The 1,131,131-nt window shown below is 45.2% G+C and overlaps 3 protein-coding genes across 9 annotated transcripts; 2 read left to right on the top strand and 1 right to left on the bottom strand.

Moving 5' to 3' along the window:
* The first annotated feature begins 26,327 nt into the window (after positions 1 to 26,327).
* On the top strand, positions 26,328 to 230,138 carry PTGR2 (prostaglandin reductase 2). Of its 4 annotated transcripts, none has more exons than XM_030214985.1 (10): positions 26,328 to 26,355; positions 39,443 to 39,528; positions 79,442 to 79,560; positions 106,754 to 106,945; positions 141,561 to 141,731; positions 148,676 to 148,885; positions 170,687 to 170,808; positions 185,368 to 185,455; positions 212,847 to 212,886; positions 229,028 to 230,138. In XM_030214985.1, the coding sequence occupies exons 2-10, from the start codon at positions 39,489 to 39,491 to the stop codon at positions 229,093 to 229,095; spliced, it is 1,050 nt and encodes a 349-aa protein (XP_030070845.1). In that variant the 5' UTR covers positions 26,328 to 26,355; positions 39,443 to 39,488; the 3' UTR covers positions 229,096 to 230,138. The 4 variants fall into 4 exon arrangements, with proteins under 4 accessions (XP_030070845.1, XP_030070844.1, XP_030070847.1 ...); XM_030214984.1 differs by lacking the exon at positions 26,328 to 26,355 and adding an exon at positions 31,332 to 31,521; XM_030214987.1 differs by lacking the exons at positions 26,328 to 26,355; positions 148,676 to 148,885 and adding an exon at positions 31,332 to 31,521.
* Positions 230,139 to 261,670: 31,532 nt separating this feature from the next.
* TMEM62 (transmembrane protein 62) lies at positions 261,671 to 383,494 on the bottom strand. Of its 4 annotated transcripts, XM_030214511.1 has the most exons (14): positions 383,216 to 383,494; positions 381,939 to 382,050; positions 377,338 to 377,475; positions 370,123 to 370,168; positions 359,175 to 359,307; positions 352,768 to 352,901; positions 352,462 to 352,584; positions 343,180 to 343,335; positions 342,844 to 343,003; positions 308,329 to 308,442; positions 296,930 to 297,014; positions 285,666 to 285,770; positions 266,486 to 266,604; positions 261,671 to 264,706 (listed from the first exon to the last, which is right to left on the bottom strand). In XM_030214511.1, exons 1-14 carry the CDS (start codon positions 383,459 to 383,461, stop codon positions 264,380 to 264,382), a joined length of 1,998 nt encoding a protein of 665 aa, XP_030070371.1. In that variant the 5' UTR covers positions 383,462 to 383,494; the 3' UTR covers positions 261,671 to 264,379. The 4 variants fall into 4 exon arrangements, with proteins under 4 accessions (XP_030070371.1, XP_030070369.1, XP_030070370.1 ...); XM_030214509.1 differs by lacking the exons at positions 377,338 to 377,475; positions 381,939 to 382,050; positions 383,216 to 383,494 and having other exon boundaries at positions 352,768 to 352,892; positions 359,167 to 359,307; positions 370,123 to 370,163; XM_030214510.1 differs by lacking the exons at positions 285,666 to 285,770; positions 377,338 to 377,475; positions 381,939 to 382,050; positions 383,216 to 383,494 and having other exon boundaries at positions 352,768 to 352,892; positions 359,167 to 359,307; positions 370,123 to 370,163.
* A 14,413-nt stretch (positions 383,495 to 397,907) lies between these two features.
* Positions 397,908 to 1,115,948, top strand: UBR1 (ubiquitin protein ligase E3 component n-recognin 1). The gene is made up of 48 exons (XM_030215524.1): positions 397,908 to 397,978; positions 439,874 to 440,130; positions 455,367 to 455,445; positions 483,764 to 483,874; positions 501,184 to 501,314; positions 530,553 to 530,694; positions 567,136 to 567,198; positions 577,156 to 577,279; positions 577,504 to 577,611; positions 577,751 to 577,839; positions 597,009 to 597,107; positions 607,984 to 608,141; positions 620,738 to 620,837; positions 641,790 to 641,918; positions 655,611 to 655,791; positions 684,240 to 684,301; positions 697,659 to 697,769; positions 726,453 to 726,518; positions 739,983 to 740,084; positions 760,793 to 760,856; positions 784,232 to 784,356; positions 789,848 to 789,900; positions 800,949 to 801,051; positions 816,976 to 817,024; positions 825,221 to 825,375; positions 830,751 to 830,850; positions 837,027 to 837,036; positions 838,559 to 838,661; positions 848,047 to 848,136; positions 850,546 to 850,721; positions 862,037 to 862,242; positions 888,917 to 889,010; positions 889,324 to 889,476; positions 890,282 to 890,379; positions 890,872 to 890,965; positions 918,280 to 918,428; positions 939,083 to 939,138; positions 966,556 to 966,652; positions 976,421 to 976,488; positions 989,640 to 989,790; positions 1,009,461 to 1,009,548; positions 1,026,393 to 1,026,526; positions 1,026,908 to 1,027,016; positions 1,053,245 to 1,053,301; positions 1,077,093 to 1,077,170; positions 1,083,244 to 1,083,414; positions 1,087,862 to 1,087,963; positions 1,114,203 to 1,115,948. The coding sequence occupies exons 1-48, from the start codon at positions 397,976 to 397,978 to the stop codon at positions 1,114,342 to 1,114,344; spliced, it is 5,190 nt and encodes a 1,729-aa protein (XP_030071384.1). The 5' UTR covers positions 397,908 to 397,975; the 3' UTR covers positions 1,114,345 to 1,115,948.
* Positions 1,115,949 to 1,131,131: the final 15,183 nt, after the last annotated feature.

Raw genomic sequence — 1,131,131 nt, 5'->3', positions numbered from 1 at the left:
ACACACACACACACACACACACACACACACACACTCTGTCTCTCACACACTCTCTCTCTCTGACACAAACACACACACACACTCTGTCTGTCTCTCATTCTCTCTCACATACACACTCCATCCCTCACCCACCCACACACACTCTCTCTCAAACATACACACTCCGAGGAAAGGGGGGCATGGAACACGATGGGGAGGAGAGGGAGGGGAGGCATGGAACTCAGATGGAAGGGGGGGGCCAAGAACTCGGAGGGGAGGAGAGGGAGGGAGGCGGGGGCCTGCACCTCGGACAGAAGGGGGGGCCTGGAACTCAGAGCCCCACACACACACACACTCTCTGTCTCGCACATACACACTCTCACACACTCTCTCTCTCTCACACACACACACACTCTCTCTCTCTCTCACACACACACACACACATACACTCTGTCTTTCACACACTCTCTCTGACACAAACACACACACACTCTGTCTGTCTGTCTCTCACTCACTCACTCATTCTCTCACTCACACACACACTCACTCTCTCTCTCTCAAACATACACACTCCGAGGAAAACCTTGTTAGCGCTCGTTTCATTTGTGTCAGAAACGGGCCTGTTTTACTAGTAAGTACATAAGCACCGCCATACTGGGAAAAGACCAAGGGTCCATCAAGCCCAGCATCCTGTCTCCGACAGTGGCCAATCCAGGCTTCAAGAACCCGGCAACACCCCCCCCCCCCCCCCAAAAAAAAATAAAAAAAAATTAATTAATTCTTAATAATGTTCAATGGACTTTTCCCTCAGGAATCTGTCCAAACCCCCTTTAAATTCCGTAAGGCCAGCTGCTGTCACTACATTTTCTGGCAATGAGTTCCAGAGTCTAACTACACGCTGAGTAAAGAAAAACTTTTTTCTATTTGTTTTAAATCTACCATATTCTAGCTTCATCTTGTGTCCCCTGGTTTTGTTGTTGTTTAAAGGTGTAAACAAACGCTTCACATCTGTCCACTCTATTCCGCTCATTATCTTGTAGACTTCTATCATATCACCCCTCAGCCGCCTTTTCTCCAAGCTGAAGAGCCCTAACCTTCCAGCCACTTTACTCTCATTCTTCTGTTACCAGAGCCTGCTTCTCTCTCCAGGCCAGGCTCAGCATGGACTCTGTTGGACTCTCTCCTAGGGCCACCTGCTGGCTCTCTCAGCTGTGTTTTTCAGCTTCCAGACACTCCAAGCTCTCTTTCTCCCCACAATTTGCTGTAATATTGCTTCCTGCAGCCTTCACTTCTATGAAAACCTGCCCCCTCTTCTTCAGGGCTTTCTCTGCTTTTGGCTCCTCTCTTTCTCAAGTTATCTTTCTGGGTTTTACCTTCACCACATGGACTCCACAGGCCTTTTCTTCTTCTTTTTTTCTGTCTTTTTTTCCCCTGTGGTACCACGTTTACAAATTTATTCTGCAAATCTCATCAGGGTCACCAATTCTCAGTCTGCTACAAGACTTTGTGAGGGGTTGGTAGGGGGACTCCCTTCTCTGTCCTGTTTCCTTTAGGAACCGTTTTTGCAATTGAACTCTGTCCTGACCCTTGACCAGGGCTACAGGGCCTCTGAGAGATAGAACTGAGCCAGGGGCAGGGCTGCCGCCGCACACCCCCCCCCCCAACTCAGGCCACCGCCTCCACCCCCTGCCCCCTTACCTTTCTGCGTCTGCTCCTCTCTCGGTTTGTCACTCTCCTGCTCCTGTGTGCTGGGACCCAGGTTATCACATTAACACAATCGCCTGGGTCCCGACACAGAGGAGCAGGAGAGAGACAAATCCCGACTGTGCAGGTACTAGGGTGCAAAATCGTTCCCTGTCCATTGTCTCCCCTGCAGTGCGCGGGGCAGTGGTGCTAGGGGACATGTCTCATGAGTAATGATTCTAGTTCACAACACTCCTCCCCTACCCCTGGCTCCTCTTCCTGACACTCCTGTATGTCTGACCCATAGTTCTTCTCTTCTCTTCTTGCTGCTGCTGTTATCCAGGCTTCTCCCTGGTCTGTTTTTCCAGCTGCAGCTCCAGCTCCCACCACTGCCCAAGAGTCTCTCTCTCTCTTTTTTCTTTTTTTCAACACACTTACAACCTTCAGCATATCAAAGGAACATAAACATTAACACAACTTCTTTGTGTATTAATTCCTATTCCCACATATCAGTAACACCATTTTCTTTTTGTATTTTCCCCATTCCCTTCTTACCCTGGAAAGGGGGTATTAGCGGTATACAAGAATTGAATTGATTTGAATTTGAAACAAAATAAAGAGTATCAGCATTTCACTGATCTCATAGTACCAGTGCAAGCACTAAGTACCCTCAACCCCTCTTATTTCATCATCTTTCCTGTTCTTTTAATTCCCACAAAAACATTTTGCATGAAGCCCAAATCTATTGTGGATGCCCAGTTAACAGTGGCTATCAGATGGAGAAATTTAGAGCCTCCAACTTTAACTTTAATGTAAAGATGTGGCATGAAATGTATATGAAATAGGGAGACTGACTCCCATAATTAGAAATGGGCTTTTCCCTTCCTTGCCAGTAGTTATATTGCGTTGTTTTAGCCTCACTTCTATTATTGTTTTTGAGAACGAAAAATATTTTGTACATTAATTGGCTATATAACATCACTAGCCTAAAGTCCATCTTCATTTGTACATGGGTTATCTGATAAACTACTCTCTGCACCGACTTGTAAATCTTCTAAATCTTAGGACAATTCCAGCAAGTATGCCTTTCTCCCAATTCTTTATCATTGCTCCTACCAATGGGTTGCTCTCTCTAGCCTCTTCTTAGTGATGCCTAGTAACAAATAAGAGCACACCCAACCTTCCTGGAATGTTCATCTGGATTAGCCCTAAAATTCCAACAATTCTATTTTATATACTGCCTATTTTCCAGAAGGATTCACAGCAGTTAACAAAGCTAGAATTCTCTAAAATACAGGGAAATAATAGAGAGTAACATAAAATAGCATTAACATAATCAAATTAAGAGTTTCAACTACTTGTTAAATAAATAATTTTTCAAAACTTTCCTAAAAGATAGATAGGATGGCAGATTTTTAATGTTAACAGGCAACATGTTCCACAGCCTTGCCCCCTGCAGTTTGGGGTCTTCAAGATGCCAGTAAGTTAGCATCCCAATAATATAATTGAAAATTGGGAAGTGACAACCCACCATCTTCCTTAGGTAATGTCAACAAACTCAAGGGGATCCTTGAGCACTTCCCATTCCATATAAAAAAAGTAATTATTTAACTCCCTAAAGAGGCTCACTCTTCTTGTCCCTGAGGTGACACACGCTCTTTTTTCATCCCTCCTGTGGCAGCTAAACCAACTCACTTCTGGGTTCACAGGTCCAGACCACTGCTGTGGGAGACTTGTAATCCAGTCTCTTTTCTCTCTAGGAGCAAAACGGACATCGGGGCAGTGTTGCCCCCCCCCCCCCCCCATTCCAGGTAAGAAGAAAAATGTTTTGTTTTTCTAATTGTTTACATAAATGTAGTATTAGCCTAACTAGGTCCTCGCCAAGGCAGCAGTGACTAGTAATGATCAGAGGTCAGGGCATAAAGTCATTTGGCCCAACACCAAGCAATGAGGGCTTGGCAATATGTGTCCTAACCTTTAAAACATTTTTTTTATTTGCATATGAATTACATACATGTGGAGGCTCATTTTCAAAGCACATAGACTTACAAGGTTACATAGGTTAGTATGTAACTTTGTAAGTCTGTGCTTTGAAAATGAACACTTTACCAAAATTTGAAACAGAAATTCAGTAATACATTATTATACCAACAAACAATTTTAGAAGAAAAATCACATAACCCAAAGCCCTCAGTTACTACGACGGAGACGCAGGCAAACCATGAATAAAGAAACTATAAAACAAAACAAAACAAGTAAAAATCCAAGAAAAGCACAAATACCTGATCTCTACAAAGCAGATCTATTATAATTATTACCCACCATAACCCAACTGTTCTGTCCCTGAGACAACCTAGAATGCAAAAAATAATGCAAATGTGAGGGGTGGGAAAAATACATATTTGATATTAATCAACTTAAACATACATTTGCAAGGTCATCTGATAAAAAAATAATTACCATTTTTATTTATTTTATTGCATTTGTATCCCACATTTTCCCACCTATTTGTGGGCTCAGTGTGGCTTACAATACATTGTAAATAATGGAAATACGATTTGTTACAAATCAGTTATGGATTACATTGTGAGAAGTTAAGCGAGGACAAAGTCAAAGTATCGTTAGGGAATAGGACAAGGAAAAGAACAATGGAACAGTGGAAAGAGACAACAGGAAATTGATAGGGTAATAGAACATTAGCAAAAGAACATTCGGTATAGCATTTTCTGTGAGTAAAGGTATAAATGTGATAAAATTACGGGGGATGGGAGTTCAGAAGAGAATGTATTGGTGTATTTCTGAAACAGTGAGTGTGGACTTCATGTGTATTGATCCTTACAATAAATTTTATCGAAGAGATGAGTCTTCAGTAGTTTGCGGAAGTTGGTTAGTTCGTGGATCGTTTTCAAGTTGCGTGGTAGTATATTCCAGAATTGCGTGCTTATGTAAGAAAAGGTTGATGCGTGCAGCGCCTTGTATTTTATGCCTTTGCAATTAGGGAAGTGGAGGTTAAGGAAAGTTCAAGATGATATTTTAGCGTTTCTGGGTGGTAGGTCTATTAAGTCAGACATGTAGGCTGGAGCTTCACCGTGAATAATTTTGTGGACTAATGTGCATACTTTAAAAGTAATGCATTCCTTAAGTGGGAGCCAGTGTAGCTTCTCTCGTAAGGGTTTTGCACTTTCGTATTTTGGTTTTCCGAAGATGAGTCTGGCTGCTGTGTTCTGGGCTGTTTGAAGTTTCCTCAGTATTTGCTCTTTACAACCTGCATATAGTGAATTGCAGTAATCCAGATGGCTGAGTACGAGGGATTGCACTAAGTTGCGAAAGACGGATCTTGGGAAGAATGGTCTTATTCTTTTCAGTTTCCACATGCAGTAGAACATCTTTTTGGTTGTGTTGTTTGCATGGGTTTCGAGTGTTAGATGGCGATCAATAGTGACTCCAAGGATTTTTAGAGTTTCTGAGATTGGACGGTTTAGTTTTGGTATGTTTAATGCGGTAAATTCATTCGTGTTGTATTGGGAGGTGAGTATTAGGCATTGATTTTTTTCCGCGTTTAGTTTCAATCGAAATGCATCTGCCCAGGTGTTCATGATGTGTAGACTGTGGTTAATTTCATTGGATATTTCTTTGATGTCTTGTTTGAAAGGGATGTATATTGTTACATCGTCGGCGTATATATATGGGTTGAGGTTATGATTTGATAGGAGTTTTGCCAATGGGATCATCATTATGTTGAAAATGGTTGGTGAGAGGGGTGATCCTTGCGGTACTCCACATTCAGGTGTCCATGAAGCAGACGTAGTTGAGTTTGATGTGACTTGATATGAACGCAGGGTTAGGAACCCCTTGAACCAGTTTAGGACATTTCCTCCGATGCCGAAATATTCAAGTATGTGCAATAGAATTCCGTGGTCAACCATATCAAAGGCACTTGACATGTTGAATTATCAGGGAAAATCCATTATTCTTTTAGGAGCCTAGTACACGTCAAATTATCCACAGATACATTTTTTAGTCTAAGGAGCCTCCACTGACCTATGTTTCTTCTTTCCAAGAGGTAGGGAAAATAATCCTACATATAGCAGGTATAGAATCTTCATTAATCTCTAGTACTTGTCACTGATACTTCTTACAAGTCTCTAGAAAGGGGAGAGAAAGAAACCATAGCGAAAGGTACGATTAAAAGGCCTGCCTTGATTTTGCACATTTTCTATATTCTTGCACACCAGGGCTTTATCTTGTACTAGCCCCACTTGAGCAATTCACACTGAAGTTATTCACTGACCATGACTTGTATCTGCTCTTTGCATTTCCCTAAGGTAAGTAGGCCTGAGATGATTCATCTGAGTTTCCAGGCAAACAGTAACTTGTGAAGAAACAAATTTGTCCAAGGAAGCCAGAACTGGCCAGACAGCATATAACTTTATGGGGAAGGGGGGATTACACCTCAATGTCCTGACAGAAAGAAGCCCTCCCTGCTCCTTGGAGCCAGGAACATCACCATGAGCCTGGACAGATGCTCTGCAATAGCAGTATGCTGGCCTGAGCCTGAACAGGAGGGTTTGGAAGGGACCTCCCAAAAATGATCCTTTTGTTTCAACAATGCAAGTAATGATTTAAAAGGACAAGAAATAAGCAAACAAATAGAGTATTTCAATTAGGCTCCTCTCTAGTGCTAAACTGTAGCATTTCCACTTTGTGCTGTTATAAGAGCTAGAAGGATTAATCAGTTATTGTCTTTTTCTTGCCACATGCTAAAGCTAGAAATTACAACCCATTAATGCTCAAAAATATCCTCCACTTAACCAAAGTAAAGAACTGCAGCATTTTAATGAGTGAGATGCAGGGCATGGGTCACTTGTTATGCATGACCGAATGACTGCCACCCGGATCTGCTGCATTCTACTACTGTTGAGTGCTACAGCTAGTCACAGCAAGCTTGATTTAATTGGGCTCCAGTAGTGCCTCATCACCACCAGCTCTCTATGACCAGCCCCAATTACCAGATGGGAAATCACTGCCTCCCAAGGAAAACCTTTGCCACACCCTGTGGAAGGCGAAAACAGGAGTACAGAATTAGTCATGGCTCTTCAGTCCTACAGTGAATAATAATACTCTGCACCAGCACTCTCTGGGTCTGAGATAGTGGGAGAAAAGATGATCTGGATGAGAAAAAGTATCTGGGGGATAGTTACTGCAAGAAGTGAGGTCTTCAGGTGTAATTTCTTAGGCAGGTAACAATAAAAAGTCTGTAGAGATAGCTGAAGTTCTGCCTGTTGAGCAATGCTGGAGCCTTTAGTTACTTCACCAGATTAACCCCACAATTTCTAGAAAAGAGGCTGTGTCTTCCATCTTGACTGACAGTCGGAAGATACATTCCTTGGAGGGAAAAATTGGAATGATATAAATACCCAGCCCAAGGTGAGGGGGGGGGGGGGCTTGTTTTTTTGGTTCCAGATCCCTAGGCTTTTGGCTCCGAGTCCCTGTCTAATTTGTTAACCACCGATACAAGGGGATGTAATCTAACTTTTAAAACCTTCTGGCTGCAGAAACAACTTTTTTTCCACCAAAGGTAAAACAGGGTCATACCAAGAGCTGTGGAAGCAGTGCAGCTGTACAGGGGAGGGAGACGCAGTAAAATTGTTCTCCATCCATTGTCAGTTTGGCAGGGCTGCTGAGGCGGAGGGGGGGGGGCAATATTCTCCAGGGACTGGCCTCCAAGGTGGTCTCGACCCACACTGACATGGCTGATTAGTCTTCTGCTCCTGTGTGCTGTAGTGCCAGGTTATTGTGTTAACTCTGCTCTGCCAGACACAGGTTTTTCTTTTTGCCTCATCCTGCTTCTTGTGTGAAGTATTTAATGTTCCTGCAAACATGGGAGGGGACATGGCAAGAAGAAGGACCTGTGAGGCTGAGCAGAGTTAACATGGTCCCAGCACACAGGAGCAGGAGACAAGTATTAAGCAAGTAAGCAGGCAGGCCTGGGAAGGGGGGGGGGGGGGGGTTGCCCCGGGCCCAGCTTTGTCTCTTGGTGGCCCTGCTCCAAAGGAGAACAGAGGGTCAAAAGAACAACATCGGCAAAAAGAGCCATCTTAGACTCCCATTCTCCAAGCCTCAGCCCAAGAATCTGATTTTAGTTGCTAATGGCTCCATTACTAAAGCAAAGAGCAGGGGAGAGAAAGGGCATCCCTGACGAGTACCTTCCTGGAGATCAAATAGGAGTGAATTGCCCCCATTTACCCTTACACAAGCTCGAGGTGCAGAGTGAAATTCTCTGATGCATCCAATAAAACCCGGACCAAACCCAAAACCAGTCAAGGCTTTAAACAAAAATGGCCAGTGGACCCTGTCAAAAGTCTGTTCTCCATCAATACTTAGCAAACAATAGGGTTCTTTTTACAATTTGGCTAAATATATTAATTTTAACAATTTGCCTAAATATATTAATAATATCCCTTTAGTGTCCAATGTTCCCATCAATCTGTTCCCATATGGCTTATTACGGGAACATTGGACACTAAAAGGTTAAGTCAAGTGTACATCTAAATTATCAGAAGCTTGACAATTAGTAATAAAGCCCACCTGGTCTGAATGGACCAGAGATGGTAGAATCTCCACTAACCTCAAAGCCAAAACCTTTGCCAGAACTTTCATCAGTATTCAAAACCGATATTGGACAGTAAGATGAACATTCAGTCACTTCCTTATTAGGCTTAGGAATTACAGCTATCCAGGCATTTTTCATAGTAGATGGCAATGCTCTACCCGAACGCATATAGTTTAAAACTTCTGTCAACAAAGGTGCCAGTTGGGAAGCAAAGGACTTATAAAATTCACCAGTAAAACCATCCAGTCCCTGACTTAAGTGATTGGATAGACTTGAGGACCTCTTTCATTGTGACAGGAGCCTCCATCATGGTCAACTGCATTGCTGTCATAACTGTAAGTTCCATCCCCTCCAAATATGCCTGAATATCAATCTCTTCTATTGACATATCCTGAGAATGAAGAGCTTTGTAAAAAGCACAAAACCTTTTCCTAATAGCATGATGTCTTAAAAACCTCTCTAGAGATCCCCTTTATCCTAGATACAGTCCTCTCAGTCCATAGTTTACAGAGCTTAACAGCCAGCTGTCTACTAATCTTATTAATTTCCTTATAACTATGTAACCACAGCTTCGCATTAAGAAAATCAAGATCTTTAGAGAGCAATGCATCTAGATGTAGACGTGCAGATTGCAAATCCCTGTAAACCCAGGAAGAACCTGTTTGTTTATGCTGAATTTCCAAATCCTGAATCCAATTCCTCCAGTGCAGTACAGCAGCCTCTTGTTGTCGCTTTAAGCAACCTGAGCGCCTCATAAAGTATCCCCTGGTTACTGCTTTTAAGGCATCCCAAACCACTGCAATGGAGGGACCAGAGTCCAAATTAAATTGTAAATACAGTGCAGTTTGCTTAAGTGCAAGGGTCTGGGACCAAATAAATGCATGCAGTTAACCAGAGCGTACACTTAACTGTTGTGACCCAAAGAAGCTTGACATCTGATAAACATATGTACAGTACTGTTTATTATACGTACAGTATACAGTCTCTGTACACTATTGTGTCTGTGAGTTCCATAGACTACGTCTGCCAGACGGTAAAAACTGTTATAGCACTGATATCCAGTGGCCTCCAAATAGGCCCACACGGTGTTGAGATTCTCCAGCGCTCTTGCAAAAGTGACAGGAGGAGGTTGTTGAATTTCATCAGCATGTGCCTCACTGCTCATTTCTTCATCTGTTCCATCATCAGCCGTTGTTGCCTGCGTGTAGGCGCATATCTCGACATCAGTGCTGTCTTCAGCTGTTTGTAGATCGTAATCAACAGCTACGTAGCGATGGAATTCCTCTTCAGTAACACCGGCTGGTATGTCAATAACCTCTTCATCTGACACGTTTGCAACAGCTGCATCCCCCTCCACATCCTTAACAAAGCTTGCCCGCTTGTAGCAGTTCACAGTGGTTGCCTGTGTAACATGATTGCAGGCTTCTTTCTGCATATGTAGGGAATCCAGCAGTGATAGATTACGAGCCAGTTCAACAGCACGTTTATCCTTTGCCAATCTGGTCATCCATAACGCTCATTAGACGATGTAGCACAAGAGCCCGATAATGTTGTTTGAAATTGGCTATTATGCCCTGATCCATAGGTTGGATCAGAGAGGTAGTGTTTGGTGGCAGGAAGACCACCTTGACGTTAGACAGCCTGACATCATCCCTGTGTGCAGCACAATTATCACAAAGCAGCAAAATCTGACGCTTTTGTTCCCTCATTCTAGTGTCTAACTTCTTTAGCCACTGCTTCCAAATTTCCCCAGTCATCCATGAATTTGCATTAGCCTCATATGACACAGGAAGTCGCTTAAGTTACTTGAAGCAACGGGGCTGTTTGCTCTTTCCAATGACGAGGGGTTCCAACTTCTCATTCCCATCCATATTGCAGCAAAGGAGGATCGTCAGTCGGTCCTTCAACGTTTTACCTCCAGTAGTTTCGGCATGTTTGAATGCAAGTGTTCCATCAGGAATCGCTCGCCAGTAGAGACCATTTTTGTCAGCATTGAAAATGTCACGAAGTGCAAACTCGTTCAAGATGGTACTGAAACAACCCAATTTTCAGCACCAAAGTCATCAGTGTCTTGTTTCTCACCATGCTGTTTCTTTAATTTTATGCTGTTCCTCTCCTTCCATCTTTCCAACCATCCAACAGTGGCTTTGAATTCAATTAGTCCAAGACTTTCAGCTAGCTGGTTAGCTTTCTCCATAAGCAGTGGACCACTGACAGGAAACTGTCTGTTCCTGACTTGAGAAAACCACCGAAGAAGAGCATCTTCTACCTCCTCAGCTTTTCCCGCCCGTTTTTGTTTCTGTTGTGGATTTGTATTGTTTTGCCAGTCTTCCAGAAGCTGGTCTTTCTGCTTCAAGACAAGTGAAATTTGACTGGGATTAACACCACATTCTTTAGCAATAGATGCTTGACTTTGTTTGTTTTCTAATTTTTTAAGAGCTTCTATTCGTTCAGCCAGTGTTAAAGTCTTACAGTTCCGCTGCGGCGATGACGACAACCCCTGTGTATTCTCTGACAACATTCTTTCGCTTATTCTGCCTGTGGCAGTTAAAGAGGTATTAAATTTGAAATCTCATTGGTTGTCACGCGCCAATCGGCTTCCATATTCCATGCGTGAGCTTATGCGGAGTATTTCCTGCAGAGGAGCGGTCTTGAACCATGCATATAAGCGAATCTTGCACTTATCAGTGGTGCACTAAACCATAGTTTGTCCCCATAGAAATTGATGGTGCCAAAAATGGGACTGAAGTACGGCATGCAGTTAAACAGAGCATGCGCTTATCCAACGTGCACTTAAATGGAGTGCACTGTATTCCTTAAGCACTTTAATATATTCTTTACAAGTATACTCGTCCTTATGAAATATTATTATTAAACATCCATCTTCTGTCCGAACTCTCATCTGAAAGAGTAGTAATAGTAAGAGTACAGAGGGCATGATCTGAAAAAGTAATATTCCCTATCCCCGTATCAAGAACATTCCCTCCTAGTCATTTATCTAAAAATAGAAAAATCAGTTTGTGAATATGAAGCATGTAGTGGAGAATAAAAGGAATAATCCCGAACAAGAGGGTGATAATCTCTCCATGAATCAAACAGCCCAAGATCACTAAGAAAGGATCCCAGATGTTTAGCCAAGGCCTGATCATCTGCAGAAATAGGACCAGTACGATCTAATTCAGGATTCAAAGATACATTAAAATCACCACATAAAATCAGATGGCCCCCTAGTAGAGTCTGAATGTGCCTCTTAAGCAATTGAAAAAAGGTGGCTGACCTATGCTAGGGCCATAAATAGACCCTAAAGTGAACTCATGACCATCCATCTCTACCTAGCAAGAATATATCACCCTGCAGGATCACGTTTCACCTGGTGAATCTGTATGGGTAAACTATTAAGGAAGAGTAAAGCCACTCCTCATTTCTTACAGTTAGTAGTAGCAGAAGCAAAAAATATTTTAGAGTAGGCTGCATGATGAAACAAATGCTCATGAGCCCGCCTCAGGTGGGTCTCCTAACATCGCAACATGAGGGGTCAATCTGGACAATTCTTGACGTATCAATTGTCTCTTTCTTTAAGGCCCTTTATGTTCAGGGTCAATATTTTAAAACTTGTAACCATAAACAATAAAGATCCCAAAAGAAATATACAGGGAGCAATGTGGAAATCCCCCCTCCCTCACCCCATCCCCCCTCACCCCCCCCCCAAAATAGAACATAAAACATCCCAGCATGCACTACCAGAGAGATTAAAAAAAAAAAAAACCTCACCCGACCTCCCAGCCCACCCTTTCAATCACACCAAATGAAACAGATTATATCCTCTCTCCCAATAATTGACTATTCAAATGGAGCATAACTTCCATAAAAAAGAAAGAAAAGCAGGTCCCAAAAGAGATCTTACTACAGTTCAAAGAGCAGCAGCAGTCATATTCAACCAAGGCTTCTCGGCTTTATTGAAAACTTGCTGCCATTGATGTACTTTTATCTCGAGCCATCAAATCAGTATGTGCAGCTGCAGTTTTTGTCATCACCAATCCTGCAGCTCTCAGAATCTGCCATGTGGCAACTACTGTGCATACTCTGTGCTGTTTCCCAGCCATTGTAAAGCAGAGTGCAAAGGGGAATGCTCATCGATATTTCAAGTTATGAGTCCCTAGGGCTTCAAATATGGGCTTCACTGCACCATGTTGCTGAAGTGTATAGGCAGAGATATCTTGGTAAATGGAGATTGTAGCATCATTAAAGACCAAGTCCTTCTTTTGGCGCGTCAACAAGAGATGTTCCTTATCTCAGTATTTAGAAAAACATACCACAATGTCCCTTGGCTTATTATTAGGAGGTGTTCCCAAGGCTCGAAGGGCTTTTTCTATTTCCAGGAGAATCAGGTTCCAGGGAAAGTAACTGGATACAAAATTCACACACCACCCTCTTAATGTCCTCCTGATCAGGGACACCCCAAAATCGAAGATTTTGTATTTTGTATTTTTATTACATTTGTACCCCGCACTTTCCCACTCATGGCAGGTTCAATGCGGCTTACATATTGTATACAGGTACTTATTTGTACCTGGGGCAATGGAGGGTTAAGTGACTTGCCCAGAGTCACAAGGAGCTGCCTGTGCCTGCAGTGGGAATCGAACCCAGTTCCCCAGGACCAAAGTCCACCACTCTAACCATTAGGCCACTTCTCCTTTCGCCTCCCCTGATTTTCCATGTCATCCATCTTGTATTGCAGTTCCTCCAGCCGAGTAGCGAATCCATCCTCATTTTGACTCATTTGTTGAATAGTTCCCACATGCTCATTTACCCAGGCCTCAAAGTCCTCCAGGCAAGTACATCTCATCTCGCCACACAGAGTCTCTATACACTCCACAGTTGGACTTCATAAGTGATGTCCTTGTGGAGATCAAACAAAAAACATTTAAGGTGCAGGTCACACAAACTTCTTGCTTCTCGTATCGAGACCACTGAATCTGTGTCAGAAGCTGTTTCGTGTAGTGGGGAAGCATGGCGCAATGTCACCTTTGATAAGCGCCGGCTTCCCCATGCTCCTGTCTTTGCATCAGATCCTTGACACTTCTGAGACATGATCACAGCTCTCAATACTTCCAGATCATAATGAGTGAGAGAGAACATTCCGAATATCAAACGCTAAAGATAGCAATGATAGCTGGTTGAGTGAGGAGCTCCGGGATCAGGCTGCCATCTCGGTTAGTGACATCACCAAAGTCAACAGTGGGTCACTTTTGAACACAGCAGGGAAGGACCCTCCACTGTTGCCCAGTTCCTAATAAGGTGCAGCCTTTTGGAATAGGCTCCCCCTCCCCCAGACCGTTGCCCAGTTCCTAATAAAGCCTTAGTTTGAACAGTTACCTATGGGTCAAGAATGGAATCATCAGAAAAAAATAATGATGGCCCTGAACACCATCCAGATGTTGCAGTTATTTGATTACAACTTACAATAAAAATAGTTTCCAAAGGTAGAAACTGATTTTATTTCTTAGCAGTATAATGAAGTTGAAGCAGATGCACATGGATTGAAAGTTCTCAGGATTAGCAAATCAGAGTACAGGAATCTGCATACATTATTATCATACTGCTACGCCTGTGCTCCTTTAATTGACCGAGACCTTCCATTCTGGTCCAATTTTACAATAACACAGGCAACGAGGTGTGAGGCAAGAACCCTCAAGCTTTCTTAATAAAATATACAGTGGTGGAAATAAGTATTTGATCCCTTGCTGATTTTGTAAGTTTGCCCACTGACAAAGACATGAGCAGCCCATAATTGAAGGGTAGGTTATTAGTAACAGTGAGAGATAGCACATCACAAATTAAATCCGGAAAATCACATTGTGGAAAGTATATGAATTTATTTGCATTCTGCAGAGGGAAATAAGTATTTAATCCCTCTGGCAAACAAGACCTAATACTTGGTGGCAAAACCCTTGTTGGCAAGCACAGCGGTCAGACGTCTTCTGTAGTTGATGATGAGGTTTGCACACATGTCAGAGGAATTTTGGTCCACTCCTCTTTGCAGATCATCTCTAAATCATTAAGAGTTCTGGGCTGTCGCTTGGCAACTCGCAGCTTCAGCTCCCTCCATAAGTTTTCAATGGGATTAAGGTCTGGTGACTGGCTAGGCCACTCCATGACCCTAATGTGCTTCTTCCTGAGCCACTCCTTTGTTGCCTTGGCTGTATGTTTTGGGTCATTGTCGTGCTGGAAGACCCAGCCACGACCCATTTTTAAGGCCCTGGCGGAGGGAAGGAGGTTGTCACTCAGAATTGTACGGTACATGGCCCCATCCATTCTCCCATTGATGCGGTGAAGTAGTCCTGTGCCCTTAGCAGAGAAACACCCCCAAAACATAACATTTCCACCTCCATGCTTGACAGTGGGGACGGTGTTCTTTGGGTCATAGGCAGCATTTCTCTTCCTCCAAACACGGCGAGTTGAGTTCATGCCAAAGAGCTCAATTTTTGTCTCATCTGACCACAGCACCTTCTCCCAATCACTCTCGGCATCATCCAGGTGTTCACTGGCAAACTTCAGACGGGCCGTCACATGTGCCTTCCGGAGCAGGGGGACCTTGCGGGCACTGCAGGATTGCAATCCGTTATGTCGTTATGTGTTACCAATGGTTTTCGTGGTGACAGTGGTCCCAGCTGCCTTGAGATCATTGACAAGTTCCCCCCTTGTAGTTGTAGGCTGATTTCTAACCTTCCTCATGATCAAGGATACCCCACGAGGTGAGATTTTGCGTGGAGCCCCAGATCTTTGTCGATTGACAGTCATTTTGTACTTCTTCCATTTTCTTACTATGGCACCAACAGTTGTCTCCTTCTCGCCCAGCGTCTTACTGATGGTTTTGTAGCCCATTCCAGCCTTGTGCAGGTGTATGATCTTGTCCCTGACATCCTTAGACAGCTCCTTGCTCTTGGCCATTTTGTAGAGGTTAGAGTCTGACTGATTCACTGAGTCTGTGGACAGGTGTCTTTCATACAGGTGACCATTGCCGACAGCTGTCTGTCATGCAGGTAACGAGTTGATTTGGAGCATCTACCTGGTCTGTAGGGGCCAGATCTCTTACTGGTTGGTGGGGGATCAAATACTTATTTCCCTCTGCAGAATGCAAATAAATTCATATACTTTCCACAATGTGATTTTCCGGATTTAATTTGTGATGTGCTATCTCTCACTGTTACCAATAACCTACCCTTCAATTATGGGCTGCTCATGTCTTTGTCAGTGGGCAAACTTACAAAATCAGCAAGGGATCAAATACTTATTTCCACCACTGTATTTCCTGTCTCAAGCAGAAGGGTACATATTCAATTGGAAATATAAGAGGCCAATTTTTAGACTGCAGGAGTTAGACTGGTTAACTCCTGAGCCTAGATAATCAATGCCAAGCCATTTCTGGTGACCGGCGTGGAATATCCGGTTTATTTTTGGCCAGTTTCAAGATAACCAGCAAATTCGATATTCAGACAGTCTGTTATTTTGAAACCAGCCACAGATATTCTACAGTTTAATGAAGCCAAATATGGCCGCTAAACTCACTTTACAAATCAGTAGCTGTTTAAATAAAAGAAGCAATTTCTGACAGTTTGGGATCCTTAAATTTCCTTACTACCATTTAGGGCTTAGAGATTATACATTATAACTTCTGGGTTTGGACATTTTCATCCCCTTGTTGTGGGTGCTTTTTTTTTTTTTGGGGGGGGGGGTATGGGTAAAGGAGTGCTGAGGGGTCTAAACATATTTTGGAGAGGGGCTATAAGAGCCAAGGCCCTTCACTACTGAATGTCTTCCTGGAATATGGCTTGCCTCATTTTGAGTTGATTTGTTTTGTTATCTTCATTGTTTTTTTTTTTTTTTTAAGTTATAAACAAGTTAAAATGTAAAAAAAAAAAAAAATTGGCAGCTACCCAGTTATAACATGAGATATAACCGGCTAGCTGCTAACTGGGGATATTCAGCAGGGGATAGCCGCTATCCCTTGTTGAATATCGGAAGATAGCCAGTTAAGCGTTATTTAATCAGGCAGCAGCTCTTCTGGCTGGTTAAATAGTGCTGAATATCATGGGGATAGTATTTCAAGTGATTCACTACTTGCTGCTATTTTTGCAAACACTGGGGCAATTCTTTAACAGGGCAACTCCATTTAGGCACTCCAGTGCTGCAAGGGAGAATTCTATTATATAACAGCACTTGGGTGTCCTGATTCTGTTACAGAATACTAGTGTAAATACACAGTGGGGTGTCTACATTTAGGCATGACCATTTATGTCAGGTCTATAGCTGGTGTAATTGGCCACAGCTAAGCGTGCCATGCAATGGGCAGGAATCCTGTTTAAAAAGATCGGATCCAAAGAAGCTTAGCAGATATTAGATAGGAAAGCCGGTGCTGGGCAGACTTCTACGGTCTATGCCCTAAAAAAGGCAAGGATAAAACAAGATCAGGTATACATATTATGTATCTCTTCATACCATATGTAATGAGTTTATCTTATTGGGCAGACTGGATGGACCATCTGCTGTCATCTACTATGCTACTATGTATGAGTTGTGTATTTAAGTTGGAGATATGTCAATACCTCTTCCATGCTCTGCCCATGTGTTATACGCAACAGTACTCCAAGAAAAGGAACAGAAGTAGCCAACCACCACAGGAAACAATGTCCAATGGAACTGTACAAGATCCAGTAAAGTAGTGTACAATGGGTACTCCTAAATATAGATGGCCCAATACTGCAGTATTTCAGTGAAAATAATGGTATTGATGCCTTCTTCAGGGGTCCTATTAAGAAGTACTCCATAAATGTACTCTACTCAAACATCAATGTGCTGCTGAAAGCTGTAAAGAAACCATTGAGCATCAACAGCATCAGTACCATTCTTTTCGCCTAAACACTGCAGTGTCGGGTCATCTATATTTCGGAGTACCCGTTGTACACTATGTTTTATGTACTTTACTGGGTATTGTACTGTTCCATTGGACATTTCTTCCTGAAAACCTTTAATAAAGTGAACCATTTTCTGACATCCTGTCTTGTGGCGGTTGACTCCTGTTCCTTTTCTTGGTTTGACTTGTTTACAGAAGGATTTATTTTACTTTCTTATGTGCAGCATCATTTTCATGCTACCTTATAGAATCGCACATACACATAAGTACCACTTTTTAATTAATTAATTTATTTATTAGTGATGCTTGGTTTACCACCAATATCATATAAGTGCAGCTCAGTGGTTCACAATTTTAAATAAAAGAAAGAGGCTGAAAAAATATACAGTCCTTACAGACAAAGGTAGTAAAGAAGCAGAAAAGTAGTAGAAGAATAAAGAATCAGAAAGGAGAATGAAAGAGGGTAAAAGGGGAACTGAAATACAGGAGGGAGAGGTTGTTGATGCCCCCTGAGGGTGCTTTGATTAGTTTGGTTATATTTTCAATTTGAAAGTTCAAAATAGAGATGAACTGGGAGGGAGTTTCACAGTAAGATCTTAAATAACTGCAAGTGCCCCCTTATAGAATTGCCTTTTGTATCTTTTTGACAAATATCTCTATTTCCCTACAGATGCTCTCTGGTGTTTTAAGATTTATCTTCTGTATCAGTGATTTTCAACATTTTTCATCTTGCAGCACATTTACAAGGCACAAGACGCACCACTGGAATCTAACCCATACCAGCCTGTCCCCACTAAGATCCATTCCATCCCCACCCATACCTATAACCTTCAGAAGTAGTCAGGACCACTGAGAGACATAGCTGGGCCTGGGGGCAGAACAAGACTGCTGTAAGCCAGCCCACTCGTGTCACCCCCCCCCCCCACTCGCACCACTGCTCCCACCCGCCTGCCTGACACCTTACTCTTCTGTGTTTGTCTCCAGAGCTGGCAAGCCGCTTCCTGCGTGCCTGCTCCCAGTGGCGTTCCTAGCCTCGAGGGCACCCGGGGCGGATCGCCGATGCGCCCCCCCCCCGGGTGCACGCCGCTAGGGGGGGGGGTGCCGCAGCGCGCGTCAGTCTGCTCCCAGTTCGCTACGCTCGCCAAATTCTCTCGTTCGCTGCAGCTCCCTCCCTCTGCCCCGGAACAGGAAGTAACTTGTTCTGGGGCAGAAGGAGGGAGCTGCAGCGAACGAGAGAATTTAGCGAGCGTAGCAAACTGGGAGCAGACAGGTGCGCGCTGCGGCACCTCCCCAGTGGCGTGCACCTGGGGCGGACCGCCCCCACCGCCCCCCCCCCCCCCTTGGTACGCCACTGCCTGCTCCCATAGTCTGTCCTCTCCTGCTCCTGACCTGGGCGGCACGCAGGAGCAGAGGAGGACAAACCCAGAAGCAGGCAGCAAGAAGAAGCTTGCCGGTGCCAGGCCTAGGCACCTCCTTGAAGGCCAGGCCTGGGGAATTTTGCCCTCCTGCCCCCGTCTCAGCGGTCCTGGAAGTAATTATTTAATTTAATTGTGCTACTGAAATACAACAGAACACCAGTATACCTGCTACTGGGGAACTGGAACAAAATGGACTGTTACAGGTTCCTACTCAGACACCACACACCAGAAGAATCCTTCATCTCAGTTGCACATACAGAACATGACTCTCACCTAATAATAAATAGGGAACCACAAAAAAAACATGCAGACAAAAACTGAAAGTAGAGATATCGGACTCTGCATTTCATGCAATACCAGAGAAATAAAAAGAAATGCCTGTCCTCCTGTACAGTGCAAAATAAAGCTGACAGATGTAAATTCTCAACAACTATATAATTCAGTCACTAAACTGAAAATAAAATAATTTTCCTACCTTCGTAGTCTGTTGATTTTATTATTCCACTAGTAAAAAAGCCCCGTTTCTGATGCAAATGAAACGGGGGCTAGCAAGGTTTTCTTCAGAGTGTGCATGTGGGAGTGTCCCTGCCCTCTGCCCTCTCTCCCTCCCCCTCCCCCCTCCGAGTCCAGTCCTTCAGTGTTAAGTTTCCTGCTGTGCTGTGTTTGTGTTACAGAGAGAGTGAGGGCATCTCTCTCCCCTCCCCCCCCTCTGAGTCCTTCACTGTTTCCTGGGATTTCGTGCTGTGCTGTTTTCCTTCACTCATGGGGAAACCGGATATCTCTGGCACTTCACACTTCCGGCTGGAGGCTTCATAGAACGTTGGGGTTGCCTTTTATTATATAGATCATCTTGTTCTGCTTTTCTCTGTCTGTGCTCTTAACTCTGTTTCCAGGCTTCCTTTCCATTTGCTATTTCTTTTCTCACCTCCTGCCCTATGTCTGTTTGGCACTGATCTTTCACGTTCAGCTTTCTTCAATTTTTCTGCCTCCTTCTCAAATTGATCTTGTCTTGTTTTCCCTCTCTCTTCTCTTCATGTGCAGCCTATCTTCCTTCTTCCCTTCCCTTTATGTGGAGCCTGCCTCCCCCTCGTCTCTTCCCTTTTATGTGTAGCCTGTCTCCCCTCTTCCCTTCATGTGCAGCATATCTCCCCTCTTCCCTTCCCTTTATGTGTAACCTGATTCCCCTCTTCCCTTTCCTATATTTTTTTACTAATTTTCCTCTGTGGTATTCTCTCTCCTCCTCCCCACGGGTCCAACATCTTTTCCTATCTTCCTCCTCCCACCTCTCAGGCCTCTCTTTCCTGCCGCTGCTATTCTACAGACTTTGCGGTTGCCGGCAACTATTAGAACAGGCCTTCCTCTGGCCATCTGGAGGCTCTCTCTCTGCTGTGTCCCTCCCACATGGCAAAAGGAAGCTATTAGAACAGGCCTTCCTCTGGTCATCTGGAGGCTTTCACTCTGCTGTGTCTCTCCCACACAGGAAAAAGAAGTTGCGTCAGAAGAACCCTGGGACTGGCCAGAGTAAGGCCTGTTTTAATAGATGTTGACAACTGCAAAGTTTGTAGAATTGTGGTGGAGAGAAGAGAGACCCGAGAGGTGGGAGGAGGCAGATAGTGACGTGAATCCAGACGTTAGGGGGAAGTGCACCAATTCTGTTTGGGGTGTCAAGGCAATTGTTTGGGTATAGCAAAACCGATGATCTGGAGGGGATTCCCACAGGCAGAGATGTGTAGTAATGAAGTACTTTGATACAGTACTTAAGTACAATTGGCAGTACTTTTACTTGTAACAAGTTACATTTTTGTCCTAATACTTTATATTTTACAAATAAGCTGTATTTTTGTACTTAGTACAAGTTAAGAAAGTATTAAAAAAAAAGTATTTTCCATTCATCTTGCAACTGATTGGGCCCGAACTGCGACCGAATGTTCGGGCTCAATCAGCTGCAAGCTAGCAACTGACGTCACTTTAGCATTAACCCTTATCCTCCCTCCCTTGGATGACTGGCTGTTGGCTAGCTAGCTGGCTGGCTATTGCATGGGCTGTCATTAAACCTCCTTGGCAGGGCTGGCTATTATGTGGTCTGGGCTGCCCCCCCCCCCCTTGCCAAACCTATCTGAAGGCCCCCTGGTGATCTAGTGGCCTCTTTGGAGCAGGAAAGAACTCCACTTTTTCCTGCCTACTGCTGCTATCAGTGCTTCTACAAAATGGCTGCCGAGACGTCCAAAGAGACCACTAGACCACCAGGGTGCTTTAAGGTAGGTTCGGGTGGAGGGCCCTGAGGCTCGGGCAAGTGGATGGAGTCCTGTTGGTGCAGAGGCAGGGACTAAAAAAAAAGTGGAGGGAGGGCAGTAAAAAAGGTGATATTTGTTTGCAGCTTGTTTACTGGAACCCCTGCTCTGCTACCAGATCTCCAGATGGTGCCTCTGACTCTATCACTGACTATGTGTGACTCAGCAGGAGCCCTTTTATCTTCTTGTGCCTGAGTAGGCACTGCCTCTGGCCCTGATACAGTAATTCAAACTCTTATTTAGTGCAGTTCTCAGACTTTAATTTTACACCCAGTACAATAAATGTTAGCAGGGGAACATCTAAAGTGGCAGTGTCTAACCAATAGTGGTGTGTCAGGATGCATCGCTAGGGATCAGTGTGCTAAATAAGGCAGTGTTGTGGGGTTTGGACCACACTAAAGGCTCTCTGGTCCAAGGCATCCTTGAATTGGTGTGACTCCCTCCTAGGGTTGCCAACTGGATCAAAATTTACCTGACAGGATTGATCCAGTCCTGAGTTTAACTCATTGCATGCAGGGAGTTGTAGTTCTTGTTTTCCCCAGAAAAGCAAGGCTACAAGTTCCTGCATGCAATGAGATAACCCCAGTTTAATTTTACATAAGTACATAAGTATTGCCACACTGGGAAAGACCAAAGGTCCATCAAGCCCAGCATCCTGTTTCCAACAGTGGCCAATCCAGGTCACAAATACCTAGCAAGATCCCAAAAAAGTACAAAACATTCTATACTGCTTAGGCCAGAAATTTTTGTCTACTTATTTATATTTTTAGGTTGTGGTTATTCGATCCTTGATGAGGGCCTACCTTTGTTCATGTGTGAAAAAGGCCAGGTATCCTGTTAGCATCAAGTGTCTGTTTAGGACTAATCTGTACTAATTCAACTTAGTTTATTTTCCAATAGACGTATTAATGTTCTTTGGCCCACTGCAATGTTCAGGACGCTTTTTTTCTTTCTAGGAAGGGCCTTGTGTGACCCCCCCTGGAAGTTAGCTTGTTAACATACTCGATTCTGTGGTCCAACTTGTTAAGAATACTTGTTACTTTGTAGAAAAACATACATTTTAAGAGCTGTACTTCATTACTTGTTCTTTTTGGATAAGACTTTCTACTTTTACTTTTTACTTAAGTATTTTTAAAAAGTAACAAACCCATCTCTGCCCACAGGATCCCGCAGGCCTGGAGGGGATTCCTGCAGGTTCTGCATCACACCACTTTTTAAAATGCTGTTCTACACTGACAAACCTATATATGAGATCAAAAGATGAAAACATTCCAGCCCGTTTAATACACATGGGAAAATTCAAAAGTGTGCAAAACAGTTATACACAGAAGTAAAGCCAAATCTTTTTTTCCAAGCCAGCACAAATATTGTTTCTGTAACATGCACAAAAAAGGCTGTAGGCTGAATATTTCTGCATATACAACCGTTTACGTGATATAACTCAGATTTTTTGTTTCATGTTGTTTCTATGGGGAAGAGAATCTCAGACACTACAATCATGACACCTATTGGTCTGATGCTGGATGCACACATCACATTTCAAGGGGTGTTGCTCTCTGTTCCTATTGCAAGAGTTGTCACTGATCTGAAGAAGGGTTACTTTCAAAAGCTAATAAAAGATGTATTACATTAGTCCAATAAAAAGGGTATCTTATTTCCTTTATATGTTTTGTTTTATTTCTGTTTATTACCTTTAAAAGTGGAGGAGTGAAATACAGCCTGCACTGGTAGAGACTTTCAATGGGTGGGTAGAGAGAGGATTTCTTCCTAGACAACTGAACATGGCTCAAATTATTTTGCTACCCAAACCCAAACGAGATCATACCTTGCCGGAGTCATATCGACCTATTTCTCTATTGAACTGTGAAATGAAGATATTTGCCAAGATATTGGCAGGACGCATGAGCCGCGTATTACCAAATTTAGTGCAAGAGGGACAAGTGGGATTTGTCAAAGGAAGATCAGTTGCTAAAAATTTGAGGAGAATTATCACAGCGCTGGAACATGTAAAGAGGGAGTTACAACCAACCTTGATGATCAGTTTTGATGCCGAGAAGGCATTTGATCGAGTTGACTGGAACTATATGTTCGACACGCTAAATGCCTATGGCTTTGCAGGGTGGTTTGTCACAGCAATTAGAACACTATACACATCCCCGCAAGCTAGAATAACGGTCAATGATAATTGCTCGGAGGCTTTTGAAATACAAAGAGGAACTAGGCAAGGGTGTCCCCTATCGCCACTTCTTTTTGCATTATACTTAGACCCCCTGATTAGAGATATTGTGGATATGACGGCCATAAGAGGAGTGGTGTTGGGGAAACAGGAATTCAAATTGGCTGCCTTTGCAGATGATTTATTAGTTATACTTACAAACCCAGAAGAGTCCTTACAAGCATTACTGGAAGTGTTTAAAGAATTTGGAACCTATTCTGGGTTCAAACTAAATCTGGAGAAATCAGAAGCATTGGTTAGTAATATACAGAATACAGCGACTTGGCAGGGAACGTTTCCATTGAGAAGAGCAACTAAATCGTTTCGATACTTGGGTATACAGTTGACGCCAGATGTGGTAGAATTATACTCACTTAACATTAAGATGCTGTTGACTCAGACTAGACACCAACTCGCAAGTTGGAGTCAGTTGCAGTTGTCGCTGATGGGTAGAATATGCCTAATTCGTATGGTGATCCTACCTAGATGGTTGTATGTTATGCAGACCATACCAATATGTATAATGGGTAAAGATCTGAAAACATTCACTAAGATGGTAATGCAATTTTGCTGGGCCAATAAGAAAGCTAAGATGAAACAACAGTTCATGATGGGTAACTGGCAACAGGGAGGGCTGGGATTACCAGACTTGAAGTTATACAATATGGCTTGTTTAATGCGACATGTGAGGGACTGGATATTTGGAATGACATGGTACACACCATTAGCGTTAGAACAGGAATACTTTGGTCAGTGGCGATTGGAATCCCTGATACAATTAGAAACGCCGCAGATCCCGGAGATACACAGGAATAACCTACTACTAAAATCGCTTAGGAGAGCGTGGCAATTCTTGGGGAACAGATTGAAGATGGGGAGAGGAGTAACAGAATTATTAACAATTAGAGGAAACCCAACCTTTACAGCAGGTATAGAAAACCCAGTTTTTCAGCGATGGGCAGAGAGAGGTTTGGAATGTCTGGAAGACGTAATAGATGAAAGTGGGAAAATTAAATCTTTAGATCAACTGTTGGGTGCAGATACAATTCAATGGGGTGACACATTTGCGCACTGCCAACTGAAGCATTTTATTCAGTCACTAGATCAAGGCCGATTGGAACAGAAACAGGGATTGAAGCTAAAAAAATTTTTCCTAGAGATTTCTGAAGAAGCACCATCAATTTCAGGGATACATAAGGCACTGTGGACACATGAGAAACCCAAAAACTTTCAAAAGTTAAGAGAGCGCTGGGAGAAAGACTTAGGAGTTACACTAGTGGGATGGGATGTAGAAAGGCAACTGAAGGGGATACCGAAATTGGTCAGTGGAGCCCAGTATAGGGAATGTGCATTCCGTTTTATACACCGAGCATATATGACACCTGCACAACTAGCAAAATTCGGGGGATTGCAGACGCCCTTGTGTGTGAGATGTGGGAGAACAGATAACACATACTACCATAGTTTTTGGAGCTGCTGGAAGGTTAGAAGATTTTGGGGAAAAATAACTCATTACATATCACAACTTTTAGGCCACAAGCTGGCAGGCACATCAGTGCAGATGCTGTTAAATTTACCGGGATCATTTAGAGGTCAAATACCGGAACATAATATATTTTTACGTAAAACAACACTGTTGGCAAAGAAATGTATCTTGCAAAACTGGACGAATGACATAGGACCAGATTATTGGCACTGGCGGAACCTCACCCACCAGTTAATGATGTGGGAAGCAAAAGAAGCCAACCGCTCATTGAAAAGAAAGAACACATTTATGAAAATTTGGGGTGCTTATATAGACTCTCTGTCTCATAAGGGAAGAAGTTTGGTCCTCAACACACTAAGATGTTAATAACACCTATGTATCATTTTCAAATGGGGGGCGGGGAGGGGGGGTTGAGGGAGGTGGGAGGTGGGAGGGGGAGGAAAAGAAAATCTTTGGAGACAATAGCCACAAGTTGTTGTAAAAACTTTATTTGTCAAAAGTGGTTTCAATGATTGTAAAAAAGTTTCTGTTGTGTCTTCAATAAAAACGTTGAAACATAAAAGTGGAGGAGTGGCCTAGAGGTTAGGGTGGTAGACTTTGGTCCTGGGGAACTGAGTTCCATTCTCACTGCAGGCACAGGCAGCTCCTTGTGACTCTGGGCAAGTCACTTAACCCTCCATTGTCCCAGGTACAAATAAGTACCTGTATACAATATGTAAGCCGCATTGAGCCTGCCATGAGTGGGAAAGCGCGGGGTACAAATGTAAAAAAAAACAACAACAACTAACACGGCTACCACAGTACCACACCACTTTACTCAAGGATTGTCACTGAAACAGCAGCTGGGTGAAGGGGTTTTAAAAGAGGGGAGGGGTGGAATCTCAGGTGGGTTCCAATTGAAGACTTATGGTGCCGTTGCCCAAGTAAATGTTGCCTCCAGTTGGGCAGGAAAACCCTTGAAAGAGTAGAAACAATTAGCCCCCCAAAAAACATTGTTTTCACTTTAAAAACTAACTTATAGTACCTGTACAAGTGCTGGAGAAAGATAGAGTCTTTGTAGGAAGGAGAAGCACTGTCTCAAAAGCCCATGTACTACAGCATCTTTCTTGATTTTTTTGAAAGGCTCCAGTTACAATTCTGCAAATTCACAGGCAGATGATTGAAAGCAAATGCAGGAAATAGAGGTCAATAGCATCCACACTTGCTTCTGCCCAGCGATTAGAGCTGGCTAGCATGTGAAACAATGCACTCGCTGGCTCTGATCGCTAATTGCATACAAATGCATGCAAATGAGGGTCTCCTGCATTCCTAATGATCAGCAGGCAGCGTTAGGGTTTGCCAGCAAGGGAGGAATGGGGGAGACCCATTAAAGAGGTTTGACAGATTCGGGATATTCACACAGACATGGCAAACCTAAGACCCCTTGTGATAAATAAGAAGCTGTCCTAGCCGGGGCAGGCCACTAGATGGCGATGTTCCCCTAAAAATGTCAAGGATGTCTGGGGTAGGCCACTAGAGGGCGCTAGGAGAATAGGTAGAGGTCGCTAGGACCGGGGAGAGCCCTGGGAGGTCCACAGGTGTAGGAGGTTATGGGCTGGGTCCTGTGTAGCTAATTAACCACTTTATACCCCACCTGAGAGGTGAAAGAAAAAGAAGAGAGCTGGTAGCGGAAGAAGGAGAATCCCCCTGGAAAGAACTGGCTAAACCCTATGGACTTGTGGTGGACTGTGTGCTCAAGGAAGGAAAACAGGCTGGGGTAAGAAGTCCCTAAAGCATTAGTGTTGGACTGTGTAGCCTCAGTACTTAGAGGAACTGTGTGTTCAAAGAAAGGACTGTGAGTCTAAAGGAAGGAAGGAAGGACTGGGTGTCCAAAGAAGAAGTAGGGCTGTGTGTCCCAGTACTGAGAAGCAGGCTGCAAAGCCTGGGGTTAGAAGTCCCCAAAGTATTGAAGTTAATGCTGAGCCCAGGAATCTGTGTGGGGAGGCTCAGTGTAAAGATATGTGAATGTATAAAGTATTTAAGCTAGAAGAACTGTGCCCAGGGGCTGGAATAAAGAATTGCCTGAATATACTGTTGGTAAGACCTGTTTAATTTTGCCTCTGGAGAACCAGGTCACCCTGAGTGTGAAAGGATAACATGCTAATCTGCATACAATTTGCATACTGAGAACCAGCTCACCCTGAGTGAGAAAGGGGCCCAGGAGCTTGAGGTTGGATTGCTCAGGATGCTAGGAAGAGACTGTTTGGAGTCCTGTTCAAAGGCCACAGGCCAGTGAGGTCTGTTGGAGAGTGGGAGCAGATGCTTCATTTTCACATCCGCCAACACAAAAATCATGGAAGTCCAGTGGGACTGCTAGCTTCTCTCCTCCCATATGGAACAAAAATGCCCTGGTGGTCCAGTGGGTCCATTATTCCCCCCCCCCTTCCCCCAAATGTCCTACCTCATTGTAGTAGTAGTTGGAGGAGGGAAGGACTAGCACTCCTTCCCTTCTGTTCAGGTGCCTCCTCAAAAGGGTGGCATGCTGCCTGATGCATCTAACCACTATGACAAGGTAGGCTGCGGGGGAGGAGGGGACAGGAGGGAGCAATAGCAGTCCCACTGGATCACCAGAGCATTTTTCTCAATATGTAGGGTGGGGGAAGCAAGTGGTCCTACTGGACCAACAGGGTTTTTTTTTTTTTTGGGGGGGGGGGGGCTGGAGAGCCACAAGACCTCCAGGCCTTTTGTTTGTCGAGGGGCAGACTTTGTTTGACAGGTCCGTGAGAAAATCCCAGACCTGTCAAACCTCTTCTGCTATTTTGACAGGTCCAGGCTTTCGATAGCCAAACCTGTCAAACAACTTCTGCGTGAGGATTGTGCCTTGGGCACGTGTCCAGGCACAATCCTGCCGCAGAAGTACCCCTTTGATCAGAGCTAATAGCGTGCTTATATTTGCATGCTATTACCTCTGATCATAGGGGCATTAAAGGCCCACGCTGTTCTGGTGCTAATTTTAGACCGCTGTTTGGAACAGCATGGGGCTTCTGACACCTGCTGGCTGGAACTAGAATGCATGTGTATCAGGTTCCAGAAGGCATCATGATTTGTGGCTTTTAGCCAAGGACCACTGCTACAATGCTCCTGGCTGACTTAGAGTAGGTAATAAAAACAGCACAAAGACCCCAGGTAGATGTGAATGAAGACTTTTGTTGCTATTACCTTGAAGCCCAAATGATAGGAAGAACTAGATAGCTTTGAGGCAGAAAAATGGAAGAAAGCTGAACATGAAAGAGCAGTGCCAAACAGAGGTAGTGCAGGAAATGAAGAAGAAAGAAGGTGAGAAAAGAAACAGCAAATGACCAGGAGGCACTGGAAACGGAGTTAAGGGGGAAGCAGAACCAGAGACTGAGAACAAGGTATTAGAAAAATAAAATCACCAGACAATAATGGTAGGAAAATTTAGTTTATTTTCAGGTTTGTCAGTGTTGCATATTTACTTGCACTGTACAGGAGGACATGCATTTCTTTCTATTTCTGTGGTGTTGCATGACATATAGAGACAAACACTGAAACCAGAGATATCAGATTCTGCATTTCAGTTTCTATGTTTTTTTTTTTTTTGTAGTCCCCTATTTTGTATCACGCTCTGCATCTGCGACTTGAGGTGAAGGATTCTGCTAGCCTGTAGTGTCTGTAGGAATCTGTAAAAGTCCCAGTTTCCCAGAAGCAGGTATATTGGTGCTTTGGGGCCCAGTGTAATATTTATAATACTGCCTTTTCATAGGTGGGTTATGGCTATTATAGTTTGGTAAGATTCCTATATAGGTTTGGAGTGTCTTTTGCAGGACTTTGTTATTCTGCAAAGTGTCTGGCCTGTTTGGAAATTATAAATGCTCAGGCCTAGCGGTCTCTACATCCAGTAGAGTCACCATACAAAATGAAAACGTCTGCTTTAAACAAAGTATCTGGCAGTGGAAGGAGCATGTACTGAACCTGAGGTGATAATCACAAGATGAATATTTTTTGTTTTGTGAATTGTAAGAGGTGATTGCTTCATTGTTGGGGAATATGGAGTTTGTGATACAGAACTATCAATTTTTAATGACGGTTTTACAGGTAATTGAAACTAGCTGGAGGGGAGTAGGTTTCTTTTATGCATAGAAGACTGTGGTGTTTTACTATGAATTTAAAAGAAGGGGGAAAGGGGGTTATAATGTGCAGAAATGTCACTCTGACTTGCCGCCCCAACATACTAGCTTGCTCCCCTGTTGCCACCCCAAATATTTCTGTCTAGAGATACTACTGTCTTCTACCAAGCTCTGCAGCTGGTGTCAGAATCCTTAAGCCACCAACTAAGCATGTCTGGGGTGAAAGCATTGGTGGCTCAGGGACATAGCTGCTGCCTGCCAAGCTTGGTAAAAGGGAGTTCTGGCTACCTCTGGAGGACGTCTTCAGCTAACAGACTTTGAGAATTCTCATTAGGTAAAATATATTTTGGGGTTGGGTTGTGGTGGGGAGATAGGGTAGGGAACATTTTTGCCCACCTACTTTGGGCTCAGGTTCACTCAAAATTGGCAGTCTGGCTACTCTATTGGGTCCTGTCCAATTTAAAACTGGGAATAAGTACCTCATCTCTAAAGCTATTTTCTTATGTTATTTAATGTAGTTCATGTCAGAAATGTAGACTTGCCGTTTCCCTGCATGATTTCAGAACAGGCGAGGGTCGCTGGGAGGTAGAAGACAAAAGGTCTTGGATTTATTTCTAGCTTATTGCAGGATGGTCAGGTGAAGGCCTTTGATCAACTCCAGGCAGGATTTGATCTGCATCGCTTGGATTTTTTCTTTTATGTGCAGTATAGGCACAGTTTAAATAGCAATCATTACAAAGATGTCGAAACCCAGTCTCAGCAATCTTGAGGCCTTTTGGCCCCAGCATCTGGAAGTGAAAGGTATCAGCTTTGTACAAGAACATTCAAAGCAGCCATTTTGGTAAACTTACCTATATGATGCAGTATGAGAAGGACCTCAAGCAGACATTTGCTGTTTTGGTGTGGAAGGATGTGGTTATGTTGGTAAATAGAACAAATGTTTCAGCTCAATGTTAAAGTGCTCATGTGGTAGTATATGACCCCCGGCATGGTTGCACAGTGTTAAAGGAGGGGGGGGGGGGGGGGTCTGACCAGTGCTGGAAGGGATGCCTGGAAAGTGGTTCTTATTTACATATGTAGTGGGACTGCCCTTACATTAAGGGAAGGGAATGGGACTTCTATGGTTTTTTGCAACTACATTTAAAGTGGTTTACATATTATAGATGTGTGGAGGAGTGGCCTAGTGGTTAGAGCACCAACCTTGAACTCCAGAGGTGGCCGGTTCAAATCCCACTGCTGCTCCGCTCCTTGTGATCTTGGCCAAGTCACTTAACCCTCCATTGCCTCAGGTACAAACTTAGATTGTGAGCCCTCCTGGGACAGAGAAATATCCAGAGTACCTGAATGTAACTCACCTTGAGCTACTATTGAAAAAGGTGTGAGCAAAATCTAAATAAATAAATATACAGGTACTTTGTACCCGGGGCAATGGAGGGTTAGGTGACTTGTTCAGAGTCATAGGCAGCTGCAGTGAGAAATGAACCCAGATCCCCAGGATCAAAGTCCACTGTACTAACCACTAGGCTACTCCTGGGCACAAATCATAGGGGTCATCAACCAGGCATTAGATGTTCAATTACCCATAACATCAGAACTGTGCTTACTATGCATGGGGTTGGACAGGTGATTGCTAACTGTTTATTGGTGGCCAAATGTTCCATTGCAAAAGAATGGTCTTCAACTGCACCTCCAACTGTGGTGCTTGGCACAATAGGTTTTGATTTGTGGTATTGATAGAACAACTTAGGGCCAGGTGGAAACACACTACTGAAAAGTTTAGAAGTACTTGGACTCTTTAGGAATGCTTTTCTTATACTAATGGGACTATTAGATTGTAGTCTACCAACAGATTGGTTTTTATTTGAGTTGGCTTGTAATGTCCATGCCATGCAATATGACCAAGGGGCAGGAAAGGAGGGAAATATAATTGTGTTGAACTTCATTGTTATACTTTGCCACTGTTTTTGGTGTTTGAGTTTCTGATATTAAAATTATGGTTTGTTATGATGTGTTTCAATAAACATTCAAGTACAAAAAAAAAGAAATGTGGAATTACTTTTGTATAATTTTCAATATTTTGGCACTTAATCCCCAGGAGTACAAACTATTTAAAGCTACATAAACGCCATTTTTCAAGACCAATAGGGTTATGCAGAAATCTAGAATAAAAGAAAAAATATTATACACAAAAAGTAGCACATATGAGTTATCTTGTTGGGCAGACTGGATGGACCATGCAGGTCTTTTTCTGCTGTCATCTACTATGTTACTACTATTATCCCATGATGTCCCTAAAATAAGAAATAGCACATTTTTGGTTTCATGTATTTATTTGTTGCATTTGTACCCCACATGCTTCGGCTCAAGGTCCTTATCGGCCACGCACCTGCGTAGGCGGTGCCTGTTGTCCGAGGAAGGTAATCACTGTGGAATGGCGCGTGGGCACTGGAGAAGGATCCCACCGCCTCCCCACTCCTATCGGGGAATAGGGGCAGGCAGCTTGTTTATTGCGACCTAAATGTCATACTACAGAAGGAAGGTTATAAATAACGGCTTAGAGTACGAACTCATCGGTGACACTAGAATAATGACGTTTCTTCCCAGCTAGAGACTGTCTCTAACATATTCGCGCGCCGCTCATTCAGCCATCTCATAATTTCAAGCAGCAGAGTACAGGGGGAGGGGCGTCGGAACTTCGGAAGCACGATCACGCAGAGCGGAGCACCGCCCATTCATGGGGCAGAAAGTGAACTTTATTTCACCGGAACTGTTCGTTTGCGGCTGGCTGTGTACAGGTACTAAATGGGTCATGTGTTGTTTTTTTTTTTTTAAATGTGGCTAGTAATGGTGTGCTGTGTTTTTTTGGAAATGTTTATGCAACCCGGTGAAGGTGGTAGTGGGGCAGAGGATGGCACCGGGAGGAGCAAAGATGCTAGGCTGCCTGGTGAAGGAAAATTTTACCACGGTCTTCTTCGACTTCAGTTTCAAAATGCATAACTAAAATAAGCTATAGTACCAGAGGATTGGAGGGTAGTATTTGAAAATAGACTCTGGTGGGGGTGATCTGGGACCACCGAGGGCCTCTTAAATTTAGCGAGTGGCAAACAGCGACTAATGCACAGCACAAAGGGGATTGCATGCAAATGAGCCGCACAGCTCCCCCTTTGTGCTTCTGTCACACAGAGCTAGAAATGCATTTGACAGCTCGCGATGTGTCTGACACCAACACAACCCCACACACCCACCTTTAAAAAAAATCCCTGGTGGTCCCAGTGGAACCTGATTCCCTGGACCGCCTCCCAACCCCCCTCCCCAAGTAAGAATTGCAAACCCTGAGCTCCGTCCTGGCTCCACCCCAAGGCAAGAATGGCCCTGGTGGTCTAGTGACACTGAGCCCCCTTTGTGCCCCCTTCCTGACACTGCCCCAAAAGCAAGAATGGCCCTGGTGGTTTAGTGACCTCCTCCCCTCTCCCCTTGTACCTGGAAAAAGATGTAGGTAGGGCAGGAGCGACACTTCCCACCCTTCTACCTTGGGCCCGTCTGCACAAAATGGCAGCTCCTCCAACCTGCATGCCTTCTATTTTGCAATCGCTACAGGTGTTACGTACAACTGATACAAAGATTTATAACAATATTCCACTAATGCAGAAATGGACATTTTCCCAATTTTCTGAAAAGTGACCCCACCCCTCAAAAAAAAAGTCTTTCTCATCCATTACCACTTTCCCTATTCCCAAGCTAAAATATGCTTGAATTCTTTGGATGATTCCATAATGCTCCAATAAAGCACATAAGAGGCATCGGCCTCCTGGATGTTTCATCTAAACTCCAATTGAGGGATGCATAGCACTCGCACTTTTAGGCTGTATAAGCCAAGTCTTCAAGAAATATTTCACTTGCCTATATTGTAAATAATCCACTTCAGGGATAACAGTAGTCCCTTGGGTCCTCCAGATTTTTAATTTGACCATTTCCTCATCAGATGGCCCAAACTTTCCACCTAATTTTCTTCACATATTAATTATCTATATTAATAATTCTCACCTCCAAGTCTACGCACAGTGTGGCAGGGAAACACTGAAGCCCTGTACTGTTGTTGCCTGTCAGCACCACTCACTCTCACTGTCACTCATACACCCGCCCTCAGCCACGCCCCTTCCGGACATAATTCTCTACCTGAGCGTTCCATTGAGGCCACAAGCTCCTGCCACTTCCGTGAAGGGTTCGTAACTTCATGGTGGTGAAGCCTCTGTCAGTCTGTCATGCCCTCGTGTACAACGTCGTTACGTCGGAGCCATTGTGCCAAAAGCATGACGCGACCAGAGCCAGAGGAACAACAGGAAGGCAGGTGGAGCCATTTCGCGTTACGTCGGGGGTGGACCCATTTCGCGAAGATCGTGACATCGCGACCACAGCCAGAGGAACAACAGGAAGGCAGGCGGAGCCATTTCGCTGAACGCGTGACATCGCGGACGCAACCCCCGCCTCACAATGACCTCCCAGTGCGCCGGCGATACACAAATGGCGCCCACCACGACTTTCGAAAACGCGACAAAATGAAACCTGCTCATCCTGTTTCCCCAGGTATGCTAGGTGCGTCGCCGGGACACGAGGGGGGAGCAGCGGTATTCACAACCTGCATCGGGGTGGAAAGGGGGTGCAGTCGGTGCGGACGCTCAAAACCTTTCCCTCAAATCCCCTTGCTAGCGCTTGTTTCATTTCGCCCAGAAACGGGCCTCTTTTACTAGTATTCACATAAATCTCAGGAGGATTCTTTGCATTATAAGATATATATATTAATCTAGTAAATGCACCATCAGGTACTCAAGCTCTCACCCTATTCAACACTCCAGTGTTAATTTAGTAATTTGTCTTGGAAATAATAAAGCAGGATTGCAAACTGGAGTTCTCCCATTCCACTAAAAATGTTTTATTGGAATCACCATTAAAAGCTTCAACCAGATGTCAAGCAGTTCAAGACACCTTGCAAATGCTTTTTCATTTAGACACAGTAGAGCCTGTCCCCAGATGCAATTAGGGAACGGGATGTTATTCCATTTACTTTGTAGTTCCAAAGAAGGGGGATTCCTTCCACTATGGTTGGGATGTCAAGAGTCAACAGGTTCAACATTTCACAGTAGGAACATTACAGTCTGTAAGTTTCAGTCCAGCAGGGAGAGTTTTTAACCTCCCTGGATCTCAAGGAAGCGTATTTGCATATTCCCATTTGACCACCCCACAGAAGATTCTGTGATTTGCATTCCTTGGAGAACATTATCAATTTATGGCCGTGCCATTCAGCCTTTCCACATCACCAAGGACATTTTTCCATGGTCATGGTAGTAGTGGCAGCCTTCCTTTGGAAGGGTGGAATTCAAGTTCATCCATACCTCACCGATTGACTGATTAGTGACTGTTCCTATCAAGAGAGAGTCTGTAAGTTTCATCCAAGAAGAGTGATCAGAATGATAAAGCAAATGGAACTCCTCGCATATGAGGAAAGGCTAAAGAGGTTAGGCCTCTTCAGCTTGGAAAAGAGATGGCTGGGGGGGGGGGGGATATGATTGAGATCTACAAAATTCTGAGTGGAGCAGCTGGTGCAGGAGCCGACGAGAGAAGGAAAAATTCTAGACTTGGTCCTTAGTGGAGCGCATGATCTGGTGAGGGACATTATGGTACTGGGGCCGCTTGATAACAGTGATCTTAATATGATCAGTCTTGATATCAACCTTGAAGTAACTATACACAGGAAGTCAAATACATTAACGTTTAACTTTAAAAAAGGAGACTATGATAAAATGAGAAGAATGGTGAAAAAAAACTTAGGGGGGCAACTGAGAGGGTAAAAACTGTACAACAGGCATGGACACTGTTCAAAAATACCATCCTGGAGGCCCAGGCCAAACATATTCTGCGAATTAGAAAAGAGAGACGGAAGTCCAAAAGACAGCCGGCGTGGTTGAAAAGTGAGGTGAAGGAAGCTATTAGGGCTAAAAGAAACGCCTTCAGAAAGTGGAAGAAGGAATCGTCTGAAAATAACAAGAAGCAGCATAAGGAGTGTCAAAGCAAATGCAAGGCGCAGATAAAGAAGGCCAAAAGGGATTACAAAAAAAAGATAGCATTAGAGGCAAAAAAACATAGTAAAATTTGTTTTCGGTATATTAAAAGCAGGAAGCCGGCAAAAGAATTGGTTGGGCTGCTGGATGACCGAGGGGGTAAAAGGGGCAATCAAGCAAGACAAAGACGTAGCGGAGAGATTGAATGAATTCTTTGCTTCGGTCTTCACCGAGGAAGATTTGGGTGGGATACCGGTGTCAGAAATGGTATTTCAAGCGGACGAGTTGGAGAAACTTACTGACTTCACTGTAAACCTGGAGGAAGTAATGGGGCAGTTCATCAAACTGAAGAGTAGCAAATCTCCTGGACCGGATGGTATTCATCCTAGAGTACTGATAGAACTGAAAAATGAACTTGCGGAGCTACTGTTAGTGATATGCAATTTATCCTTGAAATCAAGCGTGGTACCGGAAGATTGGAGGGTGGCCAATGTAACATCAATTTTCAAAAAAGGTTCCAGAGGAGATCCGGGAAACTATAGACCGGTGAGTCTGACATCGGTGCCAGGGAAAATGTTAGAGGCTATTATTAAAAACAAAATTACAGAGCACATCCAAGGACATGGATTACTGAGACCAAGTCAGCACGGCTTTTATGTGGGGAAATCTTGCCTGACGTTTAATGTGAGCAAGTGCAAGGTGATGCGTGTGGGGAAAAAAGAACCCAAATTATAGCTGCGTCATGCAAGGTTCCACCTTAGGAGTTACGGACCAAGAAAGGGATCTGGGTGTCATCGTCGATAATACACTGAAACCTTCTGCTCAGTGTGCTGCTGCGGCTAGGAAAGCTAATAGAATGTTGGGTATTATTAGGAAAGGTATGGAAAACAGGTGTGAGGATGTTATAATGCTGTTGTATCGCTCCATGGTGTGACCGCACCTTGAGTATTGTGTTCAGTTCTGGTTGCCGCATCTCAAGAAAGATATAGTAGAATTGGAAAAGGTGCAGCGAAGGGCAACTAAAATGATAGCAGGGATGGGACGACTTCCCTATGAAGAAAGACTAAGGAGGCTAGGGCTTTTTAGTTTGGAGAAGAGACGGCTGAGGGGAGACATGATAGAGGCATATAAAATAATGAGTGGAGTGGAACAGGTGGATGGGAAGCATCTGCTCATGCTTTCCAAAAATACTAGGACTAGGGGGCATGCGATGAAACTACAGTGTAGTAAATTTAAAACAAATTGGAGAAAATGTTTCTTCACCCAACGCATAATTAAACTCTGGAATTCATTGCCGGAGAACGTGGTGAAGGCGGTTAGCTTGGCAGAGTTTTTAAAAAGGGGTTATGGGAAGCTTGCCAGGTGCCCTTGGCCTGGATTAGCCACTGTCGTGGACAGGATGCTGGGATTGATGGACCCTTGGTCTTTTCCCAGTGTGGCATTACTTATGTACTATGAGTAGAATGAAGTGAATTGATTTTTTACTCTTTCAAAAAGTTGTCACGCTTTCAAAGCTGGAAACTGGGTTGTGAGCCCTTGGACCACTGCCGAGGAGTGGCAGTGGCAGGCAAAACCACCCCACACCAGAGGCAAGGCAGAACTCTGATAAACAGTTAGGCTTCACCTGCACATGGCCACCGTTCACCAGGAGTTGAGCCCCTGGCTGCAGGCGGCCGGCAGGACTTATAGGACAGGGCAGGAACAGGATCCCAACAAGGCAGCACAGGGACGGAGGGTCAGAGGGGAAAGGAAAATACAAGGACAGCAGGGCAAGGAAGGGAAAGCTAAAGGGCAGGACTGAAAGCTGCAAGCAGCCACTAAAACAGGGAACAAACACTGGTAGATTAGAGATAAAACTGAAAGCTGCCAGGCAGCCATTGAACAAGAAACACAGACAACCTAGAACTAGACAAAGACATACAAACAAGAAACAAGACTGGGAAACAAGCAATAAAGTACAAGAAGCTACACAAAGACTAAACTAGAATCAGGCAAGAATACAGACTATAAACTGGACTAGGCAGAAATGCAGCAAGCACCAACAAACCAGGGCCTTAGGCGATGCAAAGGCAAAGCAGAGAGTTTCAAAATGGCTAATATGCCCAGCAGCAGCTGAGGCTCAGATGCAGCAATCACCAGGCAACTATGGGTGCTGTGCAGGTTCAAACAAAACATGCAGGTCTGGCAGGCCAGAAGATCCGGACTGGACTGGGCTGAAGTCTGGAATGAGCAACAGCACACAGACAATCCAATGCAGCCAGCACACACAGACAGAACTAACACAGGAAGAACAGACAGGAGCCAGCTCAGAAGATGACTGCCGGAAATATGGTGAGTCTGAGAGGGGTCATGGCCACAGACGTGACAAAAGTACAAAGACCAGGGGACACTAAATCAAATTACATGTAAATATTTTTAAAACAAATAGAAATATTTTTTCACTCAAAGAATAGTTAAGCTGTGGAACTTGTTGCCGGAGGATATGGTAACCGTGGTTAGCGTATTTAGGTTTAAAAAAGGTTTGGGCAAGTTCCTGGAGGAACATCTTGCGAAGGATGTTAAAAAAAAAATGGAAGCGGTGCAAAGAAAAGCTACGAGAATGGTATGGAATTTGCGTTACAAGACGTATGAGGAGAGACTTGTTGACCTGAACATGTATACCCTGGAGGAAAGGAGAAACAGGGGTGATATGATACAGACGTTCAAATATTTGAAAGGTATTAATCCGCAAACGAACCTTTTCCGGAGATGCGAAGGCGGTAGAACTAGAGGGCATGAAATGAGATTGAAGGGGGGCAGACTCAAGAAAAATGTCAGGAAGTATTTTTTCACGGAGAGAGTAGTGGATGCTTGGAATGCCCTCCCACGGGAGGGGTTGGAAAAGAAAACAGTAACGGAATTCAAACATGCATGGGATAACCATAAAGGAATCCTGTTCAGAAGGAATGGATCCTAAGGTGCTTAGCCGAGATTGGGTGGCAGAGCCGGTGGTGGGAGGTGGGGATAGTGCTGAGCAGACTTATACGGTCTGTGCCCTGAAGAGGCAGAACTAGGCTAGGTAGGAGAGCGGTAGAACTAGAGGGCATGAAATGAGATTGAAGGGGGGCAGACTCAAGAAAAATGTCAGGAAGTATTTTTTCACGGAGAGAGTAGTGGATGCTTGGAATGCCCTCCCACGGGAGGGGTTGGAAAAGAAAACAGTAACGGAATTCAAACATGCATGGGATAACCATAAAGGAATCCTGTTCAGAAGGAATGGATCCTAAGGTGCTTAGCCGAGATTGGGTGGCAGAGCCGGTGGTGGGAGGTGGGGATAGTGCTGAGCAGACTTATACGGTCTGTGCCCTGAAGAGGACAGGTACAAATCAAGGTAGGGCATACACAAAAAGTAGCACATATGAGTTTATCTTGTTGGGCAGACTGGATGGACCGTGCTGGTCTTTTGGCCTGGGATTGGTATAATGGAATGTTGCTACTATTTGGGTTTCTATCATGTACTTGTGACCTGGATTGGCCACTGTTGGAAGCAGGATACTGGGCTGGATGCACCATTGGTCTGACCTAGTATGGCTATTCTTAAGTTTTTAAAATATAGGTGTATGGGAATAACATGCATAGCGATATTCTATAAACTGTCTACAATAAGACGCGGTTTATAGAATAGCGCATAGGCTAGGTAGGAGAGCGTGCATACATTTAGGCATGGCCATTTATGCACTGAAACCTGGTGTAAATTCCCGTGTCTAAATGTATACATGTTCCCCCGAATTCTACCATAGCCACACTCCTTTTCAATTATGTGTGTTGGAATTTATGTGCGCTTCTTTTAGACTACGTGTAAATGCCAATTATTGCCAATTATCATGACTAATTGGCTCATTACTCAATTGAATAGCGAACGTCTCATTACTCAATTGACTAGAGCACATAAATTGTCTGTGTGCACAATTTGCCGTGCCTTATATAGAATTCGGCTCGAAATGTGCACTATTTGCTTTTTTTAAAATTTTTTTTATTCACACAATACACATTGCAATCACATTTACTCATCATAATACGTACAGAACAAGCAGAACCCAACAGTATCAAAGTATAACTCCAAATACGTGTAACAAATTCCTTGCGTGAAATGCACTCTGCACTGAATTTTATTTTCCAACCTTATCCCCCCTCCCCTCTCATCCATACTCCACACTCCCCTCCACAAATACTCAGCATTCATGCCCCACTCACCCCCACACATCTCAGCATTCACTACCTCCCCCCCCCTCATGTGAGCATAGTCAAGCAGGTTTCCCATAGTGTGGCATAATGTCGATTCTCTGATCTAGTGGACGGAGTAAATCTGACTCTCATGTTTGCCTACCTCCCTCATCCATATGCACCATGCCTCTCCTGGGATGGGTTCCTCAGAAGTCCAGAAATGCAAATAGTTTTCTCTTGTAGTTACTGCATTGGGGCACTAAAGTTTTGTGCTATGAAGCAGTGTGCTTAGCACACTGGCTGTAATGCAGACTTACTGCATTGACCCCTCTGTGTGATTTTTCTGATATAAACAAAGTAGGAAGCCAGCAGCTATTTAACTTTTGATAGGATTAGGTCATCTTTTCATATACTGTGATTGAATTGCTCATTCGCCATATGTTTGTGTTCACTCTAGGCCTTCTTTAAAGTGGGTGGAGTGGAGGCTAGCTGCTGTAGTCACGATGGGAATCATTCGAAGAGCTGTACTGCATTCACGGCCTGGTATGTATTTGTCAAAAGAAAATCAAATACTCTATGCTATTGGAAATCCCTGGAATATCAAGGTTAGAGTTGAATCTGGGTGAGTCCCCTAGGGGATTACTAAATGTTTGGCTCCTAGCCAGGGGCTGGGAGGAATAGTGAGAGTGGCTTAAATAGCATAACTGGGTGGATTGATGAGCAGGAGTATTAATGCTATAATGAGACTAGGAGGGGGAGGAGTAAGAAGGAAAGTGTCTGCCTTTGGGTGCATGGGGTCTTTGGTTGCCCACACCCCTGCCAAGACTCATGGAATGACGGGGTATCCTGCAAAAACAGTGAACTCTGCCGGAGAGGATGCGATCAGAAGGGCTTTGGGGAAGGGAGAGAGAAAAAATAACCCCCTCGTGAGTGGGAGAAACCTGTTCAGGCCCAGAGGTGGGTGAGCAAAACTGTACCTAGGACTAGGGGGCATGCGATGAAACTACAGTGTAGTAAATTTAAAACAAATCGGAGAAAATTTTTCTTCACCCAACGCATAATTAAACTCTGGAATTCGTTGCCAGAGAAAGTGGTGAAGGCGGTTAGCTTAGCAGAGTTTAAAAAGGGGTTGGACGGTTTCCTAAAGGACAAGTCCATAAACCGCTACTAAATGGACTTGGGAAAAATCCACAATTCCAGGAATAACATGTATAGAATGTTTGTACGTTTGGGAAGCTTGCCAGGTGCCTGTGGCCTGAATTGGCCGCTGTCGTGGACAGGATGCTGGGCTCGATGGACCCTTGGTCTTTCCTAGTATGGCATTACTTATGTACTTATGTTCAGGCCCAGAGGTGGGTGAGCGAAACTGTACCTCTGGGGAGAGGAAGGGCGGTGTCTTGTCTGCAAGGAAGGTGAGCCCTTAGGTCCCGCAAGGCCCCGAAGGACCTCAAAGGACAGCCATGCAACCCCAAGTCTTCACCCGCGGCGACCGCCGTTCACCAAGGGTTGAGCCCCCAGCTGCAGGCGGTCAACGGGACTTCTGGAATCGCGAGGTTGACGAACTGACCCAGGCTGGAACCAGGAGCAAAGAGGGCAGATGGAAAATGGAGAAGTCCAAAAACAGGCAACAGGTCAGGGCAGGCAGCTCACAGCGTAGTCAGAATCAGGCAAAAGGTCAAGGCAGGCGGCTAGCAGAGTAAACCAGGAACAGTCCAAAAGTCAAAACCAGTAGAGCAAGGAAACCAACTGAGAACAAGAACAAACGAAGACTGGCCTCGGGAAACAGAACCTGAAGCAATGTCCTATCTCAGGCCCGCTCCTTAAATACTGTCAGCATTCATCCGCCCAGCCCCCGTAAACATAGCCGGCCAATCAGAACCTGGTTATTGACAGAACCCTTCTGATTGGCTCTGTCCGACCTCCCAGGCGGGACTACAGCACTAGCCTCCCCATCTAACTCCTCTGAGGCGGAGCTTCGGGTTCCCGCGCCCAAGAGTGAAGGAGGCGCCGGCCATCGCGCCTCGGCGCCATTTCCCCCACTGGCGCAAGCACGGACCCCATAGCCGGCGATCGAGAGTCCAGCAGCCGCGATCGCCGGCCCCCGGCCTTGGCCCGGACTGGGCGGCCATCACCGCGGCGAGCCCCGGCTCCCCGCCGCGGCCTCAAGAAAGCCGGCCTTCACCGTGGCGGACGCCGGCTCCTGCTTCCCACGGAGGAGCAGCCGGAGGGAGCGATGGATGTGACAGGCGGATAGGGAGGTCCGGTCCTGCATGCAGGCTGGCAGCTGGGGAAAATTTTAACGGAATACATGTCTGCTCCCTAGTCAGACAAGTTGTAGCCCCGGAATGTCCTGCTGGGTAGGATTGGTTGTTGGAGATTGAAAGGATGTACTGCCATGAATTTACAGCCTGACTCACTCAATGATTACCATGGATTCTTTTGGATTCATATTCGAGAAATGAAACCTTTATTAGAGGTGCTAAATTCTACAATGATTAAGGTATATACAATGATTAGCTATATAAACACAATGATTAGCTATATAAACAATCATTACATCACTGGTCTATACATCTAAGCAATGCTAAGAGTTTTTAGACCAGGAAAAGAAGCAATAATACACTATACATACAATCATCACTGGTCCTTACATCATCCAGGCTCTTATCAGCTGGGGGGGGGGCCCGTTACAGCGAGAGCCAGGAGCTTTTTAGACCAGGCTACAGAGGAAATTGGAGGGTCATGGGATAGGTGGAAATGTCCTATTGTGGATTAAATCTGGTTGAAGGATAGGAAACAGAGTGGGGTTAAATGGGCAGTATTCACAATGGAAAAGGGTAGTTAGTGGGGTTCCTCAGGGGTCAGTGCTAGGACCGCTGCTTTTTAATATATTTATAAATGGTTTAGAGATGGGAGTAACCAGTGAGGTAATTAAATTTGCTGATGACACAGTTATTCAAAGTCGTAAACTCGCGAGAGGATTGTGAAAAATTACAGAAGGACCTTACGAGACTGGGAGACTGGGCAGCTAAATGGTAGATGACATTTAATGTGAACAAGTGCAAGGTGATGAATGTGGGAAAAAAGAACCCGAATTATAGCTACGTCATGCAAGGTTCCACGTTAGGAGTTACGGACCAAGAAAGGGATCTAGGTGTCATTGTTGATAATACACTGAAACCTTCTGCTCGATGTGCTGTTGCAGCTAGGAAAGCGAATAGAATGTTGGGTATTATTAGGAAAGGTATGGAGAACAGATGTGAGGATGTTATTATGCTGTTGTATCGCTCCATGGTGTGACCGCACTTTGAGTATTGTGTTCAACTCTGGTCGCCGCATCTCAAGAAAAATATAGTAGAACTGGAAAAAAAAAGTTAGAAGGAAGGGCAAAGGGGGCATATATATGTTTTAAATGGTTTCAACTTGAAAGTTGTATTATGTTAAGGTTACGTAATCAGGTGTGTAAGCTGACAAATGTAGTCAATGTATTCAAAGTATTTACAGGTTATTACCGGCTGCAAGATATTGGAAATAGTTGGCTTCATTGAGGCGGAATGTGATGTTGAATGTCTTTTCTTCTAATAATAAAGATATTAAAAAAAAAAAAAAGAACTGGAAAAGGTGCAGCGAAGGGCAACAAAAATGATAGCGGGGATGGGACGACTTCCCTATGAAGAAAGACTAAGGAGGCTAAGGCTTTTCAGTTTGGAGAAGAGACGGCTGAGGGGAGACATGATAGAGATATATAAAATAATGAGTGGAACAGGTGGATGTGAAGCATCTGTTCACGCTTTCCAAAAAATACTAGGACTAGGGGACATGCGATGAAACTACAGTGTAGTAAATTTAAAACAAATAGGAGAAAATGTTTCTTCACCCAACGCGTAATTAAGACTAAATTAGATCCTACACTGCTTGTCAGACCCTATCTGCTACTGCAAGTTAATGGGATTACTTCACTTGGTAGACAACACAGCTCCTTCAAAACAACTCCAGCACAAAGAAAAACAATTTACCAGCACAGAATTGAACACAGTTTTAAAAGAAACTACCAGCCCCCAAATTAAAATTAGCAAGTATAGAGTAGATAAAAGAGAGGACTTAGAGAGGAAATACCCTCAGCAGTGAAAGAATAGCGTGTTTTTTTTATTTGTTTTTTGTTTGATTTAGTTGAGATATAGAGGCAGACAGTTATAAGAAAAAGCTTTAAAGAGAGAGAAACGTTTTTAAAACACAGGCAGCCTTAGCCACCAAACAAACCAGCCCTGAAGATCCCCAGCAATTTCAAAGCAAGTGACGAAGAAGGACTTTTAAAGATCATGCTTTCTGATTTAAAGTGTGCCTTGCAAAAGGACGCAATAGAAAGAGTAATAGAACTCAAATTGCTTATTAGTGATTTGTGTGTGGGCCTTGATGATCTCAGCCACAGGGTCAAGGATGCGGAGCACATGGTAGAGGAAACAACAGAGACGTTGATAGAGACAGTTGTGCAGCTGGACACTGTGGATTTGGAGTTGGATGCCTTTGCTGCAAACATCGAAGACTTGGAGAACCACTCCCAAATTGTGCAGGAGATATGTTCACAGGTCCTTAAATTGGATGCATCTGTGGTGGTACAGGACCCAAAAATGAAATTGAAAGGGCCCATCGTGTGCTGGTCCTGTTTCATAACAGGCCATGCAACATTGTCTGTCTTCATGCTTATTAAGTTGAGGAGGAAGTTCTATGCAAGGCATGCTGCAGTACAAATTCCTTAGCTTATGCAGCAGATGAATCCAGGAACTGGTGGGTTGTGTCCATCTACCAGCAGGTAGAGATGGACTACAAAGCTGAAGGCAATGATACCAGATGGTCAGCTCCTCCTTCACTTCAGTATATCTCTAGCAGGTGGTAGACAGTGTCGGGCTCTTCTCTGGCTTCTCACCCAGATGTGGTACATTTCTTGCAGAGTTCTTTGCTCCTCCGCTGCTGCGACCTTGTTCGCCCTGGAACGTCGTTCTTATTTTCTGAGCCTAGCTTAGGGTTCCTTGTCTACTGAGCATTGCTTCGGACTCTTTTTGATCCTTTGCAGAAGGCTTCGCTTAGGAGCTTACTCGCAAGCGGTGTTCTTGGTTGCCTATTCTTTGGCACGCAGAATGTCTGAATTTTTAGATCTGCCGTGCCGATGTCACATCTGTGGTCGTGACCCCTCTCAGGTTTACCTTATTTCTGGCAGTCAGCTTCTAAGCTGGCTTCTGTCTGGTCTTTCTAAGTTAGCTCCGTCTGTCTCTGTGTGCTGGCTGCTTCCAGCATGGCTCTGATTACTCCACTATATGGCACCTGTGTGTGTTAAGCCTCTCTGTGCTTCACTATGCTTTCTGCCTGTGTCTTGGTTTGTGTTCCTCTTGTCCTCTGGTGGCCAGACCTGGTGGCTGCATTGGATTGCCTGTGTACTATTTCCCGTTCCAGACTTCAGCCCAGTCCAGATCTTCCGGCCTGCCAGACTTGCTTGTCTTGTTTGAGCCTGCACAGCACCCGTAGCTGCTTTGTGATTGCTGCAGCTGAATCTCAGCTGCTGCTGGGCTTATTAGCCATTTGGAAACGTTTTGCCTTTGCATCGTCTAAGGTCCCTGGTATGTTGGGGTGCTTGTGCACTTCTGCCTAGTCCAGTTTATAGTCTGTAATTCTTGCCTGATTCTAGTTTAGTCTTTGTGTAGCTTCTTGTTCTATATTGCTTGTTTCCCAGTCTTGTTTCTTGTTTGTATGTCTTTGTCTATTTCTTAGTTGCCTGTGTTTCTTGTTCAGTGGCTGCCTTGCAGCTTTCAGTTCTGTCTCTTGTCTATCAGTGTTTGTTCACGGTTTCAGTGGCTGCTTGCAGCTTTCAGGTCTGTCTGAGAGTCCTAGTCTAGTATTCTGCCCAGCCTCCCTGTGTATTCTAGACCCTGTGTGTATCCTGCTGGCTTCCAAGTCCTGCCGGCCACATGCACCCAGGGGCTCAACTCCTGAGGAACGGTGGTCAAGTGCAGGTGAAGTCTAGCTGGCACTGTCAGAGTTCTGCCTTATCCCTGTGTGGGGTGGTTTTGCCTGCCACTGCCGCTCCTTGGCAGTGGCCCAAGGGCTCACGATCCTAGTTCCTGCCTTGAAAACGTGACAGCCGAGCTGCTTTTCTGCAATTTACCGGCTGTGGTATGGTCTTTCTTCTTTATCAGCCTCTTTCTTCCCTCCTTTTGAGAAGGGGATTTTCATGCGGAGTACGCGGAGCTTTGTCTTCTGGATGTTCGGAGGGTTATCCTCCGGCATTCACAGATGTTGCATGTTTTTCAGCGTTCTGATCTTCTGTTGTCCTTCTCGCTGGTTCTTGCCGTGGGACAGTGGCCTCTGATCCGGCTATTTCTCGTTGGATTGCAGGTACTTTGTTTCCATGGATTTTTTTTGGAAGGTCGCGTCCTGCCAGTGGTGGTGCAGGCTTGTTCCATGAGGTTGCTATCTACCTCTTAGGCGAAACGGGTGTGCTTTCGCTATTTAAATGCTGCCTTTGCAGCGGCTGTTCTGTCTCGGGGAGCGGCGACTTCCCATCCTAATTAGGGATTGCTTTGGTACATCCCACCAGTTCCTGGATTCATCTGCTGCATACGCTAAGGAAGGTAAAATTATACCTTACCTGCTGATGATTTTCTTTCCTTTAGTAGCAGCAGATGAATCCAGGATCCTGCCCTCTGTCAGCCGCGTTTGTTTTGCCTGTCTGTTCTTGTCCTGGTCTTTTAGTTAAAGAAATAAAAAAGAGAGAATAGAAACCACTGAAGAGGAGTCCATTGGTCATGGTTTCTCTAAGTCAGGCTGACGAGTTTCTGTTGTGTTTGGTTAGTGAGGAAGGCTGCCTGGTTTTTTGTCTGCTTGTTGATGAGACATACTGAAGTGAAGGAGGAGCTAACTGACTGGTATCACAGCCTTCAGCTTTGTAATCTCCATCTCCACCTGCTGGTAGATGGACACAACCCACCAGTTCGTGGATTCAGCTGCTGCTGCTAAAGGAAATAAAATTATCAGCAGGTAAGGCTTAATTTTACCTTTGAAGTACCAGGAGGAAAAAATAGAACTTTCCATTCTCCAAGGACAAGCAGGCCTATTTATTCTCAAAAGTGGGTAACATAGTGCCGTGTTGCCCAGTCCAGAGCAATATAACAAGCTTTAGAGAGCTTTGAGAAGCACGAGACACGCCCCACTGCACACGTGCGAGTTCCTTCCTGTCCGCCGTGAGGGTGTGGTTACCATAGTTTTTTTTTATCTATCGTGGATGAAAAGAGTAGTTTCTCCTGTTGCCCGGTTCAGAAGAGCTTCTTTTTGTGCCTTTTCAGGGTTTTGTTAGCATTTTCGCTGCGCCTTGTCAGGCTTTTGTCCCTTCTCTTCCTGCATTTTCTTAGTTTATTTTTTCCCAATTTTTAAGTTTCTTTTCTTTTTCCGTGATTTAGGCCTAGTCTCTGGTCAGGTCTTTCCCGTGATTTTTTCGTGGTGCTTTGTCCCTTTTTTCAGGCACCATCGCGTCCTTTGATTCGCCTTTGGAAGTTTTTCCTTCCATGTCCACTAAAGTTCCCAGTGGCTTTAAGCTCTGTTCCTGGTGCAATCGGATGATCTCTGACAGGCACCCATTCTCGATGTCTTGTGTTTAGGGTCCAACCATAGCCCTGCCAACTGTGTTCTTTGTCTTTGTATGAAGAAGAGGACTCTTTGCCAGAGAGGCTCAACGTGAGAGGATTTTTGGAGCCAGGTCTGAGTCCTAAGACTACATCAGGAGCATCAGTCCATATGGCTGCTTCGAGATCCATAGACACTGGTGGGCAGATGATCATAAGCAAACATGGGTGCTAGAGGCCAATAGCGCCTTGCCGACTCTGAACACTAATTGCATTCAGATGCATGCAAACAAGGGTCTCCCATATTCATTCCTCATGATCAGCAAGCAGAGCACCAAACAAGGACGCTGCTACCTCTGCAAACCTTACGCTAGCTAGGAGCTGGCATTAGGGTTTCTTAGCGAGGGAGGAATGAGGGAGACCTACTGAAGAAGTTTGACAGGTCTGGGATTTTCTCCCGGACTTATCAAACCTAAGCCCGCCCTCCAGAGCAGAAAAACCCTGGTGGGTTTAGGTTTGACAGGTCCGGGAGAAAATCCCAGACCTGTCAAACCTCTTCTACTGTTTGACAGATCTGGGCTTTTGACAGCCCAGACCTGTCAGACAACTTCTGTGGGAGGATTGTGCCTTGGGCACATGCCTAGGCACAATTCTCCCGCAAAAGTAACTCTATGATCAGAGAAGTACCCCTATGATCAGAGGTAATAACGCACATAAATTTGCATGCTTCTAGCTTTGATCATAGGGGTGTTATATCCTCACACTATTCCGGCGCTGTTTGGAACAGCATGGGGCTTCTGATCATTGGCCCAAGGTAGCAGTAGTGTGTCAGCTGGGTCTCCATTTGTCTCAATGCTGGCTGCTGGACAGGGCCCCTGGGACCGACCAGTGTTGGACCCGATCCTGAGGTGACGTGTGGATTCGACAATGTCCTCGTAGGCATCGAGGAGTCTTGATTCTGAGCTTCAGGCGAAGGCCAAGAAGCATCAGTATCGGTCACCTTCAACACAAGGTGTCGGGAGCCCTGGGCATTGGGATTTGGCCCCTGAGAAGCGTCGGCGCTGGGAGAATCGTTCCCTCTATCCAGGAGGTACCGACGCGTCTGTCTCCAGGCAGCCAGGACCCGACTCCCACCTTGGGCCCCATCAGTTCTGCAGCCTGTCTTGGAGCCGGCTCCCCAGTCATTCCCGGTGTCGGCCCTTGATGAGTTTATCTGGGCCTTGCTCCCTGTGCTGCTGGATGGCCTTTTGCAATGGTGTGCATCAGTATGGGGGGGTACTTGTGCCTACCTTACCGCCCATTGCGGCCTCTCTTGGCCCTCGGCCTGCGGCGCGGCACAGGCATCAACTGCCACCCAAGCCGGTACTCCCTCAACATTGGTGGAGGAAGCTACGCCAGAGTTGAGGTGGGAGCTGACTCCTCGATGCCCCTCTTGGGACATGGCTCCTCTAGGTCGAAGCAGTCTCAGCCCTCCCAAGAGGAGTTTTTGTCTGACACTGACGAGGAACGCTCATGGGAGTCTGAGGAGGATCCAAGGTACTTTTTGGAGGTTGAGTCCTATTGCATCCCCTCTGAACCCTCCCCTCCACTTGAAAGGAGAAAGTCTCCTCCAGAGAGCCTTTTGTTTTGGCTGAGGCTATTCCATTTCTTTTGGAAGTGGAGTACGAGCCCCAGGCTAAGATGCTTGAGGTCCTGGACTACGAGTCCCCTCCTAGGGAGGCTCGGACACCCTCTTCATGAGGTAACCAAGGAAGTCCTCAGTAGGAACTGGGAATCCCCTCTGTCGGTCCCTGTCCTGCCTATGAAGGTCAACACCATGTATCAGAACCACAGCACACCTGGTTTTGATAGGCCCCAGTTGCCTTGCAATTCCATGGTGGTGGAATCCACTTTTAAAAAGGGCCAGAATTTCTAGATACTATGCCTCGGCACCCCCAGGCAGAGAAGCTAGGACCTTGGTCTCTTTTGGAAGGAAGATGTTCCAAGCCTCAATGTTCATGTCTCATATCCAATCATGCCAGCTCTTTAAGAGCGTGTACTTGTAGGACTCGGTTTATAAGCTGTTGGACTTGGTGGACTCTTTCCCACTGGAGCAGGCCGAGTCAGTATGCCAGGTGGCCAAGCAGCAGAAGGCGTGTCATAAGAACATAAGAGTACCCATACAGGGTCAGGCAGATGGACCATCTAGCCCAGTATCCAGTTTTCCAAACTGTGGCCAAGCCAGGTCAGAAATATCTGGCAGAAGCCCAAATTGTGGCAACATTCCATACTACAAATCCCAGGGCAAGCAGTTGCTTCGCATGACTTTCTGAATAGCAGGATTATGGACTTTTCCTCCCAGGAATTTGTCCAAACCTTTTTTAAACCCAGATATGCTAACTGCTCTTACCACCTCCTCCGGCAAAGAGTTCCAGACCTTAAATTTGTTGAGAGAAAAAATTATTTACTCCTATTTGTTTTAAAAGTATTTCCATGTAACTTCATCAAGTGTCCCTTAGTCTTTTTTGGAACAAGTAAAAAATCAATTTACATCTACTAGTTCTACACCACTCAGGATTTTGTAGACCAGTCATAGCTCCCTTCATTCTTCTCTTTTCCAGCTGAAGAGCCCTAACCTCTATAGCCTTTCCTCATATGAGAGGAATTCCATCCCCTTTATCATTTTCTTTGCTCTTCTTTGAACCTTTTCTAATTCCGCTATATCTTTTTTTTTAGATACAGCGACCAGAACTGAATGCAATACTCAAGGTGTGGTTGCACTATAGAGCGATACAAAGGCATTATAGTATTTTCGGTCTTATTCACCATCCCTTTCCTAATAATTCCTAGCATCCTGTTTGCTTTTTTCTGCCGCCTTACACCGAGCAGATTTCAACATATTATCTATGACACCTAGATCTTTTTCTCGAGTGCTGATCCCCAAGGTAGACCCTAACATCAGTAACTATGATTCAGATTTTTCTTTCCAATGTGCATCATCTTGATTTTGTCCACAATAAATTTCATCTGCCATCTGGATGCCCAGTCTTCCAGCTTCTTAAGGTCTTCCTGCAATATTTCATAGTCGGCGTATGTTTTAACAACCTTGAATAATTTTGTGTCCTCTGCAAATTTAATCATCGGACTCGTTCCGATTTCCATATCATTTCTAAATATGTTAAATAGTACCGGTCCCAGTACAGATCCCTGCAGCACTCCACTGTTCACCCTCCTCCATTCAGAAAAATGGCCATTTAACCCTACACTCTGTTTTCTGTCCAATAACCAATTCCTAATCCACACCAGAACCTTGCCTCCTATCCCATCACTCTTTAATTTTCTCAGGAGTCTCTCATGAGGAACTTTATCAAAAGCTGTCTGAAAATCTAGATATACTACATCAACTGGATCACCTTTATCCACATGCTTTCAAAGAAATGAAGCAAATTGGTGAGGCAAAACTTCCCTTAACTGAACTTATGCTGACTCTGTCCCATTAAACTGTTTGTCTATGTGTTCTGTAATTTTATTCTTTATAATAGTTTCCACTATTTTGCCTAGCACCAACATTAGGCTTACCAGTCTGTAATTTCCCAGATCACCCCTGGAACCCTTTTTAAAAATCTGCATCACTTTGGACACTCTCCAATCTTCAGATACTACGGATGATTTTAAAAACAGCTTACACATTACTAATAGCAGATCATGCTCGAGTTCTTTGAGTACACTTTGATGTATGCCTTCTGGTCCAGGTGATTTACTACTCTTTAATTTCAGTACATCTTCCAGGTTCACCGAGATTTCTTTCAATTCCTCCGCATCATCACCCTTGAAGACCATTTCCGGTACAGGCAGATCTCTTACATCATTTTCTGTAACGATCAAAGAATTCATTCAGTTTCTCCGCTATGGTCTTGTCCTCCCTGAGCGCTCCTTTTGCTCTTTCGTGATCTAACAGTCCCAAGGATTCTTTTGCAGGCTTTGTGCTTCTGATGTACCTGAAAAAGTTGTTTACTGTGGGTTTTAGGCTTTGCGGAAAGTTTCTCTTCATATTCACTGCCTTTTTTATTAATGCTTTGCATCTGACTTGCCAGTGCTTATGGTTCTTCTTATTTTCTTCATTTGGGTCCTTTTTCCATTCTTTGAAGGACAATCTTTTGGCTGTAATATCCTCTTTTACTTCACCTTTTAACCATGCTAGCTGTTTGCTCTTCTTTCCACCTTTGCAAATACACGCAATGCATCTGGTCTGGACGTCCAAGATGATATTTTTGAATAACGTCCACACCTGATTTAGTGTCCTAACTTTAGCAGCCAACCCTTTTAGCTTCTTTTTAACCATTTTCCTCATTTTTTTATAGTCACCCTTTCGAAAATTAAATGCTGCTACAGTAGATTTCCTTTGCAGGTTCATCCCAGATAATAGCTCAAACCTGATCATGTTATTAAGCATAATCTCAAAAACAAAACCACAGTTTATAACATACCGTATTTTTCGGACTATAAGACGCACCGGACCATAAGATGCACCTAGGTTTTAGAGGAGGAAAATAGAAAAAAAAAGTTTGAAGCAAAACGTGTGGTAAAATATTTAATAACATACCATAAATAACAATATTTAACCAATGTAAATGTAAACAGAACTCAACAGCAGCATTAACAACCATTATTACTGACTTTAAGCTTTAAGTACAGAAACTACTCTAATCATCAGGGAACCCCAAGAACTCCTCGTCACTACTGTCCACATTTATGAGGCTCAGTTTCTCAGAATCACTAGCATCACTGTCTTCACTCTGTTCATAGAGGATGTCATCTTCAGAGCCGTCTAAGGTATTGCTGATGCCACATTTTTTGAAGGACCTCAACGGTTTCATCCTTAACTGACTGCCATGAGGTTTTCACCCACTCACAAACTTGGGTGAAAGTGGGCCTCTTCATTCGTCCAGTTGGTGTCAGATCATGATTTCCAGCAGCCATCCATTTATTCCACTCTTCTCTCATTAAAACTTTAAATGGCTTGTTGATGGAAACGTCCAAAGGTTGCAACTGGCTGGTAAGCCCCCCAGGAATTACGGCTAGATGGGTTTTCTCTTCTTTAAATCTCTTTTTTGTGGCTTCAGTGATATGTGCCCTAAACTGGTCAAGCACTAATAGAGCAGGTTTTTTCAGAAGCCCTCTAGGACGTTTGGACCACACTTTTTCTATCCATATCTTCATGCCATTTTTGTCCATCCATCCTTTGTCATGAACATGAACAATAACTCCTCTCGGGATTGCCTCGTTTAGCATGGTTTTTCTCTTGAAAATCAGCATTGGTGGCAGTTTGGTGCCATCTGCACAGCAGGACAACACAACCGTGTAATGGGTTTTCTCATGCCCTGAGGTTTTCACGGTTATGGTTTTGGCACCTTTCACATCAACAGTCTTGTTTGATGGAACATCAAAGGTTAACGGGACTTCATCCATGTTCCCAATCTGGCTTATTTCAAATCCATTTTTCTTTCTTGCATCCAGTACAAATTTGTGAAAAGACACAATCATGGATTCATATTCTATAGGCATTTTTTGTGCAATCCTACTTTTGGTGCGCATAGCAAGACCACATCTCTTCATAAATCTGTGGCATCATGATGGTGATCCAGTGAAGTCCTCAATGCCTTTCTCTGTAGCAAGACGTATGGCTTCATATATGATCATTTTTGTAGATACTGAAAAGCCATTGTTCCTGTGACGTGTGATCCACTTCTAACTGTGGCCATTTTGCAGCATGCCCACGAAAACATTGTTTCGTTTTGTCCGTTTTTTGCAGCTGATCCTCCTGTTTCCTCCATTCCCGTATCATTTTTTCGGTTGGAGGTGGCCCAATGCGTTTCTCCGCTGCTCTGTTACCATGTTCTTTGGCGTACTTCACTACCTCCAGTTTAAAAGGGATTTTATATGAAAGCCTTTTCTGCTTTGACATCTTTCCACAATTACGGTAGATTCAGCAGCATACTACGGTACGCTATTTTATCTTTCTGCAACAAAATACAGTAATGACAGAACTATCAGTTCTAGGGCCCCCTCCCTCTCTTCCTGAGTTCCAGGGGGACCTGCCTCCCTGAGTTCCAGGGCCCCCTCCCTCCCTGAGTTCCAGGGGATCTGCCTCCCTGAGTTCCAGGGCCTCCCTGAATTCCAGGGCCCCCCTCCCTCCCTGAATTCCAGTGGGGCCTCCCTCCCTGAGTTCCCGGGCCCCCTCCATTCCAGGCCCCCCTCCCTCCCTGAATTCCAGGGGGACCTGCCTCCCTGAGTTCCGGGGGACCTGCCTCCCTGAATTCCAGCGCCCCCCTCCCTCCCTGAATTCCAGTGGGGCCTCCCTCCCTGAGTTCCAGGGCCCCCTCCCTGTTCCAGGCCCCCTCCATTCCAGGCCCCCCTCCCTCCCTAAGTTTCCAGGGGGACCTGTCTCCCTGAGTTCTAGGGCCCCCCTCCCTCCCTGAATTCCAGTGGGACCTGCCTCCCTGAGTTCCAGGGGGACCTGCCTCCCTGAATTCCAGGGCCCCCTTCCTCCCTGAATTCCAGTGGGGCCTCCCTCCCTGAGTTCCAGGGCCCCCTCCCTGTTCCAGGCCCCCCTCCCTCCCTGAGTTTCCAGGGGGACCTGCCTCCCTGAGTTCCAGGGCCCCCCTCCCTCCCTGAGTTCCAGGGGGACCTGCCTCCCTGAATTCCAGGGCCCCCCTCCCTCCCTGAGTTTCCAGGGGGACCTGCCTCCCTGAGTTCCAGGGCCCCCCTCCCTCCCTGAGTTCCAGTGGGACCTGCCTCCCTGAGTTCCAGGGCCCCCCTCCCTCCCTGAATTCCAGTGGGGCCTCCCTCCCTGAGTTCCAGGGCTCCCTCCCTGTTCCAGGCCCCCTCCATTCCAGGGGGACCTGCCTTCCTGAGTTCCAGGACCCCCCTCCCTCCCTGAGTTCCAGGGAGACCTGCCTCCCTGAGTTCCAGGGCCCCCTCCCGTTTCCAGGCCCCCCTCCCTCCCTCCAAATTCCAGCCCCCCCCTCCCTCCCCCTGAGTTCCAGGCTCCCTCCCTCTGAATTTTAAGTCATCCTACCTCGACAGGTCAGCGCGAGTGAAAAGCATGCAGCCCTTCCCTTCTCTCTTGCTCAGCTCTGGTCCCGCCCTCATTTCCTGTGGACCAGAGCAGAGCAAGAGAGAGGGGAAGGGCTGCACACTTTTCACTCGCGCTGCCCCGACGAGGTAAGACTTAAAATTCAGAGGGAGGGACTAGGCTGGCGGTCGGTGAGATATTGGGGGTGCTTGAGCACCCACGGAGTCGGCGGGACACCCACTCCTTCTAGCCCAGGGCCCGCGGCATCGCCCCACTCCTGCTGCCGCCGGCTTCCTGCAGCGACGATCCTGCTCCTGCCTCCCCGCTCCACCGCGAACCGCTACATTCGGACTATAAGACGCACCCCCTATTTTCCTTCCAAATTTTGGGGGAAAAAAGTGTGTCTTATAGTCTGAAAAAGCATGTAACCATATCAAGAGCAACATTTTCATCCCTAGAAAAATCCATCCTTCCTCAACCCCCCAGCATATAATCTATCCAAACAGAGAGGTGGCCACCATCCATCCCAATAACATCAAGGCAGAGCAATTGTCGATCTAGCAGGTAATGTTGTCTCCAACCATGTAGTATAACTGTCCCATGTATGTTGAAAAGTCAGGAGTTTATTTCTCTTTGGACATCAAATTGATATGAATCAATTTCGCCAATAAGACTGTACGTACTGGGATCTCTTGCTGTTTCCATGCTGTAGCCAAGACCAGGCATCCAGCTGTAACAACTTGATGGACACATTTCCGCTTATGAAGTTGCAAACTTAGGGGTCAAAAATTGAGCATATATCTTGCAAGAAATTTATCAGTCCTTATGCCCATAATTTCTGACACCAACTGCAGTACTTGATATCCAGCATATATGCAAAAAAAGTCCCCTGTTCTTCACAGCCCCGCCAACAGAAATCATCTCCCTGTCCATACATAGCTTTAAGATGAGTAGTTGTATAATACCATTGGTACAGCATTTTTATAACCATTCTCCACCATACTGGACGCTGTAGAAACTTGCAACAGGTGGCATAAGTTCTTCTCCCAATCTTTAATCTCAAAAACAGTTCCCGACATGAACAATCTCTTTTAACATAAGTAGTATAACAGAAGTCCATTAAGAGACAGATTTCTGCATCTATGAATAATAGGCAGCATAAGCTTCCTGAAGTCATTTTGGTTTCCTTTTTTGCAAGCAGAAGTACAGCTTGTGTGTGTTAAATTTTCTCATGAATGTAGTCACTTATGAAAAGAAGTAGATTGCTGTGTGAACTGAAATACTCTTACTATTAACAGAGAAACAGACTGTAGAAAAGGACCACAGGGCCCATCTGGTCTACCCATTCCTGTTAAATTACTGTAGAATTTATACAGCCTTAGGCTTTACTCTCATGTCTATGGATCCCTTGTTTTTAGCCAGACTTATTGCATTCTGTTACTGCCACTGTTGTGCTGCAGTTACTGAAAACTCCTAGAGTTTGAAAGTCGAAATAACATGTAGTCCCATCAAACTTTGGGGCTTTTCAAGTGAATGCAGCACAACTGCGGCAGCGATTCCCCAGGGTAGCGGCAGGCTGCATGTGTGAATATATGAAGATATTTAGCCTGTGAGATTTAGGACTAAATTATCTGGTAAACATCTTTCAGAGACACAAAAGGTCTAAGTTGGTAACCACAGAGAGGAAAGAATGGTGTTTGGATAATTATGTTGCATTTTATTCACTTTACAAATTTCTAGTTTTACAGTGGCAGTAACTTCAATAGCAGCAGTGTCTTTTTTTTTTTTTCTCAGATTTGCATCATGTTAACATATACAGAAGTTAGGATAGCAGAGTTTTGTGATAGTGAAATGCTTTTTGACTACAAACCAGGCTGTGGCGGTGAGAATGAGAGACACAAAACCAGATGCACAAAACCTGAGCCAGTAGCGTGAGTAGTACATTGGTTCTAGCTGGTTTAACAAGCATGGAGTTCATTGTTGTATGTAGAGAAGGGGAGAAACAAGACGTTCCAGAGCAGGGAGATCGCTGACCACGGCAGTGAAGTATGGAACTAGTAGAACATGTTCACAGGTGTCACAGATGGCTTCTGCGTACTTGAGCCCGTTCTCACCTCTCCCTTTTTATCCACTCCATCCCTGTATTTCTAAATCCTGCTCTTCTCACTTTTTTCATTCCTGCCCTTAGTCTCCCTGGAGACTTTTCCCTCACTGTCTTGCTCCCTAGTCCCTTCTTTCTTGCATTTGCCCACCTACCTCTATACATTTTCTCTGCATTTCCTCCACATTGCTTCCAGCATCTATCCCTCTGCGCCTCCATTTCCACCTTTCACGTCACATGTCCTTGATCTCCCCCTCCTATATCTGTCATCCTTTTCCTTCTCTCTCTTTTAGTGTCTGCCTCTTTCTCCCACTGTCACCCGCCAGCATCTGCCCCCTTCTCCCAGAATCAGAACCCTTCTCCCAACTCAACCCCGAGCCCAAGTATCGCGACACCATTAAGCCCCTTTTCCCAACCTCAGTATCTGCCAGTCAACCCCATCTCCCGTTTTCAGACCTATATCATCCTTTAGCCCCCTTCTCCCAACTAATCTATCCCCACCACTGCCAACTTCATCCCTCCTCTCCTATCTCCAACACCTGCCGGAATCAACCCCCTTCTATCATCACTCTTCTAGCTTAAGGATCGGACCCTTTCTCCCCAAATCAGCCCCCTTTGCCCAGCTCAACACCCAGCCCTGATATCAGTCTCCTTTTTCTCATCCCTAACATCTGATAGTCAGCCCCCTTCTCCCTTCTCCCATCTGTATAGTCAGACCCTTTCTTAACTTTTCATCTGCCAGCATCGGCCTCCTTGTGACTTTCCTTCCTCTCCCCAGTCCAGCATCTCCCTATATTTCTATTCCCATCTTCCCCCCCCCCCCCCCCCAGCATGGTCCAGCCTCTCCACCTCCCTCTGTCCTCCCCATCCAACCTCTCTCCTTCTGTCACCCTATTATATCATGTCGCTTCTTTCCTCTCTTCCAGCCCCTCCCCTTCTTGCCATCCCCCCTCCTTCCTGTGGTCTGCCCTATCCATTCAATTCTTGCAATCATGGCTTTTTTGTTTACTTGCTGTGACAGCATCAGGAGAGTAAAAAGAAACTACCTCCCAGAGGAAGTGATGTCATTGCCGGAGATGGACGCCTGAAATCAGCGCTCCATCAGGGTGGTGAAGAAATTTGCTGTTTTTTCCAGTTTCCAAATTCCGAACGACTAATAACTGAAACCAGTGAGAGGAGACCTGATGGCGACAAGGAAGAGGCTCGGGAAGTTTAAATACGCTGTGGCACAAAGAGGAGAGTCGATGAACACGAATCGCTCTCCGCATAAAGCGAGCGTCAAAATGGCCGCCGCAGATTCAGGGTCTGAGATGGAGGGCCCAGCGGAACAACAAGAAAGCGACACCAAGCAGGAGGTAACGAGATGGTTCAAAGTGCTGAAAGCCGAAATGTCGGCTGTTTGGAAAACAATAAAGGAGGCAGTCACTGATATCCAGAAGGAGGTGAGGGAGATTGGCAACAGGGTTGAGCAGGCTGAGGAAATGCTGGAGCATGTAGAGGGAGAAGTGGAGGAGCTTCGCAATGCTCTTATAATCATGAAAGCGGACAGAGCAAAAATGCAGCTGGAACTGGAGGATTTAGAGAATCGCACCAGAAGGAACAATTTGAGATTTAAGGGGGTCCCTGAAACGGACCAGAATAAGGACTGTAACGGTAATTCGGGAAATCTGCGCCCAAATTGTGGATTCAGGTGGAGAGGGACAATCGGGCAACGCGGAGCCTGAGATAAAGTTTGATAGAGTGCACAGGAGCCTAGGATCCAAAAGAGATTCACAACCCAGAGATATTGTGGTATGCTTTAAGGACTATACAGTCAAAGACATGATATGGAGAAAAGCGAGGACAATGGGGGAGATCCTCTGGGAAAATCAAAAAATCTTGGTGTTCCAGGATTTGGCATCTGGAACGCTCCAGAGGAGAAGAGAATTCAGGGATCTCACCAAATACCTGCAACAATCCAACTTCAGATATAGATGGATCTTTCCCTTTGGTCTTCAATTTACAGCGGAGGGACAAACCCGCTGGGTAGTCACGCTGGGAGAGGCCTGGAAAGTCCTGAAAGAATTAGGCTGCACAAATCTACCCTTGGAAACACCTGGAGATGCCTCTAAAACAACAGCCACAGCAAAGAAGGGGTCTTCTTGGTAAAGAGCGAGACCCAGAAAAGAGACTCTGCCGCAGATACCAAACCAAGAAAGAGTCACTTGATGGGAAGTATGAGAGAACTTTGAGATCAGATTGGATAAGTTGTATAAATGCACGGGAGGAGAATAGATCTGGACATACCTTATGGGTGAGGGGAAAAAATGCAAGGGGATGGTTTCAATGTTTATTACACTGTTAAGTTGTGGTTACAGTGAAAATGTTTAAGGGCGGGAGGAGACTGGGAAATATAGATTAAGGGGGAAAGCAGGTGGTCTGCACCTGGATCACTCAAAGGGGATGAATAATATGCTACTAGCTCATTGTAAACAATTAAAGCCCCTTACATTTACCTTAGATTTAGTGGAGGTTTGGAGGCTTAAACATCCGAATCAACAATCCTACCCTTTTTTTTTTCCTCTCTCAGAATACTTATACCAGAATAGATATGGTGTGGTGCAGCTGCCAATTATGGGAACAAGTAACGGACTCGGAAATTGGCTCCATCTCTATATTGGACCATGCACCGGTGGAGATTGGGCTGAAGGGATTGACAGAGGAGGGGCGCCATCTTTTTTGGAGGTTAAATGAGTTAATATTGGGGGATAATAAGGTGTGCGATGATATCCGACAAGTTATTCAGAGCTACTGTACACTCAATGATACAGGGGAGGTAACAGACGGACTCTTGTGGGATGCGATGAAGGCAGTGTTGAGGGGCCACCTTATTAAGTGGGGAGCTAGAAGAAAGCATGAAAGGGAAGCAAGGGAATTAGCGTTGAGGACAAGGTTAGCAAATTTGGAGCGTCGACATCAAGAGGGGGGGGGGGTCCGGAGAGGTCTTACAAGAACTGCGACAATGTCGTATAGAACTAGAGAAAATGCAGGTGGAGAGAGTGGAATTTATGAGGAAGGTCCTCCAGCAAAAATTTTATGAATTCGGAAATAAATCAGGTAGGATGTTAGCTAACTACTTGAGACACAGGCAGCGGGCCTCAACTATTACAAAAATTAAAGGGCCGGGAGATCAGTTGTATTATCAGGCTTTATATAGTAGTGAGATTGCAGTAGAGACAGGGGAGGTACGAAAGAGCCTAGAGGGATTGCGTATGCTCAGGTTGTTGAGTGAAGACCGAGAAAAGTTGGAAGCCCCGTTCCATCTGGACGAAATTAAGCAGGCTATAAAAGGGCTTAAAGGAGGGAAGGCACCTGGCCTAGATGGCTACTCAGCCAAGTTCTACAAAATATTTGCAGGGGAGGTGGGGCCCTTACTGTTGAGGGTAGGGAACGCATGCTTTATGGGCCACTCACTGCCAGCTAGCATGCATGAGGCAGGAATCTCGTTAATATTGAAACCGGGAAGAGACCCAGCTGTCTGTGGCTCCTACTGGCCGATTTCACTGATTTAATTTAGATATAAAAATTCTATCAAAGATAATTGCAGGCAGGCTAGGGAAGATACTGCCTAAACTAATCCATACAGACCAATCTGGATTTGTTGTTGTTTTTTTTTTAATCTTTATTTATAATTTTCTAATTTTACAATCACATAACATGACTGCAAAAGCAGTAACTGAATTTTATAAAAAACTGAAAGAGATATAAATCTAGGAGGTGTAACCTCCTCTAGGTAAATACTTTCAGTTATTTAGTCCACTATTTAAGTGAGGCAAAACACAATGCAAAAATTCAAAATAAGAAATACTATAAACATACGAGCAGGAGAACTACTAAGCCCACAATTGAATTTAACAGCATTAGCCTACAGGATTGTTCTGATTAGAATGATTCTCTTCCTCCTTAAAGGTAATAAAACTTTGCATTTTCTTTGGATCCGTAAACATATAGTTAACAGAGTTAAGAGAGAGAAAGCATCTGCAGGGAAATTTCAATAGGAATGTTCCTTTCAAAGTAAGAGTCCTCTGCTTTAAACCCAAAAACTCACGCCTTTGTTTCAAAGTCTCTCTGTTTAAGTCTGGAAACATTTGTATTCTGGAACCAAGGAACAATGCCTTCATATGTTTAAAGTATAAATGGAAGATGTTATATCTATCAGATTCAAACACAAATGATACCAAAAGAGTGGTGCGCTCAGTAATTACTTCAAGGGAACTTTCAAGAAATTCAGTTAGATTCAATCCCTGTTGGTGTTGTGTTGAAGTTCCTTTTCCTGTAATATACTGAGCCCGGGTAATTGGAGGATATGCTTCTTTCGGAATAGCCAGAATTTCATTAAAGTATTTCTTTAACATATCGAGAGCCGATATAATTGGAGATTTCGGGAAATTAAGCAGTCTTAGATTTAATTTTCTATTATCCAGGTACTCTAATTTCCTGTTAACAATCTCCCTTTCTTTCGTGGCTGCCCCTGCAAAAGTTTTGAAGGATTTTATTTCGCCTTCTAATCTGGATTTGTTATGGGAAGGCAGGTGGCAGATAACATTTGACGCACCCTACATGTCATATGGGAGGCCCAACAGAGGGGAATTCCGGTAGCTCTATTAAGTACGGATGCAGAAAAAGCCTTTGATAGGGTGGAGTGACCCTATCTTTGGGAAGTGTTGGATTACATGGGGTTTGGCAAAGGTTTATTAGGGTGGCTAAAAAGGTTATATGAGAAGCCGACAGCCAGACAAAGTGAATGGAGGGTACACGTCAGCTTTCTAGATAGAGCGGGGCACTAGACAGGGATGCCCATTGTCACCACTGCTCTTCGCGCTCTCCATTGAGCCACTGGCACAGAAGATACGGGAGTCAGTAGATATTAAGGGAATTTCAATAAGGGATACTGAGCATAAGTTGGCTCTTTTTGCCGACAACGTGCTATTTTTTGTGAAAAATCCTAGTTTGACTCTCCCAATACTGGTGGCGGAGTTGGATATGTTTGGTAAGCTATCCGGGTTTAAGATAAACTATGACAAGTCAGAAATGATAGGGGTGTCCATTACACAGCACAGGATGGAAGAGCTCTCAAAAAGAGTCCCATTTAGATTGAAGTTGGGCAACATCAAGTACCTGGGGGTCAAGATACCCATAGAGATATCCCAGCTACATAAGTACATAAGTAATGCCACACTGGGAAAAGACCAAGGGTCCATCAAGCCCAGCATCCTGTTCATGACAGTGGCCAATCCAGGCCAAGGGCACTTGGCGAGCTTCCCAAACGTACAAACATTCTATACATGTTATTCCTGGAATTGTGGATTTTTCCCAAGTCCATTTAGTAGTGGTTTATGGACTTGTCCTTTAGGAAACCGCCTAACCCCTTTTTAAACCTTCACCTTGTTCTCTGGCAATTCCAGAGTTTAATTATGCGTTGGGTGAAGAAAAATTTTCTCCGATTTGTTTTAAATTTACTACACTGTAGTTTCATCACATGCCCCCTAGTCCTAGTATTTTTGGAAAGCGTGAACAGATGCTTCACATCCACCTGTTCCACTCCACTCATTATTGTATATACCTCTATCATGTCTCCCCTCAGCCGTCTCTTCTCCAAGCTGAAAAGCCCTGGCCTCCTTAGTCTTTCTTCATAGGGAAGTCGTCCCATCCCCGCTATCATTTTAGTCGCCCTTCGCTGCACCTTTTCCAATTCTTCTATATCTTTCTTGAGATGCGGCGACCAGAATTGGAGTGGAGGAGTGGCCTAGTGGTTAGGGTGGTGGACTCTGGTCCTGTGGAACTGAGGAACTGAGTTTGATTCCCACTTCAGGCACTGGCAGCTCCTTGTGACTCTGGGCAAGTCACTTAACCCTCCATTGGTACAAATAAGTACCTGTATATAATATGTAAGCCGCATTGAGCCTGCCATGAGTGGGAAAGCGCGGGGTACAAATGTAACAAAAAAAAAATTGAACACAATACTCAAGGTGCAGTTGCACCATGGAGCAATACAACGGCATTATAACATCCTCACACCTGTTTTTCATACCTTTCCTAATAATACCCAACTTCCTTGTCATCAGGCAGATGCAGCCATTACACATGGGTTGTGTCCATCAACAAGCAGAGGGAGATAGAGAGCACACTTTTTTCAGTGCCTCATACCAGCTTGCTCCACTGCCTCTCTTCAGTATTCTCTATCTCCCCTGGCAGAGTGGCTGCAGCTTCTTCGAGCTCCATCTAAAATCTGCCTGGAGGTTGCTCCTGTGCTTTTGCCAGTTGTTAGCAGGGGTGTTGGAGGCTATAGCAGCTTCACTTTAAAGGCACATAGGTTCGCCCTTTCCCTGCCTTACCCATACCTCCGTGGATGTGGACACATTGCTTAGCTTTCCCTGTCCTTCCCCACCAACAGTGGATGCAGGCACATAGGTTCGCCCTTTCCCTGCCTTTCCCACTCACCTGAGCCTCCAGAGTTCTATTTACCTCTGCTTTCCTCACAGTGTTAAAAAAAAAAAAAAAAAAGTTGCGTCGCGTTTTGGCGCTTAGACGCTGGAACAGAGGTTTTTCCTTGCCTTTTTCTGTGGGACCGGAGCTGTGATACTCGGTCCAGTGAGGTAAGAGTGTTTTCTGACTCCTCCGGAGTGGGACCGCGATCGGGGCGATTTTGGCGCGAACCGCCATTTTGAATATTACCACCGTTTTTGGCGATGGCTGCAGAGACAGTAAAGCGCTGTTCCGAGTGTGGCAAGCGCAGATCAGCAGCGGGGCTCTGTAAATCATGCTGTACAGACGTTAGAGCCGGCCCGAGCATGGCGAGCGACGATTCTTCGCGCTCTGAGCTGGCAGCGGGCGCCATTTTGAATTTACCACATGGCGCGACCTCCGCTGAGACGGAGAGTCCTGATCCCGGGGGGGAGGCCTCGGAGTGAGGCTGATATGGGAGCTACTAGCCCCGGCAGAGATCCGGGTGCCCAGGGTGAGTTTTTCTCCCCTGATTTTGTCTTATTAATACACTAGTAAAAAAGGCCCGTTTTGGAAACAAATGAAACGGGCGCTAGCCAGGTTTTCCTCGTAGTGTGTATGTTTGAGTGTGTGTGTGAGAGTGACTGTGTGTGAGAGAGAGAGTGACTGTGCGATTGTGTGCCAGAGAGAGATTGAGAGTAGGTGCTTGTGTATCTGTGAGTGAGTGTGTGTGTTTGAGAATGACTGTGTGCAAGTGCGTATGTTTGACACAGTGAGTGAGAGAGACCGAGTTTTCACAGAGATACAGTGTGTTTGACAGAGTGAGAGTCTTCTTTTCCCCCTACTCCCTTGCCCACCCATCCAAATTTTCCCTTCCGTTGGCCCCCTCCTTTTCCTCCCTCTTCCCCCCTCTCCTGCCTTCCTCCTCCCCCCTCTGTCCCCTCCCACCCTCTGAGTGAGTGAGTGAGTGTGATCCCCTCCCCATCTCCTTTTCCCTCTGTTAAACGGTTCTGTGTTCCTTCCCTGACTTCCTCCTTCTGCATGCCTGCGTTATGGAAAGAGATGGGGCAGGCTTTCCTCGTTTACCCCCTTGCTGGGAGGGTATGTTCTGTTTGGTGATGTCGCTTACCGAGGGGGGCACCGGGATGTCCTTTTAATTCCTGTATTGGTGCCACTTTCTCTACCGCTCCGCCCTCGACGTCATAGTGTTTTGACGTGAGGGCGGATCTACAGTGTTCTCTTTTTTTTTTTTTTTTTTGTCCTCGTCGCTACTTCGCCGTGGCACCCGAAATACCGAGGGGGGCTCCGGGATCTCCCTGCAAGTCCACTTTCGGCGCCACTGTCTGTTCCGCCCCGCCCTCGACGTCATCGTGTTGTGACGCAAGGGCGGAGCTACACTTCCCTCTCCGTGTTGTTTTTTTTTTTTGCCTCGCCGCTACCTTCTGTCTTCCTTCCCTGACTTCTTCCCCCTCCATGTCTGCATTATTCATAGAGATTGGGTCGCTGTTTGGTGGAGGGGGGGTTCCGATTGGGGACTGGAAATAGCGAGGGGGCACCGGGATCTCCCTGCAAGTACTCGATCGGCTCCAGGAGGAGCAGTTCCAATGGGCAGCAGCCCCTGCCTGGGTCGCTGTTTGTTGAGTGGGGTCCTGGTGGTAGGGGGGGTCCTGGTGGTAGCGGTGGTAATGTTAGGGGGTTTTGGTGAGGGGCGGCGACTTTGAGGGGTGGGGGCATTGTGAAGGGCGGATAGTGTCTCCTAATGGGATGTCATTTTAGGCATCGCTTTTTTGTTTCATTGAGTGTCTGTGCTCCGCCCTCGACGTCATCACGTTTGACGCGTGGGCGGTGCAGACACTCATGGAGCAAAAAGCGGTCTCAGCCACCTCACTTTAGAACGTTGGGGAAAGTGAGGCTTCATTAGAACGTTGGAGGTGTGTTTTATATAGAGAGATGAAGCATACATGCTTAAAAGAGCTCTCCCACAAAGCCCGGCACGGGCCTCTTCTAATGCCCCCCCGGTGGATTCTAGCCTGGGTATGCCCTCTGAGGCGTTATTCCCTGATAATTGGCAGAATATGAAGCGCAGAAGGGCTCATTCCCCTTCAGAGAGTGCTGCACCTCCTTTTTCCCCCCCTTGGTTGGGCTGTGAGGATTCGGAGGACTCTGGCAGGCCTTCATGGTCTGAGGAGCCAGAGTCTGGTGCAGAAGTGACTCAGGATCTGGACGATCCCTCCGCGGTGAGGATTTTCCACCGTGATGAGCTGCCAGTGCTTATTTCTGATGCCCTGCAGGCTCTCTCTATCGAGGACCCTGCCAGTGGCACAGCCTCCTCTGTGAATCCTAGGATGGCTAGTACCAAAAAATCTGCTCAAGCCTTTCCTTTGCATGACTCCATCCAAGAGCTTATTTCGGCTCAATGGACTGACCCCGAGGGACATTTGAAAGTTTCCAGGGCTATGGGGCAATTATACCCTCTGAGTGAGGAGCATATGGCTCGCTTTGCTATGCCTAAAGTGGATGCTCTAGTCACAGCTGTGACACAGAGAACTACCCTCCCTGTTGAAGGAGGTGTTGCCCTGAAGGATATTCAAGACCATAGACTGGAATCAGCACTTAAACGGTCATTTGAAATTGCAGGTCTCACTATTCGGGCGTCTGCATGCAGTTGTTATGCTGCTAGAGCCTGCCTGGCTTGGTTGCAACAGGCAGTGGAACAGCCCGGTGATGGAGCGGAGCCCTTTTCAGATGTGGCTCCGCGGATGGAGTCGGCCTTGTCCTTTCTTGCTGACACCCTTTATGATATTGTCAGAGCTTCGGCTAAACACATGGCAGTAGCAGTGGCGGCTCGCCGTCTTCTTTGGCTACGGCATTGGGCAGCGGACATGGCCTCTAAGCAAAGGTTGGTGAAGTTGCCCTTTCAAGGCCTTCTCCTGTTTGGTGAGGAGTTGGAGAAAATTGTGAAGGGCCTGGGTGAGGCTAAACCCCAGCGCTTGCCCGGATAGGCCTCGGCCTTCCTCTAAGGGTGCGGCGGTCCACTCCTCTTACAGACCTCGCTTCCGTGAAGCTCGAAGGTACCGCCCGGGGCGTTCTGCTGGGTTCACTTCTCGTGCCCGTTTTCAGCAGAGGAACTCCTTTCGCTCGGACAAACGTTCCACAGCCACTGGCTCAAGGCCTGGAGTTCAGGGGCGACCCTCTCAATGATGGTGCGCCGGCCCTCTCCTCGAGTCCTGTCATCGGAGGACGTCTTTCCCTCTTTGCCGAGGAGTGGGCCAACATTTCCTCAGATCAGTGGGTCTTGGACCTGATCAGAGACGGTTACAGAATAGAATTCGACGCCCCTGTAAGAGACGTGTTTGTGGAGTCCCGATGCGGTTCTGCCGCCAAACGGGCGGCGGTAGAGGAGACTTTACAATGTCTGATTCAGATAGGGGCCGTGTCCCCGGTACCTCCCGCCGAACACGGCTGCGGCCGCTACTCCATCTACTTTGTGGTGCCGCAAAAAGGAGGGTCTTTTCGCCCTATTCTGGACTTAAAAGAATTAAACAAGTCCCTGAGAGTGCGGCATTTTCACATTGAAACCCTGCGCTCCGTCATTGCGGCAGTACAGCCAGGAGAGTTTCTCACGTCTCTGGACCTGAAAGAAGCTTACTTGCACATTCCAATTTGGCCCTCGCACCAGATGTTTCTGAGGTATGCAGTGATGGGAAAGCATTTCCAGTTCCGGGCCTTGCCTTTTGGCCTCGCCACAGCTCCCTGCACCTTTTCGAAGGTTATGGTGGTAGTAGCTGCCTTTCTAAGGCGAGAGGGTATTCGGGTTCACCTGCACCTGGACGACTGGCTCATTCGAGCAAACTCTGCTGCAGAGAGTCAGCATGTAACAGCCAGAGTGGTCTCAGTACTTCAATCTCTGGGCTGGGTCGTCAATTTGGCCAAAAGTCACCTGACCCTCTCGCAGTCTCTAGAATATTTGGGGGCCAGGTTCGACACAGCCTCGGGGTATGTGTACCTACCCGAGCAAAGGCGGTGCAAGCTTCAGAATCAGGTCCGTCTGCTCCTGAGGATGCCCCGCCCGCGAGGTTGGGACATTGTCCAGCTGCTTGGATCGATGACGGCCACCATGGAACTGGTGCCCTGGTTGAGAGCGCACCTGAGACCTCTACAGTATGCTCTACTCCAAAGATGGTCTCCAGTATCTCAGGATTACCAATGCAGACTCTCTTGGCTCCCTGCGGCCCGACTCAGCATGGAGTGGTGGCTCTCAGACAGCATGCTGCGGCGAGGAATGCCGCTGGTGTTCCCCGATTGGTGCCTAGTGGTGACAGATGCCAGTCTGAAAGGCTGGGGTGCACATTGCAAGGGGAAGCATGCCCAGGGTCTATGGACACCCGAGGAGTCGGAGTGGTCCATCAACCGCCTAGAGTTGAAAGCGGTGTTTCAGGCGCTTCTGGCCTTTCAAGTGACCCTAGAAGGATTGGCTGTCAGAGTGATGTCGGACAACACGACAGCAGTGGCCTACATAAATCGACAAGGCGGCACTCAGTGCAGAGCTGTAGCCGCGCAGGCCGAACAAATTTGCCACTGGGCCGAGCTGCATCTACAGTTTCTGTCGGCAGCTCACATTACAGGTCAGAGCAACGTGCAAGCCGATTATCTAAGCAGGCATCAGATCGATCCAGCGGAGTGGGAACTTGCAGACGAAGTGTTCTTGCAGATATGTGCCAAGTGGGGCAAGCCCGTGATGGATCTAATGGCGACAAGCTCCAATGCCAAAGTCCCGTGCTTCTTCAGCAGACGGAGAGATCCTCGCGCGGCGGGGTTGGATGCCTTGGCTCAACCCTGGCCTCCGGGCCTCCTGTATGTGTTCCCTCCGTGTCCCTGGATAGGGCGAGTGCTCCTGCGGATTCGGCTGCATCCAGAAGTGGTTCTCGTCGCCCCGGATTGGCCCAGGAGGCCTTGGTATGCGGACCTCCAACAGATGCTCGTAGAGGATCCCCTTCAGTTACCTCTGGTTCCCAACCTGTTGTCACAGGGTCCGGTGACCATGGAGGACGCCGGCCGATTTGGTCTTATGGCCTGGCGATTGAGAGGGCGCAATTGAGAGACAGAGGCTATTCCAATAAAGTAATTACCACTCTCCTGCAAGCCCGCAAGTGTTCCACTTCCATGGCTTATGCCAGGATTTGGCGCCAGTTTGAAGTCTGGTGTGCTTTCAGAGACATCACACCCCTGCGGGCTCCTGTCTCGCCGATTCTGGACTTTTTGCAGGATGGTGTACAAAAAGGCTTTGCCTATAATTCCCTGCGGGTGCAAGTGGCAGCATTGGCCTCCTTGCGTGGCAAGGTTGAAGGCGTGTCTTTAGCTGCTCATCTGGATGTGGCATGGTTTCTTAGAGGGGTGCTTCGGCTCCGTCCTCCCCTTGCGTGCACCTTGTCCAGCTTGGAACCTGGGGCTAGTGCTGAAGGCCCTTCAGGGTGCTCCCTTTGAACCGCTTCGGCGTGCTTCAGAGAAAGATTTGACACTGAAGGCCGTCTTGTTAGTGGCCATTACTTCGGCGAGACGGGTGTCAGAGCTCCTGGCGCTGTCCTGTAGAGACCCTTTTCTGCAGTTTTCAGAGTCCGGGGTCACGGTTCGGACCGTGCCTTCCTTCTTGCCTAAGGTGGTTTCAGCGTTTCACCTAAACCAACCTATTTTCTTGCCCTCCTTTGTCGAGGAGGAGTTTCCAGAATCTTTTGGGCAATTGCACCTGTTGGACGTGCGCAGGATTCTGCTGCAGTATCTGCGAGTTACTACCTCTTTAAGGACCTCTGATCATCTGTTTGTTTTTTTTTTTTCAATTCTCTTTATTGTCATCAGTACAATACATGCTCATAAATCGTACTGTCTAATACAAGCCATCAACACTTGGAACATCGTGACCTTCATCACAGAAATATACACAAATAACATTCATGAAGCACAATTGCACTAACATTTTCTTCTATTCCCTTCCCCCCTCCCTCCCCTGAACCCCCCCTTGCCTGCCCCCCTCCCCCCTTATATGAACTCCATTGGTGATAGGAAACCTTACTATCTTATCAGTTCCTCCAACTTCTGCCAAAGTAATGCATACTGTCTATTATCTGTGTTTGGGGATTTCTTATACACTGTGTTCTCATACCTTGCCATTTCTTTAACCTTCGCCACCCAACAATTATAGGGTACTGGTTCTACCTTTGTCCAACACTGCAGGATAGTTTTTTTAGCTGCCAGGGTAGCCATATACAAGAATCTCCTTTGTGGTTGAGATAACCCCTGTTCTAGGAGATCTGTCTGGTCCCCCAACAGCAACGAATGGTAGGACCATTCTACCTTTTCCTGGATTACTGTGTTCAATACCCCAAAAATTTGGTTCCATAGTATCAGTTTAGGGCATTCCAGGAAGCTATGTAAGAAGGTACCAATACCTGCCTGGCATTTGGAACATGTGTCCGATTCCCACAGTTTCATTTTCTTCCCCTTTTCACAAGTGATATATGCCCTATGGAGCAATTTAAACTGAGTTTCTTGCCAATCCGCAGATTTGACAAATTCGGCTAGTGACACAAACAGGAAGTTAAATTGGGCTTGCTAATATTCAGTTCCCAATTCTCTATTCCATGCAGAGACAGCTCCTCCCTTCCCACTAGCTGGTATAGCCATCTTCGTCAGCTTATACCACGTAGATAATTTATTGCCCTTCGGGGGTAAACATAACACCATCTTATCCAGTTTCCCATATGTCCATCCATTCCCATACTTCCTCCACGCCTGTAGCCAATAGTGTCATGCTTGCAGATAGTGTAACATTTGATTGTTTGGGATCCTCCATGTTTCCTTCACTTGCGAGAAGAGAAGGAAACTATTGCCCTCTGTGGATACCAAGTCTCCCCAAGTCACACATCCATTCTCTGCCCATCTTTTAAATACAGAGGGTCCCATGCCCACTGGGAAGTCTACCAGTCCCACCATTCTTTGAAAGGGCGAGGCAAGCGGGCTTCTATCCTGTCGACTCCTCCACCACTTCCACGCTGTGCGGAGCGGTGTGAGAAAGCTAAACTGCTTGTTTGCAATGGTACCTAGCCCTGGAGAGGTGTGTAGTAGATTTATAAACGAATATGGTTTGCACCAGTCCTCCCACCAGTGGTTTGGGGTGAATTTTGCTTGGCCGCTAATACCTTCGTATATTATACGCATCAGTGCTGCCACGTTGTAAAGGCGTAGCTCAGGTAGATTAAGACCACCCCTCTCCCTGTTAAGTATTAACACCTGATGTCCTATGCGAGCCCCTTTATGTCTCCATATGAATGACCTTATAGTGGATCTAAATAACCTTTCATCCTGTCTCTTAATCCATATGGGTATTGCTTGCAATGGGTACAATAGCTTTGGCAACAGAACCATCTTAACCAATGCTATTCTTCCATAGAGTGATAAGGGGAGATCTTTCCATCTCTCACAAGTTTGCCTGATCTTATCAATTTGTTCCATTATATTTTTCTTATACATCACTAATGGGTTAGTACTCAAAAAAATCCCCAAATAGCGCATTGCCTGTGATACTGGTGGTATAGGGAGACTACTAAACCTTGAGGTGTCATGAGTTCCTGATAGTGGAAGTAGTTCCGATTTTTCACAATTGACCCTTAACCCCGACACGTCCCCGAACTGCTTTACTAAGAGCAGTGCCTGATCTAGGTGAGTAAATGCATCCTGCAGGTATAAAAGGATGTCATCCGCAAATAAATTGATGCGGATCTCCTTCCCCCCCACCATGAGACCCCTAATCTTGTCACTCTGCCTTATTTTAATCGCCAGCGGTTCGATTGCCATCAGGAACAGTAGTGGCGACAGCGGGCACCCTTGCCTTGTTCCCCTCTGTAACTCAAAGCTCTCTGTTAGGGTGTTATTTATCATCAGCCGTGCTCTTGGTTTAGTGTATAAGGTCTTAACCCACTCAATGAATCTACCACTGATCCCGTACTTCTCCATCACCCAGAAGAGATACTGCCATGATATGCTGTCGAAGGCTTTTTCCATGTCTAGTCCTGCTATCACCTCATTCCCCTTTGTTCCTCTGTAAGTGTGGATCGCCGCCGATGCTCTAATAAGATTCATTGAGGCGTACCGGCCCGGAACAAACCCCGCCTGATCTTCCTGTACTACCCTGGACAGGGATAGGTTCATTCTTCTAGCTAAAATGGCTGCCAGGAGTTTAACGTCCTGGTTTAATAAGGATATGGGGCGGTAAGACCCCACCTGCCCTGGGTCCTTTCCTGGTTTTGGAATTAATATAATATGTGCTAGATTTTGGTTATGCTGGCCGTCAGCCCTTCCCCCTGATAAACCATTAAAGAAGTCAGCCAATGGCTTAGTAATATCTGCCATTAAGATCTTATAGTATTCAGGTCCATATCCGTCTGGGCCTGGGGCTTTAGTCAGCTTTAATGCTTTAATGCCTTGCTTGACCTCCTGCTCTATTATAGGGGCGCTTAATTGTTGTGCTTGATCTGTGTCCATCTGTGGCAAATGCAGTCCCTCAAAGAAAGCATCCCTCTGTAATGGGTCTAAATCCCGCACTGCATATAAAGATTGGTAATAGTGAACAAATTGTTTATGTATTTGAACTTCATCATGATACACTCTGCCTGTACTATCCTTTATTGATGTAACAATCTGTCTTTTCCTGTACGGTCGCACTAGGTTTGCCATAAGCTTCCCTGCCTTATTTCCCCATTGAAAAAGTTTGAATCTCTGAAAGTATATGTCCCTTTCAGCTCTGGCATTAAGCAGTTGATCAATACATTTGCGAAGCCGACCTAATTTCTCCCTGTACTCTTTATCCATGCTTCCCATATGTTGTCTACGCACTTGCTGATACTCGGCCGACAATGATAGCAACTCCGCCTCTGCTTTTTTCTTTTTCCCAGCAGTATATGCCAAGATGTGGCCTCTCAATACTACCTTGGCCGCCTCCCAGTATATAATTGGACTCACCTCCGGGGTTTTATTATCCCTCTGGTAATCCGCCCACTTCTCTCTCAAGTAGGCTTTAAACGCAACATCTCTGTATAAGGTGGGAGAAAACTTCCACACCCTCTCCGTGGCTCCCTTAGTATATTCTATGGAGTACGAGATAGCTGAGTGGTCTGACAATGTGTTATCCAGTATGTGTGCTGCTTTTGACACCGGGAACAAGGCCTGTGATACAAGGAAGTAATCTATTCTAGAATATGAATTGTGCGGAATGGAGAAGAATGTAAAGTCTGAGTCATAAGGATGTAAAATTCTCCAAACATCTACCAACCCCAATTGGTGTATCAGAAAGTTGACTCCTTTATGGTCCCACCCCCTAGCTTTGGATTTACTTGGTTTACAATCAATAGTGGGATCTGCAGTGTTAAGATCCCCCCCCCCAAATTCTCTGGTATTCTGGGTATGACGCCATCTGTGCCACTATGTCTGAGAAAAATTTATGGTTGTATGTGTTTGGCCCATATACGTTACAAAGGCTGATCTTACGGCCCCATAACTCACCCATCACTATGACATACCTTCCCTCCTTGTCTTGTAATACCTTATGTATGGCTAAAGGCAGCTGTTTGTGTATTCACCCATCACTATGACATACCTTCCCTCCTTGTCTTGTAATACCTTATGTATGGCTAAAGGCAGCTGTTTGTGTACTAAGATAGCAACTCCCCTTTTCCTGCTGTTAAAGGATGAATATGCCACCTCTCCCACCCACCCTCTCTTCAATTTCGCATGTTCCAAGCTAGACAAATGGGTTTCTTGGAGAAAGGCGATATCCGCCCCCTCTTTTCTAAGCCAGGACAGTATTTTGGTACGCTTAACTGGTGAGTGTATACCATCTACATTCAGAGATATTATCTTCAGATTAACCATCTCCCACTCTATAGTCTGTAATCTTCATGTCGTCCACTCTTCTCTTTTTATGTTCCCGGCGGGCCTCCCAGCTGGACCCACCAGAAACCCTCTGCTTCTGAATTTCGGTTTCCATCAAAAGACATCTCCAACTTTCCCCCTGCAGGCAATTTACCCCATCTCCCCCCCCACCCTTCCCTCCCCCTCCCGATATCCCCTTGCTATCTCTTTCCCCATTATTCACACAATCCCTAACTCCTCTCCCTCCCTGTCCTCCCTCTTCCCCTTCACAACCCTTCTGATACTTCCTCTTCTTCATCCTTCCCCTTCCCGTCCTCATGCAGCAAGAAACATACATCAAATTTCCCCCTCGAACTCCTTGCCCAGTCATACACCCCCTAACCCCGTAACAACCCCCCCACAGCAAAATTAACAGATCACAACCTATGTACATAACATTCTTATAACTTGCTGGAATTATCTCTATAGCTTTGCTCGAGAGCTCTGCACCTTTCTCCGTGGCTCTGGACTAAACTGCCACTGCGCCAGGTCATCCGGGCCATGTTTACTACAGCTCCCACTCACTTAGTTCCAGACTTCATAGATGCAATGTCCTTGATAATATCCTATTCATAACTTTTTAACATGTTTGGGGGGCATGTATTTTTCTCCTGATATCTCAGGTCTGTCCCCATTCCCATGGGATCTCTTAATGCCAGTATTGCCCCTTGTCCAAGCTTTTCCAACTAGGCTCTCGTTATTCAAACAAAGAAGAACTTCAAAGTTAAATCAAACCATTATATCCCATTCGATCTGTCCCGCGGAGCGATGTCTCCTTCAATAGTTATTCTCATGCTGGTTCCTCTCTGTTCAATCTCTCCATAAACGCTTTGGCCTCTGCAGCTTCTTGGAACATCAGGGATTTCCCTTCATGCCACACTCTTAGCTTCGCAGGGTAAAGGAGTGAAAATCTAATGCCTTTGCTGTACATCTGGGTGCACGTGGGAGCCATTGCTCGTCTAAGCTGCGCCACCGCCAAGGAGTAATCATTGAACAGTAAGAGTTTATGTCCATTATACTCTAATTGCGTTTGTCTGGATCGCCCCTGCTTCAGTAGCGTTTCTTTCTCTCTCCAGTTGGAAAAATGTGCAATTGCTGTTCTGGGTTTATCTCCTTCTTTCCGGCTCCCTATACGATGTGCACGATCGCATTGCCAGGTGCCTGTTCCTCCTCCTAGGCCCAATTGCGTGGGGAGCCATTCGCTAAAAAATTTGTACAGGTCTCCCTCTTTCACTTCCTCTGGAAGCCCTACAACTCGCAGATTATTGCGGCGATTCCTATTCTCTTGTTCCTCCACCTGCGCTTTGAGAGCTGCCGCTTCTTTTTGCAGGGCTTCGATCTGGGCCGCCATACCCGTCGTCGTATCTTCTTGGGCGAGCACACGCTGTTCCACCTCTGTTAGCCTGCGGGCCTGCATGTCAAATTTCTCATTAATTTCCTCGACCGCAGAATGGATTTTGTTTAATCTGTCCTCCAGTGCCGCTGCTACTGTTGAGGATATCTCTTTCGCCCACTCTCCCGCGTTTTTCTCAGGCCCAGACAAAGATTCTGGAGACATCGCCATCTTGGCAGCCTTTCCCGCGGGAGTGTGCTTATGTTTTATGACGCTTTCTTTTGCCCAACATTACAAGCTGGATGTGGCTGCCAGGAGGGACGCACGTTTTGGAGCGCAAGTGCTGGCGTGTGGTGTGGCTTGTTCCCACCCTATCTAGGGATTGCTTTGATACATCCCATCTGTAATGGCTGCATCTGCTTGATGACAAGGAAGGGAAAATTAGGTTCTTACCGTGATAATTTTCTTTCCTTTAGTCATAGCAGATGCAGCCATGATCCCTCCCTGTCTGATGCTATCTGCTGTAAATCTATTTCAGGTTCTGTTCGTGTTTCCTGGAGATTCCGTCCTTGGGAAAAAGTCGGAAAACAGTCTTCAGGATTCTTGTTCAATTAAAGGAGGATGACTTAATTCCCTCCAGTTTCATGTTTTGGAGAATGAGTTTATTCCCTCCGGGAGGATGAGTTTATTCCCTCCAGTTATGTCTCAGTGGAGGATGAGTTTATGCCCTCCGGGAGGATGTTTCATTCCCTCCATTCTGAGTTAATGCCCTTTGTTGTAGGGCCATCGTTCGCTGTGAGGAAAGCTTATATTATTCCCATTGTGGTTTGCCATACTGCTTTGGAAGCTTCAAATACTGAAGAGAGGCAGTGGAGCAAGCTGGTATGAGGCACTGAAAAAAGTGTGCTCTCTATCTCCCTCTGCTGGTTGATGGACACAACCCATCTGTAATGGCTACATCTGCTATGACTAAAGGAAAGAAAATTATCACGGTAAGAACCTAATTTTCCCATTCTATTCTCTTTCCTAGCCGCAGCAGCACACTGAGCAGAAGGTTTCAGTGTATTATCGACGACGACACCCAGATCCCTTTCTTGGTTCGTAACTCCTAGCGTGGAACCTTGCATGACGTAGCTATAATTCAGGTTCTTTTTTCCCCACATGCATCACCTTGCACTTGCTCACATTAAACGTCATCTGCCATTTAGCCGCCCAGTCTCCCAGTCTCGTAAGGTCCTTCTGTAAATTTTCACAATCCTGTCACGAGTTAACGACTTTAAATAACTTTGTGTCATCAGCAAATTTAATTACCTTGCTAGTTACTCTCATCTCTAAATCATTTATAAATATATTAAAAAGCAGCGGCCCTAGCACAGACCCCTGAGGAACCCCACTAACTACCCTTCTCCATTGTGAATACTGCCCATTTAACCCCACTCTCTGTATCCTATCCTTCAACCAGTTTTTAATCCACAATAGGACATTTCCTCCTATCCCGTGACCCTCCAATTTCCTCTGTAGCCTTTCATGAGGTACCTTGTCAAACGCCTTTTGAAAATCCAGATACACAATATCAACCGGCTCCCCTTTATCCACATGTTTGTTTACTCCTTCATTTAAACTACACACGTTTGTTCCAACAAATATGTAAAGATATGGGAGGATGGGAGGGAATGTGTTTATCGTGGTGGGGCCGAATAGCAACGATTCGAATGAATGTTCTGCCCAGAGTGCTATTTCTGTTCCAAACTCTGCAGATATAGGTACTCAAGATGGAGTTGGGAAAGGTACAAAGAGATATATCAAAATTTATATGGGGGGGGCAAAGCACCGAGACAAAGTAGGAAACTGCTGTGGCGGGTGGTGAACATGGGCGGGAGAGGTGTCCCGAATCTAGAATGGTACTATTGGGCAGCCCAGTTGTAAGTGCTTGTTTGTACTATAAACTCAATGCTTGTTAATAAAAATTTACAGTTAAAAAAAAGAAACTCCCTCCCTCCTGTGGTCTGCCTCATCCCCTCAAACCTTGCAATCATGTCTTTTTCTGTTTACTTGCTGTGACAGCATTGAGAGAGTAAAAAAGAAACGGAGCCTTATGCACACATTGAGTCCCTGCTGGGTTCCACCCATATGCAACGGGACCTGTGCATCAGAGGGGGTGGGACCCAGCAGGGACTTGACTATGAATGAGAGGCTCTGCGATATATGTATATTTTTTTTACTGTCCTGATGCTGTGGCACTAAGAAAACAACAACAAAAAAGTCCATGGTTACAAGGTTTGAGGAGATGGTGCAGACCACAGGAGGGAGGGAGGATGGCAAGAAGAGGAGAAGCTAGATGGGGAGGGGCTGCAAGAGGAAAGATACCTACAATTGTGTTCCACCCATCAAAGGGAGGCTTAGCTTCTCCAGCAAGAGTGCGGGAAATGGCTCACCAAAGTGGGAGTTTCCTGCTAAAGGTGGAAGAATTGGCAGATCTGAGATCCCTGTCTGTGGTGCCCTCAAATGAACTTCTTCCATCCCTTCACTTCTTTCCTGTTTCCTGTTGAGCTCTTCTTTTCCAGCATATCAACCTTAAAAAAATAAAAAAAGGTTTGCTAGAGAAAGTGGGACAGAGTATTAGTCCTGAGCTTCTCTCATCTGTAGTAAGACTTGTAGAGCTTGGGGGAGCAGCCAGCAGTGGTAGAATCAACTAAAGTTTCACTCCAAACCACTTAGAGGGTTGCAAGTTGTACTTGGTGTAGGCGAAGGGTCCTGACTCACTGCTTGGTACATGTTGTACTGTGCTGGTGACAATCGGGGTGAATGTTGACTACTATCACAGAGGCAGTTAAGTAGCGTTTCTGCTGTGAGACCAGCTATCCGGCATTGGGACCTTGCAGTGTGTGCAAGCCGGGAATCCCACAGGACACATAGTCGATAGCACATCTTAGGATTCGGCGTAGCATCCAAATATGCCAGGGTGTTCGGGCTCTCTGGCATTGCCGGTGCGCAGTTTAAGAACATAAGCTTTGCCATACTGGGACAGACCGAAAGTCCATGAAGCCCAGTATCCTGCTTCCAATAGAGGCCTATCCAGGTCACAAGTATTTGGCAAGATTCCAGAACAGTAAAACAGATTTTATGTTGCTTATCCTAGAATATGCAGTGGATTTTCCCATCTTAATAATGGCTTATAAACTTTTCTTTTGGGAAATTAGCCAAACATTTTTTGAACCCTGCTAAGCTAACGTCTTTTACTATGCAGGTATAGCGCCCTGGCACTAAGCCCACCTGATCCTCATGAATCAACAGTGGCAGGAATCTATTTAGCCTAGAAGCCAGAATACTAGCCAAAAGTTTGTCTTGATTGAGCAGAGATATGGGTCTATAGGAGCCCGATTGATCCAGTGCCCAACCCAGTTTTGGCAGTATGACCACATGAGCCATGTTTCGCTCCGGTGGGCTTTGGAGTAAACTCTGAAAGTGATCCCTCAGTGTAACACCTACCTCACCCTCCAATATTTTGTAGAACTCAGAACCCAACCCATCAGGGCCCAGGGATTTAGTCAAGCTGAGTGCCCTGATTGCTTGGATAAATTCTTCTAATGTTATTGGAGCACCAAGCTGCAAAACCTGGGACTCAGATAGTTTCGGGAGCTGCATATTATAAAAGAAATGCGCCCTGGCCTCACAGTCCTCGAGTTGGGCGGAATAGAGGGATTGATTTTTTTAAAAAAAGTGTGAACTCTTTCGCAATGTCCACATGTGTGGTATATAGAGAACCAAATTTGTCTTTGATTTTCGTGATTACATGTTTGGTTTTGACAGCACGTGTTAGTCTAGCGAATAGCCTGTTTTGTTACCCCATCGATGAAAGGTAAATTTTTGGAAAAATGGTGGAGTAGTTGATTGATTGCGGCCCCTGTGGTCTTGAATTTGTTGTTGGAGTGTGGGTGTTTTAATATGCTGGGCCCTGGTAGCTCGAAGGCAATTGGTAAGGTTCAACATCTCTCCCTCCTGCTGTTTCTTCCTGTGTACCGTGTATGCCAATATATGTCTCCTTAGCACTGCCTTCGCTGTCTCCCAAAGACTGACTGTAGAGATATCCCCGGTCTTAAAATGTATTCCTGACGTTTTGATTTTAAAAAGATATGAAAGTCCGGATCAGAATACAAAGAGGGGGACATTCTCCACATCCGTTCACTTTTCACCGGGATGAACTGAAATAGCATGGACACTAGGGCATGATCAGACAGTACTGGTGGTATAATCTCTACCCTCTCAACCCTGGAAAAAAGTGAGCAAGATATCAAGAGGTAATCCAGCCTTGAGTAAACCCCATGGGGATAAGAGGAAAAAAGTGATTCTTTTTTCTGTTTCATTTCCTTTGACATCCACAGCATTCCTTCTCTCACCTTAAGAGCTGCAACCATTTTGATAGCATGTGTAATAACTAGGAGTAGGGGTAGATATCTGCTGTCTCTTCTTTCCAGTTTTCTTGTTTTGTTTTGTTTTTTTGTTTGTTTTTAGTTTTTTTGCAAATTGTATTTGACCATTTTGTGTAGGTTGTTAAGGAAGGAATTGGAATATCCAGATTAGAACATTCACAATTCCACCAATATTTTACAAATGCTGAGTTGAAAGTGGAAACACAGAACAGCATCATGCAGCAGCTTCTACATATAAGTATTGGCACTTCTATGTGGAAATGGCCATTTTGCAACCTCCACATGTATGTGCTGGCACTTATGCAAATAATCTCCTGATCTCAGAAAATTGCATATATAAGTGGCAGCAGTTAATGTTGGAAGACACCAGATCTCTTTTGTTCTTGTTTTAATATAATAGTTAAGGTCTGGAACTTGTTGCTGGAAGATGTGGTAACAGCGTGTAACGTATCTGGGTTTAAAAGAGGTTTTTTTCAAGTTCCTGGAACAAAAGTCCATATAGTCTGCTATTGAGACAGACATTGGAAGCCACTGCTTGCCCTGGGATTGGTAGCATGGAATGTAATAAACTTAATATGAAAAAGCTAGATAGGAGGCATCATAAGGCAAATCGATAGGCCATGTGATCTCCTATAGTTCTGATTCTCAGTTCAGTGTTTTGCAGTAACAGTTAAGTATTGGGTCACTTTTGATTGACTACTATACAGTTTTATATAGTGTTAAAATTCAAATAGTCTTAAAAATTAAACAAGTCCACAATGTTAAAATTCAGTCTAGTATAGGAGGCAAATGATTAGTATTTTTTTTTGTTGTTGTTACATTTGTACCCCGCGCTTTCCCACTCATGGCAGGCTCAATGCGGCTTACATGGGGCAATGGAGGGTTAAGTGACTTGCCTGTGCCTGAAGTGGGAATCGAACTCAGTTCCTCAGTTCCCCAGGACCAAAGTCCACCACCCTAACCACTAGGCCACCCCTCCACCCTGCACAAAATGCTGCAGATCTGGAATAACTTGGCACTATAGTAGATTACATAGCCTATTTGATTTGCCTTATGATGCCTCCTATCAAGCTTTTTCATATTAAGTTATTTTGGACTTGTTGGTATAAAAAAAAAGCTTTTGTCTCTCACCTCTTTTTGTGTTATAAGTTTGGTAAATTTTGTGGAAGTTTGTCTCCTCCCTTTGCTGGTCCAGTTTTTTTTTTTTACTGAGAAGTGACAATTGTTCCCTTTGATATTTTGGCGACTATTTGGGTTTCTGCCAAGTACTTGTGACCTGGATTGGCCAGTGTTGAAAACAGGATACTGAGCTAGATGGACCATTGGTCTGACCCAGTATGGCTATTCTTATGTTCATAAGTTACCTGCCACAGGGCCCATTTTATATCTAATAAATGCTAATATTAAACAATATAATTGACAGATAAAGCTGGAGGGGAGATGGAGGAATGCAAGACATCTACTGTTTGCTTTTTACTTTTTCAGGCAAAAATAGTGAGCCGGTGGCAGAGAACTTCTTTGTGGAAGAAGCCAACTTGCCAGATGGAATCGCTGAGGGGCAGGTGAAAGTTCAGACTCTCTATCTCTCTGTGGATCCGTACATGGTATGTAAGGACTGTGGAGGAGGATTAGGAGACTTTTTTATCCAGTTTCATACTGTCTGGTGGTAGAATGTAAGGTAGGGAGTGTGTCCCAGCCATACTTGATAGCTTCCTCCTGCTCCTTTAAGAACCTAGCTCAGGTGGAACCAGGGCTGTGATCTCTCATCATGACCTTTTCTTAGCACTACCCAAATATTAATTTTCCTCCTCCTTAGCACTACCCAAAGATTTATTTTCCTCCTTCTTATAATCCCTTCCAGAACCCTGCATTTATTTTATTTATTTATTGGGATTTGTTTGCCACCTTTTTGAAGGAATTCACTCAAGGCGGTGTACAGCAAGAATAAGTCAATAGACAATTTCAGCAGTAAAAACATTCAAACAATACAAAGTATGGCATACTATGCTATATTACAATGTCAACACAATACTTAGTAAAACATTTTCATAGACAGCCTAGGGTATAAACAAAAATGGGACATATAGATAGATAAGAAAATAAGGGGATTAATTTATGAGTACTTAGTCTGGTTGCTAGATGTTGCCATGGCATAATGAACATGATTCCCTCGCTCCCTCCTTCCATGGATGGTGAACACCCTCAGCTGCCTCAAGCTGTAGAAGACTTGACCCCAAATTAAATTCATGTCCTCTTCATAGCAATGCACAGCACTGCTAATGAACCACAGGAAATAAAGCGGTAAAATAACATAAAGGTACAGAAGCAATTTAAGATGTAATTTAGTCTTCACTACTAATGTGGTTAGCATGTTGTTGGCTTCTCTCACTCACCACTATCGTCAGCTTAACTGCTGCTTTTATCACTCTTTGTACCTTGCGCTGCACTTCTCTATGCTTTCTCTGTACTTTGCCTTCTTCCTTCATGCCTTCTTTCCACTGCCATTTTCATGTCTATTTACCCACTTCCTCAACTACACTTCTTTATTATCCTGCTGGACCAGGTTGAGTCCCCTTACCAGAAGATGGAAGTAGAGATACAACTGTTCCAGTGATATCACAGGTGTAAGGGCTGGTGCAGCCTGAAATTCTCCAGTATTTCTCTACCCAGAGTTGTAGCAAGCTATACTTGTGCCCTCCCAGTCCCCACTAGAAAATGCTCCCTCCTGAACATAGTAACATAGTAGATGACGGCAGAAAAAGACCTGCACGGTCCATCCAGTCTGCCCAACAAGATAAACTCACATGTGCTACTTTTTGTGTATACCTTACCTTGATTTGTACCTGTCCTTTTCCGGGCACAGACCATATAAGTCTGCCCAGCACTATCCCCGCCTCCCAACCACCAGCCCCTGAATCATCCCGAAGGTGCATCCACCCCCCCCCCCCCCTTAGACCACCTGTGCCTTCCTGATGGCCTAGGGTAGAACAGGCGGCAGTGATCCATAGTTACTGTTGCTTGTGCTGTTCTGGGTTCAAAATGGCAGCTGCAACTTGGGGGGGGGGGGGGTCTGTGAGGAGAGGGGTGATGCTCTTTGGGAGTTGGGGAGTCTTTCTTGCAACTGTTTTTTATGAAAAGGGTGCTGTCCCAACCAAGGACAATACATAGATTCTGCTATTGAGTACAGATCAATAGACTCAACTGTTACACAACAATTTTGACAACAATCTCATCTTTACAGTTGTACAAGATGCTCTCATTTCTGTTCATTCACTGCTAAACCAGCCCCACTCCTCCTATATCTCCAATAAAAGTCTTTATATGTTTTCCACATGTCCCTCTTCCCTGCTTTACCCTTTAAGAATTATAAAATCATATTGGCATAAAAACACTAAAGAAAACTCATTTCTAGAATATTAACTCCATCAGAGAACCAGCAAAAACAAGCAAAACTAAAAAAAAAAGTGTGCATTTTTATCCCACTCTAACTTGCCATCAGCTACTCTTTACTCCATATGGTTCTTATGGGGGTTTATCCAGTAGTGAGTCTTGTGAATGGTCTCCAAATCTGTTTTAACAGATGGAATTTCCCTTTGAGAGTATGTCAGTTCATTAAAACACGTTTCCCAGTTTTAAACATCTAGTCAGTCACACTGATGGAGCCATTCCCAACTTCTTTCTCGAAGCAATCACACTTCTAGCTGCTAGTAATAGCTGAGCTGTCAACTTATTTTGTTTCAGTATTGGACCTACCTGCTCCTTCCCTCCCAGCAAACAGATTAATGAGTTCGTCTACCATCTTCTATGTTATCGCCCTTGTCTGTATGGAGATACCCATCACATATGAAAAACGGTGACCACACCTTCTCCAACATGATGAACTGGTGTTTCCTCCAACCTTAAAACCAAAGGAGCAGAGTAGATTCTGTAGACACTTTAGAATTTCATCTGCCTCCATGCAGTGACCATGGAACATCCAATGCATATTTATATAAATATGGTTCCAAACACTATCCCCCAGAGCTCTTCCCAATCACTTATTCCAGTCTTCTACATGAAAGGGCCCTCCTTGGAGTCCTCCTTAATCTTGCATTTATATGATTTTGAGACTAGGGATTTCATACCCACCCCTTTTAAGCAATGCTCTACTCAAGGGGCTTAGAGGTCTATTATTTTGCAAATCGCCTGGCTTCATAATAAATTATTTAAGTGAAAGTGTTGAAAAAAAGGTGGTCTGTGTCCAAGTTTTAGCTGAAGATGCTGGTTGGAGATACAACTACGTTTAGAGGCCGATTGAATTTCAGTTTCTGATTTGGTACCAAAATCTGGGTTTGGGTTTCTGCTAAAAACGCCAGTGCATTTTCGACAAAGTGAAACTCTGCCCCATGACACTCTCTGCAACCCCAGGCCACCTGTTCCAACTTTAAGCCCTGGTGGTCTGGTGTCCTCATCAAGGGAGGAATGAAATCTACTCATTTCTGCCCGGTGTCGCTGCTGAATCAAAATGGCTACCAAGACTTCCAACAGCAGTACATGCATCCATTTTGATTCAGGAGCAGCACCGGGCAGGAATGAATAGACTTTGTTCCTGCCACTAAAGAGGCCACTAGATCACCAGGGCCTGTTAAAATAGTCTCAGCTGCGCAGGGGTCATATCTTTGCCCGGGGGAGGGGAGAGGTCTTGATGGGCCTTGATGGGCCCTTTTTCCAGCGAGTGGGCAGTTGGCTGGTGGACTCTTGCTGGAATGGGGCTGATCTGGGAGTGCATGGTTTGGATTCGGCTTTGGTTCCAGCTGAAACCAAAACCACCAGTTTCGGTCATCCTCTGCCTTGCTGAAAAAGAGCTGCAAACTTTTCCACTCCCACCTCTCATTGAACTTTACAAAAGAAACAAAATTCTGTCCCTGAGAAGGGAGGAAGTCAGCATTCCTCAATGTAGAGAACACATTCCTTGGTAGCAAAACAACTTTGTTGCATCTTCCAAACAGCTGTTACTGGTTTTAAAAAGGGGTGCCCTGACACCTCATTTTTCATACCCACCCATTCAAAAGGAGTAGGGCAATAGAACCTTTCCGTTTTTACCCAGTGGGCCTCCAGGGGTCTAATATAATGGTACTTAAAAGCCCTTATAACCTTAACATCTTAAATTGGATACCCCACTCCACTTACTGTTTTAAGGCTAACTTTTTCCATTTCAACCTTCCATAGCGTCCCACAGATCAGAGACTTGTGGGTTCTGTCCCTCTACCAGCAGGTAGAGATAGAGAACCTCCGAGGTTTGCTATATGTGGACCTGTGCAGCCAGCTGAACCTCAGTATTCTCTCTATCTAGCAGGTGAAGGGACATCTCTGTGCAGTTCTGGTTTGATCTGGCTACTGGTGTCCTTTGGGCTCAGTTTAGCACAGACAGGGGTTGAGTGGCTGTTTGCAGCTTGTGGTGTACACCTGGTGGTGTCAGGTCCCTCCCGGTCTCCCCCTACCTTTCCTCCATCACCCGGGGCTGTTGGCGTGATCGGGTGTTTCCTGTCTCTCCTGACTAAAAAAAAAAGGTAAGAGACTTTGTTTTTGTTTAATCATATGAAGGAACTAGACGTTCTACTGAGTCAGTTTTGGGGCAGGCGTTTGTGGAACATGTCGGTGCCTTCTGAGGCGGCTAAGGGCTGCTCCCGATGTGGAGGCCGGAGAGCAGCATCGGGGGAGTGTGAGTCCTGCCGCCATCAGCCCGCAGTGGGTGTTCAGCGCGACGGGGTTCCCCTCAGGCGACCGGTGAGTCGGAAGTGCAGGGGATAGTTTCGGTGGTTTCCTCAGGGCAGTTAGTGCAGTGCGCGTTGGTGGGCGCTATTTTTTCCTCTCAGGCGCGACTTGCTCCGCATGTGGTGGTTGATAGCCAAGAGGCGCAGCGTGCCTCTGTGGCACAGGCTCCAATGGAGGGAGGTGATGTACAGGGAGCAGGGGAGTCCCGGCTCCGTTAGAATTGGCTCGTCCGATAGTAGACTCTTTTCTGGAATCTCTTTGCAAATGTCCCGCCAAGGTGCGGGCCGTTTGACACACCTCCTCAACTTACAACGGCTGGGTACTGTCCAGCCTGTACCTCCAGCAGAAAGAGGGTGCAGTCGATACTCCATTTATTTTGTGGTGCCAAAAAAAAAAGGGCATCCATTTTAGATCTCAAGTGTGTCAACAGGTACTTACGGGTTTGGCTTTTCCGCATGGAAACCCTCCGATCGGTGAGTTTTTGACCTCTCTCGATCTCAAAGAAGCCTATTTACACATTCCAATCTGGCCTCCCCACAGGCGCTTTCTTCGCTTTGCAGTGATCGGTCATCATTTTCAATTCAAAGTGATGCCCTTCGACCTAGCCACAGCGCCTCGGACCTTTTCCAAGGTCCTGGTAGTAGTGGCGGCCTATCTCAGGAAGGAAGGGATTGAGGTCCATCCTTATCTAGACGACTGGCTTGTGCGGGCGTCTTTCGAGGAGAGTCGGTGGGCAACCGACAAAGTGGTCGGGTTGCTTCAGTTGCTTGGTTGGGTGATCAACTTCCCAAAGTGGAGCCTAACGCCTTCCCAAACACTGGAATACTTGGGGATGTGCTTTGATACCTGAACAGGGATAGTTTCTCTTCCTTCAGCTCGAGCACAGCGGTTACAGGCTCAGTTACGAGCGCTGTTTCAAACTCCGAACCCGCAGGCTTGGGACTATGTACAAGTTCTAGGTTCCATGGCCTCCTCCTTGGATGTGGTAAAGTGGGGCAGAGCTCACATGCGCCCCCTCCCAATGGCACCTTCTGAGTCATTGGTCTCCACTCTCGGAGGATTACGAGGTTCGGGTGCCATGTTTGACCCATCTTCACACAATCATGCACTGATGGTTCATTCAAAACAATCTGGTGTCTGGCATTCCTCTGGCAACCCCGGACTGGAAGATAGTGACCACGGATGTGTCACTGTCTGGCTGGAGGGCTCATTGCCTGCAACAGACGGCCCAGGGCGTTTGGACTTCGACGGAGGCGTCATGGTCCATCAACCGCTTGGAGTTGCGGGCGATTCGTCTGGCCCTTTGTGAGTTTCTGTCTCTTTGTGGTTGCCCAGTTCGAGTTCTTTCGGACAATGCGACGGCGGTCGCCTACATGAACCATTGGGGGGTTCACCAGGAGTGCACCACTAGCGCTCAAGGCGGCTGCCGTTGGGCAGAGACTCATCTCTCTCTCTTGATGGCGGCTCATATAGCGGGGTCACAGAATGTGTAAGTGGACTTTCTCAGTCGCCATTCGTTGGAGCCGGGGGATTGGACACTCTCCCCTCTGGCCTTCGATCAGATAGCTGCCCATGGGGGGATGCCAATGATGGTCTTAATGGCCACCAATGTGAAGGTTCCCCGTTTCTTCAGCAGGAGAAGAGAGCTGGGCTTGGAAGGCATCGATGCTCTTCTACAACCTTGGCCCAGGGGCCTGCTCTATACCTTTCCCTCGTGGCCTATGGTGAGCAGGTTACTGACTCGCATTGCCAGTCATCCCGGTCGAGTGATCCTGGTGGCCCCGGATTGGCCCAGATGTCCTTCCTGATCTCCTTCCTTCTGTTTCACAGTTTTCCTCCACAGACTTCTTGTCCCCTCAGTTTGAGTCTTGTCTTCTCTCTTATCTGCTCTAGATAGTATTGCCCCCTCCCTTCAACCCTGTGTCCATAAATATACCAGTTGGGTACCCCTGGTTTTTCCAAGCCCTCGGGCTTCTCAAAATTCAGTTCTGCAGTGCTGAGCACACCTGGCACAAGCATCGCTCTGGTGCCCCCTCTGATACCCACATTTCATCTTTTGATCCTTCTATTCTCTTACCAAATTAGGATCCTTTTAGCACATAAAGACCCTGTCCCTTTATGCAACTTATTCCACTGTTTCCTCTCCCGCTATATCCAATTCCCCTTCCAGTCCCTCCAATAGTGTTGACAACTCACTGTTCCCCTTGCTCTCCTCGTTCTGGATATAGTGGAGTTAGAAAATGTACAGAGAATGGCGACGAAAATGATAAAGGGGATGGGACAAGTTCCCTATGAGGAAAAGCTAAAGCAGCTAGGGCTCTTCAGCTTGGAGAAGAGATTGCTGGAGTGAGATATGGTAGAGGTATATAAAATACTGAATGGAGTGGAACAGGTAGATGTGAATCGCTTATTTACTCTTTCCAAAAATACTAGGACTAGGGGGCATGCAAAAAAGCTACTAAGTAGTAAATTTAAAACCAATCAGAAAATATTTCTTCACTCAACGTATTTAAACTCTGGAATTTGTTGCCAGAGAACGTAGTACAGAGAAGTTAGCTTAGCAGAGTTAAAAAAAAAGGTTTGGATAGCTTCCTAAAGGAAAAGTCCACAAGCCATTATTAAAATAGAATTGGGGAAAATCCACTGCTTATTTCTAGGATAAGCAGCATAAACTGTATTGTACTGTTTAGGATCTTGCCAGGTACTTGTAACTTGGATTGGCCACTGTTGGAAACATGATGGTGGGCTTGATGGATCTTCGGTCTGTTTCAGTATGGCAATACTTATAACATCTTTCAACACACACTTTGTTACCACTCTTAAAACTGTGCTAGCATCCGTGAATCCCTCTGTCTTTGCTTTGGACCCCTGGCCAGCTCACTTGCTTAAATGTCTTGCCCCTCATATCCTTCCCCTCCTCTTGCCACCGGTACAATCCTGTCTTGCACTTGACCAGTTCCCCAGCATTTGGAAGCATGCTTGAATCATCCAAGTCTTGATCCTGCTGACCCTGGCAATTTAGACCCATCTCTAATTTCCGTTTTTTCTCCAAAGTCTTGGAAAAGAGTGCACAAATACCTTACATTCTTTTGAGACAACTCGCTTGCCCTCCACCCTTTTCTCCAAAGTCTTGGAAAAAATTGTGTGCACCAATGCCTTACATCCTTCTGAGACAACTTGCTTGCTCCCCACTCTTACAAGTCTGGCTTCAGAAAACAATATAGCACAGAAACTTTACTGGTGGCGTTGCACGATACCATTCAAACCTCACTTGATCGACGCTCCTCTGTAGTAATTGTTTCTCTTGACCTTCTCTTCAGCTTTCGATCTCGTGGATCACACACTTCTCAGATGTCTACAGTCTATTGGCATCTCTGTTCAATCTTGCAGTGATTTCAAAGCAATCTTTCTAACCATACATGCCAAATTGTTCATCGCAAAGTCCGCTCTTATACCTTTTCCATTGATTCTGGTGTACTGGCCCCCATGTTCAATGTCTTTTTGGCCTCACTCCTGACTATGATCCAGTCCAGTCATTGTGTCCCGTTTTGCTATGCTGATTATAGTCAGATTCTTTATCGTATTCCCACTTCTTGTTCTGATCTAGTTGACCTTTAATCTGTGTCTACAAAATGTTTTCTCCTGGCTTTCTGAGCACCGTCTGTTTCTTAACTCCAAGAAATGTGAGGTCGTTCACTTCCCCAATCCCTATATCTCAGTTCTCCCAGACTCCGCCCACACAGCCTTGCCTTTTCCTATTATTGATCAGCAACCCCTGGAATTCAGGGAATGAATGAAAATTCTGGTTGTTCACTTTGACAGTCACCTCACCTTTGACATACAAATCAATGCTGTCCTTAGAGCCTCTTTCTTTGTCCTTTGAATTTGTTCTGTCCACTCTTTTTTTTTTTTTTTTTTTTTTTCCCTCTCTGCTCTCCGTTCACTACTTCTCAATTTGGTAATCACTGTAATTCCCTGTATGTGGGCCTTCCTCTCTCGTCCTTCAAGCATCTTCAGCTTGTTCAATCCATTGCAGTTCGTCTATTTCACCATTCCAAACCTTTTGATCATGTCACCCAGCTTCTCCAGTCAGAACATTGGTTGCCCCTTTCTGCTCAAATCCAGTTTAAACTTTGTGTTCTTGTCTTCAAGTCTCATCTCCCTTCAGCATCAGATTATTTATCGTGTCTTTTCTTCCCCTACACCCCCTCTGGGTCGCTCCACTCCTCCACAACTGGGTCACTTTAGTTGTCCTCTCTATGTGTGAACCGTTTCGATATTAACCATTCCACTGCTATGCTGGACCCAAACTCTGGAACACCCTTCTTGTACACCTCCAACTGGAGCCTTTTTATATAAAGTTCAAGGTGGGTCTGAAATCTCACCTCTTTGGAACTGCATACCTTGTGACCCATTAATTTTTTTTCTTCTCTCTTGTCTCTCTTGGCAGCTTATTTTTGTTCATTGTAAACTGCGTAGAAGCCGACTTTTGGCATTTTGCAGTATATCAAGCAATTGTAAATAAATACATAAATGTCTTTTAATACATCTTTTTCTTAAATTGTCCTGCAGTTCATCTGAAAAATCTCACTCATTTGTGATGGTCCACCCTTGGCATGAGGGGCAGTGTGGTTAATCATACACATTGGCAGTTACAGTGCTAACCACTTTACTGCAAGTTCTGTTTGAGAAACGGATGCCCTGCACTCCAATATGTTTACCTCTGCTTTGGAGAGGAGTATCTAGAAGCTTCTCCTGAGCTATCTCTATTTTGGTTTGAGAAATATTGTAACCACTAAGGGCGATTCCTTGGATGGTAATTACACAGTTTCTACTTTTTTTTAAACAAATTGTTATTGAAGAACAAAAAAAATGGGTTTGATTTACAGTGTTTTCAGTTCAAATTATGCCTTCAAACTCGCACATAGAATCATAACAAAGGTATAACTTGAAGTACTAAATACCCCATCCCCATAAAACCTTTAAAAATTCTGGGTTAAGGTATTAAAATGAGCCCATAAATCGGAAGTGGGGTCATAATGGCCCAGTCTCTTGTCTGTAAGTTCTATTTCTCCGATTGCCTGTGTGAGCAGCACTCCTAGAAACAACCTTATCCCAAAAGGGTTTTATCTGCTCACAGGACCACCAAATATGCAGGAATGTTCCAACACCATCTCCACAGTGCCAACAATTGTGGGGGATCGTGGGGAACATATCATGAAGTTTCACAGGTGTATAATACCAGAGTGTTAATACTTTATAAGAATTTTTCCTTCAGAAGCACACACACTGAAGCTTTCTTGACTTCTAAAAATATTGCTTTCCATTCACATACAGTAAATTTAACATTATCGTTCTCCCATTGAGTCATATAGACATACTTCTGAAAGCCTGTACCCCTAATAAATTTGTAAAGAATGGAAATAGTTCCCCCTCGTTTTCCCCACTGATCCCCCATAGTCTTTCAAAGTGTTTGTAGTCATCGGGGTCATTTTTCAACCACCCTTGTTGGATTATAAAATGTTTAACCTGCAAATAATAGAAAACATCAGACCCGGGTAGGGTGTATTTCTCTTTAAGCTCCGCAAAGGGACGCATTTCGCCCACCTCCAGAAGGTCCCGAAAACAGACCAACCCCTGGGCTTCCCATCGTATAAACACAGGATGCCTAAATACTGCTGAGAACCCTGGATCTGAACTAATCTGGGCATATGAGGAAGGTGGCCTGGACTCCCTAAATTTAGGCCTAAGAGAACCCCACAGTTATTAGCAGGTTATGGACAAATGGCTTGTCAGATAACTGGCTATAGGCCCTGGAGGAGAGAGAGGCCCACAGAGCCACCCCCAAAGTATAATCCTGTACATAGGCCTGGTCCATAAGTGTCGTGACTGTCGGTTGATCCTGGCTCCAGGCCAAGATGAGCTTCAACTGAGTCACCTAATAGTACCAGTGTAAATTGGGTACTCCTCGTCCCCCTAGGTCCACCGACCGCCACATCACCTTTCTATTCAACCGTGAAGCACTGCCTCCCCAGAGGAAACCTGAGAGGTCCCGCTGAAGCCTCATTAACTCTAACTTGAGGACCAAAATTGGCCGGGTCTGGAACAAAAACAACAACCTAGGTAAGATGTTCATCCTGATAGCCACAATCCAACCCCACCAGGATAACCATCTGCCTCGCCAACCTACCAGGTCCCTGTGGAGCTGCCAGAACAAGGGAACATAATTCAAAGTATACAATTGGGAGATCTCACTGGGGATCTGAACCCATAAATATTTGAAGCTTCCTTGAGTGCACAGAAAGGGAAATGCTCAAGCCAAGGAGTCCCGTTCCTGCTGTGTGATAGAAACACCCATGAGCTCTGATTTATCATAATTTATCTTGAAGCCTGATAGTCTAAGTTCACGCAGGAGTACTGGTAGAGTAAGACCAGGAGCCTGCACATAGAACAAAACATCAGCAGCAAAGAGCGCCAACTTATGTTCTCTATCTCCAACTCGGACTCCTTTAATATCCACCAGTGACCAGATCCTCTGGGCCAAAGGCTCAATAAAAGAGCAAAGAGCAAGGGGGTTAGTGGGCATCGTTGTCAAGTGCCCCTTTCAATCGAAAAAGCAGAAGAGTAACGCCCATTAATTTTAAGCCATGCCACTGGTTTCTCATATAAGTGACTTAGCCAGGCCAAGAAAACTTCACCGAACCCCAACACTTGCCACAGATAGGGCCACTCGACCCTATTGAATGCTTTCTCGGCATCTGTACTTAAGCTACCAGGACTCCCATCTGTTGAGCTTCCCATAATACGTGCAATGTACGTCGGATATTGTCTGCAACTTGCCTACCTGCCACAAAGCCCGATTGATCCGTATGTATCATCTGGAGAAGTACCCACCCCAGCCTGTCCGCTAGAGCCTTGTACAGGATTTTAATATCCAAGTTCAGCAAAGAGATTGGGCGATAGGAGCTGCAAAGCGCTGGGTCGTGCCCCACTTCAAAAGCACAGATATCCCTGCTTCATGCATACTTACTGGGAAAGGTTGACTACCAAAACATGCATTCCCTACCCGCACCAAAAGCGGGCTCACCTCTCCTGCAAATATTTTAAGATTTTGCAATGAAACCGTCCAAACCTGGAGCCTTCCCTCCCTTAAGTCCCTTTATGACTAACACCAATTCCTCCAGATGAAAAGGAGCCCCTATGTTTGCGCATTTCTCACTAGACAGTTTTGGTAGCTCGAGCCCTTGCAAAAAGTCTTGAATCAATGTTTTTTTTACCTCTTTCCCCCTGCTATACAAAGATTGATAAAACTGAGTGAACTGCACTTAAATATCTCTATCTTGATAGTACAGTATGTCCCCAAGGCCTTTAAGTTTGCAATAGTGTTTAATTGTTGTCACTAACATTGTGCCCGATTTATTACCAAATTCAAAAACTTTTTGTTGGGCTAGTCTCCTCATACACTCCACACGTTCTGTTTGTAGCTTATTAAGCTCCATACGGCATAGTTTTTTTTTTTTTTTTACAGTTGGAACAATCAGACCCTCCTTCCTGGTGTAGACGCTCTAAGTGGACCAAGTGCAATCTCAGCTCTAATTCTTTCCGTTCCCGTTTCATATGGGCTCCCCATTTAATTAAGTGACCTTGGATAACTGCCTTAAGAGCATCCCACAGAATGCCATCGGAGACCTCCCCCATATTGTTAGATGCAAGATAGTCACGAATTACATCCTGAAGCTCATTACACACCTTCTTACCACCTAAAATGTCTTCATTTAATCTCCAAAACAATTGACGTCTCCCTTCCTCCAAGTTTCCCAGAGTTATTCCCACAGGTTCATGATCAGAGAGAGAGACCCTTCCCCAGAGCTGGCAACTACACCACACTATGTCTGTTCTAGTATAAGTAGACTGAGAATGAGAATAAAAAGTAAAGGACCTGTGGCCCGGATGTTGTAATCTCCAAACATCCAGTAGATCTAAACTAGAGGTCAGTAATTTCAGTTGCTTGCAGTGTGCTAAGCTTGAACCACTTCCACCTTTAGAGTGATCCAAAGCGGTAAGGGAAAGATTGAAGTTCCCTCCTCGCTTAAATTGGAGCAGGGCCTCATTGATTGCCCTCAAAAATTCCCCTTGACCGGCATTAGGTGCATACAGGCTTATAAAGGTAACTGCCTGTCCAGAAAGGAAGCCACTAACTGCTAAGCATCTACCCTGTTCATCCCTGTACACAGCATCCTTAATGAATGGGGACCCCTTACGGATATAAATGACCAACCCTCCCACTTTTCTCCCCCTGGAATCCGAATGCACAATGCATTCGCTGTAGGCCCTATGGTTGAGCAAGGGTGTATCCTGCTTCCGTATATGTGTTTCCTGAAGTAGTATAATATCCCAGTGGAGGTGTTGCAGCTCCTAATGGACCAAGCTTCACTTACCTGGTGAGTTTAACCCATTAACATTCCATGAACCCACTCGCAACCCCTTCTATCCCACCACAATTTCTATTTTTACTCCTGATGCAGCCAGAGGGCAAAATGTGGCTACTTCAGGTTTTATTCTGGTAATAAACTGGTTTAGTTCTCACCATGTCTAGTGTGTTGAGCTCTTCCTGGCTGGATCATCTTTGCAGTGTCTGGAGTAAGTGAAATTTGGAGGGGGCTATAACTGAGTGGGGAAAAAAGTTTTCAGGCAGCTATGAAAGAAGGCTTATGCACCAGATCCCAGGCCTGGCTCAGTTGAGCTGGGAGATGAAAGGAGCAGGAGGAAACTGCTGGGCCACAAAGACTGAAAAAAAGCAAAGAAACAAACAAACAAGTATACTAGAAGCATAATGGGAACCAGCATGTCAGGTTGTGAGTGTGTGTTTGATTTATTTCCTCTAAAATTTGTTTTCAAAACTATACTGAATACATGTTAGGAAAATATAGTCTTGAATTGAGCAGGATAAGAAGTTTATTCCCTTAGACTTTAAGGGGAAAAAAAAGCAGCAGAGTGCATTATCTAATTTATCTATGCTTTTTGTCTCATCTATTTCTGAAGTTTGATAGCTGATATACTAGGGGTATATTATGTTCTTTGTGCATTTATAGTTGTGGAGCTTGACAGATTGTACAGGCTTAGTGTAAATGATATGAACCTGATATGATGCTATAGTTCACAAACTCACTATGTTAAGACTTGTACTGTATGGTAGCTACATTCTTTTTCTTCCAAGAGTTTTCTCCATTTCTATAGAGACACTAAGGTGCTGAAATGAATTTTCCAAGGGACTGGAAACTGAAAATGTCCCCCAGGCAGTGGTGGATTAACAGTATTTTGAACCCTATACAAACATATGTTTGTGGACACCGATCTTAGACATTGTGACATTCACCCCTTTCAATAGGAGGTGACATCTTGAGTTCCTCCCGCCAACACTTCCCCTCATCCAGAGAAATGTGATGGAAACGCCAATAGACCCCTCCTCCTTTTTAACAGGAGGTGACCATATAGCATTCTCTTCTTCGCAACAGGAGGCGCTAAGGCGCCTGAATTCTTCCACAAGAATCCATAAAAAAAAGTTTTTTTTTTTTCTTTGAAGTACTTTATTTCCTTTTGAAAGTCAATCTGCAAGTCTCCCCTTTAACTCAGGGTAAATAATCATAAGACATCTGTTATTTCATCCAACATCCCCCCCTTTCTGAAGCCTTCCCCGGTAACAGCACTGTTAGCCTCCTTACGCTGCCTGGTGCTCTGTTTGGGGAATACCACTTGATAGACAGGCTTCACAGAACATGCAAATTAGCCACTCAGAAGGGAAATCTTCTCTCATGGTCTATACTTAAATTACTCTGAAGGGGTAGTCTTCTTGCACCAAACACTTTAACAAGGTCTCTTGAACTGAGCCCTCCACTAGGGAACATGTGGGTCAGTTATACAATACTCAGTTAGCGAGCATCCCAGGATATGCAAATTAACCAGTCTAAATACAAATCCACTCCATTTAGCTTCTGCTGACACTCTGTAGGGGTTACTCTTTTTTCAACAATTCATTACACTCTTTCAACTGAACCCTCCACTGGGAGATGAGGGTCTTGGATAAAAACAGCCACCACGCCTTGGACAGGACTTCACTTCGATTTTATAATCCTGTTGTCGACCCCCAAAATCAAAGTTCATTATCCTTCCCTAAGTACCTTGTCTTTCTTTAGGGAATCCTCCTTTGGGGTCCAAGCCCTGGGGTTTTCAGCCCATCTTTATGGATCCTTTCCTTTGGTGTCCAGACATCAATTTCTTGGCATCCTCCTCCTTTTTGGGAAAAGGCGTTTTTGAAGGGCTTCTTCTTACCAACCCCACCCTTCCTGGGCTCCTTCTATATTCTGGAAGAGGTACAGAACCTTGACCAATGCGCTTGCCTTTTGAAGGGAATTATTCCCATCTTCTGCCATGGGCCCTTCTTTTGCAACTTAGCACAAGGGTAACCTTCGCCTCTCCCCAGCTATCTGTGTCAGGGCTATCGTTGAGGCAGGGCTCCCCTTAGTGATCTCTACAAAATAACACACAAGGGCCTCCACCACTAGAATGCCCTCTAGTGGTGGCTACCCATCTAAACAGGCTTCTCCTACTCCTGAGTGCCCTCTAGTGGATCCCTTCAAGTCATTACAGCAGTCTTCCACTATAAGAGCTCCCGCTGGTGACAAGGTCCTGTCGAGGCATGTCCTATATTTCTCCTAGGACAAGCAGGCTGCTTGTTCTCACATGTGGGGCCGGCGTCCATGGCGGCCCAGGAACGGCAAATTCTTGTACACCAAAATTAAAAGTTTTGCCAGAGTCCCCTGGCGCGCATGCGCGGATGACTTCCCGCCCGTCGCTCAGTTTTTTCTTGTCCGCGGTGAGGTGAAGAGGTTTTTCCCTGTTTACTTCGCTGGCCCAGGAAAGAGAGTCTTTTGACGGTTTATTTTTGTTTCTCATACTTTTATCGTTATTCATTCTTTAAAAAACAAACAAACCCCAGTATTTGGTCTTAGTTTTGGCCACTTTCTAAGTTTTCTTTCTTTTCGACACGGCTGGCCTTAGGCTGCGTGGTTGGGTTTTTCCCCTTTTGTGCCTTTACTTTTTTCGCCGAAGCTGTTTTTCCTTCCATGTCATCAAAGACACCCAGCGGCTTCAAACGTTGTACTCGGTGCAACTGGACCATCTCGGGTACCGATACCCACGCTTGGTGTATTTAGTGCCTTGGGCTCGACCATAGCCCAGCCGCTTGTAGTCTGTGTCTTCGCATGAAGAAACGGACTCAAGCATCTCAAGAGGCACAACGAGAGAAGCTTTTTGGGGCTCGGTCCAGTCCTTTGACATCGGTACCGAGGTCGGCGGCGTCAACATCAAGGGATGCATCGACGTCGGAAGCAAAGGTAATGGCTGCAGAACGACCAACTCGTGCTGGGAGCAGTGAGGCATCGAGTGGGTCTCCACCTTCCTCGAGGCCTCCTGTTATGCAGGCCCCCCCGGGACCGACCTTCGTCGGACCTGGCCCCGAGGAGACGTGAGGATTCCACGTCTTCCTCCTCAGTACCGAGGAGTTTCAATGACGGGCGTTGAGCGAAGGCGAAGAAGCACCGTCATTGTTCTCCTTCGACACACGGTGCCAGGAGCTCCGGGGCATCGGGATTCAGCACCCGAGAAGCTTCGGCACCGAGAGGATCGCTCTCCCTCTATCAGGAGGTGCCGATGCGTTGATCTAGCAGCCTGGTACCTGCTCCCGAGCCTCGACAGATTCTGCCACTGACTCCTTTACCAACCCTGCAGCCTTGTCCGACATCGGCTCTCGACGAACGCATCAGGGCCCTGCTTCCAGAGCTGCTGAAAGGGTTGCTGCGCCAGTCTGCTTCAGTGTTGGGGATGCTTGCGCCTTCCGTACCGTCTGTTCCAGCGGTATCTGGCCCGTCGCCTGTGGTGAGGTCCCCAACCTCGGTGCCGCCTGCCACCCAGGTCGGATACCCTTCGACGTCGGTGGAGGAAGCTTCACCGGAGTCCAGGCGGGCATCGACTTCTCGGCACCGCCATCGAGGACGTCGTTCCTCGGCGTTGAGGCAGGCTCAGTTTCAGACTGCTCTGAGAGATGTCTTGTCCAATACTGAAGATGAGCGTTCGTGGGAGGAAGAGGAGGATCCCACGTACTGTTCTTCTGACGAGTCCAATGGGATTCCTTCTGAACCTTCCCCTTCACTGGAAAGGAGACTTTCTCCACTGGAGTGTCTATCTTTCACCTCCTTTGTACAGGAAATGGCTGCGGCTATTCCCTTCCCTATGGAGGTTGAAGATGAACCCAGGGCTGAGATGCTCGAGGTCCTGGATTATCCTTCTCTGCCTAGAGAGGCTGCAATGGCTCCTTTGCATAATGTACTGGAGGAAGTCCTTATGCGAAATTGGTTGTTCCCTCTGTCTAATCCCGTGATCCCGAAAAAGGCTGAATCCCAATATCGGATCCATGGGGAGCCTGGATTGATGAGGTCTCAGCTACCTCACAATTCCACGGTGGTGGACTCCGCTCTCAAAAGAGCCAAGAGTACTAGGGACTATGCCTCGGTGCCCTCAGGCAGAGAATTTAGAACCTTGGACTCTTTTGGAAGGAAGGCATATCAGGCCACTATGCTCGCTGCCAAAATCCAAACATACCAGTTCTTCACAAGCATCCACTTGCGGAACTCGGTGAGGCAACTGTCTAGCTTGGTTGATGCACTCCCTCCAGAGCAGGCCGAGCCTTTTCGACAGGTGGTCAGGCAGCAGAAGGCGTGTCGAAAATTCCTGGCCAGTTGTACGTTCGACACTTTTGATGTAGCATCCAGGATTACTGCCCAAGGTATAGTGATGCGCAGACTCTCATGGCTGCGTGCGTCTGACCTGGATCATTCAGTCCAGCAGCGGATGGCCAGGGGGATAACCTTTTTGGTGAGAAAGTAGATGATCTAGTTGACCTGCTCAAGAAGCACAATGATGCTATGGATTCTCTCTCCCGCTGGGTGTCTTCTGCTACTACCTCCTCATCTAGGAAGTTTTTTGGAGGGAAGAGGGGGGCTCCCTATTCCTATTCTAGGCGCATGTACACTCCTGCTTCTCGACAGCCTGCCCAGGCTCAGTCCCAGCGCCAAATTCCTCAGCCACAAGTTCCTCAGCCACAAAAGGTGCTGACAACGGATGCATCTCTCCTGGGGTGGGGAGCTCATGTAGATGGGCTCCACACTCAGGGAGCTTGGTCCTTTCAGGAAAAGGTTCTGCGGATCAACCTCCTGGAATTAAGAGCGATCTGGACCGCTCTAAAGGCTTTCAGATATCAGCTGTCCAACCAAGTAATCTTAATTCAGACAGACAATCGGGTTGATATGTACTACACCAACAAGCAGGGGGGCACCGGATCTCGCCCTTTGTGTCAGGAAGCCATCCAGATGTGGCTTTGGGCTCGCCATCATGGCATGTTTCTGCAAGCCACTTATCTGGCAGGCGTAAACAACAGTCTGGCTGACAGGTTCAGCAGGATTATGCAACCTCACGAGTGGTCACTGAACATGGGCGTAGTCCGCAAGATCTTCCGAGCGTGGGGCACCCCCTCGGTGGAATTTCTTGCCACTCAGATCAATCACAAGATCCCTCAGTTCTGTTCCAGGCTTCAGGCCCACGACAGACTAGCGTCAGATGCATTTCTCCAACATTGGGGGACAGGCCTTCTGTATGCGTATCCTCCCATACCTCTAGTAGGGAAGACTTTGCTGAAACTCAAGCAAGACCGCGGAACAATGATCCTGATTGCACCCTTCTGGCCGTGTCAGATCTGGTTCCCTCTTCTTCTGGAGTTGTCCTCCGAAGAACCTTCTACATCCCAACCTCCAGTCTCTGGTTCTCACGGCTTAGAATTCGCCTCCTTGGGTCTTTCAGAGGGTGTCTCCCGAGTCTTGCTTCCAGAAAAGATTCCACAAAGAAGTGTTACTTTTTCAGATGGAGGAGGTTTGCCATCTAGTGTGACAGCAAGGCCCTAGATCCTTTCTTGTTCTACCCCCTCTCTTCCTTCCCGTTCACATTAATTGATTTGATTTGCTTACTTTATTTATTTATTTATTTATTTTTGTCTATTAGATTGTAAGCTCTTTGAGCAGGGACTGTCTTTCTTCTATGTTTGTGCAGCGCTGCATACGCCTTGTAGCGCTATAGAAATGCTAAATAGTAGTAGTAGTAGTAACTCCGTAAGAGTTCACCTTAGTGCGATTAGTGCTTATTGCCGTGTAGAGGATAAGCCTATCTCTGGACAGCCTTTAGTTCACTTCATGAGAGGTTTGCTTTTGTCAGAGCCCCCTGTCAAACCTCCACCAGTGTCATGGGATATCAACATTGTTTTCACCCAGCTGATGAAACCTCCTTTTGAGCCACTGAATTCCTGCCATCTGAAGTACTTGACCTGGAAGGTTGTTCTTTTGGTGGCTGTTACTTCAGCTCGTAGAGTCAGTGAGCTTCAGGCCTTGGTAGTGCATGCACCGTATATCAAGTTCCATCACAACAGAGTAGTCCTCCGCACACACCATAAGTTCCTGCCAAAGGTGGTGTCGGTGTTCCATCTGAACCAGTCAATTGTCTTGCCAACATTCTTTCCCCATCCTCATACCCGCCGTGGCGAAAGCAGTTTGCACACCTTGGACTGCAAGAGAGCATTGGCCTTTTATGTGGAGCGGACAAAGCCCTTTAGACAGTCTGCCCAGTTGTTTGTTTCTTTTGATCCCAACAGGAGGGGAGTTGCCATCGGGAAAACGCACAATCTCCAGTTGGCTAGCAGATTGCATATCCTTCACTTATGCCCAAGCGGGGCTGACCCTGGAGGGCCATGTCACGGCTCACAATGTGAGAGCCATGGCTGCGTCAGTGGCTCACTTAGTCAGCCTCCATTGAGGAGATTTGCAAGGCTGCAACGTGGTCATCAGTCCACACATTCACATCTCACTACTGCCTCTGGCAGGATACCTGACGCGACAGTCGGTTTGTGCAGTCGGTGCTGCAGAATCTGTTTGGGGTTAAGAATCCAACTCCACCCCCCAGACCCATTTTTGTCCTGTTCCAGGCTGCACTTTCAGTTGTTTATGCTTTCAGGTCAATCTATGTTATGTCCTTGCCGTTGCAAGGCCCAATTGACCAATGTTCATTGTTTTGAGTGAGCCTGATTGCTAGGGATACCCCACATGTGAGAACAAGCAGCCTGCTTGTCCTCGGAGAAAGCGAAGATACATATACAGGTATTATCTGAGGGCAGCAGGCTGATTGTTCTCACAAACCCACCCACCTCCCCTTTGGAGTTGTTGTTTGTTTATTATTTGCTTTTTGATTAAACTGAGCGGGAACGCTCACGCGATGAGTGGGAAGTCGTCCGTGCATGCGCGGTTCGTGTGCCAGACGGCTCTGGCAAAACTTTTCTTTTAATTTTGCTGTGCAAGAATTTGCTGTTCCTGGGCCGCCGTGGATGCCGACCTCACATGTGAGAACAATCAACCTGCTGTCCTCGGAGAATACCTGCCACAGGTATGTATCTTCGCTTTATCACAACATCCATATACTTCTTTTGATCCAATTCCTGCAGAGTCACAGTCACTCTTTCTCTGGACTCCCTCCTCCAGTTTATTTTTGGAGAAACAGTTGCTGGCTGGGTGTACTGGTAGTAGCAGGTTGGGAGTAAGCACAGGGACTAAGCAAGCATTATGTCTGGAGAGGAAGAGTGGGCAAGTGGTTACAGCAACCAGGGAACCCAGAATTTGAATCCTGCTTATTCCTTGTGACTTTGGGCAAATTATTTTCATCCTCCATTGTTTCAGGTATAAACTTAGATTGTAATCCCCTGGGAAAAGATCTACGTACCCATAGGTGGTTTGCAGCTCAGTTTTCTGTCCAGCCTTAGATGGGAAGAGATCCCAGTGAGCCTAGTGGATTTTGTCATGCTGTCCAGAGTGTGTGACCTGCCAAGATGAATTGAATCCCCGATTGATTGTTCTTATATGAGTCAAACATTATTTTGAAATAAACCTGCTGTTTTGAGCTCTTTGCTATCTTAGCTGAGCTGTTCTGCATACTCAGACCCAGTGTCCTACACTTTGAGCTTGCACTGTCCACTTTCTAGCTTTCCCTCTTCTTTGGGAAAGCCTTTGATTAAACCAGGACCCTTGTGTTTCTAACTAGGTAAGCTTTAGGATGATATGTTTCTAAAAGCCTGGTTATGGAGACCTTCATGGAAGGAGAGCAGTGAATCTTCCTAAAAACTTGGCAACATGTTTCTCTTGTCTCCTCTGTTCTATGTAATGTGTCAGATGCTCGAAGATGTATCATTTGCAAGCTGTGATCTTTTAAGACCCATGGAATGCTGTCTGGGTCACACTTTGTCGCTGGGATGGTGCTCTTGTTGCATGGTTGCTAGAATGCAGAAATGTGTTGCTATATCAGTATGTAAATACCAGATCTGGTTACTAGTACCTGTTGGCTCAGGGCACATGCTGCACTTTTCTGTTGATATAATTTATTTTTATAAATGATACAAGGGCTGGGAGGCAGAAACTTGGCAGTTTACTAGCCGCAGATTACTTGGTTCAGTTACACAGTCCAATTGGAAACTGCCCAGAGTAGTTTATATGCAGTTGTAAGAGAGGGCTAAGGTATTCAAAGTATATTTGATGGAAAGGAATGATGGGGGATGTAATAGAAACATTTAAATATTTGGCAGGCTTCAGTAAAGAAAGATGAAACTTTCATAGAAAGAGAAATTCAAGGGCAAGGGTTCATGAGATAAATTTGTAGGAAGAAAGGTTCAGGAAGACCTAAGAAAACACTTTACTGATAGGATAATACCTGAAATAATCTACCAGCAGAGGTAATGATGACAAAAAATGTGACAGAATTAAACATATTTGGGACAGATACATAGTACAGGTGGGAGTTACAAACAGAGAGAATGGGGGGGGGGGGGGGGGTAGGGGACACTTGAGTGTTTGCTCAGCAGTTCCACATTTAGGCATAGATGACATAGGCAACTGTCTAGAGTAGTGCTTCTCAATTCAGTCCTTGAGGCAGATCTAGTCCCATCAGGTTTTCAGGATATCCATCATATATATGCCTGAGAGAGAGTTGTGTTCACTGCCTCCTTGGTATGCAAATCTATCACATGCATACCAAGGAGGCATTAATTATCAATTCATGATTAAACCAACATCACACACATAAGTAGAATCACTCAATCTTGTAGAAAAACAGGAAGCAGAAGTATTTGTTTTCTGTCTTGTATACCAATCTGAACAAAAGTCTAATACACTATACAGGTATATTATTTATTTACACATTAGCAAAGGTTATCCTGGCCAAAAAAATTGTCTGCTTTGGCCAAAGGCTCCCCCTTCCAGATACTTACTTATTTAAGGTTGAAAATCAAAGGATTTCATCACAAAGCAATTGTGTACAAATGCAGGAAAAGGAGTCTGTTGGAATGTTAAGGAAATGATTGCAGACAGAGAAATACAGTAACTTTCTCATCCATCATGTTTAATTTCCCTTCCTTTTGTTAAGCAAATTCTCAAATTTTTGGCAATGGAATGTAATTAACTCTTAATTTACTGCACAGTAGATACAGCGCTGAACGTATAGCAAAGAAACTGCATTTCATAAACCATTTTGTTTAATAGGTAACAGTGGAAATGTCATTTAAAAATGTGAAAAACAAACCTCTCTAAACCTACTCTTCCTCACTGAAACTTGGATCCATGACCAAAAGGACCCTATAATCCTAGACCTGTGCCCTCCAGGATACAAAATCACACACTGGACCAGAAAAGAAAAGAGAGGCGGAGGCATAGCACTAATCTATTGGTCCCACTTTACCACCGAAACCACTGTCGAGTCCATAACACCTCAACTTGAAATTGCCTCAATCAGAATCCACAACAAAACCCTACGCGATCATTTGAATTGTGTCTTGTTTTACAGATCTCCGGATTATTGGAACGAACGCCAGACCAACTTCTTGGACTTCATTTCAAACACATGTGTAACCAACTCCAATACACTAGTACTAGGAGACATCAACCTTCACTTAGAAGACCCGAACTTTATAAACGCACGAGAATGTAAGGAATTTCTCCTTTTACGCAATCTCAAATGGCCACAAATGCAAGCAACCCATGTCAAAGGGCACACACTTGATCTCATCTCACACAAACTCTCAACAGACCAGAACCTAACAATAACAAATACCCTGGTATCAGGCTTATACCACGATCTGTGAGCCCCTGTGCCAAACAACGTCTGGCAGCCAGACAGTTCTGATCTTACCTGAAGAATCAGGACTGGAACCTCCAAGGAGGACAGGGCTGGACGCAGGATGTGCAGCAGGCAGATGACAACCGGCAAATCCCAGGGCCAACCAAAGGCTCGCGGCAGGTAGCAAAGTCCAGGTCCAAAAACAGAGGTTCAAGGCGGGCGGCAGGCAAAAGCAAAGTCCAGGTCCAAACAGAGGTTCAAGGCAGGCGGCAGGCAAAAGCAAAGTCCAGGTCCAAACAGAGGTTCAAGGCAGGCGGCAGGCAAAAGCAAAGTCCAGGTCCAAACAGAGGTTCTAGGCAGGCGGCAGGCAAAAGCAAAGTCCAGGTCCAAACAGAGGTTCAAGGCAGGCGGCAGGCAAAAGCAAAGTCCAGGTCCAAACAGAGGTTCAAGGCAGGCGGCAGGCAAAAGCAAAGTCCAGGTCCAAACAGAGGTTCAAGGCCGGTACTCAATCCAAAAACACAGAACTCAGGAATCCACACTAGCAGAAGCCGAAGCAAAGAGTTCTGCCAGAGTCTGACTTAAGTAGCCCCCTCCATCAGGGAAACAAACATCAGCTGTCCGGAAGGCGTGGCCAACAACCAGCCCAAGAGCTCTGGATAGGCTGGTCACAAAGAGCAGGCGGAGTCTAGCCGCGACCAGCCAGTCCGAGCCCAGAAGAGGCGTTCCTCATGCTCCTGGGTCCCGCACTCGGAAGAGACTCTCCAGCTAGTGAGCGCCGGCCATTTTGGCAGCGCCGGCGCTCTCCAGCCGCTACAGCTCCATAGCGGCGGACCGGAGCCGTCCAAGAGGCAGACGAGACTCCCCCACCATGCCGCCCGTAGCCGGCGATACCCCGCTCTCTCCTGCTCGTGGAGCGAGGCATCCCAGCAGGCAGAGCGGCACAGGTAAGGGACGTGACACCTGGACCGACCAGTACAAACTAAACTTATCCCTACATTGGCGGAAGAAGGGTATACAACGAATACTAGAACACACATCCTACAGCACAAGAGGTCAAGTAGACACGAAAACATTCTGGCAACTAATATACAATAACGAATAGGCAACACAAACAGACTCCATATAATACCTCATAGAATGGGACTAAAGATGCAAAAGCATACTAGATGAAATTGCGCCCTTACGAACAGCAACCCCACGCAAGCATAACTCGACACCATGGTTCAACGATGAACTGAAAAAGTTAAAAACACAAACCAGGAAACTCGAATGAGCATGGAATAAAACAAAAGATGAACGTACACTCAACACATGGAAACAAATACAAAGAAAATACAAATACGCAATAAGACAGGGCAAAAGATCATACTATAAAACCAAAATAGGGACAGATTACAAAGACATGAAGAAATTATACCAACTCGTGAACAAACTCCTAGACACCAACTTGGTCACTGCCACGAATACAGACATCCCATCTGCAGATAAACTTGCGAAGTACTTCAATGAAAAAATTGTAAACCTACGCAACATGCTACCTCAGAACAACACCGACATTGAAAACTTCCTTAATGAATTGGACCCAACCATTGGAGAATACCCAGCAGATCAGACCTGGTTAAACTTCACCCTCCTTACCATCGAAACAGTTACCTAGGCGATTAGTAGGTTTTCCAGCACTCACTGTAAACTAGATACCTGTCCCAGCTACCTAATGTAATCCGCTCCTGACCGCTTCATAGCAGACCTCACATCCCACCTAAATTACATGCTTCAGCAAGGCCTCTTCCCTAAGGAAAATGGCAATATCCTACTCGCCCCAATACCAAAAGATACCAAGAAATAAATAAATGAAATCACTAACTACCGTCCAGTAGCATCTATCCTGTTGGTGGTCAGACTGATGGAAAGCATGGTAACCAAACATCTTACAGATTACATTAACAAATTCTCAATATTACACGAATCACAGTCAGGCTTTCGCCCCCTCCACAGCAGGGAAACAGTATTACTCACTCTTCTAGCCAAATTCAAGCAGGAAATAGCAACAGGCAAAAACATCCTTCTCCAATTCGACATGTCTAGTGCATTCGACATGGTAAACCATAATATATTAATAAGTATGGGATTGGTGGAAACCTACTTAACTGGATCAAGGGCTTCCTAACCACAAGAACATATCAAGTAAAATCAAATTCAAACATATCATCACTGTGGAAAGCAGACTGTGGAGTACCGCAAGGATCACCGCTATCACCAATCCTATTCAACTTAATGATGACCCCACTTTCCAAGTCCTTATCCAACCATGGCCTTAACCCTTTCATATGTGCAGACGATGTCACATTATACATTTTTTACAAAACAGAAATCACCAACAAAATCAAGCTCGGCCTGAACATCATGGATTCATGGGCAAATGCATTTCAACTAAAACTACTACTACTAATCTCAATAAAGAAAAAACTCATTGTCTCATCCTCTCATCCCAACACAGCGCAGACATCCACACAAGTATCAACACCCCAGATCACACCCTTCCTATCTCACACAGCTTGAAAATCCTCAGCGTTACAACGGACCGTAACTTAACACTAGAGAGCCAAGTGGCATCCACTCAATGCGGAAACTCAAACACGTGAAGCAATTCTTCTCGAGGGAAACATTTCGCAACCTGATACAATCAATGGTACTAAGCCACTTAGATTACTGCAATGGAATTTATGCAGGATGTAAAGAACAAACCTGAAAGAAACTTCAGACCGCTCAAAACATGGCAGCTAGGCTTATATTTCGTAAAACGCGATTTGAAAGTGCAAAACCCCTCCGCGAAAAACTACACTGGCTCCCAATCAAAGAACGCATCGCCTTGAAAATCTGCACCCTGGTTCACAAAATCATCTATGGAGAAGCCCCAAGTTACATGACAGACTTGATCGACTTACCAATTAGAAATACATCCAAATCAACATGATCGTATCTAAATCTGCACTACCCAAGCTGCAAAGGACTTAAATACAAAACAACTTACGCACCTAGTTTTTCCTACATAAGCACACAACTGTGGAACGCATTACCAAAAGCCTTGAAAACGACATACGACCACCTAAACTTCTGGAAATCACTAAAAACCAACCTGTTTAAAAAGGCATACTCTACCAATCCAACTTAAATGCCTAATCTCTGCAACACAACCAAACTAAATGGACATAACACAACTCTTCCATTCTCCGATTCCCTGTGGCTGTGCCACATAAACTTGATCTTACCACAACATCACCCTGTATTTGTTCATACCCGAGCCTTCAAAGGCCTCTCCGGTACTATGTAAACCACATTGAGCCTACAAATAGGTGGGAAAATGTGGGATACAAATTGTGAAAATGATGAGGCTATTGTGTGATAATGAAGCTCCCACCTCAGGATCCCAGGTCCCTCTTTCACTCAGGGTGAGCTGGTTCTCAGTATGCAGATTTTATGCAAATTAGTCTACCACCCTTTTCTGCTCAGGGTTACCTGCTTCTCAAAAAGCAAACATAGTCAGGTTTCACCAATCAGGCTATTTTCATACACAACTTTATTCCAGCCCCTGGGGCACACTTCTTTTAGCTTAAAACACTTTCACCAGCTACAAGCTTCAACAGTTCTTCCAGCTTTAACATTTCATTTCTTTCTACTCAGTGCAATCTTCCCTTTTAAACATTTCTTCTTGCACAGTTCAATATCCATAGATTTCTTCCCCCTGAGCCCTCTCACACAGCCATTTGGGCTCAGTACCAACTCAGTCCCCGGACACACAGTCCCCGGACCCACAGTCCCACTAACTCAGTCCCCGGACACACAGTCCCCGGACCCACAGTCTTTTCCTCTGGGACACACAGTTCCTCTTCACTGTTCTAGACACAGTCCTTTCATCTGACACACACAGTACCTCTTCACTGTTCTAGACACAGTCTTTTCACCACCAGGCCATAGGGCTCAGCCAGCACTTCTCATGGGGATCACCAGCTCCAGCTACCAGCTCCCAGCTCTCTTCTTCAGCCGCTAGCTCTCCTTACTGGCTCCCTTCAGCAACTCACCCAGCCCTTTTCCCTGGACATTCTAGGGGGTCCGCGCCCTCTAGGGGCCCAACCAGGGTAGGACAGCCTCTTCCTTATCACAAAATGTAACAAATAAATAAATTGAATACATAATTACAATTAAGACTTGAGTTCACAGACACAATAGCAACAGTAAGCATTAACCAAACCCCTTCACTGTAAGGGCCTGGAAGACTAATACTACCAACTCCAGACTCTATTCCATCTATCTTGCTGCACTGTATGCCTGGATTAGGTTTCCTAAATTGGTATGTTGTCTTTGTCTGACACTATTCTAAACCAGGCTGAAAGCCCACCTTTTTGAAGCTACTTTTAACTTCAAACCCCTTATTTATCTGTTTTATACCTGTGTTGTTTTATCCATTTCCATAATAAGTGAAACTCCCTAATCCCTAATTTGTCCTATTTGTCTTGAATAATTGTTACTCCATCAACCAGGGGCTTTCTTTTATTTGTTTTGTACAGCACTGCATATGTCTAGTAGTGCTATAGAAGTAAATTGTGGCAGTAGTAGTAAAATATTTATCACATTGTAATAACCTACCCTAAAATAATACAACATAATGTAGCATAAAATGGGAATTACAGAGTAAAGATAAAATAACTCCCAGAAAGTTTTTCAATTTTTAAATAATATTTATTTTGAAGATTTAGATGCTTACTATACAATAAACATGTCCTTATCCTACAGCGCTGTCGCATGAATGAAGATACAGGTGCCGATTACCTGCTACCATGGAAGCTGGATGACGTGGCTGACGGTGGGGGCATTGGGGTTGTAGAGGAGAGTAAACATGGAAGCTTTACTGCTGGAGATACTGTGTATTCATTGAATTGGCCGTGGCAAACCAGGGCTATTGTAGAAGGAAAAATTCTTCAAAAGGTAACTATAAAAACTAATTTCTCTTCCCATATCATGTTATATATATTTTTTTTTAATCTAAGATTGTATTTAACTGTACTTGGCTGATAACTTAGTGATGAGTGTTGCACACTGTCCTACAGGAGACTTGGAGGCATATTTTCAATGCACTTAGCCTTCCAAAGTTCCAAAGGTTTCTATGGAACTTTGGAAGGCTAAGTGCTTTGAAAATATGCCTCCTGGGTAACAGAAGAGTATCAGGTTACAGATGGAACACCCAAGCAGACTCAGAATTCTAAGGGAGCAAAGTTTTATTCAAAACCGAACACAGCCCGTGTTTCGGCTATTGCCTGCAGCAGGAGTCAGTCAGAGATGAAACATAGGGCATCAATCTGGAGAATCCTTCTCAACAACAACACAAGAGAATACACGGTGTGTTCTTTACACAGCTATCAAAAAAAGCAGTGGCAGTTGCCTACTTTGTAAATCTGACTGACCCCTGATGCAGGCGATATCAGAAACACGGGCCGTGTTGGGTTTTGAATAAAATTGTTGCTCCCTTTGACTTCTGAGACCACCTGGTTGTTCCATCTGTGGCCTGGTACATTTATTTTACCTGACGACTTTCTGTGTTGTTATTCCCTCTTGACTTGCCCGCTGCAGGAGACCTGAACATTACTTCTCCTCTTTTGTCGACAGGGGCTGGAGGAATCTGCACAGATAGTGTTCGTTTTCCCCTAGAGGATGGAGTCTCAGTTATTGCTGCTCCTGACCAAGGACTACTGTTAGGATAGTTGGGCTGATTGGGGAGAAAAATATAAACATTATGGGGAAAATACCAGGTATTTGTGAATGAAGGGGCTGATTCTGTGGGAGCTGAAATGCAAAAGGATTAACAAGATCATTACCTTGTTTAGTATGGCACAAGATATGCTCAAGTTTCCAGTAACGCCAATAAATCACCATTTTATGTTTCTTTTTATGTAATTTTTTTAGAATTTTAATCTTTGGTATTTTGAAGGTAGTTTTTGTTTTTTACTATCTTAACACATTTTCAAGGACGATAAAACAGAATACAACATGAAAACCAAAGAATAACATCCCATAAGACTAACAAGTAATACCTGCACTCTTAGTTACAATGTTAAATGCATACTAGTAAATATTCCATATTTTGTGATGGGATGGAAGACAATTATACTTATGTGCCATAAGTTAGGACATCAAACAATAATAATCCACTTTTTTTTAAAGACAATTTCCAGTGTTGGGACAGCAGATTGCTTTCAAAGCTGTGCCAAAGAGTGTATTTCCCGTGGCATTCTAACAATCTTAAGATGTAGTAGACAGCAGTCAGCATGGAGTGGATAGGTGATGGGCAAGAAGATATTGAGTTTCTGTAATAACACCATCCAAAAGGCTTGTACTACCAAAGTGTCCATCAAATGTGAAGGAAAGACCCTTGTTCTCCACAATTACACCAGCACAGTGGTGAGCCAGTTCTATAATTCCTAAACAATCTCTTTTGGGGTATAATACCATTGATGGAAAAATCTTATAACCATTCTCAATTAGAGGAATAGCAATAGATATCCTAGAGACACTTAAATTTTTTTTCCCATTGTGAAGATTCATATGTATCAACCAGAAGCGCTTCCCATTTAGCACTGTGTTTCTGTATAGGTGTGTTATCTTTCAATAGTGCTTCCTTGTCATCTATACCAGACCAGTCCAGACTAATGGGTTGTGTGCATCTACCAGTGGAAGGAGACAGAGAAAATAGTTCCAAGTAAACTTCCCCTTAAGGGTATCGTGTAGCCTGGAATGTTCAGTATTTTCTCTCTCTCCTAGCGGATAGTGGATGGATCGTGCAGCTGCTCTGGATTGCTGGCTGGTAGCTCCTGTCCCAGATTCTTCTAGTGACAGTGGAACCAGGGGTGTGCTGGTAGCCATGTTGGGGCTAGTTTTAGATGATTACTCAGTGGTCCTGAGTTCCTCATCTGCCAGCTAGAGTGATATCCAGTTACCCTGGTTCCCTCCCCTCCCCTACCTCCCCTGGCTGTCTTTCTAGTAGGGTGATGGTTGATTGTGGTGTGGAGTAACTTGTCTCCCCTATGGGGGTTCTTCTCTTCTGTGGTGATAGGTATATCTGAATTTCTGCCTCTGAGGTAAGCCTTTATTTATTCCTGTCACTAGTGAAGAAGGTTGTTTAAAAAAAACACACACTTCCATATCATCAAGCTGATCAATCCATAGACTGGTGGGTTGTGTCCATCTACCAGCAGGTGGAGATAGAGAGCAAACTTTTGCCTCCCTATATGTGGTCATGTGCTGCCGGAAACTCCTCAGTATGTTCTCTATCTCAGCAGGTGGTGGTCACACACAGCAGCAGCTCTGGCTAGGCCTCCAAGCCTAATCCTTAGGTTTTGTTGAGGCCTGGGGTTGAGGGCTCTTTTGAGCAAGTGCAAACCTGGTGGTGCCAGGTCCCTCCTTTTCTCCCCCCTCCCGCTGGCTCCGTTTAAAAAAAAAAAAAAAAAAAAATTTTAAACGTCTTTAAAGGCGTTTAATTCGACGTTTCTTTAAACGTTCATTGCAGCTACTCACTGGGACACCAGTTCGTTACAGCTCGGAGCGGCAAGCAGGTAATTTTACCTTTTTTTTAGCGGGCAGGGGGTTCCCCGATTCTTCTCCTCGTGGCATATGGCGTCGGAGGGCGAGGGCGCAAAGGGTCGCTCCCCGGATCGCTGGAGCGCTTCTAGAGGGGATGCGGGGGTTTTCAACCTGATTCGCCCTTGATGGGTGACAGTTTAGTGACCGATGAATGTCCCGGTCGTTCCTCCGGCGTGGCGGTTTTTTCCCGCCATAAACGCCCATCCCCCGCTCCTCGCCTCCGCCATCTTGGCCGGCCACGCGGCTCGGACGGCTTCTTCGTGGGCCGCCCTTGAGGTTGGAGACATTTATGCCATGAACGCCCTTAATTTGGGCGACGGCACAAGCGGCTAAAGTTAAGCGCCGTTCTTCCCGCGCGGCTCCTTCGCGGAGTTTCGCGCCGGACGCCATTTTGGATGCGCAGCATGTCTCTCCCCCGCTATTGCGAGCGCAGGTTGAGAGTGCGTCTAGGGCTGTTGCCCAGGCTGCGGAAGTGCACAGTCTGGGGGGTTTCTCCCCCGAGTTTGTTTTGCTGCTGCATCAGGCTTTCCTCATGCAAAACGCTGCCCCTGCTCCCTCTTCTGATAAAGAGGTTGAGGTTCCCAGAGGTAAACGCCCTCGGGTTGATTTCCAGGCCTTGGAGGACTTTGTCTCCTCCGATGTAGATGAGGGCAGCGTGTCTGAGGTCTCCCAACGGTCCTTTGCGGATTCCTTGGAGGAGATAGATCCCCGCTCGGATGGAGCGGATGACCCCTCTGCAGCGCGGCTTTTTAGCCCAGAGGATTTGCCCAACCTGTTTTTACAGGCCATGGACACTTTGAAGATTTCCTCTCCGGAGGACGTCTCTCCCTCAGCCCCTGTTGGCTCTGCCATTATGCTGGGGACGAAGCGCCCGCCTAGATCCTTCCACGTGCATGATGCCATGCACACCTTAATTGCGGCTCAATGGGATGTCCCGGAAACGAGCCTTAAAGTGGCTAGGGCTATGTCCCGCCTCTATCCTTTGGCTGTGAGTGAACGTGAGGCCTATCTGTGGCCTACCGTGGATTCTTTAATCACTGCGGTGACTAAGAAAACGGCGTTGCCGGTGGAAGGTGGCATGGCCCTAAAGGACGCCCAAGACAGAAGATTGGAGGCGGCCTTAAGGTCGTCCTTTGAGGCAGCTGCTTTAAGTTTGCAGGCCTCAGTTTGCGGCTCCTATGTGGCCAGGGCGTGCCTGACTATGGTGCAGCGGGCTTCCCCCTCGGATCTTTCCTTGAGGGCTGATTGGCCGGCCCTGGAATCGGGCTTAGCCTATTTGGCAGACTTGCTGTATGATGTCTTGAGAGCCTCAGCTAAAGGCATGGCTCAGACAGTCTCTGCGCGGCGGTGGCTTTGGCTGAAACATTGGTCTGCTGACCACGCCTCTAAATCCCGCCTGGCTAGATTGCCTTTTAAAGGCAAGCTGCTCTTTGGGGTCGAGCTGGACAAAATCGTGACCGATCTCGGCACGTCTAAGGGCAAGAAATTACCAGAGGTCAGGGCTCGGGCTAGTACTCATCCCGGTACCTCCAGAGGACGGTTGCTGGAAGCCCGTCGGTACCGCCCGGGCAAGTCGGGTTCCTCTGCCCCCTCTTCCTTCAAGAGGAATTTCTCCCCCAAGCAGCATTCCTTTCGCAGAGACCGCCGTCCCGGAGGTGCTCCCTCCGGTCCTCCCCCAGGGTCTCGTACCCAATGACGGGGCCTTGGTCCACGCCCCAGTGCAGATTGGAGGACGGCTGTCCTCGTTTCTGGGCGAGTGGACCACTATAACTTCAGACGCGTGGGTGCTGGAAGTCATCAGAGACGGCTACAAGCTAGAGTTCTGCCAACCCTTAAGAGACGGGTTTGTACTCTCTCCCTGCAAGTCTCCAGTCAAGCTGTGGCAGTGCAGCAGACCTTGGACAACCTGATCCGCCTGGGTGCGGTCGTTCCGGTGCCAAAAAATCAGATTGGCAAGGGACGTTACTCCATTTACTTTGTGGTTCCAAAGAAAGGAGGTTCTGTCCGGCCTATCCTCGACCTCAAAGGGGTCAATCGGGCCTGGAAAGTGAGGCACTTTCGCATGGAGACTCTCCGCTCTGTTATAGCGGCAGTGAAGGCAGGAGAGCTCTTGGCTTCCTTCGACATCAAGGAAGCGTACCTGCATATTCCCATCTGGCCTCCTCTCCAACGCTTTCTGCGTTTTACAGTCCTGAGACGACACTTCCAGTTCAGAGCCCTCCCTTTCGGGTTGGCTACTGCTCCGCGGACCTTTTCCAAAGTAATGGGGGTCATAGCGGCCTTCCTGCTAAAGGAAGGAGTACAAGTCCATCCTTATCTGGACGACTGGTTGATCCGAGCCCCCTCTTATGCAGAGTGCGGCAAAGCTATGGACCGGGTAGTTGCTCTTGTGAGCTCCCTGGGATGGATCATCAACTGGAAGAAGAGCCAGCTGCGCCCGACTCAGTCCCTGGAGTATCTGGGAGTTCGATTCGACACCCAAGTGGGCAGAGTGTTCCTGCCAGACAATCGAATTGTCAAGCTTCAGGCTCAGGTGGACTAGTTCCTAGTAGCCTCTCCTATTCGGGCTTGGGACTACGTGCAGCTGTTGGGCTCTATGGCGGCCACGATGGAAGTAGTGCCCTGGGCCAGGGCTCATATGAGACCACTACAGCTATCTCTGCTGCTGCGCTGGACTCCGATGTCGGAGGATTATGCTGTGCGCCTTCCCGTGGACCCAGCAGTGCGCAAGGCGCTGAGCTGGTGGACGCAGACAGACAAGTTGTCTGCAGGATTGCCTCTGGTGACCCCGGAGTGGATTGTCGTCACGACAGACGCCTCTTTGATGGGCTGGGGAGCCCACTGCTTGGGAAGGACAGCGCAGGGGCTCTAGTCTCCTGCAGAGGCAAGTGGTCTATCAACCTCCTGGAACTCAGAGCCATTCGGTTGGTGTTATTGGAGTTCATCCCGGTACTGGTGTTGTAGCCTGTACGGGTCCTGTCGGACAATGCCACGGCTGTGGCCTATATCAACCGCCAGGGAGGTACCAAGAGTGCCCCTCTAGCCAAGGAGGCTATGAGTCTTTGCCAGTGGGCGGAAGCGAACCTGGAGCAGCTTTCAGCGGCCCACATTGCCGGAGTCATGAATGTCAAGGCGGACTTTCTCAGTCGCCATACCTTGGAGCCCGGAGAGTGGCAACTATCTGCTCAGGCGTTCTTGGACATCACGAAGCGCTGGGGCCAGCCGAGCCTAGATCTGATGGCGTCATCGGCCAATTGCCAAGTGCCGCGCTTTTTCAGCAGAGGACGGGACCCTCGATCCCTGGGAGTAGATGATCTTCTCCAACAGTGGCCGACACAAGAGCTCCTCTATGTGTTCCCGCCCTGGCCCATGTTGGGCAGGGTGCTAGACCGGGTGGCAAAGCATCCCGGCAGGGTAATCCTGGTGGGTCCGGATTGGCCCAGACGTCCCTGGTATGCGGACTTGATCAGGCTCTCAGTCGACGATCCTCTGCGGCTGTCAGTGGAGCAGGGCCTGTTACATCAGGGTCCCGTGGTGATGGAGGATCCCTCTCCCTTTGGTCTTACGGCCTGGCTATTGAGCGGCAGCGTCTGAGGAAGAAGGGCTTCTCAGACAAGGTCATCGCCACTATGCTGAGAGCGAGGAAGCGCTCTACTTCTACTGCTTACGCCAGGGTTTGGCGTATCTTTGCAGCATGGTGTGAAGCAGGCTCACTTTCTCCCTTCACTGCTCCAATTTCTTCAGTGTTGGCGTTCCTGCAGGAAGGTCTGGAGAAAGGCCTGTCGCTCAGTTCCCTTAAAGTCCAGGTAGCGGCTCTGGCTTGCTTCAGGGGCCGCCTGAAGGGTGCTTCCCTGGCTTCGCAGCCAGATGTGGTGCGCTTTCTCAAGGGAGTTAATCACCTGCGCCCTCCTCTGCACTCAGTGGTGCCTGCGTGGAATCTCAACCTGGTGCTAAGAGCATTGCAGAAGCCGCCTTTTGAACCCTTGTCGAGGGCATCTCTGAAAGACCTGACGTTGAAAGCAGTCTTTTTGGTGGCTATCACTTCAGCCAGAAGAGTTTCCGAGCTCCAGGCGCTCTCATGTCGAGAGCCTTTTCTGCAGTTCACTGAGGCAGGAGTGACTATTCGCACAGTGCCTTCCTTCCTGCCCAAGATTGTTTCTCGCTTCCGTGTGAATCAGCAGCTCTGTCTCCCTTCCTTTCGTAGGGAGGACTACCCAGAGGAGTACTCTGCTCTTAAATATCTGGATGTGAGACGAGTCATCTTCAGATACTTGGAAGTGACCAATGATTTCCGGAAATCGGATCATCTGTTTGTCCTGTTTGCAGGTCCTCGTAAGGGTCTGCAGGCTGCTAAGCCTACAGTGGCAAGATGGGTCAAGGAAGCCATTGGAGCGGCTTATGTGGCCGCGGGGAAGGTGCCGCCTATCCAGCTGAAGGCTCACTCCACGAGAGCTCAGGCGGCCTCGATGGCAGAGGCCGGATCCGTCTCCTTGGAAGAGATATGCAAGGCGGCAACTTGGGCTTCGGCTCATACATTCTCCAAGCATTACCGTTTGACTGTGGCTGCACGGGCGGAGGCCCGGTTTGGAGCTTCAGTGTTGAGGTCAGGGATTTCAATGTCCCGCCCTGGGTGAGTACTGCTTCGGTACATCCCACCAGTCTATGGATTGATCAGCTTGATGATATGGAAGGTAAAATTATGTATAATCATACCTGATAATTTTCTTTCCATTAATCATAGCTGATCAATCCATAGCCCCTCCCAGATATCTGTTCTGTTTTTATTCTGGTTGCATTTCAGGTTCAAGTTTAGTCTTCAGTTATTTCAGAAAGACTTCGTGTTCAAGTTCTTTCACTTGGATTCTTCAAGAGTTGAGACGAGTTTGTGTTACAGTGAGCTGCTGCATTCCTCTCCCCTCCGTTTTACGGGGCTGGATTGAGACATAAATTCTGCCGGCACTCCCTCCCGCTTCGTGCGGCTGTAGGGCAGCTTTGTACCCCTCCCGCTTCGGCGGTGTTAGGGTCAGTCAGCTCCTCCCGCGGTTGCGGTTGCAGGATAAGCCAGATCCCCCCGCATCGGCGGGTGTGGTGTCCCTCCCCCGCTCCGCGGGGATGAGCTGGACGGATTCCCCTCCCCCACTTGTGTGGGGATGAGCTGGGTTAATTCCCCTCCCCCGTTTCGGCGGTGGTGAGCTGGGCAGAGTGTCCCTTCGTGGGTGTAATTCTCTAAGTGCTGAGTCCTGCGGATGGAGCTTTGATATCGACATACTGAGGAGTTTCCGGCAGCACATGACCACATATAGGGAGGCAAAAGTTTGCTCTCTATCTCCACCTGCTGGTAGATGGACACAACCCACCAGTCTATGGATTGATCAGCTATGATTAATGGAAAGAAAATTATCAGGTATGATTATACATAATTTTACCATATTGTTTTCCCTTCCTTTTCTTGCCTGTAAGGTAAACCTTCATTTATTCCTGTCACTAGTGAAGAAGATTGTTTTAAAGAAAAAGAAGAAACTTTATTTCTCCGAGGACAAGCAGGCTGCTTATTCTCACTGATGGGTGACGTCCACGGCACCTCCTCCAATCGGAATCTTCACTAGCAAAGACGTTTGCTAGCCCTTGCGCGCCCATGCGCAACGCGCATGCGTGACCATCTTCCCGCCCGAACCGGCTCGTGTTCGTTAGTCTTCTTTTGTCCGCGCTCGGGACGGTCGTGTTTCGCCGCCGTTTCGTGCCCCTCAGAAGACCTCGTGCGTCTTTCGCATTTTTTCTACTTTTTTTTCTTTGTGTTTGTTAAAAAAAAAAAAAAAGAGGATTCCCCTTTTTCCTGTATTTCTAGCTTTTTCCCAGCGTAAGTGTCCTTTCGCTTTCGGGAGCAGCCTTGTTGGCTGCCCGTACCGGTGTTTTCTCCCTTTTTTTTTTTCTGTGCCTATTGTCATCGCGAATTTTGATTTCGCCGGCACGATTTTTCCGCCCATGTCATCGAAGCCTTCCAGCGGCTTCAAGAAGTGCGCCCGGGTAATCTCGCTCACTGATAGGCACGCTTCGTGTCTTCAGTGTCTGGGGGCTGGGCACCGCCCGCAGGCCTGTAGTCTTTGTGCTCTTTTGCAGAAGAGGACTCGGGTAGCGAGATTAGCCCAGTGGAACGTTCTGTTCTCCGGTGCTTCGATGGCAACAGCATCTCGGGATTCGTCTAGTGCATCGGCGTCGGCAGCCATTGCTGCATGTTGAGCGTGGCTTCATTGTTCCATGCAGTTCCACTGTTCCATGTTGGGCACAGTTCCACAGTTCCAGGTTGGCTTTAGCTTCATTGCTGTATGTTGGGCACAGTTCCAGGTTGGCTTTAGCTCCATCGCTGCATGTTGAGGACAGCTCTATCATGGCATGTTGAATGAAGTTCCTTCACTGCATATTCTGCAACCTTTCATCTCTGCATGTTGAACGCGGCTCCATTGTCGCATGTTGTGTAGTTCTTTCTCTGCAGGTGTCAGTGTGGGGCTCAGTCCTGTGTCTACCTGATAATTTTCTTTCCTTTAATCATACCAGACCAGTCCAGATGCCCTCCCTGGCTAAAGTCTGTCAGAGTGTTCCGTTTCCTTTAGGTATCCCTGGCTGTTCCTCGATGCTTCAGTACGGTGGGATGTCCTACAGCTTCATCTTCTCTATTCAATCTCCTGCCACTTGTTGTTGTTCCAGCTCTGTATGACTCCTGTTACTTGGGATCACGGAGTTCTTTCCCCAGATTCTATGTGCTTGGGCAAGCTCGGTGTGGACCATTTCCTTCTTACTTTACTGTGAGGGGATGTTGCCTTTGGCCAATCAGGAACAGTGAGGTTCTGTATATTGGCTCCAAGAGTTTGCCTGTTTGGTATTAACTGTGTTTTTTTTCTAGACTTCAGAGCATCATTGCTTGGCTGTTCGAAATACTGAATGTTCTAGGCTGCACAATACCCTTAAGGGGTGGTTTACTTGGAACTATTTTCTCTGTCTCCTTCCACTGGTAGATGAACACAACTCGTTAGTCTGGACTGGTCTGGTATGATTAAAGGAAATAAAATTATCAGGTAAGAACATAAGTTTTCCTTTGTATAATCTAGAGACCCCTCCCCCCTCCTTTCCCCGTGCCTGAATTCAGGGTTAGCTCTACAGAGGTATCTGCCAGAGATAAATCATCCTTAGCCCTGCGGAGTATAAAATCTCGCAGTTGTCTATAGTGAAAGAACTCATGGTTAGGCAACCCATATTCATCTTGTAGTTCAGTAAAAGGGAGAAGTTCACCCTCAATCCAGACTTGTCCCAAAGTACGTAGGGAGCTAGCTGCCTTTCGAGCATAGATTTTATTGATCAACCCAGGAGTAAAATGACGAGCATATTGAATGGATGTGCTGAGATGATGATATTGTCAGTTGGGAAAGAACCGAGAGTGAACTCTGTCAATAAGGGAGCTCTCGTCAAATAGTCAACCGGATTTAGCAAAGCTTTTAAGCGTGGTAAAGGAAGCTAGGGAATGGCCCACAGCGGAACCATTCTCATGGCGTGCTGATCTAATCTAGTCCAAGGATTGTTACCCTGTTGCCATATGAGCACAATTTGCAGCAGTGCTGCTTGGTGATAGAGGTCAAAATGGGGTACTCCCATCTCTCCATGAATCTTTAACTGGTATAGGGTTTGAGAACTCACTCTGGGGGAGGGGGTTCCATTTCCAAATATAGGTAAAAGCTTTTTTTCTTTAGGACTAGAAAGAATGATTTTGGAATAGAGATTGGGATAGCCAAAGACAAGTATAACAATTTTGGGAGAATAATCATTTTGAGGACTGAAATACGACCCTCCCAAAAAATCTGAAGACTCTGTCCCAGCAGTCCAATTCTGCAAATAGTTATTTCAACTTAGGAGGGAAATTGACCTCATAGATCCCATTGACAGAATTAGTCAGTTGAACCTCTAAATACCTAATAGGGCCCAGATGGCCACCGGAAGGGAACGATTGCTGTAAAGAGTGCAGACCTTCTTACTGCAGTGTAAGATTAAAGATTTCTGACTTTTGTAGATTAATTTTAAACCCTGATATTTGGCCATAGAGCTCCAGTATATCCATTGCAGCCTGTAGAGAGTTAGAGTGTGTAGGGTCAATGTTAGTATATTGTCTGCAAACAACATAATCTAATGAATGGGCCCCCCCACTATAAATGCCAGTGTTAACAAGAGAGATGCGGATTAAGTGCACCAAGGGTTCAATGAATAAAGCAAATAATAAAGGGGAGAGAGCATACCATTGCCGTGTGCCTTGATAGAGCTCAGAAAAGGTAGTAAAAGAACCATTCAACTTAATGTGTATTTATATAACACCTATGTCTGATGCAGAGAAGGCCTAGACAAGCCCATGTTCTTTGACTGCTATCATATATGTCCTGTAGATCCCATCAATGGCCTTCTCGACATTTTTTGATACTAAAATAGAGGGGTCCTTGTCCTGAGCTGCATTAGCAATAAGATGCCTTGCCCTCTAGTGTTATCAAAGGTTTGTCTGCCCCAGATAAATCCTGCTTGATCTGTATGTATCAAAGAGGGTAGTACCTTTTACAATTGATGAGTGAGGATTTTGGTGAAAATTTTGGTCTGTATTGAGCAGAGATGTAGGCCTATAGGAGCTTTATAGATGAGGGAATGAGGTAAAACGGTATCTGCATCAATGGAGTTATATACTTTAGTGGGCCAATATTCTCCAAAATGTTTTATAGAATTTATTACTATATTCGCCATAGCCTGGAGCCTTGCCTTCAGGGAGATGCTTTATGGCCCACTGAACCTCATCCACCGTAAAGGGTTCAGAAAGAGCATTAACTTCAGAGAACTCCAGAACTGGAAGGGAGAGGTGCATCGGAAATGCATCTATCTTTTCCAAAGATAGAGAGATTTCTGGTGTATATTTGTAAAATGTTAAACAGGCCTGCTGAATGTCAGCATCACGAGTGCACCACTGTCTCTTATCATATGAAATTTTATAGTTATAATTATGGGTGGCTTGTTGCTTCAATTTATAGGCCTTATTATTAAATTCAAAATAGTCTTGCTAAGAATGTTGGAGGCGTACATTGATAGTGTGAAGCTCTAGTTCATAGAGACCAAATCAAGCCTTGTGGAGAGCATCCCGACGTCCTGGGGAACCTCGCCCTTGTTTACAACAACGCTCTAGAGTAAGAATCTTATCTCTAAGAGCCTGCTTCCTCTGTTGAGTATCTTTCTGAATATGAGCCTGTAGGGAAATTAAATGTCCCTGCATCACTACATTTAGGCATTCCCAGATTGTCAAAGGGGTCAGATCTAGAGTGTCATAAAAGTGCAAAAATCTAGCAGGTCTCTTTCCAAGTGCTGTAGATAGTATGGGGTCATCTAAAAGAGCATTATTCAAGTGCCAGGTAATAGTAGTACATTTGCTTCCTTTCATTACTAGCTGAATTGTAATGGGAGCATGATCCGACCACGTCTTAGGATGTTTATCCACTGCATGAATATATTTATGAAGTAAAGAATCTCTCAGCTAAATTTCCAATCTGGAATGGGTGTCATGTGTGGGAGAGTAGAAAGTATAGTCCCTCTCCGCCATGTACCTCCCTCCGTATGTCATGGAGGCCCCATTGATTAATAAAAGAATGCAAACAGGCACAATCTTTTCTTGCATACATAACTCATGTCGCTAAGTTATCTAGAATGGGGTTAGGGTTGATGTTAAAATCTCCTCCTATTAATAACATACCTTCTACATTTCTCACTAACACTTCAGAAAGCTTATCAAAAAAGATCCCTTGATTTTGATTAGGGTCATATAAAGTAAGAAAGGTAAATGCAAGCCCCCTAACGTCTACCACAAGAAGCAGATATCTTCCCTCTTTGTCCAAAACTCTCTTGCGAATAAGCCAGGGGTGTGCCTTACTTAATAGAGTACCAATACCTGTGATTTTAGGGCGGACCCGGTTTGAGGTCAGATGTATTTCATCGTATTTTGCTTTGCAAGTGAGTAAATGCTCATGCTTTACCAAGAGGTACGTTTCTTGAATAAAGAGTACATCTGCTGCTTCTTTAAATAACAGGTGGCACTTATATGGAATATTCAGTCCCTTAACATTAAGGGACATTCTTCTCAATTCAGCCATACGCCCATATTAACAGCCAGTACAATGCAACATGAAACATATTCCCAGCTAACCATTTACCAATCATGTGAGCTAAGTCCTAGATAATACCAATGATCTCCATCCCTCCCTCTCCCTCCTAACACCCCCCTTTCCACCCCCCACCCCAAATCTTAGAAACCTGCCACTGAAAGCAGAAATATATGCCAAATGAGGCATAACAATAAAGGGGGGGGGGGGGTAGATGAATAGCAAGTTCTCGGGTTATCCACTATATATGAAGAGTCCAAATAAGCAATTAAAAACAGAAGCAGTCATAAAAACAGCAAACCCTAACAGGAAGTTCTTGTTCAGGAGAGAGAAACCTCTCCTGTAAGACCTGCAACACAAAATAGCGAGGATAGCATCGCTTCATTTGCAGGGTAATGGCAGTACCAGAGATAGATCAGGAAGTGGCTCCCGCAGGATCTCATGTTCCGTGTGTTCATCGTTTTTGTGGCCAAAATTGGAGGGGAGTCGCTGTGCTTTGCAGATGTTGCAGTGAGTTGAAAGTTTCCGGAGGATAAATCTTTTTCCGCAAGTATGTATTTTGGTCTACTGCTTTGCTGAAGCTGTTGTAGATAGCGCTAGTGATGTAAGAGGACGGTTGGTTACTGTTGATGCTGCTGTAGATAGTGCTAGTGACGTAAGAGGACGGGGTTGGTTACTGTTGTTGATGATGCTGCTGTACAGGGGGCTCTTGCGCCTTGTCTTTGTTATATTGGGATGTTGTCACTATTTCATCAATAAAAGTTAGGGACGGGCTGCATGGATTGGGGCCATCAGCAATCATGGGACCGAGGATCTGAAGGCGACGAAACAGTGTAACAAGGCGGTGGCCGTAGCGAGAAGGTTACTAGGCTGTATATAGAGAGGTGTGACCAGCAGAAGAAAGAAAGTTTTGATGCCCCTGTACAAGTTGTTGGTGAGGCCCCACCTGGAGTATTGTGTTCAGTTTTGGAGGCCGTATCTTGTGAAGGATGTTTAAAAAATGGAAGAGGTGCAAAGAAAAGCTACGAGAATGATATGGGATTTGCGTTCCAAGACGTATGAGGAGAGACTTGCTGACCTGAACATGTATACCCTGGAGGAAAGGAGGAACAGGGGTGATATGATACAGACGTTCAAATATTTGAAAGGTATTAATCCGCAAACAAATCTTTTCCGGAGATGGGAAGGTGGTAGAACAAGAGGACATGAAATGAGATTGAAGGGGGGCAGACTCAAGAAAAATGTCAGGAAGTATTTTTTCACAGAGAGAGTGGTGGATGCTTGGAATGCCCTCCCGCGGGAGGTGGTGGAGAAGAAAATGGTAACAGAATTCAAACGTGTGTGGGATATACATAAAGGAATCCTGTGCAGAAGGAATGGATCCTCAGAAGCTTAGCCGAAATTGGGTGGTGGAGCCGGTGGGGGGAAGAGGGGTTGGTGGTGGGGAGGCGAAGATAGTGGTGGGCAAACTTATACGGTCTGTGCCAGAGCCGGTGGTAGGAGGTGGGGCTGGTGGTTGGGAGGAGGGGATAGTGCTGGCCAGACTTATACGGTCTGTGCCCTGAAAAAGACAGGTACAAATCAAGGTAAGGCATGCACATGAGTTTATCTTGTTGGGCAGACTGGATGGACCGTGCGGGTCTTTTTCTGCCATCATCTACTATGTGTCAAGTTAAGATATGAGCCTGATTCCTGGCGGGTCAGTCCTCTGCCCCAAGTTACCCGCTGCCACTTAAGATGAGCTCCAGAACTTCATGCTGCATTTTGTGTGGCTCTACTCTAATACCAGAGAATATTACATAAGGACCCCAATAAGTGAGAAGATAAACCAAATACAGTTCTGGGTGATACGCTAAGATAATACTATATTTAATAAACTAGAGAAGCTCTCAGAGTTACAAATTCACCCAAAACGAGACTCACACTAATGCGTGAGATCTCTAAGGGTGAACAAATTTCTCAATCATAGATCTTCTCAAGGGTGTCTATACTTCCACTAATAAAGGAAAACATTTTTTGTTGTAAAGAACACCCTTCTTCCAATTACATCCCATCAAATATACTTTAATAATCACAAATCTCAGAACTGTATATGTTGATCCTATCACTTATTCCCCTAAACCTCTAACACATCCTAAATGAAAGATGTGCTCTAAAAATTCTATAGTACTTCAACAATTTTAAATCTCTCATCTCTATACTATCTGAAGTATATCTAATCAATCAAGAGAGAAGCAAAAAAACACTTAGCATTTATGTAGTTCAAAAACGATCCTCCGTGGAATAGACCTTGATGATCTGTGGAATGGTCCTTTGTGATCTTCTGTTGCCAAATATAAGTGCAATGTAAAATAAAGGCCAACAATCGCCTAATTAATCCACACTGTTGTCCATTGCTGGCTCAAATGGCTACAATCCATTAATCATAGTCCCAAAGGAAAAAAAGTTCTTTAATGAATGTTGTTTATCAGCTCAAACTGAGCTTCACCACCTCTCTGTCCTCTTGGACTCCCTCCACGGAGATCTCCTCATAATAAATACTTTTACTCCATTCTGAAATTCACTCTCCTCCCAACTGGTACAGGAAACATCACAACGAGTTCGACACTGCAGGGTTTCGACAATCTTCTTCAGGAACTCTGTTAGATGATAATGTTTTTTAAAAATGTGGAAAAATGCCTCTCCGCCAAAAGAATTTCTACTACTCCCAGAAAAATGAGTGAAGGCCTCTAAATACTCCCCAAACAGGAAATGATGTCAAATGTGTGGCGGCAGCCAATGATGTTATTGGGGGCTTGGGATATAGATCTGGAAATAAGAACCTTACCTCTATCATAGTCTTTAGAAACATGCAACTTCCCTTCTACATAGAACGCTAAAGCAAATGGTTGCTGCCAGTGGTATTTCAGCTTTCGCTCGCAGATATTTGGTAGGCAATTTCAAGTAATTTCAAAGGCAAAGTTAAGGTGGCCAGATCTTGGTAAACTTTGATAGAATAAGTGTCCTAAGTAATGGAAGCATTAGAGTGGGCCTTCTGGAGCACAGCCTCTTTAGTTTTATAATCAGAAAAACAGGCAATTATATCCTGCAAGAAATTCGCCCTCTTTCAATTGGTGACCCAATGTGCTGTATCCAGTTTTATATGATCTGGTACTATAGCCTGGCCTTCCTACTACTACTACTACTACTACTACTTAACATTTCTAGAGCGCTACTAGGGTTACGCAGCGCTGTACAGATTAAGAAAAAGGACAGTCCCTGCTCCAAGGAGCTTATAATCTAATGGGCGAAATGTCAAGTAGGGGCAGTCCAGATTTCCTGAATAGAGGTATGGTGGTTAGGTGCACAATAATATAAAAAGTGAAGGTAAGCAAAGTTAAACTGTGACAAAAGAGACCTCAGCAGTGACTCATTTCATGCCTGGATCACTGCCCAACACCTCACTAGTATCTTCATCGGTCTCACCACATGTCACAGGAACTCATTTCTCAAAATACAAAATTTAATGAATGTCCTTAAATAAGTTTCTTAAAATCACTTATCTTAATTGATTTTGTAAATAATTTGCTCTCTCGGACCTATGCTAGCAATTCTGGACCATCAACTTGGTTATTGTAGTCTACTATCTCTGGTACCCCTCGTATCCTGATGTTTGAGCGGTGGCTAATTACAGCCCGAAGGCAGGGATAACCTGTTGTTTATCAGTAGGTTGCTCAGCTCTAACAGCTCAGCTGTCCATCTTGGTTTGTGATGTCATCTACCCCCCTGTGCAGATACTTTCCATTTTTTTAAATTATTCCAGTAAACGTATTAACTTTTACTGCTCAAGACCTGCAAAAAAAAAAATTACCCCCTTTATGACCAGCCTGCTTATTACTCCTTCACACTGTTTCAAAGTCATGCATTTTGCAGACTTATGACATGCCCCATGGTGGTTATTTTCTATAATGTATACAGTAAAAAATATTGACGTGCAGACAGAGAGAGAGAAAGATGGGGGGGGGGGGGTAATTATTAAGGTACAGTAAATGTCAGACTTTTACCGTATCTTGTTTACTGAGGTAGTCACCAACCAGCAGTAGCTCAGTACTACAGGTTACTGACTCCTGTGTCACATAAACACAACTTGTGAGAAACCATGCAAGCTGCATTCTTCACGCCTCCCAGGAACATCAGACAGCTAAATCTCACAGGAGGCACCTTTAGAGGCCTTAGCAGGCCACTGGCTCCCCCCAAAAGTAAACCCTGATTACATTATCCATATTGTATTGACCCCTATTCCAAAACTGATCGGAGCAGATTTTACCATCATAGAAAACCACTGACCAGTTACATGTATACCTTGCCTTGCGAAGCTCTTAGAATTATTTGTTACAGAACAATTTGGGAGATGCTAAGCTTTTCTGAATTTATATGTTTTCAGATTTGTGTGTTTGGATTGATTCATAGATTCTAAATTGCTGTTATCTGTGTGTCCCTCTCTCTTAATATCTCCTTGATAATCTGCTGACTTTAACTCCATCTGTCCTATAAAGTGGGGGGAAAAACCTCCCTTTCCTTTCAGTTGCAGAAGTTCTGGCCTCTATAAGTTGCTATATTTCTGTCTTCCTCTTGACTTTCTAGAGCCTCCCTGCCCACACCTGTCCCACCCACCCCTAATCTAGCTCTCCCTTTATAGGAAGATCAAGAGACTTAGTAAACCCTACACTGGGCAATCTTGCTCACTGATATCCCTTACCATAGTGCACCTTTTCACACTTGTTAATCATATCAGCATGACTTTCATTCAGTGCAGTATATGTTGTGCCTTAGTCCGAAGGCAAACCATCTATAACCTTAGAGCTTTCCCCATCTTTTTCCAAATACCAGATGAAATCACCAAACTCAAGAAGCAATTGGCCTCAGTTAAGGAGGCATCCAAGATTACCCAATTTCCAGCTAATTTACCAGCAGCACTGCTGCAGAGAATAAAGCAAGCAAGGAACAGAATGGGTCACTGTAGGCTCAGATAGATTACAACCTGTCACAGAGGCATTCACCTTCCGAACCTGTGCCCCTCTGCAGTGCCTTTGCTGCATTGGAGCATCATGGTGCCTCCAAAGGCAAGGAATGTAATGCAATCCAAAACACATCCCCAAAACAATGACAGATCGTCTCAAAGCAGAAAATTCTTACTTCTAGGAGACTCCATTATCAGAGGCATTAACTTAGGAGCACAGTTCAAGGGTCCCAACCTAGTGAAATGCCTTCTAGGATCCTCTGAGTAGAGAGCAAGGATTCTAATACTGATATTGTAATCCACCTGGGGACAAATGACCTGGCCAAGAATAGCAAGGTTGGAGCACAGAGAGCATTCCAGAAGCTTGGGGAGAGACTCAATTCTTTGGTTTGGACGGCAGCTTTTTATGAAATTATTCTGAAGGCAGAGGAAAGACTACATAAAGCAGGAATTCAATAAGTGGCTTGAAGCTTGGTGTAAAGAAGAAGGTTTTAGATGCATAGCAGGATGGGGCAGCACATAGAAAATTAACAGGCTGCATTGTAATGATGGGCTACATCTTTCTGTGACAAGAAAAGGATATTTGGAGAGAAATTAAGACAGTATGTTTTTAAACATTGAAAGTAGAGGGTGGGGGGTGAGAAAAGGAAGGAAGGGAATTCAGAAATTATCCTCCAGGAAAAACCTAATGGCAGTAGGGAAGGTAATGTTAATATAGAAAACCACCTAACGCACTTAACACATGAAAAGCAATGGGCACACTGTTCGTAGTCTAAGTAAAAAGGTTCAAGATTTGCAAGCCCTGGTGTTTGAGGAAGGCTTTGATATCGTTGCTATTACAAAGACATGGTTCAATGCTTCCCATGAATGGGATGTGACCACACTGGGCTATAATCTTTTAGGAAGAATAGGGAGGACTGAAGAGGTGGAGGAGTGGCACTATATGTGAAAATAATATCAGAGTGGCTGAAATGCTATATGGATTGTCCTGGAAAGAGAAGATGGAACCTGTATCTACACAGGTGTTATATACCAGACCACCAGCACAAATGGAGAAGCTGGACTAGTATCTGATAGAAGATATCCATAAGCTCAGAATGAAAGGGGATGCACTGTTGCTTGGAGACTTCAACTTGCCTGATGTGGATTGGAACATCCCATTGGCAGAATCAGAAAGAAGTAGAGAAAACATGGATGCACGTCAAAGTGTTTTGCTCAGACAAATGGTGATGGAATCCACAAGGGGTCAACGCTGGATCTAGTGCTCACAAATGGAGGAAGTGTTTCCAGCGTCCAGGTGGGTGCCCACCTAGGCAATAGTGATCATCACATGATATGGCTTGATATAAGAGCAAAATCAGAGTGCAGACACACAAAACTCAAAAGTGTTGGATTTCAAACATGCTGATTATGGTAAAATGGGGGAATACCTGAAGAAGATGCTGATGGCAAGGGTAGACATTGGAGAAGTAGAAGTGCAATGGTCCAAGCTGAAAGCTGCTAAAAATATGGCAGCAAATCTTTATACAAGGAAAATGAACAAAAGCAAGAGAAACAAGAAGCCTATATGGTTCTCCAAACAAGTGGCCGAAAAACTAAGGGCAAAAAAGGCTTCGTTCAAGAAATACAGAAGAACACAACAAGAGGATCAAGGAAAGATTACCAGATTAAACTCCAAGAAACGAAGAGGCTAACGAACGTACAGGCAGAAGAAAGAATGGCTAAAGAGATAAAGAAAGGTGACGACCTTTTTCAGATATATTGGGGAAAGGAGAAAAGCTAGGAATAGAATTGTAAGACTGAAAGATGCTGAGAATGGTTATGTTGAGAGTGATGAGGATAAAGCAAACATGCTAAACAAATACTTCTCTTTGATGTTCATGGAAGAAAATCCTGAAGGACTGCAGTCGGCTGCCAAGGGCATATCTTGGAATGGAGTGGATATTGCACTTTTCATGGAAGAAAGTGTTTATAAACAGCTTGAAAATCTGAAAGTGTACAAAGCTGGGTGGATGGGATGCATCTCAGGATACTGAGGAAGCTCAGTGAAGTCCTGGTGGGACCTCTTAAGGATTTATTTAATAGATATTTAGAGATAGGAGAGGTTCCGTAGGATTGGAGATGAACTGATGTGGTCCTTCTTCAGAAAAGCAGGGACAACACAAACAAAAACAATCAACCTATACCACAAGAGGCAAAATAGACCCACTAATATTTTGGCAACAATTCTATAACAATGAATGGACAACACCAACAGACTCACCCCAATTTCTTCAAGACTGGGACAACAGATGCAGAACCATATTAAACAACATAACACCACTCCAAACCAGAACCTCACATAGAAAAAACCAATACCATGGTTTAATGAAGAACTGAAAGAACTAAAAGCACAAGTCAAAAGATTAGAACGAGCATGGAATAAGAAAAAAGACGACTCAGCACTCAACGAATGGAAACAACTACAAAGAAAATACAAATACATCATCAGACAGACTAAAAAATCATATTATAAAACTAAAATTGGACCAGGCTACAAGGATACACACAAACTCTTCCAACTCGTAAATAACCTACTAAATACCACCCCAGTTACCACTAACAACATAGATACCCCATCAGCAAACAACCTTGCGAATTACTTCAAAGAGAAAATTATAACGCTTCGAACTATGATACCCAGCAACACAATTGATTATGTAAACCTCCTTGAGTGTCTAGACCCAATACATGGGGAATATCCAGCAGACCGATTATGGACCAACTTTGACTCACTATCAATCGAAAACATCTCTCAGTCACTCAAAAGATATGCCAAATCGCATTGCAAATTAGACATCTGGCCTAGTAATCTTAGTAAGATCTGCCCCTCAACAATTCATAACAGACCTCACGAATAACCTGAACTACATGCTACAAAATGGTCTCTTCCCAAAGGATAAAGGAAATATAGTACTTACTTCTTTACCTAAAGACGCTAAGAAAAGTACAAGTGACTTAACCATAGCCCAGAAACATCTATCCCGCTGATAACCAAACTTATGGAAGGCGTAGTGACGAAACAGCTCACTAACCACCTAAATAAACACTCAATTCTACACGATTCTCAATCAGGATGTTGATCGAACTACATCACAGAAACAGTACTAGTAACTTTAATGAATAAATTTAAACAAACTATTGCAACTGGCAATAACATACTACTACTACTACTTAACATTTCTAGAATGCTGCTAGGGTTACGCAGCGCTGTACAAATTAATAACTAAGGACGGTCCCTGCTCAGAAGAGCTTACAATCTAAAGGACGAAATGTCAAGTTGGGGTAGTCTAGATTTCTTGAGTAGAGGTGTTGTGATTAGGTGCCTAAAGCGACAATGAAGAGGTGGGCTTTGAGCAATGATTTGAAGATGGGTAGGGAGGGGGCCTGGCGTATGGGCTCAGGGAGTTTGTTCCAAGCATGGGGTGAGGCGAGGCAGAAAGGGCGGAGCCTAGAGTTGGTGGTGGTGGAGAAGGGTACTGAAAGGAGGGATTTGTCTTGAGAGCGGAGGTTACGGGTAGGGACGTAAGGGGAGATGAGGGTAGAGAGGTAAGGAGGGGCTGCAGATCGAGTGCATTTGTAGGTTAGTAGGAGAAGCTTGAACTGTATGCGGTATCTGATCGGAAGCCAGTGAAGTGACTTGAGGAGAGGGGTGATATGAGTATATCGGTCAAGGCGGAAGATAAGACGTGCGGCAGAGTTCTGGATGGACTGAAGGGGGGATAGGTGGCTAAGTGGGAGGCCGGTGAGGAGTAGGTTGCAGTAGTCAAGGCGAGAGGTAATGAGAGAGTGGATGAGAGTTCGGGTGGTGTGCTCAGAGAGGAAGGGGTGAATTTTTCTAATGTTGTAGAGGAAGAAGCGACAGGTCTTGGCTATCTGCTGGATATGCGCAGAGAAGGAGAGGGAGGAGTCGAAGATGACACCGAGGTTGCAGGCAGATGAGACGGGGATGATGAGGGTGTTATCAACAGAGATAGATAGTGAAGGGAGAGGAGAAGTGGGTTTGGGTGGGAAAACAATAAGTTCAGTCTTAGCAGGGGGGGGATTTGAATTGGGTGGGAGGGTGGACGGGTAGGGAGAAAATCATCAATGATTGTGATTTACAGTTGATGTTGGACTTTAATTGTTTGGAACATCAGAGCAGTCTGTTGGCTGCACTGGCAAGCATTGTATTTTTTTCTTATGTTGTGTTTAATAAACATTTTCAAATTAAAAAAAAAATAAGTTTAGTCTTGGCCATGTTCAGTTTCAGGTGGCGATTGGACATCCAGGCAGCAATGTCGGATAAGCAGGCTGATACTTTGGCCTGGGTGTCCGCAGTGATGTCTGGTGTGGAGAGATACAGCTGGGTGTCGTCAGCATAAAGATGATAGTGGAAACCATGAGATGAGATCAGGGAGCCTAAGGAAGAGGTGTAGATTGAAAAAAGGAGGGGCCCAAGGACAGATCCCTGAGGAACTCCAACAGAAAGCGGGATAGGGGAGGAGGACGAACCATGAGAGTGTACTCTGAAGGTATGATGGGAGAGATAAGAGGAGAACCAGGAGAGGACAGAGCCCTGGAACCCAAAGGAGGACAGTGTGTTAAGAAGTAGGTTGTTATTGACAGTGTCAACAGTGGCGGATAGGTCGATGATGATGGAGTAGTGACCTTTGGATTTGGCGAGGAACAGGTCATTGCAGACTTTAGATAGTGAACGAAGTACAAACTAAAGTCCAAACAAAAAAAACAGCACCAGGGGCCTTTAAAAATGGAACACAGTTCTTTAATGAAGGCTCATTCAGTTCTTTAATCAAGGCTCATTCATTAAAGAACTGTGTTCCATTTTTAAAGGCCCCTGGTGCTGTTTTTTTTGTTTAGACTTTAGATAGTGCCATTTCTGTTGAGTGTAGGGGGCGAAAGCCGGATTGAAGCGGATCGAGGATGGCATGAGAGGAGAGAAAATCAATGCAGCGGCTGTGAATGGCGCGTTCAAGTATCTTGGAGAGGAAGGGTAGGTGGGAAATGGGGCGGTAGTTGGAGGGACAGGTAGGGTCAAGAGATGGTTTTTTGAGGAGTGGTGTGACCACAGCATGCTTGAAGGTGTCCGGGACAGTTGCAGTGGAGAGAGAGAGGTTAAGGATATGACAGATGGAGGGGGTGATAGTAGGAGCGATGCTGCTAAGTAGGTTGGTGGGGATGGGGTCTGAGGAACAGGTGGTGGATTTTGAGGAGGAGAGGAGATGGGCGGCTTCCTCTTCGGTGATATCAGGAAAAGAGGAGAAGGAGGCCTGGGTTGGTTGGTTGAGAGAGTGGGTTATAGGATGAAGAGGAGGAGAAGGTTTGGTGGTGAATTCGAGGTTGATCTTCTGGACCTTGTCACGGAAGTAGTCGGCCAGAGATTGAGGAGAGAGTGAGGGAGGGGGGGTGGGAGCAGAGGGCACTTTGAGGAGGGAGTTGAGGGTGGCGAAGAGACGATGAGGATTAGAGCTGAGGGAATTAGTCAATTGGGTGTAATAGTCCTGTTTGGCGAGGAATAGGGAGGATTGGAAGGAGGATAGCATGAATTTGAAGTGAATGAAATCAGTATGGGTGCGAGATTTCCTCCAGAGGCATTCAGCCGAACGGGCGCAGGAGCGAAGGTATTGGGTGCAAGGGGTCAGCCAGGGCTGGGGATTGGTACGCCTTGTGGGACGGGAGATGGACGGTGCAAGAGTGTCTAGAGCAGAGGAGAGAGTGGCATTGTAAGTGGAGACAGCTTTGTCAACAGATTCGGAGGACATGATGGAAGGGAGGAGATCAGAGATATTAGAGGATAAGGTGAGTGGGTCAGCAGCCTGGAGATTTCTGGAAGTAGTATTTAGTGTTGGGCGAGAATGAGGGGGAGGGTGCTGAAGTGTGAATGTGATTAGGTGATGGTCAGAGAGAGGAAGAGCTGATGCGCGGAAATTGGAGGGTGAGCAAGTAGAAGAGAGGACGAGATCAAGACAGTGGCCAGATTTGTGAGTAGGGGTGGAGGAGCCCAGTTGGAGGTTGAAGGAGGAGGTAAGAGTAAGGAACTGAGAAACATATGAGTCGGATGGGTTATCAATGTGTATGTTGAAGTCACCAAGAATGAGGGATGGGGATGAGGGCTGAAGAAAAACAGAGAGCCAGGCATCGAAGTCGGGAAGGAAGGAAGGGAGGGACTTATTAGGGGGCGGCGGTAAATGACTGCAACTCTGAGTGGCAGCGGGTGGAATAGACGGATGGAGTGAACTTCAAAGGATGAGAAGCAGTGAGACTGAGGTAGGTGGAGAGGTTGAAAACTGCAGGAGGGCGAAAGTAGTAGCCCGACGCCGCCTCCGCGACCAACTGAGCAGGGCGAATGGGAGAAAAGATAGCCTCCGTGGCATAGGGCCACGATTGAGGCAGAGTCATCAGGGGTGAGCCAGGTTTCAGTTAGGGCGAGCAGTTGAAGGGAATGGGAGATGAAGAGATCGTGGGTGAAGGGAAGTTTGTTGCAGATTGAGCAGGCGTTCCACAGGGCGCATGAGAAGGGGAGGGAGGAGGGGAATAGAGATGAGATTGGAGATATCGCAGGAACATTTGCATAGATGAGATGAGGACGAGGACAGGTGTGGGGGACCTGGGTTGGGATTGATGTCTCTCGCGGATAGCAGGAGAAGGAGCAGGAGAGTGCGGAGAAGGGTGGGTGAGGAAGGGCGACGAAGGCGACGAAGACGGGATGCACTTAGGAGGAATGGGGAAGGGTTCATGACAAACTTCTCCTGCAATTTGATATGTCCAGTGCCTTCGACATGGTCAACCATGGAATACTATTACACATCCTGGAATACTTTGGAGTTGGAGGTAACGTTCTTAAATGGTTTAGAGGATTCCTGACAACAAGATCATACCAAGTAACAACTAACGCGGCGATATCAGACCCATGGCTACCCGAATGCGGAATCTCCCAAGGATCCCCCCTCTCACCAACCCTCTTTAACCTCATGATGATACCCCTAGCCAAGCTATTAGACAATCAAAATCTCAACGCATACATATATGCAGACGTTGTCATGATTTACATCCCGTTCAAACATGACCTAAAGGAAATCACCAACGAAATCAACCAAAGCTTCCAAATCATGCACTCCTGGGTGGATGCATTTCAGCTCAAACTCTACGCAGAAAAAACACGATGTCTTATACTTATAACACAACACAAATAAATCCACCACCATAACCATCCCAAACTTTTCCCTCCCTGTCTCAAACAATTTAAAAGTTCTGGGAGTTACTATCGATCGAAACCTCACACTTGAAAATCACGTGAAGAATACAACTAAGAAAATGTTCCACTCTATGTGGAAACTCAAAAGAGTAAACCTTTCTTCCAGAGAGCCATTTTCCGGAACCTGGTACAGTCAATGGTACTAAGCCACCTGGACTACTGCAATGCACTCTACGCTGGCTGTAAAGAACAGACCATCAAGAAACTTCAAACAGCCCAGAATACCGCAGCAAGACTCATATTTGGAAAAACAAAATATGAAAGTGCAAAACCCCTAAGAAAGAAATTATACTGGCTCCCACTTAAAGAAGTATCGCGTTGAAGATCTGCACGATTGTTCATAAAATCATTTACGGAGATGCCCTGACCTACATGCTAGACCTCGTGTACCTCCCACCCAGAAACGCCAAAAGATCTTCTCGCACATTTCTTAACCTACACTTCCCCAGCTGTAAAGGACTGAAATACAAACTAACACACGCGACCAGCTTTTCCTACATGAGCACGCAGCTGTGGAACGCACTACCAACTCACCTGAAAACAATCAACGAAGTAATTAACTTCTGCAAATCTCTGAAAACCTATCTCTGCAACAAGGCCTACCACAATAACCCATAACTAACTATAACACAACACCTACACACCTTTACACAGAATGTCTCTTTCTATAACTGGTAGACCAGACCCTCGTGTTTGCCTTGATTTCTTTGTAACATCAATTGTACTTTTTACCCTGTTATGGCGATGCCATAACAGATCTTTGTAAGCCACATTGAGCCTGCAAATAGGTGGGAAAATGTGGGATACAAGTGCAATAAATAAATAAATTGGGAAGCTGCAGTCAGGTAAGCCTCACGTTGGTGGTAGAAAAAAATATTGGAGTCACTGCTGAAGGAAAACATAGTTAACTTTCTAGAATGCAGCGGGGTTGCTGGGTCCAAGGCAACATGGCTTTACCAAAGGAAAATCCTTCCAAACAAATCTGATTGATTCCTTTGACTGGGTGACCAAGGAACTGGATAAAGGGCCTGCACTAGATATAATCTACTTAGATTTCAGCAATGCCTTTGATACGGTCCCTCACAGAAGACTCAAGAATAAGTTGAAAAGGCTGACCTTAGCACCCAAAATGGTGAACTGGATTGGAAACTGGTTGACTGATGGGCGGCAGAGGATGGCAGTAAATGGAATCTGCTCGGAGGAAAGGAAGGTGAGTAGTGGAGTACTTCAGAAGTTGGTGCTGGGGCTGATTCTTTTTAGTATATTTGTGGGAGACTTTGCTGAAGGATTAGAAGGAAGTGTTTGCTTTTTTGCAGGGGACATGAAGATAGGCAATAGAGTAGATACTACAGATACGATATTTGCCACAGTTATGATATTCGCTACAGCTGACAAGCCGCAGTTTAGTGAGTTTAAATATATCCTATCTGTGTTGTAGAATCAATATTTCATGTTTAATAATCACTTGATTATAGTACACTATCAGCCTTATTTTCGAAAGTGATGGGCTCCCAGATTTCGACCCAAATCGGGAGATAGCGCCCATCTCGCAAAGGCGTCCAAATCGGTATAATCGAAAGTCGATTTTGGGCGTCTTCAACTGTAATCTGTCGCAGAAATGGGCGTGTCGGAGGCGTAAAGGCGGGACTGGGGCGTGTTTATCAGCCGAGGAGAGATGGGCGCCTTCGGCCGAAAATCGAAAAAAGAAAGGCATTTTTGGCGCGAATTTGGGTCATTTTTATTGGACCCTTTTTTTGCACGAACAAGTCCCAAAAAAGTGCCCTAAATGACCAGATGACCACCGGAGGGAATCGGGGATGATCACCCCTGACTCCCCCAGTGGTCACTAATCCCCTCCCACCATAAAAAAAAAACAACTTTAACAACTTTTTTTTCCAGCATGTATACCAGCCTCAAATGCCATACCCAGATCCATCACAGCAGTATGCAGGTCCCTGGAGCAGTTGTTAGTGGGTGCAGTGGACTTTACCCAGGTGGACCGAGGGCCCCCCCCCCCACCTGTTACACTTGTGGTGGTAACTGGGAGCCCTCCAAACCGCCCCCAAAACCCACTGTACCCACATTTAGGTGCTCCTCTTCAACCATAAGTGCTATGGTAATGGTGTAGAGTTGTGGGCAGTGGGTTTTGGGGGAGATTTGAGGGGCTCAGCACCCAAGGGATGGGAGCTATGGACTTGGGAGGTATTTAATTTTTTTTTTTAATTGTTACAAGTGCCCCCTAGGGTGCCCGGTTGGTGTCCTGGCATGTGAGGGGGACCAGTGCACTACGAATCCTGGCCCCTCCCATGACCCAATGCCTTGGATTTGTTCGTTTTTGAGCTGGGCGCCTTCGGTTTCCATTATCGCTGAAAAATGAAACCGCCCAGCACAAATCCGATGCATTTGCCAAGCACAAACCGTATTATCGAAAAAAAAAGATGGGCGCCCATTTTTTTCGAAAATACGGTCTGTCCCGCCCCTTCACGTACACATTCTCGGACATAGACGCCCATGGAGATGGGCGTTTGCGTTCCATTATGCCCCTCCACGGGAACTAGTTAATAATGCTTGCTTCTCTTTTTTATTATTTTTTTCTCTAAGACTGAACAAGAGACTGCTGTCCGTTCTACAGGCTATCTGTTAATGCTGTGTCAAAGTTTCAAGTTATAAAACTATGGGGAATAGGGTATGGAGACTAGTTAATAAAGTCTGATTTTTTTTTTAAATTCTGTCTTTATCAATAATGTGCAAATCCACTTTTAAACCCCAATCTTTAAGTTACTTGGGGAAGAACAACACTCTGGGGGACATGTTAAGCAGAGTGTTGCAACCCTACAAGTGGTCTCTTATTATGACTGTTGCATGCAAACTATTCAAGGTGTGGGGCACTCCTTCAGTAGATCTGTTTGCCATGCCCCACAACAACAAAGACCCTCAGTTTTGCTCCAGGCTTCATTTCACACAATAGGCTAGCATCAGATGCCTTTCTCCTTTATTAGAGAATATGTCCCTGATACGCATTCCCTCTGATTCCCCTCATCAGGAAAACTTTGTTGAAGCTTCACCTGGATTGAGGGACCATGATTCTCATTACGCCTTAGTGGCACAGGCAGATATAGTTCCCTCTGCTTCTGGGGGTTTCCTCAGAAGAACACCTTATCACTGAGAACAAGGAATCCCTTCTACATCCCACCCTCCAGTCTCTAGCCCACAGAGCTTGGAGAGTGGAGGAGTGGCCTAGTGATTAGAGCACTGATCTTGACATCCAGAGGTGGCTGGTTCAAATCCCACTGCTGCTCCTTGTGATCTTGAGCAAGTCACTTAACCCTCCATTGCCTCAGGTACAAACTTAGATTGTGAGCCCTCCTGGGACAGAGAAATACCCAGTGTACCTGAATGTAACTCACCTTGAGCTACTACTGAAAAAGGTGTGAGTAAAATCTAAAATAAATACAACTGGCTGCCTTGCTTCTCCCTGAGGGTGTCTCCTAGGTCCTTTTGGCTTCCGGAAAAGATTCTACATAAGTACATAAGTAATGCCATACTGGGAAAAGACCAAGGGTCCATCGAGCCCAGCATCCTGTCCATGACAGCGGCCAACCTAGGCCAAGGGCACCTGGTAAGCTTCCCAAACGTACAAACATTCTATACATGTTATTCCTGGAATTGTGGATTTTTCCCAAGTCCATTTAGTAGCGGTTTATGGACTTGTCCTTTAGGAAACCGTCCAACCCCTTTTTAAACTCTGCTAAGCTAACCGCCTTCACCACGTTCTCTGGCAACGAATTCCAGAGTTTAATTATACGTTGGGTGAAGAAACATTTTCTCCGATTTGTTTTAAATTTACTACACTGTAGTTTCATCGCATGCCCCCTAGTCCTAGTATTTTTGGAAAGTGTGAACAGAGGCTTCACATCCACCTGTTCCACTCCACTCATTATTTTATATACCTCTATCATGTCTCCCCTCAGCTGTCTTTTCTCCAAGCTGAATAGCCCTAGCCTCCTTAATCTTTCTTCATAGGGAAGTCGTCCCATCCCCGCTATCATTTTAGTCGCCCTTCGCTGCACCTTTTCCAATTCTACTATATCTTTCTTGAGATGCGGCGACCAGAATTGAATACAATACTCAAAGTGCGGTCGCACCATGGAGCGATACAACGGCATTATAACATCCTCACACCTGTTTTCCATACCTTTCCTAATAATACCCAACATTCTATTCGCTTTCCTATGCGCAGCAGCACACTGAGCAGAAGGTTTCAGTGTATTATCGACGACGACACCCAGATCCCTTTCTTGGTCCATAACTCCTAACGTGGAACCTTGCATGACGTAGCTATAATTCGGGTTCTTTTTTCCCACATGCATCACCTTGCACTTGCTCACATTAAACGTCATCTGCCATTTAGCCGCCCAGTGGAAAGCATGAAAAGGGATCTGAGGAAGCTAGAAGAATGGTCTGAGGTTTGGCAATTAAAATTCAATGCGAAGAAATGCAAAGTGATGCATTTAGGGAGTAGAAACCCACGAGAGACGTATGTGTTAGGCGGGGAGAGTCTGATAGGTACTGAGGGGGAGAGGGATCTTGGGGTGATAGTATCCGAGGATCTGAAGGCGACGAAACAGTGTGACAGGGCGGTGGCCGTAGCGAGAAGGTTGCTAGGCTGTATAGAGAGAGGTGTGACCAGCAGAAGAAAGGAAGTGTTGATGCCCCTGTACAAGTCGTTGGTGAGGCCCCACCTGGAGTATTGTGTTCAGTTTTGGAGGCCGTACCTTGCGAAGGATGTTAAAAAAATGGAAGAGGTGCAAAGAAAAGCTATGAGAATGGTATGGGATTTGCGTTCCAAGACGTATGACCAAAGACTTGCTGACCTGAACATGTATACCCTGGAGGAAAGGAGGAACAGGGGTGATATGATACAGACGTTCAAATACTTGAAAGGTATTAATCCGCAAAAAAATCTTTTCCGGAGATGGGAAGGCGGTAGAACGAGAGGACATGAAATGAGATTGAAGGGGGGCAGACTCAAAAAAGATATCAGGAAGTATTTTTTCACGGAGAGGGTGGTGGATGCTTGGAATGCCCTCCCGCGGGAGGTGGTGGAGATGAAAACGGTAACGGAATTCAAACATGCGTGGGATATGCATAAAGGAATCCTGTGCAGCAGGAATGGATCCTCAGAAGCTTAGCTGAAATTGGGTGGCGGAGCAGGTGGGGGGAAGAGGGGTTGGTGGTTGGGAGGCTAGGATAGGGGAGGGCAGACTTATACGGTCTGTACCAGAGCCGGTGATGGGAGACGGGACTGGTGGTTGGGAGGCGGGAAATACTGCTGGGCAGACTTATACGGTCTGTGCCCTGAAAAAGACAGGTACAAATTCAAGATATGAGTTTATCTTGGGCAGACTAGATGGACCATGCAGGTCTTTTTCTGCCGTCATCTACTATGTTACTATGTCTCACAGTCTCGTAAGGTCCTCTTGTAATTTTTCACAATCCTGTCGCGATTTAACAACTTTGAATAACTTTGTGTCATCAGCAAATTTAATTACCTCGCTAGTTACTCCCATCTCTAAATCATTTATAAATCTATTAAAAAGCAGCGGTCCTAGCACAGACCCCTGAGGAACCCCACTAACTACCTTTCTCCATTGTGAATACTGCCCATTTAACCCCACTCTCTGTTTCCTATCCTTCAACCAGTTTCACAATAGAACATTTCCTCCTATCCCATGACCCTCCAATTTCCTCTGTAGCCTTTCATGAGGTACCTTGTCAAAGTATTGCCGTACTGGGAAAGACCAAAGGTCCATCGAGCCCAGCATCAACCAGGTGAGGGAGCACTCCACACTCTGGGCTGCAAGCGTACTTTGGATTTCTAACTTGAGAGAACAAAATCTTATTGGCAATCCTCTCAGCTTTTTGTCTCCAATGACCCCGATAGATTGGGGGTGGCCATCAGTAAGTGGACACTTTCTACTTGCATCTCTTTTGCTTACACCTGGGCTGGGTTAACTCTGGAAAGTCATGTCATGGCTCATAATATTAGAGCCATGGTGACATTGTAGCCCATTTAAGGTCTTTCTCCGTGAAGGAGGTTTGCTGGGCTTCAGCTTGGTCTTCGGTCCATACCTTCACTTCCCACTGTTGCCTGGAGCAGAATTCCCATCGGGATAGTAGATTCGGTCAGACAGTTCTGCAGAATTTATTTAGTGTGTAGCATCCAACTCCATCCTCCAAACCCATTTTTCTGCTGTCCCAGGTGACACCTGCAATATCTCTCTCTGTATAATTCTCAGTTAACAGTTTTTATGAGATTTGCTGTGTGCAAATTTCTGCTTGCTGAATTCTGATTGTTTTCTGGTGTGCCTGGTAGCTAGGAGACGATAATGTTCTGCTTGTCCTCTGAGAAAGTGAAGATACTTACCTGTAGCAGGTATTCTCTAAGGCCAGCAGGACATATATTCTCGCATATCTGCTCGCCTCTCCTTGGAATTGCCACCTTTAGCTCGATTATTGTACTGCTGGTCCTGCGCTCATGTATCCAGGAGGAAGGCACCTGCGCATGCACAGTCGGACGCTGCCAGAGAGCTCTTAAAGTGATGATATACTTGGCATCTGCACCGGGGCTCTGTGAATGATGTCACCTATATGTGAGAATATATATCCTGTTGTCGTTGGAGAACACCTGATACAGCAGTGGTCTCCAATGTGGGGCCCCCAAAATCCTCCGCTGTGGCCCTCAATATGCTGTGTGGTAAACAGTATGTAGATACAAGTATCTCATTTGTGATATTTGCCACAGTTATGATATTCACTACAGCTGACAAGCCACAATTGAGTGAGTTTAAATATATCCTATCTGTGTTGTAGAATCAATATTTCATGTTTAATAATCACTTGATTATAGTAACAGCAAAAATTTCTCTTGTGTGTCATCCAAGTGTTTTTAATTTATGATATTTGCTACTGTTGACAAGCCAAAATAAAGTTTTTAAAATATATCCTTGAAGTGTTGTAAAATCAGTATTAATGTTTAATACCTGGTCTGAAAAAGCAGGTAAAGGCAATTTTACAAATTCAGTAGTATTTAACTAGTATAGGCTTGTGCATGTAAGCTTGAAATATTTTGGTGGCCCTCGGAGCTTTCTTGTATTCACTCTTCAGCCCTTTACATGAAAAAGGTTGGAGACAACTGTGTTACAGGTAAGTATCTTTGCTTTATAAACTTTATACATGTGTTCAATGTAAATAGATGTAACTATATGTTCACAGAAGGCTAATATGAATGCACTTAAATGAGTTCTTGATAGCGGAAAAATCTTTTTTTTTTCTTTCTGGTATTTTTAAAAAATTTATGTAAGTCTTTAAGTTTGAGAAACAGTACAAGTGCAAGTACAGCTGAATGACAAATACTACACAAATGTAACCCCCCCCCCCCCCCCCCCCCCCCCGGAGGGCTTTAAAACAAGCCTCATAAACCGCTAGAGTGTATAGTATTTTCTCAAACTAGAGAGGTAACAAACAAAGTACTTCAAGAATTTATAACAGGAGTTTTCCCCCCAATACCCTCTCCCCCATAAAATAGAACAACAACAGCAACCCCCCCCCCCTCGTCTCCTCTCCTCTCTAGTCACCAGCCTTCAACACGAGCAATGTGACACATAAGGTTCCTAGATAGCTTCCCATTTAGACAAAGTTTTATGATGAATGGCCCACAATCTCTCCATTTCACAAATGTACCAGAGTTTATTTAACCACTTTACCAATGAAGGAACTTGAGGATACTTCCAGTGAGCAGCCAAAGTAACCCTCGCGGCCGACATTACATACCTAACCAGCAATGACTGAGATGTGGTTAGACCAGGTGGTTTTTTTGGGAAAAGAAAAAATTCAGGAGACCATTTGATAGGCTTGGAGAGCCACTTCTGAAGTCTGTGTTGAATAGCTTTTCTTTCTGGTTTTGTTTGGGGTTTTTTCCCCCTTTTTAACAGGGCTGGCCCAAACTGTATCTGATTCCCTAGGTGAACCGTCAACTGTGCACTTGCCTTCCCCTCAGTGTAGCTTCCTCAGAGGTCTGTTTCTAGCCTAGCAGTGGAGGAGTGGCCTAGTGGTTAGGATGGTGGACTTTGGTCCTGGGGAACTGAGGAACAGAGTTCAAGTCCCACTTCAGGCACAGGCAGCTCCTTGTGACTCTGGGCAAGTCACTTAACCCTCCATTGCCCCATGTAAGCCGCATTGAGCCTGCAATGAGTGGGAAAGCGCGGGGTACAAATGTAATAAAAATAAAATAGCAGCCTCTTTCTTCTTCCACCCCACTCCCAACAGCCCCCCAGCCCCTGCAGCCATTCTCACCCTCAAACCCCTCTTTGCCTTTAGCCCCAGCAAAATCCCTCAGATCCAGCATGCCCCCCTTCATTCTTTCCTGCTCGTCTTCAGGCCCTTCCAGCAGCTCCCTCCTTTCTTCTCCAACCTTCAGCTCCAGCCAGTTGAGCACCTATTTTCCACTCTTTATCCTTAGGCTCAGTGAACAGCTTCATCATTTCACCCTCCCCCCCCCCCCCCCCCCATCCCCTCTTCTTTTAAGTATCTACCTATTACTGGAGTCTCAGGCTTTAAGCAACCCTCTCCCTCATCTCAGACTCAGACCACATGGATGGTAGTGGGTGCAGTGCCATCTGCTAGTCTCTTCTGCTGGGAATAGGAAGACCAAGATGCCAGTAGCACAGAACTCTGCACCTCCTGTAGTGCTGCCTCAGTACAAGCCTGCTGTGCTGAAACTAGGTTGAGGAGCAAATCCTTTACACATTGAGGCAGGCTGTAATTGCTAGGTCACAGTCACACACAGTTACGTACCAGCTGCTTCCTTCTACTAGCATGATGGCTGTATGGGCTCATAATGACTCAGGATAGCTCTAACTTCAGGCAGCAGTGGCACACTGAAGCATGGCCATTGCACTGGGAATCAAGTGACGAAAGATCAGATTTGACCCGGCCTCTACTAGACATACTCAGCGCACTCTTAGTTCTGGCAGTATTACACTCCACTGTTGCTGACTGCCATGAGTACTCTCCCTGGAACTGTGCTGCCCTAGGTGGATGCCTAATCTGCCTAGAGGGTTGGCTCTGTCTTTTATTCTTCCCACTTCTCCCAAGATGGTCTAGACAATGTTGGACCTTCTTGCTGTGGAGAACTAGAAAGAGTCTTCTTTCAGACTGTCTTTCAGCACCACTTTGTTACCGTAATAACAGGTTTCACACTAGTGCATCAATCCACAATCCCTTAGGGTTGTAGTACAAGCCCAACATCATGCTACTGTTCAGCAGTCAGTGGACAGGTCATTTGAATATGGGCCTCCAGTGCTGCAGTATATTGTGGTAATATGTATGTTATGCTGTAATCCACCAAGAGATGTAGGATTGTGCGGAATAAAAATTTTTTAAAAATAAATATCACAGAACCAGCCTTCTATTGAATGTTATTAGTGTAATTTTTATTTTTAGCTTGATCCAGAACTTGTAGATGGACACCTCTCTTACTTCCTGGGGGCAGTGGGGATGCCAGGGCTGACAGCCTTGTTTGGCGTAAAGGAGAAAGGGCATGTGACTCCGGGTGCCAGTCAGACAATGGTGGTCAGTGGAGCTGCTGGTGCTTGTGGCTCTTTGGCTGGACAGGTAAGCATTTTTGTTTTTAAGTTGTTCTAAGACTTTGAATATCAATGACACAGGTTTAATTCTCCGAAGGCTGATGTACCCTTTAGGTGTAATCTCTAGGAATGTTTATGAATTGGGTGATCTGACTTTGATTCTTGAACCCAGCTTCATCTGCTGGGCTGGCAGAGACTGGGGATGCTTCATAGCCCCAGTGATAGGGAGTGTAGTTATCACTGAACAGCAACCCTTATTATTGCATTCAGGATGCACTTGTACTGAGTTCCTAAAGGAACTGCAGTCTGTGACCCCCCCCCCCCCCCAACAAAAGATTACTGCTGCAATGGCTAGGTTATGGAGATTACAGGGAATAAATAAAAAATGGGGGAGCCCCCTCCGCCACCCAGGCCAGATATTTGTGAATGGAAACTAGCTCAAGCAAAGGCAGGCTCTGATTTCATTGAAAACTCAGTGTCAGGAGGAAGTTTCCAGACCCTTCCTCCTCCCACCCAAAGAAGATGCTAATGAGAACAGTGTTTGTGCAAGAAGTTACATTTTTTAAAAATTCAACTTTACCATCTCCTTAAAAAAGAATTTTACCTATATCACAGATTAATAATAATGCTTACCATTGTCTTTGTGCTAGTGGACAAATGTAGAGCTTAGAGTCAAAATGGATACCTGAGGCAGTGGGAGATGTGGAGGGGCATTTTCGAAAGGGACGTCCACGTTTTGATTTGGACATCCTTGCAAAATATCCAGATCCAGGGGCAGGGAAACCCGTATTTATTTATATTGCATTTGTATCCCACATTTTCCCACCTCTTTGCAGGCTCAATATGGCTTACATTACAACATGAATAATGGAAATATATAAGAAATTATAAATTTAGTATTGCATAAGGATCTTGGGTAACATGAAAATGACAAAGAAAATATACATTTAGTATAGCATAAGGATCTTGGGTAACATGATAATAATAATAAAGGATAGTAGAATAACAAGCAAATATCGTGAGGTAGTTCTGAATTTATGTGTAGGGGTTCACATTTGTTGATCTTTTTTTGGTATGCCTTGTCAAAGAGATGGGTCTTCAGTAGTTTGCGGAAGTTAGTTAGTTCATAGATCGTTTTTATGTTGCGCGGCAGTGCATTTCAAAATTGTGTGCTCAAGTAGGAAAAGGTTGACGCATGTGTTAGTTTGTATTTTAGACCTTTGCAGTTGGGGAAGTGAAGATTAAGGAATGTGCGGGCTGATTTTTTAGCGTTCCTGGGTGGTAAATCTATCAGGTCTGACATGTAGGCTGAAGCGTCTCCATGGATGATTTTTAGGCATATTTTCAAAGCACTTTGGGAAGCTAAGTTCCATAGTGCTTTGAAAATGAGCTTGTTTGTGAACTAGGGTACATATTTTGAACGTGATGCGTTCTTTAAGTGGGAGCCAGTGTAGTTTTTCTCGTAGGGGTTAGCACTTTCATATTTTGTTTTTCCGAATGAGTCTGGCTGCAGTGTTCTGGGCTGTCTGAAGTACATAAGTACATAAGTAATGCCACACTGGGAAAAGACCAAGGGTCCATTGAGCCCAGCATCCTGTCCACGACAGCGGCCAATCCAGACCAAGGGCACCTGGCAAGCTTCCCAAACGTACAAACATTCTATACATGTTATTCCCGGAATTGTGGATTTTTCCCAAGTCCATTTAGTAGCGGTTTATGGACTTGTCCTTTAGGAAACCGTCTAACCCCCTTTTAAACTCTGCCAAGCTAACCGCCTTCACCACGTTCTCCGGCAACGAATTCCAGAGTTTAATTACGCGTTGGGTGAAGAAACATTTTCTCTGATTTGTTTTAAAATTACTATACTGTAGTTTCATCGCATGCCCCCTAGTCCTAGTATTTTTGGAAAGCGTGAACAGACGCTTCACATCCACCTGTTCCACTCCACTCATTATTTTATATACCTCTATCATGTCTCCCCTCAGCTGTCTCTTCTCCAAGCTGAAAAGCCCTAGCCTCCTTAATCTTTCTTCATAGGGAAATCGTCCCATTCCCGCTATCATTTTAATCGCCCTTCGCTGCACCTTTTCCAATTCCATTATATCTTTCTTGAGATGCGGCGACCAGAATTGAACACAATACTCAAGGTGCGGTCGCACCATGGAGCGATATAACGGCATTATAACATCCTCACACCTGTTTTCCATACCTTTCCTAATAATACCCAACATTCTATTTGCTTTCCTAGCCACAGCAGCACACTGAGCAGAAGTTTTCAGTGTATTATCGACGACGACACCCAGATCCTTTTCTTGGTCCGTAACTCCTAACGTGGAACCTTCCATGACGTAGCTATAATTCGGGTTCTTTTTTCCCACATGCATCACCTTGCACTTGCTCACATTAAACGTCATCTGCCATTTAGCTGCCCAGTCTCCCAGTCTCATAAGGTCCTTCTGTAATTTTTCACAATCCTGTCTCGAGTTAATGACTTTGAATAACTTTGTGTCATCAGCAAATTTAATTACCTCGCTAGTTACTCCCATCTCTAAATCATTTATAAATCTATTAAAAAGCAGCGGTCCTAGCACAGACCCCTGAGGAACCCCACTAACTACCCTTCTCCATTGTGAATACTGCCCATTTAACCTCATTCTCTGTTTCCTGTCCTTCAACCAGTTTTTAATCCACAATAGGACTTTTCCTCCTATCCCATGACCCTCCAATTTCCTCTGAAGCCTTTCATGAGGTACCTTGTCAAACGCCTTTTGAAAATCCAGATACACAATATCAACCTGCTCCCCTTTGTCCACATGTTTGTTTACTCCTTCAAAGAATTGAAGTAAATTGGTCAGGCAAGATTTCCCCACACAAAAGCTGTGCTGACTCGGTCTCAGTAATCCCTGTCCTCGGATGTGCTCTGTAATTTTGTTTTTAATAGTAGCCTCCGTGCTTTGTAATTTTGTTTTTAATAATAGCCTCTACCATTTTCCCTGGCACCGACGTCAGACTCACCGGTCTATAATTTCCCGGATCTCCCCTGGAACCTTTTAAAAAAATGGGCGTTACATTGGCCACCCTCCAATCTTCCGGTAAGTTTCTTGATTATTTGCTCTTTGCAGCCAGCATAGAGTGCGTTGCAATAGTCTAGATGGCTGAGCACCATTGATTGTACTAGGTTACGGAAGACGGTCCTTGGGAAGAAAGATCTTACTCTTTTTAATTTCCACATTGAGTGAAACATCTTCTTGGTTGTGTTTTTCGCATGATTCTCGAGTGTAAGGTGTCTATCAATAGTGACTCCAAGAATTTTTAGGGTGTCTAAAATTGGAAGGTTCAGATTTGGTGTGTTAATGGTGGTGAATTTGTTCGTGTTATATTGAGAGGTAAGTACTAGGCATTGGGTTTTTTCTGCATTAAGTTTCAGCTTGAATGCATCCGCCCATGAGTGCATGATATGAAGGCTTTGGTTAATGTCATTGGAAATTTCCTTTAAATCTTGTTTGAATGGGATGTAGATCGTTACGTCGTCTGCATATATGTATGGGTTGAGGTTTTGGTTTGATAGTAGTTTGGCCAAGGGTATCATCATTAAGTTGAATAGAGTTGGTGAGAGGGGGGATCACTGTGGGACTCCACATTCAGGTATCCATGTGGCTGAAGTAGTCAAGTTAGATGTCACTTGGTATGATCGTGTGGTTAGGAAACCTTTAAACCAATTGAGAACGTTACCTCCAATTCCGAAGTACTCAAGGATATGTAGTAATATTCCATGATCAACCATGTCGAAAGCGCTTGACATGTCAAATTGTAGGAGTAGTATGTTTTTTCCAGTTGCAATCGTTTGTTTGAATTTAGTCATGAGTGTAATTAGTACTGTTTTGAAACAAGATGGACGTCCATCTTTCGTTTCAAAAATACCGTCAGGGATGTCCAAATCCTTAAATTTGGTCGTCCTTAGAGATGGACATCCTTAGACATGGTCATCTCTGATTTTCAGCGATTTTTGAAACCAAGGACATCCATCTCAGAAACGACCAAATGCAAGCCATTTGGTCGTGGGAGGAGCCAGCATTCATAGTGCACTGGTCCCCCTGACATTCCAAGACACCAACCGGGCACCCTAGGGGGCACCGCAGTGGGCTTTATAAATTGCTCCCAGGTACATAGCTCCCTTACCTTGTGTGCTGAGCCCCCATAGAGGGTGGCAATCAATATTTTTAAAGATGTTTTTTGAGGGTGGGAGGGGGTTAGTGACCACTGGGGGAGTAAGGGGAGGTCATCCCCGATACTCTCCGGTGGTCATCTGGTCAGTTCGGGCACCTTTTTGTGCCTTAGTCATAATAAAAACCGGTCCGGGTGAAAACGTCCAAGTGCTCATCAGGGACGTCCTTCTTTTTTTTCCATTATGGGTCAAGGATGTCTAAGTGTTAGGCACACCCAAGTCCCGCCTTCGCTACGCCTCCGACATGCCCCCTTGAACTTTGACCGTTTCTGCAACGGAGTGCAGTTGGGGACGTCCAAAATTGGGTTTCCATTATACCAATTTGGATAACCCTGGGAGAAGGACGTCCATCTTCCGATTTATGTCGAAAGATGGGCGTCCTTCTCTTTCGAAAATGAGCCCAATAGTAACGTCCAAGTTCACAAGGGTGAATCCTGACTTCCCTTGTTCCTGGTTCATTGTTCTGACTACTAGGAAGTATTTCTTATGCCAGTCCTTGAGTAGTCCCTAGCCAGTTTGGTTTTCAGGGTATCCACAGCAAATATGCATGAAAGGATTTGCGTGCAATGAAGATAGTAACATAGTAAATGACGGCAGAAAAAGACCTGCATGGTCCATCCAGTCTGCCCTACAAGATAAACTCATATGCGCTACTTTTTGTGTATATCTTACCTTGATTTGTACCTGTCCTTTTCAGGGCACAGACCGTGTAAGTCTGCCCAGCACTATCCCCACCTCCCAACCACCAGCCCCGCCTCCCACCATCGGCTCTGGCATAGACCGTATAAGTCTGCCCAGCACTATCCCCGCCTCCCGCCACCGGCTCTGTCACCCAATCTCGGCTAAGCTCCTTAGGATCCATTCCTTCTGAACAGGATTCCTTTATGTTTATCCCATGCGTGTTTGAATTCTGTTACCATTTTCATTTCCACCACCTCCCGCGGGAGGGCATTCCAAGCATCCACTACTCTCTCCGTGAAAAAATACTTCCTGACATTTTTCTTGAGTCTGCCCCCCTTCAATCTCATTTCATGTCCTCTCTTTCTACCGCCTTCGCACCTCCGGAAAAGGTTAGTTTGCGGATTAATACTTTTCAAATATTTGAACGTCTGTATCATATCACCCCTGTTTCTCCTTTCTTCCAGAGTATACATGTTCAGGTCATCAAGTCTCTGCTCATACGTCTTGTAACGCAAATCCCTTACCATTCTCGTAGCTTTTCTTTTCACCGCTTCAATTCTTTTTACATCCTTCGCAAGGTACGGCCTCCAAAACTGAACACAATACTCTAGGTGGGGCCTCACCAACGACTTATACAGGGGCATCAACACCTCCTTTCTTCTGCTGGTCACACCTCTCTCTATACAGCCTAACAACCTTCTAGCTACGGCCACCGCCTTGTCACACTGTTTCGTAGCCTTCAGATCCTCAGATACTTTCACCCCAAGATCCCTCTCCCTGTCCGTACCTATCAGATTCTCCCCGCCTAACACATACGTCTCCCGAGGATTTCTATTCCCTAAGTGCATCACTTTGCATTTCTTCGCATTGAATTTTAATTGCCAAACCTTAGACCATTCTTCTAGCTTCCTCAGATCATTTTTCATGTTTTCCACTCCCTCCCGGGTGTCCACTCTGTTACAGATCTTAGTATCATCCGCAAATAGGCAAACTTTACCTTCTAACCCTTCGGCAATGTCACTCACAAATATATTGAACAGAATCGGTCCCAGCACCGATCCTTGAGGCACACCACTACTCACCTTTCCCTCCTCCGAGCGAATTCCATTCACCACCACCCTCTGGCTTCTGTCCGTCAACCAGTTCCTAATCCAGTTCACCACTTCGGGTCCTATCTTCAGCCCATCCAGTTTATTTAAGAGCCTCCTGTGGGGAACCGTGTCAAAAGCTTTGCTGAAATCTAAGTAGATTATGTCTATAGCTCGTCCCTGATTCAATTCTCCTGTCATCCAATCAAAGAAATCAATGAGATTCGTTTGGCACGATTTCCCTTTGGTAAAACCATGTTGTCTCGGATCTTGCAACTTATTGGCTTCCAGGAAATTCACTATCCTTTCCTTCAGCATCGCTTCCATTACTTTTCCAATAATCGAAGTGAGGCTTACCGGCCTGTAGTTTCCAGCTTCTTCCCTAAGATGGTGATTACTAATCTCTCACTCATGCATATTCTTTATAGATATTCTGAAAACTAGACTGAGTAGGAGGTCCTTTAAGATCAACTTAAGAAACATTGTACTAGACCACTCTGCCAGATCACTGGAAGTCCACAACTAAATGTTTGACAATGTGTGGTATTACTTAACATAAATATTTCTCTACATTTTTGATATTTCAGTACTCCATGCATCAAATAGCTTACTATATATCCTGTTTGTGACAATTCTAAATATATTTGTTCAAAGATAGAGAGGAGACAGATGTCAGTGAAATAGAAATATTTGTCCTTCATTAGCTACTGAAGAAAATGATCCTTAAGGTGCAAGCACATATGGCCATGAATGTACCTTATATTACAGAAAGACACTTCCTTATGCTGGTATTAGGTGGCAGTATCTCCAAAGAGTAAATGGTGCTACTGAATCATTGCACATCAAATTATTTTAGCTGCTTCTCTTGAACCTATGAGACCATTGCAAAACCATATTATGTTCTTAGGTATAGCTTGGTAAATGTTGAATACATTGTGTTGGGAATAAATATTTATTTGGTGCTATGTGTTCCTGTAGATTGGGCGTCTTGAAGGCTGTTCCAGAGTGGTGGGAATCAGTGGTTCGGATGAGAAATGTTCCATTTTGGTATCGGAGCTGGGGTTTGATGCTGCCGTGAATTACAAGAGGGGAAACATGACACAGAAGCTGCGTGAGTTCTGCCCAGCTGGAGTGGATATTTACTTTGACAACGTTGGAGGAGATGTCAGCGATGTAGTATTGAGTCAGGTGACTTTTGCTCTAGCCTTTTAAATAGTACTGAGGCAATGACTGGTGTGACATTGACAGCTTGTGCAGAAATTGAGTACTACTTCAGCCCCAGAATTGTATCCAAAGAAGAGGCATCCCTACGTTTTTCTACACAGCTGGGAGATGAAACTCTATTCAGTGTGTCTGCTGGGTGTTTCTATTTATACAGCTTTTATAAATTGGTCTAGGGTTGGAAGTGGTTGTTTTAGGAGACTTTATGCCAGGAATGTCAAACATACAGTTGGTGGGCTGTTTCTGGCCCACTGAGGTCTTTCAGATCCCAACCTTACCCTTGACACACAGATAAGGATGGAGCTCAGCAGTTGTTTTTCCATGTGCATAGAATGATGGAGGAAGTACCTATGTACCTGCAGTTCTCCAAGGACAAGCAGGCTGCTTGTTCTCACATGTGGGTCGACATCCGCGTCAGCCCAGGAATCAGCATTTTGCAAGCAAAATATAAACAAGGTTTTGTCAGTCTTTTGGCGCGTGTTCGCGGACCGATTTCCTGCCCGCCGCATGAGCATGCCGCCTCAGTTTTTTTTTCTCTGCATTGAGGTGCGGTAGTTTTTTTGTGCGCTCCTCTCAGGCCCTGGAAAGAGTCTTCGAGTTTTCGATTTTTTCTTCTAATTTTTCTTTATTTTATTATTATTGTCATTACAAAAAAAAAAGTTAAACCCGTAGTGTACTTTTAGTTTTGTCCCCTTTCAGGTTTCTTTTGTTTTTCGTTGTGGCTGGGTTATTCCCTTATTTTTGTGCCCTTTTTCTTTTATCAGGCACAATCGCGTCTTTTGATTTCGTCGAAGCCATTTTTCCTTCCATGTCACTGAAGACACCTAGCGGCTTCAAACGTTGTACTCAGTGCAACCGGACCATCTCAGGTACCGATACCCACGCCTGGTGTATCCAGTGCCTTGGGCCAGACCATAGCCCAGCCACTTGCAGTCTGTGTCTTTGTATGAAGAAACGGACCCAAGCATCTCGAGAAGCCCAACGAGAAAAGCTTTTTGGGGCTCGATCTGGTCCTTTGACATCGGTGCCAAGGTCGGCGGCGTTGACATCAATATTGAGGGAAGCATCGACGTTGGGAGCAGAGGTAATGGCTGCTAAAAGACCAATTCGCACTGGGAGCAGTGAGGCATCGAGTGAGTCTCCTCCTGCCTCGAGGCCTCCTGTTATGCAGGCCCCTCGGGACTGACCTTTGTCAGACCCGGCCCCGAGAAGGCATGAGGATTCCACGTCCTCATCGGTACCGAGGAGTCTCTATGATGGGCGTCGAGCAAAGACAAAGAAGCACTGTCATCGTTCTCCTTCAACACACGGTGCCGGGAGCTCCAGGGCGTCGAGGGAATCGGCACCCAAGAAGCATCGGCGCTGAGAGAATCGCTCCCCCTCTATTCAGGAGGTGCCGATGCGTCGGTCTTCTGGCAGTCTGGTACCTGCTCCCGAGCCTCGACAGACTCTGCCACCGGCTCCTTTACCGACCCCGCAGCCTTGTCTGATGGCGGCTTTCGACGAGCGCATCAAGGCTGTGCTTCCAGAGCTTCTGGAAGGATTGCTGCTCCAGTCTGCTTCGGTGTCTGGGGTGCTTGTGCCTTCCATACCATCTACTGCAGTGGCATCTGGCCCTTCGCCTGTGATGAGGTCCCCGACCTTGGTGCCGCCTGCCACCCAGGTCGACTCCCCTTTGACGACGGTGGAGGAAGCTTCACCGCAGTCCAGGCGGACATCAACTTCTTGACACCGCCATCGAGGACGTCGCTCCTCGGTGTCGAGGCAGGCTCAGTTTCGGACTGCTCTGAGGGATGTCTTGTCCGATACTGAAGATGAGCGTTCGTGGGAGGAAGAGGAAGATCCCAGGTACTTTTCTTCTGATGAGTTCTATGGGATTCCCTCAAATCCTTCCCCTCCATCAGAAAGGAGACTTTCTCCACCGGATAGTCTATCCTTTACCTCCTTTGTCCGGGAAATGGCTGCGGCTATTCCCTTCCCTATGGGGGTTGAGGATGAGCCCAGGGCTGAGATGCTTGAGGTCCTGGATTATCCATCTCCGCCTAGAGAGGCTGCAGCAGCTCCTTTCCATAATGTACGGAAGGAAGTCCTTATGCGAAACTGGTCGTTCCTTCTTTCTAATCCCATGATCCCGAAAAAAGCTGAATCCCAATATCGGATCCACGGTGAACCTGGTTTGATGAGGTCTCAGCTACCTCACAAGACTCCGCCCTCAAAAGAGCCAAGAGCACTAGGGACTATGCCTCGGCGCCCCCAGGCAGAGAATCTAGAACCTTGGACTCTTTTGGGAGGAAGACGTATCAGGCCGCTATGCTCGCTGCCAAGATCCAGCTCTACATGAGCGTCCACTTGCGGAACTTGGTGAGGCAACTGTCCAGCTTGGTTGATGCACTTCCTCTGGAGCAGGCCGAGCCTTTTCGCCAGGTGGTCAGACAGCAGAAGGTGTGTCAAATTCCTGGCCAGGGGTACATTCGACACTTTTGATGTAGCATCCAGGATCGCTGCCCAAGGTATAGTGATGCGCAGACTGTCATGGCTGCATGTCTCTGACCTGGATCATTTAGTCCAGCAGCGGATGGCAGTTGTTCCTTGCCGGGGGGATAACCTTTTTGGTGAGAAAGTATAGGATCTAGTTGACCAGATCAAGAAGCATAATGATGCTATGGATTCTCTCTCCCTCCAGGCGTCTTCTGCTACTACCTCCTCATCCAGGAGGTTTTTTGGAGGGAAGAGGAGTGCTCCCTATTACTATGCTAGGCGCAGGTACATTCCTGCTTCTCAGCAGCCTGCCCAGGCTCAGTCCCAGCACACTCGTTCTTGTCAACAGTGTGCGCCTAAGACCACTGCAGCTCCCCAGCAAAAGCAAGGGACGGGCTTTTGACTGGCTCCAGTTCAGCATAGCCTCAGTAAACATGTCCATACTGGACAACTTGCTGGTAGGGGGGAGGTTAATGTTTTTTTTATCACAGGTGGCCTCTTATAACCTCCGACCGGTGGGTTCTTCAAATTGTCCAGTTAGGATACACCCTTAATCTGGAATCCAAGCCTCCAAATTGCCCACTGGGAGCTCAGTCCTACAGCTCCCAGCACAAGCAGGTACTTGCAGAGGAACTCTCCGCCCTTCTACAGGCCCAAGTGGTCAAACCCGTTCCACCAGGGGAAGAAGGGCTGGGATTCTATTCCAGGTACTTCCTTGTGCAAAAGAAAACGGGGGGGGGGGGGGGGGGGGGGGATGCGTCCCGTCCTAGACCTAAGGGTCCTGAACAAATTTCTTATCCGAGAAAGGTTCAGGATGGTTTCCCTGGGCACCCATCTTCCCATGATTCAGGAAAATGATTGGCTATGCTCTCTGGACTTAAACGATACTTACACACACATCTCGATACTTCCAGCTCACAGGAAGTATCTTCGATTTCGGCTGGGAACACAGCACTTTCAGTACCGTATACCGCCATTTTTGTGTTCCAGGGTGACACGGAGACTATGGGAGAAGTACTTGGAGTTGTTTATTATAAATGATTTGCCCTGAAGCAGCTATCTGTTAGCGAAACAGGGCTTCCCTGTCGAGACTTTAGAAAGTTTAGAAGTCTGCGCAAGGCTGGACACCATAAAAATCTATGGAATTTGTCATCTAAGATAAGTACTTTTTCCAAGTTATTTCCCGATACATGTTGAGTCTCAACTACGAGTGTTTGTAAGGGCACAGTGGCAGTGTTTTTGTGAAGCTGATACAGTGGGGGTTTTTTTTTTTTTGAAGATGCATGATAAAGTGGTCCTTTCATAAATTGACAGCCCAAATACCCACATTATCAGACAACGCCACCTTGCGAGAATGCCAATATAGAATCTTACACAGGGCATATATGACTAAGCACCAGGTGTTCCGGTTTGGAGGGGTCCCGGACCCATTGTGCTCAAAATGTGGATTGGGAGAGAGCACTTGGTTTCACTCCCTCTGGGGGTACATTATAAAATATCTAGAGTCCGTGGTGCATGGGAGGGTTCCTTTGTCCCCAGAGGGTTTGTTGCTGGACAAATACGAAGTCTTTGGGCAGCATTCGAGAGGGGCCCGACGGTTTTCTTCGGAAAGCGGGTATCATAGGAAAGAAGCTTATCTTGTCCGCATGGTTGCAGGCGGAGCCACCAGACTTTTGTCATTGGAGGAATTGCTTGCATGAGTTGTTGCTACAGGAGCGCAGAGCAGTGGGATTCTCCCCAAGGAGGCGGAAGGTTTTCTTGGGAATATGGGAGCCCTACATACAAACACTAGCACCCAAAGCACGCAGCTTTAAACTAAATCGTCTTTGATTTTTTTTTTAAATTTTAGCTTTGAGGTGGGGGGTGGAGGGTGGGGATGGTAGAGCTGGAAGACAAGATTGAGATATGTATGAGCGTAAGGTTACTGGAACAGTAAAGCCACAGTCAATCTTAGCGCCTTCCGTGGTGGGGGTATCAAGGAGAAAGGACTGTTGTTGGTTTTGGGGGGAAAGTTCTGTTGTTTCACTACGGCTTCTGTGATGCTAAGTATCATATGTCCTTTAAAGATGGGACTGGGTATAAGGGGAACGGGGAGGAAGGAGGGGGGGAACAGTAATAACTTGTTAAATGAAGGTGGTACAATTGTGTGTTCTATAGTACTGTTAGTTAATGATAAAGAATATACGCACCTGAAGAAATTTATGTTCAGGGGCAGATTGTGGTTTAAGGGAGGGGTGGGGGAGGATTGAAAAATTAAAAACACGTTGATAAAAGGCTTTAATTGGAATGCAAAGAGAACATGTTCAGTTTTGATTCTAAATGTATTTTAATATTATTGACTGTTTTCTTTGAAGTGATGTCAATAAAAATGTTAAAACATAAAGTGGTCCCCTCATTACACAAAAGGCGTGTCCTTTAAAAACGAGGAAGTTCCGAATTTTCTGAGGTCTTCTTTTTTTCTCCACTTTTTTTCATTATTTCCTGCCACAGTTACCCAGAAACACATTGTATATTCAGTAGAATTGTGGGTGAAATGTTTTCCAACCCTCATCACCCAGAACGAGGGGTCATTTCTACATCCCAACCTCCAGTCTCTGGCTCTCACGGCCTGGATGTTGAGATCTTAGAATTCGCCTCCTTGGGTCTTTCAGAGGGTGTCTCCTGAGGCTTCCAGAAAAGATTCCACAAAGAGGTGTTACTGTTTCAAATGGAGGAGGTTTGCCGTCTGGTGTGACAGCAGGGCCCTAGATCCTCTTTCTTGTCCTACACAGACCTTGCTTGAATACCTTCTACACTTGTCAGAGTCTGGTCTCAAGACCAACTCCGTAAGAGTTCACCTTAGTGCGATTAGTGCTTTTCATCGTCATGTAGAGGGTAAGCCTATCTCTGGACAGTCTTTAGTTGTTCACTTTATGAGAGGTTTGCTTTTGTCAAAGCCCCCTGTCATACCTCCACCAGTGTCATGGGATCTCAATGTCGTTCTCACTCAGCTGATGAAAGCTCCTTCTGAGCCACTGAATACCTGCCATCTGAAGTACTTGACCTGGAAGGTCATTTTCTTGGTGGCTGTTACTTCAGCTCATAGGGTCAGTGAGCTTCAGGCCTTGGTAGTACATGCATCTTATATCAAATTTCATCACAACAGAGTAGTCCTCCGCACACACCCTAAGTTCCTGCCAAAGGTAGTGTCTGAGTTTCATCAGAACCAGTCAATTGTCTTGCCAACATTCTTTCCCGTCCTCATACCCGCCCTGGCGAAAGCAGTTTGCATACCTTGGACTGCAAGAGAGCATTGGCCTTTTACGTGGAGCGGACAAAGACCTTCAGACAGTCCGCCCAGTTGCTTGTTTCTTTCGATCCCAAGAGGAGGGGAGTTGCTAACAGAAAACGCACGATCTCCAATTGGCTAGCGGATTGCATTTCCTTCACTTATGCCCAAGCTGGGCTGACTCTAGAGGGCCATGTCACGGCTCATAATGTTAGAGCCATGGCTGCGTCAGTGGCTCACTTAAAGTCAGCCTCCATTGAAGAGATTTGCAAGGCTGCAACGTGGTCATCAATCCACACATTCACATCTCACTACTGCCTTCAGCAGGATACCCGACACGACAGTCGGTTTGAGCAGTCAGTGCTGCACAATCTGTTCGGGGTTTAGAATCCAACTCCACCCCCAGACCCATTTTTGTTCTGTTCTAGGCTGCACTCTCAGTTAGTTGTTTATGGTTTCAGGTCAATCTATGTTATTATGTCCTCGCTGTTGTGAGGCCCAATTGACCAATGTTCATTGTTTTGAGTGAGCCTGGTTGCTAGGGATACCCCACATGTGAGAACAAGCAGCCTGCTTGTCCTCGGAGAAAGCGAAGATACTTACCTGTAGCAGGTATTCTCTGAGGACAGTAGGCTGATTGTTCTCACAAACCCGCCCACCTCCCCTTTAGAGTTGTTATTTATTTCTTTATTTGCTTTTTGATTAAACTGAGGAGGCACGCTCGCGCAATGGGCGGGAAATCGGTCCGCGCGGTGCGCACTGCACATGCGCCAGAAGACTCTGGCAAAACTTTGTTTATATTTTGCTTGCAAAATGCCAATTCCTGGGCCAACGCAGACGTCGACCCACATGTGAGAACAATCAGCCTTCTGTTCTCGGAAAATACCTGCTACAGGTATGTATCTTCGCTTTGTGTTGGGATGGGGTGGGTGCATGCTTTTTCCATATATTAGGTTATGTCACACTCCCCAATGTCATATCTGTGCAAGTAACATAGGGGCAAGCCCAGACCTGAAAGAATGGTTTCCGGTGCTTTTCTGAATTTTATATATTTTCAGATATTTGTGTTTGGTTTGGTTCATAAATTCTATACGGCTCTCTTACCTGTGTGTCTCTCTCTAATTTCTTTCTAGAACATTGCTGCCTGTACCTTCATCTATCCTATACAGGAAAATGTTTTTTTTTTAAACTTCCTTTTCTCTCACTTGCAGAGCTGCTTGCAGCTATAATTTGCTGTTTTCATTACGTAGCATCACACTATTCCAGAACCTATGGGACAGTTGTGTCCATCAACCAGCAGGTAGAGATAAAGAACTGAAAACTGAGCTGAGACATATTTCTCTTGGCATCCAGTTCATCTCCTCAGTATTTTCTATATCCAGCAGGTGGATGGACCATTTTTCAGCCTCTGATTCAGAGTGATTTGATCCTGGTCCAGTTGGTCAACTGGTTTCCAGTTGAGCTTTGCAGGTGGCTTGAGTCTGCAGAATCATATCTGGAGGTCTTCAGATCCCTGTCGCTGGTGCCCCGCAAATTTACTTTTTCCCTCCCTTCACTTCTCCTCTGTTTCCTGTGGAGCTCTCTTTTTCCAGCACAACAACCTTATTTAAAAAAAAAAAAAAAAACTTCAGTGCTAGATTTATTGCACCACATTTTGCAGAAACCTTATCCACAACGGGTGGAAAGTTGCTTATTACACTTTATGCCGAGATCATTCCAGTGGATCAACATAAGCTGGCTACACATCTGTTTACAGCAGCTAAGCTGTCACTGGCATGGAACTGGAAGCAAAATCTTGTACCACATATATCCCACATTCTCTAGAAGCTGAATTTCCTCTTTTAGATGTCCAAATTAACTGCATTGAGAAGCGGACATTTGCTGTCGTTTTCAAAAATTTGGCAGGATTATGGAGATTTCAGTCATTCGGAGGACCTGAGGTTCTAGGCCCCATGACTCCTGGAGGGGTTGGGGGGTTTCAGTTTTTGTACCGACTTCTATTACCTGTTGTGATGTTGCTGCTGTGGGACCTATCAGCCGGGGCTGTAGGACCTGTCAGCTGGGGTCAGGGCATTGCAGTGCATGTAAGCCGGGAATCCTGCAGGATGCAGGGGAAACGGTGGCAAGACGTCCGGATTTGGTGCAGTATCCGAATATGCCAGGACTTCGAGATCTCCAGCAGGGTTGGTGCAAAGTTTGATGCATGAAAGCACAGGAACGTCGGGGCCAACTGGCAGTGAGGAGCCACCTCTCTGATCATTCGTTGAGCACAACTGCCATTTTATAGCCTCAGAGCCTGACATTCAGCTGCATCGGGATCTTTGTTTTCTCCAGAATTTATATTGCTCTTACACCAGGCCTATTTACTACATAAGTACATATGTATTGCCATGCTGGGAAAAACCAAAGGTCAATCAAGCCCAGCATCCTGTTTCCAACAGTGGCCAAACCAGGTCACAAATACCTGGCAAGTTCCCAAAAAAGTACAAAACATTTTATACTGCTTATCCCAGAAATAGTGGATTTTCTCCAAGTCCATTTAATAATGGTCTATGGACTTTTTCTTTAGGAAGCTGTCCAAACCTTTTTTTAAACTCTGGAATTCGTTGCCAGAGAATGTGGTAAAGGCGGTTAGCTTAGCAGAGTTTAATTACATGTTGAGTGAAGAAACATTTTCTCCGATTTGTTTTAAATTTACTACATTGTAGCTAAATTGCATGCCCCCTAGTCCTAGTATTTTTGGAAAGCGTAAACAGACGCTTCACATCTACCCATTCAACTCCACTCATTATTTTATAGACCTCTTATCATATCTCCCCTCAACCGCCTTTTCTCCAAGCTGAAGAATCCTAGCCGCTTTAGCCTTTCCTCAAAGGGAAGTCGTCCCATCCCCTTTATCATTTTCGTCGCCCTTCTCTGCACCTTTTCTAATTCCACTATATCTTTTTTGAGATGTGGCAACCAGAGTTGAACACAATATTCGAGGTGCGGTCGCACCATGGAGCAATACAAAGGCATTATAACGTCCTCATTTTTTTTCCATTCCTTTCCCAATAATACCTAACATTCTATTTGCTTTCTTAGCTGCAGCAGCACACTGAGCAGAAGGTTTCAACGTATCATCAACGATGACACCTAGATCCCTTTCTTGGTCTGTGACTCCTAATGTGGAACCTTGCATGATGTAGCTATAATTCCTCTTTCCCACATGCATCACTTTGCACTTGCTCACATTAAACGTCATCTGCCATTTAGACACCCAGTCTCGTAAGGTCCTCTTGTAATTTTTCACAATCCTCCTGCAATTTAACGACTTTGAATAACTTTGTGTCATCAGCAAATTTAATTACCTCACTAGTTACTCCCATCTCTAGGTCATTTATAAATATGTTAAAAAGCAGCGGTCCCAGCACAGACCCCTGGGGAACCCCACTAACTACCCTTCTCCATTGAGAATACTGACCATTTAACCCTACTCTCTGTTTTCTATCTTTTAACCAGTTTTTAATCCACAATAGAACACTACCTCCTATCCCATGACTCTCCAATTTCCTCTGGAGTCTTTCATGAGGTACTTTGTCAAACGCCTTCTGAAAATCCAGATACACAATGTCAACCGGCTCCACTTTATCCACATGTTTGTTCACCCCTTCAAAGAAATGTAGTAGATTGGTGAGGCAAGATTTCCTTTCACTAAATCCGTGTTGATTTTGTCTCATTAATCCATGCTATTGAATATGCTCTGTAATTTTGCTCTTAATAATAGTCTCTACCATTTTGCCCGGCACCCAAGTCAGACTCACCGGTCTGTAATTTCCCGGATCTCCTCTGGAACCTTTAAAAAAAAATCGGCGTTACAATGGCCACCCTCCAATCTTCCGTTACCACACTCGATTTTAAGGATAAATTACATATTACTAACAATAGCTCCGCAAGCTCATTTTTCAGTTCTATCAGTACTCTGGGATGTATACCATCCGGTCCAGGAAATTTGCTACTCTTCAGTTTGTAGATCTGCCCCATTACATCCTCCAGGTTTACAGAGAATTCATTAAGTTTCTCCAACTCGTCAGCTTCGAATACCATTTCCGGCACAAGTATCCCACCCAAATCTTCCTCGGTGAAGATGGAAGCAAAGAATTAATTTAATCTCTCTGCTACGGCTTTGTCTTCCCTGATTGCCCCTTTTACTCCTTGGTCATCTAGCAGTCCAACCGATTCTTTTGCCGGCTACCTGCTTTTAATGTACCTAAAAAAAAATTTACTATGTGTTTTTGCCTCCAGTGCAATCTTTTTTTTTCGAAGTCCCTCTTAGCCTTCCTTATCAGCGCTTTGCATTTGACTTGACATTCCTTATGCCGTTTCTTATTTTCAGTCCGTTCCTTCTTCCATTTTCTGAAGGATTTTCTTTTAGCTCTAATAGCTTCCTTCACTTCACTTTTTAACCACACGGCTGTCATTTGGTCTTCCGTCCTCTTTTTTTAATACGCGGAATATATTTGTCCTGGGCTTCCAGGATGGTGTTTTTGAACAGCATCCATGCCTGATGTAAATTTTTGACCCTCGCAGTCGCTCCTCTAAGTTTTTTTTTTCCCACCGCTCTTCTCATTTTATCATAGACTCCTTTTTTAAAGTTAAACGCTAACATATTTGATTTCCTATGTATACTTCAAAGCTAATATCAAATCCGATCATATTATGATCACTGTTATCAAGCAGCCCCAGCACCATTACCTCCCGCACCAGATCATGCGCTCCACTAAGGACTAGGTCTAGAATCTTTCCTTCTCTCGTCGGCTCCTGTACCAGCTGCTCCATAAAGCTGTCCTTGTTACCAGCTACTCCATAAAGCTGCAGCATGGACAGCCAGAATTGCTGCAAGGTGCTTAAGTTTCTGTCCCTGCTGCCCCTCTAGCTTCTAAGAGATCTCATTTAGACCTCCAGGAATGGCCAGATGAGGCTGTCTCTGCTTCTCCCAACTTATCTAATGTGGCCTCTCTGTTCAGTAGAGCCATCATTGAAGGACCAGTTAGATGAGGGAGAGCTGCCTCCTGAGGAGGGGGATGATCTGAAAGTACTGAGGTTTCATAAAGTGGAGCTCAGCACTCTTATTTCGGAGGCATTAGTGGTGCTTTCCATTGAGGAGCATTCTGCTTTGGCAACAGGCATTCCATCTTCATCAATCATGAGGGGGCTTAGAGTTCCTTTTAAGGCCTTCCCGATGCATCCAGACATTCAGGAGCTGATTACAGCAGAATGTGTCTCACTGGACGCAGGGCTGAGTGGGAAGAGCCATGACTCACCTCTACCTGTTGATTTCAAAGGAGAAAGGTAAAGTGCATCTTCCCAGAGTGGACTCCCTTGTTACGGCAGTGACTAAGAGGACCACCTTGCTGGTGGAAGGGTGCATTGCCCTAAAAGATCTACAGGGTAGGAACCTAGAAAGCCCACTGAAACAAGCCTTTGAAGTGGCCTCTTTGAGCCTTCAAGTGACACTGTGCAGCTCATTCTTGGCAAGAGCATGCCTGAAGTGGCATCAGCAGTCTGCAACACAATAACACCATAATGTCCAGCTAGAAGTCGGGGGGGTTGACCTTCTTGGTGGATACTGTTTATGACATGTTATGGGTTACAGCCCACAGTATGTCTTTGGCTGCCACGGCACATCTGCAACTCTGGTTGCAGCATTGGGCAGCAGATACAGCGGCAGTCACATCTAGTTAAACTGCCATTTTGGTGGAGGGGGAGGGGGAACTAAGCACAGCAGTTGCTGGAGGATAACCTGAAAGCCTCTGGTCGTCTGTCTTCAGGGGACTCTTGATTCAAGACATCATATGGTACCGACCTGGTCAGCAATATGGTCAGAAGTCCCACTTTCAGGCGCTCCAATCTTTTTTTGTGCAGACAGGAAGGCCTCTTTTCAGTCAACTAGAGTGTCCAATTCCTCCAGATCTTTGCAATGATACAAGGCTGGTCCACTCTTCCTCCAGTGAAAGGATATCTTCAGGAGGAGCAGGCCAAAATCACATCAGACTAATAGGTTCTGGATATTCTTACAGAAGGTTGGAGTTCTCTTACCTGATCGCTCCTCTCTTCTTGCAGTCTCCTTGTCAAAAAGGAACCAAGGTGGTCGAGGTTCAGGCCACCATAGATTCCTTGCTGGTACTCAGAGCCATTGTTCCAGTTCCCCAGGCTGAACCAGGGACAAGCATAGGCGCCCCGTATAAGAAGCTTGGGGAGGCTAAGCCTCCCCAGCCCAACCGTGACCTTCCCCTGCTGCCCCCACAAGCGCAGGGCTCCTTCCTTCCCGACTCAGCTCCGTTCCTTCCTCGCCCCCCGCCCGTGTTTTACCTTCCGTGGCAGCGACATCAGTGAGGAAGAAGGCACTGCAGGCTCGCCTCCGGCTCCAGCTTCTCCCTTCCCTCTTCACACAGTGTCCCGCCTTCTTCAATGATGCATTTTCTGTTTCCGCGAGGGCGGGACACTGTGAAGAGGGAAGGGAGAAGCTGGAGGTGAGCCTGCAGTGCCTTTTTCTTTCTTGATGTCGCTGCCACGGACAGTAAAAGGGTTAAACGCTTGGGGGGAGGGGCAGGAAGGAACGGAGAGGAGGGCTGTCGGGGAGCTGAGGGGAGGGCACGGAGAATCGCTGGACATGGAGGGGAGGGCAAGGGGAAGAGAAGAGATCGCTGGAGAGGAGGGGAGGGCAGGGGGAGAGAACAGATTGCTGGACATGCGGAGAAGGGGGAGGGCAGGGGGAGAGATCGCTGGAAAGGAGGGGATGGCAGGGGGAGAGAACAGATCGCTGGACATGGAGAGAAGGGGAGGGCATGGGGAGAGAAAAGAGATAGCTGGAGGGGAGGGAAGGGGAGACAGGAGAATTGCTGGCCATGAATGGCAGGGAGGGCAGGGGAGAGAGGAGAATTGCTGGACATGGATGGATGGAGGGGAGGGCAGGGGAGAGAGGAGAATTGCTGGAGATGGATGGAGGCGAGGGAAGTCAGGAAGGAGATGCACATGGATGGAGGGAAGGGAGGAGAAATGCTGGACATGGATGGAGTGGAGGGCAGGGAAGAGAGGAGAAATGTTGGACAAGGATGGAGGGAAGGAAAGACAAAGGAAGGAAATGCACACGGATGGAGTGGAAGGGAGAGAGGAGAAATGATGGTCATGGACGGAGGGGAGGGAAGACAGAGGAAGTAGATGCACATGGATGGAGGGGAGTGAGGAGAAATGCTGGATATGGATGGAGGGTAAATTGCTGAATTTAAGGGCTGGATTGGAACATTTTGAGGGCAGATGTTGAAACTGGAGAAAGGATAGGGACAGGGCTACAGATGGTAGACAGGACGCATAAGGACACAAAGATGGTGGACATGGTGAGAGAAAAAGAAGACACTGCTTAAAACAGACACTAGGACCAAAGCTAATAGAAAAACTAAATGCTCAGACAGCAAAGGTAGAAAACATTCTTTTTATTCAGAATTTATTAATTGGAATGTCAGCTTTTGGAAATGTGCATCTGTGATATTTTGCATGTAAGTTTCAATTTTTCTAGTCTTACTGCATGCTGAGTCTGACTTCTTGAGGTAACTTATACTACAGGAGGCCATATTGATCTAACACTATTCTGGCAACAGTTCTACATGAGCGAATGGACTGTCCAATTAAACTCCAATCAATACCTCCTAAATTGGGACATTAGATGCAAAAATATACTTGATACAATAGCACCATTACACACAAGAACTTCGTGTAGACATAAATCACTACCTTGGTTCAACGATGATCTGAAAAAACTAAAAACTCAAGTTAGAAGACTTGAACGAGCATGGACTAAAAGGAAAATGAACAAACATTTAAGGATTGGAAAAACATGCTAAGTAAATATAAATATACAATCAGACAAACGAAAAGGTTATGCTATAAATCCAGAGTTGGACAAGAATACACGGATATACATAAGCTATTCCGATTTGTACATAATCTTCTCGACACCTCACTGATTACCTCAACTAATACAGAAACCCCATCAGCAAGTGACTTAGCCACTTACTTCAACAAGAAAATTATTAAATTACGTTCTACATTACCTACCATTTCAACTGAATATAAAATATTCATTAACTGCTTAGACCCAATTATTGATGAATATCCAGCAGATCGAATATGGACAAACTTTGACCCACTGAAGGAGGAAACAGTCTCCCAAGCGATCAACAAATTCACCAAGTCCCATTGCAAATTAGACGCATGCCCCAGTCACTTATTAAAATCAGCCCCTCAACGTTTCATTACCGATTTCACCTCCTACTTAAATTTCATGCTTCAACATGGATTCTTCCCATCGGAAAAAGGCAATATACTACTCACACCAATTCCAAAGATCCAAAGAAAAAAACTAAATGACATAACCAATTACCACCCAGTAGCATCCATTCCCTTTACAGTCAAGGTTATGGAGAGCTTGGTTACTAAACAGCTTACTGACTATTTGAACAAATTTTCAGTACTACATGCATCCCAATCTGGATTCCGTGCCAATTATAGCACTGAAACAGTACTTATAACACTCCTAACCAAATTCAAACAATTAATTGCAGCTGGCAACAGTGTCCTCCTCTTACAATTAGACATGTCTAGCGCAGTGGCGTACCAAGGTGGGGGCGATCCGCCCCGGGTGCACGCCGCTGGGGGGTGCTGCGGCGCGCGCCTGTGGGCTCTGACTTCACTAACTTCGCTCGTTTGCTGCAGCTCCCTCTGCCCCAGAACATTCTTCCAGTTGTGGACACATTAAAACTCCTGGGAGTCACAATAGATCGGAATCTTACTCTAGAGAGCCATGTGAAAAATGTAACAAAGAAGATGTTCCATGTAATGTGGAAACTTAAAAGAGTGAAACCTTTTTCCCAAAAGAAGTATTATGTACTTTGGTGCAATCACTGGTACTAAGCCATCTGGACTATTGTAACTCTATGTATGCCGGTTGCAGAGTACAAATTATTAAAAGACTCCAGACAGCCCAAAACACCACTGCCAGACTCGTATTCGGAAAAGCGAAATATGAAAGTGCTCATCCCCTTAGAGAAAAATTACACTGGCTCCCACTAAAAGACCGCATTACATTTAAGATCTGCACCCTGGTTCACAAAATCATACATGGAGATGTCCCGTCATATATGTCAGACCTCCTAGACCTTCCAGCAAGAAATACAAAAAGCTCTTCATGAACTTTCTTAAACCTCCATTATCCTAAATGTAGAGGACTTAAGTACAAATCGATATATGCGTCCAGCTTTCCTGACATCTGCACCCAACTACGGAATGCACTACCGAATGCTATAAAGACAACACACAACCTGATGGCTTTCAGGAAACTATTGAAGACAAACCTATTCAAAGAGACAAACCATTCACAAAAGACATAGAGGCAGATGCACTAAAGCTAAATGAGCCTTTAATGACTCTCCAACGAGGAAAATTTGATCCGTTGCATGCATCAAAGGGCTTTTACCGAGGAAGCCAGCAGCTAACGAAAACGGAATGGAGATGAGCAATTAGTGTGAAAACCCCATTGAAACGACATGCACTAACCTTTTCCGATTGCCTTTACGCAGGAAAAAGGCAGGAAAACTAACGAGAGGTCTGGACCACTCGTTAGGTCAGCTCTGTGGCAGGAAAAATCATTAAGAGAAAAAATAAACAAACTTTGAGCCAATCCCAGCGCATTAGCAGAGCTAAAAGCGCTGTGATTGGTCCAAAGGACGTCAGAAAAACAAAAATAAATAAAAATAAAAAAAGGATCGGGAGGGGGCAAGGGCGCTCATCAGGAGCGTCCTGTACGGACGGCCTTGCCCCCCCCCCCCCCGCTGCTCGCCACTTTCCGCCGCTCCCCCCACCCCGAAAAAGCAAAATTCGAGCAGCCCCTGCCCCCCTCCCTTCCTTACTACTCTCTCACCTCAGCTCCGCCTCCCGACATCCTCCGTCCTGTGCCCCGCCCCCTTTTGGGGTCGTCGCCGCCATTCCCCTCTTCCATCGGGCCCCCCTCCCTCTTACCGGGCCCGTGCAGCGCCTCTCTCCTCTGTCCGAAGGCGCTGCACGGGCAAGAAGACAGCTGATGCCTGCCTTCGCCCAGCTTCGATGGCGCGTCTTTCTCCTGCTTTCTCCTGCTGGGCCCGCCCCTGTCTGACGTCAGTAACCTACGTAGGTTACTGACGTCAGACAGGGGCGGGCCCAGCAGGAGAAAGACGCGCCATCGAAGCTGGGCGAAGGCAGGCATCAGCTGTCTTCTTGCCCGTGCAGCGCCTTCGGACAGAGGAGAGAGGCGCTGCACGGGCCCGGTAAGAGGGAGGGGGGCCCGATGGAAGAGGGGAATGGCGGCGACGACCCCAAAAGGGGGCGGGGCACAGGACGGAGGATGTCGGGAGGCGGAGCTGAGGTGACAGAGTAGTGAGGAAGGGAGGGGGACCGGGGCAGCTAGCATTTTGCTTTTTCGGGGTGGGGGGAGCGGCGGAAAGTGGCGAGCAGCGGGGGGGGGGGGCAAGGCCGTCCGTACAGGACGCTCCTGATGAGCGCCCTTGCCCCCTCCCGACCCTTTTTTTTATTTTTGTTTTGATTTGATTTGGGAGCCATGTGCTTGTGATTTGACTGTGTTTTGACTGTTTGTGGCATGCGCAGAGCAGCTAACATAACGCTTGGCTGCTCTGCGCATGATTTGGGGGCCGATTAACGATGTGTATTGTGATTCTTTGGTACATTGTACGTTTCAATACCGATCTCAGCATGTGTGACTTTTTTTGGTGCATTTTTCGTTATTTTAAAATCGTTAGGGACTTTAACGATTTAGATTTTTTTACGTTTGGTTGCTGCATCTGCCTCTTAATACCTAAAATGCATCAGAACAAACTAACACTGATTTCTCCAATCTGATTATTTTAATTTATATTAACAATATTGAACGTTTTACATGGACTATTCTATTTTTATGCACCTGCTACAAAATTATCTATCTCTACTAATTCACTTGATTTTTTTTATCTTTCATATCTAATTTAAGTGATATTTTCATGTACCTTGATTGTACCACTCCTTTGTATTATCATTCCGTTAATGGTGATCACCATTGCGGCATAATGTAAGCCACATTGAGCCTGCAAATAGGTGGGAAAATGTGGGATACAAATGCAGCAAAATAAATAAACTTTCCAGTTCAGTATTTTACCTTTATTTCTGTTGTGTCATGTGTTTTTCATGCGTGATCAAGATGCAGTATTTTTTTTTTGTTACATTTGTACCCCGCGCTTTCCCATTCATGGCAGGCTCAATGCGGCTTACATGGGGCAATGGAGGGTTAAGTGACTTGCTCAGAGTATTCTGCTAGCGTGTAGTATTTGCAGCCCTTTTTGTTTTGGGTTTTTTTTTTGTTTCACTAGGTTGTGTACTGGTGTTTTAGAGCCCAGTGTAATTATAGTGCTGCCTTTCCACGCATAAGGTTGTTGCTCGTTCTGTCCTTGGAATTAGTACTGTTATGATTTGGTAAGGTTATGTGTTTGTTTTTGCAGAAGTTTGTGTATAGTGTTTTGCAGTGGAGAGATTGTGTGTTGGCCTTACTGAGGTGGCACCAAAACATCAGAAAGGGTGTAGAGCCTAAATCATGACACACTACCTCTTGAAGGATCTAGATATGGTCGTTAATAAAAGGAGCTCATTGTGAACACTATCCACCCTAAAAGGATGTTTTGTGGCTCTACATGAGAATTGTGATATTATGATCCCTTGTTTCAAATTGTTGACGGTCTGCATTTTCCATATGGGTGGTATATTGGTGTATTAGGGTCTGCCCAGTGTAATATTTATGGTACAGTAAGGTTCTGAGTGTGTTTTTGCACAAAGTTGTGCATAGTGTTTTGCAATTGAGTGATTGTGGTTAGTATATGCTTTGAGCAACCACTTTATTCTTTGACATTTGATACATATCTAATATCTAAATTTAATAAAAGGTATTGTGACTATTTTACCTCTACCTGTCATATTTGTGGTGGAAACTGTGAGCCCTCCAAAACGCACCAGAAACCCACTGTACCCAATATAGGTGTCCGCTTCACCCATAAGGGCTACTGTAGTGGTGTACAGTTGGGGGTAGTGGGTTTTGGGGGGGGGGCTCACCAAACAAAATAAGGTAGCAACGGTGATATATGTATCTGGAAGCATGTTTTTGAAGTCCACTGCAGTGCCCCCTAGGTTGCCCCATTTATCTCCTAGAATGTCTGGGGGACCAGTCTACTAAAAATGCTGGCTCCTCCTACGTCCACCAAAGGATAAAACTCCAATAATTCCATCATATCACTGACTCCTAAAAATAGCTGTCCAATATTTGTCAAAATAGAAGATTTGTTTACTGGTGCAGAAGGAATGGATCCTCAAGAGCTTAGTCGAGATCAGGAGGCGGGGATAGTGCTGGGCAGACTTATACGGTCTGTGCCAGAGCCGGTGGTGGGAGGCGGGGCTGGTGGTTGGGAGGCGGGGATAGTGCTGGGCAGACTTATACAGTCTGTGCCAGAGCCAGTGGTTGGGAGGCGGGGATAGTGCTGGGCAGACTTATACGGTCTGTGCCCTGAAGAGCACAGGTAGAAATCAAAGTAGGGTATATACAAAAAGTAGCACATATGAATTGTCTTGTTGGGCAGACTGGATGGACCATGCAGGTCTTTTTCTGCCGTCATCTACTATGTGTATTTAAATTACTGTCCATTTGGTGTCCCATCAGTACCAGTGGATTCAGTGCTTGACATGTTTCAACAGTTGGTGTGAAGAGAATTAAGTGGGTTAGAAAAAATTGGGGTTATTGCCATCAAAATTTAGTTAAATCCCAGCATCAGGCTTTAAAGGATTTACAGGAACATGAGTCCATAGTCATTATGAAAGCAGATAAGGGAGGAAGGGTAATGGTACAAGATAGGGACAGTTACATAAATGAGGCTATGAAGCAATTTTCTGTTGAACAATTTTATCAAATTATGCCTGAGTATCCCAACAATTAGTTTTCAATAATTAATCTATGATATTTCATCAAAGGCTAATAATCAGAGTAAATATCTGTTTAGACAATATCCTGTTATACCTATTACAAGCAACAAAGCCCGTTTCGTGAAAAATGAAACAGGTCCTAGGAAGGCTCTCGTCTAAGTGATTTCTCCTCATTCCCCTGCCCTCCCCTCCATGTCCAGCGATTCTGGCCTCCCCTCCATGTCCAGCGATCTCCTCTGCCCTCCCCTCTGTGTCCTGCGATTCTGGCCTCCCCTCCATGTCCAGCGATTCTCCTCTGCCATGCCCTCCCATCCATGGCCAGTGACTCTGTCCTTCCTGCCGCCCTGCCTTTAAGCCATTCATCTTACCTCAGGTCACAGCGGCGGCAGGCTGGTCTCGCGTTACCTCCAGCCTTCCCTTGCCTTCCCTCTGTGGCCCGCCCTCCTCTGTTGTCATTTCGTCTTTCCGCAAGGGCGGGACACTGAGAGGGAAGGGAACGCTGGAGGCGAGCTGACGTCAGCATGCTGTTACGAATCCAGCCATCCAGGGAAGCAGACTTACCAGTTATTATATAGATATATTTCATGCCTAAAATTCATAAATCCTTAATGGATCTTGTGTCTGGTAAAAATTCTCTTTTTGAACCATTATCTTAATATTTAGACTTTTACCTCCGACCCTTGGTTGCACAAACAGTGTCTTATGTTAGAGAGTCCGCTCATTTAATACAACATTTAGAACAGTTAATCTTACCAAATGAGCAAATGCTGTCTATGGGGTCCTTTTTATCAAGCTGTGGGAAAAGCGTCCCTGTGCTAGCAGCGGGGGCCGTTTTTCCCATGCGCCAGGGTCCTTTTTACTGCACGGGTAAAAAGCCCCCAAACACACATTTCCACGCGGTAAGAGAGCTATTACTGTGTGGCCATGTGACAGAGAGCCCCTACTGCCACCCATTGAGGTGGTGATAAAGGCTCCCATGCTAACCTGGCAGTAATCGGGCAGCGCACGGCGATGCCTGATTACCGTTGGGTTACTGCCACGCAAGCCATTTCCGGCGTGTTGGGCCAGCGGTAGTCCCGGAAGAGCGACCGGTAAGCCTGCGTTGGGCTTACTGCCGCTCTGTAAAAAGGCCCCTCTATGAATATTCCACAACAGGGAGTATTAGATCTGTTAGACACATGTTTACACAGAATTATCTTCAGAGCAGGTGGGATTTTTGAGTAAAGTAGCAGATCCCCCCCCCCCCCCCCCCCCCATTTACAAAGCTGCACTAGTGGCTGTCGGTGCGGTAATGCTGACACAGCCTGTTCACTTTGAATGGGCTGTGTCATCATCGCCACATGGCTTTGTAAACGGGGGGAGGGGTTAGTTATTAAAAAGAATTATTTTTTGTTCAATTAAACATTCTTTTTGGGGCTGCTGGTGCGGTAATGCTGATACAGTCCGTTCACTTTAAATGGGCTGTGTCGGCATTGCTGCGCGGTTTTGTAAACAGGGTGTTAGTTATTTAACAAGAATTATTTTTTGTTCAATGAAACATTCTTTTTACAGGTAGAGGGCGTAGCTATGGGAGCAACAGTAAGCCTACTGCTATGCGGGAAAATGTGGGATATAAATGTAATAAATGAATAAAATATCATTCTAATTATGTGAATAATATCATCACATGGAAGTGTTTTATAGTTGTTTTTCTCATATTGTCTGGAGGTATGGCCTCACTGTCCTTGTTTAGGTAACAAGAAGCAATAGGAGTTTAAGCTATTTTATAAGAATTTGGTTGCAAAGTCAGTGTTATGGTAATTATTAATAATAATTTCTGCCCATTGCAGTCTTGATCCTGAAAGCAAAACATGAAGCAATGGCGTGCAAGACTTTGAATATTTGGAAAATTATAGTTGGATGGATAACGATTGGGCTTTATTTTATGTTTAAACAATTTTAATGAAATTATTCCATAACTTCCAACATACACAGTGAGTGATTGAAAACATCCACAATTGAAACACAAGTATAGTACCTGAACCCCCACTCCTAATCTCCCCCACCCCTACAGCATTCCTCCCCCTTCCCCCATCCTCCCCAAAATAATCAAAATAAATAACGTATAATCCCCAGAAGGCCTTGGCTTTTATAGCCCCCTGAGTCAGTAACCCTCCCTCTCCCTTACCCTATCAAATTCCAGGAGACATTCGAATAGTGGGTTTGATTTTAATTGTTGCACAATTATTGGATCTTACCAAAGAAATTGGAAAATAATACTGAAGACAGCACTGAGACAGATCGTTGATAAAGATAAGTGATCATTTCTCACTTGTATTTTGGCAGAATTGGACAGTTTATTTTTAATAGTCACGGTGCTATGATGGAGTTGTAGGGATTTTATCTATTGACAGGATAAGAACATTGACACTGAGCACTTTTCACATAATGAGATAAATACATGATAAAAAATAGAATACGTTTATAAGATAATGGTCTATATTTAGGTATAGTGCTAAATATTATTATTTTTGGCCACTCAATGTATCTCGCAAGTAGACCCTTTTAAGGCCCATGCAATATGACATAACCCGAATTTCCTGAGACATTTGCCTTTCAGAACCTCAAATAGTAATAGATGACTTGACCCCAGTATTTTTAACATCTGCAAGCATCTGATTTAATGATCTAATCACTACTTCACATGTCCTGAAGGTCCCTATAAGAATTTCTGTGCAGAGCATGCTCATGTAGGAGACTTATGCTGCCGCCAAAGTTTTCTCACTACATCATCTTGGTTTCTTTCTTATATTGATCTAATAAGAGGTTACCCAACCTGCAAAAAATCCTGTTTCCTTCAAGATTAATTAGTAGATTTACTGGAGTTCAGCACTACTGCTAGCAAAAGAGTGTCCTATTGGAAAACAGCCAAAAACGCCCATAGTATCTGGCAACCATAAGATATGGGGTTTTGTTTATGTAATCGTCTTTGTTGTAACTTGTGGTTAATTTATTAACAGATGAATCAAAATAGCCATGTCATCCTATGTGGCCAGATTTCCCAGTATAATAAAGATGTGCCTTATCCTCCACCGCTGTCACCTCAAACAGAAGCTGCATTGAGAGACAAGAACATTACAAGGTACAGTATCTTCCCTTTCCTCTTTCCTCATTTCTTTCTCTTCAGCTGAGGGGATTAAAGGGCAATTGTCGGTACACAATAAACAGCTTAGGGTGCAGGCCAGGTGACAATGCTTGCCTCACTGGGTAACACATTTTGGGTACAAGTGGTTCTCTTCAGATTAGGCTTTTCTCCGAGGACAAGCAGGCTGCTTGTTCTCACACTTGGGTAGACGTCCACAGCAGCCCAGGAACCGGAAATTTTCCCTCAGTAAAATTTGAAAAGTTTTGCCAGAGCCTTCTGGCACGCGAATCGCGCACACTGCGCATGCATGGCCGTCTTCCCGCTCGCCAAATGAGCGTTCCCGCTCAGTTTTTTCTCTTTCCACGACAGAGAGTGGCTGTGTTTTGCGTCTCTCAGGCCCAGGAGAAGAGTCTTGCCATCTGAACCCTCCGGGGTTTTCTTTTCTTTTTCTTTGTGTTTAACCAAGTTAAAAAAAACGAAAAGAAGCTCCTATATTTCTTAGTTTTTTCTTTGCCCTTAAGATTCCTTTCGGTTTCGTCGCGGTCTTTTTAGCCGCACGTACGTTTTTTCCCTTTTTTTGTGCTCCTCTTTTAGGCACAATCACGGATTTTGATTTCGCTGCCACTTTTTTTCCGTTGATGTCATCGAGGACTCCCAGCGGCTTCAAGAAGTGCACTCGGTGCAGCCGGTCTATCTCGGGCACTGACCCCCACGTGTGGTGTCTTCAGTGCCTTGGGCCCGACCATCACCCAGACGCTTGTAAGTTGTGTCTTAGCTTAAAAAAGCGGACACAAGCATCTAGAAAAGCTCTTCAAGACTGTCTTTTTGGAGCTTCGACTGGTTCCTCGGCGTCGATGTCGACATCGGTACCAGGGATTGCATCAACTTCAGGAGCGCAGATAATAGCTGTCTGGAGACCAACACACACTGGGAGCAGTGAGGTGTCGAGTGGGTCTCCACCTGTCTCAAAGCCTCCTGCTGTGAAGGCCCTGCGGGACCGACCAGTCTCGGACCCGACCCCGAGGAGACGTGTGGACTCCACGTCCTCCTCGTCAGTACCGAGGAGTCTGGATGATGTGCATTGCGCGAAGGCGAAGAAGCACCGTCATCGGTCTCCTTCCAAGCACGGTACCGGGAGCTCCGGGGCGTTGAGAGATTCGGCACCCATGAAGCGTCGGTGCCGAGAGGCTCGCTCACCCTCTATTCAGCAGGTACCGACGCGTCGGTCTTCGGGCAGCCCGGTACCGCCTCCTCAGCCTCAACAAGTTCTGACACCAGTTCCCATACCAACCCCACCGACTTGCTCGATGGCGACTCTGGACGAGCGCATCCAAGCCCTGCTTCCAGGTCTCCTGGAGGGCTTGTTGCACCGGTCTGCTCCGGTGCCGGAGGTGCTTGCGCCTTCTGCACCGTCGGTGGAAGCGGCAGCTGGCTCTATGCCCGAGGTGAGGTCCTCGATGCCGGTGCCGGCCAGGCCGATTCTCCATCAACATCGATGGAGGGAGCTTCATCGCCGCCGGCAGGGGAATCGACTTCTCGGCATCGCCATCGAGGACATGGTTCCTCGGCGTCGAGACGGGCCCAGTTCAGCACTGCAGTTAAAGAACTCTTGTCCGACACCGATCAGGATGCCTCATGGGATGAAGAGGAAGATCCCAGGTATTTCTCATCTGAGGAGTCTTGTGGTCTTCCTTCTGATCCAACTCCACCTGAGAGGAAGCTTTCTCCACCAGAGAGTCTCTCCGTCTCGTCATTTGTCCGGGAAATGTCTGTGGCTATTCCCTTTCCAGTGGTTTCTGAGGATGAGCCCAGGGCTGAGATGCTGGAGGTCCTGGACTATCCTTCACCACCTAAGGAGTCATCCACGGTTCCTTTGCATAATGTGCTCAAAGAGGACACCTACCCTCCTCTCTTCCTTCCCGTTCACATTAATTGATTTGATTTGCTTACTTTATTTATTTTTTTGTCTATTAGATTGTAAGCTCTTTGAGCAGGGACTGTCTTTCTTCTATGTTTGTACAGCGCTGCGTATGCCTTGTAGCGCTATAGAAATGCTAAATAGTAGTAGTAAAAATAGTAGTAGTAGTGGTGACATCACCGAGCCAAGATGGCTGCCTGAGGGGAGAGCTCCGGCGGTCCCACGAATAAAAGCAAAAAAGTGAGTGCTTTGAATAACAATACAACACAACGCATACAACTGAGAGCTAGAGGAACATCGGGGGAGAAAATTGAGCATGGCATCTCGCACGCCAAAGCAGTCACTGGCGAGTTTTGCCTATACGGGCCCAAGCGCATCAACTCCGCAGGAGACCACGCGGGGGAAAAATATGGCGGACGAGCCCGAGATGCTGACCCCCCAACAAGCGGCACAGGGATCCCAGCCACATTTCACCTTTGGGGAGACGCAGGGCGAAAGCACAGAACCGCTGATGAAGATTCGGGAATGGCTGAAAGAAATCACAGGCGAACTCAAAGCAATGCGATCTGATTTATATACGCTGGGAGCAGACCTCCATGAGGAAATTGCAACCTTGGGTCAACGAGTGGCAGAGACGGAGGATCGCTTAGATGAACAAATGGAAATGATTCAGGCCTTGTCGGAGCAAAACGGGGAAGATAAGAAAAGCTTACAACAAGTATGGGATAAGATGGAGGACATGGAGAATAGGAGCAGGCGCCACAATATGAGATTTCGCGGCATCCCAGAAACTCCCCAATACACAAACTGCGAATCAACAGTACAACAAGTGGCAAGTGCCCTATTGAAGGAGGCACAAACTATAATAGAGCCAGCAGCAATTGAAATAGAGCAGGTACATAGGGCCTTGGGAGCGATGAGGAATAATCTACCAAGAGACATGATAGCCTGTTTTGTAGACTTTAAAACTAAAGAAAAAGTTATGCAAGCGGCGCGGGAACACCCAGACTTTATATGGGATACACACCAAGTTCAGCTTTACCAAGATCTGGCAAGCTCCACGTTGCGCCGGAGAGCGGAGCTCCGCCCAATTACACAATATCTTCACTCACAAAACATCAAATATAGATGGAGTTATCCATTTGCGTTGCGATTCAACATAGAGGGTAAACTCCATCAGATAAGAGGAGTGGCGGAAGCGGCGCAGATATTCCCAGACCAAGAGATGAGCAATATGATTGCACCGAGGTAGAAGAAAGAGGCAGATCGGGTGGAAAGGCCCAGATGGCAGCAAGTGACAACTGGGAAAGGCAGACTTCAGCGTCAGCAATCTGATACTGCACTGAGGCGAAGAGATTTGAGGAAAACTTGAGAATGGGACAAGAACCCAGGACAGTAAGATACATTACACTTGGTGGACGTGAGACGCCAAGTAGGGACTGGATAACACAGATGATCCACAGTCAAGGCTAAATGCTAACGTATGGACTGTCCTAAGACCAGTAAGATATTAAAAGATGTTATAAGTTAAATGGTTAATGTTATATACGGTTTACAGTTGTACTATGTGTTGTTCAATCTGCATAATAGATCAGAGTTGAAGTTAATAGCTTAGAGGTGGGACTCGAGGATGTCACACAGACCCCTTCAACACCTGACCTTAAAATGGAGGGTGGATACTGGATAGGGAAAGGGACTGGGGGGGGGGAGGGAAGGGGAACGATGGGAGAGGAAGTCAAGCGGGGGTAGGGTTTCCTGGCAGGGGGTATTCTGGAGAGGGCCATGTGAGGAAAAATAGAAACATCACTTATACACAAAATGGGCACCATTGAATTTCTTACAATAAATGTAAAGGGACTTAACTCACCAGCAAAGCGGCAACTGCTCTTTAAAGAAGCAGGGCGCTTAGGAGCGGATATTATATTTGCTCAAGAGACACATTTGCTACCTGCACATGAGAAACTATGTATGCATAGGCAATATAAAGAAATATATTTTGCATCAAACCATGTAGAAAAGAAAAAAAGGGAGTTTTGATAGCACTGGCAGGGAGACTTCCCTGGCAAGTGCAACGAATAGTAAGGGATAAGGACGGACGTTATATTTTACTAGTCATGCGATTGGGAACAGAGATTTACACGATGGTGAATATCTATGCCCCTAATGAGAAACAAGGAGCTTTCTATGAAGAGCTATCTGAACTCATAGCAAAAAATATAGAAGGGGAATTAGTGATAGGTGGGGATTTTAATTTGACTCCCCATCCCTTTATGGATAACTCAACCAAAGAGATACGATATGCTCGAAGCGATAGGGCAAAATTACATAAATTTATGAACTACTGGCAGATGATAGATATCTGGCGACATTTTAACCCGATGTCCTGGAGTTGTACTTATTTCTCAGCGGTTCATGCATCCCATTCACGAATAGACATCTGGCTCGGAGGGCAAGGATTGATGCAGAGAGTACAAAAAGTACAAATACAAAGTAGAACATGGTCTGATCATATGCCCCTTACGTTAACATTGAAGTGTGCGGTAGCAAGGACACCAGCACCCCTATGGCGATTGAATGATAGCTTGTTAGGAGACCCAAATGTTATAAAACAACTAGAAACCAATATAAAAAATTATTTGATACACTATGGGAGGGCCTGAAGGCAGTCATACGAGGGCAGATTATATTCCTGCAGGTATATAGGGATAGACAAAAAAGAACAAAAACACAACAACTACATATAGAGCTTGAGCAATTGCAACACAAAGTGGCTAAGGGGCCATCCGCACCACACATAACACAACACTGCCAACAGGTGCAAATGGAACTCCGTGAGTTACAGATGGCGGAAGTAGCGGAAGCTCTTCAAAAAACACAGCAACGATATTTTGAATTCGGTAATAAAGCGTCCCGACTACTAGCCTATAAATTAAAAAAGCAAAAGATGAAAAATCATATACATACAATAGAAGACAACAACGGACACCGGTTGTCCGCAACAGAAGATATAAAAAAGGCCTTTTTGAATTTTTATAAACAATTATATACTGATGACACCCAACCAGGGAACCAGGCAATTCAGGACTTTTTAGAAGGGTTAGAGCTCCCCCAAATTGCCCCAATTCAAAATGAGGAACTTTCAGCATCCATAACTCTAGAAGAGGTTCAATGGGCTCTTCATAATTTACCCAATGGATAGGCCCCAGGACCCGATGGGTTCACAAATAGATTCTATAAATGTTTTGGGAAAATTTTAGCACCACTGCTAGTGCGGGTTTTGAATGCGATAGAATACCAAACCGACCTGCCATACTCATGGCGTCTAGCACACATTAGCATACTTTTAAAACCAGGGAAAAATCTGGCACAATGTGGATCATACCAACCCATATCATTGCTGGATACAGATTATAAAATATTTACGAAGATCCTAGCCAGACGATTACAAAAACTAATGCCGGCCTTAGTAAAGGATGATCAAACAGGATTCATAGAGGGTAGGCAAGCGTTTGATAATATTAGGAGGGCAATACACTTGATTCATGAAGTTAACAGCACACAACAACCAACTGTTCTGCTTTCTCTTGACGCGGAGAAAGCGTTTGATAGAGTGCATTGGCCATATATGTTTGAAGTGCTGGAAAAGATGGGTATGACGGGGCGCTACATAACATGGCTACAGCGCTTATATGATAAGCCCCTGGCGGTGCTGGCTGTCAATGGAGAACATTCGGCCATTTTTAAGCTGGAGAGAGGGACACGTCAAGGGTGTGCTTTATCTCCTTTATTATTTGCCCTCACAATAGAGCCATTAGCTCAGGTTATTAGAACAAGTGAAGCTATTCAGGGCATTCGAATAGGACAAAAGAAGCATAAAATTATGCTACATGCTGACGACATCTTACTGACACTAACAGACCCCGATAGATCACTATCATCATTGCCCAAAGCTTGCAGCAATTCGGAGAGGTAGCAGGATTTAAAATAAATATGACTAAATCAGAAATAATGGGACTGAACCTCACTACAGAGGATCTTAATAACCTACAAGACAAATACCCCTTTAGATGGACGGACCGCTCTCTTCGATATCTGGGAGTAAATTTGACACCAAACCTGAAAGATATCTTTAGGGTGAATTTTCCTACTAAAATACGAGAGGTATTCCAGGACCTAGACAGATGGGAAGGGATGGAGCTATCATGGATGGGACGGGTACAAGCAATAAAAATGATGGTGTTACCAAAGATTTTATACCTCTTTTTAGCATTGCCAATCCCTATTCCAAAAAATGTTTTTAGGCAACTAAAGCGTAAAACATTTGCATTCATCTGGAAGCACAAACCACTGCATGTACGAGCAGAAATACTTTACCAACCCAGGAAAAAAGGGGGAATGGGGGTTCCAGATTTCTCTCGCTATTTCCAAGCAGCGCAGTTGAGGGTGTTAGCGGCATGGGTCAATGAGAAAGAGAAACCTTGGCTCCAAATAGAAAAACACTGGATAGGGCTTAATCACCCAGACACTTTATTATGGCTCCCTAACTCACGGATCAGGGCAATGGCAGCAGTGCTCCCTAGCGATGCGTCCATATAGTGAGGTGCAGGAGGAATTTGATCTTCAAGCACAACATATATTTCATTACATTAGAATTAGAGACTATATCCTCCGTAAAGCTAAGGGGGAACTACAAAAGGAAGAAACAGAACTAGAACGGGCAATGGGAGGAAGTAGCTGTAAGGGATGTGTAACAAGGATTTATACAGCATTATTAACCTATAGAAAACTTGATTTTGGTATATACAAAGAAATGGGAGCAAGATATAGGGACTACACATGATACACAGAAATGGGAGCGGGCGTTAGGCTTTTTACTAAAAGGCTCGGTGAGTAGCTCAATGATGGAGAATGGATATAAGATTTTCTATAGTTGGTATTATACACCACAAAGAATAGCCAAAATGTATCCAGGAGCCTCAAATCAATGTTGGAGGGGATGTCAAGCTGTAGGGGATATGCTGCACATATGGTGGTCCTGCCCAAAGATACAGGTTTTCTGGCAGGAACTGCTTAAATTGCTTCAGCAGATACTGGGTAGGGAGTTCCCGAAATCAGTGGACCATTATTTGTTGGATTTTCGACCACCGGGACTGCCAGCACCACTGCACTGTTGGTCTCTATGTTCTTAATGGCTGGAAAGATAACAGTGGCTTTTAGCTGGAAGAAGCAATTGGCGCCCCCAACGGTTAAAGTGATACATAAAATGGCCTATATATACCAAATGGCGAAGTTAACAGCGATCAAGAATGGACACTTAACCCACTCAGTTTAATAAGATATGGGACAAATATAAAAGTTGGAGAATACAAGCGGGGATTTACTTGGATGCCCCACAATTAGTGGTGCCAGCGATGTGAAAGCTATGATTATTTAAGGATTTTCTCTCGAGAGAAATGAATGATATAGAGACAATATAACCAGGCGAACTATAGGGTATGAGGGGGGAAAAGGAGGAGGGGGGGAAGGGAAGGGAGGGGGAATCATAATGGGAGTATTATATGTAAGACATGGCAACTATGTATGTTAAACTTATACCAAAAATAAAGATTGAAAAAAAAAAAAAAAAAGAGGACACTTTTGCAGAACTGGATGAAACCATTAACTAATCCCACCATTCCCAAGAAAGTTGAGTTCCAATATCGGATTCATGGAGAACCTGAGTTGATGAAGTCTCAGTTACCTCATGACTCTATGGTTGTGGATTCCGCTCTCAAGAGAGCCAGGAGTTCTAGAGACTTTGCCTTGGCGCCCCCAGGAAGAGATTCTAGAACCCTAGACTCTTTTGGGAGGAAGGCATATCAGGCCGCTATACTCGCCTCCAAAATCCAGTCCTACCAGCTCTACACGAGCATTCACTTGCGGAACATGGTGTGGCAACTGGTGGACTTGGTTGATAAGCTTCCTCCGGAGCAGGCCAAGCCTTTTCAGGAGGTGGTCAGGCTGCAGAAGTCGTGTCGTAAATTCCTGTTCAGGGGTGCTTACGATACTTTTGATGTTACATCTAGAATTTCTGCCCAGGGTATAGTGATGCGCAGACTCTCATGGCTGCGTGCCTCTGACCTGGACAATCGAGTCCAGCAGCGGATTGCAGATGTCCCTTGCCGGGGGGATAACATTTTTGGTGAGAAGGTCGAACAAGTGGTTGATGAAATCACGCAGCGGGAAACCGCTATGGACAATCTCTCCCGCCGGGCGCCTTCTGCTTCTACCTCTCAAGTAGACGTTTTTTCTGGGGAAGGAAGAGTGCTCCCTACGCTTTTAATAAGCGTAGGTACACTCCGCCTTCTCGACAGTCTTCTCAGGCTCATCCCCAGCGCGCTCGTTCTCGTCAACAGTGTGCGCCAAGGCAGGCCCCTGTAGCTCCCCAGCAAAAGCAAGGGACGGGCTTTTGATTGGCTCCAGCTGAGCATAGCCACAATAAAAGTGTCCGTGCCGGACGACTTGCCAGTCAGAGGGAGGTTAAAATTTTTTCACCAAAGGTGGCCTCTCATAACCTCCGACCGTTGGGTTCTTCAAATAGTCCGGTTAGGATACTCCCTCAATTTGAAATACAGACCTCCAAATTGCCCACCGGGAACTCAATCCTTCAGCTTCCAGCACAGGCAGGTACTTGCAGAGGAACTCTCTGCCCTTCTCAAGACCGATGCGGTCAAACCCGTTCCACCAGGGCAAGAAGGACTGGGATTCTATGCCAGGTACTTCCTTGTGCAAAAGAAAATGGGGGGGGGGGGGGGGGGGGGGGATGCGTCCCATCCTAGACCTAAGGGCCCTGAACAAATTTCTAGTCCAAGAAAAGTTCAGGATGGTTTCCCTGGGCAACCTTCTTCCCATGATTCAGGAAAACGATTGGCTGTGCTCTCTGGACTTAAAGGAGGCTTATACACACATTCTGATACTTTCAGCTCACAGGAAGTAGCTTTGATTTTGCCTAGGAACGCAGCACTTCAATACTGTGTCCTGCCCTTTGGTCTGGTGTCTGTGCCCAGGGTCTTCACAAAGTGCCTGGCGGTAGTTGCAGCATCTCTACGCAGACTGGGAGTGCATGTGTTCCCTTATCTCGACGATTGGTTGGTGAAGAACACCACAGAGGCAGGGGCTCTACAGTCCATGCAGAGGACTATTCAACTGCTGGAGCTACTCAGGTTTGTTATAAATTACCCCATCTCTTCCCTGTCCAGAATCTGGAATTTATAGGAGCTCTGTTGGACTCAGACGGCTCGCGCCTATCTTCCCGAGGCAAGAGCAGACAATCTTCTGTCTCTAGTTTCCATGGCCAGAGCGTCTCAACGGATCACAGCTCAGCAGATGTTGAGACTTCAAGCTCCACAGTTCATGTGCTCCCATGGCGCATCTTCACATGAGATCAGCTCATCAAGCTGCAGGGAGTCTAGAGGATGTAATCCATTTGCCCATCGATTTTCACAATTCCCTTCAGTGGTGGACAATTCGATCCAAGTTGACCTTTGGACGTCCCTTTCAAATTCCTCAGCCACAAAAAGTGCTGACAATGGATGCATCCCTCCTGGGGTGAGGAGCTCATGTCAATGGGCTTCACACTCAGGGTGTTTAGTCCCTTCAGGAAAAAGGTCTTCAGATAAACCTCCTGGAGTTGCGAGCGGTCTGGAACGCTCTAAAGGCTTTCAGAGATCTGCTGTCCAAATCATCCTTATTCAGACAGACAAACAGGTTGCGATGTACTACATCAACAAGCAGGGGGGCACCGGATCTCGCCCTCTGTGTCAGGAATCCGTCAATATGTGGCTTTGGGCTCACCACCACGGAATGTTTCTCCAGGCCACATACCTGACAGGCATAAACAACAGTCTGGCCGACAGGTTGAGCAGGATAATGCAACCTCACAAGTGGTCACTGAACATGAGCATTGTCCGCAAGATCTTCCGAGCATGGGGCACCCCCTCAGTGGATCTTTTTGCCACTCAAGCCAATCACAAGGTCCCTCAATTCTGTTCCACACTGCAGGTCCACGACAGGCTAGCGTCGGATGCTTTTCTCCTTCATTGGGGGACAGGCCTTCTGTATGCATATCCTCCCATACCTCTGGTGGGGAAGACTTTACCGAACCTCAAGCAAGACAGCAGAACCATGATTCTGAGTGCTCCCTTCTGGCCACGTCAGATTTGGTTCCCTCTTCTGGAGTTATCCTCTGAAGAACTGTGGAGATTGGAGTGTTTTCCAACCCTCAGAATGAGGGGGCGCTTCTGTATCCCAACCTCCAGTCTCTGGCTCTCACGGCCTGGATGTTGAAGGCGTAGAATTTGCTTTCTTGGGTCTTTCTGAGGGTGTCTCCCGAGTTTTGCTTGCTTCCAGGAAAGATTCCACGAAGAGGTGTTACTTTTTCAAATGGAGGAGGTTTGCCGTCTGGTGTGACAGCAAGGCCCTAGATCCTCGCTCTTGTCCTACACAGACCCTGCTTGAATACCTTCTACACTTGTCAGAGTCTGGTCTCAAGACCAACTCCGTAAGAGTTCATCTTAGCGCAATTAGTGCTTATCATTGTCGTGTAGAGGGTAAGCCTATCTCTGGACAGCCTTTAGTTGTTCGCTTCATGAGAGTTTTGCTTTTGTCAAAGCCCCCTTTCAGACCTCCACCAGTGTCATGGGATCTCAACGTCGTTCTCACCCAGCTGATGAAAGCTCCTTTTGAGCCACTGAATTCCTGCCATCTGAAGTACTTGACCTGGAAGGTCATTTTCTTGGTGGCTGTTACTTCAGCTCGTATAGTCAGTGAGCTTCAAGCCTTGGTAGTGCATGCACCCTATCTCAAATTTCATCATAACAGTCCTCCGCACGCACCCTAAGTTTTTGCCGAAGGTGGTGTCGGAGTTCCATCTGAACCAGTCAATTGTCTTGCCAACATTTTTCCCCGTCCTCATACCCGCCCTGCTGAACGTCAGTTGCACACCTTGGACTGCAAGAGAGCATTGGCCTTTTATATGGAGCGGACAAGCCCCTTCAGACAGTCCGCCCAAATATTTATTTCTTTTGATCCCAACAGAAGAGGAGTCGCTGTCGGGAAACGCACCATTTCCTTCACTTATGCCCAAACTGGGCTGACTCTAGAGGGTCATGTCACGGTTCATAGTGTTAGAGCCATGGCTACGTAGGTGGCTCACTTGAAGTCAGCCACTATAGAAGAGATTTGCAAGGCTGCGACCTGGTCATCAATCCACACATTCACATCTCACTACTGCCTTCAGCAGGATATCCGACAGTCGGTTTGGGCAGTCGGTGCTACAGAATCTGTTTGGGGTTTAGAATCCAACTCCACCCCCCTAGGCCCATTTTTATTCTGTTCCAGTCTGCACTCTCAGTTAGATGTTCTGATTTTAGGTCAATCTTTGTTACATCCTCGCCGTTGCGGGGCCCAATTGACCTCTCTTTGTTGTTTTGAGTGAGCCTGGGTGCTAGGGATACCCCAAGTGTGAGAACAAGCAGCCTGCCTGTCCTCGGAGAAAGCGAAGGATACATACCTGTAGCAGGTGTTCTCCGAGGACAGCAGGCTAATTGTTCTCACAAACCCGCCCTCCCCTTTGTAGTTGTAGTTGCTTTTTGATTTAACTGAGTGGGAATGCTCACGCGGCAAGCAGGAAGATGGCCGTGCATGCGTAGTGCACGCAATTCGCGCGCCAGAAGGCTCTGGCAAAACTTTTTTAATGTTGCTGAGGGAAAATTTCCAGTTCCTGGGCCGCCGTGTACGTCGACCCAAGTGTGAGAACAATCAGCCTGCTGTCCTTAGAGAACACCTGCTACAGGTATGTATCCTTCGCTTTTTCTGCTGCTGGAAATTGTTTTGCATGTGTCCCAAAATATACAAACAAGTGGGGGGATTACATCAGTAAATTACAAGAAATTTTCCCAGAGCCATCACCAATTCCATATTATCTTTAATTTGTTCATAGGTCACAACATCACTTAACTCCTATTATATCAAATTAAGTGGGTTGTTTACTAAAACTTAGCTAGAGTTATTTGCAGCAGGGCCCATAAGCTTTAGTAAACAAACACCTACATTTCATAATTTAATTTTTAGGACCAGTCAGCGGTGTCTGTTCCCCAGATCACTCTTACTGGGGAAACCCCGGTACACCATCTCTCATCATTTGTCATTTTTTTTTAGGTCCATACATTCAAAACATTCACCTCTGTGCACTTCAAACTTATCTTTGCTCTTCAAAGGAAATTTTTTTTTTCAGATTTTGTTCCCAGTTTTACAAACATTTCAAATAAACCTGTTAGTAGTCTTGCTGTTGTTGGTGTAATAGCTGTTGTTATTAAGGAGAACATATTGCCAACATAGCCATGTTTTGTATATCTGGTTCCTGGACAGTTGATCCCCTATAAAATCAGAGCAGGTTATTTAAAAATATTATCAAATATATTAATATAACTCCTGATGTTGTGACATACTAAGGTAATTTACTGCCTAGTGGTCAGGGTGGTGGACTTTGGTCCTGGGGAACTGAGGAACTGAGTTTGATTCCCGGCACAGGCAGCTCCTTGTGACTCTGGGCAAGTCACTTAACCCTCCATCGCCTGCCGCATTGAGCCTGCCATGAGTGGGAAAGCGCGGGGTACAAATGTAACAAAAAAAAACTCTTCATTTCAAGCATACCTTACTACAATCTTCACCCATTTACTAAGCACAGCCCAAAAAAAATGGCGGCCATGTCTTTTTATAAACAGTGACAGTCTCAGTTACATGACTACAGCAGAAAATCATAGCTCCCAAGTCAAACAATTGACATCCATTCCAACTCCAGGTTAAGTCCATTTGGTATAACAGTATTCAAATTGAAAATCCAGTGCTGTTCTTTGTAGCACAGTAAAAACTCAATATTGAGCCTGTCATTTGTAAAAAGACGCGGCCACTGTGTTTTTTGGCTGTACAACAACAGCAAAACTACTAGGATACGTTTATTTTGAAACATTTGTCAAATTGGGAACAAAATCTGAAAAAAGATTTCCTTTGAAGAGCGAACGTTCTAAGTTTGATGTGCACAGAGGTGAATGTTTTCAACATATAGACAAAAAAAGGACCGATGATGAGAGATGGTGTGCAGGGGTTTCCCCAGTAAGAGTAATCTGGGGAATGGCCACTGCTGACTGATTCTAAAATTTAAATTATGAAAATTTAATTTGATATAATATGAGTAAGTGATGTTGTGACCTTTGAACAAATTAAAGATAATATAGAATTGGTGATGGCGCTGGGAAGATTTCTTGTAATTTCTTCAGCAGGGGACATACTAGCATACACAATTGATCTGATAGTCAGCATTAAGTCACAAAAGTCAAACATATAGCTTACAAAATGGCACATCTTATGTTCTTATGTGATTTACCTCTGATAAAGCAACAGCTTTAACACTGAACTGTCAATGTTGGACCTCTCCATGGCTTCCATGCCAGAAAGCTCCTGGCCCATGTAATTCAAATATATGATGCTATTTGGCCTGTGACATTTTTCAACATACTGCAAAGGAGAAATTCAGACCAACTCAGGGGATGTTTGATTTTGTGCCCAAAGCTTTGTTCTTGTAAATCATTGTTTTCACAGCTCCCGCTTTTTCAGAATAGAGGGCGAGACCTAAATAATTAAAGATCTTTGTATATTACATTCATAACCACCTATGAAAGCTTTAATATTCTTTTACAAATGTCCTAGAGTGATTTGTAAAACCATTAAGCTATGGAATTTGATTCTGGAGGATATGACCAAGGCTAGATTGGGGTGAGGGACACAGGAAGGTGAAGTACATGTTGGGTTTCATATGGCAAACCGTATGCATAGAAGGAATCCAAGATGAGAAAACTGTAGTCTGCAAAAGATGTCCACATCTTGTAATAGAGAAAAACTTTTATTCCAATCAATTCCAGAGATCTTAATACCCAAACCATTTGCATGTCTACTTGAAGTAAAACAAATCTTTGCTGAGCAGACTGGATGGGTCATTTTAGTTTTTATCTGTGATCATTTATTATGTACTGAGATAGTAGTATGGTTGAAATTTTAAAAAAAAATGTTTTGGACAGTTTAAGTTCATTAACAAGTATAGACCAAGTAGACTTGGGGATTGCTAGCTAACTTCTGGGGATGAGCAACAGGAAATGGTTTTTCCTATGAGGATCTGCTGGGTACTTCCAAGTGACCTGGACTGGAAACTGGTCTAACCCAGTATAGCATGTCATGCCTGAATTTTGAATCAAAGCTGAGTACTGTTTAGACATAACTGGTTGCTTACATAGGACTTTTAAAATAGTCTATGTGCATTTCCTCCTCTTTCCATGCTCGGTATTCTGTACCTTACCTTTATCCCTTAGCGCAGGATACTGCAGATGTGACACTGCAATAGCCTAAGAACTGACATTGCAAGCCTGCTCCATTTTTTATTTTGTTTATTCCACAGGTTTACATACACATAATGCATTTTTAGAAATAAGGCAAAGCTCCTCAGAACTAGAACACTGTGGAAATACATTAAAGAAAATCTTGTTTTTGGTTAGGAACAATGTGTGTGATAGCCCTCTTTTTTTTTTTAATATGGTCTTCTATCCTAGGGACAGATTTCTGGTGCTGTGGTATGCAGACAAACATGAAGCTGGTATTCTGCAGCTCAGTCAATGGGTGAGAGAGGGGAAGCTAAAGGTACCAAAGACTTAATGATATATTTTTTTCTTTCATGGTTTCTTGAATTGTAACAATGACTGCGTGTGGCTAATGAAAAAACACAAAGGCCTGCCAGCAGAAGGACCCAAATTCAATTTTTGACCCAGGTCTCCTATCTCCTGGTTGGTCAGGACTTAGGATGCTGTGGAGGAATACTGAGGAATGTTCCTATTGGGAAGAAAGAATCAGTCATTGTACAATGGTGACACCTAGTAGTTGGATTTAGGGCCTGTGATTGCAGGGCTCTGAAAGAAGCTTTGGTGCAGGGCCCTCAACCAAGGGCCATTGCTGCATGACTGGGCTAGGTGAACCAAGATGGAATAAAAAAATCCCCATGTAGGCTCATGGCATCAGATTCCAGTCCTGGTTCCAGTTGTGCTGAAAGGCCAAAAGAGGAAGGAGAGAACTTTCAGGTCAAAATTTAAAAAAGTAAGTTGAAAAGTGCACACTTAAAAAGCAGTTCTGTAAACTTTGTGCCAATGGGTAGGCACCAGATACCCCATTTTCAACCTTATACACACCCAGTGCTGCAATACCAGATTGTTGCTTCCAATGCTGTTAAGGTTGTGCAATCGACTAATAGATCTGCAATGACCAAACATACTCACATGTTTTGGCAATCCACATGCAGGTGGAAGGCTTCAGTTTTTCAGAGGCATGACTTTCAATCACCACAGACAAATGGTATCCCATAGGTACTGAATAACAATATGTCAATATTCTAACCTCAGAACTAGAATCTCTCACAAGAGTCCATGTAATTGAGCAAGGTTCTCTGCTAGAACATGGTTCTGTGTTCTACACCCAGTTCTTTCTCATCCCTTCCAATTTTTTTTTTTTTGGGGGGGTGGGGGGGCTCCAACCCATTCTAGACTTAAGGAAGTTCAACAATTTTGTTCGCAAGAAGTTCAATTAACTTATTGACCACCATCATTCCTCAACTCAGTGTCAAGGATTGGCTTGCTTCTTTGGACTGCAAAGATGCTTACACTCGCATACCCATACACCCGCAGCATTGGCAATTCCTATGGTTCACATTCTTGAACAACCACTATTAATACAAGGCTCTCCCCTTTGGACTGTCTTCCATTCCGTGGATATTCACTGCTTTTGTTGAGAAAATTGAAACACCCCAAGCTTGAGTTACATAGTAACATAGTAGATGACGGCAGAAAAAGACCTGCACGGTCCATCCAGTCTGCCCAACAAGATAAACTCATATGTGCTACTTTTTGTGTATACCCTACTTTGATTTGTACCTGTCCTCTTCAGGGCACAGACCATATAAGTCTGCCCAGCACTATCCCCGCCTCCCAACCACCAGCCCCGCCTCCCACCACCGGCTCTGGCACAGACCGTATAAGTCTGCCCAGTACTATCCCCGCCTCCCAACCACCAGCCCCGCCTCCCACCACCGGCTCTGCTACCCAATCTCGGCTAAACTCCTGAGGATCCATTCCTTCTGAACAAGATTCCTTCATGTTTATCCCACGCATGTTTGAATTCTGTTACCGTTTTCATTTCCACCACCTCCCGCGGGAGGGCATTCCAAGCATCCACTACTCTCTCCGTGAAAAAATACTTCCTGACATTTTTCTGCCCCCCTTCAATCTCATTTCATGTCCTCTCGTTCTACCGCCTTCGCATCTCCAGAAAAGTTTCGTTTGCGGATTAATACCTTTCAAATATTTGAACGTCTGTATCATATCACCCTGTTTCTCCTTTCTGACCTGGTTATGGTATAGAAACCAATCCTTGCATCCTTCCTTACTGAAGCCCATAATATTCTTGATACTGGCCAAGTAGCCTTAGCAATCTCACTTGACCTTTCTGCCTCGATCTAATAGATCATCAATCACTGTTACTACAATTGTAAGATATTGATCTAAGTGACCAAGTCCTGGCATGGTTTGGTTCTTACCTAGCAATCGTAGCTTCCAATTTTTTTCTCCCACTGCCTATTCAATCTCTCAGGTTCTTAGCTGTAGTGTCCCGAGGCTCATCCTTTTTGCCTGTTTTGTTTAATGTCTTCTTGAGTCTTTTGTTAGCTCTTGTATAGGACTTAGGTGTCAGTGCCTATTATTATGCAGATTAAATTTTGTTTGTCTGCTACACTACTCTGAAAAATCCAGACTTAAGCCCTTTAAACCTGCGTGAATGTAGTGGCCTTTTGATTAGACTCACATAGATTGGTATTAAATCCTGATAAAACAGTTAACATGCTGGCTCTTGGGTCCTCTAGATTGGTCATTGTTTGAGCTTATCCTTTTTAGTTGTGTGACTGTATGCTCTCTTAAATACCTGGCAGCTTCAGATTCTCCAGGATTAGGCTCAGAACAAGGCAGGAGAGCTTCAGAGTCTCCCTCTCACTGTAATTCTGACAGGATGATGGCAGTCCTTTTTGTGCTGATTTTATCTTGTTGATTTCAAGTTTAGTTTATTTGATATACCACAAATATAATTAAATTTCTAAGCAGTGTAATCTCCCCCCCCCCAAAAAAACAAAAAATAGTGGGGAGGGGATTTAAAAACAATAAAGCTACTATGATTACATTATGTAGATCTACTAGAATACTTCAGTCATTTTATGAACATCGTCTTGTACTGTCATCCCCAGCAAAATTTGTGGTAACATAGTAGATGACGGCAGAAAAAGACCTGCATGGTCCATCCAGTCTGCCCAACAAGATAAACTCATATGTGTATACCTTACCTTGATTTGTACCTGCCTTTTTTAGGGCACAGACCCTACAAGTCTGCCCAGCAGTATTTCCCGCCTCCCAACCACCAGTCCCGCCTCCCATCACCGGTTCTGGCACGTGGTGCAAGTGCAGAGGAGTGTGTAGCGCTATAGTTAATCCTGGGGGAATTCTGCACTACTGCACAATGCAGAATTTGTGCAGAATTCCCCTCTCCCTCAGACCACAGAATTCTGCCTTTCCCATGCAGAATTGTGTGTAGTCTGCCTTTGCAGGCACAGCAACACAGATAGAGTCACTTTCTGGTTGGGAGTATCTGTGCTGCTGTGCCTGCAAAGTCACACTGCACAGAATTCTGCACACTACCAACTTTTTTCCCTCCACACTACCAACTTTCCTTTAATTCACAGGTATCTATGTTGCTAAGAAGGGGATTGCCTAGTCCAGTAACCAATAGGTTTAGTAATTGCAGGAGTGATACATCAACGTGAAAGGTAAAAAGGTAGTGATCACTCCAAGACAGAGGGGTAGTAGAGATATCTGACAATTAGGACTAAAAGAATGATGGGAGATTAAGAAATCTAGGTTGTGGCCTGCCACATGTGTTAGAAAACAAACATTCTGAAGTAGGTTGAGATCATTTAAAAAGGTAAGAAAACAATTGGTTCTAGGGTCAGAGTGACTTTCATCATGAAGATTGAAGTCACCCAAAATAAGCAATGATGAACTGTTTCAAAGTAAGTCCCCAGGAAGTCCCTGTGTCCCGTCTATATTATATGTTACATCAAAGGCTTACTTAAAGAAATAAGTTTTTAAATGAATCTTAAATTTCTTATAATTAACTTGAGGTCTAAGTTCCTTAGGTAAACAATTCCAAAGTAGATGCAAGCCATAAAAATGCTCTCTCCCTTGTGGCTTCCCAGGGGGCCCTAGAGAAATGTGATTAAGACTTTCTATGATCCTGTAAGGACCTAAGCATGTATGGGACTGTCAAATGGCTCAAATAAGGTGGTGGCTGTTCATGTAATGATCTGTGTGCTATGCAAAGGATTACATACCCACACGGATTCTTAATGATTGTCACGACCGTAGTTGTGACTGCACTTTTCACTTTCACCTTTTCTCTTCAGGTGGTCAGCTTCAGAGGTAGCTTCAGTCTGTTTCCTTTGCATTGTTGCCTCTGCTGCCACTTCCTGTGTGTTCCAAGCCTCACTTTGGTGTTGTTTGTTTGAAGCCTTTCTCCATGGACAGAATGCATCTTGCAGCCCCACAACAGAAGTGACTCTCCCCTGACGTCACAGTCCCGGAACTCTCACAAGCATTTTTTAAATAAAATAACTTAACAACGAATATGCTCGTGCTAGCCACGCTCCACTACACCCTATAAATACCAGGTGTCCCGTGCCCCTGACAGTTTTTTCTTTTCCGCCGTCGGACAGTCCCGTTTCTTACTCTGTCTCTCGTTTCCAATTACTTCTGTTTGTTTCTTGTTTTAAAATACTTCGCGAATTCGATTTTTCAGCGATCTGTTTTCCTATTATGCCTCCAAAGAAGCAGGGTTTCAAACGCTGTAGCGTTTGTACAGGGAAAATGTCTGCGACCGATCCACATGACCGGTGTTTACACTGTCTGGGCAGGGCACACCTCTCTTCCAACTGTGCAGCCTGTGCCAGCATGTTGCCCCGCACACGGAAGATCAGGGAGCTCAAATTACGAGAAGTACCTGAGCTGCAGCAGCCCACGAGTTCCCTATCACGGGGGAAGAAGGCACAGCAAAAACGAAAGCACACCGACAGAGAACAATCTCTAGAGAGAGCCCTCCCCCCGCTTCTGCAGCACCTTACCTCCGAGACTCGGCCACCACAAATCACTGCCACAGTTGTCGGTGCCGAGTCCCCGAGCAGTAGCATTTCCCCTCCAAGGCACAGAAAGCACAAGGAACCGAGGGTGCACACCGACCCCTCCCCTTCTGCTTCTCATCGACACCGACACTCTAGGCATCGACGGAGTTCTTCCTCCTCTCGTCGACACGCAGCCTCTTCCCATCGGCACCGATGTCATGGCTCCTCCCATTCTCAGCATGGCTCCACCCATTCCCAGTACAGTCACCAGCATAACTCCTCCCACTCTTCTGTGCAGCGTTCTTGCTCCTCACCTTCACAGCTAGGATCTGCCTGTCAGTTTTCAGCACCAGTTTTTCAAGAATTAACAGACACAGCACCATTAAAATCTGCAAGTCAGTTTTCTGCACCAGCATCTCCGGAGGTGATTAGCAATATTTCAAAGGCACTTCCTGGTCTTTCTCCACAAGTGCCTATAGATACACTGCCCCAATCCAGCGCTCCACAGGGCTCGGCAGCTGGCATACTTGAGGGGCACAAAACAACTCTCTCTTTTCAGCCATCTGTCAGCAACCGTGAATTCCTTCATCTCCTCCACAACTTTCTGCAGCAAAATCAGCCCAAACAGCCACAAGTTACCCTCCCGGCTGTGGAGGTTGCGGCTCAGTTTACACATAAGCGCACATCCTCTGTATCGACCTCAGCTTCCATGGCGGCAGAGCTTGCTTCGGAGTATGACTCCTCTTCCCCCAATTCAATGATGCATTCTAACCCCTCCTCTCCGGACCCACACTCGGAGCTGGGTGCGGACACACCAGGCTTGCTGTCTGACCCATCCCCAACGCAACCATCCCGCACTTCTCAACCAGAAGACATTTCTTACCCAAATTTTCTACATCGGTTAGCCTTAGCATTAGGCATCCAATCCACATCCCAACCGGATCCTAGAACCAAGAAGTTACAGACACTCCGTTATAAGGAGGCTCCGAAGGAAATAATTGCTCTACCTCTGCATGATGTTTTAGCAGAGCAACACAAAGTCATATGGTCCACACCTTTTTCAGCCGCCCCTACGAAAAAGAGTCTGGACACCAAGTATAGAGTCCAAGATGGATTTGGCTTTGGAAAACCACAGCTGTCGCACCAGTCCATTGTGGTCTGTTCGGCAATGCAGAAGAACAAAAGTTCCAGAGACCACTCCAATTTTCCACCCAATAAGGACATGAAACTAATGGACTTATTAGGAAAGCGAATGTACCAAAATACAATGCTGAACGCTCGTATTGGCATGCATATTTTCCACTATTCAGAGTACCAGTTTACTCTCCTGGAAACGCTGTCAAAGATAGTGGAGACCATGCCAGCACCCTTACAGGCGCAGATAACACCGTCTCTGCAACATCTAGACGAGTGTGCCACAAACCTCATTCGTGCCGCACACGACTCTTATGACACGTCCGTGAGGGGGGCGGCAGTGGGCATCTCCACTCGCCGGTTGGCTTGGCTAAAGGCCTCGGGCCTCCGTGAGGATGTCCACAACAGAGTGGCAGATGCACCTTGTTTAGGCGATAACCTTTTTGGTGACAAGGTCAAAGACATCATTGACAGTATCAAACAGGATTACACCACACTAGAAACCCTAGAAGATAACAACCTTCATCAGTCAAGATACTCATCTCACCGTTCTTCGGTGAACAATTCCTTTAATTCGGCAAAGAGAAGGTATTTTTATAGAAAACCTTACACAGCGCCTAGGTATGGGTCAAACTACAAGTACAATAATAAACCTAATCGGTATCAACAATATAATAAACCCACTCGAGAGCGAAGACCCCCAAAACAGATTAGTACTGGGGCCCCAAAAAATCAACCTTCTTTTTGACCCTGCACGCCAGGATTGGCCAGTGGGGGGCCGACTTCAATATTTTGCCCCACAATGGGCCCGTATCACGACCGACAAATGGGTCCTGTCTATCAGGGTTACCGACTGAATTTTTTAACCACACCTTCCCATTCCCACATTGTCAACTCGCCCATTCCGCAATCTCACCGTCAATGGGTCCACGAAGAAATCGCCCGCCTTCTCCGAATCAGAGCAATAGAAGCGGTGCAGGCCACACAAATCAACACAGGTTTCTATTCCAGGCTGTTCGTCATTCCAAAGAGACAAGGGGGTCTTCGGGCGATCCTCGATTTACGTCCCCTCAACTCTTACATCACAGTCGAAAAATTTCGGATGACAACGCTGCAGATAATCCTTCCATTGTTGGAGCAAAAGGCCTGGTTGGTTTCCCTGGATCTCCAAGACGCCTATCTGCACATTCCTATCCATCGCTCATACAGAAGGTACCTACGTTTCAAGGTACAATCACGCCATTTTCAATATCGAGTCCTGCCCTTCGGTCTTTCCTCATCTCCAAGGGTGTTCACGAAATGCGTCATCACAATCGTCTCATACCTGCGACAGAAAGGGATAGCAATTTTTCCATATTTGGACGATTGGCTAATTTCTGCACCGTCAGTCCAGGAGACTGTTCGGGCTCTTCAGGACACAATTTCGGTGCTGCAAAAACTGGGTTTCCTAGTCAACTACAAGAAGTCCCAGCTTCAGCCAGTACAATCCCTTCAATTTATAGGGGCAGTACTAGCTACGCCACGGGCTCTCGCCTACTTACCTTTGGACAGGGCTCAACACATCCGGTCCCTCATCATTCATTTAAGGTCCCGCACCTGCACCACAGTTCGCACAGTATTAGTGCTACTGGGGCATATGGCAGCATCCATACCAGTAGTGTTTCTAGCCAAGCTGCATATGCGGCACCTACAGTGGCATTTGAAGACTTACTGGATTCAAGCACATCAACCGCTGTCAGTAGTCATACCACTTCCAGTCACACTGAAAGATTCTCTTCAGTGGTGGACCTGCACATCCAATCTGCTTCAGGGAATGCCGTTTCGGCAACGACAGCCCACCCGTTACATAACAACCGATGCTTCCAAACAGGGTTGGGGGGCACACTGTGGAACTTACAAAACGCAGGGACTTTGGACCTTAACAGAAGCCAAGTACAGCATCAACCTTCTGGAGTTAAGAGCGGTAAAGTTAGCTTGCAAGGCGTTTCGACAGCACCTTTACAAGCAACATATTCAGATTCGGACGGACAATCAGGTGGCGATGTTTTACATCAACAAACAAGGGGGCATGGGTTCCAGGCAACTGTGCAGGGAAGCCATGCGGCTCTGGAACATGGTTCTAACTTGGGAATCCACAATTACAGCAACTTACATTCCAGGAATACAGAATGCGATCGCAGATTCACTCAGCAGGCAACTTATGCCTCACGAGTGGTCGCTAAAGAGCACAGTTACGCAAGGCCTGTTCAACAGGTGGGGACATCCTCTGGTCGATCTATTTGCCTCCCCACACAACAACAAGTGTCCCAAATTCTGCTCCAGGTATCCCAGTCACAGCAGCGTAGCGGAGGATGCGTTTCAAATTCCTTGGACGCAGAGCCTCTTTTACGCCTTCCCTCCTTTTCCTCTTATCTCCAAGGTCCTACAAAAGGCAAAAATGGAGGCAGCTTCACTCATTCTGATAGCGCCACATTGGCCACGACAGGCATGGTTTCCTTTGCTGCTAACTCTGCTTCAGAAACCACCTCTCCTTTTACCTCTGGAATCGGATTTAATCACACAGAATCACGGAACCCTTCTACATCCGGACCTACCGTCTCTTCAACTGACGGCATGGTTGCTGGGTCCACGTCGCCCATGATATTGTCACAGGAGATACTTCAAGTTCTGCTCGCTTCCAGGAAAGATTCGACACTGAAATCTTATGGCGCAAAATGGCGGAGATTTTCAGCATGGTGCTTTAAGTACAGTCTCCGCCCAGAAACTGTATCTATTCCACGGGTTTTAGAATATCTCCTCCATCTAGCAAAAACTGGCCTCTCTGCCACATCCGTAAGACTTCACCTGGCAGCGCTGTCAGTTCTGCATGACCCTGTAGACGGTTGCACACTTATGCAACATCCCTTATCGAAACGGTTCATTAAGGGTATCATACATTTGTACCCTCCAGTTCGTCCTCCACCACCAGCGTGGGATCTTAACTTGGTGTTGGACGCCTTGATGAAATCGCCATTTGAACCACTAGACAGTACGGCTATCAAGTACCTCACTTGGAAGACATTATTTCTAATTACACTTACGTCTGCACGTAGAATTGGGGAGGTGCAGGCATTAGTACATTACCCACCATACACTCAAATACTGCATGATAAAGTAATTTTACGCACACACCCGAAGTTTCTCCCTAAGATCGTATCTTCGTTTCATGTGAATCAACTGATTGTGCTACCAACCTTTCACCCTCCTCCACATGGAACAGAGGAACATCAACGGTTGCACACATTAGACTGTTTGAGAGCTCTTCGTATCTATCTGACACGAACAAAATCTGTAAACCGACCCTCTCAGTTATTTCTATCTTTGAGGTCTACTCCTCCGAAACCAGTTACCAAGGGTACCTTGTCGCAGTGGATTGCAAAATGCATTACTTTATGCTATCAGTTAGCCAACTGTTCTCATTCAGGAGTGACTACCGAAGTTCCACGGGTCACGGCCCACCATCTGAGAGCCATGGCTGCAACTATGGCTCATTTACAAAGGACACCACTGCAGGACATTTGTAAAGCAGCAACTTGGGCTACGACTCATACTTTTGCAAAGCATTACTGCATTGACACTGCCTCATCAGCCGAATCAACTTTTGGTCAGGCAGTGTTATCTTCCAGCGTGTGAAGCGTCAACTACCTCCACCTCCTTCCACAGGTACCAGTTCTAAGTTTTTTCAATTTTCAATTTGTTAATGTATGAAACTGCTACCTGTGTAGCTTGGGAGTCTTCTGTTGTGGGGCTGCAAGATGCATTCTGTCCATGGAGAAATATAAGTTGCTTACCTGTAACGGTAGTTCTCCTTGGACAGATCATCTTGCAGCCACACAAGCCCGCCCTACCCTCCCTACAGTTGACGATAGCTATTGTAAGAAACTGTCAGGGGCACGGGACACCTGGTATTTATAGGGTGTAGTGGAGCGTGGCTAGCACGAGCATATTCGTTGTTAAGTTATTTTATTTAAAAAATGCTTGTGAGAGTTCCGGGACTGTGACGTCAGGGGAGAGTCACTTCTGTTGTGTGGCTGCAAGATGATCTGTCCAAGGAGAACTACCGTTACAGGTAAGCAACTTATATTTTTCTGTAGTACTGTCACTTCCTGTGTGTTCCAAGCCTCACTCTGGTGTTCAGTGTGTTTCCTGTTTCTGGCCTTTGCAAAGCCAAAGGTCTCCAGGTTTGTCCGTGTGCAGTGAAGCACTTCTTCCTTGTTCCTAGTCTGTGTGCCTGTGGGCACTTTTGTCTTGATTTCTTGTTAAGGGTGTCTGTGTGCACTTCTGCTTCAGTTCTTATCTATTTGTTTGTGTGCTAGGGTCAGCCTTCTGCTTTAGTTCTGTTGTTTGTTTGTGTGGCTGTGTAGGTCAGCCTTGAGTTCTGCCTAGCTTTCTCTTATCTGTTTGTGTGCAGGGGTCAGCCTTCAGCTTTAGTTCTGTTGTTTGTTTGTGTGGCCATGTGGCCAGCCTTGTGTTCTGCCTAGTCTGCCTTGCTTGCTCTATTCCCCTTTGCCTTCAGCTTCAGTTCCAGCCCTGCTTATTCCAATCCTGCTTGTTCCAGTCCCATCTGCCTTCAGTTTCAGTCCTGCTTGTTCCAATCCTGTTTGGTTCATTCCTGTCTGCCTTCAGATTCAGTTCCAGTCCTGCTTGTTCCAGTCCTACCTATCTTCAGCTTCAGTCCTAGTCCTCTGCCTAGTCTCTTCTGCCTCCTGCTGTTGTGATTGGGTTCCGGTTCGGCCTCGCAGCCCGCATGAGAGAGCTCTGTGTGAATCTGTTCCAGGTTGGCCTTGCAGCCCATTTGATTGCATTCTGTTCTGGCTTTACTTAGTTCTGTCCCTGTGTTCCCTGCCTATTCCAGTCCAGGTTTTGTGTCTTAGTGCAGCCCGTGTGCCCTGTGCACTTCTGGTCTGTTTCACCTCTGTGTGCTTGTAGCATTTCTAGTCTGCCCCAGTCCTGCTTTAGTCCAGTTCTGGTTGGAGGGTTTGCCTGCTGCGGTCGTTCATCAACAGCAGCCCAAAGGCTCACATTTCCCTGTGTCCATGACAGTTTGCCCCTGAGACCGTGACAGTGATTATCACCTGGTCTTTCCTTCACCATCCACCGCCTAGAGTCTACCAGGTACTGAGCATTCTTCTGTATTACACCTGCTTTATAGAATTCTCTACTTTTAAATGTATGCTCAGAACAAGCTTATGCAAGCTTCAGCCCTCCATGAAAACTTACCTGTTTCAATAGGCATATGGAGAGCTGGGTATAGGACATGTGTGATTATGCCACTGCCTTAACTTTTCTGTGAATGATGTATCTTTGATTGAGTGTTGTCCTTTCCTATCTGAAATGATCTCCTTTCATTTTTAGAGGTATCTTAGTCTATATAAAGCGACCTATTCACTAGAAGAATGTGACATAAGTCTTTAATAAAAAAAAAATAAACCAAATGCAAAGCAGTAGCAGCTTGCTACCTATGCAGAAAGGGATCGTCTCCCGCTGTCTAGATTGGCTGGTGTCAAGACAGATGGCACAAGATGCAAACCACATACTCCAAGTTACTAAGTCAGTACTTCAGAGTCTCGGTTTCTTCATCAATGAATCAAGGTCAACCCCATATTACTAGTGTGTTCGAACCTGCAACGCTCCACTCTTCCAGCTGCTTGTGACATCATGCAGATACTTGGTTATATGACTGCCACAGTACATCATCTCATTCGCAAGGCTCCATATGCACTTTCTTCAATAGCACCTCAAGCTCCACTGGAATCAGTCACCAACACATGTCCATTAAAGTGTCTCTGTCACAGGTGGTCAGAGACTCCCTAAAATGGTGGCAGAGCAATGTCAACTTGTCTGACAGTTGTTTGTTTCGTATGCCTCCTTGCAGCATTATATTCACAACCATTGCTTCCACAGCCAGTTGGAGAGCTAACGTCCCACAAATATGTAACCAAGGTCATGAGACAGCTCAGGAACGTTCATTCCATATCAACCAGTTAGAAATTTGCACTATATTCCAGGCCTTTCAGGCTTTAAAAGATTAGCTATACAATGAAACCATCCTCCTCAGAACCAAAACCAAGTCACCATACTCTACATCAACAAACTGGATGGGTCTGGATCCCATCATCTCTGCAGAGAAGTAACGAGAATCTGGAACTTGACACTTTCTCTAGGGGCCATATATCTTCCTGTGGAACAAAATCTTCTAGCAGACTTGCTCTGATATAGTCTCTATCCCCACGACTGGTCACTTGATAGCTCAGTAGCACAACAAATATTTGACATGGGTAATGCCAGACATAGATATCTTTGCTGCAGTACAAATTACAAAAAGAAGCAGCTTATGCTTCCTGTATATAGCTCACAACAGACTATTCTATGAGGTGTTTGCAATTCCATAGGATCAGGGTCTTCTATACATGTCCCCCCCTTCCCCCAATCATTTTCCTTTCTAAAGTGCTGTAGAAAGCTTGCTACACTCATCCCTTATTACACATTGCCGAAGACAAGTTAGTTTCCTCAGACTGCTTGCACTGTTCTCAGTCCAGCCAATCCCACCAGGACAGCATCTGACCTTACTGATTCAACAAGAGGGTCACCTACTATATGCCAACATCAAATAGTTAACACCAACTGCATGGCTCTTCAAAGCAAGCTCTAACCAACCTTTCCATCCTTTTGGACATCCAGCACGTTGTTCTTACTTACTGACAGTACCCGCAATTCATAAGACAGAATGGGAAATGACGTTTATATGCATGGGTCTAAGCAGAAAAAATTGTATCTGCACAGGTGCAAGAAAGTTTTGCAAGGCTGATATCCACAAAATAACATCCCAGCACATCCACAGATGTGTGCTGATACTTAATTAGCCATTGGCACACGGCTGTAGCTTTCTGCATTGGGCCCCTGAGTGCTATAAGATTGCCTTGTGCACAGATTAAGGATCAGCTGTAGGTGAGTGAATTATCCCCTGACACATGAGTGGTTGGCACTCTTCTGGTTCCACTGCTGCTTTTAGCCTTCAGTCCCTTCTCTGATTGGGACTTAAAGTTACAACAATAACAAAAGAAAAACTCTTTGTCACGAAATGCCTAGCCACCCACCTGGGGTTACCCTGCAGCCACTTAGAGGGTCTATCCCCAGCACAGTGTAGAGCACAAGCGGCAGTTGCAGGTGGACCTGAACTAACACCCTCCTCCCACCAACTGAATCACAACTGCCTCTGGGCAAGTCTCCCGTGCTCAAATTATCCCCCGTGATTTCTAGGTTAATGGGGACACACTCCCAGTGGTCCCATAGTTCCCAGAAAGCACTCACAGACCCAACATACAAACTACCAGGATTCTTTATCAGTCCAGACAGGCAGAACAATCAAACATACTATCTAAACAGTACCTGGGAAGATCAGGACATATAATTGTTCACAGAACCTTAGCAAAGTGATCTTCCAGGCTAAGACTGAAGCAACAGCCAGCATCTGCTGAGTAATTTTGAAGACTCCAGTTCAATAAGAGCCCAGAACATTGAAGTTTCAAATAAAAACTGGTTACATCACTACAGGCACTTCCTATTATCTGTGTGCCAAGTAAAGAAAGAGAAGTCGGTCCTCTGTAACAGCTTTAAGCATAAATATGTACCATCCTCTAGCCAAACAGGATAAACACACTTCAGAGCATAGGGGCAGATGCACTAAGGTCCTCGGAAGAGCCCTTCCCTTACCGATTCCATAGCGATTCCCTTCCCTCCCTCCAGGTCTCTCTCAGCCAATCCCAGCACGTTTAGCTGATACTGGTAACAGCTAAATGCGCTGTGATTGGCTGAGAGAGACATGGAGGGAGGGACATCCAAAAAGTTTTGATTTGGACGTCCTCGCACATCCCGATCTTGTGGGGGGGGGGGGGGGGGCACAAGCTGAAAACAACCTTGGAGGGGACTGTTGAGAGAACTGTGGTTGTGGTCAGTTTAGGCAGTTAAGAAAAATGTGTCCAAGAAGGATGCCCATCACAAAAGCTGCAGGAAGACGTCCAGCTCGTGTTAGACGTCCCTGACTTGGACGTGGCTAGGCAGTGAAGGACGTCCCTGATGAGCACTTGGACGTTTTTTTTTTCCTAATTTTTTTTTTGTTACATTTATAGAAGTTTTTAGAGGCTGTGCAGCCCCAATGAGAGATACAGACCTCCCGTTAGATTTTCCACGGTTAGGCAATTGGAAAACGGTAGTGCATCTCATTACAATACGATTTATACACATTGGGGTACTAATTTGCTCATCTGCATTCCGTTTTCGTTAGCTGCTACCATGATCGGAAAATGGCTCGGAGAAGCATTTAGTGCATGCCACAGTTTACTACTTGCTTGTTAATGGCTTGTTAAGTTTAGTGCATCTGGCCCATAATGCAGGAAAATATCCAGTACATTTTACATGCTTAATACACACTGTTTCTTCACACTCTTCAAAATAGTTTAGGAAGTACTTTAAAATTACCATATTATTAGCCTTTGTGGAGTACAAAAAAATGTGGAAAGGAAAAAGCCTCAGAGCCCCCACCTCCACCCAAACAGAAATGTTAATTGGGCAATGAGGACTTTAAATCAGGGTCAATTGTCTTCATAGGCATAAAAAATTCTTTTCACATAAATGATTGTTAAAGCTTCACTTAAGATTTAGTTTCAAAGGATCACTTCAATTCTGTGACAAAGACATGAAAAAGTCAAACACTTAGCTTAAAAGATGATACATTTCAATGGGTCAATCACACAGACTGTGGCCAGAGTTTTGCTATTGCAGCTGTCTCAAGGCATGACAACAAATCAGTTTTAGTTCAGCATGAATTTCTCCATGTCACTTTAGATTCTACTTAAGTTAGTCAGCAACTTCAACCCTTGCTTTCTCTAACTAAGGTATAGGATCCAGTCTTCCCATGACCTTCTGCCTTAGGACACTTTGTGCCTCAAAGCAACAGCTGTGGATTAGCCTGACCTTTCTGAACAGTTCATTGCAGGTGTGAAACACTTGGCTCTTCTCCTTCTGGCTCCAGGGAGCAGCTAATAATGAAATGGGTGCCAGTCCCTGTGATTTTTTTTTCTTTCTAATGCTCCTTTAAGGTTCTGGTGGGCCCCCCTGGATGGGTTCCCCACATGTTAAGAACTAGGCTCCTCCTTTGACTTTGAGCAGTATAATTCTCTCCAAAAGCTTATAGCCAAATCCTTTTGGATCAGACTCTCTATATAGACGTCATACTTCTATTCTTTGGCACCTTTTTCTGGAGCATGAACCCAGAATGTTATTTCTGCAACCACAATGACAACAGTTTAGCAGCCTGCTATAGAAGGGAGAACATTTTTGTTCAATTTAGTTAGTGATACACAGCAGAGTGAGGGGTAGAATGAGAACTTGAGGGTGGAAAGAGGCCATAGGCAGTCTCCATATTAAAAAAGTATAGACTGACAGTGTGATATCTGAGATGTTGCAGACCTGAACAGTGCATGTTCTGAAGAAGGGTATCTTTGAAAGGGTGTGCATATTGGGGGGGGGGGGGGGGGCACGTGTCACCATGATACGAGGTGGATGTTGAGAAGCTGAACTCTGTGTAATCCTCCCTATTATCAATGATTTACCTGCTTATGTCACCCGGGATTGTCTCTTTTGGCTACAGTTCCCCATCCGCAACCTCCTTGCCTACTGGTAAGGCGTCAGATAGTAGCTGCAACAGTGGAAGGACCTCAAAATCTACTTGGAAGGAGTGGGAGAAGATGCAGCTTATGCATCACAAAATGCCCGACCAGTGCAGCCCTGCCAGCCCTTCGGTGGACTCGGTGTGGGTATCTGAATTAACTGAGGTGACAGCTGCAGTCGAAGCAGCTTTTGATAAATTACAGCAAGACCTAGAGTAGACCACGCGTTGGGATTTTTAAAATCTTCAACTGTTCTCACAAGCATCACATTTTTGCGGGTCTTCATAAAGGTCAGAAGTTATCTTACCAGAACTCCGCTATACTCTGCATCCAGGACTGTTCGCAAAATGTTTAACAATTACACAAGACTTTTACTACAATTTGTATGGCATTACGTAACAAACAAATCTGATTTGTACTCTTTTGTCCTGCTAAATTGTGAGTTACCCATGAAGGACATACGCAATAAGCTTTGGGCCTTCCCACTGAACTTATATCATGACTCGGCCTTCTTGGATTATTTACAGGGCAAATGGGCTGATTATAAAGTATTCAATCATCAACATAATAATGACCCAGTTCTGTATTGGGATACCAGTAGTCCGACTTAAGAGGGTATATCATAGCCTGCAGTAGTGCAAAGAAAAATTGTAGGGATGGTGAAATTTTGAGACTGGAGAAACAACTGGTACAGTATTGCTAATTGTATGGAACACCTCCCACATTGCAGCACAAAGAACAATTGCTAGCCATTCAAATAGCTCTCAGTGAGTTGCTTCACCAGCTTGCCAAGAAGTTGTCTGTATATTACCAATACCAACTTTACAAACATGGCAATAAGAGTGGTCAGTTGTTGGCTCGTCTGGTGCAGCAGGCTTCCAGGGGGTACTCACACTGCATCATCCTTCTGGGTGGGTAGTTCACTCTGATGGGGAAATTATCAGATATTTAAGACCTGTTATGAGTAGTTATACACTCCTGATCTGTCTAGCACACTGGTCCCAGATATATATTTAAGAAGTATGGATCTGCTTTCAGATTTGCAATCAGTGGGGCTCAGTAGACCTATTGAACCAGAGGAAATACATTGGGCAGTGGGGAGAGGTGCAATTTATAAGGCACCGAGACCTGAATGCTACAGCTCTTATTGATGGATATACAACATCCTTTGCTAGCCCTGTTTAATACCATAATAGGAGACCAGATGTTATTATTACATTTGTACCCCGCGCTTTCCCACATATAGCAGGCTCAATGCGGCTTACACAGTAAAAACAATACAAGTTCTGAAAGAAGAATATTACAAGCTGTAATAAACATTATAATGATAAGGTTTGAAGAATAAATGATTTAGATATGGGAAGGTAAGGATAGGATAGGCAAAAGAAAAGGAGATTGGGAGGGGTATGGTATGGAAAGATGGAGTAGAAAAGATTGGAGGGTGAGTATGATAAGATTTGGGAGAAGATCAGAGGTATAATCGGTGTCAGACATGTTCCTTCTCTGCAAATGGCAGAGATCATTGTGTTTCCCAAGCCAGGGAAGGACCCCACTTATCCGGAATCATATAGACCTATCTCGCTGATTAGCTATGAAGCAAAATTGTTGGCTACCATTTTATCTAACTGCTTAAGCCAGATGCTTCCTTTCATCATAGCAGATCCCCAAGTGGGGTTCATCTGGGGCAAACAGGCTGTCAAAAGTATTCACGTATTTTAGCTACTTTGGAACATGTTTATCACACGATGCTTTCTACATTGCTTATTGGTTTTGATGCTGAGAAAGCTTTTGATAGGGTTAATTGGGATTTGTTATTTGCCGTCTTATGGGTTTGTGGCATTGAGGGCTCTTTTGAGCAAGCAGTTCAGGTCTTGTATCAAGCACCCACAGCTCAGGTCTCTGTTAATGGGAATCTCGGACTCATGGTCTTTAGTAGAACCTGGCAAGGATGTCCATTGTCACCGTTACTCTTTGTATTGACAATGGACCCTCTGATTCAGGAGATTCTTAGTAATCCAGAGATCATGGATGTTAAGTTGGGTACCTTTGAAATCAAGATATCGGACTTTGCCAATGATTTGTTGGTGCATCTGTCTTTCCCTGCTCAGTCTTTACCTGTGTTTCTGGAAGGTTTTGCCGAATATGGGTCATTTTCAGGCTTTTGCCTTAATATGCAGAAATCTGAGGGATTGCCAACTTCTTCTGAGCTACGCCATCAGTGGGTGGGAGAATTCCCTTTGAAATTAGCATGGATAGTTTTCAGTACTTAGGTATCATACTTACAGTCAACCCTAGATGTCTTTATAGAAGCAATGTTGATGTCTTAATACAATATACTAAACAACAATTACCTATCTGGAACCCATTACCAATTTAATTAACTGGTAGAATCAGCCTCTGTCGAATGGTACTATTTCCTCAGTGGCTTTATGTCTTAATGGCAGCTTCCTTAGGTTAATAAATCCCAATTAAAAAGAACATATTAACATAGTAGATGACGGCAGAAAAAGACCTGCACGGTCCATCCAGTCTGCCCAAGAAATGTGCCACTTTTTTGTGCATACCTTACCTTGATTTGTACCTGTCTTTTTCAGGGCACAGACCGTACAAGTCTTCCCAGCACTATCCCCGCCTCCCAACCACCAGCCCTGCCTCCCACTACCGGCTCTGTTATCCAATCTCAGCTAAGCTCCTGAGGATCCATTTCTTCTGAACAGGATTCCTTTATGTTTATCCCACGCATGTTTGAATTCCGTTACCGTTTTCATCTCCACCACCTCTCGCGGGAGGGCATTCCAAGCATCCACCACTCTCTCCGTGAATAAATCCGTTACTGTTTTTATCTCCACCACTTCCCGCGGGAGGGCATTCCAAGCATCCACCACTCTCTCCGTGAATAAATCTCAATTAAAAAGAAATAAACTTCCACTTTACAAATTGCAGCGGGATCACAAGATCCTTCATAAAACTTGAAAAGTTTGTTGGGGGGGGGGGGGGGCGGGGGGAGTAAGAAACCCAAACTTAAGTTAGAATATCTGTATGGGAACTGGAAGCAAGGAGGGTTGGGTCTGCCCAATTGATAGCTATACAATTTGTCATGTTTGTTGTATCACTTCGTGGATTGGGCTCAGAGGACTTTACTTCTTGGGTGGTGAAGAAGGAGCTTTTTCATCCTCTACATCCTTATTACCTTCCAGCATGTCACCTGCCAGAAACTGCCTTCAACTGGATTACTTGTTAGTTTTTATTAACCGTTCTGAGACTGAATCTGAGATGTATGGATTTTATATCACTTACTGGCAATTCTGATTTTGGCTCCAGTCAGGATGCTGGGATATTCACCATTGGGCAACCAAAAGGATAGTATATGTTGCTAACCTTTTATAAGAAAGTGGTACATTGAAAACCCATGGCTGTATTATTGCAAGATTTGGGATCTCATCGACTGAATACCTTTGCATATGTTCAGGCTTCCCATTTTATTACACAACTTCTTAGGACTAACTGTTCTAGGGGCCTGTTTCATTTGTTGAAAAAGATTTTCCTTCTGTCAGATGGCTCCCTGATCTCAGTTTCTAACCTGTATGGGGCATTGCCTTTAGTGGTACCTGGGAAGAATTGTGTTCAATTGGTGCAGAAGTAGAATACTGAATTGGGAGTTTGCATCCAGGAGGGGGAGATTATTAAACTATTACAATCAATATCTAGCCATATGCATAGTGCTACATATAGGACATGTCAATTTAGGATCCTTACTAGATCATATTTCTCTCCAAAGCAAGCCTTTTATGCTGGTTCTGTTTCTTCCATGGCGTGTGCTAAGTGTGGTCACTCTGATGCCACACTTTCTTACTCTATGGTTTTATTCACCTATTAATCATTTTTGGCATGATTTGATGGAATACTAGGAGCAACTGCTCCACAAGTCTATCCTACCTTCTTTTGATATTCTTTTTGGACAGGTGGAGCGTTGTGGTCCCCTTGTGTGAAAGGAACATCTATTTTTATATTTAAATCTGTTTATTCATTTACAAAGTAAACATGGAAGAAAACATTTTGCAGTACATAAAAATCTGCAGCAAACTCTTCAATACAAAGCAAAACGATACAGTGCAAAGGCAAAGGGCCCTCTCTCTGATGGCCCCATTCCTATACCTCCGGCATCTAGGAAGGCCCACTAAATGAGCATTTCCTGCTGCTGATCTGCGCTCAAACAACCGATGTAATAGCTTGATGTAATGCATAAGAAAGCTGTCATATAAAAGTAGGTGCCTGTTAGCAACCTTGGTACATCGGACTATAATGCTGAGATTTCGATCAGATCTAGTTTACATCGCTTTCCAGAGCAGAGGGAACATTGTCTATCCCCCAACCTGGGCCTTGGAACTGCATTCCTAGGTTTATATACTTTGAACTTAATGTACTCCAATTCTCCCTTCCCTCCCCCCCCCCCCCACCCCCCCACCCTCCCCACCCATTCCCAGGTAGGCTCATCTGTAACGGGAGTAACCGCAATAGTCTCCAACAGATCCTGTGGTAGCTAGCTGGAGTTAACGAGCAGACTTCTCCCACGTGGGCTTAACATCTGTAAGTAAGGAGACCAAATTTGAAGGAAGCGCTGTCTACGTTTAACTGAGGTTTTGGACTCTCGAGCTTCCCAAGAGGCCAGGAGGTGGACCTGGTTCCTCCAGTGCCAATAGGCGGGTGCCTCCGGGGAAGTCCAATATTGCATAATGCATTTACGAGCCACCAAACACAGCTTCCTACCTAGAAGAATCGCCGGTGCTCTATTGGGGGCAAAAGCCCTGGGCTGGTCTATCAAAAATTGCCTCTCAGTACCCTGGACTTTAACACCTAAACGTATCAAAAAACCCTGGACACGTTGCCAGAATGTCCGTATCTTAGGACATTTCCAAAGGGCATGGTAAAACGTGCCTGGTCCCTCAGCGCATTTAGAACAGATATCACTCTCTGACCTCTGCATGTGGGCCAGCTGTACTTTGGTCATGTATCCCCGTAATATAACTCTATACCCACATTCTCTCAATCTTTCGTCCGTAACTAATTGTCTAATCCCTTTTAATGAGGCCACTATATCCCAAGATGCCAATGAAGTCTCAAGGTCCTGTTCCCATTTGATTTTAATTTTCTCATACTGTTGCATCGGCCTCTTACGGGTCAGGGCCCCATATAAATCAGATATCGCATGTCTTTCGGTCGCTAGTTCCCTAAAGAACTCCTGTATCTTGTCTCCTAAGCGACCTCTCAAAGCTTCCTGAGGCATTGCCTGCACATAGTGCTGAATTTGTAAATAAGCAAAATGATTTCCCCAATCAGACCCTATCTTCTCTTTTAAGACAGCAAATGGCAATAAATCCCCCCTCTCCAATAGTAGATGTTCCAGATTTTTAATACCTCGCTGCCCCCAGCTTTTAAATATTGGGTTGTCTATCCCCGCTTCAAATGCTGCATTCCCCACAATCGGGATTTGATCTGAAATATTTGGATGTCCCCCTAATTGTCCAGCCCACCACTGCCATGTCAAGCGGAGAGGATGAAGCAATACACTTTTCCTCAAATGTGGGGGTATTTCAGTACGGGGTAAGTGGAATAGTGCAATCATGTCATGTGGTGCCAGGCAAGCTTGTTCAAAGTGTGTAGGCGTATAGTATTGTGTTAAGTCAAGCCAATCTCTCACGTGTCGCAACAGGCAGGCTTGGTTATATAGAAACAGGTCTGGAAACCCTATACCCCCTTGTTTCCAGCCCCCCACCAGCAAGCCCTGCTGTAGTTTTGCTTTTTTGCCGGCCCAACAGAACTGACTGCACAAACGATTTACACATTTCAGATCTGTCTTCGTTAGGCGTATGGGCAAGGTTTGTAAGGCATATAGCCAGCGCGGAAAGATCACCATCTGTATCAAGTGAATCCTACCCATCAAGGACAGTGGTAAACCCCTCCAAGAGTCCAGTTTTTCCCTAGTGTAATCTAAGAGGGCATTAATGTTTAATCGATGTAATTCTATTGTTTGCATTGTAAGTCGGATTCCAAGGTATTTAAAAGAGCGATTTGCCCAACGCAAAGGAAATTCGTCTCCCCAATCCTCATTGCCCACTGTTGGGGAGGCCAACGCTTCAGACTTATCCAAGTTGATCTTAAAGCCTGAATAGTCTCCGTATTCCTGAAACGTCTCCAGCAGCGTCTCTAAAGATATCCTCGGGGAGGTCAAGTGAACCAAAAGGTCGTCTGCGAAAGCTGCAATTTTAAATGTCTGTGTGCCCATTCTCACTCCTTTGATCAAGGGATTTGCCATAATGTCTCGAATAAGGGGGTCTAACACCAATACAAAAAGGAGGGGGGATAGGGGACAACCTTGCCTAGTCCCTCTACAAATAGGAAAGCCCGGCGAAGCTACCCCATTGACCCATATCGAGGCGCTTGGGTTGGCGTATAAGGTTTGAATTGCCTCAGTAAATCTGCCGGAAAAGCCATAACTTTCCAATGTGTCAAAAAGAAATGTCCAATGTACCTTATCAAAGGCCTTCTCGGCATCAAAGCTAATCAACAAAGACACCAAGCCCTTGCGTTCCCCATGTTCTAGCGAAGCTAAAATCGCCCTCAGATTTTTGCTTACAGCTCGACCTCCCACAAAGCCCACTTGGCTCTCATGTACCAGGCGGGGCAGTATTCTAGCCAATCTATTTGCCAAAATTTTTGCCATCAACTTAGTGTCATAGTTCAGCAGAGATATGGGACGGTATGATGCCGGCTCCAATGTGTCTCTCCCTGGTTTAGGTAGGACTATTATTTGTGCTCTGTTCAAGTCAGATGGCATTGCTTTCTGATCTATCATTTGATTTAAAAATTTGGCTAAATCCGGAACAATGACCTCTCCCATCATTTTATAGAATTCAGCCCTTAGACCGTCCGGTCCTGGGGCCTTTAACAAAGGGCTCTGTGTTATGGCCATATTCACCTCTTCTTCCGTAAATGGTTGATTTAGTTGTTCTCGCTCTCGTTGGGTAAGCCTAGGGAGGTTAAGGTTAGTTAAGTACATCTGGTTTACTAGACCCTCTTCCTCTGGGGGGGCATAAAGATTTTTATAGAAGGTCTGAAAGATATTACAGATATCCCTGTCTGCGTTTTTAAGGCCTCCTCCCGTCCCTCGAAGGGCCAAAATATGATTAGTTCCCCCTTTTTGTTTAAGAAGCTTGGCCAGCAATTTGCCTGCTTTGTTACCATGTTTATAAAGCATGTATCGATAATAGATGTGCGATTTGCGTGCTCGTCTATGTAAAAGTTCATTCAGTGCTGATTGTAAGTCCAACACCTGTTGTTTGTCATCTGCCGCATGTGTGTCCCCAAACCGCATCCTCGCATGACAAAGCTGTTTGCTCAGCCGCAATATCTGCCTATCTCTGGTGATCCGGACATAATGTACATGGCTAATAATTTCCCCCCGAAGCACGGCTTTTGCGGCTTCCCAGAATAAGACCGGGTCATTCTGATGTTCATGGTTCTGTGTCGCGTAATCCACCCAGCTGGCCTGCAAACGCCCCTTTAGGACGGGGTCTGTATAGAACTCTATGGGGAATTGCCACCTGCTGTCTCTTTGGGCCTGGCCTCGTGGTTTCCACTCCACATGGACCCATGCATGATCAGATATCACATAGGGCCCTATCTCAGCCTTTGTAATTTCCCCAAACATCTGGCTAGAAACCAGAACATAGTCAATACGTGATTGTGTCGAGTGAGCCCGGGACAGATGTGTGTAATCCCTCATTCCCGGATGAAGCACCCTCCAGACATCTGTCAGGTCTAATAATTGGCTCATCTTCAGTAGGCCTCTATTATTATAATAGGTCGTGGAATTACCTGATACTGATTTATCTAGTGAGGGGTCCCAGACTGCATTAAAATCTCCCCCTATTATGAGCTCTGTGTGTGGTTGCTTAAGGAGGAAGTTAATTATCGTTTGGAAAAAATTTTTGTCGTAGTTATTAGGAGCATAAATATTGCCAATGAGCACTTTTTGCTTACCCACCGTGGCCTCCATTATAACATATCTTCCCAGGGCATCTACCAAGAGAGGGCGCATCTCCAGGGCTACGCCTTTACGAATCAGAATGGCCACTCCACCTTTTTTCCCCTGCGCATGCGCCGCTACACACTTGTCTACCCACCACGTGCTGAGTTTGGCATGCTCTATCTGCGACAAGTGCGTCTCTTGTAGCAGTGCAATGTCTATGTGTTGTCTATTTAATTGTTGCAAAATCTTGGAGCGTTTTATGGGTGAATTTATCCCACCTACATTCCAAGTTACAATGTTTACCATACCTCTAGTGTGAATAAAATGACATGTATTTCAAAAAAACTGCGATAGTTGTGAGAGGGGACATCCCAGCCTCTCTCCCCTCCCCTTTGGTCTCTGCCAACTACTAGTTGGTTAGCATCCTGAGCATGTAACCCCAGCCCGACTCCATCCATCATCAACTCCAGCCTATCTATCTGTCTCCCATCATGGCAAATATACAAAGGGACCTGTCTCTCCGCGGTCACTCCCCTCTCCCAGAGACCAAGGTCCCATCCTACCCCTTCCCTTCCCATTCCCTCCCTCCCCTCCCTCCCTATCCCAATTCCTCCCCCCCCTCTCCCCAAACCCTTAAATCTGGACCCACTTGCTGGGACCATAACTTCCTATGTCTCTCCTTCCTCCCCCCAGAAGCCTCTTACCCGATCCAACTATTCCCCGGACAGGATCTTAAAGAAACCTATTTGTTACATCTTCTATTAAACCTTTCTATGTTAATCAGAGCCTATTAACCTTCTGAACCATACAAAATTAACCTTTAAACATAACCCGTAACCAAACTCTCCACATATTTCTCACACATATCACATCTCTTTAGATCAGTTCATGTGCCCGTGGGCGCCCGTTTGTATACCAACTCTCCATATCATAGTCCATCCATATTCTGGTCTGTCTTCATCTGCTGGCAGCTCCGCTCCTTTTTCAACCGTCCTCAAGCATGTCTATTTCCAGTTGCTTTAAAATTTCTTGGGCGGCTGTTGCTGTTTCATACGTCTTAGTGGTTCCCTTATAGGTGACACGCAGTTTTGCAGGGTACTGCTGCGCAAATCTTATTTTCTTCTGGAACAGCTTAGAGCATATCTCCGAAAATTGGCGCCGTTTTGCTGCTACACCAGCGGAATAGTCCTGAAAACATCTAATTGTCGCGCCTTCAAAGACCAGGGGGTTCCCCGTTCTGAGCCTTTGCAAGATTTCTTGCTTTTGGGCATAGTCCAGAAATCTCAAGATGATTACTCTTGGCCTACTGGCTCCTGCACCTTTCTGTCCTAGTCGATGGGCTCTCTCAATGCGAAGTGGCCCCAGTGCTTCTGGGAGTTGTAGTTCTTTATACATCCAATTAGCCAAAAAGGTCTCCAGGCCCCGTTCCGGGATACTCTCCGGGAGCCCCACCAGGCGAACGTTGTTCCTTCTCGATCTATTTTCTAGATCCTCCACTTTATTTTCCAGTGCCCTCAGCTGATCTTGCATCTGGTTTTGCGACCCTTCGACCACCGCGATACGGTCTTCCACTTCAGAGACTCGCGTTTGAAATGCTATACAGTCTTTCGACAGCTCCATGAGCTGCGTCTGTACTCGCTCTAATTTAGCATCTATAGGGGCTAGCCGGCGATCTAGTAAGTCTTCCATCACCGTCCTCATTTCTGCAGTGATTTCGGCTATCCAAGCCGATGCGACCGACGGTCCGGGCGGGCTTGCAGGCGGCGCCATTTTGTCTTCTCCTACCCTGCCACGGAGTCTGTCTTTTGAGCCGGTTTTCGCCGCCATTTCGATGTCGGGAAATGTAGAAAGGTAATCGCCAGACCTTTAACTCCTTGCTCCGCGATCTTTGGAGAATTGTAGTCAATTTTATGTGCTTTTTAAGGCTCTAGGGGGAAGGTAGGAGCCGGAGAGATTTTCCTTTCAACCTCTCGCGGTCATGACGTCACCGGAAGTCAGGAACATCTATTTTTATATAAAGCTAGGGTGGTGGGTAAAAAACTGTACCTTGCAACATTGGACAATGAGCTCTCCACCTAATATTTGGCATTGGAGGAATTCTCTACATAATTTATTGATCATGGAGACTTGGGATGCATACCTTACTTTAAAATGAAAGCAGAGGTTTTGGATAATCTGGGAACTTTATATGCATTCTTTGCCTTCTCAGGTATGTAGTCTTATCTTGAATAAATTATCCTTATAAATTGGCCTTAAGGACCTAGGTTTGCTATTTGGTCCTATGAGGGGAGAGGGAGGTTGGGTGGTTTTGGATGTTTGTTTTGGAAGCACATGATCCTATTTGAGATTACTGTGGGGCGCTAAGAGTCCACGCTCTCTACAGACTTGTACTGTCTGCATCTTTGAACATAAGAGTAGCCATACTGGGTCAGACCAATGGTTCATCTAGCCCAGTATCCTGTTTTCCAAACAGTGGCCAAGCCCGGTCACAAATACCTAGTAGAAACCCAAATCGTGGCAACACTCCATACTACAAATCCCAGGGTAAGCAGTTGCTTCCCATGTCTGTCTCAATAGCAGACTATGGACTTTTCCTCCAGGAATTTGTCCAAACCTTTTTTTAAACCCAGCTACATTAACCACTGTTACCACATTCTCCGGCAAATAGTTCCAGAGCTTAACTATTTGTTGAGTGAAAAAATATTTCCTCCAATTTGGTTCAAGGGGTTTGTTGTCTGTCTGTCTTTTTGTGCACTGTTAATACAATGGATATACTGTGTACTAGAATGGGGGTGTTGGGATAGATTGGGGAAGGGAACAAGTTAAGAATTAGATGTATTTTTTAACAAGTTAAAAATTGAAACACTGTATTGTATATTTGACTATTTATTGAATTCTTCAATAAAAATTATTTCACATAAAGGGTATACTGACTGAAAAGAAAAAACATACTAAAATTATCACAGCAAACCTAGATTATATTCTTTTTTCTTTTTTTTTTAATCCAGCTGTTTCCTTCTGCTCATTTAGCTTAGTTTAGAGCTAGCACTTGAGTCTGGGGTGCTGTTAGCCCACATCTCCAATAAACCAAAGACTTTTTCCCCTGTTATATATCTTTTCTCCATCCTCCTCCCTCCAACCATATTTAGTCTGGCCAATGCAATGAGATTCCTGGACCAGGGCTTCTATCAGAACCCTGCAATCATGGACCTGAATCTGGCCACTAGGTGTCACCCTTAACCAATAACCACAACTTTCCCCCCTCTCCCATCAGGGCTGTAAAAATGCTGCCTCTGCAACATTGCCAGCAGCAACTGACCTGGGGAGTGGATCTTCCACTCCCCAGATCCAACTCAAGAGTCAGTTGGGTACCTTCAGTATGACAGTGTGCTGCCCTGTCACTGAAGCAGTGGACCACCCCAAATGTAATTAGAATTCAATCAGTGGAGTAAGGGAATAATGTAGTGCTCTCTGCTCTAGTACCTGAGTTCAGGAGTCTGAGGGTGGACTATGTTTGGTGCTCAGGAAAGGGGAAGGGGAGTTGAATTGTTTTTCTCACTCCAGAGAAGAACTAGCCTGGAGTGTGATACAGTTGATCATTGATGAACAAAGGGGGGAGGGGGGGGGGAGTTGGATTCCTGTATGTGTAATAATAAGGAAAATTTTACAAATAATTTGACCAATAATGTATTGTTGACTACTTGGTTTTTGTATTCTTTTTGTTTTATTTGCAACTCCTAATAAAAGTAAAAAAAAAATAAAATGTATTTTGATGTTAGGTATCTACACTGGGAATACATAGACCAAGGTCTCCATAATTGTCTGAGTATCCACATGCTTCTCCACTGTCACTTCTTCCCGTAGGAAGATCCCTCAAAATTGTCACCTAACCAGATATAGCTGACAGTCAGCAAACATTAATGTTAAATTCTTATTAATCAGATTCCATTTCACCAACAGGTACGAGAGACTGTGACAAAAGGCCTGGAAAATATCGGTGGTAAGCTGCTTTGTATATAGCTGCCTGAAGCAGAGTGAGAAAATATAAGGCCCGATATTCAGCCAGTGGCGTTTTGCTGACTGCTGCCATTGTTTTGGCATTGAATTTCTGGTTTTGTGGAGCCGGCTAATGCTTAGTCAGTTAAGCAAGATATTCAGCTCGTAACCGCCTATGGGGCACCACATAAATTTAGGAGTGAATTTTATATGGTTCTATTTATATATTTATTTTCAGCACTTAATATACCGCAAATGATACCTGAGGCAACTATGCCGTTTACAATTTCTAATACAGGTACTTTGCACAGTCCTGGCTCACAATCTAAGTTATATATTTTCTCCGAGGACAAGCAGGCTGCTTGTTCTCACGACTGGGTGACGTCCACGGCAGCCCCCACCAACCGGAAAGAAGCTTCGCGGGACGGTCGGCACGCAGGGCACGCCCACCGCGCATGCGCGGCCGTCTTCCCGCCCGTGCGCGACCGCTCCCGCCAGTTCCTTTTTTTCCGCGCCTGGAGAGAGTCGTGCTTTGCCGCTCTCTCTACTTCAGCCGCCGGATTCTTGCGATCGCGTATACGCGGATCGCGCTTCGTTTAATTAATTTCCTTTTAGTATTTCTCTGTTACAAAAAAAAAAAAAAAAAGAAAAAAGACCGCGCGTGTGGAGCACGCGCTCCCCTTTTCCCTCGCTTCCAGCGGGGACGCCTCGTTGCGGCCTAGTGGCCGCTCGGTCGGCTAGTTTTTTCGTGGTGTGATTTTAGCCACCATTGCCGACTTTGACTTCGCCGACGCGATTTTTCCGTCGATGTCCTCGAAGGTCCCGAGTGGATTTAAAAAGTGTGGTCGCTGCGGCCGGCCGATCTCGCAGACCGACACCCACGCTTGGTGCCTCCAGTGCCTCGGGCCGGAGCACAATCTCAAGTCGTGTGCGCTGTGTCTCGGTCTCCGGAAACGGACTCAGGTTGCGAGGCAAGTTCTGCGGGACCGTCTTTTTGGAACTTGCGCCGGCCCCTCGACGTCGACCTCGACGGCATCGGTATCGAAGGCCGGATCTTCGGTACCGGTATCGATGCCCGAGACATCGGCACCGATGGCAGCGACCCCAGGAGAACAGGTCCCGTCGGCCCGCCGGTCCGCCGGTGAGAGTGGGGTTGAGAGGCCGCGTGGGCTGTCGGCCCCGGTCACTCCCTCAGCTCGTGAGCCACGGGACCGAAACCTGTCGGACCCGGTACCTCGAGACCGAGGGGGATCGACCTCCTCCTCCTCCATGCCCTCCGGTGCCGGTGACGTGCACCGGAAAAAGGACAAGAAGCGCCGTCACCGGGAGCCCTCGGTGCACCCTGAAGGGGAGTCAACGCCGAAGCGTCATCGTAGAGAGGAGAGATCTCCGTCGGTGGTGGAGGTACCGACGCGTCGGGGTTCCGGCACCTCGGTGCCGTCTCCTGGCCCCCAGCAGCTTCTGGCACCGACACCCTTACCGGCCCCACCGCCTTTCCCGGCAGCGGGCCTGGACGAGTGCCTCAGAGCCATCCTTCCGGGGATCCTGGAAGGGCTGATGCGCCAGGCTGTGCCGGCGTCGGGGGTGCTTGCGCCCCCGGCGCCGATGACTGTGGCGCCGGCGAGCTCTAGCCCGGCGCCGGGGCTGTCGACACCGCCGCCGCTTGCGGTGCCGGTCTCGACCGCCACGCAGGTGGAGTCCCCGTCGACGTCGATGGAGGGAGCTCCGTCCCCGCCGGCGCGGGAGTCCACCGCTCGACGACACCGAGGCCTCGGTGCCTCGACGTCGAGCCGGGCCCGGTACCGGACTCAGCTACATGAGCTAATGTCCGATACCGAGGATGAGGACTCGTGGGGGGAAGAGGAAGACCCGAGATATTTCTCCTCAGAGGAGTCTACGGGCCTTCCCTCGGACCCCACGCCATCACCGGAGAGGAAGCTCTCACCTCCTGAGAGTCTCTCCTTTGCCTCCTTTGTGCGGGATATGTCCATAAGCATTCCCTTTCCCGTGGTCTCTGTGGAAGAGCCGAGGGCCGAGATGCTCGAGGTCCTCGACTATCCATCACCACCTAGAGAGTCCTCCACGGTACCGCTGCACAATGTCCTGAAGGAGACGCTGCTTCGGAACTGGGTGCGACCACTAACTAACCCCACCATTCCCAAGAAAGCAGAGTCCCAGTACAGGATCCACTCTGACCCAGAGCTCATGCGGCCCCAGTTGCCCCATGACTCAGCGGTCGTGGATTCTGCTCTCAAGAGGGCACGGAGTTCGAGGGATACCGCCTCGGCGCCCCCGGGGCGGGAGTCTCGCACTCTGGACTCATTTGGGAGGAAGGCCTACCAATCCTCCATGCTCGTGACCCGCATCCAATCTTACCTGCTCTATATGAGCATCCACATGCGGACCAATGTGCAACAGCTGGCGGACCTGGTCGATAAGCTCCCGCCGGAGCAGTCCAGGCCTTATCAGGAGGTGGTCAGGCAGCTGAAGGCATGCAGAAAGTTCCTGTCCAGGGGGATTTTTGACACCTGTGACGTGGCATCTCGTGCTGCGGCCCAAGGTATAGTGATGCGCAGGCTCTCATGGCTGCGTGCCTCTGACCTGGACAACCGCACCCAGCAGAGACTGGCTGACGTCCCTTGCCGGGGGGATAATATTTTTGGCGAGAAGGTCGAGCAGATGGTTGACCAACTGCATCAGCGGGAAACCGCTCTCGACAAGCTCTCCCACCGGGCGCCTTCAGCACCCGCCCCCGCGGGCGGGCGTTTTTCCCGGGCCCGGCAGGCTGCACCCTATTCTTTTGCGAAGCGTAGGTACAACCAGCCGGCCCGAAGGCCTCGTCAGGCACAGGGACAGCCCCAGCGCGCTCGTTCCCGTCAACAGCGTGCGCCTAAGCAGCCCCCTGCGCCTCCACAGCAAAAGCCGGGGACGGGCTTTTGACTGGATCCATGGGAACATAGCCGCCCTACAAGTGTCCGTACCGGACGACCTGCCGGTCGGAGGGAGGTTAAAATTTTTTCACCAAAGGTGGCCTCTCATAACCTCCGACCAGTGGGTTCTCCAAATAGTGCGGTACGGATACGCCCTGAATTTGGCCTCCCTGCCTCCAAATTGTCCTCCGGGAGCTCAGTCTTTCAGCTCCCATCACAAGCAGGTACTTGCAGAGGAACTCTCCGCCCTTCTCAGCGCCAATGCGGTCGAGCCCGTACCACCCGGGCAGGAAGGGCAGGGATTCTATTCCAGGTACTTCCTTGTGGAAAAGAAAACAGGGGGGATGCGTCCCATCCTAGACCTGAGAGGCCTGAACAAATTCCTGGTCAAAGAAAAGTTCAGGATGCTTTCCTTGGGCACCCTTCTGCCAATGATTCAGAAAAACGATTGGCTATGTTCCCTGGATTTAAAGGACGCATACACTCACATCCCGATACTGCCAGCTCACAGACAGTATCTCAGATTCCGCCTGGGCGCACGGCACTTTCAGTATTGTGTGCTGCCCTTTGGGCTCGCCTCTGCCCCACGAGTGTTTACAAAGTGCCTCGTGGTGGTAGCGGCCTACCTACGCAAGCTGGGAGTGCACGTGTTCCCATATCTCGACGATTGGCTGGTCAAGAACACCTCGGAGGCAGGAGCCCTCCGGTCCATGCAGTGCACTATTCAGCTTCTGGAGTTGCTGGGGTTTGTGATAAATTACCCAAAGTCCCATCTCCAGCCAACCCAGTCTCTGGAATTCATAGGAGCTCTGCTGAATACCCAGACGGCTCAGGCCTACCTTCCCGAAGCGAGGGCCACCAATCTCCTGGCCCTGGCTTCGCAGACCAGAGCGTCTCAGCAGATCACAGCTCGGCAGATGTTGAGACTTCTGGGTCATATGGCCTCCACAGTTCATGTGACTCCCATGGCTCGTCTTCACATGAGATCTGCTCAATGGACCCTAGCTTCCCAGTGGTTCCAAGCCACCGGGAATCTAGAGGATGTCATCCGCCTCTCCACCAGTTGCCGCACTTCACTGCTCTGGTGGACCATACGGACCAATTTGACCCTGGGACGTCCATTCCAAATTCCGCAGCCCACGAAAGTGCTGACGACGGATGCATCTCGCCTGGGGTGGGGAGCCCATGTCGATGGGCTTCACACCCAGGGTCTGTGGTCCCTCCAGGAAACGGATCTGCAGATCAACCTCCTGGAGCTCCGAGCGATCTGGAACGCACTGAAGGCTTTCAGAGATCGGCTGTCCTGCCAAATTATCCAAATTCGGACAGACAATCAGGTTGCAATGTATTACGTCAACAAGCAGGGGGGCACCGGATCTCGCCCCCTGTGTCAGGAAGCCGTCGGTATGTGGCGTTGGGCGTGTCGGTTCGGCATGCTTCTCCAAGCCACGTACCTGGCAGGCGTAAACAACAGTCTGGCTGACAGACTGAGCAGAGTCATGCAACCGCACGAGTGGTCGCTCCATTCCAGAGTGGTACGCAAGATCTTCCGAGAGTGGGGCACCCCCTCGGTGGATCTTTTCGCCTCTCAGACCAACCACAAGCTGCCTCTGTTCTGTTCCAGACTTCAGACACACGGCAGGCTAGCGTCAGATGCCTTTCTCCTTCATTGGGGGACCGGCCTCCTGTATGCTTATCCTCCCATACCTTTGGTGGGGAAGACCTTACTGAAGCTCAAGCAAGACCGCGGCACCATGATTCTGATAGCGCCCTTTTGGCCCCGTCAGATCTGGTTCCCTCTTCTTCTGGAGTTGTCCTCAGAAGAACCGTGGAGATTGGAGTGTTTTCCGACTCTCATTTCGCAGAACGACGGAGCGTTGCTGCACCCCAACCTTCAATCCCTGGCTCTCACGGCCTGGATGTTGAGGGCGTAGACTTCGCTGCGTTGGGTCTGTCTGAGGGTGTCTCCCGGGTCTTGCTTGCCTCTAGGAAGGATTCCACTAAAAAGAGTTACTTTTTCAAGTGGAGGAGGTTTGTCGTGTGGTGTGAGAGCAAGGCCCTAGAACCTCGTTCTTGCCCTGCACAGAACCTGCTTGAATACCTTCTGCACTTATCAGAGTCTGGCCTCAAGACCAACTCAGTAAGGAATCACCTTAGTGCGATTAGTGCTTACCATTATCGTGTGGAAGGTAAAGCCATCTCTGGAGAGCCTTTAGTCGTTCGATTCATGAGAGGCTTGCTTTTGTCAAAGCCCCCTATCAAGCCTCCTACTGTGTCATGGGATCTCAACGTCGTCCTCACCCAGCTGATGAAACCTCCTTTTGAGCCACTGAATTCCTGCCATCTGAAGTACTTGACCTGGAAGGTCATTTTCTTGGTGGCAGTTACTTCAGCTCGTAGGGTCAGTGAGCTTCAAGCCCTAGTAGCTCATGCTCCATATACTAAATTTCATCACAACAGAGTAGTGCTCCGCACTCACCCAAAGTTCCTGCCGAAGGTGGTGTCGGAGTTCCATCTTAACCAGTCAATTGTCTTGCCAACATTCTTCCCCAGGCCGCATACCCGCCCTGCTGAACGTCAGTTGCACACATTGGACTGCAAGAGAGCATTGGCCTTCTACTTGGAGCGGACACAGCCCAACAGACAGTCCGCCCAATTGTTTATTTCTTTCGACCCTAACAGGCTAGGGGTCGCTGTCGGGAAACGCACCATCTCCAATTGGCTAGCAGATTGCATTTCCTTCACTTACGCCCAGGCTGGGCTGACTCTTGAGGGTCATGTCACGGCTCATAGTGTCAGAGCCATGGCAGCGTCAGTGGCCCACTTGAAGTCAGCCACTATTGAAGAGATTTGCAAGGCTGCGACGTGGTCATCTGTCCACACATTCACATCACATTACTGCCTCCAGCAGGATACCCGACGCGACAGTCGGTTCGGGCAGTCGGTGCTGCAGAATCTGTTTGGGGTGTAAATCCAACTCCACCCTCCAGGACCCGAATTTATTCTGGTCAGGCTGCACTCTCAGTTAGTTGTTCTTCGTAGGTCAATTCCTGTTGTTTCCTCGCCGTTGCGAGGTTCCATTGACCTGGGTTCTTGTTTTGAGTGAGCCTGAGAGCTAGGGATACCCCAGTCGTGAGAACAAGCAGCCTGCTTGTCCTCGGAGAAAGGGTATGATACATACCTGTAGCAGTTGTTCTCCGAGGACAGCAGGCTGATTGTTCTCACCTACCCTCCCTCCTCCCCTTTGGAGTTGTGTGTTTCATCTTTTGCTAGTTATTCAACTGGCGGGAGCGGTCGCGCACGGGCGGGAAGACGGCCGCGCATGCGCGGTGGGCGTGCCCTGCGTGCCGACCGTCCCGCGAAGCTTCTTTCCGGTTGGTGGGGGCTGCCGCGGACGTCACCCAGTCGTGAGAACAATCAGCCTGCTGTCCTCGGAGAACAACTGCTACAGGTATGTATCATACCCTGTACCTGGGGCAGTGGAGGACTAAGTGACTTGCCCAGGGTCACATGGAGCTGCAGAGGGAATTGAACCCGTTTTCCCAGGATATCAACCCACTGCTGACCGTCAGGTAGCAGCAAGAATCGAACCCAGTTCCCAAGGTCCGGAACCCACTGTACTAAATATGAGACCACTCCTTCACTCCAGTTACCTTGGCCGGGTAAGTGCTGAATATCAGAACTTAATAGCCAAGTTCCGACTCCACCCCGGAAAGCCCCCAGAATAACCGGTTTTCAGTTAGGCACTAACTGATATTTTCAGCAGCACTAATCAGTTAAAAGCCACTGAAAATGACTGGGTAGCCCCAAACAAGCGGTTTAACTGGCCAGGAACAGTTTCTAGCCGGTTAATTAGTTTTGAATATCAACCCGATAATTTCTCTCTTCTTCTAGCTGTATTTTTTATTTTGCAGTTTTCACAAATTCAAGAATATCTTGAAAAATGACATAGAAATCATGTTGAAGATTGATTTCAATTATTTATAAAATGTTGTACAATTGTAGTGATAGAGAGCATAACCTTGTGGGGGCCTGTCCGAAGGATTTGGGTATCTAAACAACAAAAGCTTGGGGAGCCTGACATTAGTGCTAGGCAAAATGGTAGAGACTACTATAAAGAACAAGATTATTGAGCATATACATAGGCATGGATTAAATGGTCAATATTCTCAGTGGAGAAGGGTAGATAGTGGGTTCCCCAGGGTTCTGTGCTGGGACTGCTGCTTTTTAGCATATTTATAAATGATCTAGAGATGGAATAAATGTGTGATGGCAGATTTAATTACCTCATTATTCAAAGTTGTTAAAGCGTAAGAAGATTATGAAAAATTGCAAGAGGACACTGGGAGACTGGGCATCCCAATAGCAGGTGACAATGGGAGCAAGTGAAAAGTGATGCATGTAGGAAAGAGGAACCCAAGCTATACCTATGTGATGTAAGGTCACCACCCAGGAAAAAGACCTAGGTGTAATTGATGAAATGTTGAAACCCCTTTGGATGAAGGCAGTCCTTTTGCTGCTGATTTTATCTTGTTGATTTCAAGTTTAGTTTTTGATATACCACAAATATAATTAAAATCTAAGCGGTGTAAAGAAAACAAGTGTGTGTGTGTGAGGGGGGGGGGGGGATAAAAACAATAAAGCTACTATGATTACATTATATAACTCTACTAGGATATTTCAACCATTATATGAACACAGTCTTGTGATTTCATCCCTAGTAACATTTGTAGTGCAAGTGCAGGGGAGTGTGTAGCACTATACTTAATTCTGGGGGAATTCTGTGCTACTGCACAATGCAGAATTTGGTCAGTATTCTCCCCCCCCCCCCCCCCCCCCCCCCCGCCCAGATTGCACAGAATTCTGCCTTTCCCATGCAGAATTCTGTGCAGACAGTGGCACAGATACTCCCAGCCAGAAAGTGACTCTGACTCCCTCCTTTCACACACCTTCCCCCCCCCCCCCCCCCAACTGTTCATAGTCCAGCATTGCACCCGGACCTCCCGGACCTGCCTGTGGCTTTCCCTCCCCACCCCAACCGGTGTACCTTTTTAAATAACAAGTCTTCGGCCCTGCAGGCCAGTGGTAGCCATACACAAAAGCTGCCTGCGCTCTGTTCCAGGCCTTTCCTTCTGACCCGGCCTACTCCTTCTAATACAGCTTCCTATTTTCAGAAGGGGCAGGCTGGATCAGAGGGAAAGGCCCATCGCAGGGAGCCTTTGCGTATGGCTGCCACTGGCCTTCAGCGCCAAAGAATTGGGGGCAGGGATCCGATAGAGAGCTATGGTCAGGTCTAGGAGGGGAGGGAGAGGTGCCGGACGGTGAGGGGGAGGGAGGAAGGAAATTGAGAGAGAACTGTGGGCACCTTGTGTGGGGGAGGAATTGAGAGAGAACCACAGGCACCATTTTGGGGTTGGGGGGAGGGAATTGAGAGAGAACCTCAGGCACCAAGGTGGGGGGGGGGAGAGAAAGATGGAAATTGAGAGAGAACCTTGGGCACTGTGTGGTGGTGGGGGAGGTAATTGAGAGGGGAGAAGGAGGGAATTGAGAGAAAACCATGGGGGAAGGGAGGGAATTGAGGGAGAACCATGAGCATCGTGCGGGGGGGGGGGAGGGAATTGAGAACCACAGGCATAATGGGGGGAGGGGGAAATAAGAGCCATGGGTACCACAGGGGGGGGGAGGGAGGGAATTGAGAGAGGACCACGGGCAGGGCCAAAAGGAGACAGGTGCCAAATTGAGGGAGGAAGAGGAGGGAAGTGAGAGAACCATGGGCACTGTGTGTGTGTGGGACGTAGGAAATTGAGAGAGAACCACTGGCACCATGGGAGGGAGGGAGGGAATTGAGCAAGGGCGTAGTTTGGCCATTTCATTGGGGGGGGAGGGAGGGTGTGGCTAGGCTTATTAGCATATTCATTTGCATACATACATTTTCATTATGGTTCTTAAAAAAACACACACACAACCCCCCCCCCCAGACTAAAACACTGAATATGAAGCCAGTATATCAAAGCAATTAAGGTTTTGTTTTGTTTAACTGAAATCAGCCAGCACCAAGGGAAATTTTCCTCATTATGCCCCTCACATTCACAAAAATTAGCAAGGGAAGAGTTCACTTTCCCTAGGCTTGACACAGCACCATCTCTGTTCTCTTTCTCCAAATCCCAGCTCTTTCTCCTTCCTTATCAGGAACTCTCCATACCATGCCACATAGATAGAAAAAAATAACCCTCCTCCCCCCAAAAAAACTACCTGCTACTGGGAAACTTGAACAATGTGGACTGTTACATATTCCTACACAGACACTACATGCTAGCAGAATCCTTCACCTAAGTTGCACATTGAGAACATGGACAGACCATCACATGATACTAAATAGGGAAAAGAGGGAGAGTAGTGGAAGGATCTTCCAACATAGGACATTATCAAGCAGGTAATTGTCAATAAAGCCTTTTGAACAATTACCTGCGTGTTAGTGCCCTATGTTGGAAGACCCTTCCACTACTCTCCCTCTTTTCCCTTCTAGACTATTCATAGTGGTCATCTGTTCCTCCTCCTTAGTTGTTTTTATCACTATACAAAACAGAGAACCACACAAAAAGTGAAATAGAGATCTCTCTCAAGAAAGCCAGACTCTGTAAGCAGTGCAAACACTGGCAAAAGAGAAACAGAAATGTATTTTCTCCTGCATTCTGTAAAATACAAAAATAGAAAAGATGTACACTTCACAAAGCAGGCACATCTAGTCCTTAAAAAGTATTAAATAAAAATATTTTTTTCTTTTCTACCTTTGTTGTCTGAGCACTTTATTGGGCTGATCCCAGTCTCTTTTCCACTTTCCACATGTCAATCTTCTCTAAATTCTTTTCCACTTTGGCATTTCCATTTCTCTCTCCTCTTGGCTTCTTCCTTTCCTTCTCTACATCTGTCTGGCAGTGACCTTTCATTTCATGTCTTCCCCCCTCCCCCTTGTGTTTATCCCTCTTTCTCTCACCTTAGTCTCTGTTTCATTTCTCATCTACCTACTAGCTTTTACTATTGCTCCCTCTGTCTCTCACTTATCCAGTCTCCTAAACCCCTATCTTTCCCATCTTTTTACCCACTTCCTTAGCCCCCATTCTCATCCTCTTACCCTGATCTACCCTTCACTGGATCTCATCACCCTATCGGTCCCCACCTCCATCCCTGTCTCTTTCATTCCCTTGCTTCCAAGGCCATTCTTATATCCCATGCCCTTCCTTCCTCTCCCCGCTTTGCAAGGTCCAGTGTCCTTCCCTCCCTCCAAGGTACGGCCTCCCCCTCCCTCCCTAAAGGGTCCGGTGTCACTTTCCTTCCCCCCCCCCAAGGTCTGGTGTTGCTTTCCCTCCCTACCCCCCCCCCCCCACAAAGTCCAGTGTCACTTTCCCTCCCTCCTCCCCCCTCACAAGTTCGGTGTCACTTTCCCTCCCTCCTCCCCCTTCACAAGTTCGGTGTCGCTCTTCCACTATTCCTCCCCCCCCCCCCACAGGGTTGGTGTCACTCTCCTTCCTTTCCCACAAGGTCCAGTGTCCCTCCCTCCCTCTAAGGTATGGCCTTCCCCTCTCCCCCTCCACAGGGTCCGGTTTCGGTTTCCCTCCTTCATCCTCCCCCCACAAGTTCGATGTTGCTCTCCCACTCTTCCTCCCCCACAGGATTGGTATCACCCTCCCTTTCTCCCTCCTTTCCCACAAGGTCTGGTGTCATCCGCCCTTCCTCCTTTCCCACAAGATCTGGTATCACCTTCCCTCCCTCCCTCCCTACAAGTCTGGTGTTGCTCGCTCACCCTCCCTCCCCTCTCGCCACTGCCACCACTGGTGCTGCCGGGTCCTGTATCAATCACATTCCCTCCCCCCTGTAAGCTCCAGTGTCACACTCTCTTCTCCCCCCCCCCCCCCCCCCCCCCAGCTGCAGGGCTAAATCCTACCTATGTGGAAACAGGAAGTTGCAACAGAGAAAAGGCTTCCAGCCAGGCAAAGGCAGTGTTCATACATTGCTAATGCTGCCGGCAGACCAGAAGATGGAAAGGCTGCAGTGGGAGCAGAGTGGAGAGGAGGAGGAGTGACACTGGACTGTGCAGGGAGGGATTGGAAAGAGATGCCACCATGCCGGATAAAGAAAATGAGGAGGCAAGCTGTTTGTGGGGGGGGGGGGGGCAGTGCCTCCTTGCCCCCCCCCCAACTACGCCCATGGAATTGAGAGAGAATCATGGGCACCCATCCTTAATCACACAACTACTTGCGATTAAAATTTCTAATTGCGTAGTTATTCGTGATTAAAATTTCTAATCATTAAATTGATCATGATTAAAAATTATAATCGAAATGCAGCCCTAAAAAATACCGCTCTATGGACATTATAGGGATGCCAGACTTTTAGGAAGAAACCTGTACTGTCATTGTTCAAGTGAGCTTGGTCACGAATAGATGTAATTCATAAGAACATAACATAAGAATAGCCATACTGGGTCAGACCAACAATCCATCTAGCCCTATATCCTGTTTCCAACAGTGGCCAAGCCAGGTCAGAAGTACCTGGCAGAAATTTGGTTTAGTGATTAGCTGCTCTTTGGAAGGCAATACTGCATGTTTCCAATGAGATGCCAAACAAATTCTGGCAGCTATAACTACCAGAGCCACCAGCTTTTGGGCTTTCACATCCATCCCCTGAGGTTCCCCATTCAACAAGAAAATATAGTGTAATATGCAAAATGTCTCCCAGCAGTTGTACTACAGATTTCTTACAGTCTTGAGCACACGCGGAGGTTTAGCATGGATGGGAAAGTGCTGCCAAAGTTAAGTACTATTACTACTACTAAGTACTATATATAAGCATCTCTAAATTTTAAATTAAGCCTAAGGAAAGACTGAGGAATATTGATAAAAGAAAAAAAGATTTAAAATAAATCGGGTGATCCATGAAGATGTACGCAACGCCATAAACTATGGGACTGCTGCTCCCGAATGGGTCTTGCTGTTAAATATTCTGATGATCCCTGTACAAAAAAATCGTTTATGAAGCTGAAGATGATGATTGTGTTAAATCGGACTGTGTACTACATATAAGTTAGATATAAAGAGGTGCAGTAATCCAACTGAGAGAAGGTTAATAATTGAATCAAAACTCTAAAGTGATCAGTATGAAAGCAGGAGTGAACAATACATAGCTGCTTGAGTTTAAAGAACGACATCTTATCTGTGTGAACTAACAAATTATTTTGCAGTTCCATACTCGGAGAAGAGTCTAGGATTATTCTCAGTACTCTAAAAGACCTATCTACCTTCAATGTAAGATTATCATCAAAATACAGAAAATTAGGAATCAGACCTGTATTTAAGCCAAACTATAGCAGCTTTAAATGCTGCATTGATGCCAACTGCTTGGTTTTGTTAATACCATTAATTAATGGAGTGAAAGGGCAAGTTAGCATCAGATTGATCGGTACTAACAACAAATATTGTCAGCATATAAATATAGCACTTCCCTCAGATCCAAAAAAACATCAGACAAGGAGGTCATAAAAAGATTATATAGCCATGGAGAAATGGGGGACTCTAGAGCTTGAAGGCTGAGCCATCTTTGAGTACCTGATATCACCTGTTCTTCAAAAGGCTCATAACCCATGTAAGAACAGGACCAGCAAGACTGAACATAATTTTTCCAACAGAAAATCATGGTCTACCGTGTCAAATGCTACAGAGATGTCAAACTGAAGCAAGATCATTTGACTGCCCCTTCATAGTGTGTTCCTGGCCATTGATGTTAAAGAAAGTAATAAGGTCTCTGTACTATGAAAATGTCTGAAACCATGCTGTGAATTCAGTAACAAGTTGTGACGCTCAGTATAATCGGACAATTGAAAATCAACCAAACAATTAATTTGGTCAGAAAAAGAATGTTGGCAGTGGGCCTAAAGCTGGCAGTTTTTCCACAGATCTAAACCTTCCGCTTTGGGATGGAGGTTAAGACAATGGTCACTATTAAGAATTAAAACCAACCCAGAGTTAAGATAAGATTGATAAAATAAACTAGCCAGTCTATAAGTTCTATAGGAGAGTCTAGAAAAAGATAGGAGGAATATGTATCTAAAGAGCAACAGCTTGCTGAGAGATATGGTCAGACCATACTCTAGGTTCAATGATAAGATCATATACCATATTACAATAGGTTTGTTCCATCAGCCACATATCAATTCTAGTATAGGAGCTGTGTAGTGCAGAATAAAGGTGAAGTCTGTCTCACCTCCGGATTGTATAATCTCCACACATCCTCCAAGCCATACCTTTTCATAAAATTAAGGAATCAGACCTTATCCTTCTTAGCATATTGAATCATGGAGTTGGAATTATCTAGGAAAGGGGCCACATGTGAGATTGAAGTCACCCCCAACTATGAGAATGCCTTTGCTAAAATCCAGCAGCTTTTTCTCTAAATGTAAAAGTCTTCCCTGCTTCCTGTTTGTATACATTCAGGAGACCTACCATTGCAAATTATATTAATACAGTTATCACATCTATGGAATACACTGCTATTTCACCCCCAAGTATTTCCTCACAACCCTAGCCGTTTACAAACGTAGTGATCAGACCCCACCTACTAATTATCTCCCATCCCCCAAAGTCTTGCTCCCATCTCCTCCACCTCCCCCTCCCCCTCCCCCTCCCAATTTATATTGATAAATGTTTATCAATATAAATTGGCCTTCCAGATCTTTAATTGAGGTGTACACCTTACATTTTTATGATTTAAAATACCGACCCCATTCATTTTCTTTTGGAGTTTATTTGAGGCCAAGAAAATGTGTGGATATGACCTATGTGTCAATAATCTCTCATGTCTAGAAAACAAATTAGTTTCTTGGATAAATCCAACATCCATATAAATGTGAGAAGCCTCCTTAAAATATAACTGTCTCTTCTGGGGTGAATTTAATGTTTTGGCATTATATGAGAGAAAAATAAGACCTACCATTGCAAATTATATTAATACAGTTAATACAGAATACACTGCTATTTCACCTCCAAGTATTTCCTCACAACCCCAGAGATTTTTCAAACCTAATGCCCAGACCCCACCTACTAATTACCTCCCATCCCCCTAAATCTTGCTCCCACCTCCTCTCTCCCACCCCACCATTGCAACTCTCCCATCTCCCCCAACAGCCCCTACCCTCTCTCATGAGAACACCTAGCAGCATATTAGCAGGTAACAAGGAAGAAGAAACAGACATACACTTAAGAATCATGGACCCCAGCCCTGAAGAGAGTGGCCCCTTTCCACCCAAATCATAGGTTAATATCAGGCAATCCAGATGGTCAAACCTTCCCTGCTGGGAGGTGAACATGTCTAATGTTAAAAAGAGACATGATATACCACCTTTCTTAAAAGAAAACCAAAGCTGTATTCAATACTAGCATGAAGCAAAGAGGAAAAGGAACTATATAATACCAAATGACAGGACAGAGAAAAAAATCAGGCTATTCTGCCACAGTGGTTTTGAAAGCTAAATGTAAAGGACAGGAGAAGATGACAGGGACAGGAGTTCAAGAGAAATAATGTAGAGCGTGGTCAAATAGCACTGTATGCAGTGTGGCCTCCAACTGTAGTAATCCAGGAAATACTAGGTCAGTGGTTTGCTCTGTGGGGAGAAGGCCCGCTTGATCCCTCTAGTCTCTCACTGCTATCTCAAAACTCTCGATGGTACTTCTCTCATAGCTTGTGCCCCCGCACCTGCACTTTGTAGGGACACAGCTTACAAACCTACTTCAGCAAACTGGCTTTTCAGTTCTTCCAGCAACCTAGCATTGTAAACTTTCCCTGTAATTGTAAAGGAGTACCTGATAGGTTAAAGCCAGCAAAAGCACAGTTGTCTTTGAAGCACCTCCGTCCAGGTGCACTGTTCACGTCATCATTGAAGGGTAGCAGGGGCCACATCTGTGAAAACCTTTTGATCTTCAATGACTTGCATGCTATGATGCCACCTCATCTCCACATTGCCCGCAGCTCAAGCATACTTGTGAAAACATACTATAATATCCTGCAGGAAGTTAGTCTAAAGATTCTGCTATTCTGTGTGAACCTACTCTATTGCCAGGTCTCCCATCAGGTGGAAGGAAGTCTCATCATGCAATATAGTTTGGTAGGTTTGCTGAATTACTTCACGGCACCAAGTCTGTACTGTAGTGTCAGGCACACCACAAAATTGGAGGTTACTCTGTTGCGATTTATTCTTCAGGTCCTCTGCCTTTAAAAGTACATCCTTCTTATGCTGTTCCAGGCAGGACACTTGCTCCTGTAGTTGAATCAGCTTTTCCCCATACTTGTCCATGTGCGCCTCTACCGACCCCACCCAGGAGCCAAAATCTGACAGCTCCTTTTTAATGTCCTCGAAAGCCTGTTGAATCTCGCTCTTAAAATTAGCAAGCTCACCTTTTATGTCCCAAAAGCCCTGCCTGATCTCACCTCGGAGTTGAACTTGCTCGTTGATGCTCTGTATCTCCCACCTAGGGCTCTGCTATACCCACCACCATTGTAGCCACATGATTTGCTGGCTGAGGTGTAGCACTGTGAGAAAACGCCTGTGTGTTTGGTGGGTTTTAGATGACATGGGCTAATTTTCAAAGCACATAGTTAATAGGTTGCTATTTAACTTTGTAAGTCTTAAGTGCTTTGAAAATACGTCTCTCTTAGTCAACCTACGGGAGGTCTTTATGTACCACTTGATGCAATCTGAGTGGCGCTAAATCAATGTGGTCTGTTTCACTCTAAAAGAGGGATGAACTCCTAAGCTGCCATCTCTGTCAATTATGTTACTTCCTCTCCCTATCCCTCTTCCCTCCTCCATGTAGATTCCTTCTTTATCTCACTATGATAATCTTTCCCTTTCTTTCTTCCCAGCATTGATCGTTAAAATCCCCCTCCTCCCCTCCAACAAATTAACCAAATAAATTAACTAGACACACAAGGTATGTCAGCTTAATTTTGATGAAGTAACATGTACAAATGAATGCAGATTAATTCAGATTTTTACAATTGTGCCAGACTATTGCTGCTGAATTGTCAAGTCTTGCAGCAGAATCTATCCTTGAGTTGCTTCACAACTTGAGGCTGTGACTATAAAGTAGCTGCAAAGTCTGGACTTCAAACGCAAGAGTGAAATGGAATTAAAAGCAATGTTGTTTTTTTTTTCTCTCTTTTCAGCTGCTTTCCAATCAATGATGAAAGGAGGGAATATTGGTAAACAGATAGTTCTGGTTTCTGAAGAATGAATAGATGGCATCTTGCCTTCTTATCTCTGGAGTTGTTTTCATCTGAACTTTGCCACCTTTTAATCAGGGAAGCCTCAACTACCTGAAAGACCTCATAATGTAGAACTGCTAAGCCAGTGATGTGGGTGTGCACATGAACTGCCTTTTCCTGTAGCACTGGATGGTGCCTTTATAACAGTACTGAATTCAGATAAGATGTCCTCCAAGCTAACATGTTGCTGGGCTTACCTTTATGTGCCAGCAACATGAGCTATATAAATTTAGCTTTTACTATAACTAGCTTTCTTAAGCTGATACCACAGCTGAATTTTTAAATGTAAGAAATTCAGACAATGTATGTTCTTATTCACTTACACAGTTTCTGCCAAAACAGCTTTCTATAGTTACTAAGTTAATAACAGAAGTTAATAAGATATTGGTAAGGAGTCTATTTTGTGCAAGAGTCAAGAAGGTTTCTTGTTGCATTAAAAGGGCACAGTGCTGCCCATGCTGACTATGTGGCTGAGCCAGTTTGACAAGCATAAGCCAGATGCTGCTTATCTGGGCCTCTGAGCTATTTAACTGCAGCAAAACTCTCTAGTAGTGATTCTCTTAGCTGCGCATTTCTGTCATGCAACAGGTGGGAAGCTGTTTATCCTCTCTTGCTTTTTCCTGCTGAACACTGCCTGCAGCAGGGAAAAGCTATGTCTTGTTAAACGTTTATCAATGATACTATATGTATCTGATTGATCCTTTAATAAAGTTCTTTCACAGATAAAATGCACAAGAAATGCTTTATTCTCTTCTATTTTATTTTCTCACAAAATGGAATGATTATGTGAGAGCTACTTGAGAAGCAGGCCCACTGAGGGAAAAGAAGGCTTCAGCTGAATTTTCTTCCAGTAGAAAGCCTTACCATTTTTCAAACCTGGGCAAAAATGATTTTTGCTGTCACTCTATCCCACTCTCTGAAACCATATTTTCCATCTACAGGGGTAATTTTATAACAGGGCACCCAGACAGTTTTCAGAAAATGGTACCCATTTTATAGAAGCAACAAAGGTGGCTATGAGGCAGCCATGGGCAAAGAATAATTCTGAGAAATCATATTAAGGGTTAATTCTGTTAAAATCTGGGGTTTAAAAGTGGTGTTTGAATTCTAGCTTTTTACCTTGCAAGCAAGATAAAGGAATGCAGGCTGGAATTAATTACTAGAAGTCTAGCGTTTGCCGGGCTGGGTTAGAAAGGTCAGAAAGACCCTTGTGATTGATGGATTGCTAAGCAAACACATATGTATTCTATTATGAGCCGGCATATTGCAGGCAGTTTGTTTAGGATTAGTTTAAAATGCTTAGAAGAAAATACTATTTAGAGAGAGAGGCAATAGATTAGTATTTACAAGTTTTTGATATTTAGAATATGTTTTTCTGTGTAATTAATATGTAGGATACCTTTCTAAATTCTGTATTATTCTTTGTCTGACGTTCTAAGCAAAGACTGTAGTGAAGAGGCCAACATGTGTTTTGAATTAACTACGGTCTTAGCTAGTTCTGTGAAGGAAGCTGATAGGTGAAAGAGGTCAGGACTAGTCAGCTCTCTTCTCCTTGATTAATTGTAGGTAAATGTAGAAATGGTCCTGAATGCCATTAAGTAAGATTGGCTTTTGACCCCTTTAATGAATGCCAGAGTTCAGCTAGCAGGTAGTATGAAGCTGATTAGGAATATGAGAATAACCAATGTTAGATTGGGCCTCTTGGTCTCTAAGGGAACCCAGTTTAAGCTATAGATGAGAAATCAATCATAATGAACATGCAAGAGTTCTGGAGACCAAATGTCTGGTGTAAGGGGCCCCAGGTCACAGGTCAGTTTAGGATGTCTGGAACCTATGTAACTGATATTTTTAAAGTAATGATTGGTTGAGGCCAGGTAACCAATCTATTCCTTAACCAATTGGAGAGTAAGGGGGGGCAAGGCTAGGAGGGGGATAGAACAGTATTTAAGTAGGAGCAGAAGCAGTTTACGTCAGAAGAAAGGAAGGAGAGCTGAAAGAAAGCTGGAAGACAACAGGAGAGAAAGAGAGCAGAAGGAACAGACAGAAGAGAAGAGAGCTGAAGAGGACAGACAAAAGCCATAACATCCAGAGAGCTGAGAGAGAGAGAAGAGAGCTAGAACTGATGTCCTGCTTTGTTTGCTGGCAAATAAAGAAGATTTCTCCCTCATTCTGGTGTGTGCTGTCTGACTCCTGAAGTATCACAAATTCCTATCTCAATTCCTGCAACAATTCTTGGTGGCAGCGGTGGGATGAATCCTGCATTAATCCCAGCACCCAACTGACTGGAGAACATTCGCCGGGTATGTATTCTGTATTTTGTATTGTAATTCTAGCTAGAAAATTGTAAATCAGCCCCTCAAAAATTGAGGGAAGGAGAGCCTGATCAACTCTCAGCGAAGGCCCTAGTACCTTCTAGTCGCGGGGACTAGAAGCGAAAACGCTTGAGCTTATCTGTATCTGAGAAATCTGAAATTGTTGGGTGGGATTTTCTGTATGGAATGTGTGATGCGTGAATGATTAACTGAGTGCGGACTTCTTATAGCTGCGTTTTCAATTAACGCGAGTTCAATTGACCAGCAACGGAAGGAAGCGATTGTTGTTTGTTCTACCCTTTTGTTTCCGGATCTGCGGACCCCTTACCGCAAATCCAAAAACTCCCTCCCTTTTGTGTGTTGTAACTGTAAGCATTATGGGTGGGACATCATCTAGACAAATTGCTACCCCCCTAGATTGTATGCTTAAGAACTTTAAAAAAGGATTTTTAATTAATGACTATGGACAGACTTTAAGCTCAAGTACTCTAAGAACCTTGTGTGAAGTTGAGTGGCCATCTATGGGAGTGGGGTGGCCCCCTAGTGGCAGCTTAGATATTGAAGTAATCCGGAAGGTCTACAGCATAGTTGTAGGAGAACCAGAATATTCTGAACAACTCCCTTATATAGATTCCTGGGACAGCCTTGTGACTGACCCTCCCTCGTGGTTAAAAACTTATATGGGATCCCCAGTAAAATTCATGTTAGGTCGTGTTCAAAGAAAGATTAGAAAATCTAAACTAGAAGAGGGAAAGAGCCCCAGGAAGCCTACCACCCAATCGGTGGCTTCCGCCCCTACCCTGTCCGAGAAACCCATACTCTCTGATGACCCCTCAGATCTTGAGCCACCACCTTATGGCCCATTGTTGGGGTTCCGTGCCACCCCCAGAGATCCACGCCGCCCAGCCCAAGCCTCTCCAGCACAGGCTTCTCCGGATAGTTCTTCCCCTCCTGTGCCACACCTGCCACACCCTAGGTTGGACTTTTCACCCAGTCTCTACCCTTCTGTGCCACATCCTCTCCTGTTAACCTCTGAAGACCCGCTTTGGGTTCCACTCCCTGACTCCTCAACTCCTGACAGCCCAGCCTCTCCCTCTAATACCCCTACCCATTCATTAGGGGCCCGGCATCCCTTTCAATGGACTGAATCACCTGTGACCACCTCTCAGTCTATGAGTACCCCTCCCCAACCCTCAGGGGTTCAACCTACCTCCACTGAATGGGTTAGACCCGCTGCAATTACTTTTGAGCATGATAGGAGGGTAGCTCCTAGCTCTACCTCAGGTTCCATTCCCACCTCCTCGAGAGTTCTGCCACTCCGACAGGTAACCATCACTCGACCGGATCCTAATAATGAGGGTCAGGTTATACAGGCACAGGCCTATCAGTATGTACCCTTCACAACCACCGATCTCCTGAATTGGAAGACGCATTACCCCTCTTATACTGAAAAGCCTCAGGCAGTGGTGGACCTAGTGACTAGCATTATGGCCACCCATAACCCAACCTGGACTGATTGTCAACAACTTCTCCTGACCCTCTTCACAACTGAGGAGAGGCGGAAGATTTTGCAAAATGCTGAGGCCATCACGCGAGAGCGTGTCCCCGGGGGGACACAGGACCCAGAGGGATGGGTTAGAGCTCGGTTTCCTCGCGCAGCTCCAGATTGGGATCCAAATGATGGGCAGCACTATGAACTGTTGTCTGGCTATTGCCGGGACTTACTGGAAGGTATGAGGAAAGGCATAAAGAGGCCCATTAATCTAGCAAAGGTCTCTGAAATTCTCCAAGGGGCAACTGAATCCCCTGGGGCCTTTCTAGAGCGACTAATTGAAGCCTACAGAACATACACCCCATTTGACCCTGAAGCCCTAGAAAACCAGAGAATGGTGAATAGTGCATTGGTGGCCCAGAGTATGCCAGATATCCGGAAGAAGTTGCAGCGTCAGGAGGGATTCGCAGGGATGAATACCACCCAGCTAATTGAGATCGCAACCAAGGTTTTCATTAATAGAGATCAGGAGGTGCGCCGAGAGGCTGACCGGAAGATGCAGAAGAAGGCCGACCTTTTAGCGGCAGCCATTACTAATTCCACCCTTAATCGAGGTCGACCTCTAGCTAATGGGAAGCCAAAGTGGGACCCCGGACCACCAGCCAGGCCCCGAGATTCCTTCAATCAATCCCGGCCAAGGGGGGAGAATCCCAGACCAAGATTGGAGAGGGATCAGTGTGCCTACTGTAAGGAAAGAGGGCACTGGAAAGATGAATGCCCCCAGAGGCGCCAGGGACTGAGAAGGGGACCAGGAGATCGAGGAAGCCGAGGCCGAGTTCGAGAGGGAAGATATGAGCCTCCTGAATCTGACATCATCGGGATAGCTGAGATGGCAGAATGGGACGAATAGGACAGACCGGGTTCCTACAAACTGGGCTCCCAGGAACCTATGGTCAAGCTAACTATAGGGAGCCGCTCAATTCCATTCATGATTGATACAGGAGCTGAACATTCTGTTGTGACGGAGCGATTAGCGCCTGTGTCTGGAAAAACTGTCCGAGTGGTGGGTGCCACGGGGGTGCAGAACCGGAGGCCCTTCCTGACAACCCGTAGATGCCAATTAGGCTCACACACAGTCACTCATGAATTCCTGTATATGCCAGACTGTCCAATCCCTTTGTTAGGCCGAGACCTGCTGTCCAAGCTTAGGGCCCAAATTTCCTTTGATTCTGATGGCCAGACTTCAGTCTCCTTTCGGCCCCCGATATCCAGCCCTAAGGGTATATTGAGTTTCTGCTGCCCCCTTGAAGAAGAATGGCGGCTGCATCAGTCGCATGGCCAAGTTGACCTACCCCTGGCAGACAGCTTTCAGGTCAGTGGGGTATGGGCAGAAGATAATCCCCCAGGGTTGGCCCGAAATATTCCTCCTGTTCATGTAGATTTACTCCCAAGTGCCCGGCCAATCCATCTTCGTCAATACCCAATTCCCAGAAAGGCTCTGGAAGGGATTCAAGCACATCTGAATCGTCTGTTATCCCATGGAATTATTCGTCCTTGCCAGTCTCCATGGAATACGCCACTATTGCCAGTTCAGAAGCCAGGGACTGAGGACTACCGGCCAGTCCAAGACTTACGAGTGGTCAACAAATCCACTATCTCATTACACCCTGTAGTGCCTAATCCATATGTCCTGCTAGGATTGATACCTTCTGGAGCTACCCATTTCACGACACTAGACCTAAAAGATGCCTTCTTTTGTATTCGGGTGGCCCCAGCCAGTCAATTGCTTTTTGCCTTTCAATGGGAAAACCCAGTAACAGGAAGGAAGCTTCAGTATACATGGACCCGCCTGCCACAGGGGTTCAAGAATTCCCCCACTATTTTTTGGACAGCCCTAGGGCAAGACCTTAAGACTTTTAAATCTGAGCCTTCCAGGCGAGTTTTACTCCAGTATGTAGATGACCTCCTGATTGCAGCAGTGACCTAGGAAGAGTGTTTTGAGGCTACTAGAGAATTGCTGGAGCTACTCTTGGATGCAGGCTATAAGGTCTCACGCTCAAAGGCCCAACTTTGTCAGTCAGAAGTGAAGTATCTGGGCTTCTGTATTTCCCAGGGAAGTCGGAGACTGGATGCTAGTAGGAAGCAAGCAGTTGCTGCAATTCCCCAACCCAAGTCCAGAAGAGAAGTTAGGGAATTTCTGGGAGCAGCCGGATTTTGCAGAATTTGGATTCCAAATTTTGCATTGATGGCGAAACCCCTTTACCAAGCCACAAAGGGGGGTGAAAAGGAACCATTTGAATGGGGACCTACTGCTCAACAATCCTTCATTGCCATAAAGAAAGCCCTACTCCAAGCCCCTGCGTTAGGCCTTCCTGATGTGGAGAAACCTTTCTCACTGTATGTCCACGAGCGACAGGGGGTTGCTCTGGGTGTGCTGACCCAGATGATGGGATCCTGGCAGAGGCCTGTTGCATACCTGTCTAAACAGCTGGATGGAGTGGCTAAAGGATGGCCAGCCTGCATGAGGGCCATTGCAGCAACAGCCTTACTGGTCCAGAAAGCTGATAAGTTGACTTTGGGGCAAGAACTGGTTGTTAAAGTCCCCCATGCAGTTCTCACCCTCATGGAGTATAAGGGCAACCACTGGTTTACAAATAACCGTATGGTTAAGTACCAAGCTAGCTTGTGTGAGAATCCACGGATACACCTGGAAACAGTGGCTACATTTAATCCTGCCACTCTTTTGCCAGCATCTGAGGGACCACCAGATCATGACTGTATCCAAACTATGGATGAAGTGTACTCCAGTCGACCAGATCTTAAAGATGTGCCTTGGAGGGACCCAGATGTAATTTATTTTACAGATGGAAGCAGTTATGTGGAGAACTCCAAGCGACTGGCAGGCTATGCTGTGGTGACAGAGGACAAGGTGATAGAAGCAAGAGCCCTGCCCCAAGGAACTTCAGCCCAGAAAGCAGAACTTGTGGCCCTCATACGAGCTCTGGAGCTAGCAGCAGGACTGGTAACCAACATTTATACTGATTCTAAGTATGCCTTCACAACCCTACATGCTCATGGAGCTTTGTATAAGGAAAAGGGACTCATAAATGCTGCAGGCCAACCTGTTAAGTATGGACCTGAAATACTTCAGCTGCTAGAGGCTGTTTGGGCCCCCAAGAAGGTAGCTGTCATTCACTGTAGGGGACACCAAAGAATAGATACTCCAGTGGCCCGAGGGAATCGCCATGCTGATCGGGTGGCCAAGGAAGCTGCTCGAGGACCCCCAGCAAGTACTGTGATTCCCCTGTTCCAAATTCGATTGCAAGAATGGACACCTATGTATACCCAAATGGAAGAGAAATGGGCTCAAGAAGAAGGTGCAGTAAGGAGACCTGATGGCTGGTTACATCTCCCTGATACCAGAGTTCTGGTGCCACGCCACCTAGCTTGGCCTGTAGTGTCTCAAGCTCATGACCTATCACACTTAGGGAAAACAGCACTAGCCCGTCTACTCAATCGAGTAGTGGTGCTGGAAGGATTGGATAGTCTGGTTGCCACTGCCTCTGCCCGATGTACTCTCTGTGCCCAGAATAATGCTCGTCAGGGACCCCGTATTCCACCAGGAGTTCAGTCTAGAGGACTAACACCCTTTGAGTCCCTAGTTATAGACTTCACAGAAATGCCCAGGAGCGGTAGGCTCCGATATCTCTTGGTCATGGTCTGTACCTTCTCTGGGTGGGTGGAAGCATATCCTACAGTCACTGAGAAAGCCACAGAAGTAGCTCGAGCCCTCCTTAGGGATGTCATCCCCAGGTATGGATTGCCCCTTGCCATAGGTTCAGATAATGGTCCCGCCTTTGTTGAAGCTACACTTCAGGCCCTGTCCCGCGCATTGCGCATTACCTGGAAATTGCATTGTGCCTATCGTCCCCAGAGTTCAGGGCAGGTTGAGCGAGCAAACAGAACCTTGAAAAATAGCCTAGCAAAGATTTGTCAGGAAACCCAATTGAAATGGCCACAGGCATTGCCACTAGCCCTCTTCCGCCTCCGATGCACCCCAACTAAAGGAACAGCCCTCTCTCCCTTTGAAATTGTGTATGGGAAGCCCCCAGCCATTTTACAGGGAATTAAGGGAGACATAGGGATTTTAGGGTCTGCCCAGGTGCAGGAGCAGGTAGCCCTCTTGGGTAAGATAATTTCTGAGCTTCAGTCTTATGTGAGAGAAATAAACCCTGTCCCCTTCCAGGCTCAGGTACATTCCTTCCTGCCAGGGGATAGAGTTTGGGTGAAAGATTGGAGGCTTCAGCCTCTGGGGCCCCGATGGAAAGGACCTTTTACTGTTTTGCTTTCTACCCCTGCAGCTGTGAAGGTCGCAGGGATTACTCCATGGGTCCATTGGTCTCGAATTAAGTCTGCTGACCAGACTGAGCCCAGCACGGATCAGACGGAGCCTAGACAGTGGAGAGCAGAAAGTGATCCAGCGGAGCCATTGAAGTTGCGCCTGACCCGAACCAAAGAATCTACTAGCTGAAAAGAAGGGTCAACTGCATACTGCAGGAGCGGCTGAACTTCGGCTTCACACTGAGACTCTTTCTTGCCTGATTCTGGCTTTCTTGGAATTTGAAAGCTTGATCCTTGTCAGTTGAGGGTCTATCCCAACTGGTATAAGAACTCAAAGACTGAGAACACTATATGAGAGTAATCTGTGATTAGCACAGACTGTTGAAATATTATTGCTTAATTAGTTTGCTGTATTTGTTTTAGATTAGGAAGAAAGAAAATGTTAGTAGTTTGGATGCTTTTGTTGTTTTCTACTCCTTGCCTCCTTGTTCCTAATACCCCAACTCGCTCCAACCTTTGGTTACACTCAGTCCAGGAACTAATTAGCCAGGCAAAGATTACTTCCCCTTGTATTGTGTGTTCCCGATTTTCTCCTTATACCACAGATGTCCCAGCTGTTCCTGTCCCTGTGCAACTCCCAGCTCTTATACCTCCCTATTTTTCGAGTTCAGGTCCTTGGAGCCAGGATTATACTTGGTGGTCCTTTTATAATGCTACTTCCCCCTCTGAATCTTCTCTAAGGCCAGTTTTTACGTCTCCCTATCCAGCTTCTGGAGTGTTTTGTTTAACAAGAAACATCTCAACTGTTCTTCCCATTCCCTGTAACTATACTAATGTTCTCCCAGAAAAAGGAGAATCTGTGTGGGTAGTTTCTCCAGGTACTCCTATGTGCCCTACTACCGTACCTGCAGATTATGACCCAGGTGATTATCTGGCTCCTAAGCGTACCACTGAGAGGACTATAGTGTCCAAGCTTATTTTCTACTTTCATAAGTCCCCGGGGTATGAAGAGTTACTAACAAATGAGCAGCCTGTCACAATTGGGGATTGGCGCCTATGGTGTGCAAAGTCTCCATTTCGTCTTCGTTCCCCCTGGGATAGGGGCTCGCATTATGGGCACCCTAAGTACCTTGTCCAGCCTGAGCCAACATTTATTGGGAACTTTCCTCACCCTCTCCTTGGTCATTACTGGCTCTGTGATAATGTCCTCCACATGATTCTTCCCTCCACATATGATTTTTGTGTATTGGTAACCTTGAATTATTTTCCTAAAGTTATTCCTCTTCTCAAGCCACCATCCCCGCACCGCTCTAAGCGAGAGGCTTTGTCCTTACCTTCCTCCGTTGCCACAGAGGATGAGGCGATTGAATTAGCCCTCCAGTATATCAATTCTACTTATCCTCTGACTAAAAAGAGACTTGTAGCCCTTTCTGCCACGGCCTGGATTCCAATTGGAGGCCCGGTAGCGGGTATTACTGAACTAGGTATGGCTACTCGGAGACTTCAGTCCCTACTCCATGTTTTAGTTCATGAGCTGAATGTGGTAGTCAATGCATTGCAGGATCAAATTAATGAATTAAGTATAGTTTCTCGGTATAATCGTATGGGCCTTGACTATCTCTTTGCAGCTCAGGGTGGCCTCTGCACAGTGCTAAATTCTTCAGAGTGCTGTACTATTGTCATAAATAGGACGCATGTAGTTAGGCATGCCATGGATAAAGTCCTACAGTTGGCTAGCCTTAATGTGGAGGATTACCGAGGAGGATTAGACCTTACCTCCTGGTGGTGGTCATTGACCTCCTGGATACGTCCCTTGTTCATTTCCCTAATAGTCTTAGTTTTAGCAGGGTTGTTGTTTTGTTTCCTGGCCTCATGTGCTTCGGCAGTATGCCGTCGGACCTTAACAAGTAGGGTAATGGTGATTCACAAGTCTATTCCTAATTAGGATCACTATAATCTCCAGAGTTTGAGTTGTGAGACTTATCTCTGCATAAGCTGATTTTAGTCTCAAAGGGGGGAATGAGGCAGCCATGGGCAAAGAATAATTCTGAGAAATCATATTAAGGGTTAATTCTGTTAAAATCTGGGGTTTAAAAGTGGTGTTTGAATTCTAGCTTTTTACCTTGCAAGCAAGATAAAGGAATGCAGGCTGGAATTAATTACTAGAAGTCTAGCGTTTGCCGGGCTGGGTTAGAAAGGTCAGAAAGACCCTTGTGATTGATGGATTGCTAAGCAAACACATATGTATTCTATTATGAGCCGGCATATTGCAGGCAGTTTGTTTAGGATTAGTTTAAAATGCTTAGAAGAAAATACTATTTAGAGAGAGAGGCAATAGATTAGTATTTACAAGTTTTTGATATTTAGAATATGTTTTTCTGTGTAATTAATATGTAGGATACCTTTCTAAATTCTGTATTATTCTTTGTCTGACGTTCTAAGCAAAGACTGTAGTGAAGAGGCCAACATGTGTTTTGAATTAACTACGGTCTTAGCTAGTTCTGTGAAGGAAGCTGATAGGTGAAAGAGGTCAGGACTAGTCAGCTCTCTTCTCCTTGATTAATTGTAGGTAAATGTAGAAATGGTCCTGAATGCCATTAAGTAAGATTGGCTTTTGACCCCTTTAATGAATGCCAGAGTTCAGCTAGCAGGTAGTATGAAGCTGATTAGGAATATGAGAATAACCAATGTTAGATTGGGCCTCTTGGTCTCTAAGGGAACCCAGTTTAAGCTATAGATGAGAAATCAATCATAATGAACATGCAAGAGTTCTGGAGACCAAATGTCTGGTGTAAGGGGCCCCAGGTCACAGGTCAGTTTAGGATGTCTGGAACCTATGTAACTGATATTTTTAAAGTAATGATTGGTTGAGGCCAGGTAACCAATCTATTCCTTAACCAATTGGAGAGTAAGGGGGGGCAAGGCTAGGAGGGGGATAGAACAGTATTTAAGTAGGAGCAGAAGCAGTTTACGTCAGAAGAAAGGAAGGAGAGCTGAAAGAAAGCTGGAAGACAACAGGAGAGAAAGAGAGCAGAAGAGGACAGACAAAAGCCATAACATCCAGAGAGCTGAGAGAGAGAGAAGAGAGCTAGAACTGATGTCCTGCTTTGTTTGCTGGCAAATAAAGAAGATTTCTCCCTCATTCTGGTGTGTGCTGTCTGACTCCTGAAGTATCACAAATTCCTATCTCAATTCCTGCAACAGCTATATACCTTTTATAAGATAGACTCTTACAATGATGAGCCCCAGTAACAATTTACACTTAATCCAAAGAAGGGGTGAATGTGTTTTTACTTCACATTTGTACCCAAATTACACCCCCAAGAATTCCTATGCATGACATGCAAATAAGTACATGCTCTGTTGGTACGTGAAGCTTAAATGCACATATTTGACAGCACAATTTTATAAGAACCATTTATTTTCTGTGTGTAAAACATACTTAACATGTAGAATTAGCTTTATAAAAATTGCTTCTCTTGTGTTTTATAGTTGTCATATCTTATGTTTTAATTTATATGAATTTATTGCATGTATTTAATGACTGGATTATTGTATTATGTGTAGGGCTTCTAACTCTTATTTATATTTGGGAAAACCTCCAACACAGCTCTGTCTTGCAGCAACCTGTCATCCCATGCCTGCCGTCATGGCCAGATAACATCAAAAGTGGAAGCAGCTTCTGTCTCCCCTCCCCCCCCCCCCCCCCCATGCAGAGATACAACCACTCCAAATTGGAACAGGTAGCTGCTGCCCCCACCATACTTAACAGAAATATGATGTAGCTGCACCAAACTGGAAGAGGTAACCACACTAAACACTAAATCCATTCCTGCAAGGAATAAGAGGTGGTGAAAGTGGAATGCACAATTTCTACTGAGAACATTATAGGTTGCATTTTAATCTTGGGGTGGAAATACAACATCTTTTTTTCTTGGGTATTAGTATGGCATTTGTTCTCCAGGGACAAGCAGGATAGCATGGCTGATGTCACTGGTGAAGTTCATGCAGGAAGCTTCTCTACCTTCGAATACATTCAAAGATTTGAGTTGCACCTCTGCACATGCATGCCATTTCCTGCTTGCTGCTGTCACACAGAACTACCTCAGTCTTTATCTTTTCACTGAGCTGGTCAGACATGCAGCACCAGAGCTCTTATGAAGATTTTGTTTTACTATATTTATGGGGGGGGGGGGGGGGGGGTTGGTAAGTTTTTCTAATATCTTGTCACTGTTGTACTGTACTTCTTCCCTATTAGTTAAGTTTTTGTTAATTTTCAAGCTGGTTTTTTTTTTTTTTGGCAGAACATAAGTATTGCCATACTGGGACAGACCATGTTTTATCATTCCCAGCTTAGTAATTCCCTTAACTCTTATTTATCTCTTAATGGGTACCATTTTCTAACTGCTTCTGGTCCTGTAGCATTCTAACTTTGTGGAAAGGTTCTGCCAGTTCTAGGCAAAATCAAAAACTTAGGTGCTCATTTTCAAAGCATTTAGACTTACAAAGTTGCATAGAAACCTATGGAACTTTGTAAGTCTATGTGCTTTGAAAATGAGCCTCTTAGTCTCCCAACTGGTTATAAATGTGCATTTTACATTGATGAAACTGCTATAATTATTGGGAATATTTAGATTTATTTACTAAAGGAAAGTTATATTCTAGTGGAATTTGATAGTTAAATCAACTGAAAATTCTTTGAAAATACTGTAATCAGTTCTGGTCATACCTAGAGAACTTTTTTTTGATACAGCACTTGGCTGACTCACTGGGAGACAGGAGAGGTTCCGTGGGATTGGAGAAAAGCGGATGTGGTCCCTCTTCACAAAAGTGGTGATAGGAAAGAAGCTTGAAACTACAGGCCGGTAAGCCTCACTTTGGTTATTGGAAAAGTAATGGAAGCGATGCTGAAGGAAAGGATAGTGAATTTCCTGGAAGCCAGTAAGTTGCAAGATCCGAGACAACATGGTTTTACCAAAGGTAAATCGTGCCAAACGAATCTCATTGAATTCTTTGACTGGGTGACCATAGTATTGAATCATGGATGTGCTATAGACATAATCTACTTAGATTTCAGCAAAGCTTTCGACATGGTTCCCCACAGGAGGCTCTTGAATAAACTTGACAGGCTGAAGATAGGGCCCGACGTGGTGAACTGGGTTAGGAACTGGTTGACGAACAGATGCCAGAGGGTGGTGGTTAATGGAATTCGCTTGGATGAGGGAAAGGTGAGCAGTGGAGTGCCTCAGGGATCGGTGCTGGGGCTGATTCTGTTCAATATGAGTGACATTGCCGAAGGGTTAGAAGGTAATGTTTGCCTTTTTGCGGATGATACCAAGATTTGTAACAGAGTGGACACCCCGGAGGGAGTGGAAAACATGAAAAAGGATCTGCAGAAGCTAGAAGAATGGTCTAAGGTTTGGCAATTAAAATTCAATGCAAAGAAATGCAAAGTGATGCACTTAGGGAGTAGAAATTCACGGGAGACGTATGTGTTATGCGGTGAGAGTCTGATATGTACAGACGGGGAGAGGGATCTTGGGGTGAAAGTATCTGAGAATCTGGAGGCGACGAAACAGTGTGACAAGGCGGTGGCCGTAGCCAGAAGTCTGCTAGGCTGTATAGAGAGAGGTGTGACCAGCAGAAGAAAGGAGGTGTTGATGCCCCTGTACAAGTCGTTGGTGAGGCCCCACCTGGAGTATTGTGCTCAGTTTTGGAGGCCATATCTTGCTAAGGATGTAAAAAGAATTGAAGTGGTGTAAAGAAAAACTACAAAAATGGTATGGGATTTGCGTTACAAGACGTATGAGGAGAGACTTGCTGACCTGAACATGTATACCCTGGAGGAAAGGAAAAACAGGGGTGATAAGATACAGACGTTCAAATATTTGAAAGGTATTAATCCGCAAACGAACCTTTTCTGGAGATGGGAAGGCGGTAGAACTAAAGGACATGAAATGAGATTGAAGGGGGGAAGACTCAAGAAAAATGTCAGGAAGTATTTTTTCACGGAGAGAGTGGAGGATACTTGGACTGCCCTCCCACGGGAGGTGGTGGAGATGAAAACGGTAACGGAATTAAAAAATGTGTGGAATAAACATAAGGGAATCCTGTTCAGAAGGAATGGATCCTAGATGCATATGTCCATCTTTATAAAACACCAGGGCAAATGGGTGACGCCATCGATACCGGATATCCATTTCTCGCAACTTCGCAGTTACTGGTTTTAATTCCGCACGGCGTTTCAAGGTAGCTGAGGTGTGATCCTGATATATTTGTTAAATTGTACAGCGCTGCGTAACCCTAGTAGCGCTCTAGAAATGTTAAGTAGTAGTAGTATATATTTCCACTGAGTATGTGTCCCACTTAAAGTTAGCGATCTTCCTGGCTAACATGCAAATACACCATAGCATCAGGCAGAAGATTCACTATGTAGACAATTAGGGAAGGTGGAACGCCAGATAGCCCAGCAATCGGCCAGTCCTACCCTAAATTGATAGATCAGGCACACCGTATTCGACAAGAGTTATACGAGATACAGATAGCTGAGGTTGCCGAGCAACTACAACGGGTGCGTCAATCTCACTTTGAATTTGGTAATAAAGCTAGTAGGCTATTAGCTCATAAGCTTAGGCAGCAACAGGGTCACACTTTTGTTCATAGTCTTAAAGATGACACTGGCAAGGTGCAGTCAGACTCAACCCAATTGCAGTCTCAGTTCAGGGAATACTATAGACAGCTTTACACTCCAGATATAGAGCCGTCGGAGTCGACTATCTCTACCTATCTAGACTGAGTGGCCCTACCTTGCTTACCTATTTATGCGCAACAGTGTTTATCGCGGCCTATTGAGGTAGAAGAGATCCTGTTGGTGATCCGTGAGTTAGTTCCAGGTAAAGCTCCGGGCCCTGATGGCTTTACGAATAAATTTTACAAGGTTTTTAGCAAACTACTGGCTCCCCTGTTGCTGAAAGTGTTTAATTCTTTTATTGAAGGCCTCCGGCTTCCGGATTCCTGGAAGTTGGTGACCGTTACACTCATACTGAAGCCGGGGAAGGGCCATGAGCTCTGTAGCTCATATCGACCAATTTCCTTGTTAGGGGTGGACTATAAAATCTTCACCAAAATATTAGCATCACAGCTGCAGACTTATCTTCCACTTTTAATTCATGAAGATCAAGCGGGCTTTGTCCACGGGTGCCAGATCTAATATCCGTAGAGCGCTCCATATCATCCACATGGCGGAGTTAGAGGGAGCCCCCCTTTGTTTAGTATCATTGGATGCGGAAAAGGCATTCGATAGGGTGCATTGGCCCTTTCTGTTTGCTGTTATAGATAGAATCGGGATCGCGGGTAGCTTTATGCATTGACTCCGACTTATCTATGCTGATCCATGTGCATCAGTTTGAACTAATGGCCATCGATCCTCGACCTTTCGGCTATTTCAAGGTACTAGACAGGGGTGTGCCTTATCCCCACTTCTATTTGTGCTGGCTATCGAGCCTTTAGCTATTCTAACCCGAGCACATCCTGATATCTGTGGCCTGCGTAGGGGGACAATTGAATCAAAGATTTTTCTTTTTGCAGATGACATACTACTATCCCTTACAAATCCTATGATCTCTTTTCCGGTAGTGTCTTCTTTGTTACATGAATACAGCCTAGTCTCGGGATTCAAGGTTAATATGTGCAAATCAGAGGCGCTTAATATCTCCCTCACTGACAGCCAAAAGCGTCAGCTGGAGGCGCATTTTCCCTTTCGTTGGGCTTTGGGGTATATCCGATACCTGGGTGTCAATCTGACTAATCAGTTGAAAAATTTATTTGAGGCCAATTTTCTGGGTAAAATCCGCGAGCTATTTCTGGAGCTTGATTGCTAGGAGGGATCAACAATTTCTTAGTTGGGACGAATCAATGCAATCAAGATGATTATGCTTCCTAAATTATTATATTTATTTCTGGCGCTCCCTATCATATTGCCTGACAAATTTTTTTGAGGTTTGCAGAATAGAATTTTCTCTTTCATCTGGAAAGAGAGGCCGCCTCATGTGCGGAGGTCAGTGATGTACCAAATGAGAGCCAGGGGTGGAATGGGTGTCCCCTCCTTTTTAGAGTATTATCATGCGGCTCATCTCTGCATTTTAGCTGAGTGGATGCAGGGGGATGATAAGATTTGGAAGACTTGGGAACAGAGATGGCTTTTGCCGTATCCGCTGAAGGCCAGGGCTGTGCCAACACAGTAAGCGGGGTAAACACCGCAGGGGGGCGCCAACCTCTGGGGGCGCCGCCGCGGTGCTTAACCTCGCCGCTTACCTCAGCTCCACGCCGCCCAGGGGGCTTTAAATCTTTTACCTTCGACAGTCGCAGCAGCTGAGCAGCGTCAGTGAAAGCGCTGCCGACGTCTCCAGCCTTCCCTTCGCGCTCGTTGGTTCCCTCAGTGTCCCGCCCTTGCAAGGAAATGATGTCAGAAGAAGGCGGGACACTGAGGGAACGAACGAGCGAGCGTGAAGGGAAGGCTGGAGACGTCAACAGCACTTTCACTGATGTTGCTCAGCTGCTGCGACCATCGGAGGTAAAAGATTTAAAGCCCCCAGGGCGGCGCGGAGCTGAGATAAGGGAAAGGCAGAGAGGGACATGGATGGGAGGGCAGGGCCCAGGGAGAGGAGAAATTGCTGGAAATGGAAGGGATGGGAGAGAGGAGAGTTGCTGGATATGGATGGAGGAGGGAAGGGCAGAGAGGGACAAGGATGGACATGGATGGGAGGTCAGGGCCCAGGGAGAGAGGAGAAATTGCTGAACATGGAGGAGAGAGGAGAATTGCTGGATATGGATGGAGGAGGGAAGGGCAGAGAGGGACAAGGATGGACATGGATGGGAGGGCAGGGCCCAGGGCGAGAGGAGAAATTGCTGGACATGGAGGGGAGAGAGGAAAATTGTTGGACATGGATGGAGGGGAGGGAAGGGAAGGGAAGGGAAGACAGAGGAAGGAGATGCACATGGATGGATGGGAAGGGAGAGAGAAGAAATGCTGGGCATGGATGGAGCAATCCCACAAAGATGCACTCCATCTTTCAGCTCCTATTTCCTTTGCATCTTGTGCCACACGGGGGGGGGGGGGGCGCCAACTGATAGTCTGCAGGGGGGCACCAGAGACCCTAGGCACGGCCCTGCTGAAGGCCATCCCTTGGCTCCCTGACCATCTGTTGCGTGGAATAATCAAAGAGGTCCCGCAGTTGCCTTTGTCAATCTGGAAGGCGGTCAGGGGAAAATTCTTTCCCAATAGGATATACTTCTTACATTAGAGTATCCGGTATGCTCCACAGTTTGCCCCTGGTACTCTAGATCCTTGTTACTGGAGGTGGGAACGATTAGGACTGATTGAGCTGGGGCAGATCTGGGAGGAGGGGGAGATGATTCCTTTCCTAGACTTAAGAGAGGAATATGGGCTACCGGCGTCCAATGTTTTCCAATATCACCAAGTGCAAGACCTAATTATTAGAAGAGCTCAGGGGCAGCTGAGGCTGGAGGAATCCCAACTTGAGCTAGCGATGATGGGAGGGGGTGGTAGAGGAGGGATTTCCCGACTGTATAGAGCCCTCCTTTCTCGTTCAGCACCAGTTGTATATTATCTTCTTAAGTGGGAATCTATCCTGGGGGTCTCATGAGTTTTCACAGTGGGAACGTGTATTCAAATCACTCCTTAAGGTGTCTGTAACTGGTGCTCTGATGGAAAATGGATACAAAAATTCTGTATAGCTGGTATTACACTCCTAAACATTTGGCTACTATATTTCAGTCGGGTTTCCCCCTGTGCTGGCGTCAGTGTGGCATGGAGGGGGACATGTGCCACATTTGGTGGTTGTGTCCTGAAGCGCAAGAATTCTGGACTAAAGTTTTGAAATTTGTTTCCTCTCTCACCAAAGTTACATACCCACTAAAACTAGAACATTGTCTTCTGCATTTCAAACCGTAAGGTGTGAAGTTGGCTTTACATCAATTGGTCTCACATGTGTTCGTGGCAAGTAAATTGATATTGTCTGCGGCTTGGAAGAAGCATACTCTGCCGGGAATCAGAGCAGTTCTGCAGAAGTTAGATTATATTCACTTAATGTCTAAACTAACTGCAATGCGTAATGGACAAATACTAGCCTACTCTTGCATTTGGGACCCTTATGTGCAATGGTCTGCTCATCCAGACTCTTCCTTGCTCACTCTGTAGGTCTTGGGTGGGAGGGGAGGGCTGTTGGGGAGGGAAGGTGAGGGTTTTTTGTTCTGTATTGACGGTTGTTGGTTGTTCAATGACTTTAACGATGAGAGTTATATTATTGCATAAACTTAGTATGTTGAAGCTTCAATAAAGATTTAAAATTGGAAAAAGAAAAGGAATGGATCCTCAGAAGCTTAGCAGAGATTGGGTGGCAGCAATGGTGGTGGGAAGCGGGGCCATTGGTTGGGAGGCGGGGCTAGTGCTGGGCAGACTTCTAGTCTGTGCCCTGAAATGGCAGAGACAAATCAAGGTCAGGTATACACATAAAGTAGCACATATGAGTTTATCTTGTTGGGCAGACTGGATGGACCATACAGGTCTTTCTCTGCCGTCATCTACTATGTTACTATGTATGTTTGTCCTAATTAGACTGTAAGCTCTGTCGAGCAGGGACTATCTCGGTATGTCCAGTGTACAGAGCTGTGTACGTCCAGAAGCACTATAGAAATGATTAGTAGTCCAAAGGTCCTTCAAACCCAGCATCCTGTTTTCAACAGTGGCCAATCCAGGTTACAAGTACCTGGCAAGATCCCAAAACAGTACATTTTATGCTGCTTATCCTAGACATAAGAAGTGGATTTCCCCAAGTCCATTTTAATGACAGGTACAAATCAAGGTAAGGTATGCACATGAGTTTATCTTGTTGGGCAGACTGGATGGACCGTGCGGGTCTTTTTCTGCCATCATCTACTATGTATGTATGTTATGTTAATAATGGTATATGGACTTTTCTTTTAGGAAGCTATTTCTCTGGCAACGTATTCCAGAGTTTAATTACATGTTGAGTGAAGAAATATTTTCTCTGATTCATTTTAAATTTATTACTTTTGTAGCTTCATTGTGTGCCCACTAGTCCTAGTATTTTTGGAATGAGTAAACAAGCAATTCACATCTACCCATTCCACTCCACACTTATTATTTTATAGACCTCTATCATATCTCCCCTCAGCCGTCTTTTCTCCAAGCTGAAGAACCCTACCCACTTTAGCCTTTCGTCATAGGGAAGTCGTCCCATCCCCTTTATCATTTTCATTGCCCTTCTCTGCACCTTTTCTAATTCCACTATATCCTTTTTGAGATGCGGCGACCAGAATTGAATAGTCTAGGTTCGGTCGCACCACGGAGCGATACAAAGGCATTATAACGTCCTCATTTTTGTTTTCCATTCCTTTCCTAATAATACCTAACATTCTATTTGCTTTCTTAGCCGCCGCAGCACACTGAGCAGAAGGTTTCAACGTATCATCAACGACGACACCTAGATCCCTTTCTTGGTTGGTGACTCCTAACGTGGAACCTTGCATGACATAGCTATAATTTGTGTTCCTCTTTCCCACATGCATCACTTTGCATTTGCACACATTAAACGTCATTTGCCATTTTACATGCCCAGTTTCGTAAGGTCCTCTTCTAATTTTTCACAATCCTCCTGCGATTTAACGGCTTTGAATAACTTTGTTTCATCAGCAAATGTAATTACCTCACTAGTTACCCCCATCTCTAGGTCATTTATAAATATGTTAAAAAGCAGTGGTCCCAGCACAGACCCCTGGGGAACCCCACTATCTACCCTTCTCCGTTGAGAATACTGACCATTTAACCCTACTCTCTGTTTTCTATCTTTTAACCAGTTTTAATCCACAATAGAACACTACCTCCTATCCCATGACTCTCCAATTTCCTCTGGAGTCTTTAATGAGGTGCTTTGTCAAATGCCTTTTGAAAATCCTGATAACACAAAAATTGACCAGCTCACCTTTATCAACATATTTGTTCACCCCTTCAAAGAAATGTAATAGATTGGTGAGGCAAGATTTCCCTTCATTAAATCCATGTTGGCTTTGTCTAAGAGTGAAAAATCTGATTAACTTCTCCCCATTCTACACCACTCAGGATTTTGTAGACCTCAATTATATCCCCCCCTCAGCTGTCTCTTTTCCAAGCTGAAGAGCCCTAACCTCTTTAGCTTTTCCTCATACAGGAGGAGTTCCATCCTCTAATAGGTATCATTGGTATATTTGAATGATTGAGGAATAATTTAATTTATGCCCCATTATGGTATGTTCATCAGGAATGATAGTGGGGACAAAACATTTTTGATGTATTTTCTAATTGAACTGTTAGTGGATTTGAGTAATTTGTAATACTGGGGGGCTGAAAATAACAGTGATTATTAATGTGTATCAGAATTATGTGCCCAAGAATAATTATCATGAGCCTGTTTTAATTAAAGTGGGCGATTTACCACTTAAATCTATTCAGGTAATTAACAGCAGGAAATTTAATGAGGGTGGTCGGACTAGATTTAAATGGGCAAGAGAGTCCACTTTCAGGATTAATGTTTTGAGAGAAACAAAATATCCTGAGGCTTCATATATTCCTACACCAATTTAGTATATCAACATTAGATCGGAGATTAACAAAGCTAATATAATTTGAGATTTGATTGAGGAGGAGCAGCCTGGTACAGTATTCATAGTTGAATCCTGGCTTAGTTTTATAGAAGATATAGTTATTAATGAACTTTGCCCAAATGGTTATAAAATCCAGCATTTGATTAGAAAAGAAAAGAAGGGTGGGGGACTAGTTTTAATATGTCTTTTTTTTAATGTATACTTGGAGTCAAGTTTTGTCTCTTCATCTTTGGAGGTGATGCCTACTCCATTCAAGATGTCACGCTACAAGAAAAGTTGAGCTATGTATTGTTGTACTGTCCCCCAAGAAAATGGAAGACAGCACAGGATGATTTTAGGGATTGTAGTTCAGGGATTAGCTTGATATATTGTACTGCTGTTGGGGGATATTAATGTTCATTTAGAAAATTTAGGAGACTGTAACCCCCCCTGTTTATTAATCCGCATTGCTGCACAGCATTAGTAAGCAGGAAGGGTAAGCTGCAGTTAGTTCAGGATATACTACAATATGTGGGGTATATATTATGCAGTGTGTGGGCCCCCACCCTTAATAAGGGCCATCAGTTTGATTTGATGGTTTATAGATTTCAGACCCAAGATGATTTTATTATTTCTGATTATTGCTGGGAGCCTACTATTTGGTAAGATCATTTAAAATTAAAATTTACACTTAAATGTAGAGAAATGTTTTGTAATTCAAGGTCTGGTGTTAAATTGGAATATGAATCAAGGGGCAAAACTGACACTCAGTTGTTTTGGAATAAGACATTAGACAAATTAAAACAGGAGGTCAGTTTTAATGAGGATGTTACAATGTATTGGGACAGAATTTGTGGTGAAGTCTTAAATGAAATAGTCCCTGTTTAAGTTGAGAGGTTCTGGTAGGAAAAAGTCAAATTGGTTTAATGAGGGACTATTGGGAATTAAGAGATTGTAGAAGGCTTGAAAGGTTATGGCAAAAGGAGCCTACAGACATGCATAGAGAAGAAAGGTGGAAAGCAATTAATATCTATACATTTTCTATTAGGCAAAACTAAATTATTTTTTGTTCTAATTATATAAGTGTACATCATATAAGAGTGCTGTTACAGTAACCGAGTGAGGGTGTCAGGCAGATGCACAGCACAACAAATACCAGATTGGGGCAGTAACAGAGCTTCCATGTTACTCTGTTCCAGGAGGGAGATTTGTGACCAGTTCAGGATTTCTGCACACTCATTCTGATGCATTATTGGATTGGCAGTGCTGATCTTAATCATGGTGATGGGGGCATGGTGTAAATAAAATGGTGGAGCCTGTATTGCACTTCACATTCCATACCAGGGGGGGTTGTGGTTGACCACATATATTGCATATCTAGTCTATGCGTTACTCAGGGTCCCTCATAGCAAATGGCTGGAGCTCTGGCTGGAACAGTAGCCTCATGGTTAGAGTAGTGTCCATGGAACTGGGTTTAATTCCCACCTCAGCAACTGGTAACCCACTCAACTAACCCTATAAAATTTTAACTTTGGCAAAGCTAAGATTGAGCTCACCAGGGACTAAGAAGGTGCCTTTATAAACGAATGTCTGTAAACTTTGTACCTTGTACAGTAGAATAATCCCTATGGTGAAGTATCAGATGTCATTGCAGTTGCAACTCAAAAGATCATAAAAATGCAAACCACTCATATGTACTGTTGCCAATTAGTAGCACAACCTCTGTGGAGATCGCTCACACGTCGTCGGTAGTTCCAGATCTTGGAACACAGGATGTGGAAAAGCCTTGAAACAAACACCGTTTCTGGGAAACAGTGGAAGATATAAATGTTACAGCTAAGAAAGCCAGACTTCAATCATAATCAGACTATGACAGCAATATTCAAATCGGATGCAGAGCTTGCATGCCATAAACACAAAGATCCACTGGAAACTGGTGGTGATGTTTTAGTTTCTGGCAGCAAAGGCAAGTGCTGCTGAACCGGCTTGCGATTTCTATACCATCGGAAATATCTTTTCTGCTGCTGGACAAATTATAGCTGCAAGACACAGTTGTCTGAAGCCAGCCAAAGCAGACAAAATGACTTTTCTCCATACAAACTGGAAGAAGTAGGACCTGACTTCATTTTCCTTTTGACATTATGCAAGACTGTGTGCTCACACTAAGAGTTATTCATATTACAGTTAGTCCTTGTTCAATTGCTGCTGCCTTCTGTAACCAAGTTCTGTCAGTTATAGTATTAGCATAGACTTGAGGCTATTGATTCCTATATTTCACTTAAATTGTGAAACCCTCTAATAAATGTAGACTTCATAATTAAAACTTGTATGTCTACTTTAGAATTTTACATAGCAGGCCTATACACAATATTCAGATCACAAATTAACATAAATATAACACACCTAATCTACTCAGTTCCATAGTAGCCTTACAGAAGTGAATCAAATTGAAAAAAATTATTCCTATGAGTGAACCAAATCCATTTGGACTGAATTGGACAGCTCTACTGTGCACTGTACTCTGCTAGTCCAGCTGCTTTTCATAGCATTCCAAACTTTAGGGAAAGGGGATAGGATTTGATATACCACCTTTCTGTGCTTACAATCAGAGCAGTTTACATATTATATACAGGCAGAAGAGTAGCCTAGTAGTTAGTGCAGTGGGCTTTGATCCTGGAGAACTGAGCTTGATTCCTACTGTAGCTCCCTGTGATCCTGGGCAAGTCATTTAACTCACCATTGCCCCAGGTATAAAATAAGTACCTATATACAATATGGAGGAGTGGCCTAGTGGTTAGAACACTGGTCTTGCCATCCAGAGGTGGCCGGTTCAAATCCCACTACTGCTTCTTGTGATCTTGGGCAAGTCACTTAACCCTCCATTGCCCCAGATACAAACTTAGATTGTGAGCCCTCCTGGGACAGGGAAATATCCAGAGTACCTGAATGTAACTCACCTTGAGCTACTACTGAAAAAGGTGTGAGCAAAATCTAAATAAATAAATGTAAACCACTTTGATTATAACTACAGAAAGGCAGTATATCAAGTCCCTATCCCCTATATACAGGGGATAAGAGACCTAGAATCACAAGGAGCTGCAGTGGGAATCAAACCTAGTTCTCAAGCTGCTGCACTAACCATTAGGCTACCCCTCTACTCCTTTCACTCTCTTAAATTACAGTGTAGAACAAGGAAAGGTAGAAAGTAATATATTTAAATTCTGAGTAAGCAGGACACCAATATACCATTCAAATAAAGGGCTTGTGGGCTATTTTCATTGTAAGATAAGTTAGGAAAATGTCTCAGAAGGGAAAGATTCAACCTAATGGGACAATGTGACCTAGGAACACCCTTGGCCGCTGAGAGACATAGCTAGACCCAGGGCAGAACCAGACCCCTGCAAGCTGCTCCCCCCCCCCCCCCCGGGCCGCAGCTCCCACACCTTTTTGTCTTTGCCTCCAAGGGAGGGCTCGGTGCCAGCAAGCCGCTTCCTGCGTGCCTGCTCCCATAGTCTGTCCTCTCCTGCTCCTGTCCATGCTGGGAATCAGGAAATGGATGATTGCATTAATGCAATATCGAGCTAATGCAATCATCGGGGTCCTAGGTGGCACATAGGAGCAGGGAAGACAGACCTGGAAGCAGGCAGCAAGAAGAAGCCGGTGCTTGGAATCTGGGTCTGGTAAATTTTGACCCCCCCCCCCCGCCCCCCCTCTTGGCGGTCCTGGGAACACCCTGCTTCTTGCACTCTGTTATGAAATTGAGCCAACTGCTTTCCAGCAAACAAGATGGGCATTGCCTCTTTAAAAGAAAAGTGTGTCTCATGCACCTTGCATAAAGCATTGGCTTTGTGCAATAGAAGAAGACAATATTACCAGAAGAAGAGAGGAGCCTTCTGTTTCAAATTAGCCATTTGCTTTTCTTTGGCAGCAAATTATAATTGCAAGACTTTGTTCTATGTTGTGAAGCTGTTGAATAGAATTTTTGTTTTTTTGCAATATGTTCACACTTGGGAACATTTTCCATAAGATACTGAGCGAGAGAGCCTGGCTTGTAATTAGCCAGCATTGTAAGATGAAAATTAGTAGCGGCTTCTATCACATAAAGGGAATAAAGGCTTTCAGTGCTGGAGGCAACCTACCAAAAACATGACAATGTGCTCAGCAAAGGTAGAGAATTAGTTTTCAGTTTTCATGCAATCCTTATTCACCCAGCTATCTTAAGCCAAAATCACTGGCATTAAAAAAAATCATTGGAGCTGGTGGAGGGGCAGGCTGAGAACCAGAGAAGTCAGGGCTTTGGGCAAGCAACTACCCCTCACCTCAAGAACAGACTTAGGGCTAGATTTATTAACCTACATTGTCACCTGTTACTTTGCATTTAATTTGCATGTGATTAATAAGTTATTATGGTTTACGGTTTATTAAACTTGATATACCACCATACCAAGATGATAGGAAAACAGACAAGGCAACAACAAAGGAACAGGACAATCCACAGGAAGAGCTAGTAACAATCAAACAGGCCTAATCTGGAGAGAATGCTTTTTTTTTTTTTTTTTTTTTTTTTTAAAGCCCCGTCTTCAGTAAAGTCTTGACGACTTTAAAAGCTTGGCCTGGAGGGATAGACGAACAAGGTGAAAGTAATTTAGGGGCCCTTTTACTAAAGGGTTGCCAAGTGGAAATCCAGAACTACTGCCAGCTCAACACAGCCACCCACCGGTCCAGTGCATGCCATTTCCAGCACTGATAGATTAAAAAAATATATACAGCAGGGGGTTACCCGGTGTCACTGTCCGGTTACCGCTGGGATAGCAGAAGAGCCCTAAACACCACCTCAGTGGGTAGCTTACTGCATGGCCATGTGTTTTTTAGGGCTTTTTACTTGTTGTGGTAGAAAGGGCCCAAAATGGCTGCTGTCACTACCGCAGAGCCCTTTTTACCACAGCTTGATAAAAGGACCCTTTACTGAACAAAGTAACTGAACTGGTGAGTAAGGCACTGTGAGATTTGATAAATAGAGCAGTACACCTATCTTAAAAGCTTTGAAAGTTAGAATGAGTAGCTTGAATATGATGTGGTGTTCCGTAAGGAGCCAGTGCTACTTCTGAAACAAAGGAGTGACATGGTCTGATCTATGAGTGTGACAAAGGAAATAGCAGTTTTTTTTAAGTGATTGCAAATGCTTAAGGGTTGTTCGGTCACAGCCTAGGCAAATGATGTTACAATAGTCTAGTCTTGTAGTCAGAAGAGATAGCATAAGTGAATGAAAGGAAGAATAGTTAAAATATTTCCTGATAGAACGGAGTTGTCACAGGACAAAGAAACCCGATTTACAGAGATTAGAGATCTGGGGGGTAAATGAGAGACTAGAATCAATTGTAATACCTAAATAGCAAAAACTGTACTGGAGAAATGGAGGTACCAAAGAGATTCAGAGGGTAAGAAGAAGTATAGAGACCTCCTGAAAACCAATAGGCTACAGTTTTCTGGGGGTTGAGAACCAATCTATGGGCAGAAAGCTAAGCTGAAACTCCAAACAGTCTTGCAAAGGACCAATATCTGGGGAAGAAGAGTTAGTAGGGAAAATAAGAAGGGTATCATCTGCATAAAAGTGAAAAGAAATCCCTGTAGTCTGAATTAGAGTGGCTAATGGAGAAAGAAACAGGTTAAACAATAGTGGTGAAAGAACAGACCTCCGAGGAGCCCCACAGGAGAGAGACTGAGAAGTGGAGACTGAAACTGAAGTATCAACACAATATGAACATTCGGTGAGACATGAGGTAAACCAAGGCCAAAACTGTGCCAGAATGCCCGAGAGAAGAGAGACAAGACAGAAGTAGTGAATGATTAACAAGGTTGAAGGCAGCTGAAAGGTCAAGGGAGACTACAAGAACCATAAGGTGTTTATCTAAGTAGGAATAAATTTCACTGAGCAGTGCAGTTAAGACAATCTTTATGCTGTGAAATGGTCAGAAACACGATTGCCTGGTGTGTAGTGCTAGAGATTTTTCAAGAAACGAGGAAAATTGAACAGACAATTTTCTCAAGGACCATAGAAAGTATAAATTTGAAACAGGACGGTAGTGAGATGGAGTAAGCGGCTCAATTGACAGCTTAAGAATGGGGCAGACGACCACACACTTCTAGAGAGACAGGACTGAACCAGAAAGGAGATTGTTATTGAAAAGAGATAAAAACCTTGGGTAGAATTTGCAACTCAGATATTTGTAGCCAAGCAGAAGAAAAGGGGTCAAGTGAGTAAGAGGTAGTTCTCATACCCACAAGGATTTTGGAAAGGGATGTCAAAGTCTGGGGGTGAAAAGAATACCATTTTGTGGTCCCTGCACTAGAGAGAGGTTAAGATAACTGAAAGGATGGGAAAAGATCCGAGCAAGGGAGATGTCAGGTGGCTCAGTGCCTGGAAAGGGGTTAGCGAGATCCTGTACTTTAGAGTAGAAAAAGCAGGCAAGGAAGGTCGATAAAGCACCTGTTTGGGAGACATTAAGCTACGGAAAATCAGAGTTCCTTAGTGGGATTAGGAGATCTAGTAATGCGAGTGGTAAAGTACTAGGATGAGGCTGTCTTCAAGTGATAGTTAAAGTCCCTAAGTCTTAATTTAAAGGCAAGCAAGTCAGATTCTGTTCTAGTTTTCTTCCATTTCCACTCAAACTTGTGAACCTGTTGCTTTTTTAGCCTTAAACCAGGATTGAACCAAGGATACTTAGCATGAGGAGGCCAGGAGGCTTTTGATTTGGAGCGGCACTATTAAACCCAATACTTCAGTTGGCCTCTATAGTCTTCTGTGCTGGGTGCACACAGAAGGCTGAATGGGGATTAAATAAATAAATATATATACACACACACACACATACACATTTTTTTTTTAAGTAGGGCATTAAAATTGGAAAATCAAGCACATTTAGAAAGGGCTAAACTGCTGAGTGCAAGACCTTAGTCTTCTATGGCTCTTCCTGAAGGTCATGGTATGAAGTACGACAGGCACATAGGCAGGTAAGAGGAGGAACATTACCAACTAGGTAACCTGCCGTTTTAACTCTGTAGTGAAGAATTTCATCTGAAGCTAGAAAGTGCAGATTCATCCAAATTCTGAGATCCTCAATTCAAAAATTAAGCTTGGATTCTGAGATTGCTAAGTATGAAATGGATAAAGCAGTGTGGTTGCTGTTTACTCCACTAAAGATAATGAATAGAAATAAAAGAACAAAAAAAAAATCCCGGAACATAAAGTGATATTTTTTTTATTGGACTAACACTATATTTTTTGACAAGGTTTTGAAGGCAGAACCATCTTCGGGTCAAGTATGAATAAACGATACCAATATCAGAATATATATAATTCAACATGAAAGCATTCCAATGACAGACTTGAAGGAAAGGTAGGAGTGGAGGGAAGGAGTAAAAAATCATGAAGAGATGGATGGATAACCAGAAGGTGACAAAGCAGTATAAATTTATGATTTATGTGATGGACAGTAAGTGCAGCTGTGCTATCAGCAATCATAACAGCTTGAGTGTGGTAAGGACCCTTGTGCTGTCACAGCTGACTACTGCTCCACCCACCCATGTCATGCCCACGCCAGGGTCAGGCAGCTAAATGTGGGATTTTAACTGTGCTGGCTGTGTCTTTTTTTTTTTTTTTTTTTTAGCACAGGTGACATTAGTGCAGGCTTGCAGTAAAACCTTAGTTAGCTGCTTAATGTAGCTTAATAAAAGGGCCCCTAAGTATACAAAGTTAGTACAACTTATCTTATGTGCATAATATGGTACTAAGAAGGTTTATACCAACATTATTTTATTTATTTACTTATTTATTTGTGACATTTATATCCCACATTATCCCAAACAAGTCTGAGTTCAATGTGGCATACAATAAACGGTATAGGATACATAACAAAGAATAATGCATAAAGAAGTAATTTGTTGTAAGAATCCAATTTTACAATACAGTATCATAAACATACTGGGATTTAGAAAATCTATTATGAATGAATAAAAAAAAATAATTTCATTTTAATACTTGATATTTTAAGAATGTATCCATGTCTTTTTATCTTTCAAATGTGCTGTCGGTTTCTGGTGATAGTTTCTGTTACATGACAAAACTATTCCATAGCACATTGCTACTCAAAAGGTGAACCTGATTTTCATGTGTATTCTCAGCTTCTGACTAGACTGCGATATTCATTACAATAAAATCAGTAAAAATGATATTTTTACAAGAAAAAAATAACTTCAAATTATATTTATCTGTCTTGTGCATATCTAAATTTATCTTATGCCTTCCGACCAGAGAATGATATACTGACAGTACAGTCAGGGCAGCTTTTCTTTGACTTGGGGTGGGAAGGGTAGTTTGAAAGCAGCAGTACCTTACACTTGCTGTGATATAAAGCATGTTGAGTGCAGCACACCAACCTAAACAATGAACAGCAGACAGCCTGCCCTATGGCTCCGGCTAGAGTTGTATACATTTGTTAGTGCACATTAGGTTCATTAGTGTGCCATTAAAAATCTTAGTCCAAGCTAAATCAATTTAGCTTTATGAACCTATAAATTAATAGATAAGTTAATCTGCATTTAAATTGTATATCAAAATGAATGTGTAAAACTAAATGAACAAATTTCCAAAAATGTGTGAAAAAGAGACCAAATGAATGGAAAACAAAAAGTAGTATCTGCCCTGGCTTATACATATCCCTAGCTAAGGCAGTACTGCAGTGGAACAAGCCCTCTACATTTGGATCCCTTGGGGAAGGCTGGAGGTGGTGCACTCAGGCTCAGGGAGGCTGACTGGTGCTACACTAACAGCTCCAGGGTGCACCAGAAAACATTCATCCTGCCAGAGGTAGCCCGATCATTAGGCCACCTGAGGCGGGGGCCTCAGGCAGCACTCTTCAGGGAGCGGCATCTCCTCGTTCCTCCCTCCACCCCATTCAGGGCGTTAACCTGTTTTTTCATGTTCCAAACCCGGCAGCGATTCCCATACACTGCCCTGCCACCGGCTCCTGCCTCTTCCCTTTTCTGCGGCCGCTTCTCTGATGTAACTTCCTGTTTTTATGGGGTTTGGAACGGGACGAAAACAGGTAGATGCCACAAATGGGCTGGAGGTAGAAGAGGGCAGCATCTTAACTCCGCCTCAAACGGTATCTTGCCATGGGCCAGCACTGCATCCAGCTCTTACTCTGGTAGATTCTTACTATTGCCTAGGCATATTGTCTGATCAGGGAAAATCAAAGCTGGAGAGCAGTGAAAGTAGAACTAACATTTATAAAATCCTAAACAATGGCAGATGATTGCTTGGCCTAGGACAATTTATGATGGAGTCTCCTATCAATTAGTTTATTGAATTAGGTACCACCTTTTGACTGCAATGCACAGCAAAGTGATTTACATTTTTGTAAATATGGTGGCTTAGTTGTTTATGAATCTAAAATCTTTCATTCACCAACCATCACCCCACCCCTGTCTTGGTGAAGTTCCATTGGTTACCTGTGGAATTTCAAAATTAAATTTTGTATTTGATCTTTCAGGTTTTGTTTTGTGATGGTCCAGTATATTTGAGGTCTGTCATTCACATATATGAACCGAAAGCAATGTTTGCTTCAACTTCCTAGTAAGATCAGGTTGCAATCCACTTGTCAATGTTATTTTTCAGTGTTAGGTCCTAAATTATGGAATGATCTGCTAACTGGATCTACAGCTGTAAAAAGAGTAGCAGTGGCATAATCGAAAGAGGACAACGTCCATCCTCCGACACAAATCGGGAGATGGGCGTCCTTCTCTCAGGGTCACCCAAATCAGCATGATGGAAAGCCAATTTTGGGCGTCCTCAACTGCTTACGACCAGAGTTCACAGGGGCGTGTCAACAGTGTACCGAAGGTGGGACAGGGCGTGGTTAAGAGATGGGTGTCCTCAGCTGATAATGGAAAAAAGATCGTCCCTGACTAGCATTTGTCCGACTTTACTTGGTCCAATTTTTTGCACGACCAAGCCTCAAAAAGGTGCCCTAACTAACCAGATGACCACCGGAGGGAATCGAGGATGACCTCCCCTTACTCTCCCGGTGGTCACCAACCCCCTCCCACCCTAAAAAAAAAAAATTTTTAAACATTTTTTTCCAGCCTCTATGCCAGCCTTAAATGTCATACCCAGCTCCATCACAGCATTATGCAGGTCCCTGGAGCAGTTTTTAGTGGGTGCAGCGCATTTCAGGCAGGCGGACCCAGGCCCATCCCCCCCACCTGTTACACTTGTGGTGGTAAATGTGAGCCCTCCAAAACCCACTGTACCCACATCTAGGTGCCCCCCCTTCACCCCTTAGGGCTATGGTAATGGTGTACAGTTGTGGGGAGTGGGTTTTGGGGGGGGGGGGGCTCAGCACCTGGGAGCAATTTGAGAAGTCCACTGCAGTGCCCCCTAGGGTGCCCAGTTAGTATCCTGGCATGTGAGAGGGACCAGTGCACTACGAATGATGGCTCCTCCCAAGACCAAAGGGCTTGCATTTGGTCGTTTTTGAGATGGGCGTCGTCTTTGGTTTCCATTATCGGTGAAAACCGGGGTCACCCATCTCTAAGGTCGCCCATCTCAACATTTAGGTCGACCTAAATGTTGAGATTTGGACATCTCCGACCGCATTATCAAAACGAAAGATGGACGTCCATCTTGTTTCAATAATACGGGATGTCCTGCCCCTTCGCGGGGACGTCCTCAGAGATGGGCATCCCCATTCGAAAATGCCCCTCTATATCCAACTTTTAGGAAGAAGTTGAAAGTTAGTTTTTTCGAAGGTTGGTGATTATTTTATGTAGAAGGCTTTTGACTTTTTTAGATCTATACCATGCCTCAGTCTTTTACTAGTGAAGCATGTTATCAAATATAATTAAAATAAAGTAAAATGTACAACAAAGAAATAGACAAGGAAGGATGATCAGTGAACTCTGCTCAGACCCTCAAACCCTAGGGATGCAAAAAAATTCTCTCCAAACACTTGCACATACAAAAATGTTTTAAGATCACATTTGAAATAGGCATGGTTTATCTCCAATCTTTAACGTGTTTTAGTAAGGCATTCCAGAGAGATGAGGCATAACTACTGAAGGCAATGTGTTGAGAGGTGTCTAGTCAGAGCTGAGTGACCGAGGTTACATATTGAAATCAAGACAGACAAACAGTATGGGGGGCCAATGAGCGTAGTGAGGTAGTCAGAAGTTATATGAATTTTCAGAAGCTTCATTTGACTCCCTGGCACTCGCAGGATAGGAGGAATATCCTTGCACATTTGGGAGGGAAGAATAAAGAGCTGCTCAATGATCTTCCTCCTGTTCTATGAGTGCCATTGAGGCCTCGATGCTCAAAAGTCGCCATTAAATACTGAGGGGGGCCCTTTTACAAAGGCATGTTAGGCTCTACGCACATGCAGTGCACATCAAAATGAGGCTACCGCACCCCCTTGGCAGTAATTTCAGATTTGCCACATGCCCGTAACACCTGGATGAGTTACTTCCTCCCATGTGTGGCCTTTCCGGCAGTTGGCACATGCTGACTGGTCATCGTGTGTGTAGTGTGTGAGCCCTTACCACTACATCAATGGGTGGCGTTAAGGGCTCAGGCCGGTTTTAGGTGCATGCTGGTTTCAGTTTTGCCGCACACCCTTTTCTTGGCCCATTAAAAAAAGCCCTTTTTTGCAGATGCGGTAAAATCTGGCCAAGCATGTACCCAAAACATGCGCCTACACAACCAAAGGCCACTTTTTACCGCGGCTTAGTAAAAGTGCTCTATATCCAATTTTGAAACAGCAATTGATGCTCAAAGGCAATCACATGCACAGAAATTCTGCAAGCAGCTCAATAGGGAAAGCGCCTAGCGCTCGCACAGTACAGTTTCACAGCAAGTATCAATATTCTACATAAGCCCAGGGGAAAAAAAACCTAACAACCGTGTCATAGTTACTGGATGCACGCTATCACATGGAGTTTCTATTTTTTCATAATTTTTTAACACTACTGTTACAATACATACACACACACACGTGCAAATGCTATTAAAAATGCAAGCAGACTGCTCCACTGAGAAGTTGCCCTCATGCAATGACTGCTTCAGACCTGGCAGAAAATTTTGAATTTTAAAGGTAGGTGCTCTATTCTGTGTATTGCATGGAATGCTCATTTTAATACTAATGAGCTTGTAATATATTTGCATAGGATTATCAGTAGATATTACAGTGATCGGTAAAAGCAACACAGACGCTGAATAACATGCACACTAGACTGGCTACAACCAGTCTAAATCAAACATTGCAGGCACGGCAAGCTTTGATTTTGGGGTCCGAGTCCTTTCCCCGTTGACTCATCAAGGAGTCCAAGGAAAGGTAGAAAGGAATTACTAACAGCCCAAAGCTAGGGTGCTGATGCTGCTTGTGTGATCCACCCAGCCACTGAATTCAGAAGATCAGTGCCCCCTAGCCAGCAAGGCTTGAACTGCAGAGAGCTGCATCCCAGGGGAGAAAGGAGAAACAAACAGAAGAGGTCTGTGCAGAAGGCCCGCAGAAGCTGAAGCATCTGTGTACCAGGAAAGAAAACTGCCTAATTGCCTAGAGAGAGGCCTGGCAAACAGGTGCCTCTCTGTTCTACTCTTGAAAACTCAAATACTAGTGTGGAGAGGGACCTCCCACTTGCACCCCTAGTCTCCCGGTCTGAGAGTAAACTAAATATATATTTAAGTGATTGTGTGTCTTTTTTCACTTGCCTTTTTAAGGAGAAGAGCAAATGCTTTCCATAAGTTTACCTTCTACTAGAAGGTATATTTTTCCTACTTTAAGTGCCTGAAAGAGAGAGTTTAGATATTGTTTTTTTTCCAGAGCAATAGATCAAGGGCTAGTAATAAATCCAAAGGGTAAAGACAATCCACAAGAAGGACATTTGCAAACAAAGCATCTGAAAAGGAAGGTATGATAAGCTAAAAAGGCTAAACCCTCCTGGAACCCCGTAAGGAAGGCGAACAAGGATAAAGTTCCATCCAGAGCTTTGTCTGCTGTTGTCTGAAAAAGAGACTGTATATTTCTTTTATGTTTGGGGATTACCTGATGATCTTTTTACCTTGTTACTTGTCTTATTTGTTTCAGTTCTTCAGTTTAAGACCTGAGCTAAGTCTTCCCCTAACCTCCAGATCCTTTTCTGGTGCACTGTTCTGCTGTATTTTCTTCTAATTTAAAGCAACAGGCACCTATTTATAAGTTGTTCTATAGGGCCTCCAGGACAACCCTCAGCCCAACTTAAGTAGAACCCACTGTTAACCTGCAGGTGAAACTTGCAGCTGGATTTCGCTTTTCTTCTCTCATTTGTTTCCTTTAGTGGTTATGTTCACTTGGGTTCCAGGCTTGGGGTAAACAAATGACAAACATACCGCTACCTGACCCTATCCAAAGGCAGAAATACTATGACGTTGACATTTTCTTGGACCCTAGAACCCTGTAATGATATTAGGATTTTTGGTGTTCTCAGTGCCTGGTTTTAGAATGGTGCCATAGAAATGTTTATTTGTTGCATGCTACACTGAGCCAGATATAACATTTGATAAAAGGAGGAAGCATAACTGCTGTAAATGAACTAAGTTGATATCTTTACAAGGTCTAGATTAATTACATATGAATTGATTTTCTAGTTCCTGAAAGACACTCATGTACAACTCTCATGTGACATATGGCCTGGCTTGATTTGTGACCCTGCCAAGTAAATGAAGCTCCCAAGCTGCCACAGTGACCACCTAGGAGTCAATTATCAATTTTTTTTCCCCTGGCCCTCTTCTAATAACCAGGCATTGGTGGAAATGGTGGAAATTCTAACCAAGCCTTGTCCACATAAAGTACAGAATGATTTTAAGAAATAAATTTACCAACTCTACAGAGCTACGGCTATAAATATGTTATGTACCATTAGCAAACACTGCATTGTTTATATCTACTGTTTTAAAGTATTCTGTCAATTTCATCTTGTATTTTTTTAAGAAATAAATTTACGAACTCTACAGAGCTACGGCTATAAATATGTTATGTACCATTAGCAAACATTGCATTGTTTACATCCACTGTTTTAAAGTATTCTGTCAATTTCATCTTGTATCCTTACCAGTACATAATACAGGATGGTTGTGCAACATCAAACACAATGCTCACTACATCAATTTATGCTAACAATGTGATACCAAAAATGAATTTCATAATTCAAAACTTTTTTAATCACTGCAAGCTAAAACAAGTTGTATACTCGGGTGGAAGGCTCACATTGTTACAGCTCCCACCAGAGTGCAACACCAATGCTGCTGCAGTTATGGAAGTAAAAATCCACAAAAACTTCACTGGCCTCCATCCCACAAAAATGAGCCAGAATTTAAAGCATGAAGGACATATAACATTAGTGAAATAGTTGTTGTCAGGAACTCTGGCAGGTTTTCATTTCCAAAATATATGTTTTCAGCTCTGAAGAACCAAGTGTCCAGGTCCTTCGGGTTAGAAGCAGAGTCATCAGTACAAGCCAGGTTCTCATTGGGGAGAAAAAGAAAGAGAGGATACCGTAGGCCTGTAATAGAAAGTAGCAGGAATAGACCTGCCAAATCAGCAGTAGAAACACAAAGATGTGAATTGGTATTGACAAGAATTGCCTGCCACTGCGGACATGGGAGCAGAAGTTGTGACCCTGGCAGCGAAGCAACATGCACCAGCACAGGTAAGCCATCAAGGGCAGATTAAAGAATGCCAGCTGAAAAGAAAAGCATAGGCCATTAGCATGGGATTGCTTTAAAATATAAACAGTCCCATCTTGTGTTTAATACCTCCTTATCTGTATTACAGAAATCAGATATGAATAGTCCATCTTGTTATGTCATAACAACTGACTTTGCATAGTCCACAGTCCAATCAAATTTTGCTCTATATGAGGCCCTTTGTGACTCTCTTATACTCTTCTGAAGCTGGCTGATTCCATGGGATCAAGTGAGAGGGTAAAAATGTTTAAAAATAACAATGGCATTAAACCTGATTGGCCTTATTCTATAAATGTTATGCTCCTAAAATGTATGATCCTAATTTATAAGCATAATTTATGCTCCTATTAGGAGCATAATCTATTTTGGAGCACAGAGTATGCTTCTAATTTATGAGCATAAATTTTAGAAGCATAACTTTTATAGAATAAGGACCAATGTGTCTAATTTAGAAATATTAGACAAGCCATAGAGTACAGATTTCATTTCTACTATTTTTTTTATAGCTTCGTGGGCTTTACTCACAAGTAAAGAGAGCTGAGAGTTAGGACTTCTCAAATAGTTATAAATGACAAAAAAGGCAAGTTAAGCTCACAGCTAACCAAAAGGTAAGGAAATCAAAATAGCAGTTATGTATCTAATGCTAGAAAGCAGGGGAGAGAGGAATGCATGTTTTCAAGGATAATACTCAATTTCGTGAAGAAGCAGATCTAGCTATTCTGCAGCATTTGTCTGTGTCTGAATATCTGTGGGGACAGTTGTTTTGGTTTATTACTGATAGCACATCTAGCTAAACGACTGACAGGTTGACTGACAGGTTAGATGACACTGATTTTTGCATTTCATTTTTTGCTTTTAACTTCAGTCAGTCAACCTGTCAGATAACTCACTTGCACTTGCAAAAACAAACAAACAATGAATGTCTGAATCCAATAAGAATGTAGTCATTTAAGTAATTCTTTATCCTAGCAGGAAAAGACCTCAGCAGTCAACAGCTCAACCTGTATAGTTACTTAATTCTCAACAGGAACCTTTTGGTGGCTCATTGTGATTCCTTTTTCTTTCATTGGTCTAAAAAAAAACTCCTATTATATTTTTCATTGCAATTAAAACCATTCATTAACTGATCAATGTTAAATTATTTGGTTCATAGATAAGCTAAATGGGAATACAATGTTCTTTTTTTTACATCATACATCCCCTGAAGAAGCCTGAGTGAAATACTTTAGAGAAAATGATTTGAGGTTTGAGGTAGTCTTATTTACAGACCCAAGCGATTGTGAGGGGGTCTGCTTTAGCCCCTCGATAGCTACCTATCAACATAGCTCTACAAAGGTCACTACATATAAACTCTCAGTTTGATTCCAACACACTGTGACCTGGACAAACCCTGAGGCACCTTCCCCATCCAAACTTCTAGTACCTCCACATAAAGGGCCCCTTTTACTAAATCACGCTAGCAATTCCCAGTGCAGCAATGCCAACAAAGCCCATTCAAAGTGAATGGGCTTTTGTTGGCATTTCCGCACTGGGAATCACTAGGTGCAGCTAGGTCTAGACTTTCGAAATTGATATAGGAGATTCACACAAACAAACATTTTACCACCTAATAAGCTTCTTTGCTTTAACAAAATGAGGCTAAAAATGATCCATGATCATGAAACTTTAATAAGTTTCCACATTTTGAGGACTCTCTTCTTGATGTCTATGAGGAGCACCAGGAGCTATTTCAAATGCACTATTCAGAATTTGATAGTTAAAGAAATAATTTTTACCTGCAGCAATCCTACAAAATATGTCACACTTCCTTGAAAGAACTGGCCTTTAACAAACACTCCAAAAGCAAAACAGACCCCAACGTGGCCATCTATTATCTCACCGACAAACCAAGGTCCTGCGAAGACAATTGCAAAACATGAAAAGCAAGAACAGAAGCAGGAATATTCATGAAGTGTCCACATTACAGGCCCATATGAAAAGAAATGGCTTCTACATAAAGATAAACTGATGATTTATTCATTTTTCTTTATGACCCGTATTCAGCAGCCCTAGCCATTTAAATAGGATCACTGAATATGTGGTTTTAAATTAAACAAATAATCCATTTAAAGTTAGGAATGTGACAGAAGAAAAAACAGAAAGCAGACACTGGAAGTCCAAACAGTTTCTTTATTCATACAGACCCAATGTGGCCACGTTTCACCAATAAGGCTGCATCAGGGGTAGTAACATAAAACAGCTAACCAGGGATACGGAAAGGCTTAGCCCGGATAGCACAACTGATCATCCAAGGTGACTTCAGCAGTGGTTCCTTCACAGAAGTGGAGCAGCCACCCAGGCTAAGCCTTTCCTTGTCCCTGGTTAGCTGTTTTATGTTACTACCCCTGATGCAGCCTTATTGGCGAAATGTGGCCACGTCGGGTCTGTACGAACAGAGAAACTGTTTGGACTTCCAGTGTCTGCTTTGTTTTTTTTCTTTTGTCCCCAAAATAGATACATTTATCTTAACAGCAGTTATATAATCACTATTATTCTATACATTTTAGCCTCACCTCTGGAATACCTTTGGTCCCTCCCAATTTCAGACAGAATAAATTTGACAGTACATTGAGCTGTCCATCCAAAATCTATCCATTAACTAGTACCGAATTAAACCCCCCCACAAAAAAAAAAAAAAAAACCATTGTATTAGCAGCATTGAGTGCTGATCTTATAAATAATTTGGAATATTGACTCATAAAAATAAAATAAACCCTCCACCTAATATTCAAAGTGATTAAACCTGGCAGGAGAGACACCTGGTAAGTTAAATCGCTTGTGGCTGCCTTGGGCAGAGCCAGTACTTAATAGTGGTGATATGACTGCTAACTCTAAAGCTAGAACAGCAAAAAAGCTGTTCTAACTTCAGCCATACAGGTAACTGGGAATTGGTCTGAATATTGGCCAGTAACCAACTTCCGGGTAGTGGCACTGGGATTCCTGGTTTTCCATGGTTCCTCCTCCCCCTCCAGTACTCATCTCCCTGCCTCCCTTCCTCAAAGACAAATCAAGCCTCAGCCTGACTCCCGGGCCTACCTTAATTCTCCCTAATGGCCTATGGCCCTACAGGCTGCAGCAAAACCCATGCAGTCTCCACCCTCAAAATGACCACCATGTCCTCTAGTGGAGACTGATCTTGGTGTTGCAGCAGCCACTATTGAGGCTGGAGCTGCAACAGGCAGGAGAAAGTGGGTATTGCACCTGCTCTTAGGACCCCCTACACCATCATTGTCAACAGTGGATGCACAGATGAGAATGTTTGGGAGACCCCTTCTGTAGCTTCTATTATCAAGAAGGTTAACTAGATTAGAGTTCAGAAGGATTTAAGAAACAGCAGCTTCCTTACCATTCCATGGTGATCAAATAGGCTCTCATCTACAATGACTGGATCTGCCTTCAAATTGCCCACAGAAGGCATTCTTGGTCAAGCTCTTAGCAATAAGAAGTATTTAGCAAGGAGCTCTCTTCCCTCTTAAATGCAAACACGGTTGAAGCTGTTCCACCAGGGGGAAAAAGGGCAGGGATTTTACGCCAAGTGTTTCCTGATACAAAAGAGATGGAAATGGCATGGTAGTGGAATTCTCTCTCATCCTAGGACAAAGAACCGTGAACAAATTTCTATTAAGGGAAAGTTCAGGGTGGCTTCCAGTAGAGGGTACTGTGCCTCTTCCAGGACGTGCTGTCATTCTTTAATTTCCCACTGTCTGGATAAGCTCACACTTTTTTCTTTTACTGTTAGTGCTGCTCGTTTCCTACTTCCCAGGCATGGGAGCTTGCTCCATCCTCTTCTGTGACATCAGATGCCACTGAGATTTAGCAGCAGGCGCACCACCACTTAGCGTCATCTGCTTTTTTTTTTAAATAACTACAAGGTTTGATGGGACTGCAGAGTGAGACTCGGTTTTATCAAATTCCTGTGACTGACCTAAGAATGATAGGAGTGTTATAAACAGGCGATTAGTGGACTGTTCTTGTGCTATATATCAACATATTGAAGTTAAGTCATGGCAGCAGACCTTATGTTTATTATAACAGAGAAATGTGATCACCTCTCCCCTCTCCAATCAGTTAAAAACTCTGCTGCCCGTCTTGTCTTCCGCCAGGGTCGCTTTACTCATACTACCCCTCTCCTCAAGTCGCTTCACTGGCTCCCTATCCGTTTTCGTATCCTGTTCAAACTTCTTCTACTAACCTATAAATGTACTCACTCTGCTGCTCCCCAGTACCTCTCCACACTTGTCCTTCCCTACACCCCTTCCCGTGCACTCCGCTCCATGGATAAATCCTTCTTGTCTGTTCCCTTCTCCACTACTGCCAACTCCAGACTTCGCGCCTTCTGTCTCGCTGCACCCTACGCCTGGAATAAACTTCTTGAGCCCCTACGTCTTGCCCCATCCTTGGCCACCTTTAAATCTAGACTGAAAGCCCACCTCTTTGACATTGCTTTTGACTCGTAACCACTCGCCTCCACCTACCCTCCTCTCCTCCTTCCTGTACACATTAATTGATTTGATTACTTTACTTTTTGTCTATTAGATTGTAAGCTCTTTGAGCAGGGACTGTCTTTCTTCTATGTTTGTGCAGCGCTGCATACGCCTTGTAGCGCTATAGAAATACTAAATAATAGTAGTAGTAGTATTACTCGGGTCCTGTAGTAGTACAGGTATGTCCAGTTACATACCTCCATCATGGAGAGTGAGTTTACCAGTAACTGATCCAACCTTATGCCAATTCTTCAACAGGATGGTTCTGCACATTCATTTTAAGTTCCTTCCTACAGCAATGTCATTCCCATCTTAACCAGCCTGTCATCCTGCTAACATTTTTTCCCTATGTCTCACATCCACAAAGGTGAAAGCATACTGCACATAATGAACTGCAAGAGAGCCTTGGCCTTCTATTTGAAATGGATTAATGCTGTTTCTTTTGACCCAAATATGATGGGGGCTGTCGTCAACAAGTGCACACTGTCTAATTGGCTTGCAGACTGAATTGCCCAAGTTTATGCCCAGGCAGGCATGACTCATGATGATCATGTCACAGCTCATAATGTCACAGCTATGGCAGTGTCAGCAGAAGACATTTGTAGAGCTTTAACATGACATCTATTCATACATTCACAGCTCACTACATTTTGGAGGACTCAACAGTAAACTTTGGCCAATAAGTCCTACAGAATCTCTTTCAAAATCAGAATCTAATTCCAGCTGCCCATGCTGCCTTCCAAAATAAATAAACAGGGAAATTGCTAGTCATCACCAAAACTATGTTCACGTCTGTCTGTTGTGGTGCCTTATTTTCCCCCTTTTTTTTTTTCCTGATGAAGGCAGCCTTTATCTAGGGAGTCCTATACTGTGAAGACTTGCTATCCTTCTTGTCTCAGAGAGGAACAACACTGGAGTGGAGAAGTAGCCCAACGGTTAATGCAATGAGCTGAGAACCTGGGCAACAGTTCAATACCCACAGCTTCTTGTGACTCTGGCCAAATCACTTAACCCTCCATTGCCCCTGGTACCAAAACAGATTGTAAGCCCAATAGGGACAAAGTATCTGCACATAATAAAAAATGTAAACACTTTGATTGTAGCACAGGGTGGTAGTATATCAAATCCCATTACCCTTACTGTCAGGGCCAGCAGGCAGCCTGGATTAACTAGTGCTGGGATGCTAGACATAAACCACTCTATAGGAGTCGTTGTGTTTTATACCCTGCTTTGGGGTTTAACCAGCACTGGGTCATTAACTATGATACGCATGATATCCATGGTTCCTGTGATTCCTGTGTTCCTCAGTTCTTGTCTCTCTACTGAGTTTCCAGCTGGTTGCAATCCTGGTCTCGTGCCAGTGCTCATGCTCCCCCGTTCTGGGGGTCTGGTTTCTACTTCAGCTGGCAGAATGTTGTCCCCCCTTGGATTCCTTGTCAGTGCTTCTGCCTATGTATGATGCTTCATCTTCTATGGATACCTATGGACTCCTACAAAGATCTTACCCATTGTACCACAGTTCCATATATATTTAACCTGTCTATTGCGAGGCATGTGAAGATCAAACTGCCTTTGAACCTGCTGTGGTATGCACTGCTTATTACTAGGTGACCAATCCCATGTAGCTGCCAGAGTCCTGGCCAGTTTCCCTCACAGTTACTGTCACAAAATGCCTAGTCACCCGCCTTGGGGCTAGCTCTGCGGCTACCTGAAGGGTCTGTTCCCAGCACAGCTCAGGTCCACCTGCCGCTTGTGCTCTACACTAGCATCCTTCTACCACCGACTGGATCATGACTACCTTTGGGCGAGTCTCCCGCTTTCAAATTATCCCTAGTGATTTCTAGGTTACTGGAGGCCACACTCCCAGTGGTCCCACAGTTCCCAGAAAGCACCCATAGACCCAAACCACCAGGATTCTTAAGTCAGTCCAGACAAGCAGAGCGAATAAACAATTATGTTTATTTTCATAAAATATTGAACAATGCACTACAAAACAGATGGAGAAAACAGCACACATTAACAGGTAACTGAAACAGAATTAATTATAAACAATCTAAACATTTTATCACTACCTGAATAGTGCCTGGAAAATACAGGAAATATAGCTGCTCACTAGTTACAGAATATAACTGATCACAGGGTATCAGCAGAGAGGTATTTCTCCCTCTATTCTGAAACTGAGACTAATTACCTCACAGTTAGGCAGGAAAAAGAAAACAAACTGTCACTTCTGGTACAGCTTTACTTGAAAGAAAACAATCGCCATCTGCTGGCCAACCAGGAGAAACACATCATCAGCAAAACAACTAGGAGAAAAACATGTCATCAGCAAAACAACCCACTGTTTCATCACAATTACCTGTAACAGATGTTCTTTGTGGACAGCAGTCCTCATGTACCCACCCACCTCTCCAAGGAGCTGTATTCCACTCAAGCTGAATAAGTACAATGAGGTAGTCCTACACAACAATAGCAGGCAGAAAGTGGTTTCTTGTGGACAGCCACATTCAGTCTCCAGCCTTGTACCAGGGGCTAGTAAGGCAATGTCAGCCAGCCAGTAGCTTCTCCCTCAGATGCTGGATGAGCTGATCTTCTGCAGGCATGTCCACAGTAAACAGGGAAGTAAATAAAGGCCCTTGGACGTCTCCCATACACACAATAGAGGGTGGATAAATGGGAACCATTACTTTGTGTAAACTTGGCCCATGGAAACAATTCTGTCCAATTTTCCTTGTGATTGGAAATATAGCAATGCAGGAACTGTTCCAAAAGCTGGTTCGTCCTCTCAGTTTCACCATTAGCTTGGGGGTGGTATGCCGAAGAAAATGACAGTTTTACTCTTGTTTGCAGGTGGCCTTCTCAAATTTGGCAACAAACTGGGTTCTTCAGTCTGACACATCTGCAGGTATTCCATGAAAATGGAAAATGTGCTCCAGGAAGGGAGCAGCTAGCTGACAGGATGATGGCAGTTTTGATACCAGCATGAAGTGGGCCATCTTGCTAAACTTATCTACCACCACTCAGATAGTAGCACAGTCCTTTGATAGGGGAAGGGCCATAATAATATCCAAAGTGATGTGGGATTGTGCATGCAAGGGTATAAGCAGAGGCTGAAGTAACCCTGGTGAATGGACATGAGAAGTGAAGCAGCTAATGGTTAGTGCAGTGGGCTGAGAATCTATTCCCACTGTGGCTCCTTATGACTTAACCCTCCATTGTACCATGTACAAAACCCCCCCCAAACAAAACAAGCTTAGACTGTGAGCCAACTAGGGACAGCAAAATTACCTGCATGTAATAAATGTAAACCACTTTGGCTGTACCACAGAAAGGCAATATATCAAATACATGACCCTTATCCTTACCCTTGTATACAGATAGCACAGGAGGCTATGTAATTCTTCTGTATATAGGGCCACCAAACAGAGCAATTTAACAGCTATGCAGGTTTACACACCTTGAGATTTCCTACCTGTTTACTGTTGTGCATTTCAAATAGTACTGCTTCATGCAGGGTACCAAACACAAAAAGAATGATTCAGAATCTACAATGTGCAACTGTCTAGGCCTCCTGTCATTTAGTAGTACATAAGAATAGCCATACTAGATCAGACCAATGGTTCATCTAGCCCAGTATCCTGCTTCCAACAGTGGCCAATTCAGGTCACAAATACCTGACAGAATCCCCAAAAGCAGCAAGATTCATGCTACTAATTCCAGGGACAAACAGTGGCTTTTCTCATGTCTATTTCAACAGCAGACTACGGACTTTTCCTCCAAGAACTTGACCAAACCTTTTTTAAACCTAGGTACGTTAACTTCTCATACCACATCATCTGGCAACGAGTTTCAGAGCTTAACTATTCATTGAGTGAAAACATATTTCCTCCTGTTCCTTTTAAAAGTAGTATTATGTACGTTTTTGAGTGTTGCCTAGTTTTTGTACTTTTTGAAAGAGCAAAAAATCCATTTACGTTTACCCGTTCTAACCACTCAGTATTTTGTAGACCTCTATTATATCCCTCCTCAGCCGTCTCTTTCCCAAGCTTAAGCCTTTCCTCATATGAGAGGAGTTCCATCCTCTAATCATTTTGGTCGCCCTTTTAAAAATCTTTTTCTGCTATATCTTTAACATATGGCGACCAGAACTGCACACAATGCTCAAAGTGTGGTTGCACCATGAAGCGATAGAGAGGCATTATAATATTCTCTTATTTTCTCTCTCTTTCCTAATAATTCTTAGCATTCTGTTTACTTTTTTTCGGCGCCACCTAGATCTTTTTCTTGGGTACTGACTTCTAGGGTGGAATCTATCATCAAATAACTATGATTTGGATTATTCTTCCCAATATGCATCATTTTACTGCAATCCAATGCTTCCTAGGGTTTACTGTTACTGCTAGCTTATAAAAGGATTCTCTTCCATAGCAGCCTCCATTTCAGCACTCACATGGAAGGGCACTAACACCTGATGATGGCGTCGCGGAGCAATCCAATTTTTCCAGGACCTCAAATCAGTCTTCTTCATCTGCCTCTGTTTTATTGCATCCCAACTCCCATTTGCCTTGAATTATAGAGCACAGTAATGCTACAAATGACAGAGGAGAGCCTTGACAAAATCCTAAGAAACCTTCAACCAACTACCTGCTCCCTTGACCCCTGCCCAGCAAAGATAGAAGGCACCACAAAAATTGTGAACACTTCTCTTTCTACTGGGCAACTACCAACAGCATTAAAAAGGGCAGTGGTTCACCCTTACTAAAGAAAAACAACCTTGACCAGGGCAAACTTGAAAGTTACTGGCCAGTATCCAACATCCCATTTCTAGGGAAATTTATAGAACAAAAAGTCTGTGTTCAAGAAACTGGCTAGATCCATGCCAATCTGGATTCAGACCCAATTATGGAACAGAAACAGTCCTCATATCCCTACTAGATGATCTTCACAGAAACCGAGACAAGGGATTCAACTCTGTGTTAGTACTGCTAGATTTCTCAGCAGCTTTTGACACTGTGGATCATGATATCATGCTTTCACAACTGACAAACAGGTATCAATGGAACAGTACTTGCTTGGTTCAGATCCTATCAGATACCCATTGACTTACCTACAGCCTTGAATAAACTGATTACCTGCCTAACATCAATTCAAGAATGGGCTAAACACAACAAACTTTGTCTGAACCCAAGTAAAACTGAACTTCTCTGGGTCCCTAACAAAAGTGGATAAATACCTGACATCAAAATCTCTTTTGGGAAGTATGAACTTCCCCTCAAATCACAAGTCAGGTACCTTGGAAAACAGTTACATTCAATGCTTACTCTGATTCGCCAAATCCAAGCAACCTTCAAGAGCTGCTTCTACTATTTGCGACAGCTACGCTGCCTCTCTCCTTACATCGAGAAAGTAAATCTTATCCCAGTTGTGCATTCCATGATAATATCAAGACTGGATTACTGCAATGCACTCTACAACGGTCTGACTATAAAGAGCCTGCAACAGCTCTAATTGATTCAGAATGCAGCAGCAAGACTAACAGAAGGTTGCAAGCGACATAGTAACATAGTAGATGACGGCAGAAAAAGACCTGCATGGTCCATCTAGTCTGCCCACGATAAACTCATATGTGTATACCTTACCTTGATTTGTACCTGTCTTTTTCAGGGCACAGACCATATAAGTCTGTCCAGCAGTATTTCCTGCCTCCCAACCACCAGTCCCGCCTCCCATCACGGGCTCCGGCACAGACCCCGTATAAGTCTGCCCTCCCCTATCCTAGCCTCTCAACCACCAACCCCTCTTCACCCCGCCACCCAATTTCAGCTAAGCTTCTGTGGATCCATTCCTTCTGCACAGGATTCCTTTATGCCTATCCCACGCATGTTTGAATTCCGTTACCGTTTTCATCTCCACCACCTCCCGCGGGAGGGCATTCCAAGCGTTCATCACCCTCTCTGTGAAGAAATACTTCCTGACATCTTTCCTGAGTCTGCCCCCCTTCAATCTCATTTCATGTCCTCTTGTTCTACCGCCTTCCCATCTTCGGAAAAGATTCGTTTGCGGATTAATACCTTTCAAATATTTGAACGTCTGTATCATATCACCCCTGTTCCTCCTTTCCTCCAGAGTATACATGTTCAGGTCAGCAAGTCTCTCTTCATACGTCTTGGAACGCAACTCCCATACCATCCTCGTAGCTTTTCTTTGCACCGCTTCCATTTTTTAAAATCCTTCGCAAGGTACGGCCTCCAAAACTGAACACAATACTCCAGGTGGGGCCTCACCAACGTCTTATACAGGGGCATTAAAACCTCCTTTCTTCTGCTGGTCACACCTCTCTCTATACAGCCTAGCAACCTTCTCGCTACGGCCACCGCCTTGTCGCACTGTTTCATCGCCTTCAGGTCCACATGACCACATCTCACCACTTTTGCAATACAGGGCCCTTAAAGGAAATGGGCCCGAGTACCTGATGATCCTCTCTACACACCTCCAAAGACACTAAAGTCTTCTTAAGGACTATCACTAACCACACCCTTTCCAAAAGACATTACATGATGTGATACCCGCAAGTGAGCCTTCTCCGGAGAAGCCCCCCCCCCCCCCGACTCTGGAATGCACTGCCTGAAAGGCTCCACTTAACATAAGACTATCTACTTCAGAAAGCAGGTGAAAGCTTGGCTCTTCAACCACACACAGAAGGAGTGACATGGGCTGCACATTCTGCAGCAAGACATGTTTATCCACTCCTACTCTGAGATTATATTTAACCATCTCTCTAACCTCATTTGCTCCTCTCTTTAGTCACCTTATTTTCTAACTCCTCTTGCTTATCTAGGTGTTAACCATCTCTCTGACCTCATGTGCAACTTTCTTTAAATTATTCACCTTATTTTCTAACTCCTCTTATTCTCTTACCTAGCTATATGTTCCATCTTTGCATATACCTTGCACGGTCAATTAAAATGTTCTATTACGTATTGTGTTGACATTGTTAGTATATTTGAATATTTTTACTGCTGTAATTGTCTATTGCTCATGTTTGATTTATTCCTACTGTACACCGCCTTGAGTGAATTCCTTCAAAAAGGCAGTAAATCCTTAAAAAAAAATAAAATAATAAATTACAGCATTCTATACTTAACATTGCCAGTCTGGGTCTTATGCAAAATAAGATCCTGGTTATGTGTCTTTCAGGGACCTCTTCAGGAGTTTTACCATGCTTCGCTATTCTTGGAGCCTGGGTGATACGCAATTACAAAAAATTTAACTTGGTGAAGAAATAAAGCAAAGTTACTTATCTGTGGCAGGTGTCCTTGGAGGACAGCAGGCCAAGTATTCTCACAGCTGGATGACGTCATCTGGCAGAGCCCAGTGTGGATGCTGACTAGTGAGATCAAGAACTTTATAGTTGTGTCTCACTGTGCATGTGCTGGTGCCTTCCTGCCCAACACATGAGCGCAGGTCCCTCAGTCATTGTAAAAAAGCTAAAGAGATGGGAGGGTATGTGAGAAAGACTTGGCCTGCTGTCTTCAAAGAACACCTGCTACAGATGAGTAACTTTGCTTTCTCCAAGGACAAGACTGTCGTATTCTCATAGCTGGGAAACCCTAGCTACCAGGCTCACTGAAAGCAACAATGCAAGGAGAATAGGGACTTGAAACGTTGAGGCCTGTTATTTAATCAACTTGAAACAATTTGTTTACTAGTTGGAGAGGAGCAACCTGGAATAGAAGAAAACTGGGCTTAGGGGGAATGGAGTTAAATTCTAGACACTGAAGAACTGAGATGTGAATGTATGGATGGATGACCACGCCATAGCTTTGCAGATCTCCTCTATGGAGGCTGACCTCAAGTGGGCTACAGACGTAGCCATGGCTCCGACATTATGAGCCTTGACATGCTCCTCTAGATGCAGCCCAGCCTGGGCACAAGTAAAAGGAGATGCCATCTGCTAGCCAACTGGAAATTGTACATTTGTTGATGGCTATCCCAATCCTGTTTGGATCAAAAGAAACAAAGACCTGAATGTGCTGTCTATATGCTTTAGTCTACTCCAGACAGAAGGCTAAGGCTTGCCAGCAATCCAAGGTATGCAGTACACTCTTGCCAGGATAAGCATGTGGTTTTGGGAAATGTTGGTAGAATGATTGACCGATTAGGACACTACCTTAGGAAGGAACTTACGGTGCGTGTGAAGAACTACAGAAAGTAACATCAGAGGGAGCAGGGGGCCAGTGCAGCCGTTAGCCGTGTAACTACTCTGCACACCCCCTTGCTGCCTGCACCCGGGGTGGACCACCCCCAGTGCACATGGTATGCCATTAATTCCTAGCATCCCATTTACTTTCTTGGACACCACTACACACTGGGCAAAAGATTTCAGCATATTGTGTACAATGACACCCAGATCTTTTTCTTGAGTGCTGACTCCCAAGATGGACATCAGGTAACTATGATTTGGATTATTCTTCCCAATGTGCATCACTCTGCATTTGTCCACATTAAATTTCATCTGCCATTTGGATGCCCAACTTTCATGTTTCCTAAAGTCTTCCTGCAATTTTTCACAATCTGGTGTGTTTTGACAACTTTGAATAGTTTTATATCTGAAAATTTTAAATCTCACTTTTCGTTCCACTTTGCAGATCTTTTCTAAATATTAAATAGCACCGGTCCCAGTATAGATCCCTGCGGCACTCCACTAGTCACCCTCCTCTATTGAGAAAAGTGGCCATTTAACCCTACCCTCTGTTTTCTGTTCAATAAGGACATTGCCTTCAATCCCATGGCTTTTTTAAATTTTCTCAGGAATCTCTCATGAGGAACTTTGTCAAAGCTTTCTGAAAATCCTTGATCTAAGTTGTCCGCACGTACCTGAGGTGCAGCTGACCTCTTGATATTTGCTCTTGAAGAAATGCCTAAATGGGAGGGAAGGCGGCTGCTTGAGCCTCCCAGTCACTAGAATCTCCCATCATCGGTCCGATGGATCTACATTTAAGAGGTCCTGGGATAGCAGAAATGCTGGGAGTGGTCCCCCTGGAGATGCCGGCAGTGAGAGGATGTGGCGGTGTCTCCTGGGTTTGAAATCTCATTGAGCCCCGACCGAATAGCTCCTCCCTCGCAACCGCAAGGATCAAGTTCTCCACTTCCTGAGTCGACTGTGCCATCTGTGGGAGTTACACGGGGCGCCAGTTCGAGTGAGGCTCAACCACATCGAAGGGAAATTGGAGGAGAGGGTTTGGTGGTTCCCTCTCAGGAAGACAGCCTTGCGGTGAATGAGATCGGGGATTGAGGAGTTGTGGAACAGGAACTGACAGGTGAATTTCCCGAGTCCACATTTGTAGCGTCTGTGCCCGATTTCCTGGAAAAAAAAAAAAGCCTACTGAGGTAACATTGGATTCCCTATGGTTTCTATTTTCGGATCTGGGAAAGACTTTGTATTCACAAACTGCTGTTCTTACACAAAGACTTTCCAAAGTAAAATTGAGAGTAGGAAAAGTTGAAACAGAGGCGAAGGAATTGTCTTCTCGTGTGGATCAAATTAATAAGGATTTCTCAAATATTCAGAACTTACATACTTCATTTGTTAAAGACATATCTAATTTGAGAAATAAATGTGAGACTCTTGAAAATTTTGCAAGGAGCAACAATCTTCACTTCTTAAACTTTCCAAGGGTTTTTACAGTTACACCCCTGGAAATAGTAAATCATTGTATTTCCTCCTTCCTTACAAGTGTATTATTTACCGAGGAAAGTAGGGGAACAGCAACAAGCTTCTTTAGATGTTTTGGCTATATCAAATATCTCCGATTCAGAAGTAGACACTGCAGCTACATTGGTAGCCTCGGTGGCATTATCTCCTGACAAACAATGGTTATTGAGAATGTTTTTTAAAAAGAGAGAAAAATTGTTTCTAGGCTTTAAGATCCAAATTTTTCCTGATGTATCAAGAGACACTCAACGTAGATGTAAGCAGTTTCTACTATTGAAACCTGGAGTTCTTCAAATAGGTGGAACTTTTTTTTTAAAGGTATCCATGTAAATGTATTATCCTATATAATAATTTCCAACTCCAACGTTCTGAAGCTGACTCCCTGTGGCACTGAAGGGTTCACAGGGTCCGTGCTGCCTGTAACCATCTGTCTCACTGTCCTACCCTCGCGTCATAATATTATGACGTCCAGGGCTGAACACTGAGAGAGAAGGGGACACGCTGCTCTCTCCCTCGCCCCTCCCAAGTCGCCGCTGGAACCCGTACTCCGCCCAGAGCCGCACTCACTCACCTCTCTCCCCTGCCCCCCCCCAGCCACCCAGCGATTGTCCTCGCTCCCCTGATTACCTCTGTTGAAGCGGCCACGTTATTTAAAGCCCTGCCCGTCTCTAGCCTTCTCTTCGAGTTCGTTCCCTCAGAGTCCCGCCCTCACGGAAAGAGGAAATGACGTCAGAAGGCGGGACTCTGAGGGAACAAACTCGAAGGGAAGGCTGGAGAAGGGCAGGCTAGAGACGGGCAGGGCTTTCAAGAACGCGGCCGCTTCGACGGAGGTAATCAGGGGAGCAAGGACAATCGCTGGGTGGCTGGAGGGGGAGGCAGGGGAGAAAGGAGAATCGCTGGGTGGCTGAGGGGGGGGGCAGGGGAGAGAGGAGAATCACACACACTCTCTCTCACACAGACACACTCGCATCCAGTCTCACTCTCTGTCACACACACACATTCGCATGGTGCTGCCAACCACGCAGAGGGGGGAGAGGGGCAGGGGGTCCTGAGACCAGAGGGGAGGGAACGCAGAGGGGGTCCTGAGACCAGAGGGGGGGAGGTATCTGTCACACACACACACTCTCTCTCACTCTCACACACTCTATGTCTCACACTGTATCACATTCACTCTCTTATGTGTCACACAGTCACTCTCACACACTCTCTCAGTCTCACAGAGAGTCTGTGTATCGCACACATACTTTCTCACACTCTCTCTGTCTCACACACACACTCTCACACACACACTGTATATGTGTGAAACACACTCTCTCTCACACTCACTGTGTCTCACATACACACTCACACACACACACTCTCATTCTCACACAGTCACTCTCACACATACTCTCTCAAACATACATACTCCGAGGAAAACCTTGCTAGCGCCCATTTCATTTGTGTCAGAAACGGGCTTCTTTTACTAGTTAGATATAAAGCTGTTAAATATGTTTTCTTCAAACATTCTAACCTGTCAGCCTTTTTAGCAACTAAGAGAACTACAGGAGATTTTTCAGTTCCTCCGCATCATCACCCTTGAAAACCATTTCTGGTACAGGTAGATCTCTTACATCTTCAAGACTAAAGCAAAGAATTCATTCACTCTCCTTGCTATGGCCTTGTCCTCTCCGAGTGCCCCTTTATGATCTAACAGTCCCACAGATTCCCTCACAGGCTTTAGCTAAATGAAATCAATAGAAATAAAACAAAATAAAACATTGAAAAAAAATAAGATGATACCTTTTTTTATTGGATATAACAATACATTTCTTGATTAGCTTTTGAAGGTTGCCCTTCGTCAGATCGGAAATAAGCAAATGTTGGTAGATGACAGTATATATAAGTGAAACGTCAAAGCACTCCAGTGACAGTCTAACAGGATGGGGTGGATAGGTGAGAGACAGCAACAGGGACAGGTGAGATATGCATGGAGACAGGAGGGGGACAAAGCAGTACATTTTTATGGTTTATAATGGGCTAGAAAACCCAGATCTTTGTTAAGTCATGTCTAGTGGGTGTCAAAATATTTAATCATTCTGACTTCGAAGGTCTTGAGCTCCTGTATTGTTTTAAAGTTCCCATCCTGTTACACTGTCACTGGAATGCTTTGACGTTTCACTTATATATATATATATATATATATATATATATATATATATATATCTAATATAATAAAACGCACCATGAACGTTCTGAAGACAACGTTCTGAAGTCACTCAAACACTCCCTGGCTGTAGGGTTCATGGATTCATGGTGTGAAGCCAGCCAGCCGTCTCTGCCCCGCCCTCGCGTCAAACGTCATGACGTCGAGGGCGGAAAAAAAACAAAACAAACGGATTGCACCCACGCACGGTGCGTTTTATTATATTACATTTACCTCCGTGGTGGCGGTTCCGGCAGCGCAGTGTCAGGGAAGGAGGCGGCGCTCCTGACGTCTCTAGCCTTCCCTTCGCTGTGTTCCGCCTTCTTCTGACGTCAAGGATGACGTCAGAAGAAGGCGGAACACAGCGAAGGGAAGGCTAGACGTCGGGAGCGCCGCCTCCTTCCCTGACGCTACGCTGCCGGAACCGCCACGGAGGTAAATTTAAAAAGAAAAAAAACAAAAAAAAGGGATGTTGGGGGGAGAGAAGAGGGTGGGCAGTAAAGTTGAACAATGGGAGCGGGAGGGCAGGGGAGAAACAACAGCATGGATGCGAAGGGGGGGTGCATGGATGCGAAGGGGGGGGAGAAGAGGGCGGGCCAGGCTGGGACATGGGAGAGAGAGAAGCATGGATGCAAGGGGGGTCATGGAAGGGAGAGAGGGGAATTGCTGGAAAAGGATGAATGGAGGGGGCAGGGGACATAGGAGCATGGATGGGCATGGATTGGGAGGGCAGGGCTCAGGGAGAGAGGGGAATTGCTGGATAGGGATGAATGGAGGGGACAGATGGGCATGGATGGATATGGATTGCAGGGCAGGGCTCAGGGAGAGAGGGAAATTGCTGGATAGGGATGAATGGAGGGGGCAGGTGACAGAGGAGCATGGATGGGCATGGATTGGGAGGGCAGGGCTCAGGGAGAGAGGGGAATTGCTGGATAGGGATGAATGGAGGGGACAGATGGGCATGGATGGATATGGATTGCAGGGCAGGGCTCAGGGAGAGAGGGGAATTGCTGGATAGGGATGAATGGAGGGGGCAGGTGACAGAGGAGCATGGATGGGCATGGATTGGGAGGGCAGGGCTCAGGGAGAGAGGGGAATTGCTGGAAAAGGATGAATGGAGGGGGCAGGAGACAGATGGGCATGGATTGGGAGGGCAGGGCTCACACTCTCTCTCTCATATACAATGTCTTTCTGACTCACACTCTCACACACTCTGTCTCACACTGTATCACATTCACTCTCTATGTGCCACACAGTCACTCACACACTCGCTTGGTCTCATACACTCACTCTCACAGAGAATCTGTGTCTCACACACACTCTCTCTCTCGCACACACACACACACTCTCTCTCACACTGTGTCTCACATACACACTTGCACACACTCTCATTCTCACACACACACTCTCTCACAGACTCACTCTCTCTCTCACACACACACACTCACACTTTCACTCTGTCTCTCACACAGTCACTCTCACATACACTCTCCCAAACATACACACTCCGAGGAAAACCTTGCTAGCGCCCGTTTCATTTGTGTCAGAAACGGGCCTTTTTTACTAGTGTATATATATATATATATATATATATATATATAAAGTGGTGCTTAGAAGGCAGCTCTAGCAGTGGGGAAGTGAGGCCAATGCTGGATGGACTTCTATGGTCTGTGTCCCGTATCAACAGTGTATCAAGAAAGAGTATTTTTACCATATTCTGATTGTGTGCTGTATATCTCAGTGGGAAAAGTCAAAACACAATAAAATGGAAACTTAATGAGTAAAATGTTGTACTAATTTTTCAGATTGTTCAATAATGATTTGACAATCAATATGACTGTTGGGCAGACTGGATGGACCATGCGGGTGTTTATCTGCCGTAATTTACTATGTAACTCTATAATATAAGGCAAATGGGAATTGGAAGCAGATAAGAAAGCTGCTTTTATTTTTATTTTTTTGTTACATTTGTACCCCACGCTTTCCCACTCATAGCAGGTTCAATGCGGCTTACATATTGTATACCGGTACTTATTTGTACCTGGGGCAATGGAGGGTTAAGTGACTTGCCCAGAGTCACAAGGAGCTGCCCGTGTCTTCAGTGGGAATCGAACCCAGTTCCCCAGGACCGAAGTCCACCACGCTAACCACTAGGCCACTCCTCCACTCCTAGAAAACCTTAACTGCTCTGTGAAGCCTTCATCAAGGGTTGGTCCCCTTCCATGTGACTGCAGAAATGGAAGCTGCTATGGTAAAGAATCCTTTAATAAGCTAGCAGTAACAGTAAAACCTAGGAAGCATTGGACTACTGTAAAGGCTTACAGCTGACACTTTGGAAAAATCCATATATACCCCAAAAAGGGCATCTTAGTGACTGGGGGGGGGGGGGAAGAATCAGTAGCCAATCTCTTGGTGAGAGGGAGGGGGAGATGGGAATTACTGGGAGAAGCAGTTCTTCTGGCTCCATAACAGTACTCAGATAAAGTTGTGGCCTGTTCTATTGTCGAGAACATAAGGGATCGCCCGACAGCAGTGTGGAGCTTAAATGCTGTCATTTTGACCCCCACGAGGACCCTGATGCAGCAGGTCCGGGGTTAAGGAGTCGAGCAGAGCAACGCGACTGTAGACCACTATTGGGCAACAGCAGGAAAAACTCACTGAGGACGGAGATGACTGCAAACACGATTGGACTAAAGGTAAGTACAAACTTTACATTTTGACCTCTATGCCACAAGTGGATGTAATTATTATTGAAGAATCGAAGAAATAACCTGTATAGAATGTACCACTAGCAGCAATCCATTAAACGGTTTTGTGAGGACTTAATCGAGTTTCAAACCGTACATAGTATTTTGAAGATTTGCTCAGTGGCAGGTCTCTATTAAGAAGGTTTTTGAGCCAATGATGAGGACAGACCTGTTTGACCATTCATTCAGTTCATTGTGATTGCCAGCAGCTCGTTAGACCTGTGGGGTCAGGAGCTCCTTGAGGCTTTTCCTTCTATAACCTAATTTACAGAAAGACAAATATCGTTCTTTGCATTTACTCATTCATTGAATGTTTGAGTGGATTTTTCATATATTTGTTTGGGGTTGAGAATAAGAGATATGCAGGAAGCACCATGCAAGGTGATGCTCGTTATTTGACCCATTACTTCGAACGGACTAAACATCTCAGAAATCTCGGGCAGGCCTCTGGAATACTGGAAAGAACTAATGGAAAGAAAATTATCAGGTAAGACCTAATTTCTCCTTCCATTACATAGCTTCTCACTATTCCAGAACCTGTAGGATGTTCAAAAGCAATCCCTAGAGTGGGTGGGATCCAGGTGCCACCATCCTGAGTACCGAAGCTCCAAAACTGGCTTCCAAGCATGTAGCAACGTCCACCCTTGTAGTGCCTGGCAAAGTTATAAAGCAACAACCACATCGCCACCTTACAAATATCCACCAGAAACAGTAAGGTAGTCTCCGCCCAGGATGTTGCTGTATGCTTCGTAGAATAAGCCTGCAAGGCGTGAGGAGCCTGCTTCCCCGCAAGCAAATAAGTTGGCACGGTAGTCTCCTTCAACCATATAGTAACTGTGAGCTTGGAAGCTACGAGGCCAAGCCTCTGTTTACCAAAAAGCACAGCCTGTCCAATTTGTGAAACTCATTTGTAACTTTCAGATGAGGACACTACACACATAGAGAAGCTTCAGGGAAAAATACAGAGTCCCTTTGTCCTCTCTGCGAAAGAATGTAAGCTCCACAGATTGGTTGAGATGAAATGCTGATACCACTTTCACATTGTCAGAGAAAACTTAGACTGTGGCCATAGACAGAAAGGGAGCGAAATCGCGTATGGCATTCTGCAATGCCCTGAGCTACAAGTGATTTATCGACCACCGAGACTCCTGTTCTGTCCAGGTGCCCTGTGCCAGATGGAACTTGTAACGAGCTCCCCAAAACAAGTTGCTGGTGTCCATTGTCACCACGTCCCATTGTATAATCAGAAAGACAGCTCTGACAGTCACATTTCTGGGTGACAACCACCACTGTACACTCTGTCCAGCAACCAGGGTCCAAGAAGATGCAGCTAATAGATTCTTGTAACAGCCACATATGAGCCCTTGCCCACGGCCATTCACAAACAGAAGGAAAAACGCCAAGCAGAAAAGAGTGGAGCAATGAAACCTCTTGCAGATGGTGTTAAATTTATAAAAAAATTATTCTAAAATAATGAGGAAGACCCGACACGACTCGTGTTTCGACCTTACCGGCCTGCATCAGGGGTCTAGGAAATTGCTATTCAAAACATATTCCTAGATTGGTCATCAAAGGGTTAAACTTCCATTCAGAACAGAGTCTCGGACACGGATGCAGCGATAAATGCTGAATCTGTACCCTTTCAAATGAAAATCACCTTCAGTATTTGGATCACTGGAAAGAGGGGTGATGGAATGGATGCAGTTAACAGAATGGGCTCTAATATCTGGCTGCTTACCTAGATCATGGCTTGCAAGCCCAGTAGCAAAATCCTGAGCTACTTACCTACAGCCGTATATAAGCTGAGCAGCAAAAGAGGATAATATACACTGTTTGTATTACTCATGGCATGAAGGGAGAAGGAAGTCAAAGACACAAACCCTGGATTTCCTGAAAGATAAATAAGCATTTAGAAATTCAGACAGATATAAAATGCATTCACCTATTCTTGTACGTTTGTTTACACCAGTGTTTATGCGATCCATGCATGGCATGCAAAAGTGTTAACTCCACACAAGCTGTAAATGCAGAACAAAATATTAGAATCATTATTCAGCTCAGTATCACAAACTTCTCCACTAAAGGAAAATTCCTAGCCCATTTCCATGGAATTGTTAAGGACTTTGACCCTCCTAAAGAGAACAGAAATATAAGGAAGGATACAACATACCCATTGTTATGAACAGAATAAATATTAACGCTCCTACTTATTCATACTTAGCAGTCTCTATGGCAGGTAACACTGATATCATGTGCTAAGCTTTAGTAAATGGGTTCCTAAATACATATTTATTTATTTCAGCGTTTGAATCCCACATTTTCCAAACTAGTAGTCTGTTCAATGTGGCTAATAGATAGATTAGGTTATGACTCGTGACATGATTACATATATGGATTGGTTGGTGAGGTCACTGAATATTGTTGAGGTGTTCAGGAATAGTGATATGTTGACTGGTGGTTGGGAGAATAATGCCTTCTATTTTGCTACTTCATCAGGAAAGGATGAAGTAGCGAAACAGAAGGAATTCTTTAGTTGTCGAGAATGAGAACATTTTTGTGAAAGACCTTTTGATTTAAGATTGATAGAAATGATTACCGATTTGATATGAGAGTACATGGACAAGGGTTGTATACCAAATTGAGAAAGAGCTCCAGGACGGTGTTCGATATTATTCTCCTGATGAAGCTAAGTACTTTTCTTCTTTGGTTACCATCTATGTATGACTCATTTTTTATATTTTTCTTCCAATTATAATAATTTTGGGGGTAGAAATAAAGTTTGGGTTTTTGCTTGGGCACTTTGAAAATATAGTTCTCACATTTAAACCCCTTTTTTTTTTACTGCAGATCTTTTTTCTCCATTTGGAGTTGTTTTGCTCTGCAGGTGTTTTCGGTAGTGGTTGGGGCCAATGATGAAAGCCATTTCAGGTTGTGCCCAAATTAATGGTACCCTGGGCTTATGAGGCCAGTTTATTTAAATCATAAGAAGTGGCATTTAACATAAGTGCATAAAAAAATCCTGTTTTGGGGCTAATAGTATATTAGTTTCTGAAGTAGTATACTATGCCATATTTCATATTGTTATTTGAATATTTTTACTGCTGTAATTGTCTATTGTTCATGTTTGATTTCTTACTGTATACCACCTTAAGTGAATTCCTTAAAAAAGGCAGTAAATAAATCTTAATAAATAATAAATCCTTATAAATTCTATTTGCTTTCTTTGCTGCCGCAGCACCCTGGCCATAGGGTTTCAAAGTATCGTCAACAATGACTCCTAGATCCTCTTCCTGGTCAGTGACTCCTAATGCGGAACCTTGCAACCCGCAGCTATAGTTCAGGTTCCTCTGTCCCACATGGATCACTTTGCACTTGTTCATATTAAACATCATCTGCAATTTGGATGCCCAGTCTCATAAGGTCGTCTTGCAATTTTTCACAATCCTCTTGCGATTTAACTCCTCTAAATAACTTTGTGTCGTCGGCAAATTTAATTACCTCACTAGTTAGTCCCATATCTAGATCATTTATAAATATGTTAAAAAGCAGTGGTCCCAACACAGACCACTGTGGAACCCCACTATCTACCCTTCTTCATTGAGAATACTGACCATTTAACCCTACTCTGTTTTCTATCCTTTAACCAGTTTTTAATCCACAATAGAACACTATCTCCTATCCCATGACTCTCCAATTTCCTCTGGAGTCTTGCATGAGGGTCATTCCATGCCAAGTGGTCTAAAATTTAAAAAAGTTCCCACCATCATATTCTCCAATTTTGTTCAAATTTTATCTGTTGCACTAGTCAGGTGTTAAATGAAGTTTCCCAAAATTTGAGGTCTCTAACTGCAATAGTTGCAGATCTAGACCCCCTTTTCTTTTTTTATTTGTAAGAATCTTTTATTGAAAATTCTCATTAGACAACATATAATATTCATCGCTCTACACTGGCATGTTTACAATGTAGTCCAGACAAGATGAAACCCAGGTAGTGCAGTTTACTGCCACAGTACAACAATTAAATATAAACTGTAGAAACTTCAACTTTTTATTGAAAAAAAAATTTCCCCCCATCCCCCATCTTATCAACAGCCCCCATCTATTGCTAAATCCTGCCCAATCCCTCCCACCCCCATCTATTTCCCCGCCCTACACAACTGTCTCACTATGTGCCACTCACACTTCTCGTATGTGCCTGTTCTAAACATTACCTGCTGCATTAACAAAAAACTGCCATATGTCATGCCACTTGTGCATTTGATGTCTCCTGACTGCCAAGAGTCTTTCCATCTCACACACATGTTTCAGTTTATTGTGCTATCTCTTAACCGAAGAGACCCCCTGTCGTTTCCAGTGCTGGGCGATTGTCACTCGCGCAACACATACCGCCTGCCTCAGCAGTTTATGCTGCGCAGCTGGCATGCCTTCTACTTTTGCAGCAAAAAGAAACACCGTAGACCCCCTTTTCTAAAAGGTTGTCAGTCCATGAGCGCGCAACATTTACCAAAATGCCATTTTTGGGGTCTAATAAAATCCAAACACATTTATAAGAATGGCTAAAAAATTAAAATCCTATACAGTTTTTGATGCTAATTCCGATGAAATACATTTTAACATTATGGATGCAAAATCCAGTCAAACAAGTTGACTCAAAGCGTGCATCAAAATTGGTCACGACTCATCGGAACATATTTGGACCAATATTCAGACCGCAACAACTTCCATGCAAACAAAGATACAGTCTTGAAATTTTGAACAAGCATTATGCTTGTGCTGGACATAATACTGCCAGATTTGCAACTAACCAGCATCTATAACCGCCCTGCAGGATCTCTTCAAAGTTGGCACTGTCAGTGCAAATGGTAAAATGTACCAAAGCTCAAAGCCAATTATTAAAAAAAGAGTCTGCCTGAATCAGCTTGTGAACAGTATCATTTGAAGGTTTAGACCACTTGGCATGGAATGACCCATGAGGTACTTTGTTAAATGCCTTTTGAAAATCCAGATACACAATATCGACACTCACCTTTATCTACATGCTTGTTCACCTCTTCAAAGAAATGTAGTAGACTGGTGAAGCAAGATTTCCCCTTCACTAAATCAATGTTGGTTTTGTCTTATTAATCCATGTCTTTGAATATGCTCTGTAATTTTGTTCTTTATAATAATCTCTACCAATTTGCCCAGCACCGATGTCAGGCTCACTCGTCTGTAATTTCCTGGATCACCTCTGGAACCCCTTTTAAAATCAGCATTACACAGGCCACCCTCCAATCTTCCGGTATCATGCTTGATTTTAAATATCCTATATAATAATTCTCACCACCAACGTTCTAATGTGGGACTGCCTGGGAATCAGCTGTCAGTGCACCGATCCCTGCCACTTCGGAGCAACTGGCAGGGAGCGGCGCATCAAAAAACTACAAGCATGGCACCACAGAACCCCCCCTCCGGCACATCACCTAAGCCCCCCCCCCCGGCACATCAAACACCCCCTCCCCCCGAAGCACATCAAACACCCCCCTCCCCCCACCCAAAGCACATCAAACACCCCCCTCCCCCCACCCAAAGCACATCAACACCCCCCCCCCCAGGCACATGAACCCCCTCACCACCCGTAGCTGCCACTGGTAACGCTGTCTGGCCGCTGCTGCTTCTCCTGTTGAGCAGCAGCGGTAGCTAGCTGCTGCTTCTCCTGTTGAGCAGCAGCGGTAGCTACAAAAAGAAAAAAAAAAACGAGGAGGAAGTGACGTCATCGGGTAGCATGGCAGCCTAGCCTCAGAGCTCCCTCTCCCACTACCGAAAAAACGGGTAAAATAGCGACCCAAAGGGAGAAAAAACCAGCAAAAACCAGCGGATCTCACCCTTAAATACCTGGAGACATGAGCAAAGCAGTTTCCACGCGGAAAAAAGAGGCGGAAAGGGCAGAGAAAAGTATGTCGAGCAAGGCCGCAAAAAACCGTGAGTCGCCTGAGCGCGCCTCCCCGTCGGACTCGGACTCTGCACTCTCTATGTCTGAAGCGCGAGCCCCACCTTCAAAAAAAGGCATATCTGGCGAGCTTCGCAGGTTTCTCTCCAATATCAAGACGGAGATCAAGCAGTCTAAAGATGAAATATTAGAGCGGATGGATACGCTCAGCGCTGATCTCAGAGAATTGGGAGGAAGAGTGGAGGAGGCAGAACTGAAAATAGACGAACACACGGACACTTTAAATAAACACGCCACTCTGCTGCAAGAACTGGAACATAAACACGCTCACCTGGAATACAAATTGGATGATATTGAGAACTGGGGACGGAGGAATAACCTTCGCTTTCGCGGTGTCCCTGAAGGCGGTGAAACAGAAAACGTGGCGGAGATAGTACAAACACTGTGCTCCACGTTGCTAGGCCCCGAGGAGGGAGAGCTGCGGTGTGAATTGGACAGAGCGCACAGAGCACTGGGCGCGCGAAAGGAGCAGCAAACGTGTGATATAATTGTGCGGTTCCATAAATATGAAATCAAAGAAAAGGTCCTGTCAGCTGCAAGAAAGACAAAAGACTCTGGAGTTTGGCGGAGCTCAGATACAGGTCTATCAAGACCTTTCACAATACACCCTCCAGCTAAGAAGACAGATGAGGCCGGCGCTGGAGTCCCTGAGCAAACATCAGATACAATACAGATGGGGATTCCCTTTTTCACTAAACTTCACCCTGAAGGGTAACAAGCATAGGGTGCAAACCCTACAGGAGGCATGGGAGGTCCTGCATGCTGCTGACCTTGTTTCCGCGAAGGCCCCACCTGGGGCGGTGGCACCCACTACGAGAGCGAAACTTCAACGGTGGCAAAGAGTCCCAGAATCTTCCAAGAAAAATAGCCAGAAGCGTTGAGCTGGACTGCACAGGTTTGACAAGGGTGCTGGGACAGTGTTTCAAGGGCCATGGTGAATGGAGGCAGCTCACTTTTGGAGAACGTGCCCAAAGGTCGCTGGAAAGGCTGGTTTTGGCCTGCAGACTGTTCAGCTGGTGAAGGCCCCACTTTTAGCTATAAGCTTAAGACTTGTGGGGGGGGGGGGGGGGAACACAGAGTCGGATAAGTTGATGGGTAGGATTAATGCTGAAATACAAGTTGAACGGGTGTGAGCTGGATGGGAACTAGGGGGATGGGGGAAAAGGGGAATTAATAAGTGTTTAAAGACCTGGTGGGTGTGGGGGGGCTGGATGTGGGGTTGGGGGCTGTGTGGCTGATGGGTAGCTTCCTCGATTCCCATCTGGAGGACATAAGTCTTTCAGGTGGTGAGAATGGTTGGGAGAGGGGGGATGTAAGGGGGGGGAATAGATGGGGGGATGTTAGAAGGGGAGGGGGGGAGGACAAGGTTAGAGCTACGGATGCAAGACAATGCAATGCTCTACAGAGGTGTCACGAAAGGATGCAACTGATCAGGCTTGTTCAAATAACCAGTGATGGGTACAGACTTAAAGATTCTCTCCTATAATGTAAAGGGGTTAAATATGCCACAGAAACGACAGAAGTTTCACAAAGAATTGACGCAGTTAAGGCCACATGTGGCCCTCCTGCAGGAAACACACCTGAGGGGCAGACATGAAAGGCTTCTTTCCCTCTCAGAATACCCAGTGGCACATTATGCATCGGCAGCAGAGTCAAAGAAAGGGGGTGTAGCGATACTAATACACGCATCGGTTGGGGCACAGGTGATCAAGGTAAAGAGGGACCCGGGTGGACGTTATATCTTCCTGCATATCAGAATTGCCCAAGTGGACCTAACAATTGCATCTATATATGCGCCCAATGTAGGACAGGCGAGCTTTATCGAGAGAGTTAAAAACTCCTTAACTAGTTTTGTCCAGGGATCCCTTGTGATTGGTGGGGACTTTAAAGCCGTGATGAACTTAAATTTAGATCGCACGGGAGCTCCTAGGGCCGAAGGTCAGAAGGACTCATTGGCTCTGAGATCTCTAGCGCAATCCTTAGGCACATTGGACTTGTGGAGGTTGAAACATCAGAGAGAGCGAGATTATACATTTTATTCACCAGTCCACAACTCCTATTCATGCATCGATTACATTTTTTTAGATGTCACATTAGTAGAGAAGGGACCCGATGCGGGGATAGGGAATATGACCATCTCGGACCATGCACCGGAGTGGGTTACCTTACCAAATATCAGATCAGAACATAAGGATAAAAGATGGACACTGAATGTTGGCCTCTTTGGGGGAAGGGGAAGTGGTGGAAGGATATAAAAAGATGCTAAAAGAATACCTTGAATTTAATTTGGAGTCAGGGCCCTCACTCAATACGGTATGGGATGCCCTGAAAGCAGTGTCCCGGGGTTATTTCTTGCAACTGGCAAGCAAAAAGTCAAAGATTCGCAGGGCACAGATAGCGCGCTGTATGGAGAGCATCCGCGTGCTTGAGGCACAGCACAAAGCCAATGGGTCAGCACGAATATTGCGGGAGCTTCATGCGCAGCGAGCGCTGCTAGACTCCATCTATTCCGAGCAACTTAGCCTGATACAAGCAAAGAATAGAGTGAACTCATATGAATTTGGCAACAAGGCGGGGCGCCTTCTGGCCACAACATTGTGTAGGCAAAAAGTAGAGTGGACCATTCTAAAGATACGAGAGGCAGGAGGGAGGGATCTAGATACATCTGATCAAATTCGTAAACGATTTGGGGAATTTTACCAGACTTTGTATGCTCAGGAACTTAGCCCCCCTTTGGCGCTAGTAGACCAATATTTACTAGATAGTGAGCTGTCCTCTTTGAGTCCCCAGCAACAAGCACTGCTAGATGAACCGGTTACCCCTAAGGAAATTCAGGTAGCTATCAGTAGCTTACCCTCAAGCAAATCACCTGGGTTGGATGGCTTGCCAAATGAGTTTTATAAAAAGTTTGCCCCTGAATTAGCTCCCCTCTTGGCAGACGTGTTTAACCAGGTGGGGAGGGGGGAGCCCTTGCCGATGTCCATGATGGAGGCATGGATAGCGGTGCTACCTAAGCCAGGCAAAGACCAACAAGAATGTGGCTCTTATAGACCTATATCGGTCCTAAATGCAGATGTAAAAATCCTGGCTAAGGTGTTGGCAAGTAGGTTGGCTCCTATTCTCCCAGTGCTCATCCACCCTGATCAGGTCGGTTTTGTCCCTTACCGAAAAGCGATGGACAACATTAGGAGAGTGGTGGACATTATGTATCTGGCAAAGAGAAATACGAGACTGCTCTGTCTTCTAAGTCTTGACGCCGAAAAAGCCTTTGACCGGGTTCACTGGCCCTTTATGTATAAGGTCTTGGAAACCACGAGGTTTGGGGTACAGTTTCGGAGGTGGATTCAGGCTTTCTATGAATCCCCAAGGGCCTGTGTCCGGGTCAATGGTGGTAACTCCGAGATGTTCACGTTGTATAGAGGTACCAGACAGGGGTGCCCTTTGTCACGCCTGTTGTTCGCTATGGTGATGGAGCCCTTTGCGGCTCATGTGCGGCTGGATCCTAATATCTCAGGAGTCAGAATAGCAGATAGAATCCACAAAATGGCCCTTTTCGCAGATGATGTTTTGCTGCTGATATCTCGACCTCTAGACACCTTTCCACATCTTGAGAGCGTAATAGAGGAATACTCGGCAGTGTCGGGATTCAAAGTTAACATGGCAAAATCAGAAGCTTTGAATGTGACACTCCCAGATGATGTGGTGGAATCCTTAAAGATCTCTTCTTCTTTCCGATGGGCACCTAAACAAATTAGATACTTAGGGGTTAACCTGACTGGGGAGTTCTCGGAACTCTTTAATGCTAACTACAAAGGTATAGGCAAAATTATTGGGGAAGATCTAGAGCGATGGGGAGATTTGGGAGTCTCATGGTTTGGAAGAATAGCTATTCTCAAAATGAACATATTACCCTGCCTGCTGTATCTCTTTCTGGTGCTGCCTGTGATGATGCCCAGGCGATTTATAGCTTCATTGCAAGACAAGTTAGTGCGGTTCGTCTGGGCAGGAAAGCATCCAAGGTTAGCAAGGGCCCTGTTATATAAGGAACGGAAGAGAGGGGGGCTGGAGGTACCCAATCTCACCTGGTATTACAGAGCAGCACAAGGGAAGGCCGCACTTGAATGGCACCAAGATTACCCGGATCGACAGTGGGTGCACATAGAACAACATTCCTTAGGTGACACACCGTTGAACGCACTCATGTGGCTACCGAAGCCCTTTAGAATCCTGGAGGAACGAGCCTGCCCATCCATAGCGGTGACACTTTACTACTGGGACAGTTTATTCCCTAAGAGAAAATGTGTCCTTACTCGTAGCACCCCCATAGCTTTTAATCCTTTATTTTTACCAGGCACTACAAAGGGGATTTTTACTAATTGGTACGAGGAAGGGGTGCGAACCTGGGGCCAAATGTTTGAAGGGGACTCACTGTTGTCTTTAAATGCACTGAAGGACAGGTTCCCGGGGATAGAAGGGGGTGAATTTGCATACTGTCAATTAGCACACTTCCTTCAGACTAAAGCGGTGCGGGAGGTGATACAACGTCAAACATCAGAGCTAGAAAAGATGTGTGAGAAGTTTTCTTCTTCTCATGGCCTGATCAGTCACCTGTACCTTCTCATAAGTAAACAATCACCTTGCAGTGGTGAGCACAGGCAAAGATGGGAAAGGGAACTGGATGTGAAGTTGGGAGGACCTGAATGGGAGAGAATAGAAAGAAGTGTAGTAGGGGTATCGACTCATGTCCCCATACAGGAGAACGCAGTGAAAGTACTATATAGGTGGTACCTTACACCTGCCCGTTTACAGAGGATGTTTCCACTGGCCCCGGGTATGTGTTGGAGGAAGTGCGGGCATAAAGGCACAATGGGGCACATATGGTGGGATTGTGTCAAAATTCGGGCATTCTGGAGGGCGGTCCACTTTAGGCTGCAGAAATGGCTGGGAAGCACAATACCATGGACCCCTGAAGTGTTTCTGTTCTCAGCTCAGATTGCAGGTATAGCAACATGTAAACAGACAATGGTGAAGCATGTAGTGGGAACTGCAAGGGTGGTTGTGGCCTCTCACTGGCGGCGCGAAGGGGTTCCTCCGATAGCAAAATGGCTAAACAAACTGTGGTATGTGTGCGAAATGGAGAGATTAAAGGCTGAGCGCAAACATCAAATGGGAAAATGGAACTTAATCTGGGAAAATGTTTCTTCTGAAGCTTTGTCAGTTTAGAATGTATGATGAGAGAGTAAGATGATAGCTGGTGGCCAGCCGAGTCCTTTGGGAGGGAGGGTGGGAAGAGGGGGGGGGGGGGGAGAATGGGGAGGGGGGGGGAATGTTTGAATCCAAAACTTTACAAAAAATCTTGAAGTTATGATGATTATTGAAGGTTGAAACTGTTGAATATTGCAGTATTGAAAATATTAGCAGACTATTTGTAATAGCAATGGAACAGTACTTTTTCTCCCTGTGCTGCTTGTGCAATGTATCTCAAGTTCTGTTTTGTTGGATAATAAAGACTTCTTACAAATTAAAAAAAAAAAAAAAGAAAAAAAAACATTAATGTTTTTAAACCCAGCCCAAATCATTCGCAAATGCACGAGTCTTAAAATGCAGTCTCTGCAGCCGCTCCTCCTCTTGCCTCCATGTCACTGCACCTTGAGTAAGACCCCGGAGGAGCGCAGCGACGTGACAGGCGAGAGGAGGAGCGGCTGCAGAGACTGCGTTTTAAGACTCGGGCATTTGCGAATGATTTGGGCTGGGTTTAAAAACATTTATCACTTTTTTTCTTTTTGTAGTGGCCGTTTCTGCGGCCGGACAGCATAACCACTGGCAGCTGCGGGTGGCGAGGGGGGTTTGATGCACCGGGGGGGGGGGGGGGGGGAGCGGAGGGTCGCTGGACATGGATGGCTGGAGGGGGGGCAGGGGAGAGGGAGGTGGGGAGGGGGCTCACACTCACTCACTGTCTCTCACACACTCCCTGTTTATCACACAAACACAGTCTCGCACACACACAGACACTCTGTCTCTCACACAAACACACGCTGTCTCTGTCTCTCTCTCATTCTCTCTCTGACACACACACTCCATCTCTCACACACACTCTCTCTCTCTCTCTCAAACATATACACTCTGAGGAAAACCTTGCTAGTGCCCGTTTCATTTGTGTCAGAAACGGGCCTTTTTTTTACTAGTAAATCACATATTAGTAACAATAATTCTGCAAGTTCATTTTTCAATTCTATTAATACTCTGGGATATATACCATTCAGTCCTGGTGATTTGCATTTAAACATAGAGGAGGTAATTTCTTCACATTACTCTATGTTGTTTGGTCTAATTAACTAGGTTGACAAACTTATCTTCTGCTTGTATTATGTCTTTATCAAATTGTACATTATTATAATATTTCTATTAATCTGTTATTACTTGTTACTCAATCCAATGTATTAAGACCAATGTAATTTTTCATTCTATATTCATTCAATCTACTGTATATTGTAAGCCACATTGAACTCAAGACTTTTGGGATAATGTGGGATACAAATGTCACAAATAAATAAGTATAATACCGTACACTAAAAGCCATTACCATGCATTACCTGTCCCAAGGCTCACCGCATAAAATAAATGCATGACAATGGCATTAGAATGCACTATTAGTAGATGAAGCTCAGAATTTGACAGCAAACATCTAAAATAAGTTTTCACAAGATCTTTGCTAGTCCTGTTACCTTGAAACGTTCCACATCTCTGGTCACTTCTCCTTAATGTTTTTAGTGGCAGAGACAGATTTGAGGGATTTAATGTAGTAGTGGCCTAGTGGTTAGGGTGGTGGACTTTGGTCCTGAGGAACTGAGTTCGATTCCCACTTCAGGCACAGGCAGCTCCTTGTGACTCTGGGCAAGTCACTTAACCCTCCATTGCCCCATGTAAGCCGCATTGAGCCTGCCATGGGTGGGAAAGCGCAGGGTACAAATGTAACAAAAAAAAAAAAATTATACAGCAATATCAATAGGAACACTCCCTTTAAGGTGTTCTAGGATAAATACGAAATAGCCCATCTTACTTTTGAGTGCTGGCCTTCTCAGGTACCGAAAGGTAACAAGCACACCGACCTGGGCTATCACAATCAGTATAAAAAACACTTGACCCTGTGAACAAAACATTTTCATTTTATATTATTCATTATTAGCTCATACAGACCAGTCAAACTTTGTTGTGCTAAAGCGGATCTCTTCATAAAGATGATCTATCTATATCTATAGACTGGCAAGTCTTTCCAAGGCTAAAGGGAACAAAGATGTTCTTTTCTTTTCTTTACTCCCTCTGCTCCCATTCCTTTTCAAAGAGAACTAAATGTAATCTGTCACTTAACTGATACCATATGTCTAAATCAGTGGTTTTCAAACCTATCCCAGGGGACCACCAGCCAGTCAGGTTTTCAGGATATCCCTAATGAATATTCATTCAAAACATGACAAATCCTCTTAAATATATGAAACAATTATTCCATTAGTCAATACCTTACATTATACATACACTTTGTTCAAAAAGCTTTTTAAAAACTCATATATATGCATAAACACTAACATCCTACTCTAGTGTATACTACCCCTTTTAAAAACTTCCAAAGAATCACCACTTTTTCAGTTCAAACATGAAGCAGATATTCTCTATAATCCAATTCTGTCTATAGATAGATAGATAGATAGATAGATAGATAGATAGATAGATAGATAGATAATATAACAACAAAAATCCTAGATCCCTTTCCTGGTCGGTGACTCCTAATGTGGAGCCTTGCATTACCTAGCTATAGTTCAGGTTCCTCTTTCCCACATGCATCAATTTGCACTTGATTCACATTATACATCTGCCATTTGGATTCCCAGTCTCGTAAGGTCCTCTTGAAATTTTTCAAAATCCTCTCGTGATTTATCAACTTTGAATAACTTTGTGTCATCAGCAAATTTAATTACCTCACTAGTTACTCCCATCTCTAGATCATTTATGTTTAAATATGTTTTATTGAGGAAACAAACACAACTCAACATGTAACAGTGTGAACTTTACCACATTCCTCTTCCGTAATTTTACGTTTTTATCCCCCCCTCTCTCTACCACCCCTCCCTCCCCATCTCCCCCTCCCTTCTCCCCTCCCCCCCCAAACTCCCTAAGACCTTTGCTTCCATCATTCACATTTAACCTTGCTTAAATGTTCAATAGTTGCCCTCTGGCTGTGGGTGTCAGTGTCATCCAAAAGGGGGTCCATCTGTTTTGGAATGCTCTGTTTTCAAGCGGTCTTTGTGTTTTCTGTTCCATTCTTTCCATCCTCATCAAGTGAATCATCTGTCCTCTCCAGTACTGAACTAAAGGGCCCGCTGAGTCCAACCAGGCCACTAGTATAGTCTTTTTCGCCACCATAATGGCGTGCATCACATAAGCTTTACATCCTTTAGGTATTGGCTGTATTAGGGTTGGTCGTACAAATAACATTCTCGCCTCAGAGCGCTAAGTTATGGTCCACAGTACTGAGGTCTGCTTGGTCACTATTGCCCAAAATTTCTTAATTTTTAGGCATGTCCAGAACATATGTCCCCTCCGCACTTCGGGCATGCACCATCCGGGGAGAGCCCCATATGAAATGCCCTTCTGGGTGGGATGTATGCTCGCACTACAAACTTGTATTGCATTTCCCAGTATGCTGTCAGTCCTGTGACCTTTCTGTATCCCTTTAAGTATTCTCGCACCTCTGTCTGTGATCTCTGTTTGGACCTCTGCGCTCCAGGCCTTCGCTATGGCCGCTGTGTCTAACTCTTCTGTCATGTGTTTAAGATGTCTGTGATAAAATTTCAGTGGTACTTTCTGCTGTGCTCCCAATGATAGAGCCAACCCCAGCTCCTCCTGCACATCTTCCGTCAGCGCTTCCCTGGGCTGACTGGTGACATAGTGTTACAGTTGATAATAGTGATACCAGTCCGTTGGGGGTAAAGAAAACTGGGCTTGGAGCTCCGCCCATGGCTTAATCTGCCCTTCTGTCCAACACATGTAGCAAATACTCTACCCCCTTCCTTTTCCAACTGTGAAATGTCTTATATATCCTTCCCGGGACAAAATCCAGGTTTCCACAGATGGGTAGGAATGGCATACTGCGATTTGAAAACCTGTACCGCCTGCACAGCCATCGCCATGTCCCTCTCGCCACCGGCAATAGTTGAGCTAAGGTCAACAGTCTACCTTCGGTTCCACTGCCTTTGTGTAGCAGGTGGCTTATATGCCTGTCTTTTACCTCACTCAGTTCTACTGCGGTTGGTGTAAAGTATTGTGTTGCTCGGAGCCAGTCATTTAGGTGTCTCATCCCACAGGCGATCGTCATATATCTCATGTTTAGCAATCCCAGGCCTCCGTACTCCACTGGAATCTGAAGCGCTGACATCGCTATTCGTGGCTTTTTCCCCCGCCATAAGAATTTTTGAAGTATCTGATTTAACTTATGTTCATCATTCCTGGACATGTACAATGGGAGTGTCTGGAAGAAATACAGCCATCTGGCCACTATCACCAAGTTATATAGGGCTATTCACCCCAAGAGCGATAGGGGGAGCCCCTGCCACAATTGCAGCCTGACCCTCATGCCATCCATCAGTCCTTTCACATTCCATGCATACACGCTTGCCAGATCTCGGGGAATTCTAATTCCCACATATTTAAGGGCTTCCGCTTCTCACGTTATGTTCAGTGCCAATGTCTGTTGCACATTATCTCCCTCTAATACCTGCAGGGCTCGCGATTTTTGAATGTTTAACGTGTAGGTAGCCCAAGTACTCACTATACCTCTTCACTACCTCCATGATTTTTGGGACAGAGCGTTCTGGGTCTTGGGTGACTATCAACAGGTCATCCGCAAATGCCAGGGTCTTAACTGTTCCCCCTGCCACCTCCTCCTCTCTCTTCAAGGCTCTCAATAACGGTTCCACTGCCAGCACGAACAGAAGGGGTGATAGCGGGCATCCCTGCCTTGTCCCTTGTCGGATTCTAAACGACTCACTCCTCACCCCGTTCATTATAATGGATGCCTGTGGTTTATTATATAAGGCCTTTTAGGTCGTCGTAATACCACCCCTGAACTCCCATATAGCGGAGGACCCTGAACATATAACTCCAATCTATTTTGTCAAACGCTTTTTCGGCGTCCAAGCTTAAGATTAGCGCTGATTTCCCTTCCTGCTGACATTTTGCCATGGCCAAAAGCAACCGTCTGACATTACTTCCTGCCTGTCTATTCCTCACAAATCCCACCTGTTCTTCCCCTATCAGTTGGGGCAGTAACTGTCCCAGCCTCTCCGCCATAATGCGGGCCAGTATTTTAATGTCCACATTGATCAGAGAAATGGGCCTATAGGAGCCTGCACTTGTTTCTGGCTTCCCCGGCTTGTGTATTAAAGTTATAAGAGCTTCATTCGCGTGCCCTGGGAACTCTCTGTCATCTATTGCCTGATCTAAGTATTCCAGAAAACAACAAGGCAACCGATCTGCAAAATCTAAGTATTTACTCAGCACTCCCAGCCCTTGGGCAATGCTTTATAAAATTCTCCAGTGAATCCATCAGGGCCCGGCGCCGAATTACGGGCCAGCTCCCCAATGGCCCCCTGAAGTTCCTTCCCTGTTATAGGCTGATTCAGCTGTGCTAGATCCCTCTGCTGGAGCTGTGGGAATCCCAGATTCGCCAAATAATCTTCCAAATTGTCTGGGGGTTCCTCATGTCTTTATTCATATAACCCCTTAAAATACTCAGTGAAAGTCTGTGCTATCTCCTCACTTTTATATTTCAATGTACCTTGGTGGTCTCTCACCGCTATTATTACTCTATTAGGTCTCCCGGCTTTTACTAGCTTTGCCAAGAGCTCCCCAGCTTTGTTCCCAAAGCGCTGCAGTTTATACTTGTAGTACACTAAGGAGCGCATAGTTTGCTTATGTATTAGGGAGTTAAGGGCCACCTGTATCACCTGGAGTTCCTCTCTAGTGACCCTGCATGGCGCTTTTATATAGTTCTTGCTTTTTTGAGCTGTGTTTCAAGGCGCAAGATTGCTATGGCTTGTTTTTTCTTGCGAGCCTGGGTGAACACTATTATGTCCCCCCATAACACTGCTTTAGCTGCCATCCAGTATAATTTTGGGTCGCTTGTATGTTGGTTACTGAAGCTATCATATTCTTCCCATCTATTGGCTAAATATTGCGTGAATTCTTTATCTCCCTGCAAGTATCCCGGGTATCTCCATCCCCCTCTAGTGTGATAGAATTCTGGGGCCTCAAGTTCCACCCACACCATCGTATGATCTGAGATCTCCGTAGGTCCTATACGCACATCCCGCACCCAGGGGAACACCGCTCTATCCACCAATATATAGTCAATTCGGGAGAGAGTCCCATGTGCCCGTGAAAGGTGAGTGTAGTCCCTCACTTCCGGATTTAAGGACCTCCAAGGGTCCACCAAGTTCAGTGTGCGCATAAATGTAGGCAATGCGTTTGTCCGGGCCCCTCCCTGTGGCGCTATTCTGGGATTGGATGTATGTGATTCTGGGTCTACTATCAGGTTATAGTCGCCCACCAGTATTAGCTTGAGGGAATGTGCTTTATGATCGACTGGGAAAAAGTTGGGGTGTAGTCATTGGGTCCATACAGTGAACCCAGCAAAAATTCTCGGTTTTGGAGCCACAAATGTATCAGGACAAATCGTCCATGTGGGTCCTTAGTAATCAGCTCTGCCCGTGCTGCCACTCCTTTCCGGATTAGTATTGCTACCCCCTGCTGAAGCCAACACCTCCCCCACTCAGGTTCTTTTTAGTTTCTGATGCTCCTCCTCCGTTAGCATAGTTTCTTGCAGACACGCTATTGTCCGCCTTGTGTCTTTGCAAGGCAGCTAATATTTTAGACCTCTTTACAGGCATGGCAATTCCTCCCACGTTCCAGGAAATAATTCGGGTCCCCTTAGTCATGCCCGACCCTCTTTTCTTTTGTTCTTATCGCTCTATCATTTTCCTTAGTGGGAGTCCAGGTGCCCAGCTCCACCCAGCCCTCACCCTTCTCTGAAATCCCAGCGTGTGTTACATGTCAATGCTTCTGCACAGACCTTGTGAGCTCTCCCCTATACCCCCCTTCCCTTCTTCCCTTCCCCTTCACTAGTCCTAGTCCCTTGATAACCCTATCTCCCACCAGTCTAGTAGGTGATACGAGGTCTCGTGAATGCAGACTCCCCCCCACCGTCCACTCTTCTCCAGCTCCAAGCCTCACACATTCTCACAATCACACCTTCCGTATTTTACAGCCATATTTCACAGCCATTGGTCTCCCCTACCACCCTTAAATGTCCTCTTAGTTATTCTTCCCCTCTATCGCATCCAATCTCCCCTCTCATTCCCCAAACTATCTCTCAATTCAACTTACAGTTCCAATTGCGTATTCCCCCAACTCCATCCACACCTGCAGGGTTGGCCTACTGGGCTTTTCAGCCCCAATTTGTCCATGATAAAGTTCATAGGAATATCCTTCAGGCTGGGTCCGAGTGCTGACGGGCGTTCACAAATGCGTGTGCCTCCTCTGGCGTCTTGAAGATTCTCCAGGTTCCATCCTGCATGATTTTAAGTACCGCTGGATAGAGCAGTCGGAACTTTATCTTTGCTTCTGCTAAACTTTTACAGATCGGACCAAACAGCCTCCGCTTCTCTTGCAATTGTAATGAATAGTCCTGAAAGATCTTTATTTATGCTCCCTCGTAGTGCATAGTGTTCCATTTCTCTCGGGCCCCTCTCAGGATTTCTGTCTTATGGATGAAGTTGTGCACTTTGACCATTACCACGCGTGGTCTTGTCGTATTGTCCTGCTTCCTCCCTAGCCTGTGCGCTCTTTCTAAACAGAAGGGGCCCAAGCTATCTGATAGCGCAAATTCCTCTCCTCTTTCATCCACCTTTCCAGCAGGGTGAGCAGCACATGATCTGGGACCGTCTCTGGTATACCAACTATTCTTAGGTTGGATCTTCTAGATCTGTTTTTCAGATCATCTAGCAAATAGTCCTGCGCTTTTATCTGCTGCTGCAGTTTAGCTATTTGATCCGCCATAGCTTTGCTCCCGTCCTCTGCCTCCGACATCCTGTATTCTATATCTCCCGTGCGTCGCACAGTTTCGTCCAATAATCCTTCCAATTTGGTGATTTGGGACGAGAGTTGTTTCAATTGGGGCTGTATCGCCACTTTTACTGCCTCTGTCAGTTGCTGCATTTGCGGGTCTGAGAATAGCAGCAGCGGTTTGGCCAGGCTCGCCGTCATCTTGGGTTCCGCAACCTCTCAGCCCTTGTCTTGTTTTCCCTGGCATCCCCAGTACGTTCCGCACCACAAACTCGTCCATACGATGTGGGGTTAACTCGCCAGGTTTCTTAGTCACTTTCGAGCTGGATTTCGTCCGGGATCGAGGCGAACGGGGGAAGGCTGCCTAGAGAAGAGATCGCTTGCGTCCTCTCTCCTCAATCCATCACATGACCTCCGATCATTTATAAATATGTTAAAAAGCAGCGGTGCCAGCACAGACCCCTGGGGAACACCACTATACTCTTCTCCACTGAGAATACTGACCATTTAACCCTACTCTCTGCTCTCTATCTTTTAACCAGTTTTTAATCCACAACAAACACTACCTCCTATCCCATGACTCTCCAATTTCCTTGAGTCTTTCATGAGGTACTTTTGTCAAATGCCTTTTGAAAATCCAGATACACAATAAATCGACCGGCTCACCTTTTGTTCACCCCTTCAAAGAAATGTAATAGATTGGTGAGGCAAGATATCCCTTCACTAAATCCATGTTGGCTTTGTCTCATTTATCCATGCTTTTCAATAAGCTCTGTAATTTTGTTCTTTATAATAGTTTCTACCATTTTGCCCGGCACCAAGCTGAAGAGCCCTAGCCTAGGTATTTAATTAATAGTTTTGAGTTGTGATTACTTTGTTTGTATAAGTGTTTTTAAGTAGGTTGAAATACAATGTGTTGTATACTTCCGATTTTTGTATGGTCTCCTGATGAAATACCTATGAAATATGGCCTGTGTTGAGACCTAAAGATCTATTGCTAAGAATACATTGCCAATGGAATGAGTCATCAGAAGGTTGCAGACAAAGGAGATGGAGTATTAGTGGTGATTTTCTGACGTGGAGCAGTGGAAATGTCTTAAAAAGCGGATTACAGTACAATCTTGTTACATCAACACAAAGTAGAAATAAGGAAAGACTTAAAACTTTTACATCTAAGTTGGAAAAATTGGTAATATCTTTCTGAAGAAGGATTTTTTTTTTTAAATATATGGACAGAATTGGATTATAGGAAATATCTGCTTCATGTTTGAACTGAAAAAGTAGTGATCCTTTGGAAGTTTTAAAAAGGGTAGTATACTCTAGAGTAAGATGTTGGTGTTTATGGGAGGCAAGGGCTGCTAGGAGTTCCCCAAAGGGGCGAAGGTCTTTCATATCTATCTTGAACTTATTTGCATACTATCTCCCATAAAGCTAGAAGTGCTGTATCAAATACTTTTCAGAGTGTTACCTGAGTAATTGTTATGTAAAAGGATTGTTTTGGGGTTCTTAGTTTTGGGTAGGGGAGGGAGGAACTGGACTATTGGATGTTATCCTTTCTAAGATGGCCTGGGGTTATAAAAGACCAGACACTGGCCATCTTAAAAGTCTGACAAGGTTTAGGATCGGATAAGGAAGGGGAGGGGGGATTTTGGACATTTGACAAAACTGAATGTCCTGGGGTTATAAGAGACCAGAAACTGGCCATCTTAAAAGTCTGACAAGGTTTAGGATCGGATAAGGAAGAGGGGGGGGGTGGATTTTGGATATTCGAACAAATTGAATGGAAAATGAGGATGTAAGGTGGGAGGTAATGGGAGGGTTATCGTAAACAAAAAAGGGATCATGTGTTACTGATTTATTGCTGTCAGATGTTTATTATTCTGTCAGGCTTGCTTGTTGTTATGTAACCATTTGATGTGTTTGTCTAGAATTGTTGATTAGTTGTATGTTGTTGGGTTTTCTTTGATCCTGAATAAAAACCGTTAAACCGTAAAAAGCTTTTTGAATAAAAAGTGTATGAATATTTATTATTTATTTAGATTTTGCTCACACCTTTTTCAATAGTAGCTCAAGGTGAGTTACATTCAGGTACACTGGATATTTCTCTGTCCCAGGAGGGCTCAGGTTGTGAGTACCTAAGGTAACGGAGGGTTAAGTGACTTGCTCAAGATCACAAGGAGCAGCAGTGGGATTTGAACCGGCCACCTCTGGATTGCAAGACCAGTACTCTAACCACTAGGCCACTCCTCCAAGGTATTGACTAGTGGAATAATTGTTTAATATTTTTAAAAGAATTAGTCATGTTTTGAATAGGTAGAATTGTTATTGAATAGTCCTTTATTGTATAATAAATATTCATGAGGCAGATTAGTATGCCTTTCATTTCAATTATATACAAATCTCCCATGCTATTCATTAGGGATATCCTGAAAACCCAACTGGCTGGTGATCCCCCCAGGACAGGTTTGAGAATCACTGATCTAAAATGGAAGGTCACATGAGTTTCAGATGCACCACCTGAGAATATTTTAATCGTATTTTAAATATTCTTATGCAATACAAATGGGAATGATGACTATTTTGAAAATAGTTTTTTTAAAGTTTGCTAAAAAAAAATTTTAAGTTTTGCAGCCTCGTGACAGATTTTTTTATTCACTGAGTATTAGTTAAGCAGACATATAATGTATTATGGGGCCTTTTTACCAAATTGCAGTAAGTTTTTGCATTTTTCCATACCTAAACTGTGAAACTTAATCTAGTCTAACACATGCTTTTAGCAATTGCCTATATCAAACAGATCCTAGGTGGTGTACAATATTAATTTTATTAAAATACTAGTTAAAAAGGCCCGTTTCTGCCTCTGATGATACGGGCGCTAGCGGGCACGGGACTCCCTTCCCCTCCCCTTACGCTAGTCTCCCTGGTGGTCTAGAGGTACCTGTTCAGTTGGGGCAGGAAAGAAAGAGCCCCCTCTTTCCTGCCCGTAGCGGTGCTGCTAGCTGCCCTGCTGCATCTTGTGGGAGTCCGGCTGTCGGCGTTTCAAAATGGCTGCCGAGAGTTGAAGTTTCGCGAGGCAGCTTGAACTCTTGGCGGCCATTTTGAAACTCCGAGAGCCGGACTCACACACGATGCAGCCGGGCAGCTAGCAGCAGCGCTCCGGGCAGGAAAGCAGGTGCTCTTTCGTTCCTGCCCGAGCGAACAGGTACCGCTAGACCACCAGGGATAGTGGCGTAAGGGGAGGGGAGGTGACAGGGGGGAGGGAAGGTGATGAGGGGAAGAGGGGGCGATGGGGGGCGGTACCTTTAAAGGGGCGGGGTGATGGGCACGTGCTCGGCGGTTGCGATTTGTTGGAAGGGGCCTACTGCTCCCCGTGCGTTCATTTGCCTTGTTGTGTACGTGTTCCGCCCTCGACGTCATCACGTGTGACGCGAGGGCAAGGCATGAAGACATGGTGAGTGTTGTGGCTTCACCACCATGAACTTACGAACCGGTGTGTGAGTGCCTGCAGTGACGTCAGTGTCCTCAGAACGTTGAGGGTGCGTTTTATTATAATAGATTACAACAAAATAAATTAAAAAAAAAAAACAACAACTTACTTTACACAGAATTACAATACTTCAAAGAATTAAATACCTTGCAAAATTACAGTACATTAAGAAGAAATAGCTCCTAACAAAAATGTATTAAAAAGAAAAAAAGTTTTCAGCTTCTTTCTAAAAAGAGAATAAGATGGTTCATTCTTAAGGTCAATGGGAAGATTATTCCAATTTGCAGCTGATTGTTAAGAAAACTAATTTCTGTAATTGCTTTTTATAACGAATCCCTTTTGCTGAGGGAAACCTTAGGAAAACATGATCACATGCCCTAAAAGTGTAGGATGCCATAAAAAGCTTTAACATTAGGCATAAATGTTCTGCTGCCTGACCATATAAATATCTGTAAATGAGACAAGAGAGTTTAAACATAACCTTTGCCTGAACCAGTAGCCAGTGCAATTTGACCAACAATAGTGTATCATGGTCATATCTCTCAAGCTAAATATCAGTCTTGCTGCTGTGTTTTGGAGTAAACAAAGTTTCTTTTCCAATACCAACATATACAGAACTGTAGTAATCTAAATGTGACAGAATCAAAGATTGAACTATTAAAGCAAAATGGTTCTGATGAAAATGAGACTGAACTAATCTCAGCTACTTGAGTTTATATAAATCTTTTTAGCAAATTGTTAATTTGAAGTTCAAAAAAAAAAGAGCTGAATAAAAAAAATACAGGAAGATTGAATCACTGTCAAAAGATTTCCCTGACTAGATGTAAGGTATGTTCAAAACTGAATTGCTAAACACAGTAATTTTGTCTTGTCAGCATTAATTGCCTATGTGCTTGTAAATACAGGGAGGGGATGCCCAACATGTACCCTGTATTTACTGCATAGACACAATGTTCTATGCATTGACAGACAGCATGAGTACTCCTGTGCTATCTACCAAAGCATGTAACATGGCACTGGCCCAAAGAAACTGGGGCAGTTAGGCAGATATACATGTATGTGTGTGTGCATATATAGCAGTGGCGTAGCCACGGGTGGGCCTGGGTGGGCCAGGGCCCACCCACTTAGGGCTCAGGCCCACCCAACAGTAGTACACGTTTAGCGGTAGCTGGTGGGGATCCTAAGCTCTGCCAGCGGAAGACTTCCCCCTGATGGTAACAAAAATGCTGCTCTCCACGATACTAGTACCTGCAAATGCTCCATTTTCAGCACATGCCTGCTGCAGATTACCAAGGGGGAGCGAAGCATTTGCCCACCAGCAATTTTTTTTGGTGGGAGGGGGGAGAACACTTGGTGCCCACCCACTTCTTGCCTAGGCCCACCCAAAATCTGCTGTCTGCCTACGCCCCTGATATATAGAGATATAGTCAACTCAACCCCAACCAATCCAATCCCTTTACCAATGTAACTTCCCCCATCAATGGTCACCCCAAATCCAATTTCCCCCTCAGTGGTCTAATTGTCTACTCTTATCCTTGCAGTGCTCTGGGTTCAAAATGGCAGATATGACCCCTAGCAATAGTAGTGTGGTACTACTGCTAGGGGTCAATCTGCCATATAAGGGCACTCATGCCTTATATGGCAGATTGTTCCCTATTGGTAGTACTGCAGGGCTACTGCTAAGGGTCAAATTTACCATGTTTAAACCCAAGGCATGATGACAAATTACTCACCACTGTCAACCTAAGAGTCACCTATATTGATATGCTAATTTATAACAATATATCAGTGAGTATTCCAAGGAATGGTTTCCCCCAGGAAAATATAGACCAAAAAATTTGTGTGAAGATACTCACCACAATGTACAAGTCAGAAAGAAGAATTATGGATGACAGTAAGTCAAATCTGAGAGACACATTATCCTCCAAGGTAAACATTTGGCTTCTAGTATTTATTTTCCCACTTTCATCCTGAGAAGAAAAGAGAAGCCTGTAAGAGCAGCCAGAGGGTTTCTTGCAAAGACAGAGCCTTCAGAAACATAGAAAAATGTAGGCAGATAAAGATTATATAGCCTATCCAGTCTGCCCATCCATGCCATCTACTCTCCCTATCACTCCCTTATCCTATGTACTTGTCCCAAGCTCTCTTGAATTCAAATATTGTTTTGGTCTCCATCACTTCCACTTGGAGACAGTTCACGGAAAGAGTGGTGAATTCGTGGAACAATTTCCTCAGATTACTTCTGAGTCTATCCCCTTTCACCTTAATCCTATGCCCCTTCGCCTCCTGTGCATTGATGCCATGTAGGTATTTAAATATCTATCATATCTCTCCTCTTACATCTTTCTTCCAAAGTATACATATTGAGATTTTTAAGTCTGTCCACATACACATTATGACGAAGATCACTGATCATTTCAGTAGCCACCCTGTTTACCGATTCCATCCTCTTTATATCTTTTTGAAGGTGTGGTCTCCAGAATTGTACACAATATTCTAAATGAGGTCTCACCAGAGTCTTATACGAGTCTTATACAGGTGCATCACCACCTCCTTTTACCTACTGGCCATTCCTCTCCCTATCCACCCAAGCATTCTTCTTGCTTTCGCAGTCACCTCTTCTACCCGATCATCACATACAATCACATCCATGTCCCGCTCCTCTTTTGTGCACAAACGTTTTTCAGCCCCTAAACTGTACCATTCTCTCTGGTTTCTAAAGTCCAAATGTATGACCCTGCATTTTTTAGCATTAAATTTTATCTGCCAAATTCCAGACCATTTCTCTAGCTTTGCTAAGTCCTTCCTCAAGTTATCCACACCAGCTCAGAAGCAACTCAGTAGCTTTCAGCCCATGATTATCAAGGTTCTGCTAAAAGTCCATGGGCTGACCCACAATCTTTAAACCACTGTCATCATCCTATATAATAAAACTCACCCTCAACGTTCTGAGGACACTGACGTCACTGTCAGGTCCTCCGGACACTTCCTTCCGGTTCGAAGCCTTCGTGGTGGTGAAGCCACCGAAAACACTGTGTTGGGGCCCCGCCCTCGCGTCAAACGTGATGATGTCGAGGGCGGAGCAACGGCGTCAGTGGCTTCACAACCAACGATGCAGCACATTGAAGGTGGCGTGCCGAGGACCACAACAATGGCGGCCAGTGCCATCAGAACGCCGAAAGGGGTGAGTAGGGAGGGGGGGAGGTTCAGAAGGAAACCATGCTAGCGCCCGTTTCATTAACGCAAGAAACGGGCATGTTTTACTAGTATTCTATAAATGGCACCTAACTTTAAGTGCTCTTTATAGAACAGCGCTATTTTTTCTGTGGCGATTTTTTAGGCACCATTTATAGAATTTAGTCCCAAATGGGTCCTTTTTAAACCTCTTATTTATTATACTAATCACTATTTAAGAGTCTTTTGCTTTATATGTGTTATATTAGATGAGTTTTGAATTTATTTTGATAGTATCAATGAGATTTTTAAATGCATGTTATGGTATTTATGGGAGTATTTATGCTTATTCATTTATGAGGTTAAGTAACGAAGGGAACAAGACCTTGGCAATGAACTGTGTGATGTTCTACTATATAAAAAGGCATATCAGGGCTTATTTCCAATGCTGATCTTAGGGAATGTTTTCATACGATACATAGAGCATATTTTACCCAATCACAACTATATAAGGCGCTGAAGCTCAAAGCTTACTGTGCTTGCAACATTTGATTTAGACTGGTTATAGCCAGTCTAGTGCACGTTATTCAGGTCGCTTTTACCATTTGCAGTAGCAGCTATTGATAATTCTATACAAATGTACTACAACAAGCTTATTAATATTAAAATGGGTATTCCACGTGATGTACGGAAAGGAGTACCTACCCTTAATGGTCAAAATGTTCTGACGGGGTTCAAAGGAATCCCCACCAGGCCTTCTGGAATCCTGTAGGGATGGATGCAGCTCCTGCGATGTACAGTACATCCGGGTCGCCTTGTGCCATGGTCGCCGGTGCCTCCTCCTCCTGATCAGCACACACCCACGGGCCAGCACATCGGGTCATCTGATCTACAGGCGTATGCATGTGGCAACTAGCAATTGGGTGACTTCCCAGTTCTGCCCCCTGACGCAGCACAGAACAACTTTTTGCACACACAGGTACAGGAAGTAGAGGACTAGTCAGAGCTGCACGCGGTAGGAGGCTTGGAGGGGAGCTGCATGTGGTAGGAGGCTGCCTTGGAGCTATATGTGTGCGTGCACAGGAAGGAAGCAGAGGAATCTGTGGAGCTGCACACAGTAGGAGGCTTGGGTGGAGCTATCTGTATGCTCAATAGAGATCTATTTTCATAGGAACAGGGTCAGGAAGACAACAGGAGAACTGTTGGTAGGTATCTTATTCCATTTATACAAATTACTCAAAAATATAGCTGTTTTAGGGGTGAGAAACAAATAACACTATGCACTCTATGTAGGTGCAAGAAAAAAAACATTTTTAAGCATAATTGTTCTCAAAAGGTAAAATTATGTATAATCATACCTGATAATTTTCTTTCCATTAATCATAGCTGATCAATCCATAGACTGGTGGGTTGTGTCCATCTACCAGCAGGTGGAGATAGAGAGCAAACTTTTGCCTCCCTATATGTGGTCATGTGCTGTCGGAAACTCCTCAGTATGTCGATATCAAAGCTCCATCCGCAGGACTCAGCACTTAGAGAATTACACCCACGAAGGGACACTCTGCCCAGCTCACCACCGCCGAAACGGGGGAGGGGAATTAACCCAGCTCATCCCCACACAAGTGGGGGAGGGGAATCCGTCCAGCTCATCCCCGCGGAGCGGGGGAGGGACACCACACCCGCCGATGCGGGGGGGATCTGGCTTATCCTGCAACCGCAACCGCGGGAGGAGCTGACTGACCCTAACACCGCCGAAGCGGGAGGGGTACAAAACTGCCCTACAGCCGCACGAAGCGGGAGGGAGTGCCGGCAGAATTTTAAGTCTCAATCCAGCCCCGTAAAACGGAGGGGAGAGGAATGCAGCAGCTCACTGTAACACAAACTCGTCTTAACTCTTGAAGAATCCAAGTGAAAAAACTTGAACACGAAGTCTTTCTGAAGTAACTGAAGACTGAACTTGAACCTGAAATGCAACCAGAATAAAAACAGTACAGATATCTGGGAGGGGCTATGGATTGATCAGCTATGATTAATGGAAAGAAAATTATCAGGTATGATTATACATAATTTTACCTTCCATATCATCAAGCTGATCAATCCATAGACTGGTGGGATGTACCGAAGCAGTACTCACCCAGGGCGGGACATAGAAATCCCTGACCGCAACACTGAAGCTCCAAACCGGGCCTCCGCCCGAGCAGCCACAGTCAAGCGGTAATGCTTGGAGAATGTATGGGCCGAAGCCCAAGTTGCCGCCTTGCATATCTCTTCCAAGGAGACGGAACCGGCCTCTGCCATCGAGGCCGCCTGAGCTCTTGTGGAGTGAGCCTTCAGCTGGATAGGCGGCACCTTCCCCGCGGCCACATAAGCCGCTGCAATGGCTTCCTTGACCCATCTTGCCACTGTAGGCTTAGCAGCCTGCAGACCCCTACGAGGACCTGCATACAGGACAAACAGATGATCCGATTTCCGGAAATCATTGGTCACTTCCAAGTATCTGATGATGACTCGTCTCACATCCAGATATTTAAGAGCAGAATACTCCTCTGGGTAGTCCTCCCTACGAAAGGAAGGGAGACAGAGCTGCTGATTCACATGGAAGCGAGAAACAATCTTGGGCAGAAAGGAAGGCACTGTGCGAATAGTCACTCCTGCCTCAGTGAACTGTAGAAAAGGCTCTCGACATGAGAGCGCCTGGAGCTCGGAAACTCTTCTGGCTGAAGTGATAGCCACCAAAAAGACTGCTTTCAACGTCAGGTCTTTCAGAGATGCCCTTGACAAGGGTTCAAACGGCGGCTTCTGCAATGCTCTTAGCACCAGGTTGAGATTCCACGCAGGCACCACTGAGTGCAGAGGAGGGCGCAGGTGATTAACTCCCTTGAGAAAGCGCACCACATCTGGCTGCGAAGCCAGGGAAGCACCCTTCAGGCGGCCCCTGAAGCAAGCCAGAGCCGCTACCTGGACTTTAAGGGAACTGAGCGACAGGCCTTTCTCCCGACCTTCTTGCAGGAACGCCAACACTGAAGAAATTGGAGCAGTGAAAGGAGAAAGTGAGCCTGCTTCACACCACGCTGCAAAGATACGCCAAACCCTGGCGTAAGCAGTAGAAGTAGAGCGCTTCCTCGCTCTCAGCATAGTGGCGATGACCTTGTCTGAGAAGCCCTTCTTCCTCAGACGCTGCCGCTCAATAGCCAGGCCGTAAGACCAAAGGGGGAGGGATCCTCCATCACCACGGGACCCTGATGTAACAGGCCCTGCTCCACTGGCAGCCGCAGAGGATCGTCGACTGAGAGCCTGATCAAGTCCGCATACCAGGGACGTCTGGGCCAATCCGGACCCACCAGGATTACCCTGCCGGGATGCTTTGCCACCCGGTCTAGCACCCTGCCCAACATGGGCCAGGGCGGGAACACATAGAGAAGCTCTTGTGTCGGCCACTGTTGGAGAAGAGCATCTACTCCCAGGGATCGAGGGTCCCGTCCTCTGCTGAAAAAGCGCGGCACTTGGCAATTGGCCGATGACGCCATCAGATCTAGGCTCGGCTGGCCCCAGCGCTTCGTGATGTCCAAGAACGCCTGAGCAGATAGCTGCCACTCTCCGGGCTCCAAGGTATGGCGACTGAGAAAGTCCGCCTTGACATTCATGACTCCGGCAATGTGGGCCGCTGACAGCTGTTCCAGGTTCGCTTCTGCCCACTGGCATAGACTCATAGCCTCCTTGGCTAGAGGGGCGCTCTTGGTACCTCCCTGGCGGTTGACATAGGCCACAGCCGTGGCATTGTCCGACAGGACCCGTACAGGCTTCAACACCAGTACCGGGATGAACTCCAAAAGCGCCAACCGAATGGCTCTGAGTTCCAGGAGGTTGATAGACCACTTTGCCTCTGCAGGAGACCAGAGCCCCTGCGCTGTCCTTCCCAAACAGTGGGCTCCCCAGCCCGACAAAGAGGCGTCCGTCGTGACGACAATCCACTCTGGGGTCACCAGAGGCATTCCCGCAGACAACTTGTCTGTCTGCATCCACCAGCTCAGCGCCTTGCGCACTGCTGGATCCAAGGGAAGGCGCACAGCATAATCCTCCGACATCGGAGTCCAGCGCTGCAGCAGAGAGTGTTGAAGTGGTCTCATATGAGCCCTGGCCCAGGGCACTACTTCCATCGTGGCCGTCATAGAGCCCAACAGCTGCACATAGTCCCAAGCCCAAAGAGGAGAGGCTACTAGGAACTGGTCCACCTGAGCCTGAAGTTTGACAATCCGATTGTCTGGCAGGAACACTCTGCCCACTTGGGTGTCGAATCGAACTCCCAGATACTCCAGGGACTGAGTCGGGCGCAGCTGGCTCTTCTCCCAGTTGATGATCCATCCCAGGGAGCTCAAAAGAGCAACTACCCGGTCCACAGCTTTGCCGCACTCTGCATAAGAGGGGGCTCGGATCAACCAGTCGTCCAGATAAGGATGGACTTGTACTCCTTCCTTTCGCAGGAAAGCCGCTATGACCACCATTACTTTGGAAAAGGTCTGCGGAGCAGTAGCCAACCCGAACGGGAGGGCTCTGAACTGGAAGTGTCGGCCCAGGACTGCAAAACGCAGAAAGCGTTGATGAGGAGGCCAGATGGGAATATGCAAGTATGCTTCCTTGATGTCCAAGGATGCCAGGTACTCCCCTGCCTTCACTGCCGCTATAACAGAGCGGAGAGTCTCCATGCGAAAGTGCCGCACTTTCAAGGCCCGATTGACCCCTTTGAGGTCGAGGATAGGCCGGACAGAACCTCCTTTCTTTGGTACCACAAAGTAAATGGAGTAACGCCCCTTGCCAAGCTGACTTCCTGGCACCGGAACGACCGCACCCAGGCGGATCAGATTGTCCAAAGTCTGCTGCACTGCCACAGCTTTGACCGGAGACTTGCAGGGAGAGAGTACAAACCCGTCTCTTAAGGGTCGGCAGAACTCTAGCTTGTAGCCGTCTCTGATGACTTCCAGCACCCAAGCGTCTGAAGTTATTGTGGTCCACTCGCCCAGAAACGAGGACAGCCGTCCTCCAATCTGCACTGGGGCGTGGACCAAGACCCCGTCATTGGGTACGAGACCCTGGGGGAGGACCGGAGGGAGCACCTCCGGGACGGCGGTCTCTGCGAAAGGAATGCTGCTTGGGGGAGAAAGTCCTCTTAAAGGAAGAGGGGGCAGAAGAACCCGACCTGCCCGGGCGGTACCGACGGGCTTCCTGAAACCGTCCTCTGGAGGTACCGGGACGAGCACTAGCCCGAGTCCTGACCTCTGGTAACTTCTTGCCCTTAGACGTGCCGAGATCGGTCACGATTTTGTCCAGCTCGACCCCAAAGAGCAGCTTGCCTTTAAAAGGCAATCTAGCCAGGCGGGATTTAGAGGCGTGGTCAGCAGACCAATGTTTCAGCCAAAGCCACCGCCGCACAGAGACTGTCTGAGCCATGCCTTTAGCTGAGGCTCTCAAGACATCATACAGCAAGTCTGCCAAATAGGCTAAGCCCGATTCCAGGGCCGGCCAATCAGCCCTCAAGGAATGATCCGAGGGGGAAGCCCGCTGCACCATAGTCAGGCACGCCCTGGCCACATAGGAGCCGCAAACTGAGGCCTGCTAACTTAAAGCAGCCGCCTCAAAGGACGACCTTAAGGCCGCCTCCAATCTTCTGTCTTGGGCGTCCTTTAGGGCCGTGCCACCTTCCACTGGCAACGCCGTTTTCTTAGTCACCGCAGTGATTAAAGAATCCACGGTAGGCCACAGATAGGCCTCACGCTCACTCACAGCCAAAGGATAGAGGCGGGACATAGCCCTAGCCACTTTAAGGCTCGCTTCTGGGGCATCCCATTGAGCCGAAATTAAGGTGTGCATGGCATCATGCACGTGGAAGGTTCTAGGCGGGCGCTTCGTCCCCAGCATAATGGCAGAGCCAACAGGGGCTGAGGGAGAGACGTCCTCCGGAGAGGAAATCTTCAAAGTGTCCATGGCCTGAAACAACAGGTTGGGCAAATCCTCTGGGCTAAAAAGCCGCGCTGCAGAGGGGTCATCCGCTCCAACCGAGCGGGGATCCGTCTCCTCCAAGGAATCCGCAAAGGACCGTTGGGAGACCTCAGACACGCTGCCCTCATCTACATCGGAGGAGACAAATTCCTCCAAGGCCTGGGAATCAACCCGAGGGCGTTTGCCTCTGGGAACCTCAACCTCTTTACCAGACGAGGGAGCAGGGGCAGCGTTGTGCATGAGGAAGGCCTGATGCAGCAGCAAAACAAACTCGGGGGAGAAACCCCCCAGACTGTGCACTTCCGCAGCCTGGGCAACAGCCCTAGACGCACTCTCAACCGGCGCTCGAAATAGCAGGGGAGAGACATGCTGCGCATCCAAAATGGCGTCCGGCGCGAAACTCCGCGAAGGAGCCGCGCGGGAAGAACGGCTCTTAACATTAGCCGGTTTTGTGCCGTCGCCCAAATTAAGGGCGTTCATGGCATTAATGTCTCCAACCTCAAGGGCGGCCCCCGAAGAAGCCGTCCGAGCCGCGTGGCCGGCCAAGATGGCGGAGGCGAGGAGCGGGGGATGGGCGTTTATGGCGGGAAAAACCGCCACGCCGGAGGAAGGACCGGGACATTCATCGGTCACTAAACTGTCACCCATCAAGGGCGAATCAGGCTGTAAAACCCCCGCATCCCCTCTAGAAGCGCTCCAGCGATCTGGGGAGCGACCCTTTGCGCCCTCGCCCTCCGACGCCATATGCCACGAGGAGAAGAATCGGGGAACCCCCTGCCCGCTAAAAAAAGGTAAAATTACCTGCTTGCCGCTCCGAGCTGTAACGAACTGGTGTCCCAGTGAGTAGCTGCAATGAACGTTTAAATAAACGTCAAAATAAACGCCTTTAAAGACGTTTAAAATTTTTTTTTTTTTAAACGGAGCCAGCGGGAGGGGGGAGAAAAGGAGGGACCTGGCACCACCAGGTTTGCACTTGCTCAAAAGAGCCCTCAACCCCAGGCCTCAACAAAACCTAAGGATTAGGCTTGGAGGCCTAGCCAGAGCTGCTGCTGTGTGTGACCACCACCTGCTGAGATAGAGAACATACTGAGGAGTTTCCGGCAGCACATGACCACATATAGGGAGGCAAAAGTTTGCTCTCTATCTCCACCTGCTGGTAGATGGACACAACCCACCAGTCTATGGATTGATCAGCTTGATGATATGGAAGATTGCATTTTTATGGATTCACTTTCACTGGCTCACATGACCTGTTAAGGCATCCCACAGCATTTAAAAAAAAAAAAAAACAACAGTTTTTATCCAACTGGGAAATTAAATATTAAACTGAAGCAGGACACCACAATATGCCTTCATTCATAGGAGCCAATTTTTTCAAAACGATTGGGGTGCTAAACCCAGTGGAAATTACACTGCTCTGGACATAGTCAAAGAGTTTGCTCAACAATGGGAGTGATCAAGCATCCACAGAGCCGGCTCCTACGTTGTCACTGCAGTAACCGAAGGAACACTCAGAGTGCTTATTCAACGTAAGCAAGGAGTGGACTCAGTGGGAGCCCCACTAGTAGGTGTTCCCCAGAAAATTGGAGGGAAGTAAAAAGAAGAATGTTGGGACTAGAGGTGTCTAGAATTTTCCCTCCCTAGAAAGAGTCCAGAAGGGAAAGGGAATTGGGACTTGATATACCGCCTTTCTGTGGGGTTTTTTGCAACTACATTCAAAGCGTTTTACATATTCAGGTACTTACTTTTGTACCAGGGGCAATGGAGGGTTAAGTGACTTGCCCAGAGTCACAAGGAGCTGAAGTGGGAATCGAACTCAGTTCCCCAGGATCAGAGTCCACTGCACTAACCACTTGGCTACTCCTCCCACCCAGAGGACCCCCTTCCTTATTATTCTCATTGCTCTGCTTGTGTTTTATTCACCTGGGGAAGATCCAATAAATGGGTATTTTTATACAAATCGCTACCAGCCTTCCCTGGTCTTTCATTGGCTGGGTGTGTTTTTGAGAACAGATGATCACAGCTGGGTCCAAACACTGTAGATAGACTTCTGTTTCTGCATAGACTTAAGAAATAGCTGCCAATATTCCTGACTAGTTACTGTCCTCTTCCTTAGTGGTCAGTCTCTAGTTTAAGATTGGGGAATGGGGAGGGGTAGAATACTGGCTTTATGCCTGTTTTGGTGGATGTTTGTTTGTTTACATTTGTATTTTCATTAAAACTTAATAAAAACTAAAATAACCTTCAGAAGTAAATACTTTTTTTTATGGGTACTAGCAGGGATGGAGAAAGGATTTGTCCCTGTGCAACCCTCAAGTCTGGAGCTGTCGTTGCATGAGGACATCTTCAGTGGAGCAGTCTGCTTGCATTTTTTAATAGTATCCGTACATGTGTGTGAAATGTGACATGTGTGTGCAACCCTCACGTTAACAGTAGTGTTAAAAAGTTGAGGAAAAAAATACATGTGACGTCACTAGACGTGTTTGGCGCCTTTTTTTTTCCTGGGCACGCGTAGAACATCAACACTTTCTGAGAAACTGTTCTGCGCATGTGTTAGGCACTTTCCCTACTGAGCCACTTGCAGAATTTCCGTGCATCTCATTTGCATGCCATTTTTTTCAGCATTGATCGCTATTTCAAAAATGGTAATTTCAACCACAGCTACAGATACACTTGGTATATAACAGTAACTTTTGTGCATCGGGACCTAATCTGGGTAGAACATAGTCCTCCCCTTTATGTGGTAAACGCCTGGGCTCTGAAAATATTCTATATCATTCATCTTGGGCATGCCCCAAGATTAGACAATTTTGGACTTCGATAGTTCAGTATGTCTATTATTTCAAGATGCACTATTACTAATTCACTGGAACATCTAGTACTAGATCGAACAGAGGCTTGTAGGGGGAATCTAAGGGGATACACTTCTAATTTGTAAAATGTGTCTGGTAGCCATGAAATGTATTTTGCAGTTGTGGGCAGCCACTAAGCCCCCACTTAATGAAAATGGAAGAATCAAGTGCATCAACTCCTTGTTTGGGAGGCATGGGAGGCTCATGGTTTTCCTAAGGGGCAGATGTCTTATTTTAAATACTTTGTAATCTGACTGGAACAGGGGCCTAATATCAATTAGCACAGGAACGGGGTTCATTGGGATCCCACGGGAATCCCCTTCAGGCCGGTGGGAGTACCGTGGAGACGAAAGGGGGCTTGCGGGATTCCCGTGGGGATGGAAGAAGTTCCTGCAGGGTTCCCCTTGGGGACAGGCGTACCTTTAATCCTGCAGCTTCTAGCAGTCTGTGCCCAGCACTGCCAACGAGCTCCAGTGCATGTAATCGACGAGCCTTTGCCTCAACTCCAAAGAGGAAGCGCATGCAAGCATGTGGGCGTATCCGCCACAAAGCACATACTTGATTGGTAAGGAGGAGGTCTGGTGTGCGACTCCACCAATCAGATGGATCCGCTCTGGAGCTCTACTGCTCTAGCCACGTTCTCTAAGGGCTCTAATAGGAGAGCAGCAATGGAAATGAGTCACGCTGCTGAGTGAGCACAGAAGACTACAGCCAGGTCTGCTACCACTGCATATTATACAGTAATGGCTCAAAAGGCAGTGGTCCATCATCAGCAGAGAGGAAGCAGCAGCTAAGGAGAGGAACAAAAACATGGGCACCAGAGGAGAGAGGGAGACAGCAGGAGCTGAGCAGCTGTATGGTGGCACCAGACCAGAGGAGTGGTAGGAAGTGGGGAACTTGGAAGTGGTTTTGTTTTTCTTGATCAGCTGGCTGTTTGTATCACAGTTGCAGCTAAATCATACTTTGTTTCTTTTGTTGAGGGTTTTAAGTGTCTTGCCATTGTTGGCATTTTGCTCAGTACAGTAGGAAATACATTTTTAAAGTTATTTCTCCTGTTTTACAGAAACTGATTCAGTATTTCAGTCCTGTGTAATTTTGTTATGGCAATGGTAAAGAAAGCTACTACTACTACAAAACATTTCTATAGCGCTACCAGTCATACGCAGCGCGTCACAATTGAACATGAAGAAAAGACAGCCCATGCTCAAAAGAGCTTACAATCTAAATCAGGACAGACAGGACAAATAAGGGATAAGGGTAGGACAGACAAATAGGACACATAGGGAAAAAGGGACTATTGAAGACAGGAAGACAAGATAAAGGTTACGAGCAGGTGACAAGTTAGGAATTAAAAGCAGCATCAAACAGGTAGGCCTTTAGCCCGGATTTGAAGGCGGCTAGGGATGGAGCTTCAAGTAATGGCTCAGGAAGTCTATTCCAGGCATAAGGTGCGGCGAGATAAAAGGAACTGAGTCTGGAGTTAGCTGACATTCAAAAACTTATTGATTCAAACAGTGACCGTGATTCATATACGAAAAATAAGGGTAAGATTGAAGTATGGAATTTCATTAAATCAGTATTGGTTGATGACAAATAAGTACATTTTGTGCTTTGCTTGATATGCAAGACAATTCTCTCTTCGAGTTCACGTGATGAGACAAACAGCTTATGGGCTCACAAGGACTACTGTGCAAACCGTATGCCAGTAAGAAAGATTACAGCTGTACAAGGCTTTTCTCTATCTAGTAACACCAACAAATCTGAAGTAGCAGACGTGGTCGCCATGTGTGCAACAGATGCGAGGCCTTTTTCTATTGTTGAAGGGGATGGATTCAGAAATTTAGCATCAAAGCTCATCTCCACTAGTGCTAAATATGGGAATTAATTAATTAATTACTTATTTGGTTCATTTCTACCCCACATTTTCCCACAAATGCAGGCACAATGTGGCTTACAGGAATTAGAAAAGAAGTGACATACAATACATGGATGGTATAGATGAAAGCTAAGGTAGCGCTAATCACATTGAATGTTGACCTGGACCAAGTCATCCCCTGTGGGTCAACTGTCTCTCGTCATCTTGATGATGTTGTGGAGAAAGAGATCACACTCATCGACAAGCTAACTTTAGAGCCACAGTTTGGAGTGACAACTGACCTCTGGACACGACACGACACGACACAAAACAAAACAACCACAGCTACATAACTGTGATTGTACAGTATATTGATAACTGGCAAACTGAATCGTGTATCTTGGCTACTATATTACTGGATGAAAATCATACTTTGGAAAATATAAAACTGTCAGTGAAGTCAATTCTGAACGAGTTGTGTACAACGTCAAGACAATGTGTTCACTGCAGACAATGCCAGTAATATGAAGGCTGATTTTGAGAAAACATGTGGATCATGTCATAATCTAAATCTTGTTTTGTCATATGGACTGCAGCAGACAAGTTCATATGGCACTGGTTTGCCTTCTGAGATAGCCCAACTTATTGGCACCTCAAAAGAACTAGTCACTGTGGCAAAATGGTGAATTTTCCAGCATGTGAATTATAAGAATATTTCTTAGAGTGTATTTCTCTAGTTTGGCCAGCAGGTGGTGCACGTTTTATGTTTATAGCTGTTACAGAGAAATAAATGACTGTTCCTTCTTTAGTTTAACACAAAGGAAGTAACCTGCAGTGATGTGGCCAACTACTTAAAAAAAAAATGTTCTGGGCTCTGATTGGCCCAGGAGCTCAAATTCAGTCTGGAAATACTAGATTTTTCTCCAGTTTCTGTTTTGAAGTCGAAAGAGAAAGACCTCTTTACTGAGACCCTGTGAGCAGTTATATTCTGTAACCTGTGAGCAGCTATATTTCCTGTACTTCCTAGGCACTATCCAGGTAGTGACTAAATGTTTAGCTGGTTTTAATATTGATCCATATTCAGTTACCTGTTATTGTGTGCTGTTTTTGTTTCATCTGTTTTTATGGTTCACTGTTCAATATTTTTATGACAATAAACCTTTTAGTTTGTTTATTGACTCGGCTTATCTGGACCGACTAAGAATCCTGGTGGTTTGTGTGTTGGGTCTGAGTGCTTTCTAGAAACTGTGGAACCAGTGGGAGTATGGCCCCAGTAACCTAGAAATCACCTGGGATAACTTGTGGGTGGGAGACTCACCCAGATGCAAGTGAAACCTAGTGCATGGGAATGGAGGGTTGACTAGTATAGGATACATGCCCACATGCCTATGCAGTGCTGGGGACAGACCCTCCAGGTGGCTGCAGGCTTAGCCCCAGATGGGTGCTAGGCATTCTGTGACAGTAGTAAAAAGAACAAAAGTTAACAATCAGCTGGTAACAACACTTAAACTGTAGTAACACGATGGAATAGTATGCTGTTAACACTGAAATAAGTGGCAACAAATTTTTCAGATATCCATACACCAAGGGCTGAGCCAGGTTTTTAATAGAAATTCTTTTTGCCTGCTGGCTGATATCAATGAAGACTTGTTGACTGATGTTATTCAAGTTTTGGAACCAGTTGATGTGGCCACAAAATGCCTCTCTACCAACAAAAAAGCCCTTCATTGCATCTGGTGTTACATACCAAGTAAAGCTGCAAAAACACTTCACTTAAAAGGCTTCTGATGCCCCTACACAAGCCAATGGTGAGGCCCCACCTGGAGTACTGTGTTTCGTTTTGGAGGCCATATCTTGCTAAAGATGCAAAACTTGAAATGGTCCAGAGGAAGGCAACAAAAATGATATGGGGCTTGCGCCAAAGACATATGAGAAGAGACTGGAAGACCTGAATATATCCTAGAGGACAGGAGGGACAGGAGAGATATGATACAGACATTTAAATACTTGAAAGGTATTAATATAGAAACAAATATTTTCCAGAGAAGGGAAAATGGTTGTAGGATGGGCTGGAGAGAGCTTTGACGGAAACTCCAGTAATCTGAAACATGAGGATAGTGCAGGGCAGAATTTTATGGTCTGTGTCCCGCAAATGACTTCAGATAGGCTGGAATGGGCTTTGATGGCAACTCCAATAACAGAGCCAGGCGGACTTCTACGGTCTATGTCCCAGAAACACCAAAGAAATACCATGATCAAGTACACCATAATGTTCACTTCTGATTTATTCTTGAATTGATAATGAATACAACTGTTGGGCAGACCGGATGGACCATTCAGGTCTTTACTTACCATCAATTACTATGTTACTATGACAGTAGCAACATCTTACAACTAAAAAACCATGGGAGGCGGGGCTAGTGCTGGGCAAGACTTCTATGGTCTGTGCCCTGAAAATGGCAGATACAAATCAAGGTAAGGTATACACAAAAAGTAGCACATATGAGTTTATCTTGTTGGGCAGACTGGATGGACCGTGCAGGTCTTTTTCTGCCGTCATCTACTGTGTTACTATCCAGCTCATAATCGAAAGTGATCGCCGGCCATTTCCCGACACAAATCGGGAGATAGCCGGCGATCTCGGAAAAGCGGCAAAATCGGTATAATCGAAAGCTGCTTTGACAGCATCGCCACTTTCCCGTCACCTCGCCGACGAAAGTTCAAAGGGGCGTGTTGGCGGTGAAGCGAAGGCGGGACATGGGCGGGTATGGGCGTGGCTACCAGATAGCCGGCTTTCGCCGATAATGGAAAAAAAATATGGCGTAAAGCAGTATTTTGCCGGGTTTACTTGGTCCTTTTATTTTCATGATCAAGCCTCAAAAAGGTGCCCAATGACCACCGGAAGGAAGCGGAGATGACTTCCCCGTACTCTCCCAGTGGTCACTAACCCCCTTCCACCAAAAAAACCCCACTTTAAACACTTTTGTTTCCAGCCTGTATGCCAGCCTCAAATGCTGTACCCACCTCCATGACAGCAGAATGTGTTCTGTCCTCTGACAGCCTTTACCTGCTTGTGATGTGGCTCTGGGGTGAGTGTGACACGTTTTCTGTTATTTGCACTGCAGAGTCACATCAGCAATGCATTGTGTTGGGTGTAGGTATTGGTAGTTGGTAGGCTCTACTCCCCTGGTGCTTTCCCCCTGCTTACTGGGTCAAAGTGTGCCCTGTTTTGTTTCCTGTTGTAGTCCATGCAGTAGTGGCTATTTTTGTAAGCCAGTTTTAGTTCCCTTTCCTGTGTTACCCACGTTAGAGAACGTAGTTCTTACCTTGAATGGTGCTGAAAGAGGGCATTGTACACCATTGTGCCAGCTCAGACCTACTGCTAATCTTAGTACCAGGGGACTCTTTGCCAGTGGGGCACAACCTCTGATCTGCAGTTAACTGTGAGTAAACGTGCTTATTTCAAGAAAGGACTTTTTCAGAGAGATTAGTCTTCAGGTGTGAACTGGTGTGCCAAAGTTATAAAGCAGCAATAAGTCCTAGAGGCTGTATGCAGGTCCCTGAAGCAGTTTTAATGGGTGCAGTACATTTGTGGGTAGTGGGTTTTTTTTGGGGGGGGGTTGGGGGGCTCAGCTCCCAAAGTAAGGGAGCTATGCACGTGGGAGCTTTTCTGAAGTCCACCGCAGTGACCCCTAGGGAACCCGGCTGGTGTCCTGCCATGTCAGGGGGGCCAGTGCACTAAAAATGCTGGCTCCTCCCATGGCCAAATGCCTTGGATTTGGCCGGGGTTTGAGATGGCCGACATAACTTTCCATTATCGCTAAAAAACGAAGCCGCCCATCTCAAACCCCGGCCAAATCCAAGGCATTTGGCTGGCCGGAACCGTATTATCGAAACAAAAGATGGCCGGACATCTTTTTCGAAAATACGGGTCTGGCCAGCTGTTTGCGGCACCGCAAAAATACATCGCCGGCCATCTATTTCGCCGGCGCCGTTCGATTATTCCTCTCTACGTATGTTAACATGCTGAATAAATACTTGACAATTGATCAGTAGCATTTTACTGCAGCATCGCTGGATCCATGGTTTAAAAACAACTTTGGAACATTAGCACCAACTGAATATGCACAGGCACTGTCCAACCTGAAAGAGAGCGAATGCTACATACCTGTAGAAGGTATTCTCCGAGGACAGCAGGCTGATTGTTCTCACTGATGGGTGACGTCCACGGCAGCCCCTCCAATCGGAATCTTCACTAGCAAAGTCCTTTGCTAGCGCACCGCGCATGCGCGGCCGTCTTCCCGCCCGAAACCGGCTCGAGCCGGCCAGTCTCGTATGTAGCAAAAGAGATACAAGGGAAGACTCAACTCCAAAGGGGAGGCGGGCGGGTTTGTGAGAACAATCAGCCTGCTGTCCTCGGAGAATACCTTCTACAGGTATGTAGCATTCGCTTTCTCCGAGGACAAGCAGGCTGCTTGTTCTCACTGATGGGGTATCCCTAGCCCCCAGGCTCACTCAAAACAACAACCATGGTCAATTGGGCCTCGCAACGGCGAGGACATAACTGAGATTGACCTAAAAAATTTACCAACTAACTGAGAGTGTAGCCTGGAACAGAACAAACAGGGCCCTCGGGGGGTGGAGTTGGATCCTAAAGCCCAAACAGGTTCTGAAGAACTGACTGCCCGAACCGACTGTCGCGTCGGGTATCCTGCTGCAGGCAGTAATGAGATGTGAATGTGTGGACAGATGACCACGTCGCAGCTTTGCAAATTTCTTCAATTGAAGCTGACTTCAAGTGGGCTACTGACGCAGCCATGGCTCTAACATTATGAGCCGTGACATGACCCTCAAGAGTCAGCCCCGCCTGGGCGTAAGTGAAGGAAATGCAATCTGCTAGCCAATTGGATATGGTGCGTTTCCCTACAGCCACTCCCCTCCTATTGGGATCAAAAGAAACAAACAATTGGGCGGACTGTCTGTTGGGCTGTGTCCGCTCCAGGTAGAAGGCCAATGCTCTCTTGCAGTCCAATGTGTGCAGCTGACGTTCAGCAGGGCAGGAATGAGGACGGGGAAAGAATGTTGGCAAGACAATTGACTGGTTCAGATGGAACTCCGACACGACCTTTGGCAAGAACTTAGGGTGAGTGCGGAGCACTACTCTGTTATGATGAAATTTGGTGTAAGGGGCCTGGGCTACCAGGGCCTGAAGCTCACTGACTCTACGAGCTGAAGTAACTGCCACCAAGAAAATGACCTTCCAGGTCAAGTACTTCAGATGGCAGGAATTCAGTGGCTCAAAAGGAGGTTTCATCAGCTGGGTGAGAACGACATTGAGATCCCATGACACTGTAGGAGGCTTGACAGGGGGCTTTGACAAAAGCAAACCTCTCATGAAGCGAACAACTAAAGGCTTTCCTGAGATCGGCTTACCTTCCACACGGTAATGGTATGCACTGATTGCACTAAGGTGAACCCTTACAGAGTTGGTCTTGAGACCAGACTCAGACAAGTGCAGAAGGTATTCAAGCAGGGTCTGTGTAGGACAAGAGCGAGGATCTAGGGCCTTGCTGTCACACCAGACGGCAAACCTCCTCCATAGAAAGAAGTAACTCCTCTTAGTAGAATCTTTCCTGGAAGCAAGCAAGATGCGGGAGACACCCTCTGACAGACCCAAAGAGGCAAAGTCTACGCTCTCAACATCCAGGCCGTGAGAGCCAGGGACCGGAGGCTGGGATGCAGAAGAGCCCCTTCGTCCTGCGTGATGAGGGTTGGAAAACACTCCAATCTCCAGGGTTCTTCGGAGGATAACTCCAGAAGAAGAGGGAACCAGATCTGACGCGGCCAAAAAGGAGCAATCAGAATCATGGTGCCTCGGTCTTGCTTGAGTTTCAACAAAGTCTTCCCCACCAGAGGAATGGGAGGATAAGCATACAGCAGGCCCTCCCCCCAATCCAGGAGGAAGGCATCCGATGCCAGTCTGCCGTGGGCCTGAAGCCTGGAACAGAACTGAGGGACTTTGTGGTTTGCTCGAGATGCGAAGAGATCCACCAAGGGGGTGCCCCACGCTTGGAAGATCTGGCGCACCACTCGGGAGTTGAGCGACCACTCGTGAGGTTGCATAATCCTGCTCAGTCTGTCGGCCAGACTGTTGTTTACGCCTGCCAGATATGTGGCTTGGAGCACCATGCCGTGACGGCGAGCCCAGAGCCACATGCTGACGGCTTCCTGACACAGGGGGCGAGATCCGGTGCCCCCCTGCTTGTTGACGTAATACATGGCAACCTGGTTGTCTGTCTGAATTTGGATAATTTGGTGGGACAGCCGATCTCTGAAAGCCTTCAGAGCGTTCCAGATCGCTCGCAGCTCCAGGAGATTGATCTGTAGATCGCGTTCCTGGAGGGACCAGCTTCCTTGGGTGTGAAGCCCATCGACATGAGCTCCCCATCCCAGGAGAGACGCATCCGTGGTCAGCACTTTTTGTGGCTGAGGAATTTGGAAAGGACGTCCCAGAGTCAAATTGGACCAAATCGTCCACCAATACAGGGATTCGAGAAAACTCGTGGACAGGTGGATCACATCTTCTAGATCCCCAGCAGCCTGAAACCACTGGGAAGCTAGGGTCCATTGAGCAGGTCTCATGTGAAGGCGGGCCATGGGAGTCACATGAACTGTGGAGGCCATGTGGCCCAGCAATCTCAACATCTGCCGAGCTGTGATCTGCTGGGACGCTCGCACCCGCGAGACGAGGGACAACAAGTTGCTGGCTCTCACCTCTGGGAGATAGGCGCGAGCCGTCCGAGAATCCAGCAGAGCTCCTATGAATTCGAGTCTCTGTGCTGGGAGAAGATGGGACTTTGGGTAATTTATCACAAACCCCAGTAGCTCCAGGAGGCGAATAGTCATCTGCATGGACTGCAGGGCTCCTGCCTCGGACGTGTTCTTCACCAGCCAATCGTCGAGATATGGGAACACGTGCACCCCCAGCCTGCGAAGTGCTGCTGCTACTACAGCCAAGCACTTTGTGAACACCCTGGGCGCAGAGGCGAGCCCAAAGGGTAGCACACAGTACTGGAAGTGACGTGTGCCCAGCTGAAATCGCAGATACTGTCTGTGAGCTGGCAGTATCAGGATGTGTGTATAGGCATCCTTCAAGTCCAGAGAGCATAGCCAATCGTTTTCCTGAATCATGGGAAGGAGGGTGCCCAGGGAAAGCATCCTGAACTTTTCTTTTACGAGATATTTGTTCAGGGCCCTTAGGTCTAGGATGGGACGCATCCCCCCTGTTTTCTTTTCCACAAGGAAGTACCTGGAATAGAATCCCAGCCCTTCTTGCCCGGATGGCACGGGCTCGACCGCATTGGCGCTGAGAAGGGCGGAGAGTTCCTCTGCAAGTACCTGCTTGTGCTGGAAGCTGTAAGACTGAGCTCCCGGTGGACAATTTGGAGGTTTTGAGGCCAAATTGAGGGTGTATCCTTGCCGGACTATTTGCAGAACCCACTGATCGGAGGTTATGAGAGGCCACCTTTGGTGAAAAGCTTTCAACCTCCCCCCGACCGGCAGGTCGCCCGGCACGGACACTTGGATGTCGGCTATGCTCTGCTGGAGCCAGTCAAAAGCTCGCCCCTTGCTTTTGCTGGGGAGCCGCGGGGCCTTGCTGAGGCGCACGCTGCTGACGAGAGCGAGCGCGCTGGGGCTTAGCCTGGGCCGCAGGCTGTCGAGAAGGAGGATTGTACTACGCTTGCCAGAAGAGTAGGGAACAGTCCTCCTTCCCCCAAAAAATCTTCTACCTGTAGAGGTAGATGCTGAAGGCTGCCGGCGGGAGAACTTGTCGAATGCGGTATCCCGCTGGTGGAGATGCTCTACCACCTGCTCGACCTTCTCTCCAAAAATATTGTCCGCACGGCAAGGCGAGTCCGCAATCCGCTGCTGGAGTCTATTCTCTAGGTCGGAGGCACGCAGCCATGAGAGCCTGCGCATCACCACACCTTGAGCAGCGGCCCTGGACGCAACATCAAAGGTGTCATACACCCCTCTGGCCAGGAATTTTCTGCACGCCTTCAGCTGCCTGACCACCTCCTGAAAAGGCTTGGCTTGCTCAGGGGGGAGAGCATCAACCAAGCCCGCCAACTGCCGCACATTGTTCCGCATGTGTTCAGTACTGGTCTCCGTATCTCAAAAAAGATATAGTAGAATTGGAAAAGGTACAGCGAAGGGCGACGAAAATGATATGGGGATGGGACGACTTTCCTATGAAGAGAGGCTGAGAAGGCTAGGGCTTTTCAGCTTGGAGAAGAGACGGCTGAGGGGAGATATGATAGAAGTGTATAAAATAATGAGTGGAATGGATCGGGTGGATGTGAAGCGACTGTTCACGCTATCCAAAAATAATAGGACTAGAGGGCATGAGTTGAAGCTACAGTGTGGTAAATTTAAAACGAATCGGAGAAAATTTTTCTTCACCCAACGTGTAATTAGACTCTGGAATTCGTTGCCGGAGAACGTGGTACGGGCGGTTAGCTTGACGGAGTTTAAAAAAGGGGTTAGATAGATTCCTAAAGGACAAGTCCATAGACCGCTATTAAATGGACTTGGAAAAATTCCGCATTTTTAGGTATAACTTGTCTGGAATGTTTTTACGTTTGGGGAGCGTGCCAGGTGCCCTTGACCTGGATTGGCCACTGTCGGTGACAGGATGCTGGGCTAGATGGACCTTTGGTCTTTCCCAGTATGGCACTACTTATGTACTTATGTGTATGCTCGTGTAGAGCTGGTGACTGGATTTTGGCCACGAGCATAGAGGAATGGTAGGCCTTCCTCCCAAAGGAGTCTAAGGTTCTAGAGTCTTTGCCCGGGGGCGCCGAAGCATGCTCCCTAGAACTCTTAGCCTTCTTTAGGGCCAGATCCACAACTCCAGAGTCATGAGGCAACTGAGTGCGCATCAGCTCTGGGTCCCCATGGATCCGGTACTGGGACTCGATCTTCTTGGGGATGTGGGGATTACTTAGTGGCTTGGTCCAGTTCGCAAGCAATGTCTTTTTTAGGACATGGTGCAAGGGAACAGTGGACGCTTCCTTAGGTGGAGAAGGATAGTCCAGGAGCTCAAACATTTCAGCCCTGGGCTCGTCCTCCACAACCACCGGGAAGGGGATGGCCGTAGACATCTCCCGGACAAAGGAAGCGAAAGACAGACTCTCAGGAGGAGAAAGCTGTCTTTCAGGAGAGGGAGTAGGATCGGAAGGAAGACCCTCAGACTCCTCGTCAGAGAAATATCTGGGGTATTCTTCCTCTTCCCACGAGGCCTCACCCTCGGTGTCAGACACAAGTTCACGGACCTGTGTCTGCAACCTCGCCCGGCTCGACTCAGTGGAGCCACGTCCACGATGGGGGCGTCGAGAGGTAGACTCCCTGGCCCGCATCGGCGAAGCTCCCTCCGCCGACGTAGTCGGGGAGCCTTCCTGGGAGGTGGCCGCAGTCGGCACCGCACGCGGTACCGACGTCGGGGACCTCACCCCGGGCGATGGGCCAGCCGGTGCCACGCTCGACGGTACCGGAGGCGCAAGCACCGCCGGTACCGGAGGGGTAGGGCGCAACAGCTCTCCCAGAATCTCTGGGAGAACGGCCCGGAGGCTCTCGTTCAGAGCGGCTGCAGAGAAAGGCATGGAGGCCGATGCAGGCGTCGACGTCAGAACCTGTTCCGGGCGTGGAGGCTGTTCCGGGCTGTCCAGAGTGGAGCGCATCGACACCTCCTGAACAGAGGGTGAGCGGTCCTCTCGGTGCCGATGCCTGCTGGGTGCCGACTCCCTCGGCGACCCAGAGCTCTCGGTGCCGACGCAGGGAGGAGACCGGTGTCGATGCTTCTTAGACTTCTTCCGAAGCATGTCACCGGAGCTCCCCGGCACCGATGAGGAGGACGTAGAATCCATCCGTCGCTTCCTCGGGGCCGAGGTCGAAGCAGGTCGATCCCGGGGGGGCTGTACCGCAGGAGCCCTCAGGGTAGGGGGAGACCCACCCGAAGGCTCACCGCCACCAGCAGGGGAATGGACAGCCCTCACCTGCACTCCTGACGATGCACCACCGTCCGACGACATCAGGAGACGAGGTCCCGGTACCACCGACGTCGATGCAGCTATCCGATGTCTCGGCGCCGATGCAGAGGGCCGATGCCTCGATGCACTCGATGCACTGGCGGCCGAGGATGAAGGTCTGGACGCTGATGACGTCGACGCACTCGATGACCCCGGTGCCGATGCCGACAAAGAGCCCGAGAACAAAACGTTCCACTGGGCCAATCTCGCTACCTGAGTCCGCCTTTGTAACAGGGAACACAGACTACAGTTCTGAGGACGGTGCTCGGCCCCCAGACACTGAAGACACGAAGAGTGCCTATCAGTGAGCGAGATTACCCGGGCGCACTGGGTGCACTTCTTGAAGCCGCTGGAAGGCTTCGATGTCATGGGCGGAAAAATCACGCCGGCGAAATCAAAATCCGAAATGACGAATTTGAGCACCAAAACTTTGAGGGAGAAAATCTCGACCGAGGCCTAAAAGAGGCCTACCCCGACGACGAAAGAAAACTTACCGGGGCAAAGACTGGAAATATAGGAAGGGGCAAACGAAACCCAAGGGGGTTTTCGGAGCACTTTCCGCACGAAATTAGAACTTTTCCGAAGAAAAAACACGTCGATTAAAACAACGGACGCGCGAGGTCGACTCTCCGGGGCTCGACACGGCAAAAACACAGCCGTACCGAGTGCGGACGAAAGAAGACTGGCCGGCTCGAGCCGGTTTCGGGCGGGAAGACGGCCGCGCATGCGCGGTGCGCGCGAGAGCTAGCAAAGGACTTTGCTAGTGAAGATTCCGATTGGAGGGGCTGCCGTGGACGTCACCCATCAGTGAGAACAAGCAGCCTGCTTGTCCTCGGAGAAATGGTGTATAGACTGCCAGCAGCAGACATTCCAGATGACTCGTCTGTCTTGCAGCAACCCAATAAGATGATGAAACTAGAGGAAATACCTGAAAAAAGTGTTACTATAAGTTTTCATCTATGCAGTAAGTTTTTCTTCATATTCTTTTAGCCTTTTTTATCAATGCTTTGCATTTGGCTTGACAATGCTTATGTTGCTTCTTATTTTCTTCATTTGGATCCTTTTCCCATTTTTTTGAAGGATGTTCTTTTGGCTCTAATAGCCTCTTTCACCTCACTTAACCACGCTGGCTGTCCTTTGCTCTTTTTTCCTTCTTTGTTAATTTGTAGAATGCATCTCGTCTGGGCTTCCACGATGGTATAACAAAGTCCATGCCTGCAGCCGACCCTTTCAGCTTCTTAACCATTTTCCTCATTTTCTCATAATCGCCCTTTCAAAAATTAAAAGCAGCTACAGTCATTTCCTTAGTGACTTCACTCCAGATATCAGCTCAGATTTGATCATGTTATGATCATTGTTTCCCAGCGGATCCAACATTGGCTGGGTAGAAAGGCAGTGGAGAACTGCAAAGCAGAGACCTATGTAAGGAAAAGCATGAAGGCAATGCAGTAAGCAGAGACTCCCAATTGCCTATCCAAACAGTTGTGTGTCCCCAGAAAAATAAATTGATGCTGCCACTTATGGTCTGACCAACGAGCAGCCCCGGTCATTGTTGCTAACAATTACTGAATTGAGCAGCCAGGAAAACCAGGAAAATGTCATGGCAGCATTCCCCAGTTTGCAGCCATACAAGCAGCTGTCTACAAATTAAACTGCCATAAGAACCTATTGCCTGTAACCAAGGGCAGCAAGGGCTCGTAATAGAGCCAACTCAGAGAAGAAATAAGAAAGTGCTGCCATTTCCCTGAGGAGGGCAACAGACACTATGGCAGCCATAAAGCAGCCAATTAGATAACCCCAAACAGGAAAGAGAGCAGAAAGAATGAAGTTACCATGGCAATCAACAGCAAACTGGCAAAAGATGCTAGTTATGCAAGTCCTCCAGAAATCCTGCTTGCAAAGCCACCATTCTCGGAAAGAGAACAATTTTTCTGTTGTTACAGACCGAAGGCAGATTCCTGCCCAAAGTGTCTCCAAGCAAGGAGATTCCCATCATTTCTCATTGTGAAGAGAAGGCACCTCAGCTTAAGGTAGAAAAAGGTACTACTCACCCAAACTTAGTTGTACTCAATAGAACAGATGTCAGACATAAGCATGCCTAACTCACAGAAAGTTATTTTAACCTCTAATATCCCCAGCACTAAGAAGGGAGGGGGGAGGGAGGGACTCAGCACTATTGAGTGTCACCCAGCTTCAGCCACGCTTTTACGTTTAACTCTAAATTCGATTTATTTATTTGTTACATTTGTATCCCACATTTCCCACCTATTTGTAGGCTCAACGTGGCTTGCGTAGTACCGGAGAGGCCTTTGCAAGCTCGGGTGTGAACAAATACAGGGTGATGTTGTGGTAAGATCAAGTTCATGTGGCACAGCCACATTAGGGAATTGGAGAACGGAAGAGTTGTGTTATGACCATTACGTGCTTTAGTTTGGTTGTGTTGCAGAGATTAGGCATTTAAATTGGATCGGTAGGGTATGCCTTTTTAAACAGGTTGGTTTTTAGTGATTTCCGGAAGTTTAGGTGGTCGTACGTCGTTTTCAAGGCTTTTGGTAATGCGTTCCACAGTTGTGTGCTTATGTAGGAAAAACTAGATGCGTAAGTTGTTTTGTATTTAAGTCCTTTGCACCTTGGGTAGTGCAGATTTAGATAAGATCGTGTTGATTCAGATGTATTTCTAATTGGTAAGTCGATCTTCTTGGGGATGTGGGGATTACTTAGTGGCTTGTTCCAGTTACTTGGTCCAGTAACTCGGGGCTTCTCCGTAGATGATTTTGTGAACTAGGGTGCAGATTTTGAATGCGTTGAGTTCTTTGATTGGGAGCCAGTGTAGTTTCTCGTGGACAAGTTTTGCACTTTCAAATTGCGTTTTACCAAATATAAGCCTAGCTGCCGTGTTTTGAGCGGCCTGAAGTTTCTTTAAGGTTTGTTCTTTACATCCTGCATAAATTCCATTGCAGTAATCTAAGTGGCTTAGTACCACTGATTGTATCAGGTTGTGAAATGCTTCCCTCGGGAAGAATTGCTTCACATGTTTGAGTTTCCACATTGAGTGGAACATTTTCTTTGTTGTGGATGCCACTTGGCTCTCTAGTGTTAAGTTACAGTCCATTGTAACGCCGAGGATTTTCAAGCTGTTTGAGATAGGAAGGGTGTGATCTGGGGTGTTGATACTTGTGGGGATGTCCGCGCTGTATTAGGATGAGAGGATGAGACAATGAGTTTTTTTCTTTATTGAGTTTTAGTTGAAATGCATTTGCCCATGAATCCATGATGATATTCAGGCCGAGCTTGATTTCATTGGTGATTTCTGTCAGTTTGGTTTTGAAAGTAATGTATATTGTCACGTCGTCTGCATATATGAAAGGATTAAGGCCATGGTTGGATAAGGACTTGACAAGTGGTGTCATCATTAAGTTGAATAGGATCGGTGATAACGGTGATCTTTGCAGTACTCCATAGTTTGCTTTCCACAGTGATGATATGTTTGAATTTGATTTTACTTGATATGTTCTTGTGGTTAGGAAGCCCTTGATCCAGTTAAGTATGTTTCCACCAATCCCGAATTTATCTCGTAATCTTATTAATATATTATTGTTTACCATGTCAAATGCACTAGACATGTCGAATTGGAGGAGAAGGATATTTTTCCCTGCTGCTATTTCCTGCTTAAATTTGGCTAGAAGAGTGAGTAATACTGTTTCCTTGTTGTGGAGGGGGCGAAAGCCTGACTGTGATTCGTGTAATATTGAGAATTTGTTTGTTTATGTAATCTGTAAGTTGTTAGGTTACCATGCTTTCCATCAGTTTGAACACCAACGGGATAAATGCTACTGGACGGTAGTTAGTGATTTTGTTTGGTTTTTTCTTGGTGTCTTTTGGTATTGGGGTGAGTAGGATATTGCCATTTTCCTTAGTGAAGAGGCCTTGCTGAATCATGTAATTTAGGTGGGATGTGAGGTCTGCTATGAAGCGGTCAGGGGCGGATTTCACTAAGTAACTGGGACAGGTATCTAGTTTACAGTGAGTGTTGGAAAACCTACTAATCGCCTGGGTAACTGTTTTGACGGTAAGGAGGGCGAAGTTTAACCAGGTCCGATCTGCCGGGTATTCTCCAATGGTTGGGTCCAATTCATTAAGGAAGTTTTCAATGTCAGTGTTGTTCTGAGGTAGCATGTTGCGTAGGTTTACAATTTTTTCATTGAAGTACTTAGCAAGTTTATCTGCAGATGGGATGTCTGTATTTGTGGTAGTGACCAAGTTGGTGTCTAGGAGTTTGTTCACGAGTTGGTATAATTTCTTCATGTCTTTGTAATCTGTCCCTATTTTGGTTTTATAGTATGATCTTTTGCCCTGTCTTACTGCGAATTTGTATTTTCTTTGTATTTGTTTCCATGTGTTGAGTGTATGTTCATCTTTTGTTTTATTCCATGCTTGTTCGAGTTTCCTGGTTTGTGTTTTTAACTTTTTCAGTTCATCGTTGAACCAAGAGAACCAAATTCAGATCCCACAAGGAAAAAGCTTGCACGGGAGGCCGGACAAAACCTGCTCCCCTCAAAAAACGAACCACATCCGGATGGGAGGCAAGGGACTTACCCTGTTCCCGACCCCTGAAACAAGATAATGCCACAAGCTGAAGGACAGCACCAACCTTTTTTCAAGCCCTCGCTGCAAAAAATCCAGAATGTGTGCAATAGAGGCCCGAAAAGGAGAAATACTTAACTCGACATACCACTCCTCAAACACTCTCCACATCCTGATGTAATTAAGGGAAGTGGAACGTTGCCGGGACTCCTGCCGAGTAACCTTTCTTAGTTAACCTCGCCCGCTCAAGAGCCAAGCCGTAAGACAAAAATCGACTGGGGTCCAAATGATTTACCTGCCCGTGGACCAACAGCCCTGGATGGTCCGACAACTTGAAGAGACTCCAAAGATCAGCGTACCAGGGTCTGCGAGGCCAGTCCAGAGCTATTACAATCACCTGACCCCTGTGAACCTCTACCTTTTGGATCAGGCGACCTAAGAAGGGCCACGGAGGAAAGGCATACCGCAGGCTCTCTGGCCACGGCTGTAGCAGTGCATCGATCCCTTGAGCCTTTGAGTCCCTCCAGCGGCTGAAGTACCTCAGCACCTTCGTATTGTTCGCAGAGGCGAACAGATCCATGGTAGAAAGCCCCCAGCGACACACTGTCGAAACACATCGTCACTGAGGGTCCGCTCTCCGGGATCCAGAGTGGTGTGACTGAGAAAATCTGTTTGCACATATTCTACTCCTGCCACATGCGCTGCTGAAAGCGCCAGCAGATGAGTCTCCACCCAGCTCATTAACTGGGCAGCTTCCTGCTCTAACTGTAGACTTTTGGCTCCTTCTTGTCGAATGACATATGATACCGCTGTGGAATTGTCAGACAAGATGGTACTGAGCAGCCTTCAAGGAACGGACAAAACGCTTGCAGCACTAGGCGTATTGCTCTCACCTCCAGGAGACTGGTTGCCAGAGGAGGCAAACAGTTCCATCAAAGTCCTTGCACATACTGTCCCAGACAATGGGCTCCCCGACCCCTGGCATCCGTTGTAACTACGATCCACTGAGGAGCATCCAGAGGCATTCCTCTGGAGAGGTTGGCTGTCCAAAGCCACCCCCTGGAGAGGTTGGCTGTCCGAAGCCACCAAAGGAGGCTGCCTTGCTCCTGCACCAAGAGTGGAAGTTTACTCCAAAAGGGAATCCCTCCGAGGAGAGCACCTGGAGAGCAGTGATCTCTACAGCAATCTCATGAGGGCCCTGGCCGAGGGTACCGCCCCTATTGTCGCTGCCATGGATCCCAAGACCTGCAGGTGGTCTGTCGCTGACAGTAGAGTGGTCTGGAGGAATTGGCGAAATAGAGTCCGCAACCTGAAAATTCGGGCCTCCGTCAAAAACACAAAACTCCATCTGAGTATTGAAAAACACCGCCAGGTAATCTAGACGTCGAGAGGGCTGCAGGCGACTCTTCTGGAAGTTCACTACCCAAACCAGGGACTGCAGAAACTGGACCACTCGTTCCGTGACCTGCCGGCTCTCGTGGACGGACTTGGCCCTGATGAGCCAATCATCCAAGTAAGGGTGAAACAAAATCCCTTCCTTCCTGAGGGCTGTCGCCACTACCACCATCACCTTGGTAAAGGTTCGGGGAGCCGTCGCTAGACCGAAAGGTAACACTTGAAACTGGTAGAGTCAACCTAGGATGACGAAGCACTGGTGCAACGGACGGATCGGGATATGCAGATAGGCTTCAGTCAGATCCAGTGCTGTCAAAAACTCTCCTGGCCTGACTGCCACAATAACTGAATGGAATGTCTCCATATGAAAGGAGGAAATTCTGAGGGACCGGTTGACTGCTGGGAGATCCAGAATCGGTTGGAAAGAGCCTTCTTTCTTGGTAACGAGAAAGTAAACTGAGTAGCGCCCTTATCTGAGTTCTGCAGCAGGGACTAAACAAAAGGCCTGAAGGCTGAGAAGCCTCTACAGAGTGTCTGACAACGGCCATCTTGACACAAGATTGGCAGGGAGACTCCAGAAAAATGTCAGGCAATGGACGTGCAAATTCTAAGGCATACTCTTCTCGGATAACCTCCAAGACCCACTGGTCGGTGGTAATCTGGGCCCACCTCTGGTAAAGCTAAGCCAAATGTGTTCCTATGGGAACCAGAGGATGGGCCCTGACACCTTTACTGAGAGGAACGAGTGGAAGACTGGAAAGAGGCTCCGGAATCCTTACCTCCTCTGCGAGCGCAACGAAAGGACTGAGGCCCAGATGCATCAACCAAACGTAAAAAAAGCAAAATCGTTAAAGCCATTACCGAATTTTTAAAAACGAACAATGCTCCAAAAAAACAAGTCGCACAAGTTCGGTGCGGTATTGTAAAGAACGATGCATCAATCCCCATCGGTAATCGGCTCCTAAAGCATGCGCAGAGCAGCCAAGTGTTATGCTGGCTGCTCTGCGCATGCCAGAAATGTCAAAACAACAAAAAAAAAAGAAAACAACACAAACACATGGCTCCCCGCTTTCCCCTGCATGTCTCCACAAACATAAAGGATCGGGAGGGGGCAAAGGCGCTCATAAGGACTGTCCTGTATGGACGGCCTTGCCCCCCCCCCTCCCGAGGTTGCCGCTGCTCCGTGTGTGAAATAAAAGCTGTTAAAAATCTTTACTTTTGCAGTGCCGGGCCCCCGTCCTTTCCTGTCTCTCTCTTCTCCTTCTGTATCCAATGCTCCGCCTCTTGCCATCCTCCGCCTCCGTGCCCCGCCCCCCTGAGTTCGTTGTCGCTGCTCCCCCCCTCCACCGGCCCCCCCTCCGCCATAATGGCCGGTGCAGCGCCTCTCACCTATGTTTGAAGGCGCTTCACGGGTTGGATCAGCTGTTCGTCGATCGCTTCTGTCTCCTCCGACGTCTTTCTCCTTCTTCTTGTGCCCACCCTCCTCTGACGTCAGTTATCTACGTAGGTAACTGACGTCAGAGGAGGGCGGGCACAGGAAGAAAGAGAGAGACATCGGAGGAGACAGAAGCGATCGACGAACAGCTGATCCAACCCATGCAGCACCTTCAAACATAGGTGAGAGGCGCTGCACCGGCCATTATGGCGGAGGGGGGGTCCGGTGGAGGGGGGGAGCGGTGACGACGAACTCAGGGGGGCAGGGCACGGAGGCGGAGGATGTCAGGAGGTGGAGCATTGGATACAGAAGGAGAAGAGAGAGACAGGAAGGGAGGGGGGCCCGGCACTGCAAAAGTTAAGATTTATAACAGCTTTTATTTCACACACGGAGTAGCGGGGAGCAGCGGCGACCTCGGGGGGGGGGGGGGGGAGGGGGGCAAGGCCGTCCATACAGGACGCTGCTGATGAGCGCCTTTGCCCCCTCCAGATCCTTTTTTAATTTTAGTTTCATTTTTTGTTTTTGGCAGAGGGAAGTTCAGTGGCAGAGGGAAGTGGGGGAGCTCACTTTTCTTTTTTAAACATGTTTTTTATGGTGCAGGGGGTAGCAGGGAGATGACAGCTCAGGCCATAACGACAGGTCTGAGCTCACATTAAATTTCTGCCGGTAAATGGTTCGTTGCAATCGTTGGTATGCTTAGTGCATTTCGAATTGTCCTCATTTCAATGGTAGTTTCTCGTTTGCATTCCGTTTTCGTTAGCTGCTAGCGTTGTCGGAAAATGGCCTTTAATGCATGCTACGTTTCAAAATTTCCTCGTTAAAGGGTTGCTAAAGGGTCGTTAAAGTTTTGTGCATCTGGGCCTGAGTCCGTTGGAAGAAACATGACCGTTGTGCCGGAGCTGGTTTGCCCGAATGGACACACCAAAAATCACGCCCTCGACTACGACCAGTCAACAGGCCTCGACCTGAGGACTTAGGCCAACGTTCCGGAAGATGCGGGACCTTAGTTTCCCCTAGACTGCGAACCAATTTTTCCAAATCTCTCCCAAATAACAGAGAGCCTCTGAAAGGAAACTTGCTAAGCTTAGACTTAGATGCTGAATCCGCAGACCAACCTCTCAGCCACAGAGATCTCCTGGCTGTGACTCCTAACGCCACAGACTTAGACGACACACACACAACAGGTCATACAAGGCATCTGCTAAAAAAACTGAACAAGACACCTCCACATCTATGGACAACAAGTTATCAGAGGACCTGTCCAACACCTTCTCAGACCACCGGAAACAAGCTCGAGCCACCAAGGAGCCACAAATAGCCACCTGCACAGCTAAAAATGAAACATTGAAACTACTTTTGAGTAACGCTTCTAGTCGACGATCTTGTACATCCTTAAGTGCTGTACCCCCATCTACAGGCACAGTATTGCGCTTCATGATCGCCGAGACCACAGCATCCACTACAGGAGGCTTTAAAAAAAGCTTGTCCAAATAACTGGAATCAAACAAATAATTAATGATAAAATCAACACATTACTATTGCGTCTGTGCTTACTCAAGTGCCTCACATTTTGACACAATGGTCTTTTCTAAGACCAACTTTATGTTGCCATTTCAAGCCTTCTGTTTTTCAGCCTAAATGCAAGATTAGACCATTAGTCTTTCCTTAACAAATAAGACTCCTGATGCAGGCCATCAGGCTGAAACACAGCGTTGTGTCGAGTCATTCCTAAGGAAATATTAATAGACTGTGTTGATTTTATCATTATTTGTTTGGTTCCAGTTATTTGGACAAGCCTGGTTCACTTTTCCCACTCCTTTTACTTCTGTTTGCTGCCCCGTGGGATCTATTGAGTTCTCCACGGACGTGGATTCTCTTTAGCCTTTAAAAGAAGCTTGTCAGCTTCCAGGACTGGATAAAGAAGGACCATAGACTTGGCAGGCTTGAATGCTGCATCCAGGGCATCCCACTCAGCCTGAAAACATTTCTGATATCCTGATGCATGGGAAAGGTCTTCCATGGCTTGCGAACACCCTTTAACAAAGAGATCTACCTTGCGAGGCTCAGAAGCCGGTGGCTCTTCCTCCTCAAAACTTAAAGTGGAAGAAACCAAGGAAACTAATTCCTGAAGGTCTTCCTTGTGGAAAATGTGCAGCACAGCACGATCCTCCCTTGGGACGAGAGAATCCAATTCAGACCCTAACTGTACAGAACCTTCCTCCAAGGGATCCCCCTGAGAAGGGTCCTGATCTGCAAGGCAGGGTATATCCAGTTCTGGGTCTGACTCACAGTCCTCCTCCAGATGCCAGGACCTCCTTGGTCTTTTAGCTGCCACTACCTGACCCTACTCCCAATTACCTGAAGAGAAAAGAGGAGACGACTTTTGCAACAAAAGGCTCTATACAGTTGCATGACGAACTCTGGGGGAAACTCTCCTCCCTGCCAGCTCCGAGGGTGGGAGAAATTGCTAGTCTGAGGCTGAAGAGGAGGAAGGGATCTGGGAACCAGCTGTTCAGGCGGAGACAAAATGGTGGTGGTTCCCGTCAAAACGGGAACTGCCGGAGTGTCAGAGTGGGTTGCCGAGGTAAACCCCTCTGAGATTGGTAAAGGCAAGGTAGAGGGTCCTGGTTCCGATGGTCCCTCCATAAGAGTGCAAAATTTACAGCAGAAGCTACTGCCGACGCCACGGCACTGACAAACTGTGCACTGAAGCTTCTCTGCCATGCCGGCAGGACAGCTGCAACGCACCTCGAACTCTCCGCTTCTCCTGCAGCACTTTTTTCTTCCAACTCGCGGTCAGCCGGCAGAGGGAAAAGCTTAGAGGCACTGCAGACAGCGAGGACGAGAGAGAGAAGGAAGCCGCTTTGTCTGCTCACAGCCTGATACCTTAAGGGTTTAAATGCTTTTTTTTTTTAACAAGAATAAAACTGGCTGCCTCTCCCAGGCTCAGGATCTCTTCCCCTGAAGAGACTGAGATGCTTAAGAACCCATACGAGTCGGAAAGAAGCAGGGAGGACTTGGGGGGAGGGACCCGGCCTCCTGGGTGTAACACCCCCAATGCAACAAGAGACCCCCGCGGACCTCTGTCTCTAAACGAGGTTCCCCCAGTAGGTGAACAGACCAGACCCAGCCTTCTATCTTTTTTATTAATATTTTTTTAAGTAAACACAGAGAAATTAAAAAGAAGAGAGACTGATAGGGCTCACCACCTTCCACCTCCTGGAGACTGAGAATACTGGATTCTTCTCAGTCTAGCAAGGGCTCTTATAAGCTATCTTGAATGAGTCAGAATTATCAGTCTCCACCTGCTGGAAGGTGTGTACAACCCATCAGTCAAGCTCTGGGCCAGTCCGAAGGGACGCTAAGGAATATATTTTTATTTGAATAAAATGAGAGAATTTGACAATTCATTAAAGTTATTTTAATATCTTCTTTTACAAGAGTGAGTTTAATTGTTTTGACCACACTTACTTTATTGTATATCATCCTGATTGTTGTTTTTCGTTGTTATTCTTATTACGTGCTCTGTTCTGAATCACGATTTGGGGATATAGCAGGCTATAAGAACATAACAGTATGCATAAAGCGCAGCTCTAAACTGTTCAGGAAGAATATGGGGCTTGCCGCTTTAAGACCATTCAGCAAGGACAGTAAGATGACATGAAAGCTAATTTAATTAAGTCACTTTTGCATTTTACTGGCATATTTTCAGAAAGCGTTTGACAAAGTACCTCATGAAAGACTCCAGAGGAAATTGGAGAGTCATGGGATAGGAGGTAGGGCTTATTGTGGATTAAAAATTGGTTAACAGATAGGAAACAGAGAGTAGGATTAAATGGTCAGTATTCTCAATGGAGAAGGGTAGTTAGTGGGGCTCCCCAGGGGTCTGTGTTGGGACCGCTGCTTTTTAACACATTTATAAATGACCTAGAGATGGGAGTAACTAATAAGGTAATTAAATTTGCTGATGACACAAAGTTATTCAAAGTCGTTAAATCGTGGGAGGATTGTGAAAAATTACAAAAGGACCTTGGGAGACTGGACATCTAGATGGCAGATGACGTTTAATGTGAGCAAGTGCGAAGTGATGCATGTGGGAAAGAGGAACCCAAACTATAACTACGTCATGCAAGGTTCCGCATTAGGAGTCATGGACCGAGAAAGGGATCTAGGTGTCATCATTGATGATACGTTGAAATCTTCTGCTCAGTGTGCTGCTGCGGCTAGGAAAGCAAATAGAATGTTGGGTATTATTAGAAAAGGGTTGGAAAACAAAAATGAAGATATTATTATGTCATTGTATCGCTCCATGGTGCGACCGCACCTCGAGTACTGTGTTCAATTCTGGTCGCCGCACCTCAAAAAAGATATAGTGGAATTGGAAAAGGTGCAGAGAAGGGCGAAAAAGATGATTCAGGGGATGGGACGACTTCCCTATGAGGAAAGGCTGAAGAGGCTGGGACTCTTCAGCTTAGAAAAAAGGCAGCTGAGGGGAGACATGATAGAGGTCTATAAGATAATGAGTGGAATGGAACGGGTTGATGTGAAGCGTCTGTTTACGCTTTCCAAAAATACTAGGACAAGGGGGCATGCGATGAAGCTGCAGTGTAGTAAATTCAAAACGAATCGGAGGAAGTTTTTCTTCACTCAATGCGTGGTTAGACTCTGGAATTCATTGCCGAATAAGGCAGTTGGGGCAGTTGGCTTAGCGGAGTTTAAAAAAAGGTTAGACGGCTTCCTGGAGGAAAAGGACATAGAATGTTATTGAATGGACGTAGGAATAATCCACTGTTTCTGGGATGGGTGGGACGAAATGCTTGTTCTTTTGGCCGCTGTCGGAGACAGGGTGCTGGGCTCGATGGACCCTTGGTCTGTCCCAGCATGGCGATCCTTATGTAGGGGAGAAAGGCACAATGTTAGGTGATGCAGCACACTCAAGATTTGAGAACTGTCAGGAATAGCCACAGTGCTATACTGAAGTGAAGTGAACATACCTGGACCTGAGCCTCGATCTGATGCAATCCTGTGCTATAGCTGCTTGGATTCCACTTCAGCACATAGAGAGGACCAGAGACATGAACAGCACTCCCTGAAAACACTCCATCAAGTTTGACAGTCACAGATGTGATCGCAAATCGTGAGAAGGCTAAGATTCTAAAGGATATGGGGAAACAAGAGATTATAAAGCTTAAAATCGCAAGTAGTAGGGCACCTTAAAGAATACAGCATGTGAGATTTTGGATGCACACAGAACTGTAAGATATGTGAAAAACCATACCATCCTTATCATACACCTTCACCACAGATCTCATATATTAAGTTTTAAAGACCTGATGTGAGTAGAGTGCTTCATTCTCCTCAGGGGTTCATGGGCAGAGCTTCTGTAGAGAGCTGACTTGGGATTGGTAATGAGGACCACAGGCCACTCATCAAACTTTACATCTGTGAAGCTAAGAAGGTCATGGTCAAAGGCAAGGATCCGGTACCTGAATGTGAGAGGAAGGAAAGACAAATGCTCTTCCTATGCATCTTGTACTGACAGTTATAGCACACAGCAGAGTAGCTATTTTAAAATGCTTGCACTGGTTTCTGATTTTTTTTTTTAATACATTTATGAAAAATAAGAATAAACACAAAATGTCATATAGTTCAACAAGCACAACAGTATACATATGAAGAAAACAACCCCAACCAAGCCCACTGAACCCCCACAGAACCCCAACCCCCCCCCCCCCCCCCCCACGGCTTGTACTCCTCCAAAAGGAGATTAATATAAAAATAAAAGTGCATAGAACCTCGATTGCTCCCTTCAATAAAAGCTCCATGCTCTGAATATATTCCGAATCCTATAAGGGGCCCAGCACCCAAGACGAGCATCAATGATAAGAATCCCAAGTAACGTGAAAGGAAAGCATCTGACTACGCTGTATAGCAGTAAATTTAGTCATCTGATAAATATAGTCTAGTTTTCAAGTACCTTGTCTATCATTGGTACAGGTGGCTATTTCTGGTTTCAGATATCTTGAATCTTGCTACTGTATAGCAAGCGTTATTTGAATGACTAGGCCCAGGCTATCAAGATTTATCTTACAAAAAATACATACTTCCCCATACAAGCTTGCTATCAATATTATTAAAAAAAAAAAAAACATTTTAAAATGATTTGGTTTGAATTATTTTTAAATGAGCAGTCTGTTGAATCTGGTTCCTAAAAGGCCAATATCAACCTCTCTCTTAAAATTAAGATCCAAACGGTTTCACATAGGGCAGTATGTTCAAGAGCTTGTAACCTGCACTGCTATTGGCCAAATACTCATCAGTGCTAATGCTATGGGCTCTGACTGGCCCTGAAGTACAAAATCCAGCCAGAATGTGCTGGATTCCCCCAGTCTCAGGTAGTGTGAAGATACCTGCACAAACACCCTGTTCAAAACCTGAACTCCCCAAGGTACTACTTATGTAGTTAGAAAGTGTCTAGTTAGTTTTAATGTTAATACCTGTTCATTTACCTGTTTACACTTGTTATTCATCATTCACTGTTCCACTCTGCTGATAATAAACATATTAGTTTATTAGCTCTGTTGTCCTGGACTAAGAATCTTTGTGGTTTGTGTTCTTGGTCTAGCATGGGTGTTTTCTAGGAACTGTGGGACTCCTGGGATTGTGACCCCGGTGTCCTTAGAAACATCCAGGGAATTAACTTGCGTGTGGGAGATTTGCCCAGAGGCCGTGGGGTGGAGGGTATGCCAGTGTAAAGTATGTGCACATGTGCAGGCGGGCCTGAGCACTGCTGGGACAGACATTTTAGGTGGCTACAGGGTTAACCCCAGATGGGTGCTAGGTGTTGTGATAGCATGGAATAGACATTTTTAAATTAAATAAAAAAAAAAATGGGCCAGATCAGACCGAGGATTCCAGAGAAAAACAAACCCCCCAAAAGGATTAGCCCTTACTTGATAATTTTCTTTCCATTAGTCCTAACAGACCAATCCAGAGACTTGTGGATTATGTCCAGCTGCCACTTCTGTCGTTCTGATCATCTTTTCATCCTCTTGGCGGGTCTCAAGAAAGGGGAGATGGCATTGAAAGCCACGGTGGCTCATTGGCTTCGGGAGGCAATTATTTAGGCTTATATAACCATGGGGAGGTCTCCACCCTCGAAGGTGCGGGCAAATTCCATGAGAGTGCAAGCAACGTCTTCAGCCGAGTATTGCTTTGTTTCGTTGGGGATATTTGCAGGGCATACCTTTTCTAAGCACTACAGATTGGACGTTGTGATGCGTCAGGACGTGGCCTTTGGAGCATCGGTCCTCACTTCTGGGGTTGCACAGTCCCGGCTTACTTGAGGACTGCTTTGGTACATCCCAGAAGTCTCTGGATTGATCGGTGGGATGCTATAAAAAGGAAAAATTAAGGAGTCACGTGATGCGCGGCTAGAGGGTGGCTGTCGTCGTGCAGAGCTCCCTCCCTTCCCGAATTGTTACAGCAATAAACCGCGGCGACGAAAGCAGTGATTCACCCGAAATACAGGGGAAACACCTAGCTAACCTTGGCGCTGGTAGAGCGCGAGCAGGAACAGACGGATGGCAGCGAAATCGGGGAAGAAAGAGGGGACGAGAAGTCGGATCCCCGAATCCAAGATGGCGGACGCAAGGAGCGGGAGTCCTCCGACGGTGAGCTCCGCGTGGGCTGCAGAGGTAGCAGCAGAGGTATCCTTGATGCTAGAGGCTTCCGTAGACCTGAAGCTACAAAGGATCACAGACCAACTGCAGGGAATCGATGAGAAGTTGGGGGGCATCCAGACAGAATTCGCCCAATATAAACAGAGATTATCAGATATAGAAGATAGTGTGCAGCGACGGGAACAGTCAGATAAAACGCTGAAACAAAAGGTGGAATGCCTAGAGGCCAAATTAGAAGATCTTGAGAACAGATCTCGGAGAAGCAATATCAGAATGATAGGTCTTCCTGAAAATATCAAAGAAGTAGACCTGAGATCGGTATTGGAAACTTGGCTTCCCACTGCACTTAATTTGACATTGGCAACGGGCCCGCTACGTGTGGAGCGGGCCCACAGACTGGGCCCCCTGAAAAAAGAAGATCAGAGGCCAAGAGTGGTGATATTTAAAGTGCTTAATTTTGCACACAAACAGGAAATATTTCGTGCGCTCAGAAAAGTGGAGCAGCTGAAATATGAGAACTCTGTGGTGCGCTGTTTCCAGGATTACTCCATGGCGGTGTCTCAGCAGCGGAGGGCATATCGAGATGTGTGCCAACTTTTATTCGCAAAAAAGATCCAATTCGCTCTACTATATCCTGCCCGGCTGAAGGTTTGGTACAGAGGGTCCCAACAATTCTTCAATACAGTGGAGGAGGCGTTGAAATTTGCACAGCAGGCTGTGAGGGCTGAAGGACCGGCATGAGTGATCTGGCCCGGTTGACAAATGCTCTTGAAAGTTAATGAGCCTGCGGGAGTTTGCTGCCGGATGCTTGTCTGGAGTTAAGTGTCCCGGGACATATACTTCAGAAGGACTTTATTATACTAAGTGATATAATGCGATGCCATTTGTATTATGTTTCATGAGGCCCACAAGGGGGGGTTTGGCTGAGTGATTATTCTGTTCCATATAAATACCCGAGGAAAAAAAAAAAAAAAAAAAAAAAAAAAAAAAAATTCGGGTGGGTGAATGAGGGGATACGAGAAGTGTGACTGACAATGAAACATGTATAGGGAGGGGGGGGAGCTCGCGTGACTGGCTTCTTTTTAGGAGCCATGCAGGGTTACACAGGGGATAGAGGGGTTGGGAGGGGGAGGGAGGGGTTGTGGAGATATTTGGGAGAATCTGGCAAGAATTATGATTGGAATGGAGGGTCAAGGGGGGGAGGCTCAAGGGCTGGGGGGCCTCCTCTCTCATTATTTGACAAATCTAACATAGTTATTCAAATGTATGATTACTGGACTTATGAGTTCACTTAAGCTAGTTTCGTGGAATGTGGGGGGGGTTTCCTCCCCTATTAAACGAACTAAAGTTTTGCAGGAACTGCAGAGACAGAAGGCTGATGTGGCCTTGCTTCAGGAGACACATCTCTCCTCCGGAGAACATGCTAAATTTAAAAGAGGATGGGTGGGATCTCTGGTAGAAGCCCCGGCGGTGGGTCGGAAGGCAGGGGTGCTGATTCTCTTTCGGAGGGGCATCCCGCTTCGGATCATCTCCGTCTGGGCCGACCCGGAGGGGAGGTGGGTTTTGACCAAGGTGGAAATTAATGGTCGCCCTTTGATTTTATGCAATGTCTATGCCCCCAATGTGTTTAATGAAAAATTTTTCCAAGATCTGATTAGGAGGCTGTCTCCTCACGTGGAGGGAGAATTGATTGTGGGTGGAGACTTTAACTTGGTATGTGACTCTCTCATGGATCGTTCCACCTCAGCTTGCCAGAATCCGGGGGGGAGCCGTAAGGCGCTGTCCTCTTTTTGTAAAGCCCTGGCACTAGTAGATGTATGGCGGATGTTACATTCGTCTGAAAGGGATTATACCCATCTCTCAAGGGCACATGGTTCTCAGTCCCGCCTAGATTATTTGTTTGTTTCAAATTCTTTATTTTCTAAGGTGCGGAGGGCGGAGATTGGCCCGTACGCAGTTTCTGATCACGCTTTGATATGGTTAACACTGGAAGATCGGTTGAAGGGCCGGGGTAATTGGATGTGGAGATACCCCTTGGAGTTGGTAAGAGATCCGAGATTTCAGAAACATTTATTGGGCAAATGGGAGGATTATGTGTATCATAATGGTGCTCATGTTGACCAACCAGCTCTGTTTTGGGAAACAGCAAAGGTTGTCTTAAGGGGAGATATTATCTCTTACTCTACGCATAAGAAGAGGATGAGGGACAGGGAAATTGTTCGTCTGGGAGGCTTGGTCCAGAGGCTACGGAGAAAATATGGACATGCGCCCACGGCCTCATGTAGAGTGGCTTTATTGGAAGCGCAGAAAGAATTAAATGAGCTCTTACACCAGCGGGCGACCAAGACCCAGTTGTATTATAAATACCGTCTGTTCCAGTATGGTAATAAGGCGGGCAGCATGTTGGCTAGGATGGTTCGTAGGAAAGAGGGGATCAATCGGGTCTCCCAATTAAAAGCTGGGGATGGGAGAATGGTGAGAGACGATGGGGATATTGCGGACACCTTTGGTAAGTTTTATGAGGTGCTGTATGCCTCGGATCGAGACGAAGTATTGGATAGCAAATTGTATTTGGATAACTTGGTTTTGCCTGTCCTCTCGGATAGGCAGAGGGAACGTTTGAATGCACCATTTACAGAGGGGGACCTGATGTTGGCTCTACAGCAGTGTACTTCCCACAAAGCTCCTGGACCTGATGGTTATAGAGTAGAATTTTACAAACAATTTTATGACCAGATCCAGGGGCCCTTATTGACTTTATTTAATTCAATGGTGTCAACGCGGACGTGCCCGGGTACGTTCCGGGAGGCCCAGATTGTTGTAATACCTAAAGAGGGGAAGAATGTGGTGGACCCTGCATCTTACAGACCCATTTCTTTAATTAATGTGGATGCGAAGTTATATGCCAAAATCTTAGCCAACCGATTAGCCTTAGTTTTACCATCCCTGGTTGAAGAGTCCCAGGTGGGGTTTGTAAGGGGGAGGACGGCCGTGAAAAATGTTCGATCTTTGTTGACCTCCCTAGAAGTTGTAGCCCGGAGACGCCTTCCGTCACTTTTAGTTAGCTTCGACGCGGAAAAGGCGTTTGACCGGGTCAGCTGGTCGTATTTGTTTGCCGTCTTACGTACTTATGGTTTTGGGGGCTTTTTCTTAGAGGCTATCAAGGTCCTATACTCGGAGCCGGGTGCTTATGTGTGGGTAAATGGAGAACGTTCGAGATCTTTCCGGATTCATAGAGGGACGAGGCAGGGGTGTCCCTTGTCTCCGCTTTTGTTCATCTTGTCCCTGGACCCTCTGCTCCGGGAGGTGATGCAACACCCGGAGATTAGAGGGGTACAGATAGGAGATTCTGAGTTCCTGCTCTCTGCTTTTGCAGATGATTTGCTAGTACATCTCACAGAACCGCGCTCTTCTTTGCCGGCTCTATTAGAACTATTTGCGGAATATGGAGATTTTGCGGGGTTCCGCCTCAATTATAGTAAATCAATGGCGTTATCCTCGATGGAAGACTTAAGGCGGACATGGGGAGAGGGATTCCCCCTTAGGTGGGCGCCGGGGTCTTTTAAGTATCTCGGCCTACATATTTCGATGAAAGTCTCAGAATTGTATCACTTGAATGTTTCTAGATTGTTGAGAGCCACAACGGAGAGGCTGCGTGCTTGGCAGCATTTACCATTATCTCTTAGTGGGAGGATTCAGTTATTCAGAATGGTGGAGTTCCCTAGATGGTTATATCTATTACATATGCTGCCCGTCTATTTGAAAACAAGAGATTTGACCTTGTTGACCAAGATGGTTAGGCGATTCTGTTGGGGAGGTAAGAAGGCAAAGTTGCCATTACAGATGCTGCAGGGGGCCTGGAGGGAGGGAGGCCTGGGGCTCCCGGATTTGAGGAGGTATAATTGGGCTTGCCTCCTGAGGTATCTCGGAGATTGGTTTTTGGCGAGAGATGATTACACTTGGAGGAAGTTGGAAAGCCAATATTACGCACCGTGCCATTTCTATTTTCTCTTGCAGGCTCCCAGTAAGTCACTTCCCCCTGATTTGCGCTCCAGTATCTTAGTGTCCCTCTGAGAGCGCTTTGGAGAGATGTGATGCGGATGTTTGGCCTGAATAGATGCACCTCAGATCTTCTCCCTATTCAGGGTAACCTGCTGTTTAGGCCGGGATTAGAGAATGCGGTTTTTCGGACTTGGGCGAGACAGGGGATAAGTCGGTTAGAGCATGTGTTGAGTCGACAAGGTTGCATGTTGAACCTAGGAGCATTGGGACTGGGGTATGATATGAGAGGTGTTTTTGCCTATGCCCAGTTAAAACACTATGTGGACTCCCTGGAGACGGAGGCTCTGGGGGCTGGACACTGTCGCCTTTTGAGGCAGTTTTTCCATTCGGTACAAAGTGAACGTCTTTCCATTTCAGGGCTATGCAGAGCGTTAGGAAAGTTTTTGGTGCCCAAGGATCGGGAGAGCATTCGGCAGAGATGGGCAGGAGATTTGGAGAAGCCAAATATTTCTTTGGATTTTGATGCTTTGACGGCCAGGATACGAAGTTTGACGGGAAACGCAGGGCTTAGAGAGTGCCAATACCGCATCCTACATAGGGCCTATTTAACGAAGGCTCAGGTATTTAGGATGGGGGGAGTTGATACACCCTTATGTGGGAAGTGTGGGAGGGTTCCGGGCTCTTTTTTTCATTGTTTGTGGAGCTGCTATACAGTGAGACACTTTTGGGATTCCATCGCTCAATATCTGGCGGATCTCTTGGACTTGAGAATCATGTGCTCTCCGATGGGAATTTTGTTAGACAAATATGAAGCATTTCTTTTGCAGAAGGGATCGGCCCGTCAGTTGGTTCGGAAGGCCTTTTTGATTGGCAAGAGGCTGGTGATGAGACAATGGGTGGCAGAGACCCCCCCGGATTTCTGGCACTGGCGTAACAAGTTACACGAATTTATGTTGTTTGAGAGAAGAGGGGTGGGGGGCTCCACTGGGCGGCTACGACGATTCTTGGATGTTTGGGGGCCATATATTCATAGTCTGTCTCCTAAGGGGCGCAGTTTAGTGGTGAACTCGCTTTAGACATATACTGAACTCAGACCATCCTCTATGATAATAAATTGGAAATCTGAATATCTCTCAACAAGGGGTGGGGGGTAGAGGGGGGGGGGGGGGGGGGGGGATACTAGTGTTTGATTTACAGTTCAGCACCCTTTTTGGGTTTGGTAATATTCTGTCCCTCACGAACATTTCAAGAATGGTAGATTTTGATGTGGAATGTGGAATGGGGGAACATATAAGTTTTAAAATATACTCTGTTAGAAGGCTGACAGGGAGGAAGGGAAATGTTTTATCAAAACATCAAAAATAATCGTTACTTGTATAATATCAGTCAAAGTTGCTGAAACACGAATATAAAGTATAATTGTGGGAGGGGGGATAAAAAATGTTGAAAGTATGATGACTGTAAGCAGAGAGGTGTATCTGTTATGTTGCCACCGCAAATGTTGCAATGGTGTCTTGATATTAATGTGTGAAGGTGGATTTACATTCTGGTTTAATTTTGTTGTCTTTTGACTCATCAATAAAAACCGTTGAAACATAAAAGGAAAAATTAATCCTCACCTGATAATTTTCTTTCCATTAGTCCCAACAGATCAATCCAGAGGCCCACCCTTGTTTATCCGTGCTTATCCTACTTTTGTTAAGAGTTGGTTCCAGATTTGTTTTTAGTTCCTGGTTCTAGATGGGTTCCTTCAGTTTTTTTGTTTTGTTTTAAGAACCAAAGAAACAGAACAGGATGCTTCTGCTAGAGCGGTTGAGGTATCCAGTTGGGTTTTCTGGAGGCAGGAGAGTTTGTTTTGTTTGGATTTCTATTTCTTCCACTGCTTTGGTATTGACCATACTGAGGTTAAGCTGGCTGTACATGATCACATATAGCAAACTTCTGAAGTTCTCTCTATCTCCACCTGCTGGTAGAGGGACATAACCCACAAGTCTCTGGATTGATCTATGGGATGGTATGGAACAGACCATTTCTACATGGCAAACAGATAAAGTAAAAAATAGCAATTAGGGACCTGATCCTTTAAAACTGCATCTCTCTTCTCCTAGTCTCTTTTACATACACAGTTCTACCAGACATGCTTCATATGCTTTACCCACCATGCACTCCCCCTCTTCACGCTGCCCCTATTGCGCTGGCTCTTAGCAACACAGATGTGATTTTTTTTTTCGTGACAGAACTATATAGCTTTAATGAATGCTAATTACAGCAACATCCAGTGACTGAACTATGTGTTAACTGGCTACTAATTGCTATGTGTACATCCAACTAGTGGTGGAGAAGCACATCATGAACTTTAGTACCCTCTGATTAAACTGCAAAATCCATCCTTTGAAATCTATTGACAGTGACATCTAATGGTTTGATATCATTATCACATTTGGCTTCATTTTATTATTCTTTCCAAGCCAACAAAACATTGGGTATCAACCTATTCAAATCCCACCCTCCCTTCACTCCAGGTCAGAAGCACGCACATAGGGATTGGGAAAAATTGAGCCATGCTCCACATGCTTTCTCCATTTGTTAAACTCAGCTATGTAAACTGGCTTGACCATGTCCCTCCAGCAACAAATTCCACAGCTTAATTGTAACTTGAGTGAATCCCCCCCCCCCCCCCCACATACTTTATTCGATATATTTTAAGTGTACTACCTGTTAGTTTCACGAGTGTCCCCGATTCCAATCCTATATATGCTCTGGAACTTAGGGTCCCCCCCCCCCTCCAGCTCAAACTTAGCTCTAGGGGATTCTGGCTGGGGCCTCAGAAGATCTGGTCCTTCTTATGTGGGAATAAAGCCACTTCCCTTACAGCACGAAAATTAAGGTGTTCACTGTTCAGCTTTTTGCCACTCCAAAATCACATACCTCCTGTTGTCCATCCAGTCTCCCAGTTCCAGTTCTAGGGTACCCTGTGAATGCCGGCTGTACATGGTTGGCAAAACTCCTCCCAAAGTGTGCAGATGTCCACACAAATAGGCTGTAGCAGAGCTATACAGAAAAAGAAGGATTAAATTAAAAAAAAAGTATCAGCTTAACAGAAGGAAACCAGTGTTTTGCTGGTCACTCAAGCACATCAGAAAAAAGTAGAGCAGAACAAGAGTCAGATTATCCCTGAAAAGGAGAAAAGAACTGCTCTCATGTGCCAGCTATGAAGGGAATAAAAGGTTTTACCTCATCAGTACTCGGATTCCTGGGGATGGGGAGATGATAGTTGATGTTGGGTAGTGGCCAAACCAGACTGATTGGTTGCTGCGTTGACTTTCCTTTTCTAGTAATACAAGTTCATCCATTTGTTTCTGAAAAAGCAGTAACAAGTGAATATAGCACAATACAATTAAAGCTTTTATCTTAAAAAGTAAAAAAAAAAAGCAAACATTAAACTATTACAAATATATAAATATCTTTTCCTTGCTTCTCTCCTTCAAAAGAGATGTTTTAAATTCTGTAGAAGTAAACAAAATAAATTATTTTTCACACTCCTGCCAACAATGCTAGGTATCATGTTATGACAGGATGGAATAAGAGAAATACAAGGCTATGAGATACGAAACCAAGGGAAAACAAATCCCTGGGCAGATGCAAATTAATGCTCATTTTGCCAGACCCCAATCCTGGTTCAGACCGAGCTAGAAGCATGGGAAAATTAGGTTCTTACCGTGATAATTTTCTTTCCTTTAGTCATAGCAGATGCAGCTATTACAGATGGGTTGTGTCCATCAACCAGCAGAGGGAGATAGAGAGCACACTTTTTCAGTGCCTCATACCAGCTTGCTCCACTGCCTCTCTTCAGTATTTGAAGCTTCCAAAGCAGTATGGCAAACCGCAATGGGAATAACATGAGCTTTCCTCACAGCGAACGATGGCCCTACAACAAAGGGCGTTAACTCAGAATGGAGGGAATGAAACATCCTCCTGGAGGGCATAAACTCATCCTCCACTGAGACATAACTGGAGGGAATAAACTCATCCTCCAAAACATGAAACTGGAGGGAATTAAGTCATCCTCCTTTAATTGAAGAAGAATCCTGAAGACTGTTTTCCGACTTTCTCCCAAGGACGGAATCTCCAGGAAACACGGACAGAACCTGAAATAGATTTACAGCAGATAGCATCAGACAGGGAGGGATCATGGCTGCATCTGCTATGACTAAAGGAAAGAAAATTATCACGGTAAGAACCTAATTTTCCCTTCCTTGTCATCAAGCAGATGCAGCCATTACAGATGGGATGTATCAAAGCAATCCCTAGATAGGGTGGGAACAAGCCACACCACACGCCAGCACTTGCGCTCCAAAACGTGCGTCCCTCCTGGCAGCCACATCCAGCGTGTAATGTCCGGCAAAAGAGCTTAGAAGCCCATGTTGCTGCACTACAAATCTCTTGAAGAGAGAGTGCTCCAGTTTCAGCCCAAGAAGAGGAAATTCCTCTAGTGGAATGCGCCTTAAAGGCATCAGGCGGAGGCCGGCCGGCAAGCAAATAAGCTGAAAAGATAGATTATTTGAGCCAGCGGGCAATAGTGGCTTTAGACACTGGAGACCCTCTGCGAGGACCTGATGGCAAAACAAACAGATAATCAGAGGTCCTGAAAGAGTTAGTAACTCGCAGATACTGCAGCAGAGTCCTGCGCACGTCCAACAGGTGCAATTGCCCAAAAGATTCTGGAAACTCCTCCTTGACAAAGGAGGGCAAGAAAATAGGCTGGTTTAGGTGAAACGCTGAAACCACCTTAGGCAAGAAGGAAGGCACGGTCCAAACCGTGAACCCGGACTCTGCAAATTGCAGAAAAGGGTCTCTACAGGACAGCGCCTGGAGCTCTGACACCCGTCTCGCTGAAGTAATGGCCACTAAAAAGATGGCCTTCAGTGTCAAATCTGCCTCTGAAGCACGCCGAAGCGGTTCAAAGGGAGCACCGTGAAGGGCTTTCAGCACTAGCCCCATGTTCCAAGCTGGACAAGGTGCACGCACGGGAAGACGGAGCCGAAGCACCCCTCTAAGAAACAGTGCCACATCTGGATGAGCAGCTAAAGACATGCCTTCAACCTTGCCACGCAGGGAGGCCAACGCTGCCACTTGCACCCGCAGGGAATTATAGGCCAAGCCTTTTTGTACACCATCCTGCAAAAAGTCCAGAATCGGCGAGACAGGAGCCCGCAGGGGTGTGATGTCTCTGAAAGCACACCAGACTTCAAACTGGCGCCAAATCCTGGCATAAGCCACGGAAGTGGAACGCTTGCGGGCTTGCAGGAGAGTGGTAATTACTTTATTGGAATAGCCTTTGTCTCTCAATTGCGCCCTCTCAATCACCAGGCCATAAGACCAAATCGGCTGGCGTCCTCCATGGTCACCGGTCGGACCCTGTGACAACAGGTTGGGAACCAGAGGTAACTGAAGGGGATCCTCTACGAGCATCTGTCGGAGGTCCGCATACCAAGGCCTCCTGGGCCAATCCGGGGCGACGAGAACCACTTCTCCTGGATGCAGCCGAATCTGCAGGAGCACTCGCCCTAACAAGGGCCATGGAGGGAGCACATACAGTAGGCCCGGAGGCCAGGGTTGAGCCAAGGCATCCAACCCCGCCGAGCGAGGATCTCTCCGTCTGCTGAAAAAGCACGGGACTTTGGCATTGATGCTTGTCGCCATTAGATCCATCACGGGCTTGCCCCACTTGGCACATATCTGCAGGAATACTTCGTCTGCAAGTTCCCACTCCGCTGGATCAATCTGATGCCTGCTTAGATAATCGGCTTGCACGTTGCTCTGACCTGCACTGTGAACTGCCGACAGAAACTGTAGATACAGCTCGGCCCAGTGGCAAATTTGTTCAGCCTGCCCGGCTAGAGCTCTGCACTGAGTGCCGCCTTGTCGATTTATGTAGGCCACTGCTGTCGTGTTGTCCGACATCACTCTGACAGCCAATCCTTCCAGGGTCACTTGAAAAGCCAGAAACGCCTGAAACACCGCTTTCAACTCTAGGCGGTTGATGGACCACTCCGACTCCTTGGGTGTCCATAGACCCTGGGCATGCTTCCCCTTGCAATGTGCGCCCCAGCCTTTCAGGCTGGCATCTGTCACCACTAGGCACCAATCGGGGAGCGCCAGCGGCATTCCTCGCCGCAGCATGCTGTCTGAGAGCCACCACTCCATACTGAGTCGGGCCGCAGGGAGCCAAGAGAGTCTGCATTGATAATCCTGAGATACTGGAGACCATCTTTGGAGTAGAGCATACTGTAGAGGTCTCAGGTGCGCTCTCAACCAGGGCACCAGTTCCATGGTGGCCATCATCGATCCAAGCAGCTGGACAATGTCCCAAGCTTGCGGGCGGGGCATCCTCAGGAGCAGACGGACCTGATTCTGAAGCTTGCACCGCCTTTGCTCGGGTAGGTACACATACCCCACATATTCTAGAGACTGCGAGGGGGTCAGGTGACTTTTGGCCAAATTGACGACCCAGCCCAGAGATTGAAGAACTGAGACCACTCTGGCTGTTACATGCTAACTCTCTGCAGCAGAGTTTGCTCGAATGAGCCAGTCGTCCAGGTACGGGTGAACCTAAATAGCCTCTCGCCTTAGAAAGGCAGCTACTACCACCATAACCTTCGAAAAGGTGCAAGGAGCTGTGGCGAGGCCAAAAGGCAAGGCCCGGAATTGGAAATGCTTTCCCATCACCGCAAACCTCAGAAACTTCTGGTGTGGGGGCCAAATTGGTATGTGCAAGTAAGCTTCTTTCAGGTCCAGAGACGTGAGAAACTCTCCTGGCTGTACCGCCGCAATGACGGAGCGCAGGGTTTCCATGTGAAAAAGCCGCACTCTCAGGGACTTGTTTAATTCTTTAAGTCCAGAATAGGGCGAAAAGACCCTCCTTTTCGCGGCACCACAAAGTAGATGGAGTAGCGGCCGCAGCCGTGTTCGGCGGGAGGTACCGGAGACCGGCCCCTATCTGAATCAGACCTTGTAAGTCTCCTCTACCGCCGCCCGTTTGACGGCAGAACCGCATCGGGACTCCACAAACACGTCTCTTACAGGGGTGTCGAATTCTATTCTGAAACCGTCTCTGATCAGGTCCAAGACCCACTGATCTGAGGAAATGTTGGCCCACTCCTCGGCAAAGAGGGAAAGACGTCCTCCGATGACAGAACTCGAGGAGAGGGCCGGCGCACCATCATTGAGAGGGTCGCCCCCTGAACTCCAGGCCTCGAGCCAGTGGCTGTGGAACGTTTGTCCGAGCGAAAGGAGTTCCTCTGCTGAAAATGGGCACGAGAAGTGAACCCAGCAGAACGCCCTGGGCGGTACCTTCGAGCTTCACGGAAGCGAGGTCTGTAAGAGGAGTGGACCGCCGCACCCTTAGAGGAAGGCCGAGGCCTATCTTCGGGCAAGCGCTGGGTTTAGCCTCACCCAGGCCCTTCACAATTTTCTCCAACTCCTTACCAAACAAGAGAAGGCCTTGAAAGGGCAACTTCACCAACCTTTGCTTAGAGGCCATGTCCGCCGCCCAATGCCTAGCCAAATGCCATGTGTTTAGCCGAAGCTCTGACAATATCATAAAGGGTGTCAGCAAGAAAGGACAAGGCCGACTCCATCCGCGGAGCCACATCTGAAAGGGCTCCGCTCCATCACCGGGCTGTTCCACTGCCTGTTGCAACCAAGCCAGGCAGGCTCTAGCAGCATAACACTGCATGCAGACGCCTGAATAGTGAGACCTGCCATTTCAAATGACCGTTTAAGTGCTGATTCCAGTCTACGGTCTTGAATATCCTTCAGGGCAACACCTCCTTCAACAGGGAGGGTAGTTCTCTTTGTCACAGCTGTGACTAGAGCATCCACTTAGGCATAGCAAAGCGAGCCATATGCTCCTCACTCAGAGGGGTATAATTGCCCCATAGCCCTGGAAACTTTCAAAGGTCCCTCGGGGTCAGCCCATTGAGCCGAAATAAGCTCTTGGATGGAGTCATGCAAAGGAAAGGCTTGAGCAGATTTTTTGGTACTAGCCATCCTAGGATTCACAGAGGAGGCTGTGCCACTGGCAGGGTCCTCAATAGAGAGAGCCTGCAGGGCATCAGAAATAAGCACTGGCAGCTCATCATGGTGGAAAATACCTCAACCGCGGAGGGATCGTCCAGATCCTGAGTCACTTCTGCAGCAGACTCTGGCTCATCAGACCAATAGACCTGACCAGAGTCCTCCGAATCCTCGCAGCCCGACCACGGGGGGGGGGGGGGGGGGGGGAGGGGGGAATGGAGGTGCAGCACTCTCTGAAGGGGGAAAGAGCCCTTCTGCCACTTCATATTCTGCCAATTATCAGGACTAACGCCTCAGAGGGCATACCCAAGGCTAGGAATCCACCGGGGGAGCATTAGCACGAGGCCCCTGCAGGGCTTTGTCGGAGAGCTCTTTTAAGCAGTCTACTTTATGCATTGTATAAGACAAAATCAAGGGGAGGACAAAACTCACCTGGGCACCACGGATCGTCTGCCGGGCTAGTAGCTTTCAATATCAGCCTCACTCCGAGCCTCCCCCCAGGACTCACGAACTCTCACCTCTCAGCGATGGTCGCGCCATGTGGTAAATTCAAAAATGGCGTCCGCTGCCAGTCATGAGCGCGAAGAATCGTCGCTCGCCCAGGCTCGGGCCGGCTCTTATGTCTGTACAGCCCGAATTTACCAGAGCCCCGCTGCTGATCTGCGCTTGCCACACTTGGAACAGCGCTTTACTGTCTCCGCAGCCATCGCCGAAAATGGCGGTAAAATTCAAAATGGCGGTTCGCGCCAAATCGCCCCCGATCGCGGTGGGCCCAACCCCCAGAGGAGTCAGAAAACACTCTTACCTCACTGGACCGAGTATCACAGCTCCGGTCCCACAGAAAAAGGCAAGGAAAAACCTCTGTTCCTTTTTTTTTTTCTTTTTAATGCTGGGAGGAAAGCAGAGGTAAATAGAACTCCGGAGGCTCAGTGGAGTGGGAAAGGCAGGGAAAGGGCGAACCTATGTGCCTGCATCCACTGTTGGTGGGGAAGGACAGGGAAAGCTAAGCAATGTGTCCACATCCACGGAGGTATGGGTAAGGCCAGGGAAGGGGCGACCTATGTGCCTTTAAAGTGAAGCTGCTCTAGCCTCCCAACACCCCTGCAAACAACTGGCAAAGACAGTAGCAACCTCCAGGGCAGATTTTAGATGGAGCGCAGAGAAGCTGCAGCCACTCTGCTAGGGGAAATAGAGAATACTGAAGAGAAGGAAGTGGAGCACGCTGGTATGAGGCACTGAAAAAGTGTGCTCTCTATTATCCCTATGCTGGTTGATGGACACAACCCATCTGTAATGGCTGCAATCTGCTTGATGACAAGGAAAAAGAGGTGGATAAAATACCCTACGTTTTGCAGCGATACAAATAGTGTGGCACACTTAGAAGTACAAGTCAGCATCAGTTCTCACAGCCTCCTGCTGTCCTGTAGTTTACATCCACTTTTTCTTCAAATTGTAATACTGGATGGCTTTTCCACTTGCTAATGAGACAGCCTTTGGTACACATTCAGAGAGGCAGTATTTTTATGACTTTTTCTAAGGAACATATTATTTTACCTTGTTCAAATCCCAAAGAAATTGTAGGGTCTCTTGGGGCCTGGCGTCAGTGTGGCATCCAAGCAAATAAAAGAGTAATTTCCAAAAGGGGTCCTGTGAACATAGTGGAAAGAACCCTCTTTGCGCAGAGCAGAATATTTCCTGCCAAAACAATGGGTACACTGAGGAACCTATGCAAGAAAATGTGCTCCTTCCTTTTGATTATATAATTACTTAGCTGCATTTACTGCTTCCCCCCCCCCCCCCCCCCACCACACACACACACAATTTTCGGTACCCATTACCAATTATTTTTAAACCTCTTTACCGTCTAAATTCTGTTTGTCTTTGAAATATACTTCAAGAAAAATGGGACTACATAGATCTAAGCCCATTCTATTCCAGAAACACTGACATCTGGAGTCAGTCAAGGAAGAAATAGAAAGGAAATGCTTTTAGACACTCATTCCTGAGTTATCCCATATCTGTCACAGCTTCACTGCAGCATAGGACTCCATGACTGAGAGGACAGACAGACAGAGCTGTCTATGCTGGTAACGTTGATTCTCCGAGGACAAGCAGGCTGCTTGTTCTCACTGATGGGTTGACGTCCTCGGCAGCCCCCTCCATTGGAAGTTTACTAGCAAAGGCCTTTGCTAGTCCTCGCGCGCCCATGCGCACCGCGCATGCGCGTCCCGTCTTCCCGCCCGAAACCGGCTCGAGCCGGCCAGTCTTCTTTCGTCCGCGCTCGGTACGGTCGTGTTACGCCATTCGTGCCCCAGAGAGTCGACCTTGCGCGTCCTTTTCGACGTGTTTTTTCGCTTTTTTCCTTGAAAAAGTTCGGGTAGTGTTCCGGAAGACCCTTTCGGGTTTTCCTGCCCTTCCCGTATTTCTCAGTTTTTTGTCCCGTAAGTTTTCTTTCGTTGTCGGGGTAGGCCTCTTTTGGCCTCGGTCGAGATTTTCTCCCTCTAAATTTTGGTTGCTTCAATTTTCGCCATTTCGGCTTTTGATTTCGCCGGCGTGATTTTTCCGCCCATGACATCGAAGCCTTCCAGCGGCTTCAAGAAGTGCACCCAGTGCGCCCGGGTAATCTCGCTCACTGATAGGCCTCTGCGTGTCTTCAGTGTCTAGGGGCCCAGCACCGCCCTCAGAAACTGCAGTCTGTGTTCCCTGTTACAAAGGCGGACTCAGGTACGAGAGTTAGCCCAGTGGAACGTTTTGTTCTCGGCTCTTCGTCGGCAATCGGCACCGGAAGGCATCGAGTGCATCGACGTCGTCAGCGTCCGGACCATCTTCCTTGGTTGCCGTTCCATCGACTGCATCGAGGCATCGGACCTCTGCATCGGCGCCGAGGCATTGGGCGACTGCATCGACGTCGGTGGTACCGAGACTTCGTCTGCTGATGTCGTCGGACGGAGGTGCATCGTCAGGAGTGCAGGTGAGGGCTGTCCATTCCCCTGCTGGTGGCGGTGAGCCTTCGGGTGGGTCTCCTCATACCCTGAGGGCTCCTGCGGTACAGCCCCCCGGGATCGACCCTCTTCGGTCTCGGCCCCGAGGAAGCGACGGATGGATTCTACGTCCTCCTCGTCGGTGCCGGGGAGCTCCGGTGACATGCTTCGGAAGAAGTCGAAGAAGCATCGACACCGGTCTCCTCCCCATGTCGGCACGAGAGCTCTGGGTCGCCGAGGGATTCGGCACCCAGCAGGCATCGGCACCGAGAGGACCGCTCACCCTCTGTTCAGGAGGTGTCGATGCGCTCCACTCTGGACAGGCCGGAACAGCCTCCTCGCCCGGAACAGGTTCTGACGTCGCGCCTGCATCGACCTCTCAGCCTTTCTCTGCAGCCGCTCTAACGAGAGCCTCCGGGCCGTTCTCCCAGAGATTCTGGGAGAGCTGTGCGCCCTACCCCTCCGGTACCGGCGGTGCTTGCGCCTCCGGTACCGTCGAGCGTGGCGCCGGCTGGCCCATCGCTCAGGTTGAGGTCCCCGACGTCGGTACCGCGTGCGGTTGCCGACAGCGGCCACCATCCCAGGAAGGCTCCCCGACTATGTCGGCGGAGGGAGCTTCGCCGATGCGGGCTGAGGGAGTCTACCTCTCGACGCCCCCACCGTGGACGGGGTTCCACCGAGTCGAGCAGGGCGAGGTTGCAGACGCAGGTTCGTGAACTTGTGTCTGACCCGAGGGTGAGGCCTCGTGGGAGGAAGAGGAGGACCCCAGATATTTCTCTGCACGAGGAGTCTGAGGGTCTTCCTTCTGATCCCCACTCCCCTCTCCTGAGAGACAGCTTTCTCCTCCCGAGAGCCTGTCTTTTGCTTCCTTTGTCCGGGAGATGTCTACGGCCATTCCCCTTCCCGGTGGTTTGTGGAGGACCGAGCCCAGGGCTGAAATGTTTGAGCTCCTGGACTATCCTTCTCCACCTAAGGAAGCGTCCACTGTTCCCTTGCACCATGTCCTGAAAAAGACATTGCTTGCGAACTGGACCAAGCCACTAAGTAATCCCCACATTCCCAAGAAGATTGAGTCCCAGTACCGGATCCATGGGGACCAGAGCTGATGCGCACTCAGTGGCCTCATGACTCTGGAGTTGTGGATCTGGCCCTAAAGAAGGCTAAGGTTCTAGGGAGCATGCTTCGGCGCCCCCGGGCAAAGACCCTAGAACCTTAGACTCCTTTGGGAGGAAGGCCTACCATCTTCTATGCTCGTGGCCAAGATCCAGTCTTACCAGCTCTACACGCGCATACACATGCGGAACAATGTGCGGCAGTTGGCGGGCTTGGTTGATGCTCTTCCCCCTGAGCAAGCCAGCCTTTTCAGGAGGTGGTCAGGCAGCTGAAGGCGTGCAGAAAATTCCTGGCCAGAGGAGTTTATGACACTTTTGATGTTGCGTCCAGGGCCGCTGCTCAAGGTGTGGTGATGCGCAGGCTCTCATGGCTGCGTGCCGCCGCTTGGAGAATAGACTCCAGCAGCGGATTGCGGACTCGCCTTGCCGTGCGGACAACATTTTTGGAGAGAAAAAGTCGAGCAGGTGGGTAGAGTCTTCTCCACCAGCGGGAACACCGCATTCGACAAGTTCTCCCGCCGGCAGCCTTCAGCCTTCTACCTTACAGGTAGACGAGTTTTTCGGGGCACAGGCAGACTGGTCCCTCTGCTTTCTGGTAAGCGTAGGTACAATCCTCCTTCCGACAGCCTGCGGGCCCAGGCTCAAGCCCCAGCGCGGCTCGCTCTCGTCAGCAGCTGTGCGCCTCAGCAAGGCCCCGCGGCTCCCAGCAAAAGCAAGGGGCGAGCTTTTGACTGGCTCCAGACAGAGCATAGCGACATCCAGTGTCAGTGCCGGTGCGACCTGCCGGTCGGGGGGAGGTTGAAAGCTTTTCACCAAAGGTGGCCTCTCATAACCTCGATCAGTGGGTTCTCCAAATAGTCCGGCAGGGATACACCCTCATTTGGCCTCAAAACCTCCAAATTGTCCACCGGGACTCAGTCTTACAGCTTCCAGCACAAGCAGGTACTTGCAGAGGAACTCTCCGCCCTTCTCAGCGCCAATGCGGTCGAGGCCCGTGCCATCCGGGCAAGAAGGGCTGGGATTCTCTTCCAGGTACTTCCTTGTGGAAAAGAAAACAGGGGGGATGCGTCCCATCCTAGACCTAAGGGCCCTGAACAAATATCTCGTAAAAGAAAAGTCAGGATGCTTTCCCTGGGCACCCTTCTCCCCATGATTCAGCAAAACGATTGCTATGCTCTCTGGACTTGAAGGATGCCTACACACACATCCCGATACTGCCAGCTCACAGGCAGTATCTGCGATTTCAGTTTGGGCACACGCCACTTCCAGTACTGTGTGCTACCCTTTGGGCCTCTGCCTCTGCGCCCAGGGTGTTCACAAAGTGCCTAGTTGTGGTAGCAGCGGCACTTCGCAGGCTGGGGGTGCACGTGTTCCCATTTTCGACGATTGGCTGGTAAAGAACACATCCGAGGCAGGAGCCCTGCAGTCCATGCAGATGACTATTCGCCTCCTGGAGCTACTGGGGTTTGTGATAAATACCCAAAGTCCCATCTTCTCCCAGTGCAGAAACTCGAATTCATAGGAGCCCTGCTGGATTCTCGGACATAGCTCGCGCCTATCTTCCAGAGGCGAGAGCCAACAACTTGTTGTCCCTCGTATCGCGGGTGCGTGGTCCCAGCAGATCACAGCTCGGCAGATGTGGAGATTGCTGGGCCACATGGGCCTCCCACAGTTCATGTGACTCCCATGGCCCGCCTCCACATGAGATCTGCTCAATGGACCCTAGCCTCCCAGTGGTATCAGCCGCTGGGGGTCTAGAGGACGTGATCCACCTGTCCACGAGTTTCTCAAATCCCTGTATTGGTGGACGATTTGTCTCCAATTTGACTCTGGGACGTCCCTTCCAAATTCCTCAGCCACAAAAAGTGCTGACCACGGATGCGTCCTCTCCTGGGATGGGGAGCTCATGTCGATGGGCTTCAAACCCAAGGAAGTTGGTCCCTCCAAGAACGCGATCTACAGATCAATCTTCTGGAGTTGCGAGCGATCTTGAACGCTCTGAAGGCTTTCAGAGATCGGCTGTCCCACCAAATTATCCAAATTCAGACAGACAACCAGGTTGCCATGTACTATGTCAACAAGCAGGGGGGCACCGGATCTCGCCCCCTGTGTCAGGAAGCCGTCAGCATGTGGCTCTGGGCCCGCCGTCTCGGCATGGTGCTCCAAGCCACATATCTGGCAGGCGTAACAACAGTCTGGCCGACAGACTGAGCCGGATTATGCAACCTCACGAGTGGTCGCTCAACTCCAGAGTGGTGCGCCAGATCTTCCAAGCGTGGGGCACCCCCTTGGTGGATCTCTTCGCATACTCGAGTGAACCACAAAGTCCCTCAGTTCTGTTCCAGGCTTCAGGCCCCCGGCAGGCTAGCATCGGATGCCTTCCTCCTGGATTGGGGGAGGGCCTGCTGTATGCTTATCCTCCCATCCCTCTGGTGGGGAGGACTTTGTTGAAACTCAAGCAAGACCGAGGCACCATGATTCTGATTGCTCCTTTTTGGCCGCGTCAGATCTGGTTCCCCCTTCTTCTGGAGTTTATCCTCCGAAGAACCGTGGAGATTGGAGTGTTTTCAACCCTCATCACACAGGACGATGGGGGCGCTTCTGCATCCCAACCTCCAGTCTCTGGCTCTCACGGCCTGGATGTGAGGGCGTAGACTTTGCCTCTTTGGGTCTGTCAGAGGGTGTCTCCCGCATCTGCTTGCTTCCAGGAAAGACTCCACTAAGAGAAGTTACTTCTTCCATTGGAGGAGGTTTGCCGTCTGGTGTGACAGCAAGGCCCTAGATCCTCGCTCTTGTCCTACACAGACCCTGCTTGAATACCTTCTGCACTTGTCTGAGTCTGGTCTCAAGACCAACTCTGTAAGAGTTCACCTTAGTGCAATCAGTGCATACCATTACCGTGTGGAAGGTAAGCCGATCTCAGGACAGCCTTTAGTTGTTCGCTTCATGAGAGGTTTGCTTTTGTCAAAGCCCCCTGTCACGCCTCCTACCGTGTCCATGGGATCTCAATGTCGTTCTCACCCAGCTGATGAAACCTCCTTTTGAGCCACTGAATTCCTGCCATCTGAAGTACTTGACCTGGAAGGTCATTTTCTTGGTGGCAGTTACTTCAGCTCGTAGAGTCAGTGAGCTTCAGGCCCTGGTAGCCCAGGCCCCTTACACCAAATTTCATCATAACAGAGTAGTCCTCCGCACTCACCCTAAGTTCTTGCCAAAGGTCGTGTCGGAGTTCCATCTGAACCAGTCAATTGTCTTGCCAACATTCTTTTCCCCGTCCTCATTCCTGCCCTGCTGAACGTCAGCTGCACACATTGGACTGCAAGAGAGCATTGGCCTTCTACCTGGAGCGGACACAGCCCAACAGACAGTACGCCCAATTGTTTGTTTCTTTTGATCCCAATAGGAGGGGGAGTGGCTGTAGGGAAACGCACCATATCCAATTGGCTAGCAGATTGCATTTCCTTCACTTACGCCAGGCGGGGCTGGCTCTTGAGGGTCATGTCACGGCTCATAATGTTAGAGCCATGGCTGCGTCGGTAGCCCACTTGAAGTCAGCCTCCATTGAAGAAATTTGCAAAGCTGCGACGTGGTCATCTGTCCACACTTTCACATCTCATTACTGCCTGCAGCAGGATACCCGACGCGGACAGTCGGTTTGGGCAGTCAGTTCTTCAGAACCTGTTTGGGCTTTAGGATCCAACTCCACCCCCCGAGGGCCCTGTTTGTTCTGTTCCAGGCTGCACTCTCAGTTAGTTGGTAAATTTTTTAGGTCAATCTCAGTTATGTCCTCGCCGTTGCGAGGCCCAATTGACCATGGTTGTTGTTTGAGTGAGCCTGGGGGCTAGGGATACCCCATCAGTGAGAACAAGCAGCCTGCTTGTCCTCGGAGAAAGCGAATGCTACATACCTGTAGAAGGTATTCTCCGAGGACAGCAGGCTGATTGTTCTCACAAACCCGCCCGCCTCCCCTTTGGAGTTGAGTCTTCCCTTGAAGTGTATTGTCTTGCTACATACTGGACGGCCGGCTCGAGCCGGTTTCGGGCGGGAAGACGGCCGCGCATGCGCGCGCGAGGACTAGCAAAGGCCTTTGCTAGTAAACTTTCCGATGGAGGGGGCTGCCGAGGACGTCAACCCATCAGTGAGAACAATCAGCCTGCTGTCCTCGGAGAATACCTTCTACAGGTATGTAGCATTCGCTTTACCTCCTGATGCACTACATAGCTGATTTTGAGTCTAGAAATATGCTATTTAATATGTACATACCTATTGATTACTGCTATTAAGTCAACACCAACTCCTGGCGACCATATATACACACACATTATGCTGATCTAAATTCTTGTGATGAACTGGCTAAGTTATAACTAGAGCTGTACCAAATAGCATATTTACAATACAGCCGAATATGAATAATGAAAATATTCAGCCAAATATGAACATTGACTGTGTATAATGCGCAATGAGCTTTAACATAGCAAATAAAGAAGCAATGTGAAATCAGAGAACATAATTATATGTTATTCAGAAAACAGGTAAAGATGTCTCTTTTAAAAGATTCCTATGGTTAATTTTTGTTGTAATGTTTATATGAGTTTACTGTAAATTTTTGTCTTGGTTACTTAATATTCAATTCTGAACATTTGTAAACCGCTTAGAACTTGGAGGACGTAATGGGGCAGTTCAGCAAACTGAAGAGTAGCAAATCTCCTGGACTGGATGGTATTTATCCTAGAATACTGACAGAACTGAAAATGAGATTGCGGAGCTACTGCTAGTGATATGCAATTTATCCTTAAAATCGAGCGTGGTACCGGAAGATTGGAGGGTGGCCATTTTTAAAAAAAGGTTCCAGGGGAGATCCGGGAAATTATAGACTGGTGAGTCTGACGTCGGTGCCGGGGAAAATGGTAGAGGCTATTATTAAAAACAAAATTACAGAGCACATCCGAGGACATGGATTACTGAGACCAAGTCAGCACGGCTTTTGTGTGGGGAAATCTTGCCTGACCAATTTACTTAAATTCTTTGAAGGAGTAAACAAACATGTGGACAAAGGGGAGCCGGTTGATATTGTGTATCTGGATTTTCAAAAGGCGTTTGACAAGGTACCTCATGAAAGGCTACAGAGAAAACTGGAGGGTCATGGGATAGGAGGAAATGTCCTATTGTGGATTAAAAACTGGTTGAAGGATAGGAAACAAAGAGTGGGGTTAAATGGGCAGTATTCACAATGGAGGAGGGTAGTTAGTGGGGTTCCTCAGGGGTCTGTGCTAGGACCGCTGCTTTTTAATATATTTATAAATGATTGCGAGATGGGAGTAACTAGCGAGGTAATTAAATTTGCTGATGACACAAAGTTATTCAAAGTCGTTAACTCGCGACAGGATTGTGAAAAATTACAGAAGGACCTTACGAGACTGGGCGGCTAGATGGCAGATGACGTTTAATGTGAGCAAGTGCAAGGTGATGCATGTGGGAAAAAAGAACCCGAATTATAGCTACATCATGCAAGGTTCCACGTTAGGAGTTACAGACCAAGAAAGGGATCTCGGTGTCGTCGTCGATAATACACTGAAACCTTCTGCTCAGTATGCTGCTGCGGCTCGGAAAGCGAATAGAATGTTGGGTATTATTAGGAAAGGTATGGAAAACAGGTGTGAGGATGTTATAATGCCGTTATATCGCTCCATGGTGCTACCGCACCTTGAGTATTGTGTTCAATTCTGGTCGCCGCATCTCAAGAAAGATATAGTGAAACTGGAAAAGGTGCAGTGAAGGGCGACTAAATGATAGCGGGGATGGGACGACTTCCCTATGAAGAAAAACTAAGGAGGCTAGGGCTTTTCAGCTTGGAGAAGAGACGGCTGAGGGGAGACATGATAGAGGTATATAAAATAATGAGTGGAGTGGAACAGGTGGATGTGAAGCGTCTGTTCACGCTTTCCAAAAATACTAGGACTAGTGGGCATGCGATGAAACTACAGTGCAGTCAATTTAAAACAAATCGGAGAAAATCTTTCTTCACCCAACACGTAATTAAACTCTGGAATTCGTTGCCAGAGAATGGGGTGAAGGCGGTTAGCTTGGCAGAGTTTAAAAGGGGTTAGACGGTTTCCTAAAGGACAAATCCATAAACCGCTACTAAATGGACTTGGGAAAAATTCACAATTCCAGGAATAACATGTATAGAATGTTTGTACGTTTGGGAAGCTTGCCAGGTGCCCTTGGCCTGGATTGGCCGCTGTCGTGGATAGGATGCTGGGCTCGATGGACCCTTGGTCTTTTCCCAGTGAGGCATTACTTATGTAAGCAGTCTAGAAATTTAAATAAAGTATTTATTTCAGTAGGATTTGGCACAGCAGAGCCCCGGATTATTCACATTCAAATTTAATCACCATTCAGCCAAATATGAATAACATATTCAGGGCAAAATCAAATCAAATATGAATATTTGGTACAACACTAGTAAATACTACATCTGAACAAGAACTCCTATTGACCTGTATGGAGACCTCCAACCACTTAATTTTATTTTTTTTGCATTTTTTTAAAGGTACAAATAATCAAGCAACAAATAATCACAAACTGTCAAAAACTGTATAAATGATTATACAATATAGATTCAGAAAGTGATCATATCATTTAAAAACTAAACTATGCATATGAGCAGAAGAATTAAGCTATTACAATTAATTAGGAAAGTTGGAATATTTTGAGAGAAATTTGTCAAATCTGGACCACTTGATTATGCTTGCAGTTAGCTAGAAAAGGATTCAGATAAATACTTTCATATTTTCTAAATTGTAAGACAGTATTCCACCATAAGAAAACAGAAAGATTGGAAATGTTGAATGATTTTTTAATTTCCATAGCATTAAAATTAAACTGAGCAGCATCCTCATCTGAAAGGATGTTTGTTACCATATAATAAATTTGTATGATAATTATTCCATTTGTAAAATATTTACTAACTTGGACCAAACATCTGTCCAGAATGAACGAACATTACTGCATTCAAAAATCAAGGGCCCTGTTTACTAAGGTACGCTAGTGTTTTTAGTGTGAACTAATGCTAGAGACATTCATAGGAATATATGGGTGTCTCTAGCATTAGCACATGCTAATTTTTAGCGCGTGCTAAAAACACTAGCGCACCTACAGTACAGCTTAGTAAACATGGCCCCAAGTGTCTAAGAGTCTCTTCTGTATTGTTACTAGACCAAAGATAATTTTGAGAATGGACACAGATCGAGTCTTTCAAATGTAGTCTATGTGATCTATGCTGAAGAAAAACAATAGAGATTGTGCAACTGAAGAGAGGGAAGGACTAGGACCATATCACCATAACAAAAAAAAGAGACCATTGTTTTTCAGGCAGAGATTCACCGCCATTTTCTTAAGCTTTTTGGGAAGTCAAACAAAAATTTAGAATGGCTTTGGAAGAATTTATAGAACAAGGATGTGGAGTGGTTATGAGAAGAACAAGTATTTAAAAAGATTCCACAAAGATATAGATTTAGTTCTATACAGGATCCTTTTAAAGTCTGATGAAAATTATACCAATTAAAACACTGCGAATTTATTAAATGACATTTGTGCTGAAATTAGGATAAAGTATTTTAATTCTCTGTTGGTTGTCAGTTGAGAAATTAGCCAAAGGCCATTATCAACATGACAATTATGCCAATCAAAAGGAATATTATTTCTTATAAGGATCTTTTAATTATTCCAAACTGGTAAACCATAAGAAGCTTCAGAATTTTTTTTACAAAAAGTATCAATTAAGATAATTATAAGTGTCTATACTGGCAACAGATACTAAGAACTAATTTTTTAAAATTGGTATCATCTCATGGATCATCGGAATGGGGATAGGATTTATTATAGTTGTTTCTAGAATCAGCCATGTAGGGTTATGAAGCTGTATTGAAGAAAGCAAAAGGTCATTAGAGGAGGAATGAAACCACTTAAAGTCCTAACAATTCAACAGTTGTGATACTGAACAAAATGTGGAAAATTAACTCCCCTCTGCATTTTTAGGGAACTTTAGGCATCTTTAGGGAGCTCTTTATAGCTCTAGGTGCTATATGGGGAGGTTTTTTTTAATTCTATAAGAAATTTAGTAATAACCACCTTTTAACTGCTTGTTGCCACTCCAACCAGCTTGCAACTGAAACTGCAAAGGGCCAGCAGATTCCACATGACTACAAGGATTGGCACAGTTTCAAAAGCAAGATGGCTGGAGTGGCACCAAGCGGCTAAAAAATATTTTTATGGTATACAATGTTATTATTTTAAGGGAAAGAACTGTCTTGTGCCTCTCTGCTTCCTAATTCATGTTATCAAGACAATATCTCAGCCAACCTTCTTCCCCCTGTTGTTGCAGTTGCTCTTTCAGATATAGTGCTACAATCTACCTGTAGTAATTCCGAACACTCTGTAGGTCTGGAATGTTGAATGCATCTACAAGAAAAAAAAATGATGTGATCTTAAAAGCATTATTCAAATAAATGGTTGATTTGCTGAATGAATTAATGGATCAGATGGCCTTTTGCTGCCTTTTAAATGTACCTAAATGCTTTCCTATTTCTGGAAATCCTGCCCCAGCACCAGTGGCAAAATTAAAATTAAGGGCACTCATCTCAGAAGATCAGCCACCAGGGGGTCCCCCTCCTTTCTTGGGCCCTCTGCACTGTGAGGGCTATTTGTGTATAATTTATGCCACTATCCATTGTTTGTATTAAAATGTTATGCTTCATCGGGGGGGGGGGGGGCAGAAGGGGGAAATTTAAGATTTATAAAACAGGGACTACAAATAAATGTATTGTATGTACATGTTCCTTAATAAAACATTTTAAACATAAAATGTTATGCTGTGTCACATGTTAAAGTGCGGAAACCTCCCAGAAATTAATTCTCTTGATAGGTAGCTTCAATGTTTCTTAGCTTGGTGCACCGTGTGCTATTCTTGTCTCTGCTCATGAGATGAACCACATACAGGGTCCCAAGATGCTCCCATAATCATAGATGATGCAAACAAAACATGGAAAAGGCAGGAGGCAAGTGAGAAGGGATGTGGTGCTGGAAGTAATAAAGGCTTTAAAATCTCAAAAATAAAATACCAAGTTAAGAACCAGTTTCAGCAACTTCTATCCACTAACAGCAATCTAGGTACCCAACTATTGAGAGCTCTTACAATTGCTATGTTAATACAAAACCTGACTGATGGCAAAGAACATTTGAGGCAGCTCAGAGGGAAGGCATCAAGTCATCCCACTACTCTGCCTAAGAATTTGGAAGGAAAACCATACTGAAAATTATGTATGCGTAAGGACTCCTCAGAATTCACTAATAAGATCGATATTTCTGGATTTTCTCTCTATGCACCTCTCACTTGCATTGCAGACTCCCAATCTTGTAAGCAGACTTTTGTAAAATAGGTGCCATTTGGTGTTGGCTAGGCAGCAGTGCCGATGTTGTTGCTCAGGTGCCATGGCTGTGGCCAGCAATGATTTAACACAGACTGCCTCTGCAGTGTCCTGTCTAAGTTACATCAGGAGACCAGACACAGCAGATGTCCCAGGACTGGCAGGAGCAGGCAGCCTGTCTTCTTAACTACAAGTAAAAATATTCAAATTGTGACCATCACCTCAGGGACAGCACACATACTCCTTCCACTGCTAGACACTTTGTTTAAATCAGATGGGCTTTTGTTTGTATGGTGACTCTACAGGATGTGGAGACCACCAGTCCTGAGCATTTTACTTTGGGTGACAAGGGCTGCCAAAGGCAGCCCTTGCTTCAGAGCCTAATTTCAAATAGGACCAGATACTTTGTGAAATAACACAAAATCCTGCAAGATGACACTCAAAACCTATACTGAAAACTAACCACACCATAACAGCCCTAACCTACCTATGAAAAGACAGTGATATAAATATTATACTGGGCCTTAAAGCACCAATATACCGGCTACTGGTAAACTGGAACAAGCTAGAATGTTCATACACAGACACTATATGCTAGCACAGGGGTGAGCAACCTCAGTCCTTGAGGGCAGCAAGCCAGTCGAGTTGTCAGGATTTCCCCAATTAAAATGCACGAGATCTGCACTGCCTCTATTGTATACAAATAGATCTTATGCATATTCATTGGGGAAATCATGAAAATCTGACTGGGTTGTGGCCCTTGAGGACTGAGGTTGTCCACTCCTGTGCGAGCAGACTCCTTCACCTCAGAATATGGACAGCCTCTCTCATCTGGTACAAAATAGGGGACCACAAAACACCTGCAGACAAAACCTGCATTGGATACCTCAAGAAAGTCAGACTTTAAGCAGGGCAATACTGGTAAGAAAAGCAGAAATGAATTTTCTCCTGTACTTTATCAAATAAAAATATTTAAAAAAATGTACATTTAAAAAAACAGGCACACCTCAGTCCTTAACAGTATTAAATTAAAAAAAAACAATTTCTACCTTTGTTGTCTAGGAATTTTAGCATTAATCCTGTTGATACTGGAAAAGTATCGTTTTATTTTTCTTTAAAGAAATTATCACTACGTATCTTATTAAACTGCTATCCGTGACAAACTATTGCATAGGACCCTGATGGCGAACCTATGACACGCGTGTCAGTACTGACACGCGTAGCCATTTTCAGTGACACGCGGCCGCATGTGGCCGCATACAGAGAAGCAGCGGAGTTCCTTGCTGACACCCGGGGCGGATCGCCGATGCGCCCCCCCTCCCCCCCGGTGCAGCGCGACCTCCCCCCCCGGCGAAATCACCCGGTGCATGTTTACCCGCTGGGGGTGTGCCGTGTGCGCTCCTATTGGCTCCCTCCCTGCTGCTCCCTCTGCCCCGGCTCCTCACTTCCGGCCGGCGGAGCAGAGAGCAGCGGAATGCCGTGGGGGACGCATCTCTGAGGGCCCTGTGATCACCATTACCAGCAACCATCATCCAATCTACTGTTCTGGGGTGTCGTGGATTTGTAATTGACCACCATTACTGAGATAGGTGAGGGGGAGGCTGGGAGAGGCGAGGGCATGTGCTATGGGTGCCGTTTCCCGCCATTAGAAATAGCGGCAGCCATCTTAATTTACATAAGGTGGTCAGTTAGGCTAGTTAACCCTTAATTGCCTGCAGGGCTAACAGGCTATCTATAATTCTATCTTCTGTCTCTGCCCCCCTGATGGAGAACTCAAAAAATAAAAAACCAAGGTTAAGTAAAGGAAGTGGTAGTAGCAGTAGCCGACCCTTTCAGGAGACATGGACCGAGATGTATGGCATTATAGAAAAAAATGGCAAATCATTTTGCGTTCTATGTACTGAAACGGTAGTAAGCAGAACGTGGAATATAAATAGACATTTTGAAACTAATCATTCCCAGCTCTTGAAAAAAAGTGAGGATGAACGGAAGGAATACATTTCCAGGCAGCTACACTTTTATAAGAGCCAATCTAAGTCCATCCTTAAATTTGTAAAAGGTTCTACAAATTTAACATCTGCAAGTTTGAGCATTGCTCACTCCATAGCTCAGCATGGAAAAGCACTCAGTGAGGGAGAATTTATTAAAGAAACTCTCCTAAGATGTGCACCAGTTCTATTTCACGATATGCAGAATAAAGATGCAATTATTAAGAGAATATCTGAGTTACCAGGAAATTTGGAGTGCCTGGATCCGATTACCAGACACTTTTAGCACCCTGAAAAATATAGCAATGGCTTTACTCACAATTTTTCCCTCTACGTACTTTTGTGAAACCTTATTCTCAGCGTTAAATAATATCAAAACCAACAAAAGAAACAGATTGACAGATGAAGTTAGTAGCGCTTGCTTGGGCTTGAAGTGTACAAAATACCAACCTTCAATTGAAGATTTAGCCAATGAAATTCAGCAACAAAAAAGTCACTAATAGGCAGATTAGTTAAAGAATTCCTCCTCCCCCTCACTTATCTTAGTTCATGGCACCCCACACAAGTTAAATAATATCAAGACCAACAAAAGAAACCGACTGACAGATGAACAAAGAAGTCACTAAGTAGGTAAGTTAAATAATTCGTTTTTGGTTTATTAAATACAGTTTTATATTACAATTATACATTTTTGTTATTTAAACTATAAATATCGCGAAATTATGGTTTTTTTCTCGAAGTGACACACCACCCGAGTTATGCTCGGTTTTTTGGCGAATTTTGACACACCAAGCTCAAAAGGTTGCCCATCACTGGCATAGGACATTGGTGTCACAAAGAACTATCTTTTATGGTGATACAAACCTATGGATGGATTGGATACAGTTTACCACTCAAAGTTTGAATGTATCTGATTGTTATGTTTGTTCCTCCTCCCGTATATGAAAAAGTGGGAGTACGACCAGGGAAACCAGAAGCTGGAAGATGTTCTTAAAAAAGACTTTATTAAAGGTTTAGAAGACTCGACACGTCGTGTTTCGGCCGTCAGGCCTGCATCAGGAGTCTGCTACGTAAGGTGCTGCAGAGCAATGACGATGGAAATCCTCTGAAGGTATTGCATCAAGTCTCTTGTGCTGTGAATTGATGAAGAGTAGTAGAATTGATTCTTCAGAAATAACGTATTAGTCTTTAAAAAGACTGTTTTGAAAAAGTCCGTCGGAAGCACTGCTCGCTCTGTTGTCCATGAGCAGATGTATGGTGGTACTGTGGGACTAGAACTCTATACCCGACCTTACCCTCTAACTGGCAGGGACAATGTGCTCTGGTTCAGTTAGTAGTTCCAACCACCATAGCATCTCAACACAGTAATAAAGTTCCTTCTAGAAGAAAATGGGAAGTCCCTGGTTCATTTGATGATAGAATTTATATAGATTCTATAGGTGTATCAAGGGGGGTGCCAGATGAATTCAAGACTCATAATCAGATTGCTGCAGGTTTTTAATCATCACTGTTTTTACTATTAATAAGAATGTTGACTGAATCAATTACATTTATTATAAGCAAAGCTTTGCAAGGACTTACTACTTTGGCTGATGAACTTGCTAAAAACTCAGGTGTAGACACCACCTGGACTGGGTGGATGGACAATATTTTTGGGAAATGGACAAACTTTATCTTATCTGGTTTAACCACTCTGATAATTATTATTGTTGTATTTGCTTTTCTTGGCTGCTGTGTCTTACCTTGCATTAGAGGTTTAGTGCAGCGTTTGATTAAAACTGCTTTAAGTAAGAGAGCCTGCAGGGCATGCTTATGCCCTGTATGAACAATTACAAACTAATTACATTGAAAATTATGATATTGTGTATGCACAAATGCAAGCTGTCCCACCTGCTGAAGATACTGAGACTAATGTTTAATAGTTTTATTGTTATAATCATCATACCAAAGTCACCTTCCTCTGAAGTTATACAAGTTAGATAAGCAATAAGAACCTAAAGGACATATTAAAGTCCTTATAACCACTTTGTCCTGTCATGCACGGCCTACCTTTTGCTCACAGTCTGCCCTAAAGTATATGGATTCTACCTTCTACCCACCATCTCCCTCTACTTGTTTCTTTATTTAGGTGACTTAGATCCGCCTCTTAGTGCTCATGAGGTTGTATACCCATGACAGGTAAGACAAGCACGGATTCCCTCCTGCTAAGGGAATCAAGGCCGCCTGCAACCTAAGACAGCTTGTGGCCGGGGGACTACCACCAAACCTGTTGTTAAAACAGGTTCAAGACAGAGGCGGGACACAAGTCTATGTGCAGGACTAGGCTTGTCACTTGTGATACCAGAGTCACACTGATATAAAGTGAAGCCCTTACTCTCAAAGGCCTTCAAGGGGGGAGATGTAGACTATGAAGGCACCTTGAAGAGATGTAGAAGGTGAGGGCACTTTGAAACAGAATTAAAAGAACTACTTGAAACAGACTCCAAAGGACGAAAGGCTGGGCCTGTGTGACTCCTCATGATATGTGCAGACACCCTTGCGTGCAGACAAAAGGAGAAGAACAAGGGTGCAAACAGGCCTAGAAAAAAAGAAGTGGTAAACGCTGCATGTCAGGATAAAATGGTTTAGCAACGTAGGGGTGTAACTTTGGGAAAACAGATGGCCAAAAGGAGAACAAGATAATTCCTGAGTAAGGTGACTAGGTTTTCCAAGAAGTATTAACCACCTGTTTATCATATGAACTGCCTATGAACTGTTAATCAAGAGTAAATGTGTATTAGTAATTGTCTTTGGATCATTAAATGGGAGCCAGTCACAGCCAGCACCTTTGTGCAAGCAGGGCTGCTCTCCCATGAGAAACTAATCAATTGTATCTGCAATGGCAAGTAATAATAAAAGAATTGTTTTTCTTATAAAGAATTAATTTGATTGCTTTCTCATACACGTAGCCTTGTCTTTTATCTCTTCCAAGCAAGAATTTACCTGGGTAGTTTGCAGAGGTAGTAAAAGACTAAATATAGCTGGTCTTTTATCACTCCAAATTGTAGGTGGCTGGTATATAATAGTTTAGGGGTGGTAAAAGAGTCCAGAAAAACACTGATAAAGTCAGTATCCTAGATGTATAAGCAGACATGCTATGTTATATAATTTGAGAGCAGGAAGACCCGACCCTCCTTTTTTCCAATTACCTATGAGATTGCAGAATTTTACTTTTTGGTTTCTTTCCACCCCCTCTCCTCCCCAACAAAAACAAGATACTACACTGAAGAGATTCCTAATATCTCCGTTTCAAATATAAGGGTAGCATTTACAAACAGTATAGCCATTTTGGGAAGATGACCATACAGAAAAAAATTACGCTTCCCATCAAACACAATGGGAAACAACCATTTCTGTAATGACTTCTTGGTAAAGAAAGTAATTTTAAGACATTAGCTTGATATAACCTAGAAATACTGGAGCACAGCTGAATACCTAAACAAGTACAAGAATCTTGTGACCTCCTCAAAAGAAACTGTAGACCTTCTCAGTCTGCTCTCCCAAAATTTATTGCCAAAACTTCTGTCTTAGAGATTTAAATGAAAGCCAGAAAAATACCCCAAATTCAGCTAAGGTTTCCAACAGGGCTGGCAAAGAGGTCCCATAATCTATTATATGAACTAAAAGATCATTCACAAAGATATTTTAAAACTCTCTGATTAAGTCACCCACCATAATTATAAGTAAGCCAGCAAAAGTCCTATAAGAGTTCAAAAAAATTAATGTATTGATTAGGTGCATAGACATTAACTAAAACCAAAGGCTGACAGTTCCAAGACCACATGAACTACAAGAAATCTTCCCAGAGGGTCCACAATACATTGGGTTCTTTTTTCTAGAAGCAAACCTCCCAAAATAATATAATGACCCCTTCCTTCCTATTCTAAGTTGACCCCTCTACATACTCACCGACACAAATTTGTAAGGTCCAAAGAATTCAAGTGTGTACATATGCATAGTTTATAAAAGACACATAGACATCCACCTCAGCTATGCGTGAACTACACTCTGTGCAACTAATTTTTTTTTTTTTTTGCTACATGAAAAGCAAGCTTTCCATGTGGAAAATGTTTTTAAAAAAATACTTCCTAAATGCTTTTGTAATTCAAACCAGAATCAGCTGAAAACATCAAGGACAAAATACATGGAACACTCTTTCTAAATGTAATGCTTTTACCATGATTCCCTCGGATGTCTAGCCACTTCCATTTTTCCATAGCTCCTGACTTCTTCAGAATGGTTTGGTACATTTGCCACTCCGTCTCAAATTGATTAGAGCCCAACTTATCCTTTGTTTTTGAATCTGTCAGGTCCCCTGAAAAGAGATCAAATTTATTATACTGCATTACTAACTCTTATTATTGTTTTATTTATTTTATTTATTGCACTTGCATCCCACATTTTCCCACCTATTTGCAGGCTCAATGTAGCTTACAAAGACCTGTTATGGCATCGCCATTCCAGGTAAAAGATACAGTTGGTATTACAAGAGATCAAGGATGACAGAGAAGAACTAAGCAGACAGTTATAGAAAGGCGCCATTCTGAGTAAGAGAGGAGTGGTGAAGTATTATAGATTTTGCTCATTCTCCCTGTCTCCTCAGCTCGAAACCTTGGGGTCATCTTTGATTTTTCTCTCTCCTTCTCTGCTCATATGCAGCAGATTGCCAAGACCTGTCGTTTCTTTCTTTACAACATCCGTAAAATCTGCCCCTTTCTTTCCGAGCACTCTACCAAAACCCTCATCCACACCCTTGTCACCTCTCGTTTAGACTACTGCAATCTGCTTCTTGCTGGCCTCCCACTTAGTCACCTCTCCCCCCTCCAGTCGGTTCAAAACTCTGCTGCCCGTCTCGTCTTCCGCCAGGGTCACTTTACTCATACTACCCCTCTCCTCAAGACCCTTCACTGGCTCCCTATCTGTTTTCGCATCCTGTTCAAACTTCTTCTACTAACCTATAAATGTACTCACTCTGCTGCTCCCCAGTATCTCTCCACACTCGTCCTTCCCTACACCCCTTCCCGTGCACTCCGCTCCATGGATAAATCCTTCTTATCTGTTCCCTTCTCCACTACTGCCAACTCCAGACTTTGCGCCTTCTGTCTCGCTGCACCCTACGCCTGGAATAAACTTCCTGAGACCCTACGTCTTGCCCCATCCTTGGCCACCTTTAAATCTAGACTGAAAGCCCACCTCTTTAACATTGCTTTTGACTCGTAACCACTTGTAACCACTCGCTTCCACCTACCCTCCTCTCTTCCTTCCCGTTCAAATTAATTGATTTGATTTGCTTACTTTATTTATTTTTTTGTCTATTAGATTGTAAGCTCTTTGAGCAGGGACTGTCTTTCTTCTATGTTTGTGCAGCGCTGCGTACGCCTTGTAGCGCTATAGAAATGCTAAATAGTAGTAGTAGTAGTAGTTGAGCTATGTATTCTCGTGGTAGGCCTTGTTGAAGAGATAGGTTTTCAGAGATTTGCGAAAGTTGGTGATTTCGTTAATTTTTTTCAAATGTATTGGTAGTGCATTCCACAGCTGCGTGCTCATGTAGGAAAAGCTGGTAGCATGTTAGTCTGTATTTCAGTCCTTTGCAGCTGGGGAAGTGTAGATTAAGAAATGTGCGGGCAGATCTTTTAGCATTTCTGGGAGGTAGGTCAACGAGGTCTAGCATGTAAGTCGGGGCATCTCCGTAGATGATTTTATGAACAATTGTGCAGATCTTGAATATGGTCCGTTCTTTAAGTGGGAGCCACTTAAGGGTTTTGCACTTTCATATTTTGTTTTCTGAATACAAGTCTGGCTGCGGTATTCTGGACTGTTTGAAGTTTCTTGACGTTCTGTTCTTTACAGCCGGCGTAGAGTGCATTGCAGTAGTCCAGGTGGCTTAATACCATCAGCTTTTTTTCAACTTTTTCTCATTTATCAAACAGATAAAAGTATCCCAATTACACAGTACAAATATGAACAGCATCATGTGGGTAAGTACTAAACACAATCAGAAGGTACAATTATCAACACCAAGTCTGCAAAATAGTGACACCCGTCCCTGGCCAATACAGAGGATCATGCCATCACAGCATTCAGGTCTTTTCTATGTACAATTACCTGAGTAACTTATACCAAATGCAGCAGTACTATGCTCATCAGGTACTGCTGAAGTCAAAAGGCAACATTTTATTTTTAGACTAACCAGCACATCTCTATATAAAATTAGAAACAAGGGAAAGTTTAGAAATAAATTTAAAAAAATTCTGGATTTATCTGCCCTGGGGATGGCTACGAGCATGGGTCCTTGGCCCAGATACACATGATCATTCTGCAGTTCACTGTCTCTGTTTGTGAACCTTCTGATCTCAGGGTTGCCCTCATCACTGGGTCCAAATAAGTAACTTTCCCTCAGTTGAGGCTTTGTTGAGCCCCAAGAATAGTAGTACTCCTCTGGCTTCAAGCAGGTGCTGCTGTCCACCTTCTGACAATGTGGAGAGGCTGAAGTGGAAAGTTAGGAGCATCACAGAGAGGCTGCCTACCAATAGCACAATCCCATTCAGCTGTCACTAGCTGCATGGAGAGTAAGGCCTTGTTACACTGCAGTCCAGTGTTGTGATCTCCTTATACTGACTTACAAGTGCTTTCATTCTGCAGCTTCTCAGTATCTCTCCTAACTCTCTCTACATCCCCTCCCCAGTAACTCCATTCACCAAGTAAGCTACTCTTATCTATAACCCTTCTCCTCCACCAACTCCAGATTCTGTTCCTTCTATTTTGCTGCACCGTATGACATGAAAAGGCTTACTAAATTGGTATGGTATTCTCTGCCTCTGCCCCATTCAAATCCAGGCTGAAAGTCCACCTTTTTGAAGCTCCTTTTAACTCTTAAGCCCCTCACTTGTTCCATACCCATACTGTTTTTTATCATTTCCATCATAAATCTAACTCCCTAAAAGCCTAGTTTGTCCTATTTGTCTTTCTTTAATAGAGTGCAAGTTCTGTCAAGAAGGGACTATCTCACATTTTGTGTACAGTACTATGTATGTCTCGTAGTGGTACAAAAATAAGTAATAGTAGCAGCTACAGATATGGAGTTCTGAAGATGGACCCAGGTGAATTGGCTCCAGTGATCTCTTACTTTACTAGACACCTTCTGGCTACTGTGATGCTTGAAAGAACTATAAATAACCATGTTGGTGGCACAGAAAGCACTATTCAAAACTTGACTGAGTGTTCCACAATCGCAGAGAGGTCATCTGTTAAACAGGAAGAAAGCTGGAAGCCTGTGAACTTCAAGCTGTCTCTTTATAGATCTCTTCCGTGCTATCTGAGTGAAAGACAAGACTGTCTACTCATCAGAAACTAGAGAGGCTAGAAAACATTTTAACTCCTCTAAACAATAGAAGTTTTAAGTTTTCTCCAGCTCCTGAGTCTGTTGTCCTAGAGATCTTGTTAGGAGGCTTTTAATGGAGTTTCTTAACAACTTGGAACAAGCTATTCCATCATAGTGTAAAGTGGAGAGGGCTCCATCTGGGGAGCAATCATTAGTAACCATGGACAGCGTGGACCTCACTGCCTTTTTGGAAGGTACCTATAATGCTGCAGCTGCCTGTGCAGCTGTACTTATTTTTTTGTCTAAGCCAAAGATGCTGTGATGGGTTTATTTTTCTGTAGTAGCAATGTGATGCTTTTGGGTGAAAGTGTTTTGTTATTTCCTGACGGGTGTAAGCAAACTCAGCTTAGACGTAAACATTTCTATCAAATGCTACCTAAGGTGGTCAGTACTTGGGTATCTTGGGTGGTCAGTACTGTTTTGAGATATCTGCCTACAATGCTTACTTTGCTTAGTCAACATCAGATATGTTTTCTATGATCAACAATGTTGGCGAGTATTTCTGAATCAAAGGGCAATTTACTGCATACCTTAGCCTTTTGTCCATTTTTTGTATTCTCTACTTGTTTGTACAACATCTGTTTCCATGTTCTATTTGTTCTCCTGCATTTTGGGGGATTAATGCATGAGAATTTCTGTTTTGGTATCCCGTTTAGGCATATTCTGTAAACTGCACATAAAGTTAGGCACAGTTTACAGAGTACATCTAAATCTGTCCACATGACTAAAATTTAGGCACAGTCATTTACGCTAATGAAAATCTGGTGTAAATGCCCATGCCCAACTTTAGGCATGGAGTGGGTTATTCTATGTTTATTTAACACCGTGTGTACATTTTTGGAATGCCCGAAACACACCCATACTTCTCCCATAGCCACACCCCCTTTTGGGATCCGCACAGAGTTTATGTGGACTGCGTTATAGAATACCCTTAGCTAGTACTGTGCATAAATTCTAATTATTGTCAATTAGTGCAAATTGCTTGCTACCAATTATCAGTGCCAATTGGCTCATTATTAAGTTATGTGTGCGAGTTGGCTATGTGTGGTGATTTGTGCATGTAACTCAAGGTGTCATATATAGAATTAGGTGGATATTGTTTACATTTGATTATGTTACATTGCAAACACACTATTATCTTGCTTGCTATGTTCTTTAAAATTCCATAACTAGAACACTTACAAAAATTAGAATCAGGTTCACATCTGAAACTGTTTGTTGACTACACAAAATAGAGTCAATGCAAAATGAAAGATAGCTACCCATTTCCCCTTCACAACATCAAAATAGTTCCCTGCTCTGCACATTTTTGCAATTTTTGAGAGCTAAAATTTCTGTGTTCACAATCTACTATCAAAGGGGGAAAAATCAAAAGATTATGTTTCTAAATTCTATACCTGTCACCAGAACAAGGGATGGTTTGATAAAATCAATGCTTTCCATGCAGAACTTCTCAAAGTCTGAGGTTCGCTCAGGATGAAGAAACTTACTGATGTGCAAATCTGTAACCTGTGACCAGAAAGAAGATAAATTGATAAGGGAGAAAAACTGTTGCATGCTGCACAGGTTCACCTTTAAGAAGAGTTGCCACCCACACCGCTTGTCTGGAATATTGTTTCTTTGCTATGGAATTAAGTGTACTTTTTGTTGCTTTGAAATGTGATGGGAATATTTTAATTAGATGAGATTCTGTTATATACTGGTTGATGCTGTACTGAGTTCTGGAAGTTATTCAATACAAAACAAGTTTACACTAACAAGAGTTTTCCTATCTGCTCCAGTAAGTACCCCCCCCCCCAAAAAAAAAAAACACAACAACAACAAAAGTCATGACAAGTACAACTGTCACTGTCCCTCATCCCATTCTTTATGCTTTGTCTGGCTTTCCTGTTTCATTGGCTATCCTTTCACCTCTCTGGCATCCATTTGCCCCCTGGACCCCTCTATCCTGGTGTCATCATCTGTCTCCCCTTTTTTAAATATCTAGCCTACATTTAATTTTGATGCCGAGTTCACCCCATTTAATACTGCTTTATCACATTACTACATGCAATAATATAAGCCTGATTTTATTTATTTATTTATTTATTAGGTGGGGGGGATCAGAAGTATACCTATAATATGTAGTAAAGTACCAACTGGCACTATTAATCGGTAAATAAATTAAGGACCTTGTTTACTAAGGTGCGCTAGCCTTTTTAGCGCGTGTTAACCGTGTAGACGCTCATAAGAATATTATGGGCATCTACACGGTTAGCTACAAATGCAAGCGCGGCTTAGTAAACAGGGTCGTCTGTAGTACTCCATCCTCTGTCTTGGCCAGTCTTCATTCATTCGCGCACATCCTGGTTTCATTTCCCAACACGGCACAGACCCTTTTAACATAGTCAAATGCCCATAAATTATTTTGTTCGGCAACGAGCTTAAACTTTCTGCACACATGATAGACCACTCTCGAGGCAAACGCCGTGTACCACACCTTTAAATGAGGTTGTGCTTTCCCGTTCACTCCTGGCTGGCTGGCACTCTCTCAAGCTCTGCCATTATCTTCAGGCAGCCTCACAGTTTAACGGTCCGGCAAAATGTAAAAGACGAATACAGCGAGATCCCAGGGATACTAGCTTTTACACCGTCCCTTAACGTTCCTCGACTCTGATCTACCCTAGAGACTCACTTGTATCACCCAGAAAACATTGACAGCCTCTGCACCGGGCGCTGGGATCAGGACCTGAGACTGCCACCTCTGCTGTTGTTTTGGGGTATCGGCAGTGCTATAAATGTCCAACAACACAGCCATAACAGCAGCCATCAACAGCCCCGCTATGATCTTCAACAGCATCATCCTACGCTGAACCAGCAGCATCAATCCAAAGCTAACCTGTCCTACACCAGGCAGGCAGCCAGCAACTTCCGGCTTCATGACGTCCGGGTATGCATGACCAAGCGGTTAGCCTTGTTCCACACCACCAGTGACCACAGGTTGTTCTCATCTCTATGATCCACTTGGAGAACTCTGCCCACTTTGAAATCATAGAGACACATTTGCGATGTTTCCTATAACATGGAAAGACAGCGCCGCGAATCGGTGGCTTGGCTTCTAGTGAATGGTTCCCAAGGAGACAAATTACATCTCCCTGGGAACTTCATTGTGCTCTAAGGAGGTTCAATGAATTACAGGACAGGAGTGGAAGTGAGCCTAACTACTTCACTGTAAAAGCTGAAGCCAGTAGGCGGAGCTTGCCGCGGTTTTAGTACACCCAAAACAATAGCAAAAGATTATTAGAAATAAGGGACTGCCTCTGTGTGGTCCCTCTAATAATTCTTAAAGCTGTTCCAGTTGGATAGGCGGTGCTTTAAAAGGTGAAGAACAAAGCGTTTGTTTGTTTGTTTGTTGTTTTTTACTTATTGGACAGGTTTTTTTATGTTAAAGCTTTCCATATGTAGACATAAATATCATGAAGTAACAATTGAATATCACTAAAACAGCTTTAAATTTATTGTAGCTGGTAGAAACAGCAATTCTAATGAGCGATCTGTATTTTGTGCTTATTTTTCTACACTGTACTATACAATACAGATGGACAGATTTCAGTGAGGCCATCCTCTTTCCTGATGGGAAGGAGTGGAGGAGTAGCCTAGTGGTCAGTGCAGTGGACTTTGATCCTGGGGAACCAAGTTCAAGTCCCACTGCAGCTCCCTGTGACTCTGGGCAAGTCACTTAACCCTCCATTGCTCCTAGTACAAAATAAGTACCTGAATATATGTAACCCGCTTTGAATGTAGTTACAGAAAGGCAGTATATCAAGTCCCATTTCCCTTTCCCCTCTTTCCTGATGGGTTCATCTTAACTGTTGTAATCTGCCATGCTGGAATTTACCTTTTAGATGCACCAATGGATTATTCTGTAACATGTTTCAGGAGTAGGTGGGTTTATAAGTCAAAGTCAAAATAAAAATACATATTTGTTTCATGCAGATCTCTTTTGTTTATATTTCAACTTTTTTATTGTGAAAAATCAAAGCAATACAATATAAACTTCAAGCGTAGTGTATATACAATTTGTCTCTCCTATTGCTCTGTTTAAATACAGCATTTACAATTGATGGCCTTAAGATAATATGATCCCCTTTCCCTGCTCCCCCTCCCACCCTCTTACCCCTCCCCCTTCCCTCCTGATCTCTTTTGTTTAAACATGACTAAATGGGCTATAAGCCCCTAATGCTGTCCATTGTTTTTCTTATCTTTTGTTCTTGTGATGACTTATACTGTGCCAAAACTGAAAACTTTTATCTCTATCTCGATAATAAAAGGAGCTATTTGTGAACATTGTCCACCCAAAACAGTTGTTTTGTGGCTGTACATGAGGAATTGTGATGTTGAATAAATAAGTATATGTTTATGCTCGTAGTCATGCTTCCAAAATTTATACATTCCTTTCACGAAAGACAGATAATCTTTTAACTTACTAGTTGAACATAACCACAGAGGCATTTTCAATATGGTAATACTAGAGCCCAACTAAGGAACAGGTTATTTTGAGTTAGTCTTCATTGAACCAAACTTGCTTTCCTTGTGCCATCACCATCCAGCTGGATAAGCAATGTCTTAAAACTGTGGAGGATAGACTTCCGGTGATGGCACTGACTGAGATGGCAGCCTGATCCCGGAGCTCCTGACTCACTCAGCTATCATTGCTATCTTTAGTGTCTGATTTTTGGAGTATCTTCTCTCTCATTGTGCTCTGGAAGTATTGAGAGCTGTGATCATGTTGCAAAAGTCTAAAGGATCTGATGCAAAGACAGGAGTACGGGGAAGCTAGCGCTTATCAAAGGCAACATCACACCATGCTTCCCCACTATGGGAAACACCTTCTGACATGGATTCAGTGGACTCGATGCAAAAAGCAAGAAGTGCGCGTGACCTGCACCTTAAACATTTCATGCTTCGTCTCCTCAAGGACTTATCACTTATGAAGTCCAATATTGTTGAGTGTATACAGACTTTGCATGGTGAGAGAAAAGATATAGGTATTCGCTTGGAGGACCTTGAGACCCGGGTAGACAAACACATGGAAACTATTCAACAAATGCGTCAACGTGAGGACAGATTCGCTACTCAGCAGGAAGAACTGCAGTACAAGATGGATGACATGTAAAATCGAGGGAGGCGAAAGACTCTTCGATTTCGGGGTGTCCCTGAAGTGGCTGACCAGGAGAACATTAAGAAAGTGGGGCATGAACTTTATACCCAGTTACTATCCCTGGAACCAGATTCTCCCATTCCTAAAATAGAAAGGGCCCATCGGGACAACTCCTAACATTTATTTTATTTATTTATTTGTTACATTTGTATCCCACATTTTCCCACCTATTTGCAGGCTCAATGTGACTTACATAGTACCGTAATGGCAATCACCAACTCCGGTAAGGAACAAATACAAAGTGATGTGGTGGTAGAATAAGGTTCATGTGTTATAGACACATTTGGGAATCGTAGAAAGGAAGAGTTATGTTATATCCATTACGAACTTTGGTTTCGGTGTGTAGCAGGGTTTAGCAGGGTATGCCTTTTTGAACAGGTTGGTTTTTAGTGATTTCCGGAAGTTTAAGCTGAGGGACATTGTGATTCGTTTTTCTAACTACTCAGATAAGGAACAACTCTTCTTGTTGGTGTACCAGAAGAAGGACTTGGTCTTTAATGATGCTACAGTCTCTGTTTACCAAGACATCTCTGCCTATACACTTCGGCAGTGTCATGCAATTAAGCCTGTGTTGTAAGCCCTAGGGACTCATAACTTGAAATATCGATGGGCATTCCCCTTTGCGCTCTGCTTTATGGCAGTTGGGAAACAGCACAGAGTACGCACAGTAGCTGCTGCATGGCAGATTCTGAGAGCTGCAGGATTGGTAATGACAGAGACTACAGCTGCACATACTGGTTTGAGGCTCTGGATAAAGTGCATCAATTGCAGCAAGTTTTCAATAAAGCCAAGAAGCCTCACTTGAATATGACTGCTGCTCCTCCTTGAACTGTATTAAGATCTCTTTTGGAATCTGCTTTTCTTTTTTTTTAATGGAAGTTATGCTTCATTTGACTAGTCAGCTGTTGAGAGAGAGGATGTAACCTGTTTAATTTGTTATGATTGAATGGGTGGGCCAGGAAGTCGGGTGGGGTGTATGTGGGTTTTTTACTTCTCTGGTAGCACAGCGTGCTGATTTTGTAATTAGGCATGTTGGAATCTTTTATGTTCCATTTTTTTGGGGGGGAGGGGAGGGGGGATTTCCACAGTGTATATTTATTTTGGGATCTTCATTGTTTATGGTTACAAGTTTAAAAATATTGGCCCTTAACCTAAAGGGCCTTAATGTTCCAAGAAAGAGGCAATTGATATGTCAAGAATTGTCCAGATTGACATGTTATGATGTTATAGGAAACTCACCTGAGGCGTGCTCATGAGCATTTGTTTCACCATGCAGCCTACTCTAAAATACTTTTTGCTTCTGATATTACTAACTGTAAGAACCGGGGAGTGACTTTAATCTTTCATAATAGTTTACCAATACAGATTCATCATGTGAATCGTGATCATGCAGGGCGCTATATTCTTGCTCGGGTAGAGACGGGTGCTCATTAGTTAATTTTAGGGTCTATTTATGGACCAACACAGATCAGGCAATTAAATATAAATATAGGGAAATATTTACAGTCCCTGTGAGTGTATCTGTGGTGTGTGTCTGTGTATGGTGTACACATGCTTGTAAGTATGTATTGTGTCTTGTGTGTGTGCTAAGCATGTGTTATGGCTGTGCCGAGTCTCCTGCCCCCACCCCTCAATGCTCCTACCTCTTCAGTGGTGCCTCTGTGGGATGGCAACCTCCAGTAGTGCCTGCGCAGCGGCAGATGGAAGTCTTTGGTGCTCCATGGCACCTTGTGAGGCCTCCTAGACATGCACATGTGCCTGACATCTCCCTTTGAAGATCCATGGCAGGAGTCACTGAGGTGCCTTCCTGTGATGTCTTCTACGATGCCCTATTTGAGGGTGTCAGGACTCTGGTCAGACACCTCCGCAAGAGGTATTCTAGCCCTAGTGTGTCTTTGAGGTCACCTCCGCAAGAGGTCTTCTAGCCCTAGTGTGTCTTTGAGGTCCGTGAATCTCCAAGTTCTTGTCATATTCCAGTTTCTGTCTTCTTCCTGCTCCAGCCTTGCCTTGCCATAGACCCAGCCTTGCCTTGTTGTTAGACCTGCGTTGTCTCTGAGTTCCTGCCAAGCTCCAGTCCTGCCTTGTCTCCAAGCTCCAGTCCTGCCATCTCTCCAAGTTCCTGACAAGCTTCAGTCCTGTCTTGTCTGTTTTGCTTTGTGTCACGGCTGTGGCCGTGCCCCTGTGTCCAGACTCACCTTTTTCCAGTGATCTGGCTCTGTGGCTTCTCTGGACTGCATTGTTCCTGCTATCCAAGTCTCGCTCTAAGTTGTGACATCATCAGCAAAGTCCTTTATAAAGCACCTTGGAACTCTCATGCCTTTGCAACAGATATTTTAACCTTTTCTTTGCGTTCTCTGTTTAGATCCAGTCCCTGCATGCTTTGATTCCAGCCTGGCTTTGTTCCTGTGAGTCTTGCCCCTGAAGGATTGTTGTTGTGTTTCTGAGTCATGTTCCTGAAAGCTTTGCCTTTGTAAACCTTGTTCCCGAAGCTTTACACCTGTGTAGTCTTGTTCCTGACTACTTGTGTTTCAATGAGTCTTATACCTGAAAGCCTGTCTTCTGTAAACCTTGTTCTTGAAGCTTTACTCTTGTTCCTGTTTAACTGTGTTTCTATGAGTCTTGTACTTTAAAGCTTTGTTTCAGTGTGTTTTGTTTCTGAACCTTGTTCCTGAAAGCCTGGCTCTATAGCCACACCCTGCTCTTGGTGTCTGTTACAGTTTGGCTTTACCTTTGGCTCCTAGCCCTGCTCTCGATTCTTGCTTCAGTTATGCTCTGTTCCTGCTTTCTGCCTAGCCAAGTCTGTTCCTGAATCCTGTTAAGTCAAGTCTGTTCCTGATCCTGGCAAGCCAAGTCTGTTCCTGGTTCCTGATGCCAAGCCAAGCCTGTTCCTGCCTTGTTTATAGTCTTTTTCTGTTTGTTCTTGTTGATTAGCTCCTGCCCTGCTTTGTCTGCCTTGTTGTGTCTAGCCTTGTCTGGTCTCATTCAGTCCAGTCCTGTCCGGATCCAGTCCTTGCCTTGTCCTGGTCTTGCCCTTTTCTGGACCCAGTTTTAATCTAGTTCTGTGTCTTGCCTTGTTCTGCCTTGCCTTGTATTGCCTGTGTCCTAGTCCCAATTTTAATCTAGTTCTGAGTCTTGCCTTGTCCTGTCTGGGTTCCAGTTCTTGCCCCTTTGCCTTGCTTTCCTTGCCTCGTCTGGATCCAGTCCTTGTCTTGCCCATTGTGCCTTGTTTCCTCTGCCTTGCTTTATTTAAATCCTGTCTTTCCCAGTCCTGTCTTGTTCTCACTCCTGCTTAGTGCCAGCCCAGGTGACTTGTCTGCCTTAGCTCCAGCTGCGGTCCAAGGGCTCACTATCCCTGAATCTGTGACACTTTGCTTTGTCTATTTCTAGCCCTTGCCTTTTCTTGTGTTGCACTTTGTTGTATCTGGATCTAGTTCTTTCCCTGCCTGTCTTGACTTGTCTGGACCCAGTTCTAGCCTTATTTCCTTGTCTTGCCTTGTCCTGTCTGGGTCCAGTTCCTGCCAGGCTCTTGCCTTGTCTCAGAGTTCCTGCTGAGCTCCAGTCCTATCTTGTCTCCGAGTTTCTGCCAAGTTCCAATCCTCCCTTGTGTCTGTGTTACTGACAAACTCCAGTCCTGCCTTGTCTCTGAGTTCCTGCCAAACTCCGGTCCTGTCTTTTCTGTTTTGCTTTGCCTTGTCTAGTTCTAGCTCTTGCCTTTTCTTGTGTTGCACTTTGTTGTGTCTAGATCCAGTTCTTGCCCTGTCTGTCTTGACTTGTCTGGACCCAGTTCTAGCCTTGTTTCGTTGTCTTGCCTTGTCCTGTCTGGGTCCAGTTCTAGCCCCGTTGCCTTGCTTTTCCTTGCCTCATCTGGATTCAGTTCCTGTCTTGTCTAGACTTGTCCATATTTCTTGCATTGTCCTGCCTTGTTCTAATCCTATCTCCCTCAAGTTCCTGCCTTTCCAGTCTTGCCTCAAGTTCCTGCCGTGATTTACCTTGCCTAGATTCCTGCCTCGTGCCAGCCTGGGAGACTTGTCTGCTGTATTTGGGGCCCAGCTATGGCCCAAGGGTTCACCTCCCCTGTGTCAGTGACAGGGAGGGCGGTAGGGCGCTTGCAGGGAAAGGGACTAGTTTGATTGTGGGGGCAGTTTGGATTATATTCCTGCAGTTGTAGGGCTAGCTTTGGCCGATATGGGCAATATCAAGGATTTTTTTTTTTTTACATGGCTCCAAGAAAGAGAAGTATTTGCACCCTGATTGCTTTTATATTGTAAACAGCATAGTCGCATATGGACAATTTGCGGTATATCAAACACTGGAAATAAATAGTTGAGGGCTTTCCTGAATTTTCTGTTTCTTTCCAGAATAATTACCATCTCAAGGTCACATACTGTATAGGCTGCAAAATTACAGCAGCTTCAGATTATGGAGCCATCACTGCCCATGCCCCCCCGTGGAAGAACTGGATCCCATGTTCATGGAACTTGTGGATAAATTTTCTCAAACATAGGGAAGCCATGTTTGTACTTCTGCAGAGAAAAAAATTGCAATTCTACTGCAGCAAGAAAAAATATAAAGAAAACAAAGGCAGCTACAGGAGGGATGGGGTTGAATTCGTTTGTAGGGTGGTGGGGCCAGGGCCGCCGAGAGGGGGGGACAGGGGGGACAAAAGTCCCGGGACCCGGGCCTCCAGGGAGGCCCGGCGCTGCCGCCACCTGGCCCGCCCTCTGTCACTCCCAGAACTAATATTAAGCCCCCTTTCACTTCGCAGCAGCAGGTCAGGCCACACCTTCCTTCCATGTCCCGCCCTCACCTGACGTAACGTCCGCAAGGACAGGGCATGGAAGGAAGGAAGGAGGAGAGGTCTGCCCTGCTGCTGCTTGCTGCGAAGTGAAAGGAGGCTTAAGGTTAGTTCCGAGGGCCCGGCCCGATAGCGGGTATAGGGGGCCCAGTGACCTCGGGTGGGTGGATGGCGGGGGACCCGGTGACCTCGGGTGGGCGGCGACCTCGGGTGGGGGGGCCCGGGGGCGTCCTTGTCCCGGCTCTTGGCGGCCCTGGGTGGGGCAGATGCAGGGGATAATTTTTGCATGTAGACAATCTGTGTGTGTTTTGGGGGGGGGGCAGTTTGTAGGGTGGTGGTACAGCTATAAGGGTGCACGTTTGGGGAGTAAGGTAGTTGGTAGCGAGGAGCAGTTGACGAGTGAGTAGATTTTAGGGTGATGGAGCAGTTGTGGTGTAGGATTGGGGCAGCTTGCGAGGTGATGGGACAGTTGGGGTAATTTGCGGGGATTTGAAATATTTTGTGCGGTGGTGGGGTCGTTTTTAGTATTGGGTCAATTTGTGGTGTGGTAGGGCAGTTGTGGGAGAAGTTTTTGGGGTGGAGGGTCAGTTATGGGGACAATTCTGAGGGTTGGAGGAAATTCATGTGGTGGTGGGACAGTTATACTACTACTACTATTTAACATTTCTAAAGCACTGCAAGGGTTACGCAGAGCTGTACAATTTAACAAAGAAGGACAGTCCCTGCTCAAAGGAGCTTACAATCTAAAGGACAAAAGATGTAGTTAATCAAATTGGGGCATTTATTTGGGGTGAGGCAGTTGATGGGGTGGTGGAGCAGTTGTGAGATATTATTTGGGGATGGGAAAGTTTGTAGTTGGTGGGGAAGCTGTGGAGTATTTTTTTTGTTAGTTAGGGCAGTTTGCAGGGTGCTGGACAGTTGCAGGAAATAGTTTTGGGGATGGTTCATGAGATGGTGAGGCAGTTGTTGGGGGATAGGTTTTGGCGATGGGTCAGTTTTTCAGAAAGATAGTTTGTGGAGGTGAAGCACTTGCAGGGGTACATAAGTACATAAGTACATAAGTAGTGCCATACTGGGAAAGACCAAAGGTCCATCTAGCCCAGCATCCTGTCACCGACAGTGGCCAATCCAGGTCAAGGGCACCTGGCACGCTCCCCAAACGTAAAAACATTCCAGACAAGTTATACCTAAAAATGCGGAATTTTTCCAAGTCCATTTAATAGCGGTCTATGGACTTGTCCTTTAGGAATCTATCTAACCCCTTTTTAAACTCCGTCAAGCTAACCGCCCGTACCACGTTCTCCGGCAACGAATTCCAGAGTCTAATTACACGTTGGGTGAAGAAAAATTTTCTCCGATTCGTTTTAAATTTACCACACTGTAGCTTCAACTCATGCCCTCTAGTCCTAGTATTTTTGGATAGCGTGAACAGTCGCTTCACATCCACCCGATCCATTCCACTCATTATTTTATACACTTCTATCATATCTCCCCTCAGCCGTCTCTTCTCCAAGCTGAAAAGCCCTAGCCTTCTCAGCCTCTCTTCGTAGGAAAGTCGTCCCATCCCCACTATCATTTTCGTCGCCCTTCGCTGTACCTTTTCTAATTCTACTATATCTTTTTTGAGATACGGAGACCAGTACTGAACACAATACTCCAGGTGCGGTCGCACCATGGAGCGATACAACGGCATTATAACATCCGCACACCTGGACTCCATACCCTTCCTAATAACACCCAACATTCTATTCGCTTTCCTAGCCGCAGCAGCACACTGAGCAGAAGGTTTCAGCGTAACATCGACGACGACACCCAGATCCCTTTCTTGATCCGTAACTCCTAACGCGGAACCTTGCAAGACGTAGCTATAATTCGGGTTCCTCTTACCCACATGCATCACTTTGCACTTGTCAACATTGAACTTCATCTGCCACTTGCACGCCCATTCTCCCAGTCTCGCAAGGTCCTCCTGTAATCGTTCACATTCCTCCTGCGACTTGACGCAGGAATTAGTAATTTGAAAGGGGGGACATTTTGGAGTGGAGCATTGTGCGGGATGGCAGAACATCTGTGTAGGGTAGATTTTGGTTGTGGAGGCAGTTTGAGAAGTTATTCGGCTTCTGTGGGGAAGGGGCAAACAGGAATTTTTAGAGTGTTGGGACAATTTGGGGGACTGGGAGAGTAGTGAATGGGGAGAAGCAGTTTGAATGGAGGAATGTTCTAACTGATATAAAATGCTAAGTTTTTCTGATCAAGTTCTGAGAGAAGAGGACATCTCTCTAGGTAAATGAACATGATTTTTTGCTCTGTGGTTTGGTGAGTTAAATGATTGGTATATTAAGAACATCTGTAGGTTTAGTGATAGAAACAGTTTGCATTTAATAAAAAAAAGCAAACTTTATTAACTTGTCTAAATAGTGAACAATTATTTTCTCCATAGTCTGAAACTGACAACTTTATGCCAGAAGCTTAAATGTAATTGTTACAGTATAGAGCATTAACAGATAGCCTACAGAAAACACAGCAGAGCCTTTGGACAGTGAGAAATTGCAGGAAGATCCTAGGAAATTGAAAGAATGTGTATCCAAATGGGAAATTAAATTTATTGTGGATAAGTGCAAACTGATGCATATTGGGAAGCATAATCAAAATCATAGTTACTTGAACTTGGTTCTATTTACACTTTAGGAGTAACTTGAAATTGGTTCTAATTCCACTTTGGGAACCCCCACTTTAATCCCCCATAGGTGCTCTTATGTGCTGAGGGCCCCCTGGTAGCACCTAGCCAGCATTACAAACCCATAGCCAGGACTCACTAGAGCTTTGCCCCTAAGAAAGGCTCAACAACAGTTTTCTTCTATTGAAGCCTGTAATCTCAGTCTTATAATTTACACTCCTCTTTTAACTCAGGGTGACTGTTCCTCAATTATCATCCTTGTTGGGAATCCTTCACTGATGTATCCTCAGGTAACATTTCACATTTTGGGTACCCCTAATGCACCCCCTGACACCTTCCTTGGGAATATAACACTGGTTTCTCAGCTTTACCAGATATGCAAAGTAATCAGCAAATGCAAATCCACTTTATTAGCATCCCTGATCCACTCTTGTGGGGCACAGCTTCTTTCCACCAACAGTTCTTCTGGCTTTCCTCAACTGAGCCCATTTATTTGGGAGAGCTGGGTCTCAGTTTAAAACAGCCTCCTCCCCTGGACAGGACTTTCCACTCTCATTGTAACTTTACAGTCCTGTCCTCCACCCCACGGCTGTTAGTCCAGTTCAACTAGGATTCAGTTCCTTCTAGCCCAATGTTCCTTCACATTGGTTCTATAGCATTACATCCAGGTAAGTACCTTCTTTCTCATGTTTTATGGAGGTCCCTTTTCCTTCTCTGTAGGCTTCCTTCACTTCTGGCTTCCTGGAGGGCCCTTGGTCATCTTCTGCACCAGCTCTCCTGCAGGTCTCCTTCTGTTCAGATCTCTCTGTATTCCTAGCTCCTCTAGAGGTGCTCTTTAGATAGGGCTGCTCATAGCCCACCATACTTTTTCTGAGCCCCTCCTCCTGGTCCCAGAAGGGTCCAGTACTTTATCCAAGGTGCATTTTTCTTAAAGTGGAATCCTTGGCTATGGGTCTTCCCCGGCCCATATGTTCTTGGCTGAAGCTTCCTCTAGTGGTCCCTTCAGATCATGACCCAGGTGTCTCATTGGAGCTCCCTCTAGGGACTGGATCAAGGCATTTTCCTGTCTTTTCCCTAGGAGTGTGTCCTCTGGCGGGCTCATCAGGGTAGGGCAATTCTGTGTTTATCACACCACACAGGATAAAGGTCTAGGTGTCAATGTGGACAATATGTTGAAATCTTTTGCTCAATGTGTGGCAGAGGTCAACAAAGCAAACAGAATGCATGGAATTATTAGGAAAGATAGAAAAATAAGACAAAGAATATTACAATGCCTCTGTAGGCTGAGCCAAAAAAATATGTAGCGGAATTAAAAAAGTTAAAAGAAGGGCAAAAAAAATGATTAAGGTGATGGAACTCCTCTCATATGAGGTAAGGCTTAAAAGGTTAGGGTTCTTTGGTTTCTTGCACCCCCTTGAAGACAAGATGGCTGAGGGGGGATATGATAGAGGTCTACAAAATCCTTAGTGGAATAGAAAGGGGAAACACAGATTATTTACTCTGTCACAAAGTACAAAGACTAAGGGATGCTCCAGGAAGTTACATGGCAACACTTATAAATAGGAGAAAATATTTGTGGTAATTCAATTAATGGTTAAGCTATGGAACTTATTGCTGGAGGATGTGGTAACAGCAATTAGCATATCTGGGTTTAAGAAATGTTTGGACAAATTCCTGGAGGGAAAGTCTATAATCTATTAATACAAACATGAGGAAAGTTACTACTTATCCCTGGGATTGGTAGCATGGAATCTTGCTACTCTTTGGGATTCTACTTGTGACCTGGATTAGCTGCTGTTGAAAGCAGAATACTGGGCTAGAATGACCATTGGTTCAGGGGCGGACTGACAGTGATCTGGGCCCCCAGGCAGAAGGGATCATTGGGTCCCTGCCACCGTTGTCCCCACCTTTGTTTCCAGCAACCCCCTGCACACTACAACCCCCACGGGCCTACCTTCAAAGGCCCTGGTGGTCTAGTGGGCTCTTTGGGGGGGGGGGGGGGTCAGGAAAAAAATTAACTCTTTCCTGCCTGCCATCATTTAACGGCTGCTGAGACATCCTGCAGCAGTTTCTTGGCAGCTATTTTGAAGACATGGAGGTGCTTTACAAAGCAGTGCAGCAGGCAGGAAAGGGTGGGTTTAATTCCTGCCCTCAAAGAGGCCACTAGACCACAGGGGGGGGGGGGGCGCTGTAATGTGCAAGGGAGAAGACAGGCACTGGGCCTCCCAGACCCTATGGGACCTCAGGCACTGCCCGGTTGCAATTTTCAGTCCGCTCCTGCATTGGTCTGACCCAGTATGGCTATTATTATGTTCTTAAGTTTCTATGCTACAGAAGCTGGAACTCATTCTCCAACACAAATGCATTGGGTCTTTTTTTGTTGGGGGGGGGGGGCTTATTTCTCTAGAACTTCCAATTTGATCTGGCTCATTTTCAAACTCCATGTTTTGTAACTGTTTTTCCACATGCAAAGTTTCATCCTGTTCTACTACATTTTTGGAAAGTTATTTTGTCCCTAGACGTGCACTGGATTGGAAAGAATAACAAGTAGGAAAAGCATGTAGGGCACAGGCCTAGCAAATAATACTGTGAAATCATTACAAGTGGCTCCAAATGCTGCAGCCCAAGTAATTTCTGGGATCTCAAGATATGAACATATCTCACCAATCAAATGGTGCCTTCAGTTTCAATTCTTATTTTAAAGCATTGAAGTACCTTTGACCTTAGCTACTATCTTGAGGGTTTATTGTCCTTCTAATTCATTATGATAATCAGATAAGTTGTTGCTGAAAGTGCCTTCTGTGAAGAAACTGTGTATTTAAACCTGTAAAATGTATTGGATACTTTCCTGTCTTACATATGTCTGGTGTATTTCTCCTATTTGGCCAGCAGATTATGCATGTTTGTGCTTAAAGCTGTTACAGAGGACTGACTTCTCTTTCTTTTATTTGGCACATAGATAATAGAAAATGCCTTGCAGTGATGAAACCAGTTTTTATTTGAAACTTGACTGTTTTGGGCTCCGATTGGCCTGGAGTTTTGAAATTACCCAGATGCTGGCTGTTGCTTCAGTTTCAGCCTGGGAGTGGACTGGGGGAAGGAGATCTGTTTTGCTGAAGCTCTGTGAACAGATATATGCCCTGATCTCCCCGGATACTTTATAGGAAGTATGCAAATATTTAGTTAGTGTTATAATTAATCCATATTTCAGTTACCTGTCAATGTTCTGATGCTTACACATTTTTTTGTTAAATTTTCAAGACAATAAATAATTGTGTATTGCCTCTGCCTATCTGGACTGATAAAGAATCCTGGTGGTTTGTGTGTTGGATCTGTGAATGCTTTCCAGGAACTGTGGGACCACTGGGGGTATGGGTCCAGTAACCTAGACATCACTGGGAATAATTTGAGAGCGTGAGACTTGCCCAGAGGTGGTTGTGACCCAGTCAGTGGGAGGAGGATGCTAGTGTAGAGCACGTGGCAGGTGCAGGCGGACCTGAACTGTGCTGGGGATAGACCTTCTAAGTGGTCGTGGGGTAACCCAAGGCGGGTGGCTTTTCGCCATGATTCAAGGAATACAGAATAACAATGTATATAGAAGTAGAATTTACCTAGGATAGAGTGGTGTAGAAATGTTGGAAATAAATAAAAAATGAAAAATAATCTCAATGCATGTGGTTGAATGCAGCTCTGCATTGCCTTTGGGTTGTTGAGGGTACTGAAGCAGTTAGATTTTGGGTGTGAAAGCACTTTGTGGCATGGTGGTTGCAATGGGTACTGTTTGGGGACAGGGCAATTTGCATGGGGTAGATTTGTGTGGTGGGGCAGTTTGCTAGAGGCGGGTTTTGGGATAGGGCACTTGGACACTGCAGTGGGTAGTTTGTGTGGTTGGGGGCATTTAGGATGGTGGGGCAGTTGCAAAGGGTAGCACTGGGGATGGGAATAATTAGAAAATAGAGAGAAGCAATTTCAAAGGAAGGACTCTAACAGCTATGAAACTCTTTTTCATACAAATGCATTGTGCCTTGTTGTTGTTGGGGGAGGGGGGGGGTTGTAAATTTTCTGGAATTACAGGTCCAATATAGTCCATGTTGGAACGCATGTATTTTTACCACCCCCATCTCATGTCAAGTTTGATCCCATTATTTTCCTGTTAAATTTTACTAATTTTTGAACCGATGGGGTTTTTTTTCTGCGCCGTGACAAGTTTCATCCTACTCTAGGAGGATCCCAGGAGAATAATAACTAACGTGAAATACATCTTCTTTAAAAAAAAATTCGCAGGATATATGTAAAATGTCCGTACCTAAAGGAATAGGCAAAGAAAAAATGAACTTTTAAAGGTTCATAATCGAATCCGGGAGGATTGCGACTCGAGGATCTCGCTGTATCCGTCTTTTACCGGCTTCTGCCCCTTTTGGCCACAGGAAGGTACGCAGTTTCGTCGTCACCTAAACTAGCATCGGGGCCCTTCAACCTAAAAACAACACTGCCGTTAAGCCCACAGCTCTTTCTTTCCTTTCCAAATTCCTTTCCTGAAAAGACTGGTGCTGCAGCAGCTACGAGCGAACGCGCCGGAAGACGAGATTGTCTCGCGCGCTGCCGCGCTCTCGCTGTTTCCTCGGTAACGGGCTTCCGGTTAGCTTGCAGGTGGGGGCGGGGCCGGGGGCTAGTGTCAGTGATTTTCAAAATGGCGGACAAAGGGGATCGTGGGGTCGGAGCGGAGAAGAGTGAAGCTTCCGTGAATCTGCAGTCTTTGGCTATGGTGAGTTTTCATATCAGACAGTAGTGGATCCTGGTGTTCTCTGTGTAAACTCTTTGCCCTTGGTTTAGAAATCCGTTAGACATATTGCCTGGCAAAGTGAGCTTGGCACGTCTGATTTCCTAGGCGGCGTGATACTTCGGAAGGGGTTAAAAGTATTTCCCTTCTGGATATTACGGATTCTCTTGGACATACGTTGTTGTGGGGGCTAGACTGAAAGCAGGAATTAGGACGGTCTGTGCTGCTCTTGTTTCGTCGTCTCTTGTTTACATAGCAGCTGCTTGCAGAGGCTGTGGACTCAAGGTATGAAGAGTTCTGGGGTCGGCTTTAACCTCTGTCCACCCAAGCGCCGTATTATGTAGTCCTGATGAGAATAAAATGGCCCATTTTCTATCTCGTTTTTCTTTCTTTGTAGCTTCAGAGGTGAGGCAAGCAAATAATGCTTTTGTTTGGGGTGGTGGAGTTTAACAGCGGTGCACGGCAAGATTGACCATTTGGTGGTCCTCATCAAACAACTGTGTTGTGACCTCCCAGTACCGACTGTAATATAAATGCATGGTTAAACCCCCCACACACTTAAGTCTCTACGTCAAATGATGTTGCATTAATATATGTGTAATCTCCCCCAACCCCAGCAGACACACTGCCCTTCTGTTCTCACCGATACCCCAACAGGCACTTGCCGTAGTAATGTCTACAACTCCTAGGACCAGTTTGTCTAATAACTGCTTGTATGAGAAATGCAGGGGCCCAGGGCTGAAGCCAGGGAGGGGAGCCCCAAAACTGTGGTCAGGTTGTGCCTCCTTAAGACTGAAGCAGGCTTGGAGTCCCCCCAGTGGAGGGTCCAAGGCACTTGCCCTGCCCTGCCTGGCCTTTCAAGGTGGGTTACCCCAAAGCATGGTTTGACAAATAACAGTACCTCTTTTCAGATGCAGGTCTGACACCAGGGAGTTCTAGTCTATGGCACTAGTTGATAACCAAGGTGGCTGATGAAGCCATATCTTGGCCGAGTAGCAGTTGTGAGGCAAGATATAATCTGTTTCCTGTGTGGGGCTGGTTTATGATATAATAGACACCGCCACCGTCCCCTCCCCCAAAACCTTAGTTTGTGCCATAATCCTGCCCTGCATCTGTGTGCTGTTCTCTTAGGAGCTGTACATGATGCCTGTTCATCACATTTTTGGTATTTTCAATAATTGTATTTATTGGGATGTATTAAATGCTTTTATGAAGACCGTAGGAATAGTCATACAGGGTCAGAGCAATGGTCTATCTAACTCAGTATCCTGCATACAACAGTGGCCAATCCAGGTACTCTATCCTATTTTTTTTCTGGCCTTGAAAATCAAGGATACTTTAAAATTGTTGAATAAGTGTCCTTATGAAGGATCACTTATAGAGGGAGATTTTGAAGTTTCCACAGGTGATAACAATATTTTTTAAAGTTTAAGTTCACCGCTTGCCTTAATCTTGCAAATTCAACCAGTATCCAAGGATTCCTGACCTGTTAGGAACCCACAGTTACATACTAAATAAAATAGGTAAGTATGGAGCCCCATGGTACCTCGCAGTTTAGTGCCCGAGGTGATGTGCTGTTGCTGAACAGAGCTAATTGTCTGACAGATGGGATTTGAATGATGCGTATACTGTGGTGCTGGTGTTTCTGCCAGCTGTGGAAGCATATTCTGTTCCACAGTATAGAAAGTTGCTGAGAAATTCAGCAACACTGGTACTGAAGCGAATCCCATGTCATGGTTTCTGTGGAGTCAAGTAGGGATATATGAACTGTCTCCATTCCATATATGGCTCTGGTTAGATTGACGACGTTAGTCTGTCCAGTTTTTCATTTAGCTAATTGAGTTGAATGCAGGAAAGGGATTTATTTAGTTACTTACTATATTTATATCCCATCTTTATCCAAGGCGGGTAACAATGGTCATACATAGACTTAGGTAGCAGTTGCAACTACATTAAAAAAATGGAACAAATTATCTCTGGCTTATTATCGAGGAGCAGGGGTCTGCCTGAACTCTGGTGGGTGATAACTCTTCATTCTGTCATCCACCATGCGGAAGGAATTCTGGGATTACTTCCTTATTTTGTCTCTCGATGTGGGCATAACTAAATTACCAGATTCTGAGTTTGATAATTTGGTATCAAGTTTCTGATGTAGCCAAACTGCGTAATCCTGAGGATTAACATTCTGTGTTTATTCATCCTTCCTTCCCTTGATTAAGTAGTTCACTGTATGGAATAATTTCCTGGGCTTATTTAGGGAAGTTTTAATATTGTCTTTGAAGTATGCATTCCTTGCTTCCTCCCATAATCTTTTGTATTCCCCCATTTTAATTCCCCTGAGCTCCTAACTTTCACTGTCGTTTTTTTGGCGCTATCTGATTTAGGGCATGTGTTAATGATTTGGTCCATTGATCGACTATACAGTTTTGACTCTTATCTATATCGACTAGCTTTCAGATCTGCCAGTTCAGATTTGGATCTTGTTTGCAGTGTGTTAACTTCTCTTTCTTTTTTTCCCTTGAAGTCTTTTATTGAGAATTCAAACATTACTAATGTGTGGTTGGACCATGCAATTTCTAGGACGACCAGTAATACAATCATGAACTGAAATAATGCTGGTGATACATACACTAGGTCTAGCGTATGTCCTGCTGCGTGTGTAGGGTCTTTCACAATTTGTCATAATTGTTATAGCGACAATTCATCTAATGACAATTCACCTGGTACATTAAAGTTGCCTAAAATGCATACTTTATGGAGATCAATAGGTAATGTGGATAGAAATTCTAAGAATGGTGAACAGTCAGTAGTTATTGTTCCTGGTGGGCACTAGAATAAGCAAAAGGCTATGAGTGTGCATTCTATAACTAGGAATTCTGCAAATTCAGTTGATTCTTCACATAGCATTTGAAGTGACAGTGTCCTCTTAAAAAATACTACTACTCCATCTCCTCATTTATAAGATCTGCATGACAATTCCCATTTGTATTCCTTAGGGCAACATTGTCTGACTACTACCAGGTCTGACTTTCCATGATTCAGTGACACAAAATACATCAAAGTTATGCTGATCAATGAGGCTGTGTACCAGCATAATTTTATTAAGAACAGATCTTGCATTTAGTAAACCTACTTTCAGGTTAGAAGTTTAATCTGTGTAAACAGGCACGTTTTTCAGATCTGGTGTAACAGGGTTTTTTTTTTTTTTGTAATTTATGTGCATTAGCTAGGGGTCCATGTCGACCTCAGTTCGAGAACCTCAACTGGCTTGTACAAACACATCTTAAGATCTGGATTGAACGTTAAATACATAACCGGAAAGGTTCATTAAGCCAAAGAGGAGAGGGGCAGCCTCAAACACAAGTACATTAATAAGTAATGAATACAGTAGTAACAAGGCTGTGGTGCTTGAGCGAATGTAGAAAAGTTATCTAGTACAATAAATGAGGAAAGAAAAAAACTATGCCTTTGGTCATGATACCTAAACATAGGAAGATGTTAGATACTGGCTAAGAACATAAAGCGTTTGCCATACTGGGACAGACCAAAGGTCCATCAAGCCCAACTGTAAGCCTCCTTTCTGCCGCGTCCTGGCTTCCTCTGTCACAACTTCCTGTTCTGACTAGGGGCGGGATGCGGCAGAGAGGCTTCCGGCTTAGCAGCACCAGCCGGCTGTGTGTGAGAATCGCTGCCACTGCCTGGAGACCTGCTCACTAAAGAGCGACGCTTAAGGGAGGGAGATACAGGACTGCAGGAGCCCAGCCTGCTTCCCCCACACTGCTGCTGCTTCCAGGAGCCCGATCATAAAAAGGTGTGATGTGTGGTAGGGAATGAGAGATGCTGCGGGTGGGTGTCTGGGTGTGTCATAGATGGAGAATTAGTTGGACATAAGGGTGGAGGGTAGGGTAAGATGCATGGAGTGCGAGAGGGTTGAGAGAGCTGAAATGCTGCTTGGCCATGGAGGGTGTGAGGGGTATGAGAGGGAGAAACGTTGGACATAGGGTTTGGAGGGGAGGGAGAGAGGCTGCATTGGGGGTGAGAGGGAGAAATATTGGACATAAGGGTGAGAGGGGAGGGAGAGATGCTGCATGGAGGGTGAGAGGGATGAGAGGGAGAATTGTTGGATGTAAGGGTGGAGGGGAAGGATGATGCATGGAGGGTGAGAGGGACGAGAGAGGGATAAGTGGACATGGGGTGAGCAAGAGGCTGCATAGAGAGGGAGAATTGTTGCATGGAGGGTGAGAGAGGGAGAATTTCTGGACATGGGGAGAGGAGGGGTGAATTGTTGGACATAAGGGTGGAGAGGAGGGTAAGATGCTGCATGGAGGGTGAGAGGGAGAAATGTTAGACATAGAGGTGGAGGGGAGGAAGAGATGGTGTACGGGGAGAGAGGAGAAAGTGTTGGACAAGGTAGTGGACAGGAGGAAGGGAAAATGCTGCATTGGGAAGAGAGAAGAGAGATTTTGGGCACAAGGGAGGGAAAGAGAGATAGTGGACAATTGGAGAGAGGGAGATATTTTTGGAAATGGAGGAAGATGAGAGAAAGGGAGAGGAGAGAAAGAGGGAGATGTTGGATCCAGGAGCAGAAGGGAGAGATGGAGAGATGCTGAACAGTGTGAGGGAGAAGTGCTAGAGAAATGGGGGCGCAAGTAGGAGGGAAGAGAGAAGGGACAGGAAGATGTCGGGCTACAAGAGTGGAGATGGGGAGAAAGAGGGAACAGTTGCTGGCCTAGAAAGGTGGAAGGGATGGTGGAATCGTGCAGGAGAGGCCAGGAGGAGGTGGTGGCGGCAAGGAAATGAATGAGAAGATAGTGATTACAGAGAGTAGAAATATGGTAGTGGGGATTAGATTAAAGATGAAAGAGAATTGAGGGCTGGGGAAGGTTTGAGATGGGTAATGGGAGAGCTACTGGGTGAGAGAAGATGGAAATTTGATAGAGTTTGAAAAGTAAAAAGGAGGAGAGGGCTGATAGAGGATGAAATCTGAGTTGACAGCAGAAAAGAAAAAAAAAGAGGAAAGAGTTAAAAAGGAATATGTTAGAGGCAGGTGTAGTGAGGGAATATAAAGGAGAGAGGAGAAAAGACAATGAACAGCAGCCACTTGAAGGAGAATTAGCAGACGGCAGACAGGAAAGCAGAAAAGAGAAATCAGAACTAACATGATGGAAAAATAAAATGCTCAGACTACAAAAGTAGAAAAAATAACTGTATTTTGAATGCTTTAAAAGGAATCTCAGAGTCATTTTCGACTCCTCCCTCTCCTTCTCTGCCCATATCCAGCAGACAGCTAAGACCTGTCGCTTCTTCCTCTATAATATTAGCAAAATTCGCCCATTCCTCTCTGAACAGACCACCCGAACCCTCATCCACTCGCTCGTTACCTCTCGTCTTGACTATTGCAACCTTCTCCTCGCTGGCCTCCCGCTTAGCCACCTATCCCCCCTTCAATCGGTCCAAAATTCCGCCGCACGCCTTATCTACCGCGTGAACCGATACTCTCATATCACCCCTCTCCTCAAGTCGCTTCACTGGCTCCCGATCCGCTACCGTATACAGTTCAAGCTTCTCCTACTGACCTTCAAGTGCACTCAATCTGCAGCCCCACTTTACCTCTCTACCCTCCTCTCCCCATATGTTCCCACCCGTAACCTCCGCTCTCAGAACAAGTCACTCCTATCTGTACTCTTCTCCACCACCGCTAACTCCAGACTCCGCCCCTTCTGCCTCGCATCACCTTATGCCTGGAACAGACTTCCCGAGCCCATACGCCATGCGCCCTCCCTACCCATCTTCAAGTCCTTACTCAAAGCCCATCTCTTCTCCCTTGCTTTTAGCGCCTAACCACCTTCCCCATTCATGATACCTACACTGACTACATAGTTTGTTACCTTTAGATTGTAAGCTCTCTTGAGCAGGGACTGTCCTTCCCATGTTTAAACTTGTACAGCGCTGCGTAACCCTGGCAGCGCTATAGAAATGCTAAGTAGTAGTAGTAGTAATATGTTAGCTTCAGGAAATGTGCATAGTAAATGTCTTTGTATTGTGTTCAGTAGAAAAGGAAATACATTTCTGTTTTTCTTTCTCTAGTGTTGTAGTATGTGCTAGATTTATCTTCTTGGGTTTCCCAGATCAATTTTTGTCTAAATATTTTAATTTGTGATCCCTTGTTCTGTATTTGGTGAGGGTCTGTCAGTGTATTGATCAAGTCTCTACAGTGCTGTAATCTGCATTCTCAGATATGTGAACTGGTCACTGTTTTGTTGATGCTTCATTGTTCTTAAAAATTAAATTACATATGTTGATGCAATAAATTGATTCATAGTGTTTGGTTAGTAAGCATTTTGATATTGTTGCCACTTAGTGTGCACTCTGTACCCTTTGTGGTATGATAGTAATGGCAGGTGGGGAAATTGGAGGGAGGCAGAGACGAGAGGGGTTCAGGGAAGGGAGGTCTGTCCTCTATTTTCTGACCTGGGCTCTAGCACGGCTAACATCGGTCCTGGCCCTTTCTGTATAGCTGGTGGGACCTCGAAGCATCCCCAGTTGTGGAACTCATTCAAAGACACAGAACTCCCTTCTCCCAAGCTCTGCAGTCGATGACAACATCTTTGAGCCACCGACAACTATACGTGCGTGGGGTGCTGGCATCGGTTGCTTAGGGACGATGCTGCTGCCTGCCAAGCTTGGTAAAAGGGAATTCTGGCCACCTTCAGAGAAAGTGTAATTTATATTTTAAGGTGGGGAAAGGGTGGGGCAGAGAATGTTGTGTCCACCCACCTTGGGCTCAGGCCCATCCAAAATTGGCTATCTGGCTATGCCACTGTTCCAACAGTGGCCAATCCAGGCCACAAGTACCTGGCAACATCCCCAAACTGTAGACTACATTTTATGGTGCTTATCCTAGTGGAGTTTTAAACAGTGGATTTTCTCCAAGGCCATGTTAATAATAGCTTATGGACTTTTCTTTTTAGGAAGTCAGCCAAACCTTTTTTTAAACTCCGCTAAGCTAACTGCTTTTACAACATTCTCTGACAACGTATTCCTGAGTTTAATTACACATTGAGTGAAGAAATGTTTTATTCAATTTGTATTAAAATGACTACTCTGTAGCTTCATTGCGTGCCCCCTAGTCCTAGTATTTTTGAAAAGAGTAAAGAAGCAATTCAATTCTACCCATTCTACGCCATTCTTTATTTTATAGACCTCGATCATATTTCTCCTCAGCCATCTTTTCTCCAAGCTGAACAGCCCTAGACGCTTTAGCCTTTCCTCATAGGGAAGTTTTCCCATCCCCTTGATCATTTTTGTCGCCCTTCTCAATCATTTTTAATTTCACTGTATCTTTTATTGAGATGCGGTGACCAGTACTGCACACAGTACTTGAGGTGCAGTTGTATCATTCCTTGTCATCAAGCAGATGAAGCCATTACGTATGGGTTGTGTCCATCAACCAGCAGGGGGAGATAGAGAGCACTCAACTTTTCACAGTGCCTCATGGCCATCTAGCTCCACTGTCTCTTCAGTATTCTCTATCTCCCCAAGCAGGGTGGCTGCAGCTTCTTCGAGCGCCATCAAAAATCTGCCTTGGGGTGGCTCCTGGCTTGCCAGTTGTTAGCTGGGGTGTTAGAGGCTATAGCAGCTTCACTTTGAAGGCACATAGGTCAGCCCTTTCCCTGCCTTACCCATGCCCCCGTGGATGTGGACATGTTAGCTTGCTTTTCCCTGTCCTTTCCCACTCAGTGGATGCAGGCACATTGGTTCGCCTTTCCCTGCCTTTTCCACTTATCTGAGCCTCCGGAGTGTTTTTATTTACCTCTTTTGCCTCTGCTTTCCTCAAAGCGGTAAAAAAAAAAAAAAAAAAAAAGTCGCGTTGCGCTTTAGCGCAGCGATTTTGGAAAAGAGTTTTTTTTTCTTGAGATTCTTCTGCAGGACTGGAGCTATGATACTCGGTCTAGAGAGGTAAGAGTGTTTTCTGACTCCTCCGGGGTGGGCCTGCAGTCGGGACGTTTTTGGCACGAACCGCCATTTTTGAATTTTACCGCCGTTTTCGGCGATGGCTGCGGAGACTGTAAAGCGCTGTTCTAAATGTGGGAAGCGCAAATCAGCAGCGGGGCTCTGTAATTCGTGCTGTACAGACGGTAGAGCTGGCCCGAGCATGGCGAACAGCGATCTTTTGCGCTCTGAGCTGGCAGCGGACACCATTTTGTATTTTCCAAATGGCGCGGCCTCCGTTCCGACGGAGAGCCCTGAATCTGGGGGGGGGGGGGGGGGTCCTCTGAGTGAGGCTAATAATAGAGCTGATAGCCCTGGGCAGGATCCGGGCGGTCAGGGAGCGGTTTTCTCCCCTGATTTTGTTTTATTGCTGCATAGGGCGTACATGCTTAAAAGTGCTCTTCCACAGGGATCTTCTGACTCTGTCTGTCCCCCCCCCCCCCCCCCCCCCCCCCACCCCCCCCCCCCCCCCCCCCCCCCCCCACCGGTGGATCCTGGCCTTTTGGAGTTGGCTTTGCCTGTTTCTTATCTTCCTGATAAACGCAGAAGGGCTAATTCCCCTTCTGAGTGTGGCGCACCCCCCGCCCCCCGTGGTCGGGCTGTGAGGATTCTGAGGGGTCTGGCAGAACTTCTTGGGCTGAGGAGCCAGAGTCGGGTGCAGAATTGCCACAGGAGCTTGATGATCCGTCTGCGGTGAGGAGTTTCCACTGCGAGGAACTGCCAGTGCTTATTTCAGATGCCTTACAAGCCCTCTCGATTGAAGATCCAGGGAGTGGCACAGCCTCCTCTTTTAATCCAAGGATGGCTAGTACCAGAAAGCCTGCTCTAGCCTTTCCTTTGTATGATTCCATCCAAGAGCTTATTTCAGCTCAATGGGCTGACCCCGAGGGACCTTTTGAAGGTTACCAGGGCTATGGGGCAATTATACCCTCTGTGTGAGGAACATTTGGCTCGCTTTGCAATGCCTAAAGTGGATGCCCTGGTCACGGCTGTGACAAAGAGAACTACCCTCCTTGTTGAAGGAGGTGTTGCCCTGAAGGATATTCAAGACCGCAGGTTTGATTCAGCTCTGAAGCGGTCCTTTGATTTGGCAGGTCTCACTGTTCAGGCGTCTGCATGCAGTTGTTATGCTGCTAGAGCCTGCCTGGCTTGGTTACAGCAGGCAGTGGAACAGCCCGGTGATGGAGCGGACACCTTATCTGAAGTGGCTTTGCGGATGGAGTCGGCCTTGTCCTTTTTGGCTGACGCCCTTTATGATATGGTCAGAGCTTCGGCGAAACAAATGGCTGTAGCAGTGGCGGCTCACCGCACTCTTTGGCTACGACATTGGGCGGCGGACATGGCCTCTAAGCAAAGGTTGGTGAAGTTCCCCTTTCAAGGCCTTCTCCTGTTTGGTGAGGAGTTGGAAAACATTGTTAAAGGCCTGGGGGATTCCAAACCTCAGCGCTTGCCTGAAGATAGGCCGAAGCCTTCCTCTAAGGGTCAGGCGGTCCACTCCTCTTACAGACCTCGCTTCCGTGAAGCTAGAAGGTACCACCTGGGGTGTGCTGCTGGGTTCACTTCGCGTGCCCGCTTTCAGCAGAGAAACTCCTTTCGCTCGGACAAACGTTCCGCAGCTGCCGGCTCAAGGCCTGGAGTTCAGGGGCGACCCTCTCAATGATGGTTTGCCGGCCCCCTCCTTGTTTCCTGTCATCGGAGGAAGACTTTCCCTCGTTTTTGAGGAGTGGGCCAAAATCTCCGCAGATCAGTGGGTCTTGGACCTGATCAGAGACGGATACCGAATAGAATTCGATGCCCCGGTGAGAGACGTGTTTGTGGAGTCCTGATGCGGTAGAGGAGACTTTGCACAGTCTGTGCCAGATAGGGGCTGTGACCCCGGTGCCTCCCGCCGAACAAGGTCTAGGCCGCTACTCCATTTACTTTGTGGTGCCACGAAAAGGCGGGTCTTTTCACCCGATCCTGGACTTAAAAGAGCTAAACAAGTCCTTAAGAGTGCGGCATTTTCACATGGAAACCCTGCGCTCCGTCATTGCGGCGGTACAGCCAGGAGAGTTTCTCACGTCTCTGGACCTGAAAGAAGCTTACTTGCACATACCAATTTGGCCCCCGCACCAGAAGTTTCTGCGGTTTGCGGTGTTGGGAAAGCATTTCCAGTTTCGGGCCTTGCCTTTTGGCCTCGCCACAGCTCCCCGAACCTTCTCCAAGGTAATGGTGGTAGTAGCTGCCTTTCTCAGGTGAGAGGGTATCCGGGCTCACCCGTACCTAGACGACTGGCTCATCAGAGCAGACTCAGAAAAAGAGAGTCATCTAGCTACAGCCAGAGTGGTTTCAGTCCTTCAATCTCTGGGCTGGATTGTCAATATGGCCAAAAGTTACCTGACTCCCTTGCAATCTCTAGAATATTTGGGGGCCAGGTTCGACACAGCCTTGGGTTATGTGTTTCTTCCCGAGCAAAGGCGGTGCAAACTTCAGAATCAGGTTCGTCTGCTCCTGAGGATGTCCCGCCCGCGAGCTTGGGACATTGTCCAGCTGTTGGGATCGATGACGGCAACCTTGGAAGTGGTGCCATGGGCGAGAGCGCACCTGAGACCTCTACTTCAACGATGGTCTCCAGTATCTCAGGATTATCAGTGCAGACTTTCTTGGCTCCCTGCGGCCCGCCTCAGTATGGAGTGGTGGCTCTCGGACAGCATGTTGCGGCGGGGAATGCTGCTGGCGCTCCCTGATTGGTGCCTAGTGGTGACAGATGCCAGCCTGAAGGGCTGGAGCGCACATTGCCAGGGGAAGCATGCCCAGGGTCTATGGACGCCCGACGAGTCGGAGTGGTCTATCAACCGCCTGGAGTTGAAAGCGGTGTTTCTGGCTCTTCTGGCCTTTCAAGTGACCCTGGAAGGATTGGCTGTCCGAGTGAGGTCGGACAACACGACAGCAGTGGCCTACATAAATCGACAAGGCGGCACTCAGTGCAGAGCTCTAGCCGCGCAGGCCGAACAAATTTGCAACTGGGCCGAGCTGTATCTACAGTCCCTGTCAGCAGCTCACATTGCAGGTCAGAGCAACGTGCAAGCCGACTATCTAAGCAGGCATCAGATCGATCCAGCGGAGTGGGAACTAGCAGACGATGTATTCCTGCAGATATGTGCCAAATGGGCAAGCTAGTGACGGATCTTATGGCGTCCAGTTCCAATGCCAAAGTCCCGTGCTTCTTCAGCAGACGGAGGGATCCTCGCTCGGCCGGGTTGGATGCCTTGGCTCAACCCTGGCCCCTGGGCTTGCTGTATGTCTTCCCTCCGTGGCCCTTGATAGGGCGAGTGCTCCTGCGGATTCTGCTGCATCCAGGAGAAGTGGTGCTCATCGCCCCGGATTAGCCCAGGAGGCCTTGGTATGTGGACCTCCGACAGATGCTGTTGGAGGCTCCCTTTCCGTTACCTCTGGTTCAGCACCTGTTGTCACAGGGTCCGGTGGCCATGGAGGATGCCTGCCGCTTTGGTCTTATGGCATGGCGATTGAGAGGGTGCAATTGAGAGATAAAGGCTACTCAAATAAGGTAATTTCCACTCTCCTGCAGGGCCCGTAAGTGCTCCACTTCCGTGGCTTATGCCAGGATTTGACGCCAGTTTGAAGTCTGGTGTGTTTCAAGAGCGCTTTGTCTGTTGTGGGCTCCTGTCTCGCCGATTCTGGACTTTTTGCAGGATGGTGTACACAAAGGCTTGGCCTATAATTCCCTGCGGGTGCAAGTGGCAGCATTGGCCTCCCTGCGTGGCAAGGTTGAAGGCATGTCTTTAGCTGCTCATCCAGATGTGGCACGGTTTCTTAGAGGGGTGCTTCGGCTCCGTCCTCCCGTGCGGGCACCTTGTCCAGCTTGGAACCTGGGGTTAGTATTGAAGGCCCTTCAGGGGGCTCCCTTTGAACCGCTTCGGCGTGCTTCAGAGAAAGATTTGACACTGAAGGCCGTCTTTTTAGTGGCCATTACCTCGGCGAGACGGGTGTCATAGCTCCAGGCGCTGTCCTGTAGAGACCCTTTTCTGCAATTCTCAGAGTCAGGGGTCACGGTTCGGACCGTGCCTTCCTTCATGCCTAAGGTGGTTTCAGCGTTTCACCTAAACCAGCCTGTTTTTCTTCCCTCCTTTGTTGAGGAGGAGTTTCCAGATTCATTTGGGCAGTTGCACCTTTTGGATGTGCGCAGGACTCTGTTGCAGTATCTGCGAATTACAAATTCTTTCAGGACCTCTGATCATCTTTTTGTGCTGTTTGCAGGTCCTCGCAGAGGGTCTTCAGTGTCTAAAGCCACTATTGCCCGTTGGCTCAAAGAAGCTATCTTTTCAGCATATCTGCTGTCTGGCCGGGCTCCGCCTGAAGCCTTTAAGGCACATTCCACAAGAGCTATTTCCTCTTCCTGGGCGGAAACTGGAGCACTATCTCTTCATGAGATTTGTAGTGCTGCAACATGGGCTTCTAAGCTCTCTTTCGCCCGACATTACAGGCTGGATGTGGCTGCCAGGAGGGATGCGCGTTTTGGAGCACAGATGCTAGCGCGTGGTGTGGCTTGTTCCCACCCTATTTAGGGATTGCTTTGTTACATCCCATACGTAATGGCTTCATCTGCTTGATGACAAGGAAGGGAAAATTAGGTTCTTACCATGATAATTTTCTTTCCTTTAGTCATAGCAGATGAAGCCATGAGCCCTCCCTGTATGATTGTCTGTATTGCAGTGATTCTGATTTTAGGTGCTGTTCTTATTTCCTGAAGTTATATTCCTTCCTTGGGGAGTCAGAAAACAGTCTTCAGGATTCTTGTTACAGTTATAGGAGGATGAGTTCATTCCCTCCAGTTCATGTTTTGGGAGGATGAGTTTATTCCCTCCAGGAGGATGCAAGTATTCCCTCCATTTATACAAAGTGGAGGACGAGTTTATTCCCTCCAGGAGGATGAGTTCATTCCCTCCTTTTTTGAGTTTATGCCCTTGTTAAGGGGCCATCGTTCGCTGTGAGGAAAGTTCATGTTATTCCCATTGTGGTTTGCCATACTGCTTTGGAAGCTTCAAATACTGAAGAGGCAGTGGATCTAGCTGGCTATGAGGCACTGTGAAAAGTTGAGTGCTCTCTATCTCCCCCTGCTGGTTGATGGACACAACCCATACGTAATGGCTTCATCTGCTATGACTAAAGGAAAGAAAATTATCATGGTAAGAACCTAATTTTCCCATATAAAGGCATTATAATGTACTCATTTTTGTTTTCCATTCCTTTCCTAACAATACCTAACATTCTATTTGCTTTCTTAGCCACCGCTATACATGGATCAGAGGGTTTAAATGTATCATCAACGATGACACTAGATCCTTTTCCTGATCAGTGACTCCTAAAGGGGAACCTTGCATCCTGTAGCTATAATTCGTGTTCTTCTTTCCCACATGCACCACTTTGCACTTGCTCACATTAAACGTCATCTGCTATTTGGATATCCAGTCTTGTAAGGTCCTCTTGTGATTTTTCACAATCCTTTTGCGATTTAACAACTTTGAATAAGTTGTTGTCAGCAAATTTAATTACCTCTCTATTTATTCCCATTTCTAGATCATTTATAAATGTTAAAAAGCAGCAGCTCTAGTACAGACCTCTGCGGGACCTCACTATCTACCCTTCTCCATTGGGAATACTGACCATTTAGCCCTAATCTCTATTTTAACTAGTTTTAAATTCACGATAGAACACTATCTCCTAGCCCATGACTTTCCAGTTTCCTCTGGAGTCTTTCATGAGGTACTTTGTCAAATGCCTTTTGAAAATCCAGATACACAATATCGATGTGCTCACCTTTATCCACATGTTTGTTCACCCCTTAAAAAAAAATGTAATAGGTTGGTGAGGCAAGATTTCCCTTCACGAAATCCATGTTGGCTTTGTTTTATTAATCCATACTTATGTATATGCTCTGTAATTTTTTCTTTATAATAGTCTCTGCCATTTAGCCTAGCACCAATATCAGGCTCACCAGTCTATAATTTCCCGGATCACCTCTGGAACCCTATTTAAAAATCGGTGCTACATTGGCCACTCATCAATCTTCCGGTACCATGCTTGATTTTAAAGATAGTAACAATAGTTCTGCAAGTTAATTTTTCAATTCTTTCATTCTCCGAGGACAAGCAGGCTGCTTGTACTCATAATTGGGTTGACATCCATGGCGGCCCAGGAATCGGCAAAAATTTTGCAAGCAAAATAAAACAAAGCCTTTCTGGAGAGTTTCCTCGCGCGAGTAACATGAACCGCGCATGTGCGAACGTGCCTCTCTAGTTTCTTTTTCTCCACGATGAGGTGCGGTTCGTTTTTCGTGTCGTTCCTCTCTTAGGCCCAGGAAAAGTTCTGTGAGACTTTGTTTTTCGACGCGGCCGGCCTTTTCCCCTTTTTTGTGCTTTTCTTTTTTGGCACAATTGCAGCATTTGATTTCGCAGAGGCCGTGTTTTCTTCCATGCCATCAAAGACACCCAGTGGCTTCAAACGTTGTACTCGGTGCAACCGGACCATTTCAGGTACCAATACCTACGCTTAGTATATCCAGTGCCTTGGGCCTGACCATAGCCCAGCCGCTTGTAGTCTGTGTCTTCGTATGAAAAAACGGACCCAAGTGTCTTGAGAAGCCCAACGGGAAAAGCTGTTTGGGGCTCAGTCCGGACCTTCGACATCGACATCCGTACCGAGGTCGTTGGCATCGACATTGACAGGAGCATCGATGTCGGGGAGCAAGGTAATTGCTGCTGAGAGACCAACTCGCGCTGGGAGCAGTGAGGCATTGAGTGGGTCTCTATCTCTCTTGAGGCCTCCTGTTATGCAGGCCCCCCGGGACCGACCTTCGTCGGACCCGGCCCCGAGGAAATGTGAGGATTCCACGTCTTCCTCTTCGGTACTGAGGAGCCTCGATGATGGGCGTTGAGCAAAGGCTAAGAAGCACCGTCATCGTTCTCCTTCGATGCACGGTACTGGGAGCTCCGGGGCGTCGAGAGAGTCGGCACTTGAGAAGCGTCGGCGCCGAGAGGACTGCTCCCCTTCGGTATAGGAGGTGCCGATGCGTCGATCTCTTGGCAGTCTGGGACGTACTCCTGAGCCTCCACGGATTCTGACACGGCCTTCTCCGATGGCAGCTCTTGATGAGCGTCTCCGGGCCTTGTTTCCAGAACTTCTGGAAGGCTTACTGTGTCAGTCAGCTTCGGTGTCGGGGGTGCTTGCGCCCTCTCTGACATTTGCTGCAGCGGTGCCTGGCCCTTCACCTGTGGTGAGGTCTCCGATTGCGGCGCCACGTGCAGCATCTGCGTCAGCTGCCACCCAGTTTGACTCCCCTTCGACGTCGGTGGAGGGAGCTTCGCCGCAGTCGGATAGGGCGTCGACCTCTCGACACCGCCACGGAGGACATCGTTCCTTGGCGTCGAGACAGGTCCACTGTCAGAGTACCTTCACACAGGTACTGTCTGACACTGAGCAGGAACGCTTGTGGGAATCAGAAGAAGATCCCAGGTACTTCTCTTCTGATGAGTCTTTTGGGATTCCCTCTGACCCTTCTCCTCCGCTGGAAAGAAGACTATCCCCACTGGAGAGTCTGTCTTTTTCCTCTTTTGTCCAGGAAATGGCTACAGCTATTCCTTTCCCTGTAGAGGTTGAGGATGAGCCCAGGTCTGACACACTGAAAGTCCTGGGTTATTCTTCTGCACCTAAAGAGGTTGTGACAGTCCCTCTCCATAAGGTACTGAAGGAAGTCCTTATGAGAAACTGGTCCGCCCCTCTGTCTGGCCCTGTGGTTCCCAAGAAGGCTGAGTCCCAATACCGGATCCAAGGTGAACCTGGATTAATGAGGTCCCAATTACCCCACAATTCCATGGTGGTGGATTCCGCTCTCAAGAGAGGTCGGAGTACTAGAGACTATGCTTCGGCACCCCTAGGCAGAGAAGCTAGGACTCTTGATTCTTGGGAGAAAGATGTATCAGGCCACTGTGCTCGCTGCCAAGATCCAGCTGCCAAGATCCAGTTATACCAGCTCTTCATGAGCGTACACTTGTGGGACTCGATATGTCAACTGTCCAGCTTGGTTGATGCACTCCCTACGGAGTTGGCCGAGCCTTTTCGCCACATGGTCAGGCAGCAGAAGGCATGTCGCAAGTTCCTGGCCAGGGGTACTTTTGACACTTTTGACTGGCATCCAGGATCGCTGCTCAGGGTATAGTGATGCGCAGACTCTCATGGCTGCGTGTCTCAGACCTGGATCATTCGGTCCAGCAGCGGATGGCGGATGTTCCTTGCCGGAGGAACAATCTTTTTGGAGAAAAAGTAGAGGATCTTGTTAATCAGATTAAGAAGCATAATGATGCTATGGATTCTCTCTCCCATCGGGCGCCTTCTGCTACAGTCTCCTCATCTAGGAGTTTTTTTTGGAGGGAAGAGATGTGCTCCTTATTCCTACTCTAGGCGTAGGTACACTGCTGCTTCTCGGCAGCTTGCCCAGGCTCAGCCCCAGTGCGCTTGTTCTTGTCAACAGCGTGCATCTAAAGCCCATTCTGCTCCCCAGCAAAAGCAAGGGACGGGCTTTTTACTGGCTCCAGTGCAGCATAGCTTCTGTAAAAGTGTCCGTACTGAATGACTTACCGGCAGGGGGGAGGTTGTTGTTTTTTTTCACCAAAGGTGGCCTCTCATAACCTCCGACCGGTGGGTTCTTCAAGTAGTCCGGTTAGGATACACCCTCAATCTGGAATCCAAACCTCCAAATTGCCCACCAGGAGCTCATTCTTACAGCTCCCAGCACAGACAAGTACTTGTAGAGGAACTCTCCGCCCCTCTGAAGGCCAATGCGGTCTGAAGGCGGATACAACCCATCAGTTAATGGATTCATCTGCTGTGGCTGAAGGAAAGAAAATTACCAAGGTAAGAACCTAATGTTCCCATCTAACATATGACTCTTCATAGGTTGGAGATTTGACCACCTCTGTGAATCAGAGAGCTGCCATTATATGTAAGTGGTGATGTCTGGCTTTTTTAATATGTAGGTTAAAGTCTCCCATGATCACTAAACTAGGGAAGTGAAGAGTTATCTGTCACTAGATCCAGGAATCCTTGCACAGAAGATGTGTTGTTTTAAGGTGCTCTGTTGACCATAAACAGCCAGAATTAGTTCATTTTCTTCTACCTGGATTATAAGGATTCTAAGTCAGTTTGTCTTGGATCAGGACTGTTACCTCTCTACCCTACTTCTTTGGTCTTAGTTTTAGTTGATGCTGAATCCTGGTCTTAGACATTCCCACAATGTCTAGGTGGTATTTATGGAGTGGATGAGTAGCCTGATGGTTAGTGCAGTGGCCTGCAAACAAGGGGAGGACTGGGTTTGATTTCCACTGCAGGTCCTTGTGACATTGGGCTTGTCACTTAACCCTCCATTGCTCCAGGCATTTAAAAAAAATTTATATATATATGTATATACTGTATGTAATACACTCTGATTCTGTGCCTTCTCTGTGTTGTATTGTATCCTCTTGAATTTATATAAGCCACATTGTGCCTGCTAATGTGGGGTAAAAATGCACAATAAATAAATAAATATGCAGATCTCTTTGATTGTAGAAACAGAATGGCGGTATATCAGATCCCATCCCTTTTCCCTTATTGATGACATCATAAATCATAGAAAATATTTTAGTGACTGACCTGACATTTACTAGGTCTGTTTTTTTCCAAGCAGTGGTTTGGTTAATGATGGGGGTAACTAGATGATGGTAGACTGGTAGCTGTGTGGGTATAATTGGGTATTTTACTTCTTGAGTTTGTGTCCTCTTGCTGGACAGGAGTGGCTTATAGGTTACCTCCTTTCCTACAAAAATGCTGGAATGTTTGAGGATTTTTGGTTTACTGGGCTGAAGCTTATTTCTTGTTAAGGTAGGGGAGGGATCTCCAGTTGTTCATCAGAGAACAATCCCTTAGTTCCCTGCAGTTTGTTGGGCTGATTACCACCTTCTTGTTAGATAAGAGATCACATAGGGCCACATGCACTAAACTTAACAAGCCATTAATGAGCAAGTAGTAAACCCTGGCATGCACTAAAGGCTTCTCCGAGCCATTTTCAGACGGTAGCAGCTAACGAAAACGGAATGCAGATGAGCAAATTGTGTAGAAACTCTATTGTAATGAGATGCACTGCCGTTTTCTGATTGACTTAATGCTGGAAAATCTAACGAGAGGTCTGTACCTCTCGGGGCTGCACGGGATTGAAAAACTTATATAAAAGTAAAAAAAAAAAAAAAAAGGCAAGTGCTCGTCAGGGACGTCCTTTATGGATGGCCCTCCCCAGGCGAGCCGACGCTGAAAATGGCTGTATCCAACCTGAGAGCACAGCTTGGCTCTGATCATAAGCGCCTTTCTTTGACCCGGCATCACAGGCTGAAAGTAGTACCCCCACACACGCTCTGAGGCGAGGGGAGTGCTGAACAGCTGACCGCACGCTAAGACCGAATCGGAGCGGCGGAAGAGAGGAGCACTGTGAGCTGGGAGACCGCCTCGAAGTGAAGCCTGACAGTGACCCCGTGAAGGACCCACACCTGTGGCAGACCACTGTGAGTTCGCGTCAACAGTAGCGGCTGAGGAGTGAGAGGCCTGCACCCACCCTGCACGAAGCCGGTTCCCTTGCGTCTGCCTGCATGATCTTTCCTCTCACCCGTACAGTGGTTATCTTGTTGCGATCCCTGCCTCCGACCAGTGCAACAACTCAAAAAATAGAGCTCCGCTTCAAAAAAGATGTCCTTTTTGGTCGTAATTCCCCCCTCCCGCAATAATAAAAACGTCCTTTTTGGACGTGCTTCACTCAGCTGAGAGACCCAGAAATCTCTGAGCCAATCACAGCGCGTTTAGCTCAGCTAACGTACAACGCTTAAAATGGAGTGGGAGTTGGCCAGGGAGGTGGTGCAATAGTGAGAAGAAATCGTAAAGAGCAAAATAATATTCCCTTTCTAAATCAGTCGGCGTGAACACCTGGGGTTGGCCAAACCAGTCCCCCAAGTGAGCGCAGTAAGCAGGCTTGATTATACAGATACAAATCGGGAAGCCCAAGACCTCCCTGTGCCCAACCTCCCAACATAAAAGATAACTGTATCTTGGGCTTCTTACCAGCCCAACAAAACCTACCAAAGACCCTATAGATGCTTTTCAGATCTTTCTGCAGAAGACGAAGTGGGAGTGTCTGTAATACATAGAGCCAACGAGGAAATAAGACCGTTTTCAAAAGATTCACCCTTCCCCTTAACGAAATTGGGAGCCCTCCCCAATTCTCCAATTGCTTTCTCGAATCCCCCAAGAGAGCTGTGATATTGAGAGTATATAATGACTCCAGGTCCATAGCCAACTTGATGCCCAAATACTTAAAAGAACGATCCGCCTAACTCAAAGGGAAATCCGGGCCCCAGAGCTATCTCACCTCGGGGGAAGATGCCAGCGCCTCCAACTTAGCCAAATTTAGACGCAGACCCGCGTAATCTCCATATTCCCTCAGTATCTCTATAAGAGCTAAAAAGGAGTCAGGTGGTTCAGTAAGAAGCACCAGTAGATCATCAGCAAAGGCTGCAATCTTAAAACTATGCTGGCCTATCTGTACGCCTTGTATAGAAGGATTCACAATAATATCCTTAATAAGGGGATCTAATGAAAGCACAAATAGTAGAGGCAATGGCGGGCACCCTTGCCTCGTTCCCTGGAGTATGGGGGAAAACTGGCGATTCCTCTCCATTGACCATGACCTTGGCACAAGGAGAATGATAAAGGGCTCAGACAGCTGACAGAAACCGCCCCACAAAACCATATGTCTCCAAAGAGGCAAACAGAAAGTTCCAGCGGACCATGTCAAAAGCTTTCTCAGTATCAAAACTTATAAGCAAATGACTGTGCCCCGTTCTGCCTCCTAACTTCCAACGCGGCCTCGTGGGGTCTTTACCCGGTTTTGGCAAAACAATAACCTGTGCCAAAGACAAGGTAGGCGGCAATTCCTCCGTATTTACTATTTTCAGATAGCTGGCTAAAGGCGCTATTATGTCTGCCCCCATGAGTTTATAAAACTCCATTCGGAACCCATCTGGTCCCGGGGTCTTAAGCAAAGGGCCCCTCGCTATTACCAAGGCAACTTCATCCTCCTGTATGAGCCTATTTAACAATTCCAGATCTGCATGATCAAGAGAGGGTAAATCAAGATTATTCAGATAAAGTGATCCCGGGAGCCCCTGCTGTGGGGGTGCATCATACAATTGCTTGTAAAATTTATAAAAAAACCCTACAGATTGCCTCATCCGTCTGTCTCTCATCATAAGAACTCTCCTAGTGTCTCCTCTGGGATGCGCTAGCTGAGCCAGCAAGCGACCCTCTTTATTGTCATATTTATGTGGCATGGAGGAGTAGCCTAGTGGTTAGTGCAGCGAACTCTGATCCTGGGGAACTGGTTTGATTCCCACTGCAGCTCCTTGTGACTCTGGGCAAGTCACTTAACCCTCCATTGTCCCAGGTACAAGTAAGTACCTGTATGTAATATGTAAACCGCTTTGAATGTAGTTGGAAAAACCACAGAAAGGTGGTATATAAGTCCCATTCCCTTTCCCCCTTTATATCTGTAATATGCTTGAGATTTAAGGGTACGCTGGTGAATTAGTTCATTTAAAGCCACCTGCAACTCCAGCAGCTGTCGTCTGTGGGCTTCAGTATGTGTCTGACCAAAGAGCCTGCGGGCCTTGCTCACCTGGGAACCGAGTCTCAGAATCTCCCTGTTTCGGGCTGCTTTGACAAAGTGCGAGCAACTTATAATCCCCCCCCCCCCCCCCCCCCCCCCCCCCCCCCCCCCCCCCCCCCCCCCCCCCCCCCGGTAGCACTGCTTTCGCCGCATCCCAGTATAATATTGGGTCTCCTATGTGTGCTCTATTCTGAGACTCATAATCATGCCAGCATCTCACAATCCTGTCTCTGAAAGTCGCTTCCCCGTACATCTCCATTGGAAACTTCCAGGGGCTGCATCTAGCTCTCTTGTGACCCAAGGCCCAGTCCATACACACCCACGCATGGTCTGAGATTGTGTAAGGCCCAATCTTGGCTGTGAGAACCGTACCAAACAATGCACGGGAGATTAGAATATAATCAATCCTTGCCTGAGTGTTTTGCGCACGTGAAAGATGTGTGTAATCTCTATCTGTAGGATGTAGTACACGCCAGATGTCTACCAAATCCAGCAGATGGCCCAGATGTTGTAAGCCCCTGCTAGCCAGCCCTGCGTCTTGCCTCCCCCCATACCATCTATCAATTTGTGGATCCCAAACCGCATTAAACCCCTCCCCCCTACCACCACCACCAGGAGAGCCCGAGGACAGCCAAGAGGAAGACCAATCACAGTTTGGTAAAATGTATTGTCATACTGATTGGGAGCGTAAATATTACAAATCATTAATTTTTGACCATGGATCTCTAGCTCTACCAGTACATATCTTCCCCCAGGATCTATAGAAATGGGCCATACTGCCGCCACCACCCCCCTTTGAACTAAAACCGCTACTCCACCTTTCTTCCCTAGAACAGCAGAAGACACACAATCTCCCATCCACCACAGTTTTAATTTGGCGTGCTCTATCTGACTAAGATGTGTCTCTTCTAATAGCGCAATATCAATTCTATGTCTATGTAGCTGCTGCAAAATTTTGGACCTTTTTATCGGTGAGTTAATTCCCCCTACATTCCAAGTTACCTACTTTACCATAAACAATGCAAGTTGATGATACAATTAACAACAAATTTCCAATACCAGGTCCCAGGGTGACGTCCCAGCCAGCACCTAACCAGAACATGCATCATCTCAAAGCCCTCCCTCCCCCGACTCTGTAGCTTCCCTCCCCCAATGTGCTCCCCAAGGACCCACATTTGTGTCTATTGCCATATTTACCCCAATCCTAAAGACCAATAAGCTTCCCCCCCTCCTTCCCTGCATCCCTATGTTGAGAGTTCCCCTTATGGGAACTATCACGTCTTAACGCCACCCCGACCACTCCCCCCACCTCCGAATATACATTTTGGCTCGTACGGATTCCCCATTAGCAATCAAACCACCTGGAAGAAAAAAAAAAACCCTTGTTTTTTTACGGAGCAAACAGGGCTCACACGGAACATGCCCTGTCCAGTCACTAGGCAGCTTCAGCGTCAGTTCTCATAGCCCCAAGTATGCTGCCATTACTGTAGTCGCTCAGTCCAATGGGCTACAACTGTACGTTTACTCCATTACTTTAATCCTTCCCTTCATAATAAACAAAAAGATGTAAATGCCTCTTTTCTGACTGCTATAGCCACTTGCCATGCCCAATACCTAATTCACTTCCCTGAGGCATATACTCTGTCCAATCGGACTCTTGCTCTCGCAGACTCCCGAAAAGTAATTCCAAAAAATTCCAAACTCCCACTTTAGGGCGATGTTGCTCATCCGCTCTCTGCCACGTTTTCCGCCTCCAGTTGCGCCATATATACCCTCACCTCTTCCACTGAATCAAACGAGCGCGTTTGACCCCCTGTGTGTAATCTTCAGCACAGCCGGGTATAGCGAAGCGAAGCGTATCTTCAAAGAAAACAGATTGGAGCAAAGGGGTGAAAAGGCGCGCTGCTTCGCCGCCGAATAATCTTGGAAACATAGAACACGTTTGTTTTCAAATGTCAAGGCTTTGCCTGAGCGTGAGGCCTCTAAGATATGTTGCTTATGGGCAAAATTTAACACTCTCAAAATAACCACCCTTGGCTTAGTGGAGTTAGCATGATACTGCAGCGGACCCATACTATCTGGGAAAGTGATCTCTTTGGTGAGCCACCTCTCTAGAAAACCACACATCTTATCTCCTAGATCTTCAGGTAGCCCGACCAATCGGAGGTTATTCCTCCTGGAACGATTCTTCAAATCTTCCATTTTTATCTCCAGGGCCTCTAGCTGCTTCTTAATAGTCTTTTGCGCCTCCTCCACCTCCGTCACTCTATCCTCCACCTCGCTCGTTCTCGATTGGAAAGCCACACACGGGTCAGGTCTTCCATGTGGTTGTGAAGCTGCTCTAATTTTGTATCTATGGGTGTCACACCTCTCCAGTAGCTCCTCCAGCACTGTTGTCATTTCTGCTGTTATCTCCTCATCCCAAGCTGATGATACAGAGGGGCCTGCGTGACTCGGTGAGGCCACCATCTTGTTTTCTGCTACCTTGTTCCTTAATGTTTTTCTTTTTGAGTTGTTTTCGCTGCCATCTCAGCACCTCAGAGTGCCCGTCCTGGTTCCAAAATATTCCACCTCTGCTCTGGTTACATAAAATGGGCAGCTGGGGGATCCAGTTCTAGTCCGATTCCTGGGGGGGGGGGGGGGGGGGAACGGGAGCCAGAGAAGCTTTCACCTGCGACCACTCTCCGGTATGGCGTCAGGTGACCTCCCTGTTAATAATTTGACATGTAAATTGACATGTAGTGGTGTTATAGTTCAGCTATAACACTGTTCTTGTATCTGTACACATGTAGGGGTACAATTAGTCTCTTGTAGACCTTATGTTCAACATACAGTACTTTTAAAAATCGTTTTGGAAAATAATGCATGAATTTGTTTTGGCTATACTATTAACAAACTGGTCTTAAACAACATGTCTGAGTGCCCTCTCATCTCCCCAGTTATGTTTGAACATTTATTCCTTGTCATCCATACCAGACCAGTCCAGTCTGTTGGGTTTTGTCCATTGACCAGCAGATGGAGACAGAGGAGAAAAAGTAGTTCTTGCCTTTTAAGGGTGTCGTGCAGCCTGGAATGTTCAAATATATTTCTCTGTCTCCAAGCGGATGTTGATGGACCATGCAACTCCTCTTTGATTCTCTTTCAGCTCCTGACCCAGTTGGTACTGGGATTCAGTGGAGCAAGGGTTTTTACTGTTGGACATGTATAGCTCCCAGGGCTATGGAGTTGGAGGCATGGAGTTAGAGTGGGAAGCAATTTTGGGCGGGGTTGGTAAAAATGTACCAACTTATTTGTGGGATGAAATGTCCCGTGAAACTGAATCTGCTAGGGCTTTGGCGACTTGGCGCTCCCCAGAGACACAAGAAGGTTGTCTTGGCTTGTTTCTCTGCAGCCCATGGAGAGATTGCCTTTTGCCAGAAGAGTGTGACAACCTTCCTGTGTTTCTGGGGAGCGCCAAGTCGCCAAAGCCCTAGCAGATTCAGTTTCACGGGACATTTCATCCCACAAATAAGTTGGTACATTTTTACCAACCCCGCCCAAAATTGCTTCCCACTCTAACTCCACGCCTCCAACTCCATAGCCCTGGGAGCTATACATGTCCAACAGTAAAAACCCTTGCTCCACTGAATCCCAGTACCAACTGGGTCAGGAGCTGAAAGAGAATCAAAGAGGAGCTGCATGGTCCATCAACATCCGCTTGGAGACAGAGAAATATATTTGAACATTCCAGGCTGTACGACACCCTTAAAAGGCAAGAACTACTTTTACATATTACATACAGGTACATTTATTTTGTGGTCCCAAAGAAAGAGGATACCTTTCGTCCTATTCTAGTCCTCAAAGCTGTCAACCGAGCTCTCAAGGTTACAAGTTTTCGTATGGAGACCCTTCGGTCCGTAATAGTGGCAGTGCGCGAAGGGGAATATCTCATGGCATTAGATCTTACAGAGGCGTATTTGCATATTCCTATTCGCCCGGCTCATCACAAGTTCTTGTGATTTGCAGTTCTAGGCCGTCATTACCAGTTTCGAGCTTTGCCTTTCGGTCTTGCAACGGCACCACGCACATTTACCAAGGTTATGGTTGTGGTGGCAGCGGCCCTCTGGAAAGAGGGGATTCTCGTCCATCCTTACCTAGACGACTGGTTGATAAGGGCGAAGTCTTATCAAGAAAGTTGTCAAGTCACAGAGCGAGTGGTAGCGTTCTTGCAGTCCCTAGGTTGGGTGGTGAATCTAGCTAAGAGCAGTTTGGTTCCCTCGCAGTCTCTCGAGTATTTGGGGGTCAACTTCGATATGGCGAGGGGTCGAGTTTTGCTTCCGCAGGGCAGGATTCTAAAACTCCGGTCTCAGATACTGAATTTGATACATCACAAGATCCCTTGTGCTCGGGATTATCTTCAGGTTCTCAGGTCCATGGCAGCCACGATAGAGGTAGTGCCCTGGGCCAGAGCTCACATGTGGTCTCTTCTGTCTCGGTGGTCGGCTCAAACGGATTCTCTTCTGAAGAAGTTGTCTCTGCGCAACCGGGAACGCATCTCTCTATTTTGGTGGCTACGGATGAAGAATCTCACTGTATGGATGCCTTTGGAGTCTCCTCGATGGATACCGTTGATGACAGATGCAAGCCTCCGAGGCTGGGGAGCTCATTGCCTAGACAAGTGGACCCAGGGTCTCTGGTCTCCGCTGGAAGCAGCTCAATCCATCAACTTCTTGGAGACCAGAGTGATTCGGTTAGCTCTGCAGCACTTCAAGTCTCTCCTGGTGGGCAAAGCGGTGCGAGTTCTCTCAGACAATGCCTCGGCAGTGGCCTACGTCAACCGCCAGGGAGGAACGAGGTGCCGTCTGCTGTGTCGAGAAGTGGAAAGTCTCCTCGCCTGGGCGGAGATTCACCTCACGGCCATATCAGCCTCGCATGTAGCAGGAGTGGACAACGTTCAAGCAGACTTTCTCAGTCGTCACACTCTCAATCCCGGGGAGTGGGCTCTCAGCGATCGGGCGTTTCAGTTGATAGTAGACCACTGGGGTCCTCCAGTTTTAGGTCTTTTCGCCTCAAGTCTCAACTCCAAAGCTCCTCGCTTCTTCAGTTGCCGAAGAGATGCAAGAGCGGTAGGGGTCGACACCCTCTTGCAGCAGTGGCCCTCCGGCCTTCTTTACGCGTTTCCTCCATGGCCACTGATAGGTCGTCTCCTACCAGACTGGCCTCGGCGTCCTTGGTATGCGGATCTGCAACGTCTAATGGTGGCGTCTCCTCTTCGTCTTCCAGTGCACAAGGCCTTTCTGGTACAAGGGCCAGTTCTTCATCCAGACCCAGCTCGATTTTGTCTTACGGCCTGGCTCTTGAACGGGCCCGTTTAGCTAAGAGGGGTTTCTCAGCTCCAGTAATTTCCACCGTGCTTCGGTCTCGTCATCGCTCCACCTCTTTGAGTTATATTCGCACCTGGAGAATTTTTGAGGCTTGGTGTACGGATGCTGGCATTATACCTCTTCGGTCGTCTGTGCCTCAGATGTTAGATTTTCTGCAACAAGGCTTTGATAAAGGACTTTTGCTTTCTTCACTTAGAGTGCAGACGGCAGCTCTGTCCTGTTTCAGAGGTAGGATTCGTGGTAAGTCTTTGGCTAGTATTCCCGATGTGGCCCGGTTTTTGAAGGGGGTTAGTCTTCTTTGTCCACCGGTCAGACCAATTTTTCCATCCTGGGACCTTAATCTGGTTCTTTCGGTTCTAACGAAGCCTTCTTTTGAGCCATTACAAGCATGTTCTCTGAAGGATTTGACGCTTAAGACAGTGTTTTTGGTGGCTATTGCGTCAGCTAAGAGAGTCTCGGAGTTGCAAGCTTTTTCTTGTAGATCTCCATTTCTGGAATTTTCTAAACAGCGAGTGGTCCTTCGGCCAGTTCCTTCTTTTTTGCCTAAGGTTATGTCTCGTTTTCATATGTCCCAGTCGGTTTTTCTCCCTGTTCTGGGTTCGGCCTCAGGAACTGTTTTTATATGTATTATGTTGGCTATGGACTCCCCGCGGTATCGGGGATTGATGGACAACTACCCACTGGATACCTTGGAAGGCTGTGGTTTGTGGCCATCTGACTCCTTATCAGGCTAAAGGTATCTAGACTCTTTATAGCAATCATCTTTGTTTCAAAGTTACTCTAATGTCTTAAATTATCTATAAGAATGAGAGAAGTCAGAAGGTAAAGATATATATTTATTTATGCTTACCAATACAAGGCAATGCAATCAGGGACATCAATCAGACAACAGTTCAGAGTGGCAGCACTTCTGGTAGCAACTCAGCATCTTCCCCACCCCTACTCAATTCTGCACCCCTTTTATACAATCTTTTTTCCTTTAGAAATAATAGGGCCCATTAGCTGCAATGGTAACCATGTTCATGGAAAAGTTTCCAACTGCAAATTCCCCTTCCTCTCACTTTTCTTCTGGTTTTAAGTTCCTCTTTCTGCACCTGGCTTGATTATCTCTATTTTGTAATTCATATTGTAACTCAGCTTCCATTTTGATTTCAGCTTCTTGACCTAACTTTTCCAAATTACAGCATTTACGCCCAGTTCTCTGGCCTTTTTCAGGTTTTAACACTAGGCCTTGCTTTTCCAGCAAGTCCTTGCTCACTTAGCCATAGGTTTTAAACCTGGCTAGTATTTTAACAGCCTGAGCCCAATGTTAGCCTCCCACCCTTCCGGTGGGGGGGGGGGGGGGGGCTTCTAGCTGTAATATAATTATATATTCCCCTCTTGTCACTCCAGCAGCTGGGGGTGACACAAAGCTAGTTTGTCACTGTCTATTCCAGAAGGTGCCAAAATATCAAATGCTGAGAGGGCGTATTTTGGCTTTAGGAATTGTTGGTACAAAATAGGAAACTTTAGTCTCAGATATTGATATATCTTCCTGGGCATATGGCATTCCCTCTACAGGACCCTTGGGCACGCTTAATCTTGATGTCACCCCTCTTGAGACCTGCTCAAATCTATGGTAAGAGATGTTTACTATAAATTTACATGTTTTATCCTATTGATTTTGCAAACATAATTTCATGTAGCAAATATGGGTATCAACCTGAACTGATGGTACATTTCCGCAGGTTATATATGGATTAGTACTATTTAACATTGTTTAATATTCAGCATCAATTTGTAATTAGTATCAATATTAGGTGTATCATACTACTAAATAGTTGCAGGTCTTCCTATGGCTTCCACTGTATCTGTTGCATAGTGGTTTAACTAGTGCGTGGGGAGATCATCTAATATATCTGTCTCAGTGGTCTTGGGAAGGAATAGTAGTTTCGATTAAACCTTCCATATCATCAAGCTGATCAATCCATAGACTGGTGGGTTGTGTCCATCTACCAGCAGGTGGAGATAGAGAGCAAACTTTTGCCTCCCTATATGTGGTCATGTGCTGCCGGAAACTCCCCAGTATGTTCTCTATCTCAGCAGGTGGTGGTCACACACAGCAGCAGCTCTGGCTAGGCCTCCAAGCCTAATTTTTAGGTTTTGTTGAGTGCCTGGGGTTGAGGGCTCTTTTGAGCAAGTGCAAACCTGGTGGTGCCAGGTCCCTCCTTTTCTCCCCCCTCCCGCTGGCTCCGTTAAAAAAAAAAAAAAAAAAAAAAAATTTTGAACGGCCTTAAAGGCGTTTATTTCGACGTTTATTTAAGCGTCTATTGCAGCTACTCACTGAGACACCAGGTCGTTACAACTCGGAGCGGACAGCAGGTAATTTTACCTTTTTATAGCGGGCGGGGGTTCCCCGATTCTTCTCCTCGTGGCTCATGGCGTCGGAGGGCGAGGGCGCAAAGGGTCGCTCCCCGGGTCGCTCGAGCGCTTCTAGAGGGGACGCGGGGGTCTTCAAGCCGGATTCGCCCTTGGTGGGTGACAGTTTCGCGACCGATGCATGTCCCGGTCCTTCCTCCGGCGTGGCGGTTTTTCCCGCCATAAACGCCCATCCCCCGCTCCTCGCCTCCGCCATCTTGGCCGACCACGCGGCTCGGACGGCTTCTTCTTGGGCCGCCCTTGAGGTTGGAGACATTAATGCCATGAACGCCCTTAATTTGGGCGACGGCACAGAAGCGGCTAAAGTTAAGAGCCGTTCTTCCCGCGCGGCTCCTTCGCGGAGTTTCGCGCCGGACGCCATTTTGGATGCGCAGCATGTCTCTCCCCCGCTATTGCGAGCGCCAGTTGAGAGCGCGCCTAGGGCTGTTGCCCAGGCTGCGGAGGTGCACAGTCTGGGGGGTTTCTCCCCCGAGTTTGTTTTGCTGCTGCATCGGGCCTTCCTCATGCACAACGCTGCCCCCGCTCCCTCCTCTGGTACAGAGGTTGAGGTTCCCAGAGGTAAACGCCCTCGGGTTGATTCCCAGGCCTTGGAGGAATTTGTCTCCTCCGATGTAGATGAGGGCAGCGTGTCTGAGGTCTCCCAACGGTCCTTTGCGGATTCCTTGGTGGAGACGGATCCCCGCTCGGATGGAGCGGATGACCCCTCTGCAGCGCGGCTTTTTCGCCCGGAGGATTTGCCCAACCTGTTGTTACAGGCCATGGACACTTTGAAGATATCCTCTCCGGAGGACGTCTCTCCCTCAGCCCCTGTTGGCTCTGCCATTATGCTGGGGACTAAGCGCCCGCCTAGAACCTTCCACGTGCATGATGCCATGCACACCTTAATTTCGGCTCAATGGGATGTCCCAGAAGCGAGCCTTAAAGTGGCTAGGGCTATGTCCCGCCTCTATCCTTTGGCTGTGAGTGAACGTGAGGCCTATCTGTGGCCTACCGTGGATTCTTTAATCACTGCGGTGACTAAGAAAACGGCATTGCCGGTGGAAGGTGGCACGGCCCTAAAGGACGCCCAAGACAGGAGATTGGAGGCAGCTTTAAGGTCGTCCTTTGAGGCGGCTGCTTTAAGTTTGCAGGCCTCAGTTTGCGGCTCCTATGTGGCTAGGGCGTGCCTGACTATGGTGCAGCGGGCTTCCCCCTCGGATCATTTCTTGAGGAATGATTGGCCAGCCCTGGAATCGGGCTTAGCCTATTTGGCAGACTTGCTGTATGATGTCTTGAGAGCCTCAGCTAAAGGCATGGCTCAGACTGTCTCTGCGCGGCGGTGGCTTTGGCTGAAACATTGGTCTGCTGACCACGCCTCAAAATCCCGCCTGGCTAGATTGCCTTTTAAAGGCAAGCTGCTCTTTGGGGTCGAGCTGGACAAAATCGTGACTGATCTCGGCACGTCTAAGGGCAAGAAGTTGCCGGAGGTCAGGGCTCGGGCGAGTGCTCGTCCCGGTACCTCCAGAGGACGGTTTCAGGAAGCCCGTCGGTACCGCCCGGGCAGGTCGGGTGCTTCTGCCCCCACTTCCTTTAAGAGGAATTTCTCCCCCAAGCAGCATTCCTTTCGCAGAGACCGCCGTCCCGGAGGTGCTCCCTCCGGTCCTCCCCCAGGGTCTCGTACCCAATGACGGGGTATTGGTCCACGCCCTAGTGCAGATTGGAGGACGGCTGTCCTCGTTTCTGGGCGAGTGGACCACAATAACTTCAGACGCTTGGGTGCTGGAAGTCATCAGAGACGGCTACAAGCTGGAGTTCTGCCGACCCTTAAGAGACGGGTTTGTACTCTCTCCCTGCAAGTCTCCGGTCAAAGCTGTGGCAGTGCAGCAGACTTTGGACAATCTGATCCGCCTGGGTGCGGTCGTTCCGGTGCCAGAAAGTCAGCTTGGCAAGGGGCGTTACTCCATTTACTTTGTGGTACCAAAGAAAGGAGGTTCGGTCCGGCCTATCCTCGACCTCAAAGGGGTCAATCGGGCCTTGAAAGTGCGGCACTTTCGCATGGAGACTCTCCGCTCTGTTATAGCGGCAGTGAAGGCAGGGGAGTACCTGGCATCCTTGGACATCAAGGAAGCGTACCTGCATATTCCCATCTGGCCTCCTCATCAACGCTTTCTGCGTTTTGCAGTCCTGGGCCGACACTTCCAGTTCAGAGCCCTCCCGTTCGGGTTGGCTACTGCTCCGCGGACCTTTTCCAAGGTAATGGTGGTCATAGCGGCCTTCCTGCGAAAGGAAGGAGTACAAGTCCATCCTTATCTGGACGACTGGTTGATCCGAGCCCCCTCTTATGCAGAGTGCGGCAAAGCTGTGGACCGGGTAGTTGCTCTTTTGAGCTCCCTGGGATGGATCATCAACTGGGAGAAGAGCCAGCTGCGCCCGACTCAGTCCCTGGAGTATCTGGGAGTTCGATTCGAAACCCAAGTGGGCAGAGTGTTCCTGCCAGACAATCGGATTGTCAAGCTTCAGGCTCAGGTGGACCAGTTCCTAGTAGCCTCTCCTCTTCGGGCTTGGGACTATGTGCAGCTGTTGGGCTCTATGACGGCCACGATGGAAGTAGTGCCCTGGGCCAGGGCTCATATGAGACCACTACAACACTCTCTGCTGCAGCGCTGGACTCCGATGTCGGAGGATTATGCTGTGCGTCTTCCCTTGGATCCAGCAGTGCGCAAGGCGCTGAGCTGGTGGATGCAGACAGACAAGTTGTCTGCGGGAATGCCTCTGGTGTCCCCAGAGTGGATTGTCGTCACGACGGACGCCTCGTTATCGGGCTGGGGAGCCCACTGCTTGGGAAGGACAGCGCAGGGGCTCTGGTCTCCTGCAGAGGCAAAGTGGTCTATCAACCTCCTGGAACTCAGAGCCATTCGGTTGGCGCTTTTGGAGTTCATCCCGGTACTGGTGTTCCAGCCTGTACGGGTCCTGTCGGACAATGCCACGGCTGTGGCCTATGTCAACCGCCAGGGAGGTACCAAGAGCGCCCCTCTAGCCAAGGAAGCTATGAGTCTATGCCAGTGGGCGGAAGCGAACCTGGAACAGCTGTCAGCGGCCCACATTGCCGGAGTCATGAATGTCAAGGCGGACTTTCTCAGTCGCCATACCTTGGAGCCCGGAGAGTGGCAGCTATCTGCTCAGGCGTTCTTGGACATCACGAAGCGCTGGGGCCAGCCGAGCCTAGATCTGATGGCGTCATCGGCCAATTGCCAAGTGCCGCGCTTCTTCAGCAGAGGACGGGACCCTCGATCCCTGGGAGTAGATGCTCTTCTCCAACAATGGCCGACACAAGAGCTTCTCTATGTGTTCCCGCCCTGGCCCATGTTGGGCAGGGTACTAGACCGGGTGGCAAAGCATCCCGGCAGGATAATACTGGTGGGTCCGTATTGGCCCAGGCGTCCCTGGTATGCGGACTGGATCAGGCTCTCAGTCGACGATCCTCTGCGGTTGCCAGTGGAGCAGGGCCTGTTACATCAGGGTCCCGTGGTGATGGAGGATCCCTCCCCCTTTGGTCTTACGGCCTGGCTATTGAGCGGCAGCGGCTGAGGAAGAAGGGCTTCTCAGACAAGGTCATCGCCACTATGCTGAGAGCGAGGAAACGCTCTACTTCTACTGCTTCCGCCAGGGTTTGGCGTATCTTTGCAGCGTGGTGTGAAGCAGGCTCTCTTTCTCCTTTCGCTGCTCCAATTTCTTCAGTGTTGACGTTCCTGCAAGAAGGTCTGGACAAAGGCCTGTCGCTCAGTTCCCTTAAGGTCCAGGTAGCGGCTCTGGCTTGCTTCAGGGGCCGCCTGAAGGGTGCTTCCCTGGCTTCGCAGCCAGATGTGGTGCGCTTTCTCAAGGGGGTTAATCACCTGCGCCCTCCTCTGCACTCAGTGGTGCCTGCGTGGAATCTCAACCTGGTGCTAAGAGCATTGCAGAAGCCGCCGTTTGAACCCTTGTCAAGGGCATCTCTGAAAGACCTGACGTTGAAAGCAGTCTTTTTGGTGGCTATCACTTCAGCCAGAAGAGTTTCCGAGCTCCAGGCGCTCTCGTGTCGAGAGCCTTTTCTACAGTTCACTGAGGCAGGAGTGACTATTCGCACAGTGCCTTCCTTCCTGCCCAAGATTGTTTCTCGCTTCCATGTGAATCAGCAGCTATGTCTCCCTTCCTTTCGTAGGGAGGACTACCCAGAGGAGTACTCTGCTCTTAAATATCTGGATGTGAGACGAGTCATCATCAGATACTTGGAAGTGACCAATGATTTCCGGAAATCGGATCATCTGTTTGTCCTGTATACAGGTCCTCGTAGGGGTCTGCAGGCTGCTAAGCCTACAGTGGCAAGATGGGTCAAGGAAGCCATTGCAGCGGCTTATGTGGCCGCGGGGAAGGTGCCGCCTATCCAGCTGAAGGCTCACTCTACAAGAGCTCAGGCGGCCTCGATGGCAGAGGCCGGTTCCGTCTCCTTGGAAGAGATATGCAAGGCGGCAACTTGGGCTTCGGCCCATACATTCTCCAAGCATTACCGCTTGACTGTGGCTGCTCGGGCTGAGGCCCGGTTTGGAGCTTCAGTGTTGCGGTCAGGGATTTCTATGTCCCGCCCTGGGTGAGTACTGCTTCGGTACATCCCACCAGTCTATGGATTGATCAGCTTGATGATATGGAAGGTAAAATTATGTATAATCATACCTGATAATTTTCTTTCCATTAATCATAGCTGATCAATCCATAGCCCCTCCCAGATATCTGTATTGTTTTTATTCTGGTTGCATTTCAGGTTCAAGTTTAGTCTTCAGTTACTTCAGAAAGACTTCGTGTTCAAGTTTTTTCACTTGGATTCTTCAAGAGTTAAGACGAGTTTGTGTTACAGTGAGCTGCTGCATTCCTCTCCCCTCCGTTTTACGGGGCTGGATTGAGACTTAAAATTCTGCCGGCACTCCCTCCCGCTTCGTGCGGCTGTAGGGCAGTTTTGTACCCCTCCCGCTTCGGCGGTGTTAGGGTCAGTCAGCTCCTCCCGCGGTTGCGGTTGCAGGATAAGCCAGATCCCCCCGCATCGGCGGGTGTGGTGTCCCTCCCCCGCTCCGCGGGGATGAGCTGGACGGATTCCCCTCCCCCGTTTCGGCGGTGGTGAGCTGGGCAGAGTGTCCCTTCGTGGGTGTAATTCTCTAAGTGCTGAGTCCTGCGGATGGAGCTTTGATATCGACATACTGAGGAGTTTCCGGCAGCACATGACCACATATAGGGAGGCAAAAGTTTGCTCTCTATCTCCACCTGCTGGTAGATGGACACAACCCACCAGTCTATGGATTGATCAGCTATGATTAATGGAAAGAAAATTATCAGGTATGATTATACATAATTTTACCTTTCCAATATATAGACAGGATTACTGCTAAACTGAAAATAAAACAAAATATGAGTCTATAATGTCCATAAATAGCAACAGTGAATATCAAATTAATTATCAATTGGTTTTGCTTGACTGTATTTGTCGGCGGTTCAGGTTCTGATATGTCTACTGCTGTGATTCTGAGTTCTGGACTTTATTGAAGACTGTAATGTCTTTCAGGTGAACCCAAGATGCATGGTGTGACTGGATCTTGTTGCATTTAGTTAATCTTGTGGGGGAAAGAAAAGGTGCCAATTGTCAAGCAGGTCGGAAGTTCTAACAGGGCTGGATTTTCACATTGACCTGGGCGAAGAATCAGTAGAGGTGACAGTTGCTGCTGGTCTGATGAGGGAAGTGGCTGGTTCTGAGGTGGTCAGGCTGGTAACATTTGGTTCTGTGGCTGGGTGAACCCGTATCTTTCAAATGGACCCAAGACTTGTGGTCCTGCAGCTTGCAAGTTGTAGCGGATATTGCCATGACCTGGAAGGATCTAACTTAATTTGGGTCTGGACAGATCTTGAGGACATAATACTTGCGGTGTACAAAATTGGACCTTTCCATGTCCTTGTCCAAGGCAATACACAATCATAGTTAGTTCACCAGGAGCAGCAGAAGTTGCATACTCTGGATGTTAAGAGAGTTCTTAAACGATATCTCGCAGTTACTGACGACTTCTGTCGCTCGGACCATCTTTTTCTTCTTTTTGCTGGTCACCGCAAGGCTTGTCAGTTTCTAAGCCCACGTTATCTCGATGGATCAAGGAGATGATAGCGTCTGCTTATCTCTTGGCGGGCAGAACAGTTCCTGAGGCGCTTAAAGCTCATTCTACACGAGGGCAGGCAGCCTCGTGGGCGGAGTGCTTCTTTTTGCCTCCAGAAGAGATCTGTAAGGCGGCGACTTGGTCGTCTCTTCATTCTTTCTCAAAGCATTACAGGTTAGATGTTCAGTGTCGTCAGGAGGCGGTCTTTGCATCCCGAGTGCTCACAGCGGGTTTGCTGGGGTCCCTCCTGTAGGAGTACTGCTTTGTTACGTCCCATCAGTCCAATCCTGGGCCGGTCCGGAGGGATGCTAAGGAAGGAGAAATTAGACCTTACCTGCTAATTTGCTTTCCTTTAATCCCTCCGGACCGGCCCAGGCCCCTCCCGTGTGCTATCTTTCAGTCAAGGTTCAACATTACTGTGTACAGACATTCAACTGTCGTCTACAGAGCTGTTCTGCAAGTTAGACAGTTAAAGGAATTGCATAATGTTCTCCAAGTTAAATGGTTAAATAATTCATTATATTATGCAAGTTGAACAGTTTGAAGAATTTCATAACTCTGTTATGCAAGTTGAACAGTTTAAAGAAATACATAAATCTGTACATAATTGGCCATACCTCAGCTCTGAAGCGAGTTGTTGGTGAGCCCAGTGTCACAGCTACGCCGTAGTTTACGCATGTTTCTCTTGTGCTTCCTGGCTGCTTGGATTCCTCATGGCACAGAATATAGGTTCTTCTTTTCCTTTCTGCTTTGTTGTTCAAATACTGAGGCTAGGGTCACATGACCAGGGCTCTTATTGGCTCTCTAGAGTCAGAGTTTTTTCTCAGTTTCCACCTGCTGGTAGGCGAGCACAACCCATCAGTCCAATCCTGGGCCGGTCTGGAAGGATTAAAGGAAAGCAAATTAGCAGGTAAGGTCTAATTTCTCCATGGAGCTAGATGTAATGGCTCATGAAGCCTATTCCAGGCATAAGGAGCGGAGTCTGGAGTTAGCGATGGACGGGAAGGGTGCAATTAGGAGAGATTTGCCTAGTGAACGGACTTCTATGGAAGGCGTGTAGGGAGAGATGAGGGTGGAGAGGTAGTGAGGGGCTGCAGAGTGAATGCACTTATAGGTCAACAAGAGGAGCTTGAATTGTATACGGAAACGGATAGGGAGCCAGTGAAGTGATTTCAGGAGAGGGCTGATATGGGCATAACGACTTTGGCGAAATATTAGTTGTGCGGCAGAGTTTTGAACAGATTGAAGAGGAAAGAGATGGCTGAGTGGAAGACCTGAGAGAAGCAAGTTGCAGTAGTCTAAGCGAGAGGTGATGAGAGTGTGGATGAGGGTTCTGATAGCGTATTCAGAAAGGAAAGGGCAAATTCTGGCGATGTTATAAAGGAAGAAATGACATGTTTTAGCAATCTGTTGAATATGGGCAGAGAAGGAGCGGGAGGAGTTGAAGATGACCCCAAGGTTGCGAGCAGATGAGACAGGAAGAATTAGCATGTTGTCGACAGAAATAGAAGTTTGCTCTCCCCAGTAGAGAAACTAGTCACACCTGCTAAGTTTGAAATTGTAGGGGGAAGGGAGGCAAAAGCCTAAACTTAGGGACAGAACTGTTGTCTGTAGCCAGTCTAGCTCTAAAAGGTAGATTCTCTAAAAAGCTGTTAGCTTTGAGGCTGAAGTTTGCTCTCCCCAGTAGAGAAACTAGTCACACCCACTAAGTTTGAAATTGTGGGGGGAAGGGAGGCAAAAGCCTAAACTCAGGGACAGAGCTGTTGTCTGTTCAACTGCCCCACAAAACTATTTCCATGCAAATTGCCCCATCATCAAACAGTACCCTTTGCAACTACTCCCACTACTCCTACAAACTACCCTCAAACCCTAACTGCTCCACTGCCCTGCAGCTATCTCCCCCCACCCCATAAAAGAAAAAAAAGCCCCCCACCCCTGCACAAAAGACAGCACTATTCAATTTAAGGTATTGTATAAGATTGCATGTTTGATTCACCAAGCGATGTACGCAGACTCGGTTCCCTTGTACTTTAATGAGGCTATTGTAGTGTATCGGCCTTTAAGGCCCTTGAGAGTAGAGCATGCAATGTACACTAGGGAATTGCACTCTGTGAAATATGCTTGTACTTGGGAAAACAACATTTTCCTTTGCTGGTCTACAGATTTAAAATGCTTTACTTGGGGTTTTAAGACTGTGTGGCAAAATGGCATCCTTTTGCAAGTTATTGAAGACACATATGTTCAGGCATGGGGTTGAAATACCAGTTTTGCTTGTTGTAAACTGAGTTTGTGTGTTGTTATTGTGCATGTTTTATTGTAACCCGCATAGTTGTAGGTGGAATAGAAATTTTTAAATAAATAAAATAAACATACAACTACAACCTACACATACACGTTCACACATACATGTATATACACATACTCCAATACTCAACAACCCAAAAACAATGCAGACATAATTGAACCACATACACTGAGATTTTTATTTCTAAAACTTCTAGACCACTCTATCCTAGGTACCAGGTGGTTTACAATCCAACATTCATAACAAAAAGACAAAACTAAAAATAAGGGCCCTGTTTACTAAAACACGCACTAAAAATTAGAGCGTGCTAATGCTAGATACACCGATAGGAATGTATGGGTGTCTCTAGTGTTGGTGCATGCTAAAAATGCTAGCGCGCCTTGGTAAACAGGGCCCTAAAACAGTAATCAAAAGTAGCCTTACTGAACATTTCATAAATCAAGTCTACCACAAACTATTTAAAAGCATTTTGAAATAAGAATGCTTTAAAGGAATTTCATAGTGCACAATGTTGAAGGAAGTGAATTCCACAACTGAGCCCATTCCATATTGAACGTTGTTATTCTGTACTCCTCAAGTTGTTACTGGAAGTGCCTTCTTTTTGCCATACACAATCTATCTGATGATCATAATGAATGAGGAGGACAACAAACCCTCAAGGTAGTAGTAGCTAAGGTCAAAGGTACTTCATTGTTCAGTGCTTTAAAAATAAGAATTGAAACCTTCCACTGAATGTGCCATTTGACTGGCAACCAGTGCAGTCTACTTAAGATTGGTGAGATGTGCTCATATCTTGAGATCCCAGAAATTTTGAGCCACTTACAACAATTTCACAATATTTGCAAGGCCCATTCTCTGGTTGCTTTCCCTACTTGCTCTTTCCAACCCAGTGCAAGTATGCCAAAAGGGTAGAGAATGGTTGTCCTTTTGGGGGCAAAATAACTTTCTGAAAATGTTGTGGAACAGGATGAAACTTAGCATATGGGAAAATCAGGTAAAAAATGTAGAGTTTGAAAATGGGCCAGATCAGATTGGACGTTCCAGAGAAATAAGCCCCCCCCCCCTTAAAAATGGCCCAGTGCATTTTTATTGGAGAATGAGTTAGCTTGTGTAGCATAGAAACAGAAGAACACAAGAATAGCCATACTGGGTCAGGCCATCTAGCCCAGTATTCTGCTTTCAACACTAGCAATCCAGGTCACAAGTACCTGGCAGAATTGCAAAGAGTAGCAAGGTTCCATGTTACCAATCCCAGGGATAAGTAGTGGCTTTTCCCATGTCTCTGTCTTAATAGCAGATTATGGACTTTTTCTCCAGGAATTTGTCCAAACCTTTCTTAAACCAAGATACGCAAATTGCTGTTACCACATCCTCTGGCAGTGAGTTCCAGAGCTTAACTATTAATTGAATGAAAATTTTCTCTTATTTCTTTTAAAAGTATTACTATGTAACTTCCTGGAGTGTCCCCTAGTCTTTGTACTTTTTGAAAGAGTAAACAATTGGTTTGCGTTTACCTGTTCAAATCCATGCAGGATTTTGTAGACCTTTATCATATCTGCCCTCAGCCCTTTCTTCTTCAAAGACTGAAGAGCCCTAACCTCTTAAGCCTTTCCTCATATGAGAGGAGTTCCATCCCCATCATTTTGGTCTCTCTTATTTGTACTTTTTCTAATTCCGCCATTATCTTTTTTTGGGGGGCTCAGCCTGCCCTTTTTGCCTCTCTGGTTTGGCTATAGTTTATTGATATCAGAGGTTATATGCTGCTGTTGTTCCAGTGGAGATTAAGTGGTGGTTGGCGAATTGGACCTAATCTTTGCTTTGGCAGTGGTATACTGGAGAATTCTAGGCTGCACCAGCGCTTATGGCAATGATGTCACTAGAATAGTTCAATGTATGTATTTTCATCTGCTGTTAGGAGTCTGGACTGGTCTAGCAGGACACAAGGCAAGGAAGCTAACACAGGTATCATTAAATCTCATCTTTTGTACCATCTTGTAGTAAATGTTTGCATGTAGCCTGATACATGGAGATGCTGTTAAGCAAAATAATGTAAATATCTCCTTTAAAATTGTTGTGAAAATGGCCATCCCAAAAAAAGGCATTTCAGGCTTGTTTTTACAAGTGAGAACTTTTTCCCCAGTTGCCTCATGATTTTCATGTGAAACTTTGCTCTGTTGATGATTTTACATCTATAGAAAAGCTTCCTATGAGATGTTGCAAACCTGTTGGAAATCCTGTTGGTTAGTACATAAACCCCATAGTTTAAAATACAGCAATGTACCAAAAGTCAAATCTCTCTATAGCGGTGGTTCTCAACCCAGTCCTTGAGACAAACAGCCAGTCAGGTTTTCAGGATACCCATAATGGATTTGCATGCCCTACCTCCATTGTATGAAAATCTTGTGTAGATTCATTGTGAGTATCCTGAAAACTGGACTGGCTGGGTGTGTCCTGAGGACTGGGTTGAGAATTCCTGCTCTTCTAGAAGAAGGAAAAGTTAAAATCTCAAGGAGTTTAGAACTTTATTTTGATGTCAAGCATTTTGAAAGCCACTCTGTTATTGGTTAGTGGTCTTATCCATATGCAGATTTTTGTACCAAAGAAGGAAAATAAGCATCAATGAAATGTCACACACATCCTTGAAAAATTGATAAACCTTTTCATATATGCAAGCAAAAAGCAGTAGGAGCATAACGGACTACCGTCACTTACATTTTCCCTTTCCTTGGGAGAACAATCCTTCTCTGTTTGTCTCCTCTCTTCTCCCTCTTGGGGCAGATCTCTGTTCCTGAGCAAATTAGACCGAGGGCCAACACTCTGATGCATGTTCTGAGTGCCGTGGACTGTGGAGTTTTGTTCGACCCTCTTCCTGAGGAATGGGGGGAGGGGTCTCTTTCTGCATACCATCCTCTGGTCTCTGGCCATCACAGGCCGGGTTGATAGTGGTTTTGCATTAGCTTCCTGGTGTTTTCCTGAAATTTTCTCCACAGTTGCTGGTTTTTCGGAAAGCTTCCTTTAGGAACTGTTTCTCTTTCCAATTGGATAGGTTTCCCATCTGATAAGCATACTGTCTCCATCTTTCTAAGTTTAGTCTGAGTCGGCTCGGTGGAGATTTGCCTTGGTTTCTTCAGTGCTTCTCATTTTTGTGTAAGGTATACGCTTTCTGAGACCTCAGCTTTGGTATCCTCATCTGGTAAGTGCTGCTTTTACGCTGCATATTTTCCTGTCGGTGGGAATTCTTGACCTGAACAGTTTTGTTAATGATGCCTGTTCCTTCGGCTTGCCAGAACAATGACCTTTGGCAGTTTCAATCTTTCATCGTAATGGAGTGTTTCTTTGCATGCATCCTGGATTCCTACCTTGGGTTGTGTCAGAGTTCAGTCTACATTAGTTGCCTCTCTTGCTTCCATCCTTTCTGCAGATTTCATGCCTATGGCATTCATGTATTTCACTCATTGGACTACAAGCGAGCATTGGCCTGTGCTTGAAGCGACCTCAGCACCACAGGCTTTCTCCTCGATGTTTAGTTTCCTTCCCTCTGACAGGATGTGGGTCACCATCGGGGAATGCAAAATGTCTGTTTAGCTGCTTCATTATTTTTCTTTTCCTTGCGCCCAGACTAGGCTACCCAGGATAATACTCTTCAGACTTGCAATGTCAGAGCCATGATTGAATCATGCGCTTCTGTTGGAAAGCTTGGCTAGGCTGCTGTGTTCTTTTTATTGCACACATTTATGTCTCGTTCCTGTTCTAAGTAGCATGCCTGGGGCAGCATTCCCAATATATCTAGAATTGGGTGAATAGTAATGCACTTTTCCTTTGGGCTTTGGAATCCAGCTCACTCGCCTGGGCCCGTTTTTATACTATCCTAGTCTTCACTTCTTATGATTTGCAGGTGGTTACCGGTTTTCTCTCTGTTCTGACCTCGCCATTGTAAGGTGCAAGTTGTCATTGGCGGTTGTTCCTCGTGAGCCTGGTAGCTAGGGATTCTCCAGTTGTGAGAATATTAGCCTGCTTGTCCTCAGAGAAAGCAAAAATGATTATCTGTAGCAAAAGAGGACAGCAGGCTATATGCTGTCTCATATCCTCCCACCTTCCCTTGGAGTTGTCTTCTGTACTCTAGTATTGTACTGTTGGTCCTGCGTTCGTGCGGCGGGTGGGAAGGCACTTGCGCATATGCACTGTAGCATGTCTTGTGCTCCAAAAGAGCTCTGTGAAAAGCTTGCTACAAGCTCCGGACCGGGCAATGCATTACCCAGTTGTTTGAATATATAGCCTGCTGTCCTCGAAGAATACCTGCTACAGGTACTGTAAGTATCTCCGCTTTGTTGAATCCACTTGTAATACATTAAGATACTGTGTTTAATTATATGATCCAATGCAGATTTCAAGTAAAAATAAAATGGGGTTAGCACAGGTTGTGTTAATGTGGTTTGCATTTAATCTCCTCTATAATGCTAAAACTTGAGTTCTCCTCCCTCAGGTGTGTTTAAGTTTTTGTGTTAACTCCTGGGATCAAGTCCTGCTGAATTTTATTGAATCAAATGGTTAGTGGTGAAATAAGAATCCTCTTTAGATGCCTGCCTTCTTGCACCACTAATGAGGTGATGATTGATTTGTAAGAAACTAAAGGCTATTTGTGAGGGCTTCTGCATAATATGGAATGGATTGAGGAAATAGATTTGGGAAGTTGGATCAGGAGATGACTTGTAGGGTGAATTTGTTTTATTTTTAATGTTTTTATTTTATTATACTTTGCTTCAAACCTGTTTGAGGAAGCAAGTAATTAATTAAATGTAGTTGTAGTAGTTGTTAGATGTTTTGCTGTCTTCACTCACCTTGCCTCTAGTTCTTTCCCTTTTGTCTTTTTAAATCTTTTTTTGTGTTTTGGTTTTTATTTTTTTGTTTCCTTAGTGGTTCGACGAAAGATTGGATTTTCATACTGCATTTTACCAACACTTGGCAAAATTTGTGCCAGGTATTTACCTTGATGAAATGCACCCTGTGGCAGAGAAAGAAGAAGAGATGACTCGGATGCTGATTTTCACCCCTTTGGAATGGTACCTATTTGGAGAGGACCCTGTTATCTGTTTGGAGAAGATACAGCAGTGTGGAGCATCCCAACTTTGTGGAAAGGTTTTCAAAGGTGGTGAGACAACTTACTCTTGCAGGTGAGAAGCATTCATATCTACTTGAAATAGCCCCCTCTGCACAGTGGGACCCAAAAGGCATTCAAAGATAAGTACATAAGTAATGCCATACTGGGAAAGACCAAAGGCCCATCAAGCCCAGTGGCCGACAGCGGCCAATCCAGGTCAAGGGCACCTGGCAGCTTCCCAAACGTACAAACATTCTATACATGTTATTCCCGAAATTGTGGATTTTTCCCAAGTCCATTTAGTAGCGATCTATGGACTTGTCCTTTATGAAACTGTCCAACCCCTTTTTAAACTCTGCCAAGCTAACTGCCTTCACCACGTTCTCTGGCAATGAATTCCAGAGTTTAATTACACGTTGGGTGAAGAAAAATTTTCTCCCATTTGTTTTAAATGTACTACACTGTAGTTTCATCGCATGCTCTCTAGTCCTATTTTTGGAAAGCGTGAACAGACGCTTCACATCCAAAAGATTTGGCAAGACCCGTGCCATACGATTAGCCATAATCTTAGCCAATATTTTTGCCTCCACATTCAATAGCGAGAGAGGGCGAAATGACTCCGGTTTCGACAGATCCTTACCTGGTTTTGGTAGGACTACTATTTGTGCCAAAGACAAAGTAGATGGTAACTCCTCTGCATCTACCAAATTATTAAGATATCTAGTCAGAGATGGTATTATTTCTTCTCCCAGGATTTTATAAAACTCCATTTGGAGTCCACCTGGACCCGGAGTCTTAAGCAGAGTACCTCTTGCTATTACCGAAGCCACCTCATCTTCCTGTATCAATCCGTTTCACTTTTCTAGCTCCTCCCACCTCAGAGAAGGCAATTCCAGATTGCCTAAATAAAGTGATCCTGGAAGTCCTTGTTCAGGGGGATTTTCATATAGTTGGCTATAAAATTTATAGAAAACCTCACAAATAGCCTCATCCGTACGAGCTATAACCCCCCGTCCGTCCTTCAGCAAGAGAACCCTCCCCCTGCCTCCCCTAGGGCGCGCTAACCGAGCCAACATACGTCCCGCTTTATTGCCATACTTATACAGTTTATATTTATAATAGGCTTGAGATTTTAAGGCTTGTTGGTGGAGGAGCTCATTTAACTCCACCTTCAATTCCAACAGATTACATCTATGAACCTCACTATAGGTCTGACCAAATAGCCTACGGGCCTTGCATACTTGAGAACTCAATCTCAAAATCTCCCTGTTACGAGCTGTTTTAACAAAATGCGAATAACTAATAATTTCCCCACACAGTACCGCCTTTGCTGCATCCCAATACAAGATTGAGTCTCCTACATATGCTTTGTTCCGTGCCTCATAATCCCGCCAGCATTTCACAATCCTTTCTTTAAACGCCTGTCTCCATATAACTCTACCGGAAATCTCCAAGAAATCCGCCTAGAGTTCCTTTGTCCCATAGCCCAGTCCATACGTACCCACGCGTGATCCGAGATTGTGTAAGGCCCTGTCTCTGCTGTAAACACACTCCCAAACAGCTCCCTCGATATAAGGATATAATCAATCCTTGCTTGAGTGGAATGTGCACGCGACAGATGTGTGTAATCCCTATCTGTAGGATGCAATGTACGCCAAATGTCCACTAGATCTAGCAACTGCCCTATGCGCTGCAGGCCTCTGTTAACCATCCCCACGTCCCGTCTCACCCCCTGTGACTAATTGAGGATCCCACTGTGTTAAAGTCTCCTCCCACCACCATAGGAGCCTTGGAATAACTGAGCAGATGGCCAATCACTGAGCTATAAAACTTCTTATATTGATTAGGAACATATAAGCTGCACAATAAAATTTTTTGGCCCTGAATTTCCAATTCCGCCAATACATATCTGCCCCCGGGTCTATGACTATGGGCCTAACCGCCGCAGCCACTCCTCTACGGATTAGAATTGCTACTCCTCCCTTCTTGCCTAAAGCTGCAGCAGACACACAGTCCCCCACCCACCGTGTTTTAAGTTTGGCATGCTCTACTTGACTAAGGTGGGTCTCCTGAAGCAGGGCAACATCAATGTTTTGTCTCTGCAATTGCTGTAATATTTTAGCCCTTTTTATCGGGGAGTGAATCCCTCCCACATTCCAAGTTACTAACTTTAACATAAGAAAAACAGTTGAACGCCATTCTTATCAAAGAATCTCCAAAGCCAACGCCTAGGGTGACGTCCCAGCCATCGTCTCCCCAGGTCATACCATGTACCCCCCATTCACACTCTCCGCACCCTGTAACTTCCATTCATTCTGCACCCCCCTTGATCCAAACCCTTACCTCTTATCAGCCCCATAGCGACTCTAAGAACCCACCAGCTTCCCCCCCTCAACAAGCCCTCCCCCTCTCCCCCTCCCATCCCTGTACCCCCCCTACAAAAACAAACTTTCCCTAAAAAAGGAATTACCATGTTTTAACGCCTCCCCATCCCCTCCCCCCATAATAAACTACCACTTGTACCCAAGCAGGTACCTAAGCAAGCAATTCAACTGAAAATAAAGAAAAGAGAAAAAAGAAAAGTGTATATGTGTGTGTGTGTATATATATATACAGTGGTGGAAATAAGTATTTGATCCCTTGCTGATTTTGTAAGTTTGCCCACTGACAAAGACATGAGCAGCCCATAATTGAAGGGTAGGTTATTGGTAACAGTGAGAGATAGCACATCACAAATTAAATCCGGAAAATCACATTGTGGAAAGTATATGAATTTATTTGCATTCTGCAGAGGGAAATAAGTATTTAATCCCTCTGGCAAACAAGACCTAATACTTGGTGGCAAAACCCTTGTTGGCAAGCACAGCGGTCAGACGTCTTCTGTAGTTGATGATGAGGTTTGCACACATGTCAGGAGGAATTTTGGTCCACTCCTCTTTGCAGATCATCTCTAAATCATTAAGAGTTCTGGGCTGTCGCTTGGCAACTCGCAGCTTCAGCTCCCTCCATAAGTTTTCAATGGGATTAAGGTCTGGTGACTGGCTAGGCCACTCCATGACCCTAATGTGCTTCTTCCTGAGCCACTCCTTTGTTGCCTTGGCTGTATGTTTTGGGTCATTGTCGTGCTGGAAGACCCAGCCACGACCCATTTTTAAGGCCCTGGCGGAGGGAAGGAGGTTGTCACTCAGAATTGTACGGTACATGGCCCCATCCATTCTCCCATTGATGCGGTGAAGTAGTCCTGTGCCCTTAGCAGAGAAACACCCCCAAAACATAACATTTCCACCTCCATGCTTGACAGTGGGGACGGTGTTCTTTGGGTCATAGGCAGCATTTCTCTTCCTCCAAACACGGCGAGTTGAGTTCATGCCAAAGAGCTCAATTTTTGTCTCATCTGACCACAGCACCTTCTCCCAATCACTCTCGGCATCATCCAGGTGTTCACTGGCAAACTTCAGACGGGCCGTCACATGTGCCTTCCGGAGCAGGGGGACCTTGCGGGCACTGCAGGATTGCAATCCGTTATGTCGTAATGTGTTACCAATGGTTTTCGTGGTGACAGTGGTCCCAGCTGCCTTGAGATCATTGACAAGTTCCCCCCTTGTAGTTGTAGGCTGATTTCTAACCTTCCTCATGATCAAGGATACCCCACGAGGTGAGATTTTGCGTGGAGCCCCAGATCTTTGTCGATTGACAGTCATTTTGTACTTCTTCCATTTTCTTACTATGGCACCAACAGTTGTCTCCTTCTCGCCCAGCGTCTTACTGATGGTTTTGTAGCCCATTCCAGCCTTGTGCAGGTGTATGATCTTGTCCCTGACATCCTTAGACAGCTCCTTGCTCTTGGCCATTTTGTAGAGGTTAGAGTCTGACTGATTCACTGAGTCTGTGGACAGGTGTCTTTCATACAGGTGACCATTGCCGACAGCTGTCTGTCATGCAGGTAACGAGTTGATTTGGAGCATCTACCTGGTCTGTAGGGGCCAGATCTCTTACTGGTTGGTGGGGGATCAAATACTTATTTCCCTCTGCAGAATGCAAATAAATTCATATACTTTCCACAATGTGATTTTCCGGATTTAATTTGTGATGTGCTATCTCTCACTGTTACCAATAACCTACCCTTCAATTATGGGCTGCTCATGTCTTTGTCAGTGGGCAAACTTACAAAATCAGCAAGGGATCAAATACTTATTTCCACCACTGTATATATATATATATATATATATATATATATAATTACTTATCTCATTAGGCTTACTCCCCAACCCTATTCCTATACCTGCTGTATTCCTACATCTCTTAGCAAGCCTTCTTTAACCTTAATCTTCCTTCTCAACTCCACCAGAAAACCTTCACAACAATGCAGTTCAGTTTCTCTATATGGAGCCCACGGCTGAAAATATCAAAATGTCCCCTTATTTATCTGAGCAGCGTCCCTGCATAACCCGAAGCAGCTGTAAATTCTTGTACTTCCATTCCACTGAGCCTCTCTCTTCTAAGGGCCACCAGATTTCACATTCATCTTAACGTGATGTTGCACTTTCAGCTTCTCTGACAATTTCCTCCTCCAGCTTGGCCACGTACTCCTTTGCCTCTGGTACCGATTCAAATGAGCGGGCTACACCTTCATGTGTGATCTTCAGTACGGCTGGGTACATCAAAGCAAAGCGGACTTTCAAAGAATACAGCTTTGAGCAGAGTGGCGAAAAAGCCCGCCAGCTCCGCCAAGATTTGTCCATGCGCAATGACTGCAAGATGTGCAGCTTATGGGCAAAGTTTAGCACTCTTAGTATTACCACTCTCAGTTTAACAGAGCTAGCATGTTGTGGCCCCATGCAGTGGGCCCGCTCCACCTTCAATGGCCCCATACCTGCAGGAAAGTAAATTACTTCAGTAAACCAGCGCTCAAGGGTATTGGCCAAATCCTTGCCCCCCAGGTTCTCAGGCAGCCCAACCAGCCTAAGATTGTTCCTCCTGGAACGATTCTCCAAGTCCTCCACCTTTTGCTCCAGACTCTCTAAATGCTTTTTAAAGTCTTTTTGCGTTTCTTCCACCTCCGTCATCCTATCTTAAACTTTGCTTGTTCTAGATTGGAAGGCCACGCACTCCCGAGTTAGGTCCTCCATTCGAGTCTGCAGCTGTTCCAATTTGGTGTCAATGGGAGTCAGGCACCTCTCCAATAGCTTTTCCAAGACCGCCATCATTTTGGAAGTTATTTCTGCCACCCACGCAGAGGAGACCGAAGGACCAGCAAGACTCGGTGAGGCCGCCATTTTAGTCTCCACCGGCTTACTTCTGAGTTTTTCTTTCTGAGCCGTTTTCGCTGCCATCTCTCGTCTCCCGGACCCACAAACGAGTCCCAAAGTGATGTACCCCCCGTTCAGGCTGCACAAAACCTGCAACTGGGGATACAGATAACAGTCCGATGCTTGGGGGGAGCGAACAGGGACTGGAGCGTCGTTTACCTATGACTTCTCTCCAGCATGGCATTACGTGATCCAGGGCCTTATCTTTTTAAAAGTGATCTGTGTCTGGAGCTGAGATTTTCCCTGAAGCCACTTTTCTGTAGACAGTCCTTTAGTGGATCTCGAAGTCCAGGGTCCTAAGAGGGGGATGCTGGAGATCCGGTTTGGGGAATGAATTGGAGCCTTCTGTCTTCCCTGGCCCCTCTGATTTGGGTCGGGCTGCTTCTTATTTGTTGGTTGGGCTGGCTGATTGTGAGGACAGTGAGCTGCAGCTTGAGGCGGATGACCCTACTGGTGTGTGGGTTTTCCATAGGGAAGAATTGTCTTCCTTTATTACTAGAACGCTCGAGGCTTTAAATATTGAATCCCCGGAATCACAGTCTGTGGTAGTTAGTGTACTACTCCTGAGGTGGGTCTCTGAGTGACCAAGGCAATGGCGTGCCTCTACCCACTTGCACTGGATGAGCTGGATTGTTTATGCTTGCATAAGGTGTGTGCCTTTGTGGCAGCAGTGACAAAAAGACTACTTTTCTGGTTGAGGGTAGGGTGGCCATAAAGGATGTGCAAAACACGCAATCTGGAGTCCACCCTCAAGATGTCTTTTGACGTTTCCGTTCTGGTGTTGCAAGCTGTGGTTTGTGGCTCCTATGCGGCTCACACTTGTCTGTCTTGGGTGCAGTAGGTGACTGATTCTTTATCTGCTTCCTCTAATCCACCACCTTCAGCGTTTCTGGATGTGGAGCGTTGCCTGGCTTATTTGGTGAACACCTTGTATGATTTGGTCCGGGTATTTGCTAAGCAGATCTCCTTTGGCCATGACGGGTTGTCACCTGTTGTGTTTGCTCCACTGGGCTGTAGGAGTGGCTTCTAAGCAGCATTTGGTTAAGCTCCCTTTAAGAGTAAACTCTCTCTTATTCGGTGAGGATTTGGAGAAACTGGTCAAGGATTTGGGGGACTCCAAATCCTGTCAGCTAAACTAGGTCAGCAGAAGGCTTGGTTCTGAGATTCTAAGAGAGATCTCCCGGGTTGGCCATCCTTTCTGGCCATGTCCCGGTATCAGCAGTCCTTTTGGACAGATGAGCGTCCCTCCAGGACCTCTGGCAGACTCTCTTCCACTCCTCGAACCTTCCAATGATGGGGCTCTAGCCCATACCTCGATCTCCATAGAGGGCCGATTATCCTGCTATTACGAGGTGTGGGCAACAGTGACTTCGTATCAGTGGGTCCTGGATGTTATTTGCGGCTGTTACAGGTTAGAATTTGCCTCTCCCATTGGAGATTTTATTCTTGGAGTACCCATGTTCTACCCCTTGAAAGAGAGAGGCTGTGAGGTCTATTGTGGTTAAACTGTTTTGCTTGGGAGCGGTGGTCCTAGTGCCGCCATCAGAGCAGGGACGCTGCTCCATTTATTTCATGGTACCCAGAAAGGGAGGTTCTTTCTGCCTGATTCTGGACCTCTGTCGAGTCAACTGGGCTCCAAGTGTGACACTTCACATGGAAACCATCTGCTTTATCATCGCAAGGTTCAGCCTGAGGAGTTTTCTCATGGCCCTCGACGTCAAGGAGACCCATTTACAAATTTCCATCTGGGAACCTCACCAGAGGTTTCTGCGCTTTGCAATCTTTGGCCAGCACTTTCAGTTTTCAGTGCTGTCCTTTGGTCTGGTCATGGCTTCAAGCACCTTTTTGAAAGTTAAGGTAGTGGTAGCCAGTGCATTGAGACACGAAGGTTTTCAAGTTCATTCTTATTTGGATGATTGGCTCATTTGTGCAGTCTCAGCCCAAGACAGCTTGCAAGCTACAGATCGTGTAGTGTCTCTCCTTCAGTCCTTGGGCTGGGTAAACAGTGGGGACAAGAGTCAGCAGATTACCACCCAGACTTTAGAGTACTTGGGAGTGCTCTTCGATACAGCCCGAGACTGTGTTTTTTTACTGGAGCCGAGGAGGCTCAAACTGCAGGAGCAGATTAGTCTCTTGTTGATTGATTACACTCCCTGGGTTTGGGCTTTGATGGCAGCGACTCTGGAGGTGGTTCCGTGGGCCCGGGCTCACATGAGACACCTGCAGCATTCTCTGCTGAACCGCTGGTCTCTGGTGTTTGAGGACTACGAATTGCGTCTGCTGTGACAGCTGTTAGCACGTCTCATCCTGGATTGGTGGTTACATTCCTCTGGCGGCTCCTGAGAGGATGATTGTGATTACCGATGCCAGTCTCTCAGGGGTGGTGGGCGCACTGTCTTTCCCATTACAGGCAGTACCACTGGTTCAAGATGGAAGCCACTTGGCCCATCAGCCGCTTGGAGCTTTGGGCGGTATGCAGTGCACTGCAGGCTTTTCAATCTCTTCTTCAGGGGAAAGTGCTGTGGGTTCTCTCGGACAACATGACAGCGGTTGCTTACATCAACCATCAGGGAGGCACACACAGTCCCCTGTTAGCTCAGGAGGTGGAGATACTGTTTTGGTGGGCCAAGGTTCATATCCCACAGCTATCCTTGGCTCACATTGCCGGGGTATACAATGTACAGGCCGACTTTGAGTCAAGCTGCTCTGGATCCAGGTGAGTGGGAGCTGTCGCCCACAGTACTTCACCATATTGTTTGGCACTGGGGGGTTCCCAGACTGGACGATGTCCATCTTCAAAAATGCCAAGGTTGCTCGCTTCTTCAGCAGAAGAAGGGAGTGTGGTTCCGAAGGTCTGGATGCCCTTCTTCAACCTTGGATAGTCTTTCTGCCCTGGCTGTTGATAGGCAGGGTGCTCCGCTGGATTCAGTCTCACTGGGGTCATGTGATCCTGGTGGCTCCAGATTGGCCCTGACAACCATGGTATCCGGATTTGATTCAGCTGTTGGTGGCCAACCCCTTACTCTTCCTTCGGTTTCCAATCATTCAGTCATACCAGCTCTTCATGAGCTTGCACGTGCGGGACTTGATACGGCATCTGTTGAGCTTGGTTGATGCACTCCCTACGGAGCTGGCCGAGCCTTTTCGCTAGGTGGTCAGGCAGCAGAAGGCGTGTCGAAAGTTCCTGGCCAGGTGTACATTTGACACTTTTGATGTAGCATCCAGGATCGCTGCTCAGGGTATAGTGATGCGCAGACTCTCATGGCTGCGTGTCTCTGACCTGGATCATTCTGTCCAGCAGCGAATGGCGGATGTTCCTTGCTGGGGGGGACAACCTTTTTGGTGAAAGAGTAGAGGATCTTGTTGATCAGATCAAGACGCATAATGATGCTATGGATTCTCTCTCCCACCGGGCGCCTTCTGCTACTGCCTCCTCATCTATGAGGTATTTTGGGGGGGAAGAGGAGTGCTCCCTATTCCTATCCTAGGTGTAGGTACACTCCTGCTTCTTGGCAGCCTGCCCAGGCTCAGCCCCAGCCTGCTCGTTCTTATTAACAGTGTGCGTCTAAGGCCCATTCTGCTCCCCAGCAAAAGCAAGGGACGGGCTTTTGACTGGCTTCAGTTCAGCATAGCCTCAGTAAAAGTGTCCGTACCGGTTGACTTGCCTGTTGGAGGGAGGTTAATATTTCTTCACCAAAGGTGGCCTCTTATAACCTCCGACCGGTGGGTTCTTCAAATAGTCCGGTTAGGATACACCCTCAGTCTTTAATCCAAACCTCTGAATTGCCTACTGGGAGCTCATTCTTACAGCTCCCAGCACAAACAGGTGCTTGCAGAGGAACTCTCCGCCCTTCTAAAGGCCCAAGCGGTTGAACCCGTTCCACCAGGGGAAGAAGGGCTGGGATTCTATTCCAGGTACTTTCTTCTGCAGAAAAAGACAGGGGAATTCGTCCCATCTTAGACCTAAGGGGCCTGAACAAATTTCTGGTTCGAGAAAAGTTCAGGATTGTTTCCCTGGACACCCTTCTTCCCATGATTCAGGAGAATGATTAGCTATGCTCTCTGGACTTAAAGGATGCTTACACACATATCTTGATACTTCCAGCTCACAGGAAGTGTCTTCAGTTTCAGCTGGGAACGCAGCACTTTCAGTACCGTGTATTGCCTTGTGGTCTGGCGTCTGCGCCCAGAGTGTTTACAAAGTGTCTGGCGGTAACAGCAGCGTCGCTACGCAGACTGGGAGTGCAAGTGTTCCCTTATCTTAACGATTGGCTGGTGAGGAGCACCTCGGAGGCACGCGCTCTACATTACATGTGAATGACTATTCAGGTCCTAGAGCTACTGAACTTTGGATTCAATTACTCCGTCTCCTCTCACCCCAGTACAGAAGTTGGAATTCATTGGGGCTCTGTTGAACACAAACACAACTTATCTTCCCGACGCAAGGACAGACAACCTCCTGTTCCTGGTGTCCATGGTTCGGGCGTCTCAACAGATCACAACTTGGCAGATGTTGAGACTTCTGGGGCACATGGCCTCCACAGTTCATGTCACGCCCATGGCACGTCTGCATATGAGATCAGCTCAATGGACCCTAGCTTCCCAGTGGTATCATGCTGCGGGGGATCTAGAGGATGTAATCCAACTGCCCACCAACTTTCAGAATTCCCTTCAGTGGTGGATGATTCGATCCAATTTGACCTTGGGAAGTCCATTCCAAATTCCTCAGCCACAAAAAGTGCTGACGACAGATTCATCCCTCCTGGGGTGGGGAGCTCATGTAGATGGGTTTCACACTCCAGTAGCTTGGTCCTTTCAGGAAAAAGGTCTTCAGGTCAACCTCCTGGAACTGCGAGCGATCTGGAACGCTCTAAAAGCTTTCAGAGATCGGCTGTCCAACCAAATCATTTTAATTCAGATAGAGAATCAGGTTGCTATGTATTACACCAACAAGCAGGGGGACACCGGATCTCGCGCTCTGTGTCAGGAATCCGTCCAGATGTGGCTTTGGGCACACTGCCATGGCATGTTTCTGAAAGCCACTTATCAGGCAGGCGTAAACAACAGTCTGGCTGACAGACTGAGCAGGATAATGCAACCTCACGAGTGGTCACTGAACATGGTAGTAGCCCGCAAGATCCTCCGAGCGTGAGGCACCCCCTCGGTAGATCTTCTACATCCCAACCTCCAGTCTCTGGCTGTCATGGCCTGGATGTTGAGAGCTTAGAAATTGCCTCCTTAGGTCTTTCAGAGGGTGTCTCCCAAGTCTTGCTTGCTTCCAGGAAAGATTCCACAAAAGGGTGTTACTCTTTCAAATGGAGGAGGTTTGCCATCTGATGTGACAGCAGGGCCCTAGATCCTTTTTCTTGTTCTACACAGACCCTGCTGGAATACCTTCTACACTTACCAGAGTCTGGTCTCAAGACCAACTCCGTAAGAGTTCACCTTAGTGCGATTAGTGCTTTTCATCGCCGTGTAGAGGGTAAGCCTATCTCTGGACAGCCTTTAGTAGTTCGCTTCATGAGAGGTTTGCTTTTGTCAAAGCTCCCAGTCAAACCTCCACCAGTGTCATGGGATCTCATCGTCGTTCTCACCCAGCTGATGAAAGCTCCTTTTGAGCCACTGAATTCTTGCCATCTGAAGTACTTGACCTGGAAGGTCATTTTCTTGGTGGCTGTTACTTCAGCTCGTAGGGTCAGTGAGCTTCAGGCCTTAGTAGTGCATGCACCTTATATTAAGTTTCATCACAACAGAGTAGTCCTCCGCACTCACCCTAAGTTCCTGCCAAAGGTGGTGTCGGAGTTCCATCTGAACCAGTCAGTTGTCTTGCCAACATTTTTTTCTCCGTCCTCATACCCGCCCTGGCGAAAGCAGTTTGCATACCTTGGACTGCAAGAGAGCATTGGCCTTTTACATGGAGCGGACAAAGCCCTTTAGACAGTCTGCCCAGTTGTTTGTTTCTTTTGATCCCAACAGGTGGGGAGTCGCCATCGGAAAATGCACAATCTCCAATTGGCTAGCAGATTGCATTTCCTTCACATGCCCAAGCTGGGTTGACTCTAGAAGGCCATGTCACGGCTCATAATGTAAGAGCCGTAGCTGCGTCAGTGGCTCACTTAGTCAGCCTCAATTGAAGAGATTTGCAAGGCTGCAACATGGTCATCAGTCCACACATTCACATCTCACTACTGCCTTCAGCAGGATACCCGACGTGACAGTCGGTTTGGGCAGTCGGTGCTGCAGAATCTGTTCGGGGTTTAGAATCCAACTCCACCCCCCCCCCCCAGACCCATTTTTGTTCTGTTCCAGGCTGCACTTTCAGTTAGTTGTTTATGGTTTCAGGTCAATCTCTGTTTTGTCCTCGCCGTTGCGAGGCCCAATTGACCAATGTTCATTGTTTTGAGTGAGCCTGGTTGCTAAGGATACCCCACATGTGAGAACAAGCAGCCTGCTTGTCCTTGTAGAAAGCGAAGATACTTACCTGTAGCAGGTATTCTCCGAGGACAGCAGGCTGATTGTTCTCACAAAACCGCCCACCTCCCCTTTGGAGTTGTTTGTTTCTTGCTTTTGATTAAACTGAGGAGGCACGCTCATGCGATGGGCATGAAATCATCAGCGCATGCGGTTCGCGCACCAGAAGGCTCTGGCAAAGCTTTTTATTTTTGCTGGGAGAAAAATTTGCCGTTTCCTGGGCCAACGCGGACGTCGACCCACATGTGAGGACAATCAGCCTGCTGTCCTTGGAGAATACCTGCTACAGGTAAGTATCTTCACTGTTGCTAGGAGACAGGAGCTGTTTGAGGGCTGCATGAAAGAGTATCGTAGTGTTTGGATTGCCTCAGAGGATTTGGCATAGGGTTGCCAACTGGCTCCAGATTTGTTCAGTAGGGTTGATCCATTCCTGGGTTTACCCTATTGGATTCAGTGACCTGTAGTTTTGCTTTTTTGCAGGCAATCCAATTTGAAACTCAGTACAAGTCCCTGCATGTAATAGGATCAAACCTGGCCTGGATCAACTCTGTTGGACAAATCTGGAGCCAGTTGGAACCCTAATTTGATAGCAAGAGCTTAGCAGGAAGAGCCTGCTTTCAGTTCTACAGCCAGAAAGATGACATGAATAGACTTGGGGCCCTGCTTTGAAGGAAGATTGACATGCAGCCTAAATATTTATCTGTACTGTTCTCGAGGCTGTTGTAAAAGAACTACTATTGACGCAGAATGGGCGCAGGCAGATATTCCATCTATTTTGTGGTTCCCAAGAAAGAAGGCTCCTTTCAACCTATTCAACTGGGCTCTACAAGTGACACTATTCCATGTGGAATCCCTATGGTTGATTATCGTGGCCATTTGCTCAAGGGCATTCCTTGCGGCGCTCGACCTCATGGAGTTAGTCTCTATTTCTATCAAGGATCTTACCTTGAAAGCAGTGTTTCTTGTGGCAATATCATCGAGTTGCAGGCTTCGACCTGTAGGGCGCTCTTTTTGGAGTTCCTGATGGATCGCGTGGTTTAGAGGCCGGTTCCGTCGTTCCTGCCAAAGATCTTGACTTCTTTTCTTGTCAATCAGTCTTTGGTCCTGCTGACCCTGGGGGCATCAAAAGGGTTGGAGGAGCAGAGATCTTTGTGCAAGCTAGATGTCTGTAGGGTGTTGAAAGAGTATATAAGGTGAATAGAGGACTTTCTCCAATTGGCCCGCCTGTTCTGCTTGGTGGTGGTCATAGAGGTTTCGCGGCATCTAAGGCTACGTTAGCCAGTTGGATTAAGGAAGCGATTAGCTCAGCTTACATCCTTAAAAATAGGCTAGTTCTAGATGGATTTAAAGCTCATTCTACAAGGGATCAGGCATCGTCTTGGGGAGTTTTCCTTTAGTCACCCCGGTGGATATTTGCAGAACGACCATGTGGTCCTTGTTGCATTCTTTTGTTAAACATTACAGAGTGGATGTTCAGGCTTGGCGGGACACAATTTTTGGTCAAAGTGTGTTGACGGTGAGGCTGTTAGTGTCCCTCTCTTAATTTACTGCTTCGGTACTTCCCATCAGTTCAGCTGGTCCGGACGGACATTAAGGAAGGAGAAATTAGGTCCTACCTGCTAATTTGCTTTTCTTTAGTCCCTATGGACTGGCCCAGCTCGCACCCTAAGCTGATTGTAGTTTGTTTGATGGTTTATTGGTTTGTTATTTCTCTTTGTGGAACAGTAGTACTTTCTCTTGAAAAAAAAAACAAAGACAGTCTGTAGTTATCAAATTTGTTCATTCGCAAAGCTACATTTCAATGCGCTGTTGCGTTGGTCATTTGCCAGCATGCCTCTTGCTATTTTTGAATGGGTAGCTGTAAAACCCAGCTGGGCACAGTTGTTTTCTTTCTTCTGCTTTGTTACTGATATACTGAGATTTGAGGGGGCTAAGCTGGGCTCCTGTTGGCTTTCTCAAGAAACATTGTTCTCAGTCTCCACCTGCTGGAAGGCGTGCATAACCCATCAGTTCAGCTGGGCTGGTCCAGAGGGACTAAAGGAAAGCATATTAGCAGGTAGAACCTAATTTCTCCTTTTTACTTGATCACATACATATTCATCTTTTAGTATAATCGATACTGTCCCAACTAGACAATTGCAACATAGTGTATGTGGGGAGTAAAGAAAACATACTAAAATCGTTGCAGAGTGCTCAAAACACGGCAGCTTGTTTGATATACAGAAAGTCAAAATATAAAAGAGTAACCCTACTTGTTATAATGCAACATTGGCTCCCAATCAGTGCTAGATTAATTTTTAAAACTAACACTCTAATTTTCAAAATACTGTTCAGAATGTCTCTTGAATACATATTAGACTTGATTGCGTTATCTACCAGAAATGCGAGTCAAGGTACCTGAGGTTATTTACTGCTTCATTTACCCAGTTGTAGAAATGTAATTTATAAGTCTGTTTACACTGCTGAATTCATCTATTTGGGTTTTAAACGGTGGAATTCAATTGCCATGGAAACGAGAGGTATTACTAATTACCTTCATTATAGAAAAGAGCAAAAAGCCTACCTTTTCAAGAAATTTTATGGTTAAAGAATCTGTAACTACTGTTTGATATTATTATGTAATTGTACAACACAATTGTAATTTTTACTACGTGTTAATTGTAAGCCACATTGAATTGAAACTTGTTTTGGATAATTGTGGGATATAATGAATGAATAAATAAATATATTTCTGGGGTAGTTTGGGTGGAGCTAGGCTAGGGCATAGTTGTGGTGTAAGCATGAATGTATTTACACCTTTTTTGGAGCAGGCAAAAGCATTTTTCTGCTACTGGGGGTCAATGTAGGAACCTATTTTAAGAAGGCATATGGGCACCTGTGTTGCTTTTATATAGTAGGCCAGTGCACTAACTTTTATTTTTCCCCCCATAGATGCAGCATAGGAGAGAAGATATATTTTATCAGGCTGTAAATCGGGGCTTATCCAAACCTGTCCAGGGGACCTCACAGCTTGTCAAATTTTCAGGATATCCACAATGAATATGCATGAGATCAGTTTGCATGCATTAGACTCAGTATATACAGTTTTGATCTCATGTATATTCATTGTGGATGTGCTGAAAACCTGGCTAACTGGGGGTCCCTTGGGTAGGTATGGGTAGCCCTAATTTGAATACTAAATTTTCTCAGATATATGAAGGTACAAAGACACCATTTATATTGCCATTTTCTTTTGACAGCTGTTTTACTGAAAGCTTTTTGTTCTAATATTGTTGTTCTACAGATGTATAGAAAGAAGGAGGAAAAATTGGCTGCTTTGAGTAACATTTGCACTTGGGCCCTTCATTTAAAAAAAAAAAAATGCTTTGAAACTAAAATGTACTTCATCTGATTTTTGTGGATAGTGTGAAGCTTAACATAATACTTTAGTCATATAATTGAAAAAGATCATTCTAAAATCTAAGTGTCTCATGCAGAATCTGTTTTCAGTTTTTTTGTTTGTTTATGGGTTTTTTTTTTCTTTCTGCAGGGACTGTGCAATAGATCCAACATGTGTCCTTTGTATGGATTGTTTCCAAAGCAGCATTCACAAGAACCATCGCTACAAGGTACAAATATCTGCCTTCACAGTGTGAAACTTCATTGTGGATTGTCGTTTAAAAGAAACCAAACAAACAAAAAAAAACTTCAGTAGACAGCCCAGCAGAAGTACTGAAATGCAGATGATTTGCGTTTTTGTAATTGTACTTAATAGACTGAGAATGGTGTAGAGACACTGTTCAATGGCCTTAGATTTACAGCATCCCTGCCACTATATAACAGCAGTAGATGGGGATGGAACCCTAGAGAACCTCCTCCTAGCATTCTCCAGGGTAACTCCCAGGTCCACCCCGATCTACCCAGGGCCACCGGTCCAGGTGCCCAGAACTTACCCCGGCTGCCTACCAGCTTCTGTGGAGGACTTGCAGTCCATCTGCATATTCCTCCCAGCATTCTGCGGGGTGACTTCCAGGTCCACCCTGATCTAATGTCTAACATATAAACTATTTCAATATTCTGTGGATGTCGTCCATCTCTTATTTCTTCAGTTGTCTATATGTACAGTAACAACCTTCAAGTCTGTGGCATTGCTTCATTATTCTGTTCTTCTGATTTACCTGAAACTAATTTAGCCTGTGGCCTACTAAATTGTTGCTCACTCCATTCTAAATTTCATTTAATATCAGTTTTTGACTTGATAAAAATTTCAAATCTGCCTAGTCGAGACCTCGCTTTGTCCAGGTGATATGTATCAACTTTTTCCATAGCGTTCCACAGATCAGTCCAGAGATGAGTGGGTTATGTCCCTCTACCAGCAGGTGGAGATATGCCAGAGCTCTGCCATAAGGGATACTGTGCATTCTCCGAGGACAAGCAGGCTGCTTGTTCTCACGACTGGGTTGACGTCCGCGGCAGCCCCCACCAACCGGAAGAAGCTTCGCGGGACGGTCGGCACGCAGGCCACGCCCACCGCGCATGCGCGGCCGCCTTCCCGCCCGTGCGCGACCGCTCCCGCCAGTTACTTTTTTCCCGCGACTGAGAGAGTGGTGCGTTTGCCTCTCTCTCTGTTCAGCCGCCGGATTTTCGACCGCGTTTACGCGGATCGTCGCTTGGACCGTTCGGTTCCCTCTGTTTTTTGTTTGTATTGTTTTAAAAAAAAAAAAAAAAAAAAGAAATTTCTTTTTGCGCGTGTGGAGCACGCGCTCCCCCTTTTCCCTCGCTTTCTAGCGGGGACGCCACGTTGCGGCCTAGTGGCCGCTCGGTCGGTTGATTTTTTCGTGGTGTGATTTTAGCCACCATTGCCGACTTTGACTTCGCCGACGCGATTTTTCCGTCGATGTCCTCGAAGGTCCCGAGTGGATTTAAAAAGTGTGGTCGCTGCGGCCGGCCGATCTCGCAGACCGACACCCACGCTTGGTGCCTCCAGTGCCTCGGGCCGGAGCACAATCTCAAGTCGTGCGCTTTGTGTCTCGGTCTCCGGAAACGGACTCAGGTTGCGAGGCAAGTTCTGCGGGACCGTCTTTTTGGAACTTGCGCCGGCCCCTCGACGTCGACCTCGACAGCATCGGTATCGAAGGCCGGTTCTTCGGTACCGGTATCGATGCCCGAGACATCGGCACCGATGGCAGCGACCCCAGGAGAACAGGTCCCGTTGGCCCGCCGGTCCGCCGGTGAGAGTGGGGTTGAGAGGCCGCGTGGGCAGTCGGCCCCGGTCACTCCCTCAACTCGTGAGCCACGGGACCGAACCCTGTCGGACCCGGTACCTCGAGACCGAGGGGGATCGACCTCCTCCTCCTCCATGCCTTCCGGCACCGGTGACGTGCACCGGAAAAAAGATAAGAAGCGCCGTCACCGGGAGCCCTCGGTGCACCCTGAAGAGGAGTCGACGCCGAAGCGTCATCGCAGAGAGGAGAGATCTCCGTCGGTGGTGGAGGTACCGACGCGTCGGGGTTCCGGCACCTCGGTGCCGTCTCCTGGCCCCCAGCAGCTTCTGGCACCGACACCCTTACCGGCCCCACCGCCTTTCCCGGCAGCGGGCCTGGACGAGTGCCTCAGAGCCATCCTTCCGGGGATCCTGGAAGGGCTGATGCGCCAGGCTGTGCCGGCGTCGGGGGTGCTTGCGCCCCCGGCGCCGATGACTGTGGCGCCGGCGAGCTCTAGCCCGGCGCCGGGGCTGTCGACACCGCCGCCGCTTGCGGTGCCGGTCTCGACCGCCACGCAGGTGGAGTCCCCGTCGACGTCGATGGAGGGAGCTCCGTCCCCGCCGGCGCGGGAGTCCACCGCTCGACGACACCGAGACCTTGGTGCCTCGACGTCGAGCCGGGCCCGGTACCGGACTCAGCTACATGAGCTAATGTCCGATACCGAGGATGAGGACTCGTGGGGGGAAGAGGAGGACCCGAGATATTTCTCCTCAGAGGAGTCTACGGGCCTTCCCTCGGACCCCACGCCGTCACCGGAGAGGAAGCTCTCACCTCCTGAGAGTCTCTCCTTTGCCTCCTTTGTGCGGGATATGTCTATAAGCATTCCCTTTCCCGTGGTCTCTGTGGAAGAGCCGAGGGCCGAGATGCTCGAGGTCCTCGACTATCCATCACCACCTAGAGAGTCCTCCACGGTACCGCTGCACAATGTCCTGAAGGAGACGCTGCTTCGGAACTGGGTGCGACCACTAACTAACCCCACCATTCCCAAGAAAGCAGAGTCCCAGTACAGGATCCACTCTGACCCAGAGCTCATGCGGCCCCAGTTGCCCCATGACTCAGCGGTCGTGGATTCTGCTCTCAAGAGGGCACGGATTTCGAGGGATACCGCCTCGGCGCCCCCGGGGCGGGAGTCTCGCACTCTGGACTCATTTGGGAGGAAGGCCTACCAATCCTCCATGCTCGTGACCCGCATCCAATCTTACCTGCTCTATATGAGCATCCACATGCGGACCAATGTGCAACAGCTGGCGGACCTGGTCGATAAGCTCCCGCCGGAGCAGTCCAGGCCTTATCAGGAGGTGGTCAGGCAGCTGAAGGCGTGCAGAAAGTTCCTGTCCAGGGGGATTTTTGACACCTGTGACGTGGCATCTCGTGCTGCGGCCCAAGGTATAGTGATGCGCAGGCTCTCATGGCTGCGTGCCTCTGACCTGGACAACCGCACCCAGCAGAGACTGGCTGACGTCCCTTGCCGGGGGGATAATATTTTTGGCGAGAAGGTCGAGCAGATGGTTGACCAACTGCATCAGCGGGAAACCGCTCTCGACAAGCTCTCCCACCGGGCGCCTTCAGCACCCGCCCCCGCGGGCGGGCGTTTTTCCCGGGCTCGGCAGGCTGCACCCTATTCTTTTGCGAAGCGTAGGTACAACCAGCCGGCCCGAAGGCCTCGTCAGGCACAGGGACAGCCCCAGCGCGCTCGTTCTCGTCAACAGCGTGCGCCTAAGCAGCCCCCTGCGCCTCCACAGCAAAAGCCGGGGACGGGCTTTTGACTGGATCCACGGGAACATAGCCGCCCTACAAGTGTCCGTACCGGACGATCTGCCGGTCGGAGGGAGGTTAAAATTTTTTCACCAAAGGTGGCCTCTCATAACCTCCGACCAGTGGGTTCTCCAAATAGTGCGGTGCGGATACGCCCTGAATTTGGCCTCCCTGCCTCCAAATTGTCCTCCGGGAGCTCAGTCTTTCAGCTCCCATCACAAGCAGGTACTTGCAGAGGAACTCTCCGCCCTTCTCAGCGCCAATGCGGTCGAGCCCGTACCACCCGGGCAGGAAGGGCAGGGATTCTATTCCAGGTACTTCCTTGTGGAAAAGAAAACAGGGGGGATGCGTCCCATCCTAGACCTGAGAGGCCTGAACAAATTCCTGGTCAAAGAAAAGTTCAGGATGCTTTCCTTGGGCACCCTTCTGCCAATGATTCAGAAAAACGATTGGCTATGTTCCCTGGATTTAAAGGACGCATACATTCACATCCCGATACTGTCAGCTCACAGACAGTATCTCAGACTCCGCCTGGGCGCACGGCACTTTCAGTATTGTGTGCTGCCCTTTGGGCTCGCCTCTGCCCCACGAGTGTTTACAAAGTGCCTCGTGGTGGTAGCGGCCTACCTACGCAAGCTGGGAGTGCACGTGTTCCCATATCTCGACGATTGGCTGGTCAAGAACACCTCGGAGGCAGGAGCCCTCCGGTCCATGCAGTGCACTATTCAGCTTCTGGAGCTGCTGGGGTTTGTGATAAATTACCCAAAGTCCCATCTCCAGCCAACTCAGTCTCTGGAATTCATAGGAGCGCTGCTGAATTCCCAGACGGCTCAGGCCTACCTTCCCGAAGCGAGGGCCACCAATCTCTTGGCCCTGGCTTCGCAGACCAGAGCGTCTCAGCAGATCACAGCTCGGCAGATGTTGAGACTTCTGGGTCATATGGCCTCCACAGTTCATGTGACTCCCATGGCTCGTCTTCACATGAGATCTGCTCAATGGACCCTAGCTTCCCAGTGGTTCCAAGCCACCGGGAATCTAGAGGATGTCATCCGCCTCTCCACCAGTTGCCGCACTTCACTGCTCTGGTGGACCATACGGACCAATTTGACCCTGGGACGTCCATTCCAAATTCCGCAGCCCACGAAAGTGCTGACGACTGATGCATCTCGCCTGGGGTGGGGAGCCCATGTCGATGGGCTTCACACCCAGGGTCTGTGGTCCCTCCAGGAAAAGGATCTGCAGATCAACCTCCTGGAGCTCCGAGCGATCTGGAACGCACTGAAGGCTTTCAGAGATCGGCTGTCCTGCCAAATTATCCAAATTCGGACAGACAATCAGGTTGCAATGTATTACGTCAACAAGCAGGGGGGCACCGGATCTCGCCCCCTGTGTCAGGAAGCCGTCGGTATGTGGCGTTGGGCGTGTCGGTTCGGCATGCTTCTCCAAGCCACGTACCTGGCAGGCGTAAACAACAGTCTGGCCGACAGACTGAGCAGAGTCATGCAACCGCACGAGTGGTCGCTCCATTCCAGAGTGGTACGCAAGATCTTCCGAGAGTGGGGCACCCCCTCGGTGGATCTTTTCGCCTCTCAGACCAACCACAAGCTGCCTCTGTTCTGTTCCAGACTTCAGACACACGGCAGGCTAGCGTCAGATGCCTTTCTCCTTCATTGGGGGACCGGCCTCCTGTATGCTTATCCTCCCATACCTTTGGTGGGGAAGACCTTACTGAAGCTCAAGCAAGACCGCGGCACCATGATTCTGATCGCGCCCTTTTGGCCCCGTCAGATCTGGTTCCCTCTTCTTCTGGAGTTGTCCTCCGAAGAACCGTGGAGATTGGAGTGTTTTCCGACTCTCATTTCGCAGAACGACGGAGCGTTGCTGCACCCCAACCTTCAATCCCTGGCTCTCACGGCCTGGATGTTGAGGGCGTAGACTTCGCTGCGTTGGGTCTGTCTGAGGGTGTCTCCCGGGTCTTGCTTGCCTCTAGGAAGGATTCCACTAAAAAGAGTTACTTTTTCAAGTGGAGGAGGTTTGTCGTTTGGTGTGAGAGCAAGGCCCTAGAACCTCGTTCTTGCCCTGCACAGAACCTGCTTGAATACCTTCTGCACTTATCAGAGTCTGGCCTCAAGACCAACTCAGTAAGGAATCACCTTAGTGCGATTAGTGCTTACCATTATCGTGTGGAAGGTAAAGCCATCTCTGGAGAGCCTTTAGTCGTTCGATTCATGAGAGGCTTGCTTTTGTCAAAGCCCCCTATAAAGCCTCCTACTGTGTCATGGGATCTCAACGTCGTCCTCACCCAGCTGATGAAACCTCCTTTTGAGCCACTGAATACCTGCCATCTGAAGTACTTGACCTGGAAGGTCATTTTCTTGGTGGCAGTTACTTCAGCTCGTAGGGTCAGTGAGCTTCAAGCCCTAGTAGCTCATGCTCCATATACTAAATTTCATCACAACAGAGTAGTGCTCCGCACTCACCCAAAGTTCCTGCCGAAGGTGGTGTCGGAGTTCCATCTTAACCAGTCAATTGTCTTGCCAACATTCTTCCCCAGGCCGCATACCCGCCCTGCTGAACGTCAGTTGCACACATTGGACTGCAAGAGAGCATTGGCCTTCTACTTGGAGCGGACACAGCCCCACAGACAGTCCGCCCAATTGTTTATTTCTTTCGACCCTAACAGGCTAGGGGTCGCTGTCGGGAAACGCACCATCTCCAATTGGCTAGCAGATTGCATTTCCTTCACTTACGCCCAGGCTGGGCTGACTCTTGAGGGTCATGTCACGGCTCATAGTGTCAGAGCCATGGCAGCGTCGGTGGCCCACTTGAAGTCAGCCACTATTGAAGAGATCTGCAAGGCTGCGACGTGGTCTTCTGTCCACACATTCACATCTCATTACTGCCTCCAGCAGGATACCCGACGCGACAGTCGGTTCGGGCAGTCGGTGTTGCAGAATCTGTTTGGGGTGTAAATCCAACTCCACCCTCCAGGACCCGAATTTATTCTGGTCAGGCTGCACTCTCAGTTAGTTGTTCTTCGTAGGTCAATTTCTGTTGTACCCTCGCCGTTGCGAGGTTCAATTGACCTGGGTTATTGTTTTGAGTGAGCCTGAGAGCTAGGGATACCCCAGTCGTGAGAACAAGCAGCCTGCTTGTCCTCGGAGAAAGGGTATGATACATACCTGTAGCAGTTGTTCTCCGAGGACAGCAGGCTGATTGTTCTCACCTACCCTCCCTCCTCCCCTTTGGAGTTGTGTGTTTCATATTTTATTGCTTGTCATTCAACTGGCGGGAGCGGTCGCGCACGGGCGGGAAGGCGGCCGCGCATGCGCGGTGGGCGTGGCCTGCGTGCCGACCGTCCCGCGAAGCTTCTTCCGGTTGGTGGGGGCTGCCGCGGACGTCAACCCAGTCGTGAGAACAATCAGCCTGCTGTCCTCGGAGAACAACTGCTACAGGTATGTATCATACCCTGCAGCCTTTCTCAGTATTCTCTTATCTTAGCAGGTGGATGGACTTCTCCTGTGCAGCTCTGCTTTGGTGCTTGCTCCTAGCCTGTTCCCTCAGGCTTAGTTGAGCTGGGGGCATTGGCGTCGATGTGCCAGGTCCCCCCCCCCCCCCCCCCTTTATCCACCTCCAGGGTCGGTGCCTATGCTGTTTGCCTTCTTCAAGGTTCCTGAACTTCTGCTCTTTCACCTCTCAACTTAAAAAAAAAAAAAAAGACTACTCTGTATTTTCCATTTCCTCTCACTCTGTTAGTGTTACCTTTTCATCTCTCCGGGCTGTCAGTTTACAGGTCAGTATGGCTGCGTCCCGTTTGTTGCTCAGCATCCTTCTGACAGCAGCTCTGCCCTTCGTTAAAAAAAAAAAAAAAAAAAGCCTTCCTTTGCTGGTATCCAAATGCTTGGATCACTATTACGGCGACCTCTGGTTCTCCTTTCTCCTTTATGGCTCAGGGCCCTTCCCATGATGTTCAGCAGTTGACTCTGCAGGGTCCATTCTTTTTGGCGGGTGGCACTACGATTACACTCTCCTAGTTGCCATCTTGGAGTGGTGCCTGTAATGGACTGTGCACGCTGCTGGTTCAGTTTCCTGGCACTTATGACATAGTAAAATAGTAGATGACGGCAGAAAAAGACCTGCACGGTCCATCCAGTCTGCCCAACAAGACAACTCATGTGTGCTACTTTTTTTTATGTTTAAACGGTTTTTATTGATGATCAAACATTTGAAACAGCTTTATGAAAGGCAAACATTTTGTAATCATAATGACACATCATATGCATTTATGTACATCTTAACTGCATCATCAATTTTTACAACATTTTCTCCCCTTCTACTCCCCCCCCCCCCTAATATAACCTCTATACCGTGAGCTTCTTATGTCATGGTCTCTATTTCTTCCAAAATTCTGTCACCAAACTTTACTGACTTGTACAAGGAGTATATGTCTACCGGGTTCCCCTTACGTTAGGGTTTGCTAAAGTTGTTTAGTACAGCACTTCTTGCTTTATGAGAAATATTTTGCAGATAAGGGTTCCATATATTAATAAAATTATTTCGTCTCTTTGGGTTACCCTGGGCCACCCTAGCCTCCCAGAGCATTAACTCATGGAGCCTATTCCTCCAGAGCCAAATGGATGGTGGGTCCTCCTGCATCCAATGCCTGAATATGTATTTTTTCCCCACTGCATATGCCTTACAGAAAAGTAACTCCAAAGTTTTATCTGAGACCCCATATGCATTGCTTTTGTTCAAAAGTACTCCTCTCCAGGAGGGGAGCAGCCCTTGCCCTGATATTTTTTCAAGGTATTTCTGTACTGCTTTCCAAAATAATTTTATTCTGTCACATCTCCAAAATGCATGTAGAAAGGTATTCCTCTCTCTGTGACATTTAGGGCATTGGGCATCAGAGATCCAACCAGCCCTTCTTGCCTGTGATTGTGTGATGTATCCCCGATGGATAATCCTATATTGACTCTCCTGCAACTCCACTCCACCCACTTGTTTGGGTATATCTTTGATCAATTTAGCAAAATTTATTCCCTTCAACTCATATCCCAAATCTTTACTCCATGTGTCTTTAAGCTTCTCGTATGCACGAGGAGGCCTGAGCGACATTAAAGCTCTGTGTAAGCTCGATATCGATACCTGTCCATATGCATCCCCCCTCAAAAATTCACGCAGCCTATGGCCTAACCTCATGTCCAGAGCTGCCTGGTCTAGACTGAACCAATAATGATGCAGTTGTCTATATGTGTAATAACCTTTATTGGCAAGTGAAAGCCTCTGCTGCAGGTCCTGAAATCCATACAGTCCCCCCTCTTCACTCCTCAAATGTTCAAGCAAAGTAATTCCCAATTCAGACCATTTATCAAGTATCCCTTTCTCTAACCCCGGGGAAAAGTCTCCATTCCCTCGCAGTTGGAGTTGATCACTAATATTGGAATCTTGTCCCCAGGATCGCATAAGGAATTGCCAAATGCGTCGCAGTGGCTGTAGCAGTATACATTTCCTACAGACCAATGGCAAGTTTTTTGTTTTGGCCTGCAGGAGAAAGTTCAAATGCCATGGTCTAAATAATGTACTTTCCCAGCTAAGCGGCATATGTTGATGTGTATTGAGCAGCCAATCCCTAAGATGTCTCAGAAGGCATGCCTGGTTATATCGTTTTATACAAGGGAGTCCCAACCCTCCCTGTGCCCATCCATCATACAGATATTCAAATCGTAATTTTGACTTCCTCCCCCCCATAGAAATTTCCGACCCATCCTGTTCAGTTTACGTAAATCTTTTCCAAGAATATGTATTGGCAACACCTGTAAAATATAGAGCCATCTCGGGAATATGATCATTTTCAATAAGTTGATTCTGCCTATTAGCGATATGGGTAAATGGCTCCATCTCTCAAGAGAGCATTTGGTGTCCTGTAACAACTTTTCTATATTGATTTTATAAAGTGTGGTGGTGTCCATAGCAAGCCTTATTCCTAGATATTTGAAAGATTCCTCTGCCCATTTCAACGGAAGCTGTTCCCGCCAAACTCCAACTTGGTCTCCCTCCCTCTGCAAAGACTTCTCCAAATTTAGCTTAAAGCCAGAGAAGTCACCAAACTGTCATGCATTCTAAGAGAGCTGTCAGTGATGTTTCAGGATGGGTTACATGTGCCAACAAATCGTCAGCAAACGCTGCTATTTTAAACATTTCTGTTCCAATCCTGACTCCTTGTACATCGGGCGTCTGTTGTATGTTTCTAATCAGTGGGTCTAGTGTTAATACAAACAATAAAGGCAATAGGGGGCATCCCTGCCTAGTTCCCCTATGTATAGGAAAGGGAAGTGACAATATACCATTTACCCATACCTGTGCTTGTGGAAGATAGTATAATGCACGGATCGCCTCCTGAAAAAACCCTCGTATACCATACGCATCTAGAACGCCAAATAAAAAATCCCAAACCACCCTATCAAACGCCTTTTCAGCATCAAAGCTGACTAACACCGATGGCATGGCCTGCGTGGACACCGCCTCCAAAGTTACCAATATCATCCTCATATTTTTAGTAATAGTCCTGCCCTGCACAAATCCCACCTGTGAATCTTCGATAACATCTGGCAATATTCGAGACAAACGGTTTGCCGGTACTTTAGCAAACAGCTTGGCTTCAAAATTAAGTAACGATATTGGCCTATAAGATTCAGGTTTCTGTGCATCCCGCCCTGGTTTGGGGAGCACTATAATCTGCGCTGTTCGTAAAGAAATGGGCATTTGCTTTTCCTGCACTATGACACTGAACATTGAAGTCAGGGGTACCACTACTTCATCCCTCAGTATTTTGTAAAATTCGTCTCTATAACCATCTGGGCCCGGGGCCTTCCCCAATGGTCCTTGCTGTATAGCCCATGATACCTCATCTACCGTTATGGGAGCATTTAGCATGTTTAGGCTTTTAGTGTCTATGTGCGGAAGCTCTTGCCCAGCCAAATACATCCATCGGGGGTGGATCTGGGATAGCATATAACTTCTGATAATATTCTTGCATGATTCTATTAATAGGAACATCTTTATTTTCTAAGGTTCCATTTAAAGAATACAGGGTGTTTATTTTATAATTGCCCTGCCTAGGATTTGCCAACCTAGCCATCATCCTTCCGCTTTTATTGGCGTGTCTGTACAATTGATATCTATAGTACGCATAATTCCGTTGGGCCTTATGGTGAAGTCTCTCATTTAGGGTTTCCTGCAGTTCTAGAAGCTTGGCTTTTAATTTAACGTTATGTTGGCGCCCGTACTCACGCCGTGTCCGTGTTATTTCCTTTTCTAATCTGAGCATGTCCCTCTCCCGCGTCTTTTTCTGGTGACTTGTGTAAGCAATAATCTCACCCCGAAGTACAGCCTTACGTATCTCAATAGAGTATTGGAGTTGCCATGTGCGCCTGGTTTGTATCTTGAAACTGCTTATATTTATTTAGTATGTACTCCCGGAATTCCTGATCTTTATAAAGCCGAGTAGGAAATTTCCATTGGAACTGACCCGGGCTATCCTCTGAAGGTTCCCATGAAGCCATCACCATTGCATGATCTGAGATTTTAATGGGACCTATTTCTGCTGCACTAATTTTTGTAAATAATAAACGAGAAATAAAAATGTAATCAATCCGCGACATGGTGGCATGTGCACGAGACAAATGTGTAATCACGCTCTAATGGATGCAAAGTGCACCACACGTCTACCAGGTCCAAAACTTCACTCAACATACCTATTCCTCTGGATTCCGCCCCCGATCCTTTTTTGCCCCCCTGAGATCTGTCCAGTTTAGGGTCTCCAACTTCATTGAAATCCCCTCCTATCAGCAGGGGAGTTCCTTCAAAGCTTGTTAAATGATAAAACAGTTTTTTGTAAAATGCCTTATTATACGTATTGGGAGCATACACATTACATATAACTACTGGTTGGCGCTCTATTGTTAAATGTGCCAATACATATCTTCCCTCCTTATCCGCAATAGTCTTATGTGTGATGACTTGAAACCCTTTCTTAATTAAAATTATAACCCCTGCTTTTTTCGCCTGCGCTGGCGATTCATAATATGAACCCACCCACCATCGACATAGTTTCTCATGCTTTTTGGCGGTTAGATGCGTTTCTTGAAGTAATGCAATTGATGTCTGTTGTTTATGAAGTGCTTGAAGTATTTTCTGCCATTTAATCGGCGAAGAAATGCCCCCCACATTCCATGTTACCACTTTAAGGGTCATTATGTATTGTCAGGTACCACAAGAAATGTGACCTTGATGCCTTCACTGAGTGGGTATGGGGGGCATCCCAGCCTATACCCCCACCACCCATAGTTGAACCCAATTCTACAGAAATACACTCCTCGTGTTGTTTCTAATATGTTGTCTTTGCTCCCCTTCTCCATGACATACCTGCTCTCCCATGTACCCCCTTCCCCCCTTTCCCTCCCCCACCCATCCCCTGTCTACTCCTCCTCCCCATCTCTTAGCGGCACCTAGGGTGCACTACTTCCGTGACTCCGATCCGGGATCCCACCCACATTGACACTATTTGATTCACTCTTCTCCCACCCCTTCAACCATACAGCCACCTTAAACAGCAGTAACAATTTCAAAACTGTTAAACTCAACCACTTATATTTACAAGCCTTTTGGCTTCTTCCGCTCCACCTCCATCAATGGCATCAATCTCACAGTTGTCCTTCCAGGGGATTGTTCATGTATTTCTTGATGCTCGCGGCCTGTCCTCCTCTAATCGACCCACCAGTGCTTGAGCGGCTTATACAGTGTCACAAAATCTTACTGTTCCATTATGCTGGATTCTGAGTTTAGCCGGGTACAGTAAACTGAATCTTATCTGCATTTTGTGTAGTCGCCCACATACTTGCGAAAATTGTTTACGTTGGAGGGAGACTTTAGTAGAATAGTCTTGAAAACACAGTATCTTGTGTCCATCCATCTCCAGCGTTTCCCCCTTCCGAAGAGCCGTTAACACATCCATCTTGTGTTGGTAGTTGAGCAGTCGCAAAATAACCACTCTAGGGCGGGTGTTAGTCTTCTTTCTTGGGCCTAGGCGATGTGCTCTTTCTATCTTCAGCGGCCCCGTCGTATTCTGATTGGGTAAGATCTTAGCAAGCCAGGGCTTCAAAACGCCTCTCAGTTCTGCTTCCTGTATTGATTCCGGTATTCCTACCAGCCGAAGATTATTTCTGCGTGAACGATTCTCCAAATCATCCACTTTATCTTCTAAAGTTGAAACCGTTTTCTGGAGATGCTCTATGGATTTTGAGGCCTCTTGTGAGGAGTTTTCCACGTCCCCCAGTCGCTGCTGGACCTCCTGGAGCTCATTAGTAAAAGTGGTAAATTTTTGATCCATGCCATCAAGCTTATCAATAATTTGCTGGAGCTTGTGGCTCATGGTGTCCTCCACCGCCATTTTTACCTCTGCCACAATTTCTGAGGCCCAGACAGAGCTCACCGATGATGATGGTGGAGAATTTTTCCCCGCCATTTTTAATCCCCCGCTCTTATTCTTATCCAGCTCTTTCTTGGAGCTTCTGGTCGCCATACAAAAGTTCTGGGGGCGAGTATAATTTTGTCTGCTGATAACAAGTATTGGTCTCTGCCCCTACTGTGATCGATCTGCTTCGGTGGATTGGACAGTGTTTGTCTGTAGATTGCGTTGAGTACTGTTTAAATGCTGTTTAGATCTGCTTCTGAGGGACTGCCAAAGCTCAGACCTCCTTCCGCATGTTTCAAAGGCTCTGCATTTTTTTTTAGGCCCCTCCACAGACTCATATTGCTTCACTCCGCACTAAAGAGTTCATCTTCTTTTGTGAAGTGACTGATGGCCTTAATAAATGCGGTGATTAAAGTCTTGTCCACTCTCAGGCTATACTTGTGTGCTGCATTGCTCCCTGCTCTTTGTGTCCCGTTCTCTCTCCCTCCTTCCGCCACACCCTCCGTCTGCCCGGATCGTCTGTTCAGGTCACCCGCTCTAGGTCTCACCAATTTGATTTTCAACCTGTGTTCCTGTCCCTCGCCAACTACGGGCCTGTGGCTGGTCTCCTTCTTAGGGCGCTCTTCGGCTCTTGCTGGTCGTAGTTCTGCACGGGTGTGGCTGCGCGCGAATTCGTTGAATTACACCGTGCCGTCTGCACGGATCGGGATTCGCGGTGCTCGTTCGGGATTGGGAGTCCTTCCAAGACAAGGGACAACAAATTCGCTGTATTTTGGGGGCGAAAACACGCGTTCTGGTGGGATCCCCGATTTTCGCCCGCAGGAGCTTACTGTGCGGCGGCCATCTTGACCGGCAGCTCCACCGGAAGATGTGTGTGCTACTTTTTGTGTATACCCTACTTTGATTTGTACCTAGGAGACTCCTGCTCCCCCTCTCCCCTGATTTTGGCAACAGTACCCTTAACTTGTCTCTTACGCAAACTCCTAGCCAGCATTCTACTTGCCTTATTACTGTGTTCAAAAAAACTTCTGCTTCATCAGTTGTCTACGGTACTCCATCTGCCTGATCTGCAATTGCTGTAGCTGAGTTCTGCACCTCTGGAGCTCCGGTGTTAGTGTCTGGCTCCCCCCCCCCCCCCTCTGATGCTGAGCTAATCGCTGTCTAATAGTTAATTCTTCCTGCTGCCGTATCTTTTTTTTATATGCCCCTCTTTTAATCAAGTAACAGCACCGCTTTAAGCGCGTCCCACACCACCCCCTCTGAAACCTTGTCTTGATCATTATAGAGCAGATAATCTCTAATGTTTACCCCTCTTAGAGCATTACACTCTTCCTGATCACCTAACAAGGACTCATTCAGTCTCCAGAAAGTTAAATTGTGTTCTCCCACTATACCTCTTAATTCGATCCAAACTGGCGCGTGGTCTGATGCGTGTATGCTTCCTATGTCAGAGTCTACTACCTCACCCCATATTTGTCTTGAACACCACACTGCATCTAACCTCGTGTATACTTGCTGGGCATGAGAGAAGAAGGAATATTTCTTCTGGCCTGGGTGCTGCAACCTCCATGCATCTATTAAATCTAGATCTTTATACAACTTCAGCAATTTATCCCTATCAGCCCCTTTCCCCCCCGATACTCCTTTAGAGTGATCAATATCTACCGTTACCAAATTAAAATCTCCCCCCATTATGATCCTTCCATGTACAAACCTTATTAAATCTTTCCGTAATGTATCATAAAATGCCCCTTGCTCCTCATTTGGCCCATAAACATTTATAAATGTGACTGGACTATTTTGAATCCTTCTTTCACCGCAATACATCTTCCCTGACTTTCCATAAATACTTCCTCTTTCACAAAACGCACCCCTTCTTTTATATAGATGGCCAATCCTCCCCCCCCCCCCCCCCCGGGTCTGACAACTCAAAACAATCCCCTAATTGTTTATATTGGAGAAGTTGTGCATTTTTCTTTTGTATATGGGTCTCCTGAAGCATTATTACATCCCAATGCAGCCACCATAGTTCTTTATAATTAATACTTCGTTTACCTGGATTATTTAATCCATTCACATTCCAGGATCCCACTTTCATGCCTTTTTGAGTATCCCGCCCGCCCGCCCTCCCCTCCCCCCCTCTCCCACAGTCTGGCTACGCGTCTGCTGTTCCAGAATATTCCCTCCGGAAGTGTTGTACCGTAGGAGACTCCTGCTCCCCCTCTAAGTACCCCCTTTTACTACTTCATGCACTTTCTCATATCATACTCTCTCCACAACTTTTTCATTCCCACCCCATCAGTCATCTTTCTTCTGTTACACTCAGTACTGTAAACAAGTCCAAATAATGTCCTTGGTCTTGTTCGCTCCTTCTCGCACGGATCTCCTCTCTCCGGTGACTTTGGACCGTTCAGGCCGTTTCTGCTTTACAGCTCCTTTAGATTTATTAAGGGCATTTGCCCGCGCTCCTTCTGGCAGATCTGAACATCCGAGCGCCTCCAGCACTGTCCATGCTTCCTCTGGCTGATTCAGTCTTTGCGATTTGGCTCCCTCTGTGACAAGCAATCCAGTCGGAAACAACCATCTGTATCTTAGTCCATGTTTCTGCAAATAGGACGTTGCTTCTTTATATTCCCGTCTCTTTTGCAAGGTTCGCCTCGCAAGGTCCTGGAACACCAACACCTGAGCGTTGTTCCACTGTATCTCCCCCAGCGCTCGAGCCTTTCGCCATATGGATTCCTTCACCTGATAGTCATGGAAGCAGACAATTATATCTCTTGGAGCCTCCCCTCTTTGCAAACCCAGGCTCCTGTGTGCCCTGTCAATTAGAATAGTAACCTTTTCAGGCTGCTCAGAGGCCTCCTGGCCATGCTGCAAAATATATGTGCAGATGGCACTCACTGTAGCCTTGACATCTTTATACAAATCTCCTTCAGGTACACCTTTAATGCGCAGATTGCAGCACCTCGACCTATTTTCAAGGTCTTCAAGCTGCTGTTCAACCTCCATCCTTGCTTTCATTTCATTCGCACTGTGAGTCGCCATTTCCTGCAATTATCCTTCCAAAGAGTCCAATCTCTCCTCAGCTTCCAGCACCCGGTTTCTGATTTCTTGTACCTCTTTCCGAAGCTCAGAAACTGATGCCTGTATACTTTTCCTCGTTGTGATCATTTCCTCCTTTAGTTCTCGAAACCAGCAAGCGATCCTATTCTTCCCCATTTCTTCTTCCGCCGCACTCAGTTCCTCCGGATCATACTCAGATTCGGACTCATCCGGCGCCGTCTTGGCCCCTCGCGCGGCCTTACTAGGACTCGCGGTGCTGGCAGTTTCCTCCCCGCTCGCTGCATATTTAAACTTCGCGAGCTTTTTCTTCGCTGCCATCACTTTGGGGTAAGTGCAGGTGTGGTTAGGAAGTTGCGTCCGCCAATTCTCAGGGGTACAATCACCGATAGTTAACGTGGCTCCGCGGAGCTCGTCTAGTATGCATCCATCGCTCCCCGGTGACGTCACTTTCCCGTCCGTGGCCAGATTCTTGGCAGCTTCTGAATGCGACTGGAGAGTCGTGGCCTGGTCTTTCATTTTTTGGAGGTAAAAAAAATAAGCAGCACTAACATATGGAGCTTCAGCTCATTCATTGTTACCGTGTATTAATGTACATTTCCAGCAATTTTCTTGGCTGATGGGTGTTGAGGGGGTTTTTCTTGTTGAATTGATTTCACTTTTCTGTGTTCAAAGATGTAGTGTGGTCTCCTCTTGAGTTGAGGCTTTCTCTGTCAGTAGATGCTGGTCCCCTGTGTATACTTGGGCCTTCTTCGGTTTGGAGCCCTTTGCAGGGTCTGCCAGTTTCTGGTTGTCAACAGGGGAGATGGGCTTCTCCTTAGACCTTCCAGGACAGAAGGGTAGGGCCATCTTTTGACCCTCGTCACTCAGCCGTATTTTGGGGGAATATATTTTTTTAATGTGTATGCCTCATGAAAAGAGATTGGGACATGCTAGTGAGATATATTTTCAGTTGCGGGAAGCTGCACTGCAACTTCCATGCATTTCATATTGTCTCTTTGAGCCTGTTTGGCTCTGGGGCAGTTCTCCCTTAGCTGCAGATTTACAGCACTTATCTCCTTTGTTTTCTTCTCTAAGCTGACGTGGCATTGGTTACCTTCCAATCATTGTGATACAGTTTGTACCCAGTGTCGCATTGATTGTCCTCTTTCCACCAAGTCTCTGAGATGCCTATTATATCTACCTCATTATTTAGTGCTATATACTCTGACTCTTCCATCTTATGTTTTAGGCTTCTAGCATTGGTATACAGGCACTTCAGATTGTTTTTTTCCTTGGATCTACAAGCTGCTTAGAAGTTGAAGGGGATAATGTGCATCCTTTATCCTGCTCTCTCATTAAGCACACCTGGCTTACTTTCAGCATTGTTGAAACCTCTCTACTGGAATTACCTAAATGTTCTGTTTAAATAGTATCCTTCAAGGATACTCCATTCCGAACCGTGTGCTCCTGGTCAACAGTTATATCATGGGAGCAAGTAGATGGATATGTCTGAAATATTTAACAGAGTTGAGATTAGCATTTATACCCAACTGGCCATTTTTAAAAAAGGCAAGTGCATTTTTTAACAATTTTTGGAAGACTTTATTGAGTAGTGAGAGCAGTTGATAGACAAAGTGTACATTCAGAAAGACATACTCTGCTATTAAAGCAAAACAACTTACATCTCAAGAGAACTAGTTATAAAAACAAGATCAGACAGAGCTGTCAATGAAAATCACCAAATTGGAACACTTCCAGTTTGTATATAATTTTCCAAGTATGAAACACCCAAAAAGTGATCATTCTACCACCCCAACCAAAGCCCGAAAGAAGGGAGAAAGAGAGAAAGAAAAAAAAAAAAAAGGGAAGGGGGGAGGAGGAAGGGAAGGCGAGAGCCACCCCATCTCAACTATAATAATGACACAAGAAAGGCTCCCAAATAGCTTCCCATTTAGGTATGTTTCGACTTCTTAGAGCCCCTAGTCTTTCCATTTCACAAATGTACCATAGTTTAGAGGCATATTTTCAAAGCACTTAGCCTTCCAAAGTTCCATAGAAACCTATGGAACTTTGGAAGGCTAAGTGCTTTCAAAATGAGCTCCTTAGTCAACCATTTAACCAAGGATGGGACACTAGGAGACTTCCATTGAGCAGCCAAAGTCACTCTGGCCGCAGACATGGCATGTTTAGCCAACAACGCCTGAGAGTGAGTAAGGCCAGGGAATTTACATAGTAATATAGTGAATGACGGCAGAAAAAGACCTGCACGGTCCATCCAGTCTGCCCAAGAAGATAAACTCATATGTGCTACTTTTTGTGTGTACCTTACCTTGATTTGTATCTGTCATTTTCAGGGCACAGACTGTATAAGTCTGCCCAGCACTATCCCCGCCTCCCAACTAGCCCCGCCTCCTACCCCCGGCTCTGCCACCCAATCTCGGCTAAGCTTCTGAGGATCCATTCCCTTGGAACAGGATTCCTTTATGTTTGTCCCATGCATGTTTGAATTCCGTTACCGTTTTCCTCTCCACCACCTCCCTTGGGAGAGCTTTCCAAGTATCCACCACTCTCCGTGAAAAAATACTTCCTGACATTTTTCTTGAGTCTGCCCCCCTTCAATCTCATATCATGCCCTCTAGTTCTACCGCCTTCCCATCTCCGGAAAAGGTTTGTTTGCGGATTAATACCTTTCAGATATTTGAACGACTATCATATCACCCCTGTTTCTCCTTTTCTCCAGTGTATACATGTTCAGGTCCGCAAGTCTCTTCTCATACGTCTTGTAACACAAATCCCATACCATTCTCTTAGCTTTTCTTTGCACCGCTTCAATTCTTTTTACATCCTTAGCAAGATAGGGCCTCCAGAACTGAACACAATACTCCAGGTGGGGCCTCACCAACGACTTATACAGGGGCATTAAAACCTCTTTTCTTCTGCTGGTCACTCCCCTCTCTATACAGCCTAGCAACCTTCTAACAAGAAATATTCAGGAGACCATTTAATTGGCCTCGCGAACCAGTGCTGAAGCCTATACTGAATAGCCTTCCAATAAGCCCTAATCTTAACACGACAACCAAATATGCTCTGTGGTGCCCCTCTGCCCACACCCCCGCCAACACAAAAGAGAAACAGTGTAAAACATGTGGTGAAGCCTCACAGGAGTCAGATACCATCAAAACAGTACCTTAATAGCATTCTCTTTAAAGGGAAGTGAGTTAGATACCTTCATTAAGGCATTTTCTAATAACATCCAATCATCATCCTCCAAAGCCACCCCCAGCTCCCGATGCCAACGCTTACGATGTTCCAGAGCAGGGTGCATTTGCTTTCGTTGATATCTGTAAAGACAGGTTATAAGACCTCTTGTGCTCTTAGAGTCTTCACAAAGATCTTCGAGAAAAGAGTCCTCCCGAAGTACCTTGGCCTTAATCACAGCAGAGGAAAGAAAATGTTTCACTTGAGTATATGCAAAAAACTCATGAGGAAGAATAGGGTAATCCTCCGACAGGGTCTCAAAGGCAATCAAAACCTCCTCATCAAAGAATTGACCCAAGTTGCAAGGCCCAGGGACGCCCATCGGGCAAACGGGCCGGGCAGAAGCCCAGGGGGGAAAAGTGGATTGTGTGTTATGGGTGACAATTTAGAGAAGATGAGGTCAGGCTTGGAAAACAAACTATCCCAGTAGTAAAAAGTAGTATGGACCGAGGGACATACATCCACTTGCGACATGCGATAGCTACGTGGAAGCCACATCAAAAAACGAAGTGGACATACCCCCACCGAAGTTTGTTCCAAATGTATCCAAAGCTTTTGTGGTTGACCTGAAACCACTCGAAGGCAGCACAGGCTTGAGTGGCCTTATAGTACCAGAAAACATTAGGAACTCCCAAACTGCCCATTTTCAGATCCCGATAAAGTAGGGAATGTGGCAATCGTGGGCGTATATTACACCATATGAAGCGAATCAAACGATCCTGCAGGCCCGATTAAAAAATTTCTAGAAACCCGTAGGGGGAGAACGTGAAAGAGATACATCAGACGAGGTACTGTATTCATTTTCAGTTTAGCAATCTGACAGAACCAAGACAACTCAGAGGTCATCCACCGCTCCATATCCTTATATAACTCCCTCAAAAGAGGAGGATAGTTAGCGGCAAGTAAATCAGATATCAAAGGAGTAGGTAAAACCCCCAAGTATTTAATGCCTCTATTCTTCCACCTAATGGAAAAGGAATGCTGCAAAGAGCTCAACAACTGGGGAGAAATCCCAACTGCCATGGCCTCGTATTTAGTCATGTTAAGCTTAAAACCTGACACAGAAGAATATGTTGCTTACAGCTTTATAAGATTGGGTAAGGAGGTTAGCGGTTTAGTCAGTGAGAGAAGGACATCGTCAGCAAACAAAGCTATTTTGTATTCCAGCCTGTTAACTGTAATACCCGAGATATTCGGGTCAGCACACAAGGCCACTGCAAGAGGTTCCATAACCAGAGCAAATAACATCGGAGATAAGGGACACCCCTGTCGGGTACCTCGAAATAGTGGAAACATAGATGAATTACCCCCGTTTATTGAAACACATGCAAGTGGAGAGGTATATAGAGCTTGTATCCAACTTCTAAAGCCCGGGCCAAAACCAAATTTTTCCAAAACCTGGTGCATAAAAGGCCAATGAACGTGGTCAAATGCCTTCTCAGCATCTAGACCAAGAAGACAGACTTGAAGTTTTTCCTGCTGAGTTATATGCATCAAATTAACCATACGTTGAACGTTATCCATAGCCTGTCTGTGAGGAATAAAACCCAGGCAAAACTTTAGCAAGCTGGTTGGCAAGTACTTTGGCCATAATTTTAACATCAGAATTAAGTACAGAGATAAGGAGGTAAGAAGCACAATCAGTTTTGTCCTTGCCAGGTTTCGGAATAACTGCAATCCAAGCTTCCATCATAGAAGGAGGAAAAGCAACTCCCTCACAAACCTCGTTGAGAAGCTCAGATTGGGCACCAATTCACCTCGAAATGTCTTATAAAATTCATTAGGCAGACCGTCTAAACCCGGAGATTTTCCAGCAGGGAGCTCTTTAATAACGTTCCGGACTTCATCAATAGAAACAGGTCTCTCTAAGGCGGTTTGTTGCTCATCCGACAGAGAAGCAAGCGTGTGGGCAGACAAAAAAAATCCATAATAGCATCCTGCTGCATGGAAGAGTCAAAATTATATAATGATTGATAGAAAGTTTGAAATCGCTGTCGAATGTGAGAGGATTTAGTATGGAAATTGCCCCTACCATCTCCAATCCGAAGAATAGTGCGCTCGGTCAACTGATGTCGTAATTTAAGCCCTAGGGAGCAACTTGGCTTTTTACTGTTCATATAATGAGTTTGTTGTTGCTGACCCTCAAGAAACTTTAGCTGATCCAAATAAATCTGATCTAACCACAGACGAAGTGCTTGAATTTCATGCAGGGTAGACATTGAGCGAGAGAACTTATGGCTTTCTTTCAAGTGACTTAGTTGAGAAAGACATTTAGCCACCTCAGCTCTCTGAGACCGAGCCTGTGCACTAGCTTTTTTCAAAAAGAAGCCCCTAGACACTGCTTTAAGGGCATCCCAAACCACACCTAAAGAAGGTCCAGAGTGCAAGTTAATTTCTTAATATTCCTACAAAAGAGATCTATAACCCGCTTGTATCTCCTCCTGTCACAAGAAGCTACTATTCAATGACCATCTCGTGTTTCTGTCTTCCTCACAAAGAGAAGGAAGCTTGACCCAGGCGGGTGCATGGTCTGAAATGATAATAACTCCAATACCTGAATCACCACCCACATGTGCTAAGGCTATATCAACCAGTAAATAATCTATTCGGGAATAGGTATCGTGAGAGTAAAAGGAGTAGTCCAGGGCAGACTGGTGCCTCACACGCCACAAGTCACAAATGCCCAAATCCCTAGCAAACCTGACCAATTCATCAGATATCTGAGAATCTGTGTTTGTTGTTGAGCCAGACCTATCCAATGTAAGATGAAAAATAGCATTGAAATCCCCACCAACTATTGTTTTACCAGAGGGACATATAGAAAAGTGTCTACCAAGCCTGTAAAAAAAAACACCTCCTGGGATTCATTAGGGGCATATACCGATGCTAATGTAAAAGTACAATTGTCTAACCCCACACTTAAAAGTAAAAACCTTCCTTCCTGATCATGCTTAACCTTCTCCACCTTTATCTGCAGTGAAGAATGGAGCAAAATTGCAACCCCCCCTTTTATTATTATTATTATTATTATTATTTGTTACATTTGTATCCCACATTTTCCCAACTTTTTGCAGGCTCAATGTGGCTTACATAGTACCGTAAACGGCATTAGCCGATTCCGGTATGAACAAATACAGGCTTGAACAATACAAGGTGAAATTGTGGTAGAATGGGTTGCATGTATGGTAAATACAATTGGGGGAAATAGAGAGGGAAAAGAAAAGTTGGGGTATGTCCATTACGGTCTTTGGTTACGTTGTGTCGCAGGTATCCAGGTAATTTATGTTGGGTCGGTGGGGTATGCTTTTCTGAACAGGTCTGTCTTTAGTAGTTTCTGGAAATTTAGGTGATTGACCGGTAGTGCGTTCCATAGTTGTGTGCTTCAGTAGGAAAAGCTAAATGCATAAGTGGATTTGTATTTGAGTCCTTTGATGCTTGGGTAGTGGAGGTTTAGGTATGATCGTGCTGATTTTATGGTGTTTCTGGTTGGCAGGTCGATGAGGTCTGTCATGTACCCCGGTGCTTCGCCATAGATGATTTTGTGAGCTGTCGTGCAGATTTTGAAAGTGATACGTTCCTTAATTGGAAGCCAGTGCATAAGTACATAAGAAATACCACACTGGGAAAAGACCAAAGGTCCATCGAGCCCAGCATCCTGTCCACGACAGCGTCCAATCCAGGCCAAGGGCACCTGGCGAGCTTCCCAAACGTACAAACATTCTATACATGTTATTCCTGGAATTGTGGATTTTTCCCAAGTCCATTTACTAGTGGTTTATGGACTTGTCCTATAGGAAACCGTCTAACTCCTTTTTAAACTCTGCTAAGCTAACCACCTTCACCACATTCTCCGGCAACGAATTCCAGAGTTTAATTATGCGTTGGGTGAAGAAAAATTTTCTCCGATTTCCTCGGAGTGGTTTGGCGCTCTCAAAACGCGTTTTTCCAAATATAAGCCTAGCTGCTGTGTTTTTGAGAAGCATCTATAGCAGAAGCACAAAAGACATGGGGGCACTGAGGGTGAGACAAAAATTTTTCATGTTCCCTTTTAAGATGTCTCCTGAAGGAACGCCACATGTGGTTTATACTGCATTAGTTCCTTAAAGAGTTTACTGCGTTTTTGAGGTGAATTAAGGCCTTTAACATTGTAGGTCAAAAACTTTAGGTCAGTACTCATCACAAAAAGGGGTTATGTACTGAGACAATAAACCATCAGAGACAAGGGAACCCAACATTGACAAGACAGAGCAGCAAAGGCCCCCCTCCCCCAGCCAAAATGGAACCCCCCCACCCCGCCCCCCCACTCTCGAGCAACTTCGCATCCGTTGACCCATCAAACACACAACCCCAGAGGAACTGAATGGGAAATTAGAAGAAATGACCCACAATGCACAATGAACCCCCGATACAACTCCCCACCCCACCCCCCTCAGACCAAACCTACCCATCCCTAATTAACCCATACACATCTCACCATTCCACCTAACCCAAGCAACATTCATACATCCCCATATCACCCTTTGAACTATAGTCAAAAACAAAACAATTTGCAAGAAAGTCAGCAAACAAGCAACAGTCAAGTTAGACATCATATTCAAACAGGTGCTGAGTGTTCCTTAGCCTTGTGGGAGACCTTCTTCCATTTTTGGAGCCTCTCTAGTTGAAGGTGCAATTTCCACCGGAGGTGCCATAGTAGGCGATAGTCCAGCAGTATGTAGTATCTTCCAGGCCTCTGTTATATGGCGGACCCTGTGTAATTTCCCAGCCACAGTAAAGCACAGGGCAAACGGGAACGCCCAGCGATAAGGAATCTTCTCCTTGGCCAGCAGCTCCAGAGCCGGCTTCATAGCCCGCTGCTGGGACAAAGTGAAAAGAGAGAGGTCCTGATAAACTGAAACCATCGCCTCGTTGTAATTCACCGGTGATAATTGGTGCGCCCGCTGCAGTAAGCGATCCTTAAATGCAAATGATGCAAACCTTGCTATAATGTCTCTAGTTCGGTTCTCCAGAGTTTTCCCCAGGGCTCTATGGGCTCTTTCAATTTCACAATGATCTGAATCCAATTCAGTATCCAAAAGTTTTGTACAAAGCAGGCTTACAATGGCAGGGACATCCTCTGCATCCCCGTTCTCAGGGACACCTCAAAACCAGAGGTTATTCCGACGCCCCCGGTTTTCAAGATCATTCACCTTAAATTGTAATACTTCATTTTGAGCAAGCAACTGAGAGACACCAGAATCCGCAGCTGCTGCGTGCTCAGCCTGTTCTTCCACACAGTCCTCCAACTCGTCAACCCGGCTCCCAGGTTCCCGCAGATCAACACTGATAGCGTCCACGTGCTCTAAGATTTCCTCCTTGGAGGATTTTGTCTTAGCCCGAATTTCCTCTAAACATTTAGCCAAGTCTTTCACGGGACCCTTTTTAGCTGAAATCAGGGGCGGCTCGTTGTGAGACGAAGCTGAGCCAGAGTCTGATCGGCAAGGGGGGACAGACTGGCGACTCGATTGACGCTCGCCCTCCTTGTGATGGGACAACTGAGACTTACTCATTTTAAGGAATCACCCTTCCGATGTAGTAACAAATAGAATTGAGACCCGTTAGAGGCTGGATGGCGGCGGAATTTGCTTAACAGGGTAGGATAGTGAGGGAGCTATAGACTCAGGCATCCGTTTCACACCGTGACATCACTTCCCAAGGCAAGTGCATTTTTATAATATATCACTGCAATCCACAAAAAAAAGGAGCAAGTTCCCACATGCCATCTTTTTCTTTTGATGTAGGCACAGGAAAAAAACAAGATTTTAAATGCTCCCAGGTTTCAACCTAATTAATGTTTAATGTGGGATATAAATGTCATAAATAAGTAGATAAATAGTAACATAGTAGATGACGGCAGAAAAAGACCTGCACGGTCCATCCAGTCTGCCCAACAAGATAAACTCATATGTGCTACTTTTTGTGTATACCCTGATTTGTACCTGTCCTCTTCAGAGCACAGACCGCATAAGTCTGCCCAGCACTATCCCTGCCTCCCAACCACCAGTCCTGCCTCCCACCACTGGCTCTGGCACAGACCATATAAGTCTGCCCAGCACTATCTCTTACAACCTTTAACAGAGGGAAAGGTAAAAGGTGAATTATTCATAGTTCTTCCACTTCTAGTCATAGACACAAACTGAAAGTTTTCCAACATATAATCATTTTTAAAACCAGCTTTATTTAAAGAACACTGCCAAAAGGTCTTACCTCTGGCCCCCTCTCAAAATTAGACAAAAGGACAGAAGATACCACAGTCAAATTCTCCTAACCCTTACTGGGAAGAACCAGGCCCCACTGGGTTTTGCACCCCAGACCTTTTGGACTAGCCAAATCAGCCACTTAGCCCTCTTTTTTTTTTTTTGTAAGCAAAGAAGCCAACAAGGGCTACCATTTCTCAGAGGGAAACCCAAACCGAATTCTAATCCAAACGTACCTCAGACCAGATCCAGACTGCATAGTCCTACCTCACCTACCATCTGCTGAAGACTGAAAAATAGTGACTGGCTATGGACTAGGCAGCAGAGTTGCCAGATGTCTGAAAATTCCCCAGCCCAATTCATGGCCAAAAGTATGCCAAAAATAGCCTGACCCAAAACAGCTACCTGAGAAGTGTGTGTGTGTGGAGCGTGTTCCCTCAAAAAAAGCAACACGGGGGGGAGGGAGGGAGGGAATAGAGAGGCAAACAACACCCAAGAAAATCAACCCATGGCCAAAAGAAATCTGCCTGCAGCGAGTTTAAGAGCAGCCCAATTCTGAGTGAAAACTGCAGAGTTAGCAAGTCTGCTGTGCAGGTCCTTATACAGAGTGATGTCATCAAACCAGTGGTTCTCAGTCTCCATCTACTGGTAGGAGAGTGTAAACCCAGATATCTGGACTGGTCTGAAAAAACAAAGAAAGGATGTTGTATAATGTGCTAGCCACATGGATTAAAGAAGTTGACCTTACTGAATGGATGTACTTACTGAATGAAAGTACTTCATGGCACAGATTGGAAATAGCAATGCTTTAACTCCTGGATTCTATATATATAAAAAAAAAAGCATGCACAAAGTGATGCTTAGCGCCCAAACTTGAACATGCTATTATAGAATAAGGTCAGTTGTGTGTGCAATTTCATATAATAATTAGCTGTTAATTGGACTAAACTCCAACATTACAAGCTATAATTGCAGTTCATTGGTACTATGTTACAGTTGTATATGCTCTTAGATAGAAACTCTGAATGTTGAGCACCTGATTCTTGTAACATTATGTCTGTTTTAGTGGCTCTACAAGGAGAAAAAAAAGATCTTTGCACAAATACAACAGTGCTAGGGTGTCCCTATAACCAGCTCCTCCAAATGACACACTGATTATGTTTCATAACAAATTACTATACCTATGAAAAGTTATTCTACTATACTTTTACTGTGTACATCCGTATGCACAAGCAAGCATGTTTGAAAAGATAAGTGAAATTAAATAAAAATGCAACCAACAATAAAGAATGACAATGTGGATGCAGCAGCTCATAGGTTTGCTTGCTTTGTTTTGAGTGTACAGCGATGATGACTGTGCAAGAAAGGGGAAACAGATATTAACCTTGCTTTTTTACAGTTCCCTTCCTCCTTTTTTCTCACATGACTCTAGACCTCTCCTCCAGCCCTGGGTGCCCTCCTGGCACATACCTCAAGTCACCCTGGTGGTCTAGTGTCTTCTTTGGGACAGGAAAGATCCACAGTCTTTCCTGCCTGTTTGCTGCTGACCTTCTTGTTGCCGCACTGCTTCTTTAAAATGGCTGCTGAGATTTCCAGCGGTGGCCTCACAAGACTTCCACAGAAGTCTTGGCAGCTATTTAAAAAAAGTGGAGACAGCAAGAGGATCAGCGGTAGTGGGCAGGAAAGACCACCTAGGTGGCTTGAGGTATGTGCCAGGAGGGCCTCCTGTGGCTTGGAGGAGGGGAGGCAAAGTTCAGATTGCCATGTATTTCCGCAGGAACCCCGCAGTTCCTGGGTCCATCCCTGCGGGATCCCTGCAGACTTGGAGGGTATTCCTGTGGGAATCCTACCATCCCTGCTTCCATGCAGCTCTCTAGTTTAGAGTGAAGAGTACTCTATTGCATACATATACAGTTTTTACTTTTAGAATTATTTTAGACAACATAGTAACATAGTAACATAGTAGATGACGGCAGAAAAAGACCTGCATGGTCCATCCAGTCTGCCCAACAAGATAAACTCATATGTGTATACCTTACCTTGATTTGTACCTGCCTTTTTCAGGGCACAGACCGTACAAGTCTGCCCAGCAGTATTTCCTGCCTCCCAACCACCAGTCCCGCCTCCCATCACCGGCTCTGGCACAGACCATATAAGTCTGCCCTCCACTATCCTCGCCTCCCAACCACCAACCTGTCTTCCCCCACCTGCTCCGCCACCCAATTTTGACTAAGCTTCTGAGGATCCATTCCTACTGCATAGGATTCCTTTATGCATATCCCACGCATGTTTGAATTCCGTTACCGTTTTCATCTCCACCACCTCCCGCGGGAGGACATTCCAAGCATCCACCACCCTCTCCGTGAAAAAATACTTCCTGACATCTTTTTTGAGTCTGCCCCCCTTCAATCTCATTTCATGTCCTTGAAGGGTGGCAGACTCAAAAAAGATGTCAGGAAGTATTTTTTCACGGAGAGGGTGATGGATGCTTGGAATGCCCTCCCGCGGGAGGTGGTGGAGATGAAAACGGTAATGGAATTCAAACATGCGTGGGATATGCATAAAGGAATCCTATGCAGTAGGAATGGATCCTCAGAAGCTTAGCCAAAATTGGGTGGCGGAGCAGGTGGGGGAAGAGAGGTTGGTGGTTGGGAGGCGAGGATAGTGGAGGGCAGAGTTATACGGTCTGTGCCAGAGCCGGTGATGGGAGGCGGGAAATAATGCTGGGCAGACTTGTACGGTCTGTGCCCTGAAAAAGGCAGTTACAAATCAAGGTAAGGTATACACATATGAGTTTATCTTGTTGGGCAGACTGGATGGACCATGCAGGTCTTTTTCTGTTGTCATCTACTATGTTACAACACCAGTGATACACAGCATTCATGAATATTGATAACAATTGTATGTAACTTTTCAGATGCATACTTCCACTGGAGGAGGTTTCTGTGATTGTGGGGACACCGAAGCTTGGAAGACAGGACCTTTGTGTAAAATCCATGAGCCTGGCATTGGAACAGCTGCAAAAGGGGTAAGAACACAGCATGAAGAAATGATTTTAGAACTTTAAAATTTCTTCATTCTAATCTTTGTTGATAAGGATTCTCTGACTTTATGATGGGTGAGCAGTTAGCATATTTTTACAATATAGATAATATGCTGTTGTGCTCATTCCATATCATCAAGCTGATCAATCCATAGACTGGTGGGTTGTGTCCATCTACCAGCAGGTGGAGATAGAGAGCAAACTTTTGCCTCCCTATATGTGGTCATGTGCTGCCGGAAACTCCTCAGTATGTTCTCTATCTCAGCAGGTGGTGGTCACACACAGCAGCAGCTCTGGCTAGGCCTCCAAGCCTAATTTTTAGGTTTTGTTGAGTGCCTGGGGTTGAGGGCTCTTTTGAGCAAGTGCAAACCTGGTGGTGCCAGGTCCCTCCTTTTCTCCCCCCTCCCGCTGGCTCCGTTAAAAAAAAAAAAAAAAAAAATTTTGAACGGCCTTAAAGGCGTTTATTTCGACGTTTATTTAAGCGTCTATTGCAGCTACTCACTGAGACACCAGGTCGTTACAACTCGGAGCGGACAGCAGGTAATTTTACCTTTTTATAGCGGGCGGGGGTTCCCCGATTCTTCTCCTCGTGGCTCATGGCGTCGGAGGGCGAGGGCGCAAAGGGTCGCTCCCCGGGTCGCTCGAGCGCTTCTAGAGGGGATGCGGGGGTCTTCAAGCCGGATTCGCCCTTGGTGGGTGACAGTTTTGCGACCGATGCATGTCCCGGTCCTTCCTCCGGCGTGGCGGTTTTTCCCGCCATAAACGCCCATCCCCCGCTCCTCGCCTCCGCCATCTTGGCCGGCCACGCGGCTCGGACGGCTTCTTCTTGGGCCGCCCTTGAGGTTGGAGACATTAATGCCATGAACGCCCTTAATTTGGGCGACGGCACAGAAGCGGCTAAAGTTAAGAGCCGTTCTTCCCGCGCGGCTCCTTCGCGGAGTTTCGCGCCGGACGCCATTTTGGATGCGCAGCATGTCTCTCCCCCGCTATTGCGAGCGCCGGTTGAGAGCGCGCCTAGGGCTGTTGCCCAGGCTGCGGAGGTGCACAGTCTGGGGGGTTTCTCCCCCGAGTTTGTTTTGCTGCTACATCGGGCCTTCCTCATGCACAACGCTGCCCCCGCTCCCTCCTCTGGTAAAGAGGTTGAGGTTCCCAGAGGTAAACGCCCTCGGGTTGATTCCCAGGCCTTGGAGGAATTTGTCTCCTCCGATGTAGATGAGGGCAGCGTGTCTGAGGTCTCCCAACGGTCCTTTGCGGATTCCTTGGAGGAGACGGATCCCCGCTCGGATGGAGCGGATGACCCCTCTGCAGCGCGGCTTTTTCGCCCGGAGGATTTGCCCAACCTGTTGTTACAGGCCATGGACACTTTGAAGATATCCTCTCCGGAGGACGTCTCTCCCTCAGCCCCTGTTGGCTCTGCCATTATGCTGGGGACTAAGCGCCCGCCTAGAACCTTCCACGTGCATGATGCCATGCACACCTTAATTTCGGCTCAATGGGATGTCCCAGAAGCGAGCCTTAAAGTGGCTAGGGCTATGTCCCGCCTCTATCCTTTGGCTGTGAGTGAACGTGAGGCCTATCTGTGGCCTACCGTGGATTCTTTAATCACTGCGGTGACTAAGAAAACGGCATTGCCGGTGGAAGGTGGCACGGCCCTAAAGGACGCCCAAGACAGGAGATTGGAGGCGGCCTTAAGGTCGTCCTTTGAGGCGGCTGCTTTAAGTTTGCAGGCCTCAGTTTGCGGCTCCTATGTGGCCAGGGCGTGCCTGACTATGGTGCAGCGGGCTTCCCCCTCGGATCATTTCTTGAGGAATGATTGGCCAGCCCTGGAATCGGGCTTAGCCTATTTGGCAGACTTGCTGTATGATGTCTTGAGAGCCTCAGCTAAAGGCATGGCTCAGACTGTCTCTGCGCGGCGGTGGCTTTGGCTGAAACATTGGTCTGCTGACCACGCCTCAAAATCCCGCCTGGCTAGATTGCCTTTTAAAGGCAAGCTGCTCTTTGGGGTCGAGCTGGACAAAATCGTGACTGATCTCGGCACGTCTAAGGGCAAGAAGTTACCGGAGGTCAGGGCTCGGGCTAGTGCTCGTCCCGGTACCTCCAGAGGACGGTTTCAGGAAGCCCGTCGGTACCGCCCGGGCAGGTCGGGTGCTTCTGCCCCCTCTTCCTTTAAGAGGAATTTCTCCCCCAAGCAGCATTCCTTTCGCAGAGACCGCCGTCCCGGAGGTGCTCCCTCCGGTCCTCCCCCAGGGTCTCGTACCCAATGACGGGGTATTGGTCCACGCCCCAGTGCAGATTGGAGGACGGCTGTCCTCGTTTCTGGGCGAGTGGACCACAATAACTTCAGACGCTTGGGTGCTGGAAGTCATCAGAGACGGCTACAAGCTAGAGTTCTGCCGACCCTTAAGAGACGGGTTTGTACTCTCTCCCTGCAAGTCTCCGGTCAAAGCTGTGGCAGTGCAGCAGACTTTGGACAATCTGATCCGCCTGGGTGCGGTCGTTCCGGTGCCAGAAAGTCAGCTTGGCAAGGGGCGTTACTCCATTTACTTTGTGGTACCAAAGAAAGGAGGTTCTGTCTGGCCTATCCTCGACCTCAAAGGGGTCAATCGGGCCTTGAAAGTGCGGCACTTTCGCATGGAGACTCTCCGCTCTGTTATAGCGGCAGTGAAGGCAGGGGAGTACCTGGCATCCTTGGACATGAAGGAAGCGTACCTGCATATTCCCATCTGGCCTCCTCATCAACGCTTTCTGCGTTTTGCAGTCCTGGGCCGACACTTCCAGTTCAGAGCCCTCCCGTTCGGGTTGGCTAATGCTCCGCGGACCTTTTCCAAGGTAATGGTGGTCATAGCGGCCTTCCTGCGAAAGGAAGGAGTACAAGTCCATCCTTATCTGGACGACTGGTTGATCCGAGCCCCCTCTTATGCAGAGTGCGGCAAAGCTGTGGACCGGGTAGTTGCTCTTTTGAGCTCCCTGGGATGGATCATCAACTGGGAGAAGAGCCAGCTGCGCCCGACTCAGTCCCTGGAGTATCTGGGAGTTCGATTCGACACCCAAGTGGGCAGAGTGTTCCTGCCAGTCAATCGGATTGTCAAGCTTCAGGCTCAGGTGGACCAGTTCCTAGTAGCCTCTCCTCTTCGGGCTTGGGACTATGTGCAGCTGTTGGGCTCTATGACGGCCACGATGGAAGTAGTGCCCTGGGCCAGGGCTCATATGAGACCACTACAACACTCTCTGCTGCAGCGCTGGACTCCGATGTCGGAGGATTATGCGGTGCGTCTTCCCTTGGATCCAGCAGTGCGCAAGGCGCTGAGCTGGTGGATGCAGACAGACAAGTTGTCTGCGGGAATGCCTCTGGTGTCCCCAGAGTGGATTGTCGTCACGACGGACGCCTCGTTATCGGGCTGGGGAGCCCACTGCTTGGGAAGGACAGCGCAGGGGCTCTGGTCTCCTGCAGAGGCAAAGTGGTCTATCAACCTCCTGGAACTCAGAGCCATTCGGTTGGCGCTTTTGGAGTTCATCCCGGTACTCGTGTTCAAGCCTGTACGGGTCCTGTCGGACAATGCCACGGCTGTGGCCTATGTCAACCGCCAGGGAGGTACCAAGAGCGCCCCTCTAGCCAAGGAAGCTATGAGTCTATGCCAGTGGGCGGAAGCGAACCTGGAACAGCTGTCAGCGGCCCACATTGCCGGAGTCATGAATGTCAAGGCGGACTTTCTCAGTCGCCATACCTTGGAGCCCGGAGAGTGGCAGCTATCTGCTCAGGCGTTCTTGGACATCACGAAGCGCTGGGGCCAGCCGAGCCTAGATCTGATGGCGTCATCGGCCAATTGTCAAGTGCCGCGCTTCTTCAGCAGAGGACGGGACCCTCGATCCCTGGGAGTAGATGCTCTTCTCCAACAATGGCCGACACAAGAGCTTCTCTATGTGTTCCCGCCCTGGCCCATGTTGGGCAGGGTACTAGACCGGGTGGCAAAGCATCCCGGCAGGATAATCCTGGTGGGTCCGGATTGGCCCAGGCGTCCCTGGTATGCGGACTTGATCAGACTCTCAGTCGACGATCCTCTGCGGTTGCCAGTGGAGCAGGGCCTGTTACATCAGGGTCCCGTGGTGATGGAGGATCCCTCCCCCTTTGGTCTTACGGCCTGGCTATTGAGCGGCAGCGTCTGAGGAAGAAGGGCTTCTCAGACAAGGTCATCGCCACTATGCTGAGAGCGAGGAAACGCTCTACTTCTACTGCTTACGCCAGGGTTTGGCGTATCTTTGCAGCGTGGTGTGAAGCAGGCTCTCTTTCTCCTTTCGCTGCTCCAATTTCTTCAGTGTTGACGTTCCTGCAAGAAGGTCTGGACAAAGGCCTGTCGCTCAGTTCCCTTAAGGTCCAGGTAGCGGCTCTGGCTTGCTTCAGGGGCCGCCTGAAGGGTGCTTCCCTGGCTTCGCAGCCAGATGTGGTGCGCTTTCTCAAGGGGGTTAATCACCTGCGCCCTCCTCTGCACTCAGTGGTGCCTGCGTGGAATCTCAACCTGGTGCTAAGAGCATTGCAGAAGCCGCCGTTTGAACCCTTGTCAAGGGCATCTCTGAAAGACCTGACGTTGAAAGCAGTCTTTTTGGTGGCTATCACTTCAGACAGAAGAGTTTCCGAGCTCCAGGCGCTCTCATGTCGAGAGCCTTTTTTACAGTTCACTGAGGCAGGAGTGACTATTCGCACAGTGCCTTCCTTCCTGCCCAAGATTGTTTCTCGCTTCCATGTGAATCAGCAGCTATGTCTCCCTTCCTTTCGTAGGGAGGACTACCCAGAGGAGTACTCTGCTCTTAAATATCTGGATGTGAGACGAGTCATCATCAGATACTTGGAAGTGACCAATGATTTCCGGAAATCGGATCATCTGTTTGTCCTGTTTGCAGGTCCTCGTAAGGGTCTGCAGGCTGCTAAGCCTACAGTGGCAAGATGGGTCAAGGAAGCCATTGCAGCGGCTTATGTGGCCGCAGGGAAGGTGCCGCCTATCCAGCTGAAGGCTCACTCCACGAGAGCTCAGGCGACCTCGATGGCAGAGGCCGGATCCGTCTCCTTGGAAGAGATATGCAAGGCGGCAACTTGGGCTTCGGCTCATACATTCTCCAAGCATTACCGTTTGACTGTGGCTGCACGGGCGGAGGCCCGGTTTGGAGCTTCAGTGTTGAGGTCAGGGATTTCAATGTCCCGCCCTGGGTGAGTACTGCTTCGGTACATCCCACCAGTCTATGGATTGATCAGCTTGATGATATGGAAGGTAAAATTATGTATAATCATACCTGATAATTTTCTTTCCATTAATCATAGCTGATCAATCCATAGCCCCTCCCAGATATCTGTACTGTTTTTATTCTGGTTGCATTTCAGGTTCAAGTTTAGTCTTCAGTTACTTCAGAAAGACTTCGTGTTCAAGTTTTTTCACTTGGATTCTTCAAGAGTTAAGACGAGTTTGTGTTACAGTGAGCTGCTGCATTCCTCTCCCCTCCGTTTTACGGGGCTGGATTGAGACTTAAAATTCTGCCGGCACTCCCTCCCGCTTCGTGCGGCTGTAGGGCAGCTTTGTACCCTTCCCGCTTCGGCGGTGTTAGGGTCAGTCAGCTCCTCCCGCGGTTGCGGTTGCAGGATAAGCCAGATCCCCCCGCATCGGCGGGTGTGGTGTCCCTCCCCCGCTCCGCGGGGATGAGCTGGACGGATTCCCCTCCCCCACTTGTGTGGGGATGAGCTGGGTTAATTCCCCTCCCCCGTTTCGGCGGTGGTGAGCTGGGCAGAGTGTCCCTTCGTGGGTGTAATTCTCTAAGTGCTGAGTCCTGCGGATGGAGCTTTGATATCGACATACTGAGGAGTTTCCGGCAGCACATGACCACATATAGGGAGGCAAAAGTTTGCTCTCTATCTCCACCTGCTGGTAGATGGACACAACCCACCAGTCTATGGATTGATCAGCTATGATTAATGGAAAGAAAATTATCAGGTATGATTATACATAATTTTACCTTTTCAAAGCCTATGGATGTCTCAAAAGACCAAAATGGATGTCCATGTGCTTGAAATGTCCAAATCCCGATTTTGCAAAAGCAGAATAGGTATTGAACACTGCAGTACATCCAAATAGCAAGGGGGCGTGTTTTGGATGGGGCTAGGGAGGGCCTGAAATCTGGATTTCCAACAGTGATTACCAAAGTGGAAGAAATGACCATGTCTAAAAAACATCTTTATTTAGACCTGGTATTTGGCACATCCAGGTTACAGAAAGGTGCTATGCTTGAGGAGCAATCCACTGGTGGGATTTCAGAATGACACCTCTGTAATCCTGTAGTGGTTGCTGTCCCCTTCTTTCTCCTCTCTGGGCTCTGACAGCTTCAGGTATTAGGGGCATTCTTAACAGAGCAGGAAGGAGGTCTGAGGCATTGCAGAGGACTGTAAACCAAGGGACCCAGATTCAAATCCCACTTTAAACTGTTTTTTTTTTTTTTAAACTGTGAGCCCTCCAGAAACAGAAAAATACCTACTATACATAAATATATAAGCTACCTGCAAGCCTGAAGGCTATTGAAATAGTGTACATTCGGTTACAGTAGGTATCTTTCAGTTCTTAGAGGGGGTCCACAATTAAAATAAATAAATAAATAATGGGATTTGAACCTGGATACCTTGGTTTACAGTCCACTGCTCTAACCTCTACACTGATCCTCGGTTCTACATAGACAACTATGTGGCCATTTTCTAAGAATGCTGCTGTACAGTTGTACATGTCACTTGTTTTCTTCCATTTCAAAATTTGGAAGTTTCAGTTGGTAAAATGGACGTCCATGCGTTGGAACGTCCAGCATGAACATCCATCTCACTTATTTTCAAGCAGGCTGTATCGTGTTTGAAAATACATGTGAGGTGAACGTCCGTTTGGGGTGTTCTGACTTGGACGTCCTTTGGAAAATGCCCCTCTATGTATCCAGTGTGTTCATGAATTAAAAGAATCCTTTATTTGCAGGGCAGATTTGGGCCTACAGTGTAATAACACAAAGACCACAGCACTGTGTGTGTTCATTTATACCTGTAAGTTTCTGCTGTTTTTATTTTTAGTCGCCAGCATAAGCCATTCATTGCAATGGCAGTATAAAGCAGGTGGCTGGAGAACCATGCAAGTAATACTTGGTTGACTGGGTGACTGGGATCTGTGTTTTCCTTAGCCTCAGCAGCAGATGAATCCAGGAACTGGTGGGTTGTATCCGCATACCAGCATGTGGAGATAGAGAACACTGAAAACAGTGACACTGGACGCCCAGCCCCCTGTCTTCTCAGTATATATCTCCAGCAGGTGGTGGACGGATTCTTCCCAGCTCCTGGATTCTTGGGATACTCCTGGGCCCTTTGGCCAGTTGAGCATGGGGGCGTCTGGCTGAGGGTGCTGGTCTTGAGGACATACTTGTTTTGCAGGTCCCTGTCCTACCCCTCTCTCCCTTTCTTTCCGTTGCCTCCCTTTTTGCTGCAAAAAGAAAAAGAAATCTCTCATCACAACTTTTGCAGCTGTCTACCGATTAAAAAAAAAAAAAAAAAAAAAACAGTGAAAAAATGTTTAGCTCTTTCCTCCTTCTTACTTCAAGTGCAGAGGGTGAAACAGATAATTTATTTCTGTTTCTGCTGGAGGCGGCTGCTTTGCTTGAGCTTGCTATAAGGTGGTGGGGAGGATGGGTGCCATTTTGGGCTCCCTGGGAGAGTTACCGCTGTTTCCTAAGCTTTCCTCTGGCGCCGGTGAGTACCTTACGCTCCTTGTTGGGAGTCAGGGTGGCGGGGGCCGGCAAACGTGCGAGTTTGTTATGGCTATGGAGGCGGTGAAGAGATGTTCCAGCTGCGGTACTCGTCCGGCAGTGGGACTCTGTGTAGCGCGTTTCGCTGAAGTGACAGTCGAGGGGGAAACGGCTAATGATTCTTTCTGCTTCTTGGACCACGCGGCCCGCGGTTCTGCGGCACTGTCGGAGGCGCCTTTAGATCCTGCTCTTTTTCCTTCTATGGAGTCTTCCCGCCTTCCCATTTTAGCAAGTATGGGGAGCAACAGCGCCGCAGCGGCTCCTGGTTCATTTAGTGGTGCTGGGGTTGAGATGGGATTCTCCCCTGATTTTGTTCTTTTATTACACCAGGCTTATTTACTTAAGTAGGGTATGCCTTCAGGGTCTCCTTTCTTTCCTCAGTCCTCTTTGGATCCCAGAGAGAGTCTTGCTTATCAGGGGGATTTTGGGCTCAGTTTGGTTTCTGAGGACGTGGCGGCTAAGCGCAGATGTTTAGCTGTTCTCCAGGATGGAGGGTCTGGGGTGCCTGGGTCTTCCCCTCCTTCAGTGTTGCTGGGGTCGGGGGAATCCTGTAGACCCTCTAAATTGGAAGATTTTGAAGAAGGGGAACCTCTGCTGGGGGGCAGGATGATCCTTCTGCGGTGCGGATTTTTCATCGTGAAGAGCTTCCTTTGCTCATTTGCGAGGCTTTGGCAGCGCTTAATATCTCCGATCCTGAGGATTTTTCTGCGGCGGCGGTTAATCCCTGAATGGCGAGCACAAGAAAACCCTCTAGGGCCTTTCCCATGCATAATTCTATCCAAGAACTTATTTCCTCTCAGTGGGCTGACCCTGAGGGGTCTTTAAAAGTGGCTAGGGTGATGACGCGACTTTATCCTGTTGCCCCTTCTTCCCTGGAAGTTTTTTCTCTTCCTAAGGTGGACGCTTTGGTGATGGCTGTCACGAAAAGATCACTGTCCCGGTTGAAGGGGGAGTTGCGCTTAAGGACATGCAAGACAGACGTCTTGAAGCCTCCCTTAAGCGTTCCTTTGAGGTGGCCGCACTAGCCTTACAGGCTTCTATTTGTAGTTCTTATGCAGCCAGAGCTTCTGTCTCCTGGTTTCAGCAGAGTCTGGAAGCAAGAACAAGATTCGACCTCTGGGTCCTTGGCTAGTTCTCCGATGGAGTCGGCTCTCGCTTATTTGGCGGATTCTCTCTATGATTTGGTCAGGGCTTCGGCCAAGCAAATGGTTCTGGTGGTGTCTGCACGGTGGTTGCTTTGGCTGCATCACTGGGCTGCTGATATGGCTTCTAAGCAGCGTCTCACGGGGCTTCCCTTTCATGGGAAGTTGCTTTTCAGGGAGGATCTGGAGAAGATAAGGATTTGGGAGATTCTAAATCTCAGCGTCTTCCTGAGGACAGGCCGAGGCCTGCGGCTAAGTCTAATTCTTCTAGACCTCACTTTCGTGAGCTGTGCCGTTATCGTCTGGGTCTTACTCCTTCCTTTCAGTGTTCCAGGTTCCAGCAGACGTCTTCCTTTTGGAACGATAAGAGATCGTTGGGAGCTTCCAACAGAGCTCAGGCTGCCAGTCGCCCTCGTTTGTGGATTAATACCTTTCAAATATTTGACCGTCTGTATCATATCACCCCTGGTTCTCCTTTCCTCCGGGGTATACATGTTCAGGTCAGCAAGTCTCTCCTCATACGTCTTGTAACGCAAATCCCATACCATTTTTGTAGCTTTTCTTTGCACCGCTTTAGTTCTTTTTACATCCTTAGCAAGATACGACCTCCAAACCTGAACACAATACTCCAGGTGGGGCCTCACCAACGACATACAGGGGCATCAACACCTCCTTTCTTCTGCTGATCACACCTCTCTCTATACAGTCTAGCAACCTTCTAGCTACGGCCACCACCTTGTCACACTGTTTCGTCGCCTTCAGATCCTCAGATACTATCACCCCAAGATCCCTCTCCCTGTCTGTACATATCAGACTCTCACCGCTTAACACGTACATCTCCCGTGAATTTCTACTCCCTAAGTGCATCACTTTGCATTGAATTTTAATTGCCAAACGTTAGACCATTTTTCTAGCTTCTGCAGATCCTTTTTCATGTTTTCCACTCCCTCCGGGGTGTCAACTCTGTTACAAATATTGGTCTCATCTGCAGAAAGGCAAACTTTAGCTTCTAACCCTTCGCCAATTTCACTCACAAATATATTGAACAGAATCGGCCCCAGCACCAATTCCTGAGGCACTCCACTACTCACATTTCCCTCATCCGAGCGAATTCCATTAACCACCACCTTCTGGCGCCTGTCCATCAACCAGTTCCTAATCCAGTTCACCACATTGGGTCCCATCTTCAGCCTGTCAAGTTTATTCAAGAGCCTCCTGTGGGGAACCGTGTTAAAAGCTTTGCTGAAATCTAAGTAGATTACGTCTATAGCACGTCCATGATTCAATTCTGCGGTCACCCAGTCAAAGAATTCAATGAGATTCGTTTGGCACGATTTACCTTTGGTAAAACCATGTTGTCTCGGATCTTGCAACTTATTGGCTTCCAGGAAATTCACTATCCTTTCCTTCAGCATCGCTTCCATTACTTTTCCAATAACCGAAGTGAGGCTTACCGGCCTGTAGTTTCCAGCTTCTTCCCTATCACCACTTTTGTGAAGAGGGACCACATCCGCTCTTCTCCAATCCCACGGAACCTCTCTCGTCTCCAAGGATTTATTAAACAAACTTTTAAGAGGACCCGCCAGAACCTCTCTGAGCTTCCTCAATATCCTGAGGTGGATCCCGTCCGGTCCCATGGCTTTGTCCACCTTTAGCTTTTCAAGTTGTTCATATACACTCTTCCGTGAACGGTGCTTTATCCACTCCATTCTCATATGTACTTTTGCCAGTCAATCGCGGTCCTTCTACAGGATTTTCTTCTGTGAAAACAGAACAAAAGTATCTGTTTAGCAGATTTGCTTTTTCTTCATTATTATCTACATAGCAGTTCACAGCATCTTTCAATTCCCTTTTTAGTCTTCCTCCTTTCACTAATATACCTGAAGAAATTTTTGTCACCCCTCCTTACATTTCCAGGCCATTTGTTTTTCCGCTTGCGCTTTCGCCAGACGTATCTCTCTTGGCTTATTTCAGCTTCATCTGGTATTCCTCTCCGTGCTCCTCTTGAGTTTTTCCGTATTTCAGGAACGCTAACTCTTTAGCCTTTATTTTCTCAGCCACTTGCTTGGAGAACCATATCGGTTTCTTTTTTTCTCTTGTTTTTTTTTTACTCTCCTTACATAAAGGTTTGTAGCCATATTTATAGCTTCTTTCAGCCTGGACCACTGTCCTTCCACTTCTCGTATGTCCTCCTAGCCCATCAGCTCCTTCCTCAGGTAGTCCCCTATTTTACTAAAGTTAGCGTGCTTGCAAATCCAGGTCTGAGTTTTGAGTGGCCACCCTCCATTTCAACTGTCATATCAAACCAAACTGTTTGGTCACTGCTGCCCAGGTGGGCACCCACTCGGACATTTGTCACACTATCCCCATTTGTGAGCACCAGATCCAGCATCGCTCCCTCCCTCATGGGTTCCGTCACTATTTGCCTGAGCAGAGCACTTTGAAAAGCATCCACGATCTCTCTACTTCTTTCCGATTCCGCAGATGGAACCTTCCAATCTACATCTGGCAGGTTGAAATCTCCCAGCAACAGCGCCTCTCTCTTCTTTCCCAACTTTTGAATATATGTGATCAGATCTTTATCTTGTTCCTCAGATTGTGTCAGAGGTCTGTAGACAACACCCACATGGACAGAGGTTCTATCATCTCTTTTTAAGGTGATCCATATCGCTTCTTCCTTTCCCCAGACCCCTGTCATTTCAGTCGCTGCGATATCATTTCTCACATACAGAGCTACTCCTCCACCTTTACGACCATCTCTATCCTTCCTAAGTAGATTATAGCCTGGTATGTTTGCACCCATTGAGCCATGTCTCCGTGATTGCAACAACGTCTAAGTCTGCCTCCATCATCCGGGCTTGAAGGTCATGAACTTTATTGCTTAGACTGCGAGCATTTGTGGTCATCCCTTTCCATCTACATATCAGTGGAATTTTTATCTTCTGTTTAGTTTATTGTTTAGACTCACTTCCTGCTGTGTTGGTAAGAAGTGATTTGCTAAGATTGTTGTTTTCGTTGCTTTCTTTTCTACTGATGCATCTTGTCTTTAGCTTTAGCTGGGGGTGACCACTTGAAGTGAACTGCCTCCATATGCCACTCCGCCTTCTAGTTTAAATGCCTAGAAATATATTGTCTGAATTTCTCCCCACAGTGAGATGCAGCCCATTGTTACAGTATAGTCTTTTGTTTTTCCATGTATTGCCCCATCCTCCTATGTACCTAAATCCTTCTTGGTGACATCAGGCTTTGAGCCAGCTATTCCTCTGTTCAGCCAGGAGAGTTCCTCAATGCCTTGGATTTGAAAGAGGCCTATTTACACATTCCCTCTCACATTACACATTTGGCCCTCTCATCAAAGGTTTCTTTGCTTTACCGTTTTGTGGCGTCATTTTCAGTTTTGTGCCCTTCCTTTCGGCCTCTCCACGGCGCCTCGTACTTTTTCCAAGGTAATGATTGTTGTGGCATCCTTTCTTCAGAAAGAGGGAATCAGAGTTCATCCATATCTCATCGATTGGCTCATCCGGGCAGATTCTTCTCAGGAGAGTTTGTCAGCAACCTCTCGAGTCATCGAGTTTCTGCAGTCCCTTGGCTTTGTGATAAACTTTCCCAAAAGCCGTTTACTTCCCTCCCAGATGTTGGAATACCTGGGAGTTTGGTTCATTACAGCTCAGGGTCGAGTCTTCCTGCCAGAGTCCAGGAGACTCATGCTTTGTTCTCAAGTTCGCTCCCTGTTGCTGTCCTCTCGTCCTTGAGCTTGGGATTATGTGCAAGTTCTGGGATCGATGACGGCTACTCTGGAAGTAGTTCCATGGGCAAGGGCTCACATGCGACCTCTCCAATGTGCCTTGTTAAGTCGCTGGTCTCCCATGTCTCAGAATTTTCTTTGCCAGCTGACGTGGCTGCCGAATGCGAGAGACAGCATGGCCTGGTGGCTCTGTGCCAACAACCTCTGGAGGGGGATGCCTTTGGTGTCTCCTCCTTGGGTGATTGTGGTGATGGATGCCAGTCTCTCGGGCTGGGGAGCTCGTTGTGTTCATTGGGTGACTCTGGGACAGTGGTCCCAGACAGAGGCAATCTGGTCCATAAATCATCTGGAATTGAGAGCAATCAATCTAGCTTTCAAGATCTTCTGGCCGGTCAAGCGGTTCAAGTCCTTTCAGACAACACTTCGGCGGTAGCTTGCATAAATTGCCAGGGAGGCACTCAGAGTGTTGCTTTGGCTGCAGAGGCGTCTGACCTGCTTCTTTGGGCGGAAAGCCATCTTCTTTGTCTTTCAGCGGCGCATATTGCGGGTCAGAGCAACTTGCGAGCTGACTTCCTCAGCTGGCACCTTCTCAATCCGGCGGAGTGGGAACCTTCGTCGAAGGCCTTCCATCTAATCTGTCAGCAGTGGGGCACGCCGGTAATGGAACTCATGGCGAGCAAACGGAATGCAAAAGTTCCTACGTTCTTCAGCAGAAGGCGGGAGTCGAGACTCCCCAGGTCTAGATGCTCTCTTACAACCTTGGCCGACAGTCTGTCTTCCCTCCTTGGCCTCTAATCAGATGCCTCCTGCATCAAATCAGGATTCATCGGGGTCTCGTTGTGTTGGTAGCCCTGGACTGGCCTCATTGGCCTTGGTATGCCGATCTAATGCGCCTTCTGGTGGAGTTCCCGCTGCAATTTCCGGTTTTTCCGGGGTTGCTTCATCAAGGCCCAGTTCAGATGGAGGACGTCTCCCACTTTGGTCTTACGGCTTGGCTCTTGAACAGTCGAAATTGAGGAAAAAAGGTTATGATGATTTGGTGATTGCTACGTTGCTGCGCACTCGTAAATGTTCCATAACTACAGCGTATGCTCGGGTGTGGGGCACGTTTGAGGTGTGGTGCGCCGACCGTGCTTGGTCTCTTTTTAAGCCTTCTGTTGCTCAGATTTTAGCCTTTCCTCAGGAGGGCCTAAAAAACGGACTAGCTTATAACTCTCTTCGAGTGCAGGTTGCTGCTCTAGCTTGTTTCCGAGGGCACCTCGGTGATGTTTCTCTCGCAGCTCATTCTGACATGGTGCGTTTTCTGAAAGGTTCGCTCCACCTCCGTCCTCCTTTTCGGCATCCTTGTCTGTCTTGGAAGTTAAATTTGGTCCTTAGTGCTTTTCAGGGAGCCCCTTTTGAGCTGTGCCACTTCGGTGAAAGATCTAACCTTGAAGACAGTGTTTCTGGTGGCTATTTCCTCGGCATGCAGAGTTTCAGAATTGCAGGCTCTGTCATGTCGTGAGCCCTTTCTGCAGTTCTCAGAATCTGGTGTCACCTTATGAACGGTTCCTTCTTTTTTGCCTAAGATGATTTCAGTCTTTCACTTAAATCAGCCTCCTTTTCTTCCTTCCTTTCGAAGCAAGGATTTTCCTGACAACTTTGCTCAACAGCATCTTCTAGATGTTCGTCGTTCGTTAATCCAGTATCTGCGTTTGACTAATGAATTTTGGTGCTCGGATCATTTGTTTGTTCTCTTTGCTAGGCCCAGACGGGGTTACGCAGCTTCCAAAGCTACAGTTGCTCGTTGGCTTAAAGAGTCCATCTCTTCTGTGTATTTACGGAATGGTTCCTTTCCTCCAGAAGGTCTGCAAGCTCATTCCACTTGTGCGCAGGCGGCTTCTTGGGCGGAGACTGCAGTTCTGTCCTTGTAGGATATTTGACGAGCAGCTACTTGGGCTTCGCACCATTCGTTTGTTAAACACTATAGGTTTGATGTAGAGGCGAGGAGGGACATGCGTTTTTGGACAGCGGTGCTCTCTCGGTGTCTTCCCACCCTGTTTAGAGATTGCTTTGGCACGTCCCACCAGTTCCTGGATTCATCTGCTGCTGATGCTAAGGAAGTTAAATTATGTCTTACCTGATAATTTTCTTTCCTTTAGTCGCAGCAGATGAATCCAGGATCCCTCCCTGCTTCCTGAGACCTCGCTCTGTTGGCATTTGCAGACATTTAAGCAAGATTGAAGAAGAAGAAGAATTTGACGGAGAACGATGGATTTTGATCATCCATTCAACTCCTTGGAGTTCCTGGAGTCGTACTTTGTTACATTATCAGATTGTTTGGCTTGTTGCCGTTTTGTTGTGAGGAGAGTGTTCTTTTTTTTCTGTCTCCATTTTTCTCTCTTTGGGATATAACCTATACTGAGGAGACAGGGGGCTGAGTGTCCAGTGTCACTGCTTTCAGTGTTCTCTATCTCCACCTGCTGGTAGACTGATACAACCCACCAGTTCCTGGATTCATCTGCTGCGACTAAAGGAAAGAAAATTATCAGGTAAGACACAATTTTACCTTGTGAATTTGGTCTCCCAATCAAATACTGGCTAATTCTGACCCTGCTTACCTAGATGTGATGTTAACACTGAGCAGTTTTTTCGATATGTCCTTATAAAACAGTGCTTGTCAAATTTCTTTGGCCTGACTGTATTGCAGCCACAGAAAGCACGCAACCCTTGGAGGCCAATCTAGTTATCCATGCTGCTGCTTTTTGTCCTCTTACATTATAATACCAATGCTGCCATCATCCCCCACCTTCTGTGGAGCTTGTGTAAGCGCATCAGGAGGTGCAGGCAGATGAGATTCCCCCCCCCCCCCCAAGCCTGCCTAGCTCACAACCCTATTTGAGAAGCCCTACTATAGAACCTGATACTTTTGCATCAGAATCCCTCTTTTAGGTGCTGCTGTTATATAGTGAGACTGATTCTATGGGATATTCAAGGGGCTGTGACAGAGAAATCTTTGAATTGAATCCATTTAGCCAAGCAGGGCCTTGATTTCAGTTCTTTGATCAGAATTCTGCTGTTTGATTTCAGAGGTTTTTGGAAAATTCACTCAACTCCTCAACAAGAACCAAGTCATTCTTTAATAGTTGTACCTGGTGATTGAGCATGCTTTACTAGACAGTCCTCAAAATATTTAGGGCTAATTCTAAACAGTTATGGTAGATAAGATCTTAATGAACATATCTTAGTAATTCGTTGTAAGGTATACACTATCTGGAAAATGCTTGTTTGATGCATTTAAAGTTTAGGGATGTTCATAATCTAAAAGCTAATAGTAAGAAACAGCTGCGTGGTATGTGTAGATAAAACTCTAGATACTCTGGGTACCTTCTGTTACATATGTTACCTGGCTTTCTGGTAATCATTTCTGAACTTGACACAGCTCTGCTATAATCCTTCAGGACCCCATTAAAGCTTTAGAAAGCAGGACATCTTTTAATTCTGGAACAATGATGGCAGTCTAATATGTTCCTTTGTAAAAATGCTAACCTGAATGAATCAAATTAAGTTACAAACTTTTTTTTTTTTTGTGTGTATCTGATCTGTAATTGTTGCTCTGTGTTTTGTATCTTTTGGGACATGAGCTGCCTTTTTAAAGGAACTAATTTGATTTTGCATGACTTTCTGCACATCTGTTTTACTCTCTGTGGATTGATTTTTTTCATTTCAAGCATGCTACTGATGCTCCATGATAGCAGTTAATGATATTTTAACATGATTTTTTCCTTTTGAAAGGCAGATTTATATCATACATTTAGGTTGCTGGCTGCAATGTTCTCTCTAAGCTATGTGCATGTGTGCACGCACACAAGATCATGAACCCTGTGCACACAGAAAACAAAGCATGCACAAGAAAATATAATACTGAGTCATTTTAATTAGTTGTTAGCAGCACAGAGAAACTGAACTTTCCTCAGCGTCCATACCAGACCAATCCAGAACCTGTGAGAGAGAGAAAAAGTAGTTCTGTGTGATTAACTCTTTAAGGGTATTATGTAGTCTCAGAACACTATTTTCTGAGGATGTAAACTGGACATTCTTATACTGGATGATATAAATGAAAATGGACCTTAGTAGCTGTTGTAGTCACAGGTTTACCATATCACATTATCCCAACTGCTTTCAGCATCTGCAAGTGATATGCTGAAATGAAAACAGGCAAAAATATTGCTGCCTAGTTTTGCCATCTGAGAGATCACACTTTCAGTAACTAGTTATAAAATGTTTTGAAGAAACTATGTCAAAAATGGAAACATTGGAGAGGCATCAATTATATCTTCTTTGATAGAGCTCCATACATCACTAAACAGTAACTAAAGGGCACCCTTATGTTGGGTTCTTTATGGACCTGCAGTGTTTTTCAGCTGTGAGATCATAGTATTAGCATCTGGGTTTGGGAGGGTGAGAGTTAAGGGTACAGGTATCTGGGGACATATATAAAATGGTCACTGGCATCTCATGTGTCAGTAGTAGGATGAAACTGGAGCAGATTTTAGGAAGCTAAAAGCCTATGAGTTGGTTCCTACATAAATGTTTGTTTGTGTTATGTTTTCTTCCAGAATGGGGGGTGTCATCTCGGCGAAGAACTTACGGCCCAGGCCAGAAAGGTGTTTCCATCTGTGATAAAATACATTGTTGATATGACGATTTGGGAAGAGGAGATGGATCTTCCTTTAGGCCTCCAGACCAGGTGAACTGTCCATGTAGTTTTAAAGTACTACTGTTTGATTTGGTTTGCATATAGATCACTGTTTCTTTCTTTCTACATTTGAGCCCTGAGAAACAAGGGGAGGAAGGAATAATTTCTGCCATGCAGGATTAATCCCTGAAGGGAGATACTAAAAAGGTATACAATGCAAGAAAATATGTACAGTATGGATAAATCATGCTTCCTTAGTGTCAGCAGCAGATGAATCCAGAAACTAGTGGGTTGTGTCCGTCTACTAGCAGGTGGAGATAAGTGATCACTGGCTTTAAACCCAGTGATATAGGATGAATAGCTCTTCCCAGAAATCAGTATATCTCTGTCTCTAGCAGGTGGATGGAAGGACAACGCTAGCTCCTGGATCCCTCTTTTAGGGGTGCTCCTGCCCCTAGGTCTTCTGGGCAGTCGAGCATGGGGGTGCTTCGGCTGTTCATTGCTGGCTTTAAGGGGGCATACTTGGTCACCCCAGGTCTCTCTCCCATCCTGGGTGTCCCCCTGCCACTGTTCTGTGAGCGCCCTCTCCCTCTGCTCAGTTCCACTGCCCTGATTTGGCTTCACTTAAAGAAAAAAAAGAGAAAAGGGTGGTTTTGAACCCAAATTTGTATTAGCACTTTCGGAACACCAAAGCTGCTTGTTTGAAAAAGCTGGAGGGCTTGCTTCGTGCATTGCTTCAGCCAGCAGTGTTTCTTTGGGGACCTCTCTAAGCGGTGGACTGTCAGCAGTGAGTGACTTTTTTTAAATTGCAAGGTTCCAGCTGTCATGGCTTGAGAGAGATGGCTGCAGAAACAGTGAAATGTTGCTCCTGCTGTGGGAAGCAGTGGGCCTCATCCGGTCTCTGCATAGAGGGGTATGCTGATTTGTCTGTGGGGCGAATCTGCGGTGGCAATGGAAAACATGGCTGTGGGTGTTGATGCTCTCCATGTTCTCTGCCAGACACGCCAACACCTACAGCCATTTTGACATTGGACTCATTGATCCCTCCGTTGCGGCAGGGCTCTGGGGAGGCACTTGACCCAGGAGACCCTGGTCCCTCATCATTGCCTAAAGCAGGAGCGGGGGTGTTTTGGACTTCGGGGGTGGCGGCACCTTTTCCCCCTGATTTTTGTGCTGCTTCACCATCAGGCTTTCCTGATGAAGTGCACTCAGCAGCAGTCAAGGATTTCACTTCAGTGCTTCTGTGAGATTCTTGTTCAGGTCTTGCCTCTGTACTTAGAAGAGGTGGTGTGTGGATGCTGCTTCTGAGGTGAGGTCGTTGGCTCCCTTCTTCCTCTCACTGCTCCTGTCTCCCCCTCTGTCTAAGCTGCCTCTGTCCTTTGGGTCAGGGCTTTCTCCCCTGGAGGTGGACATGGAGGAGGGGGAGCTCCTGGTCTTGGAGCCGGATGATCCCATGGCAGTCCGGATTTTTCACAAGGAGGAGTTGCCCTTCTTGATTGTTTGCTTGGTTCAGGCCCTGAGTATTTCAGTGGATGAGTCCTCGGCGGTGGCCGCTGTTAACCCTAAAATGATTAGCACCAGGAGGCTGGCTCAGACCTGGTGCATAAGGTTACTGAGGAGCTTATCTTGGCACAATGGTCCACTCTGAATGCTGGATTGTGGGTGATGAAAGCTATGTCTTGCCTGTATTCTCTGCCAGAGGATCACTTAGAGAAGCTGAAGCTTTCTGAGGTGGATGCTTTGGTGGTGGCGGTCACCAAGTAGACTACCCTGCCAGTAGGTGGGGGTATAGGATAAAGCTGGAGGTGTCCTTGAATCAGGCCTTCGAAGACTCTGCCCTTTTGCCTCAGGCCTCCATCTGTAGCTCGTATGCAACAAGCTTGTCTCACCTGGGCTCAACAGGTGGTGGACATGGCTTCAGGGGATGATCAGCTGGTGATGGATTTTTCCTCTTTGGAATCCAGCTTGGCTTATTTGGTGAACTTGTTTTATGACCTCATGTGGGCGTCTGCTAAGCAGATGGCATTGACTGTGATGGCTTGGCGGCTTTTGTGGCTTTGCCATTGGGTGGAGGACACAGCCTCCAAAACTTTCTTTCTGGGGCTAGCTGTTTGAGGAGGACTTGGAGAAGGTAGTCAAAATATTTGAGGGATTACAAGATGTAGCATTTCCCTAAGGATCAGTGGAATTTGATGTTCAGGTCGAGCGTTGTACGGCTCTGTTTTTAAGGAGGCCAGGAAGTATCGACTGTGGTGGGTTCCAGCAGTGTCGGCTTCTTCGGGTTTTCAGAGGTCCCATTTCCACCAGCACACTTCTTTTCGAGGTGACAAGCAAGATCTGGGCCCCATTTCTCATTCCCCCCCTCTCCCCGTGAGAGCTACCCAATGATGGGGTGCACACGTGCTGCTGTGTGCGGCAAATTTGGGGCTAGGCTAGGCTGACCCTGTTTTTTGAGCAGTGCACCAGAATTATGTCTGTCCAGTGGGTTGTTGATGTTATCAAAGACAGTTACAAATTAGAGTTCTCTGCTCCAGTTGGCATTTTTTTTTCTTGGAATCCCCATGCAGAACATCCTCCAAACACTTGGCGGTTCTGTCCACTCTGACCACTTAACAGGAGTTCGGTGCTGTGGTACCTGTCCTGTCAGGGGACAGGGATGCTATTTGATGTATTTTGTGGTGCCAAAGAAGGGAGGGTCCTGTTGGCTGGTTTTGGACCTAAAGTGAGCTGTTTCTAAAGGTCTAGCATTTTTGCATAGAAACGTTAATTCTGTGCTGGTGGCAGTGCAGCTGGGGGGAATTCTTAACAACCCTGTATGTCAATGAAGCATATTTGCATATTCTTATTTGGCCTCTGCACCAGCATTTTGTACGTTTGTTGTGCTGTGCTGCCATTTACAATTCCAGGCTCTGCCCTTTGATCTGGCTATGGCACCTCACATGTTTTTCCAAGGTTATGGTGGTTGTGGTCCCGTTCCTCAAGGAGGACATTTGTAGGAACCCTTATCTGGATGACTGGTTGATCGGGCATCCTTGGAGATTGAGAGCTGGCAGGTGAACTTGTTGCAGTCTCTTGGATGGGTTGTGAATTTGGCCAATAGCCATCTGGTACTTTCGCAGACACTGGAGTATCTCAGAGTGCGTTTCAGTATGATCTAGGACTGGGTGTTCTTGGCAGCCTCTCAGGTGAAGAAACTGCAAGGGCAGATTCAGTCCCTTCTCAGGACGCCATGCCCACACACATGGGATTAGGTGCAGGTTCTGGGATCCATGATGGTGGCCATGGATGTAGTGCCTGGGCGAGGGTTCACATGCTCTCCTTTCTGTGTTACTGGTGTCACAAGATTATTAGGTGAGGGTCTGTTGGACCCTGCAGGACTACAACAACATGCGGTGGTGGCTCCAGCAAGACAGTTTGCAGAGAGGAATGTCGTTGGTGTCTGCACAGTGGATTTTAGTGGTGACGGACATCAGCCTGGCAGGCTGGAGAACCCATTGCCTGCAGCGCAGTGCTCAGTGCCGGTGGTCTGTGATGGAAGCACAACGGCCCATCAACATCTTTTGCGCTCATGGCGGTGGCATGGGCGTTTGAGGCCTTGCAGACTGTGATTTGGGACAAGCCGGTCCAGGTGCTATGACAACCCGACAGCAGGACGTGTTGTCAGGGGGGCACACACAGTGCTGCCCTGGCAGTGAAGGTGGCACTCCTCTATGTGTGGAAGAGTCACCTTCAATTTCTGTCGGTATCGCGGGGAGCCTTAGTGTGTAAGCAGACTTTCTCATCTGGATGTTGCTGGATCCAATGGAATGGCAGCTGTCTGTGTTCTGCTCCATCGTCGAGCGGTGGGTCATGCCATCAATGAATCTGATCGCGATTTGGGCAAATGCCAAGGTGTTGCGGTTCTTCAACACGGGCCGAGACACCAAGGGTCTGGACGCGCTGCTTCAACCTTGACCGGTGGAGGACATTCTCTACATCTTCCCACTGTGGTCGCTCATAGGGAGGGCGCTACATCAGATTCAGTGGCATTGGGGGCTGATGATTCTGGTGGTTCCCAACTTGCCTAGGTGGCCGTGATACTTGAATCTAGACTGGCTTCTCATGGACGATCCGTTCCCACTGCTGTTGGTTCCGGATCTGCTCTGTCAAGGTTCAGTACCAATAGAGGAACCCTCCCGCTTTGATCATACAGCCTAGCTCTTGAGCGTTTGTGGTTGAGGAGGAAAGGGTATTCAGAGGGGGTGATCTCCACCCTCCTGCAGGCCCGCAAATGCTTGACAACTTTGATGTACACACGGGTTTGACTCACTTTCGAGTCTTGGTGTTCCTAGAATGGAGTCTCTCCGATGGTAGCCTCGTTGCCGTGGATTGCGGCATTTTAAAAAATTTATTTATTTATTTATTACATTTTAACAAGTACAACACTTGTTCTATGAAATACAGCCAGGAAATTCTCAACAATAAAGAAAATTACTATCACATACTCATATAATTTAAATTGGCTTCCTTAGACCACTGATCGTAGGGGGCGAATTAACATCAAAGAAAAATATAGGAGTTTTTCGAAGAACATATTACAAATTCAAGGCCACATAATATTCCTCTATCTTTTATAGCTAGCATTATTTAAGCCTTTTCATATCTATGAATGCTTTTAGTTGGTCGGGAGTATAAAATATATATTTAGTTCCTCCAAATCGGATCAAACATTTACAAGGGTATGCTAGGAAGAATGTACCACCAAGTTCTATAACATCTTTTCTTAAATTCAAACAAACCTTTCTCCTTTCTTGCGTTGCTTTTGTAACATGGTAACACACCATATTAAATGCTTCCCATGTCTATCTCAATAGCAGACTATGGACTTTTCCTCCAGGAATTTGTCCAAACCATTTTTAAAACCAGATACGCTAACAGCTGTTACCACCTCCTCTGACAAAGAGTTCTAGAGCTGAACTATTCGTTGAGTAAAAAAATATTTCCTCCTATTTGTTTTAAAAGTATTTCCAGGTAACTTCCTCGAGTGTCCCCTAGTCTTTATACTTTTGGAACGAGTAAAAAATCGATTTACTTCTACTCATTCCACACCACTCAGGATTTTGTAGACCTCAATCATATCTCCCCTCATCAGTCTCTCTTCCAATCTGAAGAGCCCTAACCTCTTTAGCCTTTCCTCATACGAAAGGAGTTTCATCCCCTTTATCATTTTAGTCGCTGTTCTTTGAACCTTTTCTAATTCCACTATATCTTATTTTGAGATATGGTAACCAGAACTGAATGCAATATTCAATGTGTGGACGCACCATGGAGCGATACAAAGGCATTATAGTATTTTCGGTCTTATTCTCCATCCCTTTCCTAATAATTCCTATCATCCTGTTTGCTTTGTTTGGCCGCCGTCACACACTGAGCTGAAGATTTCAGTGTATTATCTACAACGACACCCAGATCTTTTTCTTGAGTGCTGACCCCCCACCCAAGGTAGACCCTAGCTTCAGGTAACTGTGATTCGGATTATTCTTTCCAATGTGCATCACCTTGCATTTGTCCACATTAAATTTTATTTGGCTGCCCAGTCTTCCAATTTCCTAAGGTCTTCCTGCAATATTTCACAGTCCGCATGTGTTTTAACAACCTTGAATTGTTTTCTGTCATCTACAAATTTGGTCACCTCACTTGTCGTTCCGATTACCATATCATTTATAAATATGTTAAATAGTACCGGTCCCAGTACAGATCCCTGCGGCACTCCATTGTTCACTCTCCTCCATTGAAAGAAATGACCATTTAACCCTATCCTCTCTTTTCTGTCCAACAACCAATTCTTAATCCACACCCAGAACCTTGTCTCCTGTCCCATCACTCTTTGTTTTTCTCAGGAATCTCTCATGAGGAACTTTATCAAAAGCTTTCTGAAAATCTAGATACACTACATCAACCGGCTCACCTTTATCCATATGTTTATTCACGCTTTCAAAGAAATGAAGCAAGTTGGTGAGGCAAGACTTCCCTCGGCTGAACCCATTCTGACTCTGTCCCATTAAACCATGTTTGTCTACGTGTTTTATAATTTTATTCTTTATAAGTTTCCTCTATTTTGCCCGACACCGACGTCAGGCTTACTGGTCTATAATTTCCCGGATCACCCCTAGAACCCTTTAAAAAAATCGTCGTCACATTGCCCACCCTCCAGTCTTCAGGTAATACGGACGATTTTAATGAAAGGTTACATATTAGTAACGGCAGATCAGCAATTTTTTTATTCTTGAGTTCTTTGAGTACACTTGGATGTATGCCATCCGGTCCAGGTGACTTACTACTCTTTAATTTGTCAATTTGGTTAAGTGCATCTTCCAGGTTCACCAATATTTCTTTCAGTTCCTCTTTCATCACCCTTGAAAACCATTTCCGTTACAGGCAGATCTCTTACACCTTCTTCCGTAAAGACAGAAGCAAAGAATTAATTCAGTTTCTCCGCTATGGCCTTGTCCTCCCTGAGCGCTCCTTTGTGATCTAACAGTCCCACTTTCTGCTTCTGATGTACCTGAAAAAGTTGTTACTGTGAGTTTTAGCCTCTGCGGCAAGTTTCTCTTCATATTCTTTTAGCCTTCTTTGTTAATGCTTTGTATCTGACTTGCCAATTTTTATGTTGCTTTTTATTTTCTTTGTTCTTCTTCGTTTGGGTCCCTTTTTCATTCTTTGAAGGACAATCTTTTGGCTGTAATGGCCTCTTTTTTTTAACGTTACCTTTTAACCATGCTGGCTGACATTTTCTCTTCTTTCCACCTTTGCAAATACGTGGAATGCATCTGGACTGGGCTTATGGTATTTTTGAATAACATCCACGCCTGATTGAGTGTCCTAACCTTTGCAGCTGATCCTTTTAGTTTCTTTTTAACCATTTTCCTCAACTATATAAATAAATCTCACCTGAAACATTCTGAAGCTCTGAAGCTCACTCTGTGGCAGGGACACTCACTGTCACTCATGCACCACTCACTCTCACTCATGCACCACTCACTCTCACTCATGCACCACTCACTCACTCATAGACCCGCCCTCAGCCACGCCCCTTCCGCACATAATTCGCAACCCCAACGTTCTAAATGAAACTGCCACTTCCGTTTTTGAGGTGGCAGAGACCAAAAATTTTCCCCATGTCTGTCTGCCCCGCCCTCGCATCCGAACGTCATGACGTCGAGGGCGGGGCTATGACAGTCAATGAATCCCCAGTTCCACCACCCTCCAACACTCCACCCCCCCGCCCAACGCACACCGACAAACAGCGACCTACGCAGACCCTCCACCTCCCCCGACGCACAGCGACAAACACCGACCTACGCAGGGGGAGGAGTGCCGTCCGACCAGCTGATTTGCCGCGATTCCCACGCTGCTGCTCTCCAAAAATTTACGCGCCACCTGTGCCCTCCTGACACTGCCATAAAAACAGCTGACTACCCACACTGTCGTCCGGCGTCCTCCCGACCCTGCCGTCCAAACAAAACAGCTGACGACAGTGCCGCGATTCCCACGCTCACACCCTCCAAAAAACAACCAACGGAAGGCCGGACGAGCAGGAGGTAAAACAGGTCACTGCTAGCAGGCAGGGGGAGAAGTCGCGAATAACGCTGATCAAGTGGCACGGAGGGGTGCAGGACCACTACGAGCTGGAGAGACAGGCAGAGGGGGGGAGGCCCCTTGGCAGCCAGGCAGGCAGGCACGCAGGAAAACATCTCAGTGCTAGCAGGCAGGGGGAGGAGTATTGAATAACGCCGATCAAGTGGCAAGGAAGGCTGCAGGAGGAGTACGAGGTGGGGAGAGAGGCAGAGGGATGGAAGCCCCTTGGCAGGCAGGCTGCCAGACACTCAGGCACTGTCACGCACTCTCATTCCCAAACACACACACCCACTCTCTCTCTCACAAACACACTCGCACACACTCACTTTCTTTGTCTGTCTGTCACAAACACACACTTGCATCTGACAGGCAGGGAAGAGGGAGGGAAGGGGGCCACCTTGGGGTAGGGGGCACCCTGGCACACACTTATTCCCACACACACACACACACATACACACACATTCTCTCTCTCTCTCTCACAAACACACACACTTGCTACCACCTGTTTCATCACACACACTCTCTCTCACACACAAACACTGACACACTCTTTCTCTCTCTCTCATTCTCTCTCTGACACACACACTCCATCTCTCGCACACACTCTTTCTCAAACATACACTCCGAGGAAAACCTTGCTAGCACCCGTTTCATTTCTCACAGAAATGGGCCTTTTTTACTAGTTTTATTATAGTCGCCTTTTCGAAAATTAAATGCAGCTATAGTAGATTTCTTTTCTGGGTTCATCCCAGATAGTAGCTCAAACTTAATCATGTTATGATCACTGTTTCCCAGTGGGCCCAACATCGCCACCTCTCACACTGTGTCCTGCATGCCACCAAGGACCAGATCCAAAATGGCTCCACCTCTCGTCGGTTCCTGGACTAGTTACTCCAAGAAGGAGTCGTTTATTACACCTAGAAATGTTATCTCCCTGGCACTCCCTGATATAACATTTATCCAGTCAATATCGGGGTAATAGAATCACCCATTATTATAGCATTGCCCAGTTTGCCAGCTTTCCTAATCTCTGTAAACATTTCTTCATCGATCTGTTTGTTCTATCCCGGCGGATGGTAGTACAGCCCTACAAGAATATCCCTTCACACATGGAATTTCTATTGATTCCACGCTACTATCTGTGTCATGTGGAATGTTTATTTATTTGACTCAATTCCCTCTTCAACATATAGCTCAACTCCCCCCCTCCAATTTGATCTTCTCTATCATTGCAATACAGTTTGTACCCTGTTAACACAGTGTCCCATTGATTGTCCTCTTTTCACCATGTCTGTGAGATGCCTATTATATCTATCTTATCATTTAGTGCTATATATTCTAACTCTCCCATCTTATTTTTTAGGCTTCTAGCATTTGTATACAGGCACTTCAGTTTGTGTTTTTTCCTTTGATCTACAAGGTACTTAGAAGTTGAAGGGGATAATGTGCATCCTTTATCCTGTTCTCTCATTAAGCACACCTGGTTTACCTTAAGCATTGTTGAAACCTCTCTACTGGAATTCCCTAAATGTCCTGTTTCAATAGTATCCTTAGAGGCTACTCCACACCAAATCATGTGCTCCTGGGTAGCTGTCGGCTTTCCCTCCCATTCTAGTTTAAAAGCTTCTCTCTCTCCTTTTTAAAGTTAGCACCAGCAGCCTGGTTCCATCCTGGTTAAGGTGGAGCCCATCCTTTTGGAACAGTCTCCCCCTTTCCCAGAAGATCGCTTAGTTCCTAACAAATCTAAATCCCTCATCTCTGCACCATTGTCTCAACCATGCATTGAGACTTCGGAGCTCTGCCTGCCTTTTGGGTCCTGCTCGTGGAACGTGGAGCATCTTGGAATATGTGACCCTTAGGTAGAAAGCTGAAGTCCAGATACTTCAGAGCCTAAATTTGGCTTCCAGAACCTTCCTCCCACATTTTCCTATGTCATTGGTACCTACATGTACCAAGACAGCTGACTCCAAACAAGCACTATCTAAGATCCTGTGTAGATGACGTGAGGTCCGCCACCTTCGCACCAGGCAGACAAGTCAGCAGGCGATCCATACGTTCACCAGCCACCCAGCTATCTATATGCCTAATGATCAAATCACCAACTACAGCAGCTGTCTTAAACCCTTTTCTCCTGGGCTGAACTTGGAAACATATCCTCAGTGTGAGAGGATAGTATATTTTCCGAGGACAAGCAGGCTGCTTGTTCTCACGTGTGGGTGACGTCCACGGCAGCCCCTCAGATCGGAAGAGTTTCCCCAGCAAACTCCAAAAGTCTCGTGGGAGGTCCAGCGCGCGGGGCACGCCCATCACGCATGTGTGGCCGTCTTCCCGCCCGTGTGCAACCTCTCCCACTCAGTTTTTTCATTTTCCGCAGTGGAGAGAGACTGCGTTGCATCCCTCTCCCCTCAGCCCTCGGAAATCGTTAAGCGGTTTTTCACTTCTTGTTTTCTTGTTTAGGCGCAGTTCGCGCTTCTACTTAGTTTAAAAAAAACTTGAAAATTAAGTTTCCTTTACTTTTTAGTTTTTGCCCTCCGTAAGTTTCCTTTTGCCGCCGTCGCAGCCCTATTGGCCGCATGTTCGCATTGCTCCCCTTTTGTGGCATTTTTTCTGCCACTATCGACGATTTTGATCTCGCCGCAGCTATTTTTCCATCGATGACATCGAGGATTCCCAGCGGCTTCAAAAAGTGCGGTCGGTGCAGCCGTGCTGTCTCGCTTTACGACACCCATGCTTGGTGTATTCAGTGCCTTGGGCCTGAACACAACCCTAAAGCATGCAAATTGTGTCTTAGCCTTAAAAAGTGGACACAGGTGTCGAGGCAAGCTCAACGGGATCGTCTGTTTGGAGCTGAGCCCAGCTCCTCGGCATCGACGTTGACAGCATCGGCACCAGCGATGGCATCGACATGGGGAGAGCAGGTAACACCGGCCCGACGACCAACCCCCGCTAGGAGCAGTGAGCAGTTGAGTGGGCCTCTACCTGCCTCGAAGGCTCTTGTGGTGCAGGCCCATCGGGACCGACCTGTTTCGGACCCAACCCCGAGGAGGCATGTGGATTCCGTGTCCTCCTCGTCGGTACCGAGGAGCGCTGATGACGTGCATCGAAAGAAACCTAGGAAGCATCGTCATTGGTCTCCTCCTTCCCACGGTACCGGGAGCTCTGGGGCGTCGAGTGACTCGGCACCCGAGAAGCGTCAGCGCCGGGAGGACCGCTCACCCTTCATCCAAGAGGTGTTGATGCGCGGATTCTGCCTCCGACTCCTGCACTGGCCCCTCAGCCTTTCCTGGTGGACACTCTAGACGAGCGCCTCCGAGCCATTCTTCCAGGTATCCTGGAAGGGCTGTTGCGCCAGTCTCTTCCGGTGTTGGGGCTGCCTGCGCCCTCGGCACCGTCGATGGAAGTGCCAGCTGGCTCTGGCCCTGTGGTGCGGCCGCCGACACCGGTACCGCTTGCGGCATCGGTCTCGGCCTCCGCTCAGGTGGACTCCCCGTTGACATCGATGGAGGGAGCTTTGTCGCCGCCGGCACAGGAGTCCTCTTCTCGACGTCACCATCGAGGACCTGGTTCCTCGGAGTCGAGATGGGCCCGGTTTCGGACGGAAGTCAGAGAGCTCATGTCCGACACCGAGGGGGAGGCCTCTTGGGGAGAGGAGGAGGACCCCAGGTATTTCTTTTCCGAGGAGTCCTGTGGTCTTCCCTCCGACCCCACTCCTTCACCGGAAAGAAAGCTTTCGCCACCTGAGAGCCTTTCCTTTTTACCTCCTTTGTCAGGGACATGTCTGTGTGCATTCCCTTCCCTGTGGTCACCGTGGATGAGCCTAGGACTGAGATGCTCGAGGTCCTCGACTATCCATCACCACCTAGAGAGTCTTCCACGGTTCCGTTGCACAATGTCCTGAAGGAGACGCTGCTTCGGAACTGGTTGAAGCCCTTATCTAATCCCACCATCCCGAAGAAAGCTGAATCCCAGTATAGGATCCACAGTGACCCGGAGTTGATGAGGACCCAGTTGCCACATGACTCCGCGGTGGTGGATTCTGCTCTCAAGAGAGCCAAGAGTTCGAGGGCGTGAGTCGCGAACTCTGGACTCTTTTGGGAGGAAGGCCTATCATTCCTCCATGCTCGTGGCCAAGATCCAGTCGTACCAGCTCTACACGAGCATCCACACGCGGAATAATGTGAGGCAACTCCGGTCCTGGTTGACAAGCTTCCACCGGAGTAGTCCAGGTCATTTCAGGAGGTGGTCAGGCAGCTGAAGGCATGTCGCAAATTCCTGTCCAGGGGTATTTTTGACACTTTTGATGTTGCATCTCGTTCCGCTGCCCAAGGTATAGTGATGCACAGACTCTCATGGCTGCGTGCCTCTGACCTGGACAACTGGACCCAGCAGGGGCTGGCGGATGTCCCTTGCCGGGGGGATAATATCTTTGGTGAGACAGTCGAGCAGTTGGTCGAACAGCTCCACCAACGGAAAACCGCCCTCGACAGCCTCTCTCACCGGGCGCCTTCAGCATCTACCTCATCAGGTAGACAGTTTTTCAGGGGAAAGAAGACTGCTCCTTACGCTTATAACAAGCGTAGGTACAATCCTCCTTCCAGTAAGCCTGCCCGGGCTCAGCCCCAGCGCGCTCGTTTGTGTCAACAGCTTGCGACCAAGCTGGCCCCTGCGGCTCCCCAGCAAAAGCAAGGGACGGGCTTTTGACTGGATCGGAGGAGCATAGCCGCCATAAACGTGCCCGTGCCGGACGATCTACCGGTTGAGGGAAGGTTAAAGTTTTTTCACCAAAGGTGGCCTCTCATAACCTCCGACCAGTGGGTTCTGCAAATATTTCGGTGCAGGTACTCTCTCAATTTGATCTCCACCCCGCCAAATTGTCCACCGGGAGCTCAGTCCTTCAGCTCCCAGCACAGGCAGGTACTTGTAGAGGAACTCTCCGCCCTTCTCAGCGCCAATTCTATCGAGCCCGTTCCAGCAGGGCAAGAAGGGCTGGGATTCTATTCCAGGTACTTCCTTGTGGAAAAGAAAACGGGGGATGCGTCTCATCCTAAACCTAAGGGGCCTGAACAAACATCTGGTCCGAGAAAAGTTCAGGATGCTTTCCCTGGGCATCCTTCTTCTCCTAATTCAGAAGAATGACTGGCTATGCTCCCTGGATTTAAAGGATGCCTATACCCACATCCTGATACTACCAGCTCACAGGCAGTATCTTCGATTCCGTCTGGGAACACAGCATTTTCAGTATTGTGTGCTACCCTTTGGGCTTGCCTCTGCACCACAGGTGTTTACAAAATGCCTGGTAGTGGTTGCGGCGTCGCTGCGCAAGCTGGGAGTGCATGTGTTCCCTTCTCTCGACGATTGGCTGGTGAAGAGCACCTCGGAGGCAGGAGCTCTACAGTCCATGCAGATGATTATTCAACTTCTGGAGCTACTGGGGTTTGTGATACCCAAAGTCCCATCTCTGCCCAGTCCAGTCCCTCAAATTCATAGGAGCTCTGCTGAATTCACAGACGGCTCATGCCTATTTCCCTGAGGCGAGGGTGGAGAATCTCCTGTCCCTAGTCTCCCGGGCTAGAGCGTCTCAGCAGGTCACAGCTCGGCAGATGTTGAGACTCCTGGGCCATATGGCCTCTACAGTCCATGTGACTCCCATGGCTCGTCTTCACATGAGATCAGCTCAATGGACCCTAGCTTCACAGTGGTATCAGGCTGCGGGGAATCTAGAGGATGCAATCCAACTATCCACCAGCTTTCGCAATTCACTCCACTGGTGGACGATTCGGTCCAATGTGACTTTGGGACGCCCTTTCCAAATTCCTCAGCCGCAAAAAGTGCTGACGACAGATGCATCTCTCCTGGGGTGGGGAGCCCATGTCGATGGGCTTCACACTCAAGGACTGTGGTCCCTCCAGGAATCAGGTCTGCAGATCAACCTCCTGGAGTTGAGAGCGGTCTGGAATGCGCTAAGGGCTTTCAGAGATCGGCTGTCCTTTCAAGTTATCCAAATTCGGACAGACAATCAGGTTGCATGTACTACATCAACAAGCAGGGGGGCACCGGATCTCACCCCCTGTGTTAGGACGTTGTCGGGTTGTGGCATTGGGCTTACCGGCACGGCATGCTTCTCCAAGCCACATACCTGGCAGGCATAAACAATCAAACTAAAGGGAATGAAGATTTGAATAAGTAAGAATGAAAAGGATGAATGAATTGAGGTGATAAATGAGCACGAGCACAATATACCCCAAAGGGAAGTATGTTAAAGAGTAGATTATAGAACTGTATTAAGTCTAGCACGTTTACTCTCTAGGATTGAACTGTATAACATCAATGCCTTAGCAATTATGGTGGCTAACTAATTCATCTTTATAGCATACAGCTTATAAGATCAAATGTACCTAATCATTATGATGGTATTTATATATGAATATATGTTTTGAAGTATATGTTTTTTTTTTGTTACATTTGTACCCCGCGCTTTCCCATTCATGGCAGGCTCAATGCGGCTTACATGGGGCAATGGAGGGTTAAGTGGCTTGCCCAGAGTCACAAGGAGCTGCCTGTGCCTGAAGTGGGAATTGAACTCAGTTCCTCAGTTCCCCAGGACCAAAGTCCACCACCCTAACCACCAGGCCACTCCTCAGGCTGATAAATTTGTCAATATTGATTAAGGTTAAGGCTCAGCTGCTGTATGTACATATACTATATAAGGAGGTGGAACACTCTATTCTCCGAGGACAAGCAGGCTGCTTGTTCTCACTGATGGGTGATGTCCACGGCAGCCCCTCCAATCGGAAACTTCACTAGCAAAGGCCTTTGCTAGTCCTCGCGCGCCCATGCGCACCGCGCATGCGCGACCGTCTTCCCGCCTGAACCGGCTCGTGTTCGTCAGTCTTCTTTTGTCCGCGCTCGGTACGGTCGTGTTTGCGCCGTTCGCGCCCCTTAAGTTGACCCTCGCGCGTCTTTTGACTTTTCGCTTTAAAAAAAAAAAAAGGGATTTCGGAGAAGGGCCTTTCGGTCTTTTTCCCCTTCCCGTATTTCCAGTTTTTGGTCCCGTTAAGTTTTCTTTTGTTTTCAGGGTAGGCCCTTTTGAGGCCTCGGGTCGAGTTTTTTCTCCCCCTCTTTTTGGTGCCTTACCGCAATTACGAGTTTTGATTTCGCCGGCGTGATTTTTCCGCCATGTCATCGAAGTCTCCCAGCGGCTTCAAGAAGTGCACCGGGTAATCTCGCTCACTGATAGGCACGCGTCGTGTCTTCAGTGTCTGGGGGCTGGGCACCGCCCGCAGGCCTGTAGTCTTTGCGCCCTTTTACAGAAAAGGACTCAGGTAGCGAGATTGGCCCAGTGGAACGTTTTGTTCTCGGGCTCTTCGTCGGCATCAGCACCGGGAGTATCGAGTGCATCGACGTCGACAGCGTCAAAACCTCCGCCCTCGGCCGCGACTGTATCGGTTGCATCGAGGCATCGACCCTCTGCATCATCGGGGCCGAGACATCGGAAGGCTGCGTCGGCGTCGGTGGTACCGGGACCTCCACTAGTGCTGATGTCGTCGGATGGTGGTGCTTCGACTGGAGTGCAGGTGAGGGCTGTCCATTCCCCTGCTGGTGGCGGTGAGCCTTCGGGTGGGTCTCCCCCTACCCTGAGGGCTCCTGTGGTACAGCCCCCCCGAGACCGACCTTCTTCGGCCTTGGCCCCAAGGAAGCGACGGCTGGATTCTATGTCGTCCTCGTCGGTACCGGGAAGCTCCGGTGACATGCTTCGTTTGAAAAAGTCAAATAAGCATTGACACCGGTCTCCTTCCCGTGTCGGTACCGAGAGCTCTGGGTCGCCGAGGGAGTCGGCACCCAGTAGGCATCGGCACCGGGAGGACCGCTCACCCTCTGTTCAGGAGGTGTCGATGCGCTCCACCTTGGACAGCCCGGAACAGCCTCCACGCCCGGAACAGACTCTGACTTCGATACCTGCATCGGCTTCTATGTCTTTCTCCACAGCCGCCCTGCACGAGAGTCTCCGGGCCGTTCTCCCAGAGATCCTGGGAGAGCTGTTGAGCCCTTCCCCTCCGGTACCAGGGGTGCTTGCGCCACCGGTACCGTCGAGTGAGGCGCCGGCTGGCCCCTTGCCCGGGGTGAGGTCTCCGACATCGGTGCTGCTTGCGGTACCGACTGCGGTCACCTCCCAGGAAGGCTCCCCGACGACGTCGGCGGAGGGAGCTTAGCCGGTGTGGGCGAGGGAGTCTACCTCTCGACGCTCACACCGTGGCCGTGGTTCCACGGAGTCAAGCCGGGCACGGCTTCAGACACAGGTTCATGAACTTGTGTCTGATACCGATGGTGAGGCCTCGTGGGAGGAGGAGAAGGACATCAGGTATTTCTCTGACGAGGAGTCTGATGGCCTTCCTTCTGATCCCACTCCCTCCCCTGAAAGGCAGCTTTCTCCTCCCGAGAGTCTGTCTTTTGCGGCCTTTGTCCGGGAGATGTCTGCGGCCATCCCCTTCCTGGTGGTTGTGGAGGACGAGCCCAGGGCTGAAATGTTTGAGCTCCTGGACTATCCTTCTCCACCTAAGGAAGCGTCCACAGTACCCATGCATCATGTCCTAAAAAAGACATTGCTGGCGAACTGGACCAAGCCTTTAAGTAATCCCCACATTCCCAAGAAGATCGAGTCCCAGTACCGGATCCATGGGGACCCAGAGCTGATGCGCACTCAGTTGCCTCACAACTCTGGAGTTGTGGATTTGGCCCTAAAGAAGGCTAAGAGTTCTAGGGAGCATGCTAGAACCTTAGACTCCTTTGGGAGAAAGGCCTACCATTCTTCTATGCTCGTGGCCAAAATCCAGTCTTACCAGCTCTACACGAGCATACACATGCAGAATAATATGCGGCAGTTGGCGGGCTTGGTGGACAAGCTCCTTCCTGAGCAAGCCAAGCCATTTCAGGAGGTGGTCAGGCAGCTGAAGGCGTGCAGAAAATTCCTGGCCAGAGGGGTGTATGACACCTTTGATGTTGCGTCCAGGGCCGCTGCTCAAGGTGTGGTGATGCGCAGACTCTCATGGCTGCGTGCCTCCGACCTGGAGAATAGGATCCAGCAGCGGATTGCGGACTCACCTTGCCGTGCGGACAATATTTTTGGAGAGAAGGTCGAACAGGTGGTAGAGCAGCTCCACCAGCGAGATACCGGTTTCGACAAGTTCTCCCGCCGCCAGCCTTCAGCTTCTACCTCCACAGGTAGACGTTTTTATGGGGGAAGGAAGACTGTTCCCTACTCTTCTGGTAAGCGTAGGTACAATCCTCCTTCTCGACAGCCTGCGGCCCAGGCTAAGCCCCAGTGCGCTCGCTCTCGTCAGCAGCGTGCGCCTCAGCAAGGCCCCTCGGCTCCCCAGCAAAAGCAAGGGACGAGCTTTTGACTGGCTCCAGCAGAGCATAGCCGACATCAATGTGTCAGTGCCGGGCGATCTGCCGGTCGGGGGGAGGTTGAAAGTTTTTCACCAAAGGTGGCCTCTCATAACCTCCGACCAGTGGGTTCTCCAAATAGTCCGGCAAGGATACACCCTCAATTTGGTTTCCAAACCTCCAAAATGCCCACCGGGAGCTCAGTCCTACAGCTTCCAGCACAAGCAGGTACTTGCAGAGGAACTCTCCGCCCTTCTCAGCGCCAATGCGGTCGAGCCCATGCCATCCGGGCAAGAAGGGCTGGGATTCTATTCCAGGTACTTCCTTGTGGAAAAGAAAACAGGGGGGATGCGTCCCATCCTAGACCTAAGGGCCCTGAACAAATATCTGGTCAAAGAAAAGTTCAGGATGCTTTCCCTGGGCACCCTTCTTCCCATGATTCAGGAAAACGACTGGCTATGCTCTCTGGACTTGAAGGACGCCTACACGCACATCCCGATACTGCCAGCTCACAGACAGTATCTGCGATTTCAGCTGGGCACATGTCACTTCCAGTACTGTGTGCTGCCCGTTGGGCTCGCCTCTGCGCCCAGAGTGTTCACGAAGTGCTTGGCTGTAGTAGCAGCGGCGCTTCGCAGGCTGGGAGTACACGTGTTCCCCTATCTCGACGATTGGCTGGTGTAGAACACATCCGAGGCAGGAGCTCTGCAGTCCATGCAGATGACTATTCGCCTCCTGGAGCTACTGGGGTTTGTGATAAATTATCCAAAGTCCCATCTTCTCCCAGTGCAGTGACTCGAATTCATAGGAGCTCTGCTGGATTCTCGGACGGCTCGTGCCTATCTCCCAGAGGCGAGAGCCAACAACTTGTTGTCCCTCGTCTCGCGGGTGCGAGCGTCCCAGCAGATCACAGCTCGGCAGATGTTGAGATTGCTGGGCCACAAGGCCTCCACAGTTCATGTGACTCCCATGGCCCGCCTTCACATGCGATCTGCTCAATGGACCCTAGCTTCCCACTGGTTTCAGGCTGCTGGGGATCTAGAAGACGTGATCCACCTGTCCACGAGTTTTCTCAAATCCCTGTATTGGTGGACGATTTGGTCCAATTTGACCCTGGGACGTCCTTTCCAAATTCCTCAGCCACAAAAAGTGCTGACTACGGATGCGTCTCTCCTGGGGTGGGGAGCTCATGTCGATGGGCTTCACACCCAAGGAAGTTGGTCCCTCCAGGAACGCGATCTGCAGATCAATCTCCTGGCGTTACGAGTGGTCTGGAACGCTCTGAAGGCTTTCAGAGATCGGCTGTCCCACCAAATTATCCAAATTCAGACAGACAACCAGGTTGCCATGTATTACATCAAAAAGCAGGGGGGCACCGGATCTCGCCCCCTGTGTCAGGAAGCCGTCAGCATGTGGCTTTGGGCTCGCCGTCAGGGCATGGTGCTCCAAGCCACATACCTGGCAGGCGTAAACAACAGTCTGGCCGACAGACTGAGCAGGATTATGCAACCTCACGAGTGGTCGCTCAACTCCCGAGTAGTGCGCCAGATCTTCCAGGTGTGGGGCACCCCCTTGGTAGATTTCTTTGCATCTCGAGCCAACCACAAGGTCCCTCAGTTCTGTTCCAGACTTCAGGCCCCCGGCAGACTGGCATCGGATGCCTTCCTCCTGGACTGGGGGGAAGGTCTGCTTTATGCTTATCCTCCCATTCCTCTGGTGGGGAAGACTTTGTTGAAACTCAAGCAAGACCGAGGCACCATGATTCTGATTGCTCCCTTTTGGCTGCGTCAGATCTGGTTCCCTCTTCTTCTGGAGTTGTCCTCCGAGGAACTGTGGAGATTGGAGTGTTTTCCGACCCTCATCACACAGGACAAAGGGGCGCTTCTGCATCCCAACCTCCAGTCTCTGGCTCTCACGGCCTGGATGTTGAGAGCGTAGACTTTGCCTCTTTGGGTCTGTCAGAGGGTGTCTCCCGCATCTTGCTTGCTTCCAGGAAAGATTCCACTAAGAGGAGTTACTTCTTTCTATGGAGGAGGTTTGCCGTCTGGTGTGACAGCAAGGCCCTAGATCCTCGCTCTTGTCCTACACAGACCCTGCTTGAATACCTTCTGCACTTGTCTGAGTCTGGTCTCAAGACCAACTGTGTAAGGGTTCACTTTAGTGCAATTAGTGTATACCATTACCGTGTGGAAGGTAAGCCGATCTCAGGACAGCCTTTAGTTGTTCGCTTCATGAGAGGTTTGCTTTTGTCAAAGCCCCCCGTCAAACCTCCTACAGTGTCATGGGATCTCAATGTCGTTCTCACCCAGCTGATGAAACCTCCTTTTGAGCCACTGAACTCCTGCCATCTGAAGTACTTGACCTGGAAGGTCATTTTCTTGGTGGCAGTTACTTCAGCTCGTAGAGTCGGTGAGCTTCAGGCCCTGGTAGCCCAGGCCCCTTACACCAAATTTCATCATAACAGAGTAGTCCTCCGCACTCATCCTAAGTTCTTGCCAAAGGTTGTGTCGGAGTTCCATCTGAACCAGTCAATTGTCTTGCCAACATTCTTTCCCCGTCCTCATTCCTGCCCTGCTGAACGTCAACTGCACACATTGGACTGCAAAAGAGCATTGGCCTTCTATCTGGAGCGGACACAGCCCAACAGACAGTCCGCCCAATTGTTTGTTTCTTTTGATCCCAACAGGAGGGGAGTGGCTGTGGGGAAACGCACCATATCCAATTGGCTAGCAGATTGCATTTCTTTCACTTACGCCCAGGCTGGTCTGGCTCTTGAGGGTCATGTCACGGCTCATAATGTTAGAGCCATGGCAGCGTCGGTAGCCCACTTGAAGTCAGCCACTATTGAAGAGATTTGCAAAGCTGCGACGTGGTCATCTGTCCACACATTCACATCTCGTTACTGCCTGCAGCAGGATACCCGACGCGACAGTCGGTTCGGGCAATCAGTGCTTCAGAATCTGTTCGGGGTTTAGAATCCAACTCCACCCCCCTAGGCCCATGTTTGTTCTGTACCAGGCTACACTCTCAGTTAGTTGGATAAGTTGTTAGGTCAATCTCAGTTATGTCATCACCGTTGCGAGGCCCAATTGACCATGTTTGTTTTTTGAGTGAGCCTGGGGGCTAGGGATACCCCATCAGTGAGAAGAAGCAGCCTGCTTGTCCTCGGAGAAAGCGAATGCTACATACCTGTAGAAGGTATTCTCCAAGGACAGCAGGCTGATTGTTCTCACAAACCCGCCCGCCTCCCCTTTGGAGTTGTGTCTTCCCTTGTCTTTGTCTTGTTACGTATGGGACTGACGAACACTAGCCGGTTTGGGCGGGAAGATGGCCGCGCATGCGCGGTGCGCATGGGCGCGCGAGGACTAGCAAAGGCCTTTGCTAGTGAAGTTTCCGATTGGAGGGGCTGCCGTGGACATCACCCATCAGTGAGAACGATCAGCCTGCTGTCCTCGGAGAATACCTTCTACAGGTATGTAGCATTCGCTATGTGCTATGATGGTTCCCTTATGAAACTACCACATATTCCTTTTGGGATATAATGGTTGGAATGGGTATGGACTGAGCACATTAGTACATTAATATAAATTTAACGTTTTGGCTCTCCATATGGAGATAGTTGTGGAGATTTTAGGAGATTTATTTTGAGACAAAGTAGGCGTAAACAACAGCCTGGCCGACAGGTTGAGCAGAATTATGCAATTGCACGAATGGTCGCTCAACTCGAGTGTGGTACGCAAGTTCTTCCGGGAGTGGGGCACCTCCTCGGTGAATCTTTTCGCCACTCAAGGTGCCTCAGTTCTGTTCCAGGCTTCAGGCCCACGACAGACTAGAGTCAGACGCCTTCCTCCTGCATTGGGGGAACGGCCTTCTGTACGTGTATCCTCCCATACCTTTGGTGGGGAAGACTTTGCTGAAACTCAAGCAAGACCACGGTACCATGATTCTGATTGCTCATTTTTGGCCCTGTCAGATATGGTTCCCTCTTCTTCTGGAGTTGTCTTCTGAAGAACCGTGGAGATTGGAGTGTTTTCCAACCCTCATCACTCAGAACGAGGGGATGCATCTACATCCCAACCTCCAGTCTCTGGCCCTCACGGCCTGGATGTTGAGAGCGTAGATTTCGTCTCCTTGGGTCTTTCTGAGGGTGTCTCCCGAGTCTTGCTTGCTTCCAGAAAAGATTCCACTAAGAAGAGTTACTTTTTCAAGTGGAGGAGGTTTGCCATCTGGTGTGACAGCAAGGCCCTAGATCCCTGCTCTTGTCCTACACAGACCCTGGTTGAATACCTTCTACACTTATTGAAGTCTGGTCTTAAAACCAACTCAGTAAGACGTCATCTTAGTGCGATTAGTGCTTATCATTTCCATGTAGAGGGTAAGCCTATCTCTGGACAGCCTTTAGTTGCTCGATTCATGAGAGGTTTGCTTTTGTCAAAGCCCCCTGTCAAACCTCCACCAGTGTCATGAGATCTCAACATCGTTCTCACCGAGCTGATGAAACCTCCTTTTGAGCCACTGGACTTCTGCCATCTGAAGTACTTGACCTGGAAGGTCATTTTCTTGGTGGCTGTTACTTTAGCTCGTAGAGTCAGTGAGCTCCAAGCCTTGGTAGCCCATGCTCCTTATACTAAATTCCATCATAACAGAGTAGTCCTCCGCACTCACCCTAAGTTTTTGCTGAAAGTGGTGTTGGTGTTCCATCTGAACCAGTTAATTGTCTTGCCAACATTTTTTCCCAGTCCGCATATCCGCCCTGCTGAATGCCAGTTGCACACATTGGACTGTAAGAGAGCATCTATCTGGAGCGGACAAATCCCCACAGACAGTCCGCCCAAATGTTTGTTTCTTTTGACCCCAATAGGAAGGGGGTTGCTGTCGGGAAATGCACCATCTCAAATTGGCTAGCAGATTGCATTTCCTTCACTTATGCCCAAGCTGGGCTGACTCTGGAGGGTCATGTCACGGCTCATAGTATTAGAGCCATGGCTGCGTCAGTGCCCCACTTGAAGTCAGCCACTATTGAAGAGATTTGCAAGGTTGCGACGTGGTCATGAGTCCACATATTCACATCTCATTACTGCCTCCAGCAGGACACCCAATGCGACAGTCGGTTTGGGCAGTTGGTGCTGCAGAAAAACTCCACTCTCCTAGGCCCTGTTTTCTTCTGTTCAGGCTGCACTCTGTGAGTTGTTCTTCGTAGGTCAATTCTTATTATGTCCTTGCCATTGCGAGGCCCAATTGACCCTTTTTTGTTGTTTTGAGTGCGCCTGGGTGCTAGGGATACCCCTTATGTGAGAACAAGCAGCCTGCTTGTCCTCAGAGAAAGCGAAAGATACATACCTGTAGCAGGTATTCTCCGAGGACAGCAGGCTGATTGTTCTCACCAACCCTCCCTCCTCCCCTTTGGAGTTGTTTTTGTTCTTTTTTGCTATTCATTCAACTGAGCGGGAGAGGTTGCGCATGGGCGGGAAGACGGCCGCGCATGCGTGGTGGGCATGCTCCGCGTGCTGGACCTCCTGCAAGACTTTTGGAGTTTGCTGGGGAAACTCTTCCGATCTGAGGGGCTGCCGTGGACGTCACCCACATGTGAAAACAATCAGCCTGCTGTCCTTGGAGAATACCTGCTACAGGTATGTATCTTTCTCTTTCCCTGGTGGGCAGGTCCTGGCTACAGGAGTACTTCCTACTTCACCAGGGTGATGCTCTCCTTTTAGGAGACCTCCCTCCTTCATGGCAGCAAAAGGGCTGCCAGACTGCAGGTGGGACTTTTCTACAGCATCCACGTAGGTCTCCTCTATTTACCTCTCTGTCTCCTGAAGCTCCACCAAGTCTGCTACTCTAGCCTCAAGAGAATAGACCCATTCTCTGAGAGCTAGGAGCTCTTTGCATCGGGCACACACACATGAACCGCTCACCAACTGGGAGATAATCATACATGTGACTCTCAAAGCAAAGGATTGGATAGCACCTCTTTCGCTGCTGGACTGCTGACTCCATCTTAGTATTTTTGAGTTTTCCAATGATTTAAATCTTGCAAAGTTATTAAGGATATTAGCCTAGAGGGAGACACGTGATGCTAGGCGAGGGGTAGGACGCCGCAAGACAGAGCTCTGAGGCCCCGATGTAAGATCGCCCCCCTAGCAGCTTAAATCGGCGAATTTGAAATCGGCAAAAGAAGGAAAGATAGACGAGATAGCCCAAACTAGCGAACGGCGGAACTTATAAGGTGAAAAAACATCAATATGTCCTCCAAGGCGCCGCGGAAGGACGGAACACGAGGGAGAACGGGAGAAAACAAAATGGCGGATCCCGGCCCCTCGGGGGAAACAGTAAGTTCCGCTTGGGCAAATGAAATTGCAATGGAGGTTTCGCAATTATTAGAATCCTCCGTAGACCTGAAACTGCAGAAAATCTCTGAGAAACTCGATGTTATGGACGAGAAATTAGAGGTTCTAAAAACTGATCTGACCGGATTCCAACAACGGCTATCGGAGCTGGAGGATAAGAATACCCAGCAGGAGGGTCAGTACAAAGAATGGCAACAAAGGATTACCCAGCTGGAGTCAAAAGTGGATGATCTAGAAAATAGATCACGAAGAAACAATATCAGGCTGGTGGGGATCCCAGAGACTGTAAGGGAAGTAGATCTGCGGGCCGTGTTGGAAGCATGGTTGCCGAAGGTGCTTGAAGCGCAGGAGTTGATAAACAACTTAAAAATTGAAAGAGCACATCGGCTGGGTCAACTGAGACCCGAAGCACAAAGACCTCGAGTGGTAATTTGTAAAATACTAAATTACCACCACAAACAGGAGATTTTGAGGCTATGGCGATCTCAGGGCATGGTGAATTATGATAAGCATAAGGTGTTATGCTTTCAAGACTTTTCGACGGCAGTGGCAGCACAGCGAAAGCAATTTGTAGGAGCATGCACTGAATTACATAACAGACGGATTAGGTTTGCACTGCTCTATCCAGCTAGACTGAGGGTCCAGCATGAAGGCCGGACACGTTTTTTCGACACCGCTAAGGAAGCATTGGAGTATGCCAAGCAAATAAAAGGAGGCATGGAGCAGTCTGCTGAGGAGGAGGTGCACTGAAGAAGAAGTGGATACCATTGCAAGATCGAGGGCTTGAGAACTCTCATAGTGTTTTGCCGAAGAGGCAGAAGATATTCAAAGCAGTAGCGGGAGCAGAGCCTTGAAAGCGCTACTATTATTGTGAGACACTTAATATAATGGTTTAAGTTCCATATGAGTTGGGGATTTGTGGGACAGTAAAAAGTTAAATATGTATAATAAGTTATATTAAGAGATAGGATTGAGATTTCAAGTGCAGGTTAATTGGAAAGGGACGCTTCAAATATGTTTAAGGGGGGAGGGAGTTTTCAAGATAAAAATGTTTTACTTTGAATGGTGTGTGTAAGAGGTCCCCCCGAATATGTTAGTGGGAGTAGAGAGTTGGTAAAATAACAGGGCTTAGGGGAGTGGGACCTGAACATTTCGATAAAGAGGAAGCTGCAGGGGGGAGGGGCAGGGCGCTAACGTGTCTGGTTCTTAGAGAACACAATGTGTAAAGTTTGGAAGAGGGAGAGGGAGGGGGGGAGGGAGGGGGAGAGGGAACAATGGTTAGAGGAGAAGGGGTCCTTCAAATTGTTTTTTCATTTGAGATGTATTTGGTTTATGGACTATTATTTTACAGTTTCTTTTTCATTACTGGAAACGCGCGCTGGAGAACGGCAGGGGTGGTTATCTTGGATGAAGAGAGGGGTGCCTAAGGGCTGGGAGGTACGCCCTCTGATTAACAGGAAAAGGCTGAGACAATGGAAATGGATGCAGTGGAGTGATGGGGTCAGTTAAATTGTTATCATGGAATGTAGGGGGAGTTTCTTCGCCCATAAAACGGAAAAAAATTTTGCAGGCTTTGCAACGCCAGGCGGCCGATATAGTGTTTCTTCAGGAAACACATCTGACAACACAAGAGCATGATAAATTTCAGCAGGGCTGGGTGGGCGCGGTAGTGGGCGCTCCTGCACATAATAAAAAGGCGGGAGTATTGATACTAATTCGAAAGGGGTTGTCAATATCTATAAAAGCGGTTAAGAGGAGTGCAATGGGTAGATATGTCCTGATAGAGATGGAGATGGGGGGAACCCCTTACGTTCTTTGTAATATATATGCACCGAATGTATATGAAAAAAGTTTCTATAGAGAGCTGGTGGACCTGTTGACTCCATATCAGATGGGAAATGTGGTGCTGGGAGGAGACTTTAACATGGTATATGACCCAGAGCTGGATAAGACTAGCAAGGGAGGATTGGGGCCTCGGCATTATCAAAGGGGGCTGCCATTCTTGTGCTCTACATTGGAATTGGTGGACGCTTGGAGGGTACTACACCCAGGCTGTAGGGATTACACTCATTTATCTCGGGCACACTCTTCACTATCTAGAATAGACTATATACTTATATCACGTCCTCTTTTTGCCAAAATAGTGGAGGCAGAAATTGGTCCGAGTGAAATCTCGGATCACTCCCCCATATGGACAAGGTTGGAATTGAGAGGGGACTGGAGTGGGTATAGAGGGTGGACCTTTCCATTTGAGCTGTATAAAGATGCGAAATTCCGGGACATGTTACAGAGCAAGTGGAAAGATTATGAATACAATAACAAAGAACATAAAGACCAATACGGGCTGTACTGGGAAACAGCAAAGGCAGTCCTGAGAGGAGAAATTATTAACTATAGGGCGTGGACACGGAAGCGAAGAGATAAAGAAATATTACGCTTAGAAAAAGAGGTCCGTACACACAGGCAGAAATATGGGGCTACACAAACGGAAGAACAGAAGTTAATATATTTGACAACCCAGAGAGATTTAAATGAGCTCCTACATGAGCGGGCTAAGAAGTCTATAATGTACTACAAATACCAGTTGTTCCAGTATGGGAACAAGGCAGGAACATTGCTGAGCCGATTGGCTAAAGGGAAAAAAGGGATGACTCGTTTACTACAAGTAAAGCGACAGGATGGCACAGTAGTCAGACGGGAAGAAGATATAGTAGAGAGTTTCCGCAGATACTATGCGGACCTGTATGGGGAGCCATCGGGGGTAATACCAGACAGCACATTGTTTTTGGAAAACATTGACATGCCACGGATATCACCGAAACAGGGGGAGATCTTGGACGCCCCTATTGAGGAAGGAGAGCTAATGTTGGCCCTGCAACAGAGCGAGATACATAAGGCACCAGGACCCGATGGCTTTAGTATAGCTTTTTATAAGATTTTACAGGAACAGGTGACTTTACCGTTATTAAATTTATTTAATTCTATGGCTAGTACCGCCAAGATTCCAGAGACTTTTAGACTAGCCAAAGTTATCGTCCTGCCTAAGCCTGGCAAGGATCCAGGGGACATGGGATCATATAGACCGATCTCCCTACTAAACTGTGATGCCAAACTGTATGCAAAAATTCTGGCAAATAGGTTGGCCCGAGTACTACCGGACTTGGTGGCCTCTCCACAAGTTGGGTTTGTGAAAGGTAGAGCGGCGGTGGGTAATATCAGAGCTCTTATTGCTTCCTTGGAGAAAGTGAAGGAGCAGCAAAGGCCTTCTCTGCTAATAAGTTTTGACGCGGAGAAGGCCTTTGACCGGGTGGTATGGCACTTCATATTTAAAGTATTGCAGAAAGTAGGTATTGGGGATTTTTTTAGGAGGGCGGTGGGGGCTCTCTACTCGGATCCCCAAGCGTATATGTGGATAAATGGGGTAGGGTCGCAACCGTTTTCGATAAGGAGGGGAGTGAGGCAAGGGTGTCCTCTTTCGCCGCTATTATTTGTATTGTCCTTAGACCCATTAATACGAGAGATTGAGTCCCACCCGGAGATAGTGGGGGTTACCTGGGGTTCTGTTGACTTTAAAATATCTGCATTCGCGGATGACCTATTAGTACATCTCACAGAACCCAAGAGGTCGCTAGGAGCCCTATTGGAATTGTTTCAAGAGTACGGAGACTTTACTGGTTTTAAAATAAACTATTCCAAATCTCTGGCACTAACAGATACAGATAATGTAAAAATGGAGTGGGGGAATGATTTTCCGTTGAAGTGGGCTAGGGAGAGCCTCAAATATTTGGGAGTACAGGTGGCCATGAATACAAAGGCTTTTTATGCTCTCAATTTTACTAAACTATTGGATAATATGAGACTCCGGTTAAAGCACTGGGAGGCTTTGCCGCTAACGCTACACGGGAGGATCCAGTTGTTCCGCATGATGGAGTTCCCCCGATGGCTTTACACATTACAGGTTTTACCGTTACGATTAAAAAATAAAGACATTAAGCAGTTCCATAAGTATTTAAGACAGTTTATTTGGGGGGGGAGAAAGCCTAAATTGCCTTTGGACATATTGGTAGGCCCCTGGAAATTAGGAGGTATAGGGCTCCCAGATATCAAAAAATATAATCAAGCGTGTTTGTTGAGGCATCTGGGGGACTGGTTATTGGATAAACAAGACTTTACCCCGTGGAAATTGGAACAGGTTCATTTCTTGCCATTTCACCCACATTATTTATTACATGAGGCGGAGAATAAATTACCAAAAAAATTTAAGGGGAGTTTGCTATTGGATCCGATGCGGGCGATTTGGCGGGATCTTAATAACTATTGGGGGTTGGAAGGAGATATGACGGATATAGTGCCACTACAGGGTAACCCAAACTTTTCACCTGGATCAGAGAACAGGGTGTTTCAAAGGTGGGCTTTACAGGGGATTACGAGGTTGGAACATGTATTGGGGACTAGAGGAGGGCTGTTAAATTTGGGTGCTTTAGGGGTGGGCTTTACTATTAGCCACACATTCGCTTACCAGCAGTTAGCCCATTATATTAGATCATTAAATGCTGAAAAGCTGGCTAGTGGCCATGGGAAAAAAATTAGGGAATTTTTCAAAACAATAACGGGGGAGCGGTTCACAGTATCGAGACTGCATAAGGCTCTGTGGGCGATGTGCCCACAGAAAAAAACTGCAGCAATTACCGCACGTTGGGCACGAGAGATGCAGAAACCCAGTTTAGCGCTGGATTATAACCAGCTGACATCTCGTATACCTGAGATCTCGATTAATGCGGCATTGCGGGAGTGTCAATATCGGATTTTATATCGAGCATATATGACCAAACTACAGGTATTTAAGATGGGAGGTGTGTCGGACCCACTATGCTCTAAGTGCCGGCAACGTGACAGCACTCTTTATCATGGCCTATGGGAATGCCCCGGTGTGCAAAGATTTTGGCATAATATAATACAATATCTGGAGGGGTTAGTGGACTCTCGAATTAATTGTTCTTTCATGGGGATCATCCTCGATAAACATGAGCTCTTTGTCCTCCAAAGAGGAAGCCAGAGGACACTGGTACGCAAAGCCTGCATGTTGGGGAAAAAATTGATTATGGCGGGGTGGTTGAGTGTGGACCCGCCAGAGTATTGGCATTGGAGAAACAAAATTCATGAGCTTTTAATGCATGAACGTAGGGCGGTAGGAACTTCCCCGAAAAAGAGAGCACAGTTCCTGGAGATTTGGAGACCTTACATTCAATCCCTGACGCCGAGTGCGCGAAGTTTAATACTGAATAGCTTATAATGGGGTTTTTTTTTTTTTTTTTCTCATCTTCGTCTTACTATGTACGAGGGGCTTAGTTCATGATATGATATATGGGGGAGGGAGGAGGGGGCGGGGAAGATGAGGGGGGAGAGTGGGAGAAATTGATAATCTATTGATGAGGATAACTTAGAAGTTTGAATGCAAGTCTAAGAAGATACTTCAACGCAATATGCTGATTTTTGCGATTTTGTTAAGCAGTATATCATCAATTAAATTTGTTAGATATAACAATAGTGAATACCGCACAATATGAGATATAAGCTGAAGTAAGCATTTTATTTTGCTGCTTATATAACAGTACAAAAGCAAACATTTGGGTTATAATGAAAGGGTTGAAGGGGAGGGAGGGAGAAAAGGATAAAATATTGATGATAGACTTTAATGATGTATAAATACAAGTATGATGTATCATTTAAAATGTCAAATTTAATGGCTGTGTTTAAAATGTTGACTCATCAATAAAAAACTGTTGAAACATAAGGATATTAGCCTAATATAAAAATGTCTTTAATTTATATGGTATATTGTGTGATTTATATAGTGTGCTCTTAGAGGTAATGAAGTTCTGAGAGAAGCTGTTACAAAGGCTTTCCTAGCTGATCTGATAAATATGGATTCTTTTCTCAGTACTGAGAAGATAGACAATTACTACTGTGTCCTGTTCAATGATGAGCATCATTCTTATGATCATGTGATCTACAGTCTTCAGAGGTCTTTGGCATGTGATGTGAGAGAAGCTCAGTCACATACTGTTGCAATAGATAAAGAGGTAGGTGTGTCTTATTAAATCCCTTTTAGTCTTCTGTGCTAATTTGCTTCAGATAACTATTTTGGTATGAAATATGTTGTGCTTCTAATTTTAGGCTTTACTTGATTAAACACCAGTAAAACATCCTTGATGTAAAAAAAAAAAAAGTTAAAGTAAGTGTTTATTGGGTAATCTTTGGAAACCTTGACTTCCTTGGTGCTATTTCACACCTCCCTTCTTCTTGCTTTTCCTGGATCCTCCACTCTATTATTGTTCCTTTTCAATACTGATGATGACTTGGCTACACAAAATATATGTGATTCCACCAAAAAGAACCAAACAACCGTGCCGTAAAAACACCAATAAACACTGATTTTTCTGAATGTTCAAATAATCAATCATGAGTTGGAAAAATACACATAAAATTTACAGTTCTGTATCATCTTGCTAGACCAGTCGAGACTAATGATGGTAACAAGCTTGTTTGCAGTGGTTGAGGCAGGCTGATATAGACTCCCAGGAGTCAGATTACTGTCCTCCTAGTTGAGCTTGGGGGGGGGGGGGGACTTCACTGTTCTAAGCCTTGGCCCTAGGACCTTCAGTCAGATAAACTATCTGACATAATTTCTTGGAGGGCCTTGTCAGAAGGGGTACCTTACCCACCTTTCCTCCCTCTGCAGAATTTTATTTTGGGTTCCCTCAATTTCCAAAGGGAATAAAGTTACTTAAACAAAAGTTTGTCAGCCAGGTCAGAGGGATTAAATTACAACTGCATCTCTCTGCTTAAATGAGAACTGGAGCATTTGCTGGCTTTCTTGCAACATAAGGGGACAGCCACACAAGTAGTGGCTATTTTTAGAGGTATCTTTTTACTGTGACTGGAGTCCTCTTTTGAGTTGTAACATTCAGGGTAGGGTTACCAGATGGCACCAGGTCATGGAAGACGAGCTGAGCCAGTCCTAGTTTTGCTTCCAGTGAGTGCATTGGAAGCAAAACCAGACTGGCTCAGCCTGTCCTCCGTGACCTGGAGCCATCTGGTAACACTAATTTAGGGAGGCCTCTGTTCTACCATGGTACCTGCAGTTTTCGGGGGGGAACAGCAAACATTTTATCTGCGGACCGGAATTACTTCATTGGGTCCAAGGATGGCCATGTTCCATTCCTTTGACTTGAGACTGTTCCCCTCCCCCATATGCCACAGGAGTTTGGTTTTTGCTAGATTTGGGGGAGGCACAGGTGGTGTCCCATAATTGTTCTAGTGGCACGATTCTGTTGAGCCTTAGGCAGGCTGTAACTGTGCTTCAGGTCCCTGCTCTTTGTGGGGCATCTGAGGGTCTGGCTGGGTTCCTGGATCCTCTTGGGGTGCCATCTGATTGTTGTAAGCAACCCAGGTCCACTGATTGGGGGTCCAGACACTGATCGAAGCTAGTCCAACCTTTGTCCTCTACAGAACATAGTAACATAGTAGATGATGGCAGAGAATGACCTGTACGGTCCATCCAGTCTGCCCAACAAGATAAACTCATATGTGCTACTTTATGTGTAAATCGAAGAAGACAGGAGGAGCCTCCATGGAGACTCAAAGCAAAACAGCAAAAGTAGAGGCTGACAAATGTGCAAACCAATAGGGAGATAATATCAAAAAACAGTTTATTCAGAATATTCATATCAAGGAACCGACACGGTCCATGTTTCGGCGCCAAAGCGCCTGCCTCAGGGGTCAGAAACAACTTTCTACAAAAAACACAGGACAAATTGAAAAAAGTTTTTAAAACATAATATAGCCAAGCATGTATAGACATTCATAATAGTATTACACATTTGTAAATATATAATGATAAATTATGTAAAAAATTTTTTTATATATTATTATGTGAGCAGATATTATGGACAGAGAAACACCAAACAATGAAAATGATAACTGTAAAATAATGACTGATAAATGAAAGACATAGGTCAGGCTGATGAAACATTGACATATCTACATATATATTTATCCTGATCTGATGGATCCATTCCTTCTGAACAGGATTCCTTTATGTTTATCCCACACATTTTTGAATTCCGTTACCATTTTCATCACCACCACCTCCCGTGGGAGGGCATTCCAAGTATACACCACTCTCTCTGTGAAAAAATACTTCCTGACATTTTTCTTGAGTCTGCCCCCCTTCAATCTCATTTAATGTCCTCTAGTTCTACTGCCTTCCCATCTCTGGAAAAGGTTCGTTTGCAGATTAATACCTTTCAAATATTTGAACGTCTGTATCATATCACCCCTGTTTCTCCTTTCCTCCGAGGTATACATGTTCAGGTCAGCAAGTCTCTCTTCATACGTCTTGTAACGCAAATCCCGTACCATTTTTGTAGCTTTTCTTTGCACCGCTTCAATTCTTTTTACATCCTTATCAAGATACGGCCTCCAAACCTGAACACAATGTTCCAGGTGGGGCCTCACCAACGACTTATACAGGGGCATCGACACCTCCTTTCTTCTGCTGGTCGCACCTCTCTCTATATAGTCTAGCAACCTTCTAGCTACGGCCACCGCCTTGTCACACTGTTTCATCGCCTTCAGATCCTCAGTTACTATCACCCCAAGATCCCTCTCCCTGTCTGTACATATCAGACTCTCACCGCTTAACACGTACATCTCCCGTGGATTTCTACTCTCTAAGTGCATCACTTTGCATTTCTTATCATTGAATTTTAATTGCCAAACGTTAGACCATTTTTCTAGCTTCTGCAGAGCCTTTTTCATGTTTTCCACTCCCTCTGGGGTGTCAATTCTGTTACAAATATTGGTCTCATCTGCAGAAAGGCAAACTTTAGCTTCTAACTCTTCGCCAGTGTCACTCACAAATATATTGAACAGAATCGGCCCCAGCACCAATTCCTGAGGCACTCCACTACTCACGTTTCCCTCATCCGACCGAATTCCATTAACCACCACCCTCTGTCGTCAGTCTGTCAACCAGTTCCTAATCCAGTTCACTACATTGGGTCCTATCTTCAGCCTGTCAAGTTTGTTCAAGAGCCTCCTGTGGGGAACCGTGTCAAACGCTTTGCTGAAATCTACAGTAGATTACGTCTATAGCACGTCCATGATTCAGTTCTGCGGTCACCCAGTCAAAGAATTCAATGAGATTCGTTTGGCACGATTTACCTTTGGTAAAACCATGTTGTCTCGGATCTTGCAACTTATTGGCTTCCAGAAAATTCACTATCCTTTCCTTCAGCATCGCTTCCATTACTTTTCCAATAACCGAAGTGAGGCTTACCCGGCCTGTAGTTTCCAGCTTCTTCCCTATCACCACTTTTGTGAAGCGGGACCACATCCGCTCTTCTCCCACGGAACCTCTCCCGTCTCCAAGGATTTATTAAACAAATCTTTTTAAGAGGACCCGCCAGAACCTCTCTGAGCTCCCATAATATCCTGAGGTGGATCCCGTCCGGTCCCATGGCTTTGTCTACCTTTAGATTTTCAAGTTGTTCATACACACTGTCTTTTGTTAACAGTGATATATCCACCCGTTCTCATATGTACTTTTGCCAGTCAATCGTGGTCCTTCCCCAGAATTTTATTCTGTGAAAACAGAACAAAAGTATCTGTTAAGCAAATTTGTGTTTTCTTCATCATTATATACATAGCGGTTCGCAGCATCTTTCAGTCTTGCAATTTCCTTTTTAGTCTTCCTCCTTTCACTAATATACCTGAAGAAATTTTTGTCGCCCCCCCCTCCTTACATTTCTAGCCATTTGTTCTTCCGCTTGCGCTTTCTCCAGACGTATTTCTCTCTTGGCTTCTTTCAGTTTCATCTGGTATTCCTCTCTGTGTTCCTCTTCTTGAGTTTTTCTGTATTTCATGAACGCAAACTCTTTTGCCTTTATTTTCTCAGCCACTTGCTTGGAGAATCATATCAGTTCCTTTTTTCTCTTGCTTTTATTTACTCTCCTTACATAAAGGCTTGTGGCCATAGTTATAGCTTCTTTCAGCCTGGACCACTGTCCTTCCACTTCTTGTATGTCCTCCCAGCCCATCAGCTCCTTCCTCAGGTATTCCCCCATTTTACTAAAGTCAGCATGCTTGAAATCCAGGACTTTGAGTTTTGAGTAGCCGCCCTCCACTTCAACTGTTATATCAAACCAAACCGATGGTCACTGTTGCCCAGGTGGGCACCCACTCGAACATTTGACACACTATGTGAGCACCAGATCCAGCATCGCTCCCTCCCTCGTGGGTTCCGTCACTATTTGTCTGAGCATAGCACTTTGAAAAGCATGCACGATTTCTCTATTCTTTCCGATTCCGCAGATGGAACCTTTCAATCTACATCCGGCAGATTGAAATCTTCCAGCAACAGCACCTCTCTCTTCTTTCCCATCTTTTGAATATCTGTGATCAGATCGTTATCTAGTTCCTCAGATTGTGTCTGAGGTCTGTAGACAACACCCACGTGGACAGAGATTCTATCATCTCTTTTTAAGGTGATCTATATCGTTTCTTCCTTTCCCCAGACCCCTGTCATGTCAGTCGCTGCAATATCATTTCTCACATACAGAGCTACTCCTCCACCTTTACGACCATCTTTATCCTTCCTAAATAGATTATAGCCTGGTATGTTTGCATCCCATTCATGGGAACCATTGAGCCATGTCTCCGTAACTTGTACAACGTCTAAGTCTGTCTCTAACATCAGGGCTTGCAGGTCATGAACTTTATTGCTTAGACTGCGAGCATTTGTGGTCATCCCTGTCCATCTACATTTCAGTGGCATTTTTATCTTCTGTTCAGTTTTTTGTTTAGTCTCACTTCCTGCTGTGTTGGTAAGAGGTGATTTGCTAAGATTGGCTGCCCCCTCCTGAGCTAGCCAAGATGGCTGCTGTCCTTTATCCAACCAAGATGATGGCTGCCAGAAACAGACCCATCCTGGAGAAACCACATCCAAAATAGCCGGCTATCTCAGCCGGACCGCACCTTGCCGGCGAATCGGCCGCGCAGGCCTGGAACCAGGTGAGGAACGTAACACACGTTTCGCTTTACTAACTTATATAACTTAAATAATTCAAAAACATCCAGAAAACAGGGCAATCAGTTAATATATAATCATATTTGACAGGATCACGTGACGCCATGCACGCAAGCGGTCACTGAAAGATCAGCTCCGTGCTCCTTCTAGATAACCCCGGTTTGGAATCCCGCAAAACTATACAAAATCACCTCAGAAAGGACCGTGATACCTTCTCAACGATATAATTACCCTAGCTGGCGAACAAAAGCGGCGATTGCGGCCAAAATGCTCCGACGAGACAAGGAAAAGAGCAAACTCGTAGAAGACAAGATGGCGGCCCCGGCAAGTCCGTCGAGCGTAACAGTTAGCTCCGCATGGACAGCTGAAATCGTGGGAGAAGTCACCACAGCACTGGAAGCCATCTTAGACAAGAAGCTACAGGGGCTTGAAACTAAACTGGAGGGTCTTCAAACGCACATGACTCAAATAAGCCAGGAAGTGGCTAGCTTTCAACAGCGCACGGGGGCCCTCGAGGACCAGGTCACTGCGGTGGAACGCCAGTATTCCAAGCTTCTGAAAATGGTTGAAACTCAAGCGGAAAAGCTTGAAGACCTCGAGAATCGCTCGCGGAGAAACAATCTCCGCTTTGTAGGCTTACCGGAGGAGCTTGGAGACAAGGAACTGCGAGGCTTCTTGGAGACGTGGCTCACAAAAGAACTTCGCTTACCTGCAGATATGGGCCCACTGATCGTTGAACGGGCCCATCAAGTAGGCCCGGCGAGGCAGAATAACAACAGGCCTAGAGTGGTTATCTGCAGAGTGTTAAATTTTCACCATAAAACTGTCATCATGCAGAAAATACAAGCGGGAGCCAGTTTAAATTACAACAACTACAAAGTCCTATGTTTTCAAGACTATTCCATGGTGGTGGCCGCCCAGAGAAAGAACTTCTCACCAATTTGCTCCCAGCTGGTGCAGCATAAAATCAAGTTCGCTTTGCTGTACCCTGCCAAATTAAAGATATTCTACCAATCCAATATGCACATATGCAACTCGCTGCCAGAAGCTCAAGACTATGTTAAAAGCATTTTAACAGCTAGAGATGAATGAGTACTACGGAAGAAGTAGCCAAAACTGGCACGAGAGATTGAGACTTGTATACCAAGGATACAGTAAATATGGCGACAATGATCTGGAACCAGCCACAAACACAATTGGATTACAATTTTAACTAAGAACCTGGGATTACATTAAGCAGCCGGAAAATTTTGAACATTGCGAAACTGATAATGACAGTATCTGGCGGGAGACGCCGCGATGGGACCACCTCTTTGTCTGATGAGGAATCAGCCCTGACTCGCAGGGTGATGTTAATATTAATACCCACGAACGACCAAAATCACTCCACTGAGTTATCAGAACTGGCAGGGGCGACGCCACATACCGATAATGACTCAATGATGGACGGCTGGATGTTGCTGATTAGAGCATGGCCATGGAGAAGCTTGATAATCTCTGTCGAAAAAAGATGGGGGAGACGAAGAGATGACAAATAACAGAGAACTCCTCCAATAACCAAACATGGTGACTTTGAGGCTGGTGAAAGTGAAGTGGACTATAATATCCAGGTTTAAGAGTAAAATGTTTAGTACACTAAAGTTCTGTTTGTTAGAAGAATTCAATGATAAGACAATAAGGAGATTTAGGGGTAAAGTATTCTCATGTTGATTAGACACCGTGCTGTCTCTGGGACAAAATACGATTGCCTGGAGTTAACGCAGCTAGCTAGGGTGCTGCAACCATGGCGGGGTGTGTTCGGGCTGTTAATTGTTGTTGAAAGTTCTGAGGGGAAGTTATATTTTAAAAACCTGTGATCTTGTTTATGGGATAATGATACTAGGGTATAAAAGATATTACGGGAGATTGAAGTGTCTGGGAAGATAAATTACACCACGGGGGAGGCTAGAAGGGGGGGGGGGGGGGGGTTAACACGTGACAAGCCCAATAGGGGCTGGGAACTCGAAAGGGGAACAGGGAGGGAGAGAGGAGGGTAGACTTCAGGGAGGGGAGGAGATTGGGAGGCAGATAGGGCGGGAAGGGAAGGATAGCTAACAGAGCACAGGTAGATAGGGATAGAGCTGAGGAAGAGGGGTGGGAGGGGAAGAGAGTAACCCATCATGAATCCAGAATCCAAATGCAATTGGTAGAAAGAAAGTGGCATCTCAGAAGGAGTGGCTGGAGGCTGGGCCGGCGACTCCTAGAAGCAAAGTATAATCAGAAGATAGAACAATGGATACAAAAAGGTAACAGATTAAAATAGTATCTTGGAATGTAGGGGGCATACACTCCCCAATCAAAAGATCAAAAATCTTGAGACACCTTAAACGCATAGGGGCAGATATTGCGATGCTCCAGGAAACACATTTGTCAGAAGCTGAGCATGCCAAACTAGCTAAATGGTGGGTAGCTGATTGTGTGGCATCTGCGGCCATAGGAAAGAAAGGAGGGGTGGCAATACTACTACTACTATTTAGCATTTCTATAGCGCTACAAGGCATACGTAAGGGGCTAGCAACCAAAGTGCATAGGATAATTTCAGATCCGGAGGGTAGATTTATTTTGTGTATAGCTACGATAAATAGACAAAATATAATTCTGGGAAGTATTTATGCTCCTAACGTAATAGATCAAAAGTTCTATAAGAAGGTACTCAAACAGATCATACGGTTGGACACGCTACCCACAATGTTAGGAGGCGACTTCAATATGACTTGGGACCCAATCCTAGATAGATCACACCCCCCAACTAAATTAAGAAAGATAGATACCAGAGGACTGCCAGACTTTTGTACAGCGCTTGATCTAATTGATGTCTGGCGGACGCTGCACCCCCTAGACAAAGAATACACACACCAATCCAGAGCACACGGAACATCATCTAGAATAGATTACTTATTAGTATCCCGCAATTTATTAACAGATATCACGGCGGCCAATATAGATCCTTGTGTAATATCGGATCACTCGGTGATAGGAATGAAGTGGAGTGGAGGAGGGGAAGAGGAGATGATGCACAGCTGGACGTTTCCGACATACTTGATAAGAGAAGCAAAATTTAGGGAATATTTACTGGCAAAATGGGCTGAATATAAACACTTTAATGAAGGCTCGGTAAATGAAATGACTAACTTTTGGGAAGCGGCGAAAGCAGTATTGAGAGGCGAAATTATAAGTTATGTTACACAATATAAAAGAGCAAGAGAGAGAGAAATTGTGAGGCTTGAAAAACAACTACACAATTTGAATAGACAATACGGCATGAATCCCTGTAATAATACTAGACAGGAAGCGTTGGTCCTACAAACAGCTTTGAATTCTCTGCTGCATGAGAGAGAAATAAAGTCTCAGGCCTACTATCGATTCCAACTATATAGACACGGGAACAAAGGGGGCAAATATCTAGCCCGCCTCATAGCACCTAAGTGTGCATCTAGAAACATAACAGCTATTAAAACCACGGAGGGGAAACTCATACATACTAACCATGAGATCAGGCTAGCTTTCCAAACATACTATCAACAACTTTATAAGGCTTCAGACCAAGAGGGACTATCAGGGGAATTATATCTAGAGGGCCTTCAAATCCCGAGGTTGCGGAGCTGTGACCGGAATCGCCTGAACGCTGAGATTAGCGTTGAGGAGGTGACCTGGGTTATAACCCAGAGCAAAACAGGCAAAGCCCCAGGCCCAGATGGATATAAAGCGGAATTTTATAAGCTGATGGGGGACTCGGTGATTCCTACCTTGGCTAGGGTATTTAATGAATGGATGGAAAAGGGTAAGATGCCTGAACATTTAAATTTGGCCCAAATAGTGGTGTTTCCTAAACCTAAAAGAGATGAAAAGCTAGTTACGTCCTACAGACCTATCTCCCTACTCAATCAGGAGGCAAAACTGTTTGCCAAAATATTGGCAAACAGACTAGGCAGAGTACTACATGATCTTATACATCCAGCGCAGGTAGAATTTGTACGGGGTAGATCAGTTACGAAAAACACGAGGAACATTCTGGCGGCCCTGGAAGGATTGGGTCACTCCAAAGAACAAGCTTTAATGATAAGCTTTGATGCAGAAAAAGCATTCGACAGAGTGGAGTGGCCCTTTCTGCACTCGGTGCTAGAGAAATATGGATTCAATGGCAACTTTATGCAAGCGATCAGAGCATTGTATTACTTACCGAGAGTGCAAGTGCTGGTAAACGGTAACGTATCAGGAGAAATACAGATTGGTAGAGGAACAAGGCAAGGGTGCCCTCTGTCACCCCTGCTCTTTGCGCTCCAATTGGACCCTCTCATTAGGGATATATATGATTGTAAAGCGATTCCTGGGGTGCAACTTAAGAAGCAGGAGTTCAAACTGGCTGCGTTTGCAGATGACTTGCTAATGATAATTACAAATCCGAAGAAGACACTTGAGAATCTTTTAGAGAACTTCCGTGAATATGGAAACTATTCGGGCTTCAAATTGAACATGGACAAGTCGGAAGCCCTTGCGATCAATGCGGACATCCAAAGCTTATGGCTGGATGGATTCCCTTTGAAACAGACACATAACTTCTTTACATATTTGGGTATATTACTACCGGCTAGGCCGAGGGAGATATATCAATTAAATGTTGCAAAGCTGTTAGAACAGACAACCCAACAACTAGACTCCTGGGGCACCTTGACGTCTCTGTCGGGGAGGATAAGTCTTATTAAAATGGTCATATTACCAAGGTGGCTCTATGCACTACAGATCTTGCCCATAGCATTGCTACAGAAAGATATAAAACACCTATATTGACTAATGTTTAGGTTTTGCTGGGACAGGAAACGAGCTAGGATGCAGCAGAAGTATATGTTGGGAGGATGGAAACAGGGGGGCTTGGGAATTCCCAATATTAAATATTATAATATGGCCTGCCTCCTACGTCAAGTGAGAGATAGGATATACCAGACCCAAGAATATACACCCCTGGAGATAGAAGATGCGCTCTTTAGTCCTTACGGCTATATTACACTACTACACTTGTGGAATACAGAGATTCCACATAAACATAGAAATAACGTTCTACTTAAACCAATAAGAGAAGCATGGAGATTTTTAGGGACACTACTAGGAGGGGACCCGAGAACAACTGAACTTATAAATATTAAAGGGAATCCGGCCTTTGTACCTGGGTTGGAAAATAAAACTTTTGACAGATGGGAACAGCTAGGGGTAATTGAATTAGCAGATGCTTTAGGTGCAACTGGGGAAATCAAACCGCTGACAAAGTTGATAGGCCAAAATGAACAGGGCTGGGGAGACAAATATGCACATTGCCAACTAAAGCACTACATACAATCACTAAGTAAAGAAGCATTGAATAACAAATTAGGCAATAAAATTAAGACTTTCTTTGATGAGATCTCTGAACATACCCCCTCTATATCACAAATACATCAGAAGCTGTGGAGTCTGGACCCGGGGAAGGAACTGACTCAGCTCCGGCAGAAATGGGAAAAAGATGTGGGAAGGGAATTGTACTCTAGGGACATGATGACGCAGCTCAAAGATATACCACACATAATAGGAGGAGCTGATTATAGAGAATGTGCGTATAGAATACTACACAGAGCATACTTCACCCAAGTTCAACTGTATAAATCGGGGGGAATTGAAACAGCTATGTGTTTGAAATGTAATAACTCTGAGAATTCATTATATCATGCGCTGTGGGACTGTGTACTAATACAACGATATTGGAGGCAAATAGTAACTTATCTTACAGGGGTGTTGGGTAGTAGAAGAGACATGAACCCACTACAACTAGTGTTAGATATGAAGGAGCCACAACGGAGATTGAATGCTGATAAAACACTTGTGTCAAAAATCTGGTAGCAAGAAAATGTATCATGCAACACTGGACTATAGCCAGTCCACCGACCTGGCACTGGCGCAATAAGGTGCATCAATTGCTGGTTTGGGAGGCAAAGGAGGCTAAAGGACACTGTTAAAGGAAAACTCGATTCTTTAAAATATGGGGATGTTACTTAGATAAGATGACACAGAAAGGACATAGTCTTATTGTTAATACTTTATGATAATATACTATACGCCGACAGAATTGGGTTTTGGCATATAGGGGTTACTGGGAGGGTTGACGGGAGGGGGGAAGGAGATAAGGAGGAGGGGATTAGGGGAGGAGAGGATAAGGGTAAAGGAACGGAAATAAGAAGTTTAAGTAGAAGGGGGAACCACATCACTTTAGGGGATCTTGGCAGTACATCTTGGAATAAGACAGAGCAAATGATGTGGAACTTAATTGAATGTATCCTGTGAAAGTAAATGTTTGTTAATATGTAGATATATCTAAAATAAAAATTGTTGAAACATAAAATCATATTTGACATTACACTTAAGGACATATAAACTGTTCAGACCATGGTATTAATGCATAAATATTACTACATATAATCTCATTAGTACAAAAGTACAAACAGCCAGCCAGTGTAAAATAAGGTAGTCAATCCATTTGTAGAGGAATCGCTCAGTACTGAAATATACATACTAATGCAAAAATCACACAAAGGGTGTATCACAAGAATGCCTGCAAGCAGCAGAAATGATAAAAATAAATAAGAGACACAAAATAAATCATAACACAGCCCCAAAACAAAAAAATGGACAAGTACTTACAAACAGCAGCAAACTCAGACTGGCAGTGCTCCTTTTTCCTCAATCAGCATAAATAGCTCTACCTATGGGTTTACATGAACATATACTACTAGCCAGAGGTCAGAGGTTACTCTCAGCAGAGAACACTAAGGGCCCGGATTACTAAGGTGCGCTAGCGTTTTTAGCGCACTCTAATGCTAGCCACCCCCATAGGAATATATGGGGGTGTCTAGCATTAGCGCACACTAAAAATGCTAGCACGCCTAAGCACAGCTAGGAAACAGGGCCCTATACTTCCAAAATACTAAAATGGATTTCTCCGAGGACAAGCAGGCTGTAGTATTCTCACAAGTAAGTCGATGATCCGCGTCGGCCTGGGAACCGGCATATTGAATAGCAAAATTAAAAAAGTTTGCTAGAGGCTTCTGGAGCGCATGTGGTGCTGCACCACACATACATGGAGTGCCTTTCTGCCCCTTGCATGACCGTGCTCCTCAGTTCTTCTTTTTCTGCAGTTTTCTCTACAGCTCCTCTTTCGCCCAGGAAGAGCCTTTTAGTGTCTCCTTTTGACCTTTTTCAGCTTTTTCGCCCCTTTTTATTTGTTTTTCCTTTGTTAAGAAAAATAATTTTCCCTGATTTTTCTCAGATTTTTTGCCCGTGCCTAAGTTTACTTTTCTTGTAGTCGTGGCCATCCTTAGGCCTGCTCGGCCGGATCTCCCTTCTTTTTGTGCTCTTCTTTTTTCCAGCACAATCACGTTTTTTGATTTAGCTAGGGCAGTCTTCCTTTCCATGTCATCAAAGACTCCCAGTGGCGTCAAACGCTGCTCTCGGTTCAGCCAGACCATCTTAGGCACTGATACCCTTTCGTGGTGTATGCAGTGCCTTAGGCCCGACAGTAGCCCAGCTCATTGTGCCCTTTGTCTTCGTATGACGAAGAGGACTCAACTTGCTCGAGAAGCCCAATATGAGAAACTTTTATGGGTTCTGTCCGGTCCTTTGGCATCCAGGTTGGCGTCATCAGTGGCATCGATGGAAGCATCGACGTCGGGAGTGGAGGGTAGGGATGGCTGCTTAGAGACTGAGACACACTGGGAGCAGGGAGGCATCAAGTGGGTCTCCCTCTGCCTCGATGCCTCCTGCTGTACAGGCCCCCGGGATCATCCATCTTCGGACCTGACCCCGAGGTGACGTGGAGATTCGACATTGGCACCGAGGAGTCTCGGTGAGGTGCATCGAGCAAAGGCTAAGAAGCACCGACACCGTTCTCCTTCTATGCATGGTGCCGGGAGCTCCGGGGTGTCGAGGGATTTGGCACCCGAGAAGTGTCAACCCCGGAAGGACTGCTCCCATTCCATTCAGGAGGTGCCGACGCATTTGTCTCCCAGCACTCAAGGTCCTGCTCCTGAGCCCCTGCCGGTTCTGCAGCCTCTTGTCCGACTGGACCAGCAGCCTTTACCGATGGTGGCTCTTGACAGGCGGATCTGGGCCTTCCAGAGCTGCTGGTAGGACTGCTGCGTTGCACTGTATCAGCATCGGAGGTGCTTGCACCTACAGTGCCATCTGCTACAGCTATGTCTGACTCTCCATCCACGGTGAGGTCTCAGACTTCAGTGCCATTTGTTGTTCCGGTGTCGGCTCCCACCCAGACTGGATCCCCATCAACGTCAATGGAGGAAGCTTCGTCTCAGTCCATGCGGGAGTCGGCCCCTCGACATTGCCCTTGAGACCATGGGTCTTTGGCGTTGAGGTGGGATCGGTCTTGGAAGTCACTGAGGGAAGTGCTGTCCAACACCGAGGGGGAACGCTCGTGGGAGTCAGAGGAAGATACCAGGTACTTCTCCTTAGATGAGTCCTTTGGGATTCCGTCTGCCCCTCCACCTGAAAGGAGACTGTCCCCACCTGAGAGCCTCTCCTTTTCATCTTTTGTACTGGAAATGGCTCAGGCCATTCCATTCCCCGTAGAAGCGGAGGATGAGCCCAGGGCTGAGATGCTTGAGGTCCTGGACTGCACCTCTCCACCTAGAAAGGCAGTGACAGCTCAGGGAAGTCCTTATGCAAAACTGAGTGTCCCCTCTGTTTGTCCCCATAATCCCCCAAAAGACAGATTCTCAGTATCGGATCCACGAGGAGCCTGGGTTGATAAGGTCTCAGTTACCCCACAACTCCATGTTGGTGGACTCCACCCTCAAGAGAGCCAAGAGTTCTAGGGACTATGCTTCATTGCCCCCAGCTACAGAAGCTAGAACCTTGGATTCTTTTGGGAGGAAAATGTATCAGGCCGCCATACTGATTGCCCGTATTCAGTCATACCAGCTCTTCATGTGCATCCACTTGCAGAACTTGGTGCGGCAGCTGTCTAGTTTGGTCAGTGGCCTCCCTCCAGAGCAGGCTGAACCTTTTCACCAGCTGGTCAAGCAGCATAAGGCGTGTTGTAAATCCTTGGCCAGGGGCACATACAATGCTTTTGATGTAGCATCCAGGATCTCTTCTCAAGGTATAGCAATGTGCAGACTCTCATGGCTGTGTGTTTCTGACCTAGACCATTCGGTCCAGCGGAGGATTGCGGATGTTCCTCGCCAGGGGGGGATAATCTTTTCGGAGAGAAGGTGGAAGATCTAGTTGACCAGATCAAGAAGCAAACAGATGCTATGGCTTCTCTCTCCTGTCGGGCACCTTCTGCTTCCACCTCCTCAACTAGAAGGTATTTTGGTAGGTCGCGGAGTGCTCCCTATTCCTATTCTAGGCGTAGGTACACTCTGGCGTCTCGCTAGCCTACTCAAGCTCAGCCCCATTGCGCTCGTTCCCATCAACATCGTGCGACCAAGGCCCCTGCTGCTCCCCAGCAAAAGCAAGGGACGAGCTTTTGACTGGCTCCAGGAGAGCATAGCTGCAGTAAAAGTATCCGTGCCGGATGACTTGCCAGTTGGGGGGAGGTTAATGTTTTTTCACCAAAGGTGGCCTCTCATAACCTCTGACTGGTGGGTTCTTGAAATAGTCCGGTTAGGATACACCCTCAATCTGGTCTCCAAACCTCCAAATTGCCCACAGAGAGCTCATTCATTCAGCTCTCAGCAGAAGCAGGTACTTGCAGAGGAACTCTCCGCCCTTCTAGAGACCCATGTGGTTGAACCCGTTCCACCAGGGGAAGAAGGGCTGGGATTCTTTTCCAGGTATTTCCTTGTGCAGAAAAAGACAGGGGGGATGTGTCCCATCCTAGAACTAAGGGCCCTGAAGAAATTCCTGGTCTGAGAAAAGTTCAGGATGTTTTCCCTGGGCACCCTTCTCCCTATGATTCAGGAAAACGATTGGCTGTGCTCTCTGGATTTGAAGGACGCTTATACTTCTATCCCAGTACTTCCAGCACACAGGAAGTATCTTTGATTTCGGCTGGGAGCGCAGCACTTTAAGTACCACGTACTGCCCTTTGGCCTAGCATCAGCTCCATGCGGAGGACTATTCAGGTGTTGGAACTGCTAGGGTTTGTGATAAAATACCTGAAGTCCCATCTCACTCCTGTTAAAAAAAATTGTAGTTCATTGGATTGTTACGTGACATGAGAACAGTTGGAGCCTATTTTTTATTTTTTTTATTTTAGTTACATTTGTACCCCGCGCTTTCCCACTCATGGCAGGCTCAATGCGGCTTACATATACAGGTACTTATTTGTACCTGGGGCAATGGAGGGTTAAGTGACTTGCCCAGAGTCACAAGGCACTGTGCCTGAAGTGGGAATCGAACTCAGTTCCTCAGTTCCCCAGGACCAAAGTCCACCACCCTAACCACTAGGCCACTTCCTGAGGCACAAGCAGACAACTTTCTGTCCCTGGTGTCCACGGTTCGAGCGTCTCAACAAGTCACAGCTCGGCAGATGTTGAGACTCTTGGGGCACACGGCCTCCACAGTTCGTTACACCCATGGCACATCTGCATATAAGAGCTGCTCAGTGGGTCCTAGCTTTTCGGTGGTATCAAGCTGCGGGGAATCTAGAGAATGTAATTCAACTGTCCACCGATTTTTGGAACTCTCTTCATTGGTGGACAATGCGACCCAATTTGACCATGGGACGACCATTCCAAATTCCTCAGCCGCAGAAAGTGCTGACGATGGATGCATCCCTCCTGGGGTGGGGAGCTCATGTAGATGGACCACACTCAGGGAGCCTGGTCCCACCAGGAAACAGGTCTTCATATCAACCTCCTGGAGTTCCGATTGATCTGGAATGCTCTGAAGGCTTTCAGAAATCGGCTGTCCAACCAAATAATCTTGATTCAAACAGACAATCAGGTTGCGATGTACTACACCAACAAGCAGGGGGGGCACCGGATCTCACCCTCTGTCAGGCAGCTGTCCAGATGTGGCTATGGGCATGCCATCACAGCAAGCCACTTATCTAGCAGGCGTAAACAACAGTCTGGCCGATAGGCTGAGCAGGATAATGCAACCTCATGCATGGTCTCTGAATATGGGCGTAGTCCGCATGATCTTCCGAGCGTGATGCACCCCCTCGGTGGACCTTTTTGCCACTCAATCACAAAGTCCCTCAGTTCTGTTCCAGACTTCAGGCCCACGGCAGGCTAGCATTGGATGCCTTCCTCCTTCATTAGGGGACAGGCCTCTTCTATGCGTATCCCCCAATACCTCTAGTGGGAAAAACTTTGTTGAAACTCAAGCAAGACCGCAGAACCATGGTACTGATTGTGCCCCACTGGCCGCGTCAGGTATGGTTCCCTCTTATTCTGGAATTGTCCTCTGAAGAACTGTGGAGATTGGAGTGTTTTCCGACCTTCATCACTCAGAACGAGGGGTTGCTTCTTCATCCCAACCTCCAGTCTCTGGCTGTCACTGTCTGGATGTTGAGATCTTAGAATTATCTACCTTGGGTCAGAAGGTGTCTCCCGGGTCTTGCTGGCTTCCAGGAAAGATTCCACTAAGAGTTGTTACTCTTTCAAATGGAGGAGGTTTGCCGTCTGGTGTGACAGCAGGGCCATAGATCCCTATTCTTGTCCTACACAGACCCTGCTTGAATACCTTCTACACATATGACAAGTGCAAAGTGATGCATGTGGGTAAGAGGAACCCGAATTATAGCTACGTCTTGCAAGGTTCCGCGTTAGGAGTTACGGATCAAGAAAGGGATCTGGGTGTCGTCGTCGATGATACGCTGAAACCTTCTGCTCAGTGTGCTGCTGCGGCTAGGAAAGCGAATAGAATGTTGGGTGTTATTAGGAAGGGTATGGAGTCCAGGTGTGCGGATGTTATAATGCCGTTGTATCGCTCCATGGTGCGACCGCACCTGGAGTATTGTGTTCAGTACTGGTCTCCGTATCTCAAAAAAGATATAGTAGAATTGGAAAAGGTACAGCGAAGGGCGACGAAAATGATAGTGGGGATGGGACGACTTTCCTATGAAGAGAGGCTGAGAAGGCTAGGGCTTTTCAGCTTGGAGAAGAGACGGCTGAGGGGAGATATGATAGAAGTGTATAAAATAATGAGTGGAATGGATCGGGTGGATGTGAAGCGACTGTTCACGCTATCCAAAAATACTAGGACTAGAGGGCATGAGTTGAAGCTACAGTGTGGTAAATTTAAAACGAATCGGAGAAAATTTTTCTTCACCCAACGTGTAATTAGACTCTGGAATTCGTTGCCGGAGAACGTGGTACGGGCGGTTAGCTTGACGGAGTTTAAAAAGGGGTTAGATAGATTCCTAAAGGACAAGTCCATAGACCGCTATTAAATGGACTTGGAAAAATTCCGCATTTTTAGGTATAACTTGTCTGGAATGTTTTTACGTTTGGGGAGCGTGCCAGGTGCCCTTGACCTGGATTGGCCACTGTCGGTGACAGGATGCTGGGCTAGATGGACCTTTGGTCTTTCCCAGTATGGCACTACTTATGTACTTATATCTGAGTCTGGTCTCAAGACCAACTGTGTAAGGGTTCACCTCAGTGCAATTAGTGCTTATCAGTGTGTAGAAAGTTAGCCTATCTCTAGACAGCCTCTAGTTATTTGCTTCATGAGAGGTTTGCTTTTGTCAAAGCTCCCTGTCAAACCTCCACCAGTGTCATGGGATCTGAGCGTCATTCTCACCCAGCTGATGAAAGCTCCTTTTGAGCCACTGAATTCCTGCCATCTGAAGTACTTGACCTGGAAGCTCGTTTTTCTTGGTCGCTGTTACTTCTGCTCGTAGGGTCAGTGAGATTCAGGCCTTAGTAGTGGATGTACCTTATACTAAGTTTCATCACAATAGAGTAGCCCTCCATACGCACCCTAAGTTCCTGCCAAAGGTGGTGTCTGAGTTCCATCTGAACCAGTCTTGGACTGCAAGAGAGCGTTGGCTTTTTACATGGAGCGGACGAAGCCCTTCATACTGTTGTTTGTTTCTTTTGACCCCAACAGGAGGGGAATTTCCATTGGTAAATGCACCATTTGCCTAGCAGATTGCATCTCTGGAGGGGCCATTTCATGGTTCATAATGTCAGAGCCATGGCTGCGTCGGTGGCTTACTTAAAGTCAGCCTCCATTGAAGAGATTTGCAAAGCTGCGACATGGTCTTCAGTCCACACATTCACATCTCATTACAGCCTTGAGCAGGATACCTGACGGGACAGCCGTTTTGGGCAGTCAGTGTTGCAGAATCTGTTTGGAGTTTAGAATCCAACTCCACCCGCATAGGCCCATTTTGTTCTGTTCCAGGCTGCACTCTCAGCTACTTTGTCTGTAGTTTTAGGTTAATCTATGTTATGTCCTTGATGTTATGAGGCCCAATTGACCAGTGTTTATTGTTTTGGGTGAGCCTGGATGCTAGGGATACCCCACATGAGAATACTAGAGCCTGCTTGTCCTCGGAGAAAGTGAAGATACTTACCTGTAGCAGGTATTCTCCGAGGACAGCAGGCTGATTATTCTTACAAACCCGCCCGCCTCCCCTTGGAGTTGTTTATTTTCTTTCTTTTATGCTTTTGGATCAAACTGAGGAGCGCGGTCGTGTGATGGATGGGAAGGCACTCTATGCATGCGCGGTGCAGCGCTGCACGCGCGCCAGAAGGATCTGGCAAGCTTTTTTCATTTTGCTATTCAATATGCCGGATCCCGGGCCAACGCGGATCATCGACCCACTTATGAAAATAATCAGCCAGTTGTCCTCTGAGAATACCTTCTACAGGTAAGTATCTTCGCTATATTTGAAAATAAATTGATGTAAAAATTCAATAAAAAGCTCATTTGTGCCTTTCAGAATTTATTTAAAAAGAAAAGATTTTAAAATATTAGTAATAAAAAAAAAAAAAAATCCTGATTCATGTAGAATCTAAAAATCACCAAACGGATTATAAAATCTAATAAAACAGCCTCCCTCCACCTGGAATCACTGCTTAATTTATCAAAAAATCCTTTCTACAGCTTAAAAATGCTACAAATAGTATAAAAAATTATACGTTCCAGGCAGTCATTTTGAATGTGATCCAGTGATGGTAATGATGTCATTGGAATGGGGTAGGTCACTAAAACACATTGCTAATGTCTTGTGTCTCTAAAAACAATACAGAGAGTTGTATAATTATAAAAATTGCTATTAAAAACCTGAAATAAACTTAAACGTAAAGCTTATAGGATGTGCTTTAATGGAACATAAATATGATGATTCAAAACTTAAAATAATACAAATAATTTATCAATCATATATTTATCCATAGATATAGTCAGTATGTAAAATTATATAAGTACATAAATTATCAGTCATTCAAATATTAAATAATTAAAACATAAAACATAATATCCAGCTAATGACTTTCTATTTAAAAAATGTATATGGCCCCTTTATCACTAAACAATTATAAAAACACTAGTAAAAAAGGCCCGTTTCGTACAGAAATGAAACGGGCGCTAGCAAAGTTTTCCTCGGAGTGTGTATGTTTGAGAGAGTGAGTGTGTGACAGAGGGTGAATGTGCGCGCGTGTGTGTGTGACAGAGGGAGAGTGAGACTGGGTGCGAGTGTGTGTGTGAGAATGAGAGTATGTGCCAGGGTCTCCCCCCCCCCCCCGGTCTGTCTCCCAGTTGCAGTTGCAGGGGGGATTCCCCCCTCCCTCCCAGTTCCAGGGGGGTTCCCCCCGTCCCTTTTTCCCAGTTGCAGGGTCCCCCCTCCCAGTTGCAGGGTCTGTCTGTGTCCCCTCTCCTTTTGTCCTCAATTTAAAAACGACAATGTGAAGCAGCAGCTCCTAGGTTTGCTTGTTTGTGAGTGTATAGCAATGACGGCTGCGTGGGGGAGTTGAAACAGAGATTAACCAATGGGCTTCCTTCCTTACCGTACAGTTGCTTGGGTCACTTCCACTCCTGTGTATTAAACGTCCTGAAGCATGTCATAGGTTTGCTTCTTTTGTTTTCAGTGAATGGGATGACGGCTGTGCTGGAGTCGTAGGCAGTGCTGTTTCCTCCCACCCTCCCCCCGCTTCCGAGTCGCCAGTGGTCCTCGACCCCGAGCCCTCACCCGCCTCCTGCACATTGGACACTCGCCGCAGCCATTTGCTCGCCGTGTTGCCGCCCTCCCTCTTCGTCCTGTGCGAGTGTGAACCTGGCCTCTCTCCTGCTTTCGGCTACTGATTGGCTCCTTGAATGTGCTCCGCCCTCAACGTCATTACGTTTGACGCGAGGGCGGGGCCCACATCTGCTGCTACAGAGCTTCGAACAAACGAACTGGCTTCATTGACGTCAGTGGTCAATGGAACGTTGAGAGTGCTTTTTATGTCCAGATGGGGCGTGGCCTAGGGCGCAGATGGGCGTGGCTGAGTGCGGGAGTCCGAATAGCCTAGGTCAGGAGCCACAGTTGGAGAGAGGTGAGCTTCAGAACGTCTGAGGGGGATTTTATTTATATAGAAGATATAGCTGTCCTGTTCTTAGTATGAATATTGAGAAATCCAGCTCCTGATTAAGAGCACCTGGAGTTAATTTTTCTCATTTTAAATAAATCGCTGTTCGCCTTGCAAAAGAGCTCTGTCCACATTTCCTCCTCTTTAATAAATCATGGCTCTAAAAATTACCAGAAATCTGTATTCCTCAAAACTTTCCTTTAGTGGTACATCTGTGCTCAAAGAGGGGCCGATTCACAAAACTTATTGTGCTAGGAATGTCTGATTTTTGACTGGTTCTATCCTGTTTAGTGTGCTTGTTATTTAGCGAGTAGTACTCAAAGGTTTTCTGCGTCCATCTTGCCAATCACGATAGGCAATGATAATCCTATGCAAATGTATTACAACAAGCTGATTTAGTATTAGAATGAGCATTCTGAGTGATACACAGAAAGGAGTGCCTACCTTTAACATTCAAAATTTTCTATGAGGTTTGGAGCTGTTGTGTGTGGGAGACTTCTGGGAGATCAGCTTAGAGGAGTGGAGAAACAAGCAAAGGGGGGGGGGGGGGGAGGGAGCTTTCAGCAAGTAGGAGAGATTTTTTTCAATAGCAAATTGCTCTGATGCTGGCTCCACCTACTTCCTGCAGCTTACTTGCTTTCCCTCATCAGGCTGCCCCCAATGATTTCACTTGGGAATCTCCTTGCTGATAGCCCTCCCAGCCGATTGTGTCTGCTTGTATCTCTTCCCCCTCTCAGCTGACATCACAGGGGCAAAAAGCCTGTCATCTGTGGAAAAGCCCCTATGATGTCTGCTGGGAGGAGGGAGAGAAACCAGCAGACAGCCAATTGGCTGGAGAAAGCCCTTATGATGTCAACTGGAGGGGGGGGGGGGGGGGGGGGCTATAAACAAGTATACAGCCAGTCGGCTGGGGAAAGCTCCTGTGATATTAGCTACTGGGGGGGTTTCAGCAAGGAGGAGATTCTGAAGCAAAAATCATCAAGGGTAGCTTGAGGGAAGGCAAGTAAGCTGCAGGAGCAAGGTGGAGGGATAATCAGAGCACTGCAGGGGAAAGGAGACAAGGGGACAGTGTAGCCAGCAAGTACTGCTGGGGAAAGGAGAGAGTCCAGCAGCGAGATTCTTGGGCATGCACAAAACATGGACACGTACTGAGAGACTGTTCTGCATATGTGCTATGCACTTTCCCTATTGAGCAGCTTGCTAAATTTATATGAATCTCATTTGCATGTGATTTCCTTTGAGCATTGCTCGCTATTTCAAAATTGGTAACTTCTGTAGTGGATCTAACTGGACACGGTTTTTATGGTTAAGTATCTTTGAGTTTTCAACATATAAGACAATATGAAACTGTAACAAGTCGCAATCATTATATCTAACAGAGCCCCTCTTAAAAATCCCCTCTTCCCAAATCTAGAACAGATACATCCATTAAAATCATTGAAACAGACTTCCGGCGGAGCCGAGCGGCAAGATGGCCGCGGTCTAGAGGAGCTCCGCAACTCCGCTGTCGGGCTCTTTGCTCCCCCGCTCCCCAGACTCACCATGCAACGCCCAGAAGATGCCTAAAGCCCTCCAGTATCGGAGGACTCCGCCGAAAGACACCCAACACGCCTTATAAAGCGGGAACGACAGATGATCGCGACGCACGCGGCAAAGTGGCAAGATGGCGGCCAAAGATGCAGAGTGAGAGCGTGCAGAGCACTCGTGCCGCGGTAATAAGGCGTGCAGAACAAGTACGTAGGGGATGTTTGTTGGGGAAATCGGAGACGTGGCAGGGCAATAGGAAGCGGGAGAAAGTCGATGATGCTTCCATTTTTCTTCCCCCTCCCCCCCTCGGCGCACAGAAACGGGGCCATTTACAGAAATGACGAGAGACTCTCTGGAAACATCTCAATATAAAGAGCTGAGTACACTAATTCATGCTCCAGCGTGCAAAGACGCTGTCTCACCATAGTAGGGATAGTTAATAAAGATTATTACCACAACACGCTGGCTGAAAAGAGAGGGCGACGCCGGGTGTTAATAGACAATTGGTGTCTGCGGCCTTGTTCTGGACAGCTAACTAGGGGAGAACTCATACAGCGAATAAAACATACGGGCTGGATCAACGCGGGGAGCGACTCTCCAGACTTTTAGAATTGGACTGATCACGTTGATAAGAGGGTAAAAACCAGACCCACAATACCATCGAATTACCCCCGGGCAAAAGGGCTAAACAAGCAAGATCAGTGACGAAGAGGCCAGAGAGAAACTGTAATACCCTCTGCATGGAGCAATTTCTGAGGCCCAAATCAGCAGGAACAACTAGAAGCGGTATTAAGTACGACAAAGGGAAAAACTCCCCACCACCCACTGGGATCAAGATGGCAGAAGGTAAACTTGAGAAGCTTGGTGATTTTTCTGACAAACAACTTGCACAGATCACCATGGCGGTCAGCGCCGCATTGAACCCCAGATTTGACTTGCTAGAACGCCAAATGAGCAGTTTAGAATCCACCATGGCTGACACGGTGAGACGAATGGGTGAAGCGGAGAGCAGAATATCAACGGCAGAGGACAGGGGAGCGCAGAATGTTCAAGATGTCACGCGCTTGATGGAGCAACTTAAAGCACAGCAAGACAAGATTGAGGACATGGAGAATAGAGCAAGGAGATGCAATCTCCGCATTGTGGGTCTTCCTGAAGCAATTCCTGAGAAATCACTAGGACATCTTTTGGAAAGCTGGCTTAAAAAAGAACTTGCCCTGTCGGACAGTTATGGGGAACTGTGCATAGAACGGGCCCATAGGCTTGGCCGTCGGCAACCAGGGCAGCAAAGACCCAGACTGGTGATAATCAAAGTTCACAATTATCTACACAAGGAAGAAATCATGAGAGGCTTTCGACTGAAAAGAGACACCTTAAAATACGATGGCGCATCGATAAAAATCTTTCAAGACTATTCGGCTGGGGTACAAGAGCAACGTCGCCGGTTCCACCCCCTCTGCACGGCACTGGTAAGCAGAAAAACAAGATTTATGCTGATCTACCCAGCCATATTGAAGATTCAACATGAAAACGGATGGCGATCGTTTCACTCTGTCCAGGAGGCCCAACAGTTTCTAGAAACCGAACTACATGCACCAGCTGATGCACCAACTTGACTCTATGTTTGGCAAAAGGCAGAAAGAACAATGTCTTAACCCTGTTTATGGTTCCCTGCATATGACGAGGACACAATATGCAAGATAAGTCTATAGCAAAGAAAATGTTGATTAAGAAATGATGGGTTAAAAAGTTATAACTGTATTGTTGTTGTCTATTTGAAGAGTCCCTCCGGTAGTAGAACCGGGGTGGCTTTAGAGATATCGCCGAGGGATGGGGGGGATCCCCTTATGAAGGGGGGAGAGGGGTAGGCGAGGGGAGATGAGTCACATAGCGGTCTCACACCACAAGTAAGAGGAAGTTCAAACTAGAGGGAAAGGGTTCTCGTTAAGAGAAGGGTAATGGGCGGGGGGGAATGGGGACTTAATGGGATTCAATACTTAGGGAAAGGGGCACATAGAAACACAAAGGGCAGGTCTTTCACTCAGATCATACACAAGACCAACGAATGGGTAGGATGTCAAAATCAGAATATTGAAACACAAAGCAGAGGCAACATTTACAGCTTCTGGGAAAGGGCTGGGACCCAGGAGCTGAGTTTTTTTCTGGTATACTGATATGAAGATAATATGTCTTGGCGGTAACACACTGTAAAGTAGTCACCTGGAATGTAGGAGGCATTACGTCTCCCATAAAAAGGAAAAAGATCCTAGCACACTTAAAACGCCTCAATGCAGACATTGCCTGCTTGCAAGAGACAAAATTGACAGCGCCAGAGCATGAAAAACTCAAGCAGGGTTGGGTAGGTCAGGTGATCCACGCGTCCTCCGAAGGGCGGAAGGGAGGGGTGGCAATCTGCATACATCAAAAACTCGCTTGCACGGTAGAGACAGTATTGCAAGATCCCAATGGGCGATTCATTTTGGTTAAAATGTGGCTGCAAGGGAGGGAATTATACTTGTTAAATGTATACGCACCCACCCCCCCTGACAGTATTTTCTTTCCTGAACTGTCCAGACAGCTACTTCCATATGAAGACAAGCACTTGATAATTGTGGGAGACATGAATGTGCTTATGGACCCCAAATTGGATTATTCAGGGGAGGGACACAAGGGAATGGAGAGTAGGAAGGGCACTCGGATGTTGAAGGAGTTTGGAAGCTCCCTCTCAGTGATAGATGCATGGCGGAATTTGCACCCAGACTCAAGGGAGTATACACATCAGTCCAGAGCACATGGGACCTGGGGAAGGCTGGATTATATATTGATATCATCAGCTTTATTTCAGTGCATAAGAGACACAAAGATTGAAGAAGTATTGATTTCTGACCACAGTCCGGTATGGATAGAATTAGGGGCGCCATGCAACTTCCAAATACACAGACAATGGAGATTTCCCAATCATTTAGTGAAAGATAAATCTTTTCTAAAATACATGGTCAAAAAATGGGAAGAATATGACTCATTTAACAAAGAACATAAGTCTGACCCGCAACTGTATTGGTGTACTGGTAAGGCGGTGCTCCGGGGAGACATAATTGCCTATGTAGCAAGAAAACGGAGAAAGAATGCAGCTAGCCTTTTACATCTGAATAAGCGACTGCAGAAAGCTAAGCGCCGATATATGCAGCAGCAAACCACAGGAAACAGGGAGGCATATTTATCTGTCCAGGCTGCTATAAACTCATTATTACAGGAAAGAGCGGTAAAAAATAGGACTTTCCTAAAATATAAGTTCCACAGATTCGGAGATAGAGTGGGAAGCATGTTGGCTCGGGTGGTGCGGAGAAGGGGAGGGGGTAGAACTATTTCAGTCCTGAAAAGACAAATAGGAAGCATTACTAACAGTCCAGATGAGATTCTTCAAATATTTCAAGAACACTTTACACAACTATACACTGCCGAGCATACATCCAGGGAGGCACACATGGAGGAATTTCTCAGAAGGGCCCAAATGCCAAGGCTCAAAGAAACTGATATTGCTACTTTGGAGGCTCCCATCCTGCCCAAAGAACTGTCAGAAGCGATTAAAGGGCTGAAAGCATATTCAGCACCAGGGATGGATGGGTATTCCGGAGAATTTTACAAAATGTTACAACCCCAATTGATACGGCCCCTATTTGAATATCATCAAGCGGTAATTCAGGAAGGGAGATTCCCAATACACGAAAATACTGCATGTATATCATTATTGTTGAAACCAGGGAAGGCCGTAGAGGAACCGGAGTCTTACAGGCCCATATCATTAATTAACGTTGACATTAAGCTTCTTGCGAAAATTTTGGCCACACGACTCAATAAGTTCTTACCCAACGTGATCGAGCCTGCACAGGTAGGCTTTCTGCCTAATAGACACTCCGTGTTGCACACCCGGAGAGTCTTGCTCGCAATGGCACGTTGCCGAACCGAGAAGATTCCTGGAATCTTGGTAAGCTTAGATGCTACCAAGGCTTTTGACAGGGTAGGATGGGACTTTCTATTCTATATGCTAGACTGGATTGGGATTCCTCCTGGAGTAAAACAAGCAATTGAGGCTTTATATACTAACATGGAGGCACAAATAGCAGCGAACGGGGGGCTCTCGAAAAAATTTCAGATAGGCAGAGGAACACGACAGGGATGCCCTTTGTCACCACTACTGTTCGATCTAACATTAGAACCACTACTCCGACAGCTAAATTCTGACCCTAGAATCAGCGGTGTACAGTTGGGAGAACAGGAGGTTCGTGCGCTGGCTTATGCCGATGATGTCCTCCTAGTGCTGACTAATCCGCAAAAGTCTTTTAATATGGCCTTGACTCTGATAGAGGAGTACGGAATGTTATCGGGGTTTAGCCTTAATCTATCCAAATCTTGTGCGATGCATATGGACACAGGTACTAATTTACAATGGAAAGGAAAAGCCACACTTAGATGGGAGGCAACGAAGCTGAAATATCTAGGGGTATACATTACAAGTGATAGAACCTCCCTGTATAAAGAAAACATTTCCCCATTATTGGAAATGACTAGGAGTAAACTGTTGATGTGGAGGGAGCTGCCACTCTCTATCTGGGGAAGAATAGCATTATTTAACATGATGATAGCTCCCAAATGGCTCTATGTCTTCCAACAGTTACCACTTTACCTGAAAAATAGAGATGACAGGCAGTTACAGCGTTTAATACAAGCATACCTGTGGCAGGGTAAAAGGCCTAGGATACCTTATCACCAGATAGCAGCCCCAAGGGAGGGGGGCGGCATGGGACTTCTGAATATAAAATACCTGGCAATAGCGAGTTCCATGCGACACGTAAACGATTGGTACCGGGGAACATCGGATTTCTCCGTTACATCAGTGGAGACCTCGATGTTCAGGGATATCCACTTTAGCCATTTACTACACTCTGGAACCCCCTTACCCCTATCAGCATTTCAGATACACCCATTATTGAAATCTCTCAGGGAAACTTGGAGATGGGTGTGTAGACGCCGCCGCTTCTCCCCCCGAGTGTCCCCCTGGATGTCAATTTGTGATAATCCTGCTTTCCCCCCAGGCCAAGGGCCCAGTATATTTAGCAGATGGGCAAAAAAGGGGATTATATACCTGGCGCATATAGTTACAGAAGAGGGACACATGCACACGTATCAGGAACTTCAGTCACGATATGGGATTCCTAAGACACATCAGTTTGCATATTATCAATTACACCATTATGTGGCCTCCCTGGACTGGACAGACCTTACGGAAGATGTGGTGGAAGTCTTATCGGAGGAGTTTACCCTGGGAGCGCAGCTTAGGGTGCCCCTGAAATTCCACCACCAGCAACTCAAAGATTCCACAGAAGAGATAGACTTCCGGCGGCTAGCGCATGAGTGGTCAAAAGATTTAGGGTGCACACTCACTGAGGAAGAGTTTAGAACACAATTGAAATCTATTTACAAACAGAGGCTTTCTGTTCCTCAGAGGGAACGACTATATCGGTGGATGCTTAGAACACACATTTCGCCCCACAGAGCGCGGAAAGCGGGATTTGATACAACGGGGGCATGTCCTAAATGTGACCATGAGGAGGCCTCACTCGGCCACATGTTTTGGAGCTGTCCCGGTATTGAAAAGTTCTGGAAACAAGTCATAGGAGGGATAGATCAATTATGGCACTGCACCCTTGTGCGGGAACCTACAATCTTATTCAATATTTTTAGATACACCGCAGACCCCACAGAGGGATTCAGGACATTTGCAAAGATAGCAATCTATTTTGGAATAACAGCCATATTGCAATATTGGAGAGTAAAAGAAGTTCCCCCTCTGCAGATATGGCGATCCCAATTAGTGAAACAAATGAGAATTGATAGATGTGGAGTGCAGGACCTGGACAGTTCAGCAGGCCATAGGTTCAGGGCGCAATGGGAGCCATTGTGGGACACCCTCCCGCCTAGAGCGCGAAGTTTGCTGCTGAACTTCTAATCTGGTACTCTTTGGCCCTACATCAGTTAGGGAGACTAAGACAGTGTGACAGGTAGGGCAGTACTTTACAGCAAGGCGTAGACTGGTTCATATTCTGATGTACAGACAGTTAATTACATGTTATCTTGGAAATAAAAAGAGCTGTGACACTGCCCTAAAATGTTGGTTGACAATATAGGGAAGGAGGGAGGGAGGGAGGGTGATTAAGTGAGGAATAAATAAATGCAAAATGGTAACTTATTTGTTGAAGATATGACATCAGAGAACATCTCCTGTAGTGTAGTTTTTTTTTGATAAGTTTCAGTGAATGGTTCATTACGTCTGTTAATAAACAAGATTAATATATAAAACTACAAGGAAGGAAGGGTGGGGGGAGGGGGGGTCTAGGGATAAAAGAAGAAAATGATTTGATGTATGTGGAAGGATTACAAGTTGTCTGTGATATCAGTAAGGCTTTATACCGGACAATAAATACACAGGTTTCGTATAATATGTCAATAAACAGATTTAAACTTAATGACTTCCAAAGAAGACAACATATGGAATTTCAAATAGCAGGTTTATTGAGAATTCAAAACTTTGTATCACATATTGTATCTTCAAAATATGGTGGGTTCTGTATTGTATTCCTTATACTCTTTAATAAAAAAGATTTAAACATAAAATCATTGAAACAGACTTTGAAGAAAACACTGAGGAAAGCTAGAGCTCCAAATTATTCAGTTCTGCTGATTGAACTCGTGTTAATAAGGGTGTCAAGAAAAGGAGTGCATAATTTAAGAAATCATCTCTTATCCATACGACTATGTGCATCTATAGGGTCTCTCCATTCACAAAAATTCTTGCATATGACTCTGACATTGTGCCAATGTGGGAGCTTCAGCATGAATCCACCAACAGGATACATCTCTGGACAATCAAAGGTCCCGAAACCCGGGTGACCTCCAGAATCATGGTGACATCAAGCAGACAACTGAGCCATGATCTGCCAAGAACATTAAGTACATAAGTATTGCCACACTGGGTCAGACCAAAGGTCCATCAAGCCCAGCATCCTGTTTCCAACAGTGGCCAATCCAGGTCACAAATACTTGGCAAGATCCCGAAAAAGTTAAATACATGTTATGCTGCTTATCCTAGAAATAAGCAGTGGATTTTCTCCGTCAATTTAATAATGGTCTATGGACTTTTCCTTTAGTAAACAGTCCAGACCTTTTTTAAACCCTGTTAAGCTAGCATCCTTTACCACATTCTCTGGCAACGAATTCCAGAGTTTAATTACACATTGATTGAAGAAACCTTTTCTCCGAATTGTATTAAACTTACTACTTTGTGGCTTAATCACATGCCCTCTTGTCCTAGTATTTTTGGAAAGAGTAAACAAATGATTCATAGACCTCTATCATATCTCCCCTTGGCCACCTTTTCTCCAAGCTGAAGAGCCCTAGCCGCTTCAGCCTTTCCTCATAGGGAAGTCGTCTCATCCCCTTTATCATTTTTGTCACCCTTCTCTGTACCTTTTCTAATTCCACTGTATCTTTTTTGAGATGCGGTTACCAGAATCAAACACAATATTGAAGGTGCAGTCGCACCGTGGACCGATACAAAGGCATTATAACGTCCTTACTTTTGTTTTCCATTCCTTTCCTAATAATACCTAACATTCTATTTTGTCGTTCTTAGCCCTCGCTGCACATTGAGCAGAGGGTTTCAATGTATCATCAACTATGATGCCAAGATCCCTTTCTTGTTCAGTGACTCCTAACGTGGAACGTTGCATTATGTAGCTATAGCTTGGGTTCCTCTTTCCCACATGCATCACTTTGCATTTGCTCACATTAAACGTCATCTGCCATTTAGATGCCCAGTCTCGTAAGGTGTTCTTGTAATTTTTCACAATCCTCTCGCAATTTAACAATTTTGAATAACTTTGTTTCATCAGCAAATTTAATTACCTCACTAGTTACTCCCATCTCTAGGTCATTTATAACTATGTTAAAAAGCAGCGGTCTCAGCACAGCCCCCTGGGGAACCCCACTAACTACCCTTCTCCATTGAGAATAGAGACCGTTTAACCCTACTCTCTGTTTTCTACCTTTTAACCAGTTTTTAATCCACAATAGGACACTACCTCCTATTCCATGACTCTCCAATCTAAAGGCTTTCATGAGGTACTTTATCAAACGCCTTCTGAAAATCCAGATACACAATATTAACTGGCTCGCCTTTATCCACGTTTGTTCACTTATTCAAAGAAATGTAATAGATTGGTGAGGCAAGATTTCCCTTCACTAAATCTATGTTGGCTTTGTCTCATTAATCCATGCTTTTGAATATGCTCTGTAATTTTGTTCTTTATAAAAGTCTCTACCATTTTACCCGGCATCAATGTCAGGCTGACCGGTCTATAATTTCCTGGATCCCCTCTGGAACCTTTTGTAAATATTGGCATTGATTTTAAAGATAAATTACATATTACTAACAATAGTTACGCCAGTTCATTTTTCAGTTCTATCAGTACTCTGGGATAAATACCATCCGGTTCATGAGATTTGCTACTCTTCAATTTGTCAAATTTCCCCATTACATCCTCCAGGTTTATAAAGATTTCATTCAGTTTCTTCGACTCGTCAGCTTTGAATACCATTTCTGGCTCCAGTATCTCTCCTAAATCTTTCTTGGTGAAGACAGAAGCAAAGAATTCATTTAATCTCTCCACTGTGGCTTTGTCTTCCCTGATTGCCCCTTTTACCCCATCTAGCGGTCCAACCGATTCTTTTGCCGGCTTCTTGCTTTTAATATACCTAAAAAATATTTTACTATGTGTTTTGCCTCCAACGTAATCTTTTTTTTTTCAAAGTCCCTCTTTGCCTTCCTTATCAGAGCTTTGCATTTGACTTGACATTCCCTATGCTGTTTCTTATTATTTTCACTCGGTTCCTTCTTCCATTTTCTGAAAGATTTTCTTTTAGCTCTAATAACTTCCTTAACCTCACTTTTTAACCATGCCGGCTCTCGTTTGGTTGTCCAGGCTGGTATTTTTGAATAGTGTCCACACCTGATGTAAATTTTTGACCCTTGCAGCCGCTCCTCTAAGCTTATTTTTTCACCGTTCTTTTCATTTTATCATAGTCTCCTTTTTGAAAGTTAAACGCTAACATGTTGGATAACCTGTGTATACTTACTCCAAAGCTAATAACAAATCTGATCATATTATGATCACTCTATTATCAAGTAACATAGAAACATAGTAGATGATGGCAGAAAAAGACCTGCACGGTTCATCCAGTCTGCCCAACAAGACAAACTCATATGTGCTAGTTTTTGTGTATATATTACCTTGATTTGTAACTGTCATTTTCAGGGCACAGACCGTACAAGTCTGCCCAGCACTATCCCCGCCTCCCAACCACCAGCCCCGCCTCCCACCACCGGCTCTGGCACAGACCGTACAAGTCTGCCCAGCACTATCCCCGCCTCCCAACCACCAGCCCCGCCTCCCACCACCGGCTCTGGCACAGACCATATAAGTCTGGCCAGCACTATCCCTGCCTCCCACCACCGGCTCTGGCACAGACCGTATAAGTCTGGCCAGCAGTATCCCCACCTCCCAACCACCAGCCCCTCCTCCTACCACCAGCTCTGCCACCCAATCTCGGCTAAGCTCCTGAGGATCCATTTCTTCTGAACAGGATTCCTTTATATTTATCCCATGCATATTTGAATTCCGTTACCGTTTTCCTCCCCACCACCTCCCGCGGGAGGGCATTGCAAGCATCCACCACTCTCTCCGTGAAAAAATACTTCCTGACATTTTTTTTTGAGTCTGCCCCCCTTCAATCTCATTTCATGCCCTCTAGTTCCGCCGCCTTCCCATCACTGTTACCTCCCGCACCAGATCATGCGATCCACTAAGGACTAGGTCTAAAATGTTTCCTTCTCTTTTTGGCTCCTGTACCTGCTGCTCCATAAAGCACTCCTTAATTTCGTCAAGGAATTTTACCTCCCTGATGTTACATTTACCCAGTCAATATTGGGGTAATTGAAATCATCCATTATTATGGTGTTGCCCAGTTTTGTTAGCCTCCCTAATTTCTGATAACATTTCTACATCCGTCTGTTCATCCTGGCCAGGCGGACAGTAGTACACTCCTATCACTATCCTTTTCCCCTTTACACATTGAATTTCAATCCACATGGATTCCAAGATGTGTGTTGTTTCCTGTAGAATTTTCAATCTATTTGATTCATGGCCCTCCTTAACATACAGTGCTACCCCTCCACCAATTTGATCCACCCTATCACTACGATGTAATTTGTACTCCAGTATGACAGTGTCCCACTGGTTATCCTCCTTCCACCAGAGATTTCTATGATATCTAATTTTTCATTTAGTGTAATATATTCTAACTCTTCCATCTTATTTCTTAGGCTTCTGGCATTAGCATATAGACATTTCAAACTGTTTGTTGTTCCTATTTACATCATGCTCAGTACTTAACTGTATTAAATTGCAATCTTTTGTCTGATTTTTATTTTATTTTTTTATTTAAGGACACCTGAATTACTACGGTCTTTTTTACAACCTCACTATCAGGTCACCCTATCTTCCCTGTTTTGGTGATATCTTTGAAAGATACCTTATTCCAAACCATGCACTTTTGAGTGACTGTCAGCCTTCCCCCAGTTTCTAGTTTAAAAGCTGCTTTATCTCCTTTTTAAATTACGGTGCCAGCAGCCTGGTCCCACCCTGGTAGAGGTGGAGTCCATCCTTTCGTAATAGGCTCCCCCTTCCCCAGAATATTGCCCAGTTCCTAACAAATCTAAAACCCTCCTCCCCGCACCATCGTCTCATCCACGCATTGAGACTCTAGAGCTCTGCCTGTGTCTTGGGCCTAGGCATGGAACGGATAGCACTTCAGAAAATACTACCCTAGAGGTTCTGGATTTGAGCTTTCTACATAAGAGCCCAAATTTGGCTTCCAGAACCTCTCTCCCACATTTTCCTATGTCATTGGTACCCACGTGTACCAAGATAGCCGGCTCCTTCCCAGCACTATCTTAAATTTGTATCTAGGTCAGTGATGGGCAACCTTGGGCGGTGTGTCACTTCGAGAAAAAAACCCCATAATTTCGCGATATTTATCATGGCATAACCTGCTGTTATATTACTTATATTTATCCCAAACAATTTATCATGGGAGCCCATTCTTAAGACTCTTACCTCACTGTTATGGCGGCGGCTAAGCAAGGGGCAGGCAGGGCACAACAAGAGAAGAGTCAGAAGACAAAGACCAGACCGTCCCGCTGGAGCCTCGTGCTCTCGTCGACTCGTGATTATTATGGCAGCGGCTGAAGAGAAGGCGGCAGGCTGCAGACAGTAGAAGTAAGCCGCTGCGCCTGCGCGAAGCGTGCAGCATTATCACCAGCTGATGCTGAGCAGGCAAGCGCTGGCTGGCACGCGCACAGCACAGACGCTGCCTCTAGCCTGCCTGTGTCGCTGTCGCATCAGAGCAGAGGAGTTAAGAAGGTGAGATAGTCGCGTGCTCATCGGAGGATTCTGTCGGGGAGTGCGGGGCGGATTTGTCGAGAAACCTGGACAAATCAAGGAAATGCTGAAATCCGCCACGTGTCAGCGAAAATGGCACGCGTGTCAGTGCTGACACGCGTGTCATAGGTTCGCCATCAGGGATCTAGGTAATGCGTGAGGTCTGCCACCTTCGCACCAGGTAGTCAAATGACCAGGCAATCCTCCACCAGCCACCCAGCTATCTATGTGCCTAATAATCGAATCACCAACTACAACAGCTGTCGTAACCCTTCCCATCTGGGCACTAGACCCTGGAGACACATCCTCGATGCGAGATGATATTTCATTCCCTGTTGTGCTGGTCCTGTATACAGGATTACTTCCAGCCTCACCAGGTGATGCTCTCCTTTTAGAAGGCCTTCCTCCTCTAAGGCAGCACAGGGGCTGCCAGATTGGAGGTGGGACTTTTCTACAATTCCCTGTAGGCCTCCTCTATGTACCTCTCTATCTCCCTCAGCTCCTCCAAGTCTGCAACTCTATCCTCAAGAGAATGGACTCATTCTTTGAGAGCTAGGAGCTCTTTGCGTCGAGTACACACATATGACATCTCACCAACTGGGAGATAATCATATATGTGACACTCAGTGCAATGGACTGGATAGTGATGGTCTGGAAAATCTGTCTGAGAATAGAGACCCTCTGGTCCGGGGTGGAAAATGATTATGATTAATGTAACAATTAAATCAGGGGAGACAACTTGTTTGCAGCTAGATGATTCTGCTTATAGCAACTAAAATGATAATAATTTACTGAACATTGAGCTAATGTTGAAATAACTTGAGATAGATGCTAGATATAACACATATTTCTAAGCTAGCAGAATGATGATGAATACGGAACTATGCCGTGTCCATGAGTTATAACTTGCTTTTGGGAAATCATAGCCTTGTTAGCATTAAGTGAATTGACGTGAATTAGAAAGATAAAATATAGGTCAGCTTGTTACTAATGTGCTGGATGGACAACTGCTGACATATTCTGATATTACAACAATTTTCTATGATTCTGTTGAATTGTCATAAGAAAGGTAATGATTAGTGAGTAATGTTTTCCATGTGATGCTGATAACATGTGATTCCTGAATCTAGTGGTTTCCTAACCACTAGAACATATCAAGTAAAATCAACTCAAACATATCACTATGGAAAGCAGACTGTGGAGTACCACAAGGATCACCGCTATCACCGATCCTCTTCAACCTAATGATGACTTCACTAGCCAAGTCCTTATCCAACCAAGGCCTTAACCCTTTCATCTATGCAGACGATGTCACAATATTCATTCCTTACAAATCTAAACTGACAAATCACCAACTAAATCAAGATCAGCTTGAACATCATGGACTCTTGGGCAAATGCATTTCAACTAAAACTAAACAAAGAAAAAACACACTGTCTCATCCTCTCATCCCTACACAGCACGGATAACCCCACAATTATCAACACCCCAGATTACACACTCCCTATCTCAGACAGCCTGAAAATCATCAGCGTTACAGTGGACCGTAACTTAACACTAGACAGCCAAGTGACATCCACAACAAAGAAAATGTTCCACTCAATGTGGAAACTCAAACGCGTGAAACAATTGTTCTCGAGGGGAACATTTCGCAACCTGATACAATCAATGGTACTAAGCTATGTAGACTACTGCAATGGAATTTATGCGGAATGCAAAGAACAAACCTTATAGAAACTTCAGACCGCTCAAAACACGGCAGCTAGGCTTATCTTCGGAAAAACGCGATTTGAAAGTGCAAAACCCCTTTGCGAAAAACTACACTGGCTCCCAATCAAAGAACGCATTGTTTTCAAAATCTGCACTGTGGTTCACAAAATTATCTATGGTGAAGCTACGGGATACATGACAGACTTGATCGACCTACCAACTAGAAACACACCCAAATCAACACGAACGTACCTAAATCTGCACTACCCAAGCTGCAAAGGACTCAAATACAAATCAACCTACGCGTCCAGTTTTTCTTACATAAGAACAGAACTGTGGAATGCATTACCAAAATCCTTGAAAACTACTAAAGACCTCCTACACTTCCAGAAAACACAAAAAACTAGCCTGTTTAAAAAGGCATACCCTACCAATCCAACATAAATGCCTGATCTCTGCAACACAACAAAACTAAAGAACGTAATGGACATAACACAACTCTTCCGTTGTACGATTCCCTAGTGTGGCTGTACCACATGAACTTTATCTTACCACAACATCACTTTGTATTTGTTTATACTGGAGTCTGTAACGCCTCTCCGGTACTATGTAAGCCACATTGAGCCTACAAATATGTGGGAAAATGTGGGATATAAATGTAAGAAAAAAAAAATGATGATGTAGCTTTGATTGCTTACCGATAAAAAGAAGAGGGCTGAAGTGTATCTCTGAGCTAGTCCTGTAGAATCTTTGCAGTTTAAGAGACTCAGGAATTTGCTCTGCACACCCACACCTATCTATCTAATCTTTCTGTCTTAGAGAATTTCCTGTACAAATTTAGTTAGTGTGATACTGACACAATTAGACTTCTGATTTTGGTGTAGGAATCCTCTGTTGTAATGGATTACCTTGTAATGCTTTTTTTTCCCCCTTTTCACATTTAAAAAATGTAATTGTTCCCATTTATTTCATTGTGTAGTTTGGTCCTTTGCCTTATCTTGACTCTCTTCCTTTAGAAAATAACACCACAGTTTGTAAGAAAAGCATTTCATGTTTTAAAAATTTATAGTGTTCTTTTCCGTTATAATACAGGGACGGAGGGCTGTTAAAGGAGGCAATTTTATGGATTGTCAAGAAGTGGAAGATGACATCAAGGTAACCTTTATTGTATATGTGTGTTTAAGTCTTTTTTTTTTTTTTTAAACTTTGAATTTTTATTCATTAAATAGACACAACGTGATGACATACTATAACACTGTATGTCCAAACAGTCTGTAACAGCCCACGCAGGGGCCAACTTTCACACAATCACTAATACAAACATTCTGCTCGTAACAATAACCACAGATATATATAATCTAACCCTCCCCCCCCGCCTACTCAACTAGTAATCCCCTCTACCCCCCTTTTAGTAGTAATCACATCCAAATACCCACAAAGTTAAAACCAAAACTCCCCTCCCACAAGCTAACTAGACCCAAGAATCAATGTAATGGCGGCTCCGGGGCTCAAACATTAGAGTAAGATTTAACCACACTTTTACTACACCCACCACCCCAAGCTGCCAGCCAAAAGTCTGCTTAAACATGAATATAAGTGAAAATATTTGTGCTTCTCTTCCCCCCCCCCCCCAAGCAAAGCACCCCAACCATCCCTACCCCCAACCCCTCTCTACTCCCCCCTCCACATCATCCCCCCTTTTCCCCCAAGTAACACTTAAATTCTCTTTACCCCAGCTTTTAAACAAAACCACCACCCTTTACATCTCAAGGACCCCTCCCTTCTATAGGCTGTAAGGTACTCCATATGTATTAATTGACCCAACTTCTCCTTCCACTCCTCCAGAGTAGGGGAATCTGGAGATTTCCACCTTTGGGCTATAAGACATTTATCTGCCGCAAATCCCCAGCGAAGCCACTTGCTAACTTCCCAAGAATCCCTCTCATTGTGCAAGCCCAAGAGACAGTCTCTAGGCCCACACGCCAAGGATGTATTTGTCAATTTGACCAACCCTTTCACCACCCACTGCCAAAAATCCACCACCCTGGAACATGTCCACCAAATATGAAGAAAGGATCCTGTGTGCGTCCCAGAGCGCCAACATCTATCAGACGTACCCGGGTACATTCTCTTCAACCATTCAGGCGTATAGTACCATCGAGTGAGAACTTTATAAGCATTCTCCTGAACCAGGACACATACCGATGCTCTGTATACCTCTTGACAAATAATCTCCCATTCTTGCTCAGTAAATGTACATCCCAAATCTTCTTCCCATGCCCCCTGAAACCCCAAACGGTCTGGGATCACTACCCCAAAAAAATTTATAAAGAACAGATATTGGCCAAGGAACTCTTCTCAAAATTAACCACAAATTTTCTAAGCCTTCCCTCTCTTGGGGATTCCTCTCCCTCCAGCCCATTGCCCCCACAAAGTGCTGAACCTGCCTATAGGCAAATCTATCCCCTTCAGCCAGACCATATCTGGAACTCAACATGTCAAAACTCAGCATTTTGCCCCCCTGCAGCACATCACGGAAACGTAGCAACCCCTTCCTCTCCCATTGTCCAAATCTAGCATTTTCCCTCCCCGCCCTAAATTTTGGTTCCCACCGCACAGAAGCCAACGTAGAAACCTCACCCAACTGACTCCATCTCTTCCTAACTACCCTCCACACCCTTAACAAAAGCTTCACATAGGGATTATGCAAACACTCAGATAACCCCACCCCCACTCCTTCAGTAGTCCACAAATACGAGTGCAAGTCCCTCCCCCTACTATAAGACTTTTCCACCTGGTTTCCTGGCTTTGTAATCTCACTCTCCCAGTCCATAAGCATCCTCACCTGGGCTGCATAATAGTACCATTGAATATTAGGAACCGCTCTCCCTCCCCTTTCAGGTGCCCCCCATAAAATCCGACTCCCTAACCTAGGGTGTTTCCTATTCCAAATAAATTGTGTTACCAACCTCTGTATCTGCTTAATTGTCCCACTAGGAAGTTGAACCGGTAAAGCCTGAAACAAAAATAACAACCTTGGCAGTACGTTCATCTTAATCACTGCCATCCTTCCCCACCAAGACAGCCACAACCCCTTCCATCGAGACAACTCGGACCTAATTTGACCCACTATCTTGCCATAATTAATACTGCTCACCCGTTTCATATCACAAGGAATTTGAATCCCCAGGTGCCGAATTTTGCTTTTTGCCCATTTAAACGGAAATACCCCACCCAATTAATTTCCTCCTCTGGGGATAACACTATACCCAATATCTCACTTTTATCCATATTGACCTTAAGCCCCGCACACTTCTCAAACTCAGCCATAATTTCCAATATCTTGGGCAACGTTTCCTCTGGATCCACCACATACATCAACACATCATCAGCAAATAATGCCAATCTATGTACCCTCCCCCCCCACCCGAACTCCTCTCAAATCTGGATGTTGTCGTATTGTTTCCGCCAAAGGCTCCATATACAACGCAAACAAAAGAGGAGATAGCGGGCATCCATGCCTAGTCCCTCTTCCTATGGAAAAGAAACTCGTATATCCCTCATTTATCATGAGGCAGGCCCGTGGACTATCATAGAGGGCTGCCAGCCACTTACAAAAGTTGCCCCCCATGCCCATATGTTCCAACACGGCCCACAAAAATCTCCAACTAATCCTATCAAAAGCCTTCTCTGCATCCACAGCCAACAATACTGTCCCCCTACCCCCCTCTGCGCTTCCCATAACAGATTTAAAGTGCGCCGAATATTGTCCCCCACCTGCCGTCTAGGAATAAACCCCGCCTGGTCCACATTCACTAATTTAGATAATACCCTTGCCAGCCTATTAGCCAACACTTTGCCACTATTTTAGCATCTATATTCAATAACGAAGTGGGCCTATATGATCCACAGCTCCCTAGGTCTTTCCCCGGCTTAGGTATAATCACCACCCCCGCCTCAGACATAGACCTAGGGAGCCCTCCCCCCTCCAAGACTCCATTTCCCACCCTCACTATTAGATCACTCACTTCATTTACATAACATTTATAAAATTTCCCTGAATATTCGTCTAAACTGGGAGCTTTCCTATTTGATAACCTCTTAATCACCCCCTGTACCTCTCCCAATTGAATGGGCTCTCCAATTCTAGCCTTCTCCTCGTCATCCAATTGCTGCAGGGGAACCCTGTCCAAATATTGGGCCGAACCCTCCCTCCTAATTCCCCCTTCATCCCTATACAAATTGCTGAAGTATTTCAAAAAAACATTCTCCTATTTCCTTATCCTTATACTTCCAACCCTCCCCCTCCCCTTGAATCTTTTGGATAGTAGATCGCCCCTTTCTCGCCCTCAAATATCTAGCTAACATTTTGCTAGATTTATTTGCAAATTTGAAAAACTGCTGCTTTAATTTATAGCGCATGAACTCCACCTCCTCCATCTGCATTTTCATCAATTCTCCTCTCACTTCCCTTAACTCTTTCCAGACTCGCGCAACAGGATTTCTCTTGTGCAGCTGCTCCAGATATTGTAGCCTCTGCTGCAATTCCAATTAACACTTTGCCCTCTCTTGCTTCCTCCGGGCTCCCCATTTTATCAACCCCCCCCCCCCCCCCCGCACCACCACCTCAAAGCGTCCCAGAGTATACCATCAGACACTTCCCCATTATCAGTAAAACTCCTAAAGTCCTGAATGGCCTGTCAGACCTCCTCCCTAATATCCTCATCACTCAAGAGTCTCATTCTGTCAGGTCCTAGAGGCAGGACCGGAATTCGTGAGCCCTTGGACCACTGCCGAGGAGCGGCAAAGGCAGGCAAGACCACCCTGGAACTGGATACAAGGAAGAGCAGGACTGGAACTCGGGACTGGAGTAGTAACAAACGCAGGCAACTAGAACAGGCAGAACAGGACAGCTTCACCTGCGCTTGACCACTGTTCCTCCGGAGTTGAACTCCGGAGTGCAGGTGGCCAGCAGGACTTGTAGGACAGAGCAGGAACTGAAGATCTAGAGGACCCACTCCGGGTCTGGGAAACACGAGGGAGGTTAGGCACAGAACTAAACTAGACTAGGCCTGAAAGCTGCTACGCAGCCACTAGCAAGAAACACAAGACAGACTAAGCAGACAGGGCGAACACAAAGGCTAGCCGGAAACAGGGGCTTAGATATACAGACAAGCTTGGTAGAAACGGGGTTCAGGATAGACATGCAAGCTTGGCATCAACAGGTTCAGGGCAACACATAAGCTGGGCAGCAGACAGGAGAATAAATCAGGATATTAGCAGAGTCTTAAGGCAGGCTGCAAACAGAGAATAAACCAGGAACTAGCAGAGTCTTTGGGCAGGCTGCAAACAGAGAGAATAAACCAGGAACTAACAGGGTCTTGGGGCAGGCTGCAGACATAGAGAATAAACCAGGAACTAGCAGAGTCTTTGGGCAGGCTGCAAACAGAGAGAACCCAGGAGCTATCAGAGTGTTTGGACAGGCAGCAGACAATAGAAAAAACCAGGAGCTAACAGGGCTGGCAGCAGACAGAGGAATAAACCAGGAGCTAACAGTGTCTTAGGGCAGGCAGCAGACAGAGGAATAACTAGGAATAGCAGAGTCAAGGCTGAAGCTTCAGCAGCTCCCAACACAGACGGGGGAAGTACACAATGGCTGAAGCTTCAGACTCCAAACACAGAGCAAGGCAATAGAAGGACTAGCAGTCCACAGACACCGAGCAGAAGGGGCAGGAGCCCACACAGGACTAGCAGTCCACAGACACAAATAACAGAAGGGCCAGAGCCCACATGGAAAGACAGGCTTGTAGCAGCACAACAGAACACTCACTAAACTGACGACCTTTTGCATAACACACACACCATGCAAAGGCCCTGAATGCAAGCATAGCACTTCCTTATGAAGACTCTCTCTGATGATGTCACCTATTGCAGGACAGGAGCAGGGAACACACTCACACCGAAAAGGCTTGGAACACATAGGAAGTACAGGCAGGAGCCATCTTGGAAGCTGGAACAGAACAGGCGGGAGCCATCTTAGATGCTGGCTCCCCAGAGAGGCATAGCCCACACAGGTGCCCTCTAGTGAAGCAATCAGCACACAAGGCAGAGACAGAACTAACACAGAAGCAAACAAAGGCCACCAGAAAGGTAAGTCTGAGGTGGTCACGGCCACAGACGTGACACATTCAATCTCCAGATCCCCCTGAGACCCTCCAACCCTATACCTTGCAGTTTAACCCAGGATGGTGCATGATCTGAAACACTAATTATTTCTATTTCCACCCCCTCCACCATATGCCACGCATTACGATGGACCCATAACCCATCTAATCTAGAATATTACTGTGCTGCGTGGGAGTAAAAGGTATAATCTCGCTGAGTTCCATGTAGCAGTCTCCAACAATCCACCACCTCTAACCCTTTCATGAATTGTAACAAGGCTTTTGTCCCCTGTCCACTGTGATAACCTCCCCCTTTTGAATGATCTAGGTGGGCATCTGGGTCCAAATTGAAATCTCCCCCCACCACTATATGACCTCCCACAAATCCCAACAACTCTTCCTTTAGCTTTTTAAAGAATTTCCCCTGATTCACATTAGGAGAGCATAGATATTAATCAGCGTGATTTCCCTACCCTCCAACCTTCCTCTAAGCGCCAGACACCTCCCCTCTTTATCCCTAAATACCTTGTTAGTCACACATCCACAGCTTTTCCGAATCAAAATTGCTATCCCCCCCCTCTCTTCACCCCCTCCCCCTGATGCGTCTCCACTTCTTGATATTGACTAAGATGTAACATATGGGCATCCTGTGGCCTCAGGTGGGTTTCTTGCAAAAATGTAATCTCCCAGTTCAATCTCCCCAATTCTTTAAACACTCTACTCCGCTTACCCGGATTATTTAATCCATTCACGTTCCATGTACCGACCACCAAAGCTGTTTCCTTCCCCTTATCCCCCTTCCCCTTCCCATCACTACCCTCCCCAACCCTCCCCCCCCTCACAAAGTCTGACCTGCCAATTCGCAGATCAGCCATCCACAAGGAAATGACACACAGAACCAGGGCCTAAGACTCCCCAACTAATAACCCACCCCCTATCAATCCTCTTTTCCCCCGCTTCTCCTCTCCTCCACCCGCACCCCCTAGCCTGCGCCAACAAATCCAACCCTCCCTTCCAATTCTTCCCCCATAACACCCCCACCAGTCTTTTTACACTACCCCAGTCCTCTTTGCTGATTGCCAATCTTATAAAACGCTTCTCCACGCCTCCACCCTTCAAGCAGTGGGCTTCACAGATGTCTTCGCTCTAGCCACTTCTGACTGCCAACTCTTAACCGGACCAGAGTCCTTAATCCTCTCTGCCATCTCCAGACGATTCGGAAGTTCTTTGCATCCCAAAGCTCGTAAAGCGGACCAAGCTTCCTCCAGGGTTTTGATTTTCCGGGATTTGCCCTCTACTGTAAGCCACATGGCAAAGGGAAGCATCCACCGATGTCGTATCCCCTTGGCTCTCATAAAAGCAGTCACTTCTCTGAAGGATTTGCGCTTCTGCAAAGTGCTCCAGATCAAGTCCTGATACACCCCTATTCTGCAATTTTTCCATTTGATTTCCCCCTGCTGCCCTGCCGTAGCCAGAATCTTCTCCTTGATAGGGAAGTCAGCAAAACAGACCACAATATCCCTCAGAGCAAAGACCCTCAATGGCCCTGGCGCCCTTTGAGCTCGCTGGATGTGCAGATCAGAACTGTCCCTCCTTCCGTCAGGATATAGGATAAACTGACATAGCTCCTGAGTCACTGCCGAGCAATAGACAAACAGATCAGATTCTGGAATTCCCTTAAAGCGCAAATTATTTCTTCTGGACCTTTTTTCTAGGTCTTCCAACTGCTCCTTAACACATTGAAGATCCTCCTGACCCTCCATGAGTGCTTGTCGCACCGAGCCCACTTCTTTTAAAAGTAGGGGATGGTGAGGATAATCTCTTGACTAAGTCTTCATTGATTCTTCAGTGCTTTCAAACCTTTTCTCAATCCCTTTATGTTTTGGACTCCTCTATTTGACCTGAGGCTATTGAGGCCTACTTGTCAGCTCACCCATCAAATAAGGCAGATTTAGTGGTGGGGTTATGCAAATTGGATGCAACTGTGATCACATTTGATGTCAGAGGTGTGGGCGGGCTTGGGCATGTCCTTGCTTCTGATTAGCTGTCATGACTGGAAGCTGGCGTGGCCAGCTGTCAGATATATGAAAATTAGCTTTGACAGATACTGGCAAGATATACTACTGACATGCTCTCAAAAGGTTTACTGTGGTGAACTGGAGAGACACGTGCTGCTATTTGGGAACTTGACTCCTAGTGGTAATACCATAGGACTAACGGTAGGAGTCATCTGTGCCATTTTGAACCTGGCATAGGAGAGGTCAGTAGTGATTAGGGATTGCTCTTGGCCTTAGCCTCTAGACACCAGGGATTAACCTCAGTAGGTCTTTGGGGGGGGGGGGCTGCAGAAAGGCTGCCTGTTAGGGTGGTGGAGGGGTCTTGATGTGTCGCGTTCTTGAGGACCTTGGCGTTCTGTCAGGCTTCTTCCCTGGGAGCACTGGGTTCGTGAGTCCTTAGGCCACTACCGTGGAGCGGCAGTGGCAGGCAAGATCACCTTCAAGGTAGAGACGAGACAGGACTGGACTGGAACCCTGGACTGGAGTTCTGCACAGGAATACACAGGACTGGAATGCATCGGACGGGTGCGCACTGGAGTGGAGCCCGCTGGCCTGGAACAAACTGGAATGGAGCCCACTGGACTGGAACCCATGGGACCGGAACCTGCTGGACAGGAACACACTGGAGCTAGGCTTCACCTACGCTTAGCCACCGTTCCCCGAGGGTTGAGCCCTCAGGTTCGGGCGGCCAGCAGGGCTTACAGGAAAACCAGAACTGGAACTAGCAGGCAGGAACAAGAGGAGTCAGGATACAGAAGTGCCCCCAGGCACCTAGGCGAAAGCAAGGCAGACAGGCAGGGAATGTCCGGGTTCCAGCAGTAGGCAGGTTCAAAGCAAGTCTCTGGGCAGGCAGCTAGCAAAGCAGTAGTCAGGGTCAAAGCAAAGTCTCTGGGCAGGCAGCTAGCAAAGCAGTAGTCAGATTCAAAGCAAGTCTCTGGGCAGGTGGCTAGCAAAGCAGTAGTCAGGTTCAAAGCAACGGTCAGGTCAAGGAGCAAGACTATGGCTGGAGCTCCAGTATCAAGGAGTACTGGCAACAGACAGAACAAGGGCTGAAGCTCCAGAAGCAAAAGAAAACACACACTGGAAAACCAGAAAGCTAAATAAACACAAGAGACTAGTAAACTGTACACAAGCTAACAGGAAAGCTATGCCCAAGCTAACTAGTCATACACTAGAAACACACACTAAGCAAACACAGGAGATCTAGTAAAGCTGTACACAGGCTAACAAGCAAAGCTGTGCCCAAGCTAACTAGTCATACGCTAGGAACTCACACTGAGCAAACACAGGAGAACTAGTAAAGCTGTACACAGGCTAACAAGCAAAGCTATGCCCAAGCCAACTAGTCATACACTAGGAACTCACACTGAACTGGACAGTGTGGCAGTGCACAGAGCACTCTAACATACCAGGGACCTGAGACGATGCAAAGGTAAGGGCTGCAGTCTCTAAGTGCTTAATAAAGCCCTTCAACACCAGAGGCGCAGCTGCAGCAATCTCTAAGCAACTACGGAGTCTGTTCAGGCACAAACCACAGAGCAGACAGAAAGCACAGTGAAACACAGAGAGGCTTCCCACACCAAGGTGTAGTGTAGTGAAGCAATTAGTCATGCTGGAAGCAGCCAGCACACACACACAGAGAAAGAGCCAACCCAGGCAACACCCACAGGTGCAGTATAGTGAAGCAATTAGTGTCATGCTGCTGGATGCAGCCAGCACAGAGAGCCAGAGCTAGCTCAGAAAGGACAGACAGAAGAAACAGGAGCCAGCTAGGAAGCTGACCCCCAGAAACAAGGTAAGTCTGAGGGTGGTCACGGCCACAGACGTGACATGATGCTTGGGGAGGGGGTGATTTTTAATGTGATTTGGGAGTAGTGAGAGGATAGATGATCAATGCAAGGAGGGTTGGCTGTGTTTTTGTTACTTCCTATGGGGCTGTTCATTCATCAGCAGGTAGCATGGGTGAATTGGCATTATCTGCTGCTGTATTTGTCATAGACTAATTGTCTGCTCTGTGTTCGAAATGTAGGGCAGATAATGGCCACATCCCCCAACTTTTACCACACAGGATTTATACTTGCTGCATTTTAAGTTTTGCAGCTAGACTGTGCAAAATCTTAAAGCATTTTAGTAGAAAGCCCCTAAGTTAATAGGCTGAAAGGCCCATTTGAGTGTAGAGCTCTTTGGATTAATAAAAATATGGTAGGTAATGACAGATAAAGCAAAAATAGCACATCCATTTGTGAGTAGATGTGTGTACAGCTAGATCACTTTCTCATCTTCTACCAAATATATCAATCCTCTGTTATTTTACCTTCTACTTCTAGCCTAAGCATGGCCAATATCTGCTATAGTGATAGCCACCACCAACTTTGTTAATGGACCATCTCATGTCTGGCCATTCAGAAGCTCCCACCAAAGCTCATTCCATTTCCTATTAAATATTCTAATAATTCCCACATATATCGAACTTGAAGAGGCTGCTATAAACCAAAATCTAGCCTACCTATGCTCATATTAGTCCTGATCCTAACCTTAATTTTTTTTTCAAAGAATGGCTTAAATTTAGAACTAATTAAAAGCCTATGAAAATGAGGTGGTTGGTCTTGGTTGGCATAGAATAGACAGGCAATTGACAAGCACCTTTCTTTATTCCAGGGTGTCACTTTGTTTTATGTGACCCTTTATTTGTAAAGAGATCATAAAATTTCTTAGCTCAAATTTGCATCTGGAACTCCAGAATTGACTACAGTCTTAATTTACGCTTAATACTGTATTTGCTTATATTTCAGTGTTAATGTTCAACTACCATCCAAATTTTGCTTTAAGAGATTACATTCTGATTCAAGATTGTGTTTAAAATAATTTGTGATCAAATGGTTATTTTCTAGGCTCATTCAGAGAATGTGTCTTTACGCCAGCTTCATACTGAGGTGTTGCATTCAGACGTTATGGCTCATCAGAAGTTTGCTTTACGACTTGGTTGCTGGTTGAACAAGCTAATGAGTTATTCAAGTAAGTACATATTAATTTTGACCAGATAAAATGATTTCATATTGGATAATGTGTCCGTTTTCTCTGGCCACTGTATATGTTGATTATTCTTAAATCCAGTTAAATTGAAGGTAGCTGCTCTTTGGAATGACAAAAGCAAAACATTTAAATTACGAATCAAAGCAAAACATTTAAATTACGAATCAAAGCAAACTATATTTAATTGTAAGTTACATCTTCCTTAGGTGACTTCCGTCAGATCTTCTGTCAAGCTTGCCTCAAACAAGAGACTGGTTCTGATGAGCCCTGTCCCATCAGTAGGTTAATGCTTTGGGATGCAAAGCTTTATAAAGGTGAGAATGTATATGAGCCTACAGCATGGCTGAACTGCAGCACAAGGTTTGACATTAATATTGATAGTGGAGTTCATTCACTCTTATTGGTGATAATTGATAAGAGCTTTAAAAAATGATTTTCTTTTGACCTTCCCAGGAGCTCGAAAGATTGTACATGAACTGATTTTCAGTAGCTTTTTCATGGAAATGGAATATAAGAAGCTTTTTGCTGTGGAATTTGTTAAGGTAACTGAAATATCAATGTTATGTTTATATATATATATATATATATGTTCAGAAGAGAGTAAACTGTATTTCCACTGGATTAACTAATGTATAGCATTGCCAGTCAAATTTGTAGTTGGATTAAATGTATGCAAAATAAACTTAAAAACTACTAGTAAATGCTGTCTTGCTACATATTCCCCATATTGTCTTGCCTCATAAATAATTTTAGCCAGCTGTGTGATTGGTTAAGAAATTAAAGAAGGGAGGTGTTAAGACTACAGAGTGCAAACCGAATGATGAGGTCTCAGAGGTTTTCCATGCTTCTGTTTTCTATAGAAACATAGAATACGAAGGTATAAATGATCATAAGGATCTTCTTGCCCACCCAGCTTACTTTCCTTTTGTAGTCAAATTCCACTTGATCTTGCAATTAAGGATCCTCTATGTACTTAGCTCATATCTTTTTCAATTTGTAGCTCAAGGCAAGTTACATACTGTTTGTTTGTATCAACCTGAGTAGATGCAAGTATGTGAGCTTCATTCTAGCAGTGATTCCTAGTATTTTAAAAAGATACATAAACATCTAGGTGTCCTTGTAAAATAGGCTAAAATTAGCTCTTCTACTACTTATTATTTCTATAGCTCTAGAGGACAAGAAGGTACGTAAGTGACCTGTGTTATAATTATCTTTCTCATGCTTTGAAAAAGCATTTCAACTGATTTTTTTTTAAATTTATCAAGTTCATGGTGTTACATAAACAGAGATCTCTGGGGAGAGACATTGGAGTGCGTGGAGTGAGTAGCAGGCACTGGTGTAGATGACTGCTTTGCCCTGTTACATCAGAAGGAGGTCCTACCTGTTTCCTTAACTAGTCTTCACTACCACGGAACATGGGAGAGGCACTGGAGTGTGTGAAGTTTATTGTTTCCTTAACTAGCCTCCACTACTTTGAAAACTGGCTGCGGGCATGTAACCAAAGGGGCAGGTCCCGCCCCTTTGAAGTATGGGGCGTGGGATTCTGCTCCACATCAGTAGGAAAGTGTATAAGCGAGAAAAGCAAACTAGCTATGGTAGGAGGAATCAAGGGACTAATGGACCAGCATGTTATTCCAACAATAGGCCCAATTTCATTGGGCACAGTAAGTGTTGCTTTATCCCTGGATGTGTTTCTTTTTTTGGTGAACGAACCCCACCTATTCAACCAATTTTAAAGCAGGAAAAATTGGCTCTCTCGCAAGCCGAGGTAAACTAACTAGAGAAATTAGTCTTAGAGAGGGCTCTTCTCCTGATTCTTTAGCCAGGTCAAAATTAACGTCATTGACCACAGCTAACATTCCTACTCCTGTTGCATTTCTGTAATTGAACTTGGAGCTCTTGCCAGCGTTCTTGTGGTTAACAAAGATAGTGTGATGGTTCATTTACAATTATGAACTTTGGAGAAGTCCAAAGTCCAAGGCTCATAATTTGTTTACTTAATTTTCCTATATCTTATTACTTCACACTGACTGAGCTTTTCAAGATGTATGTCACTAGTGTTTTACAGCTTTCATATGACACTTTGAAGGTCAGTAATCTTTATTATTTACCTAGAGGTGTTAGAGTGATCATGAAAGAAGTCTGGATACAGTTAATTCTCCCGATAGTTTGGACATTTCCAACAGGATAATATTTCAAAAGGGCAACTTTATTAGTTACTTTAAATAGTGAGGATTCTAAAATGTTGGTTTTGAAAGCTTATTTCTGAAAGAAGAATGTACCTTTTTCTGGTCAATCAATAATGATGATCCTGGATATTTCCAGACTTACACAATCAAGGCATAAAACTTTCCTTTAGCTAAAGATTAGGGTTTTAGTGATATGATCTTTTTTTTCTGAAATTTCCATATAAATATCAGGTAACATATGGAAACAATTCCTGTGTTTTTATTGGATCCTATACATTTGAAGATATTTCTTTTAGAACAATCTGTTTCTCAGCAAAGTGACACAAAATGGGTTTTTTTCTTTGCCTCTGGTTAAAAGGGTACTAAATATATATTGTCTGCTACCTGCTCTTTTCTTTGTAAAGTTTTGGTTTTATTTTCAATTATATGTTTTCTTTATGCTCCGATACTTTCTTCTTGAAGTGGACTGGGTCATGATTTTGCTTTTAGCAATATTCCTTTTTGTAATTTGTTTTTTTTCCTGAGAGTAGTGTGATTTATTTTGCAGTCTCTGAGAATACAAAAAAAAAAAAGCAAAACAAACAGATCTCTCAGAATTACAGTAAAGAATCCATTGCAATACCACAGTAAATGTCATCAGCTGACGGAATTTTTAAAAATATATTTATTGAATGTTTTTAACAATAACAGGTTTGCAACATTAAAGTCAGAGTTGAAATACTGCTATAGCTCCTTTATGGATACAACTAAAATGCAGTACTGTGTACACTGTTTTGTTGAATAGTTATTTTCTACGTAGTTGTGGCTTTCTCCATGTATGCAGCAGCATGATGCCCAATGAATCAAAGTTACAGTGAAACTAATCTTTGCTCATTTCCAGGGAGGCACAAAATATGTGCTAAGCCAGTAACCATAGAGAAAATATCTAATTAAAATTTTTGCTTTTGTGGGTCTATAGCACTGGATACTGTTGAGTGACTCAGTAGCTAGCAGCAATGGTTAAAAAGACTATTTTAATGGGTATGAGATTGGACAAAGAAGGTTTAGTGAGAGTGAAGGCATTATTTTAACTTAAGTTAAAATGGGTGGTCTTCTCTTATATTTTTAGCCTAAAATGGGTTAAGTCTTAGAAAAATTGTAGTCAAATCTGTTAACTTAATTAAAGCAGACACACAATCCAAAACAAAAGTTCAGTTTAAAAGCTATTTTTTTTTTTAACCAGTGGTATGCTGTCTAACCCTTTCCCCTTGGAGACAGGCAGCCAGCTGTATTGCATGCTATCTCCAGCATTTTTAGTATTGTATATAGAGCTCTGGCACAGAAACTCCTGCAAGAGAATGTCACGGGTATAGAGTTGGGGAAACTCAATTTAAGGTCTTTGCTGATTTTAAGTGGGGGCCACTTTATATCCAAAGAGGTTGAAAGAGAGCAGGAATATCTTTTTGTGGCACTCCTCCCTCTCAACCCCCTACCTTTTGCCAGCATTTTGTTTCTTAACCCCCTACCTCTTGCCACCTTTCTCCTCTCTCAAAACCCCATCACATTCAGCAATCATCTGTCTCTGCCTCCTCCCACCTTTTCCATCTGTTTTACTCTGTGCCACTTGCACCAGTATCCTGCTGTGTGCCCCCTGTTTCAGACTCCCAGCAGTTTATTATTTTTATGGTTATTGATTTTGATATTTAGGCTATCCTCCTGAAAGTGCACAGAACGGTTACAAAATAACATACATAGTCAAATTTAAACAGTTAAAATGATATAAAAAAATCATAAAATACTAATCAGATGAGCAATTTTTATTAATTTTCCAGATTCCTACCAGATGAGGTGACTCCTGTTCTTTTTTTTTTTTCCCTCTCTTCCACCATGCTTTCTCTTGGTCTGACCTGCAGCAGCCCATCCTTCATAGTCAAGTATCTCTCCTCTCTCTGTCCTAGCAATGCCAGGAGCAACAAACAGGGAGAGGGTGAAGACGAGTAGCTCTTGACCAGTCTCTGTCTGCTTTCTGACACCACTGTTTCATTCCCTCATCTGGTCCTCAGAGTATGCTGGAAGAGCAAAAATCACTGAAGTTCTGAGCTGGCTCTGGGAGGGAGAAGGCTTGCTGCAGCACCAAAAAAGTGTGTGTGGTGGTGGTGGGGGCTCTCTTTCCTACAGCTATACATTCCTCTTCCCACTAACTCAAAAACAAACAAACCAACCCTGGGAGGACAGTAGAGCCCACAATAGAGGTTCATTGGGGGAGGAGAGGGGAGCTTCCTTTGGCCCCAGGCCTTGCAGTGAAGATCACTGCCCTAAGCAGTCCCTGAAATATACCTTAGGACATCTTTTGCCAATATCTCTGAGTGGCAGACTGCAGTTAATGAAGATAATATTCCCTAAATGGTAATACACGCTTCAGAATTTACCTATAGTGTTAGCCGTGACAGATATTCAAAAATGAAATGCTGTGCTTTCAAACTTCCTGTGGGGTAAGGAAAACACAGATGATGCTGAGTAAATTGCAAGTCCTTAAAGAGGAAGGTGGTCTGGATTTGATGTATATTAAGATGTATAATCTAGCCTATCTGGTGGGGCAAGTTAGACTGGATAGTATGTATGTCGAAATTCTATGATGCAAGTGAGACTTTACAGGTTGGCCTGTGTGATGCATGCTAAAGTGGAAATGTTTCCCCCAGAGGTGACAATAATTTGTTTAAATTGGTATTGATGGGACTTTTGTTTGGGGATGGCGAAGTAAGATAGAAGTCAGAGAGGCTCCCGCTCCTGTCTAATCAGCCTACTTATCGAATACACCCCCACAACACACAACCGCAAGTGCACTCCTCACCTTCTCTGCTACTGGCATATACCCCCTTTTTTAGGGAATGTGCCACTCAGATGAGAAACGAGCACCAGAAACACCGTGCTATGGATCCCAAGATGGCAGACGCTCTGGCATCACCCTCGTCACCCACTTGCTCAGTATGGGCAGCCAAGATAATAGCAGAGGTTAGTGTGGCGCTTGAATCGACTATGGGGAAACAATTTCAAAATGTTATGGACAAATTGGACCAGATAGAGGTCCAGTTCACTGTTTTAAGCATGGATGTCCAGGTGCTGCAACAACGGGGTTAGTGAGGTGGAAGATACAGTCCATAGCCTGGAAAGATTGCCACTGCAACATGCATTCCATTTGTGCAGTCTAGAGGATAAATTAGAAGATTTGGAGAATCATTCCAGAAGGAACAATCTCTGCTTACTGTGCCTTTCAGAGTCTATCCTGGATAAAGATCTTTGCTTCTTTTTGGAATGCTGGGTAAAAGAATCACTACAGCTATCACAGGTAGCAGGGCCCCCTTTGGATGGAAAGAGTGCACATGTTGGGAGCCTGTGGGGACAATCAACCAAAGCCTAGAGTGGTTATCTTAAAGCTCTTAAACTATGCACATAAAGCTAGATATCTTTGAATACTACGGAATGGTTCTAAACTACAACATGAGGGTTCTAACATCCTTTGTTTCCAAGACTATTCATTGGTGGTCTCCACGGCTAGACAAGCCTTTTTGCCAGACTGCTCAAAATTGGTACAGCAACCGATCAAATTTATTCTGGAACACCCCACTATCAGTTACTTACAATGGAACTACCTCGATGTTCGAGTTGGATTCAGAGGCTGCACATTATGTGGATTGCCTCTCTTCTTCTCCTCCTGTTGAAACATCTGTGAACATCTCTCATGGTATTAGGAGGATCCCTTGTTATGAAAACCCTGATGTTTGATGAGGCTGTTAGAACATCACTTTTCCCCTGCAGTCCTGACCACAAACTTCTTCTTTTGGACTGAAACTGGGACTGCTCTATTGACTACTATTAATATGGTTGGCAGAATAACATCAGTACAGAAAGTTTGGCTTATTCAGTAAATAAGTCGGAGCAACATTTTGATCAGATACTATGACCCAGATACTCTGTTGATTCCGTCGGAGGTGCACTTGACTAATGACTTAAGGAGCCTGAATTCCTCTTCTTGAATTTTTGGATGTTCTGTTGGGCCCCTTTAATTTTACCTTTTAAGGAATCCAGAAACTTTCATTTGCTCTCCCATCTTCAGAGTGTTCAGGGTAACAGTGGAAAATCTGCTCTGATAGATTAGTGTTGCAAGGGAGGTTTTTCTCGCCCTACAGGGTTTATTTGGTGGAGGGGAGTGGGATCTCTTGAGAAAGGTATACCTATGAGGGTGTACGCAGTATTGGGGGAAGGTCTAGGGAGGGTTAGGGTGGATTTTGAAGAGGGAATTGTAATGATAGACAAATGAAGGTTTAGTTTTTTTCCCAAGAATCGATGCCCTGTATGCAGATGGAAGCCTTTGGGGTTTTGTACATCTTTGAATGGGTTTGGAGGGGATGGCCCTGGGCTGGGAGTCCAGTTACCTTCAATATATTAATTTTACTATAATTGGGATGCATTGTACTTTCACACCAAGTAAAAGATAAGTCCTATTAGACTCTTCACATGGAATGTGTGTGGGGGGGGGGGGGGGGGGTTAAACTCTCCTATAAAGCGTCAAAAGATTATGCAATTTTTACAACTTCACCAAATTAATATAACTATGCTTCAGGAAACTCACCTCTCCTCAGAGGAATATCAAACATTTTGAAAATGGTGGGTATTCTCCTTAGTAGATTCACCGGCCTGCCATTGGAAAACAGGGGTCCTGATATTATTTCAGAAATCCCTAGACATACAAATTCACTCTGTATTACAGGACTCAGAGAGGTAGGTTTGTATTGGCTCATGTATCTGTTGATAGGAAGCCTTTGGTTCTGTGTAATGTATACGCCCCTAACAAGTACAACAAAATCCTTTTTTGCTAGAGTAATTAATGTCCTGCTCCCTTATGTTCATCAATATATTATTGTAGGATGCGACTTTAACATGGTATATGATCCTTCCATAGACCATTCCCACCTTTCGGGGGATTTGCGGATCTGCCTGTCTAGAGGACTGCCCTTACTCTGCAACACGTTTGATATGGTGGACTCTTGGAGATTTTTTTATACGACTGACCAAGACTATACACATCTCTCAAGGGCTCATTCCACTCATGCACAAATTGATTACATTTTAGTTTCCCAATCCCTTTTTTTGCAGTTGCAGCCCTCAGAAATAGGGCTGTATGGTATCTCTGACCATGCTATGGTTTGGGTCTCACTGGATTTTGCCCCCCTAGATACTAGAACTCACCACTGGCATTTTCCCATTGATCTTTACTTGGATACTGGATTTCATTCTTTTTTTTTTTTGTTCAAAAATGGAGGCAATATATAGATCACAATGCCGCTCACATGTCACAACCTATTCTTTTTTGGGACACAGCAAAAGGTGGTGTTCAGGGGAGAAATCACCACTTATGCAGCTCTTAAAAAGAAAATGAGGGATAAAGATATCCTATATTTAGAGAGACAAGTGATTAAAGTTAGGATAGCATGTGGGTCTACTAAATCTCCATCTGCTCAAGCAGCTTTCTTAGTCTCACAAGCAGCGCTCAATACTTTAATTCATCAGTGGAAGGTTAAATTGATAATATATTATAAATATAAACTACTTCTACATGAGGGGAGAGGTGGAAAATTATTGGCTCACTTTCTGAAAAAAACAGCGTAGCCCTAAAAGGTCTCTACAATTGCAAAGGGGAAGGAGGCTCGAAGACTTCCTCTGATGTAGAAATCGCAGTCATTTTCCAACTTTTTTTTTGAATGCCTTTATGCGGCTCTGGAAGTGAACAACTTAGATGGCGCTGTATATCTTGACAATATCCAGCTTCCCCATATGATGCCATTACAAGCAGAAAAGCTGAATCCCCCTTCACAGATGGTGAACTCGTATTGGCTCTTCAGGGAAGTGTGTTAAATCCCCGGGTCCAGACAGCTTTAGGGCTGAATTCTATAAAATTGAAGAGAAGACTAGACGAATTTCATATTTAATATAACAGTTTATTTACAATTCTACTGATTACCCTTAATTGGGATAGTCAGGAAGCATTTCTGTACTCAAATCATATCTACACAAGCAATATACAGCAAAGATATTAGCATGCTTAAAGCTAAGGAGTCAGAATGAATGCTTAAAAACAAAGCAATGTACAGCAGAGAGAGAAATCAGAGTGCTTAAAGCAATGCTATAGACAGACAAAGAGAAATTCAAAATGCTTGCTTCCTCCTTGTTTTCCCTCTAGTTTTATACCGGGCCTCTGACTAATTCTCTCATACAACATTCCTGTGCAAGTCTCAGAATACCACAAACTGTTAATCATGTGCAGAACATCTGCTTTCTATTACCCCCCTACTTTTTAGCCCACAGACTTTTTGGAGCCTGCCTTTGGCTAATGTTTAATGTCCGTCAAATTTCTCATGCCTCAGGAGGGTTAGTGTTAAAACAGCTTGTTGTAATCATGGAGCCTTCCACTCCGCATTTTTCATACTTTTATTCAAATCTTTCATACTTTTGTTCAACAAATCCTCCCTTTTGAGGCCTGGTATTCCAGGACTCAAACATCTGTTTTAGCTCCAGTCTGTATCCTTACCTCCCTTCTAAATTTCCTCCCCCCTTTGTTTGTGGCATTCAGTTTCTGCACGCTTTTTCAATATTTTTGGCTGACATATTAAAGTTCTATTTATTCTGAATTTCAGTTATCATTGTTATTTTAAAAACATCCTGGCACATCTTTGCAAACATGCTAATACATGTTGCATTAAACAGATTTAATTGTACTAGGGTACAAAATTTATATCTCTTGAGGTATATAATTTATAGGACAGTGAGCTTCATCAAAGGGAAGTACACTGTCATTCATTCTTACTTTTCATTAGCTGATGTGGCATTAAAAATTACACAAATTAAAAGCATAACATTTATTAACAGTTGTTACAACATTCTGCGTGTAAGTGCACTTTATCGGGAGAATGTGTTCAGTTGTCATACTATTAATCAGACACCAACATGATGTCTGTGGGCACTTGCCCATAAGCAAGGCTTGCTTATAAATAGTCTCATTTGTCCAATGAAGGTTTTCATCATCCCTTACACAGGCATTATTGGGATCACAGTCATGGTTTTATCATTGTAGTCCCATATATCATAGCTGGCAAGGACAAGGATGATGTCAGTCAGTGGGCACATATGATACAATCAGTCAAATTCAACATCTTGGCCACTGTAACAAGTCTATTATCATATGTGTTCATTGTCCATTAACAAACAACAACAGTCCAATACCATCATGTTTAGGGACATGATGTTTGTTTATTCTTTGTCCATTTCAATGTTATTAATTCGTCGAATATCTGCTAAATGTATCCAAGAAGTATGACCTTCCAGACAGGCAGCGGTCTGAGTAAGGGCCGTGATAGCAAAAGGCCCTACATACACAGGATCCTTCCATGTTTTATGTGTAAAGTTCTTTCGCAGTACTAGGTCACCTACTTTAAAAGCACAAACATCATTATTCCCTACCTGATGTGATACATTTGTACGAATCATGTCACTGGTCAAATTTAGCATTGGTTGTAATTTTTGCCAGTACTGAGCTGTGCTATCAGTACTTGCTATTTGCATCGGGAAGAAATGACGTCCTGTCTGAATTTGGAATGGGGTCCATTTAGTACGCCCATTAGGTTGGGCCCTTATAACCATCAAAGCTAATGGTAACAAATCAAGCCAGGTATATGGTTTACCTGCTGTTTCCTTGTTTAAAGCCTTCAGTAATACTCTCAATTTAGTTTTTAAAATACCATTGTAGCGTTCCACCAAACCATTGGAGGTGGGGCGATACACTGATACTTTCCTGTGTGTTAAACCCATAATTGTTTCCATTTCTTTCAAAACACTGTTATTAAAATGTGTCCCGTTATCAGAAATTATTCTACATGGACACCCATGCCTTGGCATAATATGAGTTACCAGGCATTGTACCACTTCATGTGCTGTCTCCCTTTTACATGGAAATGCTTCTACCCACCTTGAAAAAGCATCCACCCAAACTAACAAATACCTTTTTCCTTGCACTGGAACAATCATATCAGTGAAATCTATATACCATTCTTTTGCTGGGCCTTCTGGTATTGGAAGTGTCCCAGGCGATATTTTAGGACCTCGCTTAGGTATGTTAATATTGCATACCATGCAATTCTGCACAACCTGTTGAATCAAGTTATCAATTTTCAAAGTCCAAAATCTTTGCTCAAATTGTTGCCTCATTGTTTCCTTATTCCAATGCATGGTTGCATGCCACTCAGCCAATACCTTAATCGCCTGGCTCATTGGCATGCAAGGTAATCCTTCTTCTGCATTAAACCATTCACTTCCCAATTTCGTACATCCTCTCTTCAACCATTTTCACTTTCCTGTCCCTCTGGCTGCCACATTTCAATCTTATCTACATTCGTAAGTGGCCCTTCCTGTGTCTGTCTAGTATTATACAAAATCTTTTCACTTTGCTTAACCACCTCCGTTGCTGCTGCATCAGCCATTGCATTACCTAGTGCCTCAAAGGTTGGCTTTTCAGTGTGGGCCGGGGTCCACACAACTGCAGTTTTTCTACCTTCACGTTCCCTTCTTGCCAAAATTTCAAATAGCAATTTCCAATATGTGTAATGTTGTAAATTTTTACCTGCACTGGTTATCATCCCCCTACGCTGCCATTTTAATATATGATACTGTAGTGAACTTGCAACATAACCACTATCAGTATATATAGTGACATTTTGAGTCATATCAGTGTGTTGTAAGGCCGTAATAACGGCTAAAAGTTCAGCATGCTGTGCAGTATGATCAGGAGGGGTTTTATATTGTACTTGCATTATCTTTCTTAGATTCTCATCTACCTGCACGCAGGCAAAGCCTGCAACAGTCCTTTCACAAGCTCCATCTGTAAACCATATTAATCCATCAGATAAGGGTTCAAAAGTAAGACAGTGAAATGTAGGGATTTCTATAGTATCAAATCCCTAGACTCTGGATGAAGAGGTATTGAAAAGAATGCATTAGACATATGCATATATATTCTGGGTATGCAAAAGTGTAGCAGGATTTGCACAAATTGGAAATTGATTTTTTGTAACCTCATTTAGCTCTCTTAAATCATGTACTATCCTTACATTGTTTTCCCCTTTTGGGACAGGAAACAATGGGGTATTGTACGGGGATACTGAAGGTTCAATAATACCACATTTCAATAATTTATCAATGTGCTCCAGGGTTTTGGATACTAATTTAGGTCGTATGGGGTAAGGGTCTTGCTTCGGCCCCTTTGCCCCTTCTATTAATTCTATCTTATGGGGTTTTGCATTTATGGCTAGTCCATATGGTGAATCACTTGTACTCCAAATATGTTGTGGTAATTCTTCCATAACCCTTACTTTATTTTCATTATTCAACTGTTGAACCATGGTGAGCAAACTTGATATTTCTTTATTTCCAAAATCTAAACACAATCCTAATTGAGACAACAAGTCTCTACCACACAAATTTACTGGGCAATCAGGTGCCACTAAGAAGGGTACCACAGCCTCCCTTGAACCGTGCGGTTGGCATTCCAATCGCACCAGAGTCGGTTCTGTTAGCCTTTTTCTTTGTCCTATCCCCGTAAATCCCACTGTTGTTCTATACTGATTTGAAAGCTTAACTCCCAGTGGTTTTGCACACAACACAGAGGTACTCGCCCCTGTATCTATCAAAAATCTCACAGGAGTTCCATATTTGCCAATTGTCAATGTAATAAAGGGTTCCCTTGTGTCTAATCTGAAAATCATTCCCTCTTCCTGACACGGGTTTGCTTCCAGTCAATAGCATTGGTCTGGAATATTCTGCCAAGTTGGAAAAGCATTTACAGTACCCTGTCTCTGTACTGCAGCCCCTGGTCCCTGTGATTGCGTCGCCGGCTGCTGTAAGGCAGTCTGCGGGGCACTCACAGGCATCCCTACTACTTGTGGCATCAATCCTTGCTGCGTCTGCATTTGTACTTGGGGCATTCCTGCATTCTGATAACATTCTGAAGCATAGTGACCAAATTGCTGACAAATCATATTGTTCAGATGTTATTAAAGATTTTAAATCATCTCTTTCACTTAGCCCTACACACAGAATTTCTAGGACTGTGACTAATTCAAACCAGATGATCTCTTAACACTGCAGGAATCTCACTTAAAAAAGAATCAAACAAAGTTAAATTGCAAAGACATTCCACATAGAGAACTAGAAACAGAATAACACATATTTTAAAATAAACAGAGATCAGAATTCCCTATAAGACAAAGAACTTATTTAAATCTAATCTAAAACAATCTTTTAAAAGGAACAAAGAAAAAATTTCAGTTCTTCCTGACCTGTCTAACCTAGCTTAGCAACAGCCAGACACCGAGAAATCAAAAACAGATGACATTCCTCAACCTTCAGGCTGAACAAAAGGTTGCTTTTCCCGCTCTTGCTGTATTTTTTCAAACGATCCATACTGAGACCAGCTCAAAAAAGAATCTTTTGCATCATACCATTTCTCATGTATTTTTTCAATCTGTTTTTTTTCTAATGGGAATAATTCTATGACATGCTGCAAAGGGGAGCATTTTTTTGAACTATCTAAATCTAAATACATAGCATACACAGGAGGCTTTTCTTTCTTATCTGCCCCTTTCCCTTTCATTGTATTCTGACTATTACAATTTCTCCTATAAAGCCACAACCTACAAAAATATACTACTGCACCTAAACCAAGAAAATATACAAAACAGAAAACTACAAAGCTAAACACATATACTACTAATAAGTCCACAATGTAAGCTTACTTACGCGTCTTCTTATTTCTCTTTTTAGCAAGCCCAGGAGTTGTCACCTGTATGTCCACGTCAGTAGTTTGATCAATCCCACATCAGTGGAGCACAGTAATCAGGCGTAAACAACGCTTGCTCTCTCAAAATCCTGTAAAAAACTTCGTTAACAACACACACTTAATTTGTTATTCGTCTCGCCTTCTCTTTTCCGTGTGCGGCCTAATTGTACTCCTGGCTGGCTCGCCACTTTGAAGAGAAGACTAGACGAATTTCATATTTAATATAACAGTTTATTTACAATTCTACTGATTACCCTTAATTGGGATAGTCAGGAAGCATTTCTGTACTCAAATCATATCTACACAAGCAATATACAGCAAAGATATTAGCATGCTTAAAGCTAAGGAGTCAGAATGAATGCTTAAAAACAAAGCAATGTACAGCAGAGAGAGAAATCAGAGTGCTTAAAGCAATGCTATAGACAGACAAAGAGAAATTCAAAATGCTTGCTTCCTCCTTGTTTTCCCTCTAGTTTTATACCGGGCCTCTGACTAATTCTCTCATACAACATTCCTGTGCAAGTCTCAGAATACCACAAACTGTTAATCATGTGCAGAACATCTGCTTTCTATTACCCCCCTACTTTTTAGCCCACAGACTTTTTGGAGCCTGCCTTTGGCTAATGTTTAATGTCCGTCAAATTTCTCATGCCTCAGGAGGGTTAGTGTTAAAACAGCTTGTTGTAATCATGGAGCCTTCCACTCCGCATTTTTCATACTTTTATTCAAATCTTTCATACTTTTGTTCAACAAAATCCTCCTTGACCATATAATAACTACATTATTATAGTTTTCACATATGATCACTCAAAGTTCTCCCAGATTCCATCCAAACGCACTTGATTGTTCTTTTAAAACCTGACAAGGATCCTTGTTTGCCAGATTCATATAGGCCTATCTTGTTGCTTAATTTGAAGCCAAACTTTTTGCAAAAATTTTACAAACCGTCTGGCAAAAATTCTGCCAGATTTGGTGGACAATGCCCAGGTGGGATTCGTTAGGAGATGGACAGCCACTAAAAATATCTTATTTTGGCCTCGAGAGAGACAGTTCATTCACTTAAGCCTTCGCTTTTGATCAGCTTCGATGCTGAAAAGGCTTTCGACCGTGTCTCTTGGAATTTTCTTTTTCAAAAGCTTCAGACCTATGGAATCACGGGGTCTTTTTTTGATGCAGTGAGAGTTTTATACTCAGTCCTGGATCCGTTCCTATGGGTTAATGATCTGTACTCGTGGTCCTTTCCAATTCAGTGTGGTACAAGGCAGGGCTGCCCTGTCTTGCCACTTCTCTTCATGTAGATCCCCTGGTTAGTGTTGTGTTCGCAAATCCAGAAATCCAAGGCATACCCTTTAAATCTTCAGGTCTTGGCCTTTGCAGATGATATCTTAGTACATTCATGAACCCCCAACATTCTTTAGACACAATGACAATTTTCCAGGAATATGGAGACTTCAGGCTTCCGACTTAATCGCCAAAAATCCTTAGTTTTAGCCTTTTCGGACAAGGTAAAGCAGGACTGGGTGGGCACTTTCTTCCTACGTTGGGTTTCCGTTATCTAGAGATTCACTTATCAATGACACAGTCTGAATTATATCACCTTAATATTTCATGCTTATTAGATTTGACAATATCCTCGTTGGCCAGTTGGTAAACACTACCCCTGGGGCTCCATGGTAGAATACACTTATTCCGGATGGTGGAATTTCTTAGGTGGCTCTTTACATTTCAAATGCTTCCCCTCTCTCTTCTGAAAAAAAGACCATTGTCTCTTGTACTGTCACCTATCTCGTTTTCTTTGGAGTGGAAAAAAAAAAACCAAAGATTGCACTGAAGCTGTTATTTGGTAATTGGAGAACGGGAGGGTTAGGGTTGCCAGACCTAACGAAATATAGCCTAGCCTGTTTGGCCCGACACATAGGTGATTGGTTCTTAGATAGGGAGGATTACACTCCAATTAGGGTAGAATCTGAAATCTTTACCCTGTGGCACTTGGGATATCTTTTGCAGGTGCCGGCGAGACAACTTTCGCAGCTGGTATGAGGTCATGTCCTATTGGCCTTCTTGCTGCATCTCTGGAGAATTCTCACCTCTTCTTGGGAGATTTCTACCCACACTTCAGCTTTGTTGCCTATCAAGGCAAATGTGGCTTTTATTCCAGGTATTGATAATGATGCCTTTAAAAGGAGGAGGTACTTAGGCGTACAATATCTCTACCAGGTCCTGCACTCTGATGGATCGCTCTTGCCATTACAGACCTTAGGAGGACACCTTACACAAGCTGAGGATATTTTTGCATACCATCAATTTATGCCACTATGTGACATCTCTGGAACATACAGCTCTGACCACAGGTCATATTTGAAATTACAATCATTTTTATGCGCAGAGGAATGGGATCACTTATCGGTCTCCGTCCTTCATAAAGCTATATTACAGCTCCTTTCACAGAGATCTATAACACATCTTCAAGTTAAATGGGCGGCAGACATGAACAGGGTTCCCTTAGTTCCACATTTGACTCTTACAGCTGACCTGCGTGAATGTCCATTTCGGTTCTTATACAGGGCATATTTCTCACAAACTCAATGTTTCATGTGAGTAGTACTGATACTCATAGGTGGTTGGTGGCCCAACTGTTTGGGGAGGCTAAAGGGGGTGGGGTTAGGGGTGGGGCCGGGGGTGGAGCTTAAATCCATAATTGTCTGATAACACAGAAAAAAATAAAAATAAAAGTCACAATTAATACTTTTATTAAATTTAGATATTAGATATGTATCATATGTCAAAGAATAAAGTGGTTGCTCAAAGCATATTCTAAGCACAATCGCTCAACTGCAAAACACTATGCACAACTTTGTGCAAAAACACACTCAGAACCTTACTGTACCATAAATATTACACTGGACAGAACCTAATACACCAATATACCACCCATACGGAAAATGCAGACCGTCAACAATATGAAACAAGGGATCATATCATCACAATTCTCATGTAGAGCCACAAAACACCCTAATTCATGTTTAATGTGGGATAAAATGCCATAAATAAGTAAATAAATATAAACTTTTAATGTTGAGCACCTGATTCTCAAAGTGGACATATTCCAAACACTATAATGAAAATAAAATGATCTTTTCTACCTTTGTTGTCTGGTTGTCCGATTCTGCTGCTATCTGTTCTCAGTGCAGGTCAGGAAGTCATCCTCCTTAAATATCTCCCTGGCAACCCAGCCAGCCAACCCCCCCTCCTCCTGCTCTCCCAGCAGTAAGGTAAACAAACCATAAACCAATTTCTACAATTGGTTACACAAGGCTAGAGGGCTTTCACTGCAGCTCCTGCTGTGAGGATGGAGGTAAATCAACAATTTAAACCTCTCAGAGCACAGCAGGGGAGGCTTAGCCTGTCCAAGCCTCTTATACCGGGCGGCTATGCTGATACTCCTTTATGCCGAAAATGTGATCTTCTCCACAACTTTTTTTTTTCATTCTTTTTGGGAATATACAGTTATTCGTTACTTTTGGCAGAGGATAATTCATTTCTTGGGTTGGGAGATTGCCTGTTTTCCGCTGTTCCAATGTTGGTGCTGGGTCTTTTATTAGACTGTCATGAGGTTTTTTTTGTTTGCAGAGTGGGAGTAGCCGTCTTAAGGCAGCTCTGTTGGGGAAAAAAATCCATTTTGAAAACATTGACAGTGCCAGAGGCTCCCTTTTACTGGGGTTGGTGAAATATGCTCCATAACCACATGCTCCAGGAAAAGCTTCATGCAGGCAACCCCTTAAACAGAAGAGAAAATTTTTCTCTATATGAGTTCCATATCGTTCATTATTACCTCCTAGAGATCGGAGTTTTGTCTTGAACTCTCTCTAGGTACTAATTACGGTTAGCCTATTTTACTTCGAAGGCTTCAATGTGATATCTGGATTAAAAAAACAAAACACAATATTACTCATGGAAACCGTCTACTGTTAGGAGGCAGTCAGTTTCATTTGGAGAGAGATTCATAAGAGCACAGGCTCTTCCCTGCTTCAGATGATAGAAGAACTGTAATCATTCTGGCTCTACAGTGACCTGGTTATCTATGAGGGTAGGTTGTAGGTTTTTTAATTAAAACATATTTTTTTGTAGATTGAGGTATAGATCTTTTTATTTGAGGTAAGAGAAGAGGGCTGTTTACAGTAAGGGGGGGATTGTAGACCGGGTTATTGTACATTTTTCTGATGGTTTGTTCACTACCTGGCTCTTAGTTCACTTGTGCCTGGTTTATTATTGACATATACATTAGTCCTTTCAACTGATACTGGAGGGAGGGGGGAGGGATGGGGAAGGGTAAGTTTGTATTAGGTATGTAATAAGAAAGAAATCTTGTTTAACTGTTGATGTTTTCAATCAAAAGATTAAAAAATTGGTATGATGGACCTGGAATATCATGTTTATTTGTATTAAAACTTTCTGTATCACCCTAGCTGACTGGCAGATCTGGGCGGTTTACACATCTAAAAATATAAACTTAGGAAAGAAACCAAGCAGTCAAACAGAGACAAAGGTCTAAGGGAAACCAGCAAATTAGGGGAGGGGGGGATGAGGGAGGGAGGGAATAACTAGAATGGAGGGCAGGACAAAGTAGTAGTAAGGGGAAGGGAACAGGTGATGAACCAACCACAAGCGTCTTCAATAACAAACACTTTAACTTATCTGTGGCCCATTCCAAGTATATGTCATTGCAAGGGAAAATAGAATCTTCTGCAGGAGTGGAAGGTTTGCTATTAACAAAATGGGCGAGAAAAGGAATACAAATTGTGAAACATCTTTTAGAAGAAGAACTAACAAAGATGTATGATGGTCTAAGGGAAGAGTATGGGTTGAGGGAGCATGATGGGTTCTTGGGCTGCATTTCAGTTAAAATTTTAATTGCCAATCATATGATTAAAGGTATGTTCCCCTCCCCTCCCCCCTCACTTCATCTTGTTGTGAGTTTGGGCAAGTCACTTAACTCTCCATTGCCCAGAGTCCCAAGGAACTGCATTGTGGTGAAAAAAAATAACTAAATAATATACCTTTTAATTGCACAATTACAAATCTTAATTGAAATGCAGCCCTATAAAAATTAAAGAAGAAAAAGTAATGAAAAGATAAGAAATACAAACTATTGAAAAATTAAAGATTCTAAAACAGCATGCAGAATAGCTATAAACGGCCTACTTCAGAAAAGCAAGCCTAAGTTCCCCTATTTACAGACATTGCATTATTTGGTATCCTGACTCAGAACAAGAAGGAAGATTGGACCCCACGGAATTTGATAAGGTGTGGCTGACGGAAGATATGTAATAGGGGTTAATAGCAAGATAATACAGAGGATTTATGAAGGAATATAGAACTCCCCACTTTAAAGACATGGAAGGCAAATGGTCAAGAAATGTGGGCGTTTAAGCTATCCAAGAAGTATTTCCAAGCAAGGGTGTCCCAGGGCAAAGGATTAGAAGAGAGGAAAGTACATTTTAAAAGCCTGCATAGTGTATGCATGCATCCAACTGGGCTTGGAGTGCAGGGAACCTTTTTGTATTGTCTGGGATTCCATGAAAACAGTATTGGGAGGTAATATGGGAACATCTTTGTGCCGTTATGGGGTCAGAAACCAGATGTGTGTTTGCTGGCCATTGAGGAAGAAATGATATTATTTATTAGGATTCATTTACCACCTTTTTGAAGAAATTCACTCAAGGCGGTGTACAGCAAGAATAAGTCAAACATAGACAATTACAGTAGTAAAAACATCCAATACGATACAAGGTATGGCACAGTATGCTGCATTACAGTGTCAACACTATGCCAGTGGTTCCCAAATCTGGTCCTGGAAGCATCCAGGCTCTAGTGCTTCTATTGTCTTTGTTATGAAGGCATATCTTAGCTAAATGGTATATCCTGATACAGTGGATTTCAGAGACTCTGATTTTAACCTTCTGGAGAAACCAAATGTGTGAATTGCTGAGGATGGAAAGAGTGTCAGCCTTGACTAAAAGGAAGTAAGCCATGCATAAACATTTGAAGGTGTAGGATTTGTTTTATATGTCTGACCCCTAGGTTATGTAGTGGATTGATGAACTGCTTGGATGAGTGAGATAAATGGTTATATATTTGACTTGTGGGGTGGGGGTAGTGGGAAGAGGGGATAGGGGTGGGTTAGAGAGTATTTGGACAAAAGGGGAAAGAAATTAAAATGGAAAAGCTATTCTAAGTGAATTGCAATGTTGAATTTCAGTGTGTATAGAGCCATTATACTATTGTATTAGAGTGGTGGAGTAATCTAGAAATCAGAGCACCCAGCTGACAGCCAGGGAAGCCAGGTTCAAATCTCACTGCTGCTCCTTGTGATCATGGGCAACCCACTTAACTCTCCGTTGCCTCAGGTACAAAATTAGATGGTAAGCCCTCCAGGGACAGAAATGTACATAGTGTACCAGAATATATCTCATCTTGAGCTAATATTGAAGAAGGTATAATGTTTCAATGTACAGTTTAAAATTATTTTGTAGTTTTAAAGCAAAGACTCGGAATTGTTAGATTTTGAGTATTCATAAGTTCATGAATTTAATACCAACTAAATTTACACTGTTTTCAATTTTTTTTCAATTGATGCATTTACATCATTTTCTTACAGTATTATAAGGAACTGCAGAAGGAATATATTGATGATGACCATGATAGAAGTATCTCTGTGACTGGTTTCTCTGTTCAGATGTTTACAGTTCCCACGTTGGTATGTACTATATTTTTAATCAAATTTTGTCTATAAGATTCTGGAATAAATGTTTTTTCTGTGTTGAAAATATGGATAGTTATGCTGATTCAGTCTGCAAAATGTATTGTATTTTCATGAAATTGTGAGACACCTTTTTAAAGTTTCCTGTTAATTTAAAGGAAGGATTTTCTGTTTATTCCTTCTCATTTATACCCTTTTGGGAGCCATCCTGCTATTTTTTTTCAGTAGGGTCTTTATCTTTGTGGTGAGGTAGTTTCTATAAGCATTTTTTTATGTTTCTTCATGGATGTCATCTTGGTGCTCTTATCACCTTAGAAAACCATTGGTAGGGATATTTTTGACTTAATTTTTGTATGTCCATAATCTGCAGTGGCCCCAGTGCATCCAACGATATTGAATCAATTTGTAAAACAAATTTCTTTTTTTAAAACTTTTATTTTAGGTACCAATCAGACAAAGCCATTTACATTGCAATTTCATGAAACATATACAATGCAATTTGCTTAAGTGCAAGGGTCTGGGACCAAAGAAATGCATGCAGTTAACCGGAGCGTGCACTTAACCGTTGTGACCCAAAGAAGCTTGACATCTGATAAACATATGTACAGTACTGTTTTATACGTACAGTATGCAGTCTCTGTTAACTGATGTTAGGCTTGCTTGAAGTAATCAGTTATAGTCCACTGTACACTATTGTGTCTGTGAGTTCTATAGACTGTCTGCCAGACGGTAAAAAACTGTCATAGCATTGACATCCAGTGGCCTCCAGATAGGCCCGCATGATGTTGAGAATCTCCAGCGCTCTTGCAAAAGTGACAGGAGGTTGTTGAATTTCATCAGCATGTGCCTCGCTGCTCATTTCATCATCTGTTTCATCATCAGCCGTTGCCTGCGTGTAGGCGCATATCTCAGCATCAGTGCTGTCGTCAGCTGTTTGTAGATCGTAATCAAGAGCTACGTAGTGATGAAACTCCTCTTCAGTAACACCGGCTGGGATGTTAATAGCCTGTTCATCTGACACGTTTTCAACAGCTGCATCTGTTTCGTCCCTCTCCATATCCTTAACAAAGGTTGCCCGCTTGTAGCAGTTCACAATGGTTGCCTGTGTAACATGATTCCAGGCTTCTTTCTGCATATGTAAGGAATCCAACAGTGATAAATTACGAGCCAGTTCAACAGCACGTTTATCCTTGCCAGTTTGGTCATCCATAACACTCATCAGACGACGTAGCAGAAGAGCCAGATAACGTTGTTTGAAATTGGCTATTATGCCCTGATCCATAGGTTGGATCAGAGAGGTAGTGTTTGGTGGCAGGAAGACCACCTTGATGTTAGACAGCCTGACATCATCCCTGTGTGCAGCACAATTATCACAAAGCAACAAAATCTAACGCCTTTGTACCCACATTCTAGTGTCTAACTTCTTTAGCCACAGCTTCCAAATTTCCCCAGTCATCCATGAATTTGCGTTAGCCTCGTATGACACAGGAAGTCGCTTAACTTTCTTGAAGCAACGGGGCTGTTTGCTCTTTCCAGTGACGAGTGGTTCCAACTTCTCACTCCTATCCATATTGCAGCAAAGGAGGATCGTCAGTCGGTCCTTCGACGTTTTACCTCCAGTAGTTTCGGCATGTTTTAATGCAAGTGTTCCATCAGGAATCGTTCGCCAGTAAAGACCGTTTTCGTCAGCATTGAAAATGTCACGAGGTGCAAACTCGTTCAAGATGGTAGGAAGAACTGAAACAACCCAATTTTCAGCACCAAAGTCATTAGCGTCTTGTTTCTTACCATGCTGTTTCTTGAATTTTATGTTGTTCTTTCCTTCCATCTTTCCAACCATCCAACAGTGACTTTGAATTCAGTTAGTCCAAGACTTTCAGCTAGCTGGTTAGCTTTCTCCATAAGTAGTGGACCACTGACAGAAAACTGCCTGTTCCTGACTCAAGAAAATCACCAAAGAAGAGCATCTTCTACCTCCTCAGCTTTTCCCGCCCATTTTTGTTTCCGTTGTGGATTTGTATTGTTTTGCCAGTCTTCCAGAAGCTGGTCTTTCTGCTTCAAGACACGTGCAGTGGACTTTGATCCTGGGGAACTGAGTTCGATTCCCACTGCAGCTCCTTGTGACTCTGGGCAAGTCACTTAACCCTCCATTGGCCCTGGTGCAAAATAAGTACCTGAATATATGTAAACCGCTTTGAATGTAGTTGCAAAAACCTCAGAAAGGCGGTATATCAAGTCCCATTTCCCTTTCCCTTTAGCAACAGATGCTTGACTTTGTTTGTTTTCTAATTTTTTAAGAACTTCTATTCGTTCAGCCAGTGTTAAAGTCTTACAGTTCCACTGCGACGATGATGACCCCAGTGTATACTCTAACAACATTCTTCCGCTTATTTTGCCTGTGGCAGCTAAAGGGGCGGTAAATTTGAAATCTCGTGGGTTGTCCCGCACCAATCTGCTTCCATATTTCGTGCGCGCGCTTATGCAGAGTCTTCCCTACAGAGGAGTGGTCTTTAACCATGCATGTAAGCGAATCTTGCACTTATCAGTGGTGTTCTAAACTGAAGTTTGTCCGCATAGAAATTGATGCCACCAAAAATTGCATGAAGTTAAACAGAGCATGCGCTTATCCGACGTTCACTTAAATGGACTGCACTGTATTCGGTAACAAGCAATTGGGTCTCTTCCTTCCTGTGAGAGGAACTAAAGCAAAATCTGCAGCAAGTCGCTGACTAATTCTCCTGAAGTTCCCATCTTCTCTTTCTTTAAAACTGTTTTTATACCCTTTCTTTCACGTCTAACTGTATACTATGAGGCATATTTTCAAAGCACTTTGGGAGGCTAAGTTCCATAGGTTTCTATGGAACTTTGGGAGGCTAAGTGCTTTGAAAATGAGCCTCTATATGTGCAAAGCTCCACATCTGCTGACTCCCTCCCACCTTCCTGGTTTGTGCTGAATCTGCAGTTAATTACTTACTTCTACACCCTACCCACCTTTTCTTGTTTGTTTACTTTCTCAGTTCTATTCCTTCAGAAATGCTGTTCTTATCTTTAAGCTGTACTTTGCCCCTAGAGTCTGTCACATCCATCTTCACCCTTTTGATGTTATGCTGATGTCTTCACTTGTTATTGCTTTTCCCTGGCAGGCTGGTATTGTCATCACACAACCTCCCAGTGAAACAGCCTGGCTCTGCTTCATTCAGGGGTTACAGACTCCATTTTTCATAACAAGCAGCTATCATATGCATAGAGATTTGTACAATTTTCAAACATGCCAGCTTGTGCAAATGGATATACATAGAGGAAGTATAATAACAGAATACCTTTTCATGGGTAGAGTAGTAATTTGTTAATAAATCATAATCAGTGTATCATTTGGGAGGGACTGGTTAAAGGGACACCCTAGCACTGTTATATTTGTGCAGAGATTTTTTTTTCTCCTAGTAAAGGGCCACTAAAAGAGATATAATGTTATGAGAATGAATCAGGTGCTCAACATTCAGAGTTTCTATCTATCTATCTATCTATCTATCTATCTATCTATCTATCTATCTATCTATCTATCTATCTATCTATCTATCTATCTATCTATCTATCTATCTATCTATCTATCTATCTACTTATTTTTGACATTTATATCCCACATTAAACATGAATTAGGTTGAAACCTGGGAGCATTTAAATTCTTTTTTTTTTTTTCCTGTGCCTACATCAAAAGAAAAAGATGGCATATGGGAACTTGCTCCTTCTGTTTTGTGGATTCCAGTGGTATATTATAAAAATGCACTTGCTTTTTTAAAAAATGCCCATTTGGGTATATATTCTAATCTCAACTTTGTTAAATGTTTGACATATCCATCTATTTGCGCCCATAGTATAACTGAATTCCGTTCTTTCTGTACTTTTCAAATGGCAATCTTCACCTATTGGCTTTAGCCCATATAACAGGCTAGATAGGCTCACCCCGTCTCCTGTTTTATCTAACCTCCTTGGTAAAAAGGGTTGAGGGAGTGTGGGTGCAGGGAAGAAGGAAGAAGATTGATAAGGGGGACATTCATGGAGGAGTGGGGAAGAGAAAAGGGAAAATAGAGTACATGGGATACAAAGGGATAGAGAGGAGAGGGGGACATGCTATTCATGGATATGTGTATCTTAATTTTGTATTTAGTAGAGTATGGAAGAAAATGGTTTTTTTTAACTTTTACTAGTATTTTTACTGCTTACAGAATCTTGCTTTCTTGGGAGGGAGTCAACGTGACTGCAGCACGGCAAGGGCGGGCCTGGGGTTTGGAATGGAGGAGATTACTTGATGCAGGGACGGTTTAGATTCCGGTCGAGACAGGTTAGATTTCTGCCCCATTCAACTCTCTCTTTTGGAGAATTAGGCAGTCTTGTCGGGATCATTTTTTTTGCTTTTCAGAGGCAGGGATCCTCTGTGCACACAGTTCCTTCCTTTCTTTCAAAAGTGATATCAGCATTTCATTGTAATCTGTAGAGCTTCCGTCTTTTCGCAGAGAGGATGAAGAGGCTCATATTCTTTCTTGAAGCTTCTTGATGTGTGTAGAATTCTCATTACATATCGGGGAAATAATGAGTGAGTTTCGCAAATTGGACAGAATGTGCTTTTTAGTAAACAGAAGCTTAGCTTTCTGGCTTCTAAACCCACAATTGCTAAATGGCTGAAGGAGACTATCGCATCAGCTTATTTGTTTGCAGAGAAGCAAGCTCCTCAGGCCTTGTGGGCTCATTCTATAAAGCGTACATCAACATCCTGGGTGGAGACTACTATACTGTCTCCAGTGGATATTTGCAAGGCACTACAGGGTGGATGTTGTGTCATGCTCAGAAGCTAGTTTTGGGGCTATGGTCCTCAGGACAGTGGCGCTGTGATCCCACCCACTCTAGGGATTGCTTTTGAAAACCTCACAGGTTCTTGAATAGTGGGAAGCTACATAATGAAAGGAGAAATTAGTTCTTTCTGATAATTTTCTTTCCATTAGTCCTTCCCAATATTCCAGAGGCCTGCCCAAGGTTTCTGAGATGCTTAGTTGGTGTGAAGTAATGTGTCAATTTGCATGGTTGCTTCCTGCATATCTCTTGTTCTTTACAAGTTCCAGAGATGAGAGAGGTCTACACTTGTTTGCTCATCTGGTTAGTGTTAGGCTAGCGAGTTTTTTAAGGTGGTTGTATTTGTTCTGAGTTTCTCCATACTGCTTGCCGTCGTAAATACTGAGGAGCTGTACTGGATGCCAAGAGAGATGTCTTGCGCAGTTTTCTGTTCTCTATCTCCACCTGCTGGTTTATGGACACAACTATCCCACAGATTCTAGAATATTAGGGAAGGACTAATGAAAAGAAAATTATAAGGGAAGACCTAATTTCTCCTTAAAGCTGTTTTGAAAAAAGGTTTGAAGGGAAAGTCCTATGTTTTTGTATCTGCTAGATACTTCTGGATTGGCCACTATTAGAAACAGGATACTAGGCTTGACGGATATTTGATGTAACATAATGTGGCAATTATGTTCTTTTAAAGACCACTTATTCTCAGCAGCAGTGTCTGAGGGTCCAGTGTCTGGTCATCAGTATATCTCAAGTGAATCGGGAAATGACCCAACATTTCTACCCTGAGCCCTCTTTCTCCAACTGAAATTGGATGGTCTCAGCCATATGCTAATGATTAAGGCCACCATCCATTTTAGCAGCTGTCCTCGCATGTTCCAAATGAGCCTCACTATAGATTTATACAGAGGCAATCACAAGTTTTTCCTGCTGGCTATTCTCCTTCCTATGCAATCAAACATCCTTCTGGCTTTTGCTGTTGCCCTTCTTTTTTAAAACCTTTTTGACAACCTTAAAATCATCAGATAAAAATTTCCAGTCCCCCTCTTCTTTTATTCACAGATGTACTTCATAAGGTTAAGGGTAATGCAGTTTATCAAATGCCTTTTTGTGGTACAATCAGAGATTTACATATTTATGTACAGGTACTTCCTCTGTCCCTAGTGGGCTTCCAGTCAAAGGTTTTATGTGTGTGCATGTTCACCTAGGGCCATGGAAGGTTAAGTGACTTACCTAGGGTCACAAGGAGCTGCAGTGGGAATCAAACCCTGGTTGCAGTAAACATTAAGCTACTCGCTTCCACCTACCCTCCTCTCTTCCTTCCCGTTCACATTAATTGATTTGATTTGCTTACTTTATTTATTTATTTTTTTTGTCTATTAGATTGTAAGCTCTTTGAGCAGGGACTGTCTTTCTTCTATGTTTGTGCAGCGCTGCGTACGCCTTGTAGCGCTATAGAAATGCTAAATAGTAGTAGTAGTACTCCTCCACTCCATTCCTTATACTGTACCATTCCCTTAGTCATGCTTACCCGAGAAACATCAGTGTTGGGAGGACCGCTCCCCCTCTGTTGAAGCTGTGCTGATGCACCAGTCTTCCCAAAGTCAGGACCCACTTCAGATTCAGCGCCACCATCTTCGCAGGCAGTGCCTACATCAGTACCGGCCCAACCTTTACCAAGGCATGCCCATGAGGAGCCGGTTCAATGTAATGCTGCAAGAGGAGCTGAGCCACATCCCAGAGCGGCATGACACTGAGGCATTGAGTTCACTTGAGCCGACTGTGATGCTTGAGCCCATCTTGGAGATCCATGCTCTGTCTGTTGGCCAGTCATCGATGCTGATGCCTCCTGGGCATTTGAGTTTGAGTCAGAGGACTTTTTGGAAGAGAGGTCTCTTAGCCTACCTTCAGACCCCTCCCTGTCGCTAAGAAGGAGGAGGTCTGCCCCAGAGGAACTCCTCCTTTGTTGTTTTTTTAAAGGGAAATGGTGAAGGCCATTCTATTTAAGTTGGAGGTCTAGGATGAGCCCAGAGCCAAGATTTTGGTTTTCTTGACTGACTCTGTCTCTCAGAGGAGTCTGTGACAGTGCCTGTTCACAACATCCTGAGAGATGCACAGGTGAAAAATTGGGAGACCCCCTCTCCCTGTGCAGGTGATTTCTAAGAAAGCTGTCTCTATGTATAGTCCAGAAAGCTCCAGGATAGGAGAAGCCGCTGTTGGCACATCATTTCATGGTAGTTTATTCCGGCTGAAAAGAGACAGGAGCATGAGGACCCATGCCTCAGCTCCCCCAAGCAGGGATGCTTATTTCCTGCAACCAGACCTACCAGCTCTACATGAGCATTTACTTGTCCTTGGTGGGGTATAACCAGTAGAAGAAAGGAAGTGTTGATGCCCCTCTACAAGTCATTGGTGAGGCCCCACTTGGAGTATTGTGTTCAGTTTTGGAGGCCGTATCTAGCTAAGGATGTAAAAAGACTGGAAGCGGTGCAATGAAAAGCTATGAATATGGTATAGGATATACGTTGCAAACCATACGAGGAGAGACTTGCCGACCTGAACGTGTATACTTGGGAGGAAAGAAAGGCAGTGATTTTACTTCAAGTACAGTACTTCCTGATCCCATGCCATCACATCCTAGACTTAAGGGCATTATTCAAGTTCCATGTAAAAGAAAAAGTGCTGGCTTTGCTCCCTGGATCTGAATGAAGCTTAAACGTGTATAGAGGTACATTCAGCTCACAGGAAGTACCTCAGATTAATTATAGAGAATACTACCTCCTTACCATGTACTGCCCTTTTGCTTAGTATCTGCTTCATAACTATTCACAAAATGTCTAGCAGCAATGCAAGCCTGGTGTACATGTTTTTCGTTATCTGGACCATTAGCTGCCACAAAATCAGTTTGTGCAACCACCTTGGTTGTTGGATATGCTAGGGTTTGTCATAAATTGCCACTGTGTGAGCCTGCCTTCTCAATTAGAATTCATAGGAGTTCTACTAGATATGACTCTGGTGTGGAATAAATTAAAAACAAACAAAAAAACCCAGAATCAGTAGACATTGATTTGAAGTTGTTGGGCCTTATGGCCTAAACAATACGTGTCTCCCCTTGGGCACATCTTAATAGGACTTGGAGACAAGCCCAGTAGACTTTATGGGCTCAATGAAATCAAGCCTCTCGGAGCTTATAAGATGCCATCTGAGTCACCAAAGAGCTCAGAGACTCTGTCCTCCTGGCTTATCCATTCCAAATTCCTGGCTTCCGAATTCCTGAAGTTGTGATTGTTCCAACTGTGGATGCATCCAGGCTGGACTGGTGAACTCATGTACAGGAGCATCATATCCAGTCTCACTCTGGAGATGCTGTATCGGGTTAACTTCTTGGATCTAAGGGTGATCTGGAACACTCTCTCTCTAAAGGCTTTCAGATATTGGCTGGTCAAAAAAAGTATTACGGTTCAGACCGAGAGGTGTGCTAGGGGAACAGGCTGGTGTCTTCTGTGGCGAAAGTATCAGGTTGTATCAATCCGTTTCTCTTAACATGACTTTTGAAGCCACTTACCTGGCAGGGACGAATGATATTTGAGTGCACAAGCTGAGTCAAAATCTATAACCATGGTATTAAGATCTGTTTGTGTCTTTTCTGAACAGAAAGGTCTTTTGGTTCAGTTTGATGCTAGAAACACACAGCAAACTAGCCTCAGCCACCTAAATTGGTTGGGAGGGGTCCTTCTGTTCAACCCTGTTAAAATTCAGGCAATACGGAGGAATTATGATCTAGATCCCACTTCTGTTGGAGATCTCCATCAGGAACCTGATATAGTTGGGGTCTTCCCTGACTAATCATGCAGAATCAGGAAACTGTTGTAGCACAACAGGTCCCTAGCTGAAGTTGAGAGTGTAATGTTTGGTTCCCTAAATATGATGAAAAGTATCAATAAAATTCTCTTGACTTCTAGGTGGGATTCTTCTCAATGTATCTATGGTTTTTAAGTAGAAGCATTTAGCCATCTGGTGTGACAGTCATGCTATAGACCCATTTTCCTGTCTTACACAATAACTGCCTGAATGTCTTAATACGTATTGGATTTGGGCTTAAGTAATTTTGTTAAGTTTCTGTCACCATGCAGAAAGTAAAAGCACCTTTATACAGCATTTAGTTTGTTTTTATATGAAGCTTGCTTCTATTGAAGCTCCAATCAAGCCTCCTGCATTTGACTTGGAATCTCTACAAGGAACTGTGAGATGGAGTGTCTAACCTGAGGGGTCATAATTTGGTGAAACCACTACACTTACACAGTTCATTGCTCTTTAGTTCTCTAAAGCTCAGAGCTTTAGTTACCTCAAGTTTTTCTGTCCAGAGCTCCACTGGAGGATGATATAGGTAAGTAAATTGAACAGCACGGCTGGTATAAGTATGAGCATCTCTCTACTATAATAAAAGGCACCTTCAACGTTCTGAAGCTGACTCCATGGCTTCACTGGTGAAGGGTTCGTAAAGATCGTAAGGCTCGTTGCTCTGTAACCATCTCTCTCTGCACCGCCTCGGCGCCTCTGATAGGTCTGCCGCCCTCAATGTCATCACGTTTTCACGTCGAGGGCGGCGGACCTATCAGAGGCGCAAGGGCGGGGCAGAGAGAGATGGTTACAGAGTGACGAACCTTACGATCCTTACGAACCCTTCACTTCAATGAAGCCACGGAGTCAACTTCACAATGTTGCAGGTGCGTTTTATTACACTACACAGCTCCCTAATTTTTCACTTAAACATCGCAGGGTGGCTGGAAGGGGGGGGGGGAGGGGGGGCAACTACCCTGGAACTGGGAGGGAGGGAGAGAGGGGGGACAACGACCCTGGAACTGGGTGGGTGGGAGGGAGGGTGGACCCTGGAACTTGGAGGGGGGCCAGGCGGACCCTGAAACTGGGAGGGAGGGAGAGGGCCCCTGGCTCACACTCTCATTCTCACACACACACACACTCACAGCTCCCTAATTTTTCACTTAAACATTGCAGGGTGGCTGGAGGGGGGGGGGGGAAGAGGCGGGGCAACGACCCTGGAACTGGGAGGGAGAGGAAGAGGGGGGGAACGACCCTGGAACTTGGAGGGGGGGGGGCAGGCGGACCCTGAAACTTGGAGGGGGGCGGGGGCCCCTGGCACACACTCTCATTCTCACACACACACACTCTCACACACAGTCTCACTCTCTCTGTCACACACACTCGCACATTCACTCTCTCTCTGTCTCACACACTCACTCTCTCTCTGTCACACACTCACTCTCACACACACTCCGAGGAAAACCTTGCTAGTGCCCGTTTCATTTGTGTCAGAAACGGGCCTTTTTTCCTAGTTTGTTAATACATTCGTGCTGATATTTTCATTTTTCCAGAGAAAATAATATGAATGTGTGCTAATTTACTGCTTACTGTGAATATTATTTTTGTATATCATCTCTTCAAGATGTAAACTTCAAGTGCAGCATATTTCTGGTCACACAGGATAACAAGAATTAGTATTATTGAAGAGGGAAAAGATGGATGCAATAGCAGTTTAACAGAGCCATGTTGCCTTGTGGCTATAATATGGAGGTACACCATAAATGACTACTTGCTATTTAATTCTATTTATTGGTTTATTTAAAACATGGAATAATTACAAGTAAAGGAAAATTTGTAGCACTCCAGCTGGTATTTATAAGACTTATGGGAAGAGCAGTGTTTCTGGAATATACTTTAGCTAAAGTATAGTAGTCTAAACTGCTTTTTATGATATTGATTTTAGTGCCTAATGTTTTGATATTAAATAATGGGGGGATCATTTTAACACAGTTAACTTTGGAATTGTTTATGTTGAACAGATTTGAAAGTGTATTCAGAATAAAAGGCAGATTTCAGCTAGATGAAAAAGAGTATGGAAGTCTACATTCTGTACCACCTTCACACATTCCTCTCTCCCACAATTACTAGTATAAGACTCAGAGATATGTTGTTTGAGCAAAGCAGATTTACCTAATGGAATGCTTTAACCATCTAGGCCCGCCATCTCATTGAAGAGCAATGTGTCCTAACTGTCATCGCTGAGACGCTGCTTGAGGTGCTGCCAGAGTACCTGGATGGGAACAACAAGTTCAACTTTCAAGGCTATAGTCAGGATAAGCTGGGCAGGGTAAATGCAGTCATCTGTGATCTCAAGTAAGTGGACGTTACACTGAAACAGAGAAAAATGAAGGCAGATAAAGATCATATGGCCTATCTGTTTGACCATCTACATCATCTACTGTTCTTTTAACTCTTAGAGATCCTATGTACTTGTGGGCAAACTCTGGATAGTGGTAAATAAAGGCTAGTGACACATGGCCCTATAGCGTCTGTAATCTCAAAGGGGCTAAAAACAAAACTACTTCACCAGATAAAAAGAGAAAAGGTTGATTCATTGGTCATATTCAACACACCTTAAAAATGTAGCACATACAAAATCAATTTATGATGCATTAACTTATGAATTAATGTGTGTACAATTTGCCCACATTTAAAATATTCTAATACACATTAAACTTTTTTTTATTAAACCAAAGGCATGAAACAAATTAGAACCCCCCGAAAAACGAGAAAACTTCCAATAATGAAACTTTTTGTTTGTTTGTTTTTCTTTCCTGTGCACATCCCTAATAGAAAGTAACATAATTGTTGTCTAATTGTTACTTCATTTTTTTAAACGTTTGTGATTTGAAATTTTGTAGTAAGCTACTTACTAGTTAGCCGTATATTATGGGGGCAGTTTTATAACAGGGCATCGCCTGTTAAGCGCCCTGATGCAGCACAGTGAGTGCTTATTCTGTAACTGCATATAGGTGCCAAGATGCTGTTACATTAGTGTAATCCAGTATTGGTGTACCTTACATTTGGGCACCCGCAGTTAGACCAACTATAGACCGGGCATAAATGTGGGCATCTAAATGCAGCAAGAGTGCATGTAAGTTTCAGTATTCTTTAAGCTAGGTGCGTAACTGAGCCTGCCCATACCTTACCCATGTGGACACTCCCCTTGTGGTTGCACACTAGAGCATACATGTGCACCCTTATAGAATAGTGCGTAGGGCGTTTACATGTGTAAATGCTATTTCCTTATCGTCCAGCTAGACTGCTACACACCAGTGGGTTATATCCTCTGACCAGTGGATGAAGGAAAAGAGAAGTTCCAGTGAGATCACCAGAAGAACAGCAAGGTAGCCTGGAACTAGTCAGTATTTTTCCACCTCTAGCTGATGGAGCAGGTTGGATGAGTTTAGCTGTTTCCCCCCCCCCCCCCCCCCCCATTTTGTTCTCCTGGCCTGACTTCCACAGCATCAGGCTATATAGCTAGTGGCCTACTGGCTGTCCTTTAGCCCAGTCTTTTTCCCAGGGCGTGACCCATGGGCCTCTCCCAGTTGAATTTGGGATGATATGAACCCCATTTTTTGCTCGGTGCCTTGAGCTTCTGACACAGAACCTTAGGGCCCCTACTCATGGGGGCTGGACCTTCTTCCACCCCCACCCTTCTGGAGTTTTACCAAAATAAAAGAAAAAGCAGAAGAGCCAGTTGCAACAGCTTGTGCTGTTGCATAAAGTGTAAGACAAAAAAAAAAAGGGAGGAGGAAGTGATGTCACAGTGCCTGATGGAAGCCTGAAAATCTAGCTCTCACATTTTCCTGCCTTAACTAGCAAACTCCATCCTCATCCAGCATTCAATTTGACATTGCATTATCCTGAGTTGGTGTCTGGAAGTCATACCTGGAGAAGAGTAAAATTCCATTGTCGCAACGTAAGGAGGCTGAGCGCCATTCCGTGAGGCAAGCAGGAAAGGGCCCTACATGCCATGCGTCTCCTGCTCCTGATCGCTCCTCTGACTCTGCGTCTTCTCTTCTTGAGCTGCAGCTAACTGCTTCAAAAAAGAATCTCTCCCGAAGGAACTATTGAAATGTTTGGCTGAGATTCGTGCTGACATAAAGGCCTCTAAAGAGGAAATACTTGAGCGTATGGATGCTATATGTTTGGATTTAAGGGAGCGTGGAGGTCGGGTGGAGGACGTGGAGGAGCGGGCAGATGAGCAGGTTGAACGTGTCACTGCGATTGATTCCTGCATTTCTCAACTGGTTGCTCAGAATGAGGAGCTTCAGTACAAGGTTGACAACCTAGAAAATCGTGGGCGCAGGCACAACCTTTGGTTCCGTGGGGTGCCTGAAAATGGCAACGCGGAAGATGTCCCTGCCATAGTGCGTTTGCTATGTGTGAATATCTTGGGCGAGGAGTTGGAAGCAGGAGGAATGGAAATTGACAGAGCACATAGAGCTCTGGGGAAACTTCTGGAAAATAGACCTAGAGACATCATAGTATCTTATCCTTTGAAGGAGCGGTTACTGTTGGCGTTCTCATCAGCTTTCGTCTATGGAATAATATGAGGCTAAAGTGACTGTGTACCAGGATCTTTCCCTGTTTACACTGGCCCAGAGGCGTGCTATGAAGCCAGTTCTGGACATATTGGTAAAAGAGAAGATCATATATCGTTGGGCTTTCCCTTTTGCCCTGTGCTTCATGATTGATGGGAAGCCATGCAGGGTTCGTCATCTCCCTGAAGCTTGGAAGATTCTTCATGCTGCTGGTTTGTCCCCTAACAATGCTCCATCGATTGATTTGGCTCCCTCGACGAAGACCAAGTTCCAGAAATGGAAAAGGGCTGCTCTGAAGTCTAAGAAAACTCTTGTTCCAGCTTGACTTGCCCATGGGTGGCTCTAATGCACAATGTTCTGTGATTATTTTGCCATTTCTTGCGTTTTAGACCTGGGGACTTGCCGATTTAATGAGGGGTTCAGATACCAATTGTTTTGTTTAGTAGGTGGATGAATGTAATACTATGTGTGTTTTAGCAGGTTATGGGTGGGGGTATGTCTGTGGGATGTCTGGAGTTTGGGGGGTTTCACTGGGTACTGTGGGTTGATTTCTCTAATTATTCCCATTCAGTACCTTTTGGGGTTCTCTGTTTGGTATATGATGGTGAAAGGAAGGGAGGGGGTGGGGTCAGAAGGGAGGAGGGTGGGGTTAGGGGGGTTTATTTGTTTGTGGGGGGTGGTCGGTTTTGTTCTTGTTGTCTGGAGTTCTCACTTATCAATGTGCCTTTTCAGGGACAGTTTAGCTCACATCTATTATGAGTAAAGACCTAAAGTTTTTGTCTTACAATGTTAAGGAGCTGAATTCTCCCCAAAAGCGCCATAAATTATTTAAGGAATTGTTGCACTTTAGGCCTCATGTGGTGTTTTTCCAGGAAACCCATCTCTGGAAAGTTCATGAGAGATTACTTTTGCACCCTCATTACCCTAATGTTTTCTGTGCCTCAGCAGCCAATGCTTCTGAGAAACGATGAGTGGCTATCTTATTTCACTCATCGCTTCAGAACCAGTAGTTAAACTTAAGTGTGACAAAGAGGATAGGTTCCTACTTTTGAACTTGTCAGTTGACAAAATGGCCTTTACTTTAGCTTCTGTCTATGCGCCTAATGATGCCCAAGGGACTTTTACAATAAACTTTCAGGGACTTTTTCTTCTTCTCTCTCTGGTAAATTAATAGCTGGGGGGGGGGGGGGGGACTTTAACTCTACATTTCATCTCGCTTTGGACAGATCAGTTCCACCTTCCACGGTGGATACACAGATATTTACAGCTTTGTCTAGGTTTGCCAGGGATCTGGGGATTTCTGATGTGTGGCGGGTGTCCCACCCTACAGTCCGTGAGTACTCCTTCTACTCCCATTCTCTTGATACTTATTCTCGTATTGACTGCTTGTTAGTTGATACATCTCTGACTCATACGGGGTGGGACTCAGATATCGGTGTCCTTACACTTTCTGACCAGGCTTCTGTCTGGGTCCAACTCCCTTCTCTCCAGGAGGAGGACAAGGATAGGAGGTTGATGTTGAATACTAGTTTACTAAAGGAAGAAGGGATTTTGGCGAGTTATAGAACTCTTCTACAAGAATATCTTGAAACTAATTTACATTCCGGACCTACTCTAGGTGTTGTTTGGCATGCTCTTAAAGCTGTCTGCAGGGGATTCTTTTTCAAAAAGCCAGTGTTTGGGCTAGGTTACAGCGGGTTGAGGTTGCTAAGTGCCTATCACAACTGGCTGAATCTCACAAGTCCACCCACTCGGTCTCTTCTTTGCGAGAAATTTAAGCTCTCCACTTGAAATTGGATCAAATTTGCTCTGATCAGGTACAGTAGTTCTTAGGTCAACAGCGTTACAATCACTATGTATATAGTAACAAACCGGGTCGCTCCTTGATGGTGAAATTACTTCAACTCTGAGTGGATCGCACAATTCTTAAATTATGAGATGGTGGAGGTAGCTCTTTGCAGATTCACCAACGATTTCATTCGTTGTATCATTTGTATGCCTCGGATGCTTCCATCACTCTGGATACCTTGAAAAGTTTTCTTTTGTCTTGCTCCTTCCCTACTGTTACAGCAGAGCAGAGAGATGTTCTGGACGGACCTATTCTAGTTGAAGAGGTTTCTAAAGTCATTAAAGAGCTTCCAGTTGCAAAATCGCCTGGTCTTGATGGTTTACCTAATGGCTTCTATAGGGCCTTTCGGGGCGAATTGGCGCCCTTGTTGACGGAACTTCTTAATGAGGTGATTGTGGAGGCCGAGTTTCCTCCGTCCATATATGCCTGGATAGCAGTTATTCCTAAGCCGGGCAAAGATAAATCCGAATGTGCTTCCTACAGCCCTATTTCGGTCTTGAACTCTGATATTAAAATTTTGGCTAAAGTTCTAGCCAATCACCTTGCTAAGGTTCTGCCTGATTTGGTTCATTCAGATCAAACTGGTTTTATTCCGCAAAGACAGGCCATGGACAATATACATCGTATGATTAATCTGATTCATGTAACTGGAAAGCAGGATCTTCAGGTTTGTCTCCTGAGTTTAGATGCCGAAAAGGCTTTTGACCGAGTTCACTGGCTATTTATGCATCAGGTGCTGGAATGGTTTGGATTTGGTCCGGGCTTTAGAAGATGGATCCAGGCTCTTTACGCTTCCCCTCGTTCACGTGTTCGCATTAATGGAGGCAACTCTTTGAGGTTTCCTTTATCTAGAGGCACCAGACATGGATGTCCATTATCCCCAATGTTGTTCGCTCTGGTTATGGAACCTCTGGCAATTTCTCTTTGTGCAGACCCTAATATATCTGGAATAAATGTGGAGAATATAAATTGGCAATGTTTGCTGATGACGTCCTTCTTTCCCTGACTAAACCACTAATTTCTTTGCCTAATCTTATGAAGTGCTTAGCTGCCTATTCTTCAGTCTCTGGCTTTAAACAACATGTCAATAAGTCAGAGGCTCTTCCGTTAGGAATTCCTTCGCAGGTCTTAGAGTCCATCCAGCATTCTTTCACTTTCAGATGGGTGTCCGGGGGCATTAAGTATTAGGGGGTTACCCTTACTCCTCTTTTCTCAACTTATTTTGTGCTAATTATCCCCCTCTTTTGAAAGCCATATATAAAGATTTTGAAAGGTGGGATACAGAAGTACATAAGTAATGCCACACTGGGAAAATACCAAGGGACCATCGAGCACAGCATCCTGTCCACAACAGCGGCCAATCCAGGCCAAGGGCTCCTGGCAAGCTTCCCAAACGTACAAACATTCTATACATGTTATTCCTAGAATTATGGATTTTTCCCAAGTCCATTTAGTAGCGGTTTATGGACTTGTCCTTTAGGAAACCGTCTAACCCCTTTTTAAACTCTGCTAAGCTAACCGTTTCCAACACGTTCTCCGGCAACGAATTCCAGAGTTTAATTACGCGTTGGGTGAAGAAAAGTTTTCTCCGATCTGTTTTAAATTTTGGAAAGCGTGAACAGATGCTTCACATCCACCTGTTCCACTCCACTCATTATTTTATATTCCTCTATCAAGTCTCCCCTCAGCCGTCTCTTCTCCAAGCTGAAAAGCCCTAGCCTCCTTAGTCTTTCTTCATAGGGAAGTCATCCCATCCCCGCTATCATTTTAGTTGCCCTTCGCTGCACCTTTTCCAATTCCACTATATCTTTCTTGAGATGTGGCGACCAGAATTGAACACAATACTCAAGGTGCGGTCGCACCATGGAGCGATACAACGGCATTATAACATCCTCACACCTGTTTTCCATACCTTTCCTAATAATACCCAACATTCTATTTGCTTTCTGAGCCGCAGCAGCACACTGAGCAGAAGGTTTCAGTGTATTATGGACAGCGACACCCAGATCCCTTTCTTGGTCCGTAACTCCTAACGTGGAACCTTGCATGATGTAGCTATAATTTGGGTTCTTTTTTCCCACATGCATCACCTTGCACTTGCTCACATTAAATGTCACCTGCCATCTACCTGCCCAGTCTCCCAGTCTCGTAAGGTCCTTCTGTAATTTTTCACAATCCTGTTGCGAGTTAACGACTTTGAATAACTTTGAGGCATATTTTCAAAGCACTTAGCCTTCCAAAGTTACATAGGTTTCTATTGAACTTTGGAAGGCTAAGTGCTTTGAAAATATGCCTCCTAGTGTCATCAGCAAATTTAATTACCCCGCTAGTTACTCCCATCTCTAAATCATTTATAAATATATTAAAAAGCAGTGGTCCTAGCACAGACCCCTGAGGAACCCCACTAACTACCCTTCTCCATTGTGAATACTACCCATTTAACCCCACTCTCTGTTTCCTATCCTTCAACCAGTTTTTAATCCACAATAGGACTTGTCCTCCTATCCCATGACCCTCCAATTTTCTCTGTAGCCTTTCATGAAGTACCTTGTCAAACACCTTCTGATCTGTCTTGGTTTGGCAGGATTGTGACACTAAAAATGAATCATTTTGCCCCTTTTGATGTACCTCTTTCAGGTTCTCCCCCTCCGGCTCCCTTGGGGATTTCTATCTGGTTTACAAGACAGATTGTTTCATTTCATTTGGTGTAATAAGTGCCCTCGTCTGCCTCGCTCCCTACTTTATCATGCTGGAAGAAAGGGGGTTTGGGTGTCCCCAATGTTTTTTGGTACTACAAGGCGGCTCAGGCTCGTGCTGCTTTTGAATGGTTCCACGTGAATTCGCATAAGCTTTGGGTACACTTAGAACAAGCAGCTGTGGGCCCCTGTCCTCTTCGTGCCCTGAGGCGGCTTCCCTGCATATATAGGACCTTAAAGAGAGACATATGTCCTTCAATTTCCACAACTTTTTTAAATTGGACTTCTTTGTTTGCCAAACCTGATTTAATTCTATCCAAATTATCCCCTATTGCTGATAATCCACTTTTTTCCTCCTGGTCTTTCTTCTGGGCCATTCTCGAGATGGACATCTTTTGGCTTGTCGACTTGGGGTCAGTTTTTTGATGAGGACCTTTTTATTCCCTTTGACTCTTTGGTTAAGGAATATCCTATTCTTCCTCATGAGGTCTTTGCTTATTCTCAGTTGAAACACTTCCTCACTTCTGCTGTTATTAACGCAAAACTTTTGCGGGAAGACTCTTTTATTGAGGATCTTTGTGAAGATGCTAAAGGCACTAAGGGTCTTATCACATGTCTTTATACTTTTCAACGCAAGCAATTGCATCCCTCCTTGGTTCATCGTGTGCGTTGGCATCGTGAACTGGGGGTGACCATGGGTGAAGATGATTGGTCTTTCCTGGAGAATGGGTTAATGAAAGGTGTCTATTTCAACCTCCTTGACACCTGCACACCTTCACCACATGTTTCCTAGTGTGTCTCCAATGTGCTGGCTTGGATGTGGCCAACGGAGAACCATGTGCCACATTTGGTGGTCTTGTTTTAATGTGCGGGCCCTTTGGAAGGCTGTACATCATAGATTGCAGAATTGGTTTCTTAGACCTATTAAGTGGTCTCCTGAATATTTTATTTTTACAAAGAAACCTCCTGGCCTTACCAAATTTCAGGCATTATTGACTAGACACGCTATGGCTGCTGCTAGATTAGCTTTGGCGGCACATTGGAAATCTCCTATGGTTCCCCCCTTGCTTAAATAGTTAAATAAACTTTGGTATATCTGTGAAATGGAAAAACTTTGGGCAACCCACTGTTGTATGATGGCCAAATGGAGGTTATTTGGGAACCCTTTCTGACACATTGCTCTTGTTAAGGTGGTGAAGGTTTCACAGAGAGGAGGTGATCATTTAGTTTAGCACTTTTGTTTTCAGTCATTGCTTCCTGCCTCTGTATTTCCTTGTGTATTTCCACTGCTTTTGTATTGTTTCTCAATGATCAATAAAGACTTCTAAAAATTAAAAAAAAAAAAAAAAAAGGATGTAACTGAAGAAGGGAAAATTTAAACTACCTGCTGGTCTCTTTAGTGCTTCAGGGTGAGGACATTTCAATTCGGGAGCATCTTCTGAGTTCAGACCTAAATATCACGGATAAAAGTTTTTTGCAGGAGTGGTGGCCGTACTGGATACTGGCTGTATGGCTCTAAGAGAGACCCAGAGTCAAGAGATTTGCCTCTGGGGAGCACAGGGGAGTGACCCTCAGGGTCCCTCACATATGGAATTTGTTGGAAGGGGTCCTCTGGGTCTAGGAATTGGGGGCCATTCTAGAATGGCTATTTCTGAGGGGCTTGGTGGTACTCTGGCTGCTTGGAAAGGGCCCGACTTGGCCGTATTCCCTCCATGGGGTGCTCTGTGGGCTTTCCTCCCCCTTCCTCCTCCTCTCAACTTCAAAGAGTTTTGCCTTTCTTCTGTCTCTCCCCCCCCCCCCCCCCCCCCCCAAGCATGCCTGAGAGGGCAATGGGGGCTTGGAGGATCTTCAAGCCATCTCTTCATCTGGAGACCTGTCCTGTGAGGAAGATCTGCTAGATCTGGTGTCGCCTGCGTGGCCAGACTTTTTGCAGTCCGCGGAACTGTCCCTGGGGTGGAAAGAAATTTTCCCATGGTTCGGCTTTTTAGGCGGAAAGATCTTTCTGTGCTCACAGACCAGGTGTTAGAAGTGATTCCATTGCTTGTGAAACCCCCTGTGGAAACTAAGGGAGGGTACCTCATTCTTGCAGGTTGCAAGAACCTGCTAAGGACCTTCCCTCTCCATTGCACCTGATTGGAAATGGTCCTGAAGAAATGGGAGTTCCCTTGCTTGGTCCTTTGTGGGTCCAGGCTAATGGTCTGCCTTTTCTAGCTCCCCTTGGAAGGTGTTGGTTAGCTTTTCCCCTTTCCCTAAAGTGGATTCTGTAGTCTCAGAAGTGACAGACGACACTGTTCCAATGGTAGCGGTCTGAGACCCCTGTGACCTGAAGATGGAGCTACATATCAAGCAGCTTTTCAGCTCCACAGCCCTTGAGCTGCAGGTATCTATCTACAGGATTATGTGACATGCATGATGACCCCTACAGTAGGTGTAGCAGTTCTCGCCGTCTGAGGAAACAGCTCAGTTGGAGTCTGGGGCGGCATACCTGGCTGATTTGCTTTGACTTGGTTTGTATGTTTCTCCCTCTCGGTCACTTAGGCCATGGGGGCTTGCAGCTGGCATTGGCTTAGGAATTTGGGTAGTGGATGCAGCGTCTAAGGACCTTCTTTGCTGGTTACACTTTAGGGTCTGGTTGCTGATGAGCATCTGAAAAAGTTGGTTAAGGACCTTAGCAATTTGTACCCACAACATCTATCAGAGGCCTTCCAGAATTTAGGAAATTGGAACCAGCTACATGATTGCGACTGTTACAATTTGAACTCTGTGTTAGGAGGCCCTGGCCTAAAGGGTCATAAGAATATAAGAGTAGCCATACTGGGTCAGACCAATAGCCCAGTATCCTGTTTCCAACAATGGCCAAGCCAGGTCACAAGTACCTGGAAGAAACCCAAATCATGGCAAAGTTCCATGCTACCAATCTCAGGGCAAGCAGTTGCTTCCCCATGTCTCTCTCTTTAGCAGACTATGGACATTTCCGCCAGGAACTTGTCCAAACCTTTTTTTAAACCCAAATATTTTAACTGCTGTTACTACATCTTCCGGCAAAGAGTTCCAGAGCTCTAGTATTCATTGAGTGAAAAAATATTCCCTGCTATTTGTTTTAAAAGTATTTCCATGTAACTTCCTTGAGTGTCCCCTAGTCTTTGTACTTTTGGAACGAGTAAAAAAATTGATTTACTTCTACTCGTTTTTACACCACTGAGGATTTTGTAGACCTCAATCATGTCTCTCCTCCAAGCTGAAGAGCCCTAACCTCTTTAGCTTTTCTCATATGAGAGGAGTTCCATCCTCTTTATCATATCGGTCGTTCTTCTTTGAACCTTTTCTAATTCTGCTATACCTTTTTTGAGATACGGTGACCAGAGCTGAACGCAATACTCAAGGTGAAGTCGCACCATGGAGTAATACAGAAGCATTATAGTATTTTTGGTTGTATTCACCATCCATTTCCTATAATTCCTAGCATCCTGTTTGCTTTTTTGTCCACTGCCGCACATTGAGCAGAAGATTTCAGCATTTTATCTACAACGACACCGAGATCTTTTTCTTGAGTGCTAAACTTATCTTAGAAAAACTTTTGAGTGTGGTTCTAAATGTTAATCTAAGCTCAGCAGTTTTTCTAAGATAAGTGCTTGGTTTCGTTATATTTCCATGGCAAAACGCTATAAACTGATTTTGGCGTTTTATGAGTATGAGAAGACGTTTTGGCACAACAATATATTTTTTGGTGTTTTTGGGGTTCAACACCAAGGTTTTTAAACCAGTGATTACTTTTTATCTGTTAGGAAGGATTTTTTTTAAAGACATGGTTAATTCTAACACAGTTTTCTGAGGTGTTTTTCCTCCTAATTTTTGACATACAATAATAAAAAAAAAAAGTTTTCATCCCCAGCACTGTGAAACACACACAGTGTGTATGTGTGTGTGTAATATATATATATATTTTTTTTTTTTTTACAGTTTACATTCACTGTATATGTGTTGTACTGATGATGTCATTCACCAGAACTTATCTGTTCTTTACCTCTGCTTGTTGGGGGATATAACCCACTGTTGTGGACTGGTCTAGCAGGACTCAAGGAAAGGAAACTAATAGGTCAGAATAAATTCTACCTTTTTACTGCAGTTATGCGCTCAAATGGGCGTGTACCCATGAGTGCCTATTTATAGAATTGCTCTTTATATGCCTAATTTGGTCCAGCCTTAATTTAAAGGGAAAAAAAATTCAGCTCGCCCAATAACTCTGTGGTGGTACTGTGAAAAATAGACTAAGTTCAGTGGTATATAGCATATATTTTGTCTGAGGAGAGAAAGAGACCTCAAACCAAACCTCACAAAAATTTTAATACTTTGGATCCCTTTTCTTCTTTCACAATATATGCTACTAGTATAAAAGGCCTGTTTCGGTAGGCAATGAAACGGGTGCTAGCAAGTTAATCCCCCCTCCCTCCAGACCTCCCTCCATCCCTCCCTTCCTTCCGAGTGCCAGACCCGCCTCCCTCCCTTCCTTTCTTCCTTTCCTTCCGTCTGAGTTCCAGACCCCCTCCCTCCCTCCCTTCTGAGTTGCAGACCCTCCTTCCCTCCCAGTTCAAGGCCCCCTCACGCCCCTCCCACTGAGTTCCAGACTCCCCCCATCCCTCCGATTTCAACATCCCCCCTCCATGTTACTGACCCCTGGACCCCCCCGTGCTGCGACCCTCTCGACCCCACTTCCCGCAGAAAACCCTCCCCCGCCGCCGTCGCGTCCTGTGCTGAAGACAGCCAAAGTTCTCTTCTTGTCTGCGCCGGCGATGCTTGTTGAATGATCTGTTGAAGTTTCTGTGCGTGTGTCTGATGTCAGACGCATGCACAGAAACTTGAACAGATGATCATTCATCAAGCAACGCCCCAGCGCAGCCGAGAAGAGAAGTTTGATTGTCGGCAGCACAGTAACGCGACGGCGGCAGGGGAGGGTTTTCGGTTGAAAGGGGGGTCGAGAGGGTCGTGGCAGGGGGGTCCTGGGGTCAGTTACGCGGAGGGGGGTGTTGAAATCGGAGGGAGGGGGGAGTCTTGAACTCGGTGGGAGGGGCGTGATGGGGCCTTGTACGGGATGGGAGGCAGGGAGTGACGTGTGTGTGTGGGGGGCGGGGTGTTGATGTTCTTCGGATGTGGGGGTGCTTTGGTGATGCGCCGGGGGGGGGGGGGGCGTTCTTTGTTGCCCCGCTCCCTGTCACTTGCTCAGAAGTGGCAGGGAGCGGCGCACTGACAGCTGATTCCCAGGCAGGGGGAGGAGTGTTTCCCTACTCCTCCCCTTGCCTTGGAATCAGCTGTCAGTGACGTTACTGACGTCCACGGTCCCAGGCAGGTTAGAATGTTGGAGGTGAGTATTAATATATAGGATATACCATTGAGCTTGGTCTTTACCTTTATAATCAAGCAGATTTTATATTTTGTTTGGATTTAGATTTTTTTTGCTATTCCTCATTGATATAATCATGAAGAAGAAAGGGACATGATTAGAAAAAAAATAGATGATTTAGGCACCTATAGGTTGGATGGGCAAAAATATCTCCCTCCTCCCCACACTCCCCTGCACAGTTTTTTAGGTTCTTTAATATCACAATGACATGAGTGAAGGCTGTTGGTTTAGCTATAAGGCTACTTCATGATGATTTCTATCCCTATATCTGTGTGCTTTGCTGTATATTTCCTTAGATTTTTAAAGGTTCTCATTGTGATAAGATGAATCCTAAGCATAGGAAAAGCTCTTTGCTTGTGGCCTATCTCTTATAGGAATGTGTGAAGAATAAATTTCTCTGATTAATGTTTCTGGGACAGGTATATTTTAATAACCAGGCCTACCATGTGGACAGACATATTGAGATCCCGGTTTTTAGAAGGGTTTCGTTCTTTCCTGAAGATTCTTTCCTGTATGCAGGTATGTTTTAGTTCCCCCCCCCCCCCCAAAGCCTAGCAAATTTAAAACATGTTCTCATAAAACTGCAATATATACCTCCTGTTTTTATGCACTGCCTTCTCTCTGAACTTGTCATATCCATATAGCTAAATGTGAAAAAAGGCTGGCATCATGGTAGCTTTTGTTGAGTTTTAGGAATTAGTGATACCCAGTGTTTCATTTTTAAAAGTTATTTTTGTGAACACTATGCTTGTTATAAATCCAATACTTTTTTTGTGCCAGTACGCGCTGTTACAGCGTATCGGCACCTTTTTTTTCCTAGGGCCAGCTCAGCTGCCTGCCCTTAGCTCCCCAACATCCCTGCTTTCTGTTTCTGCCACCCCAAGACATGTTTAAATCTTTCTTTTTTTTTTTTTTAAACTTAAGTCGCAGCTCTGGCGGTTGCGTTAGTGATAGCAGCTGGCTCGCCTCCTCCAGCCTTCGCAGGGGGAAAGCAGCGTTGCTGTACATGGATGGATGGAGGGAAGGGCAGGAGAAATACTGGTCATAAATGGAGGAGAGGGAAAACAGGAAGGAGATGCACGTGGATGGAGGAGAGGAGAGAGAGGAGAAATTCTGGACATGGATGGAGTGTACGCAGGGAGAGAGGAGAAGTGTTGGAGGGAAGGAAAGACAGGAAGGAGATGCACATGGTTGGAAAGAACGGGAGAGAAGAGAAATACTGGACATGGATGGAGAGGAGGGAAGAAAGAGGAAGTAGATGCACATGGATGGAGAGAGAGGAGAAATGCTGGACATGGATGGAGGGAGAGAGGAGAAATGCTGGATATGGATGGAGGGGAGGGAGGAGAAATGCTGGATATGGATGGAGGGGAGAGAGGAGAAATTCTGGACGTGGATGAAGGGGAGGGGAGTGTTGAAATGCTAGGCATGGATGGAGGGGAGGGAAGAGAGGAAGTGAGATAAACATGGATGGAAGGGCGAGAGGAAAAATGGTGGACATGGATGGAAAGAGGAAGGAGATGCATACTGATGAGATGAAGGAAAAGAGAAAAACTGCACATGGATGGATAAAATAGGCAAAAGCTGGATCCACTCTATACCTCCTCCAGTCAAGTCCGCGGAGGACCCAGCTTTTACCTATGGATGTAGGGCAAGAAAGGAGGAAAGTAAAGAAATAAATGGAAAGGAAGCCCTGGAAACGGAGTTAAGGGAGCAGATAGAGAGGAGCAGAATCAGAGACTGGGACCAACATGATCAGAAAAACAGTCACCTGACAACAAAGGTTGAAAAAAATCATTTTCTTTTCGTTTAGTGTTTGGAAGATGTCCAATTTGAGAATTTATATCTGCTGTCTTATTTTGCACTGGGTATACTGGAGCTGTAACAGCTTACAGAAATTATTTATAATGAAAAAAATAGCGTTATTTTTTTCTCCTATACTGGTATAGTTTTTTCAGTGATACTGCTTATATGCGCCATGCCAATTGCGGTCGTTCCGGTGCCAGAAAATCAGCTTGGCAAGGGACGTTACTCCATTTACTTTGTGGTACCAAAGAAAGGAGGTTCTGTACGGCCTATCCTCGACCTCAAAGGGGTCAATCGGGCCTTGAAAGTTCGGCACTTTCGCATGGAGACTCTCCGCTCTGTTATAGCGGCAGTGAAGGCAGGGGAGTTCCTGGCATCCTTGGACATCAAGGAAGCGTACTTGCATATTCCCATCTGGCCTCCTCATCAACGCTTTCTGCGTTTTGCAGTCCTGGGCCGACACTTCCAGTTCAGAGCCCTCCCGTTCGGGTTGGCTACTGCTCCGCGGACCTTCTCCAAAGTAATGGTGGTCATCGCGGCCTTCCTGCGAAAGGAAGGAGTACAAGTCCATCCTTATCTGGACGACTGGTTGATCCGAGCCCCTTCTTATGCAGAGTGCGGCAAAGCTGTGGACCGGGTGATTGCTCTTTTGAGCTCCCTGGGGTGGATCATCAACTGGGAGAAAAGCCAGCTGCGCCCGACTCAGTCCCTGGAGTATCTGGGAGTTCGATTCGACACCCAAGTGGGCAGAGTGTTCCTGCCTGACAATCGGATTGTCAAACTTCAGGCTCAGGTGGACCAGTTCCTAGTAGCCTCTCCTCTTCGGGCTTGGGACTATGTGCAGCTTTTGGGCTCTATGACGGCCACGATGGAAGTAGTGCCCTGGGCCAGGGCTCATATGTGACCACTTCAACACTCTCTGCTGCAGCGCTGGACTCCGGTGTCGGAGGATTATGCTGTGCGCCTTCCCTTGGACCCAGCAGTGCGCAAGGCGCTGAGCTGGTGGCTGAAGACAGACAAGTTGTCTGCAGGAATGCCTCTTGTGACCCCGGAGTGGATTGTCGTCACGACGGACGCCTCTTTGACGGGCTGGGGAGCCCACTGTTTGGGAAGGACAGCGCAGGGGCTCTGGTCTCCTGCAGAGGCAAAGTGGTCTATCAACCTCCTGGAACTCAGAGCCATTCGGTTGGCGCTTTTGGAGTTCCTCCCGGTACTGGCGTTGAAGCCAGTACGGGTCCTGTCGGACAATGCCACGGCTGTGGCCTATGTCAACCGCCAGGGAGGTACCAAGAGCGCCCCTCTAGCCAAGAAGGCCATGAATCTATGCCAGTGGGCGGAAGCGAGCCTGGAACAGCTGTCAGCGGCCCACATTGCCGGAGTCATCAATGTCAAGGCGGACTTTCTCAGTCGCCATACCTTGGATCCCGGAGAGTGGCAGTTATCGGCTCAGGCGTTCTTGGACATCACGAAGCGCTGGGGCCAGCCGAGCCTAGATCTGATGGCGTCATTGGCCAATTGCCAAGTGCCGCGCTTTTTCAGCAGAGGACGGGACCCTCGATCCCTGGGAGTAGATGCTCTTCTCCAACAGTGGCCGACACAGGAGCTTCTCTATGTGTTCCCGCCCTGGCCCATGTTGGGCAGGGTGCTAGACCGGGTGGCAAAGCATCCGGGCCGGATAATCCTGGTGTGTCCGGACTGGCCCAGACGTCCCTGGTATGCGGACTTGATCAGGCTCTCAGTGGACGATCCTCTGCGGCTGCCAGTGGAGCAGGGCCTGTTGCACCAGGGTCCCGTGGTGATGGAGGATCCCCCCCCCCCTTTGGTCTTACGGCCTGGCTATTGAGCGGCAGCGTCTGAGGAAGAAGGGCTTCTCAGACAAGGTCTTAGCCACTATGCTGAGAGCGAGGAAGCGCTCTACTTCTACTGCTTACGCCAGGGTTTGGCGTACCTTTGCAGCGTGGTGTGAAGCGGGCTCACTTTCTCCCTTCACTGCTCCAATTTCTTCAGTGTTGGCGTTCCTGCAAGAAGGTCTGGAGAAAGGCCTGTCGCTCAGTTCCCTTAAAGTCCAGGTAGCGGCTCTGGCTTGCTTCAGGGGCCGCCTGAAGGGTGCTTCCCTGGCTTCGCAGCCAGATGTGGTGCGTTTTCTCAAGGGAGTTAATCACCTGCGCCCTCCTCTGCACTCAGTGGTGCCTGCGTGGAATCTCAACCTGGTGCTAAGAGCCTTGCAGAAGCCGCCTTTTGAACCCTTGTCGAGGGCATCTCTGAAAGACCTGACGTTGAAAGCAGTCTTTTTGGTGGCTATCACTTCAGCCAGAAGAGTTTCCGAGCTCCAGGCACTCTCATGTCGAGAGCCTTTTCTGCAGTTCACTGAGGCAGGAGTGTCTATTCGCACAGTGCCTTCCTTCCTGCCCAAGATTGTTTCTCGCTTCCATGTGAATCAGCAGCTCTGTCTCCCTTCCTTTCGTAGGGAGGACTACCCAGAGGAATACTCTGCTCTCAAATATCTGGATGTGAGACGAATCATCATCAGATACTTGGAAGTGACCAGTGATTTCCGGAAGTCGGGTCATCTGTTTGTCCTGTTTGCAGGTCCTCGTAAGGGTCTGCAGGCTGCTAAGCCTACAGTGGCAAGATGGGTCAAGGAAGCCATTGCAGCGGCTTATGTGGCTGCAGGGAAGGTGCCGCCTATCCAGCTGAAGGCTCACTCCACTAGAGCTCAGGCGGCCTCGATGGCAGAGGCCGGGTCCGTCTCCTTGGAAGAGATATGCAAGGCGGCAACTTGGGCATCGGCCCATACCTTCTCCAGGCATTACGGCTTGACTGTGGCTGCTCGGGCAGAGGCCCGGTTTGGAGCTTCAGTGTTGCGGTCAGGGATTTCAATGTCCCGCCCTGGGTGAGTACTGCTTCGGTACATCCCACCAGTCTATGGATTGATCAGCATGATGATATGGAAGGTATAATTATGTATCATACCTGATAATTTTCTTTCCATTAATCATAGCTGATCAATCCATAGCCCCTCCCAGATATCTGTACTATTTATATTCTGGTTGCATTTCAGGTTCAAGTTTAGTCTTCAGTTCCTGTTCAGGAGGACTTCGTGTTCAAGTTTTTTCAATTGGATTCTTCAAGAGTTGAGACGAGTTTGTGTTAGAGTGAGCTGCTGCATTCCTCTCCCCTCCGTTTTACGGGGCTGGATTGAGACTTAAATTCTGCCGGCGCTCCCTCCCGCTTCGTGCGGCTGTAGGGCAGCTTTGTACCCCTCCCGCTTCGGCGGTGTTAGGGTCAGTCAGCTCCTCCCGCGGTTGCAGGATAAGCCAGATCCCCCCCCGCATCGGCGGGTGTGGTGTTCCTCCCCCGCTCTGCGGGGATGAGCTGAACGGATTCCCCTCCCCCACTTGTGTGGGGATGAGCTGGGTTAATTCCCCTCCCCAGTTTCGGCGGTGGTGAGCTGGGCAGAGTGTCCCTTTGTGGGTGTAATTCTCTAAGTGCTGAGTCCTGCGGATGGAGCTTGGATATCGACATACTGAGGAGTTTCTGGCAGCACATGACCACATATAGGGAAGCAAAAGGATTGCTCTCTCTCTCCACCTGCTGGTAGATGGACACAACCCACCAGTCTATGGATTGATCAGCTATGATTAATGGAAAGAAAATTATCAGGTATGATACATAATTTTACCTTCCTTCGTTGTGCCATGGAACTGCTTGACCTTAGCAGCCATGCCGGGAGAGCTGCGTGTGGTTTTTGTCTCCTCTTCTGTCCCCCCTCCCCTCCCCACTCTTTCCAGGTTCCCATCCTCCACCACCCCAGTGTCCAGGAGAGAGGGGCAGACGTATCATAGTCTCTTGTTGGGCTCTGCATATTTCAATCTCAGCAAGTTTTCAGTTTTGGGATGGAGGTTCTTTTACAGGACCAACAGCAAAATGGAGAGGGAGCCGCAAGGCATGCTGGGTGTGAGGAGGGCTGTGTTCCCTGCTGCTGCTCTGGAGCATCTCTCCAAGCGATAAGGGGCTTGGGTCTTTCTCTGACACTACCTCTCACTGCCTCCTTTTTCTTTCCTTGTTCCTCTTTCTGTCTTTTTCTTAGTCCTGGTCTCTCCCTCTTTCTCCCCCCCCCCCCCCCCACTCCTTTTTGATACTCTAGCTTTGTTTAGAGCTCTTGTGTTAAAAGGAGACATGGACGTATGGAAGCAATTTTGGCAGACAGCAATTATTTAAATTTTTAAAAGGGATGGAAAAACGCATGTGTTTGCCAAAAAAAAGGCATTTTGTTTGGTAATCTTTTAATGTGTTTTTATAAAGAAGCTCTTGAATTATTTGCATATCAGGAATTATTTAAAAGAAGAGAGACAGTTTCTCTGGTTTATGTTTTATTAAAAAGACATTTTTGTGGCGTCTGGACACTTTGGCTTTAAATGGATGCATCAACATCATCTCTGGACATATATGGAATCAAAATTCTTTTTCACATAGTTTATTGAATGATGAGGGCCAGTTGCAGCAGTCTTAGTTCCCACCCTATCTCTCTTCAACCTGCCAGACTGAGAGGGAAGGAGGAAAACTCCTTCAGCTTTTTGGAAGATTAAGAAGCAAATGGTGATGTGTTTTGGGAATCTCTGATGAGAAGGAAGAAGGGGAAGGTATCAATGGGAATGTTATGGAACTATCACACTGATACATTTGCAGAGGATTTCTTTTTAAATGTAGGATGATGTAAAGACCTTCATTTTGATAGCTAACTAGATGGAGCTGATAATGCACACAGCTCTCACAGTGCGCCTCAGTACTGCCCTGTAGCCCCCTTCCTCCTCTCACTAAAGTTCTGAGCTTCCTTCCCTCTTTCATGTGAGGTCTACTCACCCCCACACCCTACAATTTTCCTGGTGTTTCTCAGTCCAGACTTACGGTAATGAACTCCAGTATTGATCTCCACGAACAGTTCTCCCACAGTGCACCTCAATTGACATGCAGCCCCCAATCCTTCCACAGACAGCTCTTCCAGTGCACCTTAATCCTGCCCTTGAGAATAACATCAGAAGACATATCTTCACAGAGGGGGTCAGGGAAGGCATGTGCATAAAACTGGTTCACAATTTAATTTCATTTGAACATTTATATTCTGCTTTACCAAACAGTTCAAAGAAGGTTCCAGAATGTATAACTGCTATGACAACAGTATAATAAAACAGTGGCAACATCCTACCCATTCTTGGCTCCCTTCCACATCTGAAACTGGCATTTGCCCCTGCTCACTTGCCCATGACCTGGGCAACTTCACAGGTGAGGGCAGCGACATGCATCTACTACCTGCGCTGGCCCTGTTGGCTTCTCTCTGCCGTGTGTCCCACCAGACAGGAAACACAAAGTGATATCAGAGATGGTGGGACACGGCAGAGGGAAGCCTGGAGGAAGTATTGGATGCATGTCGCTGCTGCTGTCCATGAAGAAACTGAGATACATGGGGGGGGGGGGGGACAGTGGTGATAGTGGGAAATTCCAGATCAAAGAGCGGAGGAGAGGGAGCAAGATAACAGGATAAAGGGAGGGGAGTTTGGGAAGACCCACCCAAAATAACAGGTCTGGCTGTAATAAAAAAAACCACACAATAGAGGATTCAGAAATCGTCTAATAAAAGTTCATCAGAAAAAATAAAATTGTGCCTAAAAAGCCAGATATTTACAAAACATCCATGTTCTAAGCAAGCCTAAATTCCTTAGAGGACGGCAGTGGCGTAGCCAGAAGGCAATTTTTGGTTAGGCCAACAGCTTGGATGAATGGGCACTAGAGAAACACCTGCCACCTGATATGCCTTGCCCACGCCCCTACTCCTACTGCACACCTACCCCACTCCCAATAACTTCAATGGGAGTAGCAGTGCTGGTCTCAGTGGCTGCAGGCCACTTTGAGAGCTAGGGGAAATATAAGAGGGTGCACTCTTCTTCCTCCACTGAGCTGCGGTCCTCCAACACACATATGCTTTCCCCAAATATACCCTAAATATTACAGTGGGGCCCTAAAATATCAATACATCTATCAAGAAAACTGAAAAAGCCAAAGTACTACAGAATACTACATAGAAAATTGATGCTAACAGAATACTTTGGTCACACACACAGAACACAAATGCCAAATACAGGGAGGCGGGGATAGTGCTGGGCAGACTTATACAGTCTGTGCCAGAGCTGGTGGTTGGGAGGCGGGGCTGGTGGTTGGAAGGCGGGGATAGTGCTGGGCAGACTTATATGGTCTGTGCCCTGAAGAGCACAGGTACAAATCAAAGTAGGGTATGCACAAAAAGTAGCACATATGAGCTACCTTGTTGGGCAGACTGGATGGACCGTGCAGGTCTTTTTCTGCCGTCATCTACTATGTTTACTATGTTTGAATTCCATTGCCATTTTCATCTCCACCACCTCCCGTGGAAGGGCATTTCACATATCCACCACCCTCTCCGTGAAAAAATACTTCCTGAGGCCTGAGTTTGCCCCCCTTCAACCTCAATTCATGTTCTCTAGTTCTACCGTCTTCCCGTCTCCGAAAAAGGTTCATTTGTGGATTAATACCTTTCAAATATTTGAACATCTGTATCATGTCACCCCTGTTTTTCCTTTCTTCTAAGGTATACATGTTCAGGTCAGCAAGTCTCTCCTCGTACGGTTTGCAACGCAAATCCCATACCATTTTTGTTGCTTTTCTTTGCACCGCTTCCAGTCTTTTTACATCTTTATCAAGATACGGCCTCCAAAACTGAACACAATACTCCAAGTGGGGCCTCACCAACGACTTGTAGAGGGCCATCAACACTTCCTTTCTTCTGCTGGTTACATCCCTCTCTACGCAGTCTAGCATCCTTCTGGCCACGGCCATTGCCTTGTCGCATTGTTTCTTCACCTTTAGATCCTCAGACACCAACACCCCAAGGTCACTCTCCTGAGTCGAGCTTACTCATCTCTCCCCTCCTATTTGGTATCTCTATTTCAGTACACTTCTTGGCATTAAATTTTAACTCAAATTTCTTCCGGGGACATACAATCATAAGTACATAAGTAATGCCATACTGGGAAAAGACCAAGGGTCCATCGAGCCCAGCATCCTGTCCACGACAGCGGCCAATCCAGGCCAAGGGCACCTGGCAAGCTTCCCAAACGTACAACCATTCTATACATGTTATTCCTGGAATTTTGGAGTTTTCCAAGTCCATTTAGTAGCGGTTTATGGACTTGTCCTTTAGGAAACCGTCCAACCCCTTTTTAAACTCTGCTAAGCTAACCGCCTTCACCACTTTCTCCGGCAACAAATTCCAGAGTTTAATTACACGGGTGAAGAAACATTTTCTCTGATTTGTTTTAAATTTACTACACTGTAGTTTCATCGCATGCCCCCTAGTCCTAGTATTTTTGGAAAGCGTGAACAGACGCTTCACATCCACCTGTTCCACTCCACTCATTATTTTATATACCTCTATCATGTCTCCCCTCAGCCGTCTCTTTTCCAAGCTGTATAGCCCTAGCCTCCTTAGTCTTTCTTCATAGGGAAGTCATCCCATCCCCGCTATCATTTTAGTCGCCCTTCGCTGCACCTTTTCCAATTCTACTATATCTTTCTTGAGATGCGGCGACCAGAATTGAACACAATACTCATGGTGCGGTTGCACCATGGAGCGATACAACGGCATTATAACATCCTCACACCTGTTTTCCATACCTTTCCTGATAATACCCAACATTCTATTTGCTTTCTTAGCCGCAGCAGCACACTGAGCAGAAGGTTTCAGTGTGTTATCGACGACGACACCCAGATCCCTTTCTTGGTCCGTAACTCCTAACGTGGAACCTTGCATGACGTAGCTATAATTCGGGTTCTTTTTTCCTACATGCATCACCTTGCACTTGCTCACATTAAACATCATCTGCCATTTAGCCGCCCAGTCTCCCAGTCTCGTAAGGTCCTCTTGTAATTTTTCACAATCCTGTCGCGATTTAACGACTTTGAATAACTTTGTGTCATCAGCAAATTTAATTACCTCGCTAGTTACTCCCATCTCTAAATCATTTATAAATATATTAAAAATCGTTTGGTTTCTTGTGAGTTATAAATACTACTAGTTGTATAGAAACCATCTAACTTAAAATATTTATTTAATAGTCTTACTACATCTAATAAAATGTGATATGATAGTGCTCAGTGATTAGTGCCTGTCTTTCTGCTATGTGGCAGCTTTTACCAGTGCATTAGTACCCATACATCATTGCACTACAGGTCCCTACCTCCCTTCCTTTCTCTGAGGACAAGCAGGCTGCTTGTTCTCACGACTGGGTTGACGTCCACGGCAGCCCCCACCAACCGGAACAAAACTTTGCGGGCGGTCCTGCACGCAGGGCACGCCCACCGCACATGCACGGTCATCTTCCCGCCCGTGCGCGACTGTTCCCGCTCAGTCTTTTCTTTTCCGCGCTGGAGAGAGCCGTGTTCGTCTCTCTCTCTGTCAGCCCCGGAAACTGGACCGCGCCTTAGATGCGAGTTTTCCTTCGTTTGTTTTTTCTTTTGTTCTGTTTTTCTTTTTCAAAAAAAAAAAAAAAATGAAAAAACTTTGTGTTACTCCCCTCGTACTTTTAGCGGGGGGCACCTCGTTGCGGCCTTGTGGCTGCGCGGTCGATTTCTTTTTCGGGTGTGCTTTTTACCGCCACCATCGACGACTTTGACTTCGCCGACGCGGTTTTTCCGTCGATGTCCTCGAAGGTCCCGAGTGGATTTAAGAAGTGTGGTCGGTGCGGCCGGCATATCTCGCAGACCGACACTCACGCTTGGTGCCTCCAGTGCCTCGGGCCGGAGCACGATACCAAGACGTGCACCTTGTGTCTCGGTTTACGGAAACGGACACAGGTGGCGAGGCAAGTTCTACGGGACCGTCTTTTTGGAACTTGCGCCGGCCCCTCGACGTCGACTTCTATGGCATCGGTGTCGACGGCCGGATCTTCGGTACCGGTACCGATGTCGGCGAAATCGGCACCGACGGCACCGACCCCAGGAGCACAGGTTCCGTTGGCCTGCCGGTCTTCCGGAGATGGCAGGGGTGAGCGGCCGCGCGGGCAATCGGCCCCGGTCACTCCCTCTACCCAGGGCCCTCGGGACCGAACCCTGTCGGACCCGAGGCCGAGGGGGATCTACCTCCTCCTCTTCGGTAGCGCCGATGACGGGCACCGGAAGAAAGCTAAAAAGCACCGTCATCGGTCGCCCATGGCACATGTGGCTACCGGCTACGGCTGCAGAGATGACTCGACCCCGAGGAAGCGGCAGCGCCGGTAGGAGCGTTCCCCCTCGGTGGTAGAGGTATTGCTAAGTCAGGGCACGAGCACTTCGGTGCCGTCTCCTGGACCTGAGCAGATTCTGGCACCGGCACCTCCACCGGCCCCCTCGCCTTTCCCAACAGCGGGCCTTGACGAGTGCCTCCGAGCCATCCTTCCGGGGATCCTGGAAGGGCTGATGCGCCAGACTGTGCCGGCGCCGGGGTGCTCTAGCCTGGTACCGAAGCCTTCGATGTCGACGCCGCTTGCGGTGCCGGTCTCCGCCACGCAAGTGGAGTCCCCGTCGACGGAGGGAGCTTCATCCCCGCCGGCGCGGGAGTCCACCGCTCGATGCCGCCACCGAGGACTCGGTGCCTCGAAGTCGAGCCGGGCCCGGTTGAGGTCTGAGTTACAGGAGCTCATGTCCGACACCGAGTAAGAGGCCTCGTGGGGGGAGGAGGAGGACCCCAGATATTTCTCCTCAGAGGAGTCTGTGGGCCTTCCCTCCGACCCCACTCCTTCACCGGAGAGGAAGCTCTCGCCACCTGAGAGCCTCTCCTTTGCCTCCTTCGTCAGGGATATGTCTATCTGCATTCCCTTTCCCGTGGTCTCTGTGGATGAGCCGAGGGCCGAGATGCTCGAGGTCCTCGACTATCCATCACCACCTAGAGAGTCCTCCACGGTACCGTTGCACAATGTCCTCGAAGAGACACTCTGTAGGTGGACGTTTTTTTCCGGGCTCGGCAGGCTGCGCCCTACGCCTACAACAAGCGTAGGTACACCCAGCCGGCCCAAAGGCCTCATCAGGCACAGGGACAGTCCCAGCGCGCTCGTTCCCGTCAATAGCGTGCGCCTAAGCAGTCCCCTGCGTCTCCACAGCAAGAACCGGGGACGGGTTTTTGACTGGATCCATGGGAACATAGCCGCCATCAAAGTGTCCGTACCGGACGATCTGCCAGTCGGGGGGAGGTTGAAAGTTTTTCACCAAAGGTGGCCTCTAATAACCTCCGACCAGTGGGTTCTCCAAATAGTGTGGTGCGGATACACCCTGAATTTGGCCTCCCCTCCACCAAATTGTTCTCCGGGAGCCCAATCCTTCAGCTTTCATCACAAGCAGGTACTTGCAGAGGAACTCTCCGCCCTTCTCAGCGCCAATGTGGTCGAGCCCGTGCCACCCGGGCAGGAAGGGCAGGGATTCTATTCCAGGTACTTCCTTGTGGAAAAGAAAACAGGGGGGATGCGCCCCATCCTAGACCTGAGAGGCCTGAACAAATACCTGGTGAAAGAGAAGTTCAGGATGCTTTCCTTGGGCACCCTTCTACCAATGATTCAGAAAGACGATTGGCTATGTTCCCTGGATTTAAAGGACGCATACACTCACATCCCGATACTGCCAGCTCACAGACAGTATCTCAGATTCCGTTTGGGAACACGGCACTTTCGGTACTGTGTGCTACCCTTTGTGCTTGCCTCTGCGCCTCGAGTGTTCACAAAGTGCCTCGTGGTGGTGGCGGCGGCGTACTTGCGCAAGCTGGGAGTGCACGTGTTCCTGTACCTCGACGATTGGCTGGTCAAGAACACCTCAGAGGCAGGAGCCCTTCGGTCCATGCAGTGCACTATCCACCTTCTGGAGCTGCTGGGGTTTGTGCTAAATTACCCGAAGTCCCATCTCCAGCCGGTCCAATCTCTGGAATTCATAGGAGCGCTGCTGAATTCTCAGATGGCTCAGGCCTTTCTTCCCGAAGCAAGGGCACAGAACCTTCTGTCCCTTGCTTCCCAGACCAGAGCGTCTCAGCAGGTCACGGCTCGGCACATGTTGAGACTCCTGGGTCACATGGCCTCCACAGTTCATGTGACTCCCATGGCTCGCCTTCACATGAGACCTGCTCAATGGGACCCTAGCTTCCCAGTGGTGTGAAGCCACCGGGAATCTAGAAGATGTCATCCGCTTCTCCATCAGTTGCCGCAATTCACTGCACTGGTGGACCATTCGTACCAATTTGACCCTGGGACGTCCATTCCGAATTCCGCAGCCCACGAAAGTGCTGACGACGGATGCATCTCGCCTGGGGTGGGGAGCTCTTGTCGATGGGCTTCACACCCAGGGACTGTGGTCCCTCCAGGAACAGGATATTCAGATCAACCTCCTGGAGCTCCGAGCGGTCTGGAACGCACTGAAGGCCTTCAGAGATCGGCTGTCCTGTCAAATTATCCAAATTCGGACAGACAATCAGGTTGCAATGTATTACATCAACAAGCAGGGGGACATCGGATTTCGCCCCCTGTGTCAGGAAGCTGTCGGGCTGTGGCATTGGGTCTGCCAGTTCGGCATGCTTCTTCAAGCCACATACCTGGCAGGCGTAAACAACAGTCTGGCCGACAGACTGAGCAGAGTCATGCAACCGCACGAATGGTCGCTCCATTCCAGAGTGGTACGCAAGATCTTCCGAGAGTGGGGCACTCCCTCGGTGGACCTTTTCGCCTCTCAGACCAACCACAAGCTGCCTCTGTTCTGTTCCAGACTACAGGCACACGGCAGACTAGCGTCGGATGCCTTTCTCCTCCATTGGGGGACCGGCCTCCTGTATGCTTATCCTCCCATACCTTTGGTGGGGAAGACCTTACTGAAGCTCAAGCAAGACCACGGCACCATGATTCTGATAGCGCCTTTTTGGCCCCGTCAGATCTGGTTCCCTCTACTTCTGGAGTTGTCCTCCGAAAAACCGTGGAGATTGGAGTGTTTTCCGACTCTCATTTCGCAGAACGACGGAGCGCTTCTGCACCCCAACCTTCAGTCTCTGGCTCTCACGGCCTGGATGTTGAAGGCGTAGACTTTGCTTCGTTGGGTCTATCGGAGGGTGTCTCCCGCGTCTTGCTTGCCTCTAGGAAGGATTCCACTAAAAAGAGTTACTTTTTCAAGTGGAGGAGGTTTGTCGTTTGGTGTGAGAGCAAGGCCCTAGAACCTCGTTCTTGTCCTACACAGAACCTGCTTGAATACCTTCTGCACTTATCAGAGTCTGGCCTCAAGAGCAACTCAGTAAGGAATCACCTTAGTGCGATTAGTGCTTACCATCATCGTGTAGAGGGTAAAGCCATCTCTGGAGAGCCTTTAGTCGTCCGATTTATGAGAGGCTTGCTCTTGTCAAGGCCCCCTGTCAAGCCTCCTGCAGTGTCATGGGATCTCAACGTAGTCCTCACCCAGCTGATGAAACCTCCTTTTGAGCCACTGAATTCCTGCCATCTGAAGTACTTGACCTGGAAGGTCATTTTCTTGGTGGCAATTACTTCAGCTCGTAGAGTCAGTGAGCTTCAAGCCCTGGTAGCTCATGCTCCTTATACAAAATTTCATCATAATAGGGTAGTACTCCGCACTCACCCCAAGTTTCTGCCAAAGGTGGTGTCGGAGTTCCATCTTAACCAGTCAGTTGTCTTGCCAACATTCTTTCCCAGACTGCATACCCGCCCTGCTGAACGTCAGTTGCACACATTGGACTGCAAGCGAGCTTTGGCCTTCTATCTGGAGCGGACACAGCCCCACAGACAAGTCCGCCCAATTGTTTATTTCCTTCGACCTCAATAGGAAAGGGGTCGCTGTCGGGAAACGCACCATCTCCAATTGGCTAGCAGATTGCATTTCCTTCACTTACGCCCAGGCTGGGCTGACTCTTGAGGGTCATGTCATGGCTCATAGTGTCAGAGCCATGGCAGCGTCGGTGGCCCACCTGAAGTCAGCCACTATTGAAGAGATTTGCAAAGCTGCGACGTGGTCATCTGTCCACACATTCACATCTCATTACTGCCTGCAGCAGGATACCCGGCGCGACAGTCGGTTCGGGCAGTTGGTGCTGCAGAATCTGTTTGGGGTTTAAATCCAACTCCACCCTCCAGGACCCAAATTTATTCTGGTCAGGCTGCACTCTCAGTTAGTTGTTCTTCGTAGATCAATTTCTGTTATACCCTCGCCGTTGCGAGGTTCAATTGATCTGGGTTCTTGTTTTGAGTGAGCCTGAGAGCTAGGGATACCCCAGTCGTGAGAACAAGCAGCCTGCTTGTCCTCCGAGAAAGCGAATGATACATACCTGTAGCAGGTGTTCTCCGAGGACAGCAGGCTGATTGTTCTCACCTACCCTCCCTCCTCCCCTTGGAGTTGCGTTTTACTCATTAATTTGCTTGTCATTCAACTGAGCGGGAACGGTCGCGCACAGGCAGGAAGACTGCCGCGCATGCGCGGTTGGCGTGCCCTGCGTGCGGGACCGCCCGCGAAGTTTTGTTCCGGTTGGTGGGGGCTGCCGTGGACGTCAACCCAGTCGTGAGAACAATCAGCCTGCTGTCCTCAGAGAACACCTGCTACAGGTATGTATCATTCGCTGTCTGTGCTTATGTTAATATGATTACCACCTCTGATTCATTAATTTACTTATCTTGATGCATGGTGATCTTTTCAGAGTATCGGGTGTGCCCTGGATGGCTGCTCTTCTGTTACTGTCTTAATTTCTTTTTTTGTTTTTTGTTTTGCTCTTATGGTACTTCTTTTAGCCCTGAGTGATTGTTCTCAACATGCCTGCATGTTTTGCATTAAGCGTCATCAGGAGAACAAATATTCCAACTTATAACCAATAAAATCAGATTGAGATCTCTCATATCTAAATATTATGATATTCCTCTAAACAATATTATTTCCAAATGTTATAATAAGGTAATGTAACTTACATTTGTCGGAGACTATCTGGTGCAGATAAGTAAAACGTCCGCACTAGTCTGGCTAGAAAAATGCCGGTGCATGTGCACTAACTTATATTCTCCCGCCTCTACCTATGTGTTTCAGGCTTGTGCCACCGCCCACCAATCAATAGCTTTATTGAGTCCTCTTGGGTGTGTGGTCTGCCATTTAAAGATATATTGCTCCTCTTTTTTTTAAGAGACTGGAAACAATGTTGCCCCCTTGATAATGATGGAATTGGAATAACACTATAAACCGAAGGTCTGCCTCTTGATGGCCTGTCTCTTCCCAGTGGTTTACTAGCGGTGTGTCCTTCTTGTGGGTACGTAGATTACTTAGATGTTCTCCAATTCTTTGTTTGATTTTCCACTTAGTTTGGCCGATATACCACTTCTCGCATGAACATTTAATTCCATATATTACTTGCGTGGAGTCACAATCGGTCCTCTCATGCAAATTGATGGTGCGGCCAGTAACTGGATGTATAACTGTATCAGTGACCCATGCAAATCGGCAGTAGGAACACCCACTGCATGTATTGTGTCCTCTCTTCTCGTCTAGTGAGTACCTGCCCTAAATTCTGGAATTTCGTGAATGCAAATCGAGGGTCATGTTGAATACATGCAGGCATGTTGAGAACAACCACTCAGGGCTAAAAGAAGCACCATAAGAGCAAAAGAAAAAACAAAAAAAGAAATTAAGACAATTACGGAAGAGCAGCCATCCAGTGCACACCCGATACTCTGAAAAGATCACCACGCATCAAGATAAGATAAGTAAATTAATGAATCAGAGGCTGTAATCATATTAACATAAGCACAGACAGGAAGGGAGGTAGGGACCTGTAGTGCAATGATGTACGGGTACTAGTGCGCTGGTAAAAGCTGCCACATAGCAGAAAGACAGGCACTAATCACTGAGCACTGTCATATCACATTTTATTAGATGTAGTAAGACTATTAAATACATATTTTAAGTTAGATGGTTTCTATACAACTAGCAGTATTAAATTTTAACTGCCAGACCCTCGACCATTCTTCTAAGGTTTGGAGATCCATTCTCATCGTTTCTACTCCCTCCAGGGTATCCACTCTATTTGCTATTTTCGTGTCATCTGCAAAAAGGCACGCCTTTCCTTCCAGCCCTTTAGCAATATTTCCCACAAATATATTAAACAAAATAGGCCCCAGCATCGACCCCTGAGGAACTCCACTGCTGACCTTCCTTTCCTCCGAGCGATTTCATTTACCACCACCCTCTGCCACCTGTCGGTCAACCAGTTTCTTATCCAGTTCACCACTTTCGGTTCTAAGTTCAACCCTTTCAGCTTGTTCACGAGTCTTCTGTGGGGGACCGTATCAAAGGCTTTGCTAAAGTCCAAGTAGATTACATCTAGCGCCAAGACCTCCATGAGCTCCCTCAGTATCCTGGGATGTATCCCATCCGGCCCCATATCATTGTCCACCTTCAGATTCCCCAGCTGTTTATGAACAGCTTTGCTTCAGTCTTCACTGAGGAAGATGTGGGAGAGATACCGATTCCAGAAATGGTATTCAGTGCTGATGAGTCAGAGAAATTGAATCAAATCTCTGTAAACCTGGAAGATATAATGGAGCAATTTGACAAATTGAAGAGTAGCAAATCACCAGGACTGGATGTTATACATCCCAGAGTATTGATAAAATTGAAAAATAAATTTGCAGAACTATTGCTAATAATATGTAATTTATCTTCAAAATCAAGCATGGTGCCGGAAGATTGGGGGGTGGCCAGTGTAACACTGATTTAAAAAAAAAAAAAAAAAACGTTTCCAGAGGTGATCCTGGAAATTACAGACCGGTTAGCCTGACGTCTGTGTTGGGCAAAATAGTACAAACTATTGTAAAGAACAAAATTGCAGAGCATATACATAAGCATGGATTAATGATACAAAGCCAACATGGATTTAGTGAAGGGAAATCTTGCCTCACCAATCTACTGCATTTCTTTGAAGGGGTAAACAAACGTGGATAAAGGTGAGCCAGTTGATATTGTGTAGCTGGATTTTGAGAAGGCATTTGACAAAGTACCTCATGAAAGACTCCAAAGTAAATTGGAAAGTCATGGCTGCCCATATCTATGCCGGGAGTTTGAAAGCCATCTCATTACATTAGAATTACATGACCTATTAAGGAGGATCTCAAAATATGGGAAATGTTTCTGGTTATCTTCAATGGCAAAGTGGTATGGTTGGAAGACCCCCATGAACAATGTGGACCTATAGCTGTATTCGTATGTGGCCGGTGGAATTGGTTTTGGGGTCTATTTCCAGGGTTCCTGGTATGGCCTTGGGAGTGGAAGGAATCCGCACTGTACAGGAACATTACATTCCTGGAGTTTTTCCCTATTTTGGTGGCCATTTCCATATGGAATGAGAAACTGAACAACAGACTGGTAATATTTTGGTTAGACAATAGGGCAGTGGTTGATGTCATTAATAGGGAATCGGCATGCTGTTCCCGGGTGGTAGACCTCATGCAGGAACTGGTTTTACTGCGTCTATATAACAACATTTATTTTCATTCAAAGCTTGTGTCTGGTACCCAGTAATACTTTTGTTGATTCTCTTTCTCGTTTCAAGTGGGAATTGTTCAGAAACTGACGCTGTAAGCCGACCTGCAGGGTCATTGTACTGGAGTACCTATGGAGGTTTGGAACCCTGAGGCCTGGAGGATGTTGCAGCACTCTGTTGCACCGGTAACATGGAAAGCCTACATGAAGGGATTTGCCAGAGTCTGCTCTTTCTTTGTAGAACGAGGCTGGCTCAGCAGCCCCATCCCGGATAATTTACTGGTGGAATACGTTGTTGAGGCAAGGAAAGTGGGCATATCTCCTGCTATGATGATTGGTCAGTTAACCTCTGTGTCATTTTTCTCAAAGGTTACAGGATGGGGTAACCCTAGGAGAAGCTTTCTCATAAAGAAGCTCCTGCAAGGCTGGAAGCATAAGTGGGAAGCCAGGCTTGATAAGAGGCTCCCTATCGCTCATGGAGTATTAATAGATATTTGGTGCTCCATGGCGGAGGTTGGCAACTTGCAGATCAAGACTGGCCTATTCAGGGCTGCCTTTTCTTTTGCATTTTTTGGGGCCTTCAGGATATGCGAGTTGGTGGCCCCCTCCAGGAGAGCACATGAAGGATATGGGCTGCTGCTCAGCAGTGTTGTCCTGGCAGACCCTTCCCTCTGGTTGACAATTCATAGATCCAAAATGGATCAGATGGGTATAGGGCAAGTCATCCTGTTGACCCAGGTTGGCTCTCTCCCTACCTGCCTGGTACTAAATGCACGAGCCTACATGGTGATGAGACCGGTAGGTGTCGACTCATTTTTGATACACCAGGATGGTTTCCTGCTCACCCTATTCCAGTTTTTGCACAGGCAGCTCCTTGTGACTCTGGGCAAGTCACTTAACCCACCATTGCCCCATGTAAGCCGCATTGAGCCTGCCACGAGTGGGAAAGCGGGGGGTGCAAATGTAACTAAATAAAAAAATAAAATGCTTGCTGAGGGCAACTTTGGAACCATTCATTTAGGAAAGGGGCTGTTATCAGTGTAGCAGCCGACAGACTTTCACCTGTGCCAATTAAGCACATAGGCAGATGGAAGTCCGAGGCTTATGAATCATATGCTAGACATGTACTCTCCAAAAGCCTTGGACCCATTTGCTAATGTAACCGTTTATGTTCTGTTGCAGAGGTTGCCTTCAGGGAGAAAAACGTGTGGATTGTCAGACACTCTTGTTAAATGGGCCGTTCACTGAGCCGAAGCAAGACCTTGGTCTGGCTCCCAAGGGAGTGAAAGTGCACTGAACAGGAGCTGGGGTTATCCCATTTCTCCAACGCAAATCTGCCGAATTGGTCCCCCCCAAGTGCCATTGTCATACATCTCGGTGGCAATGACTTGGGAGCCAGGTCTTATGTTGAGTTGGAGCAGATGGTTATGCTCGACTTGTCCAGCATCGCACAGTTTTTCTCCCATACTCAGATTATTTGGTCAAACATAATACCCAGATTGTGTCACAAATAGTGTAGGTTATGGGGGAGAGTGAGAAAGAAGGTTAACAGGCAGATAGCCGCTTGGGTCCTACAACTGGGTGGCCTGCAGGTGTTGCATACGTGGGCTGAGGAGCTTTGTGAAGGGTTTTTCTGAAAGGATGGTGCCCATATTTGACATTGAGAATGACTTGTTCAATAATGCTTTACAGTGCACGCTTGAGAAAATTTTTTTGGCCACAGCTGACCGCAGCTGATGGGTAGGGGACAGGGGCAAGCGATGCTACCCCGGACTGGTGGCGGGTGTACCCAAGCCTGATTTGAGATGAGGTCTACAGCTGAGAGAGTTGTGTCTCGATTTGAACCCCCTTGCTGGGCGGCAGGAAGTTCTGGAGTTATGTTATCCTAAGTATCAGTCTTGCAGATGGTGGAAGACTGGGATTCACGGCTACCACACCTCTCTACTCATGTTTAAGCAAAAGCTTTAAGTTTTGCCTTGGGTCCCCTTAATCATATAGTAAGTTGTATTGAATAAAGCTGCTGCCAAGTTGTTGCCACTTCAGCTGCATGAGTCCTGTGTTTATTTCTAGGAGTGATGAAGATTTGTGCAGGTTAGAAGGAGGTCTTGGCTGCCTATATTAATAGATCCAGCTCAGATCATAGGACATGAGGAGAGTTATTTGTAATATGAAGGGAAGATGTTTCCTTTCTCTAGATGAAATAAATGAAAGAAGTTCAAAGTAAAACTGAGGACTGATGCCTCAACACAGACTGAACAGAAGTCTGCGAAAATTTGAGTTGTAAATGAACAAAATGTGTATTAATTTGCAGGAGCCTGATGTGAACACAGCCTGCACAGTCCAATTCATTTAGACACCTCTTTGTAGAATTGCCACCATTGTGCACTTCTGGTTACCCCATCTCAAAAAAGATACTTTGTATTGTTTGAATATTTTTACTGCTGTAAATGTCTATTGTTTGTTTGACTTATTCTTGCTGTAAACCTCCTTGAGTGAATTCCTTCAAAAAGGCAGTAAATCCTAATAAATAAATTTTGCTGAGCTAGAAAAAGTTCAGAGAAGGATAGCCAAAATCATAAAGGGGATAAAACAACGGCCATAGGAGGAAGGACTGGTTAGGGCTCTTCAGCTGGAGATGAGATGGTTGAAATGAGACATGATAGAGGTCTGTAAAATTATGAGTGGAGTGGAATGATTAAGTAGGGGACTTATTTACCCGGTCAGATAGTCTAGGACAAGGAGATACTTCATAATGTTAATAAGTAATTCTTTTAAAAATTGTAGAACATTTTATTTTTCACATAGTGCAGTTTTAACTGTGGAATTTGTTGCCACAGTATATGATGAAGGTGGTTAGCATGATTGGATTTAAAAAGAGTTTGGACAAGTTCCTGAAGGAAAAGCCCAGGTAGATTTGGGAAACTCACTGCTTATCCTTAGATATGAGCAAAAGATGTGAAAATATTCTTTAGAATCATGCCAGATACTTTTTTCCTGAATTGGCACTGTTAGAAACAGGAGATGGGACTTGATGGACCTTTGGTATAACCCAGTATGGCATTTCTTCTAATTGAACAGCAAATATGTTTTTTGGTGGTTTCCTTCCAGGGTATGGAGGAAATAAAAAGGCAAATTGGTCAGCACATTGAGGTGGATCCTGATTGGGAAGCAGCCATTACAATCCAGATGCAACTGAAAAACATTCTTGTGATGTTCCAGGAGTGGTGTGCCAGTGATGTGAGTAAACTTTAACCATTTTCAATCAGTTCTTGTTCTTTTACTATACATATACTTATTTCTATACCCACTGCAAAACACTTATTTTTGATTTGACTCTAGAAACTTTTATTACTATACTGTACATAATGAATTCATCCTTCTGGTTCCCTATTGCTGTTCTCATTCTCAAAAATCATGTAAGATTGATGATGAAGAGTTGTTAAAAAGCATGTATTGTAGAGTAACCAGATAAAAAGGTACCTGAGATGACTATGTTTCGCCCAGCAGGGCTGCTTCAGGGTGCGATACTTATACTAATAAAATATAAACAAAACTAAATTACCACTGAAACGTAAGTCATACATGTTGGAAACACAACATTATATAAAATTACAAGTAAAACAATTAGACATAATTCATTAGTATAGCTTAAAACAAAGTAAATCAATTAAACGCTTAATTAGTATAAAAAATAAATATAAACAGATACATGTACTATATACATAAACCATAAATATAGACATAAAAAGTGTCTTGTAACCAAAGTATCTTACATATCACATGGGACAGGCATGTGGGATCCCTTAGGAAAAGAAGGAGTTAGTGGTAATTGAGGAAGAGCAGACTGGATGGGCCATTTGGCCCTTATCTTCCATCATATTTCTATGCTTCTATACTATCCCGAACAATTAAAAAGGCACTCATCAATAGATAAGTCAAATTTAAAATTGGAGTAATATAATTGTGCAAGTCAGAAGAAATAGGTGAAAGCTAAAGAAAAACTTACCGCGCCTTCAGACACAGGGAGGATCTATGCTCATTCATGAATGTCTGTGCCTAGCTGAAAAGCTGGCTTTTAAACTGAGGCTTGGTCACATGACTTCCTAGCATCCAAATGATACTTTATTAAACTGGAACAAAATCATTCTCACTATTCATGATGTATTGTAAGCCACATTGAGCCTGCAAAGAGGTGGGAAAGTGTGGGATACAAATGCAACAACTAAATCAATAAAATAATAAAAGTAGTGCAAAACCATTAATTTATGTAAAGATGGCTAAGATAATGTTGAAAATAACATATATATTTGACTCTATTGATAAGGAGCTTTTTTTTTTTTTTTTTTAAACCAGCAAAAGCAAAATGGCTGCCACAACAAAAAGCATCCATTCCTCCCTCAAAAATGTTCATTTAGAAAAATGAAAGGTATATTCTTGAAGGGCACAACTTCCTTGATGTGCATATGCTAAAAGAAATTGCATTGAAAACGATCAAACAAGATGGCTGCTGGCATAAAAATATACTTCTTGAAAAAAAAGTCATCTATAAAAATAATATTACTTAGAAGGTCATAAAAAAGCTTTAATTTGAAGCAAATAAAAGCAACTTTAATTTTCGATACAAAACGTTCTTAAAAGTGACTGAGAAGTACAGTACAACGCCAATTATCTGGACTGTCTTCTGCAGGGATGGTCCATATAATCATAAAACTGGATAATTGGACATACCTAATTTTAAAAAAGAACATACAATATTCCTACACCATATTTTTCTCTCAGATTTTCTCCCAACACTCTCTTTCTTATTTTCTCCACAAGATCAGTTTTATATTTTAATGACAAAGCATGCCTTTTTTGCTTTGTTGCCATTTTTAAGCTGAAAGAGCAAGGTTTTTCCTCTGCCAGATTTCTGCAAGCTGAAAGAGCAAGGTTTTTCTCCATCGCATCCGTGCATGCTGAAAGAGCAAGGCTATTTTCTCTGCCGCGTCCAAGCAAGCTGAAAGGCCAAGGCTTTTCTCTGCCATGTTCCCCCCTCATGCTGAAAGGGCAAGGCTTTTCTCTGCCACGTACTTGCAAGCTGAAAGAGGCTATTTTCTCTGCTGCGTCTGTGCAGTCTGAAAGGGCAAATCACTCCTATCTGTACCCTTCTCCACCACCGCTAACTCCAGACTCCGCCCCTTCTGCCTCGCAGCACCTTATGCCTGGAACAGACTTCCTGAGCCCATACGCCATGCGCCCTCCCTGCCCATCTTCAAGTTCTTACTCAAGGCCCATCTCTTCTCCCTTGCTTTTGGCGCCTAACCACCTTCCCCATTCCTGTTACCTACACTGACTACGTAGTCTGTTACCGTTAGATTGTAAGCTCTCTTGAGCAGGGACTGTCCCTCCCCGTGTTTAAACTTGTACAGCGCTGCGTAACCCTGGCAGCGCTATAGAAATGCTAAGTAGTAGTAGTAGCAAGGCTTTTTTTCTGTGCCATGACCCCGCAAGCTTAGCAAGGTTTTTCTCTGCCGCGTCATCCCCACATGCTGAAAGTGCAAGGTTTTTCTCTGCTGCGTCCCCGCAAACTTTCTTCTACTGTGTATGAGTCAGGAGGAAAAGGAAAGGGACATTCCCATTCACATAATTTCCTGCATCAGACTGCGTGGACTGCGAAGATTGGCTGGGAAGATACTGTACTGTTGGAAGGATAATGAGTCCGGATAATTGGACATCTGGATGATCGGTGTTCAGTTAATCAGCGTCATACTGCACCTTAAATTCATACAGTAAAGCAATGTATTGAATGATATAGTAAAGTTCACAACAAAACTTATTAATTTAGAACAGTTGTCTTCAGTTTTCATAGGGAAATTTATAAAGGATTTTGTTATATAACAAGACACCTATATGAGAAATCTAAAAATGCCTGTTTTATAAGAGCATTGTACAATGCCTGTACAAAATTGGTTCCCAGATCCACTGCAAATAGTACGCAAAAGCTAGTGTACAAATTTGAACTGTTCCAAAAATACTATGCATTTTTGCATATATGTATTCATGTATACAAATGTTTAATAAAGTATGCGCATATATCATAATTTGAACTCCATCCCACACAAACTTCTTCCTGGGAATGCCTACACATTTACACTATATATATTTTTATAACTGGCTACACAGATACCTTTTACTTTGAAAAATTTTCCAGGAAAAATACCTGCATGTGTTGCTATCTACCAGTTTCTGAAGATACTTTTTCTGGGCAAAAGTACAAATACAGTACTCATACTTTTAAAAATTCAAAACTTTTAAGCATGTAGTTCCAAAATTTATCCTAGGAACATCTTTCCCCAAGGGGTTTAGAATTATGTGCAAAATGACACTACACACTCATTTTTAAATAAATAGGTTGGTCGAGTATATTTCCATGGATAAAACATTTTTTTGAAAATTATCATCAATTAATATATTAGTCTAAAGTTAAAATGTTACAACAGAGAATTCTAAATGTTAAAGTCTAAAATTTCAGAGTGCAATTATTTTTGTCACTGAGAGGCATATTTTCAAAGCACTTAGACTTACAAAGTTTCATAGTAACCCATGGAACTTTGTAAGTCTAAGTGCTTTGAAAATGAGCCCCTTAAAGTGCATAATGCAGTTCATATAGAATGTATATATAAGCTCTTTAGACAAGTGGTCTTAACCTAGACTTCTAGACCTATAAGCCAGTCTGGTTTTCAGGATATTCACTATCTTGTTTATATTTTTATTTTAATTTTCTATTTATGAAATTCCAATTATAGAAATATAGAGAAGAGTATCTTTATAAAAGGAAAAACATAAAAATAACTTCATCTTCAGCCATTATTACAGAACAAAAAAAGCAAAAAAAAAAAAAACAAAAAAAACACATAAGGAAGTTTCTGTGGCATGTCAGCCTGCAGTATAAAAGGGGGGGGGGGGGGGTTTGCAAAGTTTTGAAAGTGTCACAATATAGAGAGACTAATAGGAAATAGTTTTCAAAGAAGAGACATTGAGTTAATCCTTATAAGAACATAAAAATAGCCATACTAGATCAGACCAGTGGTCCATCTAGCCCAGTACCCTGCTTCCAGTAATGGCCAATCCAGGTCACAAGTAAATGGCAGAAACCCAGTTAGCAATGTTCCATGCTATCAATCTCGGAGCAAGCAGTGGCTTCCCGATATCTGTCTTGATAGCAGATTATGGACTTTTCCTCCAAAAACTTGTCCAAACCTTTTTTTAAACCCATATTCACTAACCGCTATTACCACATCTTCCTCCAACGAGTTCCAGAGCTTAACTATTCTTTGAGTGAAAAAATATTTCCTCCTATTTCTTTTGAGTGTCCCCTAGTCTTTGTACATTTTGAAAGGGTGAAAAATTGATTCACTTTTACCTGTTCTACACCACTCACGATTTTATAGACCTCAATTATATAACCCCCCTTCTGTGTCTCTTCCAAGGTGAAGAGGCCTAACTTCTTTAGCCTTTCCTCATATGGGAGGATTTCTATCCACTTTATCATTTTGGTTGCTGTTCTTTGCACCTTTTCTAATTCCGCTATATCTTTTTTGCAATATGGTGACCAGAATTGAACGCAATACTCAAGGTGAGTAATACAGAGGCATTGTAATATTCTTGGTCTTATTTGGCATTCCTTTCCTAATTCCTAGCATCCTGTTTGCTTTTTTGTCTGCTGCCACACACTGGGCAGAACATTTCAGCTTATTGTTTACAATGACACCTACATATTTTCTTGAGTGCAGACTCCTAAGGTGGACTCTAGCATCAGGTAACTATGGGTTGGATTATTCTTCCCAATGTGCATCACTTTTCATTTGGCTGTATTAAATTTCATCTGCCATTTGGATGCCCAGCCTTCCAGTTAAGGTCTTGCTGCAAATTTTCACAATCTGCATGTGTTTTGACAACTTCAAATAGTTTTGTGTCATCTGTATATTTAATCACTTCACTCATTGTTCCGATTTCCAGACCTTTTATAAATATGTTAAATAGCACTGGTCCCAGTACAGATCGCTGCAGCACTCCACTATTCACCTTCCTGCATTGAGAAAAAATGTCCGTTTAACTCTACCCTCTGTTTTCTGTCCAATAACTAATTCCTAATCCACAGAAAGATTGCTTCCTATACCATGACTTTTTAATTTTCTCAGGAGTCTCTCATAAGGAGCTTTGTCAAAAGCTTTCTGAAGATCTAGATACACTACATCAACCAGCTCACATTTGTCCACATATTTATTCACGCCTTTAAAGAAATGAAATTGGTGAGACCAGACTTCCCTCATCTGAATCCATGCTGACTCTGTCCCATTAAACCATGTTTGTCTGTGTGTTCTATAATTTTATTCTTTATAAAAGTTTTCACTATTTTGCCCGGTACTGAAGTCAGCCTTACCAGTATAATTTCGTACCCCTGGAAACCTTTTTAAAAATTTTCATTACATTGGCTACCCTCCAATCTTCAAGTACTACGGATGATTTTAATGACAGTTTACAGATTACTAACAGGAGGTCAGCAATTTCATGTTTGAGTTCTTTCAGTAGTTTGGCTCTGTATGTCTTCCAGGTTCACTGAGATTTCTTTCAGTTCTTCTGTATTGTCACCCTTGAAAAGCATTTCTGTTACAGGCATTCTCCGAGGACAAGCAGGCTGCTTGTTCTCACTGATGGGTGACGTCCACGGCAGCCCCTCCAATCGGAAACTTCACTAGCAAAGGCCTTTGCTAGTCCTCGCGCGCCCATGAATAAGAGAGTTGGAGTCGCACACAAGAACCAAAGGGAAAGCAAGGGAAGTCGCTCATCAGTTACAGAGCATTCACATCCTTCAAGATACCCCAAATCTGCTTCCAGTGAGATTGTCTTCTGACAGATGATAGTGAGTCTCTCTGTAGTATAAATATAACAGTTTCACCCTCCGAAGGTTCAAAGAAGGGAATACCAGAGTCCTTTCAACAAGCTGCAAGGATCAGCTTAGCCGCATAGAGAAAACATCGAACAAGTACAATATATCTTTTGTGGCATCTAGGAATATCTTGGTTGAGTAGGAAAATCCCAGGGTCCCAAGGGATCTGCATGGTAGTACGCCACTTAATCTGAAATTGAATAGCCTTCCAATAATAGCGTGCTTTAGGGCACATCCACTATATATGGCCTAGTGCACCTCAGTGACCAGATCGCCTCCAGCAAGCTGTACTGGACTGTGGAAACCATTTGCTGAGTCGATCTGGGGTCAAGTACCAGCAATATAAGATCTTAACATTATTCTCTTTAATGTGGGATGCTGTGACAATTTTTGCTAAGGACTGTTCTAATTTTTCCCAGTCCTCTGGGAGAATAATAATTTTCAATTCACTCTCCCATCTCTGCCTATGTGCAACAGGAGCTGGCAGCGAGTCCTGGAGGTAAGCATAAAGAGTGCTAACTAAAAACTTGGTAGAACGAAAGTCCTTAAAGACATCTTCTAAAAAAGTATATTCCCCTGTCAAACATTCCCTGTAGCATTTAATCATTAAAAGATGCTTCAGCTGCAAGTAGACATAAAAATGGGAAGGAAGCAAGTTATAATCATGGGCCAATGTCTCAAAAGCCAAAAAGTTATCCTCGTTGTACAGTTGACCCCCATCAAAACAGACCAGAGGCCTGCCAAATGGTATATACTGAGTGAACCATACTAGTAAGAGATAGAAGGTTACTATACATTGGAGTATATCTCTTTGAGCAGGGACTGTCTTTCTTCTATGTTTGTGCAGCGCTGCGTATGCTTTGTAGCGCTATAGAAATGCTAAATAGTAGTAGTAGTATCTAGAGAGTTGGAAGTCCTGTCTACCATACATCATCATATCCCAGAGTTTAAAGCTGTGTAGAATCATGAGGGGAACGTCTGATCAAAGCTTATGATATTGCCTGGGCATCCAAAGCAAATGCCCAAGTGGTACCATGCCCACCTGTTCAATATGTACCCATAATTTATAAGAGTGATTCTGATACCATTCAACCATAGTTCAGACTTGATCAGTATGGTAATAGAACCTTCTGGGGGGGGGGGGGGGGTCTCTATAAAGTGCGCTTGTCGCAAAGCAAGGTCTACTATCACCCCAGAGAGTCCAAAACAGATTTTGTAATTGCTACGTGTAGAACTTGAAACAAATATAGTAAATAGGGCAGTACATTCATTCTAATGATAGATATTCTACTAAACCAAGTAAGTGAAAGATCTTTCCACCGGACTAGGTCAGCTCTTAAAGTGGAGATCAAAGTAGGGTAATTGGCCTTATAAAGGTGAGAGTAATGAGGAAGCAACCAAATACCCAAGTATTTCAGGCCTTTAGTAACCCAACGGAATGGAAAGGAAGCCCATAAGGATTGAAGGACACTCTCTGGCACAGTAAGGTTAAGTCCCTCTGTCTTCCCCATAATTTTAAACCCCAAGACCCAGGAGAATGCAGCAAGATCCTTCATTACGTTTGAAAGGGTAATCAGGGGGATGTCAGAGATAGCAAAACATCATCGACAAACAAGCTAATCTTATATTCTGTAACCCCACCTTTGGAGCGGACAAGTCCCACAGTCTGCCCAGCTTTTTGTTTCTTTTGATGCCAACAGGGTGGGTGTCGGGAAACGCACCATTTCAATTTGGCTAGCAGATTGTATTTCCTTCACTTATCCCCAGGCTGGGCTGGCCTTAGAAACATAGAAACACAACGGCAGATAAAGGCCATATGACCCATCCAGTCTGCCCATCCTCTGTAACCCCTAATTCCTGTTCCTAAACAATCCCACATGCTTATCCCATGCCTTTTTAAATTCTGGAACAGTCCTCGATTCCACCACCTCCACCAGGAGGCCATTCCACGCCTCCACCACCCTTTCTGTGAAATAATACTTTCTTAGGTTACTCCTAAGCCTATTCCCTCTTAACTTTGTCATATGCCCCCTCATTCCAGAGCTCTCCTCCATTTGAAAAAGGCTCTTTTCCTGTACATAAATGTCCTTGAGATATTTAAATGTTTCTATCATGTCTCCTCTCTCCCTCCTCTCGTCCAGCGTATACATGTTGAGGTTCATAAGCCTGTCCTTTGGAGGATAATGTCATGGCTCATAATGTCAAGAGACATGGCCGCATCGGTAGCCCATTTGAGGTCTTCCTCCATTGAAGAAATTTGCAAGGCTGTGACGTGGTCTTTAGTCCATACATTCACATCACACTACTGCCTTGAGCAGGATACTCGACTCGACAGTGTTGCAGAATCTTTTGGGGGTCTAGAATCCAACTCCACCTTCCTAGGCCTGTTTTATTCTGTTCCAGGCTGCACTCTCATTCACATTGTAGGTTAATCTGTGTTATATCCTCGCCGTTACGCGGCCCAGTTGACCATTGATTTTGGTGAGCCTGGATGCTAGCCTGCTTGTCCTCGGAGAAAGCAAATATACTTACCAGTAGCCGGTATTTTCTGAGGACAGCAGACGTCATATTCTCACAGTCCCTCCCACCTCCCCTTGGAGTTGTCCCTTTTGTTATTTTTACTTCATTTTTTTCTATGGTATTAAACTGAGGAGACCGTGTTCGCGTAATGGGCGGCAAGGCACTAGCACATTCTTGGTGGTGTACGGCTCGTGTTCCACCAAGTTCTCTTTCAGCTATGGCAAATGCTGGACCGTGTGACGTGGATCGGCATCACCCACTTGTGACAATATAAAGCCTGCTGTCTTCGGAGAATACCTGCTACAGGTAAGTATCTTTGCTTTCTTCCTATCTTTTTTAAAAGTGTTTCCATTTAATTTAATTGAGTGTCCCCTGGTCTTTGCACTTTATGAAAGAATGAAAAATCAATTCACTTTTACCTGTTCTACACCACTCAGGATTTTGTGAACTTCAGTCATATCTCCCCTCATTTGTCTCTTTTTGAAACTGAAGGGCCCTAACCTCTTTATGTTTTCCTCATTTGGGAGAAGTTCTATCCCATTTATCATCATGGTTGCTCTTCTTTGCACCTTTTCTAATTCTGCTTTATCTTTTTTTGATATGTGGCGACCAGAATCGAATGCATTACTCTAGGTGAGGTCGCACCATGGAGCGATACAGAGGCATTATAATAATCTTCATCTTATGTACCATCCCTTTCCTAATAATTCCTAGCATCCTGTTTGCTTTTTGACTGCCGCCGCACATTTCAGCATATTGTCTACAATGACACCTAAACCTTTTTCTTGAGTGCTGACTCCTTATGTTGAACCCAGCAGGGGTAGTGAATGGAGATGAAGACAGTATCTGAATTCAAGAAAGAGATGAAGGCGGTATCTGATTTTAAGACAATTGGGGACAAGTACATAGAATCTCTAAGGGAATGGAAGGGATAGTAGTAGATGTATGGATGGTTTGACTGGATAAGTACATAAGTATTGCCATACTGGGACAGACCAAAGGTCCATCAAGCCCAGCATCCTGGACTCAACATTGGCCAATCCAGGTCACAAATACCTGACAAGATTCTAAAAGAGTACAAAACATTTTATACTGCTTATCCCAGAAATAGTGGATTTTCCCCAAATCCAATTTAATAATGGTCTATAGACTTTTCCTTTAGGAAGCCGTACAAACCTTTTTAAAACTCTGCTAAGCTAACTGCCTTTACCACATTCTCTGGCAACGAATTCCAGAGTTTAATTACACGTTGAGTGACGAAACATTTTCTACGAGTTATTTAAAATTTACTACTTTGTAGCTTCATCGCATGCCCCCTAGTCCTAGTATTTCTGGAAAGCGTAAACAGATGCTTCATATCTGTCCGCTCCACTCCACTCATTATTTTATAGACCTCTATCGTATCTCCCCTCAGCCGCCTTTTCTCCAAGCTGAAGAGCCCTAGCCGCTTTAGCCTTTCTTCATAGAGAAGTCGTCCCATCCCCTTTATCATTTTCATCGCCCTTCTCTGTACCTTTTCTAATTCCACTATATCTTTTTTGAGATGCAGCGACCAGAATTGAACACAATATTTGAGGTGCGGTCGCACCATGGAGCAATACAAAGGCATTATAACATCCTCATTTTTGTTTTCCATTCCTTTCCTAAAAGTACCTAACATTCTATTTGCTTTCTTAGCCATAGCAGCACACTGAGGAGAAGGTTTCAGTGTATCATCAACGACTACGCCTAGATCCCTTTCTTGGTTGGTGACTCCTAACGTGGAACCTTGTATGATGTAGCTATAATTTGGGTTCCTCTTTCCCACATGCATCACTTTGCACTTACATTAAACGTCATCTGCCATTTAGACGCCCAGTCTTGTAAGGTCCTCTTGTAATTTTTCACAATCCTCCCGTGATTTAACAACTTTGAATGATTTTGTGTCATCAGCAAATTTAATTACCTCACTAGTTACTCCCATCTCTGGATCATTTATAAATATGTTAAAATGCAGCGGTCCCAGCACAGACTCCTGTGGAACCCCACTAACTACCCTTCTCCATTGACAATACTGACCATTTAACCATACTCTTTTTTTCTATCTTTTAACCAATTTTTAATCCACAATAGGATAGTACCTCCTATCCCCATGACTCTCCAATTTCCTCTGGAGTCTTTCATGAGGTACTTTGTGAAATGCCTTCTCAAAATCTAGATACACAATATCAACCAGCTCACCTTTATCCACATGTTTGTTCACCCCTTCAAAGAAATGTAGTAGATTGGTGAGGCAAGGATTCCCTTCACTAAATCCATGTTGATTTTGTCTCATTAATCCATGCTTTTGAATATGCTCTGTAATTTTGTTCTTTATAATAGTCTCTACCATTTTGCCCGGCACCAATGTCAGACTCTCCGGTCTATAATTTCCTGGATCTCCTCTGGAACCTTTTTTAAAAATCGACGTTACATTGGCCACCCTCCAATCTTCCGTTACCACGCTTGATTTTAAGGATAAATTACATATTACTAACAATAGCTCCGCAAGCTCATTTTTCAGTTCTATCAGTACTCTGGGATAGATATTATCCAGTCTAGGAGATTTGCTACTCTTCAATTTGTAGAACTGCCCCATTACATCCTCCAGGTTTATAGAGAATTCATTAGGTTTCTCAGACTCGTCAGTTTCGAATACCATTTCTGGCACTGGTATCTCTCTCAAATCTTCCTCTGTGAAGACCAAAGCAAGGAATTCATTTAATCTCTCCTCTACGACTTTGTCTTCCCTGATTGCCCCTTTTATTCCTCAGTCATCTAGCGGTCCAACCAATTTTTTTGCTGGCTTCTTGCTTTTAATATACCTAAAAACAATTTTACTATGTGTTTTTTGCCTCCAGTGCAATCTTTTTTTCAAAGTCCCTCTTAGCCTTCCTTATCAGCGCTTTGCATTTAACTTGACATTCCTTATGCTGTTTCTTATTATTTTCAGTTGGTTCCATCTTCCATTTTCTGAAGGATTTTCTTTTAGCTGTAATAGCTTCCTTAACCTCTCTTTTTAATCATGCCGGCTGTCGTTTGGTCTTCCGTCCTCATTTTTTTAATACACAGAATATATTTGGCTTGGGCTTCCAGGATGGTATTTTTGAACAGCATCCGCACCTGGTGTAAATTTTTGACCCTCTCAGCCGCTCCTCTAAGTTTTTTTTTTTTTCACTGTTCTTCTCATTTTGTCATAGTCTCCTTTTTTTAACATATTTGATTTCCTGTGTATACATCAAAGCTAATATCAAATCCGATCATATTATGATCACTGTTATCAAGCGGCCCCAGCACTATTACCTCCTGCACCAGTTCATGCACTCCACTAAGGACTAGTTCTAGAATTTTTCCTTCTCTCATTTGCTCCTGTACCAGCTGCTCCATGATTTTGTCGAGGAATTTTACATCCCTATCATGCCCTGATGTTACATTTACCCAGTCAATATCTGGGTAATTGAAATCACCCATTATTATTGTGTTGCCCAGTTTATTTGCGTCCCTAATTTCCTTTAACATTTTTGCATCCATCTGTTCATCCTGGCCAGGCGGACAGTAGTACACTCCTATCACTATCCTTTTCCCCTTTACACATGGAATTTCAATCCACAGGGATTCCAAGATGTGTTTTGATTCAAGCCTCTCCTTAATATACAATGCTACCCCTCCACCAATTTGATCCACCCTATCACTACGATATAATTTGTACCCCGGTATGACAGTATCCCACTGGTTATCCTGCTTCCACCAGGTCTCAGAGATTCCTATGATATCTAATTTTTCATTTAGTGTAATATATTCTAACTCTCCCATCTTATTTCTTATGCTCCTGGCATTCGCATATAGACATTTCAAACTGTTTGTTGTTCCTATTTACATCATGCTCAGTACTTGACAGTATTAATTTGCAATCTTTTGTCTGATTTTTATTTAAGGACACCTGATCTACTACAATCTCTTTTGCAACCTCACTATTAGGATACCCTATCTTCCTTGTTTTGGTGATATCTTTGAAAGATACCTTATCCCGAGCCATACGCTTTTGAGCGACTGTTGGCCTTCCCCCAGTTTCTAGTTTAAAAGCTGCTCTATCTCCTTTTTAAATGCTGATGCCAGCAGCCTGGTCCCACCCTAGTTAAGGTGGAGCCCATCCTTTTGAAATAGGCTCCCCCTTCCCCAGAATGTTGCCCAGTTCCTAACAAATCTAAAACCCTCCTCCCTGCACCATCATCTCATCCACGCATTGATACTCTGGAGCTCTGCCTGTCTCTTGGGCCCTGCGTATGGATCGGGAGCACTTCAGAAAATGCTACCCTAGAGGTTCTGGATTTGAGTTTTCTACCTAAGAGCCTAAATTTGGCTTCCAGAACCTCTCTCTCACATTTTCCTGTGTAATTGGTACCCACATGTACCAAGACAGCTGGCTCCTCCCCAGCAATATCTAAGATCCTATCTAGGTGATGCGTGAGGTCCGCCACCTTCGCACCAGGCAGGCTAGTCATCAGGTGATCCTCGCGTCCACCAGCCACTCAGCTATCTATATGCTTAATGATTGAATCACCAACTACAACAGCTGTCTTAACCCTTCCCTCCCAGGCAGCACTTGGAGTCATATCCTCGGTGCGAGAGGATAGTACATCCCCTGGTGGGCAGGTCTGGCTACAGGAGTACTTCTTACTTCAACGGGGTGATGCTCTCCTTCTAGGAGACCTCCCTCCTCTAAGGTAGCACAGGAGCTAGCATACTGGAGGTGGGACTTCTCTACAACATCCCTGTAGGTCTCCTCTATGTACCTCTCGGTCTCCTCTATGTACCTCTCTATCTCCCTCAGCTCCAAGTCTGCTACGTTAGCCTCAAGAGAACGGACACGTTCTCTTATAGCTAGGAGCCATATGGTCATATGGTCTTTGTGTCATCATTTTTCTATGTTTGTAACAATTGTTTCAGTTGTCTTAGCTTTGTCATAGGATACTTAGGTGTTGAAGACGGCATCAACCCTTCTATAAGAGGAGTGAAGTCTGCTGTGAGCCCTTTTCTCCATCTGCTGGCTGGAGGACATAACCACCTCCTGTGGACTAGTCTGGCAGGACTCAAGTAAAAGAAATTAACAGAAGTCCAAATTTTACCATTGCAGTGGTAGACTAAAGGCCAATTAATCTTGTTAAAAGTCGTGCTTTACTTAATTTTTGGGACAAAGTTATGTAGTTTTACAGATTTCAGTTCTTATGGAATAAAATGTTTGGCCTAAACAAGCAAAGGCCTTTATATGTAGCACACAGTTTAGTTTTCCATGGAATATATATGCACAAACAAGAGTGTATGTACAGAGTATACATGCCCATTATTTCACAACACTATCATTAAGCCCTCGGGTTAATCTGAACCTTTATTTTTGTTTCCTTATTTTGTATTAGTTTCATTTTGCTGCAGATATTTGTGTATTCTTTTTTGTAATTATGTAGGAAGAAGTTCTGCTGAGAGCTTACAAAGAATGCCATAAAGCAGTAATTCAGTGTGGCACCAACACTTCTTCAAGAGGAAAAGTATTGCTTCAGATGTGTGGCCATTCACTAGAGGACCGACCTTACCTTGTGTCTGCGGATCCAGTCAGCATACATTTACCACTCACCAGAACACTTGCTGGTGAGTCACCAATGTTATGTATGGCTATTTATTGTTACCTAGTAATTCTTGAACCAGTTACATGTTGAAAAAATGGCTGAAGATCATAATATGCTAGGTAGTTTCCCTTTGCATTTCTGCTTACCCTCATCCTATTAGTCTCAGTTTGGGTTTTGTTTCATCAGTTTTCTAACTGAGGGGCATCAATCAAGGCTTCTTACAGCAGAGCTTCCCAGACTGAGTTGTGACCCTATATGGGGTTGCAACCTGGGCAGGCATTCCATATAAACTTGGTTAGCCTTTGCCTCCAGAGGTTTGTGTGGTTTCTGTGGTTGCAATAATGGAGTCATGGCCACAGAAAAAGTGCTGTATTACAGAGCACAGTAAGTTAGAATTTTGCTTGAAGTATGAATTAGACCAAGAAAACCAAGTAGAGCTGCTGCGGTTCTTTCAAGCTGGTATTAGTTCTGTGGAGAACAATTAAAAAAAAGAAAACATTTACATGGGTAAAGAGTATAGCTGCTGTTTGATCAGATATTTTAATTGCAATTAATTACCCATTTAAATATTTTGATCATAGCTATTTGCATTTTACATCAGTGCCTGGATAGTACTGTTGAATATCCCCTGTGACCTGCAGGAGCACTTTCTGGGCCATTAACTGGATAGTGGCAATATTTAGTTCTCTACCCAGTTAGCTGAATGTTGAGGGGGAGGTTAGTTGTCCTTAATCTGCCCCCTCAAAAAAATTCCTACCCTACTGAAGCCCCTCACCCAGACTATCCATCCTTATCCTGAAAATCTCTCGGCCCCTCTCTTTTCCCCCGGGTTTAATAGTGATGTGCGGTCTAGGGTGGGATGGGCAAGAGCGATCTCCAGTTGCTTCTACCTGTGGAGGCTCTGGGTTCAAAGTGGCAATCCTGATCCCTAGCAGTAATACCATAAGAATACCGCTGCAAGTTGTGGCTGACAATTTGAATCTGGAGCCAGCACAAGCAGGAATATCACTCTTGCCCATCCCTAGACCACCAGGGCATCCTTAAGATAGGCCTGAGCTGCCTACAGGAGTGGTGGATTCTCTTGGGTTGGAGCTTTGGGAGAGGAGTGGATGCTTTAAAGGTCATTGTAGTCGGTGTTAATGGGTTTAATTTTAATTGCCATTATTATTTCAACATTAATTGCAAATCTTATTGGTGATTAATCAGTAACACTAGTAAACAGCAGTTTAAACACATAAATTGTCCATTTTAAACTTGTCCTTCTTTAGTGTGTCAAAAATTATGCACATTGTTTCATTGTGCTCACTGTAATCTACATTCCGAGGAGATCCAGGAGTTATATTTAGTTCAAGGGAGGAAAATGAGTATAGAATACATTTTCAGCTTTGCATGTGTTATTTTTAAGGATTAATTTCTGCTTCAAATGTAGTGCTCTCATTACTTTTCAGATTCCAGAACCAGCAGGAGTGTTCTGATCTAGCCCCGCCCTTGTTTTGCAGGGAAGAGGCAGGAAGGGGGTTAGCTTGGAATAAAGAACAGCTGCTAATCTGGACCCTCCTCTCCAGTTGCTCCTTCTTTTATGTTCCTTCTGATAATTAACTCCCTTTTTGTGTCTATTATCAGAGTTTAATTCCAGCAGGACAATCTGGAATTTTATTTTTTTTTCTGTGCCCCAAGGAAGCCGGAGTGTAAATCAGTTCACGCTCCTGCATGAAAACTGAGCAAAGCTGGTGTTGTAAGTCAGTCTAGGTCCTTTGTAGATAGAGTAGTACTGCCAATGGGTATATTTAATTCTTGGACCCCTAGCTACCAGAGAAAGCAGAGCCAGTAGTGTTGGGGCTACTTACTTTAGATGGGAGCAGCCACACAATCAAGGAGGCTGTGAAGGACAAGGCTGAAAAGTCAAGGAATGAACGCCCACTATTCAAGTCTTCCTACCTTTAAGCGACCATGGTGGAGAAAGGGAGGAGTAAGTGAAGGAATCAGTGAGGAGGGGCAAGAGAGGATTAAAGGGGCTCTTTGTTGAGTGGGGGATAGGAGGGATAGAATGAGGTAGGGGATTGGAGGGTGCTATGAGGTGTGCAGTCAGAGTTGATGGCACGGGTTGCAGTGGAGAAGGAGTGAAGAAACCATCTCCCTTTCCCTTCACTCCTCTCTCTTGCCTAAGAAGGCAAAAGCTTTTGAATTCCTGGACTTCACATAGTGCAGTCAGTGTATCCATAAGGTAGAAGGTTGCTGGCTGATTACTAGTAGATGAGAGATGAGTAGTTGCTGGAGAGTATAATTTTCCATGGATGAGGAATTAGTGATCCTAAAGGGGGGGGGGGGGGGGTGTTGAGGGCCAAAACAGATTAGGGTTGAGTCATAACATAACAGCAACCATACTGGGTTAGAACAGTGGTCCATCTAGCCCAGTGTCCTTCTTCCTGCAGTGGCCAATCCAGGTCACAAGTACCTGGCAGAAACCCAATTAGTAGCACCTTTCTATTCTACCAATCCCAGGGCAAGCAGTGGCTTCCTCCATGTCCATCTCAATAACAAACTATGGAATTTTCCTTCAGCAACTTGTCCAAACCTTTTTTTTTAATCCAAATATTCTAACCATCATTACCACATCCTCCAGCAACAAGTTCCAGAGCTTTTAAGTGAAAAAATGTTTCCTTCTATTTGTTTGAAAAGTATCTCCATGCAATTGCATTGAGTGTCCCCCAGAATGACTGAAAAATTGATTTACTTTCACCCGCTCTACAGCGCTCAGGATTTTGGAGACCTCATATCCAATAGAGTGGATACCCTGGAGGGACTACAAACAATGAGAAGGGAACTCCAAACGTTAGAAGATTAGTCGAGGGTCTAGCAGTTAAAAATTTAATGCCAAGAAGTGCAGAGTGATGCATTTGGGGTACAGAAACTCAAAAGAGAAATACCGAATAGGAGAGGAGAGATTAGTAAGCTCAATTCAGGAGAGAGACCTTGGGATTCAATTTAGGTCTTATATACTGCTAATATCCCCTGTTTACGTGCGGTTTACAACATTATGCTGATGTCCGAGAATCTGAAGGTGAAGAAACTGTGTGACAAGGCAATGGCCGTGGCCAGAAGGATGCTAGGCTGCATAGAGAGGGGTATAACCAGCAGAAGAAAGGAGGTGTTGATGCCCCTCTACAAGTCGTTGATGAGGCCCCACTTAGAGTATTGTGTTCAGTTTTGGAGGCCGTATCTTGCTAAAGATGTAAAAAGACTGGAAGCGATGCAGAAAAAAGCTACAAACATGGTATGGGATTTGCATTGCAAATCGTACAAGGAGACTTGCCAACCTGAACATGGCAAGTCACTTAACCCTTCATTGCCCCTGGTACAAAATAAGTACCTGAATATATGTAAACTGCTTTGAATGTAGTTGCAAAAACCTCAGAAAGGCGGTATATCAAGTCCCATTTCCCTTTCCGTAATCACTGTTAAGCTTGTTTGGTTCCATGCCTTCTGTACTGATGCCTTTGTTTATCCCAAGCATTTTTGAATTTCGTTACTGTTTTTATTTCCACCTCCCGCGGGAGTGCATTCCAGGTATCTACCACCCTTTCCGTGAAAAAGTACATCCTTACATTATTCCTGAGTTGATCCCCCTGCATCCTTAATTTATGTGCTCTAGTTCTACCACCTTCCCGTCTCTGGAAAAGATTTGTTTGTAGATGAAAACCTTGCAAATGTTTGAATGTCTGTATTGTATCACCCCTCTCCCTCCTTTTCTCCAGGGTATACATGTCCAGGTCCTCAATTCTCTCATACATCTTGTGATGCAAACCTCATACCATTTTCATCGCTTTTCTCTGAACTGCTTTAAGTCTTTTTACATACTTAGCAAGATACAGCCTCCAAAACTGAACATATTACTCCAAGTGAGGCCTCACAAATGACTTGTACAGGGGCATCAACACCTCCTTTCTTCTGCTGGTTGTACCCCTCTCTATGCAGCCTAGCATGCTTCTGGCCTTGGCCACCAAATTGTCACATTGTTTCCTCAGACACCATCACCCCAAAGTCCTTCTCCTGAGCTGTGCTTAATAATCTCCTCCTATCTGATATATCTCTTTTGGATTTCTGCATCCCAAGGGCATCACTCTGCATTTCTTGGCATTAAATTTTAGGTTTGAGGAGGGAAAGGTGGGAGCAAATGTGGTGTAGGGCAAAGAAAGCTGAACGGACAACAGAATTAATTTATGATTTGTGTCTGGTGTCAAAGGTGACATTCAAAATCTTGACAGTTGGAAAATGGAAGAGGGTAGTTGTAAAAGGAGGGGGGACTGGGATGATCCAGGACTGGGGAAGATGATGGACTCACACTTGGAGATAGGAACAGGAAATTGTTTTTTAAGCCAGGTAGAGACCTGGTTAAGACAGGTGTTCAGAGAGGATGAGGGATTGGCAATGTGACAATGAATCTGGATGTCATCCATGTAGCAAAAAAGGGTACATCCCTGTTCCTGAATGAGAGTCAGAAGAGAGGCATGAAAAACAGAGTGGGAGCAAGGGTGAAGCCCTGGGGTACACCAGATTGGAAATGATAGGGGAGAGGGAGCTGTCATAGTAAAGTTGAAACATGCAGTTAAAGAGGTAGCTGGTAAACCAGGAGAGAACTGTCTCTCTGATACCTAGGGAACATAGACAGGTGAGAAACAGGGAGTGATCGACTATGTCAAAAACTGAGGAGAGATCGAGGGGTACCACAATGACTGACTGATTCCTATCTAACGAGAAGCAGTTAGTATCATGGAGTGACAGAAGAAGCACTTTAGTACTGCGGTTAAGATGAAACCCAACCTGGAAAGGGTGTAGGGCATTGGTCAAGGAAGGCATCGAGCTGGTGAATGAATTTCTCTAGAATTTTGAAAAGAGAGGGAGGTTAGAGATGGGGTGAAAATTGAGAAGAAGGGAAGGGTCAAGATGAGGCTTCTTGAGGAATGGTCTTGCCAATGCATCTTTCCATATCGGGGGAACCAAACCGAAAGAGAGACTAGAAGAGAGGTGAGCAGGCCAAGGGCAGCGGAGGAGGGAGGAAAGACTAAGAACGGACTGCGCATGGCAACGAGTGATCAGTGAGAAGGTTAAGAGATGATCAGTTTGCAGTTTGACAGGGTGGTGAGGGGGAGGGTCAGGTGGTGATGAGGCCCGAGGGAAGGAAAAGCCCAAGGACTAGCGTAAAGATGAAATTTTTGATGACCAGGCATTAGCCAGGACAGAAAGGAAGAAGAATGGTCATATGTAGGCAGAGGAGTGTGAAATGGGGCTAGCTGTTCAATATACCGTACAGAGTCTGAGGGTGATTCATAGAGGACAGAATTTGTTTTCTGAAATACTCATGTTTTAGCACTCTGAACTTTAGCATGAAATTCACATAAACGGGTGCAGTAGTGCCACGCGTAAACCAGGGAAAATTGTTTATTGCACCGATTTTCTATATTGCTCTATCTAAAAGAAGGTCAAAGCGGTTTACAAAATTAATGAAATTATAAAAGGAAAAAAAAATTGATAAAATTGATAGGACAGACTCCAGCTATTGGTATGGCAGGACTGTATTGAAGAAACATGAGTCATGAAGATCAATACCATGTTGAAGAGAGGAATGAAGGGATGCAACTTGAGAGGAAAGGTTGTAAAAGGGAGAGGGGAGAAAAAGAGAGGCTAAAGAATTACTGATCAGGTCAAGAGAGGAATCTGAGAGTGGGGGCAGAGCACTGAATGGTACAGGGACAGAAGGGGCTAGTAATGAAAAGGGAAAGGAGATGAAGACATGGTCACAGCAGAGAGGAAAGAATAGAAGGTGTGAGAGTGAGACCAAGTGAGGTAAAAATAAGATCTAAAGTGTTACCAACAGAATAAATGGGAACGATGACATTGTTAAAGGACAATATTAGTGGCAAAGGAGAGGAAAGAATCCACAGTATCAGAAGTAAGTAAGTTGAAGTCACACAGGAATAGAAGAAAGTACAGCATTTGGAGGTGAATGCAAGCAATTCATTCATCGAGAGGGCAGTGGGGAGCGACTGGTAATAAATGAGTGCTAGATGAAAGGATACTGTAGGCAGATTGAAATGAAGAATGTCAGAGGTGGAGAGAGACTTGAACTGACATAGTGAGCTGCAGGGAGGAAATGTAAAGGCAGGCAGCACCACCTCTATGGCGAAAGGATGAGGTGTGTGTGCTGACAGGAAGCCTGAGGGGCAAGATTCAAGGAGGGTGGTGGAGTCACCAGGATGCAACTAGATTTTGGTTATTTAAAGGACATCTTGTTGGGGGGGGGCATGGTAATGAGGTCAGAGACAAGTTGGGCCTTATGCTAAAGTGAACAGGCACTAAATAAACCAGGTCAAACTGGCGGGAGTGATGAGGCAGCTGAGGGAGAGAAAGGGCGGGAGCAGTGGGGGGTTAGAAATCAGTGAGAGGGCTGTGGACGAAAGGCAAGAGCAGAACTTGGGTGAAGAAGTATGGGAATGGAGAAGGGAGGGGCTGGGGATCCAGTTTGCGTTATGGCGGGTGGGATAAAAGGATGAGAGAGAGAAGGAACCAGCCAAGAAGAGGGGCCACAAGGCACCCAAGGAGCACACAGGAAGAACAACCTTCTCTTTGGTCACACTCCTTCAGCATGTGCCCCTGGCACAGCGCCAAGATGGTGAGTAGTCAAATACTTTTCCAGTAGTGATGTCACCTAACTGGTTTGTAATGGGAGATCAGATGCCAAAGAAAAAGTGGCAGAATCAGCAGTAGTAAGAGGCCTGAAGAACAGGGAGAGATACAGTCAGCACATAACAGCAACATCAGGGATAATAATGATTTGGGCAAGCACCTTGAGGGTGAGCGGTTCAAATACTTTTCCAGTAGTGATGTCACTTGAGCAGATTTGCAGCAAGAGATGGGTGCCGCAAAAAAAAAAAAAGTGACAGTATCAGCAGTAATAAGAGACTTGAAGAACAATGAGAGTTGCAGTCAGCATGTAACGGCAACATCTGGGATAACAGTGATTGAGGCAGATCGGTGTGCACAACTATTTGGGTGCTGGAGTTACCACAGTTGGAATATAGATAATGCTCTGACAGAGATTTTTAAGAAAAGTGCATTGTCAGTATTTCTTTAGGTAAACGTTGAGCTGATAAAAAGTTGGGGAAAATGGACTTATGAAGAGTTGGGTGTTTATTCAGCATTGAAATTCACCATCTGATAGTCCGACTGTCTTTAAAAAGACTGTGTGGGAAAGAGTATACAATAGTTACATGGTGCTTTCCCAGTAAATGATATAATCTGGGGTACCACATTAGTGCATGCAGTGTCTTTATAAAGGCAACACAAACCAAAGTTTGCTCAAGGCACCAGGTGAATAACAAAACATAAGACTATCAAAAACCACTTGACATCCAATATTATAACGCATTTGATGTAAATGGACCATCATAACAGAAATCCTCCCCACTTATGCAAAAAGAGGATGTCGAGTGTAATCAATAGTACTTTGAGAAATGATTGAAAATGCAAACAAAATTTTGCGTGCTCATCAAGAACTCTCTTATTAGTCTGTATATGGAGAATGCTTATATTTGTTATATTTGGGTAGCACTGACCCAATCACGTTTCTCACATTGGATCACTCAGCATCAGGGCTGATCAGTGAAAAATGAAAAAAAAAAAACCCCTTGCAATATATTATAATACAACATATATCTGCAGTCATTTATATAATTAAAAATGGCAGCCAGGCTTTTATATAAAATTTCAACCAGCTCAGCCAATCTTAAAGCATCAAGTTCATCATTCAAACCTGAATGTAACTTACTTTAAGCTACTTCTGAAAAAGGTGTGAGCAAGATCCAAATAAATCACTGTTCGATATGCTAGTTGATAATCGCTGTCCCCTCTCAGCAATGAAGGTGAAATCACATCTATAATTCTCCCTGAGATATCTGTTTAATGCACTGCTTCCTACCAATGAGAAACCAGAGAAGGCTATCTGAGATGAGATCTCAAGTTCAGACAGCAGCAGTGTTCATTCAGTCTTGTCTTACTGCCTGCTTGGTGCGTCCAATGTATAATTTCAAGCATGGGCACAGAATAACATAAATAACGTATGTAGAATTGCATTCGGTTGCCCCTTTAGCAGATATCTTATATCTAGTAGAAAGAATGACCCCATTTTACACCTTCAGTAGTACCTACTAAACCCAAGTACATTGGCCATATCTAAACTGTCCTGGAGTTGTTTCATAAGGAGATGAATCAATTCATGGAACAACCTACTCATCAGTATTCTAATCCCTTTGCCAGTGCTACTGTGTAATGAATATAAGCGTTCTCCATAAATAGACTAAGAAGAAGCAGTTCTTGGTGAGCAAACTAAAACTTTTTTTTTTTTTTTTGCATAAACAATCTTTACTCATAAAGAATCTAGGACATCCTCTTTTTCAATAAGTGGAGAGGATTTCTGTTATTTACATCAAATCAATTATATTGCCTGATCGCGTAGTTTTTGATAGCCTATATTTTATGAAGGGAATGGAAATGGGACTTGATATACCGATTTTTGTGTGGTTTTGCAACTACATTCAAAGTGTTTTACATAATATATACAGGTACTTATTTGTACCTGTGGCAATGGAGGGTTAAGTGACTTGCCCAGCATCACAAGGAGCTACAATGGGAATCGAACTGTAGGGAAATATATTAGAGGTATGTAGCTGGCAGAAAACCACTAAATAGCAATTATTCTGGACATGTTTCTAGGGGATGCATGTACCTCTTATTTGTTCTTAGACTCTTCTGACTAGCTGTACCAATGAAAGGACAGATCCCTGAGGTACACCAACTGACAGTGGGATAGAAGTAGAAGAGGATCCACTAGAGTACACACTAAAGGTACGCTGGGAGAGATAAGAAGAAAACCAGGAAAGAACAGAGCCCTGAAATCCAAGTGAGGACAGCGTATCAAGGAGTAGGTTGTGATCAACAGTGTCAAAAGCAGCAGATAGATCGAGAAGGATGAGGATAGAATAGAGACCTTTGGATCTGGCCAGGAACAGATCATTGGAGACTTCAGCAAGCGCTGTTTCAGTTGAATGAAGGGGGGCGAAAGCCAGATTGAAGTGGATCAAGAATAGCTTGAGATGAAAGAAAGTCAAGGCAACGGCAGTGCACAAGCACATTCAAGTATCTTGGATAGGAAAGGGAGGAGGGAGATGGGGTGATAGTTGGAAGGACAGGTAGGGTCCAGTGAAGATTTTTTAAGGAGCAGTGTGACTACGGCATGTTTGAAGGCATCAGAAATCTGATCAGCTAAATAACTCTGTATGAGAGATTACAACAAATATATTGTGCAAAATAAACACTTAGCAGCTAGGAATTCACTGACCACTAGTTCTGAAAAACCAGTCTTTTACAGACAAAAGCCTTAGACTAACTATCCCGACTGTAGGTAATAATTCCTGTTCTCTTACCCCGCAGTCCGTATTGCAGACTTTCAGTAGATGAAGAATCGGATTCCACCGTTGAGACTCTAGCAGAATTTTCCCTGCGAGTCTATCTCAATCCAGGAATAAAGTCCAAGGTCTTGACTCTGTATTGACTCTGTATTAGAGAGTTGCACAGGGACAGAAATCCAACCCATCCCCGCCTGTCCCCACTGAAATTCAACCCTACTACTACTTATCATTTCTATAGCGCTACTAGACGTACGCAGCACTGTACACTTGAACATGAAGAGACAGTCCCTGCTCGACAGAGCTTACAATCTAATTAGGACAGACAAACAGGACAAACAAGATATAAGGGAATATTAAATTGAGGATGATAAAATAAGGGTTCTGAACAAGTGAATAAGGGTTAGGATTTAAAAGCAGCATCAAAAATGTGGGCTTTTAGTTTAGAATTGAAGATGGCCAGAGGTGGAGCTTGACGTACCGGCTCAGGAAGTCTATTCCAGGCATAAGGTGCAGCAAGATAAAAGGAACGGAGTCTGGAGTTAGCAGTGGAGGAGAAGGGTGCAGATAAGAGAGATTTACCCAGTGAACGGAGTTCCCGGGGAGGAATGTAGGGAGAGGTGAGAGTGGAGAGGTACTGAGGAGCTGCAGAGTGAATGCACTTATAGGTCAATAAGAGGAGTTTGAACTGTATGCGGAAACGGATAGGAAGCCAGTGAAGTGACTTGAGGAGAGGGCTAATATGAGCATAACGACACTGGCGGAATATTAGTCGTGCAGCAGAATTTTGAACAGATTGAAGAGGAGAGAGATGGCTAAGTGGGAGACCTGTGAGAAGCAAGTTGCAATAGTCTAAGCGAGAGGTGATAAGAGCGTGGATGAGGGCTCTGGTAGTGTGCTCAGAAAGGAAAGGGCAAATTTTGGTGACATTATAGAGAAAGAAACGACAGGTTTTAGCAGTCTGTTGAATATGTGCAGAGAAGGAGAGGGAGGAATCGAAGATGACCCCAAGGTTACGAGCTGATGAGACAGGAAGGATGAGAGTGTTATCCACAGAAATAGAGAATGGGGGAGGAGGAGAGGGTTGGTTTAGGGGGAAAGATAAGAAGCTCAGTCTTGGTCATGTTTAGTTTCAGATGGCGCTGAGATATCCAGGCAGCAATGTCAGACAGGCAGGCTGATACTTTGGCCTGGATTTCGGCTGAGATTTCTGGTGTGGAGAGGTAGATCTGGGAGTCATCAGCGTAAAGATGATACTGAAAACCATGGGATGAGATCAGAGTATCAAGGGAAGAAGTATAGGAGAAAAGAAGTGGACAGTGAAAGATTGAGGATATGACAGATAAACGGGATGACAGTAGGAGAGATAGTGTTAAGTAGATGGGTGGAAATAGGATCAGAGGCACAGGTAGTTTTGAGGAGGAAAGAAGAACCCGTCCCCATTCGTCCCCGTAGGGAATCTAACTGATCCTTGCCCGTCTCCATGGGGAATCTAACCCATCCCTGCCCGTCCCCGCAAGAATTTAACCTGTCCTCACCCACAGGAATTTAATCGTACATTTAAAAAAATTCCTGTCGGCTCTCAGTCTCTGGGTTTGAGCTGCAGCACTGCAGGCAAGGAAGGAACGGAAGTTGGAACACTGTGGTGCGCACATATAAGACTTCTCTGATTCACTGGCACGCGCCAGTAGGTCAGGTGACATCTGATGCTCATGCCTATGTCAGAGCTGAGGTCTGTGCATCAGCCCGGAAGCAGAGAGGATTAATAGTAAATGACAGCAGATAAAAACCGGATCGGTCCATCCAATCTGCCCAATAGTCACAATCATTATCAATTCATGATTAAATCAACATTGAATGTGATATTATATACTTGATTATGGTCTTTCTGTAGTGTTTCTGGGACATAGACCATAGAAATCCACCTGGCCCTATCCTTATGTTCCAACTGCTGGAGTTGCCCTCAAAGTGCACTCCAGTCTATTCATCTTCTCATTTGTGGGACACAGACTGTAAAAGTCTGTCCAGCACTGTCCTCATGTTCCAGCCACTAAAGTTACTGTCTATACCCTTTCCAGCCCATCCAAAACCAGATTGCCATATATGAGACACAGACCGTACAGGTCTCCCGGTATCGGCCCTAGTTCATCACAGCCAGAGTCACCATGTAAGTGTCACACGACACATCCACACACATGCAGCCATTTAAGTTTAGGTTTTTTATAGCTTCCATTTTCTAAATAGAGATCCTCTGTGTTCATCCCATGCCTTTTTGAATTTCGTCACCAGTTGTATATCTACCACCTCCTTAATGTAGGCTTTCCACATCTGTGCTGTTAAAGCAAGGAGGAGGAGGAAGAGACAGCACTCAAAGAACTTGGTACTCAGTAGGTGAGAGGCTGGCGCAAGTGCAGTATACACTTCCACGGGAACCCTGCAGAACTGCTTCCGTCCCTGCTGGAATCCTGCGGGTTCCGCGGGATTCCCCTGAACCCCGTTCCCGTGTAAGTCTCTACTCTGTATACTGATTTCACAGTCTTTTTGGGTAAGACCTCAGTGCTGCAGCAGAACTGACCTTGTCAACTTTATCACAAGGAAAATTCAGTTCCCTGATGTATTTAGGAAAATCAGTCTCTCTCTTCTCAGAGCCATCTATCCACCACCAAGTTTTCTGTTCTTCTCTTGTCTCCTCTTCAGTCCAACATTGTCATCTTTCTGGGTCAGGTAATACCTATGGACCATTCACAAATGGTGTAGTTCTGTCCAGCAGAAATCATGATCATGAGGAGAGGCCTTGTTATTAGCAAAGAAACTCTTATCAGATGAGGCGGATGGTAGCAAACCTCCCTCCTGATTCTCATATACTCCTGGAGCCATGGTCTCTGTGAAGTAAGCTCCTCCACTCTTTCCAGGAGATAACTGGAGGTTAGTTTGCAGTAAACAACGTGTCCTTGGATGAAGTCATCATGGGTATGCCAAGCAGTAATTTTCCTTTGTGAAAAGCTGCTTTCTGATAGTTACAGATGTATTGAGGGCACATGCTGTAGAATCCATATTAATTATAAAAGAATGGTTCTAGCTTGTATAGGCCTTCGACCAGCAAAGGTGAGACAGTAGGGAAATACCCCTACAAAACCCAGTTCCCCAGGATCAAAGTCCACTGCACTAACCACTAGGCTATTCTTCCACACCTGTTTACCTTTACGGGATTTGGATTTAGCTCTACCTTTCTTAATAGTTCAAGTTGAGTTAATTCAGGTACCATGGATAAGTATATAGGTACATAAGTATTGCCATACTGGGAAAGACCAAAGGTCCATCAAGCCCAGCATCCTGTTTCCAACAGTGGCCAATCCAGGTCACAATATACCTGGCAAGATCCCCAAAAATACAAAACATTTTATACTGCTTATCCTAGAAATAGTGGACTTTCCCAAGTCCATGCAATAACGGTCTATGGACTTTGGAATTGTTGCCAGAGAATGTGGTAAAGGCGGTTAGCTTAGTGGAATTTAAAAAAGGTTTGGACGGTTTCCTAAAAGAAAAGTCCATTGACCGTTATTGCATGGACTTGGGGAAAATCCACTATTTCTGGGATAAGCAGTATAAAATGTTTTGTATTACACGTTGAGTGAAGAAACTTTTTCTCCGATTCATTTTAAATTTACTACATTGTAGCTTCATCGCATGCCCCCTAGTCCTAGTATTTTTGGAAAGCATAAACAGACGCTTCACATCTACCCGTTCAACTCCACTCATTATTTTATAGACCTCTATCATATCTCCCCTCAGCCGCCTTTTCTCCAAGCTGAAGAGCCCTAGCCGCTTTAGCCTTCCTCATAGGGAAGTTGTCCCATTCCCTTTATCATTTTCGTCATCCTTCTCTGCACCTTTTCTAATTCCACTATATCTTTTTTGACTAGAATTGAACACAATATTTGAGGTGCAGTTGCACCATGGAGCTATACAAAGGCATTATAACATCCTCATTTTTGTTTTTCATTCCTTTCCTAATAATACCTAACATTCTATTTGCTTTCTTAGCCGCAGCAGCAAACTGAGCAGAAGGTTTCAACGTATCATCAATGACAACACCTAGATCCCTTTCTTGGTCCGTTACTCCTAATGTGGAACCTTGCATGACGTAGCTATAATTCGGGTTCCTTTTTCCCACATGCATCACTTTGCACTTCCTCACATTAAACGTCATCTGCCATTTAGACATCCCAGTCTCCCAGTCTCGTAAGGTCCTCTTGTAATTTTTCACAATCCTCCTGCGATTTAACGACTTTTTATAACTTTGTGTCATCAGCAAATTTACCTTCTCAAAATCCAGATACACAATATCAACCGGCTCACCTTTATCCACATGCTTGTTCACCCCTTCAAAGAAATGTAGTAGATTGGTGAGGCAAGATTTTCTTTCACTAAATCCATGTTGACTTTGTCTCATTTATCATGCTTTTGAATTTGCTCTGTAATTTTGTTCTTAATATAGTCCTCTGCCATTTTTGCCTGGCACCGACGTCAGACTCACCGGTCTATAATTTCCCAGATCTTCTCTGGAACCTTTTAAAAATATTTTTTGGAGCAGTGGATCTGGTACCAGTCATCCATCTGGACTTGCACACTTGAGTTTGTTGCAGGTCATTTTTTTGACATCGATACCTAACTGCTGCTGATGGGGGAGTCATAATCCATGCAGGGGCCTACTTTGGATGACTGTTTATTGTTATGCGTTTGATTACTTATCATTGGGCCAACAAATGACCACGGAAGCAGGGCACCAGTATGCGCTCTCTACTGTAATGGAGTTCAGTTGGACAGTGTATCCGTGTGTGTATATGTATATATGTATATATATTAGGGCTGCACATTGATTAAAGGTCACAACTACACGATTAACCATGATTAAATGTTTTAATCGTGCAATTGCTTGCATGGCCTGAATGGACACCATCTCCCTCTTTCCCTCCCTCCCTCCCTCCCCTCCATGGGCACCATCTCCCTCCCTCCCTCTCCTCCATGGGCACCCATCTCTCTTCCTCCCTCCCTTCATGGGCACCATCTCTCTTCCTCCCCTCTGTGGGCACCATCTCATCCCCTTCCTTATCCTCTCCTCCTCTCTGTGGGCACCATCTCATCCCCTTCCTTATCCTCTCCTCCTCTCTGTGGGCACCATCTCATCCCCTTCCTTATCCTCTCCTCCTCTATGTGGGCACCATCTTATCCCCTTCCTTACCCCACCCTTCCCTCCCTCCATGGGCACTATCTTATCATAGTAACATACATAGTAGATGACGGCAGAAAAAGACCTGCACGGTCCATCCAGTCTGCCCAACAAGACAAACTCATATGTGCTAGTTTTTGTGTATATCTTACCTTGATTTGTAACTGTCATTTTCAGGGCACAGACCCAGCACTATCCCCGCCTCCCAACCACCAGCCCCGCATCCCACCACTGGCTCTGGCACAGACCGTATAAGTCTGGCCAGCACTATCCCCGCCTCCCAACCACCAGCCCCGCCTACCACCATCAGCTCTGCCACCCAATCTCGGCTAAGCTCCTGAGGATCCATTTCTTCTGAACAGGATTCCTTTATGTTTATCCCACGCATGTTTGAATTCCGTTACCGTTTTCCTCTCCACCACCTCCCACGGGAGGGCATCCAAGCATCCACCACTCTCTCCGTGAAAAAATACTTCCTGACATTTTTTTTTTAGTCTGCCCCCCTTCAATCTCAATTCATGCCCTCTAGTTCTGCCGCCTTCCCATCTCCGGAAAAGGTTCGTTTGCGGATTAATACCTTTCAAATATATCATATCACCCCTGTTTCTCCTTTCCTCCAGGGTATACATGTTCAGGTCAGCAAGTCTCTCCTCATACGTCTTGTAACGCAAATCCCATACCATCTTCGTAGCTTTTCTTTGCACCGCTTCAATTCTTTTTACATCCTTAGCAAGATACGGCCTCCAAAACTGAACACATTACTCCAGGTGGGGCCTCACCAACGATTTGTACAGGGGCATTAACACCTCTTTTCCTTTTCTGGTCACTCCCCTCTCTATACAGCCTAGCAACCTTCTACTTACGGCCACCGCCTTGTCACACTGTTTCGTCGCCTTCAGATCCTCAGATACTATCACCCCAACATCCCTCTCTCCGTCCCTCCCCTCTCCTCCAGTCACTATCACCACTGTTTCCCTTCTCTTTCCTCTTCTCCCATCTTGGTCCTTCCATCTCGTATTTCCAGCATCCTTCCCTGCCCTCACCACATCTCTTTCCTCCTTCTCCCCCCCCCCTGTGGTTCGCATCTTTCTCTGTGTTCTTTTTTTCTACTTCTTTTCTGCTTCCTCTTTCTCCCATGTCACCCTCCCCTGCCATGGTCTGCGTCTTTCTCTGTCTTCTCTTTTTTCTCTTTTTTCTGCTTCCTCCCTGCCATGGTCTGCATATTTCTTTGTATTTTTTCTGCTTCCTCTTTCTTCCGTGTGCCCTGCTGCTGCGTTCCCATCTTTCTGTCTTCACCACCACTTCTTACCTCTCCCAGCATGGCACTTCAGCGGACCCCCTCTCCTCTGCAGCTCCTCCCTGCTGCTCACCACTGCAGGCTGCACTGAAAACAGTGCTGGTTCTCACCCAGCCCGAAGTGTCTCTCTGTAACAGAAAGTTCTGAGGTGGTACTTCCTGTTACAGAGAGACACTGCAGGCAGGATGAGAAGCAGCACTGTTTTCACTGTAGCGCTGAGGAGCAGGGAGAAGGAGCCACAGAGGAGAAGTGGGCTGCTGGGAGTGCGGTGCTGGGAGAGGTAAGAGATGCTGGCTAGTGGGGTAGGGATAACAGTGTTAACTTGTTAAAAAATGTCAATGCGTGTTATGCATGGAGATCCTATATATATAGGCTGTCCATGCATAACATGCATTGAAATTTTTAACGAGTTAACACTGTTATCCCTTGCACTTAAGCGGATTGCACTGCTCGCACACACACACTGCAATCCGCTTAAGTGCAAGGGTCTGGGACCAAAGAAATGCATGCAGTTAACCAGAGCATGCACTTAACCAGAGCATGCACTTAACGGTTGTGACCCAAAGAAGCTTGACATCTGATAAACATATATACAGTACTGTTTATTATTGTACAGTATACAGTCTCAGTTAACTGACATTAGGCTTTACTTGAAGTAATCAGTTGTAGTCCTCTGTACACTGTTGGGTCTGTGAGTTCCATAGATTATATCTGCCAGATGGTAAAAACTACTAAAACCAAGACTGAATATGCTGAAATATAAATAAGGCTACCAGCATTTAAATATGTAAGTTTTTTTTCTTTTTCTTTTTTCTTACTTATGTTACAGAGTGCCCTCAGCAACAAAACCACTGTTTAAGGCAATATATTTTCAATGCCCAGTGGACTAGCACTTCTTATATCGGGTCACTCTTATTTTTTATGTGCTATAGCCTATAATATAGTGCTTAATCAAAATAACTCAAAATGTGAACTTACCTCTTAACGTTCTCTCAAAAATGCGCTGTGTTGCTTAACTTGCTGTTTCACAAGAGTGACAGGAGGAGGAGGGTGTTGAATTTCATCAGCATGTGCCTCGCTGCTCATTTCTTCATCTGTTCCATCATCAGCCATTGTTGCTTTGTGTAGGCGCATATCTCGACATCAGTGCTGTCTTCAGCTGTTTGTAGATCGTAATCAACAGCTATGTAGCAATGAAACTCTTCTTCAGTAACAACGGCTGGGATGTCAATAGCCTGTTCATATGACGCGTTTGCAACAGTTGCATCTGTTTCGTCCCTCTCCACATCCTTAACAAAGCTAGCCCAGTGTGCAGCTACAGTCAAAAAAGTAAATAGAATAATAAAATGTTAGGAATTATTCAGGATTTGAAAATAAAATAAAATGAAGAATACCATTTATTGATCTATAATGCAACTGCACCTTGATTTTTGTGTGCAGTTGTGGTCATTCCAGCTCCAAAGAGATACAGTGGAACTAGGAAACATTCAGAGAAGAGAGTGATACCTTTATGAAGTAAGATTAGGGCTCTTCAATCTGGAGAAGGGTTGCCTAAGAGGAGGTAAGATAGAAGTTTATAAATTATGAGAAGGATAGGACAACTAGGTTGGGAATGATTATTTTTCTGTTCAAATAGTATGAAGATTATCCAGCTTATCTTCGAAACAGAAATACGCCCATATTTCATCCCAAATCGGGAGATGGGCGCCTTTCTCCCGTGGGCGCCCAAATCAGTATAATCGAAAGCCGATTTTGAGCGCCTCCAACTGCAGTCTGTCGCGGGAATGAACTAAGTTGACAGGGGCGTGGTGAAGGCGGGACTGGGGCGTGTTTATCGGCCAAGCATAGATGGGCGCGCTCGGCCGATGGAAAAAAGAAGGGCGCCAGAAGCGAGAATTTGGGTCACTTTTTCTGGACCCTTTTTTTTCACGAACAAGTCCCCAAAAGTGCCCCAACTGCCCATATGACCACCGGAGGGAATCGGGGATGACCTCCCCTGACTCCCCCAGTGGTCCCTAACCTCCTCCCACCAAAAAAAAAGAACTTTAAAAACTTTTATTTCCAGCCTGTATGCCAGCCTCAAATGTCATAACAAAGCTCCATCACAGCAGTATGCAGGTGCCTGGAGCAGTTGTTAGTGGGTGCAGTGGACTTCAGGCAGGTGGACCCAGGCCCATCCCCCCCCCCCCCCCCCCACCTGTTACACTTGTGCTGGTAAATGGGAGCCTTCCAAACCGCCCCCAAAACCCACTGTACCCACATCTAGGTGCCTCCCTTCAGCCATAAGTGCTATGGTAATGGTGTAGAGTTGTGGGGAGTGGGTTTTGGGGGGATTTGGGGGGGCTTAGCACCCAAGGTAAGGGAGCTATGGACTTGGGAGGTATTTTCATTTTTGTTTTTAATTGTTACAAGTGCCCCCTAGGGTGCCCGGTTGGTGTCCTGGCATGTGAGGGGGACCAGTGCACTACGAATCCTGGCCCCTCCCACGACCAAATGCCTTGTATTTGTTCGTTTTTGAGCTGGGCGCCTTCGGTTTCCATTATCGCTGAAAACCGATACCGCCCAGCTTAAATCCACCCAAATGCGATGCATTTGCCCTGCACAAAACGTATTATCGAAACAAAAGATGGATGCCCATCTTTTTCGAAAATACAGTCTGTCCCACCCCTTCGCGTATGCGTCCTAGGAGATAGGCGCCCATGGAGATGGGCGTTCGTGTTCGATTATGCCCCTCCACGAGCACTATAGGAAATTGACAGGTATCAGATTTACAACAAATTAATGAATATATTTTTTCAATTTGTATACAATCAAGCTATAGAATTGAGCATAGCTAGGATTTGAAAGTGGTTTGGATAATATTCTAGAGGAAAAGTCCATAAAAATTAACCAAGTAGGCTTAGGAAAGGCTTTGTCTGTCCCTAGGATGACAAAAAAAAAAAGGAATAAATTTGTGTGGAATCTGCTGGTTACCTCTTAGTGATGTGGATTGGCCACTCTTGGTGAAAAGATACAGGGTTCAGTAGACCTTAGTCTGACCCAGCATGGCACATCTGTGCTGTTTAGTTTTCTGAGTTCATGTAATGTTCTCAAGTCTAGTAGAACAGAAAGCAAATTGGACTAAAAAGTGGATGATGCTCCAAGTAAAAAAACACACTTTATTGATTGGTGAACACAACTCGACACAGCTGTGTTTCGGCCTAAAGGGCCTGCATCTGGAGTCTAATTACAAACAAATATATAAAAAAGTACATATACAAACAAGCATATAATGAAGGTAAAAACATGGATATCAGACAAATATAATGCTAAATATCAATGCAGTGTTTGGTATGAATTTGATTAGAAAGAGATAAGAACTCAAGAACATCAATTAAAAATATAAATATAAATGCAAATAGTTATAAAAAATATAATAAAAATGGCTCGTAAACATTTTGAGAAATATCATTGTTTGTTTTAGAGTGTGCTAATTAGGAACAATATTAAAAAAGGACATAAGACCAGTATAATGTTAAATATTGGCACAGTAATAGATAATAATCTGGATTAAAATGAGATGAGAAATGAACTAAAATATTGATAAAGATACAAATATAAATACCAATATGAATAACAATATAAATAACTATGTAAAAAATGTAAGTGATGGACTTATATAAACTTATTTACGAAAAATGTTTCATGGTATTGTGAGCTTTAAAGGGGGACGTCTTGCATCCACAGATTGCAAAATTCATATAAATTAGTTATGCTGTGATTAACAAGCTCTTGTTTAATAAAAAACTACAAAGAGAATGAAAAAGATATGTATAAGTGAATTTGTTAAAAGTCTAAGTATTTCTTGATGTTTGGGTGAAAAAAGCTGTTACCTTGTGTGATCTAGAGTTCACTCGTTGTGTCTAATAGAGAAAATATATTCATTTATCAGTTAACAAAGGCACGCCATAATATACTGTTTAAAGGTTGTAGCAGAAACATAGAAACAACAGGCATGCTATTGAAAGATTGTTGCAGAAACATTTCAGGGACTATAGTAATGCAATATTATAATGCGTTAGACATAGTGTATAGGTGCTTCATAATATTGAAAAACTGATTTTCGTAAGGATAAGTGCCCATCAGTTAACACCTTATAAATTGTGAATAGCGCTGTTTTTGTGAACAGAACTCCAAGATGTCAGTGTATATTCTAATAGTAAACTTACTCGTCATTTAATGAATGGTTTTGAAATGAAGCTGTAGCGTCCCAATTTAAAGTAATGCTGTGTGGGAAAACATCCTTTAAATTGACGTCAGCACAAGCAATATACATGTTAAATGCCTACGTCATTTTAGTCAAGCTTTCGGCTTTTGTATGAATTATTCTTTTACATATGCTATCTTTTATAAAATCTGGTATTTTTTATTTTTTATTTTTGTTACATTTGTACCCCGCGCTTTCCCACTCATGGCAGGCTCAGTGCGGCTTACATGGGGCAATGGAGGGTTAAGTGACTTGCCCAGAGTCACAAGGAGCTGCCTGTGCCTAAAGTGGGAATTGAACTCAGTACCTCAGTTTCCCAGGACCAAAGTCCACCACCCTAACCGCTAGGCCACTCCTCCACTATACTATACAAAATGTTTCTCATGAAACCTAGTACTATAAATGATCACAAATAAACCCCACTGTGTGTTCCCTAAGAGTACCTGCAGCTATGTTAAAGTTAGGGATGAGAATAAAAATGCGCTGAAGGTACAAAAATGAAACTATCTTGCCCTTTTTTTGTAACATCGTAAACCAACCCCACTGTGTATTCTCTAAGGGTACCTATAATTATGCTGAAGTTAGTATTGAAATTAAAAAAAAAAACTAAAGAAATCGATAAACGCTGAAAGTAAACAAAGTGCCCATCTTGCCCCCTTTTTTTTGAAAGAACTAGAGTTCTGTCTACGCAAATGATGTTTAAGCTAAGCTGTTCTGTGAAGAGAGAGGACATAAGCCTTACCTCTTTGAAGCTTTTCTGATCTTGAGAATAAACCCGAACTCGAAAGTGTAAACAGAGCAGCCGGTTGTACATTCTGTTTAAAAAAGCGCCAACTGTGACGGTGCGGATCACTTCACAGCTGTACAAAGATGTGGTTTGATAATGTAATATAAAATAGACTTAGAAAGGAAAGAAAAAAAAGGAAAAGAAAAAAGTATGGGAGAGTACATCGTAAGAGAAATATATTTAAGAAGATTTACAATACCAGAAGTGACGTCAGTGATGTTCATGTTGAATATTCATAGATGAGTGTTGACAGTGGGGGTGCGTGAATACAAAGGAAATGCGTGACTGTGGAACTAAAGACAGAAAGTGAAAAACAACACGCTGTGTCTATAAGGGATCTAGATGTGCTGAACTATAATTTAATAAATTGTAGCAAGAAACATGTGACTTATAGACTCATATATTTGAATATAACACCAAATGATTGTTCCAAGGAGGGAATGAGAAGTCCGGCGACATTAAATCATGTGAATGTTTTAATTGAAAATGTGTGCAGGGCAGCAGGACGCCAATGTATAAAACAAAGTTAATTGTTAGTGTTATAAATGTAGGTGTTACTGATATGGGATTCTAGTGTGTATATAGTGTTAACGAATGAAGGTATAGTATCAAAGGAAAACGTGTAGCATGACAAGCACACTACAATATTGAACGCTTTTTTCGTTTCTATGGAACTTTGGAAGGCTAAGTGCTTTGAAAATGTGCCTCATGGTGTCAGAAAAAAAAAGGAACACCCAACATTTTCCCAAATAACCCAAAATGTCCTACTGCAGCAGAAACCTCTGCTTGAAATTAAACAAATTTGAGTGCTTTATTTTATTTTTATTGACATTTTAAAGGATACAATCAAGTATCCACTTGTAAAGAGAAGAAAAAAGTAAGAGAAAATTATCCATTATCTCAAGTCCACTATATTTAGGGAGATCCAAGTTTTAGGAAAAACAAAATAAGAAATAAATTATAACGTAAAGCAAGCTAAAACATGAAGACTTCAATCGGGAGATACATAATAAATTCAGGCGTCTACTTCTAATTGTATGAGAGAGGAAGTTCTATCTCCACCCTCAACCTACAGAATTCCTCCTGATGAAATAAAAGCTGTTAACTGAGGAGTATCAAAAAAAAACAACATACTTATGAGACCTGTACTTAATTATGCATTTACAAGGGAACTTTAGGAAAAATATAGCCCTTAACTGAAAAACAGCAGGACACAACAACAAAAACTGTTTTTTTTTCCTCTGAGTTTCTCTTGAAATATGTGGGTACATACGAATTCTGTAATTTAGGAAGCTTTTATCACGATGTCTGAAATACAAACATGAAAGCCACTGTTTATCAGAAATCAAAGCAAACTGTTACATAGTAACATAGTAGATGACAGCAGAAAAAGACCTGCACGGTCCATCCAGTCTGCCCAACAAGATAACTCATATTTGCTGCTTTTTGTGTATACCCTACTTTGATTTGTACCTGTGCTCTTCAGGGCACAGACCGTATAAGTCTGCCCAGCACTATCCCCGCCTCCCAACCACCAGCCCCTCCTCCCAACCACCGGCTCTGGCACAGACCGTATAAGTCTGCCCAGCACTATCCTTACCTCCCAACCACCAGCCCTGCCTCCCAACCACCAGCTCTGGCACAGACCGTACACGTCTGTCCAGCACTATCCCTGCCTCCCAACCACCAGTCCCGCTTCCCACCACCGACTCTGGCACAGACCGTATAAGTCTGCCCAGCACTATCCCCGCCTCCCAACCACCAGCCCCGCCTCCCGATCTTGACTAAGCTCCTGAGGATCCATTCCTTTGGCACAGGATTCCTTTATGCTTATCCCACGCATGTTTGAATTCTGTTACCGTTTTCATTTCCACCACCTCCCGCGGGAGGGCATTCCAAGCATCCACCACTCTCTCCGTGAAAAAATACTTCCTGACATTTTTCTTGAGTCTGCCCCCCTTCAATCTCATTTCATGTCCTCTCGGTCTACCATCTTCCCATCTCCGGAAAAGGTTCGTTTGCGGATTAATACCTTTCAAATATTTGAACGTCTGTATCATATCACCCCTGTTTCTCCTTTCCTCCAGAGTATACATGTTTAGTTCAGCAAGTCTCTCCTCATTCATCTTGTAACACAAATCCCATACCATTCTCATAGCTTTTCTTTGCACCGCTTCAATTCTTTTTACATCCTTAACAAGATACGGCCTCCAAAACTGAACACAATACTCCAGGTGGGGCCTCACCAACGACTTATACAGGGGCATCAACACCCCCTTTCTTCTGCTGGTCACACCTCTCTCTCTTCTATCTACGGCCACCGCCTTGTCACACTGTTTCGTCGCCTTCAAATCCTCAGATACTATCATCCCAAGATCCCTCTCTCCGCCCGTACCTATCAGACTCTCCCCGCCTAACACATTCGTCTCCCGTGGATTTCTATTCCCTAAGTGCATCACTGCATTTCTTCGCATTGAATTTTAATTGCCAAACCTTAGACCATTCTTCTAGCTTCCTCAGATCCTTTTTCATGTTTTCCACTCCCTCCCGGGTGTCCACTCTGTTACAGATCTTAGTATCATCCGCAAATAGGCAAACTTTACCTTCTAACCCTTCGGCAATGTCACTCACAAATATATTGAACAGAATCGGCCCCAGCACCAATCCCTGAGGCACTCCACTACTCACCTTTTCCTCCTCCGAGCGAATTCCTTTCACCACCACCCTCTGACGTCTGTCCGTCAACTAGTTCCTAATCCAGTTCACCACTTCGGGTCCTATCTTCAGCCCCTCCAATTTATTTAAGAGCCTCCTGTGGGGAACCGTGTCAAAAGCTTTGCTGAAATCTAAGTAGATTACGTCCATAGCTCGTCCCTGATTCAATTCTCCTGTCACCCAATCAAAGAACTCAATGAGATTCGTTTGGCACGATTTCCCTTTGGTAAAACCATGTTGTCTCGGATCTTGCAACTTATTGGCTTCCAGGAAATTCACTATCCTTTCCTTCAGCATCGCTTCCATTACTTTTCCAATAACTGAAGTGAGGCTTACCGGCCTGTAGTTTCCAGCTTCTTCCCTATCACCACTTTTGTGAAGAGGGACCACCTCTGCCGTTCTCCAATCCCTCGGAACCTTTCCCGTCTGCAAGGATATATTAGACAAATCTTTAAAACCCAAAGAGAAGAAAGAATTTTATTATTATATGGAATCCATACTTGCAAAATATTTCTCACAAAGCAAGAAGTGCTGTACTTAATAATCTTGGCAAACCCTAACTTGTGAAGAACCCAGTAGACATATGCTCCTTGTTTTAGATAGGTAGGCTGGAGACAGAACTTGAAGGAAGATACCATGAAGTAAGAAGTCCATGCACAGAGGTTTCGGGAGGGGGGTGGGTTGAGGGGGAGTTAATGGGGAGGGGGAAAAACAAATTGATGATACAGTTAAGATGTACATAAATGCATATGATGTATTACTATGATTATAGAATGTTTGCCTTTTATAATTTTGTTCCAAATGTTTGTTCATCAATAAAAACGTTTAAAGATACTAAACAAATCGTTAAGAGGTCCCGCCAAAACCTCTCTGAGCTCTCTCAATATCCTGGGGTGGATCCCGTCCGGTCCCATGGCTTTGTCCACCTTTAGCTTTTCAAGTTGTTGATACACACTTTCTTCCGTGAACAGTGCTCTATCCACTTTATTCTCAATTGTACTATTTCCAGTCCATCGCAGTCCTTCTCCAGGATTTTCCTCTGTGAAAACAGAACAAAAGTATCTATTTAGCAAATAATTAGCGTGTTCCCACTAATTACTCTGACCTCGAACTCCATAATCAGAAGGACACACTGGGATAGATTTATAAGTTTATTTCATACTTACAGAAAGGCAGGCTTTACACAGAAAGGCATCGCAGTACAGGCATTCAGCTGTTGGGAGAGCAAGCACGTTGTGACACATGGTATGTGCCTTCACAGGTTACAGGCTTCTCCAAGGCACTGCTTAGGTGGCAGACCTTCTATACTTTTTTGGTCCCATAGATTCCTATGAGCCACCTGCAATTTCATCATAATTGGCACATACATCCAATTATGACCAAGTCTCAACTTTCTTATCTCTCATCCAATTATGACCAAGTTTCAACCTTAGCAAGTTTGCTTATCTCCAAGCTTCGCTCATCCTTAAATTTAACTTTTCTGCACCTGGCCCAATTATGTTTTTATAGTTTCTCAGCATGCCTATGTCCAGCTGTACACAATCCTCTGCCAAGCTTCATTAACTTAATCAGACTGTCACATTTCTTCAGGGAAGTATCAGGACTGAGAGATGCTATGATTTTACAGGCCTAGTTTGCTTAGAAAGCCTGAACCTGTTTATCACTGCATTCAATTTGTGACAATTATTTACAAAACGTAACTACCAGTGTTGCGAGTTGAGCCATTTGTGTCTAAAGTTTCAAGCAATGCAGAGACATCTAAATGTTCTAGATTTGTATTGGTTCCAAGTTAGAAGTTCCATTTATCCTTCTTTGAGTTGGTAGATAACAAATCTTAGTCACAGGTGAAATCTTATCCTCAGAAATCCCCAAAACATACTCTAAATAGCATAGAAATATATGAAAACGGTATTGTAGAACCTAAATAGAATATAGGCAAGGCGAGGGAAATTTAGAATTCTCAGATTGCAGCCTCTGACTGAATTTTCCAATACCTCCATTTTATTCTTAAGAATAATACTTTCTTTACAAGAATAGATTCCAGATTTTTCATCTTTTTTAATGATCCTGTTTTCAGTCAAGGAAATCCTTGACTCAGTCAGTAACTCTGTTTTCTTATGATTTTAAAGCAATACCCATCATGATAATTTGTAAGGAAAGAGTCTTACCCAGATCGTTTATAGCTTGCCAGATAGTTTCTAGCATAAAGGAGTCAGGACGTGGTAAATGGAAGGATGGAAATATTCCTGCTGTGTAACTACAGTGATTGATGAATCCATTCCTGATGTTTTTTTATTCCGTATAGCTGAGGTGGGGGGAGCTTCATATTGCCCCTCTTCCACTGATGAGACCACACTACGGCTAGAACTGCCAGACAGAAACAAGCCTTCCAAGCTCCTCAGATATTCAGGAGCTGCTCTGCCTGCATTAGGTGAAACCCCTTTGTTTATAGCTGCTGCAGTAGGGCTCTGAGCCTGACTCACAGGAAGCGGCTGCAGCAGGGGAAACCTGAACTCTGGAGTCGGAGTGATCCACCCCAGGAGGTTCCACCAGTACTCCTTATTCAGGTATCTCTCTGTTGGGTATTTGCAGAACAGCTCACTTCTCTTGATTCCAGATGCTGAACATAAAAGTTCATTGCCATTCCAGGTGGTAAGGTTAGGGGGCTCAGAGTGATAAATCCTCACCTTACCCTTCCTTTTGACCATTTTGAGTAAGATAATTCAGAGGAAAAAAGTTGGTATCTTAACGTCCCTCATGTAGCATCAACCAGGGACGTAGCTAGGTAGGGCCACGGGGGCATGGGCCCCCACAGATTAGCCCTAGCTCCCTCTACTTTGGCCCCCCCCCCCCGCCGACCCTCCCCTTCCACTTTCAATCCCCCCTCCCACCGCCTCTGACCCCCCCCCCCCCCGCCGCCAGGTACCTTTGTTGGCGGGGGACCCCAACCCTCGCCAGCCGAAGTCTCCGTCGCCTTCATTGATCTGTTTCTGTCAGTCGTGACTCCTGACGTCCTGCATGCACGTCCTGTATGTAGCCCCATGCAGGACATGCATGCAGGATGTCAGGAGTCACAACTGACAGAAACAGATCAGCGAAGGTGCCGGAGACTGGCGCTGAAGAAGACTTCGGCTTGCTGGGTTGGGGATCCCCGCCAGTAAAGGTATCTGGCGGTGGTGGGAGGGGGGGGGTCAATAGTGGCAGGGGGTCGGTGGCTGGAGTAGGTGGGCTAAACTGTGCCCCCACCTCAGGCTCTGGACCCCCCTCCCGCCGAGGTTTGGCTACGCCCCTGGCGGCAACCATCTTGGATTACCCTGAATTCTTTATTTTTCAACAGGATAGAACTCCAGCACATGAGCTCACAAAACAGTTGATCTTTTAATTAATGAAACCCCAGAATTCATTGAGCCAATAACTCAGTGGCATCAAACGCTTTGTGAATGAGCTCAGTGTGCTGCTGCGGCTAAGAAAGCAAATAGAATGTTAGGTATTATTAGGAAAGGAATGGAAAACAAAAATGAGGATGTGATAATGCCTTTGTATCGCTCCATGGTGCGACCGCACCTTGAATATTGTGTTCAATTCTGTTTGCTGTATCTCAAAAAAGATATAGTGAAATTAGAAAAGGTGCAGAGAAGGGCGACGAAAATGATAAAGGCTAAATGAGGAAAGGCTAAAGCGGCTAGGGCTCTTCAGCTTGGAGAAAAGGCGGCTGAGGGGAGATATGATAGAGGTCTATAAAATAATGAGTGGAGTTGAATGGGTACATGTGAAGCGTCTGTTCACACTTTCCAAAAATACTAGGACTAGGGGGCATGCGATGAAACTTCAATGTAGTAAATTTAAAATGAATCGTAGAAAACTTTTCTTCATTCAAAGTGTAATTAAACTCTGGAATTCGTTGCCAGAGAATGTGGTAAAGGCGATTAGCTTAGCGGAGTTTAAAAACGGTTTGGACGGCTTCCTAAAGGAAAGGTCCATAGACTGTTATTAAATGGACTTGGGAAAATCCACTATTCCTGGGATAAGCAGTATAAAATGTTTTGTACTTTTTTGGGATCTTGCCAGGTATCTGTTATCTGGATTGGCCACTGCTGGAAACAGGATGCTGGGCTTGATGGACCTTTGTTCTTTCCCAGTATGGCAATTCTTATGCACTTATGACACTGAACACAAATTATAATTTAAATTATAATTTAACTAAAAAAAAACAAAAACCTGTTATACTAATATTTTTTCAAAGGTCATACTAAGGGCCCTGTTTACTAAGGTGCGCTAGCGTTTTTTGCTTATGGTAAAAATTAGCACATGCTGTGTAGATGCCCATAGGAATATTATGGGCATCTTCACAGCATGTGTTAATGCTTAGTGCATGCTAAAAATGCTAACACGCCTTGGGCCCCGTTTACTATGCCGTTCTAGAGGCCCATTAGTGTTTTTAGCACATGCTATTCATGTAGATGCCCATAATCTTATGGGTGTCTACACATTTAGTACACGGTAAAAACACTAGCACACCTTAGTAAACAGGGTCCTTAATGTTTAAACAATTGCAAAGTATTTTGAAACTATTTAAGTGTTTCCTTTTTTTTTCTGGGCACCCTGTAAATGTTATCTTAATCTATAGTTAACATTAATTATCTGTGCATGCTCCTTCTATGGATAGAATTATAAAATTGTATTTGAACTAATCACACTACTTTTACTTTGTTCTCTCCTGTTGTAATCATTTAGGTCTACATGCACATCTTAGCAGGACTGGATATTTCTCAAGGCTACATGAATTTGTCACACCTGTAAGTAGGTTTTTGCTTCTAACTTAGCTGGGTAATTTTTGACAGTTGAATTGCATAGCTTCAGACTTGTTATAGCTTTTAAGTGAAATTTTTGGAACAGTGAACGGGCTGAGCCACCGGTATAGGTAAGCTATATTTTGGCCTCCAGTAAGTTTTCCATTTCATCTGAGTCGCTAGTCAGATTCCCCCAAGCCTCACTCATCATCCTATTGTAGCTGTTATCTGATGCTCTTTCTCCCATGCAGCCCTTTTCAGCAATGCCTGGCCCTTACTAAAACATATACACCGCTTACACACATCCCACATACAGCCTTGCAGCATCTTCCTGAGAGCTTAGACTGTTCTGTTCTTCAATGACTGAAAATCCTGTCGGCTGCAGGAGCAAGGTGTCTTACTGTATAACCTTAGATACTATTGTTGACATTGCATTATTGGGTTGGTTGATACAAGTTCTTTCAAACCCTGGAGAGTCTTGAAGGGGAAATCACACAGTGATTTAACAGACTGCTTGTGTTCATCTTGATATCAGAATCAATGTTTTTACTTGGAGAGGAGTATTACTGGGAGGAAAAATGGAGATGTGGGATAAAAAGACAATTTTAACTTCCCTTAATCTGGAGACTTATTTTTTTACTAATCAGTAAGTGAAGAGACCCTCGGCTAAATAACAGCAAGAGAAATAAAAGTTTTTTTGGCAGGAATTTCTAAATTACAACGTAAACTACAACTTAGAATACTGTGGCTCATCTGATTTTCTGAGCTCATAAATTTGATAGTGTGCCTCCTTTGCTGATAAATTTGTATCGGTCCCTATGGAAGCTCATTTTCATTTCAAGGTTTGTGTGATAGTTTATGGAATACTATATGGTTTGTCATCAGCTTGTATGTCTGATTTAATTTGTTTACAGTCTTCTAGATATCATATTCATGATATAATGCTTTTACACTTACCTAGCCCTTATGGCCTGAAATATAGGAGCAGTCGTAATGCCTCTTTTATGTATCAAACTCCTTTTATTCGAAATGAACTTCCATTCGAAATTAGATCATTGTGAAAACATTCTCATTTTAGGAAGGTTTGAAAACTTACCTTTTTAAGCGGTTTTTAATTGGCTGTTAGGTTATGCATGATACAATAATATACACTGTTATAAAAATATTACTAAATTCTTTTTATTGTATAGTAATTATATATTATTCCATAGAACTTCATTTAAACATTTTAAGGGTCCTGTTTACTAAGCTATGCTATAGGTGCGCTAACTTTTTAGTGCATGCTAACGCTAGAGAGACCCATATATTCCTATGGATGTGTCTAGTGTTAGCACTCTCAAAATTTAGCACGCCTACAGTGCGGCTTAGTAAACAAGGCTTTAAATGAAAATTTTTTTTAAAAGGCTATATTTGAAAGATTTAAGGTACTGTCCTATACAATAATTTCCCCTATAGATAAACAAGATAAATTGGCCATAAAAGTAAGTGATGTCATCGGTGTGTCGCCAAAGTTATAAAAAGTTCACTATTGCCAAGCAGGATCGAATCGGGCACACAAGTGAGTGATTTCCTCTGATTCTCTGAGCTCAGAATTAGTATAAAAGTCTACATTAAGAGGATACAAGGCACATTCTACTTTCAGCAATCCTTAGTTGTGGTGTTTCCTTTATTTATTCCCCTATCCTGTGGAAAGGGTGTTAAGACATATCTTTTCCAGAAAATTTTGACTGGTCTTCTCATATTACCAACATTGTTTTGATTATTGCTTCTTAGATTTTGTTGTTTTCTTCTTTTAGGTCTTAAAAAAATATAAAATATTTTTAGTTAAAATACTTTTGACAACATGGAGCAGCACAGGTTAAATAGACTTGAGACCCTGTCCTACCTATTCAAGAAGAATAGGTAATAATAAAGCCATTTTGGAGACATGAAGTGGTCTCCGATTTACACACAGGTTTTTCAAATTTGAAGCCTGTATTGTAGTTGACGCTGATGAAACCGAAGTCCCGTCGGTTGAGTTTGAGCATGGATTATAATTATGATATGTTCAACAGTACTATGGCTTAAACAGACGCTTTCAAGATTCATTTAATTTTGAAATTCTGGATGTGACATTTGAGCTTCATTGGATTTAGGTAATTTTTGATGAGAATAAATATATTTTTTCAGATTACTCTTGCACCTCTGGTATCTTGTGGAGGAACTTTTTTCTGCGCAGCTTCTCATAATACCAACATTGTTTTGATTATTGCGTCTTAGGTTTTGTTGTTTTCTTCTTTTACGTCCTAAAAAAATACAAAAAATGTTTAGTTAAAATACTTTTGACAAACATGGAGCAGCACAGGTTAAATAGACTTCAGACCCTGTTCTACCTGTTCAAGAAGAATAGGTAATAATAAAGCCCTAGAACTGAGTGCTTGGGCCTACTCACCAACAGGAACATTGCTGTGTGTGATTGCCTTTTTAGGCTTCAGCAATGCAGTGAAGCAGCTCTTGAAATTCAAGAGATGTTTTCAGCCAGAAGTTGGCTGTTTTTGTGTAATCTAGCAGGCTTTTTTCCTTCAGTGTTGTCTCCATATCTTCAAGGTATGGCTTGAAAAATCCTCAAGTAAAGAAAAGGGGTCACACTCACTACATCTCTTTAGAGAAGGCATAAATCTGGGCTTGAGACTTCTTGACCTGAAGTGAAGACTGTTTCAGTGCTGTACAAATCTGATTAGCATTGGCATCTAAAAGCATATGGTTTAAAATCAGCCTTTTAAGCACTGTTCACTGGTTTCAAATGCCCATAAACATGACAGGCCATTGTCTGTATTTAAGTACCATTATCATCTTGGTCTAGAAGGAATCCCTGTATCATGTTTGGTACCAGGTCCCTCAAACATCACTTCAGTCCATCAGTCTGCACAGCATACAATTCAGTACAGAGACTCTTCTGATGTAGAACAAGCAGAGATATCCTCTGTTTCTATAACCTGTGCAGAGCACTATGTTTAGCTTAGTGTAGAGTCTGCTTAAGAGTGCAAAAATCCAAACTTCAATCACTAGCCAGTAACCTCAACTTCACTTTTTTGGTTATGGTGTCAAAGGAGTCGTTGTCTTCAGGATCCTTGCCTGTGTTATGGCAATCAACACCACCTTCTATAAGAAAAAAAATTTTGTAAAAGGCTACTGCATGGAGACGCCCAGAGTCACTCATCAGGATATGTGCAAACCTGTGCTAAAACATTCAGTCCACCAAACGTACACCAGTGCAATGTGGAGTACAGTCTTCCCAGAATCCATTGAGTTCCCTTTTGTGTTTATTGGATTTTGAGTCACAGGAGGACCTTTCCTTGCCATCACCTCCACTTTCAGCACACTCCCACATTGTTCTGGGAGATTTCAAAGAACCCCAGTCACATGAATATTGATCCTCCGCTGACAGGGAGAACATATCAATGGGCATTCCTTCTGATCCAGCTCTTTCTACAAGAAACTTACGCCATTATGATGTCTCTTGTCCAAGATTGTGTAAAAAAAAAGTCAAAACAAATTTGTTTCCTCTCTAGCAGGAGTTTTAAGCCTAGGTCAAATGTCTTTAGACTGCTGATGTTTTTATAGAACCACTAAAAGTTTCAAGAACAAGCAGCCCACATTTGACAGATGCTAGGATTTCTGTATAGCAACTATTTAACACATTTTTCCTTAAATATAAAAGTTCTGACTATATCTGGTTTCAACAAAGCGCATACTTCAGTAGTAGTTAAATCAATTATGAAGAAAGCCAAGATGTGCAGAAACCACTCAGATACCCTATCTTGGGAAGGCAGCCTTCCAGGGATCTATGCTTTATGCAAGAATCATATCCCTTGAGCTTTGTATGGTAGATTATATGTATACTGTACAAAGTGCTCTCTTTTTTACTATGGCAAAAACCAGACCGGGTGACGCGGATCAGCGTCACCCACTTGTGAGAATATGAACCCTCCTGTTCTTGGACAATACGTGCTACAGGCAAGTATCTTTGCTTCATCCCTCTGCAAGGCCAACTCAACAAATCCAGCATCAGATTTATGCGTGAACCCACCAGTCTCACATAAGTCAGACGGCTCCATCTCGGCCTTTTGCAGTTTTCCTCTTTTTGACTGCAACATTTGAACACTTTTTGGGTTTTTTTTTTGTAGCCCACCTGTGGGTGGTTAGGTGTGTGCATCTTTCTCAAGGAATGGATGAAGATAACAGATTTCTGGGTACTCAGCTTATAAAATCAGGATATCCTGTATGACAGTGTTTTCCCAAGTCCGTCCTGGAGTTCTCCCTTGCCAGTCAGGTTTTTAAGATAGCCATAAAGAATATGCATGAGATTGATTTGCACATACTGTCTGCATTGTATGCAAATATTTTTCATGCATATTCATTGTGAATATCCTGAAAACCTGAGTGGCAAAAGGGGCACTCCAGCACTGACTTGAGAAGCATTGCGCTAAGGTTTCTCTTTACTCCTCCTAGAAGGCTGTTAAATTGGGCACACCTCCAGTTTCTTCAAGTTGAGGTCAAGTTGCTTCTCCAGTCCAGTGCAAGAGTCTGTACCATCTTAAGAGAGAAATCAGGGGTTCTGTTCTATAGACTTCCTCATCCCAAAGAAGTTTGAGGACTGACCCATTCTGGACCTCAGGGATTTCACGCATTTTGTTTAACTCAGGGGAACTGGCTATGTGTATTAAATCTCATGTTGTGCATCCTGTAAACAAGCAGCTGTCAGGTCAATGTCCTGCTTTTCAGACTTTTTATGGAGCTCCTCATATTCTTTTCCTCCACATAGAAGTTAACCTTCATTGAGACACTTCTGGACACAAAATAAGTAAAAGCTTTCCTCTGCCAGACAAGCTTCATGCCTTGTATAGTCTGTTCAGACAGTTTGATATGCCTTTTGGATTACAACCAGGACATACAGTTTCCACTGCTTGTATTTCGGGCTTCTATTTTTAGGAGTTTATAAATTGAAAAAAAAATTATTATTATTATTTTTTTTTTTTTGGGGGGGGGGGGGGTGTTCTAAACCTCTTACTAGCTGGAAAATAATCATTACTGGAATCCTTTAAGGTGGAATCAAATATATGTGTGTGTGTGTGTACTGAAGCCTCCATATATATATATATATATATATATATATATATATATATATATATATATATATATATAAAACGCACCGCCAACGTTCTACTGAAGCCTCCACAAGTCCCAACGTTCTAAATGCATGGTGGTGAAACCACAGTTTGCCCATGAGTGTTTGCCCCGCCCTTGCATCAAACGTGATGACGTCAAGGGCGGAGAAAATACACTCAACAAATCGCATCAGCCACCAAACGACGGAGGGAGAGCGGGAGTGAGCCAGCCAGCCTGAACATGGGACTGAAAACACACACAGGACCCCCCCCCCCAAATGGACCCACAGGAGACACAAAAACGGAACACCAAAAGCAGAACCCTCTGAGCCACACAACGCCCCACCCCCCCCTGCCAAACGGAATCAAAAAATTCCCAGAAACTCAGTTCTCCCTCCAAGTACACGGTCCGCCCAAGCCCCACCCCCAGACGCATCACCCAAGCCCCTACCCCCCCCCCCCTCCATCGCCGTTAAACACCCCCATACTATCCCCCCTCCTGTCATACTCCCTCATCTCCATCAACAGGACACCTTTGTTTCCTGCAGCACAACCATAGCTTTAAAATCATTAAACTAACCTGACTGAAGCACAGTCCAACCGGCTCCCCTTCAACTTTACCCTTCTCTATCAGCGTCCCACCCTTGCGTAAACAGGAAATGAGGGCGGGACCACAGCTGAAATAGAAGGGGAAAGCAGAAGGGGAGCTGGCTGGACTCTGCTACACACAGCAAAAAGCAACAAAGAATAAAAATAAATCATTTTAAGAAGCCCTTCAATGCTGCCACAACAACTTTTGAAAAAGGTACAGTTTACAAAAAAAAAACAAGGTCGGAGGGAGGGAGGGAGGGAGGGCGGGAGCCAGCCAGCCTGAACGTGGGAGGGAGGGAGGAAAGGAGCCAGCTTGAACTGGCAGAGGGAGGGAGGGAGCCAGCTTGAACGTGACAAAAGAAGGGAGGGCGGGCCACGACACTGAAAGGCTGAGGGAGGGGAGCCCACGACCCTGAAACTGGGAGGGGGGAGGGGAGGAAAGAGGAGAGGGGGGACGGGAAGGAAGGAGGGGAGGGAAGACAGGGGGAATGTGGAAGGAGGGCAGGAGACGGAGGGGGGCCCCTGCCGCACACTCTCACACAGACAGCCTCACTCTATGTCACACACATACACTCGCACATTCACTCTGTCTCTCTCTCTCACACAATCACTCTCACACACACTCTCTCAAACATACACACTACAATGAAATCCTTGCTAGCGCCCGTTTTATTGGTCTCCGAAACTGGCCTTCTTTACTAGTATATATATATATATTATATATATATATATATATATATATATATATATATATATATATATACATACTAGTATACTAAGGCACAAAAACAGAGTAGGGGTGAATGAGTACTAAAGAAAATTGAGCTAATAAAAATCTTTTATGCCTTCTTTACACAACTTCACAGTTGATGTTGATCCAAATTGACAACCACAAAAAAAGGGTACATAAATATTTATAGGGAGAAAATATTATGCAAGATCAAGAGCACAACCTTCACTAAAAGTAATGATCTAAATGGACAATTAGGGAGCAATGTTTGATATTGTAAAGGGGGGGGGGGGCGGGCGTCCGCTTCCTTCTCTATGTGGAGGAGTAGCCTAGTGGTTAGGTAAGGGGACTTTGATCCTGGGGAACTGGGTTCGGTTCCCACTGCAGCTCCTTGTGACTGTGGGCAAGTTACTTAACCCTCCATTGCCCCAGGTACAAAACAAGTACCTGTATGTATGTAAACCGCTTTGCATGTAGTTGCAAAATACCACAGAAAGGCGGTATATCAAGTCCCATTTTCCCTTTCTCTTGAGTGGAGCCAGCAAGCCTGCGGGGCTCCCATTTTTTCAGGACAGAATGCTGCTGATACTGGGACTCAGGACCAATGTATTTTATTATCAAGGCAATTTCGTACCCAAAATCATAATATATTCTTCAAACAAAAGGTACTGCCCTCTTAATGTAGTCTTCAAAAGAAAAAGGTACAGTCCTCATAAGATAATCTTCAAAAGAAAAAAAGGTACAGTCCAGGTCCTAAAATCCCTCAGCGAACGCTCAGCTCCTCAAGACCTCAGATCTTCTATTAGGGCATTAGCTTTCCCTTCCCCCTCCTTCAGAAGGGTTTATTAAGAGTTCAGCACACTTCCAATATAGCACAACAGTTCAGAACAAATCTGCATGGACAGTCTTTGCACATCAAACCAGTACCACAAATCACCTGCTTTTTCACAGCACAGAGGGAACCCTGTGAGGAGCAGGGTTGGCAGTTTCTCTCACCTCTCGGTACCACGCCCGATATGGCCTTCTCCACTGCCTTCACGTGCTGGGCAGGGCAACCTTTTAATTCTCCCCCTCCATGGTAGCTGGCTCCTCTCCCTTAGGCAGCTGTAGTGGCAGGCTACTTTCTTCCTCCACATACTCCATGGAATCTCTTTCCATTCGTTTCCCCTCTCTCCTGGTGACCGAGAGCCTCCAGGATTTCTGCTCTCCCCTTCTCAAAGCTGGGGGAATTATAGACTGATGGCGAAGCCAGGGAAACTGAGCTTCATCCTTCCCTCTCCCTCTAGTGGGGAAGGGAGTAACAGGTTCACCCTGCCTTGAGCCATTGCTCCCCCTGCTTGGGCTGGGAATCCATTCCATTTTTTTAGGACTACTCTCTTCTCTTATTCTTGCAAGGACTTCTGGGACCCATAGTTCTGGGCTCAACTGCTTCACTGGGGAATCTCTGGAGCTTGCCTTGTCAAAATATCAACGAACAAGGAGTAAGGTTCATATTACTGTTAATATGTCCATTTACATATCCATCCAAGCTATCTACATTTCCAAGAAGCAAAATCACCTGCTGGGTGTGCTCAGCAGAATCCTTCAACCTCAAGAGTACCTTGTATATACTTGTTCTCTAGCAGCAAAAATGCCAAAGTGTCTCTTCTAATGCTAGAGACAGATGTTGTCTAATTGTATGCATATCCTATTATATTCCTAATAACTAAAACTCTACAGCAGGAGTGGAGGAGTGGCCTAGTGGTTAGGGTGGTGGACTTTGGTCCTGGGGAACTGAGGAACTGATTCGATTCCCACTTCAGGCACAGGCAGCTCCTTGTGACTCTGGGCAAGTCACTTAACCCTCCATTGCCCTATGTAAGCCGCATTGAGCCTGCCATGAGTGGGAAAGCGCGGGGTACAAATGTAACAAAAAAAAACATGGAGACAGTTCCTTCTTGACAGAACTTACAATCTAATTTGGACAAACAGGACAAATAAGGGATAAGGAAATTACTAAGTGATTCCCTTATTAGTAAGGTCTTGTTCACCATAGATCTTGCATTGATATAGATTGCTGGTGCAGGAGTTGGATGGGCCCTGTGAACTGAGCATGAGAGCTGCTTGGTCAGGTTCAGAAGAAATCGTGTATTGTGTTGAGCATAGCGCTTGGTGAGCGGCCTGTGGACAGAAGCGGGCATGGGACTCTCTGACCAGGTGTCGGAACTCTCTTGAAGGTGTCTCCTGGTGGGTTTACTGGTATTGGGCTTCCTAGGTAAGTCGCAGATTACTGGAATTTGTTTAGTGCTGGCGTTTTCATGTAAGTTGCCCATCATGATGCTCAGGAGGGCCAAGCAGAGAATGAGTCCACTTCATTGTAGGTGAAGTGGATAGGAAAAATCACGCAGGGGTGCAATGTGGTCAGTCTCTCATTTATTATGTTTTGTCTAGTTGGTGTGAGCTAATCATTTAGGAGGCTGTAGGGTTTTTTTTTCATCTCTTAAAAAAATTTTTTTTTGGTGTGTGTGTATTTGTGCGAGTGTATGTGCTTTAGTGAGTTAGGCAGTGTGTGGTCTCATTGTTTACCTGGAGTCTGCTTCCCTGTGCTTCTGAGTAGTAGGATGGCAGTGCTTCCCGGCTGAAGCTGTCTCTCCCTTTACTTGTCTCAATCTGCGAATTAACGGTATGGCCAGTTATAAAATATTTATAGCTTGCAATTGCGGTCGTAGGAGTGCGCAGCCCTGGTTTCACGAGCTAATCCCCATTCAGGTCAGGGGGTCACCTTTTGGTGCCGCGAGCAATTCTCAGGTGGGTCAGGAGGGGTCATCTCCACTTGGCTTATTGTCACAGGTGTGCTCGGTGCCGCTTACTCTCCCGGTTCTCCTCCTGATCCTTGGGGGCTTGAGCGTGGATCGGCAGGGGTCGGTGCTTCTCTGGTGGCGTGGCCCAGGAACACCTGTTGTCAACTGCCATCTCTCACCAGTTCTCCCTTCTGTGGTAGCGGGGGTGGTTGCCCCTGGTTTGCCGATTCAGCTCAGGCAGGTCAGGCGGTTCACTGCGTTTCTGACCCTTTCACCATTTTTTTTGCTTTGTTCTCTTCTCCCAGAGTTAATGAGGTCAAGACCGCGTGGAGTTCCCCTTGATTTTGTCACCTTGGTCCACTGGTGCCCGTTGGTTTCCCAAGAAGTCCCGAGCTATTCATGAAGGGACTGGGTGCTCTATCGTTGCCTTCCAGCCAAAACGAAGCGGCTGGGTTGCTGGGCACAGAGCTCTCTTCTCGCAGGGGTCAATGAGGTTGAGACTTTCTGGTGCTCCCCTTGGTTGTGTTGCATCAGTCCACTGGTGCCCATTGGCTTCCCGAGATGTCCTGAGCTGTCGTCAAGGGACTAGGTGCCCTGTTGTTGCTTTCCAACCAAAACAAAATGGCTGGGTGACTTAGCCCAGAGTTGGGTGGAGATTGGTTACAGATCTCACCTCGGAGTGGCCATCGGGAACAATACTAATTGAGATAAATTTTTAAAAAAGTAACGTGATATTTTATAACACATTTACAAGGAAACTTCAGTTTAAAAAAAAGCCTCAAGATCAAATAGTTGAATCACTAGAAATTGCTTATGTCATTTGAGTGACTTTAGCTATATTGGGAAAAATTGTAACATTTATGAAATAAATGGGTGCTCCTATGACAAAAAAAAAGTTTCAAAAGCCAATCCAAGTCAGGATTCAATTTCATTGTAACTATCAGAGAAGAGGGAATGGCCACCTCATCCTTTGATGATTCCAAGAAAGCCTTAAGATCTAAATTATTTTCAGAGATCGGTTATAAATTATCATGTCCAATCTCCCTCCCTTGATTTTTTTTTTTTTAATATGGTGGCAAGTAATATTTGATATTGGAGGGATTTTATCCGGTGTTCCATGCACAAATGAGACACCTTCAGTGTGTATTCCAAGTATTACGCTTAAATATCTGTAAGACCTTTGTCAGAGGACTTCAAATGTCTTCTGCCAGGGGCACATCTCAGCAACCTATCCGCCTATCATGTTTAATAGATTGGGCACTTGCTTCCCAGTTTCTTGTTGTCTCCAAAATTCATGAGATGCTTTCTTCATATGAAGTCTCTAATGCAAAAGCCAACAGGTCTATGGGGCACAAATACTAGACTTTGTATTCTCATGAAACAACCAAGTTTTTTGAGACAGTTGAATCGTCATGGTTAATATTATATCACAGGGAAAGTATGTATGCTAGTAGTGGATATCTCAGCCCAAACTTCAAGCTTTCCATATATGGTCACATATGAACCATATAGTCCACTTTATTTCAATAAGGTTGTCTTGCGAATGCCTGTTAAGTTCCTTTCAAAGATATTCACGTCCTTCCACACAAATGAACAAATGATGTTGCCTAACATCTAGCCTAAGCTTCTTAGGCACCAGTGTGATAGAACGTTATAGATTCCAGACAAATTCTCACATATTACCTGAAGAGGACAGAATTTATTAGAAAGTCTATGCAACTGTTTGTCTGCTTTGACATTAACAGACCTGGTCTTTTGGTGGCAAAGTGTACGCTAGCAGACAGACTGGTTTCATGTATCCAGTTCTGTTAAGAATAAGCTACTATTTCTCTGATCAGCAGAGTTAAACTTCACCAGATGAGAGCCACATCTGCTACCCTTGTTCTCTTGAAATCTGCATCAGTAGAGAGCATCTGAAAAGCTGGACCAGTTTTCCATCAGAGACTGTATCTTTGGTTGAAGAGTACTGAATAATCTATCCATATAAATTATTCAGTTTTTGCATAACCATATGAGCAGGTGACTCCTCAACAATGGAACAATTCTCTCTCACACAGCTGAGGCTTAGTCTGATTTATTCCTGCTTATTAGCAGAGAAAGCAAAATTGCTGATCTGTAACAGGTGTTTTTCAACAGGATTAGAACCAAGCCAACACTATTGAAGCCCAAAAAGTTTGCAAATGCCCCAGTAAAACAAAATGGTCAACACAATCAAATGCAGATGACACACTGACAGTTAATAACAGAAAAGCAGTACCATAACTTATCAAAAAGAGGTATTAACAATGTCTTAACACCATATAACCCAACCGAAATTCATGCTGATAAGGATCCAGAGAAGCTTACTGGTCCACAAATCTTACTGCAAATGAACAATCCTTTCCAATAATTTTGTCAGACATGGATTGTAGTTTATAAGCTCTATCAAGTAGGGACTGCCTCTTACATATTTGTATACAGCACTGCATACGTCTTGTAGGGCTGTAGAAATGATTAGCAGTAGGATGGTAAAGAAGATGCAGGTCATTAAGAACATACATCAAGAAAATCCTCTGATTCTTCAAAATTGGGCAGATACAAGAATGTTTCAGAATGCGTATCATAGTTCATGTTCTATTTAGAAAGATAGATATAAACAAAGATAAACAGATGAACAATGTCCACAATATGAGTAACTGTTGACTTAATGCAGACAACAAGGCAAGGATCTAAAAGTAGTTGTATGTACCTGCCACACCACCTGATATATATGGAGATGTATTTTCAAAGTACTTAAACTTAAAAAGTTCCATAGTAACCTATGGAACTTTGTAAGTCTAAGTGCTTTGAAAATGATCCCATTGATCTCTCAAAACAGGAGCAAATGCAGATCAAAGAGAATCCACAATAGAACCACTCAATTCAGTGAGTTTACATATTCCATTCAAATGATTCTATATACTACAAACTTTAGACATAAACCCTCGGATTCTATATATGGTGTCTGAAAATCCGTGTGGAAACCAAAGTATATTCTATAACAATGTGCATACCTTGGTTAACTTGCTAAATTTATTCTATAACGTGATGCGAATAAATTCTAAGTTGCATAGTTGAAAAGGGGTGGATCATGGGTGTTTCTAAATCTGTTCACATTATTATAGAATACACCCAGTCTGTGCCTAGTTTAGGCATCTGGATCTACTCCAAGTAAAACATGGCCTAAATGGACGCAACCAAGTGGTGAGCCGCTTGGCATATTCTATATACCACATGGAAATTTGTCTATTTAATGAAATTTAGGTGTACTGTAGAAAATACACCTAGGTGAAATTTCTTTCCACGCAGATTTTTCAGGCGCCATATACAGAATCTAGCTCAAAATGGGAAAGTATCCTGGCTGGAGACATCAGACAGACCATTCGTGATTGAGTTGAAAACAGAGTCAAATCTCGACAGTTTTGTGGCCTAGTCAGTGAATGCATTAATCTCTGCATATTACACCCTTTATGCCTCTCATCTCGCCAACACCTATGACTATCAAATTGTAATTTATGCCAAAAGCGTTCATCCTTTCTCCCTCTTTTCTCTCAACTGCTTAGACTAACAGAGCTTTTGTCCATAAGGATGAACTGATATCTAATCCCAGTGGTGTAGCCATTGGGGGGGGGGGGGGCTTGGGGCCTGGGCCCTCCACTTTGGACTCTGGCCCCCTCCAAACCTGTAGCACCACCTTAAACAGCTAGTGGGGATGCCGAAGCCCCATCAGCCAAAGAAATGCAGTGCCCAAGCTTTCATGAATTCTTACAATATGATTTTTAAATAATGTAAGACATAAATGAGAAATCTTATAATTTGAGTAATGTTATATTTACACAAATGAATATGGCATGTTGTGCTATGTATGTTATGTTCTTTAGTGATTGTAGTATACAGGCAGCGTCAAGTGTAACAGTAAAATGCTCTAGTTAACTATTTTATGTTCTACTATATCTTTAAGAAGGTCTCTTACTACATATTTCTGATGATCAGGGCCAATATATGTTCATTGTATAGCAAATTTATATAGCAGCCCCGATGGTGTAACCTTCATGATATTAGACTGTACTATATAATGGTATGTTTTAATCATCTAGGAGGAATTACAAATAGAGCTGCTGATTGAATATCCTCTGCGCTGTCTCGTGTTAGTTGCGCAGGTATCTGCAGAGATGTGGAGAAGAAATGGGCTGTCTCTAATAAGCCAGGTACAGAAACTGTCATGAATATGACTATACATTTCTATACATAAAATGGCTATAAAAAGTGTACATCCCTTTCCAAGGTGTTCTCCTTTTGTTGCCTTAGTCTGGAAGTAAAATGAATTAAAATGGTGTTTGTTCTATGTATTCACACGTACTACTCCACAATAGCCAAATGAAAAATAATAATCCAGAAATACTTAAAAAATGAAATAGAAAAAACCATGGAATAGTTTGGTTGGATAAGTGTCCATTGTCCTTGAATTTGTGTAACCAGTTGCCTTCAAAAGCTCACAGCAAGTGACTTGATTCCACCTGTCTTATTGTACTGAATCACATATTGACAGGACAAATTCAGCAGTTCTGGGTAGAGTATTTATAAGCAAAACTAATCATGCGCACCAAGGCAGTAGTAAATGAACTCCTGGATAAAGTTTGTGACGAGGTACAAAAGCACAAGAAATCTCACTTTGAATTCTATTTGAAGTATGCAGAGGAACACGAAGGAGATATTGTAATCATGTGGTACAAAATGTTGTGCTCTGATGAAACTAAGATAGAGCTTTCTGGCCTGCATTAGGCGACAAACCCAACATGTCACCCAGAGAACATCATCCCTACTAAGCATGGTGGTAGCAGCATCCATGCTATGAGGATGTTTCTTATTGGCAGGGACTGGGACACTTTTCAAGATAAAAGGGACAAATAATGGAGAAAAATACGGAAAATCCTTCATGAAAACCTGCTGTTCTCTATGAGAAAGCATCAGTGGGGTGGCAAAGGAATGAAAATATAAATGTACTTGAGTGGTTCAGTCAGAGCCCTAACCTTAGTCTGGTCAAAATTCTGTAGTATATCTTGAAGTTCACTGTCCATCAGCATTCCTAAAGAATATGGGCAGAAGTTGTATAGCTTTTGACTGGTTATGCTGCTTTTTGAAAATCTTTTAAAAAGACTATACTGAAGTGAGTGGCCAAGATAGTGGTGTGTGCTGGGAGGTGAGACGTGAGGAGTTGCTGACCGGGTGCTTTGCTTCTTTGTTGCTGTTTTCTACTTTTTTACCTTTATGCCGCATACCAAGAGGAAGGGTATGGTCAGGTTCCCACACCAGCCCAGACCACCTCCCCGCATCAGCTGATGATCGATCATTTCACTGCTAGAGCCATGATGAGAACTGGAGAAAAAGGTCCTGCTGCATGGCAGTCAGAAGGAGAGACTGCCACTTTGAGACAAGATGTCATGCTGTCCTCTCTGGAGCCTAATCAGCCACCGTGTCCGGCAGCATTATTGGTGTTTCCAGCTGGGCTGGAGAGTCAGGAAGTAGCGGCTAATTTGGCACTGTGTGCAGGTGGAATGCTAAGTTCTGCCTCTTGGTTAGAGGTCAACGAAGGAATAGTGGTGGTGTAGCCAGAGCCTCCCGTGGTGGTCACCTTAGAAAGCCTGTGGAAGTTGCTCCAGGACATTAAAAAATCACTGTCTCCAAAACTTCTTAAGAGGTAGTTTCTTTGAACTCTAAATTAGAATTATTGACTGGAACAGTGGATGCGATAAAGAATGAACACTCAGGTCAAATCCATAGATAAATGATAATGTTAAAGGTCTCCAGGTTTTTCAAACAGGAAGATTGAGCAGCTTGAAAATTTTAATAGGAGACTTAATTTTTGCTTGCTGAATTTTCCAGTGTATCCTGCTATGACTGAATGGAATACACTGGGAGGAAAGGAAGATGAGCAGTGGAGTTCCTCAGGGGTCGGTGCTGGGGCCTATACTGTTTAATATATTTGTGAAAGATATTGCTGAAGGGTTGGAAGGAAAGGTTTGCTTTTTTGCGGATGACACGAAGATAGCCAATAGAGTGGATACCCTGGAGGGAGTAGAAAATATGAGAAGGGACCTCCAAAAGTTAGAAGAATGGTTGAGAGTCTGGCAATTAAAATTTAATCAAGAAACCATTTTGAAACTATAAATATTTTTTATTTTTTAATATGCTGTGTTGGTGAATATCTTTAAATAATAAATAGAGTGCTCAGTAAAATACAAGTTGCTCAGGCTGGTCTACTGAGTAGCAACAAGTAGAATCCAACATCATGGCACTCAGCCCTGCCTACCGCCCATAAGAAGTTCCTGACAACAGTCCTTCTTTACCTCTGTAATCATAATGAAATATCTCTGATAATGGTAACTGATACTTAGCTTGAAGCTGGATTCACTTGCGGTGAACCGTTTCAAAACTGTTTCTTGATTTTGATGTTAGTTCAGCATTCAAACCAAAACGTTCAGTTACCCTAAAGTTAGTAAAGTAATTAAAATTTAATGCCAAGAAGTGCAGAGTGATGCACTTGGGGTGCAGAAACCCAAAAGAGAGAGAACGAATAGGAGGGGAGAGATTAGTAAGCTCGACTCAGGAGAGATACTTTGGTGTGTTGGTGTCAGAGGATATGAAGGTTGTAAGCAGGAATCTCTAAGTGCAACCAAGGATAGAAAAATCTCCTCCAGCCACAGGCTCCCGGTACAGTCAAGAAAAAAAATATCCACCATCAACTTCACTCTTAAGGACTTTATTCCATGCAGGTTTCTAGTAGACCTGATACACAGTTCCAACAGCAGCATTCACTTCAATCTTAAGCACATGTAAGCCACCTGAAAGTGTGTGCAAATAGTCCCCTTTAAGCAGTAGGCTATCAGCACATACCAGGATTCAATACAGGCTCACAGTCAGCTCCAGTCTGGGCTCTTTATCCAGTACACAATAAACAGTAGTTCAATTCCAAATAGAAGCAGTTCTTTCAGTTCATCACCACAGTTCAGTCACAAAGCAGCAGTTTCTACCTTCTACTCTCTTTACCTTCAGGAGAGTTCAGTACTTTAGGGACTCCTCATACCCAAGGGATTTCACCCTGCATCGGCTTCACTGGTAAATTCAATACTTTAGGGACCTCCCTTACCCAAGGATTTTCAACCTGCAAATACTTTTGGGACTTCCTCACACCCAAGTGATTTCAGCCTGCTTCAGTACTTTAGGGACCTCTCTTACCCAAGGTTTTTCAGCCTGCAACTGCTTCTCTCTTTCTGCTTCTCTCCCCTGGAACTCATTCCCACCTGCCTAATCAATCCCTGGCTTCTGCTCTCACAACCAATCATTCTCCTTCCATTAGCTTCTCCCACACCCATACCAGCTGAGTTAAGCATTAGACTAATGATGAGCTCCGGCACACAGGGTTTCCTATCTCTCTTTCCCCCTAGTGGCAGCCAATCCACGTCCTGCCAGCTTACACCCATGTCTTCCCCTGTTGTAGCTAGGAATCCAGTCCGGGTTCTTCATCTCACCCCCTGGCTCCTTGCCTGCAATGCCTTCTGAGACTTGTATTTCAGACAGAAACTGCCTTAACCCAACTTTCCTGGATGTGGCTTTATTACAAGGTGAAGAAACAATGTGACAAGGCGATGGCCGTGGCCAGAAGGATGCTAGGGTGCATAGAGAGGGGTCTAACCAGCAGAAGAAAGGAGGTGTTGATGCCCTTCTACAAGTTGTTGGTGAGGCCGCACTTGGAGTATTGTGTTCAGTTTTGGAGGCCATATCTTGCTAAAGATGTAAAGAGACTGGAAGCGTTGCAAGGAAAAGCTACAAAAATGGTATGGGTTTTGCGTTGCAAAGTGTACGAGGAGAGTCTTGCTGAGCTAAACACATGTATACTTTGAAGGAAAGGAGAAACAGGGGTGACATGATACAGACGTTCAAATATTTGAAAAGTATTAATCGGCAAACAAACCTTTTCCAGAGACAGGAAGGTGGTAGAACTAGAGGACATGAATTGAGGTTGAAGGGGGCCAGGAGTAATGTCGGGAAGTATTTTTTCACGGAAAGGGTGGTGGATACGTGGAATGCCCTCCTGCGGGAGGTGGTGGAGATGAAAATGGTAATGGAATTCAAACATGTGTGGGATAAACACAAAGGAATCTTGTTTAGAAGGAATGGATCTACGGAATCGTAGCGGAGATTGGGTGGCAACACCGGTAATTGGGAAGCAAAACCAGTGCTGGGCAGACTTCTATGGTTACGTTTTGATCATAACTGAATAGATATGGATGGGCTGGAGTGTAAATTTTATGGGGCTTCGATGTTAGCTTCAGAACTTTTAGTACAAGAGTGCTGGGCAGACGTTTACGGTCCTTGCCCTGAGAATGGCAAGGACAAATCAAACTCGGGTATACATTGTGAGAATCAGAGAAGCCACAGAGCCCAGAATGCAGGGAGGGAGAGAGAAAAGCCAGAGTGGAAAAAAACTACAGATCCCAGAATGCATTGCGGGAGGGGAGGAGGCAGGAGCGTAGAGAACACAGATTTCAGACTGCCTGGAAGAATAGAGGAGATGAGGACAAACGAGTACCTGAGCCGCAGGAGAAGAAAGGAGAGGGGGGTGATTGGGAGATGGAATCAGCTGAGGAGAGGGTGGAACACCTGAGGGAGGGGGTGGAGAATGAGGGGATGGAATGGGAGGAGTGGGAGCAGGTAGGGGGAGAAGGGGTGAAAGAGGAAATGGAGGTGGGAGAGGAAGTGGCTGGAGAAGAAGAGTGACTTCTAGAGGAGCCCAAAAGTATCAAGAAAAGAATAATAGTCAGGGGAGATCCGGCGGGTGGATGTCAAGAGGTAAAGTGTTGACAAATGAGGGTGGTGGATTTTTATAGCCTGGCTAGCCGAACTGTGTTTAAAGCCTGGCTAGCAGAACTGTGTTTAAAGCCTGACTAGCTGAACTTTGTTGGAAAGCCTGGCTAGCAGAACTGTGTTTAAAGCCTGACTAGCTGAACTTTGTTGGAATGCCTGGCTAGCCGAACTGTGTTTAAAGCCTGGCTAGCAGAACTGTGTTTAAAGCCTGACTAGCTGAACTTTGTTGGAAAGCCTGGCTAGCCAAACTGTGTTTAAAGCCTGGCTAGCAGAACTGTGTTTAAAGCCTGACTAGCTGAACTTTGTTGGAAAGCCTGGCTAGCCAAACTGTGTTTAAAGCCTGGCTAGCAGAACTGTGTTTAAAGCCTGACTAGCTGAACTCTGTTTAAAAAGACTGGCAAGCTGGACGGTGTTGCACCGCCTTGCTAGCGGAACTGTGTGGCAGTGAGAGCGAACTGCACTGACGAGGGTGGAGTTGGAAGCAGACAGCACGGATAAGGGGGAGAGACAATTACGCGGGCGAGAGAAGCGGCTGACAACATTTAAAGATCACATAGGTCTTTATCTCCCGTCATTACTATATTACTATGACACCCTCTGACTTGTTTAAAAAGTATCTTTTGAAGTATTGAAGTTTCCTTGACAGTCTGTTCCACCAGTGAATAAGTTGTATTCTCCGAGGACAAGCAGGCTGCTTGTTCTCACTGATGGGTGACGTCCACGGCAGCCCCTCCAATCGGAATCTTCACTAGCAAAGTCCTTTGCTAGCTCTCGCGCGCACCGCGCATGCGCGGCCGTCTTCCCGCCCGAAACCGGCTCGAGCCGGCCAGTCTTCTTTCGTCCGCACTCGGTACGGCTGTGTTTTGCCGTGTCGAGCCCCGGAGAGTCGACCTCGCGCGTCCGTTATCTTAATCGACGTGTTTTTCTTCGGAAAAGTTCTCTTTTCGTTCGGAAAGTGCTCCGAAAACCCCCTTGGGTTTCGTTTGCCCCTTCCCGTATTTCCAGTTTTTGCCCCGGTAAGTTTTCTTTCGTCGTCGGGGTAGGCCTCTTTCGGCCTCGGTCGAGATTTTTCTCCCTTAAAGTTTTGGTGCTCAAATTCGTCATTTCGGATTTTGATTTCGCCGGCGTGATTTTTCCGCCCATGACATCGAAGCCTTCCAGCGGCTTCAAGAAGTGCACCCAGTGCGCCCGGGTAATCTCGCTCACTGATAGGCACTCTTCGTGTCTTCAGTGTCTGGGGGCCGAGCACCGTCCTCAGAACTGTAGTCTGTGTTCCCTGTTACAAAGGCGAACTCAGATAGCAAGATTGGCCCAGTGGAACGTTTTGTTCTCGGGTCTTTCGTCGGCATCGGCACCGGGGTCATCGAGTGCATCGACGTCATCAGCGTCCAGACCTTCATCCTCGGCCGCCAGTGCATCGAGTGCATCGAGGCATCGGCCCTCTGCATCGGCGCCGAGACATCGGATAGCTGCATCGACGTCGGTGGTACCGGGACCCTCGTCTCCTGATGTCGTCGGACGGTGGTGCATCGTCAGGAGTGCAGGTGAGGGCTGTCCATTCCCCTGCTGGTGGCGGTGAGCCTTCGGGTGGGTCTCCCCCTACCCTGAGGGCTCCTGCAGTACAGCCCCCCCGGGATCGACCTGCTTCGACCTCGGCCCCGAGGAAGCGACGGATGGATTCTACATCCTCCTCATCGGTGCCGGGGAGCTCCGGTGACATGCTTCGGAAGAAATCGAAGAAGCATCGACACCGGTCTCCTCCACGCGTCGGCACCGAGAGCTCTGGGTCGCCGAGAGAGTCGGCACCCAGCAGGCATCGGCACCGAGAGGACCGCTCACCCTCTGTTCAGGAGGTGTCGATGCGCTCCACTCTGGACAGCCCGGAACAGCCTCCATGCCCGGAACAGGTTTCTGACGTCGACGCCTGCATCGGCCTCCATGCCTTTCTCTGCAGCCGCTCTGAACGAGAGCCTCCGGGCCGTTCTCCCAGAGATTCTGGGAGAGCTGTTGCGCCCTACCCCTCCGGTACCGGCGGTGCTTGTGCCTCCGGTACCGTCGAGCGTGGCGCCGGCTGGCCCATCGCCCGGGGTGAGGTCCCCGACGTCGGTACCGCGTGCGGTGCCGACTGCGGCCACCTCCCAGGAAGGCTCCCCGACTACGTCGGCGGAGGGAGCTTCGCCGATGCGGGCGAGGGAGTCTACCTCTCGACGCCCCCATCGTGGACGTGGCTCCACGGAGTCGAGCCGGGCGAGGTTGCAGACACAGGTCCGTGAACTTGTGTCTGACACCGAGGGTGAGGCCTCGTGGGAAGAGGAAGAAGACCCCAGATATTTCTCTGACGAGGAGTCTGAGGGTCTTCCTTCCGATCCCACTCCCTCTCCTGAGAGACAGCTTTCTCCTCCCGAGAGTCTGTCTTTTGCTTCCTTTGTCCGGGAGATGTTTACGGCCATCCCCTTCCCGGTGGTTGTGGAGGACGAGCCCAGGGCTGAAATGTTTGAGCTCCTGGACTATCCTTCTCCACCTAAGGAAGCGTCCACTGTTCCCTTGCACCATGTCCTGAAAAAGACATTGCTTGCGAACTGGACCAAGCCACTAAGTAATCCCCACATCCCCAAGAAGATCGAGTCCCAGTACCGGATCCATGGGGACCCAGAGCTGATGCGCACTCAGTTGCCTCACGACTCTGGAGTTGTGGATCTGGCCCTAAAGAAGGCTAAGAGTTCTAGGGAGCATGCTTCGGCGCCCCCGGGCAAAGACTCTAGAACCTTAGACTCCTTTGGGAGGAAGGCCTACCATTCCTCTATGCTCGTGGCCAAAATCCAGTCTTACCAGCTCTACACGAGCATACACATGCGGAACAATGTGCGGCAGTTGGCGGGCTTGGTTGATGCTCTTCCCCCTGAGCAAGCCAAGCCTTTTCAGGAGGTGGTCAGGCAGCTGAAGGCGTGCAGAAAATTCCTGGCCAGAGGGGTGTATGACACCTTTGATGTTGCGTCCAGGGCCACTGCTCAAGGTGTGGTGATGCGCAGGCTCTCATGGCTGCGTGCCTCTGACCTAGAGAATAGACTCCAGCAGCGGATTGCGGACTCGCCTTGCCGTGCGGACAATATTTTTGGAGAGAAGGTCGAGCAGGTGGTAGAGCATCTCCACCAGCGGGATACCGCATTCGACAAGTTCTCCCGCCGGCAGCCTTCAGCTTCTACCTCTACAGGTAGAAGATTTTTGGGGGGAAGGAGGACTGTTCCCTACTCTTCTGGCAAGCGTAGGTACAATCCTCCTTCTCGACAGCCTGCGGCCCAGGCTAAGCCCCAGCGCGCTCGCTCTCGTCAGCAGCGTGCGCCTCAGCAAGGCCCCTCGGCTCCCCAGCAAAAGCAAGGGGCGAGCTTTTGACTGGCTCCAGCAGAGCATAGCCGACATACAAGTGTCAGTGCCGGGCGACCTGCCGGTCGGGGGGAGGTTGAAAGCTTTTCACCAAAGGTGGCCTCTCATAACCTCCGATCAGTGGGTTCTCCAAATAGTCCGGCAAGGATACACCCTCAATTTGGCCTCAAAACCTCCAAATTGTCCACCGGGAGCTCAGTCTTACAGCTTCCAGCACAAGCAGGTACTTGCAGAGGAACTCTCCGCCCTTCTCAGCGCCAATGCGGTCGAGCCCGTGCCATCCGGGCAAGAAGGGCTGGGATTCTATTCCAGGTACTTCCTTGTGGAAAAGAAAACAGGGGGGATGCGTCCCATCCTAGACCTAAGGGCCCTGAACAAATATCTGGTCAAAGAAAAGTTCAGGATGCTTTCCCTGGGCACCCTACTTCCCATGATTCAGGAAAACGATTGGCTATGCTCTCTGGACTTGAAGGATGCCTACACACACATCCCGATACTGCCAGCTCACAGACAGTATCTGCGATTTCAGCTGGGCACACGTCACTTCCAGTACTGTGTGCTGCCCTTTGGGCTCGCCTCTGCGCCCAGGGTGTTCACAAAGTGCTTGGCTGTAGTAGCAGCAGCACTTCGCAGGCTGGGGGTGCACGTGTTCCCATATCTCGACGATTGGCTGGTGAAGAACACGTCCGAGGCAGGAGCCCTGCAGTCCATGCAGATGACTATTCGCCTCCTGGAGCTGCTGGGGTTTGTGATAAATTACCCAAAGTCCCACCTTCTCCCGGCGCAGAGACTCGAATTCATAGGAGCTCTGCTGGATTCTCGGACGGCTCGCGCCTATCTCCCAGAGGCGAGAGCCAACAACTTGTTGTCCCTCGTCTCGCGGGTGCGAGCGTCTCAGCAGATCACAGCTCGGCAGATGTTGAGATTGCTGGGCCACATGGCCTCCACAGTTCATGTGACTCCCATGGCCCGCCTTCACATGAGATCTGCTCAATGGACCCTAGCTTCCCACTGGTTTCAGGCTGCTGGGGATCTAGAAGACGTGATCCACCTGTCCACGAGTTTTCTCGAATCTCTGTATTGGTGGACGATTTGGTCCACTTTGACTCTGGGACGTCCTTTCCAAATTCCTCAGCCACAAAAAGTGCTGACCACGGATGCGTCTCTCCTGGGATGGGGAGCTCATGTCGATGGGCTTCACACCCAAGGAAGCTGGTCCCTCCAGGAACGCGATCTACAGATCAATCTTCTGGAGTTGCGAGCGATCTGGAACGCTCTGAAGGCTTTCAGAGATCGGCTGTCCCACCAAATTATCCAAATTCAGACAGACAACCAGGTTGCCATGTACTATGTCAACAAGCAGGGGGGCACCGGATCTCGCCCCCTGTGTCAGGAAGCCGTCAGCATGTGGCTCTGGGCTCGCCGTCAAGGCATGGTGCTCCAAGCCACATATCTGGCAGGCGTAAACAACAGTCTGGCCGACAGACTGAGCAGGATTATGCAACCTCACGAGTGGTTGCTCAACTCCCGAGTGGTGCGCCAGATCTTCCAAGCGTGGGGCACCCCCTTGGTGGATCTCTTCGCATCTCGAGCAAACCACAAAGTCCCTCAGTTCTGTTCCAGGCTTCAGGCCCCCGGCAGACTGGCATCGGATGCCTTCCTCCTGGATTGGGGGGAGGGCCTGCTGTATGCTTATCCTCCCATTCCTCTGGTGGGGAAGACTTTGTTGAAACTCAAGCAAGACCGAGGCACCATGATTCTGATTGCTCCTTTTTGGCCGCGTCAGATCTGGTTCCCTCTTCTTCTGGAGTTATCCTCCGAAGAACCGTGGAGATTGGAGTGTTTTCTGACCCTCATCACGCAGGACGAAGGGGCTCTTCTGCATCCCAGCCTCCGGTCCCTGGCTCTCACGGCCTGGATGTTGAGAGCGTAGACTTTGCCTCTTTGGGTCTGTCGGAGGGTGTCTCCCGCATCTTGCTTGCTTCCAGGAAAGATTCCACTAAGAGGAGTTACTTCTTTCTATGGAGGAGGTTTGCCGTCTGGTGTGACAGCAAGGCCCTAGATCCTCGCTCTTGTCCTACACAGACCCTGCTTGAATACCTTCTGCACTTGTCTGAGTCTGGTCTCAAGACCAACTCTGTAAGGGTTCACCTTAGTGCGATTAGTGCATACCATTACCGTGTGGAAGGTAAGCCGATCTCAGGACAGCCTTTAGTTGTTCGCTTCATGAGAGGTTTGCTTTTGTCAAAGCCCCCTGTCAAGCCTCCGACAGTGTCATGGGATCTCAATGTCGTTCTCACCCAGCTGATGAAACCTCCTTTTGAGCCACTGAATTCCTGCCATCTGAAGTACTTGACCTGGAAGGTCATTTTCTTGGTGGCAGTTACTTCAGCTCGTAGAGTCAGTGAGCTTCAGGCCCTGGTAGCCCAGGCCCCCTACACCAAATTTCATCATAACAGAGTAGTCCTCCGCACTCACCCTAAGTTCTTGCCAAAGGTCGTGTCGGAGTTCCATCTGAACCAGTCAATTGTCTTGCCAACATTCTTTCCCCGTCCTCATTCCTGCCCTGCTGAACGTCAGCTGCACACATTGGACTGCAAAAGAGCATTGGCCTTCTACCTGGAGCGGACACAGCCCCACAGACAGTCCGCCCAATTGTTTGTTTCTTTTGATCCCAATAGGAGGGGAGTGGCTGTAGGGAAACGCACCATATCCAATTGGCTAGCAGATTGCATTTCCTTCACTTACGCCCAGGCGGGGCTGGCTCTTGAGGGTCATGTCACGGCTCATAATGTTAGAGCCATGGCTGCGTCGGTAGCCCACTTGAAGTCAGCCTCCATTGAAGAAATTTGCAAAGCTGCGACGTGGTCATCTGTCCACACATTCACATCTCATTACTGCCTGCAGCAGGATACCCGACGCGACAGTCGGTTCGGGCAGTCAGTTCTTCAGAACCTGTTTGGGCTTTAGGATCCAACTCCACCCCCCGAGGGCCCTGTTTGTTCTGTTCCAGGCTACACTCTCAGTTAGTTGGTAAATTTTTTAGGTCAATCTCAGTTATGTCCTCGCTGTTGCGAGGCCCAATTGACCATGGTTGTTGTTTTGAGTGAGCCTGGGGGCTAGGGATACCCCATCAGTGAGAACAAGCAGCCTGCTTGTTCTCGGAGAAAGCGAATGCTACATACCTGTAGAAGGTATTCTCCGAGGACAGCAGGCTGATTGTTCTCACAAACCCGCCCGCCTCCCCTTTGGAGTTGAGTCTTCCCTTGTATCTCTTTTGCTACATACGAGACTGGCCGGCTCGAGCCGGTTTCGGGCGGGAAGACGGCCGCGCATGCGCGGTGCGCGCGAGAGCTAGCAAAGGACTTTGCTAGTGAAGATTCCGATTGGAGGGGCTGCCGAGGACGTCACCCATCAGTGAGAACAATCAGCCTGCTGTCCTCGGAGAATACCTTCTACAGGTATGTAGCATTCGCTTTATTCACTGTTTCATCAAATAGCTTCCAAGGGGAGGGGATAGAGCAGGTGGTTTTAAATAACATTTCTGCAATATTGGAAGAATCAGTGACTGTCTCAAAGGGCCACACTTTTAGTGAGCTTTGTATTTGAACAAGATCTCAGTGCAGTAAGGAGACTCTATTTTTTTCAATGCACATACTTTATTTTTTGATGAGAAAGGTATAGCTATATCCTGATGTTAGTAAAGCAACGCAGGAAAGGAGAAAGGCCTTCCTAGCACTACAGCAAGAGGCTAAAAATCTTGAAGCTACTTTTCTTCTGGCTTATCCTTGCAAGTGTCTGGTTAGACTTGGTGGAACTAAATATGTTTTCTTTAGTCCTGAACAGCTTAACTTGCATTGCATTGAGATGAAGAAGATCCTTTAAGATTGGATATTAATGGAACTTTGCGTGGTTAATCATGTTAGCCTGTATAGTTAATTTATCCCTTGAGGATTTCCTTATCCTGTTTTAGGATCCACTTTACCATTTTTGTGGTCTAAGGAAAAATATGTTTTTTCCTTCTGGTTTGTTTTCTTTTCCTTTAATGTTTTTTGCCAATTCTGTGATACTAAAGCAAGTGGATACTTTTGTTCTCCAAGGACAAGCAGGCTGCTTGATGTCACGATTTGGTCGTCGTCTGCGACGGCCCAGGAGACCGGCAAAAACTTGCATAGCAAAACAAAGAATTCTCGAGAACGCTCTGTCGCGCGGGCCGAACACACCGCACATGCGCGAACGGCTTCCCGCAACACAAGCATGCCCTCTTCAGTTTGTTTTGACAGTCACAAATTCACGACTCTGCTAAAGTTTTGCAGCTCAGGAGACTCGGTTTAGCGTTTACCGATTTCCCCCCTTTTTTTTTTCTTTTTTCTTCTTAGTATTACAAATATATATATAAAAAAAAGAGTTTATTTTTCATCTAATTTCTTAGTTTTCGTCACTTCTTCAAGTTTCCTTTCTTTTTTGTTGCGGCCGCCTTTTCAGGCTGCTCGGCCGGGTCTTTTGTTCCTTTTTTGTGCCTTTTTATTTGGCACGATCGAGTCCTTTAATTTCGCAGCTGACGTTTTTCCGTTCATGTCATTGAGGACTCCAAGCGGTTTCAAGCGTTGTACTCGCAACCGGACCATCTCGGGTACCGACCCCCATGTGTGGTGTCTTCAGTGCCTTGGGCCCTAACATTTGCCAGTTGCTTGTAAGCTGTGCTCTTTAATGAAGAAACGGACCCAAGTGTCTTGGGAGGCTCAGCGTGAAAGGCATTTTGCTGATCGGTCCGGTCATTCGGCATCGACGTCGAGAACGCAGGTAATGGCTGCCGAACGACCACATCGCGCTGGGAGCAACGAGCGAGGCATCGAGTGGGTCTCCACCTGTCTCGAGGCCTACTGCTATGCAGGCTCCCCAGGACCGACCTTTGTCGGACCCGGCCCTGAGGAAGCATGAGGATTACACGTCCTCTTCTTTGGTACTGAGGAGTTTAGATGGTGGGTGTCGAGCGAAGGCTAAGAAGCACTGTCATCATTCTCCTTCCATGCATGGTACCGAGAGCTCTGGGGAGCCGAGGGATGCGGCACCCAAGAAGCGTCGGCGCCGAAAGGACCTCTCACCCTCTATACAGGAGGTGCCGATGCGTAGGTCTTCTGGCAGCTTGGTACCGGCTCTCAAGCCCCCTCAGATTCTGCCACCGGCTCGTACACCGGCCCCGCAGCCTTTTCCGATGGACGCCCTCGACGAGCACATCAGGGCCCTTCTTCCAGAGCTTCTGGAGGGATTGCTGCACCAGTCTGCTTCGGTGCCAGGGGTGCTTGCGCCTTCTGCATAGATTGTGGAAGCAGCATCTGGGCCTTCGCCTGTGGTGAGGTCCCCGTGCTCGGTGCTGCTTGTGGCATCGGTGTTGGCTGCCACCCGGGTCGACTCTCCCTCGAAGTCGGCGTTGAAGCTTCGCCACAGTCCAGGCAAGGGTTGACTTCTCGATATCCCCCTCGAGGTCGTCGTTCCTCGACATCGAGACAGGCTCGGGTTCAGGCTGCTCTTAGAGAGCTTTTGTCCGATGATGAGTGCATGTGTTCCCTTATCTCGATGATTGGCTGGTGAGTAGCACCTCGGAGGCACATGGCTTCCATAGTTCATGCAACTCCCATGGCACGCCTGTATATGAGATCAGCTCAATGGACCCTAGCTTCCCAGTGGTGTCAAGCCACGGGGGGTCTAGAGGATGTGATCCATCTCTCCACCGATTTTTGCAGTTCCCTTCACTGGTGGACCATTAGATCAAATTTGACCTTGTGACGTCCATTCCAAATTCCTCAGCCAGAAAAAGTGCTGACGACGGATGCATCCCTCCTGGGGTGGGGAGCTCATGTAGATGGGCTTTCACACTCAAGGAGCTTGGTCCTTTCAGGAAAAGGATCTTCAGATCAACCTCCTGGAATTACAAGCGATCTGGAACGCTCTCAAGGCTTTCAGAGATCGGCTGTCCAACCAAATCATTCTAATTCAGACTGACAATCAGGTTGCTATGTATTACACCAACAAGCAGGGGGGCACCGGATCTCGCCCTCTGTGTCAGGAAGCCATCCGGATGTGGCTTTGGGTGCACCATCACGGCATGTTTCTCCAGGACACGTATCTGGAAGGCATAAACAACAATCTGGCCGACAGATTGAGCAGGATCATGCAACCTCACGAGTGGTCGCTAAACATGGCCGTTGTCCACAAGATCTTTCGAGAGTGGGGCACCCCCTTGGTGGATCTTTTTGCCACTCGGATCAATCACAAAGTCCCTCAATTCTGTTCCAGAATTCTCGAGAATTCTTTGTTTTGCTATGCAAGTTTTTGCCGGTCTCCTGGGCCGTCGCGGACGACGACCCAATCATGAGAACAATGAGCCTGCTGTTCTCAGAGAATACCTGCTACAGGTATGTATCTTCACTATATATATATTAAAGATTGATTTAAAAAAGAAAAGAAACTACACTGATCCAGGAATACATTTTATCTAAACAGCTTAATCTGCTCCTTTTCATTATAATTTCTCAAGTGCTATCAGTAGAACTTAAGATTTTATTGTAATTTCCTAGATATGTTTCTAGCTCTGTTTATAATCTGTTTTGAGTTTTTATGGTAGAAATGCAATAGAAGAGATGAGTATGTAATGTAAAGTCTATTGACAAATTTAGACATTCAAAATTGATAGACCTATTCCAGCAGACTACCAGCTATAATTGCCACTAGAGATGCTTTTACCAAGTATTGACAGGGGTGAGTGGAGACTTATCCAATTCTTGCATTTCAGTATTATGTTTGGGTATATGCTTTGGCCACTGAACGTGTGGAGCATGATGTGTTGATTAATCCATTTAAATGCTTGCAAGTTTGACACACTGACAAAACAAATTGTTCAAAGTCATGTAGACGTTCAGTAGCTACTGTGTAATAAGTTTTGGGTCCTGACAGTGCCAGCAGTGTGCATATATATGCCTGAATGACTCTAGTGGCCCTTTGGGCTGGCGTGAAGCCTGGTAATCAGCAGGACGTGAATGGTGGGAAAAGAGAAACAAATCTCAGATGATGTCACCAGGTAACAGCTAGTACATAATAATTTTTATATTCTTGGTTATAAAACATTGAATCCTGGTATAATTTGAGAATACTTATTAGGTTTCCAAGAGCAGCATGCAACGTTAATATATTGTAACGCTGAAAGATTTGAGTAGACACAAAAGTATATTTATACTTGGGGCACAGTCTTAGGGCAAATGCATTCTTTTTCAGCAAGCAGGTTTGAATCAGGAACACATGTGGGTGATGTCCTCGCACAACGATGGGATGAAACAGCTCCCAAAACTTAAAACTAGTGTAAATTCTGAGCACGTGTGAACTTTCCTGTGCTCAGTAGCCCCTAAACTTTGCTGTACCCTACAGATGTGAAAACAAGCGCTCAGAGAAATTTTGTTGACGAATCTCCTCTTTGTGCTTTGTCCACACTGTTATTATTATGTCCTTTATCATTTGTATTTTTTTTCATGAAAAAAAGGGGGGGGACCCCTAATTTAATTCCTACTGCTACTTCAGCACAAGAGCCATATTGAAAGCCAAGCTTCAGAGCCTGTCTAACTTGCAAAAGGTAAAGGGCCAAGATGATATTTGAAAAAAGGGGTGCTAAAGGTGGTGGATTTTAGTTCATTGTGTTATGGAGTTTGTGCAAGTGGAACTGGAACTATTTGCGTTATAATGGACAAATGTTGAAATCTGCTTACTGAGATTGTTAGAAATTATTAGGAAATGAATAGAAAATATAACAAAGATTATAATAATGTCACTGTTCTATGATCCTTTTATAATTTTGCTTTCCTTTTTGAGATTTGGTGACCAGAATTGCACACAAGGAGGAGTCTCACCGTAGAGCAGTACAGAGGCATTACGATATTCTTTGTTGTATTGTCTATTCCTTTCCTTTAATAATTCCTAATATTGTTTGCTTCTTTGGCCGCTGCCGCTCACTGAGCAGAAAATTTCAACAAATTGTCCACAATGATATCTAAATTCTTTCCCTCAGTGGTGATGACAAATGTGTGTAACCTAGCATCATGTAGCTATTTGGGTTATTCTCAGAGTGTATCACTTTGCATGGCCTACATTAAATTTCATCTTCGTGTCATCTGCAAATTTGATCATCTTACTCATTGTTCTCATTTCCAGATCATTTATAAATGTGATAAAAAGCACCGCACCCAGTACAGATCCTTGCAGCATTACACTATTCAATGTCCTTCATTGAGAAAACTGGCCGTTTAACGCTACTCTTTTTTTTTTTTCAATTTTTTTAACCACTCCCTATCCCATGACTGACTTTTTGACTTTGTGACATCCTCTGTATTGGGTTTCCTAACTTCCCTGTTTTGATAGTATCCTTCAAAGATACCTCACTCTGAACCAGGCACTCCTGAGCAACCGTTGGCTTTCCCCCATATTCTAGTTGTGAAAAGCTGCATTATCTCCTTTTTAAACATTGGTGCCATCAGCTTGGTTCCATCCCAGTTAAGGTGGAGACCATCTTTTTAGAATAGGCTCCCGCCTCCCTCTTATCCAGAATGTTGCCCAGTTCCTAACATATCTAAATCCTTGATCCCTGCACCATTGTCTTCATCTTCACATTGAGACTCTGAGGCTCTGCCTCCCACTTGGTTCCTGTGTGTGGATGGGGAACATTTCAGAAAATGTTACCCTGGAGGTCTGAATTTCAACTTTCTACCTAAGAGCCTAAATTTGGCTACCAGAACTTCCCTACTAGATTTTCCTATGTCATTGATACACACATGTATCGAGGTAGTCTGCTTCTCCCCAGCACTGTCCAAAATCATATCTAGATGACATGTGAGGTCTGCTACCTTTGCATCAGGCAGGCAAATGACCAAGCGATCCTCATGTTTACCAACCACCGAGCTTTCTATATGCATAATAATTGAATCTCTAATTAAAACAGCTGTCCTAACCCTTCCTTCCTTGGCAAAAGCCCTTGGAGACAAATCCTCAGTATGAGAAGATACTGTGTTCTAGCTGCAAGATCACTTCCTGCCTCTCCAAAGCGATTCTTTCCTTTCAGGAGTATATAAACTAAAGTTCCTTAAGTTCACTAGTTAAATGCTATACTTTGCTGCCATTTAATTTTAGGTTTCCCCGAAAGACCTAAAAATGTTGTATTGCTATGAGCTAATTACTGGCTGTTGAAGATGCCCTAATTAAACCACCTATCTCTTAACTGGCTTAATAGCCTTTAAGTTATATATAAGGCTTGGGATGGATGAGATTTAAATGCTAAACAGAGGCTTCCTTTAACTGCTATCTGAGTTCTAAACTGATGTTATGGTAAGTATAATGCTAAACTATACTCTAACATAATTTATATGGAACTTTAACAGGCTAAGTGCTAAGCTGTATTCTAAACTGTTTGCTAAATAAGCAGATTGAAAAAAGAGACACCGAAATTACCTGTTTAACCCCAAGTCTACCTTTTCCCAAATTTGAATGCAATTTCCCAACAGGTAATATACTCACCAGTGAAGTTTACTTCCCTTCAGGTGCTGAGAGAGGATTTGCCTGAAATGCACAGTCCATCAAATAATCTATTTAGGCCTCTGTCTCCTTTGATTTCAATAGATAGATACTCCAGTGGCAAAGTGTACACTAGCTATTTGGCTAGCTGAATGTATTCTTTTGTGTTCAGGTGCCATGGCTCTATTGAAATTTACATCTTAGAGAGCATCTGAAAAACAGTTACATGTACTTTTGCCTTACACTAATGTCTAGACCAGTCTTCAATCAGAGACAGTATTTTTGGTCTATCAGTACTAAACAGTTTGTCCATAACAAACGTTTTAGCTCTTGCATAAACATGTGAATGGGTTGCTGCTCAATAATAGGAGAGTTCTCCAACATGGAACATCCCAGACCTTGAGATTTACCCACTTGTGTGCCTGATTCAATCCTGTTTGATAGAGAAAACATTTTCTTGCCTGTAATGGATTTTCTTTGTAGATTAGTGGTTCTCAACATTTTGTTAGTCGGGACACATATGACAGACAGTGCTCGCATTTGTGACACACTTCATACATGACCCTCATGAACCTTTGGTCTGATACAGTATGGCAGTTCTTATGAATTAAATGTAAACATGCTCTGCATCCACAAGAACCCCCACACACACAGACACAACAGATGCAGATCTTAACTAGCACATTTTCTAGTCGGGTACCATAACATTGAAGAAATAAAACAGAAATACATTTCCAACAAAATGCAAAAAGTCCGTGATGCACGTTTCCGAAACCTAAAATATTTTACCTGATATATTCAAAATAAAACAAATTTTTTCTGTCTTTTGATGTCTAGGCATTTTATTTTTCCAAAGATGTCAGTCCCAGTTTTTCTTTTCTGCTTTCTTGTCTTGTCTTGTCATCTGCTGTTTCCAGTGGGTGCTATCCATTTGACCTTTCTCCACTTCTTATCTTCCATTCCCTCAATAGATTCATGTCTGGCATATTTTCCTCTTTCTGCCCATTCAGATTTTACCCTTTCACTCCTCAGTCCTCCACCTATATTTCATTTACCTATCAACTTTCCAGCTCATGTTCTACTGCCTCATTCCTTCCCTGACCACCTATTCTGTTATTTCACCTACTCCCTATTACTACACTTCTACCCTCGCTACTCACCATCCTCCTCTCCCTCACCTCCTTGGGAACCATCATGGTCTCTCCCATATGGTTCCGTCATGCTAAGCATCTCCCCTCCCTCTCCCTTCCTACACTCTTGTAACACAGCATCTCCTCTCTCCACCCAGACTTGTAGCCCAGCATTTCCCTGTCACACCCACCCCTATCTTTTCCACTCCTGTGGTCCAGCAGTTCCCTGTTCCCTCTTCCTTCCTTCTCCTCCACCCCTATGGTCCAGCAACTCTGTTCCCTCTCCCTTCCCCTCCTCTCCGGTGATCCAGTATTTCCCTGTCTCCTCTCCCTTCCCATCCACCCCTATAGTCCAGCAGCTCCCTGACCTCTCTCTCTTCCTCTTCCCCCTTAATGTACAACAAGGCCAGTGGCTTTGAGGAGAGAGAGCAGGAAACCCAGCTTGACAGCAGATATGACTAGACAAATCCCAATGCCCTGCTCCTATCCAGGCTGTGTAGAAGGCAAACCATGCACTGAAAATGAAAGCCTGCTAAGTGTGGTTTACTGCCTACACAGTGGAGACTTGCACAGGAATGGGGTTCGCAGAAATGTAAGCTACACCTGCCCCACCCTCTCATCTACCGAGTACCAACTTCTTTCTCCTCCTCCTCCTTGCTTTAACAGCACAGATGCGGAAAGTCTTCCATTAAGGAGGTGGTAGAGACACAAATCTTGACGGATTTCAAAAAGACATGGGATGACTACAGAGGATCTCTAATTAGAAAATGGAAGTTATAAAAAACTAAATTGAAATGGCTGCATGTGTGTGAATGTGTCGAGTGACACTTAAATTCTGACTCCGGCTGTGACTTGTATGCTCTGTGTCTCATATATGGCAATCTGGTTTAGGATGGGCTGGAAAGGGCTTTTACAGCAACTTCAGTGGCTGAAACATGAGGACCATGCTGGACAGATATTTACGGGCTGTGTCCTGTAAATAATAAGAAGAATAGGCTGGAGTGGGCTTTGACGGCAGCTCCAGCAGTTGGAACATAAGGATAAGTTCGGACGGACTTCTATGATCTGTGGCCCAGAAACACCAAAGAAAAACCATAATCAAGTATATAATATCACGTTCATTGTTGATTTAATCATGAATTGATAATTGATAATAAGTGTGACTATTGGGCAGACTGGATGGACCATTCAGGTCTTTATCTGCCGTCACTTAATATGTTACTATTAATCCTCTCTGCTCCCGGGCTGATGCACAGACTTCAGCTTTGACACAGGCACAAGCATCAGATATCACCTGACCTATTGGCGCATGTATATGGTGACTTCTCAGCACACAGTGCCAGTGAATCAGAAACAAGTCTTGCTTGTGCACACTAGAGTGTTCCAAGTTCCATTTCTTCCTTGCCTGCAGTGCTGCGGCTTAAACCCAGAGAGAGACCTAGAGAGCCGACTGGAATTTTTAAATTATGTACCATTAAATTCTTGCGCGACTGAGTAGGGACGGGTTAAATTCTTGCAGGGTCGGTGGGGATGGGTTAAATTCTTGTGGGGATGGATAAGATTTCTGTCCCCGTGCAGCTCTCTACTACACAGCCTGGGAAAGGAGCACAGCATCAAGGTTTGTTCAGTTGCATCTCCTTCCTCCCATCCCCCGCAGTCCAGCATCTTCCTCATATTCACTCTCTTCCCCCCAATGGTCTGACATTTCCCCCTCACCCCTGATGGTCTGACATCTCTCCTGTCCCCCTCTCTCCACCTCCTCCCAATGAGTCTGACATCTCTCCCTCCCCTCCTACTGTGGATCCAGTACCTTTATCTTGTCCTTCTTCAGCTCCCGCCTCTCCTTCCTAAGAAATCTGTGTTCCTCAGCAGCAGCAGTATTAGCAGTAAGACGCTGCCTGGGTCTATCTGGATCCTTGCCTTTGGCATGTCCCACCCGCATGTAAACAGGAAGTTGCATCAGAGGGACAGGACATGGCAGAGGCAAGGATCCGGATCAGCCCAGGCAGCCTGTTACTGCTGCTGAAAAACTCTGGTTTCCTGGACTGTGGAAGGGGAGGCTGGGGCTGAGGGGAGGACAAGGGATAGGTACTGGATCCGCGGTGAGGAAGGGAGAGTTGTGCTGCTTTACAGAAAAAAAAAGCCAGGCTTTGTGTTGGCCCCGTGACACACTGGTTTGTAACCATTGCTGTAGATAGTAGGATTAATCAGGTACAGAATTCCACTTGCCTTCCTAAGAACCGATGCTGAGGTTTGACTGAAGATACTGCTGTGAATGGGATGGCCTGCATATATGTAAAACGTTCTGCCAGTTCAGAGTTTTTGAGAGAGATGTTCCATCCTGGTGGTAACTATGTGACCCAATTAAGGAACATTTCTTACAAGTAAGCAACTCTATCCACTGGGTTTATCAGGTTTTTTAATTCAACAAATTCAACAAATTTCAGTAAAAATATTTAAAGGACCTTTAATGAGGCACTTTACGAGTAAGGGGAAAAAAGTATTTCACTTCTCATGCGATGATCCTTCAAAATACATTTTACCAATATCAATAAGTTATTATTCAGTATGTCAGTAGTAATTATATATTTAGATGTGGGGGAAAAACAAACGTCATTCCTTTAATTTGGAGTGATTAACAATAGTATAGTGATAACACTATTTGGTTCCTGGTTTTGCTCTCAGGTCCTCTTGATCTAGGAATGCTTGCCTTTCTGAGAGCAGTGTAAGCTTAGTGGTTAGAGGAGTAAACTAAGAACAGAGGAAGCCAAAGTTTGGATAATGCTTTCTCCTCCTGGCAGTCCTTTTGACCTCAGTCAAGTCACTTTGCTCTCTATTTCCTCAGGTGCAAATGTAGATAAGCCTGGGTTCAGCCTGAGTTTTGAACATTTCTTACAGTGCCTTCACAATCAGGGCAGAGTGGAATATAGTGTTCTTAGCAGTGAGGGGTGTCACTGGAGGAATGCTGGATGGGCCATACATATACACACCTTACATAAGTACATAAGTATTGCCATACTGGGAAAGACCAAAGGTCCATCAAGCCCAGCATCCTGTTTCCAACAGTGGCCAATCCAGGTCACAAATACCTGGCAAGATCCCAAAAAAGTACAAAACATTTTACATTGCTACTGCTTATCCCAGAAATAGTGGATTTCCCCAAGTCCATTTAATAATAGTCTATGGACTTTTACTTTAGGAAGCCGTCCAACCCTTTTTAAAACTCCGCTAAGCTAACCGCCTTTACCACATTCTGTGGCAACGAATTCCAGAGTTTAATTACACGCTCAGTGAAGAAACGTTTTCTTCGATTCGTTTTAAATTTACTACATTGTAACTTCATCGCATGCCCCTTAGTCCTAGTATTTTTGGAAAGCGTAAACAGACACTTCACAACTACCCGTTCAACTTCACTCATTATTTTATAGACCTCTATCATATCTTTCCTCAGCCGTCTTTTCTCCAAGCTGTAGAGTCCTAGCTGCTTTAGCCTTTCCTTCTAGGGAAGTCGTCCCATCCCCTTTATCATTTTCGTCGCCCTTCTCTACACCTTTTCTAATTCCACTATATCTTTTTTGAGATGCGGCGACCAGAGTTGAACACAGTATTTGAGGTGCGGTCACACCATGGAGCGATACAAAGGCATTATAACATCCTTATTTTTGTTTTCCATTCCTTTCCTAATAATACCTAACATTCTATTTGCTTTCTTAGCCGCATAAGGTTTAAAGGTATCATCAACGATGACACCTAGATCCCTTTCTTGGTCGGTGACTCCTAACGTGGAACCTTGCATGACGTAGCTATAATTCGTGTTCCTCTTTCCCACATGCATCACTTTGCACTTGCTCACATTAAACATCATCTGCCATTTAGACGCCCAGTCTCCCAATCTCGTAAGGTCCTCTTGTAATTTTTCACAATCCTCCCGCGATTTAACGACTGAATAACTTTGTGTCATCAGCAAATTTAATTACCTCACTAGTTACTCCCATCTCTAGGTCATCTCTCTATATAAAAGACAACACCAACGTCTATGAAGCCTCCAGCCGGAAGTGTGAAGGGGGCGAGATATCCGGTTTCCCTATGAGTGTCTACCCCGCCCTCTCTGTAACACAGTCAGTGAAGGAAAACAGCAGAGCACGAAATCAAATCGCTGGCTCTGTAACAGTGAAGGACTCAGAGGGGGGAGGGGAGAGAGGCCAGAGGGCAGGGACACACATACTCCCACATGCACACAGAAGAAAACATTGCTAGCCCCCGTTTCATTTGCATCAGAAACGTGGCTTTTTTACTAGTTTATAAATATGTTAAAAAGCAGTGGTCCGAGCACAGACCCTTGGGGAACCCCACTAACTACCCTTCTCCATTGAGAATACTGACCATTTAACCCTACTCTCTGTTTTATTTATTTATTTATTTATTGCACTTGCATCCCACATTTTCCCACCTATTTGCAGGCTCAATGTGGCTTACAAAGACCTGTTATGGCATCACCATTTCAGGATAAAAAGATACAGTTGGTGTTGCAAAGATATTAAGGATGACAAGAAAGCTGATCAAACAGTTAAAGAAAGAAAACAGTCAGAATAAGGGTGGAGTGGTGATGTGTTATGGTAGGCATTGTTGAAGAGAGAGGTTTTCAGAGATTTGCGAAAGTTAGTAATTTCGTTAATTGTTTTCAATTGAGTTGGTAGTGCATTCCTCAGCTGCGTGCTCATGCAGGAAAAGTTAGTCGCATGTGTTGGTCTGTATTTTAATCCTTTGCAGCTAGGGAAGTATAGATTAAGAAAAGTGCGGGCAGATCTTTTGGCATTTCTGAGTGGCAGGTCCATGAGGTCTAGCATGTAGGACGGGGCATCTCGGTAAATGATTTTATGAACAATCGTGCAGATCTTAAACGCGATGTGTTCTTTGAGTGGGAGCCAGTGTAATTTCTCTCTTAGAGGTTTTGCACTTTCATATTTTGTTTTTCCAAATATAAGTCTGGCTGCGGTATTCTGGGCTGTTTGAAGTTTCTTGATGGTTTGTTCTTTACAGCCAGCGTAGAGTGCATTGCAATAGTCCAGAATGGCTTAGTACCATTGACTGTACCAGGTTACGAAAAATGGCCCTTGGGAAGAAAGGTTTTACTCTCTTGAGTTTCCACATGGAGTGGAACATCTTCTTAGTTGTATTCTTCACGTGGTTTTTCAGTTTGAGATTTTGATCAATGGTAACTCCAAGAATTTTCAGGGTGCTTGAGACTGGAAGGGAAAAGTTTGGGGTGGTTATGGTGGTGAATTTACTTGTGTTATGTTGTGAGGTGAGTATAAGACATTGTGTTTTTTCTGCGTTGAGTTTTAGCTGAAATGCATCCGCCCAGGAATGCATGATTTGGAAGCTTTGGTTGATATCGTTGGTGATTTCCTTTAGATCATTTTTGAACGGGATGTAGATCGTGACATCATCTGCATATATGTATGGATTGAGGTTTTGATTGTCTAGTAGCTTGGCTAGGGGTATCATCATTAGGTTGAAGAGGGTTTTTGAGAGGGGGGATCCTTGGGGGACTCCACATTCAGGTGTCCATGGGGTTGATGTCACCGCGTTAGTTGTTACTTGGTATGATCTTGTTGTCAGGAATCCTCTAAACCAGTTAAGAACGTTACCTCCAATTCCAAAGTATTCCAGGATGTGTAGTAGTATTCCATGGTTGACCATGTCGAAGGCACTGGACATGTCAAATTGTAAGAGAAGTATATTGTGGCCAGTTGCTATTGTTTGTTTACATTTATTCATTAAAGATACTAGTACCGTTTCAGTACTGTAGTTCGATCGAAATCCTGATTGGGATTCGTGCAGAATTGAGTGTTTATTTAGGTGGTTAGTGAACTGTTTCGTCACTACGCCTTCCATGAGTTTGGTTATCAGCGGGATAGAAGCTACTGGTTAGGTCACTTGTACTTTTCTTTGCGTCTTTAGGTAAAGGAGTAAGTAGAATATTTCCTTTATCCTTTGGGAAGAGACCTTTTTGTAGCATGTAGTTCAGGTGCTTTGTGAGGTCTGTTTTGAATTGTTGAGGGGCAGATCTTATAAGATTACTAGGGCAGATGTCTAATTTGTATTGCGACTTGGCGTATCTTTTAAGCGATTGGGAGATGTTATCGATCGATAGTGTGTCAAAGTTGGTCCATGATCGGTCAGCTGGATATTCCTCAGGTGTTGGGTCTAAACACTCCAGGAGGTTTACATAATCAATTGTGTTGATGGGTATCATGAGTCATAGCTTTATAATTTTCTCTTTAAAGTAGTTTGCAAGGTTGTTTGCTGATGGGGTGACTATGCTGTTAGATGTAACCGGTGTGGTATTTAGTAGTTTGTTTACGAGTTGAAAGAGTTTATGTGTATCCTTGTAGCCTGGTCCGATTTTAGTTTTATAATATGATCTCTTAGTTTGTCTGATGGTATATTTGTATTTTCTTTGTAGTAGCTTCCAATCATTGAGTGTAGAGTAGTCTTTTTTCTTATTCCATGCTCGTTCTAATCTTCTGACTTGTGTTTTTAGGTCTTTCAATTCTTCATTAAACCATGGTATTGAGTTTTTTCTATGTGATGTTCTGGTTTGAAGTGGTGCTATGTTGTGTAGTATGATTCTGCATCTGTTGTCCCAGTCATGAAGAATTTGGGTTGAATCTGTTGGTGCTGTCCATTCGTTGTTATAGAATTGTTGCCAAAATATTAGTGGGTCTATTTTTCCTCTCGTGGTATAGTACATAAGTAATACCACACTGGGAAAAGACCAAAGGTCCATCGAGCCCAGCATCCTGTCCACGACAGCGGCCAATCCAGGCCAAGGGCACCTGGCAAGCTTCCCAACGTACAAACATTCTATACATGTTATTCCTGGAATTGTGGATTTTTCCCAAGTCCATTTAGTAGTGGTTTATGGACTTGTCCTTTAGGAAACCGTCTAACCCCTTTTTAAACTCTGCTAAGCTAACAGCCTTCACCATGTTCTCTGGCAATGAATTCCACAGTTTAATTATGCATTGGGTGAAGAAATATTTTCTCCGATTTGTTTTAAGTTTAGTACACTGTAGTTTCATCGCAAGCCCCCTAGTCCTAGTATTTTTGGAAAGCGTGAACAGACGCTTCACATCCACCTGTTCCACTCCACTCAATATTTTATATACCTCTATCATGTCTCCCCTCAGCCGTCTCTTCTCCAAGCGGAAAAGCCCTAGGCTCCTTAGTCTTTCTTCATAGGAAAGTCGTCCCATCCCCGCTATCATTTTAGTCGCCCTTCGTTGCACCTTTTCCAATTCTACTATATCTTTCTTGAGATGCGGCGACCAGAATTGAACACAGTACTCAAGGTGCGGTTGCACCATGGAGCGATATAATGGCATTATAACATCCTCACACCTGTTTTCCATACCTTTCCTAATAATACCCAACATTCTATTCGCTTTCCTAGCCGCAGCAGCACACTGAGCAGAAGGTTTCAGTGTATTATCGACAGCGACACCCAGATCCCTTTCTTGGTCCGTAACTCCTAACGTGGAACCTTGCATGACGTAGCTATAATTCGGGTTCTTTTTTCCCACATGCATCACCTTGCACTTGCTCACATTAAACGTCATCTGCCATTTAGCCGCCCAGTCTCATAAGGTCCTTCTGTAATTTTTCACAATCCTGTTGCGTGTTAACGACTTTGAATAACTTTGTGTCATCAGCAAATTTAATTACCTCGCTAGTTACTCCCATCTCTAAATCATTTATAAATATGTTAAAAAGCAGCGGGTCCTAGCACAGACCCCTGAGGAACCCCACTAACTACCCTTCTCCATTGTGAATACTGCCCATTTAACCCTACTCTCTGTTTCCTATCCTTCAACCAGTTTTTAATCCACAATAGGACATTTCCTCCTATCCCATGACCCTCCAATTTCCTCTGTAACCTTTCATGAGGTACCTTGTCAAACGCCTTTTGAAAATCCAGATACAAAATATCAACCGGCTCCCCTTTGTCCACATGTTTGTTTACACCTTCAAAGAATTGAAGTAAATTGGTCAGGCAAGTTTTCCCCACACAAAAGCCGTGCTGACTTGGTCTCAGTAATCCATGTCCTTGGATGTGCTCTGTAATTTTGTTTTTGATAATAGTCTTTACCATTTTCCCCGGCACCAACGTCAGACTCACCGGTCTATAATTTCCCGGATCTCCCCTGGAAATAGGGTTAGTTGTTCTTGTTTATGTTGTGAATCTTTTGATCGCCAATGAAGGTAGAAGTTTGTTTTGTAGTGATTGGACCATGGTATGGCTGTCCATTTTGTATCTTTTAATGTGAGATTTAGTTCTGGTGAGAATTTTTGTGTAATGATGTCTAGTGTGTGACCTTTAATATGGGTGGGTTGCTTGTTTGGCCAGTGAAGCTCCCATAGTTGGAGGAAGTCCTTGCATTCACACACGTTTGTTAGGTTAGTATCCTCAAGGTGAAGGTTAATGTCTCCTGCTATAAGAAGGTTTTGGGTAGAAACACATGTGTTCGATATGAAATCCATAAAATGTGTTTGGCAGTCTTTCCAATTGCCTGGTGGTCTATAGAACAGGATAAGGTTTAGGTGGTCCTGTAGGGTTGGGTGGTTGATTCTAACTGAAGCAATTTCAAGTTGGGGAAGTATGAATTCGGCTGTTGTTGTAACGGTGAATTGGGATCTATAGATTATAGCTATGCCTCCTCCTCTTTTTCCATTCCTTGTCCAGTGGGTGATTTTGTACCCTGGAGGACATAGCTCTAGAATTATGGGGTCTTTGAGGTCATGAATCCAGATTTCACTGATAAGTAGAAAATTGAGATTGTCTGTTGTGATCCATTCGGTTATTGTCGTAGTTTTGTTAACTGCAAATCTGGCATTTATATAACCCATTTGTATTAGTTGGTGGGGTTCACTTGGGGTTGAGGATGTGATGATTCTTACTAGTTGTGTGTCCTCTTGGTGTTTGAGTTTGTTGTGTCCCTTCTTTCCTTTCTGTTGGTTGTTTCCGTAGGTGGTAGGATTTCCATTCCATTTTTTAATCTTTTGGGTGGATGTATTGTTTTTTGGTTGTGTGCATGGTTTATGTATTGTGGGTAAATTATTGTCTGTAAGAGGGGTTGTTAGTGCGTGGTGGATTAGGGAGAGACAGTAGATGATTAGGAGTAGTTTATTAGTGTTCATGTTGTTGTTAGTGTAAGTTAGTATTCAGCCGTGCAGAGCAGTGGTGATTGATTAAAATTTGCAGTCAATCTTGCAGTTCAGTATGCGTACTTATAGTGCTTACAGTGCTTTTCAGTGTAATGCAGAATGGAGCTGGGGGAGTAGTTAGGGTCATTTTGGCAATTTACAGACTTACAGGTCAGTATAATGCTATGAGGTGTAGATAGCATTTAAAAGGCATTTAGAGGTTTAAAGTCGTCAAACCATACAATAATACAGCTTTACAATGCGTCCGGCATCTATCTTTTAACCACAATAGAACACTACCTCCTATCCCACGACTCTCCAATTTCCTCTGGAGTCTTTCATGAGGTACTTTGTCAAACGCCTTCTGAAAATCTAGTTACACAATATCAACCGGCTCACCTTTATCCACCTTCACTGGGCTGCTTTTCTGTAGATGGTGGGAGGAGGAAAAAATATTAGGCAGTTGTGGGAAATTGGTCAATGAGCCACATATGACCTATAAGCCACAATTTGGAACCCTTGTCTACAACAATTGTGTCCTTGGAGACCATGTCAGGCTTTACGTCAACAATGAAACACCTTATTATAGAGAAATATTTTCCCTTTTTTTCCTGTGTGCTTAAAGATTCCAGCAGCTATGCAGAACTGTTTTTAGAAAATACTTGGTGAGCCATGTTTCCTAGATTAATCTATTAGCTGTATAAAAAAAAATTAATAAATGCTTTAAATTGTTTGTTCTTTTTTTTTCTCCAGGTGTTCTTTTACCAAGATGTAAAATGCAGGGAGGAGATGTTTGATAAAGATATCCTGATGCTGCAGGTAGTCTTTCTCAATGTGTTAATGTATTTGTTAATGTTACAAAAAGATGAATTATCTCTTTAATCAGCTAAGAAATAATTTTTTAAAAAATTGTCTTTATTTTCAATTTTTCAAAACAGATATGGTTTGTTAGGTTTTTAAAAAATGAATGTATATTTATTGAAATAGCAACAAGGAATTCAAAATACGCCTTTTATAGGATAACTTGTTATAACACAGATGGTCTTGTATACAGAAAGAAAAACATTTAAACAAAAGCAAAGAAAATACCATTTATGCATACCTGAAGAGATTCACTTAGGGAAATAAAGAACGCATGTAGAGCTGTGTTTTTCATTGCAAGGCCCGTGAGCCTAGAGCAGCCCCCATCAGAGCCCTGGACCCTCCTCTGGCTGTCCCAGATGTCCCCTTGATTTTCTATAAACATTTTCCCAACCCCTCTACCCACTTATAAAGGCAAGAGTGATGTCCTTTCTCTCATGCCTTTGGCACTGTTCTGTGGACTGGGATGGGGAGGGATAAAAGCTGGACTTAGTGGAGTGGAGGAGTGGAGAAGGGGAGGCCAAAGGAGAGATGCTGGATCTCGTGGAGTGGAGGGAGAAGGAAAGATACGGGACCTGGAGGAGTGGGGATAAAGGTGTGGGGGAAGGAGAGATGTTGGACCTGGTGGGATGGGGAAGGGAAGAGAGACCGGTGGCATAAGCCTATGTAAGTGGGGCATTCAAGAGAGAGGCAGATTTGTGGAGATGGATATCACTGTTGCGGCCCATGTGGGAAGATTTGTCAACTCTTTCAGTTAACTTTATCTGACAAGTAATTCCAAGAAAAATGGAAGAGGAGGCTAAGATGGCGGCTTGAACAGGCACAGGATAATGAGCTCCATGATTGCTATGTGAGCTTTGTGGGATCAACATGGGGAAGTCATGGGCTTACCAGCTGAAACAGTGACTTCTCTAGGCTTGTGAAGCTAACTCTGGTGCTTTTCATTTTTCCTGTTGGTGGTATCTCTACTTAAGATATGGAGCACAGTGAAAGAAAACTTGCTGCTATCATTTTTGACACTTTGTTAGGCCACAAGTATCGTGAGACTCTGCTTAGACCTGAAAGTGAAGATGTTGAGGCAGTGCAAGTAGATGCAGTGTATGCTTGAGTGACTTCTGCTGCACGTCTAAGCAGAATACAGCTGACTTAGCTGGAAGCCTCACATAATTTGTTGGTGCAGAATGCTGTTAGGAATCAAGGCGTTCTTGGAGTGATTGAAAAGGCATTAAATTTTTTTTTATAAAGAACTTCAGTGGTGAAAAAAGGAGTAAAGACCTTTACTAAGAAACCTTTACTCTAGAAGATGTTTGCACACTACTGGGACTTGGAGCAGTCTTTGCTTATTTGTGACTGGAGAGGGTCCTGAATCTCTCCAGTCACTGACCCAATAATGCAGGGAACATCTGAATAAAGAAGGGAAATTACAGAAGATGGAATATAAAATAGAAGACCTGAAGCAAGTGGCTCTAATTAAAGAAATGGTAACCCACCAGAAGTTACAGACATTGGAAAAGTTATGATCGTGGTCTTAATTTGCATGTTTCTAATTTTGAAAAATCTCCAGTTCTGTCACCTATGGACATGGTTAAGAAGTATCTACTGGAGATTCTACATAGCCCCAAAAACTCTATACCAACTTTCACCAGAGCTTATGTGAAGTGGTGAGGTTTGAGGCTTCAGGAGGTTCAGAAAGGGTTGTTGGTGGATAGCTTTGATCTCTTTGTTTTTCTAAAGGACTGTGGTCCTATTATAACCAAAGCAACTGATAGCAACTTTTGCTTTGGAACCTGATCTTAATTTGGTTCCGAGACTGTATTTCCAATATAAGGATTTAAGTTTTTTGCGTCAATATGTTATGTTATTTCTTGAAGTCTGTAGAGCTACACAGCTGAGGCAAAGGCATTTTTGGCCCAAAAAACTGAACTGTTGCCTTTTGGAGGGACTTTTTTCCTGTATTTTCTGTGCAAATGGTTAGTTCAGTATGAGAGTAAATGTGGGTTTTTTTTCACAAGACCTTGATCATTTAACAACATTTTGGAAGCAAGGAAGTCTCCAACCCCTGTATTATTGTCTATACCATTACCCATCTTAGATAGATGAGATGTAATTTGTGATTTTTCACTTTGGTACTGTTTGCAAGAAATGTCCTTGTAAGATTGCCCTATTGATTCTGGGGATTCTCCTGTCTTCCTTAGATTTCAAGTTGGTTGCTGCTTCCTTTTTTACTTGGAATTAGAGGTTGGAGATTGTCTTGCTAATATTTTGCTTTGTTACTCTAACATTTCACGTCTCAATATTACTATACTATTTTCTTGATTTGTTTTATGCAAGCTCTATCCTTTTGCTTCAACTGTATGCTTGAGATTAAATCAAAAATTTAATAAATTGATAAAAATGGGGGAATGTTGCCACCCTATTATTCATTCTACCAACACAGAGCGTAAATAAACATGTGGATAAATGTGAGCCGGTTGATGTAGTGTATCTAAATTTTCAGAAAGCTTTTGACAAATTTCTTCATGAGAGACTCCTGAGAAAATTAAAAGTGATGGGATAGGAGGCAATGTTTTGGCGTGGATTAGGAATTGGTTATTGGACAGAAAACAGTGGGTAAAGGTTACATGGCCATTTTTCTCAGTGGAGGAGGGTGAATAGTAGAGTGATACTGGGATTGGTGCTGTTTAACATTTATAGATGATCTGTACAGAGCTTTTTTTGAGGGGGTACTTGGGGGTACTGAGTACCGGCACCTTTTCCATTGTCTGCTAAATTTGACCCATAGTCCCCACGTTTTAATGAAAGAGCTCAGGCTCTGCACACCAATTCTGCCTTGTCATAGATTTTGTGACTGGTTGCAGGGGGCCTCAGTGATCACCCCACCCCTGAAGGGAGGGTGGCCTGGCATTTGAGTATTGGCACCTTTTTTTTTTTTTTTAATTTTTTTTAATTTGCATGAAGTCTTTATTGTCAAATTAAAGAATCAGTACAGAATGCAACAGGAAAGCATTATACACAAGTACATAATTCAAAGCACTACAAGAGACGCCAAGAAATAGTATTCCAAACTGCAAAGAACAGCACAATAGAACTTCATTATTTTATAAACTTTCAGATTTTTCCCCCAGAATCCCCCAACTCCCTCCTCCCACCTTCCCCCCAGCCTATTCAGACCACCCAACCACCTTGTTACCAGTCTCTGTCCTCAGTTGTACTAAACATGTTTTAGGAAAGGCTCCCAGATCGCATGCCACCTGCAGGTTTGGTTACGCGCTCCGCTAGAAGCCTCTCCATCTCACAAACATACCTTAATTTAGAAAGCCATCTCGCTATTGGAGGAGTCTTAGACACTTTCCAACAGGAAGCGATTACAATCCTAGCTGCACTTGTTGCATACCTCGTCAATATCTGCTGGTCATGTGAAAGGCTTGCCTCCTTAACCGAGAACAAGAAAAAGGCAGGGTTCCAAGGAATAAGGCATCCCACCCATTTCTGTAATCGATTCTGAATGGATTTCCAGAATGCCCGTATCTTTGCACACGCCCACCACATATGCCCCATAGTGCCCTTAACCCCACAACCCCTCCAACACTCACCAGACAAGGTAGGGTATATGCGCCGGAGACGCTCCGGCGTCAAATACCACCGGAACAGCACCTTGATAGCATTTTCCTTGAAGGGTACATGAGTGGACACTCCCACCGCTGCCGTTCTGTCCTCTCCCACTCAGCCTCCGAGATCTCCATGCCCAGCTCCCTCTGCCAGCCTCCTCTGTGAAGTGTGTATCGTGGCGCCTGCAGTCTAATACAACTGTATAAGCGAGATATTAAACCACTCGTCGTTGCATGCCCTTCACATATTGCTTCCATAGGCAACTTTTCCCTGGCCACCACCTCCCTGATTGCCCATGTGGTGAGGAAATGGGTTACTTGTCGATATGCAAATTCGTCCCGTCCCACTACCGGGAATCGGGCCACAGCTTCATCGAAGGACAACAATGAATTGCCCTCAAACAACTGTCCCCAGGTTTTCAAACCCTCTCCATACCATCTGGTGAACACTCCTGTTTCAGTCCCAGGGTAGAACATTGGGTTAAATGCTATCGGGGACAGACGCGATAGCATACATTTTTTCCGGGGAAAGAGACTATCCCAGTATGAGAGCGTTACCTGAATGGCCAGACATGCCCCCTCCCCAATTGATCTAAACGGGCTAGGAAGCCACATTAGTGTCCCAAGTGGTCTCGGGCCCGCAGACTGCTGTTCTATGTGTACCCATTGTTTATCGGGATACTCCTGGAACCATTCAATGGCTGCGCGTGCTTGGGCTGCTCGGTAGTACCAGGCCAGATTAGGTACCCTCAACCCTCCCCATCTTTATCCTGATATAAAAGAGATCGCGATAGACGTGGCCTCTTCCCTGCCCAAATAAAACGTACAATACGATCTTGCAAGGTTGCAAGGAACTTTCTAGGTAACACTATCGGGAGGACTTGGAATAGGTATAGTAAGCGTGGCAGCACATTCATCTTAACAGTAGCTATTCTGCCAAACCATGATAACTCCAAGTCCCCCCATCTGTCCAAGTCAGCCGAAAGAACTCTAGCCAACCCTTTGTAGTTTGCTGTGAAAAGGTCAGATAGATTAGCTGTTAAATTCACTCCCAAGTAACGGATTCCTGTCGGGGCCCATCGAAAAGCGTAGGACGATTGTAGGAATTCCACCAGCCCTTCAGGTAGTGTTACATTCAGTGCCTCTGACTTCGTCATGTTTACCTTAAAGCCAGAGACCTCCAAATATTCACTAATAGCTCTCATAAGATTCGGGAAAACAACCTGAGGCCATGTGACAAAAAGCAGCACGTCGTCTGCGAACAAGGCCATTTTATGTTCTCTCCCTGCCACATTGACCCCAGGAATACCCCGATTTATTCTGACTCTTGAAGCAAAAGGCTCCATGACCATGGCGAACAGCATTGGTGATAAGGGGCAGCCTTGTCGCGTGCCTCTGTGGAGCGTGATCATATCAGAGTTGCCCCCGTTTACCCCCACACATGCTTTAGGGGATTCATAAAAAGCTTGGATCCAGCCTCTAAACCTCGGCCCGATCCCAAATGTTTCCATTACCTTATACATAAACGGCCAATGTACTCTGTCAAAGGCCTTCTCAGCATCTAAGCTGAGAAGGCTCAAAGGCCTCTGGTTTTGCTTGGCCAAGTACATTATATCTATCACACGCCGTATGTTGTCCATTGCCTTCCTGTACACGACAAACCCCACCTGGTCTGGGTGTATTATTGCCGGTAGTAAGGGCGCTAATCGATTGGCCAACACTTTGGCTAAAATTTTTACATCGGCATTTAACACTGAAATTGGGCGATAGGAGCCACACTCTGTGGGATCCTTATCTGGCTTTGGCAATACAGTTATCCATGCCTCCATCATAGACGGTGGCAATGGTTCACCCCTACCAATCTGATTAAACAGGTCCGCCAGAAGAGGAGCCAATTCCAGAGCAAATTTCTTGTAAAATTCATTAGGAAGACCATCCAGCCCTGGAGATTTACAGGAAGGCAGGCCTTGAATAGCTTTTTGAATCTCAATTGGGGTCACTGGTTCTTCCAGCATGGCGCATTGCTGACTTGTCAGTGAGGGTAGCTCACTTCCCTCCAAGTACTCATTAATAGCCTCTTCAGAAGGGTTAATGTCTTGCGCGTACAAAGCTTGGTAGAACTCCCCAAAACGCCTACGTATGCTTTCTGAAGTGGATAGCATATCACCCTTCCCATCATGCACATGTGTGATAGCACGATCCATTTTATGCCTCCGTAGCTGCATAGCAAGGAGACGGCCTGCCTTGTTAGTGAACTCTTACGAGCTAACTTGCCTCCGCGATTGTAGAAAGCTAAGATGTTCGGAATATAATGCATCCAGTTGCATTCTCGCTCCACGTAATTCCTCCAAGACTATTGGGGAGCCTCTAGCCTTATGCCGCTGCTCCAAATGCTTAATTTTCTCCAGACAACTCGCCAACTGCATCCGTCGAGCCTTCGCTCGTTTACTAGCTGTTTGCAAGAAAAAGCCCCTCGAGACCGCCTTCATAGCATCCCAGACTATGTTTAGTGGTGGTCCCGATTCAACGTTAAGTTCCAAATATTCCTTCAACACATGCCTACAGCCCTCTACCACCTCCGCGTCTAGCAATACATTTGCATTTAATGTCCACCTCTTATCCTTAACCTCAGCCTGGATGCCCGGCACCACCACCCATACCGGTGCGTGGTCCGATATAGTCATGCTGCCTATACCCGCCTTTGGGCCTTTCTCAACCAAAGCGAGGTCTAGGAAGATACAGTCAATTCGAGAGTAGGAGGCATGAACCGGCGAATAATATGTATAATCCCTTTCTGTTACGTGGTTCAACCGCCACACGTCCAACGCACCCAGGGAGTACGCTAATGAGCCCAATGCTAATGACTCCTTGTTTTCCCTCTGTTGACCATTTCCTGATCTATCTAGGGTTGGGTTCATAACAGCGTTAAAGTCACCTCCCAGAATTAGTAAACCTTGAATAAATGTGGCGAGAGCATTTTTGATCTTAGTGAAAAAGGGTCCCTGATGATCATTTGGCGCATATACGGATGCCAGAGTCAAGTCCACCTGATCCAAAACTATGTGTAAAAACAAAAAACGCCCACCCGGGTCTTGCTTAATCCGCTTTACTTGGACTGCAAGCGACGAGTGAATCAACACTGCCACTCCACGTTTTTTGGAACCGTCAGAGGACGAGGCAAAGAATGCTGTCGGATAGCTAGAGTGAGAGAGAAGTTTTTCATGTACCCTGCGGAGATGTGTCTCCTGCACTAATACTATCTGTGGTTTGAGCTGTGATAACTCCTTGAAAAACTTCTGCCTTTTCTGAGGCATGTTCAAGCCTTTGACATTATAAGATATAATTTTTAAATCAACACTCATATTTAGGTATGCATCCAGGTTGTGCCTAAAGGAGGTTCAGTAGATCTGGCCTCTTCAGTGGTAGGAGCTTCCTCCTGTACACAGCAAATCTCCCCCCCCCCACCCCCCTTCCTCCCTTCCACCAACCTCCCCCATCCCCCCCTAGCCCACCCTGACCCCCAACTTGAACACCAGCCAGAGGATCTACGTCCCCTGAATGGGATATGAGAAAGTGACCCACCAATTCCCCAGCAACCCAGCCCAGCTGTCCCCCCGCCCTTCCCGTACCCCTCCTTTATCTGCAGCTCCTTCCCTCCCCCTTTACGTCCTGTCTCCCTTACTGCCCCATGCTTAACAGTGAGCATTTATTAAATCATCCTATTCAGCTCTTCCATCTATTTCTCCACACATACCTTCCCCTTTATTCTACCTGCGTTATGGCCTTATCCCCCCGCAATTCCGCTACACACTCCCCCTTCCCTCTCTTTTGAGCTACAAAATTAGCATGATATACATTAACCTTAACTCAAATACTGACTATAGAGTCCATCTTGGCAAGCTATAGTTATACCACAATTGTCCAGCATATCCCATAGATCACCTCAGGGTGACACATCTGGCGCCAGCCGATCTCTCTAATCCTCCCAGCGTTCATTCAGGTCTCGGATGCCTCTCCTTTTCTTTTTGGGTTGCTCCGTTTGGCGGTCTCAGGAACCCGCTGCCATTTTTGTAATTTTTCTTTCGTCACTGGCGCCAGCTCCCCTGGAGGCGCTCTCGTTGCAACTAGCCCCGCCGCATGCAGGATTTCCCAAGCCTCCGAAAGCAGTTGGACTCTGTGTTTAGTTCCCTTCAGTTCAAAATTTAGTGAAAACGGGAATCCCCATCTGTATGACGAATGATGTTTAGTTAGCACTTCCAATGCAGGTTTCATCTGGCGTCTCTGTTGTAAAGTATACTGAGACAAGTCCTGGTACACCGATATCTTGGCTCCATTGTATTCTAATTCCTGCACCTTCCGTGCACGGTTGATGATCTGCTCTTTGACCTCATACTTATGGAATCGGGCGATAATATCCCGCGATCTGCGTTCTTGTCGTTGGCCTAGGGCTCTGTGCACTCTGTCCAATTCAATCATTATCGCCTCTGCATCGGGTCCCAGCAGGGTGGCGCACAGTGATTTTACTATCTGTGGGACATCTTCTGTGTCTCCCCCCTCCGGGACTCCGCGAAAACGGAGGTTATTCCTCCTACCTCTGTTTTCGATATCGTCCAACTTGTATGCTAATTCAGCATTCTTTACTTCCAAGGCCCGGAGTTGGGTTTCGTGCTGCTGCAAGGATTCAGAGTGATCATCAAGCTTCTGCTCGGCTTCTTCAACTCTGCCCCCCAGTTCCCGAAGGTCCACGCTCATCACCTCCATGCGTTCCAGGATTTCTTCCTTGGACGTTTTGATGTCGTCCTGTATGCTTGTTAAAAGCTGGCGAAGTTCGTTTGAAATGCCTTTTTTTGCCGGGGGCTGTCTGGACTCTGCTAAGGAGAGCGCGGAGTCTGAGTCCGACGGCGAGGCTCGCGCCCGAGACCCATGGCGCTTCAGCGTTTTACTAGGCCCGCCGTTCGCCTGTTGCTCAGCCTCTTTATTCCGCGATTGACTCGCCTTACTCATATTTATCTGCTGTGGGAGGTTGATTCTGCCCACTTTAGGTCGCCGATAAAGCCGCTTGCCGATTTTATTTGCCGTTTATGGGTGCTTCGAGCGGGAGCTCTAGAGCTAGGCTGCCGACATGGAAGGTGACGTCACTTCCTCCCGTATTGGCACCTTTTTTCACTAGAAAAATGCACTGGATCTGGAAAATGGAACGATGAGTAAGGTGAATAATTTGTAGATGACACAAAACTATTCAAAGTTGTCAAAACATATGCGGATTGTGAAAAATTGCAGAAAGATCGTAAGAAACTGGAAGACTGGGCATCCAAATGGCAGATGAAATTTAATGTGGATAAATTCAGAGTGATGCACATTGGGAAGAATAATCCGAATTATAGTTACCTGATGCTGAGGTCCATCTTAGGAATCAGTACTTAAGAAACTCCTCTCATAGGAAAGGCTAAAGAGGTAAGTGTCTTCAGCTTGGAAAAGAGATAGGTGGTGGTGCTGGTGGGGGTGGGGGGGGGGGGGGTGGAAATATGATTGAGGTCTGCAAAATCCTGAGTGGAGTAGAATGGGTAAAAGTGAATCGATTTTTCACTCTTTCAAAAAGTCCAAAGACCAGGAAACACTCAATGAAATAAATTGGAAATACTTTTCAAACAAATAGTAGGAAATATTTTTTCACTCAAAAGATAGTTAAGCTCTGGAGTTTACTGCCCAAAGGATGTGGTAACAGCGGTTAGCTTAGCTGGGTTTAAAAAAAGGTTGGACAAGTTCCTGGAGGAAAAATCCATAAGCCATTGCTTGCCCAGGGATTGGTGGCATGGAATGTTGCTGTTAATTGGGTTTCTAAATAACAAAGAAAGAAGTACCAGGGGTCTTGACAAGCGGGACAAAAAAACTTTTATTCTGTATATCAAACTGATACCATAGACCTGATATGGGCTGTGTTATCGGCGCAAAGCACCTGCCTCAGGGGTCTGTATTATAAATGAAGTAAAATTGTGTGTAAAAATGATAAATGAACATACACATCGATATATTATGTGATTGTGCAAATTCAACTATAGTAGAAACATCATATCGCCGGTGAGACATCAGGAAAGAAAATGGTATTAGATTGGTGGGATTAATGTCCAGATTGTAAATAATTGTCACAAATTGAATGCAGTGAAAAACAGGTTCAGGCTTCCTAAAGCAAACTAGACCTGTAAAATCATAGCATCTCTAAGTCCTGATATTTCACTGAAGAAATGTGACAGCGTGATTAAGCTTGGCAGAGTTACAAAGTTGGCAAGGGTTGTGTACAGCTGGACATAGGCATGCGGAGAAACTATAAGAAATAATTGGGCAAAGATAAGGCCAGGTGCAGAAAAGTTAAATTAAGGATGAGCGAAGCTTGGAGAGATAAGAAAGTTGAAACTTGGCCCTAATTGGATGAGAGATAAGCAAACTTGCTAAGGTTGAAACTTGGTCCTAATTGGATGAGAGATAAGCAAACTCACTAAGGTTGAAACTTGGTCCTAATTGGATGAGAGATAAGCAAACTCTCTGAAGTTGGAACTTGGTCATAATTGGATGTATGTGCCAATTATGACGAAAGTGCAAGTGGGAAAGTAAAATGTTCATAGGGATCTATGGGACCAAAAAAAGTATAAACGGTCTGCTACCTAAGCAGTGCCTGGGGAGAAGAAGCCAGTAACCTGTGAAGGCACATGTCATCTGTCATGAAGTGCTGTTCTACTATGTGAATACCTGATTGCCTGTACTGCCTTTGGGTAAGATACTGATGCTAATAAACAATCTTGCTATATCTACTGACTATTGGGTTTCTTTCTAATTATGTAGTTTGCTACTGCCCAGACTGTGTAAAACTGTCATCAGCAGATACAAGGTTGGGATAATTATGTATTTAGAGGGAGCCTGCAATACTTTTCAGGATAGTAGAAAGCCCATGGCTTCCGCTGGCCAAACAGAGGTGGCAGACCTAATTATATTCAAGATGAAGGCACAAAATTCATATATGCATCAGACAGTTAGTGACATTTAAAACTCAAAAAAATGTTTATAGTTGGACAGTGCTTATGCAAAAGATGAGGCATGGTGAAAGATAACCAGTTTGAACAATACTTTTGCAGTGGACAGAATGACAGTAATTGAATTGTGCCAGCCGTGGTATTATTTATAATACAGACCCCTGAGGCAGGCGCTTCGCAGCAAAACACAGCCCGTGTTGGGCCTATGGTATCAGTTTGATATACAGAATAAACGTTTTTTGTCCCACTTGTGAAGGCCCATGGTACTTCTTTGTTATTTGGACTTTGTTTTGTGCTTTGGACCCTCTTCTTGTTGTTGTGTGTTAATTTTTTTTTTTTTGTTACATTTGTACCCCGCGCTTTCCCACTCATGGCAGGCTCAATGCGGTGGGCAATGGAGGGTTAAGTGACTTGCCCAGAGTCACAAGGAGCTGCCTGTGCCAGGAATCGAACTCAGGGTTTTGCCAGGTACTTGTGACCTGGATTAGCCACTGTTGGAAGCAGGATACTGGGCTAGATGGACCATTGGTCTGACCCAGTGTTGCTGTTCGGTCTGACCCAGTATTGCTGTTCTTATGTTCTTAACAAACAGTAGTTCCTAAATTAGCTTGAAAACAGCAAGGCATATGATCCACAAAATCCAGAGCAAAAGCAGAAGAAAGCAGTTTGATACAAGGTATCTGTCACCAAAAATCAGCAGGGCACAGAAGATTGTCCATCAACTAAAAAATTTATTCACCACATAAATAAAACACAATAAAAGCCCAAATGGCCATGTTTTGTTCCCAAAAGTGGGCAAAGCATGGCCATATCATGATGGACAATCTTCTGTGCCCTGCTCCTTTTTGGTGACAGATATCTTGTGTTGAACTTAAATAGCAATTACTTCGAACTTAAATAACAACTACTTTATTAGGGTTAATCCTTTTCTCTAGTAAAACTTTAAGCAGATTCAGATCAAAATAATTCATACATAATATACAAGGAAATTGCAGAACGAAACTTGTATCCAAGGCCAGTACTTCTGACCTCCGGTTAATTTATATTTGAAATTTTATTAATGAAAAACTTACCCTGATTATCAGATTCAAAGCTTTTTCATACCATGAAGTTTTAAAATTGTAGAGAGACTTAAATTTTAAGAATATCTCTGTAATTTTGGGGCCATTTTAAAATGGTTTCCTAAGTGACAATGTTTCATTGCACCTAGGCTATAAACAGTTGAAACAGAAAAGCACAACTTTTTGTGCCTGTTCATATTTTGTTTTGTTACTTTGTAAACCTCATTAATTACATAGAAGGCTTGTTTTTCTTCTTGTTACCATGAGGGTGATAATTTTATAAAGGAGTTCCCATTATGTAAATCTGGTTTACAGGAAGGGCCTTTTATAAAATTGTGCTTTAATTTATGCAGGTATATTACTATGTACTCATGTCTACAGGAAGCGTTCCCAAGATCATAGTTTGGTGGAGCCAAGGTGTGATGTATGTGCATGTTTTGTAAAATATGCAGTTACATGCACACATTGCCACTAACATTTGGAGTAGATGTAAATTTGTTCTTTGGAATTTGTGCACTTGTTGGGAGTAGTTCTGGGTATCCATTTTTATAATAGGTGCCTGTATATAGAATAGGTTTGAAATAGATGTCTTTTTGGACTTCTCATGTAGGAGCCCTTTAAAATATCAGACCTCTGAGGAGTATTGTTAAGCTTTTTTTGCATAAGCAGTATTTTACACACAAACATATGTGTTTATAAAATTATCTTAGAGTATATACATACAAAGGTATGTGCTGTCAATGCATGACATGTACTTTTACACTGCATATATGTAGACATTCCTTCAAACGGAGATCAGGCAGAATTGTGAGATCTGTGCATACTTATGCAGAAAATCAATTCTTGCCTTGGAGCAGATGTAATTTTTTGAGGGAGCTTTTGGGATGGCTATTTTATAATGACATATGTGCATATGCTGCCTTTATAAAATAGTCATAATATGTAACTTCTGAGAATGCTGTTATATAATTACCTTCATAGTGCTGTGCATTTTGATGCTTCTCCATGCTCTTTGCCAGCTTTCTCCATGGCATGGTAAAATTAATATTAATGTTGCAGAAAATTCAAACACCTTTGATCATTGAAACCAGGAAATACAATTCCTAACCTGTAAAATCCAAAAACAAAACCCATTATGGACCTATTCTTAAAAAGAATCATGATTAAGGGGATAAGTTATCAACCTGGGCTGCTGTTAAGTCAGATTACCACAAATTGGATTATTTTTAGCACGGGTTCTCATTTTATGCAATGAGACCATATACTAAAACAACCAAACTTAACAGCAGCCCACGTTTATAACTTTCTCCCTAAATAGCCAAACACTAATATTGAAAATAAGAGCTCATAAACAACTAAACAAAATTTCTGAATAAAAAAAAAGTTTTTACAGGCTGTATTTTTTTTTTTTACACTGCAGTAGGATAACAGTCATTTGTTACTCCTCCTTAGCAAATTTAACCCATAGTGGAGGAATATATAATTTAGGGGGTTGGCTTTGTAACATGAATAGAAGTTGATAGGAATTGAGTCATGGGGCTGACCCGATGACTCAATGCCAAGTAGTATGTACCTCTCTATTTGGAGGATCCAAGACTGGGTCTTCCACAACCTCTTGTTGGGGAGAGAGGAAGAGAACATTGTGGTCATTGTTAGGGATGACAGCTGGTGGTCAAATTAGATCCACCCTTCCACGAAAATCATTCATTTCTTTGGAATCTCTGACAGATTGGTGCTTCCCAGATGGATCCAAACAGCTTCTTGTTGCTGCTACTCCAAAGATTTGAACTTTATCACATTTTTAAGAGGATAAAACCTACCAAAGACATGGTGAGTTATAGCTTTTGTTAGTTTGATATTCATGTGGTTTACTAGGAACTTAGGAACGAGTTTTGTCCTAATTTCTAGTAATAGTATAATTCACCAGAGTAGCATGTTCACCCCACTTGCCCCTGCTAAGCCATCTTTATCCTGTACATTTATCTCTCCAGCCCTAGCACTAGTTGCAACAAAAACTTTAATCCAAACCCTGTATACCATTTCTCTCATTCCCATCTCATCCCTAGCAATAGATCTCTCTTTTCTCAGCAGCTTTTCCCTGAACACTGGAAGTCACTCTTTAAAGTGTCCCCTCCCATGTCTGTTTTCTCTTTTGTATGTCTCTAGCCAGGGTCAATCTTTTCACCATCACAAGTTAAATGTGCAGCAGAACAGAAAACAGGGCCTCCTCTCCTTATGACTCACATGGTTGAAGACAAATCAAACCAAACAAAAACTGTATGTAAGATAATTAACACTGCCAAAAAAACATTCAGGAAATAACAGAAATATGCAAACAGGAGTGTTAACAAAATGTAGAAAAGACCTTGGTGAGACCTCAAAACTAAAGCCTTTCACAATAGTATCAACAGCTTCAACAAGGAAAACCATCACTGCTCAGAAAAACTCCATTGATACCACATCTGACTATATGCCTATATTCTAATTGTCTAATCAAGTCTAAATGAACAAAAGACACTGAATGAATAATGACCTTTATATAACTTCCCTCTCTATGTTCTCTAATGTGTCTGTACATATCTATTTCATTTAAAATAACATCACTCTATATTTGTTTCTTCACCGGAGGCGGCTTTCACCCCATGGCACTATGTAAGCCACATTGAGCCTGCAAATAGGTGGGAAAATGTGGGGTACAAATGTAACAAATAAATATGTTATACAAAATGTCCTCAATACCCCACTACCTTCATAGAAATATCAAAAATCTCTAAATATTTAAAATTTTAAAGAAGAGGTACTTAGCTTTTTTCAAAGACAGGCACCCGTGATTGCCCATTCAAGTATAAAGGTTCTCAAGTTTAATAATGAAGACGGATAGGCAGAGAAAATCAACATCTTCAGCATCTTAAATGCGCTCTAAATCGCACAGAATCGGATTCTGGCTCAGGGGAATCTATACAGCTTCTCTTAAACAAAGTGTGCCATACTCGGAGTCCAAAGCAGCTGAAGATGTGTGTGGTGTGGGAACAGGAACCTGAGTTAGGGCTTCTTTCCTGTGATACTCAAACATTCTTATGATGCCAGCACCTATTTCATTACCTTGCAATGAAAGATTCAAGTACCATGGATTAAGAACATAAGAATAGCTATACTGGGTCAGACCAATGGTCCATCTTGCCTAGTATCCTACTTTCAGCAGTGGCCAGTCCAGGTCATAAGTACCTGACAGAAACCCAAATAACAGCAGCATTCCATGCTACCAGTCCTAGGGCAAGCAGTGGCTTCCCCCCAAGTCTCTCAAAGCAGATTATGGACTTTTCTTCCAGGAACTTGTTGAAACCTTTTTTCAACCCAGATTCATTAACTGCCATTACCACATACTCCAGCAGTGAGTTTCAGAGCTTAACTGTTCGTTGAGTGAAAAAATATTTCCTCCTATTTGTTTGAAAAGTATTTCCATGTAATTTCATTGAGTGTCCCTTGGTCGTTATACTTTTTTGACTGCCACCGCACACTGCACAGAAAATTTCAGCGTATTGTCTACAATGACACCTAGATCTTTTTCTTGAGTGCTGACTCCTATGGTGAACCCCAGCAACATAAGTACATAAGTAATGCCATACTGGGAAAAGTCCAAGGGTCCATCGAGCCCAGCATCTTGTCCACGACAGCGGCCAATCCAGGCCAAGGGCACCTGGCAAGCTTCCCAAACGTACAAACATTCTATACATGTTATTCCTGGGATTTTGGATTTTTCCAAGTCTGTTTAGTAGCGATTTATGGACTTGTCCTTTAGGAAACCGTCCAACCCCTTTTTAAACTCTGCTAAGCTAACCGCCTTCACCACATTTTCCGGCAATGAATTCCAGAGTTTAATTACACGTTGGGTGAAGAAAAGTTTTCTCTGATTTGTTTTAAATTTACTACACTGTAGTTTAATCGCATGCCCCCTAGTCCTAGTATTTTTGGAAAGCGTGAACAGACGCTTCACATCCACCTGTTCCACTCCACTCATTATTTTATATACCTCTATCATGTCTCCCCTCAGCCGTCTCTTCTCCAAGCTGAATAGCCCTAGCCTCCTTAGTCTTTCTTCATAGGGAAGTCGTCCCATCCCCGCTATCATTTTAGTCGCCCTTCGCTGCACCTTTTCCAATTCTACTATATCTTTCTTGAGATGCGGCGACCAGAATTGAACACAATACTCAAGGTGCGGTCGCACCATGGAGCGATACAACGGCATTATAACATCCTCACACCTGTTTTCCATACCTTTCCTAATAATACCCAACATTCTATTCGCTTTCCTAGCCGCAGCAGCACACTGAGCAGAAGGTTTCAGTGTGTTATCAACGACGACACCCAGATCCCTTTCTTGGTCCGTAAATCCTAACGTGGAACCTTGCATGACGTAGCTATAATTCGGGTTCTTTTTTCCCACATGCATCACCTTGCACTTGCTCACATTAAACGTCATCTGCCATTTAGCTGCCCAGTCTCGTAAGGTCCTCTTGTAATTTTTCACAATCCTGTCGCGAGTTAACAACTTTGAATAACTTTGTGTCATCAGCAAATTTAATTACCTCGCTAGTTACTCCCATCTCTAAATCATTTATAAATATATTAAAAAGCAGCGGGCCTAGCACAGACCCCTGAGGAACCCCACTAACTACCCTTCTCCATTGTGAATACTGCCCATTTAACCCCACTTTCTGTTTCCTATCCTTCAACCAGTTTTTAATCCACAATAGGACATTTCCTCCTATCCCATGACCCTCCAATTTCCTCTGTAGCCTTTCATGAGGTACCTTGTCAAACGCCTTTTGAAAATCCAGATACACAATATCAACCGGCTCCCCTTTGTCCACATGTTTGTTTACTCCTTCAAAGAATTGAAGTAAATTGATCAGGCAAGATTTCCCCACACAAAAGCCGTGCTGACTCGGTCTCAGTAATCCATGTCCTCGGATGTGCTCTGTAATTTTGTTTTTAATAATAGCCTCTACCATTTTCCCCGGCACCGACGTCAGACTCACCGGTCTATAATTTCCCGGATCTCCCCTGGAACCTTTTTTAAAAATGGGCGTTACATTGGCCACCCTCCAATCTTCTGGTACCACGCTCGATTTTAAGGATAAGTTGCATATCACTAGCAGTAGCTCCGCAAGCTCATTTTTCAGTTCTTGCAATGAAAGATTCAAGTACCATGGATTAAGAACATAATAGCTATACTGGGTCAGACCAGTGGTCCATCTTGCCTAGTATCCTGCTTTCAGCAGTGGCCAGTCCAGGTCATAAGTATGATTCCTTGTCATCTATACCAGACCAGTCCAGACTAATGGGTTGTGTCCATCTACCAGTGGAAGGAGACAGAGAAAATATTTCCAAGTTAACCGTCCCTTAAGGGTATCTTGCAGCCTGGAATGTTCAGTATTTTCTCTGTCTCCTAGCGAATGGTGGACGGATCGTGCAGCTGCTCTGGTTTGCTTGCTGGTAGCTCCTGTCCCAGATTCTTCTGGTGACAGTAGAGCCAGGGGTGTGCTGGTAGCTGTGTTGGGGTTAGTTTTAGATAATACTCAGTGGTCCTGAGTTCCTCATCTGCCAGCTAGGGTGATATCCAGTGACCCTGGTTCCATCCCCTCCCCTACCTCCCCTGGCTGTCTTTCTAGCAGGTTGATGGTTGATTGTGGCATGGAGTACCTTGTCACCCCTGTGGGGTTCTTCTCTTCTGTGGTGGTAGGTATATCTGAATTTCTGGCTCTGAGGTAAACCTTTTTTAATTCCTTTCACTAGTGAGGAAGGTTGTTTAAAAAAAAAAAAAACTTTATTTTTCCTTCTTTCTCTTGCCTGTTACCTGATTAATTTTTCCGCCTTTGGCAATGTATTCTAGGGGGCCGCTTGCGAAGTTTCTTAGAATTTCGCTGGCCGGCGTCTAATTCTGATCTTGGACCCTTCTGAGCTGGTACCAGTTGCTTTGATTTTATTTTTGTGGGTCAAGGTTCGTTTCTGGATCACGAAACTCAGTTGTTTTTCTCCTCTTCACGGTCCTAGACAGCGGCTGGTTCAGAGGGTGGCCCCGTTGCTGGAACTTGTACCTTTGCGGTTCGGAGGTCTTAGTCTGCCATTTCCAAAGTGGGTGAAGTCTCTCGCTGGCTCCGTTTGGCTGCAGGCCCAGTCTTTTTAGTCCATGGCTATTTTTTAATTCCTGTCAGCCTTACACTGCTGTTGGTCAGTTCTTTTTCAGACCGTCCGGTCTCTGTTGCTTCTGACATCTTGCTTGAGACACCCCTGCTATTTGATTCTTGTTTTGGCAGCAGTTTTTCCTCCCTTTGGGAAGTTCTGGTTCTCTCGTCCCCATGGATCCCTCCTGTCTGCGCTGGTTTGTCTGCAGGGTACTTTCCTTCTGGTGGGTGTCTGAGTTGCCCTTCGTGTGCAACTGCTAGCTCAAATCCCTTTTCTGAGTACCCTCGGGAGCGCCATTCTTGCCAGTCTTTTGCTTGGTCTCAGTTCAGTGTCTCTTTATGGGAATGCGCCTTTTTAGGACTAGTTTGCCACTGCTCTTCCTTGCTTCCCTTGCTTTCGGGCGGAAATTTTAGCCTGGCACAGGCAGATTTTGCCTTTTCTAGTTTCAGGCGCCTCCTGGCACATTTGGCATGCCTTTCTTTTTCTGTAAGGGGCACACTTCTTTCCTGTTGAGCGGATCTATTGCTGTGCATCTGGATTATCGCCTCTTAGCTCTGCGCTTTTCTCAACTTTTTCTGCAGGGAAGTGGCTCTGTTCTACATCTGGAATTTAACTCTCCTTTAGCTGGTATTTCCTCGGTTTGGTGTTAGTGGCCAGCTTCCTCTTTGTTCCTGGCCTTGTGAGAGTTGTCTCTTCCTCACTGCCTTACAGCTGCATTTTGCTCCCTATGGTCTGAGGATTCCAGATCTGTGGTGCTTACCTCCCTCTTGGCGGGAGTTCTTTCTCTACGTTGACTGCTGCTCCGTCTCGGTTGCCTAGGAGGGCAGACTTGGTGGCTCAGAGACCACTTGGAGGCCGAGAATGTCTCTTCGGGTACGGGGCTTTCTCTTCTTGTAGTTTTAGTCCCTCTGGTCCAGTGGAGTGCAGCGCCAGGTCTGCATTTCCACAAGTTGTGCTCCTTTCCTGTTGGCCTCCTGGCAGCACCTTCTTCGTTGGCTGTTCCCTAGGACTCCATCTATGCATTTTGCTTGTTGAGCACAGCTCCATCGCTGCATGTTGAGCAAGGCTCCATTACTACATTTGAGCACAGCTCCATCACTGTATGTTGAGCACAGCTCCATCGCTGCATGTTGAGCGCGGCTCCATCACTGCATTTGAGCACAGTTCCGTCACTGCATTTGAGCACAGTTCCGTCACTGCATTTGAGCACAGCTCCATCGCTGTATGTTGAGCACGGCTCCATCGCTGCATGCTGGACACAGTTCCACAGTTCCAGGTTGGATTTAGCTCCATCGCTGTATGTTGAAGACAGCTCTATCAGGCATGTATGTTGAGTGAAGTTCCTTCGCTGCTTATTCTGCAACCTTTCATCGCTGTATGTTGAACGCAGCTGCATTATCACATGTTGAGTGTAGTTCTTTCTCTGCAGGTCTCAGCGTGGGACACAGTCCTGTGTCTGCCTGTGGAACGCAGCTCCTTGTCTGTGTGTGCCATGCAGGTCTCTTTGCGTATGGAACGCAGCTCCCTGTCTGCGTGCAGAGCACAGCTCCACCGCCTGTTGAGTGTAGCTCCATATCTGTATGTTTAGCACAACTCTTCTCTGCAAATTGGAAGTGGAACACAGCTCTGTGACTGCAGGTGCTACACAGCTTCATGTCTGCATAGGAAGCATAGCTCCTTGGCGTGTGGAGCGCAGTTCCTTACCGGTGTCAGGAGCGCAGCTCCTTGTTTGTGTGTGGGAAGCAGCTCCTTGTCTGCGTTTTATACACATTTCCATCGCTACCGCAGCTTCAGTTCTGCAGGTACCTCTAACATCCAGTTCTTTCAGTGGGGCATTGCTCATCCTCTGTCTGTTACTCTCACCTTCTTCTCTGCTTGTTCAGTGCATTTCTATCTTTGCCAGAGGTGTGCAGCTCTTTCTCTGCCCATGGTGCGTGACTCAGTTTGTGTGCTTTGAGTGCAAATCCATTTGTTCTCGTTGAACACAGATCCTACTCTGCCTGATGAGCGCAGCTTCTTTTCTGTCCCTTGAGCACAGTTCAGTCTCTGACTGTGGAGCATATTTTCACCTTTGCCTGTTGGGCAGTTTCACCTTATTGGTCAACCCCAGCTTTTTTCTGTGGGTTGGGTACAGTAACTTCTCAGCAGCTGTGGCATACCGCAGTTTAGACTGCTAGACAAGGCTGTCTTATTTCAGCTACCATTCCTGTGGCACCTTTTCTTGCCATAGCCTCTTGGTGGCTGGCGTGAAGCTTCTCCATTGCTGGAGTTTGAATTAGTCTCTTCTCCTTTTGTGACTACTTGACACCTTGGGGCACTTTTCTCCACAGTGTGGCTCTCGACTCTCTTTCTTTTTGTCTCCTTTTGTTCTCTTGGCTCTGTTCTTTCATCCCTAAGTCCAGAGCAAGCTGGTTGAGCAGTACTCTTTCTATGGTTGTACCCTGGTATGCTGCTGCCCGTTTCTTCATGGTTCTCCTGGAGAGACTAGCGCTCCAGTTAGTTGGTTCTCTCAACCCTGGAGTCTCTTCTTGTTCTGTGGAGTTTGATTCTCTCACTAGGTGCGGGTCTGGGTGGTTCGTGGGCCGTGCTTCCTTTCTTCTATGAAGTGTGGCGCATTGTTTGGGGTTGCGTGCTCCTAGTACTTTTTAGGGTCGCTTCCTCCAACCATCTTGAACTCAAGGCAGACCGGCAGGTTTGGGAGTTAGTCTTTGTCCTGCCAGGTTTCTGAGAAGTGGATCCTGGTCTAGGAGAGACAGTTCTTCTCCTTGTTGCTCGGATACAACTGTTGCCTTCCTTCCAAGGGGGGTCTTTTGGCATGAGTATCTTTTGCTGCTTCTTTTACTACTCTCGGGACAGGGGTACGTAATTTTTCTTTTTCTCTGGACGTTTGTTTTACGTCCTACGGCTTCAGTTCCTTTTCTAGTGTCTAACTCTGTTCCATTTTGGTAGCCTGGTGGTTTGGACATTCGAATCCTTTTCTGCTGATCAGGTTTTTGCTGTGTGTATAGCTTTGTTGATTTTTCAACCTTCTGCATTCATCTTTTCTCTCCCTTTCTTTGGGAAACTGTTTTGCTACATCCCATTAGTCTGGACTGGTCTGGTATAAATGACAAGGAAGGAAAAATTATGCTCTTACCTGTTAATTTTTTTTCCTTTAATCATACCAGACCAGTCCAGATGCCCTCCCTGGCTAAAGTCTGTCAGAGTGTTATTTCCTTTAGGTATCCCTGGCTGTTCCACAACGCTTCAATATGCTGGGATGTCCTACAGCACTGCCTGCTTCATCTTCTCTGAATTATTCAATCTCCTGCCACGTTGTTGTGCCAGCTCTGTATGACTTCTATTACTTGGGATCACGAAGTTCTTTCCCCAGATTCAGGGGGTAGATCTCTATGTGCTTGAGCAAGCTCAGTATGGATCATTCCCTCCCGCTTACTTTACTGTGAGGGGAGGTTGCAGTTGCCTTTGGCCAAGCAGGAACAGTGAGGTTCTGTATATTGGCTACAAGGGTTTGCCTGTTTGGTTATAACTATGTTTTCTTATAGACTTGGAGCACCATTGCTTGGCTATTCGAAATACTTAACATTCCAGGCTGCACGTTACCCTTAAGGGGCGGTTTACTTGGAACTATTTTCTCTGTCTCCTTCTGCTGGTAGATGGACACAACCCATTAGTTTGGATTGGTCTGGCATGATTAAAGGAAATTATCAGGTAAGAACATAATTTTTCCTTCAGATTATTCTTCCCAATATGCATCACTTTCCATCTGTCTGCATTAAAATTCATCTGCCATTTGGATGCCCAGTCTTCCAGTTTACTAAGGTCTTCCTGCAATTCTTTACAATCTGCATGTGTTTTTGGGACTTTGAATAGTTTTGTGTCATCTGCAAATGTAATCACCTCACTCGTTCCGTTTTCCAGATCGTTTATAGATATGTTAAATAGCACCGGTCCCAGTACAGATCCCTGTGGCACTCCACTATTTACCATTCTCCATTGAGAAAAATGGCCATTTAACCCTACTCACTGTTTTCTGTCCAATTACTAATCCATAGAAGGACATTTCCTCCTAGTCCATTACTTTTTAATTTTCTCAAGAGTCTCTCATGAGGAACTTTGTCAAAAGCTTTCTGAAAATCTAGATACACTACATCAACCGGCTCACCTTTGTCCACATGTTTATTTTTTTCAATATATTTTTTATTTTTGAATTTTTCAGTGCCATACAATGCAACAGTAATACATTTCTTCCATTGAACTCATATAACACTATCCAAACTGCAATGGAATCAAGTACATTTACCGAGGACCATCAAAATCATCACAGATCATCTAACTTTCCGGAAATCTCTGAAGACCATGTTATTCAGAAGTGCCTACCCTGCGGACTCTTCCAGTGTCTCCACTGCTGGAAGCACACCGATCTAGAGACATTTGGACATATCCCCCTTCCCTCTTCCCTCAAAGCTTCCCTTCTCCTTCCATCCATTCCTATTCTTCCCCATGATCTCTTGTAGGTTTGCTGTATTAGCTTCATTTTACTGCATTGGCGTCTGCCTCTGTGGTGTATTGTAAGCCACATTGAGCCTGACACTGTTGGGAAACTGTGGGGTACAAATGAGATAATAAATAAATAAAATAACACTTAGTAAGTATTCAATCTATCACTTGTGCAAACAAATTGAAAACTGTTGAGAGTACAAACCCCGTTCTCCCGCCCTCCCTCCCCTTCCCACTCCCCCCTACCCTTCTTCGTGTGCGGGCTCTATGTCTTGAGGCTCTATGTCCACATTAGTAGCCGACCAAGTGCTATATACGTTCCAGATTCTCTGGTGTTGGACCAATTGTCCCCTGCGCATAGCTGTGAGCTTAGACATCAACTGAATGATTTTTAGCTTTTCTACAACAGCTGCTAGTCCCGGCAGTAGCGGTTTCTTGCATGCGGCCGCCAGAACCATCTTACCCGCCACAAACACCTGGGTGACAAACTGGTGAATAGATGTTTTAACTCCAGCTGTCCATTTTCAGAGGATATTCTATAGCAGTCACAGTGTGCACAAATTTCAAAATGTCCATCCAGTACTTTTGTGCAAGCTTACAATTCCACCATATATGGAATATATCTCCCACCACCCCACATTTCCGCCAACACAAATCTGAACCAACATTTTACCAAACGGCTGGGTGTATAGTACCAACAGTAAAGGATCTTGTGTTCATTTTCCACCATCGCACTGGATACTGATACTTTAAACAGAAATTTAAAGGCCCTCCCCCATTGTGGGGGTTGATATGTTACCCCTAGCACTACTTCCCATTTTTTTTTGTAATATTCTACAGAAGTGTTTTGTAACAGAAAAGCTTTGTATATTCTGGAGATGCCTCCTCGACCTCCTCCTCTCATTAAGCCCTTCTCCAATTCTGTTTATGACAAGCTAAGTTCCCCCTCTGCTCTACGCCTAATAAAGTCTCGTACTTGATAATATTGAAAGGCCTGTAGAGGGGAGAGCCCATGTTCCTGACAGAGTTCTTGGAAGGATGGGACCCCACCTTCACACATCTGGCCTAGCTCATATAAACCCATGGCTTCCCATTCCTGGTAGGCTTTATCCAGCATGCCTGGTCCAAAGTGGGGGGCAAATGTAAGAAACGTGTGTTTAAAATATGCTCGTCCCAGGAATAACTTTTCCCAAATCTTGCACCAAACGTTTAGGGGCGACTAGATTAGAAGGGGCTCCCCCTAGCTATCTCTCCCAGCCGTTGTTTCGGAAGCCAGGGTATTGCTCTAAGAGGGAACGAGGCCAGCCAGCTCTGCTCCAAGCTAACCCATAGTTTCCTCACGTCCTGTGACCAGCTTGCTAAAATTTGCAAATGTGCTGCATGATAGCATGCCTGAAATGAAGGAACCCCCATCCCCCCTTTATCTCTAGATTGGCACATCACCTCCCTCCTCACTTGTGAGGCCTTTTCCTCCAAATGAACGAGAATACTCTCCTCTGCAAGCCATGCAAGAACTCATCTGGTATGGAGATTTGTAATGTCATAAAAAGATACAGGAGCTTCGGAAGAACTATCATTTTATAGCGTTAATCCTTCCCATCCATGATAATGTCAGGCCTTCCCACCTATCCAGTTCTTGAAAAAGGCTTTGTACTTTGCTTGGGAAATTACTTCTAAAAATTTCCTCCAGCTGTCGGGGAATATTGACCCCTAGATACCGAATGTATTTACTTGTCCATCTATAGGGGAATTGAAGTTTCAACTGTTCTATTTGATCACGGGGTATATTCACATCCAGTGCCTCTGATTTATCAAAGTTGATTTTGAAGCCCAAGACTGCCCCATATGCTTGTATCTCTTCCCCTATTTTTGAAAAAGATGTTAAGGGATCTTTTAGCGTAAGCAAAATGTCATCCACAAAGAGGAGAATCTTAGTTTCCAGCCCCCCCCCCCCCCCCCCCCCCCCCCCCCCATTTTAGGCCCCTAAGTCCAGGATTTGCTCTAATTTTGATAGCCAAGGGCTCCACTACCAAGGCAAAGAGCAAAGGAGACAATGCGCAGCCCTGCCTGGTGCCTCTATGTAGTAAAAATGGTTGAGACAAGGAGCCATTAATCTGCACCGAGGCTGCTGGGGCCCTATATATTAAGTGCAACCAATCTACAAATCTCCCCCAATACCCGCCCTTTCCAACACTGCATAGAGAAATGGCCAGCTGACCCTATCGAAAGCACAGAGGAGTTTTAGTTGTCTGTGCCCTTTGGATTACCTGCAGAGTTCTCCTTATATTATGAAAAGTCTGGCGGTCCTGCACAAAACCTGCCTGATCCTCATGCGTAAGCAGTGGAAGATGACTTTGCAATCTGGTGGCCAAAATCTTAGTAAATATTTTATAGTCCACTCCCAGTGGTGAAATGGGTCTATAGGAGCTACACTTTTGTGGGTCTTTCTCTGGCTTAGGAAAACTGTAATAGTTACCAAATTCCATGTTGGTGGAAGCCCAATATTATCATCTAGCGAATTAAAGACTTTTAACAACAAAGGGGCCAGTAGTTTTCCAAAGGTTTTATAAAACTTATTAGTAAACCCATCTGGTCCCGGGGCCTTATCGGGGGATAATCCCTCCCTTAATTGTTTTTTCCACCTCCTCTAACATAATGAGGCCCCCTAGAGCCTGGCCTGCGCTAAGAGGCAGTTTAGGAAGATCAATATCCTCCAAATAACTTAATACCTCCTCGCAGCTATAGTCAACCGCTGATTTATAAAGAGTTTGGTAATATTCTCGAAAAGCTGATTCTAGAAATTCAGGGTCAGAATGCACTATCCCCCCTCATCTCGAATTCCCCCAATCCAATTTCTATTTACATGTTGTTTTAATTTATGTGCTAAGAGCCTGCTAGGTTTATTACCAAATTCAAAGTATGACTGTCGTCCGCCAGCTCGAGTTCATGCAAATTAGTACGAAGCTCTTGGGCTTGTGTTGCGAGACTCGGCAACTGCCGGCCCTCCCCCCGCTGCAATTGCGTCTCTATCTTTGCCAATTGTTTACGTATTTCATTTTCTTTTGCACAGCGTGTTTTCCACACTTGCGATCTTAATGCGATCAGATGACCCCCCCATTACTGCCTTAAATCCTTCCCACAAAGTGATCGGAGAAACTTCCCCATTGTCATTGAAGTGGATGTAATCCTTAATATGTTGTTCCACCTTAGATATATTTGCGGGGTCAGCTAATAGTGCATCATCAAGGCGCCAAGTACGCTTTGTCCTACCAGGCCCCAGATCCCTTAGTTGCAGCATCACCGGGGAGTGGTTTGACCATGTGCGTGGCATTACTTGGTGATGCCCAAGAGAGAAACATCCCCCAACCACATATCTATCCTAGAAGAGGATTGATGTACCGTAGAAAAATATGTGTAGTTACGTAATGTGGGATTGTCTCTACGCCAGAAGTCTGTTAACTGCCAGCATGTTATGATCTCTTGGAATTTCCGCCTATCCTGTCTTGCATTTTTTATGTTGGCCGATGAATTATCTAATTGTGGATGTAATGTAAGGTTGAAATCTCCTCCCATTAGCAATATTTCTAGTGATCAAATGGTTTAACTCCTTAAAGAAGTCCCCATGATTTGTATTGGGCCCATATATATTTATGATTGTGCATACTCTTCCTGCTAACGCAAAGACTACTAATAAGTACCTCCCCTCTTTATCTTTTATTACTTTCCTTATCTCCCAAGGTTTAGATCCATTAAACGCTATTAACACTCCTTTGCTTTTGGTGTTATCCCAGCTAGAAGCAAAATAGATAAAGGGTTATTGCCAATGGTGGCATAGATGTTCATGCCTCGGCTTAAGATGAGTCTCCTGCACCAGGGCAACATCTATCCGAAGCCGCAGCAATTCACGAAACAAAAGCTGTCTTTTCCTAGGGATGTTTAACCCTCTAACATTTAGCAATAACCATTTGATATCACCCATCCTGAATGCATGTTTGTGTTCCCGGTCTACTATCCTCAGCCTTCTTCAGTTCATATTGTCTCCCCTTTTCCCGCTCTTTTATCCCACAATTTCTTTTCCCACCCACCCCGCCCTTCCCCTTGCACTACTCCCCTCCCCACTCCCTTATCCCCCCATAACTTCATATGGTATACCAGCGAGTGCCTATTCAAGGAGGGAGAAGAAAATACCCCGCTCTCTACTCACCCCACAGAAGTTTTTTATAGCCATTGCAACCATCCTCTCACACCTGGAGAGCAGCTAAACAACGTCATCTTACTGAACATCAACAACATTAAACTCAACTGTTTCCAGCATTTAGGTAGATATATTGTCATGTAATCTGCGCAGCCGATTGCTGGCGTTGCAGCCTCCGTGGACCCTTGCTCACTCTCTGCCACTTCGACGGGAGAGATCGCAAAGTGCTCTTTTTCCCTGGCCCTGCTTCCATCCGATCCGCAGTTTCTGCAGCTTCTGGACAGATTACTCGAGCCTCTGCTAAGGATTTTATCTGGTGCAATTTCCCATCTTTGTAAAAGACTAGAGCGAAGGGATGTCGCCATCTATATTGAATCTTAAGATCTCTTAGTTGTCTTGTAAAAGGCTTTAATTCACCCCTCCGCTTCAAAGTCGCTGCAGCCAGATCCTGGTATATTTCAATATCATAGGAATCCCATTTAAAATCCTGGGTCTGACGTACCATTTTCAGCACCTGTTCTTTGAGCTTGTAGCTAGTGAAACATGCAATGATGTCTTTGGGTTTATTATTTCGCCCTGGTCCAAGCGCTCTGTGTGCCTCTCCAATTGAATTGTCTCAATCTCCCTTGTTTCTCCATTCTGTGAGAACAGCTCAGTTACTATCCTTTGAACCACCTGTTCGCAGTCCTGGTAGGTTGGTGTTTCTGGAAGGCCCCGGAATCTGAGGTTATTGCGACGACCCCGATTCTCCAAATCTTCTATTTTGTCTAGCAACTGCTGCTGCTCTCCATGCACTTCAGTTAGTTGATGATCTAGCGCTCCCAGTGCTTCACTATGAACATCCACCTTCGACTCCATTTACTCAAAGCGAGAGCCCAGCTCCCGGATCTCTCCTCTCAGATCAGCCCCAAGAGTCGCCACCTCTGTCTGCAGGGCTTTTAGATCCGCGCTAATTTGTTGTAGCCAGGATTGTAGGTCCGAGGGGATCTCTCCTCCTCCCAACTCCCCCACATCCGGCTGTCTTAGCGGTTTGTGTGCCTGTTGGGGTTTCTCCCCGCTCACTGGCTCTTTTATTTTCGTCGCATCCGCCATCTTGTTTCCTGGGGTCGCCTCAGCTCCGGGGAAAGCGAATCGGGAGAAATTTACCACCGCCTTACTCATGCTCATACCCTTTCACTGCCCTGATGCCTGAGCCAGCTCTGATCTTCTCGGTAGCTCTCCAGGAGCACCGAGGCCAAATTTATTGCTCGTTACCTCCGTTGGGCAGCAGGAGCTCGGTTCTTAGTCGGCCATGCTGCTAGATGACGTCACTTCCTCCCTTGACCACATGTTTATGTATGCCTTCAAAGAAATGAAGCAAATTGGTGAGACAAGAGTTCCCTTGGCTGAAACCATGCTGACTCTTTCCCATTATACCATGTTTGTCTCCGTGATCTGCAATTTTATTCTTTATAATAGTTTCCACTATTTTCCCTGGCACTGAAGTCTGGCTTACCAGTCTGTAATTTCCAGGATCACCCCGGAATCCTTTAAAAAAATAGGCGTTTCATTGGTCACCCTCCAATTTTCAGGTACTACGGATGTTTTTAACGACAGGTTACAGATTACTAATAGATCAGCAATTTCATAGAAACATACAGTGGGGGAAATAAGTATTTGATCCCTTGCTGATTTTGTAAGTTTGCCCACTGACAAAGACATGAGCAGCCCATAATTGAAGGGTAGGTTATTGGTAACAGTGAGAGATAGCACATCACAAATTAAATCCGGAAAATCACATTGTGGAAAGTATATGAATTTATTTGCATTCTGCAGAGGGAAATAAGTATTTGATCCCCCACCAACCAGTAAGAGATCTGGCCCCTACAGACCAGGTAGATGCTCCAAATCAACTCGTTACCTGCATGACAGACAGCTGTCGGCAATGGTCACCTGTATGAAAGACACCTGTCCACAGATTCAGTGAATCAGTCAGACTCTAACCTCTACAAAATGGCCAAGAGCAAGGAGCTGTCTAAGGATGTCAGGGACAAGATCATACATCTGCACAAGGCTGGAATGGGCTACAAAACCATCAGTAAGACGCTGGGCGAGAAGGAGACAACTGTTGGTGCCATAGTAGAAAATGGAAGAAGTACAAAATGACTGTCAATCGACAAAGATCTGGGGCTCCACGCAAAATCTCACCTCGTGGGGTATCCTTGATCATGAGGAAGGTTAGAAATCAGCCTACAACTACAAGGGGGGAACTTGTCAATGATCTCAAGGCAGCTGGGACCACTGTCACCACGAAAACCATTGGTAACACATTACGACATAACAGATTGCAATCCTGCAGTGCCCGCAAGGTCCCCCTGCTCCGGAAGGCACATGTGACGGCCCGTCTGAAGTTTGCCAGTGAACACCTGGATGATGCCGAGAGTGATTGGGAGAAGGTGCTGTGGTCAGATGAGACAAAAATTGAGCTCTTTGGCATGAACTCAACTCGCCGTGTTTGGAGGAAGAGAAATGCTGCCTATGACCCAAAGAACACCGTCCCCACTGTCAAGCATGGAGGTGGAAATGTTATGTTTTGGGGGTGTTTCTCTGCTAAGGGCACAGGACTACTTCACCGCATCAATGGGAGAATGGATGGGGCCATGTACCGTACAATTCTGAGTGACAACCTCCTTCCCTCCGCCAGGGCCTTAAAAATGGGTCGTGGCTGGGTCTTCCAGCACGACAATGACCCAAAACATACAGCCAAGGCAACAAAGGAGTGGCTCAGGAAGAAGCACATTAGGGTCATGGAGTGGCCTAGCCAGTCACCAGACCTTAATCCCATTGAAAACTTATGGAGGGAGCTGAAGCTGCGAGTTGCCAAGCTACAGCCCAGAACTCTTAATGATTTAGAGATGATCTGCAAAGAGGAGTGGACCAAAATTCCTCCTGACATGTGTGCAAACCTCATCATCAACTACAGAAGACGTCTGACCGCTGTGCTTGCCAACAAGGGTTTTGCCACCAAGTATTAGGTCTTGTTTGCCAGAGGGATTAAATACTTATTTCCCTCTGCAGAATGCAAATAAATTCATATACTTTCCACAATGTGTTTTTCCGGATTTAATTTGTGATGTGCTATCTCTCACTGTTACCAATAACCTACCCTTCAATTATGGGCTGCTCATGTCTTTGTCAGTGGGCAAACTTACAAAATCAGCAAGGGATCAAATACTTATTTCCCCCACTGTAGAAACATGACGGCAGATAAAGGCCATATGACCCATCCAGTCTGCCCATCCTCTGTAACCCCTAATTCTTCCTGTTCTTAAGCGATCCCACATGCTTATCCCATGCTTTTTTTAATTCTGGAACAGTCCTCGACTACACCACCTCCACCAGGAGGCTATTCCACGCCTCCACCACCCTTTCTGTGAAATAATACTTCCTTAGGTTACTCCTAAGCCTATTCACTCTTAACTTTTTCGTATGCCCCCTCATTCCATATGTTCAGTACTTTTAGTACACTGGGGTATATACCAGTCCAGGAGATTTTTCACTCTTTAAGTTGTCTGCTTGGCTCAATACATCTTCCAGGTTCACAGAGATTTCTCTAGTTCCTCCACATTGTCACCCTTGAAAACCATTTCTGGAACAGGTTGATCTCCTACATCTTCTTCCCTATAGACCAAAGCAAAGAATTCATTCAGTCTCTCTGCTGTGGCCTTGTCCTCCCTTAGTGCCCCTTTTACTCTTCATGATCTAACAGTCCCACAGATTCCTTTAATGCTTTCTGCATGTGAACTCTACAGTCCAGCAAATGTTCTACTCTCTCTGGAGGCTTAAGCGTATTAAGCCTTACTTCCCTCGGGGTGTTTTCTGCAATCTAGTCCAGTCTCTGGTGATTAGCTGTCTTGACTACTGCAATAGTATCTACGGAGGATGTGCAGGTATGCTCCTAAAAAATTGCAAACGGCCCAGAATACAGCTGCCCGGCTCGTCTATGGGAAATCCAGATTTGAAAGCTCGAGACCATTGCGTGAACAGCTGCACTGGCTTCCTGTGAAGGACCGCATCGCGTTCAAGACCTGTGCATTGGTGCACAAAATTATCTATGGAGATGCCCCTTCCTACATGGACCCTCTTGTTAACCTACCGCCCAGGAACTCCCGCAGATCGGCCCACTCGTACCTCACTCTCCATTACCCTGCTTCCCGTGGCCTTAAATATAAGGCCATCTATGGCTCCTCTTTTCCTTATCTCAGCACTCAACTGTGGAACGGGCTGCCTCGTGAGATCAAAATCACTTCAGATCACCCGACCTTTAAGAAGCGTCTCAAGACCTTCCTTTTTGGCAGAGCATTTGCCACGAGTCCTGCAGGAGCCGCAGCCTTTTAGCCCACAGCTTAATCTGTGATACCCAATCACCCACCCTCTCTTCCTCTCCCATCATCTGTCATCTCTTTCTCTGTCCTGCGACCCTGTCCACTGTACTTTGTGCTATTGTGTTATGGTTTGCTTATTAACTACTGTACGCCACACTGAGCCTGCCCATGAGCGGGAATATTGTGGGATATAAATGTTATAAATAAATAAATAATGCTTTCTGTTTCTAATGTATCTGAATAAGATATTACTATGAATTTTTGTCTCAGTGGCATATTTTTCTTCATATTCTCTTTTAGACTTCATAGTCCATGCTTTGCATCTAGATTGACAGTGCTTATATTGCTTCTTATTTTCTTCATTTGGATCCTTTTTCCATTCTTCGAAGGATGCTCTTTTGGCTCTAATAGCCTCTTTCACTTCACCTTTTTTATCACATTGGCTGCTGTTTGCTCTTCTTTCCACCTTTGTTAATACATGAAATACATCTGGTCTTTGCTTCCAAGATGGTATTTTTAAACAACGTCCATGACTGATTTAAAGTTCTAACCTTTGCGGCCAACCCTTTTAGCTTCTTTTTAACCATTTTCCTCATTTTGTCATAGCCACCCTTTCAAAAATTAAATGCTGCTATAGTAGATTTCTTTAGTGACTTCACTCCAGGTATCAGCTCAAATTTGATCAAGTTATGATGACTGTTTCCCAGCGAATCCAACAGCGTTACCTTATACCATGCCTTGCATTCCACTAAGGACTAGATCTAAAATAGTTACCCCTCTTCTTGGTTCTTGTACCAGTTGTTCCAAGAAGCAGTCATTCATTATATCTAAGAATTTTACCTCCCTTGTATGCCCTGGTGTAGCATTTATGCAGTCAATATTGGGATAATTGAAATCACAAATTAGAAAATATAATTCTATATCTCCAAGAATGTCATACAATTTAATAACAAAAAGAAGTGGAGAAAAAAAGACTTCAGTATGTAAAATAGACACCCTACTAGTAAGGCAAAACCTTCATAAATGTAGGAGACTCTTCATAATCATTAGTTATAAAATAAATCCCACTCTTATTTCAAAACTCTCCAAAATGACAAAAAAAATCTTTTTAAAGATACAGAATTGAGCTTAGAATGCATGCAAAAAATGTTGGCCACAAACATATGCCAAGTACTTATCTTGGAAGATACATTCTATCATCGTTCTTGGAGTAATTCATTCCAATGTAGTTTTTATTAATCCCGACAGGGGTTCCCTGTTTCACCACTTCAGGCTGCTTTAGGGAGAAACATTATTCACAATTCCTTCATCCAAGATGATAAACAAATTTGCAGCTTCCACAAAGAAACTTTCTGTTTGTGGCACTATCAAAATGGTGAATGACACCAGTAAGACACCTTCAATTTCAATGTCGTCATGCTACGTTGTAACGCGAAACGTTCTGACTTCAGATACTTCCGTTTTTGCAAAACTCTTTCCACTCATTGCAATATTCAAATCCTGAGATATCACAGTTCATAACATAAAAATTCATCTTTGTTTATGTTGTCGAAGCCTTCGTCTCACATCCCCTCTTCACTCTGTAATTCTCAACTGCTCCAACACAATACAACGAATATCAGAAAAAAACATGTTGTTTATCCAAAAAATGCATGGCCAAAGGTTCATTCAACTTCTTAGCTTGAATACAATGTCTATGTTCTATCACTCACGTTTTTAATGGTATAGAAGTTTCACCTATGTAATAGAGATTAAACGGGCATTTAATTAAATATATCGCATTCATGGAGGAACAGGTGGTTTTAGTATGCAGAGGATACACCCTGCTCATGTGTATATCCAAAAACTGAGTAGCATCAATCATCACCGTACACACAGAACAAGTACCACATGCCGAATGATGACCCCTATTTTTGTTGTCGCTTGTCTCTCAATTCCACACTTCAGCAGTGCATACATAAATGTCATTCAAGTTACTGTTCCTCATACCACCAAAGAAGGGGTGTTAACATTTGTCACAAAATATAATGTCCACACTAAAAAATTGGTTAAGCAGTTAAAAAACATTTACTTGTTCTTCAAGCTCATTCCTGTTTTCAACAATTGAGAATTATGTTTGCATATCAAAGGAATAGTTCCTGACCTAGATGCACTTGTGTCAGTAATGCAAGTCTAGTGGCCCATTCAAGTGTGTGCAATCTGCTTGTTTTCAGAATTATCCATTAACTGAAGTCCAGGGAGCACTCACTGGTTAAATTCCTGAAGTTGTAAAATACAGTTACTTAAAATATTTATTTCTTTTTATCCAAGTGCTCACAAGAGTTAGTAGCTTAATTTCGGTAAGCACATATACAACTCTTAACATCAATTGTTACAGATCTTAATATCTGGTTTCTGCAGTATCACTCAGTAGCCCTCAAGTTGCTGGAAAATAACTTCTTATTCCCAGCAATTCCTTGCCCACTTGAGGTTGGCCGCCATAGAAGAGATTTACAGAGCTGCAACTTTGACTTCATTTCATACATTCACTCCTCTCTACTGCCTGGAGCAGGACTCTTAATATGAGAGTAGATTTGGCCAGGCAGTCCTCTAGAATTTGTATGGTGTTTATAATCCAATTCTAACCACCCTGGGCCTCTTTGTTTCAGTTTTAGGCCACCTCCCCCACTCCCAAAATTTTGTTTAAAAATTTAAATACATAATGCTTGTTGCCATCTAAAACTATTTGGAGTGTTTGCTGGTTGTAGTACCACTGGATTTTATTTCCACATTTTTCTGTTGAATGCAGTCTATAGATAGGGAAGTCCCCTATGTGAGGATTCACTTTTTCTGCTTGTCCTCGGAGAAGACAGTTACTTACCTATAGTAGGTGTTATCCGAGGATATCAGGATAAGAATCCTCACAACCTGCCCTCCTCCCCAAGGAGTTATATTCTAAAAGTTAGCAGTTGACTGATGTAGTCCTATGCAACAGCAACTGGTAGGAGTAGCTACACATGCGTGATGAGGCTTTCTCAGAAGTTCTGGAAGGTGTTGGAGGATACTTCCCTTGTAGGCTCCATTGGATGAGTTCACTGCATATATAAGGATTATTATCCTGTTTTTCTTGGAGAATACCTGCTTCAGGGTAAGTAACTGTGTTTTATCTGGAAATGTGGTTGAATAATATATTACCTGAGGCACAGTGCTGAAATACTATGTTCCCTGCTTTTCCCCCTTGGAAGGAAACCTTTGGGTGCAGATTTATGTCTTTGCATTTTGTTCTAATTTTTTGTTTTCCTTTAATTGTTCAGGATTTGACAAAACAATGCAATACATTAATAGAAGAGATGCTGCAGATTTTAATTTATGTTGTGGGTATGTATTTATTGATTTAATTGACATCAGATTCATAATTGCACCCCTGTTGCTTATTGAGTGGCTAGCTGCTTTTCCTTGTAGTATGCCTGCATCAGGTTTCAAGAACACATCAAGGTAACCTGCATCAAGTGACCATGGTTAAAACCCATACTCCATGGAGAGACTTAGGTGTTCTGGAGAGTGGCATCATTAGTTTTGGTAGCTAGGTAGATGATTATAAAACTTGGTAATGCCATTGAAGGGAGCATGGGCGTTGGCTTTAGTGTTGGTCTTAAAGGAATCATAGAAGGTGACCAAAAGAGGTGGTTAGAGTTCAGTACTTCAGCAGATTGTGGGCACCTTGTGGGAGGTAAAAAGATATGGGGGATGGAGAACTAGTGGATGGACTGACTAGACAAATTTGTTTATTTTTGCCATCATGTACTATGCTAACATGGCTTCATTTCCCACCAATATATAACGCTTCCTTTCTGTTAGCAGCAAATGAATCCAGATACTTGTGGGATAGAGGGCAGTATCTTATAGGACGGTATTGCTCCTGGACCTTCAGTATATGTCTATCTCCAGCAGTCGGTAGACGGTTCTTCACAAGCTTCTGGTTTCATCTTTGTGTTCGCTCCAGTTCTGGGTTGCCTGGTTCTGTAGAGCTTTGAGGTGCCCAGCTTTGTCATTCTGACTTTAGGGGGTAAACCTGGTGGTGCCAGGTCCCTCTCCCACCCTGTGTCCCAGTTCAGCCTTTTGCTGGATGCATCCTTCTCTCAGAGAGGGAAGAAAAAAAGGGGGCTCTGAGAGCTTTCTTTATTTAGAAAAACAAAACACAGAGGAGCAGTTTGATTGAAGGCTCTGGGGGACAGAAAGTATTGCATTTGTGCTGCCTGACTCTATCCTGCCGGTAACTGAGACAGGGATTTCCTTTAATGCCTCTTAGCTGGGTGAGTGTTTCCTGCCTTTTTGATTGCTGCTGGTTTCCTTTGTTTCTTATGGCGTCTGATGCAGGGAACTGCTACTCCTGCTGTGAAAAGCGGCAAGCAGCGTTGGGCCGCTGTTTGGGTGTTTGGGGAGGGGGGGATACGTTTATGCAGTGTCTCCGGAGAGGTCCGATATCACTGAGGGCCTGAGTTTTTCCTGTATGCCATCTTCACCAGCACTCTCCCTTCACCTCTGGTGCGTCTCTAATGGTTGCTGAATCCATGCTCATTTTACACCAGCTGGCATCAGCTGCCCTGGGGTTAGTGGTACAGGTCCAACATCCTGTTGGATTCCCCCATTCAGTGGATGTCTGGACTGGGGCAGAAAGTGAGCATGGGTGCAGTGAAGGGGACAGTTTTGGAACCTTTTACTACACTAGGCATATCTATTAAAGCGAGCTCATCTGGTATCAGTACCCTTCTTGTGCCAACTCCAGGGACCCCGTAGGGTCCGGCCAGTTGGTTCAGGCTATCCCTGAATATGCAGGGTCCAAGACGGAGGTGTGTGGCAGACCTCACAGAAGTCAGTCTTTGATCCCTTCATCCCCTCCTTTGTCAGAGGCAGGGGCGTCCGTGGCTGCACTGTCAGACCGCTTGTATGAGGACATCGAGGAAGTCAAGTTGTTAGCAGACGAGGTTGTTGATCCCACGGCGGTCCAAATTTTTCACAAGGAGGAGCTCCCCTCATTTATTTCCAAGGCTTAGGGTCTGAATATCAGCTACCAGAGTGGATAATCTTAAGATGGTGAGCACTAGGTGGCCACCTAGGGCATTCCCAGTCAGTGCAGCAATCCAAGAACTTTTTTGGTGCAGTGGGCTACCCCAGAAAGGAGCCTCTGGGTCTCCAGGGCTATGTCCAGATTGTACCTCCTGGTTCAAGGTGAGCTGGATAAATTCAATTTGCTCAAGGTGGATGCCTTGGTGGCGGCCATGACAAAGAAAACCACTCTTTCTATGGAAAGGGGAATCATGTTGAAGGATGTGCAAAACCAGAAGATACTCTTCGCTGAAGACATCCTTTGAGATCTCGGATCTGTTGCTGCAAGTGGCCATTTGCAGCTCGTATGCCATTAGGACTTTCTTCAGCTGAGTCTAGCAGTCGACTGATGTTCTGGTAGCTTCCGAGCCTTGCTCATCCCTCGAGTTCTCCAACATTGAGACGGGACTTGCGTATTTAGTGAACTCCTTATATGATTTGGTACAAACTTCAGCCAAACAAGTGGCTTAGGCGGTGACTTCCTACCGGCTGCTTTGGCTGCATCATTGGGCGGCGGATGCTGCCTCCAAGTTGCGACTTACTCGGTTGCCCTTTAGGGGTGCTCTCCCTTGGGGAGGATTTAGAAAAGTTGGTGAAGGAATCAGACACAAAGGTTGCCAGAGGATAGGATGAAGTCAGCCTTCCAGACGACCTAGTCGCATTCCTGCTTGAAGGATGTCCTCATGTATTGTTCAGGGAAGTGCTCTATTTTGTTGTTTTCCTTTCCGAAGTCGAGGTTCAGGTAACGCCAGTTTTTGGGCGGACAAAAGGCCCTCTGCTTCAGCTCCAAAGGAAATGCTGCTACCTGGTCGGCAAAATAATGGGGTGCCAGCCCACTCTTCTGCAGAGCCAGTAGAAGGTCATTTGTTGCTCTTTTATGAGGAATGGGCCTGCATTACTTCAGACCAGTGGGTCTTAAAGATTATCAGAGAAGGTTACAAATTAGAGTGTTGCTTTCCCACCAAAGATTTTTTTCTTGGAGTCCCCGTGCAACACTGTGGCAAAATGGGAGATGGTCAGTCCACGCTCATCTCCTTGTAGGAGTTGGAGCATTAGTGCCAGTACCGAGGCAGGAGATCGGTCAGGGTCGATACTCCATTTCATAGTTCCCAAAAAAGGAGGGGTGTGTCACCTGGTATTGGACCTCAAAAGAGTCCATCATTTTCCCTGGATCTGCCAATTCTACATGCAGTGTTGAAGTCCATGCTGGCGGCAGTTCAGCTAGGAGAGTTTCTCACGGCACTGGATCTGAAAGAAGCCTATCTGCGCATCCTGATTTGGCTTCCTCATCAGTGCTTCCTCCGCTTTGCATTCTGTGTCATCACTTTCAATTTCAGGAATGCCATTTAAGCCAGCGACTGCTCTGAGGACTCTTTCCAAGGTCATGGTGTTGGTAGCAGCATTCCTCAGAAAGCAGGGAGATCAGGTCCATCCGTACCTGGGCGATTGGTTCATTCGAGTTGCCTTGGAGTGGGAAAGCTGTCAGGCCACGGACAGGGTCTGTTGTGCTCCCTTAGTTGGATGATCAGCCTAACCATGAGCCATCTTCATCTGTCGCATTCTCTGGAATATCTCTGAATGTGGTTCGACACTGCTCAGGGGTGAGTATTCTTGCCAGAGCAGAGGATCGTGAAGCTTCAAGCCCAGATCCAGATGGTTACTGCTGCAACTGAGTCCCAGAATGTAGGATTATGTCCCAAGTCTTGGGTTCATATGGCAGCGACCTTAGAGATGGTTTCTTGGGCATGGGCACACATGCGCCCTCTCAGTCCCTTTTGAATCGATGGGCTCAAATTTCCCAGGATTATCAGATAAGCATAGTGTGGAAGCCAGCAGTGAAACGCAATATGACTTGGTGGCTGGATCTGCCGCATCTCCGTTGGGGTGTGCCCCTAGCTTCATCTTCATGGGTGGTGATGGTGACAGATGCCAGTCTCTCCAGCTGGGGGGGCTCACTGCCTCCACCACAATGCACAAGGGATCTGGTCAACAGACAAGACGCGGTGGCCCATCAACCGCCTAGAATTACGCACAATTCAGCCAACCCTAAGAGCTTTTCAAGTGATCCTCTGGGGCAAGATGGTGTGGGTTCTCTCGGACAACACAGCAGCTGTAGCTTGTGTCAACAGGGAGGGAGGGACTCGCAGTCAGGCCTTGGCAATGAAGGTTTGTCATCTTCTCTGGGTGTAGCAGCACTTGTAACTATTGTCGGTGGCGCACATTGCTGGAACACTCAATGCATAGGTGGACTATCTCAGTTGGACCTTGTTGGGTCCGGTGCAGTGGGAGTTGTCAGCAGCTGCATTCCTCAGGATAACTCAAAAGTGGGGCAAGCCGGAGATGGACCTTATGGCATCTTGGCGCAATGCCAAGGTTCCCCGTTTTCTTTAGCAGGAGGAGGGAGGTCAACTCTGAAGGGATCGATGCCCTTCTCCAGCAGTGACCAGTCTGATTTTTGGATGTCTTCCTTCAGCCATTGATGGGCAGGGTTCTTCATCAAGTATAGCGTCATCTGGGGCCAGTTGTTCTGATCTCACTGGATTGGCCCAGGCATCCAAGGTATGCAGACCTGGTGCAGATTCTCATAGACTAGCCATTCCAGCTTCCCTTGGGGGGTGGCCTGCTCCACCAGGGCCCTATTCAAGTGGAGGAAATGTTATTCGGAGGGCATCATCGCAACTTGTTACAGGCAAAGAAGTGATCCACCTCTGCGTCAAATACTTGAGTCTGGTGGGTATTCAAAGGGTGGTGCTTGGACAGAGCAATTCTTCCCTTTAAGGCAACCTTGCTGCACATTTTGGCATTTCCTTAGGACGGCCTAGAAAAGGGCCTAGCCTATAATACACTCAGGGTGCATGTGGCGGCTCTTTCTTATTGAGGCCAGCTCCTGAATTCCTCATTGGCTTCACACCTAGATGTGCTGCGCTTCTTGAAGGGGCGATACATCTGCACCTGCTGGTGAGGGCTACGTGCCTCTATGGAACCTTAATCTGGTACTCAAGGGATTGCAGCGGGCTCCCTTTGAGCCACTGAAGAAGGCTACCTTGAATGATCTCATGCTGAAGATGGTGTTTCTGGTAGCAGTGTCCTCAGCCTTCTGGATTTCTGAGTTACAGGCATTATTGTGTTGGGATCCATATCTTCAGTTCATGGAATCTAGGATGATGCTTTGAACAGTTCCATCCTTTTTGCCTAAAGTGATCTCGTCCTTTCATGTCAACCAGCCACTTTTTCTCCCGTCTTTTCCGAGGGCAGATTATTCAGCAGAATTTCTAACTCTCCACTCGCTGGATTTCGTTGGGCTCCTCTTCATATCTCCAGGCCACTAATGATTTCCGTCACTCAGATCATTTTTGTTCTTCCTGCGGACCTGAATCATGTGGTGGCTTCCAAGGTGACCATTGTGCAGTGAATCTGGATTTTCAGCTGCTGACACAAAAGAAGGTAAAGTTACATTCTTACCTGATAACTTTCTTTCCTTTAGTCACAGCAGATGAATCCAGAGCCCCACCTTTTTGTCAGTGTTTTCAGCGCTACAGATTTTCACTTGTCTGTTTCAGTTATGGTATTCCAGTTACAGGTTCGTTTGGATGTTCTTCGTGTTCTTCTGAAAGGAAGGATTTTTGGCCATGTCTTTGGCCTTTATGCTTTGCTAATCGATATACTGAAGGTCCAGGAGTAATACATTCCTATGAGACAGAGTTCAGTACTATCTTCTCCTGCTGGTTGTTGATGGTCACAATACCACAAGTATCTGGATTCGTCTGCTGCGACTAAAGGAAAGAAAGTTATCAGGTAAGAGCATAACGTTGCCTTTTAACTTTTCAGAGCAACCTGAAAAGATTTACAGTATCTTCCTGCTCTACTGAAGGAACAGGATCATATTTAGCATATATTGGATCTTCTTCCCTCATTTAACCATGCATCTAGCTCAGCCATGACAGTGGTAGTTCTTAGCCATGAGCCAAAGTTCACTGCTTTTCTAGAGCATGTTGGTTGTCAAAATAGAAGAAAAATGATAACAGTAGACTAATCTTAGTACTGGCAGATTACATAATTGCTGCTTGTTCTGGTGATATTCACATTTAAGCCTGAAGTCTGGTTACATATTCACAATGTCATTAAGCTTGCTTTTGTTCCAAATTGAAATTGCACCCCTGATGCTGGCATCTGCCGAAACATGGCTGCGTCTGGTTACTGTTTCTCAATAAACTTTCTGCTGCCATCTTGGTGGTTCACTGTCATCAACTTAACTCTTAATTGAGCTCTCTCTCTCTCTCTATTCTCTCTTTCTCCTTTCTTTTCATTTCCCTTTCTGTATCTTTCCTATCAAAATTGTAATTCTTTTCTGCATTTTACTATTATTAACTATTGTAAACCATCTAGATAGTACTCTCGTAATCTTGAAACTTAATAATTTTTTTCCATCAGTTCTTTTTTTGTCTCTGCTTTGGCCTGCTTTCTAGAACAAGTTCTTGAGTTTAATGAGCAAGATTTGCTGTTGAGTAATGACATATCTCCTCCTTCCTTGAAAGCTCTGTTTTTATCTTTGTAGCATTTTAACTGCATTGATGCCTTTTCAAAAATTTAAAACAGAATATCAAATATAAGAAATTGAAATGCAACTGGCAGCCTTAGGAGCGGAAATGAATGGAACATCAAAAACAGACCTGACTCATAGCAACATGCAGATCTGCCACCAATCCATCGACTTGGCAATAGCATTAGCACTTCTTATTGAAGAATGTATTGTTAATTCAGCATTAGTCCACCAGTTTATTTGAATGTAGAGATCACTTTGTATAGTATTATTCTTGTTGAATGAACAAAGCTATATTTAGGTAAAAATCAGTAGGTATAATCTAGCTCTGTAAAGGTTGCAAAATATACAAATGTAAGACTGAGTACCAACTAGGATGCTACTGAAGAGTGTAATAAAGAACCAAACCTTTGTCAGATTGACTTTCATGACATATATATTCTCAGTTCTTCAAATGGACATCATTGGGTTGGGTCGGGTCGGGTCTCAAATAGATGCAAGTGAAAAATTTGTTCCTTGACGTTCTTACCAGCCAATCCAGAACTTGTGGGATAGTGCACGACCAGCAGATAGAGACAAGTTAACAAGGAATGGTAAATAAAACCAAAAATATTATACTGCCTCTGTATCACTCCATGGTGCAAGCTCTTCTTGAGTGTTGTGTTCAGTTCTGATTGCCGTATCTCAAAAAATATATGACGAAATTAGAAAAGGTTCAAAGAAGAGCAACCAGAACGATAAAGGGGATGGAACTCTTTTCATATGACGAAAGACTAAAGAAATTAGGGTGCTTCAGCTTGGAAAACAGATGGATGAGGGGGGGATATGATTGAGGTCTACAAAATCCTGAATGGTGTAGAACAGGTAAAAGTGAATCAATTTTTCACTCTTCCAAAAATTACAACAACCAGGGGCCACTCAATGGAATTACATGGAAATTCTCTTCGAAGAAATAGGAGAAAATATTTTTTCACTCAAAGAATAGTTAAGCTCTGGAACTCGTTGCCAAAGGTAGGATGTGGTAACAGCACTTAGCTTATCTGGGTTTTAAAAAGATTTGGACAAGTTCCTGGAGGAAAATTCCATAGTCTGTTATTGAGGTGGACAAGGGAGAAGCCACTGCTTGCCCTGGGATTGGTAGCATAGAATGTTGCTACTAATTGTTGGGTTTCTGCCAGGTACTTGTGGCCTGGATTGACCACTGTTGGAAGCAAGATACTGGACTAGATGAACCATTTGTCTGACCCAGTATGGCTGTTCTTATGACCTTTTAATTTGAGGTCTTCCCTTTAAAGACATCATGTAGCCACAGCTCTTAAGTATTTGTCTCCAGCAGATGGAGATAGGCAGACTGTGCAGCTTCTGGACAGGCTAAGAGTTCCTGATCTGTTCAGAGGACTGAGTCTCAGTTTTACAAGGGGTGCTGAATTACATTGAAGAACTAATTGTGGCGTGAACAGAATATCTCAGAAGTCTCAGATCCCTCCACCCACCCCACCCCCTCAGCATACATTGGAAACCTGAAACTAAAGAGTGTCTCACAGCATCTACTATTTAGAAGTTTGTACATTTTACAGTAGGAGTAATATAAAGATTCCTCTAGCCAATGCTACTGGATGGCAATTAGAGGGTCCTTGGCTGTGTGCAGCCGTCACTGAGGGAGCTTGGGCAGGCACTGGAGTGCTCATTCCCATTTAGGCCACAGCACCAACATATATTCTGATTGCAGCTGAAGCGCCTGAGGTAAAGTGTGGATGCACTTCAAGGTGGCAACCTAGGTGGTCAGCATGAGTTGACCTTCCTGATCTGGAAGTTGCCAGAGAGCAATGAGGGAGTGCTCATCTTGGCTCTCAGGTTGCGCATTTGGGGAAGTCCTGTGAAAGAAAGCAGTTATTTTTTACCCAAACTAGTGCATATTTAGTGCTTGTGTACTACTGCGTTGCTTGTAGAGAAGTTGCAGGACGGCTGCCATTTTACCACCCACTAGTTTACAGTGACTCTCAAAGAGCATTCAGTGCTTCGGCAATAGCTAAGTGTTTATAGTTGTCACAGCTAAGAAGGTTTCTAATTGTTTCCTAAGAAATATTAATTTCACTAGAGTACAGCTACTGTTTACTGTGCACACTGATTGTAAAATATCTCTCTTGAAGCATCTAGCTCAGCTTAGGTTTTTTGGTCATTCTGAGGTTTTGTTGCTTTAACTGGGTTCGATTCCCACTGTAGCTCCTTGTGACTCTGGGCAAGTCACTTAACCCTCCATTGCCCCAGGTACAAATAAGTACCTGTACATAATATATAAACTGCTTTGAATGTAGCTGCAAAAACCACAATGAAGTCCCATTCCCTTTCCCTATCCCTTTCCAAGGGAACAGGGATACCAATTTCTCTGGAGTATTTATTTAAGTTGCTCTTTGTAATGTTGGACACAGATGGGAAGATTTCAGTCCTTCCAGAAATTTATTTCTGTCCCTAGGAGCAGGGATATCAATTTCTTCAGAGGTTTATCTACTGTTTCCCAAGTATTTTGTTTAGAATGTCACTTCTTGGAACTTTGGGTAGGTGAGAAAATATTATCTATTCCCTGGGAGCAGGGATAATGATTTCACTGGACATTTTAGCTCTTAAATCCACAAAATTTTTCGCCTCTCCATGCTCTGTTATAATTGCCCCACACATACCACCTTCTTCTTTCCCATCTGAACAATTCCCTGATTCTCTTGAGTATGAACCAAAGTCAGAAGGTCTCAAGTCTGTTTTCAGATCCTCAGTATAAGTACCTAATAGGGCCCACCTTCCTCCCCCCCCCCCCCCAACCACCTCCCAGGTAGCCAGGGAAGATTCATTAAAGTTATATCCTTCCCCTCCCCTTGTTCCATTCCATTTGCAGTCTTATATTCCACTTATTTCATTAAAATAAAAATTCTAAATGAATACAAATTTAGACTTGAACAGTAATGGGAATCATAATACAAATATAACTGTCTAAAACTATTGGACACAATCAATTAGATATTGAAATAGGAAACAAATATTTTAAGTGCTTTCTGAAAAAGTAGATAAAATGATAATTCTCTAGTCTAGCTTGGCAGACTTCCAAACCCTGTCCCCTTGAAAAGGGAAGGATAATTCAGTCTATCTCCTTTGTCGAACTTCTTTTAAAGAAAGAAAACTATATTTCAGTTTGAGTCTGGTACAACAAATATATTATTAGGAATATTTAGAATCCTTACAATACCTTCAGAATTATTTCATGAAAAGATTAAAAAATCAAATCAGATTTTAAATAAATATGCAAATTAATTGGCAACCAATGTGAGGAAGTCAAGAAAGGAGTAGCTCTTTCAAATTTGCCCTTACGGAAAATAAGCCTAGCTCCAGTATTTTGTAAGAATTGAAGCTTTTGTTGCAACTTCAAAGATAATGTGCAATATAAAGAATTACAGAGTGGGGTTCACACTCTCCACAGCAATCGAACACAACAGAAAAAAGGGGGTGGAGAGGGCCCAATGTCAAGAGATCAGTCACCACACTCAAGGGTAAGATGCTCCAGAAAAGCCTTTATTGGGACCCAACACGGTCCGTGTTTCGGCTGTATCAGCCTTCTTCAGGGATCAATCAATGGATGTTCTATAATATATTGATTGATGGAGCATTTACTGGTCAATTAATAAAAGTCACATGAAGCCTTGACAAGCGCCTTGTGTATCGCACTGCTAAAAAGTATTCTTTTATACTTTTTACCAGTGCAATATAAAGAATTACAATAATCTTTACTTAATGATGACCTAATAGCCCTTAATTGATGGTATTTAAAAAAAGATTTTTTTAATTAAATGACTTTTTTAACATTAAGTTTTTATTGAAGGTTTATAAAAAGAAAACATTACAAACTTCAAAAGGTATACTTCAACAATCAAATGGTAAACATGCTAGTATCGTCCAATAACAAAAACATTATACCAATAAACCCTTCCCAACCCTACCCCCCCCCCCCTTTGCCTTCTATACATAATTTGGAGTACTCCGTGGTTCCTTCAGAGTACTCGACACCACCTGAGGGAGACTTCAATGTGTCCCCTCCAAAACTCCACTAACCCTGAGCCCACTCCTCACCCCCCCCAACCCTCTTAAGTGTCCCTCACTAACAGATTCTGATGCAACCATTCTTCAGCGGTGGAGTTATAGCATCCCAGTCTATGATCAGTTAATTTCTCCAAGTCCCCCAAAAGTTTTATCTTCAGGCACCAACTAGCTAGTGTTGGTCCTTTGCCTTGCTTCCAGTGCGCAGCTATGACACTCTTTGCCACTGCTGGGCATAGTCTTTTGAGGCAGCAATTCCATTTCAGGCCTCTGCGGTTGCTCCATGCAAGCAGACACCATTAAGGATCACAAGGAAACTATGTATCAATGGAAGAGCATAAGCTTTACATGACTCCCTGCCAAAACCCCTGAAGCTCCCCACATGTCCACTAGATATGGAAAAAGGTACCTGTGTCAGCACCACACCTACAACATAGATCTGAGGACCCAGGAAACATAGCTTTTATCCTGTCTGGTGTATAATACCATCTACTCAATACTTTAAATGCATTTTCTTTAATCAAGACACAAATAGAAGCTTTTTTCACCTCCAAGCATACCGCCTTCTATTCAGTCTCACTCAGTTCACACCCCAAATCTTTTTCCATGCCTGCATATAAGAAAGCTTAAAGAAATCACTCCCTTGGATAAAACGGTATGTGAGTAATGGTTCCCCTAAGCATCCCCAGTGCGGCCCATAAATTTTCCAAGTGCTCAGTTTCATCCAGATCAAACCTCAGCCACCCCTGACTGGAGATGTAGTGTTTTACTTGTAAATAGGAAAAGAAGTCTGGGGGTGGGGCAGTCCATGTGACTCCCGTAGCTCCTCAAAAGAGCGCATTTCCCCAGCATCTAAAGTAGAGGAGTGTCATTTCCGATCTGAGGAAGAAGGGCAACCTTCGAAAGCTAATCAAGAAATGTAGTAAGTTATGTCCAATAAAAAAGGTATCATCTTATTTTCTTTTCCATGTTTTATTTTGTTTGATTTCTATTGATAACCCAGCATCTAAGAAATTACAAATCAAAATGTAATAAGACCTTGTTGAGCCAAGTCAACAAATATTGGCCGTCTCAGGCCAACAGAAAATCTTGGCTGCTGTGTAACATGCACAAATGAAGAAGAAGCATGGGAGCCCCTCAGCTTAGTTTTTAAAAAGCCCCACAGGAAAGTAAATGTGAGACAGATGGGTTAGATGTCATCTGTTTATAGGTCCAACTAGAAAAAGAAGCCCAAAGGGCTGCTCCCAGGGAGTAATCCTTCACATAATATTGTTTTAGGGAGGTCGTGGGCAACTGCCCCCCCTCCTCCCGACTCCAACCAGAAATAAGTTTTAATTGTGCAGCCCAGTAATACCACACTAATTTGGGCATTCCCCATCCCCCCAGTTCCACTAGGGTCCACATCACCCTCTTAGCTAGTCTCGAGGGACGCCCTCCCCAGACAAAGCTAGAAATTTCAGACTGGAGTTGCAGGAGTTCCATCCTCAGGACCGCCAAGGGGAGAGTTTGAAACAGGAGCAATAATTGTGGTAGCAAATTCATTTTAACTGCCAAAATCTGACCCCACCACGAAACCACCCGTTCTTCCAAGTGTTCAAATCTCGGCGAAGCTGTATACTCAGATAGCGGAAACTGATCCACACCTTACGAAAGGCAAAAGATTGCAACAGCCTTTCCTCATTCTCTTCTGGGATGGTAATTCCCATAAATTCTGATTTGTCATAATATACTTTGAAGGTGTATTTTCAAAGCACTTAGCCTTCCAAAGTTCCATAGGTTACTATGGAACTTTGGAAGGCTAAGTGCTTTGAAAATACGCCTCTTTGAATCCCGATATTTTTTTCAAAGCTGTTTAATTCCCGTATTATTGTGGGCAGGGTCAACTGGGGTGCTCTCACATAGAACAGTATATCGCCGGCAAACAAAGGTATCTTATGCTCCATACCCCCTATTTGAACCCCTTATGTCGGGCAGAGATCGAACCCATTGTGCCAAGGGCTCAATAGATAGTGGGCATCCTTGTCTGGTCCCCCTTGTATTGGAGAATTGTGGTGAGTACCCTCCATTAATCTTAATACGAGCCACAAGGGCTTCATAGAGACACTGCAACTAACCAAGGAACTTGGGGCCAAAACCCATTTAGCGCAATACTGCCCACAAATACGGCCAATTGACCCTATCAAATTCCTTCTCAGCATCCGTAGCCAGCAGGGCTGATGTCTCCCCTTGCATCTTCGCCCTCCCAAATTATATTTATAGTCCGCCTAATATTTTCTACTACCTGGCATCTGGGCACAAATCCAGATTGGTCAGTACGGATAAGCTGTGGGAGTACTCTACTTAAATGATCCGCTATAATCTTTGCCAGGATCTTTACATTGATATTGAGTAAAGAAATCGGACGATAAGAGCCACATACCGTAGGATCTTTCCCCGGTTTTAGTATGACTGAGATCCCCACTTTGTGCATACTAGGCAGGAGGGAGTGACCTTCAAAGCATGCATTACCTACCCGTCTCAGGAGAGGACCTAACTTGGCAAGAAAAAGCTTATAAAATTTTGCAGTATATCCGTTATTCCCGGTATCTTTCCCCCTTTAAGGCGTTTAACCACCCTCATAATCTCTTTAAGGGCTATAGGGGTTTTTATCCAGTCCCAGTCGGCTGCAGTTAACCCCTTCAATCCATCCCTGGCCAAATACTGCTGAATCTTTGATGGCTGGACCCCTTCACCTCTTGTGTGTAAATTAGTATAAAACTGGTCAAAACTGTTCCTGAATCTCCCTGTCTCGGTAGTCTAGAATGTTTCTAGGCCCCTTAATTTTGGTGATGGCATGCATAATCTGACGCTTTCTAAGATGCCACGCTAGCATTCTGCCTGCTTTATTACTGAATTCATAAAACCTCTGCTGGACCAATCTTCTATGGAATTCCATCTGGTCCACCTGAAGCCGCTGTAACTCCGTCCTACAAACTAGCAGATGTGGCAAAATGTCAGGATTTCTCCCCTCATGGTGCAGTCTCTCTAGACGCACTAATTGCATCCGAAGCTATAACTCTTTAATGCCACATTCCCGCTTCCTTCGTGCTCCCCTCTTAATAAGATGGCCACGTACCACTGCCTTGAGAGCATCCCAGAGAATGCCATCTGATCTATATAGTTTTTTATAACCCCACGCACTTTTTCACATACTTCCTCATCCCCCAGTACTAATTTCATTTAACTTCCAGAAGGTATGACGCTGCTTGCCCTTCAAACCAAGCAACTGGGCCCAAACCACAGCATGATCAGAAGCATATATACTCACAATTTCAATGTCTTGCACCTGACCCCACAAAGCACGACAACACCATATCAAATCTGTTCTTGTATAGGTCTGTTGTGCATATAAGTAAAAAGGAGTAGGAGTGTTTGCCCGGATGTTGTAATCTCCATATATCCAGCAAATCTAGTCCCCAACCAGTTGCAATAATTTTTCTCTATGAACCAAACCACTCCCCACTCCACACTTGGAATGGTGTAATGCTGTGAGAGACAAGTTAAAGTCACCCCCCATAATCACGTGCCCCGAGACAAAATGAAGAAGATCTTTACGCAGGGAATTAAAAGAAAAAAAATCCCCCTGACCCACATTTGGAGCATACAGGTTAACAAAAGTTACTTGCTGGTCATATAGGCATCCCTTAACTGTAAGACATGTCCTAGAGTCATCTACAAATAAATTGTCTTTAGTAAAAGGTTCCCTTGCCTTAATGTAGATCACCAGCTCCCCCAGTTTTACCCCCTCTTGGATAAGCATGCGTATAACACTCTTTATATTCTCTATGGCGAAGTAGTGAAACATCTTTTTTTTTTTTATGTGTTTCCTGGAGCATGATAACATCCCAAAGGAGACTGATCGTGAGCCCTCTAGGGACAGAGAAAGTACCTGCATATAATGTGTACAGCGCTGCGTACATCTAGTAGCGCTATAGAAATGATTAGTAGTAATAGTAGTAGTAGAGATGCTTCAGCTCTCGAAAAATAATACTTCTCTTTCCTGGATCATTCAAACCATTAATATTCCATGAACCTACCTGCCAAGAAGGTTTTAGCGTGGTAGGGGACCCTGAAGCACTTCCCTTAATTGCAGGGACCAGAACATCTGAACAACCCAGCTCCAGTAGATCTCTGCAGGCCTCAACCGTAGTCTGGACCCTGCACGTCTGTCCACCTACAGTGAATAGTAATCCAAATGGATAAAGCCACCAATATCTCAGTCCAGCCTGTTGTAGATATTTAGTCACTTTGAGTAAGTCTGTCCGACGTTGAAGTGTTGCCTTGGCCAAATCTTGAAATACTTTTATTTTGCAGTTGTTCAAGGTGATGTCTCCCAGATTTCTAGCTTTTCTCCACACAGTCTCTTTCACTGAGAAGTCGTGGAAGCATTCAATTATGTCTCAAGGCAGGGATTCCCTTTGGGGCCCCAGACTTCTGTGGGCTCTATCCAATGTTATAGACACTGTCTCAGAGGTACCAGGGTTATTCTCGCCTGAAGCCACGAGGAAGGCACAGATCTCTTTAACCATTTGGACGCTGTCCATAAACTTCTCTTCTTCGGATACTCCCTTAAAACGTAAGTTACAGTGCCTGGATCGGTTCTCAAGATCCTCCAACGCCAATTGCCATTGAGTCCTTATCTTTCTTTCCGATTTAATTTCCGCTCTCAAGGTTTGCAAATCATCTATAAGGCCTTCTGTCCTCTCCTCAGTTTGCTCCAAGTGACTCCCAATCTCCCTCACCTCATTTTGGAGCGCTGAGACCGCTGACTGTATATCTTTCCGAATTGCAGCCATTTCAGCTTTTAACTCCTTAAACCAACGAGCTACATCATTGTTGGTAAGATCCCCGTCACTCTCAATCAGCTCCATGTGGTCTGGATCTGAGTCCGTGTCAGCCTCCTCCATCTTGTTCCGGAGTGTCTCAGCTTTCTGCAGTGCCCCTGTGGTGCATGCACGCTTCTCAGCCGTATATTTAAATTTATTGAGCTTTTTCCTCACAGCCATCATGTAGAAGGTACCTGGTGTGAGTGTAGAGGAAAATCGACCTGCAACTTCGGGTGTAGCTTTATTTTCTCTTCCCGCACTGGTGGAGCTAAGGAATAAGACTGCCATCTCTCAGCGCTTATGTCACTTCCTCCCTCTTAATTAAATGATTTATCTGCTGGCCACACTTATACGGTCTGTGCCAGAGCCGGTGGTGGGTGGTGGGGTTGGTGGTTGGGAGGTGGGGATAGTGCTGGGCAGACTTTTGTACGGTCTGTGCCCTGAAAATGACAGGTACAAATCAAGGTAAAATATACACAAAAAGTAGCACATACGAGTTTGTCTTGTTGGGCAGACTGGATGGACCGTGCAGGTCTTTTTCTGCCGTCATCTACTATGTTACTATGTTATCTGAAAGTCATAAGTTAGTTTGGAGTCTAAAAGTTTTCCAGGCCAGTAGGTCCTGTAGTTGAGCTACCCAATAGTACTTTTTCACATTGAGCACAGCCAGTCCCAGCACCCCCCCCCCCCCACCCTGTCCTACATAGACACATACCAGCCAATATTCAAAACTATTTAACCTGCTGGAAACAGCTGTCAACTAGTTAAATGGCTTGTTCATAGCTATCCAGTCATTTTCAGTGGTACTTAACCGCTTATCTTTGCTGAAAATGACTAGTTAGCGCTGAACTCAATAGCGGCTAATTTGTGGGCATTCCAGGAGCATATTCAGGTTAAGTTCTGATATTTAGCACGTCACTGCATTAGTGAACTGCTTAAATCAGGCTGCATAAATAGCAATCCTATCTTTAAATGGTTTGTTTGGCTATGCAAGCAAGGGCAGAATTTTGACTTAGACAGCAATGTGTTAGCCAGCCTAAAAAAAAATGCTCACCTCTGCTTGATGAATATTCGGGGGGGGGGGGGGGGTGGAGGGGGAGATAGTCTCTCTTCACTGCAAACTAATCAACACTTTTTCTTCTACCCTACCTGGCAACACATGAAACAGATACAACAGTTGAGGTTAAAGGCATAATTTTTACAACTTTTATTCTGCCTTCCCACCACAGACACAATTTGTACCAATTCTGCTGATCCTGGTCTAGCCTTTTAATTACTGGCTCTTATTTAAGGACATATAAGGAGGTAGTCCTTTTCCCTGCTATATTGATTCCCAAATATCTACTCACTGTACCAACCCATCAGCATGGACACTGAGTGCGTAAAAGCCCTTCCTGATCTATTGATGAAATAATATTTAAGACTTCGGACTTTCCCTGTTGACTTTGACACCCTCCCGTATCTCTCAAATTCACCTACCACCACAACTTAGGCCTAGTAAGAGTATTCGAAAATTGCTGAAAACATTCCTCTTCAACAAGGCCTACAATGAGCACCCACAACCTCATTAACTCACCTCACCAACCCTCTCAACTATGAAAGTTTACCTTATACTGCTATCCAATTCACTCCCTCCCTTCTTCCCTCTTCCCTTCTTGATCACTACACACTGCTAACTGTATCTGATATCCTGATAATGACAATGTCAACAAATCTATGTAAGCCACATTGAGCCTGCAAATAGGTGGGGGAATGTGGGATACAAATGCAATAAATAAATAAAATGAATAGAAAGTCTTCTGCAAGTAAGCCAATTTTGTGTTTCTTACCATGTGCCTGAATCCTATCTATTGATTCCAACTCCCACACTCGTTGGGCCAGTGGTTCAATAATCAATGCAAATAGAATGAGGCAAGTAGGCATTCCTTCTTGGTTCCTTTTTAATCACAAAAGTCTTAAAGTACCCCCTATGTACCCAAATGCAGGCTAATGGTGAGTTACAAATTGAACAAATCCAGCTCAAGAATCGAGGCCCCAGCTTTATTTTACTTGAAACCTTTAACATAAAGAGCCAGGATACACTATCAAAAGCTTTCTGTCTGTCATCAGAGAAAAGGACTGGGCACTTTCGTCATCTTAGCCCACTCTTGTCATATTAAGCACCCGGACTGATCTGGATGGACCATCTGGGAGATCCAATTCATTAATCTATCCACTAAAATCTTTGCCAGATTTTTGTATCAGTACCAGTTAGTGAAATAGGGTGATAGGATCTTCATTGAGAGTGGTCCTTTCCCTCGGGTATAATAGTAATCCATGTCAATATAAAATTAAAGTAGTTTTTACCCCCCCACCCACACCCACTCACAGTGAATTAATAGACACAAGATGTGTCCCATTGACGACTCCTGGAATAGCTTGTAAAATTTCAGCGTGAAGCCATCCAGCCCTGATTTTCTGGAACGCATTAATCAAAGTACCTTCATCCCTGAAATTGGTCGGTCTAATAATTTCACATTCTCTACTGCAGGTTTCTCCATATGAATCTTCACCATTTCGCTTTCCACTTCCTCCTGCTAAGGGATATAGAGGGCCTTATAAAATTCTACAGACTGTTTCCATATACTCTTCTCATCAATTACCAGAGTCCCATCACCCTTCTTAATTCGAAGGATATTGTTCCTTGTCCACTGCATCTTTACTGTGTGGGCCAATAGTTGACTTGCTTTATTATTAAACTTAAAAAACTGTTGTTTCACCTGCTCTAAATGATAATGAAGGTTCTCAACTTCCCAAGCTCCTTTCAAAATAATATAGCTTTTTCCCCAATCCTCCTCTTACGTTCACTCTCCAAGGTGGTTATCCTCTGGGGTATTTAACCTCTTCCAATCTACTTCTTTTCCTTTGAGCTGCCAGAGCTAAACAAATGTCTGCTCATTATTGCCTTCAACCCCTCCTAAACTGCCTCTTCTGCTACCTCTGCAGTATCATTAAAGTCCAAATTCTCATGCAAATATTGCTCCACCTGCAGCACTATCATTTAATCTCCAATATAATGTACCTGTGGATTCTCTTCCATCTACCTTCTCCAGACAGACTGGGATATGATCAGATCAAGTAATCATGTGTGTGCCTTCTCCACCCTAGAAAATAGGTCATTTCCTTCAAGGATAAGATCTATTCTCAAGTAAGTATGGGGCACATGAGAGAAATATGTAAAGTCTGGATCTGAGTGCAACGCTATCCACTCATCAACTATATTTAGAGTTCCTAAGAACTTATGAAATTGTCTCCTCTCCTTCTGTCCATTTGTCTTCATCCCTCCTGAGTTACCTAGTTTATGTGTTAGGTTAAAATGTGAGGCATTCTTCCACATTGGCATAATCCTTTTTTATACAAATTGTTCTTTATTTTGGTCCTTTTTATTTTATATTGATCTCGTTGACATGTATTGTGCTTTTTTTTTTTTTTTTTTTGCATGTGCTCAATAAGACCTCATTTCAATTAAAAAAAAAAAAATCCCCCAATAATTAGCTCCCCCTCCTGATCATTCAGAATTTTTTAAAATTTCTTTATTCATATTCAAATATACATTTACATAATATAAATGCAGGGAAATATTAGTAAATTAAACATATCAAGTAAATAATTTTAAATGGAAAAGTACTTCAAGTTTTGTCCACTATTTAAATTCAAGATACAAGGAAAAGAAAAGAAAAACAAAAAAGAAATCAGAAAACATCTGTTATAAAAAATGAGGAAATAGAGCACACTACCGATCAGCGGTTTCAGCTATCTATTGGAGCAACTGAGGTTGTTTCAACCGTGCCTCTTTCTTTAACAGTAATAAATTGCAACAGTTTCGCGGGATCAAAAAATACATAGTGTACAGAGTTTAAGGAAATTAAACATCTACATGAGAATTTCAAGGAAAAAGTGGCTCCTGAAGCCAAAGTTCGCGATCTTAAAGCTATAAATTCCTTTCTTCTTCTATGAGTAGACCTACTCAAATCAGGAAACACCTGTATCTTACAGCCACAAAATTGTTGTGTAATATGTGTAAAATATAGCCTCAGTATATTATTCCTATCGGTCTCGAAGGCGAAGGTAACCAACAAAGTTGTACTCTCAGTAATAACCTCCAATGAAGATTCTAGCATAGCAGTTAAATTTTGATCTAAGTTTGGAGATACGTTGGAGTTTTTAACACCAGTAACATAATACGCTTTCACAACAGGAGGAACTAAGTCTGGCGAAAGCCCTAAGACTTCCAGAAATTATCTTCGCAACATCTCTATTGGAGGAATCATTGGAGACCTCGGAAAGTTCAAGAAGCTTAGGTTATTTCGCCTTAATAAGTTCTCAAGATATTCAACTTTGTTGCACATCTTATCCTTATCAACTAAAACAGTTGCGATAGTACTTTGAAGTTTTTTAGTTTCAAAATCATGCGACTCACTTGTCTTCTCTAGTTTTTCCACCTTCTTCGACAAAGAAGAATGCTGTTGTTTAACTTCGGCTATTTCCACTTTGAAAGCATTAGAAGATTGAAGCATGGTCGAATTTAACGCCTGAATCGCGTCCCATAGCATCTCCATTGTAACAATGGCCAGTCTTTTCTGTCCACCCAGGCTCTCCGCCAGAGTCACCAGAATGGGGGATGGTGAGGAAACCACCTCACTTAAACTCCCTCGCGCTGACAAATTTTCTGGGGTAGAAAACCCAGCAGGGCCTCCTATGATTTCCAGGCCTTCCGTCTGGAGTTCTCGTGCTGGGTTTACTCTTTCGCCGGGTCTGGGTGGCGCCGTTTGTGGAGGCGGACTCAAGGACGCCGTCTCCAAGCTAAAGTCTCCCTGCTGGACTGGAGACCCAACCAAGATCGGAACATGTGTTCTTTGCGGCTGTGCGCAAAACGTCTCCAGCGTCTGACGAAGGGCAGGAGCACCTCCAGCACTAGAGGAGTCCTTCGCCCTGGTTCCCCTTTCGCTTCCTCATTTCTGGGAATAGAAAAGGCCGCTCTGCGTTATTCAACGGAGGTACGAGAGTGCTCACGCTGCACCTTCTCTCACGGAAGCCATCTTGAATCTCATCATTCAGAATTTTAGTTGTGTTCCTCTGGAAATTCTCCCTGTCTTATATTAGGGATATATACTTGTTCACATAATGTGTGTTTCTGATTATTAACTTGGCCACCACAAATAAAAACCTGTCCCCTTTGACTCTCAGTACTCAATGGACCTCCACATTAAAACCCCTGAGCAAATAGGATCCACGCCCTACCCTCTTTTTTGCATTCAAGCACATTAGGTGCCCAGATTCAGTTAGGGAATCTCCAGTCACTAACATAGTATTCTTGTGCCTTCAGTAGGTGCATTTCTTGCACTAAACAAATTGTCCTGTGTGGCCTCTGTAATTTTTTGGAACAGTAACATCCACTTTAGTGTGCAAATTGAGACCCCAAATATTATAGGTAATAATTTTTTATTTTAGAGCCCCTGATAATGTAATAAAGTGCTCCCATTTCCCCTGCCCCCACCTTTCCTGTCCTCCCCTCCCCTTCTATCCAAGAAGGAGCCTTTTCTTATTAAAAGATCCCAGATAACCTTCCACTTCTTCAGCATATGACATTATGTTTGGCTGAAGAGGAGTCTTCTAGCTGCTGATGGGTGGACACACTAGGAGCTGCATGATATTTTTCTCTGCACGAGGAAAAGGAGGACTGACTGCTAGTCAGTGTGGATGCTGGGGCATTGCTGGTCATCAAACACACTTGGTTCTGCCACAAGTTCTTAGAGGGGGAACGATGGCACAGTATTGCATGTTGATAGCAATAATTATGCAGGGGGCTCAGGTAATATGAATCTCCAGCAGAGGTTAACAATGCCTGTGTTCCAGAAATGCGCTCCGCTGCTCACAGCAAAGCAAGAGCTTCAAGGTGTCATAATGGGAAGTTCCCCATTGCAGAGCTGTTTTTCCATCACAAGTGAGATGCCGTTTGGTGAGATATCTGTTTTAGTTCTATTGTGGTAGTCAGCCCTTCAGAGGATGAGGTGGGTCCTTGACGCTAAAACTGTTGAGACTTTTCCAAGACTTGTTTTAGTTGTTAAGTTGGTACCTTCAGGCCTGAAAAGTCAGCTCAGTAGGTACTATTTTGTCAACCTTCCTTGGCAGAGTTTACAGAAGGTGTTGTGGCAGGACCTTTTGTTTTAGGAGCTTTTCAGTTGACTCGTAGATGATTGCTAGGTTTGTTTCCCAGAGGAACTATGAACGGCTAGTGGTTTGTTAAACAGATTCCTGAAGATCATTCAGTTGTCTGGCAAATGGAAGTCTTTCTGTTCCATCATACTGTCCTCTCTGATGCCTTATTGCATTCCTGCAAAGAGAGATTCCAGCCATTGAGCTGGCATTGTGGCTGTTGAGCTAGTTTGGATGATTGAAACTTCACATGATGCTTGAGAAGACAATTCCTCTGAAGCAAGAAGACTATTCAAAACCGAATCGAGACTTAGGTTCTCATTTTCAAAGCACATAAACTTACAGTTACATAGTAATCTGTAACTTTGTAAGTCTGTGTGCTTTGAAAATGAGTCTCTTGGTTTGTCAAAAAATTTGAATTGAAGACTTGATCAGCCAGAAGATTTGAATTGGAATTCTTCAAGCATTCCAGAATATCATTTAAACCTTGAGTGTTCATTTTAGTTTATCTTTAAATTAATAAGTAGGAAACACTGGAAATTTTTGTTTGAAGATGCTTTGAGAAAACAAAAATTTTACTAACTTATCTGAGACCACATGATGTCCATTTTGAAACTGAGACTATACAGTATAAGTCATGAAAGTCAGTTTAACATAGTTTTGATTCATAGACTGGTCTTCATTTTTTTACACTTTTAGTATTGCACTTGCTGGTACTTCTGGTCTTATGTCTTGGATATTTTGAGTTATACCGTGTAGACTTTTTTGACTTAATCATTGATTTACAGTTGTTCAATTTTGTACCCTTTGAGGGTTACAAAGCAGATCTGGTTTTCTGTGTAAACAAACTATTCAAATTGAGTTTTTAAGTCATACGTGTACAGATATGATAAATATTCATTTGTGAGTAACCTGAAAACCCCTCGAGATTCAGGGTTCTGTATCTCCGGTTTAATTAACATTGTTCAGTATTGATATTTCTGTAATTCTCCACTTTATAATGAATGCCATACAAAAGGACCAAGTATGTATGTGTAAATGTACCTGTTTAGGGCCATAAGTCCTGATTTACAGAATGCCCTTAATGTTCATCAGATATTTGTGTACACTTGGTTCTGAAAACCAGTCATGATTGCAAACCTTGAAGACCAGAGCTGAGAACCTAAGGTTTAGCATATTCCTAAAAGCCCTGGCTGTAGTAATGTTTGGATGTCCCAAATGAAATTACTTATGGAATCTCACTCAAGTGCAGCACTAATACACTAAGGTTAAAACATTGCTAGCATCCTGAGGGTGATGTATTACATAAATGCACAGTATTTTTGTAGTAATAACTTGACAACCCAGACCTTCATTTGACTTTTCAGATTATTTTCCTAACTTGGATTATCCTCTGGAATTTGTTGCCAGAGAATGTGGTAAAAGCAGTTAGCTGACCAGGGTTTAAAAAAGGTTTGGATACTTTCCTAAAAGAAAAGTCCACAATCCATTATTAAGATGGACTTGGGAAAATCCACTGCTTATTTCTATGATAAACAGCATAACCTTTGTTTTACTGTTCTGGGATCTTGCCGGGTACATGTGACCTGAATTGGCCACGATTGGAAACAGTACTGCGCTTGACGGACCTTCAGTCTCTCCCAGTATGGCAATGCTTATGTTCTTTTGTTCTCTATAGCAGGGGTTCTCAACTCAGGCCTCGGGACACTCCAAGCCAGTCTAGTTTTCTAGCTATCCATAATGAATATGCATGAGAGAGGTTTGCATTCAAATTTATCTCATGCATATCCATTGTGGATACCTTGAATATCAGACTGGCTTGGTGTGTCCCAAGGACTGGTTTGAGAAACCCTGCTCTGTAGGTTTTCCTTTCGGCTAGATTTCATTGATAAGGAATTATGCTGTGTACCTTATTCATAAGAGCATGTATCTTAAAACTCTCTCCTTTTTTTTTTTTCTGGCTCAAGGAGAGAGATATGTGCCTGGCTTGACTCATGTGACCAAGGAGGATATCATCATGAGAGAGATAATCCATCTTCTTTGCATTGAGCCAATGGCTCATAGTAGCATTGCAAAATATTTGCCTGAGAATGTGAGTATTACAGAGTTTTTGAAAGGGATGGGTAAGGTGGTCGACTTCCAAGGGAAGGGATTTTCTTTGTATGATTGCCCCAAGTACCCGTTTGTTTTATAAGCAATCAAAACCTTATTTCTGTTTGGAGGTGGTTGATTTGTGAGGTTTTCCAAACAGTTTTTTCACCCACACCTTGGAACAAGGGTGTAAACATATGGTCCCCATGGTCAAAACCACAAGTATCAGCTATTTTTTTTCTAGGTAAGGGAAAGTGTTTTTTTCTGATCCACTATATAGTTCTGGTTCAAAAATCCCCTTGGTAGATTCTATCAAAATTCTGAGTCACCCTAGGTCATGACTTGCATCTTAGAACGTAAGAGTAGCCATATTGGGTCAGACCAAGGGTCCATCTAGCCCAGTATCCTGTTTTCCAAACAGTGGCCAAGCCAGGTCACAAGTACCTGGCAGAAAACCAAATCATGGCAACACTCCATACTACAAATCCCAGGGCAAGCAGTTACTTTCCATGTGTGTCTCAATAGCAGACTATGGACTTTTACTCCAGGTATTTGTCCAAACCTTTTTAAAACCCAGATACACTAACCACTGTTACCACTGGCAACAGTGTTCCAGAGCTTAACTATTTGTTGAGTGAAAAAATATTTCCTCCTATTTGTTTTAAAAGTATTTTCATGTAACATCCTTGAGGACTGTCCCCTAGTCTTTGTACTTTTGGAACGAGTGAAAAATCGATTTACTTCTACTCGTTCTACAATACTCAGGATTTTGTAGACCTTAATCATATCTCTCCTCATCTGTCTCTTTTCCAAGCTGAAGATCCCTAACCTCTTTAGCCTTTCCTCATATGAGAGGAGTTCCATCCCATTTATCATTTTGGTCACTCTTCTTTGAACCTTTTCTTTTTTTTATTTTTTATTTTATTCATATTGATAATATATCACAAAACAATGTGAATAAGCAATTGGCATAAATTTTAAAACATCCCTTGTCCCTTACCCTACTTAGTTCACTTTGTTAGTTTCTTCCCCCATGTTTACTTCTTTATGCTTGCCTAAGCTGTTAAGTTTGTACTCTTATGTAATTCTCTGTAAGCCACATTGCGCCTGCATGTGTGGGAAAATGTGGGATATAAGTAACAAATAAATAAATAAATTGGCATAAATTTTACAGAAAAATACTATACTTTAAGGATAAGAAAATTTTTACGGCCTTTCCGACCACTTATAAAGAAAACAAAATTTCCAAGATTTCAAGAATCAAATAATAAAATAGAAATATACAGCATACATTAGCTTCCTCTGTTTTCAAACCCCAGCCTACAATTTAGGGAAGAGGCACAAATTCACATCCACCATTCTTTGAACCTTTTCTAATTCTGCTATATCGTTTTTGAGATACGGCGACCAGAACTGAATACAGTACTCAAGGTGCGGATGCACCATGGAGTGATACAAAGGCATTATAGTATTTTCGGTCTTATTCACCATCCCTTTCATAATAATTCCTAGCGTCCTGTTTGCTTATTTGGCCACTGCAGAAGATTTCAGCGTATTTTCTACAATGACACCCAGTTCTTTTTCTTGGTTGCTGACCCCCCCCCCCCCCCCCCCCCCCCCCAAAGGTAGACCCTAGCATCCGGTAACTATGATTCAGATTATTCTTTCCAATGTAGATCATCTTGCATTTGTCCGCATTAAATTTCATCTGCCAAATGGATGCACAGTCTTCCAAGTTCCTAAGGTCTTCCTGCTATATTTCATAATCCGCACGTGTTTTAAGTACATAAGTATTGCCATACTTGGAAAGACCAAAGGTCCATCAAGTCCAGCATCCTGTTTCCAACAGTGGCCAAACCAGATCACAAATACCTGGCAAGATCCCAAAAAAGTACAAAACATTTTATACTGCTTATCCCAGAAACAGTGGATTTTCCCCAAGTCCATTTAATAACGGTCTATGAACTTTTCCTTTAGGAAGCCGACCAAACCTTTTTTAAACTCCGCTAAGCTAACCGCCTTTACCACATTCTCTGGCAACGAATTCCAGAGTTTAATTACACGTTGAGTGAAGAAAAATTTTTCCGATACGTTTTAAATTTACTACATTGTAGCTTCATTGCATGCCCCCTAGTCCTAGTATTTTTGGAAAGCATGAACAGCCGCTTCACATCAACCCATTCAACTCCACTCATTATTTTATGGTCCTCTATCATATCTCCCTTCAGCCGCCTTTTCTCCAAGCTGAAGAGCCCTAGCCGCTATAGCCTTTCCTCATAGAGAAGTTGTCCCATCCCCTTTATTATTTTCGTCGCCCTTCTCTGCACCTTTTCTAATTCCACTATATCTTTTTTGAGATACGGCGACCAGAATTGAACACAATATTCGAGGTGCGGTCGCACCATGGAGCGATACAAAGGCATTATAACATCCTCATTTTTGTTTTCCATTCCTTTCCTAATAATACCTAACATTCTATTTACTTTCTTAGCCACAGCAGCACACTGAGCAGAAGGTTTCAACGTATCATCAACGACAACACCTAGATCCCTTTCTTGATCCGTTAATCCTAATGTGGAACCTTGCATGACGTAGCTATAATTCGGGTTTCTCTTTCCCACATGCATCACTTTGCACTTGCTCACATTAAACGTCATCTGCCATTTAGACGCCCAGTCTCCCAGTCTGGTAAGGTCCCCTTGTAATTTTCATAATCCTCCCGCGATTTAACGACTTTGAATAACTTGGTGTCGTCAGCAAATTTAATTACCTCACTAGTTACTCCCATCTCTAGGTCATTTATAAATATGTTAAAAAGCAGCGGTTCCAGCACAGACTTCTGGGGAACCCCACTAACTACCCTTCTCCATTGAGAATACTGACCATTTAACCCTACTCTCTGTTTTCTATCTTTTAACCAGTTTTTAATCTACAATAGAACACTACCTCCTATCCCATTACTCTCCAATTTCCTCTGGAGTCTTGCATGAGGTACTTTGTCAAACGCCTTCTGAAAATCCAGATACACAATATCAACTGGCTCACCTTTATCCACGTTTGTTCACCCCTTCAAAGAAATGTAGTAGATTGGTGAGGCAAGATTTCCCTTCACTAAATCCATGTTGACTTTGTCTCATTAATCTATGCTTTTGAATATGCTCTGTAATTTTGTTCTTAATAATAGTCTCTACCATTTTGCCCGGCACCGACGTCAGACTCACCGGTCTATAATTTCCCAGATCTCCTCTGGAATCTTTTTTAAAACTCGGCGTTACATTGGCCACCCTCCAGTCTTCCGGTACCACATTCGATTTTAAGGATAAATCACATATTTCTAACAATAGCTCCGCAAGCTCATTTTTCAGTTCTATCAGTACTCTGAGATGAATATCATCCGGTCCAGGAGATTTGCTACTCTTCAGTTTGTAGAACTGCCCCATTACATCCTCCAGGTTTACAGAGAATTCATTGTTTCTCTGACTCGTCAGCTTCAAATACCATTTCTGGCACTAGTATCACTCCCAAATCTTCTTCGGTGAAGACCGAAGCAAAGAATTCATTTAACCTCTCTGCTACGGCTTTGTCTTCCCTGATCACCCCTTTTACTCCTCGGTCATCTAGCGGTCCAACCAGTTCTTTTGCCGGCTTCCTGCTTTTAATATACCTTAAAAAAGTTTTACTGTGTGTTTTTGCCTCCAACACAATCTTTTTTTCGAAGTCCCCCTTAGCATTAACAGTCTTGAGTAGTGTTATGTATCATCTGCAAATTTGATCACCTCGCTCGTCATTCCGATTTCCATATCATTTATAAATATGTTATATAGCACCGGTCCTAGTACAGATCCCTGTGGCACTCCAATGTTCACCCTCCTCCATTGAGAGAAATGACCATTTAACCCTACCCTCTGTTTTCTGTCCAATAACCAATTCCTAATCCACACCAGAACCTTGCCTCCTATCCCATGACGCTTTAATTGTCTCAGGAATCTCTCATGATGAACTTTATCAAAATCTTTCTGAAAATCTATATACACTACATCAACCGGCTCAACTTTATCCACATATTTATTCACGCCTTCAAAGAAATGAAGCAAATTAGTGAGGCAAGACTTCCCTCGGCTGAACCCATGCTGGCTCTGTCCCATTAAGCCATGTTTGTCTACGTTTTCTGTCATTTTATTCTTTATAATAGTTTCCACTATTTTGCCCGGCACCTTCAATTGCACCTTTCAAACCTAGTAAGAAAATAATTCTTCATTTTGAAAATGGGACTGGTAGATGGGAAAGCACTATCAATTCTGATACGTGTATTAGTAGAGAATTGTCTTGATTATTGCAACACTTTATTACAAGGACTGTGAACTGCAGATATTAGGCATTTACGATTATTCAAAATGTAGCAGTAAATATCATCACAGGTGCTCATAAATTTGACCATGTCACCCCATTGCTGAGAGGTGAACATTCAATACTCATTTCTTCCCTTTTAATATCTTGATACTAGTACACAAAGGGGCACATTTTCAGAGCACTTAGACCTACAAAGTTCCACTTCTTTTAACCAGTATTTGCACTTCTTATAGAGTCTGATTTTATTGGAGGGGGTCTCCATTTCAGTTTTTATCTGCATGTTTGTGGTTCCCTATTCTGTCTCTGTTTTGCATGCGCAACTGAGGTAAAGGATTCTGCTAGGAATGTGTAACAGAACAACTTGTTCATTTCCCAGTAACAGGTATGTTGGTGCTCTAGGGCCCAGTGCAATATTTATAGCACTGTCTTTTCATAGGTGAGTTAGGGCTGTTATGGTGTGTTAAGTTTTCTGTATAATTTTTAAGTGTCCTTTTGAAGGGTTTAGTGTTATTTCGCAAAGTGTTTGGTCCTATTTGAAAGCAGGCTGTGTGGCAAAAGCTGCTTCACCCCCCCCCCCCCCCCCCCCAAAAAAAAAAATGCTCAAGACCTGTAGTCTCCACATCTTGTAGAGTCATCACACAAACAAAAACCTGTCTGGTTTTTTTTTTTTTTTTTTTTTTCTTGGCGGTTTACACGGCTGAAGGCGTTCTACAAACGAGCTGTTCAAACAGCGGGTAATATAACCTGATTGTTTATTCCACATCTTTGTCAACTTATTATCTTGCTGACCTATAGGAGTCCCTTGACCCCTGATGAAGGCGTTTGTACGCCGAAACACGGACCGTGTCGGGTCTCCATTATAAATAAAGAACTACATTTTTCTCAATCCTGAAGGCCCAGTGTTTGCTTTGTTTGTTTGTTTGTTTGGTTGCTTTTGTATGCTGTATTCCCTCTTTTTTGTGACTGTACAGTGCTGAAACCTGGACATGGCCTGGCATTGAATATCCTGGAATAATGATAGCTGTGGTCAGCAAAACACTCACTGCTGCTGGCTGAATATTTACCCTATAGTCTGCAACCCCTCTTACAAAGTGCTAAAAGACTGCTTCTAGAGTAATATGTATATATTTTATTTCTAACAGGAAAACTGTGATACTGGCTTGGACAAGGTTATCAGTAAAATAGCCATATTCAAGTAAGACATTACTTCTATTCATATTTTTATGTATATAAGATGTTTCACGTAGCAAAAGTGTGTGGGGGGGGGGGGATCTTGTATTTTGGGGAAAATTAAAGTGTTGAACAAAAATAAAGGACAAAGTGTTAAAATCTTACATTGTTTCCTTGTGTTATTTTGAAATAGCACATCTTTGACCCAAAGTTTGAATTTCCTGCAATATTTGGGAAAGAAGGCAATTCCCAAAAAAGCTTGTGCAAACATACTCTTGCATAAATATCACTCTAGAACCTTTGGCCCATTCTTAAAGCTCAGCATTCACGCTTTTGTGGAAAAGTCTGAGTGTCTTTTACAGACAATTTTGGCTACATTAATTTTTATCTTCCTAAAGTTGCTTGGAAATTAAATTTCGGACAAAATGTGCTATTTATAAAGCCCGCAAGCAGACTTGTATGTTTTTTATACTTTTTTGGGAGGGAGGAAGGGTTGCAGTATTCAAGAACCAGTGGCACAGTTTAACAAAGTAGGTGATCATTTATCTTTGTTTTTTGACGAGTTTGGCTGTCTTTGTGAATCTTTAAAATGTCTGGGGGAAGAAGTAGGTTAATTTAGAGAGAAATCCTGGTGAATGATATTAAGTCACAGTAGATGAAACTAGCTAAAGGTCTATAACACCTAACTTGTGATGACAATGATGTCATTACTCCTGTTACACTATTCATGGGTTTGTCATTAGGAAGGCAGCTCTCTACAATACTGTGCTTAGTTTCATGTATGTAATTCCAGGCATATTGGCAGTGGCATTGCATTGAGATGCTAATGTCCCATTAGATAACTTACAGCAAGTTTGAGAGCAAAGTTAAAGTAAGTCTGGACATGTTTTGCAATTTCTATTAATTAGGTAAGTATGTCAGAATAATGAAAATATGAAATACCATGATGGGGAAGCGTTTATGTATAATACAAAGATCACAAGTAACTCATGAAAATAAAATAGGAATCAAACAAAGCACTTTGTCACATCTAAGTTGGCGTCAGCTGGGAAAAGAAAGCATAACCCTCTGAGGAAGTGACATCTATCCAGTTGGTGACTTTGTTCTGCTGCTCTAGCGATAAAATTCACAAAGGTCCAACTCCGTCAATGCAATTTCAAGTGCTTGAAGGGCTAATTTAGTGTGCTAGGGCCTCACCACAATGGCTGGTACACATCCGATAGGAGAGAATAAAGAGGTGCTGTGATCTTCTGCCCAACTGAATGTAAAGGAGCATCTAGATCAAGTGTTGCTTGACCTCACTAAGAAGACATTGTGCAGGTTTTAGTGCTTTGATGTTCCTGGAAGCCAAACTGCCTGGAGTGAAAAACATGAGCTTTAGAAAGGAAAGATTGAAGCTGTAGTATTAGTAAATGTAATTTAATTGAAAAATATTTGGAACTCGCACAGTCTAAAAATTCTCAGCGGTTAACAAATATATGTACATAATATTCAATAAAATAATATCATATAAACCAGACTTAATATGAACACAAATATATAAAAGCCTGCACAATATCTCCTAAATTTGCCTGGTATAACCACTACTTCACATCAGTCCAGGAACAAAAACCTAGTCTACCCCATAGGCTTGTTGAAACATAAAAGTTCTCAGATCTTTTTTGAACTGTCCAATACCCTGTAATGCTCTCGGTTTTTGTGGTAGTGCATTCCAAAGTTTCAATCCAGTGATATTAAGAGTCTCATGATGTTCCTCTAGATGTACTTTATGAAAAGAAGAAGCATCCAGAAGTTTCTGACTCTCTGATCTTAAAGACCTTAGAGGTAGATACATCCTTAAATTTTCAGAAATGGTAACAGAAATATTGTGCGTTAAAACTTTAAAAATCAACAACAAAATTTTATTCTGTATTCTATTCTAGCCACCGCATTCTGGGCTACCTGCAATGATCTGTAGTAAGCCTTAGGTAGAACCATCAACACACCTTTGCAGTATTCAAAGTAGGGACCAATTACTCTTTTGATCATCAATCTAAAATTAGATTGATTAATCAAATTTTTCAACTTCCTGATTTGACGTAATTTAAAAAATACTGTTTGAATAATTTTTTAAACCTGACGTTTCACAGTCAAAGCAGAGTGTAAAATAACATCTAAATTTTGCATTTCATGAACAGTAGGAATTGTAACATCATCAATGACAAATTTGACAGGAATATCATCTGAAGAATAAGTAGATGATAAAATTTGAGTTTTGTCTATATTCAATTTAAGATTCCCTCACATCATGCATTAACTGATTTAAGACAAAAGTACAGAATTGTCTATACTGAGCAAGAATTGAATGTAGTCTGTGGAAAGCCTAAATTATAAATTCATGCAAAAATTAAGCAAGCAACATAGTCGGATCAAAAAATATTTAAAAGTATTGGAAATAAGCTGGACCTCTTGAGAAACTTCAAAACTCCAGTTAGATAATCCATTTCACTTGACCTGTCAAGTTCCTTCACGATTGAAAATTTCCTATCTGACAAAAAAGATCGAAACTATTCTAAAATAAGGCCAGTCAGACCAGTTGATTGCAGATGATTAATTAGAATTCTGTGATCAGCTATGTCAAAGGCTGATGAATTATCAAAAGCAACCAAAAGAAACCATTGACCTTTTTCAAATCCTGAACGCACCATATCCAAAAGTGAAATTGAAAGGGTTTCAGTGTCATATTTTGGCTTAAAACCAAACTTATTATCCTAAATATTATTGGTCTCCAAAAATGTAATAACTAATCCTATTCTATTTTCTCAGTTGTTTTGGTCACAAAGAAGATGAAGATATAGGCCTATAATTACATATTGCATTTACATCCAAACTATTGTTCTTCAATAGTAGTTCAATCCTTGACTTCTTTAGTGCAGCTGGTAATAATCCCTCTTGAAATGATTTATTAATAATGCAACTAAATGAATTATTAGTAACTGAAGCATACAGTAAGAGTTCTTTACACAACCCAAAGCATATTTAACAAGTGGGCCATTCACTTCAGAAAAACTTGACCATTTCCTATATTCTTTCAATGAACAAGGAGGTTCCTCTTTCTATATCAAAGTCCCTTACTCTTTTTTTTCTACTTCAACAGCGAAGCCTAAAGCAAAATCTTGACAAGTTAAAGTTACCTCTGAATGTTGAAAAGAAATAGGTTTAGATGTTAATGATAGACTACTGCAAATAGCTCTTGAGATTCAGACGGAGCAGATTCAATAACTTTATTACAATAAGTTCTTTTTGCCTACAAACTGGTGGCTTTATAAGAACTAGCTTTAAGATTATACTGTTTCAGAGAAACCGTTGAAGGGTACTTCCTCCATTCCCTTTCATATTTCCTAAGTTTAAGTTATTTCAGATCATTAGTAACCTATGGTACCTTATGTGATCAGATCTGTTGCTGATTTTTTTAGGGGCGTGACAGAGTAAGAGCATTGGCGAAGTTATATTGCATTTTATTTGTTTGGTCTTATCTGTGCTTTTAATTTGTTTTTATGATTATGTATGCCATTTTGTTACCCACCTTGGTTAAGGGAGGCTATAAATGAATAAGCTAGGGTTCCATAATTAACTTGTTAATAATGCAATTAACACATTCATTGTTTAGTGTGAAAAAAATTTGATACAATTCTGGGGGCTAACCTTAACTCCTTTCATTGGCTGCCTCTCTGTATTCCAAGCCTCATTCTGGTACTCCAGTAGCCTTTCAGAGGGAATGTCAAGTTAGAGAATGACACGGGGACAACGTTTTTCTCTGTCCCTGTCCCATCCCCACAGGCTCTGTCTCCATCCCCGCCCCGTCCTTACAGATTCTGTCCCTGTCCCTGCTGGTTCTGTCCTCATCTGAAGAACCTCAAACACTTATGATTTTATATTAAAATCTTTTTATTAAACTATGAAAAGGAACAATATGCTGTGCAACTGTTGTTTATAAATCACAAGTAGAAAACAATAATAACGAGCAACCCTCTACCCTTCCGACCCTGTACCCTTCCAACCCCAACAATGGCTGACTTCTAATACCCCAAGGAACCCTAATCCACTCTGTTAAAATGTCCAGGTGTACAAAATGCAACCCATTCTGTATGCCCTAGTGGGGGAGAAATATGCCCTATGAAGCACTGTTATGAATTTTTAATCTGTGGATGAATAATGAGTCATCAACAACCTCAGGATCCAGTCTAGCTCTCCTGTCTTCTGCAGTCCTTCCTGCAATAGAAAATGTCTTCTCAGAAGATGTTCTGGTAGCAGGGTTGTACAGGGTCCCCCATGCAAATTTTGCCAGTTGTGGCTAGCACTTTTGCCTGTTCTTTCCAAAAAATGAAAACATCATCACCTGCATCACTCGAACATAAATAACTGTCCAATTCATTAACAACCTTAGAAGTATAGAATGACATGGGGACAGAACTACTGCTGCTTCTGACCCCTCCTTCAGAGCTGCTGCTGCCTCTGACCCCCCCCCCCCCCCCCAAAAAAAAAATAAAAATAAAAGCTGCTGTTGCCTCTGACCCTATTCTGCTGGTGTTGCTGGGACCCCCCTGAAAGCAGGTATCACTGCTGGGACTGCCTCAGAACCACCGGTAAGAGTTGGAAAATCATCAGATGCAATCAGCTGCGCAGTTTACTCTCTGTCCCTCACTGAAATCGTACTGCAAGAAGAGGAAAGAGTGACTGCATATTGGGCTGCTTCCTCCTCCTGTATCTACCTGGAGCTGACTGCTCATGTGAACTGCAGAGGCCTTTGTACAGCCCTGTGGTTCACGTGAGCAGTTGGCTCTAGGCAGGGACAGGGGACGGAAGCATCCAAATATTTAGCATTCACTCTCTCCTCCTCTTGAAGTGCGATTTCAGCTGGGGAGAAGGAGAGAGTGAACAGTACAGCTGCTACCTGTGGTTGTGAATAACAGGGGACTGCTCAAGGTGAGGTGATTGTGTGTCATGGAGGGGGGGGGGGGGGGGGGGCTTTTCAAAATGTTTGTGTGCCATGGGAGTTGGGTGGCTGTGCAAAGCAAAGTGATTGTGTGCCATGTGTCACCCATCAAGTAGTTGATATCACTTCTGACATCATGCTTCAAAAAGGGAAATTACTAGTTTCTGGCAGTGATGTGCAATGGTATCTTAAGGGATTAAGGGGGAGATACACAAAGCTTACTATGCATGCAAAGTTTGCTTTAGACCAGTTGTAGTTGGTCTAAAGCAAACATTATTTAGCATCTAATGCACAAAGGGGTTCTGCGTCCCTTTTACCGTTCGCCATAGTAACTACCAATAACCCTATACAACTGTATTACAAAAGCTCATCAGTATTAAAATGAGCATTCCATGCAATGCACAGAAAGGAGCACCTACCTTTAACATACTGATTTTTCCGGCAGGTCTAGAGCTGTCCCTGTTATTCAACAGTTTTTTTAAAAAGGGGGGAGATAGAGGGAACTTATGTAATGAATATAGCAATTCCTTGTGTGAAGGAAACTAATGCATGAAGAAGCCACATCCAAAAGATGCAAAATATTTTTTTAAATAAATCGGGATAAGCTATTTAGCTGAAAGCTCAGGCTGTCATATTGTCCCATTATCCTCTATAGACCGATCACAGCCAGTTAGAAAATTTGTTTCCTTCAATTCCTCTGTACTGCCCCTCGTTCTGGCCCTTTGTGAGAAAACAGCTTCCTGTCTTTATAAATGAGCACATAAGACTTTACTGGGTACATAAGGTCTTTTTCACTTTATAGCAATTCCACACCAGCCTACTGGCAGAGCGTGCATCGATTCCTGGGCATGCACAAAACATGGACTCTTACCTAGCATGTGCTAGGAGCTTTCCCTCACAGGATTTTCATGCATCTCATTTGAATGCGATTCCCTTTATGTATCGGTCACTCTTTACAAATCGGTAAGTTCACCCTTGGCTGCCATATTGATGACCTGTGAGCATCAGCCCCTGAATTACTAAACTTTCAGACACAAAATGGAAAAGAGTCTTAGTAAATGAGTTTGTAAAGGAGCTGGGATTCTCCCCCCCCCCCCCCCTCCAACCCCATGCACACTCGAATTTTACTGTGGACAATGTTAGGTGGGGTGGAGAGGTAACCTAAGAAGTTTCAGCTGTCGGCTGCTTTGTTTTGGGGCTGGCTCCCTAGATTCAGTGAAAATCTTAAGGCTTGACTTAGGTGCTACTTTATTGAATATTACCTAGGGCCCAATACTTAGAAGCAAACGTGGGCGCCAGAGGCCATTAGCACTGGACTAGCGCTGACATCGGTGCACCATGCTCAGAGGCTCATACCGCGGGGAATAACAAGCTCGCCCCAGATCAGCGCAAGTAGCATGCTAATGAAGGCGAAAGCATGCGAATGGGTCACTTCCTATTCTCCCCCCCCCTCCCCCCAATGCTTAAACAACAGCACACTTCAGAAGGGTGCCCTTACTGCAGTAAACCCTACACCAGCTCGGAGCTGGCATTAGGGTGTCTGGAGATGCGCTTGAATTTCGGATGTTCTTGTTTAGTGTCCTGTTGCCTCCTGTCCTTTTGGTGGTGTTTGTATCCCTGAGCCCCGAAGCCTTCTCTGTTCCTTCCTGCACATCACCTGTGGTTTTGCAATTGGTTCTTGCAAACAGTGGAGTCTAAGGAGGGGGGGGGGGTGCCCATAGGGAGAGAGGAATGAGGGAGATTTCTTTCCTTTTTGGGGGGGGGGGGGTTGCTCTTGCTGCATCATTGTTGCTGTTAAATTTTAAACTACCATGGAGTCGGCATCCGGTATGCTTGAAGCAGTGTAAATGAAAGGGCATGAAAGTTCAGACTGAAACAGTTCCTACAGAGAGCCCAGGGTAGGAATGAACTACCTCTTATTTTTTTATCTCTTCCTTCTTCCTAAAATGGGTCTGTTGAGTGGCGAACCACATGCACCTTCACACAGGTCTTGTGTACAAGTGATGAGCATGCCCGCCCACCAACTTTACTTACCAATGCTCAGTGCTAACAGCGTGCTTAAAATTTCCATACCATTAGCACTGAGCATTGGGGAGCTCTTTTTCAGCAGTGTAACTGTGGTATTTTCCGGTACTGTTTTGTATAGCACCAGAGTTTTGAGCATCTGCACCCAAGTGGAGGAGTAGCCTCGTGGTTAGAGTACCAGGCTGACAACCAGCAAAGCCAGGTTCAAGTCTTGCAAGTCATTTAACTTTACATTGCCTCAAGTACAAAATTAGATTCTTACAGCTAATACTGAGAAACACGCCAGCTAAATCCAAAAATATATATTTATGAAAGCCACTTTTTGGCACTTAATTGGTACACATCTCTATGCACAAACTTATAGAATTGCCTTTTGCATACCTGAAGGAATTGTGTTAAGGTAACTGGAATCAACGTTGTTTGTGGAACATTTATGAACAATAAAAAAAATGTAAGCAACTATGTGTACATGCTAAATTTATTTCAACTTTCTTTTTTATTTTTATTTTTTTACATTTGGCTCATGTAATTAATCGCACAATTAAAATTTTTAATCAGTGTACAGCCTTAGAATAAACATAAACATACTACCTTTTCCACAGTCTTGGATATAGGGTGATGATTGGCTGGAGTCAGAGGATCTAGGGTACTCCCCCCTCCCCCCTCAACAATGGTAGAACAGCACTTTTCCATCACTTTGGAAGATGTCCTTCAGAGAGGCAAAAGTTTGGCCCAGAATTGAACATGTCAGGCCCAGTTCAGGTTTTGTAAAGTAGAAATGATGGAATAGGATCCAAAAGAGAAAGCTGATTACAGTCTAGCACATTAGTGAGAAAGAGGGCTGAGATTATATTGAAATAGACCATGTGACAGAGATCAATGAGGTAGACTGTGAAGAGGAATCTCTAGTGACTTGCAAGGGTAAAATTACTCCTGGGGGAATTCTGTGCAACTGCAGGGGTCCTGCAGTTCACACAAGCAATCAGGTTTATGCTGACAGAGGAATAGAAATTGATCATTCCAAGATAAGGAGACTGGAGAAGTAACAGTCACTGTTCCCTCTAAGCTGATTGGGAGTCCACCTACGGTCCAGCCAGTAGGAAGTGCTGTTTCATTATCACATTTTCAATAGTGAGGCACAGGTAAACTCTGCAAGACTCCTGGGAACCTGCTTGCCCCTAGTGATTAAACACAGTATTGAAACACCTAACCCCTTCCCCCCCCCCCCCCCTCCCACTGGCAGCATTGCAGTTGGAGGACTCCCACTCAGCTTAGAGGGAACAGTGGTAATTCATGTTTGAGACCAAGTGAAATAAGTCGACCCTCCCCCATGTCTACTAAAAGGATGTTTATAGAGCTACCTATGGAAGTACACCTTCACCAGGTTTAAGCTGGATTTCTGAGAGAACTAGAAAAGAAACCCCCATAGTCCAAAATTAGATCAAAGACTAAGTAGAAGAACTTTTCATTTTGAGGGCTAACATTAAGTGTAGTGAATGAGATAGGAGCCGAAGAATCAAGCAGTAGAAGGTGTTTAGGAGAACTGGGAGCAGGTTGTTGAAATCCATCAATGGATTTTACCTGGTACAGCCACCTCCCCTTACCTAAGGGAAAATGTAATCTTCCATTGAGAATGGGAATAGTTGAGTAATCCATCAGCAAATGTACAACAAAACAAAGTAGAAAAACAGCACAAAGAACGCAAGTGGATAGGTCTTATACAGGGGCATAACTGCCCCATGGAGCATGAAAGGAGTATGTCTTACCCCTTGATTGCACTGCTTTCACATGTGCCATCATGGTGCAACACTTCTGTAGGGTTAAGTTTAAATGGTGTGTTTCTGCCGATGTCACTCTGAGTGGGGCTGAGAATGGAAGCCTGGATCTTCAGGATTGGTACAGGGAATGCAACCTTGACTCTGGATGGGGTAGGGGATAGGGGGAAAGAGGATTTGAGCAGGGGGCTAAGTTTCCTTGGATTTGAATGCTTTGGGAGAGAGTTTGAATGCTAGCTTGGAGGTGAAAGTCTGCAGTAGTATTGTGTAGTCTAGTGAGCTGAGAATATATGCCTGGGGTGGGGGCCTAGTTGTGATGAATGGGTGTGGGTTATTGAGGGTTAAAGGGTGCACTTAGGGTTAATTGCCTAAGTGCACCCAGTAATCACAGAAAAAGAGACAATCTCTAGCAGTCTGCATGAATAGTAGAGCTGGTCCAAGGAAAACGAAGTGTGGCATACAAGCTAATTTATTAATATTAAAATACCCAGCACATTTGTATTTCAGCCACCACCTCCATCAGAGATACAGCAATATTGTGACTCTCAAAGGCTAATGCACAGTCACACTATAATGGCAGGTAAGCCTGAATAAAGCACTCAGTTTGCAAGAACATTTCAGAGTTTAGACAGATTGAAGTGCAGAACGCTGTCACTAAACTAGTTTCACTGTTGTGCAGTCACATTGAGAATTTTTATATTAATAAATTAAAATTTACACCATACTCCATTTGCTGTTTTTTCTTTGGTCCAGTTCAGCTTCCATTCCCCAAAAAAGATGATTCCTCTTATTTAAAGATGCTGCTTCATCTGTGAAAAGAGCATCATAGGTGGCTGCTGCTGAAAAACGTCACCATATTAGAATCAGCCTCTGATGTGTCGGGGAATAAGAGGAGGGGAGTGGCAATTCTGTTCCATATGGTGGTTTACCCTGAGATTTTGGGAGTGAAATGAGATCATCTGGGGAGATGGGTTTTCTGACAGGGCTGTTGAAGTCCTGAAGTTTAGTAGTATTTATGCACCCAGTGACAACCATAGAGAGTTCTTTGAGGGAATTAAGTTAGTGATAGAGTTTGCTATGGGAAGTATCATGCTGGGAAGGGATTTTAATATCTGTGTGCACCCTAACATTGATTTTACAGGGAGAAATGGTAGGGAAGATGGTGGTGGTGGTGGGTTGTCCTCTTAAACAAAGAAACGAATGATTTGAGCCTAGGTTATCATTTATTTAGATTTGATAAAACTGTCTTTTTGGCAATGCAAGTAAAGGTAGTGTACAAATATAAAAATAAAATCAGGAAAAAAAGCAAAATAAAAATAACAAGAAAGCTATCATACAAGAAATTCAATCAAACACCAATGCAAAAATCAGATTTCATCTAAACCAAGTTCTGGTAAAGTAAGTCAAATTGTCCAACCTAAGCCCCTGAAAAGCAATACAAAAAATGCACAGAGGTAGAATGAGAAGTATTCCCATAATTAATTAGAATTAATTTACATATTTGAGAATCGAGTTCTATGGGGGATTGTAATAACAGCAAAACTTCGAATTGTCTGATGGTCAGATTAAACCTCGTGTTGGGTGGGTGGGTCTGAAGAGAGGGACCAAGGGGAAAAAAGCCTTGAAAGGTTGGGTTCAATAGTCTGCTTATAGAATAGCGCTTAGGGTGCTTAGACATATAAGTGCTAATTTAACCCACATTTACACATGCAAGGTGTGCATAAATCTGTAGGTGCCTTTTTATAGAATTTCCCTATTAGATTAAAAGTTATACTTTCTGCATGGTAAGAAATTTAATCAGAAGCATTATATGGCCAGCATTGTATTTTGGATTCTAAGTGCTTTTGAATATCAGCTTTATAATTTTCTGTTTAGAGAGTCTGAGATGTTAGGAAAGTCTATATCACTCCTTATATATTTTCTTCATTGCAGTTTTCCTTATATAATTCTGTACTGAGGATAATGTTTAATACTTTTTTCCTATTTCTGTCTGCTTTTGCCATATTTTTGCAAGTAACAAAATGCTAAGTTTATTTAAGTATTTTATGTGGTTTGAATGTAAATTATTAACCCCCTCCGTTTTACAAAACCGCACGGCCCATTCACTTTGAATGGGCTTTGTCAGCATTACGCACCGGCAACCGGTAGCATGGCTTTGTAAAATAGAGGTTGGGGGGGGGGGGGGGTTAAGTTTGGTGATTATATAATCATATCAAATTATATTGTACGGTATTTCAGAAGCATGAGGGTGTAATTTCAGAATTGTTCAAAATCCATATCTTGTTTCGGGTTGTTTAGGAAGCCAGGTGTGTCTGGCCATGGAGTTTATGAGCTGAAGGAGCAATACCAGAAGCAATTTAATATGTTCTTTTATCACTATTCGAAGACACAGCACAGCAAGGTAGGAGATGGTGAGATATTGAGAACAATGCTACTTCTATAAAGTAGAGACCAAGACTTCTCAGTGCTACAAGAAAGCTGCATATGTATGACCTAAGCCAGGGCTTGCACTTTTCCTGCTTTTATAGGAGAAGGGCACCTTATTGAAAGGCAGCTGGTTGGTGGGGAGCAAGACTCCCTAAATGCAGAAGAAGTCCATGAAAATCCAGGCATGCAGTGTAAAAAAAATTCCACAAAGCTGCTGAACTGCCACAGACACTCTGCTCGTGAGAACTTGAGACCACTGATGGCTTTATCTTTTAAAGCAGTGGTGTAGCCAGACCTGACATTTTGGGTGGGCCCAGAGCTAATATGGGTGGGCACTAGGTGTGAGTAGTGTTTCTTGGGATACTCCTTAATAATGCCTGACAGGCAGATGATCAAAAGCAAACGCCAGCGCTAGAGGATGTTAGCGCCATACTAGCGCCGACGCCTGCTACCACCCCATGATCAGAGCCCTCGAGCACATGAAACAACGCGCTCGAGGGCTCTTTGCGCAAGTAGCATGCTAATGCATGCTAAACAGGGCTTAGTATGTTCATCGCCAGTGATCAGTGATCAGCGCGCCAAAATTTGGGTCGCTGGCCGCGGCAAACCCTACACCAGCTCCGAGCTGGCGTTAGGGTTTGCGGATCATTGGGGAGGCCCCGTTCCCCCCCCCAAAGCAAACCTGCCAACAGGGGGCTGGAGGTCCGGTGGACCTCCAGTTCCTCCCCCCCCCCCCCCCAGGTTCAGGGAGGACTGGAGATCCGGTGGGTCTCCAGCTCCCCCAAACCCCAGAAAATGGTCCATGGTGGTCTAGTGGCCGCCGGCCAAACCCCCCCCTCCCAGCGAGCGATGGGGGGGAGGGCTGGAGGTCCGGCAGACCTCCCGCCCACCCCAACTCCCCCCTCCAGCATTGTCTGCCGAATCCCTGGTGGTCCAGTGGCAAAAAGAACACCCTCCCGACCCCCCTACCTTAGTTGGAGGAGGGAGGTAGCCTGCCTCCCTCCTCTTCCTTGGGTTGACGCTGCCGCAAAATGGCGGCACCCAGCCCCTCCCAGTGCATCCTGGGATGCGCTGGGCGGGGCTGTAGACCTTAAGCAGTCATTTCTACAAGTCACACAAGGAAAAGGAAAGCATCTTAAACACTACAGTGAGCACTAGAACATCAATTCACCTATTGTAAAACGAAACCAGACAGAATAGTACAGATCGTCGATCCTGCACAGTCAATGCCAACTGAAAGCCATGTCTTTTTCACAAACACAGATACACCCTAATTCACTATAGAATAAGTAATCACAAACTTTCTATTTAGACAAAAATTAAACTGAACCCCCAAGATGCCAGACTCTGCATACAATGCAACACCACAGAAACAGAAAATGTCCCCTAGTACTGTGCAAAATATAAAGACAGCAGATGTAAATTTGAAAAAAACTATCAAATTCCAATCACCACTTTACAAATTAACAAATAGAAATAAAACAAATACAGAAAATAAAATAATACCATTTTATTGGACTAATACATTTAGCTTTCAGAGGCCAAAACCTCCTTCCTCAGTTCAATACAGTATAGTGCTGTTACAGTGTCCTATCCTGACCTGAGGAAGGGGGTTTTGTTCTCCGAAAGTTAGTCAAAATGTATTAAAATGAGTCCAATAAAAAGATTACCTTATTTACATGCTCTATTTATAAACATTAACACATCTACAATACTACTTTATCCTAAAGCAAAAAATAAAAATATATATTTTATTTACAGTTGTCTCTGGTTTCTGCTTTCCTCATCTTCTTTTCACTGTCTTCCTTCCATCCAGCATCTATCTTCGCTCTCTCTCTCTGCCATCCAGTGTCCGCCCTCTCTGCCGTACCTTCCATCCATTGTCTGCCCTTTCTCTCTGCCCCTTCAATCCACCATTTGCTCTCCCTCTCCCATCCATCCAGGGTCAGCCCTCCCTCTCGCTGCCCCTTCTTTTCGGCCCCCAGTTCCAGCCCCATTATCCCACCTGCCCCCTAGTTCCAGCCCCAGCCCACATCTCCCACCTGCCCCTCCTTTTCAGTCCCCATTTCAGCCCCAACCACTTCTTCTTGTCCCCTTTTCATCCCCCAGTCACCAGTTTCAACCCCAGCACTTTTCTCCCACCAGTCCCGCTTCAGCCTCAGCCACTTCTCCCTGTCCCCTTTTCAGCCCCCCCCCCCCTGTTCCAGTACTACTACTGTAACTACAAATCATTTCTATAGCCCCCTTATCCCACCTACCCTCCTTTTCAGCCCCCAGTTTGTCCCCTTCATCCACATGCCTTGCATTAGAGCCCCCCCCCAACCAGTCCCTGTCCCCTTCTCCCATCTGAGCCCCCCCCAGACCCAGTCCCCTTCTGCCATCTGAGCCTCCCCAGACCCAGTCCCCTTCTCCCATCTGAGCACCCCCCAGACCTAGTCCCCTTCTCACATCTGAGCCCCCCCACCCAGTCCCCATCCCCACCTCCCGTCTGAGCCCCCCTCCCCGACCCAGTCCCCACCTCCCATCTGAGCCCCTCTCCCCGACCCAGGCCCCACCTGCCTACCAGCTCCATCAACGGACAGACGGCCCTCTTCTCCTGCCACCCAGCCTTAAAAAAAAAATCTGTGAGGCGCCTCGCGTCTGCTCTGCTGTAAAGGAAGCAAATCTTGTCGGCCCTTCCCTCACTGTGTCCTGCCCTCTGATGTAACTTCCTATTTCTGCGAGGGCGGGACACAGTGCGGGAAGGGCCGAGTCGATTTGCTTCCTTTACAACAGAGCAGACCTGAGTCGCTTCATAGTTTTTTGGTTTTTTTTTTAAGGCTGGGTGCCAGGTGGCAGGAGAAGAGGGTCATCTGTCTATCGACGGAGCTGGTAGGCAGGTGGGCTGGTAGGCAGCAGTGGCGTAGCTGTGTTGTGCCACGGGGGCCTGGGCCCCCGTAGATTTCTCCCTAGACCCCCCTGCCAACGACCCTCTCTACCCCCCCCCCTCCTGCTGCCAACCCTCCGTCGCCGTTGGCTACCTTTGCTGGCAGGGGACCCCAACCCATGCCAGACGAGGTCCTCTTCTTCCGGCGCAAGGCTTCGTTCTGTTTCCGTGAGTCTGACGTCCTGGTGTTGATCATCTACACAGCTTAGAGAGCATTTCTTAAAAATTGCTCTTACTGCTCTGTTTCTTATTTCTTAGTTCCTGATTAAGTAACCACCTGGCTATATGACCATGGTGCTTCATCTCCAAGCCTGCTTTGTTTTTCAGGCCCAGCTTTCGTAGTCTTTTGTTTAATACACATATTAATGAAAACATATTTATCCATTGTAGTACTTTGAAACTGCATTTTTAAAATTCACTGTGGGAAACACTTTCTTTTAATAAGAATTCTTGCAATGTTTTGTCAGTTGAGCATTATGATTGCTTTGTTTATTGACCCATTAATGATGCTGCCAGTCAGTTTCGCAAAGTTGTTTTTGTTTTTTTAGCTTTTGCAACATACTTTACTTATATGTCAGTAGCATATACTCAAGACAATTCCCATTTGTTAAGAAAAAGAAAAATAAGCAGCAGAATTTGTCTGCATACAGTAACTATGAATTTTGATCAATATAAATAGTATTGCAGGACATCAAATTTTCAGCATTTCAGCTTACAGAAGAAAACATTAACCAAAAGCCATGCAATATAGCATCCAACAACCTATAAAACAAGCTCCCTACCTACCTACCTGCTTAATTTAAGCCAGTTACATTCTATGTGCATTGGAGTCCCAATTATTCATCTTTGTTTCCACACAAAGGGCCTCCATGCTGTCTTAAGCTCACCTCAGTATTGTTTTTATTTATTTATTTGCATTTAAATTATAACAATCAAAGATTAATCTTTGAGAAGGAAATTTAGAAACAAACGTGAAAAGCAGTAATATAAATCAAATAGTCTACAATTGGAGGATCAAGAATTCTCAAGTCATAGGAAGCTGACATTTCAAGAAATAAAAAGAAGATAAGAATCATCAGTCATACTGTTAACATACTGATCTGAAATACAATAGCTAGAACTAAAATAGTAACATCATTCCCTTCAAGAAAAAACCTTAACCAAGAATGTTCATAAAAAACATAATAAGTATTAGAAAATTGACAATACATTTTTCAAAGGAACCTTAACTGAAAAGTTGCTACTAAGGAAACTGTGGCTTGCCTTAATTCAAGAATTCTTTTTCTCCTCATCTGTGCCCATTTAGAAACATCCAGAAACAACTGAATCTTAGCACCCAGAAAGTTAGTGTTGCTACTAGCTTGATAATATAGCCTTTAGTATGGATTCCTTATTTTGATGAAAGACAAAGATAATGAACAAAGTACTTCTTCCTCAAACTTCTTCTGCTGATGACTCCATACTAACTAATTCATCTAAAGGTAGAACAGCTCTTACAAGCTGTGTCAGATAGATTTTTTGCATAGGGAAGTACTGCATTTTTGGGATATCACAGCACTGATCTGAAAAAAAAAAGTAGATGTCGTTAGGACTTGCCAATTTGGATTGTGGCAAATTTAAGAAACCTCAGATTCAGAGAGCTATTAAAGTTCTCAATCTTGCTCAACAACAGTCCTCTATCTTGATTAAATCCAGTGTAAGAAGCTTTTAAATCTTCGAAGGAAGGCTTAAAATTAATGTACCTCGCTGACATATTTAAAGAAGGAGATTGTAACTTACTACGAAAGCAATTCACTTGGCATCGCATCTGTATTCTTGTACTGATTTGGTACTCAGGTCGTGAGCTCAGTGCCTGTGTTGTGTATCTGTTTATCAGTTCTTTGGGACAGTGCTGTTGAGAGCTGCAGAAATTTGTGCCTGGGTGACTCCCCATTCCCTTTTCGATGACCATGTCATGACGTAGAGGAGTTGCCTTGGTGCTGTCATGGATAAACCAGTCAAGGAGGTGCAGCTGCTTGTGCAGCACCAGACGTTTGGCAAGCTAAAATGGACTTAGCAGAGGTGAGGGCCACTGAGAGGAAATAAGGAAAACCAAGGAAGTCCTGAAGAGAGACATTCACGGTGACCAGAACTCTGAAAGAAGTACAGTCGTGAAGCAAAGGTATCACGCCAGCTCCCAACACTTGAGCCACGCCAAATGGACCCAGAACACAGAAGGTGGCTCAACCCGCATCCAAGGACGAGCACCAGCTCCACTGCCATGACAGGCACTCACCCCGCACTCCCTGCCATTGAGTACAGCACACCTGGCTCCAACCCAAGGAGGCATCTACCCGGCATCTGGAAGTCAAGTAGCAGCTCCTCCCACACCAAGAAAGGCCCATCTGAACACCGAGGAACTGGGGCATCATCCTGCCTCATGCCGTTCTTGCTGAGTCCATGTAGCTGGAATGAGCCAAGATCACAGCCAAAAGACGAAGTGCCAGCCCCCCCATGGCGAGGGACACCCCATCTGCTCTCCCTGCCACCAGCCACACAACACAGGACAGGGCTAAGGAACAAGGAAGTCTTAACACCCTCAACATTGGTGAGACGAAGGGTACCTCTTCCCACACTGGAATACTACTACTACTACTACTTAACATTTCTAAAGCGCTACTAGGGTTATGCAGCGATGTACAGTTTAACATAGAAGGACAGTCCTTGCTCAAGGAGCTTACAATCTAAAGGACAAATGTACAGTCAGTCAAATAGGGGCAGTCAAATTGGGCAGTCTAGATTTCCTGAATAGAGGTATAAAGGTTAGGTGCTGAAGGTGACATTGAAGAGGTGGGCTTTGAGCAACGATTTGAAGATGGGCAGGGAGGGGGCTTGGCGTAAGGGCTCAGGAAGTTTATTCCAAGCTTAGGGTGAGGCGAGGCAGAAAGGGCGGAGCCTGGAGTTGGCAGTGGTGGAGAAGGGTACTGAGAGGAGGGATTTGTCCTGTGAGCAGAGGATTCGGGTGGGAACGTAAGGGAAGATGAGGGTAGAGAGGTAATGAGGGGCTGCAGACTGAGTGCATTTGTAGGTTAGAAGGAGGAGCTTGAACTGTATGCGGTACCTGATCGGAAGCCAGTGAAGTTACTTGAGGAGAGGGGTGATATGAGCATAACGGTCCAGGCGGAATATAAGATGTGCAGCAGAGTTCTGAACGGATTGAAGGGGGACGGATTGAAGGGGGGATAGATGGTTAAGTGGGAGGCCAGTGAGGAATAGGTTACAGTAGTCAAGGCGAGAGGTAATGAGAGAGTGGATGAGAGTTCGGGTGGTGTGCTCAGAGAGGAAAGGGCGAATTTTGCTAATGTTAAAGAGAAAGAAGCGACAGGTCTTGGCTATCTGCTGGATATGCGCAGAGAAGGAGAGGGAGGAGTCGAAGATAACTCAGAGGTTGCGGGCAGATGAGATGGGGAGGGTGAGGGTGTTATCGACTGAGATAGAGAGTGGAGGAAGAGGAGAAGTGGGTTTTGGTGGAAAGACGATAAGCTCGGTCTTGGCCATGTTCAGTTTCAGGTGGCGGTTGGACATCCAAGCAGCAATGTCGGATAAGCAGGCCAATACTTTGGCCTGGGTTTCCGCAGTGATGTCTGGTGTGGAGCATTAAAGCTGGGTGTCATCAGCATAAAGATGATATTGGAAACCATGAGATGAGATCAGCGAGCCCAGGGAAGAGATGTAGATTGAAAAAAGAAGGGGTCCAAGGACAGATCCCTGGGGAACTCCAACAGAGAGCGGGATGGGGGTGGAGGAAGATCCATGAGAATGTACTCTGAAGGTACGGTGGGAGAGATAAGAGGAGAACCAGGAGAGGACAGAGCCCTGGAACCCAAATGAGGACAGTGTGGCAAGAAGTAAATCATGATTGACAGTGTCAAAAGCGGCAGATAGGTCGAGGAGGATGAGGATGGAGTAGTGACCTTTGGATTTGGCAAGGAACAGGTCATTACAGACTTTAGTGAGTGCCGTTTCTGTCGAGTGTAGAGGGCAAAAACCGGATTGAAGCGGATCGAGGATGGCATGAGAGGAGAGAAAATCAAGGCAGCGACTGTGAACGGCGCATTTGAGTATCTTGGAGAGGAAGGGTAGGAGGGAGATGGGGCGGTAGTTGGAGGGACAGGTAGGGTCTAGTGATGTTATTTTGAGGAGTGGTGTGACTACGGCATGCTTGAAGGTGTTGGGGACAGTTGCAGTGGAGAGAGAGAGATTGAGGATATGGCAGATGGGGGGGGGGGGTAACAGTAGAAGAGATGGTGTTAAGTAAGTTGGTGGGGATGGGATCAGAGGAACAAGTTGTGCATTTCGAGGAGGAAAGAAGGTGGGCGGTTTCCTCTTCGGTGATATCAGGAAAAGAGGAGAAGGAGGCCTGGGTTGGTTGGTTGAGGGAGTGGGTTGAAGGGTGAAGAGGAGGAGGTGGCTTGGTAGTGAACTCAAGGTTGATCTTCTGCACCTTGTCACGGAAGTAGTCAGCCAGTGATTGAGGAGAGGGGGGGGGCGGAGGGCACTTTGAGGAGGGAGTTAAGGGTGGCGAAGAGACGACGAGGGTTGGAGCTGAGAGAATTAGTCAATTGGATGTAATAGTCCTGTTTGGCAAGGAATAGGGTGGACTGGAAAGAGGATAGCATAAAATAAATAAATATAAACCCACACCTCCCAAGCACATGCCCACCATAAAGCAAAAGACCAGGACAACACCGGCACCCCTCACCCAAAAGAAGAAAGTTCGATTGCCATTAAATAAACAACAAGCAAAAATTGAAAATAAACGAATATATAAATAAATAATCAAAATTTTAAAAAACACATCTACAGTCAGATGCAATAAATAAAGGAAAAATTGGCACAACAATCAACCCAAAGGCACGGAGCAAGATACAAAATGTCCCCCATAAAACCAAGACTGCATCAAACCTGAAAACCTCCTGAGCTATTCACAATAGGAAGCCCATCCAAATACCAGCCTACCTGCATTAAGAAATAACACAAAATGATGGAAACCCCCTCTCTTAAGCTACTGCTTCTATTAATGCTACTTTTCTTCCTAGTCTCCAAATCCCTGTCACTATCTCATGGAGAAGGTCACAAGATCCCAATTTTCTCATCCACCTCAAATGTCACCTGAAAGACATCCAAGTTCACATGCTGCCTACAACCATGACCCCCATGAGTCGCCTGAACCACGCAGAACAAAAACAGGGATCAACAAAATCCACAGACTAGAGAACCGCCAGTTAATAAAAATTCACTGCAAAAACCCAACTGCGGAACAACCCCTGATGATTCCGAAAGGCTACATCAATGCTAGATCAGTGGTGAACAAAGCAGAAATCATAAGAGAGTGGCTAAAAGAGGACAAACTAGGTGCTCTGTTCATTACAGAAACCTGGCTTTGTTCTAGAGAAGACCCGATCCTATATGAACTCTGCCCCCCCCAAGGGTATAAAATCACACACTTGACAAGAGACAAAAAGAAGGGAGAGGTCCTAGCCATCCTATACAGATCCCTTTTCTAGCTAGAACTGATCTGTACTCTCTACTCTCCCCACCCCCCACTTGGAAATATTTGCTTGCACCATACACGACAGCACCCTACAAAGTCAATTATGTTGCCTCATATTCTATCGAGCCCTGGCAAGTGGTCAGACTCAGTCAGAGTTTATGGACTTCATCTCAAACATATGTGTCAACCACTTGAACATGCTACTACTCAGAGACCTAAACCTACACGCAGATGACCTCAATGATAATGATGTCAGCGACAGCTTAACCTTCATACAACAATGGGACTTCCACCCCCCAACTGCAACCAAAACCCATGTAAAAGGGCATGTGCTTGATCTGCTCACATACAGACTCATGGAAGCACACAACTTCAAGCTAGAGAATGTGAACTGGGAGGAAGTGATTTGTTCGGACCACTTCAAACTATCTTTCCCTCTCAACTAGACAGAAAACACACCTCGACATTCAACAGCAACCAGATTATACGACACTCCAGGGAACCTGCTTGCCCCTAGTGATTGAAAGCACAGTATTGAAACACCACCCCCCACTGGCAGCATTGCAGTTGGAGGACTCCCACTCAACTTAAGAGGGAGCAGTGGTAACAGTAATTAATTCATGTTTGAGACCAAGTGAAATACTGTTTATAGTGCTGCCTATAGGAAATACACCTTCACTAGGTTTAAGCCAGATTTCTGAAAGAAATAGAGAAACCTCATAGTCCAAAATTAGATCAAAGTCTATAGTAGAGGAACTTTTCATTTGAGGTAAGATAGATAAGCTGTACTGAGCTGTACAATGACCAATGGTCTTCAAACTCAGATTCAGTCAACTTTCTGTTTGAATGGTAGAACAGGTCTCAGACCGTATTGGATGAAATAGCACAGCTAAGGATGAAAACAACTTCAAGACCGAAGACTACACCATGGTTTAATAATGAACTTGGGGCACTAAAAAGATCCTGCAGAAAACCAGAATGAAGATGGCAGAAAAACAAAACAGCATGGAGAAGGACGATAAAGATATACAAGCCTATAATAAGACAATACTAATTCCAATACTACAAACAGCAGATTGGACCAGACCATAGCAACATCAGAAAACTATATGGGCTGGTTAATGCTTCTTTACACACCTGACCACTGACTGCAGGAAATGACAACCCACATAGCAAGATACTTCAAAAACAAAATAATAATCCTAAGAAAAGATCTCAAGAATGGCGAAACAGCAATGGAGCCCTACATTGAGGAATTAAATGGCCACAGTGAAGCCATCATGGCGGATACTGTGGTCCTTGTTCAACACACCCCAACTGGAGGAGATCCATCACATGACAACCAGATTCTCTACAGCCTATTGCTCGATTGACATCTGCCATAATTATATAATGAAAGAAGCCCAACCTGTTTCTTCGAACAACTCACAGCCTACATGACAACGATGCTATTCAAAGGGTCATTACCCTACAGAAAAAGAAAACATAATACTAACCCCTATCCCAAAATACACAAAGATCAGCAGAGGCGACGTCAAAAACTATAGACCAATAGCATCAATCCCTCTCATGGCTAATGTCATGGAAGGAATGGTTGCCAAATAACTAATGGAATATCTGTGCAAATTCTCCTTACTCCATGACTCACAATATGGCTTCAGACCACAGTTCAGCACAGAGACTGCCCTAACAATTCGTAATAGCCAAATTCGGAAAGCAAATAAGCCTAGGCAAAAAGATCTTACTGGTGCTATTTGACATGTCCTCAGCTTTAAACATGGTAGACCACCCCATCTTACTAAGACTACTAGAGGAAATTGGAATTGGTGAAGTAGTTCACAGATATTTGAGGGATTTCTCACATCTAGATCATACCAAGTGAAAATGAACAACACAACCTCACCAACCTGGAAAACAATCGGTGGAGTCCTACACGGGTCCCCCATCTCACCCACTCTATTCAACATGATTCCACTAGCAAAAACACTAGCGAAATAAGGACTTCACCCATTCTTCTATGCCAGCAATATAACCATAAACATCTCTGTCGAACAAGACCTAACCAAAATTGCAAATCTTGTTAAAACAAGGCTAAATACGATGAAGTCCTGGGCTTCTGCCTTCAAACTAAAACTAAACAGAGAAAAGACACAACGTATTGTAATAACATCACCATACTTCGATACCACATAACCCAGCATCACCATAAAGGGAGCTTCATACCCCAACTCGGAACACCTTAAGGTCCTAGGAATCATACTAGACTGAAAACTGTCTGTTGAAAAACAAGTGGAAAATGTAACATCTAAAATGTTCCATTCATTGTGGGAACTGAGGATAATTAGAGGATACTTCCCAAATACCATATTCCACCTATTAGTGCAATCAATGGTACTCGCACATACTGAATATTGCAATGCAATCTACGTGGGCTGTAAGGGATGACTATTGAGAAAGCTACAAACAGTAGAGCATACAATGGCCAGGCTGATCTTCAGATGCCCTCACTTCATAAGTGCCAACCCACTTCATAAGTGGCTTCCCATCTGGGCTTGGATAATGTTCGAGCTATGCACCATGATATATTGAATCCTATTTGGCACCGCCCCAGAATATAGGAGCGATTTAATCTTGCTACCACCAAAAAAACATGAACATAAACGCACGGAACTACCTGACCCTCTTCCCAAACTGTCAGAAACTCATATACAAATCAGTTTACTCCACTGGGTTCTCATACATTAGCATCAAATGGTGGAACTCACTTCCTAACAACCTAAGATACATGACAAACTATCTAGAGTTTCGAAAGCATCTCAAAGCTTTTCTTTTCAATAATTTCTTCCTTGAAATCAAGTCTGCATAGCCAAAATTAAGAATCGTCTGATCGACACACCTCCATTGAATATGTTACTGCTTTAAGCTTTTGTTAACCACATTGGACCAATTCATTTTGGATAATTGTGGGATATAAATGATGTTATAAATAAGTTCAGTTATAAATAAATAAAATCCATTCTAATAGCTTGAGATGTCAACTTAGATTCAGCTTCTTGTAGGTTTTGCAGAGGAGAATGATATAGCAATGAAAGAAGCACAAATTTTATGCAGATTTTCAAGCACAACCGATAAAGCATTCCAGCATTACTACTTCAGACTTCACCAAGGTTTGAAGGGGAGAATAATAAAATTGATGGTGACTTACCACTCAAAATCTCCACTCAAGAGCTTGTCCGTCTCCAGCTTGGAAGCCGCCTATGCTTTCCTCCAGGTTTGGCGACAACCCAAGGATTGAGACTCCCACACAACCATTGAAGAGCAGGCTGACTTATAGCCCTGGCTGACCACCCTTGCTCCTTCCTGCTTCTAGTTGGCTCTGCTTGAATTGGTTGGGGAGCTGGAGGAGGTTCAGGTCAGTTTCCATCTCCTGGCAGCCACATAAGCAATGGATTCCCCTTTCAGAACAGCTTTCGCTGTTCCCCAAAATAATATGGGGTCCGAGGTATGGCGCTCATTATCTGCTAAACAGTGGTGCTATTTCTGAGCAAGATAAGATCTAAAAGAAGAATCCCAATATACAGTGGGGGAAATAAGTATTTGATCCCTTGCTGATTTTGTAAGTTTGCCCACTGACAAAGAACATGAGCACCCATAATTGAAGGGTAGGGTATTGGTAACAGTGAGAGATAGCACATCACAAATTAAAATCCGGAAAATCACATTGTGGAAAGTATATGAATTTATTTGCATTCTGCAGAGGGAAATAAGTATTTGATCCCCCACCAACCAGTAAGAGATCTGGCCCCTACAGACCAGGTAGATGCTCCAATCAACTCGTTAACCTGCATGACAGACCAGCTGTCGGCAATGGTCACCTGTATGAAAGACACCTGTCCAAGATACAGGTGAATCAGTCAGACTCTAACCTCTACAAAATGGCCAAGAGCAAGGAGCTGTCTAAGGATGTCAGGGACAAGATCATACACCTGCACAAGGCTGGAATGGGCTACAAAACCATCAGTAAGACGCTGGGCGAGAAGGAGACAACTGTTGGTGCCATAGTAAGAAAATGGAAAGAAGTACAAAATGACTGTCAATCGACAAAGATCTGGGGCTCCACGCAAAATCTCACCTCGTGGGGTATCCTTGATCATGAGGAAGGTTAGAAATCAGCCTACAACTACAAGGGGGGAACTTGTCAATGATCTCAAGGCAGCTGGGACCACTGTCACCACGAAAACCATTGGTAACACATTACGACATAACGGATTGCAATCCTGCAGTGCCCGCAAGGTCCCCCTGCTCCGGAAGGCACATGTGACGGCCCGTCTGAAGTTTGCCAGTGAACCCTGGATGATGCCGAGAGTGATTGGGAGAAGGTGCTGTGGTCAGATGAGACAAAAATTGAGCTCTTTGGCATGAACTCACTCGCCGTGTTTGGAGGAAGAGAAATGCTGCCTATGACCCAAAGAACACCGTCCCCACTGTCAAGCATGGAGGTGGAAATGTTATGTTTTGGGGGTGTTCTCTGCTAAGGGCACAGGACTACTTCACCGCATCAATGGGAGAATGGATGGGGCCATGTACCGTACAATTCTGAGTGACAACCTCCTTCCCTCCGCCAGGGCCTTAAAAATGGGTCGTGGCTGGGTCTTCCAGCACGACAATGACCCAAAACATACAGCCAAGGCAACAAAGGAGTGGCTCAGGAAGAAGCACATTAGGGTCATGGAGTGGCCTAGCCAGTCACCAGACCTTAATCCCATTGAAAACTTATGGAGGGAGCTGAAGCTGCGAGTTGCCAAGCGACAGCCCAGAACTCTTAATGATTTAGAGATGATCTGCAAAGAGGAGTGGACCAAAATTCCTCCTGACATGTGTGCAAACCTCATCATCAACTACAGAAGACGTCTGACCGCTGTGCTTGCCAACAAGGGTTTTGCCACCAAGTATTAGGTCTTGTTTGCCAGAGGGATTAAATACTTATTTCCCTCTGCAGAATGCAAATAAATTCATATACTTTCCACAATGTGATTTTCCGGATTTAATTTGTGATGTGCTATCTCTCACTGTTACCAATAACCTACCCTTCAATTATGGGCTGCTCATGTCTTTGTCAGTGGGCAAACTTACAAAATCAGCAAGGGATCAAATACTTATTTCCCCCACTGTAAATAAGATAGAAGACACCAAGAGTCTAGGGCCCCCGCTCATCGAGTACACCCTGCAGATCAACTCGGATAAGGGAATGATCTGAGAGCGTAGGAAGATCTATATTTGCCTCAGTAACCTTATGGAAATGGGGGGATGTCAAAAAAATATAGTCAATCTGAGACATGGCTGACTGCACCCTAGCAATATGGGCAAAATCTTTATCTAAAGGATGAAAAATCTGCCAGGGATCCACCAGATCTGAGATATTGCAAAAATGTTGAAGGCCACGACTGGGTTAAGATCAACATGGCCCCCTCCACCCTTTCTGTCCACAAAAGGATCCCTTGCAATATTAAAATCCTCCAGAACTAAAAGAGGCAAATGTAGATATGGCGCCACAGCTTTAATCAGTGTCTGAAGAAAGGAAAGGACAAAAACATTAGGGGCCTAGACATTAAGAATAACCAGCTCTGAGCTCTGAATAGTGAAGTGAACCCACATATATCTGCCCTCCCATCCCAGCATCACCTTATGAATCTGATATGGTATTGATTTACTTTCTCAAGAGTGCCATCCCTGCAGTATGGGTAGTACCTGATGAATAATGTACTGCCCCCACCGAACTATGCTTCAATTTTTGATGTTCCTCTTTTATGTGGGTTTCCTGAAGACAAGTAATGTAAACATGCTTTTACTTTAACTCCTGTAAGATCTTTGTCCTCTTAATGGGTGAATTAATACCTGCCACATTCCAAGAACAGACCCTCAAGGAGGTTTCCACTACACAATGATAATTCTCATCCACCAAAACAAGAAATACATATTTCCCAGTGTCTCCCGGTGCCCAGCCTCCACCAGGTTCCCCCCATCATACCATAGACCATTAACAAGATAAGCCATGTTCACAGCCAGCCACACAAGTGAACCTAAAGTTTAACTTCCAACCCCAAAAACAACCTTCCCACCCAACCACCCCTCAAAAACCCCCAATCCTGTCTCTCACACACCCATAGAAGGACTCCCCCCCCCCTGCAAGAACCAATTAAAGCTCATACACTCTAACCATCCCACAGACACCCCATCCCTATACTTACATCTTTGCCAGACAACACAGCGATCAAACCAAAAGTGACACAATACATTTAACACTAGCAAGGTCTCAAGACAAAAAGTCCCACACCAACAAAAAATGGTCCCTTACTGAGTTCCTCAAATGGTGTCCACAATCGGTCCAGTGAGACACTAAAATATCTAGACCACATGTTGCAGGCCCCCGAAAGAGGCTTCAGAGAAAGTTAATTTGTCCAAGCTACCAAATCGGGCTTCAAATTCCGATGTAGATGGAGAAAGCAGGCCGCTTTCCACAGAGATTGAGTCCAAAATGCCTTTGCCTCTGCAGGGGTGTCATAGAAAATTTATGGCCCTCGTGGATCAACCAAAGGTAGCCTGATTAGAGAAGTGCACAGCGACTCTGGCGCTTATATAATGCTGTGCTTATCAAACTGAATTTGCAATGGCAAGATTCATCCGCTACTGAATAATCTTGGAAGCACTTGATCTTGCGATTATCCACTTGCAAAGTTTTGCCAGCTCGTAGCGCCTGCAATATTTCCACCTTGTGGTCAAAGTTCAAGACCCTTAAGATCACCACGAGTGGTCTGGAGCCCTCGGATCTGCAGGCCCCCAAACTGTGTGCTGCCGCAATTCGGAATTTCACTTAAGAGATTATTTCCACAGTCCATTCCGAGCTCACCTAGGGGCTTGGCAGATGTGCATGCAGCTCCATCTTGGTTTCCACAATTTGTTTCCTATCTTGTCCTTTGTGCAAGCCTTTCACCACCATAACAGCAGGAAAAAGTCCCCCAAGAGCACAAACACATGAGGTGAGAGCCTTAGGAGAGAGTCAACCACACGGGATGGGTAGTCAGTAGGCTAATTCAGGTTACTTGCAGGCTTTTTGGGAGGATGCTCTGCCTCATGGCTCCACCGGAAGTTTTTCATGTTGCTTTTAACCTGAAATTATATTTAAAAATCTGAAAGTTCGGGATTTTTCTTGTGTTGTCAATTACGTGTGCTCAGATAGAGCACACTATTGATAATATTGTTTCTGCAATGGAAAAAAAAATCCTCTAAATGATACGGGGAAACAAAACAAAATGAAAATTTTTGGTCAGCTGTGAAAAGAGTATACTTGTGAAGGTGCAGAGGACTATTGCATGTTGATACTTTTTGTGCCATTCAGATGCCTTTTGGTGTAACATTTCAGTAACTGTATAATCTTGTAGGCTGAACATATGCAGAAGAAGAAAAGAAAGCAGGAGAACAGTGATGAAGGTAAAGAATAGCTGGTATGAGGAGTTTTTCTCTTGTTTTTGACTGAAATATTTGACTTCAAGTCTCATGATTAAGAATTAAGGGGATCATTTTATAAGTGATGAGCCTGTAAAACAAGTTGGCACATATAAACTTGCACACGGGCTATACTCTCATAAAACTAGCAGATGCTCAAAAAGCATACTACTATTTAATGGAATGTTCTCGTAGGTATCTCCAGGATGGATAATAGGCAGTACGATATGGGATTGTCTCCAATGCATTTTATTAATAAAAATATGCCTATGTGGCAGTTCCTGCAAAAATATATATACACAAACCTCTTATTTGGGAACTTTATGCCGAAGCTTTCAGGGAGGCAATTTTATAAAGGCACACAAGCACATATATTGCCTCTATAACATAGGTGCAATATAAGTATCTATGCACTTTTGACTGCATAGGGACTATTTTATAAAATTACCTCCCAAACGTCTAGAAATATGTATTTTATGAGCACTGCAAATTAATATTTCAATAGCTAAAAATGGACAGTTAAAATGTTTATACTGGGAAAACACATATTCTGGCTTTCTGCTATGACATTTATGTGGACACGTGGTAAGCAGGTTGTATAGGGCACTCCCTTATTGCCTTTAAAAGGGGGGAGCTGAACAGAAGAGACTGAAAAAAAGCCGTTCTGGCAAAGGAAAAACGCTTTAGAGTTCAGTTTTCCTCTTTTATAATAATGCTAAAATTTATTAGAGTAAATAAATGGTTACAATAAAAATTCTTTTATCCCAGTATTACTGAAAATTGAATTCTTATTTATATCAGTCCAAATTTCAGTATAAGAAAAAAATCTCTTTTGCTCTCTGTGTTTCCTTTGGAAGCTATCAGATTCTGACCAAGTGCAAAATGTGCTTAGGCAGAATACTGAAGCTTAATTTTTTCCAATCACTTAATGCCTTATATTTTCTCTCTTATCTGGTATTCTTCAACTCTGACCTCTAAGGTCACCTTCACATAATTCTGTTTCTTTGGTATTTTTCTCAAATATTCATCATTTGCCCTTTGTAACCTCCTTTCCTCCTAATACTTATCACTCATATTTGTCCTTCACTGAAAATGTCCCTGTTATGTTCAGAGCCTGTTTGAAGCAAACAAACAGACACTTATTAAAGTTTATGGCCCATTACTAGGGCTAAGCAAGCCTGTCTATGGTCTGTGAGAAGACCATGAAGATACAAGCTAGCTAATTGCCCTACTAGATCATAGATAAGGGAATAAGTTATATATACAAAGCTGACTGATCTGAAAAAACAGATAGCTCTATACTAAACAAGGTGTAATATACTTTTGGGACAATTCCATGTCTAAAATTTTAAAATTCTGCACCCTTTATTTGTCAGAACAATTCAATATAAATTACTTTTGAGTAATTAATTTATAACACAAGACAGAAGTTATCAGACAAATAGGCATAATTTTAAAGATTTATGAGCAAAATTCCCCCAGGAATATATTGTAAGAATGCATTATTAGGCTTGACTCTCACTACCCACTCCACTCTTCTCTCCTAGTCCTGATACCCACCACACATGCTCCATGCTCAGGCCTGACTCACCCCCTTACAACTACTCCACTCCCTGGCCTGATCCAGTATACACTGTTTACCCTACCATAGGCTCCTCCTCTCTTTCTTTTTGTTTAAAATCACTTGCTGTACTGCCTTTTATTTGGTACAGCAAAGCAATTTACAGTCAAATAATCGATAATAAAGCAACAATTTACAATAAAATTAATAAAACAGGGGCACAGATTTTCAGGGGGAAAATGACTTTTAATTTGAATGCTATTTATTAGTTTTGAGATGGCAAACAGTAGATGGAAACAGTAACCTGATTCCTATATAATCTTATATGAATTGTTTTTCTCTGAGGACAAGCAGGCTGCTTGTTCTCACTGATGGGTGACGTCCATGGCAGCCCCTCCAATCGGAAAACTTTACTAGCAAAGACCTTTGCTAGTCCTCGCGCGCCGATGCGCACCGCGCATGCGCGGCCGTCTTCCCGCCCGAACCGACTCGTGTTTCTCAGTCTTCTTTTGTCCGCGCTCGGGACGGTCGTGTTTTGCGCCGTTTCGCGCCCCTCAAGTTGACCCTCGCGCGTCTTCGCGTTTTTTGCTAAAAAAAAAAAAAAAAAATTATTAGAAGACCTTTACGGTCTTTTCCCGTGTTTCCAGCTTTTGCCCCGCTAAGTTTCCTTTTATTTTCGGGGTAGGCCTTTTTGAGGCCTCGGTTCAGGTTTTGTCTCTCCCTATTTTTGGTGCCTTTACCGCCATTACGAGTTTTGATTTCGCCGGCGTGATTTTTCCGCCCATGTCATCGAAGTCTCCCAGCAGCTTCAAGAAGTGCACCCAGTGCGCCCGGGTAATCTCGCTCACTGATAGGCATGCGTCGTGTCTTCAGTATCTGGGGGCTGGGCACCGCCCTCAGGCCTGTAGTCTTTGCGCCCTTTTACAGAAGAGGACTCAGGTAGCGAGATTGGCCCAGTGGAACGTGTTGTTCGTGGGCTCTTCGTCGGCAACAGCACCGGGGGCATCGAGTGCATCGACGTCGACAGCTTCAAGACCATCGACTGCATCGAGGCATTGACCCTCTGCATCGTCGGTACCGAGACATCGAAAGTCGGCGTCGGTGGTACCGGGACCTCCACTAGTGCTGATGTCGTCAGACGGTGGTGCTTCGACTGGAGTGCAGGTGAGGGCTGTCCATTCCCCTGCTGGTGGCGGTGAGCCTTCGGGTGGGTCTCCCCCTACCCTGAGGGCTCCTGCGGTACAGCCCCCCCAAGACCGACCTTCTTCGGCTTCGGCCCCGAGGAAGCGACGGCTGGATTCTACGTCCTCGTCGGTACCGGGAAGTTCCGGTGACATGCTTCGTTTGAAAAAGTCAAAGAAGCATCGACACCAGTCTCCTTCCCGCATCGGTACCGAGAGCTCTGGGTCGCCGAGGGAGTCGGCACCCAGTAGGCATCGGCACCGGGAGGACCGCTCACCCTCTGTTCAGGAGGTGTCGATGCGCTCCACCTTGGACATCCCGGAACAGCCTCCACGCCCGGAACAGACTCTGACCTCGACGCCTGCATCGGCTTCCATGTCTTTCTCCACAGCCGCTCTGCACGAGAGTCTCCGGGCCGTTCTCCCAGAGATCCTGGGAGAGCTGTTGCGCCCTTCCCCTCCGGTACCGGGGGTGCTTGCGCCACCGGTACCGTCGAGTGAGGCGCCGGCTGGCCCCTTGCCTAGGGTGAGGTGTCCGACATCGGTGCCGCTTGCGGTACCGACTGCGGTCGCCTCCCAGGAAGGCTTCCCGACGACGTCGGCGGAGGGAGCTTCGCCGGTGCGGGCGAGGGAGTCTACCTCTCGACGCTCCCACCGTGGCCGTGTTTCCTCGGAGTCGAGTCGGGCACGGCTTCAGACACAGGTTCATGAACTTGTGTCTGATACCGATGGTGAGGCCTCTTGGGAGGAGGAGGAGGACATCAGATATTTCTCTGACGAGGAGTCTGATGGCCTTCCTTCCGATCCCACTCCCTCCCCTGAAAGGCAGCTTTCTCCTCCCGAGAGTCTGTCTTTTGCGGCCTTTGTCCAGGAGATGTCTACGGCCATCCCCTTCCCGGTGGTTGTGGAGGACGAGCCCAGGGCTGAAATGTTTGAGCTCCTGGACTATCCTTCTCCACCTAAGGAAGCGTCCACAGTACACATGCATCATGTCCTAAAAAAGACATTGCTGGCGAACTGGACCAAGCCTCTAAGTAATCCCCACATTCCCAAGAAGATCGAGTCCCAGTACCGGATCCATGGGGACCCAGAGCTGATGCGCACTCAGTTGCCTCACGACTCTGGTGTGGTGGATCTGGCCCTAAAGAAGGCTAAGAGTTCTAGGGAGCATGCTTCGGCGCCCCCGGGCAAGGACTCTAGAACCTTAGACTCCTTTGGGAGGAAGGCCTACCATTCTTCTATGCTCGTGGCCAAAATCCAGTCTTACCAGCTCTACACGAGCATACATATGCGGAACAATGTGCGGCAGTTGGCGGGCTTGGTGGACAAGCTCCCCCCTGAGCAAGCCAAGCCATTTCAGGAGGTGGTCAGGCAGCTGAAGGCGTGCAGAAAATTCCAGGCCAGAGGGGTATATGATACCTTTGATGTCGCGTCCAGGGCCGCTGCTCAAGGTGTGGTGATGCGCAGACTCTCAAGGCTGCGTGCCTCCGACCTGGAGAATAGGATCCAGCAGCGGATTGCGGACTCCCCTTGCCGAGCGGACAATATTTTTGGAGAGAAAGTCGAACAGGTGGTAGAGCAGCTCCACCAGCGGGATACCGCTTTCGACAAGTTCTTCCGCCGGCAGCCTTCAGCATCTACCTCCTCAGGTAGACGTTTTTATGGGGGAAGGAAGACTGTTCCCTACTCTTCTGGTAAGCGTACGTACAATCCTCCTATTCGACAGCCTGCGGCCCAGGCTAAGCCCCAGCGCGCTCGCTCTCGTCAGCAGCGTGCGCTTCAGCAAGGCCCCAGCAAAAGCAGGGGGCGAGCTTTTGACTGGCTCCAGCAGAGCATAGCCGACATCAACGTGTCAGTGCCGGGCGATCTGCCGGTCGGGGGGAGGTTGAAAGTTTTTCACCAAAGGTGGCCTCTCATAACCTCCGACCGTTGGGTTCTTCAAATAGTCCGGCAAGGATACACCCTCAATTTGGCCTCGAAACCTCCAAATTGCCCACCGGGAGCTCAATCCTACAGCTTCCAGCACAAGCAGGTACTTGCAGAGGAACTCTCCGCCCTTCTCAGCGCCAATGCGGTCGAGCCTGTGCCATCCGGGCAAGAAGGGCTGGGATTCTATTCCAGGTACTTCCTTGTGGAAAAGAAAACAGGGGGGATGCGTCCCATCCTAGACCTAAGGGCCCTGAACAAATATCTGGTCAAGGAAAAGTTCAGGATGCTTTCCCTGGGCACCCTTCTTCCCATGATTCAGGAAAACGACTGGCTATGCTCTCTGGACTTGAAGGACGCCTACACGCACATCCCTATACTGCCAGCTCACAGACAGTATCTGCGATTTCAGCTGGGCACACGTCACTTCCAGTACTGTGTGCTACCCTTTGGGCTCGCCTCTGCGCCCAGAGTGTTCACGAAGTGCTTGGCTGTAGTAGCAGCGGCACTTCGCAGGCTGGGAGTACACGTGTTCCCCTATCTCGACAATTGGCTGGTGAAGAACACATCCGAGGCAGGAGCTCTACAGTCCATGCAGATGACTATTCGCCTCCTGGAGCTACTGGGGTTTGTGATAAATTATCCAAAGTCCCATCTTCTCCCAGTACAGAGACTCGAATTCATAGGAGCTCTGCTGGATTCTCGGACGGCTCGTGCCTATCTCCCAGAGACGAGAGCCAACAACTTGTTGTCCCTCGTCTCGCGGGTGCGAGCGTCCCAGCAGATCACAGCTCGGCAGATGTTGAGATTGCTGGGCCACAAGGCCTCCACAGTTCATGTGACTCCCATGGCCCGCCTTCACATGCGATCTGCTCAATGGACCCTAGCTTCCCAGTGGTTTCAGGCTGCTGGGGATCTAGAAGACGTGATCCACCTGTCCACGAGTTTTCTCAAATCCCTGTATTGGTGGACGATTTGGTCCAATTTGACTCTGGGACGTCCTTTCCAAATTCCTCAGCCACAAAAAGTGCTGACTACGGATGCGTCTCTCCTGGGGTGGGGAGCTCATGTCGATGGGCTTCACACCCAGGGAAGCTGGTCCCTCCAGGAACGCGATCTGCAGATCAATCTCCTGGAGTTACGAGCGGTCTGGAACGCTCTGAAGGCTTTCAGAGATCGGCTGTCCCACCAAATTATCCAAATTCAGACAGACAACCAGGTTGCCATGTATTACATCAACAAGCAAGGGGGCACCGGATCTCGCCCCCTGTGTCAGGAAGCCGTCAGCATGTGGCTCTGGGCTTGCCGTCACAGCATGGTGCTCCAAGCCACATATCTGGCAGGCATAAACAACAGTCTGGCTGACAGACTGAGCAGGATTATGCAACCTCACGAGTGGTCGCTCAACTCCCGAGTAGTGCGCCAGATCTTCCAGGTGTGGGGCACCCCCTTGGTAGATCTCTTTGCATCTCGAGCCAACCACAAGGTCCCTCAGTTCTGTTCCAGACTTCAGGCCCCCGGCAGACTGGCATCGGATGCCTTCCTCCTGGACTGGGGGGAAGGTCTGCTGTATGCTTATCCTCCCATACCTCTGATGGGGAAGACTTTGTTGAAACTCAAGCAAGACCGAGGCACTATGATTCTGATTGCTCCCTTTTGGCCGCGTCAGATCTGGTTCCCTCTTCTTCTGGAGTTGTCCTCCAAAGAACCGTGGAGATTGGAGTGTTTTCCGACCCTCATCACACAGGACGAAGGGGCGCTTCTGCATCCCAGCCTCCAGTCTCTGGCTCTCACGGCCTGGATGTTGAGAGCGTAGACTTTGCCTCTTTGGGTCTGTCAGAGGGTGTCTCCCGCATCTTGCTTGCTTCCAGAAAAGATTCCACTAAGAGGAGTTACTTCTTTCTATGGAGGAGGTTTGCCATCTGGTGTGACATAAAGGCCCTAGATCCTCGCTCTTGTCCTACACAGACCCTGCTTGAATACCTTCTGCACTTGTCTGAGTCTGGTCTCAAGACCAACTCTGTAAGGGTTCACCTTAGCGCAATCAGTGCATACCATTACCGTGTGGAAGGTAAGCCGATCTCAGGACAGCCTTTAGTTGTTCGCTTCATGAGAGGTTTGCTTTTGTCAAAGCCCTCCGTCAAACCTCCTACAGTGTCATGGGATCTCAATGTCGTTCTCACCCAGCTGATGAAACCTCCTTTTGAGCCACTGAACTCCTGCCATCTGAAGTACTTGACCTGGAAGGTCATTTTCTTGGTGGCAGTTACTTCAGCTTGTAGAGTCAGTGAGCTTCAGGCCCTGGTAGCCCAGGCCCCTTACACCAAATTTCATCATAACAGAGTAGTCCGCCGCACTCACCCTAAGTTCTTGCCAAAGGTTGTGTCGGAGTTCCATCTGAACCAGTCAATTGTCTTGCCAACATTCTTTCCCCATCCTCATTCCTGCCCTGCTGAACGTCAGCTGCACACATTGGACTGCAAAAGAGCATTGGCCTTCTATCTGGAGCGGACACAGCCCAACAGACAGTCCGCCCAATTGTTTGTTTCTTTTGATCCCAACAGGAGGGGAGTGGCTGTGGGGAAACGCACCATATCCAATTGGCTAGCAGATTGCATTTCCTTCACTTACGCCCAGGCTGGGCTGGCTCTTGAGGGGTCATGTCACGGCTCATAATGTTAGAGCCATGGCAGCGTCAGTGGCCCACTTGAAGTCAGCCACTATTGAAGAGATCTGCAAAGCTGCGACGTGGTCATCTGTCCACACATTCACATCTCATTACTGCCTGCAGCAGGATACCCGACGCGACAGTCGGTTTGGGCAGTCAGTGCTTCAGAATCTGTTCGGGGTTTAGAATCCAACTCCACCCCCCTAGGCCTATATTTATTCTGTTCCAGGCTACACTCTCAGTTAGTTGGATAAATTGTTAGGTCTATCTCACTTATGTCCTCGCCGTTGCGAGGCCCAATTGACCATGTTTGTTGTTTTGAGTGAGCCTTGGGGCTAGGGATACCCCATCAGTGAGAACAAGCAGCCTGCATGTCCTCGGAGAAAGCGAATGCTACATACCTATAGAAGGTATTCTCCGAGGACAGCAGACTGATTGTTCTCACAAACCCGCCCGCCTCCCCTTTGGAGTTGTGTCTTCCCTTGTCTTTGTCTTGCTACATACGGGACTGACGAACACGAGCCGGTTTGGGCGGGAAGACGGTCGCGCATGTGCAGTGCGCATCGGCGCGCGAGGACTAGCAAAGGTTTTTGCTAGTAAAGTTTTCTGATTGGAGGGGCTGCCGTGGACGTCACCCATCAGTGAGAACAATCAGCCTGCTGTCCTCGGAGAATACCTTCTACAGGTATGTAGCATTCGCTTTCCCTAATGTTAGACCACGTCATAAAGACGTCATTGGCAGTTTTATTTTTACCATATTAAGAGCCCTTCTTATAGAATTGTATTACAAGTAGATTCTTGTATATATTTAAATTTCTTTCATACATTTATCCTTGGTTTTTCAGCGCTCCCACCTCCACCACCACCAGAATTCATGCCTGTTTTCAGCAGTGTAGTGAACCTCCTACACTGTGATATCATGATGCATATCCTCAGGACCATCTTGCAGAAGGCAGTAGAGCTGGACTCATCCTCATGGACTGAAGGCATGATTCAGATGGTATGAACAGTTGCTGATGAAATAGTTGTATTTTTTTTTTTTAATTTTCATTAACGTTATATTCTCAAAAATTTTGTGTATTGATCCTAATTTTGTCTCATAAAGTGAAGCATTTTAGCTGTTGGTTTGTCTGGTTAAAATCATAGTCTTGCACTTCCTTTTGATATTGCTGAATAACTTTGGTCTGTTTAAGGTTTTGTCTTGGCAAACCCTTTTATTATGTACCACTAAAGTAATGCCAGATATTTAGCTTTTGTGGTAAATTGATGCACAAAGTAGGTCCACAAGAATTTGATTTTCTCTAAATATAAGTATTTTATTACAATTTAATTAGAGTTCTGTTACCTATAATGGTATGTGACCTGAAAAAGGCAAAGGCAGATCAGAATGGGATGAAGTTGGCTGCTGAGCAACTCCAGTAGTTGGGAAGTAAGGCCAGTGCCAGGCAGACTTTTACAGTCTAGGGCTGAAAAACTTGCCTAAGTGCTATTCTGTAAATATGTGTATATCTTATATATCATGTATTTTACAGATAGGTATACACATAGTGGAATGTGGGCAGGACTGACACTTAACCGTATATTTTTTCATTCGCATGGCCGGCTGAAGATATAGTTGTACCCTGAGCCAACTTGCCTTGGTGGTTGCCCCCCCCCCCCCCCCCCCCCCCCCCCCACCCTTCCAAATCACATTGCGTCCAGCAAATCTCCAGCCCCACAGGTTTGGCATCTCTCCCCACTCCCCCAGTCCAGTCTCTTCCCCTTCCTGTGGGTCTGGCACTGCTCTCTCACCTCTCACTCCCCTGTGGTCCTTTAAAGTTTACATTGGTCGCAGGCAGCAGTAGCATGACAGGTTGCCTTCGGCCAGCCCCCTGGGTCTTCTCGCTGCCGCATCCTGCGCACAGGAAATTGCATCAGAGGCAGGACACAGCAGAGGGAAGACCCAGGGGCTGGCCAAAGGCAACCTGTCATGCTGCTGCCACCGGTGACCGATGTAAACTTTACAGGACCATAGGAGACTGAGGGAGCAGTGCCCTACCTGTGGAGAAGGAGAAGAGAAAAGGGGAGAAACTGGACAGAGAGGGGGAAGAAAAGATTTAATCTGTAGACCATGTGAGGTCAGAAGCTGGGCATTTCGGTGCCCTTAATTTCCAGCATTCTAGGCCAGAACCTGACCTGGTCCAATGGTTAAGCTGTCCCTGCTCGTTCTGTAACTTGGTGCCTATATTTACATAAAGAATTCATTTGTAAGTTATAGAATACTAGCACTTAAGCAGGTGACTGTTAACAGTTATGCAAGTAAGTGCTGGTTAGGCGCTGTGTGGGTATTCTGCAACTTTAGTGTACAACTCACATAGCGCATAAATGCAAGGGGGCGTGTAGAGGGGGACGTACATGAGTGTGACATGGGCATTTCCAACATTTACGCACATTTTACAGAATACTGTAAGTTACATTCTAAACTGCTGCATTTACTTATGCATTGATGCCAACTTATGCTACTAGTCTATAAAGGAATCAGGGCACCCAGATGCTGTTATAGACTTAGTGCTCAGCACACTGCATCCAGGTGCCAAATTTGTGGTGCCTGATTATTGAATTGCCCCCATAACTTATACTGTAAGTTACTCGTGCATCTCCAGCATATAGGCACAAACATTGTAGCTCTATGGCTGGCATAAGTGATTGTGCCTCAATTATAGGTGAGCATTTTTACTTTTACTCTTCTTTCTATAAAGGAAAGTAGCTCCTACATTTTTTCATAGAATAAGCTTGTTCCAGGCACCAAGTGGACTCGTAATTCTATAACTGTGTACCTATAATTATCTCCTAACTGCATTTGCTAGTGTGCAGTATTATTTGTGCTACTATAAAGTCCTGTCAGAAATGACAGGGGAAAAATGAATATACATTCAGTCACTTTTCCAGCCTTTTCTTTTCCCTGGGCTTTTTTAAACCATGCATAGAATATACACTTAACTAGCTGTTAAGCCCGTAAAAATGGGCGAGTATTGCAGCCCTCCTCTCTCCCCTGGCCTCAGCCCGTCCACCGATCCCCCCCCCCCCCCCCCCCCCCCCCCCATATCCAGCAACCCTCCTCGCTGCCGGGCCCCCTGCACTGACCTGACAGCGCCTCTCACCTCCATGTGAAAGTGCTTCAGGCAGCAGCAGATCTCGTGATGTTGCTGCACTTACTAATAGACTGGATTTGAATTTGAGGAAAAGATGGGATTGGTCTCTCAAAAGATAGCAATGGTGGACCAGCACTAGTCTTAAAGGGTTGTCTGTGCAGTAAGGCTGGTTGATGCAGCAACAGTGCTTGATATAGAGGGAGAGAGACGTTACTCTCAGATTTGGTGTAAGCCTCTTTATTAAACTGGTCTGGTATTATTGGCCCCTGAGTTGGCCTAAGAACTTCAAAACTTGGCCAAGTCAGGCGCTATACTAACCCATCCAGTGTTGCTAATTAATAGTGATTTAGATTAATTTGGACTACTTGGTCTGTTCTTTGGTCTGCTTACCTTTCTGCCAGTCTGGAATTTTCAAATCGACTGCCTACTTATTTTCTGGGACTAGTTCACAGAATGCATTATTCTGGTTTGCCATTATTTCTATCACAATTTTTGATTCCAAACACATCACCTAGGATCTTAGATCCTCATAGCAAAATCTTTTGGTAGTTTCCTCATTTTATCATATTAAGCTAGATGTTATAAGAAATTCAATTTTTAGTATGGTGGGTCCCAGAATAATTTGGCTCTACATCTGAGGCTAGAGACAATTTTTTCCTTTCCCTTTTAAGTTACTTACTATTCAGTTACAAAACTTGTAGTTTCTTTTCAGAAAAATATAGCTTGCTAAATTATTGATTGCATACCACTTAGATGTTCTATTTCTCAATTAGCAGTATATCAAGTACTAAATAAACTTGAAAATTGATTGCAGTCCAACATTAATGATGCCAGAGAGAAGAAAGGCAATACTGAGCTCTGGGAGTCCTAATGAGTGTGGCTGATTTCATCCTGCTTGTCAACAGAGAAAGCAGAGTTGCTTACTTGTAATGTGGGTTCTCCCTGAACAGCAGGATAAATTGGCCTTGTGCTTACTCCCTCCCTGTTACCAGTGAATTCGTTTTGAAGTTTTGTAAGAACTGGCAGTCATAAGAGCTGTCATTTCTGCAGGAACTCCTATGTGTGCTCAGAAGAGCCTTTTGGTTTTCTGAGCTCAAGAGAGCAGGGTCTTTGTCAGCATTGTCAGATGCCCTTATAGGTAGCAAATCCACTGTAATGCTACTGTTAGTCAAGAAATTATATGAAAATTAGTGAAATCATATAAAGATTTTCATACATGCCGTTTGAAGCTATTTCTTGGAGTAAAGATTTTGCCCTGTCCTATCATACATTTTGAGTAGTTGTAAAATATCTGGGTATTTTGTACTTAGTAGATACACAGGTGAAAATGTGCCACAGTTCATGCAGGTGGCAGAGTGGGGATAAAATGACACACAAAATTTTGGAAATGCCTTATGTTTATGCTGTTTCTTCCCTTGGCCTAAACATGCCCAAAGGAGTGTCCTTTTTCAGGATGCTAAGTGTACATGCAGTAGGAACCCTGCACATACTTTGAGAAGGGAAATTTTCAGGTAGGCCAATTTAACCAAGGGGAGGGGGGGGGGGGGAATATTAACTTAGGCTACTGTTAAGTCAGGTTATTTTACCACAGGATCTCATTGCATAAAATGGGACCCTGTTGTAAATCAGGATGCTAAGTGTACATGCATTAGGAACCCTGCACATACTTTGAGAAGGGAAATTTTCAGATAAGCCAATTTAGCCAACTAAGGGTGGGGGAGAAGTATCAACTTGGGCTACTGTTAAGTCAGATTATTTTACCACAGGATCTCACTGCATAAAATGGGACCCTGTGGTAAAATAACCTAACCGTAGCTCACATTGATATCTTTCCTCTTTATCACTATTTATCATATAAGTGCTTTTTATATTGCTCTATTTATATTAATTATACTTTATTCATATCTTTTATGCCTATGATCCTGAAATCAAAGAGACTTTAGTCATCTGTTTCCAGAGATGGTCACACATGATTATTGTTCAGTGTTGTTAAATGTGTATGTTTCTGATACTGTATAATGTTAGTTCTATTACTTAGTTTTAATTTGCCATCTCCAAGTTTACCTCATTAATTGTACTTATGCTTATATTTGGTTATTTTACTATTGTTATGCTATTAACAAAATTGTAAGTTTTAGTTTAAATTGTATCTTCTGTTCACCGCCTTTGGTGAATCTCTCTTCATAAAGGCAGTTAATAAATCCCAGTCAATCAATAAATAAATGCAATTTAAGAAGTATAATTACATTTTTGTATTAACTAGTGTGCTCCAGTAGATTTTGCATATAGCTATTTTATGAATACATTTAATATTCTGAATATAATACCATTTGAATAGACTCTTTAACTTTTAAGTGTAATTCATCTATTGACAATTGTATCTTACAGTACAACAGTATGTAGGGTATTCTGCATTTTGCAATCCTATATAATAAAATGCACCTCCAAAGTTCAGAAGCCGAGAAAGTGAAGCCTTGAAGCATTCCTGCAACGTTCCGGAACTACGGCTTCAGAACGTTGGAGGTGCGTTTTATTATATAGGATGTGCTCAGTGCTTTTCTGTAGCACATGGGGGGAATTTAATATATGCTGATTAAAGTGGAGGAGTGGCTGGAGGGAGGGCAGGGGAGATAGCACAATCGCTGGGTGGCTGGAGGAAGGGCAGGGGACACAGGAGAATCGCTGGGTGGCTGGAGGGAGGGCAGGGGAGATAGGACAATCACTGGGTGGCTGGAGGGGGAGCAGGGGAGAGAGGAGACTCGCTGGGTGGCTGGAGGGGGGCAGGGGACAGAGGAGACTTGGTGGGTGGCTGGGGGGGGGCAGGGGAGAGAAGAGCATCAGTGGGTGGCTGGAGGGGGGCAAGGGAAAAAGTAGAATCGCTGGGTGGCTGGAGGGGGGAGCAGGGGAGAGAGGAGAATCGCTGGAGGGGGGAGACACACTCGCACCCAGCAGTCTCACTCTCTCTGTCACACACACACACTCGCACATTCACTCTTTCTCTCTCTCTCTCTCTCTCTCTCACACACAGTCAATCTCACACATACTCTCTCAAACATACACACTCCGAGGAAAACCTTGCTAGCGCCCGTTTCATTTGTGTCAGAAACGGGCCTATTTTACTAGTTCTATATAAAAGGCTGATGATGATGATTGTGCAATGATCTAACTAGTTATTTTTCATTAAGCGCTTAATATGTATTGTCCTGAAATTCTGCGTGTTAAGTTTAATTTCTGTCTTTTACAGGTGCTTCATCTTACTGCTTTTGGTTTACTTGAAGAGAAACAACAACTTCAGAAAGCCTCTGAGGAAGACGTGACTTTTGATTTTTATCACAAGGCATCAAGTAAGTGTAGTAACTAAAGAAATTTTAACATGGCCTGTTTCTGTGCTGTGAAGATCTGTACTTTGATAGTGAATTATTTTAAAGTTATCAAAAAGCCACAATTTATGTTTCAATCATTTTTATTCAAAACTTAAGAAGAAAAGTTAACATCATCATGTATGAACGTCTGATATTTTCCCCCCATGTGGCTAAACTAACACATAGTACGTCTACCCCAACAAATAGAACTTAACCTTCCCTCCCCTCCCCTTCCCCTCCCACCCCCCTTTTTCTTTTGCTATGGCATCAAATGAAAAAGCCACAATTTATTACAAACAAACATGCCTGAACTAGTTTCAATTTATAAATTAAATGTATCATGGGATATGGTTGCACTGGTGGCGGCATTCTTCTTTTGTAAGGAGAGATAGGATAGCAATAAAACAAAATTATGATATTTATGCTATACACTAAAACTCTCAAAATATTTTTTGTGTCTGTATGAATGAAAGTTAGCAGGCAATCTAAAATACATTTTCATTACCTGGGCACTACATTTTAGCATGAGCCTGGAAAATATTCTCTTTAGAGCAATCATTTGCTAATTAGCATGCACCCTAACTTACAGGTTTAGCGATCATGTGATGGATTACAAAATCCACTGTCGTAACTGAAGCACTGAGATGATGGTAAGCATAAGGAATTTAATTACCCACTGAAGGTACTGACCCTGTAATCCAGACACTGACACTCCACATAAAGACTTCCTTTCCTCTGAACTTCAAGGCCTTCCCAGTCCAACATAAGACATGCAATAGTTGTGAAGTGCTGCAAGACACTGTCATTTAGCAACTGGCAAAAGGGTTTTCGTGCCCTTCAGTGAAGATCAGGACCCCCATCATGGAAAGGGATTTATTCTAGAAGAGTGAGGGACATTCATGATGAGGAGATGAGAAACGATATAATGTGGTATGTCAAAATCTTGAGGTATAGGTGAGAGCGTCTTGATTTATGGCAGTCCAGAGGGTGTTCAGTGAACTGGTGGAGGGTAGAATAAAAAACACCATATTAAATGGCCCATTGTGACAGGGCTGGCTAGTGCAACATGCACGCAAAACAGGTAACACCTAGTCTAAGACAGGTGTTAACGTTTGGCTCTAGCCGAGACATGCAAAATATCATATGCCTGTAAAATACTTTTTTTATATAACATTGCTTAATTTGTTTGTGTTAGTGTCAGGAAACATGCAGAGCAGATTATTATGTATTGAATTGTTTAAAAACTGGCAAAACAGAACTGCTTCTCCTACTGGCTTTTACGAAAAAGACCAACTACACTTAGCTCAGTGTGTACACTGAGGTGTTGTTATCATTTGTGGCCAGTTGTTTAGAATAATTCCAAAACTCATTTTCATGTTCAGCGAACTGTTAGTGCAATGCAACTGAAAATCAATGGGAAATCCTTGGGTCAGTGGTTCCCAAACTTTCTCAGTTCAAGGCATCCTTGGTGTGTCTGTAATTTTTTCACAGCGGCCCCTAAGTCAAAACAAATACTGTAACAGTGTAACAGTTCTGCTTATTTAAGTAGTTACTCCAAACAATGTTAAATTGAATGAAAAATATTTTATTCTTAAATAACTATTAATTACTTACGAATAGGATGTATGTGTCATCATTTAAAAAAGAGAGCAGCTTTTAAGCTAGGAACGGGGGAAGGCCAACAGTCGCACAAAAGCATATGGTTCGGAATAAGGTATCTTGCAAAGATATTACCCAAACAGGGAAGGTAGGGTTTCTTGATAGTGAGGTTGTAAAAGATACTGTAGTAGATTCAATGTCCTTAAATAAAAATAATAAAAACCAGACAAAAGATAGTAAAATAGTACTGTCAAGTAAACAACATGATGTGATAAGGAAAAACAAGTCTAGCTTGAAGTGTCTATATGCAAATGCTAGGAGCCTAAGACATAAAATGGAAGAATTAGAATATATTGCACTGAATGAAGAAATAGACATAATAGGCATCTCTGAGACCTGGTGGAAGGAGGATAACCAGTGGGACACTGTCATACCAGGGTACAAATTATATCGTAGTGATAGGGTGGACCGGATTGGGGGAGGAGTAGCATTGTATGTTAACGAGAGGCTTGAATCAAAAGACCTCTTGGAATCATTGTGGATCAAAATACCATGTGTAAAGGGGAAAAAACGATGATAGGGGGTGTACTACCGTCCGCCCGACCAGGATGAGCAGACAGACACAGTCATGTTAAAGGAAATTAGTGAGGCAAATAAATTAGGCAGCGCAATAATAATGGGTGATTTTAATTACCCTGTAAATTTAGCGGAATAAGTAGAATATATTATCAGTTTCCAACAATTCTACCTTGTAAGCAGCGTGTTTGTGGGCAACCTGTGGCAGGCAATAAGGAAAATGTGGAGAGAAAAGAAAGACATCAGAGATATCGGCATCACCCTCGTTTCAAAGGACACGCCTTTTGTATAATGAGGGTGCCCTCATTATACAAAAGCGTGTCCTTTGAAAACGAAGTGTTGCCGATATCTCTGAGGTCTTTTTTTTTCTCCACATTTTTCATTATTGCCTGCCACAGTTGCCCACAAACACGCTGCTTACAAGGTAGAATTGTTGGAAAATTTCTGATTTTAATTACCCCCATATAGACTGGGTTAATGTAACATCAGGGCACGCTAGAGAGGTAAACTTCTTCGATGAAATAAAGGACAGCTTTATGGAGCAGCTGGTACAGGAGCCAATGAGAGAAGGAAAAATTCTAGACTTAGTCATTTGTGGAGCGCATGATCTGGTACGGGAGGTAGCGGTCTGGGGGCCACGTGACAACAGTGATCATACATGATCGCCTGTGAAAATTTGCTTTCAAAAAGATAAACATAGGAAGTCAAATATGTTAGCGTTTAACTTTAAAAAAGGAAGCTATGATAAAATGAGAAGAACGGTAAAAAAAAAAAACTTAGAGGAGCGACTGAGAGGGTAGGAAACCTACAACAGGCGTGGATGCTGTTCAAAAACACCATCCTGGAGGCCCAGGCCAAACATATTCCACGTATCAGAAAAGGAGGTCGGAAAACCAAACGACAGCCGGCGTGTTTAAAAAGTGAGGTAAAGGAGACTATTGGAACTAAAAAGGAATCCTTCAGAAAATGGAAGAAGGAACCGAATGAGGATAATAAGAAGCGGCATAAGGATTGTCAAGTCAGATGCAAAGCGCTGATAAGAAAGGCAAAGAGGGATTTTGAAAGAAAGATAGCGTTAGAGGCGAAAACTGATAGTAAAAGTTTTTTTATGTTTCAATCATTTTTATTACGTTGACATAATCAGCTGTAACATTTCACATTACACAAGTAAGTTCCAGAACAGCAGTTGGCATATCTTCATATTTTGTATTTTTATTAATATTAGTAATTTCCCCCCTAAACTACTCCCCCCCCTCCCTGTTCCCTACCCCCCTTCCCTCCCCAAAGCCTCCCCCCCTTTTCCCTTCTATGTCCAATAACAAGCAGAGGTTACAGGAGCAGCAGCAACAGGGATTATAGGTTCAATATCTGGCTCCGGACCATTGGGGTCAAGGTTTCCCAAAAGGGTGCCCATCTGCATTCGAATTGTTGTCTTCTTATCTGTGACTGGTTCCGCATTGCCAGATGTTCTGTATGTAAAAGTATAAGCATTTGAGTTCGCCAGTATTGCAGTGATGGTGGTTTGTCCCCAGCCACTCCTGCAGAATTGCTTTTTTTCGCTACTACTGTAGCTCTTTTTACAAAGTCTGTGTATCCCTTTGGCGTTGGCTTGCTTAGCCTTGGGTGTCCAAAAAGCAACTTTGGATCATATGTCCATCTTCGAGACCAGAGTTCTGTTACTTGTCGTAGTATACTTTTCCAAAACCAAACAACTCTTGGGCATGTCCAAAACATGTGAGCCAATGTAGCCCCTTCTTGATGGCACTTCCCACATGCTCCATCCGGTGATGCTCCCATATGGAACACTCTTCTAGGCGCCACATATATCCTTAGTGCGAATTTATATTGTATTTCTCAGTACTCTACCAGTTTTGTGGTCTGCCATAGTGACCGTACATGGTCTTTAAACATAGTCTCGGTTATCTGGCTTCCCAGATCTTGGCTCCATTTTGCTGCGTAGCCCACGTAATCCAATTCTGGCATCGTATCTCGGATGTGGCGATGATGGTAGGCCATGGGCACTTTCAGTTGCGCCCCCAGCGACATAGCAGCAGCCAGTTCTTCCCTCACATCCTCGGTGAGGTCTGTCCAAATCAGACTGGACACATAGTGCCTTAACTGGTAATAATGGAAGTAGTCCGCTGAATTTATTTTGAACTGAGCTCTCAGTTCTGAAAGTAAAAATGTTTTAAAATACATTAAAAGCAGGGACGTGGCGAAAGAATCGGTTGGCCCGCTGGTTGACTGGGGTGTAAAAGGGGCGATCAAGGAAGACAAAGAAATAGCAGAAAAACTAAATGAGTTCTTTGCTTCGGTCTTCATCGAGGAAGATTTGGGTGGGATACCGGTGCCGGACAGGGTATTCGAAGCTGAAGAGTAAAAACTTATTGAAATATCTGTAAAACGTAATGGAGCAGTTCTGCAAACTGAAGATTAGCAAATCTCCTGGACCAGATGGTATTCACCCTAGGGTACTGATAGAACTAAAAAATGAGCTTGCAGAGTTACTGTTATTGATTTGTAATGTATCTTTAAAATCAAGTGTGGTACCAGAAGATTGGAGGGTGGCCAATGTAACGCCGATATTTAAAAAAGGTTCCAGAGGAGACCCGGGAAATTATAGACCGGTGAGTCTGACGTCGATGCCGGGCAAAATGGTAGAGACTATTATCAAGAACAAAATTACAGAGCACATTCAAAAGCATGGACTAATGGGACAAAGTCAACATGGATTTAGTGAAGGGGAAGTCTTGCCTCACTAATCTGCTGCATTTCTTTGAAGGGGTAAACAAACATGTGGACAAAGGTGAGCCAGTTGATATTCAGGCTCATTTTCAAAGCACTTAGCCTCCCAAAGTTCCATAGAAACCTATGGAACTTAGCCTCCCAAAGTGCTTTGAAAATATGCCTCATGGTGTATCTAGATTTTCAGAAGGCGTTTGATAAGATCCCTCATGAAAGACTACAGAGGAATTTAGAGGGACATGGGATCAGAGGTAGTGTCTTACTATGGATTAAAAACTGGTTGAATGATAGGAAACAGAGAGTAGGATTAAAAGGTCAATATTCGCAATGGAGAAGGGTAGTTAGTGGGGTCCCCCAGGGATCGGTGCTGGGACCTCTGCTTTTTAACATATTCATAAATGACCTAGAGATGGGAGTAACTAGTGAGGTAATCAAATTTGCCGATGACACAAAGTTATTCAAAGTAGTCAAATCGCGGGAAGATTGTGAAAAACTACAAGAGGACATTACGAGACTGGGAGACTTGGGCGTTTAAATGGCAGATGACGTTTAATGTGAACAAATGCGAAGTGATGCATGTGAGAAAGAGGAACCCAAACTATAACTACGTCATGCAAGGTTCAGCGTTGGGAGTCACGGACCGAGAAAGGGATCTAGGTGTCATCATTGATGATATGTTGAAAACTTCTGCTCAGTGTGCTGCTGCGGCTAGGAAAGCAAATAGAATGTTGGGTATCATTAGGAAAGGGATTGAAAATAAAAATAAGGATATTATTCTGCCATTGTATCGCTCCATGGTGTGACCGCACCTCGAGTATTGTGTTCAATTCTGGTCACCGCACCTCAAAAAAGACATAGCGGAATTGGAAAAGGTGCAGAGAAGGGTGACAAAGATGATACAGGGGCTGTCCTTTTTAAAAATGTTAAGTAGTAGTAGTAGTATGGGACGACTTCCCTATGAGGATAGACTGAAGAGGCTGGGGGTCTTCAGCTTGGAGAAAAGGCAGCTGAGGGGAGATAGGATAGAGGTCTATAAGATAATGAGTAGAATGGAACGGGTCGATGTGGAGCGTCTGTTTACCGCTTTCCAAAATACTAGGACAAGGGGGCATGCGATGAAGCTGCAGTGTGGTAAAACGAATCAGAGGAAATTTTCTTCACTCCAGCGCGTAGTTAAACTCTGGAATTGCTGCCGGAAAAGGTGGTTAAGGCGGTTAACTTAGCAGACTTCAAAAAAGGGTTGGGACGGTTTCCTGGAGGAAAAAGCCATAGATGTTATTGAATGGACGAGGGAATAATGCAGTATTTCTAGGATGGGCATGACAAATTGCTTGTTCTTTCGGCCGCTGTCGGTGACAGGGTGCTGGGCTCGATGGACCCTTGGTCTGTCCCAGCATGGTGAGCTTATGTACTTATGTCTGTTTAGCACTGCACAAATTTTCAAACCTCACCCCATCCATCTTGCATCAGCCATCTATCTCCTTCCCGTGGCACACACCTCGTCCAACTATCTCCAGACCTCCCATGGCACATGCCACCCCGTGCACAAATTTTGCATTGCACAGAAGTCTCTCAGGAGTAATAATAGTACTGGAACACAGCATATAAATAACAAAATTCCATGTTAGTTTTGTTGGATCATAACTTTTACAGCTTGGCCAAGAGAAAAAAAGCTGACATATCTAAATGTAAACAAAGCTAAAACATTTTATTGGTTTTAATTTAAAACAGTTTTTTCTTTCTTTCTTTTTTTTTTTGGGGGGGGGGGGGACATGTAAAAATGTGTATTCCAACAACAATAACAACTCTAACAGTCCTATCTAGATAAAATAACAGAGCCAAACACTTTGTTGTTTTTAATATAAGAGTAAGAAATTGTGTTTTTTAAATTTTGTTTGTTTGTTTACATGGGCTGGGCTGTGAAAGAACTCCACTGGGCTCCCAAAGGGCCAGTCAGGCCTCCAGGCTCCAGCAGCTTTTTGGCTGGTGGGTACTGATTGTTTCTTCCAGTGCTGGGCTGGGGTCTGCACTACACACAGCCACAGGGCAGGCATGAAGCTGCAGCTGCAATGTTGCACTACAAAAATCGCTCTCTTCAACAGTGGACCACTGTTTTCCTGCCACACCAGTAATAGGCACTGTCTGGGCTTGCACTCGTTATTTTCACATGGCTGGGGCAAGCTACCGATCACAGCTCAGCTGTGATTTGTCACAGAGCCTGTGTTGAGCCTAAAAGGGTGATCCTGATTGGGAAGTAAAGAGTCTCACTTCTTGCTTCCCAATCAGGATTGCCCTTTTAGGCACAAGACAGGGTCTGTGACCAATCACAGCTGATCTGTGATTGGGAGCTTGCCTCAGCCATGTAGAGACAATATTATGGGGAGGGGGGGATGTGGGGGAAGTGCGCTTCTTGTTCTGGCACAGCAGCAGTTTGTTTTAACAGGGAAGAGGCCCATGATTAACTACTGCATGTGTGCATGGTACTGGTGTGTGAACTACTCGTCTGTCCCGCAGCACCCCTGGGAGTTTGCCACTGTGCACTGGGGTGCCGCGGTGCACAGTTTGGGAAATGCTGCTTTGGGTGTTTATGATAATTCTTCTTTTTAACTATTGAACATTATAACAGATTATGAAAATAAGTACAGAAAGAATTGCACAAGCTTATAGAAAGTATTTAAGTACATACTTTTCTCTTGTAGAAAATCAAAACATTTCCTCCTTTATTTTCTTAATAAATCTTCATTTCTCCCTTTCCCATGCACAGGAGCAGGAAGTTCATCACCAATGCTTTGAGCATATTGTTGCTTCTTGAGAAACTGAAGAATATTCCACAGTTGGAAGCACAAAAGGACATGGTCAGCTGGATACTTCAGGTAAACAAGACACAACAAATTTGTGATCTGCATGCAGTCTAACTGAGAAACATTATGGACCTTCAGTTATACTTTTTTCCCCAGTGTCTCTTTTGCAGATAACAGCTGCAGACTCACTAGTTCCAGTAACGTTTACAGAAGCTTCTTGGCAGCTCAGTGAGATCAGGGTAGAGAAAAAGACTGGTCAGGTACTGGAAATCTTGTGTGGTTGATAATCAGCAGGGGTAGATGCAGGTGCAATATGTCCTCCTTTGTAGCAGTGATGTCCTAAATACAGCATTGGGAGTGGTGTGGGAAACTTGTTTATGCGGTGGCCACATGGGTTTTTGTCACGGAGTATTGCTCTTGCTGTGATTTCCACTGAGGAAGCTCAAGGTTCTCCGAGGACAAGCAGGCTGCTTGCTCTCATGATTGGGTCGTCCGCGACGGCCCAGGAGACTGGCAAAATTTGTATAGCAAAACAAAGAACTCTCCGTCGCATGGCAGAACATACTGCGCATGCGCGAACTGCTTCCCGCCCGCGATGCGAGCATGCCCTCCTCAGTTACTTTTTTTTCTGCGACTGTGGTGACATGGAGTTTTTTCGAGTTCTGTGTTATCTTTGGCCCAGGAGATCGTAGCATGTCCGTTTTTCCTTTTACCCTTCTCTTTTTGTTTAGTTTTTCTCAAAACTTAAAAAAAAACAAAACACGTAGTTTTATTTCCTTATTTTCTTGGTTTTTTCCTGATTATAAGTTTTCTTTCTTTTCGTCACGGCCCTCTTATTTTTTCTTTTTCTCTTTTTTGTGCCTTTTAATTGGCACAATCGACTCTTTTAATTTCGCAGCCACCGTTTTTCCGTCCATGTCATCGAGGACACCCAGTGGCTTCAAGCGGACCCCCACTCGTGGTGTCTCCAGTGCCTTGGGCCCGATCATCTTCCAGCTGCTTTTTAAGCTGTGTCCTTTAATGAAAAAGCGGACCCAAGTGTCTTGGGAGTCTCAACGCGAGAAACGTTTTGCTGATCGGTCCGGTCCTTCGACGTTGGCATCAACATCGGTACCGCGGTCAGTGGCGTTGATGTAGAGGGAAGCATTGACTTCGAGAGCGTAGGTAATGGCTTCCGACCACATCGCGCTGGGAGCAGCGAGGCATCGAGTGGGTCTCCACCTGTCTCAAGGCCTACTGCTATGCAGGCCCCCCGTGGTGTCTGACTGATCGAATCTGTAGAAAAAGTGCATCATCATTTCAACATGACTTCGCTAACAAGGCTACTCAGAACAGTAGTATAATACTTTATTCTTTTTTTTCACAGAGTGCTCTCCAATCTGTTCACGCTTCCACAATCCTTCTCAAAATGGCTCCGCTTTATCTAGAGGTGACGTCAGACGCCTTCACACTATGCTCCTCCTCTTTGATGTCACTCGACCACACTCCACACAGCCTCTTGTCAGAAGAATTTATTCCATTCAATCTTGGTATTCAATCCAAACGAAGTCAATGTATTTAAGCGGAATATCCATCGCTGTTCTTGCCTAAGTAAGAGGACGGAATCTGTTCACGCTTCCACAATCCTTCTCAAAATGGCTCCGCTTTATCTAGAGGTGACGTCAGACACCTTCATACTACACTCCTCCTCTTTGATGTCACTCGACCACACTCCACACAGCCATTTTGAGAAGGATTGTGGAAGCATGAACAGATTGGAGAGCACTGTGAGAAAAAAAGAATAAAGTATTATACTACTGTTCTGAGTAGCCTTGTTAGCGAAGTCATGTTGAAATGATGATGCACTTTTTCTACAGATTCGATCAGTCAGACACCACGGCACCCTGAAGAAGGATACGAAACTGAGGCCAAGTCGGGCCGTGGAAGGTGTCGAGTTGACTGTAAATTGGATAAGATAAGTGCCTTTCCCCCGTACTAGAAATAGACGGGTGTGTTATTTTGGTTTAAATAGAGTGAACAAATATTATAGTAGTTGCAAAATAACAAAAAAGAAGGAGGTTTTTTACCTGTGATGATTTAAAGGACCTCCCAATAGTTGGTGATACCAACAATAGGAGTGTGCCCTTTATAATTTGAGGTTTTTTTCCTCCTAATATCTAGAATTTTCAGGACTAGTTAGGATATCTGTGTGGGCTGTGATGTGAACTTTGAATATAAGTGATATCCTATTAAGCTCTTTATGATATTATATTGAAGTTTCAACCACCTCACGATTCCATGGTGGTGGATTCTGCTGTCAGAAGAGCCAAGAGTACTAGGGACCATGCCTCGGCGCCCCCAGGCAGAGAGTCTAGGACCTTGGATTCTTTTGGAGGAACAACGTATCAGGCCGATATGCTCGCAGCCAAGATTCAAACTTACCAGCTCTACACGAGTATCCACTTGCGGAACTCAGTGAGGCAACTGTCTGGTTTGGTTGAAGCACTTCCTCCGGAGTTCGCCGAACCTTTTCACCAGGTGGTCAGGCAGCAGAAGGCGTGTCATAAATTTCTGGCCAGGGGTACTTACGACACTTTTGATGTGGCATCCCGAGTAGCTGCTCAAGGTATAGTGATGTGCAGACTCTCATGGCTGTGTGTCTCTGACCTGGATCATAAGACCCAGCAGCGAATGGCGGATGTTCCTTGCCAGGGGGATAAACGTTTTGGAGAAAAAGTTGAGGACATGGTCGATCAGATCAAGAAGCACCATGATGCTATGGATTCTCTCTCCTGCCAGGCGTCTTCTGCTACCACCTACTCATCTAGGAGGTTTTTTGGAGGGAACAGGAGTGCTCCCTATTCCTACAATAGGCGTAGATACACTCCTGCTTCTCGGCAGCCTGTCCAGGCTCAGTCCCAGCATGCTCGTTCCCGTCAACGGTGTGCGACTAAGGCCACTGCGGCTCCCCAGCAAAAGCAAGGGATGGGCTTTTGACTGTCTCCAGTGCAGCATAGCCTCAGAAAAAGTAGCCATGCTGGACGACTTGCCGGTCGGAGGGAGGTTGATATTTTTTCACACGAGGTGGCCTCTCTTAACCTCCGATCGGTGGGTTCTTCAAATAGTCCAGTCAGGATACACCCTCAATCTGGTATCCAAACCTCCGAATTGCCCACCGGGAGCTCATTCTTACAGCTCCCAGCACAAGCAGGTACTTGCAGAGGAACTCTCCGTCCTTCTAAAGGCCAATGCGGTCGAACCCGTTCCACCAGGGGAAGAAGGGCTAGGATTCTATTCCAGGTACTTCCTTGTACAAAAGAAAACGGGGGATGCGTCCCATACTAGACCTAAGGGCCCTGAAGAAATTCCTGGTCCGAGAAAAGTTCAGGATGGTTTCCCTCGGTACCCTTCTTCCCATGATTCAGGAAAACGATTGGCTATGCTCTCTGGACTTAAAGGATGCCTATACCCACATCTTGATACTCCCAGCTCACAGGAGGTATCTTCAATTTTGATTGGGAACTCGGCATTTTCAGTACTTTGTACTGCCCTTTGGCCTCGCGTCTGCACCCAGGTTTTTCACAAAGTGCCTGGCAGTTATCGCAGCATCGCTACGCAGACTGGGAGTGCATGTGTTCCCTTATCTCGACGATTGGCTGGTGAAGAGCACCTCGGAGGTAGGCGCTCTACAGTCCATGCGGATGACTATTCGTGTTCTAGAACTACTGGGGATCGTGATCAATTATCCCAAGTCCCATCTGGTCACAGTTCAAAAACTGGAGTTCATTGGAGCTCTGTTGGACACACGGACGTCTCGAGCTATCTTCCCCCGGCAAGGGCAGACAATCTCCTGGCCCTAGTGTCCATGGCTCGAGCATCTCAACATGAATCACAGCTTGGCAGATGTTGAGTCTCTTAGGACACATGGTTTCTACAGTTCATGTACCTCCCATGGCACGCCTACATATGAGATCAGCTCAATGGGCTCTAGCTTCCCAGTGGTGCCAGGCCACAGGGGATCTAAAGGATGTGATCCATCTGTCCACCGACTTTTGCAGTTCCCTTCAGTGGTGGACCGTTCAATCCAATTTGACTTTGGGGCGTCCATTCCAAATTCCTCAGCCACAAAAAGTGTTGACGACGGATGCATCCCTTCGGTGTTAGGGAGCTCATGTAGATGGACTTCACACTCAAGGAGCCTGGTCCTTTCAGGAAAAGGGTCTTCAGATCAACCTCCTGGAATTACGAGCGATCTGGAACGCTCTAAAGGCTTTCAGAGTCTGGTTGTCCAACCACATCATATTGATTCAGATAGACAATCGGGTTGCTATGTATTACACCAACAAGCAGGGGAGCACCGGATCTCGCCCTCTGTGTCAGGAAGCCGTCCAGATGTGGCTTTGGGCTCACCGTCACGGCATGTTTCTGCAAGCCACTTATCTGGCAGGTGTAAACAACAGTCTGGCCGACAGGTTGAGCAGGATCATGTAACCTCACGAGTGGTCGCTAAACATGGACATTGTCCACAAGACCTTCCGAGTGTGGGGCACCCCCTCGGTGGATCTTTTTGCCACTCAGATCATAACTCCTGTTTTCCTACTCAAAGCTGGGGCCTCAATTACTTGTCCAACCCACTTCTGACAGAATTTAGCATGCTCTGAAGAGGTAAGGTGGGTCTCCTGAACAAATGCTACATCTGTTTTTTGACGCTTCAGAGCCTCCAAGACTTTTATACGTTTAATTGGCGAGGTTACTCCCCCTAAATTCTAGGATATGAATTAATGGAGCTCATCCCCAAGGGCTATGTAAATTAAGCAGTAGATTTAATTAGGGAGCCATTTTATCACACCCTGTACCTCCCCTAATCTAATGGGTTCCCCAAGCTGGGCTCTTTCAGATTCATCCAGGCATGGTAAAGGAATCTGATCCAAAAACCAAGCCATATCTACCATCTGTGGGTCTCCTGAAGCACTATAAAGTTTTTGATAGTACTTCACAAAACACTTTCCAATGTCTGAGTCAGTATAGAGCCATCCTCCCCTCTCATCCTTCAACTTCTGAATAAGGAAACGCCCTTTCCGCACCTGCAAATAACAGGCCAACATTGCACTGGATTTATTGGCAAACTGTATTGTTGCCTGAGCTTAGTTCACATAAAATCCACCTCTGCCATCTGCAGTTGTGCTATTTCCTCTCTTACTTGCTTAAGATCTGCCCATACCTGCGGTGTAGGGCTTCTTTTGTGCTTCTGTTCGTAAAATGCAATAACCTGTTCTGTAAAGCCAACGAATACTGCCCCTTTTCCTTTTTTTTGCGCTCACCCCTCCCACTACTTTCAGTGCATCCCACAACACCCCACCTGCTACCTCCCATTGTCATGAAGCGTTGGAATTCCAAATAGTACCCTGAATCTCTTCTCACACTTTCTCATCCCCAAGCAATGATTCATTGAGTCTCCAGACTCATTGTCTCCTGAATTGGCCCAGCCCAATTAATTTAATCCACATTGGCGCGTGATCAGAAACACAAATGGTCTCTATCTCAGCGGCTCCCCCCCCCACCATATGCCGACCAATTGCAAGGCCTCATAGCCCATCTAATCCGGGAATACTTCTGTGCTGCATGTGAATAAAAGGTGTAATCCCGCTGAACCCATGCATCAACCTCCAACAGTCCCCACCTCCAACCCCTTCAAAACTTGTAACAGTGCCTTCCTCCCAGGGCCACTCTGCTGCCCTCCTCCTGTCGAATGATCTAGCCTTGCATCTGGAGCAATATTAAAATCCCCTCCTACACAACTTGCCCTCTCACCAAATCCCGATATTTCTTCTTTTAGTATTTGAAAAAATTCCCTCTGCCCTACATTCGGGGCATGAATGTTAATCAATGTCAACTCCTTCCCCTGCAACCACCCTCTAAAGCTCACACAACACCCACTAGTGTCTCGAAACACCTCTTCAATCACCATTCCACAAGTTTGCCTGATCAAAATAGCCATTCTCCCCATCCTCTTTGGCCCTATTCCCTGATGTACCACCACTTCCCGAAAAGGTCTATGACGCAACAAGTGGACATCTCTCAGTCTTAAGTGTGTTTCTTGCAAAAACGTTAAATCTCACCTCAGCCTACCTAACTCCTTAAATACTCTACTGCATTTCCCCTGGTTGTTTAGCCCGTTTACATTCCATATAGCCACCAATAAGGTCTCTCCCTCCCCCCTCCCCTCTCCCCCCTCTCCTTCCCCACAGGCAATCTCTGCCTTCCCCCTTGTTCCAAACCCACACTCCTCTGCTCCAACTTATCTCCAAACCATCCCCCAACCTTCCCTCCCCTTCCCTATAGCTGATCTCTCTATCAGAACAGCCATCCTTCAAGGAATCAACGCACTCTCCCAGGACTAACCTCTCCAAAGCAAATCCCTATCCCTCCCATCATCCTTCATAAACCCACATTCCTTGTAATCATGCATCCCACCACTCCTCACCCAACCTCCCCACTAATTCACACAATTCTCCACCAGTTAACACAAATCCATGGTCCTTCAGAAAGCTTGCTTGTTAGAAGTCTTCCCCCGATCCACCACCTTCTGCCATGCTGAATCCACCCTGGGCTCCCTGGCAGTCTCCCGCATCTCCTTCTGAACTGGAACATCCCTGCACTCCAAGGAGTGCAGTGCTGACCATGCCTCATCGGTGTCTTGACTTTACATGATCTACCATCCACAGTTAGCCACATCCCAAATGGAAAAAGCCACTTGCACCGGATCCCCTTTGACCTCATATATATCGAGGCTTCTCGGAAGGAAAGACGCTTTTGCAATGTAGTCCATGCCAAATCCTGAAACACTTCAATCTTAGAGTTTTTCCAAATAATTTCTTTTTGCTGCCTGGCTTTGGTCAATATCTTCTCCTTCATGGGGAAATCAGCAAAACACACCACTGTGTCCCTCTGTTATGTTTCCCGCTGCGGACCAGCCACTCTGTGCACTCTCTGAATACTAAAGTCCAGCAGTTGGCCTTCAGCCTCAGAATTCAAAATGAACCCACAATTCTCGAATCACTGCTTCACAGTTACTGAAGATGTCCGATTCAGGGATTCCCTTGAATCGCAGGTTGTTGCGCCGCAACCTATTCTCCAGGTCCTCCACCTGCTCCCTGAGTTGTTGTAATTCCCGTGGGTCCCCATTCACCACTTTATGCAATTTCCCCATTTCCTGTTTACAGTCTCCCTCCATTCCTCCATCTCACCAACTCGCGGTTCCCAGATCATGAATTTCAGCCATGATTTCTCTCAGGGCAGTTTGTTTATCCTGTCCAGACCCCTACCAGGTCTGCCTTCAGGTCCTGAAACCAAGCCACTACCTCTGTTTCGCAACTTCACACCAGTACATAGGACCCTTCTCAACACACTCCTCTCCTGCACCGCTGGACTCACTGCTATCTGTACTTTACTCCACTCCGATCCGGCCCCGCCTACACCACCAGCATTTCTGCCTTGCTCCGTTGTAAAATGGAATTGGTTCCAGCCCTCTCTTCGGTGGCATTCCTCGGGGACCTTTCCTCTTCAATGCTCACCTCGGGATGCCGCTTGCTGCAATGGGATTCGCTCACGTCCAAACAAGCCCTGATGGAGCTCTGCGCTTAAGCTGCCGTCCGGTTTGTGACATCAATTCCTTCTTGTTTTACTCCAGTCCTATCAGATAGCATCCAATCCAGGCCCCCCGGCTAGTCCGGAGGCTCCTCCAGCCGCCACCACGTGTTCCCTCTTGAACGCCTGCAGCTGATGATATTGGGGAACCCGCTCAGCCACCCTTCAGCCCGGGGCCGCATGCCCTCCTCCACTCTGTACTTCCCCTTCTCCCACAACTCCGCTGCCACAACTCCAGGCTCCACGCGGCCAGGGCTCTCCCAGCTGATCTCCAGATTGTCCTCTGCCCCAGGGAAGCCACAGACAAAGATCAAGCTGCCTCCCGGTGGGCCGATCATGCGCACGGGACCCAGGCACAGCCGACCAGGCAGCGTTCCCCAAGCCACCGCAGCAGTAGTCAAGGTCGTTCAGCTGTCCAGGGCTGTCCAGCAAAATTGAGAGTGTTGCTCCCCTCCCGTCACCTGCAGCCTTTGTCGTCCAAGGCCTCCACCTGTCCTTCTGAAGCGCCGCTCGCCCGCCTCCCAACAGCTCGCCGCCCGCGATCTCCTTCAGTCAGCCCGGGAGGCAGAGAGTTTAATATCTCTCACCTCCCCCAAACAGATCCTCCATACAGCGGTAAACAGCTGCGATTCCAGCAGCTTTTATGAGGCCGCCAGCAGAGCTCCACTCTCCCTGTCTCTTAAGTTTTCTGCCTAGCAGGAGAGCAGTACTTCATACTGTGGCCTTTCTAGCCGGAAGGCCCTGCACATTCAATCGGGAGGCAACCTAGCTAGTAGAAGTGTATGAAATATAAGCCTTCTGCCCCTGATACATGGGTTGGTGGCATGTGGTCAAAACTGAGGTGTAGTGCTCTGGTCCCCCCTTACCAATAATGCTTAGCCTGCTTGTTGTCCTTATGTACTGTCAGGTCTGTTTTCTATAGCTCTTAAATTGAATGCTCAACAGTTGAGTGATGTCATTCATTCCCCAACATTTAGTAGAGAAAATTACATAGTTTGTATTAAATTTAGTATACTTTTAGTGCATTCCCAACTCACTCTCTCTAAATCTCATATCATATGTTCTCCTAATAAGTGATTGCTCTGTTTTATTTGCATGGAGTCCTCTGGAAAATACCATCTTGAGATGGAATGAAGTGTCTTCCAATTCGTGTCATCTTCTCTTAACTAGTTTTGTTGAGCTCATGATCATGTGGCTCACAAGTAAGGTGAAAGGAAGAAGATAAGAGTGTATCAGTCTTTTACTGCAGGTCTCACATTTACTGCCTGGTCAATCTCACCAGATTTGGGCTGAGGGTAAGGAAAAGCAGGCCCTCTGTTTTCCACTGAGTGCAGCTAGTACTCACTTCAGGAACCAGGATGAATGGATGACGTGAAGGTACTTGAGGGCCTTTAAGCCATTTTAGGGGGGCCTGAGGGAAAGAGCTTAGCTTCTTTAAAGTGCATTTCTTGAGTATTAATTGTAGGTAATATGAAACCCAAGTGTTATGGGGTTTCAGGAATGGGAGTTGGCCATCTCTGTTTAGTGTGATTTTTGTCATATAGTGCCTTATCCATGAGAATCATAGAGCTGACCAGGATGTCACAGGTCACAAGTTATTCACCCCTAGAACATGAGTTTTTATAGTCCCTACCTATATGACTAGCATTTTCCTTCTCTATTCTATATCCCTTTTTAAAGTACCGCCTTAAGTTACTGGAATTGTGTTTTCACTACTTCAGTAAAAACTAATTTTCGTATTCCATTAGAGTAGAGAACAAGTAAATGTGTGAATTCTATGTAATATAACAGAGTCCTGCTTTACCTGATTATCTGTGTACTTTACTTCTAGATGTTTGATACAGTGAAACATTTAAGAGAGAAATCCAGTGTAACAGTAGTAGCCATTGCATCAGGATCCGAGGTCATGAAAGGAGATGAGGTAATAAGTCAGTGGAAGAAAAAAGGGGAAAACCTTTGTTCTTGGCAACACTTGAATGCTTTGTGCTGTGGTGTCTGCTGTGTTATATAGGTCTTCTCTGCAAGAATACATTTGTTAGAATACAGCACATGTAGAAAAGAAGAAAATATGATGTTCATATTCTGATTACTTTGTGATGTAACGTATAGTACAATCATAAGCATAATCCAGGTGAAGAAAATAAGGTTAATATTTAAAGATAACAGATTTCTCCATACCTGAATACCCTATCTACTAGACTGCGTTCGGCTCTCCTGAACACTTTAACGCTTTAACTTGGATTGCTACACATTCTGAGTGTAATAGATGCAGGGCACATGTTGGTGGGTGTTCTTTGGGATATTTTGATAAAGAGAGTGTGTTTTTTGGGGGATTCTGGGAATTCAGAGGAAGGGGAGGAATGGGATTGGGGGAATATTTTGGACTTTGTACTTGTGGTTGTACATTTTGCAATTTTTTTTACTGTTTGATATTAATAAAAATATTTACACATAAAGATAACAGAATTAAAGTATAGAGCATAATTTTTTAAATTTGAATCCTGTGTATTAAAATTAGAGCCTTTGGGCTCCCATGATTCTGTGACTATGAGAAGGGCCACAAAATACAGCCCTTTTAATGTAATTTCCCAGGTGCCTGACCATTGTGCTTGAAGTAGTGGTAGCAATCCTTCCCATCTTATACTGATCCTAGCTGCTTAAGAGGAGGACAGTGGCAGTGACATGCCTGTAGCTGAATTGTCCTTTGCTGTTGGGTCTAGTGTTGCTTTGAACTGCACAGCACAGTGGTGGTGCCCAGATAATGTGCACTACTAGCCCCAGAAGGAAGAGGGGTGAGTAAGTGACCCAAGGTGTCACATTGTCATTGGCCTTCTATAGTCAGGCTAATCTGAAGGAAGGAAGAGTACATAAGTGAGAGTGAAGGAAGGACAAGACAGTGAAAGGGGGAATTGGAGGGAGGTGAAGTGAGGGAGGGAAATGGAGAAGGAAAGGGTGAGAGATGGGATTTGGAGGTGAGACAAGAGTGAGTAAGTGCAGAGGTGGAGTGAGGGAGGGAAATGGAGAAGGAGGGGGTGAGTGAAGGGATTTGGAGGTGAGGCAAGAGTGAGTGCAGGGATCAGATTGAATCCTATCTACCACTCCTTACCCCAGAATCCCCTTTTTCTCATCTCCTTTTCCTTCCCCCATTCTTTTTCTCTTCTTCCTGTGCAGTCTGACTTCCCATATTCTCATCTCCATACCACTCCCTCCCCTCCCCTCCCACTGCTGCCTTATATCCCTTCTCCTTTTCTCTTCTCTGTGATCCACTCTTCTCCCCTTGGCCTCCTTCCTTGATCTTTATTGCCATTCTGTCTTCCCAACACCAATTACTAAGATCCCTTTTTTCCCCACAAAATATTACTGAATTAACTAGACACAAAATAAATGTTAGTAAATGACTATTTTCTAAGCATTTTTAAGTTATACTTTTTAGTATGAAATATATGGATTTATACAGATGTGGTACATAATAGTCATAGAATTTCAGAAATATTTCTGTAGAATCTTATAGCTTCTGCTATAGAAATATTCTTGAACTGCTGCAAAAAACTAGGAGCTTTGATTAGAAAACCAGTATGCTAATTTACAGATTGTTTTTGAAAAAAAAAAAAGATTTCTGTGATGCAATGTGCAAAAACACCAACATGTTTTTTTTTCTTTTCACAAAGTGCTTTTTGTGAAATAAATCTCAAGTTTGCTTCTTTGCAGTTGTAAACTTATTGAGTAGTCCGCTATATGCAAAAGCTTCTTTAAAATTAATGTTGAGCTGCTTGGAGCAAAATCTTGCAAAGCAGTTCTTTAATGTTTTGGAGAAAAAAAAGAAAAGCTTTTGCACATCACTTGAAAATAAAATAGATAGCTCTCAGGACAGCCAAAGATAGCTATAGTTGAGATTTACATCTAGGGTTAGTTGATACCATTTACCAAAGTGGTGGCAACAGGGCAGGAGCAAGTGATCTGCTCAAAATGTTTGGATTTTTATTTTTTCAAAATAGGGCAATGCTTAGAGGTGAGAAGAATAGCATAACTGGGCTGCTTTTATACACATGGGCAATGTGGGAAGAAATTCTGGGTTTGCCTCATAGACCACCAGAGATTTGGCATACAAGGATTGGAGGGCATTTTACCAATTCTTGCAGCTTGAAGATCAGAGGCCACCATTGCACATTGCTGTGACTACAGAGGCACAAAAACATTTCTAATGAAAGTTTGCTGTAATGCTAAGACTACCTACCTGCAATACATTAAATTGTTCTACCTTGAATATTTAATGATTTATTTTATTCTTCTACCTTTCTCTGCTTTTCCTGGAATTTTCTGTGAGGTACAGACTAGCCAAGACAAGGAGAAGAGGAAAAGGAAAGCTGAGGCAGCCAGGCTACACCGACAGAAGATCATGGCCCAGATGTCAGCCCTACAAAGAAATTTTATTGAAAGCCATAAATTACTTTATGAGACTACAGGGGAGACTCAGGAAAGAGTGAGTGCCACAGCTGAAGAAGAAAGGTAAGACAAATGAAATTTAAAAACTCAAATATGCCAATGTACATTGGAAGGAATTTGTTTTTGCGCACTTAAGCAAGATTAGAGATAATTTTTTGTCTTTTTGTAAGCACAAAAGCCTTTTTGTTAAGTGTTGTCTGTGAGCTGCTGCTGTTGTTAGTTTTGATATTTTTTATTTTTCAGTGTTTTATTTTGTGGAGTTTTTGTTGTATTTATTTTTGCCCCTGGGGTCAAGACATATAGTTTTTGTTTGGTTTAGTGTGCTCGATTTTTGTGTTAAGTTACTTTCTCTTTGGTTATAACTTGTATTGTATTGTGATGCTGTGGGGCTGAGAAGTCAGGTAGGCTCTTAACCCCGGGTCCCACTCTCTCTAACTCACGTTTTCAGAAGACCCTCTCCTGGAATCTTACCAGAAACTGTGGAGGAATGTTTATAACACTCCAGGAGACCACCAGTCAAATTGCTTTAAGATGTCCACAAGACCACCATGGAACGAAAAGCAACAAGTGTGTGTAAGAGAGGCCAAGATGGCGGGTTTTTCTTCTCCCACGGCAGGAGTGGCCTGGTCTGCAGAACTTACTGCGGAGGTCTGGGCAGTGATAGAGGCATCCCTTCAACAAATCATAGAAAAATTAAACGGTATGGATGAACAGATGGAGGATGTGAGTTGAGATCTCCATGCTATTTTAAACTGCATAAATCTTCTGGAGTCGGATGTTGAGCGAGTGACCCAGAAAAACAAGCAGCTAAAAATGCAACAGCAAACATTGGATGATATTGAGAACAGAAACCAACGGAACAATTATTGGGCCTCCCTGCAGATCTACACGGATGTCTGGAGTCTTAGCTAGTCAAAAGCCTGATGCTTCAGAACTCTGCGGGGCCCCTACTTACAGAGTGAGCCCACAGGGTAGAGCCTAAGAGAGAGATGAACCAGAAGCCCAGAGTGGTCATTTTGCATCTCCTTAATTATGCTTATAAAGAAGAAATACTCCATGCATTACGGGGAGATAAGTTGGTGTACCAGGAGAAGAAATTCTCTGATTCCAAGACTATTCAAATAAAATATCTGGACAACGCAGAAAGTTTGTCCCTCTCTGTACAAGACTAATAAAGACTAATGTCACATTTCGCATTCCAAGGTGATGTCACAGGTCTGCAATGTCCGCATTTAAAGTGTTCTTTCTCACCTAGAGTCCACTGCAACCACTGGCACGGAGGTAATTCAGACGGGCTGATGGCAGGAAGGCGATGTTGGGACCAATCCTGTGGACCAAAAAAATCTATCGTTCAACTTGCCACACTGATATAGATTCATCTATGTAGTATCTGCATTGCGGTACCCTTGTCCCAAATGTACATCAGGATAAACTACCAGATCACTGAATATCCGCATCAATGACACAAACATAGTATTTTACATCAAAGGATGGGGGCACCCTTTGGTGACCCACTGTATACAATGTCTTCGCTTTCTTTGGACGATTTTTTCCGGTAAGATGTAATTGACAGCATTAACCCCTAGAGCTCGGGGTGGTGAGTCAACAAGAGACTGATACAGTTGGAACAGCATTGGATTTTCCGTTTGGGGTCCACGGAACCACATGGCCTCAACGCGAAGATTGACTGGGTGGAGTTTTTTTTGAGTGCATCCAGTGTTGTCGATATAGACATTTTGGCACCCTTATTTTCTTTTTCCCCCCTTTTTTTCCTTTTTCTATTTTCAGTAATTTTAGATGCAGTTTGGATCCCAGCTGGTACTGGGAGCATGGGCTTGTCCATTTAATTACGTTAGCTGTCAGGTACATCTGTTTTTTCTTCCTGACTGGTTCTCTAGCACGTAAGCGGTGGACCATTGACATTCATGAATGATTGGCTGTCAGGGGCAGCTGGCTGAGAATTGACAGGCTCACCAGCACGCATGTGTGAACGTTTTAGTATATATTGGCGGGTTTTTGTTCGGGCTCCTGCATTCAAGCTCCAACAGATGGAGCCTGGTTAAGGTCAGCTGCCGTCGTGGTTTGCTTTTCATTTTTCTCCTTTTTGTTGAGTGTGAGTAACACTATGGAGAGTTTTTGAGACTATTTTATGTGTAACTTTTTGTTTTGTTGTTTGCAGCGCCACTGCTAAGCCTGAACTGGTATCAACGAATTAGGTATCCTGTGTCCCCTGAAGAAGCCTTCTGGTGAAATGGGTCCGTCGGGTCTTGGTTGCCATTCATGATAACTACACACAGTGAAGCTCAGTCAGTTAAATTAAGCTGAACCTTTATTTTTATACGATTGGCAGTGGGATGCACTGGTTACCCAGTTATAATCTTTTTTCTTTTCAAGTTGATGCATGATGCATTTAAAAAATTCCAGAAAAAATATATAAAATGAGACACAAATAATTTTGCACAACCCTCTTGTGGTTGGCTGGGGGTTTATTGACGATGATTATACAGAGAAGACATGTGACCAGGATGGTCTAATTGCTACAGGCTTGGAGTAGCAGGTCACCATTTTTGAGGTCTTTTCCCTCATTTTTGGCCTTTTTTTTGATTGGGTGGTGTTTGTCACATTCAAAGTTCTTGCTCACTTTCTGCAGTATCTTTTAAGTGCAATTTATAATCTTGCTGTATGTATATATTTACAGCTTCTCTTGTCCTTACCCATCCCTCCTGGGTGAAACAAGTTAAGGCTGTGCCTGTAGCCCTTGTGCAACAAGCAGATCTTCCTTTTTGGACCAGACCTCCCTGTCTGTCCACACTCTCCTCTCCTAAAAGAGTACCTCTCCAGACTTTGGCTCCAAACAGCCTCTTTTCTTTCAGATTTATGGAGATCAGTTAAAGCACTTAGTTTTAACCATTGGAAGATCACATTTTAAGATAATTTTGAATTTTCAGCTATTTGCCAGAACGCTGCCTACACAATCAAATTAACATTTTTTTAAAAGATATTTAGGTAGGAAGGTGGACTGTAGTTTTATGATGGTGCTGCTATAGTGTATTATAGAGGAGATGGATTCTAGTTTCGGAATGCACTCACTCTGAGCACTATTCACTTTATTTATAGACATTATAGATTTATAATATTAAATTGAAGGTTTCTAGAGTAGTATGATAAAATTTTAACTGCCAGACCCCTGACCATTCTTCTAACGTTTGAAGATCCCTTTTCATGTTTTCTACACCTTCCAGGGTATCCACTCTATTGGCTATCTTCATGTCATCCGCCAAAAAGGCAAATTTTCTTTCTAATACTTCAGCAGTGTCTCTCACAAATACATTAAACAGAATTGGCCAAGTGTAGAGCAGAAGGAGCAGATTTGGGACATATGTTCTGGCTATGCAAAGCGGTGGAGAAATTTTGGAAAGAAATAATCCAATACGTAAACTTAATCTGGAAGCAAGGCTGGACTTATCACTCGACCCTTCTGTTTGGACAACTAATAAATAGTCGACCCACAGTAAAAGGCTTTACAGCATTTACCCAGCGCGCAGTAATTGTGGGCAAACATGTTATATTGACAGAATGGTTGTCAACTGGGGGTCTGACATTGCAACAGTGGAGGACGCAAATGCTACAGACATTGCGCACAGAAAGGTCGGGAGTAACAGACATTAACTCACAAATTGGAGTACAATTACAACAATGGTGGACCCCCTTTTGGAACACTCTAACTCCTCAAGCACGTAGTCATCTTTTAAACTTGTAATGAACACATAAACTCAGAAGACAGACTGTCAAGAACAAGGGAAAGGGATGGGGAGGGAAGGGAGCTGGGGGGAGGGCTTGTTGAGGGGATAAAAAGAAAATGGATGGTGAACAGTTGTAAATGTTATACAATTTTGTTTATACTACTTGTCACATCAATAAAAATGATTTAAATATAAACAGAATCGGCCTCAGCACCAATCCCTGGGGCACTCACTACTTACCGTCTTTTCCTCTGAGCGGATTCCATTTACCACCACCCTCTGCCTCCTGTCGGTCAACCAGTTTCCAATCCAGTTCACCTCTTTGGGTCCTAAGTTCAGTCTTCTCAGTTTATTCATGAGTCTTCTGTGAGGGACCATATCAAAAGCTTTGCTGAAATCCAAGTACATTACATCTAGAGTATGTCCTTCATCCAGTTCTTTGGTCATGCAGTTGAAGAAGTTAATAAGATTAGTTTGGCAGGATTTTCCTTTGGTACAGCCATGTTGCCTCTGATCCTGTAACCCATTGGCTTCTAGGAAGTTAACTATCCTTTCCTTCAACAGCAACTCCATTATTTTTCCAACCACCAACGTGAGGCTTACTGGCCTGTAGTTTCCCACTTCTTTCCTGTCTCTGCAATTGTGAAGAGAAACCACATCAGCTTGTCTCCAGTCTCGAGGAAACTTCTCCCATCTCTAAGATCTATTAAATAAATCCTTAAGAGGTCCCGTCAGGACTTCTCTGAGCTCCCTCAGAAAGGGTCCTCCCTTTTTGATAGGGTCCTCTTTCGGTATAGGATCTTCCAATAGCATGTCGGCCATCTTCAGATCCGAGTTCACTGGCCTTCAGCTTTTCTTTCTTCTTTTTTTTTTTTAAAGATTTTACAGCTATTTCTCTACCAGTGTTGCAAACAAACTTGTCTATAAACCCTTCTGCCAGTGAGTGAGTGCCATTTTAAAGGCTAAACAGCCAAAATTAGATCCAAGAGCCTATTCTCATTGAAGAAGGCTTGGAGCTCCAGAAAAATGCAGCTTCCCGGCTTACTGCATCACATGACCCCCCCCCCCCCCCCCCCCTTATTTTTTAGATGTTTATTTGAGGTTATGTCTCTTTATTTTGTGATTATAAGGATGTGTGAGGGGGTAGCTGTAGGAGAGGGATGATATGTAAAATATTGAACAATTAGAATGTTTGCTGTTTGATTGTACCTTTTAATTGTTCAATGAAATCGATTTAACTTAAAATTCAATTCTTACCTTCTTTTAAATAGAGGCCTTTTTATGACTGTGGGTTAACACAGGGCTGTTTTTGGACTGCTTCTAGAAACCTCAAAAATATGGGAGTCTTACCTTTAAATTTTTTTCACAGCATTTTGGGCTGGATTTTATAACAGGTATCTATTTTATAAAGGCCACATAGGCACTTGTTTGCCTTCATAAAATAGGCACCCAGGACTAGCCCCAATAGCGCACACATGCTAATGCACACAGATTTATAACATGTGGAATACATATATGTTTACACCAAAGTGTGCCCAAACTACCTCCCCTCAAACACAGATAAGGCAAATCCAATTCCTTTTCTTTACAAATGAGAAACTAATCAGTTTAAATTAGAAGGAAGCTTTAGACTGTATTTTGTAAAACAGTTTCCACTAAATAAGTTGTATTTTATGATGTGAGACTGGTTGCAGAAAATAATTGGTATTCTGCCAGTTTTTATGACTTATATTGCATTTGTATTTTCTTAGGTACAAATCAAAATCCCAAATCCCTAGACATTGAATCACTCTATCCCACAACTCCATACTTTGTCCATGATTGAAAGAATACTCCAGAATAGGGAGATACAGAAAAGGATTCCAAAGCATTTGATTCTCACTTTTGCAACCATTGCTCTGACTAAAACTACTTTTGTTTCCAGAATATTTATCAACAAGTTAAGGGCACAGCAATGGGTGCCTCTGTGGCCCCGGATTTGGCAAACCTGTACATTGCAGATTTTGAATACATACATCTTGAAAATAACCCCTTTTCTGGTCATATAAAAATATACAAAAGATAAATCGATGATATATTTATTATCTGGCAGGGTGATGCAGACACCCTCATGTCATTCTTCCATGGCTTAATATGCAAGAACCGAAACTTAAGTTCCAGATACAGTACAGTAATGATCAAGTTCATTTTTTAGATGTGACTATCACCAAAAATGAATATTTTTTCAGTGCACCATATACAGAAAACCGACAGACAGGAATGCTTTCCTACACTAACAAGTAGTTACCATCATCTATGCAGACAACGTCACTATATACGTACCGTACAAACACAATCTGACAGAAATCACCAACGAAATCAAGCTCAGCCTAAACATCATGAACTCATGGGCAAATGCATTTCAATTAAAACTTAACACAGACAAGACACATTGTCTCATCATCTCATCCCGACACAATACGTACAAACCCACAAGTATAAACACCCCAGACCATACCCTCCCTGTCTCGGACAGCCTGAAAATCCTCGGCGTTACTATCGACCACAACCTTACACTTGAGAGTCAAGTTAACTCCACAACTAAATGTTCCACTCAATGTGGAAACTCCAACGCGTGAAACCATTCTTCCTGAGTGAAACATTTCGCAGCCTGATACAATCAATGGTACTAAGCCATGCAGACTATTGCAATGGAATTTACGCAGGATGCAAAGAACAACTCATAAAGAAACTTCAGACCGCACAAAACACAGCAGCCAGGCTTATATTTGGAAAAACGCCATATGAAAGTGCTAACCCCTCCGAGAAAAACTACATTGGTTACCAATCAAAGAATGTATTGCTTTCAAAATCTGCACTCTGGTCCATAAAATTATCTACGGCGAAGTCCCGGGCTACATGACAGACCTCATAGACCTACCAACAAGAAACAATTGGAACAACACGAGCATACGTAAATCTCCACTACCCAAGCTGCAAAGGACTCAAATACAAATCAATCTATGCATCTCCTATATAAGCACACAACTGTGGAATGCATTACCAAAAGCCGTGAAAACAACGTACCACCACCTAATCTTCCGGAAATCACTAAAAACCTACCTGTTTAAAAAGGCATACCCTACCGACCCAACCTAATTACTTAAACCCTGCAACACAACGAAACCAAAGCTTGTTACAGACTCTGCATAACTCTTTCTCTCTATGATTCCTAATGTGTCTACAACACATGCACCTAAATCGACCACAACAACTCCTTGTAACTGTTTCTCTACTGGAGATGGCGAACGCCTCTACAGTACTATGTAAGTGACATTGAGCCTGCAAATAGGTGGGGAAATGTGGGATACAAATGTAACAAATAAATAAAATAAATCATCCTGGTCTGAAGAAGAATCTACCATTGTCAGTTTCTTTGTTTATGTTGTGTATGCTCTAACTTTGAAGATTTCAACAAGCAAGCAGAAACAATGACCAATAGATTTCTCAACAGAGGATACCCAACTGGACATTTGAAAGAAGGCTATGTGAAAGCACTAATAAAGCATTACTTCAACAAGACACCACTAAAACTGTACCTGAAATAGTCTCCGTGTCTCCTTTTTGGCCAAAAAAATACAACGATTTATACGTTGACACTGGCATATTTTCGAGGGATTGGAATTCTTCAGAAATAAAAAGCTGGTAATAGCGTATTCAAAAGACAAGAATTTGAAAGACCATCTAGTGCCATCTGCTTTACCAGAATCCAGTACAGAATCGGCAGAACTTCATTTTGGACACCGCAAATGCGGGAGATGCGGTGTATGCAGACACTGTTGGTAGACATCAATTTTTATTCATCCATCCACTCACAGGCAATACAAACTACAACACACTTCAGACTGCAACTCATCATGTGTTATCTGTATCATACAATGCCCCTGTTTACTCTTGTACATTAGCAAAACCAGCGGAGTTATTAAAAAATGCATCACAGAACATCAAAGCTGCATCAATAGGAACATTGAAAGTGCACCACTGGTTAACCACAGACATTCTGCAAACCATACCATAGATAACTTGAAATTTCTTGGTTTTAAACTGTACAAATCAAGTTGGAGAAGAGGTAATCTGGAAAATCTCCTGCGTAGGGAGGAGCAAAATGGATCTTTGATTTTAATACACTAACTCCTTGTGGCCTCAACAGTGAGATTGACTACCACCCATTTTTTGATGGTTTTTTACACTACTGATTGATTTATTCTGGCCCAAATATACTGTTGAAGTATTTTTTATTTCTTTTCATTTTCTATGGTTGTCACTTATCACCATACACTTATAATACGCTAACTTTACCCTTCTGGCCTCAACAGTGAGATTGATTACCACCCATTTTTATGATGGTTTTTACACTACTAACTCATTCTGTTTCAGTTATACTGTCAAAGCAATTTTATTTCTTTTCACATTTTGGGGTATGTTTACTCAGGTGCATTAGCGTTTTTAGCGCATGCTGTGCGCACTAACCGTGTAGGCGCTTATAGGAATAGAATGGGTGCCTACACAGCACATGCTAAAAATGCTAGCGCGCCCTTAACGCTGCTTAGTAAACATGAGTGTTAAAAGTTGTCACTTGTCATCACTTCCCCAACTGCAAAGGTCTAAAATACAAACAACACATGCGTCAACCTTTTCCTACTTGAGCACACAATTCTGGAACGCGCTACCACGCAACTTGAAAACGATCTACGAACTAACTAACTTTCGCAAACTACTGAAGACCCATCTCTTTAACAAAGCATACCAAAGAGATCAACAAATGTGATCCCCTACACATATATCCAGAATAGCCTTACGATATCTGCTTGTTATACGACAACCATGCTTTTTTATTATCCTGTTAACCAAGATTCTTATGCAATATTAAATGTTTATTTTCTTATGTATTTCCACTATTCATGATGTAATGTAAGCCACATTGAGCCTGCAAAGAGGTGAGAAAATGTGGGATATGAATGCAATAAATAACATACGCTCAGTTTTAACGTACACATTTTTTTTTGTCTGCAAGTGATTTTTAGATATTAATATATCATATTTATTTTTGTATCAAAGATACTATACTATATATTCTAGTAAGCAGTTGCAGTTTACGCAGTATATATCAGCCCACTAGCATTTTATCACCATGCAGCTTTTTTCATATTTTTTATATTTTAGTTGTCACTTGTCATCACTATGCACTTAGAAATGCTTTTTACTATACGCTTAGTTCAGATTTACATTTTTTTTTTCTAACACCGCTCTTAAGATTATCCCTGTATGCAGTTCACACAGCATATATTAACTCACCAGTACTTTATCACAATAGGCACTTTCTCAACACATCCACATGAACAATAAACTCATTGATGTTATCACGCATTTATGTATTTGTTATATGATAACTATACACCATATAGTCCACATTAGCACTCACATAATCAGCACCCAAGTGTCAGGTTCTCAAGGGTTTCTTTTTACCCATCAGTAGTCACTAATATATATATATATGTACTTTAATAGATCCAGGTTTGGAGCTGCATTTAAACATATATAGCTATTATTTTCTATTCAGACATCGAGGCACTTATTCTTTGATCACTCTGTTGTGAAGTCATACGTTTAGGAACTTTCTCCATTGCCCTTTTTTTTGTGCAAGCAAAAAGTACTCCAGATTACATTTATCCATCTATATTTCCATACACAAAGATTAGCCAAGTTTAAAAATGCATTACATGAGGGGATGACATCACCTATGTACTTTCGTCATTAACACGTCATCAGTTTCAACTTCGGCGCCTTTTTGACAATATATACCCACTCACATCAGTATTTTGTTTTTACTCGGCTTTTTTCTGCTTTTGCTGCCACTATGATGCTTTGCTGACTGACTAATACTCATACAGAAAGCCTTTTTCAAGGTAAGAGACATTTTCACTTACACTCAGCTCTTCTCTCCAGCTGTTTTCACGGTCATGCTTACCGTGTAAATTACCAATAGCTCCTTGTTCCATGACACCATGTTCACAGTGACATACTCTGGATCGGTCAGTCTGTTTGATGCTGGTATGTTAGCATAGGTACAATGTCCATGCTCTTTGACTCAGCATGTGCAGAAACCTCCTTGTATTTAATGTGCATCTTATGGCAGTATGTCTGTACACTCTAGCCTAATTCTTTCAACTCTGCATTTGTCTGTAAGTTGTCTTTTTTTCACTGCTCCCAATATTTTTATTTTTGTTTCTTCCAGCATTATATTAGGCATGGCACCTCATTGTTCTATTACATTATACTTGTACTTTATCACATTCCCATTATTGTGCTGTTTTTAGTCACTTCTCAATCTTCGGTTCATGGGTTTGTTTAGTTCTACACTTTCTCAGATGTATCTATTTTTTATAGCCTTAACTGTATCCTATCTAACTGCCTTCTTCTGTCGTAGTGTCGATATCTAAAATAATAAAGGATATCAACCACATGCCCTTTTAGCTTGTCCCTTCACCTTCCCACAGCATTACATGCATGTTACCCTCATTTTTTCATCATTTTTTACCCTTACATACTTTCATGCTACACTGTGACTTTCCATTTCCATTTTCTTTTTTTACCTTTTTTTTTCTCGAAGAATACAGTTTTCAGTCATATTAGATCATTCGTCCCTTCTAAACGTTTTCTTTACATACTTGGTTTATTATGCTCTCATCACGTACTTAATCTCACTACATACCAAGTTTTTCATCCTGAGTTTTCTCATTCAATTTGATGTTTTTCTCACACACTAGGCTACTCCACTGTTCTTCCAGCATTAGAGCATTTTGGAGTTTTTGTTCTTGGTACTTCTAATGCAGCACAGAAGGTCAGTCTGTTACAATTAACATCTTCAATATACAAAAGAATATTGGTCACTGTTATTTCACTATTTACAGTCGGTGTACTTTGAAAGTTTGGGGATTTTAGCTTGCATTTAGTTTTATAATGCTCTCTTTTAATGTTTCTAGTGTGAGAATCATTTTGTATTCTTGACACATGTGCACCAGTGTAGTTTTTATCTTTCAGTTCTTGTTTGTATAATTTATACTCTGTATATATTCATGTTAAGATTGTATTTTATCTTTACATTATACTAACTAATTATATATACTATACTTTTGTATTTCTCAGTAATGCCTTTTGAAATACAAGTAATAGTTTGCTACATCTCTATACACATTATTTTATTCCTTAGCCCTTATGTGCAAACATTTAGATTTATTTTTTTTTCATTATTATCATTATCCTAAGATTCTTAAATTTTATGGTTTATATGTGTATCAATATGTATGTGTATACTTACTTACTTTTTCTAGACTCCTGAGGCAAACCTGTGACCGAAACACATACTGTGTCAAGTCTCTGATCAATAAAATCAGTTTGAGAAGCTTAAGACCGCTGTCCCTCTCTCTTTAATCCATGGTTGTTTTCCAGCTGTTCTCACCTCCTTGTATTTTCTTTTCGCTTTTTCTTGGTTTCCCCTGTTCCCCTTTCTAAGCACACCTCTTTCATTTTTGTAGTGTGGCTCTTGAATAATGTTCATAGTTTGCTGATCCTTAGTTCTGTCTTTGGCTCTCATAGTACCCCTGTGGCTGTAGATTACTCCAGGATAGCCTTGGGACCCAAGCGAGACCCATCCATCCCTGAAAAGGAAGTCCTAACTTGCATCTTGTGTCAAGAGGAGCAGGAAGTAAAAGTGGATACTGCTGCCATGGTCGTGACAGCCTGTGTTCAGAAATCAACTGCCTTAACCCAGAATAGAGGGAAATCAGTTGTGCACTCAGGTGGTACGTATATGTGTTCTGCTGCTTTCATGGGATGTGATTGCTTGCATCCTTGATTACTTATTCTAGCAGTTCCTTGCTTCATTAACTGAATAGGGGTGTTACAGGTTCTAAAGGGAGTTAAACTTGTTGCAAAACTGCAGTTAAAATTTCCCTATGGATTTGTGGCATCACATATGTCAGTGACACTCCTCCACAGACATATGAGTATTTCATTACATATATATAATCTTAGTTTTATAGTACTATAAAAACCTTAGGATTATAGAGTTTTTCATACGGATAGCCTAAATATGTCTAGATATGTGTTCCTTGTAGACTGTTGTATGATTAATATTATATACGCATTTTAGGTTCAAGTTATAATGATCAAAAACCATAAATATATTAGCTGCCAGACATTTGGTGTAAAGATGCATGCTATACACTGTAAAAATGGCAGTATTTGCAGTGTTCTCCCCAGCTGATTTTACTGACCACCCTGCTAACATAAGTACCTAAGAATTTCCATTCTGGGTCAGAGCAAAGGTTAATCTAGCCCAGTATCCTACTTTCAATAGTACCAAGTCCAGGTAAGTGCCTGGCAGAATCCCAAACTTAACAGAAAATATTATAATACTGCACAGTACTCCTTTGCATTCACCTGGCTACTCCTTCATGCCACTCAGCTGGCTAAAATTTCTGGGGAGAACACTGATTTGGAATAAGACAAAGATAAGTGGAGACCATGTGACACCATGGCGGAGAGCGGACGCAACTGAAGAGCTCTCCGACCCCGCTCCTTTTCTCCCCGAAGAATCGGCCCAGTACCGCGATTACAAAACAAGACCCCAAAGCACGGAGCAAAGATAAAAGCCACTAAAGTGCTAGCGAACCTCGGGAGCGGAGATGGCGACGAAAGCGGACCAAAAGAGAAGCTAAGGCAGAAACCATTGGACCCCAAAATGGTGTCACAACAGGTCGCAGCGGGACTTCCGTATCCTCCACATGGGTGGCGGAGATAACGGCAGAGATGGCCGTTGTGTTAGAAGAATCACTGGAACGGAGGCTAGGCACCATCGACGCCAAACTGGAAAGGCTGCAATCACACCTGGAGGATCTAGCGAAAGAATGCGTGGCCTGCCAAACGAGAACCAGTGCAGTGGAGGACAGACTGCGGGACGTGGAAGAGGAACATACAGTTCACAAAAAGCAAATTGAAGCTTTGAAACAGAAAGTCGAGGAGCTAGAAAACCGCTCTAGGCGCAATAATTTGCACCTGGTGGGACTACCAGAGGCTATGGGCGGTAAAGACCTGATCGAGGCCCTTGAACATTGGATCACGGCGCGTATGGCGTTCCCACCTAGCATGGGCCCCTTGAGAATAGAGCGAGCACATCGGCTCGGCCCCCGCCCGGACACTGGTAACAAACCTCGAGTAATTATTATGAAGGTGCTGAATTTCATGCATAAGCAATTTATCCTACAAGCTTCAAGGAAAGCACTGTCCTGCTTTATGAACAGAAAGAATCTTGTGCTTCCAAGATTATTCACAGGCGGTGGCTGGGAAACGCCGGTCCTTCGCCCCGGTTTGTACCACGCTGTTCAATATGAAGATCAGATTTAACTTGCTGTATCTGGCGCTATTGAAGATCACACACAAAGGAACAACACACACGTTTGCAGTGGTTGAAGAGGCGAAAAAGTTTGTGTCCCAGGTGGAGGCAGAGGACGGGGGACGAGCAACGAGAGAACAATCACCATGAAATAGAGAAAGGATCGAGGAGAGTGTTGGGGGCCAGAGTATATGAGCAACACTGCAGGCCCCTGAGTTCACATTGCATCAATTGAGCTGATTTGCCTGATCTACGCATCAGTCGGGGCTGACTTTATTACTGAACGAACACAGAAGCACGGAGGCCCACAAGGTGGAACAGATTCCAAGACTGTTCCCGGTAAGCACAATCTGAACACCCGACTGGCGTGGAGAGGAAGAACCCAGGTACACTAACATGCACAGAATGGATGATGATGGCCGACAACTGGACCCCGAGACTGAGAAGTTTCAGCTATAAGAAACCCAAGCAAGTAGAGACCGTAATGACTTATAAGGCATATAAGGAATAGATGCGAAGAGGGTGGGGGGGAGTGAATGATTAGCTCGGGGGGGACAGGTGTGAGAGGCTCAAAAAGGAGTGACAACACAATGTATATAAGTGCCACTTGAATGTGAATGAGGAATGAATGATATGAAGGTCATTAAGCCTAAGGGACAGTGGTGGCTGAGAGATGACTGGAAGGGGGGGGGGGGGGCGGGAGGCAGTGAACGTGGTCAAGCCTTAGGAAGGGGACTCTGGAACAGGGGATTTTGGGTAAGGGAAGGGGGGAGATAGAAAGGGGAGGGTCGGGTGGGGGGGGAGGAGGAGGGGATGGAATCTCAGTGGGAAAGCATGGAGAGAGGAAGGCCAACTAATATGCTGGGGAAGAAACGAAGTATACACTGCTATAGGGGAAGTAGTAAAGGGCGTGATCGGGGAGGTATAGGCTGGGATGCCTTCCTGAATGCAGAAAAAGATTTTGGAACAGTACAAGAGCAAAGCAGACTACCTGTGGATTTTGGTTAAGCTGGTAACCTGGAATGTGGGTGGGATAAACTCACCTATAAAGAGAACCAAAATACTATAACATCTACAGAGGAATCAGATAGGCATTGCACTGTTACAAGAAACACACCTTAGCCCAGAAGAACATGCCAAATTAAAGAAATGGTGGGTGGAGGAGTGCATCTCAGCGGGAGCACAGGGGAAAAAAGGAGGGGTGGCGGTACTAATCAGCAAAGGGGTGGCCGCAAGGGTCCACCCTCTCGCTGCAGATAAAGGGGGTAGATATGTCTTTGTGGAGATTGAGATATCAGATCAAAAGCTACTAATATGCAACTTATACGCCCCAAACCAATATGATAAACAATTCTACAACCAGGTAATACGTCATTTGATCTCTTATTGGGGGAAACATAATAGTGGGGGGAGATTTCAATACAGTATGGGATGCTTCGATAGACAGCTCCCAGGGTCGGAGAAGTGACATGGGGACGTCTAGCCAGGGCCTAAAGAGATTGGGACAGCTGTTAGACCTCATAGACATATGGAGAGTGATGCATCCAACCGAGAGAGACTATACACACCATGCAAGGGCACATGCTTCCCAGGCCAGAATAGATTATTTACTTATATCAGAAGCGATATTCAGGCAGGTAAAAGGCACGCATATAGGACCATACACAATCTCAGACCATGCCTGGGTTTGTCTTGACTGGGAAGGGGGACCGCCGAAACACACAAGTAGTTCATGGCAATTCCCGCTCGACCTTGCTGGGGATGAGGTGTTTCAGGCAAAACTCAAGGAATGGTGGGAGGATTATGCAAAATTGAACGAACAACATAGGGAGGACCCATTTATATTCTGGGAAGCTGCAAAAGCAGTGCTTCGGGGTGAGATAATTAGCTACCACCACCATGTCAGGAAAACTCGAACTAGAGAAATTCTAAGATTAAGCTCCTTAATATGCAAGGCACGAAAGGCCTATGGAAGGACAAAAGCAGAAATATATCAGACTAGCCTCCTAGAAACTCAGACCACATTAAATATGCTGTTACATCAACGAGCAGCCAAATCACATTTATATTACAAATTCCAACTGCATAGATTTGGCAACAAAGCAGGACGTCTGCTGGCGCGGTTAGCCAACCCTAGAGGGCATAAAAGACAGGTTCTGCAAATTAGGGGGGAACAAGGGAACATAGAACGGACAGCAGAAAAGATATGTGAGGCCTTTGCCAACTTTTATAGTAACTTGTATTCAAAACCCAGAGATCAAGGACTCCCGGAATCTTTGTACCTGGATAATTTAGATTTACCTTCCCTTAGCCAACGGGATAAAGCCAGATTGAACCAACCAATTACGGTGGAAGAGGTGATGCTGGGAATACAGCAAGGGAAATTACTCAAGGTCCCTGGGCCAGACGGAATGCGCATAGAATTTTGCAAAACACTGGGAGAACATATTGCACCAACACTGTCTGGGTATTTCAGTAAGATAGTGGACACAGAACAAATGCCGGCAGGTCTATCTCTTGCAAGGATAGTGGTGTTACCAAAACCGTGAAGGGACCCACAGAACCCAGAATCATACCGACCCATTTCACTCCTAAAAGTGGAATTAAAACTGTTAGCTAAAATAATGGCCAACCGCATGAAAAAAGTACTACCGAAGCTAATACATGAGACCCAAACTGGATTTGTAGAAGGCAGAGTAATAGCTAAAAATCTAAGGAAAATCATAGGGGCCTTAGAGAAGAGGAAGCAGAAAGACATATCCTCCTTACTCATAAGCTTTGATGCCGAAAAGGCTTTTGATAAGGTACATTGGGCATTTTTATTTTCCACACTAGAAAAATACGGATTTGACAGTCGGTTTCTATCTACGGTCAAAGCCCTTTATTCGACACCAAAAGCATGGGTAAGGGTCAATGGGATGGAGTCGGAGGAGTTTATAATACATAGGGGAACCCGACAGGGGTGTCCACTATCCCCGCTGCTCTTCGTACAGTCACTTGACCCGTTGATCCGAGATATCTTATGTTACCCAACGATACAGGGAGTACAAATAGGACAGACTGCGTTCAAAATAGCAGCTTTCGCAGATGACCTATTAGTACTGTAAATTCTAGGGGCCCTCTTTGCGCCCCAGGAATACCCTTCTGTAGGGCCAAAGGGTCTGTTCTTCCACTATGTGTTGGGCCGCCTGCCTAAATCCTTTTGATATTCCATTCCAGTGATATGTCTCTTGTGTAGATACCAGAAGGCATAATTCTAGGATACTGTCCATGACCATAGTCTTCTGTCTATCAGGATCTAAGTAGATACTTGTACATTTAAGTGTCTATAAATATATGGTATTAGAAATCTATAAAATTTAGTGTAAAAAGTGCGTGTGTGTCTTAGCTTCTAGTTAAAATGACAGGTAAAGAGTAATTGGAAATAGAGACAGAGATAGATTTCAGAGAGAAGACTTTAATCTTACCAAGTTGTTCAATTAAGTACAGACATCAAACAGATTCTGGATATAACCGGACAGAGAGCTCCGCTGCTTCCAATGCGTTGGGGAAGGACTCCGAAACTAAGGCAAAATCTCCCTTCTTTTATACCCACTGCTTTCAATAGAAGTCTATGGCAGGACACTTTTTATAATATTTCACAATTTCTGAGATCATACTTTCGCATCCGGCCAGGTGCTTCCGTTCTTGTAAACAACTTGTTCCTTAATACCAAAAATATCTGTTCTAGCTATTACAAATTATTGTGCACTTCCTCTTTTGTCAACATGTTTTCTCCTCTGCCAGAACATCTTATTCTTAGCATATCAGTTTCACTTCCCCTTTTTCTATTTCATCTTATAGAAAGACAAACTCCATTTTAATAAGTGCTACATTCAATTTGTACCTGATTTTATTAAGACTCATCTATAAGGCCATTAGTAGGTTATCAGGCCTAGTTAGTGCTTTTCAGCTGTACAAAGCTATGTAGCTTGGCCCACCACTATTCCAGTGGATAGATCTTAAACTAGAACGCATATTAACTTGCAGGAAAAGCAAGTCCTTGCTCAGCCAGTCATAGATTTTTAAACCTAGCTGGTATTTTTACAGCCTGAGTCCTAAAATCTGGCCTTCCACCCTTCCGGTGGGCATCCAGTGAGGGCCTCTTGCTGTAGTATAATTATACAGTACTAATCACAGAGCCCCAGACATCCCTTCCAGCGTTAATGGCAGTTTTGGAGGAATATGGTGACTATGCTGGCCTCAAATTGAATCTGTCTAAATCAGAAGCGTTAGCCTCATCTACAGCAGTTCGCAATCTCTGGAACCACGAATTCCCCCTGAGCTGGGCGGAGGGATCCTTTAAATATTTAGGGATCAAACTGACTATGGACGTAGAGGAATTACATGATCTAAATGTAAAACATCTATTAGAAAAGACTCGAAACCAGCTGGAGGGGTGGGAGGGTCTCCCATTGTCTTTGAGAGGGAGGATAAACCTAATAAAAATGGTGACCTTCCTCAAATGGCTCTACCTCCTACAAACACTCCCACTACACTTAAGACGAAAGGACATAGTGAACATCAACAGAGCATTTGGTAGATTCTGCTGGGCAAAAAAGAAACCCAAGATACAGGCTAAAATGATGCGGGGGAGTTGGAAACAGGGAGAGATGGGACTACCGGACCTAGCAGTATATAACCAAACCTGCCTACTCAGACATATCGGAGATTGGGTGAGTCAAACAAATGTATTTACGCCTTTAGAGAGGGAACGGGCATATTTTGCCCCATATGACGTGATAACCTTGCTACATTTGACACAGGGCCAACTCCCGGCAACACTCAAGCGATGCCAGTTGTTGCAATCAATGCGCAAGGCATGGAAGACATTAGCCAAACAGTTAGGAGGAACCCCAGAAATATCAGAATTCTTAACATTTAGGGGGAACCTGACCTTTGGACCAGGGCGGAGCAACCCCACCTTTCTCAGATGGGAGGAGCAAGGAATCACAAAGGTAGAGCACATGCTAAATCAGGATGGGTACATTAAAAAATTTGAGGAATTAGAAGACAAGATAACGAACACCTGGGGAGACCATTTTGCATACACCCAAGCTAAACATTATATTCTAAACTTAAGTCAGCATTGCGGCTGAAACTAGGGAGTCATCACACAATTTTTTCAAAACCTAGAGACCGTGAGACTCACAGTATCAACCCTCCATAGAGCACTGATGTACCGTATCCCGCCGAAAAACTTTGGATACATCAAATATAAATGGGAACAGGAGTCAGGGGTAACATTAGAGGGATGGGAGATAAGGGTAACGCTGGGACGTATCCCGCTACTTACCATAGATGAAAGGCTAAGGGAATGTGCATACAGAGTGATCATGCGAGCTTACACTTTGGGGCAACAATGGAGGCACATGACATCCACAAGGGTCTCCTTTTTTTTTATAATATCTGCTTGTTTTAAACTTTTACCATGTTACTCTAATTCTCTATGTAACAATAAGTAATTATGTTCTAATCCACTACCACCAAGAACGATACATTGTAAGCCACTTTGAACCTGCAAAAAGGTGGGAAAATGTGGGATACAAATGCAATAAACAAATAAATGTGCTAAATGCGCTCAAATGCCACACACCCTGTACCATGCCTTGTGGGGCTGCCAGAAAATACAAAGTTTTTGGAAGTAGATTAAAGGGCTTATGACTAAAACGATGAGCAGACCTTTGGGGGGGGGGGGGGGGGACATGGGATCACTATGTGCTGGACACACAGAGCGCATTTAAAACACAGAGGGAGCAAGGCTATGGTGCCGTAAAGCATGCCTATTGGCCCGCAAGGCCATCCTTCAAACCTGGGTCTCCCCCGATTCGCCTGTTTATTGGCAATGGCGAAACCAACTACACGAGCTGGCTACATGGGAAGCGAAGGAGGCAAAACAGAAAAAAAATTTTTTGCTAACCTGGAACCAATATCTACAGAGCCTGAGCTCACGTGGACGTAGTATGCTTCTAAATCAGTTATAAATCCGTTTCCTTCTAGTTGAGGACCAGTCGTTAACAGGCCTTCCCCCTGCACGGTTGGCAAGAAGAAGAGGGAGGGATGTTGGGGGGATCGGGTTGGGGAGAGAGAGAATGGGAGGGGAGGGAGGGAAGGAAGAATGAATAACAGGGAGGATAAGAGGCATTAGAGTATGAATGAATGGATGATGTGGTCACTAGTTACACCCGCGTGTGTGAGTACATTTGTTGTACCACTACGGGTATATGACCCAGGTTTATAAAAACTTATGTTAATGTTAAGCTTTAGAGAGGGAGCCACCAGAACAAGGGCTCCTTCTCGGACAAGATGTTGTTAATTAGTTTCCAGTGTTGTACCTAGATTAGGAGGGTTGGGAATGATACAGACTACAACATTATATGCAAATGAACAATGAATACCTATATTTATCCCTTGTTAAATTGGCAACACACACAAGGATCTGAGGGGAGGGGAGAAGTAGGGAAAGGGGGGGGGGGGGAGAAAATTATAAATAACAGCAACTCTCTCGGAAGCCAGATTGAAGAATTTTATTTCGTTGTACAGAGTTGAATGACTATGGGGCTCATTTTCAAAGCACTTAGCCTTCCAAAGTTCCATAGAAACCTATGGAACTTTGGAAGGCTAAGTGCTTTGAAAATATGCCTCAAAGTATATTAATATGACTTTTCAATAAAATGTTGAAACATAAAACAAAGATAAGTGGTTCAGTCTTTGTAGATACAAGATATGCAAGATCTAGACCACTTGCTCTTGAACCTTCTTCAGGACGTACCTAGCTAGTCAAGTTTTGAGGAGGCCCACAGTTGAATATGCATGAGAGAAATTTTTACATTCATTTCCTCCATTCTATGCAAATCTGTCTCGTACATATTCATTGTGGGTATCCTGAAACTTGTCTGGCAAGGTGTTTCCCAAGGACTTGGTTGAGAATCACTGGTCTAGACTGATTTGGACAAAATAAAAATGTGGAACAAAATTAAACTCCAAGATGGGCATTCACAAAAACATTTGAGAGCAGAAAGACATAGAATAACACATTCCTTATCTCATACCAGTCCAGAACCAGTGGTTATGTCCACAACCAGCAGATGGGAGGCAGTCGATGAAAAGCAAAATCCAGCCTAAGGACACAGTGCAGGCATAGATCCACAGTATTACTGTCTCCAGAAGATGGTTGGCAGACTTTCCGTGCCCTGCTTCTAAATTGTGCTCATTTGGAGAACTGGTTCCAGTTGGGAGAGGAGGACATGAAAAGGAATTCAGGGTCCAGAGGAAGTAATGTTATCATCTGGAATGGCTGCCTAATCGCTAGCTCTAAGCAACCCCACAGGAGTTTTAATAATACAGCGGCAATCTGGAACCATCTGATTATTTGGATTGATTGATTACTCTTGTTGTGAGTTGCCCCACCAATAGAGATGAGGGCTAAACACTGTCCAATTGATTTGAAGGAGTTTGCCTGTATGGGGAGGCACCACACCAAACTGCATGGATGGTGCCTATAAGGTGGCCTTACCAGACTTGCAACCATTGGCAGAAGTGTCACAGGAAGATCTTTTCTTTTGCAGACTCTCCGGCAGATCCTGGCACCGAATCCTTAACAGAAATTTAAGCTTGGCTGCATGAGATAAAATCGGATCTGAAAGCAGCACACATCAAGATTGCTACTCTGGGGACTGACTTAAGAGGAGAAATTAGGGATTTTGGCCATAGAGTAGAAGAGACGGAGTCACGGCTCAATGAGCAGTCTGATGCCCTGGAGAGTTTGGATAAACAGCTACAGCATTCACTCTGCAGCTCCTCAGTACCTCTCCACTCTCATCTGTCCCTACACTCCTCCCCGGGAACTCCGCTCACTGGGCAAATCTCTCTTATCTGCACCCTTCTCCTCCACCGCTAACTCCAAACTCTGTTCCTTCTATCTTGCTGCACCGTATGCCTGGAATAAACTTCCTGAGCTGGTACGCCAAGCCTCATCTCTGGCCATCTTCAAATCTAAGCTAAAAACCCACCTCTTCGATGCTGCTTTTAACTCCTAAACCTAAACCTAACCCTTCAACTGTCCCCTATCCCTGATATGTCCTGTCTGTCCTAACTCTTATCCCTTACTTGTCCTGTCTGTCATAATTAGATTGTAAGCTCTATCAAGCAGGGACTGTCTCTCCATGTTCAAGTGTGAAGCGCTGCGTACGTCCGGTAGCGCTATAGAAATGATAAGTAGTAGTAGTAGTACTACAGCACACTAAGAATATCCCATCAGCAAATTTTTGACAAGCTAGAATATCTTGAGAATAGAAGCCATAGGCGCAACCTATTCTTCTGGGGCATCCCAGAAACTTCAACCTGTGCAGACTACAAGTTGGTAGTTAAAAATAAAAAACTTTCAGTGTTCTCCTTTAAGGGAATTGGTCTACTGTGGACCTAGACTCAGTACATATTGAAAGGGCACACAGGGCATTGGGTGCATGAAGAAACAACAAACACAAGGATATAGTAGCCTGCTTTGGCGATTATAAAATTAAGGAAAAGATATTATAAAGCCAGGACTACTAGGAATATCTCCTGGGATTTTTATTCGATTGAGATATACCAGGACTTGGCTATAGCTACTCTGAAGTGCAGATTGGAGTTGAGGCCACTTAAACAACTGCTGCAAGTCCAGGGGATAAAATACAAATGGCAATATCCCTTCGCCCTGCTCTTTTATAAGGGTGGCAACTTACACTGCATCCATATGCTTTCGAAAGTATGAAAGATACTTCCAGAGGCAGACCCCTTGGCACTTCAGAGGGCCACTTTGAGCATCAGAGGGAAACCTAAATGGCAACGAGTAGCCACTGGAAAAGGATGCCTGAAACATCAGCAATTGGATATCCAGTTACAGAATGTGGTGACAACATGAGGCTTTGGTAATTTGATTTGCATTCTTAGTGGATTTGTCCTGGTGGGGCTACATTCACTGCTTGAGACTATGTTGTTTTCTAAATTTTTTCTTGTCAGGCCTAGTGCAGCCCAATCAGTGATGTTATTACCTGTATATATTTTCCTATAAAGTTGAGGATTTGAATGTGTTTGTAACATAAGCTATTTCGTAGGCTGTTTTATATTTATAATTGATATTTGATATTGGTTGGGGGTTGGCAATGGAGATACATTTCCTCAATCTGGCACCTCGCTCTGGTGGAAAGGGTTTGTCCAGAAATGATGAAGGTAGTGGGTTGGGGGCAGGAGTTGATCATTGGGGAATCCCAGGGAGGCAGGTTGGTAGTAATGTGACACAAACAGGGACAATGGGGCAGGCCTGCCTTTTAGAGTTATTTTGATGGTCCTTTTAACTTTATCCTTGGCAATGTTGGTAAATGTAAGTCCTTGACAGTCAACTCCTGTTTAAAGAATTGGTGTGCTTTGAGGGCTTACGTGTCTCCTGTATAAAACACAATCTTTTGCCCACCTGTGAACAATTATGTCCACGTGGTAAATACTCTGCCTTCTTCCAGTTATTTGCAGAAAAAAATCCTAAATTGCATTGTTGTCTTAGCAGGTTAAAAAGGTAATTAGAGATAAGGGAGGGAGATACTTATTGTTAATAGTTTCTTTAGTCACTGAGGTGTTTACCCTGGTCAATGTCAGTGCACCTAATGAGGAACAGTGACTTTACTGTGAGATGCTTAGCTCTCTCTTGCTCCAGCATGGGGAAAGGTAGTCTGTTGCTGGGTGGAAATTTTAATTTGGCATTACAACCCAGTTTAAATAATACCTCCCAAGTGGTGCACTATGTTCATAAAGATTGAGAGAAATTTTGGAGCTTATACATTGGGGACTTATGTGATATATGGAGATTTTTCTATCCCACCACTAGGGACTTCTTTTTACTCCCAAGTACATAATTCCCACTCCTCCTGTATTGACTATTGATTTGGGACTCATCCATATTACATAGAATTCATAGTACTTAGATTCAAACATGAACATGGTCTGACCATGCCCCCCCCCCCCCCCCCGTACTAAAGGCTTTAACTGTGACCCCCCCTCCCCCAATTCAGGATCAATCCGCTATTGGCGCTTAGATGACACTATTTTGCAAGATCCTGATAATGCCACCCAACTGGAGAAAGCTCTTGTAGAATATATTCAGCTGAATGACACCGGAGAGTTATCCTCAGAGATCCTGTAGAAAGGGCTTAAAGCGGTGATGCATGGAAGAATAATTGTCTTGCAAGCCTATTGACGGAAAGCCGCTTAGCAAGGGAAGGGCAGTTTCGGGACCAAATTGAGAGTTTAGATCAGCAATTGAAGAGGGAGCCCCTAAATCCCCCAATCCTGGAGCAGCAACTTCATAAATTGAGATTAGAGTTCCATGATGTTCAAATAGTACAGGTTTCAGAAAACTTTTGACAGGTACATTTTGAATTTGGGAATAAGGCTGGTCAACTCTTAGCAAATAAGTTCAAAAAAAATTGGAGTGCTGTAATCCTATCTATTCAATTCAAGATGAGAACAGGCACTCATGAACCACCACTGAAGATATACAAGATATTGGTTATTTTACTATTGTGATGCTGTTACAAAATTGTAAGTTTTATGTTAAACTGTACCTGCTGTAGAATCTCTTCATAAAGGTGGTTAATAAATCCCAATAAATAAATATTTGGGCAGTATTACACTTCTATCAACCAGATATATCTCCTGCAGATATTTGTTGTTATCTTGATAAAGTGGTATTGCCATCTACTACTACTATTTAGCATTTTTATAGCACTACAAAGTGTACGCAGCTCTGCACAAACATAGAAGAAGAAAGACAGTCCCTGCTCAAAGAGCTTACAATCTAATAGACAAAAAATAAAGCAAGCAAATCAATTAATGTGTAGAGGAAAGAGGAGAGGAGGGTAGGTGGAGGCAAGTGGTTACAAGTCAAAAGCAATGTTAAAGAGGTGGGCTTTCAATCTAGATTTAAAGATGGTCAAGGATGGGGCAAGTCGTAGGGGCTCAGGAAGTCTATTCCAGGCGTAGGGTGCAGCGAGACAGAAGGAGCAAAGTCTGGAGTTGGCAGTAGTGGAGAAGGGAAGAGATAAGAAGGATTTATCCATGGAACGGAGTGCACGGGAAGGGGTGTAGGGAAGGACGAGTGTGGAGAGATACTGGGGAGCAGCAGAGTGAGTGCATTTATAGGTTAGTAGAAGAAGTTTGAACAGGATGCGAAAACGGATAGGGAGCCAGTGAAGCAACCTAAGGAGAGGGGTAGTATGAGTAAAATGACCCTGGCGGAAGACGAGACGGACAGCAGAGTTTTGAACTGACTGGAGAGGGGAGAGGTGACTAAGTGGGAGGCCAACAAGAAGCAGATTGCAGTAGTCTAAACGAGAGGTGACAAGGATGTGGATGAGGTTGAGCTAGAGGCCCTGTCCAAACCTATTGCTATAGATACATACAGTGGGCCATTCCTAATGGAAAGGCTCCAGCCTCTGATGGATTTACAAATTGGTTCTATAAATGTTACAGCAGCCCAGTGTCTTCAATGATCTGGATGAACTGCCATACTCTTGGCACTTAGTGGCAGTTAAAATTTTGCTGAAACCTGGGAAGAATCCATTGACCTGCAGTTCCTATAGGCCAATTTCACTTTTTTGGTCAGACTATAAAATCTTTACAAAAATTGTAGCATGGCGTCTGCAGCACTTATTGCCTTCTATTATTAACGAGGACCAAGCAGGCTTTATAACAGGAAGGCAAACATTTGATAATATTTGTAGAACCCTTCACTTGTTACACCAAGCTAGGTCCAAGGGTATCCCCATGCTTTTGCTTGCCTTTGATGCATTTAAAACAAAAAAAGGGAAAGATACCTATCGGGAAACAAGGTAGAGTCATACTTGTGTGTTTCTATTTTAAAATTATTTGTTAAAAGAAAGTTACCTTCACAGAGAGTCTTTTACAAAGGGTCTTCCTGATAGAAACTAAGAAACTTTTTAATCAAGTCACAGGAACTGATTAAAGAGGGAAGTTGAAAAGGGCTCTATTATCACACTGTTTGCAGTGTGAGTCATCTAAACAACACATGCACTTAAAAAGCCACACTTTCAGTTCTTCTCTGTCCAGAAGTGAGGATTTCCAGAACAGGATAAATCTTCATTGATAAGTTATTTGCTGGGAAATTGCTTTTAAACTTGTGAAAGGTAGATTTAGAGTTCAATAGGTTATCTCAGTATCTTTATTTTAAGTTACTCTACTTATTGAGCAAAGGCAGTTTAAGGAATTTAGGATTTTCTCTCTTTAACATTTAAAGTCTCTATTAGAGTTTCATAGGCTAGCAGTTAAGGGATTTTTCTACAGTTTACCATAGCATCAGTGTAGAGCAGGAACTGATAGTCAAAGGAAACCCCAGTATAGAGTTTTAACCTTAGTTTTGCCATACAGCTTAGCCAGTTCAAATAAGGAATACAGAGCTGACAGTCACAGGAATCCCCAGTTTAGAGATTTAACTTTAGTTTTGCAGCACAGCTTAGTTTCCATAGTATAAAAACCCTTTTCCCTATAGTTTTAAAACTTTAAAACTTGAACTGCCTGCCATAGCCTACAACATTAACAGATAGCTTCTAGAAGGCACAGCAGGGTCTAGATTAGTCTTCAATCCCATCTTCCCCAATTCTCATCCACCACTAGCACAACTCTTCATTTATACACAGTTATTCTAATTAGAATAACAAGGGAGGATTCCTCTTACTGAGTTTTAATTACATTTTATTAGTTTCTAAGAAGAAAACATTAAATAAATCACACAATATACCATATAAGCTATATTAGACTAGTATACTTAGTACCTTAGCAAGTTTTAAATTATTGAAAACCTCAAAAATACTAAGGGGTAGACAGCAGACCAGCAGTGGGAAGGGTGCTATCTAGACTTAGGCATTGAGTGTCACATGTATGATTATTTCTCAGTTGGTGAGAGGTTGTATGTGTGTGTCCGATGCAGAGAACTCCTAGAGTAGCAGACTTGGAGGAGCTGAGGGAGACAGAGAGGTATATAGAGAAGACCTACAGGGATATTGTAGAGAAGTCCCACCTCCAGTCTGGCAGCCCTATGCTGTTTTGGAGGAGGGAGGTCTCCTAGAAGGAGAGCAGCATCCTGGTGAAGGTGGAAGTACTCCTGTAGCCAGGACCTGCCCACCAGGATTTTGCTATCCTGGGTGCTATCCAGACTTTTGCATTGAGTGTCACATGTATGATTATTTCCCAGTTGGTGAGAAGTTGTATGTGTGTGCCCGAAGCAAAGAGCTCCTAGAGTAGCAGACTTGGAGGAGCTGAGGGAGACAGAGAGGTACATAGAGAAGACCTTCAGGGACATTGTAGAGAAGTCCCACCTCCAGTCTGGCAGCCCCTATGCTGCCTTGGAGGAGGGAGGTCTTCTAGAAGGAGAGCAGCACCCTGGTGAAGTAGGAAGTACTCCTGTAGCCAGGACCTGCCCACCAGGCATTTGTAGACCTCAGTAATATCTCTCCTCATCCATCTCTTTTTCACTATCCTCTCGCACCGAAGATAAGTCTCCAAGAAATTCTGCCAAGGCAGGAAGGGTTAGGACAGCTGTTGTAGTTGGTGATTCGATCATTAGGCATGTAGATAGCTGAGTGGCTGGTGGACGTGAGGATCACTTGGTCACTTGCCTGCCAGGTGCAAAGGTGGCGGATCTCACACGTCACCTAGATAGGATTTTAGATAGTGCTGGGGAGGTGCTGGCTGTCTTGGTACATGTGGGTACCAGTGACTTAGGAAAATGTGGGAGGGAGGTTCTAGAAGCCAAACTTAGGCTCTTAAGTAGAAAGCTGAAGTCCAGATCCTCCAGGGTAACATTTTCAGAGATGCTCCCCTTTCTACGTGCATGACTCAAAAGGCAGGCAGAGCTCTGAAGTCTCAATGTGTGGTTGAGACGAATGTGCAGAGATGGGGGATTTAGATTTGTTAGGAACTGAACAGTGTTCTGGGGAAAGGGAAGCTGTTTCAAAAGGATAGGCTCCACCTTAACCGGGATGGAACCAGGCTGCTGGTGCTAACTTTTTAAAAGGAGATAAACTAGAATGGGGGAGAGAAAGCAGACAGTCGCCCAGGAGCGTATGGTTCGGTGTGGAGTATCCTTAAAAGATACTATTGAAACAGGACATTTAGAGAATCCCAGTAGAGAGGTTTCAACCATGCTGAAAGTAAGCCAGGTGTTCTCAATGAGAGAGCAGGATAAAGGATGCACATTATCCCCTTCAACTTCTAAGCAGCTTGTAGGTCCAAGGCAAAAACACAATTTGAAGTGCCTGTATACAAATGCTAGAAGTCTAAAAAATAAGATGGGAGAGTTAGAATATATAGCACTAAATGATGAGGTAGATATAATAGGCATCTCAGAGACTTGGTGGGAAGAGAACAGTCAGTGGGGCACTGTGTTAACAGGGTACAAATTGTATCGCTGTGATCAAAAGGATCAAATTGGAGGGGGGTGCACTTTATGTTAAAGAGGGAATTGAGTCAAATAAAATAAACATTCCACATGAAACAGCAGCATGGAATCATTATGGATAGAAATTCTGTTGAAGGGAAGAAGTATTCTTATAGGGCTGTACTACCGTCCACCGGGACAGAACGAACAGACAGATGAAATGTTTACAGAAATTAGGAAAGCTGGCAAATTGGGCAACAATATAATAATGGGTGATTTCAATTACCAAAGAACAAAACACAAAATGATAGCAAAAATTCAACCTGAAATATCAAAAAAATCTTTATTTGCTATAACGTACCAATGAATGTTAGTACAGTGTAAAAAAACTAACAACTTTAAATAAATTAAACCTCAACTTCCCCAGGAAACACTAAACAGTAATCATCCTGAAATGGGCTACTATCACAGGTTCCAGTTGGCATGTATTAGAAAAAAGGAACACAGAAAACAACTTTGTTGTGAGAATACTTGATTTTTTTTTTCCTTCTGAAGAAGAATATGAAACAATCCTGTTGAGGATTGCTATTCAGTGTGCTGGAATATTGCACTGAATTATGACTGCATAATGAACTGCCCGCAGTGATTTGGGCATTTTTCAGTAGTCTTACAGCTGTGAAGATAAGTGTATTGTGCACAAGGATTTTGTGTTTTTGCGTTTTATATGTAGATATTTCCTTTTGGTATGTTACTTCACCTGTTTTACTATTTAGTTGGCTATGTAGTTTTTTGGAAATGCAGTTTTTTCTCTGCAAGGGAATCCGTGGGAATGTTAGATCATGAAGGAGTAAAAAGGACACTCGGAGGACAAGGCCATAGCGGAGAAACTGAATGAATTCTGTGCTTCGGTCTTTACAGAAGAAGATGTAAGAGATCTGCCTGTACCGGAAATGGTTTTCAAGGGTGATGACTTGGAGGAACTGAAAGAAATCTCAGTGAACCTGGAAGATGTACTGAGCCAAATCGACAATTTAAAGAGTAGTAAATCACCTGGACTGGATGGAATGCATCCAAGAGTACTCAAAGAACTCAAGCATGAAATTGCCGATCTGCTGTTAGTAATATGTAACCTGTCGTTAAAATCGTCCGTAGTACCTGAAGATTGGGGGGTGGCCAGTTGTAACACCGTTTTTTTTTTTTTAAAGGGTTCCAAGGGTGATCTGGGAAATTACAGACTGGTAAGCCTGAAAGTGTTGGGAAAAATAGTGGAAACTATTATAAAGAATAAAATTACAGAACACATAGACAAATAGTTTAATGGGACAGAGTCAGCATGGGTTCAGTTAAGGGAAGTCTCACCAATTTGCTTCCATTTCTTTGAAGGCGTGTGGATAAAGGTGATTCGGTTGATGTAGTGTATCTAGATTTTCAGAAAGCTTTTGATAAAGTTCTTCATGAGAGACTCCTGAGAAAATTAAAGAGTAATGGGATAGGAGACAAGGTTCTGGTGTGCATTAGGAATTGGTTATTGGACAGAAAGCAGAGTGTAGGATTAAATGACCATTTTTCTCAATGGAGGAGGGTAAACAGTGGTGGGCCACAGGGATCTGTACTAGGACCAGTGCTATTTAACATATTTAGAAATGATATGGAAATCGGAACAATGAGTAAGATGATTCAATTTGCAGATGACACAAAATTATTCAAGGTTGTTAAAACATATGCAGACTGTGGAAATATTGCTGGAAGACCTTAGGAAATTGGAAGACTGGGCATCAAAATTGCAGATGAAATTTAATGTGGACAAATGCAAGGTTGATGCATATTGGAAAGAATAATCCGAATCATAGTTAACTGAGGCTAGGGTCCTCTTTGGGGGTCAGCAACCAAGAAAAAGATCTAGGTGTCATTGTAGATAATATGCTGAAATCTTCTGCTCAATGTGCAGCGGCGGCCAAAAAAGCAAACAGGAGGCTAAGAATTATTAGAAAAAAGATGGTGAATAAGAAAATACTATAATGCCTCTGTATCGCTCCATGTTGCAACCTCACCTTGAGTTCTGCATTCAGTTCTGATATCTCAAAAAAGATACAGCTGAATTAGAAAAGGTTTAAAGAAGAACGACCAAAATGAGAAAGGTAATGGAACTCCTCTCATATGAGGAAAGGCTAAAGAAGTTAGGGCTCTTCAACTTGGAAAAGAGACGGATGAGGGGACATATGATTAAGACCTACAAAATCCTCAGTGGTGTAGAAAGAGTAGAAGTAAATTGATTTTTTTTAACTCATTCCAAAAGTACAAAGACTAGGGGACATTCAAGGAAATTACATGGAAATGCTTTTAAAACAATTAGGAGGAAATATTTTTCGCTCAGCAAATAAGCTCTGGAAGAGGATGTAGTAACAATGGTTAGCATATCTGGGTTTTAAAAAGTTTTTGACAAGTTCCTGGAGGAAAAGTCCATAGAGAATGACATGAGGACAAAATTTGTCCCCATCCCTGTGGGTTGTGTCTCCATTCCCGCTCCATCCCCATGGGCTGTGTCCTCATCTGCAGAAGCCTTGAATAATTATGATTTTATATTTAAATCTTTATATTAAAAGTATAAAAAGGAACAATATGCTGTGCAACTATTGTGTATAAATTACAAATAGAAAGCAATAATAACAGCAGCTATAATAACCCTCCTCACCACCACCCTGTACGCTTCCAATCCCAACAATAGCTGATTTCTGCAACCCCAAGGAATCCTAATCCACCCTGTTAAAATATCCAGGGGTACAAAATAAAACACGTTCTGTATGCCGTAGAGGGGAGAAATATGCCCTATGAAGCACTTTTACGATTTTTTAATCTGTGAATGAATAAGAAGTCATCAACAATCTAAGGATTCAGTCTAGCTCTCCTGTCTTCCACAGTCCTTCCTGCAATAGAAGATGTCTTCTTAGAAGATGTGCTGGTAGCAGGATGTACAGGACATGCAAATTTTGCTAGTTGTGGCCAGCATATTTGCTTGTTTTTAAAAAAAAAAATAATAATTTGTCTGCATCACTCAAACTTAAATAACAGTTCAGTTCATTAACAGCTTCAAAGTAAAAAATGACACAGGTACAAAGTTTGTTCCCATTCTCGTGGGCTCTGCCCCCATCCCCGCCCCGTCCCCGTGGGCTCTGTCCCCGTCTCTGTGCGATCTGTACTTGCCCCGTCCCCGCAAGCTTTGTCCCCATCCCTGCGGTTACTGCGTGTCCCCGTCCCCGTGTCATTCTCTATCCATATCTGCTATTGAGACAGACATGGGGAAGCAACTTCTTGCCCTGGGTTTGGTAGCATGGAGTGTTGCCACAATTTGGGTTTCTGGCAGGTACTTGTGACCTGGCTTGGCCACTGTTGGAAACAGGATACTGGGCTAGATGGACCATTGGTCTGACCCAGTATGTCTGCTGTTATGATGTTAGGATCGCGTAAATTGGCAGTTTATGTCCTTCTTGCTGGAACACATGGGGATTTCCAGGTGTTATTTACATTGATTAAGTTAATATACACTTACCCTCTAGAATGTCTAAAAGTTAATTGCACCCATAGAGCTCAGTTTGCTTTACATCAGGGCACAAGACAAGGCTGTGCCTTATCCTCGCAGCTTTTTGCTATCACATTTGAGCCTCTGGCACAGCTTATTAGGATCCATAGGGGGAAAACGGGGATAACTTCTGATCACATGGAGCATAAAATTATTTGCTGGCGATATTCTTCTCACCTTATCGAACCCACAAAAATCCTTGTTGCAGGTAAATTCAGAATTACAAGAATATGGTAGTGTTGCAGACTTTAAAGTCAATATGACCAAGTCTGAGATCTTGAATATCTTGCTGCATTCCTCTTGAGCGGGTTTTCCTGCAGCAACAGTTCCAATTTTGTTGAGCCACCGACTACGTTCGCTATGAGGCATATTTTCAAAGCACTTAGCCTTCCAAAGTTCCATAGAAACCTATGAAACTTTGGAAGGCTAAGTGCTTTGAAAATATGCCTCTATCTGGGAATTAATGTGACAAAGACGCTTGAGTGCCTATATGAGGTTAATTTGCCTCTGAGGTTAAAAGAACATTTTGCGGATCTTGATAGGTGGGAGGGCTTGAACCTCTTCTGGCTTGGCAGGGCCCAAGCTGTTAAAATGATAATCTTGCCTAAGGTCTTATATTTATTTTTGACTCTTCCTTTACCTATTCCAGTGAAGTTCTGTCCAGCTTTTTCGGCACATTTGGAGATAAGAGGCTGTTTGTACGACCTCAGGTCCATAACTAATTGTTTCTGCATTTCTGGTTGAGCCGTTTTTTTCAGGATATCGACTGTATATTTGCTTTTATCAGCAAATTTCTGTTTTGGTAGTGGAGAACTACTATATAGCCCCTGAAGCAGCCCAGTTGGGTGAAACACGGCCTGTGTCGGGCTATTGTATGCATATGGGCTATTGTATGCATATTTTAACTCTGTTATATCAATAAAATATATCTTGGTTTATTAACGATCTGCGTTGTACAGTTTCCACTTTGGAGTTTGCAGATCGTCTGCCCCTTTGCTTTCTTCGACACAGTTTAAGTCAATAGCCTCATCAGGAATTGACAGGGCAAGAAAGAGTGTTGAGTCGGAGGGTATGCCCACGAAGAGCCAGAGATGCCTGAAGGGTAAAAACGCGCCATTAAAGCAAGCGCCAAAAATGGCGGAGGATTAGGAACCTCGTCGATCGCCAGAGATACAGGCAGGAGAGTGGGCAAGAGAGATCTCTATGACGGTGGCGACTGCACTAGAGGACCGGCTGAATAAAATCCAATCCGTGGTAGATGAAATTAATGAAAAATTTGATACCCAAACTCGGAGGCTGGATGAAATTGAACAGAGAGTGTCGGCACAAGAAGACGCCTTGCAGGGCATGACTAATCAAATTCTGGCCCTCCAAAAAGAAACAGCAGCTTTAAAAGAAAAAGTGGAGGAGCAAGAGAATAGAAATCGCCGTAACAACCTGAGGGTAATTGGACTCCCGGAGTCAGTGCAGGACACTGAGCTGTACCAATTTTTCAGCACGTGGCTTCCGAAACATCTTGAAGTTGCAGAGCAAGGAGAACACAAATAGTGTGATCGTGCGCATAGGATCGGAGCGTGAAGAGAGGGCGAAATGAAGTCACATACGGCCTTAGCACATTTCACAAACTGGCTAACAAAAAAAAGCACTGCTTAAGGCGTTTTGTTCCTGAAAAGAAACCCTAGAGTACGAGGGTAACAAACTTTTATTATTCAATGATTACTCAGCGGGGGTAGCGCAGCAGAGAAGAGCTATGGCGCCAGCCTGCACGTCCATGTATAAAAAGGGAATTTGATTCGCACTCACGTTTCCTGCTAAGCTAAGAGTATGGCATGAGGGCAAACAACTAGTGTTCTCCGAGGCAACAGAAGCTCAGACTTTTTTGGACAAAATAAACGTGGTGAACCCACAAGCGAGAGCGCAGTGAACGCAGGCTGAATGGCCGTCGATAGCGCTACTGAAAAGTTTCGGGGGCTGGAGTTAGTGCAGTTACTATTTTGCCTGGCTTTTACACTGATGAGGGACAGAACAGATTATTTGTGATATGATCGAGAAGATGGTCCATGATGATCAGGCAATTGAACCTGAGAACATGCACAAGGAAGAGTTCATCATTAATGCAATCACATAAGTAGTAGAGGGATATGTTTAAAATGTTGTGGGAAAAGTGTTGAATGGACAAGGGGTGTTTAGTAGGGCTGAGAGGGAGCGGGGTGGGTACTGTTTACTTGCTGCAGGGTTCGTGAAAAGCGGAGGATGGCGAAGTGGTTGATAGGGGTTGAAAGGGATAGGGGCGGGGGGTGGGGGGAAAGCTTTGTGTGTGTGGGGCAGCATGGAGGGAAGGGGGGAGTGAGAGGGGAATGTGGGGGAGGGTAATGGGGGCGGGGTATGGTTCGTACAACAAGAGTCATGGGCTACTGGGGGGATCTGTTGAAAGCACGTGGGGGATAGTAGAAATCGCATGCATGGCAAAAGAGTCCTGCAGGCTTAGCTGGGAGGCCTGCGGGACGATATCATGGAGAAACCTGATATATACCATTAAGACTTTTAGGTAATAGTTAAGCTAAAAATAATATCACTAAATGTAGATGGTTTGCACTCTCCAGTTAAAAGAACCAAAATATTATCATAGTTGAAAAAAAATGGGGCGGACATTGTTTATTTGCAAGAAACGCACCTGACTAATGCAGAGCAAGACAAATTGAAAAGAGGATGGGTGGGTGAAGTAGTGGGCTCAGCTTTTAATAGTAGACAAAGAGGAGTGGCCATCTTAATTCACAAACAGATACCGTTTCACACACACAAAATAATCCATGATAAAGAGGGTCGGTATGTTATAGTGCTGGGGGAGTTATGGGGCAGAAAGCTGAGCCTGTGCAATATATACGGGCCAAACATTTACAGCCATAAATTTTTCTCAGCGGTAGTGGCAAAGTTGACACCTTATTCGGAATATCAGACAATACTGGGGGGAGACTTTAATATCAGTGCTGACCCTACAATTGACTGTAAACCCGCAAAGCCTAGGAACAATGCAGCGGAAAATAGAGGGGTTAATTTTGTCTTGCACCAGTTAGGGACGGTGGATATATGGCGCCTGCTTCACCCTCACGAAGCGGATTTTTCTTTTTATTCACACCCACACAATTCATATTCAAGGTTAGACTATTTTTTAATTTCACAATCACTTTTCCCAATAGCAAAAGATGTGCACATCATATATCATGCCCTTTCAGATCATTCAACACTTGCATTATCATACACGAAGGAGGAGACTGAGAAGGTATGGAAATTCTCACCTGCACTATATAACGATGCAAATTTCCGCACCTATTTAAGAAAAAAATGGTTAGAGTACCAGGCCTTCAATGAGTCACCAGAGGTGGATGCAACCATTTACTGGGAGGCATCTAAAACCATATTGAGGGGCCACATATTGGCATACACATTGAGCCGGAAGAAAAAGCAAGAGGCCGAACTACTAAAACTCTGTCAGGAGTATCAATCCCTCAGGAGGCTGCATGTCCGTAGCTTAGACAAATCCCTGCAAGGAAAATTACGGGAATTATGTCAGAGCATAGACCAAATACTTATCAGCAGAGCAGAAAAGGATATATACTATTAACAATTTAGACTGTTTCAATGGGGAAGCAAAGCGGGGAAACTCATGGTGAATCTAGTATGCCCTTATAAAAAACGGCAGGTTATAGTAGCTGTTAAGGACAATGAAGGGAGGCATTATAATCAGGAAAAACAAATACAACAACAATTTGTTAAGTACTACCAATCCTTATATGGGGAGAGGGAATTTGATATAGCGCAGAGGGATGAATTCTTCCGGGACATAGATGTGCCTAAGTTTACTCCAGGACAGTTGAACAGCATGAATAGGCCCATCTCTACCTCGGAGGTCAGACAGGGTATAAAGGCACTTAAATTGACCAAGGCTCCGGGACCGGATGGGTATGGGCCCAAATACTATAAAATTTTGTCTGACCTAGTGGCACCCCCACTGGCCGGAATGTATAATAGTCTGGGTCAAGAGGGGACGGATCTTAGTCAAAATGTAGCACACATTATATTAGTACCCAAGCCTGGGAAGGACCCGATGCAGGTGGGGTCGTACCGACCCATTTCACTGCTCAATCAAGATGTGAAATTACTAGCAAACATAATGGCAAAGCGAATGAATGCCTTCCTGCCAGTTGTTATACACGCGAACCAGGTGGGCTTTGTCCCCGGCAGATACGCCTCGATGAATCTTACACGGGCTTTGGCAGCTATTCAAGTATATAGAGGGATGGGGGGGAGAGAGGCCATCGCAGGACTAGATATGGAGAAGGCATTCGACAGCATATCTTGGCAATTCTTATTTTGGGTAATGGTACAATTTGGATTACAGGGTCGGTTTACAGATTGGGTTAAGGTACTTTACTCCAAGCCAAGAGCACGTCTACTAGTTAATAATAACCTCACAGAACAATTTGCCCTGCAGAGGGGCACTAGGCAGGGCTGCCCAATGTCACCCCTCCGGTTCCTCTTAGCTATAGAGCCGCTAACGATCAAGATTCAGCAGAGCACACAGATAAGAGGACTTCAGGTGGGAGGGCAAGAGATTCGCCTTAATTTGTTTGTGGATGACATTTTGTTATACTTAGCAGATGCCCCAGCACATTTAGAAAAAGCATTACAGATAGTTAAGGATTTTGGGGCTATCTCAGGACTTAGAGTGAATTGTTCTAATTCAGAAATTCTACCCCTGGCAGGAAAAGCAAACAGAGAGCAATTTAAACACCTATCTATTCCACCGGTACAACAACCAATGAGGTACCTAGGCATATACCTGAGCATTAGCCCACAAGTCATGTATCAACGGAATATAGTAGACCAGATAGATAAAATTAAACAAATCTGCCACCGTTGGAAGGACCTCCCAGTTTCTCTTTTTGGGCGGGTGACCTTGGCTAAGATGATCCTGCTCCCAAAGCTACCATACCCCTTGCAAACTATACCTATATGGATCACAAGCAAGGACGAGAGGTTATTCCGTTCTTTGCTGCGGTCATTTGTTTGGGGACAGAAGGGGTTGCGTATAGGACATCAAACCCTGATACTAGATAGGGAGAAGGGGGGACTTAATCTCCCAGATTTATGATTTTACAATATAGCAGCATTGATGAGATTAGTGTTTGAAGGAATAAGTGGGCAGTCGAAGTTCACACCGAAAGATTGGTGGATGGGATGGTGTTCACCATTTGCATTTATAAACTTGCTACATGTACCCTCAGGGGTGGGCAGAAGGTTTAATAGGCAATACTCGTTTTTGAGGCCAATGCGCCTGGCTTGGGGTTGGTGGAGAAAGAAACAAGCGCGTAGCCCGTATGCCTCACCTTTCCTGAATATGGTAGGTTTGTGGAAGTTTCCGGCAGGTATGGGTCCATCGATTTTTCAGCAATGGGCAAAACAAGGGTGCAATACTATAGGACATTTGTTCCTCCCGGGAGATGAAGAACAGCTTATGACCTTTGCTCAAGTGAGGGAGAGATGGAAGTTTCCTGCTACACATATGTTTCACTATATGCAGATCCAACATAATTGGAACCAGCAGAAGGGGAAGCACGGGGACCAATGGAAATCAGGGAAGCTTGATAAGATAATGAAGGGGTTGCCCCAGGCGGGAAATAGACTCTCCACATGGTATAAAATAGTGAAAATGACCATTCCAGAGGGGGGACAGCTGGGATACATTGACAGGTGGAATGAGGAGCTGAGAACGCAATAGTCCCAGGCACATATTAGGATCTTTTATAAGAACCTCTATGAGATGGTTAAATCTGCAGAGTGGCAAGAAACTCAGTATAAAGTGATTCATAAAGCGTATATCACGAGGAGAAAGGGGAAAATGATGCACTTGTGGGAGTCCGACACTTGCCAAAAATGCATACACATACATTTCTAGAATGCCCTAAACTGAGTTTGTGGAATAGGGTCTTTGAGACATTAAATAAGGTTATACAACAGGAAGTGGAGTGGACATACCCAGCCTTGCTATTGGGAGATCAATCGGGCTTAATTAAGCAAGGATTGACGTTCCCAAAAAGAAGATTCTTGTATATTTCGGTACTGGCAGTTAAAAAAGTAATACTGCAGTTCTGGATAAATGAAGAACCGGCCCCATACTCTAGCTGGGTGACCAAAATAACAGACCTGGCCAAGTATGAGAGCAGGGTATATGCTTGATCCCCAAACTCTTTAGCTAAACAATATGCTTCTCTGTGGCATAGACTCATAGAGGTGGTAGGATCAACGGATCCCAGCACATCTGCAGAGTGATGGGAAGGGGGGGGAGGGTGGGATGGGGGGTGAGGGTTCTGCTAGGAGTATGTATGAGGGTATGAAAGCTGAAGGTTTGGACGAATGAAGGGGGAGGGAAAATGCTGCCGTGGGAGGGGGAGAATGAAAGGGGATGAACAATAATAATAAAGATGTCAATGTGAGATAATTTTGTATTTGAAGTTTATGAAAGTAGAAGCGGATCATTTAGAATACGAGTTTGTACAGTTTTGGTATTCATTGGTGTACTGAAGGAATCAATGTACAATAAGAGGTTAAACGTTGTGTTATCTTGTATTGACTTTAATAAAAAGAATTGTAAAAAAAAAAGGAGGTAATAGTCTTTCACTCAAATAATAGTTGGGCTCTAGAAATCATTGTCAGAAGATGTAGTAACAGCAGTTAGCATATCTGGGTTTAAAAAAAGGTTTGGGCCCAGTTCCTGGAGGAAATGTCCATAGTCTGCTATTGAGATGGTCATGGGGGAAGCCACTGCTTGCTCCCAAGATTGGTAGTATGGAATGTTGCTTCTACTTGGGTTTCTGGCAGGTACTTGTGACCTTGATTAGCCACTGGGCCAGATGGACCATTGGTCTGACCCAGTACGGCTATTCTTATTTTCTTATATGTTCTTAATTTGTTCTTTTACACTAAAGAGTTAACTCATCATGAATCTCAAATACATATTTGTAAACTTTACACCTTTCTCAGAAACATTTGATCCTCATTTCATGGATCCTGACTTGGCCTGTGGGACCCACACAGGAAGCTGTGGTCATGTGATGCATGCAGCTTGTTGGCAGAAGTAAGTAGACATGATTCCTATTCATTTATCTGTGATCTAATCTCTTGAGAGAGATTGGTCAGTGTTACCTGTTGTGTCATAAATAAGCAGAAAGATATTGTGGCATTGTGTATATAATTGCTCACAGAAGGAGGAGTTATGGAAGAGCTACTTAGAGAATTCGAGAAATTAAAATTTTTCATTGATACAACAGAGTTTACTTTGGAAAAGTGGCATAATTTATAGAGCTCTTGGTGTAATTTTGAAATGAACATGATGGGTAAATTATTAGTTGATAGATAAATTTCACTATATCTGCTCTTGAATGTTACAGATATTTTGAAGCCATGAATGTAACTTCTCGCCATCGCCTGCACGTGGAGCTTATTTTTGACCTGGAGAATGGAGAGTACCTCTGCCCGCTCTGCAAGTCTCTGTGCAACACTGTTATTCCTATCATTTCACTGCAAGCACAGCAAATAAATAAGTAAGTGTCTTCATTTTTAATAGTATGGAATGAGTCACTGAGTTCCCTTTTGTCAGACATCAGTGACCACACTGTCTATCTGGCTCATACCTTTTTAGTAGAACATTCAGGTATTCTAGGTGTCTCCCTGTCCTCCGAAGTCTTACAGTCTAACCCCCTGTTTACTAAGCTATGTTAGCGGCTGTAGTGCGCTAATGCGTACACAGCCCATTCACTTTGAATGGACTGTGTCGGCATTGATGTATAGCTGTATAATTTTCTATCACATTAGCTTATATATGAGTATTGCAGTCTATGTAATTGTTTAGTTCTGAGGATGGAGAAAAGATAGCAAAATCACTCCTACCAAAATCACTCCTTCCCTGAAATGCTACTTTGTGATTTAAAGCATTTGTTTATACTGGAGCTGCTTTCTGATTTTATGGCAGCAGTCATTCAACTTTCTAATTTTATATGATCACTACCATGCAGGAAACTGGTTTCTTGGTCATTCAGGAGAACTTCTTTGTAAAAGGAAATGGAGAATCCTTTGTGTGAAGGATGTTGCTTTTGTCAATTTGTTTGGGTAGAAAATCATTGAGGTGGTATAAGAATGTCACCTTTTTCATCTGGTCCCAAAGTTTTATTATCAAGAAATTATGTTTAGTTATGATTAGACAAACCTGCAGCCAAGAGAATTGCAAAGTTCTTTTTTATTAAAATAAACTCCTTGTAGTCCAGTCTCAGTTTCACATTTTTGCTGTTTCTGCCTCTGCTTCATTTGTATTTTTGTATTAATTTTAAGCTGCCTGTTCTTCTTCCTTAGTGAGGATGCAGACGCCATATCTCAACTTTTGACTTTGTCTCACTGGTTAGAAATTATGATGGCCAGGATTTCAGGCTGTAGTGTAAAAAACATGACAGGTTTGTAGTCTACTGTTCATTTCATTTTCTGATTCAAACTTCTAATTGGCCCTAGAGTCCTATCACACTTGGAGACTGCTTTAGTTTTTGTCTCTATCAAGAGCAACAGCTTGGATTTTAATGACTGGCATTTGGTTATTGTTTGAAGTCTGGTGTCACTCATCAAGGAGATTCCCATTATACCTAAATCTAAGCCTTAACCTGTATGGCTTCCTAAGTTAAAAATAACAACAAATGAAAACAAAAATCTTTAGGATATTAATGCATTGCATTGTCAGACCTTGTTAATAATAAACTAAAATAAAATTTTACAATAAAGTAACAGTAGCAAAACCAGTAAACAGATATGAAGATAGAGAGATACTTTGGAATGGAGTATGTGCACATAAATAATGTTCAAACAACTTCAATTTTGTATCAGTAATCCATTTTCATACATTTATTTTGAGTCTTAGTAGAAGATTATACCGTAATAATATTGTTTCTCTGAAGGTGAAAACCAGCAATCTCCAGTTTCAATCAGTGAGGAAACCAGAGATTCTTCTGTGGATTTTCATTCCATACTGAGCTATGGTGTGCAGCCCTCGTAAGTGCTCCAAGGGAGGATTAAAGGAATTGAGAATGTTGCTGCTTTGATTCGAAACAATTCAAATTTTCAACTCTCTCTTTAAAGGAAAAATTTCTTTCAGATTTCTCTAAATACCTTTCATTGTTTTACAGTGGCATTTTTGTTGCTTGCTGAGTTTCCTGCTTGAACAGGGACCAATTTACTTTTTGCCCAAATGTTATTGACACAGATTAATGTCCATCTTTTAAAGATATATATTTTTCTGAAAAAGAAAACTTTTCAGTCATGTAATTATCTGTGAGGCAAATATTTCAGATACAACATTTAATTTGGTTTCAGATTTTCCTTAAAATTTAAATGTTTAGCAAATCTTTGTTTTGCTTTAATTGTTTATATTTTAATTTATGGTGTTCTCACATCTTGAATATTGTATGCCTTTTTGGTTGCCTCAGCTCAAGACAGACATAATCAAAATTGCTTGCATTTCGGCAAGCCCCATGTGTAGCTTTTATTTACAGGGTTTTCCAGAAGAATCAAAACAAAACCATATTTATTTCGTTTTGATTTCCTCTTTCAAAAAGTACAGTTTTGAGTACTGTGTGCAATACTGACTTATACCCAGTCTGGGAACACCTCCCTCGATAGACCATGCAGGTCTTTTTCTGCTATCATTTACTATGTTACCTCCACAAAAAATATTTTTACCACATATAGGGTGGAACTGAACCAATGTAAATTGTTTTGATTGGTCTGTTAGACTTGAAAGACAGTATATCAAAATATGTAAATAAATATTTTTATGAAAATTATTACACTGGGACTTAGTGGAGGCAAATAAGATAATTAGGTTCAAAATAACATTAGTCAAACTCGTGGTTATGAATGGAAAACTGCAACAGAATTTGGATCACACTACACAGGCGCTGTTTCTTTTGTACTCCTCTAGACACCTACTTCTTGCTGCTGTTGAAAACAGTATTGAACTAAATTGTACTTGTGTGAAAACATGACAATTTATATTATCTTTAAAAGCCAGAATTTTTTATGTTTAAATCATTTTTATTGATGACACATGTAAAAGGAACAAATATAATACAGGCAATACTGAAACACAGAAGTCAGAATTAAAAAAAAAATAGAAAAAAATACAAAAGACAGATGACAAAAAAAACAGACACAACATGGAGGGGCAAGATTAAAATCCAAAAATCTGAAATGTACACAAAATACAGAAAGGGAAACCAAACACAGTAGCCATCAGTTGACTGCAGCTGGTAATTTGAGCATTAAATAGCAAGACACGCTAAGGGGATGGGGGGTCAAATTGTGAGGAGGAATTGCTGATGACCCTTTCCGTTAAAATTTTATTGTAAGCTATAATGCTTTATTCATTGTATTAATCCGTGTTGATAGACGTTTGTCGGTATTTTTCATCATTAAGTACATTGAACTAATAGGGATTGGGGAGGGAGCATAGGATTAAGATTTTGTCTGATTACAGTCTAGAAGGCTGTAAGTGTCTAAGCACTCCAGATTCTAAGTGTTGTTTGGCTTCAGGATAGATGGGGAGGGGGTATGGGTCTAAAATTAAACTAGTATGTCAGTGGTTGTTGTAATTCATTGTTATTCTTTTTCATTTGTTCAGTAAAAAATTTTTAAAGTAGAAAAATGCCTTCCCACTTTGCATTTGAGTTATGAGCATTAGTCCCTGAGCTTTTGAGGAATCGCATTCCATAGCATAGGAGCAAGTAAACACAAAATTGTGTGATGAGTTGCAGCAAGCCACATGTGCTGTGAAATCAGGAGACTGCACTGAGAGAATTTCAGGTGCTGAGAGGGAGATTCAAATGGAGAACCTGATGAGTACTAGTTGAAAGCTTAAATTTGGCCTATAACCCTTTTAGGAAAGGAGTAACTTATTCTCTCCTATTAGCTCCTAATAACAACCTGTAGCAGTGTTTTGTGTAAAATAAGCTTAAATAGGCACCCACTTGCCCTTCACTCTAAGGTAACTTGTTACAAAATTATCTCACAGTAATTTTATAAGAGCCTTTTTCTATTTATAAAGCATGTTTTATATACAGAAAAGGATTCTTATAAAAATATGTTGCAGAATATATGCATATAAGTATTCATAACAAGATCATTACATATAGGCATTCCAAGGGGTAGAGAGTAGACAGAATTGGGGTGAGGTTGTGATGTATTTGTATACACCTTCAGAAAAGTGCTACTGGGGCTCAGTCAGAGTGCCTATTTATAAAGGTACTTTGCTTTTATAAAATAGGTGCGTTGTTGGAAATGTTTGTAGGTGTCCTATTACCGCCATGTAGAGAATGACATGGGGACAAAGTTTGTCTCTGTCCCCATCCCCGCAGGCCTGTCTCCGTCCCCACTCCATCCCTGCAGGCCCTGTCCCCATCCCCACAGGTTCTATCCCCACCCAGTCCCCATGGACTCTGTCCTCATCTGCAGAAACCTCAAATACTTATGATTTTATATTTAAATCTACCCTTCTAACCCCAATAGTAGCTGACTTCTACTACCCCATGGAATCCTAATCCACCCTTGTAAAATGTCCAGGTGTACAAAATACAACCTGTTCTGTATGCCCTAGCGGGAGAGAAATATACCCTATGAAGCACTGTTATTTTTAATCTGTGGATGAATAAGTCATCAACAATCTCAGGATTCAGTCTAGCTCTCCTGTCTTCCACAGTCCTTCCTGCAATAGAAAATGCCTTCTTAGAAGATGTGCTGGTGGCAGGCATGTACAGGATCCCCTATGCAAATTTTGCTAGTTGTGGCTAGCATGTTTGCTTGTTTTTCCAAAAAATCAAAATATCGTCTGCAACACTCAAACATAAACAACAGTCCATTTCATTAACAGGCTTCAAAGTAGAAAATGACACGGGGACAAAATTTGTCTCTGTCCCCATCCCCACTTGTCCCCGCCCTGTCCCTGTGGTTATAGTGGGTCCTCGTTCCAATGGCATTCTCTACCACCATGTGTATTTTTGGGAAAGAGCTTGATGACGGAGATGGTATTTTGTGTGTGTGTATGAGGGAAGTAGGAAGTTCGTAGGTAATTTCATAGGGAACACATAAAAAAGTTTTCAGATAAAGACCTTTTTATGCAGGTTTTATAAAAGGAACCTATGTGCCCTTATAAAATGGCCTCCCAAAATTATTCTCAATAGCACACAAATGCTCTGACATTACGCAGAGGTTGGTGTAAATGTGTTTATGTATTGTATCCATGTATTTTAGTCTGAAATGTTTTACCACAGCTGTTTGATCACAGAATATTACGTAATACAGAACTTTACAAATATTGCAAACAACAGTAAGCATGTCAAGCAATCCGTTTTTATTAACTTAACTAAAATTCTCCATTACTCTCTACCTCCTTTTCATCTCAACTGCTTCCTCATTCCCCCCCTTCCTCCCCCACTTGTTTCAAACTAAAGATAAACGGAGTGAGTTATAAAAGATCATTACTAACTTGGGACCATTAAGCTATGAGCCCATCCAGACTATGGTCCCAAACAGAGAAGAATTTTTTTCTTTCTTTTTAGGGTTAGCTTAGCATCCTGTAATTCCAACATAAGGAGAGCATGCAGCTTATTGTGCCAATGCCTCTGTATTCATCCAGTATAAAAGAGAGCCTTTAATCCAATGACTTCAAATCCAATGACTTCTACCTTGTGGAGAAAGAAATTGGGGAGAAAAACATTGCTGGGGATGAGCCTGCTATCTTGGTACACGTGGGTACCAATGACATAGGAACATGTGGGAGAGAGGTTCTGGAAGCCAAATTTAGGCTCTTAGGTAGAAAACTCAAATCCAGAACCTCTAGGGTAGCATTTTCTGGAGTGCTACCTGTTGCACGCACAGGGTCCAAGAGACAGGCAGAGCTCCAGAGTCTCAATGCGTGGATGAGACGATGGTGCAGGGAGGAGGGTTTTAGATTTGTTAGGAACTGGGCAAGGTTCTGGGGAAGGGGGGAGCCTATTCCGAAAGTATAGGCTCCACCTTAACCAGGGTGGGACCATGCTGCCGCCATCGGCATTTGAAAAAGGACATAGAGCAGCTTTTAAACTAGAAACTGGGGGGAGGCTGACAGTCACTCAAAAGCGCATGGTTCAGAATAAGGTATCTTTGAAAGATACAACCAAAACTGGGAAGATAGGGTATCCCGATAGTGAGGTTGTAAAAGAGACCATAGTAGATCAGGTGTCCTTAAATAAAAATCAGACAAAAGATTGCAATTTAATACAGTTAAGTACTGAGCATGATGTAAATAGGAACAACAAACATAGTTTGAAATGTCTTTCCATATCATCAAGCTGATCAATCCATAGACTGGTGGGTTGTGTCCATCTACCAGCAGGTGGAGATAGAGAGCAAACTTTTGCCTCCCTATATGTGGTCATGTGCTGCCGGAAACTCCTCAGTATGTTCTCTATCTCAGCAGGTGGTGGTCACACACAGCAGCAGCTCTGGCTAGGCCTCCAAGCCTAATCCTTAGGTTTTGTTGAGGCCTGGGGTTGAGGGCTCTTTTGAGCAAGTGCAAACCTGGTGGTGCCAGGTCCCTCCTTTTCTCCCCCCTCCCGCTGGCTCCGTTTAAAAAAAAAAAAAAAAAAAAATTTTAAACGTCTTTAAAGGCGTTTAATTCGACGTTTCTTTAAACGTTCATTGCAGCTACTCACTGGGACACCAGTTCGTTACAGCTCGGAGCGGCAAGCAGGTAATTTTACCTTTTTATAGCGGGCAGGGGGTTCCCCGATTCTTCTCCTCGTGGCATATGGCGTCGGAGGGCGAGGGCGCAAAGGGTCGCTCCCCGGATCGCTGGAGCGCTTCTAGAGGGGATGCGGGGGTTTTACAACCTGATTCGCCCTTGATGGGTGACAGTTTAGTGACCGATGAATGTCCCGGTCGTTCCTCCGGCGTGGCGGTTTTTTCCCGCCATAAACGCCCATCCCCCGCTCCTCGCCTCCGCCATCTTGGCCGGCCACGCGGCTCGGACGGCTTCTTCGTGGGCCGCCCTTGAGGTTGGAGACATTAATGCCATGAACGCCCTTAATTTGGGCGACGGCACAAGCGGCTAAAGTTAAGCGCCGTTCTTCCCGCGCGGCTCCTTCGCGGAGTTTCGCGCCGGACGCCATTTTGGATGCGCAGCATGTCTCTCCCCCGCTATTGCGAGCGCCGGTTGAGAGTGCGTCTAGGGCTGTTGCCCAGGCTGCGGAAGTGCACAGTCTGGGGGGTTTCTCCCCCGAGTTTGTTTTGCTGCTGCATCAGGCTTTTCTCATGCAAAACGCTGCCCCTGCTCCCTCTTCTGATAAAGAGGTTGAGGTTCCCAGAGGTAAACGCCCTCGGGTTGATTTCCAGGCCTTGGAGGACTTTGTCTCCTCCGATGTAGATGAGGGCAGCGTGTCTGAGGTCTCCCAACGGTCCTTTGCGGATTCCTTGGAGGAGATAGATCCCGCTCGGATGGAGCGGATGACCCCTCTGCAGCGCGGCTTTTTAGCCCAGAGGATTTGCCCAACCTGTTTTTACAGGCCATGGACACTTTGAAGATTTCCTCTCCGGAGGACGTCTCTCCCTCAGCCCCTGTTGGCTCTGCCATTATGCTGGGGACGAAGCGCCCGCCTAGATCCTTCCACGTGCATGATGCCATGCACACCTTAATTGCGGCTCAATGGGATGTCCCGGAAACGAGCCTTAAAGTGGCTAGGGCTATGTCCCGCCTCCATCCTTTGGCTGTGAGTGAACGTGAGGCCTATCTGTGGCCTACCGTGGATTCTTTAATCACTGCGGTGACTAAGAAAACGGCGCCGGTGGAAGGTGGCACGGCCCTAAAGGACGCCCAAGACAGAAGATTGGAGGCGGCCTTAAGGTCGTCCTTTGAGGCAGCTGCTTTAAGTTTGCAGGCCTCAGTTTGCGGCTCCTATGTGGCCAGGGCGTGCCTGACTATGGTGCAGCGGGCTTCCCCCTCGGATCTTTCCTTGAGGGCTGATTGGCCGGCCCTGGAATCGGGCTTAGCCTATTTGGCAGACTTGCTGTATGATGTCTTGAGAGCCTCAGCTAAAGGCATGGCTCAGACAGTCTCTGCGCGGCGGTGGCTTTGGCTGAAACATTGGTCTGCTGACCACGCCTCTAAATCCCGCCTGGCTAGATTGCCTTTTAAAGGCAAGCTGCTCTTTGGGGTCGAGCTGGACAAAATCGTGACCGATCTCGGCACGTCTAAGGGCAAGAAATTACCAGAGGTCAGGGCTCGGGCTAGTACTCGTCCCGGTACCTCCAGAGGACGGTTGCTGGAAGCCCGTCGGTACCGCCCGGGCAAGTCGGGTTCCTCTGCCCCCTCTTCCTTCAAGAGGAATTTCTCCCCCAAGCAGCATTCCTTTCGCAGAGACCGCCGTCCCGGAGGTGCTCCCTCCGGTCCTCCCCCAGGGTCTCGTACCCAATGACGGGGCCTTGGTCCACGCCCCAGTGCAGATTGGAGGACGGCTGTCCTCGTTTCTGGGCGAGTGGACCACTATAACTTCAGACGCGTGGGTGCTGGAAGTCATCAGAGACGGCTACAAGCTAGAGTTCTGCCAACCCTTAAGAGACGGGTTTGTACTCTCTCCCTGCAAGTCTCCGGTCAAGCTGTGGCAGTGCAGCAGACCTTGGACAACCTGATCCGCCTGGGTGCGGTCGTTCCGGTGCCAAAAAAAATCAGATTGGCAAGGGACGTTACTCCATTTACTTTGTGGTTCCAAAGAAAGGAGATTCTGTCCGGCCTATCCTCGACCTCAAAGGGGTCAATCGGGCCTGGAAAGTGAGGCACTTTCGCATGGAGACTCTCCGCTCTGTTATAGCGGCAGTGAAGGCAGGAGAGTTCTTGGCTTCCTTGGACATCAAGGAAGCGTACCTGCATATTCCCATCTGGCCTCCTCTCCAACGCTTTCTGCGTTTTACATTCCTGAGACGACACTTCCAGTTCAGAGCCCTCCCTTTCGGGTTGGCTACTGCTCCGCGGACCTTTTCCAAAGTAATGGGGGTCATAGCGGCCTTCCTGCTAAAGGAAGGAGTACAAGTCCATCCTTATCTGGACGACTGGTTGATCCGAGCCCCCTCTTATGCAGAGTGCGGCAAAGCTATGGACCGGGTAGTTGCTCTTGTGAGCTCCCTGGGATGGATCATCAACTGGAAGAAGAGCCAGCTGCGCCCGACTCAGTCCCTGGAGTATCTGGGAGTTCGATTCGACACCCAAGTGGGCAGAGTGTTCCTGCCAGACAATCGGATTGTCAAGCTTCAGGCTCAGGTGGACTAGTTCCTAGTAGCCTCTCCTATTCGGGCTTGGGACTACGTGCAGCTGTTGGGCTCTATGACGGCCACGATGGAAGTAGTGCCCTGGGCCAGGGCTCATATGAGACCACTACAGCTATCTCTGCTGCTGCGCTGGACTCCGATGTCGGAGGATTATGCTGTGCGCCTTCCCGTGGACCCAGCAGTGCGCAAGGCGCTGAGCTGGTGGACGCAGACAGACAAGTTGTCTGCAGGATTGCCTCTGGTGACCCCGGAGTGGATTGTCGTCACGACAGACGCCTCTTTGATGGGCTGGGGAGCCCACTGCTTGGGAAGGACAGCGCAGGGGCTCTAGTCTCCTGCAGAGGCAAGTGGTCTATCAACCTCCTGGAACTCAGAGCCATTCGGTTGGTGTTATTGGAGTTCATCCCGGTACTGGTGTTGTAGCCTGTACGGGTCCTGTCGGACAATGCCACGGCTGTGGCCTATATCAACCGCCAGGGAGGTACCAAGAGCGCCCCTCTAGCCAAGGAGGCTATGAGTCTTTGCCAGTGGGCGGAAGCGAACCTGGAGCAGCTTTCAGCGGCCCACATTGCCGGAGTCATGAATGTCAAGGCGGACTTTCTCAGTCGCCATACCTTGGAGCCCGGAGAGTGGCAACTATCTGCTCAGGCGTTCTTGGACATCACGAAGCGCTGGGGCCAGCCGAGCCTAGATCTGATGGCGTCATCGGCCAATTGCCAAGTGCCGCGCTTTTTCAGCAGAGGACGGGACCCTCGATCCCTGGGAGTAGATGCTCTTCTCCAACAGTGGCCGACACAAGAGCTCCTCTATGTGTTCCCGCCCTGGCCCATGTTGGGCAGGGTGCTAGACCGGGTGGCAAAGCATCCCGGCAGGGTAATCCTGGTGGGTCCGGATTGGCCCAGACGTCCCTGGTATGCGGACTTGATCAGGCTCTCAGTCGACGATCCTCTGCGGCTGTCAGTGGAGCAGGGCCTGTTACATCAGGGTCCCGTGGTGATGGAGGATCCCTCTCCCTTTGGTCTTACGGCCTGGCTATTGAGCGGCAGCGTCTGAGGAAGAAGGGCTTCTCAGACAAGGTCATCGCCACTATGCTGAGAGCGAGGAAGCGCTCTACTTCTACTGCTTACGCCAGGGTTTGGCGTATCTTTGCAGCATGGTGTGAAGCAGGCTCACTTTCTCCCTTCACTGCTCCAATTTCTTCAGTGTTGGCGTTCCTGCAAGAAGGTCTGGAGAAAGGCCTGTCGCTCAGTTCCCTTAAAGTCCAGGTAGCGGCCTCTGGCTTGCTTCAGGGGCCGCCTGAAGGGTGCTTCCCTGGCTTCGCAGCCAGATGTGGTGCGCTTTCTCAAGGGAGTTAATCACCTGCGCCCTCCTCTGCACTCAGTGGTGCCTGCGTGGAATCTCAACCTGGTGCTAAGAGCATTGCAGAAGCCGCCTTTTGAACCCTTGTCGAGGGCATCTCTGAAAGACCTGACGTTGAAAGCAGTCTTTTTGGTGGCTATCACTTCAGCCAGAAGAGTTTCCGAGCTCCAGGCGCTCTCATGTCGAGAGCCTTTTCTGCAGTTCACTGAGGCAGGAGTGACTATTCGCACAGTGCCTTCCTTCCTGCCCAAGATTTTTTCTCGCTTCCATGTGAATCAGCAGCTCTGTCTCCCTTCCTTTCGTAGGGAGGACTACCCAGAGGAGTACTCTGCTCTTAAATATCTGGATGTGAGACGAGTCATCTTCAGATACTTGGAAGTGACCAATGATTTCCGGAAATCGGATCATCTGTTTGTCCTGTTTGCAGGTCCTCGTAAGGGTCTGCAGGCTGCTAAGCCTACAGTGGCAAGATGGGTCAAGGAAGCCATTGCAGCGGCTTATGTGGCCGCGGGGAAGGTGCCGCCTATCCAGCTGAAGGCTCACTCCACGAGAGCTCAGGCGGCCTCGATGGCAGAGGCCGGATCCGTCTCCTTGGAAGAGATATGCAAGGCGGCAACTTGGGCTTCGGCTCATACATTCTCCAAGCATTACCGTTTGACTGTGGCTGCACGGGCGGAGGCCCGGTTTGGAGCTTCAGTGTTGAGGTCAGGGATTTCAATGTCCCGCCCTGGGTGAGTACTGCTTCGGTACATCCCACCAGTCTATGGATTGATCAGCTTGATGATATGGAAGGTAAAATTATGTATAATCATACCTGATAATTTTCTTTCCATTAATCATAGCTGATCAATCCATAGCCCCTCCCAGATATCTGTTCTGTTTTTATTCTGGTTGCATTTCAGGTTCAAGTTTAGTCTTCAGTTATTTCAGAAAGACTTCGTGTTCAAGTTCTTTCACTTGGATTCTTCAAGAGTTGAGACGAGTTTGTGTTACAGTGAGCTGCTGCATTCCTCTCCCCTCCGTTTTACGGGGCTGGATTGAGACATAAATTCTGCCGGCACTCCCTCCCGCTTCGTGCGGCTGTAGGGCAGCTTTGTACCCCTCCCGCTTCGGCGGTGTTAGGGTCAGTCAGCTCCTCCCGCGGTTGCGGTTGCAGGATAAGCCAGATCCCCCCGCATCGGCGGGTGTGGTGTCCCTCCCCCGCTCCGCGGGGATGAGCTGGACGGATTCCCCTCCCCCACTTGTGTGGGGATGAGCTGGGTTAATTCCCCTCCCCCGTTTCGGCGGTGGTGAGCTGGGCAGAGTGTCCCTTCGTGGGTGTAATTCTCTAAGTGCTGAGTCCTGCGGATGGAGCTTTGATATCGACATACTGAGGAGTTTCCGGCAGCACATGACCACATATAGGGAGGCAAAAGTTTGCTCTCTATCTCCACCTGCTGGTAGATGGACACAACCCACCAGTCTATGGATTGATCAGCTATGATTAATGGAAAGAAAATTATCAGGTATGATTATACATAATTTTACCATATGCAAATGCCAGAAGCCTAAGAAATAAGATGGAAGAGTTAGCATATATTACACTAAATGAAAAATTAGATATCATAGGAATCTCTGAGACCTGGTGGAAGGAGGATAACCAGTGGGACACTGTCATACTGGGGTACAAATTATATCGTAGTGATAGGGTGGAGGGGGTAGCATTATATGTTAAGGAGGGCCTTGATTCAAATAGATTGAAAATTCTGTAGGAAACAAAACACATCTTGGAATCCGTGTGGATTGAAATTCCACGTGTAAAGGGGAAAAGGATAGTGATAGGAGTGTACTACCGTCCACCTGGCCAGGATGAACAGACGGATGTAGAAATGTTATCAGAAATTGGGGAGGCTAACAAACTGGGCAACACCATAATAATGGGTGATTTCAATTACCCCAATATTGACTGGGTAAATGTAACATCAGGGCATGCTAGGGAGGTAAAATTCCTTGACGAAATCAAGGGTTGCTTTATGGAGCAGCTGGTACAGGAGCCGAAAAGAGAAGGAAAAATTCTAGACCTAGTCCTTAGTGGATCACATGATCTGGTGCAGGAGGTAACGGTGATGGGGCCACTTGATAATAGTGATCATAATATGATCAGATTTTATATTAGCTTTGGAGTAAGTATACACAGGATATCCCATATGTTAGCGTTTAACTTTCAAAAAGGAGACTATGATAAAATGAGAAGAACGGTGAAAAAAAAGGTTAGAGGAGCGGCTGCGAGGGTCAAAAATTTACATCAGGTGTGGATGCTATTCAAAAATACCAGGGAGGAAGACCAAACGATAGCCATCATGGTTAAAAAATGAGGTGAAGGAAGCTATTAGAGCTAAAAGAAAATCCTTCAGAAAATGGAAGAAGGAACTGACTGAAAATAATATGAAACAGCATAAGGAATGGCAAGTCAAATGCAAAGCGCTGATAAGGAAGGCAAAGAGGGACTTTGAAAAAAAGACTGCGTTGGAGGCAAAAACACATAGTAAGAATTTTTTTAAAGTATATTAAAAGCAAGAAGCCAGCAAAATAATCAGTTGGACTGCTAGATGACCGAGGGGTAAAAGGGTTGATCAAGGAAGACAAAGCCATAGCAGAGAGATTAAATGAATTCTTTGCTTCAGTCTTCACCGAGGAAGATTTGCGAGTGATACTGGTGCCAGAAATGGTTTTCGAGGCTGACAAGTCAAAGAAACTGAATGAAATCTCTATAAACCTAGAGGATGTAATGAGGCAATTTAACAAATTGAAGAGTAACAAATCTCCTGGACCAGATTGTATTCATCCCAGAGTACTGATAGAATTGAAAAATGAACTGGCGGAACTATTGTTAGTAATATGTAAATTATGTTTAAAATCGAGCGTGGTACCAGAAGATTGGAGGGTAGCCCATGTAACTCTGGTGTTTAAAAAAGGTTCCAAGGGGGATCCGGGAAATTATAGACCAGTGAGCCTGACATCGGTGCCGGGCAAAATACTAGAGACTATTATAAAAAACAAAATTACAGAGCATATTTAAAAGCATGGATTAATGAGACAAAGCCAACATAGATTTAGGGAAAGGAAATCTTGCCTCACCAATCTACTACATTTCTTTGAAGGGGTGAACAAACATGTGGATAAAGGCGAGCCGGTTGAAATTGTGTATCTGGATGTTCAAATGGCGTTTGTCAAAGTACCTCATGAAAGACTCCAGAGGAAATTGGAGAATCATGGGATAGGAGGTAGTATCCTATTGTGGATTAAAAACTGGTTAAATGATAGAAAACATGGAGAAGGGTAGATAATGGGGTTCCTCAGGGGTCTGTGCTGGGACCACTGCTTTTTAGCATATTTATAAATGATTTAGAGTTGAGAGTAACTAGTGAGGTAATTAAATTTGCTGACGACACAAAGTTAAATCTCGAGAGGATTATGAAAAATTACAAGAGGACTTTACGAGACTGAGGGACTGGGCGATAAATGGCATATGACGTTTAATGTGAGCAAGTACGAAGTGATGTGTTTGGGAAAGAGGAACCCGAACTATAGCTACATAATGCAAGGTTCCACATTAGGAGTCACGGACCAAGAAAGGGATTTCAGCGTCGTTGTTGAGGATACGTTGAAATGCTCTGCTCAGTGTGCTGTGGCTGCTAAGAAAGCAAATAGAATGTTAAGTATTATTAGGAAAGGATTGGAAAAGAAAAGTGAGGACGTTATAATGCCTTTGTATCGGTCCATGGTGCGACCGCACCTCGACTATTGTGTTCAATTCTGGTCGCCGCATCTCAAAAAAGATATACTGGAATTAGAAAAGGTACTGAGAAGGGCAACAAAAATGATAAAGGGGATGGGACAACTTCCCTATGAGGAAAGTCTGAAGTGTCTAGGGCTGTTCAGCTTGGAGAAGAGACGGCTGAGGGGAGATATGATAGAGGTCTATAAAATAATGAGTGGAGTGGAACAGGTAGACGTGAATAGTTTTTTTACTCTTTCCAAAAATACTAGGACTAGGGGGCATGCGATGAAGATACAAAGTAGTAAATTTAATACAAATCGGAGAAAATTGTTTTTCACTCAACATGTAATTAAACTCTGGAATTCATTGCCAGAGAATGTGGTAAAAGCGGTTAGCTTAGCAGGGTTTTAAAAGGGTCTGGGCGGCTTCCTAATGGAAAAGTCCATAGACCATTATTAAATTGGGAAAATCCACTGCTTATTTCTGGGATAAGCATCATAAAATGTATTGAGCTTTTCTGGGATCCTGCCAGGTATTTGTGACCTGGACTGGCCACTGTTGGAAACAGGATGCTGGGCTTGATGGACCTTTGGTCTGTCCCACTGGGACAATACTTATGTACTTATGTAGCACCAGAAACCCCAACTTTGTCAGATTGCCCCAGCATCAAACCCATTGGAGACATTTTTACACATTGACCCAGTACCTTTGTTACATATTGAATTATAGTTCTCCAGTTTTGTTGCATTTTGACACAACTCCACAAAGCGTAAAGCAGTCCCGCACTTTAGACACGCTGAGGTGGGCATACATCCAGAGAAATGAGCTTGGTGCTCTGCAAAGTAGGCTCTGGTTATTCTAAGCTTGCATTCCCTTAAAACTGCACCATGGACAGACTTGGGTATGCCCTGAAGCAGTCTTAGCGAGGTAGGTTGATTATATGAACTGCCGAGATCTGCATTCTATTTATTCAACAGAACCCCAAAATCTTTTTGAGTGTTTAACTTTCTTTAACGCTTTCTGAAATTGAGAGACAGAAAGACACTCTTCCTTATCAACGCCCAAAAAGTCCAAAAATTTATTCCCAAATCTGGAATTACTCTCTGAGATGGAAACTAAAGAGAGCAAATACTGAGTCTGATAAAATGCAAAATAGGTCTCCAGCACGGCATAGTGCCCATTATTTCCATGATCTCTACCAAATTTTTAAGCTTCTCATCTGGATGTGTAAGATGATCTTAACAAGTAGATTCCCCTTGTCTCCCACCTTCAAAAAGCTATATTGTACTGTCCTGGTGAAAAGCTCCATTGCCTCTAATTGTCAGAAAAATACTAATCGGGATTTTGCTCCCAAAGTCAGGCCATTTCCCACCAAATGGCTATCATTGAATTTAACAGGACACTATGTCTGAACTCTAGTGGTATATAGCCCCAGCCTGCGCACAGAGCATATAATTAAGGTAACAAGGGGAAAATATGCTTGTTCCAACAATAAAGGTGTGCAATCCTGACTCTCCAGGAGCAAATTACGTAAGTGGTGGTATAGCAGAGTCACCAGGTTATATATTTTTTTAGAACCACCAAACCCAGGCCCTCCTGTTGCTAGTTATGATACAAACTTCCAACTTTAACTTAGATTCGTTCCTGCCCTCCCCTCCCTCACACCACCAAAATCTAATCAGTTCCATCTTTAAAGAAGCAGATCTTTTTTCTCAAGAGTTCAGGGGCAACAGTGGTAAGACGTTGAGCCATTTTTAAAACTATCATTCAAAATCCTACTACTCAACAACAGTGGAGGATAACCATTAATTTTCGTCACCTCAAGTAACTCCTATATACTAATAGAATATAAATGTGAAGTGTCCGAAGGGAGATGGGTTCCCAAATAGCAAAATGTTACTTCTGCTCATTTAATTGGAAAGGGGCCTCTCCAACCTTCTTGAACACTGTCATCCATCACCATAGTCTCCAATTTAACAAAATTTAACTTTAAGCCTGAAAAATTCCCAAACCCCCTGAAACTCTTCATGAGATTTCTCACTGATACGGATTAGAAGGCCCACCCGCCAATGCAGCCTACTTAAAAGTAACATAACATATTAAGTGACGGTAGATAAAGACCTGACTGGTCCATCCAGTCTGCCCAATAATCGCACTCATTATCAATTCATGACTAAATCAACAATGAACGTGATATTATATACTTGATTATGGTCTTTCTTTGGTGTTTCTGGGACACAGATCATAGGAGTCTGTCCTGTGAATCAGTAGAGATACCCTTAATATCTGGATTAGAATCAATTTTCCAAGGCAATGGATCTAGCAAGAGTACAAAAAATAAAGGAGAGAGAGAGAGAGAGATCACCCCTGCCTAGTTCTGTGGTGGATCTTATTTATGATAGATCTCATACAATTTTCTCAAGGGGATACTATCATTTTTGGAATCAGATGAAAATACATTTTCTAGCTGTGAATAAAATCTAATCCTTTGGATCTGTTAACTTTCTCTTTTTCATATCAGGTTGTAATGTGCTGGAACTCCCTCCCCTCTTTCTATTAGCTGGATAAATGATTATAAACCATTTAGGAGATCAGTAAAAACTGTTCTATTTCTGGAAACACCTACTAAACTATAGTTTTTTATTTCATGAATTGTTGGTTTCTAATGAGACTTATTTACTTTTTTCTTATTGATTTTACTTATTTTTATTGTAAATGTCCTGGATTGTTCCAGCTTCTTTTCAATTTGTTATCCACATAGAACTGAATAAGTCATCTGCAGGTTACAAGAACTGAGATGTAATGTAATATATAAATTAACAAGATTTATTCTGACTCATTTAATAAATCTTGTTAATTTATATATTACATTACATCTCAGTTCTTGTAACCTGCAGATGACTTATTCAGTTCTATGTGGATAACAAATTGAAAAGAAGCTGGAACAATCCAGGACATTTACAATAAAAATAAGTAAAATCAATAAGAAAAAAGTAAATAAGTCTCATTAGAAACCAACAATTCATGAAATAAAAAACTATAGTTTAGTAGGTGTTTCCAGAAATAGAACAGTTTTTACTGATCTCCTAAATGGTTTATAATCATTTATCCAGCTAATAGAAAGAGGGGAGGGAAGTTCCAGCACATTACAACCTGATATGAAAAAGAGAAAGTTAACAGATCCAAAGGATTAGATTTTATTCACAGCTAGAAAATGTATTTTCATCTGATTCCAAAAATGATAGTATCCCCTTGAGAAAATTGTATGAGATCTATCATATAAGGCAGAACCACCTCATATATATATTTTTAAATGCCATCGTACATAATTAAAATTTTACCCTGCCTTCTACTGGAAGCCAGTGCAAGCGTATAAAGTACAGAGTTACCTGATCAGATTTTTGATCTGAGAATGAGTCTGACCGCTGTGTTCTGAATTGTTTGTAATTTTTTAAAGAGCATTTTTAAACAACCTGCATAAATACAACTACTATAATCTAATTGTAGCGTAGTTATGGGGGATCACGGGGGCCTGGACCCCCCCTGGGTTGGCTGGTGGGTGACCTCAACCTCCGCCAGCTGAAGCATTTACCTGTCCCGCACGTGGTCTGGCACTTTCCTCCTCTCCTGTTTCCAGTCGCACCGTGCATGCTCTCGTTTTAATGAAACAAGCATGCAGTGCATGGCGCACTGAAAACAGGAGAGGAAGCAAGTGCGAGACCAGCACGGGACAGATATACGCTTCAGCTGGCGGAGGTTGGGGACCCCCACTAGCAAAGGTACCTTGTGGCGAGGGGGTGGGGGTCAGAAGCAGTGGGGGAGGGTGGCATCTGGGGGAGGGAAGCAGGCTAAAATGTGCCCCCCCCCCCCCCCCCCCCCCGCCGAGGTATGGCTATGCCCCTGGCTCCCAATCTGTCTGTGACACAAAGAAGTACTGCATCAAGTGTTAGGTAAATTTCTTTGGCCAGGTGAAAAAAAATAGCAAGCATTCTTTTGCAGCTCTTGATGTCTCTTAGAAATAAGGGGGCTTGTGGCTATCTGATAAGTTCTACAATATCACTTTAAGGCTGCAGCATTTAAGCAACTAGTTAAGAGGAACTTCCTGTTATTCCCCAGTTAAGTTGGAGCATCAGTTGGTAGTCCATTTCAGCTTAAGTCAAGCATTATATCTTGGTTAGACAAGTGAGAAACATGGCAATGATATAATTGATCCTTAACTGTCTTGTCTTTCTGTATTATTTAGATTGTAAGCTCTTTTGAGCAGGGACTGTCTCTTTGTGTCAGGTATTCAGTGCTGCGTGCGTCTTTTTATGACTATTACCAGAAATGTAGAAAATAACTTATTTTAGCCTTCATCAGTCTTAAATCTGTTGTCTGAGACTTTTCAAGAGCATAACAGAGAATATTTTTCAGGTATTCTATTCAGAGTTTACAATTGGGAAATAGGTGTACCATGGTAATGAAGATGTTGGAGGAATGCCTTCATTTGGAGGACTCTTGAGAATTTTACAGGTTGTTTTTATAGATACAGGAGGGGTTGGAATGCTTCCATAACAATATATGGTGTTGCAATCTGGAGCAGGAAATTACCCTGAACCAAGTTTGTGATAATTTACGTAAGATCGAGATTGTCTCAGTGTGCTTTTGTTGCAGGTACACAAGATAAGCTCCTCTTAAGTGTCTGTGTGGGTCTGCAGTGTACTTTTTGTGCTGGGATTCCACAAGATGCAGTGTGTCCTAAGTGTAACAAAGAGGCTGCCTCTTTAGAGCATGTTTTTCTTTTGTTTTTTAGACTTTACACAATATTAAAACATTTTGGAGTGATGTGTTGACTGTAATGAAAGTGGTTAAAAAAGTGTATTTGCCACATAATACACTTTTCCTTATTTCTATTTTTTGAATTTGATGTAGGAGAGAGTGTGCGTTGTCTATTATTGTTTTTCTTTCCCTTTTTCTGAGTGTTGTTATGGAAGTGATGGCAGGAAGGAAGCACCAGTGCTCACCAGGGTTTGTTCTTTTTGACAATTTTTCAAGAGTTCTTTCTGTCCAGAAGGGGTTTGGACTTTTCCTCCAGCTGGCCTTTCTCATAGTACCCATTAATTGATCTTGTATGTGCTGATAAAAGAGGTGACGTGTGGGATCACCCCAGCAAAATCAATGGAAAATACTCAAGCTTATATAGGAGGACTTTGGGGGGGGGGGGGGGGGAGGATTTTGTTTTGTTTTGTTTTTTGTTTAGTTCAGTGTGTGAATGGGATTAAACCATAAAAATATTCTCTGTGGAATTCTGTGTGCTGGTGTACAGAAGAAATCACTGTGTATAAGCTGCTTGTTGACTTCTAATGACGAGTCAATAGAGATTTTAAAAAATATATAACTTTGCTGCTTTGTCTAGAAAATCTGTGCCCAGCCTTTAAACAAGCTACCCTGAGTTTATGTAAGTACATAAATGTTGCCATACTGGGACAGACTAAAGGTCCATCAAGCCCAGCATCCAACAGTGGCCAATCCAGGTTATAAGTAGCTGGCAAGATCCCAAAACAGTACAATACATTTTATGCTGCTTATCCTAGAAATAAGCAGTGTTTTTTCCCCAAGTCCATCTTATTGGCTTATAGTCTTTTCTTTTAATAAGCTATCCAAACCTTTTTTTTTAAACCCCACTAAGCTAGCTGCTTTTACCACATTCTCTAGCAATGAATTCCAGAGTTTAATTACACATTGAGAGAAGAAATATTTTCTCCAATTTGTTTTAAATTTACTGCTTTGTAGCTTTATTGCATGCCCCCTAGTCCTAGTATTTTTGAAAAGAGTAAACAAGCAATTCACGTCTACCATAGACCCCTATCATATGTCCCCTCTGCTGTCTTTTCTCCAAGCTTCAGAGCCCTAGCCTCTTTAAGCTTTCCTCATAAGAAGTCGTCCCATCCCTTTTTATCATTTTCATCACCCTTCTCTGTACCATTTCTAATTCCACTATATTTTTTTTGAGATACGATGACCAGAATTGCACACAGTATTCGAGCTGCGGTCTCACCATGGAGCAATATAAAGGCATTCTCCGAGGACAAGCAGGCTGCTTGTTCTCACTGATGGGTGACGTCCACGGCAGCCCCTCCAATCAGAACACTTTCCTAGCAAAGGCCTTTGCTAGTCCTCTTGCGCCGATGCGCACCGCGTATGCGCGGCCGTCTTCCCGCCCGAATCGGCTCGTGTTCGTCAGTCTTCTTTTGTCCGCGCTCGGTACGGTCGTGTTACGCCGTTCGCGCCCCTTAAGTTGACCTCGCGCGTCTTTTTTGGACTTTTCGCATATTAAAAAAAAAAGGGAAAAAGGATTTCGGAAGAAGGCCTTTTCGGTCTTTTCCCCCTTCCTGTATTTCCAGTTTTTGCCCCGTTAAGTTTCTTTTCTTTTTCAGGGTAGGCCCTTTTGAGGCCTCGGGTCAAATTTTTTCTCCCCCTCTTTTTGGTGCCTTACCGCAATTACGAGTTTTGATTTCGCCGGTGTGATTTTTCCGCCCATGTCATCGAAGTCTCCCAGCGGCTTCAAGAAGTGCACCCAGTGCGCCCGGGTAATCTCGCTCACTGACATACACGCGTCGTGTCTTCAGTGTCTGGGGGCTGGGCACCGCTCACAGGCCTGTAGTCTCTGCGCCCTTTTACAGAAAAGGACTCAGGTAGCGAGATTGGCCCAGTGGAACGTTTTGTTCTCGGGCTCATCGTCGGCATCGGCACCGGGAGTATCGAGTGCGTCGACGTCGACAGCGTCAAGACCTCCGTCCTCGGCCGCGACTGCATCGAGGCATCGACCCTCTGCATCGGGGCCGAGACATCGGAAGGCTGCGTCGGCGTCGGTGGTACCGGGACCTCCACTTCTGCAGATGTCGTCGGACGGTGGTGCTTCGACTGGAGTGCAGGTGAGGGCTGTCCATTCCCCTGCTGGTGGCGGTGAGCCTTCGGGTGGGTCTCCCCCTACCCTGAGGGCTCCTGCGGTACAGCCCCCCCGAGACTGACCTTCTTCGGCCTCGGCCCCGAGGAAGCAACGGCTGGATTCTACGTCCTCCTCGTCGGTACCGGGAAGCTCCGGTGACATGCTTCGTTTGAAAAAGTCAAAGAAGCATCGACACCGGTCTCCATCCCATATCGGTACCGAGAGCTCCGGGTCGCCGAGGGAGTCGGCACCCAGTAGGCATCGGCACCGAGAGGACCACTCACCCTCTGTTCAGGAGGTGTCGATGCGCTCCACTTTGGACAGCCCGGAACAGCCTCCAAGCCCAGAACAGACTGACATTGACACCTGCATCGGCTTCCATGTCTTTCTCCACAGCCACTCTGCACTCTGGTCTCCGGGCCGTTCTCCCAGAGATCCTGGGAGAGCTGTTGCGCCCTTCCCCTCCGGTACCGGGGGTGCTTGCGCCTCCGTTACCGTCGAGTGAGGCGCCGGCTGGTCCCTTGCCCGGGGTGAGGTCTCCGACATCGGTGCCGCTTGCGGTACCGACTGCGGTCGCCTCCCAGGAAGGCTCCCCGACGACGTCGGTGGAGGGAGCTTCGCCGGCGCGGGCGAGGGAGTCTACCTCTCGACGCCCACACCGTGGCCGTGGTTCCACGGAGTCGAGCCGGGCACGGCTTCAGACACAGGTCCGTGAACTTGTGTCTGATACCGATGGTGAGGCCTCGTGGGAGGAGGAAGAGGACATCAGATATTTCTCTGACGAGGAGTCTGATGGCCTTCCTTCGGATCCCACTCCCTCCCCTGAAAGGCAGCTTTCTCCTCCCGAGAGTCTGTCTTTTGCGGCCTTTGTCCGGGAGATGTCTACGGCCATCCCCTTCCCGGTGGTTGTGGAGGACGAGCCCAGGGCTGAAATGTTTGAGCTCCTGGACTATCCTTCTCCACCTAAGGAAGCGTCCACAGTACCTATGCATCATGTCCTAAAAAAGACATTGCTGGCGAACTGGACCAAGCCATTAAGTAATCCCCACATTCCCAAGAAGATCGAGTCCCAGTACTGGATCCATGGGGACCCAGAGCTGATGCGCACTCAGTTGCCTCACGACTCTGGAGTTGTGGATTTGGCCCTGAAGAAGGCTAAGAGTTCTAGGGAGCATGCTTCGGCGCCCCCGGGCAAGGACTCTAGAACCTTAGACTCCTTTGGGAGGAAGGCCTACCATTCTTCTATGCTCGTGGCCAAAATCCAGCCTTACAAACTCTACACGAGCATACACATGCGGAACAATGAGCGGCAGTTGGCAGGCTTGGTGGACAAGCTCCCCCCTGAGCAAGCCAAGCCATTTCAGGAGGTGGTCAGGCAGCTGAAGGCGTGCAGACAATTCCTGGCCAGAGGGGTGTATGACACTTTTGATGTTGCGTCCAGGGCCGCTGCTCAAGGTGTGGTGATGCGCAGACTCTCATGGCTGCATGCCTCCGACCTGAAGAATAGGATCCAGCAGCGGATTGCGGACTCGCCTTGCCGTGCGGATAATATTTTTGGAGAGAAAGTCGAACAGGTGGTAGAGCAGCTCCACCAGCGGGATACCGCTTTCGACAAGTTCTCCCGCCGGCAGCCTTCAGCTTCTACCTCTACAGGTAGACGATTTTTGGGGGGAAGGAAGACTGTTCCCTACTCTTCTGGTAAGCGTAGGTACAATCCTCCTTCTCGACAGCCTGCGGCCCAGGCTAAGCCCCAGCGCGCTCGCTCTCATCAGCAGCATGCGCCTCAGCAAGGCCCCTCGGCTCCCCAGCAGAAGCAAGGGACGAGCTTTTGACTGGCTCCAGCAGAGCATAGCCGACATCCAAGTGTCAGTGCCGGGCGACCTGCCGGTTGGAAGGAGGTTGAAAGTTTTTCACCAAAGGTGGCCTCTCATAACCTCCGATCAGTGGGTTCTCCAAATAGTCCGGCAAGGATACACCCTCAATTTGGCCTCAAAACCTCCAAATTGCCCACCGGGAGCTCAGTCTTACAGCTTCCAACACAAGCAGGTACTTGCAGAGGAACTCTCCGCCCTTCTCAGCGCCAATGCGGTCGAGCCTGTGCCATCCGGGCAGGAAGGGCTGGGATTCTATTCCAGGTACTTCCTTGTGGAAAAGAAAACAGGGGGGATGCGTCCCATCCTAGACCTAAGGGCCCTGAACAAATATCTGGTGAAAGAAAAGTTCAGGATGCTTTCCCTGGGCACCCTTCTCCCCATGATTCAGGAAAACGATTGGCTATGCTCTCTGGACTTGAAGGACGCCTACACACACATCCCGATACTGCCAGCTCACAGACAGTATCTGCGATTTCAGCTGGGCACACGTCACTTCCAGTACTGTGTGCTACCCTTTGGGCTCGCCTCTGCGCCCAGAGTGTTCACGAAGTGCTTGGCTGTAGTAGTGGCGGCACTTCGCAGGCTGGGGGTACACGTGTTCCCATATCTCGACAATTGGCTGGTGAAGTACACATCCGAGGCAGGAGCTCTACAGTCCATGCAGATGACTATTCGACTCCTGGAGCTACTGGGATTTGTGACAAATTATCCAAATTCCCATCTTCTCCCAGTGCAGAAACTCGAATTTATAGGAGCTCTGCTGGATTCTCGGATGGCTCGTGCCTATCTCCCAGAGGCGAGAGCCAACAACTTGTTGTCCCTCGTCTCGCGGGTGCGAGCGTCCCAGCAGATCACAGCTCGGCAGATGTTGAGATTGCTGGGCCACATGGCCTCCACAGTTCATGTGACTCCCATGGCCCGCCTTCACATGAGATCTGCTCAATGGACCCTAGCTTCCCAGTGGTTTCAGGCTGCTGGGGATCTAGAAGACGTGATCCACCTGTCCACGAGTTTTCTCAAATCCCTTTATTGGTGGACGATTTGGTCCAATTTGACTCTGGGACGTCCTTTCCAAATTCCTCAGCCACAAAAAGTGCTGACTACGGATGCGTCTCTCCTGGGGTGGGGAGCTCATGTCGATGGGCTTCACACCCAGGGAAGCTGGTCCCTCCAGGAACGCGATCTGCAGATCAATCTCCTGGAGTTACGAGCGGTCTGGAACGCTCTGAAGGCTTTCAGAGATCGGCTGTCCCACCAAATTATCCAAATTCAGACAGACAACCAGGTTGCCATGTATTACATCAACAAGCAGGGGGGCACCGGATCTCGCCCCCTGTGTCAGGAAGCCGTCAGCATGTGGCTCTGGGCTCGCCGTCACGGCATGGTGCTCCAAGCCACATATCTGGCAGGCGTAAACAACAGTCTGGCCGACAGGTTGAGCAGGATTATGCAACCTCACGAGTGGTCGCTCAATTCCCGTGTAGTGCGCCAGATCTTCCAGGTGTGGGGCACCCCCTTGGTAGATCTCTTCGCATCTCGAGCCAACCACAAAGTCCCTCAGTTCTGTTCCAGGCTTCAGGCCCACGGCAGACTGGCGTCGGATGCCTTCCTCCTGGACTGGGGGGAAGGTCTGCTGTATGCTTATCCTCCCATACCTCTGGTGGGGAAGACTTTGTTGAAACTCAAGCAAGACCGAGGCACCATGATTCTGATTGCTCCTTTTTGGCCGCGTCAGATCTGGTTCCCTCTTCTTCTGGAGTTGTCCTCCGAAGAACCGTGGAGATTGGAGTGTTTTCCGACCCTCATCACACAGGACGAAGGGGCGCTTCTGCATCCCAACCTCCGGTCTCTGGCTCTCACGGCCTGGATGTTGAGAGCGTAGACTTTGCCTCTTTGGGTCTGTCAGAGGGTGTCTCCCGCATCTTGCTTGCTTCCAGGAAAGATTCCACTAAGAGGAGTTACTTCTTTCTATGGAGGAGGTTTGCCGTCTGGTGTGACAGCAAGGCCCTAGATCCTCGCTCTTGTCCTACACAGACCCTGCTTGAATACCTTCTGCACTTGTCTGAGTCTGGTCTCAAGACCAACTCTGTAAGGGTTCACCTTAGTGCAATCAGTGCATACCATTACCGTGTGGAAGGTAAGCCGATCTCAGGACAGCCTTTAGTTGTTCGCTTCATGAGAGGTTTGCTTTTGTCAAAGCCCCCTGTCAAGCCTCCTACAGTGTCATGGGATCTCAATGTCGTTCTCACCCAGCTGATGAAACCTCCTTTTGAGCCACTGAACTCCTGCCATCTGAAGTACTTGACCTGGAAGGTCATTTTCTTGGTGGCAGTTACTTCAGCTCGTAGAGTCAGTGAGCTTCAGGCCCTGGTAGCCCAGGCCCCTTACACCAAATTTCATCATAACAGAGTAGTCCTCCGCACTCACCCTAAGTTCTTGCCAAAGGTTGTGTCGGAGTTCCATCTGAACCAGTCAATTGTCTTGCCAACATTCTTTCCCCGTCCTCATTCCTGCCCTGCTGAACGTCAGCTGCACACATTGGACTGCAAGAGAGCATTGGCCTTCTACCTGGAGCGGACACAGCCCAACAGACAGTCCGCCCAATTGTTTGTTTCTTTTGATCCCAACAGGAGGGGAGTGGCTGTGGGGAAACGCACCATATCCAATTGGCTAGCAGATTGCATTTCCTTCACTTACGCCCAGGCTGGGCTGGCTCTTGAGGGTCATGTCACGGCTCATAATGTTAGAGCCATGGCAGCGTCGGCAGCCCACTTGAAGTCAGCCACTATTGAAGAGATTTGCAAAGCTGCGACGTGGTCATCTGTCCACACATTCACATCTCATTACTGCCTGCAGCAGGATACCCGACGCGACAGTCGGTTCGGGCAGTCAGTGCTTCAGAATCTGTTCGGGGTTTAGAATCCAACTCAACCCCCCGAGGCCCATGTTTATTCTGTTCCAGGCTGCACTCTCAGTTAGTTGGATAAATTGTTAGGTCAATCTCAGTTATGTCCTCGCCGTTGCGAGGCCCAATTGACCATGGTGTGTTGTTTTGAGTGAGCCTGGGGGCTAGGGATACCCCATCATTGAGAACAAGCAGCCTGCTTGTCCTCGGAGAAAGCGAATGCTACATACCTGTAGAAGGTATTTTCCGAGGACAGCAGGCTGATTGTTCTCACAGACCCGCCCGCCTCCCCTTTGGAGTTGTGTCTTCCCTTGCCTTTGTTTTGCTACATATGGGACTGACGAACACGAGCCGGTTCGGGCGGGAAGATGGCCGCGCATGCGCGGTGCGCATCGGCGCGCAAGGACTAGCAAAGGCCTTTGCTAGGAAAGTGTTCCGATTGGAGGGGCTGCCGTGGACGTCACCCATCAGTGAGAACAATCAGCCCGCTGTCCTCGGAGAATACCTTCTACAGGTATGTAGCATTCGCTTTATAACGTCCTCATTTTTGTTTTCCATTCCTTTCCTAATAATACCTAACATTCTATCTACTTTCTTAGCCACTGCCGCACAGTGAGCAGTGGATTTCAATGTATCATCACCAATGACACCTAGATCCCTTTCCTGGTTGGTGACTCCTAATCTGGAACCTTACATCACGTAACTATAGTTCGGGTTCCTCGTTACCACATGCATCACTTTGCACTTGCTCACATTAAACTTCGTCTGTCATTTGGCAATTAAAATTCAATGCGAAGAAATGCAAAGTGATGCACTTAGGGAGTAAAAATCCACGGTGAGAGTCTGATAGGTACAGACGGGGAGAGAGATCTTGGGGTGATAGTATCTGAGGACCTGAAGGCGATGAAACAGTGTGACAAGGCGGTGGCCATAGCTAGAAGATTGCTAGGCTGTCTAGAGAGAGGTGTGACCAACAGAAGAAAAGAGGTTTTAATACCCCTGTATAAGACATTGGTGAGGCCCCACCTGGAGTATTGTGTTCAGTTTTGGAGGCCATATCTTGTGAAGGATGTGAAAAAAATGGAAGGGGTGCAAAGAAAAGCTACGAGAATGGTATGGGATTTGCGTTACAAGACGTATGAGGAGAGACTTGTATACCCTGGAGGAAAGGAGAAACTTGTATGAGACCTGAACATGTATACCCTGGAGGAAAGGAGAAACAGGGGTGATATGATACAGACGTTCAAATATTTGAAAGGTATTAATCTGCAAACGAACCTTTTCCGGCGAGGGGAAGGTGGTAGAACTAGAGGACATGAAATGAGATTGAAGGGGGGCAGACTCAAGAAAAATGTCAAGAAGTATTTTTTCACGGAGAGAGTGGTGGATGCTTGGAATGCCCTCCCGCGGGAGGTGGTGGAGAGGAAAACAGTAACGGAATTCAAACATGCATGGGATAAACATAAAGGAATCCTCCTCAGAAGGAAGGGATCCCCAGAAGCTTAGCCGGCGGTGGGAGGCAGGGCTGGTGGTTGGGAAGTGGGGATAGTGCTGGGCAGACTTATACAGTCTGTGCCAGAGCCAGTGGCGGGGCGGGTGGTTGGGAGGTGGGGATAGTGCTGGGCAGACTTATACGGTCTGTGCCCTGAAAAAGACAGGTACAAATCAAGGTAAGGTATACACAAAAAATGACACATGTGAGTTTATCTTGTTGGGCAGACTGGGTGGACCGTGCAGGTCTTTTTCTGCCGTCATCTACTATGTTACTATTTGGATACCCAGTCTCGTAAGGTCATCTTCTAATTTTTCACGATCCTTTTGCGATTTAACAACTTTGAATAACTTTTGTGTTATCACTAGTTACTCCTATCTCTAGATCATTTATAAATACATTTAAAAAAACAGCAGTCCCATCACAGACGCCTGGGGAACCCCACTATCTATCCTTTTCCATTGAGAATAATGACCATTTAACCCTACTCTCTGTTTTCTGTCTTTTAACCTGTTTTTCATCCACAATAGGACACTACCTCCTTTCCCATTACTCTCCAATTTCCTCTGGAATCTTTCATGAGTTACTTTGTCAAATGCCTTCTGAAAATCCAGATACACAATATCAACCATCTCACCTTTATCCACATGATTGTTTACCGCTTCAAAGAAATGTAGTAGATTGGTGAGGCAAGATTTCCCTTTACTAAATCCATGTTGGCTTTGTCTCATTAATCCATGCTTTTGAATATGCTCTGTAATTTTCTTCTTATAATAGTCTCAACCGTTTTGCCTGGCACTGACTTCAGGCTCAAGGTCTATAATTTTCCAGATCACCTCTGGAACCTTTTTAAAAAATCGACGTTACATTGGCCACCCTCCAATCTTCCAGTACCATGCTTTGTTTTAAAAATAAATTACATATTACTAACAATAGTTCTACAAGTTCATTTTTCAATTGTCAGTACTCTGGGATGAATACCATCCGGTCCAGGAGATTTGCTACTCTTCAGTTTGTCAAATTGCGCCATTACATCTTCCAGGTTGATAGGGATTTCATTCAGGTTCTGTGACTCATCAGCTTTGAATATGATTTCTGGCACCGGTATCTCTCCCAAATCTTCCTCAGTGAAGACTGAAGCAAAGAATTCATTTAATCTCTCCGCTATGGCTTTGTCTTCCTTGAGTGCCCCTTTTATCCCTCAGTCATCTAGCGGTCCAACTGATTCTTTGCCGCCATCTTGATTTTAATATGCCTAAAAAAGTTTTTACTATGTGTTTTTGCCTCCAACGCAGTCTTTTTTTTTTTTTTCAAAGTCCCTCTTTGCCTTCCTTACCAGCACTTTGCATTTGACTTGCTGTTCCTTATTATTTTCAGTTGAATCCTTCTTCCATTTTCTGAAGGATTTTCTTTACGTCTAATATCTTCCATCACCTCACTTTTTAACCATGCTGGCTGTCGCTTGGCCTTCCTTCCTCCTTTTTTAATACGTGGAATATAACTGGCCTGGGCTTCCAGGATGGTATTTTTGAACAGCATCCATGCCTGATATAAATTTTTAACCTTCGCAGCTGCTTCTCTGAAGTTTTTTTTACACTGTTCTTCTCATGTAGAGTGCCTTCCAAACACCGCTATCTATAAAGTAGAAACACAGTACCACTTCATACTAATGCTCCTTTCATATTTTTACTTCACAGCACCAAATATTCTAAGAGTATCGAGGAAATGCTGATTCTTTTTGCCACCACAGCTTATCGTGTTGGACTGAAAGTTCCTCCCAATGAAGCAGATCCTCGTGTTCCTCTGATGTCCTGGAGCACCTGTGCTTTCACCATTCAATCTATAGGTAGGTAATATAAATGAGATGTTTTCAAATGAAATGCTTCTTTGCTTTAGAGTGTTCTCAAATTTGTGTGTTTTGTTTGTTGAATACAGCTCTGATAGAGAAATTATAAACTTGACATCCTATTCTTTAAAAGGCAAGTTCATTCATTCAAGGGATGTTTGTCCATTTTCAGTGCCCTGTTTAAATATGCAGTGATTGACACATAGCATACAGTGTTATGTTTTGTCTGTTAGCAACACAGAGTGGAGAAATGTCACGTAATTATACAGGGGTTCTTTTACTAAGCCGCGGTAAAAAGTGGCCTGCGGTAGTGTAGGTGTGGGTTTTAGGCGTGCGTAGAATTATTTTTCAGCGCGCCTGTTAAAACCTTCTCCCCCCCCCCCCCCCCCCAAATGGACATGCGGCAAAATCAAAATTGCCGTGCGTCCATTTTGGGTCTCTAATCTTACCGCCAGCCATAGACCTAGTTGTAAAGAATTTGTGCTGTAATGACCTATATGTGTCAGATGCCACTTGGCGCGCGTCCGCTATGCGTGCCAGAAAATAAAAAAGATTTTTCAGACGCATGTAGCGGACGCGCACCAAAATTGAAATTACCGCAAGAACCACGCGGTAGTCGGGCGGTAAGGTCATTTTGGCATGCGTTGGGCGCGCGTGGACACTTAAGCGGCTTAGTAAAAGGGGCCCACAAATAGGTAGCAGAAGGAGGCAGCAGGGCAGATAACAAGGAAAACACAGTTGGAGTGATGTACAGAGGTCATTTTTGTTCATTTTGTGATTGGCCTTTCCAGTTAGTGAAATTAGGGATCGCAGTGCATTAGAAATTTTTGAACTATAGGTTTGAAGAATTGAGCACCTATAAGTGGTCTCTATCACCCAGTCAAGCATGAGATAAAGACTGATTGGATGTCTACGTTTCTCTATGAGGCAGAGTTGGATGTGAAAGCTGCATCTGATACATAGGTGGCATCAGTATCATTGATCACACTCAACACTGAGTGTTGATAGGACCCTTATCAGGGATGGTGGTCATCTGATCACCTTCCAAGGCCTCATCCTCATTAGCGTCAAGGGATAAAAATGCTGGATGCCAGGTAGACTTTGACATTGACCCCCCCCCCCCCCCCCCCCCCTTGAAGCACATCTTTTTTTTTTTTACAATTTTTTTATTAATGAATAATTGCATAACACAAATGACAACCAAATTCTGTAGCTCCAATACACCTTAGCCAACAGTATACACCAGTTGGTATAGTAACATCAATTTTCTTTTTCCTTAATACACAAAATAAACGCTCTTCAATAGAATGTGATAGTCATTACATAAACATGACATAAATATTCCCAGCCTCCAATTACATCAGATATTTTTGATCCCCTAAACTTCCCTTATCCCCCCTCCCCCCCACCCCTCATCGGTACATAACATAGCCTCATTAAATTCCTTTCCATTGTTCATACACATGCCATATTTTTTGGAATTGTTGTATTTGCCCTTTACGGATAGCTGTCAACTTTGACATTTGATAGAGATGGTGCAGTCTACCTTTTATTATCTGCATTCTGGGGACTTCCTTCTGTCTCCAGGCTTGAGCTAGCGCTATTTTAGCTGCTCCCAGGAGATGGATAACCAACTTATGGCAATGTATAGGGCTCTTCCCTGGACGTGCATTCAGTAAGCAATATTGGGCTTGAGCTGGGTATTTTATCTTTAACATGTCAAATATCATGTCTAGAATCTCGGTCCAAAACCCCTGAACCCGGGGACAATCCCACCAGATGTGCCAAAATGTCCCTCGTCCCCCACATTCTCTCCAACAGTCTGTTGTAATCTGTGGATAAATTTTATGTAATCGCATCGGCGTATAATACCATCTATACAAAATTTTATATCCGTTTTCTGCCAATGACTGGGCCACGGTCAGTTTCAACAGATGTCTATACCCAGCCGCCCACCATTCCTCCGAATACTGTGCCTGGAGATCTTCCTCCCATCGCCTCGTATAAAAGCCTTGGGGTGACGAGAGGAGGAGTAATGCTCTATACAGGCGTGTTATGCTACCTTTCCCATCCCCCCCTCTCATCGCTTGCTCCAACCCTGTCTCAGTCAGTTCTAGTTCATCCCTGGCTCGTTTCAAAATGTAACTCCTTAAGCAGACATAAAATACCAGGTCTCTTTCCTCTAAATCAAACTCTTCCTGCAAATCTTCAAAGGATTTTATTTCTCCATTACTCCATAGCTGTCCTAGTCTATCAAGCCCTTTCTTGGCCCATATTGAGTACGTTCTCTCTTCTTCTCCAAGGGGGAAGCCCGGTGCACCTCGTATAGCCATCTGTAGAAAGTACTTTCTATCTGGAAACAACTTTCTCCTGACTTGGAGCCATGTATTTAGTAAGTGTTTGAGACCCATCGGGACTTTCCCTGCTGCTGCTAAGATCTCCCTTCCCGGGCCCCATAGTATGTCCCTCAGGTATCGGGTCCCCAGCCACGCTCTTTCCCAATGTAGCCACTTCTTGCTGTTCCTTGAATCCCACCCCGCTAGAATCCTAAGTTGTGCTGCCTGGTAATACAGATAAAAATTAGGGACTCCCATTCCACCCTTTGCTGGAGTTTGAAACATCATACTCCTTCGTACCCTTGGTGGTCTCTTTCTCCAAATATATGCAAACATTTTCTTATTTAATTGTTGAAAGAAAGCTCGGGGAATCGGCAACGGGAGTGCCAGAAACAAGTACAGCAATTTAGGTAAGAGCATCATCTTTACAGCCTGAATTCTACCCAGCCAAGTTATTGTTAGGCATTCCCATCTGTCCAGCTCCTCGATCAACTCCCTCAGTTTCTTTGGGAAATTTTCCTGGACTATGTTCTCAATCCTAGATGTGACCATTATGCCTAGATATCTGATTGTTTTGGTTGCCCATTGAATTGGATATAATGCTTTCAACCTCTGGGCCTCATCCTGGGGCATGGTAAGATTAAGTATCTCTGATTTATTTACATTTATTTTAAATCCCGACATCTTCCCATATTGTTGCAACTCCTCCATCACCTGCCCAAGCGATTGTGCAGGGTGAGCCAATGTCATCAGCACATCATCAGCGAAGAGCATAATCTTATGCTTTCGCTTCCCTCTAATTACTCCCCGTATATTCCCGTGCTCCCTGATCTTCTTAGCTAAGGGTTCAATTGAGAGTGCAAAAAGCAGAGGAGAAACTGCACAACCCTGTCTCGTCCCTCTTTTCAGGTTCAGCAATTTCGTGTGAGAACCATTTATTTTTAGCATTGCCATAGGGCTTGTGTATAATAATTGTAACCACTTTAGAAACCTCCCTCCCATTCCTATCTGTTCTAAGACTGCAAATAAAAAGGACCATTCCACTCGGTCAAAGGCCTTTTCCGCGTCAACCGAGAACAAAATTACTGAGTCTGCCTCATCAGACGCCTGCTGGATGATATGCAAGAGGCATCTGATATTATCAAACGTCTGTCTGCCCTCAATAAATCCCGCCTGATCATCATGTATAATATGTGGTAACATTTTCTGCAACCTATTTGCAAGGATTTTAGTGAAGATTTTATAATCAATATTTAATAGTGATATGGGCCTATACGAGCCACAGCTCAGGGGGTCTTTTCCCGGTTTCTGTATTAAGACTACTTCGGCCAGTCTCCAGGAATATGGTAACTCCCCTGCCTCATCAAAAGATGTTATTACCTTCAGCAACAAGGGGCCCAGCCATTTGGCAAACATTTTATAGAAACGCGTGGGAAAGCCATCCGGCCCTGGGGCTTTATTCGTAGGCATTTTCCTGATCACTGTCTCAATTTCTTCTAATGTCATGGGATTTGACAGGGTTTCAAGCGCTTCCTCAGATAGTCTTGGGAGCCTGACCTCCTGTAGATATTTCTCTATATCTCCCTGGGCAGTTTCCTGTTCTGATTTATATATTTGGTCATAATAGTCCCAGAATATTGTTTGTATCTCTTCTGCTTGAGTTAACAGTTTACCCGTGTCGTCATATATACCCGATATATAATTCCTCTGAGCTTGCTTTTTTAATTTGTTGGCCAACAGTCTACTAGCTCTATTCCCAAATTCGAAATGTTCTTGCTGGGCTTGTTGCATCTGACGCGCTATATCTAATAATTGCAATTCATTAAGCTGGGCCCTATATTGTTGTAATTCCTGCAACATTTTTGTATCCGTCTGATCCCTTTTATGTGCTCTCTCACTGAGGTCTATCTTTTTTCGCAGGTCAGCCTCTTGCTCTATCTTTTTTTTGGTGGTATGGGACTGTAAAGCTATTAATTGACCTCTCAGGACCGCTTTCATGCCCTCCCAGACGTGGGCTGGGTGCACCTCTCCCGTGTCATTATACTTTATATATTCCATAATATAGTTTTCTATTATAGGTATATTTTGTGGGTCTAATAACAACGCCTCATTTAATCTCCAGGGCTTTCGCCTTTTCTTCTGAGTATCTGATAGCATTGTTAATACTACCATAGAGTGGTCTGACCAGGTACATGATTCTATCTCCACCTTATCTATTTTGGATCTCATGGTCACATCACCCAACCAATAATCAATTCTCGAGTATGTGTTATGTGTGGGTGCATAATGAGTATAGTCTTTTTCTAACCCATGAGTGTCTCGCCATAGGTCCATGAGTCCCCATCTTGCCATCCATGCCCTAAAGGCCATACGCTCCCCTTTGGCATAGCTTTCTGCACCACCCGAATTATCCAATTGTGGGTTAGTTGTCAAATTAAAATCTCCTCCCACAATCAAATTGCCTTTGACATGATCCCGTAGGACCCGCTCCAGTTCTGCCAGGAACACCTTTTGGCCCTCATTGGGTGCATAGACGCACAATAGAGTGTAATACACATTACATCTAGAGACTATCAGCAGTAGATATCTGCCCACTTTATCTTTAACTGTTTTATGTATTATCCACGGGTGAGAACTCGAGAGCGCAATCAAAACCCCCTTTTTTTTTTTTATCTTCTATACTGGATGCACAGATTATGTTGGGGTAATGTTTATGCTTTACTAGGTGTTCATGCTGCCTTTTGAGATGGGTCTCTTGTAGAAACACCACATCTGCCTTTTGGCGCAGCATTTCTCTGAACATCTGCTTACGCTTTTGCGGGGAATTTAAACCCCGTACATTTATGGTAACATATTTAAACATGGCAGTATAGTAATGTGATATCTAATTCACTGAGAACCTTATCGTGTACCAAGATGATAGTCCCTTTTCCCTCTCTTCCCCACCCTCCTCCCTCCAATAGCATATTACCCCAAACAATTTCAGCTTCCCCACCCTCCTCCCCCCTCCCCTCAACCCTACCCCATAACCTTGACATCCGATCCCACAATTAGGTCGGAACTTACAAGGGGGGAAGTGACCCTCTTGCCCTCTTCCACCTTCAATCTCAGCCAAACATTAACTCTTATCTAATAGCCCTCTGAGCAACCCGGGCATAATATCTTCAACCCAAATTAACTTTTCAACCAAATGTCCACAGTTAAACAGTCAGCCAATTCCACTCGCCTCCCCGAGTGTACCGTTAGCCTTCAGCCGGCCAAACTTCATCCAGCCTCCCGCAATCCGGAAATCTCTCAGGTGAGGCGTCCCGCTGACTTCTGGCGTTGCAGACGCCTCTGGCCTACTCTCTGCCATTTCGGGTGGGTTCGCTGACCTTGGACTGGCCGTGAGGCAGCTGGCGTGGATGGCGGATCTGCCTGCTGATCTCCCTGAAGAATCTCATGGGCCTCTGCTATTGATTTTATTTGATACTGTTGTCCATCTTTGTAGAATGCTATCGCAAACGGGTATCTCCAGCGGTAGCGAATCCCCAAGTCTCTCAGTTTGGTAGTAAGTGGCTTGAGGTCTGCTCTACGCTTTAATGTGATCGCGGCCAAGTCCTGATAAATTTCTATAGGGTACGAGTCCCATTGAAAATCTGTTGTTTTTCGAGCCGCAGCTAGTATTCGCTCTTTTAATTTGAAGTCCTGGAAACATGCAATTATGTCCTTAGCGAGATTTCGTCTATTGGCTCCCAGTGCCCGGTGGGCCCGTTCCAGGTTTACATTTTCTGGTGGGATCGGGTCAGCTGAGTCCGCTAGTATAGCACTTACAATCTTTTGTACCACCTCTTCACTATTTTGGTAAGTCGGGGTCTCAGGTATTCCACGAAATTGAAGGTTATGGCGTCTACTCCTGTTTTCCAGGTCCTCCAGTTTATCATTGATTGTTTGTTGCCCTAGCCGTTCATCGGCTATTTGTCTCTCCAAAGAGCCCAGGGTCTCCACATGGTCATCCAGGCTGTTCTCCACTTCCTCAACTCTGTGGCCCAGCTCCTTTATCTCTCCTCTTAGATCGTTTCCAAGAGTAGCCAGCTCTGAGCGCATCTCTTTCAAATCGGCGCGAATCTCTTGAATCCAGCCACAGAGTTCTGGTAGTCCGGCGCACTCCGAGTCTCCGCGGCCTTGCGTTGCAAACAGATCCCCCGAAAACGGGATCTCCGCTGCCATTTGGTCCGCTATCTCCTCTAGCGTTTGAGGCGCCATATTTTTTTTTGACCCGTCGCTCGCGAATGCGAACTGTGAAAGATCGACGGCGTCCGCCCGCTTCTGCATGGCCCTGACGGGATCTCTCCCCTCCGCTAGTTCTGCCGCTGTTTTTCTCCGGTTGCACGTTGGGCTTTCGCGTTCGAGGGCGCTAATTATTGCGGTGGGCAGTCAGCAGCACGGCACTTAAGCGGCCATGTTCTCCGATGATGTCACTTCCTCCCTCCGATGACCCTTGAAGCATATCTTGACTATTGTAATGTTCTTTACCTGGGATTGTCTTCCAAACTTTTGAAGAAATTGCAGCTAATTCAAAATACTTCAGCTAGACTAATTTTTAGATGAAGTTAGTAGTGTTTCCACTCACATTGCATTGGCTCCCTGTTAGTGAGCATATTCTATTCAAATCAGCTTGTCTGATTTTTCAAATTTTATATGGAACTACGCCTGCAATGTTGAAATTTTTTTTTTTGTATCTATTTCTTTACCATATTTTTCGTCTGCGGAATTTGTTGTTGCTTCAACCCCCTTCTTTTAAAGAGTTTTATTTTACTGGGCTGGCTAACTATTTTCCCTAACTGTGGTATCATTTTGGAATTTCTTGCCATGCAGTATTAGAGTTGAAGTGAACTGTTGTTTCGTAAAAAGTTAACTTTTTTGTTTAGGAGTCCTTAAATTCTAATTTTTGCAGTATTTTTTTAATATTAGACATTTAACTTGTATTATCTGTTGTATGCTGGAAAAGGGATACTTATAGTTTACGTGAATATTCCAGAGGATATAACTTTTTATGATGAGGATGTTCTGAATTTGTAAGCTGCATTGACCTCTTATTAGGGAATACAGCGGGTAACAAAAGCTGCATTGGCATCAACATCAACTATCCCAAATCATAAAGTCTATCACAAAGATTGGAGTTTATAATGAGCCCTGCTAGACCTGACTCAAGCATATGCATGTCTTCCAAAACAGCGGATCTCAACTCTCATATAAGTAGTTCCAGAAGTGCACTGGAGTCAACTATCAGCTTATCAAATATTGAGTATGCTAGATCACATGGCCTCCACAAGTCATGCAACTTCCATTGGCACTCCTCAATTTTAGGCAAGCTTAATAGACATTGTAAACACAGGCCATGGGCAAGCTTCAGGACATAATCTCAGTCTCCACTCCACTTGGACTTGCTGTCTTGGGGGATGGTCCAATCCAATCTGGCAAGAGGTGTCCCCTTTCAAATTCCTCAAACCTAAAAGATCATAAAGATGGATGTTTCCAACCTGGGTTGAAGATGATATGTAGATTGACTCCATACTCAGGGTCCGGGGTCTGCTCAGGAAAACTTTTATCAGCTAAACTTCCTGCAGATAAGGGTAATATGGAACTTTCAGAAATTGGTTCTCCAGTCAAGTAATTCTGATTCAGACAGTCAACAAAGTTGCAATGTACTATGTCAACAAGCAGGGAGGGATGGGCTCATTCCTCTTGTGTCAGGAGGCTGTCAAGGGATGTTACTCAGAGCCACATACCTGACAGGGAAAGATAATTGTCTAGCAAAAGACTGAGTCAATCTTGTAATCTCATGAGTGGTCTCTCAACAAGGGCATAGCCCAGAAGATCTTTCAAGAGTGAAACACCCCCTTGATAGATCTTTTTGCCACTCATCGCAACAACAAAATCCCTCAGTTTTGCTTCAGACTAGGATCACATTGCAGACTAGATGCCCTCCTCCTTTATTGGGGAGAAGGTCTTATGTATGTATGTTCTGAAACTCACGCAGGACTGAGGAACCACGATTCTGACTGCCCCTTACTGGCACAGGTCGACCTGGTTCCCTCTTGTAGAACTTTCCTCTAGAGATCCCTGGATACTGGAAATGTTTTTTTGACTTGCATAACGAAGGATCAAGGATACCTGCTATACCCTGATCTCCAGTCCCTAGCCCTCATAGCTTGGATTTTGAGAGGGTAGTGGATTCTCTGAACTTGTCAATGTCTCCTAAGTTCTGATGGCTTTCAGAAGCGATTTAATTCAGAGGTCATAAGTGGAAGAGATTTGCTGTTTAATATGAGGATGGTACCCTAGATCTTTTTTTTCCCCCCTGTTCTACACAAAAACTACTTGAATACCTTCAACATTTACCTGAGTCAGGTCTCAAGACCAATTCTATTAAGGTTCACCTGAGTCAGGTCTCGACCAATTCTATTAAGGTTCACCTCAGTGCAGTTGGTGCCTATCGTCACTCAGCAGAAGGTAAACCTATCTTTGTACAGCCTTTAGTTGTTATTGAAGCCTCCCATTATGGTTTACTAGTGTTGATATACTGCCTTTCATTGGGAAATAGCAAAGCTGTTAACAATAATTGATCAAAAATAAAACAAAGGAACTACAATGCTGATAGGAAAGAATGTTAAAGAAATTTAAAAAGAAAGGAGAGGGAGGGCATAATGAGGCAGGGAGTTAAGTACCAGATGCTGCTATTTTTATTTATTTTTTATTTGTGTTACATTTGTACCCCGCGCTTTCCTACTCGTGGCAGGCTCAATGCGGCTTACATGGGGCAATGGAGGGTTAAGTGGTGGCAGGCTCAATGCGGCTTACATGGGGCAATGGAGGGTTAAGTGACTTGCCCAGAGTCACAAGGAGCTGCCTGTGCCTGAAGTGGGAATCAAACTCAGTTCCTCAGTTCCCCAGGACCAAAGTCCACCACCCCTAACCACTAGACCACTAGTTGTCTCCAGTCCCTATGGAAATTCAAAGGAGGTAAGACATAGCAGTTAGAAATTGAAGGTTGCTGAAAAGAGGTGGGTCTTGAGCCCTACCTTGAATTTAGGAAAGTTCCGGCCAGAGATTGTTCAGGAGAGCATCCCAAAGAAAAGGGGCTGACAAGCAGGTAGATTCCAAGCAAAGCTAGACACTGAAGGAACACACAGACAATCTTTGAATGAATGAAGGACAATGGGACAGGTCTTAGGGGATGAGGAGAGATAAGGCAGGATATTAGTATGCAGGACCTCATGAGTCAGGGTAAGGATTTTAAATTGGAAGCCAAGAAAATTCTGAATGCAGTGTTTTGGTCTGATTGTAAGTGGTGAGGGAGAACCAAGGGGTGTCCAGCTGAGAAGTTAATACAATTAGCAGAGTGATTTGGGAGGATTCTGAAAAAGTTACGCACAGCCAAAAATTGTCTCGTAGAAACATTTTCTAGTAGGAGCAGCCACTTGTGCTTCTAAAGTTATCCTATTGTCCAATATAATCCCTAAGTACTTAAACTCAAATAAGAGAGTAAGTGGAGTACCAGACAAGAAAGGAAAAAGCTCTAGGGGATTGAGATGGCTGGGGACCCAGCACTCGGCAATTGAAGGATGGCCAGGTTAGGTGAGAGGGCATGTGTAGTGGACAAGAAGAGCATCATCAGCATAGTAATAGGCTGAGATTCCTAAATCTTGGATTAAAACTGTCAAAGGACTTAGGAAAATATTAAAAAGTAGTGGAAAGAGGACTGAGCCCTGGGATACCCCACAGGTAAATTTTTGAGGGGCAGAAGATGTGAGTAAGGTAACTCTGAAAGATCTGTTACTTAAAGAATAGAACCAGTTAAAGGCCTGAACTTAACACCAGTGTCTGATAGATGACGAAGCAGGAGGGAATGATCAACTTGTCCATTATTCAGTGCTATGTGTAAGTTACTATGAAGGCTGATTATAATCATCTCAGTGCAATAGATACTACGCTAGAGTCAAGTGTGTGCTTCTTCAAAAGAGGATGTACTACCACTTGTTTCCACTGGGATAGACAAAGGCCCAGTGAAAGGCTGCTGTTTGTCATAGACAGGAGTAGAGGCAGGTGTCCATGAAAGGAGAGACCTATCTTTGTGAAGGAATTGGGTCCATGGTACATGCTACCTAGATCGGCTTAGAGTTGGAAAAGGGAAAGAATGTTGAAGGATGACTAGGTACATGGATATGACTGAGGGGAAGATGGAGGAGAGGGGAGAGTTTTGTGTAAAAGACTACTTATAATTTCTATAGCGCTGCTGGACGTACGCAGCGCTGTACACTTGAACATGACTGGTGTGAGTTAGGAGAATTAAGGCTTGTCAGGGCATGGCGTACATTAAGTGTGTGTGTTTTTTTTAAACTTTATTTTCAATCAATGGTCAATACAAACATACCAAAAGTCTATGAAATCCATAGCTGACAGAGTGGCCAGAATTGGTGGGTGCTTAGGCAAAGTCAGATCTGATAAAATAGAAAATAGCTTTTTGGGTTTATTAGAGGAGTTAGATATCGGTGAAATGTAATGGTTTCTTTTCTTTTGTTTGTGTTGACAAAGATATAATGCATAATCGGACTTACAATGGGGAAGAGAAGTTGCACTTCTAAGTCGTCTCCAGACTTTGAGAGTCTGGTTTGATGCCTAAGTGGGTGCAGTCCTCCACGAAACCAGGGCTGTTGAACCTTGCACTCTTTGAGAAATGTTTTGGAGCTAGTTTATCAAAGCTGCAGCAAAGGGTATCATTCCAAACAGAAGCTTGTTGTAAGTGTGGGGAGGTGCAAGATGGGAAAAAGAGAGTGAATAATAGGGCAGTAATGGAGGAATCAAGATGCTGATAACTTCTAGAATAAGTAGGTGTGGGAAAGCAGCTGGGTAGAGGGGAAGAAAAGCTGTAGTGCAAAAGTAAAAAAAAAGTAAAAAAAAAGAAGTGTTCCAACCACAGTATTGGTAAGGCCAAGAGGTTAATGGTGGACAATACACTATTGGAACATGGGGACAAGACCAAATCTAGCATATGTTCAGCACTATGCTTTAGAAAACAGACATGTTGAAGTAGGCCAAGATCAGAGACTAGAGATAAAACATGCTTATCCTGGGGACGTGGGTTATCAAAGTGAAAGTTAAAATCATCCAGTAATAGTAGAGTAGGATAACAAACTGTCATTTGTAAGGGATTGGGCCAGGGTGTCCCAGAGAGCAGTATTGTAAGCAGGTAGAAAATAAATTATCAGTAGCTGTATTGGCTCAGCCAGAACTAGGCACACAAGTAAGAGCATTTGAAAAGGAAATAAGGCTGGATGTCGCTCAGTTTTAGGTAGAGAGGAGGTAACAATAAGTTCCACTCATCCACCCTTATGGGATTGCATACAAACAGAGAAAACAGTATAATTGGGAAGGAGGCTTTGAAGGTGTGCCTCTTCTCCATGGTGCAACCACATTTCAGTAAGGTAGAAGAGGTGCACACTGTGGGTCGAGACAGCATCAGGATCTGCTCCTTAAGTGCACTCCTTCAGCATGTGCACGCGGCACAAACACCACAATAGACTTCAGTTTAATAGGACCAACAGACGTCACTTCCGGGAGCCTCTCTGAGGGCAGAACCGTAGAGATCGAGCAGTAAGTTCCACAGTATAGGAAGAACCAGCAGTTAGGGGTGTTACTTCCAGGTGCATCATAATTGTATGGTAAGATTTATTTATGTTCTTATCCTTGTGTCATTTACCCTCCTGATGAAGGATTTTTTAAACATGGCCATGTCAAGTGTTTGTTTTTATAAACCAATAGAGAGGGAGATCACGTGGTGCGATGTGAGACGTGTTTTTTGCTCTCTCCGAGGCCCAGACGCGCTTAAACACTAAGAAACCCAACAACGCTAAATAATAATACCTCTCAGGCAGAGCAGGTCAACTGATTATTCATGGACAAATTTTTGGAAGCGCCAGTTAAAGGAATGGCGAGTAGAGGGGCGAAGAAGGACAAAGATAAGGCGAAAGCGCTAGAGGTGGCGGGAGAGAAATCGCCATCACGCGCTGGACCGACTTTTTCGGCGGAGCAATTGGCGCAACTTACAGAGGTGATAGCAACGACATTGGAACCCAAACTAGATAAATTATCTAGCCAATTTGAGTCCTTTGAGGTGCGACTCACCGCTATTACAGAGCGGACTGGAGAGCTAGAACGGAGGGTATCAGACCTCGAAGACACCACCACTCCGCTCCAAACAGAGGTAAAAAAGCTTGCCGGAACGGTAGATTCTTTGTCTGCAAAACTGGACGACCTGGAGAACAGGTCTCGACGGTCCAATTTGCGGATCGTTGGCCTACCTGAAACCATCGGAGATCGAATGCTGGCAACAACGTTAGAGTGCTGGTTGGCCTCCGAATTCGCCTAATCAGATTCAGCGGGGCCGCTATGTCTGGAAAGAGCGCACCGCGTGGGGCGAAGCAAAGATGGCGGGCAAGCGCCTCGTGTAGTGATTTTGAAGGTCCACAACTACCTACATAAGGCAGAAATACTACGGGGATATCGGCTTAAGAGAGATGAGGTAAAGTACGATGGGCACCTCATACGAATATTCCAGGATTATTCTGCTCAGCTGCAGGACAGACGGAGACAATTCACGCCTGTATGCAAGAGGCTGGCTGATCTTAAAATCAAGTTTATGCTCCTCTACCCAGCTCTTTTAAAGATCAGACAGGATAATAGCTGGAAAGTTTTCGACACAGTGCATGCAGCAAAAGAATTTGTCTCACGTCTGGAGAAAGATCTAGGAGAAATAAAGAGTAGCCCTACAGGTGACTGAAACATTATTGTAAGGTTTGACTGCTTGAGATATATGATGAGATGTTAACATTTGAAGTTATGGGTTGTATAGCATTCTGTTGTAATAAGAAAGGGTGTGGGGGCCTTGTGCATTGAAGTGTCTCCTATTGTTACTGTTTGGGAGGTGGTGGGAGGGGTGGGGGGGAAGGGAACTTTGTCAGGGGGGGGGAGAGGGAGGGATATGAGTTTAAATACAAGAGACGAGAAGAGAGGGGAGAACGCAACAGACTGGAACATGGGGATGTATTTATGGAGAAGCTCAACAACAGTATAGGTGGTGTAGCGAAGCAGCAGTCCCCAAGGGTGAGGCTGGGCGCCCTGGGGCGGTTAAGGTATCACATAATTGAAGGACAGTTCATAGAAGGCCCTGGCTAGATTAGGGAGTAAAGCGGTGCGCCTGGTCTCATGGAATGTTTGTGGCATTACATCTCCAGTGAAGTGTACGAAAATTTTAGCGGCCCTGAAACGCCATGACGCGCATATAGCCTGTCTACAAGAAACGAGATTATCACAAGAAGAACATGATAAATTAAAACGGCATTGGGTGGGGGAGATGTTCTGTTCCCCGGCAGCCGGAAGGAAAGGAGGGGTGGCAATTTTGATAAATCCCTTGCGTGTTCTGCCAAATTGAGGTTTAAAGATGGGGAGGGGAGATACCTGGGAGTTCAAATTAACTTGCAAGGGAAAGAAGTACTCTTGGTAGCGGTTTATGCGCCCCTTGTGAAAAGTAGGAATTTCTTTACGCACTTACTAAATAGATGCCAACAATACGCGCACTTACCGTTGTTAATAGCAGGAGATATTAACCAGGTATATGATGTGCAGGTAGATAGATCAGGGGGGCGAGCGCAGGGAAGAATGGAGGGCGAGACTATATTGGAATCTTTTTGCACACTAGCAGGACTAGTAGACCCATGGAGATTGCTACATCAAGAGGAAAGAGATTACACTCACACCTCCAGGGTGCATCGTACACAGTCCAGGCTAGATTATATAATTTTGTCTCAGACTTTATTCCCACAGGTGCTGGACGCTAGTATAGGCCCAGAGGAAATCTCCGATCATGCCCTGATTTGGGTAGATTTGGAGGCGCAGTCCTTTTTTCAGCAATCCTCGGGCTGGAGATTTCCTGCTTACCTATACTCCTCCCCGGAATTCAATAAATACATCCATGAAAGATGGGGGGAATATCTGAAGAATAACGAGCAGCACCTGGAAGACCCAAGCCTGTTTTGGTCCGCGGCAAAAGCCGTGCTAAGGGGGGATGTAATTGCCTATGTCTGTAAGCGTAATCGATGTATCAATCGAAAAGTCATTGCACTGGAGCAGAAATTAAGAGAGGTAAAGAAGGCATACACTGCAGCTCCTACGTCAGCCCGGTATGATACCTTAATGGTGACTCGGGCGGCATTGAATAGCCTTATACACGAGAGAATGACCCGTTCCCTGATTTATCGAAAGTTTAGACTTCAGAAATATGGGGATAAATCTGGAACCTATTTGGCTAAGGTGGTGAAAACCGCAAGAAAGCAGCATTTTATACCAGTATTACATACAAAAGCGGGAGGGGTGACAACTACAATGGAGGAGGTGGCTGAAGTTTTGAGGGAGCACTTTGCGTCTTTATATAAAGATGCGGGGGAGCAGACAGAAGGAAAGGCTAGATTGTTGGAATATCTGAACACCACTGGCATGCTTAAATTGTCACCAGCCGTGGTGGAGGCCTTGAACAAGCCAATAACGGCAAAAGAGATCATGCAGAGTATTCCGAAGCTCCGCCTCCATTCAGCGCCGGGGCCAGATGGCTTTACTGGCGAATTTTACAAAATGCTTAAAGCACAATTGGTAGGCCCATTGTTGGAGGTTTATCATGCAGCGGTCCAGCAGGGGGCCTTTCCTCGCCATGCGAATTCGGCGCTGATAAGTTTGATTCCTAAACCAGGACGAGACCTATTGCAACCCAGCTCATTCAGACCAATATCCTTAATAAATGTGGATATTAAAATCATGTCCAGGATATTGGCAGACAGATTGGCCCCTAGTTTGCCCCAAATTATACATACCGACCAGGTAGGGTTTGTCAGAGGGCGGAAATCGGTGCTTAATGTGCGGAAGCTTATAGCAGCACTGATGCACGCGAAAGACTCAGATATCAACAGATTGGTAGTCAGTTTAGATGCAGAACGGGCTTTTGATGAAGTCAGATGGTCGTTCATGTTTGAGACACTGCGGTGGGTGGGAATCCAAGGATGGTATCTTGAAGCACTAAAAGCTCTATACACACAACCAAAAGCGGCAATCCTGGTTAATGGGGTCAGGACTAGGGAATTTGCAATAGAGCGGGGGACCCGTCAGGGCTGCCCACTCTCGCCCTTATTATTTGTGCTCACCCTAGAACCTTTGCTATGTGTAATTAGAAATTCTAAAGATAGCAAAGGGGCACAAATCTCAGGACATAGGGTGAAATTATTAGCATACGCAGATGACCTAATGCTCCTCTTAGATGACCCCCAGCAGTCGCTGGAAAACCTGCTCAGAGTGGTAAAGGATTATGGAGATCTGTCGGGATTTAAGCTAAATCATACAAAGTCCTTGGCCATGCCGATAAATGAGGAAATCCAGGCTGGCTGGCAGGGACAGTTCCCTTTGAAATGGGCACCGGGGCAGTTGAAATATCTAGGGGTAGTGGTGCCCAAAGACCTTTCACGGCTGTACAGTGAAAATGTGTTGCCACTTTTGACTGAGACCAGGCGTACATTATTGTTGTGGGGAAGGTTTCCGCTTTCCTTGACCGCAAGGATCGCTCTATTTAATATGATGGTGGCCCCCCGGTGGTTATACACCTTTCAGATGCTTCCGTTGTATCTGAGGCAAAGAGAAGAGAGGGCATTATCTAGAGCGATCCAGAAGTTTCTTTGGCAGGGTCGGAAACCTAGACTCCCAATTAGTGTCCTGCAGAAACCTAGATCGCATGGTGGAATGGGCCTACTAAGTATAAGGTATCTAACGATTTCAAGCTCCATGAGGCATATAAGAGATTGGTTGGTAGGGTGCCAGGAGTTTTCAGCAACCTCGATAGAGTCAGCCGCCTTCCCCAAGATACATCTTAGTTGGCTGCTGCACTCGCATAAATATCAGCATAGCCCGGACATTAAGATCACAACCAACCCCTTTGTGACATCTGCCAGAGCAACATGGAGGTGGCTATGTAGGCGGCATGGGTTCTCAGCGAGCTCAACGCCTTTTCTATCCTTGTACCATAACCCTGACTTTCCAGTGGGCACCACCTCAAGAGTGTTTGCTCGATGGAGGCAAAAAGGTATTCACTTCTTATATCAATTAATTAATGAAGAGGGACAATTGCGGACATTTGCAGATATACAGGGAGAGTATTCATTTACCAGCTGCAGATATGTTCGCTTATATGCAAGTGAAACATTATGCTGTATCAATAGGTTGGATTAACCTACAGTGGGGGAAATAAGTATTTGATCCCTTGCTGATTTTGTAAGTTTGCCCACTGACAAAGACATGAGCAGCCCATAATTGAAGGGTAGGTTATTGGTAACAGTGAGAGATAGCACATCACAAATTAAATCCGGAAAATCACATTTTGGAAAGTATATGAATTTATTTGCATTCTGCAGAGGGAAATAAGTATTTGATCCCTCTGGCAAACAAGACCTAATACTTGGTGGCAAAACCCTTGCTGGCAAGCACAGCGGTCAGACGTCTTCTGTAGTTGATGATGAGGTTTGCACACATGTCAGGAGGAATTTTGGTCCACTCCTCTTTGCAGATCATCTCTAAATCATTAAGAGTTCTGGGCTGTCGCTTGGCAACTCGCAGCTTCAGCTCCCTCCATAAGTTTTCAATGGGATTAAGGTCTGGTGACTGGCTAGGCCACTCCATGACCCTAATGTGCTTCTTCCTGAGCCACTCCTTTGTTGCCTTGGCTGTATGTTTTGGGTCATTGTCGTGCTGGAAGACCCAGCCACGACCCATTTTTAAGGCCCTGGCGGAGGGAAGGAGGTTGTCACTCAGAATTGTACGGTACATGGCCCCATCCATTCTCCCATTGATGCAGTGAAGTAGTCCTGTGCCCTTAGCAGAGAAACACCCCCAAAACATAACATTTCCACCTCCATGCTTGACAGTGGGGACGGTGTTCTTTGGGTCATAGGCAGCATTTCTCTTCCTCCAAACACGGCGAGTTGAGTTCATGCCAAAGAGCTCAATTTTTGTCTCATCTGACCACAGCACCTTCTCCCAATCACTCTCGGCATCATCCAGGTGTTCACTGGCAAACTTCAGACGGGCCGTCACATGTGCCTTCCGGAGCAGGGGGACCTTGCGGGCACTGCAGGATTGCAATCCGTTATGTCGTAATGTGTTACCAATGGTTTTCGTGGTGACAGTGGTCCCAGCTGCCTTGAGATCATTGACAAGTTCCCCCCTTGTAGTTGTAGGCTGATTTCTAACCTTCCTCATGATCAAGGATACCCCACGAGGTGAGATTTTGCGTGGAGCCCCAGATCTTTGTCGATTGACAGTCATTTTGTACTTCTTCCATTTTCTTACTATGGCACCAACAGTTGTCTCCTTCTCGCCCAGCGTCTTACTGATGGTTTTGTAGCCCATTCCAGCCTTGTGCAGGTGTATGATCTTGTCCCTGACATCCTTAGACAGCTCCTTGCTCTTGGCCATTTTGTAGAGGTTAGAGTCTGACTGATTCACTGAGTCTGTGGACAGGTGTCTTTCATACAGGTGACCATTGCCGACAGCTGTCTGTCATGCAGGTAACGAGTTGATTTGGAGCATCTACCTGGTCTGTAGGGGCCAGATCTCTTACTGGTTGGTGGGGGATCAAATACTTATTTCCCTCTGCAGAATGCAAATAAATTCATATACTTTCCACAATGTGATTTTCCGGATTTAATTTGTGATGTGCTATCTCTCACTGTTACCAATAACCTACCCTTCAATTATGGGCTGCTCATGTCTTTGTCAGTGGGCAAACTTACAAAATCAGCAAGGGATCAAATACTTATTTCCCCCACTGTAAGTGAAGATGTGCAAGACACGTTGAGCACGGCACTGACACTGGGGTCTCAGAATGAAGTCCCGTTAAAATATCATCATAAACACTTATTAGATACTACAGAGGACATAGATTATAAAAAACGGGCACAAGACTGGTCTGCAGATCTTGGAGTTGAAGTGCCAGATAGTGTAATACAAAACTACTTACTTTCTATATTACAAAACTCCCCATTCACAAGATATTGGGAATTACAATATAAGTTTGCACTCCGTTTGCATGTGTCACCACACAGAGCCCATAAGGCGGGTTTTGGCGCAACTGGACACTGCCCGCGCTGTGCTTCCCCTCAGGCTACTTTGGGACATATGTTCTGGACTTGTTCAAGAGTGCAAAGATTTTGGAAGCAGGTGCTTGGGAAGGTCTGGTCATACTGGAATAGAAAGACAGAGTTGCAACCACTGATGCTGTTTGACGTGTATAGATATGTCAAGCCAGCATTGCCGGGGTATAGAAGATTTTTACAACGCGCAGTACAGATCGGAAAGAAAGTGATATTACATGGCTGGATGGAACAAAAAGACCCTAACATCACCCAATGGAGAGTATTTATGATAGATTTATCCAGACTAGAGCGATGTGCAGTCCGCGACTTAGATTCGGCAGAAGGGAAGCGATTGCTGCAGACCTGGAGCAAATTTTGGAATACGCTACAACCATCAGCAAAGAGACAGTTGTTTGTTTCCTAATCTCTATTTCTCTAGAATATAGATATTAATAGCATCTGTAAGGGGAAGGGGGGCAGTGGGATGATGGGGTGGGAAGAAGGGAAAGGGACTCATAACTGTATAATGTTTGATGACAATGGAAATGATATGTAAGCTTCTCATAAGGACCTGATTGTAAATTTTGCATTTGTTATCAATAAAAATATTGAAACATAAACCAATAGAGACTGTGAACTTTTTATTTTTTTTCCATTGTTTTTTTTTCAGCTTCTTGTAGGAATTCCATCTTAACCAGTCAATTGTCCTTTCAACATTTTCGAAGATCTCATATCCATAAATAAATAAAGGTGAAAGTGCACTGCACACTTTACACTGAAAGAGGCCTTCTATCTAGAGCAGACTAAAGCCCATACATAGTCCACCCCGCTTTTTGTTTCTCTTGACCCAAAAAGAATGGGGTCTGCCACTTGCAAGCATATTCTTTCCAATTAGCTAGTAGACTGTTTCTTTCTCTTATGCCCAGGTTGGCCTATCCCTTAAGGGTCATATCATGGCTCATAACATCAGAGCCATGGTTGCATTAGCCTACTTGAGATTATCCTATATTGAATATATTGAAGAAATCTGCAGGGCTGCAACATGTTGTTTAATCCACACATTCACATATCCTTATTGTTTGGAACAGGACTCCCAACACAACAGTTGATTTGGTCATATGGTCCTTCAGAATCTATTTGGGGTCTGGAATCCAACTGTACCCTTCTAGGCCCATTCTTTTCTGTTCCAGACTACCTTCCAAAATAAAAACTATTACAAGTTCTTTTTTGCTAGTTCCCATTAGGTTTTTGTTTTGTTTTTAAATCCTTGTGGGTTGCAGGGTCTTCTGTGTATTAAGGGCTTTTTTTTTTGTTTGTTTTGTTTTTGAAGGTACTCTGTAGCTTAGGGAGTCTGAGATACCCTGCTTGTCCTCAGAGAAAGTGAACTTATTTACCTAGAACAGATGTTATCAGAGGGTAGCAAGATAAATAGCCTTACATATCTTCCCACCTTCTTTGGAGCTGTATTCAGTAAGCTATATGTATGACTGGCCAGGTCTTGTGTGACAGCAGCAGACAGGAAGGCACCTGCATGTGCGGTACAGTGCCCTCAAAAGATTTTTGTGAATAAGATGTTGTGTTCCTACATATGTTCTGTCGGATGTTACCCAGATGTAAGGCTATGCATTCTGCTGTCCTCAGAGAGCACCTGCTACAGGTGAGTAACTTTGCTTTATACAGCATATAGTTTACACTTCCAGACCTTACACTACCAATAAAACATATATTTTCAACTGTTGAAGAAAATCAAATAGCCAAATATAGTAGTGCGAACCAGAGAAACCAGGATTGAAATTCCCTTCTCTTACTGACGCTCTCTGTGACCTTGAATAAATCACTTCCTCCCTCATTGCCTCAGGTGCAACCTAAATGTAAGTCCTCTTGAATAGGGAAATCTCGCATGCATGAATGTAATTGCCTTGAACTCTGATTTGGAAAATATAAATCCAAATTCTGTTGTCAATATTTACTCTTGTTTCCATTCAGATCTGATTTGAGAGGGTTTGGGAGCGTCAAGGCTGCTGAATATATGTGCGGGATGAGAAGGCAGCAAGATGAAGTAAAATTGTCAGAGCGGCTGTGTTTTGCTATGTTTGCTTTTATTTTTCAGAAAACCTGCTAGCAGATGACGAAAAACCTTTATTTGGATCCCTGCAAAACAGACAGGTATAATCCACAGGAGAACAACTCTACAACCCCAAGCATGCGATTTCCTATCATCTTTCTTAGTTATCTTTTATATGTTAACTTGTGTTGCCATCCATCTATAGATTTAAATTTGAAGTGAGTGAATATTTTTGTTCAACTTAGTTGTAGAAATTTTAAAAAAACACTTACGCAGTTAACAGTGAGTTGGCTATTTAAGCTGCTAAACAGCCCAAATTATCCTTTTTAAATTGGGTCATGATCTGCAGTGTTCTTGAGGCGGGTGGGAATAAGTTATCTGGTTACAGTGCTGTTCAGACGCTTGCCAGATAACTTATTCATCCAGGTTGGATTGCACAACACAAATAACTAACTGTTTGAAGTTATGAGGATAGTTTTATAACAGGTCACCTAGGCCAGAAGGTGATGCAGGCACTTACAGTATTTGTAGCCTATTTCCTAAAGACAAATAGGCATCCCCACATATGTGCTTTTTCAGCAATTCTACTTGGACAGATAGGGTCACTGAAAATATGTAATCGATTTAACTTTATGCAGTCTTCGTGCTGCTGAACTTTGGCATCAAGATGTTTTTGTATCACAAATGTAATTCTTTTGTCTTCATTAACTAAGCCATGTACTAGAATTCAAGGTTTTTGATCCAGTTGGAGTTTAAATCTGATTCTTATGCCATCCTCTGTATTTGAGTAAAGGATGGCTGACTTTAATAAAACATGCAGGTGTCTCTTGGTTTCTCCCACCTACCCTGAGTCAGTCATTTTCCCTGCCCTTCTTCTTTTAATTCATGCCCTTCCTCCCACATTTCACCTCTCCAAACGTACCAGGGAAAGTGCACAGTCTTATTCTAGACATGGCAATAATAGGCTTTGATCACAATGTCTTTTTCCTGTGGTTTGTTGGTTTTTTTTTTTTCCCTAACACTCTTTCTAGGGATTCCTGTCCATTACATATTTCTTCTCTCTCCATGGCCACCATTCATTCCCCCCTCTGCCTCCTTATCCATCCTGTCCAGCATCTACCCTCTGTGCCCTTGGACCTGTCATCCCCATATTTCAGCATCTACTCTTAGTATCCCTATCTTACCCTTTCCCTCCTCCCGTGTCTAACATGAATCCTCTGTGCCCTGTATATATGTAAACCGCTTTGAATGTAGTTGCAAAATACCACAGAATGGCGGTATATCAAGTACCATTTCCCTTTCTCCCTGTCCCCCTCTTTTTCAGCGTCACCCCCTTATCCCCTATCCCTTGCCCATCCAGCATCACCTCTCTGTGCTGCCTTCTCCATGCCTAGCATTTCTGTTTTCCCTCTCTTCTCTACCTCCCTCTCACCCCCCAACCCCAGGGATAGCATCTCACCCCCACCACCACTGGGTCCAGTCTCTCTTTATATCTCCCTTCTCTGCAGGTCCACCACCCCTCCCCCAAAGATTCTCAAATGTTGTTTTCCATTGATTGTAGTGGCAGCAGTTAAGCTTTCTCCAGCTGGTCATGGGGCCTTCCCTCAGCTGTGTCCTGCCCGTTCAGAATTGAAGTTGCATCAGAGGAAGCAGAGGGAAAGCTCAAAAGGCAGCCTGTCTTAGTTTTTTATTTATTTTTTATTTTTGCTACATTTGTACCCCGCGCTTTCCCACTCATGGCAGGCTCAATGCGGCTTACATGGGGCAATGGAGGGTTAGGTGACTTGCCCAGAATCACAAGGAGCTGCCTGTGCCTGAAGTGGGAATCGAACTCAGTTCCTCAGTTCCCCAGGACCAAAGTCCACCACCCTAACCACTAGGCCACTCCTCACAGGCACTGCTAGCAACAGAAGGCAAATTTTGACAACTGTATGGGGGGAAGGGAGAAGGATATCGGAGGAGGGAGAGGGAGAGACCATATCAGGGGGAGAGGGAGAGATGCTGGGTCCAAGGGGAGAGAGAGAGAGAACAGACCGGGGCAACACTGGATCCACAGAGGGAGCTTGACTTGCAGAGGGGAGATAGATAGATAGAAAGAAACCAGATCAAGGGCGGGTGAAGAGACGGGGAAAGATGCCAGACCCACAGGAATGATAGAAAGGAAAGGGAGTACTTGAGAAAAAAGGAAGCCATTTTTTACCTGTATCAAAGTAAAAGTGCTGAAAATTGGTTACTTCATTGCAAGTAAATGTTCTAATAGTTACAAGTAAAAGTAACAAAACTTTTACATAAGTATAGTAACATGTTACTTTTACTTAATTATTATACAACACTGACTCTGCATGTATGTATGTATGTATGTATGTATATCACAACTCAACGCTCATCTCTGTTTAAGCTATATGCCCCTGTAGACACCTACTCATAGATCACTTAAAAGAAGGTGCTATCTTTTGGTGTGCCTGCTTCTTAAATGTGTTCACCTATTTTCCATGTATAAAAAATGCTTTATATGCATGTTTTATAAAATTACCCCATATGCATAATTTTTCAGCACAATTATATGTGAAGAAAAAGTGAAGTTACACACCTCTATTCAGTGTTCTTTGTGGACTGTAGGATCCAACAACCATATGTGTGGGTTTTTATCAGCACTTGATAGAGCTGAACTGATCCTTTGATTCAGACCTCAGAAACCTCTAAAAAGGTTTCTATGCATATTTTGTTTTCTATTTTGATTTGAAAAGTGATATATTAAAATCTAATAAATCATAGAGTTCCCACTCAGTAGCCCTTTTCAGACTGCTTTGATAGAGAGCTGCACTTCACAATTTTCTTTATTCTTCTTTTTGCAACCAGTGGCAAATTTTGTGGCAGATATAGGTTTAAGCACAGTAGTGCTTCAAAAACATTTGTCCAGGTTGCTTTCCTCAAATGTCTTTCTTCTGATGATGTGTGCAAGTGTGCTATTAATTTTGTGCTGTGACTTGTAACAAGAGTTCCTTAACTCTGTTGGAGTATGTGCTGTCTGTTCTGCTATAACAAAAAGAAATACAGTCTGCATTGCATATAAACAGGATTATCTTCTGTATAGGAACACCTCTGTTATTTTGATTGTTATAAAAAATTGAGACTGTCAAGTGATTCAGTTCTCCTTAAATGTATTTTTGGTTCTCGACTGCAGTCTAAGGCATGAAGTTTTTGTTGCTTAATATTCAAATGTGGCAGTGGGAAAGAAACTGTAAGTGTGATAAATTGATATGAAATACAGACTGCTTTGTATAGAATCTTAGGATGTGTTCTTATAGTCATCATAAAATTGTGTATGGAGTTGGTAATAAACCTTTTGTAATTCACTGATCCGACAAACTGATGTAATAGCGCCAGAGCTTTCCACAAGAAAAATTTGAATTCTGTTAACTCTAGTGGTTCAAATGACAAATCCTTGAAGTAAGAGAGGAATAGTTTGAGGTCCCATTGTTCTAGAGGCTTCTTTAATGATGGGCTGAAATGTGAGACCTTTCATAAATCTGTTTACAAAAGATACCTAACAATATAGTGCTTATGTATATAGACATGATATGCTGCGTCAGTTTTACATCTAAGGGGAGGAGCACGGCAAGGGTGCCTGCTATCACCTCTTTTCTCCGAGGACAAGCAGGCTGCTTGTTCTCACTGATGGGTTGACGTCCACGGCAGCCCCCTCCATCGGAATCTTCACTAGCAAAGGCCTTTGCTAGTCCTCGCGCGCACATGCGCACCGCGCATGCGCGGCCGTCTTCCCGCCCGAAATCGGCTCGAGCCGGCCAGTCTTCTTTTGTCCGCGCTCGGTACGGTCGTGTTGCGCCGTTCGTGCCCCGGAGAGTCGACCTCGCGCGTCCTTTTCGACGTGTTTTTTTTTTCCTCTTTTCTTCGTGAAAGAGTCGGGAAGTGCTTCGGAAGTGCTCCGGAAGACCCTTTCGGGTTTTCTGCCCTTCCCGTAGTTTCAAAGTTTTTGCCCCGTAAGTTTTCTTTCGTCGTCGGGGTAGGCCTCATTTTGGCCTCGGTCGAGATTTTTCTCCCTTCAAGTTTTGGTGCTCTTTTTCGCCATTTCGGCTTTTGATTTCGCCGGCGTGATTTTTCCGCCCATGACATCGAAGCCTGCCAGCGGCTTCAAGAACTGCATCCTGTGCGCCCGGGTAATCTCGCTCACTGATAGGCACTCGTCGTGTCTTCAGTGTCTGGGGGCCGAGCACCGTCCTCAGAACTGTAGTCTGTGTTCCCTGTTACAAAGGCGGACTCAGGTAGCGAGATTGGCCCAGTCGAACGTTTTGTTCTCGGGCTCTTCGTCGGCATCGGCACCGGGGGCATCGAGTGCATCGACGTCGTCAGCGTCAAGACCTTCTTCCTCGGCTGCTAGTGTATCGGGTGCATCGAGGCATCGAGTCTCTGCATCGGCGCTGAGGCATCGGGCGACTGCATCGACGTCGGTGGTACCGGGACCTCGTCTGCTGATGTCGTCGGACGGTGGTGCATCATCTGGAGTGCAGGTGAGGGCTGTCCATTCCCCTGCTGGTGGCGGTGAGCCTTCGGGTGGGTCTCCCCCTACCCTGAGGGCTCCTGCGGTACAGCCCCCCCGAGACCGACCTCCTTTGGCCTCGGCCCCGAGGAAGCGACGGCTGGATTCTACGTCCTCCTTGTCGGTGCCGGGGAGCTCCGGTGACATGCTTCGGAAGAAGTCGAAGAAGCATCGACACCGGTCTCCTCCCCGCGTCGGCACCGAGAGCTCTGGGTCGCCGAGGGAGTCGGCACCCAGCAGGCATCGGCACCGAGAGGACCGCTCACCCTCTGTTCAGGAGGTGTCGATGCGCTCCACTCTGGACAGCCCGGAACAGCCTCCACGCCCGGAACAGGTTCTGACGTCGACGCCTGCATCGACCTCTCTGCCTTTCTCTGCAGCCGCTCTGAACGAGAGCCTCCGGGCCGTTCTCCCAGAGATTCTGGGAGAGCTGTTGCGCCCTACCCCTCCGGTACCGGCGGTGCTTGCGCCTCCGGTACCGTCGAGCGTGGCGCCGACTGGCCCATCGCCCGGGGTGAGGTCCCCGACGTCGGTACCGCGTGCGGTGCGGACTGCGGCCACCTCCCAGGAGGGCTCCCCGACTTAGTCGGCGGAGGGAGCTTCGCCGATGCGGGCGAGGGAGTCTACCTCTCGACGCCACCATCGTGGACGTGGCTCCACGGAGTCGAGCCGGGCGAGGTTGCAGACACAGGTTCGTGAACTTGTGTCTGACACCGAAGGTGAGGCCTCGTGGGAGGAAGAGGAAGACCCCAGATATTTCTCTGACGAGGAGTCTGAGGGTCTTCCTTCTGATCCCACTCCCTCCCCTGAAAGACAGCTTTCTCCTCCTGAGAGTCTGTCTTTCGCTTCCTTTGTCCGGGAGATGTCTACGGCCATCCCCTTCCCGGTGGTTGTGGAGGACGAGCCCAGGGCTGAAATGTTTGAGCTCCTGGACTATCCTTCTCCACCTAAGGAAGCGTCCACAGTACCCATGCACCATGTCCTCAAAAAGACATTGCTGGCGAACTGGACAAAACCATTAACTAATCCCCACATCCCCAAGAAAATTGAGTCCCAATACCGAATCCATGGGGACCCAGAGCTGATGCGCACTCAGTTGCCTCACGACTCTGGAGTTGTGGATTTGGCCCTAAAGAAGGCTAAGAGTTCTAGGGAGCATGCTTCGGCGCCCCCGGGCAAAGACCCTAGGACCTTAGACTCCTTTGGGAGGAAGGCCTACCATTCTTCTATGCTCGTGGCCAAAATCCAGTCTTACCAGCTCTACACGAGCATACACATGCGGAACAATGTGCGGCAGTTGGCGGGCTTGGTTGATGCTCTCCCCCCTGAGCAAGCCAAGCCTTTTCAGGAGGTGGTCACGCAGCTGAAGGCGTGCAGAAAATTCCTGGCCAGAGGGGTGTATGACACCTTTGATGTTGCGTCCAGGGCCGCTGCTCAAGGTGTGGTGATGCGCAGGCTCTCATGGCTGCGTGCCGCCGACCTGGAGAATAGACTCCAGCAGCGGATTGCGGACTCGCCTTGCCGTGCGGACAACATTTTTGGAGAGAAAGTCGAACAGGTGGTAGAGCATCTCCACCAGCGGGACACCGCATTCGACAAGTTCTCCCGCCGGCAGCCTTCAGCATCTACCTCTACAGGTAGAAGATTTTTCGGGGGAAGGAAGACTGTTCCCTACTCTTCTGGCAAGCGTAGGTACAATCCTCCTTCTCGACAGCCTGCGGCCCAGGCTAAGCCCCAGCGCGCTCGCTCTCGTCAGCAGCGTGCGCCTCAGCAAGGCCCCTCGGCTCCCCAGCAAAAGCAAGGGGCGAGCTTTTGACTGGCTTCAGCAGAGCATAGCCGAAGTCCAAGTGTCAGTGCCGGGCGACCTGCCAGTCGGAGGGAGGTTGAAAGCTTTTCACCAAAGGTGGCCTCTCATAACCTCCGATCAGTGGGTTCTTCAAATAGTCCGGCAAGGATACACCCTCAATTTGGCTTCAAAACCTCCAAATTGTCCACCGGGAGCTCAGTCTTACAGCTTCCAACACAAGCAGGTACTTGCAGAGGAACTCTCCGCCCTTCTCAGCGCCAATGCGGTCGAGCCCGTGCCATCCGGGCAAGAAGGGCTGGGATTCTATTCCAGGTACTTCCTTGTGGAAAAGAAAACAGGGGGGATGCGTCCCATCCTAGACCTAAGGGCCCTGAACAAATATCTCGTAAAAGAAAAGTTCAGGATGCTTTCCCTGGGCACCCTTCTTCCCATGATTCAGGAAAAAGATTGGCTATGCTCTCTGGACTTGAAGGACGCCTATACGCACATCCCGATACTGCCAGCTCACAGACAGTATCTGCGATTTCAGCTGGGCACACGTCACTTCCAGTACTGTGTGCTACCCTTTGGGCTCGCCTCTGCGCCCAGGGTGTTCACAAAGTGCTTGGCTGTAGTAGCAGCGGCACTTCGTAGGCTGGGGGTGCACGTGTTCCCATATCTCGACGATTGGCTGGTGAAGAACACATCCGAGGCAGGAGCCATGCAGTCCATGCAGATGACTATTCGCCTCCTGGAGCTACTGGGGTTTGTGATAAATTATCCAAAGTCCCACCTTCTCCCAGTGCAGAAACTCGAATTCATAGGAGCTCTGCTTGATTCTCGGACGGCTCGCGCCTATCTTCCAGAGGCGAGAGCCAACAACTTGTTGTCCCTCGTCTCGCGGGTGCGAGCGTCCCAGCAGATCACAGCTCGGCAGATGTTGAGATTGCTGGGCCACATGGCCTCCACAGTTCATGTGACTCCCATGGCCCGTCTTCACATGAGATCTGCTCAATGGACCCTAGCCTCCCAGTGGTATCAGGCTGCTGGGGGTCTAGAAGACGTGATCCACCTGTCCACGAGTTTTCTCAAATCCCTGTATTGGTGGACGATTTGGTCCAATTTGACTCTGGGACGTCCTTTCCAAATTTCTCAGCCACAAAAAGTGCTGACCACGGATGCGTCTCTCCTGGGTTGGGGAGCTCATGTCGATGGGCTTCACACCCAAGGAAGCTGGTCCCTCCAGGAACGCAATCTGCAGATCAATCTTCTGGAGTTGCGAGCGATCTGGAACGCTCTGAAGGCTTTCAGAGATCGGCTGTCCCACCAAATTATCCAAATTCAGACAGACAACCAGGTTGCCATGTATTACGTCAACAAGCAGGGGGGCACCGGATCTCGCCCCCTGTGTCAGGAAGCCGTCAGCATGTGGCTCTGGGCTCGCCGTCACGGTATGGTGCTCCAAGCCACATATCTGGCAGGCGTAAACAACAGTCTGGCCGACAGGTTGAGCAGGATTATGCAACCTCACGAGTGGTCGCTCAATTCTCGTGTGGTGCGACAGATCTTCCAGGTGTGGGGCACCCCCCTGGTGGATCTCTTCGCATCTCGAGCCAACCACAAAGTCCCTCAGTTCTGTTCCAGGCTTCAGGCCCACGGCAGACTGGCATCGGATGCCTTCCTCCTGGACTGGGGGGAGGGTCTGCTGTATGCTTATCCTCCCATACCTCTGGTGGGGAAGACTTTGTTGAAACTCAAGCAAGACCGAGGCACCATGATTCTGATTGCTCCTTTTTGGCCGCGTCAGATCTGGTTCCCTCTTCTGGAGTTGTCCTCCGAAGAACCGTGGAGATTGGAGTGTTTTCCGACCCTCATCACACAGGACGAAGGGGCGCTTCTGCATCCCAACCTCCGGTCCCTGGCTCTCATGGCCTGGATGTTGAGAGCGTAGACTTTGCCTCTTTGGGTCTGTCAGAGGGTGTCTCCCGCATCTTGCTTGCTTCCAGGAAAGATTCCACTAAGAGGAGTTACTTCTTTCTATGGAGGAGGTTTGCCGTCTGGTGTGACAGCAAGGCCCTAGATCCTCGCTCTTGTCCTACACAGACCCTGCTTGAATACCTTCTGCACTTGTCCGAGTCTGGTCTCAAGACCAACTCTGTAAGGGTTCACCTTAGTGCAATCAGTGCATACCATTACCGTGTGGAAGGTAAGCCGATCTCAGGACAGCCTTTAGTTGTTCGCTTCATGAGAGGTTTGCTTTTGTCAAAGCCCCCTGTCAAGCCTCCTACAGTGTCATGGGATCTCAATGTCGTTCTCACCCAGCTGATGAAACCTCCTTTTGAGCCACTGAATTCCTGCCATCTGAAGTACTTGACCTGGAAGGTCATTTTCTTGGTGGCAGTTACTTCAGCTCGTAGAGTCAGTGAGCTTCAGGCCCTGGTAGCCCAGGCCCCTTACACCAAATTTCATCATAACAGAGTAGTCCTCCGCACTCACCCTAAGTTCTTGCCAAAGGTTGTGTCGGAGTTCCATCTTAACCAGTCAATTGTCTTGCCAACATTCTTTCCCCGTCCTCATTCCTGCCCTGCTGAACGTCAGCTGCACACATTGGACTGCAAGAGAGCATTGGCCTTCTATCTGGAGCGGACACAGCCCAACAGACAGTCCGCCCAATTGTTTGTTTCTTTTGATCCCAATAGGAGGGGAGTGGCTGTGGGGAAACGCACCATATCCAATTGGCTAGCAGATTGCATTTCCTTCACTTACGCCCAGGCTGGGCTGGCTCTTTAGGGTCATGTCACGGCTCATAATGTTAGAGCCATGGCTGCGTCGGTAGCCCACTTGAAGTCAGCCACTATTGAAGAGATTTGCAAAGCTGCGACGTGGTCATCTGTCCACACATTTACATCTCATTACTGCCTGCAGCAGGATAACCGACGCGACAGTCGGTTCGGGCAGTCAGTTCTTCAGAACCTGTTTGGGCTTTAGGATCCAACTCCACCCCCCGAGGGCCCTGTTTGTTCTGTTCCAGGCTGCACTCTCAGTTAGTTGGTAAATTTTTTAGGTCAATCTCAGTTATGTCCTCGCCGTTGCGAGGCCCAATTGACCATGGTTGTTGTTTTGAGTGAGCCTGGGGGCTAGGGATACCCCATCAGTGAGAACAAGCAGCCTGCTTGTCCTCGGAGAAAGCGAATGCTACATACCTGTAGAAGGTATTCTCCGAGGACAGCAGGCTGATTGTTCTCACAAACCCGCCCGCCTCCCCTTTGGAGTTGTGTCTTCCCTTGTATTGTCTTGCTACATACTGGACTGGCTGGCTCGAGCCGGTTTCGGGCGGGAAGACGGCCGCGCGGTGCGCATGGGCGCGCGAGGACTAGCAAAGGCCTTTGCTAGTGAAGATTCCGATGGAGGGGGCTGCCGTGGACGTCAACCCATCAGTGAGAACAATCAGCCTGCTGTCCTCGGAGAATACCTTCTACAGGTATGTAGCATTCGCTTTATTTGTCCTCACGCTTGAACCGCTGGCTGCTAAAATACGACAAGACCGGAAGCTGAAGGAGGTGTATGTAGGTGGGACGGAATACCGTATAAATTTATTTGCTGACGATATTCTGTTGCTGCTTGACAATGCGTCCACAGGTATTTTTTCAGTAATGGGAATTATAGAGGAATTTGGAGCCTTTTCCAGCCTTAGTATCAACTTTGGTAAGTCGGAGGCATTGGCAATCAGCAATCCATGTGTAAGTGTGCGGGTGCCCGATTTCCCTCTGATCTGGGCTGGGGTTGGAATTAAGTATTTGGGAGTGTACCTAAGTGCAGATACATCATGGGTGTACAAAAAGAATGTCATTGAGAGGTTAGAGGATATTAAGAGGTTATAGTAACATAGTAGATAACGGCAGAAAAAAGACCTGCACGGTCCATCCAGTCTGCCCAACAAGACAACTCATGTGTGCTACTTTTTGTGTATACCCTACTTTGAGTTGTACCTGTGCTCTTCAGGGCACAGACCGTATAAGTCTGCCCAGCACTATCCCTGCCTCCCAACCTCCAGTTCTGCCTCCCACCACCGGCTCTGGCACAGACCGCATAAGTCTGCCCAGCACTATCCCTGCCTCCCACCACCGGCTCTGGCACGGACCGTATAAGTCTGCCCAGCACTATCCCTGCCTCCCAACCTCCAGCCCCGCCTCCCACTACCGGCTCTGCTATCCAATCTCAGTTAAGCTCCTGAGGATCCATTCCTTCTGAACAGGATTCCTTTATGTTTATCCCACGCATGTTTGAATTCCGTTACCGTTTTCATCTCCACCACCTCCCAGGGGAGGGCATTCCAAGCATCCACCACTCTCTCCGTGAAGAAATACTTCCTGACATTTTTCTTGAGTCTGCCCCTCTTCAATCTCATTTCATGTCCTCTCGTTCTACCGCCTTCGTATCTCCGGAAAAGGTTTGTTTGCGGATTAATACCTTTCAAATATTTGAACGTCTGTATCATATCACCCCTGTTTCTCCTTCCTCCAGGGTATACATGTTCAGGTCAGTAAGTCTCTCCTCATACGTCTTGTAACGCAAATCCCATACCATTCTCGTAGCTTTTCTTCGCACCGCTTCGATTCTTTTTACATCCTTAGCAAGATATGGGCTCCAAAACTGAACACAGTACTCCAAATGGGGCCTCACCAACGACTTATACAGGGGCATCAACACTCCCTTTCTTCTGCTGGTCACATCTCTCTATGTACAGCCCAACAACCTTCTAGGTACAGCCACCGCCTTGTCACACTGTTTCGTCGCCTTCAAATCCTCAGATACTATCACCCCAAGATCCCTCTCCCAGTCCGTACCTATTGGACTCTCGCCGCCAAACACATACGTCTCCCGTGGATTTCTATTCCCTAAGTGCATCACTTTGCATTTCTTGGCATTGAATTTTAATTTATACTCACTAAAGACTCCAGAACTTATAAACAAACTATTACTTTATTAACAATAAATATCAATCACTCACACTCAATTGCATACATAATAGTGCATTATCTCACTTAGACATCCACACGTTACCGCCATCCATACAGAGGTGTAGTGACAATATGAAACTGTCAAAATTAACCTCAACAATGATACACCAAATAATACATAAATTCTATTATGATGCTAAATAATCAATCACTGCTTGCATTGTGTATATAGGTTCTATAAATAGAAACCCGCGTATAGTCTTATGTCCATTAATCCGTTATAGCATCAATGATTTTATGTACATCCAAACAGGCGCGTGAAGGATTGGACAGTTCCACCTTCCGCAAAGATGTTTCTTGTTGAGAAAAAAATGTCACTGAAAATGCTTAAAATCCACAAATAATGGTGGCAAGGAACGTGTGTCCAAGTTTGAAAACATCAACTTGCCGGTTCCTCAATGCTGATCGGCATTTCGTCTCCTTCGTCAGGAGGAACCACAATAATAATACTGTGTCAGGCTGCACGCCGAGTGGGGATCGGCCGGACTTCCGCCTTGGGATCACACCACCGGAAACTATCCCAAGGCGGAAGTCCGGCCGATCCCCACTCGGCGTGCAGCCTGACACAGTATTATTATTGTGGTTCCTCCTGACGAAGGAGACGAAATGCCGATCAGCATTGAGGAACCGGCAAGTTGATGTTTTCAAACTTGGACACACGTTCCTTGCCACCATTATTTGTGGATTTTAAGCATTTTCAGTGACATTTTTCTCTCAAGAAGAAACATCTTTGCGGAAGGTGGAACTGTCCAATCCTTCACGCGCCTGTTTGGATGTACATAAAATCATTGATGCTATAATGGATTAATGGACATAAGACTATACGTGGGTTTCTATTTATAGAACCTATATACACAATGCAAGCAGTGATTGATTATTTAGCATCATAATAGAATTTATGTATTATTTGGTGTATCATTGTTGAGGTTAATTTTGACAGTTTCATATTGTCACTACACCTCTGTATGGATGGCGGTAACGTGTGGATGTCTAAGTGAGATAATGCACTATTATGTATGCAATTGAGTGTGAGTGATTGATATTTATTGTTAATAAAGTAATAGTTTGTTTATAAGTTCTGGAGTCTTTAGTGAGTATATATTAGAACTGACTCTGGTTTTTCTACACAAAAAATCCCTATAGTATATTAGTTATTGAATTTTAATTGCCAAACCTTAGACCATTCTTCTAGCTTCTTCAGATCCTTTTTCATGTTTTCCACTCCCTCCCGGGTGTCCTCTCTGTTACAGATCTTAGTATCATCCGCAAATAGGCAAACTTTACCTTCTAACCCTTCGGCAAGGTCGCTCACAAATATATTGAACAGAATCAGCCCCAGCACCGATCCTTGAGGCACTCCACTACTCACCTTTCCCTCCTCCGAGCTAACTCCATTCACCACCACTCTCTGGCGTCTGTCCGTCCACCAGTTCCTAATCCAGTTCACCACTTTGGGTCCTGTCTTCAGCCCATCCAGTTTATTTAAAAGCCTTCTGTGGGGAACCGTGTCAAAAGCTTTGCTGAAATCTAAGTAGATTATGTCCATAGTTCGTCCCTGATTCAATTCTTCTGTCACCCAATCAAAGAACTCAATGAGATTCGTTTGGCATGATTTCCCTTTGGTAAAACCATGTTGTCTGGGATCTTGCAACTGATTGGCTTCCAGGAAATTCACTATCCTTTCCTTCAGCATCGCTTCCATTACTTTTCCAATAACCGAAGTGAGGCTTACCAGCCTGTAGTTTCCAGCTACTTCCCTATCACCACTTTTGTGAAGAGGGACCACCTCCGCCGTTCTCCAATCCCTCGGAACCTCTCCTGTCTCCAAGGATTTATTAAACAAATCTTTAAGAGGACCCGCCAGAACCTCTCTGAGCTCCCTTAATATCCTGGGGTGGATCCCGTCCGGTCCCATGGCTTTGTCCACCTTTAGCTTTACAAGTTGTTCATACGCACTCTCTTCTGTAAATGATGCTGTATCCACTCCATTTTCATTTGTACTTTTTCCAGTCCATCGCGGTCCTGCTCCAGGATTTTCTTCTGTGAAAACAGAACAAAAGTATCTATTTAGCAAATTTGCTTTTTCTTCATCACTATCTACATAGAGGTTCGCAGTATCTTTTAGTCTCACAATTCCCTTTTTAGTCATTCTCCTTTCACTAATATATCTGAAGAAATTTTTGTCACCCCTCCTTACATTTCTAGCCATTTGTTCTTCCGCTTGCACTTTCGCCAGACGTATCTCTCTCTTGGCTTCTTTCAGTTTCCTCCAGTATTCCTTCCCGTGTTCCTGTTCTTGAGTTTTTGTGTATTTCTGGAACGCCAACTCTTTAGCCTTTATTTTCTCAGCCACTTGTTTGGAGAACCATATCGGTTTCCTTTTTCTCTTGCTTTTATTTACTTTCCTTACATAAAGGTTTGTGGCCCTATTTATAGCTTCTTTCAGCCTGGACCACTGTCCTTCCACTTCTTGTACTTCCTCCCAGCCCATCAGCTCCTTCCTCAGGTATTCCCCCATTTTAGTAAAGTCAGCACGCTTGAAATCCAGGGCTTTGAGTTTTGAGTGGCTGCCCTGCACTACAGCAGTCATATCAAACCAAACCGCTTGATGGTCACTGCTGCCCAGGTGGGCACCCACTCGGACATTTGACACGCTATCCCCATTTGTGAGCACCAGATCCAGCGTCGCTCCCTCCCTCGTGGGTTCCGTCACCATTTGTCTGAGCAAAACACTTTGGAAAGCGTCCACGATCTGTCTACTTCTCTCCGATTCCGCCGACGGAACCTTCCAATCTACATCTGGCAGATTGAAATCTCCCAGCAACAGCACCTTCCTCTTCTTTCCTAACTTTTGAATATCCACGATCAGATCCCTATCTAGTTCTTCCAGTTGTGTCGGGGGTTTGTAGACAACACCCACGTGGACTGAGGTTCTGTCATCTCTTTTTAAGGTGATCTATATCGCTTCTTCTTTTCCCCAGGGTCCCTGTCATTTCAGTCGCTGTGATATCATTTCTCACATACAGAGCTACTCCTCCACCTTTACGACCCTCTCTATCCTTCCTTAATAGATTATAGCCTGGTATTTTTGCATCCCATTCATGGGAACCATTTAGCCACGTCTCTGTGATTGCAACAACGTCTAAGTCTGCCTCCACCATCAGGGCTTGAAGGTCATGTTGGAAGTGGAAAGATCTTCCACATCGATTCGCAGGGCAAGTATTTGTGGCAAGCAAATTGGTCCTGGCAGCAGCATGGAAACAACCATCACTACCTGGTCTTGGAAAAGTTCTGCAGAAGCTAGACTATGTCAATCTGATGTCAAAGCTTACAGCATTGCGAACTGGTCGACTAGTACAACACCAAAAAATTTGGAAGCCATATGAACAATGGAAAGCCTCACATCAACTCTCTGATCAATAAGGCATATAGGGAAAAATGGGAAAGACTGTTTGTTGTCTATTAAGGAGATGGGGGGAGGGGGGGTGGGAGGGGGGAGGGACTTGGGGGGAATAACCATGTTATATGATAAATGAGAGTGTTCAAGAAGGTTTGGCTAGCAATTATGATTTATTAGCAATGTGTTATATATTGTTAACTTTATATATGAAAATAATAAAATAAATGGTTAAAAAAAAAAAAAAAAGAAAGATCTTCCGATTAATTTTATGGGTAGAGTAGCACTGGTGAAAATGATCTTGTTGCCCAAGATCATATATTCGTTACAGATGGTACCATTGTGGATACGTAGGAAATAAGAAAACCAATATAGAAGTATTGTTATCATCGTTTATTTGGCACTCAAAGTGACCCAGAATAGCATTTACTAAATTATCATTGGACAGAACGCAGGGGGGGCTGCGGTTACCGGATATTAGGGCACATAATGTGGCAGCGCTGTTGTGATGGATCCATAAGATGTACACAGGGGCTGAGTTTTATGCACCGGCTGCATTTTGGGCGAGCTGGTGTAGGCCGCTAGACCCTTTTGTGGTGTTAGAAGCTGGAAACATTTCTGGATGGAGAGAGAGTGGGCTAAATCTCTATTGGATAGCGATAAGGAAAGCCTGGAAGTGGTGGAGAGATCTAGGCGGTACTCACAAGGGGGCAGGGCCCTTTTTGCCTCTGACAGGTAACATAGATTTCCCGGCGGGAATGGGGGAATCAGTCTTTAAAAGGTGGAGAGAAAGCAGGTGTAATTATAAAGGGGATTTACGGCAAGTGGGAGGGCCACAATTCCCCTCTTTTGAACAAGTGAAGCACGCTTGGAATGTCCCTAACTCTCAGTTTTTTGCGTTTTTACAGGTTAGGGATTATGTGTTAACGATTGAGAGGAAGAAAGGAAAGCACATGATCTTTGGGAAATGTGATAACTTATTTTTACAGCTTCCAGCTAATTTAAATAGATTGGCGCAATGGCATCAGATAATCAGGAACAATAAGAAGGCCGAGTACCTGCAGCATTTGGCTGCAGTGTGGAGCCGGGACATCAATGACACAGTGACACCAGAGATGTTGGGTGAGTGGTTTTGGGAGCTCAATAGTGTGACGCCCAATGCGGCTTTGCAGGACATCCAGTATCAAGTCTTGCATAGGGTATATATTTCTAAGGAAAAGGGGAAAGTATTGGAATTATGGACTGACAATGTATGTGTCAAATGCCAAGTTCAAGTGGTCATGCTCTTGCACTCCTTTTTGGAGTGCATAACATTGACTGAGCTCTGGACAAGAGCATTGAAACATATAGAGAATATACTACAATGCACATTTGAGTGGTCTTATCTGGTGGTGTATCTGGGTAATTCAGCATGCCTTAGGAAACAACGGTTGAGTGCGGTGCAATGTAAGTTCATATTAGTAGCTACTATGCTTGTTAAAAAATGTATTTTGATGTCTTGAGTGGACAGTAATCCTCCTACAATGAAGGTTTGGTTGAATGTAATGAAAGAAATGGCCAGCTGGATACTGACGACCCTTAGGTTCTCCACAGCGCCAGGGCAGAGGCAGTACAGAGCATTGTGGGAGAGAGTTGCTGATGAACCATTGCTGGAAACCTGACATGAGCTGGGGAAAGGAGAATAGTGCCCCACTTAGGCGGTGGGGGATTGTGTAAATCTGGTTGATAGAAGAAGAAAGGAGGCTTCATATTTATCAGTGTCAGCGGACGGGGACGGGAAGAGGTTGTTCTTTTTCTTTATCTTCTCACGTTAAAAAGAGGAAAATTGGGTCATGAGAGGAAGGCCTCATAAACCACACAGTTGTAAATGCTCGAGTGATGTTTATATAGAGCTGAGCAAATATTTAGATATTGCGTGTTATTCTGAAGTAGTTTGGACATGTGATATTTGGTTTAACACGATTGGATTTGTGATGTTGTTTTTACTCATGACTTAATAAAGATACTTATAAAAAAGGATATAGAGTAGCTGGAAGAATCCTCTGATTGAGCAAATCTTCCATTTAGAAGAGTAGAACTTAACGGTATTCTTCCTAGATGCCAGGATGTTGTCCTGCATCTCATTTGATAAATTAAGGCCTTCTAATGACATTTTTTAACCCTCCAGGCTGACAGAGCATGGGATCAAAGGCTGGGATAAAGCAGTTTGCCATCTTACTAAATGATAAGATATGGGTAAGTTGGGAACATCACATGAGGTGTTAGGATGAGATGCAGGAGATAAGGAAAGTCTTGGCAAATGAGGCACAACTAGAATGAGATGCATTGAATCTGCGTACTTTTTGAAGTTTTCAGGATATTTACAGAACTTAGTGGAAGGCATAAAACACCCCATGCTTCCATAATATTGCAAAAAGGTCTTCTGACAAGCAGTTATTGCTGGGATGGCAAGAACAGAAGGCTGAACCTGTTCTGTTCTCCTTTGCAAAGAGATCCACTTGAGGGTGACCCCAAAATTGAAATAAATGCTGAATTACCTTCATGTGTATTGACAGTTTGTAAAGATCCAGTTGTCAACACATTGTCAACTAGGTCAGTGATTCCCAAACCTGGTCCTGGAGGCACCCCAGCCACAGGTTTTCAGGATATCCACAGTTAGTATTCATGAGAGAGATTTGCATGCACTGCATTCTACCCATCATCTTTGAGAAGAGGAAATACTTGAAAAAAAATCCTGACCTGTTTCTCCTCAGAGAACGTGTTTCGGCCGTAAGGCCTGCGTCAGGGGTCTATAAAATAATGTACATAAAAACACAAATATAATTAAAAACATAAATCACACGATAAAAACTCCAAATGACATTTTGAACATATCAAACCATAAAAAACTCAAAATGGCATTTTTAAACATATTTAAACCATTAGGACAACTTGATAAAAAACAATTAAAATTACAAATATATATATCTCAAATGATGATGACTAAAAATTGTTATGGACATAAATAATATGAATATAGATCAATATCAAAAATTAAAAATTATTACATAGAGACAAATGAGGACAAGACATATAATAAGGTACACTAAAAAGTATAATTCCAAAATAAGGAACATACCAAGTGTTGTCTGAAGTCAAATAGCCTTGTGGATTAGATGAAAAAGATGAAAAACCAACACTGAAAATACTAAAAAAAATTAATTAATTATTTAAAATCAATGTATAAAGTAAGAAATAAATAAATACATACTGCCCATACATTTATATGTATCAAACACTAAATAAAAAGAAGGACTAAGACACAAAATATGAACAGGGATCTCCAAGTTGATTTACATCAAAATATAAAAGTATAAAACATATATATTAATGGTATACAAACTTACTCTTGTTAAATGCCAACGATGTAAAAAAATAAAATAAAATAAATACTTAAGCCAGCTGATATCATAGCCTTGAAAAGAACGGATCAACAAGATAGATCAAAAAAGATCAGATCAAAAACATTTTTTTTATATATATATGTCAGATCAAAAGAAATATATATATATAGATCAAAAACATAATAATGATAAGATCAAAAAAGGTAGATCAGAAAAAATGCCCATATGATATTAACGATAATAAACCGGCAGCTAATGGCTCTTAAACAACTGAAAAACTGAAAATGCGTCTACATACTGTATGAATCTAGTGCAAAATCTCCATAAATAACATGCATGTAAGCTATATAAGCACAACAAATTTCCCAAACGGTGTAGTCGCAACAAAAATGTATATATAAAAGTTCAGAAAAGGCAGGCTCACCGTCTGAAACGTAGCACTGTCCCGGAAACACGAAAGGAAACAAAATGGCGAACATGCCCTCTAAATTTAAACAAAAGCAAGGTACTATGCCGTCAGTGATAGTAGCGTGCCACATCGTGAAATAGATAGAACACAGAACAAGGTCGGAAATGTATATAAAAAATAGTGTAAAAAAGGAAGAAAATAATATGCACGCTACTAAGAAAAATCAAATTAAAAAGATGAAACCAGCGGGCCTCGTGACTGTCAAAACTATGAAATAATCTAATTTTAGAAAGGCAAATCAAAATCGCTGGGGAATGGAGAAACGCACATGTATATATAAAAGAGCTCAATGCGAAATTATATCGTCGTAAGATAAACTAAAAAGAGAAATGAAAAATGAAAAAACTTACCAGGTACAGTGGTGGAAATAAGTATTTGATCCCTTGCTGATTTTGTAAGTTTGCCCACTGACAAAGACATGAGCAGCCCATAATTGAAGGGTAGGTTATTGGTAACAGTGAGAGATAGCACATCACAAATTAAATCCGGAAAATCACATTGTGGAAAGTATATGAATTTATTTGCATTCTGCAGAGGGAAATAAGTATTTAATCCCTCTGGCAAACAAGACCTAATACTTGGTGGCAAAACCCTTGTTGGCAAGCACAGCGGTCAGACGTCTTCTGTAGTTGATGATGAGGTTTGCACACATGTCAGGAGGAATTTTGGTCCACTCCTCTTTGCAGATCATCTCTAAATCATTAAGAGTTCTGGGCTGTCGCTTGGCAACTCGCAGCTTCAGCTCCCTCCATAAGTTTTCAATGGGATTAAGGTCTGGTGACTGGCTAGGCCACTCCATGACCCTAATGTGCTTCTTCCTGAGCCACTCCTTTGTTGCCTTGGCTGTATGTTTTGGGTCATTGTCGTGCTGGAAGACCCAGCCACGACCCATTTTAAGGCCCTGGCGGAGGGAAGGAGGTTGTCACTCAGAATTGTACGGTACATGGCCCCATCCATTCTCCCATTGATGCGGTGAAGTAGTCCTGTGCCCTTAGCAGAGAAACACCCCCAAAACATAACATTTCCACCTCCATGCTTGACAGTGGGGACGGTGTTCTTTGGGTCATAGGCAGCATTTCTCTTCCTCCAAACACGGCGAGTTGAGTTCATGCCAAAGAGCTCAATTTTTGTCTCATCTGACCACAGCACCTTCTCCCAATCACTCTCGGCATCATCCAGGTGTTCACTGGCAAACTTCAGACGGGCCGTCACATGTGCCTTCCGGAGCAGGGGGACCTTGCGGGCACTGCAGGATTGCAATCCGTTATGTCGTAATGTGTTACCAATGGTTTTCGTGGTGACAGTGGTCCCAGCTGCCTTGAGATCATTGACAAGTTCCCCCCTTGTAGTTGTAGGCTGATTTCTAACCTTCCTCATGATCAAGGATACCCCACGAGGTGAGATTTTGCGTGGAGCCCCAGATCTTTGTCGATTGACAGTCATTTTGTACTTCTTCCATTTTCTTACTATGGCACCAACAGTTGTCTCCTTCTCGCCCAGCGTCTTACTGATGGTTTTGTAGCCCATTCCAGCCTTGTGCAGGTGTATGATCTTGTCCCTGACATCCTTAGACAGCTCCTTGCTCTTGGCCATTTTGTAGAGGTTAGAGTCTGACTGATTCACTGAGTCTGTGGACAGGTGTCTTTCATACAGGTGACCATTGCCGACAGCTGTCTGTCATGCAGGTAACGAGTTGATTTGGAGCATCTACCTGGTCTGTAGGGGCCAGATCTCTTACTGGTTGGTGGGGGATCAAATACTTATTTCCCTCTGCAGAATGCAAATAAATTCATATACTTTCCACAATGTGATTTTCCGGATTTAATTTGTGATGTGCTATCTCTCACTGTTACCAATAACCTACCCTTCAATTATGGGCTGCTCATGTCTGTCAGTGGGCAAACTTACAAAATCAGCAAGGGATCAAATACTTATTTCCACCACTGTATAAAGATATGCTGTGCTGCTCTGTCACACGTAACTAACAAGCAAAATTTCAAAAAGGCCCGCGGTAATAAAATAAATAGCGGAAGTGAAAGTGACGTCACTTACCCGTGTGAACAAACTACACTGTTGCTAAGGTAATGAATGCCGTTCGAAAAGGGCTGACACCTACTGGTTTAAGATGATAGGGACAGCTATTGAACCCTTGCAACAGGATAGAAAAAGGGGCTTTAAATCCATAGCTGAGCCTGGATGTATGTACGCGAAATATAAACCATTTTAATATTATCACTCGCTATTAAAGATAAAGGTGAAATAAAAATGATTAACTGTAATCAAATGAATAAACTGTGTAAGGGCATAAAAATATAATAAAAAGCATAAAAAACGTGATGGATAAACAAAATGATTTAAAATAAATGTAAAGAAAAATGGGGAATAAATAATAAAATGTAAATAGAATGGATGATGATTAATGAAAAAATAATGAAAAAATAAATAAAAATAAAAGTGAAAAATAAAAAAGATAATATACAAGTCACATTTCATACATCGGCATGCAAGAGCAAAAAATTGTATAATCATAAAAGGGAATTATAATCATAGAAAAAAATCATAAAAAGAACTGAAATCCGTGTCCATGTTGAGTCCATGCGGTATAACTGTACCCAGTGTATATATAGTTCTTTGTTCCTCCCTCAGTAATTTAACATCTATATTACCGCTTCTCCAAGACATATATATTTTTTTAAACACAAAAAATCTCAAATCTTCAATTGTATGGTTTTTTTCAATCCAATGTGTCACGAGAGGGGCGCTCAGCACCTGCCTTGTTAGGCAACTCCTATGTTCTATGATTCTTGTTTTTATTGCTCTTTTAATGTACAAACCAAATCTGGGCTGACTTTATCTGAGCCAGATAAAGTCAGCCCAGATTTGGTTTGTACATTAAAATATTCACATCTTTCTGGCGGCATCAGAAATATTATTAGGAAACATTGGCATATCCTAGAAACACACACTTGTTTTATGAAACAATTTCCAGTTATTGCACACTCACGCAATCGTAATATTAGAGAATTTTTGGTCCCCTCTACTCTCCCAGAGCCCAGACTCATAAGAGAAGATGGTTTGGGCCATATACCATGTGGGAGATGCTCAGTCTGCAAACATTCACTAACGATCACCTCGTTCCATAGCAAGCATAATAATAAAAATTATATTCTCAGACAATTTTCAGACTGCAATACCACGGGAGTTATTTACATTATAGTGTGTCCTTGTGATTTACTTTACGTAGGGAAGACTAAGAGAGCAATAAAAACAAGAATCATAGAACATAGGAGTTGCCTAACAAGGCAGGTGCTGAGCGCCCCTCTCGTGACACATTGGATTGAAAAAAACCATACAATTGAAGATTTGAGATTTTTTGTGTTTAAAAAAATATATATGTCTTGGAGAAGCGGTAATATAGATGTTAAATTACTGAGGGAGGAACAAAGAACTATATATACACTGGGTACAGTTATACCGCATGGACTCAACATGGACACGGATTTCAGTTCTTTTTTATGATTTTTTTCTATGATTATAATTCCCTTTTATGATTATACAATTTTTTGCTCTTGCATGCCGATGTATGAAATGTGACTTGTATATTATCTTTTTTATTTTTCACTTTTATTTTTATTTATTTTTTCATTATTTTTTCATTAATCATCATCCATTCTATTTACATTTTATTATTTATTCCCCATTTTTCTTTACATTTATTTTAAATCATTTTGTTTATCCATCACGTTTTTTATGCTTTTTATTATATTTTTATGCCCTTACACAGTTTATTCATTTGATTACAGTTAATCATTTTTATTTCACCTTTATCTTTAATAGCGAGTGATAATATTAAAATGGTTTATATTTCGCGTACATACATCCAGGCTCAGCTATGGATTTAAAGCCCCTTTTTCTATCCTGTTGCAAGGGTTCAATAGCTGTCCCTATCATCTTAAACCAGTAGGTGTCAGCCCTTTTCGAACAGCTTTCATTACCTTAGCAACAGTGTAGTTTGTTCACACGGGTAAGTGACGTCACTTTCACTTCCGCTATTTATTTTATTACCGCGGGCCTTTTTGAAATTTTGCTTGTTAGTTACGTGTGACAGAGCAGCACAGCATAGCTTTATACCTGGTAAGTTTTTTCATTTCTCTTTTTAGTTTATCTTATGACGATATAATTTCGCATTGAGCTCTTTTATATATACATGTGCGTTTCTCCATTCCCCAGCGATTTTGATTTGCCTTTCTAAAATTAGATTATTTCATAGTTTTGACAGTCACGAGGCCCGCTGGTTTCATCTTTTTAATTTGATTTTTCTTAGTAGCGTGCATATTATTTTCTTCCTTTTTTACACTATTTTTTATATACATTTCCGACCTTGTTCTGTGTTCTATCTATTTCACGATGTGGCACGCTACTATCACTGACGGCATAGTACCTTGCTTTTGTTTTTAGAGGGCATGTTCGCCATTTTGTTTCCTTTCGTGTTTCCGGGACAGTGCTACGTTTCAGACGGTGAGCCTGCCTTTTCTGAACTTTTATATATACATTTTTGTTGCGACTACACCGTTTGGGAAATTTGTTGTGCTTATATAGCTTACATGCATGTTATTTATGGAGATTTTGCACTAGATTCATACAGTATGTAGACGCATTTTCAGTTTTTCAGTTGTTTAAGAGCCATTAGCTGCCGGTTTATTATCGTTAATATCATATGGGCATTTTTTCTGATCTACCTTTTTTGATCTTATCATTATTATGTTTTTGATCTATATATATATATTTCTTTTGATCTGACATATATATATAAAAAAAATGTTTTTGATCTGATCTTTTTTGATCTATCTTGTTGATCCGTTCTTTTCAAGGCTATGATATCAGCTGGCTTAAGTATTTATTTTATTTTATTTTTTTACATCGTTGGCATTTAACAAGAGTAAGTTTGTATACCATTAATATATATGTTTTATACTTTTATATTTTGATGTAAATCAACTTGGAGATCCCTGTTCATATTTTGTGTCTTAGTCCTTCTTTTTATTTAGTGTTTGATACATATAAATGTATGGGCAGTATGTATTTATTTATTTCTTACTTTATACATTGATTTTAAATAATTAATTAATTTTTTTAGTATTTTCAGTGTTGGTTTTTCATCTAATCCACAAGGCTATTTGACTTCAGACAACACTTGGTATGTTCCTTATTTTGGAATTATACTTTTTAGTGTACCTTATTATATGTCTTGTCCTCATTCGTCTCTATGTAATAATTTTTAATTTTTGATATTGATCTATATTCATATTATTTATGTCCATAACAATTTTTAGTCATCATCATTTGAGATATATATATTTGTAATTTTAATTGTTTTTTATCAAGTTGTCCTAATGGTTTAAATATGTTTAAAAATGCTATTTTGAGTTTTTTATGGTTTGATATGTTCAAAATGTCATTTGGAGTTTTTATCGTGTGATTTATGTTTTTAATTATATTTGTGTTTTTATGTACATTATTTTATAGACCCCTGACGCAGGCCTTACGGCCGAAACACGTCACGTGTCGGGTCATTTGTGCCATTGTGAATAAAGACCTTGTTCAGGAAGACACTCATTGTGAGAGGACTTTTTGTTGGATCCACTGTTTGTTTTACCTTACTGGTTTTCCTGTGGAGAGCTCACCTTCTGTGGGTGTCTCCTCAGAGAACAGCATTTGCCTGTAGGAGAGAATTGAGCTCCTGGGCCGGAAGTTTATGCTGGCTAAAAGGAGGAGGTCAATAGAGTGGCTTTCAATCTGCTGGTATAGTGCATATCCCTTTCTTATTATCATGATAATCCATACATTTCCATTTCCTTATGAAGTCTCAGACACCAGGTTGTAGTCAAAACCTACGCGCCTCTGTATACTTTTGTTCTTTGCCTTTGCTAGGGTTGTTGGAGAGATCTTAGAAAACAAAACCTTGTATAGAAATAAGGGTAGGATTGATATCTCCTGTAATAAGTTTCTTATATGGAGATGATGTGATCTTCTTGAAGAGGATAATTGTTGTTAGAAGATACTACAGTATCTGACACAAAGGACTGATTTGTAGTTATCTTTAGAGATACTATTTCCTGAAATTTTTCTCAAGAAAGTTTTCCCCTGTGAATGGGGCATCCGCAATCATGCACATCTTCCTGAAGAGCAGATGCTTTTATCCATGTTTCTCTTTTCTTGCTGTGATGTCTGTTGCTCTCCTCTTGAAGCTGTGTCATAGGCTGATCTAAGTATTTGGTACATTGGTCTAAATCTTGAATCTTTTTCAATAATATTATAGAAGTACAGTATGATACCGATTATCCAGACCATCCTCGGCAGGAGGTAGTCCAGATAATCATAAATCCGAATGATTGGACAAACCTACCTGTTTAAATACAGGTGTTGTGCACGCCTGTGTTTTATCCTTTTTAGGGTGGGCACGTGAATAAATGGCAACTGAGCAGCCAATCAGCGATTGAGGGCTGAGCATGTAGGGAATTTGTTTACAACTAGAGCAGAAGGAGGAAAGTGGGGGGGGGGGGGATAAAACTTTACATAAATTACAAGCAAAGGTGAAATCTCGGCACAGACGGGGGAAGCTAGATTTGTGCCCTTTGGCGCTGAGGTGGCATGTGTTGCCCCTGAACCCCAAAGTGACCGCTGGGAGGGCAGATTCTAGATCTGGAGCAGCAAACATCAGTTGCTGAGTTTAGGGTAGAGGGCTTATTCCAATTCCAGTTCAAAATCCAGGCCGGTTTAGGAGGGCTGCTCTACGCAAGGTGCTTGTTTACTTCTCATGGGAGGCTTGGCATGCTGGAAAAGGGTTTGGGATGGATTTCAGAGCTGGGGGTGGGTGCCTTTGAGGGTTCATAACAAACAGCTGTATGGGTGCTACCCACACTGGTGTTAGTGCAGGTGCTTTTAGGGTATCTATGCATGTGCGAGGACAGGAGATCCAGATAATCAATCAGCGTTGTACTGTACTCTGTTAATTGAAACTGATGTGCATTGCATTGAACATTACATTTTGGAAAATGTTCCTTCCTAGCATATCAAATCTTTCCTGTGAGGAGTATTAGAATGGGCTATAGTACTTTTACATCTCTTGACAGCAGATTTCACTACCACAGATTGTGTGGGAGCTATTATTTGTTATAGTCCATTTCTCTTTGCCCCAATATTTTGTTTTCAATCTCTTGGTCATGGGACGGATTGATGGTGTTTGACTCTTGAATTAGAAAAGACACAGCATCCCACATGGCATCCAAGTATTTTAAGATCTCCAAAAGTTTTTGATATGGATTTTGCCTTCTCCTACATTGTCAGAGTTACTTAGCTACCATCTGGAGGAATTTGGGGTATGGTGTGTCCTCCAGCTGAGAATTGTTTTCTGGTTATGGAAGAGAATGATCGGATGGCAAACCAGGGGACAGTTTTGAATGTAGTGGAGTTAAACTTAAGTTTGATTCCTAAATAGTCAATGCAGAATCCTATTCTACTTCAGATTGGTATTCATCTCTTGAGACCACAGACTGAGATAATGTGAACAAAGTGTGTGAAGTATCTCGTTTTGTTAGGTTGTGTATGTTCATGGCCTTGATCTCTCTGTTCCATATTTCTCTTTAAGAAACTATCTCCAACCTTCTGTGAAGACAGGATGTGGTTGAGAAAGTGATCTAGATTTCTTTTGAAGCTCAAAGGGCACTGATGAAAGGCTTCCTGGTATTCCCTTTCATCTGTTTGATGAGATTTTGTCTTATATTTTGAACAGCTGTGGGAACTTCATCAAGCTGTATCTGGACTTCTGCAGTAATGTCCTGGTTCCAATGATTTGCTCTACTGCTTTGATCACAGTGGGCAAGGAAAGGATCACCCAGCAGGAAAAGCTCAAGGGCAGCACTGATGAAACTCCATAACACCTGGAGGGGGTTAGAGACTTCAGCGCTGAAGGAGGAACACATTGAGGAGAAGCCCCAGCAACAGTTGATCTAAAGGTTGCAAGGGAGGAGCCTCCTAAGCCATTTAGCTAGTTCCTTTGAGCCACACAGCAGTGCACACTGATAAGTGCCTACAAGGGATCCATTAGCTAGTCTGTTTTCTGAAGTTCTGGATACTTTTACGGATTTCTCTGAGCAACGATGCTTCCCGGATGAGTTCATGCTCTACTTTGATTTCTTTGTTTTAGTGCCTAAATGGGCTGAACGATCTTGATGATTTTATGACCTGCCAGAGCGGAGATCATTGTCATGCATACTGCTTACTTTGGGTTTTTATTCTCCAAAAATTCATATACCCTGTAACCTGTAGATTTTCTTGCCCTTGATAACATCTGGGCACATGTTTTACATTTCTTCACATTATGAGATGTGCCCAGACAACAAACATAGACTGTGTATGTCCATATATTTTAATCTTTTACAGTTGTTTTTTTTCTCCATTCTGAAGAGAAATTGAGCCAAATTGAATGCGATTTTTAACTGACAATGTAGATGAGGGGACTGAGAAACTCAGCAGACTGTTTTGGTGACTAGAAAGAAACTGAAGCATTCTAAGGGCTACTGAGCAGGAACCTTTGCACATGCTCACAAACCTTTTCCAGAGGTTTCTGAGCTTTGGGTAGAGGGATCGGCTCAGCTTTGTCAGGTGGTGACATCACCCACATCAGTGGCCATTGTGATCTACATGTTTGGCTGTTGTGATTTTCCGTATCCATGGAGAAAACAGGTAGATGATCTTTGTAGCTGTTGCGTTTTGTTCATTGGCTTTGATAATTGGTCCAGAAACCATGAGTTTAAAAAAAATTATGCCTGGTCTTGCCCCAGTGTGGATATTTTGAAAATTGCTTCAATCATGACTTGTGTTCTTTTCTCTCATGAATTCTAGAACAGCGGCCTTAAAGCATTAGTAAAGTTTGCAGCAGCTCAGAGAATTACATCACCACAAAGCCTAATTCAGAAACATGTGGTCCGTTTCCTGGCAGGTAACATATATATATATATATATATATTTTTTTTTTTTTTCTTTGTCACCTCTTCTGAAGCTGACTTAGACTTAGTTGTATTCCACTGTATATTTTGCACACAAAGCTTTAGACATTGCAGCCAATATTGAAAACCAGTTATGCAGTCAGCAGTGGGTGCTGACCTTATAAGTGGTCTGTGCTAAAATTGCAGGTCCAGGGACCATAGGTGCCTGCTTTTTAAGCACAAAGTCATACAATACAATATATATATATATATATTTCTAGCTGCATCAGCTGAATAATAAAATTATTTCAGTTCAACGCAGTTTAACAAAAGAGTTGATCAGCAATTTCTGGGGATCTGCAATATACAGAATGCAAAATTACAAACAATAAGTATTAAAACAAGAGAAAATAATGTTTCTAAAAAATGTACCTTTTTCAGTAAAAAGAAATGTTTTTAACATATGATGGAAGAACAAATAATTAGGTTCTATTTTGAGGAAAAGGGCAATGTATGCCATAATTTTACAGTTTGATAGGAAAATATAGATGAAAAAAATATGCTTGTATTTTAAGTTTTGATGGATAATTCAAGCAATTTTGCTGTCTAGATTTTAGTTTTACAGTTAGTAGAAAGTGTGATTAAGTTGGTTCATATAAGATAGAGCCGAACCAAACAAAATTCTATGGATAAACAGCATTTAAATTTGATATTATTTATACATGTGCATACATAGGGAACATGCACATACATTATTGTATCGCAGTAAAACAGTAGGTGATGCAGTGAAAGTTTATGATGAATGGAATAAAGGCAGAACAATTGTGGCAACACAAGTTGTATATTGGACTGTACACATGCTCGTAGAAAATGTGTTCTTAAACTTAACCACAAAACAGTGGAAAATATTTATTTTAGCAGATGTTTTGAGTGCTGGTCTAGTAGTATGTTTATCCAGGAGAGGTGATGACAATCTCTCACTATTCATCTTTCAGTCTATTTTTACCCTGCAGTCATGCAGAGTTCAGCCAGTCTGTGTGCTACAAGCTGAAGTCTGTCCTTTAAAGAATACTTTATATAGTTCCAGCATTGCATTTTGTTAAAAATGGAATCTTCCAGAAAAATAGGAATACATCCAAATTAAAAATCCATCCAAAGTGATTTAATTGGGCAGGAGAGGCTTGTGCCTGGCTATGTGCTGATATTCAGTGTAACTTGACCAGGTAGTGCTGCTGAATATTAGCACTGACCACCTAGGGTTACCATATCTACAGTTTTGCGTACAAACAGGCAGGCTGGAATCTCCCACCCGGATGTCCCACAGTGTCCTCAAAAAGAGCGGACAAGTAAATCTCCCGCTTGCTACCGATGCCACTTCAAAATAGCTGCCAAGACTTCAAGTGGTGGCCTCACAAGACTTCCAGAAGTCTTGTGAGGTTACCGCTTGAAGTGTCGGCAGCCATTTTGAAACAGCACCGGCAGCAAGCAGGTAACGGCATCGCCGGGCAGGAAAGAGTGGGGTCCTTTCCTGTCCTGAAGGGGCCACTAGACCACCAGGGCACAATAAGGTAGGTGAGGGAATGTGGATAGAGGGTAGGGGGGTGAGGGAGCTGTAAAAAAAAAAAAAGGCGGATGGAGAGAGGCTGGAAAAAGATTTGAGATGGGAGGGAAATATATAGAAGGGGATGGCTTTCTTTTGGGGGGGGGGGGTCGTGATTATTGGTGCCCTTTGTTTTTTTGTCAGGGCAAATATGGTAACCCTTTGACCCCCCCCCCCCCCCCCCCCCCCCCCACCACACACACACTATCTGAATAGTGCCTGATCTAGGGATGGAGTCTGGGTGGAGCCTGCACTTATCCAGGCACCAGCTGTAATTCCATGCCGGTGCTTGGATAGCAAAGAGGGTAGACAGGAAAACATAAAGGGTAGATCTGTCTTTACATGGTTAGCTATCCAGGCACTGGCGCTGAATATTGGCCAGTGCCCCAGATTACATTCAGGTGGCGACCTTGAAGAGTCTTGTGAGTTTCCCTTTCTCCTGCATTGCCCCCACCCCCCTTCGATTCCAGTTCCCCTTCTGTTCCCAAGAACACTGGTTCCGCCCCCCCCCCCCCCCCCCCAGGGACGCCCCGGGTTTATGTTTATAATTCCTGTTAATCTAGAGTAGTGGTTTTTAACCCAGTCCTCAGGGACCACCTAACCAGTCAAGTTTTCAGGATAGCCACAATGAATATGCATGAGAGAGATTTTCATGCAATGGAGGAAGTGCATGTTAATACATCTCATACATATTCTTCATGGATATTCTGAAAACCCATCTGGCCAGTTGGTCCCTGAGGACTGGTTTGAAAACCAGTGGTCTAGGGTACAAAGGGGAGGAGCAATCACCATTTGCTCTTGCCCATTGCATTTCCAGGTTCAAAGTGGCTGCCCAACTTCTAGCTGCAGTTTTACAGTACTAGCAGTAATGCCTGCTAGAGCTCGCGGCAGCCATTATAAAGCTGGAATTGCAATGGCTAGGAGCAAATGGGGATCATTTTTGTCCTTGATACCCTAGACCAGTGTTTTTCAAACCTGTCCTGGAGGACCATCAGCCAGATGGTATCCCTAATATGTACGCATAGACAAATTTGATTGTCTGTCACCTCTATTGTATGCAATTCTCTCACGTATTTAGTAGGAATATCCTGAAAACCTGACTGGCTGGACGTTCCCCTGGACAGGTTTGAGAACCAGTGCCCTAGACCACAGGCATGTAAGGGTAGGCCCAGGCAGAGGACTTACAGGGGTGGAAGGGGGGGGGGGGGTTCTTGTTGGAAGGGAGCAATATTCTTAGGGGAAAATAGGGGAATCAGAATCCGGGGGGAGGGCCATTGCTCTTCAAGAGGGACATGACCTTATGTGGGTTTTGACTGGTGTTCAGCTGGCATCCACATAAATGTCTTATGTTGGTGCCTGGCTGGATGTTGTCCACGATCCACATAAGTATTGGCAGCTGTCTCCTAACCAGTTTGGCCTTGGATATTTAGTGCCGGTGACTGCACATAGCCCAGCATTGATTCTCCAAGGATAAGCAGACCGCATTATTCCTAAATAAGGGTAACGTCATCCGACGGAGCCCCAGTGCAGACGCTGAATTGCTAGGACTGAAAGTTCTAGCAGCATCCCACAGGGTGCTGGAGCCGAGGGCTGAGCAGGCGGTACCCATTCAGGCATCGGGGGAGGAAGCGTCCCTGAAGTCTGAGAAAAGGCATTCACCTCAATTCTCCTTGGAGCATGGACACCGTTCTACTAGATTGAGGTCAGTGCAGACCCAGTCTCCTGATCCTCAAGAGGAAGAGGTGTCTGACTCAGACCACTCATGGAAATCAGATACAGATCCATATTACATCTCAAAGAATCATATGGAATCTTATCTGATCCCTCACCTCCTCAATAGACAGAAATCTCTTGCAGAGGCACTCTCTTTCACTGGTTTTGTCAATAAGATGGCTTCAGCCATCCCATTTAAGTTGGAGACAGAGGAGGAGCCCAGGGCATAGATGTTGTCTGTCTTGGGCTATACGTGTCCTCCTAAGGAAGGGGTCTCTGTACCATTGCACCTTATTCAAGGATGTACTGGTGAGGAATTGGGAATCTCCCCTCTCAGTGCAGGGGTGGGTACGCAGTATCTTATCCAGAAGTCGTCTGGATTCAAGATGGCCCAGTTGCCTCACCACTCTTTAGTAGTTGAATCTGCTCTTGGTCTTATGCCTTGGCACCCCTGGAGCGAGAGGCCAGAACCTTTGTTTGGAAACATTTCAGGCCTTGATGCTCGTTTTTCACATCCAGTCCTATCAGCTCTACACGAGCCTTTACTTGGAGTCTTTAGCTAATAGTACTCTTAATCTGGTGGATTCTCTTCCTGTGGAGCAGGCCGCTGAGCTTTGCCGGTTGGCCAATAAGCAGATGGAGTGTTGGGATTATTTGGCCAGGGGGAGTTTATGATTGATTTATTTTATTTATTTTTGTTACATTTGTACCCCGCGCTTTCCCACTCATGGCAGGCTCAATGCGGCGGGCAATCGAGGGTTAAGTGACTTGCCCAGAGTCACAAGGAGCTGCCTGTGCCGGGAATCGAACTTAGTTCCTCAGTTCCCCAGGACCAAAGTCCACCACCCTAACCACTCTAGGCCACTCCTCCATACTTTTGATATTGCTCCAGACTCTCTGTAATGGGTGTGGGATGCGCAGACTCTCATGGCTGTGTGTCTCTGATGTGTAACAGGCTGTTCAAGAGAGGTTGGCGGTCATGCCCTGCCGAGGGGACAACGTATTTGGAGAGAAAGTGGAAGAGGTCACTGACCTCATTAAAAAGCACACTGATACTATCCACACTCTCAGCAACCTCCATCTGCATCTTCTTCATCAAGACGTTTTCAACTGGGCAGAAACGCAGGTCCTACTACTCTCAAAAGCGTAGGTAACAGCTTTCTGCTCAGTCTACTCAAGCGACTAAAGGTCCCCTTTTCAGGCCTCGCCAACCCCGTTCTCAGAAATCCCAGCAGACTCCACAGTCAAAGCAGGGCATGGGCTTTTGACTGGCTCAAGCAGAGCATAGCCGCAAAAGGAGTATCCATTCCAGTTGGAGGGAGGCTCACTTTTTACCAACACAGGTGGCTTCTTACGACCTCCAACCATTGGGTACTTCAAATATTCTGTCGTGGGTACACTCTAAATTGGTGTCAGCGACCTCCAAATTGCCCACCGAGAGCTTCTTGCATCAGCTCTCAGCACAAGCAAGTACTTGTACAGGAAATCTCCGCCCTTCTGCAGGCCCAAGCGGTCAAACCCATACCACCAGGGGAGGAGGGACAGGGATTCTATTTCAGATACTTCCTTGTGATAAAGAAAATGGGGGGATTCCAGCCCATCCTAGACCTAAGGTCCCTGAACAAATTTCTGGTGAAAGAAAAATTCAGGATAATTTCTCTGGGCACTCTACTTCCTCTAATTCAGGAAAATGATTGGCTATTCTTGCTGGACTTAAAGGATGCCTATACCCACATTTCAATACTTCCCAATCACAGGAAGTATCTCAGATTTTGAATGGGGAAACACTACTTCCAGTATTGCGTTCTTCCATTTGGCATAGCGTCTGCCTCCAGAGTTTTCACCAAGTGCCTGGCAGTGGTCATAACATATCTATACAGACTGGGAGTGTATGTTTCCTTACCCAGACGATTGGCTGGTCAAGAACACATCTCAGGAACGAGTCAATGCGGTTGACTATTCAGGTGCTAGAGCTACTGGAGTTGTCATAAAATATTCTAAGTCCCATCTCATTCCAGTATGACAGTTGGAATACATAGGAGCCCTGCTAGACACAGCACAGGCTCGGGCCTTCCTTCTTTTAAGTAATAGAGGATACCTTGGTAGTGCTTGCCTTGCAGGGCCACAGCAGACAGCAGGTTTCAGCTCGGCAAATGTTGAGACTGTGCCACATGGTCTCCACAGTGCATGTCTCTCCCATGGCATGGCTCCATTTGAGAGCAGCCCAGTGGACTTTAGCTTTCCAATGGTCTCAAACCACTGGGAACCTAATGAATGTCATTTGCGTCCCGCCAGAGTTTGCTCATACCCTTCTCTGGTGGATGATCCAGTCCAGTTTGACTCTGTGACTTCCATTCCAAATTCCACCACATCAAAAGGTGTTGACAACAGATGCATCCAACTTCAGTTGGAGAGCTCATGTGTGTGTTCATACTTGAGATCAGTGGTCCCCTCAGGAGGCTTATCTCCAAATTAATCTCCTCGAGCTATGGGCCATTTGGAATGCTCTAAAGGCTTTCAAAGATAAACGCCAAAACCACATTATCCAAATCCAGACAGACATCCAGGTTGCAATGTTTTGTGTCAGGAAGCAGTAGGCATGTAGCAGTGGGCTCTCTTTCACGGAATGAGCCTCCATGCTCTATACCATCCCAGCAAGAACAATTGCCTGGCAGACAGACTCAACAGGATATCACAACCACACAAGTAGGCTCTCAACAAGTTCATATCCCAGAAGATCATCTGAGAGTGGGCACCCTTCAGTGGATTGTTTCGACACTCACCTCAACAAGGTCCTTCAGTTCTACTCCAGGCTTGGATTGTTACAAGAAATGATTTATCTTAGGGGAAGCTCTAGAGCACTCACTAATGTTTATAATTTTTTATATATATTTCATTCTCCACCAGTTGCTGATTAAAGCAACAATATTCATAATTGCAATGAATGAAAGGAATTAAGTATATTTATTGGATTGCATTAACCTGCATTACCAGGTTTAAGAAAGAACAGACCTTATATATATTTAGATTCAAAAGGGTTTATTAAGTTACAATATGATTAATGCAATCGTATAAATAAGGTTACAAGCGAGAGATAGTTCTTTTAAGAGATCTTTACAGAGAATCTGTGCTTAAGTAAAGTAGCAGGTTTTTAAATCAGAGGTTAAAACTTACAGAACAGTCCTTGTTATAGAGCATGCTGTGGTCTAGTGAAGAGCCATGAGGCAGAGGCAGGTCCCCACAGCAGTAGATTTCCAAGAGCAGATTCCCAAGAGCAGGCAGGTCCCAAGAGAGTGAGCTGGGGTGTTTCCAGGCCTGTTATAATGTTCCCTGAGTCCTGGATATTGAAGCTTGCAGAGGATCTTGGGTATTGTAGTTTGCAGAGGGTTCCTGGTCACATGTTTCCTGGATATCTACTGGCAAATGGCTTTTCTATAGCTTGAGGGCTTTTGCGCAGGTTTCAGTCTGCTGTGATAGGTGAAGTTTCTTTTGTCATATAGATGGGCTTTTTCAGTTTGAGTCATAGGAGTCTCTCTGACTGCTTCAGTTTTTTGTTCTCTAGAGATGTCTTGGTGACCCTCCCAGCCAGCTTTTGTCTCTAAGTGTTCCCAAAAGTTTCCCAGAAAAAGGGAGGGGGGAAGATGGGCTTGAAATGAAAGCCAGTTTCTGCTGCAGTTTCAAATATATTTTTAAAGCTGTATTTTTGTATTGGTACCTGATTCAGCACAGTTCTACATATTTCAATAATTCTGCTGCATATTTAATTCTGACAATTGAACTGACATCATTTTACAGGATCACATGGCAGACTAGCGTCAGATGCCTTTCTCCTACATTGGGGACAAGGACTTCTGTATGTATATCCTCCTATACCTCTGATAGGGAATACCTTGCTGAAATTCAGGCAAGTCTGAGGTACCATGATTCTGATCGCTCCTCATTGGCCGAGAGAGATATGGTTCCTCCTTCTTCTGGAGTTGTCGTCAGAAGATTTTTGGAGATTGGACTGTTTTCTGACCTTTGTCACACAGAAAGAGGGGTCCCTTCTGCATCTCAACCTCCAATCTGTTGCCCTCATGGCTTAGATGTTGAGAGCATAGAACTCAAATTCCTTGGATTACCTAAAGGTACCTCCCATGTCATGGACTTCCAGGAAAGACTCCACTATTTTAAATGGAGAATATTACTGTCTGGTGTGAGGGCAAGGCCTTAGATCTTGCCCTACACAAAAACTGCTTGAGTACCTCCTGCACCTCTTTGAGTCTGGATTGAAAACCAACTCTGTAAGGGTTCATCTTAGTGCAATTAGTGCTTATTGGCATGTAGGAGGTGAGTCCATCTCTGTACAGCCTTTCGTTGTTCGCTTCATGAGAGGTTTGTTGTTGACAAAGCCCCCTACCAAACCTCCGGTTGTGTCATGGAATCTCAACACAATCCTCACCCAGCTGAAGAAAGCTCCTTTTGAGCCTCTGGATACCTGCCATCTGAAGTTTTAGACCTGGAAAGTTGTGTTTCTGGTGGCAGTCACTTCAGCTCGCAGAGTCGGTGAGCTCCAAGCCCTATTAGCTCACTCACCATATATTAAATTTCATCACAACAGAGTAGTCCTCCGCATTCACCTCAAGTTCCTTCCTAAGGTCGTGTCTGATTTCCATCTTAACTAGTCAATTGTTCTTCCAACATTTTTCCCCAGACCTCATGCCCATACTGGCAAAAGTGTAGTACATACTTGCAGGCGAGCCTTAGCCTTCTATCTGGAGCAGACCAAAGCCCATAGACAGTCCACCCATCTTTTTGTTTCTTTTGACCTCCAACAGGTTGGGGTTGGCCTTCAGCAAACGCACACTTTCAAATTGGTAGCAGACTGCATCTGCTTTGGTTATACCCGGGCTGGGCTGACTGTTGAGGGTCATGTCACAGCTCACAGTGTTAGAGCTATGGCTTCGTCGTGTACCCCACTTGAGATCAGCCTCCATAGAGGAGACTTGTAAGGCTGCAACATGGTCTTCAGTCCATACATTCACTTTCTACTACTGTTTGGATCAGGATACCCGATGCAACAGTCAGTTCAGACAGGCAGTTTTGCAGAATTTGTTTGGTGTCTAGAATCCAACTCCAACCTCCTAGGCCTTGTTTTCTTCTGTTCCAGGCTGCATCTACACCAGTGGCGTACCAAGGGGGGGGGGCGGTGGGTGCGGTCCGCCCCGGGTGCACGCTGCTGGGGGGGGGGGGGGGGGTGCCGCGCGCCTGTCCGCTACGTTCGTTCTGTGCTCCCTCTGCCCCGGAACAGGTTACTTCCTGTTCCAGGGCAGAGGGAGCATGGAAACGAACGAAGCGGACAGGCGTGCGGTACCCCCCCCCTCCCCAGCGGCGTGCACCCGGGGGGGGGGGTTTCTTTCGCCGGGTGGTGGTCGCGCTGCACCGGGGGGCGGGACGCATCGGCGATCCGCCCCGGGTGTCAGCTCCCCTAGGAATGCCACTGATCTACACAGCTAAGTATGCACATAGTTTCAGCTTGATTGGAGATTGTCTCAACATTTCAGGACTCCATTACCCTAGCTTTTTTGTTTTCAGTGAGCCTGGTTGCTAGAGATTCCCATATATGGGAATAATGTGGCCTGCTTGTCCTCAGAGAAAGCAAAGATACTTACTTGTAGCTGGTGTTCTCTGAGGACAGCAGACCACTTAATCTCATATACCTTCCCACCTCCCCTAGGAGAAGTTTTTTGTTGTACTTTTTATGCTTTTCACCTGACAGAGGAACCTGCGCTATAGGGAAGGCACCAGCGCATGCACGGTGGGATGGTGCTAGAACTTTCTTTAGTCCTAGTCACATGTGAGAATAAGTGGCCTGCTGTCTTCTGAGAACACCAGCTACAGGTAAGTATCTTTGCTTTATCTGGATGTAACTTGGCCTGTGACGTTAAGCATTTAAAAAAGCATGCACATACTGGCATCTAGGTATTGACCTAAATATTTTAGGATTTTTAAAATTGAAAATATGCTGAATTTTGAAAAACAGTTCTAATCTCTATTAGCCCTGCTTTTACTGTAGTAATGGCCACTGAGCAGCGATAGTGGTACAAGATTCTATGATGATTTTGTGATTTGAATATTAGCCATTTTGGTCATTGTCAGGCCTTCAAATTACTTTTTGTTCTCTTCTTTAATGTGTTGTACTATTTACAAAATACTATATGTAAGTCTTAGTCAAAATGATATGTTGTACTATATGTAGAATTGTTCTTTGTAGGTATATTTCTAGAATTAATGCTGAAAAGCATTTGTAAGTTAGTTGGTTTTACACCAGTCCTAACTGTCTGTGTTTCAGATAATCCTTGATACTTTGAGCCCTTTGGCAATGTTCCTTTTCTGTAACGCCACTGAATTCTTGAATGTAATTTATTCTAACAAATATAAACACATTTATTCAAATAATCATAAAATATGAACATTTTTTTGTTGCTAGTTTTACTACCAAGCATAAAAATGGAAGATACTCCCTCCCTTCTGTCTGTAGATATCTTTCACATTTTGGTAAGTTTTTTTTTAATTTATTTTCAGCTTAGCATTTTAAAATTTTGTGATCATATTAGCCTTATTGTATCTCTAACCATTCATTCAAATTGATGTTATTTATGATTTGTCAGGTTCAAACCACCAAATTCAGTTTTGCATTTGTTCATTTAACTCATAATTAATACTACTACTAATCATTTCTGTAGTGCTACTAGATGTTTGCAGCGCTATGCATATTATATGCAGGTACTTTTTCTATCCCTAGTGGGCTCATGATCTAAGGTGTGTGTGTGTTTTGGGGTTTTTTTTTTTTACCCGTACAATGGAGGGTTAAGTGACTTGCCAGGATCACAAGGAGCTGTATTGGTAATCGAACCCAGTTCCCCAGGATCTCTGCTACTCCTCCAAGTTCACTTGTTCTTTCTAAAATATTGATCTTCTTTGCAAGACCTTAAGCAGGATAGGACAAAGCAGTATATGCTCACAAAAAGAGTATTCCCACACAAATTGTTAAAATTATATATATTAAAATTCTCCGAGAACAAGCAGGCCATTAATTCTCACAAATGAGTAATGCAGCACTGCATTGCCTGGTCCAGAGCTTATAACAAGCTTTACAGAGCTTTGTGGAGTGTGAGACATGCTCCACTGCGCATGTGCGAGTGCCTTCCTGCCTACCATGAGAGTGCAGTTACCGCAGTTGTTTTTCTACCATGGTGATGAGAAGACTGTGTCTGTGGTTTCTCTTCACTCTGTTTTTAGGCTTTTATATCACCCTCCCAAAATTGGGATGGACCCGCCACCCACAAACCAGGGGATAAAATAAAGCCAAGGCCACGTATGAGAAAGTCTGAATTTGTTTTATTACTTACCAAAGCAAATGCAAATACAAAGGATAATTTCTCATGGGAGAACAGGCAGTACTGTTAAACAAAAGTGTTAGCTGCTTCTGTCTATCTCCAAAGTAAAGCTTGGACACTGTCACTTATATACATATCTTTAGCAATAGTTCAGATACAGTTCATAGCACAAACAAGCTGATTAGCACTTCTTAGAAAACTTAGTCACCCTCCGTCTGGAATTATCTTGTTCCCTTTTCCAGCCACCTGTTTCCCCTATGTTACTAAATCATATTGTCCTGTTTCTGCACCCTCACCCCTTCCTCGTTCTTATCTGTCCACAAGGGTGTCTCAGCAGATCATGAGTTCTTGACTCATACAGAAGTCACACAGGAGTCACTGAAGCCTAGTGCACTGGTCTCTTAGGCCCACTTTATGATTTTTGGCAATACTTGTATCCTATATTTCTACAACTTCCGGTCTGGAAGAGCATCTCTTTTGGAGCCTGTTCGGCTTATTTTTCACAATTTTTTTTTCGCTGTGCCTTGTTTAGGCCTTTGACCCCCCCCCCCCCCTTCCCATATATTTTTAGTTCGTTTTTGCTGGTTTTTACGTTTTCTTTATTTTCCTTGACTTAAGCCATGTTTAAGCCTAATCTCCGGTCGGGTCTTTCCCATGACTTTTTTCTGATGCCTTATCCCTTTTTTCAGGCACTATCACGACTTTTGATTTGGCTTAAGAAGTTTTTCCTTCTATGCTAATGTACCTATTGGCTTTAAGTGCTGTTCCTGGTGCAATCAGATGATCTCTGGCAAAGACACCCATTCTTGGTGTCTTTACTGCTTAGGGCCCGACCATAGCCCTGCCAGCTGTGTCCTTTGTGCTCATATAAAGAAGAGAGCTTGAGTGTCCAGAGAGGCTCAACGCAAGAAGAGTTTTGGAGCCACCTGTGTTGACGCTGGCTGCTGGACAGGGACCCCAGGACCAGCATGTGTCAGACCCGATCCCTAGGCGACATGAAAATTTGACGTACTTCTTTTCGGCACCAAGGAATCTCAACGCCAAGCTTCGTGCGAAGGCCAGGAAGCATCAGTTGTCCTTGACGCATGATGCCAGGAACTCTGGGCATCGAGGGATTCAGCACCCATGAAGCATTGGTTCCAGGAGGATCACTCCCCCTCTATCCAGGAGGTACTGATATGCTGTCTCTAGGCAGCCAGGATCGAACTCCCTTCTTGGCCCCTTCAGTTCTGCAGCTTGTCTTGGAGCCAGCTCCCTAGTCTTTCCCGGTGTCAGCCCTTGATGAGCTTATCTGGGCCTTGCTCCCAGAGCTGCTGGATGGCCTTATGCAACAGTGTGCTTGCACCTGCCCTACCGCCCATTACAGCCCTGATTAGCCATCAGCCTGTGGTATGGCTGCTGGTGCCACGTGCAGCTCTAGTGTCGACTGCCACCCATGCCAGTACCCCCTCGATGTCGGTGGAGGAAGCTTTGCCGGAGTCGAGGTGGGAGCCAGCTTCTCTATACCGCTATCAGTCTCAACCCTCCGACAAGGCGTTTCTATCTGACACTGATGAGGAATGCTCATGTGAGTCAGAGGAGGATCCAAGGTACTTTTCCCCAGATGAGTCCTATGGAATTCCCTCTGAACCCTCCTCTCCACTTGAAAGGAGAAAGTCTCCAGAGAGCCTTTCGTGCCCGTCTTTTGTGAAGGAAATATCTGCAGTGATTCCTTTTCATTTGGAAGTGGAGGACGAACCCAGGGCTAAGACGCTCAAGGTTCTGGACTACAAGTCCCCTCCTAGGGAGGCTGTGACTGTCCCTCTCCATGAGATACTTAAGGAAGTCCTCAATAGGAACTGGGAGTCCCCTCTGTCAGTCCGTGTCCTGCCCAAGAAGATTGGCATGATATATCCGGATCCACAGCACACCTGGTTTTTATAGGCCCCAGGTACCTCACAATTCCATGGTGGTGAAGTCCGCTCTCAAGAGAGCCAGGAGTTCTAGAGACTATGCCTTGACACCCCCTGGGAAGCTAGGACCTTGGACTCTTTTGGGAGGAAGATGTTCCAGGCCTCAATACTTGTGTCCTGTATAACAATCTTACCAGCTTTTTACAAATGTGTACTTCCGGGACTCGGTGCGCAAGCTGTTGGACTTGGTGGACTCTCGTCCACTGGAGCAGGCCGAGTCAGTATGCCAGTTGGCCAAGCAGCAGAAGGCGTATCATAAGTTCTTGGCGCCTACAGTACCTTTGACATGGCATCCAGGATCTGTGCTCAAAGTATAGCAATGCACAGACTCTCATAGCTACGTGTTTCTGACTTGGAACAGTCGATTCAGCAGAGGTTGGCGGATGCTCTATGCGTGGGGGTTTACCTTTTTGGAGAGAAGTTTGAGGAGGTCGCTAACCAAATCAAAAAACACACTGATACCATTTCTTCTCTCTCTCACCGGGCACCTTCTTCATCAGCCTCCTCATCTAGGATGTCTCTTGGCAAGTCAAAGAGGGGTGCCTACTTTCCACAGATATGTAGGTACACCACCTCTTCTCGCCAGCCTGTTCAGGCTCTGCCCCAGCGCATTCATTCTCGTCAACAGCATGTGCCAAAGGCTCCTGCTGCCCCCCCCCCCCCCCCCCACAGTCAAAGCACAGAACGAGTTTTTGACTGGCTCCAGCAGAGCATAACCAACTGTAAAAGTGTCTGTCCCAGACAGCTTGCCTGTCCAGGGTGAGGCTGAAGTTTTTCTATGAAAGATGGCCCCTTGTAACCTCTGACTGGTGGGTTTTTTCAAATAGTCCGCCTCGGATATTCCCTCAATTCGATTCAAAAACATCCAGATTGCCCACCGTGAGCTTATTACTTCAGCTGTCAGCATGAGCAGGTACTTTCAGAGGAATTCTTCGCCCTTTTTAAGGCCCATGCACTCAAGGGTGTTCCACCAGGGGGAAAAGGGCAGGGATTCTATTCCAGGTATTTCCTTGTGCAAAAGAAGACAGGGGTGATGCATCCCATCCTAGATCTGAACAAAATCCTGGTCAAAGAAAAGTTCAGGATGGTTTCCTTGGGCACCCGTCTATCCATGATTCAGGAAAACGATTAGCTATGCTCTCTGGACTTGTATACATACACTCACATCCTGATACTTCCAGCCCACCGGAAGTATCTCTGATTTCGGCTGGGAACACTACACGACCAGTACCTAATGTTGCCTTTTGGCCTCGCGTCACCTCCCAAATGTCTAGTGGTAGTTGCAGACTGGTAGTCCATGCAGAGGATTATTCTGGTGCTATAGCTAATAGGGTTCGTTATAAACTACCACATCCCATCTTCACCCTACTGAACAGTTGGAATTCATCGGAATCCTGCTCGATATGCAGCAGGTTCGAGCTTTTCTCCCAGGACCGCGAGCAGGCACTCTAGTTGCTCTGGTTTCTTAGGTTTGAACCTTACAACAGGTCACAGCTTGACAGATGTTGAGGTCGTTGGGCCACATGGTTTTCACAGTTTGTGACACCCATGACACGCCTTCAAGTGATATCCACCCAATGGACTCTAGCCTCCAAGTGGTGTCAGGCTATGGGAGATCTAGCAGATGTCATTTTAGTGCCTCCAGAGCTTATTTGTGCGCTGCTCTGGTGGACCATTCGATCCAATTTGGAACTACCATTCCGAATTCCTCAGCCTCTGGGAAACAGGTCTTCAGATCAATCTTCTGGAACTCCAGGTGATCTGGAACACTCTAAAGGCTTTCAGAGATTGGCTGTCCAACCAAATTGTGTTTGTTCAAACAGACCACTAGATTGCAATGTATTACACCAACAAGCAGGGGGACACCGGATCACACCCTCTGTGTCAGGAGGCCATCCGGATGTGGTGCTGGGCTCGCCAACATGGCACGTTCCTTTGGGCCACTTATCTGGTGGGCAAAAACAAGTCTGGCTGACAGACTGAGCAGGGTTATGAAACCGCATGAGTGGTCCCTCAATATGGGCGTTGCCCGCAAGATCTTCCGAGTGTGGGGCACCCCCTTGGTAAATCTCTTTGCCGCTCAACTCAATTACAAAGTCCCTCCATTCTGTACCAGACTTCAGGCTCACGACAGATTAGCGTCAGATGCCTTCCTCCTGCATTGGGGGACAGGTCTTCTGTATGCGTAGCCTCCCATTCCCCTTGTGGGGAAGACTTTGCTGAAACTTAAGCAAGACCATAGGACCATAATCTTGATCGCACCTTACTGGCCACAGCAGATCTGGTTCCCTCTTCTGGAGTTCCGAAGAACTGTGGAGATTGGAGTATTTTCCGACCCTCATGATGCAAAACAAGGGATCTCTTCTGCATTTCAACTTTCAATCTCTGGCCCTCACAACCTGGATGTTGAGAGCCTAGCATTTGCTTCTTTAGGTCTGTCAGATGGTGTCTTCCGGGTCTTGGTGTCTTCCAAGAAAGATTCCATTGTTATTCTTTCAGATGGAAGAGGTTTGCCGTCTGGTGTGAGGGCAAGGCCCTAGATCCTGTTTCCTGCCCTACACAGACCCTGCTTGAATACCTTATACACCAATCCGAATCTGGTCTCCAGACCAACTCCGTAAGGGTTCACCTCAGACCAATTAGTGCTTATCTCCGTTTAGAGGGTAAGCACTGGACAGCCTCTAGTTGTTCACTTCATGAGAGATTTGCTTTTGTCAAAGCCCCCTGTCAAACCTCCACCTGTGACATGAGACCTCAATGTCATTCTCACACAGCTGATGAAAGCTCCTTTTGAGCCACTGTATTCCTGCCATCTGAAGTACTTGAGCTAGAATGTCATTTTCTTGGAGGCAGTTACTTCAGCTCATAGGATCAGTGAGCTTCAGGCTCTAGTAGTGGATGCACCTTATACTAAGTTTCATCATAACAGAATAGTCCTCAACACGCACCCTAAGTTCCTACCAAAGGTTGTGTCGGAGTTCCATCTGAACCAGTCAATTGTCTTGCCAACATTCTTTCCCCAACTTCATGCCCATCCTGGCAAAAGCAGTTTGCACACCTTGGACTGTAAGTGAGCATTGGTCTATTACCTGGAGCGGACAAGGCCCCCATGGGCAGTCCATCCAACTTTTTGTTTGGATGGAGGTCGCCATTGGAAAACGCACAATCTCTCATTGGCTGGAAGATTGCATTTCTTCCATTTATGCCCATGCTGGGCTGACCCTGGAGGGTCATATCAAGGCTCACAATGTCAGAGCCATGGCTGCATTGGTACCACTTGCGGTCAGCCTCCATTGAACACATTTGCAAGGCTGCAACATGGTCTTCAGTCCATATATTCACATCTCATTACTGCCTTGAGCAGCATACCTGACACGGCAGTCAGTTCGAGCAGATAGTGTTGCAGAATCTGTTTGGGGTCTAGAATCCAACTGAACCCCCCCCCCCCCCCCCCCCCCCCCCAGGCACATTTTATTCTTTTCAGGCTGCACGCTCACTCAGATTATATATAGTTTCAGGTTAATCTGAGTTATGTCCTCACCGTTGCAAGGCCCAATTGACAAATTGTGTTGTTTTCAGTGAGCGTGGATGCTAGGGATACCCCACTTGTGAGAGTTAATGGCTTGCTTGTCCTCGGGAAAAAATTAAGATAACTACCTGAAGCAGGTATTCTCTGAGGACAGTAGGCCTTATAATCTCACAAACCCTCCCACCTCCCCTAGGAATTGCCTCTTATTTATTTTATTTTTGTTATGCTGTAGTATTTAACTGTGGTAACCGCGCCCTTGTGGAGGGCAGGAAGGCACTCACGCATGTGTGGTGGAGCATGTCTCGCACTCCACAAAGCTCTATAAAACTTGTTAAAACTGTGGACCGGGCAACACAGTGCCGCATTACTTGTGAGAATAGAATACCTGCTACAGGTAAGTATCTTCGCTGTCTTCAATAAATAAAAATAGAAGACCCGATGTGGCCACATTCTGTCACAAGGCTGCCACAGCGTCAAACACAACTGAAAACAAAAGCAAAATGAAACATTTAAATAACGTAAATATTTGTCACAAAATTATTAAATCACATATACACAAAAACACAACATGATGTCTAAGCATCCCACAAGATTTTTGAAAACACACTTCAGAACTTGTGAATCAAAAACAAGTGATCAGTATAAAAGAACATTACATAAAAACTATCACCTCGATTTCCATTACATATCTATGCTCTCCAATACCCAAAGAGAATATTTGCCACTAAAGAGACTCTACGTCTCAGTCATACAAAGATCAGAATAATTCCTTACCAATGTGTCTCAGAACTTATTAGACAGTGGGTCCTAATGTTTAAAGTTAAGTATCAGAAGTCTTTTCTGATTACTTGTTTGTGGTGATTCGCTAATGAAAATATTGATTATAAGAAGATCTTTAATGATTGCACAAAGAAAAATTCAACCAATGATGAAAGTTAGCAATAGTGAGCAGTGCAAGTGTTAGGCTCACTTTAAAAAGCTGCTTCAGTAGGTCCATATATATATATATATATTTTTTTTTTTAATAAAAGTAGTGAGGTAGTTTGTCATTTATTTTCTGTATAAGAATTGCACTGCTGGATTTCTATAGATTTATGATTCTAATATCCTGCATTAAACATATTTGTTATCCAATTTTAAAAGATTTATTAAAACTTGTTATAGCACATCACTGCACATTCTGCCTGATTGGTGATCTTATAATACCCAAAGCCACTATGGAAGATAGATCGAATTTTTTCTTTATGTAGCTTCCCCACTATTCCAGAACCTGTGGGCTAGTTATCTCCATCAACCAGTAGGTGAAGATGGAGAACTGAGCTGAGCTGAGAAATATCTCTCTTGGCATCCAGTCCATCTCCTCAGTATCTTCTGTCTCCAGCAGGTGGATGGACACACTTTTCAGCCTCTGGTTCTGAGTGATTTGCTCTTGGTTCAGTTGGTCAGCTGTTGAGCATTTCAGGTGACTTGTCTGCAGAGTCATATCTGAAGGTCTTCAGATCCCTGTCTCTGGTGCCCCACGAATTTACTTCTTACCTCCCTTCAATTCTGTCCTGTTTCCTGTGGAGCTCCTGTGGAGTTTCCTGTGGAGCTCTCGTTTTCCATCACAACAACCTTTAAAAAAATTTATTTATTTTTTTTGAAGGAAAATGGTTTACAGGAGAGCATCGTACAGCGTATCATTCCTGATTGTTTCTCATCTGGCTGTTGTGAATCAGTTATATTATGCTGACACACGGCCTATGACCTTTGTGTCAGCAGCAGTCTCATTATAGAATGCACTTCCTGACCAACTTCGTCTTTATTGCAGCTTGATGCAGTTTAAGAAATCGTTAAAGACTCATTTATTTGTGACAGCATATTTTTGAAGCAGCTATAATAGTCATGAGTTGTAATGCAGAGATCAATATTTTTTTTACTTTGTATGTTAACTTTGTAATTTTTTTTGTTACTTTGATGGTATCTTAATCATGTATGTTCATACCTGGAAACCACCTAGTTTATAGGTGGTCCATAAAAATTTAAATAAATAAATCTGGGGTAAGACTTAAGGAGAATGTGAGCTTGGGAGTAGCAGGCGGCAGTGGTAAGTCTGACTAAAATTTCACTTGGAACTGCTTGGAGTACTGCAAGTCCGACTTGGTGCAGGGGAGGGATCCTGACTCACAGATTGGGACTGTGTTGTGCTGTGCTTGTGCCAGTCAGGGTGAATGGTGACTCCCACGGAGGCAGTAAATTGGTTTTCTTCCTGTGGAACCCACCAGCCAGCGTTTTAGTGCGTGGAAGCCTGGAATCCCATAGGATGTGGGGGGGGAGGGGGGTGGTCAGTGGCAGTGTGTCTTCAAATTTGGTGCAGCATCCGAATATGCTAGGGATTTTGGGCTCTCAAGTAGGGCCGGTGTGCAGTTTGATGAAGGAGAGCACAGAAATGAGCACTTACTGCCAACTGGTAGTAAGGAATAGCCTTTGTCTGATCAAGTGTGAAGCACAGCTACCATTTTACAATCTCAGGGCCCCACAGAGCATTCAGCTGTATCGGCATATTTGTTTTCTCTAGTTTATATTGCTTTTTCACCAGGCCTATTTACTTGAAGCAGTGACAATTAGTTGCTGCATGATGGTTCAGTTTCTCAGCCCACTTCGCCTCTGGTTCCTAAGAGATCTCGCTTAGCCTCATCTGCCCACTCTTGGAAGTCTCTCTCTGCTTCTCCCTCCTTATCTGATGTGTCCTTGATCTATTCAGAAGAGCCATCATTGAAGGAGCTATTAGAGGAGAGGGAGCTGTCTGCTGATGAGGGGAGAACCAGAAAGTACTGAGGTTGTTTCATAAAGAGGAGCTCGGTACTCTTATTTCTGAGGTGTTGGCAGTGCATTCCATTGAGAAGTCTTCTTCTTCAGCATCAGGAGTTCCATCTTCGTCAATCATGAGTGGGCTTTGAGGCCCTTCTAAGGCCTTCCCAATGCATCCAAACATTGAAGACCTGATTACAGCAGATTGGGTTTCGACAGACATGGGGCTGAAAGTGGGAAGAACCATGGCTCGCCTCTACCCGTTGGCTCCTGAGGAGAAAGAGAAATTGCAACTTCTCAGGGTGGACTTCTTGTTACAACAATGACTAAGAAGACCATCTTGCCATTAGAAGGGGGCATTTCCCTAAACAATCTACAGGATAGGAAGTGAGAAGGCTCACTGAAACAAGCCTTTGGCCTCTTTGAGCATTCAAGAGACAGTATGCAGCTTGTTCATGGCTAGATAATGTCTGAAGTGACATCAGCAGTCTGCAACACAAGATGGTCACCATAACGCCCAGCTGGAAGCGTTGACCTATTTTAATTAATTTTTTCATACTTTACATTTTTCATCTGCAATCACATAAACATATCCTTTGCCTAGCAGTCGCACCTGCGGTAATGTCCTTAAGCTTAAGCATTTCTAGCATTTAACGCATAGTTTGATAGTCCCACTATGTCTCAGTGAGGCAAGATGTTTAAATTTCATTTTTCCCCTTTGAACCAATGGTACTTGCGTATGAGTAGCTCGGCATAAAGGTTTTCTTAATATATTGACCCAACGTATATATTGGTGTCCTTAATATATTTCCATCTCCAGTGTGTTCGTTAACATCCGCTTAACTTTTCAATGTATGGGCATTCACGTTTCCAATTGAAGCTACGTTGAATCGTCGTTATGAATATTCATGTAACGTCATGAATATGAATGATGTTCTTTTGTCTTATTTTTTAATTCCATCTTTAATTAATTTGACTGTTTTATAAAATATATGTTATGGTATGTTTTGATTCCTTTTTTTGGGAAAGTTTCATAATATATAAAGAAATATTTATAATTTTTATTTGTTTGCACACATGCGCATCGGTGTTGACCTGGATTTTGGCGCGCTTTTGGGAATTTAAATAACAGACACGCTATGTGCATCTTCTTGGTACGTTTCTGAGACTGCATTTCTTGTTCACAGAAGTCGTTTGATCTCGATAGTGGTGAGGTTTTGGGGTTTTTTTTTTGTCTTTAGAGTATTGAGATGTCGCTTAAGCATTTGTAGTATTCTCAGCTATATTTGACTTTATACTTTTAGACTTTATACTTTTCGCCTTCTAGAAGAGCTCGTTATACCGGTAGCATTTGCGCAGCTATTATCAATAGCTGCCACATTTTGTTATACGTTCCCCTCTCCCATACTACCTTTTTTCCTTAGGACCACGATACAGGTTGTTTTTGTATCGGTGCTCACAGTATCCTTCGGCGACATTTGAATTCAATGTTGCAGCTTGTCAGATTAGCAGAACAGACTCATGTTGTATTGTTTCCATAGATATATATATATTTTTTTTTAAGTGTTATTTCCTTACCCAGGTAGTTTTTCTGCGTTTAACCACCACCCTGTCCCATACTTTGTTTCATCGGTTTTTCTTTTTTCAGAGGACTGTGGTCCCACCGTACCATATATTTACTTGGAATTCAACATCATATTACATCATAAGGTCAGTGAGACACTTTCTGTACTTTCATCTATTTTTCTTATTTCTTTACTTTTTGCACATTTTTAAAGGCTTCGGAAAATAAATATTTTCACACGACCAATCTTTTTTCTATACGGGTTGTGATGACACAGGATACAGAAGCTAGTTTTATTTTTTCATATTAGCAATATAAATATTTAATTTTGTATATTCAATATCAGTAATTTCAATTTTTGGCTCTTTTTTCATAAATATACATATATAGATACATATACAAATATACATTTTAAATTATACAGCATAATGTTTTAAAATAGCCCTATATCAACAGCATTTAAATAGCCTTTTCCTTTGCAATACATTTTATCGTAAATAGTTTAACATCTTTACATCTTACATACATTTTGATTTGCACAACCATATCCTTTTCTCCTGATATATATTGTATGGTCCATGGTTGAACTCCTTTGCATTCCACACACACACACACATATATATATATATATTTTGTTTGTTTGTTTGTTTGTTTGTTTGTTAGTATAACCTAATGTTTAAATGTTGTACCATTATGCTGGTATCACATAGATTGTATGTTTATATGTAATTGTTTTGCTTTTATACTTGCAATTATTTTTAATTTATTTTCATTTGTATTTATATACTAGTATATGCATATGTATTTTCCCTGTTGGTTATACAGTATTTAATATAGTTACCCTGCTTTATTTATTATTATCATTTTTGTTTCTACTTTTTATTCTTTGTACATGTTGTCATATTAATTTGCTAGTTCTTTATTGATTTTTTGATACTTCGTTACTATGTGTATTATTTTCTTTCTCTTGTTTATGTTTACTTTCATATTTAATTTTGTAGACTCCTGAAGAAGGCGGTCCGGCGCTGAAACACAGCTGTGTTGTCATACTTTTTTTGATGTTACCAATAAACTTTTTTTAATCATACGTCTTTCTGTTTGGAAAGAGCCTACCTTCCCCACTCCTTTTCTACTTTGCACTTCTCTATGTGAGTAGCATCCTCATTAGAGAGCTGGAAGTCACGAATGAATTTCACAAATGAGATAGACTGTTTGCGCTTTTTAGTAAGCAAAGGCTTGGCCTCCAATCCCACAATTGCTAGATGGCTGAAGGAGACTATCGTGTCAGCTTATTTGCTTTCGGGGAAGCAGGCCTGTCTGTTTCCAGCAGATATTTGCAAGGCGATGATGTGGTTGACGCTGCATACCTTTACCAAGCGCTACAGGGTGGACATGGTGTGCTTGGAAGCCAGTTTTGGGGCTTCCATCCTCAGGGCGGCGGCGCCAGGATCCCACCCACTCCAGGGGTTGCTTTTTAGCATCCCACACGTTCTGGAATAGTGGGAAAGTATGTAATGGAAATTAGGTCTTACCTGATGATTTTCTTTCCATTAGTCCTTCCCACTGTTCCAGAGGCCTGACCAAGGTTTCTGAGATGTTTAGTCGGTGCAAAGTAATTGGTCATATAAAGACTGTCACCTTGTATGGTTCTTCTTGCATATCTCTTGTTCTCTACAAGTTGTCCAGTGATGAGAGATCCACACTTGTTTGCCCATCTGGTTAGTGTTAGGTTAGCAGGTTGTTAAGGTTGTTATGTCTGTTCTGAGTTTATTCTTACTGCTTCTCTTCATAAATACTGAAGAGCTGGACTGGATGCCAAGGGAGATATGTCTCAGCTCAGTGCAGCCTTGTGGTGAAACATGGCCAGATCGGGTCTTTGATTTGTATTTATTTAATAAATACTTTTTAATGTATATTTAATAGTTTGTGTGATATTTATTTATTTAATAAATACTTTTTAATGTATATTTAATAGTTTGTGTGATAACACTCTTTGTAGCTTCATTGGTATTGTATTACCTGACTTCTCTAGTTTTACCAAAACGGTAAGTGGTCCAACTCAAGAGCGATGTGTATTCATGGATTCTCCATGGGCTATCATTTTCTTTTCTGTTAAGGCATACGCCTGTGACTAAGAGATCTTGAGCTTTCTTTAAAGCCAAAATGTCTTGCCTTCCAGCTGTTGGAAGTTACTTAAAAATAATATTGTTTTTGCTCATGCCTTCCTCCTTACTCCTCAACACCACCACCACCACCAATGCTCTGCATTGATATTTGCATATAACATTGCCTAGATGACTGCACAGATTTATGCCAAGCCAGAATGTTTCAGTTTAGTACATAAAGTTGGATGGTATGGTTTTAGTATCTTATTCACTAGATATTGTTAGGTTTTTTTTTTCTGTATGCCTCTTTGCTATTTGTATGTTTGTTCTACAGTTCCTTAGCACATTGTTTATTTTTCTTTGTAACAGGTGGGTGTTATATTAGCATTTCCTTCTCTGTACTGGGAAGACACAGTAGAACTGGAGCCCTCCACCATCAGCTCTTCCTATAATAACCTTTACCTTTTCCATTTGCTCACCATGGCTCACATTGTACAGATCCTCTTCAGCTCTGCCACAGGTAAGAATTTCAACCCCAGAGCTGACCTCCTTTTTTTCCCACTTTCTGCTGGAACTCAGAAAGATTTTCTGCCAGGGCAGGAGAATCTTTGGACTGGATATTCACAAATGCTGATAGGTTGACAATACTGCAGAGAAGCAGTTATGTGAAGTGTCTGAAGAATTGGTTGTTTTTATTGCAGAGATGAAGTGATGTAGAACATAAAACTGTGGAAGCACCATGTTGTTAGTTTGTGTTAAAAGCCTTGTTAAATACCTAATGCTGTTTAATAAATGTGATCATCTCTGGGAAAAGGTGACTAAAGTAGGAGATCCAAAATGTTGAACATGGCCAATTCTTCATGCAACGGGTTCATAAACAGTCTGCAAAAGTTGTGTCTGAACTTCTGTAACTTTTTTTTTTAATATAAAAGGATGGGATTTGGACAGTTGCATTACAAATTGTTTGCCCTAACAGAATTCATTAAAACCTCATTTTTTTTGTTTCTGGAGACTTGAATCAACTTTTCCCAAAGATGATCACAATTATTTTAGGCTCCTTGATACTGATACCTATACCTTTTCTCCTAGTAAATCATAATTTCAGTCTTATAATGAAAAGCATTTATGTTTAAATATTACATTATAATCTCGATGACTGGACAGCATTCTGTAGTGTGAACAAGCTGAGTTTGGAACCTGATAGTACACAAGTATATTTAAAGGTGATCAACAGTACTTAGAATAATTATATCCTCCTTATCTGTTGCAGAAAAATTTAGTCTTTGGATAGCAAAAATAAAAAAATGGGAAGTGTGTTTGGATTTAGCTTGCACCTTTTTTTAGTTGTACATAACATAAGAATAGCCATACTGGGTCACTATCTAGCTTACTATCTTGTTTCCAACAGTGGCTAATCTAGGTCTCAAGTACCAGGCATAATCCAAATAGTAGCAAGATTCCATGCTACTGATCCTAGGGCAAGCAGTGGCTTCCCCATGTGTGTCTCAATTGCAGACTGTAGACGTTTCCTCCAGGAACTTGTCCAAACCTTTTTTTAAACCCAGATATGCTAACCGCTGTAACCACATCCTCTTGCAACAAGTTCCAGAGCTTAACTATTCATTGAGTGAAAAAATATTTCCTCCTATCCGTTTTGAGAAGTATTAACATGTAACTTCATTGAGTTCCCCTAGTCCAGCGGTTCCCAAACCTGGTCCTGGAGGCACCCCAGCCAGTCAGGTTTTTAAGATACCCACAACGAATATTCATGAGAGAGATTTGCATGCACTGCCTCCACTATGTGCAAATCTGTATCATGAATATTCATTGTTGGTACCCTGAAAACCTGATTGGCTGGGGTGCCTCCAAGACCAGGTTTGGGAACCACTGCCCTAGTCTTTGTACTTGTTGAAAGAGTAAAAAAAAATCAATTCACTTTTTTTTTTTAATTTATAGAAGTCTTTATTGAACTCATATTGATACAAGACAGTTTGTAGACATCTTATAACACCTCAGCAAGACAACAGAAGTCTGAGTACAGGAATAAACAATAGCAATAAGTTGTATCAATCTACCAGAAATCCCCAGGTAACTTCGATTTTTTTGTTTTTCCACCCCCCCTGAGTTGAATACAATAGTAAAATCCCCCCCTCCCCAAAGAAAAAAAAAAAAAAAAACCCTCTCCGTCCCTACGACATCCCTCCCGAGGCCTCCCTCCCCCCCCCCTATACCCAGCGCTATAACTCCCTCCTGTCATTCAGACTAGTAACATTCTCCCCTACTCCACCTTCAAGAAAGGCTTCCAGATCTTCTCCCACCTAGGCAGTGTCTTACATTTTACTGCTGTCAGTTTCTCCATTTCACACATATAGCGTAACTTAGTATACCAGCGTACCAGCGATGGCACCAGAGGTGACTTCCAACTCTGCGCCAGGTTCACTCTCGCTGTCTGCAAGGCCCCTTCACCAACAGCCACTCATGCCCTTCCAGGCCTGTTGGCCGCTGCCCCAACAGGAAGACTAAGGGATGCCACCGTACAGGTTTACCCAGCCACTTCTGAAGCCGCGCCTGTACAGCCCTCCAGTAGGCTTGGGCCTTTGGACATATCCACCATAGATGTCCCATAGTACCAACAGCCCCACATTTCCTCCAACAACCTTCAGTCACCTGCGCAAACATATGGTGCAGACGCGCTGGAGTAAGGTACCACCGGAAAAACACTTTAACTGCATTCTCTTTCATAGACACAGACCTCGTGGAGCGCATAATCCCCTTCTCCAGCTGCAGCCATTTTTCGTCAGGTAAGGAGAAGTCTAGCTCCTGTTCCCACCGTCTCCTATGTAATAATGAGGGCTTTTGGAGCGACACCAGGGATGAGTATAAAAAGGTGATCATACCCCGCGTACTCTGAAACCGCACACAGACTTCTTCCATCGGGTGTGCCTCCCTCCTAAGACAAGCAACATATTTAGGTCCTCTTAAAAAATGCACAAGCTGCAAATAAGCATAATAGTCACTTTGCCGTAAATTAAAGTCTTCCTTCAAGTTATCGAAGGGGATCAAATCCTCCCCCACATGCAACTGTCCCATCATATCCAAGCCAGACTCTGCCCAGCGTACAAAGGTAGGGCTCTCCACACCCGGCCCAAAGAGAGGGTTGTTCACCACAGGTGCCAGTCCCGAAACAGGAGGCTGATGCTCAGCAAACATGTGGTCCCAATAGTAAAAGGTAGCCTGTACCGTCGGGGGGGAACCGAACAACCTGTCCTCTGTATTTGTTGGGTAGCCACATCAGGTGTCCCAACCTACGAGTCCCCACCATAGCTTGCTCGAGGTGTACCCATAGTTTATGATCTTCCCCCCTAAACCACTCAATCGCCGATCTGGCCTGGGCGGCACAGTAGTACCAGTAAAGGTTTGGCACTGACAGACCTCCAAGCTGCTTATTCCTATATAGAACAGCCCGTGGCAAGCGGGGTCTCCTCTCATTCCATACAAAGCGTAACAGACGGTCTTGCAGGCCGGACAGGAAGGACCTGGACAATCTTAGGGGAAGAACCTGAAAAAAATACAATAGCCTAGGCAGGATATTCATTTTAATAGCCACGATCCGGCCAAACCAAGACAACCCCGTGTGAGTCCATCTGTCGAGATCATTATATATCGCTTTCTGAAGTGCCGGGTAATTAACCGCAAACAGCTCAGACGGTTCCGCTGGTATCTGTACCCCCAAATATTGTATGGACTTAGTTTTCCATTTAAAGACATACGAAGTTTTCAACGCCTCACACGTCCTCTGTGGCACCCCCACTGCCATACCCACTGACTTGTTAGCGTTAAGCTTGTAGCCCGAAACACGCGAGTATCCCTCTATCTCCTGCATCAGATTAGGGAGTGAAATTAATGGATTGGTCAATGACAGTAACACGTCATCCGCGAATAACGCCACCTTGTATTCTTGCCCCCTCACCTGAACCCCAGAGATGTCTACATTTTCTCGAATAGCAGCCACCAGCGGTTCCATCGTCAATGCAAACAGCAATGGAGACAACGGGCAGCCCTGCTGAGTGCCCCTCCCCAACAGGAACGCACCCGAATTCCCACCATTCACCCTAACACACGCCTGCGGGTGAGTATAAAGCGATTGGATCCAAGATCTAAATAAGGGCCCTATTCCAAATCTTTGCAGAACCTTATCCAAAAACCCCCAATGGACTCGGTCGAAGGCCTTCTCCGCGTCCAAACCCATCAACACCAACGGACAGGCCCGCGACCTAGCCACATGTATCAAATCTAAGGTTCGACGTATATTATCCATTGCCTGCCTCTCTGGCACAAACCCCACTTGGTCCGGGTGGACCAAGATAGGCAACATCTCACCCAATCGGTTCGCAAGCACCTTGGCCAAGATTTTTACGTCAGTATTTAAGATTGATATTGGGCGATAAGAGGCACATTCCGTACTATCCTTGTCAGGTTTCGGTATGACTGCTACCCAGGCTTCCATCATTGTTCTAGGGAGCGCCTTCCCGTCTCTCACCGAATTGATAACCAATGTGAGGTACGGCGCCAGTTCTCGGGCAAAGGTCTTGAAAAACTCATTAGTGAAGCCATCCAAGCCAGGCGCCTTACCTGTCGGCAAGGCCTTAATAACATGCAACACCTCGTCTAATGTCACCGGTGCGTCCAAAGCTCTTTTTTGCGGTTCCGACAATACAGCCAAACCTCGAGCCTTCAGGTATCTGTCCATCTCCCCCACCTGCACGGCAGCATCCTCCCTGTAAAGGGACTCATAAAACTGAGCAAAGCGCTCCCTGATCTTGGCAGATTTATATAGCATAGCCCCACTTGCATCCTTCACACGCACAATATGTCTAGCCGCTCTGATCTTTCTCAATTTCATAGCCAACAACCTCCCAGGCTTATTGGATCTTTCATAACAAATCTGTTTCAATCGTGCATGGACAAACTGCAAACTCTCCTCATGCAGAGCAGCCAACTCCAATCGCACATCTTGCAGCTTGCGATAATCAGACACCCGACCAGAAGCTCTATACCTTATCTCTAGCTCACCAATTTTCTCCATGCATTTTATCAATCGTTCTTTATGAACTCTGTTTCTTCGACTAGCGCACTTAATAAAGTGTCCTCTCGACACCGCTTTAAAAGCATCCCATACTATACTCAAGTCTGGACCCGATCCCATGTTAATCTCAAAGTATTCCCTTAGGACTGGAAGGAACTCCTCAACAATCTGAGGGTCCTGTAACAAGCAATTGTTGAATGTCCATCTCCTGTCCCGCCGCTCCCCCTCTAACGAGGGAACAACCGACCAGGCCGGAGCGTGGTCTGAGATTGTAATCTGGCCTATGTCAGAATCCCCCCCTCCCTCTGACAGGGTCTTGTCAAGAAAGATGTAATCCAGTCTGGAATAGGAATGGTGTGCTGATGAATAAAATGTGTAGTCTCTGCCTCCAGGGTGACACAGTCTCCACCAGTCACACAGTCCCATGTCTTCTACTAAGTGTCTCAGAGCCCGGGAGACGTTTTGATCAGCCGGAGCAGGAGGAGCAGACCTGTCCAGCCCCGGTTGCATCGTGGCATTAAAATCTCCAGCCATGATCACCTTACCTTGTGCAAACCGCTGCAACTCCTTATGTAGGTACCCAAAGAATATTTCCTGGTGATCATTAGGGGCGTACACATTAGCCAAAGTGTACTCCTCCTGCTCCAACTGCACGTGCATAAACAGAAAGCGACCCTCAGTGTCTCTCCTGACATGGAGTACCTGAACATGAACATCTTTGTTAAACAATATAGCAACCCCTCGCTTCTTATTCCCCTTGGCATCTGAGGCACAATACACACTTGGATATAAGTTAGAAACCAGCAGCCCCTCATGTTTTCTTAACAAGTGCGTTTCCTGTAAGAAGACTACCTTCGGGCTCAGTAAGTGTAATTCACGCTGGAGGGCGTGACGCTTATATGGAGAGTTAAGCCCTTTTACATTATAGGTAAGTACCTTAAAATCAGACATTATATCACTTTTATGTAGCCACCATGTATTGCAAAGGGAGAATGACACTCAGACTCACAACCCCCCTTTATCCCAACCCCCCCCCCCAAAATAGGGAACCCCCCCACCCACCCGCTCCACCCTCCTATAACCCCTGTTACGCCATCCCAAAGCTTGCCCTATACCCCTTTCCAACCATTCCATCCCCCCCTGATAACCACTAGGAAGGAACATGAACCCTTACCTAGGAATAACTGAGGAAGCACTCCCGTCCTGGCTCCAAAGACCTACCCCTCCCACCCCCCTCCCATGCTATCCAAACTTCTGCTAAACAATCATTACTCCCACACAACAAGAAGCTAAATCAAACACACTCCTAACCCCCTTCTTCCACTCTCCCTTCCAACCCAGCTTAACACAAATATCAAAAACCCCCCCTTAACTTTACTTTAGAAATCATTCTAATCAACAGCCGGATAGTTCCACTTTACTTCAGTGGAAGCCATCCGGACAGTAAAAGCAGGTAAAACCTTCAGGCACATTCACTCAGTCCTGTTAAGTATCAGTCCGTGCCTTCTTCGCCTTGTCCTGAACTCTCTGCCACTTCTGGAGCTTAGCACGTGTGACGGGGGCCAACTCCGTTGCTGGACCTTCTGTGGTCACCAGACCCTCACGACGCAGGGTTTTCCAGACTTCTTCAATGGAGCGGGTTCGGTGCAAGGTACCCCCAGCAGTAAAACAAAGGGCAAATGGAAATGCCCAGCGGTAGGGGATTTTTTTCTTTATCAATACCTCCAAAGCAGGTTTCATCTCTCGCCTCAAAAACAATGTGTGAGCAGATAGATCTTGAAAGACCCGGATTTGTGCATTATTGTAATCAATATATGGCAGTTGTCTCGCCTTCTGTAGTACCAGCTCCTTAGTAGTAAACGTGGTAAAGCAAACCACTATATCTCGCGGTCTATTGTCTTGCCGTTTGCCCAGCGCTCTGTGTGCACGCTCAATCGAGATGTCCACGTTGTCCACCAGTTTACCACATAGCAACTTAACAATGGCGCCAACATCCTCGCGATCCTCAACCTCCGGGACGCCCCTAAATCGTAAATTGTTTCGGCGCCCTCGGTTTTCAAGGTCATCCACCTTAAGTTGCAATTCCGCATTGAAGGCTAGCGCTTTGGAAAGGCGCGTCTCAGTCTCAATCAGTTTTTCCGCAGATTCATCTACTCTCACCTCAAGGTCTTCCACGCGGCCGCCGAGCTCTCGAAGATCAACGCTCAGCCCGTTCATCTTTTCCAGGATTTCCTCCTTGGAGGCCTTAATCTCGGAACGGATCTCCGTGAGGAACTTCGCTAGTTCTTTAGAAAGCCCTCTCTTAAAAGCCACTTTGCCCATTCCGTGCACTGAAGATGCAGAGTCCGATTGCGAGGGAGGTGCAGAAGAGAGCACATGGCGCCGCAGCGCTCGGCCTGTCTGCTTATCAGGGAGACGATCACTCTCCTTTCGTGCCGCAGCCATTATCGCCAGCCGGCAAAAAAACCCCGTCAGCTGTTTGTTCTCTGTTCAGGCTCTCTGGCTGGATATAAACGAGCACGATGTTGCGGCAGAAGATCGCTATTTTTAGCTCAATGAAGGAAGGTTGTGGCGGAGCTATGGACCTAAGCAGCCATTCAGGTTCGTGACGTCACTTCCTCCCCGTTCGTGACGTCACTTCCTCCCCAAAATCAATTCACTTTTACCTGTTCTACACCACTCAGAATTTTCTAGACCTCTATGGTATCTCCCTTCAGCCATCTCGTTTCCAAGCTGAATAGCCCTAACATCCCCTTTAACATTTTGGTCGCCCTTATTTTAACCTCTTCTAATAGCCCTATATCTGTTTTGAGATACGGAGACCAGAACTGCATGCAATATTCCAGATGAAGTCACACCATGGAGTGATACAGGAGCATTATAATATTATTCTTATTTTCCATCCCTTTCCTAATAATTCCTAGCATCTTGTTAGCTGTTTTGGCCACCGCCACACACTGGGTAGCAGATTTCAGCATATTGTCTACAATGACACCTAGATCTTTTTCTTGGGTGCTGACTCCTAAGGTGGACCCTAGAATCAAGTAACTATGATTCAGATTATTCTTCCCAATGTGCATCACTTTGCATTTTTCTATACTAAATTTCTTCTGCCATTTGGATGCCTAGTTTTCCAATGTCCTAAGGTCTTCCTGCAATTTTTCACAGTCCTCATATATTTTAACAACTTTGAATAGTTTTGTGTTATCTGCAAATTTAATCACCTCACTTGTTCTGATTTTCAGATCATTTATGTTTATATCATTTTTATTAACATAAAATTCAGAACATACATCGCTTGTATTGTTTCAATTGTCATATTAACACAGTAAACATCTACTAACTTCTTGCAGCCTCATATGATTTCCTCTTTTCTCTCCCCCCGTAACCCAACTCATCCCCACCCCTTCTCTTAATACACACAATTTACCAAAACTCTCTTTTGGCACAGAATTGTGTTATTAATAATCGCCAACAACATACCTCTTTCCCTCTCTCCCCCCTCCCCTTCCCATACCATAAATCCAAAATCAAACTATATTGTCCATGGGTGTGTTCAGCCTCTCAAGACTGCTCTGTAATCGTTGTAGGATCCGCCGCTTAGCGCTTGGTTGTAAAGTGTATAGAAATCTTCGCCAAACTTTCTTAAAGGAACTGATGCCTTCTGCTGTAGAGTCCACCACCCCACATAGTTTGGAGTGTAAAAGTTCTATCATTTTAGACCTCCAGAAATCTTTAGATGGTGGTCTCTTCTCTCTCCACAAAAGCAAAATTACTTTCTTCCCAATCAATGAGGCTCTACGCAAAAAGCCCATTAGTCCTGCTGGGGAGGGTCCTGTAAGTCAAAAAATGTCAAACAAAATCAGAGGGTCAGCCAACAGCTGTCGACCCCAACAGCGTGTAATTTCAACAAAAATTGAGGTCCAAAATTGACGAATGTAGGGACAGGCCCAGAACAATGTGGCCCAGTGTAGCTTGCGCAGCGCCACATTTCAGGCATTCGCCAGTTCCAAACGCAGCTTTCTGTGCTTGAGCTGGTGCTATATAGAATCTCACCGCAAATTTGTACTGTTGTTCCCAGTCTCGGATAAAGGTTGATCTGTGCAGTATTGCATTTAGGTATCTCTGTAACATATCTGCTGTAAACTCTCCACCAAGGTCTTTCTGCCAGCTGCTGGCAAGTCCGCAATAATCTATATCCTCTGTGGAGTTGAGTAGATACCGGTGATGATAGCGTAAGGGCAACACATTCTGAGACCCCAATGTTAGAGCTGTGACTAAGACATCTTGCACATCTTCGCTTAAATGGAAAGCTCCCAAAGATGCAGTATAGTGGCGCACCTACAAATATGCGTAATAATCAGTTTGCGGCCACCCATTTTCTTGTTGCAACTCCTCAAAAGGTTTTAGCTGACCCTCTTCATTTAAGAGTTGATAAAGATAATGTATCCCCATGCTGCCTCCACCTTACAAAGGCTTTCTGCAAAGTTCCTGCCGGAAAGTCTGGATTCAGATTTAGGGATAAAAATGGCACAGCCACCACCACATTGCTCTTAATGAATTGACGAACACATTTTTTCGTGGACGACTACTGGGTCGTGATTTAATCGTGTGCAGTAGCCAGCTGAGATGTATTCTGGGGTTCATGGAAGCCTGTAGTCGTACATTTGTAAACTGATGGCTGCCCACTAGCCAGTCTCTAGCATGCCGCATGGCACACGCTATAGTAAGATATCTCAGATTAAATAGTCCCATTCCCCCATGTGTCTTTGGCTTACACAAGACGTCCAAAGCAAGCCGGGGGCGTCTATTATTCCATAAGAATCATCTGAGCACAGCGTGCAATTTCCTCTCTTCCCGTCCCCCCAAATATAATGGCAACATTTAAAATTTATAAAGCCATTTGGGCACCACCACCATGTTGTACAGTGCTATGCGTCCCGCAAGAGACAGGGGGCAAGACTCCCACAAACCCAGCAACCGCGCAGTTTCTGCCAACAGGGGGGGGGGGGGATCACATTTTTCTTGTAAATCGTGGCCAACTGGATGGGTATTATAACTCCCAGGTATTTTATTTGCCCTTCTACCCACTGAAACGGAAATGAACCTTTCCACTGCTGCTTTGAGGACTCTAATATTGGGAGTGCCAGAGACTTATTGTAATTTAACCTGAATCCCGATAATTCCCCGTAGATCTGCAATTCCGTCAACAAATGTCTCACCGATGCCTGCGGCTCATCCACTACCAACAACAGATCATCTGCATATGCTAAAATTTTCAAAGACTCATTTCCCACTTCAGCTCCCACTATACCAGAGTTCGCTCCTATCACACATATCAAGGGTTCCAAAGTGACCACAAACAGTAAGGCGGATAACGGACAACCTTGTCTCGTGCCTCTCTCTATCTTAAACTCTTGCGTTCATACCCCATTTACCAACAAGCGTGCCTTTGGGTCTGCATAAAGCATCTGCACAGTGTGAAAATACCATCCTTGCAAACCTTCAGATCATTTATAAATATGTTAAGTAGCGAGCTATGTTCAAATACAGTAAGTATTTCCGGTCCATGGAGGGCTTACATTCTTAAATCTAAGTTTATTTCTGAGACAATAGAAGGTTAGGTGACTTGTCCAAGATCACAGGGAACGTAGTGGTATTTAAACTGGGCTCCCTGGTTCTCAACCCACTGCTCTAACAATGAATCTGCTCCTCCAAAAATTATTTTTTCTTAATCCACTCCCATTCACAATAAGTTTTTCTTTGCCACTTTTTACAATACAGTGCAGCATATTTATAGTCAGAATGTCACATGGCACAGTCTCTGCTCTTCTTTGGACACTTGGCGCCTTTTCTAATAGTATCTGTATCTTGTATAATTTTAAGTCTAATAAATAAATGAAGAATTGAAATATGATTATAGAGTTATTGGGATCCAATGTGTGGGAGACGATGCTATAAATCGATCATAACCTCACTGGATGTCAGTATTTTGATCCTTTATCATCTCATCTTACTGCATTGCATTGCTTGCCTGTGAGATTCTGTGTTTAAACATAAACTCTACATGATGGCTTTTAAAACATTGCGAAGTAGTGATCTTGGTCCTTTTTGGGTTGTTTTCTGTATATCAGCCAACTTGTGCACGTCATTCATCTAAACAAGAACTATTAGGTGTATCCTCCTTTAAGTCTACCTGTCCGTAAAGGTCATGTGTACTTACAAGCTTTTGCAGTTGCTAGTCCCACTGCATGGAATTCTCTTTAAGCTTAAAGGCAGTTTGTCACCTTTATTAAACAGAAAAAAAGCCTTTAAAGAAGCTGTTTAAGAATTATTTGATACATTTATTTGAGTATGTTTGTTTTATTATTGCACTGATTATCATTTATTGTCCTATTATTTGTCATTTGTGATTAGAAATATATAAAACATAAAAATTGCCATACTTGGTCAGAACAAAGATCCACCTAGGCCAGTATACTGATTCTATCAGTGTCCTAGTAGAATCCTTAGAAATAACAAGATTCTTTGCTTCTAACCCCAAGAATAAACAGTGGATTTCCTTGGGTCTACCTTGGAGACTTCCAGTGGAGCCATGAGCCTGGGCAGCTGCTAAGTGTTCCACATCTTCCCCCCTTCTTTGAGCCTGCCTATATCGCTATAGATCCCAGTCTTTGTGGACAGTACTGACCATGGGACCATCCAAGGCACTCAATCCAGCGCCCTTTGGCAGAAATGGCTGTGAAAGCACAGCGAAAAGAGTGGACCCGTCCTTTGAATTTAGAAGTAAATTGAAAAAGGATAGTAAAGTCCTGCCTAATATGACCAGGGGTTTAAAATGACTTGAGTCTTAACAGTTATATTTACTAGCTCAAGGATACTAACATGCGCTCACGATGCTATTAGTATTGTTGAGCTTTGGTATGGCGCCATCAGTGCTGATGTAGCCAGTTGTGTGACTGACTAGATCCTAGCTACCCATGGAGAAATACTGTTATCCTGGATTAGAGGAGGGGGACTTGGATCAGGTCCTGATAGTCTTAATCTTATGGGGGGGGTTTAGAGATGCTTCATAAAGAGATGAGATGGGGGGCACTCGAACGTGGCTGCTGAATACATAGGGGTTGACCTCTATGGACACATAAGTCAAATAATCATATTTTAAGGAATCGGGTGCATTCTCCAAGGACAAGCAGGCTGCTTGTTCTCACTGATGGGTGACGTCCACGGCAGCCCCCGATGACCGGGAAATCTTCCTAGCAACAAAAGTTTGCTAGAGCCTTCGCGCGGGCACACCCATCCGCTTCCCACCTGTCGCGCGAGAGTCCCGTCAGTTATTTCTCTTTCCGCGGTAGGGAGCAGTTGTTTTTTTCCATCTCTCTCTGTGCCCCTGAGAAAGAGCCTTTGGTTTTTTCATGAGTTTTTGCGCTTTTTTTTCTTCGTTTTTGTTCTTTTGTGCTCTGTTGAGCTCTTATTTAAACAAAAAAAAATAAGTTCCCTTAAGTTTTATCGTTGGGCCCTCCTGAGTTTCCTTTAGCTGCCGTCGCGGCCCCTTTTGGGCTGCTTGTTCGCGTTTCTCCCTTTTGTGCCCATTTTCTTGGCACCATCGAGAATTTTGACCTCGCCGCCGCTATTTTTCCGTCTGTGACCTCGAGGATTCCCAGCGGCTTCAAGAAGTGCGGTCGGTGCAGCCGGGCAGTCTCAGGTACTGATCCCCATTCGTGGTGTATGCAGTGCCTTGGGCCCGACCATCGCCCAGACGCGTGTTAGTTGTGTCTTAGCCTTAAAAAAATGGACACAGGCGTCGAGAAAAGCTCAGCAGGAACGTCTGTTTGGAGCTTTGCCCGGCACTTCGGCATCGACATCGGGAGAGCAGGTAATACCTGTCCAGGGACCACCACACGCTGGGAGCAGTGAGCCATCGAGTGGGTCTCCACCTGTCTCGAAAGCTCCTGCTATGCAGGCCCATCGGGACCAACCACTTTTGGACTCTACCCCGAGGAGGCGTGTGGATTCCATGCCATCCTCATCGGTACCGAGGAGTACCGATGCTGTGCATCGAGCGAAGGCTAAGAAGCATCGGCATCGATCTCCTTCCACGCACAGTACCGGGAGCTCCTGGGCGTCGAGAGGTTTGGCACCCAAGAAGAGTCGACGCCGGGAGGACCACTCACCCTCCATCCAAGAGGTGTCGGTGTGTCGGTCTTTGGACAGTCCAGTACCGCCTCCCTGCTCTGCACAGGTTCTGCCTCCGGCTCCTACACCGGCCCCACATACTTTCCCGGCAGACACTCTGGACAAGCGCCTCCGAGCCATTCTTCCAGGTCTCCTGGAGGGGCTGCTGCGTCAGTCTGTCTTGGTACCGGGGGTGCTTGTGCCCTCGGTACCGTTGATGGAAGCAGCAGCTGGCTCTGTGCCTGTGGTGAGGTCCCCGACGCAGGTATCGCTTGTGGCATTGGCCTCTGCTGCCACCCAGGTCGACTCCCTGTCGACATCGCTGGAGAGAGCTTCATCGCCGCCGGCACGGGAGTCGACTTCTCGATGTCGTCATCGAGGACGTGGTTCCTCGGACTCGAGACGGGCCCAGTTTCGGACTGCAGTTCGCGAACTCTTGTCCGACACCGAGGAGGATGCTTTGTGGGGAGAAGAGGAGGATCCCAGATATTTCTTTTCTGAGGAGTCTTGTGGTCTTCCTTCTGATCCCACTCCTTCGCCTGAAAGAAATGTCTGTGGCTGTTCCCTTCCCTGTGGTATCTGAGGATGAGCCCAGGGCTAAGATGTTCGTGGTCCTTGACTATCTTTCACCACCTAAGGAGTCGTCCACTGTTCCTCTGCATAATGTCCTTAAGCAGACATTGCTGAAGAACTGGACAAAACCACTTTCTAATCCCACCATTCCCAAGAAGGTTGAGTCCCAGTATCGAATCCATGGAGAGCCTGAGTTGATGAAGTCGCAGTTACCTCAGGACTCTATGGTTGTGGATTCTGCTCTCAAGAGAGCCAAAAGTTCTAGAGATTTTGCCTCAGCGCCCTCGGGATGAGAATCTAGAACTCTGGACTCTTTTAGGAGGAAGGCCTATCAGTCCTCCATGCTCGTGTCCAAGATTCAGTCGTACCAACTCTACACGAGCATCCACATGCGGAACAATGTCAAGCAACTGGCGGACTTGGTGGACAAGCTCCCTCCGGAGCATGCCAGGCCTTTTCAAGAGGTGGTCATGCAGCTGAAGCCATGTCGTAAATTCCTGTCCAGGGGTGCTTACGACTCTTTTGATGTTGCATCCAGAACCGCTGCTCAAGGTATAGTGATGCGCAGACTCTCGTGGCTGCGTGCCTCTGACCTGGACAATAGAGTCCAACAGCAGCTAGCGGATGTTCCTTGCCGGGGGGATAACATTTTTGGCAAGAAAGTCGAGCAAGTGGTTGAACAGCTCAACCAGCTTGAAACCACCCTCGACAATCTTTCCCACCAAGCACCTTCAGCATCTACCTCATCAGGTAGACGTTTTTTTCCAGGGAAGACGGAATGCTCCCTATGCTTACAATAAGTGTAGGTACAATCCACCTTTTCGACAGCCTTCTCAGGCTCAACCCCAGCATGCTCGTTCTCGTTAACAGCGTGCGCCCAGACAGGCCCCTGCAGCTCCCCAGCAAAAGCAAGGGACGGGCTTTTGACTGGCTCCAGTTGAGCATAGCCGCTATCAAAGTCTCTGTGCCGGACGATCTGCTGGTCGAAGGGAGGTTAAAATGTTTTCACCAAAGATGGCCTCTCATAAACTCCGATCGGTAGGTTCTTCAAATAGTCCGGCTAGGATACTCCCTCAATTTGATTTCCACACCTCCAAATTGCCCACCAGGAGCTCAGTACTTCAGCTTTCAGCACAGGCAGGTACTTACAAAGGAACTCTCCGCCCTTCTTAGCGCCAGTACGGTCGAGCCCGTTCCACCAGGGCAAGAAGGTCTGGGATTCTATTCCAGGTGCTTCTTTGTGCAAAAGAAAACGGGGGATGCGTCCCATCCTAGATCTAAGGGGCCTGAACCAATACCTGGTCCGAGAGAAGTTCAGGATGCTTTCCCTGGGCACCCTTCTTCCCATGATTCAGAAAAACGACTGGCTATGCTCTCAGGACTTAAAGGATGCTTATACACACATCCCGATACTGCCAGCTCACAGGCAGTATCTTCGATTTCATCTGGGAACTCAGCACTTTCAGTATTGTGTGCTGCCCTTTGGTCTCGCATCTTCGCCCAGGGTGTTTACCAAATGCCTGGCGGTAGTTGCAGCGTCACTGCGCAGACTGGGAGTGCATGTGTTCCCTTATCTCAACGATTGGCTGGTGAAGAACACTTCAGAGGCAGGAGCTTTACAGTCTATGCAGATGACTATTCAACTCCTGGAGCTACTGGGGTTTGTCATAAATTACCCAAAGTCCATCTTCTTCCAGTTCAGAAACTAGAATTCATAGGAGCTCTGCTGGATTCACAGACGGCTCATGCCTATCTTTCAGAGGCGAGGGCGGACAACCTTGTGGCTCTTGTTTCCTTGGCCAGAGCGTCTCAGCAGATCACAGCTCAGTAGATGTTGACTGCTAGGCCATATGGCCTCCACAATCCATGTGACTCCCATGGCCCATCTTCACATGCGATCAGCTCAATGGACCCTAGCTTCCCAGTGGTTTCAGGCTGCAGGGGATCTAGAGGATTCAATCCAGCTACCCACCGACTTTCGCCATTCCCTTCAGTGGTGGACAATTCAATCCAATTTGACATTGGGACGTCCCTTCCAAATTCCACAGCTGCAAAAAGTGCTGACAACAGATGCATCTCTCCTGGGGTGGGGAGTCCATGTAGACAGGCTTCACACTCAAGGAGCTTGGTCCCTTCAGGAGTCAGGTCTTCAGATCAATCTCCTAGAGTTGCGAGCGATCTGGAATGCTCTAAAGGCTTTCAGAGATCGTCTGTCCAATCAAATTATTCAAATTCTGACAGACAATCAGGTTGTCATGTGTACTAAGTCAACAAGCAGGGGGGCACCGGATCTCACCCCCTGTATCAGGAAGCCGTCCAGATGTGGCTATGGGCTCGTGCCCACGGCATGTTTCTCCAAGCCATGTATCTGGCAGGTGTAAACAGTCTGGCCGATAGGTTGAGCAGGATTATGCAACCTCACGAGTGGTCGCTCAACTCGGGCGTGGGGCACTCCCTTGGTGGATCTTTTTGCCACTCAAACCAATCACAAGGTCCCTCAGGTCTGTTCCAGACTTCAGGCCTATGACAGACTAGCGTCGGATGCTTTTCTCCTTCATTGGGGAAAGCATCTTCTGTATGCATGTCCTCATATACCTCTGGTGGGGAAAACTTTGTTGAAACTCAAGCAAGACTGCGGAACCATTATTCTGATCGCTCCTTTTTGGCCTCGTCAGATCTGGATCACTCTTCTTCTGGAGTTGTCCTCTGAAGAACCATGGAGATTGGAGTGTTTTCCAACCCTCATTACTCAGAATGAGGGGACGCTTCTGCATCCCAACCTCCAGTCTCTGGCTCTCATGGCCTGGATGTTGAGGGCGTAGAGTTCGCTTCCTTGGGTCTTTCTGAGGGTGTCTCCCGAGTTTTGCTTGCTTCCAGGAAAGATTCCACTAAGAAGAGTTACTCTTTCAAATGGAGGAGGTTTGCCGTCTGGTGTAACAGCAAGGCCCTAGATCCTCGCTGTTGTCCTACACAGACCCTGCTTGAATACCTTCTACATTTATCAGAGTCTGGTCTCAAGACCAACTCCGTAAGGGTTCACTTTAGTACAATTAGTGCTTATCAACGTGTAGAGGTAAGCCTATCTCTGGACAGCCTTTAGTTGTTCGCTTCATGAGAGGTTTGCTTTTGTCAAAGCCCCCTGTCAAACCTCCACCAGTGTCTTGGGATCTCAACGTCATTCTCACCCAGCTGATGAGACCTCCTTTTGAGCCACTGAGTTTCTGCCATCTGAAGTACTTGACCTGGAAGGTCATTTTCTTGGTGGCAGTTACTTCAGCTCGTAGAGTCAGTGAGCTTCAAGCCTTGGTAGCCCTTGCTCCTTATACTAAGTTTCATCATAATAGAGTAGTTTTTCCGCACGCACCCTAAGTTCTTGCCGAAGGTGGTGTCAGAGTTCCATCTGAACCAGTCAAATTGTCTTGCCAACATTTTTTCCCCGTCCTCATACCCGCCCTGCTGAACGTCAGTTGCATACATTGGACTGCAAGAGAGCATTGGCCTTCTATGTGGAGCGGACAAACCCCTTCAGACAGTCTGCCTAAATGTTTGTTTGTTTGTTTCTTTCGATCCCAACAGAAGGGGAGTTGCTATCGGGAAACGCACCATTTCCAATTGGCTAGCGGATTGCATATCCTTTACTTATGCCCAAGCTGGGCTGACTCTTGAGGGTCATGTCACGGCTCATAATGTTCGAGCCATGGCAGCATCAGTGCCCCACTTGAAGTCAGCCACTATTGAAGAGATTTGCAAGGCTGCAACGTGGTCATCAATCCACACATTCACATCTCACTACTGCCTTCAGCAGGATACCCGACACAACAGTCGGTTTGGGCAGTCAGTGTTGCAGAATCTGTTCAGGGTTTAGAATCCAAGTCCACCCCCCAAAGGCCCATTTTTATTCTGTTCCAGGCTGCACTCTCAGTTAGATGTTTTCTTCGTAGGTCAATCCTTGTTATGTCCTCGCCGTTGCGAGGCCCAATTGACCTTTCTTTGTTGTTTTGAGTGAGCCTGGGTGCTAGGGATACCCCATCAGTAAGAACAAGCAGCCTGCTTGTCCTCGGAGAAAATGAAGATACATACCTGTAGCAGGTATTCTCCGAGGACAGCAGGCTGATTGTTTTCACATACCCGCCCTCCTCCCCTTTGGAGTTGTTTTTCCTTCTTTGCTGGGTTCAGTGGGTTCAGTGAATGTCTGTTAGGTGGTTATGATTAAGTGGTATCACACTCTTGAGGTTTTCTGTTTTTGTTTTCCTTTTTGATTTAGCTCTTCCCAGTTTAGGTAGGCTGTGTGTGATTAATACAGTGCTGACTTTATGGGGTGTATTTTGTTTTTCTTTGTATGAATTTGATAGTTCTGTATTTTCCTTATGCCATTCTTTGAATTGTAAATTTCATAATCTTGAATAAACTAGTCTGTGGGCCTAGGTTTTACTGATATTGCCTAACCTGGAAATAGTAAAGGGCATGACTTTGTAGCTACTTTAATTTGAGTAATTATTGTTGTATTTCTCATTTGTTTTCTGTGGTATCCAGACACAACAATTTTAATAAGCATATGTTTTCTGGTAATCATAATATATAATGGGCTAGCTGTTCATTTGACAGAACACTGTTTACTGGTGGCAGTAGTACTTGCCTTTCTCTTTTGTTTGAATCAGCTTTTAAAGCAAGGACTTAATGCTACAGTGGATAGTAATCCAAAGGTTTGAAATGTAAAGCATGGTTTGAGTATACCCCGTTCAGTGTGTGTAAAAATACTTTTATTGCTAGGAAAAGTTAGGTGGATTTAGGTAAAGGAAATAAGGCACATGGTGTGATTTAATAAAATAATCAATGTGTGCATCTACTTTGCATCAGCTCCAAAGCAGATACAAAGTATGTGGGTACAAAAGTGCCTGTGATGTGATTTTTTTTTTTCCAAAAGAAAGCCTCCTATGGTATTTCCCTTTGCAAATTTGCTTTCAGGCTTATACCAACAGGCTTGCAAGCACCTTGTATATTTTTGATCACTATCTTGTTGCACTTTGCTAGAGCAAACAGAGAAGAAATGGGGAAACAGTGATTCCTACTTCTGTCCAACAGGTTGAAACAGACTTAGAGGCTCATTTTCAAAGCACATAGACTTATAAGGTTACGTGGAGGGGCATAATCGAAAGGGGCGCCCAAGTTTTCCTGAGAACATCCTCGCAGGACGTCCCAGCGAAGGGGCAGGGAAACTCATATTATCAAAACAAGATGGGTGTCCATCTTTCGTTTCGATAATACTGTCGGGGACGCCCAAATCTTGAGATTTAGGTTGTCCCTAGAGATGGTCGTCCACGATTTTCGACAATAATGGAAACCAAGGACGCCCATCTCAGAAACGACCAAATTCAAGCCATTTGGTCATGGGAGGAGCCAGCATTCGTAGTGCATTGGTCTCCCTGACATGACAGGACACCAACCGGGCACCCTAGGGGGCACTGCAGTGGACTTCAGAAATTGCTCCCAGGTGCATAACTCCCTTACCTTGTGTGCTGAGTTCCCCAACCCCCCCCCCAAAACCGACTCCCACAACTGTACACCACTACCATAGCCCTAAGGGGTGAAGGGGGCACCTACATGTGGGTACAGTGAGTTTGTGGTGGGTTTTGAAGGGCTCACATTTACCACCACAAGTGTAACAGGTAGGGGGGGGGAATGGGCCTGGGTCCGCCTGCCTGAAGTGCACTGCACCCACTAAAACTGCTCTAGGGACCTGCATGGAGCTGGGTATGACATTTGAGTCTGGCATAGAGGCTGGCAAGAAATATTTTAATAGGTTTTTTTTTAGGGTGGGAGGGGGTTAGTGACCACTGGGGAAGTAAGGGGAGGTCATCTCCGATTCCCTCTGGTGGTCATCTGGTCAGTTCGGGCACCTTTTTGCAGCTTGGTTGTAACAAAAAATGGACCAAGTAAAGTCGCCTAAGTGCTCGTCAGGGATGCCCTTCTTTTTTCCGTTATCGGTCGAGGACGCCCATGTGTTAGGCTCGCCCCAGTCCCGCCTTCGCTATTCTTTCAACACGCCCCTGTGAACTTTCGTCATCCCCGCGACAGAAAGCAGTTGAGGACTCCCAAAATCTGCTTTCGATTATGCCGATTTGGGCGACCCTGGGAGAAGGACGCCTATCTCCCGATTTGTGTCGAAAGATGGGTGCCCTTCTCTTTTGAAAATAAGCCTGATAGTTATTTATTCAATTTCATGTTTTTCATAATTATAGACAGGAGTGAATTCTTAGCAAAATGCATTCAGATGGATAGTACTATATTGGTAGAATGTGGGAACTGTGATTTCAAAACATTCTTATTGTACTGTGATGGTGATATTTTGTTTGCAGACTGCCCTCTTGCTCAGGTACAGGATGAAAGTGAAGAGGCTAGATCAGCTGCAGCTCTTTGTAAAGAAGTGTCCCAGTACACCAGCGGGTAAATAATACTCAACCTATAATACAATGGCATCAAGAGAAGGAAAGTGTTTTTTGCATAAAATATGCTTAATGTTACTGAATTGGGACCCAAGAATAAGTCTGCAGATCTATTTAGTTACTGTTCAAGTGCAGAGCCATGTGCAGGATTTCTTGACTGATGCTGCATCTTTATTGGGGAAAGTATAGATTGTGCAGGTCTTTTTCTGCCGTCATCTACTATGTTACTATGTATGTATGTTCAAAGAATATGATATGGTACTAAACACAGTACCTAGCGTGGACTGGAGACACAGAAGCACATAGAAAATGAATGAATTGACTCAAATGTGAAGTTTGCAAGCAATAACATTATCACATCTACAATTTTGTGGCTCTTCATTTGCTCAGCATTCGTAAGCGCACACAGTCTGTTTACTCAAGTATGATCATTTTGATGTAGCGTCCAGGGCCACTGCTCAGGGTATAGTGATGCGCAGACTCTCATGTCTGCGTGCCTCTGACCTGGAGAATAGGGTCCACCAGCAGATTGTGGATGCTCCTTGTCGGGGGGATAATATTTTTGGTGAGTGTGTCGAACAGGTGGTAGAACAGCTCCACCAGCGGGACACCGCATTCGACAAGCTCTCCCACGGGACGCTTTCAGCATCTACCTCAACAGGTAGACGTTTTTATGGGGGAAGGAGGAATGCTCCTTATGCTTATAGTAAGCGTAGGTACAATCCACCTACCCACCAGCCTGCTCAGGCTAAGCCCCAGCGCGCTCGTTCGCGTCAACAGCGTGCGCCTCATGCCCCTGCAGCTCCCCAGCAAAAGCAATGGACGGGCTTTTCACTGGCTCCAGATAAGCATAGACGAGATAAAAAGTGTCTGTGCCAGACGATCTGCTGGTCAGAGGGAGGTTAAAGTTTTTTCACCAAAAGTAGCCTCTTATAACCTCCGACCAGTGGGTTCTCCAAATAGTCCGGCTAGGATACGCCCTCAATTTGGCCTCCAAACCTCCAAATTGTCCTCCGGGAGCTCAGTCTTTCAGCTTCTAGCACAAGCAGGTACTTGCAGAGGAACTCTCCGCCCTTCTCAGCGCCAATGCGGTCGAGCCCATGCCACCGGGGCAGGAAGGGCTGGGATTCTATTCCAGGTACTTTCTTGTGGAAAAGAAAACAGCGGGGATGCGTCCCATCCTAGACCTAAGGCCCTGAACAAATATCTGGTCCGAGAGAAGTTCAGGATGGTTTCCCTGGGCACCCTTCTTCCTATGATTCAGAAAAACAATTGGCTATGCTCTCTGGACTTAAAGGATGCTTATACTCACATCCCGATACTGCCAGCTCACAGACAGTATCTTCGATTCCGTCTGGGGACACGGCGCTTTCTGTACTGTGTGCTTCCATTTGGTCTTGCCTCTGCACCCAGAGTGTTCACGAAATGCTTGGCGGTAGTGGCGGCGTCTTTACGCAGACTGGGAGTGCATGTGTTCCCTTATCTCAATGATTGGCTGGTAAAGAACAGTCCATGCAGGTGACTATTCAACTCCTGGTGCTACTAGGGTTTGTGGTAAATTATCCAAAGTCCCACCTTCTCCCAGTCCAAAGACTAGAATTCATAGGAGCTCTGTTGGACTCCCAGACTGCTCATGCCTACCTCCCCGAGGTCAGGACAGACAATCTGCTGTCCTTGGTCTCATGGGTATGAGCGTCTCAGCGGATCACAGCTCGGCAGATGTTGAGATTGCTCGGCCACATGGCCTCCACAGTTCACGTGACTCCCATAGCCCGTTTATACATGAGATCAGCTCAATGGACCCTAGCTTCCCAGTGGTTTCAAGCTGCGGGGGATCTGGAAGACGTGATCCAGTTGTCCACAGTTTTTCTCCAATCCCTTCATTGGTGAATGATTCGCTCCAATTTGATCTTTGGACGTCCTTTTCAAATTCCTCAGCCGCAAAAAGTGCTGACTACGGATGCGTCTCTCCTGGGGTGGGGAGCTCATGTCGATGGGCTTCACACCCAGGGATGTTGGTCCCTCCAGGAGACAGGTTTCCAGATCAACCTCCTGGAGTTACGAGCAGTCTGGAACGCGCTAAAGGCTTTCAGAGATCGGCTATCCAACCAAATTATCCAAATTCAGGCAGACAATCAGGTTGCCATGTATTACATCAACAAGCCCCCTGTGTCAGGAAGCCGTCAGGATGTGGCTTTGGGCTTGCCGCCATGGCATGTTTCTTCAAGCCACACACCTGGCTGGCGTAAACAACAGTCTGGCCGACAGATTGAGCAGGATAATGCAACCTCACGAGTGGTCTCTCAACTCGAGAGTCGTTCGCAAGATCTTTCAAGCGTGGGGCACCCCCTTGGTAGATCTTTTTGCTACTCAAACCAATCACAAGGTCCCTCAGGTCTGCTCCAGACTTCAGGCCTATGACAGACTAGCGTCGGATGCTTTTCTCCTTCATTGGTGAAAGCATCTTCTGTATGCATGTCTTCTCATACCTCTGGTGGGGAAAACTTTGTTGAAACTCCAGCAGGACCGTGGAACCATGATTCTGATCGCTCCATTCTGGCCGCGACAGATCTGGTTCCCTCTTCTTCCGGAGTTGTCCTCCGAAGAACCGTGCAGATTGGAGTGTTTTCCAACACTCAGAACGAGGGGGCACTTCTGCATCCCAACCTCCAGTCCCTGGCTCTCATGGCCTGGATGTTGAGAGCGTAGACTTTGCCTCCTTGGGTCTTTCTGAGGGTGTCTCATGAGTCTTGCTTGCTTCCAGGAAAGATTCCACGAAGAGGTGTTATGCTTCCAAGTGGAAGAGTTTTGCCGTCTGGTGTGATAGCCAGGCCCTAGATCCTCGCTGTTGTCCTACACAGACCCTGCTTGAATACCTTCTGCACTTGTCTGAGGCTGGTCTTAAGACCAACTCTGTAAGAGTTCATCTTAGCGCAATTAGTGCTTTTCATTACCGTGTAGCGGATAAGCCTATCTCGGGACAGCCTTTAGTTGTTCGCATCATGAGAGATTGCTTTGGTCAAAGCCCCCTATCAAGCCTCCTACTGTGTCTTGGGATCTCAATATCATTCTCACCCAGCTGATGAAACCTCCTTTTGAGCCACTGAATTCTTGCCATCTGAAGTACTTGACCTGGAAGGTCATTTTCTTGGTGGCAGTCACATCAGCTCGTCGAGTCAGTGAGCTTCAAGCCTTGGTAGCTCATGCTCCTTATACTAAATTTCATCATAACAGAGTAGTCCTCCGCACTCACCCTAAGTTTTAGAACTTTTATAGAAGGTGATGTCGGAGTTCCATCTTAATCAGTCAATTGTCTTGCCAACATTTTTCCCCGTCCTCATACCTGCCCTGCTGAACGTCAGTTGCACACATTATTGGACTGCAAGAGAGCATTGGCCTTCTATCTGGAGCGGACAAGCCCACACAGACAGTCCGCTCAATTGTTTGTTTCTTTTGACCCCAATAGAAGGGGAGTGGCTGTCGGGAAACGCACCATCTCAAATTGGCTAGCAGATTGCATTTCCTTCACTTATGTCCAAGCTGGGCTGACTCTTGAGGACCTTGTCACGGCTCATAGTGTTAGAGCCATGGCAGCGTCAGTGGCCCACTTGAAGTCAGCCACTATTGAAGAGATTTGCAAGGCTGCGACGTGGTCTTCAGTCCACACATTCACATCTCATTACTGCCTCCAGCAGGATACCCGATGTGACAGTCGGTTTGGGCAGTCGGTGCTGCAGAATCTGTTTGGGGTTTAGAATCCAACTCCACCCCCCTAGGCTCATTTTTATTCTGTTCCAGGCTGCACTCTCAGTTAGTTGTTGTTGTTTAGGTCAATCTCAGTTATGTCCTCGCTGTTACGAGGCCCAATTGACCAATGTTTGTTATTTTGAGTGAGCCTGAGGGCTAGGGATACCCCAATTGTGAGAACAAGCAGTCTGCTTGTCCTCGGAGAAAGCGAAAGCTACATAACTGTAGAGGGTATTCTCCGAGGACAGCAGGCTGATTGTTCTCACCTACCCGTCCACCTCCCTTTTGGAGTTGTGTCTTCCCTGGTCTTTTGCTTTCTATCTGACTAGCGGGCATGCTCACGTTCGGGCGGGAAGACAGTCGCGCATGCGTGAGAGCTAGCAAACTTTGTTGCTAGGAAGATCTTCCGATCCTGGGGGCTGCCTTGGACATCACCCAATTGTGAGAACAATCAGCCTGCTGTCCTCGGAGAATACCCTCTACAGGTATGTAGCTTTCGCTATATCACGGATGACTGACATTTTATGCGTGCATAAGAAGTTTTACTGCTGGTTTACCTCTAGTATATTTATAAAGGTGTGTGCCTTTATAAAATAGGCACTTCTCCACCTGCAAACCTAGGAAACGTGTTATAAAATTATGTGCCTTGTTTCTCCATTTATCCTGCTCCACTTTGGCAGAAAGAGGACTGAGAGGGGTGGTCACTGTTGCTGTAGTCTTGCTCCACCATTCATCCTGTGCTCCTGTCTGGTGGCAGAAATGGTACTGCTGTTCCTCTGTCTTCTGTGCATCTCCTTCAGCTGGAAGGAAGGGCGGCACAACCTAGACTATCTGTCCAGCCCCTTCCCCCAAGTGATAGTTTCTTCGAGGACAAGCAGGCCGTTATATTCTGGGTGACATCATCCGATGGAGCATAGTGCGAATGATGATTAATGAGATTGACTTAGATCTTTCAAGCAGTGTCCACAACACACTGGTGCCTTCCCACCCAATGTGCAAGCTCGGGTTCCTCAGACTTCTTTTCCATGGAGCAGGGAGGACGTGTCACCATGTTCTCCTTTGAGTGCGTATTTTCTCTCTCGTTCGCAGTACTTTCCCATGCGTGTATTTTTGTCCTTTTCCAGTATTTTTCATTTTTTTCTTGATTTTATTTTCTTTCCCTTTCATATTACTACGTTTTTGGGTTTTTTTCAACTCGTTTTCTTTCTTTTTTGTGATTTGCTAGGACCGTTTAGGCTGGAGCATAGTCTACAATTTGAATTTCTCGATGTCCCAGAAGACCCCTAGTGTCTTCAAAAAGTGCACCCAATGTAATCGGATAATTTCAGCGTGAGACCTGCAGCCTTTGTGCATTGGGTGCCTTGAGCCTAACTCTTGTTTTCTGTGTTTGAAAATGCAGGTCCAAAAGGGGAGACTTCAGCTCCTCGAACACCTGTGCATCGACCTCGATGACTGCCAAGACTTCAGTGTCCACTGGGAGCGCAACACCATTCAATGTCTGCACCAAAGGACCGCGATCCTGAGCATCAGGGGAAGCCCAAGAAGCATAAGCATGGGTCCTCAACACACTGTACCGGGAGCACCAAGGCATTGACATCCCTGGTACCCACAAAATGCCAGCACCAGAAGGAGTGCTCCCCCTCTTTGGAAGATGTACCAGTGTACAACTCTCTGGGCAGACAGGTCCCTGCTACCAGTTAAGCACCAATGCCTTCTCAGGCTGCCTGTCTCCCGGCTCTCCAATGCTTACCTTCAATGAGCGGTTGTGAGCCATGGTCAGGGAGGAGCTGGTGCAAATGCTGCAACTGCAAATTGCTCAGCTATCAAGGACTATTGTGCCAGCTGCGAATCAGCCCCAGCATCTTCCTGAGGCTCCATCCATGCCTATGCAGAGTTTCCCAACACTGGCACCTCGAAAAGTGTCGACATGGACATATTACAGTTCCACTGTCGACATCAGGGGAGGAGACTTCCCCAGAGTCCGAGGGTAGGACTGTACCTCAGCACTCTTCAGGGCATGGACACATTTCTGCCAAGGTGAGGCAGCACACTCAACTCTGCCTGGTTTGAGGATGGTGAGGAGTCTGAATGGGACTGTTTATGGGAATCAATAATGGATCCTCATTATTTTTTGGAGGAGTCATCTTATTGGAGATCTTCTGATCCCTCCCCATCTCAAGAGAGATGTAAATATCCACCTGAGGGTCACTTTCACCGATTTTTGTCAGGGAGATGGCTTCTGCCATCCCATTTAAGTTAGAAACTGAGGAACAGCCCAGGGCAGAAATAGTAATTGTCCTGGGTCTACGAGTCTCCTCCTAAGGAAGGTTCATGTTATCATTGCACCCTATCCTTAAAGATGCCCTGACGAAGAACTGGGAAATTTCCTTTCTCAGTGCTGGTCACACCCAACGAGGTGGATACACAATATCGTCTCCAAAAGATTTCCTGATTCAAAAGGGATCAACTACCACACCATTCTCTGGTAGTCAAATCTGCCTTCAAACGAACTAGCAGCCCCAGGACTCATATGTCGGTACCACCAGGTAGAGAGGCTCAGACATTAGACTCATTGGGAGGAAAGCTTTTCAGGCCTCAATACTAATTGCCGCCATCCAGTCGTACCAGCTCTACATGAGCCTTAAATTGCAGTCTTTGGTCCACAATACACTAAATCTTGTGAATTCTGGCCCATAGGAGCAGGCCTCAGAACTTTGCCAGTTGGTCAGAAAGCAGCTGGCGTGTAGAAATTCTCCGAGGACAAGCAGGCTGCTTGTTCTCACGATTGGGACGATGCCCGTGGCGGCCCAGGAGACCGGGAAATTATTCCAAGCAAAAATGAAAAAAGTCTCTGAAAAACGCTCCGTCATGTGGGCAGAGCACACCGCGCATGCGTGAATGACTTTCCGCTCGCGGGACAAGCGGGACGCCTTCAGTTTCGTTTTTTCTGCGACTGAGGTGACACGCAGTTTTTTCTTCGCTGTTACCTTTGGCCCAGGAGATTTTTGACGAGACCACTTTCTCTATTTCAGTTTCTTTTCAAAATTATTTTCATTGAATATTTTTGTTTAGTCACTGAGTTTTTCTTTCTTTTCGTCGCGGCCCTCTTTTAGGCCACGCGGTCGGGCTTTGTATTCCCTTTTTGTGCCTTTTTTCTTTGGCAATATTGAGTCATTTAATTTCGTAGCCGCCGTTTTCCCATCCATGTCATTGAAGACACCCAGCAGCTTCAAGTGTTGTACTTGGTGCAACCGGACCATCTCGGGTACCGACCCCCACACATGGTGTCTCCAGTGCCTTGGGCCCAATCATCTACCAGCTGCTTGTAAGCTGTGTCCTTTAATGAAAAAACAGACCCAAGTGTCTCAGGAGGCTCAACAGGAAAAACGTTTTGAGGATCGGTCTGGTCCTTCGACATCAGCATCGACATCGGTACCAACGTTGTCGACGTCGAGGGAAGCATCGACTTTTAGAGTGCAGGTAATGGCTGGGAGCAGCGAGGCATCGAGAGGGTCTCCACCTATCTCGAGGCCTACTGCTATGCAGGCCCCCCGGGACCGACCTTCGTCGGACCCGGCCTCAAGGAGGCATGAGGATTCCACGTCCTCTTCTTTGGTACCGAGGAGTCTCGATGGGCGTCAAGTGAAGGCTAAGAATTACCGTCATCATTCTCCTTCCATGTGCGATACCGAGAGCTTCGGGGAGCCGAGGGATTCGGCACCCGAGAAGTGTCTGCGCCGGGAGGACCGGTCACCCTGTATACAGGAGGTGCCGATGCGTCGGTCTTCTGGCAACCTGGTACCCTCAGATTCTGTCACCGGCTCTGACCCCCCAACCTTTTCCGATGGAAGCTCTCGACGAGCGTATCAGGGCCCTTCTTCCAGAGCTTCTGGAGGGACTGCTGCACCAGTCTACTTTGGTGCCAGGGGTGCTTGCGCCTTCTGCATCGACTGTGGAAGCGGCATCTGGTCCTTTGCCTGTGGTGAGATCCCCGTCCTCGGTGCCGCTTGCAGCGTCGGCTGCCACCCGGGTCGATTCAACGTCGGCAGAGGAAGCTTCGCCACAGTCCAGGCAGGGGCCAATTTCTCGACATCCCCTTCGAGGTCGTTGTTCCTCGACGTCGAGACAGGCTCGGGTTCGGGCTGCTCTTAGAGAGCTTTTGTCCAATACCAATGATCAGCACTCGTGGGAGGAAGAGGAAGATCCCAGATACTTTTCTGAAGAAGAGTCTTATTGGGTCCCCTCTGATCCTACTCCTCCAATTGAAAGAAGGTTGTCTCCACCTGAGAGTCTTCCTTTTTCCTCCTTTGTTTGGGAAATGTCTAAGGACATTCCCTTCCCTGTGGAGGTTGTGGATGAGCCCAGGGCCGAGATGCTCGAGGTCTTGGATTATCCTTCTCCACCTACAGAGGTTGCAACGGCTCCCTTGCATAACACACTCAGGGAAGTTCTTATGCGAAACTGGTCGTTCCCTCTTTCTAATCCAGTGGCCCCCAAGAAAGCTGAGTCCCAGTACAGAGTCCATGGAGAGCTGGTAATGGTGAAGTCTCAACTGCCTCACGATTCCATGGTGGTGGATTCTGCTCTCAGAAGAACCAAGAGTACTAGGGAATATGCCTCGGCGCCCCCAGGCAGAGAGTCTTGGACCTTGGATTCTTTGGTGTGAAAGACATATCAGCCAAGATTCAAACGTACCAGCTCTACACAAGCATCCACTTGCGGAACTCGGTGAGGCAACTGTCCAGTTTGGTCGAAGCACTCCCTCCGGAGCTCACCAAACCTTTTCTCCAGGTGGTCAGGCAGCAGAAGGCGTGTTGTAAATTCCTGGCCAGGGGTACTTACGACACTTTTGATGTGGCATCCCGAGTAGCTGCTCAAGGTATAGTGTTCCGCAGACTCTCATGGCTGCGTGTCTCTGACCTGGATCATAAGACCCAGCAGCGAATGGCGGGTGTTCCTTGCCGGGGGGATAACCTTTTTGGCAAAAAAAGTAGAGGACATGGTCAATCAGATCAAGAAGCACCATGATGCTATGGATTCTCTCTCCCGCCGGGCATCTTCTGCTACTACCTCCTCATCTAGGAGGTTTTTTGGAGGTAAGAGGAGTGCTCCCTATTCCTACAATAGGCGTAGGTACACTCCTGGTTCTCAGCAGCCTGTCCAGGCTCAGTCCCAGCATGCTCGTTCTCCCCAGCAAAAGCAAGGGACAGGCTGTTGACTGGCTCCAGTGCAGCATAGTCCCAGAAAAAGTGTCCGTGCTGGACGACTTGCCAGTCGGAGGGAGATTGATATTTTTTCTCCAAAGGTGGCCTCTCTTAACCTCCGATTGGTGGGTTCTTCAAATAGTCCGGTCGGGATACACCCTCAATCGGAAATCCAAGCCTCCGAATTGCCCACCAGGAGCTCATTCTTACAGCTCCCAGCACAAGCAGGTACTTGCAGAGGAACTCTCCACCCTTCTAAAGGCCAATGCAATCAAACCCGTTCCACCAGGGGAAGAAGGGCTGGGATTCTATTCCAGGTACTTCCTTGTACAAAAGAAAACAGGGGGGATACGTCCCATCCTAGACCTAAGGGCCCTGATCAAATTCCTAGTCCGAGAAAAGTTCAGGATGGTTTCCCTCGACACCCTCCTTCCCATGATTCAGGAAAACGATTGGCTATGCTGTCTGGACTTAAAGGATGCCTATACCCACATCTCAATACTCCCAGCTCACAGGAAGTATCTTCGATTTTGGTTCGGAACTCAGCACTTTCAGTACTTTGTACTGCCCTTTGTCCTCGCGTCTGCGCCCAGGGTTTTCACAAAGTGCCTGGCAGTTGTCCCAGCATCGCTATGCAGACTGGGAGTGCATGTGTTCCCTTATCTTGACGATTGGTTGGTGAACAGCACCTCAGAGGCAGGCGCTCTACAGTCCATGCGGATGACTATTGGGGTGCTAGAACTACTGGGGTTTGTGATCAATTATCCCAAGTCCCATCTTGACCCGGTTCAAAAATTGGAGGTCATTGGAGATCTGTTGGACACACGAACGTCGAGCTTATCTTCTCCCGGCAAGGGCAGACAATCTCCTGGCCCTAGTGTCCATGGCTCGAGCATCTCATTAGATCGCAGCTCGGCAGATGTTGAGACTCTTAGGACACATGGCTTCCACAGTTCATGTAACTCCCATGGCACGCCTACATATGAGATCAGCTCAATGGACTCTAGCTTCCCACTGGTGCCAGGCCACAGGGGATCTAGAGGATGTTATCCATCTCTCCACCGACATTTGCAGTTCCCTTCAGTGGTAGACCGTTCAATCCAATTTGACCTTGGCACATCCATTCCAAATTCCTCAACCACAAAAAGTGTTGATGATGGATGCATCCCTTCTGGGGTGGGGAGCTCATGTAGATGGACTTCACACTCAAGGAGCCTGGTCCTTTCAGGAAAATGGTCTTCAGGTCAACCTCCTGGAATTATGAGCGATCTGGAACGCTCTAAAGGCTTTCAGAGACCGGCTGTCCAACTAAACCATTCTGATTCAGACAGACAGTGAGGTTGCTATGTATTACACTAACAAGCAGGGGGGCACCAGATCTCGCCCTCTGTGTCAGGAAGCTATCCGGATGTGGCTTTTTGCGCACCGTCATGGCATGTTTCTTCAAGCCACGTATCTGGCAGGCGTAAACAACAGTCTGTCCGACAGGTTGACCAGGATCATGCAACTTCACGAGTGGTCGCTCAACATGGGCTTTGTCCACAAGATCTTCCAAGTGTGGGGCACCCCCTCGGTGGATCTTTTTGCCACTCAGATTAACCACAAAGTCCCTCAATTCTGTTCAAGACTTCAGGCCCACGACAAACTAGCGTCAGATGCCTTTCTCCTGCATTGGGGGCAGGCCTTCTGTATGCGTATCCTCCCATACCTCTAGTAGGGAAGACTCTGCTGAAACTCAAGCAAGACCGCGGAACAATAATCTTGGTTGCTCCCTTCTGGCCTCGTCAGATCTGGTTTCCTCTTCTTCTGGAGTTGTCCTCCGAAGAACCGTGGAGATTGGAGTGTTTTCCAACCCTCATCACTCAGAACGAGCGCTTCTGCATCTCAACCTCCAGTCTCTGGCTCTCACGGCCTGGATGTTGAGAGCCTAGAAGTTGCCTCCTTGGGTCTTTCAGAGGGTGTCTCCCTAGCCTTGCTTGCTTCCAGAAACGGTTCCACGAAATAGTGTTACTCTTTCAAATGGAGGAGACAGCAAGGCCCTAGATACTTTTTCTTGTCCTACAAGGACCCTGCTTGAATACCTTCTACACTTATCAGAGTCTGGTCTCAAGACCAACTCCGTAAGAGTTCACCTTAGTGCGATTAGTGCCTATCATCGCCGTGTAGAGGGTAGGCCTATCTCTGGACAGCCTTTAGTTGTTCATTTCATGAGAGGTTTGCTTTTGTCAAAGCCCCCTGTCAAACCTCCACCAGTGTCATGGGATCTCAACGTCGTTCTCACCCAGCTGATGAAAGCTCCTTTTGAGCCACTGAATTCCTGCCATCTGAAGTACTTGAGCTGGAAGGTCATTTTCTTGGTGGATGTTACTTCAGCTCATAGAGTCAGTGAGCTCCAAGCCCTGTGTCACGTCTGTGGCCGTGACCACCCTCAGACTTACCTTGTTCCTGGGGGTCAGCTTCCTAGCTGGCTCCTGTTTCTTCTGTCTGTCCTTTCTGAGCTAGCTCTGGCTCTCTGTGCTGGCTGCATCCAGCAGCATGACACTAATTGCCTCACTATACTGCACCTGTGGGGGTTGCCTGGGTTAGCTCTCTCTCTCTCTCTCTGTGTGCTGGCTGCTTCCAGCATGACTCTAATTGCTTCACTACACTACACCTGGGTGTGGGAAGCCTCTCGGTGTTTCACTGTGCTTTCTGCCTGCTCTGTGGTTTGTGCCTGAACAGCCTCCGTAGTGCTTAGAGATTGCTGCAGCTGTGCCTTTGGTGTTGAAGGGCTTTATTAAGCACTTAGAGACTGCAGCCTTGGCCTTTGCATTGCCAATGCCTCCACAGTGCCTTAGGTCCCGAGGTTAGTGTGCTGTTTGCACAGTTATCTTTCCTTGTCTTTTTTTGTGGGCTTCCAGGCCTTCTGCTTTGCGAGTTACTATCACCGGTGGGCCTTGCCTTCTGGCCCTTCTGTGTTTATTGCTCTGTGGGCCTTCTGGCCCTTCTGTGTTTATTGCTCTGTGGGCTTTCAGCCTTTCTGTGTTTATTATTCTCTGTGGGCTTCTAGCCTTTCTGTTATCCCTGTGCAGTGGTGCTGCTCCCTGTCTGAGGGTGGTTAGCGGCTGATGCTGCAGCCATTTCTCTCCTTTCTATCCATTAGCTACTGTAGCTCCAGTCTAACCCTTCCTCTGGCAAGCGTATCTGTCATTCCCATTCCCTTGAGCTTAGCTGGTGTGTAGCTCCTGTGTCCTCTTCCCTGCCTGTCTGCCTTGCTTTAGCCTAGGTACCTGGGAGTCCGCTGGATCCTGACTCCGGTTGTTCCTGTTGCTGGTTCCTATTCTGGTTTTTCTGTAAGCCCTACCGGCTGCTCGAACCTGAGGGCTCAACCCTCGGGAAAGGCAGCTAAGCGTAGGTGAAGCCTACTCCAGTGTGTTCCGGTCCGGCGCGTTCCAGTCCCGAGTGTTCCAGTGCAGGACTCCAGTCCGGGGTTCCAGTCCAGCCTTGTCTCTTCTCTGCTCCGAAGGTGATCTTGCCTGCCACTGCCGCTCCTCGGCCGTGGTCCAAGGACTCACGTACCCAGGGTTCCCGGGGAAGAAGCCTGACAGAATGCCAAGGTCCTCGAGAACACGACACCCTGGTAGTGCATGCAACTTATATCAAGTTTCATCATAACAGAGTAGACCTCCACACTCACCCTAAGTTCTTGCCGAAGGTGGTGTCGGAGTTCCATCTGAACCAGTCAATTGTCTTGCCGACATTTTTTCCCCGTCCACATACCCGCCCTGGTGAAGACAAGTTGCACACCTTGGACTGTAAGAGAGCTTTGGCCTTTTACGTGGAGCGGACAAAGCCCTATAGACAGTCCGCCCAGTTGTTTATTTCTTTTGATCCCAGCAGGAGGGGAGTTGCCATCGGAAAATGCATAATCTCTAACGGATTGCATATCCTTATGCCCAAGCTGGGCTGACTCTGGAGGGCCATGTCAGGGCCATGGCTGCGTCAGTGGCTCATTTGAAGTCAGCTTCTATTGAAGAGATTTGCAATGCTGCAACGTTGTCATCGGTCCACACATTCACATCTCACTACTGCCTTCAGCAGGATGCTTGACATGACAGTCGGTTTGGGCAGTCGGTGCTGCAGAATCTGTTTGAGGTTTAGAATCCAACTCCACCCTCCGAGGCCCATTTCTGTTCTGTTCCAGGCTGCACTCTCAGTTGTGTTTCTTTTTAGGTCAATCTGTGTTATGTCCTTGCCGTTGCGATGCCCAATTGACCAATGTTCTTTGTTTTTTAGTGAGCCTGGGGGCTAGGGATACCCCATCAGTGAGAATATTCAGCCTGTAGCAGGTATTCTCCGAGGACAGCAGACTGAATATTCTCACAAACCCTCCCTCCTCCCCGTTGGAGTTGTTCCAGTTCTATATTTTGCTTTTTATTAAACTGAGTGAAGGCACGCTCGCGTCGCAGGCAGGAAGCCGTTCGAGCATGCGTGGTGTGCTCTGCCCGCGTGATGGAGCGTTCTTCAGAGACTTTTTTGATTTTTGCTTGGTTTGTCCTATCCTAGAGCTTAAGGATCCTAAACAAATTCCTGGTCAAAGAAAAGTTTAGGATGATTTCCCTTGGCAACCTTCTCCCCATGATTCAGAAAAACTATTGGCTATGCTCTCTAGACTTAAAGGATGCCTATACCCACATTTCGATACTTCCAAGCTACAGGAGGTACTTAAGATTTCAGACAGGGAAACACCAGTACCAGTAATGCGTTCTGCCTTTTGGCCTTGCGTCAGCTCCCAGAGTGTTCACCAAGTGTCTAGCGGTAATTGAGAATTATTTGCGCAGACTGGAAGTATATGTGTTTCCTTATCTGGACGATTGGCTGGTCAAAAGTACATCACAGGAGGGAGCATTAGAATCAATGTGCCTAACTATTTGGTTGTTGGAGCTTACCAGGGTTCATCATAAACTAACCTAAGTCTCACCTTCTCCTGGTCCAGTGATTGGAGTACATAGGAGCCCTGCTCAATACGTTGCAAGCTCGGGCTTTTCATCCACAAGGAAGAGCCAAACCCTTATCAACACTCGCTTCACAAGTTCGAAGCAGCAAGCAGGTTGTTGAGATTGATGGGCCACATGGCCTCAACAGTGCATGTCACTCCCTTGGCACGTCTCCATCTGAGAAGGGTCCAGTGAACCCTAGCTTCTCCGTGGTCTCAGGTGGCTGGGAATCTAGCAGATGTAATCCAGATTTCTCCAGAGTTGACTCAGTCCCTTCTCTGGTGGACAATTTGAATGAATTTGACTATGGGACTACCATTCCACATTCCAACTCCTCAGAAGGTGCTAACAACGGATGAATCCAACCTGGGATGGGGAGCTTATGTAGATGGTCTTTACACTCAAGGATTGTTGTCTGCTCAGGAGACCTCCACATCAATCTGTTTCGAACGCTCTAAAGGCTTTCAGAAATCGACTACAGAACCAAATTATTCTCATTCAAATGGACAACCAGGTTGCAATATTCTATATAAACAAGCAAGGGGGTACAGGGTCCAACCCCTTGTGTCAGGAAGCAGTGGGAATGTGGCAGTGGGCCCTCCTTCACGGATTGGTACTCCAAACCACATACCTACCAGGAAAGGGCAACTTCCTGGCAGACAGATTGAGCAGGGTTTTGCAACCACATGATTGGTCTCTCAACGTGGGCATAGCCTGCAAGGTCTTCTGAACATGGGGCACCCCCTCGGTGGATATTTTTGCCACTCATCTCAATCCCACAGTTCTTTTCCAGGCTCAGATCGCATGGGTTGGAGTTAAATGCCTTTCTCCTATATTGGGGGGGGGGGGGGGGGGGGGGGGAGGACTTCTGTCTGCATGTACTCCAATATCTCTTATAGAGAAGACAGCTGAAACTGAAGCAAGACCAGGGAACTATGATCCTAATTGCGCTTTACTGGCTGAGGTAGATCTGGTTTCCTCCTCTTTTGGATTTGTCCTCCAAAGATTCATGCAGGTCAGAATATTTTCTGAATCTCATCACACAGAACAAGGGATTTCTTCTGCATCCCAATCTCTAATCGCTGGCCCTCACAGCTTGGATGTTGAGAGCATAGAATTTGAATCCTTAAATTTGCCGGAGGGAGAGTCTCGTATCTTGCAGGCTTCCAGGAAAACTTCCACTAAGAGGTGTTTCTCATTTAAGTGGAGGTGGTTTGCCATCTGGTGTGAGAGCACAGCCTTAGATCCCCTCACATGCCCTACACAAAAACTGTTTGAGTACCTCCTACATCTCTCTGAGTCTGGTTTGAAAACCAGCTCTGTAAGGGTTCATCTAAGTGCGATTAGTAGGCTATCAGCAATTAGTGCTTATCACCGTGTCAGAGGTAAGCCCATCTCTGTACAGCCTCTAGTTTTTTATTAATAAAGGCCCCTGTTAAACCTCCCACTGTATCATGGAATCTCAAAGTTGTCCTCACCTAGCTGATTATACTCATTTTGAGCCACTAGATTCCTGTCAACGGAAGTATTTGACCTGGAAAGTTGTAGTTTTGGTGGCAGTCACTTCACCTTGCAGAGTTGGTCAGCTTTAGGCCCTAGTAGCTGGTCCACCTTACACTAAGTTTCCCCACAATAGAGTAGTTCTCCACACAACCCAAAGTTCCTTCCTAAAGTAGTATTGAAGTTCTATCTTAATCTGTCAATCACCCTTCCAACATTTTTCCCAAAACCACACGCTCATCCTGGCAAGAGTGTACTACATACCTTGGACTGCAAGTGAGCCTTAGCCATCTGTTTAGCGCAGACTAAAGCCCATAGACAGTTCACCCAACTTATTGTTTCTTTTGACCTAAACAGGATGAGGGTGGCTATCGGCAAACGCACAATTTCTAATTGGCTAGCAGATTGCATCATCTTTACTTATGCCTAGGCTGGGCTGACTCTAGAGGGTCATATCAAGGCTCATAGTATCATAGTGTCATTGTAGCCCACTTGAGGTCAGCCTGCATAGAGGAGATTTGTAAAGCTGTGACATCATCATCTGTCCACATATTTACATCTTATTATTGCCTTTAGCAAATACCAGATGTGGCAGCTGATTTGGACATGCAGTCCTGAAGAATTTGTTTGTTGTCTAGAATTCCATTCTACCCCCCAGGCCTAATTTTCTTTAGTTCCGTGCTGCACCTTCACAACTAACATGTTTCAGGTTAATTAACTTACAGGTCTTGACGTTTTGAGTTCCTATTGTCCTAGCATTGTTTTAGGTGAGCTTGGTATCTAGGGGTTCCCAGCTGTGAGAATACAATGGCCTGTTTTGTCTTGAGAGAAAGCAAATTTACTCATCTGTAACAAGTGTTCTCTGAGGACAGCAGGCCAGATATTCTCACATACTCTCCCACCTCGAGTCAGGCAGGACGGCACCAGCGCATTGGTGGGATGCTGCTAGAAAGTTCTAAGTTAATCTCGCTAGTCAGCATCCGCACCAGGGTCCATTGGATGATGTCACGCAGCTGTGAGAATGTTTGGCCTGCTGTCCTCAGAAAACACCTACCACAGGTGAGTAACCTTGCTATATTCAGATGTGCAATTTTTTCTCTGAATTCGGACTGCCAACTGTCAAAATAACTTTCAGGTCACTGGCATTTTGAATCCCTGGCATGACTTATGCTATAAGATGAAATTGATATTCACATTAAAGGTGTAAGAAGTTACTATATCTCTTGTCTAAGACACCATGGGAGGGTAGGAAAAACTAGCTCACCCCTTGCTGTCCAGTTAGGGCCACATTACAGTAGTATGGGCTCTTCTATTAGTTCCAGGGCTCTTCCATCATGGATCCATCATTTGATAGCTATTTGAATTTTTTCACTTTCTCAGTGTTTTGTACTCCACTTTCTCTCATTTCTTTCTTGTAGTTGCTTAAGGCCGGATATTCCAGGCTGGTATCTGTGGGACTGTGTGAAGAAGGGGATAATACCTTACCTCCGCTGTGCAGCTTTATTTTTCCATTACTTGCTGGATGTGACACCACCTGAAGAGCTGCAGTCTTGTGAGTGCAAAGGATAGAGCACTGAAAACTAAATTAAATGCTAGTAGTACTATTTGAATAAAGAGCTAGCCCTAGGGAATGAAAAAATTAACACTGACAAAAGAATAGTTTATAATAGTCATGTGTGACTGATATTTGAAGAGAAAGAGACACATTAATTTTAGTTTTAAACAGTGGCCTATTTAAATCTGTATTGTAATTTTATGCATCTGTAAACACTTTAAATCTTGATGGAACTGTGAAGGAGAAGGAATTCCATATTTCTAGGAAAGAAAAACAGCAGCTTGTTCAGTCTTGCAGACAAGAGAATGCATTTGGACACTTGGAAGCGGGACTATTGGTTGTAGCTTTCAGTACTCATTCTGCCTTTCTGTTTTGTAGCTTCCCAAGAAGGACACTTCAGGGCACTTTGTACCTACCTATCTCTGCCCACAAATCTGTTCCTGCTTTTCCAAGAGTACTGGGACTCTGTTAACCCCATGCTCCAAAGGTAGGTATATAAAAAAATGAGCAGATTTCTTGGATTAAGAATTTGATATAGTGGTTACTTAAAAAATTATAGTTGGCTATTGCCTATAGTTACCAGCTTATGAACTATTTATTTTTTACTGATAAAATAGGCCTTCTGTGGACACATACAAAATGTTGAGGCCTGCAAGCTATCAAAGAAAAATATGCTGACTTAGCTTCAGCTGATCTTTCTATTACATTCTATGTTCTCACAATAAACCTTCCTCCCCCACCCCCCCCCCCCCCCCCCCCCCACACACACACACAAATTTGGCACACCAGAGTAAGTAGCCACTTAAATTAAGTGGTTGCTTTTCTGGGATTACTGAGGGAGTGGAGCTTTTTAAAATGCCTTTTAGCTAACATATTGTAAAGTATTGCATAGAATTTGCTGTTTATCTATAATGGCCAAAATGTACTTTAAAAAGTGAATTAATTTTTTTCTTTTTCTTGGCAAAATTTTATGTTGTAACGATTTTATTGATATCTGCAGAATTCATAAGAACATAAGCATTGCCATACTGGGACAGGCTGAAGCTCCATCAAGCCTAGCATCCTATTTCCAACAGTGGCCAATTCAGGTTACAAGAACCTGACAAGATCCCAAAACAGTACAATACATTTTATGCTGTTTATCCTAGAAATAAGCAGTGGATTTTCCCCAAGTCCATCTTAATAATGGCTTATGGACTTTTCTTCTAGGAAACTATCCAAACCTTTTTTAAACCCCACTAAGTTAATATAGCATACTAAGCCATACATTTTATTGTTCGAATAATTTTACTGCTGTAATTGTCTATTGCTTATGTTTGTCTTATTCTTGCTGTACACCATCTTGAATGAATTCCTTCAAAAAGGCAGTAAGTAAATAAAAATAAATAAAACTGCTTTTACCACATTTTCTGGCAACGAATTTCAGATTTTATGTTTAAATCATTTTTATTAGTTGTAACAAACAAATAAATCGTTCTTGCCAAAAGACAGGTATAATTACACCTAATAATTCGCCAACCAACAGGCTGAAACAGCTTATCATGTTACAGTGTAGTATTTACATTTTCTCCCCATCCTTCCCTCCCTATTCCAGCCCCCCCTCCCTATCCCTCCCTCCTCGTGCCCTATCCCGCCCCCCCTCCCCTCTTTGCTCCATTACAAAGTCAATTGTGCTAACAATGTAGTACATACAAGAAGTCAACAGCCAATGAGGTGGCATCGCTCCCCGTGCATTGCATGTCAACCATTTAGCAGAACTGGACCATTTTTGCCGGTACCCAGGGCCCCCCTGTTTATTGACAAACCACTGGGCCTTGCATTGAATTAAAATTTCAGCAGCAGGCTTTGCGCCTTAGCCGGCAGGGTGATCCATAGCATTTCCCACTGGGCCTTGAACTTAAGACCCGCGGGGCTTTCCAGATCAGGCACCCCGCACCTGTCTATTCTCATTTGTCGCACCATTTGTGCACGCCATGCCTGTAAGGGGGGTATTTCTTTTGCCCTCCAAAATTGTAGTATTGTAGTTATTCCAAAATATATAGCCATCTTGGCGAATGCCTTAAAACCCTCTGGTGCCTCTGTAGTTAACTGAAAGCGGTTGAATAAAATTAGGGGATCACATATGAAAGTACAGTTCCACAATTGCTCTATTCCCGCTAGGATTTGCCTCCAGAACCTTCCCACCAGTGGGCAACCCCAAAACATGTGGCCCAGAGAAGCCGCCCTCTGATTACATTTAGGGCAGGTTCCTTCAGTGTCAAACCCTGCTCTTTGCGCTCTATGAGGAGACATGTGCGTTCTCAACAGCCATCTGTATAACCTCTCTCTTTGAGGTATAGAAAGTCTTTGTTTATACATAGCTTTCAAGTATGATCTGCATTCTTCCTCCGTAAATGTACAACCCAGGTCCCTCGACCAATCCCGTGCAATCTGTCTAAAATCTAGTTCTGCAGCAGTGTCCTTCAGTTGGCGATGGTGGAATCTCAATGGTATTGAAAGTTGCGCTCCCAGAGTGAACTCCCCGGAGAGGACCTCAACCACATCCTCCGTGAGGTCAGTCCACTCCAGGGAAGCAACATAATGTCTCAGTTGATAATATGCAAATTGATATGTCGGGGGAATCTGAAACCGAGTTTGTAGCTCTGTGTATGGAAGAATTCGTCCCTGTTCCGTGACTAAGTGCGCCAGGTATATTATCCCCTTTTGAGCCCACTTATGAAAAACACTGACCCCTTGGCCTGGTGGGAATGCCGGGTTATCGCATATGGACATCCATGGGGACGTTCTGGTAGAGAAATGATACCGTCTACACACCCATCTCCATGTCTCCCTGAGGGCCTTCAGCAGGGGATGTCTCCTGAGTGCTCCACTGGGCAACGGTGTCCCTGTATGAAGTAGGTGACTAAAGTGTATGTGGGGGAACATCCTCGTCTCCACCTGGGTAATGGAAAACTCAGACGTCCCACGATACCAATCATTTATGTGTCTCATGGAACTTGCAACTGCCAAGAATTTAATGTTCATCAGTCCCATACCGCCTCCCTCCCTTGTGCCTGTCATCAGGTGATATGGAATTCTCGGTTTCTTCCCCTGCCAGAGGTACTTTTGTAATAGACTCTGTAAAGATAGTTCATCTTTTCGCTTTAGAAACAATGGTAATTGTTGGAAGACATATAACCACTTAGGGGCTACCATCATGTTAAAGAGCGCTATTCTACCCCATATTGTAAGTGGTAATTCCCTCCACATAATCAGCTTATTTTTAGTCATCTCCATTAACGGACCTATATTTTCTTTATACAGGGAGGCCCCATCTCTGGTCATGTACACTCCTAAGTATTTCATTTTTGTTGTCTCCCATCGCAATAAAGCTTCTCCTTCCCAGTTTATTTTGGTATCACTATCCATGGACATCGCGCATGATTTTGAGAGATTAAGGCCAAATCCTGATATCTGTCCATACTTCCTAATCAGTGTCAAGGCAGCCTTGAAGGACTCCTTCGGGTTAGCCAATACCAGTAGAATATCATCGGCATAAGCTAGAGCTCGAACTTCCTGTTCCCCTAATCTCACCCCTTCAATTCCAGGGTCTGAGTTTAAATAGCGTAGTAAAGGCTCTAAGGTGAGATCAAACAGAAGTGGTGAGAGCGGGCAACCCTGTCGTGTTCCCCTGCTTATTGGGAACCCTTCTGAAATCCCCCCATTTGCTGTGACATGGGCTTTCATATCAAAGTATAGGGCCTCTATAATTTGTTTCATTTCTGCAGGGATTCCTATCCAGTCTAGTACGTAAAATAAGAAGGTCCATTCGACCCTGTCAAAAGCCTTTGTGGCATCGAGGCTCACCAAAATCCCTGGGATCTCCTCATGCCGGCACTTTGCCATTGCTAGTAAGACTCTTCGTATGTGGGTCACCGAGTGTCTTTTTGGTATGAATCCTACTTGTGTGGGTTCAATCACAGTTGGGAGATATGCATTGAGTCGTGTGGCCAGGATCTTTGCGAGCAATTTGATATCGACATTGATCAACGAGATAGGTCTATAGGATTCGGGTTCCTCCCCACCTTTCCCCGGCTTCAGTAGTAATGATATAGAAGCAGTGTTTTCATGCAATGGGAATCTGCCCTCTCGAATTACCGCTTGATGATACTCAAATAATGGGCCTATCAACTGGGGCTGGAGCATTTTGTAAAATTCTCCTGAATACCCATCCATTCCGGGAGCCGAGAAAGACTTTAGCCCTTTTATTGCGTCAGACAGTTCTTTAATTTGGATAGGGGCCTCTAAACCTGCTATTTCCGACTCTCCCAACTTTGGCATCTTTGCTCTACTGAGGAAGTCATTCATTTGAGCCTCCGTGGCAGGCCGATTGGCCTTATAAAGATCACTGAAATGTTCCTGCAATATTTGAAGGATCCTATCTGGATTATTAGTGAGGCCGCCTGTCTTTTCTTTTAAGGCCGATATAGTTCTATTTCCTTCCTGTTTCCGAACCAACCGGGCTAGCATACCCCCTGCCCTATTTCCAAAGCGATGAAACTTATATTTTTGGAAAGTTCTGTTCTGTAGTGTTTTTTCATGCAATAGGGAGTTTACCGCGGCCTGTAGAGACAAATAAGCCTCTTTAGTGGCCGTGGACCTTCGTTCTATATACTGACGTCTGGCATTCCGCAGTCGCCTATTCAACTGTAAGAGGCAAGCTGCGTTCTTTTTCCGTTTATTTGCTACGTATGCTATCAGGTCCCCTCGCAGCACCGCCTTTCCTGCACACCAGAACAACTGTGGATTCGATTTGTGGTCCTTATTGAACAGTTCATACTCTTCCCATTTTTCCGCTAAGAATTTTTGAAAAGATTTATCCTTTATCAGATGTCCAGGGAACCGCCATCGTCTAGACGGCTGGAAGCCTCCTGGAGCCTCCAGCTCCAACCAGACAGGGCCATGATCAGATATCACCACCTCCTCTATTTTCGCGTCTCGCACGCAATGAAACAGGGCTGCTGAGATAAATATGTAATCTAATCTGCCCCATGTCCCGTGGGCCCTTGATCGGTGTGTATAATCTCTTTGATCTGGGTGTAAGTTACGCCATGTGTCCACCACGGAGAGGGAGTTAGCGAACTCACTTAGCATCAGTGATCCCCTTCTGCCCTCTCCACCCTGGCCACCCTCACCCGAGTAATCCATCTTAGGATCTATGGATATATTCATGTCCCCTGTTACGATCAGGTGTTTGTCTTCATATGGTACCAACCTCCTCAGCAACTCTGGGAAAAAGGAGCTGTCTGGCGGGGTGGGAGCATAAACATTTAGTAGGTATAATTCTCTCCCTTGTAACCATAGCTTAACCAAGAGGAATCTTCCTTTAGGATCATGAAAGATCTTCTCTGCCTTACATGCAAGTCTGCGATGGATACATATTGCCACTCCCCCCCTTCGCCCATCTGGGGAAGCATGTATCACCTGCCCTATCCATCCCTGTCTGAGTTTTTCGTGTTCTGCTGCCGTCAACTTCGTTTCCTGTAAGCATGCTATGTCTATGTTAAGGCGTTTTAGCTGTGTCAGAATCTTTTTCCTTTTGATGGGAGACGTAATGCCACCCACGTTCCAAGTGACTATTTTACAGTGTGCAACTATGTGAATTTGTAATTTCCCGATATTTATACTTTAATAATGTAGCCCCTGGGTCCCAGCCCTTCTCCAGTGGCTTCATACATCTCTTTTCCCCCCTTAGTAAGCAGTTCTTGTGTGTTCCTTCTTCTTGCCTAAACCGTATGTGCGGCCCAACTCTTCTAGCTCTGGAGCATCCTCCCCTCTTGGAGCGTAGTTCCTCCCCAAGTCTCCCTCCTCCCCTCCCGTTCCCTGAACCCCCCTCCCTTCTAACCCTTATCGTTATTCCTCTACTTCCAGTTGGCACATTGCCGCTATGAGGTTTCCCCTCCCCCCCTAATCCTTCCCCTTGGTCCCTTTGACAGTTCTCCCTTCCTTTTAGTTTCAATCAATACAAGAAATGTAAGAAATGCAAGAAATGCCAGAAATGTAAGAAATGGCCCCCGCCTAGGTAAGTTTCCCCCACCATTAACTTTATCATTCAAACAGGTATCATATTATCATTTAACCTTGTAACATCAACAAATGTCTCATACAACCTTAGGAGATCACATCGTCCTAGTTCCCCCTGTCTTTAGGAGGATTATGTGGTTCAGCACCAGGAAATTCGTTGTTCTCACAGTCAGGTTGGTGCCCCATCAGGTGCCTGTAATTTAGTATCTACAAACCGTTGGGCCTCCTGCACTGATTGGAAAGAGTGCCATTGGTTATCATACTGGATCTTTAACACAGCTGGGTAAAGCAGCAAAAATCTTGTTTTTCTGTTGACTAAGGTCGTGCAGAGTGGATGAAATCTGCGCCTTTGTTCTTGCACTCCTGCAGAATAGTCTTGGAATATTCTTATCTGGTTTCCGTCATAGCTCAGAGTGTCTCTTTTTAAGCGGAAGCCCCTCATAATTTCCTCTTTGTGCAAGAAATTGTGGACTTTAATTATCACCAATCTGGGCCTTTGCTGTCCCTGTTGCCACCGGCCCAGCCTGTGAGCCCTTTCGATGCACAGTTCTCCGTAGCTATCAGTCAGCGCCAGTTCTTTTTTGAGCCATTGCTCCAGCACGTGGCCCAGCGTTTTCTCTGGAATTGCCTCTGGTAGACCCACTATGCGCAAGTTGCATCTTCTTGCCCTGTTCTCCATGTCTTCGATCTTATCTTGCTGTGCCTTGAGTTGTTCTGTCATCCGGGCTATATCTTGGGTATTCTGTGCTCTGGTATCTTCTAAGGCCGATATTCTGCTTTCCGCCTCTCCCAGCCTCTTCACGGTGTCTGACATGTTAGTTTCCATGTTACTCATCTGGCGCTCTAGCAGATCGAATCTGGGGTTAAGCGCAGCACTTACTGCCATAGTAATCTGGGCCAGTTGTTTTTCAGAGAAGTCCCCGAGTTTGTCAAGCTTCCCCTCAGCCATTTTTACTCCGGTGGGTGGTGGTGTGTGTTTCCCTTTGTCGTATTTGGTGCCGCTCCGCGTTGTGCCTGCAGATTTAGGCTTCAAATATTGCTCCATACAATCTGTGGTTCACTCAGCGTTGTGCTCTTGCACACCTGCCCTAGGGAGCTGACACCCTTTTTCAAAAAAAAAAAAAAAAAAAAAAGCCGGTGGGCCGAGTATCCTCCGTCCAGTATGCACTACTATACCACATTCAGAATCAGTTGAATCTCATGAGCAGGGTAATACTTTTTGATTTGATTCTTTATCCACCAAATATGCTAGGATCAATCTGAGAGCGTTCCTTCTTATTTATACGCTGTTAATTTATCTGCGGGACTTCTAGTGCCTACCACAGCAAGTTCTTTAATTGATCCAGGTTACTGGAGCGTCGCTGCGCCTCTAATGTCGTGGGCTTGGCTGGTTCCTTTCCCGCTATGGTTATTGTGCGAGACCAGGTCAATGCCCTTGTCAAATCGAGAGGGGAGCAGCAGGTAAAAATTTCTCCTGAGCTATCCTACATTTAGCGATCTTCCTTGCCTCTGGGTCTGTTTTTCTTACCAGGCCGCTATCCGCTGCTTGCCACGCCGCCGCTCATTCCTTTGCCCGCTCTGCAGTTCTTCCGGCCGCCATCTTGAATCGCGGCGCACGCGGTGCAATGAACTTCGGCCACAGCACTCTGGGCCTCTTCCACGAGAGCCGGTTTGTATCTCCGTGCTCCCGATGTCTTTATGCGGCGTGGATTGTCATTTGCGAGTCCTGGCTGGTGGGGGGAACGGGGGATCTCTCATGCGGCGTCGCGGAGCCCTTCAGTCGGCGGCCATCTTCCCGCTCGGCTCCGCCGAAAGTCCGAATTTCAGATTTTAATTACACATTGAGTAAAGAAATATTTTCTCTGATTTGTTTTAAATTTACTACTTTGTAGCTTCATTGTCTGCCCCCTAGTCCTAGTATTTTTTGAAAGAGTAAACAAGCAATTCACATTTACCCGTTCCACTCCACTCATTTTATAGACCTCTAAAAAATGTTCCATTTTAACAATTATTCAGTCCAGCCCCTGAATACCACCCCCCCCCCCCAAAAAAAAATGTAAAAACACAACATTATATCAATAAACTCATATCAAAAAGATGATTGACCACATACACAAAGGCAAGTAACGAGAGAGTGAACTCTTCTCTCTCCTGCCACCTTCACGAGATACCAACATCTAAAAGAAGCATGGAAAAAACAAACCCATTATGCTACTATCCTGAGGCTTATGCTCTGCACAGAGACCTTCTTCCAAGGACCAAAAATATGAGACAAAATGCCAAAAATAAGCGGGAAAAAAGTTAAGAATCAAACTCCAGGTTCTGAGGCAAAGATTGAAGATAAACATCCCAAACTGACAGAAACACCTTTTTTCGCTTAATGGAATACTTGGTATGTCACAGCATCAAGGAATGAAATCAATTCTGCCATGCCCAAAAGGGGGGGCGCCATCATTGATCTGCACTCCCAATATTACTCGTTTACCTAACATCCCCGCCTTCCTGAACTGGAGACTGTAGAAACTACTTTTGATACAGAAAGCTTCATATCTATCCAATAGCAATCCCGCTGGAGAAAAGGGAATAGACTGTCCAAAGACAGCTTCCAAATACAGTGAAACCTCGGTTTTCATTGACTTCGGTTATTGTCAGTTTCGGTTTTCATTGATTTTTTCAGTGAAAAATTTCTCAGATTTCGTTGGTTGCCTCGGTTTTCGCTGCTAATTTTGCAAAAACAAAGGGCAACCCACGCGTTCTCCTGCTCATTGGATTTACATTGATTCATATGGAAATAACTGCCTTGGTTTTCATCTGTTTCGGTTTTCATTGATTGTTTTCGGACGGATTATCGACGAAAACCGAGGTATCACTGTAGCACAAAATCGCACTCCAGAAAAATTTGACCTTTGAACAGCTCCAGAAGGCATGAAAAAAGAATTAACACCTTGATTACAATTTTGACATACAGATGTATTTATTCCTCCTGCCTTAAACACCACTTCTTGTGTAAAATATGCCCAGTGTAATTTATGAAAGTGTCAATCTCTCAATTCTGCACTGAGGGAGATGTCTGATATACTAGGCAACATACCAGTCCAGAGATTCAGTAGATAAACCCAAATCTTGACCAGCTCTATACAACTTCTAGGTGGAAAATGTACCTGCAAAGCTTTATGAAGAGAAGATAATCGAAAGGCCCCCATCTTGAAGTGGTTTAAATAACTCCTTCATATGAGCCCCAAAAGGAAAAGTCAAGCCTGCAGAGTCAAGTATGAATATAATGTCATAGTTGTTAATAAGTAAAACAAAATCGCTTGGCTCAACTTCTCCTTGGTTGTGGAGCTCCTCCCATGTAAGTAGTGTGCTTTCATTCCCAAATACACATTGCAAAACTCTGACCCCTTTTGCTGCCTAATGCTGAAAACTAGCATTATCTCCCCCCGGGGAAAACTGCAAATTACCCAAAATCAGAAGCTGATTCGATATCTAAGGATTGCCTCCCTAACAGTAAAACTAATTCACACCATGCAACATGCAATGGGCAGAGCAGGACACTCCTGCACAAATACTGTGGCAAAAATTGTAACAAATTATGTAAAAGGTAATGAATGTGCAATGGATGATAGAAAGCTGCCTCATAGTCCCTATGTATATACATCTGTTCCCCAAGAAGCCTATTGCCCAAATGTCAAAGTAAGCACGCCTGTTTATATTTCCAGAGGTGTGGAAGTCCCATGCCCCCATATTTCCAAGAACTTTGCAATTATATTTGAAGGGTGGTCTTTGGTTTCATACCATTCCAACAAAACCTGGACAAGAGCTTCTGGAGGGAAAGCGAGTCTCGCGTCAACAATTTAAGAGGTAGCAATTGGAAGGTATATAGCTATTTAGGAAGTAAAATCATATTTAAAAGGTGAATCTTACCATGAACAGATATGGGAAGGAACATCCAGTTAGCTAAGTACTCCCCTGTATGGTCTAAAAGAAGTGAAAATTGAATTCTCAGAGTAGGGAAGTTTTGGAGGGCAATTGAATTCCCATGTATCGAAAGAAAGTGGACTTCCACTTCAAGGGAAAGGGGCCCTCCCATTGCCACTGCTCAGAGATCATAGTAGGCAATGCCAAAGCCTTGCTCAAATTCACTTTAAAGCCTGAAAAATCCCCATATACAGCAAAGCTGTCCAAGAGTGCTGGTAATGAGATACATGGCTCTTCTAGGTGTACCAAGAGATCTGCAAAAGCCGATAGCTTGAATTCTTGAGAACCACTCTTTCCTCCCTTTATATCTCAGTTACCCCATATCTCCCAAATTAAGGGATCTAAAGAGTACAGTCAACAATGGAGACAGATGACAGCCTTAGCAAATACCCCTTTGAAAGCTAAAAGGTTGGGAAAGAACACCACCCGTATCATAGCCTGTGGTGAAGCATATAGAGCCCATATCACATCCAAAGACCTCTATACCATATCTACCCAAGGTGACATGTAAGAAATCCCATGCTACCTGATCAAATGCCTTTCCTTCATCAACAGAGAAAGCATTGCCAGCCTTTCCACATGTTCCATGGATGTAAGAATCATTCTGAAATTTTTTGCTATAGTGCACAAATCCCACCTGTGGGTCAGCTGTCAATGAAGGTAATAACCTGCACCAAACAATTTAGCCTCCACATTTAGGAGGGAAATAGTCTGGTAGGAAGTGGCCTAGGTAGGGTCATTTCCCAGTTTGAAGAGTGCCTCTGTTCAAGGAAGCCACAAAGAATCCGATAACTTACCCTCTACTACAAACTGTGTAAATAAAGATTGTGAATTTGGTGCAGTGGAAGGACTCAATGTTATAAAATTCCACCCAGAACCCATCGGGTCCTAGCACTTTGTAAAGGGCACTCTGTTGGAGATTGGAGTGTTTAATTTAGTCCTGGAATCATCAGACAACGCTGGGAGCGACACACTCTCCAGGTAAACATTGCTCTTTAAATCCACCTCCAGAGATTGAGTATAAAGTATCTGATAATAGGTCCGAAAAACTTTTACCACTTCCCAATCCATCCTTTCTTGGCAAAATTTTATTGAAAACTTGTAAATAGTAATAAATAATCCATATAAAACCACTTCACCATAGCATAGTTACAAATGTAAAGCATTATCATAAGTACATATCCTAAATAATAAAAAGCACCTCCAACATTCTGAAGCTGACTCCATGGCACTGTGGCAGTGTAGGGTTCGCAAGTCTGTAATTCAGTGTTTCATTGGCTCTCACTGTCCCCGCCCTCACCAATCAGACAGAATGGAACTTGGAGGAGTGGATTGAATCTCTAACAAACAATCATATACAGGGAGGTATGAACATCAGTGGAGGCAAGTGCACAGAACGGAAGGGAAGACAAACATTTAATCACTTTGTCACTCACACACACACACTCAATCACTCTGTGTATCTCTCTCTTACACTGTCTGTAAAACACACTGTCACTCTGTCTCTCACATGGGCAACTGTATGTTGCATTCTCAGGAGTAAGGAGCTCTTCTGATGTGATTGTTAAACTGATTGAAGGGCTTGAACAAGGAAACCTATTACCACATTGTAGCACAGTTTCTCCGAGGACAAGCAGGCTGCTTGTTCTCACTGATGGGTGACGTCCACGGCAGCCCCTCCAATCGGAAACTTCTCTAGCAAAGTCCTTTGCTAGTCCTCGCGCGCCCGCGCGGCCGTCTTCCCGCCCGAAACCGGCTCGAGCCGGCCAGTCTTCTTTTGTCCGCACTCCGTACGGTCGTGTTTTCGCCGTGTCGAGCCCCGGAAAGTCGACCTCGCGCGTCCAAATTTATTTTGACGTGTTTTTTCTTCGGAAAAGTCTTTCAAGTGTCGGGAAGTGCTCCGGAAACCCCCCCCCCCCCCCCCGGGTTTCGTGTTAATCCTCCCCGTACTTCCAGCTTTTTGCCCCGATAAGTTTTCTTTCGTCGTCGGGGTAGGCCTCTTTTCGGCCTCGGTCGAGATTTTCTCCCTTACAAATTTTTTGGTGCTCTTTTTCCGTCATTTCGGACTTTGATTTCGCCGGCGCGATTTTTCCGCCCATGACATCGAAGCCTTCCAGCGGCTTCAAGAAGTGCACCCAGTGCGCCCGGGTTATCTCGCTCACTGATCGACACTCGTCGTGTCTTCAGTGTCTGGGGGCCGAGCACCGCCCTCAGAACTGCAGTCTGTGTTCCCTGCTTCAAAGGCGGACTCAGGTAGCGAGACTAGCCCAGTGGAACGTGTTGTTCTCGGGCTCTTCGTCGGCATCGGCACCGGGATCTTCGAGTGCATCGACGTCGTCAGCGTCCAGACCATCTTCCTCGGCCGCCCCTGCATCGAGTGCATCGAGGCATCGGGCCTCTGCATCGGCGCCGAGACATCGGATAGCTGCATCGACGTCGGTGGTACCGGGACCTCGTCTGCTGATGTCGTCGGACGGTGGTGCATCGTCAGGAGTGCAGGTGAGGGCTGTCCATTCCCCTGCTGGTGGCGGTGAGCCTTCGGGTGGGTCTCCTCCTACCCTGAGGGCTCCTGCGGTACAGCCCCCCCGAGACCGACCTCCTTTGGCCTCGGCCCCGAGGAAGCGACGGCTGGATTCTACGTCCTCCTCGTCGGTGCCGGGGAGCTCCGGTGACATGCTTCGGAAGAAATCGAAGAAGCACCGACACCGGTCGCCTCCCCGCGTCGGCACCGAGAGCTCTGGGTCGCCGAGGGAGTCGGCACCCAGCAGGCATCGGCACCGAGAGGACCGCTCACCCTCTGTTCAAGAGGTGTCGATGCGCTCCACTCTGGACAGCCCGGAACAGCCTCCTCGCCCGGAACAGGTTCTGACGTCGACGCCTGCATCGACCTCTTTGCCTTTCTCTGCAGCCGCTCTGAACGAGAGCCTCCGGGTCGTTCTCCCAGAGATTCTGGGAGAGCTGTTGCGCCCTACCCCTCCGGTACCGGCGGTGCTTGCGCCTCCAGTACCGTCGAGCGTGGCGCCGGCTGGCCCATCGCCCGGGGTGAGGTCCCCGACATCGCGGTACCGACTGCGGCCACCTCCCAGGGGGGCTCCCCAACTACGTCGGCGGAGGGAGCTTCGACGATGCGGGCCAGGGAGTCTACCTCTCGACGCCCCCATCGTGGACGTGGCTCCACTGAGTCGAGCCGGGCGAGGTTGCAGACACAGGTTCGTGAACTTGTGTCTGACACCGAGGGTGAGGCCTCGTGGGAGGAAGAAGAAGACCCCAGATATTTCTCTGACGAGGAGTCTGAGGGTCTTCCTTCTGATCCCACTCCCTCTCCTGAAAGACAGCTTTCTCCTCCTGAGAGTCTGTCTTTCGCTTCCTTTGTCCGGGAGATGTCTACGGCCATCCCCTTCCCGGTGGTTGTGGAGGACGAGCCCAGGGCTGAAATGTTTGAGCTCCTGGACTATCCTTCTCCACCTAAGGAAGCGTCCACTGTTCCCTTGCACCATGTCCTCAAAAAGACATTGCTTGCGAACTGGACAAAACCTCTAACTAATCCCCACATCCCCAAGAAGATCGAGTCCCAGTACCGGATCCATGGGGACCCAGATCTGATGCGCACCCAGTTGCCTCATGATTCTGGAGTTGTGGATCTGGCCCTAAAGAAGGCTAAGAGTTCTAGGGAGCATGCTTCGGCGCCCCCGGGCAAGGACTCTAGAACCTTAGACTCCTTTGGGAGGAAGGCCTACCATTCCTCTATGCTCGTGGCCAAAATCCAGTCTTACCAGCTCTACACGAGCATACACATGCGGAACAATGTGCGGCAGTTGGCGGGCTTGGTTGATGCTCTTCCCCCTGAGCAAGCCAAGCCTTTTCAGGAGGTGGTCAGGCAGCTGAAGGCGTGCAGAAAATTCCTGGCCAGAGGGGTGTATGACACCTTTGATGTTGCGTCCAGGGCCGCTGCTCAAGGTGTGGTGATGCGCAGGCTCTCATGGCTGCGTGCCGCCGACCTGGAGAATAGACTCCAGCAGCGGATTGCGGACTCGCCTTGCCGTGCGGACAACATTTTTGGAGAGAAAGTCAAACAGGTGGTAGAGTCTCTCCACCAGCGGGACACCGCATTCGACAAGTTCTCCCGCCGGCAGCCTTCAGCATCTACCTCTACAGGTAGAAGATTTTTCGGGGGAAGGAAGACTGTTCCCTACTCTTCTGGTAAGCGTAGGTACAATCCTCCTTCTCGACAGCCTGCGGCCCAGGTTAAGCCCCAGCACGCGCGCTCTCGTCAGCAGCGTGCGCCTCAGCCAGGCCCCTCGGCTCCCCAGCAAAAGCAAGGGGCGAGCTTTTGACTGGCTCCAGCAGAGCATAGCCGACATCCAAGTGTCAGTGCCGGGCGACCTACCAGTCGGGGGGAGGTTGAAAGCTTTTCACCAAAGGTGGCCTCTAATAACCTCCAACCAGTGGGTTCTCCAAATAGTCCGGCAAGGATACACCCTCAATTTGGCCTCAAAACCTCCAAATTGTCCACCGGGAGCTCAGTCTTACAGCTTCCAGCACAAGCAGGTACTTGCAGAGGAACTCTCCGCCCTTCTCAGCGCCAATGCGGTCGAGCCCGTGCCATCCGGGCAAGAAGGGCTGGGATTCTATTCCAGGTACTTCCTTGTGGAAAAGAAAACAGGGGGGATGCGTCCCATCCTAGACCTAAGGGCCCTGAACAAATATCTCGTAAAAGAAAAGTTCAGGATGCTTTCCCTGGGCACCCTTCTCCCCATGATTCAGCAAAACGATTGGCTATGCTCTCTGGACTTGAAGGATGCCTACACACACATCCCGATACTGCCAGCTCACAGACAGTATCTGCGATTTCAGTTGGGCACACGCCACTTCCAGTACTGTGTGCTACCCTTTGGGCTCGCCTCTGCGCCCAGGGTGTTCACAAAGTGCTTAGCTGTGGTAGCAGCGGCACTTCGCAGGCTGGGGGTGCACGTGTTCCCATATCTCGACGATTGGCTGGTGAAGAACACATCCGAGGCAGGAGCCCTGCAGTCCATGCAGATGACTATTCGCCTCCTGGAGCTACTGGGGTTTGTGATAAATTATCCAAAGTCCCATCTTCTCCCAGTGCAGAAACTCGAAGTCATAGGAGCTCTGCTGGATTCTCGGATGGCTCGCACCTATCTCCCAGAGACGATGGCCAACAACTTGTTGTCCCTCGTCTCGCGGGTGCGAGCGTCCCAGCAGATCACAGCTCGGCAGATTTTGAGATTGCTGGGCCACATGGCCTCCACAGTTCATGTGACTCCCATGGCCCGTCTTCACATGAGATCTGCTCAATGGACCCTAGCCTCCCAGTGGTATCAGGCTGCTGGGGGTTTAGAAGACGTGATCCACCTGTCCACGAGTTTTCTCGAATCCCTGTATTGGTGGACAATCTGGTCCAATTTGACTCTGGGACGTCCTTTCCAAATTCCTCAGCCACAAAAAGTGCTGACAACGGATGCGTCTCTCCTGGGATGGGGAGCTCATGTCGATGGGCTTCACACCCAAGGAAGCTGGTCCCTCCAGGAGCGCGGTCTACAGATCAATCTCCTGGAGTTGCGAGCGATCTGGAACGCTCTGAAGGCTTTCAGAGATCGGCTGTCCCATCAAATTATCCAAATTCAGACAGACAACCAGGTTGCCATGTACTATGTCAACAAGCAGGGGGGCACCGGATCTCGCCCCCTGTGTCAGGAAGCCGTCAACATGTGGCTCTGGGCTCGCCGTCTCGGCATGGTGCTCCAAGCCACATATCTGGCAGGCGTAAACAACAGTCTGGCCGACAGACTGAGCCGGATTATGCAACCTCACGAGTGGTCGCTCAACTCCAGAGTGGTGCGCCAGATCTTCCAAGCGTGGGGCACCCTCTTGGTGGATCTCTTCGCATCTCGAGTGAACCACAAAGTCCCTCAGTTCTGTTCCAGGCTTCAGGCCCACGGCAGACTGGCATCGGATGCCTTCCTCCTGGATTGGGGGGAGGGCCTGCTGTATGCTTATCCTCCCATTCCTCTGGTGGGGAAGACTTTGTTGAAACTCAAGCAAGACCGAGGCACCATTGATTCTGATTGCTCCTTTTTGGCCGCGTTAGATCTGGTTCCCTCTTCTTCTGGAGTTATCCTCCGAAGAACCGTGGAGATTGGAGTGTTTTCCGACCCTCATCACGCAGGACGAAGGGGCTCTTCTGCATCCCAGCCTCCGGTCCCTGGCTCTCACGGCCTGGATGTTGAGAGCGTAGACTTTGCCTCTTTGGGTCTGTCAGAGGGTGTCTCCCGCGTCTTGCTTGCTTCCAGGAAAGATTCCACTAAGAGGAGTTACTTCTTTCTGTGGAGGAGGTTTGCCGTCTGATGTGACAGCAAGGCCCTAGCTCCTCGCTCTTGTCCTACACAGACCCTGCTTGAATACCTTCTGCACTTGTCTGAGTCTGGTCTTAAGACCAACTCTGTAAGAGTTCACCTTAGCGCGATCAGTGCATACCATTACCATGTGGAAGGTAAGCCGATCTCAGGACAGCCTTTAGTTGTTCGCTTCATGAGAGGTTTGCTTTTGTCAAAGCCCCCTGTCAAGCCTCCTACAGTGTCATGGGATCTCAATGTCGTTCTCACCCAGCTGATGAAATCTCCTTTTGAGCCACTGAATTCCTGCCATCTGAAGTACTTGACCTGGAAGGTCATTTTCTTGGTGGCAGTTACTTCAGCTCGTAGAGTCAGTGAGCTTCAGGCCCTGGTAGCCCAGGCCCCTTACACCAAATTTCATCATAACAGAGTAGTCCTCCGCACTCACCCTAAGTTCTTGCCAAAGGTCGTGTCGGAGTTCCATCTGAACCAGTCAATTGTCTTGCCAACATTCTTTCCCCGTCCTCATTCCTGCCCTGCTGAACGTCAGCTGCACACATTGGACTGCAAGAGAGCATTGGCCTTCTACCTGGAGCGGACACAGCCCCACAGACAGTCCGCCCAATTGTTTGTTTCTTTTGATCCCAATAGGAGGGGAGTGGCTGTAGGGAAACGCACCATATCCAATTGGCTAGCAGATTGCATTTCCTTCACTTACGCCCAGGCGGGGCTGGCTCTTGAGGGTCATGTCACGGCTCATAATGTTAGAGCCATGGCTGCGTCGGTAGCCCACTTGAAGTCAGCCTCCATTGAAGAAATTTGCAAAGCTGCGACGTGGTCATCTGTCCACACATTCACATCTCATTACTGCCTGCAGCAGGATACCCGACGCGACAGTCGGTTCGGGCAGTCAGTTCTTCAGAACCTGTTTGGGCTTTAGGATCCAACTCCACCCCCCGAGGGCCCTGTTTGTTCTGTTCCAGGCTGCACTCTCAGTTAGTTGGTAAATTTTTTAGGTCAATCTCAGTTATGTCCTCGCCGTTGCGAGGCCCAATTGACCATGGTTGTTGTTTTGAGTGAGCCTGGGGGCTAGGGATACCCCATCAGTGAGAACAAGCAGCCTGCTTGTCCTCGGAGAAAGCGAATGCTACATACCTGTAGAAGGTATTCTCCGAGGACAGCAGGCTGATTGTTCTCACAAACCCGCCCGCCTCCCCTTTGGAGTTGTGTCTTCCCTTGAAGTGTATTGTCTTGCTACATACTGGAGTGGCCGGTTCGAGCCGGTTTCGGGCGGGAAGACGGCCGCGCATGCGCGGTGCGCGCGGGCGCGCGAGGACTAGCAAAGGACTTTGCTAGAGAAGTTTCCGATTGGAGGGGCTGCCGTGGACGTCACCCATCAGTGAGAACAATCAGCCTGCTGTCCTCGGAGAATACCTTCTACAGGTATGTAGCATTCGCTTTACATAAAAAATATTGTATTTAAAGAAATCTTACACATGTAAACAACAATTATATTCAGAATACAACCGTGGAAACATTAATGGCAGGAACTCATTACATTGCTAGCGCCCGTTTCATTGCGTTAAGAAACGGGCCTTTTTTACTAGTAAGTACATAAGTAATGCCATACTGGGAAAAGACCAAGGGTCCATCGAGCCCAGCATCTTGTCCACGACAGCGGCCAATCCAGGCCAAGGGCACCTGGCAAGCTTCCCAAACGTACAAACATTCTATACATGTTATTCCTGGGATTTTGGATTTTTCCAAGTCTGTTTAGTAGCGGTTTATGGACTTGTCCTTTAGGAAACCGTCCAACCCCTTTTTAAACTCTGCTAAGCTAACCGCCTTCACCACATTTTCCAGCAATGAATTCCAGAGTTTAATTACACGTTGGGTGAAGAAAAATTTTCTCCGATTTGTTTTAAATTTATTACACTGTAGTTTAATCGCATGCCCCCTAGTCCTAGTATTTTTGGAAAGCGTGAACAGACGCTTCACATCCACCTGTTCCACTCCACTCATTATTTTATATACCTCTATCATGTCTCCCCTCAGCCGTCTCTTCTCCAAGCTGAATAGCCCTAGCCTCCTTAGTCTTTCTTCATAGGGAAGTCGTCCCATCCCCGCTATCATTTTAGTCGCCCTTCGGTGCACCTTTTCCAATTCTACTATATCTTTCTTGAGATGCGGCGACCAGAATTGAACACAATACTCAAGGTGCGGTCGCACCATGGAGCGATACAACGGCATTATAACATCCTCACACCTGTTTTCCATACCTTTCCTAATAATGCCCAACATTCTATTCGCTTTCCTAGCCGCAGCATTCGCTTTCCTAGCCGCAGCATTCCCCTCTCATCATCCTTCCCACCCTATTATGTGGTGGAGTCCCAATAACCATTTGTCCTTTTAGACATCTTTAGCTATCAATAATACAAGTTCAGTACTTCAGTGGAGTACCTATATTCCTATCATGGTGGTCCTCCATCTTCTCCAGCTTTGGTAGCTATCCCTCACCTTGTGAGAAGTTACTAACTGTCCATTCAGTAGCATAGTCAACTTTGAATCAAGTAAACATAATCCAGTTTGCGGAGTATGAAGTATGGATGGTTGTTTCCAGGCAGCTGTTAGCACTATTTTAGCCACTGTAAACAGATTAGATGCTATTTTATGTAGGGCAGGCTTTATCCCAAAGGGCTTGAAGTGCAAGAGACAGTGTTCTGCTTTAGACAGATATCTCACCCCAGTTACTACTTGTACTGTCTGCAATACATCAGTCCAATTTGATTGAATTTGGGGACATGCCCACCAAATGTGGTACACGTCACCAACCATACCACAATTCCAACAATATCCATTTCCATGATTAAACATTTTCAATAATCTCAATGGAGTATAGTATCATTGATATAGGATTTTGTGCCCATTTCTACCACATTACTAACTATATAAATTTTCAACAAATACTTAAAGCTCATGCCCCATCATTTCTTGTCATATGTCGACTCTTAAATCCTTTTCCTATCTCTGAAAATAGTAATCTATCGGTGAATGATACGCAAGTACTGCCTTATAGATTTGATAGAGAGAGCTCCTACTGCCACACCTCTCCCCATTGCCCACTCAAGTAGTTCCTCCTCAAGTCCTAGTTCCTCTTGAGCTGTGCAATTAATAGTCATATAGCTGTCTATAATGAAAACCATGGTGGGAAGGAAGGCTGTATTCCGCCCTTAACTGAGAAGGGCAAGATTCCTCCCATATCTGACCCAAGGTATGGAGCCCCCCCCCTATCTCCAGTAGAAACATATAGGCCTAGCCAATCTGCCCATCCATGCCATCTACTCTCCCTATCACTCCCTTAGAGATCCTGTATACTTGTCCCAAGCTCTCTTGAATTCAGATACTGTTTTTGCCTCCACCACTTCTATCGGGAGGTCGTTCCACAAATTCATCACCCTTTCCATGAAGAAGTATTTCCTCAGGTTACTTCTGAGTCTGTCCCCTTTCATCTTAAGTACATAAGTATTGCCACACTGGGACAGACAAAAGGTCCATCAAGCCCAGCATCCTGTTTCCAACAGTGGCCAAATCCAGGTCACAAATACCTGGCAAGATTCAACAAAAGTTCAATACATTTTATGCTGCTTATCCCAGAAATAAGCAGTGGATTTTCCCCAAGTTATTTTAAAATTGTTCTATTTATTTATTGTGAACATTTATATCCCACATATTTCCACCAAGGTGGGCTCTATGTGGCGTACAATGCAGGAGAAAGTACAACATAATAACAGGAGTGCAAATTGTTCTATGGAATTTTCCTTTAGAAAGCCGTCCAAACCTTTTTTAAACCCTGCTAAGCTAACCGCCTTTACCACATTCTGTGGCAACGAATTCCAGAGTTTTGAAGAAGAATTTTCTCCAACTTGTTTTAAATTTACTACTTTGTATCTTCATCGCATGCCCCTTCGTTCCATAGCTTCCTTTTAATTGAAAGAGACTCACCTCCTGTGCATTTATGACACATAGGGGTTTAAATGTGTCTGTCGTATCTTTCTTCTTCCACCTTTCTTCCAAAGTATACATATTGAGATCTTTAAGTCTGTCCTCATACACTTTATGATGGCCACTGACCATTTTACTAGCCACCCTCTGGACTGACTCCATCCTGTTTATATCTTTTTGAAGGTGCGGTCTCCAGAGTTGTACACAATATGCTAAACAGGAATTCCATTATACCTGTCTACTGTGATTGCCCAATATGCACCTCTTAGGCATCTTAGATCACTTGATGACCGAAGATTACATATTCCTTCACCATCCTCCACTGAATTAGACTCTACAAGATAATCAGCCTTCTATTATACAGCGCCGACTCTTTGGAATTCATTACCCACACTCCTTCACCTGGAACTTTTATTTTCTAAATTTAAGACGGCCATTAAAACTCGTTTATTTAAAACTGCTTTTGGGAATACTTGCTGAACACTATTTTTCTTGCACTAGGCAACTGTGATCTGTGTTCTGTTCTGGATATGTATGTGACTGATGTTTAGTTTTTTACTATAATTCTTTGGAACAATTTTGTGCTGTCTGTTTCTTCTTCTATTCTATTTGAATTATAGTTGGGGGGGTTCTATTTCATGAATTTCATTTTAAACAGTAAACCACTATGTTATAATTTTATGAATGGTGGTATAGCAAATAAATATGAAAAGTTGGATGACGGATTTTATCATTCTGTTTCGAAGGTGTACATGTTTAGTTGAATATATGTGAATTCATAATGTCGGATATTTGTTTTCCTTTGATTTGTCATCAATAAAATGTTGAACCATAAATAAATAAAATATATCAAATAAATAAAATTTAGATTGTGAGCCCACTAGGGATAGGAAAAGTACCTGCAAATAGTGTATGTAAACTGCTTTGGTTGTACCCACAGAAAGGCGATATATCAAATCCACTACCCTTTAACCATAACCAGAGTCATAAATGGGCATCATCACCTCCTTTTTCCTACTGGCTATTCTATGCCTATGTGCATCCAAGCATCCTCCTATCTTTCGCCGTCTTTTACCTGTTTGGCCACCTTACTCATATATGAACACACCCAAGTCCTCCTCTTTTGTGCACAAAAGTTTTGCACCCCCTAAACTGTACCGTTCCCTTGGGTTTTTGCAGCCCAAATGCATGACCCTGCATTTTTTAGCATTAAATCTTAGCTGCTAAATTCCAGACCATTTCTCTAGCTTTACTAAGTCCTTCCTCATTTTATCTACACCATCAGGGGTGTCTGCCCTGTTGCAGGTTTTGGTATCATCCACAAAGAGGCAAACCTTACCAGACAGCCCTTCAGCAATATCACTCACAAAAAGAACAGGCCAACAGGCCCAAGAACCAAACCTTGTGGCATTACTGGTAGCATCCTTTCCTCAGAATGAACTCTATTTACCACTGCCCTCTGTTGCCTTCCATTCAACCAGTTCCTAACACAGTCACTTAAGGGCCTGTACCAAGGGCACTCTGTTTATTAGCCGTTTGTGCACAACCATGTCAGAAGCTTTGCTAAAATCAAAATATCCCACATCTCGTGCTCTCCCTCAATCTAACTCTCTGGTCACCCAATCAAAGAAATTAATCAGATTTGTCTGACAAGACCTGCCTTTAGTTAAACCATGTTGCCTTGGGTCTTGTAGTCCATTGGATTCCAAAACTTTACTATTCTTCGTTTTTAATGTGTTTCCATTAATTTACTTACCACGGAAGTGATACTTACTGGCCCATAGTTCCCAACCTCTTCCTTATTTCCACTTCTGTGGAGAAGGACTACATCTGCTCTTCTCCAGTCCTCTAGGACTACTCATAACTCTAGAGAAGCATTGAAAAGATCAGCCAGCAGAGCTGCTAGAACTTTCCTAAGTTCTTTAGTACCCTCAGATGGATGCCATCCATCCCCATTGTTTTGATGGAACACCTGATCTAATGTTTAAATCCTGGGGCATAACAAATGATTGATTGTAGGAAATGCTTCCTATCTGGGAAAAACATTTTTGTTGCCCTTCCCAAGTCTCCCTTCTTAATTCCCACAGGGGCCTTTTTAGCATTCTCAGAAATAATTGTTCCATATATATCTAAATACCTTCCCAGCCATGAGACATTTAGCTCCTCCCATCTATCCAAATCTCCAAAAAGTTCCTCTATTTTTGAGGGAAAATTGGCTGCATAAAGGCCTTCTATAGTCTTGGTTATATTTACTCCCAGGTTACGAATATATCATGGGGCCCAGAGAAAAGGAAACCATCACTGCAAGAGGACAACCTCCTCCTGGTCTACAGTGCCATGTTTACTTTAAAACCTGACAAGTTCTCATATTGCTGTAACTCCAAAACCACTTATGCAAGAGCGCGTTGGCAGTCACTTGAGCACAGGACACTTTAGCGTACATCTTTTAAGTGTGCGTCATTTAGTCATACATGACATTTAAGCATGTGACTTCTTGACATGCATCAGTTCGTCAGTCACAACATTTCAGCGTGCAACACCTGAGAGCGTCACTTAAGCGTGCATCACGTAACAAAGCATTTCTTAAGGGGGACAGGGAACAAGCATGGCTGTGATGTTTCACGAGAGGCATGGAGATTTACAAATCCTCAAAGGGAAGAGACAAAATATACCTGATTGGTGGTTATTACCGTTTCTCAAGGAAAAACAAGTCTACTTTGAACTGCAAATATGACCAGCAGTGTTACAATGGTAGTTTAACTACCTTATTGGATTATAATACTGCTAATGCATCTTTTCAAGAATTGCAACCTCATAACCATATTCCTGATCCTGCCTCCAAGGAGCTCATAGTGAAACCGCAAACAATGGTACTTGATGGGTGCCATAATAGTCTTCCTCCTCGACATATGATAAGTTCTGCATTGGTATCTTTTACCAAAGAAGTTCTCGCTTCTCCTCTGAAAACGTCTGTGGCTTGCAAAATCCAGCATGCTTGGAAGCGCCTTGATTGATTTGAGGAAGAGCCAAGATCTGCAGTGGGTTTTTGCATATTCAGAGAATTATTAGACTGCCATTCATCTGGGTAAGACTGTGCAGTTTCTGCTACATTGTGAAGATAGTTATACAAATGGCAATGAGGCTAATTCAAAACCAATGGTTATTTATGTTTCTGACACAATGCTAGATGTCTTGTGTGCTGCAAAAGTTTGGATGTGTGATGGGACTTTTAAAGCCAATTCTTTGATGTTCTGTCAGCTTTTGCTAATCATGCAGTTTGTGGTGGTGAAGTTTATCCCTGTATTTATGCAGTCCTGCCTGATAAAACCCAGTCAACCTATTTACGCCTGTTTGCTGTTTTAAAATCCTTTCACTATTGTTTAACTCCAGAAGTTTGTATTATGGATTTTGAGCTTGCTTCAAAAGTGGCCTTCGAGGCTGAATTCCCAGATGTCAATAATCAGGGATGCTTTTATTTCATCTGACTCAGTCCATATGGAGGAATGTGCAGTGTAACAGATTGATGACAACACATACAGAGAGTGAAGATGTTCGCCACGTGGTACATTCATTGTGTTCCCTGGCATTTTTACCTATCTAAGAAGTGCCCAAAGCTTTTGATGATATTCTAGGTGAAGCTGAGTTATTAAATCTCAACATTTCAGATTTGTTGAACTATTTTGAAGATACTTACATAGGCCGCAGAAATAGAAGAGGTCTGTAGATGTCCTCGTTGTCCTCCTAAGATGTGGATGGTTCATGAAAAGACCATCGAACTAATACGTTTGAAGGCTGGTATTGTGCCTTCCAAACGCAGATCGCTTACCATCCATCCATTTTTAAATTTCTGTGTGCTCTTCAATGCGAAGAAGGACTGCAGTTTGCCTTATATTCCAGAGTTTCTGGTGGTCAGGAAGACAGCCAAAGGTCAAAGAAATATGAAACTTTGAATTCACAGATTATTAATTTAATTCAAGAGTATTGTAAGAATATTGATCGAAAAACCTTTGTCTAGCATTGCCTACAAAATCAATTTATATGTTTTAAAGTGAACAGCATCTATTTCTTTGTAAGCCATTGTTTAATTTTTCTTTTTTTTAATTTCTAATTTTTAAGTACTTTTTTTAACGCTGCTTTGTATACACTTGTATGCTTTCAGTGAAGACATCAATAAACGTTTCATAGATTTTATATATTTTGTGTCTGTCCCTTCTCCATCTGTGATTCACTTTAATAAGTGTCATTCGCTTAAAAATATGCTTCTATAAGTGATGCACTATAAAGTGTTACGTAGACATATGCCGCACTTGACAATATGACACAGATCAAAGTGTCGCTCTTCTATCGTACAATCGCAAGAGAGTGTTGAGGGTTAGTTAAATTAAGTAGGACGTCATCTGCAAAGAACATGGCTTTGTACTCATCTCACCCCAGTGATTGCCAACTGAGTTCTTATAGGGTATGCCGGAGGCAAACAAGGGCAAGATCGTGCAACCCTGTCTTGTGCTTGATGGAGTGGGAACATAGGTGTATAAATGTCATTATTTATAGGCAGGCTACCGGGTTGGTATAATAAATTTGATGTATACATTGAATAAACGCCCCAAGAATCCCATTTTGCCCAAAATTTAAAACATAAATGGCCAATGGATGTGGTCAAACGCCCTTTTTTCATGTCCAATAACATTAAAAGCATAGGGGACAGCCTCAGTCCTGGCATATTGAATTGGGTATAGGGCTCTGAACATTATCAAAAGTTTGCCTCCCTACTATAAAGCCGGATTGATCCTCATGTATCATTCTGGGCAGCAAGCACTGTAACTGGCACCGTGCTGTTTTTTCTTTTTGGTAAAAAAATTGTTGGGCCTCACTCACTAGCAATCGGTATTGGTTCACCATCCAGCTTATTTTCGAAGGAGATCGCCAACCATCTTCCGACACAAATCAGGAAATGGCTGGCGATCTCCTAAAGCCGGCCAAATCGGTATAATCGAAAGCTGATTTTGGCCGGCACCAACTGCTTTCCGTCGCGGAGCTGGCCAAACTTCAAGGGGGGATTTCGGTAGGATAGCAAAGGCGGGACGGGGTCGTGCTTTGAGATGGCCGGCTTCGCCCGATAATGGAAAAAAGAAGGGCATCCCTGGCGAGAATTTGGTCCACTTTATTTGATCCCTTTTTTTTCAGGTCCAAGTCCCAAAAAGGGGCCCGAACTGACCAGATGACCACCGGAGGGAATCAGGGATCACCTCCCCTGACTCCCCCAATGGTCACTAACCCCCTCCCACCCTCAAAAAAACAACTTTAAAAACTTTTTTTGCCAGCCTGAAATGTCATACTCAGGTCCATTGCAGCAGTATACAGGTCCCTGGAGCAGTTTTAGTGGGTGCAGTGGACTTCAGGCAGGCGGACCCAAGCCCATCCCTCCCCACCTGTTACACTTGAGGTGGAAAATGAGAGCCCTCCAAAACCCACCCGAAACCCACTGTACCCACATGTAGGTGCCCCCCTTCACCCTGTAAGGCTATGGTAGTGATGTATAGTTGTGGGGAGTGGGTCTTTGGGGGCTCAGCACCCAAGGTAAGGGAGCTATGCACCTGGGAGCTATTTTTAGGGGTTTTTTTTTAACTTTTTAGAAGTGCCCCCTAGGGTGCCCGGTTGGTGTCCTGGCATGTCCGGAGGGACCAGTGCACTACAAATGCTGGCTCCTCCCACAACCAAATGCCTTGGATTTGGCAGGGTTTGAGATGGCCGGCCTCAGTTTCCATTATCGGCGAAAACCGAGACCGGCCATCTCGTTCGAAAATACGGTCAGCCCCACCCCTTCGCGGCGCCGTTCTCAGAGATGGACGCCCTTAGAGATGGGCGTCCCCGGTCGAAAATGCCCCTCCATGTGTTTCATTCCGCAAGGTTAAATTTGGCAAGCCGTTGGAAACAGCAGCTAACAGTTGTACCTTCTTTGGTAAAATGAATTACTAAGTTGTGGTATATTTGTGACATGGAATGTGTTACTTCTCATTGGACACATACTCTGTCAAAGTGGGAGAGTGTCTGGAGGCCTTTTTTTGGCACATAGTTCTTGACCGAAAAAGTCATCCTGCTTGTTGTTGTTTTACAGTGCCATTCTGTGTGCCTTGCTCACTGTGTTTATTGTGGGGTGGGGGGTTTGGGAGTGGTTTGCTTTTGTACTGTATGTTAGCCACTTTGTGTTTCAGTAAAACTTATAAAAAAAAATTTTTGAAGTCTTTTTGAATGCTCTCAAAAAAGGAGTTTGTTGTTAAACTAAATTAATACAGTATACCTTTTGATCGTCACACAGGTGGTGCGCTGATTCTGCTGTGCTGAGCTTTCTGAAGGGGAAAAGCACCTCAGTCAGGTTGGTTTTCCTTTTTTTTTTTCTTCAGAGAACCTTGTAGATGTTAAGTTGCTGGTTTTGGGTAACTCCTCAAAGGGTTTTTCTTTTTAACAGTATCTTTCTCTCTATGAAAGCATCTTCATGCCTCAGCCTTTTTCATAACCTTTCCCCCTTTGTAATAACATGTAATTCCTGAGAGAGCTGTAAATTCTTTTTAATGAAAGTATACTTGTCTTTTCTTTATGAAAATTGTTGCATGGGTTAAAATATACCTGTAAACTTTGTCCCAGTTTTGGTAATTTGAAAGTTGCCCCTTTAGATGAGTTTTAAGTCCAGGCAGGATGAGCCTTAAGATCTTTATCTTCTGTCGCCATTGATCTTTAAAATCAAATAGATGGTGATTCCAGTGTGTTTCTTCTAGCAAAAAAGGTGCCGGTACTCAAATGTCAGGCCACCCTTCAGGGATGAGGTGATCACTGAGGGACTCACCCCACAATAGCCAGGCCCCCTGCAACCAGTCACAGAATCTATGACAAGGCAGAATTGGTGTGTAGAGCCTGAGCTATTTCATTAAAACTTGGGGACCATGGGCCAATTTCAGGACACAATGGAAAAGGTGCCGTACTCAGTACCCCCAAGTACCCCCTCAAAAAAAGCCCGATTACAAGTTTGCCCAGTTATTTTTCTCCGCACTGCCAAGTATATACCCCAGCTTCTAGCCATACAGCATCACTCCTGCAGGATACTGCTGCTTATCCAAGACAGTGTTTATCATCTTCCTCCATTATACTCCACCCTTGTAAGTAGCTGAGCTTATAAGATCCCATTTTTAGCTCACTTTCATTATCCCTTCACACCTAGCATCACCAGTAAGATTGTTTCCTGAACATCTAGCCTCCTAGGTCCCCCTGGCTTTTTCTAATGACACTGTTACCAGTGTACTGCATCATTCTCCGAGGACAAGCAGGCTGCTTGTTCTCACGACTAGGGTGACGTCCGCGGCAGCCCTCACCAACCGGAAGAAGCTTCGCGGGCGGTCCGCACGCAGGGCAAGCCCACCGCGCATGCGCGGCCGTCTTCCCGCCCGTGCGCGACCGTTCCCGCCAGTCTTTTCTTTTCCGCGCCTGGAGAGAGTCGTGTTTACCCGCTCTCTCTTAGTCAGCGCCGGAAAACCGTCGCGTGTTCGCGAATCTTTGTTAATTTTTCAGTTCCTATCGTTGCGCGTTCCCCATAGCTTTTTCTTTCTTTAAAAAAAAAAAAAAACAGGAACGCGCTTTGTTTTTCTCTCGTTTCTAGCGGGGGCGTCGCGTTGCGGCCTTGTGGCCGCGCGGTCGAGTTATTTTTCGAGGTGTGATTTTACCGCCACCATCGACGACTTTGATTTCGCCAACGCGATTTTTCCGTCGATGTCCTCGAAGGTCCCGAGTGGATTTAAGAAGTGTGGTCGGTGCAGCCGGCCTATCTCGCAGACCGACACCCACGCTTGGTGCCTTCAGTGCCTCGGGCCGGAGCACGATACCAAGGCGTGTACTTTGTGTCTTGGTCTCCGGAAACGGACTCAAGTTGCGAGGCAAGTTCTTTGGGATCGTCTTTTTGGAACTTGCGCCGGCCCCTCGACCTCGACGGCATCGGTATCGACGGCCGGCTCTTCGGTACCGGTATCGATGTCCGCGAAATCGGCACCGATGGCATCGACCCCAGGAGTACAGGTCCCGTCGGCCCTCCGGTGAGGGTAGGGGTGAGAGGCCGCGTGGGCAATCGGCCCCGGTCACTCCCTCTGCTCATGGCCCTCGGGACCGAACCCTGTCTGACCCGGCCCCTCGAGACCGAGGGGGATCGACCTCCTCCTCCTCCATTCCACCGGGTACCGATGACGGGCACCGCAAAAAATCAAAGAAGCACCGTCATCGGTCGCCATCAATGCCCCCGGCGCCGGAGAGGAGTCGACGCCGAGTAAGCGTCAGCGCCGAGAGGAAAGGTCCCCCTCGGTAGTGGAGGTACCGACGCCTCAGGGTCCCAGCACTTTGGTGCAGTCTCCTGGACCCGAGCAGCTTCCGGCACCGACGCCTCTACCGGCCCCCCCGTCTTTCCCGGCAGCGGGCCTGGACGAGTGCCTCCGAGCCATCCTTCCGGGGATCCTGGAAGGGCTGATGCGCCAGGCTGTGCCGGCGCCGGGGGTGCTTGCGCCCTCGGCGCCGTTGACTGTGGTGCCGGCGAGCTCTAGCCCGGTGCCGAGGCCTTCGACGCCGCTTGCGGCGCCAGTCTCGACCGCCACACAGGTGGAGTCCCCGTCGACGTCGATGGAGGGAGCTTCGTCCCCGCCGACGCGGGAGTCCACCGCTCGACGACACCGAGGCCTCGGTGCCTCGACGTCGAGCCGGGCCCGGTTGAGGACTCAGCTGCATGAGCTTATGTCCGATACTGAGGAAGAGGCCTCGTGGGGGGAGGAGGAGGACCCCAGATATTTCTTCTCAGAGGAGTCTGTGGGCCTTCCCTCCGACCCCACGCCTTCACCAGAGAGGAAGCTCTCGCCTCCTGAGAGCCTCTCCTTTGCCTCCTTCGTCAGGGATATGTCTATTTGCATTCCCTTTCCCATGGTCTCTGTGGATGAGCCGAGGGCTGAGATGCTCGAGGTCCTCGACTATCCATCACCACCTAGAGAGTCCTCCACGGTGCCGTTGCACAATGTCCTCAAAGAGACACTGCTTCGGAACTGGATGCGACCATTATCTAATCCCACCATCCCCAAGAAAGCAGAGTCCCAGCACAGAATCCACTCGGACCCAGAGTTAATGCGGCCCCAATTGCCTCATGACTCGGCGGTCGTGGATTCTGCTCTCAAGAGGGCACGGAGTTCGAGGGATACCGCCTCGGCGCCCCCGGGGCGGGAGTCTCGCACTCTGGACTCGTTTGGGAGGAAGGCCTACCAATCTTCCATGCTCGTGACCCGCATCCAGTCTTACCAGCTCTACACGAGCATCCACATGCAGAACAATGTGAAGCAACTGGCGGACCTGGTTGACAAGCTCCCGCCGGAGCAATCCAGGCCTTTTCAGGAGGTGGTCAGGCAGCTGAAGGCGTGCAGAAAGTTCCTGTCCAGGGGTATCTATGACACCTGTGACGTGGCATCTCGTGCTGCGGCCCAAGGTATAGTGATGCGCAGGGTCTCATGGCTGCGTGCCTCTGACCTGGACAACCGCACCCAGCAGAGACTGGCCGACGTCCCTTGCCGGGGGGATAATATTTTTGGTGAGAAGGTCGAGCAGCTGGTGGACCAACTGCATCAGCGGGAAACCGCCCTCGACAAGCTCTCCCACCGGGCGCCTTCAGCATCCACCTCAGCAGGTGGACGTTTTTCCCGGGCCCGGCAGGCTGCACCCTATGCTTTTACCAAGCGTAGGTACACCCAGCCGGCCCGAAGGCCTCGTCAGGCACAGGGACAGCCACAGCGCGCTCGTTCTCATCAACAGCGTGCGCCTAAGCAGCCCCCTGCGCCTCCACAGCAAAAGCCGGGGACGGGCTTTTGACTGGATCCATGGGAACATAGCCGCCCTCAAAGTGTCCGTACCGGACGATCTGCCGGTCGGAGGGAGGTTAAAATTTTTTCACCAAAGGTGGCCTCTTATAACCTCCGACCAGTGGGTTCTCCAAATAGTGCGGTGCGGATACGCCCTGAATTTGGCCTCCCTGCCACCAAATTGTCCTCCGGGAGCTCAATCCTTCAGCTCCCACCACAAGCAGGTACTTGCAGAGGAACTCTCTGCCCTTCTCAGCGCCAATGCGGTCGAGCCCGTACCACCCGGGCAGGAAGGGCAGGGATTCTATTCCAGGTACTTCCTTGTGGAAAAGAAAACAGGGGGGATGCGTCCCATCCTAGACCTGAGAGGCCTGAACAAATTCCTGGTCAAAGAAAAGTTCAGGATGCTTTCCTTGGGCACCCTTCTGCCAATGATTCAGAAAAACGATTGGCTATGTTCCCTGGATTTAAAGGATGCATACACTCACATCCCAATACTGCCAGCTCACAGACAGTATCTCAGATTCCACCTGGGCACACGGCACTTTCAGTATTGTGTGCTGCCCTTTGGGCTCGCCTCTGCCCCACGGGTGTTTACAAAGTGCCTCGTGGTGGTTGCGGCGTATCTACGCAAGCTGGGAGTGCACGTGTTCCCATATCTCGACGATTGGCTGGTCAAGAACACCTCCGAGGCAGGAGCTCTCCGGTCCATGCAGTGCACTATTCACCTCATGGAGCTGCTGGGGTTTGTGATAAATTACCCAAAGTCCCATCTCCAGCCAGCCCAGTCTCTGGAATTCATAGGAGCTCTGCTGAATACCCAGACGGCTCAGGCCTTCCTTCCCGAAGCGAGGGCCAACAATCTCCTGTCCCTGGCTTTACGGACCAGAGCATCTCAGCAGATCACAGCTCGGCAGATGTTGAGACTTCTGGGTCATATGGCCTCCACAGTTCATGTGACTCCCATGGCTCGTCTTCACATGAGATCTGCTCAATGGACCCTAGCTTCCCAGTGGTTTCAAGCCACCGGGAATCTAGAAGATGTCATCCGCCTCTCCACCAGTTGCCGCACTTCCCTGCACTGGTGGACCATTCGGACCAATTTGACCCTGGGACGTCCATTCCAAATTCCGCAGCCCACGAAAGTGCTGACAACGTATGCATCTCGCCTGGGGTGGGGAGCTCATGTCGATGGGCTTCACACCCAGGGACTGTGGTCCCTCCAGGAAAAGGATCTTCAGATCAACCTCCTGGAGCTCCGAGTGATCTGGAATGCACTGAAGGCTTTCAGAGATCGGCTGTCCTGTCAAATTATCCAAATTCGGACAGACAATCAGGTTGCAATGTATTACGTCAACAAGCAGGGGGGCACCGGATCTCGCCCCCTGTGTCAGGAAGCCGTCGGGATGTGGCGTTGGGCTTGCCAGTTCGGCATGCTCTTCCAAGCCACGTACCTGGCAGGCGTAAACAACAGTCTGGCCGACAGACTGAGCAGAGTCATGCAACCGCACGAGTGGTCGCTCCATTCCAGAGTGGTACGCAAGATCTTCCGAGAGTGGGGCACCCCCTCGGTGGACCTTTTCGCCTCTCAGACCAACCACAAGCTGCCTCTGTTCTGTTCCAGACTTCAGACACACGGCAGGCTAGCATCGGATGCCTTTCTCCTTCATTGGGGGACCGGCCTCCTGTATGCTTATCCTCCCATACCTTTGGTGGGGAAGACCTTACTGAAGCTCAAGCAAGACCACGGCACCATGATTCTGATCGCGCCCTTTTGGCCCCGTCAGATCTGGTTCCCTCTTCTTCTGGAGTTGTCCTCAGAAGAACCGTGGAGATTGGAGTGTTTTCCGACTCTCATTTCGCAGAACGACGGAGCGTTGCTGCACCCCAACCTTCAGTCTCTGGCTCTCACGGCCTGGATGTTGAGGGCGTAGACTTCGCTGCATTGGGTCTGTCTGAGGGTGTCTCCCGTGTCTTGCTTGCCTCTAGGAAGGATTCCACTAAAAAGAGTTACTTTTTCAAGTGGAGGAGGTTTGTCGTTTGGTGTGAGAGCAAGGCCCTAGAACCTCGTTCTTGCCCTGCACAGAACCTGCTTGAATACCTTCTGCACTTATCAGAATCTGGCCTCAAGACCAACTCAGTAAGGAATCACCTTAGTGCGATTAGTGCTTACCATTATCGTGTGGAAAGGTAAAGCCATCTCTGGAGAGCCTTTAGTCGTTCGATTCATGAGAGGCTTGCTTTTGTCAAAGCCCCCTATCAAGCCTCCTGCAGTGTCATGGGATCTCAACGTCGTCCTCACCCAGCTGATGAAACCTCCTTTTGAGCCACTGAATACCTGCCATCTGAAGTACTTGACCTGGAAGGTCATTTTCTTGGTGGCAGTTACTTCAGCTCGTAGGGTCAGTGAGCTTCAAGCCCTGGTAGCTCATGCTCCATATACCAAATTTCATCACAACAGAGTAGTACTCCGCACCCACCCAAAGTTCCTGCCGAAGGTGGTGTATGAGTTCCATCTTAACCAGTCAATTGTCTTGCCAACATTCTTCCCCAGGCCGCATACCCGCCCTGCTGAACGTCAGTTGCACACATTGGACTGCAAGAGAGCATTGGCCTTCTACTTGGAGCGGACACAGCCCCACAGACAGTCCGCCCAATTGTTTGTTTCTTTCGACCCTAACAGGCTAGGTGTCGCTGTCGGGAAACACACCATCTCCAATTGGCTAACAGATTGCATTTCCTTCACTTACGCCCAGGCTGGGCTGGCTCTTGAGGGTCATGTCACGGCTCATAGTGTTAGAGCCATGGCAGCGTCAGTGGCCCACTTGAAGTCAGCCACTATTGAAAAGATTTGCAAGGCTGTGACGTGGTCATCTGTCCACACATTCACATCACATTACTGCCTCCAGCAGGATACCCGACGCGACAGTCGGTGCTGCAGAATCTGTTAGGGGTGTAAATCCAACTCCACCCTCCAGGACCCGTTTATTCTGTTCAGGCTGCACTATCAGTTAGTTGTTCTTCGTAGGTCAATTTTCTGTTGTATCCTCGCCGTTGCGAGGTTCAATTGACCTGGGTTCTTGTTTTGAGTGAGCCTGAGAGCTAGGGATACCCCAGTCATGAGAACAAGCAGCCTGCTTGTCCTCGGAGAAAGTGAATGATACATACCTGTAGCAGGTGTTCTCCGAGGACAGCAGGCTGATTGTTCTCACCTACCCTCCCACCTCCCCTTTGGAATTGCGTTTCATCTTTTTTGCTTGTCATTCAACTGGCGGGAACGGTCGCGCACGGGCGGGAAGACGGCCGCGCATGCGCGGTGGGCGTGCCCTGCGTGCGGACCGCCCGCGAAGCTTCTTCCGGTTGGTGGGGGCTGCCGCGGACGTCACCCTAGTCGTGAGAACAATCAGCCTGCTGTCCTCGGAGAACACCTGCTACAGGTATGTATCATTCACTATTTGGTCAGCATGAAATTACATAATCTGCTAGAGAAATCCAACAATGTGATTGTCTGTTTCCACCAGGTTCAAGGTGAGGTGTCTTTGAAGGATACTATCAAACCAGGAAAGTAGGATATCTGATAGAGAGGTCTTAATAAAGGGAAAAGTAGCCCAGGTGTGTTGTAAAGAGCAGAGTTGAAAGATTGCAAATTATCCCTGTTGAATGCTAAACAGGTTACAAATATAAGCAAAAACATACATTGAAACGTCTGTATACAAATCCTAGAAGCCTGAAAAATAAAATGGGAGAGTTAGAATATATAGCACTGAATAAAAAGTGGTGTGTATTAGGCATCTCAGAGATCTGGCAGAAGAAAGAGAACCAATGGAATTCTTTGATACCAGGGTATAAATTATATTGCAATAATAGGGTAGATCAAGTCAGTAGAGGGGTAGCACTGTATGTTAAAGATGGCATTGAGTCAAACAGAATAAAAATCCTGCAGGAAACAGAATACACTATGGAATCTTTATGGATAGAAATTCCATGTGTGAAGGGAAAGAGATTAGTGGTAGGTGTAACATCTGCTGGCTAGTATTTATTAGCTTCTCTAATTTCTGTTAACACAATAAGTAATGGATGATTTCAAGAACCTCCAATTTGACTGAGTAAATGTAATGTGAGGGTATACGAGGGATGGAAACTTCCTTGATGAAATAAATTAGAAGCTGACTGAATTTCAGTTTTGGCTTCGGCACTAAAAATGACCCAAAATCTGCATTCAAGCTTGGTTTGCCAGTGCATTTTCGGCTGAAACAAAACTTGTTTTATGTCCCCTGGTGCTCCTCCTCCTCCTCCTCAAAATGGCTGCTGTGACCTCCAGCAGGAATATCTTGAGACTTCTGCTTGAAATCACAGCAGCTATTTTTGACTGCAGGCACAGGATGGACAGCAACAACTAGGGATCTCTCGTGCTCAAACTATCCACTAGATCACCAGGGTGATAAGGTAGGCCCAGGGGGGGGGGTAGCGCCAGTCCCCGGGAGGGGGACTACTTCTGTTTCACAAGTTAAACGCTTGTGAAGAGCTGGTAAGAGTGTATACGGAAAATGAGCCTTGAAGCCTGGTACATCTTCCTCCCAAAAGAATCCAGGGTTCTAGCTTCTCTGCCTGGGGGCGTCGAAGCAAACTGTGAGGGAATTGAGACCTATCAAAACCAGGCACACTGTGGAGACTATACTGGGTGTCAATCTTCCTGGGCATGACAGGGACCAACAGACGGGACTCCCAGTTCCTGATGAGGACTTCCTTGAGTACCTCGTGCAGAGGTGCAGTCACAGCCTCCTTAGGAGATGTATAGTCCAGGACCTCAAGCATCTTGGCCCTGGACTCATCCTCCACTTCCAAAGGCATCAGCCATTTCCTTTACAAAAGATGGAAATGAAAGGCTCTCTGGAGAAGACTTTCTCCTTTCAGGTGGATGGGAGGGTTCAGAGGGAATCCCATAAGACTCATCCAAGGAAAAGTATCTGGGATCCTCCTCTGAATTCCATAAACTTGTCTGAGAAAAAGTATCTGGGATCTTCCTCTGGATCCCATGAGCGCTCTTTGGTGTCAGTATCTCCCAATGGGATTGTCGAGACCGAACCTGCCTCAATGCCGAGGAACCATGTCCCAAACAGGAGGGAGGGAGGAAGTGAGAGCTACTTTGGTTTAGGAGAGAAGGGTGGAAGTGAGGGCTGTTCCTAGTTGGGGGCTGAGCTGGTTTCAGCTTCAGGTGTGGCCAAAACCAAGTGGTGAATTTTGGCCACAGATTCAGTTTGTCACCCTCTAAAATAAATGACTGCTTTATTGGACAGCTGGTTCAGGAAACAACAAGAGGATACACTATTGTAAACCTTGTCCTTAGCAGCTATTTAAAATAATAAACAGCCTACTACAAACCCCACAACAGAACCAGCCTTCCAAGTCACAACTAACCAGCAATGACTTTGCCACTTACTTTGCCAACAAAATTAAAGGTCTCCACCCGGATCTACAGACAGTCCCATCAAAGCTCCTACCAGCTAATGAAGAGAACATTCCCTCTTCCCCACCATGCACAGCCATCTGGGACTCATTCAGTCAGGTCACAGAGGAAGCTCTTGAAAATATCCTGAAAGGTCTGCAGCCTACAACCTACCCTCTTGGTTCCTGCCCAGCAAGGATAATCAACGAGTGAGCACAGGCCTCATTGAAGGGGCCACTAAAATTGTTAACCTGGCTGGTAGTGCTTTCACGTCGCCGACAGCTACAGAGTGACCAGATGTAATCTGTTCAAATTTAGCTATAAATGCTGAGGCTCCCTTTTCATTTGCGCACATACGAGCTCACAGAAACTGTTTTGGTAATCCACTTGGATACCATACATAATTTTATTTTGTATAATACTGTGTTTACTTGCAGATTAAGTCCACTACTGAATTCGACAAGACAGATCTGATATATATGGCCTCTTCAAACTCTGTCTTTTGTCTGTTTTGTGTGTGTTTTTGTGGGACCCATCAGCTACATGGTGGTACATAGTATTATAAATAACATAGTATAAATAAATAGTATAAATAGTATAAATAACATAGTATAAATAAATTAACTCCTCTCGTATGGAAGGGCAGCTGACAACAACACTAAAAAGAGCTGTGGTGTGCCCCTTTTTAAAAAAAGCTCTCTGGATCAGGACAAGCTTGAAAACTACTGACCAGTCTCTAACATTCCTTCCTGGGAAAACTTATAGAATGGACAGTCTACACTCAACGACTGGCTAATTGAAAGTAATTGACTAGACCCATGTCATTCTGGCTTCAGACCCGGGTACAGAACAGAGACAGTTCTTTTGTCCTTTCGGGATGATCTATACAGAAACCATGACAGGGGATCTGCCTCAATGCTAGTGTTGCTCGATTTCTTAGCAACCTTCGACACTATGGATCATAATATCATACTTACAAGACTGGCAGAAACAGGCTCAACGTGAGAGGAGTTTTGGAGTCCAGTCCGGTTCCTTGATGTCTGCATCAGCATTGACATCTAGACCCATGGACACTGAGAGCAGTGAAGCATTGAGTGGGTCTCCACCTGCCTCGAGGCCCCCTGCTGTGCAAGGCCCCTGGGACCATCCATCGTCAGACCCGATCCCGAGGCGACGTGAAGGTTCAACTTCATCCTCGTCTGCACCAAGGAGCCTTGGTGACATGCTTTGGGCGAAGGCCAAGAAGCATCATCATCTGTCACCCTCGACACATGGTGCCGGGAGCTCCAGGGCGTCAAAGAATTCAGTACCCAAGAAGCGTTGGCACCAGAAGGACCACTTCCCCTCCATACAGGAGGTACTGATGTGCCTGTCTCCTAGCAGCCAAGATCCAGCTCCTGTGTCAACCCCAGAGGTTCTGCAACCTGCACCTCAGCTGGCACCCCAGCTTCTTCCGGTGTCGGCCCTTGATGAGCACATCCAGGCCTTACTCACTGAGTTGCTGGACGGCCTTATGCAATAGTGTGCATGGGCATCGGGGGTGCTTGCACCTACCCTGCCTCCCGTTGTGGCCCCAATTGTCCTTTAGCCTGTGGTACAGCCTCCGGTGTTGCGGCCCTGGTGTCGACTGCCACCCAAGCCAGCACTTCACGTTGGTGGAGAAAGCTTCGCCAGAGTCAACATGGGAGTCAACTTCTCAATGCCGCTCTCGAGGACATGGTTCCTCGGCATTGAGGCAGGTTCGGTCTCGACAATCCCATCGGGAGATATTGTCTGACACCAAAGAGGAGCACTCATGGGATTCAGAGGAGGATCACAGATACTTTTCCTCAGACAAGTTTATGGAATTCAGAGGAGGATCCCAAATATCTTTCCTTGGATGAGTCTTATGGGATTCCCTCTGAATGCTCCCCTCCACCTGAAAGGAGAAAGTCTCCTCCAGAGAGCCTTTCATTTCCATCTTTTGTAAAGGAAATGGCTGATGCCTTTGGAAGTAGAGGGTGAGTCCAGGGCCAAGATGCTTGAGGTCCTGGACTATACATCTCCTAAGGAGGCTGTGACTGCACCTCTACACGAGGTACTCAAGGAAGTCCTCATCAGGAACTGGGAGTCCCGTCTGTTGGTCCCTGTCATGCCCAGGAAGATTGACACCCAGTATCGTCTCCACAGTGTGCCTGGTTGTGATAGGTCTCATTTGCCTCACAGTTTGCCTCGGCGCCCCCAGGCAGAGAAGCTAGAACCCTGGATTCTTTTGGGAGGAAAATGTACCAGGCTTCAATGCTCATTTCCCGTATACAGTCTTACCAGCTCTTCACGAGCGTTTACTTGTGAAACTCTGTGCGCCAGCTGTCATATTTGGTTGACACACTCCCTCCAGAGCAGGCTGAGCTTTTAAGGTGGGTGGTGGTATAGAGGTGTCTGGGGAGGTCATGATTTGCTGGGGGAGATTTCTGGGGTGAGGCAGAGGGGATTTCCTCAGCGTTGACTGCCGTTAGTAGTGGAGCACAGGCAGGCCTAAGTGCTTCCTTCTCATTCTGCTCCACTTGTGCCTGCCCTGACTCCATGCTAGCTGCACAGAAAAAAAACATGTTTGCTGAGATACTGCCTGATGCAGACCTGCTGTTGATTTCATATTAGGGTTTGTCGCTTCATCCAAGTTTACATCAGTCTTATGTTCTGATCGTGTTTTAGGCAGAACTACTGGATCAGATCGAGAAAGCCAGAATCCCTCTCTGGGTATTTCCTTGTTCTGTTCTACGTTAGATCTTTTAGATATATGGCGTACATTACATCCTGAAGACAAGGATTGTACCTATTTATCCTGGGCTCACACATCTCAATCAAGGATTGATTATTGGTTGCTGTCTAAGATGCTTTTCTCTCAAGTGCAGGATTCTAGGATAGGCCTATGCTGTATCTCGGATCATGCCTTGATATGGTGTTCTTTGATGCTTGGTCCACAGGTGAATACGTCATATCGATTTCCCCTTCAGTTTATACTAGGATATAGAGTTTCGCAATACCTGATCACGCTTGTCTCTGGTTACATAATCTTTCAAAATTGCAGGGCCTGACCCCTAATGCTGCAGCCTAGCACCCTGCTAGGGTCAGTCTTGGAGTAATTTCTTTATTCAGCAGACTGGCACCAAATGGTGTATTGGGGCGCACCACTGGGGGTCAAGAGCTGCCATTTTGAAAGGTGGTGCCAGAGGCAGGAGCAATGGAGGATTGCTTCTGCTTTTAGAGTTAGGGAGGGTTCTGGAAGTCTGGGGGAAGATCGGGAAAGGTGCTTGGGGGCTACTGGGGCCACCAGGGTGTTTTTTATTGGGGGAGGAGAATGGAGAAGGGATGCAAGGGAACCACTGGGCCACCATGAATTTGAGAGGCGAGGAATTAAGGGGGGATTGGGAGGTAGAAGCTGGCCACTTGGGCTACCATGATGTTTTGTTGTAAGGCAGGGGGCAAGGAAGGCACGTGACACTGCTCCCAGAGATAGCAGCACCCCTGCAGTATACCAGCAGTATTATGTATACCCAGAGAATTATGCATAATTTATTTAAAATGTTGGTGCATGATTCCTGGATGTAATTCAGTCTTAGTTATGCAGTTCCTGTGTTGTAATTAATAAAGTATTCTTAAGTAGAGGAGTATGGTAGCCATGTTAGTCCACTCTTAAGGTTATCAATAGAAATCAAACAAAATAAAACATGGAAAAGAAAATAAGATGATACCTTTTTTATTGGACATAACTTAATACATTTCTTGATTAGCTTTCAAAGGTTGCCCTTCTTCGTCAGATCGGAAATAAGCAAATGTGCTAGCTGACAGTGTATATAAGTGAAAACATTCAAGCATTACTATGACAGTCTGACAGGGTGGGAGGATGGGGGTGGGTCGGAGGTATGCATGGGGACATCAAAGTATATCATTGATATTCTAACAGGATGGGTGTGGATAATTGAGGGGTGGGGTGATCAACAGAGAAATACAGCTTTATGGTTTATAATGGGCTAGGAACCCCAGATCCTTGTTAAGTCCTTTCTGTTGGGTGTTAAAATATTCAATCATTCTGACTTCAAAGGTCTTAACGTTCTTGTATGGTTTTAAAGTTACCTTTCAGGATTCTCACTGTGAAGTCACTGGTACAGTGTCCTGGTCCTGTAAAATGCTGACCAACAGGCGTGGGAACCCTACTGGCACCAGTATTGTTCATGTGATGTCTATGTAAATTGAATCTTGTCTTAAGCATCTGGCCTGTTTCTCCAATATAGCATCCTTCGTTACATTTTTTACACTGAATGATATATACCACCAGAAAGAGCGGCCATAAGAACCCTACAAACTAACGAACGTATTATCATCAAACCCGCAGACAAAGGAGGCGCAGTGGTAATTATGGACATACAAAAATACATTGAAGAGGGGCACAGACAGCTCTCAGACAATAAATACTACAGGAAACTAACTGAGGACCCCACACAGGATTACACAAAACAGCTGAAAGACCTTATCAAAACATTTCCTACACAAGCGCAACCTCACCTGAAGAAACTCATACCAAACCAACCTGCTGTGGGAACATTCTACATGCTACCCAAGATCCACAAACCGGGAAACCCTGGCAGACCAATCATATCAGGTATTGGCACACTCACGGAAGAAATATCTGGATTCATAGAGGGAATTCTGAAACCTCTCGTACACAAAACTAACAGCTTCATACAAGACACCACAGCCTTTCTGAATAAATTGAAAAATATCAAGCAACTACCACCTAACACCCTTCTGGTCACGATGGATGTAGAATCACTATACAGCAACATTCCACATGCGGATGGCATAGCTGCATGTGGAAGACTCCTAAAACAATCCACACTGGACCATCAATACTCACCAGAAACTATTACAAAATTAATCAAATTCATTTTAACTCACAAGTACTTCCGCTTTAACAATGATATCTACCTGCAAATAATGGGCACTGCGATGGGCACCAGGACAGCACCCCAATATGCCAAACATTTTATGGCTGAGCTGGAAGAGACATTTCTGAATACACACCAGACCAAACCTCTAAAATACTACCGGTACATCGATGACATTTTTATGATTTGGACGGAGGGTGAAGAAACTCTGAAACAATTTTATTCTGCCTTCAATACATACCATCCTACAATCAGATTCAAAATTGACTACTCCCCAGAAAAAGTCAATTTTTTGGACACCACGGTCTCAATCAGTGATGGCTGTATACAAGCATCTATATACAAGAAACCCACAGACAGATGCAGCTACCTCCACAACTCCAGCTTCCATCCTTCACATACAAAAAGATCCATCATTTACAGCCAAGCCACAAGATACCACAGTATCTGCTCTGACCCAGGGGACAGAGACAGACACCTTAAAAGCCTGAGTGCATCCTTCAAACAGAAAGGCTACAACCCCAAAATAATCTCCAAGAATATTGCCTCCTCCCTCAAAACACCCAGGGAGAATCTGCTACAGTACAAGGAGAAAAAATCCACAGACAGAATTCCCCTTGTAGTGACGTACAATCCAGAGCTGGAAAAACTGAGGAAAATCATAAGAGATCTACAACCTATACTCCAGGAGGATGAATTACTGAAAGAGATATTCCCATCCCCACCAGTACTGGCCTTCCGACAACCACCCAACTTAAAACACAAGCTAATCAGAAGTAAACTTCCATCACAGACTGAAAAGGAACAGAAGGGCACACTTCCCTGTAATTTATCCAGTTGCAAACTATGCCAAAATATTTCACAGGACCCCACAGTTACCCACAAAGGAAAGATATTCAACATAAAGGGATCTTTCACTTGCTCATCTTCCAATGTGGTATATATCATTCAGTGTAAAAAATGTAACGAAGGATGCTATATTGGAGAAACAGGCCAGATGCTTAAGACAAGATTCAATTTACATAGACATCACATGAACAATACTGGTGCCAGTAGGGTTCTCACGCCTGTTGGTCAACATTTTACAGGACCAGGACACTGTACCAGTGATTTCACAGTGAGAATCCTGAAAGGTAACTTTAAAACCATACAAGAACGTAAGACCTTTGAAGTCAGAATGATTGAATATTTTAACACCTAACAGAAAGGACTTAACAAGGACCTAGGGTTCCTAGCCCATTATAAACCATAAAGCTGTATGTCTCTGTTGATCACCCCACCCCTCAATTATCCACACCCATCCTGTTAGAATATCAATGATATGCTTTGATGTCCCCATGAATACCTCCGACCCACCCCCATCCTCCCACCCTGTCAGACTGTCATAGTAATGCTTGAATGTTTTCACTTATATACACTGTCAGCTAGCACATTTGCTTATTTCCGATCTGACGAAGAAGGGCAACCTTCGAAAGCTAATCAAGAAATGTATTAAGTTATGTCCAATAAAAAAGGTATCATCTTATTTACTTTTCCATGTTTTATTTTGTTTGATTTCTATTGATAACCTAAAGTATTCTTGAAACAAGATTTAAGATAAAACTACAAACAACTCTGCTTAGTTGTAATAAAAAGGAAAATATCCATGTTAATGACAATATAAGAACATTTTTGGAAGTAACATTGTATTCATTATCTCCAAAATAAAAGGTTAACACAAAAATATTTTGTTTGAAGAATATATGGTTTTATTCACCCTTTAAAGTGTTCCCTATAACATAAACCTATAATTTAGTAAAATCCTTCACTTAATTGTATGCAAGAAATAATACAAATTTTTTATTTTAAAAAATGCATGTGTGTGCTCAGAAGCAAACAGGCCTCAAGCATGCAGTCTGAACAGTCAGCATTACTTCTACATCATCGCACATCTTATTTATGCTGAGCTTGGGTCTTTGTTCAGAGTCTTCTGACTATAATACATTTGTTGGTCTGCTCAAATATGTATCACATGGTCAAAGTTATGTTCTCCCTACATATTTGAGCAGAACAACAAATGGATTACAGAGTCAGAACGCTCCGCACAAAGACCCAAGTTCAGCATAAAGTGCATAAGAGTTTTGATATTCAAGGACTGTGTTTGGAAAAATATTATTGATCGGTGCGATGTTGATGTCATTTTGCCTACTCAAGCTACATGTTTGAGGCTCATTTGTTTCTGTGCATATATTATATTACTAATTTGTATAAAATTAGTATTATTTCTTGTGTACAATTAAGTGAAAGATTTTACTACATTACAGGTTTATTTTATAGGGGACACTTTATAGGGTTAATAGAACCATATATTTTCCCACCCTTAGGACCATATAATATAATAAGTAATTCCAACAGTTTCTAGCCTAACTAGCACCACTAAGCTTGCATTTATAAGCATAGAAAAGAGATGCACAACCTTGGCTTTGAAGGCCACAGGACTGATGATCATAATATCTATAACGGGCATATTATTTGAGAAGCAGATTAATTTGCATTGCTGTGTTCCTTGGAAAGTCAGACATTTTTGCAGCCTCTAGGACCATGATTACACTCCTCTGAATTAAGAGTTACATGGTGGTGATAAATGCTAAACTTCATCACCAAACACAAATACTTAGTTAAATGTTTCTTTCTAAGCCAAAAAAAATGTAACTTCTTTAAGATACAGTGCTAAATTTTTGCCTTTTAAGATCATTCTAGAATAAATTGATATGCATTCTCTGTGGACTTTGTAACATCTCTTCAAACACCTAGTTCAATATATGAAAACCGGAGTAGGCCTTAAACGTGGGTCGTTTTAGTGCTGTGTCTACCAAGTGATCAGGCTACCTTGCTGCTTTCCTGCTTAAAATGCTGTCTTCTCCTCCTTGGGCAGCTGGAGATGCTGCAAAGAGAACACTAAACAACAATAGAATGATCATACTGCACTGCCAACGGGTAACCCACACAAAGTGGCAGTTACAGTGGGGGAAATAAGTATTTGATCCCTTGCTGATTTTGTAAGTTTGCCCACTGACAAAGACATGAGCAGCCCATAATTGAAGGGTAGGTTATTTGTAACAGTGAGAGATAGCACATCACAAATTAAATCCGGAAAATCACATTGTGGAAAGTATATGAATTTATTTGCATTCTGCAGAGGGAAATAAGTATTTGATCCCCCACCAACCAGTAAGAGATCTGGCCCCTACAGACCAGGTAGATGCTCCAAATCAACTCGTTACCTGCATGACAGACAGCTGTCGGCAATGGTCACCTGTATGAAAGACACCTGTCCACAGACTCAGTGAATCAGTCAGACTCTAACCTCTACAAAATGGCCAAGAGCAAGGAGCTGTCTAAGGATGTCAGGGACAAGATCATACACCTGCACAAGGCTGGAATGGGCTACAAAACCATCAGTAAGACGCTGGGCGAGAAGGAGACAACTGTTGGTGCCATAGTAAGAAAATGGAAGAAGTACAAAATGACTGTCAATCGACAAAGATCTGGGGCTCCACGCAAAATCTCACCTCGTGGGGTATCCTTGATCATGAGGAAGGTTAGAAATCAGCCTACAACTACAAGGGGGGAACTTGTCAATGATCTCAAGGCAGCTGGGACCACTGTCACCACGAAAACCATTGGTAACACATTACGACATAACGGATTGCAATCCTGCAGTGCCCGCAAGGTCCCCCTGCTCCGGAAGGCACATGTGACGGCCCGTCTGAAGTTTGCCAGTGAACACCTGGATGATGCCGAGAGTGATTGGGAGAAGGTGCTGTGGTCAGATGAGACAAAAATTGAGCTCTTTGGCATGAACTCAACTCGCCGTGTTTGGAGGAAGAGAAATGCTGCCTATGACCCAAAGAACACCGTCCCCACTGTCAAGCATGGAGGTGGAAATGTTATGTTTTGGGGGTGTTTCTCTGCTAAGGGCACAGGACTACTTCACCGCATCAATGGGAGAATGGATGGGGCCATGTACCGTACAATTCTGAGTGACAACCTCCTTCCCTCCGCCAGGGCCTTAAAAATGGGTCGTGGCTGGGTCTTCCAGCACGACAATGACCCAAAACATACAGCCAAGGCAACAAAGGAGTGGCTCAGGAAGAAGCACATTAGGGTCATGGAGTGGCCTAGCCAGTCACCAGACCTTAATCCCATTGAAAACTTATGGAGGGAGCTGAAGCTGCGAGTTGCCAAGCGACAGCCCAGAACTCTTAATGATTTAGAGATGATCTGCAAAGAGGAGTGGACCAAAATTCCTCCTGACATGTGTGCAAACCTCATCATCAACTACAGAAGACGTCTGACCGCTGTGCTTGCCAACAAGGGTTTTGCCACCAAGTATTAGGTCTTGTTTGCCAGAGGGATTAAATACTTATTTCCCTCTGCAGAATGCAAATAAATTCATATACTTTCCACAATGTGATTTTCCGGATTTAATTTGTGATGTGCTATCTCTCACTGTTACCAATAACCTACCCTTCAATTATGGGCTGCTCATGTCTTTGTCAGTGGGCAAACTTACAAAATCAGCAAGGGATCAAATACTTATTTCCCCCACTGTATAACCTTAAACACCTTGCTGGGCAGACCAGATGGACCGTAGGAGTTTTTGTATTAGTATTTTATAAGGGCAACATATGTGCCCATGTGCCTTTATAAAATTACACTAAGGAAAGTAGACACACACATTTACACCTGCTCTGAGGCAGTTGTGTGTGTAGCTACGTACTAGAAAAAAAATATATGTGCTTGTTTTATATAGTATGTGCATAAGTGCCAATTTCAATTCCCGGGAATACCCACAGTGCATGTATCTTGTAAAAAAAATGGGCACTATGGGGAGGAGGGGGATAATTTTATAGATGGATGCCTATGTCCAAGTAGCAAAAAGCACCTGTTTTATAAAGACAACATAGTTTCCTATGTGCCTTCATAAATAAGAACTAGCCCCAATAGCAGGCAAATGGTGGCACACTCATTTACGTCTGTTCTGAAGCTGGTATAAATGTATGTATATTCTCTATCTGTACCTGAATATTTTATAAAATATGCATGTATATCACAACCCCATCCTTGTTCTGCCCAACCTGGGAATGCCTACATGCAACATGTATATAAGTATGCATGATCTTATAGGCACATATAAATAAATATATGCATGTAAAAGGCCACACAATTTTATGTTTAAATATGTTTATTAGTACAATGAGAAACAAACTCAATACTGCCCTTGGAGAAATACTCCATACATCACTTAAATCTTCTCATTCATATCAAATACAAAACAGTGCAAATACATTTTCCTTTTTCCCCCTTTTTCCCCCCCCCTCTCTCTCCACCCCCCCCCTTTCCTCTTGAACAGCTCAACTCCCCCCACCCCCCCAAACTCCTCCACCTTGTGTCGCACTCAAGAATTCAAAATCCTACTACGCGCCACTGCGGTCAGCGAGTCCCAAAATGGAGACCAGACTTGGCAAAGTCTATCTCCTGATGGTGAGTCCAGGACTTCTACACCCCTACGCTCTAATGCGCAGAGGTGTATCATGTTAGATCTCCACTGTTGCAGTGTAGGCGGATCCCCAGTTATCCACTGTTGAAGGATCGATTTCTTGCCGACCAAGACTGATTTTTTCATGAAACATTTAAGGCCCCGAGGAGCCATTGGTGACACTCTGAACACCTCAAACAATTGCGCTGGCGTTGGTCTCCAAACTACCCCCCACATCACAGATACATGCTGAGTAACCTGACGCCAAAACCCCAGGATCCTCGGACATTTCCAGAACATATGTCCTAGATCTGCTGGGGACTGTGCGCACTTCTTACATCTGTCCTCTATCCCCATCGCCGCCCTATGTGCTCTATGGGGTGAAATATACATCCTTAATACAAATTTATAATGTGTTTCTTGCAACGTCACATTCTCCGTCAGTCGTTTGGAGTCCAAAAGACAGAGTTTTACCTTTTCCATCTGGAGGTTCATCGCTAGCTCTGTATTCCAGCAAGCGGTCAGTTTACCATATTCCACTTCTCCCAAGTGCTCCCGCAGTGAGGCATGATAGTATTTGAGTGGAACCCTTAATTGTGCATCTAATCCCCATATGGTAACCAATTGCTCCCACGCCTGCGGTGCCAAAGAGGAAGCCGGCAGGGACCTCAGATAGTGACGCAACTGGAACATAGAAAAGAAATTTAGTCCCCTAACCCCGTACTCCAACTGCAGTTCTTCAGAAGGCCTCAGGGTGCCCTCCGGATCATATAACTGATATAAATATTGTAGGTTTTTCTTCCCCCACCTAATAAATTCCTCTGAGCTGATGCCCGGCATGAAGTCTCTATTACCCTGGATTGGTAGCAACAGAGAGGACTCTGCAGACATACCGTAAAACCTACAGACCCACCTCCAAGTTTTCCTCAGTGGCATCACTATTGGTGCAAAGGTCGGCGGGGTCCGAAGACTCCCCGGCTTCGCATGTAACCAGGCACTAAAGTGGTCTGGGGCAAACAATTTCGTCTCGGCTCCCGTACATGAAAAATAAGATGATCCCCGGAACCAGTCCGTGAGATGACGCATGTTACTAGAAATCGAGAACAGTCTGATACTCAGCAGACCCAGCCCCCCCCCTGTTTTTGGCAAGAAGAGTTGAGTGGCTCGCAGACGTGATTTCTTACCCTGCCATATAAATTTTGCTACCAGTCGTGTTACCCACCGGTCATCCCTCTGTGACAGACACAGCGGCACCATTTGGAGCATATAGGTCCACTTTGGCACCAAAATCATATTATATAATGCAATTCTCCCCATGAGGGATAACAGGAGCGCGTGCCAACCCTGAAGTGTGTGTTGTGTACTGCGCCGAAGCGGCTCCACATTCACTTTATACAATTCCGATAGATCCGCTGGGATTAGTACTCCCAGATACTTTAAGGGCCCATTGGACCAGGTAAGGGGGAATTCTCCCACCCACCTCTCTCTAATCGAACTCTGCACTGGGAATGCCACTGATTTCTGTAAGTTAAGGGTAAATCCCGAGAAGAAACTAAATTCTTCAATGATATCCAGGAGGCCCGGAACCGACCCAGAAGGGCTTGTCAAAGTCAGCAGTATATCGTCTGCGAATGCCAAGGTTTTTACTGAGAGGGAGGGCATCTCAACTCCCGCCACCCCTGGGTCTCTTTGAATCGTACGCAGCAACGGTTCCAGGTAGAGCAGGAACAACAACGGAGAGAGAGGACACCCCTGCCTCGTTCCCCTCAATATCTGAAACTTAGGCGAACGGGTCCCATTTACCAGTATAGCGGCCTGGGGGTAAAAATACAAAGCAGCAATCGCACGTGCAAACCAGCCCCTCAAGCCCACATATTCTAAAACTCCAAACTTTATCGAACGCCTTCTCGGCGTCAAGACTCACCAAGAGCAATGGTTCTTGAGACATATGACTATAAGCAACAGCCATGCACACTTTGCGGACATTAATAGAAGAGTGTCTACCCCTCACAAATCCCACCTGTCCCTCTCCCACCAATGTGGCCATGTGTGGACTGAGCCTCTCCGCCAACACCCTCGCTAAAATTTTTAGGTCCACATTAATGAGAGAAATCGGTCTGTACGATTCCGGGCGTTCTGGGTCCTTCCCCGGCTTTGGTATCAAAGTAATCCACGCCTCGTTGGAGCTCCGAGGAACTCCTCCGCCCTCCACCGAGGCTTCAAAAAAGGAGACCAGGGCCCCACATAACTGTGGCAACATACACTGGTAATATTCTGTCGTGTACCCATCCGGACCCGGAGCCGTACCCCTTTTTAACGCTTTAACCACTTTCTGGATTTCCCTAGCACACAAAGGAGAGTTCAACCGCTCCCTCACCTCCGCCGTTAAACGGGGAATTCCTGAATCTTCTAAATAGTCTACCAAGTCAGGTCCACTCCGCTCGCCTGGATCGCTATAAAGGGATGCATAAAAATCATGTAAAATCTGTACTATCCCTCCAGGTCGGGTCTCACGTGTGCCATCTGGCTTTATCAAAGATGGGATGAACCTATTACCCCCCCCCCCACCTCTTTACTACTCTTGCCAGTAGTTTCCCTGATTTGTTACCAAATCTATGAAAAGTAAATGATCTGTGGAACATTTGTTTTTTAGTGCGTTCGTGTATGAGAGAATTTAATGCCGCAAGAGCCGACACCATCTCTTCCTTACTTCTTGATGAGGGGGCCGTTAAGTGTCTCCGTTTTGCTACCTGAAATTTATGTTCCAGTTGGACAATACCCCGGGCTAACCTCCTTGCCCTGGCACACATATATGAAATGACCTCCCCCCTCATAACTGCTTTTGAGGTTTCCCAATAGAGCAGGCCATCATCCTCGTGTTGTGAATTGGTGTCTGCAAACAACTGCCATTTTTGCCTAAGATGGTCTTGAAAATGTGCATCTCCCACTATATGTGATGGAAATTTCCACTGTTGACCTCTAAGTCTGCCCGCTCCCAACTCCATTTCTACCCATATCATGGCATGGTCCGAAACCTCCATAGGTCCTATCTCTGCTTTCACAATCTGTGGAAACAAAGCACCCTCCGCTAAAATGTAGTCTAATCTCGACCACGTGCCATGTGCCCGGGACATATGGGTGTAATCACATGCCGTGGGGTTAAGCAGGCGCCAGGGATCAATTAGGTTCAACGCCCTACACAGATGTTGTATGCCCTTGCCTCTGCTCAATGCTAGCCCCGCTGACGGCGCTGATCTGTCTAAGTTCCCATCCATCACCTGGTTGAAATCACCCACTAATAGCCAGGGGGCAGTTGTGTGTTGAAGCCCCAGGTGGATGATGTGCTGAAAAAATGTTGGGTCATATACATTTGGGCCATAAATATTAAGCAAGAATATTTCTTGTCCCAATATGTTCAAATGTATAAGGATATACCTCCCCTGTGTATCCCGAGTTACCACTCTGGCCTTACATTGCAGGGACTTATGAATCAGGATTGCCACGCCTCCTCTACGGCCTTTTGCTGGAGCGAAAAAACATTCTCCCACCCACCTTTGCTTGAGCTTTTGACTTTCCTCCTCAGACAGTTTTGTCTCCTGTATACATGCTATGGAAGCTGTGTGACGTTGCAAGGCATTTAAAATTTTTGTTCTTTTTATGGGCGAGCCAATCCCAGCCACATTCCATGATATTAATCTAACCGAGTGCATCTAACCTGGATCCCAGAACTCCCTCCCTGCTCTCTTTAAATGCAGTAGTATTTGCAAGGTCCCTGGGTGCCCAGCCCTCACCCCGGAACCTTCCCCTCCTAACCATTCCACATAGCGTGTAGTTGCCCCTTCGCTGAAGTTCAAATTACTGTGCGACATTGCCATTATCCTTATTCCCCTCAAAACCCCCCCTAGGTCTACCCACCCTCCCTCCCCCCCTACTTTCTCTTCCCCTTCATCAACCCACAACTGTAAAACTCCCATAACACCTGAGTCACAACATGCTGCGATCCCCACCCCACCCCCACCCTCCAACTGCACATTTTCATCAACAGAAATTTCTTGAACAAAAACTTTCAGAACATTGCATATTTGCCCCTGCATTCTGCAAGTACATGATAGCTTACATGACCGACTGACCCATCAGACCAATGTTCACTGGGCCACACAATTTTATATAAGGTCTTTTCCATGCATAAAACTGGCTTTATGCATGGAAAAAAAAAACATTATAAAATCACCCCTATGTGGCAGTGCCCTTATTTTGTGCATGCAAGGACGACAGGCATGGTGATGGAGTCCAACAGATGTAAATTTTGACTGAATAGGAAGAAACTGCAGAACCCAAAATATGTATTTTAAAAATGTTGCAGGCCAAATAATTTTTTCCTTGATAAATATTTCACTTTCTAGGTATCCTAGGAAAAGAAATACTTTAATTGAACTCCCTGAAGACTACAGTTGTCTCCTAAATCAAGCCTCTCAATTCAGGTAAGAAAGCTCTTTGTCTCTTTTTACAGGCTGTAATAATTGTTGAGTTGTTCTTCCTGTAGGTAGCATGATGGTATCTCACCATGAAAAAATGTCATTGAGTAGATAGACAGTGCTCACCATCGGGCTTCATGGCACCCAAACCTATTTTATGGACAAAACTCCTATCTTCCAGTACCAAATTGATGATGTGGTTGGGTAAGAGTAGCCTGGATCAATATACTGCAAATTATGCAGTCATAATGGAGTTCACACCCTCCAGGATAAAATTCTTGCTAGCTGTTCAACACGACTGCTCCGGCTTTTATTCAGTCAGATAGTTGCCAGAGCAGAAGTAAAGGAAAGAACAAACCTTTTGGCAGGCTGCAGTAGTTGCTGTCCATATTTAACCCTTTCAGGTTGCAGACTACTAGATAAAAAGTAGTGCTGCTGAAATTATCTACAAACAGGAACTGGACATTTTAACTCCCTATATAAATAGCTGGAATCTCTCCATCTATGCAGTTTGTGCATGTGGAGAAACACAGTGACCAGCTATATATTTGAGAAGTGCCCCATTCATCTTGAAAGGAAGATGGGCTTCGCTCAGAAAGTTCATTGGAAGATGTCTGCCTTAGTCTACAACTGACTGCTCATAAGAAATCTTTTACAATATGCAAGCAGTTTTAGAGTATATTATCTGAGAGAGCATGGTTGTCAATATTTCAAGTGGGTTATAGTCTTTAGTATGACAAGCTGATAAGTATATTGAAACATAGATGATATCTAGAGTGCCAGGGAAACAGCTTTTAGGCATTATGGGAGTTGTGACCAGGAACACTAGAAATTTGCAGACAACTTTCATTAAAGCCGCAGAGATTTGGGGAGGAGATATGCTAGTGAGCCTTAGTTAGGATAATTGCATATGTGAGAGCTCCATTCTTGATCAACAGATGATTTCTTCACTCAAGAAAAATTAAGCATGCTTAAAATATTTCTTCGTTTCCTCATCCCTCCAGATCATTCCAAACTCATGGGTTATGCACTCACAAGCAAGTGGTGACCCATAAGTATCCTGAGCAGCCCTCTGCCGTCCACTATTTCTCAGTCTCCAGCAGGTGGTAGGGCATGCTATTCTATACCCTTCCTCTCCAAGATACTTGAGCGCGCAGTCCACAGCCGCTGCCTTGATTTTCTCTCCTCTCATGCCATCCTCGAACCGCTTCAATCCGGTTTTCGCCCTCTTCACTCGACAGAAACAGCACTCTCTAAAGTCTGTAATGACCTGTTCCTTGCCAAATCCAGAGGCCACTACTCCATCCTCATCCTCCTCGATCTATCCGCCGCTTTTGACACTGTCAATCATGACTTACTTCTTGCCACGCTGTCCTCATTTGGGTTCCAGGGCTCTGTCCTCTCCTGGTTCTCCTCCTATCTCTCCCACCGCACCTTCAAAGTTCACTCTCATGGATCTTCCTCCACCCCCATCCCCTTATCTGTTGGTGTTCCCCAGGGATCTGTCCTTGGACCCCTTCTCTTCTCAATCTACACTCTTCCCTGGGCTCCCTGATTTCATCTCCTGGTTTCCAGTATCATCTCTATGCTGATGACACCCAACTGTATCTCTCCACACCAGACATCACCGCGGAGACCCAGGCAAAGGTATCGGCCTGCTTATCTGACATTGCTGCCTGGATGTCCAACTGCCACCTGAAACTGAACATGTCCAAGACCGAGCTTATCGTCTTTCCACCAAAACCCACTTCTCCTCTTCCTCCACTTTCTATCTCAGTTGATAACACCCTCATCCTCCCCGTCTCATCTGCCCGCAACCTCAGAGTCATCTTTGACTCCTCTCTCTCCTTCTCTGCGCATATCCAGCAGATAGCCAAGACCTGTCGCTTCTTCCTCTTTAACATCAGCAAAATTCGCCCTTTCCTCTCTGAACACACCACCCGAACTATCGTCCATGCTCTCATTACCTCTCGCCTGGACTACTGCAACTTACTCCTCACCGGCCTCCCACTTAGCCATCTATCCCCCCTTCAATCTGTTCAGAACTCTGCTGCACGTCTCATATTCTGCCAGAACCGATATACTCATATCACCCCTCTCCTCAAGTCACTTCACTGGCTTCCGATCAGATACCACATTCAATTCAAGCTTCTCCTTCTTACCTACAAATGCACTCAGTCTGCTGCCCCTCACTATCTTTCTACCCTCATCTCCCCTTACGTTCCCGCCCGTAACCTCCGTTCACAGGATAAATCCCTCCTCTCAGTACCCTTCTCCACCACCGCCAACTCCAGGCTCCGCTCATTCTGCCTTGCCTCACCCTATGCTTGGAACAACCTTCCTGAGCCCTTACGCCAAGCCCCCTCCCTGCCCGTCTTCAAGTCTTTGCTTAAAGCCCACCTCTTCAATGCTGCGTTCGGCACCTAACCCTTACCATTCAGTGAATCCAGACTGCCCCAATTTGACTGCCCCTATCGGACCGACCGTTCACTTGTCTATTAGATTGTAAGCTCTTTGAGCAGGGACTGTCTCTCTTTGTTAAATTGTACAGTGCTGCGTAACCCTAGTAGTGCTCTAGAAATGTTTAGTAGTAGTATACAGCCTTTTCTGTTCTGGTAGGCCAAACAAATTTTTTAAAACTCTGAAAGATCTCACGGGAGTAACTGGGGTGGCTGCAGCCATCTGTTGAGTTCTGAGGTGTTACACCTGGTTCCAAGCCCCACTTCACCCCAATTTGTTGCTATGGAGTTGTCTGATTGTGACGCGGACCTCTGTACCCAACCCTTGGGGAGGGGTCTCTTGAGTGCCCACTGACTGGTTGCCTGAAATAGGGAGTTTTCTCACCAGAGTCTCTCCTCTTGTGTAGCAGCAGAAATCACTGCTGCTCTGTGGGGGGGGGGGGAGGGAGGAACAGTCAGGCCAAGTTCTCTGATGTTTAACCCCTTTTATCAGGGGGCCAGCTATATGGAGGTGAGAACACGCAGGCCTGATAGAGATGCAACTCAAGAAGGCCCAACATTGCTTGTTTTCTAGCTTACACCCATTGTTCGGCACTGTCAGCAGCCATTCCTGCACTTGTAAGGAGTATTCCAGATTATCTCTGGCTAGCAGGAAGCCCAGCGGAGAAGCGAATCAGAGCTCCCTAGCAGTCTGCAGAGTGGCAGAATGTGGCAGTGGTAGCAGACCCAATTTTGGCAGGAACTGCTGCCATTTTGTCTTCTACCCCTCCCCCCCCCCCCCCCCCCCCCCCACACACACACACACACCTTGTTGCCTATGGGAGCATAAGATCAGTTGGCTGGCAGCAGTTCGGATAAGGTGTTAGCACCAGTCCTCTCTCTAGAATTTGTCGTCTTAATGCACTAAGCTGCCTGCATGAAGTGGTGCTGAGGTGCAGGACGACAGGCAAGGAACCAAAACCTTTCTCCGCAGATCTCTTGGTATTAAGCATCCTAGACTGCTGGTGGAGGAAGGTCCAAAAGAACTTTCGTCATTGGGTTCTGGGGGTTCCCTTGATCTGCAATGAGATTTTAGTGAAAGCCAGATAGACCCCAAGATAGCCAGAGGATGAGCAGGTGACCCAGGAGAAGCCACAATGATCCACATTTTTCACTGATGAACTGCCTATACTAATTTCCCAAATGCTGGCCCTGCTGAAGATTTCAGAAGCCCATCCTATGGACAGGGCCAAAGGTGAGGACCCACTTTTGGAGGATATTAAGAAGCCCGCCAATACATTTCCAATGTATAAAAGAAATGATAATGGATCAATTTTCAGGTCTATGACCAGGTTCATTCCAGTGGAAGAGAAGGAAGTCTGCATCTTCACAAAGTGGATGTCCTAGTTTTAGCTGTGATGAAGAAAATTATCCCAATGGAAGGAGACACTGTCTTGAAAGACCTGCAATGGGGTGGCTATTGATGCAAGCCCTTTGAGGTAGCAGGCCTAGAACAGCAGGCTACGATCTGCAGTGGTTATGTGACTAGGGCTTTGTTTTTGCTGGGTGGAACAGCCATCTGAGGATTGTGTGGGGAACTCCACCAGGGGTTCTTTCCAGGTAGAGACCTTGGAGATTGATACAGCCTTTTTAACCAATGCCACATACATCCCTAAAAGGGCCTCAGCCAAGGTGATGACCCTGTTAGTGGTGGTGCAGCATTTTCTCTGAAGAGCTGGTCAACTGACATCATTTTCAAGATGTGTCTAAGTAAGCTTCCTTTCTTTTTTTTTTTTGTTTTTGTTTTACAAATTATATCCAAGCAATTATAACCTCTCATAAAGAAACATTTTTAAAGAAAATATAATAAACACTCAAGTCCACAATATTAGGATCCAAGACTAATGGAAAAAGGAGAAATTGAGGAAAAATCCCCCGTTGCACTCAGAGCAAGTTTGTTTTCCCAGGAGTATGTTTCTAGTCCATCTCCTCCAATCTCCCCCATTGTAGATGAGCCTCACTCAGATTGGTGCCTTGCATGCTTCTCAAAGAAGGCACCATCGATTCAGAGAGGGGAGAACTCAAACTTGTGGTTGCGGGGGAGGAGTTCTATCGTATGGGCTCAGCGTAGTCTCAAGCCCAGGAGATGACGACGCCTCCTCTCTCAAGCCAGCATCTCCACTGGGTCCGCTCCCAACTTCTCCAGCCCCCAGACTCCTCACATGGTGATCCATTGGACCCACAATAGGGGAAACCAGCAGCGGGGAGGCTCGAACCACTGCTTTACCCCGGCGCTCAGAAGAGGGAGTCTGCCGCTCCACAGGTATGTGTGGCCATCTTCGCCCCAGTGATTTTTCTAAGTAAGCTTTCTTTTAATGGTAAATTGATCTTTAGGGAGGATTTAGAGAAACTTGTGAAGAATTTGGGGAAGTCAAAGATGCCTAGGTTCCCAGTGGACATGTCCAGAATGGTTGGGCAGGGTTCTGCAAATAGAGATTGTATTAGATAATTCAGAAGGTATAGTCTGACTAGAATGAGATGCACTAAGAGTACTCTTAAATCCCTGGATCAGTGCTTTCATGGTAGTCACAGGGGAGGCTGAGACTTAGGTCCCAGAACCTCAGGGAAATGCCTAAGGTTCACATTGAGGTTTTGCCGGTCCACGCTCTATGGGTTCCGGTAGGAGGAAGTCTTCAATTGTATTACTGAAGGTGGGCTCAGATAACTTTGGACCATTGAGTCCTAAAGATCATCCAAGATGATTACACCCTGGAATTTGATCAGCCTCTTCCAGATGCCTTTCTGGAGTCATCCTGCCACTCAGGAGCAATGGCAGTAGCAATCAGGGCAACCTTAGACTGGTGCAGCTTCAAGTGGTGGTACCTAGCCCACATCATGAGAGAGGATAGGGATATTCCATCTATTTTGTGTAGATACATCAGAGGGAGTTCCTCACTTGCCTGGATCTAACACAGGCATATTTGCATATCCCTATTCAGCAGGAACACTAGCAATTTCTGAGGTTTGCAGAATTGGGACAGGATTTTCAATTTCAGGTCCTGCCCTTTGGGTTGTGGACTACATTACAGATGTTCTCGAGAGTCATTGCAGTGGGTAGCGGCAGCCTTGCAGATGGAAGGTATATTGGCAAATCTTTATTTAGATGACTGGATGATCAGAACTTATAAAGAAAACATACAGGCCTCATGCAGAATGATCCAAATTCTGCAGGTGTTGCATACAATCGCTGGAATACCTGAGAGCACTGTTAAACACCCCACACAGCCAGGACCCCACTTCTGATTTGGCACTGGCAACTCAGCAGACAGTCTCCACATCGACACCAGCTCTAGCTTTACCCCAATGTTTGTCTTCAATGACCAATTCCAGGCCATGCTGAAAAAGGAGCTGGCAGGTTTGCTTCAGCCTCAAAGTGAACAGAGGACCCAAATCAACAGAGGTAACTATCTCCCTCCTTGCTATCCAACCCACACAAAAAAAAACACAGTGGAGAATTCTGACCAAATTAAAATATTTATTGTGTTTCTGTCTGAAATGACTTGAAAGTGATCATCATTTTTCTAGTTTTCTGAAACCAGCAATACCATATTATAGCCTTGATTTTGTTTCCCTCATTTCAGATGCCCCAGGTCATCAGATGATGAGCAAAAGCATCCTGTGCTTTGTTTATTTTGTGGAGCAATGCTGTGCTCCCAGAATACCTGCTGCCAAGAGACTGTGAACGGGGATGAGCTGGGAGCCTGCACTGTTCATTCTCTGCAGTGTGGAGCAGGCGTATGCATGTTCCTCAAGTAGGTAATCGGTGCTAACATACAAGGAGCATTTTAATCAGAAGGCTTCTGTTTATTTTGGGGGACTATAGGGATCATTTGTTCTCAGCCAGTTTCTTTACTTGATAAAGTTCTCTTTACAAGTTGGACCTAAAAAGAAAGGAAAAAGGAGTAGCTGTTCCCCAAAAGCATATAGTTTGTTTGTTTGTTTTTGTCTGTGATGGAGTGTATAGGAAGCTTAATCTAAAAAATACTTGCTTAAAACCATTTGGAGTCAGGTAAAATTGTAAGACTAAATTTTTAAACTGTCCAGGGAAAGTGCAAAAACTTTCAATAATTTTTGAAGTTTTTGTATTATCTTCAGTCCAGTTTGAAGTGGGGTCTAATTAAATTTTTTTTTTTTAGGTAGTAGATCCTAGATACAGTTTTTGAAGTAGTAGTGGTTTTCTCCAATATTTGGAGTTTCTACACTGCTGTTTTTCCAAATCTGGTGGAGCCGATGATGAGGTGTCCATTAAGGGTTGCTATAAAGTTATTGAACTTTCCCTGGACAGTTGAGGCTCTTGTTTAAAGATTTAATCTTGCAATTTGACCTGACTCCAATTAATTTTAAGCAAACATATTTTAGATTCTGCTTTATTATTAGTTTGCTGTCCATTTTTTAACTTTTGAGTATAGGAAGTTGCCTGTCCTCCTTAAGCACACTCCCTCACAGGGCCACTTTAGTAGGCCTGGCTCTAGTCTACTCAGCTGAGAGGCATGGCTCATTCAGGACGGAGAAAACACCAGAGCACAGACAAGCCAGAGAAGCCCAGTGAAGGCAGGAACAGTTCTCCAGAATAGGCTTTCACAATCTATGTGTAAAGTAACAGAAGACTGGCTAAGGTAGGAAAAGATTTTCTATGGAACACTGGGAGAGTCCTGATCCTTTGCTAGGCCAGAGCCAGGCCCAGATGTTTAATACTGAATTTAAACTAGTGTACACGGTGATTGTGGGACCTGACAGAAGCCAGTCCTTTTGTGAAGATTGCAAGTGACTTGCCAGAGGCTTTATTTTCACTATTAAGTTACCACAGCTGTGAAACAGGTTTCACTACATACTGTTTGAGTACATCATACATTAATGCTGCTGTTTCTGTAGTTTCTCGATATTGTCTGAGAATATGTTATGTTATACTTTGCTTTTATTCCGCAGCTACCCTTAAAGTTCTGTGCTGATTACAAAATATCAAAGATTGAATACAATAAATCCAAGAATTACAATTACATTAAAATCCAAGGGATAACATAAGACAAAACAACCAAGTTTTCAAGCATTTACGAAACACCAAATAACCGGTAATAACTCATATAAATTCTGGCAACAAATTCCGTATCATAGCAGACTAAAAATGAATTGAACATCATTTTACTAGATTTAAGTCCCTTTACAGTCAGAAAAAGTAAAAGCGTTTGATTACAAGTTTTGCTTATGGAATTATTGTGAAGAAGAGTTGCCCAATTGCAGATATAAGAAGGAGCAAATCCATTTCAAATCTTAAAAATGATAGTACACAACTTGAACTGGCCTCAACCGGCAGTTAGTGCAATTCAGTTCATAGTGGAGTTATTGATTCAAATTTACTTGGTGAAAAAAAATTAATCTAGCAGCTCTGTTATGAATGAGTTGTACCTTTTTTAGCAAAGTATTTGAACATCCAACATAAATAATGTTAAATAATCTATTCTGGATAAAATTAAGGCCTGAACTAGTAGCCTGAAATGCACAGAATTTTAAAAAATTACAGATTGACCTTAATTTCTTTATTGCATAGAAAGATTTCTGGATGAGAGTTTTGACATGACAAGAAAAACATAATCAAACTATCAACCTCTACACCTAAAATTTTAGAACATGACTCAAACTTGCTCGGATGCAGTAGGGGGTTGTTTGTTTGTTTTCAGAACAAATGGTTCAGGACTTCTTGATTAAACGCATGCTTGAACATGTCAGATCAGACATTGAGGAGCAGCAAATGTATATTGTTGTTACTGTCATCGAACTCCTCCCGTAATGGCAACGGAAAGGGCGGCGGGCCAGTGGAGGATGTTTTATATACCCTATTTCTGGGGGCTCACCGGCTCCCTGGGGTTTGATCAGCAAAATAATCATCTCTAGTAGCCCAGCAGTACGAGAACACGAGGGACCCTGCCTGGGAGGAAGTGGAGATTAAAATGGTTCTGTCCCCCCCCTTTTTTTTTCATATAGACTGATGACTGAAGAGCTTTAAGAGGACATCTCAAGGGTGTTTGGAGGGGGAGGAGAGATAAAGGTAGCACCTTCATAGAATAGTCACTATGGACTCTTTTGCTGGGGGGGGGGCTTCACATTTGGAAGTGGTAAGAGTTGGGGAAAGGGAAGGGGGTGATGAGGGATGGGAGGAGAGGGGGTAGTGGGAGGAGTGATGCCTGGTAGCTCATGCGGTGGCTCTCGATGGCTACAGGAGTTTTATAGTTGGTAGATTTCAGGCCTACTGGGGGGGGGGCATTGGCTGGGGCGCCCCCTCATTGGGTTACAGGTGCTTAGATTGGGACTTGGATTGAGTCTTTTTTTTTTACCTGGGCTCACTAAAACTAGAGCATGAATAGCACAAAAATACTCTCCTGGAATGTAGTGGGAATCCACTCTCCGATTAAAAGGCAAAAGATTTTAAAAGCCCTCAATGATCAGGGGGCCTTGGAGCATGCCAAGTTAAAAAGGTGGTGGGTGGGGGAGATCTTTGGTGCCCCGGCAGTGGGAAGGCGAGGAGGGGTGGTGATCCTGATCCGAAAAGGGCTGCATTTGGAGATAAAGCAGGTGTATGCAGACCCTGCGGGGCACTTTATTTTGGCATCAGTGGTGCTGGAAAGGCAACTTTGGCTTCTATGTAATATCTATGCCCCGAACACCTTTGAGAGGGCATTCTATGAGCAGCAAATTCGTAAAATACATGATATGGGAGATGTGCCGATCCTACTGGGGGGGGATCTTGATGAAGTGGCAGATCCCCTACTAGATCAATCGAAGCCAAGAGGGAGAGAACTAACCAGATCTCAGGGGGGAATTTCGATCTTATGTTCGGCTCTGGACTTGCTAGACGTGTGGAGGACACTTCACCCCCTAGAAAAAGATTATACACATCTATTATTAGAGTGCCTGGAAAAAAGACAGATGGAGTGTATTTTGGGAGTGGGGCTGGAAAAAGTGCATGGAGTTTGCAGAGAGGAGGCTGAGAAAAAGTGGATGAGGTGTATGTGAGTCATGAGAAGGGGGTGGAGAGCTGCAGGAAGGTACATGGGGTTGTGTATGCCATGGGGGAGAGGGCTGAAGCACGATGGATGGGGTGGTGTGTATTGGGGGAGGGCTGGAGAAAGATGGATAGTATGTGTGTGTGTGTGATGGAGTGGAAGGCTAGAAAAAGGTGGTTGGGAGATGGTGCACGTAGGGGGAGATGCCAGTTATGGGGAATTTTGCACCAGTAAAGTGTGCAGAATTTTGAATTTTTATGCATAAAATTCCCCCAGGAGTAACAAATTTCCTATCTTCTGCCTAGGTATGGATATCAGTCATGTTTAAGTTATTACTGTAGTAAATATTTCTGTGTAAAGTATTTTAAGAACGTCTTTTTGTATGGAAAAAAATGTTACTAGTACATAGGAGTTCAGGCCTAAGTAGGCAAGTTAGTGAGTGATATTTCTGTGATCTGTATGGTCCAACTAAAACTAAATATAGACTTAACTAATGTAATAATATCTTACATAATTTTCTCTTCATCCAACTGAACACATGCATGTGAAAACACTGGTGGTGATGGGGATGAGGAAAGATATGTTCTGGAGCCAGCATGCAACTCTCAACAGAAGACAAGAGGCCATGATTCATAGAACTTTGTTTAATAGGAATCAGATTCTTGAGTATGTAATATTAGTCTAAGAGCAAGCAGTTGACAATGATAAGCATCTTGTTGACTGCCCCAGGCATTAAACCCTGTAATTCAATGCAGGGCCATATCTGGGCTTTGACACTGAATTTCCAGATTTGTAGAGCTGGCTAAAGGATAGTCAGTTAAGTGTGATATTCAACACTTAATTGGCTATGGGTTACAGCATAAAGATAGGAATTACTTTTATACAGTCTAATTTATACAGTTAACCTGGCTGTTTAAATGCTGAATATTGGCACTTGACCAGCCAAATGCCAACTCCACCCTGGAATTCCTTCAAAATAGCCAGTTTTCAGTTCGGCGCTAGTCAGTTATTTTCAGCAGTACTAACCAGTTAAGTACCACTAAAAATTGGTGGTTATCACCCAAGCAGACAATTTAATCACCCAGGAGCTGTTTATGGATGGCTAAATCACGTTTAATATTGACCTGTTGTTGTAATATGACAAAAGGGATATTTATATTTCAGTTTGTTAAGGTAAGACTTGCTTTTTTATGTTTCACAGAATCAGGGAATGTAAAGTGGTTCTGGTAGAAGGTAAAACACGAGGCTGCTTGTATCCTGCTCCATACCTTGATGAGTATGGTGAAACAGACCCTGGCCTGAAGTAAGTGTCTATTTTAATGTTGCTGTATCGAGCTGTATTTGCTGTTCCTATTCTGTTGTGTATTAGCCTTATGAAATACTGACCAAGCCTTATTTTTTGTTTCTGATGATTTTAGTCATGTTTTCCCAGAGACAATCATTACTGCATCAGGCACAATTTATGCATTTATTTTAAACCAAGTTTAAGGGCTTGCAATGACATTTTATATAATGTATCTTGTATATTAGTAATTAGGGCTGCATTTCAATTAAAATATCTAATTGTGATTAAAGTAGGGGAATAACCAGCTGTTCGTTGGGGGGGGGGGAGGCATATGGATGGACTGGAGGGAAAGCATTTCCTCTCTCTCCCTTCCCCATTAGATATCATACCTGTGCTAGTGGGAATGCTGAACAGTTGAAAACTCCACTGCCAAAACATCCTCCTTCCTCCTTGTGCTGCCTCAGGAGCAAGGAAGCCAGCGGAGTGCCTCCAGTTGTGCCTTCACCCATTCTCTCTCTCTCATGTTGCCCATGCCTTCACCCATGCTCTCTCTCTTGTTGCCCATGCCTTCACCCATGCTCTCTCTCATGTTTCCCCCCTGTGCCCTCACCCATGCTCTCGTGTGCCCCCATGCCTTCATCTATTTCCTCTCTCATGCCCCTGTGACTTCACCCATTCTCTTTCTCTTTTGCCTCCTTGTGCCTTTACCCATTCTCTCTGTGCTCCCCTGTGCCTCTACCCATTCTCTCTGTGCTCCCCTGTGCCTTTACCCATTCTCTCTCTCCCTATGTTCCCCTGTGCCTTCACCCATTCTCTTTCTGTGTGCTCCCCCTTGCCTTCAACCATTCTCCCTCTCTCTCTCTCTCTCTCTCTGTGCTCCCTGTGCCTTCACCCATTTTCTCTCTCATATGCCCCCCTGTGCCTACACCCATTGTTTCTCTCATTGTGCCCCTGTGCCAACACCCATTCTTTCTCTCATGTGCCCCCTGTGCCTACACCCATTCTTTCTCTCGTGTGCCCCCTGTGCCTACACCCATTCTTTCTCTCGTGTGCCCCCTGTACCTAAACCCATTCTCTCTATGCCCCCTATGCCTTTACCCACTCTCTCTCTTGTGCCTCCTTTGCCTTCATCCATTTTCTCTCTCTCTCTCTGCCCCCTGTACCTTCACCCATTTTTCTCTCTATGCTGCCCAGTACCTTCACCCATTCTCTCTCGATGCCCCCCCATGCCTTCACCCATTCTCTCTCGATGCCCCCCCCATGCCTTCACCCATTCTCTCTCTATGCCCCCCCTGTGCCTTCACCCATTCTCTATCTTTCTGTGCTCTCCTGTGCCTTCACCCACTCTCTCTCTCTCTCTCTCAGGTTGCCCCTCTGTGTCTTCACCCATTCTCTCTCTCATATTGCCTCCTGAGCCTTCATCAATTCTCTCATTTTGTCCCGTGCCTTCATCCATTCTCTCTCTCTCATGTTGCCCCCCGTGCCTTCACACGTTCTCTCTCATGTTGCACCCCATGCCTTCACACGTTCTTTCTCTCTCATTTTGCCCCCGTGCCTTTACACGTTCTCTCTCATGTTGCCCCCCGTGCCTTCACCCGTTTTCTCTCTCTCTCATGTTGCCCCCTGTGCCTTCACCCATTCTCTTTCTCATGTTGCCCCCGTGCCTTCACTCATTCTATCTCATGTTGCCCCCCTGTGCGTTTACCCATTCTCTCTCTCATGTTGCTCCCCTTTGCCTTCACCCATTCTATCTCTCATGTTGCCCCCCGTGCCTTCACACGTTCTCTCTCTCTCTCATGTTGCCCCCCCATGCCTTCACACGTTCTCTCTCTCTCATGTTGCCCCCGTGCCTTCACACGTTCTCTCTCTCTCTCATGTTGCCTTCACCCATTCTATCTCTCATGTTGCCCCCCGTGCCTTCACACATTCTCTCTCTCTCTCATGTTGCCCCCCCATGCCTTCACACGTTCTCTCTCTCTCATGTTGCCCCCGTGCCTTCACACGTTCTCTCTCTCTCATGTTGCCAACCGTGTCTTCACACGTTCTATCTCTCTCATGTTGTCCCCCCCGTGCCTTCACCCATTCTCTCATGTTGTCCCCCCCGTGCCTTCACCCATTCTCTCATGTTGCCCCCCGTGCCTTCACACGTTCTCTCTCTCTCATGTTGCCCCCCCGTGCCTTCACACGTTCTCTCTCTCTCATGTTGCCCCCCCCCCCCCCGTGCCTTCACCTATTCTCTCTCTCATGTTGCCCCCCGTGCCTTCACACGTTCTATCTCTCTCATGTTGTCCCCCCCGTGCCTTCACCCATTCTCTCATGTTGTCCCCCCGTGCCTTCACCCATTCTCTCATGTTGTCCCCCCCGTGCCTTCACCCATTCTCTCATGTTGTCCCCTCCGTGCCTTCACCCATTCTCTCATGTTGCCCCCCCCCCCCCCGTGCCTTCACACGTTCTCTCTCTCTCATGTTGCCCCCCCCCCCCCGTGCCTTCACACGTTCTCTCTCTCTCATGTTGCCCCCCCCGTGCCTTCACCTATTCTCTCTCTCATGTTGCCCCCGTGCCTTCACTCATTCTATCTCATGTTGCCCCCCTGTGCTTTTACCCGTTCTCTCTCTCATGTTGCTCCCCTTTGCCTTCAGCAATTCTCTCTCTGTCATGTTGCCCCCCCCCATGCCTTTACTACTACTACTACTACTATTTAGCATTTCTAAAGCGCTACAAGGCGTACACAGCGCTGCACAAACATAGAAGAAAGACAGTCCCTGCTCAAAGAGCTTACAATCTAATAGACAAAAAAATAAAGTAATCTAATCAATTAATGTGTTCAGGAAGGAGAAGAGGAGGGTAGGTGGAGGCGAGTGGTTACAAGTGGTTACGAGTCAAAAGCAATGTTAAAGAGGTAGGCTTTCAGTCTAGATTTAAAGGTGGCCAAGGATGGGGCAAGACGTAGGGGCTCAGGAAGTTTATTCCAGGCGTAGGGTGCAGCGAGACAGAAGGCGCGAAGTCTGGAGTTGGCAGTAGTGGAGAAGGGAACAGATAAGAAGGATTGATCCATGGAGCGGAGTGCACGAGAAGGGGTATAGGGAAGGACGAGTGTGGAGAGATACTGGGGAGCAGCAGAGTGAGTACATTTGTAGGTTAGTAGAAGAAGTTTGAACAGGATGCGAAAACGGATAGGGAGCCAGAGAAGCGACTTGAGGAGAGGGGGGTATAGTATGAGTAAAGCGACCTTGGCGGAAGACGAGACGGGCAGCAGAATTTTGAACCGATTGGAGAGGGGAGAGGTGACTAAGTGGGAGGCCAGCAAGAAGCAGATTGCAGTAGTCTAAATGAGAGGTGACAAGGGTGTGGATGAGGGTTTTGGTAGAGTGCTCGGAAAGAAAGGGGCGGATTTTACGGATATTGTAAAGAAAGAAACGACAGGTCTTGGCGATCTGCTGGATATGAGCAGAGAAGGAGAGAGAAGAGTCAAAGATGACTCCATTCTCTCTCTGTCATGTTGCCCCCCCCCCCCCCGTGCCTTCACCCATTCTCTCATGTTACCCCCATGCCTTCACCCATTCTCTCGCTCATGTTGCCCCCTGTGCCTTCACCCATTCTCTCATGTTGCCCCCCTGTGCCTTCACCCATTCTCTAATGTTGCCCCCTGTGCCTTCACCCATTCTCTCATGTTGCCCCCCCCCGTGCCTTCACCCATTCTCTCATGTTGCCCCCCCCGTGCCTTCACCCATTCTCTCATGTTGCCCCAACCGTGCCTTCACCCATTCTCTCATGTTGCCCCCCTTGCCTTCACCCATTCTCTCTCTCATGTGCCTCTGCTGTGTGCCTTCACCCGTTCTCTCTCTCATGTGCCTCTGCTGTGTGCCTTCACCCGTTCTCTCTCTCTTTAATGTGCCCCCATTTGCCTTTACCCATTCTCTCTCTCTCATGTGCCCCCCTGTGCCTTCACCCATTCTCTCTCTTGTGCTCCCCCGACCCTTCACCCATTCTCTCTTCCTCCCTGTGCCTTCACCCATTCTCTCTCTTTCTCTGTGCCCCCCTGTGGCTTCACCCATTCTCTTTCTCTGTGTGCCCCCCCCCCCCGTGCCTTCACTCAATCTCTCTCTCTCTGCCCCCCGTGCCTTCAATCATTCTCTCTCTCTGTGCCCCCCCCCCCGTGCCTTCACTCATTCTCTCTCTCTGCGCCCCCCCCATGCCTTCACTCATTCTCTCTCTCTGTGCCCCCCATGCCTTCACTCATTCTCTCTCTCTCTGTCCCCTGTGCCTTCACTCATTCTCTCTCTCAGTGCCCCCCGTGCCTTCACCCATTCTCTGTGCCCCTCGTGCCTTCATCCATTCTCTGTGCCCCCGCGCCTTCATCTACTCTGTGCCTTCACCTATTCTCTCTCTGAGCCCCCCATGCCTTCACCCATTCTCTCTCTGTTCCCCCGTGCCTTCATCTATTCTCTCTCTGTGCCCCCGTGCCTTCACCCATTCTCTCTCTGTGCCCCCCCGTGCCTTCACCCATTCCCTCACTCTCTGTGCCTTCACCTGTTCTGTCTTGTACCCCCTATGCCTTCACCCGTTCTGTCTTGTACCCCCTTGCCTTCACCCATTCTCTCTCTCATGTGCCCCCCCCCCCCCCAATATGCTTTCACTTGTTCTCTCTCTTTCTCTCAGATGTGCCTTCCCTCCCACCCACATTCTCTCTCAATCCCCCCCCCCCCCCTTGCTCACTGGACTGCCGGCTGCTCTCCCCTCACCGTTTACCTTGTTATTTGCAGTAAATTTTCACCAGGCATCTTATTGAAATACTTCCCGGGCCTGCACCAGGCCTTTCCTTCTGACTCAGTGCCCCCTTTGAAAACTGGAAGTTGCGACAGAAGGGGCAGGATGAGTCAGAAAGAAAGGCCCGGTGCAGGCTGAGGCAGTGTTTCAATACACTGCCGCTGTAGGACTAAGGTTTACTGCAAATAACAAAGTAAACCATCAGGGGAGAGGAGAGCCACCGAGATGGAATGAAGAGTTGCCAGACCGGGTGTGTGGATGGGGGAGACCGGGTGTGTGGATGGGGGAGGGAGAGAGGGAGGCTGGTTAATCATTAGCCATGATTATTTCTTTTTATTGCGTTTACTGATTAACAGGTTACTTGCAATTAATGTGCAGCCCTACTAGTAATGGATATAGGAATAGCATGACCTTATGTAAATATCACTCTTAACTATCTAGGATTGCAGTTTAATTTTATTCAGAATGACTTCTAAAAGTAATTTATGTTGTAAAGTACCAGAATTGGTCACCAAATTAGTTTATTGCAGTATTGTCTGTGTGCTTTAACTCTTTCAAATTATTCAGCATCCATAATTCAGTTGATATCTTGGTGCATTCTAGTACATGACTGTCAAGTAACGTATCTGGATCATTCCCCAGCACCTATCCAGGACTGAACCCTTTGCCACCTAAAGGTCTCAGCAAGCACAGCATAGACCTTGTCTATACTTGCATATGTACTCCTATTCTGACAGCCCCCCATTGGGCTCCTGGTTGCCCTGGGCAAGTTCTTGGCCCATAAACTAATTCCCAAGGGTTTCTGTGGACACTGAGAACAGCTACAATCTGAGGTCACGGTTCCCAGAAAGAAAGCTATTAATGAATCACTTGTTCAGAAAGTACCAAGATCCATATAGTGTCTTTCTTACCTGAGCCACTAATCTGTCTCAGACACAGATTAGTAGAACAAGAAATTGTAAAATATAATGAATTTCTCATTAAACACACTGTTAACTTCTTTATAAATGTAAACCCGGAACCTTTCATTGATCAATTCTGAGATACTCTCCTAGCCCCTTTGTCTGGACTGTCTGTTAAACCGAAGTACAAGAGAGACTCAGATTAGTTTTATATTCCTATTTCAGGCTTATTGCTATCAACTCTCAGCTGTTTCTCCTAGCTTAAATGATGAATTCCCCAGTCTGGTCAGTTTCTGTGAAAAAAAAACAAAACCAACTGACTCTGCCTATCAGCAACCAGGTGATGTAATTGCCTTAGAACATTAGGAGTTAACTCCTTTGGGGTTGGCATCCTATGACTGCAGAATGCAGCATAGTAATACTGCCTCTTGCTGGTGAGCTTAACATTGCTAAGGAACAAAGGTTTTACAGGATGATAAATCTATAGACAAACAAGAAGCAATGTCGCATGTAAAGACCCCATGGTTCACCATAGTGACCTATTTAGAAACTATAGATTGATGGACTAAATAAGGGACCCGATATATTTAAAAAAAATGTTTGTGTTTAGCAGCAGCTGCTAAATATATAAACACTCTATCTGTGAACTTTGCACTGAAAATTCTTAGACCACCCTGATACTACTTGGGGACAGAGGGATGAGGGCAGGGCATGAACATTCTTCCTAAGTCTTCAGATAGTCAACAGTATTCAACTGTTAACTAGATAGCTGTTTTGAGAAATTTAGACCAGCAAACAGACTGTTATAAATTTATTCATATAGCTGTATGGATAGCAGATGAATGTTCCTGGCTATCCGTATATCAGCAGTGGCACTAATGGGCTCATTTTTGAAAGAGAAGGGCGCCCATCTTTCGACACAAATCAGGAGATGGGCGTCCTCCCAGGGTAATCAAAAATAATCAAAAGACGATTTTAGGCACCCTCAACTGCTTTCCGTCGCGGGGACGACCAAAGTTCCCGGGGGCATGTCGGAAGCGTAGCGAAGGCAGGACTGGGGTGTGCTTAACACATATAGTAACATAGTAAATGACGGCAGATAAAGACCTGTACGGTCCATCCAGTCTTCCCAACAAGATACTAACTTTACATGGTATGTGATACTTTATATATATACCTGAGTTTGTTTTATCCTTGGCTTTCTCAGGGCACAGACTGTAGAAGTCTGCCCAATACATAGTAACATAGTAGATGACGGCAGAAAAAGACCAGCACGGTCCATCTAGTCTGCCCATGATAAACTCATATGTGTATACCTTACCTTGATTTGTAATACTGTTCCTGTACTAAGTTCTGAAGCTAACATTGAAGCCCAGGGGCGTAGCCACGGCTGGGCCTGGATGGGCCCAGGCCCGCCCAGCGCCCACCCTAACAAGCCCCAACCCAAGCCATCTTTTCCTGCCTCTTCTGCTGGCTCTCCCCATCCGCGTGGTCTGTTTAATTTTAGTCCTTGAAGCGCCGTTCTCCCTCCAGGACCGCACCGGCGATTCCGATAGCCTTCTGCCAGCGTGCATCGTCGGGGGGGATGCGCCTAAGGAGAAGCCCCGTCCCCAACGACGCACGCTGGCAAAAGGCTATCGGAATCGCCGGTGCGGTGCTGGAGGGAGAACGGCGCTTCAAGGACTAAAAATAAACAGACCACGCGGACGGGGAGAGCCATCAGAAGAGAGGGAGGGGATGGCGAAGGGAGAAAGCGCTGCCAAGGTAGGCCGAGGGAGACAGAAGAAAATGCCGGGGGGGAGGGAATATTTTAAAATTACTGTGTAGGGGTGGGGTTGGGAACAGCCCACCCAGGTTAATGCGGGGCCCGCCCAAAATGGCAGGTCTGGCTACGCTGCTGTTGAAGCCCCTTAAAATTTACACTCTAGCCCATCCCTATCTATTCAGTCACGATCAGGGTGTAGACTGTAGAAGTCTGCCCAGCTCCTGTTTTGTTTCCAATTACCGGCTTCGCCACCCAATCTCCGCTAAGATTCCACGGAACCATTCCTTCTAAACAGGATTCATTTGTGTTTATCCCACACATGTTTGAATTCCATTACCGTTTTCATCTCCACCACCTCCCACGGGAGGGCATTCCGCATATCCACCACCCTCTCCGTGAAAAAATACTTCCTGATATTAGTCCTGAGTCTGCCCCCCTTCAACCTCAATTCATGTCCTCTAGTTCTACTGCCTTCCTGTTTCCTGAAAAGGTTTGTTTGCGGATTAATACCTTTCAAATGTTTGAACGTCTGTATCATATCACCCCTGTTTCTCCTTTCCTCCAAGGTATACATGTTCAGGTCAGCAAGTCTCTCTCCTCGTTTGGTTTGCAACGCAAATCCCATACCATTTTCGTAGCTTTTCTTTGCACCACTTCCAATCTTTTTACATCTTTAGCCAGATACGGCCTCCAAAACTGAACACAATACTCCAAGTGGGGCCTCACCAACGACTTGTAGAGGGGCATCCACACCTCCTTTCTTCTGCTGGTTATGCCCCTCTCTACGCAGCCTATCATCCTTCTGGCCATGGCCGTCACCTTGTCGCATTGTTTCTTCACCTTCAGATCCTCCGACACCAACACCCTAAGGTCTCTCTCCTGAGTCGAGCTTACTAATGTTTTGTTACAGACAAGTGGGGATTGCCTTCACACAGGAAACACATTTAAGTACAACAGAACATACAAAGTTTAGAAGGGAATGGGTGGGACATTGATATAGTTCAACTGCCCCGATCCATAGAAGGGTAGGTACAGCAATATTAATAACTAGTGAAAAAAGGCCCGTTTCTGACACAATTGAAATGGGCGCTGTCAAGGTTTTCCTCGGAGTGTGTATGTTTGAGAGAGTGTGTTTGAGAGTGACTGTGTGTGAGAGAGAGAGTGAATGTGTGAGTGTGTGTGTGTGACAGAGAGAGAGTGGGTGTGGGTGCGAGTGTGTCTGTGAGTGAGAGAGTGTGTGTGAGACAGAGTGTGAGAGTATGTGTGCAGTACACAGATTCTCTGTGAGACCGAGAGAGTGTATGAGATCGAGAGACTGTTTGAGAGTGACTGCGTGACACATAGAGAGTGAATGTGATACAGTGTGAGACATAGAGTGTGTGAGAGAGAGAAAGACACTGACTGTGAGAGAGAGTGTGTGTGTGTGACAGAGATACCTCCCCCCTCCCTCTCTGGTCTCAGGATCCCCTCCCTCTCCCCCCTCTCAGGTCTCTGGACAGAGAGAGAGACAGACTGTGTGTGAGAGAGAGTGTTTGTGAGAGTGAGATAGAGAGAGTGAAAGACTGTGTGAGAGAGAGAGCGTGTGTGTGTGTGTGACAGGGCGATACGGTGTGAGAGAGTGTGGGGGGGGGGTTCAAGTTCCATGACTCCCTTCTTCCCTTCCTCTCCTTCCGTCCGAGGTGCGCCCCCACCTTTTCGTCCGAGGTGGAGGGCCCCCCTTTCCATCCGCGGTGCACTTCCCCCTCCCTTCTGTCCGAGGTGCAGGCCCCCCTTTGTTTGGAGTTCCAGACCCCCCTGCGTTTTCCTCACAGTGTGTATGTTTAAGAGAAAGTATGTATGTGAGAGTGCCAATGTGAGTGTGCTCTTCATCCCTCCTTTCTTGCAGTGACATCCGCAGTCCAGGCCCTCTGCAGGACCACAGGGCGGGCAGTGAGACACAGTGTATGTGTGTGTAAGAGTGTGTGTGAGACAGAGAGGGGAGAGACAGAATGTGTGTGTGAGAGTGAGACAGAGAGAGTAAAAGACTGTGTGTGTGTGTGTGTGTGTGTGTGTGTGTGTGTGTGTGTGTGTGTGTGTGTGTGTGTGTGTGTGGAGAGAGAGTGTGTGTTTAAGAACTTATCTGGGAGTTGGGGGGCATTTTGAGGCACTCTTGTGGGCTGGTGCGGGGCCGCTTTGAAGACAAGAGAGGTGGTCAGGAGCGGAGGAGTCAGCTGTGTTCACCGAGGCGGCGGCAATGACAGCAGCGGCATGTTTAGTTGGGGGACATTTGTAGGCGCTCTTCTGGGCCGGTGCGGGACCGCTTTGAAGAGAGGAGAGGTGGTCAGGAGCGGAGGAGTCAGCTGTGTTCACCGCGGCGGCGGCAATGACAGCAGCGGCACATTTAGTTGGGGGGCGTTTTGAGGCACTCTTGTGGGCCGGTCCTCCCTCCCTCCCTCCCTACCGTTTTTCCGTACTTTAGCACAATGGCCAGCTCAGCGGTAACTGTGGAGGGAAACTGTTGAGTGCGTCACTGCCATCAGGCAGTCTTGAACCTTTTCTGTTTTGTTTTGTTTTTGCGAGCCAGTTTGGGGGGGGGGGGGAGAGTGCATCAGCTGTGAGGGGTTTTTTTCCCCACTGGGATCATGTCATAATGGATTTAGTGACGTCAGCCAGGGCTTCGGAGCCTAGCAAACCAACTGTGGAGAAAGTCACGGACACAGGCAGACAGACCCATAGAACGTTGGAGGTGAGCATATAGGAAGTCTATGCCTGGAATAGACTTCCTGAGCCAGTACATCAAGCTCCATCTCTGGCTGTCTTCAAATCTAAGCTAAAAGCCCACCTTTTTGATGCTGCTTTTAACTCCTAACTCTTATTCACTGGTTCAGAACCCTTATTTTATCATCCTCACTTTAATATTCCCTTATCTCTTGTTTGTCCTGTTTGTCTGTCCTAATTAGATTGTAAGCTCTGTCAAGAAGGGACTGTCTCTTCATGTTCAAGTGTACAGCGCTGCGTATATCTAGTAGCACTTTAGAAATGATAAGTAGTAGTAGTAGTAGTAAATAAATCCATCCCATTTGTTGAACAACGCTATTTGGTTCATCTGCAGGATAGATAGGTAATTTTGCATTGCTCATTATATGGTCAGCCTTACATTCTAGTTTCTCTGTATGCTCATAAGTACATAAGTAATGCCATACTGGGAAAAGACCAAGGGTCCATCGAGCCCAGCATCTTGTCCACGACAGCAGCCAATCCAGGCTAAGGGCACCTGGCAAGCTTCCCAAACGTACAAACATTCTATACATGTTATTCCTGGAATTTTGGATTTTTCCAAGTCCGTTTAGTAGTGGTTTATGGACTTGTCCTTTAGGAAACCGCCCAACCCCTTTTTAAACTCTGCTAAGCTAACCGCCTTTACCACATTTTCTGGCAATGAATTCCAGAGTTTAATTACACGTTGGGTGAAGAAAAACTTTCTCCGATTTGTTTTAAATTTACTACACTGTAGTTTAATCGCATGCCCCCTAGTCCTAGTATTTCTGGAAAGCGTGAACAGACGCTTCACATCCACCTGTTCCACTCCACTCATTATTTTATATACCTCTATCATGTCTCCCCTCAGCCGTCTCTTCTCCAAGCTGAATAGCCCTAGCCTTCTTAGTCTTTCTTCATAGGGAAGTCGTCCCATCCCCGCTATCATTTTAGTCGCCCTTCGCTGCACCTTTTCCAATTCTACTATATCTTTCTTGAGATGCGGCGACCAGAATTGAACACAATACTCAAGGTGCGGTCGCACCATGGAGCGATACAACGGCATTATAATATCCTCACACCTGTTTTCCATACCTTTCCTAATAATACCCAACATTCTATTCGCTTTCCTAGCCGCAGCAGCACACTGAGCAGAAGGTTTCAGTGTGTTATCGACGACGACACCCAGATCCCTTTCTTGGTCCGTAACTCCTAACGTGGAACCTTGCATGACGTAGCTATAATTCGGGTTCTTTTTTCGCACATGCATCACCTTGCACTTGCTCACATTAAACATCATCTGCCATTTAGCCGCCCAGTTTCCCAGTCTCGTAAGGTCCTCTTGTAATTTTTCACAATCTTGTCGCGAGTTAACGACTTTGAATAACTTTGTGTCATCAGCAAATTTAATTACCTCGCTAGTTACTCCCATCTCTAAATCATTTATAAATATATTAAAAAGCAGCGGTCCTAGCACAGACCCCTGAGGAGCCCCACTAACTACCCTTCTCCATTGTGAATACTGCCCAATTAACCCCACTCTCTGTTTCCTATCCTTTAACCAGTTTTTAATCCACAATAGAACATTTCCTCCTATCCCATGACCCTCCAATTTCCTCTGTAGCCTTTCATGAGGTACCTTGTCAAACGCCTTTTGAAAATCCAGATACACAATATCAACCGGCTCCCCTTTGTCCACATGTTTGTTTACTCCTTCAAAGAATTGAAGTAAATTGGTCAGGCAAGATTTCCCCACACAAAAGCCGTGCTGACTCGGTCTCAGTAATCCCTGTCCTCGGATGTGCTCTGTAATTTTGTTTTTAATAATAGCCTCTACCATTTTCCCCGGCACCGACGTCAGACTCACCGGTCTATAATTTCCCAGATCTCCCCTGGAGCCTTTTTTAAAAATGGCCGTTACGGAGTCACGTGATGCTAGGCGAAGGGAAGGTCGCCGCTTGAGAGAGCTCCGAGTCCCCTCGCAGAACAACTTCCCCTAGCGCTGCACGCATCTGCAGAGAACCCACGAAATTGTGATAGAAAGGCACGGGAAACTCCCCTGGTGTGAGCAACGGCTGGCGAACTGAGATTCGGGTCGGAATGGCCACAAAAATCAGCCGGAAAGACAGCGCACGGAGCCGCACGGGCGAAAACAAAATGGCGGAGATTGGCGCGTCAAGCGAATCGGTGAGTTCCGCCTGGGCAGCAGAGATAGCCGCAGAAGTCACCACTTTATTAGAAGCATCCGTGGACAAAAAATTACAGAAAATCTCAGATCAAATAGTGCAAATGGACGGTAAACTAGAAAGCTTACGCACAGATTTGACTGGGTTTCAGCAGAGACTATCGGACGTGGAAGATCAGTGCCAGCAAAGTGAAAGCAAGCAAGAACAAATGAAAGAGCAATTGAACAAACTGGAAGCTAAAGTAGAAGATCTTGAAAATAGATCACGCAGGAATAATTTAAGGCTGGTGGGGCTTCCGGAGTCAATACGCGAGGTAGAGCTGCGGGACTTCCTTGAAACATGGCTGCCCAAGACACTAAACTTACCTGGGTTGGAGAAGGAGTTAAAAATCGAGTGAGCACACCGGTTGGGCCGTGCTGGACAGGACTCAGAAAGACCTCGTGTGATAATATGTAAAATTCTCAACTACACCCACAAGCAAGAAATATTGCGAGCATGGAAAGCGAGAGGCAAGGTGCAGTATGAGACCCGCACGGTCCTTTGTTTTCAAGACTTCTCAACTGCAGTGGCAGCCCAGCGCAGGCAATTTGTGGAAGTGTGCAAGAGCCTGTATGAAAAAAGAGCTAACTTCGCTCTGATGTTTCCTGCCAAGCTAAGAATTCAGTACAAGGGCAAACAACACTTTTTCAGCTCACATGTGGAGGCCTTGCACTTTGCTAATAAAATGGAGCAGAGAACGGAGGAAGGGAGCGAGGCCACAAGGATCAGCAGCCCACGAGATCGGTGATAAAGGCTTGGTTGGAGCAAGCGGAGAAAGATAGAGCGGACATTGAACACATACAATGCTGGCAGGACTGCACAGTAAGGACTGTAAATAAATATAGAATCCCTGAATACATGCAGGCACTTTTTCGGCCCATGGAGGGATTTACACCAAAGTTTCCTGTATCACAGGCTGTGTCTAAGTTAAAGTATAACTGTTGTAAATTGAAGGCCAGTACTATATATACTAGGAAGCAGGACTGTATAATGTTAGAAGTTCATAACTAAATAGGGGGTGAAGCATAGGGTTACCATACGTCCGGATTTCCCCGGACATGTCCTCTTTTTGAGGGCATGTCCGGGGCGTCCGGCGGATTTTGCCCCCGCCCACGTTTGTCCGGATTTCTGGACAAACGTGGGCGCGGGTGCGGGCAGGCGCGTGCGTGCGGTGGGCGTGTGGGCGGGCGATCGGCGCGTGGTCTCCCGTCCCCTCCCCTCCCCTTCCTTACCATGTTCCCTGGTGGTCTAGTGACGTCTTCGGGGCAGGAAAGAGCCCCCTCTTTCCTGCCCGGAGCGCTGCCTCCCCTGTCTATCATCCTTCTCGGTCTGGCTGGGGATTCAAAATGGCCGCCGAGAGTTGAACTCTCGCGAGGCCGCTTCAACTCTCGGTGGCCATTTTGAATCCCCAGCCATACCGAGGAGGATGCAGCAGGCAAGGGCAGGCAGCGCTCCGGGCAGGAAAGAGGGGGCTCTTTCCTGCCCCGAAGAGAAGACGCTACTAGACCACCAGGGCTAGACAGTAAGTGAGGGGGGGGTATGTGATGGGGGGGAGGGGACTATGTGACGGGGGGGGGGGAATAGGGGCGGAACCCGGACCTGAAGGGGGCGGGGCAGGGGCGGGGCATGAGGCGGGGCAGGGCGGGGCGGGGTAGGGGGGCGTGACATGTGTCCTCTTTTTCAGAGGACACAAAATGGTAACCCTAGTGAAGCATAAAATCTGGAGGTCAGCGCTGAGGGAACAAGGGGGGGGGCGTGACTCGTTCTCTAGCGAGAACCACAGGACAGGAAAGAAAGGAGTTTAGAGGTGGTGGGAGGGGGGGAAAGGAGAAGGGAGGGGAGGGGGGAAGGGGAACTATGGAAAGGAGCAACGGGAGAGAGGGTTTTTTTTTTTTTTCTCTTATTCCTTCCCTGTTTGTTTTGATAGCTTCATATGGCTGTCGACCGCAGATCAAAGAAAGGAGGGTGCCCAGGGGCTGGGGGACGCTCTTCAGAGTGCGAAAGTTATCAGATACTGTTATGGGTATAAAACAAGAGGCTGAACTCAATTAGGTTGATATCCTGGAATGTGGGGGGAGGATCTCCTCGCCTGTGAAACGTACTAAAGTGCTGCAGGCTTTGCAGAGACACAAAGCTGACATAGCATTCCTCCAGGAGACCCATCTTTCCAATAACGAGCACAGTAAATTTCAGAAGGGTTGGGTGGAACTGGCAGTAGGATCGCCAGCACAGGGGAAAAAGGGAGGAGTGTTGATATTAATTAGGAGGGGCCTGCAGATGCGAACTAAAACAATAAAACGGGATGAGGGAGGCAGGATAGTGATAATGGAAATAGAAATAGGCACATCTTCATATATTCTGTGCAATATATATGCACCCAATGTGTATGACAAGAAATTCTACAATAAATTATTGGAACTGCTGGGCTCCTACCAGGGGGGCAATGTTATACTTGGAGGGGATTTCAATATGGTGATAGACCCTGAGATGGATAGATGTGGCAAATTGGGTCTACAGCATAGATTTCAATCAAGAGGTGTGCCTTTCCTCTGCTCAGCCCTCAACCTGATAGATGTGTGGAGAGTATTGCATCCTTCGCAGAGGGACTATACGCACACCTCCAGAGCGCACTTGACCCAATCCCGTATAGATTATTTTCTCATATCCCCAACACTGTTTTCACAAGTGCCAAAAGCAGAGATAGGCCCATGCGAGATTTCGGACCATGCGATGGTATGGTTTGAACTACAGGTTACTGGAAGAGGGCCTGGGAAGGGAGGGTGGAGATTCCCGTTTGAACTGTACAGAGACCTGAATTTTAAGTCCTTTATCAGTGAAAAATGGCAGGAATTTCAGCAATTTAATGGAGGTCACAGGCAAGAGGTGGTACTATACTGGGAAACAGCCAAAGCAGTAATGAGGGGGGAGGTGATAGCCTACAGAGCTAGAGCCAGGAGAATGAGGGATAAAGAGATCCTTCGCTTGGAAAGAGAGGCTCGGGTGAGAAGGAAGAGATTAGGGGAGGAAGTAACGGACGAGAACAGGAAGGAGTTGCTCATAACTCAGAAAAACCTAAACGAGCTCCTTCACCAAAGAGCACAAAAAACACAAATGTATTATAAATATCAACTATTTCAATATGGAAATAAAGCAGGCGCACTATTGGGCAGGTTAGTGCAAGGGAAGAAAGGGCCCCCAGGGATCCTACAAGTGAAAGATGGAGGAGTGAACCTCATAAGGGAAACCGGAGATATTATAGGGAGATTTAGGGAATTTTATATGGCCCTGTATGCAAAACCTACCGATATTGTAGAAGACAGTAACCTATATTTAATAAACCAAAATTTGCCCAAGATCACTGAGGAGCAGAGAGAGACTTTGAACAATCCTATTGAGGAAGGGGAATTGATGCTGGCCTTACAGCAAAGTGACTTGCATAAAGTGCCAGGGCCAGACGGATTCAGTATAGCATTCTATAAGATCCTACAAGAGCAGGTCACACCTCCTCTGTTAAATTTATATAACAACATGATCTCAACTGGGACAATGCCAGACTCCCTTAACATAGCAAAAATTATATTATTATGAAAACTGGGGAAGGATGACACTGAAGTAAGTTCCTACAGACCAATCTCCCTATTAAATAGTGATCTTAAATTATATGCGAAGATCCTGGCTAATCGGCTGGCAAAGCTTTTGCCCGGGTTAATAGCACCCCCTCAGGTGGGGTTTGTGCAAGGGAGAGCAGTGGCAAAGAATGTAAGGGCACTGTTGGCATCCTTGGAGATGGTGGAAAGATAGAAAAGGCCTTCTCTGGTTGTCAGTTTTGACGCAGAGAAGGCCTTTGATAGGGTGGTGTGGGGTTTCCTATTTGCGGTACTAACTAAGATGGGCATTGAAGGGGCTTTCCAGGCTGCGATAGGAGCACTATATGTAAATCCTCAGGCATATCTATGGATCAACGGGGAACAATCACCTCTATTCCCGATCAGGAGGGGGACGAGACAGGGGTGTCCTCTCTTGCCCCTACTATTCGTCTTGGTATTAGACCCATTGATCAGGGAAATTATGGGCCACCCAGAAATAGAGGGGGTAAATTGGGGACCTGAAGGGTTTAAGATTTCTGCTTTTGCAGATGATTTATTGGTCCATCTAACACAACCAAAAGGTTCTTTGGAGGCCCTATTAGAACTTTTTAGGGAATATGGGGATTTCGCCGGTTTTAAAATAAACTATTCAAAATCATTAGCGCTAGCCACAGATAATAGTGTGAGGCGGATGTGGGGAGCAGAGTTCCCACTACGATGGGCATCAGAGTCCCTCCAATACTTAGGAGTACAGATTCCCAAAAAAACATCGGAAATTCATCTGATGAATATCGGTAATAGGATTGCAGCTTTGAGGGACCGATTAGACGGATGGGGAGCCCTGCCACTTAATCTGCATGGGAGAGTGCATCTGTTTCGTATGGTGGAATTTCCACGATGGTTATACTTATTTCAGGTACTCCCTATACGATTACGGGCTAAAGATGTAAATCAAATCTTCAAATATGTCAGGAAATTTATTTGGAGAGGGTCAAAGCCAAAACTCCCTTTGAAGTTCATGATGGGGTCGTGGAGAGAGGGAGGCATTGGCTTACCAAACCTCCGCCGCTACAATCAGGCTAGTCTACTCCGGCACCTGGGTGATTGGTTATTAGATAGGCAAGATTACACCCCCCACAGCTTGGAGCAGGAGTGTTTCAAGCCATACCACTTATATTTCTTGTTACAATGCCCGAGCCGACAACTCCCGTCATGGGTAAGCAATAGCATATTGGTAAGACCTTTGAGACAAATGTGGAGAGAGTTAAATGAGATATGGGGGCTAGCGGCGGACGTAACAGATCTTCTGCCTTTGCAGGGCAATCCACAGTTTTCACCAGGTACGGAGAATAAAGTACTTTGTAGGTGGGCAACGATGGGGATCACCAGACTGGAACATGTACTAGATTCTAAGGGACGATTGTTGGAGCTTGGAGCTCTGGGGGTAGGTATTACTCAAAATCATCAATTTGCGTATTATCAGATAGCACATTATGTTAGATCTTTAGAGCAAGGGAAATTGAGTAGTGGACATGGGCGCCAAATAAGGGCATTCTTTAGTTCTATGCAAGGGAGGCGTTTATCAGTTTCTGGATTACAAAAAGCGTTGGGGGAGATGAGCAGGGGTAGAGATACAGACCATATTTTAGGGAAATGGGCTCATGATCTAAAGCGTCCAAACCTGAAGCTAGACTTTCAGAAGTTATCGACTAGGATTCCCACCCTATCGAGAAACGCAGCCATGAGGGAATGTCAATACAGGATTTTATATAGGGCATACATGTCAAAGTATCAAGTATCCAAATTTGGAGGAGGAATTGATCCTTTATGCTCTAAATGTGGGCAGAGGGAAGGCACATTATATCACTACCTTTGGGAATGTTATAAGATCCAGAACTATTGGAGGCAAATTGTGGGATTTCTAGAGTTGATACTAAAGAGCAAGATTCCGCTTACTCCGCAGGGTCTCCTTTTAGATCAGTATGAGTTATTTGTTTTGCACACCGGGGGAGCCCAGCAGTTCATCAGGAAAGCCAGTTTAGTAGGTAAGAAACTGATTCTACAGGCTTGGGTACATTCTGAACCGCCGGAGTATTGGCATTGGAGAAATAATTTATATGAACTGCTGATGATGGAGAGGAGAGAGGTGGGATCCTCCCCAAAAGGAAAGAGGGCATTCCTGAGGATCTGGGGACCTTATATCCAGTCTTTGGCACCCAGGGCGAGAAGTTTTATTCTGAACCGACTATGAAGTGGCCATATCCTTTTTTTTTTTTTTTTTTTTTTTCTTCTCTTTCTCTTTCTTTCTGTCTTGAATATTAGGTTGGGGGGAGTGGGAGGGTAAAGGGAGAAGGTGGGGTTGTTAAATGTCAAAGTGTATGGGAGAGCTGTTAAGGTGGAGTAGAAGCTACGCCTAAGATACAAACATGGTTAACAGAACAAATCAAAGCACTTGGTAGCTTGGTATAGTAGACTAAGTCTGCACAACAAAAATGTCACCTTCCAGAACGGGGGAGGGGGTCATCAGAGTATAGGACCCAGGCCCTCATCCGGGACGGGAGGGAGCTAGTTCAATATGGAAAGTCAAAGCATGCACATATCGACTAACACTTAGAGGGGGGGAGGGGTAGAGATAATATGTAAAAGTTTGATAACGAGCTGTATAATACGGTTTAAACAGAGCTTGTTTAAATACTCTGAATTTCTGTATATGCACCAGGTTAACGATGTTATTTTTGAATTGTCATTTAAAAAAACTGTTGAACCTTAAACTAAAAGGAAGGGAGGGCGGGGGGGAGGGGGTGTCAAGGGATAAAAGAAGAAAATGACTTGATGTATGTGGACGGATTACAAGTTGTCTGTTGTATTAGTAAGGTTATTTGCTGGGCATGATGTCTATATGTTTTATATAATACGTCAATAAACAGATTTAAACATAAAAATGGCCGTTACATTGGCCACCCTCCAATCTTCCGGTACCACGCTCGATTTTAAGGATAAGTTGCATATCACTAGTAGTAGCTCCGCAAGCTCATTTTTCAGTTCTATCAGTACTCTAGGGTGAATACCATCCGGTCCAGGAGATTTGCTACTCTTCAGTTTGCCGAACTGCCCCATTAGGTCCTCCAGGTTTACCGTGAAGTCAGTAAGTTTCTCCGACTCGTCCGCTTGAAATACCATTTCCGACACCGGTATCCCACCTAAATCTTCCTCTGTGAAGACCGAAGCAAAGAATTCATTCAGTCTCTCCGCTACGTCTTTGTCTTCCTTGATCGCCCCTTTTACCCCTTGGTCATCCAGCGGCCCACCCAATTCTTTTGCCGGCTTCCTGCTTTTAATATACCGAAAAATTTTTTTACTATGTTTTTTTGCCTCTAATGCTATCTTTTTTTCGTAATCCCTCTTGGCCTTCTTTATCTGCGCCTTGCATTTGCTTTGACACTCCTTATGCTGCTTCTTGTTATTTTCAGACGGTTCCTTCTTCCATTTTCTGAAGGCGTTTCTTTTAGCCCTAATAGCTTCCTTCACCTCACTTTTCAACCAGGCCGGCTGTCTTTTGGACTTCCGTCTTTCTTTTCTAATTCGCGGAATATGTATGGCCTGGGCCTCCAGGATGGTATTTTTGAACAGCGTCCACGCCTGTTGTACAGTTTTTACTCTCTCAGTTGCCCCCCCCCCCCCCCCCACGTTTTTTTTTTTACCGTTCTTCTCATTTTATCATAGTCTCCTTTTTTTTAAGTTAAACGCTAACGTATTTGACTTTCTGTGTACAGTTACTTCAAGGTCGATATCAAAACTGATCATATTATGGTCACTGTTATCAAGCGGCACCAGTACCATAACGTCCCTCACCAGATCATGCATGCCACTAAGGACCAAGTCTAGAATTTTTCCTTCTCTCGTCGGCTCCTGCACCAGTTGCTCCATAAAGCTGTCCTTGATTTCATCAAGGAATTGTATCTCTGTAGCGTGTCCTGATGTTACATTTACCCAGTCTATATTTGGATAATTGAAGTCACCCATTATTATCACATTGCCCATTTTGTTCGCGTCTCTGATTTCTTTTATCATTTCTGTGTCTACCTGCTCATCCTGGCGAGGCGGACGGTAGTACACTCCTATCACCGTTTTTTTCTCTTTTATACATGGAATTTCAACCCACAATGATTCAAAGGTGTGATTTGTGTCCTGCTGAATTTGTAATCTACCTGAGTCAAGGCTCTCGTTAATATACAATGCTACCCCTCCACCAGTCCGGTCCACCCTATCATTACGATATACTTTGTACCCCGGTATGACAGTGTCCCACTGGTTATCCTCCTTCCACCAGGTCTCAGTAATGCCTATTATATCCAATATTTCATTTAGTGCAATATATTCCAACTCTCCCATCTTATTTCTTAGACTCCTAGCATTTGCATATAGACATTTCAGAGTATGTTTGTTGTTCTTATTTGCATGATGCTTAGTACCTGACACTATTGATTTGACATCTTTTGTCTGATCTTTAGTTGTATTTAAGGGCACCTGGTCTACCCACGGTCTGTTGTGCAACCTCACTATCCAGAAACCCTATCTTCCCTGTTTGTGAGTTATCTTTGCAAGATACCTTTTCCCGAACCATGCGCTTTTGAGCGACTGTCGGCCTTCCCCCCATTTCTAGTTTAAAAGCTGCTCTATCTCCTTTTTAAATGCCGACGCCAGCAGCCTGGTCCCACCCTGGTTAAGGTGGAGCCCATCCTTTCAGAATAGGCTCCCCCTTCCCCAGAATGTTGCCCAGTTCCTAACAAATCTAAAACCCTCCTCCCTGCACCATCGTCTCATCCACACATTGAGACTCTGGAGCTCTGCCTGTCTCTTGGGCCCTGCACGTGGAACAGGTAGCATTTCTGAAAATGCTACCCTAGAGGATCTGCATTTGAGCTTTCTACCTAAGAGCTCCTACAATCTATGACTGCACATTTTTTCCTACAATTTTGAAAATGCTTCTTGATCTCCCCCATTGTCCTATTTTGTTAGGGGAAGATTTTAATGTGGTGGCAGACAAGAACTACGATAGGTAAACCACAACCTCTACTCATCTGGGAAGATCTCGATGGTGGTGGAGATATATTAAACCTAAGTTTAAATGTATTAGATATCTGGAGGATACTACGTCCAGGAGAATTCAGTTTTACCCATATTTCTAGAGCTCATGCCACAACTGTGAGGAATGATCCAGAGTAGTGAGCCCTTGGGCCGCTGCTGGGGACCGGCAGCAGCAGGTGAACCACCCAACAGGAAGTGAGACTAAACACAAAGAGGCTGGTACAAGATTCAGGACTCTCAAACAGTCTTGGCTGAACAGAATTCTGGAATGGACTTGACTTGGCTGGACCCGGATGCAGGAACAGACTTGGCTGGGCTTGGCTAGAACCAGATGTTGGAACGGACTTGGCTTGGCTGGAGCTGGATGCTGGAACAGGCTTGGCTTGGTTGGAGCTGGATGCTGGAATGGGCTTGACTTGGCTGGCGGGCGTCCTCGGCCAATAATGGAAAAAAGAAGGGCGTCCCTGACGAACACGTGGATGACTTTACTTGGTCCTTTTGTTTTTACGACCAAGTCACAAAAATGTGCCCTAAGTGACCAGATGACCACCAGAGGGAATCGGGGATGACCTCACCCTACTCCCCCAGTGGTCACTAACCCCCTCCCACCCTAAAAAAATATATATATATTTTTCCAGCCTCAAATATCATACCCAGCTCCATGATAGCAGTATGCAGGTCCCTAGAGCAGTTTTAGTGGGTACTGCAGTGCACTTCAGGCAGGCAGACCCAGCCCCATTCCCCGCTACCTGTTAAACTAGTGGTGGTAAATGTGAGCCCTCCAAAACCCACCACAAACCCACTGTACCCACATCTAGGTGCCCCCCTTCATCCCTAAGGGCTATGGTAGTGGTGTACAGTTGTGGGGAGTGGGTTTGGGTGCTCAGCACACAAGGTAAGGGAGCTTTTTCTGAAGTCCACTGCAGTGCTCCCTAGGGTGCTCGGTTGGTGTCCTGGCATGTCAGGAGGACCAGTGCACTACGAATGCTGGCTCCTCCCAAGACCAAAGGGCTTGGATTTGGTCGTTTCTGAGATGGGCGTCCTCAATTTCCATTATCGCCAAAAATCAGGGACGACCATCTCTAAGGGTGACCTAAATGTTGAGATTTGGGCGTCCACGACCGTATTATCAAAACGAAAGATGGCTGCCCATCTTGTTTCGATAATACAAGTTTCCCCGCCCCTTCGCGGGTATGTCCTGTGAGGACACCCTCGGGAAAACTGAGCGCCCTGTTCGATTATGCCCCTCCAAATGTACATAAAATATTTAAATGCCATGGCTGGTATTTAAAAAAAAAACCCACTGACCATGGTATTTGAATATTGACCCAAAGGTGTCCTTACCGCAATAGTTGAATTTAGTTGAATGGTTGGATAGGATATAAACAAACCAATTCCAAAAAAATCTGTATTGGATAAGACCTGAACAATAACTTAGCTTCTGGTATTTTGTCACCTCTCAACTTGCCCTTCTTGGATCTTCCACTGAGATTCTTTACCTTTTCTGCTCAAATTTTAGCAATTTCTATCCCTTCTCCTTCCCACTGGCTCTGTTGCACATCTGTTTCCAACAGTGAGCACTGGAGCCAGATAGCAAAATGGCAGAATGGACAATGGTAGGACAAAAGTAGAGAGAAAGTTGATGACATGTTTGTGGGGAAAGAGGATGATAGGACTGGGGCTGGAGTTGTATAGGGAACGAGAGCTGGCCTTTTTTATGAGGAGGCAGTGCTATGTGGGGAAGTATGTGTTGTTTACTCTGAGGATTGTAAGTATTACTTCATTGACAGTATATTTATATTATAAAAAATGTATTTACTTGATTTGACCAAAATATTATGCAGTGCCTGTAAAAGTGACTATGACTGCAAAAACAGAAATACTAATATTTGTACCCTCAAAGAGCCCCTAATTAACTGAGAAACTCATAGAAGTTGATATTAGAAGCAAAAAAAACTGAGCTTCTAACAAAAAAAAAAACGAGCACCTAAGTTAATTGATTATTTTTATCTGAAAAAGTATGTTTAGGAGCTTAAACTTTCAAATCTTAAATGAAGAACTGCTATTCATTTGCATAGGTTTGGAGCCTAAGGGGCTCTGTTTACTAAAGTGTGCTAGCGTTTTTAGCGCGTGCACAAAATTAGCGCACGCTAACTGTGTAGGTGCCCACAATATTCCTATGGGCACCTACATAGCGCGCACTAAAAGTACTAACGCGCCTCTGGCGCAACTTAGTAAACGAGACCCTAAATTAGGTGCCTAGTACTAAGAAATCAACACAAAACTCGTAACTTGTTTTCCAACCTAAATCTTCAGTTGTATCTGCCCACTTTTTAGATACAAAATTTAGAAACCTAATGAAAGCAGGAGGCTAAATTTAGGCACCCAGCTCTAGTAAATTTTCAAAGGGGCTAGTTTAGGAGCCTTATTTTCAAAGATAGGAGCCTAAACCTTCTAAATGTACCATTTATTAAAAAAAAAGTCCTAGTTATAATCTCGCAGAAATATCTATAACACAATCTAGTATACAGTGAAATAAAGATATCTCAGAAAAAAAGGCTCTCATAAAACCCAGGTTGTAATCCAGAGAGAGAAATCATCTTCTAGTTCAAGGGATAGAAAAGGTTGGGGAAGAGCTCTGCCAGGACTGACAAGACCCTTAGAGAGTGCATTAGCTGATCATGGGTGGAGTGGAGTCCCCCTATAAATCAAATGACCAGGAGAGACATGGTCTGGTGAGTGGAATGACTGAGATGAAATATCTGTTCTAATAACAAATGTCTGCCTACCCAGCCTACCCCTAAACATTTCAATACACAGCACCCTCACTTTCCCTCTCAACAGGCAAAATGCCACCACCCTCTCTGCCTTCCCCATTGGGACATCCTCTTTCCCCGCAAACTGGTACCACTCACTGATATCCCAAAGACTTCAAGGACTGTTCAGCCCCAGGCCTGCTTCTTCCCTCTTTTCACTGCCGCAAGAGGTAACATTTTCAGGAGGGTGCCAAGGAGGAAGAAACCAGTGCAGCAGTGGAAGAGGACTTCCCGCAGGCAACTTCTCACTATGCTGCCTCTCCCTGTTCCTCCCTTCTTCTTTGTAAGAAGAGGTCGCAGCAGGAAATAGCTTTCCCACAGACCACTTATCCCTCAAGTTGTCACCTCCTCCTCCCCATCTTTGCAGGAAGCCTACAGCAGCAGAAGGGGGTGAGAAGTGCAGTGGCAGCAGGAACAGTTTCTAGAAAGGAAGGAGTGCTGTGGCAGGGAGGTCTTCTTAGTGTGATTTCTTCAGTTGAACCTGCCACTCCTCTTCAGTGTGTGTTGAGACACAGGAAGAGTGGAGGTAGTGGGTACCAGCGCAGCAAAACATCTTGCAGCCACGAGAGATTTCTGGGGAAGGAGAAACAATTTTTACCCCTGGATTCTATATATCTCACTGAGATTTCTGTTTGTAAATCAAAGCATATCCCATAACAATGCTCATAAACTAATTAGTTTACAAGCCAAGCAGCGCTGATAATTGCCAATTAAACAATTATTGACACTAATCAGCATTAATTAGAATTTACGCACAGACCTGTCTAAGCATATTTTATAACATGCTGCACGTAAATTCTAAGTCGCATAGTTGAAAAGGGGGCATTGGCCATGGACATGGAGTGAGGGGGTAGTGGGTGTTTCTAAAATCTATGTGCATTGTTATAGAATGCAACCAATCCACGCCTAATTTAGGTGTCTGCATTTACACAAGATTTCACTTTGTATAACTACCTGTGACTAAATTTAATCGCGTGGACTGGTGCTCGGGATATTCTATAAACCGTGTAGAAATTTAGGCTTATTGTATAAAGTACACCTAAATTAAGGCATACTTTATCGCAGGCACTTGGGCAAATTTCATTTCAGCGCCAAATACAGAATCTAGTCCTTAATGGCAGGCAGTCTTCCCAGTATAGAATGAAACGTCTATTGGTCTGATTGTCTAATCTTATGCCCTACCTAATAAGAAAGGGAGAGTGTGAAGGAGAGTAAAGAGAAAACAGTAACATAAATTTTAAAAAGTTTAAACATTACATGTATATTCCTATATGATCATATCTTGTCCTACCACACATTACAGTTTAAAAAGTAAAGGTGGTAGAGTCTACTCTTAGTAAAAAAGAAAAAAAAAAGACAAAAATAATCTGTCAGGTTGTTTGTCTTCATCCTATACAATAAAAAGCACCTCCAACGTTCTGAAGCCGCCAGCGTTGCAGTGAAGCCTGAAGCCCTGAAGTGTTCGTAGGCTTCGTAATAGCTCCGCCCTCCACAGGAATCGCACCACTCGCCCTCGGAGCCCTGCCGTCCTCTGAGCCCTCCATTCGTAGGCTTCGTCATTGCTCCGCCCTCAACAGGAATCTCAACACTCGCTATCATAGCACTGCCCTCGGAGCCCTCCCGCCCTCGGAACACAGCTGATCAGAAAGTCTTCATCATCGCTCCACCCTCCACAGGAATCGCTCCACTCGCTGACATAGCCCCGCCCTCGGAGCCCTCCCGCCCTCGGAGCACAGCTGATCAGAACAGCCAGCTGGCTAAGTTGCTCACGCGTGTTCCGCCATCCCGCCCCTCGCGCCGTGTCCCTCCCGCACTCCGAGCCCTCCTGAAATCCTCCTCCCACTTAAAACCTGACGCCTCACTCACTTTCTCGCGCAGAACTCCTAACTGGACAAACTGCTCTGACAGAACTCCACCTGCAAAGACACTGGCCGTCACTACACCAGCACAGCTGCTGAATAAAGAAAATCTGACCCCTGTGCTGCTTTGCCTCGCATGTATTCAAGTCTCCTACACTACTCCAGGCTCCATCACTGTGGGAACAGGAGGTGGTAGGGTGCTGGGCTGGGCTGCAGTGACATTCTCACACGCACACTCTCTCTCACAGACACACTCGCACAGTCACTCTCACACACACACTCTCTAAAACATACACACTCCGAGGAAAACCTTGGTAGCGCCCGTTTCATTGCTCTCAGAAACGGGCCTTTTTTACTAGTTCTTTAATATTCCATGCTAGGTACAGTTATTGATTACAATAAATGTTGGCCTGCCATCACAAAAAGAAATTAGATTACTGAGAATGGGACCAAGAGTTGTGAATCTATTTATATGTCCTTAAGTTTAACAAATTATTTTGTTTCCTTTGAAGGAGAGGGAATCCCTTACACTTATCTCATGAGCGCTACCGAAAGCTCCACCAGCTATGGCAACAGCACTGCATCATTGAAGAGATTGCCAGAAGCCAGGAAATCAACCAAATCTTTTTTGGAATTAACTGGCAACTTCTTTGAAGCCAGACTTCATTTTACTTCATAGACTGACAAAAACAAGACCTTTGAAAGGGGGCAGGGGATGATGAAAATGTTGTCAAAATCTTTGAGTTTGTTGAAAATGAATTCCTTTGAGTGGAGAGAGCTAAGTGATCCTGAGTCTTGATGCACATATTAAAACAACAGAATGTTTCATGTAGTAGGGCCCTTTACAGTTAGAACTGACCTCTAGAGTGCTTTGCTGCTATAGAACAGTTAGGACCAGAATTAATATAATGGGCTGTGAAAATTCATGAGCACTTTTATTTCACAGAAGAAGCCGGTCTCTTTTCCAGGACATGTATAAAATTCAGAACATCAGAAGTATGTTCAGAATTAAAAAAAAAAAAAAAGGGTTGTCAGTAAAATTATCTGTGTTTAGTACTGCACACCAATCAGATTCAGACAGATTCAGAGTATAACAGTGCATGTTTTTTTTTTCCAGTAAGACTAGATTGTAGTCCATGTTTCTGAGATGTTCTAGTGCTTTCTTAGTTTGACTGACATTAGCCAAGGCCCTTTTGGCAGTGAAGAAGAAAACTATTTTCAAATTAACAAGTTATGTAAGACCACAGTATATATTAGCAATTGTTACCACATAAGTATTCCCCTCCCCCTCCCCCAAATATTGTCCACTCTGTCCCATATGATTCAGGAAAAGGCATGTAAAAATATCCCTTAAATACCTCCCCTTACTTTCTGAGCTGCTTGAAGATTTAATTGCCATCAGCCCATTGTCCCAAAACTCCTTATCTTGTTGAGCCAAACATTTTATTGTATTCTCAGAGGTGGAGCATATAAAGATGTGCCACACTAGTCCTGTTCTTGTCAAATAAATATTTACTTCCAGCTGTTTTAATACAGTACCCATAGCCAGTGGCACAGTTTAACTGAAAGACTCGGGTACACCCAATGTGCAGGAAATGGATTGCATGGAAATCTGCTGCTTTGTTTCTTAAATCGTTGAACCAGAACAGCAATATTGAGGCCCATGTATTGTTGTTTGAGGCCAAGGAAGCTTATGTAATAAGCAGAAGTTGTTTTTAGAAAGTATCTTCCAATCTCCAATTTTGTAAATTTGACCAGCTTATTTCTTTTCATTGTGAAAGTGGTCTTCCTGGGTAGAGATTGCACCACTTGCTGGTATGTTCTGCCACACAGTACTTTGCCCTTCCCAGTACATAGGAAGAAAAGAGGACTGTAGTCTTATAAAATCTTTTTAGTTTTGTTTTGTTTTATTTTTTTTCTGAGGACTTAAGGGAGAAACCAAAGGTCTGAATTATCACTGCATTCTTTTCCTTCTGCCTAATTTTCCAAAGTCCCAATCATTTAGTATGCGCTACAGCCGCTTTTAAGTAAATAAGAATATATATATATATCTATAGATATAGATAGATATAGATATATAGATATATACATATGTAAAAAAAATGATTGTACTAAGAATTTGTTCATACTCTGTATACAGATAGCAAAATATGTTCTTTTGTGTATTGCTTTTGCCTATTCTGACCATGTACTGTAAGGAAGGGACTTTTGTGGTCCTTGTCTTCCGCTTGTTACTATAAAGGATTTTTTTCTCCATGGTTATGTGTTTTCTCCTTTTCAGCCAGATATTCTGTAAAAATTATTATTTTGAGATGGAAATTCAGGTTCATGTTGGAATTCCCACCCAGATACCAGGCTTTGCAAGATTCCAGCTATGCTGAAACTTTGTACTGAATCATTAAGTCCATCCTGTTTCAAAATTTAGCAACAGAAGTGGATCCCTGGGTACTGTTGGTTGTTTCTCACCCAAGATAGTTTCTGAAATCATAAATAAATATTTTTGAACTTGGATCATTCTTCCAGTTTGGTTGGGAATCACTCCTCTTTTGGCTAATGTGCATCCATCCACAGGTTTTGCCTCATATTTTAACTTCACTTACTATAGTCCAGTCATCACAGTGATGGTTCTTGACCAGTGGCTACTACTGTGAGTCTTGAATCTGGCCAATAGATGGTACTGAAGAACAATAACTGAGAGTTCACTGCCTCTGCAGCTCCATTACCCTGGCCAGTCTGGAGAGCAAAGTTGTAACTCAGAAATCGCACTCAGGTTTTCAGTCTAGTAGGACTAGCACTAAACCACCAGACCAGCTATTCTGTACATTAACTTTTTTTAAATGACAAATCAGCATAGTCTTGTATTTCAGAGCAATTCAGTTTGTTCATATAAAGAAAGATTTGGTTAATTGACTTTATGATGCTAAATTTCACAATTCAACTTTAATATATTGCAAATCATGAAAAATATAAGCAGTTTACAGCAAAAAGTTAACTTCTGGAGAGGAATAAGGAAAAGCACATCTAGTGAGGTCTAGTTTGCAATCATTTCCTTTTAAAGTGGGTGACAAAGATAGGGAATAATTTCATTATTCTAAAAATACAGTAGGAGGGAAGGAAGTGTGAAAGGAGATAGGGGCAAAATGTGAGATTTGCTGCAAAATGTTAAGCATAAACTGTATAGTAATTTAACTCTCCAATTTCACAGAGGGGAAAGCTTGAGTAAATCATGGTTTGGGTCCTGATGCTCAAAACTCTGGTGCTGTTTCGAATGGCGCCATAAAAATACCACCGGAACAATGCCCTAATGCTCCAGGCTAATGAGATGCAAATATAGGCGCACTCATAGCATTAGGGAGTTCGATGGGAGGATTGTGCTTTGCACACGCACAGAAAAGTTCCACAGTAAGCTCAGTGCCTTTGCACATGTGCCTGGTAAAACCTGAACGTGAAGCACACATTGGCGTCTATTTTCTGCAGCCTAAATATAAGCGTTTTAAATTTTATTTTTACATTTTTTAAGCTTGCACACACATTTAGATGCCGATGTGTGCTTTCCCTAGGTGTTTTTAACTTACTTATTTATTTTTTTAGCATGGACGGTTTAAATTTAGATACAGGAAACAGATGCCAATGTGTGCTTTCACTTGGGTCTGCTGTCCTCTCATGATCTGCACTTAAGGGCTTCCTTCTGCTTCCAAATCTAATCAAAACTGGCAGGTTTTGCAGAAAGAGTCATGAGAGAAGCAAGAGAATCATGAGAAATCCTCTCTTCCAACACCCTAACACCTGTTCCGACCTGGTGTTATTTTTTTGCAGCAGTAAGGCAGTCTTGTTTCAGACGTGCTTTTCTGAGCATTGGGGAGGAATACAAAATGTCATAAACATGAGCTTAACTACATTTGCATTCTATGTGCCTGGCGCACTCGTTTTCCCACGCTAGATCCCTCTGAACATTCTGCATAGGTAAATATGGCACTAGTATGGTACTAATGGCCTCTAATGCCTATGCTTTACTTTTGAGCATCGGGGCCTTGGTACACAGCCATATGGTTTCCCATACTAGCCAGATTTGCCAATGCTGAGCTCCATTTTCAGAGCAACACAATTGGAAGCTTCTTCAAAGCCTGTTTCCAAGTAAAGTTCTTAAATGTTTGGCTCATAGGTTTGTTGATGAGAAGAGATATGGTGTATGTCACCCCAATTGTCTGCCTTGTCCACACGCAGTCATAAACACTATTGTAAAATAATATTGTCCTATCTTTAGTCAATTTCAGCAGAGGTAAGTATTGTAGCAATTCAGCTGGTGGCATTTGTACAGGTAGCTCTGGATTGTTTTCATTTGAGCAGCTTGTTCTAGCCGCATTGAGCCTGCCATGAGTGGGAAAGCGCGGGGTACAAATGTAACTAAAATAAAAAAAAATAATAGGAAATGGATAAGCATGTTGACTGTTTTTAAGAATTTGCTAAGAAAGTAAAAACAAGATCCCAGAAAACTAAATGAAGTATGTGCATCTATCTTCAGCAGGTGGTGTTCTTGCTTTCCTACTGAAATAATGCCACATGCTATAATTTTTAGAACATTTTAATCAAGTTTGCAAGGATTTATTTAAAGCCATTTCATACAAAATTTATTTGCTTCAAAGCTAGATTCACGCAATGTCCTCACAGGTGGCATTTTTTTTTCTTAAGGAAACTAGCATGTATATAAAGGTTTTGTAGTAAAATTATAATAGAATATATTTTTGCACATTCAGGTGGGCTTATCTGGCAATAACACTACTTTAATAAAAAGTATTTTAAAAAATCAAAGAAATGTCATAAAGAAAGGGAAGTATTCAAAAAAATACGATACTAAGGTATTGCTGAGAAACTTGGAAACTGCAGAACTTGTAATTTTATACGGTGGCCCAACATAATGCTGACTAAGGATTGATAGTAGCATGACTAGGTTTCCCCTAGGAAGCATCAAATATTGTATAGGAGCAAGTTAAATCAGAGCAAAGAAGCTGAAAGGGAAATGGAATATTTCAGTATATTTGCATTGTACACTGATTGAACATGCTACTTCATTCACTAAAATATGAGTTGCTCTACTAAATTACTGTGCTGTTTAGATTATATACAAGGTAAACTTTGTTTAGGGGGCAGTGTTGAAACTGTCCTTGTAAACTTTATGTACTGGTTTTCAAAGAGAAAGTGTGTGCATATTTTTGCTTTGAAATTTTTGTATCCACGGGTGCTTGCACCTGCTTTTTCTATGCTACATTTTCATGGAACATAACACACACAGATTTGAAAGTATGCTGTTTTCTCAGTGAAGCTAAAAGTATGCATATTGTAGAACCATGCACAGATTATGACCCACACTGAGGAGCAATTTTCAGAAAGTTGATTAAGATAGGTAAAATAATTTTTTTTTTACGAGGTCAGCAGGCCAAATATTCTCACATTTGGGTGATGTCATCTGATGGAGGGCAATGCAGATGCTGCCTAGGGTATGCAGCTGCTAGAAATTTGTGTGCAGGTGCAGGTTACTTGTCTGTATTTTTCCATGGAGCTGGGAGGGCACATCTCTGTGATATCTCTTCAGCGCTTTTCACAGATAACTTTCTGGTGCCTTCCTGTGCAGGTTTTCCTCATATGTTTCCATCATTTTCTTCAAAAGTTTATTTTTAGTACCTTTTCCTTTATTTTCTTAAGTTTTCTGTTCTTAAAGTTTTCTTTTGTTTTCGTGCGGCTTTTTAGGCCCAGCCTGAACATTGGCCTCAATTTGAGCATTGCCCCTCTTTGTCACTCAAGATTGAGGAGTTTAATTTAGCTATGATTGTTTTCTTGATGTCCAAGAAGATCCCCAGTGACTTCAGAAGGTGCTCTCAATGCAGTCAGTTGATTTCTGTAACTGACCTGCACACTTGGTGCATTGTATGCCTAGGGCCTAACTCTTGTTCCCTCTGTTTAAAAATGCAGTTGAGGAAACAGAGGACACATCAGGTCCAGCAATAGAAATTTTTTTTGTACCCACAAAGGCTGATCCATCTACATGTGCACCAGCATCAAGGAGGTCTCCACCTCCCTTGACCAGTTGCTGGTATTAGGCCCTGTCTGACCCGACACAGGATGTGTATGGTTTCCACATCATCCTCATTGGCACCAAAGGACTGCGATGCTAAGCATCAAGGAAAGCTAAATAAGTTTAAGCATCAGACCTCTTCAAAGCATGGTGCTGGGAGCACTGTGGTGTCAACATCACCAGTACCTGAGAAGTGTCAGCACCGAGAAGATTACACCTTCTTTTTAGTGGAGGTGCTAATGTTCCAGTCTTCGAGCAGCCAGGTTCCCGCTTCCAGTTTGACATTTTTTTTGTTACATTTGTACCCCGAGCTTTCCCACTCATGGCAGGCTCAATGCGGCAGGCAATGGAGGGTTAAGTTACTTGCCCAGAGTCACAAGGAGCTGCCTGTGCCGGGAATCGAACTCAGTTCCCCAGGTCCAAAGTCCACCACCCTAACCACTAGGCCACTCCTCCACATTGGCTGTTTCTCAGGCTATACTTGAACTGGTTCTCCAGCCTTTGCTGATGCCTGCCCTCAATGAGCAGTACCGGGCTTTGCTCAGTGAGGAGCTGGTGCAGATGTTTCAGCAGCACACCACTCAGGCATTGAGGGCACTTGCACCAGCTGCAGCTCAGTCTCACTTCCTGAGGTTCCTATTCTGCCTGTGGCGTGGTCTTCAACACCGGCACCTTGATGGGTGTGTCAACATTGACCCATGCCCTACCACTCTCTGCATTGGAGGAGGAAGCTTCCTCAGAGACTGAGTACGGCTGTACATCAGCACCCTCCGGAGCATGGATATAGTTCTACTATTCCGGGGCAGGCACAGACTCACTCTACCCATCTGGAGTATTGTGAGGAGTATGACTTGGTCCGCTCATGGAAGTCAGAGGAGAATCCACATTACTTCTTGTAAATTTCTAACAGAGAGTATCTCATTCACAAGTTTTGTAAAGGAGATGGCTTTGCCCATCTTAGGGCAGAGATGTTATCTTTCCTGGATTATGAATCTCCAATTCACAGTAACAACTTTTTCAGGTACATCAGAAGCAGAAAGCCTATGAGGGAATCTGTGGGACCATTAGATCACGAAAGAGCAGTGGCGTACCGAGGGCGGGGCGGTGGGGGCGGTCTGCCCGGGTGCACACTACTGGAGGGGTGCAGAGAGCAGCCACACGGCTGTCGGCTCCGCTGGGTCCCTGCTCCTTCTGCCCCGGAACAGGTTACTTCCTGTTCCGGGACAGAGGGAGCCAGTGGAGCCGAGAGCCGCGTGGCTGCTCCCAGCAGCTAAGATGCACCGGGGGGGGGTTTGTGCTGCACCCGGGGGGGGGGGGTGCACAGTAGTGATCCACCCCGGGTGGCAGCCGACCTAGTATCGCCACTTCAAAGGGGCGCTCATGGAAGACAAGGCCATAGTGGAAAAACTGTACATAAGTAATGCCATACTGGGAAAAGACCAAGGGTCCATCGAGCCCAGCATCCTGTCCACGACAGCGGCCAATCCAGGCCAAGGGCACCTGGCAAGCTTCCCAAACGTACAAACATTCTATACATGTTATTCCTGGAATTTTGGATTTTTCCAAGTCCGTTTAGTAGCGGTTTATGGACTTGTCCTTTAGGAATCCGTCCAACCCCTTTTTAAACTCTGCTAAGCTAACCGCCTTCACCACTTTCTCCGGCAACGAATTCCAGAGTTTAATTACACGTTGGGTGAAGAAACATTTTATCCGATTTGTTTTAAATTTACTATACTGTAGTTTCATCGCATGCCCCCTAGTCCTAGTATTTTTGGAAAGCGTGAACAGACGCTTCACATCCACCTGTTCCACTCCACTCATTATTTTATATACCTCTATCATGTCTCCCCTCAGCCGTCTCTTCTCCAAGCTGTGTAGCCCTAGCCTCCTTAGTCTTTCTTCATAGGGAAGTCGTCCCATCCCCGCTATCATTTTAGTCGCCCTTCGCTGCACCTTTTCCAATTGTACTATATCTTTCTTGAACACAATACTCAAGGTGCGGTCGCACCATGGAGCGATACAACGGCATTATAACATCCTCACACCTGTTTTCCATACCTTTCCTAATAATACCCAACATTCTATTCGCTTTCTTAGCCGCAGCAGCACACTGAGCAGAAGGTTTCAGTGTGTTATCGACGACGACACCCAGATCCCTTTCTTGGTCCGTAACTCCTAACGTGGAACCTTGCATGACGTAGCTATAATTCGGGTTCTTTTTTCCCACATGCATCACCTTGCACTTGCTCACATTAAACATCATCTGCCATTTAGCCGCCCAGTCTCCCAGTCTCGTAAGGTCCTCTTGTAATTTTTCACAATCCTGTCACGATTTAACGACTTTGAATAACTTTGTGTCATCAGCAAATTTAATTACCTCGCTAGTTACTCCCATCTCTAAATCATTTATAAATATATTAAAAAGCAGCGGTCCTAGCACGGACCCCTGAGGAACCCCACTAACTACCCCATAGGCGTAGACTGGGGGGGCGAGGGGGGGCAATGCCCCCCCAAACGATGAGGCGCCGCCGCGCCATTAGTTTAAAAAAAAAAAAACACATGCACGCACGCGCTCCTCTCCATCCGCTTGGCTTTCCTGCTCTCTCTGTCTGCGTCCCGCCTTCCTCTGACGTCAGAGGAAGGCGGGACGCAGACAGAGAGGGCAGGGAAGCCAAGCGGAGTAGCGGACGGAGAGGAGCGTGTCCGTCTACCCCTCTCTCTTCCTCCCTCCCTCCCTCCCTCCTCCGCAGGCAGCTGTCTTTTCCAGCATTCCTAGCAGCGGTAGCGATGTACACGCTGCCTTTGGCTCTGCCCCGAAGCCGCCTCTTCAAGTTCCTGTTCCCGCATAGGTGGGAACAGGAACTTGAAGAGAAGGCTTCCGGGGCAGACCGAAGGCAGCGTGTACATCGCTACCGCTGCCAGGAACGCTGAAAAAGCTGAAGACTGTTGCCTGCGGCGGAGGGAGGGAGGGAGGAAGAGAGGGGGTAAACGGAGTCACCATCTTGGACCTCGCGGGGGGGGGCAGAGGGAAGATGGATGGGACTGGGAGGGGTGGGGAGCAGAGGGAAGGAGCAGGAGATGAATGGGACTGGGAGGGGTGGGAAGCAGAGGGAAGGAGCAGGAGATGAATGGGACTGAGAAGGGTGGGAAGCAGAGGGAAGGAGCAGGAGATGAATGGGACTGGGAGGGGTGGGAAGCAGAGGGAAGGAGCAGGAGATGAATGGGACTGGGAAGGGTGGGAAGCAGAGGGAAGGAGCAGGAGATGAATGGGACTGGGAGGGGTGGGAAGCAGAGGGAAGGAGCAGGAGATGGATGGGACTGGGAGGGGTGGGAAGCAGAGGGAAGGAGCAGGAGATGGATGGGACTGGACGGGGTGGGAAGCAGAGGGAAGGAGCAGGAGATGGATGGGACTGGACGGGGTGGGAAGCAGAGGGAAGGAGCAAGAGATGGATGGGACTGGGAGGGGTGGGGAGCAGAGGGAAGGAGCAAGAGATGGATGGGACTGCGAGGGGTGGGGAGCAGAGGGAAGGAGCAAGAGATGGATGGGACTGCGAGGGGTGGGAAGCAGAAGGAAGGAGCAACAGATGGATGGGACTGCGAGGGGTGGGGAGCAGAGGGAAGGAGCAACAGATGGATGGGACTGCGAGGGGTGGGGAGCAGAGGGAAGGAGCAACAGATGGATGGGACTGCGAGGGGTGGGGAGCAGAGGGCAGCCTACTGGAAAGAAGACACTGAATAAAACAGAAGACACTGGGACCAAAGCGAATAGAAAAACTAAATGATCAGACAACAAAGGTAGATAAAAGTATTTTATTCATAATTTATTAATTGAAATGTGTCAGCTTTTTGAAATGTGCATCTGTGATATTTTGCCTGTAAATTCAATTCCTTCCTCCACATTAGCATATTCATTTGCATATGTATATATGCAAATGATATGCTAATATGCTCCGCCCATTCTTTGCCCCCCCAAATGAAACAGTCAAACTACGCCTATGCTTTTCCATTGTGAATACTGCCCATTTAACCCCACTCTCTGTTTCCTATCCTTCAACCAGTTTTTAATCCACAATAGGACATTTCCTCCTATCCCATGACCCTCCAATTTCCTCTGTAGCCTTTCATGAGGTACCTTGTCAAACGCCTTTTGAAAATCCAGATACACAATATCAACCGACTCCCCTTTGTCCACATGTTTGTTCACTCCTTCAAAGAATTGAAGTAAATTGGTCAGGCAAGATCTCCCCACACAAAAGCCATGCTGACTTGGTCTCAGTAATCCATGTCCTCGGATGTGCTCTGTAATTTTGTTTTTAATAATAGCCTCTACCATTTTCCCCGGCACCGACGTCAGACTCACCGGTCTATAATTTACCGGATCTCCCCTGGAGCCTTTTTTAAAAATGGGCGTTACATTGGCCACCTTCCAATCTTCCGGTACCACGCTCGATTTTAAGAATAAGTTGCATATCACTAGCAGTAGCTCCGCAAGCTCGTTTTTCAGTTCTATCAGTACGCTAGGATGAATACCATCCGGTCCAGGAGATTTGCTACTCTTCAGTTTGCCGAACTGCCCCATTACGTCCTCCAGGTTTACCGTGAAGTCAGTAAGTTTCTCCGACTCGTCCGCTTGAAATACCATTTCCGACACCGGTATCCCACCCAAATCTTCCTCGGTGAAGACCGAAGCAAAGAATTCATTCAGTCTCTCCGCTACGTCTTTGTCTTCCTTGATCGCCCCTTTTACCCCTCGGTCATCCAGCGGCCCAACCGATTCTTTTGCCGGCTTCCTGCTTTTAATATACCGAAAAAAATTTTTACTATATTTTATTGCCTCTAATGCTATATTTTTTTCATACTCCCTCTTGGCCTTCTTAATCTGCGCCTTGCATTTGCTTTGACACTCCTTATGCTGTTTCTTGTTATTTCCAGACGGTTCCTTCTTCCATTTTCTGAAGGCGTTTCTTTTAGCCCTAATAGCTTCCTTCACCTCACTTTTCAACCAGGCCGGGTGTCTTTTGGACTTCCGTCTTTCTTTTCTAATTCGCGGAATATGTATGGCCTGGGCCTCCAGGATGGTATTTTTGAACAGCGTCCACGCCTGTTGTACAGTTTTTACTCTCTCAGTTGCCCCCCTAAGTTTTTTTTTTACCGTTCTTCTCATTTTATCATAGTCTCCTTTTTTAAAGTTAAACGCTAACGTATTTGACTTTCTGTGTACAGTTACTTCAAGGTCGATGTCAAAACTGATCATATTATGGTCACTGTTATCAAGCAGCCCCAGTACCATAACGTCCCTCACCAGATCATGCGCTCCACTAAGGACCAAGTCTAGAATTTTTCCTTCTCTCGTCGGCTCCTGCACCAGTTGCTCCATAAAGCTGTCCTTGATTTCATCAAGGAATTGTATCTCTGTAGCGTGTCCCCGATGTTACATTTACCCAGTCTATATTTGGATAATTGAAGTCACCCATTATTATCACATTGCCCATTTTGTTCGCGTCTCTGATTTCTTTTATCATTTCTGTGTCTACCTGCTCATCCTGGCGAGGCGGACGGTAGTACACTCCTATCACCATTTTTTTCCCTTTTATACATGGAATTTCAACCCACAGTGATTCAAAGGTGTGATTTGTGTCCTGCTGAATTTGTAATCTATCTGAGTCAAGGCTCTCGTTAATATACAATGCTACCCCTCCACCAGTCCGGTCCACCCTATCATTACGATATACTTTGTACCCCGGTATGACAGTGTCCCACTGGTTATCCTCCTTCCACCAGGTCTCAGTAATGCCTATTATATCCAATTTTTCATTTAGTGCAATATATTCCAACTCTCCCATCTTATTTCTTAGACTCCTAGCATTTGCATATAGACATTTCAGAGTATGTTTGTTGTTCTTATTTGCATGATGCTTAGTACCTGACACTATTGATTTGACATCTTTTGTCTGATCTTTAGTTGTATTTAAGGGCACCTGGCCTACCACAGTCTGTTGTGCAACCTCACTATCCAGAAACCCTATCTTCCCTGTTTGTGAGGTATCTTTGCAAGATACCTTTTCCCGAACCATGCGCTTTTGAGCGACTGTCGGCCTTCCCCCCATTTCTAGTTTAAAAGCTGCTCTATCTCCTTTTTAAATGCCAACGCCAGCAGCCTGGTCCCACCCTGGTTAAGGTGGAGCCTAAATTAGATCCTGCAGTGGCTGTTAGATTCTATCTGTTAATGCTGTGGTACAAGGCTTTTAAAACTAAGTGGAAAAGACTATGGAGATTAGCTGTTTTCTGTTAGCTGTTGAAATTTGCTTTTTAAGTTTGCCTAACACTAACCTACAGTTCCTCCTTTAAACCCCAATCTTTAAGTTCCCAAAGCACAAGCAAAGTAGCGTTCACTTACCAGAGAAATGTCCTCTTCTCTCAGAACTTCTCAGAAATGAATTATTTTCTTCTGTCTTTACGGAAGAAGATCTAAGAGATCTGCCTGTACCAGAAATGGTTTTCAAGGCTGATGATGCAGAGGAACTGTATGTTCTGTAAGTTTATTCTTTATAATAGTTTCCACTATTCTGTCCGGATCCTATGTCAGGGTTACCAGTCTATAATTCCCCGGATCACTCCTAGAACCCTTTTAAAAAACTGGCATTACATTGGCTCACCCTCCAATCTTCAGGTACTATGGATAATTTTAATGACAGATTACATATTACTAACAGCAGATCAGCAATTTTAACGCTTGAATTGAGTACACTTGGATGTATGTCATCCGGTCCAGTTGATTTACTACTCTTTCGTTTGTCAATTTGGCTCAGTACATCTTCCAGGTTCACTGAGATTTCTTTGAACCTGGAAGATGTACTGAGCCAAATTGACAAACGAAAGAGTAGTAAATCAACTGGACCGGATGACATACATCCAAGTGTACTCAACTCAAGCGTTAAAATTGCTGATCTGCTGTTAGTAATATGTAATCTGTCATTAAAATTATCCATAGTACCTGAAGATTGGAGGGTGAGCCAATGTAATGCCAGTTTTTTAAAAGGGTTCTAGGAGTGATCCGGGGAATTATAGACTGGTAAGCCTGACATAGGATCCGGGCAGAATAGTGGAAATTATTATAAAGAATAAACTTACAGAACATGTAGACAAACATGGTTTAATGGGACAAAGTCAGCATGGGTTTAGCCGAGGGAAGTCTTGCCTCACCAATTTGCTTAATTTCTTTGAAGGTGTGAATAAACATGTGGGTAAAGGTGAGCTGGTTGATGTAGTGTATCTAGATTTTCACAAAGCTTTTGATAAAGATCCTCATGAGAGACTCCTGCGAAATTTTAAAGAGTCATGGGATAGGAGGCAAGGTTCTGGTGTGGATTAGGAATTGGTTATTGGACAGAAAACAGAGGGTAGGGTTAAATGGTAATTTCTCTCAATGGAGGAGGGTGAACAGTAGAGTGCCGCAGGGATCTGTACTGAGACTGGTACTATTTAATTTAACATATTTATAAATTATATGGAAATTGGAATGACAAGTGAAGTGATCAAATTTGCAGATGATACAAAACACTATTCAAGGTTGTAAAAATATGTGCGAACTGTGAAATATAGCAGGAAGACCTTTGGAAGACTGGGTGTCCAAATGGCAGATGAAATTTAATGTGGACAAATGCAAGACGATGCACATTGGAAAGAATAATCCGAATCAGTTACCCGATGCTAGGGGCCACCTTGGGAGGGTCAGCACTCAAGAAAAAGATCTGGGTGTTGTTGTAGATAATACACTGAAATCTTCTGCTCAGTGTGAGGCGGTGGCCAAAAAAAGAAAACAGGATGCTAGGAATTATTAGGAAAGGGATGGTGAATAAGATTGAAAACACTGTAATGCCTTTGTATCACTGCATGGTGCATCCTCACCTTGAGTATTGCGTTCAGTTCTGGTCACCGTATCTCAAAAAGATATAGTGGAATTAGAAAAGGTTCAATGAAGAATGACTAAAATGATAAGGGGGATAGAACTCCTCTCGTATGAGGAAAGGCTAAAGAGGTTAGGGCTCTTCAGCTTGGAAAAGAGAGGATGAGGGTAGATACGATTGAGGTCTACAAAATCGTGAGTGGTGTAGAAAGTAAGTTGATTTTTTATTCGTTCCAAAGAATACAAAGACTAGGTGTCAAACTTGTGAGTTCTTGTACCAAGCAGAGTGCTGCTGAGCCCAGTACTCAGACCAGGTTCTGTTTGGCGGCTGGACAACCCCGGGTTTCACCTGCGCTGGCCGCCGTTCCCCAGAGGTTGAGCCCCTAGGTGCGAGCGGCCTGCAGGACTTATGGAATGGAGCTGGAAGCAGGGTGATGAATATATTGGCCAGGCAGGCAGCAGGTCAAGAGAGTAATCCAGGTACAAGAGTCAGTCAGTATGCAGACGGCAGGCAAGAGAGTAACCCAGGTACAGGCAAGTCAGTAGGCAGGCGGCAGGCAAGAGAGTAATCCAGATGCAGGCGAAAGTCAGTAGGCAGGCGGCAGGCAAGAGAGTAATCCAGATGCAGGCGAAAGTCAGTAGGCAGGTATCAGGCAGAAGAGTAATCCAGGTACAGGCAAAGTCAGCAACGAGGGACCAGTAGATAAGAAGCAGATTACAGAGTTAGAAACACCTACCAAAGTAGAAGCCGAAGCATGGAGTCCAGGGAGAGCTCAGCTGATAAAGTGCTGGCATCTGACATCAACAGGGAGAAGGGGCATAGCCATAGGACACGAGCAGGGGAAGGAGGAACCGGAAGACCAATAGGAGAGAAGCAAGGGAAGCCAGGCAGAGGAAGAGCAGACCCAGGTGGGTGGAAGCAAAGCAATCAAGGAGCCTGGAAGCCAGGTAGAGAGAGAGCAGAAACAGGTGCATGGATGCAAAGCAATTATGGAGCTTGCAACCACCACTTTCTGAACAAACCCAGAGAGGACTACACACACATGGCTCAAGCAGTGCCAGTCATGTGTGCGTGTTGACGGGACCCCGCGCAGCCCGAGGACGCCATTTGCGTTGAGGTAGGGGACATGACACTAGGGGACCCTCAAGGAAGTTACATGGAAATACTTTTAAAACAATTAGGAGGAAATATTTTTTCATTCAACAAATAATTAAGCTCTGCAACTCTTTGCTGGAGGATGTATGTGGTAACAGCAGTTAGCTTATCTGGGTTTAAAAAGGGGTTGGACAAATTCTTGTAGGAAATGTCTGCAGTCTGCTATTGAGGTAGACATGGGAAGCAACTGCTTGCCTGGGATTTGTAGTATGGAATGTTGCCATGATTTGGGTTTCTGCCAGGTACTTGTGACCTGGCTTGGCCACTGTTTGGAAAACAGGATACTGTGCTAGATGGACCATTGGTACGACCCAGTATGGCTATTCTTATATTCTAAGACTAAAACAAAGTTTATAAAAGAAGTTTGCCATAGAAGCAAAAACTTATAGTAAAACTTTTTCAGGTACATTAGATGCAGAAAGCCTGGGAGGGAGTCAATTGGACTGTTAGATAATCAAAGAGTAAAAGGTGCACTTAGGAAGGACAAGGCCATCGCAGAGAGGCTAAATTAATTATTTGCTTCATTGTTTACTGAGGACGATGTATGGGAGCCACCGGTGCCAGACATGGTGTTTCAAATGTGATGACATGGAGGAATTTAAACAAATCTTGATGAATCTTCAAGATGTATTAAACTGAATCATCAAGTTAAAAAGCAGCAAATAAATTGGACTGGATGACAAACTCAAGAGTACTGAAAGAACTAAAATATTAAATTGTTGATCTGCTATTACTAATCTGTAACCTGTAATTTAAATCATCCATACCTGAAGATTAGAAAGTGGCCAAACAAAAGGGCTTCAGGTGTGATCCAGGAAACTATATAACCGTGAGCCTGAAGTCAGTGCCTGGCAAAATGGTAGAAACTATTATAAAGAACAACATTGCTGAACACATAGACAAACATGGTTTAATGGGACAGAGTCAACATGGATTTAGCCAAGGGAACTCTTGTCTTCACCAATTTGCTACATTCTTTTTGTTGATGTGAATAAATGTGGATAAGGGTGAGCTAGTTGATGTTGTATATCTAGCTTTTCAAAAAGCTTTTGACAGTCCCTCATGAGAAACTGTAAAAGCCATGGGCTAGGAGGTAATATTCTGTAATAGATTGGGAACTGGTTAAAAGGTAGAAAACAGAAAGTAGGGCTAAATGGCCACTTTTCTAAATTAAGGCGATTAAATAGTGGAGTGCCACAGTGATCTGTACTGAGAACATACAGTATTTATCAATGGTCTGGAAATGGGAAAGATGAGTAAGGTGATCACATCTGCAGATGATGCAAAATTATTCAAAGTTGTTAAATCACATGCAAATTATGAGAGATTACTCGAGAAAGCTGGTCGAGTCAATTACTGCAGATTGACATACTTTCTGTTGGCCAACTTTGTCTGCCTCTCATTCATCTATTCAATACCCGTCCAGCTCACAGCCACGATACCGACCTACAAGGAGATTGGACTAAAGTAGTTTCTTTCATTTCCTGCAATCCCTGATGCTAAGAAACAGCATGATCATCTCAATCATTTTAATCATCTGCTTGCAGTTAAAGTATTAGATGTCCAACCCCAGCACTGTAATAGCATGATGGCCCCTACAGCGCCTAAGCACAGTCCTAATAACGAGACCTGTGAGGGATCAGCTAGGATACAAGTGGCCTGGTTGCACTTTGCATGCCTGTAAACGAAACATTAACTCTTGTCTCTTTTACCGTCGCCATAACTTTTGATTTCCTGAAGTGTACTTTATTACTGATAAGTGGAAGTTGATTATTGTCTAGTCGATGGTCTTAGCTGATCGACCGAGCGACCACATGGTCATCCGACAGTTGGAACCGTGAACTTAACCACAACCCGCTTGCGATATTAAATGACTGATCTCTGAGTGCTCAACATGTATGAACATCTAACTCCGATATCCACTTCTGGAACACAACTGCATCCTCTGCTCCAGCCTGCATTTTCTCCAGCCCTGCAACCTCTACTCCAGCCTGCATCCTCTTAAGCCTGAAGCTTAAACTCCAGTCCTGCAACCTCTGCTCCTCTGTTCCAGCCTTCAGCCTCAGCTCCAGCCTACTGTCTCACCTTTGTTCTGCAGCATCACATTATTTTGTTCCTCTGTTCCAGCCTTCAGCCTCAGCTCCAGCCTACTGCCTTACCTTTGTTCTAAAGCATCACATTGTTTTGTTCCTCTGTTCAAGCCTGCATCCTCTGCTCCAGCCTGCAGCTTAAACTCCAATCCTGCAACCTCTGCTCCAGCCTTCAACCTCAGCTCCAGCCCACTGCCTCACCTTTGTTTGTGACTGTTA

The sequence above is a fragment of the Microcaecilia unicolor genome, chromosome 9, assembly GCF_901765095.1.
Source record: "Microcaecilia unicolor chromosome 9, aMicUni1.1, whole genome shotgun sequence".
Classification (NCBI taxonomy): Eukaryota; Metazoa; Chordata; class Amphibia; order Gymnophiona; family Siphonopidae; genus Microcaecilia; species Microcaecilia unicolor.
This window is presented reverse-complemented; position numbering and strand designations above follow the sequence as displayed.

Coding starts and splice junctions, on each gene's coding strand:
- PTGR2 (XM_030214985.1), top strand. CDS start 39,489: ATGGGAATCATTCGAAGAGCTGTACTGCATTCACGGCCTG. Junction 106,946..141,560: donor AAGGAAAAATTCTTCAAAAG/GTAACTATAAAA, acceptor TTTTATTTTTAG/CTTGATCCAGAACTTGTAGA. Junction 141,732..148,675: donor GTGGCTCTTTGGCTGGACAG/GTAAGCATTTTT, acceptor GTGTTCCTGTAG/ATTGGGCGTCTTGAAGGCTG.
- TMEM62 (XM_030214511.1), bottom strand. CDS start 383,461: ATGAAGCCGGAAGTTGCTGGCTGCCTGCCTGGTGTAGGACAGGTTAGC. Junction 382,051..383,215: donor ATGTTTTCTGGGTGATACAA/GTGAGTCTCTAG, acceptor TTCTGGTCACAG/GTTACAGATTTGCACATCAG. Junction 352,585..352,767: donor GGAATCCGAGTACTGATGAG/GTAAAACCTTTT, acceptor TTTTCTGTATAG/CTCTGCTACAGCCTATTTGT.
- UBR1 (XM_030215524.1), top strand. Junction 641,919..655,610: donor AGGAGTGGTGTGCCAGTGAT/GTGAGTAAACTT, acceptor GTAATTATGTAG/GAAGAAGTTCTGCTGAGAGC. Junction 825,376..830,750: donor CTGAAGGCATGATTCAGATG/GTATGAACAGTT, acceptor TGTCTTTTACAG/GTGCTTCATCTTACTGCTTT.